The sequence below is a fragment of the Wyeomyia smithii genome, chromosome 2, assembly GCF_029784165.1.
Source record: "Wyeomyia smithii strain HCP4-BCI-WySm-NY-G18 chromosome 2, ASM2978416v1, whole genome shotgun sequence".
NCBI classification, from domain to species: Eukaryota; Metazoa; Arthropoda; class Insecta; order Diptera; family Culicidae; genus Wyeomyia; species Wyeomyia smithii.
Genome location: NC_073695.1, coordinates 134250890 through 135318622, shown reverse-complemented (window position 1 = coordinate 135318622; position 1067733 = coordinate 134250890). Strand labels below are relative to the sequence as shown.

General features: G+C 40.1%; 12 protein-coding genes, 3 long non-coding RNA genes, 1 other non-coding gene and 2 pseudogenes across 35 annotated transcripts; 9 read left to right on the top strand and 9 right to left on the bottom strand.

The window, feature by feature from the left end:
* Nucleotides 1-6923: 6923 nt before the first annotated feature.
* Nucleotides 6924-7755, bottom strand: LOC129725555 (uncharacterized). The gene is made up of 3 exons (XR_008728109.1): nucleotides 7477-7755; nucleotides 7308-7366; nucleotides 6924-7183 (listed from the first exon to the last, which is right to left on the bottom strand). It is a non-coding gene; the product is annotated as an uncharacterized LOC129725555 (long non-coding RNA).
* A 21665-nt stretch (nucleotides 7756-29420) lies between these two features.
* LOC129719925 (uncharacterized) lies at nucleotides 29421-32140 on the top strand (annotated as a pseudogene).
* Nucleotides 32141-33549: 1409 nt separating this feature from the next.
* LOC129719477 (60S ribosomal protein L22-like) lies at nucleotides 33550-69807 on the top strand. The gene is made up of 3 exons (XM_055670837.1): nucleotides 33550-34082; nucleotides 34265-34432; nucleotides 69492-69807. Exons 1-3 carry the CDS (start codon nucleotides 34071-34073, stop codon nucleotides 69756-69758), a joined length of 447 nt encoding a protein of 148 aa, XP_055526812.1. The 5' UTR covers nucleotides 33550-34070; the 3' UTR covers nucleotides 69759-69807.
* Nucleotides 69808-101061: 31254 nt separating this feature from the next.
* On the top strand, nucleotides 101062-101745 carry LOC129719924 (uncharacterized). Its single transcript, XM_055671337.1, has one exon. The coding sequence runs from the start codon at nucleotides 101062-101064 to the stop codon at nucleotides 101743-101745; it is 684 nt and encodes a 227-aa protein (XP_055527312.1).
* A 109-nt stretch (nucleotides 101746-101854) lies between these two features.
* On the bottom strand, nucleotides 101855-112140 carry LOC129719476 (uncharacterized). 5 transcript variants are annotated; one of them, XR_008727220.1, is made up of 5 exons: nucleotides 111760-111923; nucleotides 105522-105755; nucleotides 105232-105464; nucleotides 102981-103248; nucleotides 101855-102892 (listed from the first exon to the last, which is right to left on the bottom strand). XR_008727220.1 is itself a non-coding variant. In XM_055670835.1 (5 exons), coding segments are annotated over exons 3-5 (1188 nt in total). In that variant the 5' UTR covers nucleotides 105233-105464; nucleotides 105522-105755; nucleotides 111760-111920; the 3' UTR covers nucleotides 101855-101992. The 5 variants fall into 5 exon arrangements, 4 of the variants coding, with proteins under 4 accessions (XP_055526810.1, XP_055526808.1, XP_055526809.1 ...); XM_055670835.1 differs by having other exon boundaries at nucleotides 101855-102911; nucleotides 111760-111920; XM_055670833.1 differs by having other exon boundaries at nucleotides 101855-103248; nucleotides 111760-111920.
* A 108730-nt stretch (nucleotides 112141-220870) lies between these two features.
* LOC129725261 (uncharacterized) lies at nucleotides 220871-226965 on the bottom strand. 2 transcript variants are annotated; one of them, XM_055680852.1, is made up of 5 exons: nucleotides 225818-226965; nucleotides 222194-222340; nucleotides 222060-222134; nucleotides 221813-221992; nucleotides 220871-221739 (listed from the first exon to the last, which is right to left on the bottom strand). In XM_055680852.1, the coding sequence occupies exons 2-5, from the start codon at nucleotides 222216-222218 to the stop codon at nucleotides 221498-221500; spliced, it is 522 nt and encodes a 173-aa protein (XP_055536827.1). In that variant the 5' UTR covers nucleotides 222219-222340; nucleotides 225818-226965; the 3' UTR covers nucleotides 220871-221497. The 2 variants fall into 2 exon arrangements, with proteins under 2 accessions (XP_055536827.1, XP_055536828.1); XM_055680853.1 differs by having other exon boundaries at nucleotides 222194-222304.
* Nucleotides 226966-232809: 5844 nt separating this feature from the next.
* LOC129719923 (uncharacterized) lies at nucleotides 232810-240678 on the top strand (annotated as a pseudogene).
* Nucleotides 240679-320948: 80270 nt separating this feature from the next.
* On the bottom strand, nucleotides 320949-814294 carry LOC129724178 (cytokine receptor-like). 7 transcript variants are annotated; one of them, XM_055678854.1, is made up of 7 exons: nucleotides 814142-814294; nucleotides 730702-731612; nucleotides 596553-597304; nucleotides 551753-552930; nucleotides 468480-468653; nucleotides 321086-321191; nucleotides 320949-321024 (listed from the first exon to the last, which is right to left on the bottom strand). In XM_055678854.1, the coding sequence occupies exons 1-7, from the start codon at nucleotides 814184-814186 to the stop codon at nucleotides 320975-320977; spliced, it is 3216 nt and encodes a 1071-aa protein (XP_055534829.1). In that variant the 5' UTR covers nucleotides 814187-814294; the 3' UTR covers nucleotides 320949-320974. The 7 variants fall into 7 exon arrangements, with proteins under 7 accessions (XP_055534829.1, XP_055534831.1, XP_055534835.1 ...); XM_055678856.1 differs by lacking the exon at nucleotides 468480-468653; XM_055678860.1 differs by lacking the exon at nucleotides 730702-731612.
* Nucleotides 362739-370372, bottom strand: LOC129724176 (uncharacterized). Of its 9 annotated transcripts, none has more exons than XR_008727890.1 (5): nucleotides 370093-370372; nucleotides 363286-370037; nucleotides 363135-363230; nucleotides 362993-363067; nucleotides 362739-362929 (listed from the first exon to the last, which is right to left on the bottom strand). XR_008727890.1 is itself a non-coding variant. In XM_055678853.1 (2 exons), the coding sequence occupies exon 2, from the start codon at nucleotides 369488-369490 to the stop codon at nucleotides 363545-363547; it is 5946 nt and encodes a 1981-aa protein (XP_055534828.1). In that variant the 5' UTR covers nucleotides 369491-370037; nucleotides 370093-370372; the 3' UTR covers nucleotides 362739-363544. The 9 variants fall into 9 exon arrangements, 1 of the variants encoding a protein (XP_055534828.1); XR_008727893.1 differs by having other exon boundaries at nucleotides 362739-363230; nucleotides 363286-369589; nucleotides 369658-369736; nucleotides 369800-370037; XR_008727892.1 differs by having other exon boundaries at nucleotides 362739-363230; nucleotides 363286-369736; nucleotides 369800-369874; nucleotides 369942-370037.
* Nucleotides 814295-828107: 13813 nt separating the features above from the next.
* Nucleotides 828108-829046, top strand: LOC129724175 (40S ribosomal protein S2-like). The gene has a single exon (XM_055678851.1). It carries the CDS (start codon nucleotides 828155-828157, stop codon nucleotides 828950-828952), a length of 798 nt encoding a protein of 265 aa, XP_055534826.1. The 5' UTR covers nucleotides 828108-828154; the 3' UTR covers nucleotides 828953-829046.
* A 30274-nt stretch (nucleotides 829047-859320) lies between these two features.
* Nucleotides 859321-859473, top strand: LOC129726233 (5.8S ribosomal RNA). The gene has a single exon (XR_008728283.1). It is a non-coding gene; the product is annotated as a 5.8S ribosomal RNA (ribosomal RNA).
* A 3413-nt stretch (nucleotides 859474-862886) lies between these two features.
* On the top strand, nucleotides 862887-863357 carry LOC129719922 (uncharacterized). The gene has a single exon (XM_055671336.1). It carries the CDS (start codon nucleotides 862887-862889, stop codon nucleotides 863355-863357), a length of 471 nt encoding a protein of 156 aa, XP_055527311.1.
* A 132737-nt stretch (nucleotides 863358-996094) lies between these two features.
* On the top strand, nucleotides 996095-1006539 carry LOC129719921 (uncharacterized). The gene is made up of 2 exons (XM_055671335.1): nucleotides 996095-996942; nucleotides 1006311-1006539. The coding sequence occupies exons 1-2, from the start codon at nucleotides 996095-996097 to the stop codon at nucleotides 1006537-1006539; spliced, it is 1077 nt and encodes a 358-aa protein (XP_055527310.1).
* An 11877-nt stretch (nucleotides 1006540-1018416) lies between these two features.
* Nucleotides 1018417-1019424, bottom strand: LOC129719920 (uncharacterized protein K02A2.6-like). The gene has a single exon (XM_055671334.1). The coding sequence runs from the start codon at nucleotides 1019422-1019424 to the stop codon at nucleotides 1018417-1018419; it is 1008 nt and encodes a 335-aa protein (XP_055527309.1).
* Nucleotides 1019425-1027818: 8394 nt separating this feature from the next.
* LOC129724174 (uncharacterized) lies at nucleotides 1027819-1031002 on the bottom strand. The gene is made up of 3 exons (XR_008727885.1): nucleotides 1030891-1031002; nucleotides 1028007-1028134; nucleotides 1027819-1027944 (listed from the first exon to the last, which is right to left on the bottom strand). It is a non-coding gene; the product is annotated as an uncharacterized LOC129724174 (long non-coding RNA).
* Nucleotides 1031003-1034403: 3401 nt separating this feature from the next.
* On the bottom strand, nucleotides 1034404-1036152 carry LOC129724173 (uncharacterized). Its single transcript, XR_008727884.1, has 3 exons — nucleotides 1036016-1036152; nucleotides 1035274-1035892; nucleotides 1034404-1035193 (listed from the first exon to the last, which is right to left on the bottom strand). It is a non-coding gene; the product is annotated as an uncharacterized LOC129724173 (long non-coding RNA).
* Nucleotides 1036153-1038748: 2596 nt separating this feature from the next.
* Nucleotides 1038749-1041186, top strand: LOC129719919 (odorant receptor 49b-like). The gene is made up of 5 exons (XM_055671333.1): nucleotides 1038749-1038930; nucleotides 1038988-1039087; nucleotides 1039149-1039253; nucleotides 1040905-1041060; nucleotides 1041127-1041186. The coding sequence occupies exons 1-5, from the start codon at nucleotides 1038749-1038751 to the stop codon at nucleotides 1041184-1041186; spliced, it is 603 nt and encodes a 200-aa protein (XP_055527308.1).
* Nucleotides 1041187-1042223: 1037 nt separating this feature from the next.
* LOC129719918 (uncharacterized) lies at nucleotides 1042224-1055757 on the bottom strand. Its single transcript, XM_055671332.1, has 6 exons — nucleotides 1055622-1055757; nucleotides 1051957-1053391; nucleotides 1050839-1051717; nucleotides 1050084-1050786; nucleotides 1049248-1049667; nucleotides 1042224-1042604 (listed from the first exon to the last, which is right to left on the bottom strand). The coding sequence occupies exons 1-6, from the start codon at nucleotides 1055755-1055757 to the stop codon at nucleotides 1042224-1042226; spliced, it is 3954 nt and encodes a 1317-aa protein (XP_055527307.1).
* Nucleotides 1055758-1067733: the final 11976 nt, after the last annotated feature.

Below are 1067733 nucleotides of genomic sequence, written 5' to 3'. Positions count from 1 at the left end.
TGCGTGACGCTTATATATTTGATATAGCGCAATCAATAACTGGCACGCTACAATGCACAGGATTAGATTGATATTAAACTCGTGCTCTGTATGATAGTCCGTATGGAGATCCAGAGTATTTTGTACACTCACTCGCGGATCTCCATTGTTGGTGACGGGTTTAGAATGGGACTTGCCCATTTTTCACTTCACTTAAAATTCGTTAATTTGCACTGAGTATCGCTACGTACATAGCGTCGTATTCTGCTCTCGGTTGTAACACTGATATCAAACAATCGGCTTTAACTATGTCAACCTTGACTTTCGCTGCTGGTTAGCACTTCAAAAAAAACAAAAACGAACCACTCTGCGTACAAAACACTTGTTCTTTTATCCAGGGAGGGTTTTCCACTGTATTTGCTTGGATAGTCTGCAGCTCTCATCACTCTGACGCACTCTGGAAAATGCTTTGTTTTTTTTTTATTCATTTCACGTCGAATTCATTCACACAGTTCCGCGAAAATTTGAAAAATGTTCATATTTATAGCCATAAAAGTTAACTGGCACAGGTCGCCATGTTACGGTTCATAACAGTTCAATTAGCGGACTTGGAGGTTTGGTTGAATAAGTTGCACCAGAGACGGTTTGGAGAAGAATGAATACTTTATTTTTCCTAATGTTCTTACAAGTCTCCTACTGGAGACACTTGAAGCACCGATATCTATGTATGCTATGTACACGATCACATAATCGATGATCGTGTACATGCGAAAGAGAGAAAGATATATTCACTGAAACTTCATGACTGTACTCTTGGTAACAGCATGGTTCAGTCAATCAGAAATGCGACACTTCTGTTTTTTGTGTCGCTCCAAATTCCAGGCATTGAACTGAAGGTTTGATGCCGGGTAGAATTGACCTTCTCAGCATATTTTCCACTGGTGTGGTCTACTGGAAGTAAGTTAATGTTAATGAAGTTAATGACATGTGGAATGCACATGTCACAGAAGTGAACTTCTCCCTGACACAGATTCTGTCAGGTCATGGTTGCTTCAGGCAGTATCTACACAGGTTCGGGCATGAGGGGTCCCCCAATTGTCCCGAGTGCGTGGATGTGGAAGAGACTGCTAAGCATGTCTTCTTCGTGTGTCCTCGTTTTGCGCATGCGCGTAGCGACATGATGGTAGTGAGCGGGCCAGACACCACTCCGGACAACCTAGTTCGGAGGATGTGTAAATACGCATACGGTTTGCGCAGCTGCCTCCCAAATTGTTTTAGAGTTGCAAAACAGGCGACAGGTTGACCACTGACAAGCCAGTGTTAGCTAACGGCCAGTCTCCAGGTTAGTTAGCTAAGTTAGCAAAGAGTCTTAAAGAACCAAGAGGTTGCGTAGAGCTCAAAGGCCGCTCCCTGAAGCGATACCTAGCGGTGGTTCCGGGGAGTATTATTGGCTGGAGACTGGAGGGGTTTTAGTGGGTCCGGTCACTGATTCAAACCAACCCCACACTTCCTGAGGTTGGTCACCTCAGGGGTTTGGTTGCAAATTTCCCCTCCACCTGAAATAATTTAAAAAAAAAAAATATATATATATATATATATATATATATATATATATATATATATATATATATATATATATATATATATATATATATATATATATAAGAGCTGACCCGGCAAACATCGTACCGCCGCCATGAGTTTTATTGATTGTTGTATTGCAAAACTAAAAAAAAACTTACTCAAGATAATTTTAGCTCTGATTTGTTTTTTTTTTCAATCCAGCGCTCGTAAAATTCTTTGTTTTTACTTCATTGAACATTATAAAGCCCCTTTCCATCATAATCAAATAATTTCAATACATTTCTGAAAACAAACAGTCATTCTTTTAAATATTCTTAAGGAAATTATCTCGTTATCTATTCAAATATTAAAAAGTTTAGCCTAATGCAAATATAGTAATACCCCTATGCCTAGCCATTTTTACCGGAACAGATTTTATAAAAAGCTTTAGAATTCTAAATAATTCAAGCCTAAAATTCGGGATATTCGAAACATGTGGTCAAGGCGGTTTTAGCCACTAAGTTCTTTATATTCCACAGTGTCGGGGTCAGGGTCACGTGAACATGCGACATAGAGCTGTCCATGTGAGAAGCATGAATACTCGAGGTTTATGCCACAAATTTTCAGTGACTGTCCTTGGGCTTTAACAATAGTCATCGCGAATGCGAGACGCACGGGAAATTGCAGAAGTTTGAAATTGAACGGCCAATCGGTAGGAGTAATCGGGATATCCGGGATTAATACGACTTCTCCGTTGTAGTTTACTGTCAGAATTGTCATTTCAAAGACATTTGCCATCGGGTAGTGGCAGCAATGCACCTATTCGGTGGTAAATTTGACCTTGAACCTATTCAGTAGCAGTACCTATTTGGAAATATTCGATTAGCATTTTTCTCTCAATTGAGTGTTCAAGTTACTATACTTTACTTTTCTTTTGTTCAAGACTCGTTTAAAGACTATGGAAATGAAGTGTGTAACTGACAAGGGGTAAGCGGGGTAAGACCGCCCCCTTGAGCAATTCTGTTTATAGAAAAAAAAGGTGCGGCTGCAATTTCATTTTTTTTTTTGCTAAAAGGTTCTTCTATTTAATACCCGCATTTAAAAAATAAGAACTGATATATTTTTGTTTATTTTCAGTTTTAAAAAAACATTGAAAATCTGCAGATCTTATTAATGCGGGGTAAGCTCGCCCACCAGCGGGGTAAGATCGCCCACCATTTTTTGAGTCTTCGACAAAGTTGTAGACGGTATTTTTTTTTCTTTTTTAATAAAATATACACTGTGAAAAATCTGAAAAAAAAATTTTTCTAAGTTTTAACTTTTTTTGTTTTTCGATTATTCAAGTTCAAATCAATGTTTAGGTAACTCCAACAACCACAAATGCATGATGCTTGAAAGACTTTCATCTTCTATACCTATAAAAATGCAGTCCGGTCTGTCTGTCTGTCCGTTGGTCTGTCTGTCTGTCTGTCTGTCTGATCCATATAGGCTCGAAATCTACTGAACCGATCGACGTGAAAATTTGTATGTAGCGGTTTTAGGGGCCGAGAAAAGTTCCTATGATGGTTTGAGACCCCTCCCTGTTCTGGAAGGGAGGGGTCCTATACAAATGAAACACAAATTTCTGCAGATCTCAAAAACTAACTAAGCAAATGGAACCAAATTTGGCATGTGGATGTTTTTATGAGTAACAAACATGTCCATATTGGTTCAACACCCCTCCCTCTTCTGGGAGAACTAACCAAGTAAATAGAACCAAATTTGGTAGGCGGATGTTTTTAGGGGTAACAAATACATTCATAATGGTTTGACACCCCTCCCTTTTCTACAAGGGAGGGTTCCCATAGAAATGAAACACGAATTTCGCACAGCTCGAGAACCAATCAACCAAATACAACCAAATTTGGTATGTGAATGTTTTTAGAGGTAACAAATATGTCCATAATGGTTCGACTCCACTCACTCTTCTGCGAGAAGGGGTTCCATACAAATCCAAACCAAATAAATGGAACCAAATTTGGCAGGTGAATGTTTTTAGGGGTAACAAACATGTCCACAATGTTTCGACACCCTTCCTTCTTTTGGCATGTCTCCAAATACCATTTTGAAATCTATTTCTTAAACCAGAATGACGCAGAGGGGTCAGAAATTGTCTCCAAATGCCATTTTGAAGTCCAAGATGGCGACTTCCGGTTTCCGAAAAACAGCGGCAAATAACCAGATACCACCCAATATAAGAATTAACGGAATTGTTATGATGCTCTGAAGCCACAAATTGACCTCAGACAACATATTGAATTGTAAGATGGTGACTTCCAGCCTAGAATGACCAAATACCACCCAATATGAGCGTTTCTTCAACCAGATTGACGCACGGAGGCCAGAAATTGTTCCCAAACGCTATTTCACAATCCAAGATGGCGGCTTACGGTTTCTAAAAAATAGCCTGAAGTGACCAAATACCACCCAATTTGTGTATCACCGGATCCAGAATGATGCAAGGAGCTAAAAATTGACCTCAGACACCAGTTTGAGTTGTAAAATGGCAACTTCTGGGAAACAGCCGAAAATAACCGAATACTACTTCATATAAATATATCCGTAATCAAAATGATGTATAGAAGCCAAGCATTGACCCTAGACACCGTTTTGAATTCGAAGATGACCACTGTCAGTTTCTGGAAAACAACGAAAATAACTGAAATGAATTCAATATATTTCCAGAATAGAGGTGATGTACAAAAGCTAGAAGTCGAGGATTTTTTTTTTATTCTCGCTTATTTTCCGTCGGTCTAGTTCCGCCACTGTTGTGGCCAATCACCTGGGCGTCCTGGGGAGGCGACTCCACACCCAGGACCCTAGCTCACGACCCGTTTATTAACGGACCGGCGCCAACGGCTTTACTTCCTCATGCGATGAAAGGCGTGATCCCAGAGATTTTTCGCCTCAGAAAATCTCCCGGTGTCGGCTAGGATTGAATCTAGACCAGTTGGGTTGGTTGTGAGTGGATCACGCCACCTCACAACCATCGACTCCTATGTCGGCGGTGGGATTCGAACCAAGGCGTCGAGCGTGGTTGGCGGAAACTTTACCAACCACACTAGGCCCCCGCTCTGTAGAAGTCGAGGATGTTGTCATTCCGAGAAAACCAATCATTTCAAACGATATAAACAAATCGCAAGGAATCAATGAATTTGAAATGTTTAAAATTATCAAATTAAACACTGAAATTGGCGGGACGAAGTTTGCCGGGTCAGCTAGTATAATATATATAAAAAACATTGAAATTCCACTAGCATCAAGACTATGCATTTTCATGCAAAAATAATATCAAATTCGGACTCAGCGTCCTCAAATTACATTAAGACCATGTATTTTCCATGTTTTAAAGACATTTTTTTGCTTGGCCAGCATTTGTATGGAGTCGCCCCACTGTGCACTGGTGGGGTCCAACTCAAATCGAAGGGAAGCCGAACTGTTCGCCTTGACACGATCGACCAGGATTGAAATGATTTTCTCTCAACTACACGCTCGGCCGTTTTTACTCTAAATTGGGTAAATTTTGACTCAATTTTGTTAAAAGTGGATCTACCCTAAACAGAGTAACCATGTACCCAGCAAACATTTTTGTTGATTTACAGCTTAATAAGCTATTATTCAGTGGATTTCGGCTGAACTATAGCTTAACAAGCTGTTATACAACAAAATTGTTCGTTGGGTAGTTACTCATTTTCGAGTAGCATAGATAAATGTCAAAAACTGAGTACTACTTTCTCATTTAAAAAAAGAATGAATTAGCCAAACTGAGTAACTGTTACTCAGTTTCGTTAATTTGACATCCCTACGCAAAAGAAAACATTAGGAAATTCGGAAATTAAAATTTGAAAACAACATAAGAAAAATCGTTAAAATGTTGTAGATTTATTTCCTATCAAGTTACCTAATTATTAATATTTTATATTATTACCATTTTTCGGAATAATTCGCGTAAAAAAGCTACAACTCAGTACAAGTATCATGGAGACAATGCCCAGCACTAGGGAGAGCCCAAATGTGGATAAATCAGCGCTGTGTTTATTGTCCGGTGTTATAGAGGTGCCCACGTATTTAACTTCAAGATTGCTTCCATCCGAGCTTCAATCGTACAAGGAACGAATTCCTTCGGGTATTATGACTGTAAGGGCTGTTCCCACCAACAACCTAGCACCAAACATATACACATTTTTAGTTTTTCCTCTAACAGCATCACGATTAAAAGTATACTTCCAGCTATACAGGAACCAACTAGTATTACAAAAAGAATTAGCATTACCGTCTCATCCATGATTTAAGAATATGGATCTGACCACTCAAATTGCTTGATCAATATGTTACAAAATCAATGTAACAAAAACAGAAGTTATTGGAACAAGCGGACGTGTCCGATGTTTTTATGCACTCATTCTTCGCGTTTCGTTCCCTCACAACTGCAGCACACACTTATTTGACTTGTGGCTCATATATCGAAGAGCGGATTATTATATTATTATAAACTATTCGTTGCAGTACTTTCAAAACTAAATCCATGTACGAATAAGCAAAACAAACAGGGAACTGTTAAATACACCTCCCTGACACCGTAATCCCATTACCTATAGTTTGACAGTACCCCAGTGACAGTATTATGACGAACCCCTCGATGCCGAGCCCCAAACAACAATGGCCGCAAAGGGAAGAAATCTGACGTGCTCTTCACTCCCGTTCAGTGTTGCCTAATCTATCGATGCGCTGTTTATAGCAGTGTGAAGCACAGCAGTGTAACATGCCATTTCATTCCCGCGTATACAAAAATACAGGCTACGAACGTGTCAGGGAGGTGGTTAAATGCTTAGCTTTTGTTTACAGCAAACTGATATAAAATGAACGGTTACCCAAAAGTGAGCAAAACAAAAAAATACGGAAACTGGGTGAAAGTTACTCGGTTCCGTTAATCAATATTACTCATTTTTTGACATTTTGAATCAAAATACGAAAGTGAGTACTCGTTAAAAAGACCCTCCTATTTTTCCCCATATTTAGTACATTATCGTAGGCACAATTGCCCGATTTCGATTCCGACGAATCAACTGATTGTTGCAACAACTCTTATGGGAGTTTAACAGGGGTGTTTACCGATTGATCAGTATACGAAATCGGTCGACGAAAACCAACCAAATCGAGTGATTTTAGGGTGATTTTGTTCGAGCCTATATACGAAACTAGACGAAACAGGGAGATTAGTCTGATGATGAAATTGCCGGATCCATACGAAATAGGTTGAGAAATCGGTGGATCATTTCCTAAGTCCAATCAAATCAGATTAAATATGCAGATTAGTAGAGAGATTATTTTTATTCAAGCATACTAAATTGGCTGATTAATCCATGTATAAAGTTGAAAGTTAAGTTTTAATTTGAACTTATATTTTAACTTACATCGCAGCCGATCCATACCTTCAGTGGCACCTCTGAACAGCGTAATCCTCCTATTAAAGTTATCGAACCAGCCGGTTAAGCTTTAGATGTTGCTCGTACAGCCGGGGAGTTGAATGAGGGCTTTGGATCGGCTCCGATCCCGGTAACCATCCAGTGCCCTGTCTATAAACAGTTTCTGTTCCAAGCATCTGTACAAAACAAAACATTTTCGGTTAAAGAATCATCAAAGGTTTCCCAATATTCAGATTGTTCTTGTTTTGGATTAACAGATCACAATCTTACTCATTATCATTATATAATAAATTCTTTTACCTGAGATGAAAGACAAAATAAATCTTTTGCGAAATGTAGAAGTGCAACAGGAAATTTGTCTGAAAGTTAAAAACAGTTGCTATCATCTGTTAATGATTAAAGAAGTCACAAAAACGATTCATGCAACTGTGAGTAATTGTAAAATACTCAAAAATGTGCTTTTACTTACCTGAAATATATAGAATTATCCGACGAAAAATCTTATGCTGCTTCTACTCCCGGAACCATTTTGAAAAACACTACGAAATTCTATTTTGTTTGCTTACTAATCAACATAAAAAATATCATCCGATTTTACTTTATATAATAAAGCGATCTTATAACAGATTAAATTCACATCTTACGACAACTGATTTAATTATCCAATAAATCAGGTGACAAAAATAGTCAGCATACGTGGTTTGACGAAATTGACTGATCATTATGTCGATTGCACAAACACCCGATTTAGTTGATACACGCGTATAATACCATCTGTCAAAATTTTTTAACGGGTACTTTCTAATCAATTTAGAGTAAAATTGAACGAGCGTGTAGGGACGTTGCAATACCTTCGATACTAACTTGGAATCGATTTTTTTCCTTCCGATACTCCAAAGAATATCTATCCCAGGTAATTCACTTCGTGCATGTTACTAGTGTGTGTGCGCTGGTACCAAAATTCTCTGAATTTGTATGGAACGTCTGCAAAATCGTCATTTTTTCGCAGGATTGAGCATTGATTTAAACAAATTTTTTTTCTAAATAGTTTAAATTGTTACAGAGATGTTTGTTCAATATACGCCAGTTGCATGTTGTACTTGACTTACCTCAAAACTATGCAGAAAAGTAGAAACAAATACTCTAAATATTTAATAAAAAACGGACAAATGAATCAAAGAGCAACGGAATGTTGTTTTCAGAAAACATTCAACAACAGATATTTACAGTATATTTAGTTTAGTATAAGTTTAACATAAAACATCAATTGATGATTTTTGTAATTTTTTTCTGTTTTTGGCTCAATGGTTTAGAAATGGGTTTTCTGAGCCTCTTTATATTATTATTGGCTTTCAGTATTCGATTGAGATGATTGATTCGAACGTGCGTTCGTAAGCGAACAAAATGTTTAACCAGCTTCTCCGGAATCTCGGGGTATAATTGCTTCAATAATTCCACTAAGTTGTTAACTACATGGGAATTGCGAGATATTGCACTTCCATGATATTGCTTTAAACAATTTTCCAATAATTTGGCTTGTTGTAACCATGATTCTGATGGTTTTGTTAAACCGCTAAGCGATAGATGTTCGACATAACTCGCAGGAAATGCATAATCATGATCGAGTAGCGAATCAATACTTTCCGAGCAGTGCGTATAATTCCCAACGTATGGAAATTCCGATTTATATTTTCTACAAACAGCACCAGTCAAATATTCGAATCCGTCTTCTTCTGCAATCAGAACAGCTCTATCATTTTCCTCATCAGAAAATAATGTCCAATCCTTTGTAAAATCTTCAATGGTTGAAGAACTGTCGCTTTCATGATGAGTTGAGTCCAAGTTGGTGCTTATCTTCTTGACGTCTTTTTCTATCGAACGGATCACCTCCAAAATGGCAAACTCCTCACCACATTTGTCAAAAGCATTCTGTCCAGAGGATATCACAGGTATGTTTTTTCCCAACATAATCACACGAAGACGACGCAGTGCATTCATTGGTGTGGGGTGGTCATATCCTCCTCCACGACAGCGTATCAGAGAATATAAATTTTCTAACGCATCCTGGTTCAATTTCGCCGTCATAATGAACTCAATGCTGAATCTTTGATGCATGTCACTGTACAAACTCCGCAGTGAAATGATTGACATTATTATAGCACGCTGGAACATCTGCGAAGAAACAATATTGAGCTGGTAATTTTTATTTATTATGCGATAATTTACCTGTGGTTTCATTTTTCTTCCAGGTATAGATGTTTTCATAAGTTGAAACATTTTGTCTAAAGCCCGATCCTGTTCTTCTTGATGTTCATACGGTTTCTTCAAAACTTGTGAAACATTTAATGTTCTTGAGTTGAACACGTCGAACCAATCATTGACAGTGAATATAAAATCAGCTAGGTTTTTTGCTTGTGTCGTTCCAACATTTCGTTGAAGGGCAACTCCGCATTTTCGGGACAAAACTTTAGCAGCCCATGCAACGTTCTGGCGCAAACTACCCTGTACATTCAAATGTTCTCGTAGAAAAAAAGTGCTTGTAATTTCGGTTTGCTCTTTCGTCACAAGTTGCCATAGAGGATGAAATCGGTCATGATCAAGTGGGGAAAGGAAAGTGTTATCAGCCAGTCGAAATCCGTTATCAAACAACCAATTGCGAACCAATTTCAAAACATAAGGAGCATCAGCGAATGAATGAATTTTGTTTCCTGTCTCTGGGTGTAATAAATAAGTGCGTCCATCATCGAGGTTAACGTTAGACCATATTCCTTGTTTTGAGCCACCGCAATCTGATACGCATGCTACACTTTCATAGCCGGCCTTCCAGGCTAAAAGAACCGCTTTGTCTATCAGATCGATTGTTACGTTAACATCGAAGACAGCGAAAATTGGTTGTTTCCAAGAAGTAAACAATCCACGCATCATTATCACCTACGAATTTAACATACGACTCAATGTTTTACATTTTATCTTTTGTTCCACTATAGTAAAGCTTACCTGCATTTTAGAATGAGGTCCTAATACATCATCGTGCCTCTGATCATATTCATAGCACTCAGAAACAGAAACTTCATCGTACAGAAAAACACAAATTTTCTCTTTCGCGGATCGGATCGTTGCATTCGCTTTAAGCAACTGAAAAATTTCTGTGAAGAATCCACGCCGCATATCTATTTTAGCTGCATTCTGCTCTAGGCAGCTTACTGAAGGCAACGGAAATTTGAGACTTTCAACGTCATAGTCCAGCGCTGGTTTGCTAATGTACTTTAATGCAAAACCTTTTGCGAGTTCTTCGGCCGTCCAAACTGCCCTTTGCTTAGTACCTAGCATTATGTTTATCTGAATGTCTGTATACTTTCCCGAAAGCATGTGTCTAGCCTTTTGCAAAGTGCGATAGTGGTCTACCTCCTGCAAATCTCCATTATGTTTTTCCAGCCTCAAGATTTTTGTCTTAAAAAGTTAATTTTCCATTTGGTACTTGCTAATCAAATTCCTTGATTCCGATAGATATCCGCGTAAAGTCTGATTTTCAAGCTGCACATCCGAAACTTCCTCCGTAGGAGTAACACACTGATCGGACATGGATCGGATATTGTATTAACAATAATAGAACTTTCTGTGGAATTTTTCTCCTTTTTTAATGTATACATATTTTCCTTGTTGCACTGATTTGATGACATTGCTGTCGTAGGCTTCGAAGTACGTCGAATAGACGGAGATGCTGCAAAACATGAAATATGGTTAGGTTTTAGTGATTCGATTTGGCACACATTCGCGGCAAAAATAGAAAACACTATACACAAGATATCAATTGATTGTTTCAATTGAAAACACCCAAATCTTACCTGAGCATTTTAGAATCCGTCGATACTGCGTTGTGAAAACAGGAGATATGAATGCATCGGGAGCAAAATGCGCCGAACAAACAAACAAATTTTTTGTGACCGTATTTGGCAACTGTCCGAAAAACCTGAGCCAAGCTTGGCTTCTTTTCTCATTTTTTGGGAAGCGATGAAATGATAGTTGCTGTATCGGCTTCGACAGATCTGTCGTTGTTTTCTTATGGGCTCTATTACCGCAACCAGGAACATGGCACTTTAGGATTTTGTGTAATAAACAAAAAAATGTTCATCACTTTTTGATAACTGTACAAATGATGCTTACCTGTATTCTATGTCAAAAGATTCAGAAACTACTGGAGAATCTGCACGTCACAAAGAAAATGCGAAATTCCGTTTTACGAAACGCTAACTACCTAAAATAACGGATATCCCATACAATTTTCCACGATTTGGTACCAGCGATGTCACTTTTGAAATGGTATGTGTAATTTTGTGTATACACAGCGATTCCAGTATGGCGTAGTGAAGTACCTGGGATAGATACTTCTTGGGATAGATATTTCTTGCCGATACTCTATCTTCGGTATCGATGCTTAACAATCGATCCTTCGCCAATATCGATACACTACTTTCAGTATCTAAAAAAAAAACCGAAACAATACACGCTCACTCTGGATAACCCAAAACTGAGTCAAAACCTAATCAGTTTCGCTAAAACCTTATGTACTCAAAATTGAGTAGAAGTTGTTTTACTCATTTTTGAGGACCACCGAATGTTACAAAAAATGAGTAAATATTACCCATATTATACCTGACCGTAGAAGTTACTCATTTTCGACTCAAAAATGAGTACTTAAAGCCAGGGCTGCCAAGTATACAGATTTTTCTGTATTATACAGATTTTTTGACCACGATACAGAAATGGTACAGAATACAGAATTTATACAGAATTTTGATTTTTATTACAGATTTGTACAGAATTTTAGCAATTTTTTTATTCTTGCTTATTTTCCGTCGATCTGATTTCGCCACTGGTGGAGGCGGCTCCACCCAGGACCCTAACTTACGACCCGCTGTTCAACGGACCGGCGCCAACGTCTCTACTTCCTCATGCGATGGAATGCGTGATTCCAGAATTTTTTTTCGCTTCAGAAAATCTCCCGGTGTCGGCTAGGACTAAACCTAGACCAGTTGGGTTGGTTGTGGGTGGATCACGCCACCCCACAACCATCGACACCTATGTCGGCGTTAGGATTCTAACCCAGGCGTCGAGCATTGTTGTTCGAGTTCTGCTGGGCATCTGGCATTTACTAAGCGGGAAATTCCTTTTGTTAGATTTCTTCTGGACATTCGACATTTGGCTAAGCGGGAAAGCTTTGGAACAAAAATACCGGATTCTATTGTCTTTCTAGCAAAAAAACACGGTTATAGACCTGAGTTTTCTTTCAGGAATTTTACCCAACCTCCTTTTTACGGTTTCAGGCGAAGTTTGAGGTTCGATGCCAAGCCCAGTTACCCAAACCAGAGCACTTATAGGCACACGAACATTCAAAATACAGGAAAACACGGATTTTTTTACGGGTGCATACAGATTTTTCAAAATAAAATCTGGCAGCTCTGCTTAAAGCTTCAATAAGGGAATTTCGGAAAAATTATCATTATTGACTCGATATTATTGTATTTTGCCTTTTTGATGACTTTTATTTTAAAAAAGGCTTATTTCAAAAAATTTACCTTTGTTCGCCGGGACACGGGAGATCTTCGAATTTATCCAACCAACGAGTCCTGGTGAAAAAGAAATTGGCATTAGTTGCAGTCAATTATTTCAAATTATGAATTACCTACCGATAATAACTAATTTCAACCATTTCTTTTTCTTCCTTTTTTCAGACGGTTTGCTTGGTTTGCTGTTTTCTTTTAATTGCAAACAAAATAACAAAAACAACACGCAAGCACTAGTTACCCAATTTTGAGGAAATTTGCCGCCATGATCAATTTAATTCTATTCATTTTTTGACGTCTTCGAACAACTGAAAAAAAATGATTAAAATTCAACTCAGCCGCTGAGTAGCCCAGAGTGAGCGTGTACAAGTAAAACGAAAAGTACCCATTTTCATGTCGATTTCACTCAACGGCGTCGTTCCGTGCAGGAAGCCAATTTTGAGTAGTTGTAGATTAATTCAATAGAAAGTATATAGCACTAAGAGTAATAATACGTAAAAAATACCCAACGTTTAGTTCAATCTTTTCAACTATGCCTTGGGTAGATTTCAGTTAATTTCATTCGATTGAATTAATATTATATATTAATCTATTAAATCTATCTCAAAACCTACGAACGTACCTTCTAATTTGGTGTAACTTGCTTTATTAATTTCCCCTTTAAGTGCCTCCGTTCCTAGCTCCATTCTCACAATGCAATTTTAATCTTCTTCTTGATTGGCGGCTATTATTCAAAAACAGAAGCACAAAAGCACGTTCTTCACCTAATATTACTAATTTCTAATCAAATATCAAAGATATCTTTGCCACTTTCGCGAAATCAATTTCTTCACGCGGGTTATAAACAACCAGTTTGATTTTTCATCCAATATTGGGTGTCAACTACTCATTATTGACTTTTTGTCAAAATACCATCATTGAGTAAAAGCATAGTCTAGTCTAGTCTACACTAACACAATTTTGTGTTGGGTATTTCTACTAGTGTAAACAATATCCATCCCAAATTTGCTAAATTTTGAACGAAGTGGGCGTGTCAAGTTAACGTCATATTCAACGGCTACCCTTTTCAGATCTTCTGTTATCGGGGTGAGTGTTGTAAAAGATTTCCGAATTTGAACACGCTTCTTTTTATCAACCATGGCTTGAATGATACTTTCATTGTAGCCATTAAGTTTGACAATTTCGAAAATATATTCCAGTTCTTTTTGCTTGGCTACTTTACTTAAGGCCCAAATACACACACGGCGCAATGACACCTTTTCCATACAAAATAGAAGGCGTGATCGCTATCCCGCCTTCCATTTTGTATGGAGAAGGCGTCATTACGCCGTGTGTGTATTTGGGCCTTTAGAGGTAAAGTTTCCATGCGGTGGATCATATGATGGAAGGATGCCATTTTATGCTGGAAGGGATGGTTTGAAGTGTTAGGCATTACCCTAACACACACGGAAACCGTAAATTACTTCTTTTGATTTCTTAAATCACTCTGCTAAGACGCTCGGTATAGATTTTCCGAAGGGCAAGACAGCTTTTATCTGAGTTACTCTTATACTTGGGAGTAACTCTAATATACTCAATATTACTCCGAAATTTCCAGATGATTCACATTTTCGATTACCTTGGGAACAAGAAAAATATATGAGCGGTGAGACCGAGTAACATTCATATTTATATTCACGGTGAGGGAAAGGTTTAAGGATGGATTTTCAGAGACACGAGAATCACTCAGATTCGCTTTTATTTTTCACGTTTTCTCAGAAAAACTCAAATTTTCTCACTTTTATCTGAGTTGCTCTTTTACTTGGGAGTTAATCTAATTTACTCAATATTACTCCGAAATTCTCAGATGATTCACATCTTTGATTACCTTGAAAGCAAGAAATATATATATGTACGGTGGAACCGAGCAACATTCATGTGTATATTAGCGGTGGGAAAAAAGTTTAGGGATGGATATTCAGAAACACGAGAGTTACTCAGATTTGCTCTTTATTTTTCAGGTTTCCTCAGAAAAACTCGAAAAACCTCAAATTTACTCAATGTTTTACCCCTCGAGATTTTCCAAATTTGACCATGGCATCCAAGCCAAATGAGTCAAACAGGTTTTTAAAGTTAAAAAAGAGCATTGCGGGTATCCACAAATCTATTTCCTTTCTTTAAAATTGTTTGAAATATCATGTCGCTCCCACGAGTCATAGAGTAAAAGTTAAAAGTCCTATAGCCCCCTCCATTGTGAAACATATGGAACGGGAGTGTTTGAAAAGTAGCATCAAGTTTCTTTATAGTGAACTTAGCTCCACAGCATTGAAATGTTATTCATCTCATTCAAAACACTGGCCAAAGAATTTCCTTTTGAATTCCAAAATTTTCTAACTAAATTTAAAGTAGCCGAAAAGTGTGAAGGGAAACGAAAACGAAAATTGGGATTGAAAACATTGAATCAACTGCTTTTACGAAATAACGGTAGTAGAAAGACAGTCAAAGTACACCTCATTGACGACTTTGTGGTCAATAGGTCTTCGTACGAGTTTTCACAACCCCAGCAAAATCTTCTAAATATGGGCCTAAACTTCGCAATACCTTCACGACCCAATATTGAACAATCGATTATTGATATAGAAGCTGGGATGGACAGTTGTAAACTATCCACAGAACTGGTGAAGTACGCCAATTTTTTTCAAAAATTACTAAGACACTGCCACGTCATGAAAATTTGTCTGATATAAAGACAGTTGAGGAATTACGTAAAAAACCTGTTTTCCATTTAAAAGCAGATAAGGGGAACAAAACCGTCATCATGGACAAGTCTGACTATGATGAACAAATAACCCAAAAAATTGATAAAGGTTCATATTGGCAACTGCAACTTAATCCTCTTGCTGATATAGTAAAACGTGTCGAAAATACAATAAAAGAATGCAAACCCGTTTCGGGTAATGCTTTACAAAATCTTCGTGTTTCAAATCCAGTTCTTCCAAGAATAAAAGGTCTCCCCAAAATTCACAAACCTGGAAATGAAATGATAGAAATTATCTGAGCGGTAGGAGCTCCCACAGAAAAATTGGCTAGATGGCTGGTAAAAGAATTTCAAGCTATGCCCAAGAAATTTCCAAGTCGATCAGTTAAGAGTGTGGCATACGCCCTTTTCGAAAGCATCCATGGTAACGTTTGTTACGTCGGAAGTTAATAGCACCGTCTAAACGTAACTTCGGTTACGTTAGACGTGAACGATATAAAGAATAAACTGTCAGCAAGTCTGACATTCGAACGTTGACTCTTGAACTGTGAAGACTGTTTCTTTTTGATAGTGCTAAAGTGATCCGAATATACCTTCTAATTTGCTACCGGACTTAGGACGCTCGTGATTAGGACTCTTTCATCCACTTCGGAGTTTCCTGGCATTTTACTGGCGATAGTTAGGTGAGTCCGCTTAGCACCTGGGGTTTAGTAAAACCCCTAAATACACAGGCCAATTGGTCAGACTGACGAACTGTTAGTTCGTCAAATCTCTCAAAATTAATTGAGAGATTAGTTATAAAAAAGAGTACCGGAGATTTCGTTGAAAATTTAAGATCGTCGGGTAACATCCAATCTGATGAAATAATGGTTTCATTTGACGTTACGGCCTCATTTCCTAGAGTTCCAGTGAATGAAACCTTAAACCTTTTAGAGGACTGGCTTCTTTCCCAATATTCTGATAATACTTGGAAAAAGAAAGTTGAAAGTTTGTTGAAGCTTTCACGCCTTTGCATGAAAGAAAACTACTCCACATTTCGTGGTAAATTTTACAAATAGACTAAAGGGGCACCAATGGGAAATCCTCTTTCTCCTTTTCTATGTGAGCTCTTCATGGCAAATATAGAAAGTACATTAGAGAAGAGGAACATCTTACCGATTCGATGTGAATGATATTTTTTGTATTTTGAAAGGGGCGGATCCTGAAACTTTTTAATAATATCCATAAAAATGTAAACTTCACAATTGGAAAAGAACTTAACAACAGACTCCCTTTCTTGGACGTCGTTGTAGTCAAAAAGTCTAAGGACTTAGAATTTGAAATTTATCGAAAACCCACGAATACAAAACGGGTAATACCTTACACTTCAAACCATCCCTTCCAGCATAAAATGGTGTGAGTAATACATGAAAGTTCTCTCCAGGGAACTGTGATCAGGCGATATTGTTAGGATGGACAGATGCTCGGTATAGAAGAGCAGTAAGCTTGAAACAACAACATTTTACACATCAGCACGGATATGAATGATAAGCGTATCACTTACTCCCATAGTGATACTTCCAATAATATGAAGTGCGGAGTACAGAAAACATCTGGGCAATATCACAATAGATCTAATCTCTGGTCGCAGTGATGAGTCCACACGGAAAAAAAGTAAAGTAGCCAAGCAAACAGAACTGGAATATATTTTCGAAATTGCCAAACTTTATGGCTACAATGGAAGTATCATTCAAGCCATTGTTGATAAAAAGAAGCGTGTTCAAATTCGGAAATCTTTTACAACACTCACCCAATAACAGAAGATCTGAAAAGGGTAGCCGTTGAATATGACGTTAACTTGACACGCTCACTTCGTTCAAAATTTAGGAAATTTGGGATGGATATTGTCTACACTAGTAGAAATACCCAACTCAAAACAAAATTGGGGTCTACCAAAGACCTTATTGATACCCTGAACATAGCTGAAATTTATAAAATTGCATGCAATCACTGTGACATGGTTTACATTGGACAAACTAAACATAACCTAGGGATACGTTTCAAAGAACATTTCGCAGAAGTGACAAAAGCAAGTGAAGTTTCAAAAAATGCCCCACCCCACCTTTTCAAATCAAAAGCGGCTGAACATATTTGTAGCGAGGTACATCCACAGACTTCGGATAACATTCTGAAGTTTAGAAATTTATAAACAACACTCATGCACGCTTTTCAATAAAGACGCAGGTAATCACCCCTCATGGCTATTCAATCTTCTTCCCAAAAACCCCAGACATGGTACGGAGAACAACCGACCGCATAATTCCCTACCTAACTCCAATTAAGAGTGCTAAATTTTCATTTTTACCTACTACAAATAAAAACAGGATTTACGCTTTGCTCTTTACCAGTCCACATAAGCACTGCATTGAGTGTATTTTCGTCTGTGCAGTCTAAAAGAAGTAGAGCAACTTATTCTATATTATTCGGCGTTTCGTCTTTGATCAGTGACATCTTCAGGGGAAACAATGAGAATTTACTACGGTTAGCGGCTTAGAAAATCAAATTTGAAAAATCTATACCGAGCGTCTTAGCAGGGCACTGAGGATGACTGTATGTCACAGTCGAAATATATATTTGTGCGGCTTAGAAAATAATAAATTGGTTAACAAAATCTGTGACTCACATATATCTTGTTCGTTCCTTGTGAAGTTTTGAAGTTTTCCATTAGGCAAACTCAGAAACGACAAACTCTGTGGCCTTTTCACACACATGCGAGCTGGCAAGGAGCACCAGGACAAATCAAAACAAGAATTATAAGTGAAATTTACCGTTAGGTTAAAAAGAAAGGTTCAATTAAATTGAACAATCCTATTATTTATATCGCGGGCAATAAATATGCAAAAAACAGCAATATGAGTATTGCTTTAAATGAGCCTTATATCTAACAACGATACTTTGCGTTATCGATACTTTTTTCGTAATATTATCGGAGTATCCAGGGTACGTTAATGACAAGGTATTCTGGACTGACCAGTGCATTAGTAGTAGCGAGGCTGTGACGTGTTAGCTTTGCAAGTTGCATGGAATTGTATAGAAAATTTGACTAAATTACATATTGAATTCTATCTTGGACGTCTTTTCCATCTAAACATTGGGTTATTTAGAGTGCCTTTATGAGTAGACTTAATCTAAGTCTCCTAGAAACTGTCACTAATTTTGGTTGATTTTTATTGAGTCTCGTATACATTATTTCTCGCCACAATTTCACATTTTTCAATGAATACAAGCTTAATCTACCCGTACAAATAAGATTGTTTGATTATGAGTAAATTATTTTATCAATAAATCTTATTGGTGAGGCTAGATTTTGCTTGTATGAATCAAAAAACAAGAAAATTTGGCTTGTTTACATACGACACATAGGCCCTTTTCACATGTTTGTCGAGATTTATTTAAAAATTCGATGAAGTTTAGTTTAGTTTTAAGCATTGATGGGATGTATATGTACATAAACCACACAGACTTGACCCAATCTTCATGGACTTTCGCCCATAAACTGCTTTGAAAATTTAATTAGAGCGTAGATTCTGGTCTATAAGCCTCTTTAACTTCCTATATGTCAATGTTTATCATTATCCCATAAATTTACCTACTGGACAATAACAAAAATCTATGTCCCTTCTTTTCATCTGAAAAGTTAGTATCATACTTTAGCCTATGGATAGTCCGTCGCAGTCGCAAGATCAGTTCAGACACGCTGTTTGTTTCAGCTTGCAATGTATACTAGACGCTACCCGAAAAAAATAACATTAAAAAAACCTTAAAAATTGCTGTTTTTGTACATAGCTATACCACAGATAACAGATATCCAAGCTAACTTTGCTTCATATGTAAAAAGACGCAACGGTTTTTTAGCATGTCGCAATACGCAGTATGGTGGCGCTAAGAACACTTAGTGGTCAATGATTCGATAAAATCGGTAGTTTTTCAGCTTTTATCGATATTATCGCAATGAAAATGGTTGCCGTTTTTAATGTCGAATTCGTTTTAACGGCAGGACTATCCCGTCCCGGACTACGCTTTGCAGCTTAAAAAAAACACTTTCCGAGCAGTTGCAATGGTGTGCGTATAATACCAGAGGTAGCTGTCACTTTTGTTTTGGTCATTATCGCCATTGTCTTTTATCGCGTTTGTGCTGCTGTACGAAAAATTTGCCAATTTACTGAAAAATTACAAACTAACAAAATAAAATAAATAAAATTCAACCTGATGTTAGACACGCGAAGAACGATAATCAAAGCAAACCGATTTTGACACATTTTTTTTTATTTTGACACATACGTGTGAATGTGTTGGTGTCTTCAAAACTGCACTCTGTTTCTTGGGCGGACTGTCCGGGACAGAAAAAGGGTAGTCCGGGATAGTCCGGAAAATGTAAAAAAAACAGTGATAGGACAAAGTGTAGTCCGCAGGGTAGCTACACCGCTAAAACGAAAACGACATAAATGTAGAAATTTTGAGCAGTCGTAATGTGTACATTATCGACTTCTTTATTCAATCCCTCTGTATATTTACGATAAATTTGTTTGTTTTAGTGTTGGTTTGCAAAAATAAATACATAAACCTCACAAAATCTATGTCATATCGTTGCATAAACAGCGACTGTATAAGGGATCATTCAAATAATACATAACGCGTTCAGGGGTGGGGGGGTATTCAGCGAAGCGTTATATTGCATGTGGCAAACATGTAGAATTGCGTTACATGGGGGTGGGTGGGTATTGAAAATTGCCAAATTCCGCGTTATGTAATATTTGAATGGTTCCTAATCTGTAAGAATTTTCATGCGTCTGGCAGCTTTGACCGTAAACCAGCGCTGCCATCACTAAAGTGGTTAAAGTCGCAAGTTGCAGGAAGATGTCGTTAGCATTCCAAACGAGTAAGAATTTGAAATCTTACACACGATTTCTGGAGTTTTTTGTTCTAGCTTGGATGTCTGTTATCTGAGGCTATACCATAATTTAACTATGTTTTTCATTGTCATCAATTTTACATTAAATATCATTGTCATAACAATAAAAAACATCGTTTTTGCCATTTTTACTATGAAAAAGGGGGGTCGTTATGTATCTTAACCGCATTTTTTCAGGCATTTTTCCCATATATTTAGAAGTCACTGACAATGTTTTTCATGGTAAAATTATTGTCGGTGGTAGATTCAACAACAAAAAAACGTTGTTAAAACATGGTAATGACAACAATCGTTTGCAAGCTTACAGTAAAAATACCGTGTTTTTATGGTTACAATGAAAACACGGTATTTTTACTGTAAGCTTGTAAACGATTGTTGTCATTACCATGTTTTAACAACGATTTTTGTTGTTGAATCTACCACCGATAATAATTTCACCATGAAAAACATTGTCAGTGACTTCTAAATGTATGGAAAAAATGCCTGAAAAAATGCTATTAAGATACATAACGACCCCCTTTTTCATGGTGAAAATGGCAAAAACGATGTTTTTTATTGTTCTGGACAATGATATTTATTGTAAAATTGGTGTATCTACAATGAAAAACATAGTTAAATTATGGTTTTTAGGTTTAAAATTAGTTTATTTGACACGGCACGATACATTTTCTGTTTTACAGAGCCAAGTACAATTCTACGTTAGCAGGGAAAAGAGGGAGGCCTTTTTTTTATTCTCGCGGCCGACTACGAGCTAGTGGGGATTTAAGGTGAGAGGAGAGGAGATACAATTTTGACTTAAAACTATTTTGGAACTTTGTTTTTCAACTGGTAGAGCAATTGTATTCTTGTTTGTTGTGGGTTCAAAATATTTGTGTAAGCATAGATGCGGGTTCTTCGTTTCCGTGTCTTCAGCATAGCATATTTGTATCCTTAATCTGACAAATAGACAAAGAAAATTTTGAATTTTAATGTCAGCGTTTTTCAGAAAGCAGTATAGCTGTGTCATGTACTGGAGATCACCGCTTCCCAGAATGTCTCTAACGGTACGTTCGGTTGTTTTCCTCGGGCCCGAAGGGAATCTATAAGCTCGGACCTAACATCACAGAATTCGGCACACGACCAAACAACATGCTCGATATCATGGTAGCCATCGCCACAAACGCAGTGATAACTGTCTACAAGCCCTATACGAAAGAGATGCGTGTTTAACGTGTAGTGATTGGACATAAGTCTGGACATCACGCGAATGAAGTCCCGACCTACATCCAACCCCTTGAACCATGCTTTCGTCGATACTTTAGGAAAAATGGAATGTAGCCACCGTCCCAGTTCATCTGAATTCCATGATGATTGCCAACTGTTGAGTGTCCTCTGACGCAAAATGCTATAAAATTCATCATAAGCAATTGATCTTTCATAAATATCGCCATCAATAGCACCCACCTTAGCTAAAGAGTCAGCCTTTTCATTACCCGGAATCGAGCAATGAGAAGGGACCCACGCTAAGGTAACCCGGTAATTTTTATCTGTTAAAGCACTTAAAAACCGCCGTATTTTCCCCAGAAAATACGGGGTGTGCTTCACAGTCTTCATCGATCACAGAGCCTCAATGGCACTGAGACTGTCTGTGAAGATGAAGTAGTGGTCTATGGGTAGGGTTTCGATGATCCGAAGAGAGTACTGAATAGCAGCAAGTTCTGCGACGTACACGGAAGCAGGAGCATCGAGGTTGTAGGAGGCGGTAAAATTTTCGTGGAAAACACCGAAGCCAGTGGATTCATCTAGATTAGATCCGTCAGTATAAAACATTTTATCACAACTCACATGCTTAAACTTATTGGAAAAAATCTTAGGGATCTCTTGTGGGCGTTATTGATCCGGGATACCAATAATGTCTTCTTTCATGGTGGTGTCGAAGAATATAGCCTTATTAGAAGTATCTAAAAGTGCGACATTGGAGGAATCGTATGAAGAAGGATTAATATCTTGAGCCATATAGTCAAAATATAAAGTCATAAATTTGGATTGAGATTGAAGGTCGACCAACCTCTCGAAATTTTCAATTACTAATGGTTTTATAACTGTGCATCGAATTAGCAACCGGTAAGAGAGATACCAAAAACGATGTTTCAACGGAAGAATACCCGCTAACACTTCAAGACTCATCGTATGGGTCGACTGCATGCAACCCAAGGCAATACGCAAACAACGATATTGTATTCTCTCTAATTTTATAATGTGCGTGTTCGCGGCGGAGCGAAAGCAGAAACAGCCGCACTCAAGAACTGACAATATAGTTGTTTGGTATAACCTTAGAAGGTCTCCTGGGTGGGCACCCCACCAGGTTCCGGTAATCGTACGAAGAAAATTAACCCTCTGTTGGCATTTTTGTGTCAGATACCTAATATGACAAGCCCAGGTGCATTTAGAGTCGAACCAGACCCCGAGATATTTAGCGACTAAAACCTGAGTGATCGTTTAACCCGTTAGTAGGAGCTGCAGCTGAGCTGGGTTATGCTTCCTCGAAAAAACGACCAGCTCAGTTTTCTCCGGAGAGAATTCGATACCCAGCTTAAGAGCCCATTCAGACAAATTATCTAAGGTATCTTGCAATGGTCCTTGCAGATCGTTAGCTTCGCTTCCAGTAATGGATACAACGCTATCGTCTGCAAGTTGCCGTAGCATGCATGAATTTGCAAGACATTCATCGATGTCATTGACGTAAAAATTATATAAGAAACTTAGCTTAAACATGAGCCCTGGGGAAGACCCATGTAACTAATTCGGGAAGTTGTCGAATCACCATGTGAGAAATACATATGCTTTTCTGACAACAAATTGAGCAAAAAATTATTCAAATTTGGTGAAAGTCCCTGCGAATGAAGTTTCGCGCTTAAAACTTCTACAGAGACACAGTCAAAAGCCCCCTTAATGTCCAAGAATGCAGAAACCATTTGCTCTTTTCGAGCAAAGGCGAAATGAATTTCAGTAGAAAGCAACGCTAGGCAATCGTTCGTTTCTTTGCCCCGGCGGAAGCCAAATTGAGTATCTGAAAGTAAACCATTTATTTCGACCCATTTGTCTAACCGTAAGAGGATCATTTTCTCCATTAATTTCCGGAGGCAGGAGAGCATCGCAATCGGCCTATAAGAATTGTGATCAGAGGCAAGTTTTCCGGGTTTTTGAATAGCAATGACTTTTACTTCCCTCCAGTCGTGCGGAACAATGTTTAGCTCAAGAAACTTGTTGAACAAGTCCAACAAGCGTCTTTTTGCAGAGTCGGGTAGATTCTTCAACAAGTTGAATTTAATTCTATCCAACCCTGGAGCTTTATTGTTGAACGAGAGGAGAGCCATTGAAAACTCCAACATCGAAAATGGAGGCTCTTCCGTAGCTACTAAAAACGCGTCGCGAAAGGTCTTCTGTTCGGGGACAGAGTCCGGACAAACCTTTTTGGCGAAATCGAGTATCCAGCGATCTGAATACTCCTCGGACTCATTCGAAACGTTACGATTCCGCATGCGTCTGGCGGTATCCCAAAGAGTGCTCATCGCTGTTTCCCTCGACAACGCGTTCACAAACCGCCGCCAGTATCCGCGTTTTTTTGCTTTTATCGAGCTCTTCATTTGTCTATCCAGTACATCGTACTTTCGGAGCAAATCGATAGTGCCTTGTTCTCGGAAGACCAAATACACCGAGGACCTCCGCGCGTACAGATCTGAGCACTCTTTGTCCCGCCACTTGGAGGGAGGGTGCCGTCTAATCGTTACCCCGGGTATCGGTTTCATCTGAGCTTGAGTCGCGGCGTCGATGATCAAGCCAGAAAGGAACGCGTATTCTTCCTCCGGAGGAAGTTCCACGTGAGACTCGATTCTTTGTGATATTATGGTCTCATAGGACTTCCAATCAATGTTACGTGTAAGGTCATACGCAATATTGATTGGGTCCGTTGGAGTTGACCCATTAGCAATTGAAATAACGATTGGTAGGTGATCACTACCGTGGGGATCATTGATTACTTTCCACTGGCAATCTAACGCTAGTGATGTCGAGCAAAGGGATAGGTCAAGCACGCTTTCACGAGCTGGAGGATTAGGTACACGTGTCGCTTCCCCAGTATTCAAAAGTGTCATATTGAAGTCGTCGATTAAGTTACAGATTAAAGAAGATCGGTTGTCGTCGTAACTCTGCTATATCAGTGAGATGCCTCTGTTCAATCCGCGCGGATGGAGGCATATATAACGAAACAAGGCATAGGTCTTTTCCATTCATATTCGTTTGAATGGCAACGACTTCAATATTCGAGATCGAGGGGAGGTCGATTCTGAAGAAGGAATAGCACTTTTTAATCCCTAAAAGTACCCCTCCACCGTGTGAGTCTCGATCTCGACGAATAATGTTAAAATCGTGGAAATTGAGTTGATCGTTTGAATTGAGAAAGGTTTCACAAAGCGCAAATGCGTCACAATTGTATGTATTTATCAAATGAGAAAATAGATCGAATTTGGGGATGATACTTCTGCAATTCCACTGTAATACAGTGATAAAATTCCTAACCTCTTTCGCCGTATTAGTCATCGAAAGATATGATATCGAAATGAGGGGCCAAGTTGCTGTGAGTTGCTTCAAAAAGGTTTTCACTGTAGGAAAAAGGGCAAGAAGAATATTTTGTAGGGGATCTGGTATGTTTAATGTTTCAAATATCCAGTCCACAATATCAGAAAATTTTATGAACCCTGTTTCTTTTTTATCTTCTGATCGAGAAATGGGTGCACGAGGGGTTTTTGGTGCCCCAGGAAGCGGTGGGTACTCCTGGTTTGATTTGAAATTAAAACCGGGAGGTACTTGCTTCGGTTTTTCTTCACCGCTTCCTTTTTGTGTTGGCTTATTGGTCATTCCGCTAGGGGTAATCTTGCGACCTTTGCGAGAAAGATTAGGAGAGTTGATCATTCTCCTCTTTCTAGATCCTTCTGGCATGGCATAAGAACACCCTTCGACGGGATCGTCAGATGTACCCTCATCGGTTGGCAAAAAGGAAAAGATGTTTCCTGTCGAGGGTGGCTCAGCCCTCTTAAGCATTTCTGCAAAAGAGCGCTTTGATCGTTCCTTGAGGGAACGCTTAATTTTTTCCTCGCGCTGTTTGTACGCGGGATACGCCGAAAGGTCTTGCCGAGTTCCCTCGCAGTAAAGACACTTTTCAGTATCCTCAATGCAAGCGGTCTCAGCATGATTGCCTCCGCACTTGCTGCAGCGTGCCTTGTTGCAGCAGTGGGTGGCTGTATGACCTAACTGCTTGCAGTTTTGGCAATGCATGACCCGCGGTACGAACAGGCGTACAGGCAGACGAACCCTGTCCAAAGAGATGTAGTTCGGCAGTGCGGATCCGGCGAATGTTACACGGAAGGAGTCCGAAGGGAGGAATTTCTTCTTCCCTTCTTCGATGGATACTGAACGCAATTGCTTGACATCCAGTATCTTTACATCTTGAATCAGGGGGTTCTTGAAGCAGCCAACCCCGTGACACAAAATGTCATCGACCGTGGGGCTTCCTTCGGTAACCACACCGTCGATCTCCACGTCCTTGGCAGGGATGTACACGCGGTACTCTCTCGTGAAGAGCTCGTAGCTAGCAATTGCATTTGCTTGCTTCAAGCTACTCACGACAACTCGCAGTTTGTTCGGTCTAACCTTTGTAATTTCGGTTACGTCCGAAAACTGTTTTGCCAGGTCCTTGCCTATTTGTATAATATTAAGAGGTTTCTTTATGGGCCCTAAAAAAAACTATGAACGGACCTTTCGAAGCATCTGGGTAGGCTTTCACCCAACACGGGTGACGGTACCCAACACGGTACCCTTGGTACGGGGCTAGGTAGCGGGGAAGGTAGAGGGGAATTGATGGGGGAGATCTCAATCTCTTCCCCATTTGTTTCCACATCCAGGAATAGTTGCACCTGCATGTCGTCCATTTTGCGGGAGCGTTACGCTCTACCGCACACAAACGATGAATATTCGAATGTGGGGGGGGTCATCAAGTTGTTGATATTAAATTTTAAAAACAATTTTTCTAACTACAATGAATCAAAATAAAAAAAAGACAGTTATACTAATACTAATAACAATAGTAATAATAGTACAACACATCCACCTACCAAATTTGGTTTTATTTGCTTGGTTAGTTCTAGAGATGTGGAGGAATTTGTGTTTCATTTAGGTTAGGTCCTGCAGCTAACTGTTTTTGTCGTATGTGCAAAATTACGAGAGGCAACTTGCTGGATGGAAAGTTTGGGGATATTTTTGTGCACAGAACTGCAGAATCCGTTGGAAATGAGTTGACTTCTATACAGTGCAGACAAATTTTACCATCACAATGCGGACTGAAAGCAGTTTGTGCACTGCACCAGCTGGAGTATTTTCGTTGGCCGAAAAATTATTGCTTCGACCGAATGCACGATCTCCTTGAGGGAGTGTTCCCGATGATAAAAAAATTTTTGGATGTACTGTCAATGATTGCAAACTACTGACTGATGAAGAAGTGAATAACCTGATAGACTGCTTTGATTATGGGCAAACTGAGGTTTCTGAAAAACCTTCGGCCAATTTTTCAAGTGTGCAGCTTAAGTCAAACAGTAACGCGATCAGCCAGTCTGCGTCTCAGTGTTGGTTGCTGTTGCGCTCATTTCCTTTCGTTTTTAGTGAAAGGTTATCAGTGAAACCTTTGTTCTCGGAAATCATTGCTTGTATGCTAGAAATTAGTTTTATCTGTTTTTCGAACAAACTTCGAGTAGATCATATTAATGACCTCAAAGCAGCGGTATCTCATTTTTACATTTTAATCAATCAATGTTTCCCAAATTTTAAAGCCATTAACAAAATCCACCACATTTCGCATTACCCTCAAGTTTGCCTAAACATTGGACCAATAGCTCATAGTAGCTGCATGATGTTCGAAAGTAAATTTGAGGAATCGAAAGCGCAAGGTAAAACATGTAATAATTTTATAAACCTTTCGTATAGTCTAACTAAGCGCCTTAGTCTAAAACAAGCCAATTCCATTATTCATCATAGCTTTACGATAGATGAAGTTACCATTATATCCACATCAGTTGAAGAGAAAAACAAACTTGATTTTGCTTCACTTCTCTTTGATATACCTGACAGTGTTCAAACGTTGAATCATTTTAGAAAAAACGGCACTGATTTTAAACCTGGATATGTAGTGAAATATAACAAATTAAATGCAAATTATTATGGCATTCTTTTAGCAGGAATTAAATGTGAAACAATCGTTTTCTATGTAATTCAAGAATTAGATGTAGTTGATTCAGTCGTTCGAAATTTTCTTTCAAGGTTCTTGTAACGCAAAGATTGGTGCGAATAGAGCACGACAAATTACATTCCAAAAAGTGTTATAGTCTATGGCAAAACAGAAACGAATCTGATGAATTTTTCTACATTAGTTTATAGTATAACGACGAATAATGTCGTGCTCGATATGTAAACTTATATGAAAACGTGTAACGATATGTAAACTTATATGAAAACGTGCATGTGAAATATATACACAGTACACGTAAAAAGAAACCAATGGCAGTTTAAATACAAGTTTGTCCGTGTTGCTAACTTTCGGTTTTCCTGGGGTGGTATTCAAAAGAAATAGCGGCACTGCATGATTCCAGAAGGTCAACTTTCTTTTCTCTCCTCTCTCCATTTCTTTCTCTCTCTTTTTTCTCTGTCTTTCTTTCTCTCTCTCTAATTCGATTTTTCTTTCTTTCTCTCTCTCTTTCTTTCTTTCTATCTCTCTTTCTTTTTTTCCTTCTCTCTCTCTCTATCTTTTTCCCCCTCTCTCTCTTGTTCGCTCTATTTTTCTCTCTTCCTCTCTTCTTTTCTCGCTTTATTTCTCTTTCTTTCCTTTTCTCTCTCGTTCTCTTTCTCTCTCGTTTGCTCTCCCATTCGCTTCTCTTTTTTCTCTCTTTCTCTCTCGTTCTCTCTTTCTGGTTCTCTCTCTCTCCTCCCGTTTCTCTCTCCTCCTCTCTCTCTCTCTCTTGTTCGCTCTATTTTTCTTTCATTCTCTCCTTTTCTCTCCTTTTCTTTTTCTCTTTCCTTCTCTCTCTTTCTTTTTTCCTTCTCTCTCTTTCTTTCTTTTTTTTTCCTTCTCTCTCTTTCTATCCTTCTCTCTCTCTTTCTTTCCTTCTCTCTCTTTCTTTCTTTCTCTTCCTTCCTGTTTCCTTCTTTCTCTTTCTTTTTCCTTCTCTATATTTCTTTCCTTCTCTCTCTCTCTCTTTCTTTCCTTCTCTCTCTCTTTCTTTCTCTCTCTCTCCCTCTCTCTTTTCTTCTTTCTTTCTCATTCTTTACTTCTCTCTTTCTCATTCTTTCCTTCTCTGTCTTTTTCTTTCCTTCTCTCGTTCCCTTTTTTCCTTCTCTTTCTTTCCTTCTCTTTCTTTCCTTCTCTCTCTTTCTTTCCTTTTCTCTTTTTTTTGCTCTCTTTCTTTCGCTCTGTTTCCATCTGTCTCTCTCGTTCTCTTTTTCTTTTCTTTCCTCCTCTACCTTTCTCTCTCATTCGCTCTCTTTTTTTCTCTCTCTCTCTTTTTTTATCTCTCTTTTTCTCTTTCTTATTTTTGTCATTTGTGAAGCCCGCTACGCATCTCTCGACCATTACTAACTCCTGCTGCTTGTCAGGGGTTTTTTACTCTTCTAACATGTATATCTACAGGCCTTTCTCTATCTTCAACCAGCAATCCGACAGATTCTTCGCAGCTAGGCTGCGCATTAGCATGAGCGACATATTGAGCCTTGAGAGTATCACTACGAAACCCATATCGAACCCTGTGAGAACCACTACTAAAGTCTTTCAGTTTAATGTTTGTCAAAAATGTCTGTTTGTTGGTGCTGGTCAAAATACTCGAACGCACATTCTGTTTGTGCATTCGTCCCGCTTTCTGTGCGTGCAGCAGCGAAAGAGATCGCCTGGGAAAAGCAGCTCGAACTATCTTTGCCTGTTACATAGAAAAAGAAATTTTCTAAGCTCTGGCCATAATTTTACTTAATTTTGGTATAATTCTAATGTAAAAAAAAATAATTAATAAATAAATACAGTAACTACAAATACAAGCAATCCCCCAATTAAAAAAAATACCTATGTTATTTTTTTAAGCCAATAGCAATCGCAGTAGTGCCACGGTTCGGTACAATGATGTTTTGGATTTAGAAGTCGGGCAAACAAATGGACGGATCACGATGAGCTTCGTTCCTCAAAATCAAATGTCAAATGAAAAAATTCCTGATAACCAACATAAACCGGTAAGATTCAAAAAACGAGTAGTCCTATTCTCAGCAAACTTAACAAACTTTTCATAATTTCAGTCGATTCATTCTATCTTGGAAAACGTTAGAAGTAGCTTTCAAAAAGTGCTAACAGGGAAGCTTTACTTGCTGATTGTACCAACAGCCACTGAAATGAAACATATGAACCGCATACTAACGAACCATTTCTTTGGAAATCAAATATTTAACGAGAAAAGGTGAGTAAAAACTAAATTTTTCAACTGATACCGTCAATAGCCCGACTATTTGGCGAGTTTGTGTTTGTGTTTGTGTTGCCAACAAAATCGAACAGGTGATTGACGCGATCGAATTTGATTCCATCAAAAATACATAACTCCGTATTTTCAATAATAAAGGGTGACAATCTTTTTAACCTCCTCATGTGTCAGTGTGTTAGCTAACCGCAGCTCCTTTTATGATTCTGTTCCTGTTTGGATCGTTTTGCTTCTTACTATTAAATTAAACTTCAATTAAGAACTCCAATCCTCCGACTAAACGGCCTGTCAGTAGTAGGTAACCCTTATGCTGCTATGATAACAGCATCATCAGAAATTCGCTGCCTCAGACTCTGTTTACTTCTATAGAAATTCTAGTCGTGTTTCGATCGGAATTATCAAGCACATTTTCCTCGGATGCATTGTTCTTCCCTCTTCTAAACTGTTGTCAGTCAATCTCACATGAGGAAATGGTTCTATTGTGATCTTACTAACACTCTTTAATTTTTAATTACAGGTATCCAACAGTGCAAGAGAAACAGGACTTAGCGATCAAAGTTCTCGAAGCTTTTCCTCACCTGGAAAAAACACGAATGACTCCAGAAGCTCCAAAAGAAGTACGTTTTGTGTGTTTGTTAGTCCTATTTGATTGAACATCTTTTTTTTAGTCGTACTTTTTTTGGAAATGGGGTAGAAAAGAGTCTGGATACCATACTGGTATAATCGAAACAAGAATAAGCAATATGCGAAAAGATGTTGCTCCCGAAAACCGACTTTTCCGACGAAAAAAAAAAACTCCAACAAACGTGACACCAATGGAATCCATGTACGAAAATGCCGCGTGTATTGCGATGCTCACTCCTGTACTTCAGAACGGCAGAGCTATTTGAAATGGCATGGCTGCTTGCTTCGAAATCCACAAATTCATTTTACAGAAAAAGACCACAGAGAAAACTGATATCATCATGAGAACATTCCTTCATTTTTTACAGTTTGAAGGAACGCTGGTTAGTAGTAGGACTGATTCCGTCTATGACCCTCACTGCCAGATATGTTTAGATTGCGATATTATTTGATAGTAATTTCAGATGCAGCAAGCCTTCGAACGCATCCACCCGCAGTACAATCAACGGGCCAACCTCGGTGAATTCCTTTCTCTGGGATTAATGCTAGAAACAGATTGGATAGAAGTGAAAGACAGTACGTATTGGAAATAAGTATGCATTATTAATTTACTCATGACTCTCATTTCTCTACTCTACAGAACACGTTCGAGGAGCTTTAAGAGTGATGAAGAAACTCACTAACCGTGGAATTCGGCGTACGATCTGCAATTCAAATTTATCTTTGGCAGAAATAACCGCAGCACCACTTATTCAATGGATAAAAGTAAATAACTTTTTGTTGCAAATTTCCCGATTAGAACGACTTAACAAAAATGTTGCAAAATTGTAACACATTGTATTTCATTTTAGATACTGGGGTTTTTGGAACTAATGTAGAAATAAACTAGATATATTTATGATAGATTCTGATATATTCGTGAAATGTTCAATGAAGATTTTGATATAATTTTTGATATTAACACATAATGAGACCTACATAATAACAAGGAGATTTTGTTACAAAAAACTTCATGTGCATAAGATGTTTTTTCGTTCTGATCGGAATACAAACAAACAAGAGTAAACGCAATAGAATGTTTTTATATGACTAACAAAAGCATTCTGTCGATGATAAATGTAAAGGTCCAAACATAATGGGTATGGATTTGAATGCACTGCGGTTATTTAGCGGATTTCCTTGGATTTCCGGTCGAGTTTCCGTAACGTAGCCAAATCCGTATCCGCGATGTGTTGTGCTTTAAATTATCGCTGTATAATGATTTCACCAGTGACATAAATCATGCCATCTTTTTGGATCTTGATTTGATAAAACAGAAAGTGGAGTAAATACGTTTTTCAACTTTCTTTCCAGCCGCTAAACAACAAAACAGATTTTGAGGCCGTGGAGCATCAATTAAATCAAATTACACATCCTGAACCACGTATCATCTGTGTGTTAACTGTTTTCACCAAGGGAAATTTGTTCATCGTATTTAAAAAAACATTCTGCCGTGCGGGAATGACTCTATTCGAGCGATTGACGTGTTGCTGAAACTGTTTGCGGTTTTCGGAATCAACGTACCGCCACTTCTAAAAAAATTTTATGACATTGTTTCTATTTACGTTTATAAGATTTCTATTGTTTGTAGAAGTAATACCGTCGCGGCTCTGTGCTCCAGGTTTCGTGAATTAGATGAAAGTTCTAGTGAAACTCCCACCCATTTGTTGAGTTTAAATTAAAAATGTTTGCCAAAATGTTTACCTTTAAATATCTAAGTTGCGATCAGAAACACGTGTTTAATAAATTTGAACTGAGACAGCTATATATACGTATATGGACTGGTCGCTTAATTTTAAGATCTTATGATAATAAATATCTGTTACACTGTTCGTCTATTTTTTTGAAAATATTGTTTTGAAATCCCTTTTTTCCATACTTTCCAGCAAACGATTAAAGTGCATGTATATTTTTTTCCTTTGGGTAGTTTCAACGCAAAATGAATTTTCTTACGGTTCAGTGAAATATACTCACCGATGACTTTATCGCTGATACTCAAAAGTAAGTAAACAGGGTTTACCTAAATTTGGGTTCCCGCACGGAAGTACTGATTTGCGTGAAAAACACCCAAATTTGGGTTTTTTTCTTTCTCCGTGTACTCCACAGAGAACAGACGTTCATCTTATTTTCAAAAGATGTATAAAAACTTGCAACCGTCATTTACCAGTAAGTGGTAATGCTCCCGCTATGTGGCGCTCTTGTCACTTACAAACCAAGCACTGACATCGATAAAATATCGATACGGCAATATTTATGCAGTGTAACTGGGGCACCATAAGACAGATGTCGTTAGTATATGACCGTATTTTAATTCAAATTTTTACACATGGTTTTCAAATTTCTTTATATGAACATGAATGTCTGTTCTCTGTGCCTACTCTGAACAGAGTTTTTATGATATTACTCATTTATGGGTAGAGTCACCATGTGTCAGAAATTGAGTAGGAATTACCCTCTTCTTAAAAAACCGCTTTGAAATGAAACTGAGTAAGAGCTACTCAGTTTGCTCGTTTTGACTTTTGATCCATTTGATGAATGAAACTGCCAGCGGATTGTTGTATAAAATTATAACAAAATCACAAGTTTTTTTCAAATCTTTGTATTTTTCATATATATAATGTAATAAAAAACCAAACCTTATTAAATCATTAGTGTATTTTCTGCCTTAGCAGCTTCATTAAAAACCGCAGCAATACGGTTCACTGTTACCCAGGAACTGTGACTTGAGGTTTTAAATAGTACACATGCTAAGAAATCCATAACCATTCTCATATCTGAAGGAACTCTAATACATAAATAAAAAACACTTTTTTCAAACAACAATACAACACGTTTTTCCAAACAACAACTTATTTTTAGCGAAATATTTTCAATACCACTCAAAACAGAGTAAAGCAGAAAATTATGACAATCTGAGTAACTGTTACTCAGTTCGGTAAACGAAACTTACTCAATTTTTGACGTTTTAATAGACAATGTAAAACTGAGTCAAACTTGCTCAATTTAGAGTAAAATCAAAGGAGCGTGTATATACTTGAAACCGTGAGGTATGGTATTGATATGACAATTGAGAAAGTATCGATACTCAGATATCACCCAATCAAAGTAGAAAAAATTGAAAAAAAAAACATTTTCACAAAAAAGAAACAATTTGCGTTGTAAACTTTTCAGTTCATCGATACCCAATTTACGTGTGCATGCTTTAAAGCCAAGCTTTGAGAAAGATACAAAAATCGCGCTGTTTTGTTTGCTGGTCGTCGCACAAATTTCACGATTTCGCGTTGACGGTGTTGAGAGTGTTAGAAGAGATTTGCACCTGCGGTTTTTGCGGAAGTCTCACATGTAATTGTCATGATGTGCGTAATAACAAAAGAATATTTCCTTTCTTCTTTCCCATGCAAATAAATATCAGGAACACCGCCAACGCGAATTTTCTTCCGATATTTTTCGAGTATCAAATGAAAATATATCGATATCCGATAATATTGCTTGCTGAAGCATCGATGCCAACTGCTCGATATATCGAAGGAAAAGTATCGATACCCGCGGCATCGATAAAGTATCGCACATCCCTAGCAACTTTCCTTTCCTTAAAACTGCAAATTCAAGAACATGGCGCCTTCGGTTAGTAAAATTTATTTCATTGTTTTTAGTTGGAGATTGTTCCGTTTTGCCTTGAAAATGCATAAAACGTAGCCAGTTAACGTATATAGTTTTTTATTTATACACCATATAGTCAACCGCTTACTTTTACCTTATATATGTGTATGTCGTGCCACGTGTGAAGTAATTTACTATAATTTCAGGATAAATTGGTTTCATCTGCAAAGACTAAACCCGTAAAGAGTTCTAAAACTCCAAAAAAACAGTCATTACGCGGTAAAAATATGATGAAGAAGAAGAAGGAGCACCTTCGTTTTGGAGTTGATTGTACAAACATTGCTGAGGATAACATTATGGATACCTCGGACTTCGTAAGTGCCAACAAATCAATTTTGAATTAATTTCATGCAAGGATGTAAAATATCACTCGCGCTCATTTTTTAGCGAGCCGATGGCTCATTTAACAAGCACAATTCTGAACAAAATATAATTTTCTTGAATGTGCTCTCACGGTACCGGTGTTTGAGCACAAGTTGTAGTAGGTACTACTTGAGTATTTCAAGTTCGTCATACAAAGTTGTTCAAAAATGTGCTTTTTGAATGAGCTATCGGCTTGGAAAAAAATGAGCATGAGTGATAATTTACATCCTTGGTTTCATGTACTAAAAAGTTTGATCAGAGAGATGAAATTTAACGATACACCAATATTCCATTGAGTACCTGTTTGTAGCCAATCGTAAGTAGTAGTAAAATAACTAGAAAACCAGGTGAGCCCATTAAGTAATTGATGCTTCCAAAGTCGACTCAAAGTTTAAATTAAAGTAATGTTTGTGTATTAGTGTCAGTCATATTTGTCTCATGACTTAGTAAAGTGTGCAATGTATGTGATTTTTTCGAGGATGCAAAAAATGAACACGGGCTGAGGATGTGATTTAGACTAGAAACTGTGTTATAAAGAGATACGCAAAGAGAAAAGCAGTAAACATGGCAACCCTTTGCTAATATTTTATTTTAAACAATTCTGGCAACCACATTTATTTTCGCATGACTTTTCATACGCACTAGAAAGTGTAATGAAATTTCGAAACTTTGTAAGGATATATTACTGAGTTTCAGTGCTTGTTCATACAATTATAATAATTTCCAATGCATCACTCATAACATGAGCATGACGAACACATTTTTCGTTGGAACCATAATTGTACGTGATTCACAGAATTTAAACTGATCGCAACACACATTCTGTACGAAAAGTAACACGCATGAGTTTGTTTACTTTGCACACTTGGAGCCTCGATTTGATGGTTCACTTGGAGTTTTCGACCTCACTCTTTGCGTATCTGTTCATAACACCGTCTGTAATTTAGACCTAAGAGGCGACATCTGGCTTCTTACTCTTCTTCCTCATCCACCTCGATGATCCCTGTTGTATTTTTCGTAAGTGATGCCATTCACTCAGAAAATACTTGAATGTTTTTAATTTTTTATCACCATCATGCACAATTCCTTCTGTAGGCGACAGTTTTACCGTCTGTGGGTTAGCGGAGAATCTGCATCTATAATACACTTAAAATCGAAAGTGTCATCCATCAATGATTATGAATTATTCATTGACCCAACTGCATTGTACTCTCCGCACAAGCAATATGCTTCAACAGGTATATTTCAAACTTAAACCAGAACGGATTCAAAAGTAGAAATAAGCTCGCACTACACACGACATTGAGCAGCGGTATGCTGTTCTTATGCTTCACGCAAAACCGTAACTGATATAAGTGATGATCAAAGTCGGATCTCTTACTACACCCGTATTTGTACGCTCTGTACTTTATTTTGAATGTACACTTGAAATTATTTTAGAACACAACAGGTGACATCATAAAAAATATAAATCAAAACAACAAAACATGTTGTTCAGCAACACTGCCAGCAAGCCTGATGATAAATTTTAACGCACTCATGGTTTTTGAGATCAACCAATCAGTGAGTGGTTCCCGAAGTGGATGCAAATCTATACCCAGTTGTCTCTCCTTAGATTTAGACTTATACCGAATTTTTTTATTCCACTGTGTGCGGGCAAAACTGCCGAGCAATAATTAAACGTCATCGCCATTTAAGAAGCAAGTAAGAAAGAGATGCCAGATAATTGTTTACGAACTTAGCACGTGCGGTATTGGGTTGAAGCTGACAAATTTTACAGAGCGCTTTGGGCAACACGGCCAGTCAAAACTGGGTCAAAATCGAGCGAATAAAGAAGGGTTTTGACAGCAGTAAGTGCGCTTCCAGGTCAAAACGAGGTGAGCTGGTGGAATAAAGAAATTCGATATTAGTAAAACTTTTTTTCTCGCATCCAGATGGGACGGAAAATTGAAAATATAGACCTTTTCCCGTGCCCTGCACAGGGTCAAAATATCACCAATCGATTAATTGACCAATTTAACACCAGAAATCCTCTATTTCAGGTTGCTCTCCCAGTGGCTTTCAATCGAGGTAATGCCTTTTGGGAACATCCATAAATGACGTAGCTTTTTTAGGTTTTTTTGACCCCCTCCTCCCCCATCGTAGCATTTCGTCACAAAGTCAGGACCCCCCTCTAGATAATTACGTAGCTTTATAACTACCCCCCCCCCCCCACATAACTTTTTTTTTGCAAATTTTATTATCCAAAACATACCTTGAGTCATTAATGAACAAGGAAAGACAAGGAAGGACTAAAAATGACCCTAAGCAGACAAAATAGTGATAAAAAAGAACAATTAGAAAAAATCCCAATTTTTTTCTTAGTTTCATGTTTGCTACGTAGCTTGGCTTGAGCCCCCACCCTCCCCCTCGTCACATTTCGTCACAAAACTGCTAAAATAAAAACTCTTTATAACTCATATATGAGCTTTTCATTCGAAAATAAAAGGAATGACGAGAGTTTTGTAACAAAAGCAAACACAAGCAAGAAAACAGAAAAAGCAAAAACATTAGATTTGACGTTTCTATGTTGTACTCGATGTTATAACTCATAGCACATTCCCTCGCTTTTAATTAGTGGGAATTTGGGTTCATTTTTTCCCAGTGTGCGTAAGTTGAAATATTTTACGAAATGGAAAATATGTTAAGCTGCCAAGTATTTGTTAAAATTACTGAGTACATTTTGTGCCTTCCTGGTAGTACCGCGTTACTAAAAGAGTATCCCTCTATCGTGCACGGTATGCGGATTGTTTAAAAGAAGCGATTGCAAGTTGAGATCAGAAGAGCCATGATAAAAGACAAAATTTCAATCTTCCCTGTGGCGATCCTTTCCACCTTATTTCCAAAAATCATGCTCTACTGCTAATTTGCAAAAAAAAAAACGACATTTCTAAGTGTTCCGTTTCTTGAACCGATATGTTACGTTGTTGCCCCGAGAAAATCTTGTCAGCCTAACGGTTGAAGTTAAATAAATAAATAAAAATCACTTTTGCACCGGCTTGACCACTTTGATCAGCCCTGCCGTTCCAATAAACTAAGTTTTGTTGCAAAACATCTTAGAAATACATGAAACGTCGAAATTCGAATTGGATACGTCGCCGTCGCCATGTCACTTGGTCTTACCTCGAAGTCGACGGCCTCTATGGCAGGGATACAATCGTATTTTATTCGAGGCGCTAATCAAAACCGTCCGCGTGTTTCTAAGACAACTCTTTTTCTGCTCTCTCCTCTCTTTCTCTTGTTCAACGAGGGGTGCACACACGGTTGTGTGCCACCACACTTACTTATTCTAATCGAAATGCATAGATACCGTAAAACGGGGCGAATAGAAACAGTCTGCGATATATCTTGCAGTGTACAAAAAATACTATAATGTATAGAATGAATATAAAAGTTTTAAAACATGGGTCTTGCCTCCCTTTATTAAGGGTGTAACGTCCATTTTAATAAAATAAGTAATTCATTGTTTTATTGAAAAAAATGTTTCATGTTTCTATTCACCCCGCAATGGGGCGAATAGAAACACTCGCAATAAAATACGTTTTCCTTGTTCTGATAGAAAATTCTAGTTTTAATTTTGAGAAAACAAAACAATTGCATCATATGTATTGATATGAGAGGCAAGAAAACGATATAAAATATCAAAATAGTGGAAATGTTCGGTTTATTACTTCATGTTTGTTATCTTATGAATGAATATGTTCTATTAAGGTCCTTATTAGGAACAGAAGGACTCGGGGTTGGGTCAAGCATTTCCACCGGTCTGGCATCTTCCGGTGTTTCATCTAGGACACGACATCCGGGAACATTTTGTCTTGGTGGAACTGAAACCTTGATTCATATTTCTCGGGTCAGTCCATGTCGAGCATCATGCAGCAGATAAATCAGACTTTCATCACGTTTTTGGAAACTAGCGTGCTGGTCTACTGGATTGAAGTCTAGATGTAACATCCGATTTATCACAGAGTAGTTGATTCTAAATTTCGTAACCGCTTGACAAGGAAACAGTTTTTTTGCGTAAAATCTCAACAGCAACAGCCGGAGCGAATACGTTTTTGGACTTTTTTGTTGGTAAGTCCTGACCACCATGGGCTGAAAATACACAAAACATGTTCCAGACATCATTTTACATATAAAACATTAGCATTTCTCAAATCCACATGTTTTGGTACAAAAAATAGGCACTACGGCGTTGTTTCTATTCGCCCCGTTAATCTGAGAACCGCGAGTTTTCCATGAAACATAGGTAACGTGGTGATGAATAACTTACGGCAATCCTTTAATTCACCGTAAAAACTTGAAATGCTTAACTACCGACCCAGTATATCTCACAAACAAGTTCTAAGTGAAGCAGAATGGCTTCCACAGATAAAGTTTCCTGGTACTCGAAAACGTTCAGAATTTGAGCCCCCATTTTGCATTTTTATAAGCAAACCGACAGTAGTGCTGTTAACCCAAAAATGGGTTTGCAGGACTTGTTTATTATTGAACTATCCAAGAAAATATTTTTTGCATGGTTTTCAAATGTAATCGAAGACTTAAAATTGCATTTTTCAAGTTCGGAAGTTTTGTTTCTATTCGCCCCACTGTTTCTATTCGCCCCGTTTTACGGTACATTCTTAAATAATACAATGATTGTGGTGCTCTAGAGAAACAATGGTAGAGAAAGGGTTAAGCAAAAAAATAAATTCCAAATTAAATTCACGATTTACTTCTTCTTAGGGTGGGTTGTCTAGCTGGTCGCCGTAAGCGAATTACTTCTATGATGGTGATGGTCTCACCTCATACCCCTACATCGGTTTGAGCTGGTCGCCCCGTTAATCTGAGAACCGCGAGTTTTCCATGAAACATAGGTAACGTGGTGATGAATAACTTACGGCAATCCTTTAATTCACCGTAAAAACTTGAAACGCTTAACTACCGACCCAGTATATCTCACAAACAAGTTCTAAGTGAAGCAGAATGGCTTCCACAGATAAAGTTTCCTGGTACTCGAAAACGTTCAGAATTTGAGCCCCCATTTTGCAGGTAACGCATAAGCAAACCGACAGTAGTGCTGTTAACCCAAAAATGGGTTTGCAGGACTTGTTTATTATTGAACTATCCAAGAAAATATTTACCCGTTTACGGTACATTCTTAAATAATACAATGATTGTGGTGCTCTAGAGAAACAATGGTAGAGAAAGGGTTAAGCAAATAAATAAATTCCAAATTAAATTCACGATTTACTTCTTCTTAGGGTGGGTTGTCTAGCTGGTCGCCGTAAGCGAATTACTTCTATGATGGTGATGGTCTCACCTCATTCCCCTACATCGGCTTGAGCTGGTCGCCCCGTTAATCTGAGAACCGCGAGTTTTCCATGAAACATAGGTAACGTGGTGATGAATAACTTACGGCAATCCTTTAATTCACCGTAAAAACTTGAAACGCTTAACTACCGACCCAGTATATCTCACAAACAAGTTCTAAGTGAAGCAGAATGGCTTCCACAGATAAAGTTTCCTGGTACTCGAAAACGTTCAGAATTTGAGCCCCCATTTTGCAGGTAACGCATAAGCAAACCGACAGTAGTGCTGTTAACCAAAAAATGGGTTTGCAGGACTTGTTTATTATTGAACTATCCAAGAAAATATTTACCCGTTTACGGTACATTCTTAAATAATACAATGATTGTGGTGCTCTAGAGAAACAATGGTAGAGAAAGGGTTAAGCAAATAAATAAATTCCAAATTAAATTCACGATTTACTTCTTCTTAGGGTGGGTTGTCTAGCTGGTCGCCGTAAGCGAATTACTTCTATGATGGTGATGGTCTCACCTCATACCCCTACATCGGTTTGAGCTGGTCGATTTATCTATGAAAGATATTAGGGGTCTTCACATCGAGCTCGTATACAAATACCCAGCCGTAAACTGTGTATCTCCCATTACTCGTCAATGGAGGTGAGTATTTTTACGGCTGGGTATTTGTATACGAGCTTGACATGAATACCCATATTATTTAGAGACATACAATATAACCAGTAGGCAAACAAATAACGGACTGGTTATCAATACAGACATAGTAACCCTTCAAAAGAATACCAATAATTTGGAAATAAAAAAAACGATTTTCCAATAACATTGATCCAAGGCTCATCCAAAACATTTTCAACCCGAAAATTATCTGGATTTGGTTAGGAATCGAACCTAACATTTAGGAGCTTTAACTAATCAGAATTCGTTCTGGATAACGATCCAGAACTACGAGAGAGATCCTATGATACTATAGTTCTCGATAACGAGCTTTACAGTCCACAGGCAAACCCAAGCCTTTTCAGTTTTTTCTCCCAACCCAATGTTCTAAATCGTGAAAACAGATAAATATTAAAAATCTTGATAAAGATATATATATATATATATATATATATATATATATATATATATATATATATATATATATATATATATATATATATTTATTTACAAATTACCAACAGGCAGAAATAGCCCTAGTGGTTACTAAAGCATTAATAAACTAAAACATCAATACAATAAACTACGGAACATTGAAACAAATTTAGACCTGATGACGCGAGCAGACAGATGAAAATCGAACACTTGTGGAACACTTGTGAAACACGATTGAACGCTTTTTGAAGGCCAATAATGGCACTGTTTGCGCTGTAGTTGGTGCGGCGGAATGGAATGTGAAGCAATGAAACTCTGCGTAATACTCTTGAGGGTGCGTTTAAATTGATCTGACGGAGAATTGTAGGGCAATCAATCCTAGCGGTGAGGGCGTCGGAAACCACCATGGCGCGTGCTGTTTCTCGGCGCAGTTGAAGTGTGTCAATATGAAGGAGCTGACAACGGTCTTCGTACCGAGTATTCCGCATAGGCTGTCTCCAAGGGAGCAAACGGAGGGCATAGCGAATAAACCGATGCTGGATGCTTTCGATGCGATGAATTGCGTTGTTGTAATGAGGGACCCAAACTGGACAGCAGTATTCCAGACAGGACCGAACCAGTGAAATGTAAAGAGAAACCAAGCAGTGAATGTTCCTGAAGTCGCGTGTCATTCGAATAATCAGTCCCAACTGCCTGGAAGCTTTCGCAACGATGAAGGAGACATGTTGCTTAAATGTGATTTTAGCGTCGAGAATAACTCCAAGATCTTTAACATGGTCTACACGCTGTAATGGTGCGCCGTTCAGATTATACTCGAAACTCAGTGGGTTGTTTTTCCTCGTGAAAGTAATTAGTTGGCACTTGGTGGGATTAAGAACCATGCGATTCAGTTCACACCAGTGTGAAAATTCGTTTAACTGTTGTTGCAGAAATAGAGCGTCGCTGTTATTACAGTAATCACCCGATTATATCTGTACCCGATTTTATCTGCCCCCGATTTTATCAGCCCCTGATTTTATCACATTTTTCACCCGATTTTATCATCATAAAACATTGCATTAAAAAAATGTCAGGGTGAACTGATTTTCTATTACGCTTCAATATTTAAGATATTTTTCATAATTCTGTGTATCATTCTGGATGCAGTTTACATTAAAAATTCAACCGATGCACAATGTTACATTTTGCTGTTATCGTGCGAATGATTGAATAGTGATACAAATGTTTATAATAATCGCATAATATGTTCGGAGAAGTTTAAAAATATTTGAAAACGCATCTTTTGATGCAGAAAGCTGGGCGATCAATCCTCCTAAAAGTGAGATAGAATATTTACTTTTTCATTAGATAAAGATAGACGCTTGGTGTCTTAGGCAAAGTATTAGGTGATCTCAAAACAAGAAACTTTACAGAAGACATCATGTTTCTATCTCTTACATATTGCAAGCAACATAAAGTTTTCTATGAGAAGGCATTAAAAATCGTTATATACATTTTAAGATTTTTCTGATTGCAATATGTGAGAGATATCAGCATGCTGTCTTCGGCAAAGTTTAGTGTTGTGAGAACATCTAATATTTTGCTTATGGTACTGCGCTACAAAAAAGAAAGTAATTCATTTTACCAATTCAAACAAAAACATGAACGAATAAAAAACTTAATTGTAATTTATTTGCAACTTTACATGGATTTTTTTATTTTTTTTTATATTTTTAGGTTTGTTCAGAAAAGTTTTAGGCAACTGAATTATCTATCCAAAAAAATGTTTTAAAAAAATAGTGATGATCGATTTTTTATAGTCACTTTTTGTTTTTGAATTTTTTTTTCAGTACAGGATCTCAAATTGAATTTTTTAAATATTTTTTTTATAAAAGCTCAGACAGTTTTCTCAAATTCATTCCTTGACAACTTTTCTCTATCTTTCGTCATTATTCAGATATATCGATTTATGAAAAAACAACTGCAGCTTTTTTCATATGTTTGTACTGATGAATTTTCCAAAAAAAATAAAATCGCTGATTTTACGTATTTAGTTATTGATTTAACATCTTCAATAAAAAAAATAAAATTTTAAAAATTTCCCGATTTTATCACTTTCCCTATTTTATCACGCCAAAAATCATCAGGGTGAGATAAAATCGGGTGATCACTGTATTGATTTTGAGAAATAACTTCAGATCGTCCGCAAATGCCAGTCGGGGACATTTTAATGATTTTATAATGTCGTTGAAGAAAAGCAGGAACATTAACGGGCCCAAGTGACTTCCTTGTGCAATCCCTGAAGTTGCAGAGAATGATTCAGATAAATCGTCGCCAATTTTCACACTTATCGTCTGTCCTGAGAGATAAGAATCCAGCCAGCTCAACAGGTTGCCAGTGAAACCAAATCGGTCCAGTTTTGCAATGGCAATACGGTGGTTAATCTTGTCAAATGCAGCAGTCAGATCAGTGTAGATCGCGTCGGTTTGAGGCCTCTCAACGTAGCTATCGATTACATAACCGGTGAAACAGATAAGGTTCGTCGCACAAGAACGTTTAGGGAGGAATCCATGTTGCTCCTCCGCGATGGCGTTCTGACAATGAGCAAATATTGGTTCCATAACGACTAACTCGAACAATTTGGATGTAGCACACAACGCCGTAGTTGTGTAGTTGTCAATATTGCTACGATCACCTTTTTTATGTACCGGAAACATGTACGCCTGTTTCCAAGCTAAGGGGAATCTTCCAGAGGACATTGATAGGCGAAACAAATGCGTAAGGGCAGTTACTAGTCCAGGAATGCATTTTTTCAGTAATGTGGCAGGGATCCCATCAGGGCCGGGGCAGTTAGAGTTTTTCAACTTAGTCACAGCGGCAAGAATTGCGCGATCGTCGATATCGATCGAGGCGATGGAGCTACTTGAAAGGGCGACTTTGCTGGCGGCTGCGGATATCTGGGTAGTGGTAAGAGATTCGTCGACAAAAACACTTGCAAATTTAGCAGCAAATAGTCGGCAAATATCGGACGAATTGTCAGCTTTTTCAGTAGCAAGTTCCATGACAGACGGAACTCCCGTTTCTTTCCGCTGAGCATTCACAAAATTCCAGAACTGTTTTGGGTCGGTTTTTAATTTTCTCTCAATTTTCCGCCTATAATTGGCGTAGCACCGTCTTCTTAGAGTTTTATATTCTCGGTTAACTGACCGGTAGTGATTTCGCAAAGATAACGTACCACTTGCAGAATATCTCTTGAATGTGGCATTCTTAATTCGTTTCAAGCGTCTTAGTTCTGTTGACTGCCAGTGAAGATATTTGCGGGGTCGTACTCTCATTCGTGGGACGAAACGGGCAATCATTCCGGTAACAATGGAAAGAAAATCATCTACAGCCATATTGACATCAGTGGGATTAAGATTATTAGCCCAGTCGAAAATTAGCAGTGCTTCGCGCAATCCGTCGTAATCAGTACGCTTGAAGTCATAACGAGGCTGTTGGACAGGCTCCTGATAGTCTAGGCTATTCTGCTCATCAAAATTAAGAAGAAGAGCCGGATGGTGGGAAACTGTTTTAACCAATGGTGCCGGAGCATAGGTTAGCCTGGGTGCGATGTCTCTAGTGGAGACAAAACAAAGATCAAGGCAGCGTCCGTTCTCGTTCACATTTTTATTAATTTGCTCGAGCATTGCGGCGTTGTATCCATCGAGAAGATTAAGTGCACAAGCATGATAGTTACAGCGATCCGGATCGGGATAAAGGAACCCGCTTCGTTTAGGAGCCCAGTATAAATTAGGCAAGTTAAAATCTCCAATGACTACGATCTCGTCACACCTTTTTACTCTATCGTGGATAGCTAAAACGGACTGGATGTGAGTGTCGATTAGCTGCTTATCGCGTGTTCTGTCCGGTGGAAAGTAAACAACGCAAATGTATAACTTTCGACCGGATAACTGGACCGATACCCAAACTTGTTCGAGGATGTTCCAGGCCGCGTCGACGATTTTCCGGGGCTTCAAGCTGCAACGGACAGCGATGAGTACACCTCCACCGGTCTTCTTTTGGCTGTTTTGAGGGCCGCGATCGCAACGGAAACCCTCATACTCGGCTCCAAACAGGTGGGAAGATAAGGTGCGATCGTCAAGCCATGTTTCCGTTAATGCGATGAAGTCGTAGTGACTGTCAGAAAAGGCGAGCAGGTAGTCATCGATGTTCGAGTTCATGCCGCAAGCGTTATGGTAGTACAAGTGCAGAGGTGAGTTTGTGGCGTGTGAATACGAAATCCTCGGTCCAATAATCGGCTGGGACGACGAGTTGTCAAGTGTTCTAAAATGTAAACACGGATTTTGGCGGTTGTCAGGAGCGTAAAGTGTACTTATCTTGTGGAGAGTCGGTTGACTCTCGCTGTCCATAATTAAAGCATTTGTCGGGGCCAATATACTATTGGCGAAATCGGTCAACTCGTATTTGATCAAAATCAAATTCGCGCACCAAAACTCCGATCGGCCACGTAGACGCACTTAAAGCAGCTTTTTTGAGATCTCTTGGAATTTCCACTCTGAATGAAACGAAATTCAGCTTAGTGAGATCCGCATCTTTTTTCACTAGCAAAATTGCCTTAGGCATTTCATTGATTCCTAGACACTCCTGGGTCATAGCGGCGATATCATTCACTGTGTGGCATGGATCGAGACGGCTCAGATAGATCCAAAATTGCTGTCGCTCGTCTGCTACAGTTTTGATTTCGCGTTGTATAGTTCTGGTGCCACAAACAGCAGCGGCAGTAGCACGAAATTTGGCATTGTTTTCTCGACTACGTTTAGGCGTTGGTTGTTCGCCCGGCAGATGTTGAGAAAAAAACATCTTTTGGGCTGGAACAGCAGGTCCGCACGGGAAGTGTTTTTCGATGCGAGACGAGAGATCGGTGACGACAGAATTTAATTTTTCGACTGCTTGACACAGCTGTAATGAATCAGCAGCGGGGGCGGTGGTAACGGGTAGTTGCAGCCAATTGTTGAAGCTGCTGGCACAATCATCGCATAGCCAAAATAGATTGCTGCTGTGTGTTGCAATCACCTCCAAAGTCGATCGTTGCAATTGGGGAATGCATGTACGATGGAACAGTGATCGGCAGTTACCACGACAGACGACTTTGTCAATTCCATTGACGGCGGAGCTGCAAGTTTTGCACGTAGAAGCCATTGTTCTACCACAGATGAGCGAAGCACCACGAAACAGCAGATTTATCGGCGAACAGATTGATCCAGAGATTAGATCCAATATCACTCGTGTAGAATGCAGTTCGAGAAAGCAGACAGGTCGAAAGAAATATCAAAATTGAGAGCTTTATAACGAAATAAAATCGAAAAATAGAACAGCGCACTGACAACGTAAACAAGCAATAGCAAGTGTTGCCAGAGAAAACGATTTTTCTGATATATATATATATATATATATATATATATATATATATATATATATATATATATATATATATATATATATATATATATATATATATATATATATATATATAAATATATATATATATATATATATATATAAATATATATATATATATATATAAATATATATATATATATATATATATATATATATATATATATATATATATATATATATATATATATATATATATATATATTATATATTATATATATATATATATATATATATATATATATATATATATATATATATATATATATATATATATATATATATATATATATATATATATATATATATATATATATATACTTTCACAAACCAAAAAGCAACTTATCAATCCGATATGCCTTTTGTTTCAATTTCAGGGGTTTAACCATGATGTACTCAGTATCCAGATTGTTTATGTCAGTCTACCCGCGCGTTGCTCAAACATGTGTAGTCAACTCATTTTTTTTAACTCTATTTAATATTATTAGCTATATTCAAACAAAAATCCATCATCATCAATAAACATAATAACTTAGTGTACCAGATAAATTTAAAAAAAAACTTAAATATTACAATCTTCTTCATTACTTTACAAAAAGTTCGTTGAAATCTGTTTACAAAACAGATTTTATGTGTGAAATACAAAGCCTTCTAAACCCCGCCATTGTTGCTGCACGTTTCACTTGTCTGGGCATCGAATTGAAAAAGTTTATTCCTTTGTACAACAGAGAGTTCTGTGATCTACTAAATAAAAAGTGTGGTGTTCTAGCGTCCTCCGCGTTTCTAGTGTTGTACCTATGAAAATAACTTCCTCTATCAATTCGATCACACAAATATCGAGGCAGCATATTATTAAAAATTTTATAAAGAAACACAATTGTCAAAAAATATACTCGTTGCTTCACAGAAAGCAACAAAATTTTACTACTAACAGTCAATTCATTTTTTTAACGACACTGAATACCGTATTTTTTAGCCATTTGTCTGATGACGTTGTCAATGTGAGACTTGAAAGTTAACTTGTCATCAATGATTACTCCAAGATATTTTATTTCATTCACACGATCAATCGTCTCACCATTGACTGCAATATTTACGTCTGGTCTGGAGTTGGCCAAAGAAATAATCAAATATTTTGTTTTGCTTATGTTTAGTTTAAGTTTTTTTAAATTTAACCAATTCGCCAGATAATGTAAATCTTGGTTTAAAAGTGTTTCAACATCATTTGGGTTTTTAGCCGCAATGAACAGAACAGTGTCATCGGCAAACAAATTTACATCGCAAAACCGTAAAACTCGCTTCATGTCATTAATATAAATTATAAACAAAATGGGCCCTAAAACACTTCCTTGTGGTACACCCAGTGTATTAGCAATGGAAACTGATTCAGAATCATAAAAACGAGTCTTCTGAGTTCTAGCACACAAATAGCTTTCAAACAATTTGTAATCTGTCCCTACGGTACCAAAGCGCTTCAATGTTTGCAACAATAAGGGCCTAGAAATTGTTTCAAAAGCGAGTTTTAGATCCAGAAACACCGCAAAAATAGTTCCTTTAGCCTCGATTTTCTCTTTCCATTTTGCTAACACCAAGTTCAATACAGACTCACAAGAGTGTCACCCTCGATAACCTGATTGTTCTGGGATTAGCAAAATAATTACTGTTCAAATAATGCATTAGCTGGCCTTTAACAATTAGCTCCAGAATTTTCTCTAATGTGTGCAGTATATTAATGGGGCGGAACTCTTCGGCTTTATCCGTTCCAGTAATTTTGGGGATAGGAACAACAATAGATTCCTTCCAAACTTCAGGCACGTGCCCTGTTTGTAAAGATTCGTTAACAAGGTCCAGCAGGTCGTGTCCAATTACATGAAAGCAATCTTGTATTACTTTTGCGTTGACATTGTCGATACCAGCCGATCTCTTCAAAGAGAAACAAATATCTTTCAACTCTGCAAAAGCAATAGGATGAAAACCATCAAATCTACAGTTATTATGGATCGGCTGTATTATCTCGTCAGGTTCATTGACCACATCAATACTTTGATTGATCGATTGAACACTTTCAACGAAATAACTGTTAAATTTATTTGCAATAACTCGCGCGGAGTTTTCCTCAATACCATTTAAAATTATGGACTGTGATAATGTATTATTACTTTTCATTAATTTTTTTAAAGTTTTCCATAACTTTTTGCTGTTATTTTGATGTTGATCGATCTTCCGTTGTATATATGCACATCTAACCTTTTTCAAGGTGCGTGAATATATGTTTCGCGTACCAGCTGTTCGAATTTTGTAAATCAACAAATTTTTCAAAAACTAAATTCTTAGTACACTCTTCCAGCGTTTTGGTTAGAACAGCTGCTATATTGTCCAAATTTCCAGTTATTGGAGTTATTGGATGAAAATTCAAACTTCTTGAAACAAGCTGAGACATTGCTTGTTTCGAATAAATATTCCAGCACTTTATTTTTACTTTATCCTCTCGGTTTTGATCGTTTTCAATTGAAATACAAATTGTCTCATGATCTGTTATTTTATAATCGGCCTCTGTAAAGGAATGAACATTATCAAAATTTGAGAACACATGATCAATCAAGGTACGAGTGTCTGGAAATTCTTGTAAATTGAAAAACCGTTTGTCTTAAATTGAAAAAAACGACTAATTCCTTTAATTGATTCGAATTCGATTCACCAAGCCAATCAATACTGAAATCACCAGCAATTACGTTTAATTCATTCAAATCAACAAAATTTTCCCACCAGTTATCTAAAATTTCAAAAAAACGCTGGTCACTTGAACTGGGGGAATGGTAGACTATTCCGAAATTTCCCATCGTCATGCCTCTCTGAACTGATATTCCCAGAAACCAATTGTTTTCAACAGATTCGTTTGATAGAATGTTGAACTTCCACTGCTTCCACCGTGTGAGTTTCAGCCAGCAATACTAACGTTGGTCGTTTTGTTTCCACAAGATGCCGCAAAGCAACATAATTTGTGGATAAACCAGCAATATTGAGATAAGCTATTTCTAATTTCCTCTCACATTGCATTTTCTTCAGCTGCTATTTACTTGACAACATGTTGCTTTTTCTTTTTTCTAACAGTCTCTGAAAAACTGGACAGTGCGAACTTGATGCTGGATGTTTCGTGTCCAAATTCATTTTTAACTCATTATTATGTTTTAAACATTATGTCATTTTGTTATTACAAAAGTTCACATCAATGGACAACGTAATTCTAATTCCCTAACAAAAAAAAATGTTTTAAACAATTTACGCAATTATAATCAGTAGAAGCGCATTCCGATGTTTTGTGCTTTCCACTGCACTTTGAGCATGTCTCAGGATTACCACACTCTGTGCTTTTATGACCAAATTCGCCACATTTAACCCTCTCTTTACCATGGTTACTCTAGAGCAGGTTTGGAAGCGAAAAGCCTTTCGAAATATTTACCAATGCTACTCAGAATGCATAAATGTATTCTTGAACAATATACTGATTGCTCAAGAATATATTTATGCATTTTGAGTAGGATTGGTAAATGTTTCGAAAGGTTTTTTGCATCCAAACCTGTGGTGCTCTAGAGTAACCATGGTAGAGAGAGGGTTAAAGCAACGCAATACATTTATGGCCTCTCGTACAAAACACTTGTCCCACCCAATGCTTACTTTTCCAGCATTCATTAGGCAGTTATAAGTGTCTTGATCAACTTCGGTTATCACATTAAACTCGTTATATTTGAAGCGTGACACTAGGCCCAGGTTATAATGTCAAAACCTACAGGAGCAATACATAACGAACCGGTCACTGGCAACCAATAGAGCACATGTGAGCGAATTTACTCTGGACTGAAGGTTTCAACGGCAGCTAAGTGTTGTAAATGGGGAACGTACCTGTTGTTGCCGGTTCATATCACCTTACTCACCACAGAGTTGACTATACCTTTGTTGTTCAAAGACCTCATTGCATCGATACCAATGCCGACAGTCTTACTTGTGTCACTGGTCGTTGCGTCTGTTGCTCTCATTCATGCCGTCCTCCCATTCTGTCCTCGGTCGCGCCTTTCGACATGCCCCATGCAAGTCCGTCCGCGTTATTACTTTGCTTGCCATGGTTCTTTTAGTCGTTCTCGTTGATCTATAACAATTTTGTCTCGCAACCGCAAAAAAAAAAAATAGAATGGGAGTGGTTGATGACAAAACCGAAAAGTACTGTCACATACATCCACATTCAGACCGCCAACATATACTACCACCCAATGAAATTCATTCTACCAAAAACGTATAACTGATACAGGGTGGCCAGCAAACCGGGAAAAAGCCGGGAATTCGAAAATGAGCCGGGAAAACCGGGAAAAAGCCGGGAATTTCGATACTAAACCGGGAAATTTATCATGTTTGTTTTAAACATTATTCTTCATTTACTACATGCTTGGGATCTGTTGTATTAGGACAACGCGCTTTACATTTTCTGCCATCTCACAAAAACTGTAAGGCTCAAGGAACCATTTAGTTGGTCTCGGGGTAAAATGCTGGAGTAACAAGCCAGTCGTCAATTGCTAGCCCCGCAATTGTTCTGTACACTAATAGATTGTTTTTCTCTAATTTGTCTTCCTTCTCATTCGCACTGATTAGGGCTTCAACAGTGAGTGGCGATCAAACATCAAAACAATCACCACTTTACAGGATCAACGTCTAATGTCATTTATGTCTGAGTTTGTTTCAACGTTATGTACCGAATTATTCATAATTGATGTAAAAATATTCTTTGAAAAGAAACAAGATTTGAATCTTAGGTTACAAATCGCCAACAAAAACATACAAAGCCCAGGGAAGGTTAAAACTTCGAATTACTAGAAAATATTTTGAAGGCCAGAGAAATCAAGAATGATTCCAATCAGGCTTTATATGTTAACTTAAAATAGGCAAAAACTAAACTATGATAAAAAAAATATCTAAAACCTAAAACTAGTAACGCCTCCACCAGTGACTGGATCTAGGTTCGAATCCCAACGTCATAGGTGTCGATTATCCACACACACTCAACCAAAACTGATCTAGATTCAATCCTCCGGAGATTTTCTAAGGCGAAAAATCTCTGGGTTCTACTATCGCATGGGAAAGTGAAGCCGTGGGCGCCGGTCCGTTAATCAACAGGTCGTTAGTTAAGATTCTAGTTGGAGTTGCCTCCCCGGGTGTCAGGGATTGACACAATAGTGGAGGAAAGAGACCAACGCAAAAATAACCGAAGCAAAAATTAAAAAAAAAGTAACCTAATCCATTCCCGGCGGGTGATACCATATGGCATCGCCTGACATTCAAACTTTGGTTTGAGTTCAGCAATTATACTTGAAAATTTGCACGATGAAACTATTCAGCATCGTTAGAAAATAGATTCATGTTTAATATGCAATATACTGCCGGTACCCGCATAACTGCCCCATACTGATTTTGGTCACTTTTGAGTTATCATCTGGAATCGACTTAATTGTTATCATATTTTCTAGGAAAAAATTTAAATTGATACTTTTGTATGGAAAAACATGGAAAAAATACCAAGTTGTTTTCGTCCCATAATGAAAGTACCCGCATTACAGTCCATAGTGGTACAAACTACAAACATATAATTTTACTCCAGATAACTGTATATCGGATTATTTTAGGCATATAGAAACATGTCATTTAATTACCTAGACTAATGTTGTTTTTCTGTAGTACAATCTACGTTGCCAATGATACTGCCGGTTGCTGGTTGAATTTATATGTGATGGGACAAAATATGCGAGTACTTTTGAAATGTACCCGCATATTTTGTCCCATTTTGTCTTTTTTTTCAAGTTAGATAACGTAAAACCAATTCCATCCATGGTTTTTTGTTCTCAACGATAAACTCGTGGTGCCATGAAACTGTTATGGTCATTGGCTCTGGATGTAATTGCTGGAAATCCGAAAATTCAAGGATAATGTTAAATCGCCGTTTTTTCAACATGTTATTTTTCATTATGGGACAGTTATCCGGGTACCGGCAGTACAGTTCATGTTAATTTTGCCTATAGTTGATTAGTAATCAGAGTTTAAAGTTTGTTGTTTGAGGTAAAACGGATTTTTCACCACGGAGAATGGGTTAAGCTTAAATCCGCTTGAGAAAAGGTCTTGAGGCCAGAAATTTCAGAAATTGATTTTAAAGAATTTGCGTTTTTAAAGACCAGAGGCAACGAAAATAATTTTCAATTGAAATCAAAATTTATGAAATTGTATTCTAGAGGCTTAAAAATGCAAAGCCTGTCTTTGTGTTTTCCTAAAATTGATTGCATACCTCGTCCCCCGTAGTTTAATTGGTCAAAACACCATGCCGGAGACAGGGAGATTGCGGGTTCAAGTCCCGTCGGGATGCGGTATATTTTTCCAAATCTGTATCATATTTCCAGTTCGCCTTTTTTCGCTCTCTTAACGAACTTGAATACCTCTTTCAAAATCAGAAAGACAAATTTATCAAATAAAAAAGTCAAAACTATAAGGGCCATAGCGAAAATTATTCGCCTAAAATAAACCTGGAACAATACCACGTAAGAATAACAATGGTATCAAATTAGTCCTTTCTATATTGTCGAGCCAATAACTGAGCCTCAAGAGATCCTTAAGAAAACGGAAAGAAATATTTTGAACGACAGAAATACACACAATTGTTTATAATTCAGCTCACAATTGCCATGAAACGTTTACAGAGACTAGAAAAAGATAAAAAAGATGTTCAAATGTTTCTAAAATTCTTCGATCATAAAAATCAGCAATCAGATTTTAATTTAATGTCAGAAATGCACCGAAAACATTAGAATTTCAATTATAATATAAAAGTAATAAATTCAATTTTTTAAAATAGATTTTTGTTGAAAATTCTGAAATTTAGAACTCGGATTCAGAAAACACAAAACAAGCTTCTTATTTAGCTCAAACAGAGAAAAATTGTTTCTAAGTAGCAATAAATTGTATTGAAGTCTGAAAGAAACTAACAACATCAATTTAAAATCAATTTCAAAACTGAATCTAGGAAAGTGTGTGAACACCAGAAAATGGGTAATAATTAGGTTGAAAAATGCAAAAACTTATTCTTGAACAAATTTTAAATTGCCAGAAATGGCTATCATTGCAGATTCAGACAAGGCGCAAAACTATTTCGATTCGGGGTCAAAAAATATGCTCTAATTATTTTAAAAACTGAAAAATAACTAGAATGTTTCCTCCCATTCACTAAAATGATTATGAAAAAGTTATCAGCAAACAAGAAAATATATGTTAAAAAATTTTTAAAGTCAATTCAATAAAAATTTTTGAAGACAATTCAATTTAAAATTAAGTTTTAAAAGAGAAAATGATGCCAGAAATAGGGAATTTAGCTAAAAAATGCTAAATTTCAGTCTGACGAGAAATCAGAAAAAGAAACCATAGAAAAGATTCCAAATTGAATTTAAAAAAATCCACAATCATATTTGAAATTCAATTTAGAATAAGTGGAAAATGAATTTTCATATTTTATTTTTAAATAAGCACTTTGAATGAGGCCAAATTCCAAAACAAAGCTTAAAAACAATGAATGAAATTTCTCAAGGCTTGAGATGATAGAAATGTTGTAATTGTCGCATTGAAGTGTCCCCCTCGACTACTAGACAGTGCAAGGTCTATCAACTTTATAGTGCTAAAACAGCGAACCATTATAAGCGCGTTTCCTCTTTCTTTTCTTCTGAGTACAACAGTCGTACAGTTCGCATCATATTTTCAATAAAGCTAAATTTTTTCTCTTTTGTTAAATGTAAGCGATTTGATTTTCTTTCTTGATTCACGGCCTTATGATTAACAGGTTATGTAGCCCAGTAGCGCGGCGCGTGTGAAAGAACCGGGATCGAAAAAGGAAAAATAGTGGATTTTCACATGGACTTGGCGTGATTTTAGTGTTATAGCCATCAGACGTGTTCGGACTATACAAGATGGCGGATCAAAGAGTGTCTTCCGAGAGACTGAACGATTTCAACTGGAGCAGCTGGAAATTCCGTATGGAACTGCTGCTGTTGAAAGAAGAGCTCTGGGACACTGTGAAAGAGTCGAAACCGACGGGTGATGCTGCTACCGCTGCTGTCCTTGCTACTTGGGCGGCCAAGGATGGCAAGGCACGGGCAACGATTGGGTTGGCTCTGGAAAATAATTAGTTGAGCCATGTTTTGAATGTTCCGACCGGTCACCAAATGTGGAAAGCGTTGAAAGGGTACCATGAGAGAAGTTCGCTGACAAACATAATTCAGGTTTTACGCAAGCTGTACTCGATTCGTTTACTGGAGGGTGGGAACATATCGGACCATCTTGGTGCAATTGCGGAGTTAGTGAATCGTTTGCCCGGAATGGGCGAAAATTTGGCGGAACATTTGATTATCGCTCTCGTGTTGTCGAGCCTTCCGGACTCGTATAGCGGGTTGATCGCGGTGATTGAGAGTCGCGATGAGGCTCAACTCAAATTGGAATACGTGAAGGGACAATTGTTAGATGAGTGGCGAAGGAGAAGCGACAGTGCTAGTGGCGGGAAAATTGCGGTGGAGAAAGTGCTGAAAACGGGTGCCAAGACCAGCGCCAAACCGAAAGTGTGCCACTACTGCAAACTACCAGGGCATTTTCGTCGCGATTGTCTAAAGTTCGCTGCAGATCAAGTAAAGAAGCAAGTTGCTTCGAAGTACGAAAAACAGCAGAGAGCAAAAGTGTGCCAAGAAGATGGTGAATTTTGCTTTGCTACTTGTGATGGTGACAATGACGATTACTGGTACTCAGACTCTGGCGCTAGTGCTCATATGACGAATAATGCTGAGCATTTGTTTGATATTACGGAATCGAAGTATGGTGATGTGTGTTTGGCGGACGGAAATAAGTTGCCGGCCAGTGGGCGTGGAACTGGTAAACTTGTCGTGATGAACGAAAGTGGTGAGAAGTAGAACGTCACTCTAAAGAAAGTTTTGTATGTGCCGAAGCTTGCGAGCAACCTGTTGTCGGTCGGAAAAATAGCCGACGAAGGTTTTGAAGTGCTGTTTACAAAAACCCATTGCCGCATCTTGAGAAACGGGCATACGGTGTTGCTAGGTGAAAGGAGAGTAGGGTTATACAATCTGAAACAGCCGCAGTATCAGTCGTTGCTGTCAACGATACTGTATACGGATACCTGCCAGCATCTGTGGCATCGCAGGCTGGGGCACCGACACCCGGATGCTATAAAGCGAATCGTCATGGAGAATTTGGGAAATGGTTTGAAGCGCAGTCGCGCAGACTGTGGTGTGAGATCCGTTTGTACCGTCTGTTGCGTAGGAAAGCTTGCTAGAAAACCGTTCCCGAAAGCGTCTGAAACGAAATCTTTTGCTTTGTTAGACCTGGTTCACACGGACTTAGCCGGCCCGTTTGAAGTGAGTACTCCACGCGGTAACCGTTTCTTCATGACCATGATCGACGATTACAGTAAGTACACGATTATTTACCTCCTTAAGCACAAATCTGAAGCTTTCAATAAAATTCGTGAGTACGTAAGCTACGTGCACAATATGTTTGGGCGTAAGCCAAAAGTATTGCGTAGCGATGGAGGCGGCGAGTATAGTAGTACTGAACTGTTTAAGTATTTGAAGGAGACTGAGATAACGCTACAGCAGACAGCTCCCTACAGCCCACAACAGAATGGGACTGCTGAACGCGAAAACCGTTCTCTGTTGGAAATGATGCGGTGTTTGCTTTCCGATGCCGAATTGGATAAAAAGTACTGGGGAGAGGCCGTTTAATGTGCAAATTACCTATTGAATCGCCTTCATTCCGCCGCTATCGATTGTACGCCGTATGAACGGTGGCATAAATCAAAACCTAAGTATGATTACTTGAGGGTGTTCGGATCGCACGCATTTGTTCATATTCCAGACCAGAAACGTCAGAAGCTCGATAACAAAGCCGTTCGGCTGATTTTTGTTGGATACGAGGAGAACTGGAAAGCGTATCGGTTCCTCGACAAAGCAACAAACCGAATCTACGTGAGTCGAGATGCCGTCTTTCTAGAGAATGAGCTGAAAGTACAGGAGTCCAAAGGAACCCGAGGAGTTAATAGAGGTAAATGTCGATCTGACGAACGGTCCTTCCGAAACTGCTCACCAACTCGAGGAGGAGCATGAAGACGATGAAACAGTTCTTGATTCGGATGATGAGCCAAATGAAATAGTTCCTGGAAGGAATGAAAGTTGTTATGATAGTGCTTCTGGGGTGCTCGGGGAGTCCAATAGTGACCCATTGTTCGAAGGTTTCACTGGAGACGAATATCTTCGACGGTCACAACGGACAACGAAGGGAATTCCACCGGACCGCTACGATGATCAAGCAAAGGTAGTACGAGCGGATACTGAATTGGAACCATGCAACCTGAAGGAAGCCAAAGCATCGAAGAATTCTATGGCGTGGCAAGAAGCCATGGAAGCAGAAATGGAGAGCCATGCAGATAACTCGACGTGGGAATTGACACCTTTGCCTCGAGGAAGAAAAAGCAGTCGGGAGCAGATGGGTGTATAAAATAAAGCGAGATGCAGCTGGGAATGTGAGCAGATACAAGGCAAGGCTTGTAGCCCAAGGATACTCTCAGCAATACGGAGTGGACTTTGACGAAGTGTTCGCGCCAGTATCAAACCAAGCGACATTTCGTTCCCTTCTTGCTATTGCCAGCATGGATCAAATTGCTTTGAAGCATTTGGATGTACGGGCAGCGTATCTTCATGGTGAGCTTGAAGAAAAAGTCTTCATGAGACAGCCACCGAGATTCGAGGAATCAGGACGAGAACATCTGGTATGCCGGTTGAAAAAGAGCATATATGGTTTGAAACAATCTGCTAGATGCTGGAACCGGAAACTTCACGAAGCGCTGATCAAGATGAAATTCAAGCAAAGCCAATCGGATCCATGCCTTTATATGAAAGTTGTTAAAAATAACATCGTGTACGTCTTGATATACGTTGACGATATAGTTGTCGGGTGCAAAGACGATTCTGAAACCGTGAAAGTGTATGAAGCACTAAAACAAATCTTCGACATTGTATACCTGGGAGATTTGAGCTATTTTTTTGGTATGCAAGTTGGGAGGACCAATAGAAAGTATAGCATCAATCTTGGTGGCTACATCGACCAACTGGCAGATCGTTTTGGGATGAAGGATGCCAAACCGGCAAAGACGCCTAAGGACAGCGGTTATTTGAAGCTGGAAGATCGTGGTAAACCGTTTGAGGACACAACGGGATACCGCAGTTTGATTGGGGCATTGTTAAATATAGCTGTTCATGCTAGACCAGACATATCTATAAGCACGTCCATTCTTGGACGCAGAGTCAGTTGCCCATTTACGGCTGATTGGGTAGCTGCGAAAAGGATCATCCGTTATCTGTGTGGAACAAAGAATTGGAAGCTAGAGTTTACCGGAACAGGAGGAGATTTAATTGGATATTGCGACGCTGATTGGGCGGGTGACAAGGAGTCCCGTAAATCGACAAGTGGATTCTGTTTCCTGCTTGGAGGAGCGACTATATCTTGGACCAGCCGTCGCCAACCGTCTATTACTCTGTCATCAATGGAGGCCGAGTACATGTCGTTGAGCGAAGCCTGTCGAGAAGCTGTATGGCTACGGAAGCTTCTCGGTGAGATGGGAAGAGTTCAGCAAACTGCAACCGTGATACACGAGGATATTCAGGGTTGCTTGCATTTGTTCAATCAGACAGAGCAACAAGAAAATCGAAGCACATAGAAACTCGGGAACATTATGTAAAGGAGTTATGCCAACGAAATGAAATTCAACTAGTCTACTGTTCTACCTAGAACATGGCAGCAAATATTTTAACAAAACCGTTGGGGGCTCTGAAGCAGCGTAAGTTCGTCAGAATGCTGGGGATGACACCGGTGCCTGTATCCGAAGACACTAAATGAGGAGGAGTGTTGTAATAACGCTTTGAGTGTCCCCCTCGACTACTAGACAGTGCAAGTGCTATCAACTTTATAGTGCGCGAACCATTATCAGCGCGTTTCCTCTTCCTTTCTTCTGAGTACAACAGTCGTACAGTTCGCATCATATTTTCAATAAATCTAAATTTTTTTTTTGTAAGCGATTTGATTTTCTTTCTCGATTCACGGCCTTATGATTAACAAGGAAATGATTTCATAGATTTGTCGTTTCCGAAGCTCAACAGCAGCTAAAACAATTTTGAATTAAATTCCAAATTTGTGAAAATATATATATAATATTCTATATAAATATTCTGAAACATGAAGCACAAATTGATTCTAAATTATATCTTGATTTTAGCTGAGTGAAATAATGAAAATTTTTGGAGAATGACATTTTCTGCACGTTACATGTTTCGAAAAGCCCCAAGTGTGCCCTTTCTACTAGACACAAGATAATACCAGACAATACCTCGTTTGGGATTTACACAATCGGCCGAGTTGCATTCCTCAGTCATGAAAAGTCGAAAAACCAACAGCAAGTAGAAGTAGTAGCCCTTTTTCAAGTTTTGAAATGAAATAATGATATTAAAAAAAAATTCTCACAAATTTATTTTGTCAAAGAATAAACGTGGTTGAACTTAAATATTTTGCGTTTTAAAACCGGGAAAACCATCAATTTCTAACCGGGAAAACCGGGAATTTGAAATTGGAAATCTGCTGGCCACACTGCTGATAGCGAATTTATCCACTCCACTGGGTCAGTGTCAACACCTGGAATAATGAAACGATACTGCGACTCACGACGTAATCTAAATAGATGCTAGGCAGTTGTCTACATTCAAAGCTCATGTATTGGTGTACCAAAACTGGCCCAACATTCGCTGCGCAACTATCCATTTTAGGGTGCCAACTGCACAATAATAGGTCGAATCAAAGCGAAATAGAATCGTTCTGACAGCAGTTAGAGCGAATTTTTATTCCAGAGGGTCAGTGCAAGTTCACCCAAGAATAAAAAAGTGGCATCACGATTTAGAACGCAAGTAAGAAAGAGATGCTAGATAATTGTTTATGAACTAAGCACGTGCGGCGGTGGATTGAAACTGACATGTTTACGGTGCGCTTTGGGCATCACAACGGGTCAATACTGGGTCAAAATCAAGCGAAAGTGGGTGAGCTGGGTGGAATAAAAAAATTGACATTAGATCGCAACTGGGATTGACACTGGGAACAAATAAATTCGCGCAGTTAAAACAGCTGAATGAGAGGAAAAAATAATAATTATAATAAAACATACGGGTGAAAAGACATACATATGCATACACACATGTATATATAGAAAAATAATAATAATGAGAGTAATAGTAGTAGTAGTTGTCAGAGAAGTGGGAAGTGGGTTTAGGGTTAGTATAAACCTCGATTAAGCCCTACAGACCCCGTCAGTTATTAGGTTTGTTAGGTCATGCGAAACTAAAACCGGCGGTGTGATAAGTCAAGCGTAATCAAAAAAAAACAAGCGAATTGCAATTTTTGTGTTGATCTCAATAAATTGTTACTATTATGTTATTATTATAATGTTATTTATATTATAATTTTTCTAATTAAGATTTGTGTTTGGAAATACGCTTGACGAATCACCGTCAAGTCTCCTACCCATGTGTAGGGTCCAAATTAAATTCACGATTTACGAAATAATATTCTGAAGGCTTATAATTGCAAAACATGACTTAAAATTATACAAATACAAAAATAACATGACAAATTTCAAGGAGCATAGCGAAAAATACACCTGCGGCCGAATTCCGAGCACACATTTCTTCGATGAGAAGAAAATTTCTTCATATACTTTCAATGAAGAAATTTTCTTTTCTTCGAAGAAACGTGTTCTCGGAATTCGGCCGCTGGAAATCTTAAACGTATATTTAAGGTTAGAAATAGCAAAACTGGTTTTCGTAGAAAAAACTGTTAACCCTTTACAAGGCAGTGGCAACCATGCTTGGTTTCGCTCTTTTGTTCTTTGAATGCTCATTAGGCTGTATTTTGTCAAGGAGGCAGAATTCGAACAGGTCATAAATGAAGCACTTGTAGGGATACTCTATCTCTACAATTTGTCCAAACATTGTATTGTTTAAATTGCCATAGGTACAGCGTCAGGCCAAGCTTGTAAAACCGGAAGAGCTTCTCTTTTGGTACCTACGAAAAAATAAACTCTGGCTATGGAACTATACCAATTTCAGCATTACAATGTTCAGACAAATTGTAAAGATAGACAAGTGCTTCATATATGATTTGTTCGAATTCTGCCTCCTTGACAAAATATAGCCTAATGAGCATTCAAAGAGCTAAAGAGCAAAACCAGGCATGGTGGCAAGTATATTGCCACCAACAAAATATTTTTTTTCGCTGCACTAAGAATATTGTTCTTAAATTTGGCTTAAAGACTTACCTTATTTAAGTTCTAATGGAGTCTTAGAACACTTCAGTTTTTTCTAGGACTGCTAGAAGTGTACTATATCCATTTTGGGTTAATCTTCATGTAAACAAACCGCGAAATTAAAACGTCTTTAGGAAATTCATTTTTAATCTGGTGAAAATCCAACAAATTGGTAAGTTTGTCACCAGAAACTTTCTATTTAGGACCTACTGTGTTAGATTATGAAGTTGTTTTTGTTGAAATACATGGTGCATTGGATTCGTCGTCCATTTCAAATTCTTCCTAAAATTTTTTTCAGGATACCACTTGAATAATTCTTTATTTGATCTTTTCCCGGGGATTGTTATTATCCGCTGTAGCTGTTTTCGTTCACGACTTTCCCGGGGATTGTTATTATCCGCTGTTGCTGTTTTCGTTCAGGTAACTCTTCCACCTTTGAACTGAAGCTGTGTGAAACCTTTAAGCTCAAGTCTCGAGTTTATTAGGATTTTTCGAAAATTCACTTATTTGCAAGTCATCCAGAAATTCTGTTCTATGTTCAGAATCAGACCACAGCTTCGCCATTTTGATTTCTGGTTCATTTCGCTCATAGAATTCACGCGATACATCCTGTTTGACGTTGTTAAGTTCACGTAGATGGTACGTGGTTAACCATGGTATGCATGAGATTTTCACGTAGATGTTATGTTTGTCACATAAATCATGCAAAATGACAGGAAATGAACAAGTATAGGAACTTTCACGTAACAATAACGTGAAAAATATTTTGATTGTACGATGAAGACATTCATTTTTGTGACGACAACGTGAAGACATTGGAGAAAACATGTGAAGACATTGAAAAATATGTGAACGACCCGAATTTTGCATTAGTGCATTAGTGGTGACCTGTATTTTTTTTTGCTCGACAGTTTTCGATTTGCGGGAATGTTTTTTCAGCCTTCGGGCTTCGGGTAGGAAGACATTTTTTCGCGGGCCAGACTTTTGAAAAAAACACCTGGCATCCCTGCTCTCACACCAGATCGCGGTAAACAAGTGTGTTCGAGTGTTCTAGAAAAAAGGAAAAATCATGCGCTCACTCACGTCAGATATCGTTACTGTGAAGCATTCTCAGCTGTCAAAATTCCGTTTGGTAAAAAGGGCAAAATTTCCTGAACCTCTTTTCTTTTCAACTGCGTACCACGCTTTAAGCGTAGTATGCAGTTCTAAAAGGAATTCATTTTCCTATCTCAATCCCATGTAAAATTCAGACACTGAATCAGGCAATGAAATTTCTTCTAGTAGCTAGTACGCAACTAAAAAGAAATCATAAACCGAAACGGAAAACAAAGTTCACTTGCTGTGAACACTGCTGTGAAGCAAAATGTCACTTGTTCTACACGGAATAATGAGCACTGACATTATTCAGGTACTGAAAGAGTCAGGCAGTTGGTTGGTCGTCTCACACCCAGCGATGCCAGATTGGAAGACATTTAGCCTACATTCTAAATATTTTTCACGTTATAGTTACCGGAAAAGTTACGTGAATATTTTCCACTATCGTTAACTAGTAGATTCTACGTGATTGTCATTTGAGTTCATCATGACCTGGTGAGATGAATTATCCTTTGAAACTTATTCAGTAGATGCATGCATTTCATGTGAGTTTCACGTAGAATTCATTTAATGGTAAACGACGAATTTGCATTCCTGACAGATTTATTACGCAACATATTTTTATAATTTCTAAAACCCGTTTCCTAGCTAATAAAAGTTAGAGAAATAAATGAAAATTGTACATTTCGTAAACGTGGTTGCTATCAGATATCACTCAGGTATGCAAATTCGTCAATTCGTAAATGAAGAAATCAACATAAAAACTGATAAATATTACGACATTCCCGTGGATTGTGAGAAAGTTTCTTAACAATATCAATTAACACTAAAGAATTTTTCTCACACGTGGACCAGACCACTTAGTGCAAGCTCTTTTCTTGTTTCTTGTCTATATCCATGATTGCATTACAGTCCCACATGATACTTCGTTTTTTTCCGTGTTGGGTATTTTATCACTGCGACCAATTTTTTGATCTTTTGTGACTTCGTTACTTATTAGATTAAAAAAAATATTCCTTCTGCATTCATGGATGGACTGTAGTTAAACGTGAAATTAAATTCTTCGCTTTTTACTGTTAGTTCCATGTGCTAAGTTGTATTGTTGTATGTAGTACTAGCTGACCCGGCAAACTTCGTCCCGCCTATTTTAGTGTTTAATTTAATAATTTTAAACATTTCAAATTCATTCAAGGAATCAATGAATTTGATGATGTTTGATTTGATTTGTTTGTATCGTTTGAAACGATTGGTTTTATCGGAATGACAACATCCTCGACTTTTGGTTTTTGGCTTCTGAGCGTCATTCTGGTTAAAGAAACTCATATTGAGTGATATTTAGGCATTTTCGGCTGTTTCCCAGACACCGGAAGTCGCCATCTTACAATTCAAAATGTTGTCTCAGGTCGATAGGTCGATTTGTGGCTTCAGTGCATCATAACAATTCCGAAAATACCTATATTGGGTGGTATCTGGTCATTTGCCGCTGTTTTTAGAAACCGGAAGTCGCCATCTTGGATTTCAAAATAGCATTTGGAAACAATTTCTGGCCTCTGAGTGTCAATCTGGTTAAAGAAACACTCAAATTGGGTGTTATTTGGTCATTTTCGTCTGTTTCCCAGACACCGGAAGTCGCTATCTTACAATTCAAAATTATGTCTGAGGTCGATAGGTCGATTTGTGGCTTCAGTGCATCATAACAATTCCGAAAATACCCATATTGGGTGGTATCTGGTCATTTGCCGCTGTTTTTAGAAACCGAAAGTCGCCATCTTGGATTTTAAAATGGCATTTGGAAACAATTTCTGGCCTCTGAGCGTCAATCTGGTTAAAGAAACACTCAAATTGGGTGGTATTTGGTCATTTTCGTCTGTTTCCCAGACACCGGAATTCGCCATCTTACAATTCGAAATGTTGTCTGAGGTCGATTTGTGGCTTCAGTACATCATAACAATACCGGAAATACCCATATTGGGTGGTACTTGATAATTTGCCGCTGTTTTTCAGAAACCGGAAGTCGCCATCGTGGATTTCAAAATTGTATTTGGAGATATGCCAAAAGAAGGAAGGGTGTCGAAACATTATGGACATGTTTGTTACACCTAATGTGACATGTAACAACGATATGAGCCGTGAAGTGAAACGACGAGTTGCAGCTGCAAACAGGGCTTTCTACGGACTGCGTAACCAGCTAAGGTCCCGTAGTTTCAAACTCGCATAAAACTAGCGCTGTATAGGACGGTGATACTCCCGGTGTCCCTTTACGGACATGACGCATGGACGCTGAAGGAAGCTGATCGACGAGTGATCGGAGTTTTTGAGCGTAAAGTTCTGCGATCGATACTTGGCGGTAAACTGGAAGATGGAGTGTGGCGCAGACGCATGAATCACGAGTTGTACCAGGTATACAAAAATGCTGATATAATGAAGGTAATACAGCGAGGCAGGCTTCAGTGGGCTGGACATGTAGCCAGGATGCCTGACGAGAGAGCCGCCAAAACTATCTTCAGTAGAGAACCAGGAAGAGGCCGTCGACTCCGTGGTAGGCCTCGCACGCGGTGGAAGAAGATGCACGATCTACGGGGAGACTGGAGAAAGGCTGCCCAAGACAGAAGAAGCTGGACATCTCTAATTCGTTCGGCCCTGGACCGGTGAACGGTCCGTTAGCCAAAATAGTAAAAGTAAAGTAAGTAAGTTGTTACACCTAAAAACATTCAATTGCCAAATTTGGTTATATTTGCTTGATTGGTTCTCGAGCTGTGCGAAATTTGAGTTTCATTTGTATGGGACCCCTCCCTTATAGAAGAGGGAGGGGTGTCAAACCATTATGGATATATTTGTTACCCCTAAAAGCATCCACCTACCAAATTTGGTTACATTTACTTGGTTAGTTCTCGAGATGTGCAGAAATTTGTGTTTCATTTGTGTGGAACCCCTCCCTTTCAGAAGAGGGAGGGGTCTCAAACCATCATAGGAACCTTTCTCGGCCCCTAAAACCCCTATATACAAATTTTCACGTCGAGCGGTTCGGTAGTTTCCGAACCTATATGGATCAGACAGGGCGGACTGCATTGTTATAGGTATAGATAGATTATTTAGTAAACGTGTACGTGGTTTTTTTTATAGACTACATCGTTCATATATACATTCTTTTTCTCTTTCCCTTTTTGGTTTTTTCAATAACTTTCACGATTTTATTCCGAGTTTCATAGGGGGCCATCCACATATCCACATACCACGTGGAAAGATTTGAAACGATTTTGAGCCCCCCCTATCGTGGACAACTGCACATAAAATTTTTTTTTCTTTTGTATGTACCGTGGACATAGTAAATTTTTCCCATGGGACACTGGCCAACAGTATTCCAGACGGATATATACGCGATAATAAAATGCACGAATACGTGTCTGGAAAGAAATTATCGACACGCAAATATATGCATTTTCTGTGATAGTCAGGCAGCACTTAAAGCCCTGAATTCTCCTTTCTGCCACTCTAAACTAGTGTGGGAATGCATCCTGTCGCTCAGAAAGTTAGCTCTGAAAACCAGGTGAACTTATACTGGGTTCCTGGTCATTGTGGAATCGAAGGAAACGAGAAGGCCGACTTACTAGCCAGACAAGGGTCATCTACTAACTTTGTTGGCCCAGAACCTTTCTGTGGAGTCTCCCCGAGCGCTCTAAAAGCTGAGCTCGGTGAATGGGAGAAAGCGACCATCAAAGAAACTGGGATGTCGTAAGCGGAGAAGAGCCTCGTGCTGCTCAGATTAAATAAGAAAGACTTGAGGACATTCACAGGTCTTATTACAGGCCACTGTCCGAGTAAGTATCATCTCAAGAAGATAGGCAAACTTGATGATAAATGTCGCCTGTGTGGCATCGAAAGCGAAACCTCAGAACATCTACTCTGCGAATGCCGAGTATTAATACAACGCAGATTGCGTATCTTTGTTAAGGGACACATTTAACCTACCGAAATTTGGAGGGAAAGTCCTGGTGAGGTAATAAACTTCATACGAAGTGCATTGCCTAACTGGGATAAATGTGCAATGTAGCAAGGACATCAACTCGCCAAATAGTTATGTACCTGCTCGTACGCACTTAGAGTAAGGTGAAGCATACCACAATAGATCAAACGATGGTCGCAGTGGTTCAGTCTTCTACAAGGGAAAAAATGTACCGTGGACATTACATATACCCCCCAGTTGTCCACGTGGTATGTGGATGGCCCCTAATGAAACTTCGAATTAAGATGTCTAGATATGTGTTGAATTCACCAACACAGCGAAATTTGATCAAGGAACCACTTCGTTCCAAAGCAAAGTATTATTTTATCATGTTTGTTTTTGTTTATTGACTAGCATATATTGTTATATGTTCTGTTTTTATTTTTATTATTGTTATTATAATTAATTCGCTTATTATTGTTATTATCATTATTTTTATTATAATCATCATTATTTTTCAGCATAGTAAACTCAACAAACAAACAGATGCACATACATTTACACACACACGCACTCACACTTACACACTTAACCTTCAGAGATCCTTGCCTTTCCTTATCCTTCGGCAGTTAATTGACTAGTTATAACTCAATGGTCTTGCCAATATGCTACACTAACAAGACAGTATTTTTGCAACTTGCCCAGGATTATTTTAGTTAATTACACAGAATTTAATTGACCAGCTGGTTACTGAGGCTGTGATGCCAATCCTCTTATCACTGGTATAGCATGAATGGTGCCTCATAACACCAGTGACCCGGCCCTTGGCCTCCTTCTATACCTCACAAATACAAATACATAAATATCGTTTCGTTTCGTTTCGACACCAAAAAGCCAGTTTCGCACACCCCTAAATCAACACAACTAGCATAAAGGAAAATAAATAGTATTTTTCTTCGAAAAACATCAACACCAAACGGGATGTAATGAGTACCGCCAAACGGGGCGATTTTCAACACTTTTCAGGTTCCTTACATCATAACTTTTTAATGTTTTTTTATTCTTGTACCTATTCTGTGAGTTTTAATAGGTGCCTATACTGCCGGTACCCGCATAACTGTCCCATACTGATTTTGGTCACTTTTGAGTTATCATCGGGAATCGACATAATTGTTATCATATTTTCTGGAAAAAAATTAAAATTTAAACTTTTGTATGGAAAAACATGGAAAAAAACTAAGTTGTTTTTGTCCCATATTGAAAGCACTCGCAATACAGTCCCACTGCATAGTGGTACAAACTTCGAATACACTAAGGTCGCTTTTTACGCGGTTTTTTCATGCGGGTTTTTTTACGCGGATTCCGGAATTTACGCGGTTTTTTTACGCGAATTCCGGAATTTACGCGTTGTTTTTTTGCCCGGATTTCGGTTTCCCTTCACTCGGAATGCAAAATTAACGATGGTTTTTTTACGCGGATTCCGGAATTTACCTACGCGGTTTTTTTACGCGGATTCCGGAATTTACGCGGTTTTTTTTACGCGGATTCCGGAATATACGCGGTTTTTTACGCGGATTCCGGAATTTACGCGTTTTTTTACGCGGCACGTATCCCACGCGTAGAAAGCGACTTCAGTGTATATAATTTTGCTCCAGATTAGTGTATATCGAATTGTTTTAGGCATATACAGTGATGATTCGCTCGTTGGAGGTTCGTTAGTTGGGTGTTCGCTAGTGGGCTGTCACCCAACTAAAAAGCACTCTTATGTCAGAATTCAACGTCATTCAAATGCATTTCAGGGGTCCGAAAAGTGAAAAGAATATTTCTAAAATAAAATTATATTATTTATTGTTGTAAAAAATTTGTAAACATGTTTAGTTATTACGCTTAATCCATTCAGCACTAATAAGTTTGTTTCTCAGCGCTGTTAACTGGACACTTCATGCAGATCATCTCTGGCATAATCAATCGCGTAATTTGAAAAGTACATGTTATAAAATACCAACATTTTGTGTGTAATTTAGAGGTTTTCTGTTCGGTTGTTTGTTCTTTTATTTCTTCAACGCCTTCACCGGAAACATACAGCGTAGCGATCCTCCATTTTTCAGGCAAGAAGCAGAGTGATGTGCAGCGTTGCCGACCCTCCAGTTCCTCCTGGATATCTCCAGTTTTTAGTTCCACATACATAAAATATTTATTACAGCAGCAAGACAGATGAGCAAAGTTCATTTTCTTTTACATAGTTTTACCGCAATAAAATTTGGAAATTTTCCAAAGCTGGAAGAAAACAAACAATCGGCGCTCCCCTTTGAAAAACTTGCCCAGTTGTCAGTTCATCCAACTAACGAACACGATTCGCTAGTTGGGTGGCAATTGTGTTCCAACCAACGAATTTCGGCCGTAGATGTATGTCATTTAATTAACTAGACTAATGTTGTTTTTCTGTAATACAATCTACGTTGCCAATGATACCGCCGGTTACTGGTTGTATTTATATGTGATGGGACAAAATATGCGGGTACTTTTGAAATGTACCCGCATATTTTGTCCCATTTTGTCTTTTTTTTTTTTCAAGTTATATAATGTTGGGGCTGCAGTGGATTGTGACTGCGCCGGTCGGTAAACGTTGCTTGCGTTCCCAGCGGGAACCAAGCCGGATGGGAGCAGGACCCTTTCGTTCCTTCCCAGGAGGGCAATTAGATTGGCCGGACTCCTTTGATCGGCTTCGCCTCATGAAGCCGCGACGTGATTGGCCTGGACTAGCCCACTTGGCTAGCAGCAATCAAACTCGAAGATATGAGCCTTGAAAAAGACTCTCAAAAAACTCTTCAATTTCAATTAACTCTTACGGGTGGAGACGGAGGACAGAATGTTCGGCGGTCGGGTGCAAACACAGAACTACTGTTTACACGAATTTATTCATTTTTCTCTTCTTCTTATTCTTAATATCTATTCTTCGCGTTAAAGTTCTTCGCGGTGACGCAACTTTTGCCCACCGATGCTACTGCTACTGCAGCTACTATTATTGCTGCTATTGTTCTCCTTTCACTGTCTGCATTCTACTGTTTATCGTATCGCGGTTGGAAAAATACTAATAAATGCTGCCGCATCTGTTGCTCTTTTATATCATTCCGCAGTGCTAAAGTATACAAAGGGGCGGGGCTGAATCTCACACCGCTGTTTACCTACTGCGACGCAATTAGTGGATATAAAGCGTTCGCTCGCTGCCACTCTGTCGCTTCAGTTCGAACAGGTTGGACTGAACATATAACGTAAAACCAATTCCATCCATGGTTTTTTGTTCTCAACGATAAACTTGTGGTGCCATGAAACTGTTATGGTCATTGGTTCTGAATGTAATTGCTGGAAATCCGAAAATTCACGGATAACATTAAATCGCCGTTTTCTCAACATGTTGTTTTTCATTATGGGACAGTTATCCGGGTATCGGCAGTATAACAAACGAAAATAGTGCAAATACGGGCAGTCTACCTAAGCAACATGTCAATGTTCAGTTTCAGTTTGCATTTGGCATCAGTTTTGAACAAACTTGAATAGTCAGGGAAAAAATTGCTAAACACCAGAAAATATCGGAAAATTAATTTTTTGAAATTGAACTGCCACTCTGTTATTTTCTGTTTATTTTTTTAACCCTTTTATTAATTATTTCATTTTTCTTTCAGGAAAAGTATCTCAAGGAGCGCTTTAAGGTAAACGGAAAGATTGGAAATCTAGGCAATAATGTGACGTTTGAACGGCAGAAAATGAGAGTTTATATCAACTCTGATGTCCATTATTCTAAGCGGTACTTGAAATATTTAACTAAGAAGTATTTGAAGAAAAACAGTCTACGTGATTGGATCCGTGTCGTATCCAACGACAAAGACCTATATGAACTGCGCTATTTTAGAATCAGTTCAAATGATGACGAAGAAGAGGAAAATGAATAGAAGCGACGACTTGATGTCGAAGAAATTACAACAAATTTCTACTAATTAATTCTTTGTTTCATTTTATGCTAAAGAACAATCCAACTTTTTCGTGAACTTTCTATACTTACCATTTAATATTTAACATTTATTTATTCATTCTTGTCTGACATCGTGGTCTTAATGAAATTGGAAAAAAAATTCAGTCCAAAATAAAATATAGAGCGTAAGCGTTACCTAAAACTGTCACAAGATACAAGTCGTAGATGTGATAACTTTCTTGAAATCATATGAGTTTAGTGTTCACTGAATCGCTGTTACCATATACGGCATTGCTTCGTTTTGGCAGAATAAGTTGTCGCGGACGCAGTACTCCTTCGGGGGCATATCGTCAGTTGAACTCAATACTGGCACAACTCAAAATTTTGCAGTTTTGAGTTATTGATGGCAAACGTTGCCAAATACTATACAATTTAATCCCACAATTCAAAATTCACATTTCCAGAAATATAAGTAGATGTGCCTTTATTGCACAAATTTAAAATATCCCTAAAAGGGCGAAAATATGAGGTTACAACTCTCATAACTTGCTTATTCCATACACATGATAGACCCAAATAAGTTCAATAAAAAAGGGAAGTCTTACAATTCGAATTTTCCACGAAAATTAAAAAAGAAATTTTCGACGCAAATTTTCAAACGCGTTTTTCTCGAAACTATGAATTTTGAGATGTGCCAGTATTGAATTTAACTGACGATATATTCTCATTCGCCCTAGAAAGCTGGAACTATCTCGACGAGTCTCAAGCGGCTCTATTCCTAGCAGGGGACATCGATGTTCGTAGGTTGGCAGATCATAAGGATTACGTCATGTTTTCTTAACACGACGGATAGGTTCGATTTTGGATTTCCGGAGTTTCATATAGTGACCAAACGAACGATGCAAATTCTAGTATTGATCGAACTGGCGAGCAATAAAAAGCACGTAAGCGGGTTAGATCACTGAAGTCGTTTGCCATTTTCATAACAAATCCTAGTTGACGATTGGCTTTGTCGATAGCAGAATAGTGTAACTTGAATGAGAGTTGGTAGTCCAGCAGCACGACAAGATCTCTGATTCATCACATCGTTCATTTACCTGACCATCTATAACGTAGCTGTAGAGCATTAGTCTTTCCAGTTGCCGATATGAAATCTCGCAACACTTTGACACGCGCCATCTTGAAATGGAAATGCACTGCTCCGTTCCAGGCTTGTAAACGGTCAACACTCTCATGTGATTTCTCCACCCCTTTGGCATCACGCCATGTTTCAAGGGCTAACATCTCAAAATATGTAAAAACGAGATAGCATACCACCGCTTCTTTTCATACATCTTCATCTTACTGCTGACAGCGGGCACAAATCAATTTGAGCCCAGGACATGAGTTCATTGTCATTCACTGTTACTCGGTATAGGGATGCCAAAGGCTCGATCGCAGTCAAGGGGATGACATCATGCTATCCCTTGCTTATGTGAGAGTGAAGAGTTCTTCCGGCAACCATTTCAAGTTAAATGGAATTTTTTGGACTTTTCTCGTATCTGTCAGGCGAACCGCAGACCGTTGAGATGTTGGGTACGCAGCAAATATATGAGATTTGACAGCGATAGCATAGTCCTGGTCGCAGTAGGCTTTCGCACGTTGATGTACAATAACAGTCGGCTCTCGCCTACAGAAGAGATGGTCGTTTGACATTCGCAAATCGAAGAGATGAGTTTGCCAGGTACAGGTAACTTTGTTTACTTTCGGGCAATCCTATTACTGTTCTTGACTTTTACAGATTATTTCAATTGTGAACAAAATGCCCTTAAGATGTTGTGTGTAAAGTGTCGGTACATTCATAGCGAATTTCATTTCATGAAAGCGTAGAGTAAGTTGAATTGAATTGGATGTTATTTTTTTGTATCATTTCCTGGTAACGACAAAACATGTGTATGAACGCAACGTTTCAATCGCGTAGGCTTGCTTGTCCAATCAATGTCGCAATTGCTGAATTGTTCGTATCAGTCTGAAAAGTAAAAGCGAAAACATACACATAAGCAACTGTTTTCATAACGGAAACATTAAATTTTTAATTTGGCTTTCTTGCTGAAGCGAGTCTAGCGATGTTACATGTGTTTCCACGGAACTACTTGGGGGTTACAAATCATGGTCGGCAGCAGTCCCAGCGGCAACAATAGTGCCAGCTGGAGCCGCAGTTTCAACGACAGAAGCAATCTACATTTTTGGCGCAGACCGTTCTGTCCATATCAGCCAAGTCTTGTCAGTGTGACAGCTTTGAGTCAGTATTTTTGTTATTTCAGTAGTGGGTGGCGAAGATAATGTGTCTAATCAATTTTTTATATACACACATTTTCACATTCCATGTGGACACAAAAATAGTCATTTTAGAACCCTCGTGGACATTTACCAACCCCACCCACCCTTGTCCACGTGGACATATTTTTTACAACGGAAAATCGAAAAATGTTTATTTCTGAGGTTTTAGTGAGTGATTAAATAAAAAAAATGCAGCAAAAGAATAACAAAATGGTTTTAAAAATCAATCCAAAACCACCTAGACCATCAACCCATTCATTGCGGGTGATGCCATATGGCATCACCTGACCTTTAAATTTTGATAGCAGTTTAACAACTATACTTGAAGTTTCCAGCGATGAAAATATTCTAAGCAGTTAGAGAACAGATTGATCTTCGATATGCAATAAAGTTTGTGCCAATTATACATGCAGTTGCTGAGTAATAAGAGTTTGAATGTCATTTTTCGATGTAAAAACTGATTTCTCTCCGCGGTAATAGGGTTAAAGCCATAAATGTATAAGATTATAACAGTTTCCCTAAGAACACTGTTGACATAAGAACACTACCGCGAGTAGTGATGGGAAACTTATCGATAATATCGATAAATGATGGTCATCGATATTATCGTTAATTTTTTGACCTTAGCGATAATTATCGAGATTATAAGGGTAAGCACAAGTCATTGCGGCTGGTTACTGGAGGAGACTCAAAAGAAGGGGACCTCACATACCCTACCCCAGGAGTTGCTTCTGCCGCTAGGTATTTGTTGGGTACTGCTATTCGACAAGATTTAGCATTGTTGGGGGTGGTGCGGGCGAACCTTTAGCCCCGGGTGTCACTGAGTTTCTGAGAAATAATGGTAACTAAGAAGGTATTTATAGATTTTAGTTTCCTAAGAACAGATGAATTCGACAACTTAGTACTGGAGAACTTTAAAAAAATATCCAAACTTTTTGCACTATCTCATAAAAAGCAATGAAAAGCAAATTTCGTAAATTGTAATAAAATGCATTTTCTTTGGCTTGCCAACTCTTATAATCTGATGGACATGCATAGCGGCAGTCTATTGGTAATTCTCTGGTAATTGTTTAGTTTAACTTGGAACTGTTTAAGTTTAAAGTATCTGTTACCCAACACACAATTTTTAGTTCCACTAAAAATCCAAATCAACGAAATTGTTGCGAAAAAAAAATATCCTGGGGTAGACAAAATAATTGAGATAAATAAAATTCTCTCGAATTTTAAATGACCAGAACTTTACGAAAAATGAATCAATTTTGATAACCGGTTTCATTTCACTAGAAAACAGTATTATATTAGTATTACTTGGGAACTTGGTGTGACCAGAGTCTATGTGTATATAGAGTCGCGCGAAGAGAAAATCTATCGTTTCGGCAACACAGTTTCTATGCCGTTTGTTGCCAAAGACTATATAGTTCTGTTTTTCACCATGCATAAGCGAATATCATTTTTTGAAATTCTTCACAAGGTACACAGTTTTGAAAGATTACACCGGTAATGTTTTGTTAAATTTGAGTGAACCAGTGTACAGGTTTAATGTTGGATTGAAATGTGTAAGTGAAACTTCGGAAAAACACATATTCTTTATTACGCTCAATTACAACACTTTTCATCCACTCCTAACATTATCACCTTGTTTATTTACATTGCTCGATTGGTATTCTCGTTTGACACTGATTTGGTTCTTTTGGTTTCATCTTTGCGGGACTTTTATTATAAACATAGACTCTGGGTGTGACCAACCTACACCGAAAATGTTTCGGATTTCAAGAGTGTGTGTCAAAGTGTACATTTTTGCAACACATAGAACGTTTTAGGCAACGAAATTGTCTATCTAAAATACTTCATTTAAAAAAATCTGAGATCACCGATATTTTCTTAAATCATTTTTTGTTTTTAAAATTATATTTTTTTCAGAGTAGGATCTTTAACTCAATTTTTTATATTTTTGAAGGAAAGTTCAGATAATTTTTACTAAAATATATTGATTAATTGAAAAGGTTCAAATACAGTTGGGTTTTCTTACGCGGGGGATACATGCCTCGTGAAAAAACCATGTTAATTCAGAAATCCGCTTGATAAACTGCTTTAATTCAAAAATTCGCGTAAAAAATGACGTTAATTTGAAAATCTGCATAAATAACCTTTTAGAGAAAATCCGCGTGAAAATAATCTGACCTTTTTAAATGTTAATCCAGATAAATTTTCAAACGCAAGTTTGCAAAGCTGCTTGGTTTAACAAGACCTACACACCCACAATGTTCGATTGAATTCTGCTAGAGTGCTGCAAGCTCAAAGAAAATTAGTACCCAACAGGGAAAAAACCGCCAAAATCAACACCCATACTTGATAAATACCTCGGTGATTCCTTGGCGAATTTTCAATCTTTGGCTACCAATGAACCCGAAATAAATTCTGATTTATTGACAACATATAAACCTAAGTGAAACAGAATGTCAGAAAAAGTTCTACGCGTTGCAAAATTGTACACTCAGTGTTGTTAGTCTCGCTCGTAAGCCGCCTGCAACACCTCATGTGAGGTTCTCGGTGATGCCGCTTTCACACAGTAGAGAATTCTCTATTCAAGCTATTTCTCGTTCTTTCTTGCTCGCATTTACTCCCGAGATCATATGCACACACTCCCGTCTACTCTCCTCATGTGTACTCGTGTGTACCTATTGCCCAACTCGCGAGAACTACTACCCGAAGACAATTGTTTCAAGATGCTTTGCGATGGTTGCATAGGGAAAAAAATGATAGGGTATCGGACTACTTCGGCAGCGGTTCGCTTCGGGTGGTTTTGCATTAGACTGCTGTAAAAAACTTACCGAAGCAGTCCGATACCCTACACGGTACCCCACTGTCGGTGCATGAAGCTAAACCGGGAAGAAAGCATTTTCGTTTTCGAGCACAGTTTTTCAAGCACTCCTAGTCGAGCAATTTTAGTCGAGTACTCCTACTCACGTACTCTTTTACGGTAGCTGAGTAGCAATACGAAAGAGTTTGTTCGTGTCGGTGCGTGCTTGCTGCTACTCAAGGGAATGCATGAAGAAGAAAGAGTATCTCCAAAGCGTGTGTACAAAAGACTCGAGAAGCGTAACATATGTTTCGTTCTCAAGCAGAAAGGAGAAGAAAGGTTTTACTTCTCGCTCGATTTGCAACGCTCTGTACACTTTGGCGCATACTCCGGAAATCCGAAACATTTCCAGTGATCCTTGGTCACGTCTAGTTCTCAAGTAATACTAGGAAACTAGGACACTTTTCCAGTAAAATGAACCTGTTTTGTCAGAATTGATTCATTTTTCGTGAAGTTTTGGCCATTTAAAAATTGATAGAATTTTGCCTGCTTCAATTATTTCCCTAATTATACAACCTTCAAAATGAACTTCGGTTTTAAACTACTCCGTAGAAAGCACTCCCGGCGTAAAACCCGAAGACTTTCCAAAACAAACTATTTAACTCGTCCGGTTGTTTGAATTTTCATTCGCAGTATCGTAAAATTTGTCATTCAAGGCCCTAACACAATGGATACGTTGCGGCTGCGTTTGCGGCAATTTGACAGTTAGCTCATACATTTACTGTCACATTGACGACAACGCAACGCAAACGTATCCATTCTGTTTGGGCCATCTCTGTCTCTGTTTTTAACAAATTTATATAGCAAAATTGCATTTGTCGAATAACGTTTGCGGTAAAAAAATGGACAAAAATTGCCGATTTTTCATGGGTTTACCTTTAATCGCACTGACGAAACTACTCATGCATCATCAATCATAGTAACCCATGAGTTAGCAAAAGAAATTTGACAGCTCTATCAGTCAAACTTTAACTGTGATGGCGAAAAAAGTCAAGCTACTCCGTTCAGAAGTGTGCGCGTTCAAAGAACGGTACCCCGCCGCGTCAAAAACGGACATCGTGCGGCACTTTGTGGACGCCGGGTATGCCGGTTCTGGCATCTACAACATCTTGACACTATTCAGAGCATCAGAGCATCGAAAGAAAGCCCGGTTCCGGATGACCAACGACCCTGCGCGACAAGGGTGCTGAAGAGGAAGACCGAGGGAAAAGTGGCTAAATCGCTGCGTGCACTTGGCCGAGAGGTTGGTGTATGCTCTAAAACAGTGAAAAAGCATCTAGAGAACATGGACATACATGCAGGAAGCGGCAGTCCCGTCCACTGGTCTCGGAGCTGCAGACAATGACGCAGCGACAGCGGTTGAATAAGATGGTAAAGCCGATTCTCCCGGTGAATCGCGACGCGGCAGTGGTATTGGACGACTAGACCTATCTCACCCTGGATGGCAACGGCTAGCAGGGCTCTTCGTATTTGACCTCTCCCACGAAGGAAGTAAGCACCGAGGTAAAGTTTATTTCACAGACCAAGTTCCCAAAGAAGGTGCGGCTGTGGCTGACAATCAGCGAGAAAGGGATGTTAAAGTTGCTCTTCTTTCGCTCCGGGCTGGCCGTGAACGGGGAAATTTATAGTACGAAGTGCCTGACAGAAGTTGCGACGTTCATCAAGAAACACCATAAGCGCGAAGACACGGTGTTCTGCCCAGATTTGACGTCGGCGATCGTTGGAGGAGATGGAGCGGCTGAATATCGATGTGGTACCGAAGTCGGCGAATCCGCCCAATGTCCCCCACCTGCTTCCCATCGAGAATTTCTGGACAAACTTGAAGCGCAAGACCTATTCCAACAATTTTGTCGCGAAAACAGAGGATGAATTAATAAAAAAACGAAGAAAGAGCTTAAAAACATGGCTACACGCATGTTTTCGTCCGCCATGGCGAATGGTCCGGTTAACTGCCGGAAGGCTGCACACAAGGACGTAATATTTTTTTTGTGAGGAAGGTAACATGATGACCTTCCATGGGAAATTTTTCCAACTCAATTATCTGGCATAGTTTTTTTCATCACCATCTGAAATAGTTTTTTTTTTTTTCATCGCCATCTGAAAAAAAAATTTTTACCGCAAACGTTTGCTGTCAAATTATCGATACTTATCGATAATATCGATAAAAACCCTGGAATTATCGATTATTATCGATGTCCGTTTTGGGCGATATTTCCCATCACTAACCGCGAGCTTTCAACAACGTCAAACGCTGAACAGCCCTCTAGTGGGAAATAGAGAGGCTGCAATCACAGAACGGAAGGTCGACTTCAGGTACATGATCGAACAGAAAGTGCACACAAAAAGGACTGAAAAATGACAATTGAATTTTCTGTGCTCTCGGGCAATATTTATTTGTCGTGTACGTTTATGCCGCTTTGCCAGTGGAATAATGTGGCATAATTTATTCGATGTTTTGAATTGACGGTTATTTCAACAGTTTAACCCGTTTAATACAATCTATTACGTTCGATGCAAAAACGTTTTGGGTAAAATTCGCAATTATTCACATTTGTGGAGTTTGTCATATTACAATAGTGTAACGAAGGTATTGTAATCGACAAATGTTGATTTGAAACACGAACAACAATCAATGTTATTGAAAAATCGTGCGTTTTAAAACGTTAATGTTGCAATTCTTCCATTTACAATTGTACCATGTGTCATAGACGGCTATTTTTGAAAATTGTTAAAATTTAAAATGCAGCTCGTGAGTTTTTTTTTTTTTTCAATTAAAGAAAGTACTTTGAGTTTTTAAAAATCATGGCACAGATGGATTTTTTAACGCAAATTTTCCGAATATTTATAATAAATGAATCACATTTTTATTCGAAAGTGAAATTTATAAACTATTTTCATCCTCTTATAAGATTATATTAAATGTTTTGCCGATTGACTCTAGTCCATTCTGGAGAATATAGATTTTCTAGTCATTGATGTGACATGCGACATGCCATTTAAATAAAAATAAGCTGAATAAGGTTAATTAAAATCAGGTTAGCTTCTAGAGCAACGAATAATGCGATTGTAAGAGGTAGCGGTTTCATTGTGCAGTCTTTTTTTTAAATCTGATAAAAATCTAATCGTGATTCGAAAAAATGCGCTCGAGTAGGCAGAAATCAGTAAAAATCTGCACACATTTTGAGAAAGTCATAGGGAAAAAAAATGTAGCTAACCTTCCCGCATAATCAATAACCATAAAACGTGCCTAACAACTAGTTCGGGATATAGTTTCGACTGTATGGGGTATCGTTAAACCATATGGATTATCATCCGTTTATGGTTATTGATTATGCGGGATGGAGATTGAAAAAAACCGCACATACCTGCTATTCAAAACAAATCATCGTTTTGCTGACAAATCTGGTATCTTTGCTGACAACCGAAAGTGACAACCTTACAGAACACTGAAAAAGGTTCCCAAGAGGTTCGATTCAAGGGGTTTCGAAATGCGTCGTAACCTGAGAATACTCCGAAGTAATCAATGTCATTTTTTTCGAGTAATCATAGGTAACCATCAACAATCAATGACAGATAAACTCAAGTACGAGTAGTAAAAATTTATTTTGTTATTTATTCACTTTTCGGGTTTCTTGCATGCATTTGAATGTCGTTCCATTTTGACATAAGAGCGCTTTTTAGATGGATGAGGGCCCAACTAACAAACCCCCGACTAAGGAGCAACCGGTAAGCGAATCACCATTGTATATCAATAGTGCCTTACCTCTAGCGTTCGTTCATATATGGAAACATTTGTATAATACATAACGCGCTCAGGGGAGAGGTGGAGGAAAGGTATCCAGCGAAGTGTTACACTGCATAAGACCACCATGCAAATTTGCGTTACTTAGTTGATGGGGGTTTTGAAAATTGCCAAATTTCACGTTACGTAATATACGAATATTCTTTAAGAGGACTCTAAACGAGATGGTAATTAGAGACTTAAAACAAAAGATGCGACTCTCACTTTATGTAACTCGTGTTAATAATCTGATTATTTTCACAGTTAAAAGGAGTAGATTACTGAAAAACAATAAAGGAACAGTTCTACAATCATTTATGCCGGTATCTGAGTCAGCTGTTTTGAAGAATGCTAGGGGCAAGACACTGCGTAACCCAATAGGTGATTAGTAATCCTATCAAAAAGAAACAACCGGTGTCATCTTGCTACCTGGATAGCTCAACCCAACGCGTGAAAGTCCTTCACTAGTTGGGCTACGAATTTAGTGCAACGAGCAAAATTCGATTGTATTCATTGTTACTAAGTGTTTATCGTTGCATTTTCAGACACTCCTCTAGTTACATCAAAACTCTTTGAAGTCATATTATCGTTGTTGTGATGTTGATGTACAGAAACATAGTAAAACGGTATGTCAAAAGTACAACCGGCTATATTGCAAAAAAATGCCAAAGACTAAAGTTGTTTATTAAAACAACCGATGACCAAAATTCATCGCATCTTATAATATACTATTTCGATGCATTCAAATTATAAATCCGGTAAAGCTACATACCTTGCTACTGATATTCATTCATTTTAGAAGCAATTCACAACTTGAAACACATGAATTTGCGATTTTCATTTGCTTAGTTAGTAAGAATCTACTAACAAGTAGAAAAAGTTATTTGCTGTCGCTTGGTGATGCCTCGTCTTCAACCGTACAAAATAAAAAAACGCTTCCCCGCTCGTGCCTACTTGTTGATCAAACCGTTTCACCATGTCCTATACGCTATGGTTGGGAAGTTAATGTGATAAATAAATGATAGATATTCATGTATATATCAACCATTACCGAAATATTTTTCATGAAATAAAGTTGTCAAGCCCCTAGAAATAATGTGTTTTCCTTCTTACAGATGCTTAGCAGGGTTAACCTGTAGTGTTTTCGCCGACAGATTTATACCAGTGTGTTTGATTGATTTCGATAAAAGTAGTATAAATTTTGTTTATTTTCCATGTAAAAAGTGTTCTTTCCACCCCTAGGGAGCGCTGCAAAATTCACTGAGCACATAGCAGTTTTCGTATCACAGATGACCTTCCGTTCTGTGACTACGATGCTCTGCTGCATGTGCGCATAAAATTTCTGTCTGTGTTTTTCTTCCTATGGTGGTTTACCGTTCGCAAGTTGTGTCACCCAGCGTTTTATTCGTGGTTATATGTTTACTATCGGGCTTTACTATGTACCTAATGTTTTACTGGTAGAATACTTCGCTAAATTTATCAGCTGTTGAGTTCTCGGCCATGAACTCTAAGTGTGAAGGAAACTAATCCTAAACGATATAAACAAATTCAATGTTGCATCTCGAGTAATTTCAACTTGATATGCATATTTGACCGACTAAGAATTAATATGATTATACAACTTCTGTTAGTCGGGCCCGCGCATGATGATATTGCGACTTTTTCACTTGCCAGCGGGTTTGTCGCTGAATTGTATGGCGCCCTCGAGGAGGCAAATTAAATTGCGCTCGCTCATGCTTATCTTGTTTTATTTAAAATTAATGATTATACGGCTGACGGTTTTGACCACAATAATTTGCCAACTCTTGGCGTAGTTCCCTCGGCTCCGCCGATGTGTATGTGCCGTGCAATAGCTGTCCTTAAATCGATTGTCATAGTCGTGTCCTCTATTATTATAAATGCTATACCTGCGATTGATATTCTTACTTCTTCTAAAACGCCTGTTATTACAACCGGCTCCTGTGTAATTAATTGTAAAAATATTTCTGTGTTGATCATGCTGTCCAAGCGCAGCACGATGTTTTTCGATTCCAGAAATGTGATTACCCTCATGGTAGTAATCTTCTAAGCTTTCTAGCAGCTCTTCAAACTTCAATGCTCGTTTGCCTCGAGCAGCTTCTTTCAACGCGGTGTCACACAGGCCCGCTATAAAATGTAATCGGAGACTCACTTCGCAGGAGTGATTTCGTAGGAGTCTATTTGCTCTTTTAATTTTAATATTCCTTTTCTGTAACCAGGGAAGGTTTCATTCACTTCCTGTTTAAACGTCTCTATTTGATTTATAACCGCTCCAATATAAATTTTATCATCAAATTCTTTGGCCAAATTTTGCTTGACCTGTGGCCATGCGTTCGCTTTGATTCGATGTATTGCGGCAGCGGCTCTGCCTTTTAACTTTAATAAAACAATGTAAACCAGTGAAGCATGAGATACTCCTTCCGGTATTTCCTGAGCAAAGTGCTCAATATGATAAACGAACGCTGCTAGTTCGTTTACCGAGCCTCTAAAATCCGGGATGCGCTGTATGGCATCCTCTTTTGGAAATATATAATCCATTGTTACCAGATATTATATCTCTCCGGAAAATATTTTAAATATATGTGTAATATAAATACTTTAAAATCAGTTATTGTTTGTTGAAATATTTTTCTTCAAAAAAAATTAATTTATCTATCTCTACAATATCTATATTTCTTCTCTTTTTTTAAGTTTGAAATATATATAAAATTATAAAGTTAGTTGTCGTTGTTGTATTTTTGACGACAATGAAAATAGCCTATTCTTGTTTCTTCCTTTTTTTAAGTACCACGATCGGCTCTGTTAACCAGAGGTGATATCGTAGCATGACAGACTTCACTTTCACAGTCGCGCTATCAATAAATTGGGACGCCACGGTACGAACCATTTGGCGTCGGTTATACTCAGAGCCGGATTTACGATTGTGGGGGCCCGGGGCCCAGTTTACAGTGGGGGCCCCAGAATAAAACAAACCCGTTTTTTATCGTACGAGTTAAAAACACTTATTTCTCATTGGAAAGTTACCAAAAATTTGCTAGAATTTTTTCTTACGAGTTTTTTTTTGCAGAGAACTTATTGATTGAATAATCAACATTAGGCTCCTTCAGAATATTGTACTCTCAACTTGACAATGCTAAGTTTGACAGCCTTTCACTCTTCATAGTCGTACACAACCTATTTTCAATCAGTTTCATCTTCGATAAAGACCTTTCTCCAGTTGCGTTCGAGATCATTAGGCTCAAATAAATAAATGTATGCAACTGCTCGAAATCCGGGATTTTTTTCTTGATATCTGAAAAATAAAAACCTACCGCAATTCGAAAAAAATGCGATCCGCGAGCAAAAATTTGCACACAATTTGAGAAAGACTGCGCAAATATAAGGCTACGCTGGCAATAATCTACAGAACCTAGGAAAAAACTAGGGGTAAGCGGGGTAAGACCGCCCCCTTAAGCAATTCTGTTTATAGAAAAAAAAGTTGCGGCTGCAATTTCATTTTTTCTTCGCTAAGAGGCTCTTCTATTCAATACCCGCATTTAAAAAATAAGAACTGAAATATTTTTGTTTATTTTCCAGTTTTTTTTTTCAATTTTTAAAAATTCATTGAAAATGTGCAGATCTTTTTCATGCGGGGTAAGCCCGCCCACCAGCGGGGTAAGATCGCCCACCATTTTTTGAGGATAAACAATATTTTTAGGGCCGAAACGGTTTTATCGGTATAGTGTCTCTGACAAAGTTGTGGATGGTATTTTTTTTTTCTTTTTAAATAAAATATACACTGTGAAAAATCTGAAAAAAAAATTTCTAAGTTCAACTTACTTTGTTTTCTGATTATTCAAGTTCAGATCAATGTTTAGGTAACTTTTTTGGTTTTCAAAATAAATAGATTTTTCAGAATTGGGGGTTTATTAAGATATTTAATTCATAATATACCTATCTTTAAGCTAAAAATTAAAACTCATTAAACCTGTCTGTATGATTCTTTTGAAGACTTATTATGTATAGAAAAATACTAATAATTATTCTTTCGTTTATTTATATTTTCAATTTTCTATGTTTTTTTTTTTGAAGAACAAAATTATCAACGACTCTATACACCAAACAAACCGTCCAAAAAAAAAATTCTTCACAAAAATTTAGCTATTAATATTTCTATTACTCCATGATCCAACAACCATAAAATTTTAGCTTACCTTTTGTAGATTTTACAGGCAAAAACATATTTTTTCAAATAAATTTAAAAAAAAATATATTTTTAATTCTATTCTTATATCTTTTCTTTAAATTTTTTTAGAGTGTGTATTTTTTTCGGAAGTAAAAAACTACTATTTTCAATTCTGCCGGAGACGTCATACCAATCAAACAAACCGTCATGGCTCTAAAATCATTTTGGTTCATTAACACCATTTTCACACAGGTTTACTTTTTTTCAAAAATAAGTCTTGTTAAAATATATTACTAGAAAAGCTTCAACCAAATCGAAAATGGTCGATTAACATCGATGTCTTATGTGGCTTGAAGTTGCTTTACTGATCCTGTAAATATTCCTTTGTAGTGTCGAGGCATTTGGGTCTTGAAGTAAAACAACAAGCAGTTAGATACGTGGCGGTTTTACCCCTTGTATAGTGGGCGACTTTACCCTCAGTGGAACATTTTCATATTTGACCGAAAAAGTAGTCAAAATTACAAGATTACTCATGGCCTTCGATATTCCCGAAAGAAGATAGATTCAGGCAAGCGATTAAACGTATATTCACGAACAAAACAATAGATTTTAAGACTGAAAAACCTTAAGTCCCGTTGCCGCAAAACAATAGCGCATTGACTGGTTGCCAGCTGAAAGGTTGTTTTTGATTATTTCTGCGACCGTTCGCGCACTATCAAAACAGAAAAACGTGCAAAATGTTATGTAATTCTACTGTGACAGACACGTTAAAGAAATTTTTCAATTATTTTATAACTTGGTAGTAAAACTACAGTGGGCGGTCTTACCCCGCAGGGCGGTCTTACCCTGTTTACCCCTACACACTTCTGCAGGTCAATAAAATCTGCACACGGACTCTGAAAATCTGCATTTTGCAACGCAAATCTAGTATCCCTGATTCGGACAGGTAAACTTATTTTCGGAATCAACAGCAATGTATTAAAAAAACTTGTGGATTATCTTCTTTCCTGCTTGATTTCCCATGCGCGCTGGTTCGATTCAAATGGTGTGTTAATGTGTGTCATTCCAAGAGAATCGAAGGTGAAATCTTATGGATGTGGTTGTGATATTGGCGCTCGCGAAAAAATAACACTGAAGGAAAGTTTCAGATTGAAATGGTCTGTTCAAATTTTCTTACTGTAAATTGAACTTTTGATTGAATCTCATTTTTGATAGAGAAAAGAACTTTTTCTCGTTTTGTGGGGGCCCCAAAAATGGGGGGGCCCGGGGCCCGGGCCCCCTGGGCCCCCCCTTAAATCCGGCTCTGGTTATACTATATCATATGTCTATTTTGTAAATCAGTAAAAAAAAGTTATAAGAATATATGCACAACTGACAAAAATGCGCGCCTAAAAGCTTATTCGCAAACTATAAATTTCTCCCGTGAAAAATAATTTCCCGATGCAATTCAAATCTTATTTTTAGATCCCAAGAAATCATGTTCTTTTATATTAATCCTTTATGAGAAACCATAAATAAACAAACAGAACGTATACTAATTTTTACTTCATATCTCAAAAATGCTACTGATTATTTTAATTCGATTTAATTGTTTGATCAAATAAATTATCATTCAAAGTTTGGTCTACTTGGAACCCATTTAAGTTCGCTCAGGTTTATATAAACTAAATTGCTTATGTCGCATAGGCGCTTTACGCTGATATTTTGATTTATTGACGTAGAACTACGTTTTTTTTTAGCCTACCACATAGGGATGTAAATAGGAAAACTATTAACGAAAAGGGGACGAAAATTGTCCCTTTTTAATGCTTATAAATCGGTTTGTTTTCAACTGATTTCCTTCATTCTTGCAGCAATTGATTGGAAAATTATACACGCATCCACCCAAATGTAGAAAAGTGTTGATTGATTATGCGAACCATTGTACTATTGAAAATTGTCAAGCCTTGTTGAAACGAAAATTACGTCCTCTGATTGGTCGCTTGCTGCCTTTCCCTAAAAAGGTCGACAGAATAGTATAACTAGTTAGCCGCAGCGTAACGAATTGCGGAAGTAGCAGTAGCGGGTTGCGCCAGTACACAAATCACATCACATATCTAAGCAGCACCCAAGTAACACACAAAACATGTAAGAAAATAATTCTCAATGACAGTAGTCATATAAGAGTACTATAAGCGCATTCGAAAACTTGTGTTGTTATTCTCTTGCTCTGGAGATATTATTTTATATCATGAGTGTATTTCATAGATTAATAAATATAAACTGCCTTTGCTTGTCTTTAAGTTGTGTTCATGATGTTATCAAAACAGTACAGAAAACAACTTAAAATAAAACATTTGTGAGAAGTTGTTCTTCATCAGTAATTCCACTACACTTCGAAAACAAGCTCGTTTTTCTGGTTTTGGAGATGTTTTTCAATAACATGAGTTCAGCAAACAAAAACTGACATAAATAGCACTTGTCTTCAAGATGTCTTCCAGATGTTTTCCCTATTATAACAACTGTGTAAAAATGTCTAGCCGACACAGCCGCGCCAGTTCAATATAACACGCCCAATAATAATTTAATTTACGTACCTGTAAAGTACTTTTCTTTTGGTTGGTCTTAGTATTCAGCAGCGAATTACTTGATCATATTGTTATTTAAATTATTTAAACGATTTTATCCAAACTATTTGAGTTGGATCGAAATGCGCCATGAAAATGTAAACAAAACGCTTGCAGTGCAATCAATGTCACGCCAATTTTTGTTACCGTATATCTAACAACGTTTTCTAGTTTTGTTATATTTTATGTCTAGATAACGTTAAAACTATACGAAAACAATTTTAATACTCAAGTGACAGAAACAATTCATTTTGAAAGGTTGAACATTGTTTTTATCATCAATTCATAATTAATTAAAAGTGCGGCTGACGAACACAATTTTCAATATAGCTGCACTGCGCGTAACAATACATTTGCGCTGGGTAAATGTTGTCATAGCAACACATTTGCGCATGCGCGCTGGTGTGGCAAACTCTTACCCACACGCTCCTTTAATTTTACTCTAAATTGAGCAACTTTGACTCAGTTTTACATTGTCTCTTAAAACGTCAAAAATTGAGTAAGTTTCGTTTACCGAACTGAGTAACAGTTACTCAGATTATCATAATTTTCTGCTTTACTCTTTTTTTTGAGTGGTATTGAAAACATTTAAAAACGTTCCGCTAAAAATAAGCTGTTGTTTGGAAAAACGTGTTGTATTGTTGTTTGAAAAAAGTGTTTTTTATTTGTGTATTAGAGTTCCTCCAGATATGAGAATGGTTATGGATTTTTTGGCATGTGTACTATTTAAAACCTCAAGTCACAGTTCCCGGGTAACAGTGAACCGTATTGCTGCGGTTTTTATGTATATGCAAAATACAAAGATTTGAAAAAAAAACTTGTGATTTAGTTATAATTGTATGCAAGTATGCAGTTTCATTCATCAAAGGGATCAAAAGTCAAAACGAGCAAACTGAGTAGCTTTTACTCAGTTTCATTTCAAAGCGGTTTTCTAAGAAGAGGGTAATTCCTACTCAATTTCTGACACATGGTGACTCTACCCATAAATGAGTAATATCATAAAAACTCTATTCAGAGTAGGTTCACTTTTAATGACATCTCATTCAGTTTAGAGTTAAATTTGACGAGCGTGCAAGAATGCGCGAGTTTTTTTATTCCACTAGGTCAGTGCAGATCGACCCAGGAAAAAAGAAACGACCTTGCGATTTACTAGGCAAGTAAGAAAGAGATGCCTGATAGTTATTTACGTACTAAGCACATGCGGTGTTGGGCTAAATTGATACTCTTCGCAATTAAATGAATCAGCAACCATTCTGCAATGAATAATCTGTTTTCCACTGATTTACAAACAGAAACCCGTATCCAATGAATGGCGCATGATTTTTTCAGAAGTAAAATGTAATGTTTCACCATGAAATTTGACGCGCACGTAGAACTTTGTATTAAAAGCGTCGAATAGTTGGTTTAATATCATTGTTTATTTTTGGTGAATATTCGATACGCCATAATCACTATTTTTTTCCTTTGTAGTTCCTAATATAAAGCAGCGTTGTTCTACAATATTTCTATTTTAAAGTTTTATGCTTGCCTCAACGATGTTTTTATTAGTTAGTAATTACAACTTAAAAAATAACTTGTTTTCCATGTTTTTTTACCGCATTGGTACTCGAGATGTATTTTGCAGCTTCAGTCTAGCAAGTTGGCTTATAATACTTATAATACTTCATATAGCACCAGTACTTGTTCTAGTAGCCTTCGATTTTTGCGCTTTTCTGGTGATAGAAATGTTATGGAAAAGGTAATGTCAACTGAAATCTATAATCAAAGGTTGTGTTGGAGGAGTTATCTTTACTGTTCTATAGCAACGTGTGTTACTTGGGCAGCGAGGTAGCACCAAACGTCTCGATTTGCCAGTTAAGGGCTTCGCCCTGTGCTGAATCCAAGAAAACCCAATCTCTCGCGGTCGTCTTATTTACTGAATGCGAGAACAGCTTTTACAGAGTTTGAATAGCAAAATACCTTTCTCAAGGCAAATAATCAAGTAATTGAAGGTTGATAATTTTCTGGCAATAACTCAATCATTCAGTGCTGGATCCTAGCAATCAAATGCTATCGCGGTCACAAATTTACTTTATTTATTTATTTAATCCTCCCCACTGACTGTTGGGGCAGCACAAAGGCTGCGATCAGCTAACCGATTTCGAGCAACAAACTGCCCTGTTCTGTTAGAACGCCTCAACAAAGGTGATTAATTCGACTTTACAGGAATAAATTGAAGTCGATTCAATCAATCAGCATGAACAGAATTTCGTCGTCTCCCAGTTGCTCAGTTGCAACATGATGCAACACGCAACAGCGAGCAAACGAAATCGCTTGATGTTACAAACCGCAACACGATACGGGTTAAAATTGTTGCGTGTGTGAGAGCGTGTGTGTATTCTCTGGATACAAAAATCAAATGCGAATGGTGGAATAATTCGTCTAAAGAATATTAGAGAATTAGAAAACTGAACAGAAAGGCGTGGCCTATTTCGTGGCAACCTTCGGCTATAAAAGAGTGTTTCTGGTGAAATTAACTACATTCATTAGTCGAAAGGTGAGCTGGCTGGACCATCCACAACGTTGACAGCAGTAGCAGCAGATATCAGCATTCAGCAGTAACAACGGATTGGTCACCATGACTCAGGAGCAGCGCGGTTCTCCTCAGCGTGTGTCGCCAGACTGTCATTATTCCCCCACTGTTAGGGCAGCATAAAGATTACCATCAGCAAATCTAATTTTGAACAGTAAAATGCCTATTTCAAGGCAAATCAACAAGTCAAGGTGATAATTTTTGACAACGTGAGCAAGCATTCTATGCTGGATCCTAGCAATTTAAATCTGTCGCGGCCGTCTAATTTACTAAATGTGAAATAGCTTCCACAGTGCATGTTGTCAGTGTATCTTAATTCCCCCACTGTTAGTGCAGCACAAAGGTTGCGATCAGCAACCGATTTTGAACAGCAAAATGCCTTTTTCAAGGCAAATAAACAAGTAATTGAAGGTTAATAATTTTATGGCATCAACACAAGCAAACATTCTTTGCGGGATCCTAGCAATCAAATTTTGTTGTAGTTGGGGTAGCACAAAGGCTGCGATCAGCATAACGGATTTTGAGCAACAAACTGCACTGTTAAAACGCATTTTCAAAGGCAGTTAATTCGACTATGCAGAATTGATATGAAGTCGATTCAATCAATCAGCATGAACGGAATTTCGTTGTCTCTCAGCTGCTCAGTTGCAACATGATGCAACACGCAACAGCCAGCAAATTAAATCGCTTGATGTTACAAACCGCAACACGATACGGGTTAAAATCGTTGCGTGTGTGAGAGCACCATCGGTGTTTATTCGCTGGATACAAAAATGAAATGCGAATTGTGGAATAATTCGTTTAATGAATATTAAAGAATTAGAAAACTGAACAGAAAGGCGTGGCCTATTTCGTAGCAACCTTTGGCTATAAAAGAGTGTTTCTGGCAAAATCAGTTACATTTTTTAGTCGGAAGGTGAACTGGACGGACCGTCCATAACGTTGACAGTAGCAGGAGCGGATTGCAGCAGTAGCAGCGGCTTGCTTCGTAGCTGATTTAAGATTACACAAATTACTTGCCCGGTGGTTGGTCACATGTCTCAGTAGCAGCGCGGTTCTTCTCAGCGTGTGTCGTCAGAGTGCCGTTATTCCCCTTTGTTGGGGCAGCACAAAGGTTGCCATCAGCATATCCGATTTTGAACAGCAAAATGCCTTTCTAAGGCACAGTGACTAGTAATTGAAGGTTAATAATTTTTGGACAACACAAGCAAGTAATCTGTGCTGGATCCTAGCAATCAAATTCTGTCGCGGTAGTCTAATTTTCTAAATATGGAAACAGCTTTCACGGTGCGTATTTTCAGAGCGCCTTTATTCCCCTACAGATTTTGAACAGCAAACTGTGCCTTTTTTAAGGCAAAAAAAAGTGATTGGAGATTAATCGTATTTTAGAAAGATCTCGAGCGCCAGATTTCAACAGCAATTTCTGTTTGTTCGTTCATTGATATCGTTTTTCTTTTATATGCGAATTTAGAAGCCTATAGCACTGCAATTGCAAAGAAAAATCAAATATGAAGCGTCACTGCATGTTTATTATTTTTATTCGCTGTTATTCTCGTTCATGTTAAACTAGCAACATTTAATACAGTAGTAAAAAACCTTTTCTAACCTTCTGGCTGTTGTAGTTCAAAGTAAAGCGCTCGCTTAGCATGTGAAAAGTACGGGGATATTGCTCTGTTGAAATAGGTCGATAGATGTGGAATTTTCTTAACCATATGGAAGTTCCAGATCACATAGCCATATATTTTGTACTCCAGCACGGCACAAAACGTGCAAAGTTTTGTATTATTCTCGTACAGTAGTACAGTAGAGTTCATTAAATGAAAGGTTCTCGAGCAAGCAATAGTAGATTTTACGTTAGTTAGTAGTTGATGAAACAATCCAAACATTAAGGGGGGACCCAACTCTGGAAGTTTGAAAAATAAAAAAATCTGTTACTCTTTTTCGGATGTTTGGAGTAGAGTGATGTGTTTGGGTATTTTGTCTATTGATTAAGGTATATTTGGAGATATAATTTGCATGTGTTGGATACAAATATAGTGAGTATTACGCTGCTGGCAGCGTTACTCTCAAAACCATGTTATTCAACTGGTGGTACGTTTTTCTCAGCATCTAGTACGCCGATTCAAAAAAATAAAAAAATTTTACAGTTGCTTGTAAAATTCTAGCCAAATCGGTTTGTAGATACTGAGAAAAACTTACCATTAGTTGAAAAGACATGGTTTCGAGACAAACACTGCCAATAGCGTAATACCTTAGATTATTGAAACATAGATATCCAACTCAACCAACAATACGGGCAACAAAAATGTGGCGCCCCTTCGAGTATGATGGCGGTTGGGTGAACTACATTTAATGAGCACACACAGAAAAATATTAAGGTAATTGCTATCTTTTTAGGCTTGGTCAGATTTGTGCGGTGTTTTTAACAGACTAATCTCTATGGTCTAGATAATAACAATAATTTATTACAACAGGACTAAAATAAATGTCAATGTGTGAGATGACCATGATATAAATTATTTATTTTGATGATAGTATGACTAATCGTTCATAGTCGTTTCAACAATATGTTTTTAAGCATAACCAAAGATGATTAGTACACAATACGTTACTCTTGCAGTATGCAGCGGACACGAGTTTCGCTACGCGTGAACGAAAATTGAACTAATTTGTATACTGTTAATTTGGTGATGACGACAATGTGGTGAAAGGCGAAGCATGTTTTTCAATATCATTGTATGGTCCTATCATCTAATTTTCAATATCCTTATACGATATTGCCATCTTGTATATGTTTTCATCTAGCGGATTGAGCATGATAAATCGATTTTGCCAATAATCACAGTTTTAAGGTCATCAGATGGCACCGTTATGAAGGTGTTGCAAGCAAAATGTATGAAGTCAGGTATCTTGCTCTAGTCATCATTAGCATAACTCATTTGTTGTTTGTACCAATTTTAATAGTCGATTGAGAACCAAATCATCTAGATTATATTGTAAAGTCGATTGAAAACCGCCGTACAAATCTGATTGAAAGTAACATGATATTTTTCTGGGTGTGAGAATCTGGTCAAGCTCACTACTGAAATGATAAGGAATACCATGATATTTATCCGAGTGGATATGCTTTAGTTCACCCAACGGCCTACAGATGGCAAGTTCAGAGTGTTGCCTTGAGATTATATGCAGCGAAGCCCAACTTGGATATCTATGTCTCTTTAGTCTATGGTAATACTCACTATATTTGCACCCACGCACAGTGGGGCGACTCCATACAAAGGCTGGCCAAGCAAAAAAGTGTCGATAAATGCGACAAAAACTTGGTATTTACATAATTTCGGGGCGCTGACACTAAATTGGCATCCATTTTTTGTTTGGGGCCGTCCATAAAGCACGAAATCCAATTTTTAATATTTTTTTTAACACTTTTCCTTTATAAAATTATATGATCTTTGACCACTAGTAGTGCCACCGGGCGTCCTCTCCATTGAAAAAAAAAGATACGTAACCTATGGACGACCCCTCGAATTAAACAAATTTTGCCTAAATGTATATATATTTTTTAATAAACTAAAACAACATAAGTAATACAAACTAATTACAAATTGAATAAATCATCATCAGCATCATCATTTTCCGCTGTGATCGCTTAAATCTCGTGTTGAATTGTTTCCAGAAAATTTAAAGTTCATTATACTTATCAGCAGTAAAAATGTTTTTCGCTGCAATTTTCATTTCTTCTAGTAAATTTCGATATTTCATTGTTTCATATATATGTTATCTTCCCAATCCGGTTTCTATGGTTGAAAAAGAACATTTAAATACATGTATAACACCATGAATTGACTACTTACTAGACATTGAATTAGGTGGTGCCGCTGAAGTTGAAGGCTCCATAATAAAATTCAACGAAATTATGAATTTGAAAACCAAGACACTGAAATCACAAAACGTTGTTAATAAATACGAAAAGATGCGGAGGGCGACGACTGTTCTTTGTTTTTTTTTCTCATAAAGCAACATGTGTGTTTTACTTTTGTATGCAAACGAGTGCGAAGCAAAAGCATACGGGCTATTGTTAGCCGGAGTTTGATGGTATGAATTTGCTGCTAGTATTTGACACTTCAATCAGTTTAGCGAATTTCATGATTATAAATTGAAAAGAGCTGAATATTGTCCTAAATTTGCAGAGAGTGAAAAAGTTTGACATAATTAAAATTTTTTAAAAATTGTTTACTGTTCTCTCGCTTAACACTTATTTTATAACTTTTCATTGATAAATTTTGTGACTAGTAATTGAAGGTTAATAATTTTTTGACAACACAAGCAAGTAATCTGTGCTGGATCCTAACAATCAAATTCTGTCGCGGTAGTCTAATTTTCTAAATATGGAAACAGCTTTCACGGTGCGTATTTTCAGAGCGCCTTTATTCCCCTACAGATTTTGAACAGCAAACTGTGCCGTTTTTAAGGCAAAAAAAAGTGATTGGAGATTAATCGTATTTTAGAAAGATCTCGAGCGCCAGATTTCAACAGCAATTTCTGTTTGTTCGTTCATTGATATCGTTTTTCTTTTATATGCGACTTTAGAAGCCTATAGCACTGCAATTGCAGAGAAAAATCAAATATGAAGCGTCACTGCATGTTTATTATTTTTATTCGCTGTTATTCTCATTCATGTTAAACTAGCAACATTTAATACAGTAGTAAAAAACCTTTTCTAACCTTCTGGCTGTTGTAGTTCAAAGTAAAGCGCTCGCTTAGCATGTGAAAAGTACGGGGATATTGCTCTGTTGAAATGGGTCGATAGATGTGGAATTTTCTTAACCATATGGAAGTTCCAGATCACATAGCCATATATTTTGTACTCCAGCACGGCACAAAACGTGCAAAGTTTTGTAATATTCTCGTACAGTAGTACAGTAGAGTTCATTAAATGAAAGGTTCTCGAGCAAGCAATAGTAGATTTTACGCTAGTTAGTAGTTGATGAAACAATCCAAACATTAAGGGGGGACCCAACTCTGGAAGTTTGAAAAATAAAAAAATCTGTTACTTTTTTTCGGATGTTTGGAGTAGAGTGATGTGTTTGGGTATTTTGCCTATTGATTAAGGTATATTTGGAGATATAATTTGCATGTGTTGGATACAGATATAGTGAGTATTACGCTGCTGGCAGCGTTACTCTCAAAACCATGTTATTCAACTGGTGGTACGTTTTTCTCAGCATCTAGTACGCCGATTCAAAAAAATAAAAAAATTTTACAGTTGCTTGTAAAATTCTAGCCAAATCGGTTTGTAGATACTGAGAAAAACTTACCATTAGTTGAAAAGACATGGTTTCGAGACAAACACTGCCAATAGCGTAATACCTTAGATTATTGAAACATAGATATCCAACTCAACCAACAATACGGGCAACAAAAATGTGGCGCCCCTTCGAGTATGATGGCGGTTGGGTGAACTACATTTAATGAGCACACACAGAAAAATATTAAGGTAATTGCTATCTTTTTAGGCTTGGTCAGATTTGTGCGGTGTTTTTAACAGACTAATCTCTATGGTCTAGATAATAACAATAATTTATTACAACAGGACTAAAATAAATGTCAATGTGTGAGATGACCATGATATAAACTATTTATTTTGATGATAGTATGACTAATCGTTCATAGTCGTTTCAACAATATGTTTTTAAGCATAACCAAAGATGACTAGTACACAATACGTTACTCTTGCAGTATGCAGCGGACACGAGTTTCGCTACACGTGAACGAAAATTGAACTAATTTGTATACTGTTAATTTGGTGATGACGACAATGTGGTGAAAGGTGAAGCATGTTTTTCAATATCATTGTATGGTCCTATCATCTAATTTTCAATATCCTTATACGATATTGCCATCTTGTTTTTGTTTTCATCTAGCGGATTGAGCATGATAAATCGATTTTGCTAATGATCACAGTTTTAAGGTCATCAGATGGCACCGTTATAAAGGTGTTGCAACGAAATGTATGAAGTCAGGTATCTTGCTCTAGTCATCATTAGCATAACTCATTTGTTGTTTGTACCAATTTTAATAGTCGATTGAGAACCAAATCATCTAGATTATATTGTAAAGTCGATTGAAAACCTCCGTACAAATCTGATTGAAAGTAACATGATATTTTTCTGGGTGTGAGAATCTGGTCAAGCTCACTACTGAAATGATAAGGAATACCATGATATTTTTCCGAGTGGATATGCTTTAGTTCACCCAACGGCCTACAGATGGCAAGTTCAGAGTGTTGCCTTGAGATTATATGCAGCGAAGCCCAACTTGGATATCTATGTCTCTTTAGTCTATGGTAATACTCACTATATTTGCACCCACGCACAGTGGGGCGACTCCATACAAAGGCTGGCCAAGCAAAAAAGTGTCGATAAATGCGACAAAAACTTGGTATTTACATAATTTCGGGGCGCTGACACTAAATTGGCATCCATTTTTTGTTTGGGGCCGTCCATAAAGCACGAAATCCAATTTTTAATATTTTTTTTAACACTTTTCCTTTATAAAATTATATGATCTTTGACCACTAGTAGTGCCACCGGGCGTCCTCTCCTTTGAAAAAAAAGATACGTAACCAATGGACGACCCCTCGAATTAAACAAATTTTGCCTAAATGTATATATTTTTTAATAAACTAAAACAACATAAGTAATACAAACTAATTACAAGTTGAATAAATCATCATCAGCATCATCATTTTCCGCTGTGATCGCTTAAATCTCGTGTTGAATTGTTTCCAGGAAATTTAAAGTTCATTATACTTATCAGCAGTAAAAATGTTTTTCGCTGCAATTTTCATTTCTTCTAGTAAATTTCGATATTTCATTATTTCATATATATGTTATCTTCCCAATCCGGTTTCTATGGTTGAAAAAAGGACATTTAAATACATGTATAACACCATGAATTGACTACTTACTAGACATTGAATTAGGTGGTGCCGCGTTGAAGGCTCCATAATAAAATTCAACGAAATTATGAATTTGAAAACCAAGACACTGAAATCACAAAACGTTGTTAATGAATACGAAAAGATGCGGAGGGCGACGACTGTTCTTTGTTTTTTTTTCTCATAAAGCAACATGTGTGTTTTACTTTTGTATGCAAACGAGTGCGAAGCAAAAGCAAACGGGCTATTGTTAGCCGGAGTTTGATGGTATGAATTTGCTGCTAGTATTTGACACTTCAATCAGTTTAGCGAATTTCATGATTATAAATTGAAAAGAGCTGAATATTGTCCTAAATTTGCAGAGAGTGAAAAAGTTTGACATAATAAAAATTTTTTAAAAATTTGTTTACTGTTCTCTCGCTTAACACTTATTTTATAACTTTTCATTGATAAATTTTGTGATTTTTGCCCAAATTTATATTTTATCCTTATGGATTGAGTACGATATCAAAAATCTTCATTAATGGGGTATCATGATTATGAGTAAAACTAATCCTGGATGAAAAATCTGCTATCGCTTTCTTCACTAAAGTGACAATTTGCGCAGTTATGCGCTACAGCTGACAGTATGCATTTGAAAGCTTACGTTTTAACCTAAATTTTGAATGTAGTCACAACCGTGGCAAACTGCGGCAACTAAACTTTTAAGCTACTTTTATACAAAAAATCACGTTTTTTCAAATTTTTTCCAATGGCAGGCCTACTATGACCAAATTTTACAATATCTAATGAAAAGGATTTGTTCTGCACAATATTTACAACAACTTTACCTTTGACGTCAAAAAATCCAAGCTACCATTGAAGCTACAGAGCGTTGCAAAGTAATGTCCTTTCTTTCAAAAAAGACAAAAAAACGTCAGTTCGCCAAGCTTTGAAAAGTCATAAAAAATTCAGATTTCATGATATTGCGCCCAAATTTTGGATTTAGACACTTGAATGTTATAGCAATAAAGGAAAAATATTATGAAACAGCTAACGAAAAAATTTTTTTTTTTGGCTGATGGCCAGCGCAGCGATTCCCCACTGTGCCACGGTACACAAAATACATCTTCAAATATACCTTAATCAATAGCCGAAATGCCCGAACACTCACCCTTCTCTAAACATCCAATTTTTCAATTATCACGAAAATTCATTATTTTTCAACTTTCCAGAGTGGGGTCCTTTCTTAATACTGTGCGTAGTTCTACGTCGGTTGTGTGGTCGTGTCTGGGATACAACCTCCTACTTTTTCAACAACAATAGCATTTCTCTGCTATCTGTCTGAAATGAACACCGCGCTGGTTAGCCGCTATGTTAATTTTTGCTTGTGATAGCAGAACTAAAAGTGTAGAGCGTAGAAGTAATCCACAGCTTCTAAATTTGACACCTGATCGTGTCTGCGTACTTTATTACTCACTCACTGGTGCCCCCGATGTGCCAAGCAGTTTGTGCTAGCAATTATACCTCTCGTGCTGCCGCGATGCAATACGATTAACCTGACCATCATCTATCATATCATCTATATCAGCTAGACGGCAAAGAATAGCCCTAGACGCATACTTACTGTATCTTTTCTTACTGCAAATACGTTTTTCTAGAACGTATGCTATTTCTGACGATCATGAATCTGCGATTCTGGAAATAAATAATCCAATTTCATTTCTCGATTTTTAGCGGAATAGAAAGAAACAAGATTTACTACTTCTTAAACGTAATAAAAAAACAATATTGATCAATGTTTTATCCAAACAAAAGCGTTACAAAAATTTTTATAGATTGTATCTAAATATTTAAAATCTGTAAACTTTTTCACATTTATGTTTTTTTTTTCATATATTTTTAACAAAATTTGTAACACTTTAACCAATTCTGATCTATTTGTGCCAAAAATCCTACCAAATAATTCGTAATAATCAGTAAGTAATTCTGACATAAACTTTGATATTTCAACCCTTAACAAGACCCAGTTTTTTAACAAGTTGATGCAAAAAAAATCGTAACAACACATCAAGACTGATCCGGTAGAGTATTCCTGCAACCTAAAAAAATTCAAATTTATTTTTCTAATTTATCGTTTTTGGATTTATGTTAGTTCCGCGCCTAACTGTGATATTTTAGCGGGTCGCTTACGGATGGTCCGGGCTTGCCGCTGTGCTATTAGTGCGGATTCTAAGATTCGACACTAACTGCAAGCGGTGTCGTTTTATTTAAATAAATGCAGTATAATGTAATGTCAAAAAATGGGTATTAAATGTAAGCAATTAGTATTCAAAAGAAAGGAAGTTTTTTGAATGTAATTGACATCAATCATGCCAAACCATCAAAACATTGTCGCGTCGCAATTGCTGACGATGCATTCTCCGCCCGGTAAGGGCTTGTTAATTCTTTTACACCGCTACCGTGGGTGTAGAATAACGTTTGCTCGCGGCGCTGGTAAAAGGCTGCGAGAAATAATTCAATGAAAAACAAAACAGAACAAGCGGCGACCTGTGCGCGCATAGGATTTATTGTGCCATGTCAAGAATGTGACAATTCTATGCACCGCAAAGCAGAAGCAAAAATGTTTAAAGTACTCACCAAATCATCATCATCATCTTATCGTTATTGCTTGAAAAAATAAAAACCTTTTCCACACCTGTAACTTGACAATTTCGTCCTGTCCCCTTCACTTGAGTAAACGATCAAAATAGTTGATACAGTTTGCACATGCACGGATTGAAATTTCACTTGCACTTTAATCAAGGCTGTCGTTTGGCAAAAATTATTGCTCTAATGGTTGTAAGTACGTGTTTTAAGTTTGATTTATTTTCGTATGGGTTTTTTTGTTTCACCTGTATTTTAGAGACACAACACCGCGGATAATCACAGTTTATCGGAAACCTTCCTCGTTCAATTCAATCGTGCACTTTTCGCTGGTGTGCTCTTTTTTTAAGCCCGCACTGATTAACTCACTAATTTACTGAAAAAAAAACTTGATTTAAACATAATTTACTTTTCAGAAAGTGGTTTTTCTATCCCACTTCTGACACCATAAGATGCGGAGCCTACCCGTGTAGACTCCGCCAGGACCTGTAATAAATCGAAATAAAACATCAGAGTCCTGTACGCATGGTCATTCGACCATACGAAACGCGTGATGAAACAAGATTGAATTTATTAAAATAACTCAACTTAATTCTACCGTACCAAAAAGAGTTGGAGAGAAACAATTCTCTTGTCCGATTCTTCGTCCTGTCCTTGTCAATCCTAACACTTCTAATTACTTAGCTATTTACTTGTATTTTCTCAGTCTCGCTCAATTTGCTCGCGGACACACACTCGTTATTTACTCAATCGTAAATACGTTCGGTATTTATTATTATCATTCTTATTATTATTTTAGGTTACTTGCCATGTGGCCGTCATCGTTTCGTTCTCATGAAATAAGTAGAATTGCTAAGTGCATTGGTGCATTGGAAAATGCTTATTAATCATACACGCGCGGCTATTATTTCAGAACCTGTCTGTGAGAACGGAATGTCGCGATTTATTTCTAATTCAAGAAACATGCATGAACAAGAATATTCCTGTCCATGGGAATGTAATGCAAAAGTTTATGAGAATCAAAAATGTTTCCTAATTTCTCGGAAGGCCTGTTCACACGACTTATTTGAACATAACTAGTGTCAAACGAACGAGTCATCTCTCAAACTTACAAATAACAAACTTCATAACAATTTAATATGTGGTTCGAAAGTTATGGAAAGAAAAGTAATTCAAAGACTATTTAAAACTATACTTGCTCTGATCAATGTATGTGGCCTCCACATAATTTTAATGTGGTACCGTACTATTTGAACGTTCCCGGTATCAAAAAAAAAATCGTTTTTGCTAGTATACACGGACTGATTAAGCCGATAAACCCGTTAAATTAACCGTTTCAGTCGTTATATAAACAAATTTAGAACCATGGCCACCGTTTCAAAAGTCCCTTTTTATCAGAACGTTGAGCAAAGGTACGGCGTACACGCGAAAAACATACTGAAAGAATACGCGAATACAGTATACAAAATGGGCAGCATGACAAGCCGAAAGTCTTTCCTCATACGATGTCGAAAAACAGGCGTGTTCCCAGCACACGTTACAACGAATTTCCGTTTCGTTTTTCCGTTGCTGGAAGAAAACAGCCCGTTTACGAAAAATCTGGAAAAATGCATCAACAGGTTCAAGAAATCAATTTTAAATATTGAAATCAAACACACGTTTCACAAATTGAAAAAGCTAAAACAAATACAATATACACTCACGGAAAGGATAAAAAACTCAAACATACCAAATGGAGAAGTCGAATCCAAAACAAACCAATGGAGGAAAAACCCAAAATCACTGAGAACAAATTTGAGCGTATCTTTGACCGTACTCGGTCATCGAACGCAACACCTGTATGCAAAAGCAATGCTATACATAATTGCACTCAAAACTATTACTCAGCCTAGGCCAAAAATTTGCACTCCCAACCAACATCGCCCAGATAACGTTTTATCATCTCCTAGCCGACGTTGAAAGTATACTAAAAACTAATCCAGACACTTCTATCCAGGACCGCACAAGGTGCGCAATAGCAAATTCAATCCAAAACTACATCCATTGCAACAAAAATAAGACCCAAAATGATGAACGGACGAAATTTTGTGAAAAAACTACGAAAATTACAAAACATTTCTTTCGCGATAACCCAGGTGTGCTCGCCATCCAATCGGTTAAAGGTAATAAAACAGTCATAATCTGCCGGTACCTGCATAACTGTCCCATACCGATTTTGGTCACTTTTGAGTTATCATCGGGAATCGACTTAATTGTTATCATATTTTCTGGAAAACAAAATTTAAAATTGATACTTGTGTATGGAAAAACATGGAATAAATACCAAGTTGTTTTTGTCCCATATTGAAAGTACCCGCATTACAGTCCCACTGCATAGTGGTAGAAACTGCAAACATATAATTTTGCTTTAGATTAGTGTATATCGGATTATTTTAGGCATATAGAAGTATGTTATTTAATTAACTAGACTAATGTTGTTTTTCTGTAGTACAATCTACGTTGCCAATGATACGGCCGGTTGCTGGTTGAATTTATATGTGATGGGACAAAATATGCGAGTACTTTTGAAATGTACCCGCATATTTAGTCCCATTTTGTCTTTTTTTCAAGTTATATAACGTAAAACCAATTCCATCCATGGTTTTTTGTTCTCAACGATAAACTTGTGGTGCCATGTAACTGTTATGGTCATTGGTTCTGGATGTAATTGCTGGAAACCCGCAAATTCACGGATAATATTAAATCGCCGTTTTCTCAACATGTTGTTTTTCATTATGGGACAGTTATCCGGGTACCGGCAGTAATGCCAACAGAAGAATACAAACAGAAGATGCTTAATATGCTCACCGACGACAAAACATATATCCCAATACCACGCGATCCAACATCACGATACCAAAGAACAAACAATGAATTCGCTAATCGATTGCTCAACCTAAATCTTATCGACAAACAGACCGCCACAAGACTAACTACATATAATGCCCTATGCCCCAGAATATACGGACAGCCCAAAGCGCACAAACCTAATCTACCACTAAGACCAGTAGTGCCAAACATGACTGCTCCCGCTCACAACCTTTCGAAATATATAGGAAAAATTATACAAAACTCCATCGAGAGCCGATACAACATAAAAGATTCATTTACATTTTGCGATTTTATTAACACAGTTACATTGCCACCTGACTACATCCTAATTTCCCTCGACGTTACATCGCTGTTCACATCGATTCCCAAAACATTAGTTACACACAACATAATAAAACAGTGGGAGAAAATCAAAGTTTATACGAACATAAATCTAGATTTGTTTATCGAAATAGTTAAATTCTGCATAGAATCAAGCTACTGTAAATACAACGGACAACATTTCCAACAGATCTTTGGAACCGCAATGGGGAATCCCATCTCGCCCACAATAGCAGATTTAGCTATGGAAACACTTTTGGACACAGTTATACCGTTACTAAAATTCAAGCTCCCATTCCTGAAAAAATATGTAGATGATCTTTTACTAGCACTGCCTGCGAATCAACTAAACCACGTACTAGAGATTTTCAACAGTTACAACGAACATATCCAGTTCACCTACGAAATCGAAAGCAATAAACGACTACCGTTACTAGACATGACACTAAGAAGACAAAAAAATCAAAGCATCAAAACAGAATGGTATATGAAACCAATAGCCAGTGGCAGATTTTTGAACTACTACTCGTTCCACCCACTCCATCACAAAATTAACATGGCTAAAAATTGCATCAGACGAGTCGACAAGTTATCCACTAATCTACAGAACTATGATAAAGCTCGCATCATTTACAAACAATTGAGCCTAAACAACTACCCAAAAGCACTAAGGAACAGATTAATAAGCCGAATGCAGGAAAACATCACCGCACCGCGGGAAACACCTGATGAAAACCTGGAACATACTTACCGTTCAATACCATACATACCATACCTGTCAAACCGAATCGACAAGTGCCTGAAAAACGAATACAAATACAGACGGTGCAAGTCGTATGTCCGCGACATCAAAACAGTTAGACAGTTGTTCACAAATTGGTTAGATTAATCACCGTGAACGTTTACTTGTCTGTTTTATTGGCTCTTATCGGTGAAAATTAAATAAAACAGCTTTATTTCGCGTAACGCGTTTCGGTCTACTATTCTTCGACCATCATCAGACGCCTGAAAATATTTATTACTTTTCATTACAATTTTTCTTTTTTAAAAACAATTACACATTTAACACTTACAAATGGCTGTGTGCAACCTATCGGTCTTGTCTGACTAAACTATACTAACATAAATTTTCCTGCTCAACTCCCTATGTTGCCCATTTCATCATCGGTAGCATTCGTTCGTGTTCGCGTTTTCGGCTCTCTCCTTAACCGAGCCAATAGTCCGTTGTAGGTGGTGTTGAAATTTCCACACTCACGCTGTAGGTTAACCGTTCGCATTTCGCCTTCCTTCTTGATGTGAAATACCTCTGCAATCATCCTGGTTGCCGGGTCGTCTATGCGTTCTAGAATTGCGGTGTTATCGAAATCGAACACATGTGCTACCTCTATTGTGTGTGTGGCTAGTCCAGATTTCGGATTCTTATTCCTACAGTCGTTCTTGTGTTCCGCTATCCTCACCTCCAGCATGCGTTTCGTCTGACCGATGTACGTTTTACCGTCGTTCGTTCCACATGGTACAGAGTATACCACGTTCTTCTGTTTGCCTGGTGGTATTCGATCTTTCATTTTGCTAAAGATTTCATGTTTGATCTTGTTTTGCGGTCGTGAGGCTAGAGTCATATCATGACGTCGCAATATTTTTCTAATTTTCTCACTCAGACACGGTATGTAGGGGGCTGATATGTATTTTGGTGGCTGTGTTGTTCTGTTTTGTGTTTCCAATGTGTTATAGTGTTTGTGTATTCTGTCCTTTTTTACTCTATCGGTAAACCATGATGGATAGTTATTTTTCCTCAAAATTTCACTTGCATGATTGAGGGCCTCTCTTCGTTTTCCCCCACAGGACAACTTTATAGCCCGATTAAAAAGTGCGATCGCCGTGTTATGTTTGTGTTGGAAGGGGCTCTTGGATGTATAATCTAGATACCGTCCAATCTGCTGTTTGGGTAGCCATGCTGTCATGATTCGATCGTTTTCGCGCTCTAGTGTCATGTCCAGGAATTTAATTTTACCCTCCACCTCCATTTCCACCGTGAACTGCAAACGATCGTGAAAACTGTTGAACGTGTCTACGATCATCTGAAAGTGTTCAACACCTGCCACACACATGCAATCATCTACGTACCGTTTATAAACTTTCATTTGTATTTGATTGGCCTCCAGTTTCCTTATGCACTCCTGCTCCAGTTTTTCCATGACTACGTTGGCAATCACTGGTGATAACGGCGAGCCCATGGGTATACCGAAGGTCTGTCCATACATGGTTCCCTGATACACGAAGAAGGTTGACTCAAGCACTATTTTCACTGCTTCGACGAAGCTCTCCTGGTCGATCTTCGTATGGTGTTCCACTTCTCCCCATCTTTCCTCCAAGCATCCCAATGCGTAGTCCACTGGTACGTTGGTGTATAGGGAGACCACGTCCAATGAAAAGCCTTGCTGTACACTGCTAGTGCTTTCTACTCCGCCATTTTCCGTTCTCACAGAGTGATGCACAGAGAGTACGGAAAATGGCGGAGGAGAAAGCACTAGCAGTGTACAGCAAGGTGAGAGAAAGAGAGGTTAGAAAGTTGGCCAGGTTGAAGGCAACAAGTATCATGGAGATGAACACAGAAGCGGAATGGATAGAGAACACAACAAAAACGGAGATTCCGGACTACGTAGCACGCACACTGATGCTGGGCCCAAACTTCAACATCGAGAACAGACGAGACGTTCCGTATATTGAGCTGATAGCAAGCATCGAAAAAGTTATCCAGAACAAAGAAAATGCAGACGAGATCAGGTCGGAAGTTTCCAACGCTATGATCAATCACATTGATTACCGCCACCAACCCCACCACCCTCTGGGAGAATGGATCGAGAAAGAGGTTATCAAAAGTAAGAAGTTTTTAAAGGCAAACCCGAACCTGGTCATCACGAAAGCTGACAAAGGTAGCAAAACAGTAATTATGGAGGCTGATGAGTACCACGAAAAAATGGTCAACCTGCTCACGGACGAGAACACGTATAAAAAACTTACAAAAAATCCAACTAACAAAATCATCAAAAAAATCAACAGTTTCATCGACGGATGGCACAGCAAAGGATACATCGACTTTCGGACACAAAAAAGCCTGAAGGAATCCAGTTGCAATCCACCACGCATTTACGGATTTCCGAAAATACATAAAGACAACCGACCCCTCCGGCCGGTGGTGTCCACGATTGGATCGGCAACATATAACATTGCCAGATATCTTGCCGGAATAATTGCCAAGGTGGTACGAAAAACGGATTACCACGTCCGTAATAGTTTCGATTTTGCCGAGGAGATAGCAGGAGTCCAGACGAGTGAAGGAGAAGTTCTGTTTTCATTGGACGTGGTCTCCGGGGGCACTCTCGAGCCCCTTCGAAACCCGAAGAGGTCTAAGGCAAGGTGATGGTCTCTCGTGCCTACTGTTTAACATTGCCCTGGAAGGTGTCATTAGATGAGCGGGGATTAACACGAGTGGCACGATATTCCAAAAGTCGGTTCAACTGTTTGGTTTCGCCGACGATATTGACATTGTGGCTCGGACCTTTGTGAAGATGGCGGATACGTACATCGGACTAAAGGCTGAAGCCAAACGGATTGGACTGGTCATCAATGCATCGAAGACGAAGTACATGAAAGGAAGGGGTTCACGAGAGGACAGTGCTAACCTCCCACCTCGAGTTCAAATTGGTGGTGATGAAATCGAGGTGGTTGATGAGTTCGTGTGTCTGGGCTCACTGGTAACTGCCGACAACGATACCAGCAGAGAAATTCAACGGCGCATTATGGCAGGAAATCGTGCATACTTTGGTCTCCGGAGGACGCTCCGATCGAGTAGAATTCGTCGCCGCACCAAGTTAACCATCTACAAGACGCTGATCAGACCGGTAGTCCTCTACGGGCATGAGACATGGACTATGCTTGTGGAGCACCAACGCGCCCTTGCGGTCTTCGAGCGGAAGGTGTTGCGTACCATCTTCGGTGGACTGCAGATGGAAAACGGAGTGTGGAGAAGGCGAATGAACCACGAACTGCAGGAACTGCTTGAGAGCCATCTGTCGTTCACACCGCTAAGATAGGCAGGTTGCGGTGGGCTGGGCATGTTGTAAGGATGTCAGACGACAGCCCGGTAAAGATGGTTCTTGAAACCAATCCGTCAGGGACGAGACGGAGAGGTGCACAGCGGGCAAGGTGGATCGATCAGGTGGAAGACGACCTGCGGACCCTACGCAGACTGCAGAGCTGGCGAACTGCAGCCATGGACCGAGTGGAATGGAGACGACTCTAACGTACAGCAAAGGCCACACCACGGCTTGGGACTGTTTGGTAAATGTAAGACTGACTGAGTAATAATGTATACTTGATTTGTTCCTGTGCTTTAAAACTGCTGACGCGTCGATTTGTTCCTCGACTCGATGTGCTCGGCCGTTGTAGAATTACGAGAACTACTGATGGCGCGTTGACTTTCTTGGTGTCGGGTTGTTGAGCGGTCGCGTGGTGCTTTGTATTCTTGATTAAGCAGTATGCTAGACCAGCTGAGAGGACAGATATAGATATTCTATCTATTTGAATTTGCTGTTTACGTTACAAAACCTGTTTGGGTGGGAATAACTAATAGATTTATGCTTCAACATATATTATTTTACTCACTTGTATTAATAAATTTCGATCTTCAGATTTATTATTGATTTTTGTAATTTTAATAAATTTCAATAATTTATATCAATACAGTGTCTAAATTTTTCTACATGATCTCGAGGTACGATACTGGCCTAACAAGCCAGTCATCGTAGGTTCGATTCTCGACTCGGGAGAGACAGTGTCAGTAGGATCGCAGCGCTAGCCCCGCAGTTGTCCTGTACACTAAACAGTCGGCTGCGAAGTCTGTGAATAATTAAACAGAAGGTCAAGTTCCGAATCGGAATGTAGCACCAAGGCTTTGCTTTTTTATAGTGTCTAGGCAAGGATTCTTATTTCACTGATTACAGAATAAAACCTGTATGGGTGGAAAGAGATAACAGATTTATGATTCAACATATCTTATTATACTTACTTATAATAATTAATTTCAATCTTCAGATGAATTGTTTTTTTTTAAAGGGGGGATTTGTTAGTAGCTTAAGCATTTATGATAAATATTAGTAAATAATGAGTATGTGTGTCCAATCACAAAAGGTGACTTCTCAACACTGTTAGCAATTTGTAATTTTAATTGTTAGGATTTGTTTGCTTTCGCAATTAGGACTTATCATTCGTAGGGATTCAAACCTACTTGTCAACAAAGGAACGTAAACTTACAACTAACTTAAATGCTAACTTATTGGCTATAAAGAGAGCTTATCGTAGCAATTGAGGATTGCAACGATTTTTGTCGAAAATTGTTAATAATTTAATTTGACAAAGCTTCTAATGGTTGAACACCAGTAAGTCTATGTAATTCGAGTGTACCAAACCAAGGAGGACGCTTCAAAATCATTTTCAGAATTTTATTCTGGAGCGTTTTCTTCATTGTTGAACAGCAACTTGACCAGATCGGTACAGCATAAAGCATTGCTGGTCTAAAAAATTGTTTGTAAATCAAAAGTTTGTTCTTTAAACAAAGTTTAGAATTCCTGTTAATGAGAGGATATAAACATCTCGTATATTTGATGCACTTGGCTTGTATACTCTCAATGTGCTCTTTGAAAATAAGTTTTTTATCATAAATTAGTCCCAAGTACTTAACCTTGTCGGACCAACTTAAAATAACCCCATTCATCTTGACAACGTGATTATTGTTTGGCTTGAGGAAAGAAGCCCTAGGCCTATGCGGAAAAATTATCATTTGAGTTTTAGAAGCATTGGGAGAGATTTTCCACTTTTGCAAGTAGGAAGAAAAAATATCTTAACTTTTCTGCAATCGACTGCATATGACACGAAGACTTTTTCCTTTTACGGAAATGCTTGTGTCATCGCAGAACAATGACTTTGTGCATCCTGGAGGCAAATCAGGAAGATCTGAAGTGATTATGTTGTACAGGACTGGACCCAAGACTGAACCTTGAGGTACACCTGCTCTGACAGGAAATCTATCAGATTTTGAATTCTGATAGACAACCTGCAGAGTTCGATCAGTAAGATAATTTTTTAAAATTTTGATTAAGAAAATTGGATAATTAAAAGTTTGCAATTTCGCCATCAAACCTTTATGCCAAACACTGTCGAATGCTTTTTCTATGTCTAAAAGAGCAGCTCCAGTGGAATAACCTTCAGATTTGTTAGCTCGTATCATATTAGTAACTCTGAGCAATTGATGAGTTGTGGAATGCCCATGGCGAAATCCAAACTGTTCATTTGCAAAAATTGAATTTTCGTTGATGTGTGACATCATTCTGTTAAGAATAATTCTCTCAAACAGTTTACTTATTGAAGAAAGCAAACTGATTGGTCGATAACTTGAAACTTCAGCTGGGTTCTTATCCGGTTTTAAAATTGGAGTAATTTTTGCATTTATCCATAATTTGGGAAAATATGCAATTTTGAAGCAGCAATTGAAAATTTTCACTAAAAATTCCATTGTGCTCTCAGGGAGATGTTTGATTAGTATATTAAAGATTCCATCGTCACCAGGTGCTTTCATATGTTTGAAATTTTTAATAATTGATTTAATCTCATTCAAGTTAGTTTCAATTATTTCTGCAGGTAAAAAATTCTGGGAAGAAATTAAATCAAATTGACGTGTGACTTCATTTTCAATTGGACTCACAAAATTCAATTTTGAGTTATGAATACTCTCAAACTGCTGAGCAAGTCTTTGAGCCTTTTGTTCATTGGATACAAGAAAACGTGCACCTTCTTTTAAAACTGGAATAGGCTTTGAAGGTTTCTTAAGAATCTTCGACAGCTTCCAAAAAGGTTTTGAATATGGTTTCAATTTTTCAACTTTAGTCTCAAAATTTTGATTTCTCAGAAGAGTAAATCTTTATTTAATCTCTTTCTGTAAATCTTTATAAATAGTTTTGAAAACAGGGAGAACGTTGACATTGACGTCTGCGGACATTTTTCAAACGAATTAGAAGTTGAAGATTTTCGTCAATTATTGGTGAATCAAATTTCACTTGAGCCTTTGGAACAGAATAATTTCTGGCTTCAACAATTGCACATTTTAATGCTTCCAAAGCGGAATCAATATTCACTTCGTTTTGCAAATCAAGCTCATTATTGAAATTTCTCTCAATATGAGTTTTGTATTTTTCCCAATTAGCCTTGTTATAATTAAAAACAGAGCTCATAGGGTTTAAAACTGATTCATGTGATAAAGAAAAAGTTATTGGAAGATGGTCAGAATCAAAGTCAGCATGTGTGATCAAATCACTACATACATGACTTTGATCTGTTAGCACCAAATCAATTGTTGAAGGGTTTCTTACGGAAGAAAAGCATGTAGGACTATTCGGAGACAAAATAGAATAGTATCCTGAAGAACAATCATTGAATAAAATTTTGCCAATGGAATTACTTTGAGAATTATTCTATGATCGATGTTTAGCGTTAAAATCGCCGATTATAAAAAATTTCGAACGATTTCTGGTGAGTTTTTGTAAATCACCTTTAAAATAATTTTTGTGCTCGCGTGTGCATTGAAATGGTAAATATGCTGCGGCAATAAATAAAATCCCAAGTTCAGTTTGAACTTCAATTCCCAAAGTTTCAATAACATTCGTCTCAAGATGGGGAAGAGCACGATGTTTGATTCGGCGATGAATAACAATTGCAACTCCACCGCCGGAACCCTGAATCCTATCATATCTATGAACCACGTAATGGGGATCATATTTTAATTTTATGTTAGGTTTCAAAAATGTTTCAGTAATAATTGCAATATGCACATTGTTTACTGTTAAAAAATTAAAAAGCTCATTCTCATTGGCCTTCAATGAGCGAGCATTCCAATTTAATATTTTAATTGTTTTATTTAAAATCATTGCTAAATTTTAAATTAGAAACAATTTTAATAGTAAAATTTGTGCCTATTTGAATGGCTTCAAACATTGATTTTGCCTGCAACATGGCGTTCATAAGATCGAACATTGCCTGTTGCAAAAAAGAAAGTTTTGAATTTTGTTTACCTTGCCTTGCCTTAACAATTGCTAAACGGGCTGGGCATTGATAAAAATTCGACATATGGTGCCGTTACAATTCGCACAGCGAAAATTTTTACTCTCTTTCACAGGACATGTGTCCTTTTTGTGAGAAGAGTCTCCACAAATGAGGCATTTTTGGTCCATGTTACAAATCTTTGAACCATGGCCATAACGTTGGCAAACACGGCATCGGGTGATGTGCTTTTCACCTCCGCCAAACTTTCGATATAATTCCCATTTTACACGCACGTTATATAAAGCATGTGCTTTTCAAAAAATTTTAAGTTATTAACCTCACTGCGGTTAAAATGAATTAAATAATTTACAAGGGAAATTCCAGTTCGCTGACTGTTTTCGCCTCGTGATTTTTGTTTCATCAGAATTACTTGGGTAGGGGCTATGCTCAGATGTTTTGTTAATTTCAGTTATGTTATTATGTTTTATTTATTTAAATCAACATAGTTTACAGGCAATGGTTGGTAATTTGTTGTTTCCAGAACAAATAATAGATTTATTCTCAAATATATTTCATTTTACTTACTTATATTAATTCAGTTCAATCTTGGTGCGTGGTTTAAAATCGTATTAACATTTGCAGTCTTATATCGCCAAGATCGGGGTACGAGTTTTTCAGTTTAAAAGCAACCCATCCCAAGATGTAAATGAATCCGTCTTGCTCCTATTGCTAAAGTCAGTTGGAACTGAAATTGATTTTGTGGACTGAAGACGACTATTGCCAATATTCAAAGTGTCCTCTTCTGGGAAGTCGTGTTGATTGATATCGTCTTCGTCATCGGTAAACTTGGGAATAACATCAGCCTTGAGAAACAGTTTTGCTGTCAAAAATTCATCGCGACTTCCGCATTTGTGATCTTGATCAACAGTATTTAAATTTCGCTGTGTGTAAAAATTCAGGATTACTTAAAATGATGATTCGTCGACAATACAAAACTGGAAACGTCTAAACAACCTCTCGTTCTGATCTGCGAAATCAGGTTTTCTAGTAAGTCTTGGTTTAGCTGGAATATACAACAATTTAGTTCCAATTGAATGTGTTTCGCATTGTCCGCATTACTTTTTTGTCATATGGGTATTGCAACACGAAGAACTGACCATAAAACGAAAATATTTACCCTAAATGTTGAAATAAACTGTATCGCATATTTTCTTTGCATATCTTGAAATAGATTTTTAAGTGAAATGATAAATATTATAATTGATTTTTGGAATAACTCCTCCTTTCCGTATTCCCTGGGAGTCAGACATTAGCTCTAACATCTTATCGAGAGCTGTTAGTTGATAGTCAGTGGGTCTAAATGATTGCTTCATGTTTAATTTATCAAAAGGCTTAAATAGAAATTAACCACTCGTTACTGATAATGAATCACTTAGATTTAGCATGATAAAAAGTAAAAAGCAATGATAATAATAATTGAATAATTGGATACCATTTTCACCTTAAATGAATTAAATACATCGAACCAACTATTGACAGTTTCAATGAATTCTGCACGATGGTGTGCCTCATCCGCATCATCAGTATTTTGAAACCGCTCTCTCAAAGCTGTGGCGGTAGTATGTGAAAGCAGTTTAGCAGCTTTAGCCACATTTTGCTTTTCTACAGTGGATAATTCTAGATGTCCATTATTAAGTGCAAATATTGGCGTGAGCTCACAGCTCGCACGCTCAGTAAATATTATACGTAGAACTGTAGAAGCCTTGTATTCAATATCCTATTCTTCCAAACGATTCTAATCAACTTAAGATTGTGTGGCGCATCTCCGAATACATAAATTTTTTCCTCGGTAATCGGGTGATCGAAAAATGTGTACTCAATATTAATTCTTATACTATTGCGTAAGGATATATTATCCGGCCCGTTATCCGATGTAACACCAACAACATTGTATTGAATGTTATGTAGCTCCTTAATTATATTGATAAGAATATCGTGTGTTATTGGCTGATCGAAGGTTACAAATATGACTTGCTTCCATTTACAAAATAATCCTTGAACCATAACAATTTGAGCATGAGTGTGCGAACCAACAATTTCGTCTATTCGTTGATCGTACTCCATAGCTAATCAGTTTCATGTGATATGAAAAAAAAATTTATATAGTTATTTTGTCTTGACAAAAACGTAATTTATCTTAACAGTAAATCATTTAAAATTTGGATTGCTTTTTTTCCAATAGAGTGTCGAACGTCTTCGTCAGTGGTTTTCTTCGGCCCGTTCTTGTACAAGACTGCGGCAGAAACCTTGCCGAAGAAAACCACTGCCGAAGACGTTCGATACCCTACATAACATTTAATTATTCTGGTTTTTTCTTTGATAAAAAAAATTAAAAATATACTATTTTTTTAAAGAAACTTGAAATTATAACAAAACTTTCCGGTGAAAATACAGGATGAAGAAATAAAGGATATATAACAAAACCTCTGAAAAATGCTGGTCTCAAATGGTGAACTAATATCGTAAAAGAGAATATCTATCAAAATAAAATAGCTATCAGAAATCGGACTAACTTTTCAGCACACTCATTTCATCAAATGAAATTATACAAGCCAAATCTCTGGGTTGCAAGTCTTGTCCTACTATAGCCATTGTACGTAACACATCTCGCAAAAATCCGTTCCTTAAGTCTATTCGTCTAGCATAGTCTTGAAGCGTAGAAATGCCAGGCAAGAGAATGTTCATTTCATTTCTCAAATGCACGTAACAACGTTTGCTTAAAAACCGTAAAGCAAACTTATGTACTTACGTTTTATTATTTGATCTTAAAAATGTAAAGTAACGCGTATCGCAGCGAACGAAAAAGGCAATAATTTTCTTCAATATTTAATAGTATCTAAAGTAGCAACGACGAACAACAACGGTTGTTGCTTTCCTAAAGTTACTGGCTGTCACTTAGAAACGTTTCGTCTCCATCCCTCCAGTGCAAAAGAGTTACCTCCCCGCGCGCCTACTTTTTAATCAAACCGTTGCACCATGTATTTATTCACCATGCTTAAAACTAGACTTAGTGGACACCGGACACACTATAACACCTGGAACAAACTACTGTAACAAGGTTAAAACGAAACAGATACCCTAATTAGTTCACTAATGCATCACAGTATCACACAGAATCACCGGTTTGATTTTCACCAAACAAAAATTGTAGACAGACACAATAAATCACAAGCACTCCCGTTTTTAGAAATTTGCCATATTGCCAACACAGAAAATAGCATAACCAAACGCACAGACACTGAGGGACTAAACACCATATACGCTGGCATTATATACTCGATAAAGAATACAACCAAAACAAAACAGACAACCATGACAGACAATCTACCACCACCACAACTCAAAGCTGTACAATCTCTCAAACACACCCTTAGCAAACCGTTAAGAATTAGTAGACTACAGAGGAAGACGTAAAACCAACAGCTCAGAATATTTTATTACCCGATCAAAGTGAAATTGCCACAAAAGTGCTAGAAAAAAGTATGCGCTGGAAAAAGCTTCAGGAGCTTATACAGTGTAACACACAAAAATAGGTACACATGCAGTAAGTACAGTCTAGCGAGGAAAGTCACAGATCTGTTTCAGGCGAACAATATCTCTTTACATATAGCCAAAGTGGGAGGTCACACCAGACACCGATGTTGGACACCAACACACTTAGCAATAGAACGATAATTTGTTCTATAAGTAAGCAAAAGACATAAAACATAAACCAGTAACAAAAGAGGGAAACTACACACAATGTATATTTTCAGACTCCTTGAAAAAGGTGAAAAAAAGTCACCGAAACTGTCGGAGTAAGAAAAAACAAATCGTTTTTGCTAGTATACAAGGACTGATTAAGCCGATAAACCAGTTAAATGAAAAAAATACATCAACAGGCCTTGTGGCCTAACTGATTTTCTTAATCTAAGTGCTACGTGCTAGAGTTAAGAATCGATTCTTCAATATCTCGCGACTGGCGTCAAAGTCGAAACATGATGCGTACGGTTAAAATGGCGCTGTAGACCGGTTATCGTGCCGAAGCTACTGTAGTTTGTTCGCCAATTTTGCACATAAAGAAACAGGCTATTTCGCAACATACGTGGTCTGACATAGATGTTAAGTTGTTCGAGAATCGCCGAAGCGTTCATGTGAATCTATTTTTACAAGCAATAAGTTTGAATGAGAAAGGCTGGGTCTGACCGCTAGGTGGATTAATTTAGGTTTTTTTGAACTCTAGTATTGTCCGTTTCCTTGAGAATCCGCCAGATTACTATTTAACAGCGATGATTCTAAATGACATTTAGCAAATCGCGCAGATTTCAGGAGGTTGTCACAGCAACATTATAATTTTGAAAGGCCAATGTAAATTGATTTTTTATTGGTTAATACCTAAAATCAGCCTATGACTATACTTCACTTTCACTACACATGAAAACTATCATAATTGGTGCGAAATTACCTTGGAATATTTTATATAGTAGAAGCTTCAAATATCGTAAATTTTAGAAAAATGTCAAACTAAATTTGCTATGGCATGTCAGACCCTTGGTTTTTTTCTTGACATTATATTTGATTACTTTTGACGTGTTGAATCGTTGAACATAAATAAATATTATTTAGAATTCTTCTACTGTCAATATATCTCAATGATGGATCAGGTAGGGGTACTGGGGGTAAGCCTGGCACTAAGGATAAGACCGTCACCCCTAGGATTTTACTAGAAAACGCTAATTAACTGTGTTTTGGAATATGTGAAGTGTTGGTTTTTAATGTTTTAGACATTTTAAGATGCATCGAAGCCACCTCAAACCTCAAAATAATAGACAAAACACAAGCTACTGCAGCTGATTCATTTGAAAAGACTAATCGTTTTCTACAATTTATTTCCTGTATTGTTATCAATGACAAAAGTTCGATCTGAAAAAAATTGAAGCGATGAATTAGTAGAAATACTCTTTTTAAAAAAATATGTGCTGTCGGAGTAACACCGTCACCCAGTGAGTGGGGCCAACCCGCCATGGTTTGAGATTAGTTGGATGGTACTGACACATATATTTCATCTATTACCGATAACTTGCTGCTATATAAATTAATTAATCGACTTAGAACCATGCACTCAAGCTCTTCTGTGATTTAAGAATGATTCCAAGGGTTATTAGAGGTGTCAAATGTACTGAATTAAGTCACAAAACTGACCGCTTTCTCGGTGGTATTTGGAATATGCTCCGGTGTGGTCAATGGGATCCTGGCTTCGAAGAAACTCGTTATGAATATGATTTAAAGTGCCACATGATAGGCTTGCCGAGTATCAAATTTTTTCATTGATTATACATAATGTTCACCGGAACTTGTTCCGGCAATCTGCCCAGAACCAGCTAACCGACAACAACCAAATTCAACAGTAACATACAGAAATGTAAGATCTCTCATTTATCGGTTTCCGAATTCAAATTGGTTCAGTTAATTCGAGTAAATTTATGAATAAACTTAGGTGCCGGTGTTACCCCCAAAGGGTGCCGGTTTCACCCGCGCTGGTTGCTAAACGTCGTTTTTATTTTAGTTTCAAAACTTCGTTATTCCTTGTAAAATAACAGTTTGAAAGTACTGAAAGCTTTAATATCTTGTTGAAAACATTCTGGGCAATGATTCTGTGAAAGAAATATAACAATATTTGCCATCAAGTCCTACTAAAGAATCATTTTCCTTAGGGGGCCGGGCTTACCCCCAGTACCCCTAATTGAATTTTTGTCGTTTCTACCAAATGCTGCAATTGATTTTATTAAGTTTCAGCCAGAGGATAATTCAGATGATATTCTGATGGAGGAGTATCTGAGTAATTACAAGGATTCTAATATCGAAGAATCTGAAAACAGTTGTGATATTAAATCATCTTCGAAGCGGCCACTGCTTGAAGAAACCAATGCCATCCTGAAGCTGCTCTTGAAAATTATAATTACCGTTTTTATGGCACATTTTATGAAAAAGAATTCCGAGGCCAGCATCATGCAGAGATGCCAGATGTTTTTGAAAAATGTCTGCAACTGCTCGAAAAACCGGAAAAATCTGCTTGAAATCTGAAAAAAATCTATTCCTGATTCCAAAAAAATTTCGCTCGCGCTGCACACATTGAGAAAAACTGCGCAAATATAAGGAGACTCTGACAAAAATCTGCAGAAACTATGGAAAATCTGTGAAAATCTGCAAATCAATAAAATCTGCACACGGACTCTAAAAATCTGCGTTTTACAGACAAATCTGCACATCTGGTTAGGGATACCATCTGGTAGAAGTTAGAAATCAGGACATTTTTTCTGGGCACAATTTGACTAAGTTATTCTATTCTTCGAAGTATGAGCAAATTTAACACGTAATCACAGACAGATGTCCAAGCAAAAACAACATTGATCGAAAATTATGTATAAATTTATAAAGAGAATTGCGTTTCAAATCACTTGTACACTAGTGCCGTCTGGTGACCTTATCGCTACAATACATTACAAACTCTGAGTGTATCTCTGACGATCCACTTTCATCAAATCACTTTTAATTATTACGCATTAAGCATAGTTTACAGTTCCAAGCGAAGTAAAAAATTTGACAAGTGAAAAAGCGTCAATTTTCGCTTGCGAAATCTGTCGTGAAAACTCGTTTGTGGAATACGCAGATATTTCACCAGCCTGCAGTTTACAGTTTAAGTGGAGCGAAATTCACGAGTTTACACTCCGAGCGAAGTGAAAATTGGCTGCAACTGACAGAATATAAACGCACGCAAGTTTTCGCTTGCAGCTGCTTTTTTCACTAGCGTTTGCATCGATTTCGCTGGATCGAATTTGTTTACCAAGCGAAGTGAAATTTTTGCAGGTTGCATTTTGCACGAGCGTAAAAAATGAACATTTTGTATGAGATTTTCACTTTGCTTGGAACTCTAAATAGGGCTTTAGTAGATACTTTAAAAATTCAACACACGTAAACTGTTTCAACATAAGCCCTGTTTAGAGTTACAAGCGAAGTGAAAATCTCATACAAAATGTTCATTTTTTCACGCTCGTGAAAAACGCAAGTTATCGATATTTCACTTCGCTTAGAACTGTAAACAAACTCGATCCAGCGAAATCAAAGTGTAACGGGGTTACAAAAATACATCTTTGCTTAAGAATATGACAGGAAAGGCTCAAAAAAATGAAATCGATACAAACGGTTATTTTTAAATTCAAATTGTCGGAGTAAATGGGTAATACCCCTTAAGCACTCTAGGGTGAAAAACGCAAGTTATCGATATTTCACTTCGCTTAGAACTGTAAACAAACTCGATCCAGCGAAATCAAAGTGTAACGGGGTTACAAAAATACATCTCTGCTTAAGAATATGACAGGAAAGGCCCAAAAAAATGAAATCGATACAAACGGTTATTTTTAAATTCAAATTGTCGGAGTAAATGGGTAATACCCCTTAAGCACTCTAGGGTGACAAAACGCAGTCGCTAAATAAAAGATTTTATTCAGCAACGCATGAAATGTTCTCGACCAATCAATAACGGACACGAGTTTAGTGGATAAAGGCTAAAAAGCTATGTAAAGAAATATAAGCTTATTGTGAGACATTTCCGTTTGAGTCGCACGTTAAAACGGTTCACAGTCCGATCCTGTAAAACGGAAAAATTATTGTAACATAGAAGATTGAGAGTGCTAAAAAACATCGCAAAAAAGCAGTTAAAGAAGAAAAAATAATCGAAAAGCGTGAAGAATTTGTTAACGGAGAAAATATCTCGAATAGTCCAGGTATCCTTCGAACGAAGGTTTCGGTTAGGGCTTACAAAATACGGCAGCCGCCCGCTCCCTTCACGTGCGATTCGTTATTCCTAACCTCGCAATCTGGTTAGATCGGAAGAACTACCGGGTAACGTGTAGTTGACAAGATCTTGGAGACGGAATAAAGCAAAATTGTCAAACCCGGGCTGTTCAGTAAAAAAAAATCAACCAACGTGACGACCAGTGTCGTGGGAAGCTATACTACGGGTACTGCCAGCCTCCAGCCCGCAGCCAGATATAGATTGTCGCATCTGTGCGCCCCCCGACCGCATCAAGTGGCTTCATCGACCACCCACGGCTGTACCTACGCGCATCGCCAACATCGTTCACCCGAATCCCGCTAGCGTGGATGAACCAGCATCACCCCACGTCGAAACGAAGACCGAGGTGAGAAAAACACGAAAAAGTTCAGGTCCAAGAAAACCACCGAAAGTAGAACTTTAGGCGTATAGGTCAATGGAGCGTTGATTAAAAATGGGAAATTTACATGTATAAGTTTTTATTTGATTTCGGTGCGCGTTCCTTAAACGACTAACTTTCAGTAGGTCTGTTGTTAGTTGGTTAGTCAGATGAGTGCCGTTCGGAATAAACAACCCTAGAGTCTCACCGGGCTTTTAACCATTGCGGCTTCGCGGCAGTTTTCCCTGCCTGGCGCATAAGCGAAGTCTGTTGCTACCCTCCCACGCACGTTACAAAAGGTTGTGGATCGAATCTTTTTCACTTGGGCTTGTTTTTTTCACGTATGCACACACTCGTGAAAAAAGAAGTAGGTAGCGAAATCTTGACATTTCAGCGCGTTCATATCCTGTCAGTTTCAACCAATTTTCACTTCGCTCGAAGTGTAAGCTCGTGAATTTCGCTTCACATGAACTGTAAACTGAGGCCGGTGAAATACTTGTGTGTTCCACAACCGGGTTTTCACGACAGATTTCGCTAGCGAAAATTTAAATTTTTCATTTCGCTTGGAACTGTAAACTATGCTTTAAAGTTAACAAATGCCAGATGCTTAATGGTAACGGTCAACGCGTGAGAGATTCGTCTTATTACTCTAGTGAGATTCAACCAATGGAAAATTTCGATCGCAATGAGCGTTACGACCTGGAATCGAAAACACCTATTGAGCAATTCTGAAAAAATCTGCTTATTGCCACAAAACAAAGTTAAATATCTCAAGAAAATCAGGACAAATGCAAAAATATAAAAAATAAATCAGGACGCCCAAATAGGACTTCAAAATCAGGACATGTCATGCTAAATCAGGACGGATGGTATCCCTACATCTGGTATCCCTGGCATCATGTAAACTGCAATGAAAAATTAATCGCTCGCGCAAAACTAATAAGCGGAAAAAGTATTGAAGATGTCCTTTACGTTCTGTGGGTTACGGTTCACATATATATTCGACGAGAAATTGAAGTCTACTCTGATTCAGGGGTAGACCGCGTAAGATGGACATCGGAATCTGATTCAGAGTTGCGTGACATAGATAAATTTGTTCTGTTGAAGGATCCAAATAGAAAAAAGATTTGTCGAATTGACGGAATATGCAATAAATCAAATATTGTAGTGAGATGGCGCGATAAGCATATTGGGATATTATTGCATGTGTATTCACTTTCGGTAACTAACCAAAGAATATTCGATTTGGTTAAAAAATTGGAGGCTCCGCCTGAACAAGACCGATCAGGTGCTACCAGTAATAAATCATTCCAAAGTCTAATTCGTCAGCTTTAATCTATGCATCCTGACATATCACCTGACTCATTTGCGTGGAATATATGGGCTGAAGCTGTTGAAACTACTCCATCGTATAAACGAGGCGAGGTATTGCTTGTTTCATCTGATTTTATCAAAACTTATTTGAAGCCAGTGCATACGAGCGATTCGGAAATATTGACAACAAGCCGACGAGGATTAACTTGTGCCACGAATATAGTTCGAGCGATGATCACAAATATTTCAGAACTGAAAAATGAATCTCAAAACCTTGTGAACGCTGCTTCAAAACTTCAAGAACGTGTCAAAATGTTAGAAGTGCAAGTAGAAAATTATCACGAAATGCTTATGGGTATGGACAAATGTCTTGCACCAGCTGAAAATGAGTTAAGTCGTGAACTTGCGGGTCTTGTCACTGATACAGAAGAATTAGACCATATGTAACTTTTTTTTGGTTTCATATTTTATGAAGAATATAATTTCGCTCAACTGAATAAAAACATGTATGCTGTTATTTTTCAAAATTTATTCAGAATGTTTTGCAAACGAATCGAATCCTAAAGAGCATGGTGTATGTGATAATCCAACATCCGGATTGGATTCTCCGCCTTCTGTATAGCCGCATTTATGATAGAATCCTGTACAGTCGTACGCCTTAAAGTAGATGAGTGCATCTCCGACAACTTTTCTTAAATCTTTGACGTTATTTTCTGGGTAATGTCGCTCCAAATATTTTTTCATGATGCCAAAAAGAGTTTCTATAGGATTGTAGAAAGGACACTACGGTGGAAGAAATATAGGAATGATCCCGAGTGATCGTAAATACATTATTATGTGCTTATCGCAGTGAATGCGCGCACCATCCATCACCCAAACTGAGTTGAAGCCAGCATATCGCTGAACTGCCTTATTTTCTAATGCAAAAGTACGACAACATTGAAAGAATAATTGTTTTGTAAAGGTGCCTTTTGTCATAAACGAATCTAAAATTCCTTTTTGACCCAAGAAACATAACGTAGAGACCCTAGGTCGACGACGAAATTCTCCTTTGAAAATTAATTTTCGGCCAACGAATCCATAGCCGCGGTTCCGTAGCATATCACGACTATTCAAAGCGGCTTCGTCCAAGAAAACCAGGTGATGTAAATCCCAATTAAAACATGTTAGTTCCTCGTAGTATCTTTCAATCTCTTCATTTCTAATTTGAATGGCCCTTCTTTCTACAACTTTCCAGATCATTCCTTCGGCATGAAGGATACGTACTATTGATGAACGACTGATTGGCATGGCTTTTTGACGTGGGACTACGTCTTTCTTCACTATACTAAGGTACATTCTGTGAGAACTGAATTGAACATGTAACGTTTTTGGTTGGCGGAATGGAAGATTTTAGATGCTAATAGCGCTCAAACAACTGATCCGATTTCAATAGTTCTGAGTGGCGTGTGTATTGCGTATATGTGTGTATGTGTGTATAACATGTATGTGCAAAAATGCATTTATCCGAGGTAAATATATTTATGACAGAACACTTGTATAGGTAACAAGTTAATTATTTTTTCTCTTAGTACTTCAATTGGTATTTCTATGATAGTGACCATAATTTTATGCTGGTTATTTTCAGCACTGAGCTTGTTTTGCGTTTATTTGTTACATGGGACTGACAAAAATTCATATTTTTCTAATCAATTTAGCAACAAAGAGCTTTTTCTTGCGATTTTTTGAGAGCACCTGGTGTGTGAAGAAGTTTTTGAGGCTTAAGCAAAAAGTGATGAGAAATTACATGTGACTGTAATGCATTTATGGGCAGTTCATGTGGGTATTGGTATTTGTATACTGTGGTTTATGACAGATGTATGTGTTTTTTGTGAAATGTTTATGAATTATTGTGTATGGTATTTGTACGTTTGGTGGGTGTTATATACTATGGCTATGGCAGAATCAAATCTTTACACCCACCATAGTCCCACGGCAAGCCTACGTTTGTGCACTCAAGCACATACCCTTTAACCTTTTTATTAAAATTCTAATTCAAACATTTTTCAAAATACTTGTATTCTGATGATTTTGAAAGATGCAGAGAGTCATTTTGAATCAAAAAGCTGCTGGTAGTTAACATTCTAAAGGCATCGAAAAATTAATAATATTTTGGAAAAACACGTTTTTCTTAATTTGTCCATGGTTCTTCAGCAAAAACCATACGTTCCTTGGATAGCTTGATCAAAAATATACAATTCATTCTTTTACAACAAGGCGATTGAGCCAACGGTGCTCAAGAAAAGAGTTAAAATGTTTCAAGTGATATACCGTAAACTGGGGTGACTTTGATCACCGGGGTGACTTTGATCACTGTACCTCTTTTTTGAAAATGTGGTAAAAAAGCGCTCGTAGTGCTTGGGATTTGTCGTAATCTTCACTGATTGTGTGGATATATGTCTGCATTGCTACTATTCATGCATTTCCTGCTATTTGAACAGTGTTTTTCATGCTAAAATTTTAATTGAAAATAAAGTGTATTTTTGGCGATTTTTGTTGCATACAAACAATCGGTTCAAGCAGATTTAAAACAAGTTGCAATACGTAAATTTTTTTTATTTTGTTCACAGATTAGTTCTTAAGATGAACAAATATTATAACAATGCATTTCATTGTTATATTTGCAAGTTTTTCCTCGAAGGCAATGTTGAGTCCCAATATTCTCCACAGCGTATTACATATTTCTTCTTAAGAAAACATAAGACGTGAAGTAACATGCAAATTTGGACAATTTCATATTTCATATTCTACGTGGACCTTTTTTGGATGATTCTAGACCACCTTCCCTCTCAGTGGATAATCATTAATATACATTCTAAAAATTTTGAATGAATCTTGGACATTCGCCAACATAAACTGCTCACGTAGAATGCGAATGGCCCCCAAATTGCTTTCCATATTTATGAACTCGTTTAAATTGTTTTAGGCTGTTGATTTTGTGAATTCATCAAAATAATAAAATGATCAAAGTTACCCCGGAATGATGATTGGTGTAAAATTTTTAGAGCATATTTAAAAACAGCAAAATTGTTGCTGAACTTTTGAAGTAGTGACTGAATCTTTCTCACTGCATGCCAGTACTTATTTTGAAAATATCAAACAATATTGTTTTCAGTACGCGGTTTTTTACGCGGGTTTTTTACGCGGATTCCGGAATTTACGCCGTTTTTTTACGCGGATTCCGGAATTAACGAGGTTTTTTTACGCGGATTCCGAAATTTACGCGGTATTTTTTTGCGCGGATTTCGGTTTCCCTTCACTCGGAATGCAGAATTAACGCTGGTTTTTTTTTACGCGGATTCCGGAATTTACGCGGTTTTTTTACGCGGATTCCGGAATTCACGCGGTTTTTTCTACGCGGATTCCGGAATTTACGCGTTTTTTTACGCAGCATGTATCCCCCGCGCAAAAAGCGACTTTAGTGTATTCTGAAAATATTTAAGAAACAATAAAAAAAAGTGATCAAAGTCACCCCAGTTTACGGTATATATATAAAAGAATCAAATACTTATTTTCGAGTTTTTAATTATCTTAGGAACATATTTTTTTATGACATAGATACTTTACAGAACTAGTTTCACCTTATATTTTATATACATCATAACTAAATGATTCGTTATCTTTTAAAAACAGCTTCATTTGTATCTTATTTTCTGAAATCGGAACGATAGAGTGATACTTTTGTATGCCAGCTATTATTTTAGTTTTTTTTTAAATATTGCTCCATTCTGTTACTCATTGTTCATATTTTTCATATGATACCCAACTAAATGACATTTTTGATGAATTTTCATTACTTTTCTGATTAGCCCAATCATACAATTCTTTTGTGCTTGTAATGGGATTTTCATGTTCTTTAGTTAAACTTGCATTTCTTGCCATTCGTTTCAATGTGCCATCAATTACATCGCATGGGCCTTTACCATGAGAAATCGCAAAAAATGCCACTCTGCATCGACGTTATATTTTGTTTTGAACTTGCAAAGACTTTCTATTCTATCAAAGTTTTTTCTATTTTTGTATTGTGGGGCAGCTCCATCAGACATAAATATCACTTTTTTCAACTGTATTTTTGTTTTCAAAAAACTCATTAATTTAGTAATGAACACCTGAACCGCAACAGTATCATGATGGAGTACTTCCGATATTATGATGAAGCTGATATTCTTAAGTGTTCCGGATTCTGAATAGTAAACAACGAAGGGATGAATGGTGGCTTGACTATTATTCCAATAACTACTTTGAGCGGCATCTTGAAGAACAAATTAATAGTTTTCTGAGAAATCACACACTATAACAACTTCACCATCTTTCAAACTATTTTTTGCTTCTCTCATGTAAGTCGACTGTTGAGTTTTTATGAAATCGTGGGTTATCAACTTTTCCAACTTTCCACAATAATAAGATACAAATTCATCAATTGGTTTCACAAGTGTCTCCATATTACATCGATCTGTTGCAATCCACCGTTCGAAAGGTATTTCACTCACACAACGTTCCTCAAGTTCTTTGAAAAAACTGTTTTCAAAATCTAAACGGCTTGGGTGATGTTCACATTTTCGGAGAAAATATTTGGATCGTGTAGTTGAATTATATAATAGCATAGCGTAGCATAGCATATTTGATCGCCCGTGTGTTGCCCGCGATTGACCAGAATCAGCTGAAATTGCACAAAGAACCGTCAAAATGATGCCTAGGAGAAGCAAGCCATTTTCAGTCTACAATGCCTGGTGATCTTTTTTTTTCACTGGTCAATAACGTAGCTGGCCACGCCCAATGCAGATCAATAGAGGAAGGGATATCGGGAATGTTAGTTCAATACTTGTTGCTACTAGAGACCGAGGAATCCTCTGCATCATCCACAAGTATCAAAGAAAGGAATTAGTGTTAGTGGAAAGGAATTGAGCTGGATCCATCGATGTTGATGGTGCGATCTTTTCTACACAAATTCGCGCCCGATATGGTTACTTCTCGGTCTCTGGGCAACCGGCCACCAGGAGACGATATAAATGAAACCGTGCCACGATTGCTACATTCAGGAGAATCGAAGTTTCTAGTTATTGTTGGCAACCTACAAATCGTAACAATTTGTATCACACCAAACAATATAATCCCGATATTTATTGCGAGTAATTACGATATTTTGTCGCGATTATTTCATTTTTTTGTCGCGAATAATTAATTAATTACGATATTTATCGAACGAACGAAACCTACTCTGAATCGCAACGTGCTGGAATAGAACCAACGGGAGGGCAGTCTTCCAATAAATGATTTGGTACATCTCGGAAGTCACCCAGGCTGAAAACGCGTTTGCACCGGAGCATTATGCGCGACCGCTGTATTTCCTCTTACCGACGCATACGCACAGGGACGCGGTGTTTCGCGCCGATTATTGTTTACTTCTCGAATAATTAAACTAAGATACCTACTGAGTATAAAAATTGGCAAAGTTTCATGCATTCATAGCTCGAAAATATATGAAAATGCAAATATGCATATCAAACAAAACAGAGTTCAGAGTTGTGATACAAAATGCCAAAACAATCGCAATCAAAATTTAATTGCCATGTCGGCTGACGAGAATTCAACATAATTAAATAAAAATTGTCTATGTGTTTCAACATTTGTTCAAAAGCTGCAAAAATCATAAAACAAGGGCATAAAACTGGACAAAACGTCCGTAATCGTCCGGTCAGAACACGAACGATAAACTTCGAAACGGCTAACTAGCAGCGCAGATTAAAGTATCGACGTCAGTCCACTGCGCACAAAAGATGCAAAGAAAATTAAGCATCGAACATAACACATAAAGCCGATCGTGCTCCTGCCTACGCCCTTTACACACACTGCAAGAGATCACGTACGCGAGAGAACTTCAAAAACGACCTGTTAGAAGCTTCAGAAAAAATAAAACTCTCTCTCCATCGCTGTTCGAATCGGATGAAAAAAAAGGTGCTGCAAAAAGCATCTTGAGAGTGAAAAAAAGACACGAGCTGCATGATTCAGGAATTAGTAGTATATATGATCTTTATCGGAAGTTTGTTGAATATCAATTGAAAAGATATTTTAAAGAGAAATTAAAAAAAAACAGCAACAATATAACTAAAGTTATGCAAGAATCTTCAAGCTCTTCATACATGAAAAGTTGGCCATAAAATCATTATTCACGGAAGATCAGATGGGAAAAAATAATAAAGGTGGGATTTTCAGTGGAGAAACGAAGACCACTACGGACGGAACCGTAGATTTTGTGCATCTCACCTATGCTGAATCTTTGCAGCAAATATGTTTGTTGGTACTCTTGAGAAAAAAGGTAATTCCTCCGAATACAAAGATATGCACCACTTTTTACTGTTTGAAATCTTTAGAGATCGTAACATATTAAAAATTTTAACGTATAGAACGCAAAAAAATAATATTCGAAAAACATATGGAAATTGTCAGTTATGTTGTGCTAAAATAAAATGGATGAATGCATATTATTTTATTTCACGACATATCAATAGTTGTTATTGTGCTGCTTTCTGCAGCTGAAATAAAATTAAAATGAATTATAAAATACAATAAGATGTATTAAGGCATGTAAAAAAATCTCGGTAGACTGCCTTCCGTAGCTGAAACTGTCAATTTTTTAAAGAAGAACACGCAGAAAAAATAATGAAAATGGGTTCGAAAAACATATAGCAACCATTCTCTGAGCGCCTCTACTGTTTGCCCCTCTATCCGAAGGTAGATAGCGCTCTTCAATCAGCCTAAGACACAAACCCAAAACCGATCCTTTTTCGATCTGTTTTCAATCTTTCTGAAGTGCGACTTAAAAACAAACAAAACACAACACAACAAATAAAAATGCTACTTATCTGTTTCACGATATACGCTGGTACATTTCTTCACTTTTCCGGATAGCAGTAGAACCTAAACTTAACGCTTTGACCAATCACACTAATTTTTTTCGCGAATAAACAACTTTTTTACTAAAATTATACGAAGAGCAAAATCGCGCACACCATCCAGTTGGCCTTGTTGCCAGTCCTCCTCCCGTGTAGTTAAGTTATATAATAGTTGTTCAAAGTGAAATTTAGAATCATTTTTGGAATGAATATTTATTTAGGCTGTGTATCATCATTCCAGTATTCTCGTGAATAGTACAAACACAAATATTATGAGATCCTGAGCTTTGAAGTAATTTACAATGCTCAGGTTACAAAGCTCTAAAAGAAGTCAACCCACCCCCTTTAAAGTAAGCGTAAGCCTCACAAATTGAATACATTAAGAGTCGCTTTTGCACATGCTGTCGCTTACCATCTTTTCTCACTGAAACGTAGTACCTTTGCCCTGGCATGGCTCAACTGACCTGGTCGCTGTCATAAAACTGCAATACCTCGTTTTTTACTTCCAGGGGCAATCCATGTCCAAGCCTCACATCAGGAATATCCAATATTCCTCTAACCTCTGATATGCACCGAGCCTGTTTCATAATGTATTCCGTTGCTTCAAACTGTTCTGTTATCGTTTGTTGGTTCCAAGATTTCGGTAGAACCGAAAGTATTCTTACTTTATAGAGAGAGCTGTCAGCACGGCACGTGTCCCGAAACTTCTCCGTTTAAGTTATTGATTTATAGGTGTTTAATGAGGCCAAACCTGTTAAAAAGTATAGAGATGTGCTCTGTGATGCTTTGTTTATGTGAGAAAAGTGAAGGTTTAGTAAAAAACGCAGTGTTCCACGCTTAAAAATTGAAATTTGCAATGCCGGCAAAGCGTCGACTTTTCAGCGATGCGAACGAAGAGAATGACAATAAATATTTGTAGAGCGAAAAGAATAGCTTTGCGTTGCGCTGTGATATGAAAGCGAGGGAAGGCTGCTCCAGTGTTCCTGTCTTTTATTCTTGGTGGCTTCGATGAGGGGGTTTCTACTATATCGTGGAGAGAGTTTGGTTCCGGTGCGTCGTTGGATTGCTGCTGTCTGGGGAATGAATGGGTGGCGAATGTGAGGTTCCGTAAATGGTGAGCGGCTTCATGGAGTGCCGCTTATATGTTCTATCATCCCAATTGCTGTGTACGGCAAACACGGCCGTGCGGTAAATTGCTCAGCAGTGAGGGTGGTGCCATACAGAGGGGCACGAGAGGCGCCCAACTTGACCTGTACCAGCAAAGAAATTTTACTGAAGCGAGTCCGACAACACCAATACAAGAATACCCGTCGCGCTCATATACATCGTCGCAGTGAGTAATAATGAGTGTGTGAGACGAGTGAATGCATTTATTGCGTGAGTCGAGAGTATGAAAGGATGTGTGAAAGTAGACGAAGGTGATCACGAAGGTAAGTAACCTAAGTTTCCATATATCAAAATATTCTTAAACATGTTCACATCACTCTATCTTGTCAAAATAGAGATCCTTGGCACATTACCTTTCCTACTAACACAACACCCTGATTCCTGTAACGTCTATGAAGGTAGTATGGGTTCCCTGCACCTTCTTAAGTAGACGTTGAACTAACATTCCTACTTTTTTCCCCGGCGATTGTAAGGATGTAGCCAGGTATCCAATGAAAGGCTTAGTTTGCAATACTAGTCCCAAGTTTCTTTTCTGTGACAACAGATGATGTGTTTGTGAAGTTATTATTATTATCACTATATTTATCCTAAGCTGATCATTGTATAGCCACCTACGATGTGTGCAATCCCTTTTGCTTCGCTATACTATGCTATGCTATGCTAACCGAAAGTATTCTTACTTTATCTTCCCTCGAGTATTCGGGCGCAGTAAATTTTTCTTTTAACTTCGAAACCATCTCGTCAAAGTCTCTCGCTTCACGTTTCAATACATCCAGGTCATCTTCAGCATTAAAATCGTAAATGGTTTTTCTTATACCGTCAGTAATGTTCAGATACTTTTTTAGGATATTTTTCCTGATTGAGCTTCGCCAGTGATATCGGTGAAACGTTGATTCCAGCTAGGCCTTTGTTGAATAACTCAATTTTCTGTGCTCTGGAGTATTCTTTTTGAATGCTTTCTTGAGAATATGATGATACGACTGTTGTAGTAGATGGTATCTTCGCCAATTCGTATACATGCAGATGGTTGCAACTCCGTCGGTAGCATGTTTCTTCCACATCTTGATGTTGATGATTCCATGAATGAATTGTGTGGATGCTTTTCAATATCAAATTCATCTTTCCCTTTGATACCATAAAATCTACACGAATCACAAATTGATAAAGACGTATTAAAATGAGCTTGACTGTACAATATTTTTAATTTTGCAATAACGTTTTCGTTTAATTTGCGTAAGCTTGATGAGCACCAACGATCAGAAAAGGGTTTACAGCACTTGGGCTTAGTGTATTCCAATTTACTCTATTCATCTTCACAAAATGCAAACTGTTACTAACAGTTCATTCAGCAGACAGTATGTGAAGTAGGGAAAGCGAAAAATAAGCGAACTGGAAATATGATACAGATTTGGAAAAATATACCGCATCGCGACGAGACTTGAACCCGCAATCCCTGTCTCCGGAATGATGTTTTGATCAATTAAACTACGGGGGACGGTGGTACTGTTCCACAATCTATATCATATCACATTCCACTGCCGACTTATTCTATTGCTCATCCCTAACTACACACACTGCTGTGCAAGCGTTATTTATAGACTGAAAGGAATGTCTCATCACACACAGAAGAGTCAGCTGATGACTCTTATAGACCTGAGTGATCGAGACCAAAGTCAGTCTGCGTCGTGCTTGCAAGTGCGACACAACAACGGAAGGTGCTCCGTACGGCTATATTTTTCGAACTAAATTTCTATTTTTTAACAACGGCTTTTTATCCGTTAAAACGTAAGTTCATTAAGCAGACAGTATGTGAAGTAGGGAAAGCGAAAAATAAGCGAACTGGAAATATGATACAGATTTGGACTAACACTTCTGGAGAAGTGCAATCGTATTTATATACGGAAACAGATATTATAGGTAACCCAGTAGTTATTGGTAGCGTACTTTACAAACAGTTATTTTTCATGCTAAAATTTTAATTGAAAACAAAGTGTATTTTTGGCGGTTTTTGTTGCATACAAACAATCGGTTCAAGCAGGTTCAAAACAACAAGTTGTAATACGTAAAGTTTTTTTATTTTATTCACAGATTAGTTCTTAAGATGAACAAATATTATAACAATGCATTTCATTGTTATTTTTGCAAGTTTTTCCTCGGAGGCAATGTTGAGTCCCAATAATCTCCACATGTGGACTAGTTTTTGATGATTTTAGACCACCTTCCCTCTCAGCGGATAATCATTCATATACATTTATAAAATCCTATCTCTGCTGTTGCTAGCCGTGGCGTCCGCACCATACGAGTGTATACGCTAAATTCATCTACCTTGTCTTTCGTTATTCCCGTCAACCCGAATCTGCTCCACGCTTCGTATTCTTCCGAGTATTGACACACGAGTAAATAGGGTGGTCACCTAGCGCGCTATATTATTACACCGTTGAAGAATGCATCGTTACATTCCTCCCTTTTTATGATTTGAGCTAAAAGTCAATGTAAGCCTTCAATGTATTTAATTATCAGTAGTCATATAACTCAATCATCTAATATATAATCAGTGTACTAATTCGGTAGTTTACGCACTCGCCGATTAGATGATTTATCACGAGAAGAAGAATTCTCCACTCGTTCAGATGTTTTATGTGGTGCTACTGTACTACTGTTTCAGTATCGTTCGTTGATTGTTCCTTATTTTGTGTGTCCTCAATCTTTGGTTTATCAAGTCTACGTGCTGTTACGCAAATATACTTTACCTGTTTCGTTTGAACGTACCTTAACTGCACTTCGATTCACGTCCACCACGTCGAACTCTTCCCCTTTGAAGGTTGACTCTAAGGCTCCTGGATTCTGGTTGCGCATAAGCACGGTGTCTCCTATTCGCAATTCATGTTCTTTTACGTTGCGTTGATCGTCCGCTCTTTGCTTATGGTACTCCTTCCTTGTCATATCTCTATCTCTAGCCCCCTCCCACTGCAAATCGTATGGTGTATGTATTGATGGAATACCTCAATCCTTCCTTAAAGTCCTCAATCCTTCTTTGAAGTCAATCACGACGTCTTGCCAGGGTCCTGTTGGTATACGCCATAGTATAGGGTTTGGACTGTCCGGAATCGCAGTCATCTTACATGGTTAACAACTACGCACTGCAGCATCTACCAGCTTGTCCATCAAGAGAAACCACACTTTCGCTCTTAACTGGGACTTCATTGCGGTACCTCCTTGGTGACCCGAATGAGCAAGTTGTATCACTTTTTCTCGTAACTGCTTCGGTACTACGATCCGGTCACCACGTAAAATTAGCTCCCCGTATACTGTCAAGTCATCTTTGATTGTGGCTGTCTTGAGCTCAGCTGATACTGAGTCCCAGTTACCAGAAAACATTGCTTCTTTCACAGCTTGGAGTTTTTCGTCCCGTATTGTTGCTGTTTCCAACTCCTTCATCGTCAATGCCACTGGTTTAATTTCGCTCGCTAGCCACGCAATAATGTCAACTTCACCGTACGTTTCTTCTACATTCTGGGACATCCTTGACAAAGGATCTGCGATGTTGCTTGTTCCTGGTTCATATCGAACTACAAAGTCAAAACTTTGCTGTCTCAGTATCCAACGCTCTATACGGGCCGATGGTTTAGATTGAACTCTGTTGAAAAAATATTCGAGGGGTTTACAGTCGGTTATAAGCGTAAAATGGGTACCGTATAAATATACAAAAAGTTTTTCTATTGCCCATATTATTGCTAAGCATTCTTTCTCGGTTTGACAGTTTTTTTTTCGTGTGCTGCTAAACTCTTGGATATGCATGGTATTGGTCTACGCACGCCATTCTTCAGTTGAGCCATGACTGCTGCTAGTCCATATGGGCTTGCATCTGTAATAAGAAGCGTCTCATCCGATGGATCAAAGTATGCCATTGTTTCGATTTTCCCTAAAGCTCACTTAACATTACTCATTTCTGTATCGTGAACATTTGATATATGACGGCTTTCCTCCTCCTCTAAATCAATCTTGGACAGTCTAGCAACCTTTTTAATCGAGGTCATTGCTGCGTCGATATTAGGCATGGGATAGTTCACTCGTTTAACTGCCCGATTGGCAGCTCGCATATCTACGCACAAGCGTATTTTACCATCCGCCTTTCGAACCGGTACCAACGGTGAAACCCAACTCAGTGGTCCTTCAGCTCGTTCTATGATATTCTTTTCCAATAAGTCTTGGATTGCCTCTTCGACATCTGCTTCCATAGACACCGGTAATCGACGAGAAACTTGAACGACAGGAGGAACCTTTTCATCGATCTGGATTTTCAATGCTACGTTTGGGACCTTAGGAAATGTCTCAGAAATCTTATTCGAATCAGTTAGGGATTCTATGCGGTGAATGTTGTATCCAATTTTCATAACACCTAACGCAAACGCAGTACTTTTGCTCAGTATGTTAGTTTGACCGAAGGGAGCGACCAATATGTGTGTCCATATTCCTGATTCTTCACCGGGTATTTTTATTTCTGTTTCGAAAACGCTGCTGAAGAATATGTTTTTTATCTGAGGCGAAAGGTATCAGATTGGTTTTACGATCTTGAGGGCAACGTACATTAAGGATGTTTGCTTTCTGATGCTTAAGCCACTTAAAACTTTCGCGATTTATAATGTTTGCTGGGGATCCTGAGTCTACTAACATTTTCATGTGTACTCCACCTACTTCCAACATCAACACTTCCTTCAGTTGTTTGTCGTCATCGATTGCAAACATCCTTTGAAGCTACAGTCGTATTGTCGAGAACAGCGTTGAGAGTCTGACGTTAAGATGGTGGGCCTGTCCACTGCTGGAAGGCTACGCGTTTCCTTTTCCGACAACACACCTTGAAATGTCCTTTGTTTCCACAGCTATGACAGGTTAAGTTAATTGCCGCACGCTTTTCCGAATCCTTTCCCAAGTGTCCGGGTCGGTTGCAATCATAACATCGTCTACTCAACTCAGTGTTTTGGTATTTTCCTGGGCGTTTTTCTACTATGCGCTGAATCACGGTTCTTTCGAACGCCGATGAAGTCGGTGTTTCATACAGTTTAGACTGCCTTTGTATTTATTCTACCGTTTCACCCAGTGTCATTATATCGTTTAGCTTCATGTTATCGGTTAGTAATTTCTTACGCAATTCCGTGGACTGGCAGCCTTCTATTATTTGGTCGATTACCATGTCGTCCACATCAACGAAATTGCTCCGCTTAGCCTGCGTTTGCAGTCTCAATAAGAATTCATCAAAAGGTTCATTCTCTTCCTGCTTCATGGCCCGGAATAAATGCCGTTCAAATCTCTTATTTAGTTGCGGAAATTGTATATTCTTTCTTCAATGAAGTTATAGCTGAGTCATATTGCAAAATTTCTATTTCTCCAGTCTCTGCGACCTGCTGAACTTCGTATTTGCCAACTTTATCATAATATTCTTGAAGTTCTATGCCACCGAGAACCAGCAGCATAACAAATTTCTCCTCATCGTCGTCAATCTTATTTGCTCGTAAAAATCGATCAAATGCCTTTTGCCACTTTATCCAATCGTTGCGTGGGTCTACCCTTGCCTTAAACGGAGGCATCGCAGATGCATCTAAAAACGAATAAAACAACTTGTTGGTTTCATTCACACCATAAATCATTACAACTTTTTCCCAGCAAATGAAAAAGTTCTAGAGTACATATGAATTTTATCTTTTCTGTATCTAATATTTGACATGAATGTTTCATTCGTGTATGGGACATAAATACCAAATAGCCCACAGTTAAACATCAACATTTACACAGGCAACACACAAGTTGCTCTTAGCTTAATTTTTGGTCTGCACGTAGTTGGTCGTCAATTTGCGCATAGCCAAGTCACAGCCTGGACATAGTCAATCTTTACATAGTGAAAAACGAAACATCCAACAGCACGAAGCCAACTATGAACCTGCACGTAGCAAACTCAGCATAAAGCAAAACATCAATGCTCAGCACGAAGAAGAGCATCAACCAGCACGAAGCTAACCGTATCTTAGCACGTAGCTCAACTTCCCCATGCACGAAGCAAAACATCAATACTTAGCACGAAGCAGAGCATCAACCAGCATCACATCGTTACAACATTTTAAAAATTTTGTATGAATCTTGGACATTCGCCAACATAAACTGTTCACGTAGAATGTGAATGGCCCCCAAATTGATTTCCATATTTATGAACTCATTTAAGTCGTTTTAAGCTGTTTAATTTAGTGAATGAAGCAAAGTGTTACTCAGAATTCATCAAAATAATAAAATGATCAAAGTTACCCCGGAATGATGATTGGTGTAAAATTTTTAGAGCATATTTAAAAACAGCAAAATTATTGCTGAACTTTTGAAGTAGTGACTGAATCTTTCTTACTGCATGCCAGTACTTTTTTTCTTCATCTAATATTTGTTTGACACGGCACAAATACAAACTAATGTTTAACGGCGCCAATTATATCTGGTAGCTTACTTTCTAAAGTATCTTAATAACTAAAAGCAAATTTTTTATCCTCGCTGCCGACTACGAGCTGAAACTAAACTTAAAGCTAGAATGTTTTGCATTAAAGCACTGGTTTGTTGTTTGCTGGTTTTACACTGCCATAGGTAAGCAGCATATTGAATATGTTCCGCTGCTGGGCCAAGATATCACGGACTGGCATATTGGGTTGTCTCCCTCTGGCCCTGAGAGTATCGTGCGGGTCTGGTTGCTGTTTCCGGATCCGGGGTCTTAAAGTGTTCTTGTCGTTTGGTTGGAGTTAGGCGGAAAGGAATAGGACTAAACTGGGGCGTGGATGAATTTCAGGAAAACGTATATAAGGGACATGTAGGATAGGTCTCGGCTCGCCAAGACATCACGAACAGGAACAGCCGGCTGCCTACCTTCGGCCTGCAGGGAAGCTATTAATTTAGACCTGGCGTCACGATGCACAGGGCATGACCAAACAACGTGCTTTATGTCGTGATAACCTTCACCACAGGCACAGATACCACTTTTCCCGAGCCCAACACGACGGAGATGCGCGTCAAATCTATAGTGAATGGACATAAGCTGGGACATTACGCAAATGAAATCCCGACCTTCATCCACACCAAATATAACCACCTTCCCAGTTCCCCTCTGGTCCAAGCATTTTGCCAACTGATGATCGTATTCTGACGTACAAGTGCGAAAAATTCATTAAAGGCAATTGGTCTTTCATAAATATCACCGTTTGTTGCGCCAACCTTAGCCAAAGAGTCCGCTTTCTCATTGCCCGGTATCGAGCAGTGAGAAGGGACCCACGCTAAGGTAATCTGAAACGATTTTTGGATAAAGCACTCAGATGTTCCCGTATTTTCCCCAGGAAATACGGAGAGTGCATAACATCTTTCATCGATCGGAGAGCCTCAATGGAACTGAGACTGTCCGTAAAGATGAAATAATGGTTCGTGAGCATTTTTTCGATAATCCCTAGGGTGTACTGAATTGCAGCTAATTCTGCGACGTAAACTGAAGCAGGATTATCGAGCTTATGGGAGACGGTTAAATTGTTATTGAAAATACCGAAGCCAGTGGACCCATTAAGAAGTGATCCGTCAGTGTAGAACATATTGTCGCAGTTGATGTTTCGATATTTATTGGAAAAAAATTTGGGGATCTGCTGCACGCGTAAATGATCCGGGATTCCACGAGTTTCTTCTATCATGGATGTATCGAAAAACACAGTAGAATCAGAAGTATTTAATAAAATGACACGATTTGGAATATTCGAAGAAGGGTTAATATTTTGTGACATGTGATTAAAATACAATGTCATGAAACGGGTTTGAGAGTTAAGTTCGATTAACCTTTCAAAATTTTCAATCAGAGGACGGTTCAAGACCTCACATTTGATAAGAATACGAGAAGACAGGCTCCAGAAGCGGTTTTTCAATGGTAGCACTCCAGCTAAGACCCACAAACTCATCGTATGGGTCGACTGCATGCAACCTAAGGCGATACGCAGACAACGATATTGTATTCGCTCTAGTTTGATCAAATGTGTGTTTGCTGCGGAGCGGAAGCAGAAACACCCGTATTCAATTACAGACAATATCGTTGTTTGGTAAAGCCTTATAAGGTCTCCTGGGTGTGCCCCCACCATGATCCTGTTATTGTACGAAGAAAATTCACTCTTTGTTGGCTTTTTTTCATCAGATACCTAATGTGACAACCCCAGGTGCCTTTAGAGTCGAACGAGACACCAAGATACTTGTGTACCAAAACCTGAGAAATCGTTTTACCCATTAATTGTGTTTGAAGCTGAGCAGGTTCATGCTTCCTAGAAAAAACTACTATCTCAGTCTTCTCCGGAGAGCATTCGATACCTAGCTGTAGAGCCCAAGCAGACAAATCGTCCAAGGTATCTTGCAATGGTCCTTGCAAATCGGCAGCTTTGGCTCCTGTAACAGAGACCACGCTGTCGTCTGAAAGTTGTCTTATCGTGCATGAATTTGCCAGACATTCGTCGATGTCATTTACATAAAAGTTGTAAAGAAGGAGGCTTAAGCATGAGCCCTGGGGAAGACCCATGTAGCTAATGCGAAAAGTTCCCAAATCGCCGTGCGTAAAATGCATGTGCTTTTCGGACAGCAAATTGTGCAAAAAATTGTTCAAAATTGGAGAAAATCCTTGTCGGTGAAGTTTACCCGAAAGAATGTCAATAGAAACGGAATCAAAAGCCCCCTTAATGTCCAAGAACGCAGACTCCATTTGTTCTTTGCGAGCATACGCCAGCTGAATATCTGTTGAAAGCAACGCAAGACAATCATTCGTCCCTTTGGCACGGCGGAAGCCAAATTGAGTATCTGATAGTAGACCATTTGATTCGACCCAGTGGTCTAAACGACGGAGTATCATTTTTTCCATCAATTTCCGGATACAGGATAGCATTGCAATCGGCCTATAAGAGTTGTGATCAGAAGCTGGTTTCCCTGGTTTTTGGATGGCGATCACCTTCACTTGCCTCCAATCCTGCGGTACAATGTTTTGCTCCAGGAACTTATTGAACAAGTTCAACAAGCGCCTTTTGGCATTGCCGGGTAGATTCTTCAACAAGTTGAATTTGATTCTATCTAACCCAGGCGCGTTATTGTTACAGGACAGGAGGGCAACTGCAAATTCTGCCATCCTAAAAAGTGATTCTATCGCGTCGTGGCCCGGAGACGCATTGCGAACAATATTTTGCTCAGGAACAGAGTCCGGACATACTTTCCTGGCAAAATCAAATATCCGCCGACTTGAAGACTCCTCGCTTCCGTTGACCGTTACGCGATTCCACATTCTTCGGGCTGTGTTCCAAAGAGTGCTCATCGATGTCTCCCTCGACGTCTCGTTCACGAACCGACGCCAATATCCGCGTTTCTTTGCTTTAGCCAAGCTTTTAAGCTTGGCATCAAGCTCCGAATACCGTAAATAGTCGCCAAGTATACCTCCCTTCTGAAAGGCCAAAAACGCGTCGGATCTTTGCGTGTAGACATCGGAGCACTCTTGGTCCCACCACGGAGTGGGAGGCCGTTCTTTGATCGTTACGCCGGGATATTTGCAAAGCGGCGTCGAGAATCAAGCTCGCGAAGAGGTTGCATTCTTCAAGTGGTGGATGATGTTGAATCGACTCGACCGCTTTTGAAATCATTTCCTCGTATGACTTCCAATCGACATTCCGTGTGAGGTCATACGGAATGTCAACTGGTCGCATGCGAGTTGACCCGTTATTAATTGAAATAAGAATAGGCAAATGGTCGCTACCGTGAGGATCGAGGATTACCTCCCATGTGCAATCCAACCGTAGCGACGTCGAACATAAAGAGAGATCCAAAGCGCTTGGGTGCGCTGTCATTTCACCGTTGTTTAAAATTGTCATGTCGAAGTCATCGCAAAGGTTATAGATCAAAGAGGAGCGGTTATCATTGTAAGGGGAACCCCAAGCCACGCCATGAGAATTAAAATCTCCTAACATCAAACGCGGCGAGGGGAGAAGTTCTATTAAATCAAAGAGCTGCTGTTGCCCAACCTGTGGTCTGGGGGGAATATATATTGAGGCAATACAAAGCTCTTTACCTTGTATTGTCATTTGAAATGCGACAACTTCAATGCCTGGAATCGAGGGGAGGTTAATACGATAAAAAAGTAGGAGGTTGTATCCAAGACACGACCGCATAAATGACGTAGAACTACGAACACTATTAACAAATGCATTGAGGGTTTCATTAGTAACCTAGTAAAACAACTGGTTTTATCAAAGTTTCATAGCGCTTTTTTGGCTGTATTGAGCGCTATGAAACTTTGATAAAACCAATATTTTTACTTGGGTAATGAGTTATAATGTCTACTAATGAAGGGTTGTGGATTTCGTTAACCTGATTCAGCAGTTAGCAGAACGTGCCGAGTTAAAAATCATACACAGCCCACACACAAATCATACCATATCATAGACACAAACACATCATACGATATCATACAGACACTTACACATCATACCATATCATACAGACACACACACACATCATATCATATCATACTCACACACACATCACACCATATCATCATACCATACACACATCATACCATATCATACACACACAGCAAGCAAGCGACCAATCAGAGGACGTTATTTTTATTCCAACAAGCCTTGACAATTTTCAATAGTGGAATAGTTCGTAGATTTAAACAACATTTCTCTGCATTTGGGCAGATGCGTGTATAATTTTCCAATCGATTGCTGCAAGAATGAAGAAAATCGGTTTAAAACCAACCGACCTATAAGCATTTGAAAAGGGACAAATTTCGTCCCAGTTTTTCAGTTTGCATCCCTGTGCAGTATGCTAAAGTAAAACGTAGTTCTACGTCAAAAATAGCACCTCCATATGGAGTGTCTCGATCAAGGCGATTAATATTAAAATCATGGAAATTGAGATCAGCATTCGAAGTAAACCAGGCTTCGCCACAGAAGGCAGAACCACGAAAGGCAGAAGCACGAAAGGCAGAATCATGAAAGGCAGAACTCTATGACCGTACACATAAGGCAGAATATTTCAAAAGGCAGAATTTCGAAGGGCACGAAAGGCAGAATCACTGGTAGCAAAACCTAACTCACGATAGCCAAGTGCGTGATGACAAATTGGTGCGAATCCTGGTCACGGTTTCAAAACTGCTACTCTACCTTTATTATTTAATATTATTTGGTAAACAGACATAATAACTGGTCACAAGCAATGACTACTTTGATGGGAGGTGCAAATCAAGCCTAATGATTAGATCAGAAACGCGCAAACTGGTTTGGCTCAGGTCCTAAAGAGTCTCACGGCATCGCGGAGAGTAATTTTTCGATGGTAGGTATAACTTACACTAGTCTCAACGGCTAGTTGATTATAACTAACATAAAACAATTCATGCGGCGAAGACGCATAATCGAGGGCAAGGAACCGAGGCGGCCCAAAGCCGCCGTGGCTTCCGTGGTCCGAGCCGGCCGCCAACGCGCCGTCGGAAGCGGCGGCCTCTCGCATACAAACAACTGATCTACTGGTTTTCTAGGATTATTCAAACAGGTTTTCTTGCCCTTAGTTAAGTCCGAACGAGCGACAGCGAGTAAGGACAGCATACACTTGGACAATAGAGTCGGCCAAAGGCCGCGAGTGTGTGTTGTTAAAAAGAAAAAAGACCTTTTTTGATTCTGCCATTCGTTATTCTGCCTTATGAAACATTCTACCTTTCGTAATTCTGCTTTTCGTGATTCTGCCTTCCGTGATTCTGCCTTTTGATTTTCTGCCTTTCGTAGGAGACCCGTAAACCAAGTTTCACAAAGGCAAAATGCATCGCATTTGTTTTTATCTATCGAAACTTGAAACGAATCAATTTTTGGTAAAATACTTCTACAATTCCACTGTAAGACAGAGATAGAATCCTTCATATACGCAGTTTATTACAATAGCTAATTGTATTTCGGACGTCTTCGTAGTCGAAACTCTTTTATTTTTAGGTTGGAGTTTGCTCGAAACTCTAAATTTATAATTTATTCATTTTAAAGGGGGAAAAAGGTATGATTGCATATAGCTTACAATTTTAGTCCATTTTAGTTTTGTAAAATCGAATATGTAAATAATTTTAAAAATGTTCAACTAGTTTTAAAATTTTTCAAAGACTCAATTAATCCACGCGCTGCTCACTGCTTAGTTTTAATTCGTCGTCTTACTTGTGGTCGTCTCCCTCTTTAGCAGGATGTTGGTACTGTCAGCTCAGTAAGCAGAGGATAAGCCCGATATGGATTGTCAGACGATAAGGCAGTTTCGGACAGGGACAGTTCGATTTTGTCACTCTTGCCACTATGGGAACATTCCCCCGCCCGTATTGCTGGTGACTGGACCTTTGCTATACAACTTCCATTAACATCTAATAGTGCAAGCTTTACTACAGGTCTCTGTAGAATTTTGTTCACTGTTTGCACTTAAGCTCGTCGAACCCTACCATCCTTGCCCGGGAAAATCTTTATGACCCGTCCTCTAACCCACCTGTTGCACACAGCTCCATCTACCACTACTACCAAATCACCCGTCGCAATTGGTTTTGTGTCAGCAAACCATTTTGTCCTCCGTTGCAGAAGATGTTGTATTAGATTCCAGCTATGCTTCAATACCAGCCCTCCATCAATCGGTGCTTTAATCGGTTGTGTTACTCCAGATGAGCTCATCAGCAAAAAGTGATTAGGTGTCAATGATTCTTGTTCCTCAGTTTCAAGAGGTATGTATATCAGAGGTCGAGAATTGACCATAGCCTCGGCTTCTGTTAATACCGTACAGAACGATTCCTCATCCAGCTTCGAGGAATTTGAGAGACATTCCATTGCCTTCTTCGCAGCTCTCACCATCCGCTCCCAGCAGCCCCCCATGTGCGGTGCCGCGGGAGGATAAAAATTCCACTGCGTGTTACTATCCGTGAATGTGCTGGCTAAATCATGGTTGATGTTGAGAATCTCTTTTTCGAGTTCGCTACTAGCGCCTATGAAGTTTGTACCTTGGTCTGAAAATATTTCCTGTGGAGGTCCCCTGCCAGCGACGAACCTCCTGATAGCTTTTTTACAGGAGTCAGTGCTGAGGCTTGCTACCGGTTCGATATGCATGGCCCTAACCGTGAGGCAAGTAAACAATGCAGCCCATCTTTTAACAGATTTTCGGCCGATTTTAATAAAATAGGGCCCAAAGTAGTCGATTCCCGTATGGTAAACGGTCTTATATACGGTGTTACTCTTTCGATAGGAAGCGCAGCCATTCTCGGAACAACCGGAACGGTTTTGTAGATACGGCACCACTGGCATCGGCGTGCAACTCATCGCACTTCTGTCGCAAACGAGGAATATAAAACCTTTGGCGAATCTCGTTGATAACAGTTTCGCTGTCTCCAGTCAATCGAGTTTCCATGCGCAGAATGCCGTACGAGTCCACAAAGGGTGATAACCTGTAGATGCTACTGTTTTTTTCGATTTGATTTGGGTGTCCATCCGACTGTTCTAAAGTATTATTAAGAATAGACAGGTCGTCTTGATAAGTTTCATGTTGGGCCATTTTCCAAATAGTTCGCTCGGCATGCTGGAGTTCCTTTCTGGTTGAATGTTCAGTACATTTGTCGGCGCGGTGTTTATAACGCTGGAAAATATGATACGCATACGCCAATGATCGAACAAATCGTTCCCACTTTGAAAATCTTTCGACGTTGATTAGCCGCGATGTTGTTGTGTGATAATTCAAATGCATTGCGCGAAGCTCTTCCGTGTTTCGGCTAACTCGGTTGTCGATGGCCAGGTACCCTCATTCGCATACTGAAATTTGGGGCCACGGACCCATTTGCTGTCCTGTTCCAGCGCTGGTTTCTTTTTCCATTTAGTCGCTTCATCAGCCACGTTTTAGTGTGTCGAAATCCACCTCCACTCTTTCGTTTTGCAGTCGTTGAGGATTTCATTGATTCGAAAGGCGACATATGGTCGATAGCGCCGTTGATCGGAATTTAGCCACGATATCACCGTGCTAGAGTCACGCCAGAAAAAGCGACGAGTAATCGAGATACTGTGCTGTCCCGCAATAGATTTTGCTAAACGAACGCCTAGGACTGCGGCTTGAAGCTCGAGACGTGGTATCGACAAGGAGTCCAACGGCGCCACTTTAGTTTTTGCAGCCACCAAAAAACAGCCAATCTTTCGTCGGTCTACGATTCGAAAATACGCGACAGCAGCATAAGCCAACTCGCTTGCGTCCACAAATATATGCAGATCTAAACTATCGAAGCTTGCAGTGTTATACCCGGGAAAATAACACCTGGGTATTTTTACTGTATGTAATTCACGAACTGCTTCGATCCATCGTAGCCAGCGATCAAAAATATCTTGCGGGACTACATCGTCCCAGCCCACATGGGAACGCCATACACCCTGTAGCAGGATCTTTCCGTGTATGGTCACCACCGCAATCAATCCGAGGGGATCAAAGATGCTCATTAGCACTTTCAACATCTGTCTCTTGGTGAGTGCGCTAGCCGAGCTCAGTAACAGTTGTACATCTGGGCGAAAATTGAGAGGGAAACAGAAAGCATCCTCTGCAGGATTCCAAATCATTACGTTGCAACACCTTTGTCGAATTTGATTGCCATTTCTGTGTTTCAAATCCGGCTTTACTATGAATTTTTTAAACCTGCAGTGCAATTTGAATCGCTTCGTCTTCACTATCAACGCTATAAAGGAAATCATCTACGTAATGGTTATTTACTATGGCTGCTGCCGCTTTTGGATACGTGGTTTTATACTCGTCTGCGTTGCGATTTTTGACGTAATGTGCAGCACAGGGCGAACATGCCGAACCAAAAATCATTACGTCCATCATAAAAATTTCCATCGGTTGAGTATTAGCATCTCGCCATATAAATAATTGTGACTGGCGGTCGTCTGGTCGAATGTGTACTTGATGGTACATCTCTGTTATATCGCCATTTATAGCAAACTGACGGTGGCGATATTGGAACAAAACAGACGTCATCGAGGTTAAAAGATCCGGTCCCTTGAGTAGTTTGTCGTTTAACGACACTCCGGCTACCTTTGCAGCTGCATCCCAAACCACACGTACTTTGTTTGGTTTTCGTGGGTTGGAGACCACATTGATAGGTAGGAACCACGTCCTCTTAGGGTCCAAGTTATCAAATTCAAATCGAGTCACCTTATGCACATAACCCTTAGTTTGATAGTCACGAATTTGCTGGCGAACCTTTTCATAAAGACTAGAATCTTTTCCTAGCTTGCGTTCTAAATAGACTAGCCGTTTTTCAGCGGCAAATCGGCTGTTGGGAAACTCTATATGTTCATGTCGTTATAGAAGACCAGTTTGAAAATGACCGGAACTAGTGCGTTCTGTTGTCGTTTCCAAAATTCTCCTTGCCCGTTGATCATCATCGCTTTCTATGTGTGGCGCTGCGGAAATGCCCACGCTTTCCATTGAAAAGACATGACCAATCAAATTGTGAATGTCTTCGTCCTCAGAACGAACGCTTACATGAAGGGTACGGTGAAAAAGCTGCGACCTCAGATTACTTGGGACCACGCCGTGCACCGACCAGCCAATTCGCGTTTTGGTTGCCACCGGTTCTCCAGGTTTACCTTCTCGTACCTTACGAGACGTCATAAGGTAAGTGTTATCTTGACCAATCAAGATGCGCGGTACTGCATTATGTAAATTGCATACTGGTAGGCCACGCAAGTGAGAGAGCTCTTGCGATAAGTTCTCGTAATTCATGTTTTGCCGCGGTAGGTCTAGGCTATACACAGTATAAACTTTCATGTTGTATTCGTCATATTTCGTCCCGAAATCAGCACCTCCAAGCGTTGCGATTCCGGTATCATTTTTGTGACGCCTCCAGTCCATTGCAAGCATAAATTTTCGGACCGCCCTGCAACCCCCAACTGGTTGATAAGTTCTTCTTCCATCATAGTTATAATTGACGCATCATCAAGTATGGCAAAAGATTCAATTGAGCAGTTATTTTCATAAATAACAACAGCAATAACGCGGAAAAGTGTATCACTCTCAGTGAAACGATGCATTGCAACTGTAGACTTCATACTAGTGTCCGGATCCTAATGAATTGATCGTTACTCACCGGGCCAAAATAATTTGATGGTACTGGTATTGGCTCAGCACCTAGTGTTCCAACACCTGGTCCAACGTTGTATTTGGTTTCCGCTCGCAGATGGTATCTGCTCTTGCTCAGGAATAGTTTCATGATATACGTCACTTGTAACCGTCAAATCTCTTACGCTCACTGCCGTTTGCTTACTCATCGTTGATACTATAGGAGATATTTCAAATTCTGGGAGATGATGTCTGTCCATAAGAGATCTGTCTCCGCTGTTGACGTCGATCAGCTTTCTTGATGCAACATCATCCTCGCGTGTTCCGAACTTCGCGATCTTCGGGTGAACTTCCTGATACTGGCAAATCCGTAGCGATGGCTTGTGACACAAAAGCGGTGTTAGCTTCAGTCGACGAATCATTATTCGCACTAATTGTTGTTGTCATTTTTAACAAGGAACTGACCTCCACGATAGCTTGTTGCTCTTGCACCCAATTCTCCACTCTGTTTTGCTCAGCACTCCTAACACTACAACGGCTGCCGTCACTGACGTCATCACTCCCGGCTTCCATACTAGCTTGTAGTATTTCGTATTTCCTATCAATATATTGTTGTTGAATGGCCTTCTCTTCTTCTAATCTTTTGAGCTCCAGCAGCATTCGGGCTTGTCACACACTTGAAGTGCTGGATCGCAAAGATTTGACACTCACTGGCTTAGTTGCATTTCGTGGGCTACAAGGAACACAAACAAAATTGCTCCCGTGGGGCAAATTCTCTCCCATACCAGCGCATGAGTGATGAAGCCACTTTTTACAAGTGGTACATTCCGATACTGGATCAGCAGCATCCACACGATTACACGATGAACAGTTTGGCATTTGGAGGCAAGCCTTTCCTTTTGATCTCGTCACACGGCAACTCATTCTGATGATCGTAGTCGACAATGATCAAGATCTTCCGAAAATCCACTGATTCGGTAATAATATTAAAAATTTTCGAGTCTCTATTACAATAGCTAATTGTATTTCGGATGTCTTCGTAGTCGAAACTCTTTTATTTTTAAGTTGGAGTTTACTCGAAACTATAAATTTATAATTTATTCATTTTAAAGGGGGAAAAAGGTATGATTGCATATAACTTACAATTTTAGTCCATTTTAGTTGTGTAATAGATTCGAATATGTAAATAAATTTATAAATGTTCAACTAATTTTAGAATTTTTCAAAGACTCAATTAATCCACGCGCTGCTCACTGCTTAGTTTTAATTCGTCGTCTTACTTGTGGTCGTCTTCCTCTTTAGCAGGATGTTGGTACTGTCAGATCAGTAAGCAGAGGATAAGCCCGATATGGATTGTCAGATGATAAGGCAGTTTCGGACAGGGACAGTTCGATTTTGTCACTCTTGCCACTATGGGAACACAGTTGAATTAGGCATCGAAGGATACATTCACTGCAAGGAGGGGCCATTGGGCAGTCAACTGCTTCAAAAATGATCTAACTGTTGGGAGGAATGCTGTAAGAAAAATTTTAATTGAATCGGGTACATTGAAAGTTTCAAAAATCCAGTCCACAAGGTCAGAAAATTTCACTAGTCCAGAGTTTGTTTCATCAACTGGATGTACAAAAGGAACAACTGGGGTTTTAGATGTTCCTGGCAGTGCTGGGAACTCTATCTGGGACTCTAAATTTGCAAGCCCAGAAAGAGTTTGCTTCGGTTGTTCCGCAGCACTGTTTGGTTTGTTTGTACCTTTCGTTCCACGTTGGGAAATCTTAGGACCTTTCCGGGGGAGCTTGGGAGAGGAAATATTTTTCCTTTTTCTAGACTCCCCAGGATTAGCATAAGATGTTCCCGCTGGTGAATCGTCAGAATCGGTTTCATCAGAGGACAACAGATCAAAGGGGTTTGATGTTATGGGAGAGGTGGTAACGGTTTTCTTTAGCATATCAGTGTAAGAACGCTTTGAACGCTCTTTACGAGACCATTTTAATTTATCCCTGCGCTGCATATACACCGCACATGTCGAGAGCTCATGCTGATTTTCTCCACAGTGAATGCATTTTTCAGCATTTTTACTGCAGGAATCATCCGCATGATTCTCCCCACACTTGCCACAACGTGCCTTATTGCAGCAGTAGGCGGCGGTGAGACCTAACTGCTCACAATTCAGGCAGTTCATGACGCGGGGCACATAGAGCCGCACAGGGAGACGAACCCGGTGGATCGAGACGTGGCTAGGCATTGCAGACCCGGCGAACGTAACTCGAAACGAGTCTAACGGAGTGTACACCTTTGTGCCGCCGACGAGAGATACAGACCGCAATTGCTTGCAGTCCAAAATCTTTATTTTTACATCGGTGCACAAAGAATTTTTGAAGCAACCGAAGCCACTTTGCAAAATACACTCGACCGACAGACTCGAATCGGTTATGACACCGTCGATCTCCACGTCTCGTGCGGGAATATACACGCTATAGCGTTGGCCTGTTCCAGGTTACTGACCACGACACGGAGCTTGTTAGGTCGGACCTTGGAAATTTCGGTCACGGCCTTGTACCCTTTCGTCAGGTCTTCAGAAATTTGCAGTATGTTTAACCGCTTTGAATTCACTCCTGCCTTTGGGCGAAAATAAACAGTATAGCTGCCCTGATGAGATCCGTCCGGGTAAAGCCTGTGGCGAGGGGGGACTGGAGAATGAACAGGGGAGGGGTAACAGAAGGGTCAGGGTCAGAGGGGTCCGGGGATGGTGGCGCGGGAGGCGAGGGATCTACATCCATCGCGCTAAGTCTAGCGCACTAGCGCCGACAAGAACACGTACCTCTTTACTTCTTCCTTCCAGCAGTGGTTGTCCGATCGTTCGAAGCTGCAGCCGTTACAGCCAGCAGCACCAATACAGCAGCTCCAAACAGCCACCAGCAGCGAACCGGGTGCGAGATCACTCTACACAGCGACACAACTCAACTGTCAACTGTTGGCATCTACTTTTTCCTCTTTTGTGTTGAAATTCTTGAAAATAAATAAATAAATAAAGGCGGGCGACCTTGAACGCGGAATAATTTCACTCGACCAGGCAAACAATGCCAGCACTGGCTCACACGTCTTTTGTATTAGATTCTATCGGAGCGATCACGAAACACGTCCGATACTGATGCGTGTTGAATGACCAGTACTTATTTTGAAAATATCAAACAATATTGTTTTCAGTATATTCTGAAAATATTTAAGATACAATCAAAGAAGTGATCAAAGTCATCCCAGTTTACGGTATACATATAAAAGAATCAAATATTTATTTTCTAGTTTTATTATCTTAGGAACATATTTTTTATGACATAGATATGGTTCGATACGGAGTAATTGGTAACTTCCGTTCCTTAGTCTTGGTATTTTGACTATAAAGATTATAGAAGAGTCGTTGTGAAGTGTCGTCTTTTCTAGATATTCATACACTTGATCATAGCTTGAGATTTCGATTTCCTGTGTCTTTAGTAGTTGAGTTGCCAATTTTAACTCCATCGGGTATAGTAATGCTGTTGAGATGATGCCAAGTCGTGGCAATTGAATAGCTTCGAATATGGTATCTAGTTGGTGACGGATAGTATCCAGGTTGAAGATGATGTTGTGTATATGCAGTATGTGTCGCCAGTTAACTGATCTGTCTAAGTTCATTTTTGTCTGTTTAATAAATCTACTGATCTCTACTGATTGTTTGTAAGCTTCTTTTGTTATATTGTTAATCCTACTCTCGAAAATCTCGTTAATTTCAATTTTATTTTTTTTATTTTATTTCGTCAATCATAGTAGACTACATCTTAAAAACTATTGCTAACATCACAAATATAGTTATGTAATTCTAGTGTTCAATATTTTTCTAAGAGCATTTCGTGACATCGTTAAATCAATAACTTCACAATAATTATTGAAAAGACTCATCATAGTATTAACTGGCCCGGCCATGGCATATTCTGTTCTGTAAGAATTTATTACAAAAATTTTTCGCGTTCCTAATGAGCGTGTAGGAGCATAAAAGTTGAGTTTTCAAGGAAATTTTCCGAACTTATGCGTTGTGAAACTAAATCGTTGACAAGAGTTACCGAAGCAATTTCTCTTCTTTTCTCAAGCGTTTCTATATTAATAAGCATGCAACGCGATTCATAACAAGGGAGAGGAAATGAATTCCAAACCAGTTTTCTTAGTGCATATAACAAAAACTGTTTTTGTACGGATTCGATTCTATTGGAATGGACGTCTTGATAAGGCGACCAAACAACACTACAGTATTCTAAAACAGATCTAACATATGTAACAAAGGGAGTTTTTATAGTGTACGGGTCTACGAAATGATAACTGAACCTTTTTATAAAACTTAGCATACTGTTGGCTCTATTGATGATAGTATTGTAGTGATCAATGAATGTTAACTTAGAATCCATAATTACTCCTAAATCTCTAATTTGATAACACCTTTCTACAACTTGATGTCCAAGAGTGCAACTGGCATGTTCAGGATTTCTTTTCCTTGTGTAGGATATAATATTACATTTTTTTACGTTGAGATCAAGAAGACTTTTTTTACACCAAATGTAGAAAATGTCAACCTCTTGTTGGAATTGTTGGATGTTTGATTTGTGTTTTATTTCCATGTACAGTTTCATGTCATCGGCATATATCAATACTTTGAGACGATTCAACACAAGGGTAACGTCATTAACAAATAAAATGAAGAGCAAAGGGCCTAAATGGGAGCCTTGTGGAACTCCAGATGTCACTTTTACTGGTACAGAAAGGTGTCCCCTAAGGCTAACCGTTTGTGTCCTATTCGTCAAATAAGATTCAATCCATCTAAGTAGGCCTGACTCAAATCCCAGTTTTTTTTTAATTTAAACATAAGCATGGAAATATCTACTCTGTCAAAAGCTTTACAAAAATCCGTTTATAGAGTTTCCACGAAGTTGCCTCTGTCCATAGACGCAAGAGAGAAATCAACAAATTCAAGTAAGTTGGTAGCCGTAGACCTCCCTTTGTAAAAACCATGTTGGTTACACGTTATGCGATTCTTTACCTGATTAAATATTTTTTGGTTTACGATAGCTTAAAAAAGTTTAGGATATTATTGCAATGCCACGATAATTTTTGATGTCAAATTTCTTACCTGACTTAAAAATCGGTATAAGAAAAGATTTTTCCCAGACTGATGGAAACTGTCCGGACGTAAGGAATAAGTTTAAAAGCCAAAAAAAGGGTTTTACGAAGGCAGGAGCAAGATTTTTCATAAGTGAGGGTGGAATTCCATCTGGACCTGGACCTTTTGAAGCGTCCAGTTCTTTTAGTGTTGCGAGGATTTCTTGAACAGTTATTTGCTTAATAGATACGTTATTTATTTGTTCATGCAAGTGCGAGAAATACTCAAAGTCCCTGACTTCGTCGCTATTTTTATAAACGGTTTGAAAAAAACTCGCAAACTTGTTGCAGATTTGCTTTGAGTCAGTACTGGCAAAGTCTTCATATTGCATGCAACATGGGAAGTTATTAGACTTCATTTTATCGTTTGCAAATTTAAAAAACTGTTTTGGGTCTGATTTAATGTTATTTTCCACCCTTGTGTTGTAGTTCTTTAACGCAATAGATATTTTAGTATTCAGTTCATCAGTTCATCATTTTGATTCAGAGAAGCTAACCGTGAAAAGCTCAAATCGAATTTGTATTTGAAAGTTGAACAACGTGTTAAGTAGTTTGGAGAATATTTTCTGTGGATACTTTATTCTTTTATCAGCAACATATAGTGGAGTACAAGTGATTCGTTGCTTTTTTTGGATTTGCGAAGTGGTTATTTCTATTGCATCGTTCGTTTGCCGGTACTTTTTGTCACCGATAGCACCAGCTTTCTCGTCTAATTTGTGTACTCAATGAGTAGTGCTTGACGTTTGCGAAACCGCACACAAAACGAAATGGATATAAAAACAATGCTGCGAATGCAAAGGCGACATCAACGACCTCGAGCCCCTGCGCTGCGGTTTTTGTGCAGCTTACTTGCTTATCACCCAACAATGCTGCGGAATCAACGCCCGCGGTTTGAAAGAAGCGTTTGCTTGCGGGAAGATTTTGCTCATTTGTTCTTCCTGTAGAGATGAGCTTAAAGGCCGCAGTATAGGCTCATATATTTCGGAAATAAAACAACCGCAACTACCCGATGTGTCAAATCTGAACACACAATTTCAACAGTTGTGGGGCGTTGACGAAGCGTTGAGTAAAAAGATAGATAATTTCGCACCTAAACCGAAACTGCCACCCGCTACCCCTTCCCTTTGTGATACTCCAGTTTGGCCTAGACGCAGTGCGAAGCGCCGGCGTGATGAGCGCCAGCCATTCATTCATGCCACTGCAGAATCTGGAACAAAAGAAATAAATCTGAGCGACCTTTCTGTTTCATCACTTTTTCCTGCTGTCGCACCGAATAGATTTTGGCTATACATATCTGGACTGAACCCGCTAACAACGAATAGTGACATACAGAAAATTGTTTCCCGTTGCCTTGACTCAACCGATTCTGCTGAAATCATTCGGCTTGTTCCGAAGGATAAAGACGTAACCAGCCTATCTTTCGTATCGTATAAAGTTGGACTGGACCCAAATTTGAAAACTCGTGCACTAGACCCTTCTCCCTGGCCGACTGCCTTGCTGTTCCGTGAATTTGTTGACCGTTCAAAAAACGTAGACAGACAACCCCGGACGCAGGAGTTACTTATTTGAATATATTGCGTTCTTCTGTGGACGGTGGAAACCTTCGGGTTTCCACCAAAGGCGAGTATCTGTTCAATAATTCTATTCCTCTTGCGCTGAATAATCCTGTGTTGTAGTGTACTGACAACGACAATGGTAGTGCTGTTTGGCTGTATTATCAAAACACGCGGGGATTAAGAACGAAAATCGACGAGCTCTTTTTGACGGCCCGTGAGTGCAATTTTGATATCATTATACTAACAGAGACTGGCTTAGACGACCGAATCAACTCATTGCAACTATTTGGGACTTCATTCAACGTATATCGCTGTGATCGCAGTGTGCGCAATAGCAACAAATCCAGTTTTGGTGGTGTTCTGATTGCTGTGGCGCAGTGTCATCATAGCTCACTCATCGAAACTGTGAATGGAGATCGTTTGGAGCAAGTTTGTGTCCGTGCCACGGTTAGAGGAACTAAACTGCTGCTGTGTGGTATATATATTCCGCCAGATAGAAGTCAGGATGCCAACGTCATTGATGCACACATCTCCTCTATTGGTGAACTAACCGGTAAAAGCACTGTTAATGACATTGTGTTTGTCTGTGGCGACTACAACCAGCCGCGTATCATGTGGTTGCCCGATTCTCTCCCAGCATCCGATCAACTACCTGCTGCTAGTGCGACTCTGATAGATGGAATGGATTTTTTGAGCCTACGGCAGCAAAATTTCCAGCGGAATCATAACGACCGCACGCTGGATTTAGTTTTCTGTTCCTCTGAGGTTCAATAAACTGTTGATAGCTGTATCGCACCACTACTCTCTGTCGACCGCCACCATCGGCCCCTGACAATCACGTTACCTAATTCCTGCTCTAAAAGCACTGCCCCAGTAAGTGCTGATAATGTAAGACTATCATTGAATTATCGTAAAATCGATTTCGTCGCACTAATCGTTTTTTTGTCGGGTTTCGATTGGACTTGTGTATATGTTTGCACTAATGTCGACGTTATGACTGCACGTTTTTGCGACATTATAGTTCAGTGGTTGAACGCAAATGTACCGTTAGCGAAGCGCCCAAATAATCCTGCTTGGTGCACTCGTCGGTTGCGTAATCTGAAACGATCTCGGAATAATGCTCAGCGAAAATATCGTCGTTTGAAAACGCTGATAACAAAACGTAATTTTAAAAGCGCCAGTGACGAATACCGCCGCCTAAACAATGATTTGTACAAATCGTACGTCCTACGGGTGCAGACGGATTTACGAAGGAACCCCACAAATTTTTGAAATTTCGTCAACTACAAAAGCAAAAGTTCATCGATACCTATAAATGTCCGTTTAGACGAATCGACTTCGACTTCAGAATCTGATTCTTGTGAGCTCTTTGCAAAATTTTTCGCCTCCGTGTTTGCTGACAGAGTTGTCTCCGATTCTGATGCAAACATTGCGGCGGCTGCCGTTCCGGCCGGTTTAACTGACTTGACTACATTCGAAATTACCACCGACTTGATACTGGGCGCAGCAAAGAAACTTAAGCGTTCTTATACTCCAGGACCCGATGGCATCCCCGCCATAATTATTAGTCGATGTGCCAATGTGCTGGCAGATCCACTTTGCTGTATCCTCAACAAATCGTTCGAACAACGGAAATTTCCCGAGGTTTGGAAATCTGGTGATCGACAAAATGTAAGGAATTATCGTGGTATCACTAGTCTTTCGGCTGGATCTAAACTGTTCGAAATTCTAGTTAGCGACGTTATGCTTCACTGTACAAAGAATTACATTTCCACCTCGGAGCATGGGTTTATGCCGAACCGCTCAGTTTGTACAAACCTACTGGAGTTCACATCAATGTGTATCTCACAAATGGAACAGAAAGCGCAAATTGACGTCATATACACCGATCTGAAGGCAGCTTTCGATCGTATTGATCATTGCATATTATTGCGTAAAATTTTACGACTTGGAGCATCACGTCCGTTCGTCGAATGGCTGAGTTCATATTTATGTGGAAGGATTCTACGTGTGAAACTTGGTTCTTGTGTTTCGTCGCAATTCACTAACAAATCAGGAGTACCGCAAGGCAGCAACTTGGGGCCTTTACTTTTTGCGCTTTTCTTTAATGATGCTATGTTACTGTTGGAGACTGGTTGTAAATTAGTATACGCAGATGACTTAAAGTTGTACTTGGTAATCCGCAAAATTGACGATTGTCGTCGTTTACAAGCTCTACTAAATGTTTTTGTTGACTGGTGCCATAGGAACTGGCTAGTGATTAGCATAGGAAAATGCGAGGTTATGACTTTTCACCGAACATTGAACCCTATTATGTTCGAATATCGCATTGACGGACTTGAGCTAAAAAGAGTTGACCGTGTTTGTGACCTTTGTATCATACTTGACGCTAAGCTTACTTTCCATTTGCATCATGCCAGCCTAATATCGAAAGCAAACCGACAATTGGGATTTATTACGAAAATTGGCCGAGACTTCAGAGATCCTCACTGTCTAAAAGCGCTGTACTGTTCACTGATACGACCACTACTCGAAAACTGCAGCATGATTTGGTGCCCCCATCTTGGTGTCTAAGGATAGAACGTGTCCAAAAAAGATTCGTCTGATTAGCATTACGTGACCTGCCCTGGCGTGACCCGGAAAACCTTCCACCGTTTCCTAATCGCTGTCGATTACTTGGCCTTGACACACTTGAACGCCGTAGGAAAATTCAGCAAGCTGTATTTGCCGCCCAAATTTTGAATGGCGAGATCGATTCACCGTCGCTTCTGTTCCAGTTAAACTTCCGTGCTTCGCAACGTACTCTCAGATCGACTGGCCTACTTCAAACTGCATTTCATCGTACATCCTTTGGTTTTCACGAGCCAATCGCCGCCGCAATCAGAACCTTTTTGAGTGTTGAAGATTTGTTTGAGTTCGGTGAGTCATCACAAAAGTTTGTGCATAGGTTAAATCTGTCAAATATGTTTTAGACTTGACTCTGATTTTTGCTATTTATTAAGACTATTGTCAGATAAATTATAGTAAAATATACAAATAAAATATACAAATCACAAATGTTCAAATATTTGTCCAATTTTCTTTGGTCTTTAAGTTTTTTTGTAAGTTTTATGAGCTTTTTGTTTCCTATTCTTTAAATTTTTGATTTCACTGGTGAACCAAATGGGACCTTTTGAGCTAACCGTTTTCTTTTTTGATTTTGGTACAGTTGAGTCTCAAACACCATACAGTGATGATAAAAAATTATCAACCGCTTTTATCATATCTATTTCATTTTTTAGAAGTGACAGTCAGTCGATGTCAGTTAATTTACGATTCATTAGTTCAAAATTTGCTTTAGTGAAGTCATCTTTATATTCAGCTCATGATCAGAGGGTCGTGATCTCTCGGTTTCAATCATTAGCGAGTACTCAATTGCAGTATGAAATTTTTCATTTTTCCATAGGGGACATTCTGCTTTGTCAACACTAAAATCTTCCGTGCAATTTGTGAATAAAAAGTCTAAAAAACAGTTTTGCTCATTCCGGATTGAGTTTACCTGATTTAATCCAAGTTGACTAAATCCGTCAAAAATAAATTGCAGAGTTTCGTTTTCTCCTACTACAGGAAGAAAAAGCGATTCATTATCATCGTTTACAATAAAATCAGCATCATTTTGATTGAAATCTTCATATATATATGAATTTTTGAGTTAGTGTTGGACTCATCATTCACTAATTCTACCGTCCTTAAAAGTTTGTCATTTGATTGCTATTTGGCAAAGTGGGGTGGAAAGTAAACAGATACGAAAATATGGATTTCACCCTCCAACAGAACTTTAACCCAGACATCTTCAAATTCGGCATGTTTCTGGGTTATGATTTGCTCAGAATCATGCTGAACCCCAACAGCCACAAGCACTCCTCCACCTGATTTCTTATCAGATAGTGATAAATCATGATCGCTCCTGAACACATTAAAGGAACTGTTGAAAACTTCTTCACTTTTAATATCTTCGTTCCAGTTCGTTTCCGTTGCTAAGATGATTGAGTATGAACATCCACTTATTCTGTTATTAATGTGATCAATTTTGAGTGCACTGCGCACCCTGTTGAAATTCTGAGCATAAATCAAAACTTCATTGACTACTGGCGTTGTTTTTTCTTTCTCTGAGCGTCACTGATTTTGAAAACACGAATGCTTACAATAACATCCATCACACGAAAAACTTGTTGATCAAAAATTATTGTTATTGTTATAGTTGTGGCTGCCAGCTAAATGGTAAGGACCAGTGCTGATGAAAGTCATTTTCCCCAGCAATATTCTTCGAAAATTACAGCCAATCATTTTCAATTTTCACTTCCAATGATCGCAGCACTCTTTCACATACACTAGATTTTCGTCCTAGTAACGTGCTGTTATACTCATATGAAATAGATCGCGCGCATCGTTCACGGTTACGGAATAAAATTTGACGACAAATCCATTCAAATGATCTTCACTTCAAAGCGAAAAAGAAATACAAACAGTCCACTAAACCAAAATAAACATCACCGATACACTTTTTCACTGACACTGACCGATGCCTTGACAATCTTCGTTAACTGATAAACTGATATTGTTGTCTTGCTTCCATCGCATGAAATATAATGAGGTGTTTTGACAGTTCACTTCCATGCAAAAAGCGGGAAGGGAGAACTCTTTAAGGATTGTAAAAAAATATTGTTTATGGATGCTTTTTTCCACTTTCACTCAAGAGTGTCAACAAATATCAACCCTGTAAGGACACGATACAGCTGAAGAGGTCGCGGGAGTCGTTAAGTTGAGCGGGCGCGTTGAAGCGGTAGGCATGAAAGATGATTATGACTCATTATTCGCTGGGTAGGGATTAAATACTTCGCCTCGTTGAAAAGAGATATGCTGGAGATTTGGTGGGGGTCGAGAAAATTTATCCTTCGCTGCAGCAAGAAGCACACGGTCTGGTGGTAGTTGGTTGTAGTAGCTGTTGTTAAGATTCCTGTTAAGATTGAGGTAACGATTCGGGATTTGATTGTTGTTATTATTGATACTGTTATTGTTGTTGTTGGAGTTGTTAATGTTGCGGTTGTTGTAGATGTTATTGTTGCGATTGAAGTTATTATTGTTGCGGTTCTGGTGGTTGTTGTTGCTGCGGTTGTTGTAGATGTTATTGTTGCGATTGTAGTTGTTATTGTTGCGGTTCTGGTGGTTGTTATTGCTGTGGTTGTTGTAGATGTTATTGTTGCGATTGTAATTGTCATTGTTGTTCAGGTGGTTATTATTGTTTCGGTTGTTGTAATTGTTACCATTGCGGTTGTTGTTGTTAGTATTGTTGTTGTAAGCCTGTTGTCGTCGATTCCTCCTTCTTCTGGCTGCATCTGCATTCTTCAACTGTACCAAACGACGCAGCACTCGCTGACTTAGTTCTTAGTTCTTCGATGCAGGATGACAGAGTTTTAAGCTCATCTATAATGTTTATTTCTAACGGATTGGTTTGTATTGAACAGCTGGTTGCTATTTCTACAAACAGCTGTCCTAACTGAGAAAGTTCGTTTATGCTGGTCAGCGATTCCGTTAATTCGTTCCGAAGTTCGTTCTTGAATTCCGAAAAAGCAATGTTAACGAGCTGCGTCATGTGATTTTTAAGTGTATGCATAACACCAGCCACACTGTTGGCTTTAATGTTTGACGTTAGTACTTGGTTTATTTGTATAAGTTGTAGCTGGCCCACAGGCCGCGATGTGTTTCCGTCTACTAAATACTTTCCAGGACGTATAAACTAGTTGCTTAAGCGCCACCTCCAGAGAGGGCTACTCGTCGTGTTGAATTTTGCTCAGCACGAAACCTAAACCACAGGGCAGGTTGTGGAAGAATTGTCCCGAAACGACATAAAGAAACGGTAGCAATTGTTGAATGGAAGAATTACTCCGCCGCGCGTACGATAAAACCACTACCCCGCTTAGCCAAAAAACAACCGTCTTATCGAAACACGAAAAACACGAGTGTCCGAAAAATAAGCGTTATCATCACAGGCGGAACACCAACGCTAAATCTTTCTGTTCGATTCAGCGGCAATAGTGGGGCTGTTTCCCGAGAGCCACCCGGCGTAAAATAAGAACGAACATCGTAAAAAAAACTACACGTACGCGAATGTGAGAATTCTCCTAGAAAAGATTTACCTGTTTGGGAAGCATATACTATATAAAATAGGTATTTACACAAATTTACATTTATTGCATTGCGGGTTTTAGTTAAGTCTAACGGGTTAGTGCGTGTACAGTCAGTGATCACATTATTTATTTCCTCGCTTCTGTGTGCTTCCCTGATTTACTCCTACAGTGCGGTCAAAAAACTCGTCCAACAGACGGCTGGACGGCGAAAGCTTTCTACTAAGAAGGTTTTTTTTGTGTGTGTCTTTATCGGGCCCGGCTCATAGAGCTATTTTTACTCACGGTAGATAAAGAAGTCCCGTCGGTGCTATTAATAGCCCTACCGTCGATGACTTGTTGCGTCCACTGCTGTTCTGCTTGGCGTCGTTGGCGTCGATCGATGAGCTGCGATGGCGTCACTCGATGATAAGCGATGGCGTCGATCAATGGGACGCGATGGCGTCGGTCGGACGGTATCGACGGCGTCGTTTGCCGGCTGATCGCAAGGGCCGACGTTTACCCAAAGCAGCAACTTCTAATCCCGTCGTGGGTCAGCAGCGTGAGGGTGGCAGCGTCGCGCCAGTGCAGTGGCTAGTAAAGGGCGAAAAGAAAGCCCAAAAAAGAAGCCGACAACGGCTGATTTGGGTTTTCAGCATTTTTTGTCGTACACACATTTAAACTTCTCTTACCTTCTGTTTTCTACAATAACACACGAAAAAGCGTCCGTAGACCGCACTCCTATATTTAACCGCACTAGCTAAACCCTAACGAAACGGAAAAACTTAACTAAAAAGAACACTCACATTTAACAAAAGACTTACAATAAAACGCACGCGAAATAAACTAATCACACTACTGCCTCGTTCACGATCAGTATTGAAATGGACGAGTAGTAGTTCCGAAAACCCTCAGATAAGTTGCGCGTTATTCGGTTTCCGCGATCGGAAGTAATGAACCACTTCAACACGATCATTTATGGCTTAAGCGTGAATGATTTTATCTCCTTCTTTCTTCCGTTCTTCCAATTGCAGATTTGCTTCCCCACCCGCTTCGGTATTTAGTGAGACGGAAAATACTAAGAAAAGGGAATTTGAAATTGCTGAATTCAATATAGTGGAGTATTTGTATACAAGCGTCTGATTTTCAATTCTATCATGCAATATTGAACAGTGAAGCTAAGTGAAATTGAATGATTTAAATTCGTATAACAGTGACCATGCTACAAAGTGACTTGTCGATACCCTCTAGAGTTTCTGGAATTGTGCTTGGTTGTTCGAGTTGGGTCACAAGTCGATGAATCACCTCTGTATTTTCATCAATCAATTTCGTCAGCTTGTTCTGCTGTTTGGTCAACGTGTAGAATTCAAACGATGCGGTTACTAAAAGTTGGCAGGAATCGCAGCACGGTAGCAGAAATGCAGTTGGATCTACGGCTGGTTTATCTTGTTTGTCTTTTTTGACGATACGCAGAGAACTTCTGCTCTTAGCAACTACTTCGGGGGGCCCGATACTCCCACACAGGAGGCATGGAATTTTCGATTGCACCCTCCAACACACGACCAGAACACTTCGGCACCGGAGTCTTTCGCGCAGACTTCGCCAATTTGATTCATTTTTACCGACACAAAAACACAACAAGCAAAATGAAAACTAAGCGAAAAATAATAATTTGATTTCAATTCGCGCGTGTATAGGAGCTAACAACAAACACGTCCAACTTGGTTGACGATTGACGAACGATTTTGTTCGTTGTTTTCTGTAACCAATATGTTATTTGAATATTTTAGTGAGTTAATTTGAGTATTCAAAGTAGAAAGATCTTCATTGTCGAGGTTACCGGTGATCGATTTAACAACATTTCCTAGAATATTAATGCTTCGTTTCTGTATGCGTTTTGATATAAGGTTTTGTAGAATCATGCTAGCCTGTCTGTGTTTTTGTTTTAGAATTTCTGCTATTTCTGTTAACTGGTTATTCTGTTCTAATTCTGGAATAATCGCTTGATATTGTCTCAAGATTAAATAAATGGATGTAATTTAAATTCATGTATCAATTTATGGTATCCTTCTTTGATGTAAACTCTTCCCGTTTTCATGGCAAAGATGCCAGGGTTATTATTCAAATCGATTATTTCTAAGTTATCTGATGCAATGACTCTGAACGTTGTTATAAAAGAAAAAATAAGAATGAGTTTATGATGAGTCGTATGAGCCATTTTGCTGAAATGATAATGTTTAAACAAAAAAAAAGATTAGTTTTCAAAGATTTTAAATTTTTCTTTTGCGTTTAAGCTTAGTTTTGTGGATTTTTCTTCCATTCTCGTCATATATGTTGGTGACCATGTTATCTACAACCTTTGTCTCTTGGTATCGAGCTTGGTGTTTCAGATTATTTCTTTTTCTTTCGAAAACCGTATCGCCTTGAGCAAAAATTTCAGGATCTTCTCTGTTTTTGTTGAGCTTTTCGAGGTCATTAAGCTTCTTTTGTTTATATTTTTCTGAAAAGATCTTGAAGAATTTCTCGTTTTGTTTTATCCTTTCTTCTATGTTTACAGGGATAGGATCTTCGTTTTTGAAGCCAAAAAGTAATTCTTTCGAAGTTAATCTGGTTTGAGAGTGTATAGAATCATTGTATATTGAAATAGCTAAGCTGATTTTTGTTGTTTCTGACAAATCTTTGGTTGACTCTTTATTAGCAAGTATGTTGTGCAATTCTCTCAACGTTCTGTGTACGATTTCTACAGGTCCGTTCGAGGAAGATCGCCCAATACTGGTGTAGTGATATTCTACGACATGCTCTTCGAGAAATTCTTTTATGGTTGTGGAAGTAAATGAAGCTTGCTGATCCATTACGAGCAGTGAAGGTTTTCCAACATTTGCGAAGTAATAAGCTATTGCTTTAAGTATGTGGATAGTGTTACGTGTTCTAATGGAAACGGCCATTGTTAGTCTTGAGAACTTATCGCATAATGTTATATAATTTTTGTTATTTATTATAAAGATGTCCATATGAACAATTTGCAACGGCTTTGAAGGGGTTGCTGTAAATCCAAACTTTTGTTTGTATGGACGTCTCTCATATTTCGCCTTTTGGCAAAGTTTGCAGATGTTGATGAGTTTTGCGACTTTGCTCTTCATCTGTGAAAAAAAGTACTTGCGTGAAACGTGGGATTTTGTTTCATTTATACCTCTGTGGTTTGCGTTGTGTTGTCTTTGTATAATTAAATCTTGTTCAACTTCATCGGTAACGTCCTCAAGGATTTTCTGAGTCCAGAATATTTTGAATGCCTCTGCTCTTGTAAAGAAATTTTAATAGACAATCTGTAAACTGTTCAAAATTTTGGTATCACAGTAAAGTCCTGTAGTACATTTTACTGATGCATACTCTTTCAAAATATTTATCAATATTGCTGGACTGAAATGAGCTTTTTTATTGTAGATCTATAGTAGTTTCTGAACATAGTTAGAGATTCGCGACTGTTTTCGTGTGATTCTTCTAAAATGATTTAATTTTTGAATTCATTAAAAGGTCTCTCCGTGCTGGGTATAAAGTCTCCATCGTCCGTGTTAGCGGAGTGTTGTGTCATATCATCGTCGTCTTTAGTGGAGTTTGCATTTATTTCAACTGGTTTGTAATTGGTCACTAGGTTTATGCGTGAAAGTGCATCCGCATTGGCATTTAATGTACCTTTTTTGTATTTTATGTTAAACTCACATTCCTCCAGAGCCAACTTCCAATGAAGAAGTCTTCTGTTCAAATCATTCTTTTGCCTGAGCCATACGAGAGGCTTGTGGTCGGTGTGAACACAAAATGAGTTCCGTAAATGTAGGGTCTAAAGTGTTTAGTCGCCCAAACGATAGCTAACAGTTCTTTTTCTGTGGCTGAATAATTACATTCCGCATCGTTAAGTGTTCTAGATGCGTATGCGATGGGATGTTCTTTCCCATCTTCAAATTTTTGGGATAGCACCGCTCCCAAGACAAAATCGCTGGCATCTGTTTCCAAAATAAATTGTTTATTAAAATAAGGGTATTTTAAAATTGAGTCAGTTGTTAATAGTTGCTTGCAATCATTAAAACAGCTTATAAATTCCTCATTATGTATTATATTAGCGTCCTTTTTAAGATATTTTGTCAGAGGTTTTGTGAGTTTAGCAAAATCTCTGATGAATTTGCGATAGTACCCTAAAAGTCCGAGAAATCCTTTGATATGCGTGTTAGTTTTGGGTAATGGCCCGTTAAGAATTTTTTCGATTTTGTTTGGGTTTGGTTTTATTCCATCTTGTGTTACAATGTGGCCAAAAATTCACATTGTTTATGAAGGAATTCACATTTGTCCAACTGTACTTTTAAATTAGCTTGAATCAGTCTTCGCAGAACTTTATTCAAGTTATCCAAATGTTGCTGCAGTGAGCTACCGAATATTATAATGTCGTCTAGATAGACTAAACAACATTTTCCAATTAAATCACCAAGGATGTGATTCATTGCGCGCTGAAAAGTTGCAGGCGCATTTTTCAAGCCAAAGGGCATAAGTATAAATTCGAAGTGCCCTTTTTTTTTGTTCACACAACATTTAATCGACACGGCACAATACAAATTAATGTTCTATGGAGCCAATTAAATCTAATGCCTTATGGTCTAAAATATCTTATAAGCTAAAGGCAAATTCTTTACCTTCGCTGCCGACTACGAGCTGAAACTAAATCTAATACTAAAACTAACATGTTTTTTTTTTGTTTCGCTGTTAAATTGGCACCTTGATGCTCTTCAAGTAGCTATAAACATGTAGCATGTATGGCAAGTTTCGCTGAGCGAGAATATCACGAAATGGCACATAGGGCTGTGATCCTCGGGCCCTGAGGGTATCAAAAAGTAGAGATCTGGCGCCGCAGAATTCAGCACACACCCAAACCACGTGTTCAATGTCTTGATACCCCAATCCACAAACGCAATGATTACTGCTCGCCAGCCCAATACGCAAGAGATGTGCATCTAGCCCGTAGTGGTTGGACATAATCCGAGACATCATGCGAATGAAATCTCGTCCTACATCCAACCCCCGAAACCAAGGTTTGGTGGAAACCTTGGGGATGATGCTGTGTAGCCACCTCCCCAGTTCTCCCTTTTCCCACGAGGCCTGCAGTTGACAAGTGTACTCTGACGTGAAAATTTTAAAAATTCATTGTAGGCAATTGGTCTGTTATAAATATCACCGTTTATTGCGCCCACCTTAGCCAAAGTGTCCGCTTTCTCATTGCCCGGAATGGAACAATGAGAAGGGACCCACACTAAGGTAATCTGACAAGATTTTTCGGATAAAGCACTCAGATGTTCCCGTATTTTCCCCAGGAAATACGGAGAGTGCCTAACATCCTTCATCGATCGGAGAGCCTCAATAGAACTGAGACTATCCGTATGGATGGAATAATGGTCCGTGGGCATTTTTTCGATAATCCCTAAAGTGTACTGAATTGCAGCTAATTCTGCGACGTAAACAGAAGCAGGATTATCGAGCTTGTAGGAGGCGGTAAAATTATTGTTGAAGATACCGAAGCCAGTGGACCCGTTGAGAAGTGATCCATCAGTATAAAACGCATTGTCGCAGTTGATGTTTTTATATTTGTTATAAAATATTTTAGGGATCTGCTGCACGCGTAAATGATCCGGGATTCCACGAGTTTCTTCCATCATGGATGTATCGAAAAACACAGTAGAAACAGAAGTATCTAACAAGTTGACACGATTGGAGGTGTATGAGGAAGGATTTATACTTTGAGACATGTGATTGAAATACACAGTCATGAAACGGGTTTGAGAATTAAGTTCAACTAGCCTATCGAAATTTTCAATTACCAAGGGGTTCAAAACCTCAAATTTGATGAGAATACGAGTAGTCAGATCCCAAAAGCGGTCTTTTAATGGGAGAACGCCCGCCAAAACTTCCAAACTCATCGTATGGGTCGAATGCATGCAACCTAAGGCAATACGCAAACAACGATACTGCAATCGTTCCAGCTTGATTAAATGGGTGTTTGCAGCGGAGCGGAAGCAGAAACACCCGTACTCAAGCACCGACAATATCGTTGTTTGGTAAAGCCTTATGAGGTATCCTGGGTGGGCGCCCCACCATGATCCAGTAATTGGCTGGAGAAAATTCACTCTTTGTTGACATTTTTTCATCAAATACCGAACGTGACATCCCCAGGTGCCTTTCGAATCGAACCAGACACCAAGATATTTAGATACCAAAACCTGAGAAATCGTTTCACCCATTAACTGTAAGTGGAGCTGAGCAGGCTCACGCTTCCTAGAAAAAACTACTGTCTCAGTCTTCTCCGAAGAGAATTCGATACCTAGCTGTAAAGCCCAAGCAGACAAGTTGTCCAAGGTATCTTGCAATGGTCCTTGCAAATCGGCAGCTGTCGTCTGCAAGTTGTCTTATCGTGCATAAATTTGCCAGACATGCGTCAATATCATTCACATAAAAATTGTAAAGGAGGGGGCTTAAGCATGAGCCCTGGGGAAGACCCATGTAGCTAATACGAAAAGTTGCCAAATCGCCATGCGTAAAATGCATATGCTTTTCGGACAACAAATTATGCAAAAAATTGTTCAAAATTGGTGAAAATCCTTGTCGGTGAAGTTTGCCCGAAAGAATGTCAATAGAAACGGAATCAAAAGCCCCCTTAATGTCCAAGAACACAGATGCCATTTGTTCTTTGCGAGCATAGGCTAGCTGAATATCTGTAGAAAGCAACGCAAGACAGTCATTCGTTCCTTTGGCACGGCGGAAGCCAAATTGAGTATCTGATAGTAGACCGTTTGATTCGACCCAATGGTCTAAACGACGGAGTATCATTTTCTCCATCAATTTCCGGATACAGGATAGCATTGCAATCGGCCTATAAGAGTTGTGATCAGAAGCTGGTTTCCCTGGTTTTTGGATGGCGATCACCTTCACTTGCCTCCAATCCTGCGGTACAATGTTTTGCTCCAGGAACATATTGAACAAGTTCAACAAGCGCCTCTTGGCACTGCCGGGTAGATTCTTCAACAAGTTGAATTTGATTCTATCTAACCCAGGCGCGTTATTGTTACAGGGCAGGAGGGCAACTGAAAATTCTGCCATCGTAAAAGGTGATTCTATCGCATCGTGGCCCGGAGACGTATCGCGAACAAAGTTTTGCGCAGGAACAGAATCCGGACATACTTTCCTGGCGAAATCAAATATCCACCGACTTGAAGACTCCTCGCTTTCGTTGACCGTTATACGATTTCGCATTCTTCGGGCTGTGTTCCAAAGAGTGCTCATCGATGTCTCCCTCGACGTTTCGTTTACGAACCGGCGCCAATATCCACGTTTCTTTGCTCGGACCAAGCTTTTGAACTTGGTCTCGAGCTCCAAATACCGCTTAAAGTCGTCGGGTTGACCTTTCACCCAAAAGAAGGCCTTAAACGCGTCGGATTTTTCCGTGTAGACATCGGAGCACTCTTTGTCCCACCACGGAGTGGGAGGCCGTTCTTTGATCGTCACGCCGGGATATTTTTTCGTTTGGGCTTGCAACGCGGCGTCGAGAATCAAGCCCGCGAGGAGATTGTATTCTTCAAGTGGTGGGTGATGTTGAATCGACTCGACAGCTTCTGATATCATTTCCTCGTATAATTTCCAATCGATATTCCGTGTGAGGTCATACGGAATATCAACTGATCGCGTGCGAGTTGAACCATTATCAATTGAAATTTGAATAGGCAAATGATCGCTACCGTGGGGATCAAGGACTACCTTCCATATGCAATCCAACCGTAGCGATGTTGAACATAAAGATAAATCTAAAGCACTGGGGCGCGCTGGAGGTTTCGGAACGCGTGTCATATCCCCGTTGTTTAATATTGTCATGTCGAAGTCGTCGCAGTGGTTATAGATCAAAGAGGAACGGTTATCACTAGAAGGGGAACCCCAAGCCACGCCGTGAGAGTTAAAATCTCCCAAAATCAAACGTGGCGAGGGAAGAAGTTCTATTAAATCAAAGAGCAGCCGTTGCCCAACCTGTGCTCTGGGAGGAATATATATTGAGGCAATACAAAGCTCTTTACCTTGTATTGTCATTTGACATGCGACAGCTTCGACGCCTGGGACCGTGGGGAGGTTAATACGTTAGAAGGAATAGCACTTCTTAATTCCTAGAAGTACTCCTCCGTAAGGGGTGTCTTCGTGCACAACTTCGTGTATACCACATGAAGGATCTGCCGAAGGCCAGACGGTATGTCGGTTACTTCGCGGACAGTGCGAACTCTCCGGACGAGAAGATTCTTCGTTCACTCCAGAATCAGAACGACCATCTCTCTACCGAAATGTGGCGAGTCTGTAACCGCAAATTGGTAAAGACCTTGGTCGAACTAGTTCTGGATATTGACGAAGAATCGGCCAAACTCGTTGAGAGTAGAAATAATGATCTGCACTACGGTTTCGGCAAAGCACGCATCCGAAAGGTAAGCGGAAGGCCGAACGTCACAGGCAGGAAAGACTCCGTCGCAACGTCAGGGAAGGTACGTGCGGGTAACTCCTCCGGGAGTACTCTGCCACCACCCAGGCAAAGCGATCCTGCGAATGGGCTAAAGGTTCGCGTGGGAAATTCCTCCGGGAGTGCCCCACAACCACCCAAACGCAACCCTGCGGTTGGGAAGGTACGCGCAGGATGCTCTCCCGTGAGTGCCCTGTCACCACCCAAACAACGCAACCCCGCGGCTGCTCGGACGGTTCCGCCGAAAACTCGCAAGAGTGTGAAGCATCAACCACCGAACAGTCGCACCTCCCGAAGTCAAAAACCGCCACAGTGTGCGCGACGACCTTCTGTTGCCAATCGACTGCTGCAACCGAAGCCGAACAGTGAGGAAGAGCAACTTCCATTAACCAGCCAAACCGCTGTTGGCAGCCGTCAGCCAATACCAGGATCATCTTCCGATCCTGACAAAGACGGCAACTTCACTGCAAAGTGAGCAGCCTTCGCTGCGTGCAAGCGAATCTCCATCACGCAAAAGGCGCCTCGGTGTTCTTTGCAGGAGATTCGCCAAAGAGCAGCTAGCGGCTGCATTCATCCAGGAGCCGTGGATCAACGAATCCAAAGTTCTCGGACTTAACGCTCCTAACGGTAGGTTAATCTACTGTGACACGCAGTCCAAACCAAGGACTGCAATTCTGCTAAATAGAGAACTAATATTTTTACCTATTACAGAATTTATCCAACGCGACGTCGTTGCCGTCACGGTTGAAGTACCGACAACCAGAGGAAAGCAGGAAATGGTTGTCGCGTCGGCCTACTTCCCGGGCGACCAAGGTGATATACCGCCACCCGAAGTTGCTGCGCTCGTGCGGTACTGCAAGGCCATCAACAAGCCGTTTCTGATCGGTTGCGATGCCAACGCTCACCACACGATCTGGGGCAGCTCGGACACCAACACCATAGGTGAGTACCTACTTGAATACCTTACTTCTAACGATGTCAATGTATGTAATGTAGGGAATAACCCCACTTTTATCAACGCTATCAGACAGGAGGTCCTTGATCTCACTCTGTGTAGCGCCTCTATTTCTGAAAGGAATAAAAATTGGCATGTCTCCGATGAAACTAGTTTGTCGGACCACAGACACATCGTTTTTAATATAGAGGCTAACCCTCTGAAAAGAGAGCTGTTCAGAAATCCTAAGAATACAGATTGGGAATCCTTTAAGGAACACCTGATCGATTCACGAACTTTCAGTTACAGCAACATTCGAAATTCAGTTGACCTGAATTCGGCAGCAAATGATCTACAAAACAGAATCATGGATGCTTTCGACGCTAACTGTCCACTAACACAGCGGTCAGTATGCCGTGACGTACCCTGGTGGAATGATCAACTTAGTGACCTTCGTCGGGAAACTAGGCGGTTGTTCAACAGGGCAAAAGTCACGTCTAACTGGGACGACTACAGGGCGTCCCTCACTAAGTACAACGCCGAGCTACGCAAGGCTAAACGGAAATCCAGAGTTAGTTTCTGTGAAAGAATCCAAACTCTGCCGGAAGCTACGCGGCTCCAAAAGGCGATGTCCAAAGACCATACTAACGGTTTAGGACAAGTGAGGAAAGAGGATGGATGCCTCACTGTCACTACCAAGGAAACGCTGGAGGTTCTCATGAACACCCACTTTCCTGGATCGACAGAGACCGAAGAACTGAATAGTGATGGGTCGCGACAGGACAATTCGAGACATATGGCGTCTCGGGAGTCCATCCTGCTGGCCCGTCGACTGTTCACGGAAGCTTCAATAGGCTGGGCTCTAAGCTCATTCGACCCTAAGAAGTCTCCAGGTCCAGACGGCATACTACCCATCTTTCTACAAAAATCAGCCGCAGTTATCATGTCCGAACTCATCAACCTCTTCAGAGCCAGCTTTATCCTGAGCCATATTCCGGATAACTGGCTGAAGGTGAAGGTAGTGTTTATCCCCAAAGTTGGAAGAAAGGACAAAACCCTACCTAAATCTTTCAGGCCCATAAGTCTGACTTCATCACTTCTCAAGCTGATGGAGAAAATAATGGATAAATATATCCGTGATGAGTTTCTTAAAGACTCCCCGCTGAACAGGAACCAACATGCCTATCAATGCGGCAAGTCAACAGAAACTGCTCTTCACAGCTTAGTGACGTTGATTGAAAAGTCCCTGAGTTATCAGGAGACGGCGCTATGTGCCTTTCTTGATATTGAAGGGGCCTTCGATAACACGCCCTTTGCATCAATTGATACGGCTCTTTCTCATAAGGGAATCGACCACACTTCAAGGAGCTGGATACACGCAATGCTCTCTAGCAGGGTGATCACAGCAGCCTTGGGAGATTCGTCTGTAACAATGTCAGTGATCAAGGGATGCCCGCAAGGAGGAGTTCTCTCGCCCTTGTTATGGTCACTAGTTGTCGACGCACTTCTCAACAAGCTTTCACAGGTTGGTTACGAGGTCATTGAATACGCCGATGACATCGTCCTCATCGTCAGAGGTAAAGATGACGCAACTCTGTCGAGCCGAATGCAAACGGCTCTGAATACCACCATGTCATGGTGTTTACAGGAGGGTCTAAACATGAACCCCTTAAAAACAGTCCTAATTCCATTCGGCAGACGAAGGACGATCTCCATCACTCCTCCAATACTGAATGGAGTTAGACTGGGCCTCAGCAATGAAGTCAAATATCTCGGAATTATTCTGGACAAAAAACTGAACTGGTCTGCACAACTGGATCATGCCGCTAAGAAAGCGATCTCAGCGATCTGGGCCTGCAGAACTCTGTTCGGTAAGACCTGGGGACTGAAACCAGACTTGGCACTCTGGTCTTACAAGACCATTGCTCGACCAAGAATCACCTATGCTGCCCTAGTGTGGTGGCCTAAGGTGAACGAAGTGACTGCGCAAGCCAAACTCAAAAAAGTTCAAAGACTTGCATGTCTTTCGGTTACCAGCGCTATGCGAACAACTCCAACTGCAGCCATGGAAGCTATGCTTTGCCTACTACCTCTACATCTTCATGTGAAAAAGGAAGCAGAGCTTGGCGCTCTAAGGTTGCAAAGGAGGAAAACTATACTTGAAGGGGACCAAATCTGCCACCTTCGCATGCTTAGGGAGTTCAAACTAACTCCGCTATTAACCACAGTCTCCGACTGGATGGATGTTAGGACCAACATGGATATTCCATATAGAGTGATTGAAACAAACCGCTCTATGTGGAACAATGGAGGGCCTAATCTTCCACCTGGCATCGTCAGTTTTTATACGGACGGCTCGAAAATGGGATCCCTTACGGGATCTGGTATATACGGACCCGGTATCAGGGAAACGTTTTCCCTGGGAAAATGGCCCACCGTTTTTCAAGCAGAGGTATATGCCATATATATCTGCGCAAAAATATGTCTGCAACGCAACTACAGACATGCGAAAATCGGTATATTCTCGGACAGTCAAGCAGCACTACTAGCACTCAAGTCCGTCAAATGCGCTTCCAAACTTGTTTGGGAATGCATTGAAACTCTACGGGAGCTTTCCCGACAGAATTCAGTTTTTCTGTTTTGGGTGCCCGGACACTGCGGAGTCGAGGGTAATGAACACGCTGACTACCTAGCAAGACAGGGATCAGCTCAGCGGTTAATTGGCCCCGAGCCGTTTCTGGGTACGTCCATTTCCGCTATCAAAAGCGAAATACTAACTTGGGAAGGGCTAGAAATAGTATCCCAATGGCAACAGGCACAGGGCTGTAGACAAGCTAAACAGTTTATCTATCCGAACCCTGGAACCGCCAGAAAGCTACTTAGTCTAAATCGTAGTGACCTACGGATAATCACGGGACTCCTCACCGGACACTGTCCCGCTTTTTATCATTTGAAGAAAATCGGCGTAGTGTTGAACGACACCTGCCGATTCTGCAAATCTGAACCAGAGAGTTCAGAGCATTTGCTTTGCTCTTGCGAAGCTCTTGCTTCCTCTAAAAACTTCTTAGGAAGTTACCTTTTAACTCCATACCAAGTATGGAGCTTCAATCCCAAGCAGGTCATTAGTTTCATCAACTATGTTGTACCTAATTGGGGTACAGGTTTACAACAAAACAGTTCTACTCCATCAATGAGTACGAGCAATCCGTAACCTGTGCACAGCAATCGGGGCCCGCCACAAAAGACAATCAGCAAGAATGTCGCAGTGGCATTTCAGTACCCAGTGCCCTTCAGGCATACAGAGTAAAAAAAAAAAGGGGTGTCTCGGTCGAGGCGAATTATATTAAAATCATGGAAGCTAAGATCTACATTTGAAGTGAGCCAAGTTCCACAGAGGGAAAATGCATCGCATTTATGCTTATTAATCAAAACTTTAAATGAATCAATTTTGGGGATGATACTTCTACAATTTCACTGTAAAATAGAGATAGAATCTTTCATCTCAGCCGATGAATTAGCCATCGAAGGATACGATCGCTGCAAGGAGGGGCCATTTAGCAGTCAACTGCTTCAAAAACGTTTTAACTGTTGGTAGAAATGCCAGCAGAAGACTTTTAAGAGGATCAGTTATGTTGAAATTTTCAAAAATCCAGTCCACAATATCTGAATACTTCAGCAGTCCAGATTCTGGCTGAGTCTTGGACGAAAAAGAAGGAACAGTTGGGTTTTTTGATGTTCCTGGAAGTGCCGGAAACTCCTTACTTGAATTCAATTTTGCCAATCCCGGAGGAGTTTGCTTCGGATTTTCTACAGCACTTTTTTGTTTCTTAGTATCAGTCACTTCAGATGGAGATCTTCTCTGTCCTTTCCTAGGAAGTCTAGGGGAAGAAAGATTTTTCCTCTTCCTAAACTTCCCGGGTTCAACAAAAGAAGGTTCCCCAAGTGAATAGTCAGAGTCAGACTCATCGGATGACAAGATCTAAAAAAGATTCGGGGAAACCAGTTTGGTGGCAGCGGCCTCTTTGAGCATTTCTGCGAAAGTGCGTTAGAGCGCTCTTTCTGAGACCGCTTGATCTTTTCTTGGCGCTGTTTGTACGCGGGACATGCAGACAGCTCATGCGGAGTCTGCCCACAATAAAGGCACTTTTCAGCACCCTTATTACAGGCGTCATCCGCATGTTGCTCTCCGCACTTGCCACAACGTGCTTTATTGCCACAGTGGGAGGCCGTATGGCCCAACTGTTTGCACTTGAGGCAATTCATTACCCGCGGTACAAACAAGCGCACGGGCAGACGCACCTTGTTCACGAGCACATAGCTCGGCAGAGCAGACCCGGCGAAAGTCACGCGAAAAGAGTCTGAAGGGGTGTAAGTTTTTACACCCTTGTCGAGCGATACTGAATGTAATTGCTTACATTCAAGTATCTTGGCAGGTTCAAGGCTAGAATCCTTGAAAAGGCCTTTTCCAGCCTTCAACAGGTCCTCGACAGTCAGACTCGATTCGCTGACCACACCGTCAATCTCAACTACGCGAGCTGGAATGTACACGTGGTACTCCCGCGTGAAGAGCTCACAAGCAGCAATCTCGTTTGCTTGCTTGAGGTCGGGCACCAAAACACGCAGCTTATTCGGGAGTACTTTGGTAATTTTAGTCACGGCTGTAAACCGTGCCAGATCTTTACATATTTGCATTGTGTTCAATGCTTTCACTTTCGGCCGGAAAAATACAGCCCCAATACCAGCTTTGCACTCCGGATACTGCTTAAGCCGATAAGTAGCTTCCTGCGGGGTTCCATTCTTAACCCTTGGAACTTTGTATCCGGGAGGGCTAGGCGGTAGAACGAGTGGGTTTTCATCCCCGCGTTCGTCGTCCATGTTGGACGCGTAAGCCACACACGCAAAATGTCAATCAACAAATTATATTGTAGAAAAAAACCAAGAAAAAAAACTACTTATCTTCTGCAGCCGCTCTTCACCGCAATCAGCGCACGGGCGATGCCAATCTCCAGTCCTTCACACAAGAGTCCGGTAGCAAAAGCTGCAGCCGCTCCAGCCTCACAGCAGCACCAGTACAGCCAAACAGCAATACGCCGGGTACTGGATCTCTCGCAGTAGCGACACAACGTACAGTCTGCGGCGTACGGTAGAGATGGTCGGGTTTGATGTTTTTCAAACCCGTACCCGACCCGAACCCGAATTTTTTTTCGGTCGAAACCCGAGCCCGACCCGAACCCGAAACTTTTTTTTTCGTTCAAACCCGAACCCGAAAATTTTATTTATTTGAAACCCGAACCCGACCCGAACCCGAAATTGTGAAACCCGAACCCGACCCGAACCCGAGGTTTCATAGAATTTATAGTCGGGTTTCGGGTTTTCATACCCAAACCCGACTTGAACCCGACATTTTCAAACCCGAACCCGACCCGAACCCGAAAATATTTTTTTCACAAAACCCGAACCCGACCCGTACCCGACACTTTCAAAAATTTTCAAACCCGAACCCGTCGGGTACGGGTCGGGCTCGGGTTTCGGGTTTGAAAACCATCTCTAGCGTACGGTAGCAATAGGCGATGATGCGTTCCTTTGTCTTCAATAGACGACGGCAACGAGCAGCAGTGCACACGCAATACAATGCACAGTGACCTTGAAGGCGATTAACTGGTCGGCACTATCGAGATCGAAATGAAATTGCGACCGAACACGACGAGAGCACAACTCGGAATGAAGTGCCCTTTGTCAGTGCTAAATGCGGTTTTTGCTCGATCTTTTGGGTTTACTTCGATTTGATGAAACCCAGATTTTAGGTCGAGAGTTGAAAAATAAATACTTCGACCTACCTTGTCTAAAATTTCCTGAATATTTGGGATGGGAAATTTGTCATCCACTGTTTTTTCATTGAATTTGTGGTAGTCTATAACGGTCCGCCACTTTTTTTTACCGCTAGTGTCTAGCTTTTTCGGAACTATCCAAACCGGGGATGTCCACGGTGAAATAGAATTTTGTATGATACCGTCTTTTAGCATTTCTTTGATTTGTCTTTCAACTTCAGCTCTATGAATATGTGGGTATCTGTATGTTTTTGTATGAATGGGTATGTCGTTGACAGTTTCAATCTTATGCTGAATCGTTGTGGTACACGATAGTTTATCAGATTCTTTATGAATTATGTCTGAATTATCCGAAAGGATTTTTAATAATGCACACTTTTCTTCAGCATTAAGGTAGTTCTGATGTTGACATGGATAATGCTTTTTCACATAGATCAGCATTTGTGCTATTTATTTCAAAAAAAAAAAAAAAAATCCATGGGTAGGGTGTTGGCAGGTTTCGTCCAATGAAAGGTTACGGATTTTCCGAAACTTTGGGCCAAAACGTCAATAGTTCCATTTTTTGCTTAGTATAGGCCTGAAGAAATAACTGCATCATGTATTCTGATGTCTTTCGGCAGGAAGATGTCTCCATTTTTTTGAGATACTGGAAGCTTAATGGTTTGAACAGAATTTTCGGTGAGTATTATTTGTGGTGGACCTAAACATCTTATTTCCATTCTAATTGTTTTCTGTGGTAATATGAGTTGATGTTTGTTCGTATCAATTAAAGCCTCTAAGTCTGATAAGGTTTCATAACCGAGAAGTCCGTCAAAAAAACTGTGAAATTTTAGTAGGTAAAACGTAACTTTTTTCTTTACACTGAAAAGTGTGGTTACAAGTTTATTTTTTGCTACGCGTTTCCCTGAACTGTTTTGGATTGGTAATGGTTTACATTTCAACTGGTTTTCTTCTGGGATTAAACTTGGGGAAATGAAATTTTTGTTTGAACCACTGTCTATAAGTATTTTAGCAGATTTTCCGAAAAGCTTAATTGTAACGAATAGAAGTCCGTTGATAGCGTTTACGTCGGCTTGGTTTGAAAGGAATGATTTTGAAAATTTGTCTCCGTTTCTTCGTTAACATCGTCATCGTCTTCGTCATTTTCGTTTTCATCATCAGAGTCGTCTTCTTTAGATTCGTGGTGGAATATTTTTGATATTTTTGATTTCGATCTAAGTGATGGATCGATCTCCATAGGGGTGATTTTCGATTGATCAGAATGTTTTGATTTTTTTGCGAAAAATTATGTTGCTTTGTTGTTTCGTTGTTATCATTCCGATTATATAATTTTGAATTTGCTTTTTGTTGATTGGATTGAGTTTGTTTCTTTGTAATTCCTGCATTTTTAAATTTGCATAAAAATGCATATGCAGTTTCTAAATCTTCAGGTTTGGATGCTTGCGCATACTCGAAGTACGGCTTGTTGAAGCCGTTGATAAATGCTGCTAAGCATTCTTGGTTGAGAAATTCACTGATGGCTTCCCAGTGATTTCTATACAACTCTTTTCGTTTCGCTAAAGATTTCATGTTCTGAATGATTTCTTTAGTTTGTCTAAAGTAAGGGTGGAAAGGTTCCTCCATCTTTAGCGACCACAGTTGGTCGGCGTGCGACCAGACCGAACCAAGCGCCAAAAACTTTATTCGAGTAATCGGCGACCAAAATTTAACCAACCCTTATGTTTCCTGCAAACTGCTGCAAAGAAATTTTGTTGTAATGCCATTATAAACTGTTCAAATGATTTCGTTTTATCATGAAAGATAGATTATCAAATTTAACATCCACTGGTGTTAAAAACTCAATTTAAAAAAAAATGGCGCTTGGTTCGGTCTGGTCGCACGCCGACCAGTTGTGTCTGGTACGTCGCCACGTCTTTTCGATCACCATACATTGTTCGCAGAATTTCTGCTACTTCAGTGAACGTTATAGGGTCACCGTTGACACAAATTGTATCGCGGGCTTTTCCCTCGATTTTATTAATTATAGTCTGCTCATACAGACAGTAAACGTCGTCAGAGACTCTGTCTTTAAAAAGACGTAAAGTTTCCTCGGCTGTTGTCGGCCACGAATTTAATTGTTTTTTGTTTCAATCAAACGACGGAATCGTTTTGATGGGGTCTGGAATTCTGAAAATATCTGTTTGCCGTGCAGCTACTGCACCATCAACATTATCTGCTTGATTATTCCGATGCTGTTGCTCTGCTCGCAGCTGTGCATTTTCGAGCTGCAGCGCATTTACGCGTTGCTCTAGCCCACTAAGTGAGTTGTACAAAGCTTGTAGGTCAAATCCTTCAGCCATGGTTGTGGTTTTGTTAAATTTGATTGCTTTAACTTTTGGAAACGGCCTGTATTTTGGCATGAAGTAAAATTAAATTTGATACTCACGGTTCCACTTGCTCCTAAAGGATTAAAATCCGCCGTTCCGGTTTACTAGTCGGTTGGTACAAGTCGCCTGCGTGGTGAGAGATGGTTTTGGGTGATCCTGTTTGTGGATTCCTTCGCCGACTAACCGATGTCTTGTATTGGACACTAAAAGCACTTCTTCACTTGGATTAAACTCTTTCACGTATCGGGATTTTTTCACCGAACCGTTTTTAAACCGAACCGTAGAGCAAGCCGTACGACTGCACCAATTATGTAAGTGCTCACATCAGTGAGTTTTTAAAAAAGGTTTATTATTAAAGTTCGTTCACAAAAAGATTCATTAACAGTTGTTCATACACAACTTACTTCTTTCATACTCAAAATTAGACTGACTAAACCTGTGCTCCTAAATTGTTTTCTACCTGTCCACTGGACTGAATATTGCTGCGTCAGGTGTTCCTACTGTTCGTCGTCGTCGAAACTTTCCAGAGTTGCCGTCGATGGTGGCTCGTTTTGTTGTGTCAGGAATACCGGCCATCCAAGTGTTGTGTCGGATGACGTGCTGCGTCAGGACAGTGCGTCCAGTGCTACTGTCGTTCAATAATGTCTATGGATCGGAGCATGGAATGTGCGTTGTCAGCGTCTATTCCACACGATCGTTAGAATATATATATATATATATATATATAGGCAGAGCTGTATGCCACCACGGGTCGGTATTTGGCGATTACCGTAGGCCACGGAAGTGCTAACTGCAAGAACGCAGTCCCGGACCATCAGCGAGAGCTAGCCTAGGTTGTGGTGAGACTCAGGCATTGGGCCGCCGAATTCTCACAAAAGCCACATTATCCGGAAGCAGCTCTGACGGAGCGAATAGTGCCGCTCCCACCACCCAAATGCACTAATTCGCCCATTGGGATTGATGCCAGTAAGTTCCCAATTACGGTAACTGGTCGCAACGCCATATGATAAGAGTCGGATTTCGTTTTCGTACCACGATTCTGGGCTGGCACCTGCGCCGAGCTCCCTTAGTAAGGTCGTGTGACAACGGCTTGAAACGGCGAGACAACAACCGGTGCAGGGGTCTCCGTCCCGTAAAACCTGGCAGGCCTTCCAGTACGTTCCAAATTCATTGCCCGGTGGGAACCGGGCAGGAGTGGGATCAGATGTCCTTTCCTGACTTGCGCCGGTCGGGGGTGTCATAGTTGCTCATAAGGCGCTATGGCAGCCGCCCCTAGCCATGGCCTCACTGCTTCGGCATAGACTACCATGGGACCAGATAGGCGACCACTCCAGTATGGATAAGGATAGCGGCTGGAAGGGGGACCCAATTAACAAGAATGAATATTGAAAAAAATGAAGATCAACAATTGGGCGCAGATGGGTTGAAAAACCCGTTTGCACGAGGAGGCATCCAGAGGTCTCCGCCGAGAAAGGCGGAGATGGATGCAGTAAAGGACGCCTGCGAAGACGGCAAAGGCAGTACGCCTACCGGATCGACGCAAGACATCGCAGTGGCTGGTCCACTGTTGATAAAGGCGGTCGGAAGACAGCGAGACACGCTACCGAAGGTAGTAGCGCTGTCGGAGCAGCTCGATGCCATAATCAAGTTTGCGAAAAGTCGCACCAACACGACGAAGTACCTGAAGCAGGCTCTCTACATGCTTCGGTCCTCCGTCGATGCTGCGAAGAAGGAGCACGCCGAGCTCAAGGCAAGAGCGGTGGCTGCAGAGAAGAATGCAACGGAGGTGACCGGAAGGGCGACGAAGTCGGTCCAAACGGACACCTGCACGTTTGCAGCGGTTTGCGCCTCCGGGTCAGCCGCAAAAAGAGCAAGGCAGTCTCCGGGGGAAGCCCCCGAGAACAGCAAGAAACGGTTGGTTGTGCTAAGCCCGCGAGATAGCACACCAACGGCCTCCAAGTCCGCCGAAAAGTCTGCCGAAGTGGCAGCTACGGGAAACCCTTGGGTTACCGTGGGAGGAAGGAAGCGCCAAAAAGACAGCAAGCGCAACGACGAGAAGGCGACAAATCGTCCAAAAATGGGAAAGAAGGCGCGAAGCAGGGGCGACGCCCTCATAATCAAGACGGAGGGGTTTAAGTACTCCGAAGTCTTGAAGAAAATGAGAGGCGAAACCCAGCTCAAGGATCTGGGAGCGGATGTGCGGACCATCCGTCGTTCTCGCACCGGCGAGATGATCCTTGAGCTCCGTAAGGATGCTAAAAACAAGGGCGCTGCCTACAAGACGGTAGCCGAGCAGGTCCTCGGGAAAGATGTGCAAATTCGGGCACTCACCTCAGAGGTGACTCTCCAGCTCAAAAACCTGGATGAAATCACCGAGAGGTGCGATATTCCACAGGCCCTCAAGGAGAAGTGCGGAGTGGAAGTAGCCACTGAGGTAATTCGCCTCCGAAAGGGTCCAGCGGGGACCCAGGTGGCCACTTTCCGGCTTGCATCGGCCGATGCAACTCTGGCCCTGAAGACAGCCAAACTTAAGGTTGGCTGGTCAGTATGTCCCCTGAGCATACTCCAGCAGCCGGACGTTTGCTTCAGGTGTTTCGAGGGAGGACACAAGTCCTGGACCTGCAAGGGGCCCGATAGGAGCCAGTTATGTAGGCGTTGTGGTGGTGCTGGCCATACAGCTAAAGACTGCGGGGAGCCTCCCAAGTGCTTGGTATGTACTGGAAAACGGGACGCCAAGCACTTTATGGGAGGCCCACGGTGCCCAGCCGGTAAGGCGGCCACGAAACCACGGGCGTGAGGGTGACACAATTGAACCTGAACCATTGCTATGCGGCACAGCAGCTGCTATACCAAGCAGCGTCTGAGTCGCGGTCGGACATCGCAATCGTATCGGACCACTACTGCATTCCTCCCGGAAACGGTAATTGGGTTGCAGATAAGTCCAGTACGGCGGCCATATGCACGACCAGCAAGTTCCCGGTTCAGGAGGTTGTGTCAACCTCAAATGAAGGATACGCGGTTGCCAAGGTGGACGGAGTGTTCTACTGCAGTTGTTATGCTCCACCGCGTTGGTCTATCGAAAGGTTCACCCAGATGGTCGATTTGTTATCTATGGAGCTGACGGGACTAACACCCTTAGTAGTGGCGGGCGACTTCAACGCTTGGGCTGTTGAGTGGGGAAGCCGCCGCACGAACCGGAGGGGTCAGATCTTGTTGGAAGCTTTGGCAAAGCTCAACCTAGATCTGGCCAACGTTGGAACCAAGTGTACATTCAGCAGAAATGGTGCGGAGTCGATCATCGACGTGACGTTCTCCAGCCCAGGACTGATCGTGAACTGGAGGGTAGACGATGGCTACACCTATAGTGACCACCAGTCGGTCTGCTATAGCGTAGTCCAGAACGTGAGGCGGCAGGCGATGGGTAGAGCCAATACTCCGACCGTCCGCGGGTGGAAGACATCGCATTTAGATGCCGAGGTATTTGCAGAAGCAATGAGAAGAGAGCGCGAGGGGGGCAGTTGGCTCCGCCCGAGTGCTGACCAATTAGTTGCCACATTATCGCGGGCGTGCGACGCCACCATGCCTAGGACCCGCCAACCTAGGAATGGTAAGTCACCGGTATACTGGTGGACCGACGCGATAGCGGACCGACGCGATAGCGGACCTCCGTAGCGCGTGCCTCCGTGCAAGACGGATGTTGCAACGTGCACATACCGATGCACAGAGGGTAGAGCGCCGTGTAGTATTCGGATCTGCAAGATCGGCGCTTAAAAGTGCGATAAAGGCGAGCAAAAGGGCCTGCTTCGATAGGCTATGCGCGAGTGCCAATACGAATCCGTGGGGCAACGCCTACAGAGTCGTAATGGCGAAGACCAAAGGCGTGTTGGCGCCTGCAGAGCGATCACCAGCGATGCTGGAGCGCATCATCGAGGGACTCTTTCCACGACACGAGCCAAATCCTTGGCCTCCGGTTGCTGAGTCTCACGTCCGACGTTCCAGTATCTCAGACACAGACCAGGGATGGTCGGCCAACCTGCCGGGCATCCAATCCGTGAGAGACGGCAGCCGTGCAGAGGTTGTGGAGGAGGTAAGGGTTACGAATGAGGAACTCATCGTGATCGCCAACTCCCTAAAGGTGAGCAAGGCACCGGGACCGGATGGAATCCCGAACTTTGCCATCAGGACGGCCATGAAAGTGGCCCCTGATCTATTTCGAGCAGTCATGCAGAAGTGCCTGGATGACTGCCTCTTTCCGGACAGGTGGAAGCGACAGAGATTGGTGCTGTTGCCGAAGGCTGGGAAACCGCCAGGGGACCCATCGGCATACAGACCTATCTGTCTGCTGGACACTACGGGCAAGGTGCTTGAGAGGATTATCCTCAACAGACTGGTGAAGTACACAGAGGGTGTAAACGGTCTGGCAAGTAACCAGTTCGGCTTCCGGAAAGGTAGATCCACGCTGGATGCTATTCTCTCTGTCACCAAGACGGCAGAGGTAGCACTCCAGCGTAAGAGTTGGGGCATTCGCTATTGCGCAATCGTCACGCTTGACGTGAAGAATGCATTCAATAGCGCCAGTTGGGACTCCATAGCGCTCGCGCTTAGGAGCATCCACGTACCGGTGTCGTTGTACAAGATTTTGGAAAATTATTTCCAGAATCGGGTACTAGTTTACAACACGGAGGAGGGTCAGAAGTGCGTCCCAATCACCGCAGGGGTACCGCAAGGTTCCATCCTGGGCCCGGTGTTGTGGAATGTCATGTATGACGGGGTGTTGAAACTAAAGTTCCCTGTAGGGGTTGTGATCGTCGGTTTCGCAGACGACATCACGCTAGAGGTCTACGGCGAGTCGATCGAAGAGGTCGAGTTGACGGCCGCGCACTGCATACGCAAGGTCGAAGACTGGATGCACTCTAGGAAACTGGAGTTAGCGCACCATAAAACGGAGGTTACGGTTGTGAACAACCGCAAATTAGAGCAACAGGCGGTGGTCATAGTCGGTGACTGCACCATTACCTCAAGGCGTTCCTTGAAGCTCTTGGGGGTTATGGTTGACGATAAGCTCACATTTAAGAGTCACGTCGACTATGCCTGTAAGAGGGCTTCAATGGCTATTGCAGCGTTATCTCGCATGATGTCCAATAGCTCAGCAGTGTACGGCAGCAAGCGGAAACTTCTAGCTAGCGTGACTTCGTGCATACTGAGATACGGCGGGCCAGTGTGGTCCAAAGCACTAGGTACTAGTAAACATCGGAGTAAGTTGGAAAGTACCTACAGGCTCATGTGCCTGAGGGTTGCGAGCGCGTATCGAACTGTGTCATACGACGCAATCTGCGTCCTGTCCGGCATGATGCCTATCAGCATAGCCATTAAGGAGGACGTAGAATGCTTCGATCAACGTGACACAAGGGGCATACGAGGTACCAGAAGATCATTCTCGATGATCAGATGGCAGTAGGAGTGGTCCAATTCCGCGAAGGGTAGATGGACGCATCGACTTATTCCGGATGTATCCGGATGGGTCGGGAGGCGCCATGGAGAAGTTAACTTCCACTTGACACAGATTCTGTCAGGTCATGGTTGCTTCAGGCAGTATCTACACAGATTCGGGCATGCGGGGTCCCCCATGTGTCCCGAGTGCGCGGATGCGGAAGAAACTGCTGAGCATGTCTTCTTCGTGTGCCCTCGTTTTGTGCATGCGCGGAGCGACATGATGGTAGTGAGCGGGCCAGACACCACTCCGGACAACCTAGTTCGGAGGATGTGTAAAGACCCAAACATTTGGAGGGCGGTTTGTACAGCCGCCTCTCAAATAGTTTTAGAATTGCAAAACAGGCGACAGGTTGACCACCGACACGCCAGTGTTAGCTAACGGCCAGTCTCCAGGTTAGTTAGCTAAGTTAGCAAAGAGATCTATAGAACCAAGAGGGTGCACAGAGCACAAAAGCCGCTCCCCGAAGCAATACCTAGCGGTGGTCCCGGGGAGTATTATGGGCTGGAGACTGGAGAGGTTTTAGTGGGTCCGGTCACTGATTCAAACCAACCCCACACTCCCTGAGGTTGGTCACCTCAGGGGTTTGGATGCAAATTTCCCCTCCACCTGAAACAAAAAAAAATATATAAATAAGTAAATATATATATATATATATATATATATATATATATATATATATATATATGTATGTAATATATATATATATGTATGTAATCCGTGAGAGACGGCAGCCGTGCAGAGGTTGTGGAGGAGGTAAGGGTTACGAATGAGGAACTCATCGTGATCGCCAACTCCCTAAAGGTGAGCAAGGCACCGGGACCGGATGGAATCCCGAACTTTGCCATCAGGACGGCCATGAAAGTGGCCCCTGATCTATTTCGAGCAGTCATGCAGAAGTGCCTGGATGACTGCCTCTTTCCGGACAGGTGGAAGCGACAGAGATTGGTGCTGTTGCCGAAGGCTGGGAAACCGCCAGGGGACCCATCGGCATACAGACCTATCTGTCTGCTGGACACTACGGGCAAGGTGCTTGAGAGGATTATCCTCAACAGACTGGTGAAGTACACAGAGGGTGTAAACGGTCTGGCAAGTAACCAGTTCGGCTTCCGGAAAGGTAGATCCACGCTGGATGCTATTCTCTCTGTCACCAAGACGGCAGAGGTAGCACTCCAGCGTAAGAGTTGGGGCATTCGCTATTGCGCAATCGTCACGCTTGACGTGAAGAATGCATTCAATAGCGCCAGTTGGGACTCCATAGCGCTCGCGCTTAGGAGCATCCACGTACCGGTGTCGTTGTACAAGATTTTGGAAAATTATTTCCAGAATCGGGTACTAGTTTACAACACGGAGGAGGGTCAGAAGTGCGTCCCAATCACCGCAGGGGTACCGCAAGGTTCCATCCTGGGCCCGGTGTTGTGGAATGTCATGTATGACGGGGTGTTGAAACTAAAGTTCCCTGTAGGGGTTGTGATCGTCGGTTTCGCAGACGACATCACGCTAGAGGTCTACGGCGAGTCGATCGAAGAGGTCGAGTTGACGGCCGCGCACTGCATACGCAAGGTCGAAGACTGGATGCACTCTAGGAAACTGGAGTTAGCGCACCATAAAACGGAGGTTACGGTTGTGAACAACCGCAAATTAGAGCAACAGGCGGTGGTCATAGTCGGTGACTGCACCATTACCTCAAGGCGTTCCTTGAAGCTCTTGGGGGTTATGGTTGACGATAAGCTCACATTTAAGAGTCACGTCGACTATGCCTGTAAGAGGGCTTCAATGGCTATTGCAGCGTTATCTCGCATGATGTCCAATAGCTCAGCAGTGTACGGCAGCAAGCGGAAACTTCTAGCTAGCGTGACTTCGTGCATACTGAGATACGGCGGGCCAGTGTGGTCCAAAGCACTAGGTACTAGTAAACATCGGAGTAAGTTGGAAAGTACCTACAGGCTCATGTGCCTGAGGGTTGCGAGCGCGTATCGAACTGTGTCATACGACGCAATCTGCGTCCTGTCCGGCATGATGCCTATCAGCATAGCCATTAAGGAGGACGTAGAATGCTTCGATCAACGTGACACAAGGGGCATACGAGGTACCAGAAGATCATTCTCGATGATCAGATGGCAGTAGGAGTGGTCCAATTCCGCGAAGGGTAGATGGACGCATCGACTTATTCCGGATGTATCCGGATGGGTCGGGAGGCGCCATGGAGAAGTTAACTTCCACTTGACACAGATTCTGTCAGGTCATGGTTGCTTCAGGCAGTATCTACACAGATTCGGGCATGCGGGGTCCCCCATGTGTCCCGAGTGCGCGGATGCGGAAGAAACTGCTGAGCATGTCTTCTTCGTGTGCCCTCGTTTTGTGCATGCGCGGAGCGACATGATGGTAGTGAGCGGGCCAGACACCACTCCGGACAACCTAGTTCGGAGGATGTGTAAAGACCCAAACATTTGGAGGGCGGTTTGTACAGCCGCCTCTCAAATAGTTTTAGAATTGCAAAACAGGCGACAGGTTGACCACCGACACGCCAGTGTTAGCTAACGGCCAGTCTCCAGGTTAGTTAGCTAAGTTAGCAAAGAGATCTATAGAACCAAGAGGGTGCACAGAGCACAAAAGCCGCTCCCCGAAGCAATACCTAGCTGTGGTCCCGGGGAGTATTATGGGCTGGAGACTGGAGAGGTTTTAGTGGGTCCGGTCACTGATTCAAACCAACCCCACACTCCCTGAGGTTGGTCACCTCAGGGGTTTGGATGCAAATTTCCCCTCCACCTGAAACAAAAAAAAATATATAAATAAGTAAATATATATATATATATATATATATATATATATATATATATATATATATATATATATATATATATATATATATATATATATATATATATATATATATATATATATATATATATAAATATATATATATGTATGTATATATATATATATATATATATATATATATATATATATATATATATATATATATATATATATATATATATTATATATATATTATTTTTTTTTTTGTTTCAGGTGAAGGGGAAATTTGCATCCAAACCCCTGAGGTGACCAACCTCAGGGAGTGTGGGGTTGGTTTGAATCAGTGACCGGACCCACCAAAACCCCTCCAGTCTCCAGCCCATAATACTCCCCGGGACCACCGCTAGGTATTGCTTCGGGGAGCGGCTTTTGTGCTCTGTGCACCCTCTTGGTTCTTTTGGTCTTTTTGCTAACTTAGCTAACTAACCTGGAGACTGGCCGTTAGCTAACACTGTCGTGTCGGTGGTCAACCTGTCGCCTGTTTTGCAATTCTAAAACTATTTGAGAGGCGGCTGTACAAACCGCCCTCCAAATGTTTGGGTCTTTACACATCCTCCGAACTAGGTTGTCCGGAGTGGTGTCTGGCCCGCTCACTACCATCATGTCGCTCCGCGTATGCACGAAACGAGGGCACACGAAGAAGACATGCTCAGCAGTCTCTTCCGCATCCGCGCACTCGGGACACATGGGGGACCCCGCATGCCTGAATCTGTGTAGATACTGCCTAAAGCAACCATGGCCTGACAGAATCTGTGTCAAATGGAAGTTCACTTCTCCATGGCGCCTCCCGACCCATCCGGATACATCCGGAATAAGTCGATGCGTCCATCTACCCTTCGCGGAATTGGACCACTCCTACTGCCATCTGATCATCGAGAATGATCTTCTGGTACCTCGTATGCCCCTTGTGTCACGTTGATCGAAGCATTCTACGTCCTCCTTAATGGCTATGCTGATAGGCATCATGCCGGACAGGACGCAGATTGCGTCGTATGACACAGTTCGATACGCGCTCGCAACCCTCAGGCACATGAGCCTGTAGGTACTTTCCAACTTACTCCGATGTTTACTAGTACCTAGTGCTTTGGACCACACTGGCCCGCCGTATCTCAGTATGCACGAAGTCACGCTAGCTAGAAGTTTCCGCTTGCTGCCGTACACTGCTGAGCTATTGGACATCATGCGAGATAACGCTGCAATAGCCATTGAAGCCCTCTTACAGGCATATTCGACATGGCTCCCGAAGGCGAGCTTGTCATCGATCATCACCCCCAGCAGCTTCAGGAAGCGCTTAGATGCGATGGTGCAATTCCCGACACTGATCAACGCCTGTTGCTTCGACTTGCGGTTATTGACAACTGAAATCTCCGTCTTATGATGCGCCAGCTCCAGTTTTTTGGAGCGCATCCAGTCCTCGACGACGCTTATAGAGTGCGAAGCCGTCAACTCAACCTCCTCGATCGACTCGCCGTAGACCTCAAGTGTGATGTCGTCCGCAAATCCAACGATCACAACCCCTTGGGGGAGCTTTAGTTTCAGCACTTCATCGTACATGATATTCCACAGTACCGGGCCCAGGATGGAACCTTGTGGAACCCCTGCGGTAATTGGGACACATTTTTGACCCTCGTCTGTGCTGTAAACTAGCACACGATTCTGGAAATAATTTTCCAGAATCCTGTACAAAGACACCGGAATGTCTAGTTTCCGAAGCGAGTGGGCTATGGAATCCCAGCTAACACTATTGAACGCATTTTTCACGTCCAACGTGACGATTGCGCAATAGCGAATGCCCCATCTTTTACGCTGGAGTGCTACCTCTGCTGTTTTGGTGACGGACAGAATAGCATCCACCGTAGACTTGCCTTTTCGGAAGCCGAACTGGTTACTCGACAGACCGTTTGCACTTTCGGTGTACCTAACCAGTCTATTGAGAATAACCTTCTCGAGCACCTTACCCGCCGTATCGAGCAGACATATCGGTCTGTATGCCGACGGGTCACCAGGTGGTTTCCCTGTCTTCGGCAATAAGACCAGCTTCTGTCGCTTCCATCTCTCTGGGAATGTACAGTCATCCAGGCACTTCTGCATGACTTCCCGGAATAGTCTGGGGGCCTCTTTGATGGCCTTCTTCACAGCCAGATTCGGAATCCCATCCAATCCCGGTGCCTTGCTCACCTTCAGGGAGTTGGCGATCGCGATGAGTTCCTCATTCGTAACCGTTTCCGCCTCCTCTGCCTCGGCACGGCTAACGCCGTCACTCATATACTGGGTTTTCGGCAGGTTGGCCGACCACCTCTGGTCTGAGTTTGAGATACTGGAACGTCGGTGAAGTGACTCGCCAGCCAGAGGCCAAGGATTTGGCTCGTGGCGTGGAAAGAGTCCCTCTATGATCCGCTCAAGCATCGCTGCTGATTTTTCTGCGGGCGCAATCGCACCCTTAGTCTTGGCCATCACCATCCTATAGGCGTTACCCCACGGGTTAGTGTTGGCACTAGCGCACAGTCTTTCAAAGCACGCACGTTTACTAGCTTTTATTGCTCTCTTAAGCGCCGCTCTTGCGGAACTGAATGCCCCTCGACGATCTTCCCTTTCTTCGTCGGTTCGCACACGTTGAATCCTTCTTCTCGCTTGAAGACACGCTCTGCGGAGGTCCGCTATCGCGTCGGTCCACCAGTAGACTGGTGGCCTTCCATGCCTAGGCTGGCGGTTCCTAGTGGCGTCGCAGTGGGAGTGCTCAGGTTCCAGCGTCAGGTTACGAGTTCTGCTCGCTCGTGTTCTAGTCTAGTTGCTTCCGCAAATACCTCTTCGTTGAAGTGTGATATCCTCCACCCGTGAGGAGCTGGAGTGTTAATTCTACTCGCCACATGCGGTCTCCTTTTACAGTCTACGCTATAACAGACCGCCAGATGGTCGCTATGAGTGTAGCCATCGTCTACCCTCCAGTTCGTGATCAATCCTGGACTACAGAACGTCACATCGATGATCGACTCCGCGCCGTTTCTACTGAAGGTGCTCTTCAAGCCGACGTTGGCCAGATCTATGTTGAGCTTCGCCAAAGCCTCCAACAAGATCCGGCCTCTCTGGTTGGGCGTCGACTTCCCCACTCAGTTGCCCATGCGGTGAAGTCGCCCGCGACTACCAACGGTGATAGACCGATCAGCTCCCCGGTGGCTCGGTCGATCATCCTTGCGAACTGCTCGGTAGACCTACGAGGCGGATCATAGCAGCTGCAGTAGTACACTCCGTTCACCTTGGCAACCGCGTATCCTTCGTTTGAAGTTGACACTATCTCTTGAACCAGGAACCTGCTCGTCGTCCATATTGCCGCCATACCGGACCCGTCCGAAATCCAGTTACCGTTTCCGGAAGGAATTCGGTAGGGGTCCGAGATTATGGCGATGTCCGACAACGACTCAGTGACTGCTTGGTATAGCAGTTGCTGAGCCGCGAAGCAGTGGTTCAAATTTAGCTGTGTCACTCTCACGCCCGTGGCTTGCTAGTCGGCTTACCGGCCGTGCACCTCGGGCCTCCCATTATGTGCTTTGCGTCACGCTTCCCGGCGCACGCCAAGCACTTCGGGGGCTCTCCGCAGTCTTTGCTTTTGTGGCCTGCAGCACCGCACCGCCTGCATAGGGAGCTCCTGTCAGGCCCCTTGCAGCTAAAGGACTTGTGTTCTTGCTCGAAGCATCGAAAGCAGACCTCCGGCGGCTGGTAGATGCTGAGTGGGCACATTGACCAGCCCACTTCGAGCCTCGCTACCTTTAGCGCCTGGTTTGCGTCTACTGACGGAAGCCTGACAGTGGCGGTCTGGGTCCCTACTGGGCCTTTGCGCAGTCGAACTGCCTCTGGTGCCACAACCACTTCGCACTGCTCCTTGAGGGCATCCACGACTTCGCATGCCACGGTGACTTCGTCCAGGTATTTAACTTGTAGGGTTACCTGCGACGTGAGTGCCCGAACCTGCACTCTATCTCCAAGCGCCTCTTGGGCCAATGCCCGATAGGCTGGGCCCTTGTTTCTGGCTTCTTTGCGGAGCTCGACGATCATTTCTCCCTTGCGGGATCGGCGGATGCTACGCACATCTGCCCCTAGATCTTTGAGCTTCACATCGCCTCTCATTGCCTTAAGGACTTCCGAGTACTTTGACTCTTCTGTCTTAAGGATGAGTGCGTCGCCCTTATTTTTAACTTTCTTCGTCGCAGGATTTGTAACCGGGTGCGGTTTTTTGGCCACCACTTTTTGGTTCCTACTCCTTCCCGGAACCGTTACCCACGGGTTACCGGGAGCCTTCTGCTCCTTGGCTACCACCGTGGGCGTTGCTTGCGCCATTTCTACACCGGTCTGAGGGCTGTTTGCGATTAAACGCTTCTTGGTGCCCCCGGGGGCTGTCTCTCCCGGGGACTGTCGCGTTCGTTTGGCAGCTGGCCCTGCCGCGCAAACCGCCGCAAACGCGCTGGCGTCCGTTTGGACCGACTTCGTTGCCAGCTCGGTTCACCTTCGTCTCCTCTTTCTCCGCAGCCGCAGCTTTCATTTCGAGCTCGGCATGCTCCTTTTTCGCAGCATCGACGGAGGACCGAAGCATGTAGAGGGCCTGCTTCAAGTACTTCGTTGTATTGCTGCGACTTTTCGCAAACTCGATTATAGCATCGAGCTGCTCAGACAGGGCCACTACCCTCGGTAGCCTGTCCCGCTGTCTTCCGACCGCCTTTAATAGCTGTGGACCAGCCACCGCGATGTCTTGCGTAGATCCGGTAGGCGTACTGCCTTTACCGTCTTCGCAGGCGACCTTCACTGCATCCGTCTCCACTTTTCTAGGCGGAGACCGCTGGATACCACCTCGCGCAAATGAATTTACCAACCCATCTGCCCCCATCTCCAGAGTTTTGTTTTGCTGCATTTTTTTTATTGGGTCCCCCTACCAGCCGCTATCCTTATCCATAATGGAGTAGTCGCCTAAATGGTCCCAAGGTAGTCTATGCCGGAGCAGTGAGGCCATGGCTAGGGGCGGCTGCCATAGCGCCTTATGGGCAACTATGACACTACACTTTTCACTTTTTATTCACTTTCACTATTTAATTCTATTTTCACTTTTCACTTGCAAATAGGTGAATAAATTTGAACTATGACACCCCCGACCGGGGCAAGTCAGGAAAAGACATCTGATCCTACTCCTGCCTGGTTCCCACCAGGCAATGGACTCGGAACGCACTGGAAGGCCTGCCAGGTTTTACGGGACGGAGACCCCTGCACCGGTTGTAATCTCGCCGTTTCAAGCCGTTATCACACGACATTCCTAAGGGAGCTCGGCGCAGGTGCCAGCCCAAAATCATGGTACGAAAATGAAATCCGACTCTTATCCTATAGTGATGCGACCAGTTGCCGTAATTGGGAACATTACTGGCATCAGTCCCAATGGACGGTATAGTGCATTTGGGTGGTGGGAGCGGCACTACTCGCTCCGTCGGAGCTGCTTCCGGCCAGTGCGGCTTTTGCGAGAATTCAGCGGCCCAGTGCCTGAATCTCGCCACGACCTAGGCTAGCTCCCGCTGATGGTCCGGGACTGCTTGCTAGCAGTGAGCACTTCCGTGGCCTTCGGTAATCGCCAATTACCGACCCGTGGTGGCATAGCATACTGCTATATATATATATATATATATATATATATATATATATATATATATATATATATATATATATATATATATATATATATATATATATATATATATATATATATATATATATATATATATATATATATATATATATATATATATTTTTTTTTTTTTTTTTTTTTTTTGTTTCAGGTGGAGGGGAAATTTGCATCCAACCCCCTGAGGTGACCAACCTCAGGGAGTGTGGGGTTGGTTTGAATCAGTGACCGGACCCACTAAAACCCCTCCAGTCTCCAGCCCATAATACTCCCCGGGACCACCGCTAGGTATTGCTTCGGGGAGCGGCTTTTGTGCTCTGTGCACCCTCTTGGTTCTATAGATCTCTTTGCTAACTTAGCTAACTAACCTGGAGACTGGCCGTTAGCTAACACTGGCGTGTCGGTGGTCAACCTGTCGCCTGTTTTGCAATTCTAAAACTATTTGAGAGGCGGCTGTACAAACCGCCCTCCAAATGTTTGGGTCTTTACACATCCTCCGAACTAGGTTGTCCGGAGTGGTGTCTGGCCCGCTCACTACCATCATGTCGCTCCGCGCATGCACAAAACGAGGGCACACGAAGAAGACATGCTCAGCAGTTTCTTCCGCATCCGCGCACTCGGGACACATGGGGGACCCCGCATGCCCGAATCTGTGTAGATACTGCCTGAAGCAACCATGACCTGACAGAATCTGTGTCAAGTGGAAGTTAACTTCTCCATGGCGCCTCCCGACCCATCCGGATACGTCCGGAATAAGTCGATGCGTCCATCTACCCTTTGCGGAATTGGACCATTCCTGCTGCCATCTGATCATCGAGAATGACCTTCTGGTGCCTCATATACCCCTTGTGTCACGTTGATCGAAGCATTCTACGTCCTCCTTAATGGCTATGCTGATAGGCATCATGCCGGACAGGACGCAGATTGCGTCGTATGACACTGTACGGTACGCGCTCACAACCCTCAGGCACATGAGCCTGTAGGTACTTTCCAGTTTTCGACGATGACTGTTGGTACCTAACGCTTTGGACCACGCTGGCCCACCATACCTAAGTATGGACGAAACCACGCTGGCAAGAAGTTTACGCTTGCTGCCATATACCGCTGAGCTATTGGACATCATTCGAGATAGTCCTGCAGCGGCCGTTGAAGCCCTCTTACAGGCATAGTCGACGTGACTCTTAAATGTGAGCTTATCGTCAACCATAACCCCCAAGAGCTTCAAGGAACGCCTTGAGGTAATGGTGCAGTCACCGACTCTGACCACCGCCTGTTGCTCTAATTTGCGGTTGTTCACAACCGTAACCTCCGTTTTATGGTGCGCTAACTCCAGTTTCCTAGAGTGCATCCAGTCTTCGACCTTGCGTATGCAGTGCGCGGCCGTCAACTCGACCTCTTCGATCGACTCGCCGTAGACCTCTAGCGTGATGTCGTCTGCGAAACCGACGATCACAACCCCTACAGGGAACTTTAGTTTCAACACCCCGTCATACATGACATTCCACAACACCGGGCCCAGGATGGAACCTTGCGGTACCCCTGCGGTGATTGGGACGCACTTCTGACCCTCCTCCGTGTTGTAAACTAGTACCCGATTCTGGAAATAATTTTCCAAAATCTTGTACAACGACATCGGTACGTGGATGCTCCTAAGCGCGAGCGCTATGGAGTCCCAACTGGCGCTATTGAATGCATTCTTCACGTCAAGCGTGACGATTGCGCAATAGCGAATGCCCCAACTCTTACGCTGGAGTGCTACCTCTGCCGTCTTGGTGACAGAGAGAATAGCATCCAGCGTGGATCTACCTTTCCGGAAGCCGAACTGGTTACTTGCCAGACCGTTTACACCCTCTGTGTACTTCACCAGTCTGTTGAGGATAATCCTCTCAAGCACCTTGCCCGTAGTGTCCAGCAGACAGATAGGTCTGTATGCCGATGGGTCCCCTGGCGGTTTCCCAGCCTTCGGCAACAGCACCAATCTCTGTCGCTTCCACCTGTCCGGAAAGAGGCAGTCATCCAGGCACTTCTGCATGACTGCTCGAAATAGATCAGGGGCCACTTTCATGGCCGTCCTGATGGCCAAGTTCGGGATTCCATCCGGTCCCGGTGCCTTGCTCACCTTTAGGGAGTTGGCGATCATGATGAGTTCCTCATTCGTAACCCTTACCTCCTCCACAACCTCTGCACGGCTGCCGTCTCTCACGGATTGGATGCCCGGCAGGTTGGCCGACCATCCCTGGTCTGTGTCTGAGATACTGGAACGTCGGACGTGAGACTCAGCAACCGGAGGCCAAGGATTTGGGTCGTGTCGTGGAAAGAGTCCCTCGATGATGCGCTCCAGCATCGCTGGTGATCGCTCTGCAGGCGCCAACACGCCTTTGGTCTTCGCCATTACGACTCTGTAGGCGTTGCCCCACGGATTCGTATTGGCACTCGCGCATAGCCTATCGAAGCAGGCCCTTTTGCTCGCCTTTATCGCACTTTTAAGCGCCGATCTTGCAGATCCGAATACTACACGGCGCTCTACCCTCTGTGCATCGGTACGTGCACGTTGCAACATCCGTCTTGCACGGAGGCACGCGCTACGGAGGTCCGCTATCGCGTCGGTCCACCAGTATACCGGTGACTTACCATTCCTAGGTTGGCGGGTCCTAGGCATGGTGGCGTCGCACGCCCGCGATAATGTGGCAACTAATTGGTCAGCACTCGAGCGGAGCCAACTGCCCCCCTCGCGCTCTCTTCTCATTGCTTCTGCAAATACCTCGGCATCGAAATGCGATGTCTTCCACCCGCGGACGGTCGGAGTATTGGCTCTACCCGTCGCCTGCCACCTCACGTTCTGGACTACGCTATAGCAGACCGACTGGTGGTCACTATAGGTGTAGCCATCGTCTACCCTCCAGTTCACGATCAGTCCTGGGCTGGAGAACGTCACGTCGATGATCGACTCCGCACCATTTCTGCTGAATGTACACTTGGTTCCAACGTTGGCCAGATCTAGGTTGAGCTTTGCCAAAGCTTCCAACAAGATCTGACCCCTCCGGTTCGTGCGGCGGCTTCCCCACTCAACAGCCCAAGCGTTGAAGTCGCCCGCCACTACTAAGGGTGTTAGTCCCGTCAGCTCCATAGATAACAAATCGACCATCTGGGTGAACCTTTCGATAGACCAACGCGGCGGAGCATAACAACTGCAGTAGAACACTCCGTCCACCTTGGCAACCGCGTATCCTTCATTTGAGGTTGACACAACCTCCTGAACCGGGAACTTGCTGGTCGTGCATATGGCCGCCGTACTGGACTTATCTGCAACCCAATTACCGTTTCCGGGAGGAATGCAGTAGGGGTCCGATACGATTGCGATGTCCGACCGCGACTCGGACGCTGCTTGGTATAGCAGCTGCTGTGCCGCATAGCAATGGTTCAGGTTCAATTGTGTCACCCTCACGCCCGTGGTTTCGTGGCCGCCTTACCGGCTGGGCACCGTGGGCCTCCCATAAAGTGCTTGGCGTCCCGTTTTCCAGTACATACCAGGCACTTGGGAGGCTCCCCGCAGTCTTTAGCTGTATGGCCAGCACTACCACAACGCCTACATAACTGGCTCCTATCGGGCCCCTTGCAGGTCAAGGACTTGTGTCCTCCCTCGAAACACCTGAAGCAAACGTCCGGCTGCTGGAGTATGCTCAGGGGACATACTGACCAGCCAACCTTAAGTTTGGCTGTCTTCAGGGCCAGAGTTGCATCGGCCGATGCAAGCCGGAAAGTGGCCACCTGGGTCCCCGCTGGACCCTTTCGGAGGCGAATTACCTCAGTGGCTACTTCCACTCCGCACTTCTCCTTGAGGGCCTGTGGAATATCGCACCTCTTGGTGATTTCATCCAGGTTTTTGAGCTGGAGAGTCACCTCTGAGGTGAGTGCCCGAATTTGCACATCTTTCCCGAGGACCTGCTCGGCTACCGTCTTGTAGGCAGCGCCCTTGTTTTTAGCATCCTTACGGAGCTCAAGGATCATCTCGCCGGTGCGAGAACGACGGATGGTCCACACATCTGCTCCCAGATCCTTGAGCTGGGTTTCGCCTCTCATTTTCTTCAAGACTTCGGAGTACTTGGACCCCTCCGTCTTGAGTATGAGGGCGTCGCCCCTGCTTCGCGCCTTCTTTCCCATTTTTGGACGATTTGTCGCCTTCTCGTCGTTGCGCTTGCTGTCTTTTTGGCGCTTCCTTCCTCCCACGGTAACCCAAGGGTTTCCCGTAGCTGCCACTTCGGCAGACTTTTCGGCGGACTTGGAGGCCGTTGGTGTGCTATCTCGCGGGCTTAGCACAACCAACCGTTTCTTGCTGCTCTCGGGGGCTTCCCCCGGAGACTGCCTTGCTCTTTTTGCGGCTGACCCGGAGGCGCAAACCGCTGCAAACGTGCAGGTGTCCGTTTGGACCGACTTCGTCGCCCTTCCGGTCACCTCCGTTGCATTCTTCTCTGCAGCCACCGCTCTTGCCTTGAGCTCGGCGTGCTCCTTCTTCGCAGCATCGACGGAGGACCGAAGCATGTAGAGAGCCTGCTTCAGGTACTTCGTCGTGTTGGTGCGACTTTTCGCAAACTCGATTATGGCATCGAGCTGCTCCGACAGCGCTACTACCTTCGGTAGCGTGTCTCGCTGTCTTCCGACCGCCTTTATCAACAGTGGACCAGCCACTGCGATGTCTTGCGTCGATCCGGTAGGCGTACTGCCTTTGCCGTCTTCGCAGGCGTCCTTTACTGCATCCATCTCCGCCTTTCTCGGCGGAGACCTCTGGATGCCTCCTCGTGCAAACGGGTTTTTCAACCCATCTGCGCCCAATTGTTGATCTTCATTATTACTGTTCATTTTTGTTAAGTGGGTCCCCCTTCCAGCCGCTATCCTTATCCATACTGGAGTGGTCGCCTATCTGGTCCCATGGTAGTCTATGCCGAAGCAGTGAGGCCATGGCTAGGGGCGGCTGCCATAGCGCCTTATGAGCAACTATGACACCCCCGACCGGCGCAAGTCAGGAAAGGACATCTGATCCCACTCCTGCCCGGTTCCCACCGGGCAATGAATTTGGAACGTACTGGAAGGCCTGCCAGGTTTTACGGGACGGAGACCCCTGCACCGGTTGTTGTCTCGTCGTTTCAAGCCGTTGTCACACGACCTTACTAAGGGAGCTCGGCGCAGGTGCCAGCCCAGAATCGTGGTACGAAAACGAAATCCGACTCTTATCATATGGCGTTGCGACCAGTTACCGTAATTGGGAACTTACTGGCATCAATCCCAATGGGCGAATTAGTGCATTTGGGTGGTGGGAGCGGCACTATTCGCTCCGTCAGAGCTGCTTCCGGATAATGTGGCTTTTGTGAGAATTCGGCGGCCCAATGCCTGAGTCTCACCACAACCTAGGCTAGCTCTCGCTGATGGTCCGGGACTGCGTTCTTGCAGTTAGCACTTCCGTGGCCTACGGTAATCGCCAAATACCGACCCGCACGAACCGGCGGGGTCAGATCTTGTTGGAAGCTTTGGCAAAGCTCAACCTAGATCTGGCCAACGTTGGAACCAAGTGTACATTCAGCAGAAATGGTGCGGAGTCGATCATCGACGTGACGTTCTCCAGCCCAGGACTGATCGTGAACTGGAGGGTAGACGATGGCTACATCTATAGTGACCACCAGATGGTCTGCTATAGCGTAGTCCAGAACGTGAGGCGGCAGGCGACGGGTAGAGCCAGTACTCCGACCGTCCGCGGGTGGAAGACATTGATTTCGATGCCGAGGTATTTGCAGAAGCAATGAGAAGAGAGCGCGAGGGGGGCAGTTGGCTCCGCCCGAGTGCTGACCAATTAGTTGCCACATTATCGCGGGCGTGCGACGCCACCATGCCTAGGACCCGCCAACCTAGGAATGGTAAGTCACCGGTATACTGGTGGACCGACGCGATAGCGGACCTCGGTAGCGCGTGCCTCCGTGCAAGACGGATGTTGCAACGTGCACGTACCGATGCACAGAAGGTAGAGCGCCGTGTAGTATTCGGATCTGCAAGATCGGCGCTTAAAAGTGCGATAAAGGCGAGCAAAAGGGCCTGCTTCGATAGGCTATGCGCGAGTGCCAATACGAATCCGTGGGGCAACGCCTACAGAGTCGTAATGGCGAAGACCAAAGGCGTGTTGGCGCCTGCAGAGCGATCACCAGCGATGCTGGAGCGTATCATCGAGGGACTCTTTCCACGACACGAGCCAAATCCTTGGCCTCCAGTTGCTGAGTCTCACGTCCGACGTTCCAGTATCTCAGACACAGACCAGGGATGGTCGGCCAACCTGCCGGGCATCCAATCCGTGAGAGACGGCAGCCGTGCAGAGGTTGTGGAGGAGGTAAGGGTTACGAATGAGGAACTCATCGTGATCGCCAACTCCCTAAAGGTGAGCAAGGCACCGGGACCGGATGGAATCCCGAACTTGGCCATCAGGACGGCCATGAAAGTGGCCCCCGATCTATTTCGAGCAGTCATGCAGAAGTGCCTGGATGACTGCCTCTTTCCGGACAGGTGGAAGCGACAGAGATTGGTGCTGTTGCCGAAGGCTGGGAAACCGCCAGGGGACCCATCGGCATACAGACCTATCTGCCTGCTGGACACTACGGGCAAGGTGCTTGAGAGGATTATCCTCAACAGACTGGTGAAGTACACAGAGGGTGTAAACGGTCTGGCAAGTAACCAGTTCGGCTTCCGGAAAGGTAGATCCACGCTGAATGCTATTCTCTCTGTCACCAAGACGGCAGAGGTAGCACTCCAGCGTAAGAGTTGGGGCATTCGCTATTGCGCATTCGTCACGCTTGACGTGAAGAATGCATTCAATAGCGCCAGTTGGGACTCCATAGCGCTCGCGCTTAGGAGCATCCACGTACCGGTGTCGTTGTACAAGATTTTGGAAAATTATTTCCAGAATCGGGTACTAGTTTACAACACGGAGGAGGGTCAGAAGTGCGTCCCAAACACCGCAGGGGTACCGCAAGGCTCCATCCTGGGCCCGGTGTTGTGGAATGTCATGTATGACGGGGTGTTGAAACTAAAGTTCCCTGTAGGGGTTGTGATCGTCGGTTTCGCAGACGACATCACGCTAGAGGTCTACGGCGAGTCGATCGAAGAGGTCGAGTTGACGGCCGCGCACTGCATACGCAAGGTCGAAGACTGGATGCACTCTAGGAAACTGGAGTTAGCGCACCATAAAACGGAGGTTACGGTTGTGAACAACCGCAAATTAGAGCAACAGGCGGTGGTCAGAGTCGGTGACTGCACCATTACCTCAAGGCGTTCCTTGAAGCTCTTGGGGGTTATGGTTGACGATAAGCTCACATTTAAGAGTCACGTCGACTATGCCTGTAAGAGGGCTTCAACGGCCGCTGCAGGACTATCTCGAATGATGTCCAATAGCTCAGCGGTATATGGCAGCAAGCGTAAACTTCTTGCCAGCGTGGTTTCGTCCATACTTAGGTATGGTGGGCCAGTGTGGTCCAAAGCGTTAGGTACCAACAGTCATCGTCGAAAACTGGAAAGTACCTACAGGCTCATGTGCCTGAGGGTTGTGAGCGCGTACCGTACAGTGTCATACGACGCAATCTGCGTCCTGTCCGGCATGATGCCTATCAGCATAGCCATTAAGGAGGACGTAGAATGCTTCGATCAACGTGACACAAGGGGTATACGAGGCACCAGAAGGTCATTCTCGATGATCAGATGGCAGCAGGAATGGTCCAATTCCGCAAAGGGTAGATGGACGCATCGACTTATTCCGGACGTATCCGGATGGGTCGGGAGGCGCCATGGAGAAGTTAACTTCCACTTGACACAGATTCTGTCAGGTCATGGTTGCTTCAGGCAGTATCTACACAGATTCGGGCATGCGGGGTCCCCCATGTGTCCCGAGTGCGCGGATGCGGAAGAAACTGCTGAGCATGTCTTCTTCGTGTGCCCTCGTTTTGTGCATGCGCGGAGCGACATGATGGTAGTGAGCGGGCCAGACACCACTCCGGACAACCTAGTTCGGAGGATGTGTAAAGACCCAAACATTTGGAGGGCGGTTTGTACAGCCGCCTCTCAAATAGTTTTAGAATTGCAAAACAGGCGACAGGTTGGCCACCGACACGCCAGTGTTAGCTAACGGCTAGTCTCCAGGTTAGTTAGCTAAGTTAGCAAAGAGATCTATAGAACCAAGAGGGTGCACAGAGCACAAAAGCCGCTCCCCGAAGCAATACCTAGCGGTGGTCCCGGGGAGTATTATGGGCTGGAGACTGGAGGGGTTTTAGTGGGTCCGGTCACTGATTCAAACCAACCCCACACTCCCTGAGGTTGGTCACCTCAGGGGTTTGGATGCAAATTTCCCCTTCACCTGAAACAAAAAAAAAAAAAAAATATATATATATATATATATATATATATATATATATATATATATATATATATATATATATATATATATATATATATATATATATATATATATATATATATATATATATATATATATATATATATATACATATATATATATATATATATATATATATATATATATATATATATATATATATATATATATATATATATATATATATATATATATATATATATATATATATATATATATATACATATATATAGTTATGTGTAGATAAGTAACCTAAGTTTCCATATATCAAAATATTCTTAAACATGTTCACATCACTCTATCTTGTCAAAATAGAGATCCAAGGCATATTACCTTTCCTACTTACACAACACCCTGATTCCTGTAACGTCTATGAAGGTAGTATGGGTTCCCCGCACCTTCTTAAGTAGACGTTGAACTAACATTTCTACTCCCTTTCCCCGGCGATTGTAAGGACGTAGCCAGGTATCTAATGAAAGGCTTAATTTGCAACTCACATCATCTGTAGGAAGGATACTAGTCCCAAGTTTCTTTTCTGTGGCAACAGATGATATGTTTGTGAAGTTATTATTATTATCACTATATTTATCCTAAGCTGATCATTGTATAGTCACCTACAATGTGTACAATCCCTTTTGCTATGCTATGCTATGCTATGCTAACCCGAAAGTATTCTTACTTTTTCTTCCCTCGAGCATTCGGGCGCAGTAAATTTTTCTTTTAACTGCAAAACCGTCTCGTCGAAGTCTCTCGCTTCACGTTTCAATAAATCCAGGTCATCTTCAGCATTAAAATCAAAAATGTTTTTTCTTATACCGTCAGTAATGTTCAGATACTTTTTTTAGGATATTTTCCCTGATTGAGCTTCGCCAGTGATACCGGTGACACGTTGATTCCAGCTAGGCCTTTGTTGAATAACTCAATTTTCTGTGCTCTGAAGCATACTTTTCGAATGTTTTCTCGAGAATATGATGATACGATTGTTGTAGTAGATGGTATCTCCGCCATTTCGTATACAGATGCAGATGGTTGCAACTCCGTCGGTAGCATGTTTCTTCCACATCTTGATGTTGATGGTTCCATGAATGAACTGTGTGGATGCTCTTCGAGATCAAATTCATCTTTCACTTTGATACCATAAAATCTAAACGAATCACAAATTGATAAAGACGTATTAAAATGAGCTTGACTGTACAATATTTTTAATTTTGCAATAACGTTTTCGTTTAATTTGCGTCAGATTGATGAGCACCAACGATCAGGAGAGGGTTTACAGCACTTGGGCTTAGTGTATTCCAATTTACTTTATTCATCTTCACAAAATGCAAATTGTTACTAACAGTTCATTAAGCAGACAGTATGTGAAGTAGGGAAAGCGAAAAATAAGTGAACTGGAAATATGATATAGATTTGGATTAACATTTCTGGAGAAGTGCAATCGTATTTATATACGAAAACAGATATTATAGGTAACCCAGTAGTTATTGGTAGCGTACTTTACAGTTATTATTAGTAAACAAGTAGGTAGTGTTGCACGACAAACATATTTTTTTATAAAACATTCGGCAAGGAGGAACTTGTAGGTAGGCTAAGGTACAGCGCCTGAGTTATTTATCCAATCGTTTTGTTGTAAATTATTTTGTTTGCCTCTTTCTCTCCTATATGCATTTAAAACTGGGAAATTATTCAATGAAAAAACGCTCTAACTTAGTATCGAGCGATTGTAGCAACATGCTGTTTTCTAAGGAAACCTGTGTTTTTATGTTGGTCATATTTGTCTAGAACATTATGTTCTTGAAAAAACAATATTTTAAAAGTTTTGCTAGAAAAACTAAATTCGAGGGGGTTGACAGCGACAACGCTTTGTATTTCAATAAATAGACGTCATAGAAATTTAATAGCTTCGGCAAAGTTTCATATTTTGAAAAGTTCTACAATTTTGCTGAATAAACTATTCATGTATCTTCGCTGTATCAAAAGTTAAATTTGTTATTTCTATGATAGTAGGCCATGATCGAAAAATTTTCTTATCAACATTTCCGTTATATTTTTGTTAACAATTCTTTTGAACATTGTCTTCGGCTAACATCAACCGTTTAAGCACAAATGAAATAAGTTCGTCAAATTGCCTTTTCCGGCCACTGTGCAACGGTTTCTGGGCTTTAATGCTTCGATTGAAACCTATGCCTAAAGGCATACACCCTTTTAGAATATAACTCATGGGTGTAAAAAATCTCTCCATCTGTGATAAATGCTCAGTTTGCTAAGCCAAATACGTGTGCAAAGTTTCATTCGAATCAAAAATGGTTGATATTCGACCATAAGTCATTTGGTGCGCTTTTTCTCCTCTGTTACTTTCGTGAACAAGAAAAGTATGCAGTCTTTGGCTGACATTCCCTCTCATCTTGTTTACCAGTACCAGGCCCTATCTATCTATATTATCTATCTTAAAAGGTTATTAATTTTAGGCTGACTTTACAGTTTCATTGAAGCTAACATTCTGGGACAGCTGTCTTCAAAAAAATGCTGTATTTTAGTCTATCGTGCAGTTCGATGCGTACTCAAAGCGACAACGTGAGAAAACAAAAATGACATCTCGATCGCCGTGGTTGCCGTATCAGCTCAATGGAGTATTTTGTTTGGGCTCACCGTTTATTGTTTATGTACAACTAGACCGTAGTACCGTCATAGCTGTATATATTTTCATTGGTTTTTTTTTTTTCATTTTCAGGCACGTTTTAAAAACGATCCATGATATGTGCCTGAAATTCACCGGCCTTCTAAATCCTCAAGGATATAAGTGTTGGTTCCTAGGACGTCGCGATTACGAACCTTAGTAAACTTTTGACCGAACTTTCCTATAAATTGTTTATCTTCGTTAAAAAAAGGGCATTCTTCTTGTACACAACATAATTTTTCTTAAATACATGTTTTTGATTGGCGCACTGATTATACGGGGTAGAATATCTTTCGTAAGCTTGTAACGAATTGCTTGCTCCTGTGACCAACAGCAACTTAAGCACCACTCTCCCTAGGGAGAGGTTGCTGAGGCATGTGTTAGGAAGGCCCAGTTGAGGCTCGTATCTCAAGGCGAGTCAAGTATTCGGCTCAAAAACTCGAAAACACTCAGCGCAACCCAAACGTTCGAAGTTCATCAAATTTCTTACAAAGAATGAAATCAGACCTTGATCGGAAAGCAGAGGGATGGAAAACGCTGCGGATATCTATCTCAAGAACATTAAATCGTAATACCGGGTATTAGAAGCAGAGTAATCTTGTCGATAGGGTACAACATGTCTATATTATACATTTGAACTGTACAGAGGCCTCGGTCTTGATGACATTAAAGTCCCTATCGTGACGTCACTTCTAGCTAAGTAGGAGTTAGACGTTATTCTTGAATTCGCTTAATATTAATAAATACAACATGCGTTAATAGTTCGGTATCTTTGTGCGTAGAGTGAAGCGAGCGGCTTTTGGTGCGAGACGGCTGGCGCAGGGGTTCTGGTGGGGGCGACGTAGCGATTCAATCGTTGCTGGTGTCGGGCAACACGCGTGGCGGTTGCAAACTTTGGTGGCCGCCCTGAAACTTCCGTAGCGGTGAACGGCTAATGTATGTGTCGATTTCCAGATGGCGTTCAGAAAGCTGAGCTCGGCGATGTTTCCGGTGCGACGAGGATTGCGCACCTTGCAGCGTGGTCACACACAAAATCTAGGGTGGCCAGACTCCCATGAAGCCAACCGGTTAAGGCACCAAAGGGTCCGCACGGGTCCGTCCAGTCCGGACTACACAACAAAAAACCCACGTTGAAACAGTGGGTTTTGCCCTGTTCAACGAGGTTTTATCATAAGCGTTATGCTTGTTATCAGGCAAATATTCTACTCACGTCTCTTGCTCAATTATCTACACGTATGTATGTAGTTTGTAGCCACCATCAGTTCAAGGCTTTGCCTACGGATGCAAGAAGATTGACTGTAGAATCGAATTTGCTAATTTGGCAACTTTCACGTATATGTTGTTAAGAAGGGTCAAAATGGGTGGACCCGTAAGCAGAGATTCTTACGCGCTTTCCACGGTTAATTGAGACATCCCCTCCAACATAAACATCCGGTTACCCAAGTAACAATTCCGCCGTACAAACTGAACTTGCCTGATGGTTTGTTTGTTAGAAGGGCGCGTGTGGAAACATTACCTTACTCGAGGAACACTTGCATGAGTCGTGAGCGCCGTTATAGGTATTTCTATTTACCCAAAACTCTCACCAAGTTCGCGTTGATTTAGTTTTCTTCCATTATGCCTCATTGACGCATGTCTTTTGATTCCCTGGAATTATGTGTCCGTTGCTCAGTCCTTCATGGAATTTAATAAGGTTAAAGTTCTATCAATGGCAATTTTCGTTGATACTCGGAACTTTTGATTTTGATCTTTTAATTTTCGACATTAACTTTTTTTAACTTTAACGTTTTTGCTTTTAGTTTAAAACTTTTATTTTTACTTTTGATTTTCAACTTTTAACTGTCTATTTTTATTTTCAACTTTTATTTTTTTCAATTTTAACTTAAAGCTTTTATTTTCAACATTTATCTCTAAACTTTCAATTTTTATTTTTTATCATTGAACTTTCAATTCAAAATGTTTTTAGGTTGATACTTTTGTGATTACACGAATATTTTATTTTTTTTTTATGTTTTCTTATTTAAATGTATTTCTTTTCCTGTGAGAGTTTTTTTTTTATTTTCAATTTGTTTATAATCAATGTTCATAGTGTTTTTTTTTTTATTATTATTGTGAGCCAGCATCAAGACACTTGTTATAAACGAATTTACGTTGACTGTTTCCTGCTTCTATATTTCTACACTCATCTCCAGCATATTAGCTCTTAGCCAAATTAAAAAAAATACTGGTTGCCCTGTCGCAAAATAAAGCGTTCGAGATTTCCGGTTCGTTCCCGCACGACTATACCCTCAGCTGTATAACATAAAACACTCACACACGGTGCTGTGTGGAAAAGATCTCAGAAATCGACTCACCAGAATCCTACTTCATACTAATGTATCTGACTGACACTGTCTGCTCTTGTTCACTCAATAACCATCTCTTGCAATACCCACAACACTACCACACTTGTGCAAATCATCTTCACAGCGCGGTTGTGTTAGTGGTATGGTATCACTTCATTACACACTCGCCTTCGCTCACTTCATAGTCACATACACTGTTCATACTTTTTCTCCGTTTCTCCCGCGATCTTTGCTGCATCACCAATATGGAGTCTTTTTTTCTTCAATGATCAAAACTCAAACACCAAGAACTTCAATCAATCACAATAATTACCGACTTTTATCATACTTCACCTTCATCTCATTTTTTGAGGATAAATGTCTTTTCTAAGTCTCCCAGCTGGTCTCGAGGTACGATGCTGGCCTAACAAGCCAGTCGTCGTAGGTTCGAGTCTCGGCTCGGGAGAGACTGTTAGTGTCAGTAGGATCGTAGCGCTAGCCCCGCAATTGTCCTGTACACTCAACAGTTGGCTGCGAAGTCTGTGTATAATAAAACAGAAGGTCGAGTTCCGATACGGAATGTAGCACCAAGGCTTTGCTTTGCTTTTTGTCACACACACACACACACACACACACACACACACACACACACACACACACACACACACACGAACACACACACACACGCACACACGACACACACACACACACACACACACACACACACACACACACACACACACACACACTCTTCACGCTTCACACGCAGCCAACACAAATGTATAGAATGCACTAATCACCGCGGGCTGAACGAAATTTGCTCGAATTGTGTGTTGTACGCTCTTTTTTTCGTTTTTTTGTCTTTCTCGCTTTGGCGCAGATCTTATAACGAATTTCTTTATTCCACTGTGTGCGGGCAAAACTGCCGAGGAATAATAAAACGTAACGCCATTTAAGACGCAAGAAAGAAAGAGATGCCAGATAATTGTTTACGAACTTAGCACGTGTGGTGGTGGGTTGAAGCTGACAAATTTTACAGTGCGCTATGTTCGTTAAGCACGGCAGGTCAAAACTGGGTCAAAATCGAGCGAATAAAGAAGGGTTTTGACGGCAGTTAGTGCGCTTCAAGGTCAAAACGAGGTGAGCTGGTGGAATAAAGAAATTCGCTATTATTCTCACCGATAGCAACGTTGCGCAAACAACGATACACGATTTATTGTATTGTGTGGGTGTTGAACCCTCTTTATTCTCATCGCTAGCAAACGTAGCGCAAACATTTTTTTCATTTTCAAACGAGTTGTGATTAAAATATAAATTATTTCGTGTCACGGTAAAAAAATATTTTCGCGTGTTTTCAAAAACAAAAAAAAAACGTCGCGGTGGTTTCTGAAGTGTATAAATTGTTTGTGAATAAATTAGTAAAACTCATAAATAAATAAATAATAAATAAATTGTAATGAAATAAATTGTTTGTGAATAAATTAGTAAAACTCATAGACGTGCAGTGCGATGGATATCAGTGTGGTGTGGTGGAAAATCTAGCAAATTTAAAACGGATTTGATCCGTGCTAGATAAGAAAAGAATGCTGGTTGGTAGCCAGCAAGTGTTTTGTTTTGGTGTTTTTTTTTTCTTCTGCATCATTAATAAGTGCAATTGCACTCACCAGGTTAGTGTTTCGAATGTCCGGCAGTTTAAGTTGTTTTTTTTAGACTTATTTTTTTGCTCATCAAGTCAATGAAAATTGCTCTCGATTGTTCAATGTGTGGGACGAAAATTGTTAGTTTGTTTATCAAACGTAATCTTAATGAAAATATCGACGCACTTCTCAACAAGCTTTCACAGCTTGGTTACGAGGTCATTGGATACGCCGATGACATCGTCCTCATCGTCAGAGGTAAAGATGACGCAACTCTGTCGAGCCGAATGCAAACGGCTCTGAATACCACCATGTCATGGTGTTTACAGCAGGGTCTATACATAAACCCCTTAAAAACAGTCCTAATTCCATTCGGCAGACGAAGGACGATCTCCATCACTCCTCCAATACTGAATGGAGTTAGACTGGGCTTCAGCAATGAAGTAAAATATTTCGGAATTATTCTGGACAAGAAACTGAACTGGTCTGCACAACTGGATCGTGCCGCTAAGAAAGCGATCTCAGCGATCTGTGCCTGCAGAACTCTGTTCGGTAAGACCTGAGGACTGAAACCAGACTTGGCACTCTGGTCTTACAAGACCATTGCCCGACCAAGAATCACCTATGCTGCCCTAGTGTGGTGGCCTAAGGTGAACGAAGTGACTGCGCAAGCCAAACTCAAAAAAGTTCAAAGACTTGCATGTCTTTCGGTTACCAGCGCTATGCGAACAACTCCAACTGCAGCCATGGAAGCTATGCTTTGCCTACTACCTCTACATCTTCTTGTGAAAAAAGAAGCAGAGCTTGGCGCTCTAAGGTTGCAAAGGAGGAAAACTATACTTGAAGGGGACCAAATCAGCCACCTTCGCATACTTAGGGAGTTCAAACTAACTCCGCTATTAACCACAGTCTCCGACTGGATGGACGTTAGGACCAACATGGATATTCCATATAGAGTGATTGAAACAAACCGCTCTATGTGGAACCATGCTTGTCATTCTCCTCAGTATGTGAAAGGAGAGGAGAAAAAATTCACCGCGCACTTCCCTTCCAGTATGTGCCTGCGTGTAGCAAATGCTTTCACCACACTGCTTCTTTCTCACTCCAAAGTGTCTCAACCAGCTTACAGAGAGATAAACACACTTCCAGCTCACCCCACATCTGATAGAAACAAGAGAGGTGAATTACTCTACAGAGAAAACGCAGAAGTGCACAACAGTGTCCACTGGCGAGTAGTCCGGAAGGTGAAAAAAACCTACCGGGCAAAAATGTAGTCCTCGTGTAGCTACGAACGAATTCCACCAGAGTAAATTCGACCGGCACGAGCAACGCAGTCTATTTTTTTTCTCCCAATCTCTTTTCCTCTTCTGCCATGCTCAAGAAACCAGCTGTGAAACGCACCGCAGATAGCTCTGCAGTGTAATTATTGTGCGTGATGTCCACACATGTGAGAAAGTACACCATAGTTCATTGTCTCGCAAGAGAGAGATTTAAGATTTCACCGCAGTGCGTTCAGATAGCTCAACAGATAAAAATCGTTTGTCGCTCTCTTGTAGCATGAGCGTATTGATTTGCTCTTTAGTGTGACGGCAGTTGTCCCCGCAGTGCAAGATGTTCTCCTGCACTCTAGAGGTTTACTGAGGAGAAAAGACAAGCATGTGTGGAACAATGGAGGGCCTAATATTCCACCTGGCATCGTCAGTTTTTATACGGACGGCTCTAAAATGGGATCCCTAACGGGATCTGGTATATACGGACCCGGTATCAGGGAAACGTTTTCCCTGGGAAAATGGTCCACCGTTTTTCAAGCAGAGGTATATGCCATATATATCTGCGTAAAAATATGTCTGCAACGCAACTACAGACATGCGAAAATCGGTATATTCTCGGACAGTCAAGCAGCACTACTAGCACTTAAGTCCGTCAAATGCGCTTCCGAAATTATTTGGGAATGCATTGAAACTCTACGGGAACTTTCCCGACAGAATTCAGTTTTTCTGTTTTGGGTGCCCGGACACTGCGGAGTCGAGGGTAATGAACACGCTGACTACCTAGCAAGACAGGGATCAGCTCAGCGGTTTATTGGCCCCGAGCCGTTTCTGGGTACGTCCATTTCCGCTATCAAAAGCGAACTACTAACTTGGGAAAGGCTAGAAATAGTATCCCAATGGCAACAGGCACAGGGTTGTAGACAAGCTAAACAGTTTATCTATCCGAACTCTGGAACCGCCAGAAAGCTACTTAGTCTAAATCGTAGTGACCTACGGATAATCACGGGACTCCTCACCGGACACTGTCCCGCTTTTTATCATTTAAAGAAAATCGGCGTAGTGTTGAACGACACCTGCCGATTCTGCAAATCTGAACCAGAGAGTTCAGAGCATTTGCTTTGCTCTTGCGAAGCTCTTGCTTCCTCTAGGTACAACTTCTTAGGAACTCCATACCAAGTATGGAGCTCCAATCCCAAGCAGGTCATTAGTTTCATCAACTATGTTGTACCTAATTGGGGTGTAGGTTTACAACAAAACAGTTCTACTCCATCAATGAGTTTCATCAACTATGTTGTACCTAATTGGGGTACAGGTTTACAACAAAACAGTTCTACTCCATCAATGGTTACGAGCAATCCGTAACCTGTGCACAGCAATCGGGGCCCGCCACAAAAGACAATCAGCAAGAATGTCGCAGTGGCATTTCAGTACCCAGTGCCCTTCAGGCATACAGAGATACAGTCCGATTACAGTAAAACTCAATAGGGTATTACGAGGCAGCTAGACTTATTAGTTAACACTAATTTTGTGGAAATCGGGTCAGCCATCTCTGAGAAAAGTGAGTGAGTTCAAATAGTCTTCGGAATATGTTCCTTTTCATAGCTGGATTTCACATTTTTATTTTTATTTTTATAGTTAACAGGCAAAGTAATGGTCTGATTGCAAAACAAATCAATAGGGTCTTATAAGGCAACTAGACCTTCCATTTGACACTGATTTTATAAAAATCGGTTCAGCCATCTCTGAGAAACATGAGGGAGATTAAGTAGTCTTTAAAACACGTTTCTTGTCATAGCTTTTGAACCACTAGTTCAATCTTTATGAAATTCAATAGTTAAGGGTATTTCAGGTAGCCCGTTCATTTGAAACCAATTTTGTTCAAATCGGCTCTGTAGTTTTCGAGATAATGATGTTTCATGATTTTTACATTTTGATACATAACCTCTAAACTAAAAATCCGATTACAATGAAATTTGATAGGGTCTTATGGGACAACGAGACCTTTCATTTGCAATTAATTTCATGAAAATCGGTCCAGCCATCTCTGAGAAAAGTGAGTGTATGTATTAAATTGTTTATAAAACAACGAGGGTCTGTTATCCCAAAGATTACATGACTTGTTTGAACGTAGCTAGTGCCATACGAACGAGTCATCTCTCAGGCTTACAAGTGACAGGCTTCATAACAATTTGATGTGTGGCTCAAGAGTTGTGGAAGGACAGGGAATTCAAAGACTATTGAAAGCTATACCTGGTTTGATCGATAATTTAAATGTGGTGTCGTACTGTTTGAACGTTCCAAATTCGTTGATTCCTTGCGATGTGTTTGGAATCTGCAAATACACGACGAATCGGCCATAGGATGTGATCAGGGTCAAATGGCAAATCGTTTGAAATGATTGGTTTTATCGAAGTGACAACATACTCGACTTTTGGCTTCTGTGCATCGCCTTGATTATGAATGTATTCATATTGGGTGGTATTCGGTCATTTTCAGCAGATCTTCTGGCATCAGTCTAACACCGGAAATACAGTGGTGGGCACCATTCCGCTAATTCGCTGATCGCTAATTAGCGACGCTAATATTTAGTTAGCGGTTTAGCGATTTCGCTAATTTTAAAGCTGGTTAGCGAAACTGTTACCTTCGCTAAAGTTTTGGCCTTCGGAACGCTAATCGCTAATTCGCTAAATTTTGTAGAGAAGTGACAATAGAACTATTTAGAAAAACTATGAATTGCTGATGGCGTTCGTAAATTGCTTCGAAAGATGAACATGCTTCACTGCGAAAGTTACTTTTAGAACGAATATTTCATTCAAACAACGTTCATTTGTCTCAATTGTCTACGGTTACTCTTTTTATGACACAAGTGCTAGTCAGTTTTTTTACGCTAGAATGGAGTTCCAGTTATCGCACAAGCCACAGGAGCATTTTCCAGAACAAGCTCAAGGTGTAGATTTTTTTGTTATTCTCGCTTATTTTCCGTCGGTCTAGTTCCGCCACTGTTGCTGTGCCAATCACCGACGCCCAGGGAGGCGACTCTGCCCAGGACCCTAACTCACGACCCGTTAATTAACGGACCGGCACCAACGGCTTTACTTCCTCATGCGGTGGAAGGCGTGATCCCAGAGATTTTTCGCCTCAGAAAATCTTCCCGGTGTCGGCTAGGATTGAATATAGACCAGTTGGATTGGTTGTGAGTGGATCACGCCACCCCACAACCACCGACACCAATGTCGGCGTTGGGATTCGAACCCAGGCGTCGAGCGTGGTTGGCGGAGACGTTACCAACCAAGCTAGGCCCCCGCCAAGGTGTAGATTGAATTTTCGGCAACCAAGAACTTTTGTATTTCGGCTTGAAATTATGACAACTTTGGTTTTACTTTTTCGATTCAGATAATAATTAAATTTTTATGAAAATATTCCAAGGTATTTATTTTTTATGCAAGCTGAATAACTTTTGTTACTTTTTGTTTTTTAAAATCAAGTATGAACACCGTTTTGTGAACCTCTTATTGTAAATAGCTCTCAAAAGTATTTGTTTTCGTTTGTTTTACCACAAATGATCAAAGTGGTTTAAATCTTACAAAACACGAGCAATAAATATAGCGATATGACTATTTACATAAGTTAGCGATTAGCGAAAATTCCGCTAATGTGGGTTAAGCGGTTAGCGTTTAGCGTTTATCGAGCTAAACTTTCCGGTTAGCGACTTAGAGATTAGCGTCGCTAAATTTTCGGTTAGCGGTGCCCAGCACTGCGGAAATACCCATATATACCTCCCAATATGGGTATTTCCGATGATAGTTATTTTGGTTGTTTTCCAGAAACTGAAGGTGGTCGTCTTCAAGTTCAGGATGGTGTCCAGGGTAGTGTTTGGTTTCTGTGCATCATCTCGATTACGGAAGTATCCATGTTGAGTGTAGTTCGGTCATTTTCGACTGTTTCCTAGAAGTTGCCATTTGGCAATTCAGAGTGATGTTTGAGGTCGATTGTTGGCTGATTGCGTCATTCTGGTTCCAGAGATTCTCATATTGCATGGTATTTGGTTATTTTAGGCTGTTTTTCATAAACCGGAGGTCGCCATTTTGGATTGCAAAATGGTATTTAAGATGGTTTCTGGCCTCTGAACGTCATTCTGGTTGAAGAGGCACCCATGTTGGGTGTTGTCCGATTATTTTCGGCTGTTTCCCACGAACCGGGGGTCGCCAACCTGGAGTCCAGAATGGGGTCTGTGGTCGATTTTGGCTGCTGTGTATCATTCTGGATCCGGAGAGATTCATGTTAGGCGGAAGTCGGCCGTTTTTGGCTGTTTTCCAGAAGCCAGAAGTTGCCATCCTGCATTTCATGATGGTGTCTGAGGTTAATTTTTAGCTTCTTGCAACATTCTGGCTCCAGAGATACTCATATTGGGTGTTATTTGGTCACTTTGGGCTGTTTTTCAGAAACCGAAAGTCATCATTTTGGTCTTTAAAATTGCCTGTGAAATCAATTTCTGTCATCTGGGCGTAGTTCTGGTTCCGAAAACATTCATATTGAATGGCATTTGGTCATTTCCGGCTGTTTGCCAGACACCGGAAGTCGCCATCTTGAAATTCAGGGTTGTGTCTGTGATCAATTTCCAGCTTCTGTCCATCTTTTTGGTTCCGGAGATACTCGTATTTAATGGGAATCGTTCATTTCAGGCTGTTTTCCAGAGATCGGAAGTTGCCATCTTGCAATTCGAAATGTTGTCTGTAGTCGATTTGTGGCTCCAGTGCATCATTACGGTTCCGGAAATACCCATATTGAAAATTTGGTATATGTTCGTTTGCCGCTGTTTTGCCGAAACCGACTGTCGCCATTTTGGATTTCATAATGGCATTTGACGACAATTTCGATCGATTTTAGCTCCTGTGTAGCATTCTAGATCCGGATATTATTATACTGGGTGGGAATCGGCCATTTCTGGCTGTTTTCCAGGAACCGTATGTTGACATCTTACAATCCAAAATGTTGCCTGAGGTCGACTATGGAAAAAAATTGTCACCACTAGAAACATTCACCTGCCAAATATGGTTCCATTTAGTTGGTTAGCTCTCGAGATATGCAGTAATTTGTGTATCATTTGTATGAAACCCCTCCCTTCCAGAAGAGGGAGGGGTGTCAAACCATTATGGACATATTTGTTACCCCTAAAAACATTCATTTGCTAAATTTGGTTCCATTTACTCGGTTAGTTCTCGAGATGTGCAGAAATTTGTGTTTCATTTGTATGGCACCCCTCTCTTTCAAAAGAAGGAGGGATGTCAAAATATTATGGACATATTTTTTACCACTAGAAGCATTTACCTGCCAGGTTCGGTTTCATTTGGTTGATTAGTTCTCGAGATGTGCAGAAATTTGGGTTTCATTTGTATGGAACCCCTCCTTTCCAGAAAAGGGAGGGGCGTCCAACTATTATGAACATACTTGTTACCTCTTAAAACATCCACATGCCAACTTTCGTTTCGTTTGCTTGTTTTGTTCTCGAGTTGCGCGGAGGTTTATGTTTCATTTGTGTGGGACCTTCACCTTCCAGAAGTGGGAGGGGTCTCAAACTATCATAGGAACCTTCATCGGCACCCCTACATACAAATTTTCACGTCGATCGGTTCGGTGGTTTTCGAGCCTATATGAATCAGACAGACAGACAGACAGACAAACAGACCGGACTGCATATACATGTATAGATTACAACATCAATATATTGGAACCTGGAGAGTGAATATACATTTATTGGATTGAAGCGTTCAGGCTGGGTCTGACCGCTAGGTGGATTAATTGAGGATTTTTCAGTGTAGGACTTGATATATAATTGTTTCCATATTGTTTAGTGAAGATTCAGATAGTTTCCTTAAAGTTGCTTATGGAAGACTTTTTTGTGGAATTTACCGTTTTTGAATGATATTGATTTGCGAAAATCGGCAAAAAATATTTCGCCCTTTTCAGAAGACAGTCTAGACTAATTTTGGAAACAGTAAGTATGCAGAAATGCTTAGTTAGGTGATGTCTTCACACCCAAAAAGTTTCATCCAATTCGGAGAGGGTGCTGCCAATCCTTGAGACGATTTGTAGTAGTAGTTTGACCGTCAACCAGTTCGGACGTGTTTCTTAGTCGCTCCCGGCGTGTATAAGTCAGTTTATACTTATTTTGTTTGCGCGAAGTTTATTTTAATCGGTAGTGTTTTGTTTTGTTTTACCAAACATGAGCGAACGTTGCGAAGTTTGTTTTGTCTCTACCACCGAAGAGCTGTGGTCGTGCATTGGGTGCAGTCGTAAATTTCACCCCTCCTGTGTGGGGTTACCGTCTAACCGTGGCTCAAATCGCGTTACAAGAGCTGCTGACACAACATCAAACAAAAGAACTGCCGACCTCACATCATACCTGCTACCATGCTGCGGCCCATGTCAAACTTATGTAACGATGACGTTTGAGTTGAAAGAGCTGACCGAACAGCAAAAGCTGCTGGTGACTCAGATTGATTCAAACACACAGGTGGTGCATAAATTCAAACTGCAATATCCAAACCAGCCGAACCAAACGTATACTGCAACGGAAGATATAAATAATCTATAAACGCTGCTCAATAATCTAAAGCATGAGTAAGCCACCATCAACAAGAACCATAGCATATCGGGGACACTTTCTACACTAAAAAATCATTTACGGTGCTGGTTGACCTTACTTCGATTAAATTGCGACAAGAAATTAAAAACGAAATAAGTCAGCTTGGCAAACAAAGCCCTCATGAAGATCCAAATATCAAGCTCAATATTTTGGACGAGCTGAAATCGTTATCTACCAAATTTGACTCAGCTTTCCTCCTCGCTAGTTTCACAGAATGATTGTGATCACTCGGGATGGCGTTTAATTGGATCAACAAAGCGTTGGAAAGCTGACTGGCGATCCTTTGACGAAAAGACGAAGCGTCGTGAAGAACAGGACAGAATACGATTCAGAGCAAGGCAAAAACGTTCACGACAACGAAATCGAGCATCTAGGAGCAGCAATTTTCCGAACAGAAATCACGTCTATAGCAACAATAACAACAACAACATTAACAACAACAACATTAACAACAACAACAACTATCATAGAGGACAGAACAACAACTCCAACACCAATAGTAACCGTAGATATACCAACTCCAACCGTCACGTCAACAACAGTTTTTTGAATAATCACAATAGTCCCAATTATAACACGGTCAACAGACAACAGAATAACGGCACCAACTCTCACAATGATCGACAACACACCAACTCTAATCGTTTCCATGCAAATCAACTGCTACCACCTGACAGAGTGCTTCTTGCAGCAGCGAAAGACCGTTTCTCCAGACCTCAAGCTAACTTCATTCCTACGATTCAATTTCAAAGAGGCGAAACTCTAAACCCATACCCGGCTAACGACGCGTTTCCACTTTCTCAACCCCGGATGATCAGCGAACATGGACACCTTCCTACTTCACAATGCATTGCGTGCTCGTCTAGGCACTCGTGTCTTCATCGCAATTGACTCACTCATCAGAGGACCGTTGCTGGCGATAATTTTGTTCAACTTGAAGAGGTAGGAAATGACGCGACCTACTCTGCTCTGGTAAACACTTCTGTTAATAGTGACTCTCATTCTATAGCTTCTACACTCGAACACCCCACCACTACCGAGATCTCTGTATAATGTCAAAATTTTAACTGCATGCGAGGCGCTCACAAAATTGACGAAATTCAAAAAAATGTACTATCCTGTTCATTTTCTGTTATTTTAGCAACCGAAACCAGCTGGGATGAGGGTGTTCGCAGCGAGAAAGTCTTCGGTTGCCGATATAATGTCTATAGAAATGACCGTAACTATCAACTATCTGAAATGAAATCCGGTGGTGGTGTTTTACTTGCAGTGTCAATAGACTTAAATTCAGTGCTTATCGACATTATTCAGTTTAAAGAGTTCGAACATGTTTGGGTTAAAGCAGAACTAGCAGGAGAGACACACGTATTTGTCTCTGTCTATTTCCCTCCAAATAATGCACGGAAAGAAATTTTTGAAAAGTTTTTTCATGTTGTTGAAAATATAGCATCTAAGCTGTTACCTGAAGTAAAACTCCACATATACGGTGATTTCAATCAACGCAACATTGATTTTATTCCGGACATCGATAACCATAGTATTTTACTTCCAATTACTGGTGAAAATGAAACGCTGCAACTTCTTTTTGATAAAACTTCTAGTCTTGGCCTTAAGCAAACGAATCACGTGAAAAATGGACAAAATTGTTATCTTGATCTGTTAATGTCCATCATTAGTGAAGACTTTTGTCAGGGAGGCTGGCATCACGGCTAACTAATAATACGTGCCCCGAAAGCTATCCGTTTAATTAATTAATTTATAAGTGAATTAAGTGGCCAAACTTGTTAAAAAGTGTCAAGTTGTGATCTGTGATGCTTTGTCTAAGTGAGAAAAGTGAAGGTTTTGTGAAAAACACAGTGTTCCTTGCGTGAAAGTGATAATTTTTCCTCGAATATCAATTGAAAATTGTAAGGCCAGCTAAGTTGCGTGAGTGTGAGTGCCTACTTTGTGCGTCGCGCTAACTAGCGGTTCGTTATTAACATGCGAAAATTGAATGCATGGCGGTGTGAGCGAAGAGAACGATAATATCTGGAGAGAGAGCGAAGAGAGTAGTGTTGCGCTGTGCTTGTCGGCTTTTGTTTCGCTGGCATAGGCATAACCAAAATAAAACAGATGAGTATAAGTTTTTGTATCAAATATTTTAAGAATGCATAGGCTCTGTGTGTAGTGGTTTTTAGCGGGTTTTGGACTTTTACAGAAGTGTAAATGTGTCATCTGTTGGGTGCACAAAGTGTGGTAGCTTTTCGGTTGCGGGTAGCGTTTTTTCTTATATTTACAAACCAGATTGTGCGATGCACTCTCACAGGTCATAATTGACAGTTTTACAATATAGTTTCAAAATTTATCATTCGAGCATGACAATGCGGCATGCGATTGATGCATCGTCTACAACTGTGGGTCCTGGCAGGGCGGTGACATTTTATTCAGTTCTATGTTCTTGTTTTATGATTTTCCTAGCTTTTGGACAAATGTTGATGTACATAAGTAACTTTTTTTAATTATGTTGAAATCGTTTTGGGCGTGAAAATAGGTCACGACAACTGAACTTTGATTGCAATTATTTTGGCATTTTAATAATAAACTTGGAACTCTGTTTTGATTAATATGCTTAATTGCATTTTTTTTTTAATTTTTGGGCTATGAATGCATGGAACTTTGTCAGTTTTTATACTCAGTAGGTCTTTGGTTCAAAATGTCGTGTCGCGTATGCGTCGGTAGGAGAAGATGGAGCGGTCGTGCATTATGCCCCGGTGAAACGCATCATCGGCCCGGGTGAGTTTTGTTTATCTAAGGGTTTCCGGAGTGTAGTGGGCACGCTATTGTTTGCTTCGGGGAGGTCAGCTCAGTTTCGCGCACGTTATTTTGACAGCGCTCAGTGTAACTATCTTAATACAGCGGTTTCGGAGTTCAATGACCATTACATCGTATAATGCTCGGGTGTGCCTTGTGGGTTTTTTTTTACTCGCTCTAACGGTTCTTTGAGCTGGTACCAGTAGTTTGCGTTCGGCGTGCGGTGCGTTTTACGAAATTCATTCGTTTCGAGGTAAATTTTAATAGTTCACGGGATGAAACGCGAAGTTTGGTGTGATACAGACTGTTAACGATTGGTTGCCGGTGATACCTAGAAACTTCGATTCTCCTATATGCCGATACAGCGATCGTGATGCGGTTCTATTTATATCGTCTTCTGATGGCCGGTTGCGCAGAGACCGAGAAATATCCATATCGGGCGCGAATTTGTGTAGAAAAGATCGCACCATCAACCTCGATGGATCCAGATCAATTCCTTTCCACTAACACTAATACCTTCCTTTGATACTTGTGGATGATGCAGAGGATTCCTCGGTCTCTAGTAGCAACATGTATTAAACTAACACTCCCGATATCCCTTCCTCTATTGATCTGCATTGGGCGTGGCCAGCTACGTTATTGACCAGTGAAAAGAAAAATCACCAGGAATTGTACACTGAAAATGGCTTGCTACTCCTAGGCACCATTTTGACGGTTCTTTGTGCAATTTCAGCTGATTCTGGTCAATCGCGGGCAACACACGGGCGATCAAATATGCTATGCTATGCTATGCTATGCAAACGTAATCTTAATGAAAATAAATCATAAAATCTTACATGCATGTCAGAAACAGGTCGATCAAATTGAAAGAATGCAAAATAAGTTTGGTTGTGAAATTTTACTGCACTTTGTTAAGTATTTTTTTGTCAAAATAAGTGTGCACGTTGTTTCTTAGCCGCAGATAAGTGGACTTTTAAATAATTTTATTTTGAAACATTGATTACAAACTAATGGAAAATCCGTTTTTGTATACAGGTCGGAAAAGATTATCCGGAACATTAAAAAAAAATTTCATTCCGGATAATAGAGTTTTCCGATAATTGAATCACAGAGTGTTCGCGCCAAAACTCCCGCCTCAGCTGGGCATTACTGTCATCCGTGAGTGACCAGCTGAGGCCCAAGCGACGCTGGTTTGCGCGCGCTTATTTAAGCTTTGTTCTGGCTCGACAATGCTGCCGCTCGAGAGGCAGCCTATAAAAGCGCTCTCCACAGCAGCGTTAGTGTTCATTTTCTGTTAGTCGTTAGTGGTTAGTCGATAATCGTACGGTGGCAGCACCGTCACGCTGCCCCGTTGTAAAAATTGTACCGTCTTAAATAAATGTACAGTAAGCTAAGTGAACAAGTGCGTTGCTATCGTTCTGTGAAAGAAAACTTTTCCCTGGGCCTTGATGCCAAAGGGCAAAATTAGAACACAACGTAGGGCCGTGCGCGATCATATTTGGTGCCGTGACCAGGATCGCGCCAGTTTGGCATCAGTGTTCGAGTTACGAGAAGTTTTCGATTCCGCGCGCAAGTGTTAAACAGAGTTGTTCTCGTCGTGTTAATGAACAAATCATCGCAACCACCGCAAATAGTTTTGCTGAGGCACTTCGAGTGTCAATTTTTACTAACCGCGACGTCACACGCATCAAACCAAACCTACGCAGCTGGGTAAAACGTTGAAGTTTTTTTACTCTTTCGATTAACTCCTCACGTGTTTAATGTCAGCCGACAGTTAGCAGTCCGTAGTCGGCCGTCGGCAGTGTAACAAAGCCGCTAGCCTTGCCGCAACGGCAATAAGAGCAATAAAAATGTGCGGTGAGTGGAAACAATAGCCATTTGTACGTAGAAAAGTGAGAGGATTTCGAACCACAAGGTTGTGTGAAGGTCAAACGAACGAATTTTACCAGCGGAGACAGCGACGCACAAGCAGTAGGAATTTACCGTTACCATGCCGTCCACTAGTTTCAAGGAATGCTGATCAACGGGACGAATCGACTTTCATCCGTTTCATCATGGGCAGCCACAAGCTAAAAGTGGCCAGGCGGTTCCAGTAATCGATGCCTCTAGGGGTAGCGCATTTAGGTCAACCGCGGCGACCGAAAACTGCTGCCCCACTATCCTGCCTAGTTAAGTATTTATCATTATCTGCAACAATGCAGTACGTTTACGCTGTGATAATTTTCAGTTCACGTCAGTTACCTGACTGTTTTAAACGGAGTCAAACCTCCACCCGGACCGCTGCGTCTACGAGTTTTCGGAGTCGAACTTCCGCCTGGACCTCTGCGTCATTATGTGTGTTTGGAGCCGTGGTTAGTCGATAATCGTACGGTGGCAGCGCCGTCACGCTGCCCCGTTGTAAACATTGTACCGTCTTAAATAAATGTACAGTAAGCTAAGTGAACAAGTGCGTTGCTATCGTTCTGTGAAAGACAACTTTTCCCTGGGCCTTAATTGCCCATCGTGATGCCAAAGGGCAAAATTAGAACACAACGTAGGGCCGTGCGCGATCACAGAGAAATATTCAAATTCAATATTAACGAACATAAACTAAATATTTCTTTTTTTTTATTTTAGTTGTATGAGACGAAGGGGGTGAAATCTTGAGAAGCAAAAATAAATCGAATCGAATTCCGGATAATCGAGTCCGACCTGTATTATATTCAGCAGCAAAATATATACATATAATTTATAATAAGCGGTAAAATTGAAACAAAAATTAATTCACTTCGAAACATTATATAGTGCATTGACTAAAATCAGTGCACTTTGAAAAAAAATGAAAACTTGCAAAAATCGATGTTATTTTTCAAAACTTCTCTGTAAAATATAAAACATGTTATTAGTCAATTGAATCTACTACTTTTTACCTTCACATAGTTGACGGATAGTCATGATTCTCAAAAGAGATTATCTCTCGATCTTGAAAGCTTCACAAACTTAGACTTGATCGACTGAACTGTAATTTTTTTTTGTCACGTTTTTTGTGTCAACTGAATTTTTTTCTGTAAATTTGAAAACTTTTACCCCACTAGCAGTGCAAAATCGTACACAGGAGTTTCCGAGCATGAGGACATTGGCTTTGCCGCATCTCATAGACATGGTTAAGAGAGACGATTCAGAACTATATTTTGTTTTCACTGTTGAACTGATCTAGCGAGTAGCGAATGTTTCAAGATGTTTAATATTAGTTTAACACAATAGCACTTGTGAAAAACGGCAATTGTCAGCAGGCCATACTAAGTTTCAATGATTTTCAAAATTAGCAGGTTGCTAATTACAGGTTGATGTGTTTGTTATCAATTTTCGGCGTCCTAGAAAGTTCCTCAAATCTGTATTGCTTGCTTATTAGTGCATAATTTTTTTAAATAAATATTACATATTTTGTCTTTTCACCCGCAATATAATTATTATTGAAAAAATTTGAAAAGACTCAAATAAAAACATAATTTACTACTCTTTTGAACTAAAAGCCGGTGTTAATGCTTATATGAAATATTAAAAGAAGAATAGATATGTTTAATTAACTTAAATCGATTAGCTTTCTAAGCTGTAGCAAAGCTTAAATATAGGAAAAGATGCATGTTTTGTTTTTCTTTTCCACTAAATTTATTAGATTTCAACTATCGACTTTATTACGATGATTTTTACCATTTTATTTTTGCAAAAAAATTAAATCAGCTTAAAATTGGACAAATTTAAAATTACTTTCAGTGTGCTAATCCAATTGGTTCCGTTTCTCTAATTAGCAAAAATCTCAAAACCATCAAAAGTATTTTTGTTTCTTGAAGTCTTCAAAACTTTTTACTTGATCATTGGTCATTTTCGAATGCGAGTTTTTAATTGTTTTTTGAAATTGAAAATTGATTTTGTTGTCCAACATCTTGTTTTTAAAAAATGGTTACAGTCGCTTTTTACACGAGGGATACGCGGCACGTGGAACAAAATAGAAAATCCGGAGTCAATGTTAACCCTCAAATGCGCAATGTTGTTTTGAACCCACATTACTAACAACGTTTTAAAATATATGTATTTTAGGTGTTGGGGAGCTGCGTAGCCGCAAGGTTATAGAGTCCGCTTTGTCAAGCGAATGGTCGTAGGTTCGAATCTTAGTAGAATCAGGCCATTCGATGTCAAAAAACTGGACTTTAAGTATGGGTTCATAAAACCTGATTGCTGATAATAGAAGTGCGGGTTACAGCAGACTCCCGGACATATCTCACAATAGATCTACGATTCTGGTCGCAGTGAGGAAGTCCATACAGAAAAAAATTTGTTGTTTTTAGCAATATAATTCATTAGAACCCTAGGCTCTAACGAAGAAAACTTAACAGCTGGAAGTACTGTATTTGAATGTTTTGTTTTTATTTTTGCTGTCAAAATCTCGGAAACGAAAAAAAAGCCAAATTTCCGACTGGTGCTGACGGTCTTTGAAAATATATTTCAAAATAAGATTCTTGGGAAGTGAAAATGTCTGAACTATCATAAATTATACTGAAAACTCAACTTACTGTTAACAAAAGTAATTGTTTATAATTTATTCTGCGATGGAGTCGCAGTGTTGTTTTAAAACTACATGGTAATATTTGCACATTTCAAAGTAAATCTTTCAATTTTTTATGCATATTGATAAGTTTTTTTTTATTTATTTTTTTAATTACCCGCTACTCTCCCCCACACCAAAAAGCTCTTGTTGAGCCCCCTGGTAGTGGACGCAACTAATCTCAGCTCGACTGCAAAACAAAATTGAAAATTTAAGCTAGAAACTAATAAGCTGAGATTGAAAATTTCGAGAATGAATATTAAAGAGTGAAGTTATATTAAGCTACTACTAAATCGGATTCCCAGTGGAGCTTAGCTCCTTTTAAGGGATCCTTCAATGCAAATAATTTAAGCTATATAGTTAAACATATACACTGTTTGGAACTAGAAAACAAATTATTAAATAAGAAATTCATTGATTTACTTTTAAGATGTAGTTTTACTTCGAATTTAAATTGGCTCCGGTTTGCTATTCTTTTAAGTTCGTTAGATAAGGCATTAAATTTGGAAGGTCCTATGTACGAAAACTGCTTTTGACCTTGATTTGTGTTCTGATAACTGCCAAGCTACCAGCTTGCCTAGTACTGCGAAATCGATTCCCAGTGTTGATTGCTAGATTAGAATGTGTTTTTTTCATTGTGAAGGATATCGTGTACCAATAAAAGTGTCTGTAGTTCACATAACCCTAGAATTGGTAATATATTGTGGTTTCTATTTCCATATAACTGTAATGTTGGATGCAATGTTGGTAGACCGTAAATAAGTTTTAAGCATCTATTCTGTAAGACTTGTAGTTTGGCTAGTTTTGATTTACACGCACGTCCCCATGCTATAATAACATACTGTAACTGAGAATGAATATGAGCATAGTAAAATTTGAGCAGAGCATGTTGGGGAACAAAGTATGAAACTTTTCTCAATACTCTACATAATGTTGCTATTCTTTTCTCTATTGACTTTATTTGTATTTCCCATGAAAATGTCGGATCCAAATAGATGCCAAGATATTTGAATGAATAAACCTTTTCAATTAGAACCAGCGTTGCTAAACGAGCGAGAAGCAGAACATATCCACTCCTTTCTGCTTGAGAATCAGATGTGTGATACGCTTCTCCAGTCGTTCGCACACACACCTTCGAGACACTCTTTATTATTCACGCACTTGCCAGAGCAGCAGCCTGCATACAACCGCTCGCAAATTCTCTTCTATCTTTTTACTCACGCCGAGTACGCGAGTACTCGAATAAGAGTACTTGACTAGGAGTGCTTGAAAAAATGTGCCCGAAAACGAAAATGCTTCGTTCACCGACTCACGCATGCGGTTTGTCAATCGCTGAGCTGATGCCAACAGAGATGCCAGACTTTTTTTGGCAAGTCTGTATAATCCATAAAAATGTCTGTATAAGTCTGTATACCGCTGCGAAAAAAAGTTACCGATACATTGATACCTAATTATTTGTCGACCTGTCAGATTGTTTTGTTTTATTGCTTGTTTTGATTGTTCTTTTTCGAGTCTATCATAGTTGGTCGATTAATCGATAACTAATTTATCTTTTAAATCTAAGTAACACATAGAAGTAAGAGTCTTTCCCGTGATAAAAATCGTCGTTCGTCGTAATGTAGCTAAACTGATACATGATGGCAGAAGTCTCGCGGTTATAAAAATAGTACCTTCAAGGTTTGGGACATTTTAAGCAATTCTTCAACGTTGGATATTGCTCCGAATAGAACAAACGCTCTTTTCACCAATATAACCTGCATGGCAATCGATCGAGACAATCAGCTGTTTGTTACTGGGGGCGAAACAGGCAGATTAGTGCCCACGGGGCCGATAAAAACCCCGATAGCCTGACTCGATTCGTTGTCATGATTTCACTCTCAAAAACGCAAGATTAATATGTTCAGCAAAGTGTTCAGTTCCTAGTTCACTTTTTCCAGCAACGGCTACAGTGACTTTTGGTTTTTGTGTTCGTTTTTTTGTGTATACTGGTAAAACCATTATGTAGAATATCAGATATCTGTGTAATATCTGTATTATACTGAATGTCTGTATAAAATCTGTAGGCTTATGCGTGTCTGTATCGCAACACAGAAAGTCTGTATAATACAGATTTGTCTGTATATCTGGCATCTCTGGATACCAAGCAGTTTTGCATCGTGCACCGACAGCCGAAAGTGGGGTGATGTATCTATATAGAACCGCATGCTTGAACGTGTAGGGTATCGGAATACCTACTCGCAGTGATGCCACATTTTTATCTGTATTTCGAATCTCAGGAAATCTCCTTGGTGATATTTCAATCTGTATAAAAATCTGCATATTTACTCAACATATCCCTTAGAAGAAAAAAACGCAACATAGTTTGTTCATTGACTCATTTATGCACACGTTTACGCGTAACATATAAATATAATGAAAACTCCAACACGCTCAATAGCATTTGAGTTCATTTTTGATTTTCATCTATATCGAAAAGTTTATTTCGCGACTTCATGAAAACCAAAAAAAAACGAATGCGTACAGTTCTGTACTATTTCTAGAAAATCTGTAATTTGTATATACAGATATCTGTATGAAAAATACACAAAAAATCTGTATAAGGCTACTGACATACTGAGGCGTCAAATGAAGCGAAGCGTTGAGCGTATTAGAAGCGGAATAAACAAAAGCGTTGGGTGAAGCTTCCTATGACATACTGGAGCGAACGTCGCAAATGCGTTGTGTTGTCATATTCCTAGATTCCAGCAGCGGCTTCGTTTAAAGGAAATATCTAGAGAAACATTTCAAAAGTTCCTATCTGACATCGATGCTAATCAGAGAAAATTGAACTTGAAGTTTTGTAGATCTTTTTCAAATGCCAATTTCTACAGAAATAAAATTTCATCTCTTTTATGGTCTTAAGTGCAAAAAAAGAATGTTGTCTGCACCTCCAATGCTTTTTTTAACGTTTAAAATCTTTTTTCCAGGTTTTATTGATGGTTTTGTTACATAGGACCTATGTTGTTTTCCTTATCACATAGGACCTATCTGATTGGTCTCTTAGTAAATATTAGCGACACATTGGACCTTTGAGACAATGGCTCCAAAGGCTTAATACGAACTAATATATTTTTATGATTGATGTATGATATTCGAATTCGAAATTGGTTTTCATTAAAACATATTTTTAGCTTTTTTATGATTTTTTTTTAATTGACCAACATTATTCTAACATAATCTTCTTCTGTGTGGATCAAAATAAATAGGAATCCAGTACCCACTTGATCATGAAGGCAGGCGGTGTCAGTGAAGTGGTCTATGAAATGACCGCAAAAAACGAAGTGGGGGATCAAATAGAAATTCAAAATGTTAAACCCAATCAAGAAAGGAAATGTGATATGTCATGCGATGTGATAATAACGGCACGTTGGACTTGTACTTGCATTTTTCATTATTTTTTGTGATGTTCCTTGGCTGGCATAGGGGTGATCCAATGAACATTTGTGACAATACGAGAGCGTCCTGGAACTATTACTGTTCGAGTGAGCCCATGAAATGTCTGTTTTTCCTTCCGGAAAACTCACGAGGGAAGCATCGTTAGGAAAACAGCAACGGTGACGGCAAGATGTTCGATATCTGTGCCTTGTTTCCAATGTCACATTTCTATCTAAAATTATTATGAACAATAATGTAGTATCTCAGCAAAACTGTACATTTTTTATTAAGATTAACCAATTTCGTCCAAGGCGCTACGTTTTCGACGTAATCTGCTATATTCGCGACAATTTAAACAGTTACAAGAGCGGTCGACACCAGTGGGACGATTGTGAGTTGGTTGCGGGCCGCACAACATTGGAAACGACGAATTGTCACCTGATGTTGTATAACAAACACTAACATAGTATTTAAGTAAAATTACTCTATATGCATGAAATGAAAACTTTTAACAACAGAAGCTTGGACAGGAAGCCCCCGGCTTTCATCTATGCTGCTTAACGTAAAGGGCTGATCGCGACGTGAACGATGACTATAACATGGTTGAGGATATCGACCACTAACGACAGAAGCTTGATCAGCACGGCCACGGTCTGTTCTGCTTGACTGATTGCGGCGTGTAACATCATGATGAAAGGGAAAACAATTACGGTGCGATGGACCTGACAAAATCGTGTTATATAGAAAATTAGTATCCCATCCAAACATGATAGAAACTTTCGCATGAAATTTTACCACAGATAAAAGAAGAACCATGGGGTGTTGAACGTCTATTCTCTAGGCTGTTGGAGTGGTGACACCGACTACCGATAGCAGAGACTTGGAAAGAAGGGCCAGGACGAGGTGAACCTCCGTTAGTAGAAAGGTAGTGGCATGGCCGGGGATAGTATTGACTGTCGAATGACGAATTAACATCTGAAATCGGTTTTTTAGTTAAAAAATTTAGTTAAATTTTCACAGAAATTATAGAATTGAACTTTACCTTCACACAAATGGCTATAAAAGATTTCCATTTGATTTATATTTCTTGGACTTCGGCTGGCGTTATCTGCGGTATCTAGCATAACAAAATATACAAAATTACTCAAGGAATTCCAAAATAATTCTTCAACTTACCGAGGTTAGACGAAATGAATTCCATTTTCTGTTTTTTTCACTACGTTTTACGGATAAAAGGCATTATTCCTTCAGTATTGCATTATTGAATCTTCGAGGTCCAATCTGTTTCTGTCAAAGTTGTCGTTTGAATAACATGTTGGCCTACTAGTAGGTAAAAAGGTCCAATCAGAAAGCTGTGCGATATTGTAATACTTTTCAAATTGGACGTTTTTTCACACACTCAGAAATTTTTATAGAAATCAAAAACCAGTTTATTTTTCAATTAGCTTAAAGACAAGAAGCTCTTTTAAACGAATACGCATAAATTGGGTTTTGTTTACAAATGTCAGATAGGACCTTTTGAAATGTTCCTCGAGATATGAATTCGTCCAATGAAGACTTGTTTGCTTCTTCAAGCACGGTAAATCACGTTTTAAGTAAACATAGAGATTTTTTTATGAAGTAAAATAATATTTCTGAAGTCAGATGCACTACAGACGTAGTAAAAAATATAAGAAATTATTCTAAATTTTAAACCCGCTAACCCCGAGTAACGTTTAACTAGTTTATGATATCTGTTGGACTTTGAATAACCCCTGTGAGCACAGCTAGTTACTCAGCGACTGGCGTTTCGCGACTAAAGAAGTGCAGCATGTGAGGCATGCAATATCAATCAAAAATACCAGTGTTATTTACCTGACTACCTGAAAAATTTTCACGATATTTTCTATATTTAAGACCAAAATAAAGCGAACATGAAGCTCCTGGCGATATCAGGTTTAGTCTGAACTGCACTAACATTTTTTAAACATTTCAACATTTTGTAAACGAAAATGTTTTCTATTTGCTTTTTTCAATTACCAAACCAAAACAAAGCAAATATAAAGCACCTTGCGATGAAAGATTTAGTCTGAACAAGGTATTACCGCGTAAGTATACGCGCGTCAAAACACTACTCGTTCTGTTTCGCCGCCTCTACCGACGCGTCGTTGCCACTCGAGTATGACCGGTTTGAGCGTTTCATATAGACGTTCGAAAAAGTAGCTCGGACGCTTTTGCGACGCTTCTTGCTTCGCTTCATTTGACGCCTCAGTATGTCAGTAGCCTAAGTACTGATAAATCTGTATATGTGACATCCCTGCCTACTCGTCGAAATATTCTTTTTGCCACTCCGCTTCGTCGTGCCTTGTCACTCCGTATCGTCATAATGCGTCTTGACGGTCTTAACAATCACCTCCGCTGGTTGTGCTCGCGAGCAGTGCTTTGTTAAGGATCGCAAGTTGTCTGTTAAAACACGAATGCGATCGCCTTCCGCAGTCAACTTGTCTGCTCGGCATAGTACAGCGATCGCCCGGAGAAAGAGCAGTCAAAGTGGAATTGAACATTTCTTTAGTTCCTAGGTGGCGGTCATTCGCTATAGCAGCGCTCGTTTATTTCGTTCAATCTTTCATTATGTATACGTTCAAGGCACAAAGTGAATAGAGCAGTTGGTACCATTTCAACCGCTTCGCTGAGTTGCGGGCCAGCGAAGACGGCACCGAAGGCGGGAAGTTAAGAATGAAATAATTTTCGGTCGCTTGCGCGGCAATAAACACATGTGATTTGCTATTTACTAATTGTGTGCTATGCATCTGAGGTGGATGTAAACAAAATCATATTTTCTAATCAATATTTTGTACTGTAAAACGGGGTATCATTGATCAGCGGGGTAACATTGATCAGTTTTACCCTTCTCGTGAATAGTTGAAATAAAACTGCCCCGTGATTACTTTTTGCTAAATTTGAGTAAAACATCTTAGTCTTGTGCCATTCGAGATCTGAACAATATTGCATTGTTTGAAATTTTTTATTGTTTTGATAACCAAATTTTAAAATCCATTCGACCGTTAGATTTCTTACTCTCAGTAAGTGCCAAAAAAGCACTTTATACTAGTCGAATATTAAACATTTCGTATTCATTGACACGTTTTCCAGATCCGTTATCTAATTTTCTCAATCAACTAGAAAAAAAATTATGGAAATTTATTAAATTTACAGTTAATTAATTTATATATGTTTAGAAAGTCCAGTTTTATGCTCTAACCAAGACATCATCCTAGCCTACGCCGTGTTTGGAAAGGCCTTGCATATATGATCAACATACGTTTTCTGCAACGATTGCAGACTTACTTTTACTTTTTTTTTTACGCGGTTGGTTGTACTGAGTTGAAAAAATCCGCGTATAAAAAACCGCGTAATTTTAAAAAATCGCTTGAAAAAACTCCATTCAATAATAAGATCCGATTAAAAATAATGGCACGTAAGTAAATATAAACTTGAAAAATGATATAAAAATGGTAACGAAACACCCAAAATAAGTTTTAGTGCTTCTAAAATGAAAATTCTTTGAAGAACATGACAATAACTTTTTTATAATAATTTTGCTACATGTTTAAGCTTTCGTTTCTTAAACGGAAGTAAATCGCAACGACCCTGACTCGTATCGTTGTAAAATTATTAATGTATTTTTGTTTCTTCTTCCCGAATCAACGGAAATTGCCTGTTTTTTGATAATAACAGCAAATATATTAAAAATATGCATTATTTAGATTAATAAAACAGAATATCTTATTGTCATGAACCATACGATTGATTTTTACTTTATTGCATTTACTTATACTAAACTTATTTCGCGTAAAAATAATCGTCACTGTGCTACAACGATTTAGAACTTCTTAAGTGATCTAGTGTAGGTTGTAGGTCTTGTTGAGTATAACATTCGCCTATACTAGAAATTTTACAAACACCCTCAAATTCATAAGTTAGGGTCAAAATACGGTTTTTTGGACCTCAGTGCATATAATATTTTTTAACTCAGTCATTTATCAGCCGATTTTTAATATTTAAGCAGTTTTAAAAAGGGAACAAATAGAGCTTTCAAAATATATACAGGTTTTTACTAATATCAATAAAACATGTTGAGTTATTTGAGTTTAAATATAAGTTTTTAGATTTTTCAACGCAGTTTTTCGACTTAATTTGAAATTTGCCGTCTATTTTTTTAAGAAACATACCACAATTATATTATAATTTTGAAAGTATATTTACTTTCGAATCAAATGAAAGTAGTTTTGTGAAAATCGGTTGATATTTGGCTTAGTTACATATTATTTTAGAAAACCAGTATTTTTGGCTACTATCGCTACAAATGATAAAAAAATGCAAGAACTTTTGATGTGATTTAGTGTTACCTGCGCGTTTACTTGAAGTTTTTCAAAAAACCCCAAATTTTGGAAAGGCGAAAAATAGAAATTTTGATATACATAAATATGTTTAAAGAGTTTACCTATATGTGATGAATAGTTCTAAAATAAATAAGATGATTTGTACTTACTAAAATAAGATGATTTATATTTTTTTTTTAAATTTTACCTATATGTGATAAATAGTATGTTACACTCAACAAGACCTATAACCTACACTGGGTCACTTCAGCAGTTCTTGCATTTTTTTTCATTTGTAGCACAGTGTAATCCGCGTTATTGTAAAAAATCGCGTGAAAAAAGTCGCGTATAAAAAAACCGCGTAAAAAAAGTCCCCAGTGTACTCGCGAAAAAGTGAAAAAACTAATCAATGTTACCCCGTTTTACGGTATATACCTACCTTTTTGCGTTGTTGCGAGCACGAATGGTGATTTTTCTTTAAATGCTGTTAATCAATATACTCCGATAACTTATTTTGATTTTTGAATTTCATAGATTGAAGTGCACTAATGCAGTGCAGACCATGTAACAAAACGAGACGATCAAAAGAATTGGAATTTTGTATTGAAACGTAATTGTATTTGGATACGACGGCCATGTAGCATGTACCACTTTCACTCTATGAAAAAACAACGGATACAAAAGTTGCGAGCGATTTATTAAAAATATATATATATATTTAAAACTTATTCCAACCACAAGTCGTATTTTTGACAACAACGCGAATGTTAAGCATCATTTCGGAATTCTCTCGCTACGCCTCAAACGTAAGAATACTTTAGACTGATTGACTGTTTTGTAGGTCGATCATAAACATAAACGAAAAGCGGAATGGTAATGCAGACCAGGGTTGCCACATTTAAATCTGTGTTTTCCCTTGAAAAAATCTGAACATCTGTATCTGGAACAAAAATATCTGTGAAAAAAATCTGTGTTGTTTAAACACAAAGAACTTTGTATTTTTTGAGTTTTTATGGAACATAAACCAAATTTTTATCATAAAACGTGTGAGGAGTTGAAAATATGTCAATTTGCTCAATATTTAATGAAATAAAATTTGAATTGTTTTTAAGAATTAATGTCATTCATTCTGTGCCGAACACGCATCAGTACTGGACGTGTTTGGTGATCGGTCCGATAGAGTATAAAACAAAAGACGTGTGAACAAGTGTTGGCATTGTTTGCCTGGTCGAGTGAAATAAATCCGGGTTCAAGGTCGTTCCTTTGTGCAACTGTTTCGCATCGTGACTGCCAGCTGGTGCGTAAGCCGATTTGGCTGCTGGCTGGATTGTGCTACAGCAGTGGACGAGACACAAACGAGGAAAAAGAAGAAGCCATCAGTGTCAGCGAGTCGTATCGCTGTGTGGAGTGATCTCACACCTGGCTCGCTGCTGGTGGCTGTTTGGTGCTGCTGTATTGGTGCTGCTGGCTGTAACGGCTGCTACTTCGAACGATCGGACAACCAACCTTACTGGAAGGGAGAAATAAAAAGGTACGTGTTCTTGTCAGCGCTAGTGCGCTAAACATAGCGCGATGGATGTAGATCCCTCGCCTCCCGCGCCACCATCCCCGAACCCCTCTGACCCTGACCCTTCTGTTACCCCCTCCCCTGTTCATTCTTCAGTCCCCCCTCGCCCCAGGCTTTACCCAGACGGAGCCCAGGGCAGCTATACTGTTTATTTTCGGCCAAAGGCAGGACCGAAATCGAAAAAGTTGAACCTCTTGCAGATTTCTAAAGACCTGACGAAGGAGTACAAGGGCGTGACCGAAATTTCCAAGGTCCGGCCTAACAAGCTCCGTGTCGTGGTCGGTAACCTGAAAGAGGCCAACGATATAGCTTGCTCTGAGCTCTTCACACGCGAGTATCGCGTTTACATACCCGCACGAGACGTGGAGATCGACGGTGTCATAACCGATTCGAGTCTGTCCGTCGAGTGTATACTGCAAAGTGCCAAAGGGTGCTTTAAGAACAAAACGTGTCCCGAAGTAAAGGTGCTCGACTGCAAGCAATTGCGGTCAGCATCGATCATCGGTGGCAAAACAGTATACACTCCGTCAGACTCGTTTCGAGTTACGTTCGCCGGGTCTGCACTACCAAGCCACGTCTCGATCCACCGGGTTCGTCTCCCTGTGAGGCTCTACGTGCCCCGCGTCATGAACTGCCTGAATTGCAAGCAGTTAGGCCATACAGCCGCCTACTGCTGCAATAAGGCACGTTGTGGCAAGTGTGGGGAGTCTCATGCGGAAGATTCTTGCAGTGTTAACGCCGAAAAGTGTATTCACTGCGGAGAAAATCTGCATGAGCTCTCGACATGTGCGGTGTACATGCAGCGCAGGGATAAAATAAAACGGTCTCTCAAAGAGCGTTCAAAGCGTTCCTACGCTGACATGCTGAAGAAGACCGTTACCACTTCTCCCGTTACTTCGAACCCCTTCGATCTGTTGCCCTCTGAGGAAACCGATTCTGACGATTCACCAGCGGGAGCATCTTACGTCAATCCTGGGGAGTCTAGAAAGAGGAAAAATATTTCCTCTCCTAAACTTCCCAGAAAAGGTCCTAAGATTTCTCAAAGTGAAATGAAAGTTACAAACAAACCAAACAGTGCTGCGGAAAAACCGAAGCAAACTCCTCCTGGGCTGGCAAATTTAAAGTCCCAGAAGGAGTTCCCAGCACTGCCAGGAACATCTAAAACCCCAGTTGCTCCTTTTACACTCCCAGTTGATGAAACAAACTCTGGATTAGTGAAATTTTCTGACATTGTGGACTGGATTTTTGAAACTTTCAATGTACCCGATCCAATTAAAATTTTTCTTACAGCATTCCTCCCAACAGTTAGATCATTTTTGAAGCAGTTGACTGCCCAATGGCCTCTCCTTGCAGCGATTGTATCCTTCGATGCCTAATTCAACTGCGTATATGAAGGATTCTATCTCTGTCTTACAGTGGAATTGTAGAAGTATTTTACCAAAAATTGATTCGTTTAAAGTTTTGATAAATAAAAACAAATGCGATGCATTTTCCCTTTGTGAAACTTGGCTTACTTCAAATATTGATCTCAACTTCCATGATTTTAATATTATTCGCCTTGATCGAGACACCCCATATGGAGGAGTACTTTTAGGGATTAAAAAGTGCTATTCTTTCTATCGTATTAACCTCCCCTCGATTCCAGGCATCGAAGTTGTCGCATGTCAAATGACAATACAAGGTAAAGAGCTTTGTATTGCCTCAATATATATTCCCCCCAGAGCACAGGTTGGGCAACGGCTGCTCTTTGATTTAATAGAACTTCTTCCCTCGCCACGTTTGATTTTGGGAGACTTCAACTCTCATGGCGTGGCTTGGGGTTCCCCATACAATGATAACCGCTCCTCTTTAATCTATAACCTTTGCGATGACTTCGACATGACTATTTTAAACAACGGTGAAATGACACGTATCCCGAAACCTCCAGCGCGCCCAAGCGCTTTGGATTTATCCTTATGTTCGACGTCGCTACGGTTGGATTGCACATGGAAGGTAATCCTCGATCCTCACGGTAGCGACCATCTGCCTATTCTTATTTCAATTACTAACGGGTCAACTCGCATGCGACCAATTGACATTCCGTATGACCTCACACGAAATGTCGATTGGAAGTTATACGAGGAAATGATTTCAAAAGCGGTCGAGTCGATTCAACATCATCCACCACTTGAAGAATACAACCTCCTCGCGGGCTTGATTCTCGACGCCGCGTTGCAAGCCCAAACGAAGAAATATCCCGACGTAACGATCAAAGAACGGCCTCCCACTCCGTGGTGGGACCAAGAGTGCTCCGATGTCTACACGCAAAGATCCGACGCGTTTAAGGCCTACCAGACGGGAGGTATACCTGGCGACTATTTACGGTATTCGGAGCTTGATACCAAGCTTAAAAGCTTGGCTAAAGCAAAGAAACGTGGATATTGGCGTCGGTTCGTGAACGAGACGTCGAGGGAGACATCGATGAGCACTCTTTGGAACACAGCCCGAAGAATGCGGAATCGCGTAACGGTCAACGAAAGCGAGGAGTCTTCAAGTAGGTGGATATTTGATTTTGCCAGGAAAGTATGTCCGGACTCTGTTCCTGAGCAAAATATTGTTCGCGATGCGTCTCCGGGCCACGACGCGATAGAATCACCTTTTACGATGGCAGAACTTTCAGTTGCCCTCCTGTCCTGTAACAATAACGCGCCTGGATTAGATAGAATTAAATTCAACTTGTTGAAGAATCTACCCGGCAATGCCAAGAGGCGCTTGTTGAACTTGTTCAATAAGTTCCTGGAGCAAAATATTGTACCGCAGGATTGGAGGCAAGTGAAGGTGATCGCCATCCAAAAACCAGGGAAACCAGCTTCTGATCACAACTCTTATAGGCCGATTGCAATGCTATCCTGTATCCGGAAATTGATGGAAAAAATGATACTCCGTCGTTTAGACCATTGGGTCGAATCAAATGGTCTACTATCAGATACTCAATTTGGCTTCCGCCGTGCCAAAGGGACGAATGATTGTCTTGCGTTGCTTTCAACAGATATTCAGCTGGCGTATGCTCGCAAAGAACAAATGGCGTCTGCGTTCTTGGACATTAAGGGGGCTTTTGATTCCGTTTCTATTGACATTCTTTCGGGTAAACTTCACCGACAAGGATTTTCTCCAATTTTGAACAATTTTTTGCACAATTTGTTGTCCGAAAAGCACATGCATTTTACGCACGGCGATTTGGCAACTTTTCGCATTAGCTACATGGGTCTTCCCCAGGGCTCATGTTTAAGCCCCCTTCTTTACAACTTTTATGTAAATGACATCGACGAATGTCTGGCAAACTCATGCACGATAAGGCAACTTGCAGACGACAGTGTAATCTCTGTTACAGGAGCCAAAGCTGCCGATTTGCAAGGACCATTGCAAGATACCTTGGACAATTTGTCTGCTTGGGCTTTACAGCTAGGTATCGAATTCTCTCCGGAGAAGACTGAGATAGTAGTTTTTTCTAGGAAGCATGAACCTGCTCAGCTTCAAACACAATTAATGGGTAAAACGATTTCTCAGGTTTTGGTACACAAATATCTTGGTGTCTGGTTCGACTCTAAAGGCACCTGGGGTTGTCACGTGAGGTATCTGATGAAAAAATGTCAACAAAGAGTGAATTTTCTTCGTACAATAACCGGACAATGGTGGGGAGCCCATCCAGGAGACCTTATAAGGCTTTACCAAACAACGATATTGTCTGTTATTGAATACGGGTGTTTCTGCTTCCGCTCCGCAGCAAACACACATTTGATCAAACTGGAGCGAATACAATATCGTTGTTTGCGTATCGCCTTAGGTTGCATGCAGTCGACCCATACGATGAGTTTGGAGGTTTTAGCTGGAGTACTACCATTGAAAAACCGCTTCTGGAGCCTGTCTTCTCGTATTCTAATCAAATGTGAGGTCTTGAACCGTCCCGTGATTGAAAATTTTGAAAGGTTAATCGAACTTAATTCTCAAACCCGTTTTATGACATTGTATTTCAATCACATGTCCCAAAATATTAACCCTTCTTCGAATATTCCAAATCGTGTCGACTTATCAAATACTTCTGATTCTACTGTGTTTTTCGATACATCCATGATAGAAGAAACTCGTGGAATCCCGGATCATTTACGCGTGCAGCAGATCCCTAAAATTTTTTCCATTAAATATCGAAACATCAACTGCGACAATATGTACTACACTGACGGATCACTTCTTGATGGGTCCACTGGCTTCGGTATCTTCAATAACAATTTAACCGTCTCCCATAAGCTCGATAATCCTGCTTCTGTTTACGTCGCAGAATTAGCTGCAATTCAGTACACCCTAGGGATTATCGAAAAAATGCCCACGGACCATTATTTCATCTTTACGGACAGTCTCAGTTCCATTGAGGCTCTCCGATCGATGAAAGATGTTAAGCACTCTCCGTATTTCCTGGGGAAAATACGGGAACATCTGAGTGCTTTATCCGAAAAATCTACTCAGATTACCTTAGCGTGGGTCCCTTCTCACTGCTCGATACCGGGTAATGAGAAAGCGGACTCTTTGGCTAAGGTGGGCGCAACAAACGGTGATATTTATGAAAGACCAATTGCCTTTAATGAATTTTTCGCACTTGTACGTCAGAATACGATCATCAGTTGGCAAAATGCTTGGACCAGAGGGGAATTGGGAAGGTGGTTACATTCCATAATCCCCAAAGTATCGACGAACCCGTGGTTCAAGGGGTTGGATGTAGGTCGGGATTTCATTTGCGTGATGTCCCGGCTTATGTCCAATCACTATAGATTTGACGCGCATCTCCGTCGTGTTGGGCTCGGGGAAAGTGGTATCTGTGCCTGTGGTGAAGGTTATCACGACATAGAGCATGTGGTTTGGTCATGCCCTGTACACCGTGACGCCAGGTCTAAATTAATAGCTTCCCTGCAGGCCGAGGGTAGACAGCCGGCTGTTCCTGTTCGTGATGTCTTGGCGAGCCGTGACCTATCCTACATGTCCCTTATATACGTTTTCCTGAAATCCATCCACGCCCCAGTCTAGTCCCGTTCCCCTCCGTCTACACCCAACAAAACGACAAGAACACGTTTGAACCTTAAGCACAAAACCAGCAACCAGACCCCGCACAATAGAACCAGGACCCAAGGACTACGAGCCTCTGTCCCAACTCACGACATCGTGGCTCAGCAGAACGAATCCATACATGCCATTCGACGATTATCAGACGACCATTGAACAACAAAACACTGATTGGAAATCCCATGCTAGTTTTAAGTTAGACTTAATTTCAGCTCGTAGTCGGCAGCGAGGATAAAAAATTTGCTTTAGTTTTTAAGTCATCAGATATAATTGGCGCCGTTAAACATTAAATTGTATTTGTGCCGTGTCAAATAAATGTTATGTGAAGAAAAAAGAATTAATGTCAATTTCGAAAAATCTGTAAATCTGTACTTTTCGACGAAAATCTGTATATCTGTATATACAGATTCTGTACCGTTTCTTCGGCCAAAAATCTGTAAAATACAGATTAATCTGTACATGTGGCATCCCTGATGCAGACAGAACATTGTACGAAGTTTCCCGAACGGCCTTGAATACCGAGGCCGTGCTCCTTTTGCGGAAACAACGCACGCAGCCCGTTGCATAATCGTGAATGTTGAAGACTGATTGACTGTTTTTTTCGGACGATCATGAACGCAAACGAAAAATGGTATGTGAATGTCGGTATGACGGACATGAAAGACAAAGCGGCGGTCCTTTTGCGGAAGCAAAGGTTGCACGCAGCTCGTTCCATATTCGTTCTGCTTTAAACCGTTCTTTGAAATTGAACATGCTGCAGATACAAGTTGAAAATGATCGAAGGATCGCACAAAAAGGAAAGCATGTCACTGAACGAGAAAACGTTCAAGCGTCTTTTAAAAAAAGGATTTTTCAAAGCTCTGCTCGCGAGAAAGGGAGGTACTCGCGAGCAAGGTTGCCGCATGTACAGATTATTCTGTGTTTTACAGATTTTTGGGATGAATCAGTGATACAGAATCTGTACACATAGAACACAGATTATCACAAGTTGTACAGATTTAACGGATTTTTATTTAACATGTTTAACAAGCGTAAACAAACACTTCAATTGGAAATGCTGAATTTTTCTTTTGCTACATTGCTGCAACAAACTTGGCAACCTTCGCTACAAATGCCGAAATGAAAAAAAATAAAAAGGTTTTCAAATCGGGAGTACGAAGCTGCTGATATTTGTTTGGTTTCCTGCATAAGAGTGTAAAGGAAGGAAAACTTTTTGCTTTTGTCATCACGCGTTTTTTGACAATCTACATATATGAGAGTTTACGTGAGTGTGAGCAGTCTTTAAATCTCTTCGAGATTCGTAGTCGCAAATCTCGTTCTGGCTTGTCCAAATCCCGCAAAGCACTGTCAACGTGTGCAAAAGCAAAATTATTCCCCCCTAATTTCTCGTGCAAAATCTCCAATGATATAAACACCTTCACAGTAACGGATTTGTGTGATGATGCAACATGCAAGTTTTTTTCCGTTGCTGATATCCTCAGCAGTAGCAGGTTTAGAAATTGCGTGAATTTGCAAACGGTGTATTCTTCCAAGTTGCTTCCACAGTATATTTGAGAGTGGAGAAAACATACGTTTTTGTTATCGTCGTGCGTACCTTGAACTCGCTTTCCGAATTCGGAAATAGTTTTCTTCCTAGTGAGAAATTACAAACGAGGTTTCATCGTCGTAGGTGCATTATTCGCAGTCCAAATTCCGTAATAGCACATACATAAGACATACGTAACACTGGCGTTTTTTTCTGGTACACGTTGCCCCATAGTACTCCGTACCTCGCCCTGTCAAACTGCTCGATAAATAATGAACAAAATGAGTTTTCTTTTTCTCGGCCTTATCGAGCCCCAAAGAAAATCCCATAAGGAATTTAAGGAAAAGTTATTTAAAAAATCAATGCAGAATTTTTCGAGTAGGAACGAGACAAATGCAGGGCTGCGCAGGAACACTGCCTTCAAAAACAACTCAAACAGAGGTTTTTTTACAGAGGTTGGTACTCTCGAGTAGTTCATTTTGTACCAACTTTTTTGGAAGATTTCTTCCTGAGTGTTACGTATGTCTTATGTATGTGGTAATAGTGTTTTTTACCAACATTTGGTTTTGAATTTTGAATCTAGGATTCTGGGTTGACGAAACATGTCAAAAAAAAAAAATAGATGGATATTTCTCCAAAGGTAACCTAAAATTTATACATTAACCATAAAGTTGAACGTACAACATATTTTTTAGAAACGATACCAGCCAGTTTAAGCTCTCCGCGAACACGGACAAAACAGTCGAAATGTGATCCGAACAATAACCTAATTGGGAGGCAATCTCATCTGACATCTCTCAGGTGTTGCAACAGGGTACAGATCATTCCTACAGTTTTCCAGCCGTGGAATGCACAGGTGATTATTTCGACATTTTGAGACCATTGAATGTTAATATTTTAATTACTAAATTACATCAGCAGATGGCGAGTATATTTCGGATGCAGTATTGACAGTACCATCGAACGGGAAATCCGGTATGAAAGGTAATGTACTTCTCTGATTGAATTATGTTATTATTGTGCTTAGTTATCGTTTACTATTTAGGAACGTCTAGTAACTTGAATGTGGGCGAGAAGAGCAGTTCAGTTGACTTGAACGATTCATGCGCTTTGGAGCCAGCAGACAATTCTAAAAAAGGAACCCATAAAGAACGTAGAAAGCAGCAACAGAAGTTCAGTGCGTCTTGAGCTGCCCGACAGATCAGACGTATTTTCGGTTGCTTGTGGACTGGTCTTTGACTGCCTATAGCTTCAAAGTTTGTGTTTTGTCAGTGTGTCTTTTAAAGATTACCTGGAAGTTAACTTACATCAGTCTTTCTCAAGACTACCTATTTCTTTCTTTCTCAATACTTGCAATATTATTTTTAAACTTTTTTCGTATCACCTGAAATGGCAGGACGAAAAAAGAAACCACGCATCGCTACGGGGAGGAAAAGAGAGGCATCTTTTTCTGAAACTAGCTTATGCAGTGAAAATTTATATGATATTCTGCCTGAGCAAGAAGCCGGCGAAATTGAAATGTTCGAAAGTAAAACTATTCAAAGTGAAATTTCTGTAAAAAAGGAGAAAGTTCCACCTATTGTGGTAACTATTGCTTCTGAATTTAATATTTTTAAAAGAGAACTTTCTACGTTTCTCTTCGACGTCAAAGTTACTTATCAAATTGGCCGAAGAGGCGAATGCCGTTTACTGGCCCAAACATTGAAAGATTGGAATCGTCTTATTCAGTATTTAACTGAAAAGATGTATAAATTTTTTACATATGATACGAAGAGCGCCAAGCCGTTCAAGGTCGTATTGAAAGGTCTCACCAACGATCAAACCGTTGATGAGATCAAAATTACTTTGAGAGAATTACTTGGTATAGCCCCTACCCAAGTAATTTTGATGAAACAAAAATCACGAGGCGAAAACAGTCAGCGAACTGGAATTTCCCTTGTAAATTATATAATTCATTTTAACCGCAGTGAGGTTAATAACTTGAAATTTTTTGAATAAGCACATGCTTTATATAACGTGCGTGTAAAATGTGAATTATATCGAAAGTTTGGCGGAGGTGAAAAGCATATCACCCAATGCCGTATTTGCCAACGTTATGGCCATGGTTCAAAGTTCTGTAACATGGACCAAAAATGCCTCATTGGTGGAGACTCTTCTCACAAAAAGGACACATGTCCTGTGAAAGAGAGTAAAAATTTTCGCTGTGCGAATTGTAACATCAACCATATGTCGAATTTTTATCAATGCCCAGCCCGTTTAGCAATTGTTAAGGCAAGGTACACAAAATTCAAAACAAACTTTAAAACAAAATTCTCCAAGCGTACCAGTGACGCATAGTTTACCTACTCCTTTGCATACCCGTTTAACTTATGCACAGGTTACAGGTAGTTCGAACATTATACCGCCTAGTGTTGGTAGTTCGAAAATGACCATTAATATGGGTAAGCAAAACACGCTAGAAAATAATTGTACACCTATTACTCCAGCTAATATTGCTACCGAAAATATTTTTTCTAATGTCAACTGCCTGGGGCCTATTACGGCAGGTAAACTTTCTTTTTTGCAACAGGCGATGTTCGATCTTATGAACGCCATGTTGCAGGCAAAATCAATGTTTGAAGCCATTCAAATAGGCACAAATTTTACTATTAAAATTGTTGCTCATTTAAAATTCAGCAATGATTTTAAATAAAACAAATAAAATATTAAATTGGAATGCTCGCTCATTGAAGGCCAATGAGAATGATCTTTTTAATTTTTCAACAGTAAATAATGTGCATATTGCAATTATTACTGAAACATTTTTGAAACCTAACATAAAATTAGAATATGATCCCAATTACGTGGTTCATAGATATGATAGGATTCAGGGTTCCGGCGGTGGAGTTGCAATTGTTATTCATCGCCGAATCAAACATCGTGCTCTTCCCCATCTTGAGACGAAAGTTATTGAAACTTTGGGAATTGAAGTTCAAACTGAACTTGGGATTTTATTTATTGCCGCAGCATATTTACCATTTCAATGCACACGCGAGCACAAAAATTATTTTAAAGGTGATTTACAAAAACTCACCAGAAATCATTCGAAATTTTTTTATAATCGGCGATTTTAACGCTAAACATCGTTCATGGAATAATTCTCAAAGTAATTCCAATGGCAAAATTTTATTCAATGATTGTTCCGAATAGTCCTACATGCTTTTCTTCTGTAAGAAACCCTTCAACAATTGATTTGGTGCTAACAGATCAAAGTCATGTATGTAGTGATTTGATCACACATGCTGACTTTGATTCTGACCATCTTCCAATAACTTTTTCTCTATCACATGAATCAGTTTTAAACCCTATGAGCTCTGTTTTTAATTATAACAAGGCTTATTGGGAAAGATACAAAACTCATATTGAGAGAAATTTCAATAATGAGCTTGATTTGCAAAACGAAGTGAATATTGATTCCGCTTTGGAAGCATTAAAATGTGCAATTGTTGATGCCAGGAATTATTCTGTTCCAAAGGCTCAAGTGAAATTTGATTCACCAATAATTGACGAAAATCTTCAACTTCTAATTCGTTTGAAAAATGTCCGCAGACGTCAATATTAACGTTCTCGTGACCCTGTTTTTAAAACTATTTGTAAAGATTTACAGAAAGAGATTAAACATAGATTTACTCTTCTGAGAAATCAAAATTTTGAGACTAAAGTTGAAAAATTGAAACCTTATTCAAAACCTTTTTGGAAGCTGTCGAAGATTCTTAAGAAACCTTCAAAGCCTATTCCAGTTTTAAAAGATGGTGAACGTTTTCTTGTATCCAATGAACAAAAGGCTCAAAGACTTGCTCAGCAGTTTGAGAGTGTTCATAACTCAAATTTAAATTTTGGGAGTCCAATTGAAAATGAAGTCACACGTCAATTTGATTAATTTTTCCCAAAATTTTTTACCTGCAGAAATAATTGAAACTAACTTGAATGAGATTAAATCAATTATTAAAAATTTCAAACATATGAAAGCACCTGGTGACGATGGAATCTTTAATATACTAAACAAACATCTCCCTGAGAGCACAATGGATTTTTTAGTGAAAATTTTCAATTGCTGCTTCAAAATTGCATATTTTCCCAAATTATGGAAACATGCAAAAATTACTCCAATTTTAAAACCGGATAAGAACCCAGCTGAAGTTTCAAGTTATCGACCAATCAGTTTGCTTTCTTCAATAAGTAAACTGTTTGAGAGAATTATTCTTAACAGAATGATGTCACACATCAACGAAAATTCAATTTTTGCAAATGAACAGTTTGGATTTCGCCATGGGCATTCCACACCTCATCAATTGCTCAGAGTTACTAATATGATACGAGCTAACAAATCTGAAGGTTATTCCACTGGAGCTGCTCTTTTAGACATAGAAAAAGCATTCGACAGTGTTTGGCATAAAGGTTTGATTGCGAAATTGCAAACTTTTAATTTTACAATTTTCCTAATCAAAATTTTAAAAAATTATCTTACTGATCGAACTCTGCAGGTTGTCTATCAGAATTCAAAATCTGATAGACTTCCTGTCAGAGCAGGTGTACCTCAAGGTTCAGTCTTGGGTCCAGTCCAGTACAACATATTCACTTCAGATCTTCCTGATTTGCCTCCAGGATGCACAAAGTCATTGTTCTGCGATGACACAAGCATTTCCGTAAAAGGAAAAAGTCTTCGTGTCATATGCAGTCGATTGCAGAAAAGTTTAGATATTTTTTCTTCCTACTTGCAAAAGCGGAAAATCTCTCCCAATGCTTCTAAAACTCAAATGATAATTTTTCCGCATAAGCCTAGGGCTTCTTTCCTCAAGCCAAACAATAATCACGTTGTCAAGATGAATGGGGTTATTTTAAGTTGGTCCAACAAGGTTAAGTACTTGGGACTAATTTATGATAAAAAACTTTTTTTCAAAGAGCACATTGAGAGTATACAAGCCAAGTGCATCAAATATACGAGATGTTTATATCCTCTCATTAACAGGAATTCTAAACTTTGTTTAAAGAACAAACTTTTGATTTACAAACAAATTTTCAGACCAGCAATGCTTTATGCTGTACCGATCTGGTCAAGTTGCTGTTCAAAAAGGAAGAAAACACTCCAAAGGATTCAGAATAAAATTCTAAAAATGATTTTGAAGCGTCCTCCTTGGTTTGGTACACTCGAATTACATAGACTTACTGGTGTTGAACCATTAGATACTATGTCAAATAAAATTATTAAAAATCGTTGCAATCCTCAATTGCTACGATAAGCTCTCTTTATAGCCAATAAGTTAGCAATTAAGTTAGTTGTAAGTTTACTTCCCCTTTTCTGACAAGTAGGTTTAAATCCCTACGAATGATAAGTCCTAATTGCGAAAGCAAACAAATCCTAACAATTAAAATTACAAATTTCTAACAGTGTTGAGAAGTCACCTTTTGTGATTGGACACACATACTCATTATTTACTAATATTTATCATAAATATTTAAGCTACTAACAAATCCCCCCTTAAAAAAAAAAGCAACATAAGTTTTGCCCAAAATGGCTGGATACGCCAGAGCTCTTATGCTTTGAGAAATATGAGAACGATGCACATTCTGCATACTGCAGAGTTTGTTTATTGAAACTAAATGTTTCTCGAGGCGGAAAGTCTAATCTACAAACTCATCTAGCGACACAGCGCCACACAAAGTGGGCAGCTCAACTGGTCGTACCATTGGAAACAAATACGGAGTTAGCTGATTGCACTCTGCTGGATAAAATTAGTGCAGTGGAATTGAAAATTTGCTCGTGGGCATTAGAACACAATGTTCCTTTTTCGGCAGTGGACTTGCTAGCAAATGTTTTGCGAAATTTGCCAATTGACGAGGCTAAAGCTCTACCAAAGCTCCGGCTGGGCAGAACCAAAACCAAATCGGTAGTAGAAGGAGTTATGGCAGCCGTTCAACATGAAGAACTGGTAGAAAGAATGCGTGAAACGTACTTTTCAATCTTGATAGATGAATCTACCGATTTGTCAAGTGTGAAAACGCTGGCTGTAGTTGTGAGGATGATTGATCGGGATATATTCCGCGCGGTAGACATTTTTTATAAAGCGATCGAAGTCGAATCTGCTGACCATAAGTCAATTTACGATGCAGTTGTGTCAGAGTTCAACAATGATGGAATCGATTATAAAAAATATTTGAAGGGATATGGATCTGACGGGGCGTCTGTTATGATGGGCAAAAATCATTCTGTTATGCGACTTCTAAAGAATGACTGCCCAGATTTAATTACCGTTAGGTGCACATGCCATTCTTTAGCACTATGTGCTAGCATCGCGTGTGAAAAATTGCCGTCTTACGTAGAGCATCTTATGCGCGATATTTATAATTTCATTTCCGGAAGTCTCAAACGATGGTCAGAGTTTACGCATATTCAAAAAATTCTCGATTTGAAGCCAAAAAAAATTTTACATCCATCCGCTATCCGTTGGCTAGCACTTGAAAGTGTAGTAGCCCGTAACTTGGAACTACATAGCGAATTGAAAATGTTTTTCACGTTCCAAGCTAATTATGATAGGAACCAAACCAAACCAATCATCTGAACGATCCGATAACAAAACCAGTTCTTCTTTTCCTGAACTATATACTACCGGTTGTCAATAAAGTTAATCGGGATTTCCAATCAGAAAAATCTCGATTCTGTGAAATATACAATGAAGTAAAAATACTTCTTTTGGTTATTCTGGGAAATGTGTGCACGGAGGAGTATATCCAGCGACTAACCGAAAATCAATTCGATCCAAACCTCTTCGAACAAATCTATGTTGGCATCGCAGCCGAAGAAGCTCTGAACGAGCTAACGAAAGAGTTGAAACAAACCTTCAAAAACATCTGTCGGGATTTTTATGTCGAGTTAGCCAAACAGGTCATCAAAAGGTTTGATTTCAATGATCGGACAGTCAAAACAGCTTCTTTGTTGAATCCGGAAGCTTTCCTGAAGCTATCCGATCTGAATGAGATTTTGACACAGTTTCCGTTTTTTCTGACAATAGGAACACGACAGGGTTTAGAGAATGAATTCAAAGAGTTGAAATTGAAATTTATGCGAGAAGCAAAATGAAGCGGATTCAATAACTTGGTCTACGCTTCTAGACGTTAAAGTCCGGAGCGGTAAGTATGCTTACCCCATTTTACGATCTTAAGTAAGTAAATTTATAATTATACCCCACTCTACGGCTGCCGTAGAACGTATATTTTCTATATACAATGCAAACAAAACCAAATCCAGAAACAGATTGTCTTCGCAATCGATGGACTCTATTTTAAAAGCCAAAAACTATATTAGTATGCAAGAGGGAGTTTCACAAATAATACTTACAAAAACGCTGAAGGGTAAATTCAATAAGAACATGTATAGGCATCATAAATACTAAAGAATTTCTGATAATATTAATAGCATAATTAAAAATTTAATCAATACATGCATTCAAAAAATAATTATTCATTTTTATTTATATTATTATTTAAAAAAATCCGCTTGAAAGAAAACAATTGAACAAACACTACTTCTAACTAACAGTGCATTCGAAATCCTCAACAAATAACCAATGATTTTGATCGGATCCTATTCGATTGCATTATTCTCTCGAGTTCCACTATAAAATTCCACCTATTTGTTTTTTTTTATCATCCTTCTATTTCTTAGAAAACCTGATATTTTATATTCAAACGATTGGGACGATTTAGGAGAAATCTAACCAATAAAAATACCTTGTACAGATTTTTGTACAGATATTCTTACACCATGTACAGATAATCAGATATTTCAAATCAAATGTACAGAATAAAATGTGGCAACCCTGCTCGCGAGTGGGAAAGTACACGAGCGAGAGTGTGTGTGAAAAAACTCGCAAGCATCAACGCTCGGTAGTGTGAAATGAAAAAAGTAAAAGAGAACGAGAAACAGTACGACAGGAGTATCTCTAGTGTGAGATTTTGGTAGCGGCGAGAACGCCACTTGGAGTATCGCATGCTTTTTGCGAGCGAGTTTAACAACGCTGATTAGAACTTGATCAAGCCTAGGATTCGTATGATAGGGTATAATTTTTCTCGATGACTTGAAAATCATATATTTCGTTTTTTGGAGATTTAGCGATAGAAGATTACTTGATAAATAAATGTTGAGTTCGCGCAAATCATGATTGATGCTTTCAATAATAAAGTGTGGATTGGAATCTGGATAAAAAATTGCTGTGTCATCTGCAAGAACCTGGGAACACCTTTCAAGGGCAAATTACCTAGGTCGTTTATATAAACTAAGAAAAGCAGTGGTCCAATGTAACTACCCTGCGGAACCCCAGTTTACACAGGTTTCAACGAACTTCTAACACCATTAATACTTACAAATTGTTTCCTATTATCAAGATAACTTTGTATTAGGTTATGTGCAACACCCCGTATGCCATACTTGTAAAGCTTTTCTAGTAAAATATCATGGTTAAGAGTGTCGAAGGCTTTCCGAACATCTAAGAACAAAGCCCCAACCATCTGTTTAGAATCGATTCTAATAATTATATAGTCCACTAACTCAGTACTGCAGTCCACAACTCAGTCCACAATCGACGTACTGCAGGCTTGTCGAAAACCGTATTGAAATTTGTAAAAAAGTTCGTTTTTTCCAAAGAAGTCCAAAAATCTACTTACTAAGAGTTTTTCGAAAATTTTATTGAAAATGCACAGTGTTGATATTGGTCTATAATTATCAGGTAAACATGGATCGCCCGACTTGTAAATAGGTGTAACCTTAGCAACTTTGAGACAATCTGGATATTGACCTGACTCAATTATTCTATTGAAGCATTGACTCAAGATGTTTGAAAAAATACGAGCATTATATTTTAACAATTCAGTTGGAATGTTATCTGGACCAGGAGCTTTACTAGAATTTAGGTCATGAATTATGGATGTTATTTCGAACTAGGCCGTAAAAATATGGATTGTCTAATAACATTTACACTTGAAAACGGGTCATGCCGAGCATTCATTGGTATTGTTCAGCCAATTTGGTGCCAATACTGGAAAAATAATTGTTAAGAGCTTCACTGTTTTCGGCATCGCTAGTTATAATATTTCCATCAATTTGCAAGTTTATTTTACTTATATTTTTATTGCGCCCAAAAATTTCGTTAATGTTTTTCCATAATCTGTTATGAGTAGTGTTGCTCAGAAAATTTTCATAATACGTTCTTTTGCTATTTTTCTTACGTCCTCGACCTTTTTTGACACGTGTGAAAATAGAGCTTTAGCATGATTGTCCGAAAGATTTCGTTTAACTTTTTTCAAGTATTTATTTTTAAGTTTGATTAATTGCCACAACCCCAAGCTCATCCAGGGGCATTGTGTCCCTTTTATTTTTACATTTTTGGTTACTGTACTAGTGTATTTTTCTAGTAAAACATTGTAACGTTCAGTAATATTTTCGAGGCACGAGCTAACATCTTCGACTGTAACAATATTGTTGATGTAAGCAGAAAACTCCTGATTAAGCCTCTGGTGGTTTACTATTTTTTTTTTTGTAAGTGGAATGAAGTTTGCGGGAAGAGCCAATGTAAAACATGATATTATGGGAAGATAATCGCTGATTGTGTTGAATACTGTATCGTTTTGTACTTGAGAAGCGTTATTAAAACAGCACACAACGTGATCTAATATGTTCAAACTAGTTGGTCTAGTTGTGAAAGTATTTGTACAAACAAATCCATAAGATTCAAGGAGATTTTTGTACCTTACCACAACGTTATTGCCAGACAAATTTACAGGAACATTTAAATCTCCGACAATAAAGACTGGACGATCTGGTGGTGATAATGACAGCCAATTTTCCAGCATGACGTGAAAATGATTGAAGTCAAAACACGGCGGACGATACACACCATGGACATCGAAGTCAGTTCCATTGATCTGAAGTCGTACATGGATATGATGAAATCCTTCGCTAGTCATATTATCAACAGTAGTAAACATTATTGGCTTTCGCACAAATACAGCTAAGCCTCCCGAAGAAGACTCTCTGCAAGAAAAAACTGACCTGAAACCACGAATTTTGATCTATGAGCAGTTATCGATTTTTAGCCATGTTTCTCCTAGAACAATTATATCAATTTGAACACGCAAACTATCTAAAAATTCCAGAACCTCATCAAATTTACTCAAATCATTTAAACCTCGAACATTCCATTGCAAGATTTTCAATTGCTTGGGATTGTTCCCGGAATAGCTATCTTTGAAATCATCAACCGAATCATGAAAGAATTTTTTAAATTATCCATTTTTATTTATGCGTTTACAAGCAGTAACAAATATTATAGTAAAACAATTTGAACACTACTTTATGGATAAGCTACTCAAAAGACGATCTATATCAAATCTGTTTTTAATCACCTCAGGCTTAGAGTTTTCATTTTTCTTAACAAGTACATCTCCACTTCTACTTGGCCATACATATTTGATATTCAATCTACAGTGGTGGGCACCGCTAACCGAAAATTTAGCGACGCTAATCGCTAAGTCGCTAACCGGAAAAACGCTAAGTCGCTAACCGGAAGCAACGCTAAACCCACATTAGCGGAACTTTCGCTAATCGCTAACTTTTTAATATGTAAATAGTCATATCGCTATATTTATTGCTCGTGTTTTGTAAGATTTGGACCCCTTCGATCTCTTTTGGTTAAACAAACGGAAACAATTACTTTTTAAAGCTATTTACAGTAAGAGGTTCACGAAACGGTATTCATATTTGATTTTGTAGAAACAAGAATAACAAAGGTTATTGACCTTGCATTGAAAATAGATACTCTTAGGAGTGTTTTCATGAAAATTCAATTATTATCTGAATCGAAAAAGTAGAACCAAAGTTGTCATAATTTCAAGCGCATTGCAATTTACCAAAGTCCTTGGTGTGCCAAAAATTCAATCTAGACCTTGTGCTTGTTCTTCGAGCGTTCATTGGTATTGTTCAGCCAATTTGGTGCCAATACTGGAAAAATAATTGTTAAGAGCTTCACTGTTTTCGGCATCGCTAGTTATAATATTTCCATCAATTTGCAAGTTTATTTTACTTATATTTTTATTGCGCCCAAAAATTTCGTTAATGTTTTTCCATAATCTGTTATGAGTAGTGTTGCTCAGAAAATTTTCATAATACGTTCTTTTGCTATTTTTCTTACGTCTCCGACCTTTTTTGACACGTGTGAAAATAGAGCTTTAGCATGATTGTCCGAAAGATTTCGTTTAACTTTTTTCAAGTATTTATTTTTAAGTTTGATTAATTGCCACAACCCCAAGCTCATCCAGGGGCATTGTGTCCCTTTTATTTTTACATTTTTGGTTACTGTACTAGTGTATTTTTCTAGTAAAACATTGTAACGTTCAGTAATATTTTCGAGGCACGAGCTAACATCTTCGACTGTAACAATATTGTTGATGTAAGCAGAAAACTCCTGATTTAGCCTCTGGTGGTTTACTATTTTTTTTTCGTAAATGGAATGAAGTTTGCGGGAAGAGCCAATGTAAAACATGATATTATGGGAAGATAATCGCTGACTGTGTTGAATACTGTACCGTTTTGTACTTGAGAAGCGTTATTAAAACAGCACACAACGTGATCTAATATGTTCAAACTAGTTGGTCTAGTTGTGAAAGTATTTGTACAAACAAATCCATAAGATTCAAGGAGATTTTTGTACCTTACCACAACGTTATTGCCAGACAAATTTACAGGAACATTTAAATCTCCGACAATAAAGACTGGACGATCTGGTGGTGATAATGACAGCCAATTTTCCAGCATGACGTGAAAATGATTGAAGTCAAAACACGGCGGACGATACACACCATGGACATCGAAGTCAGTTCCATTGATCTGAAGTCGTACATGGATATGATGAAATCTTTCGCTAGTCATATTATCAACAGTAGTAAACATTATTGGCTTTCGCACAAATACAGCTAAGCCTCCCGAAGAAGACTCTCTGCAAGAAAAAACTGACCTGAAACCACGAATTTTGATCTATGAGCAGTTATCGATTTTTAGCCATGTTTCTCCTAGAACAATTATATCAATTTGAACACGCAAACTATCTAAAAATTCCAGAACCTCATCAAATTTACTCAAATCATTTAAACCTCGAACATTCCATTGCAAGATTTTCAATTGCTTGGGATTGTTCCCGGAATAGCTATCTTTGAAATCATCAACGGAATCATGAAAGAAATTTTTTAAATTATCCATTTTTATTTATGCGTTTACAAGCAGTAACAAATATTATAGTAAAACAATTTGAACACTACTTTATCGATAAGCTACTCAAAAGACGATCTATATCAAATCTGTTTTTAATCACTTCAGGCTTAGAGTTTTCATTTTTCTTAACAAGTACATCTCCACTTCTACTTGGCCATACATATTTGATATTCAATCTACAGTGGTGGGTACCGCTAACCGAAAATTTAGCGACGCTAATCGCTAAGTCGCTAACCGGAAAAACGCTAAGTCGCTAACCGGAAGCAACGCTAAACCCACATTAGCGGAACTTTCGCTAATCGCTAACTTTTTAATATGTAAATAGTCATATCGCTATATTTATTGCTCGTGTTTTGTAAGATTTGGACTCCTTCGATCTCTTTTGGTTAAACAAACGGAAACAATTACTTTTTAAAGCTATTTACAGTAAGAGGTTCACGAAACGGTATTCATATTTGATTTTGTAAAAACAAGAATAACAAAAGTTATTTAGCTTGCATTGAAAATAGATACTCTTAGGAGTGTTTTCATGAAAATTCAATTATTATCTGAATCGAAAAAGTAGAACCAAAGTTGTCATAATTTCAAGCGCATTGCAATTTACCAAAGTCCTTGGTGTGCCAAAAATTCAATCTAGACCTTGTGCTTGTTCTTCAAAATGCTCCTGTGGGTTGTACGATAACTGGAACTCCATTCTAGGGTAAAAAAAACTGACAAAAGTAACTTTCGCAGTAAAGTATGTTCATCTTTCGAAGCAATTTACGTACGCCATCAGCAATTCACAGTTTTTCTAAATATTTTTAGCGACGCTAACAGTTTCGCTAACCATCTCAAAAATTAGCGAAATAGCTAACTAAATTTTAGCGTCGCTAATTAGCGAATTAGCGGAATGGTGCCCACCACTGTCAATCTATGTTGCATACTTCGTATTTCCTTCAAGAGTTCAACTGTCGACGACGTAAACTCCTCGCGAATAAAAATGGTTGTGGGTTTACCATTGATTACGAATGATTTATCAACAGATGTGGATGTTAGCCTACCGTATTCCTTCTTTTTTTCTATTATAAGCTCCTTATCGGCTTTAGATTTGAAAACCACTCTTATTGGTACATTGGCATTTCCAATTTTACCTGTATACAACCTGGAGGCTGAGACAAACGACATTTTATCTAAATTATTTCCAATACTCTTTGTGGTTTTGCGGACCATTTCTAGAGTATTTTCATTTGACAAGTACGGTATACCTAGGAACATCGCGTGATTGGAAATTGTACTTCTATCCGAGATATTAGCTTATTACTCTATTTTATGAACGGCTCCTTTCAATAATTCGTGGGATTTCCTAAGAAAAGCAATTTCCTGTTTGAGGTTTTCATTTTCAGATTTCAATATGTTGAAATCTGCAACAATGTTGTCGAACTTATCTGACAAAAAATTTTGCGATTCTTCAATAGCATTTGAGATAGCTTGGACTTCAGATCTCACGGCACTGAGCTCAGAAGAAACAATTTCAGATATTGTATTTTTTAATGTGTCCCTAATCGACTCGATAATGGATGATTCAAGGCCTTCCATTTCAGAAATTCGTTTATATATTTCGCGCATCTTGGCGAGCAAAAGTACATATTACGTTCCATTCGTTCGATAGCACTTCCAGAAACATTTTTACATTTGAAATGTGAACAAGAAAAACAGTACAAGCAAGTGATATATTTGTTCGGATCAAATTCAATTTCTTTACACAAAGTGCACAAAACATTGCGAGCATCCATATTAATTCAAATTAAAAGTACACTTAAGTGAGAGGAATAATCAATAAAATCAACACATACAGGAAACTTACCTAACAGATCATAGTGAGTAAGAGTGAACATCGGCAAACCAAAAAAAGTGGAAATAGGCATACATACAATACTGATGATAAATTATTGATCCCTTGTTGTTAAGAGCTAGTGTAACGGAGGGTTTACTATTTGACCATTCGAAGTTAACAAGAATTTCTCGTAGTTATAAACAGTTTAATGGACCAGAGTCAGTCGCTAGCATTCAGAAGAACAATTATGAAACGTAGTAGTCTGTCCGATTCTTCACTTAGAGGTCCCGGGTACTAGTCAAAGTTTTTGCCATCAATTACTTGACTTTCCATTCAATCGTCAAATCCGTCTCTTTCTGACCACAGCAGCCCCAACTGCTTGCAAACTGTCTGCGCACAGCTACAAGCAATGTAAGCTAGCCCTTGCCTGCAAGACAGAACCACAACAAAGTGTACAATATAGATGTACTAAATCAACGATCGATTTGAGCACTAGTATACTAGTCAAATTTCCTGCGATCAACCACTTCACTTTCCATCCAATCGTCAAATCCGTCTCTTTCCGACCACAGCAGCCCCAAACTACTTGCAAACTATCTGAGCACAACCGCAGGCAATGTAGGCTAGCCCTTGTCTGCAAGACAGAATCACAACAAAGTGTACAATATAGATGTACTAGATCGGCGATCGATTCGAGCAGTTTTTCAAGTGACGTTCGCACCACAGAACACAGCGAATGGCCTACGATAAGTGGAGGAAAGAGAATAGACAATCTAATCGGGTAGTTCTCGAATCACTAGAAAACCCAGTTAGCAAACGAAATATCTCACAATATTTAAGACTTTTGTCAAAAACTAACACTTCCAGAGAAACGCCAGCTTATTGAGGGTTTTGCACTTGTTCACAGTAATTTCATCATTTAAAGTAGTCACAAAAAAATTCCAAATAAGTCACTTCCAAACAGTGTTGCCGTTTTTTTGAAGTTTTAGAGCAGTAAACCTGTTAAACAAAAATTTTATGTTTTTAGATGATTTTTTAACGTCGTGCGCATTTAAGGGATAATTCCGAAACACTTCTAAGTGAGTAAGCAACGAATTTTGGAATTATCGCGTTTTTTTCTCGCATTTCCCAGCAAGGACGTTATTTACGCAATAGGGTATTTATGGTTTCTGTTAATTATTTTTCCGACATTCATGTTCATTTGCAGATGGAAATAATACTGCTTTTTAATTTTCTACAAAAGAATCAAGTAAACATGATTAAAAAAATTTACCAGATAATTTTTTTCCACGTAGTTTTTCGGAAGCTATGTTCCTTCCATGAAAAGCGACTTTGGGATACAATTTTTTCAATACGGTCTTCTTGAAACAACATTTTTGCAATCGACTGGAATCAATTTCATTTATTAGGGCTACTACATACCAAAAACGCGTATGTAGGACTTTTTAAATAACTTTATCATTTTCTTATTTATGTTTTTATTTCAGTCGACTTTGCCAATTTTTTTAAAAAAAGGATCGAATGTTCGTTGTTTTCTAAAAAAAACGGAAGTGTATAAAAAACTCTTACGTGCAAGCGTAGAATACTTTTTCAGAAAAAAAAATGTTCTAGGACAAGGGGAGCTCAGGTTATGTTGTCCGTCGTTTGACTCGTCATTTTAAAAACATAAACTTCGACGCAATCTTAAGAGACTTCCTCGGAAAATGTCACAGTTCCAAACTTTGCATAGACGTTTCCATTGGCAAAAGACGCCATTTTGTGCTATTGGTTTAAATTTTTAAAACACGAATAATTTTTGAGAAGCTATTGAAAATTGTTGTATCGAAAAGGTATTGATGATTACAAATATTTTAGAGCCAAAACGGTTTGTTTGATCGGTGTGACGTCTTCGGCTAAGTTGTAGACGATAATTTTGTATTTCCAAAAAAATATAAGCTCATTTCATAAAAATACGATTTTTTTATGAAAACTGCAAAATATTACCTAAACATTGCGGAGTGTCCGATCATATGATTTTAATTTAGAAAATCTATAACGAGCGTCTTAGCAGAGTGATTGAGATCAATCAAAGAAATAGTTATCGGTTTCCGTTATACTCTACTAAATTTTTTGGAAATAAATATTGAAATTCAGTCCGCAAATATATATTTCGACTGTGACGTACAGTCTTCCTCAGTGCTTATGTGGACTGGTATTTTAATTTTTTTTTTCAAAGCTAAACTTTTTTTTTTTGAAGGACAAAATTATCATCTACAACTTTGCCAAAGATACTGTGCCAATTAAGGAAACCGTTTTGAATGCCAGAATATTTTTAATCAGCAATAGAGCACTCTAATTAGCTTCTGATTTCTTTAATTTTTTTTTTCAAAAAATGAATTAAATAGGTTCCCCTTTTTTGTGCACAGCACGAATGTTAGAAAAAAATCCCCAAACATTTTTTGCAAATAGTCATTCAAAGTTGCGTCCTGGAAAGATACTCTGCGTCATTTTGACTCCTCGCTTTCTGCAAAAGCGGGGTTTTACTCGTTTTTTCTAGAACAATAAAGATATATCAAAACCTGAATTCTGGTGTTTGTTATTTATCGATGAGTTAACACTGTAAAGACCATTCAATGATAATTTTTGAAGAAAAAATTGCTTTTTCAATTATTTGAAAGTCGAGAGTCAATTTGACGTATGATTATCCTTTTACGCACATCAAAATATGATTATCTTTCCAGGGATAACACAAAATAGAAAAATAATTAGAGTATCGGTAAGGAATTGCATCACATAGACAGAAATCGCTCTTTGGCAGGTTTTGCATTAGAATGTAGTAGAAATCCAGACGAAGAAAACCGATGCTGAATTCCTATACCCCGCATGTTTTTGCGGATGTAAAAAATTCTTGAACTAACAGAGTTATAAAGAAAACTGAACTCTATCATTATTAATTGGAAAATCGTATTGGAGGCTCATGGTACGGCAGTGTCAATTCGTTGAATTGACTCCAATCGCAAACTCGTTTCACATCGTTTTAAAATTAATTTAAAATCTTTCAAAAGACCGAGTATCTGAAAACAGTGCTTCAAAACTTTTTGCTCTTTGTACTTTTTGTTGTTGATAAGCCGGTGTTACACCAATGTTACATAATACCTATCCAAAATCGCTCAATGTTGAAAAAATCGAAATATTCTTTATTTCATTTTCTGAAAGGATATGTACTTTCAGATAAAAAATAAATGAATATTTCGATTTTTTTCGACTAGAGTACCTTTTCTCAAAAAATCATAAACATCTGAGCAGTAGAACCGATTTGACAGCTATTGCCAGCGCGTAATTTGCTACTTCGCGCCCGACGCACGAGCGAAACTAATTTTTCAAAAAATGTGGCTGTAAAATATAATGTTTGTCTAGACCACAAATAATCAAATTCAATTCAAGTGCACAAGTGCTTTAAAACGGGTGCTGAGTAGCCGCAAGGTTACAGAGTCTGCTTTGTCAAGCGGATGGTCATGATTTCGAATCTTAGTAGAATCAAACCATTCGATATCGAAGTGGATTTAAAGCATGGGCTTATTCACAGGCTCCCCCACCACTAACCCTTCCTATTCGCTGAGTTCTATAAAAGCTTTGTGTGATTTACTCTTAACAAAAATAATTCCCTCATATCAATAAAACTGCCCAGAAAGACACACAATGAAACTTCTCCAGGGAATTATAATTGGCGATATTTGGCAGAAGAAACGAGGCTCGGTATAGTAGAGTAGGTAGCGTGTAAAAGGAAGGGTAAAATCACATTACTCACAAGCACGGATAACATAATAATAACCCACTCATGCTACTTCTCAATAGTGGTATTGCTAATAATAGAAGTGCGGGATACAGCGGACACCCGGGCATAACTCACAATAGATCAACGATTCTGGTCGCAGTGAGGCAGTCCGTACCGGAAAAAAGTGTCAAACCTTTGCTTCAATTTCTTTTTCAAAACAAACATCAAAAATTTTCTATACGGCAAAGCCGGGACGGGACAGCAAAATCTTCTTGTGTATCTACCCATGTAAGAACATATGTGTATGTAAATATATTCTAGTCTGAATACTAATTATTCACTAGTTTCTTTCACACTGCTAGGTAGATAAATTGATAATATAACTGTGTTTGACACAAAAGTATGTTTATATTACGTGTATTCCATAAATTTCCAATGCTCCACTTTTATTTATGATTAAGATGAACTAAAATTGTTAATGCCGCGAACCACGATTACCATGGCACAAATCAGGATCAAAATTTCGCTCGCATCAAAATTCATATCAAAATATTTAGGGCATCTTCAGCGGTGGTCCAAATCGTTGTTTTATTATATTTTTTTGGAACAAATTCAAATCTAAATTGAAAAAAATGAAACTGGTATACGTTTTGGCTTATTTTTGTCACTTTTAGAAACAAGAAATAGATCGTTCTAAAACCCTTTGTACGCTATAGGTGGGTCATATTTTAATATTTTATATTTCGTATTTTGATTGAATACCTCATTTTTAGCTATTTCCATACAAGCGTTTTGATATACAAGTGTTGGGGAGTAAACAAAACAAAGATTTTTTATGACAATTCACAATTCAATTTTGTGGCTTTTCTGAAGAAGAAGAACTCTGGAAGACTATAACCGTCGGTTCAACTACTTGGTTTGCAACCATCAGCCACCAGGATGACAAATATGTTGGCTAATTGTTAATCGCCTTAATTGTAGTGGGACTAGAGGAAACCTTAAGAGGCCAGAAAAATGTTCCTCAAAGACACTGAACTAAAAACGTTCAAAATGCAGGCTTGTTTCAATATCCTCAAAACCGAACCCAAGTTTTAAACTGCAAGATTCTGAAAGATTGATGGGACGAAAACGGAAGATAAACATCTACGCGATCAAATATTTTTCGCTATCCTCCGAAGCCCTACTTGTTACAGAAATTTTTCGATCATACCAATCCGTCCTAAGAAATGTCACTGACGCTCGGATCAAACCGTCAAATCCATAAAGTCTTGTGGAGATAAAGTGCTGGTCCTATTCAGGTTTAGCTGGTGTAAATCTATTACAAAGTTGTTTCAAAAATAGACCACCGCTGAAGATGCCCGTAGGTACAAGACATCAGGTTTTCTCAACTCAACAAGTTTAATCGCCTTAGATCAATCACCCTACTTATTTCGGGAAAACCCCGTTTGAAAGCTTGTGGTCCAATAAGCTTCTGTACGGGTTAGTGGAACAAAATGGACACAGCTATGCTAGATGCTTTATGAGATGAAAGTTTACGATATCAAATACTTAAAATATTGAGTTGTGTTAGCGTTTGCTTCAACCGACGGTATAGAGGTAAGTTCACTCGTTCACAATGCACATTGGAGATAAACGCCATGGCGAAACACTACGGTTTCCAAAGAACTCGATAGTAACAAAGCTATGGATGGGTTTTTCGCTGTCTTCCGGTAGACTGTTTTACTACTGGAAACATCCGACTTTGCAGTGTAAGTAAATTAGAAAATGATTGCAAGTGATGAATAAAATGTTCTTTTTTGTCATTTTGATTGGTTTCATGTTAATTACTAGTGGGATCTGTACGTGGCCGCAGCCAACGGGACGCTGAGATCTATACCGGGTGCGCTTCAAGCTTCCATTGCCGATCTTAAGTGAAACAAACCAGCACGAGAGCATGGAAGAGGTTTGTCTTAATTTGTGTGTGTGTGTGTGTGTGTTTTTTGTTGTTGTTATTTTGACCAGAGTAATCTTAATCCAGACTTAAGACTTAATCCAGAGACTTTTGCTAGACTTCTGCTGCTGTTGGGACTACTGTTGTTGTTGGGACTATTGCTACTGCTGCTGGGACTGCTGCCAAATTGTTGCCTTCAAGCAGTTCTGGAGCAACTCTAGGAGCAATTATTACATCATGGTCCAGCGATCAATTGGAAGGTTCAGAAAGGTTCAAAGGAATCGGTAGACTTGCTTCAGCGGGAGAGCTAGGGTAAAAAATCAATGTTTCCGTTATGAAAACGATTTGCTTATGTTTTTCCTTTATTTTACTTCTTAGACTGATGCGAACAATTCAGCGATTGCGACATCAATCGGGCAAGCGAGCCTACACAATTGAAAAGCTACGTTCATACACATGTCCAGGAATGTCAATTTTATTAACAAACAGAATAAATTTCAATTCAATCTATTGTACGCTTTTTTAAATGATAGAATAATCCAAATAAACAAAAAGAATAAAAACTCAATTTATTTCAAACTTTTTTTAATGATTATAATACTCTTTCCAACAAGTCTAGCGTAGTAGTAAAGTTTATTTACTTTGCTCGTTCGGCTTAGGGTTTGACGGTTCGTTTGGTTTTTTGGTTTGCTTCAGACTCTGCGCCACTATATCTATTCACTCATGTCATACATGTTTACCTCTGGGTTGTTTATATAGAGTTATATGCGAATTAGGCGTATTTCAACAGCTTCCGGGCAGTGTTCAAGCCGTGGTGTGAATGCAAAAAAAAAAACAAAAATATTTCCCTGCCACATAATCACATCTTCGCAAGTTGCTGCCGTGCACTCTACGGGATGCACAAAATATAATCTTCTTTGGCGGAATGACCGTCAAAGAGGACAATTTTAAGCACTGGCCCTAGAACGTTTCGAGTTTTTTCTTAAGCCCTTTTTGCTGGTTTACTTTACGCGGATTTTTGAATCAACGTGTTTTTTACGCGGATTTTAGGTCTAATAATCTACAATGTTATGCTAAAATGTTTGTAGTTACGTATTAATTGAAAATAGTTCATGTGTCTGAGATGTGCCGCATACATTTATTTGTTATATATTATACCGTTCCAGCTGAATATCAAAAACAATGACTTGCGACTTGTAAACAATTTGGTGTGATAAAATTTTATCAATTTAGGGGCTACTAATTTTTATGATTTTGAATGTCTACGTAATTTTATGAATAATATCACATTTTTTATTAATCAGATTCAATTATTTCACATATATCTCCATATTCTCTAAGCATTGCTGAATTTTTTAATATAAAAAAGCACTAGTTTGAATTACGCATTAAAAATCATCATTATGAATGTTTCATGTAGTGAATAATATCTCATTTTTTAAGTAATCAGGTACCTGTTGTTTCTCCACAAATGTCTTTTCCAAACATCAACGAACATTTTATTGGAAAAAATCACATATCATCGCTTCGAATTTTGATTTAGATGTAGATTAAGCATTAAAAGTTATGATTTTGCATGCTTTATATAATTTTGTGAATAATATTTCATTTTTAATAGTCAGATACTTATTATTTCTCCTCAAAAATCATTCCGAACATTTCAATGTAGAAAAAGCACAAATCATCTCTATGAATTATGATTTAAACGAAAATTGAGCCTGAAAAGTCATGATTTTGCATGATAAACTCAATTTTAAGTATAGAAAATATAATAACTTTCCCACACATGTCTATTCGAAACAATAGCAAACATATTATTATAGTAAAAAACGCATATCATCGCATCGCTTCAGATTTGAATTAGAAGCAAATCAGGCATGAAAAGTCATGGTTTTGCATGTTTTTCGTAGTCTTGTGAATAATATCTCTAGTAATCAGATACCTATTATATCTTCTCAAACGTCTCGTCTAAATATCAATATTAAAAAAAACACATGCCATCGCTTTGAATTTCAAATTATAGGTTGAACGGAAAAAAGTCAGGTTTTATTTATGTTCGTTAATTTAATGATATCACCATTTTTTATTATTAAAAAACCCTAACTGTTTCACTAATATATTGCTTCGACCTCTACGAATATTTTCTTGCAAGAAATGTACATGTTCCCACTTACTTTTTTGATTTAAAACAATTTAAAATGATGGTAATTACTGTGCACGGCGGGAATAACATTTTTATATAGTAGAGTAAAAAATAATTAATTCATTTATTTATTAATTTAATTAATAATTAACCATCCTATAAATGAAGCGCTCTAATTCAATACTGCGCTATCAAAATAATCAAAACAAAGCTACCTGTACAAGTGTAGCCCCGCCACCACGTATTACGTTATGTGAATGATATCACAATTTTTATTATTAAAAAACCCTCAATATTTTACAAATATATTGCTCCGAACTCTACGAATATTTTCTTGCAATAAAACGTACATGTAACCGCTTACTTTCTTGATACAAAACGATTTAAAATGATGGTGCTTATTGTGCACCTCAGTAACAGCGGGAATAATATCAATAAAATCTGCGTTACGTAAATCCATTTTTATATAGTGGATTAAAATTATTAATCATGAACCATCCTATAAATGAAGCGCTCTAACCTGCACATCGTCGTTGTTGCATCGCACACAATGTGGTTTGAATCGCACAGCCTCGCTACCACGTTTTACGTTATGTGAATGATATCACAATTTTTATTATCAAGAAACCCTAAATGTTTTTCAAATATATTGCTTCGAATTCTACGAATATTTTCTTGCAATAAAACGTACATGTCACCGCTTACTTTCTTGATTTAAAACGATTTAAAATGATGGTGCTTATTGTGCACCTCGGTAACGACGGGAATAATATCAATAAGATCTGCGTTACGTAAATCCATTTTTATATAGTGAATAAAAATAATTAAACATGAACCATCCTATAAATGAAGTGCTCTAATCCAATACTGCGCTATCAAAATAATCAAAACAAAGCAACCTGCACACCGCCGTTGCTGCGTCGCATATAATGAGGTTTGAATCGCACACACCGCCATCGTGATCTCGTTGAGGCAGGAGAAGTTTGGTTGTGTTTGTTTTGACCAAGTCCGCATGCCAGCCGCACCGGACTTGCTTCAAAACAAACACAACTAAACTTCCCTCTCGCCCGCGACGCACGAAGACGAGTGAACCCCTAGCAGCGAATGAACCCTGGTCCGACATCTCCGACATTTTTGTTGCATTTGAGCACGACATTCGACCGAGGTTAAGCGAAATGTCGACCCGTTGAAGGCCAATCTATCGGAGAATCGGGCTCGAATTGATCCGACAACGGCCTGACAAGATCTGTTTGCGCGACGGTTGCTATCGGTGAGAATAAGGTCTGCGCCAAAGCGAGAAAGACAGAAAAAAACGAAAGAATATGCCCGGCGCCGAAAGAGAAAGACGAAAAAACAGAAATAGAGCGTCCAGCGCACACACCAATACGAGAGATCGTGTATTTCGAGCGAATTTCGTTCAACCCCCCAGTAAGAATTGTGAGGCCGTTGTCTGACAAATCCGAGCCCGATTCTCCGATAGATTGGTCCTACAACGGGTCGACATTTCGCTCAACCTCGGTCCAATGTTGTGCTCAAATGCAACAAAAATGTTCTTCTCGCACTTTTTGGTGTAATTTTTCTGCATTTTCGGAAAATTCAAAATTTTCAACACAGCCAAATGTTAGTTCCACAAAACAATTGTCAGAATGCGTGATATAACTTCTCAGCATATGGCTACTACGTTGATTATGCCGTGTACGTTGAATATTTCGGAACTTAGTTTGGAAAATAGGTTCAATTGAGGGGTTAACACTGATGCTCACCAATTTTTTTTTCTTGCATCTTATAGCATTTTTTCTCAGCTTTCCAATGCTGAAAATCGGTAATTGCAAACACGGTCAAAATCGCATATTTCTGATATAATCCAAGATGGCGGCTAAATTCAAGATGGCGGCCTGAAATCTGATCACTTCAAATAAAAGCCCTATCATTCCTCTTTACAGAAAAGTGCTACTTGTAGTAGCTTACATAACGACTTTCAGAGATATAGCTCAAATAAAACATCAAGAATTGCTAAAATTTCAACTTTTCTGAAAACTGTTTCACCCCCTGGTGACCGGGGGTCAACAAATTCGATCAAACAAAAATGGCATTATCATTTTTTCTGTATTTCTAATAACTATGTGCATTTATATCAAATTTGAAAGACCTTGTGCACCTAGTGGCCTAGTTTCAGCGAGAATTGCTCATAAGCGGCTTCGGCTGAAACAGGCTCTTATATAGGCCAAATAGCATATTTTAAATTGCAAGGTATATGATTCTGTCGACCGTGCTTGGGAAGCAATCATATAACAACAAATCAGAGGTCGAGTTCTCCGTTTTGACAGGGTTTGACTATTTTCAATAGTACAATAGTTTGAATAATAAAAATACAATTATCTTCATTTGGGGAGAATCTTAGAAGATTTTCCAATCTATTGCTGCAATAACGGAGCAATAGATTAGCATTTGAAATCATGTCCAAACGCGATGCTTTGATTTCCATCGATGCTTTGCGAGATGTATGAAGAATTAATTAAACAGTTTCAACACCTTGCTTTTCATAATCGCTTAACATTAACAACAACAATAACAACAAAAACAAGTGTCTCCAGCCACCAAAAGATAGTGTGTAGCATCTGTAAGCTGCGCACCGATCTAATGGTTGCTCTTTGCACATAACAAAGAATAGGCGATAGACTCGCCTTGCCGTAGATTAATGTACAGCCTTGAGTAGAGCTGTACATTAACCTGTGGCAGAGCGAGTTGCCTCGCAGCGCAGGACGCACCAGTATTTTTACGGCCGTACTTTTTGTCCTAAAACGCTGTAACAGAATATACGCATCAGAAGCATATAGCGACTGCCGATCAATGATTTTTTTCCCGGTCGTTCATTGCCACCAAAAATCAATGGATATTGAACAAAAGGAAAATGCGAAGAAAATCGTCATAAAGTAGTGCGAACAGATGAGCGAGGATTCTACACGAGAGAGGAAAAGAGATGATCGTAATGCCCTTTCGTTTTATTTTGCAATCGGAAAACGGAATTGAACGCGATAGCTCTGAGAGACGAACGGTGTACGAAGTCTCGCACAAAACGGATAAGATGAAAAAAGTAGAAAAAAGGATTGAGCAGGGCACTGCTCTGGAGCAGAAGTCAATACTGTATGCGAGGATGTTTTCAAGACACAAAAGGCCCAAATACACACACGGCGTAATGACGCCTTCTCCATACAAAATGGAAGGCGGGATAGGTTTAAATTAGTTTATTTGACACGGCACGATACATTTTCTGTTTTACTGAGCCAAGTACAATTCGTATTAATTCTACGTTAGCAGGGAAAAGAGGGAGGCCTTTTCTTTATTCTCGCAGCCGACTACGAGCTAGTGGGGATTTAAGGTGAGAGGAGGGGAGATACAATTTTGACTTAAAACTATTTTGGAACTTTGTTTTTCAACTGGTAGAGCAATTGTATTCTTGTTTGTTGTGGGTTCAAAATATTTGTGTAAGCATAGATGCGGGCTCTTCGTTTCCGTGTCTTCAGCATAGCATATTTGTATCCTTAATCTGACAAATAGACAAAGAAAATTTTAAATTTTAATGTCAGCGTTTTCAGAAAGCAGTATAGCTGTGTCATGTACTGGAGATCACCGCTTCCCAGAATGTCTCTAACGGGTACGTTCGGTTGTTTTCCTCGGGCCCGAAGGGAATCTATAAGCTGGGACCTAACACCACAGTATTCGGTACACGACCAAACAACATGCTCGATGTCATGGTAGCCATCGCCACAAACGCAGTGATTACTGTCTACAAGCCCTATACGAAAGAGATGCGTGTTTAACGTGTAGTGATTGGACATAAGTCTGGACATCACGCGAATGAAGTCCCGACCTACATCCAACCCCTTGAACCATGCTTTCGTCGATACCTTAGGAAAAATGGAATGTAGCCACCGTCCCAGTTCATCTGAGTTCCATGATGATTGCCAACTGTTGAGTGTTCTCTGACGCAAAATGCTATAAAATTCATCATAAGCAATTGGTCTTTCATAAATATCGCCATCAATAGCACCCACCTTAGCAAAAGAGTCAGCCTTTTCATTACCCGGAATCGAGCAATGAGAAGGGACCCACGCTAAGGTAACCAGGTAATTTTTATCTGTTAAAGCACTTAAAAACCGCCGTATTTTCCCCAGGAAATACGGGGTGTGCTTCACAGGCTTCATCGATCGCAGAGCCTCAATGGCACTGAGACTATCTGTGAAGATGAAGTAGTGGTCTGTGGGTAGGGTTTCGATGATTCCAAGAGAGTACTGAATAGCAGCAAGTTCTGCGACGTACACGGAAGCAGGAGCATCGAGTTTGTAGGAGGCGGTAAAATTTTCGTGGAAAACACCGAAGCCAGTGGACTCATCTAGATTAGATCCGTCAGTGTAAAACCTTTTATCATAACTAACATGTTTAAACTTATTCGAAAAAATCTTAGGGATCTCTTGGGGTCGCAATTGATCCGGGATACCAGAAATGTCTTGTTTCATGGTGGTGTCGAAGAATAAAGCATTATTAGAAGTATCTAACAGTGCGACATTGGAGGAATCGTATGAAGAAGGATTAATATCTTGAGCCATATAGTCAAAATATAAAGTCATAAATCTGGATTGAGATTGAAGGTCGACCAACCTCTCGAAATTTTCAATTACTAATGGGTTCATAACTGTGCATCGAATTAGCAACCGGTAAGAGAGATTCCCAAAACGATGTTTCAACGGAAGAATACCCGCTAACACTTCAAGACTCATCGTATGAGTCGACTGCATGCAACCCAAGGCAATATGCAAACAACGATATTGTATTCTCTCTAATTTTATAATGTGTGTGTTCGCGGCGGAGCGAAAGCAGAAACAGCCGTACTCAAGAACTGACAATATCGTTGTTTGGTAAAGCCTTAGAAGGTCTCCTGGGTGGGCTCCCCACCAGGTTCCGGTAATCGTACGAAGAAAATTAATCCTCTGTTGGCATTTTCGTGTCAGATACCTAATATGACAAGCCCAGGTGCATTTAGAGTCGAACCAGACCCCGAGATATTTAGCGACTAAAACCTGAGAGATTGTTTTACCCGTTAGTAGGAGCTGCAGCTGAGCTGGGTTATGCTTCCTAGAAAAAACGACCAACTCAGTTTTCTCTGGAGAGAATTCGATACCCAGCTTAAGAGCCCATTCAGACAAATTGTCTAAGGTATCTTGCAATGGTCCTTGCAGATCGCTAGCCTCGCTACCAGTAATGGATACAACGCTATCGTCTGCAAGTTGCCTTAGCGTGCATGAATTTGCAAGACATTCATCGATGTCATTGACGTAAAAATTATATAAGAGAGGACTTAAACATGAGCCCTGGGGAAGACCCATGTAACTAATTCGGGAAGTTGTCGAATCGCCATGTGAGAAATACATATGCTTTTCTGACAACAAATTGAGCAAAAAGTTATTCAGATTTAGTGAAAGTCCCTGCGAATGAAGTTTCGCGCTTAAAACTTCTACAGAGACAGAGTCAAAAGCCCCCTTAATATCCAAGAACGCAGAAGCCATTTGCTCTTTTCGAGCAAATGCGAGTTGAATTTCAGTAGAAAGCAACGCTAGGCAATCGTTCGTCCCTTTGCCCCGGCGAAAGCCAAATTGAGTATCTGAAAGTAAACCGTTTGTTTCGACCCATTTGTCTTACCGTAAGAGGATCATTTTCTCCATTAATTTCCGGAGGCAAGAGAGCATCGCAATCGGCCTATATGAATTGTGATCAGAGGCAGGTTTCCCGGGTTTCCGAATAGCAATGACTTTTACCTCCCTCCAGTCATGCGGAACAATATTTAGCTCAAGAAACTTGTTGAACAAGTCCAACAAGCGTCTTTTTGCAGAGTCGGGTAGATTCTTCAACAGGTTGAATTTTATTCTATCTAACCCTGGAGCCTTATTGTTGCACGACAGGAGAGCCATTGAAAATTCCAACATCGAAAATGGAGGCTCTTCCGTAGTTACTATAAACGCGTCGCGAAAGGTTTTCTGTTCCGGTACAGAATCCGGACAGACCTTTTTGGCAAAATCGAGTATCCAGCGATCTGAATACTCCACACTCTCATTCGAAACGTCACGGTTCCGCATGCGCCTGGCGGTATCCCAAAGAGTGCTCATCGCTGTTTCCCTCGACAACACGTTTACGAACCGCCGCCAGTACCCGCGTTTTTTCGCCTTTACTAAGCTCTTCATCTGCCTGCCCAGTGCCTCGTACTTTCGTAGTAGGTTGACAGTGCCGTACTCCCGGTAGTCCTTATACGCCGCGGACCTTCGCGCGTACAGCTCAGAGCACTCTTTGTCCCACCATTTGTTGGGAGGGCGTTGTCTAATCGTTACCCCGGGTATCGGTTTCGTCTGAGCTTGCGTCGCGGCGTCGATTATCAAGCCAGCTAAGAACGCGTATTCTTCCTCCGGAGGAAGTTCCTCGTGAGTCTCGATAGATTCCGCTGTAATAGACTCATAACGCTTCCAATCAATATTACGTGTAAGGTCGTAGGAAATATTGATTGGGTTCGGGGGAGTTGAACCATTAGCAATTGAAATAACGATTGGAAGATGATCACTACCGTGGGGATCGTTGATTACTTCCACTGGCAATCTAACGCAAGTGATGTCGAGCAGAGGGATAGGTCAAGCACGCTTTCACGTGCTGGAGGATTAGGTACACGTGTCGCTTCCCCAGTATTCAAAAGTGTCATATTGAAGTCGTCGATCAAGTTACAAATTAAAGAAGATCGGTTGTCGTCGTACAGCGACCCCCATAGCGAACAGTGAGAGTTAAAATCTCCCAAAATCAAAAAAGGTGCGGGAAGCAATTCTGCTATATCAAGGAGTTGCTTCTGTTCAATCCGCGCGGATGGGGGAATATATAACGAAACAAGGCATAGGTCTTTTCCATTCATATTCGTTTGAATGGCAACAACTTCAATATTCGAGATCGAGGGGAGGTCGATTCTGAAAAAAGAATAGCACTTTTGATCCCTAAAAGTACCCCTCCACCGTGTGAGTCTCGATCTCGGCGAATGATGTTAAAATCGTGGAAATTAAGTTGGTCATTTTAATTGAGAAAAGTTTCACAAAGCGCGAACGCATCACAATTGTATGTGTTTATCAAATGTGAAAATAAATCAAATTTGGGGATGATACTTCTGCAGTTCCACTGTAACACAGTGACAAAATTCCTAACCTCTTTCAACGTATTAGTCATCGAAAGATACGATAGCTGAAATGAGGGGCCAAGTTGCTGTGAGTTGCTTCAAAAAGGTTTTCACTGTTGGGAGAAGGGCAAGAAGAATGTTTTGAAGGGGATCTTGTATGTTCAATGTTTTAAATATCCAGTCCACAATATCAGAGAATTTTATGAACCCTGTTTCTTTTATGTCTTCTGATCGAGAAATGGGTGCACGAGGGGTTTTTGGTGCCCCAGGAAGCGGTGGGTACTCCTGGTTTGATTTGAAATTAAAACCGGGGGGTACTTGCTTCGGTTTTTCTTCACCGCTTCCTTTTTGTGTTGTCTTATTGGTCATTCCGCTAGGGGTTATCTTACGACCTTTACGAGAAAGATTAGGAGAGTTGAGCATTCTCCTCTTCCTAGATCCCTCTGGCAAGGCATAGGAACACCCTTCGACGGGATCGTCAGATGTACCCTCATCGGTTGGCAAAAAGGAAAAGATGTTTCCTGTCAAGGGTAGCTCAGCCCTCTTAAGCATTTCTGCAAAAGAGCGCTTTGATCGTTCCTTAAGGGAACGCTTAATTTTTTCCTCGCGCTGTTTGTACGCGGGACATGCCGGAAGGTCATGCCGAGTTCCCTCGCAATAAAGACACTTTTCAGTATCCCCACTGCAAGCGTTCTCAGCATGATTGCCTCCGCACTTGCTACAGCGTGCCTTGTTGCAGCAGTAGGTGGCTGTGTGACCTAACTGCTTACAGTTTTGGCAATGCATGACCCGCGGTACGAACAGGCGTACAGGTAGACGAACCCTGTCCAAGCGGACGTAGTTCGGCAGCGCGGATCCGGCGAATGTTACTCGGAAGGAATCCGAAGGGAGGAATTTCTTCTTCCCTTCTACGATGGATACTGAATGCAATTGCTTGCAATCCAGTATCTTTACACTTTGCATCAAGGGGTTTTTAAAACAGTTAACTCCATGACGCAAAATGTCATCGACAGTGAGATTCCCCTCGGTAACCACACCGTCGATTTCTACATCCTTGGCAGGGATGTACACGCGATACTCTCTCGTGAAGAGCTCGTAGCCAGCAATTTCGTTTGCTTGCTTCAAGCTACTCACGACAACTCGCAGTTTGTTCGGCCTCACCTTCGTAATCTCGGTTACGGCCGAAAAATGTTTTGCCAGGTCTTTGCCAGGTCTTTGCCAATTTGAATAATATTCAATGGTTTCTTTATGGGCCGGAAAAAAACAACGTAGGGACCGCCAGCGGCATCTGGGTAAGCTTTTACTCGTACTTCCGGTACTCTTGGTACAGGACTTGGCAAAGGGGAGGGCACAGGGGAAGGTAGGGGTGAGCTGATGGGAGAAATTTCAATTTCTTCCCCGTTTGTTTCAACTCCAGGAAAAGTTGCACCTGCATGTCGTCCATTTTGCGGGAGCGTTACGCTCTACCGCACACAAACGATAAATATTCGAATATGGGGGGGGGGGGGGGGTTCAAGTAGTTGGTGTTAAATTTTAAAAACAATTTTTAAATCTACAATGGATCAAATAAAAAAAAAGACAGTAATACTAATTCTAATAACAATAGTAATAATAATAATAATAATAATAATAATAATAATAATAATAATTATAGTAATAATATAAATAATAACAATAATAATATCGATAATAATATTAATAATAATATTATAACATAGTAATAATATTGATAATAATAGTAAAAATTCTAAAGGTAATACGTCACCGAACGTCTAAGTCACGACCTCACGGCTGATAGTAGAATTAATCGAGCGTCTCCGCAGAACAAACAATGACGATCCAGCTTCGTGTTGAGACGCAGTGGCCGTGTCCTACACGCGACCTTGTAGATGCCACTTGTAGTTGACTTCCACTCGCTCGATCGTATGATGGTCCGTGCTGCTAGCGGGGTAACAGCGGTGCGGGAGAATTATTCTTGCTGATATATCAGCTGCGTATCGAATCACTGGCGGGGTAGCCTGCCCCTACCAGTGTGCAGATGTTTCTGCCGATATATAACAGGCTATTGTTATCGCGCAGCACAAGAACTAATCGACAAAAAAACACCCGTACGATAACTCGTGTATTGTTATTTTGCGAACTCAAACGGAGATAAACAATTTGCGTCTAATCGAGACGAAAGCAAAACAACGAATGATATGGAAGGCGGGATAGCGATCACGCCTTCTATTTTGTATGGAGAAGGTGTCATTGCGCCGTGTGTGTATTTGGGCCTTATTGAATAACGAGCATACCAGAGAGCAACTGTTTTGCGTTTCAAGCGGTACTGATAAATCTTTGCGTGGATACGCTAGTCATGAGGAGATCGTGGTTGTAGGCACTTTTATCGCTGAGCTGTTTGTATCTGAGGATCGACCTTATTTCTTTGAAAGGTTTTACGTAATTAAGAACGCAAAATCACTGCTTAGCAGGGAAACGGCACTTCGATATAGCGTTCTGCGGCTTGGACTTAGCGTACCTATTTGGAACGCAGTGACTGAGACCTTCCTAGATTTAATGTTCCTCCAGTTGTTTTGAGGTATGATACAAGCAAACCGCCATCTCGAAATATTTTCACAAACATCCCTATCCCGTTTCGAGCGAAAGCACAGCGAAGATTACGGGACCTCTTAGCATCTGGAATCATCGAATATGTCACGGATTCTATGGACAGATCCCTCTGTTCATCATTATTAGTCGTGCCCAAAGACAAAGATGACATTCGGTTGGTGGTGGATCTCAGGGGCCCAATAAATGTATTATACGATCCCCTTTCAGAATGCCCACGCTTGAAAAAAATTGCTTCTGATCTCCATGGTGCAAAGTGGTTCTCCACCATAGATCTAACGAGCGCCTTCTTTCATGTGGAGATTGCTGAACAGTCACGTCATTCAACTAATTTTTCTGCGGGCGATGCGACATATCGCTTCAAACGGCTACCATTTGGACTCTGCAATGCGCCTAACATCTTCTAGGAGATACTGCAGACGAAAGTATTGTCGGGATGTCTTGGTCAAAAGTGCTATTGAGATGACATAATAGTACACGGTGCTACAAAAGAGGAACATGATGCAAATTTAACGCGGTACTCCGCCGACTGCACGAGCATAATGTGCGAATTAATAAAGACAAATGTGTAATTGGTCAGCAGAGAGTAAAGTTTATTGGTTTTTCTATGTCTGATAAAGGCTTGCGTGTGGAGGATGAAAAATTCAGAACAATTCAGAACTTCCGTCGACCAGAAACATTACACGCAGTCAAGAGCTTTTTGGGATTCATGAACTTCTCAGAGCGGTTCATTTACATGCGAGCTGATAAAACAAAATGCTTGAGGGAGTTAGCAAAGTCCGATTCGTTTTATTGGAGCCAAGCAGAGGAGAATGAGTTTATGTTCCTGAAGCATGAAGCTCTAAAATCGATTGCTCAACTGGGTTACTTAATTACGAGGACGAAACTGAACTTTATGTAGACGCATCTCCTGTTGGACTGGGTGCTGTCCTGGTTCAGTTCAATCCCAACGGAAAACCCCGAATAATTTCGTGCGCATCGAAGTCCTTGACGCAGACAGAAAAAAAGTATCCGTAGACACAAAGAGAAGCGCTAGCAATCGTGTGGGGAGTCGAAGATAATTCAGTACGTTGTAGTCGTCGCGAACCGATCATGCTTAAGCGAGTAGTTTAAGCGCCACTCCTTACGGAGACTACCACCGAGATGAAGTTTGCCCGGATGAGACTGCTTTTTATGCAGGTCCAAATTGAATTCTTTCCTAGAAAAGGATCCAGATCGGTTCAGCGCGCTACACGAGTTTTCGCCAAAACAGGTGCAAACTCGAAAGAAACTTAACGAAGCCTGAGATTGCCTTCCGTAATTCCGGATATAAAAGTTCCATCACTTAAGCTTTTCTCATCACTGGAAGTTTCCCGAACCCACCACCAGACAGCGCCAATCTAAATGGAACCGAACTTATGTTCTTTCGCATGCTGCGAATCAAAGCGGAGCGGACAAACTATGGTGACTAGGGAAACATGTCATTGTCTAAAAGTCCTGCATTACCCGAAAAGCGGATTTATTCACGACGTAACATAATTGGGTTTATTTTCGATTCAGCTTATTTTATATGTACATTGGTTTTACTTCTAACTTTCTACTCTCTATCGTGTGCGAATTCTTCTACAAGCTTATCTCTTTTTCTCTCGAACTCTCACGGTACGTGCGGGCATATCGACTCTACTTTATCATTCATAAACTATTCCCGAGAGCCAAGGATAGATCGACTTGATCTCCCGGGAGCGATCGCAATTTACGTTACGGCGCGTCCGTAACTTCAGTTACATGTGACACATCGTGTCACTTGAGCTCAAATTTTTCTATTAATTTTCTTCTGCCCGACCAAAGTGGGGACTTCAAAATGGCCGACTCGCGGCTTCACATACGCCGCGTGGCGTCTTCTTTCGGCAGTACTTTGTAAGATAAGTGGAACGGGCTCACCGAATCTCTCTCTGAGGATCAGTTGCTGCTGCTGCTGGTGGAATCTGGCTGTAGTTCTATCGATGCATGTGGTTCTGGTTTCTCTCTCTCGCCGCCTGTGGCGGCTGGCGGGGATTTCTAATTATCCGCCGATGGCAAATGGGATGCGGCATTTGCCGCCAACGTAACTGCAGGTGCCGGCCGGAATGGGTTGATCCGGGCCAACAGAAGTATTTTCTGGACGAATCTGTCGATGTTGACTCAACGTGGTAGCGGGTAACGGGTGGCGCGCAAGCGGTGCGGCAAGCGTATGGAAAACGTGCTCTCTCGTGGATTCTCCGATTCCTAGGATAGAAATTGCCTGATGGCATACACAAAAAGGGGTCGTTAGCCTCTCGCACGGGTCGTTCGCCTCTACGCACATGGTTACCTTCTTTTTTTCTATCCTGCACACGAATCGGGTTAACACTTGAACTATTTCGCACGTTCTATTCTACCTCCTGAGAAAATACAAGTTCTTTTAAGCACATGCTCTATTTCCCTAGACCTAACTGCTCCATCACAGATCATGTTCGTACTGACCTTCAACGTAATGTAACTCGGGTCTTCAACGAATGTCGAACACTCTCTCTATGCTCATTTAGTACTTTATGGATTTTCTTGGTATCATTAGCGGTGTTTTTTGAATCGATTTTCGCTTCTGCTTCTGTATTCGCAAGTACTGCACAAACTTTTCCTCACGCGAAATATACTACAAAACTGGTAACTCCTCTACTACCCTTGTAGTATTGTTGAGGACAATACCGAAAACCGCCTAACATTCTTAAGAGCAAGCGCACCGGTGAGTTGCCATTTGAGTTGCTATTTTCACAACGCTGGACGTTGCTATTTTGGATAGCAACCGATTTTCGCACCGGTCGTTGCTAATGGGGATTACCAATTCCACTATTTCTTTTTCACACCGGCAGTTGCCAATTTCTGAAGACCGTCACTAGCCAGCGTTGGCAAAATGTTTGTTTGCGATGTATTTCGCATATTTTTTGAAAAATGTGTTATAAAATGTTCCTTCCATTTCACCTAACTTTGTTTTAACTTTGTTTTCGTTCTCCCAAGTTATCGATAGCATAATTCTTTTGCAGATTTTTTTACTTGTGCGTACATAAATGTTTTCATCCTTATATGTTTATTTAAAGTAATTCCGTAAAACTGGGCACGTCCCGCAACGTTGGCTTAAATGACTATTCTACTGAAAGCTGGCGAACTGTCATTTTGTATTCTGTATTTCATGCTGTCTCGGTTCCCACAGTTTGCTATTATTATTTGAAAATTTGCTGCAAAAAGAACTTAAATATAGAACGCGTAAATTGTTTTCGATTATTCGATTGATTCTAGTGATGAAGAAAGTGATTTCGCAAAACAAATTTCCTTATACGCGATTAAGAAAATGGTTTTTGAAAAGATTCGGGGCGACTTTCAGCCTAGTAAATAGCCAAATATTGACCGCCATACGGAGGAAGGTGCCATCCAGCGTTTTAACAACGGTCTATAGCGATGACCATTTCCAACGCCGCTTTCGCACGCATCTTAAGTTGTTTTTGAAGATTGAAACAGCGGTAAAGGAGAAAAATGGTTTTTTATACAACGACCGAACGAAACGGGAAAATAGTTGGTAATACTCCCAAGCAGATTTGCATAAACCTTCCAGGTTTATTGAATAATAATGGCCAATCTTGTGAGGATTTGAGCTTTCCGCATCGTTTAGGTTGCAGACCAAAATGCCAACCAAAATGGTCATCACAATAAAAAACCTATACAAAATGTTTACCTGCCCGAAAAAACACCCTGTGCAAAATTTCAGCTCAATCGGAAATAAAATTGAGTAGTGGTTCACGTCGACACTTGCGTCCTACGACGTGTTTAACAAGCGAGGCAAAACGCTTCGTCTTTCGAGGCCGACCAATTGAGTCCGCATTCAAAACACTCATCATCTTCGTAATATTATTACGAACATTCACTATCGAGCACAAAAAAAACAACAGTTTGACAATTCATCAAATAGTAACGATTCGGCTCGTTGCTATCGCGTTGCCAAATTAAATAACTCGCTATTACCCGAGGTGGGGATTGCTATTTCCCAAACCAACATAGCAACGCCCGGTGTGGTTGCCGCGTTATGGTGGGAGTTGCCAAACTAGCTTTAGAAACCTCAATTTAGCCACCGGTGGGCTTGCTCTAAGTTCAGGTTCATTCAGCTCTGCACTATCTCAATCATGGTGTTGAGTACCTCGTACCAACTGAAAAACCGCAAAAAAAAATCATCATTAAACCTTACCTCCAGGCTCATTCAAAAAGAAACATCTCAATCATTACGTTGAGAATTTCGTTTCAACATGAATTTACCGCAAACTGTTTCCAAAAGTTCCGTCTCCCCCGAAATTATACTTCAGGCACTTACAGACCTCTCTTCCGAAACGTACATCACTCAACCCATTTTATGCTTTGATCTCTGCATCATAAATAATGATCAAAAGAAATCTCATAAAACCTGCACAACCCTGAAATATTTCGCATCTACTACACGAAAGTTTATGCGCAGCTCTTGCAAACGCAGACGCAGAAACGTCAACCGAACGGAACTACAAAACAAAGTGTAATCAATCGGGAAAAAACTTACAACGTGTCCGTACTGTTTTACTCTTTCGCGATGATTATTTACAAACATAGTAGATTTTCAACTAAAATTACGACTTGAAATGATAATGGAGCTGCAACTATTACGGGGGAGTATTTTATAATAAATTCTCCCTAAAAAACTGAGTGCTTTGTGATTTACTTTCAGGAGCTGCGTCGTGGGATTCATAATCAACCAAGCGAACCTCCCGAGCGTTGAACACCCGCTATCTTCAATGAATGGATACTGATAATTACCAAATTAGCTTAATGGAAATCTTGTCTCCAGATATGCAACCAGAAACTCACGGCAGACATTTAGCGGAATTATTGAAATTTGGATTTATACGAAGAACTGGCTTTAGCGCCAAGATGGCTACCGAGAAAATTAGTATGGAACTTATTATTAGTCTAAACTAGGATGTTATACATTATGATAACTAGGATATAAAGATGAAATGAAATGAAATAGCCATAATCCTAACAGGTAAACTTATCCTCTATTTAATAATATTTACATTCTTTCTCCAGTCTGATCGTTACTTCTCACCGTTAAATCTCGCAAGATCTCAGTGTCAGTGACCTTGACCGTGAACTTTGCCTAAGCCGTGGCTGTTATGCATTGAGTTTTAACTCGACTTAAATCATGGACGGGTGAAATTTCAAATTTTCAGTATATGCTCAGTTGTTGTTTTCCTCGCGCAGAAGTTACGGAATCAACCAACGAGGAAAAGGGTTTGAATTGGGATTTGTTCAGAAGTGCTAACTGTTGCCACTATGCATTTTCGTGCATCGATAGATGCTTAGTTGTTTTGCAAAAGGCTTCTTGCTGAGAAAAGTATATGAATTCTATTCAACTCGATCAGAGGAGGAAACTAAGTCTCAACTGACTCTTTCCGAGGAGGAAATGATGTTTGCCTTTGAGGATTTTTGTGCACTTTTCGGTGCTTAGTTGTTCTGGACGAAATTACATAACTGGTTGTTACGTTTTGGTTTGAACTCGACTCGATCGGAGGAGGACATCGAAATATCTACTCAACTCTTCTCGAGGAGGGAAAGTGTATGCCATTGAAGTGTTTCTGTGCATATTGATATGCTCTGGTGCGACTGTCGACAGAAGTTACATAGCTGGTAATTGTGTTAAGGTTGTGTGACTCAACTCAATCGGAGGAGGAAATGGAAGTTTCGACTCTACTCTTCTCGAGGAGGGAAAAGTGTTGCCGTTGGAGTATTAGTGTGCATGTTTAAATGCTTGGTTGCTTTTCGGAAATGCAAGCGACATAGCTGATAACTTGTTTTGGTTTTAACTCAACTCGATCGGAGGAGGAAAGGAGTTTCGACTCTACTCTTCTCGAGGAGGGGGAGGTGTTGCCATTGAGGATTTTTGTGCATCCTTCGATGCTTCGTTACTACCGCCAATAGCAGGTACATAGCTGAAAATCTGTCTTGGTTGTGGCTCAACTCGATCGGAGGAGGAAAGGGAAATTTCGACTCAACTCCTCTCGAGGAGGGTGGAATGTATTTAGGATTTTTGTGCATACTTTGATGCTTCGTTACTACTGCAAATAGCAGGTACATAGCTGAAAATCTGTCTTGGTTGTGGCTCAACTCGATCGGAGGAGGAAAGGGAAATTTCGACTCAACTCCTCTCGAGGAGGGTGGAATGTATTTAGGATTTTTGTGCATACTTTGATGCTTCGTTACTACTGCAAGTAGCAGGTACATAGCTGAAAATTATGTTTATGAGTTAGTTGTTCGGTAAGTGAAGCTTCTTGAGGTATTTACAGTGGAACACCCCTATTCTTTTTCCTCTCTCGTCCTCCAACTTATAGCAGTGCTCTCCAACAATTCGTTTTACGATTGCTGGTACGTATTTGGGAGCTAGTTTCACACAATACCCTTTCCCTTGATCAGATAGTTCGGTGTTTGGCTTTAATACCTTTTCACCTTTTGAGTATTGCGGACAATTAGAATTTGACCTCAGGTTATAGTATTTAGAGTGTTTTTCAAATGCTTTTTTCAGGTTCTCCCGTACCTCCGCGTACAACTTCTCTCTCTCATTATCTATTGGACTATTGCTTTCTGCTGCCGTATCTCTTAAATGACGATATTCCTGCCCATCGGAAATCATATTTCTGCCAAACATTATAAAATATGGCGTATGTTTCGTAGATTCATGTACCGAATTTCAAATTGCATTAGCAATTGTTTGGATGTTATTAGCCCAATCTTTATGGCCTTTTTTATTGTGGCTCGTATGGCAGTAGTCATTACTCTATTTACTCGCTCAGAGTCATTGATTTGTGGATGGTAGCTGGGGGTTTTCAAGTGCGTAACGTTGTATTTATCTAAGAGATTCTGAAAAAGTTTTGATATAAACTGAGTACCAATGACTGTGAGTGCAACTTCTGGTACGTCGAATAATTGAAACACCATGTTTTCGACAAACGGTACTAACGTTTCAGCCGTAGCAAGTCTAAATGGCTGAATCAGCACAAATTTACTAAAAACATCTGTAATTACTAGAAGGTATGTATTTCTCCCTTTCCCTGACACTGGCAGTGGACCAACATAGTCCACGGTGATGAATTGCCACGGATACTCAGCAATTTTCTTCTGATTTTTCATGGGTGTAGTCGTGTTGATGTTAGTGGCTTTGCTTGTTTGACATGTCACACAGCTCTGGCAAAAACTAGTAAGCTACGCGCGTCTGTTACCACTTTGAATTTTGATCCCTCCACAAAGTGACGAAAGTGCTCAATTGCCAAGAGTACCCCAAGACACTCTTTTTCGACGCTTGCGTATCTTTTCTGAGTGCTACTGAGCTTTTAACTGAAATATGCTATTACTCTTGGTTCTCCGTCAATGTGCTGAATCAATGCTGCTCCCACTGCGTTATCTGAGGCATCCGATTCAATAATAAAAGGTAAATCAAATACGGGATTGGCCAAAATCGGTGCTGACACTAGCACAGATTTCAACTGCTGAAACCCCTCTTCTGCTGCTTCCGTCCATTGGAACTTCGTTTGTCCCTTTTTTAAGAGATCGGTGATTGGTGCTACCATTTTACTGTAGCTGCCGATAAATCGTTGGTAAAATCCGGCAAGGCCAAGCAAACGGCGAACATCCTTTATATTCTTCGGTCTGCAGTAATTCAGAATTGGCTCAATTCGTGCATTGTGTATTGCCACACCCTGATCGGTTAGTAAGTAACCCAAATAATTCACTTGCTTTCTGCAAAAACGCGATTTATCTAGCGAGATTGTTAAATCTGCTTTTTTCAATCGGTCTGCCACTATCCGCAATAGCCTAAAATGTTCCTTTAAAGTTTTAGTTGCCACCACAATGTCGTCTAAGTGAACGAACACGTATGGTTCTAGATCGAAGCCGAGACCAAACGGACACACCTTAAATCTAAACAACCCTTTGGATGTTCTTGTACTATTTACAAGTACTATTGTACTATTTAAAAACGATGTCATTGCTATTACTATTTAAAACGATGCACTGTACTATTTAAGAACGATCGGCGGATTTTTGGGAGAACTAGGACGGGAGGTTTCTCATTTAGCGGTGACGGAGTTGACGAAAGTCAAAACCGTTCGCATTTACAAGACCCTTTAGTCCTTTAAGCTAATCCGGTGAGCCGAATTGGGGTAGACCAGTCGCTTCGGAATGCTAAATAATAATTATTTATTCTTTATTGAAAATTCATTGCTTCTATAGGCAAATGCAATTGCCGAAATGCTTAACTCTATGAGTGTACATGTATGGCCAACTTGGGCTCCTACTGGAAACAGCTGGAGTGACAAGCATTAAAATTGCAACGCTGCATTTTGCGTGCTGTATGAATCAGGCACCAAGCGTTGCAGTACACTCGCTACCATTGCCTTGCGGAGTGTAATGTAGCGCTTAGGCAACAGGCGTTCAGTTAAACACAGCTGAGTGTGTAACGGAACTTACCTGCGCGGGTCAATGATTTAATTTAATTTTATTTGTTTATAGTTTACGGTGCCGTACGAAAGAGTTAGTATACGACACCATCCATCTTTACGATAGTAATTTTATGAAAATGAAATGACTCTAAAAAACTAAACGTCTTTCTCCAGTTGTTTCTCACAAGTTTTGATACATAAAAATTGTTTTTTTCTAATAATTTTGTTTATAAACTGGTATGAATAATAACGTAATTTATTGACATAATGATACAAAATAACATCTCTTTTTTGCTTCTTCTTGGAACTGTTGTACATACTGTTTTTCTTGAATTTAATTTTAGTAATAAAAAGGATTTGGTTTTGTTTTGATTAGTTATAGTTCGTCTTGTTGTGAGGATTTTGATTTGTTTTTAAATGAATTGTAATTTGACTGATGTAGGGTTGATGAGATAGTTTTAAATTCTAGTTGTTATTTATGATTGCTTGATATAATTAGTGTTAAGGGTTTAATATATTTTTCATATTAAACGCTAAAAAAAATTTGATTTGTAAATCTAAGTTTTGTTAGTCTATTATTTATTTTAATTTCGGAAAGGCAAACTCTTGTGTCTGACTTTCGCTCTAACATTTTTATGCAAAAGTAAATAATACTTTTACATGCCTATATATTCATAAAAATAAAATGCATTATTCTTGCGTCTCGACGTCCTTCTGGCTAATAAAGCATGCCAGGCATCCGGGGAAAAATAATATAATAAAATTTTAAATACTGGTTTCTAGGCCGTACAATCCCTACACTTTTCTTTCAGTGGGATTTGGAAGTAAGCGTCCTTCAGGTCGATAACCGAGAAGTATTTAGCGCTTTCAAGGCGGTGAAGGATTCCCTTCATGTCTCTCATCGGGTAAGAATCCTTCGTTGTCAGAGCATTTATACGACGAGAATCCAAACACACTCTAAGTTTCCCGTTTGCCTTGCGAACTGGCACTAAAGGGTTGGCCCATTCACTTGAGCATTCCTCAATTGCATCTATCTTCTTGTATCGCTCTATCTCACGGTCCATCTCCGCTTGTATCGATAGTGAACATCGGTATACTACTTGTCGTCGCGGCTTTGCGTCTTCTCGCAGGTGGATCTCGTGTTGCAACAACGTCGTCCGACCTAAGCGATTATCCGTAGTACAACTAAATGTTCGTATTACTTTTGCCAGTTCTGCTCTTTCATTCGCGTTTAAGTTGTGCTCAATTTCAACTGTTTCTGGTGTCACTTTTGATGCTTCTGGTAATTCTAACCCTGGTATATCTAGTGTCTCGCCCGGTGCCTGTTGTCTGATTGCCGGAAACGATTCAATCGGTTGAATAAAAAAGTGGAAAATCTCTTCTTCAGTTGTTTGCTGCTGCACTTTAATTTCCGTTACTTCTTCCAGACCGAATTTTCCTTCGACCATCGGTTTTATTCCGAAGGTATTCCAGAAGTCAATTCCTAGTATCAGTTTCCTGGTAATTTGTGGCACAATTATTACTGAAACGACCTTCGTTATGCCCCTAAATGTAATGGGAATATTGGCATAGCCTAAGCATGCATATTGTGTTCTATCTGCCGTACATATCTGCACTGGCGAATCGAAAATTTCCAGCCCATATCGTCTAACGATCTCTTCTGAATTTGTCACGCTTACACTTGCCCCTGAGTCTAACAGGGCCTCTAGGGTAGTGTCAAAAATTGCAACCTTTACATGTGGACACTGGTTCGTTCTCATATGAATTTCTGAGATGTTTTGCAACGGATCTATAAACGGTTGGGAATTGTTCGAGATTTCCCATATCCGCCCCCTACATTTAGTTTTTCGACTGTGCATTGTTACCTTCTTGACTTAAATTCCTAAAGTGTCTTCCCTAGGTGTCCGCAAATGCAACAAAATGTGTTTTTTCGTTCCCTGCATTCTCTCCAGAGGTGACCGGGTTGGTTGCAATTCCAACACGCTGTTCCACTTCTGACTTCACGTGGATCTGTTGCCTGACTTGTTCGGTTTGTCGAAAACTGTTGGGTTCTCCCTGCTCTTTTATAGACGTTGTTCACTTCTTCCGGTTCTGAATCGCTATCCTGTGAGTCCATTTCCACGTTGTTGACCGAGTGTCGTGGTCCTATCGGATGCAATGCTGGATCACTAGCATCAATTCGATAGTTTACATGTATTAGTTCTTCTATTGTCGTCACCGATAAGCAAGCCAGCTTGGTACGGTAGTGATGCCGCATATTTTCCCACACAATTTCGAATTTTCTCCGATTCGACAGAGGTTTCGTCAGTAACTTGTTCATTCTCTCAATTTCTGTCACAATAGCAATAAAAGTTTCCCCTCGTTGCTGTTTCCTATCATATATTCGCTGACGGTTTCCTTGTTCTTGGTTTGGATTACCGAATCGGAAACGAATATGCGCTTCGAACACTGTCCAATTCCAAGAGGCGTCGTAGTATGTGAAAAACCATTTTGCTGCCTCCCCGCGTAATAGCAGGTGAATGTGGCCCAATAAACTATCCTGTGGAATTCCACTCATGTTCGCAAGAACCTTCACTTTGTAAATGAAGTCTTCGATGGTTGCAGATTTTGCATCACCTAAAAAATAAATGTTCCATCTCTCAATTCGACGATCATACTGCATGCGATCATCTGTCCGTCTCCTCCGGTCTGGTGTCGCTTGTGTCTCTGTGCTGTTTGAATCTTCTTCGCTACTCGCTTCGCTGGTCGTGTCGTAACGTTGGTCCGATCTATGTTGTTGCTTATTCGGAAAATTCCGGCTCGTCACCGGTGGAGTAGCACTAGTTAAGTAATCTCCTTTTTTTGGCTGTCGTTTATTTGTTTTCCAGGGTCAGCTTTATGCCACTAGCGATAGAATTGGAACGCTATTTGTTGGTCTCGTGTCATTACCTTTATTTCTTCTGGCTCTGTCTTCTTCATTCTGAGCTTCTTGCTCAATCGATTTGGCTTCCTTCTTCTTAATCAAATCCACTAGCATCCCGTTCGTCTTCATGCAATCGTTCATTTTTGTTTTCATGTCTCGTATCTCCTTTTGTAATATTAGGTTTATTTTGTACACTTGGTCTAAATCTCCCAGTACCCTCTGGTGTTCTCTATTCGAGGGACCCTTATCCATTCTGTCTTCTGTAACTATTCTATCCTGACTCTTCGAGCTGTTCTGTCCAACTTTTTGGGTTGCCCCTAGCGTATTATTTCCATATAAACGAAATGGACTTTCCACCGGCGTTGTCTTTTCTTTATCATGAGGTGATGCTGTCACCGAAATTCGCGGTACCGTTCCTCCTACTGCGCCTATCCCTTCAGACGACTCACGGCTTTCTGCCTGTTCTGTCGATGTCACTGCGTCTTTTGCAGCATGCGTGTTTAACACACTAACTATTTCATTTATAATGAAATCTTTCATCGCCTGAGCATTCTCGTCCATAGCAGTACAACGTACAATTCTCCAATAGTAATGTTTAAGACGAGATACAAGTTTCACATCTGAGCCTTTACTCAAACCATCTCGAATCGCATTCACTCTTGACGAAACTAAATCAAATTCTTGCTCAATAGTGTATATTAAAAAATACTCTTGGTTTCTTGCACATCCCGTTTAAACAGTCTCCTCAGTAATCAACGTTTTGTATCTAAGTCATTTCCCACCTCTTTTTCATGGTGTCCCAATTTAAGTTCGTAATCAATTTCGTCATTAAGTAAATGATCAGCATATGGGTATTTTCCACCCATGTTTATATTTTTCGTGAATATCACTCAGTAACCCAAAAAAAAAAGTACGATAAATGTAAGTTTCCGATTAGCACTCAATTTCTAGTTTACGTTTATTATAAATGTATGTTATAGTTATGAATATATTTTACTAAATGTTATCAATAATATGGAAAAAAATGTAATTATGTTTGAAAAATAAAAAAAATATTTTCAGTCCCCGTTTAATTATTACTCAAGATATCCGAAAAAAAAACTTCAGATAAGTTAATACTAGTTCTCCAAAATGTAAGTTTTTCTCTGAAATATCTCCAAACTTCAGTTACTGAATTTCAATTCTGCACATAATGTACTTCAACATAACTCAATGTAATCCTCAATATTCATTCAATCAGTATGCAACCAACATTGGTCTATGCATAAAATTATCTCTTCAAACATTCCCAAACTATCAGCGAGTTTGTAATGAACCGAAATATTTTCCATTAACTGTAATAATCGTGAATAAATCAAACTTCATTCTGAAATGCCTTTATCCACCAAAGACTAATTCGTACTTTAACGTTGGGCGCCAAAATGTAGTCGACGCGAACCGATCATGCTTAAGCGAGTAGTTTAAGCGCCACTCCTTACGGAGACTACCGCCGAGATGAAGTTTGCCCGGATGAGACTGCTTTTTATGCAGGTCCAAATTGAATCCTTTCCTAGAAAGGGATCCAGATCGGTCCAGCGCGCTACACGAGTTTTCGCCAAAACAGGTGCAAACTCGAAAGAAACTTAACGAAGCCTGAGATTGCCTTCCGTAATTCCCGATATAAAAAGTTCCATCACTTAAGCTTTTCTCATCACTGGAAGTTTCCCGAACCCACCACCAGACAGCGCCAACCTAAATGGAACCGAAGTTATGTTCAAGTTATGAATCAAAGCGGAGCGGACAAACTAAGGTGACTAGGGAAACATTTCATTATCTAAAAGTCCTGCATTACTCGAAAAGCGGGTTTATTCACGACGTAGCATAATTGGGTTAATTTTCGATTCAGCTTATTTTATATGTACATTGGTTTTACTTCTAACTTTCTACTCTGTTTCGTGTGCGAATTCTCCTACAAGCTTATCTCTTTTTCTCTCGTACTCTCACGGTACGTGCGGGCATAACGACTCTACTTAATCATTCATAAACTATTCCCGAGAGCCAAGGATAGATCGACTTGATCTCCCAGAAGCGATCGCAATTTACGTTACGGCGCGTCCGTAACTTCAGTTACATGTGACACATCGTGTCACTTGAGCTCAAATTTTTCTATTAATTTTCTTCTGCCCGACCAAAGCGGGGACTTCAAAATGGCCGACTCGCGGCTTTACATACGCCGCATGGCATCTTCTTTCGGCGGTACTTTGTAAGATAAGTGGAACGGACTCACCGAATCTCTCTCTGGGGATCAGTTGCTGCTGCTGCTGGTGGAATCTGGCTGTAGTTCTATCGATGCATGTGGTTCTGGTTTCTCTCTCTCGCCGCCTGTGGCGGCTGGCGGGGATTTCTAATTATCCGCCGATGACAAATGGGATGCGGCATTTGCCGCCAACGTAACTGCAGGTGCCGGCCGGAATGGGTTGATCCGGGCCAACAGAAGTGTTTTCTGGACGAATCCGGCGAATCTGTCGATGTTGACTCAACGTGGTAGCGGGTAACGGGTGGCGCGCAAGCGGTGCGGCAAGCGTATGGAAAACGTGCTCTCTCGTGGATTCTCCGATTCCTAGGATAGAAATTGCCTGATGGCATACACAAAAAGGGGTCGTTAGCCTCTCGCAAGGGTCGTTAGCCTCTGCGCATATGGTTACCTTCTTTTTTTCTATCCTGCACACGAATCGGGTTAACACTTGAACTATTTCGCACGTTCTATTCTACCTCCTGAGAAAATACAAGAACTTTTAAGCACATGCTCTATTTCTCTAGACCTAACTGCTTATACCTTCAAGCAGCAAAATAAATAACGCGAATTCACTTCCACTACTTTTGACGGTTTGGAAAGAAATGAACGAGAAACTTTAGCCCTCAGAAAAAGCAGGGAACCTGAGTACTTGCCGGAAGTACATAACCGAAAGTCCTTCGGGATCACTCGGAATTCGCTAAGGAATTCTTTCGGTTAGTTTTGGCTTACGCAAGTGGACTTGCCTTCCCTTTCCTTCAGTTTTACCAGGACGGTTTGCTTTGAACTTGTCTGTAAAGCAATCTCACCCGGGTCACCTTATATAATTTACTTCGTCTATCAAAGGGATCGGCGCATGGACATGCGACGCGTGACCTACATTTTGGCGATCCTATCTTAGACATAATCCAACTGAGCACTAATCAAGGTGAATATTCACAGGACTTAAGTGTTATATTCTAAATATTATAGTAAGCTTATTTTATCGCTTCTAACTCAACCGTACTGCATTATGCTGTAACCGGCAACGGTTACAACGTTCTGAGACATGGAGATAAAGTAAAATTTATAACTTTTATAAATTTGAAAATGTAAATTAACTCATTAGAAAATATTAACTCTTCAATCAGGCTTTTATTTCATCCTGAAAAGGATAATTTGTTGTTCAATTCAATATCACTATACTTTTTATCGACTGTTAGTTTACTCAGAGGAGTTTTTTTCAGCTTCGCAGTCTTTAACTGCGAAGCCGAAAGAAACTCCTCCAATTCAATATCGGATAATATACCGATAACATCTTTGCGTTACCACTGACAGTGCGAATGAAGTATTCCTTGTGATAAAATAAGCAGTGAAAAGCTGATTTGACACTCAAAGCTAGACGGCTCACATGTTGTCAAAATTAGCTAACTTTTCATTGAATGCATTTACTAGTGCCCGCTATCGCACAGAGACATTTCACTTAAGTGCCTCACTGCATCAGCTTCTATCGATGCTGATACCCGCTGCAACTGCTACGCTATCTGTAGTCATGCCACAGTTGTGACCGCTATACGCTGCCATTGGTTTCCGCTGTCCCTGCATTAGCTGGCCCAGCTGCTATCGATGCTGAGATCCGCTGCAACTAGTGCGCCATCCATTGTTATGTCACAGCTGTGGTCGCTATCCGCTATCGCTGGTATCCACTGCACTGCTACTGCTGCTGCTAAGGGAGGACTGCTGTAGTCGCTGTCTAGAACTATTATAAGCAGCTTCGGCTGAAACAGGCTCTTATATAGGCCAAATAGCATATTTTAAATTGCAAGGTATATGATTCTGTCGACCGTGCTTGGGAAGCAATCATATAACAACCAATCAGAGGTCGAATTCTCCGTTTTGACAATGCTTGACTATTTTCAATAGTACAATAGTTTGAATAACAAAATTACAATTATCTTCATTTGGGAATAATCTTAGAAGATTTTCCAAGCTTTTGCTGCAGTAACGGAGGAAATCCTTCGAATACTAACCGATTTATTAGCATTTGAAATTGGACATATTTTTTACTTTTTCCGGTTTTAGATTTCCATTTCACATCCCTATGTAGCCAAATTTCCTGAGAGAAGTATTCTACTTCAAAATCGGAGACTATATATAATCGAGTCCGACCTGTATTTAGCGATGCGAAAATCTAAATCAGCTTCGGACAAAGTACACCACCGCCGCGACGCGAGCTACGCAACATAAAGTGCTAGCCGCGTTGGCAGATGTAACTACACTACTCATGTCCAAACGCGATGCTTTGATTTCCATCGATGCTTGAGTAGAGCTGTACATTAACCTGTGGCAGAGCGAGTTGCCTCACAGCGCAGGACGCACCAGTATTTTTACGGCCGTACTTATTGTCCTAAAACGCTGTAACAGAATAAACGCATCAGAAGCATACAGCGACTGCCGACCAAAGATTTTTTTCCCGGTCGTTCATTGCCACTAAAAATCAGTGGATATTGAACAAAAGGAAAATGCGAAGAAAATCGTCATAAAGTAGTGCGAACAGATGAGCGAGGATTCTACACGAGAGAGGAAAAGAGATGATCGTAATGCCCTTTCGTTTTATTTTGCAATCGGAAAACGAAATTGAACGCGATAGCTCGGAGAGACGAACGGTTTACGAAGTCTCGCACAAAACGGATAAGATGAAATTGAATGACTGATATTTTTATGTTCGGTAGAAAAAAGGATTGATCAGAGCACTGCTCTGGAGCAGAAGTCAATACTGTATGCGAGGATGTTTTCAAGACACTAATGAATAACGAGCATACCAGAGAGCAACTGTTTTGCGTTTCAAGCGGTACTGATAAACCTCTGCATGGATACGCTAGTCATGAGGAGATCGTGGTTGTAGGTACTTTTATCGTTGAGCTGTTTGTATCTGAGGATCGACCTTATTTCTTTGAAAAGTTTTACGTAATTAAGAACGCGAAATCACTGCTTAGCAGGGAAACAGCACTTCGATATAGCGTTCTGCAGCTTGGACTTGGCGTACCTATTTGGAACGTAGTGACTGAGACCAACGGTTATAAAGGTTTTCCGGGAGAAATATTCACTATACGGACGAACGATGAGTTTCCTAGATTTAATGTTCCTCCAGTGGTTTTGAGGTATGATACAAGCAAACCGCCATCTCGAAATATTTTCACAAACATCCCTATCCCGTTTCGAGCGGAAGCACAGCGAAGATTACGGGACCACTTAGCATCTGGAATCATCGAATATGTCACGGATTCTATGGACAGATCCTTCTGTTAATCATTATTAGTCGTGCCCAAAGGCAAAGATGATATTCGGTTGGTGGTGGATCTCAGGGGGCCCAATAAATACGAACCCCTTTTCAGAATGCCCACGCTTGAAAAAAATTGCTTCTAATCTCCATGGTGCAAGATGGTTCTCCACCATAGATCTAACGAGCGCCTTCTTTCATGTGGAGATTGCTGAACAGTCACGTTATTTAACTGATTTGCGGGCGATGCGACATATCGCTTCAAACGGCTACCATTGGGACTCTGCAATGCGCCTGACATCTTTCAGGAGATACTGCAGACGAAAGTATTGTCGGGATGTCTAGGTCAAAAGTGCTATTTAGATTACATAATAGTACACGGAGCTACAAAAGAGGAACATGATGCAAATTTGAACGCGGTACTTCGCCGACTGCACGAGCACAATGTGCGAATTAATAAAGACAAATGTGTAATTGGTCAGCAGAGAGTAAAGTTTATTGGTTTTTCTATGTCTGATAAAGGCTTGCGTGTGGAGGATGAAAAATTAAAAGCAATTCAGAACTTCCGTCGACCAGAAACATTACACGAAGTCAAGAGCTTTTTGGGATTCATAAACTTCTCAGAGCGGTTCATTTACATGCGAGCTGATTAAACAAAATGCTTGAGGGAGTTAGCAAAATCCGATTCGTTTTAATGGAGCCAAGCAGAGGAGAATGAGTTTATGTTCCTGAAGCATGAAGCTCTAAAATCGATTGCTCAGCTGGGTTACTTCAATTACGAGGACGAAACTGAACTTTATGTAGACGCATCTCCTGTGGGACTGGGTGCTGTCCTGGTTCAGTTCAATCCCAACGGAAAACCCCGAATAATTTCGTGCGCATCGAAGTCTTCGTCGCAGACAGAAAAAAGTATCTGCAGACTCAAAGAGAAGCGCTAGCAATCGTGTGGTGAGTCGAAGATAATTCAGTACGTTCTGAGACATGGAGATAAAGTAAAATTTATAACTTTTATAAATTTAAAAATGTAAATTAACTCATTAGAAAATATTACCTCTTCTATCAGGCTTTTATTTCATCCTGAAAAGGAAAATTTGTTGTTCAATTCAATATCGGATAAGATGCCGATCACATCTTTGCGTTACCACTGACAGTGCGAATGAAGTATTCCTTGTGAAAATCAACAGTGAAAAGCTGATTTAACACTCAAAACTAGATGGCTCACATGTTGTCAAAATAAGTCAACTTTTCATTGAATGCATTTACTAGTGCCTGTTATCGCACAGCGACATTTCACTAAAGTGCCTCACTGCATCATCTGCTATCGATGCTGATACCCGCTGCAACTGCTACGCTATGCCACAGTTGTGACCGCCATACGCTGCCATTGGTATCCGCTGTCCCTGCATTAGCTGACCCAGCTGCTATCGATGCTGAGATCCGCTATCCATTGTTATGTCACAACTGTGGTCGCTATCCGCTATCGCTCGTATCCACCGCACTGCTACTGCTGCTGCTAAGCGAGGACTGCTGTTGTCACTGTCTTGAACTATTTTTTTAAGAGGGGGATTTGTTAGTAGCTTAAGTATATATGATAAATATTAGTAAATAATGAGTATGTGTGTCCAATCACAAATGGTGACTTCTCAACACTGTTAGTAATTTGTAATTTTAATTGATAGGATTTGTTTGCTTTCGCAATTAGGACTTATAATTCGTAGGGATTTAAACCTTTTTGTCAGAAAAGGGGAAGTAAACTTACAACTAACTTAAATGCTAACTTATTTGCTATAAAGAGAGCTTATCGTTGCAATTGAGGATTGCAACGATTTTTGTCGAAAATTGTTAATAATTTTATTTGACAAAGCTTCTAATCGTTCAACACCAGTAAGGAGGACGCTTCAAAATCATTTTCAGAATTTTATTCTGAATCCTTTGGAGCGTTTTCTTCCTTGTTGAACAGCAACTTGACCAGATCGGTACAGCATAAAGCATTTCTGCTCAAAAAATTTGTTTGTAAATCAAAAGTTTGTTCTTTAAACAAAGTTTAGAATTCCTGTTAATGAGAGGATATAAACATCTCGTATATTTGATGCACTTAGCTTTTATACTCCCAATGAGCTCTTTGAAAATAAGTTTTTTATCGTAAATTAGTCCCAAGTACTTAACCTTGTCAAACCAACTTAAAATAACCCCATTCATCTTGACAACGTGCTTATTGTTTGGCTTTTGATGATGATGATGATGATTGTCCCGCCACATACCCCTACAAAGGTTTGAGCTGGACGATATATCTATAGATAATTAATGTGATCACATTTTAATCAGTTATACAAAACAAAAAAAAAACGAACTGATTTTACCTCCAGATATGATCTTCTTCAAAAACTGTATACTTGATTCATAAAGCACACAAAACTAGCTTGAGAAAAGAAGCCCTAGTCTTATGAGGAAAAATTATCATTTGAGTTTTAGAAGCATTGGGAGAGATTTTCCACTTTTGCAAGTAGGAAGAAAAAATATCTAAACTTTTCTGCAATAGACTGCATATGACACGAAGGCTTTTTCCTTTTACGGAAATGCTTGTGTCATCGCAGAACAATGACTTTGTGCATCCTGGAGGCAAATCAGGAAGATCTGAAGTGAATATGTTGTACAGGACTGGACCCAAGACAGAACCTTGAGGCACACCTGCTCTGACAGGAAATCTATCAGATTTTGGATTCTGATAGACAACCTGCAGAGTTCGATCAGTAAGATAATTTTTCAAAATTTTGATTAGGAAAATTGGAAAATTAAATGTTTGCAATTTCGCAATCAAACCGTTATGTTAAACACTGTCGAATGCTTTTTCTATGTCTAAAAAAGCAGCTCCAGTGGAATAACCTTCAGATTTGTTAGCTCGTATCTTATTAGTAACCCTGAGCAATTGATGTGTGACATCATTCTGTTAAGAATAATTCTTTCAAACAGTTTAATTATTGAAGAAAGCAAACTGATTGGTCGATAACTTGAAACTTCAGCTGGATTCTTATCCGGCTTCAAAATTGGAGTAATTTTTGCATTTTTCCATAATTTGGGAAAATATGCAATTTTGAAGCAGCAATTGAAAATTTTCACTAAAAATTCCATTGTGCTCTCAGGGAGATGTTTGATTAATATATTAAAGATTTCATCGTCACCAGGTGCCTTCAAATTTTTGAAATTTTTAATAATTGATTTAATCTCAGCTAAGTAAGTTTCAATTATTTGTGCAGGTAAAAAAATCTGGGAAGAAATTAAATCAAATTGACGTGTGACTTTATTTTCAATAGGACTCACAAAATTCAAATTAGAGTTATGAACACTCTCAAACTGCTGAGCAAGTCTTTGAGCCTTTTTTTCATTGGATACAAGAAAGCGTTCACCATCTTTTAAAACTGGAATAGGCTTTGAAGGTTTCTTAAGAATCTTCGACAGCTTTCTAAAGGGTTTTGAATATGGTTTTAATTTTTCAACTTTAGTCTCAAAATTTTGATTTCTCAGAAGAATAAATCTATGTGTGATCTCTTTCTGTAAATCTTTATAAATAGTTTAGAAACAGGGTCCCGAGAACGTTGATATTGACGTCTGCGGACAGTTTTCAAACGACAAACAAGAAGTTGAAGATTTTCGTCAATTATTGGTGAATCAAATTTCACTTGAGCCTTTGGAACAGAATAATTTCTGGCATCAATGATTGCACATTTCAAAGCTTCCAAAGCGGAATCAATATTCACTTCGTTTTGTAAATCAAGCTCATTATTGAAATTATTCTCAATATGAGTTTTGTATCTTTTCCAATTAGCCTTGTTATAATTAAAAACAGAGTTCGTAGGGTTTAAAACTGATTCATGTGATAAAGAAAAAGTTATTGGAAGATGTTCAGAATCAAAGTCAGCATGTGTGATCAAATCACTACATACTTGACTTTGATCTGTTAGCACCAAATCAATTGTTGATGTGTTTCTTACAGAAGAAAAGCATGTAGGACTATTTGGAGTCAAAATAGAATAGTATCCTGAAGAATAATCATTGAATAAAATTTTTCCATTGGAATTACTTTGAGAATTATTCCATGATCGATGTTTAGCGTTAAAATCGCCGATTATAAAAAATTTCGAACGATTTCTGGTGAGTTTTTGTAAATCACCTTTAAAATAATTTTTGTGCTCTCGTGTGCATTGGAATGGTAAATATGCTGCGGCAATAAATAAAATCCCAAGTTCAGTGTGGACTTCAATTCCCAAAGTTTCAATAACTTTCGTCTCAAGATGGGGAAGAGCACGGTGTTTGATTCGGCGATGAATAACAATTGCAACTCCACCGCCGGAACCCTGAATCCTATCATATCTATGAACCACGTAATTAGGACCATATTTTAATTTAATGTTAGGTTTCAAAAATGTTTTAGTAATAATTGCAATATGCACATTATTTACAGTTAAAAAATTAAAAAGATCATTCTCATTGGCCTTCAATGAGCGAGCATTCCAATTTAAAATTTTGATTGGTTTATTCAAAATCATTGCTAAATTTTAAATTAGAAACAATTTTAATTGTAAAATTTGTACCTATTTGGATGGCTTCAAACATTGATTTTGCCTGCAACATGGCGTTCATAAGATCGAACATTGCCTGTTGCAGAAAATTGGCCTTCAATGAGCGAGCATTCCAATTTAAAATTTTGATTGGTTTATTCAAAATCATTGCTAAATTTTAAATTAGAAACAATTTTAATTGTAAAATTTGTACCTATTTGGATGGCTTCAAACATTGATTTTGCCTGCAACATGGCGTTCATAAGATCGAACATTGCCTGTTGCAGAAAAGAAAGTTTACCTGCCGTAATAGGCCCCAGGCAGTTGACATTAGAAAAAATATGTCCGGTAGCAATATTAGCTGGGGTAATAGGTGTACAATTATTTTCTAGCGTGTTTTGTTTACCCATATTAGCGGTCATTTTCGAACTACCAATATTAGGCGGTAGAATGTTCAAACTACCTGTAACCTGTGCATATGTTAAACGAGTATGCAAAGGGGTAGAAGAAGTGGGCGGTACTGGTACGCTTGGAGAATTTTGTTTTGTAGTTTGTTTTGATTGGGATATTGAATTTTGTTTGCCTTGCCTTGCCTTCACAATTGCTAAACGGACTGGGCATTGATAAAAATTTGACATATAGTTGCCGTCACAATTCGCACAGCGAAAATCTTTACTCTCTTTCACAGGACATGTGTCCTTTTTGTGAGAAGAGTCTCCACAAATAAGACATTTTTGGTCCATGTTACAAAATTTCGAACCATGGCCATAACGTTGGCAAGTACGGCATTGGGTGATATGCTTTTCACCTCCGCCAAGCCTTCGATACAATTCCCATTTCACTCGCACATTAAAAATAGCATGTGCTTTGTCAAAAAATTTCAAATTTTTAACCTCACTGCGGTTAAAATGAATCAAATAATTAACAAGGGAAATTCTAGTTCGCTGACTGTCTTCGTCTCGTGATTTCATTAGAATTACTTGGGTAGGAGCTATGCCAAGTAATTCTGTTAAAGTAAGTTTGATCTCATCAACGGTTTGATCGTTGGTGAGACCTTTCAATACGACCTTGAACGGCTTGGCGCTCTTAGTGTCATATGTAAAAAAAATATTTTCAGTTAAATACTGAATAAGACGATATCGACCCTTGATAGAGTCGGCTAATATGCGGCATTCGCCTCTACGACCAATTTGATAGGTAACTTTAACGTCAGAAACAAACGTTGAAAGTTCCTTTTTAAAAATACCGACCACAATATGTTGAACTTTCTACTTTTAAAAGAATTTACATTTTGTTCAGTTTCATTACTAATAACATTTCATCAGCTTCTTGCTCAGGCAAAATATCAAAAGGATTGTCACTATAGACACTCGAAGTGTCAGAAAGAGATGCCTCTCTTTTCCTCCCCGCAGCGATGCGAGGTTTCTTTTTCCGTCCTGCCATTTCAGGTGATACGAAAAAAGTTAAAACAAATGTTAAATTCAAAAGCAGGTAGTCTTGAGAAAGACTGATGGGAAATAACTTTCAGGTAGTCTTTAAAAGACACACTGACAAAACACAAACTTTGAAGCTATAGGCAGTCAAAGACCAGTCCACAAGCAACCGAAAACACGTCTTATCTGTAGATGCTAGAACTATTGTAAGCGGCTTCGGCTGAAACAGGCTCTTATATAGGCCAAATAGCATATTTTAAATTGCAAGGTATATGATTCTGTCGACCGTGCTTGGGAAACAATCATATAACAACCAATCAGAGGTCGAATTCTCCGTTTTGACAAGGCTTGACTATTTTAACAGTACAATAGTTTGAATAATCAAATTACAATTATCTTCATTTGGGAAGAATCTTAGAAGATTTCCAATCTATTGCTGCAGTAACGGAGGAAATCCATCGAATACTAACCGATTTATTAGCATTTGAAATTGGACTTATTTTTCACTTTTTTCGGTTTTCACATCCCTATGTAGCCAAATTTCCTGAGAGAAGTATTCTACTTCAAAATCGGAGACTATATATAATCGAGTCCAACCTGTATTTAGCGATGCGAAAATCTAAATTAGCTTCGGACAAAGTACACCACCGCCGCGACGCGAGCTACGCAACATAAAGTGCTAGCCGCGTTGGCAGATGTAACTACACTACTCATGTCCAAACGCGTGCTTTGATTTCCATCGATGCTTTGCGAGATGTATGAAGAATTAATCAAACAGTTTCAACACCTTACTTTTCCATAATCGCTAAACATTAACAACAACAACAACAAAAACAAGTGTCTCCAGCCACCAAAAGATAGTGTGTAGCATCTGTAAGCAGCGCACCGATCCCATGGTTGCTCTTTGCACATAACAAATAATAGGCGATAGACTCGCCTTGCCGTAGATTAGTGTACAGCCTTGAGTAGAGCTGTACATTAACCTGTGGCAGAGCGAGTTGCCTCGCAGCGCAGGACGCACCAGTATTTTTACGGCCGTACTTTTTGTCCTAAAACGCTGTAACAGAATATACGCATCAGAAGTATACAGCGACTGCCGATCAATGATTTTTTCCCGGTCGTTCATTGCCACTTTTTAGATATTGAACAAAAGGAAAATGCGAAAAAATTCGTCATAAAGTAGTGCGAACAGATGAACGAGGATTCTACACGAAAGAGGAAAAGAGATGATCGTAATGCCCTTTCGTTTTATTTTGCAATCGGGAAACGAAATTGAACGCGATAGCTTGGAGAGACGAACGGTGTACGAAGTCTCGCACAAAACGGATAAGATGAAAAAAGTAGAAAAAAGGATTGATCAGAGCACTGCTCTGGAGCAGTAATCAATACTGTATGCGAGGATGTTTTCAAGACACTAAAGGCCCAAATACACACACGGCGTAATGACGCCTTCTCCATACAAAATGGAAGGCGGGATAGCGATCACGCCTTCTATTTTGTATGGGGAAGGTGTCATTGCGCCGTGTGTGTATTTGGGCCTTAATGAATAACGAGCATACCAGAGAGCAACTGTTTTGCGTTTCAAGCGGTACTGATAAATCTTTGCGTGGATACGCTAGGTATGAGGAGATCGTGGTTGTAGGCACTTTTATCGCTGAGCTGTTTGTATCTGAGGATCGACCTTATTTCTTTGAAAAGTTTTACGTAATTAAGAACGCGAAATCACTGCTTAGCAGGGAAACGGCACTTCGATATAGCGTTCTGCAGCTTGGACTTAGCGTACCTATTTGGAACGTAGTGACTGAGACCAACGGTTATAAAAGTTTTCCGGGAGAAATATTAACTATACGGACGAACGATGAGTTTCCTAGATTTAATGTTCCTCCAGCGGTTTTGAGGTATGATACAAGCAAACCGCCATCTCGAAATATTTTCACAAACATCCCTATCCCGTTTCAAGCGGAAGCACAGCGAAGATTACGGGACCACTTAGCATCTGGAATCATCGAATATGTCACGGATTCTATGGACAGATCCTTCTGTTCATCATTATTTGTCGAGCCCAAAGGCAAAGATGATATTCGGTAGGTGGTGGATCTCAGGGGGCCCAATAAATGTATTATACGAACCCCTTTCAGAATGCCCACGCTTGAAGAAATTGCTTCTGATCTCCATGGTGCAAAATGGTTCTCCACCATAGATCTAACGAGCGCCTTCTTTCATGTGGAGATTGCTGAACAGTCACGTCATTTAACTAATTTGCGGGCGATGCGACATATCGCTTCAAACGGCTACCATTTGGACTCTGCAATGCGCCTGACATCTTTCAGGAGATACTGTAGACGAAAGTATTGTCGGGATGTCTAGGTCAAAAGTGCTATTTAGATGACATAATAGTACACGGTGCTACAAAAGAGGAACATGATGCAAATTAGAACGCGGTACTCCGCCGACTGCACGAGCATAATGTGCGAATTAATAAAGACAAATGTGTAATTGGTCAGCAGAGAGTAAAGTTTATTGGTTTTTCTATGTCTGATAAACACGCAAAAGTTGGAGTGTGCGTAACCAGATTATTGATGAGCGAAATTAGCGCATTTACTGATTAAAATTGGAAGCAATACAACGAATGTGCGTTGGGCATAACGCATTTGATGCTCTAGCGTATTTTGAATGTATTGCGCAGCTCCAAACCACTACACTTATAAAGCATCAGCCGATGTTCAGAAGGTTGGCATCGTTAAAACAGTGCAACCAGCAATCAATACTGATAAATTGGATACTGACTCCATTGAAGAAATTATTGTCTGATCGATTCACTTTCATGAATCAGGTCATTTGAAAACATCATTAAATCTAAGTTTAGTAAAGTGGGCAATGTATGTAGTTTTTGCGGGAATGCAAAGATGAACGGGAATAGAAGGTGTGACTAGACTTAAAAAAAATTTTCCCTCGTCCAGACGGGACTCGAACCCGCAATCTCCGTTGTCTCCGGCAAGGTGTTTTGGCCACTCAGTTGGTAGCCAACTCCCAGGGAAGGCGTATCACGGAACACCTTGCCGGAGACAACGGAGATTGCAGGTTCGAGTCCCGTCTGGACGAGGGAAAATTTTTTCTAAGTCTAGTCACACCTTCTATTCCCGTTCATCTTTGCATTCCCGCAAAAACTACATACATTGCCCACTTTACTAAACTTAAATGTAAGTCAATATGACAAAAATTGAAATTAGTTCGTAAAGTATCATTCAATCATTAACAATAAACAAAAACACAAGATTAGTCCAAAACATTTTTCATTTAATTATGACTCTGGTTTCATTCACATGCATTCGGTTCTGCGTTACTGTCACCAGCGTCAATAACTTCCGCGGCAACAAAGCTCGCTATTGGCTGTTTAGGTTGCTAACGATTTTTAGGGATGCACGAGCCGTTGATACGCACCGGCTTGCGAAAGTAAAGAACGGTTTTTTGAGCGCCTCGAAACTGATCGTTCGCCCGAAGCCGAAGTTTACCGAGACATAACGATTTTTGTGTATATGATACATATTCTGATTTTGATCTCTGTCAATGTATTCCTTGTACAACTTTTGCGTTATGCGTATCACGCATTGGTTGTGCGAAGTCAGAGCAAATTCTGTGCGAATTGAAAGGACACATTGGATGATTAAAGCTTGAACTTTTGCGTGAAGGCTTGCGTGTGTAGGATGAAAAATTAAAAGCAATTCAGAACTTCCGTCGACCAGAAACATTACACGAAGTCAAGAGCTTTTTGGCATTCATGAACTTTTCAGAGCAGTTTATTTACATGCGAGCTGATAAAACAAAATGCTTGAGAGAGTTAGCAAAGTCCGATTCGTTTAATTGGAGCTAAGCAGAGGAGAATGAGTTTATGTTCCTGAAGCATGAAGCTTTAAAGTCGATTGCTCAACTGGGTTACTTCAATTACGGGGACGAAACTGAACTTTATGTAGACGCATCTCCTGTTGGACTGGGTGCTGTCCTAGTTCAGTTCAATCCCAACGGAAAACCCCGAATAATTTCGTGCGCATCGAAATCTTTGACGCAGACAGCAAAAAAGTATCCGCAGACTCAAAGAGAAGCGCTAGCAATCGTGTGGGGAGTCGAACGGTTTGCGTTTTACTTGACTGGAAAATCTTTTTCTATAAGGACTGACTCTGAAGCCAACGAATATATATTTGGTGGTGGACATAAAACAAGTAAAAGAGCAATTACTCGAGCTTAATCGTGGGCTTTAAGGCTTCAAACTTTTGATCTTGTCATACAACGTTTTCCAGGCCATCAGAATGTAGTGGACGCATTGTCACGTTTAATCGCTCAGTCCCGTCAAGATGAGCCGTTTGATGACGACGCTGATAGGCACCTTCTTCATACTCTAGATAGTGGACTAATGAACGTAACTCGGAAAGATATAGAACAGGCCACCGAAGACGACCCCGAGCTATAAGCTGTGAAAATGTCGATTGGATCTCAGTACTGGCCAGACAACCTTCGCCGATATGGAGCCGAATCTAAATCCCTGCGTTCGTTAGGAACAATGATCTTCAAAGATGATAAAATTATACCACCAACGAAGCTCCGAACGAAGATAATGTCGACGGCTCATCAAGGACACATCGGATGCTCAGCAATGAAGCGTATCATGCGGGAATATTTTTGGTGACCTAATATGAGTAAGGACGTCGAGGTGTTTGTAGAAACTTGTTCCACCCGCCTTGTAATCTCCAGAAAGAACCCTCCAGTGCCACTTGTTAACCACAACTTGCCAGATGGACCTTGCCATGTGCTTCAAATTGATTTCTTTCGATCCCAGGTTGTGGGTCTGGTGAGTTTTTAGTCATGGTTGGTGTTTATTCAAGGTATATCGCCGTGATTGAAATGAGGAGCACTGATGCCAAAAGTACTAACTTGGCACTCAATCGAATATTTTTCACATGGGGATTGTCATTGACTTTTCAGAGCGACAATGGACCCCCATTTCAAAGCAGTGAGTTCGTCGAGCACTGGGAAGAAAGGGGTGTTAAAGTTAAGAAGTCGATTCCCCTGAACCCGCAGTCCAACGGAACCCTTGAGCGTCAAAACCAAGGCATAATTAAAGCCTTAGCCGGTGCAAAGCAAGATGGTTGCAACTGGAAGGAGTCCCTTCAATCTTATGTACATGCGCATAATACTATCGAGCCTCACGCACGCCGTGGCATAACCCCTTTCGAGTTATTAGTGGGTTGGCGATATCGAGGGCTCTTTCCAAGTTTATGGGAGTCTAAGCTTACTAAAAGTTTGGATAGATCCGACGTACGAGATCAGGACGCCATTGCAAAGTTAATTAGTAAGAAATCGATCATCGTCGAGGAGCGAAGGACTCTGATATAGCTGTTGGTGAAAAGGTGGTTCTTTCGATTCCTAAGAGAAACAAGACGGATGCAAATTTTTCAACCGAGCAGTTCAAAGTATTATCTCGCCAGGGAGCGAAAGTAGTTTTACAAAATGAACAAGGAGTGCAGTATGTAGCTGATGTTAAGCGAGTTTCCGACCAGACAGCCTTATCAGATGTTATGCCAACGGAAGGTGCAGAGGATTCCTCAGAAGACAAAAATAAAGTACCTGCTTCTCTTAGAGATGAACCATTAGAAGGGCCGGGCAAAAGACTTAAGAGAGCTATCAGAAAACCAGAAAGACTTAAGAATATGTTCTTATACTGTATTTATGAGTATAGTAGGAGAGGGGGCGAATGTACTGTTACTTCAGTGCAGTTTGCATTTCCGTAGCATCTTGAGAGAACTATCCCTTTTGCACCTTCGAGACGGTTTTTGAGCAAACGTGTGTGCGTTTCGCCAAACGAATCTGTGTCGAAAAACGTGTGTCCCTGATAGCCGGCAAGTCATGAGAGTAGCGCACAAGTTGCAAGAAACTCAGAAAAATCCATAGTCATTCGAGAGAGCAAAGAATTGGAAACGAGTAAATGTACCATATTAACTATTTATGAGGATGCAAAAAAAAAGAGAAAGGGGGAGTTACATTTTATAGGAGAGATCAAAACGTGAGTCAGTTTTTGGACTATCGCGTTGATGAACGGACGTGTGCGAAGATGTCTGCCAAACACGACAGTTACCAATCAAGGGACACTATTCCAATCACCCCGAACCTATTTTAAGCAGTTTTCATTTGTTTTGCAGGCGTTTTTTGCAGCACCCGAAGTGGCTCCTGAATGGCTGCAACATAGGTCGATTTGTTTCAAATGATGTTTGTTTACAGATTTCTTTTAGATTAACGGTTTTTCTTATATTCGTAAGACAGCTAGACAATCAAAGTTTTCGTTTCAATCATTGAAATTGTCGATATTGATCAAACAGCAGGGGTTTGAGGCCTGTTTTCTGCGACTGATTAAAATAGGCGCTACTGCTTAAGCCATTCCTTTCCCTATGTTATTACTTGTTTTTTTGTACGTTTTTTCAGAAGCGGAGGTGGGAGGAGTTGAACCGAGGGGTAAGACAGTGAGTAAATTTTAGGTTTTCCGAGTTTTTCTGAGGAAACCTGAAAAATAAAGAGCAAATCTGAGTAACTCTCGTGTCTCTGAATATCCATCATTAAACTTTCTTCCCACCGCTAATATACACATGAATGTTGCTCGGTTCCACCGTTCATATATATTTCTTGCTTTCAAGGTAATCAAAGATGTGAATCATCTGAGAATTTCGGAGTAATATTGAGTTAATTAAATTAACTCCCAAGTAAAAGAGCAACTCAGATAAAAGTGAAAAATATTGAGTTTTTCTGAGAAAACGTGAAAAATAAAAAGCAAATCTGAGTAATTCTCGTGTCTCTGAAAATCCATCCTTAAACCTTTCCCCCACCGTGAATATAAATATGAATGATACTCGGTCTCACCGCTCATATATTTTTCTTGTTCTCAAGGCAATCGAAGATGTGAATCATCTGGAAATTTCGGAGTAATATTGAGTAAATTAGAGTTACTCCCAAGTATGAGAGTAACTCAGATAAAAGCTGTCACGCCCCTCGAGTTGAACGAATGCTACGTTTTTTTTCAGGGGGGGTTTAGGTTTTGTGACTAAATGCTACGAGGGGGGAGGGGGAATCAAAAATCATGAATAAAATGCTACGTCATTTAAGTATGTTCCATTACGCGCGGGCTCTCAACAGTCTCTTCACCGGGGTAAGGTGTCGAAAGAGTTGATTGTCAGTTGCAGATGCATAGGTCGTTCCAACTTGAACTGGTAATACATCGGATTCTTACATTAGTCGATACTGATTTAAAAAAAAAATTTAAATTAAAAATTTCAAAATTTTTATTGCCAAGAATTTACTTTACTCTTTTTTTTTTGATATCACCATGACGTGGTCTTTCCGCGATATCCTCTATATTCAAAAGCCCTTAGATTGAACGAGTGATTTACTACTAATTTTCTTAGGTTGTTCTTTGATACGTTGGTACTTTTATTTAACCTCGAATGTTGTCTCCTTCGGAAACAGAAGGGTACCTACCCTAGTTATTTTTTGTAAGCTTCACTTGATGCCACCTATTTACTTCATAGATTTCTGAACTGAGGCGTTGGCATCCTCTAAACCTTTTTGCTTCCTATTTCTCTTAAACTTTAATTTTCTTTGCTCCAACCACTTCAGATATTTCTGAAATCTATTCTCTTTCTCTTATGTAACTTCATTCACTTCAAATCTTTCTGAAAATGCCTATTTCTTTTGTAACTTTAGATATCTCAAAGACCCTTATTCTATATTACCTATTAACAAAGCGCTAGTGCGGAGTAAGCTAGACTTTGCGAGCGTTGTTTGACGCCCCCAATATGTAACACATATTCAACGAATTGAAGGAATTCAAAAAAAAGTTTGTGCGTTTTGCCTTACGGAACCTTAGATGCAATGGTGATCAACTACCTGCCTATTAGAGATGGTCGGGTTTGATGTTTTTCATTTCATTCATTCATTCATTCATTCATTCGATTCCGACCCGAACCCGAAATTGTGAAACCCGAACCCGACCCGAACCCGAGATTTCATAGATTTTATAGTCGGGTTTCGGGTTTTCATACCCAAATTCGACCTGAACCCGACCCGAACCCGAAAATATTTTTTTCACAAAAGCAGAACCCGACCCGTACCCGACATTTTCGAAAATTTTCAAACCCGAACCCGTCGGGTACGGGTCGGGCTCGGGTTTCAGGTTTAAAAACCCGAAACCCGATCATCTCTACTACCTACCAAGAATTGGGTGCATTAGTTAACATTGACACAGTACATTGCCGACATAGGATTGCCGACATAGTATTTTTCACCAATGTATTAGCAGGACGGACTGATAGTCAAACCCTTTCTGCTCGAATACATCGTAATAGCAATACGGTTACACTGAAAAATCCAAGAGTGTTCAACTCTCCGCATCGAGCTCGGAATTATTCACAACATGAACCTACATGCCGTTTCATAAGATCATTTAATGAACTACAGCATATTGTTAACATCGACATGTCGCCTGCAATCTTAAAAAAACAGACTAAGTTTATATTTAAGAGGACAACTTCATGATTGTTAATTGATTGTAATTTTGTCTTTAATTGATTGTATTTTATTATTAAGTGTGGATAACGGTCCCAAAGCTTAATTTGTATTGTGCCGTGTCAAATAAATGTTGTGTGAAAAAAAACGGTCCAAAAGCCTATATTTTCCAGAAGAAATAAATAAATAAAAAATAAACAAACAAATAATTCTGAAAATGATTTCAATCCTATTTACTTCAGACGTTCAGACGAATCCTAAACTATTGGTAAGTATATCGTTTTATTAACTTTTATTTTAATTTAGGTCATCTTCACAAATTAGTAAGCATTGTCTAGCAATAATCAAAAGTCCAAGAGGCTTCGAAAATTCCGTATGGCAACATTTGATTCAGCTGCTCAGCCAGACTATTAGCCACGACGGAGGAAACAACAGGGTGACATCTCAACGCCGGGTTTGCCGTAGCACCTCTTTTAAAGTTTTTTTATTAGGCATGCCTGTTGTTCTTGTGTATTGGGCTTGACATACCGTCATAGCTGAAGTTTATCTACGCTTCAAAAACGAGGCATGATAGGTGCCCGGGATCTTGGACCCGTCTAGGTTCTCGAGACTGTACGTGTTGAAGCCCAGTGCTTCTATGATACGTACTTTCGTGAACCGATTGGCAAATTTTCCCACAAAATTTCACCCTTATCAAACAGATGGACGTTCTTCTTATACACCACTTCCCCTTCCCGGAAGTTATGTTTCTCATTTGAGCGAAGGTTGTAGGTTCTCGAGTACCGGTCATAGGCCGTTTTTAAATTGTTGCGGACTGTAATGAACAGCTTCTTCATGTCATCTTGTAGTTGCGGAGGATCTTGTGCCTTACAGGGGTCATTTTTGCGGAGCAATTCATATTCTGCACCAGAACTGACAAAGTTTCGCCCAAAGTTCACGAAAAAAGGAGCGAATCCGATGCTGTCATGTATTGTTGTTCTGATGGCCTTAGCAATTTGATGCACCGACAGGTCCCATTCTCTGTGGTCTGACTGTTGATTTAGGGAGCACCGCATCGCCGTAACGATAACTCTATTCACCCTCTCAGTAGGATGAGGGCTCGGGTGGTACATCGCAAGATTCCAGTGACTAACCACATACAAACTTACAAACTCTTTTGATTGGAAAACTTTCGCGTTGTCGGTGATGCAAGCAGTGGGTGCCCCAAACAAGGAAAATATTAATTTTTGTTCCAAGAGGCACACCGAAGGTGCGGTGGCTGTTCTTAGACATTAGACCATCACAAATTTCGAAAAGTAGTAGACGTTTCCTCTTCTGCTCCGAGGGTACGGTCCTAGAAAATCCATTGATACTAGAGCGTCCATTTCCCGACTGTTCTTAGCTTCCCGGGATTCGGGAAATATTAATATGATTTCCCGGGAAATCCCGGAATCCCGGGATGTAAAAGAAATTTTGAAAGAAACGTAAAATAACTGCAATTTATTTAATTTGGAATTTATTTTTGTCACATAAAATAAGAAAAGGAATCGAATTCCTAAAACAATATAAAAAGATGATCAATTCTCGAAAAATTTAATAAAGTTCATTAGTTTGGCTGGTAATTTTTGTTTCACAAACTGCATCAACGAAGATCCTGCAGGAGGACTACTTAGCTTCGACACTTTACGAGGATTTGGGTGTGTAGTTACCGCTTCTTCAGAGGATGGTCGTTTTATGGTGATTTTGTGTTTGTTCTGCAAGTGTCGTAAAAGGCCACTGGTAGATGAACCCTTGCACGAGAGTTGCTGCGGACATTTCAAGCATTGCGCTTCGTTATCGCCGGGCAGCTTCTTGAAATATTGCCAGACTCCTGCCATTTCTGCAATAATGAATAGTTAACTGTAATAATAGATTTGAAACTGCTGCTGGATGACAGACAAACCTTTTTCAATACGATTTTTCACGACTTGTTTTTTACGGCGGTGACAAACTATTAACTGTTTTCATCCAAGTGCGGAATCTCTAATTAGAAGTTGAAGAAGCTGCAATCAAACTTATAAACTACGATCGCTTGTGCAAATCCTTTCATATTATACTTTCCCCAATCTAGTCTATGTGTTGTAAAACAATGGATTCTTTTCATTGGTGCTACCATTTCTCCTACTCCTTGCGTCGTGGCGTGATGATGAAATGATGAATAATGAGAGTGCGTTGGTATGGCATATTCCATTCTTCAATCCTATGAACTACGATCACTTGTGCAAATCCTTTCATTTTTTACTTTCCCCAATTTTGTCTAATGTGTGTAAAACAATGGTTTCTTTTCGTTGGCGCAAGCATTAATCCTACTCCTTGCATCGTGGCGTGATGATTAATTGATGAATAATGAGTGTGCGTTGGTATGGAATATTGTTTTCCTCAATCGCATTTACTATAAACTACGATCACTTGTAAAAGTCCTTTCATATTCTACTTTCTCCAATCTAGTCTTTGTGCGTTGTAAGAATAGTATTTTTCGAATCGTCGCATGATGATGAAATAAATGTGCGTTAAATGTCTTCTAATGCGCAAATCGCATTTCTTACACGAATCAAAATATATTAGAGGGGAATAAAAGTAATTCTTGACCACATGGCCATACAATTTCATTCACCATTGCACCAAAGTGTACAGAGTCTGTAATTTTAAATCGATTTTTCAATATTTCTTATTGAAGAAAATACTTCCCGGGATTTGAATAACTATTTCCCGGGATTCGGGAATTCCGGGAAATTGAAATTTCCCGGGAAATCCATCCCGGGACGTCCCGGGTAAGACGCTCTAATTGATACCATTCCCCAAGGGCGAGAGCAAAGTTTTGGTTTTCCACAAACTGGTCGCACATTGAGATTGGGTGTTTTAGACTCCTTACATATTTCACAGGCGTGACAGAACCGCTTAATGTCGGGTGACATATGAGGCCAATAGAAACGCGCTCTGATTTTTGCGTTTGAGGAAACCTAAATGCGCTTCTTCGTGGATGGTTTTAATGATTGGCTTACGTTCCATCAGAGGTACAAAATACTTCCAACGGTAACCAGGATTCTCATGCAACGTATTATTTGTGACATATTTGTTGCTCCCCCATCAGTAATTCGAAAGTCTGAGTATTCGTCTGGATTAAGCTCAATCATCCTTTTAAGTTGAGTTATGGTCGGGTCAGGAAAAGTGCAGGCGACGCTATCAATTGACCGGGACAACGCATCTGCCGGAATGTTTTCAGAACCCTTTTTGTATTGCAGCAGTATATCGTACTTGGCCAGTTTTAATGCCCACCTTGCGATACGAGGTGATTTTGATTCCATCGACATCGTCTGCAGGAAGGTGAGGCTCATAGCGTCAGTTTGCACTTTGAACTGAGATCCTTCTACGAAATGTTTAAAGTGATCGATGCTTAGTAGGACTGCTAAGCATTTTCGCTCCGTGGCGCTGTACCGCCTCTGAGTACTGGAAAGCTTTTTGGAGAAATGCGCGATGATTTTCCTTTCGCCTGTTTGGTTTTGTGCCAGTACAGCTCCTACGGCTAAGTCCAAACTATCCGTTTCTATGATGAACGGTAGCTGGAAGTCGGGATTCGCTAACACCGGTGCGGTGACCAAAGCCGTTTTCAAAGCAATTAATACTTTTTCAGCTTCCTCGGTCCACGAAAACTTTAGGTGGCCCTTTTTCAGCAGATTGCTTATCGGCGTAGTAATTTCCAAATATTTATTTATGATTTTTTGGTGAAAACCGGCGAGACCAAATAATCGTCGTATATCCTTCACTGACTGTGGTGTTGGGTAATCCAGTATGGGTTTAATTTTACCAACATCCATCGCCAACCCATCTTCAGACAAAACGTAGCCAAGGTATGTAATTCTTTTTTGACAGAAATCACTCACAGTCTTTTCGCGACCTGCTCAATCAAAGCTACATGTTCCTCAAAGGAATTGGACATGATTATGATGTCGTCCAGGTATACATATACTTTGGGTTCGAGGTCGTGACCAATGACACTGGCCATAAGTCGAGCCATAGTGGCCGCATTTATGAGACCGAAAGGCATGACCACAAATCTAAACAACCCTTTGTTAGTGCGAAAAGCTGTTTTGTCTTTGGCTTGTTTCTCAAGAGGGACTTGATAGTAGAACTCCGATAAATCAATCACAGTGAAATATTTTGCCTTTTGAATGCGTTGAAGAATTCCCATCATGTTGGGAAAGGGGTAATCATCCTTTTTCGTACACTGATTTAAACGCCGGGAATCGAGGCAAATGCGCCATTTACCGTTTGATTTTTTTTATCGGGAGGAGGGGGTTTATAAAATCCACGGCACCAGGACATACTTCAATAACGCCCAGACGTTTCATTCGTTTCACCTTCTTATCAACTACGGCCTCTACCACAGGTGACCATCGATAGGCTGGTATTTTCTTGGGTTTGGCTCCTGGTAGAAGTTAGATCTGGTGTTGAATCATGTCAGTTCGCCCTAACGCTCCATCCTTCGTCGCGAGTAACTGTAGTACAGCTCGAAAAAGTTCAAGTTCAGATTTCCGAAAGATGGTGTTCAGTTTTTAAATCTCCTGGGTTTTCCATTAGATTCTCAGGTAATTCAATGATCGGAATTTCGAGACTTTCGTCAATTTCTTCCGGAGGGGAAGGTTCGGTCTAGTTCGCCACTGGTTGCAGCTGGAAACATATTTTCTCCCCTTTTTCATTGAAATAATCTTCAACACGATAGACCTCAACCCAGTTCACGGAGGGCGGCTCCGGTGTAGTTGCGGCATCGGACGGAGGAACCAATTGGAACCCGGATTTTTCGAGGAAATCGATACCAAGTATAAGGTCCCTTTTACACTCCGGAACCACAATAATCGGTATAACGTGGGTAATCGATGCGAACGAGAGAGGAAGATTCACGTATCCAAGGCATTTATAGGGTGTACCGTCTGTCGTCGAAATTTGAAGTTCGATAGGATGGATGGTAATTCCAAGCTTTCGTAATAATTCGACTGAACTGATTACTGACAAGGATGCTCCCGTGTCAGCGAGGCCTTCAACTTCCTCCGACATGATCTTAACTTTAATATGCGGACAGCGATTGGGCGTGGTATAAATGTGATGAACTTTGTTGAAACATGAAAACGTTGGTAAGGGAATCTCGGGGACAACAGTGGAGGAAGAGGGATTTTCTTTCTGTTCCTCCCTTAATCGTTTTTTTCCTTCGTCTCCTTCTCCCGTGGGCGAAGATTATGCTTGTTAGCACACTGGAAAGCAGTAGTTCCCCCGTTCCCACAGACATGACAAAATCGGTTTTTGCGTTGGTCACATTCCCTCCACATGTGACCGGTCTCCCGACAATTCCAACACGTATACTGTGAAGCCGTTTCCCTAGCTGGGCTCGTGGTCACGCATTCAAAGTTTTGCTTGCGGTCAGTATTTCTTTTAAGATGGCTCTGAATCGCGCGAAAATCGTTTCTGCCTTTGGCATGTCTGGTTCGTCCAGTTCACCTTCGACTGCAACCTGATAGACGGTGGTTTTATTGTGTCCGCCTGTCACATACAGGTTTGATTCCAAGGCATCAAAATGGAAACAAAGCTCAGCTAAATGTTCAATTGAGTGTATTTTATTTGTATCATATTTTTCTCGCTCCGACATTTTTGTGATCATTCTTTGCACAAGCGTTTCAATGTCGATTAAGTAAGCGCTGAACAGTTCGTTGGGCCTTTGTTTACTATTCCGCAATTCTTCCCTAATGATTCGGTCGCGATTTGGGTTGTCATAACGCATTTTCAAATAGTACTCTAAAGTTTCCCACGTATCAAATTTTTCTTCGTGGGTGGTGTACCATACGCAGCTCCTGTTTTGTAAACGCATAAGAGCGACACAAGATATCGGTTTGACGCAAAAAAATCTACTGCCGGAACGAACCCGGATTATCGGTGGGATTGTGTGATGTGAAAGGAGATAATGACCTCCTATTCCCGTTGTTAATATCATACTCATTTCTAGGTACAGGCGTACTACCGATCAGGTTTTCAGGAGAGTTGTACAGTTGTAACGGCGGAATTGGTTCGACCAATCTTGGCTCGCGCACACTAGGTGAGCGACCTGACAAACGGAGCACTTCTGAATTCCCAAAACCTAAATGAGAAACTTGATGGGCGAGATTATCTGTCACCATAGTATGCCTAGTGGGTCCACCCCATACCCGCTCGATGTAAGACAGAACATATCCCTCTATTTCTGATATATGGATATATTCACTTCGGTTTGTATCGATATTCTTAGGATTTCTACCAGGCACACGAGCTGACGTCGACAAATAATCTGGCGCAGCCCCAGGAACAGCTACCGGTGCCGCTCCTGACATGCCCCTGGCACTGGCTTCCATGATAGGATCCGGGACGGTATGGACTGTACCACACTAAACGAGACGCGACAACTCTTTTTCGTCGCATCGTCAAATCGTCGCACCAACTGCGCTACGCGTGTAACGTCAGAACAAACATGACAAAACAATAACGTAAAACTGCTCACTAGGTTTATTAATTTGATTGGTGATTTATATTTTATTTGTGTTTTCAAGTGATGGCGCTATGAAGACTGTGAAACACACCCCGTATTTTCTGGGGAAAATACGGCGGTTTTTAAGTGCTTTAACAGACAAACATTACCGGGTTACCTTAGCGTGGGTCCCTTCTCAATGTTCCATTCCGGGCAATGAAAAGGCTGACGCTTTAGCTAAGGTGGGTGCTATTGATGGCGATATTTATGTAAGACCAATTGCCATGATGAATTTTATAGTATTTTGCGTCAGAGAACACAGCTTGGTTCAAGGGGTTGGATGTAGGTCGGGACCTCATTCTCGTGATGTCCAGACTTATGTCCAATCACTATACGTTAAACACGCATCTCTTCCGTATAGGGCTTGTAGACAGTAATTACTGCGTTTGTGGTGATGGCTACCATGATATCGAGCATGTTGTTTGGTCGTGTGCCGAATTCTGTGGTGTTAGGTCCGAGCTTATAGATTCCCTTGGGGCCCGAGGAAAACAAACGAACGTTCTCGTTAGAGACATTCTGGGAAGCGGTGATCTCCAGTACATGACACAGCTATACGGGGTTATAAAAAATGCTGGCATTAAAATTTGAAACTTCTTCATCTATTTGTTAGATTACAATTCCCGTCACAAGCTGAAAGAAGATGATACACTATGCTGGAGACACTTAAACGAAGACCCGGCATCTTTATGTTTACGCAGACACCTCAGACCAAAACTGCTCAAATAGAACATCACTGCTCAACCATGTACAAATAAATAAACCTTATAACTTTATATAGGGTAGGTGAACCAGCTATGGCCAGTGCACCAGTTATGGCTATATCGCATAAGCGCAATGATACCAGTTATGGCAAATGGAGTATTAAACTCCATAGGCCATAACAGGTACATGCCATAACTGGTACATTATTTAAGTATTGCCATAACTGGTACTCCTCCCTTAGTTAAATTCAAAATTGTAACTCCCCTCCTCTCACCTTAAATACCCACTAGCTAGTAGACGGCCGCGAGACATAAAAAAGTGCTCCCTCAATTCCCTGCTAATTTAGAATTAAAAAAAATGTACTTGGCTTAGTTAAACATAAATTGTATCGTGCTGTGTCAAACAAACTATTTTAAAACAAGAAAAGTATATTTTAAATGATAAAGTAGTCGGTAGATAAAAAAATTTAAAAGGATAAAAATTGTGGTGTAATAATAAGGCTCAGTACAGGCCGAGTTCGATCGATAATTACATAAGATCAATATACCTTTTTCTCCGGGTGGAGAGTTCTATCGAACACCAATACTGTAACGAATAGGGTCAGAATTCGTGAAACGGATCACTAAAAGTCGCTATTTTTTTCAAATAAGTATCAAGAGTATCACTCGGGAAGTTGATTTTCCACTTTTCATTGATTTTGAGTAAGTTTTGAAGTTCCGTCTGCCGGGGTGAGATTAAGCCACGGGGGTGAGATTGAGCCAAAACGGGAAATGTTTGTATGTTAAATTACTTGAGATTTCTAGAACCTTTGAGGTATTAGGTATTCAATACTTTATGAAACGTGACATATTTATTAACAACTTCAAATGAAATATAGATAATAACAGTGAACTGTTTCACTTAAATAATTTTTCAAAGTACAGGGTGAAAAACATGCGCAAATAATGTTATCGAAAAATGTCCCTGGGAAACCAACCCGATCAAGAAATCACATCAACTTACTACTCAGTTGGTACGTTAGGATGTTGTCTCCAATGTGTTAAGGAAATATTATGCATTGAACCTGTGTTGGCTCAGAAAACAATGTTTTTCCAAACTGTACACTTTTCGAGCCATTTTGGGGTGAGATTGTGCCAAGCTATAATGAACGGTACAGTGTGCGGAATTCACATTCACGACAAAATTATATCAGTATACACCAAAACGCTTACATTGTTTACATAGGGTATGTTGTCTAGCTAGGTATTATTTGAAATAATGACTAAATGCTTGAGAACAGTAAGCTAACAACTGTTAGATGGAAATTTACAATGACTGAAACTACTTATGGAATGTAACAAAATTTTGTACACCTATTCTATATAAACTGATGATTTTTAAAGCAAGGAAGGAGGGTTGTGGGTACGTTTCCAGCAGTTTTGAGATCTCCAATGGAATATACAGTGGTCAATGACACATAATTATTAAAACGAAAAGTCTTTTCAGGCTTTATGTCCTAACGTTTTCCCTTTCTAAGCTACCTGGAGACGCCACTATGTGTTTAGAGACTATCCATGAGCCACGTTCTCATAACTGGTTACTCAAGATATTGATTTGATCCAGTCATACATTTTCATATGAAACGTAACTTCTGGTCAACCTCCTACAGCCCATTAATAGTCCATGTTGTTTATGGCCGTCCCAATACTTACTGTTTTATTATGTTATTCATGTGAATTATTCGTAGATACACTACTGTTCATTAAACAGGCATTAAATTCAAATTTTTGTTTTTGGCACAATCTCACCCCATAGAAGGGGTGAGATTAGGCCAAAGTTCATTCAATTTTAGCAAAATTATAGTTTATTGTAACTTGACCATATTTGCGGCAGTCGTTAACTTAACATTTAAGTGTGCATTGACGTGATTTGGATCAAACTCATTGCCTAAATGTGTGCATTACAAACTAAGGAACAAAAACGTGTCCTTTTTTGGCACAATCTCACCCGGGCAGACGGTATCTGTTACCATTTATGTCACTTCTGGCATGTTTGGGACATGTTCGAATTAAGTTTCGACATTTCGGATTGCAATCTTGGGAGCAATTTCCCGGGAAACAGCTTTTCCCGGGATTCCCGGATCCCGGGAACAGAAATATTTATTCCCGGGATTCCCGAGTTCCACCAAAAATTTTGTAAGATTCACTATAGTTTCCTATACAATAATGCAATAAAATTAAATACGTCAAACTGGTACGACCTGAAATAAATCATTAAATAAAACTCAAAGTCAGTATAGTATTTCAATGTGAAAATTATGTTTGCATGTTAATTAGTAAGCATTCAGATGCTCTAAGACTGACTTATTTTGAGTCGTATTGAACTGATTATTTAGTATTCTATCGTTTCATTCCGGTTTGTCTCGGTCACAGAAAATCACCGAACGGCGAATTAACGAAATCACGTAGTTAATCAACCAAAATTCTTCCTTGGAATCTTACGTTCTAATTAATAACGATATAAACTCCAAAAGGGTTTGAAATGTTTAGTTAAAAAAATCACAAAGACATAGCAAATATATTTTTATGAAAAAAAAAGCCAATAGGTTTGCTACCGCTCGAGTGAACAGTAAATATTTACTGTAGTGTAAAAAATATTTTTTTTTATAACACTCAGTTTTCTCTTCAACAAACGGAAAGAATTGGACACTAGTTTTCAATTAGGTGTAGCAAAAGCTGTAATCGGTGATTTGAAAGTATTCTAGAAATTGAACATCAGCGATGATTCAGCAGACTTGAGCAAAGTTTTACAAAAGGAAATAACATTTTTGAGCTTAACGGAAAATTATCAGCGGATCTGAAGCGATTGTTTGACGACATGAAGACCTTTAATTCTCCTCAAATATATGCTACAAAAATCGATCGCGAATTTTTTATGTTAACTTGAATATGCTTTGTATTTTATTTGTTTTTCATTTGAATCGAAAATGAAATTTTAAACATTTGTTTGTTACCTTTTATTGATTAACTTCATTTAAAATCTCGTTTTGATAAAAAAATTGTCCGCTCCCGGTTCCCGGAAATTCCCGGGCAATGCGATTTTTCATTCCCGTTTCTCGGGAAATCGATTCCCGGGAATATTGCAAACCCTATTTCGGATAATCGATTCAGAGTTATACAAAAAACAAATATTCATTCAATCTATAATCAATGTTTCATAAAAAAATCAAAAGTACATATTCAGTGGGTGAGAAACAACGTGTCACTCTAAATTTGACAAAAACAACACTTTAAGAAGTCAAGTGAAATTTCACAACAAAACTCGTTTTGCATTGTTTTAATTCAACCAAACTGTTTTAAACGCCCATAATAGACTTGATTTATGTTTATTGAAATTGTGACGTCACACCCCGCGCAGAAAATACCTTATGTTCCGTCACGCAGAATTTTGTGATACGGTACATTTTAGCTTAGTCCGAAAGACAGTAAACCTTCCGTTGAAAGAAATGAAAAACAGGTAGAGTGTAGAACCAGGACACGGCCGCCTGCCGTTGTCCCCTAAAACAAGATCATTTGTAAAGAAAGCAGGAAAGATCTTGAAGAAAGACCGCGAACGGTTCTGCTAAGCAAACGTTGGCGAAACATTTGGTTTCCTTGACAGAGGACCGCGTACGGCTCTGTCAACATACTAGGTATCAACAGATTATGCAATAGGCGGCAAAGAACTTCGCGCAGCCTTCTGCTGTGCTACAGGCAAACAAACTCGAATAAAATAAACAAGTTTTGTGTTGTAAACAAAACAGAAGTCGCCGGTTCAACGGTGTTGATGCTCTCGCATGCGTTCTATCGTACATGCGGTACTAGATTATAAGGTAAGAGCTTAAGGTAAATGGTAAACCGAGAGTGGAGAAAGCCTTTCTCTCTGAGTTACCTGTAGGGTACTATTTAAGTAGTGATGTACGAAAATAAAGTCAGTTAGTCCACGTTAATCTGTGTGTATTAATTCCGCGCCAATTGCGCGTACAGGGTTTTCTGGAGAAAGTCCTGGTAGGTTATACCCAGGAAATAGGTATACCTACACATGTGGTGACAGCGGTGGGATTTGGTTTCTAGAAAAGGAAACGGACCACGCGAGGTAATATAAAGTCAAAAGAAGCTTAAGTATAAGTAGTGTTCGATAACGGTAAAAAGCGCGATAAAATAGTTCGAAGTATAAATTGTGTGACGTTGAACGAAAGTGGATATTGTGCAACGAGAACTAAAAGTGTTAGAGAAAAAAAATTGTGCACGCGAAACAGGAAAAAACAGCAAAAAAATAGTGAGGAAGAACATTGGCTACAAACTTTTATAGTGTTAAAAACAAATTTGGTTCGCGCTTGAAGAAAAAAAATGTAAAAGTGGTTTATAGTGATAAAGAAGCAACATAAAACAAGAGGAAGAAAAATAATATGATCAAGTAAACAATTGTACAATAATAATACGAGTAAAGACGAAGTGAAAAATTATTAAAAATGGACAAGAACACAAGTGCGAAGCTGTTGTTGTGTGTGATAAGGATTTTCTTTACCAGTGTGTAAAAAGTGTGAAAAAGTGTTGGAAGAAATCTAACATTACGCGAACTCGATTTATTTGTTTTTTTTTTTCAGACGAATCTGTCGCAACAGGAAGATAAATTTTAACCGGTAAGTTCTTGATTTTCTTCTCTATAACAAAAAAGGTTCATTCATTTCGCCCAAAAATAATGTGACTCCGTACCAGCGAAATAAACTAGTTGACATTTGCACGACCTGACTAATTAAATAGCAGTGCCTGCGGCAACACCGATGGCAAAGACGAATTGTAGAACGCAAACAGACAGAGTTACGCACATGGAACTCACCTTAATTGTTCTGAAAAAGAGTTTTAGCCCACTGGTAGCCATACAGCAAGTATGAAAATTGGGAGCTACGCTATCGTTAGCGATATAAAAAGAGCGTGAGAGCCTCAGCGATCGCGTCTTTACCTATACAGTATAGTAGCATATGCTAGAATGCTTGTCGTCCCGTTCTTATGCCACCAGGTTGAATAGGTGACGTATTTTACAGTGTTATTGCGATCAGCTGTGCCAGGCACGGTCAAGGTCGCGGTTTGTATGCAGTAATTTTAATGGCCATTGGTAGATCGTGCTGCTGGCATAAGCAAAACGATTCAGTAGCGGTGAAATGTTTAGTAGGTCAAAGAAAAAAGTAAATCAATAAGCGCAACGCGCGCGGCGATACAATTAAATATCCGCCGGGGGGAAATGTTAACAGACAGCAAAAATATGTTATGATGAATGTTGTCGTAAGGAGACAGATGTTGCAATATTCTTATGAAACAGCTCTTAACGCCATCTAATTTGAACATTTACAATTTTAGATTAGTTGATAAAATTGGTTCAATTACACTATAAAAAATGACTATTTTATCTCAGACATGTTGGGGTAAAAATATTATTAAAATAATTGTTTGATTGATTAACAGAAATAAACATTGAACTATAAAAAAATGACTATTTTATCTCAGACATGTTGGGGTAAAAATATTATTAAAATAATTGTTTGATTGATTAACAGAAATAAACATTGAAGCTTTAACACCAAATGGTTCGAAACTTGGTGTTCAGATTTTTTGATGGCGCGACGAAGAAATTAGAGTCGGTCACGCTACGTTATCACATCTGGTCAACAGAATCGTTAGTGATACCTAGGAAAAAGAGGAAGAAGGCTACATAAGCCTTTTATTGTAGTAGTATTTATTCTGCCCTTACAGTATTTATTCCGCAGTACCTTTTTTTTTTATTTTTTTTTTTTCAAGAAATATATATAAAATTTTATATTCATAATGGAGTACACGTTTCCAAAAGCAGATGCCATGCAGTGCATCCCAGAATTTGATGGATCGCTAGACGAACTAGAAGCGTTCGTTTATCATATCGAGCATTTTGCTCGGGAGATACCAGAAGGAGTATCACACGCTCCACTGGTTTATATTATTCTATTGAAACTAAAAGGCAGAGCTGCTGCCGCAATACATAGAGTTAACGCAAATGCTTGGCCACAGGTTAAGCAGAATTTATTAAAGGAATTTGGGGATATTATACGCATCGAGGCAGTTATAAATCAAGTAGAAACATTGAAACAGGAGGCGAATGAGACCTTTCCTGATTATAAAAAGAGGATATTGAAAATTAAGGAGCAAATCGACTCCTACGAAACTAATTGTACGAAGTCATGCATGATAGTTAGTCTTCGATTACATTTTATGGCGGGTTTGTGTGACACCGCATTGAAAGAAGCTGCTCAAGGTAAACGAGCATTGAAGTTAGAAGAGCTGCTAGACGACTTAGAGGATTACTACCATGAGCGTTATCACATCGCGGAAATAGAAAACAGAATACAGGGCCTAGAATGGGTCGAAAGACAGCGCGATGCGCTTAGACAATTTGATAGTAGCAGAAATATTTTCACAATTAATTACGAAGACGCTAATTGTAGCAACAGCCGCCTGGGAAGAAATGAATATTATAATCACAAAAATAGGGATAGAATAATCTACAAGCAAAACAATTATGACAATATATGTAGATCTAGCGACGGTAATCGATACAATTACAGTTATCGCACCGCACGTTCATGTCGGCGGAGTCAAAGGGGCTACGCCACTGGTTGGAAATATAATTATTACGGTCAAAATGGACCAACTGATAGGAGGTACAGGAATTCGTATACCCGGATGCCTCAGGAAATGCTTATGGTAGCCAACATTAATGAAAGAAGTAGTAATTCGCAAAAAGAAGGTATTTTGGATCCTGTTGCACAGGAATATTTTAACGAGGATTTAGCAGAAATTTGCGAAGATGTTGACTGGCGGAGATGTACCGATGAGCCCAGCAATATAGAAATAGCCGATTGGAGGACCGCATGCAATCACATAAGAGACAACAGTGCTTGTGTGGCTAAGCGAGTATATTACGATGTCAGAGGGCACTTAATGTTAACCCTACTGGCTAAGCAGAATGTCAAATTTACGTTGAACCTGATCTTAGATACAGGTGCATGTGCGAATATAATTAATGCACGCATTGTGAATCTTTTGAATGTACCGGTAAATACACAGGACGTAACCACTTTTGGAGGTATCGGCCAAGACATTGTGCGTACCTCAGGTACAATTATGTTGGATTTAATAGTCGGAGACTTTTTGATCCCGATGCAATTCCATATATTAGAAAATTTGCCAAGCGACGGATTAATCGGCGCAGAATTCTTAAAGAAGCATACGCTTCAAATAGGAAATAATTTTGATTACATAGTGTTCAAGAAACACGGAAACAGAAGTCCGGACAACTTGAGTCCGTGGAGTATGCCCAAAGACGAAGTCCTTAGTCAACATGTTTATGTGGCAGCCAGAAATAGAGTTATGGTGCAGAACGAGTTGCGAGATACTAGCAACACAGCCCGCAATGAGGCTGACGTAGACAAAAACGAAATAAATAGAGAGCACCAAACATATCGAAATGAAGAGCCGAAGAACAATTTTCTTGACTCGAAGAATACTATAATGCCCGAGTTGGACCTAGACTCGAGGCTTGACTATGACCTGTTGGAGCACAAGCTGATACCAGAGTCAAAAGGAAATGCAAGAATTGAAAAACTACGGCAAGTGCTGAATTTGGCGCACTTGCCTGATAGAGAATTCAGGACAGTGAAGAATATGGTCGAAAGCTATGCGGATATATTCTTTTTCGAGGGCGACAAGTTAACTACTACTGACGCCGCCGTACACACGATAGAAACTTCATCGGAGGTGCCTATCAATAAGCGGCAATATAGATTTCCGGAGGCCACGAAACGGCACATTAATAAGGAAATCGAGGAAATGAGGGTGCAGGGAATTATTAGGCCCAGCACTAGTCCCTGGAATGCACCGGTGTTATGTGTACCAAAAAAACCGGATGCTGACGGTAATAAAAGATACAGAATTGTGGTAGACTTTAGATCATTGAACGAAGTTACCAAGCCGTTTGTATACCCAATACCTCTTATAAATGAGATATTGGATAATGTTGGAGGAGCAAAATATTTCTCCTCAATTGATTTAAAATCGGGGTTCTATCAAGTCCCGATAGACCGCCGAGATGCGGCTAAGACGGCGTTTTCCACTCCCAAAGGCCACTTCGAATTTACACGGATGCCGATGGGGTTAAAGAACAGCCCCTCAACATTCCAAAAACTTATGAATACTGTTCTCTTTGAGATAGGGGACGTGAAAGCTTTTGTCTACCTCGATGATATTATAGTTTTCGGTGACACTATCACCGACCATAATGATAACTTGCGAAAAGTCTTACAAGCTTTGCGCAAACATAACTTAAAAATAGAACCATCAAAGTGTCAGTTTTTGAAAAAGGAACTGGAGTATTTGGGTCATGTCGTTAATGAAGAAGGCATAAAACCCACCAATGCAAATATTAAGGCCATTCAAAGCCTTAAGCCACCCACAAACGTAAAAAGTATAAGGTCATTTCTGGGAACAGTAAATTTTTACGGGAAGTTCATCCCCAACATCGCGGAGAAGCGCAAGCCGCTGAATGATTTGTTGAAGAAAGACGCTAAATTTGTGTGGGGAAAAGAATGTCAGGAAGCGTTCGAATTCCTTAGAAACGCGCTGATTACAGAGCCAGTTTTAGTCCGGCCAGTTTATCAAGACACTTTTGTTATTACGACAGACGCTAGCAATTATGCTATTGGAGCCGTCCTGTCGAATGAAAAATCCATGCACCGGCCGATCGCGTTCGCGAGTCGTGCACTTGTAGGTGCAGAGACCAGATATCATATCATAGAAAAGGAACTATTGGCGATTGTATGGGCCATAGAATATTTCAAACATTACATTTTTGGTCAAAAGTTTATCGTCTACACGGACCACAGACCACTTATAGCTATTTGGAGGCTCAAAGAGACATCTCCAACGCTGACAAGATTGAGACTAAAGTTGCAGGGTTTGGAATGCAGCATCAGGTATAAACAGGGTAGCGAAAATATAGTCGCCGATTTTTTGTCACGTTTGTCAGATGGGACGTGTCAGGGGCAGGAAAGTTCACCCCACAGGCAGATAGCCATGATTACGCGCCAGCAGAAACGCCTGCTAGAGCAGCAGAAGAACGCTTCGGATGATTTGAACGGCACAATACAAGATTTGAGTGCCATAGACATTGCAGACATCGCTGAGGACGAGGATGAGCAACAACTCGTCAACATTTCATATGATGACTTTTCACAGGCATTATCAAATGACCTGATACCAAGTGGGACGGTGGAAGTATCGAAGAGAATATTGGACGAGAGGAATATCGAAGCTCGTCTTGTCATTTTGAACAGTCGGACGGCGTACAGAGAACTTCAGACACTGTATCAGCTGTCACAAGGACTGAAAGACTACGTAGAGAATGGTGTACTCAAATTTAAAAACAAGAAGGTAGGCGGTTTCATAGTAGACGGCAGCGAAAGTTCATTAATCGATTGCCGGAAATTTTTTTCACAATTTTTAGATAGCTTCAATAAGAGCCCCACGGCAGTAAAGGCAGCCGGGGTCATTCACCTAATATCATTCAGAAAAATCAAGCAACAGGAAGTTCTGCAAATGATTCAGTTCCTAGCGGGTAAGCTAGAAAAACAAATAGTATTATATCATGCTAATAGCGAGCGTACAGCAATTGCGCCAGATCAAGTGGAAACAATTTTAAAGGAATTTCACGATGCACCCTTAGGAGGGCACGTAGGAGCGCGACGAATGCGCCAAAGAATTGGCACACTTTTTACGTGGGCTACGATGAAACGGGATATCGAGAACTACGTTCGGCAGTGTGATTCCTGCCAAAAGAACAAAATTGGAAGATCAAACAAGATACCGATGCAGATCACCACAACCACATCGGAGCCATTCGAGAAATTATACATGGATATAGTAGTGTTACCCGAATCCGACTTAGGAAATCGTCTGGTCTGGTCATGCAGGACGACCTAACTAGATATTTAACTGTCGCACCTATGGAAAACCAAGAAAGCCAGACGGTAGCGAGGACTTTTGTAGAGAATTATATTTGCAAATTTGGCGTACCGTTGGAGTTAGTTACAGGTAACGGTGCGAATTTTGTAAGCACACTCATGAAAGATGTGTGCAAAATTTTGAAAATTAAGAAAATAACGACGAGTCCGTACCACCCACAAGCAAATTTGGTGGAAAGATCTAATCGGGAGTTAAAAACTTACCTAAGGCAATTTATTGGCGGAAAACCGCACACGTGGGATAACTTACTCCCATTTTTTACGTTTCAGTAAAATACTTCAGTAAACTCATCAACGGGGTACACCCCTTTCGAATTGTTGTATGGACGTACAGCACGCATTCCCACCTCCGTTTACAAGCGGAATGGAGTGGACAATTTGACATATGAAACATATACACAAGAGATGAAAAAAATATTTTTTGACCTCCACGCGAACGCGAAGGCCAACCTAAAGGATTCAAAAGAAAAGCGCAAGCAAGTTTATGACAGAAAGGCAAATGAATGGCAGCCCATGTATGGCGATTTAGTTTTAGTGAAATCAGTCCCGACAGGATCAGGTCAAAAGCTCCAGAATATATGGAGAGGACCTTATGAAGTAGTGGAATTCCCAAGTGAAATGACCACAGTAATCAAAAACGGAAACCGTTTAGAGAAAGTTCATAATAACCGACTTAAACGATATTATGACTGATTATACGAACTTAAACTATGTTATAAAATAAAATGAAATGAAATAGGTTATAGTAGCAAGCACCTAAAGCTGTATGAAAAAGTATACTGAAATAAAATGACGTGAAGAAATATGAATAGTCGCCGATATTATGGAAAGCCTTTGATGGACAAGTGTCAAAAGGGCGTGAAGTTTACTTGGGGAAAGACGTGGTTGAATTTATAGACAAAAAAAATAACCTATCGTGTGGGAACACAGAAAACAGAAGTAAATAACACACAGGGAACGCTTTTACATAAAATGCGAATTTAACATGGGATGGATTAACAGAGTACAGATGACCCCGTTAGTGCGAGGCAGACGTAGGAAAAAATGGCCAATGGCCCGATAAAAGACGGACGGGAAGTAACAATGAGGGCGATTGTAAGGAGTTAAAAGAATTTAGAACAGCATTTGTTTGTAGAAATGCAAATGTGAACATGGGAAAAATATATAGTGAATATGAGAACGGGGTTTGATTAATTAAAAATGGCTAATGGCCCAATGAGAGAAGAAACCCGATTAATGAAGTATTGGAGATGACCTAAATAACGAACGACAATAAAACTAGGAGAGACTTTGGACAAGAAGGCTAAACCTTCCAGACAAGGGGCCTACTGACGTTAAAAGATTCCACCTATCTATTGTAGGTTAAGATTGGGCGAGTGGAAACAACGGGAGTGACTACCCGGAACGATTGAGATGAATGCGTATCAGGTGAACGGACAAGGGAGTAGTCAACCCAGTATGAATGGAAGTGCGAAATTTTTTCTTTTATTTTCTAACCTTCTTATCTTTCAGGAATCACTAGCAACAGGTAGACGCACCTTCGAAGGGTAGGGGGAGAGGTATTATGCAGACTACTGCATATCAGGCGAAGTGTAAGTAGAACGTAAGTATGACGGACTGAGACAGCAGTATCATAATTTAAGTGGCCTACAGAGTTTTTGTAAATCGGATAAAAGAATTGTAAATCCGATAAAAGAAAAGAAAGAGTTGCTATGAGAAAGAGAAATGTTTTAATGAAAAGAAAAAGAGCCACGACGGGCAACAGAGGTTGACAAAAAAAACACACCTAATGAAAAGAAAAAAAAAGCCACGACGGGCAACAGAGGTTGACAAAGAAAAAAAAACGCACAAGAATTAGAAAAAGATTTTTTTTTTTTTTTTTTGTAAATCGGATTGAGTTCAAGTGAAAAAAAAATAATTGTGAAGTAAAAATTCGTTGAGAATGAATAATGTAGACGTTGATTAACCAATAGCATCCGATATAATCAAGAGAAAAATATATTGTACACTTTAGTAGGAAAAGAAAAATTATGTTAACCGAAGAAAAAGAAAAACGGGCATAGTGTTTAAGTAGAAGATTAGAAGATATAATAGAACATAAGAGCCCGTACGCGTGTGAAATTAATTTTAAACAGCAAGTGGAAAAAACTAACGAAAAAAAAAATTGATGAAAGAATGGCAAAAAAAATATATGCACCACTTGCTAAGTAGGGCAGCTAGCATCTAAGAATTGACAATGAGACGAGTTCCCGATCCTCGAAGACGACCGAGGTGATTACAACGGATGCTGAGATAGGGGCATACCATAATGCCCAGTATGACGCGAAAAGGGAAGCAGACGGTTGTGAGGGGAGTTGAACGGCGGGTGTCTATGGTCGAGATGGAGGTAAAGCCAAACGTTATTACCAAGAGGAGACGAGCAGTATCCAGTTTTTGATCCCTGAAGAGGTCAGATGTGCAACAGAACTCAATCAATGCGGCTCAAGCCAGAATCGAGACTTTAGCGCGAAGACGAATACAGCAAACTACACAGCGAAGGGCGTAATAATTTGTTCCAAATATATATTACTCACTGAGAGTTATTGACTTCCACAAATGAGGATTCGAGGTCAAAGCCAAACAAGCAAAATGACGCTATAAAACTTTGCTCGTGTTTAATCAACTATGGTCTTTACGCACTACGCTTTGAAAATGTGCACACATGCTAGCGGGTAATTGGACACCCCGCGCAGACAGTTAAAGATGATAAACCAAGTGACTGCATTATGCAACAGAGCCAGTGGCAATCGCAAATCTTTTCGCCACACGGCGCATAACAATACTATAAGCCAAACAAAAATACAGCCGATCTATGCCAAAGGGACACGGCTAACCCAACATTGAAGTTCAACAACACACTCTGAACAATCGTAAAACAACCAGCTAAACTGCAGTCTTAATTAAAATGCAATGGTAATCGTTGAACTAGTGTAAATAACCCGATGAAGCCTTAGAGATGAGTTTGCACCACAACCAACCGATGAGAACCTCTATTGCCAGACGCACCCTCCCGTTTCAAACCCCCTGCAACCCGGCGCTTGAACACGACAGCTGAACAGCAGATATCTTCACGACGCAGCGCATCAGGCGAGCAAGCAATTGTTAATTCTAAATAAGGAAAATGTCATGTATGATAATGTAAACTCAAAACGGTGCTACAGTTTTGAATATCAGAATTTCATCTGCCAGAGAAAAAAAAACATATTATGAAAAAACAACGGTGTATATAGTTGCATAAAAACGCGAGAATAATTGTAATAAAAAAGAGAAAAACACACCTATCGGCCATCAGAACAGACCATGTGACCATTATCTCTTCTAGATAATGGCCAACTAGGCGGGGTGGCAGATGTGACGTCACACCCCGCGCAGAAAATACCTTATGTTCCGTCACGCAGAATTTTGTGATACGGTACATTTTAGCTTAGTCCGAAAGACAGTAAACCTTCCGTTGAAAGAAATGAAAAACAGGTAGAGTGTAGAACCAGGACACGGCCGCCTGCCGTTGTCCCCTAAAACAAGATCATTTGTAAAGAAAGCAGGAAAGATCTTGAAGAAAGACCGCGAACGGTTCTGCTAAGCAAACGTTGGCGAAACATTTGGTTTACTTGACAGAGGACCGCGTACGGCTCTGTCAACATACTAGGTATCAACAGATTATGCAATAGGCGGCAAAGAACTTCGCGCAGCCTTCTGCTGTGCTACAGGCAAACAAACTCGAATAAAATAAACAAGTTTTGTGTTGTAAACAAAACAGAAGTCGCCGGTTCAACGGTGTTGATGCTCTCGCATGCGTTCTATCGTACATGCGGTACTAGATTATAAGGTAAGAGCTTAAGGTAAATGGTAAACCGAGAGTGGAGAAAGCCTTTCTCTCTGAGTTACCTGTAGGGTACTATTTAAGTAGTGATGTACGAAAATAAAGTCAGTTAGTCCACGTTAATCTGTGTGTATTAATTCCGCGCAAATTGCGCGTACAGGGTTTTCTGGAGAAAGTCCTGGTAGGTTATACCCAGGAAATAGGTATACCTACACAAAATAACGTTTGCTCGAAAAAATTGACAATTTTTTTCCCAGACTTTGTGCGGACCGGAACGGAGCCAGTCGCACCGGATTCAAAACAGACCGGAACGAGCTTGTTCCGATTCTCGCCCGAACTGGACCGAAATCCAGACGCAACTTTACGTTCCAGTTTCGCATATATTGAACAACTGAGAGCGTTTTTTATTGACTCGATAAGCAAGCCTGAAAAAAAATAGCGAACTATATTTGCTACATTCAACTTATTATTGTGGTTTTAATTTTGTTTTTTTTTTGTCTTTTCGCTTCCGCACTTGGTGCCCTGCAATGATTGATGAGCAGGTGAGCGCCTGCTTCGTCTTTGCCTTAATCCGCCCCTGGTTCTAGAACGAGTTTCAGAGATATAGCTGCAATAAAGCATCAAGAATTAATAAAATCTCAACTTTTCTAGAAACTATTTGATTTATTGGTGACCAAGTGATCAACAAACTTGATCAAACAAAAATGGCATAATCAATTTTTCTCTATTTCTAACAACTATGTGCATTAGAGTGGCCATATTTTATATGGCCGTTTTTTAAACTATCGATCTTAATGAGCGCCGGGCTGAAAAAGTTTCCTTTCGACCTCTACAATAAGCCACGAAAATTTGAAGTTGATCGGAGTATATTTAATGGACCCACAAAGCGCTTATGTTTTAGAAATCGATTGACATGAAAATTGTACGGAGTTTTTTCTTTTTTTAACATATATCTCTTGATAAACGTATTCAAATACACTTGTATTTTTATAAAACCGTTATATTATTGTCCTAATTTATGTTAAAAATATTTTAAAACTTTTGATGTTTGTTGAAAAGATCGGATTTTGAATGAGGTGGGTATTTTTACGGTATGAACCAACTACATGCAATATAAACTGAAGTTCGTCTTAATTATGTGTTGGAACACAGTTAGAATTTTTCATGAATTTAACACCATGTTCTCTGGCGTCGTTTAAAGCGAATGATTTTTGAATAAAGTGTGCTATTCCCCATTATTTTTCTATTCGGCTGAGTCACGGTCGAAAAAATCAATATTGAGTTCAAAATTCGAAAAGAAAGCATTGGTTTTGTATAAAACGAGATGGGATTGATAACATACATTCGACATCAGCTATTTAAGGCCAAACGGTATTCAAACCAAAAATGGCCGCCTTCGAGCCACCACTTTGAATTTTCAAAGGCACAAGACTTGGTAACAAGTAATGCGTCATCTGTGAAAAGGCTGTTTTATGTTTGCTGTGGTGAAGCAAACATAAAATAGCTTTTTTACAGGGAGTGCATTATTTATTTCCGAGTCCTGTGCTTCTAAAAATACGAAGTGGTGGCTCAAAATTGGCTGTTATTGGTTTCAACACCGTTTCACCTTAAGGACCATTCGCTTTTATTTGCCTGATCATGTCTTGTTTATATTCAAGCTTAAATACCACAAGCGATTCTTCATCTTTTCAGTTACGAAATTATATTATATATTATATGCGAAAGAATCACGTAGAAAATTCATAACTTGATAAATACATTAGCCAGCACTCGTACATCCGAAAAACACTTGAATGTGAAGTTTGACTATCAACAGGGACATGTCTTGAATGCAATTTATGGTCAATGATCAGAACTTTTGGATCATTGAAGCTGTGAGTGACTTGATTGACTGTAAATGAGTTGATTTCGTTTGATGCTCTTGTAAAACGGTTAAAGACAAGTGTTTGAAGTCCGATGCTCTTGCCATGTAATATATTTTGCATAAAAGTTCATAGAAATGAAGAGGACAAGTAATATTTTTTAATTTTCGAAACTTTTCCGAAATATTTCGATCCACTAGCGTATTATGAACTTCTTAGGCGATATTTTTGCCGTAGCTTGAATCTATTTTGAGCGCACCCAAGAACTTTGCACTTTCATCAAAACTCTGAGAATTGCTATTCGATCAACAGGAGATCTACCGACCGTATTTGATAAAATTCGCCATCGTAATGCATTCAGATCACTAGTGCTGAACTGTTTCATAGAAAATAATAATAATAATAATATTCAAAATAACATTAAATCCATACAATAAGTTCTTTATAATTTTAATAATTTTGCTTCACCAATCCGATTGTGGCGGTTCACTTCACGCAGTAGCAGCAATGAAGTACGATTGAGGATATAATCACTGAATGGCAGTTTCAAAACCTCTAACGAATATGAGAGGTCATTCATTCATTACGTACTAAGTAGAAGGGGATATTCAACGAAGAGTTCCATTGCGCGAGGCCCCCATGCAAAATTGCGTTATTTATGGGTGGGAGGTGTTCAGAATTGCTATAATTTAGCGTTACGAAATATGTGAATGTCCCTAACGATATGATTTTATAATTGAAGAGTATTTCGTCGCAAAATATACAACTATTTTAAGAAACTAAGGCGAAAATTCCAAAAAGAGTTAAAAACAACAGTTCTTATGAGAATCTATTATTTTTTAAATATAAGCGTTTTGTGGGTCCATTTAATGAACTCGGATCAACTTCAAATTTTCATGGCTTATTTTTGGAGTAAAAAGGAAACGTTTTCCGCCCGGCGCTCATCGAATTCGCATGATGTTACAAAAATGGCCACTCTAATGTGCATTTACATCAAACTCAAAAGACCTTGTGTACCTAGTGACCTGGTTTCAGCGAGAATTGCTCAATATTCAACTTGAAAATTCATTGCAATACATTTGTGATAGAAATAAAAGCTAGGACAATTTCACAAACCTTTCATTCAAACAATTTTTTATGCTATTATTTATTATTGTGACCATAATCAGAAAGCTGCTTATGTGTAACATAACCTAAAAGAAAAATAAAGTATGGTTAAATTGAACATATAATTCCGAAATTAATCAAAATTACCTGAAATATTTTTTGAATTAATAGAAGCTACATCCGATGTTTTGAAATAACTAGCGCCGGTGATATCCTCTACCATCTGTGATTGTATATAAAAGGTTGATTGCATCTAAAAAATATATAAAATGGGACACTTCAGTTTTGCAGTAGGTTTCGCTTCTCGTCTAGAGTACTATATCAATAGGCAAAATACATTTACTCCACGATCATGACTCAGGCACAATGATGAAAATACGTCTATTCTCAATAAATTGAACAATTATCATTTATAAGTTTTTCATTTACCCAGTTGAAAATCAGTTGAAATGAAAACACTTGATCAAATGTACAAATTAGAACAAAACAATAGACGCAAAACATTAGTGATTGATCATTCCTTCGGTTTGGGGGAGCTCCGTAGCCGCAAGGTTACAGAGTCCGCTTTGGTAAGAAGGTGGTCGTGGGTTCGGATCTTAGTAGAATCAGGCCATTTGGATGTCAAAGAACTTTAGCATGGGTTTATTCTCAGGCTCCCCACAACGTACCCTTACTTTCCTTCTAACAAAAATAAGTCCCTATTATAATAAAACTGGTAATTGTAATTAGGCGATATTGCAACTGGAATGTTCAGGATTTCTTTTCCTTGTTTAGGATGTAATATTACAATTTTTTACGTTGAGATCAAGACGACTCCTTTTACACCAAATGTAAACCATGTCAACCTCTTGTTGGTGTTGTTGTCTGATTTGTGTTTTATTTTCATGTACAATTTCATGTCATTGTCATATATCAATACTTTGAGACGATTCAACACAAGGGTAACGTCATTAACAAATAAAATGAAGGGCCTAAATGGGAGCCTTGTGGAACTCCAGATGTCACTTTTACTGGTACAGAAAGGTGTCCCTTAAACCTAACCATTTGTGTCCTGTTCGTCAAATAAGATTCAATCCATCTAAGTAGGCCTGACTCAAATCCCAGTTTCTTTTAATTTGAACATAAGCATGGAAATATCTCTTCTGTCAAAAGCTTTACTAAAATCCGTGTATCGAGTTTCCACGAAGTTGCCTCTGTCCATAGACGCAAGAGAGAAATCAACAAATTCAAGTAAGTTGGTAGCCGTAGACTTTCCTTTGTAAAAACCATGTTGGTTACACGTTATGCGATTCTTCACCTGATTAAATATTTTTTGGTTTACGATAGCTTTAAAAGGTTTGGGAATACATGATATCATTGCAATGCCACGGTAATTTTTGATATCAGATCCTGACTTGAAAATCGGTATAGGAAAAGATTTTTTCCAGACTGATGGAAATTGTCCGGATAAGTTGAAAAGCCAAAACAAGGGTTTTACGAAAGCAGGAGCAAGAATTTTTGTAAGTGAGGGTGGAATTCCATCTGGACCTGGACCTTTTGAAGCGTCCAGTTCTTTTAGTGTAGTGAGGTTTTTTTGAACAGTTATTTGTTCAACAGATACGTCATTTGTTTGTTCATGCAAGTGCGAAAAATATCCAAAGGGCCTGACTTCGTCGCTATTTTTATAAACGGTTTGAAAAAAAACTCGCAAACTTGTTGCCGATTTGCTTTGAGTCAGTACTGGCAAAGTCTTCATATTGCATGCGAGATGGGAAGTTATTAGACTTCATTTTATCGTTTGCAAATTTAAAACCTACATTCATCCATCTAGCGGTCAGACCCAGCCTTTCTCATTCAAACATTTATTTGTAAAAATAAAAAACTAAAACCTAAATTAATCCACCTAGCGGTCAGACACAGCCTTTCTCTTTCAGTTTTTTTTTTTGGAAAAATAGATTTACATGAACGCTTCAATCCAATAAATGTATATTCTCTCTTTAGGTACTAAAATATTGATATTGTAATCTTTACATATAAAAATGCAGTCAAGTCTGTCTGTCTGTCTGATCCATATAGGCCCGAAAACTACCGAACCGACCGACGTGAAAATTTGTATGTAGGGGTTTTTGGTGCCGATAAAGGTTCCTATGATAGTTTGAGACCCCTCCCTCTTCTGGAAGGGAGGGGTCCCATACAAATGAAACATAAATTTCTGCACAACTCAAGAACAAACCAAGCAAATGAAACCGAATTTGGCATGTAGATGTTTTAAGGGGTAACTAATATGTCCATAATAGTTGAATGAAACACAAATTTGTGCACATCTCGAGAACTAATCAACCAAATGGAACAAAATTTGACAGGTAAATGTTTTTAGTGGTAACAAATATGTACATAATGGTTTGAAACCCGACTCCCTCTTCTATAAGGGAGGGATCCTATGAAAATGAAACACAAATTTCGCACAGCTCCATTATGGTTTGACGCCCCTCCCTCTACATGTTTCTTCACAAATTTCTGCACATCTCACGTACTAATCAACTAAATGGAACCATATTGGCAGGTGAATGTTTTTAGTGGTAACAAATATGTTTCATAATCGACCTCAGACAACATTTTGGATTGTAAGATGGCTTCCGGTTTCTGGAAAACAGCCGAAAATGGCCGATTTCCACCCAATAAAACAATATCCGGATCTAGAATAATACACAGGAGCTAAAATCGACCACAGATAGCATTTTAAATTCTAAGATGGCGACTTCCGGTTTTTGAAAACAGCAGAAAATGACCAAATACCACCCAATATGGGTATTTTCGGAATCGTAATGATGCACTGGAGCCACAAATCGACTGTAGACACCATTATGAATTGTAGGATGGCAACTTGTGGTTTATGGAAAACAGCCAAAAATGGCCGATTTCCGTCTAACATGAGTATCTCCGGATCTAGAATGATACACAGCAGCTGAAATCGACCACAGTCCCCATTTTGGATTCTAGGTTGGCGACTTCCGGTTTCTGGGAAACAGCGGAAAATGATCGAATTACACCCAATATGGGTGTTTCTTCAACCAGAATGACGCTCAACGACCAGAAATTATTTTAAATACCATTTTGAAATCCAAGATGGCGACTTCCGGTTTGTGAAACATAGCCTAAAATAACCAAATACCATCCAATATGAGTATCTCTGGAACCAGAATGATGCAATGAGCTAACAATTGACCTCAGGCACCAATTTTAAATCAGACACCTAACATTCGATTTCTGAAACTTTTATACTCGAAATAAGGTATAATTTGACTACCACTTTAAGATATTTGCTAATTACCATTAATACTCAAAAATAATCGATATTATTTTGCTTTGTGAAATATACTAAAACTATGCCAAAACCGGTTTCGTAGAATCACCGTTTTGAGCTCAGATTTTGTCCGATTCAAGATCTGTTTTTTTTTTTTCAAAAGATGGGTAAAAAGATTCTAATATGTGAACAAACTCTTAGAATTTTGATATTTGGTCTTAAAACAAAATGACGTCGAAAAAACCTCAAAAATTTCCAGTTTCTCAAAAATTCAAAATGGCGCCATTGTTGCCCCTTAAGATGAAATATGTTCAAACTCGAGGAAATTTACTTTCGCATCAAACTACATTAAAAAACCATACATAGAAGCCAAGGCAAAAAATTTGTTGCAATGTGTTATAATCAAATGAAATGGGAACGTATAGGGCAGCCAAACTTTGAAACCACGTGTTCAATCATAATTCATCAGTTAATCATTCAACTAGCCCGCTCATCTGATAATAATATTGATCAAATCGGTTGTGTAGTTTTTGAGATAGTGAAGTTTCGTGATTTTCACATTTTGGTACTTGACAGACGAAGTTCCAGTCCGATTACAGTAAAATTCAATAGGGTGTTACGAGGCAGCTAGTTGACACTAATTTTGTGGAAATCGGGTCAGCCATCTCTGAGAAAAGTGAGTGAGTTCAAGTAGTCTTTGGAATATGTTCCTTTTCATAGCTGGATTTCACATTTTTTAAACATAACAGGCAAAGTAATAGTCCGATTGTAAAACAAATCAATAGGGTCTTATGGGGCAACTAGACCTTCCATTTGACACTGATTTTATGAAAATCGGTTCAGCCATCTCTGAGAAACATGAGTGAGATTAAACACTCTCCAGAACACGTTTCTTTAAATAACTTTTGAACCACTAGTTCAATCTTCATGAAACTCAAAAGTTAAGGGTTTTTAAGGTAGCCCGTTCATTTGAAATCAATTTTGTTCAAATCGGTTGTGTAGTAGCAATTAATTAAAAACACATACAAACAGAAAATGCTCAGCTCGTCGAGCTGAGTCGAGTGATATATGCCATTCGGCCCTTTGGAGCACTTTTATACTTTCGGTTTAGCAAGTGATTGCTATAACTTTCTAGGAGAAAGGCAAAAAGGTACACATACACAAGTACACACCCACACACAAACATGTACACGTATACATGCATACATGCAGAAAATGCTCATGGAACTTAGTCGAGTAGTATATGACATTCGGCCATTTGGATCACTTTTCTACCTTTTAATTAGCCAGTGATCGTTAAGAGAAAGTCAATATGTTTACTTTCATCATGTGATTTCACATTTTTATAAACAACGGACAAAGTTACAATCCGATTACAATGACATTCAATAGCAACCTATGGGGCAACTAGACCTTTCATTTGACACTAATTTTCTGAAAATCGGTTCAGCCGTCTCTGAGAAAAATGAGTGAGTTTAAACAACCTCAGCATAACTTTTCTTTACATAACTTTTGAACCATATGTTCAATCATAACGAAATTTAAAAGTTAAGGGTTTTGGAGACAGCCCGATCATTTGAAACCAGTTTTATTGAGTGATTTTTACATTTTGATACATAACCTCTAAACTAAAAATCCGATTACAATGAAATTTAATAGCAACTTATGGAGCAACTAGACCTTTAATTTGCAATTAATTTTATGAAAATCGGTCCAGCCATCTCTGAGAAAAGTGAGTGAGAAAAAAAAGTTGCACATACACACACACACACATACACACATACATACATAATTACAGAAAATGCTCAGTTCGTCGAAAGGGGTCGAGTGGTACATGACATTCGGCCATTGGGACCACTTTTATACCCTTGGTTTTTCCAGTGATACTATACTTTTCTAGGAGAAAGGCAAAAAACTGTTCTGGATCTGATTTAATATTATTTTCTACCCTTGTGTTGTAGTTCTCATACGCTATTGATATTTTAGTATTCAGTTCATCACATATGTTCAAATATTTGTCCAAATTTCCTTGGTTTTTTGTAAGTTTTATGAGCGCTTTGTTTCCTATTCTTCAAATTTTAAATTTCTCTGGTAATCCAAATGAGATCTTTTGAGCTGGCCGTTTTCTTTTTTGATTTTGGTACAGTTGAATCTATAACACCGTACAGTGATGATAAAAAATTATCAACCGCTTTGTTCATATCTGTTTCATATTTTAGAAGTGATTGCCAGTCGATGTCAGTTATTTTACGATTGATTAGCTCAAAATTTACTTTAGTGAAGTCATCTTTATATTCAGGCTCATGATCAGAGGGTCGTGATTTCTCGGTATCAATCATTAGCGAGTACTCAATTGCAGTATAAAATTTATTTTTCCATAGGGGATATTCTGCTTTGTCAACACTAAAATCTTCCGTGAAATTGGTGAATAAAAAGTCTTAAAAACAGTTTTGCTCATTCCGAATTGAGTTAACCTGATGCAATCCAATTTGACTAAATCCGTCAAAAATACATTGCAGAGTTTCGTTTTCTCCTACTACAGGAAGTAGAAGCGATTCATTATCATCATTTACAATAAAATCAGCATCATTTTGATTGAAATCTCCATATATATGAATTTTTGAGTTAGTGTTGGATTCATCATTCACTAATTCTACAGTCCTTAAAAATTGTTCATATGATTGCTGTTTGGCAAAGTGGGGTGGAAAGCAAACAGATACGAAAATATGGATTTCACCCTTCAATAAAATGGGTTATGATTTGCTCAAAATCATGCTGAACCCCAACAGGCACAAGCACTCCTCTACCTGATGTCTTATCAGATAGTGATAAATCACAATTGCTCCAAAACACATTAAAGGAACTGTTGAAAACTTCTTCACTTTTAATAAATTCGTTCCAGTTCGTTTCCGTTGCTAGGATGATTGAATATGAACATCCACTTATCCCGTTTTTTTCCCATGTATGGACTTCCTCACTGCGACCAGAATCGTTGATCTATTGTGAGATATGCCTGGGTGTCCGCTGTATCTCGCACTTCTATTATAAGCAATACCGCTATTGAGAAATGGCATTGCTTATTATTATTTTTTCATCAGTGCTTGTGTGTAATGTGCTACCCTTCCTTTTTACACGCTTACTGTTCTCCTATACCGAGCCCCGTTCCTCCTGCCAAATATCGCCAGTTATAATTCCCTAGAGAAGTTTCGTCGTGCGTCCTTCTGGCCAGTTCATTGATAAGAGGGACTTATTTTTGTCAAGAGGAAGTCACGCAAAGGAATTGTAGGTTTCAGCGTAAAGGAAAGGTAACTGGTAACTTATCCTGTTATTAATGTGATTAATTTTGAGTGCACTGCGCATCCTGTTGAAATTTTGAGCATAAATTAAAACTTCATTGACTACTGGCGTTGTTTTTTCTTTCTCTGAGCGTCACTGATTTTGAAAACACGAATGCTTACAATAACATCCATCACACGGAAAATTTGTTGATCTAAAATTATTGTTATTGTTATAGTTGTGACTGCCAGCCAAATGGTAAGGACACGATACAGCTGAAGAGGTCGCCGGAGTCGTTAAGTTGAGCGGGCGCGTTGAAACGGTAGGCATGAATGATGATGACGACTCATTATTCGCTGGGTACGGATTAAGTACTTCGCCTCGTTGAAAAGAGATATACTGGAGATTAGGTTGGGGTCGAGAAAATTTATCCTTCGCTGCAGCAAGAAGCACACGGTCTGGTGGTAGTTGGTTGTAGTAGCTGTTGTTAAGATTTCTGTTAAGGTTGAGGTTACGATTCGGGATCTGATTGTTGTTATTATTGATACTGTTATAGTTGTTGTTGGAGTTGTTAATGTTGCGGTTGTTGTAGATGGTATTGTTGCGATTGAAGCTGTTATTGTTGCGGTTCTGGTGGTTGTTATTGCTGCAGTTGTTGTAGATATTATTGTAGATGTTATTGTGGTTGTTATTGTTGTTCAGGTGGTTGTTAATGTTGCGGTTGTTGTAATTGTTAGCATTGCGGTTGTTGTTGTTATTATTGTTGTTGAAAGCCCTTTGTCGTCGAATCCTCCTTCTTCTGGCTGCATCTGCATTCTTCAACTGTACCAAACGACGCCTTTTGCGTTCATCATAATCTGTCCAATCCGCTTTCCAAACAACAGTCAGTTTTCTGTGCCGATCCCAAGAAAATTGCAATGGATTCAAATAGATAAAGGTCTTGCACCTGCAAGGATTGACTAACATCGAGATCAGGAAGCACTCACATCTGAATTTAAGTAGATTATTCGTCTACAGAACCACCAAGCGTTTCAAGGATACAGGCACGGCTGTTCCCAAGAATAAACCTGGTAAAAACGGAGTGTTCGGACTCCAGTGGCCATCAAAGCAGTGAAGGAACGTTTCCAGCGAAATCCAGCCCGTTCGGCAAGAAACATGGCGTGTGAAATGAACACGAGCCACACTTCCATGCAAAATGTTATCTTGAAGGACTCTTGATATTCAACTTTAAAAGAGCAGAAAACTCACGGATTAACTCGTAAACATATCGCCGACAGGGTTGCTAAATCTTGGTTGCTGCTAAAGATGCACGCAGGTCACAACATTTTTTTTCGGACGAAAAGTTGTTTACTCTGGAATAAAGTGACCAGAGAGTTAGGGCTTAAGCGCGGGCACCAATTCAATTCTTAGACGAGGGGGGTGAGCGGGTTGTGTGGTTTGGTTTTAATACTTTTCTTCGGAATGATAAAAAATCACACGTGATAGTAGGGTGGCAATGACTTGACTTATATGGGAAAAAATTGACGTTTGAATTTCGTGGTGCAGTAAGATTCGAAAGTTTCGTATTCTTGAAAAATGTTCTCATACAAAAGTTCAGCTCAATTGAACTTCGAAAAGCTATGTCTCAAAGCGGCCCAAGTTTCCCTATTTCGACTGATAAAGTTCATAAAATGGTTCTTTCCATATCGAGAAAATTTATCCTTCGCTGCAGCAAGAAGCACACGGTCTGGTGGTAGTTGGTTGTAGTAGCTGTTGTAGTAGCTGTTGTTAAGATTTCTGTTAAGGTTGAGGTTACGATTCGGGATCTGATTGTTGTTATTATTGATACTGTTATAGTTGTTGTTGGAGTTGTTAATGTTGCGGTTGTTGTAGATGTTATTGTTGCGATTGAAGCTGTTATTGTTGCGGTTCTGGTGGTTGTTATTGCTGCAGTTGTTGTAGATATTATTGTAGATGTTATTGTGGTTGTTATTGTTGTTCAGGTGGTTGTTAATGTTGCGGTTGTTGTAATTGTTAGCATTGCGGTTGTTGTTGTTATTATTGTTGTTGTAAGCCCTTTGTCGTCGAATCCTCCTTCTTCAGGCTGCATCTGCATTCTTCAACTGTACCAAACGACGCCTTTTGCGTTCATCATAATCTGTCCAATCCGCTTTCCAAACTACAGTCAGTTTTCTGTGCCGATTCCAAGAAAATTGCAATGGATTCAAATAGATAAAGGCCTTGCACCTGCAAGGATTGACTAACATCGAGATCAGGAAGCAGTCACATCTGAATTTAAGTAGATTATTCGTCTACAGAACCACCAAGCGTTTCAAGGATACAGGCACGGCTGTTCCCAAGAATAAACCTGGTAAAAACGGAGTGTTCGGACTCCAGTGGCCATCAAAGCAGTGAAGGAACGTTTCCAGCGAAGTCCAGCCCGTTCGGCAAGAAACATGGCGTGTGAAATGAACACGAGCCACACTTCCATGCAAAATGTTATCTTGAAGGACTCTGGATATTCAACTTTAAAAGAGCAGAAAACTCACGGATTAACTCGTAAACATATTGCCGACAGGGTTGCTAAATCTCGGTTGCTGCTAAAGATGCACGCAGGTCACAACATTTTTTTTCGGACGAAAAGTTGTTTACTCTGGAATAAAGTGACTAGACAGTTAGGGCTTAAGCGCGGGACACCAATTCAATTCTTAGACGAGGGGGGTGAGCGGGTTGTGTGGTTTGGTTTTAATACTTTTCTTCGGAATGATAAAAAATCACACGTGCATAGTAGGGTGGCAATGACTTGACTTATATGGGAAAAAATTGACGTTTGAATGTCGTGGTGCAGTAAGATTCGAAAGTTTCGTATTCTTGAACAATGTTCTCATACAAAAGTTCAGCTCAATTGGACTGCGAAAAGCTATGTCTCAAAGCGGCCCAAGTTTCCCTATTTCGACTGATAAAGTTCATAAAATGTTTCTTTCGATATCGAACGGGATGGAACTGGGATGGTTATCGGTATCGAATTTTTTAATGTCAAATGTTTTAAAAATGCAAAAACGTCAAGATCTGATGTCTAAAAAATCGAAAAAAATGAGGCTGGAAAACCCTCCGTTGGCCCAGCTCGAGAATTTCTAAGTCCCAGAAAGTCGTTTTATCGGGATAACACCAGATCCCGACGTTTCATGCATTTGAGGACGTTTGGCATTGAAAAATTTGATACCGATAACCGTCTCAGTGAAAATATGTGACATCTGGTGGTTCAATTTTTTTTTGAAACCGTGTAACTTTGCAAAGGCGCGCAGTACACTTCAGATGAACGCAGGACATTTTGTTAAAACACTGGACTATCCCGCGAAATTCGGGACGTCTGGTCACTTTACTCCGGAGGCAACATTGAACAAGCAAAATGACTGTGTTTATGAATCTTTTTTTTTAAGGGGGGATTTGTTAGTAGCTTAAGTGTTTATGATAAATATTAGTTAATAATGAGTATGTGTGTCCAATCATAATTGGTGACTTCTCAACACTGTTAGAAATTTGTAATTTTAATTGTTAGGATTTGTTTGCTTTCGCATTTAGGACTTATCATTTGTAGGGATTAAAACCTACTTGTCTGAAAAGGGAAAGTAAACTAACAACTAATTTAATTGCTAACTTATTTGCTATGAAGAGAGCTTATCGTAGCAATTGAGGATTGCAACGATTTTTGTCGAAAATTGTTAGTAATTTTATTTGTCATAGCTTCTAATGGTTTAACACAAGTAAGTCTATGTAATTCGAGTGTACCAAACCAAGGAAGACGCTTCAAAATCATATTCAGAATTTTATTCTGAATTCTTTAAAGCGTTTTCTTCCTTGTTGAACAGCAACTTGACCAGATCGGCACAGCATAAAGCATTTCTGCTCTAATAATTTGTTTGTAAATCAAAAGTTTGTTCTTTAAACAAAGTTTAGAATTCCTGTTAATGAGAGGATATAAACATCTCGTATATTTGATGCACTTGGCTTGTATACTCTCAATGTGCTTTTTGAAAATAAGGTTTTTATCGTAAATTAGTCCCAAGTACTAAACCTTGTCAGACCAACTTAAAATAACCCCATTCATCTTGACAACGTGATTATTCGAACTAAATTTCTATTTTTAACAACGGCTTTTTCCCGTTAACACGCAAGTTCATTAAGCAGACAATATGTAAAGTAGAGAGAACGAAAACTAAACGAACTGGAAATATGATACAGATTTGGAAAAATATACCGCATCCCGACGGGACTTGAACCCGCAATCTCCCTGTCTCCGGCATGGTGTTTTGACCAATTGAACTACGGGGGACGGTGGTACTGTTCCACAATCTATATCGTGCGACTGAACGTGATTATTGTTTGGCATTGGAAGAGATTTTCCACTTTTGCAAGTAGGAAGAAAAAATATCTAAACTTTTCTGCAATCGACTGCATATGATACGAAGACTTTTTCCTTTCACGGAAATGCTTGTGTCATCGCAGAACAATGACTTTGTGCATCCTGGAAGCAAATCAGGAAGATCTGAAGTGAATATGTTGTACAGGACTGGACCCAAGACAGAACCTTGAGGCACACCTACTCTTACAGGAAATCTATCAGATTTTGAATTCTGATAGTCAACCTGCAAAGTTCGATCAGTAAGATATTTTTTTAAAATTTTGATTAGGAAAATTGGAAAATTAAAAGTTTGCAATTTCGCAACCAAACCTTTATGCCAAACACTGTTGAATGCTTTTTCAACAGTGTTTGGTAGAAAGGTTTGATTGCGAAGTTGCGAAATTTTAATTTTCCAATTTTCCTAATCAAAATTTTAAAAAAATATCTTGCTGATCGAACTCTGCAGGTTGACTATCAGAAATTAAAATTTGATGTGTTTTTGAAGCATGTTTTCGTGATAAACCAGTCGATAAAACAGCAGTCGAGCGATATCAAAATGCGTCTTGTGATGGTTTAGGGAGGTATATCGACCAAACGGAAATTACTATTCCTATTCATTGACAAGGCTCGGGGGAGACTGTTAGTGTCAGTAAGATCGTAGCGCTAGCCCCGCAATTGTCCTGTACACGTAAGGGGTAATATCTACCAAATGCTCGAAAAAACAAGGCTTTTTTAATGAATTTTTCTAAAGGACACTTGAGATGTAAGATATATAAATAATATATCGTTGGATTAAGCAACTCTTGGAGGATATAAAAAAAAATTATTGCTGCTTTTTTACAAAATGGCGGCTGTGCAGCTATTGCCGTAAACCGCTTTGTTTTTAAGTTATTCCGCGGCGAGCAGTACAAGTCGTGCCCAACTACACCTATCACCAAAACAAAATTTTTTTCATTATCTACATAAGTGTCGCTAGTGAAGTACACATGATTTTATTTTTGGAATTTTTCTTCGCAAAATGGCAACGGTTTGAAAAATAGTTCTTTTTTGACAAAAAAATCGACTTTAATTGTTTATAACTTTTATTGTTGTTAATCAATCGCCAAAATAGTGTGTCCTTCACTAGATAATCTAATGAAAAAACTACAGTTAAAATTTCAAGTCAATCGGATGTAAACTTTTTCAGTTCTACTGCTCGCCAATTTTGAAAACATGGTTTTGAGAAAAACGCGTTTAAAGTTTCAAAATGCTATAAATCTTAAGAATCGCAATAATAAAGCCCCTAATAATTTTTTATCCTTCAGTCAGCTATCCCCGTGCCGTAAAGTTGTCCTTCCTGGGCTTTATCTTCCTCTTCTTTCTTTTTTTATCTAAGGCTGCGCCTACTCTCTTTTGCGGTATCAGACATGCGACGCTCAGTGACTTTGACGCAGTTGGCGTCCGATCCAACGCAGACCTCATACTTGTCACTCATATTTAAGTACTTTTGAGGATAACTCACAGTTAAAAAGTATCAAAAAACTCAAACAAAGAACGCACACCACGGGAACGGTTGGTCGACTAAACAAGTGGAAATTGTGAGTGAACACGTGCTGTAGAGACGCTGTAACGGTCGAAACTTGATACAGCGACCTCTATACTTCAAATTTAAAACACGATATCGATCAGTTTACAAAGCCTCGAAAAACATAACGGGCATCGCTAAAATAAACGAAAAATGTTATTTTGGAGCATAAAAGTTGTTCGGTAAAAATTGATTTAAACAAATTTTGAGTTTAGATCAGTACTTGGGCAATATAGATTTTGATTCTAGGATAGTTTTAGCATGATTTAAGCCAAAAAAAATGACAAGAAAAAAATTTTTTTTTGGTAGATTTTACCCCTTAACAGTTGGCTGCGAAGTGCTTTTTGGGAAAGACATTTTTTGCTTCCGACAGGATTCAGCACTTTAGTCTTTAGTATCTAGGGGTACATGCTAGAGATGCACCGAATATCAGCAAAAATTGGATTTTACATTATTCGGCCGAGCAGGCCGAATAAGCCGTATAGTGGTCAATGATTATCAGAAAATAATATAAAAGTGCAGTGCATAAAGTTTTATGAACGGGGGTAAACGAGAACTAAGGATGTGACTCAGGTTCCGAGAGGAATATACCTCATTCAGACGGAACATGAATCGCAATCTCCACGCAATGGTTCATGTCCCGTTTGGATGAGGCATATTTTTTTCGAGCCAAAGTCACATCTTCAGTTCTCGTTCATTTTTCGCATTTCATAGAATTGCATGCACTGCATACTTTGCAAAAGCACTAAAAATGTAGTCGTAACACAAAATTTGCAATAATGTTCGAGAACCATAATCCTCAAAAACCATTATTTTTAATTGACAAGTCGAATAAGAACAAAAGTAGGTGCGCCTTGGATCAGCGTGCTCCATTCAATATGTGCAACATTAATTATTTCTTGTGCAATAGCTCGAACAATTTTCAATCATTTTCACACATGAACAGTTAAAAAGCGAAAATAACAATTTAAACTTCAACAATAACCATTTGCTTATTTTGTTATCATACGATCAACGATGTGTTCAGCCGAATATTCGTCTCACCGAATAATGAGAAAAAGATTATTCGGTATTCAGCCGAAGGCCGAATAGTACTACTCGGTGCATCACTAGCAGTGTTGTCACATTTTCATCAGTACAGGGAGCTACGAAAATTTTTTTTCATCTGTACTATTTCCGGGAAAAATCTGTACCACTGGCCCAAAGTTTTTATTTTATACTAGCTGACCCGGCAAACTTCGTCTCGCTCATTTTTGTGTTCAACTTAATAAATCTAAACATTTCAAAGTCATAGTTTATAGTCTACAAATGCACGACGAATCAGCCATAGACTATGATCAAAGTCAAAAGACAAATCGTTTGAAATGATTGGTTTCATCGGAATGACAACGTCCTAGACTTTTGGCTTTTGTACATCATTTTCATTCTGAATATATCCATATTGGGTGGTTTTCGGTCATTTTTATCTGTTCTTCTTCATTAATCTGCTTCCGGAAAAACCCATATTGGATGGTATTCAGTTATTTTTGTTGTTTTCCAGAAACTGAGTGATCATCTTCGAATTCAAAATAGTGTTCAGGGTCAATGCTTGGCTTCTATGTATCATCTCGATTACGGAAATATCCATATTGAGTAGTGTTCGTTCATTTTTGGCAGTTTCCCAGAAGTTGCCGTCTTACAATGCTCAATGGTGTCTGAGGTCAATTGTTAGCTCCTTGCATCATTCTGGTTCCGGAGATACTCATATTGGGTGGCATTTGGTCATTTGCGGCGGTTTTCCAGACACCGGAAGTGACCAACTTAGAATTCAAAATGGAGTATGTGGTCGATTTTAGCTTCTGTGTATCATTCTGGTTCCGGAAACACTCATATTGGATGGAAATCGGCCATTTTTGGCTGTTTTCCAGAAACCGGAAGACGCCATCTTGGATTTCAAAATGGCATTGAAGACAATTTCTGGCCTATGAGTGTCATGCTGGTTAAAGACACACTCATATTGGGTGGTATTTGATCATTTTCGGCGAGTTTCCAGAAACCGGAAGACGTCATCTTGGATTTCAAATTGGTCTTTGGAGACAATTTCCGGCCTCTGAGCATCATCCTGGTTAAAGACACATCTATATTGGGTTGTATTTGGTCATTTTCGGCTGTTTTCCAGAAACCGGAAACGCCGACTTGGATTTCAAAATAGCATTTGGACACAATTTCTGGCCTCTGAGCCTCATTCTGGTAAAAGAAATTTTTATATTGGGTGGTGTTTGGTCATTTTCCGCTGTTTTTCAGGAACCGGAAGTTGCCATCTTGGATTTCAAAATGACATTTGGAGACAATTTCTGGACTCTGATCGTCATTCTGGTTATAGAAACACTCATATTGGGTGGTATTTGATCATTTACCGCAGTTTTCTGAAAACCGGAAATCACCAACTTGGATTTCAAAATAGCATTTGGAGACAATTTATGGCCCCTGAGCGTCATTCTGATTAAAGAAATACTTATATTGGGTGGTATTTGGTCATTTCCGGCTGTTTTTTCAGAAACCGGAAGACGCCATCTTGGATTTCAAATTGGAATTTGGAGACAATTTCTGGCCTCTGAGCGACATGCTGGTTAAAGACACACTCATATTGGGTGGTATTTGGTAATTTTCGGCTGTTTTCCAGACCCCGGAAGTCACCATCTTAGTATTCAAAATGTTGTCTGAGGCCAATTTGTGGCTTCAGTGCATCATTACGTTTCCGGGAATACCCATATTGGGTAGTATTTGGTAATTTTTCGTTGTTTTTCAGTAACTGGTAGTCGCCATCTAGGGTTCAAAATGGTATTTGGAGAAATTTTCCGGATAGAAACCGAAAGTTTTCATCTTAAATTTAAAAATGGTGTCAGGAGTCGATTTCTGGCTCCTGTACATAGACCCGATCATTTTAGGCTGTTTTTCAAAAAATATGGTTGAAATAATTGTTTAGATTGTTTGGGAGACCTCCCTCCCCTTCCGGGGGACTGTCAAACCACCAAAAGAATTTGTGCTTTATTTGTATAAGAGCCCTCCAATCCAGAAGTGGGAGGGGTTTCGAACCACCATGATAATTTTTGTTGCTAACATATCAAATTTGGTTCCATTTACCTGATTATTTCTCGAGATGTGCAGATATTTGTGTTTCATTTTTATGGAACTCCTCCCTTCCAGAAGAGTAAGGGGTATCAAAGCATTATAAACTTATTTGCTACCCCTTAAAACATTCACCTGCCAAATTTGGTTGCATTTGGTTGATTGGTTCTCAAGCTATGCGAAATTTGTGTTCCATTTGCATGGGACCCTACCCCCCCCCCCCCCTCCGCATACAGAAGAGGGAAGGGTGTCAAACTTTTACAAACATATTTGTTACCCCTTCAAACATACACATGCCAAATTTGGTTCCATTTACTTGGTAAGTTCTCGAGATGTGCATAAATTTGTGTTTCATTTGTATGGATTTGTTTCATTTGTGTCGAACCAATATGGACATATAAAAAAATTCACATGCCAAATTTGGTTCCATTTGCTTTTTTAGATTTTGAGATGTGCAGAAATTTTGTGTTTCATTTTTGTGGAACCCCTCCCTTCCAGAAGAAAGAGGGGTATCGAACCATTACGGATAAAATTGTTACCCCTGAAAACATTCACATGTCAAACTTGGTTTGCTTGATTGGTTTTCGAGCTGTGCGAAATTTGTGTTTTATTTGTATGGGACCCCTCCCTTATAGAAGAGGGAGGGGTGTCGAACCACTATGGACATATTTTTCACCTCTTAAAACATTATCCCGCCAAATTTGATTCCATTTAGTTGGTTAGTTTTCAAGATAGGCAGAAATTTGTGTTTCATTTGTATGGAACCTCCCTTTCCGGAAGAGAGAGGGGTGTCGAACCAATGTGAATAATTTTTGTTACTCCTAAAAACATCCACATACCAAATTTGGTTCCATTTGCTTGGTTAGCGTTTAAGATGTGTAGAAATTTGTGTTTCATTTGTATGGGACCCCTCCCTTCCAGAAGAGGGAGGGGTCTCAAACCATCATAGGAACCTTTCTCGTCCCCTAAAACCCCTACATACAAATTTTCACTCGGTTCGGTAGTTTCCGAGCCTATATGGATCAGACAGATAGACAGACCGGACTGCATTTTTATAGGTATAGAAGATTTTGAAAAACAGCTTCAACGTGAATTGTTTAGAGAAAACTGTGATTGCATTGACTCAGTTTTAATTCCAAACTACTAGCTCGACTGTCAATAAAACTTTTGCACACTTAAGAATGGGGCTCGGTAATGCATATTACCAAGCCATTGCGGTTCAATCTCCTGAAAATTTAGCCAAAACGTAAATTAATCCTCATTCGTACTTATTATTTGTTAAAATAGATTCACACAAAAACATTTATTTTAGAAAAAATACCCCTTGATAATATTTGCTGGATTTATTTATTACTCTAAAATAACAAATCATTGGTAGCAGTGAAACCATACCGAACATTTAAAACATAATCTTCAAACATATATGAACATTAGGCTGTCCCAAAAATAATCGATGTTGAAAAAGTCAAGGTGCTCAGCCCTAAATTGAAAGATAACGTTATTTATAGCATTTTTGTAGAACATTTTGACTTTCTAAGAGGTCGTTTTCAGGTTGCCCAAACGTTATTTATGAAAAAATGACTTTTTCAAGCTACAAAACCACTCTTCTGCGCTTTTTTTAAATCTGTTCGATTCCTAAATTTTGCCATATATTTTTTTAATTTTGTGGGGTTGTTTTTGAATATTTTGCATGGTTTGGTTCAGCATCGCATTCAATTATTTGACTCACATAGCCAACTGAACATCACAACAAAGTGAATTTTCCTTATAATTCTCAGATAAACCCTTCAAAACACATATAAAAAAAAATTTTAATCAAGAACTGCAAAGCGGAATTCAAGACGAAAATTTACATGAAAAAGATCCTTGATATCTTATCGGGGGGCTGAGATATTGGCGTTTATACATGTGATGGAAAACTATGCATTTTGTCAAAAATGCCACTAAAGCTCAATATCTCCATTGCACAGTGTTTTATTTTGCCGTTTGTGTGTATGATTCCCTAAATAGTGATTCAAATGTTGATTTAACCATGAGGTATGTTCGGAGAAGTTTCAGGATATTCAAAAAATGCATCTTTTAATGTAGAAAGAAGGGTGATTAATCCCCCATTAAGTGAGATAAAAAATTTACTTTTCAATCAGAATAAGATAGACGCAAGGTGTCTTCGACAAAGTTTTAGGTTATCTTAAAACAAGATACTTTACCGAAGACATCATGTTTCTATCTCTTACATATTACGAGCAACATTGAGTTTTCTATTAGAAGGTACGAAAAATCATAATTTTCGTTCTAACTTTTTTCCCGGATTTTTCCAAATTTTGAAACCTTCTACTAAGTTATCGGCCATCCAAAAAAGCATTTGTTTTCTGAACTTTGTTATTTTTTATCTCCCAAAATAAAACAGTTAACATATTTGGTAAAATGCATAGTTTTCCATCACATAGAAAAATGCCAATATCTCAGCTCCCCGATGAGATATCAAGTATATTTTTTCATGTAAATTTTCGTGGTAAATTCCGTGGTTTTGCAATGAAAATTTCAGTTCTTGCTCAAATTTTTTTTTATTTGTGTTTTGAAGGGTTTTATCTAAAAAATATTAGAAAAATTAAATTTTTTGTGATGTTTAAAGGGCTCTGGGAGTCTAAAAACTGAATACAATGCTGAACCAAACCATGCAAAATATTCAAAAACAACCCCACAAAAATAAAAAAATGTACGAAAAAATTTAGGTATCGAACAGAGTTGAAAAAAATGCAAAAGAGTGGGTTTGTAGCTTAAAAATGTCATTTTTTCATAAATCACGTTTGGGCAACCTGAAAACGACCTTTTAGAAAGTCAAAATGTTCTACAAAAATGCTATAAATAACATTATCTTTCAATTTAGGGCTGAGCACCTTGACTTTTTCAACATCGATTATTTTTTGGGACACCCTAATGAACATACAATTAACACATGCGAATAACATGAAATAATTATGTTTCAAAAATATGACGCGAAATTTTTTTTTGATCGTGGTAAAATCGAAACGTCACTGTACTCATATATAGGTTGGACTCGATTATATGTAGACTCGATATATCATTCGTTAAAATAAAATTTTTTTTTCTTCATCTATAATTTATTTGACACGGCACAAATACAATTTAATGTTTAACGGCGCCAATTATATCTGGTAGCTTACTTTCTAAAGTATCTTAATAACTAAAAGCAAATTTTTTATCCTCGCTGCCGACTACGAGCTGAAACTAAATCTAACTTAAAGCTAGAATGTTTTGCATTAAAAGCACTGATTTGTTGTTTGATGGTTTTCCATCGCCATAGGTAAGCAGCATATTGAATATGTTCCGCTGCTGGGCCAAGATATTACGGACTGGCATATTGGGTTGTCTCCCTCGGGACCTGAGAGTATCGTGCGGGTCTAGTTGCTGTTTCCGGATCCGGGGTCTTAACGTGTTCTTGTCGTTTGGTTGGATGTAGGCGGAAGGGAATAGGATTAAACTGGGGCGTGGATGGATTTCAGGAAAACGTATATAAGGGACATGTAGGATAGGTCACGGATCGCCAAGACATCACGAACAGGAACAGCCGGCTGCCTACTTTCGGCCTGCAGGGAAGCTATTAATTTAGACCTGGCGTCACGGTGTACAGGGCATGACCAAACCACATGCTCTATGTCGTGATAACCCTCACCAAAGGCACAGATACCACTTTCCCCGAGCCCAACACGACGGAGATGCGCGTCAAATCTATAGTGATTGGATATAAGCCGGGACATCACGCAAATGAAATCCCGACCTACATCCAACCCCTTGAACCACGGGTTCGTCGATACCTTGGGGATTATGGAATGTAACCACCTTCCCAGTTTCCCCTTGGTCCAAGAATTTTGCCAACTGATGATCGTATTCTGACGTACAAATGCGAAAAATTCATTAAAGGCAATTGGTCTTTCATAAATATCACCGTTTGTTGCGCCCACCTTAGCCAAAAAGTCCGCTTTCTCATTACCCGGTATCGAGCAGTGAGAAGGGACCCACGCTAAGGTAATCTGATACGATTTTTCGGATAAAGCACTCAGATGTTCCCGTATTTTCCCCAGGAAATACGGAGAGTGCTTAACATCTTTCATCGATCGGAGAGCCTCAATGGAACTGAGACTGTCCGTAAAGATGAAATAATGGTCCGTGGGCATTTTTTCGATAATCCCTAGGGTGTACTGAATTGCAGCCAATTCTGCGACGTAAACAGAAGCAGGATTATCAATATTCGAATATTCGAAGAAGGGTTAATATTTTGGGACATGTGATGGAAATACAATGTCATAAAACGGGTTTGAGAATTAAGTTCGATTAACCTTTCAAAATTTTCAATCACGGGACGGTTAATCCCTAGGGTGTACTGAATTGCAGCCAATTCTGCGACATAAACAGAAGCAGGATTATCAAGCTTATGGGAGACGGTTAAATTGTTATTGAAAATACCGAAGCCAGTGGACCCATCAAGAAGTGATCCGTCAGTGTAGAACATATTGTCGCAGTTGATGTTTCGATATTTATTGGAAAAATTTTTGGGGATCTGCTGCACGCGTAAATGATCCGGGATTCCACGAGTTTCTTCTATCATGGATGTATCGAAAAACACAGTAGAATCAGAAGTATTTGATAAGTCGACACGATTTGGAATATTCGAAGAAGGGTTAATATTTTGGGACATGTGATGGAAATACAATGTCATAAAACGGGTTTGAGAATTGAGTTCGATTAACCTTTCAAAATTTTCAATCACGGGACAGTTCAAGACCTCACATTTGATAAGAATACGAGAAGACAGGCTCCAAAAGCGGTTTTTCAATGGTAGTACTCCAGGTAAGACCTCCAAACTCATCGTATGGGTCGATTGCATGCAACCTAAGGCGATACGCAAACAACGATATTGTATTCGCTCCAGTTTGATCAGATGTGTGTTTGCTGCGGAGCGGAAGCACAAACACCCGTATTCAATAACAGACAATATCGTTGTTTGGTAAAGCCTTATAAGGTCTCCTGGATGGGCTCCCCACCATTGTCCGGTTATTGTACGAAGAAAATTCACTCTTTGTTGACATTTTTTCATCAGATACCTCACGTGACAACCCCAGGTGCCTTTAGAGTCGAACCAGATACCAAGATATTTGTGTACCAAAACCTGAGAAATCGTTTTACCCATTAATTGTGTTTGAAGCTGAGCAGGTTCATGCTTCCTAGAAAAAACTACTATCTCAGTCTTCTCCGGAGAGAATTCGATACCTAGCTGTAAAGCCCAAGCAGACAAATTGTCCAAGGTATCTTGCAATGGTCCTTGCAAATCGGCAGCTTTGGCTCCTGAAACAGAGATTACACTGTCGTTTGCAAGTTGTCTTATCGTGCATGAATTTGCCAGACATTCGTCGATGTCATTTACATAAAAGTTGTAAAGAAGGGGGCTTAAACATGAGCCCTGGGGAAGACCCACGTAGCTAATGCGAAAAGTTGCCAAATCGCCGTGCGTGAAATGCATGTGCTTTTCGGACAGCAAATTGTGCAAAAAATTGTTTAAAATTGAAGAAAATCCTTGTCGGTGAAGTTTGCCCGAAAGAATGTCAATAGAAACGGAATCGAAAGCCCCCTTAATGTCCAAGAACGCAGACGCCATTTGGTCTTTGCGAGCATACGCCAGCTGAATATCTGTTGAAAGCAGCGCAAGACAATCATTCGTCCCTTTGGCACGGCGGAAGCCAAATTGAGTATCCGATAGTAGGCCATTTGATTCGACCCAATGGTCTAAACGACGGAGTATCATTTTTTCCATCAATTTCCGGATACAGGATAGCATTGCAATCGGCCTATAAGAGTTGTGATCAGAAGCTGGTTTCCCCGGTTTTTGGATGGCGATCACCTTCACTTGCCTCCAATCCTGCGGTACAATGTTTTGCTCCAGGAACTTATTGAACAAGTTCAACAAGCGCCTCTTGGCATTGCCGGGTAGATTCTTCAACAAGTTGAATTTGATTCTATCTAACCCAGGCGCGTTATTGTTACAGGACAGGAGGGCAACTGAAAATTCTGCCATCGTAAAAGGTGATTCTATCGCGTCGTGGCCCGGAGACGCATCACGAACAATATTTTGCTCAGGAACAGAGTCCGGACATACTTTCCTGGCAAAATCAAATATCCACCTACTTGAAGACTCCTCGCTTTCGTTGACCGTTACGCGATTCCGCATTCTTCGGGCTGTGTTCCAAAGAGTGCTCATCGATGTCTCCCTCGACGTCTCGTTCACGAACCGACGCCAATATCCGCGTTTCTTTGCTTTAGCCAAGCTTTTAAGCTTGGTACCAAGCTCCGAATACCGTATATAGTCGCCAGGTATACCTCCCTTCTGGTAGGCCAAAAACGCGTCGGATCTTTGCGTGTAGACATCGGAGCACTCTTTGTCCCACCACGGAGTGGGAGGCCGTTCTTTGATCGTTACGCCGGGATATTTCTTCGTTTGGGCTTGCAACGCGGCGTCGAGAATCAAGCCCGCGAGGAGGTTGTATTCTTCAAGTGGTGGATGATGTTGAATCGAATCGACCGCTTTTGAAATCATTTCCTCGTATAACTTCCAATCGACATTCCGTGTGAGGTCATACGGAATGTCAACTGGTCGCATGCGAGTTGACCCGTTATTAATTGAAACAAGAATTGGCAAATGGTCGCTACCGTGAGGATCGTGGACTACCTCCCATGTGCAATCCAACCGTAGCGACGTCGAACATAAGAATAGATCCAAAGCGCTTGGGCGCGCTGGAGGTTTCGGGATACGTGTCATTTCGCCGTTGTTTAAAATAGTCATGTCGAAGTCATCGCAAAGGTTATAGATTAAAGAGGAGCGGTTATCATTGTAAGGGGAACCCCAAGCCACGCCATGAGAGTTGAAGTCTCCCAAAATCAAACGTGGCGAGGGAAGAAGTTCTATTAAATCAAAGAGCAGCCGTTGCCCAACCTGTGCTCTGGGAGGAATATATATTGAGGCAATACAAAGCTCTTTACCTTGTATTGTCATTTGACATGCGACAACTTCGATGCCTGGAATCGAGGGGAGGTTAATACGATAGGAAGAATAGCACTTTTTAATCCCTAAAAGTACTCCTCCATATGGGGTGTCTCGATCAAGGCGAATAATATTAAAATCATGGAAGTTGAGATCAATATTTGAAGTAAGCCAAGTTTTACAAAGGGAAAATGCATCGCATTTGTTTTTATTTATCAAAACTTTAAACGAATCAATTTTTGGTAAAATACTTCTACAATTCCACTGTAAGACAGAGATAGAATCCTTCATATACGCAGTTGAATTAGGCATCGAAGGATACAATCGCTGCAAGGAAGGGCCATTGGGCAGTCAACTGCTTCAAAAATGATCTAACTGTTGGGAGAAATGTTGTAAGAAAAATTTTAATTGGATCGGGTACATTGAAAGTTTCAAAAATCCAGTCCACAATGTCAGAAAATTTCACTAATCCAGAGTTTGTTTCATCAACTGGGAGTGCAAAAGGAACAACTGGGGTTTTAGATGTTCCTGGCAGTGCTGGGAACTCCTTCTGGGACTTTAAATTTGCAAGCCCAGGAGGAGTTTGCTTCGGTTTTTCCGCAGCACTGTTTGGTTTGCTTGTAACTTTCATTTCACTTTGAGAAATCTTAGGACCTTTTCTGGGAAGTTTAGGAGAGGAAATATTTTTCCTCTTTCTAGACTCCCCAGGATTGGCGTAAGATGTTCCCGCTGGTGAATCGTCAGAATCGGTTTCATCAGAGGACAACAGATCATAAGGGTTTGATGTAATGGGAGAAGTGGTAACGGTCTTCTTCAGCATCTCAGCGTAAGAACGCTTCGAACGCTCTTTGAGAGACCTCTTTATTTTATCCCTGCGCTGCATGTACACCGCACATGTCGAGAGCTCATGCTGACTCTCCCCACAGTGAATGCATTTTTCAGCATTTATACTGCAGGAATTATCCGCATGATTCTCCCCACACTTGCCACAACGTGCCTTATTGCAGCAGTAGGCGGCGGTGTGGCCTAACTGCTTACAATTCAGGCAGTTCATGACGCGAGGCACATATAATCGCACAGGGAGACGAGCCCGGTGGATCGAGACGTGGCTTGGTAGCGCTGACCCGGCGAACGTAACTCGAAACGAGTCTGACGGGGTGTATACTGTTTTGCCACCGATGATCGATGCTGACCGCAATTGCTTGCAGTCGAGCACCTTTACATCGGGACAGGTTTTGTTTTTAAAGCACTCTTTGGCACTTGCCAGTATACACTCGACGGACAGACTCGAATCGGTTATGACACCGTCGATCTCCACGTCTCGTGCGGGTATGTAAACGCGATACTCGCGTGTGAAGAGCTCAGAGCAAGCTATATCGTTGGCCTCTTTCAGGTTACTGACCACGACACGGAGCTTGTTAGGCCGGACCTTGGAAATTTCGGTCACGCCCTTGTACTCCTTCGTCAGGTCTCTAGAAATCTGCAAGAGGTTCAACTGTTTCGATTTCGGTCCCGCCTTTGGCCGAAAATAGACAGCATAGCTGCCCTGGGCTCCGTCTGGGTAAAGCCTGGGGCGAGGGGGAAATGAAGAATGAACAGGGGAGGGGGTAACAGAAGGGTCAGGGTCAGAGGGGTTCGGGGATGGTGGCGCGGGAGGCGGGGGATCTACATCCATCCCGCTAAGTCTAGCGCACTAGCGCCGACAAGAGCACGTACCTTTTTACTTCTCCCTTCCAGTAAGGTTGGTTGTCCGATCGTTCGAAGTTGCAGCCGTTACAGCCAGCAGCACCAATACAGCAGCACCAAACAGCCACCAGCAGCGAGCCAGGTGTGAGATCACTCCACACAGCGATACAACTCACTGTCAACTGATGGCTTCTTCTTTTTTCTCTTTTGTGTCTCGTTCACTGCTGTAGCACAATTCAGCCAGCAGCCAAATCGGCTTACGCATCAGCTGGTAGTCACGATGCGAAACAGTTGCACAAAGGCGCGACCTTGAACCCGGATTTATTTCACTCGACCAGGCAAACAATGCCAACACTTGTTCACACGTCTTTTGTTTTATATTCTATCGGAGCGATCACCGATCACACGTCCGATACTGATACGTGTTCGGCACAGAATGAAAATAAAATTTTTGATTCGATTGTTTATAGTAAGATTTTTTTTCCATAACTTTTGAACCACGTGTACAATCATAATAATTCATCAGTTAACCCTTAACCCTTAAATGCGCAATGTTGTTTTAAAACAACACTACTAAAAACGTTTTAAAATATACGTATTTTAGTATTTTTCAGAATATAATTCATTAGAACAGCTCTCTAGACTCTAACGAAGAAAATTTAACAACTGGAAGTACTGTATTTGAATGTTTTGTTTTTATTTTTGCTGTCAAAATCTCGGAAACGAAAAAAAAACTTGGCGAGATTCCCGACTGGTGGTGACTGTTTTTAAAAATAAATTTTAAAATAAGGTTAGTGGTTAGTGAAAATGTCTGCATTATCAGTGATTATACTAACAAAAGGTCAAGTTTAAAGTTACTGTTAACAAAAATAATTGTTAAGACTTTATTCTGCGATAAAGTCACAGTGTTGTTTAAAAACAACATGGTAATATTTGCACATTAAAAAGTAAATCTTTCAATTTTTTTATGCATATTGGTTAGTTTTAAGGCAGTAAACCTGTTGAACATAGATTTTATGTTTTCAGATGATTTTTTAACGTCGTGCGCCTTTAAGGGTTAACTAGCCCGTTCATCTGAAATCAGTATTGTTCAAATCGGTTGTGTAGTTTCTTAGACAATAAAGTTTCGTGATTTTCACATTTTGATTCATTACAGACCAAGTTAAAGTCTGATTACAGTAAAATTCAATAGGGTGTTATGAAGAAGCTAGACCTTTCATTTGACATTAATTTTGTTGAAACTGGTTCAACATTCTCTGAGAAAAGTGAGTGAGTTTGCATAGTCTTCGGAATATTTTTTCTTTTCATAGCTGAATTTCACATTTTTAAAAACAACAGGTAAAATAATAGTCCGATTGCAGAAAAAATCAATAGGGTATCACAGGGCAACTGGACCTTCCATATGACACTGATTTTATGAAAATCGGTCCAACCATCTCTGAGAAACATGAGTGAGATTCAATAGTCTCTAGAACACGTTTCTGTCCATAGCTTTTGAACTACAAGTCCAATTTTTATAAAATTTAAAAGTTAAGAGTTTTTTAGGTTGCTCGTTTATTTGAAACCAATTACGTTCAAATCCGTTGTGTAGTTTCTGAGGTGATAAAGTTTCATAATTTTTACATTTTTCAATAGAGTCTTATGAGGCAACTAGAACTTTTGCATTATTAGATTCATGAAAATCGGTCTAGCCATCTCTGAGCAAATCGAATGAGATTTGGAGAGCGTTACATATATACATCCATACCCTAGTTGCCCTATGATACCCTATTGATTTTTTCTGCAATCGGACTATTATTTTACCTGTTGTGTTTAAAAATGTGAAATCCAGCTATGAAAAGAAAAAATATTCCGAAGACTATGCAAACTCACTCACTTTTCTCAGAGAATGTTGAACCAGTTTCAACAAAATTAATGTCAAATGGAAGGTCTAGCTTCCTCATAACACTCTATTGAATTTTACTGTAATCAGACTTTAACTTGGTCTGTAATGAATCAAAATGTGAAAATCACGAAACTTTATTGTCTAAGAAACTACACAACCGATTTGAACAATACTGATTTCAGATGAACGGGCTAGTTAACCCTTGAAGGCGCACGACGTTAAAAAATCATCTGAAAACATAAAATCTATGTTTAACAGGTTTACTGCCTTGAAACTAACCAATATGCATAAAAAAATTGAAAGATTTACTTTTTAATGTGCAAATATTACCATGTTGTTTTTAAACAACACTGTGACTTTATCGCAGAATAAAGTCTTAACAATTACTTTTGTTAACAGTAACTTTAAACTTGACCTTTTGTTAGTATAATCACTGATAATTCAGACATTTTCACTAACCACTAACCTTATTTTAAAATTTATTTTCAAAGACAGTCACCACCAGTTGGGAATCTCGCCATGTTTTTTTTTTCGTTTCCGAGATTTTGACAGCAAAAATAAAAACAAAACATTCAAATACAGTACTTCCAGTTGTTAAATTTTCTTCGTTAGAGTCTAGAGAGCTGTTCTAATGAATTATATTCTGAAAAATACTAAAATACGTATATTTTAAAACGTTTTTAGTAGTGTTGTTTTAAAACAACATTGCGCATTTAAGGGTTAAGGGTTAACTGATGAATTATTATGATTGTACACGTGGTTCAAAAGTTATGGAAAAAAAAATCTTACTATAAACAATCGAATCAAAAATTTTATTTTCATTCTGTGCCGAACACGCATCAGTATCGGACGTGTGATCGGTGATCGCTCCGATAGAATATAAAACAAAAGACGTGTGAACAAGTGTTGGCATTGTTTGCCAGGTCGAGTGAAATAAATCCGGGTTCAAGGTCGCGCCTTTGTGCAACTGTTTCGCATCGTGACTACCAGCTGGTGCGTAAGCCGATTTGGCTGCTGGCTGAATTGTGCTACGGCAGTGGACGAGACACAAAAGAGAAAAAAGAAGAAGCCATCAGTTGACAGTGAGTTGTATCGCTGTGTGGAGTGATCTCACACCTGGCTCGCTGCTGGTGGCTGTTTGGTGCTGCTGTATTGGTGATTCTGGCTATATATATATATATATATATATATATATATATATATATATATATATATATATATATATATATATATATATATATATATATATATATATATATATATATATATATATATATATAAATATATATATATATATATATATATATATATATATATATATATATATATATATATATATATATATATATATATATATATATATATATATATATATATATATATATATATATACATATATATATATATATATATATATATATATATATATATATATTTATATATATATATATATATATATATATATATATATATATATATATATATATATATATATATATATATAAACACATACAAAAAATGCTCTGCTCGTCGAACTAAGTCGATTCATATACGACATTCGACCCAGAGATGCCAGATGGTTTTGAAAAATGTCTGCTACTGTTCGAAAAACCGGAAAAATGTGCTTGAAATCTGAAAAAAAATCTACCCGTGATCCGAAAAAAATTCGCTCACGGGGGCAAAGGTCTGTAAAATCTGCACACATTTTAAGAAAATCTGCGCAAATATAAGGAGACTCTGACAAAAATCTACAGAAATCGTGGAAAAACTGCAAATATCTGCAAATCACCAAAAATCTGCACACGGACTCCAAAAATCTGCGTTTTGCAGACAAATCTGCACATTTGATATCTCTGATTCGACCCTTTGGACCACTTTTATACCTTTGGTTTTTGCAGTGATTGGCTGTACCCTTATAGGAGAAAGGCAAAAATCAATAGAGTCTTATGGCGCAATCGGCCCTCCATATGATACTGATTTTATGAAAATTGGTTCAGCCATCTCTGAGAAATATGAGTAAGATTAAATAGTCTCCAGAACACATTTCTTACCATAACTTTTAAACCACATGTCCAATCTTTATAAAATTCGAATGTTAAGGGGTTTTTTAGGTAGCCCGTTAATTTTGAACCAATTTTGTTCAAATCGGTGGTATAGTTCCTGAAATAATGAACTTTCGTTATTTACACATTTTGATTCAATCCGGTCCAGTCATCTCTCAGAAAATCGAGTGAGGTTGAAAATCTGCACATCAACACACACACACACACACACACACACACACACATATATATATATATATATATATATATATATATATATATATATATATATATATATATATATATATATATATATATATATATATATATATATATATATATATATATATATATATATATATATAATTATCAAATACCACCCAATAATGATATTTTCAGAATAGAGGTGACTTACAGAAGCCAAAAGTCGAGGACCTTGTCATTCTGATAAAACCAATCATTTCAAACGATTTATTTCTCTTTTGACTTTGCTTACGTCCTATGGCCAATTCGTGTGCATTTGCAGACTATAAACATATCACATGGATTCAATAAACTTGGAATGTTAAAAATTATTTAATTGAACACAAAATAGGGCTGGACGAAGTTTGCTGGGTCAGCTAGTCTTTATAATATTTTTCCTTTTAATATTCCTGATTTACCACCAGGATGTTAGAAATCTCTGTTTTGTGACAATGCAAGCTTCCGGTAAAAGAAAAAAGCCCGTGTACCATATGCAGTCAGCTGCAAAAAAGTCTAGATATATTTTCTTCATACTTGCAGATAAAAAATGTAAATTGAGAGATTAAGAAAAGCGAAACAAGATTAAGGGAACAGTGGTTTAGGGTGGTTTAGCGGGCTCGACAAGGTGGGCTCACTGGTAGCTACCAACAACGATACCACCAGAGAAATGCATCGGTACATTGGAATGGCAGTAAATCGCGCATACTTTGGTCTATAGAGCACGCTCCGATTGAGTAGCATTCGCCGCCACACCAAGTAGATCATCTACAAGACTCTGGTAGTCCTCTACGATCATAAACCAGGACTATGCTTGTGGATGACCAACGCACCTTTGCAGTCTTCAAGCCGGTAGACTGTAGGTGGAGAACGGAACGGAACGACGAACGAACCACGAACTGGATGAGCTGGTAGGGGTCCACATCGCTAAGATTCACGGCGTGCAATATTCCGTTCGGCATTTCGTGCCAAATCATCACCAAACGTTTTTAAATGTGTCCAAACTCAAATGCCTAATGTCGTCCAACTTTCCTAGCATGTACTAGAGATCACTGTTGCCAACTGTACAGATTTATCTGGAAACGTACAGATTTTCTCGTTTTTTTCGGTACAGATTCTTTACCGTACAGATTACAGATTTCGAGAAAAAGTACAGATTAGTACAGATTTTTTAAATGGTTGGAAAAGATTAAACAAAACTTTTTGACCGACTCTGCAACACTACAATGAATGCGATCTTGCAATACACGCACTTAGAATTTACTGCCAAATTTCGGAAATTCGCTGTCGAGAATGGCACCACTCAAATCTCGCTGTAACCAAACTGAACTGTTGGCACAAAATATCCGAAATACCGGTAGTGTTGCTGAATTATGGGTTTCATTGTTTTTGCCTTTCTCCTAGAAAGGTATAGCAATCACTGGAAGAACCAAAGGTATAATAGTGCTCCAGAGGGTCGAATCTCGTATATCAATCGACTTAGTTCGACGAGCTGAGCATTTTCTGTATGTGTGTGTGTGTGTGTGTATGTGTGTGTATGTATGTAACGGTCTCCCAATCTCACTTGATTTTCTCAAAGATGGCTGGACCGATTTTCATGAAACCAATTGCAAATGAAAGGTACAGTTGCCCCATAGAACCCTATTGAATTTTATCGTAATCGGATTTTTAGTTTCGAGGTTATGTTTAAAAATGTGAAAATCTCAAAACTTCAATATCTCAGTAACTACACAACCGATTTGAACAAAATTGGTATCAAAAGAACGGGCTTGTTTTTTGAACCATTTGTAAATTTGAATTTTTAGTGTTTGAACATGTGGTTCAAAAGTTATGCAAAGAAACGTGTTTCGAAGATTGTTTAATCTCACTCACTTTTCTCAGAGATGGCAAGACCGATTTTCACAAAATTAGTGTCATATGGAAGGTCGAGTTACCCCATAAGACCCTATTGAATTTTATTGTAATTGGACTTTAACTTTGTTCGTTTTGTATAATAATGTGAAATTCAATTCAATTCAATTTATCAATTTACCTAATAGCGTAAAGGCGAACCTTTTTAATTTGCTACCTGCGCGTTACTTAGTTTTTCACAACAATTAACTTAACTAACAACTAACCTTAACTAGTAACATAAATTTCAGTTCCAATATTCGAGACAGCCCCGTTTAAAAACTGTTTCAGAAGTTGAGCGTTCAACAGCAGAGGAGGTAACGAGTTATAATTAATCACACCTCTAACAAACAGTGAATTGGATAGCAGGCTATGAATGTTTCTTATCTTGAGACTGCTTGAACTCACGAAACTTCATTATCTCAGAAACTACACAACCGATTGGAACAAAACAGCTATCAAATGAACATGCTGTCTTCAAAACCATCGATGGTTTTTACAATGAATAAACATGTTGTCCAAAAGTTTTAAATATAAATGTTCTCCGAAGAGTTTATATCATTCACTAATTCTTGCCTTTCTTCAAGGAAGGTGTAACTATCAATGACAAAACCGGAGGTATAAAAGTGCTCCAAACGGTCGAATGGCACATATATCACTTGACTCAACTCCATGAGCTGAGCATTTTATGTATATATATATATATATATATATATATATATATATATATATATATATATATATATATATATATATATATATATATATATATATATATATATATATATATATATATATATATATATATATATTTTTTTTTTTTTTGTTTCAGGTGGAGGGGAAATTTGCATCCAAACCCCTGAGGTGACCAACCTCAGGGAGTGTGGGGTTGGTTTGAATCAGTGACCGGACCCACTAAAACCCCTCCAGTCTCCAGCCCATAATACTCCCCGGGACCACCGCTAGGTATTGCTTCGGGGAGCGGCTTTTGTGCTCTGTGCACCCTCTTGGTTCTATAGATCTCTTTGCTAACTTAGCTAACTAACCTGGAGACTGGCCGTTAGCTAACACTGGCGTGTCGGTGGTCAACCTGTCGCCTGTTTTGCAATTCTAAAACTATTTGAGAGGCGGCTGTACAAACCGCCCTCCAAATGTTTGGGTCTTTACACATCCTCCGAACTAGGTTGTCCGGAGTGGTGTCTGGCCCGCTCACTTCCATCATGTCGCTCCGCGCATGCACAAAACGAGGGCACACGAAGAAGACATGCTCAGCAGTTTCTTCCGCATCCGCACACTCGGGACACATGGGGGACCCCGCATGCCCGAATCTGTGTAGATACTGCCTGAAGCAACCATGACCTGACAGAATCTGTGTCAAGTGGAAGTTCACTTCTCCATGGCGCCTCCCGACCCATCTGGATACGTCCGGAATAAGTCGATGCGTCCATCTACCCTTTGCGGAATTGGACCATTCCTGCTGCCATCTGATCATCGAGAATGACCTTCTGGTGCCTCGTATACCCCTTGTGTCACGTTGATCGAAGCATTCTACGTCCTCCTTAATGGCTATGCTGATAGGCATCATGCCGGACAGGACGCAGATTGCGTCGTATGACACTGTACGGTACGCGCTCACAACCCTCAGGCACATGAGCCTGTAGGTACTTTCCAGTTTTCGACGATGACTGTTGGTACCTAACGCTTTGGACCACGCTGGCCCACCATACCTAAGTATGGACGAAACCACGCTGGCAAGAAGTTTACGTTTGCTGCCATATACCGCTGAGCTATTGGACATCATTCGAGATAGTCCTGCAGCGGCCGTTGAAGCCCTCTTACAGGCATAGTCGACGTGACTCTTAAATGTGAGCTTATCGTCAACCATAACCCCCAAGAGCTTCAAGGAACGCCTTGAGGTAATGGTGCAGTCACCGACTCTGACCACCGCCTGTTGCTCTAATTTGCGGTTGTTCACAACCGTAACCTCCGTTTTATGGTGCGCTAACTCCAGTTTCCTAGAGTGCATCCAGTCTTCGACCTTGCGTATGCAGTGCGCGGCCGTCAACTCGACCTCTTCGATCGACTCGCCGTAGACCTCTAGCGTGATGTCGTCTGCGAAACCGACGATCACAACCCCTACAGGGGACTTTAGTTTCAACACCCCGTCATACATGACATTCCACAACACCGGGCCCAGGATGGAACCTTGCGGTACCCCTGCGGTGATTGGGACGCACTTCTGACCCTCCTCCGTGTTGTAAACTAGTACCCGATTCTGGAAATAATTTTCCAAAATCTTGTACAACGACACCGGTACGTGGATGCTCCTAAGCGCGAGCGCTATGGAGTCCCAACTGGCGCTATTGAATGCATTCTTCACGTCAAGCGTGACGATTGCGCAATAGCGAATGCCCCAACTCTTACGCTGGAGTGCTACCTCTGCCGTCTTGGTGACAGAGAGAATAGCATCCAGCGTGGATCTACCTTTCCGGAAGCCGAACTGGTTACTTGCCAGACCGTTTACACCCTCTGTGTACTTCACCAGTCTGTTGAGGATAATCCTCTCAAGCACCTTGCCTGTAGTGTCCAGCAGACAGATAGGTCTGTATGCCGATGGGTCCCCTGGCGGTTTCCCAGCCTTCGGCAACAGCACCAATCTCTGTCGCTTCCACCTGTCCGGAAAGAGGCAGTCATCCAGGCACTTCTGCATGACTGCTCGAAATAGATCGGGGGCCACTTTCATGGCCGTCCTGATGGCCAAGTTCGGGATTCCATCCGGTCCCGGTGCCTTGCTCACCTTTAGGGAGTTGGCGATCACGATGAGTTCCTCATTCGTAACCCTTACCTCCTCCACAACCTCTGCACGGCTGCCGTCTCTCACGGATTGGATGCCCGGCAGGTTGGCCGACCATCCCTGGTCTGTGTCTGAGATACTGGAACGTCGGACGTGAGACTTAGCAACCGGAGGCCAAGGATTTGGCTCGTGTCGTGGAAAGAGTCCCTCGATGATACGCTCCAGCATCGCTGGTGATCGCTCTGCAGGCGCCAACACGCCTTTGGTCTTCGCCATTACGACTCTGTAGGCGTTGCCCCACGGATTCGTATTGGCACTCGCGCATAGCCTATCGAAGCAGGCCCTTTTGCTCGCCTTTATCGCACTTTTAAGCGCCGATTTCGCTGATCCGAATACTACACGGCGCTCTACCCTCTGTGCATCGGTACGTGCACGTTGCAACATCCGTCTTGCACGGAGGCACGCGCTACGGAGGTCCGCTATCGCGTCGGTCCACCAGTATACCGGTGACTTACCATTCCTAGGTTGGCGGGTCCTAGGCATGGTGGCGTCGCACGCCCGCGATAATGTGGCAACTAATTGGTCAGCACTCGGGCGGAGCCAACTGCCCCCCTCGCGCTCTCTTCTCATTGCTTCTGCAAATACCTCGGCATCGAAATGCGATGTCTTCCACCCGCGGACGGTCGGAGTATTGGCTCTACCCGTCGCCTGCCGCCTCACGTTCTGGACTACGCTATAGCAGACCGACTGGTGGTCACTATAGGTGTAGCCATCGTCTACCCTCCAGTTCACGATCAGTCCTGGGCTGGAGAACGTCACGTCGATGATCGACTCCGCACCATTTCTGCTGAATGTACACTTGGTTCCAACGTTGGCCAGATCTAGGTTGAGCTTTGCCAAAGCTTCCAACAAGATCTGACCCCTCTGGTTCGTGCGGCGGCTTCCCCACTCAACAGCCCAAGCGTTGAAGTCGCCCGCCACTACTAAGGGTGTTAGTCCCGTCAGCTCCATAGATAACAAATCGACCATCTGGGTGAACCTTTCGATAGACCAACGCGGCGGAGCATAACAACTGCAGTAGAACACTCCGTCCACCTTGGCAACCGCGTATCCTTCATTTGAGGTTGACACAACCTCCTAAACCGGGAACTTGCTGGTCGTGCATATGGCCGCCGTACTGGACTTATCTGCAACCCAATTACCGTTTCCGGGAGGAATGCAGTAGGGGTCCGATACGATTGCGATGTCCGACCGCGACTCAGACGCTGCTTGGTATAGCAGCTGCTGTGCCGCATAGCAATGGTTCAGGTTCAATTGTGTCACCCTCACGCCCGTGGTTTCGTGGCCGCCTTATCGGCTGGGCACCGTGGGCCTCCCATAAAGTGCTTGGCGTCCCGTTTTCCAGTACATACCAAGCACTTGGGAGGCTCCCCGCAGTCTTTAGCTTTATGGCAAGCACCACCACAACGCCTACATAACTGGCTCCTATCGGGCCCCTTGCAGGTCCAGGACTTGTGTCCTCCCTCGAAACACCTGAAGCAAACGTCCGGCTGCTGGAGTATGCTCAGGGGACATACTGACCAGCCAACCTTAAGTTTGGCTGTCTTCAGGGCCAGAGTTGCATCGGCCGATGCAAGCCGGAAAGTGGCCACCTGGGTCCCCGCTGGACCCTTTCGGAGGCGAATTACCTCAGTGGCTACTTCCACTCCGCACTTCTCCTTGAGGGCCTGTGCAATATCGCACCTCTCGGTGATTTCATCCAGGTTTTTGAGCTGGAGAGTCACCTCTGAGGTGAGTGCCCGAATTTGCACATCTTTCCCGAGGACCTGCTCGGCTACCGTCTTGTAGGCAGCGCCCTTGTTTTTAGCATCCTTACGGAGCTCAAGGATCATCTCGCCGGTGCGAGAACGACGGATGGTCCGCACATCCGCTCCCAGATCCTTGAGCTGGGTTTCGCCTCTCATTTTCTCCAAGACTTCGGAGTACTTGGACCCATCCGTCTTGAGTATGAGGGCGTCGCCCCTGCTTCGCGCCTTCTTTCCCGTTTTTGGACGATTTGTCGCCTTCTCGTCGTTGCGCTTGCTGTCTTTTTGGCGCTTCCTTCCTCCCACGGTAACCCAAGGGTTTCCCGTAGCTGCCACTTCGGCAGACTTTTCGGCGGACTTGGAGGCCGTTGGTGTGCTATCTCGCGGGCTTAGCACAACCAACCGTTTCTTGCTGTTCTCGGGGGCTTCCCCCGGAGACTGCCTTGCTCTTTTTGCGGCTGACCCGGAGGCGCAAACCGCTGCAAACATGCAGGTGTCCGTTTGGACCGACTTCGTCGCCCTTCCGGTCACCTCCGTTGCATTCTTCTCTGCAGCCACCGCTCTTGCCTTGAGCTCGGCGTGCTCCTTATTCGCAGCATCGACGGAGGACCGAAGCATGTAGAGAGCCTGCTTCAGGTACTTCGTCGTGTTGGTGCGACTTTTCGCAAACTCGATTATGGCATCGAGCTGCTCCGACAGCGCTACTACCTTCGGTAGCGTGTCTCGCTGTCTTCCGACCGCCTTTATCAACACATATATATATATATATATATATATATATATATATATATATATATATATATATATATATATATATATATATATATATATATATATATATATATATATATATATATATATATATTTGGCAGAGCTGTATGCCACCACGGGTCGGTATTTGGCGATTACCGTAGGCCACGGAAGTGCTAACTGCAAGAACGCAGTCCCGGACCATCAGCGAGAGCTAGCCTAGGTTGTGGTGAGACTCAGGCATTGGGCCGCCGAATTCTCACAAAAGCCACATTATCCGGAAGCAGCTCTGACGGAGCGAATAGTGCCGCTCCCACCACCCAAATGCACTAATTCGCCCATTGGGATTGTTGCCAGTAAGTTCCCAATTACGGTAACTGGTCGCAACGCCATATGTTAAGAGTCGGATTTCGTTTTCGTACCACGATTCTGGGCTGGCACCTGCGCCGAGCTCCCTTAGTAAGGTCGTGTGACAACGGCTTGAAACGGCGAGACAACAACCGGTGCAGGGGTCTCCGTCCCGTAAAACCTGGCAGGCCTTCCAGTACGTTCCAAATTCATTGCCCGGTGGGAACCGGGCAGGATTGGGATCAGATGTCCTTTCCTGACTTGCGCCGGTCAGGGGTGTCATAGTTGCTCATAAGGCGCTATGGCAGCCGCCCCTAGCCATGGCCTCACTGCTTCGGCATAGACTACCATGGGACCAGATAGGCGACCACTCCAGTATGGATAAGGATAGCGGCTGGAAGGGGGACCCACTTAACAAAAATGAACAAAAATAATGAAGATCAACAATTGGGCGCAGATGGGTTGAAAGAGCGGTGGCTGCAGAGAAGAATGCAACGGAGGTGACCGGAAGGGCGACGAAGTCGGTCCAAACGGACACCTGCATGTTTGCAGCGGTTTGCGCCTCCGGGTCAGCCGCAAAAAGAGCAAGGCAGTCTCCGGGGGAAGCCCCCGAGAACAGCAAGAAACGGTTGGTTGTGCTAAGCCCGCGAGATAGCACACCAACGGCCTCCAAGTCCGCCGAAAAGTCTGCCGAAGTGGCAGCTACGGGAAACCCTTGGGTTACCGTGGGAGGAAGGAAGCGCCAAAAAGACAGCAAGCGCAACGACGAGAAGGCGACAAATCGTCCAAAAACGGGAAAGAAGGCGCGAAGCAGGGGCGACGCCCTCATACTCAAGACGGATGGGTCCAAGTACTCCGAAGTCTTGAAGAAAATGAGAGGCGAAACCCAGCTCAAGGATCTGGGAGCGGATGTGCGGACCATCCGTCGTTCTCGCACCGGCGAGATGATCCTTGAGCTCCGTAAGGATGCTAAAAACAAGGGCGCTGCCTACAAGACGGTAGCCGAGCAGGTCCTCGGGAAAGATGTGCAAATTCGGGCACTCACCTCAGAGGTGACTCTCCAGCTCAAAAACCTGGATGAAATCACCGAGAGGTGCGATATTGCACAGGCCCTCAAGGAGAAGTGCGGAGTGGAAGTAGCCACTGAGGTAATTCGCCTCCGAAAGGGTCCAGCGGGGACCCAGGTGGCCACTTTCCGGCTTGCATCGGCCGATGCAACTCTGGCCCTGAAGACAGCCAAACTTAAGGTTGGCTGGTCAGTATGTCCCCTGAGCATACTCCAGCAGCCGGACGTTTGCTTTAGGTGTTTCGAGGGAGGACACAAGTCCTGGACCCGCAAGGGGCCCGATAGGAGCCAGTTATGTAGGCGTTGTGGTGGTGCTTGCCATAAAGCTAAAGACTGCGGGGAGCCTCCCAAGTGCTTGGTATGTACTGGAAAACGGGACGCCAAGCACTTTATGGGAGGCCCACGGTGCCCAGCCGATAAGGCGGCCACGAAACCACGGGCGTGAGGGTGACACAATTGAACCTGAACCATTGCTATGCGGCACAGCAGCTGCTATACCAAGCAGCGTCTGAGTCGCGGTCGGACATCGCAATCGTATCGGACCCCTACTGCATTCCTCCCGGAAACGGTAATTGGGTTGCAGATAAGTCCAGTACGGCGGCCATATGCACGACCAGCAAGTTCCCGGTTCAGGAGGTTGTGTCAACCTCAAATGAAGGATACGCGGTTGCCAAGGTGGACGGAGTGTTCTACTGCAGTTGTTATGCTCCGCCGCGTTGGTCTATCGAAAGGTTCACCCAGATGGTCGATTTGTTATCTATGGAGCTGACGGGACTAACACCCTTAGTAGTGGCGGGCGACTTCAACGCTTGGGCTGTTGAGTGGGGAAGCCGCCGCACGAACCAGAGGGGTCAGATCTTGTTGGAAGCTTTGGCAAAGCTCAACCTAGATCTGGCCAACGTTGGAACCAAGTGTACATTCAGCAGAAATGGTGCGGAGTCGATCATCGACGTGACGTTCTCCAGCCCAGGACTGATCGTGAACTGGAGGGTAGACGATGGCTACACCTATAGTGACCACCAGTCGGTCTGCTATAGCGTAGTCCAGAACGTGAGGCGGCAGGCGACGGGTAGAGCCAATACTCCGACCGTCCGCGGGTGGAAGACATCGCATTTCGATGCCGAGGTATTTGCAGAAGCAATGAGAAGAGAGCGCGAGGGGGGCAGTTGGCTCCGCCCGAGTGCTGACCAATTAGTTGCCACATTATCGCGGGCGTGCGACGCCGCCATGCCTAGGACCCGCCAACCTAGGAATGGTAAGTCACCGGTATACTGGTGGACCGACGCGATAGCGGACCTCCGTAGCGCGTGCCTCCGTGCAAGACGGATGTTGCAACGTGCACGTACCGATGCACAGAGGGTAGAGCGCCGTGTAGTATTCGGATCAGCGAAATCGGCGCTTAAAAGTGCGATAAAGGCGAGCAAAAGGGCCTGCTTCGATAGGCTATGCGCGAGTGCCAATACGAATCCGTGGGGCAACGCCTACAGAGTCGTAATGGCGAAGACCAAAGGCGTGTTGGCGCCTGCAGAGCGATCACCAGCGATGCTGGAGCGTATCATCGAGGGCCTTTTTCCACGACACGAGCCAAATCCTTGGCCTCCGGTTGCTGAGTCTCACGTCCGACGTTCCAGTATCTCAGACACAGACCAGGGATGGTCGGCCAACCTGCCGGGCATCCAATCCGTGAGAGACGGCAGCCGTGCAGAGGTTGTGGAGGAGGTAAGGGTTACGAATGAGGAACTCATCGTGATCGCCAACTCCCTAAAGGTGAGCAAGGCACCGGGACCGGATGGAATCCCGAACTTGGCCATCAGGACGGCCATGAAAGTGGCCCCCGATCTATTTCGAGCAGTCATGCAGAAGTGCCTGGATGACTGCCTCTTTCCGGACAGGTGGAAGCGACAGAGATTGGTGCTGTTGCCGAAGGCTGGGAAACCGCCAGGGGACCCATCGGCATACAGACCTATCTGTCTGCTGGACACTACGGGCAAGGTGCTTGAGAGGATTATCCTCAACAGACTGGTGAAGTACACAGAGGGTGTAAACGGTCTGGCAAGTAACCAGTTCGGCTTCCGGAAAGGTAGATCCACGCTGGATGCTATTCTCTCTGTCACCAAGACGGCAGAGGTAGCACTCCAGCGTAAGAGTTGGGGCATTCGCTATTGCGCAATCGTCACGCTTGACGTGAAGAATGCATTCAATAGCGCCAGTTGGGACTCCATAGCGCTCGCGCTTAGGAGCATCCACGTACCGGTGTCGTTGTACAAGATTTTGGAAAATTATTTCCAGAATCGGGTACTAGTTTACAACACGGAGGAGGGTCAGAAGTGCGTCCCAATCACCGCAGGGGTACCGCAAGGTTCCATCCTGGGCCCGGTGTTGTGGAATGTCATGTATGACGGGGTGTTGAAACTAAAGTCCCCTGTAGGGGTTGTGATCGTCGGTTTCGCAGACGACATCACGCTAGAGGTCTACGGCGAGTCGATCGAAGAGGTCGAGTTGACGGCCGCGCACTGCATACGCAAGGTCGAAGACTGGATGCACTCTAGGAAACTGGAGTTAGCGCACCATAAAACGGAGGTTACGGTTGTGAACAACCGCAAATTAGAGCAACAGGCGGTGGTCAGAGTCGGTGACTGCACCATTACCTCAAGGCGTTCCTTGAAGCTCTTGGGGGTTATGGTTGACGATAAGCTCACATTTAAGAGTCACGTCGACTATGCCTGTAAGAGGGCTTCAACGGCCGCTGCAGGACTATCTCGAATGATGTCCAATAGCTCAGCGGTATATGGCAGCAAGCGTAAACTTCTTGCCAGCGTGGTTTCGTCCATACTTAGGTATGGTGGGCCAGCGTGGTCCAAAGCGTTAGGTACCAACAGTCATCGTCGAAAACTGGAAAGTACCTACAGGCTCATGTGCCTGAGGGTTGTGAGCGCGTACCGTACAGTGTCATACGACGCAATCTGCGTCCTGTCCGGCATGATGCCTATCAGCATAGCCATTAAGGAGGACGTAGAATGCTTCGATCAACGTGACACAAGGGGTATACGAGGCACCAGAAGGTCATTCTCGATGATCAGATGGCAGCAGGAATGGTCCAATTCCGCAAAGGGTAGATGGACGCATCGACTTATTCCGGACGTATCCGGATGGGTCGGGAGGCGCCATGGAGAAGTTAACTTCCACTTGACACAGATTCTGTCAGGTCATGGTTGCTTCAGGCAGTATCTACACAGATTCGGGCATGCGGGGTCCCCCATGTGTCCCGAGTGCGCGGATGCGGAAGAAACTGCTGAGCATGTCTTCTTCGTGTGCCCTCGTTTTGTGCATGCGCGGAGCGACATGATGGTAGTGAGCGGGTCAGACACCACTCCGGACAACCTAGTTCGGAGGATGTGTAAAGACCCAAACATTTGGGGGGCGGTTTGTACAGCCGCCTCTCAAATAGTTTTAGAATTGCAAAACAGGCGACAGGTTGACCACCGACACGCCAGTGTTAGCTAACGGCCAGTCTCCAGGTTAGTTAGCTAAGTTAGCAAAGAGATCTATAGAACCAAGAGGGTGCACAGAGCACAAAAGCCGCTCCCCGAAGCAATACCTAGCGGTGGTCCCGGGGAGTATTATGGGCTGGAGACTGGAGGGGTTTTAGTGGGTCCGGTCACTGATTCAAACCAACCCCACACTCCCTGAGGTTGGTCACCTCAGGGGTTTGGATGCAAATTTCCCCTCCACCTGAAACAAAAAAAAAAAAAATATATATATATATATATATATATATATATATATATATATATATATATATATATATATATATATATATATATATATATATATATATATATATATATATATATATATATATATATATATATATATATATATATATATATATATATATATATATATATATATATATATATATATATATATATATATATAAGTTACGAACGCGATTGAGAAGTTAAAAGCCCAACAACAACAAATCGCAGCAACCCTGGCTGCGATGGAAGTTTAACAACAACAATAACAACAACAACAACGTGCTACGATTATTCGCACCCCGCGAGTTGTATCGAGAGCAAGTACAGTTGAAGCCACCTGTAATTCTTGCGTTAAATGCTTTGCCACGCCAACCAACCCGGCGCGATCATCAATAACAAAACCTTCCACTCTGCAGCAGAACTCAGCGTACTACCTATCGATGCGATAGCACCGAGAGTGCCGATTTAGCAGAATGGGCATAATGACCCTTGGACAGCTACGACGACGACGACAATCGCGAGCAGTGTAACATTTTATAAGTAAAATAAATCATTATTGTTTTAACTCGTAAACGTAGTAGGTCGTCCTCACGTCAATCCGAACATTAATTGTTGCAAGCTTATAACTGGCGCAGTCGGTTTAAGAACTGTGTTTGATTTCGTTCACGTGTGTTTGTTCCTGTCAGCAGTGCTTCTCCGAGGGAATATCGGAATCGCCAAGGACGCCATCGACGGTTTATCGAAGGATTGAGGACAAACCCGTAGAGACGACACCAAACACAATCACTACCTCCAACTCAGACGAGAGAACATCGTCTTTTTGTAAGTAATTTTTTTTCTTAACTAAAACTAGTGTTCGGACCGAACAATGAAACCTCCTTGACAATCGACGTTTAACTAGCCGATCAAAGCTAAATTGTATTTAAAATTTTGGTTACAATTTATCGAGACATTATAGTTAAATGGTTTTACTACTTACAATTAGTGTTTCGTGTATTTTTAACTCTTCCAAATACTCCTGATTTATGATTGTTTAATTTGATGTTAAATTAACCACCCTAGCCAATATTTTATGTTATTTTAATATGTTGTATCTAGTAATTTCATTTGCGTTTACTCACGATTAGCGTTACACGTTTTCGTCCTACTGACTGTACTCGTGCTAACCTAACTTTCGATGTAGTTGTAGTTCGTACCTGGATAGTGTTCGATTATTTAGTACCTTAGTTTAAAATTTCAAACAATGCTTCTCTCGCAACTCACGGATTTTAATTGTGCTCTGTCCGAATATTCCACAGACTTAATGTCTCTCGACTTTAATTCTCGAATCGTCTCAGACAGTCCTTCCGTCCACTAGAGCTGTATAATTTTAACGTGTTATGAGTGGTATTTCGTGATCATAACTTTCCCTTACTTGTTTGTTGATTTTTAACTATCAATCGATAGGTGCCTGTCAGAAACAACCTGCACTGACTCCGCTTCCTTACTTTATTAGAATTTTTCCAACAAACACTTCGCTTTTCAACTGAATTTATCTTAACTTTATTAAACAATCTTTCGCTTTAACCTTTACTTTTTTCTTCTCCTTCCTGTTATCTCTCTATGACAACTTCGATATTTATTTACTCTACTACCTTGACGTTCCTTCCTGTCACCTCGATCCCTGTGGTATTTTACGCATCGCTTGGTAGCAGGTTGGCAGTGTTCCCAACATATTCCCCGGCCCGTAACCCAGGTCCGGAAGTTACTTTCGGTTCGGTGTTACCTACTTCTAACTCCAGCACAGCCAAGTTCGCTACTGCACGCTTGTAGCGCTTAGTTCGCGTACGCACCCATGCTTGTCGAATGCGACCATCTCTGGATATGATAGGCTCCTCTACTATTCCTCTAACCCAACACTTTCGGTTGTTTCCCTCGACGATGTAGACCAGGTCACCCGCCTTCAACGGTTTCGTTTCACCAAACCATTTGGTGCGTTGGTTCAGAGTGGGGACGTATTCTCTAATCCAACGCTGCCACATCTCACCAGCCAACTGTTGTGATCGTTTGTACGCATCCCGCAGAGCTTCACTAGGATTTGCCGGCGGAATACCTACGTCTTGTCGCTTCGAGGGGGGGCCACGCAAGAAATGGTTTGGAGTCAAAGCTTCTGCTTCCTCAGACTCCTGAGACGTATATGCGAGAGGTCGGGAGTTTATCATGTCCTCGGCTTCCACAATCACCGTCTGAAGGATTTCATCCGTAAGTCGCCTGCCATCATGTAACGATTTCAGTGCCTCCTTTACCGAGCGGACTAAGCGTTCCCACACACCTCCCATGTGGGGTGAAGCGGGAGGATTGAACGTCCATTTCGTTTTAGCGTTTGTGTACTCGTCCGCACAATCAAACTCGATGTCCTTAATGAGTGCCGCCAGCTCTTTGCTTGCCCCTTGGAAATTGGTCCCGTTATCCGACAGAAACTCTATTGGCCAATCTCGTCGTCCAATGAAACGATTTATCGCCATCAAGCACGATTGTGTTGTCAGTCCATGCACAACCTCAAGGTGCACCGCCCGCGTAACCAGGCAGGTGAATAGTGCTATCCACCGTTTCTCTCTTCTGCGTCCCACGGTCACTTCGAACGGTCCCATGTAGTCTACTCCAACAAAACTAAATGGACGAAGACTTGGTGTTAAACGTTGCACCGGCAACGGTGCTTCTCGGGGAACTCGCGGACGATTGCGATTAACCTTACACCACATGCAAGCCGATGATACCTTCTTTACCACTGCATCCATATGAATGATATGAAACAGTTGTCTCAGTTTGTTCTTTACCGTTTGTCTGTATCCATGGCCACACTTTTCGTGAACGTGCTGGACGATCAGATTGGTGATCCTGGAATCATCCGGTAAAATGACAGGAAATCGAAGATCGAATGGAAGATCCTCGGCCTGCGCACATCGTCCCTCCATACGAATCAAGCCAGCCTCATCGATTAACGGAGTGAGCTTTCTAAGAGGACTAGATTTATCGATTTCGAGCCACTGACTTACTGGGCGGTTTTCGTTCCGTTTCAACAACTTTAGTTCATCAATAAAACTCTCTGCCTGAGCCATACGCAGCAGACATTTTTCGGCCATATCATACTCTTCTTGCTGCAATGGAACAATAGTACAAACTACCGCATTTTGCTTCAACATCTTTGCTTGCAGCTTCGTCGGTTTCAGCGTTTTAATCGGCAGTCCTTTGCACTTTCGTCTACAGTTCGAGATAAACCGAAAAACGCACGCCATCGTTCGCACGAGCACGGTCCATTTGGAAATGCGCCCCGCGTCTATGAGAATCGTCTGTACCTTCACATTGTGCAACAACAGATGAATGCGTAGCTCTTCCGTCGTGTTTGAGGGGGGTAATTCTTTCTTCGGCCACTTCTCCTCATTTTCGTATAGAAAGGAGGGCCCACGAACCCACGCACTTCCAGGATGCATTTCTGGATCTTTGCCCCACTTCGTTAGCTGATCCGCTACGTTCATCCTGGTAGGCACCCAGCGCCAATCAGTCAATTTCGTTAGGCTGAGAATTTCGCCGATCCTGAATCCGACGAATTGTTTATATCGGCGTTGATCGGAGCGAATCCACGAGAGCACCACACTAGCATCCACCCAGAATACCACTCGGCCGACGACTAGGCTGTGGTTCTCGATAACAGTTCTCGACAGTCGTGCAGCAAGAACTGCCGCCAGGAGCTCAAGACGGGGAATGGATACCTGTTTCAACGGGGCCACTTTAGAACGGCTCATAACCAGTGCGCACCGCACTTCACCTCTTACGACTGCCCGAAAGTATGCCACACATCCATATGCTTTCTCGCTTGCGTCTGCCATAATATGCAGCTCTAACTCCTGTATCTCTGTCGATTTAGCGTCTCCAAAATAACTCCGCGATATCTTGAAGGATTTGATGTTTCGCATCATACCGATCCACCGACGCCATTTATCGAACGATTCCGCATCAATTTTCGTATCCCAGTCACAACCGGTACGCCAGAGATCTTGGATCAGCATCTTTCCGCGCACAGTTATTGGAGAGATGAGTCCCGTTGGATCAAATTGTGCCATTACGAAGCTAAGGACACTCCTTTTCGTTGGGCGTTCGTCGCCATCTAAAACTGACCGAAACGCTGCAGTAGACACGGAAGCGAAACAAAATGAATCCTCAACCGGCTCCCAAACAATACCCAGCACGCGCTCATACTCCGCACTCTTGTCCCGGTTGAAATGAACTGCATCATTCGTATTCCGCTCGCCCATCGCTTCGAGAAATTCATGGGAGCTCGAAACCCAGTTCCTGATATGGAAGCCTCCTTGAGAGTGAATATATTTCACTTCTTTGGCTCGCTGCATCGCTTCTTCCACTGTGTCCACGCTGTCGTAGTAATCATCTACGTAGTGCTTTTCGCTAACCGCAATCGTCGCTTCAGGAAACTGTCCTGAAAACTGTTCCGCGTTCAAATTTTTAACATATTGCGCGGAGCAGGGCGAGCACGTGGATCCGAAGGTGGCCACGTCCATTACGTACACCTGGGGTGTTTCTGCTGAGTTGGACCTGAACAAGAAGCGTTGCGCCTGTTTGTCTTCAGATCGGATTCGAATCTGGTGGTACATTTCTTGGATATCTCCGCCAAACGCCACCGGACGTTCACGAAAGCGGCAAATAACCCTGGGAAGGGGTATAAGCATATCTGGACCCTTTAACAGTTCTGTGTTCAGTGATATTCCTCTTACCGACGCGGCTGCGTCCCACACCAGGCGCACTTTCCCTGGTTTACGTGGATTCACAACTGCATTCAATGGCAGATACCAGACCGCCGAGCTAGGCGTCTGCGTAAGTTCTACCTTAGTTATCCTATGCGCGTAACCCTTCTCCTGATAGTCCACGATCTGCTGACAAACATTCTCCTTTAAAGCTGGATCTCTTTCAAGCTTTCGTTCGAGTGCCTTCATCCTCCGTAATGCCATCGCATAATTGTCGGGAAATCGGCGTTCGTCTTTACGCCACAGCAGCCCGGTTTCGAATCGTTCTCCTAACCGTTTTGTTGTCGCTCGTAATATCGCTTTCGCCCGTTGTTCTTCCTTCGGCTCGGGTATGGGAAACGATGAAACAACTGCTTCGTCCAAAACGTACTGATTTCGCATCAAATCATGCAAATCTTGATTGCTCACTGGCGACACTGTGTGCAAATTGAGGAACGTACTTGCGCTCGGCTTACGCTTTTCAGGGCCGTATACCGTCCATCCAATTCTCGATCGCACGGCAATCGGTTCGTTTTGCTTACCGACTCGTGACTCCAGCGGCGCAAACAAATGCAGGTTATCCAAACCGATAAGTATCGCTGCTTGTCCGGTTGGATGATCTCTTACCGGCAACCCTGCTAAGTGCGGATATTGCTTCGCAACATCAGCGAAACGCATATGCTGTTTCGGAAGCAAAAGTTCCGACACAGTGCGAACGTTCTCCAGCGGAATCTTTTCCTTTGAGCCTTTTACCGACAGCGTCAATTCAACTTTCCGGGAGTTATTTTCGAACCGATTGATGTTCCCAGTCCAAGTCACAATGAGTGGCTCTGTTTCTCCTTCCGCCTTCAGTCGGTCTGCCACAGCCTCGTTTACCAGGGTTGTAGATGAACCCTCGTCCAAAAATGCCAGTGTATCGTATCGCTTATTTCCCGCGTACAACGATATAGGTGCCATGCGAAAGATGACCGAACGATCTAGGCCTCCGTGAGTATTACACTCCACTCTCTGTAGCTGAACAGATTCCTCTACACGATGCAGAAGTGTGTGATGATTGCCTTTGCAATTCTTCACGGTACACCGTGCCTTCGACCCACATGCATTGTCGCCGTGCTTATTGAGACAGACACCGCACAGCTTCTGCTTTTCTACAGCTTTCAGCCGTTCTCCCACGTTCATCCTCCTGAAGTCCTCGCAGAACCTTATCAGATGATCTGTTCGATTGCAGATCCAACAAGGTTTGTTAGCTTTTCCTGTGAACGTTCGATCGTCGCACTTCGACGCAGAATCATGTACGTGCAGAAATTCGTGCTTCCTGGCGGGTTTTACTCTCGAATGCCGTGCTGTGTCATTGGTCGTCAATGAATAGGCCACTGCTTCAGACGCCACGTCTCCGATACCAGTGATGAAATCTGTGAACAGTCGCAGTGGTGTTCCCTTTCTACCTCGTTTGTACTCTACCCATTTCATTTGGTATTCTGGTTGCAGCTTCTCTACAAGTTGCTGCACTAACAAAGGATTCCGCAGGTGGTCACTAAGATGCGCCGCTTCCAAATGGTCACAGAGTTGTTTAACCGTTATGCCAAACCTGACAAAAGTTTTCAAATCCTCCGTCGTCGGTGGAGGTGCATTTTTGACCTTATTCAACAACGTTCTTAGCAGTTTTTCCGGCTGGCCAAATAACCTACGAAGGTCTCGAATAACTTCCGGCACAGAATCCGGGAGCACTAACATGCTTCTGACAGCATTTAGCGCTTCTCCTCCCAAACTGTTTAGCAGACGATCTAAATTCTCGATGTTCGAATAGCCGCAAGCCCTGGTTGTATTCTCAAAGCTGCTTATAAACAACGGCCATGTTTCTGGGTCTCCATTGAATTTGGGTAAGTGTCCTGATATCACCTTCCTGGTAGCGATCTGCTCCCGAGTCAGCCTGAAAGCTTGACTCTCAAATCCGCTTTGGCTTCGGTGAGATTCGCCTGCCGCCAGTGAATTTTTTCCAATGCTCTCACTCTTGTCTGAGTCCTGTCTTCCATCCCCGTCACTGTCGGAATCATCGTACTGACTCACTTCATCTTCAGCAACCGATAAAGATGGCCTTACTAACGGATTTTCAACTTTTTCCACGGCCCCGCGATTAGCTGTTCTATTTGTTACGGATTTTCTTTGACTATGTAGCCACGAAGTCACCTTGTTAGGTGTTTGTTCCGACGTACCGCCTACAGCACCCTCTTCGTTCATATATGACTTAACCTTTTGAATACTGCTGTTCAGTTTACTTCGAATTTCATTCCGCTGCTTTAAAAATGCTTGTTCGTCTGCTAACTGCGCGTTCAACAGATCTTGTTCCTGCTTGAGCTTTTCTTCCTGCATCATACGTTGCACCTCGAGTTCCCTTTTTCGCATGTTCCTTTCCATCTCCAACTGCTTTGCATTCCATTCCATCTCCCTACGTAGTCTACTTTCCCGAATCTCCATTTGCTTCGCAAAGGCTCTTTCACGCGCGAGTTGTTCTTCCTCAAACTGCTGATCAGTCAGTTCGGAAACAGACCCATTGCCGCGAACAGACCCCCCTTCGCTTTTCGATCCGGCTCTAGTTTTAGACCGCGTCTTAGACGTTTTTGGAACGGTTAGTTGTTGATCGACTGGCCGATCACATCGCGAACATTCCCACTCAACTTCAACGACGCTCTCATCCACGCCCGCACAGGAAAAATGAGCCCATCGCTCGCAAGTTTTGCATTGAACCCAGTCAACATCGTCCGACTCGCATTTATTACAATATAAACATTCCGAATAGGCCTCCTCGTCGTGGCCCCCAACAATCTTGGAATTGCGTGAAGTCATTCTGCGAAGAGCAAATCCAATCCGAAATAATTCTTTGATTTTGTTCGGACCGAACAATGAAACCTCCTTGACAATCGACGTTTAACTAGCCGATCAAAGCTAAATTGTATTTAAAATTTTGGTTACAATTTATCGAGACATTATAGTTAAATGGTTTTACTACTTACAATTAGTGTTTCGTGTATTTTTAACTCTTCCAAATACTCCTGATTTATGATTGTTTAATTTGATGTTAAATTAACCACCCTAGCCAATATTTTATGTTATTTTAATATGTTGTATCTAGTAATTTCATTTGCGTTTACTCACGATTAGCGTTACACGTTTTCGTCCTACTGACTGTACTCGTGCTAACCTAACTTTCGATGTAGTTGTAGTTCGTACCTGGATAGTGTTCGATTATTTAGTACCTTAGTTTAAAATTTCAAACAATGCTTCTCTCGCAACTCACGGATTTTAATTGTGCTCTGTCCGAATATTCCACAGACTTAATGTCTCTCGACTTTAATTCTCGAATCGTCTCAGACAGTCCTTCCGTCCACTAGAGCTGTATAATTTTAACGTGTTATGAGTGGTATTTCGTGATCATAACTTTCCCTTACTTGTTTGTTGATTTTTAACTATCAATCGATAGGTGCCTGTCAGAAACAACCTGCACTGACTCCGCTTCCTTACTTTATTAGAATTTTTCCAACAAACACTTCGCTTTTCAACTGAATTTATCTTAACTTTATTAAACAATCTTTCGCTTTAACCTTTACTTTTTTCTTCTCCTTCCTGTTATCTCTCTATGACAACTTCGATATTTATTTACTCTACTACCTTGACGTTCCTTCCTGTCACCTCGATCCCTGTGGTATTTTACGCATCGCTTGGTAGCAGGTTGGCAGTGTTCCCAACAACTAGTTTTACCCTAATCAGTGCTAGAATTAAGACCGAGTGTGTATCAATTGCGCGTGTGCGGTTGTGAATAAATAAATCAGCCAGAAATAGTAACGAAAGTTTCTAATTTTTCTAAAATTTAATTTCATCAAAAAAGTTAATGCTAACACGTAAAATGTCTGAAATGGCAGAAAAAATAAGTGAACTCGAGCGCCTGGTCGAACAACAGTCTTTGCAACTCGAAAGGCTGCAGAATGCGTCGCAAAGATCAATACCTGTCTCGCAACCGAGAGACAATTTCGATCTCACCAGGATTCCGGACGTGATTAAAATGATCCCGGAATACAGCGGTGTCGAAAAAGAATTGCCAGCGTGGCTGGACTCCGTAGAGAGAAAACTCGAGTGCGCAAAACGATTAGTGCCGGCAGACAAAACTCCTTTAATGTTGCCAATTTGGGAATCAGTTATTAGGGACAAAATAAGCGGAAAAGCTAATGAGGCTTTATTATTAAGCAACACAGATTGCACTTGGGACGCGATTTAAAAGAAATTAAAAGATCGTTTTGGAGACAAACAAGACTTATCCACTCTTTTAAACAAAATCCCTTATTTGCAACAGGAAAATCTTAGTGTAGAAAATTTTTATCACCAGTGTGATGCAGTATTATCCGAAATTAGAGCGAAAGTTATGCTTGATGATAAATTGAAAACTTGTGCGGTGAGCATCATGGAATCTTATGAGACCATGGTAACAAATGCCTATGTCGACGGACTGGACGATTCAATATCGTCATTAACGAGAACAAGTAGACCTACCAGCCTGTATTCTGCCTATCAGAATGCGTTAGACCAAGACAATGCTTACAAGAGACGAAAAGAAAGGACCAGGAAATCAAATTATATGAATCCGAGTAATGCTCGATATCAACCAAATTTGACGCAAAACCAATACGGGGCAGCAAGACGTCAAGTTGTAGCAAATAGGCCATATTTCCAACAACAACCACCAGTTAATAACGTCCCCGTACCGAAATTATTTAACCCAAATAATCAGTCCGGATCACGGTTCCCTCCCATTAAGCAGGAAAAAGGACTTCCTCCCAATTCTCGTCAGACTAAATCAAACTATTATAATAATAACCCACAAATAAATATGCATTGCGAATATTTTAATCCACAACATGAAGAATACACAGAAGAAGAAAATAAACCAGAGTATCTCGGAGAAGAGCTAAATTTTCCTCCGGAATTAGAGCAACAAGAGATAGAATGAGTTTTCTTCCTTACCTGGAGATTCTCCAAGTCCAGTCCTCCGCTTAAGCTTCTGATCGATACAGGAGCTAACCAAAATTATATTTCCCCAGAGTTCGTACCCCTAAAATCAGTGCGACTGGGTCCCTCTCACAAAGTTAAAAATTAAATTGGCTCTTACAATATAGAACAGTACACACTCTTCAACCCTTTTTCTAAACAATGTAAGGACGTTGCCTGTCAAAAATTCTACTTATTCAAATTCCACAGGTTCTTTGACGGCCTAATTGGTATGCAAACCCTACACGAGTTAGGATGCATCGTGGACGCATCAACTAATAGTATCATATTGGACAACACCGTCATACCTCTAAAAAAAAAGTTTCCCGATACGTTACAGTTGAATTTTCAAGAATTATCACATACTATTCAACAAATCCCTATGCCTGATAACTCAGGAGATTTCTTCGCTGAAAATGACTTGAGAATTAATCCCAATATTTTTGTTCCGTCTGGATTATACAGCATCGAGCAAGGTAAAGCGAACTTGCTTTTTGTCAATGTGAACCGGGAACCCACAATAGCAACCATCGACTATGGAAGCATATTGGCCGAGGTAAACAATTTCGAGAGAGTAACTTTTCCATCTAAATATCCTTCCGAAGCAACCAAAGTAATTTGGCGGATTGAAGACGAGGTGCGATCTGATCACTTGAACGTAGAGGAACGCTCTAAATTAATCCAGATACTCCGAAAATTTCCCAAGGTTTTCTATAAAGAAAACGATAGCCTTTCCTTCACCAATATCGTTAAACATTCGATAAATACTTGTGATGAAATACCAATATATACTAAAAATTATAGATACCCTTTCATACACAAGGAAGAAGTGCAGAAACAAATCAGCAAAATGCTTAGCCAAGGCATCATCAGACCGAGTACATCGCCGTGGGCTTCCCCCATATGGATTGTACCGAAAAAGGCCGATGCATCAGGCAAGCAAAAGTGGCGGCTGGTCGTCGACTATAGGAAGTTGAATGCCAAAACTGTAGACGATAAATATCCTCTGCCGAATATTACAGAAATATTGGATAAATTGGGCAAGTGCCAATATTTTAGTACATTAGACCTAGCCTCTGGCTTCCATCAAATTGAAGTGAACCCCAGAGATGTACCGAAAACAGCATTTCAAGTTGAACATGGCTTATACGAATACCTGCGTATGCCATTCGGTCTTAAGAACGCACCGGCTACCTTCCAGCGTGTTATGGACCATGTGCTCAGAGAGCTTATTGGAAAATGTTGTCTAATTTACATGGACGACATTATTGTTTTTTCAACCTCCCTCCAGGAGCACATAGAGAATTTAGAAAAAATTCTAAAAGCTATTGAAAAGGTGAATCTTAAATTACAAATTGACAAATGCGAGTTTCTCAAGAAAGAAGTCGCTTTTTTAGGCCACATAGTCACAGACCAGGGTGTTAAACCAAACCCCGATAAAATTGAAAGTATTAAAAAATGGCCCTTGCCAAAAAATCAAAAAGAACTCAAAGGATTTCTTGGAATTCTGGGATACTATCGGAGGTTTATCCGCGATTTTGCTAAGATTACTAAGCCCCTTACAGCTCAACTACGTAAAGGAGAAGTGGTCGAGCATACACCATTATTCGTTAAAACTTTTGAGAAGTGCAAGGAATTGTTCACGCAAAGCGACATCCTCCAATATCCTGATTTCAATTCACCTTTCGTCTTAACCACAGATGCAAGTAATTTTGCCCTCGGAGCAGTTCTATCCCAAGGCAGTATAGGAAGAGACAGACCAGTTGCTTTTGCGTCTAGAACACTAACTGAGACCGAGGAGAGGTATTCCGCCATAGAAAAAGAGCTTCTGGCGATTGTCTGGGCGACGCAGTACTTCCGACCCTACTTGTTTGGAAGGAAATTTACCTTATATACAGATCACCAGCCACTAACCTATGCACTGAACCTGAAGTCGCCTAAGTTGGTTAAGTGGAGATTGAGGCTTCTAGAATACGATTTCGAAATCAAGCATCGCCCAGGGAAGCAAAACGTGGTAGCTGATGCACTTTCCAGAATTACCCACGAGGTTAACGCGAACGAAGAGGATTCTACGAACGAGAATTCCTTGTATTCCGCCAACTCAGATCCGCCGAACCTCATTGAATGTACTGAGAGACCATTAATTTTTTTTCATAACCAAATTATTCTCAAAATAGGAGAGGATGAGTCAGAATTATTCGAAACTGTTTTCCCAAAGGTTTATCGTCGAACAATAACTAAACTTCACTTCGAAGTCCCTGCCCTAATTAAGATATTCAAAGACCACATGGATACAAAAAAACAAAATTGCATAATGTGTCCCGAAACAATGTTAACTTCAGTTCAAGAAGTCTATAGAGATTACTTCAGTAGATACAGAATATTTCGAGCAAAAATATCTCGGAGCATATTAATCGATATCCCTGACGAAGTTGAACAAAACCTACTAATTGAACAAACCCATGAAACTTCACATCGGGGAATCAAAGAAAATCAAGCAGAAATTCTGAGAAGGTATTATTTTCCCAGAATGAAAGCAAAAATTAGAAAATATGTGCTTTTGTGTGAGACGTGTAACAAAATGAAATACGAAAGGAAGCCCTATCGCATCCGACTAGGGGAGACGCCTATTCCTAAGAAACCATTGGAAATTGTCCATATGGACGTTTTCATATCACAGCCGTGTATATTTCTCTCAGCTGTCGATAAATTCTCAAGGTTTGGAACTTTAATCCCTGTTAAATCCAGGTCTATTCCGGATATAAGAAGAGCGCTTATCAAATACCTGTCACTTTATGGGCAACCAGGTTTAATCGTTTCCGATAATGAACCAGCCCTAAAATCAATTGAAGTTCGTGGAATGCTAAATGACTTGAACATCCAACAGTATTTCACACCAGTGAATAATAGCGAGACAAATGGTATAGTTGACCGTTTTCATTCAACTTTGATCGAAATCTTTCGGTGTAATAGGCCGAAGTATGACTATCTCTCTCTTAAAGAAATGTTCCAACTAGCCTGCACACTGTACAATAATGCTATCCATTCGTCTATCAATTTGAAACCACGTGAAGCATTTTTTGGAGTCAAAGACGGAGAGGAGAGACCTCTCGACCAAATTGAGTTAATAAGAGTCCGTAATGAATTTTATGATAAAATTACTGCCACTAACAAAGAAACACAGGTTAAACAGCACATGTATCACAATGCTACAAGAGAAGACCCACCAGTTCTCGAAGAAGATCAACCTATTCTCGTTAAGTGCCAAGGTATCAAATCGAAACGGAGGGATCGATTCGAACTGAAAATTGTAGATAACGAGGAAACCAAACGCTCCACGACCAGGACGGGAAAAAGATTCATAAATCAAACCTACACCGGATTAGGAATTAATATTCTCTATTCTTCTTTTCAGACATTGAAACCGCAAACCAGTTACGATCTACCGTTCTCACTCTATATCATACAACTGGCTAACATAAAAGATGAAGAGATATCACACAGATCATCTCACTTCAATGGTAGACAAACCTAACTCTCTGGAACGGAATAATAATAATAAAAAAAATGGTTGTGCCCTATAATAAAACCTTCTCCATTTTAGGTTAAAAAGTAAACTTTCCATTGGCAGCTTGCTACCCTACGTCTAAGTACTTTTACACATCTGTTACATCGAGCCTAATACAACTCTCACCTTCAGGTACCTTTGAACGCCTAGATATAGAAAAAAAGTAAATTACCATTGTATGTAGATTTAATAAACAAAACGAATGACTAACTACAACTAACACTAATTATAATATTGAAAGCAAATTTATGATCGTATCCTTTAATTTAATCAATCCAAATTAGACGCTCACGAACGAAAGCAATTATACGTTTTAAATTACAGGAAAATGCTACGAAGCTTACTGAAAACATGGTTCCTCTTGTCGATTCCAGTATACTGTAGTTCAGAATTAGATATTGTTAACCTTCATAATAACCCAATCGTTCTTATCAAACAAAACAACTGTAAATTACAAACCGGAACCATTAAAATTATTAATCCAATCAATCTACATCAAATCGAAGAGAGCATAGAACTACTGACTACAAAATTTTATACACAACTAACCCCAACTAACCCAATGAACGAGGTTGTTAAATATCGGATCAAGAAGCTGTATTCATCCCTCTACGCGTTGAAACCGCAACAAACGCATCGACACAAGCGATGGGACTCATTAGGCGCTGCGTGGAAGTGGATTGCCGGATCGCCCGATGCACAAGATCTACAGATCATTAACTCTACAATGAATTATATCATCGATCAAAATAACCAGCAATACAGAGTTAACGAAAACATCAACAACCGGATTTCGAAACTGACGCAAGCAATCAATCAAATAGCCAGCGCTCTAAACCCCCAGAATGGATTGGACGTTATGCAAGCAATTACCACAATGTTGAACATGGACGTCATTAATGAACTCCTCGACAATATCCAGGAAGCAATCACCCTCAGCAGAATTTCCGTTATTAACAACAAAATTTTATCAACACGAGAAATAAACGCGATCAAAACCGCTCTTCAAGACCAAGGAGTAAAGATAAATTTTCCGGACGAAGCCCTACAGTTTGTTACTCCAAAAATTGCCGTGAAAGAAGGAGACTTGTTGTACATACTCCATGTTCCAGAATTGGAAAACGCAACATCTACAATTGTGAGGATATACCCGCTGATCGTAAATAATCAAATGATAAAATCGTACCCAAGCCACATTATACGGCGTGGGTCAAAACTTTTCGAAACAGATAAGCCCGAAGACTTCGTACAGAGATCATTCCACACTAAAGAATTCGAAGATAAATGTATTAGACCACTAATACTGGGAAAACAATCACATTGTACCTCAGTTCACAAAAATGAAACTACCCAACAGCTAATAAACGAAAACACCTTATTAATTTCAAACGCTAAAAATCACACACTAGAATCCAATTGTGGACCCGATAATAGAACCATCACTGGCAATTTCATCATCAAGTTCGCGAACTGTACGGTTAAATTCAATAACCATAAATTTCATAATTCAGGAACCATGGTGGATACAGAAATCCTGCATGGAGCATTCCACAATATTTTGATCAATTGGACCATTCAAAACCAACCTAATATAAAGGAAATCCACGACACAGCCATCAACAATAGAAGGAAGTTAGACCACGTTTATTTGCAACAAAGTAGCCTTCGCTTCAATCTATGGATAACGTTTGGAGGAATATCTCTTTCGACAGCGATTTGCTTCATTATAATAATCCTCATTCTGAGAAACATCAATCCTTGCCTAATGTTCAATTTTAGGAAAAAGCAGCAACCAAATGTCGACCCGGGACGGCTCGAACTTGAGGAGGGGGTAGTTACGAACGCGATTGAGAAGCTAAAAGCCCAACAACAACAAATCGCAGCAACCCTGGCTGCGATGGAAGTTTAACAACAACAATAACAACAACAACAACGTGCTACGATTATTCGCACCCCGCGAGTTGTATCGAGAGCAAGTACAGTTGAAGCCACCTGTAATTCTTGCGTTAAATGCTTTGCCACGCCAACCAACCCGGCGCGATCATCAATAACAAAACCTTCCATTCTGCAGCAGAACTCAGCGTACTACCTATCGATGCGATAGCACCGAGAGTGCCGATTTAGCAGAATGGGCATAATGACCCTTGGACAGCTACGACGACGACGACGGCGACGACGACAATCGCGAGCAGTGTAACATTTTATAAGTAAAATAAATCATTATTGTTTCAACTCGTAAACGTAGTAGGTCGTCCTCACGTCAATCCGAACATTATTTGTTGCAAGCTTATAACTTATATATATATATTGGCAGAGCTGTATGCCACCACGGGTCGGTATTTGGCGATTACCGTAGGCCACGGAAGTGCTAACTGCAAGAACGCAGTCCCGGACCATCAGCGAGAGCTAGCCTAGGTTGTGGTGAGACTCAGGCATTGGGCCGCCGAATTCTCACAAAAGCCACATTATCCGGAAGCAGCTCTGACGGAGCGAATAGTGCCGCTCCCACCACCCAAATGTATAATTCGCCCATTGGGATTGATGCCAGTAAGTTCCCAATTACGGTAACTGGTCGCAACGCCATATGATAAGAGTCGGATTTCGTTTTCGTACCACGATTCTGGGCTGGCACCTGCGCCGAGCTCCCTTAGTAAGGTCGTGTGACAACGGCTTGAAACGGCGAGACAACAACCGGTGCAGGGGTCTCCGTCCCGTAAAACCTGGCAGGCCTTCCAGTACGTTCCAAATTCATTGCCCGGTAGGAACCGGGCAGGAGTGGGATCAGATGTCCTTTCCTGACTTGCGCCGGTCGGGGGTGTCATAGTTGCTCATAAGGCGCTATGGCAGCCGCCCCTAGCCATGGCCTCACTGCTTCGGCATAGACTACCATGGGACCAGATAGGCGACCACTCCAGTATGGATAAGGATAGCGGCTGGAAGGGGGACCCACTTAACAAAAATGAACAGTAATAATGAAGATCAACAATTGGGCGCAGATGGGTTGAAAAACCCGTTTGCACGAGGAGGCATCCAGAGGTCTCCGCCGAGAAAGGCGGAGATGGATGCAGTAAAGGACGCCTGCGAAGACGGCAAAGGCAGTACGCCTACCGGATCGACGCAAGACATCGCAGTGGCTGGTCCACTGTTGATAAAGGCGGTCGGAAGACAGCGAGACACGCTACCGAAGGTAGTAGCGCTGTCGGAGCAGCTCGATGCCATAATCGAGTTTGCGAAAAGTCGCACCAACACGACGAAGTACCTGAAGCAGGCTCTCTACATGCTTCGGTCCTCCGTCGATGCTGCGAATAAGGAGCACGCCGAGCTCAAGGCAAGAGCGGTGGCTGCAGAGAAGAATGCAACGGAGGTGACCGGAAGGGCGACGAAGTCGGTCCAAACGGACACCTGCATGTTTGCAGCGGTTTGCGCCTCCGGGTCAGCCGCAAAAAGAGCAAGGCAGTCTCCGGGGGAAGCCCCCGAGAGCAGCAAGAAACGGTTGGTTGTGCTAAGCCCGCGAGATAGCACACCAACGGCCTCCAAGTCCGCCGAAAAGTCTGCCGAAGTGGCAGCTACGGGAAACCCTTGGGTTACCGTGGGAGGAAGGAAGCGCCAAAAAGACAGCAAGCGCAACGACGAGAAGGCGACAAATCGTCCAAAAATGGGAAAGAAGGCGCGAAGCAGGGGCGACGCCCTCATACTCAAGACGGAGGGGTCCAAGTACTCCGAAGTCTTGAAGAAAATGAGAGGCGAAACCCAGCTCAAGGATCTGGGAGCGGATGTGCGGACCATCCGTCGTTCTCGCACCGGCGAGATGATCCTTGAGCTCCGTAAGGATGCTAAAAACAAGGGCGCTGCCTACAAGACGGTAGCCGAGCAGGTCCTCGGGAAAGATGTGCAAATTCGGGCACTCACCTCAGAGGTGACTCTCCAGCTCAAAAACCTGGATGAAATCACCGAGAGGTGCGATATTGCACAGGCCCTCAAGGAGAAGTGCGGAGTGGAAGTAGCCACTGAGGTAATTCGCCTCCGAAAGGGTCCAGCGGGGACCCAGGTGGCCACTTTCCGGCTTGCATCGGCCGATGCAACTCTGGCCCTGAAGACAGCCAAACTTAAGGTTGGCTGGTCAGTATGTCCCCTGAGCATACTCCAGCAGCCGGACGTTTGCTTCAGGTGTTTCGAGGGAGGACACAAGTCCTGGACCTGCAAGGGGCCCGATAGGAGCCAGTTATGTAGGCGTTGTGGTGGTGCTGGCCATACAGCTAAAGACTGCGGGGAGCCTCCCAAGTGCTTGGTATGTACTGGAAAACGGGACGCCAAGCACTTTATGGGAGGCCCACGGTGCCCAGCCGATAAGGCGGCCACGAAACCACGGGCGTGAGGGTGACACAATTGAACCTGAACCATTGCTATGCGGCACAGCAGCTGCTATACCAAGCAGCGTCTGAGTCGCGGTCGGACATCGCAATCGTATCGGACCCCTACTGCATTCCTCCCGGAAACGGTAATTGGGTTGCAGATAAGTCCAGTACGGCGGCCATATGCACGACCAGCAAGTTCCCGGTTCAGGAGGTTGTGTCAACCTCAAATGAAGGATACGCGGTTGCCAAGGTGGACGGAGTGTTCTACTGCAGTTGTTATGCTCCGCCGCGTTGGTCTATCGAAAGGTTCACCCAGATGATCGATTTGTTATCTATGGAGCTGACGGGACTAACACCCTTAGTAGTGGCGGGCGACTTCAACGCTTGGGCTGTTGAGTGGGGAAGCCGCCGCACGAACCGGAGGGGTCAGACCTTGTTGGAAGCTTTGGCAAAGCTCAACCTAGATCTGGCCAACGTTGGAACCAAGTGTACATTCAGCAGAAATGGTGCGGAGTCGATCATCGACGTGACGTTCTCCAGCCCAGGACTGATCGTGAACTGGAGGGTAGACGATGGCTACACCTATAGTGACCACCAGTCGGTCTGCTATAGCGTAGTCCAGAACGTGAGGCGGCAGGCGACGGGTAGAGCCAATACTCCGACCGTCCGCGGGTGGAAGACATCGCATTTCGATGCCGAGGTATTTGCAGAAGCAATGAGAAGAGAGCGCGAGGGGGGCAGTTGGCTCCGCCCGAGTGCTGACCAATTAGTTGCCACATTATCGCGGGCGTGCGACGCCACCATGCCTAGGACCCGCCAACCTAGGAATGGTAAGTCACCGGTATACTGGTGGACCGACGCGATAGCGGACCTCCGTAGCGCGTGCCTCCGTGCAAGACGGATGTTGCAACGTGCACGTACCGATGCACAGAGGGTAGAGCGCCGTGTAGTATTCGGATCTGCAAGATCGGCGCTTAAAAGTGCGATAAAGGCGAGCAAAAGGGCCTGCTTCGATAGGCTATGCGCGAGTGCCAATACGAGTCCGTGGGGCAACGCCTACAGAGTCGTAATGGCGAAGACCAAAGGCGTGTTGGCGCCTGCAGAGCGATCACCAGCGATGCTGGAGCGTATCATCGAGGGACTCTTTCCACGACACGAGCCAAATCCTTGGCCTCCGGTTGCTGAGTCTCACGTCCGACGTTCCAGTATCTCAGACACAGACCAGGGATGGTCGGCCAACCTGCCGGGCATCCAATCCGTGAGAGACGGCAGCCGTGCAGAGGTTGTGGAGGAGGTAAGGGTTACGAATGAGGAACTCATCGTGATCGCCAACTCCCTAGAGGTGAGCAAGGCACCGGGACCAGATGGAATCCCGAACTTGGCCATCAGGACGGCCATGAAAGTGGCCCCCGATCTATTTCGAGCAGTCATGCAGAAGTGCCTGGATGACTGCCTCTTTCCGGACAGGTGGAAGCGACAGAGATTGGTGCTGTTGCCGAAGGCTGGGAAACCGCCAGGGGACCCATCGGCATACAGACCTATCTGTCTGCTGGACACTACGGGCAAGGTGCTTAAGAGGATTATCCTTAACAGACTGGTGAAGTACACAGAGGGTGTAAACGGTCTGGCAAGTAACCAGTTCGGCTTCCGGAAAGGTAGATCCACGCTGGATGCTATTCTCTCTGTCACCAAGACGGCAGAGGTAGCACTCCAGCGTAAGAGTTGGGGCATTCGCTATTGCGCAATCGTCACGCTTGACGTGAAGAATGCATTCAATAGCGCCAGTTGGGACTCCATAGCGCTCGCGCTTAGGAGCATCCACGTACCGGTGTCGTTGTACAAGATTTTGGAAAATTATTTCCAGAATCGGGTACTAGTTTACAACACGGAGGAGGGTCAGAAGTGCGTCCCAATCACCGCAGGGGTACTGCAAGGTTCCATCCTGGGCCCGGTGTTGTGGAATGTCATGTATGACGGGGTGTTGAAACTAAAGTTCCCTGTAGGGGTTGTGATCGTCGGTTTCGCAGACGACATCACGCTAGAGGTCTACGGCGAGTCGATCGAAGAGGTCGAGTTGACGGCCGCGCACTGCATACGCAAGGTCGAAGACTGGATGCACTCTAGGAAACTGGAGTTAGCGCACCATAAAACGGAGGTTACGGTTGTGAACAACCGCAAATTAGAGCAACAGGCGGTGGTCAGAGTCGGTGACTGCACCATTACCTCAAGGCGTTCCTTGAAGCTCTTGGGGGTTATGGTTGACGATAAGCTCACATTTAAGAGTCACGTCGACTATGCCTGTAAGAGGGCAACGGCCGCTGCAGGACTATCTCGAATGATGTCCAATAGCTCAGCGGTATATGGCAGCAAGCGTAAACTTCTTGCCAGCGTGGTTTCGTCCATACTTAGGTATGGTGGGCCAGCGTGGTCCAAAGCGTTAGGTACCAACAGTCATCGTCGAAAACTGGAAAGTACCTACAGGCTCATGTGCCTGAGGGTTGTGAGCGCGTAATGCACAGTGTCATACGACGCAATCTGCGTCCTGTCCGGCATGATGCCTATCAGCATAGCCATTAAGGAGGACGTAGAATGCTTCGATCAACGTGACACAAGGGGTATACGAGGCACCAGAAGGTCATTCTCGATGATCAGATGGCAGCAGGAATGGTCCAATTCCGCAAAGGGTAGATGGACGCATCGACTTATTCCGGACGTATCCGGATGGGTCGGGAGGCGCCATGGAGAAGTTAACTTCCACTTGACACAGATTCTGTCAGGTCATGGTTGCTTCAGGCAGTATCTACACAGATTCGGGCATGCGGGGTCCCCCATGTGTCCCGAGTGCGCGGATGCGGAAGAAACTGCTGAGCATGTCTTCTTCGTGCGGTGGTCCCGGGGAGTATTATGGGCTGGAGACTGGAGGGGTTTTAGTGGGTCCGGTCACTGATTCAAACCAACCCCACACTCCCTGAGGTTGGTCACCTCAGGGGTTTGGATGCAAATTTCCCCTCCACCTGAAACAAAAAAAAAAAAAAAAAAAAAAATATATATATATATATATATATATATATATATATATATATATATATATATATATATATATATATATATATATATATATATATATATATATATATATATATACACATACAGAAAATGCTCAGCTCATGGAGTTGAGTCAAGTGATATATGCCATTCGAACGTTTGGAGCACTTTTATACCTTCGGTTTTGTCATTGATAGTTACTCCTTCCTTGAAGAAAGGGAAGAAATAGTGAATGATATAAACTCTTCGGAGAACATTTATATTTAAAACTTTTGGACAACATGTTTATTCATTGTAAAAATCATCGATGGTTTTGAAGACAGCATGTTCATTTGATAGCTGTTTTGTTTCAATCGATTGTGTAGTTTCTGAGATAATGAAGTTTCGTGAGTTCAAGCAGTCTCAAGATAAGAAACATTCATAGCCTGCTATCCAATTCACTGTTTGTTAGAGGTGTGATTAATTATAACTCGTTACCTCCTGCTGTTGAACGCTCAACTTCTGAAACAGTTTTTAAACGGGGCTGTCTCGAATAGTGGAACTGAAATTTATGTTACTAGTTAAGGTTAGTTGTTGGTTAAGTTAATTGTTGTGAAAAACTAAGTAACGCGCAGGTAGCAAATTAAAAAGGTTCGCCTTTACGCTACTAGGTAAATTGATAAATTGAATTGAATTGAATTTCACATTGTTATACAAAACGAACAAAGTTAAGGTCCAATTACAATAAAATTCAATAGGGTCTTATGGGGTAACTAGACCTTCCATATGACACTAATTTTGTGAAAATCGGTCTTGCCATCTCTGAAAAAAGTGAGTGAGATTAAACAATCTTCGAAACACGTTTCTTTGCATAACTTTTGAACCACATGTTCAAACACTAAAAATTTAAATTTACAAATGGTTCAAAAAACAAGCCCGTTCTTTTGATACCAATTTTGTTCAAATCGGTTGTGTAGTTACTGAGATATTGAAGTTTTGAGTTTTTTACATTTTTAAACATAACCTCGAAACTAAAAATCCGATTACGATAAAATTCAATAGGGTTCTATGGGGCAACTGTACCTTTCATTTGCAATAGGTTTCATGAAAATCGGTCCAGCCATCTTTGAGAAAATCGAGTGAGATTGGGAGACCGTTACATACATACACACACATACACACACACACACACACACACACATACAGAAAATGCTCAGCTCGGCGAACTAAGTCGATTGATATACGAGATTCGACCCTCTGGAGCACTATTATACCTTTGGTTCTTCCAGTGATTGCTATACCTTTCTAGGAGAAAGGCAAAAACAATGAAACCCATAATTCAGCAACACTACCGGTATTTCGGATATTTTGTGCCAACAGTTCAGTTTGGTTACATCGAGATTTGAGTGGTACCATTCTCGACAGCGAATTTCCGAAATTTGGCAGTAAATTCTAAGTGCGTGTATTGCAAGATCGCATTCATTGTATTGTTGCAGATTCGGTCAAAAAGTTTTGTTTAATCTTTTCCAACCATTTAAAAAATCTGTACTAATCTGTACTTTTTCTCAAAATCTGTAATCTGTACGGTAAAGAATCTGTACCGAAAAAAACGAGAAAATCTGTACGTTTCCAGATAAATCTGTACAGTTGGCAACAGTGATCTCTAGTACATGCTAGGAAAGTTGGACGACATTAGGCATTTGAGTTTGGACACATTTAAAAACGTTTGGTGATGATTTGGCACGAAATGCCGAACGGAATATTGCACGCCGTGAATCTTAGCGATGTGGACCCCTACCAGCTCATCCAGTTCGTGGTTCGTTCGTCGTTCCGTTCCGTTCTCCACCTACAGTCTACCGGCTTGAAGACTGCAAAGGTGCGTTGGTCATCCACAAGCATAGTCCTGGTTTATGATCGTAGAGGACTACCAGAGTCTTGTAGATGATCTACTTGGTGTGGCGACGAATTCTACTCAATCGGAGCGTGCTCCATAGACCAAAGTATGCGCGATTTACTGCCATTCCAATGTACCGATGCATTTCTCTGGTGGTATCGTTGTCGGTAGCTACCAGTGAGCCCACCTTGTCGAGCCCGCTAAACCACCCTAAACCACTGTTCCCTTAATCTTGTTTTGCTTTTCTTAATCTCTCAATTTACATTTTTTATCTGCAAGTATGAAGAAAATATATCTAGACTTTTTTGCAGCTGACTGCATATGGTACACGGGCTTTTCTCTTTTACGGGAATGCTTGCATTGTCACAAAACAGAGATTTCTAACATCCTGGTGGTAAATCAGGAATATCAAAAGGAAAAATATTATAAAGACTAGCTGACCCAGCAAACTTCGTCCAGCCCTATTTTGTGTTCAATTAAATAATTTTTAACATTCCAAATTTATTGAATCCATGTGATATGTTTATAGTCTGCAAATGCACACGAATTGGCCATAGGATGTAAGCAAAGTCAAAAGAGAAATCGTTTGAAATGATTGGTTTTATCAGAATGACAAGGTCCTCGACTTTTGGCTTCTGTAAGTTACCTCTATTCTGAAAATATCATTATTGGGTGGTATTTGATAATTTTCAGCTGTTTTTCTAACAACAATCTGATTCCGGAAACACACATATTGGGTGACATTCAGTTATTTTGGTTGTTTTCCAGAAACTGAAATTGGTCATCTTTGAATTCAAAATGGTGTCCAGAGCCAATGTTTGGTTTCTATGCATCATCTCGATTACGGAAATATCCATATTGAGTATTATTCGGTTATTTTCAGCTGTTTCCCAGAAGATGCCATCTTACAAGTCAAAATAATGCCTAAGGTCAAATTTTAGCTCTTGCATCATTATAGTTCCGTAAGTATAAGTACTCATTTTGGATGGTATTTGGTTATTTAGGCTGTTTTTCACAAACCGAGAGTCGATATCTTGGATTTTAAAATGGCATTTGGAGATAATTTCTAGCCTCTGAGCGTCATTCTGGTTGAAGAAACACCCATATTGGGTGTTATTCGGTCATTTTCGGCTGTTTCCCAGGGACCGAAAGTCGCCTTTTTAGAATTTAAAATGGTGTTTGTGGTCGATTTTAGCTGCTGTGTATCATTCTGGTTCCGGAGATACTCATATTGGGTGGTGTTTGGTCACTTTAGGCCTTTTACAGAAACACAAAGTTATCATCTTAGATTTCAACATGGCATGTTAAATCAATTTCTGTCCTCTGAGCGTCATGCTGGCTCTGGAAACATTCTTATTGAATGGTATTTGGTCATTTTCGGCTGTTCGTAAGACACCGGAAGTCGCCATCTTTGAATTCAAAATGTTGTCTGTGATCGATTTTTAGCTTCTGTGCATCATTCTGGTTCCGGAGATACTCATATTTAATGGCATTCAGCCATTTTAGGCTGTTTTCCAGAAACCGGAGGTTGCCATCTTACAATTCAAAATGTTGTCTCAGGTCGATTTGTGGCTCCAGTGTATCATTACGATTCCGGAAATACCCATATTGGGTGGTATTTGGTCACTTTCCCCTGTTTTTCAGAAACTGGAAGTGACCATCTTGGATTTCGAAATGGCATTTGGAGACATTTTCTGGCCTCTGGGCAGCATCCTGATTCCGGAAATACCAATATTAGAAACTGGAAGTTTCCACCTTAAATTTAAAAATGGCGTCTGGAGTCAAGTTTTAGCTCCTGTGCATCGACCCGATCATTTAAGGATGTTTTCTGGAAAACCTGGTTGAAATATCTGTTTATTTGTATGGGAGACTTTCTTCCCCTTCCAGAGTACGGAGTGTCAAACCACTATAGAAATTTGTGTTTGATTTGTGTAAGAGCCCTCCCATCCAGAAGTGAAAGGGGTGTCGAACCACCATGAAAATATTTTTTGCTCCAAAAAACCTGAATATGCCAAATTTGGTTCCATTTACATGATTAGTTCTTGAATTGTGAAGAAATTTAATTTTAAATTGTATCAACCCGCTCCCTCAGAAGAGGGGGGGGGTGTCGAACTACCATGAAAATTTTTCTTGCTGTCAAAACCCTCAACATATCAAATTTGGTTCCAATTAGCTGGTTAGTTCTCAGGATGTGCAGTAACTTGTGTTTTATTGGTATGGAACCCCTCCCTTCCAGAAGAGGAAGGGGCGTCGAACTGATATGGACATATTTGTTACCCCTAAAAACATTCAACTGCCAATTTGGTTCCATTTGGTTGCTTAGTTTTCGAGATGTGCAGAAATTTGAGTTTCATTTGTATGGAATCGCTCCCTTCCAGAAGATGAAGGGGTGTCGAGCTAATATGAACATATTTGTTACCACTAAAAACATTCACTTGCCAAATTTGGTTCCAATTAGTTGGTTAGTTTTCGAGATGTGCAGAAATTTGTGTTTCACTTGTATGGAACATCTCCCTTCCAAAAGAGGGAGGGGTGTCGAACCATTATGGACATATTTGATACCCCTAAAACATTCACATGCCAAATTTGGCTGTATTTGCTTGATTGGTTCTCGAGCTGTGCGAAATTTGTATTTTATTTGTATGGGACCCCTTCCCAATAGAAGAGGGAAGGGTGTCAAACCATTACGGCCACATTTTTTTCCCCTACAAACATTCAGCTGCCAAATTTGGTTTCATTTAGTTGGTTGCAGAGGGGTGTCGAACTAATATGAACAAATTTGTAACCCCTTAAAACATCCTCATGCGAAATTCGGTTTTATTTGCTTGATTTGTTCTTGAGTTGTGCAGAAATTTATTTTTCATTTGTATTGAACCTCTCCCTTCCTCCCTTCTCGGCACCAAAAACCCCTGCATACAAATTTTCACGTCGATCGGTTCGGTAGTTTCCGAGCCTATAGGTGAAATAAAGTCACCGAAACTGTCGGATTAAGAAACAAAAAATCGTTTTTGCTTCTATACACGGACTGATTAAGCCGATAAATCTACAAAATTAACCGCTACAGTCGACAAACAAACGAGCCTATATGGATCACACAGACAGACCGGACTGCATTTTTATATGTATAGATTGATAGAGAGGGCCCAAGATACATCGTTGAGGTACAAGTATGTACAAAAACACCATTCCGATGGATGGTATGTGTTTGGTCGAATAAAACATCATTACCTTACGACAAAAAAAAACACAAACGTTCTGAACAATTTTTCGATCCCATTAGTAAAAGGTGTACGGAATCAAATTGCATCATTTTCAAATGGCTGTAACTTTTTACTCATTGGGTATTTTCTAATGAACATTTGAATGAAATTCATTCAATGTGTATTGTTGACACTGTGTGAGTTGCACTCAGCTGCTAGTGCAATCGTTGCGAAGATGGAGTCGGAAACAGGCTTCGAAAGGGTCACGGTAGAAACACCTTTCACTGCGATAATCGCCTTCTTCTTCCTCTGATGCTACCAAGGGTCGCTGTCTTAATACATCCTTGAACAAACATGTCAAACGAGTACCACCACCACGACGTTTTGTTCTTCAAACGTATTTTAATATTTTTTCTAGAAATGAGAATTACGCACGTTAGATGCAGTTATTATTTATATTATTGAAAAAAATTATTTATAGCATTGATATTGTAATTATATTTCTCAAATGATCATCCTTTTCTTTGTTTGAGAGGCGACGGTTGTTTTACATTTACGAGCGAAAGCCTACTGTGACGCACGCCAAGGTAACCGTTCATAAGCCTGGTCGGAAGAACAGAAATTTTCGCACATACCTTGACAATTCGCATCTTTCTCATCGTGCAATCAGCAAGAAGCTGGGAATGGTTCAATCTACGGTAACTCGAGTTTTAAATCGGTACAACGATCGTTTGACCATCGACCGAAATGAAAAATGTGGCCAACATGGATCTCTAAATAATTTAAAGAATTACACACATACAAAGTTCTGAATACGGTGGCGAAAACACATGCACGGAAGCACTACACACAGATGTTGACGAAACCATATTGCCTCATTATGGGTGATGAGAAATGTGTAAAAGCAGACTTCCGGCAGCTTCCGGGGCTCTAGTACTTCACCGCTCATCATAAATTCGAAGTTACTGAGGACGTTAGAAAGTAGCAGGTGTCAAAGTTTGTAAAAAGTACATTGTTTGGCAAGCAATTTTCTCGTGTGGAGGATATGAAGAGAAAATGGAATTCCACACAAAAAACAATGGGTCCGAACGTTGTACAAGACCTTATTAGCAATGTTAAAGTTCGTGCATTTGAATATGGAAATGAAATTGAATGAAACGAACAGTGAAAAACCTGAATTAATCCACCTAGCGGTCAGACCCAGCCTTTCTAATTCAAACTTTTATTTGTAAAAATAGAATATATATTCACTCATTAGGTTCTTGAATATTGATGTTGTAATCTATACATATAATAGGTTCTAAAATATTGATGTTGTAATCTATACATATAAAAATGCAGTCCGGTCTGTCTGCCTAACTGTCTGATCCAAATAGGCTCGAAAACTACCGAGTCGATCGACGTGAAAATTTGTTTAGGAATTTTTGGTGCCAATAAAGATTCCTATGATAGTTCTAGAGCCATCCCTCTTCTGGAAGGGAGGGGTCCCATACAAATGAAACATAAATTTCTGCACAACTTAAGAACAAACCAAGCAAATTAAACCGAAATTGGCATGTGGGTTTTGAGGGGTTACAACTATGTCCATAATAGTTGGACGCCACCCCCTTTTCTGGAAGGGAGGGGTTCCATACAAATGAAACACAAATTTCTGCATATCTCGAGAACTAACCGAGTAAATGGAACCAAATTTAGCATGTGTATGTTTTAAGAGGTAACAAATATGTTCCATAATCGACCTCAGCCAACATTTAAGATTGTAAGATGGCAACTTCCGGTTTCTGGAAATCAGCCAAAAATGGCCGATTTCCACCCAATATAACATCCGGATCTAGCATGATACACAGGAGCTGAAATCGACCACAGATACCATTTTGAATTCTAAGATGGCGACTTCCGGTATTGGGTGTTATTCGATCATTTTCGGCTGTTTCCCAGGAACATGTGATTCTAGTATATATATAGAATTAAGGCGATGTAAAGAAGCCAAAAGTCGAGGATGTTGTCATTTCGATAAAACCAATCATTTCAAACGATTTGTTATTCGACTTTGATCATATCATATGACCGATTCGTCGTGCATTTTCAGATTTTAAACACATCGCAAAGAATCAATGAAATTGGAACGTTCAAATAGTACTATACCACATTTAAAATATGTTGAGGCCACATATATCGATCAAAGCAGGTGTAGTTTTAAATATTTTAATTTCTTTTCTTTCCATAACTTTTGAGCCACATCAAATTGTAATGAAGCTTGTTATCTGTAAGTTCGAGAGATGACTCGTTCGTATGACACTAGTTATGCTCAAATAAGTCATGTAATCTTTGAGATAATAGACTTTCGTTGTTTTATTAACAATTTAATACATAACGGTTGCTTAAGTTCGATTATAATCAAATGAAAATAGGGCAGCCTAACTTTGAAACCACGTGTTCAATCATAATTCATCAGTTAACCTTAAACTAGCCCGCTTATCTGATAATAATATTGATCAAATCCGTTGTGTAGTTTCTGAGATAATGAAGTTTCGTGATTTTCACATTCCGGTACATTACAGACGAAGTTACAGTTCGATTACAGCAAAATTCAATAGGGTGTCATAAGGCAGCTAGACCTTTCATTTGACACTAATTTTGTGGAAATCGGGTCAGCCATCTCTGAGAAAAGTGAGTGAGTTCAAGTAGTCTTCGGAATATGTTCCTTTTCATAGCTGGATTTCACATTCTTAAACATAATAGGCAAAGTAATAGTTTGATTGCAAAACAAATCAATAGGGTCTTATGGGGCAACTAGACCTTCCATTTGACATTGATTTTATGAAAATCGGTCATCTCTCTTGATCTTGATTTTATGAAAATCAATCATCTCTGAGAAACATGAGTGAGATTAAGTAGTCACGTTTCTTGTCATAACTTTTGAACTACAAGTTCAATCTTCATGAAATTTAAAAGTTAAGGGTATTTTAGGTAGCCCGTTCACTTGAAACCTATTTTGTTCAAATCGGTTGTGTAGTTTTTGAGATAATGATGTTTCATGATTTTTACATTTTGATACATAACCTCTGAACCAAAAATCCGATTACAATGAAATTTAATAAGGTCTTATGGGACAACGAGACCTTTCATTTGCAATTAATTTCATTAATATCGGTCCAGCCATCTCTGAGAAAAGTGAGTGAGAATTAAAATCTGCACATACACACACACACATACAGAAAATGCTCAGCTCGTCGAGCTGAGTCGAGTGATATATGCCATTCGGCCCTTTGGAGCACTTTTTTACTTTCGGTTTTGCAAGTGATTGCTATACCTTTCTAGGAGAAAGGCAAAAAATATATAAAATATCCTGTTTTATTTTACTACCTGAAAGTTAGAAGGCGATTGGTTGAATGAGTGGAAAATACCATTTTTTTGTGATGCAATTTGGTCCCGGACACTCTTTACCCAATCCAACGAATCTGCTTCAGAACAGTCCTGTCGAAGATTTCTGTATGATTTCATGATCCTTGGTGTGCAAAAACAACTGGAGAGCAACAAAATTTCAGTTGTCACCCGTTAGCTAATAACTGCACTGGTTACCAAACTACAAACTACTACGATAGATCATTACCATGACCAATGTAAATGTTTCATCGCATAACGTTGATTTGCGAAATTCTTGCGATAAATCTTCTTCTTCTTTTTCTATATCTATAAAATAGATGATACCCAGCCCGCGTTGCTGCGCCTCTTAGTTTGTAACGACAATTATGTATTTCGGGAATGTGCCATAATTTCAAGCATGTATTACCATGCAATAAAAACCTAAATTAATCCACCTAGCGGTCAGACTTATTATTTGTAAAAATAGATTTACATGAATGCTTAAATCCAATAAATGTTTATCCACTCTTTGGGTTCTAAAATATTGATGTTGTAATTAAAGTATAAAATATGAAATTTGACGTAATGTTAGTACTTAAGAAATAGCGAAATAAAAGCAATGACTCTTAATTTCGAACAATTTAATCACGAGCAATGCCGGGAACGTTCAGATAGTACGACACCACATTTAAATCATGTTGAGGCCATATATATTGATCGAAGCAGGTAAAGTGTTGAATAGTCTTTGAATTTCTTTTCTTTCTAAACCTTTTAAACAGCATATCAAATTGTTATGAAGTTTGTTATTTGTAAGTTTGAGAGATGACTCATTTGTATGACACTAGTTATGTTCAAATAAGTCGTGTAATACTTGAGATAGTAGACTTTCGTTGTTTTACAAATTAAAACATAACGCTTGCTTAAGTTTGATTACAATCAAATGAAAAGGTAACGTATGGGGCAGCCAAACTTTGAAACCACGTGTTCAATCATAATTCATCAGTTAACCCTTAACTAGCCCGTTCAACTGATATCAATATTGTTCAAATCGGTTGTGTAGTTTCTAAGATAATGAAGTTTCGTGATTTTCACATTTCGATACATTACAGACGAAGTTACAGTCCGATTACTGCAAAATTCAATAGGGTGTTATGAGGTAGGTAGACATTTTATTTGATACTAATTCTGTGGAAATCGGGTCAACCATCTCTGAGAAATATGAGTGAGTCCAAGTAAGTTGTCTTGGAATATGTTTCTTTTCATAGCTGGATTTCACATTTTTAAACATAACAGGCAAAGTAATAATCCATTTGTAAAAAAAATCATTAATGTCTTATGGGGCAACAAGACCTTTCATATGACACTAATTTTATAAAAATCGGGCCAGCCATCTCTGAGAAACATGAGTGAGATTAAATAGTCTCCAGAACACGTTTCTTTCCATAACTTCTGAACCACATGTTCAATCTTCATAAAATTCAAAAGTTAAGGGTTTTTAAGGTAGCCCGTTCATTTGAAACTAATTTTAATCAAATCAGATGTGTGGTTTCTGAGATATTGATGTTTCGTGATTTTTACACTTTGATACATAACCTCTAAACTAGAAATCAGATTACAATAAAATTCAATAGGGTCTTATAGGGCAACTAGACCTTTCATTTGCAATTAATTTCATTGAAATCTGTTCGGTCAGACCATCTCTGAGAATAGTGAGTGCGAACAAAGGTGCACATACACACGTACACACCCACACACAAACATATACACCTATACATGCTTATATGCAGAAAATGCTCGATTCGTCTAACTGAGTCGAGTAGTATATGACATTCGGCCATTTGGATCACTTTTCTACCTTTTAATTAGCCAGCGATCGTTAGGAGGAAGTTAATATGTTTACTTTCATTATGTGTTTTCAAATTTTCATGAACAACGGACAAAGTTACAATCCGATTGCAATGAAATTCAATAGCAACCTATGGGGCAACTAGACCTTTCATTTGACACTAATTTTGTGAAAATCGGTTCAGCCATCTCTGAGAAAAATGAGTGAGTTTAAACAACCTCAGGATAACTTTTCTTTACATAACTTTTGAACCATATGTTCAATCATTACGAAATTCAAAAGTTAAGGGTTCTGGAGACAGCCCGATCATTTGAAACCAATTTTATTACAATCGGTTGTGTGGTTTCTGAGATATTGATGTTTCGTGATTTTTACATTTTGATACATAACCTCTAAACTAAAAATCCGATTACAATGAAATTCAATAGCAACCTATGGCGCAACTAGACCTTTCATTTGCAATTAATTATATGAAAATCGGTCCAGCCATCTCTGAGAAAAGTGAGTGAGAAAAAAAAGTTGCACATACATACATACACACACACACACATACACACATACATACATACACACAGAAAATGCTCAGTTCGTCTACCTTTGGGTTTTCCAGTGATTGCTATACCTTTCTAGGAGAAAGGCAAAAACGCGTAAATTTACAATTGTTCAAAAGCACATAAAAGAACTTTAAAAACCAAACCATTATGTAATAGAAACCATTATGTATTTTCATTTGTAACATAATTAGTTGTTACTTTTTCGAGAATTCTGGCATATTTGTTTGGCCAGAGATGAATTCAGCATAGTCTTAATCTTTAATCAAGCAACACGTGGAATAGGACTAAGTTGCCAAAGGTAAACAAATAGAAATCGATTTTTTCGATTCAAGTTAACACTGGTCAACAATGGTGCATTCCAAAAGCTCAAACAGGAAAAAAATGAAATGAAAATGATTCCCGACCTCTGGGTATCATTTTGGTTTCGAAAATAACCAATAAATGCCACCCAAGTATTCGTTCATTTTCGGAAACCGAATATCGCCATTTTGGATTCTAAAAACCCAAATTAATCCACCTAGCGGTGAGACCCACCCTTTTTCATTCAAACTTATCATTTGCTATAACAGATTAACACGAACACTTCAATCTTCAGAATAAAATACACCTTGATAGTATATCATCCTAAATAACAAATTTTTGGTAGCCAACAGTGAAACTATACCTAACATTTAAAACATAACCTTCAAACACATACGAACATACATTAACACATGCAAATAACATGAAATAAATATGTTTCAAATATATGAAGCGAATTTTTTTTTTATCGTGGTACTATCGAAACGTCACTGTACTCATATTTAGATTGGACTCGATTATACTTCATTCGATTAGATATTAGATTCGATTGTTTATAGTAGGATTTCTCTTCTATTTCAAATACAACATTCTTTTCAATCACGAGCAATACCGGGAATAGTACAATACCAAATTTAAATTTCATTGAGGCCAAATATTTTGATCAAGGCAGCTACAGTTTTCAATAGTCTTTGAATTTCGTTTCTTTTCATAACTTTTGAAGCATATATCAAATTGCTATGAAATTTGTTACTTGTACATTTGAGAGACAACCCGTTCGTATGACACTAGTTACGTTCAAATACGTCGTGTAATCTTTGAGATGATAGACTTTCGTTGTTTTTATAATTTAATACATCAAATAAAATGGAAATCTGTAGGGAAGCCAAACTTTGCATTTAACACTAAGATTGTTGGATATAGTCCAGCCATCTTTGGGAAAACGAGTTAATTTGAAAAGTCATCGGAACATGTTTCTTTTCACAACTTTTGAACCACGTGTCTAATCATTAAGAAATTTATTAATTAACCTTTACTTAGCCCGTTCATTTGATACCAATATTGTTCAAATCGGTCGTGTAGTTTCTGAGATAATAAAGTTTCGTGATTTTCACATTTTGATACATTATAGACAAATTTACGATCCGATTACAGTGAAATTGAATAGGGTGCTAAGAGGCAGCATTCATTTGACACTCATTTTGTGGAAATCGGTTCAGCCATCTCTGAGAAAAGTGAGTGAGTTTGAGTAGTATTCGGAGTATGTTTCTTTTCATAGCTGGATTTTACATTTTTAAACATAATAGGCAAAGTAATAGTCCGATTGCAAAAAAAAATCACTAGGGTATTATGGGGCAACTAGACCCTACATATGAACTGAAATCGATCCAGCCATCTCTGAGAAACATGAGTGAGAATAAACAGTCTCTAAAACACGTTTCTTTGAATAACTTGTGAACCACATGTTCAATCTTTATAAAATTCAAAAGTTAGAGTTTTCTAGGCAGCCCGTTCATTTAAAACCAGTTTTGTTCGAATTGGTTATATAGTTTCGAAGATAATGATGTTTCGTGATGTTAACATTTTGATACATAACCGCTAAACTAAAAATCCAATTAAAATAAAATTCAATGCATCTACCACCACTGGTCCATAGCATCTTTCTGTGTACCAATAGAAACCGCCTTTTTTTGAAGCCATGATTGTTGTATGAGAGTTCGACTGTTGGGAATTGTACGATGGTTGGTTATAATTTCGGCTGAGCAGTCTTGAATAAGTAGAACGATCTGGTTTTTTACTGTCCGACGTTTCATCACTGATCATCTTCAGGGGAAACTGTTGGTATTTATTAGCGATTAGTGTCTGTTTCGATTCTTAAAGTTGTTAACAATTAGTAAGAGTTTAGCTAGTTGTCTGTGGTTGAGTTGTCTGTGACTTACATAATTCTTGTTCGTTCCTTGTCTGGGTGCTTTTTAGAGCTTATCGTCAACATTAATTGGGGCGATTCAGGGTACATTCTAGAATATTGGTGTTTGTGAAAATCTGTAGTACAATTTTTCGCTTATAAATATTTTGAACAAACTTACAAATCTCTTTGCTGTGGACCTATTGCGATGGCGGATGGTAACGTTATGGGGAGTAGTTGGGATTCGGGGGGTAGGACATCTGTGTTACTTGTGGTGAAATTCGAAAGACAGAGACAGAGAAGGAACTAATTGGCTGGTGCATTGGTGTTAGGTATGAGACTCGACAGAACAGCTGCGTAAGCTGTGTTGAGTCCATCGAGATCGACTCGCTTGTTGACAGTATTGAGCGTGTTGTGTATATGACACATTTCCAAGAATGGTAGAATATGGGGTTACTATGGTCGACAATAGTGGTTCGACTGAAGTCAAAGCTGTGTTCGTGTTGTATACAGTGGTTAATGAGAGCCGTTTTCCCTTTTAACTCGTCCAGCTCTCGTTTAGTGTTAGTGCTGGCACTGAGTATCTGCTGTAGCTTGTTTACGTTGGATTTGTGTCCTGCTAATCGCATTTTTAGTCTGTTCTGAGTCATTCCGATGTAGCAAAGAGATTTGTAAGTTTGTTCAAAATATTTATAAGCGAAAAATTGTACTACAGATTTTTACAAACACCAATATTGTAGAATGTACCCTGAATTGCCCCAATTAATGTTGACGATAAGCTCTAAAAAGCACCCAGACAAGGAACGAACAAGAATTATGTAAGTCACAGACAACTCAACCACAGACAACTAGCTAAACTCTTACTAATTGTTAACAACTTTAAGAATCGAAACAGACACTAATCGCTAATAAATACCAACAATTTCCCCTGAAGATGATCAGTGATGAAACGTCGGACAGTAAAAAACCAGATCGTTCTACTTATTCAAGACTGCTCAGCCGAAATTATAACCAACCATCGTACAATTCCCAACAGTCGAACTCTCATACAACAATCATGGCTTCAAAAGAAGGCGGTTTCTATTGGTACACAGAAAGATGCTATGGACCAGAGGTGGTAGATGCAATGAAATTTTACGCACGCAACAAAGCAAAATTAGCTCACATTATTACACGCAAACGCTACTTAATGAGATGCAAACAAAAAGGCATATCTCCACAACATCTTGTTCGTTCTTCGAGATGTACACACGAATAAACTGAATCGTGTTGTAGTGAAGTTCCAAAAAGCTCTGCTTAACATTGAAATAAAACAAACGTTTCACAACATAAAAAAACTTTTGCATTGGTTTATATACACCAATCGAGAACCAAACTAGACAAAACAGTTGATCAACAAACGTTACAAAACTTTTTCACCACTCAAGAAACAGCGTATCGCAAAATTCTCAACAGTCGAATGGAATCAACTAACAAAAAACTGCATAAAACTTTTTCCAAAATAGAGCCTGAAGTTGCTACACTTAAAAGAAATAGCGGAGCCATACTTAACGCAACCAACATCCAAATTCCAGACGAGACAATAACACTCCTGAGTATGGGGCCAAAATTTGCACTACCCCCCAGCAATATTAAACAAATACCCTTTTACCATCTATTGGCAGACATGGAAGAAGTCATCATTACACATCCAGATAAAAAAAAACACAAGACAAAAACCGGTGTAGAGTTATTAATGTAATTCAAAACTACATCAACGGCTTTACCTCACAATCTGATGCCAACGAACCGCTAAATAGATTCTGCACGACGGCGTACATAAAAAACAAAAAATTCCTAAAAAACCACCCAGAAATAAGTGTACTATCATCTGACAAAGGAAATGAGACAGTAATAATGTATGCAAATGACTACCATGATAAAATGACAGAACTTGTCTCCGACCAAGCAACCTGCAAAAGACTACCGAGAAATCCGACCAGCAGTATTCGAACCAAAAACAATAACATAGTTAAACGACTTTTCAATCTAGACCTAATTGACAAAAAAACCTCGAGACAGTTAACTGTATACAATGCCAGTTGCCCAAGGATATATGGCCAGCCAAAAGCCCATAAGACGAACCTTCCAATACGCCCTGTGATACCCAACATTACGTCACCAACATACCAACTATCCAAATTTATGGCAGAAATTCTCCAAACATCATTGAGCAGTAAATACAGCACCAAAAGCTCGTTTGAAATTTGCGAAGAAATTAACCGCACAACACTACCTGAAAAATACATACTAATCTCTCTGGACGTAGTATCACTCTTTACTAACGTCCCTAGAGCTCTGGTAACAAAAACGATAATTTACAGATGGAAGGAAATTATAACGAACATAAATTTAGATTTGTTTCTAGAGATAGTGGAATTCTGCATGGATTCCAGTTACTTCCGCTATAAAGACATATTTTATTCTCAAATACACGGTACCGCAATGGGCAGCCCGTTATCACCAATTCTCGCTGACATAGTATTGGACTCCGTGATAGAAAGCGCAATAAGCACACTCCTCTTCCGTGTTCCGTTTATTAAAAAATACGTAGACGATCTGATTCTAGCCATACCGGAAAATTCCAGACAAATCGTGCTGAATGAGTTCAACAGCCAAGAAAACAGAATACAGTTCACTCTGGAGACCGAGCACAACCAACATCTACCATTTTTAGACCTGATGATAGTAAGGAAGACGACCAAACATTATCAACAGATTGGTACGCAAAACCAATCGCATCTGGAAGAAATGTTGAACTACAATTCGTTCCACCAACTGAAAATCAACACAGCCTGCAACTTCATCAACAGAGTAACAACATTCTCCACAACAAGCACATACAAAGAACAAAAAGCAATCATCTATAAACTACTTCAACAAAACAGCTACCCGAAAACCTTAATCAGTCGACTACTGCAACATAGAGCACAGAAAAACAACACCAAACGCGAAGATCCAACCGTCACCCAGCCACCAACGAATCAACGCGAAATTTGTCATATACACAACACGCCCAATACTGTCAACAAGCGAGTCGATCTCGATGGACTCAACACAGCTTACGCAGCTGTTCTGTCGAGTCTCATACCTAACACCAATGCACCAGCCAATTAGTTCCTTCTCTGTCTCTGTCTTTCGAATTTCACCACAAGTAACAAAGATGTCCTACCCCCCGAATCCCAACTACTCCCCATAACGTTACCATCCGCCATCGCAATAGGTCCACAGCAAAGAGATTTGTGAGTTTGTTCAAAATATTTATAAGCGAAAAATTGTACTACAGATTTTTACAAACACCAATATTCTAGAATGTACCCTGAATCGCCCCAATTAATGTTGACGATAAGCTCTAAAAAGCACCCAGACAAGGAACGAACAAGAATTATGTAAGTCACAGACAACTCAACCACAGACAACTAGCTAAACTCTTACTAATTGTTAACAACTTTAAGAATCAAAACAGACACTAATCGCTAATAAATACCATCAGTTTCCCCTGAAGATGTCACTGATCAGTGACGAAACGTCGAACAGTAAAAAACCAGATCGTTCTACTTATTCAAGACTGCTCAGCCGAAATTATAACCAACCATCGTACAATTCCCAACAGTCGAACTCTCAAACAACAATCATGGCTTCAAAAGAAGGCGGTTTCTATTGGTATACATAAAATTCAATAGGGTCTTATGGAGCTAGACCTTTCATTTGCAACTAATTTCATGAAAATCGATCCAGCCATCTCTAAGAAAATCGAGTGAGATTGGGAGAGCGTTACACACACACACATACACACACACGCATACACATACAGAAATTGCTCAGCTCGTCGAACTGAGTCGAGTGATATACGATATTCTGCCCTTTTGAGCACTTTTATACTTTCAGTTTTTGCAGTGATTGCTATACCTTTCTAGGAGAAAGGCAAAAAGGGCCTGGATTTGATTTGCGATGGATATCATAGCGATTCCGGAATAATCATTTTTGGCTGTTTTCCAGCAATTTGACATTACAATTCGAGATTTTAAGTTGCCACTTTGGATTGAATAGTCGTCAGGGGTCGATTTCTGGCATATGTGCATCATACCTATTACGAAAACACCCATTTTTGGAAGTATTTAATGATTTGTGGAAACCGTAATCCACCATCTTGGATTTCAAAAAAAGCGTCTTGAGTTGATTTTTGGTCTCTTAGCATCATTTCGATTACATAAATACACATATTGGGAAGTGTTCGGTCTGTGCAGTCGCTGTTCGGCCGCAGGTTTCAAATGAACGGGCTACCTGAAAAACCCTTAACTTTTGAGTTTTATAAAGATTCGTGATTCAAAAGTTCTGAAAAGAAACGTGTTCTGAAGACTGAGATGGCTTGACCGATTTTAATAAAATTAGTGTCTAGTTGCCCCATAAGACCCTATTGATTTGTTTGGCAATCAGACTATTACTTTGTCTGTTTTATGTTTAAAAATGTGAAATCCAGCTATGAAAAGGAACATATTCCGACGACTACTTGGACTCAATAACTTTTCTCAGAGATGGCTGACCCGATTTCCACAAATTTAGTGTCAATCAATAAGTCTGGCTGCCTCATAACACCCTATTGAATTTTACTGTAATCGAACGGTAACTTCGTCTGTAATGTACCGAAATGTGAAAATCACGAAACTTCATTATCTCAGAAACTACACAACCGATTTGATCAATATTATAACCAGATGAGCGAGCTAGTTAAGGGTTAACTAATGAATTATGATTGAACACGTGGTTTCAAAGTTTGGCTGCTCTATACGTTCCCATTTCAATTGATTATAATCGAACTTAAGCAACCGTTATGTATTAAGTTGTTAATAAAACAACGAAAGTCTATTATCTCAAAGATTACATGACTTATTTGAACATGAGTAGTGATACACGAGCGAGTCATCTCTCGAACTAACAAATAACAAACTTCATAACAATTTGATATGTGGCTCAAAAGTTATGGGAAGAAAAGAAATTCAAAGACTATTTAAAACTATACTTGCTTTGATCGATATAGGTGGCCTCAACATAATTTAAATGTGGTATCGTACTATTTAAACGTTCCGAATTCATTAATTCCTTGCGATGTGTTCAAAGTCTGCAAATGCACAACGAATCGGTCATAGGATATGATAAAAGTCAAATAACAAATCGTTTGAAATTATTGGTTTTATCGAAATGACAACATCTCGACTTTCGGCTTCTGTACATCGCCTTAATTCTGAATATATATTCATATTGGGTGGTATTCGGTCATTTTCAGCAGTTTTTATGGCATCAATCTGACACCAGAAATACCCATATTGGGAGGTATTTAGTTATTTTGGTTGTTTTCCACAAACTAAAAGTGCTCGTCTTATAATTCAAAATGGTTTCCAAGGTCGATTTTTGGTATCTAAGCATCATTTCGATAACGGAAAAATCCATATTGAGTATTATTCGGTCATTTTCGGCTGTTTCCTAGAAGTTGTCATTTAGCAATACAAAATGATGCCTGAAGTCAATTGTTAGCTCATTGCATCATTCTGGTTCCAGAGATACTCATATTGGAGGGTATTTGGTTATTTTAGGCTGTTTTTCACGAACCGGAAGTCGCCGTCTTGGATTCAAAATCGTATTTAAGATGATTTCTGGCCTCTGAGCGTCATTCTAGTTGAATGTTTTTAGAGGTAACAAATATGTTCATAATGGTTCGACGCCCCTTCCTCTTCTGGAAGCACATGTTCCTGGGAAACAGCTGAAAATGATCGAATAACACCCAATACCGGAAGTCGCCATCTTTGAATGCAAAATCGTATCTGTGGTCAATTTTAGCTCCTGTGTATCATTCAAGTTCCGGATATTGTTATATTGGGTGGGAATCGGCCATTTTTGGCTGTTTTCCAAAAACCGGAAGTTGCCATCTTACAATCCAAAATGTTGCCTGAGGTCGATTATGGAACACATTTGTTACCACTAAAACATTCGCCTGCTAAATTAGGTTCCATTTAGTTGATTAGCTCTCGAGATGTGCAGAAATTTGTGTTTCATTTGTATGGAACTCCTCCCTTCCAGAAAAAAGGGGTGTCGAACCATTATGGACATATTTGTTACCCCTAAAAACATTCACATGCTGAATTTGGTTCCCTTTACTCGTTTAGTTCTCGAGATGTGCAGAAATTTGTGTTTCATTTGTATGGCACCCCACGCTTCCAAAACAGGGAGGGGTGTCAAACATTATGGACATATTTTTTACCACTAAAAACATTTACTTACCAAATTTGGTTCCATTAAATAGATTAGTTCTCGAGATGTGCAAAAATTTGTGTTTCATTTGTATATAACCCAACCTCCAGAAAAAGGAGGGGCGTTCAACTATTATGGACATATTTGTTACCTCTTAAAACATCCACATGCCAAATTCGGTTTAATTTATTTGGTTTGTTCTTGAGTTGTGCAGAAATTTATGTTTCATTTGTATGGGATTCCTCTCTTACAGAAAAGGGAGGGGACTCAAACTATCATAGGAACCTTTATCGGCACCAAAAACCCCTTCATACAAATTTTCACGTCGATCGGTTCGGTAGTTTTCGAGCCTATATGATCAGACAGACAGACCGGACTGCATTTTTATATGTATTGATTGCAACATCAATATTTTAGAACCTAAGGAGTGAATATACATTTATTGGATTGAAGCGTTCATGTAAATTTATTTTTACAAATAAAAGTTTGAATGAGAAAGGCTGGGTCTGACCACTAGGTGGATTAATTTAGGTTTTGCCTTTCTCCTAGAAAGGTATAGCAATCACTGAAAAACTAAAGGTATAAAAGTGCTCCAAAGGGCCGAATGTCGTATATCACTCGACTCAGTTCGACGAGCTGAGCATTTTCTGTATGTGTGTGTGTATGTGTGTGTGTAACGCTCTCCCAATCTCACTCGATTTTCTCAGAGATGGCTGAACCGATTTCAATGAAATTAATTGCAATTGTGGGTCTATTTGCCCCATAAGACCCTATTGAATTTTATTGTAATCGGATTTCTAGTTTAGAGGTTATGTATCAAAATGTAAAAAAAGACGGAACATCAATATCTCAGAAACTACGTAACCGATTTTAACAAAATTAATTTAAAATAAACGGGCTACCTAAAAACCCTTAACTTTTGAATTTCATTAAGATTGGACATGTGGTTCAGAAGTTATGGGAAAAAACGTGTTCTCGAGACTGTTTAATCTCACTCATGTTTCTCAGAGATGGCTGGACCGATTTTCATAAAATCAGTGTCAAATGGAAGATCTAGTTGCCCCATAAGTCCCTATTGTTTTTTTTTGCAATCGGACTATTACTTTGCCTGTTATGTTTAAAAATGTGAAATCCAGCTATGAAAAGTAAAATATTCACAAGACTCCTTAAAGTCACTCACTTTTCTCAAAGATGGCTGAACCGATTTTCACAAAATTAGTGTCAAATGAGAGGTCCAGCTCCCTCATAACACCCTATTGAACTCGACTGTAATCGAACTGTAACTTTGTCTGTAATGTATCGAAATGTGAAAATCACGAAACTTCATTATCTCAGAAACAACACAACCGATTTGAACAATACTGATATCAGATGAACGGGCTAGTTAAGGGTTAACTGAAGAATTATGATTGAACACGTGGTTTAAAGTTTGGCTGCCCTGTACGTTCCCATTTCATTTGACTATAATCGGACTTAAGCATTGCTTAATAAGCAACCGTTATGTATTAATATTGTTAATGAAACAACGAAAGTCTATTATCTCAAAGGTTACACGACTTATTTGAACATAACTAGTGCCATACGAACGAGTCATCTCTCGAACCTACAAATAACAAACTTCATAACAATTTGATATGTGGCTCAAAAGTTATGGAAAGAAAGAAATGCAAAGACTATTTAAAACTATACCTGCTTTGATCGATATATGTGGCCGCAACATAATTTAAATGTGGTATCGTACTATTTAAACGTTCCAAATTCATTGATTCCTTCCGATGTGTTTAAAGTCTGCAAATGCACGACGAGTCAGTTGTTAGCTCATTGCATCATTCTGGTTCCAGAGATACTCATATTGAATGGTATTTGGTTATTTTAGGCTGCTTTTCACAAACCGGAAGTCGCCATCTTGGATTTCAAAATTGTATTTAAGATAATTTCTGGCCTCTGAGCGTCATTCTGGTTGAAGAAACGCTCATATTGGGTGTTATTCGATCATTTTCGGCTGTTTCCCAGAAACCGGAAGTCGCCAACCTAAAACCTAAAATGGGGTCTGTGGTCGATTTCAACTGCTGTGTATTATTCTTGATCCGGAGATACTCATGTTAGACGGAAACAGCCATTTTTGGCTGTTTTCCAAAAACCAGAAGTTGCCATCCTACAATTCATAATGGTGTCTGGGGTCAATTTGTAGCTTCTTGCAACATTCTGCCTCCGGAGATACTCACAGATATTTGGGTGGTATTTGGTCACTTTCTGTCATCTGGACGTAATTCTGGTTCCGAAAACATTCATGTTGAATGGTATTTGGTCATTTCCGGCTGTTTACCAGACACCGGAAGTCACCATCTTAAAATTTAAGATTGTGTCTGTGAACAATTTATAGCTTCTGTGCGTCTTTCTGGTTCCGAAGATACTCATATTTAATGGGAATCGTCCATTTCGGGCTGTTTTCCAGAAGCTGGAAGCTGCCATCTTACAATTCAAAATGTTGTCTGAAGTCGATTTGCGGCTCCAGTGCATCATTACGATTTCGGAAATACCCATATTGGGCGGTAATTGGTCGTTTGCCGATGTTTTTCCGAAAACGGAAGTCGCCACTTTGGATTTCATAATGGCATTTGGAGACAATTTCTGGATTTTGAACGTCATACTGGGTAAAGAAACACTCATATTGGGTGGTATTTGGTCATTATCAGCTGTTTTTTGAAACCGGAAGTCGCCATCTTAGAATTCAAAATGGTATCTGTGGTCGATTTTAGCTCCTGTGTATCGTTCCAGATCTGGATTTTATTATATTGGGTGGAAATATTATATTTATAATTGGGTGGATAAAAACCGGGAGTTGCCATCTTACAATCCAAAATGTTGCCTGAGGTCGATTATGGAACATATTTGTTACCACTAAAAACATTCACCTGCCAAATATGGTTCCATTTAGTTGATTAGTTCGCGAGATGTGCAGAAATTTGTCCAGAAACATGTGCTTCCAGAAGAGGGAGGGGCGTCAAACCATTATGGACATATTTGTAACCTTTAAAAACATTCACATGCTAAATTTGGTTACATTTACTAGGTTATTTCCCGAGATGTGCAGAAGGGAGGGGTCTCAAACTATCATAGGAACCTTTATCGGCACCAAAAACCCCTACATACAAGTTTTCACGTCGATCGGTTCGGTAGTTTTCGAGCCTATATGGATCAGTCAGACAGACCAGACTGCATTTTTATATGTATAGATTTCAACGTTAATATTTTAGAACCTAAAAAGTTAATATACATTTATTGGTTTGAAGCGTTCATGTAAATCTATTTTTACAAACAAAACTATGAATGAGAAAGACTGGGTCTGACCGCTAAGTGGATTAATTTAGGTTTTTTAGTTCTAATTGGTCGATATCGCATCCCGACGGGACTTGAACCCGCAATCTCCCTGTCTCCGGCATGGTGTTTTGACCAATTTTTCCAAATCTGTATCATATTTCCAGTTCGTTTAGTTTTCGTTCTCTCTAATCACATACTGTCTGCTTAATGAACTTGCGTGTTAACGGGAAAAAGCCGTTGTTAAAAATAGAAATTCAGTTCGAAATATTCAGCCGTACGGAGCACCTTCCGTAGTTGTGTCGCACTTGCAAGCACGACGCAGACTGACTTTGGTCTCGATCACACAGGTCTATAAGAGTTATCAGCATCAGCTGACTCTTCTGTGTGTGATGAGACATTCCTTTCAGTCTATAAATAACGCTTGCACAGCTGTGTGTGGTTAGGGATGAGCAATAGAATAAGGCGGCAGCGGAATGTGATACGATATAGATTGCGGAACAGTACCACCGTCCCCCGTAGTTTAATTGATCAAAACACCATGCCGGAGACAGGGAGATTGCGGGTTCAAGTCCCGTCGGGATGCGGTATATTTTTCCAAATCTGTATCATATTTCCAGTTCGTTTAGTTTTCGTTCTCTCTACTTCACATACTGTCTGCTTAACGAACTTGCGTGTTAACGGGAAAAAGCCGTTGTTAAAAATAGAAATTCAGTTCGAAATATATCTCAGTACCGAACTTTTTTATTCAGCTATAACATTATCAAGAAATTTAGCAGGTAGCCTTATATTCGGCTGGTGTCTAGCATATCCCAAGTACCATACAATGGTCATGATATGAGCACTAGACTGGGACACGGTTATATGGGAAAAAAGCGATGGTGTTATTTTTTCGCTCCCTTGCACTTTTCGTGTTCCTTATGGGTCCTATAACAACTGTGTAACTTTTCAGATCGATCGGTAAAACTCCCGATTTGCGCCCGATTTTTAAAGCTTCCATACGATTTTATATGGGAAAAAACACTTTTTCAAAACTTTTTCTACATAACATCTCTGCCCAGTTGGCCCCTAAAAATATATCAATACATGATATTTATAGGAAATTTTCCTGGGAAAAACTCTTCTGAAGACTGCAAGGCGCAACTTTGCTTGTGAAAAAACATATTCACCCCAGACTGAATGAATATCTGACGAACGACTCATCATTGAATTTTACTAGCAATACTGCTGTAGCATGTTGCTGTTGCAAATTCAACCATGTGATAAGAAATTATATCGCTTAAATTTATCTTGGAGGCTTCCCCGAAGATACTATGAGCAAAAATCACACCTTTCATTCTTCGTGAAATTATTCCTCATACTTAAGCAAGTTTGCAATAGCAGCATGCTGTAGCAGTGTTGCTGGAAAATTTCAATCACCATTGCCGTCTATCAGACATTCACTAAGTTTGGAGTGAATAGCTGTTTCTACAAGCATCGTAGCGCCTTACGGTCTTCGGAAGAGTTTTTCCCAGGAAAATTTCCTGCAAATATCATGTATTGATAGATTTTTAACAGCCAACTGAACATCTCTAGAGAATAAGTATTGAAAAAGTGGATTATCCCATATAAAATCGTATGGAAACTTTAAAAATCGGGCGCAAATCGGGCGTTTCACCGATCGATCTGAAAAGTTACACAGTTGTTATGGGACCCATAAGGAACACGAAAAGTGCATGGGAGCTAACATTTATTTTTTTCTCACCCTAATGAGCACAGCATCCTAACGTTCTTTTCCCGGAAATGCAAGAACAATAATAATTACTTATTGCTCCCCGACCCAGTGCTTGAGAAGGGATCGAAATTTGATCATGACTGCGATGAATGCAAATCCTTTTTTGTTTGATTTGAACGGCAGAAACGATAGGTCGAACGAAAAAAAGTTTTTCTCTTTCTCTCGTGTGACGATTTTTTTCTAACGATAGCAACCGCAGTATCGGAGAAGCCGATTTAAAAACTCTCTCGCTCGATCATTTACAATCAGCGTTGCCACTAAGTTTTGAGTAAAATCTGGCAAAACGAAAATAAAAAGTCTGACAAAAATCTGTCAGTCATTTTTTGATAAAAATCCTGGCAGAATTGAAAGTGATGACCTTTTTGCCTTACTCCTAGAAAGGTATAGCAATCACTTGCAAAACCGAAGGTAAAAAAGTGGTCCCAATGGCCGAATGTCATATACCACTCGACTTCTTTCTACGAACTGAGCATTTTCTGTATGTATGTATGTATGTGTGTATGTGTGTGTGTGTGTGTGTGTGTGTGTGTGTGTATGTGCAACTTTTTTTTCTCACTCACTTTTCTCAGAGATGGCTGGACCGATTTCCATAAAATTAATTGCAAATAAAAGGTCTAGTTGCGCCATAGGTTGTTAGTGAATTTTATTGTAATCGGATTTTTAGTTTAGAGGTTATGTATCGAAATGTAAAAATCACGAAACATCGATATCTCAGAAACCACACAGCTGATTTCAATAAAACTGGTTCAAAAGATTGGGCTGTCCCCAGAACCCTTAACTTTTGAATTTCGTTATGATTGAACATATGGTTCAAAAGTTATGTAAAGAAAAGTTATCCTGAGGTTGTTTAAACTCACTCATTTTTCTCAGAGATGGCTGAACCGATTTTCACAAAACTAGTGTCAAATGAAAGGTCTAGTTGCCCCATAGGTTGCTATTGAATTTCATTGCAATCGGATTGTAACTGTGTCCGTTGTTCATAAGAATGTGAAATCACATAATGAAAGTAAACATATTGACTTTCTCCTAACGATCACTGGCTAACTAAAAGGTAGAGAAATGATTGAAATGGCCGAATGTCATATACTGCTCAACTCAGTTCGACGAATCGAGCATTTTCTGCATATATGCATGTATAGGTGTATATGTTTGTGTGTGGGTGTGTACGTGTGTATGTGCACCTTTCTTTCGCTCTCACTTTTCTCAGAGATGGTCTGACCGATTCTTTCTATCTTGGTGTCAAAGGAAGGGTCTATTTGCCACTTAGGTTGCTATTGAATTTCATTGTAATCAAACTTTTAGTTTTGGCGCTGCGTCAGAATGTGAAAAACGCTCTTATATCTCAGAAGCTATGAACATAGTTGAATTCAAATAAATGGGCTTTCAAACCCTTAAACAATGAAATTCATAATGTTTAAACATGTGGTTTGAAAGTTATAGAAAGAAACGAAACCCGCAGACTGTTTAAAACTATAGCTACGATCAAAATATGTGGCCTCAACATCATTTAAATTTAATATTGTACTATTTCAATGTTTTCAGCCTTGCTCGGGATTGAAGTTGAAATTAAAAGTCATTTCTATCATTTCACTTTTTGCCTTTCTCCTAGAAAGGTATAGCAATCACTGCAAAAACTAAAGGTATAAAAGTGTTCAAAATGGCCGAATGTCGTATGCCACTCGACTCAGTTCGACGAGCTGAGCATTTTCTGCATGTGTGTGTGTAACGCTATCCCAATCTCACTCGATTTTCTCAGAGATGGCTGAACCGATTTCAATGAAATCAATTGCAAATTAAAGGTCTAGTTGCCCTATAAGACCCTATTCAATTTAATTGTAATCTGATTTCTAGTTTAGAGGTTATGTATCAAAATGTAAAAATCACGAAACATCAATATCTCAGAAAGTACACAACCGATTTGAACAAAATTGGTTTCAAATGAACGGTCTACCTAAAAACCCTCAACTTGTGAATTTTATGAAGATTGAATATATGGTTCAGAAGTTACATATAGAAACGTGTTCTGGAGACTGTTTAATCTCACTCATGTTTTCAGAGATGGCTGGACCGATTTTCATAAAATCAGTGTCATATGGAAAGTCTAGTTGCCCCATAAGACCCTAATTATTTTTTTGCGAACGGATTATCACTTTTCCTGTTATGTTTAAAAATGTGAAATCCAGCTATGAAAAGAAACATAATCTGATGACTACTTGGGCTCACTCACTTTTCTCAGAGATGGTTGACCCGATTTCTACAGAATTAGTATCAAATGAAAGGTCAAGCTGCCTCATAACATTCTGTTGAATTTTGCTGTAATCGGTCTGTAACTTCGTCTGTAATGTATCGAAATGTGAAAATCACTAAACTTCATTATCTTAGAAAGTACACAACAGATGTGAACAATATTGATATCGAATGAACGGGATAGTTGAGGGTTAACTGATGAATTATGATTGAACACGTGGTTTCAGAGTTTGGCTCCCCCATACGTTCCCTTTTCATTTGATTGTAATCAAACTTGAGCAACCGTTATGTTTTAATTTGTAAAACAACGAAAGTCTATTATCTCAAGTATTACACGACTTATTTGAACATAACTAGTGTCATACAAACGAGTCATCTCTCAAACTTACAAATAAAAAACTTCATAAAAATTTGATATACAGTTCAAAAGTTGTGTAAAGAAAAGAAATTCAAAGACTTTTCAACACTATAGCTGCTTTGATCAATATCTTTGGCCTCAACATGATTTAAATGTGGTACCGTACTATTTGAACGTTCCCGGTATCGCTCGTGATTAAATTGTTCGAAATTAAGAGTCATTTCTTATATTTCGCTATTTCTGAAGCACTAACATTACGTCAAATTTCATATTTTATACTTTTATTACAACATCAATACTTTAGAACCCAAAGAGTGAATATACCTTTTTGGATTTAAGCATTCATGTAAATCTATTATTACAAATAATAAGTTTGAATGAGAAAGCCTGAGTCTAACCGCTAGGTGGATTAATTTGGGTTTTTTTTTGCTCTCGCCGGGTGTAGGTAGGTAAAGGCCAGGCACGGCCCATCTCGCAGTAATGACCTTTTTGCAAGACAAATTTACAAATATCTGGCAGATTCTGAGGTTTGTCTGGCGCGCAAACAGAAATCTGGCAAAATCCAGATTTATCTGGCACAATGGCAACGCTTTTTACCATGTATGTTGAACGGAGCAAACTAGAGTATGATCGTCAGTAGAGATGGTCGGGTTTCGGGTTTTTAAACCCGAAACCCGAGCCCGACCAGTACCCGACGGGTTTGGCTCGGGTTCGGGTTTGAAAATGTCAGGTCGCGTTTGAGTATGAAAACCCGAAACCCGACTATAAAATCTATGAAATCTCGGGTTCGGGTTTCAAAGAAATAAAATTTTCGGGTCCAGGTCGGGTTCGGGTTTGAACGAAAAAAAAAGTTCCGGGTTCAAGTCGGGCTCGGGTTTCGACCGAAAAAAAAATTCGGGTTCGGGTCGGGTACGGGTTTGAAAAACATCAAACCCGACCATCTCTAATCGTCAGCATGTGGCGTGTTTTATTTTCGTTTCTCTCGTTCTTGACTGGCTGTCTGAACCAGCGTTGCCAGGTCATTTTCATAAAATCAGTGTCAAATGGAAGATCTAGTTGCCCCATAAGTCCCTATTGTTTTTTTTTGCAATCGGACTATTACTTTGCCTGTTATGTTTAAAAATGTGAAATCCAGCTATGAAAAGTAAAATATTGACAAGACTCCTTAAAGTCACTCACTTTTCTCAAAGATGGCTGAACCGATTTTCACAAAATTAGTGTCAAATGAGAGGTCCAGCTCCCTCATAACACCCTATTGAACTCGACTGTAATCGAACTGTAACTTTGTCTGTAATGTATCGAAATGTGAAAATCACGAAACTTCATTATCTCAGAAACAACACAACCGATTTGAACAATACTGATATCAGATGAACGGGCTAGTTAAGGGTTAACTGAAGAATTATGATTGAACACGTGGTTTAAAGTTTGGCTGCCCTGTACGTTCCCATTTCATTTGACTATAATCGGACTTAAGCATTGCTTAATAAGCAACCGTTATGTATTAATATTGTTAATGAAACAACGAAAGTCTATTATCTCAAAGGTTACACGACTTATTTGAACATAACTAGTGCCATACGAACGAGTCATCTCTCGAACCTACAAATAACAAACTTCATAACAATTTGATATGTGGCTCAAAAGTTATGGAAAGAAAGAAATGCAAAGACTATTTAAAACTATACCTGCTTTGATCGATATATGTGGCCGCAACATAATTTAAATGTGGTATCGTACTATTTAAACGTTCCAAATTCATTGATTCCTTCCGATGTGTTTAAAGTCTGCAAATGCACGACGAGTCAGTTGTTAGCTCATTGCATCATTCTGGTTCCAGAGATACTCATATTGGATGGTATTTGGTTATTTTAGGCTGCTTTTCACAAACCGGAAGTCGCCATCTTGGATTTCAAAATTGTATTTAAGATAATTTCTGGCCTCTGAGCGTCATTCTGGTTGAAGAAACGCTCATATTGGGTGTTATTCGATCATTTTCGGCTGTTTCCCAGAAACCGGAAGTCGCCAACCTAAAACCTAAAATGGGGTCTGTGGTCGATTTCAACTGCTGTGTATTATTCTTGATCCGGAGATACTCATGTTAGACGGAAACAGCCATTTTTGGCTGTTTTCCAAAAACCAGAAGTTGCCATCCTACAATTCATAATGGTGTCTGGGGTCAATTTGTAGCTTCTTGCAACATTCTGCCTCCGGAGATACTCACAGATATTTGGGTGGTATTTGGTCACTTTCTGTCATCTGGACGTAATTCTGGTTCCGAAAACATTCATGTTGAATGGTATTTGGTCATTTCCGGCTGTTTACCAGACACCGGAAGTCACCATCTTAAAATTTAAGATTGTGTCTGTGAACAATTTATAGCTTCTGTGCGTCTTTCTGGTTCCGAAGATACTCATATTTAATGGGAATCGTCCATTTCGGGCTGTTTTCCAGAAGCTGGAAGCTGCCATCTTACAATTCAAAATGTTGTCTGAAGTCGATTTGCGGCTCCAGTGCATCATTACGATTTCGGAAATACCCATATTGGGCGGTAATTGGTCGTTTGCCGATGTTTTTCCGAAAACGGAAGTCGCCACTTTGGATTTCATAATGGCATTTGGAGACAATTTCTGGATTTTGAACGTCATACTGGGTTAAGAAACACTCATATTGGGTGGTATTTGGTCATTATCAGCTGTTTTTTGAAACCGGAAGTCGCCATCTAGAATTCAAAATGGTATCTGTGGTCGATTTTAGCTCCTGTGTATCGTTCCAGATCTGGATTTTATTATATTGGGTGGAAATATTATATTTATAATTGGGTGGATAAAAACCGGGAGTTGCCATCTTACAATCCAAAATGTTGCCTGAGGTCGATTATGGAACATATTTGTTACCACTAAAAACATTCACCTGCCAAATATGGTTCCATTTAGTTGATTAGTTCGCGAGATGTGCAGAAATTTGTCCAGAAACATGTGCTTCCAGAAGAGGGAGGGGCGTCAAACCATTATGGACATATTTGTAACCTTTAAAAACATTCACATGCTAAATTTGGTTACATTTACTAGGTTATTTCCCGAGATGTGCAGAAGGGAGGGGTCTCAAACTATCATAGGAACCTTTATCGGCACCAAAAACCCCTACATACAAGTTTTCACGTCGATCGGTTCGGTAGTTTTCGAGCCTATATGGATCAGTCAGACAGACCAGACTGCATTTTTATATGTATAGATTTCAACGTTAATATTTTAGAACCTAAAATGTTAATATACATTTATTGGTTTGAAGCGTTCATGTAAATCTATTTTTACAAACAAAACTATGAATGAGAAAGACTGGGTCTGACCGCTAAGTGGATTAATTTAGGTTTTTTAGTTCTAATTGGTCGATATCGCATCCCGACGGGACTTGAACCCGCAATCTCCCTGTCTCCGGCATGGTGTTTTGACCAATTTTTCCAAATCTGTATCATATTTCCAGTTCGTTTAGTTTTCGTTCTCTCTAATCACATACTGTCTGCTTAATGAACTTGCGTGTTAACGGGAAAAAGCCGTTGTTAAAAATAGAAATTCAGTTCGAAATATTCAGCCGTACGGAGCACCTTCCGTAGTTGTGTCGCACTTGCAAGCACGACGCAGACTGACTTTGGTCTCGATCACACAGGTCTATAAGAGTTATCAGCATCAGCTGACTTTTCTGTGTGTGATGAGACATTCCTTTCAGTCTATAAATAACGCTTGCACAGCTGTGTGTGGTTAGGGATGAGCAATAGAATAAGGCGGCAGCGGAATGTGATACGATATAGATTGCGGAACAGTACCACCGTCCCCCGTAGTTTAATTGATCAAAACACCATGCCGGAGACAGGGAGATTGCGGGTTCAAGTCCCGTCGGGATGCGGTATATTTTTCCAAATCTGTATCATATTTCCAGTTCGTTTAGTTTTCGTTCTCTCTACTTCACATACTGTCTGCTTAACGAACTTGCGTGTTAACGGGAAAAAGCCGTTGTTAAAAATAGAAATTCAGTTCGAAATATATCTCAGTACCGAACTTTTTTATCCAGTTATTTATTCAGCTATAACATTATCAAGAAATTTAGCAGGTAGCCTTATATTCGGCTGGTGTCTAGCATATCCCAAGTACCATACAATGGTCATGATATGAGCACTAGACTGCTTCCATACGATTTTATATGGGAAAAAACACTTTTTCAAAACTTTTTCTACATAACATCTCTGTCCAGTTGGCCCCTAAAAATATATCAATACATGATATTTATAGGAAATTTTCCTGGGAAAAACTCTTCTGAAAACTGCAAGGCGCAACTTTGCTTGTGAAAAAACATATTCACCCCAGACTGAATGAATATCTGACGAACGACTCATCATTGAATTTTACTAGCAATACTGCTGTAGCATGTTGCTGTTGCAAATTCAACCATGTGATAAGAAATGATATCGCTTAAATTTATCTTGGAGGCTTCCCCGAAGATACTATGAGCAAAAATCACACCTTTCATTCTTCGTGAAATTATTCCTCATACTTAAGCAAGTTTGCAATAGCAGCATGCTGTAGCAGTGTTGCTGGAAAATTTCAATCACCATTGCCGTCTATCAGACATTCACTAAGTTTGGAGTGAATAGCTGTTTCTACAAGCATCGTAGCGCCTTACGGTCTTCGGAAGAGTTTTTCCCAGGAAAATTTCCTGCAAATATCATGTATTGATAGATTTTTAACAGCCAACTGAACATCTCTAGAGAATAAGTATTGAAAAAGTGGATTATCCCATATAAAATCGTATGGAAACTTTAAAAATCGGCCGCAAATCGGGCGTTTCACCGATCGATCTGAAAAGTTACACAGTTGTTATGGGACCCATAAGGAACACGAAAAGTGCATGGGAGCTAACATTTATTTTTTTCTCACCCTAATGAGCACAGCATCCTAACGTTCTTTTCCCGGAAATGCAAGAACAATAATAATTACTTATTGCTCCCCGACCCAGTGCTTGAGAAGGGATCGAAATTTGATCATGACTGCGATGAATGCAAATCCTTTTTTGTTTGATTTGAACGGCAGAAACGATAGGTCGAACGAAAAAAAGTTTTTCTCTTTCTCTCGTGTGACGATTTTTTTCTAACGATAGCAACCGCAGTATCGGAGAAGCCGATTTAAAAACTCTCTCGCTCGATCATTTACAATCAGCGTTGCCACTAAGTTTTGAGTAAAATCTGGCAAAACGAAAATAAAAAGTCTGACAAAAATCTGTCAGTCATTTTTTGATAAAAATCCTGGCAGAATTGAAAGTGATGACCTTTTTGCCTTACTCCTAGAAAGGTATAGCAATCACTTGCAAAACCGAAGGTAAAAAAGTGGTCCCAATGGCCGAATGTCATATACCACTCGACTTCTTTCTACGAACTGAGCATTTTCTGTATGTATGTATGTATGTGTGTATGTGTGTGTGTGTGTGTGTGTGTGTGTGTGTGTGTGTGTGTGTATGTGCAACTTTTTTTTCTCACTCACTTTTCTCAGAGATGGCTGGACCGATTTCCATAAAATTAATTGCAAATAAAAGGTCTAGTTGCGCCATAGGTTGTTATTGAATTTTATTGTAATCGGATTTTTAGTTTAGAGGTTATGTATCGAAATGTAAAAATCACGAAACATCGATATCTCAGAAACCACACAGCTGATTTCAATAAAACTGGTTCAAAAGATTGGGCTGTCCCCAGAACCCTTAACTTTTGAATTTCGTTATGATTGAACATATGGTTCAAAAGTTATGTAAAGAAAAGTTATCCTGAGGTTGTTTAAACTCACTCATTTTTCTCAGAGATGGCTGAACCGATTTTCACAAAACTAGTGTCAAATGAAAGGTCTAGTTGCCCCATAGGTTGCTATTGAATTTCATTGCAATCGGATTGTAACTGTGTCCGTTGTTCATAAGAATGTGAAATCACATAATGAAAGTAAACATATTGACTTTCTCCTAACGATCACTGGCTAACTAAAAGGTAGAGAAATGATTGAAATGGCCGAATGTCATATACTGCTCAACTCAGTTCGACGAATCGAGCATTTTCTGCATATATGCATGTATAGGTGTATATGTTTGTGTGTGGGTGTGTACGTGTGTATGTGCACCTTTCTTTCGCTCTCACTTTTCTCAGAGATGGTCTGACCGATTCTTTCTATCTTGGTGTCAAAGGAAGGGTCTATTTGCCACTTAGGTTGCTATTGAATTTCATTGTAATCAAACTTTTAGTTTTGGCGCTGCGTCAGAATGTGAAAAACGCTCTTATATCTCAGAAGCTATGAACATAGTTGAATTCAAATAAATGGGCTTTCAAACCCTTAAACAATGAAATTCATAATGTTTGAACATGTGGTTTAAAAGTTATAGAAAGAAACGAAACCCGCAGACTGTTTAAAACTATAGCTACGATCAAAATATGTGGCCTCAACATCATTTAAATTTAATATTGTACTATTTCAATGTTTTCAGCCTTGTTCGGGATTGAAGTTGAAATTAAAAGTCATTTCTATCATTTCACTTTTTGCCTTTCTCCTAGAAAGGTATAGCAATCACTGCAAAAACTAAAGGTATAAAAGTGTTCAAAATGGCCGAATGTCGTATGCCACTCGACTCAGTTCGACGAGCTGAGCATTTTCTGCATGTGTGTGTGTAACGCTATCCCAATCTCACTCGATTTTCTCAGAGATGGCTGAACCGATTTCAATGAAATCAATTGCAAATTAAAGGTCTAGTTGCCCTATAAGACCCTATTCAATTTAATTGTAATCTGATTTCTAGTTTAGAGGTTATGTATCAAAATGTAAAAATCACGAAACATCAATATCTCAGAAAGTACACAACCGATTTGAACAAAATTGGTTTCAAATGAACGGTCTACCTAAAAACCCTCAACTTGTGAATTTTATGAAGATTGAATATATGGTTCAGAAGTTACAGAAAGAAACGTGTTCTGGAGACTGTTTAATCTCACTCATGTTTTCAAAGATGGCTGGACCGATTTTCATAAAATCAGTGTCATATGGAAAGTCTAGTTGCCCCATAAGACCCTAATTATTTTTTTGCGAACGGATTATCACTTTTCCTGTTATGTTTAAAAATGTGAAATCCAGCTATGAAAAGAAACATAATCTGATGACTACTTGGGCTCACTCACTTTTCTCATAGATGGTTGACCCGATTTCTACAGAATTAGTATCAAATGAAAGGTCAAGCTGCCTCATAACATCCTGTTGAATTTTGCTGTAATCGGTCTGTAACTTCGTCTGTAATGTATCGAAATGTGAAAATCACTAAACTTCATTATCTTAGAAAGTACACAACAGATGTGAACAATATTGATATCGAATGAACGGGATAGTTGAGGGTTAACTGATGAATTATGATTGAACACGTGGTTTCAGAGTTTGGCTCCCCCATACGTTCCCTTTTCATTTGATTGTAATCAAACTTGAGCAACCGTTATGTTTTTATTTGTAAAACAACGAAAGTCTATTATCTCAAGTATTACACGACTTATTTGAACATAACTAGTGTCATACAAACGAGTCATCTCTCAAACTTACAAATAAAAAACTTCATAAAAATTTAATATACAGTTCAAAAGTTGTGTAAAGAAAAGAAATTCAAAGACTTTTCAACACTATAGCTGCTTTGATCAATATCTTTGGCCTCAACATGATTTAAATGTGGTATCGTACTATTTGAACGTTCCCGGTATCGCTCGTGATAAAATTGTTCGAAATTAAGAGTCATTTCTTATATTTCGCTATTTCTGAAGCACTAACATTACGTCAAATTTCATATTTTATACTTTTATTACAACATCAATACTTTAGAACCCAAAGAGTGAATATACCTTTTTGGATTTAAGCATTCATGTAAATCTATTATTACAAATAATAAGTTTGAATGAGAAAGCCTGAGTCTAACCGCTAGGTGGATTAATTTGGGTTTTTTTTTGCTCTCGCCGGGTGTAGGTAGGTAAAGGCCAGGCACGGCCCATCTCGCAGTAATGACCTTTTTGCAAGACAAATTTACAAATATCTGGCAGATTCTGAGGTTTGTCTGGCGCGCAAACAGAAATCTGGCAAAATCCAGATTTATCTGGCACAATGGCAACGCTTTTTACCATGTATGTTGAACGGAGCAAACTAGAGTATGATCGTCAGTAGAGATGGTCGGGTTTCGGGTTTTTAAACCCGAAACCCGAGCCCGACCAGTACCCGACGGGTTTGGCTCGGGTTCGGGTTTGAAAATGTCAGGTCGCGTTTGAGTATGAAAACCCGAAACCCGACTATAAAATCTATGAAATCTCGGGTTCGGGTTTCAAAGAAATAAAATTTTCGGGTCCAGGTCGGGTTCGGGTTTGAACGAAAAAAAAAGTTCCGGGTTCAAGTCGGGCTCGGGTTTCGACCGAAAAAAAAATTCGGGTTCGGGTCGGGTACGGGTTTGAAAAACATCAAACCCGACCATCTCTAATCGTCAGCATGTGGCGTGTTTTATTTTCGTTTCTCTCGTTCTTGACTGGCTGTCTGAACCAGCGTTGCCAGGTCATTTTTTCAAAAATCTGGAAAAGGCAAAATAAAAATCTGGAAAAAATCTGGCAGTGGGGTGAAAGGTTAATTTTTCAAATAAAAGTCTTGGGGTACGCAAAATTTGAGGTGACAAAATTGCAAAATTTCGCGCCGAAATTGAAGTGATGACCTTTTTGCGGAACAGAAAAAATAAAATCTGGATAAAATCTGGATCATCCATAAAAAATCTGGATAATTGGACATCAAAGCTATCTACCTGGATACATGTTCAAAAATCTGGATAATCCAGCTAAATCTGGATACCTGGCAACGCTGGTCTGAACGGTCAAAAACGGTCGATGAATGCTTTTTTCGCTGTATCGGATGGGATTGGGGCACTGCTTACAGATGCACGTTATTTTTTGGTGGAGAAGTTAGTTGTTGTTGTTGTTGTTGATGTTAAGCGATTATTGCTTGAGGACAAATGAGGTGGAGATATAGTTTGAATATTTCTTCATGCGAAATGCTGAAATCCGTCGTAGTTATACGTCGCAAAGCGCCGACAGGCACAAGTAGTTTTTTTTACTTCTGCCAACGCGGCTAGCACTATACCATATGTTGCGTTGCGCGCGGCTGTAATATATATTTTTCCGAAGCTTATTCAGATTCTGGCCCAACAGATAGGCCGATATATACTCTATTCTTTTTATATCCATCGTTATCAGAAGGCTAATTTTTCAGTCAATTTTTTTTCTGATTCGTTATGCAAAAAAAGTGGAAAATGTCAATCCTTATGCCCTGACAAATCACGTTCTACAATTGAGTTGAAAGTTTTGTGATGCGTTGGTTGATAACCGTCTTACAAACTGTGTTTTTTAGATGAAAAAAATCAAATAAAGGTAGATTGCAGTGCTCTGATCAATCCTTTTTTCTACCGAACACAAAAATATTAGTCATTCAATTTCATCTTATCCGTTTTGTGCGACACTTCGTACACCGTTCGTCTCTCCGAGCTATAGCGTTCAATTTCGTTTTCTGATTGCAAAATAAAACAAACGGGCATTACGATCATCTCTTTTCCTCTCTCGTGTAGAATCCTCGTTCATCTGTTCGCACTACTTTATGACGATTTTTTTCGTATTTTCCTTTCGTTCAATATCCATTGATTTTTAGTGGCAATGAACGACCGGGAAAAAAATCATTGATCGGCAGTCGCTGTATGCTTCTGATGCGTATATTCTGTTACAGCGTATTAGGACAAGAAGTACTGCCACAGGTTAATGTACAGCTCTACTCAAGGCTGTACATTAATCTACAGCAAGGCGAGTCTATCGCCTATTATTTGTTATGTGCAAAGAGCATGGGATCGGTGCGCTGCTCACAGATGCTACACACTATCTTTTGGTGGCTGGAGACACTTGTTTTTGTTGATGTTGTTGTTAATGTTTAGCGATTATGGAAAAGTAAGGTGTTGAAACTGTTTGATTAATTCTCTATACATCTCGCAAAGCATCGATGGAAATCAAAGCATCGCGTTTGGACATGAGTAGTGTAGTTACATCTGCCAACGCGGCTAGCACTTTATGTTGCGTAGCTCGCGTCGCGGCGGTGATGTACTTTGTCCGAAGCTAATTTAGATTTTCGCATCGCTAAATACAGGTCGGACTCGATTATAAATAGTCTCCGATTTTGAAGTAGAATACTTCTCTCAAGAAGTTTGGCTACATAGGGATGTGAAGTGGAAATCTAAAACCGGAAAAAGTGAAAAATATGTACAATTTCAAATGCTAATAAATCGGTTAGTATTCGATGGATTTCCTCCGTTATTGCAGCAATAGATTGGAAAATCTTCTAAGATTCTTCCCAAATGACGATAATTGTAATTTTATTATTCAAACTATTGTACTATTGAAAATAGTCAAGCCTTGTCAAAACGGAGAATTCGACTTCTGATTGGTTGTTATAAAAATTTTTCCCAAGCACGGTCATATACCTTGCAATTTAAAATATTCTATTTGGCCTACATAAGAGCCTGTTTCAGCCGAAGCCGCTTATAATAGTTCTAGACAGCGACAACAGCAGTCCTCCTTAACAGCAGCAGTAGCAGTGCAGTGGATACCAGCGATAGCGGATAGCGACCACAGCTGACATAACAATGGATAGCGCACTAGTTGCAGCGGATCTCAGCAGCTAATGCAGGGACAGCAGATACCAATGGCAGCGTATAACGGTCACAACTGTGGCATGACTACAGATAGCGTAGCAGTTGCAGCGGGTATCAGCATCGATAGCAACTGATGCAGTGAGGCACTTTAGTGAAATGTCTCTGTGCGATAGCGGGCACTAGTAAATGCATTCAATGAAAAGTTGACTTATTTTGACAACATGTGAGCCGTCTAGTTTTGAGTGTTAAATCAGCTTTTCACTGTTTATTTTATCACAAGGAATACTTCATTCGCACTATCAGTGGTAACGCAAAGATGTGATCGGCATCTTATCCGATATTGAATTGAACAACAAATTGTCCTTTTCAGGATGAAATAAAAGCCTGATTGAAGAGTTAATATTTTCTAATGAACTAATTTACATTTTTAAATTTATAAAAGTTATAAATTTTACTTTATCTCCATGTCTCAGAACGTACTGAATTATCTTTTCCTTCAGTCACGAGCACGACAGTCGAAAAACTGTCATTATCTGCATGAAAATCAATTTTTCACATAATCAAAATTCAAAAACTATCAATTCTCAATCATGACAAGCACCTTACTATATAATTTAAAATGGTCAATCCTCGTTGAAGCGCAAAATTCGATTGATCTGATTAGTCAACGTTTATTTACTAGAAAAAATGACTGACACGCTAGCAGCCGGGTTATCTTTCTTGTGAAAGTATTCTACTTCAACCTTGCGGTCGTGGCTTTGCACACAACCCTCCTGTGATTTTTTTTCCACTATATACAGGGTGTTAGGTAGCTCACTTAAAATCCTTTTAAGGGGTGATAGAGGACATATGGTCAAAATTCAACTACTGCTGAGTTATTCACTTTATCAGTTTTCGGTTATGTTTTTCTTAAATGTGGTCTAGCACAAGAAGTGTGATAGCTAGCTCAATTCTGTTGGTTTCGTTGGAAAGCTAAGAAAATTTAGTAATCAATAGTGTCTTAAAAACGTCCAACTAGAGGAATTAAGAAGCACTTAGAAAGAAATAAATGTGAAATCAAATGTTGAGATAGTTGAGAACTAAACTGCAATTTTCTGTCTGAAATGTGTGATGAACATGGATTTTGTAGTTAACTAAATTAAACATTGAAGTCTACTCTACAAATTGTTCTTTGACATCAAGCATCTGACAGTATTAGTTTAGCCGCTATTTCACTTTAAAAGCAATAAGCTGCGCCGTCATTCAGTGTTGTAAAGATCACAATTTCACTTACACACGCTTCACTCTTTTACGTAGACGCGTCGTTGAATGAAAGCGCAGCTTATTGCTTTCAAAGTGAAATAGCAGCTAAACTAAAAGAGTTAGATGCTTGGGGTGAAAGAACAACTTGTAGAGTAGACTTCAATGTTTAATTTAGTTAACTACAAAATTCATGTTTATCACATATTTCAGACAGAAAATTGCAGTTTAGATCTTAAAAAACATTTGATTTCACATTTGTTCTTTTCTAAGTGCTGCTTAATTTCTCTAGTTGGACGTCAGCTTTCCAACGAAACCAACAGAATTGAGCTAGCTATCACACTTCTTGTGCTAGACCGCGTTAAAGGCAAACATAACCAGTAGTTGAATTTTAACCATATGCGTAGAAGGATTTTTTCCATCTAAAAGGGTCCTCTATCATCCCTTAAAGGATTTTAAGTGAGCTACCTAACATCCTGTATAATTGAATTTTATATATACCTAATCGAATCAGAGAAAAAATGCTTTTTATTCATTTATTATTTTATTATTTTCGAATAAATAGGGAGAATTTTATTTTTTAACTCATCCCCCTAAAAATCAGCAAACACAGGTCTCATAAAAATTATGCATATATCTTGTAGTTATTCCTGGTGTAATTGCTGTCAAATGGAAAGAAAAAGTTAGATCAGAATACATTGATTTGTCAACTCGTTTGTTTATTATTTCTCAAATTTTTGAAAATTTTCAAATTATTTGTTTATTTCTATTTTTTTAATTTCTTTTTTTTATTTTTGAAATTATTTTTATTAAGGTAATTTTATTGAGGCAGTTTAATTCCTTTTAGTTTTCAAACTCTATAGAAAAATTTCAAAATTTTCAATTATTTTTTATTTTTTTCTATTTTTTCCCCTTCTTATCAAGCGTAACGTATTTTCTGGTTGTTCTCTTACGACATGTTCGCTCTAGATGAGTCACATTTAAAATTTAAAAAAAATTTTTTTACTACTATATATAATCGAGTTTGAAATTATATATAATCGAATCATATATAATCGAGTCAATATATAATCGAGTCTCTATATAATCGAGTCCGACTTGTATATCATCGGCCTAACAGATAGATAATTTTTAATTCGATAGTTATCAGGAGGCTAATTTTTCAAGTCAATTTGTATGCGGGAAATTCTTTTTCGTTATACATATATAGTGCTCTCCATACATTGTTGATGATCCTCTTCATGCAACAAACATCAATTTTGAAATCCGCCTGTTTCGCCTTCGCCTTAATCCGCTCCTGGGTACCAGAAACAACTAACAACTCACAACTAAAATTGAACTAGTTTAAACAATTCAATTTATGTGGCCTCTAATGTTTCTGCTGATTTACAGAGCTTCCTCTCAATCTACCTTTATTTATTTTTTTTCATCTGAAAAAACACAGTTTGTAAGACGTTTATCAACCAACACATCACAAAACTATCCACTCAATTGTAGAACGTGATTTGTCAGGGCACAAGTATTGACATTTTTCACTATTTATGCATAACGAATCCGAAAAAAAAATGACTGAAAAATTAGCCTACTGAAAACGATGGATATAAAAAGAATAGAGTATATATCGGCCTATCTGTTGGGCCAATGATATAAGCGAAGCAAGAATCTGAATAAGCTTCGGAAAAATATATATTACATTCGCGCGCAACGCAACATATGGTATAGTACTAGCCGCGTTGGCAGAAGTAAAAAAACTACTTGTGCCTGTCGGCGCTTTGCGACGTATAACTACGACGGATTTCAGCATTTCGCATGAAGAAATATTTAAACTATATCTCCACCTCATTTGTCCTTAAGCAATAATCGCTAAACATCAACAACAACAACAACAACTAACTTCTCCACCAAAAAATAACGTGCATCTGTAAGCAGTGCCGCAATCCCATCCGATACAGCGAAAAAAGCATTCATCGACCGTTTTTTGACCGTTCAGAAAGCCAGTCAAGAACGAGAGAAACGAAAATAAAACACGCCACATGCTGCCGATCATACTCTAGCTTGCTCAGCTAGCTGGCATCCCGCCATGTTTCGAGGGCTAACATCTTAGCGTGTGTGTAAACGAGAAAGCATATCACCGCCACTTCTCTTTCGCATAACATAGCATCTGTCATTGGAGCGCGGATCGCGGATCCGCTGCGATGTTAGCTGCGATGAAGCAAAGCAAATAACATAGAGATGCCAGCTAGCTGCGTTTGCTCCGTTCAACATACATTGTAAATGATCGAACGAGAGAGTTTAAAAATCGGCTTCTCCGATACTGCGGTCGCTATCGTTAGAAAAAAAATCGTCACACGAGAGAAAAAGAAAAACTTTTGGTGTTATTTTTTCGCTCCCATGCATTTTTCGTGTTCCTTATGGGTCCCATAACAACTGTGTAACTTTTCAAATCGATCGGTTAAACTCCCGATTTGCGCCCGATTTTTAAAGCTTACATACGATTGTATATGGGAAAATCCACTTTTTCGAAACTTTTTCTATAGAGATGTCCAGTTGACTCCTAAAAATATATCAATACATGATATTTATAGGAATTTTTCCTGGGAAAAACTCTTCTGAAGATTGCAAGGCGCTACCTTGCTTGTGAAAACAGATATTCACCCCAGACTGATTGAATATCTGAAAAACGGCTCACCATTGAATTTAACTAGCAATACTGCTGCAGCATGTTGCTGTTGCAAATTCAACCATGTGATGAGAAATGATATCGCTTAAATTTATCTTGGAGGCTTCCCCGAAGATACTATGAGCAAAAATCACACTTTGAAAACTAATTCCACGCGAAATTATTCCTCATACTTAAGCAAATTTGAAATAGCAGCATGCTGTAGCAGTGTTGCTGGAAAATTTCAATTGTGAGCCGTCCGTCAGACATTCAATCAGTTTGGGGTGAATAGCTGTTTCTACAAGCATCGTAGCGCCTTACGGTCTTCGGAAGAGTTTTTCCCAGGAAAATTATCATGTATTGATGTATTGATGATATTGACAAATATCATGTATTGATATGTTTTTAAGAGCCAACTTGACATCTCTAGAGAATAAGTATAGAAAAAGTGGATTTCCCCATATAAAATCGTATGGAAACTTTAGAAATCGGGCGCAAATCGGTCGTTTCACCGATCGATCTGAAAAGTTACACAGTTGTTATGGGACCCATAAGGAACAAGAAAAGTGCATGGGAGCTAACATTTATTTTTTGTCCCACCCTAATATGCATTCATCGCAGTCACAATCGAATTTCGATCCCTTCTCAAGCACCGAGATTGTACTTTCTCTCTGTAAATCAGCAGAAACATTAGAGGCCACCTAAATTGAATTGTTCAAACTAGTTCAATTTTAGTTGTGATGTGTGACTTCAAAATTGATGTTTGTTGCATGAAGAGGATCATCAACAATGTATGGAGAACACTATATATGTATAACGAAAAAAAATTTCCCGCATACAAATTGACTTTGAACTGAACTATTTCTTCGGACTGTGATTCCGTAATTTTTAGATGTGAAAACGCGCATGTCTAGTTTTGAACTAACTTTTATTGAGTTAATTTGGAATAAGGAACCTTATACTCTACACAACTTATTTTCTACACAAAGTATATAACTCACATACAACGTTAGGTTGCTAGTCATGAGTTTTGAAGTTGTTTTCAAATGTTCAAGCTGAGTTCACCAATCACGCATATCACTCTAGGTGTTGGTAAACTCCATAACGCACGCCTCTTTCGAACGCGCATCGCGACAACAGCGCGGCAGCAGCGCGAAGAAGGTCGCCGTAAAACAAAACAAACAGAACTAGGCCATCTGGCAATATTGTTGCTGTTCGAGTGGTGTGCTTGTTCTTGGCCTGCATTCTTTGCTATGCGGAAAAGAAACAAGCCCAAATGTTGAAAGTTGATATTTGATATTGGGAACACAACAAGGAACCAAGTGCAGTAAACACTTGACTTGTTGTGTTAATGGAAAAGAAGGTCTAGCGGTTCTGTAAAATAAGATTTCACAGTCCGTAAATTAAGTACCAGGATCGTAAAGATCTAGGATACATTTTTAGCGTGTGAATGTAAAGACGTGGGAATATTTTACCACATCTCACCCTTCAAAAAAAAATTACTGCACGCAAGAAAGTAATTTTTCAATAAATTGTTGTCAACAGTTAGATAGAAATTGGGAAAAAAATTTGACTCATGCAGCTTCCTTTACAATCTTGATAAATTGAATTATTTTTACAGTGGTAATCTTTTCTTTTGGTATTAGGCTTTAATAATTCTGTTTTTGTGAACTACCATTTGTTTTTGAGTAGCTGTGTTTTTGATTGTGCAATTTGGTTCTTGTATCTCAATGATGTCAAAAGGACCTATATAAATTGGATCAAGCTTTCGTCTATTTTCGTTAGTTATATAGACTTGATCTCCTATTTTCACGTGAATCGGATTTGTTTCGTTGTTTAATGTTATTTGTCTATGCTCTTTTTTATTCACGAGGTTTTGGTGTGCTAACATGTTGGTATTTTGTAATCTAAATCTCAACTCTCTAATCTTCTAAATTGTAAATTGGTTCAACATGTGGTTTGTTTGTTTCTAAATCTTGAGGAAGTACAGCTTTTCGTCCGAATATCAATTCATACGGTGTGTAATTGTGTTCCACGTGAGGTGTTGTATTGAACGTAAATGAATAGAATTTTATCCATTCATCCCAGTCAGATTGGTGCAATGTGAAAGATCGTAGATACTCGTTCAAGCATCTATGATTTCGCTCCAAAGCACCTATTGACTCTGGATGGTATGGAGTTGAAAATGTTTGTTTAATTTCTTAAAGCTTACATACCTGATCAAGAACTTCGTTTTTATATTCAGTTCCTTGATCTGTACGTAGTTCCATAAAATTACCATATATTAAAATCAAATTTTCGACAAGTGCTTTTGCAATCACCGCTGCTTTTTTGTTGGTATGGGTATGAGAACAATATATTTCGTTAAGTTGCATTGAATTGTAAATATGTATCTATTGCCATTATTTGTTCCTGTAAAAGGTCCAACGGTGTCTGCAGAAAGTACTTCGAATGGTTTAGAAGGTGTTGTCGTCACAACTGTCGCTTCCTTTGTATGTCTTCTAACCTTATTGATTTTGCATTTTTCGCAGTTTCTAACGAAATTACTTATATCGTTTTTCATATTTTTCCATTTGTAATATTTTCTTAGCTTAAAATATAACCGGTGTTGTCCAATATGTCCTCCCGTAGGGGTCATATGGTGACGCGTCAATATTTGTTTAATTTCATCCTGCTCATTTATGAACCGTGGCGGTTTGTAAATAATAATGATATAGCTGGAAATGGTATGTTTCACGATTTCCTTCAATGCTTGCAGGGAATAATATTTGAAAAAGATATCATCTTCTGGTAGCGCTACCTTATCTTATTTGTAATCTTTAAATAGTTTAGAGATTTCCAGAAGTGCAAACTCTAATGTTCGACTTCCATTATAATATTTAAATGGTACTATTACTGAACCTAAGCATTTTTTTTGGTTGTGGTTCATTAAAATAATTTTCAACTGATTGCGTTGGTGCACCTCACAATGCAGTTTGAGTAATTTGTTGACTTCAGACGGGTTTTCAGTTCGCCAAACAATAGGGTGATCAATCTCATTGTTGGTTTCATTCAAACGTCTGGAATTATTATTTTGCTTGAGTTTATTCGTCATCGAGCGTGTATTTACCGTCAATATCATAGACTTCAGATCTTTTGACTTTGTTTATCCGAGAAAGCGCGTCGGCTCCGATATTTGATGTTCCTGGCAAATATTCAATATCGAAATCATATTCTTCTAAATCAAGTCTCATTCTTGTGAGTTTAGAAGTTGGCTTATTCATACCAAATAAATAAACTAACGGTCTGTGGTCTGTTCTAATTTTAAACCTTCGACCGTAAAGATATGGTTTAAAGTAGTCAATTGCCCAATGTATGGCAGTTAACTCTTTTTCAATTACTGGTTTGGATTTTTCTCCTTTTGTAAAACTTTTGCTAGCGAATGCAATTGGCAAATCGTAGCTTCCATGTAACTGTGACAGAATTGCTCCACATGCAACATCTGACGCATCTGTTGTTACGATAAAATCTTTTGTAAAATCAGGATATTGAAGGATTCTAGGAGATAAGAGATGACGTTTTAGGCGTAAGATGCTCTGTCTTCGTTCATCGTTCCATGAAAATGTTGTATTCTTTTTTAGTAAATTATTTAAAGGTTTAGCTATATGCGCAAAATTTGGAACAAATTTGCGATAATAATTACAGAACGCTACAGAACGGCGCACTTCGTCTATATTTGTAGGTTCTGGATATTCTCTAATTGTTTGGAATTTAGAGTCATCCGGTAAAATTCCATTAGTTGTTATTTTATGACCTAAGTAAGTAACTTCGGTTTAAAAAATTTGCATTTTTGTGGGTTGAGTTTCAAATTATAATGCCTTAACCGTTGGAAAATTTGCTCTAGATTGTTTAAATGATGATCAATCGAGCATCCAATCACGACTATATCGTCGATATACACAAACGCACATTCAGGCGTCAATCCCGCTAAAGCGATATTCATCATTCGCTGAAAGCTGTTTGGACTAATGTTCAACCCGAATGGTAGTCGTTTGAACTGAAAATGTCTTTCGGGGGAAGAAAATGCTGTAAATTTCCTAGCTTCCTCCGCTAAAGGTATCTGGTGAAAACCAGCCATTAGATCAAGGGTAGTAAAGTACTTTGCTCTACCTAGCTGATCTAAAATTGAATCTATACGTGGCAATGGGAATTTATCTGCCAGTATTTTCTTATTCAGTTGTCGAAAATCAACAACTAATCTCCATTTTCTTTTCATTGTTTTCAGACTTTTTGGGCACTAATAAAATAGGTGAATTAAAATTAGATAACGATGGCTCAATTATGTCATCTGATATCAATTTATTAATTTGCTTTTTGATCTCATCCGCTTGAGAATGGATCTGTTTATAATTAGGTATATAAACTTGCGATTCGTTTTGCAAATTTATATTCTGTTCGTAAAAATTATTCGTTCGGCAAACAAAATACATCTTGATATCTAGCAATCAAGTTCATTAGTTTATGTTTACCTTTAAATGGTATTTGAGATGAATCTAGATGTGATTTTAACTCGTTTAATCTTGAATCATCATGACGAGTTTTGCAATTTTTGTTATCTACTCTATTGTAATTATTAAGAGAATCTATATTCGGTTTGAAATTATGTACAACTATTTGATTCTTAGTAGTATTTATAAATTTAATATATTTAGATGTGGGAGACACTATAGTGTTTCCACAAAAAACACCTGGTTGTATTTCTTGTGAAAGCACTACAGAGTCCTCTGTTACAGTAAAATTAGGTACGCTTCTAATTATTTCGCACCTAGCCGGTATTGTAAAAGCACTATTTGCGTTATCTTGTATTGGTAATGATATTATGTGATTATCTATATTTAAATTCAAAAGCCAATATTCATAATCGATAGTACACTTGTATTTGACTAAGAAGTCGCGTCCAAGTATACCATCTGTAGGTATGGGAAAATCATTATTTACAATTTGGAAATTATGTATAAATGACAGATTTTCTTCTGTGACGAGACACGTTTCTGTCTCTGCAATAGTCTCAATGGCATTATTTGTAATACCGTTTATTTTGTATTTTCTTCCTACATCAATTCTTTTTTTTTTAGTTTAAATTAGTTTATTTGACACGGCACGATACATTTTCTGTTTTACTGAGGCAAGTACAATTCGTATTAATTCTACGTTAGCAGGGAAAAGAGGGAGGCCTTTTTTTATCCTCGCGGCCGACTACGAGCTAGTGGGGATTTAAGGTGAGAGGAGGGGAGATACAATTTTGACTCAAAACTATTTTGGAATTTTGTTTTTCAACTGGTAGAGCAATTGTATTCTTGTTTGTTGTGGGTTCAAAATATTTGTGTCAGCATAGATGCGGGCTCTTCGTTTCCGTGTCTTCAGCATAGTATATATGTATCCTTAATCTGACAAATAGACAAAGAAAATTTGAAAGAAACGTATGAAGAAGGGTTAATATCTTGAGCCATATAGTCAAAATATAAAGTCATAAATCTGGATTGAGATTGAAGGTCGACCAACTTCTCGAAATTTTCAATTACTAATGGGTTCATAACTGTGCATCGAATTAGCAACCGGTAAGAGAGATTCCAGAAACGATGTTTTTACGGAAGAATACCTGCACTTCAAGACTCATCGTATGGGTCGATTGGATGCAACCCAAGGCAATACGCAAACAACGATATTGTATTCTTTCTAGTTTTATAATGTGTGTTTTCGCAGCGGAGCAAAAGCAGAAACAACCGTATTCGAGAACTGACAGTATCGTTGTTTGGTATAACCTTAGAAGGTCTCCTGGGTGGGCACCCCACCAGGTTCCGGTAATTGTACGAAGAAAATTAATCCTCTGTTGGCATTTTCGTGTCAGATACCTAATATGACAAGCCCAGGTGCATTTAGAGTCGAACCAGACCCCGAAATATTTAGCGACTTAAACCTGAGTGATTGTTTTACCCGTTAATAGGAGCTGCAGCTGAGCTGGGTTATGCTTCCTAGAAAAAACGACCAGCTCAGTTTTCTCGGGAGAGAATTCGATACCCAGCTTAAGAGCCAATTCAGACAAATTGTCTAAGGTATCTTGCAATGGTCCTTGCAGATCGCTAGCCTCGCTACCAGTAATGGATACAACGCTATCATCTACAAGTTGCCTTAGCGTGCATGAATTTGCAAGACATTCATCGACGTAAAAATTATATAAATATATTATATAATTTTTATATTATATAATTTTTATATAATATTATATAATTTTTATATAAAGAAGTTTCTTGCTTGAAACTTCTTAAACATGAGCCCTGGGGAAGACCCATGTAACTAATTCGGGAAGTTGTCGAATCACCATGTGAGAAATACATATGCTTTTCTGACAACAAATTGAGCAAAAAATTATTCAAATTTGGTGAAAGTCCCTGCGAATGAAGTTTCTTGCTTAAAACTTCTACAGAGACAGAGTCAAAAGCCCCCTTAATATCCAAGAACGCAGAAGTCATTTGCTCTTTTCGAGCAAAGGCGAGGTGAATTTCAGTAGAAAGCAACGCTAGGCAGTCGTTCGTCCCTTTGCCCCGGCGAAAGCCAAATTGAGTATCTGAAAGTAAACCGTTTATTTCGACCCATTTGTCTAACCGTAAGAGTATCATTTTCTCCATTAGTTTCCGGAGGCAAGAGAGCATAGCAATCGGCCTATAAGAATTGTGATCAGAGGCAGGTTTTCCGGGTTTTTGAATAGCAATGACTTTTACCTCCCTCCAGTCATGCGGAACAATGTTTAGCTCAAGAAACTTGTTGAACAGATTCAACAAGCGTCTTTCTGCAGAGTCGGGTAGATTCTTCAACAAGTTGAATTTAATTCTATCCAACCTTGGAGCCTTATTGTTGCACGATAGGAGAGCCATTGAAAATTCCAACATCGAAAATGGGGGCTCTTCCGTGGCTACTAAAAACGCGTCTCGAAAGGTTTTCTGTTCCGGTACAGAATCCGGGCAGACCTTTTTGGCAAAATCGAATATCCAGCGGTCTGAATACTCCTCACTCTCATTTGAAACGTTACGATTTCGCATGCGCCTGGCGGTATCCCAAAGAGTGCTCATCGCTGTTTCCCTCGACAACGCGTTTACAAACCGCCGCCTGTACCCGCGTTTTTTCGCCATCACTAGCTCTTCATCTGCCTGCCCAGTGTCTCGTACTTTCGAAGTAGGTTGACAGTGCCGTACTCCCGGTAGTCCTTATACGCCGCGGACCTTCGCACGTACAGCTCAGAGCACTCTTTGTCCCACCATTTGTTGGGAGGGCGCTGTCTAATCGTTACCCCGGGTATCGGTTTCGTCTGAGCTTGAGTCGCGGCGTCGATTATCAAGCCAGCTAAGAACGCGTATTCTTCCTCCGGAGGAAGTTCCTCGTGAGTCTCGATGGATTCCGCTATAATAGACTCATAACGCTTCCAATCAATATTACGTGTGAGGTCGTAGGAAATATTGATTGGGTTCGGGGGAGTTGAGCCATTAGCAATTGATATAACGATTGGAAGATGATCACTACCGTAGGGATCGTAGGTCAAGCACGCTTTCACGTGCAGGAGGATTAGGTACACGTGTCGCTTCCCCCGTATTCGAAAGTGTCATATTGAAGTCGTCGATCAAGTTACAGATTGAAGAAGATCGGTTGTCGTCGTACAGCGACCCCCATAGCGAACAGTGAGAATCAAAATCTCCCAATATCAAAAAAGGCGCGGGAAGCAACTCTGCTATATCAGTGAGATGCCTTTGTTCAATCCGCGCGGATGGAGGGATATATAACGAAACAAGGCATAGGTCTTTTTCATTCATATTCGTTTGAATGGCAACGACTTCAATATTCGAGATCGAGGGGGGGGTCGTTTCTGAAAAAAGAATAGCTCTTTTTGATCCCTAAAAGTGCCCCTCCACCGTGTGAGTCTCGATCTCGACGAATTATGTTAAAATCGTGGAAATTGAGTTGATCGTTTAAATTGAGAAAAGTTTCACAGAGCGCAAATGCGTCACAATTGTATGTATTTATCAAATGAGGAAATAGATCGAATTTGGGGAAGATACTTCTGCAATTCCACTGTAATACAGTGATAAAATTCCTAACCTCTTTCGCCGTATTAGTCATCGAAAGATATGATAGCTGAATGAGGGACCAAGTTGCTGCTAGTTGCTTCAAAAAGGTTTTCACTGTAGGAAGAAGGGCAAAAAGAATATTTTGTAGGGGATCTGGTATGTTGAATGTTTCAAATATCCAGTCCACAATATCAGAAAATTTTATGAACCCTGTTTCTTTTTTATCTTCTGATCGAGAAATGGGTGAACGAGGGGTTTTTGGTGCCCCAGGAAGCGGTGGGTACTCCTGGTTTGATTTGAAATTAAAACCGGGAGGTACTTGCTTCGGTTTTTCTTCACCGCTTCCTTTTTGTGTTGGCTTACTGGTCATTCCGCTAGGGGTTATCTTGTGACCTTTGCGAGAAAGATTAGGAGAGTTGATCATTCTCCTCTTCCTAGATCCTTCTGGCATGGCATAAGAACACCCTTCGACGGGATCGTCAGATGTACCCTCATCGGTTGGCAAAAAGGAAAAGATGTTTCCTGTCGAGGGTGGCTCAGCCCTCTTAAGCATTTCTGCAAAAGAGCGCTTTGATCGTTCCTTGAGGGAACGCTTAATTTTTTCCTCGCGCTGTTTGTACGCGGGACACGCCGAAAGGTCATGCCGAGTTCCCTCGCAGTAAAGACACTTTTCAGTATCCTCACTGCAAGCGGTCTCAGCATGATTGCCTCCGCACTTGCTGCAGCGTGCCTTGTTGCAGCAGTAAGTGGCTGTATGACCTAACTGCTTGCAGTTTTGGCAATGCATGACCCGCGGTACGTACAGGCAGACGAACCCTGTCCAAAGAGATGTAGTTCGGCAGTGCAGATCCGGCGAATGTTACACGGAAGGAATCCGAAGGGAGGAATTTCTTCTTCCCTTCTTCGATGGATACTGAATGCAATTGCTTGACATCCAGTATCATTACATCTTGAATCAGGGGGTTCTTGAAGCAGCCAACCCCGTGACGTAAAATGTCATCGACCGTGATGCTTCCTTCGGTAACCACACCGTCGATCTCCACGTCCTTGGCAGGGATGTACACGCGGTACTCTCTAGTAAAGAGCTCGTAGCTAGCAATCTCATTTGCTTTCTTCAAGCTACTCACAACAACTCGCAGTTTGTTCGGCCTCACCTTCGTAATCTCGGTTACGGCCGAAAACTGTTTTGCCAGGTCCTTGCCAATTTGGATGATATTTAAGGGTTTCTTTATGGGCCGGAAGTAAACAAAGTAGGGACCGCTAGCGGCATCTGGGTAAGCTTTTACCCGGATTTCCGGTACCCTTGGCTCAGGGCTAGGTAGCAGAGATGGTACAGGGGAAGGTAGAGGGGAATTGATGGGGGATATTTCAATCTCCTCCCCATTTGTTTCCACCTCTAGGAAAAGTTCCACGTTGTCCATTTTTGCGGGAGCGTTACGCTCTACCGCACACAAACGATAAATATTCGAATATAGGGGGGATTAAATAATTAGTATTAAATATAAAAACAATTTTTCAAACTATGATGGATCAAATGAAAAAAAGACAATCCTATTGGGGACGAAATATAATACTAATAATAATTCTAATAATAATAATAATAATAATAATAATAATTCCAATAAAAATAATTCTAAAGTGAATACTTCACCGAACGTCTAGGTCTTTTGTCTACACGACCTCGTGGCTGCTAGTAGGATAAATCTGGAAGAGTGTCTCAGCAGAACAAACAATGGTGACACCAAAAGATCCAATTTCGTGTTGTATCACAGTGGCTGCATCTCACATGCAACCTTATAGATGCCACTTCTAATTTAGTCCACTCACTCAGCCGTATGGAGATCCGTGCTGCTAGCGGGGAACCAGCGGGGCGAGGAAATATGTTTGCTGTTATAATCCCAGCTGCGTGACCGGGCCGGCCACTGGCAGGGTAGCCTGCCAGTGCGCAAAAGATGCTTCTGCTGATTAACTGCAGGCTATTGTTGTCGCACAGGGCACAGCACAAGAACGAACCGATAAAACAATACCCGTCGTACGACAACTCGTTTGTCGTATTGTTATATTTCGCATCAAGCGGAGTAAAACAATTTGCGTCTGTTCGAAACGAAAGCAAAACAAGGAATGACATCAATTCTTTGATTGGGTAAAATTTTTTCTCCTTTAAAAATTGAAATGTCCGCTCCACTGTCAACAATGAAGGAACATTTGCAATTAGTCATTAATGTTTTTATAGTGACATGATTCGATGCATTTAGATTCATAGAGAGGACATTAGTTACCCTATCTGAATTTGGCCAAAAAAATTTGGTTGTTGGTAGACTGGCTGTTGTACTTGGGGTACAGCTTGTTGCTGCATCCCCTGTTGTTGATGGTTTACTGGACCAATCATCATACCAGGTAACAACTGTTGTAGTTGTTCTATTCCTGGCGGTGGTTGTCCAGCTTGAATGTTATACACATGACGGTTGTTACCGCGTCGGCCTCGATAGTTATTTCCAAGCCCTTGGAAATTTCTCAGAAAATTTCCTCTAGGGCGGAAATTTATTTTGATTAAAATTATTATTCTGGTGGAAATTTCTAGCATGGTTTTGGTTATGTCGGAAATTTCCTCTCCTACTGAAGCTACCACGAGGCACCTGTCCTCCTGTTCTTACAAAAGATAATATTTGCGTTTCGTTACCTGACCCCTGTTGACTATTTTCCTCGACCTTTGTGATTGCCTCCGCAAGGGTCTTAAAAGTACCAGCCTTCAAAATTAACCTCTTTTTTTTTTTTAAGGAGGGATTTGTTAGTAGCTTAAGTATTTATGATAAATATTAGTAAATAATGAGTATGTGTGTCCAATCACAAATGGTGACTTCTCAACACTGTTAGAAATTTGTAATTCTAATTGTTGGGATTTGTTTGCTTTCGCAATTAGGACTTATCATTCGTAGGGATTTAAACCTACTTGTCAGAAAAGGGGAAGTAAACTTACAACTAACTTAATTTCTAACTTATTGGCTATAAAGAGAGCTTATCGTAGCAATTGAGGATTGCAACGATTTTTGTCGAAAATTGTTAATAATTTTATTTGACATAGTTTCTAATGGTTCAACACCAGTAAGTCTATGTAATTCGAGTGTACCAAACCAAGGAGGAAGCTTCAAAATCATTTTCAGAATTTTATTCTGAATCCTTTGGAGCGTTTTCTTCCTTGTTGAACAGCAACTTGACCAGATCGGTACAGCATAAAGCATTGCTGGTCTAAAAATTTGTTTGTAAATCAAAAGTTTGTTCTTTAAACAAAGTTTAGAATTCCTGTTAATGAGAGGATATAAACATCTCGTATATTTGATGCACTTGGCTTGTATACTCTCAATGTGCTCTTTGAAAATAAGTTTTTTATCATAAATTAGTCCCAAGTACTTAACCTTGTCGGACCAACTTAAAATAACCCCATTCATCTTGACAACGTGATTATTGTTTGGCTTGAGGAAAGAAGCCCTAGGCTTATGCGGAAAAATTATCATTTGAGTTTTAGAAGCATTGGGAGAGATTTTCCACTTTTGCAAGTAGGAAGAAAAAATATCTAAACTTTTCTGCAATCGACTGCATATGACACGAAGGCTTTTTCCTTTTACGGAAATGCTTGTGTCATCGCAGAACAATGACTTTGTGCATCCTGGAGGCAAATCAGGAAGATCTGAAGTAAATATGTTGTACAGGACTGGACCCAAGACTGAACCTTGAGGTACACCTGCTCTGACAGGAAATCTATCAGATTTTGAATTCTGATAGACAACCTGCAGAGTTCGATCAGTAAGATAATTTTTTAAAATTTTGATTAGGAAAATTGGAAAATTAAAAGTTTGCAATTTCGCAATCAAACCTTTATGCCAAACACTGTCGAATGCTTTTTCTATGTCTAAAAGAGCAGCTCCAGTGGAATAACCTTCAGATTTGTTAGCTCGTATCATATTAGTAACTCTGAGCAATTGATGAGTAGTGGAATGCCCATGGCGAAATCCAAACTGTTCATCTGCAAAAATTGAATTTTCGTTGATGTGTGACATCATTCGGTTAAGAATAATTCTCTCAAACAGTTTACTTATTGAAGAAAGCAAACTGATTGGTCGATAACTTTAAACTTCAGCTGGGTTCTTATCCGGTTTTAAAATGGGAGTAATTTTTGCATTTTTCCATAATTTGGGAAAATATGCAATTTTGAAGCAGCAATTGAAAATTTTCACTAAAAATTCCATTGTGCTCTCAGGGAGATGTTTGATTAGTATATTAAAGATTCCATCGTCACCAGGTGCTTTCATATTTTTGAAATTTTTAATAATTGATTCAATCTCATTCAAGTTAGTTTCAATTATTTCTGCAGGTAAAAAATTCTGGGAAGAAATTAAATCAAATTGACGTGTGACTTTATTTTCAATTGGACTCACAAAATTCAAATTTGAGTTATGAACATTCTCAAACTGCTGAGCAAGTCTTTGAGCCTTTTGTTCATTGGATACAAGAATCGTTCACCATCTTTTAAAACTGGAATAGGCTTTGAAGGTTTCTTAAGAATCTTCGACAGCTTCCAAAATGGTTTTGAATATGGTTTCAATTTTTCAACTTTAGTCTCAAAATTTTGATTTCTTAAAAGAGTAAATCTATGTTTAATCTCTTTCTGTAATTCTTTATAAATAGTTTTAAAAACAGGGTCACGAGAACGTTGATATTGACGTCTGCGGACATTTTTCAAACGAATTAGAAGTTGAAGATTTTCGTCAATTATTGGTGAATCAAATTTCATTTGAGCCTTTGGAACAGAATAATTCCTGGCATCAACAATTGCACATTTTAATGCTTCCAAAGCGGAATCAATATTCACTTCGTTTTGCAAATCAAGCTCATTATTGAAATTTCTCTCAATATGAGTTTTGTATCTTTCCCAATTAGCCTTGTTATAATTAAAAACAGAGCTCATAGGGTTTAAAACTGATTCATGTGATAAAGAAAAAGTTATTGGAAGATGGTCAGAATCAAAGTCAGCATGTGTGATCAAATCACTACATACATGACTTTGATCTGTTAGCACCAAATCAATTGTTGAAGGGTTTCTTACAGAAGAAAAGCATGTAGGACTATTCGAATAGAATAGTATCCTGAAGAACAATCATTGAATAAAATTTTGCCATTGGAATTACTTTGAGAATTATTCCATGAACGATGTTTAGCGTTAAAATCGCCGATTATGGAAAATTTCGAACGATTTCTAGTGAGTTTTTGTAAATCACCTTTAAAATAATTTTTGAGCTCGCGTGTGCATTGAAATGGTAAATATGCTGCGGCAATAAATAAAATCCCAAGTTCAGTTTGAACTTCAACTCCCAAAGTTTCAATAACTTTCGTCTCAAGATGGGGAAGAGCACGATGTTTGATTCGGCGATGAATAACAATTGCAACTCCACCGCCGGAACCCTGAATCCTATCATATCTATGAACCACGTAATTGGGATCATATTTTAATTTTATGTTAGGTTTCAAAAATGTTTCAGTAATAATTGCAATATGCACATTATTTACTGTTAAAAAGTTAAAAAGCTCATTCTCATTGGCCTTCAATGAGCGAGCATTCCAATTTAATATTTTAATTGTTTTATTTAAAATCATTGCTAAGTTTTAAATTAGAAACAATTTTAATAGTAAAATTTGTGCCTATTTGAATGGCTTCAAACATTGATTTTGCATGTGGCGTTCATAAGATCGAACATTGCCTGTTGCAAAAAAGAAAGTTTACCTGCCGTAATAGGCCCCAGGCAGTTGACATTAGAAAAAATATTTTCGGCAGCAATATTAGCTGGAGTGATAGGTGTACAATTATTTTCTAGCGTGTTCTGCTTACCCATATTAACGGTCATTTTCGAACTACCAACACTAGGCGGTATAATGTTCGAACTACCTGTAACCTGTGCATAAGTTAAACGGGTATGCAAAGGAGTAGGTAAACTATGCGTCACTGGTACGCTTGGAGAATTTTGTTTTGAAGTTGGTTTTAATTGAGAAGTTGAATTTTGTTTACCTTGCCTTGCCTTAACAATTGCTAAACGGACTGGGCATTGATAAAAATTTGACATATGGTTGCCGTTACAATTCGCACAGCGAAAATTTTTACTCTCTTTCACAGGACATGTGTCCTTTTTGTGAGAAGAGTCTCCACAATTAAGACATTTTTGGTCCATGTTACAGAATTTGGAACCTTGGCCATAACGTTGGCTAGTACGGCATTGGGTGATATGCTTTTCACCCCCACCATACTTCCTATAAATTTCCCACTTTACACGCACATTATACAAAGCATGTGCTTTTTCAAAAAATTTTAAGTTGTTAACCTCATTGCGGTTAAAATGAATTAAATAATTAACAAGGGAAATTCCAGCTCTCTGACTGTTTTCGCCTCGTGATTTTTGTTTCATTAGAATTACTTGGGTAGGGGCTATGCCAAGTAATTCTGTTAAAGTAAGTTTGATCTCATCAACGGTTTGATCGTTGGTGAGACCTTTCAAGACAACCTTGAACGGCTTGGCGTTCTTGGTGTCGTATGTAAAAAATTTGTACATCTTGTCAGTTAAATACTGAACAAGACGATCACGACCCTTTACTGAGTCGGCTAATAAGCGGCATTCACCTCTACGGCCAATCTGATAGGTAACTTTAACGTCAGAAACAAACGTTGAAAGTTCCTTTTTGAAAATATTAAATTCAGAAGAAATAGTTACCACAATAGGTGGAACTTTCTCCTTTTTTAAAGATTTTATATTTTGTATAGTTTCAATATTAATAACTTCCATTTCACCAGCTTCTTGCTCAGGCAAAATATCAAAAGGATTGTCACTACAGACACTCGATGTGTCAGAAAGAGATGCCTCTCTTTTCCTCCCCGCAGCGATGCGAGGTTTCTTTTTCCGTCCAGCCATTTCAGGTGATACGAAAAAAGTTAAAACAAATGTTAAATTCAAAAGTAGGAAAGTAGGTAGTCTTGAGAAAGACTGATGGGAAATAACTTTCAGGTAGTCTTTAAAAGACACACTGACAAAACACAAACTTTGAAGCTATAGGCAGTCAAAGACCAGTCCACAAGCAACCGAAAAAACGTCTGATCTGTAGGACAGTTCAAGACGCACTGATCAAAATTAACCTCAATTCTGGGTTAACATTACTGATCATGGCGTCAATACCAGCTTTTATTGCCATTTTTTCCGCTACTGGCGCTGGTATAGCCTGATTTATATATATTGTCTTTAATGTTGCGCAACATTTTTCAATGCTATCGCAATAATCACGCATATCGTTCGCTTTAACCTTTATCGCTTTTATTTGTGCAATAACGGTTTCGGGTGAGGTTGTATCCTTGCATCTCGTTTTGATACAACTGATAAGTTCATCAATTGTACTGTAGTTATCGTTTAGGCCAACTCTGGCTTTACCAGTTAGTTCTTAAAAATTTTATAGCGATTGGCACTTGTGCCCGCGCAACATACTCTTGCAGCAACTTGGCTACATCTATAAATGCGTCAAGGTTTTCAGCGCTGCCATCGTACGTTTGCACGATAGCCGTCGCCTGTTTAATATCGAAAGTTGATGGATCCGGCATTTCGCTCGTTATTCTCGCCGGCTTAGCTATGTGTAATGGTTCGTGTCTAATGTGAGATTTGTGTTTAGAACCTAGTTTTATTTTTAATATCGTAATAATTTCACGATGCCATGTATTGACATTCGTGACCACCACTTCGAATTGATATTCGTCGATTTGATTGTTGGTTTCTAGGATTTCTTGCGAAATATTATTAAATAATTCATTGGCTAATTTTAATTTGGCTTTCAAGGTATCTTCCTTGAGTTTCGTGTTAATCGCATTTTTTATGTAACTATGCAATTTTCTTAATTCTAAATAACTTTCCATAGGAGAAAAATAATACAGTAAGCAACCATATATCTTGTTTAAACAATATGCACTTGCTAGTTTATGATAAAATGAATAGTTTAAACAATCGCTTTTTGTTTTACCTTTAGGCACCGAAGGCTGCTCGTCTTCCTGGTGGATATCGTCGTCACTATAAATTAAAAAGAGTTCATCCTCTTGTTCGACAGTTCATCCTCTTGTTCGGCAATTCATCCTCTTGTTCGATATCACTTTCTGTGCGATTGATTTTGTTTTGATAGGAGGTCTTTCATTAATCAATTAAAGGTCTATTCACTTCAATTTTTTTTTCTTTTCAAAAGAAAACACTGTTTACCTCTTACTGGGCGAGGTAGATGCCCTTACATTTGCTGCACTAAGACAGCTTTATTGGCCGCTTCCGCCAAGGCATTTTTCACTATTTTAAGAATGTTTTTTATTACTATGGCTACTATTTGTAGCATTACTAGTCCTAATATCACGTTTAACTTCCACGAGTGCTGTTCATGCGCACTCGTGTGGACTTCTTGATTCTCTACTATGGTGACAGTTTGATCACCGATTGTCTTCGCATTATCTTCATGGGATGGTACACTTCCCATTTTTTGACACTTTTTGTGCAAACACTTTTCAACACTTGGGATCACTGCGGTAACGGCCTTTTTTTCTTCGCCATCAACTGTTCACAGGTCGCCATGAACTGAACTATTTCTTCGGACTGTGATACCGTAATTTTTAGATGTGAAAACGCGCATGTCTAGTTTTGGACTAACTTTTATTGAGTTAATTTGGAATAAGGAAACTTATACTCTACACAACTTATGTTCTACACAAAGTATATAACTCACATACAACGTTAGGTTGCTAGTCATGAGTTTTGAAGTTGTTTTCAAATGTTCAAGCTGAGTTCACCAATCACGCATAACACTCATAGGTGTTGGTAAACTCCATTACGCACGCCTCCTTCGAACGCGCATCGCGACAACACACAAACAAACAGAACTAGGCCATCTGGCAATATTGTTGCTGTTCGAGTGGTGTGCTTGTTCTTGGCCTGCATTCTTTGCTATGCGGAAAAAAAAACAAGCCCAAATGTTGAAAGTTGATATTTGATATTGGGCACACAACAAGGAACCAAGTGCAGTACACACTTGACTTGTTGTGTTAATGGAAAAGAAGGTCTAGCGGTTCTGTAAAATAAGATTTCACAGTCCGTAAATTAAGTACCAGGATCGTAAAGATCTAGGATACATTTTTAGCGTAGGAATGTAAAGACGTGGGAATATTTTACCACAACTTGAAAATTTAGCCTCCTGATAACTATCGAATTAAAAATTATCTATCTGTTAGGCCGATGATATACAAGTCGGACTCGATTATATAGAGACTCGATTATATATTGACTCGATTATATGTAATTTCAAACTCGAGTATATATTTCAGTTTAAAATAGTTTATTGACACGGCACGATACAATTTATGTTTAACTGAGCCAAGTACATTTTTTTTAAATTCTAAATTAGCAGGGAAAAGAGGGAGGCACATTTTTTATATCTCGCTGCCGACTACGAGCTAGTGGGGATTTAAGGTGAGAGGAGGGGAGTTACAATTTTGATTTTAACTATATTGAGTTACAGGATTTATTTATTTGTACATGGCTAAGCAGTGATGTTCCAGTTGAGCAGTTTTGGTCTGAGGTGTCTGCGTGAACATGAAGATGCCGAATCTTCGATTTAGTGTCTCCAGCATGGTGTATCATTTTCATTCAGTTTAAAACGGGAATTGTAATCTAACAAATAGATGAGAAAAATCAAATTTTAATTCCAGCATTTTTTATAAACCCGTATAGCTGTGTCATGTACTGAAGATCACCGCTTCCCAGAATGTCTCTAACGGGTACGTTCGGTTGTTTTCCTCGGGCCCGAAGGGAATCTATAAGCTCGGACCTAACACCACAGTATTCGGTACACGACCAAACAACATGCTCGATGTCATGGTAGCCATCGCCACAAACGCAGTGATTACTGTCTACAAGCCCTATACGAAAGAGATGCGTGTTTAACGTGTAGTGATTGGACATAAGTCTGGACATCACGCGAATGAAGTCCCGACCTACATCCAACCCCTTGAACCATGCTTTCGTCGATACCTTAGGAAAAATGGAATGTAGCCACCGTTCCAGTTCATTTGAGTTATATGATAATTGCCAACTGTTGAGTGTTCTCTGACGCAAAATGCTATAAAATTCATCATAAGCAATTGGTCTTTCATAAATATCGCCATCAATAGCACCCACCTTAGCTAAAGAGTCAGCCTTTCCATTACCCGGAATCGAGCAATGAGAAGGGACCCACGCTAAGGTAACCCGGTAATTTTTATCTGTTAAAGCACTTAAAAACCGCCGTATTTTCCCCAGGAAATACGGGGTGTGCTTCACAGGCTTCATCGATCGCAGAGCCTCAATGGCACTGAGACTATCTGTGAAAATGAAGTAGTGGTCTATGGGCAGGGTTTCGATGATCCCAAGAGAGTACTGAATAGCAGCAAGTTCTGCGACGTACACGGAAGCAGGAGCATCGAGTTTGTAAGAGGCGGTAAAATTTTCATGATAAACACCGAAGCCAGTGGACTCATCTAGATTAGATCCGTCAGTGTAAAACCTTTTATTATAACTAACATGTTTAAACTTATTGGAAAAAATCTTAGGGATCTCTTGTGGTCGCAATTGATCCGGGATACCTATAATGTCTGTTTTCATGGTGGTGTCGAAGAATATAGCATTGTCAGAAGTACCTAAAAGTGCGACATTGGAGGAAACGTATGAAGAAGGGTTAATATCTTGAGCCATATAGTCAAAATATAAAGTCATAAATCTGGATTGAGATTGAAGTCGACCAACCTCTCGAAATTTTCAATTACTAATGGGTTCATAACTGTGCATCGGATTAGCAACCGGTAAGAGAGATTCCAAAAGCGATGTTTCAACGGGAGCATACCTGCTAGCACTTCAAGACTCATCGTATGGGTCGACTGCATGCAGCCTAAGGCAATACGCAAACAACGATATTGTATTCGCTCCAGCTAGATCAAATGTGTGTTTGCTGCGGAGCGGAAGCAGAGACACCCGTACTCAATTACAGACAATATCGTTGTTTGGTAAAGCCTTAGAAGGTCTCCTGGGTGGGCACCCCACCAGGTTCCGGTAATCGTACGAAGAAAATTAATCCTCTGTTGGCATTTTCGTGTTAGATACCTAATATGACAAGCCCAGGTGCATTTAGAGTCGAACCAGACCCCGAAATATTTAGCGACTAAAACCTGAGTGATTGTTTTACCCGTTAGTAGGAGCTGCAGCTGAGCTGGGTTATGCTTCCTAGAAAAAACGACCAGCTCAGTTTTCTCCGGAGAGAATTCGATACCCAGCTTAAGAGCCCATTCAGACAAATTGTCTAAGGTATCTTGCAATGGTCCTTGCAGATCGCTAGCCTCGCTACCAGTAATGGATACAACGCTATCGTCTGCAAGTTGCCGTAGCGTGCATGAATTTGCAAGACATTCATGGATGTCATTGACGTAAAAATTATATAAGAGAGGACTTAAACATGAGCCCTGGGGAAGGCCCATGTAACTTATTCGGGAATTTGTCGAATCGCCATGTGAGAAATACATATGCTTTTCTGACAACAAATTGAGCAAAAAGTTATTCAAATTTGGTGAAAGTCCCTGCGATTGAAGTTTCGCGCTTAAAACTTCTACAGAGACAGAGTCAAAAGCCCCCTTAATATCCAAGAACGCAGAAGCCATTAGCTCTTTTCGAGCAAATGCGAGTTGAATTTCAGTAGAAAGCAACGCTAGGCAATCGTTCGTCCCTTTGCCCCGGCGAAAGCCAAATTGAGTATCTGAAAGTAAACCGTTTGTTTCGACCCATTTGTCTAACCGTAAGAGGATCATTTTCTCCATTAATTTCCGGAGGCAAGAGAGCATCGCAATCGGCCTATATGAATTGTGATCAGAGGCAGGTTTCCCGGGTTTCCGAATAGCAATGACTTTTACCTCCCTCCAGTCGTGCGGAACAATATTTAGCTCAAGAAACTTGTTGAACAAATTCAACAAGCGTCTTTTTGCGGAGTCGGGTAGATTCTTCAACAGGTTGAATTTTATTCTATCTAACCCTGGAGCCTTATTGTTGCACGACAGGAGAGCCATTGAAAATTCCAACATCGAAAATGGAGGCTCTTCCGTAGTTACTAATAACGCGTCGCGAAAGGTTTTCTGTTCCGGTACAGAGTCCGGACAGACCTTTTTGGCAAAATCGAGTATCCAGCGATCTGAATACTCCTCACTCTCATTCGAAACGTCACGGTTCCGCATGCGCCTGGCGGTATCCCAAAGGGTGCTCATCGCTGTTTCCCTCGACAACGCGTTTACAAACCGCCGCCAGTATCCGCGTTTTTCGCTTTCATCAAGCTCTTCATCTGCCTGTCGAGTACCTCGTACCTTCGAAGCAGCTTAACAGAGCCGTACTTTCGGTAGTCCTTATACGCCGAGGACCTTCGCGCGTACAGTTCAGAGCACTTTTTGTCCCACCATTTGGTAGGAGGGCGCCGTCTAATCGTTACCCCGGGTATCGGTTTCGTCTGAGCTTGAGTCGCGGCGTCGATGATCAAGCCAGAAAGGAGCGCGTATTCTTCCTCCGGAGGAAGTTCCTCGTAAGTCTCGATGGATTCCGCAATAATCGTCTCATAAGACTTCCAATCAATATTACGTGTAAGGTCGTATGAGATATTGATTGGATCCGGGGGAGTTGAACCATTAGCAATTGAAATAACGATTGGAAGATGATCACTACCGTGGGGATCATTGATTACTTTCCGCTGGCAATCTAACGCTAGTGATGTCGAGCAGAGGGATAGGTCAAGCACGCTTTCACGTGCTGGAGGATTAGGTACACGTGTCGCTTCCCCAGTATTCAAAAGTGTCATATTGAAGTCGTCGATTAAGTTACAGATTAAAGAAGATCGGTTGTCGTCGTACAGCGACCCCCATAGCGAACAGTGAGAGTTAAAATCTCCCAATATCAAAAAAGGCGCAGGAAGCAACTCTGCTATATCAGTAAGTTGCCTCTGTTCAATCCGCGCGGACGGAGGGATATATATCGAAGCAAGGCATAGGTCTTTTCCATTCATATTCGTTTGAATGGCAACGACTTCAATATTTGAGATCGAGGGGAGGTCGATTCTAAAAAAAGAATAGCACTTTTTGATCCCTAAAAGTACCCCTCCTCCGTGTGAGTCTCGATCTCGACGAATAATGTTAAAATCGTGGAAATTGAGTTGATCGTTTGAATTGAGAAAAGTTTCACAGAGCGCAAACGCGTCACAATTGTGTGTGTTTATCAAATGAGAAAATAGATCGAATTTGGGGATGATACTTCTGCAATTCCACTGTAATACAGTGATAAAATTCCTAACCTCTTTCGACGTATTAGTCATCGAAAGATATGATAGCTGAAATGAGGGGCCAAGTTGCTGCTAGTTGCTTCAAAAAGGTTTTCACTGTGGGGAGGAGGGCAAGAAGAATATTTTGAAGGGGATCTGGTATGTTGAACGTTTTAAATATCCAATCCACAATATCAGAGAAATTTATAAACCCTGTTTTTTTTCTATTTTCTGATTGAGCAAAGGGTGCCCGAGGGGTTTTTGGTGCCCCAGGAAGCGGTGGGTACTCCTGGTTTGAATTGAAATTAAAACCAGGAGGTACTTGCTTCGGTTTTTTTTCACTACTTCCTTTTTGTGTTGGCTTATTGGTCATTCCGCTAGGGGTTATCTTACGACCTTTGCGAGAAAGATTAGGAGAGTTAAGCATTCTCCTTTTCCTAGATCCTTCTGGCATGGCATAAGAACACCCTTCAACGGGATCGTCAGATGTACCCTCATCGGTTGGCAAAAAGGAAAAGATGTTTCCTGTCGAGGGTGGCTCAGCCCTCTTAAGCATTTCTGCAAAAGAGCGCTTTGATCGTTCCTTGAGGGAACGCTTAATTTTTTCCTCGCGCTGTTTGTACGCGGGACACGCCGAAAGGTCATGCCGAGTTCCTTCACAGTAAAGACACTTTTCAGTATCCTCACTGCAAGCGGTCTCAGCATGATTGCCTCCGCACTTGCTGCAGCGTGCCTTGTTGCAGCAGTAGGTGGCTGTATGACCTAACTGCTTGCAGTTTTGGCAATGCATGACCCGCGGTACGTACAGGCAGACGAACCCTGTCCAAAGAGATGTAGTTCGGCAGTGCAGATCCGGCGAATGTTACACGGAAGGAATCCGAAGGGAGGAATTTCTTCTTCCCTTCTTCGATGGATACTGAATGCAATTGCTTGACATCCAGTATCTTTACATTTTGAATCAGGGGGTTCTTGAAACAGCCAACCCCGTGACGCAAAATGTCATCGACCGTGAGGTTTCCTTCGGTAACCACACCGTCGATCTCCACGTCCTTGGCAGGGATGTACACGCGGTACTCTCTCGTGAAGAGCTCGTAGCTAGCAATTGCATTTGCTTGCTTCAAGCTACTCACGACAACTCGCAGTTTGTTCGGTCTAACCTTAATAATTTCGGTTACGTCCGAAAACTGTTTTGCCAGGTCCTTGCCGATTTATATTATATTAAGAGGCTTCTTAATGGGCCTGAAAAAAACTATGAACGGACCTTTCGAAGCATCTGGGTAAGCTTTCACCCGTATATCAAGTACCCTTGGTACAGGGCTAGGTAGCGGGGATGGTACAGGGGAAGGCAGGGGGGAACTGCAGGGGGAGATTTCAATCTCTTCCCCATTTGTTTCCACATCCAGGAATAGTTCCATCTGGTTGTTGTCCATTTTTGCGGGAGCGTTACGCTCTACCGCACACAACCGATAATTATCCGAATATAAGGGGGATCAAATAATTGGTATTAAATAAAAAAACTATTTTTCAAGTTAAGATGGCTCAAATGAAAAAAAAGACAATCGTATTGGGGACGAAAAATAATAATAATAATTATAATAATAATAATAATAACAATTATAATAATAATGATAATAAAAATAAAAATTATAATTATAAAGCGAATACTTCACCGAACGTCTAGGTCTTTTGCCTACAGGGTCTTTTGCCTGATGGCTGCTAGTTGGATCAATCAGGAAGAGTGTCTCAGCAAAACAAACAATGCCGACATCGAATGATCCCGTTTTGTGTTGTATCACGGTGGTCTTATTTGCGCGCGGCCTTGTATATGAGACTTGCAGTTGAATCCACTCACTCGGCCGTATGGAGATCCGTGCTGCTAGCGGGGTACCAGCGGTGCGAGGGAATGTTTTTGCTGCTATGATTCCAGCTGCGTGACCGGACCGGCCACTGGCGGGGTAGCCTGCCAGTGCGCAAAAGATGCTTCTGCTGATAAACTGCAGGCTATTGTTGTCGCACAGGGCACTGCACAAGAACGAACCGATAAAACAATACCCGTCGAACGGCAACTCGTGTGCCGTATTGTTATATTTCGAATCAACCGGAGTAAAACAATTTGCGTCTGTTCGAAACGAAAGTAAGACAACGAATGCTCGAGTATATATAGTAGCAACAATTTTTTTTTTATTTTAAATGTGACTCATCTAGAGCAAACATGTTGTAAGAGAACATCCAGAAAATACGTTACGCTTGATAGAAAGGGGAAAAAATAGAAAAAAATAAAATATAATTGAAAATTTTTAAATTTTTCTATAGAGTTTGAAAATTAAAAGGAATTAAAATGCCTGAATAAAGTTACCTTAATAAAAATAATTTCAAAAATAAAAAAAAGAAATTTAAAAAATTTAGAAATAAATATATGATGTGAAAACTTTCAAAAATTTGAGAAATTAAAAACAAACGAGTTGACAAATCAATATATACTGATCTAACTTTTTCTTTCCATTTGACAGCAATTACACCAGGAATAACTACAAGATATATGCATAATTTTTATGAGAACTGTGTTTGCTGACTTTTAGAGGGATGAGTCAAAAATAAAATTCTCCCTATTTATTCGAAAATAATAAAACATTCATGTAAAATGAATAAAAAGCATTTTTTCTCTGATTCGATTATATATAAAATTCGATTATACAGGGTGTTAGGTAGCTCACTTGAAATCCTTTAAGGGATGACAGAGGACCCTATTAGATGGAAAAAATCCTTCTACGCATATGGTCAAAATTCAACTACTGCAGAGTTATTCACTTTTTCAGTTTTCGGTTATGTTTGCCTTTAACGCGGTCTAGCACAAAAAGTGTGATAGCTAGCTCAATTCTATTGGTTTTGTTGGAAAGCTGAGAAAATTTCGTGATCAATAATGTCTTAAAAGCGTCCAACTAGAGAAATTAAGCAGCACTTATAAAGGAACAAATGTGAAATCAAATGTTTTTTGAGAACTAAACTGCAATTTTCTGTCTGAAATGTGTGATAAACATGAATTTAGTAGTTAACTAAATTAAACATTGAAGTCTACTCTACAAGTTGTTCTTTCACCCCAAGCATCTAACTCTTTTAGTTTAGCTGCTATTTCACTTTAAAAGCAATTAGCTGCGCTTTCATTCAACGACGCGTTTAGTTAACTACAAAATCCATGTTCATCACACATTTCAGACAGAAAATTTCAGTTTAGTTCTCAAAAAACATTTGATTTCACATTTATTCCTTTCTAAGTGCTTCTTAATTCCTCTAGTTGGACGTTTTTAAGACACTATTGATTACGAAATTTTCTCAGCTTTCCAACGAAACCAACAGAATTTAGCTAGTTATCACACTTCTTGTGCTAGACCACATTTAAGGTAAACATAACCGAAAACCGAAAAAGTGAATAACTCAGCAGTAGTTGAATTTTGACCATATGCGTAGAAGGATTTTTTCCATCTAATAGGGTCCTCTGTCACCCGTTAAAGGATTTTAAGTGAGCTACCTAACACCCTGTATATAGTGGAAAAAATCACAGAAGGGTTGTGTGCAAAGCCACGACCGCAAGGTTGAAGTGGAATACTTTCACAAGAAAGATAACCTGGCTGCTTGCGTGTCAGTCATTTTTTCTAGTAAATAAACGTTGACTCATCAGATCAATCGAATTTTGGGCTTCAACAAGGATTGACCATTTTCAATAATATAGCAAGGTGCTTGTCATGATTTAGAATTGATAGTTTTTAAATTTTGATTATGTGAAAAATTGATTTTTATGCAGATAATGTAAGTTTTTCGGCTGTCGTGCTCGACAGCTTCTGAGACATGGAGAAAAAGTAAAATTTATAACTTTTATAAATTTAAAAATGTAAATTAACTCATTAGAAAATATGAACTCTTCAATCAGGCTTTTATTTCATCCTGAAAAGGACAATTTGTTGTTCAATTCAATATCGGATAAGATGACGATCACATCTTTGCGTTACCACTGGCAGTGCGAATGAAGTATTCCTTGTGATAAAATCAACAGTGAAAAGCTCATTTGATACTCAAAACTAGACGGCTCACATGTTGTCAAAATAAGTCAACTTTTCATTGAATGCATTTACTAGTGCCCGCTATCGCACAGAGACATTTCACTAAAGTGTCTCACTGCATCAGCTGCTATCGATGCTGATACCCGCTGCAACTGCTACGCTATCTGTAGTCATGCCACAGTTGTAACCGCTATACGCTGCCATTGGTATCCGCTGTCCCTGCATTAGCTGGCCCAGCTACTATCGATACTGTGATCCGCTGCAACTAGTGCGCTATCCATTGTTATGTCACAGCTGTGGTCGCTATCCGCTATCGCTGGTATCCACTGCACTGCTACTGCTGCTGCTAAGGGAGGACTGCTGTTGTCGCTGTCTAGAACTATTATAAGCGGCTTCGGCTGAAACAGGCTCTTATGTAGGCCAAATAGCATATTTTAAATTGCAAGGTATATGAATTTGTCGACCGTGCTTGTGAAGCAATCTTTACTATTTTCAATAGTACAATAGTTTGAATAATAAAATTACAATTATCGTCATTTGGGAAGAATTTTAGAAGATTTTCCAATCTATTGCTGCAATAACGGAGGAAATCCATCGAATATTAACCGATTTATTAGCATTTGAAATTGGACATATTTTTCACTTTTTCCGCTTTTAGATTTCGATTTCACACCACTATGTAGCCAAACTTCCTGAGAGAAGTATTCTACTTCAAAATCGGAGACTATTTATAATCGAGTCCGACCTGTATTTAGCGATGCGAAAATCTAAATTAGCTTCGGACAAAGTACACCACCGCCGCGACGCGAGCTACGCAACATAAAGTGCTAGCCGCGTTGGCAGATGTAACTACACTACTCATGTCCAAACGCGATGCTTTGATTTCCATTGATGCTTTGTGGGATGTATAGAGAATCAATCAAACAGTTTCAACACCTTACTTTTCCATAATCGCTAAACATTAACAACAACAACAACAAAAACAAGTGTCTCCAGCCACCAAAAGATAGTGTGTAGCATCTGTAAGCAGCGCACCAATCCCATGGTTGCTCTTTGCACATAACAAATAATAGGCGATAGACTCGCCTTGCCGTAGATTAATGTACAGCCTTGAGTAGAGCTGTACATTAACCTGTGGCTGAGCGAGTTGCCTCGCAGCGCAGGACGCACCAGTGTTTTTACGGCCGTACTTTTTGTCATAAAACGCTGTAACAGAATATACACATCAGAAGCATACAGCGACTGCCGATCAATGATTCTTGAAGTAGAATATTTCTCTCAGTAAGTTCGGCTACATAGGGATGTGAAATGAAAATCTAAAACCGGAAAAAGTGAAAAATATGTCCAATTTCAAATGTTAATAAATCGGTTAGTATTCGATGCATTTCCTTCGTTCTTGTAGCAATGGATTGAAAAATCTTCTAAGATTTTTCCCAAAAGAGGATAATTAAAATTTTATTATTCGCACTATTGTACTATCGAAAATAGTCAAGCCTTGTCCAAACGGAAAATTCGACCTCTGATTGGTCGTTATATGATTGCTTCCCAAGCACGGTCGACAGAATCATATACCTGGCAATTGAAAACATGCTATTTGGCCTATATAAGGGCCTGTTCCAGCCGAAGCTGCGCATAATAGTTCTAGACAGTGACAACAGCAGTCGTCCTTCCTTAGCAGCAGCACTAGCCCTGTGGTTGGTCACCACGTCTCAGGAGCAGCGCGGTTCTTCTCAGCGTCTGTCGCCAGACTGCCATTATTCCCCCACTGTTGGGGCAACATGAAGATTGCCATCAGGAAATCCAATTTTGGAAATCAAAATGCCTTTTTCAAGGCAAATAAACAAGTCATTGAAAGTTAGTAATTCTTGACAACGCAAGCAAGTATTACGTGTTTTTTTTTAAGTGTTAAGAGAGCTTCGTAGCCGCAAGGTTATAGGGTCTGCTTTGATAAGCGAGTGGTCGTGGGTTCGAATCTTAGTAGAATCAGGCCATTTGGTGGTCAAAGGACTTTAACATGGATTCATTCTCAGGCTCTCCACCACATACCCTTCCTTCAAGCTGAATTCTATAGTACCCTTGCTGACTTTCATCCTAACGAAAATGCCCCTCTTATAATAACACTGTTCTGAGTAACGTATAATAGTTCTCTTCAGGGAATTGTAATTATGACGCGGTCTTGGTTGGAGGATCGAGGTTTCGATTAGACTCCTTCCTCTTGACAAAAATATAAGTCCTTCTTGTAACAAACCTGACTAGAGGTGAAGCATTGAGTGCCTCTTCAGGGAATTGTGATTGTGACTCGGTGTTGGTAGGAGGAACGAGGTTCGATAAGCAGTGCTGATAAAAGTCATTTTCCCCAGCAAAATTCTTCGAAAATTACAGCCAATCATTTTCAATTTTCACTTCCAATGATCGCAGCACTCTTTCAGATACACTAGATTTTCGTCCTAGTAACGTGCTGTTATACTCAGATGAAATAGATCGCGCGCATCGTTCATGGTCACGGAATAAAATTTGACGACAAATCCAACCAAATGATCTTCACTTCAAAGCGAAAAAGAAAAACAAACAGTCTACTCAACCAAAATAAACCTCACCGAAACACTTTTTCATTGACACTGACCGATGCCTTGACAATCTTCGTTAACTGATAAACTGATTTTGTTGTCTTGCTTTTATCGCATGAAATATAATGAGGTGTTTTGACAGTTCACTTCCATGCAAAAAGCGGGAAGGGAGAACTCTGAAAAGATTGTAAAAAAATAACGTTTCTGGATGCCTTTTTTCACTTTCACTCAAGACTGTCAACAAATATCAACCCTGTCGATAAGACTCCTTCCTCTTAACAAAATAAGTCCTTCTTATAATAAAACTGATCTCAGAAATATTTACCCTCTACATGGAATTGTAATTGGCGATATTGGCACGAGGAACGAGGTTTCGATAAGACTCCTTCCTCTTGATATAACAAGTCCCTCTTAGAATAAACCTGGCCAGAGAGGAACGTTAGGTGTAGCCTCAGTTCAGGGAATTGTAATTTGGCGATATTGGTAGGATAGAAAAGAGGCTCGGTATAGTAGAGCAGTAAGCTTGAAATGAAAGGGTAAACTCTCACACACAAGCACGGATATAAATGAAAAAGCGTATCATTCACTTCAATAGCGATACTGCCAATAATATGAAGTGCGGAGTACAAAAAACACCTGGGCAATATCACAATACATCAAAATGTCTCTGGGCGCAGTGATGAGTCCACACAGAGGAAAAAAAAGCATTATGTGTTGGATCCTAGCAATTTAAATTTGTCGCACACGTCGAATTTACTTTTTCAAAAGTTGCGATCAGCAACCGATTTTGATCCGCACAATTCCTTTTTCAAGGCAAATAAACGAATAATTGAAGGTTAATAATTTTCTGGCATCAACACAAGCGGACATTCTGTGCGGGATGCAATCAAGTTCTGTTGTAGTTGACTAATTTTTGCTTTCTTTAGTAAACCCCCCACTGTAGGGGCAGCGCAAAGGCTGCGATCAGCATAACCGACTTTGAATAATAAACTGCCCTGTTAGAACGCATTCACAAAAGCAGTTAGTTCGACTATGCAGAGCTAATATGAAGTCGATTCAATCAATCAGCATTAACAAAATTTCGTCGTCTCCCAGCTGCCAAGTTGCAACATGATGCAACACGCAACAGCGAGCAAACGAAATCGGTTGATGTTACAAACCGCAATAAGATACGGGTTAAAACCGTTGCATGTGTGAGAGCAAGAGCACCATCGGTGTTTATTCGCTGGATACAAAAATCAAATGCGAATTGTGGAATAATTCGTCTAAAGAACATTAGGAAATGGCAAAACTAAACTGAAAGGCGTGGCCTATTACGTAGCACCCTTCGGCTATAAAAGAGTGTTTCTGGGAAAACTAGCTACATTCATCAGATTATTCTCTGCTAGCTTGTTGAGCAGTACAGTAATTTATTTTCGCTCCGTTTTTGTTTTGTACGTTCGTTCGTAAGTTTGTGTGTTCGCGTTGGAAACCGACGCTACGGTGAACCCTAATATGGGTAAATCAAAAACCAGTTCCAGTACGGGTAAACGGCCTCGGCTCGATAATACGCCTGATCCTGCGGCTAAAAAGCTTTTGGCAAACAACAGATTCGCTGTCCTGGAAAACGCCACGGATCCCGAAGTAGTGAAGAAGGAGAAAATCCCGCCTTTCTATGTGAAAGGCTTCCCGGAATGACTAGGTGAAGCAATCGTGTTTTATATCGACAAAGGACTGAAGTGCACCATCCGCATGTGCACTGAGGGATACAAACTGATGGTTCCGTCGTTGAATCATTACAAGGCGTTACAAGTGATAGTGCAGAAACACGAGGTGGAATATTTCTCCCATGACATCGAAGCAGAAAAACCCCTCAATGTTGTTCTCCGCGGTCTTCCTGACATGGAAGTTGACACCCTGTTGGAAGAACTAAAGGCAAAAGGACTCAAACCAATCCAGATCCACAAGATAACGCGGCACAACGAAACCCGGAAGTACCGTGATCAATTATATCTCGTAAACCTGGAGAAAAATTCAACGTGTCTGGCGGACCTGCAGTCCATCCGAGCACTTTTTCACATCATCGTAGCCTGGGAGCACCACAAACCAGTGCATCGTGACGTCACCCAATGCTCTAAGTGCCTGCTGTTTGGACACGGGACTAAAAATTGCCATATGGCGTACCGTTGCATCAAGTGTGGCCAAACGCACGCCCCCGATGCCTACCAGCTGATGGAGACCGCCGATCCGGTGTGCGCCAACTGTGGGGCTGCCCACAAAGCAACCAGTCGAACATGCCCGAAACACGCAGAGTCCATCGAGATTCGTAAGCGGGCCTCCACCAACAATCAACCAGGTCGACGAAAGGTGCCGCCAAACAACACAAAAGAGTTCCCTACAATTGGCTCCCGGCACCCCATACCTTTGCTCGCCCCGCTACCGCTGAATCCAACCACCAAACCAGTCACAGCTGCCTCTACGTATGCTGCAGCAACGAGATCCGGTAGCCGTTTAACCCCACCAGGTCTCCAAGGGAACTCGTCCGCAATGACTTCCTCCCAAGCTGCAACTGCAACAACTGAAAACGAACCCATGCTCACCATGGAGCAATACGTTTCACTGGTCGTGGAATGTATCAACACTTTTCGCAATTTCAAAAGTAGAGCTGAACAACTGCAGTCTGCGGTGATGATCGCTTCCAAATATGGACCGTGAAATCATCAAGATTGCTAACTGGAACGCTTGCTCCATCAGGAACAATAATTACGAGCTAGTTGACTTCCTCAACGCACACAAAATAGACATTGCAATCATCACGGAGACGCATCTCAAACCTGAATTGAACATCTTCCTTCCCGATTTCCGATTTGTACGGCTGGATCGAGCATATTCTTCTGAAGGAGGTGTGGCTATTGCTCTTCGGCGTGAAATAAGCTGTCATCTGCTACCGATTGGAATTGGAAGTGACCACTGAAGTCGGTCCCATTACCATCATCGCAGCCTACTGTCCTAAGCAAGTCAACGTAAGGGACGGGTCGGCGACGAACCTAAGAAGGGACATCATCAAACTGACTCGGAGGCAGGGGCAGTTCATCATTGCGGGTGACCTCAACGCAAAACACCAAGCCTGGGGTAACAGTCGACGCAACCAAAACGGCTTGATCCTCTTCAACGACCTACAAGTAGGACACTACAACATCCTAGGTCCGGCCGCTCCCACCCGGTTGAGCAGATGCGGAGTACACGCAACCATCGACCTGTTCATCTCCAATATTGGCAACATCACCGACCCGGTTGTTCACCAAGAACCAGGGCCGGATTTAGACGGTGGGGGGCCCGGGGCAAATTTGTTTGTGAGGCCCTCTTTTCTCAAAACATTTAGAGGTAACGTTCTGGGAGGTGACGAGCAAAAAAAAAAAAAATAGGTCGGCCTCGGACTCGGGGGGCCCCTTGAATCGGGAGGCCCGGGGCATCTGCCCCCTTTGCCCCCCCTCAAATCCGGGCCTGCCAAGAACTCAGCTCCGACCACTTCCCAGTGGTAGCCGAAGTTGGATCCTCTGCAAACCGAATCAAAGTCTCTCGGCGTAATTACCATCGAGTCGATTGGGCACGGTTCCAGCGATGTGTGGACAACGCAATAGACTACAGCGTCCAGCTTGAGTCCTCAGAAAACATCGACCAGTGTCTTCAGTCCATCGATGAGGCGCTATCCAAGGCTCGGCATCTACACGTGCCGGCTTCCAGTCTGGTGAGTAATTCTCTGAACCTAGACAACACAACCAAACGATATATCCAATTCCGTAATACTATTAGACGACAGTACCAGCGCTCTGGCCTGCCTCACCTGAAGACCAATATCAATCGTCTTAACAAAATCATTAAAGCCAGGTTGGTGGATCTAAGAAACAAACATTTTTATCAACATCTTCGCTCCCTCCCAGTACGTGGAAAGCCGTTCTGGAGACTTACCAAAATTTTGAAAACCAAACCGAGACCTATTCCCCTCTATCACCCCCAACACCAATCCCCGGTCATTTCCTTCTAACAGCATCTGAAAAAGCCAATGCACTTGGTCAGCATTTTGTCAACTCTCACAATTTGGGTCATGCCATGGTTAGCCCGCACGAGCATGCCGTCCAGGAAGTGATAACTAGAGTCGCCGATCTTCCCTTAGTCATTCCCGATGAATTTAAAACATCTGCTGATGAGGTGTTAGCTGCCATCAAGCGCACCAAGAACATGAAGGCTGCCGGCGTCGATGAGGTCCTCAACCTTGAGCTGAAAAACTTGAGTTGAGAATTTTTCGAACACCTGGCAGCGATCTTTAATAAGTGTCTGGAGCTCAGCTGTTTTCCGTCCCACTGGAAGCGAGCTAAAGGACCCTACCAACGCTGAAAACTATCGTCCCGTCAGCCTATTATCGTGCATCTCGAAGTTGTTCGAAAAATTGATTCTTAGTCGCTTACTAGAATTCGTAAACCAGAATAACATCTTCCTCCCAGAACAGTTCGGGTTTAGACAGGGTCACTCCACCATTCACCAACTGACAAGAGTTACAAAAATCCTGAGGCGAAACAAGTCCGTTAGTAAAACATCTGCTATGGCATTGTTGGACATCGAAAAAGCGTTCGATAATGTCTGGCATGATGGCCTGGTGTTTAAGCAGCAGTGATTCAACTTTCCGATCTTCCTCATGAAGATCATCAAGAATTATCTGTCGTATAGATCATTCCAGGTCTTCCTCAACAACATTCCCTCTGATACGTTTAACGTAGATGCTGGGGTAGCCTTCTTGGTCCCATCCTGTTCAACATATTTACCTCAGACGCTCCTCCCCTTCCGGGTGGTGGCATCCTGTCTATGTTTGCAGACGACACTGCCATTATCTACAAAGGTCGAGTGATCAGAGCTTTGACGCGTAGACTACAAGAGGGTCTGGATATTTTGTCCGACTATTCGAGCAGCTGGAAGATCTGCATCAATGCAGCTAAGACCCAAGCTATTATATTCACGCATTCAAAATCAACTCGACTTGTTCCACCTGCCAATGAGAGAATCCATCTTAATAACACTTCCATCGAATGGTCGAGTGAGGTTGTCTGTCTTGGTCTCTCCCTGGACCAAAAACTTCTATTTCGTTCACACGTAGAGAAAACTGTTACCAAGTGCAACATACTGACCAAGTCCCTCTATCCTCTCATTAAAAGGAAATCCACTCTTTCCCTCACTAACAAGCTTGCCGTTTACAAGCAAATAATTCTACCGGTCATAGAGTATGCTCTACCTGTCTGGGAGGGCTGCGCTGAAACCCACCATCTTAAACTTCAGATTGTTCAGAATAAAATATTACGTATGATCTTAAACACCCGTCCGCGGACACGAAACTCTGAGATCCATCGCTTGGCTTGTCTTCAGGTGCTGGAAGAACCGAGAACAACATAGTTGACTAGGTTCAGAGAGTCCTGCGCCAGGTCATTCGTGAGCTAGTACCTTAGTTCAAGTTAATTTTAAGTTAGTTATTCGTAGTTAAGTAGGTTATAAAAATTTATTTTTCAATTGAAAACAAGTCCTATAAAGGAAGAACTGTAAAATTCTATACAAATAATGTAAATCTATAGAAATAAGTAACCAGCATACCTCAGAACAAAGATGCAGAGCCTTGAAAGGCTTAACAATTATTATGTAAACCATATGTAACCATATAAAAAGCAAAGCCTTGGTGCTACATTCCGATTCGGAACTCGACCTTCTGTTTCTTATACACAGACTTCGCAGCCAACTGTTTAATGTACAGGACAATTGCGGGGCTAGCGCTAGGATCCTACTGACACAAACAGTACCTCCCGAGCCGAGACTCGATCCCACGACAACTGGTTTGTTCGACCAGCATCGTACCCCGAGACCAACTGGGAATGCTATGTAACCATATAAAAATATGAAAAAATATACTTTGAGTTAAAAAAAACTAGCTACATTCATTAGTCGGAAGGTGAACTGGATGGACCGTCCACAACGTTGACAGCAGTAGCAGCAGATATCGGCACTCAGCAGTAACAGACCATAGCAGCGGATCGCGCCTGTGGCTGCCTTCAAATTAAACACTTGCCCTGTGGTTGGTCACCACGTCTCAGAAGCAGCGCGGTTCTACTCAGTGTGTGTCGCCAGACTGCCATTATTCCCTCACTGTTGGAGCAACATGAAGATTGCCATCAGGAAATCCAATTTTGGAAATCAAAATGCCTTTTTCAAGGCAAATAAACAAGTCATTGAAAGTTAATAATTTTTGACAACGCAAGCAAGCATTCTGTGTTGGATCCTATCAATTTAAATTTGTCGCACCCGTCGAATTTACTGAATGTGAAATAGCTTCCACAGTGCATGTTGTCCGTGTATCTTAATTCCCCCACTGTTAGGGCAGCTCAAAGGTTGCGATCAGCAACCGATTTTGAACCGCAAAAGGCCTTTTTCAAGGCAAATAAACAAATAATTGAAGGTTAATAATTTTCTGGCATCAACACAAGCGGACATTCTGTGCGGGATGCAATCAAGTTCTGTTGTAGTTGTCTAATTTTTACTTTATTTAGTAAACCCCCCACTGTAGGGGCAGCGCAAAGGCTGCGATCAGCATGACCGACTTTGAATAACAAACTGCCCTCTTAGAACGCATTCACAAAAGCAGTTAGTTCGACTATGCAGAGCTAATATGAAGTCGATTCAATCAATCAAGCATGAACAGAATTTCGTCGTCTCCCAGCTGCCAAGTTGCAACATGATGCAACACGCAACAGCGAGCAAACGAAATCGCTTGATGTTACAAACCGCAATAAGATACGGGTTAAAACCGTTGCGTGTGTGAGAGCAAGAGTACCATCGGTGTTTATCGCTGGATACAAACATCAAATGCGAATTGTGGAATAATTTGTCTGAAGAACATAAGGGAATGGAACAACTAAACTGAAAGGCGTGGCCTATTTCGTAGCACCCTTCGACTATAAAAAAGTGTTTCTGGGAAAACTAGCTACATTCATTAGTCGGAAGGTGAGCTGGATGGACCGTCCGGGTTGCGCCTATGGCTGCCTTCAAATAAAACAAATCACTTGCCCTGTGGTTGGTCACCACGTCGAGCCAACGCGAGCGATCGAGCGAGATTTTTGCCGTGCATCAGCCGGCACTTCCATGGAAAAGTTGGATCATTTTGTTCAGAAGAATATCACTGCCGGTAATATTACAGAGATGCGATTGCATTATATCCGATATGGAATTGAACAATGGTTCTTTTGAGGACAAATAAAACACTTAATTTGAAGAGTTAATAGTTTTGGGTACCAGTAGCAGTATGGTAACAGCCTCAGCGGTAGGTGCAGCCGGTACTTCCATGAGGCGGATGTTATAAGGAAGTAAATGGAAGCGGCACGGCGAAACAGTTCGGGTGTGCTTAGACGCGCGTCATTTTTCGTTGTTGATATTCCCCTCATGAAACGACGCGCTTTCGTGCGATAGCGGCGGTATAAGCGGTAGATGCATTTGCCGACATTTACTTCAGTAAAGCCGAGTCTAATTTTCAATGTGAAAACACCTTTCTATCGTGTTGGCCGTGCGCATTAGGCCTCTGCCAGGTTAAACGCAAAAAGCAGCGCGAACCGATTCGCCCGGCCGTAGGTTAATGTACAGCCTTAAGTAGAGCTGTGTAAAAGTATTCTACTTCAACCTTGCGGTCGTGGCTTTGCACACAACCCTCCTGTGATTTTTTCCCGGTCGTTCATTGCCACTAAAAATCAATGGATATTGAACAAAAGTAAAATGCGAAAAAAATCGTCATAAAGTAGTGCGAACTAGTAATGGGCAAGATCGAACCGATTTTTGCAAAATCGATCTTTTCTAGTCGATTCATCGATTTTTTGAATCGCTTTCTCTGCGCGTGATCTTCTGCTGAATCGATCCTTTGGATGGCAAGATCGTTTTTTTCCGCCTGAAAAATAAATGTGTGCAAAACGGATTGAAAACAATAGTGATTGCATTTATTGTTGCTAACGTAATCTGCGGCCGAATTCCGAGAACACTTTTCTTTGAAGAGAAGAAAATTTCTTTATTGATAGTATACGAAATTTTTTGAAGTAGAATACTTCTCTCAGGAGTTTCGGCTACATAGGGATGTGAAATGAAAATCTAAAACCGAAAAAAAGTGAAAAATATGTCCAATTTCAAATGCTAATAAATCGGTTAGTATTCGATGGATTTCCTTCGTTCTTGCAGCAATAGATTGGAAAATCTTCTAAGATTCTTCCCAAAATAATACAATTGTAATTTTATTATTCACACTATTGTACTATTGAAAATAGTCAAGCCTTGTCAAAACGAAAAATTCGACCTCTGATTGGTCGTTATATGCTTGCTTCCCAAGCACGGTCGACAGGATCATATACCTTGCAATTGAAAACATGCTATTTGGCCTATATAAAAACGTGTTTCAGCCGGAGCCGCTCATAATAGTTCTAGACAGCGACAACAGCAGTCGTCCTTCCTTAGCAGCAGCACTAGCCCTGTGGTTGGTCACCACGTCTCAGGAGTAGCGCGGTTTTTCTCAGCGTGTGTCGCCAGACAGCCATTATTCCCCCCGTGTTGGGGCAGCATGAAGATTGCCATCAGGAAATCCAATTTCGGAAATCAAAATGCCTTTTTCAAGGCAAATAAACAAGTCATTGAAAGTTAATAATTTTTGTCAACGCAAGCAAGCATTCTGTGTTGCATCCTAGCAATTTAAATTTGTCGCACCCGTCTAATTTACTGAATGTGAAATAGCTTTCACAGAGCATGTTGTCCGTGTATCTTAATTCCCCCAATGTTAGGGCAGCTCAAAGGTTGTAATTAGCAACCGATTTTGAACCGCAACATGCTTTTTTCAAGGCAAATAAAAAAATAATTGAAGGTTAATAATTTTCTGGCATCAACACAAGCAGACATTCTGTGCGGGATGCAATCAAATTCTGTTGTAGTTGTCTAATTTTTACTTTATTTAGTAAACCCCCCACTGTAGGGGCAACGCAAAGGCTGCGATCAGCATAACCGACATTGAATAATAAACTGCCCTGTTAGAACGCATTCACAAAAGCAGTTAGTTCGACTATGCAGAGCTAATATGAAGTCGATTCAATCAATCAGCATAAAAAGAATTTCGTCGTCTCCCAGCTGCCAAGTTGCAACATGATGCAACACGCAACAGCGAGCAAACGAAATCGCTTGATGTTACAAACCGCAATAAGATACGGGTTAAAACCGTTGCGTGTGTGAGAGCACCATCGGTGTTTATTCGCTGGATACAAAAATCAAATGCGAATTGTGGAATAACTCGTCTAAAGAACATGAGGAAATGGTAAACCTGAACTGAAAGGCGTGGCCTATTACGTAGCACCCTTCGGCTATAAAAGAGTGTTTCTATGAAAACTAGCTACATTCATTAGTCGGAAGGTGAACTGGATGGACCGTCCAAAACGTTGACAGCAGTAGCAGCAGATATCGGCACTCAGCAGGAACAGACCATAGCAGCGGGTCGCGCCTGTGGCTGCCTTCAACTTAAACAAATCACTTGCCCTGTGGTTGGTCACCACGTCTCAGACCTCTGCCAGGCTGAACGCCAACGCGAGCGATCGGGCGAGATTTTTGCGGTACATCAGCCGGCATTTTCTCTAATGGAAAAGTAGGATCATTTTGTTTAGAAGAATATTACTGTTGGTAATATTACAGAGATGCGATTGCATCATATCTGATATGGAATTGAACAATTGTTCTTTTGAGGACAAATAAAACACTTAATTTGAAGAGTTAATAGCTTTGGGTACCAGTAGCAGTATGGTAACAGCCTCAGCGGTAGGTGCAGCCGGTACTTCCCTAAGGCCGATGTAATAAGGAAGTAAATGGAAGCGGCACGGCGAAACAGTTCGGGTGTTTTTAGACGCGCGTCATTTTTCGTACGATAGCGGCGGTATTAGCGGTAGATGCATTTCACTTACTCCAGTAAAGCCGTGTCCAATTTTCAATGTGAAAACACCTTTCTATGGTGTTGGCCGTGAGCATTAGGCCTCTGCCAGGCTAAACGCGATAAGCGGCGCGAACCGATACGCCGGTCGTAGGTTAATTTACAGCCGTAAGTAGAGCTGTGTAAAAGTATTCTACTTCAACCTTGCGGTCGTGGCCTTGCACACAATCCTCCTGTGATTTTTTTCTTCTCTCCGAAGAAGTGTGTGCTCGGAATTCGGACACTGATCTGAAAAATGTGTCAATTTTTTACCGGGATGTCCATAGTTGAAGAATGGGCTAAAATTCAATAGACATGAAACCGAGAAAAACGCATTTCAAATGTTTTTGTTGGTTCAAACAATTGTCTACGTCCATGACAACTTTTCTCATGAGTATGTCACCACCCCCATTTCCAGCATATCCAGCTTTTCACGAACGGTAATGGCGTATAGTGCACGCAGCCCATTTTGACGTTTTCTGTAGGTCAGGGAAGCTGGATAACCTTGTCGTCGAGTTGAAAAAGAACAATCCGCAGCCAAATTAAGTCCCTCCAGTATTTTTAACGCAGTAACCATTTTTTGCCTTTGTAAACGCGACATCAATAGACAAACCCGTATGAAATTTGGCTAATACGCTTGCGTTGTGAAATATATCAAGGATTAGGGGTGGGTGAAACGGCTCTTTTGCAAGAGCGGCTCTAAAACGACTCATGGTTCACAATGATTCACGAGCGTTGACAGTTCGTGTTGTCTCAGTGAACTTCGGGTTCGCGCGAACCAAACAGTTCTGGTGCGCCCAAAGAACCGTGGTTCTTTTTCGTGAGCCGTTCGTTCTTTCGCTCTTTCCTAAGAACTGGTTCATATGAACGGCTCGTGAGCCGTTCGCCCATCCCTAGCGAGGATGAAAAGAACGACGAGACAAGTTTGCACCTCAAACTGAATATAAATTACCAGACCACAAGACCGTCTCGAAAGTTTGACATTTATTGTATAAAATCATTACTATCTGATTGGTGTACATTGGGGTGGCAATGGAAATTGACTTTGACAGTTTTATTTAGAAGTAGTGTTCAAAATTTCGCCCACGAACAGTTAGCAAAATTTCGATTTTTTGGATAACACCCGACCTCGACGTTTTATACATTTCTAATAACCAGTTGACATGATGTAATATCGCCCATCTTGATTTCAAATCCCATACCCCAAATTTTCCGTGAAAACTAGATGTATGTATGTTTCAAGATACGCGATATCACGTGATATCTGCTATAGTGTGAACAAGGCATAAGACATTTGGCACAAAAAAAAAACTATTACAAACTGTGCTTTTCGTCATAAGTCGAGAAAGTGAAATTTAGGCCAAATACTCCTGAATTCCGATTTAGCTGAAATTTTGCATTGCATTGGATATTGAATTTACCATTTTGGATATTAGCCAACATTATTTCATATTTGCTACCTCTGTAAGTGCACTTTTAGAAAATTGGCTTCCGTAGGGTCGTTGTTTACTATCGTTGTGGGTGTTTACTATCAAGCACCAATTTTTTGATTTAGGTAGAAAAGGCATATGCGCTTATTTTTCAACTATGAGTAGCGGGGTACTCGTAACTCAAATATTGCAATAGTTGAATTGAATGGTCGTGTATATGCCGTGCTGTATTCTGTTCTGCATGGTGTCGCGCTCGCCATTTTTGTTTATTTGAGTTTGTTCTCAGATGTTCCGATTTTTTTATGAATTGGGTTGTTCAGCTATATCAGTTTTCCACATCATCTGAATGATCTGAATTTTCCAAGTAAAACGTGATTTAAAAAAAATTCTATCATTGTCCTTCGCTTTTTTAATCACGATTTAAAACTTCTTGAAATCTGCTCGAAACCGCTACGATGACAGTTCGCCCATCTACCAACTGTCATTGTAACGATTTAGAGCGAATTTTTATTTTTCATTTAAAAACCGAAGGAAAATGATATAAAGTTTTAAAAAATCACGTTTTGCTTAAAAAAATTACACTCTTTTGGATGATATATAAAAATCGGAAATCCGTGAATGACTAAACAACCCGTTTTTTACGCGGATTTTTGAGTTAACGCGGTTTTTTACGCGGATTTTTGAATTAACGCGTTTTTTTACGCGACACCGCACTAATCCAAAACAATTTTCGCGAATTTCCGAATTAAGGTGGGTTTGGAACCAGAAACGTTTAAGTGTTTATCTAGTAAAAGACTTAGTCCAACAAATACCCTCCGCCCACCGAAAGATCCGGAATGACCGTCAAAGAGGACAATTTTAAATACCAGTTCTAGAGCGTCTCGGGTGTTATCTAAAGCCCTTCTTTCTGGACTACATTACGCGGATTTTTAAAAAAACGTGGTTTTTACGCGGATTTTTAAGATAAAAAAGGTTTTTTTACGTGGATTTTTGAATGAGCGCGTTTTTTTACGCGGATTTTCGAATTACCGCGGTTTTTATGCGTTTTTTTACGAGGTACGTATCCCCGCGTAAAAAAAACCTGACTGTATACAGGTTTGGATTGCTCTTAGTGCATCCGACACAATAGACCATTTCACGAACTGACAGGTGTCACGGATCCTGCTGATGTTCTTGATGCTTTCACGTGCATTATGTCAGCGGTTCCAAACTTTCTGTCAAAATTTCGTTCATGAATCAAGTTCCCAAACGTCTCGTGAAATGGTCTATGGGATGAGCGACAACGAAAACTTTTAGTAGAAAAAAAAACGCTAAGAGTACACGCGGTTAAAGAAGATGGCAATAAACTAAAACCTAAATTAATCCACCTAGCGGTCAGACTAAGCCTTTCTCATTCAAACTTATTATTTATAAAAATAGATTTACATGAATGCTTAAATCCAATAAATGTTTATCCACTCTTTGGGTTCTAAAATATTGATGTTGTAATTGAAGTATAAAATATGAAATTTGACGTAATGTTAGTGCTTAAGAAATAGCGAAATAAAATAAATGACTCAATTTCGAACAATTTATTCACGAGCGATACCGGGAACGTTCAGATAGTACGATACCACATTTAAATTATGTTGAAGCCACATATATCGATCGAAGCAGGTATAGTTTTGAATAGTCTTTGAATTTCTTTTCTTTCCAAAACTTTTGAACAGCATATTAAATTGTTATGAAGTTGTTATTTGTAAGTTTGAGAAATGACTCGTTTGTATGACACTAGTCATGTTCAGATAAGTCGTGCAATACTTGAGATAATAGACTTTCGTTGTTTTACAAATTAAAACATAACGGTTGCTTAAGTTGGATTACAATCAAATGAGAAGGTAACGTATAGGGCAGCCAAACTTTGAAACCACGTGTTCAATCATAATTCATCAGTTAACCCTTAACTAGCCCGTTCATCTGATATCAGTATTGTTCAAATCGGTTGTGTAGTTTCTAAGATAATGAAGTTTCGTGATTTTCACATTTCGATACATTACAGACGAAGTTACAGACCGATTACAGCAAAATTCAGGAGGGTGTTATGAGGCAGCTAGACCATTCATTTGATACTAATTCTGTGGAAATCGGGTCAGCCATCTCTGAGAAACATGAGTGAGATTAAATAGTCTCCAGAACACGTTTCTTTCCATAACTTCTGAACCACATGCTCAATCTCCATAAAATGCAAAAGTTAAGGGTTGTTTAGGTAGCCCGTTCATTTGAAACTAATTTTGTACAATTCGGTAGAATAGTTTCTGAGATATTGATGTTTCATGATTTTTACATTTTGATACATAACCTCTAAACTAGAAATCAGATTACAATAAAATTCAATAGGGTCACATAGGGCAACTAGACCTTTCATTTGCAATTAATTTCATTGAAATCGGTCCAGCCATCTCTGAGAAAATCGAGTGAGATAGGGAGAGCGTTACACACACACATGCAGAAAATGCTCAGTTCGTCGAACTGAGTCGAGTGATTAACGACATTCGGCCCTTTTGAGCACTTTTATACCTTTAGTTTTTGCAGTGATTTCTATACCTTTCTAGGAGAAAGGCAAAAAGTGAAATGATAGAAATGACTTTTAATTTCAACTTCAATCCCGAGCAAGGCCGCAAACATTGAAATAGTTCATTATCGAATTTAAATGATGTTGTGGCCATATATTTTGATCGTAGCTATAGTTTTAAACAGTCTGCGGATTGCGTTTCTTTCTATTTATAACTTTCAAACCACATGTTTAAACTTTATGAAATTCATTGTTTAAGGGTTTAAAAGCCCATTATTTGAATACAACTATGTTCATAGCTTCTGAGATATAAGAGCGTTTTTCACATTCTGACGCAGCGCAAAAACTAAAAGTTTGATTACAATGAAATTCAATAGCAACCTTAGCGGCAAATAGACCCTTCATTTGACACCAAGATAGAAAGAATCGGTCAGACCATCTCTGAGAAAAGTGAGTGCGAAACAAAAGGTGCACATACACACGTACACACCCACACACAAACATGTACACCTATACATGCATATATGCAGAAAATGCTCGATTCGACGAACTGAGTCGAGTAGTATATGACATTCGGCCATTGGGATCACTCATCTACCTTTTAATTAGCCAGTGATTGTTAGGCGAAAGTCAATATGTTTAATTTCATTAAATGATTTCATATTTTTATGAACAACGGACAAAGTTACAATCCGATTGCAATGAAATTCAATAGCAACCTATGGGGCAACTAAACTTTTCATTTGACACTAATTTTGTGAAAATCGGTTCAGCCATCTCTGAGAAAAATGAGTGAGTTTAAACAACCTCAGGATAACTTTTCTTTACATAACTTTTGAACCATATGTTCAATCATAACGAAATTGAAAAGTTAAGGGTTTTGGAGACAGCCCGATCATTTGAAATCGGTTTATTGAAATCGGTTGTGTGGTTTCTGAGATATTGATGTTTCGTGATTTTTACATTTTGGTACAAAACCTCTAAACTAAAAATCCGATTACAATGAAATTCAATAGCAACCTAGACCTTTCATTTGCAACTAGACCTTTCATTTGCAATTAATTTCATCAAAATCGGTCCAGCCAGCTCTGAGAAAAGTGAGTGAGAAAAAAAAGTTGCACATACACACACACACACACACACACACACACACACACACACACACACACACACACATACACACATACATACATACATACAGAAAATGCTCAGATCGTCGAAAGGGGTCGAGTGGTATATGACATTCGGCCATTGGGACCACTTTTATACCTTTGGTTTTTCCAGTGATTGCTATAACTTTCTAGGAGAAAGGCAATAGGAGAAAGGCAAAAAGCCGTATCGTTAGTAGATGTTGTGTACGAAAACTCGATGAACATGATTAATAAACCAGAAAACGCAAACAAAACAAAATCTCCATAAATATAGCCAAAAAAAACGTCGTAAAAAGCTTATACCGAACAAAAATCGATTTTTTGTTAAATCGATTTTTCAGGCTCGATTTACTTATGAATTGATTTTATTGATTTTGATTAATCGATGCAGGAGAATCGATTTTTGTTCAAAGATCGCCCATTGCTAGTGCGAACAGATGAGCGAGGATTCTACACGAGAGAGGAAAAGAGATGATCGTAATGCCTGTTCGTTTTATTTTGCAATCAGAAAACGAAATTGAACGCGATAGCTCGGAGAGACGAACGGTGTACGAAGTCTCGCACAAAACGGATAAGATGAAATTGAATGACTAAAATTTTTGTGTTCGGTAGAAAAAAGGATTGATCAGAGCACTGATTTATACAACAATACGCGCGGCCCATCCAACTTTTAATAGTATCGTTCAATCGTTAAAAGTTTCACAAAATCTCAAGGAAAAGGTCTATGCAATGCAATTGGAGGTACTCTTAAGCGAAAATAGTTCATTGAATTCTGAAATAATGCTACCAACATATGGTTGAGTTGGTCCGAAATATATAAGAGACAACTTAGCAAGCCATTACACTTGCAAACGAATTTCAACCCCTTGTAAATCGGATAAATCGGGTGGATACATATGTCCGATAATTGGTTATGGAGTAACGTATTCATAATTCGATAATTTAGATAATGATAAAATCACCCACCTTGACTGATGGTGCTTGTACATAACCATTTACATTAAACTTCACAACGGGTACCCGAACGTATCCAGTGGCAGCATCTGTAATAATCTCTGGTTTATCGGTTGTAGCATTTGCTGTTATATTTACTGATGATTGTGGTCGCAGCATAATGTTATCTATCTCGAAGCGGGTTTCCTAAAACATAAGAGTTTATTGTAGTATTGAATATATTATTAGATCATGTCATTCAGATGCAGACAACGGCCGTTGTAACCATCATACCTTTTTTCATATTTACGCCAACATTATGTTTGTACTGTTGAAATAATTATATATGAGTCATTCCATCTCAATTGTGAAAAAAAGTACAAACGTGGCCATAATCTTCTCAGATTTGACTCAAAATTTGGATAATAATTATATATCTCTTTTTTTATAGAAGTGCCATTTTTCGTCAAAGTTCTTTATTTTTTGACGTGGGAATACATCATCGTTTTCTATACTCGGATACATTATGTAAAATTGAAAATGAAACTGGCAAATATTCCATCAGATTTCAAATGATAATAACAGCATAACCGCACGATGGATTGTGGATGGAACTGTTTCATACGACACATACATTTCATACATTTCACGGCGCACAGCTGTTTTGCAAAAGGATTCCCTTAGCTAGTACTCACCGGTATACGCACTCAAAACAAACTCGCTATGCTATACGACGATTGTGTTGTAGCGCGAAAACCAGCTGAGTGCTCGATTCAACCACATAGCACGCGGTATGCTGCGTTCGCGTTTTTATGCTTAATGTCTCCAACCGTTTCCAGTAGGAGCCCAAGTTGACCATATATATACACATAGAATCAAGTATTTCGGCAATTACCTCTTTGCCTCTAAACGCAAATTACCAATTACCTTACCAATTTGCCTTTAAACGCAAATCAATTTGGATAAAGAATCAGTTATTAATTAGCATTCCGGAGCGATTGGTCTACTCCAGTTCGTCTCACCGGATACAATAAAAGAAACAGTTGATTCTTTATTGCAAACGGATTGGCTACCGACAACCTCATTACCGCAAAAGAAAGTCCTTGTCTTGCACGTTGGGTATGTTAGCATACCGTTGAGTTACGTTTTGATTTAGAATTTGGGACTGTTTCCCCTTCTGTTACCGATTCACGGTGTACAGGATACTCCCGGCCCAAACATCATAAAAGGCGACGCGGTTTCAGTATCGTTTTGTAAGTTTCGCGTTCTTCTCGGGCTTGTAGCCGGAAATAATGTGTTACATATTGGCAGTCCATTTGCAAAATAGCTGTGCGCCGTGTAACGGAACTTACTCGTCTGGTTCAATACTTTTAATTTAAACATTTAATTGTTTATATTTTACAGCGTCGTATGAAGAAGTTGGTATACGACAGGATAATAATAACCGATATGTTGTTTAGATAAAATTTTGGACAATTTTGCTATTTGCTATTGCGCAATTACGTTAGTAATCATCATTATTTCACCGCTCAGCGGTAAACACTGATAAAAAGTGTCTGATCCCTCACTTCCTCCGGAATATAAAGCATGTGCTGGGTAGTGAAGAACAGTAGCCCCGATAACTGCTGGAGCTCCGCCTTTGTGGTAGTTCTCATCGTTCATGATGAGACAATGAGGCTTCGTCAGCATCTGGGCGTACAGTTGCCAGGCCCGTGACTCTCCAACCGTATTTCGCCATTCGTCACGATTTGGAGCCTTGTGCAATTTGTACGTATGCAGCCCTTCCCGGTCCTTGGCTCTCCGAACGTAAGGCTTGGACAAATTGAACTCTTTGGCCACATTCCCAAGCAAAGCATTGGGTTTCAGCGTAAACGCCTTCACAACACGCTTGTGATCCTTATCACTAATATAACATCGATTTTGACCGCGTTTCACCTTCCTCTCGATGCTCAGAGTTTCTTAGCAACGTTTAATCACACGACTCCCCGTTGATTGCACGATTCCAAGTTGTTTTCTGATGCCCCGATGAAAGCGTTGATTTTTTCCTATATTTTCCTTCCTAATTTCCTATGTGCTTACGCAAAATCAATATTTATTCCGAATTTATATTGTGTGTTCTGCCACAAACGGTGACACATCAACACTTACCTTACCAAACAGTCCCAAGCCGTGGTGTGGCCTTTGCTGTATGTAAGAGTCGTCTCCATTCCACTCGGTCCAAGACTGCAGTTCGCCAGCTCTGCAGTCTGCGTAGGGTCCGCAGGTCGTCTTCCACCTGATCGATCCACCTTGCCCGCTGTGCACCTCTCCGTCTCGTCCCTGACGGATTGATTTCAAGAACCATCTTTACCGGGTTGTCGTCCAACATCCTTACAACATGCCCACCCCACCGCAACCTGCCTATCTTAGCGGTGTGAACGATAGATGGCTCCCCAAGCAGCTCCTGCAGTTCGTGACTCATTCGCCTTCTCCACACTCCGTTTTCCATCTGCAGTCCACCGAAGATGGTACGCAACACCTTCCGCTCGAAGACCGCAAGGGCGCGTTGGTCCTCCACAAGCATAGTCCATGTCTCATGCCCGTAGAGGACTACCGGTCTGATCAGCGTCTTGTAGATGGTTAACTTGGTGCGGCGACGAATTCTACTCGATCGGAGCGTCCTCCGGAGACCAAAGTATGCACGATTTCCTGCCATAATGCGCCATTGAATTTCTCTGCTGGTATCGTTGTCGGCAGTTACCAGTGAGCCCAGATACACGAACTCATCAACCACCTCGATTTCATCACCACCAATTTGAACTCGAGGTGGGAGGTTAGCACTGTCCTCTCGTGAACCCCTTCCTTTCATGTACTTCGTCTTCGATGCATTGATGACCAATCCGTTCGGCTTCACAAAGGTCCGAGCCACAATGTCAATATCGTCGGCGAAACCGAACAGTTGAACCGACTTTTGGAATATCGTGCCACTCGTGTTAATCCCCGCTCTTCTAATGACACCTTCCAGGGCAATGTTAAACAGTAGGCACGAGAGACCATCACCTTGCCTTAGACCTCTTCGGGTTTCGAAGGGGCTCGAGAGTGCCCCCGAAACTCGAACTACACACATCACTCGTCGCTTTGACCAACCGCGTCAGTTTGTCCGGAAATCCGTAGTCGTGCATAATTTGCCATGGCTTGTCCCGATCGATTGTGTCGTACGCCGATTTAAAATCGATGAACAAATGATGTGTGGGCACGTTATATTCGCGGCATTTCAGCATAACTTGCCGAACCGCGAATATCTGATCCGTGGTGGCGCGGGCACCCATAAATCCCGCCTGGTAGTGCCCCACGAACTGCTTCGCAAATGGTGATAGTCGACGGCAAAGTATTTGGGAGAGTACCTTGTAGGCGGCGTTCAACAGAGTGATTGCCCGGTAATTGCAGCACTCCAGTTTGTCGCCCTTTTTGTAGATGGGACACACAATACCCTCCATCCACTCCTCCGGTACTCGTTCTTCCTCCCAAACCTTGACAATGACCCAGTGCACGGCTCTAGCCAGTGTTTCTCATTTATCATCAATAGCTCGCTGGGGAGTTGGTCCACTCCAGCAGCTTTATTGTTTTTCAGCCGACCAATCTCCTCCTCCACCTCCAGAAGATCGGGGGCTGGAATTCTGATGTCTTCTGCTCGTGCACCAAGATCAATTGCCATACCGTCCTCGCGCTCTACTGCATCGCCGTTTAGATGGTCGTCGAAGTGCTGCCTCCACCTTTCGATCATCTCACACTCGTCTGTTAGGAGGTTGCCGTCCAAGCTCCTGCACATATCGGCTTGCGGCACAAATCCTTTGCGGGAGCTGTTCAGCTTCTCGTAGAACTTCCAAGTGTCGTTAGCTTGGTACAGCTCTTCCATCGCTACGCGATCTCGGTCCTCGAGCTGGCGCTTCTTCCTTCGGAGGACTGAGTTTTGGCTGTTCCGTGCCTGTCGGTATCGTTCCACGTTCGCTCTCGTACGGTGTTGCAGCATTCTCGCCCGTGCTGCATTCTTCTCCTCAACTAACCGTTTGCATTCGCCGTCAAACCAGTCATTTCTATGATTCGGGGCCCTTGTACCTAGTAGCGCTACTGCAGTGTTACCTATGGCGGATCGGATGCTTTTCCAGCCATCTTCAAGGGTAGCTGCGCCAAGCTGCTCTTCCGTAGGTAGCACTGCCTCCAGCTGCTGCGCGTATTCCTGTGCAGTTTACGCACCGATGGCCGTTATCATTAGACACGGCATGCAGGCTATCTGGTCCGATTACCGGTCTGTACATTGCCTCCCGTCCTACCTTAGCATTCAAGTCCCCAATAACGATCTTCACGTCCCGTCGCGGGCAGCTATCGTAGACCTGCTCCAGCTGCGCGTAGAACGCTTCCTTCTCGTCGTCGGGTCTTCCTTCATGTGGGCAGTGCACGTTGATGATGCTGTAGTTGAAGAACCGGCCCTTTATCCTCAACTTGCACATCCTTGCCTTGATCGGCTGCCACCCTATCACGCGTTGGCGCATCTTACCCAGTACTATGAAGCCGGTTCCTAGCTCGCTGGTGGTACCACAACTCTGGTAGAAAGTAGCCGCCCGGTGCCCGCTTTTCCATACCTTCTGTCCTGTCCAACAAAGTTCCTGCAGCGCTACGACTTCGAAGTTGCGTGGATGTAGCTCGTCATAAATTATCCTGTCGCATCCTGGAAAGCAGAGCGATTTGCAGTTCCATGTCCCAAGTTTCCAATCGTAGTCCTTATTTCGTTGCCTAGGTCCATGCCGATTGTTCCGATCCGTATTATCTCTTACGTTGTTTGTAACATGTTGTTTTCCGGGGCGGCTCGTTGGGCCTTCCCCAACCCCCTGTCTCGCCGGGGGACCATCGTGTCAGCCCTGTTTAGAGTCCCACGCTGCCACCAGGACGTTAATCAGCCGCTCCTAACATGGAGATCAGACGCTGTTTTGAGCCGCACCATCTTGGTGAACAGACGCTCGGGTTGGCGAAGCATTTCCTCCACCGCCGGAATATGGTTAACGCGCCAATGATCGCGTCGCACCTTCAACGCACACCAACCAGTTGTATCCATGTTTTAACCGGCAGTGTAATTATATGAGACACATCAACATTATTACATATATTTTAATTTTTATTTCATTAAAAGATTGTAATCGCTTCCGCAGTTAAGTGAATATAATTGTAACAAAATTGTAAACCTACTTGTCAAGAAAAAAAATCAATTTAAAATTAAACCTTAGCCTAATCTTACACCTATCTTACTGACTATAAAGTGAGCTAACCTTTGTAAATGAGGATTGCAACGATTTTTGTCGGAACTTATTGATAATTTGACATATTTTTTAATGTTTCCACATTAGTAAGCTTGTGTAGGTCATTCGTGCTAAACCAGCGAAGACTCTGCAATATCATTTTCAGAAGTTTATTTTGAATCCTTTAAAGCATCTTCTTTCCGGTTGTACAACAACTTGTCCAGATGGGGACTGCATATAACATTGCAGGTCTAAATATTTGTTTGTAAATTAACAATTTATTCTAGAGACAAAGTCTAGAATTTCTGATGATAAGAGGATACAAACATTTTATATATTTATTGCACTTTGTTTGGATATTCTCAATGTGCTCCTTGAAAGTAAGATTTTCATCATAAATTAGCCCTAAATATTTAACTTCGTCAGACCAATTAAAGATTGCACCGTTCATCTTAACAACATGATTATTGAAGAGAGTTTGAGAAAAAAAACTCTTGGTTTATGAGGAAAAATAATTAATTGTGTTTTTGATGCATTGGAAAAAATCTTTTATTTCTGCAAATATGAAGGAAATATATCTAGACTTTTTTGCAGTCTACTGCATATGATACGAAGGCTTTTTCCTTTCACGGAAATGCTTGTAACGTCACAAAACAGAAATTTCTCACATCCTGGTAGTAAATCAGGAAGATCAGAAGTAAAAATATTATATAAGACTGGGCCCAAGATATTTCCTTGAGGTACACCAGCTCTAACAGGCAATCTATCAGATATACTATTCAAATAGTTAACCTGAAGAGTGCGGTCTGTCAAGTAACTTTGTATCATTTTTGTGATGCAAAGAGGATAACGAAAATTGGACATTTTAGCTATCAAATCTTTATGCCAAACACTGTCGAATGCTTTTTCTATGTCTAGAAGAGCAGCTCCAGTGGAATAACCTTCAGATTTTTTTGTACGAATCATATTAGTTACTCTAAGTAACTGATGAGTAGTCGAATGCCCATGGCGAAATCCAAATTGCTCATTTGCAAAAATTGATTTTTATTGATATCATTCTATTCAGACATCATTCTATTAAAAATTATTCTTGCAAAAAGTTTGCTTGAAGAAGAGAGTAAACTAATTGGACGATAACTTGATGCTTCAGCTGGATTTTTTGGAGTGACTTTGGCATTTTTCCATTCTGAGGAAAAATATGCTAATTCAAAGCATCTGTTAAAAATTCTCATCAAGAAATTTAAAGAGCTTTCGGGAAGTCTTTTGAGGAGGATATAAAAAATCCCATCATCTCCTGGTGCTTTCATGTTTTTGAAGTTCTTGATAATAGTTCGTATTTCATTCAAGTTTGTTTCCAGTACCTCTTCAGGAAGAAATTCTTGAGTGGAAATCTGATCATACTTCTGTGATACTTCGTTTTCAATAGGACTCATTACGTTTAAGTTTAAATTATGAACACTCTCGAACTGTTGAGCAAGTTTTTGTGCTTCTTGATCATTCGTAAGAAATATGTGGCCACCATCTTTGAGGACTGGAATGGGCTTTGAAGGCTTCTTAAGAACCTTCGAAAGCTTCCAGAAAGGTTTGGAATATGGTTTTAGTTGTGCAACTTCTCTCGTGAAATTTTCATTTCGCGAGAAAGTGAATGTATGTTTGATTTCCGTTTGTAAATCTTCAAAAATAACTTTCAAAGCTGGATCACGAGTTCTTTGATATTGACGTCTCTGTATGTTATTCAAACGTATAAGAAGTTGAAGCTCGTTGTCAACAATAGATGTATTGAATTTCACTCTAGCCTTAGGAACTGATAAGTTTCGGGCATTGAGTATTAAACTGCACAAATTACCCAATGCTCCGTCAATATCAGAACTATTTTATAAAACAATATCACAATTCAAGCTTTCTTCGATTGTGGTACGATATCTTGCCTTACTAAACAGTCCCAAGCCGTGGTGTGGCCTTTGCTGTACGTTAGAGTCGTCTTTATTTCACTCGCTCCATGGCTGCAGCCTGAGGATGATACAGTTAAACCTGAACCACTGCTATGCGGCGGAGCAGTTGCCACACCAAGCAGCTGCTGACTCGTTGTCGGACGTGACCATCGTCTCGGACCCATACCGCATCCCAACCGGAAACGGTAACTGGGTATCGGACCAGTCTGGGAAGACGGCCATTTTCACGACAGGCAGGTCCCCGGTTCAGGAGATTGTGTCGACCTCCAGAGAGGGGTACGTTATAGCCAAAGTGGATGGAGTATTCTACTGCAGTTGCTATGCTCCGCCAAGTTGCTCTACCGAAACGTTCTCACAGATGGTCGATCAAGCAACCGTGGAACTGACGGGCCAATGGCCGTTGGTGGTTACGGGCGACTTTAACGCTTGGGCTGTCGAGTGGGGGAGTCGCTGTACAAACCAGAGGGGCCAGGTCTTGTTGGAAGCTTTGGCAAAGCTCAACTTAGACTTGGCTAACGTTGGTACAAAATGCACCTACAGTAGAAATGGTGCGGAATCGATTATCGATGTGACGTTCTGCAGCCCGGGACTGATCACGAACTGGAGGGTAGACGACAGCTACACGAATAGCGATCACCATCGAATAGCGATCACCATCGAATAGCGATCACCATCGATCCGCTATGAGGTAGGCGTGCGGAAGCAAGCAGCGAGTAGGGCCTATATTCCATCCTTTTACGGCTGGAAAACATTGCATTTTGATGCAGATGTTTTTGGGCAGGCAATTAGATGGAAGCACGAAGGGGGTGAACCGCTCCCGGATGTGGACCATCTAAATTCGACGCTGTCATGGGCGTGCGACGCCACGATGCCTAGATCTCATCCACCGACATACTGGTGGAGCGATACGATAGCAGGCCTGCGCAGTGCATGCCTCCGTGCAAGACGGAGGATGCAACGCGCACGTTCCGACGAGCAAAGAGCGGAACGCGGTGCCGCATTCAGAGCCCCGGCCGAACAATCACCAGCGCTGCTAGAAACGATCATTCAGGGCCTCTTCCCAAGCCACGAACCAAGTCCCTGGCCTCAGACTGACGAGTCACCACCAACCGTGAGTGACGGCAGCCGTGCAGAGGCAGACGATGCGGTAAGGGTGACAGAAGATGAATTGATCGAGATCGCAAACTCCCTGAAGGTAGGCGAGGCTCCGGGACCAGGCGGAATCCCGAACTTGGCCATCAAGACGGCCATCAAAGAAGCCCCCGGGTTGTTCAGGGCGGTCATGCAGAAATGCCTTGACGACTGCCTCTTCCCGGACGTGTGGAAGCGCCAGAGGCTGGTGCTGTTGCCGAAGGTTGGGAAACCACCAGGTGACCCATCGGCATACAGACCAATCTGCCTGCTGGACACGGCGGGCAAGGTGCTTGAGAGGGTAATCATCAATAGACTGGTGAAATATACAGAAAGTGAGAACGGTCTATCAAGCAACCAGTTCGGTTTTCGAAAAGGTAGGTCCACGGTGGATGCAATTCTCTTCGTCACCAGAACGACTGAGGTTGCAATCCAACGCAAAAGGAGGGGCATTCGTTATTGCGCGATCGTCACGCTTGACGTGAAGAACGCGTTTAACAGTGCCAGCTGGGACTCCATAGCCTTAGCGCTACAGAGTCTCAGAGTGCCGACGCCGCTGTACAAGGTTCTGGGTAACTACTTCCAGAATCGAGTGCTAGTGTATAACACAAACGAGGGTCAGAAAAGCGTTCCGGTTACCGCAGATTCCATCCTGGGTCCGGTACTGTGGAACGCCATGTATGACGGCGTGTTAAAACTATCACTCCCTCCAGGGGTGGTGATCGTGGGCTTCGCCGACGACATAACTCTTGAGGTCTATGGCGAGTCAATTAGAGAGGTAGAGTTAAAGGCCGCGCTATCAATACGCGTAGTGGAAGACTGGATGCACTCCAGGAAACTGGAGCTAGCGCACCATAAGACTGAAGTTATTGTTGTTAATAACAGAAAGTCGGAGCAGGAGGCATCGATTAGTGCCGGTGCATGCACTATCGCCTCAAAACGCTCGCTGAAGCTTCTGGGGGTTATGATCGACGATAAGCTCACGTTCGGGAACCACGCCGATTATACCTGCAAGAAAGCTTCCATGGCTGTGGCAGCGCTATCTCGTATGATGGTAAACAGCTCGGCGGTCCGTAGCAGCAGGCGCAAAGTACTTGCTAGCGTGACCACGTCCATACTCAGGTTTGAAGGACCAGTGTGGTCCAAGGTATTGAGTACCTCGTGCCATCGCGGCATCGTGCCATCGAGAGTACGTACAGGCTAATGTGCCTAAGGGTCGCGTGCGCATACCGAACAGTGTCGTACGAGGCGGTTTGCGTCCTGGCTGGCATGATGCCCATCAGCATCATCGTCAAAGAGGATGTAGAGTGCTTCGACCAACGCGACACGAAAGGTATACGCAACACCATACGGTCATCTTCAATGGCCAGGTGGCAGCGGGAGTGGTCCACCACTACAAAAGGTAGATGGACGCACCGACTCATTCCAGAGTTAGCATGCTGGATTAATAGGCGCCATGGGGAAGTAACCTTCCATCTGACACAGATCCTGTCAAGCCATGGCTGCTTTAGGCAGTACCTGCATAGGTTCGGGTACGCCGAGTCATCTATGTGCCCCGCTTGTACGGGTGCGGAAGTGAACGCGGAGCATGTGTCTTCACATGTCCGCGTTTCGAGCGGGTACGGTACGAAATGCTGGCAATAAGTGGGATGGACACCACGCCAGAGAACATCGTGCGTAGGATGTGCGAAAGTAGGGAAACTTGGGATGCGGTCATCACGGCCGCATCACAGATCGTTAGTTTCTTGCATGGCACCAATCGACGGGAATCCATCGATGTGCCCCAGTTAGTTAACGGTTAACTAACTGGCCCGTATAGGCTGCTCTGCTACCCATAGAGGTAAGTGCGAAAAGCACGACGGGCCCTCTCCCCGAAGTAATGCCTAACGGCGGTCCCGGGGAGACCAATGGCTTTAGCTGTTCAGCTTAAGGTTGCTCAGCATGGGTAAAAGCAGATGGCTGCAGTTCGCCAGCTCTGCAGACTGCGTAGGGTCCGCAGGTCGTCTTCCACCTGATCGATCCACCTTGCCCGCTGTGCACCTCTCCGTCTCGTCCCTGACGGATTGGTTTCAAGAACCATCTTTACCGGATTGTCGTCCAACATCCTTACAACATGCCCAACCCACCGCAACCTGCCTGTCTTACCGGTGTAGACGATAGATGGCTCCCCAAGCAGCTCCTGCAGTTCGTGAGTTAACAAATCACTGCATGAATGCCTTTGATCCGTTAATACCAAATCAATTGTGGATGGATTCCTAACAGAAGAAAAACATTTGGAAATAAAACTGAATAAAATCCAGCCGATCCAGCAATCGTTAAACAATATTTTTCCAACGGAATTGCTTTGTGCATTTTTCCACGATCGATGTTTACATTAAAATCACCGATGATAAAAAACTTGGATTCATTTCTCGTAAGTTTTTGTAATTATCCCTTGAAATGATTTTCCTGCTCACCAGCGCATTGAAAAGGTAAATACACTGCGGCTATAAATAAAATGCCAATATCTGTTTCGATTCCAATTCCCAAACTTCCAATAACCTTCGTTTTAAGATGGGGCATAACACGATGTTTTATTCGACAGTGGATCACTATTGCAACTCCACCTCCGGCAAAATCAATTTTATGGAACCTGTGAACTATATAGTTGGGGTTTCTTTTTAGTTTAATGTCAGGCTTTAAAAGCGTTTCAGTCACAACTGCAGAATGCACATCATGGACTGTTGAAAAATTAAAAAAATCATCTTCTTTCGCTTTTAAAGAGCGAACTTTCCAATTTACAAAATTTACAGCATTATTCAAAGTCATTGCTGAATTTCATTTCAATAACAATATCAGTTGTTAATTTTATACCTACTTGAAGCGTCGTATATCAAGTTACAGTTCAACAGAGCGGACATTAACTGCAGCATGGATTGTTGTAGGTAGTCAATCTTATCGGGATTTGGACTACCTAAATCAACACTGGCAGACTTTTCAGCACCAAACACGAAAGGTTTGTTGTTGTTTGAATTTGAAATTTTACCTGAAAGGACACTAGCATATGAAATGAAGAAGGGAAAAGAAAAGAGGTTCACGAAATTTTGCCCTTTTTACCAAACGGAATTTTGACAGCTGATAATGCTTTACAATATTGATATCTGACGTGAGTGAGCGCATGATTTTTCCTTTTTTCTAGAACACTCGAACACACTTGTTTACCGCGATCTGGTGTGAGAGCAGGGATGCCAGGTAATTTTTTCAAAAGTCTGGTCCACGAAAAAATGTCTTCCTACCCGAAACCCGAAGGCTGAAAAAACTTCCCGGCAAATCGAAGACTGTCGAGCAAAAAAAAATACAGGTCACCACTAATGCAAAATCCGGGTCGTTCACATATTTTTCAATGTCTTCACTTGTTTTCTCCAATGTCTTCACGTTGTCGTCACAAAAATAGATGTCTTCATCGTACACTCAAAATATTTTTCACGTTATTGTTACGTGAAAGTTCCTATACTTGTTCATTTCCTGTCATTTTGCATGAATTATGTGACAAACATAACATCTACGTGAAAATCTCATGCATACCATGGTTAATCACGTACCATCTACGTGAACTTGACAACGTCAAACAGGATGTATCGCGTGAATTCTCTGTGCGAAATGATCCAGAAATCAAAATGGCGAAGCTGTTGTCTGATTCTGAACAGAATTTCAGGATGGCTTGCAAATAAGTGAATTTTCGAAAAATCCTAATAAACTCGAAACTTGAACTTAAAGGTTTCACACAGCTTCAGTTCAAAGGTGGAAGAGTTACCTGAACGAAAACCGCTGCAGCGGATAATAACAATCTCCGGGAATGTCGTAATATTTATCAGTTTTTTGTTGTTTTATTCATTCACGAATTTGCATACCTGAGTGATATCTGATAGCAATCACGTTTTACGAAATGTACAATTTTCATTTATTTCTCTAATTTTTATGAGCTAAGAAACGGGTTTTAGAAATTATCAAAATATGCTGCGTAATAAATCAGGTATGCAAATTCGTCGTTTACCAGTAGATGAGTTCTACGTGAAACTCACATGAAATGCATGCATCTACTGAAAGTTTCAAAAGATAATTCATCTCACCAGGTCATGATAAACTCAAACTTGGGCGCGGACTAAATTTCAATATTTATTTCCCAAATTTCTAGTAGAGTCTAACGGAAACCGATAATTATTTCTTTTGATTTAATGAACTCAAATGATAATCACGTAGAATCTACTAGAAAACGATAGTGGAAAATATTCACGTAACTTTTCCGGTAACTATAACGTGAAAAATATTTTGAATGTAGGCTAATGTCTTCCAATCTGGCATCGCTGGGTGTGAGACGACCAACCAACTGCCTGACACTTTCAGTACCTGAATAATGTCAGTGCTAATTATTCCGTGCAAGAAAAAGTGACATTTTGCTTCACAGCAGTGTTCACAGCAAGTGAACTTTGTTTTCCATTTCGGTTTATGATTTCTTTTTAGCTGCGTACTAGCTACCAGAAGAAATTTCATTGCCTGATTCAGTACCTGAATTTTACATGGGATTGAGATAGGAAAATGAATTCCTTTTTGAACTGCATACTGCGCTTAAGCATGGAAAACGACAAAAAATTTAAACTGTCTTCAGTGCGAAACTTGCATTGACTATCTATAATTAAAGGTACACTATTCACAAATTGAAAAGTTTATCGTATAATGGTGAAAAACACAAATTAGATTCATGCATCAAAAACTAGCAATCAATCGATGTGTGGGAAACAATGAGCACCCCACTGGGGCATAATGAGCACCCACGGGGTATAATGAGCACTCTTATAGAACATATCTTGAAACTGTGTAGAAGTACTAATGGGCCAACGTTTGTCGCGAAAGTATCTAATGGGTCAACGTTTGCGCCAACGCGGGATGCCGTGATACTTGGCGGCTTGTTTCGTGAATGTCCCTTCGCGCCTTATGGTGGCCAATTCTGCCTGCAGTCCCTCTTTCTGACCGATTCGGTCTCAAAGATTATCTAATATATGTTCGCACCATCACTGTAAACAAACACTGACTATGGAAACAGGATGGAGCCATTTAAACAACCATAGAAGCTTATTTTGTAGAGCGCAACAATAATAATTTTTTCAACATCCAGGAACCAAGTTGATTTTTTAAATATATTTCCATATTTTAAACAGACAAACCACTTTTGTTCTACATGAAGAGATACTGTAGTAACTACGGAAGAGTTCCACATACCATATTGTATTAGAAAATGCGTGGTTTTGCGTGAAAGAGGGGTGCCCATTTCGCCCCGTGTGCTCATTATGTCCCTAATCCCCCTAAGTATTATTGGATTTGGTTTTTGAAGATATAGAGTTAATTCTGGCTTTGACGCATTACGAGAAATCTTGGTGTTTCTTTAACAAGAACAATACGCTTGTGTCTTGTCAAATACATGTTGTTTGCCCCAAAAATACTACAGGCATAATATCTCTAAATATAAACGATAATTTTTAGAGTAATGTTGAATATATTTCTAAAGATAGATTTCTGCGGAAGGTTGAAAATGAAAATACGTAAGTCACTGAGGAAACACATTGATTCTGTCTGTGGACTGTGTATATTTTGTAACAAAAAATACCCTAATTACAGTGTTTGGTCCCACGTCACCATTTCATACAACCCTAGGGCTGTATACCTCGTAGTATTTACCTAAAAGGACAATCAAAGAACTTTGATTTGTGTTTAACCCCACAAATTACACATTTGAAATTATCAGTGGTGTAAGATGTTCTTTCGAACATCTGATAGAGAAGGCTGTTTCTTTTTCATCTCAGTAACCGGACTAGGGTAGAAAACTACCGGTCCAGGCTGAAAGAACTTAACGAGACAGTTGCTATCATACATACCAATCATTCTTGTATATTCAAAATTTCTTCCATATATACGATTTGTACAATTTTGCTTAAGCCTATCCTAATCAAGGTTGTTAATCGATAATTTATCGTAAACGCCGATAACGATACCGTCTGTTATCGTTATCGACGATGACGCTTACGTCTTCAGACATTATCGTCATTGTCAATAACGATAGCTTCTGGACGGTATCGAATCAATAACGTTTGTTTATTACCATTCACTGCAATACCATCTTTTGCTTTATTAGATATATCATTTAGATGCATTTGAAATGCAATTATGACAATGCTACATACCTTACTATTCCAATTTGTGCTTAAAAAGCGCCTCATAAGCTAAAACAAGCAAAACTGCTAAATTTATTTTCCTGACGAGAAGCGAAACATAAACAAATAAGGAAAAGTAAGGAAAGTTTGCCTAGTGATGTTTCGTCTCCAATCCTCCGAAGTGAAAAAACGTTTCCCCACCCCGTGCCTGCTTTTCGATCAAGTCGTACACCATTCGCTACCACAGCAGACAAAACTGGCATAAGGCGTTAATGAGCTGATAACGTCTAGTGACTATCGTTATCGCCGTTATCGTTAATGTTTGAAGACGGTATCGTCATCGTCATCGTCAATAACGATACCATACGTTATCGGTAACGGCGATGACGATTATCGACGATGATCTATCGTATTGACAACCTTGATCCTAATAGTAAGTATGACGTGACAAGACGTTTGGACTGTTTGGCTATCTGCAAAGGGTCTAGAATGCTGCGTCAGGTCATATTTCGGCTATCGGGTGTATGTACTGGTACTGTTACGTACGGGTGGTAAAGAAAGAGGCGAAATAATTGACTATCGAAGTGTGGTATTCCTGCGCGACAATTGTCGCATATGGTTGCAATAACATTTTAAGCATTTCGGTGTTTGGTTGATGGCTATTTTGGTTTGTATTACTTTTTTAGAAGAATTATGTAATGTAATTAAATGAAATGGAATTATTCGATTGTTTGCCTGTTATCTCATATTCTATGTTTGGTTATATGATTTTTGCCTTTCTCCTAGAAAGGTATAGCAATCACTTGCAAAACCGAAAGTATAAAAGTGCTCCAAAGGGCCGAGTGGCATATATCACTCGACTCAGCTCGACGAGCTGAGCATTTTCTGTATGTGTGTGTGTGTGCGTGTGTGTGTGTATGTGCGTATGTGTGTGTGTATGTGTGTGTGTATGTGCAGATTTTTATTCTCACTCACTTTTCTCAGAGATGGCTGGACCGATTTCCGTGAATTTAATTGCAAATGAAAGGTCAAGTTGCCCCATAAGACCCTATTAAAATTTAATTGTGATAGGATTTTTAGTTTAGAGGTTATGTATCAAAATGTAAAAATCATGAAACATCATTATCTCAAAAACTACACAATCGATTTTAACAAAATTGGTTTCATATGAACGGGCTACCTTAAATATCCTAAACTTTGGAATTTTATGGAGATTGGACATGTGGTTCAAAAGTTATGAAAAGAAACGTGTTTTGAAGACCGTTTAATCTCACTCGTGTTTCTCAGAGATGGCTGGACCGATCCTCATAAAATCAATGTCAAATGGAAGGTCTCGTTGTCCAATGAGACCCTATTGATTAGTTTTGCAATCGGACTATTACTTTGCCTGTTATGTTTAAAAATGTGAAATCCAGCTATGAAAAGGAACATTTTCCGAAGACTACTTGGACTTATTCACTCTTCTCAGAGATGGCTGATCCAATTTCCACAAAATTAATGTCAAATAATAAGTCCAGCTGCCTCATAACACCGTATTGAATTTTACTATAATCAGACTGTAACTTTGTCTGTAATGTTCAGAAATGTGAAAATCACGAAACTTCATAATCTCAGAAACTACACAACCGATTTGATTAATATTATTATCGGATGAGCGGGCTAGTTAAGGGTTAACTGATGAATTATGATTGAACACGTGGTTTCAAATTTTGGCTGCCCTTTACGTTCCCATTTCATTTGATTATAATCGAACTTAAGCAACCGTTATGTATTGAATTGTTTATAAAACAACGAAAGTCTATTATCTCAAAGATTACATGACTTATTTGAACATAACTAGCGCCATACGAACGAGTCATCTCTCAAACTTACAAATAACAAACTTCATAACAATTTGATATGTGGCTCAAAAGTTATGGAAACAGAAGAAATTCAAAGACTATTGAAAGCTAGACCTGGTTTGATCGATATATGTGGCCTCAACATAATTTAAATGTGGTATCGTACTATTTGAACTTTCCAAATTCATTGATTCCTTGCGATGTGTTTAAAATCTGCATATGCACGACGAATCGGCCATAGGATATGGTCAAAGTCAAATAACAAATCGTTTAAAATGATTGGTTTTATCGAAATGACAACATCCTCGACTTTTGGCGTCTGTACATCGCCTTGATTCTGAATATATTCATATTGGGTGGTATTTGGTCATTTTCAGCAGATTTTCTGGCATCAATCCAGCACCGGAAATATACATATTGGGAGGTATTTAGTTGTTTTGGTTGTTTTCCACAAACTAAAAGTGGTCGTCTGAGGTCAATTGTTAGCTCCTTGCATCATTCTGGTTACAGAGGTACTCATATTGGATAGCATTTGTTTATTTTAGGCTGTTTTTCACTAACCCGGTAGTCGCCATCCTGGATTTCAAAATGGTATTTTAGATAATTTCTGGCCTCTGAGCGTCATTCTGGTTGAAGAAACACCCATATTAGGTGTTATTCGTTTATTTTCGGCTGTTTCCCAGGAACCGAAAGTCACCAAACTAGAACCCAAATTGGGGTCTGTGGTCGATTTCAACTGCTGTGTATTATTAGACGGAAATCGGCCATTTTTGGCTGTTTTCCAGAAACCAGAAGTTGCCATCCTACAATTCATAATGGTGTCTGAGGTCAATTTTTAGCTTCTTGCAACATTCTGGCTCCAGAGATACTCATATTGGGTAGAATTTGGTCACTTTGGGCTGTTTTTCAGAAACCGAAAGTCCTCATTTTGAAATTGCCTGTGAAATCAATTTCTGTCATCTGAGCGTAATCCTGGTTCCGAAAACAATCATATTGAATGGTATTTGGTAATTTCCGGCTGTTTGCCAGACATCGGAAGTCACCATCTTGATATGCAAGATTGTGTCTGTGATCAATTTTTAGCTTCTGTTCATCTTTCTGGTTCCGGAGATACTCATATTTAATGGAAATCGTCCATTTCAGGCTGTTTTCCAGAAATCGAAGGTGCCATCTTGCAATTCAAAATGTTGTCTGAAGCCGATTTGGGGCTCCAGTGCATCATTACGGTTCCGGAAATACCCATATATTGGGTGGTATTTGGTCGTTTGCCACTGTTTTTGCGAAATCGAAAGTCGCCATTTTGGATTTCATAATGGCATTTGAAGACAATTTCGATCGATTTCGGCTCCTGTGTATCATTCTAGATCCGGATATTATTATGTTGGGTGGAAATCGGCCTTTTTTGGCTGTTTTTCAGAAACGGGAAGTTGCCATCTTACAATCCAAAATGTTGCCTGAGGTCGATTATGGAACAGATTTGTTACCACTAAAAACATTCACCTGCCAAATATGGTTCAATTTAGTTGGTTAGCTCTCGAGATGGCCAGAAATTTGTGTATCATTTGTATGGAACCCCTTTCTTCCAGAAGAAGGAGGGGTGTCGAACCATCATGGACATATTTGTTACCCCTAAAAACATTCACATGCTAAATTTAGTTCCATTTACTCGGTTAGTTCTCGAGATGTGCAGGAATTTGTGTTTCATTTGTATGGCTCTCGAGATGGCCAGAAATTTGTGTATCATTTGTATGGAACCCCTTCCTTCCAGAAGAAGGAGGGGTGTCGAACCATCATGGACATATTTGTTACCCCTAAAAACATTCACATGCTAAATTTAGTTCCATTTACTCGGTTAGTTCTCGAGATGTGCAGGAATTTGTGTTTCATTTGTATGGCATCCTTCCCTTTCAAAAGAAGGAGGGGTGTCAAAATATTATGTACATATTTTTCACCACTAAAAACATTCACCTGCCAAATTTGGCTCCATTTAGTTGATTTGTTCTCGAGATGTGCAGAAATTTATGTTTCATTTGTATGGAACCCCTCCCTACCAGAAAAGGGAAGGGCGTCCAACAATTATGGACATACTTGTTAGCCCTTAAAACATCCACATACCAAATTCGGTTTTATTTGCTTGGTTTGTTCTTGAGTTGGGCAGAAATTTATGTTTCATTTTATGGGACCTCTCCCTGCTTAGAAAAGGGAGGGTGTTGCGGCAGAACGTAATTTGTCGCAGTTCCCCAGCCAGCGATCTAATCCCATTATTCTATATTAAGACGATCAGAAGGAACACACAATAAAACAATTCTAGTCAGTTCACTCGCAGCCACCGCCGCTGGCGGCTGGTCATGCTACCGACAGCAGCTATTGTTTCATTTTATATCACCGTTCCGTTTGTGTGTTCGTTTGCTGCTGTTGGTTTTAACAACGGGTCCTATCGTGCGCGATCATATTTGGTGCCGTGACCAGGATAGCAGCCTAGACATCGGGTACTAGCCGCGACTTCATCACCGTTGATCAGGTTGCCGCGCTAGTAGAACGCGTGTGAATTTTTAGTATTGTGCAGATTCCCGGCAAATTCGACAGCAATGGCCGACTCAACGAGAGTGCGACTTTGTTGTAACTGGCTTCGAATATAATTTCATGGCACTTCAGCTTTGCCGGTACAAGCGATTTCGCAGCCGCTTAGCAATAATTCCCCCAGCGGAGCTATGCCGGTGTGGGCGATTCGTAACCGCTTAGCATGATACATTCAGCTCCTGGATTCACTGGTCTCGGATTCAGCGCAGTAGTAGGATGGCTCTACGGCATCGAGGCTTACAGCATCCGAGAATGTACTCAACCCAGCAAGTGTTCAGCGGAAGGATCATCCGGAGTCAGGTCGGGATATACCATAATCAATCATCATCTTAAACACAAAATTCAGCAAAACACACTGGATATTTGATTGTGAATCGTATTTGAAAACCTTCGGTTTTGGGGGGGACTATGTTGCGGCAGAACGTAATTTGTCGCAGCTCCCCAGCCAGCGATCTAATCCCATTATTCTATATTGAGACGATCAGAAGGAACACACAATAAAACAATTCTAGTCAGTTCACTCGCAGTCACCGCCGCTGGCGGCTGGTCATGCTACCGACAGCAGCTATTGTATCATTTTATATAACCGTTCCGTTTGTGTGTTCGTTTGCTGCTGTTGGTTTTAACAACGGGTCCTATCGTGCGCGATCAGAGGGGTTTCAATCTATTATAGGAACCTTTATCGGCACCAAAATACACCATACAAATTTTCACGTAGATCGGTTCGGTAGTTTTCGAGCCTATATGGATCAGACAGACAGACAGAGAGACCGGACTGCATATTTATATGTATAGATTACAACATCAATATTTCTGATCCTTAAGAGTGAATATACATTTATTGGATTGAAGCGTTCGTGTAAATCTATTCCAACAAATAAAAGATTGAATGAGAAAGGCTTGGTCTGACCGCTAGGTGGATTAATTTAGGTTTTTTTTTGTCAGTTTGCCTGTGATCCTATATACTCAGTTTGGTTACATGATTTTTTCCAGTTTGCCTGTGATCTTATATACTATGTTTAATTATATGATAGTGTAATACAATTATTATTTGACAGTTCTGTTTTTATGTACTGTTTGAGTTTCTTTTGAAACTACGTTTTGTATTGTTACATTTGGGTGTTGTATATGGGTAATGATCAATGGTCCTGAATATACTGAGTCTAGTTTTCTACGGTTTTCCTTTTTCAACCATTGTTTCCTATGTGAACATTAATAGGTTTTGAGTTTTCTGCTTGTTTACATACTCTGTTTACTTTTGATTTTTCCAGTAAAGTTCTTGCTTCATGAGCTGCTAGTTGTAACTTGAATTTTCAATTCTTTCTGATAAGAATCGTAGTTATAAATTGGATTTATTGAGATAGTTTCTCTTAGTTGTGTTGGATAATTTGCATGCATTGATGTAGAAGTGTTTTCGAAAACTTCTTTTATTTTAATCTTGTGGTTATTTCATTTGCATGGTATACAATTTTTGACATATTTAGAAATACTGTGTTTCATGTTAGACCAGTTTATACCTACGTGTCCTCCTAAAAGGGTACCGTGGTTTTCTTTTATTAATTAATTTATTTTATCAGTATTTTTCAACACTCTTGCTGGTGTGTATACAATTATTATAACGTCATTTAAATTCTCATTGCATGCTGCTTTAAATTGTTCCCGGGGAACCTAATTAAATATTGGATCCATTTCACTGATCGCAATTTTCTTTATACAATCCCGTAACCAACGACTTCCAAAGCAACGTCATCTACAGCATACCTTGCATAAACTGCGAAGCATGCTATATTGGAATGACAACAAACAAACTAAAAACGAGAATTAGTGGACATAAAACACACTACAATGCACTGGACAAGTTATTAGCAGAAAAAACAGCCACCACCACTGACACTGATTACACGGATACACAAATAGCCACACTGAAGGAGAAAACCGCACTAATGAATCACAGCATAACGTTAAACCATCGGTTCGACTTGAACCACACCAAAATCCTAGATAAACATAAGAAACAACAGTCACTACCGTACTTAGAAGTATGCCATATTATGACAACCGAAAAAAGCACAAACAAACGTACAGACACACAGGGACTCAATTCGATATATGCAGGAGTAATATACACACTTAAAAACACAGCTAAATAAAACTGTTATACATTCATCCATAAACGTCAAATCAGCTAACATAGTTGCCACACACCAACACAGTGTACAGATAGCAAAGCAAACGATAAACCAACGCTAAAATAGAACGCTTAAGCCAAATTGAACCGTACTGACCCGTTTTTTCGCCCGGTAACAAATGAATAGTTTAAACAGACATAGCGAAAATAATGTTATAACAAATTATAGTGAGTAGTGTTAAACTAATAATCCAAATAAGCTTAATTTATAATATATCTTGACAATAGTTAGAATTGACGCCATTTAAGTAAGGAAAACAGATTAGGACAAATATTACTACATGCATACATACATTAACAACAAACGATATAGCCTCTGTAAGTCAAACACAACATGCAATTTATGTATAGATAACAAAAATTTTATGTAAAACATTCCAGAATCCTTGAAAAAGATGAAATAAATCATCGAAACGTCGGATAGTAGAAGCGAAACATCGTTTAGCTGCTCTAAATAGACTGAATAGCCGAAAATCCTCCCCCGAGTTGTACGTCACAGTCGATAAGTATCCACACACTATACTATGGCACATACTTCAAAGGTCAATTTCTATCGCAATATTGAGGTTCAGTACGGTGTAGAAACAAAACAGTGGTTAAAAAAGTACGCTAAAGTTTCCCAAAAATTAGGAAACATAGTAAACAGAAAATCATTCCTTATTCGCTGTCGCAAAAGAGGAGTTTTCCCAAACCACATAGCAAATAGCTTTAAATTCACCTTTCCGTTGATGGAAGAAAATGGTCCACATTTAAAAAAACTAAATAAGTGCATAGCCCGGTTCAAAAAGACAATTCTAAATGTTGAAATCCAACACACTTACTTTAAATTATCGTCACTGGAAAAACAAAAAGCCGTTTTAGAAACGAAGATCCACTCCTCAAATGTCACTGCACAAACATTAACTTCATTCTTCGATAGCCAAAACAAGTTTTACGAAAAAAACGTCCGAGAAAAATGCAAAACAACGAAAAGGAAGTTCCAAAACATATTACAGAAAAAAATTAAAGCATCAAACGTAACAACTCTAGAAACCAACTCGAAAGCACTAAACAACGGTACAGACAAACAAATTCCGCCCGAAATGGAAATACTCCTTAGTTTAGGACCAAGTTTTGCCATCCCATCATCAACGATACAAAAAATACCATATTTCCACCTCATAGCAGAAATAGAAAACATACTAAAAACGAATCCCGATACAACAATACAAGACCGCACACGGTGCACAATCACCAACTCCATTTTGAACCATATCCACCACAATAAACATAGTTCCCCGAATGACGATAACCATAGATTTTATAAAAATGCTATAAGAATAGTTAAGAATTTTTTAAAAAACAACCCGGACATATACGTATTAAAATCAGACAAAGGAAACAAAACAGTACTTATGCCAATGCAAGATTACCAAACTAAAATGCTACAGCTTCTAGACAATGAACATACATACCAACGCGTACCACGTGATCCAACATCAGGTTTCCAACAAAAGAATAACAACTTCGTACAACGCCTACTCACACTTAAATTAATAGACAGAAAAACAGCTTCAAAACTATCTATCCACAACGCAGTTTGCCCCAGAATATATGGTTAACCAAAAGCACACAAAACAGGACTTCCGTTACGCCCGGTAGTACCAAACATGACAGCCCCATCATATCAATTATCCAAATTCGTCAGTAAAATAATCCATAGTTCGATACATAGCCAATACAATATCAAAAACTCGTTCGCGTGCTGCGAATTGCTGAACAAAATGACCTTGCCTCCAGGATATATTTTAATATCCTTGGACGTAACATCCCTATTCACGTCAATACCCAAAGACCTTGTTATGCACGACATAATCAACAACTGGAATCAAATTAAGCAAAATACCAACATTAACTTGGATTTGTTCTTAGAAATAGTTGAATTTTGTATAGACTCGAGCTACTTCCGTTATAATAATCAGCACTACCAACAGATCTTCGGAACTGCCATGGGGAACCCTTTGTCCCAGCGCTAGCCGACCTAGTAATGGAAAATCTACTGGATTCCGTAGTACGAATACTAGATTTTAAACCACCATTCATTTGGAAATATGTGGACGATTTATTGATGTCGATCCCCCCTGACAAAATACAACAGGTTATGGACATTTTCAATAACCACAACCCGCACATACAGTTTACATACGAGCTAGAAATAGATAAGCGTATTCCATTTCTTGATATGCTCCTTATCCGAACCGACGACCAACAGATTAAAACAGAATGGTACATGAAACCTATCGCAAGTGGAAGATTCCTCAACTACAATTCGCAACACCCGTTGCACCAAAAAATCAATGTTGCAACTAATTTCATCAACAGAGTACAACGCCTGTCTACAAACCTGGAAGATGCAGAAATTAATGCAATCATCGACAAACAACTCAATCTCAATAGCTACCCGAAAGGTCTACGGCGCAGACTTATAAAGCGGAAACAACAACACAATAACATCGCTGAACCGCTGCCGAACAACTCGCAAAACCTGGAAAATACTTACCGCTCTATAACATACATACCGAACTTGTCTCATAAAATAAACAAGCACCTGAAAAAAGAATACCCCAACATACGACTGGCAACACATAACATAAATACCGTAGGTAAACTTTTCACCAAAGTTAAAGATCCCGTAACCAATGACTTCCAAAGCAACGTCATCTACAGCATACCTTGCATAAACTGCGAAGCATGCTATATTGGAATGACAACAAACAAACTAAAAACGCGAATTAGTGGACATAAAACACACTACAATGCACTGGACAAGTTATTAGCAGAAAAAACAGCCACCACCACTGACACTGATTACACCGATACACAAATAGCCACACTGAAGGAGAAAACCGCACTAATGAATCACAGCATAACGTTAAACCATCGGTTCGACTTGAACCACACCAAAATCCTAGATAAACATAAAAAACAACAGTCACTACCGTACTTAGAAGTATGCCATATTATGACAACCGAAAACAGCATAAACAAACGTACAGACACACAGGGACTCAATTCGATATATGCAGGAGTAATACACACACTTAAAAACACAGCTAAATGAAACTGTTATACATTCATCCATAAACGTCAAATCAGCTAACATAGTTGCCACACACCAACACAGTGTACAGATAGCAAAGCAAACGATAAACCAACGCTAAAATAGAACGCTTAAGCCAAATTGAACCGTACTGACCCGTTTTTTCGCCCGGTAACAAATGAATAGTTTAAACAGACATAGCGAAAATAAAGTTATAACAAATTATAGTGAGTAGTGTTAAAATAATAATCCAAATAAGCTTAATTTATAATATATCTTGACAACAGTTAGAATTGACGCCATTTTAGTAAGGAAAACAGATTAGGACAAATATTACTACATGCATACATACATTAACAACAAACGATATAGCCTCTGTAAGTCAAACACAACATGCAATTTATGTATAGATAACAAAAAATTTATGTAAAACATTCCAGAATCCTTGAAAGAGATGAAATAAATCATCGAAACGTCGGATAGTAGAAGCGAAACATCGTTTAGCATCGTTTTAGCAGGAGTAATACACACACTTAAAAACACAGCTAAATGAAACTGTTATACATTCATCCATAAACGTCAAATCAGCTAACATAGTTGCCACACACCAACACAGTGTACAGATAGCAAAGCAAACGATAAACCAACGCTAAAATAGAACGCTTAAGCCAAATTGAACCGTACTGACCCGTTTTTTCACCCGGTAACAAATAAATAGTTTAAACAGACATAGCGAAAATAAAGTTATAACAAATTATAGTGAGTAGTGTTAAAATAATAATCCAAATAAGCTTAATTTATAATATATCTTGACAACAGTTAGAATTGACGCCATTTTAGTAAGGAAAACAGATTAGGACAAATATTACTACATGCATACATACATTAACAACAAACGATATAGCCTCTGTAAGTCAAACACAACATGCAATTTATGTATAGATAACAAAAATTTTATGTAAAACATTCCAGAATCCTTGAAAAAGATGAAATAAATCATCGAAACGTCGGATAGTAGAAGCGAAACATCGTTTAGCTGCTCTAAATAGACTGAATAGCCGAAAATCCTCCCCCGAGTTGTACGTCACAGTCGATAAGTATCCACATAAGGTATATACTATGGCACATATTCCAAAGGTCAATTTCTATCGCAATATTGAGGTTCAGTACGGTGTAGAAACAAAACAGTGGTTAAAAGGGTACGCTAAAGTTACTTAAAAATTTGGAAACATAGTAAACAGAAAATCATTCCTTATTCGCTGTCGCAAAAGAGGAGTTTTCCCAAACCACATAGCAAATAGCTTTAAATTCACCTTTCCGTTGATGGAAGAAAATGGTCCACATTTAAAAAAACTAAATAAGTGCATAGCCCGGTTCAAAAAGACAATTCTAAATGTTGAAATCCAACACACTTACTTTAAATTATCGTCACTGGAAAAACAAAAAGCCGTTTTAGAAACGAAGATCCACTCCTCAAATGTCACTGCACAAACATTAACTTCATTCTTCGATAGCCAAAACAAGTTTTACGAAAAAAACGTCCGAGAAAAATGCAAAACAACGAAAAGGAAGTTCCAAAACATATTACAGAAAAAAATTAAAGCATCAAACGTAACAACTCTAGAAACCAACTCGAAAGCACTACACAACGGTACAGACAAACAAATTCCGCCCGAAATGGAAATACTCCTTAGTTTAGGACCAAGTTTTGCCATCCCATCATCAACGATACAAAAAATACCATATTTCCACCTCATAGCAGAAATAGAAAACATACTAAAAACGAATCCCGATACAACAATACAAGACCGCACACGGTGCACAATCACCAACTCCATTTTGAACCATATCCACCACAATAAACATAGTTCCCCGAATGACGATAACCATAGATTTTATAAAAATGCTATAAGAATAGTTAAGAATTTTTTAAAAAACAACCCGGACACATACGTATTAAAATCAGACAAAGGAAACAAAACAGTACTTATGCCAATGCAAGATTACCAAACTAAAATGCTACAGCTTCTAGACAATGAACATACATACCAACGCGTACCACGTGATCCAACATCAGGTTTCCAACAAAAGAATAACAACTTCGTACAACGCCTACTCACACTTAAATTAATAGACAGAAAAACAGCTTGAAAACTATCTATCCACAACGCAGTTTGCCCCAGAATATATGGTCAACCAAAAGCACACAAAACAGGACTTCCCTTACGCCCGGTAGTACCAAACATGACAGCCCCATCATATCAATTATCCAAATTCGTCAGTAAAATAATCCATAGTTCGATACATAGCCAATACAATATCAAAAACTCGTTCGCGTGCTGCGAATTGCTGAACAAAATGACCTTGCCTCCAGGATATATTTTAATATCCTTGGACGTAACATCCCTATTCACGTCAATACCCAAAGACCTTGTTATGCACGACATAATCAACAACTGGAATCAAATTAAGCAAAATACCAACATTAACTTGGATTTGTTCTTAGAAATAGTTGAATTTTGTATAGACTCGAGCTACTTCCGTTATAATAATCAGCACTACCAACAGATCTTCGGAACTGCCATGGGGAACCCTTTGTCCCCAGCGCTAGCCGACCTAGTAATGGAAAATCTACTGGATTCCGTAGTACGAATACTAGATTTTAAACCACCATTCATTTGGAAATATGTGGACGATTTATTGATGTCGATCCCCCCTGACAAAATACAACAGGTTATGGACATTTTCAATAACCACAACCCGCACATACAGTTTACATACGAGCTAGAAATAGATAAGCGTATTCCATTTCTTGATATGCTCCTTATCTGAACCGACGACCAACAGATTAAAACAGAATGGTACATGAAACCTATCGCAAGTGGAAGATTCCTCAACTACAATTCGCAACACCCGTTGCACCAAAAAATCAATGTTGCAACGAATTTCATCAACAGAGTACAACGCCTGTCTACAAACCTGGAAGATGCAGAAATTAATGCAATAATCGACAAACAACTCAATCTCAATAGCTACCCGAAAGATCTACGGCGCAGACTTATAAAGCGGAAACAACAACACAATAACATCGCTGAACCGCTGCCGAACAACTCGCAAAACCTGGAAAATACTTACCGCTCTATAACATACATACCGAACTTGTCTCATAAAATAGACAAGCACCTGAAAAAAGAATACCCCAACATACGACTGGCAACACATAACATAAATACCGTAGGTAAACTTTTCACCAAAGTTAAAGATCCCGTAACCAATGACTTCCAAAGCAACGTCATCTACAGCATACCTTGCATAAACTGCGAAGCATGCTATATTGGAATGACAACAAACAAACTATTGGAATGACAACAAACAAACCACACCAAAATCCTAGATAAACATAAGAAACAACAGTCACTACCGTACTTAGAAGTATGCCATATTATGACAACCGAAAACAGCATAAACAAACGTACAGACACACAGGGACTCAATTCGATATATGCAGGAGTAATACACACACTTAAAAACACAGCTGAATAAAACTGTTATACATTCACCCATAAACGTCAAATCAGCTAACATAGTTGCCACACACCAACACAGTGTACAGATAGCAAAGCAAACGATAAACCAACGCTAAAATAGAACGCTTAAGCCAAATTGAACCGTACTGACCCGTTTTTTCGCCCGGTAACAAATAAATAGTTTAAACAGACATAGCGAAAATAAAGTTATAACAAATTATAGTGAGTAGTGTTAAAATAATAATCCAAATAAGCTTAATTTATAATATATCTTGACAATAGTTAGAATTGACGCCATTTTAGTAAGGAAAACAGATTAGGACAAATATTACTACATGCATACATACATTAACAACAAACGATATAGCCTCTGTAAGTCAAACACAACATGCAATTTATGTATAGATAACAAAAATTTTATGTAAAACATTCCAGAATCCTTGAAAAAGATGAAACAAATCATCGAAACGTCGGATAGTAGAAGCGAAACATTGTTTAGCTGCTCTAAATAGACTGAATAGCCGAAAATCCTCCCCCGATTTATACAATAAATATAAAGAATATCATATCGTTTAATAATTTCATGCATTCTTGTAAATAAAATGTACCTTTATGTTGGAATACTTGCGCTAGTGTAAAAATTCCTTTCAGGTTTTTCGTTTTTACTGATACTTTCATATAATTGTTGATAAGTTCGAATGTAAGTTTGGGTAAATTGAAGGCTTCGATGATGTTAATTGAATCGTAGGCTTTAAGGTGATCAATCTTATTCGCTGTTGATTCGCTTCTTGTTGCTTCATATCAAATTTAGATCTCCCGGTTTTCCCGATGATATTTATTAAAATTTCCCGGTGTTTTATTTTTAAAACATGAGAAAAAATTAATTTTCACATACTTATTTATGCCTTGCAAAAATAGTGTTACAAAACTATGAAACACATTTCTCCTTCATCGTTTTTGGCTGATCGTAGACGTTAGCAAGTACCTTCATAGTGATCTGCTACACAATTTTCACCGTCTTTATCTCCAAATCGTTGACAATCCTCGTCTTCTCGCGCTTTCTTGCTTTCTTCTCATCTTTCTCGTTCAAACTACTCTCGAGCTTGCAGTGCTTCTGTATTAGGATGCAAATGAAATGCATGGGATAAATTTAAGAGTTGGGGTTTTGTCTTCTCGAAAAATGTCCTCAGGCGAAATTTCAAGCAGACTTTGGGAAGAAGAGCCTCAGAGTGGCCAATGAAAAAATGCACATGAAACTGTCAAGATGCATTTTGCTAAATGTATGAAACGTTGAGATCTGTTCTTTCAAAACAATTCTTTTTTTCAAAAACTTTGATCCTGGGACTTACAAAATTTTTAAGCTGGGGCCAATGGAATGTATAAGAAATTTACTCATGGTCCGTAAAATTAATACAAGTGTCACTCATAATAAACAGTTTGAAAAAAAAAATATTATTAGCTACTGTTCGTTTTAGATATAGAAAAAATCTGATATCTGAGAAAAAGCTCTTCAAGGTGGTGTATTTTCCCAACAAAATTCAGTGCTCAAAAGGTCGAACACAGAATAAGAAAACTCCTTTTTCTTTCTGCGAAACACTTAATGTGGTGAATGCTGAAAATAACAGAGTCTTGATTATTTATATTAACAAAATTTCAGCAGATATTGACCTAGTTTTTGCAACATGACAGACGAACACAGTTTGTTAAAAAATATTTGATACATATTCTCTTAAAAGTATGTCACTTGCAAATGCAGTTAAATGTGCTGCTTGTGATTACAATCATATCCAAAATCGAGAAGTACAAACCGGGTAGCTCCGTTCCGGTCCGGTTCGAAATAAAATCAAGACTCGAAGTTTCCGGTCCTATCTGACTTTTGACCGGATTCTACCCGATGCGATGTCGAACACTATTCACAAGAAGTTTCAATACGCCTCCCGCGACGCTAATTACTTTTTGACTTTTTTAAAAATCTGACAATATACAGTCATGGATGAAATAATAAATATACTTGCAGTTTTGGTTAATTTTCCATATTTGCGCACTGATTTAAGTTGTTATATGATGTTATGTTACGTCATTACTATAATGTTCTCAAATAATAAGAAGGTCTAAGTCGTCTCGAGGTATAAACTGGAAGGGAGTCCAGCACTGTATTTCAAACTCTTTTATATCGTTTCTAAAGATAATGAATCACTCATTCTCTGCATGATCGTTTAACGAGGATCTCAGTAGGATTTGGTCTATTTGATCGAATTAGATATTACAATTCTCCTTCCTTAAGCTAACAATATAATTGATTCAAATTAAAACTAGTTTATGTTGATACAATAGTTGAACCTTTTGCAAATATTTTTCTAATCAACAATTTCAAATTATGATTTATATAATAGCTGTTAACAGCTTTTAGAAGATTTTAACTTTAAATAGACAAAATAACTTCAAATCTAATTTAATTTGTGAATTAATTTCGAAATCACTTTTTGTGAATTTTAATGACTGGAACGCGCAAAAATTGGTCGACTTCAAATTGGTGTATTTCTGTTAAAAATGCATTCAAAAACCATGGAATGTTGCATTTGAAAGTTGAGTGTATATACAATGGTTGCTAAGATGAGTTTTCACCGGTACCTCTCCAGTTTTCAGAATGGCGTCCAAGCAAGAGGAACAGCGTGTCAAAATTTTGCTCGCGCAGCAAGAGCACCGACGTCCTCGCACCTCAAATTGGCAAAATTGCTGGATGTGGCCAAATCGACCGTAACATATATTTAAAAAGTGTTCGGGGAGCGTCTGTCGATCGCCAGGAAGCCTGGAAGCGACGGCAATCTTAATTCAGACGTGGCAGTGACGATGAAGAAGGTGGCAGCGAATTAAATGCGGAATCCCAACCTTCCCATCAGGTAAGTCACTGGCAAACTCATTGTCGCCCATACTTATGTGCAGCGGGCCAAGAAACGAGCCGGGTTGTCGACGTTTAAGACGGTGAAGGTGGCGAAACCAGATTTTTTAATAGAAAACACCTCGGCAAAGTGGTGGTCCGGAAAACTGTAATCTGCTTACAAAGTTCAACCGTGGGTGACGAAACTTATGTGAAGGTTGATTTCCAGCAGCTTCCGGGATAGGAATTTTATACCGTACCAGGAAAAGGGAAGGTGGCCTAAATTTTCAAAACCATCAAACTATCGAAGTTCCCGAAAAAATACCTCGTCTGGCAGGCCATATGCACGTGTGGTCTAAAAAGCGGCATTTCCATCACTACGAAACCGTCAATCAAGCGATCTATGTCCAGGAGTGCCTGGAAAATCGGCTGTTACCATTCCTAGAGCAACATAACAGGCCTGTGCTGTTCTGGTCGGACTTAGCAAGCTGCCACTATGGGAAAAATGCGATCGAGTGGTACGATGCCCTATCGAACAGTGTTGAGACTTGGTCAAACGGAATCCATCGAAAACGAGCAGCAGAATAAATCTATCTGGCGTTTGGAGACGAATAAGGTCGATAAGACCACTGTACAAAATTTAATGAAAGGGGAAGGCACGGCAGTTTGGATTTGGCAAACCAAAATAATAAACGAACATTTTTCCTTTAAATATGTGAGTTGAACTACCAAAACAAAAATAGGAAGATTTTTGTAATACGAATTTTGACTGAACGAAACGATTTTTTTGTCGACCAATTTTTGCGCGTTCCAGTCTTTACCAGTGATGATATGATCTTAGCTCACACGAAGCTCTCTGTACCGAATCCTATCGATCTTAGGTTCGCGAAAACGAACATTTCCGAACTCGTGACGCTCATGGCTCCTCCGGCAATGGTAGCTACTACCAACAGAATGACTAGCCGACAAACTACCTCAACCGATGGAAATTACACAGACTGTTCATCAGCTTCAGGAAGCAGCAAGCGCCGAATTGGTTGGCCGCTAGGCAAGAAATCGCGACAAAACAACGCTGACGACGAAGAAGTTGAGGAGATTGAGGTTGATAATATATAGAACTGTTTAGACTATATAACATTTAATGGATCTCGTTAGCTACAACATCGCATCGATGAATATAAACACCATCACAAACTCAACAAAACTAAACGCGTTTCGGACGTTTCTACAAACAATGAGCATAGACATTGCACTTTTGCAGGAAGTAGAAAATGATCAAATCCGCCTGCCTGGATACAATGTTGTGTGTAATATAGATTACTTCCGTAGAGGAACAGCAACAGCACTGGAACTGGACCCTGGCTACACCTACATTACACACAACTCACCATCTCGGTTAGACAACAATTATGTCAGCCCAGGTCTACAGGGCATGCTGAGGTCAACCGATTCACATGTGTGTTGTTTTACGGATCATAAGGCGTCAACAGCACGTATTTGCCTTCCTCAATCAGGCCATGAGCCACGATGCTGTTGTTGGTTCCTACGTCCCCATTTGTTGACAATAGAAAATAAACGAATTGCAGTTAAAATGGAAATACTGGACTCGTCAGAAACGAAACTATCCCTCATGGATGCAGTGGTGGCTTTCGTGCGCTAAACCTAGAATAAAATCTTTCTTCCGTTGGAAATCGAAGCTGGCCTTTGACTTTCATTAAAAACATCAACGTTTATATAGAGAATAACGGCAAGCGTACGATGGCTATTTCCGAAACCCAGAATTGCTATGTACAATAAACCGGGCGAAAGCGAAAATGCTAACTCTGCAGCGCAATTTCACGCAGGCGTTTATGCGCATCAATGAATCATTTATAGCCGGAGAACCAATATCAATGTTCCAGCTGGGCGACAGACGCAAGAGAAAAACAAATATTGCACAGCTACGCGACAAAGAAAACCAACTCATCGACGACGATACCGAAATCGAACGGCACATACTTCACTTCTACCAATCTCTGTATGCTGTGCGTGAGACGGAAGAAGATACGAAGAACACATTCGAATGCGAGAAATGATTCCAGAAAACGATCCGGTAAGTAAGTCCTGCATGCACGACATAACAGCGGCTGAAATTTACACAGCCATCAAATCTAGCAGCCCAAATAAATTCCCCGATGGAGATTCCCTGCCTCGAGAGTTCTATCTTAAAACTTTCGATGTGATATGGAGAGAGCTGTCGGGGAACTTTCCGGCCGATTTCGTTGATGGTGTGATCGTGCTCGTCAAAAAGAAGGGCAATGGTCAAACAGCGAGCGCTTACAGGCCGATCTCGCTACTAAACTTCGACTACAAGATTTTATCACGCATTCAAACAACGTCTGAAGAGTGTCACGTGCTTACCGAGAGCCAGAAATGCGCTAACACTGGCCGAAATATTTTCCAGGCCACTCTCGCTATAATTGTGTCGCACAACTGATTAAACTTAAACAACGTGGCTTGTTGGCATCCTTCGATCTTCGTCATGCTTTCGACGTTGTGGACCGATCTTTCCTTTTTCGTAACATGTGCTCGCTCAGGTTTAACCCGAATGCGCCTTCTCCAAAAGATCGGAGAGCTCTCGTCTTCTCGCTTGTTGATAAATGGACATCTCTCAGCAGCCTTCCCCATCCAGAGATCGGTTCGCCAAGGGGATCCGCTCTCAATGCACCTGTTCATGATTTATTTCCACCCACTGCTCAAACGGCTTGAAGAGATTTGTGAGTCTGATCTCGTTGTCGCATATGCCGACGATGTGACGGTGATATGCACATGCTTGACAAGAATGGACCAGATACGAGAAACACCGCAATGCTTTGAACGCGTCTCGGGAGCAAAACTGAGCCTGGAGAAATCTACTTCGTTATCAGTGGGGTATACCGATGTCATGCCACTCACCGTGCCATGGCTGCGAAACGAAAACACCGTCCGTGTGTTGGGAGTGACCTTCGCTAACTCCATTCGGCAGATGAATAAACTGAACTGGGATGCGATCGTATTGAGTTTCTCCAGGCAGATTTATCTACACTCACTCCGTACACTCAACTTATACCAGAAAGTAATATTCTTCAACACGTTAATAACATCAAAGATCTGGTATCTCGCATCGATTCTCACTCCTACTGCCGCCCATACGGCAAAACTGACTTCGACTATAAAATGTTTCTGTAACGCGGTATTACGGCATGTGTACCAATGCAACAGCTGGCGCGAAGCAAGGATGCAGGCGGTTTGAAACTACATTTGCCGGCACTCAAGTGCAAAGCGCTTCTAATCAATCGGCATATGAATGACATGAGTTCCCTCCCTTTCTATATGTCCTTTCTTTCCCAAGCAAATCCTACCTCACCCATAGAATGCCCTTGTTTAAAAATAATTTTAAATTTCCGAACACTCCCTCCACATGTCCAACAAAATGTATCCATAGAAACGCTTCATAGTTATTACGTTGAACAGACTGAATCACCCACGGTGTCCAATGACTACCCCACAGCAGATTGCCGGTTGATTTGGAGAAATATAACCATACGAGGCATTAATTCAAGCGAAAGGAGTGTCTTGTTTCTATTGATCAGTAGAAAACTCGAACACCGAAAGCTGATGTTTCGGATGAACAGAGCCGACGGTGAAAATTGCTTATATTGCAATAACGCTGTTGAGACATTAGAGCACAAACTGAGCGAAGGCAGGCGTGTGGAACCAGTCTCGAGTTTACTACAGCGGAAGGTGAACATGCTGCTGAATGGATGGCGCAGACTTCAGATAGGAGAACTCTTGAGACCACAGTAGAGAAACCTCCGAAAAACAATTAAAAATAAAAATTTGACATTGTTTGCAAAATATTCAAGCTTCATTATACATTGTAGTACTAATGTTATTGACCTAACTTCACTGGAGTTTGAATTGGATTGTGAAATGTAAATATTATCTGTAAAAACTTTTAATTAGTTAGAAACAAACAAATTCTTACAAAACAAAACAAAATCTTCATTATTTCTATCACACTACACGCCATTGTGTTATTTTTCTGTAGTCTAAGGCAAAATAAAATTGAATGTACCAATACTTTGAATTTTAAATTGTCTTTTATGTTTTTGAGCTTACTATTTATGATTTCTATGAGCTCCGTGAGTAAAATTCTACTTGATTTAGGAGGTTATATCTACCAAATTTTTTTTTTCTTGTCATTTTTTCTTATTGGCTCAAATCATGCTAAAACTATCCTAGAATCAAAATCTACATCGCTCAAGTACTGATCTAAACTCAAAATTCGTTAAAATCTATTTTTACCGAAAAACTTTCATGCTCCAAAAAACATTTTTCGTTTATTTTGGCGATGCTCGTTTTTGTTTTTAATTTCGAGGCTTTGTAAACTAGTAGAAGTTACCTATGATCGATATCGGGTTTCAAATTTGTAGTATAGATGACGCTGCATCAAGTTTGGACCGTTATAGCGTCTCTACAGCACGTGTTTACTCACGATTTCCATTTGTTTAGTCGACCAGCCGTTCTCGTTATGTACATTCTTTGTTTGAGTTTTTTGTAACTTTTTAACTGTGAGTTACCGTAGAACGGGGCGAATAGAAACAGTCTGCGATATATCTTGCAGTGTACAAAAAATACTATAATGTATAGAATGAATATAAAAGTTTTAAAACATGGGTCTTGCCTCCCTTTATTAAAGGTGTAACGTCCATTTTGATAAAATAAGTAATTCATTGTTTTATTGAAAAAAATGTTGCATGTTTCTATTCACCCCACAATGGGGCGAATAGAAACACTCGCCAATAAAATACGTTTTCCTTGTTCTGATAGAAAATTCTAGTTTTAAATTGAAGAAAACAGAACAATTGCATCATATTTATTGATATGAGAGGCAAGAAAACGATATAAAATATCAAAATAGTGGAAATGCTCGGTTTATTACTTCATGTTTGTTATCTTATGAATAAATATGTTCTATTAGAGTCCTTATTAGGAACAGAAGGACTCGCGTTGGGTCAAGCATTTCCACTGGTCTGGCATCTTCCGGCGTTTCATCTAGGACACGACATCCGGGAACATTTTGTCTTGGTGGAACTGAAACCTTGATTCACATCTCTCGGGTCAGTCCATGTATGTTCATGCATCATGCAGCAGATAAATTAGACTTTCATCACGTTTTTTGAAACTAGCGTGGTTGTCTACTGGATTGAAGTCTAAAGGTAACATCCGATTTATCCGAGTATTTGTTTCTATATTTCGTAACCGCTTGACAAAAAAACAGTTTTTTACGTTTTTGGACTTTTTTGTTGGTAAGTCCTGACCATGGGCTGAAAATGCACAATACATGTTCCACATCATTTTACTTATAAAACATTATAGCATTTCTCAAATCTACATGTTTTGGTACAAAAAATAGCCGCTACGGCGTTGTTTCTATTCGCCCCGTTATTCTGAGAACCGCGAGTTTTCCATGAAACATAGGTAACGTGGTGATGAATACCTTACGGCAATTCCTCAATTTAGCGTAAAAACATGAAATGCTTAACTACCGACCCAGTATATCACACGAACAAGTTCTAAATGAAGCAGAATGGCTTCCACAGACAAAGTTTTTTGGTACTCGGAAACGTTCAGAATTTGAACCCCCATTTTGCATTTTTTTAAGCAAACCGACAGTAGTGCTGCTAACCCAAAAATGGGTTTGCAGGACTTGTTTACTATTGAACTATCTAAGAAAATATTTTTTGCATGGTTTTTAAATGTAATCGAAGACTTAAAATCGCATTTTTCAAGTTAGGAAGTTTTGTTTCTATTCGCCCCACTGTTTCTATTCGCCCCGTTTTACGGTATACTCAAAAGTACTTAAGTATGAGTGACAAGTTTGAGTTTTGCGCGGGATCGGACGCCAACTGCGTCAAAGTCACTGAGCGTCGCATGTCTGATACTACGAAAGAGCGTAGGCGCAGCCTTAGATCAGATAAAATAAAAGGAAGAAAATATCTTCCTCTTCTTCGCCCAGAAAGGACAACTTTACGGCACAGAGGTAGCTGACTGAAGGTTAAAAAATTATTAGGGGGCTTTACTGTTGCGATTCTTAAGATTTATAGCAATTTGAAACTTTAAACGCGTTTTTCTCAAAACCATGTTTTCAAAATCGGCGAGCAGTAGAACTGAAAAAGTGTACATCCGATTGACTTGAAATTTTAACTGTAGCTTCTTCATTAGATTATCTAGTGAAGTACACACGATTTTAGCGATTGATTAACAGCAACTTAAGTTATAAACAATCACAGTCGATTTTGTTTGTCGAAACTGAATTTTTTTTTTCAAACCGTTGTCATTTTGCGAAGAAAAATTCTAAAAATATAATCATGTGTACTTCACTAGCGACACTTATGTAGATAATGAAAAAATTTTCGTTTTGGTTACAGGTGGAGTTGGGCACGACTTCTACTGCTCGCCGCGGAACAACTTTAAAAAAAGCGGTTAACGGTAATCGCTGCACAGCCGCCATTTTGTAACAAAAATAGCAATAAAAATATTTTTTCTATTCTGCAAGAGTTGCTCAATCCAATGATATATTACTAATATACCTTACATCTCAAATGTCCTCTAAAAATTTCATGAAAAAACCTTGTTTTTTTGAGCACTTGGTAGATATAACCCCTTAATAATTAGTCTAATTTGTTCAATTTGAACTTTTTTTCGTATCTAACAAGAAGTTCCGAAATTACTTGGTAAGTCTCATTCGTGTGAGCCAAGTGTTTAGTTAAAGTTATTCGCTTGTAGTTCCTGTATGGATTTTTCAACAGGTTTTTTTTTTAATTTATATAATAGTAGTAACTTTTCTTCTATTACTTCGTCCATAAAATTTCGAAAAGTACATAGAATAGGTAAACAAATTTTTTTTTTAATTTGGTTTAAATATTTTATAGCGTTTTCAAATTCTAATTTGTATGAAGACTTACATATCGATGGTTCGTCTCCTTGCTCGTTTTCCGCTGTTGTCGTGGTATATGGTTGATGTTACCGGTAGCTGTTATAGCTGGTGTGGTGCATTGTCGGCTGCTGGTGGCGGTGTTTGTAACGTACTTGTGTATGGCACGACGATTAATTCGCTACTTCCGTGACGAATCCTAGGATTATTCCTCCTATCTTGTATTTTAATGCGTCCAGGTGCGATATCACTCCTTTGATTGTGGATATTATTATGTATCCATTGTTGTTATTTAAAAGTTTTTCGCTCCACTTCAGTATATCTGCATTTCTGACCTCGATTGATTGAGCCAGAGCTTCTATTGCACTTACTGCACACGTAACTTTTACTGCACGTGAGTTATTATAATTTTATAGCACTGTTATTGTTTTTTCTGCAAGTAACGTGTCTGTTAATTGTTCTATGCTTGGTGCTTGGTCTCAACTATTATTGGAATGTTCGTTGACCTTGCATGCTCTAGACTTTTGATTGTTTTCACAAATGACGTTTTTGCTGTCATTTTCACTCTTCAATAGCTTCGTTCTCGTCGTGGGTCTCCTACGAATGGCAGAAAATCAAAAGGCAGAATCACGAAAGGCAGAATCACGAAAAGCAGAATTACGAAAGGCAGAGTATTTCATAAGGCAGAATAACGAATGGCAGAATCAAAAAATGCTCGAATGGCAGAATCAAAAAATGGTCTATTTTCTTTGAAACAACACACATTCTGCCTTTTGAAATATTCTGCCTTGTGTGTACGGTCATAGAGTTCTGCCTTTCATTATCCTGCCTTTCGTGATTCTGCCTTCTGTGGCGAACCCTTCTCATTCTAGTCTGTAGTACCGCGATACGATTCCACCTGTTTGGGCATCTATGACCCACACTTCTATCACGTAGAAGGTCATTGTCACTTTGTTTGTGTTATTTTTGGTTATTTTTACTTCTCTCAGGAAGTTCGGCTACATAGGGATGTGAAATGAAAATCTAAAACCGAAAAAAGTGAAAAATATGTCCAATTTCAAATACTAATAAATCGGTTAGTATTCGATGGATTTCCTTCGTTCTTGTAGCAATATATTGAAAAATCTTCTAAGATTCTTCCAAAAAGAAGATAATTGAAATTTTATTATTCGCACTATTGTACTATTGAAAATAGTCAAGCCTTGTCAAAATGAAAAATTCGACCTCTGATTGGTCGTTATATGATTGCTTCCCAAGCACGGTCGACAGAATCATATACCTTGCAATTGAAAACATGCTATTTGGCCTATATAAGAGCCTGTTTCAGCTGAAGCCGCGCATTCTTCGTCTCACGCTTGGTGTGTACAGACGTGCTTTTACAACAACTGATAGTTTTAGTTTACCTATCGCATTCGTTTATTTTACCTATCGCATTCGTTATACAACAGTACGTTGTCGAGTCCCAACGAAATGGGAAAAACGGGTTCCAGTAAGGAGCAAAGCAATAAGCGTCCTCGTGACCCTGCTAAAAATGATGATGGACTCGCCAAGAAGATACTAGCTGCTAACAAGTTTGCATCGCTGGCTGACCAAACTACCGAGAAAACGGAAAAGAAGGAGAAAATGCCGCCTTTCTACGTAAAAGGTTTCCCGCCTAGACTAAGGCAACACTTCAATGAACTTATCAGCAAGGGGCTGGTAGCTACCCTGAGGCTATGCACGGACGGCTACAAAATCGTCGTTCCATCCACCCCACATTACAAGGCAGTAGAGGCTTACCTGAAGCAAACAAAAGCGTATTTCACTCACGATATTGCAGCTATAAAACCATTCAAAGTTGTACTGCGTGGTTTACCGGAATTGGAACTGGACGAGTTAAAAACGGAGCTTGTCGCTTGCGGCCTAGAAGTGGAAGCAGTATACAAAATGATAAGACACAACAAAGCCATCAAGTATCGTGATCAGTTATACCTGATCCACCTGACCAGGGGGTCAACTACACTAAGCACAGTGAAAACAATCATCGCCCTATTCAACATCATCGTGCAATGGGAGCGATACAATCCGATTATTCGCGATGTCACGCAGTGTTCCAACTGCTTGAACTATGGACATGGCACAAAGAATTGCCACATCAAGAGTCGCTGCATGAAATGTGCAGGTCCGCATCGAACAGTGGATTGTCTTGTTGAGGAAGCTGAACAAATCAAGTGTCTCAACTGTGACAAAGAGCATGCTACGAACAGCCGTTCCTGTCCAAAACGAGCAGAATTTATCAAAATTCGAAGTAAAATTGCCAATCGCCACCGACCGTCGAATAGAAAAAGTGTACAACCTATCGTTACACCAACCCCGCACGTGAATTCAAGTACGTTGCCGTTACCACCTCCTCCAGCTGGTGGTATTCCTAGCCGGGACCCCCCCGGATTTTTGAGTTATGCACAGACTGCCAGCATGCCCCCAACAAGTAGCAATTTGTACTCGATGGAACAGCTAGCTACGCTTTTTCTTAAACTCGATCAGCAAACAAAGGCTTGTCACACCAACCAGGAACAGATTGCGGTCATGATGACTTTTTACTACCGTCATGGATCCATCGATGTCGCTGCAATAACCGAAACACATTTGAAGCCGAACATAAACTTCTGCCTGCCGGAGCACTCGATAGTCAGACTAAATCGCACAACCTCAACTGGGGGCGGGGTTGCAATCGCCATAAGGAGAGGACTACCATACAAATCACAACCGAGTTGCAACACAACCTTTGTCGAAGCTGTAGGAATCGAAATTACCACCACTGATGGACCACTCACATTTATTGCGGTCTATTGTCCGAAGCAGTCTCGACGGGCAAATGGAACCACGGTGAAATTGAAGAACGATATCCAAAAGCTGTCTAGAAGAGGAGACGATTTCGTCATCACAGGTGATCTCAATGCTCGCCACTCCGCTTGGGATGACTCCAGGTGCAACTCAAATGGTAACATCATCGTAGAAGATTCCGAATTTCGTCACCACAGGTGATCTCAATGCTCGCCACTCCGCTTGGGGTGACTCCAGGTGCAACTCAAATGGTAACATCATCGTAGAAGATTCCGAAGCTGGATATTACTATCCCGCTCATTCGGAATTGCCAACTTACATCTCCCCTGGTGGTGTAGGCTCCAAGCTTGACATTTTTCTGACCAACATCACCGATCGATTTTCGATTCCGAAAACCATAACAGAGCTCTCCTCGGATCATCTTCCGGTCATCGCTGAGATTGGTGCTAACGTAGAACTGCGCCAAGTTCAACAAAGAAGGAATTACCATCGTGCAAATTGGGTTCAGCTGCAGCGGTATGTTGGAAACCATCTTGATGCGGACATCACTTTGAACAGCACTGGAGACATCGATCGTACTCTACAGTCCATGATAAACGTCATCCAGGAAGCAGAGTGCCGCTACATCCCATCTGTTCCAGTGACACGTAAGTTTACGCAAACCGACGACAACACTAAGCGCATGATTTCCTCGTCAAACTCGCTGAGAAGGCAATATCAACGTACCCGCAACCCTAAGCACCGATTCTACGCTAGACAGCTGACAAAAATCGTTCAAGAACAGACAGTTTGCAACCGAATTACGTAATTTGCCCAACTGCTCACGACCATGTTGGCGTGTGGCTAAAGTGTTAAAGAACAAACCAAAACACATCCTACCGTTAATAGTGAATAGTGAAACTCTGCTAACTTCCCGCGAAAAGGCTTGTGCTATCTCTCAGCATTTTGCCGCTTCCCACAATCTTGGTCGTGATTTTTTTTTTTCTCATATCATTTATTTGACACGGCACAAATACAATTTAATGTTTAACGGCGCCAATAATATCTGAAGACTTAAAATCTTAAAGCAAATTTTGTACCCTCGCTGCCGACTACGAGCTGAAATTAAGTCTATCTTAAAACTAGGATGCATTTTTCAATCACTGTTTTGTAGTTTGATGGTCGTCTGATGCTCTTCGAATGGCCATGAATATGCAGCATGTATGGATTTGTTCTGCTGAGCCACGATGTCATGAGCTGGAAGAGGGGCTTGTAATTCTCGGGTCCTGAAGGTATTGTGCGGGGGCTAGTTGCTGGTTATGGTTTTTTGTTGTTGTTCGCTGGTGTTCAAGTGGCCTATGGTATGTGCCGCTGAGCCAAGATATCACTGAAGGCCTCGGGTTCTCAGGTCCTGGTGAATTCGTGTGGGGTGCAGTTGTTGATTCGAAAACCTTTGCTTAAGGTTTAAACGTGTTCTTGTCGTTTTGTTGGGTGTAGACGGAGGGGAACGGGACTAGACTGGGGCATGGATGGATTTTAGGAAAATGTATATAAGGGTCATGTAAGGTATGTCACGGCTCGCCAAGATATCACGGACCGGAACAGCTGGCCGTCTACCTCCGGCCTGGAGGGAAGCTACTAATTTAGACCTGGAGTCACGGTGGACAGGGCATGACCAAACAACGTGCTCTATATCGTGATAACCTTCACCACAGGCACAGATACCGCTTTCCCCGAGCCCAATACGACGGAGATGCGCATCAAATCTATAGTGATTGGACATAAGCCGAGACATCACGCAAATGAAATCTAGACCTACATCCAACCCCTTGAACCACGGATTCGTTGATACCTTGGGTATAATGGAATGTAACCACCTTCCCAGTTCCCCTCTGGTCCAAGTATTTTGCCAACTGATGATCGTACTCTGACGTACAAATGCAAAAAATTCATTAAAAGCAATTGGTCTTTCATAAATTTCACCGTTTGTAGCGCCCACCTTAGCCAAAGAGTCCGCTTTCTCATTGCCCGGTATCGAGCAGTGAGAAGGGACCCACACTAAGGTAATCTGAAAAGATTTTTCGGATAAAGCACTCAGATGTTCTCGTATTTTCCCCAGGAAATACGGAGAGTGCTGCACATCTTTCATCGATCGGAGAGCCTCAATGGAACTGAGACTATCCGTAAAGATGAAATAATGGTCCGTGGGCATTTTTTCGATGATCCCTAGGGTGTACTGAATTGCAGCTAATTCTGCAACGTAAACAGAAGCAGGATTATCGAGCTTATGGGAGACGGTTAAATTGTTATTGAAGATACCGAAGCCAGTGGACCCATCAAGAAGTGATCCGTCAGTGTAGAACATATTGTCGCAGTTGATGTTTCGATATTTATTGGAAAAAATTTTGGGGATCTGCTGCACGCGTAAATGATCCGGGATTCCACGAGTTTCTTCTATCATGGATGTATCGAAAAACCAGTAGAATCAGAAGTATTTAATAAGTTGACACGATTTTCAATATTCGGCGAAGGGTTAATATTTTGTGACATGTGATTGAAATACAATGTCATAAAACGGGTTTGAGAATTAAGTTCGATTAACCTTTCAAAATTTTCAATCACAGGACGGTTCAAGACCTCACATTTGATAAGAATACGAGAAGACAGGCTTCAGAAGCGGTTTTTCAATGGTAGAACTCCAGCTAAGACCTCCAAACTCATCGTATGGGTCGATTGCATGCAACCTAAGGCGATACGCAAACAACGATATTGTATTCGCTCCAGTTTGATCAAATGTGTGTTTGCTGCGGAGCGGAAGCAGAAACACCCGTACTCAATTACCGACAATATGGTTGTTTGGTAAAGCCTTATAAGGTCTCCCGGGTGTGCTCCCCACCATGATCCGGTTATTGTACGAAGAAAATTCACTCTTTGTTGGATTTTTTTCATCAGATACCTAATGTGACAACCCCAGGTGCCTTTAGAGTCGAACCAGACACCAAGATACTTGTGTACCAAAACCTGAGAAATCGTTTTACCCATTAATTGTGGCTGGAGCTGAGCAGGTTCATGCTTCCTAGAAAAAACTACTATCTCAGTCTTCTCCGGAGAGAATTCGATACCTAGCTGTAGAGCCCAAGCAGACAAATTGTCCAAGGTATCTTGCAATGGTCCTTGCAAATCGGCAGCTTTGGCTCCTGTAACAGAAACCACGCTGTCATCTGCAAGTTGTCTTATCGTGCATGAATTTGCCAGACATTCGTCGATTTCATTTACATAAAAATTGTAAAGAAGGGGGCTTAAACATGAGCCCTGGGGAAGACCCATGTAGCTAATTCGAAAAGTTGCCAAATCGCCATGCGTAAAATGCATGTGCTTTTCGAACAACAAATTGTGCAAAAAATTGTTCAAAATTGGAAAAAATCCTTGTCGGTGAAGTTTGCCCGAAATAATGTCAATCGAAACGGAATCAAAAGCCCCCTTAATGTCCAAGAACGCAGACGCCATTAGTTCTTTGCGAGCATACGCCAGCTGGATATCTGTTGAAAGCAACGCAAGACAATCATTCGTCCCTTTGGCACGGCGGAAACCAAATTGAGTATCTGACAGTAGACCATTTGATTCGACCCAGAGGTCTAAACGACGGAGTATCATTGTCTCCATCAATTTCCGGATACAGGATAGCATTGCAATCGGCCTATAGGTGTTGTGATCAGAGGCTGGTTTTCCCGGTTATTGGATGGCGATCACCCTCACTTGCCTCCAATCCTGCGGTACAATATTTTGCTCCAGGAACTTATTGAACAAGTTCAACAAGCGCCTCTTGGCATTGCCGGTTAGATTCTTCAACAAGTTGAATTTGATTCTATCTAACCCAGGCGCGTTATTGTTACAGGACAGGAGGGCAATTGAAAATTCTGTCATCGTGAAAGGTGATTCTATCGCGTCGTGGCCCGGAGACGCATCGCGAACAAAGTTTTGCGCAGTAACAGAGTCCGGACATACTTTCCTGGCAAAATCAAATATCCACCGACTTGAAGACTCTTCGCTTTCGTTGACCGTTACGCGATCCCGCATTCTTCGGGCTGTGTTCCAAAGAGTGCTCATCGATGTCTCCCTCGACGTCTCGTTCACGAACCGACGCCAATATCCGCGTTTCTTTGCTTTAGCCAAGCTTTTAAGCTTAGTATCAAGCCCCGAATACCGTATATAGTCGCCAGGTATACTTTTCTTCTGATAGGCCAAAAACGCTTTGGATCTTTGCGTGTAGACATCGGAGCACTCTTGGTCCCACCACGGAGTGGGAGGCCGTTCTTTGATCGTTACGCCGGGATATTTCTTCGTTTGGGCTTGCAACGCGGCGTCGAGAATCAAGCCCGCGAAGAGGTTGTATTCTTCAAGTGGTGATGATGTTGAATCGACTCGACAGCTTTTGAAACCATTTCCTCGTATAAATTCCAATCAACATTCCGTGTGAGGTCATACGGAATGTCAATTGGCCGCATGCGAGTTGACCCGTTGGTAATTGAAATAAGAATAGGCAAATGGTCGCTACCGTGAGGATCGAGGATTACCTTCCATGTGCAATCCAACCGTAGCGACGTCGAACATAAAGAGAGATCCAAAGCGCTTGGGCGCGCTGGAGGTTTCGGGACACGTGTCATTTCACCGTTGTTTAGAATAGTCATGTCGAAGTCATCGCAAAGGTTATAAATTAAAGAGGAGCGGTTATCATTAGAAGGGGAACCCCAAGCCACGCCATGAGAGTTAAAGTCTCCCAAAATCAAGCGTGGCGAGGGAAGAAGCTCTATTAAATCAAAGAGCAGCCGTTGCCCAACCTGTGCTCTGGGAGGAATATATATTGAGGCAATACAAAGCTCTTTACCTTGTATTGTCATTTGACATGCGACAGCTTCGATGCCTGGAATCGAGGGGAGGTTACGAGGGGATACGATAGAAAGAATAGCACTTCTTAATCCCTAGAAGTACTCCTCCATATGGGGTGTCTCGATCAAGGCGAATAATATTAAAATCATGGAAGTTTAGATCAGTATTCGAAGTTAGCCAAGTTTCACAAAGGGAAAATGCATCGCATTTGTTTTTGTTTATCAAAACTTTAAACGAATCAATTTTTGGTAAAATACTTCTACAATTCCACTGTAAGACAGAGATAGAATCCTTCACATAAGCAGATGAATTAGGCATCGAAGGATACGATCGCTGCAAGGAGGGGCCATTGAGCAGTCAACTGCTTCAAAAATGATCTAACTGTTGGGAGGAATGCTGTAAGAAAATCTTTTATTGGATCGGGTACATTGAAAGTTTCAAAAATCCAGTCCACAATGTCAGAAAATTTCACCAGTCCAGCATTTGATTTTTCAACTGGATGTGCAAAAGGAACAACTGGGGTTTTAGATGTTCCAGGAAGTGCTGGGAACTCCTTCTGGGACTTTAAATTTGCAAGCCCAGGAGGGGTTTGCTTCGGTTTTTCCGCTGCACTTTAGGTTTGTTTGTACCATTCATTTCACTTTGGGAAATCTTAGGGCCTTTTCGGGGAAGTTGAGGAGAGGAAATATTTTTCCTCTTTCTAGACTCCCCAGGATTGGCATAAGATGTTCCCGCTGGTGAATCGTCAGAATCGGTTTCATCAGAGGACAACAGATCAAAGGGGTTCGAAGTAACGGGAGAAGTGGTAACGGTCTTCTTCAGCATGTCAGCGTAGGAACGCTTTGAACGCTCTTTGAGAGACCGTTTTATTTTATCCCTGCGCTGCATGTACACCGCACATGTCGAGAGCTCATGCAGATTTTCCCCGCAGTGAATACACTATACAGCATTAACACTGCAAGAATCTTCCGCATGAGTCTCCCCACACTTGCCACAACGTGCCTTATTGCAGCAGTAGGCGGCTGTATGGCCTAACTGCTTGCAATGAGTGCAGTTCATGACGCGGGGAACGTATAGCCTCACAGGGAGACGAACCCGGTGGATCGAAATGTGGCTTGGTAGTGCAGACCCGGCGAACGTAACTCGAAACGAGTCTGACGGAGTGTAAACTTTTTTGTCACCGACGATCGATACCGACCGCAATTGCTTGCAGTCGAGCACCTTCACATCGGGACATGTGTTGTTTTTAAAGCACCCTTTAGCACTTTTCAATATACACTCGACGGACAGACTCGAATCGGTCACGACACCGTCGATCTCCACATCTCTAGCGGGTACATAGACACGGTATTCCCGTGTAAAAAGCTCGGAGCAAGCTATATCGTTGGCCTCTTTAAGGTCATTGACCACGACACGGAGCTTGTTCGGCCTGATTTTTAAAATTTCAGTCACAGCTTTAAAGTGTGACGTCAGGTCTTTCGAAATCTGTAGAATGTTTAAAGATTTCGATTTCGGCCCCGATTTAGGCCTGAGGTAAACTGCCACCGGAAGAGTCGATCCATCTGTATACAATCTGACACGTGGGGGAGCTGAGGAATTATTATAAGGAGGGGGGCAGGAGGGACATGGTCGTGGGGATTCGAGGATGGAGGTGCGGGAGGTGGGGGGTCTACATCCATCGCGCTAAACCTAGCGCGCCGATGGGACAGACAAGAAGCACGTACCTTCCTTTCTTTTTCTCCTTCGTGTTGGAGTGCACTGCACTCACCACCAAATCGTTCGACAGCAGGCAGCTACAAAGCGACACAGTAACACAAAAGCGCTTGACCTTGCGATACAGCAATCTAGACAAAAGACACCGGTCAAAAAATGCCACCACTTGCACACACGTATTGAAATTTATCGGAGCGATTTCAAAGCACAGCCGATGCTGATGCGTGTTCGGCACAGAATGATATTGATATTGTGAGTGGAATCGAACCAGCTGTCAGAGAATCAATAGTAATTCTGGCGCACACACCGAATATCTTACCACATGATGAGCGGATAACAGTGGACGAAGTACAGAACAACATCAAATTCTCTCGGAACATGAAGGCTCCCGGATTTGACGGAGTGTTCAATCTTGTGCTCAAAAACCTTGGACCAACAGCCTTGTCTGTGGTGGAAAAAGTGTTCAACCGATGCCTTGAACTGGCGTACTTTCCAGCAAAGTAGAAACTGGCGAAAGTGATTCTCATTTTGAAACCAGGAAAGGATCCCACATGCCCCAAAAGCTACCGTCCCATCAGTCTGCTTTCTGCCCTCAGCAAGCTATTCGAACGATGCATCTACAGCCGTATTCTGTGCCACGCAGAAGTAAACAACATATTCCTGGACGAGCAGTTCGGTTTTCACAGAGGTCATTCAACAACATATCAACTGCAGAGAGTAACAAAACTCATCAATCGGAACAAGGAGCTATCTAAAACAACTGCCATGGCCTGCCTGGACATAGAAAAAGCATTCGACAACGTGTGGCACGACGGGCTTATCTACAAGCTACAGCGCTACAACTATTCCGTTTATCTAGTGAAAATTGTGCAAAACTATCTTACGCTGCGCAAATCCCAGGTCTGTGTGCTGGGTGGCCTGTCTAACCCATACGACGTAGGAGCTGGTGTTCCACAGGGCAGCATCCTTGGTCCTGTTCTGTACAACTTATTTACATCAGATATTCCTGAACTACCCAATGGAGGCATCCTATGGCTTAACGTCTTTGTGAATTTCCTCACCTCATGGAAAATTTGCAGCAAAAACTCATGGAATGCAGCAAAAACTCAGACCATAATCTTTCCTCATCGGAATAGTCAACGTTTGGTGCCGACAAAAAAGGTTCGGTTGAACAATGTGGATATTCCCTGGTCGTCGAATGTTCGCTACCTTGAATTGACCTATGATCATAAGCTACTTTATCGCCCCCACATTGAACAAACAGTAACGAGAAGTTTAGTGCTAATAAAGAAGTTGTACCCGCTAATCAACCGAAAATCGAAATTATCCGTCGTGAATAAATTGACGGTATATAAACAGGTCATCCTGCCGATGCTCCTATACGCCTCGTCGGTCTGGAGAACCTGCGCGAGAACCCACCTGCAGAAGATTCAATGGATCCAGAACAAGTTCCTGAAAATGATCTTGAACGTGCCCTTCGGAACCCGAACATCAGAAGTGCATCAAATAGCAGGTATCGATATGACCGAAAACATAATCTCTGCACACGCTGAAAACACTAAAACAATGCACTTAACTCTAGTGCGGTGCTCATTCGTGAGCTTTATTTATAAGTAGCTAGATATATTTATTTAATAATTAAAACTCTAATGCCGAGCATTAAAATGTAAATCATGTACGTAGAAAAGGAAAAAGTAGTAACACTTATAGTACATTAAAAACATCAGAGTTGAAAAAATGATAAAATTGAATCTCTCACAATGTAAAAAAAAAACAAATGGATAATGAAAATACCGTAAGAAAAATAAAGAATATTGATTCCAAAAAAATCCAAAATAATCCGAAGCCGCGCACAACACCAGTCGTCCTTCCTTAGCAGCAGCACTAGCCCTGTGGTTGGTCACCACGTCTCAGGAGCAGCGCGGTTCTTCTCAGCGTGTGTCGCCAGACTGCCATTATTCCCCCACTGTTGGGGCAACATGAAGATTGCCATCAGGAAATCCAATTTTGGAAATCAAAATGCCTTTTTCAAGGCAAATAAACAAGTCATTGAAAGTTGATAATTTTTGACAACGCAAGCAAGCATTATGTGTTGGATCCTAACAATTTAAATGTGTCGTACACGTCGAATTTACTTTTTTCAAAGGTTGCGATCAGCAACCGATTTTGATCCGCACAATGCCTTTTTCAAGGCAAATAAACGAATAATTGAAGGTTAATAATTTTCTGGCATCAACATTATAATTATAGCGGACATTCTGTGCGGGATTATTATAATTAAGCGGACATTCTGTGCGGGATGCAATCAAATTCTGTTGTAGTTGACTAATTTTTACTTTATTTAGTAAACCCCCCACTGTAGGGGCTGCGATCAGCATAACCGACTTTGAATAGTAAACTGCCCTGTTAGAACGCATTCACAAAAGCAGTTAGTTCGACTATGCAGAGCTAATATGAAGTCGATTCAATCAATCAAGCATGAACAGAATTTCGTCGTCTCCCAGCTGCCAAGTTGCAACATGATGCAAGAAGCAACAGCGAGCAAACGAAATCGCTCGATGTTACAAACCGCAATAAGATACGGGTTAAAACCGTTGCGTGTGTGAGAGCAAGAGCACCATCGGTGTTTATTCGCTGGATACAAAAATCAAATGCGAATTGTGGAATAATTCGTCTGAAGAACATTAGGGAATGGAACAACTTAACTGCAAGGCGTGGCCTATTACGTAGCACCCTTCGGCTATGAAAGAGTGTTTCTGGGAAAACTAGCTACATTCATTAGTCGGAAGGTGAACTGGATGGACCGTCCACAACGTTGACAGCAGAAGCAGCAGATATCGGCACTCAGCAGTAACAGACCATAGCAGCGGGTCGCGCCTGTGGCTGCCTTCAAATTAAACAAATCACTTGCCCTGTGGTCGGTCACCACGTCTCAGGCCTCTGCCTGAGAACGAACGCCAACGCGAGGGATCGGGCGAGATTTTTGCCGTACATCAGCCGGCACTTCCTCTAATAGAAAAGTTGGATCATTTTGTTCAGAAGAATATTACTGCCGGTAATATTACAGAGATGCGATTGCATTATATCCGATATGGAATTGAACAATGGTTCTTTTGAGGACAAATAAAACACTTAATTTGAAGAGTTAATAGTTTTGGGTACCAGTAGCAGTATGGTAACAGCCTCAGCGGTAGGTGCAGCCGGTATTTCCATGAGGCGGATGTTATAAGGAAGTAAATGGAAGCGGCACGGCGAAACAGTTCGGGTGTGCTTAGACGCGCGTCATTTTTCGTTGTTGATATTATTCACACATTATTCCCACATAAAACGACGCGCTTTCGTACGATAGCGGCGGTATAAGCGGTAGATGCATTTGCCAACACTTACTCCAGTAAAGCCGAGTCTAATTTTCAATGTGAAAACACCTTTCTATCGTGTTGGCCGTGCGCATTAGGCCTCTGCCAGGCTAAACGCGAAAAGCGGCGCGAACCGATTCGCCCGGCCGTAGGTTAATGTACAGCCTTAACTAGAGCTGTGTAAAAGTATTCTACTTCAACCTTGCGGTCGTGGCTTTGCACACAACCCTTCTGTGATTTTTCTGTAATATTAACCACCTTTTTCGTTCTTTCTCGTAGAACTCTCTCTTTTGTGCTTGAGTAAGGCGTGTCGGCGTTTTTCTGATTACACTTTTTTCCGTGTTGGGGATATATACTGGGGCATCACAATCATCCCAGTTTTCTTCCATTTTTACTGCATGATTTCACTTGCACTTCAACACTGAACTGACTGATTTTTTTTTCGTGTGGCCGAAATTTGTATCCGCACTATATATTCTCACGGTTCGCGGGCGGTTTTTAAAATCGCGTTTGTTTCACTTTACTACAGGGTCTACAGGGTGTAGATAACCTGTCACGGTATGCCGTGTAAGATGTTCTTTCGAACATGTGTGTTTCTTTTTCGTCTCAGTAACCGAACTAGGGTAGAAAACTACCGGTCCAGGCTGAAAGAACTTAACGAGACAGTTGCTATCATACCAATCATTCTTGTATATTCAAAATTTCTACCTTAGGGGCCATTCAATAATTACGTAAGCATATATTTCCACTTTTTCAAAACCGCCCCCCACACCATTGTAAGAAAATAAAAAAAAAAATAAAAGAATAAAAGACGTGCTACATTTTAAATTACTTACTTTGGTACGATCAGAATGCACCAAGTAATTTTCCTGGTGTATTCCAGTATTATTATTTTTTGAATTTGACTTGCGTTTCATCAAAATTACTTGGTTGCGGGAAAAACCAAGTAATTCTGTCAAACAATCTTTAATTTCATCAATTGTTTGGTCATCAAAACAGCCTTAAACGGTCTCGCGTTTTTGGCATCATAGGTATAAAATTTGTACATCTTTTCAGTCAAATACTGTAGTAGATGTTCATGGCCTTCAAAAGATTCGGCCAAAATACGAATTTCGCCTCGATGACCAATTTGAAAGTTAACTTTCACATCAGAAAGAAATGATGAAAGTTCTGAACGAAAAGCCTTGAAATTTGCTACTATTACCACAATTTTTTTTTCCTGTATGGACTTCCTCACTGCGACCAGAAGAGTTGATTTATTGTGAGATATGTGCGGGTGTCTGCTGTATCCCGCACTTCTAATTTTAGCAATACCGCTATTGAGAAGTGGCATGCTTATTATTATTTTAGCAGTGCTTGTGTATAATGTGAATTTAGCCTTACTTTTTACACGATATTGACTCTACTATACCGAGCCTTCTTCCTCCTGCTAAATATCGCCAATATTAATTACCTGGAGAAGTTTCGTCATGCGTCCTTCTGGCCAGTTTTATTGATAAGAGGGACTTATTTTTTGTTAAGAGAAAGTCACGCAAAGATATTATAGAACTCAGCGTAAACGAAGGGTAAGTGGTGGGGAGCCTGAGAATAAACCCATGCTTAAGTCCTTTTTTGACATCGAATGGCCTGATTCTACTGAGATTCGAACCCGCAACCATCCGCTTGACGGAGCGGACTCTGTAACCTTGCGGTAAAGCAGCTGTCCTTGATAGGTGGAACTATAGCTTTCTTCATACCGGCATTTAGCTCAGAATGAGAAGCTTCAAATTCTTGAGCACCTATAGAAGAAAGACTTTCATATCTATTGCTTTCTGAATCACTCGAAAGAGAAGCCTCACGGTTCCTCGTAGCCGCATCAATGCGAGCTTTTCTGGTTCGTCCTGGCATTTCAGGACAAATTCCACTTCACTTTCTCTCTACACAAATTTTGTCAACACAAATTTACACATCAATCACTCGTTAAACATTAAAAACAAATTCAATACTTTGCGATCCAACAGATGCTCTTTAAAAAAGATTACCTGTTGAAAGCGGAAAATTTCCAATATCTCTCGGCAGTCTAAGACAAGCCTCGAGCTGTTGGTAAAATGCGACCGTTCTGCAAGGCAGTTCAAGTCATACTGAAGCTATCCGACTTTATTAAAGCGAATAGACACGCAAACAAGATTGATGTTTGAAAGCTTTTTACGCTGGAGTACAACGTGTACATTCCAGCTCGTGTAGTTGACATTGACGACGTGGTCATTGAATCGAGTCTGACCGTCGAGGACCTGTTGAAGGCTGGAAAAGGCCTTTTCAAGGACTCCAGTCTTAAACCAGTTAAGATACTTGATTGTAAGAGATTACATTCTGTCGCTCGACAAAGGTGTAAAAACTTAACCCAATCAGACTCTTTCGCCTGACTCTCGCCGGGTCTGCTCTGCCGAGCTATGTGCTCGTGGACAAGTTGCCTTGTCTACCCTTGCGCTTGTTTGTTTTGCGGGTACTGAATTGCCACAAGTGCAAACAGTTGGGCCACACGGCCTCCTACTGTGGCAATAAAGCACGTTGTAGCAAATGCGGAGATCAACATACGGATGACGCCTGTGATAAGGGTGCTGAAAAGTGCCTCTATTGTGGGCAAAGTCTGCATGAGCTGTCTGCATGTCTCGCGTACAAGCAGCACCAAGAAAAGATCAAGCGGTCTCTGAAAGAGCGCTCTAAGCGTACTTTCGCAGAAATGCTCAAAGATGCCTCTGCCACCAAACTGGTATGAGGTCTTGTCATCCGATGAGTCTGATCCTGACGATTCAGTAGGGGAATCTTCTTTTGTGTAACCCTTCCCCTAGATTTCCTAGGATGGAACAGAGAAGGTCTCCATCTGGAATGGTTTATACTAAAAAACAAAAAAGTGCTGTAGAAAATCCAAGCAAACTTCTCCCAGATTGGTTAAATTGAATTCTAGTAAGGAGTTCCCGGCACTTTCAGGAACATAAAAAACCCACCTGTTCTTTTTTGTTCAAGATTCAGCCAAAATCTGGACTGCTGAAGTTTTCAGATATTGTGGAGTGGATTTTTAAAAATTTCAACATAGCTGATCTCCTTAAAAGTCTTCTGCCGGCATTTCTACCAACAGTTGAAACGTTTTTGATGCAGATGACTGCTAAATGACCCCTCTTTGCAGTGATCGTATCCTTCGATGGCTAATTCACCTGCTAATACGAAGAATTTTATCTCTGTCTTACAGTGGAATCGAAGAAGTATCATCCCCAAAATTGATTTATTTAAAGTTTTGATTAATAAGTAGAAATACGATGCATTTTCCTTCTGTGAAACATGGCTCATTTCAAATGTTGACCTTAACTTCCATGATTTGAATATTATTCGCCTTGATCGAGACTCCCCTTATGGAGGAGTACTTCTCGGGAATTATCAAGAAATGCTATTCTTTCTATCGTATTGACCTCTCATCGGTCCGAGGCATCGAAGTTGTCGCTTGCCAAATGATAATACAGGGTAAAGAGCTTTGTATTGCCTCAATATATATTCCCCCCCCCCAGAGCACAGGTTGGGCAACGGCGATCGGTGAAACTATATATTTGCGCCCGATTCTTAAAGATTCCGTACGATTTCACATGGGAAAATCCACTTTTTCAAAACTTATTCTCTAGAAATGTGTAGTTGGCTCTTAAAAATATATCGTTACATGATATTTGCAGGAAATTTTCGTAGGAAAAACTCTTCCCAAGATCGTAGGGCGCTGCAATGCTTGTAGAAAAAGTTATTCACCCCAAACTGGTTGAATGTCTGACGAACGGCTCACCAGCATGCTGCAGCAGTATTGCTAGAAAAAATCCACGGTGAGCCGTTCGTCAGATATTTTATTCAGTTTGAGGAAAATAACTTTTTCTACAAGCATCGTAGCGCCTTACGGTCTTCAGAAGAGCTTTTCCCAGGAAAATTTCCTACAAATATCATGTATCGATATATATATTTATAGGGGCCAACTAGACATCTCTAGAGACTATGTTTTGAAAAAGTGAATTTTCTCATATAAAATCGTATGGAAAATCGGGCGCAAATATATAGTTATACCGTTCGATCTGAAAATTCACAACGTTGTTGTAAGACCCATAAGGAACACGAAAAGTGCATGGGAGCGGAAAAATAACACCATCGCTTTTTCCCATATGACCGTGTCCCAGTCTAATGAGCAATTGTCCACCGGTGGGGGTCAAAATTGTTTAAAATCTGTCCACGTGTTGAACGACATGTTGAAGAGCCAGAACAATGGAGATGTAAGTTCCGTTGCAAGATTTTTCATAAATACTGGCGAAATTCCGTCAGGTCCAGGACCTTTTGAGGCATCTAAGCTATTCAACGCCGGAAAACTATCCTGCACATGATTTTATTTCAAGTTCAGTTTTTGTATCATATTCATCAAACGCATTACTGATGGCAAGATTCAGTTGATCACAAATATCCAAAAAATCTTGTGTCTTTTATAGATTTTATGTGCTTTTTGTTTACGATTTTTCAAATTTTTAATACGACTATTATACCAGACAGGATTTTTTGTATCTCCAGTACGTCTCCTTTTCTTCAGGGGTATTCCCTGTTTAATTATATCAAATAAAACTTCATAAAAAGTATCCACCGCCACGTCAACATTTCCTCTATTCTTAAGAATAAATTGCCAGTTAACATTGTTTGATCTATTGCGAATATTTTCATAATTTGACTTTCCATATTCAAAGACTTCCTCGTATTCATAGTCGTTGAGTTTTTGGTGCGCATGTATAAATAAAGAGTATTCGATTGCCGTGTGATACGCCTCATTTTTCCATAGGAGCAATTCTCGCTGAAACTAGGCCACTAGGTGCACAAGGTCTTTCAAATTTGATATAAATGCACATAGTCATTAGAAATAGAGAAAAAATGATGATGCCATTTTTGTTTGATCGAATTTGTTGACCCCTCGGTCATCAAGGGGCGGTACAGTTTTCAGAAAAGTTGAAATTTTAGCAATTCTTGATGTACTATTTGAGCTATATCTCTAAAATTCGTTATGTAAAGTACTACAAGTAGCACTTTTCTGTAAAGAGGAATGATAGGGCTTTCATTTGAAGTGATCAGAATTCAGGCCGCCATCTTGAATTTGGCCGCCATCTTAGTTTATATCAGAAAAATGCAATTTTGACCGTGTTCGTTACTACCGATTTTCGATCTGAAACCAGCGTTGGAAAGCTGAGAAAAAATGCTGTGAGATGCAAGAAAAATTTGGTAGTAGCTTCTCAAAAATGAGTCGTGCTCCAAAAAAAAAAAACCAATAGCATAAAATGACATTTTTTGCCTATAGAAACGTCTATGCAAAGTTTCAGCCAAATTAAAAATTGCAATTTAAATAAAATATTGAAACTGGGATATTTTTTGTGGAACTGCTCAGTAATAAAAAACCTATCGCTTTGTTAGTATCACACATGCTACTGTTGTAATCATTATTCTCACTAAATTTAAAAAAAAACAGTAGTGGCGTACTAGTTGTAGCATCAATCGATTATGATATATGGAGCTAGTAGGGTTATAACATGTGCATCCACTTGGTCTCAGTAGACAGGTTACTACGTTGATCACTCGGTGTACGATAAATATTTTGAAACTCAGCTTGGAAAATAGGTTCAATTGATGGGTTAACACTGATGCTCACCAAATTTTTTTCTTGCATCTTACAGCATTTTTTTTCAGCTTTCCAATGCTGGTCTCAGATCGAAAATCGGTAGTTGCGAACACGGTCAAAATTGCATTTTTCTGATATAATCCAAGATGGCGGCCAAAATTCTGATCACTTCAAATGAAAGCCCTATCATTCTTCTTTACAGAAAAGTGCTACTTGTACCACTTTACATAACGAATTCTAGAGATATAGCTCAAATAGTACATCAAGAATTGCTAAAATTTCAACTTTTCTGAAAACTGTTCCGCCCTTGGTGACCAAGGGGTCAACAAATTCGATCAAACAAAAATTGCATTATCATTTTTTCTCTATTTCTAATGACTATGTGCATTTATATCAAATTTGAAAGACCTTGTGCACCTAGTGGCCTAGTTCCAGCGAGAATTGCTCATAGAGGATTCAATGATTCAGTCACACAGAAATCATCATGAATGTTCGTAAATAAAAAGTCTAAGTAACAGTTCTGTTGATTTTTAATGTGGTTGATTTGGTTCAATCCGAACTTTGCGGTTTTGTCAAAAATAAGTTGCAGTGTTTCATTGTCCCCAAAGACTGAAGAAGAATACATTCATTTTCTGAGTCCTTCATCTGCATGGCGTTGATTAAAGTCTCCATAAATATCGATTTTAGCTTCGGGAGGAAGTTGTGACAAAATTTGTTCAGTAATTTGGAAGAAGGTTTCATAAGTTGTTTTGTGAGCCTGGTCAGGAGGAAAATACACTGAGGAAAACACGTGTATTTCATCTGCTATGTGTGATTTAACCCACACATGCTCAAATTCCTTAACTTTTGTTGTTTTGATAGTTTCGGAACTATAGTTAGACGAAACAGCTATCAATACTTCGCCGCCTGACTTCTTTTGGGACTCAACAATATTCTTATCATCTCTGAATACATTATAGGCGCTAACAAAAATTTCTTAACTTTTTATACTTTCATCCCAGCTGGTTTCAGTAGGCAGAATAATAGAAAAGGATGCGCTAAGTAAATTTTTATAAATTTCTATCATTTTTGCAGGGCTTTTCATGCGATTGAAATTTTGACAGTAAATCAAAATTTCATTCGCATTCTGTTTCAGCGAAGAAGTTTTGGGCAGTAGGTCGATTGACTGAGAATTGTTTACCTCTTTCTCATCGAAAGGAGTCATTATTTCCGAAAAATCGGTCTATAAAATTTGCCGAATTCTTCATGTACCTCGAAGAAAAATTTCCTGCGCTCCTCCGCAGCTACTGGTAGTCCCTCTGATGCCAAAGTAATTTGTATGCTGGTTTTCGTCATACCGTCGTAGCAAACCGTTGGGTCTTTGTCATGCATGTACGCAAGGTAGAGACGTACGAGTTGCATAATTTTTGGATCTCGTAAACGCGCCTTCAGAAAACACCCGTCTCCAACAGCTGATTGTTGTGTTAGGTTGACAACAGGAGGACGCATGGGGTCGAGCGATCACGGTGTTGGGTGCGATTCTAATGTTGCTGACGAAGTAGTGTTCTCAGTTGGTGGTGATTCAATATTCTGTTGGTTCTGGTTGTCTGAACGGTAAGGGTTTATGGTTTCACCTCTTCGGAAGTTGATGAAATTTGGAACTGCGAGGCCTGCTATTGGGTGGTCAATAGTTGATGGTGGTCCGATAAATTTAACTTTGGCGGTTGCCAGTAATTGTTTATCCGATCCATTGACACGGATCTGGTCGTTTTGGTAAGTGTGTGTGAACTTGTGGTTGTTGTTGATATAGTTACTATTCGTTGTCTTGTTACAGTTGCTGTTGGTGGTATGGTTCCGATTGCTGTTGAAGTTTTTCGATTCACTATATTGTCGCTTCCTGCGTTTCCTGTTTCGTCTTGATTTTTCGGCAGCCTTTTCTTGGAGGCTACGAGTCCATTGTCTAGCATCATATTCCGACCAGTCTGGCATCCAGCGCCATTTATTGCTCAAAAATCGCCATCCTGGAGAAGAATGGTTCATGATGGGCTTCGTAGTTATGTGACTATGTACTGAAAAAATTTGAAAACTCCAAAATTCACTCCTACATACCATATTTCATCCACCTGACATGATTTGATACATGGAGCAATTGATACGTATGAAAATTTCCAGTGTTTGCTCAATCTGTTTGAAAAATTAGAAAAAACACAAACATATTTGCGTTTCACGAAAACGGGGAGGGGTCCAGATAGGTGGCATCTTTACCAAAACTTAGAGCAACTATTCCCCTTGAATAAAATTCCAAGTTCTCCCAAATCGGCCGTACCAGTGCTGAGAACGAGCATTTTCAAAAAACAAGTTCCGTCCCGGGTCTTGACGGGTTAAGCCCACTTCTTCACAACTTTTAAGTGAATGACATTGACGCATGTTTGGCAAGTTTATGCACGATAAGACAACTTGCAGACGACAGCGTGGTATCTGTTACAGGAGCCAATGCTGCCGATTTGCAAAGGGCATTACAAGATACTTTTGAGAATTTGTTTGCTTGGGCTTTACCAGCTAGGTATCGAATTCTCTCCGGAGAAGACTGAGATAGTAGTTTTTTCTAGGAAGTGCGTGCCTGCTCAGCTCCACTTTCAGATGATGGGTGGAACGATCTCTCAGGCTTTGGTGTATAAATATCCAGGCGTCTGATTCGACTCGATAGGCACCTGGGGTTGTCATATTAGGTATCTGATGAAAAAATGCGAGCAAAGAGTGAATTTTCTCCGGACAATAACTGGATCATGGTGGAGGGCACACTCAGGAGACCTGGTAAGGTTTTACCAAACAACGATATCATCGGTGCTTGAGTACGGGTGTTTTTGCCTTCGCGCCGCTGCAAACACCCACTTAATCAAGCTGGAACGATTACAATATCGTTGTTTACGTATCGCTTTGGGCTGCATCCCAAATCCGTTTTATGACTGTGTATTTTAATCACATGTCCCAAAGTATAAACCCTCCCCCATACATCTCGAATTGCGTCAACTTGTTAGGTACTCCTGATTCTACAGTGTTTTTCGATACATCCATGATAGTATAAACTCGTGAAATCCCGGATCATTTACGCGTGCAGCAGATTCCTAAAATATTTTTTAATAAATATATAAGCATCAACTGTGACAATGCGTTTTATACTGACGGATCACTCCTCAACGGGTTCACTGGCTTTGGTATCTTCAACAATAATTTTACCGTCTCCTTCAAGCTCGATAATCCTGCTTCTGTTTATGTCGCAGAACTGGCTGCAATTTAGTATACCTTAGGGATTATCGAAAAAATGTCCACGGACCATTATTTCATCTTCACGGATAGTCTCAGTTCTATTGAGGCTCTCCGACCTGGGGAAAATACGGGAACATTTGAGTGCTTTATCCAAAAATCTTCTCAGATTACCTTAGTGTGGGTCCTTTCTCATTGTTCCATTTCGGGCAATGAGAAAGCGGACACTTTGGCTAAGCAACAAACGGTGATATTTACGATAGACCAATTGCCTACGATGAATTTTTGCAAATCTCACGTCAGAGTACGCTCGTCAACTGGCAGAACACGTGGGATAAGAGAGAAATGGGAAGGTGGCTACACAGCATCATCCCCAAGGTTTCCACCAAACCTTGGTCTCGGGGGTTGGATGTAGGACGAGACTTCATTCGCGTGATGTCTCGGATTATGTCCAACCACTACGGGTTAGACGCACATCTACTGCGTATTGGGCTCACGGACAGTAACCATTGCGTTTGTGGATTGGGGTATCATGACATCGAACACGTAGTTTGGGTGTGTGTTGAATTCCCTGACGCCAGATCCTTACTTTTGAATACACTGAGGGCCCGAAGTATACAACCTACGTCCCGGTCCGCGATAGCTTGACCCAACGGAACACTTCATACATGATGCTGATCTACGGCTATTTGAAAAGCATAAGGGTACCCATTTAACAATTCCAAGAAACAGAACCGTCGAAAAAAAAACATGCTGGTTTTAGTTGTAGGCTTGTAGTCGGCAGCGAGGATAAAAAAATTGCCTTAGCTTATAACTAAGATTAACTAGAAATAAGATCCAATTGACTCCGTCAAACATTATATGTATAGTGCCATGACAAATAAAGGTTTTGATAAAAAAAATCAATTCACGGTAATGCCTTTCGGGTAACGTATATCTTCCAATTTTGGAAAAATTAACAGTGATAAAAATACAACGTAAATAATAACTTCAATCTGCTTCTCCCCAAATTTTCAAGACAAAATACTTAATAGATAATTTTCTACAGCATTTTTCCCGTCATGTAATTTGATGTGTTCTATCACACTTTTATATGCAAAGCTAGGGAAGTTTTATATGCAAAACAAGTTTTGCTGTGAAACTTGACCAGTTTTTTAGAAGTTTTTATTTCTAACTTCTTGTAACTTCTTGGAGTAAATAAATTTAAGGTAAAAAGGTTTTTCTTTAGATTTTTATTCCAGCCGGTATTCTAACAGAAATAATTACCGAGTGATGGCAACGTTAACTTTCTAGCTGTTGAATTACGCGGCTGATTTTGATTAATGATAATTGCTTCTTTTCATCCGAAATAATATATTGAGCAATTCTCGCTGAAACCAGGCCACTAGGTGCACACGGTCTTTCGAATTTTATATAAATGCACATATTAGTTAGGAATAGAGAAAAAAATGATTATGCCATTTTTGTTTGATTGAATTTGATGACCCCTCGGTCACCAAGGGGTGAAATAGTTTCTTAAAAAGTTGAAATTTCAACAGTTCTTGATGTTTTATCGAGCTATATCTCTGAAATTCTTTGTAGAACCTACTACAATTGCACTTTTCTGTAAAGTGGTATGATAGGGCTTTCATTTGGAGTAATCAGAATTTTGGCCGCCATCTTGGATTATATCAGAAAAATGCAATTTTGGCCGTGTTCGCAACTACCGATTTTTGATTCGAGACCAGCATTGGAAAGCTGAGAAAAAATGATATAAGATGCAAGAAAAAAATTAGGTGAGCATCAGTGTTATCCAAGAAAGCTGCGTAGCCGCAAGGTTACCGAGTCCGCTCCGTCAAGCGGATAGTCGTGGGTTCGAATCTTAGTAGAAACAGGCCATCCGATGTCAAAAAGGACTTAAGCATGGGTTTATTCCCACATGTAAAACATGGATCCTCCTTTTTGGACCATAATTCTGTACTTGTCTTTTGTTGCTTCACCATACTGTTTTAAGTACTAAGATAAATCTTTTACCACATATCAAAAAAGTACGTTCACACTGACGGAAAAGGAAGTAAGTCCAAAAATGAATATAACTTTACCCATACCCCAAACGATTTTCACATGTACGTAGATTGAAATATTCATGCCGTAATCAATATTAAACAATTTGCTCCGAGAGTTAAAATAACCCACGAAAAAGAACAGAAATAAATATTATTAAAAAAAAATCTAACATGCTCGTGTTGCATATATTATTCTCACTAATCTCAATGCAAATAGTACGGGCGTACTAGTTGCATAATTAACTGGTTACGCTATATATTGTTATGGTAGGATTATACCATGCGTATCCTCTTGGTCTCAGCATATGGCTACTACGTTGATTGCACGGAATGTATTGGATATTTTGAAACTTCGTTTGGAAAATTCGTTCAATTGGTAGGTTAACACTGATGCTCACCTAATGTTTTTCTTGCATCTTATATCATTTTTTCTCAGCTTTCCAATGCTGGTCTCGAATCAAAAATCGGTAGTTGCGAACACGGCCAAAATTGCATTTTTCTGATATAATCCAAGATGGCGGCCAAAATTCTGATTACTCCAAATGAAAGCCCTATCATACCACTTTACAGAAAAGTGCTTCTTGTAGTAGGTTTCACAATGAATTTCAGAGATGTAGCTCAAATAAAACATCAAGAATTTTTAAAATTTCAACTTTTTAAGAAACTATTTCACCCCGTGGTGACCGAGGGGTCAACAAATTCACTCAAACGAAAATGGCATAATCATTTTTTCTCTATTCCTGACTAATATGTGCATTTATATCAAATTTGAAAAACCTTGTGCATCTAGTGGCCTGGTTTCAGCGAGAATTGCTCATTCGGAAAATGCTTTTTTTACTTCATGGAAAATGCATTATTTTTCGCGAAAAACTGAATGTGAGAAATATTTTAGTCTGTATCCTAAAACATCATCAGGGAAATCGCAGCGTGGTATTATTATGGCTACTTTTATGAGCGTTATGCCCGCACGAATAAAAAAATTTGATATATGGGTCATTCCATACGAAGTGACCACGAAAAAGCACAAACTCCGAAAAATACTGATACATGATTTTTGAAGAAAATAAACAAAGGAATCCAGAAAAAATTGGGGGTCGTGGGAAGCCATACTACGGGTACCGCCAGCCTCCAGCCCGCACCCAGATATACTTTGTCGCATCTGTGCGCCCTTCGATCGCATCAAGTGGCTTCATCGACCACCCATGGCTGTACCTACGCGCATCGCCAACATCGTTCATCCGAATCCCGCTAGCGTGGATGAACCAGCATCACCCCACGTCGAAACGAAGACCGAGGTGAAAAAAACACGAAAAGTTCAGGTTTAAGAGAACAACCGAAAGTAGAACTTTAGGCGTAGGTCAATGAAGCGTTGATTAAAAATGGGAAATTATCATGTATAAGTTTTTATTTGATTTCGGTGTGCGTTCCTTAAATTGAGAGACTTTCGGTAGGTCTGTTGTTAGTTGGTTGGTCAGATGAGTGCCGTTCGGAATAAACAACCCTAGAGTCTCACCAGGCTTTTAACCATTGCGGCTTTGCAGCAGTTTTCCCTGCCTGGCGCATAAGCGAAGTCAGTTGCTACCCTCCCACGCACGTTGCAAAATATATCTTTTGACCGGAAGTGTTGCCTGATAAATTATTTTTGTATTTGAAACTGAATTTACATATTTCTCGAATCTCGAGATACAACATTTTTACGAAAAAATAATTGTAAATATCGTAATTAATTTTTTTTACAATTTATAGACGTAAGATACCCGAAAAATAATACTAGGTGAATTTTGAAGATCATTCGCTTCTCTGCTATCGTTGCGAAAGGAAGCATTCGAAAATAGGTCAGTTATTTTTACTCGCTCGAACAAACAATACTGTTTGGTGTCCAGACAGTACGCGTCGCTTGTGTTTTTCGGTTTCGTTGCTGATAGACAATAGGCAGCCAGAGCAAACCCCGCGCCGCCGGGCGCTGGTTACCCTTTGCGGTACAGAAGACTTTGTGCACTGTGTCCAGACTGTACGCGTGCTACTGGTGTTTTCGGTACCGACACTGTGACAAGAAAGCAGTTCAGTAGTCGCTGCAAATTCCCCGCGCCGCCGGGCACCGGCTATCCCCTAGCGGGGTACGAGAGTGTACTTTGTTTGCAGATGCTGCCGAAGGAAATCTCTCGCACCACCAACCGTTGGTAAGCCCCTAGGACTAGTTCAGCTGGAAGACACTGATTGCGATTCCTGCCAAGCCACCTACTGGATTATTCCAACTATCAGCCAGGAGGGCACGTAGGCAAAAATAGCAAAGTCTGGTGAAGTATTCACATTTGTTTTTCTTCCTTTATTATTTTTTTTTCTTTTTCAATACGGTTGTCTTTTTTCTTATTTAATACACCTTAGGATTATTAACCCTCCTAATCATTCTCGCAAAGGTCGCAAGATAACCCCTAGCGGAATGACCAATAAGCCAACACAAAAAGGAAGCGGTGAAGCAAAACCGAAGCAACATATCCCGGTTCCAATTTCAAATCAAACCAGGAGTAGCCACCGCTTCCTGGGGCACCAAAAACCCCTCGTGCACCCATTTCTCGATCAGAAGATAAAAAGAAACAGGGTTCATAGAATTTTTTGATATTGTGGACTGGATAATAAAAACATCCAACATACCAGATCCCCTACAAAATATTCTTCTTGCCCTTCTTCCTACAGTGAAAATCTTTTTGAAGCAACTAGCAGCAACTTGGCTCCTCATTTCAGCTATCATATCTTTCGATAACTAAGACGGCGGAAGAGGTTAGGAATTTTATCACTGTATTACAGTGGAATTGCAGAAGTATCATCCCCAAATTCGATCTATTTTCTCATTTGATAAATTCATACAATTGTGACTCATTTGCGCTCTGTGAAACCTTTCTCAATTCAAACGATCAACTCAATTCGTCGAGATCGAGACTCACACGATGGAGGGGTACTTTTCGGGATCAAAGAGTGCTATTCTTTTTTCAGAATCGACCTCCCTTCGATCTCGAATATTGAGGTCGTTGCCATTCAAACGAATATGAATGGAAAAGACCTATGCCTTGTTTCGTTATATATCACTCCATCCGCGCGGATTGAACAGAGGCATCTCACTGATGTAGCAGAGTTGCTTCCCGCTCCTTTTTTATTATTGGGAGATTTTAACTCTCACTGTTCGCTATGGGGGTCGCTGTACGACGACAACCGATCTTCTTCAATCTGTTACTTAATCGACGACTTCAATGACACTTTTGAATACTGGGGAAGCGACACGTGTACCTAATCCTCCAGCACGTGAAAGTGTGCTTGACATATCCCTTTGCTCGACATCACTAGCGTTAGATTGCCGGTGGAAAGTAATCAACGATCCCCACGGTAGTGATCACCTACCAATCGTCTATCAATCTCAATTGCTTGGGTCAACTCCAACGGATCCAATCAATATCAATACAATCCAATCGTATGACCTCACACGTAACATTGATTGGAAGTCTTATGAGACCATAATATCGCAAGGAATCGAGTCTTACGTGGAACTTCCTCCGGAGGAAGAATACGCGTTCCTTTCTGGCATGATCATCGACACCGCGACTCAAGCTCAGACGAAACCGATACCCGGGGTAACGATTAGACGGCGCCCTCCCTCCAAGTGGTGGGACAAAGAGTGCTCAGACCTGTACGCGAGAAGGTCCTCGGTGTATTTGGCCTTCCGAGAACAAGGCACTATCGATTTGCTCCGAAAGTACGATGTACTGGATGGACAGATGAAGAGCTTGATAAAAGCAAAAAAACGCGGATACTGGCGGCGGTTTGTAAACGCGTTGTCGAGGGAAACAGCGATGAGCACTTTTTGGGATACCGCCAGACGCATGCGGAATCGTAACGTTTCGAATGAGTCCGAGGAGTATTCAGATCGCTGGATACTCGATTTCGCCAAAAAGGTCTGTCCGGACTCTGTCCCCGAACAGAAGATCTATCGCGACGCGTTTTTAGTGGCTACGGAAGAGCCTCCATTTTCGATGTTGGAATTTTCAATGGCTCTCCTCTCGTGCAACAATAAAGCTCCAGGGTTGGATAGAATTAAATTCAACTTGTTGAAGAATCTACTCGACTCTGCAAAAAGACGCTTGTTGAGCTTGTTCAACAAGTTCCTTGAGCTAAACATTGTTCCGCACGACTGGAGGGAAGTAAAAGTCATTGCTATTCAAAAACCCGGAAAACCTGCCTCTGATCACAATTCTTATAGGCCGATTGCTATGCTTTCTTGTCTCCGGAAATTAATGGAGAAAATGATCCTCTTACGGTTAGACAAATGGGTAGAAACAAATGGTTTACTTTCAGATATTCAATTTGGCTTTCGCCGGGGCAAAAGGACGAACGATTGCCTAGCGTTGCTTTCTACTGAAATTCAACTCGCCTTTGCTCGAAAAGAGCAAATGGCTTCTGCATTCTTGGATATTAAGGAGGCTTTTGACTCCGTCTCTGTAAAAGTTTCAAGCGAGAAACTTCATTCGCAAGGACTTCCACAAAAATTTGAATAACTTTTTGCTCAATTTGTTGTACCTTAGACAATTTGTCTGAATGGGCTCTTAAGCTGGGTATCGAATTCTCTCCGGAAAAAACTGAGTTGGTCGTCTTTTATAGGAAGCATAACTTAGCTGAGCTGTAGCTACTATTAACGGGTAAAACGATCACTCAGGTTTTGATCACTAAATGTCTCGGGTTCTAGTTAGACTGTAAATGCATTTAGGCTTGCCATATTGAGTATCTGACACGAAAATGCCAACAGAGGATACATTATCTTCGTACGATTACCGGAACCTGGTGGGGTGCCCACCCAGGAGACCTTCTAAGGTTATACCAAACAACGATATTGTTAGTTCTTGAATACGGTTGTTTCTGCTTTCGCTCCGCAGTGAACACGCACATTATAAAATTAGAGAGAATACAATATCGTTGTTTGCGTATTGCCTTAGGTTGCATGCAATCGACCCATTTTTTTTTTGTAAGATTTGGACCACTGCGACCATTATCTTGATCTTTTGTGGTAGCAATCGACCCATACGATGAGTCTTGAAGTGCTAGCGGGTATTCTTCCGTTGAAACATCGTTTTTGGAATCTCTCTTATCGGCTGCTAATTCGATGCACAGTTATGAACCCTTTGGTAATTGAAAATTTTGAGAGGTTGGTCGACCTTCAATCTCAATCCAGATTTATGATTTAATATTTCGACTACATGGCTCAAGATATTAACCCTTCTTCATACGTTTCTTTCAATGTCGCACTTTTAGATACTTCTGATAATGCTATATTCTTCGACACCACCATGAAAGAAGACATTACTGGTATCCCGGATCAATTGCGACCCCAAGAGATCCCTAAGATTTTTTCCAAAAAGTTTGAACATGTTAGTTGTGATAAAAGGTTTTACACTGACGGATCTCATCTAGATGAGTCCACTGGCCTCGGTGTTTTTCACGAAAATTTTACCGCCTCCTGCAAACTCGATGCTCCTGCTTCCGTGTACGTCGCAGAACTAGCTGCTATTCAGTAGTCTCTTGGGATCATCGAAACCCTACCCATAGACCACTACTTCATCTTCACAGACAGTCTCAGTGCCATTGAGGCTCTGCGATCGATGAAGACTGTGAAGCACACCCTGTATTTCCTGGGGAAAATACGGCGGTTTTTAAGTGCTTTAAAAGATAAAAATTACCGGGTTACCTTAGCGTGGGTCCCTTCTCATTGTTCCATTCCGAGCAATGAAAAGGCTGACGCTTTAGCTAAGGTGGGTGCTATTGATGGCGATATTTATAATAGACCAATTGCTTATGATGAATTTTATAGCATTTTGCGTCAGAGAGCACTCAACAGTTGGCAATCATCATGGAACTCAGATGAACTGGGACGGTGGCTACATTCCATTTTTCCTAAGGTATCGACGAAAGCATGGTTCAAGGGGTTGGATGTAGGTCGGGACTTCATTCGCGTGATGTCCAGAGTTATGTCTAATCACTACACGTTAAACACGCATCTCTTTCGTATAGGGCTTGTAGACAGTAATCACTGCGTTTGTGGCGATGGCTACCATGACATCGAGTATGTTGTTTGGTCGTGTACCGAATACTGTGGTGTTAGGTCCGAGCTAATAGATTCCCTTCGGGCCCGAGGAAAACAACCGAACGTACCCGTTAGAGACATTCTGGGAAGCGGTGATCCTCAGTACATGACACAACTATACGGGCTTATAAAAAATGCTGGCATTAAAATTTGATTTTTTTTTATCTATTTGTTAGAATATGATTCCCGTCACAAACTGAAAGAAAATGATACACCAGGCTGGAGACACTAAATCGAAGACTCGGCATCTTTATGTTTACGCAGACACCTCAGACCAAAACTGCTCAAATAGAACATCACTGGTTAGCCACGTACAAATGAATACATTCTGTAATATAAAATAGTTAAAAACAAAATTGTAACTCCCCTCCTCTCACCTTAAATCCCCACTAGCTCGTAGTCGGCCGCGAGATATAAAAAATGTGCCTCCCTCTTTTCTTTTTTTTGCTAAATTAGAATTTAAAAAAAATGTACTTGGCTCAGTTAAACATAAATTGTATCATGCCGTGTCAAATAAACTATTTAAAACAAACAATTGTGATTTAGAGCATTTCTAATTGTTTTGTTATATTTGACGATAGCGACATGTTTGTTTCTTTTTCTGTGTGCGAGAAACAAAATCAAAACCGCGCACCGAGAAACAAAAACTAAAATTTAATGAATGCTCATTGAGAAAACTGGTAACTCTTTTTACCAATAATTTATGATACTCAAAAGAACCTGTTTTGATCTAAATGAAATTTCTAGTAAATAAGTGTTGATCATTCATAGGCAGTAAATTTTCCTCGATGAATAAAGAATGGCTGAAAAAGTAAAAATCGCAGCTGTAAATTCAGTTTAATCAGCACCTACGCACCGACAAACGACAAATCCGATGAAGTCAAAGATGAGTTCTATGACAAGCTTGAGCGAATCTATGACGAGTGCCCAAAACACGACGTAAAAGTCGTCATCGGAGACGCAAACGCACAGGTTGGGAGGGAGGAATTCTTCCGTCCGGTCATTGGAAGGCATAGCCTTCACTCGTCAACCAATGAAAACGGCCTGAGGCTGATAAACTTTGCCGCGGCCAGAGGAATGGCCATATGTAGCTCCTATTTTCCACGTTTGAATATTCGGAAACACACCTGGAGGCATCCGAATGGAGAAGCCTGCTCCCAGATCGATCACGTTCTGATTGACGGTCGGCACTTTTCGGATGTTACTGATGTTAGGTCTTTTTGGGGACCAAACATTGACTCTGACCATTATCTCGTCGTTTGTAAGATCCGCGCACGGTTGTCGAGCGTGCTGAAATCTCGCACAGAGAGGACGATGCGTTTCAACATTCAGCGGTTGAAAGCTGATGGCGTGGCAGCAGAATACGCTAGAGAGCTGGATCTACGGATCGCAAAACAGCAGGAGGAAGGAGTGGAAGACATAAATGGGCTGTGGAGCAGTATTCACGGCGCCATCGAAACGACTACGAGAGGTGGTAGGTACGACGCGTGGTAGACAGTCTAACGGCTGGTTCGATGCCGAGTGCCAGAGAGCGACAGATTAGAAGAACCGTGCCAGGTTCCGCATGCTCACTGCGGCTACGCGTCAGAACAGAGAGAGGTACAGGGTGGCAAGAGCTGCCGAAAATAGAACCCACCGTCGGAAGAAGCGCGAGTACGAGGAGCAGGTGCTCGCCAGCGCAGAGGACAGCTATGCTGAAAACGACGTGCGGAGATTCTATAGAACTGTCAACAGAGTCAGAAGCAGGAATTTCCCTGTGCCGGTCATGTGTAATGACAAGGACGGCAACCTGCTTACTGATAAACCGACGGTTGCAGCCAGGTGGAAGGAGCATTTTCAGGCGCTATTGAACGGTGAAGAGCCGGATGAGCAGAGCAGGAAAAGGATGACGATTATGAGTGACGAACAAGCTGTGGAGCCACCAACACAGGAGGAGGTGAAAAAGGCGATTAGTGAGCTGAAAAACGGCAAGGCCGCTGGGAAGGACGGTATCCCGGCCGAACTTCTAAAAGCGGGGAGCGAGCGGCTGTACTATGCGGTCCACCAGATAATACTAAGAATCTGGGAGGACGAACAAATGCCGAATGACTGGTTGGAAGGCCTCATATGCCCTATCTATAAGAAGGGACATCGATTGGATTGTGGCAACTATCGAGGGATAACGTTGCTCAACTCCGCATATAAAGTGCTCTCCCGTATCCTGTTCTTCAGATTGAGACCGTTAACGGAATCCTTTGTTGGCGAATACCAAGTTGGTTTTCGACAAGGGCGTTCCACGACGGATCAAATTTTTACCCTGCGACAGATCCTCGATAAGTTCCGGGAGTGCAACTTATCGATTCACCATCTGTTTGTGGACTTCAGGGCGGCATACGACTCTGTGAAAAGAAACGAGCTGCGGCAGATCATGCTGGAACACGGTTTCCCTGCGAAACTAATAAAGCTGAGTCGTATGACACTGGAGGGATCAAAATCGTGCGTGCGGATAGCTGGCGAGACATCAGCCGCTTTCGTAACGTTGAATGGACTGAAGCAGGGAAATGCGCTCTCCAACCTACTGTTTAACATCGCTCTTGAGGGTGCAGTACGAAGAGCAAACGTCGAAAGAAACGGTACGATCATCACGAAATCTCACATGCTTCTTGGTTTTGCGGACGACGTCGATATCATCGGTAGCAACCGTAAGGCCGTGGAGGAGGCTTTCGTACCTTTTAAGAGAGAAGCAGCGAGATTGGGACTTGTCATTAACTCTGCCAAAACGAAGTACATGGTAGCTGGCAGAGAGCGTGGGAGTCCCCGTGGTGTTGGTGCTGAGGTGGAGATAGATGGGGAACGATTTGAAGTGGTTGACGAATTCGTTTATCTTGGTACGCTTGTGACATGTGACAACGATATGAGCCGTGAAGTGAAACGACGAGTTGCAGCTGCGAACAGGGCTTTCTACGGACTGCGTAACCAGCTAAGGTCCCGTAGTTTGCAAACTCGCACAAAACTAGCGCTGTATAGGACGCTGATACTCCCGGTGGCCCTTTACGGACATGAAGCATGGACGCTGAAGAAAGCTGATCGACGAGTGCTCGGAGTTTTTGAGCGTAAAGTTCTGCGATCGATACTTGGCGGTAAACTGGAAGACGGAGTGTGGCGCAGACGCATGAATCACGAGTTGTACCAGGTATACGAACATGCTGATATAGTGAAGGTAATACAGCGGGGCAGGCTTCAAAGGGCTGGACATGTAGCCAGGATGCCTGACGAGAGAGCTGCCAAAACTATCTTCAGTAGAGAACCAGGAAGAGGCCGTCGACTCCGTGGTAGGCCTCGCACGCGGTGGATGTGCGCGGTGGAAGAAGATGCGCGATCTGCTGGTGTACGGGGAGACTGGAGAACGGCTGCCCAAGACAGAAGAAGCTGGACATCTCTAATTCGTTCGGCCTTGGACCGGTGAACGGTCCGTTAGCCAAAAAAGTAAAAGTAAGTAAGTAAATTCAAATTCACAACTGTGTTCGTTAAGACGTTTTAATATTTTTAATGACAATAATAATCTTAACACCCGCTATAGTTATCCACACACATGCTATAACTATCTATACACACGTTAAAACTATTCATACACACGCTGTAGCTATAGTTTTTTATACACACATGCTAAAGCTATTCATACACACGCTATTCCTATCCATACATCCAATACAACTATCTATACACACGCATAGGCTATCCAACCATGTGCTATTACTATCCATACATACGCTATAACTAATCATTACACACGTAGCTGCTATCCACACACACGCTATAACTATCCGTACACACGCTGAAGATATACACGCAATAGCCATAATATGCTACACATGCTAATGTCTTACATACGCTATAGCTAGTCATACACACGCAACAGCGCCATCCCTATTATCGCAAATGTCATAGCAATGCAAATGCACATACGCTATATGTGCACACTGCACAGTGCACACACACTAAATGACGGTAGCTTTCCTAGTTGCGGTGCTGGCTCGTGCAGTTTCTGGCTGTTTTCACCCAACGATATCTGAATTGGATTACCCCTGATGGGGTCCAACTCAAGTCGAAGGGGAACCGAACTGAATGAAGAAATGCAGCTGCCCACTACCTCCGTCACTGCTGCCTGATACCACCGCTCTGGTTCTGCTGCAGCTCAGTTTAGCCACTGGAATCAGCCACCGCTGCTGATTATTCAGGACCGTTCTAGTGGCCTTTCACTTGTTAACTGATGACTGCTATGAGACGACGAGGGCTTTTATATAGCCCATAGCAAATATCCATCTGCGAGCAAAAGAGAAGCGAGCTTGTGATTGGTTGAACGTGCACGACTTTTAATACAACATATTTAAATTATTATATGACAATCTTGCGCAATATTTCCCCAATCAATCAAGCCATTGGTGTTTAGAATCTGTTCAGTGGTAATGATAAAAGAAGCATTTTAAAACGGTGTTGAAACACCTGTTGCAGCTACCGGAAGCGAGCTCGTTATTGGTTGAAAGCTGCGAGACTGTTTACAAAGTCAGATCGGTTGTATCCGTTAGTATCGACTGTGCTTGTGAAGAGAGGTGGTGATTGGTTGCTCGGTATGATTTAGACAATCGATGTGATTTATCAATTTTCCAATAGTGTATCTCGAACAATGGGTTATTTTTGTTACATAAATTCAACCGTAAAAGAATTTCTGATCGGTTGATGCCAAAACCTCGAAATTCTGAAAAGAAATGACTGATATATAAGCGCTCAAAACCTGACTACTTTTCCCTGGTTTTCCCTGGTTGAATTACCAGATTTCCGAAATCAGGCGCCTAACTTCGATATAGACGTTAGTCCAACGTCAAAACGATGAAATTAGACTTGTAATTGATTGCTAATGATAAAGTTATCATTCCAAATACTTAGGGTAAACAGATATAATACGCCCCCCCCTCCCCCCTAAGGAACATCGTCAATATTGTAGCTATGTTTATCACAAACGACAAATCTTTCATGCAGTTGGATACACTATTTAGTTGGTAATGCACTGCTATTATTTTGTTTTGTAATTACTGTTACACAAAAACGCCATAACTTTATTGAAAAATATGACTAAATTGCAAGCTTTCCAATCTACCGGGGCAAAACGCCCCAGATGCAGTATAATATCCCCCAGCTTCATATGCCAGTTCAGCATGCGAAGTAAAACAGCGCTTGAAGTCTCAGAAGCAAACGCTAAAGCAATGAACAAATCAGCCTGACTAGCGGTGGGGCATATTGTCCGGAGCTGTAATGTAGCAGAAAGCATTGAATACTTAAGCAAACTATACAATTTTTATCGTTTCTTCACTAGATACAGCTGCTTAGAGGTTCACTTGAGATATGTAAGTACAAAAACCAGGTAATAAACTTTATACATTAGTGGAAAAACGTTACGGAAACGCAGCAAAAAATAAGATATGAAGCAGCTCAAATCAAAATTGATTTTTGTTTATTTTTTGCTGCTAGTGACAATTATCAAACTTGCACAGAAGGTTGGTCCTATGACCCGCTACAGATTCCCAATAGTCTCATGTTTTATTTTTTGTGTGTTTCCGAATAAATGGACTGGGGCGTTATGCCCCCGGGGGGGCGTTTAATACATATTTACACTACCCGTTACCAACAGCTCAAGATCTTATTGCTGGTTTGGCTGGGTGCAAATTTTTTTGTGCGCTAGATTTAGAAGGCGCATACACCCAGTTAGCTCTTTCTGAACGTTCAAGAAAATTTATGGTGATAAATACTATTATTCACCTATAATCGATTGCCACTAGGTGCATCATCTAGTGCATCAATTTTCCAGCAAGTGAAGGATCAAGTTTTAAAGGGTTTAGATTTTGTTTATTGCTATTTAAATGATGTTCTTATAGCAGGGACTAATTTGGAAGATTGTAAACAGAGGCTTTTTGAGGTTTTAAAAAGACTCAGCAATGCAAATATAAAAATCATTTTCGAAAAATGCAAATTTTTTGTAACGGTTCTTCCATATTTGAGGCACATTATTAGCCAGAAAGGGACAAAATCTCTACAATTCAGCAAGCATAAATACCAAAGAAAGTGACAGAACTCAAATCATTTTTCAAAGTAGTATCATTTATACAATCTTTTGAAGAATGATGTTAAATTTATTTGGACTGATATTTGTAACACAGTTTTTGAGCAAAAGTAAATAAGCTTTGCTGAATTCAAATATTTTGGAATTTTATGACTCAAATAAACCTATTGCGATCATTTCGGATGCTTCCGGCTACGGTTTGGGAGGAGTAATTGTTCATGTAATTGATGGGGTTGAGAAACCCATTTGTTTTACTTCATTTTCTCTCAATTCAGCGCAAAAAAAATCCTATTCTTTATCTTAAAGCTTTGGCGTTAGTGTCAACTATCAAAAAGTTTCATAAATATTTATATGGGAATTTTTTTATGTATATACCGATCATAAACCTTTAGTAGGTATCTTTGGGAAAGAGGGTAAACATTCAATATATGTGACTAGATTACAGCGATATATTTTAGAACTTTCAATTTACAATTTTGAAATAATGTATAGACCTTCTGCTCAAATGGGAAACGCGGATTTTTTTCGAGGTTTCCATTGGAGCAGATGGTTCCAACTGAATATAATAAAGAATATGTCAAAAGTATTAATTTTAGTCAAAGTTTGCCAATTGACTATAAACAGATTGCTTCAGGGAAAAAAATGATGAATTTCTGTAACAGATATTAACCTATATAAAACGTGGTCGGCCTAAACGTATTGACAAGCGTTTTGCAGATATATTTTCGAGTCAGCAAGAGTCGGAACTTTTTGACGATTACTTGCTCTTTAAAGACAGGGTGATTATACCAAAAGCAATGCAAAGCGATGTTTTGATACTTTTACATGTCAATCACGGGGGAAAGGTTAAAATGAAGCAATTGGCAAGGCGATACATATATTGGTTTGGGATAAACAAAGATATAGAAAATTTTATTGCTAGTTGCGATGCTTGCAACAGTATGGTGATAGTTTCAAAATCTCATATCAAATCTCACTGGATCCCTACTACTAGAGCTTTTAGTCGAGTTCATATAGATTTACTCTTTTTCCAAAACCTCACTTTTTTAATTATCGTGGATAGTTTCTCAAAGTGGGTGGAAATAGAGTGGATGAAGAGAGGTACGAACACAGGCAATACATTGAAAAAGCTCGTTGCATATTTTGCTCGATTTGGTTTGCCTGATGTTCTAGTTTCGGACGGTGGTCCTCCATTTATTTCACAAGCTTTTGTAGATTTAGAAAGACAAGGAATTAAAGTCTTCAAGAGTCCTCCATACAATCCTGCCAGTAATGGTTAGGCGGAGATATTAGTAAGAACAGTAAAAGAGGTACTAAAGAATCAGATTTTTTTTTCTAATAAACTATCGTAATAGTTCGACAATTGATGGACAATTTACATCAGAAAAAATCTTCTCTTTTACGCCTAAGACACTAATAGACATAACCCATCCAAAAAAGAATTATAAAAAATATTTAACACCGCTAACAACGCATGACCCACCTATGCAACCAAATGATGAGGTTGAGGCAAAGGATAAGAACGCTATAGATGTAGCGAATCCATTGGAAAACCTGATGGATCGCCACTCCAAGCTCGCGCGTTCAACTGAACGTGCGTTTCTTTGTCGAGATGACAGAGCCCACGAATACTGGAGGGAAACGGATGCTGGAAGGAAATACGAGGAGGAGACTGACGGTATCAGGGGATTCCCGGAGGAGTGTTCTGCGCGCTCGCGGAAAAGAAAAGTTACATCCAACTCTCCTATTAGGAGATCGAAAAGAAAAAAGGTCGCTAAGACCGATCAGAATTTTGTATACAGTTAAAAAGCTCAGAATAATATTGTAAACTAATTACCATTGTTACATTTTTTAAACCTTCCTAAAAGATATCAATTAGTTTTGTATAAAGTTGAACTTTTTATTAAAAATTCAGAATTTTATAACAGATAAGATAATTAATATTTAAACTAAAAGAGGAAGAGCTGTTGTATACAAGTATCGATTTCGATACTCCAATTCTATCTAATAATAAATAGATACAAATTAGCGTGCTGATCGAGATCGATCAGCACTGTCAAAGATGATGATGATGATGATGATGGTCCCGCCACATACCCCTATAAAGGTTTGAGCTGGACGATTTATCTATAGATAATTAATGTAGTCACATTTTAATCAGTTATACAAAAAAAAACGAACTGATTTTACCTTCAGATATAAACTACTTCAAAAACTGTATACTTGATTCATAGAGCACACAAAACTAGCACAGGGTTCTCATGACCTTCAGCCAGACTAACCACAACTACTTCATGATTTTCTCTAAGCATTCAAATACCAATTTTAACTTTATTGCTAAAAGAAATCATTTATATCTGAAAACCCGCGCGCGAGGCTCAAGTATTTGTAGTCTCTTTCTATTATTTTTTAAAGCTACAACAACATAAATGGAAAAAAAAAAAATCCATCATCATCACCGTGACGAACACAGTAGTTTTGTGGTTATAAAATTTGAAAAGTCCAATTTGATATAAACATATAGATAAAATTTTACAACACAATCAGATCCGTTCGTATAAAACTTCGTCATTTACAAGCTTCAATAAAACAATCAATATATGAATAGAAACCAAAACAAATTGTTCATCTAAAGATAAGAATTAATAAACACGAACTGCGCGATGGAGCGTCAGTTCTATTCCACCTATCAATTGAATCGGTCTTGTTCCTACAAAGAAAAGAAAAGGAGAAAATTATTAGTAGTTATTGCAAATTGGCAAAGTCTAGGCGTTCTTCAAATACTTGGTCGTTTTGGAATTTCGCTGGATTATCCCGTGGATCTTCCCCTAGTTCCCTTGTACGGATTGCGGTAGAAAAATGAGTTTAACAGTGTTTAACAGAATCTACCGAATTCGCTAGTTCAAATGTTTGTCTTGTGATTACAAGTTGGGAACAAATCCTTTTTTGATTCGAATGTCTGTGAAGTGGAGATGCCAATATAAATAAGGTTTCATTCATATATTTTATTTATATTAATTATTCAACATTGTTTAAAGCGCTCTAATGTCTCAGCAAATAAAAATTCACTGTTAGATAAAAAATATAGAAAAATACAGCAGTCCCACGTCATGCGGTCGTGTTTTTGTTACCCCCTCCAACTATTTACTTCCAGGCGCAATCCATTTCCAAGCCTCACATCAGGAATAGCCAATATTTCACTAACCTTTGATATGCACCGAGCCTGTTTCACAATGTATTCTGTTGTTTCAAACTATTCTGTTATCGTTTGTTTGTTCTAAGATTTCGGTAGAACTGAAAGTATTCTTACTTTATCCTCCCTCGAGCATTCGGGCGCAGTATTTTTTCATTTAACTGCAAAATCATCTCGTCGAAGTCTCTCGCTTTACGTTTCAATAAGTCCAGGTCCTCTTCAGCATCAAAATCGAAAATGTTTTTTCTTATACCGTCAGTAATGTTTAGATATTTTTTTAGAATATTTTTACTGATTGAGCTTTGCCAGTGATATCTGTGAAACGTTAATTCCAGCTAGGCCTTTGTTGAATAACTCAATTGTCTGTGCTCTGGAGTATTCTTTTTGAATGCTTTCTTGAGAATATGATGATTATATGACGATTGTTGTTGAATATGACGATTGTTGTAGTAGATGGTATCTCCGCCAATTCATATTCAGATGCAGATGGTTGCAACTCCGTCGGTAGAATGTTTCTTCCACATTCTGATGTTGATGGTTCTATGAATGAATTGTGTGGATGCTCTTCGAGATCAAATTCATCTTTCACTTTGATACAATATAATCTACACGAATCACAAATTGATAAAGACGTATTAAAATGAGCTGGTTGGTAAACGGCTGGGCAGTGCGTTCCAGCAGTACACCCGTACTAGTTGGCATAAAATAGACCCCAGTATGCCCAGCAACTCCTATCCCTACCTCTACGTGGTACCAACTGGGATACGAGCAACCAAGGGACGATCGGTGAACTGGTGGGAATTTGGTCGTATGCTGACAGGGAAGAGGGAGCTGCTCTCCTAGGAGGGCAGCTTGTCCGAGTGTCTGTTCCCCATGTTAGGGGCGGCTCAAACAGCGTCTGATCCGGAGCGGACGGCTGAATTATGAAATGCGGCGTCTCGCCAGCTACACCCAAGACGGCAGCCCCGTCGCGAGACTAGGCATCCGCAGCCCTAGTAAGGCAGCATGCCGAAAAATTAAAATACTACGAGCAATCAAGAATTGAATACGGACCGGAACAATTGGCAGCGACCTAGGCGACGAAATAAGGACGACCATTGGAAGCTCGGTACATGGAACTGTAGATCGCTGAACGCCCCGGGTGGCGACCGGATTCTGCTGGATCAGCTAGAACCCCACCACTTCGACATCGTTGCGCTCCAGGAGCTTTGCCGGAGAGGAGAGGAGAGAAGGTACGGAGGATTTGTGGCCGCAGGGCACAGTACTACCAGAGCGGCGGCACAACCAATGAGCTGGGTACCGGCTTTATAGTGCTGGGCAGGATGCAGAGTCGTGTGATCAAGTGGCAGGCGATCAGCGAGAGGTTGTGTTTGTTGAGAATAAAAGGCCGGTTCTACAACTATACTTTCCTCAATGTGCACTGCCCTCACGAAGGAAGACCCGATGTAGAGAAAGAAGAGTTCTACGCACAGCTGGAGAAACTCTACGATAGCTGCTCGCGTAGAGACATCAAGATCGTCATCGGGGACATGAACGCGCAGATCGGTAGGGAAGAAATGTACAAGCCGGTGATCGGCCAACATAGCCTGCACACCGTGACGAACGACAACGGCCAGAGATGCGTCAACTTCGCAGCTTCCCGAGGACTGGCAGTCCGAAGTACCATTCGGCGACACTAGGAGTGGAAGCACCGAGTGGCAGAAACAACTGGTATGACGGGGAGTGCGAGGCAGCGGTGAATGAGAAGAACCGGACCTGGGCGATATACCTGGGCAGGTCAACGAGAGAGAACAAGGCCAATTACAAACGGGCACGGAACGACATGACCACGATTCTCAGACGAAAGGAGCGCCAGCAAGAGGATCGTGAGCATGAGGAGCTGGAGCAGCTATACCGTGCCAGTGAAACGCGGAAATTCTATGATAAGGTAAACCAGTGGTGTTCGACAGGTGGAAGGAGTACTTCGATGGACACCTGAATGGCGAAACAGTAAACAGAAGCGGAGCAGGAACTGATCTAGGAGCACCAGCAGCGGATGACCGAGTACCAGCTCCCGATATTCACGAAGTTCTTTGTGAGATCGGGAAGCTGAAAAACAATAAAGCCGCAGGCAAAGACGGACTGCCGAGCGAGCTCTTGAAACATGGAAGAGAGGCGCTGGCTAGAGCGCTGCACTGGGTCATTTCCAGGATTTGGGAGGAGGAAAAACTGCCAGACGAGTGGATGGAAGGAGTTTTCTGCCCCATCTACAAGAAGGGCGACAAAGATGGAGTGCCGCAACTACCGCGGCATCTCGCTTATCAATGCCGCCTAAAAAATACTCTCACAGTCTATCACCTTTACCAGGAGGTTCGTGGGTCAGTACCAAGCGGGTTTCATGGGAGCCCGTGCCACCACGGACCAGATCTTCTCAATCCGACAGATCTTACAGAAATGTCGCGAGTACAACGTGCCCACACATCACATCTTCATTGACTTCACGGCGGCCTATGATACAGTCGATCGAGAACAGCTATGGCAGATCATGCACGACAACAGATTTCCGGATAAACTGACTCGATTGATCAAAGCTACCATGGCGCAGGTGATGTGCTGCGTGCGTGTTTCGGGGATACTCTCGAGTCACTTTGAATCGCGCAGAGGGTTGAGACAAGGTGATGGACTTTCCTGTTTGCTGTTTAACATCGCCCTTGAGGGTGTGATCCGGAGGGCGGGCATCGACACGAGGGGCACAATTTTCACAAGGTCTGTTCAGCTTCTGGGCTTCGCGGATGACTTCGACATCATATCACGTAACTTTGCAACGGCGGAGGAAGACCGGTAGTCCTCTACGGGATCGAGACAACAACGCTTCTCGCGGAGGACCTTAACGCTCTTGGAGTTTTTGAACGAAAGGTGCTACGGGCTATCTACGGTAGAGTACAGACGGACGACGGAGAATGGCGACGGCGCATGAACCACGAACTGCACGCGCTGCTTGGAGAGAATCCCATTGCACACCTGGCGAAAGTTAATAGGTTGCGGTGGGCCGGTCATGTCGTAAGGATGCCGGACGGCAACCCTGTGAAATCACTTCTCTTCAGCAACCCTGCCGGCACCAGAAACAGAGGGGCGCAGCGTGCACTATGGCTCGACCAGATCGAAGGAGACTTGCGGGTGATGAGACGCCTGGGGAACTGGCGAAACACAGCCCAAAACCGAGCAACATGGCGACAAATTCTTTATACAGCACGAGCCACCACGGCTCTCGTCTGATTGGTAAGGTGAGTAAGGTATTAAAATGAGCTTGACTGTTCAACATTTTTAATTTTGCAATAACGTTTTCGTTTAATTTGCGTAAGCTTGATGAGCACCGACGATCAGGAAAGGCTTCACACCCCTTGGGTTTGGTGTATTCCATTTTCACTTTATTCATCTTCACAAAATGCAAACTATTACTAACACTTCTGGAGAAGTGCAATCGTATTTATATACGAAAACAGATATTATAGGTAACCCAGTAGTTATTGGTAGCGTACTTTACAAACAGTTATTATCAGTAAACAAGTAGGTAGCGTTGCACGACAAACATATTATTTTATAAAACATTCGGCAAGGGGGAACGTGTAGGTAGGCTAAGGTACAGCGCCTGAGTTATTTATCCAATCGTTTTGTTGTCAAAGAATGAATTGTATATTTTTGATTAAGCATTCCAAAAAACGTAAGGTTTTTGCTGGAGAACCACGGACAAATTAAGAAAAACGTGTATTTTCCTAAATTTTGATAATTTTTTGAGCTTAAATTCAAAATAACTCGAAAACCGCTGCCTTTAGAATGTTAACTACCAGAAGCTTTTTGATTCAAAATGACTCCCTGCATCTTTTAAAATCATAATAATACAAATATTTTGAAAAATGTTTGAATTAGAATTTTTATTAAAAAAATTATCTACCATAGAAAATTATTTTTCATTTCTCCACCCTGGTTTTTTTTTAAAAGTTGCGTATTAACGTCGAGTTTCTTTTAAGAAAAAAATTTACAAGAATCAACTCTTTTAAATTAAAATTTAAACTTTTTTAATTAAAATTTGATGTTTATTTTAAATTTTTTTTGGTCAGAAATTTTTTTTTACAGTGTATATTTTTTTATGATGCATTTTTAATTCCCTACAACTCATTCTCAGACAGTTTTTCTATACAAACAACGGTTTCTGGGCTACAATGCTTCGAATAAAATCTATGCCAAATAGCATACGCCTTTTTAGAATATAACTCATGGGTGTAAAAAATCTCTCCATCGCACTGTGGGGTAGAACCCAGAAAAGTCGCGACAAAACTAAAAAAGATGAAATTCTGTTTTCATGCCTCATTTTATTTTCTACTTGCAGTAGACATGTTATCGGCTGGAAATTATGATAATTCACTTTGAGAAATAACTTAGAAAGTGTGCTATAATTTTGTGAAAGTGAGGATTTACAAGGCTTGTAAAATGGAAGAAAAAATTTTCACAGATATTTTCCAGTAGGGAATGCAAATACTTGGAAATTAATTAGCTAACTCATATAATCCTCATAAAACAGAGTATAAACTAATAGGTAATGTGATATTGAGACAGTTTTGTTGCAAATAGGTTCGTAGGAGACATAGTGTGTAAAACAAGTTTTTTTTGTAATTTTTCCTCATTTTCGGCAATATGAAAAACATGAAGTTCTACGTTGTTCTGCTATGACACTATTATTTTACTAAAATACAAGGTATTGGCTAGTACTAAACCAAAAATCAGCTGCTACTAGTTGCGACTTACCGAGTAATTCGAGTTTTCGCCACGATTGTTTTCATGTCAATTCATGTAAAAAATCGTCAATCAGCAGTGTCCGTATCGATGTTTCTCCTACAATAGGCTTTGCTGAATGCCGGTGTATGCAACACGACCATGATTGTGTTCGGGGGTCTTTCGGAACTGACGTCCAGTAGTATTAAGACCCCTCGGAAATAATTATTAGTACTAGGAAACAGTTTGTTATTGGGTGAACAGTGTTTTAAACAAAAGTAAGCGTTTAGTATTCATGTTAAATGGTATAAAATTAAACAAGAGGAGCTCTTAGAAAGGGAACATGACCAACTAATCTTTAATTGAACAATGTTCGTATTTGAAACATTTTATCACAAACAATAACATTAAAACTATATTTTATATTCTTTCTCAAATATGATGACACATCATAGGTTGACAAAAAACTATACAAAAGCAACTACAAACCTTCAATAATTCATTTCATGATGACTCGAAAGTTCGAATATATCTGAAATTGAAACATATGTACTTAAGTCCCAGTTATAATTCATTACTGAAATTTTGGGTTCATGAATAATGAAAATAGTTTTATCTCGTTAGAGGTTAGTCCTACAGTTGTAATATGTTCGACAACTTTATGTCAATTGATGATATAAACAACTTTCCCGAAGAAACAAAATGGCTAGCACCATTTATTCAGAAGATAGATGTCAGCGCCATCTGTAGAAAAAAATTAAAGCTACCTGAATACATTTTTCAATAACATGTTTTTATGGTGAACAACATTGCCGAAGACATGAACACTGTGAAAACAACTGATGAGGTTTTGTCGCGCCAGCGGATAAATTTGCCCCACTGTGCATCGGTGCAAAATGCTCAGTTTGCTAAGCCAAATACGTGTGCAAAGTTTCATTCAAATAAAAAATGATCGATATTCGACCATAGGTCATTTTGCGCGATTTGTCTCATATTTCTGTTGCATTAAACAGCTTATTCTATAGAAAAATTAATTGAATAAAATTATTCTGCCCCTCACACAAAACGGAGTATCTACAAGCAATCTGGTATATTGAAAATTAGAAAAAAATATTTTATCTAACTGTTAGGTGGATTGATCGAAAACTCGAAAACACCTAAAGTAAGGCCTTGTCCTATGGAACAATTTTACTGAAGACATTGAGTACATAAAATCATGCTTTCACAGTCAAATCTAGAACGGTCACAATTTTTCAAGCTTAGACCACCGTGCACCGTGGGATTTTCAAATGAATCTTCCCTACAATTGTAAATGTCATGAGATAAAATATTTGGAATGTGTAGAAACTATTTTGAAAGTTATTTCATGGAATGGTGGTTGAAAAACGTGTAAAGTATGTAGTTGTTTTTCTATCACTTTTTGGTAGTTTCAAAAGGGCATGGCTCAAAAATGTACCGTACGATGATTTTGAAATTTTGCCAGAAATTCTGGATGTCATAACGAATCGAATGGTGTACTCAGATCCTTTGGTGCATTTATTGTTATAATAACGGTCTGTGGGAGCACCGTGTATAATTATTTTATTATATTTTTTTATACACAATGCAGTCTCTCTCACACACATATACGCAAACACTCACATGGTTTTTCGTTACCACAGTCTACCTAGCGTCTTCGTATAAATTTTGTTTATTTCGTATATAAATTTTGCAACAAGTTGGGGGGTCCCAATCTACACCAAAATTGGGATTTTTTTCAAAGTGAAACAAATGAAATCCAAATTTGAGCCGAACCCGTGATGGTCGATGCCAAGTTTGTTTTATGAATGAGCCATTTGTATATAGAGATACTTACCGATTTACAGTCACCTGACAATGATAACAAATCAATAGTGTTCGCGATTTCTTTATTGCGAACGGTTTCTTCAGAGGATTCCAAACTCGTGGAATCCTCTAGAGTAGGCAACTGACCCTCCTTTTTTTCATACATGAATGGTGAAAAACTATCATCGTAAGCTTTTCCTAAGCGCTCCCGATAATTTTTGTGTCCATTACCAAAACTTTGTTCTTTTGATCTATTTAACTTGGCCGGAGTAATGATGTCATTCAACGCATCGGGCAAAACAACTTTTATATTTTTAATATGTTTCATTTTCTGCATACTTATGACTGAGAAGAATATCAAAACAAATATTCCTAGACACGCAATGATGGTTCTTATGACAATAATGATCAAAGACGCGCCTGGACCATAATTACACCAATGCGCAAGCGGTTTGGACCATTGACCATGTAACAATGTAGCGTATGGATCGATTCTGGTCCAGTTGATGAAGGGAACCTCTTGCCCACTTAGTTCACATTCAACTGTATCCATGTTCTGATTATGAAGGTATGTATCGGATACTCCATGGTCTATGTAGTAGGAATATTTCTTATCACAAGGTAACTTATTCCAAATGGTATAATTTGGTGCATGTGGACTTAAAATAACGTTAACTGCACGAACAGAAAACTCATATTTATCTGTGTGATTTGACTCAATCGTGCTTATTTGACAAATAGATCGCGTTAGACGACATCTTGTACTCTGTACGCGGGATATTGTACCAGCATCCTCGTTTTGTGCATTTGTTTTTATTCGAAGCTCATAATATTCTATGCAACCGGCTTGTCGTTCTGGTATTTGCCATATAATAGATATTCGAGTATCATTAAGGTCCACTGAACCTGGTTGATGTATTATACCCGGAGTGCCAATATCCGTTATTAGGTCAACAGAATTCGAGTTGTTTGAATATCCGATTGTATATGCACGAACAATGATCTTGTACCTTGTAAATGGTTCTAACTGCCCTAACACGAACGTTACATCGTCAGTATAATCGTCAGTGTATACTTTAGTATACAAATTATTATACCATACTTCATAGTTCATTTTACCACCATTAATTTGGAGAGGTGCTTTCCATTGCAAAGTTACGGAATCGTTCCGAAGATCTTTGTACGTCAAGTCTCTTGGCGGGGATGGTGCTGCAAGAAAAAGGAAGCATATGACATTATTTATTTCAACGTTTCTGGGGCTAATATAAAGCCACTTTTGACGAAAAAACTCTTAGAGGCTTTCCACATTCCGCGTGAACACAAAAACAGTCTTTCACCTCTCAAGCGTGGACATTGACAAAATCCCCTCCTCATCCCTTTTTGTTCACGTGAACTTTTAGCCTTTCTCCTAGAAAGGTATAGCAATCACTGCAAAAACTAAAGGTATAAAGTGCTCAAAAGGGCCGAATATCGTATATCACTCGACTCAGTTCGACGAGCTGAGCATTTTCTGTATGTGTGTATATGTGTGTGTATGTGTGTTTGTGTGTGTGTGTGATTTGAACAAAATTGGTTTAAACTAAACAGGCTACCTAGAAAACCCTTAACTTTTGAATTTCATTAAGGTTGAACGTGTGGTTCACAAGTTATTTAAAGAAACGTGTTCTAGAGACTGTTTAATCTTACTCATGTTTCTCAGAGATGGCTGGTTCCACAAAATCAGTGTCATATGGATGGTCTAGTTGTCCCATAAGACCCTATGGATTTTTTTTGCAATCCGACTATTACTTTGCCTGTTGTGTTTTAAAATGTGAAATCCAGCTATTAAAAGAAACATATTTCGAAGACTACTTGAACTCACTTATTTTTCTCAGAGATGGCTGAACCGATTTCCACAAAATTAGTGTCAAATGAAAGTACTAGCTGCCTCATAACACCCTATTGAATTTCACTGTAATCGGACTGTAACTTTGTCTGTGATGTATCAAAATGTGAAAATTCATTATCTCAGAAACTACACCGATTTGAATAATATTGGTATCAAATGAACGAGCTAAGTAAAGGTTAATTAATTTCATAATGATCAGACACGTGGTTCGAAAGTTGTGAAAAGAAACATGTTCCGATGACTTTTCAAATTCACTCATTTTCCCAAAGATGGCTGGACTAAATCCAACAATCTTAGTGTCAATTGCAAAGTTTGGCTTCCCTATAGGTTCCCATTTCGTTCGATGTATTAAATTATAAAAACAAAGGAAGTCTATTATCTCAAAGATTACACGACTTATTTGAACATAACTAGTGTCATACGAACGGATTGTCTCTCAATGTACAAGTAGCAAATTTCATAGCAATTTGATATGTGGTTCAAAAGTTATGAAAAGAAACGAAATTCAAAGACAATTTAAAACTGTAGCTGTTTTGATCAAAATATTTGGGCTCAACAAAATTTAAATTTGATATTGTGCTATTCCCGGAGTTGCTCGTGATTGAAAAGAATGTTATATTTGAAATAGAAAAAAAAATCATACTATAAGTGATCGAATCTGAAATGATATCTAATCGAATGAAATATAATCGTGTCCAACATAAATATGAGTACAGTGACGTTTCGATAGTACCACGATAAAAAAAAATCGCGTCATGTATTTAAAACATATTTATTTCATGTTATTTGCATGTGTTAATGTAGGTGTTTGAATGTTATGTTTTAAATGTCAGGTATAGTTTCACTGTTGGCTACCCAAAATTTGTTTTTTTTTCTTCATCTATAATTTATTTGACACGGCACAAATACAATTTAATGTTTAACGGCGCCAATTATATCTAGTAGCTTACTTTCTAAAGTATCTTAATAACTAAAAGCAAATTTTTTATCCTCGCTGCCGACTACGAGCTGAAACTAAATCTAACTTAAAGCTAGAATGTTTTGCATTAAAAGCACTGATTTGTTGTTTTGGTTTTCCATTGCCATAGGTTAGCAGCTAATTGAATATGTTCCACTGCTGGGCCAAGATATTACGGACTGTCATATTGGGTTGTCTTCCTCGGGCCCTGAGAGTATCGTGCGGGTCTAGTTGCTGTTTCCGGATCCGGGGTCTTAACGTGTACTTGTCGTTTAGTTGGATGTAGGCGGAAGGGAATTAAGGGAGATTAATTTGAATTCTTTAACGCAGTTGATTTTACTAATCGTTTCTGAGGGACATCCCATGAATGGACAAATACCAATGAATATGGGTTCTTGAAACCTGGATTATACCCAGTGGCCAGAATCCGACCCTAAACCCCATTTTTAATCCAGATGACTAATACGATTTGGGGTAGCGGTATGATACCCGGAGGCCAGAAATCATCTTCAGACGCCATTTAAAATTACTAGACAGTAGCTTCCGGTTTCTGGAAACCAGTCTAAAAGGGACTTACATTACGCAATGTGAGTTTTTCAGTACCCGGGGTGATGCTCAGAGGCCAGGAATCAACTCCATACTTAATTGTGAAATCCGAATTCGCAACTTCCGGTTTCTGGAAAACATCTTTCAATTGCCAAATATAATCCAATAAAGGTATTTCCACACTTTGGATTTTAGAATATTGATGTTGTATTTGAAGGAATAATTGGAGCATAGTATTTGAAATTTGATGTAATATTTGTACAAATTAAATAGTTTTTCTATCATATCATGTCCTAATTTCGAACTTTGATCAAAGCAGCTAGTTTTAAACAGTCTGTGGGTTCGTTTGACACATGTACTCTTTAAATAAGTCGTGAAATCTTTGAGAGAATAGACTTTCAATATTTTTACAATTTAACACATAATGGTTAAAATAAAAGTCCGATTACACTGGTCAACACAAGTGTGGCCCCGAAGGTCAAACTAAAAAAAAAATTAAAAATTATAGCTTTTCCTGTGAATTTTTTTCTTTCTAGGGCAACTATTGTGAACTTTAGAGCAGCATTTTTTTTTCGATTGTGTCAACCATTACAATAATAAAATGTAATGGGTACCAATACAGCAACTGTACCTTCAATTTAACACTAAGATTGTTGGAATCAGTCATGCCATCTTTGGCAAAACGAGTGAATTTAAAAAAGTTTTCTGAACACGTTTCAATCACCATAAAATTCGTTATTTGAGGGTTTTAAAGACAGTCCGTTCATTTCATAACTATTTTGTTCAAATCGGTTGTGTAGTTTCTCAGATAATGGAGTTTCATAACTTTTACATTTTGATACATAACAGACAAAGTTACAGTTCGATTGTAATAAAATTCAATAGGGTCTTATCAGGCAACTAGACCTTTTTATTGCAACTTATTTTGTGAAAATCGGTTCATCCATCTCTGAGAAAAGTGGGTGAGTTCAAGCAGTCTTAGAAACCTGTTTCTTGTCATAGCCTGATTTCCCATTATTGTACATAACGGACAAAGTTAAAGTCCAATAACAATTAAATTCAATAGGGTCTCATGGGGCAACAAGACCTTCCATTTGAAACTAATTTTGTGAAAATCGGTCCAGCCATCTCTGAGAAAAGTGAGTGAGTTTAAACAGTCTTTGAAACACGTTTCTTTACACAACTTTTGAACCACATGTCCGATCCTTATAAAATTATTTTACAAATGGTTTAAAAAGCAAGCCCGTTCTTTTGATACCAATTTTGTTCAAATCGGTTGTGCAGTTTCTAAGATAATGGAGTTTTGTGATTTTCACGTTTTGATACATAACCTCGAAACTAAAAATCCGATTGCAATAGAATCTAATAAGGTCTTATGGGGCAACTAGACCTTTCATTTGCAATTAGTTTCATTAAAATCGGTCCAGCTATCTCTGAGAAAATTGAGTGAGATAAGGAGACCGTTACATACATACACACACACACACACACACACACACACACACACACACACACACACACACACACACATACACACACACATACAGAAAATGCTCAGCTCGTCGAACTAAGTCGATTGATATACGAGATTCGACCCTTTGGAGCACTGTTATACCTTTGGTTTTTTCAGTAATTGCTAGACCTAGGAGAAAGGCAAAAATAAAAACAAATTCAACTTTTTTTTTGCCTTTCTCCTAGAAAGGTATAGCAATCACTTGCAAAACCGAAAGTATAAAAGTGCTCCAAAGGGCCGAATGGCATATATCACTCGACTCAGCCTGACGAGCTGAGCATTTTCTGTATGTGTCTGTGTGTATGTGTGTGTGTATGTGCAGATTTTTATTCTCACTCACTTTTCTCAGAGATGGCTAGACCGATTTTCATGAAATTCATTGCAAATGAAAGGTCTAGTTGTCCCATAAGACCCTTTTAAAATTTCATTGTAATCGGATTCTTAGTTTAGAGGTTATGTATCAAAATGTGAAAATCATAAAACATCACTATCTCCAAAACTACACAACCGATTTGAACAAAATTGGTTTCAAATGAACGGGCTACCTGAAAAACCCTTACCCTTAGAACTGTATGAAGATTTAACTTGTGTTCTAAAAGTTATGAAAAGAAACGTGTTCTGAAGACTGTTTAATCTCACTCATGTTTTTCAGAGATGGCTGGACCAATTTCCATAAAAACAGTGTCAAACGGAAGGTCTAGTGGCCCTGTAAGACCCTATTGATTTTTTTTGCAATCGGATTATTACTTTTCCTGTTATGTTTAAAAATGTGAAATCCAGCTATGAAAAAAAAAATATTCCGAAGACTACTTGGACTCACTCCCTTTTCTCAGAGATGGCTGACCCGATTTCCACAAAATTAGTGCCAAATAATAAGTCTGGCTGCCTCATAACACTATTGGTTTTACTCTAATCGAACTGTAACTTCGTCTGTAATGTACCGAAATGTGAAAATCACGAAACGTTATTATCTCAGAAACTACACAACCGAATTGATTAATATTATTATCAGATGAGCGGGCTAGTTAAGGGTTAACTGATGAATTATGATTTAACACGTGGTTTCAAAATGTTGCTGCCCTCTATGTTCCCATTTCATCTGATTATAATCGAACTTAAGCAAGCGTTATGTATTAAATTCGAAACTAAACCTATTTTTACAAATAAAAGTATGAATGAGAAAGGCTGGGTCTGACCGCTAGGTGGATTAATTTAGGTTTTTTATTCATCGGTGAAATATTAAATAAAAGTTAGTTTTCTAGAAGCTTTTCTTATATTTTCAAGATTCAAATAACTAAATCTTTGACATAATTTTGTCAAGCTTCATTTCATGATTTTTCTAGCTTTTGAACAAATATTGATTTTTGCGTGATATTTCGAAGCATCATAATTCGGGATCACATGAATCCATGACGGTATGCTAATAATGACAATTTTGACATTTAAAAAAAAACTTCGCTTTAAACAACTTCAATTAAACACTATAATTTCTTCGAGTTTTCCGATTTTTCAAGCTTTTGGTTAAACGTTGCAGCTAAATAGTTCTAATAATGAATAATCTTTGTGGCAGCGTGACGTGACTTCACGACAACTGTACTATGATAAGTTTGGTAGTTTGAGATCAAATTTAGGAATATGTTTTGGCTCAGGTGCATGCTTGCATTTTTATAAACTCTGAGAGCTTTGGATGCATGGAATTTTGCCTGTTTTTCAATTTTAATAGATAGTTTTTACGTCAACAAGTTCCCGCCTAACCCTCTTAATCTAACTCCGTAGTACTTACGAGAGTGTCACTGAGTCGGTGGCCTCTCACTAAGTAAGTATTACATCATCAATATCCTTTCTAATATCCCCAAGCTACGGTAAAGATGGGCGTGACCAGCAATGATGATTATCGGGCCTACTTCATCTCAGATTGGTTTAAATGTTACTCCCAAACATTGTACCCCATACAATCCGAGTGGAAGCGTTAGTCACCAGTCTACAATCTACGAAATATACCGTGCTTACGCTGCACTACGCTATTCCATGATCGATGTTTAACGTTAAAATCGTCGATTGTAGAAGTGAATATTGCTCCGTTTTGAAAGCATTAAAATGTGCAATTATTAATGCCAGGAATTATTCTGTTCCAAAGGTTCAAGTGAAATTGGATTCACCAATAAAGCCGTTACAAATTTTATTTTCATTTTATGTCAACCTAACCCCCCCCCCCCCTCGAAAATGTTGAATATTGGAAGGGGAAGAAAAAAAACCTTGAACCGTTTTGTTCATTTTACTGGTTTTCCGACAGCATAAATGCTTAATTTAGCAACAAACAAGTCCAGTGACAGCGAGAGTGTCGTCAAAAGGCAAGCGAAATAAATAATAATAATAATGAAGTGTTATTTTTCAACATATATTTGAGTGCAAGTTACAAACGTCATAACTCGCACACAAACTTTGATCAAAGAAATTTCTTTTTTTTTTCGTCTCGGTGTTATTTATTTCCTACCACCCCCTTTGCTAACTTTGATAACCTTGGACATAAAAAGAATTCGAAATTTGTATCAGCCTAATTGACGAAAATGTTAAACTTCTAATTCGTTTGGAAAACGTTCGCAGACGTCAATATCAACGTTCTCGTGACCCTGTTTTTAAAACTATTTATAAAGATTTACATAAAGAGATTAAACACAGATTCACTCTTCTGAGAAATCAAAATTATGAAACTAAAATTGAAAAATTGAAACCATATTCAAAACACTTTTGGAAGCTTTCGAAGGTTCTTAAGAAACCTTCAAAGCCTATTCTAGTTTTGAAAAATGGTGAACGTTTGCTTGCATCCAATGAACAAAAGGCTCAAATACTTTTGTTCAAAGAAAGAGATTATGGAAAAATGCACATATAACTCAAATTTTAAAGCCGGATAAGAATCCACCTGAGGATCATCAGTTTGCATTCTTCAATAAGTAAAATGTTTAAGAGAATTATTCTTAACAGGATGATGTCACACATCAATGAAAATTCAATTTTTGCAGATAAACAGTTTGGATTTTGCCATGGGCGAAATCTACTCATCAATTGCTCAGAGTTACTAAAATGATACGAGCTAACAAATCAGAAGGTTATTCCACGGGAGCTGCTCTTTCAGACATAGAAAAATCATTCGACATTGTTTGGCATGAAGATTTGATTGCGAAATTGCTAACGTTTAGTTTTCCAGAGTCCCTAACCAAAATTTTAAAAATTTATCTTACTGATCGAACTCTGCAGGTTGTCTATCAGAATTCAAAATCTGATAGATTTCCAGTCAGAGCAGGTGTGCCTCAAGGCTCAGTCTTGGGTCCAGTCCTGTACAACATATTTACTTCAGATCTTCCTGATTTGCCTCCAGGATGCACCAAGTCATTGTTCTGCGATGACACAAGCATTTCCGTAAAAGGAAAAAAAAAATCGTGTCATATGCAGTCGATTGCAGAAAAGTTTAGATATTTGTTCTTCCTACTTGCAAAAGTGCACGTGGTCCCCGTGGCTCTGTGGTTAGCGATGTCGGTCGGCTAGCTCTCCCACACGGTTGTGATATCGGGTTCGAATCCCGTTCGAGTCGAGGAACTTTTCGAGCTGGAAATTTTCTCGACTCAGCACTGGGGCACGGTGTATCGTTGTACTTATCCTACACCTGCAAAAGTGTGCCAAAAACAATATCGATAACGAATTCTCTCAACTAATCTAGTTGATCGAGACCACTATTAGCCCCAAGGCTGAGCGTGCGATATTGTTTTTTACTTGCAAAAGTGGAAAATCTCTTCAAGACGTCTGAAACTCAATTGATAATTTTTCCTCATAAAACTGGGGCTTCTTTCCTCAAGCCAAATAATAATCACGTTGTCAAGATTAATGGGGTTAGTTTAACTTGGTCTGATGTTAAGTACCGTAAACTGGGGTGACTTTGATCACTGTACCTCTTTTTTTCAAAATGTGGAAAAAAAGCGCTCGTAGTGCTTGGGACTTGTCGTGATCTTCACTGAATGCGTGGATATATGTTCGCATTGCTACTACTCATGCATTTCCTGCTATTTCAAGAGTGTTTTCCTTGCTAAAATATTAATTGAAAATAAAGTGTATTTTTGGCGATTTTTGTTGCATACAACAACAAGTTGCAATACGTAAAGTTTTTTGATTTTGTTCCCAGATTAGTTCTTAAGATGAACAAATATTATAACAATACATTCTATTGTTATTTTTGCAAGTTTTTACTCAAAGGCAATGTTGAGTCCCAATATTCTCCACAGCGTATTACATATTTCTTCTTAACAAAAACCTAAGACGTGAAGTAACATGCAAATTTGGCCAATTCCATAAGTCATATTCCTCGTGGACTAGTTTTTGATGATTTTAGACCACCTTCTCTCTCAGTGGATAACAATTCATATATTTTCTAAAAATTTTGTATGAATTTTGTACATTCGACATTATAAACTGTTCACGTAGAATGTGAATGGCCCCCAAATTGCTTTCCATATTTATAAACTCGTTTAAGCCGTTTAAGACTGTTCAATTTAGTGAAAGTAGCAAAGTGTTACACCAAATTCATCGAAATAATGAAGTGATCAAAGTCACCCCGGAATGATGATTGGTGTAAAATTTTTGAAGCATATTTAAAAACAGCAAAAATGTTGTTAAACTTTTGAAGTAGTGACTGAATCTTTTTCAATGCATGCCAGTACTTATTTTAAAAATATCGAATAATATTGTTTTCAGTATATTCTGAAAATATTTGAGATACAATCAAAAAAGTGATCAAAGTCACCCCAGTTTACGGTACTTGGGATTTATAAACAAATTTTCAGACCAGCAATACTTTATGCTGTATTGATTTGGTCAAGTTGTGGAAGTGGAAGAAAACGCTTCAAAGGGTTCAGAATAAAAATCTGAAAATGATTTTGTAAAGTCCTCCTTAGTTTGGTACACTCGATTTACAAAGACTACTGGTGTTGAATCATTAGAAGCTATGTCAAAAAACATTATTACTAGGGACAGTGATGAATCGCGGTTTCGCGGAAGCCGCAAATCCCGCGAAATCCAGCATCGGCCGCGGAATTCACTAAAACTCGCGAAATGCCGCGAAAGTAATGAAAAACAGCAACATTCTATGTCAATTATGAAATATTTCGATTTGAAACCTGCGAAATTCATGAAAACCAGCTAGGCGGACAAAGTTGAATATTATTGGGCACCTAGATAGCAGCGCGACGCCTTTTTCTATGCAACCGAAAAGATGAAACAGTACTAAATCGCTCACTTACAACGCGATTTTGTTAACCCGAGTTGAATTGTCTTCGAAACATTCGGCTGCTAGATTCACTTGGAGCAATGGTTTTGGTAACCTACATAATGGGATAAAATCCAAGTTGCGAGATGAACTGAGGGCGTACAAGTAAGCATTTTTGCCTTTCTCCTAGAAAGGTATAGCAATCACTGGAAAAACCAAAGGTATAAAAGTGGTCCCAATGGCCGAATGTCGTATACCACTCGACCCCTTTCGACGAACTGAGCATTTTCTGTATGTATGTATGTATGTGTGTGTGTATGTGCAACTTTTTTTTCTCACTCACTTTTCTCAGAGATGGCTGGACCGATTTTCATAAAATTAATCGCAAATGAAAGGAATAGTTGCGCCATAGGTTGCTATAGAATTTCATTGTAATCGGATTGTTAGTTTAGAGGTTATGTATCAAAACGTGAAAATCACGAAACATCAACATCTCAGAAACCACATAACCGATTTCAATAAAACTGGTTCCAAATGATCGGGCTGTCTCCAAAACCCTTAACTTTTAAATTTAGTTATGATTGAACATATGGTTCAAAAGTAATGTAAAGAAAAGTTATCCTGAGGTTGTTTAAACTCACTCATTTTTCTCGGAGATGGCTGAACCGATTTCCACAAAATTAGTGTCAAATGAAAGGTCTAGTTGCCCCATAGGTTGCTATTGAATATCATTGTAATCGGATTGTAACTTTGTCCGTTATTCATAAAAATGTGAAATCACATAATGAAAGTAAACATATTGACTTTCTCCTAACAATCACTGGCTAATTAAAAGGTAGAAAAGTGATCCAAATGGCCGAATGTCATATACTACTCGACTCAGTTCGACGAATCGAGCATTTTCTGCATGTATGCATGTATAGGCGTATATGTTTGTGGGTGGGTGTGTACGTGTGTTTGTGAACCTTTTTTCCGCACTCACTTTTCTCAGAGATGGTCTGACCGATTTTTTCTATCTTGGTGTCAAATGAAGGGTCTTTTGCCGCTTAGGTTGCTATTGAATTTCATTGTAATCAAATTTTTAGTTTTGGCGCTGCGCCAGAATGCAAAAATCGCTCTCATATCTCAGAAGCTATGAACATAGTTGAATTAAAATTATTGAGCTTTTAAACCCTTAAACAATGAATTTTATAATGTTTAAACATGTGGTTTGAAAGTTATAGAAAGAAACGTAGCCCGCAGACTGTTCAAAACTATAGCTACGATCACAATATGTGGCCACAACATCATTTAAATTTGATATTGTACTATTTCAATGTTAGCGGCCTTGCTCGGGATTGAAGTTGAAATTAAAAGTCATTTCTATAATTTCACTTTTTGCTTTTTTCTCCCAGAAAAGTGTAGCAATCACTGCAAAAATTAAAGGTTTAAAAGTGCTCAAAAGGGCCGAATGTCGTATACCACTCGACTCAGTTCGACGAGCTGAGCATTTTCTGCATGTGTGTGTGCGTGTGTGTGTAATGCTCTCCCAATCTCACTCGATTTTCTCAGAAATGTCTGAACCGATTTCAATGAAATTAATTGCAAATGAAAGGTCTAGTTGCCCTATAAGACCCTATTGAATTTAATTGTAATCTGATTTCTAGTTTAGAGGTTATGTATCGAAATTTAAAAATCACGAAACATCAATATCTCAGAAACTACACAACCGATTTTAACAAAATTGGTTTCATATAAACGGGCTACCTAAAAAACCCTCAACTTTTGAATTTTATGAAGATTGAACATGTGGTTCAGAAGTTATGGAATGAAACGGGTTCTGGAGACAATTTAATCTCACACATGTTTCTCAGAGATGGCTGGACCGATTCTTATAGAATCAGTGTCATATGGAAGGTCTTGCTACCATATAGGACCCTATTGATTTTTTTTTTTGCAAAACTATTATTACTTTGCCTGTTATGTTTTAAAATGTTAAATCCAGTTTAGAAAACAAACTACTTGGACTCACTCACTTTTCTCAGAGATGGTTGAACCGATTTCCACGAAATTAGTGTCGAATGAAAGGTCTAGCTGCCTCATAACACCCTATTGAATTTTGCTGTAATCGAACTGTAACATCGTCTGTAATGTATCGAAATGTGAAAATCACAAAACTTCATTATCTTAGGAACTACATAACCGATTTGAACAATATTGATATCAAATGAACGGGCTAGTTAAGGGTTAACTGATGAATTATGATTGAACACGTGGTTTCAAAGTTTGGCCGCCCTTTACGTTCCCTTTTCGTTTGATTAATAAAACTTAAGCAACCGTTATGTATTAAATTGGTAAAACAACGAAAGTCTATTATCTCAAGTATTACACGACTTATTTTAACATAACTAGTGTCATACAAACGAGTCATCTCTAAAACTTAAAAATAACAAACCTGAGAACAATTTGATATGCTGTTCAAAAGTTTTGGAAAGAAAAGAAATTCAAAGACTATTCAACACTATACCTGCTTTGATCAATATATATGGCCTCAACATGATTTAAATGTGGTATCGTACTATTTGAACGTTCCCGGTATCGCTCGTGATTGAATTGTTCGAAATCAAGAGTCATTTCTTTTATTTCGCTATTTCTCAAGCACTAACATTACGTCAAATTTCATACTTCAATTACAACATCGATATTTTAGAACCCAAAGAGTGAATATACCTTTTTGGATTTAAGCATCTATTTTTACAAATAATAAGTTTGAATGAGAAAGGCAGAGTCTGACCGCTAGGTGGATTAATTTAGGGTTTTCAATATCTGACAGTGAGATTGTTTTTATAATTTAATTCGATTCGCGGACGTTTTCTTGAATTTCCCCTTTTAATTAAATATTTACCGATTACCGAAAACTCAATAGATACGGAACGCGACGTGAGCCAATATAACTGAAATAATACGTGTCTGCCAACACTGCAATAGCACTAAAACAATTTGATAAAGCATGTAATTTTAATTAGTAATAATGCAAAAAAATTATCGTACGCGTAAATTACCGCATATTAGACTAAATAAAACAGTTGTTTCTTGTTTATCCTTTAAAAAATCTCTTTATTTAGGTTGCCGCGAAATTACCGCGATATTTGAATATTTTCTATTTTGCACCCGCGAATTTTGAATTATTTTGCCGCAAATTACCACTGTCTCTAATTATTACCAATTTTCGACAAAAATCGTTGCAATCCACAATTGCTACGATAAGCTCTCTTTATAGTCAATAAGTTAGGAATTAAGTTGCCAATGGAAACATGCCTCTTCGTTCGAGGATAACGATCCTAAACATACAATATTGAAAACAAGAAGATGATTTTCAAACGAAAATATAAAATTATTAGTTTCGCTGGCCAGTCTCCTAATTTAAATCCTTTAGAAATTCTATGGAAGATTGTGAAAGTTTAGGTTGCAAAGCAGCTTCCAAAGAATAAAACAGACTTATGGAACGTCGTACAGGCAGCGTGACATGCTAGCCCAGCTTCTACGCGTGAAAACTTGGTGGTAAACATACCACGAAAAATAAATATGGTTTTACAAAACAAACGACAGGCCCCGACATATTGGAAGTGAGTTTTGTAACGTAAAAGGTCACTTTGCAAACGATATTTAGAGAAATAGAGCTTATTTGTAATGTTTTGTATTTTTTTTCAATAGTGTATTTTTTTTTCGCCACCTTAAAAACACGCAAAAAACTTTCGGAATCACCGACACAGAAAAATTCCAGTTATTTCTCCGTTCCTCTTTGAAAGAGAGTGTCTGTAGATCGTAATGACGTAACATAATATCATATAACAACTTAAATCAGTGCGCAAATTTGATAAATTAATCAAAACTTCAAGTGTATTTATTATTTTCTCCATGACTGTAGTTGTGTTTTTTCGTATTGTGCAAATGTTATGTATGTTTGTATTGTAGAAAAGCAGTATCCAGGATTTTCTTAGTACTCGATGAGACCTTTCTAAGCATATGTTGGTATGTAAAATTCTACTCCAAGTTACAATAGAATCAAAGTTATGGTGTCGCGCTACGAAAATTTCATGTGTTTTTATAAAGTTACCGAAAACGAGTTTTTGAGCTTTTAACCTCATGCTCGTTCAATGAAATTTTGTTGACATTTTTTACGATTCTTACAAACGAACATAAAGGCTTCCTGTTGATTTTTTTATAAAAAACCTAAATTAAACCACCTAGCGGTTAGGCTCAGCCTTTCTCATTCAAACTTTTATTTGTTATAATAAATTTACATGAACGCTTCAATCCAGAAAATGTATATTCACTCTTTAAGTTCTAAAATATTGATGTTGATGTCTGATCCATATAGGCTCGAAAACTACCGAACCGATCGACGTGAAAATTTGTAGGAGTTTTTGGTGCCGATAAAGGTTACTATGATAGTTTGGGACCCCTCCTCTTCTGGAAGGGAGGGGTCCCATACAAATGAAACAGAAATTTCTGCACAACTTAAGCAGTAACCGAGTAATTGAAACCAGTGCTGATAAAAGTCATTTTCCCCAGCAAAATTCTTCGAAAGTTACAACCAATCATTTTCAATTTTCACTTCCAATGATCGCAGCACTCTTTCAGATACACTAGATTTTCGTCCTACGAACGTGCTGTTATACTCAGATGGAATAGATCGCGCGCATCGTTCACGGTTACGGAATAAAATTTGACGACAAATCCAACCAAATGATCCTCACTTCAAAGCGAAAAAGAAAAACAAACAGTCCACTCAACCAAAATAAACCTCACCAAAACACTTTTTCACTGACACTGACCGATGCCTTGACAATCTTTGTTAACTAATAAACTGATTTTGTTGTCTTGCTTTCATCGCATGAAATATAATGAGGTGTTTTGACAGTTCACTTCCATGCAAAAAGCGGGAAGGGAGAACCATGAAAGGATTGTAAAAAAAATAACGTTTATGGATGCTTTTTTTCACTTTCACTCAAGAGTGTCAACAAATATCAACCCTGATTGAAACAAAATTTAGCATGTGAATATTTTTAGAGGTAATAAATATTTCCAGGGCGTTTCTCCCTCTTCTGGAAGCACATGTTTCTGCACATCTCTCGAACTAATCAACTAAATGGAACCATATTTGGCAGGTGAATGTATTTAGTGGTAACGAATATGTTCCATAATCGGCCTCAGGCAACATTTTGGATTGTAAGATGGCAACTTCCGGTTTCTGGAAAACAGCCAAAAATGGCCGATTTCCACCCAATATAATAATATCCGGATCTAGAATGATAAATCGAGCACAGAGCACAGCACAAAGCTTAAATCGACCACAGCTACCATTTTGAATTCTAACATGGAGACATCCGGTTTCTGAAAAAATAGCTGAAAATGACCAAATACCACCTAATACGAGAGTTTCTTTAACCAGTATGACGTTCAAAATCCAGAAATTGTCTCCAAATGCCATCATGAAATATGGGTATTTCCGGAATCGTAATGATGCACTGGAACCACAAATCGACTTTAGACAACATTTTACTTCCATTAACATTAACTTCCGGTTTCTGGAAAGCAGCCTGAAATGGGCGATCCCCATTAAATATGAGTATCTCCTCATTCTGTGCCGAGCACGCATCAGTATAGGACGTGTTTGCTGATCGCTCCGATAGAATATAAAACAAAAGACGCGCGAGCAAGTGTTGGCATTGTTTGCCTGGTCGAGTGAAGGTTCAAGGTCGCCCGCCTTTGTGCAACTGTTTCGCATCGTGGCTGTTTGCTGGTGCGTAAGCCGATTTGGCTGCTAAGTGATTTGTGCTACAGCAGTGGACGAGAATCTCAACACAAAGGAAGAAAAAGAAGAAGCCAACAGTTGACAGCGAGTTGTGTCGCTGTGCTGAGTGATCACACACCCGGCTCGCTGCTGGTGGCTGTTTGGAGCTGCTGTATTGGTGCTGCTGGCTGTAACGGCTGCAGCTTCGACCGTTCGGACAACCAACCCTGCTGAAAGGAGGGTAAAGAGGTACGTGTTCTGTCGGCGCTAGTGCGCTAGATTTAGCGCGATGGATGTAGATCCCTCGCCTCCCGTGCCACCATCCCCGAACCCCTCCGACCCTGTCCCTCCTGCCAACCCTTCCTCTGTTAATTCTCCAGCCCCCCCTCGCCCCAGGCTTTACCCGGACGGATCTCAGGGCAGCTTAACTGTTTTCTTTCGGCCAAAAGCAGGACCGAAATCGAAACCGTTAAACATCCTGCAGATTTCGAAAGACCTGACGGAGGGGTACAAGGCCGTGACCGAAATCTCCAAGGTCAGACCCAACAAGCTCCGTGTCGTGGTCAGCGACCTGGAACAGGCCAACGCTATTGCTCGCTCCGAGCTTTTCACACGCGAGTATCGCGTTTATATACCCGCACGAGACGTGGAGATCGACGGTGTCATAACCGATTCGAGTCTGTCGGTCGAGTGTATCTTGGCAAGCGGTTTTGGCTGCTTCAAAAATGCTTTGTGTCACGACGTAAAAGTAAAGATCATAGATTGCAAGCAATTGCGGTCTGTGTCTCTTGTCAACGGCACAAAAGTGTACACTCCGTCAGACTCGTTTCGTGTTACGTTTGCCGGATCTGCTCTCCCTAGCCACGTCTCGATCGATCGGGTTCGTCTGCCTGTGCGATTGTATGTACCCCGTGTTATGAATTGCACCAATTGCAAGCAGCTAGGCCACACAGCCGCCTACTGCTGCAATAAGGCACGATGTAGCAAGTGTGGAGAAACTCATGCGGACGATTCTTGCAGTGTAAATGCTGAAAAATGTATTCACTGCGGGGAAAATCAGCATGAGCTCTCCACATGCCCGGTGTACATGCAGCGCAGAGATAAAATCAAGCGGTCACTTAAGGAGCGTTCAAAGCGATCTTACGCTGAGATGCTGAAGAAGACCGTGACCACTTCTACCATAACATCGAACCCCTTTGATCTGTTGTCCTCTGATGAAACCGATTCTGAAGATTCACCAGCGGGAACAACTTATGCCAATCCTGGGGCGTCTAGAAAGAGGAAAAATATTTCCTCTCCCAAACTTCCCCGAAAAGGCCCTAAGATTTCCCAAAGTGAAATGAAAGTTACAAACAAACCAAACAGTGCTGCGGAAAACCCGAAGCAAACTCCTCCTGGGCTTGCAAATTTAAAGTCCCAGAAGTAGTTCCCAGCACTGCCAGGAACATCTAAAACCCCAGTTGTTCCTTTTGCACTCCCAGTTGATGAAACAAACTCTGGATTAGTGAAATTTTCTGACATTGTGGACTGGATTTTTGAAACTTTCAATGTACCCGATCCAATTAAAATTTTTCTTACAGCATTCCTCCCAACAGTTAGATCATTTTTGAAGCAGTTGACTGCCCAATGGCCCCTCCTTGCAGCGATTGTATCCTTCGATGCCTAATTCATCTGCGTATACGAAGGATTCTATCTCTGTATTACAGTGGAATTGTAGAAGTATTTTACCAAAAATGGATTCATTTAAAGTTTTAATAAATAGAAACAAATGCGATGCATTTTCCCTTTGTGAAACTTGGCTTACTTCAAATATTGATCTCAACTTCCATGATTTTAATATTATTCGCCTTGATCGAGACACCCCATATGGAGGAGTACTTTTAGGGATTAAGAAGTGCTATTCTTTCTATCGTATTAACCTCCCCTCGATTCCAGGCATCGAAGTTGTCGCATGTCAAATGACAATACAAGGTAAAGAGCTTTGTATTGCCTCAATATATATCCCTCCCAGAGCACAGGTTGGGCAATGGTTGCTCTTTAATTTAATAGAACCTCTTCCCTCGCCACGTTTGATTTTGGGAGACTTCAACTCTCATGGTGTGGCTTGGGGTTCCCCCTACAATGATAACCGCTCCTCTTTAATCTATAACCTTTGCGATGACTTCGACATGACTATTTTGAACAACGGTGAAATGACACGTATCCCGAAACCTCCAGCGCGCCCAAGCGCTTTGGATCTATTCTTATGTTCGACGTCGCTACGGTTGGATTGCACATGGAAGGTAATCCTCGATCCTCGCGGTAGCGACCATCTGCCTATTATTATTCCAATTACTAACGGTTCAACTCGCATGCGACCAATTGACATTCCGTATGACCTCACACGAAATGTCGATTGTATAACTTCCAATCGAGGAAATGATTTCAAAAGCGGTCGAGTCGAATCAACATCACCCACCACTTGAAGAATACAACCTCCTCGCGGGCTTGATCCTCGACGCCGCGTTGCAAGCCCAAACGAAGAAATATCCCGGCGTAACGATCAAAGAGCGGCCTCCAACTCCGTGGTGGGACAAAGAGTGCTCCGATGTCTACACGCAAAGATCCGACGCGTTTTTGGTCTCCAGAAGGGGGGTACACCCGACGACTATATACGGTATTCGGAGCTTAATACCAAGCTTAAAAGCCTGGCTAAAGCAAAGAAACGCGGATATTGGCGTCGGTTCGTGAACGAGACGTCGAGGGAGACATCGATGAGCACTCTTTGGAACACAGCCCGAAGAATGCGGAATCGCGTAACGGTCAACGAAAGCGAGGAGTCTTCAAGTCGGTGGATATTTGATTTTGCCAGGAAAGTATGTCCGGACTCTGTTCCTGAGCAAAACATTGTTCGCGATGCGTCTCCGGGCCACGACGCGATAGAATCACCTTTTACGATGGCAGAATTTTCAGTTGCCCTCCTGTCCTGTAACAATAACGCGCCTGGGTTAGATAGAATCAAATTCAACTTGTTGAAGAATCTAGCCGGCAATGCCAAGAGGCGCTTGTTGAACTTGTTCAATAAGTTCCTGGAGCAAAACATTGTACCGCAGGATTGGAGGCAAGTGAAGGTGATCGCCATCCAAAAACCAGGGAAACCAGCTTCTGATCACAACTCTTATAGGCCGATTGCAATGCTTTCCTGTATCTGGAAATTGATGGAAAAAATAATACTTCGTCGTTTAGACCATTGGGTCGAATCAAATGGTCTACTATCAGATACTCAATTTGGCTTCCGCCGTGCCAAAGGGACGAATGATTGTCTTGCGTTGCTTTCAACAGATATTCAGCTGGCGTATGCTCGCAAAGAACAAATGGCGTCTGCGTTTTTGGACATTAAGGGGGCTTTTGATTCCGTTTCTATTGACATTCTTTCGGGTAAACTTCACCGACAAGGATTTTCTCCAATTTTGAACAATTTATTGCACAATTTGCTGTCCGAAAAGCACATGCATTTTACGCACGGCGATTTGGCAACTTTTCGCATTAGCTACATGGGTCTTCCCCAGGGCTCATGTTTAAGCCCCCTTCTTTACAACTTTTATGTAAATGACATCGACGAATGTCTGGCAAATTCATGCACGATAAGACAACTTGCAGACGACAGTGTTATCTCTGTTACAGGAGCCAAAGCTGCCGATTTGCAAGGACCATTGCAAGATACCTTGGACAATTTGTCTGCTTGGGCTTTACAGCTAGGTATCGAATTCTCTCCGGAGAAGACTGAGATAGTAGTTTTTTCTAGGAAGCATGAACCTGCTCAGCTTCAAACACAATTAATGGGTAAAACGATTTCTCAGGTTTTGGTACACAAATATCTTGGTGTCTGGTTCGACTCTAAAGGCTCCTGGGGTTGTCACGTTAGGTATCTGATGAAAAAATGTCAACAAAGAGTGAATTTTCTTCGTACAATAACCGGACAATGGTGGGGAGCCCACCCAGGAGACCTTATAAGGCTTTACCAAACAACGATATTGTCTGTCATTGAGTACGGGTGTTTCTGCTTCAACTCCGCAGCAAACACACATTTGATCAAACTGGAGCGAATACAATATCGTTGTTTGCCTATCGCCTTGGGTTGCATGCAGTCGACCCATACGATGAGTTTGGAGGTCTTAGCTGGAGTACTACCATTGAAAAACCGCTTCTGGAGCCTGTCTTCTCGCATTCTTATCAAATGTGAGGTCTTGAACCGTCCTGTGATTGAAAATTTTGAAAGGTTAATCGAACTTAATTCTCAAACCCGTTTTATGACATTGTATTTCAATCACATGTCCCATAATATTAACCCTTCTTCGAATATTCCAAATCGTGTCAACTTATCAAATACTTCTGATTCTACTGTGTTTTTCGATACATCCATGATAGAAGAAACTCGTGTGAATCCCGGATCATTTACGCGTGCAGCAGATCCCCAAAAATTTTTGCCAATAAATATCGAAACATCAACTGCAATAATATGTTCTACACTGACGGATCACTTCTTGATGGGTCCACTGGCTTCGGTATATTCAATAACAATTTAACCGTCTCCCATAAGCTTGATAATCCTGCTTCTGTTTACGTCGCAGAATTGGCTGCAATTCAGTACACCCTAGGGATTATCGAAAAAATGCCCACGGACCATTATTTCATCTTTACGGACAGTCTCAGTTCCATTGAGGCTCTCCGATCGATGAAAGATGTTAAGCACTCTCCGTATTTCCTGGGGAAAATACGGGAACATCTGAGTGCTTTATCCGAAAAATCGTATCAGATTACCTTAGCGTGGGTCCCTTCTCACTGCTCGATACCGGGCAATGAGAAAGCGGACTCTTTGGCTAAGGTGGGCGCAACAAACGGTGGAATTTATGAAAGACCAATTGCCCTTAATGAATCTTTCTCATTTGTACGTCAGAATACGATCATCAGTTGGCAAAATTCTTGGACCAGAGGGGAACTGGGAAGGTGGTTACATTCCATAATCCCCAAGGTGTCGACGAACCCGTGGTTCAAGGGGTTGGATGTAGGTCGGGATTTCATTTGCGTGATGTCCCGGCTTATGTCCAATCACTATAGATTTGACGCGAATCTCCGTCGTGTTGGGCTTGGAGAGAGTGGTATCTGTGCCTGTGGTGAAGGTTATCACGACATAGAGCACGTTGTTTGGTCACGCCCTGTACACCGTGACGCCAGGTCTAAATTAATAGCTTCCCTGCAGGCCGAGAGTAGGCAGCCGGCTGTTCCTGTTCGTGATGTCTTGGCGAGCCGTGACCTATCCTACATGTCCCTAATATACGTTTTCCTGAAATCCATCCACGCCCCAGTTTAATCCTATTCCCTTCTGCCTACATCCAACCAAACGACAAGAACACGTTAAGACCCCGGATCCGGAAACAGCAACTAGACCCGCACGATACTCTCAGGTCCCGAGGGAGACAACCCAATATGCCAGTCCGTAATATCTTGGCCCAGCAGCGGAACATGTGCTTACCTATGGCAATGAAAACCATCATACAGTAAACCAGTGCTTTTAATGCAAAATATTATAGCTTTAAGTTACATTTAGTTTCAGCTCGTAGTCGGCAGCGAGGATAAAAAATTTGCTTTTAGTTATTAAGATACTTTAGAAAGTAAGCTATCAGATATAATTGGCGCCGTTAAACATTAAATTGTATTTGTGCCGTGTCAAATAAATTATAGATGAACAAAAAATGAGTATCTCCGAACCAGAAAGATGCACAAAAGCTGAAAATGGATCATAGACACGATCTTTAATTTTAAGATGGTGACTTCCGGTGTCTAGCAAACAGCCGGAAATGACCAAATACCATTCAAAATGAATGATAGAAATGAATTTCACAGGCAATTTCAAAGTCCAAAATGACGACTTTCGGTTTCTGAAAAACAGCCCAAAGTGATGAAATACCACTTAATATGAGTATCTCCGGAGCAAGAATGTTGCAAGAAGCTAAAAAATGACGTCAGACACCATTATGAATTGTAGGATGGCAACTTCTGGTTTCTGGAAAACAGCCAAAAATGGCTGAAATCGACCACAGACCCTGTTTTGGATTCTAGGTTGTCGACTTCCGGTTCCATCCAACAAGAATATATTCAGAATCAATGCGATGTACAGAAACCAAAAATCGAGGATGTTGTCACTTCGATAAAACCAATTATTTCAAATGATTTGTTATTTGACTTTGATCATATCCTATGGCCGATTCGTCGTGCATTTGCAGACTTTAAACACATCGCAAGGAATCAATAAAACTGGAACGTTGAAATAGTACGATACCACATTAAAATTATGTTGAGGCTACATATATCGATCAAAGCAGGTATAGTTTTAAATAGTTTTTGAATTTCTTTTCTTTCCATAACTTTTGAGCCACATATCAAATTGTTATGAAGTTTGTTATTTGTGAGTTTGAGAGATGACTCGTTCGTATGACACTAGTTATGTTAAAATAAGTCATGTAATCTTTGAGATAATAGACTTTTGTTGTTTTACTGACAATTAAATACTTCACGGTTCGATAATAATCAAATGAAATGATATCGTATAGGGCAGCCAAATTTTGAAACCACGTGTTCAATCATAATTCATTAGTTAACCCTTAACTAGCCCGCTCATCTGATAATAATATTGATCAAATCGGTTGTGTAGTTTCTGAGATAATGAAGTTTTGTGATTTTCACATATCGGTACATTACGGTAATAGGGTCTTATGGGGCAACTAGGCCTTCCACTTGACACTGATTTCAGGGTATTTCAGGTAGCCCGTTCATTTGAAATCAATTTTATTCAAATCGATTGTGAAGCTTTCGAGATAATGATGTTTCATGATTTTTACATTTTGATACATAACCTCTAAACTAAAAATCCGATTACAATAAAATTGAATAGGGTCTTATGGGACAACAAGACCTTTCATTTGCAATTAATTTCATGAAAATCAGTCCAGCCATATCTGAGAAAAGTGGAAGAGAATAAAAATCTGCACATACACACACACGTACACACACATACAGAAAATGCTCAGCACGTCGAGCTGAGTCGAGTGATATATGCCATTCGGCCCTTTCGAGCACTTTTGTACTTTCGGTTTGCAAGTGATTGCTATACCTTTCTAGGAGAAAGGCAAAAACATTTCAATTACCTTTGTTTTTGAAGATTGAAAATCGAATGAGAAGTGAGATATTCAAAAATATTGTTTCAATTCTAGGGACCATAATTGTTGACCAAAAGTTAAATAAAAATCATGACTTTTTTTTACAAAAAATTCTATCTCCGAAATTGAAACGCATACAACCTTTAAAACTCCATATTTTATGCAAAATTTTATGAACTTTCTGAGAGAAATATCAAACAATAGGATCTCTCTGGTCCTCAATGCTAAGAACTCCGAAAGACGAAAACAACTAGGTTAATTCCAGTCGAAAACTGGAGGATGCGGAGAGATAGTTTTACATAAACCACTTGTTTCCCTTTGACTTAAAAAAGAGTATCAAAAAAGGTTAAGATCTGAATGAGAGATAGCTTTTTCTACGATGGAACACATTCCCAGTACGATACGAGCTAAGGTAATATAAATCTGAAACGCCTCCATCGGCGTCATTTCACAGTAAATCTAAATATCATAGGATAAACTTATTGGTATTAACCTAAACAATAAATTTGGCAAAGATAGTATGACTAAAAAATAATCAGGATTTTTACAGGACATTTACAAAGCTCGCATTTTCGTAACGCGACATTATTTGCAGGAGACAGTTTTGCGTCACGCTACACCATCGACATACCATGATGTTTTTGGGAACATAAATAAATATATAAATAAATACATTAATAAATAAAAAAATAAATTTCGCTGAAAATTCAGTATTTCGTATGTTGTAATATGTTATTTTGTTGGATTTGGTCTCTGGAACAAATGCCCAGAAGAAACCAGGATCCAATGACCTACGGCATAGCTGATATCTAACCGTATGCCATCAAAGGTTCAAAAAGCGAAATTCAGCGATGGTGTCGCGTTACAAAATGTATCGGGTTGCAGTACATGATACAACTATCTAAAATGCTGAACCAGCTCGTCATATTAAAGTACATTTAGTTGGCATTATAAGGAACCTGTTTACTACCCTTCCAAGCATAGTTGTCCCATGTTCTACATGAACCTTATGTGCGCAGGGACAAATATGCTTGGAACGACAGTTTAGTCATATGCTCTTTAAGCTAATTTCCAATATCCAGGCTAAAATGTACGCCAAAGTCGGTTTCTCATGGTGTAACGTTACGCTGGAATTTGTCTTATACACAATAAGAAACGATTTTAGATATTGTATGTTTTTGATATAGAGAAAATAACAGAAAAATCTCTTCTAAATAGTCCTTTAAGGCTTTTCCTTCAAAAAAAACCCAAAATTAGTCCACCTACCGGTGCAACCCAGCCTTTCTCTTTCTAACTTATTATTTGTTTGAATAGATTTACATAAAACCTTCAATTGATAGAAAAAATACACCTTGATCATTTCTGCTGCATTAGTTTTTCTCTCTAAATAACGAATTTCTGGTATCCTGGTATAATCGAAACGTCCCTGTACTCATTTATAGGTCGGACTCGGTTATATATTATTTATGATTCAACTTTTTATAGTAGAAAAATGTTACCTGACGCAGTTGCTCTTATTGATACTATTCCTTTCGTTTCTGAGATATGTTCGTGAACCATTCCATATAGGTTTTTGAAACCGGGGTGTTAAATCCAGACGACTACTTCTGGTTGCCTGAATACACTGGATTCTCTTTTTACGCGATTGATGCGTGCGCGCAAAAAAAGAATCGCGTAAAAAAAATCGCGTAATTTCGAACAAATCGCGTAAAAAAATTCGCGTAATTTGGAGCAAATCGCGTAAAAAAAGATCGCGTCGTTACAAAACCTTTCGCTATGTGGCAAGTGTGTGTGTGTATGTATGTATATGCATGTGTATGTGTGTGTATGTTTGTGTGTGTGTTACATATTGGCTCATAAACAATATTTCCCATGTCACACATCGCGTAATTTCAAGAAAATCGCGTAAAAAAAATCGCGTAATTTCGAGAAAATCGCGTAAAAAAAAACGCGTAAAATAAAATCACGTAAAAAAAAGTCTCGTAAAAACAGAATTCAGTGTACATACTAAAATGGTCAATCATTGTCTAATCTGGGTATTTCGATGGCGACATTCTGTATCTGAACAACAGCCTAAAAAGGCAAAATATATAACATGAGAATTTGTGGAACAGTATGAAACCCAGAGGTCAAACATCAACTTCAGATGCCATTTTAAATTTTAGTAGTAGCTTTCAGTTTCATTACCAAATGTGCGTTCTTCAAAAACTGTGATAATACTCAGAGGCCGGGAGTTTAAGGTTGATAAACGGCTGGGCACGTGTCACTTGAGACCCCATTGTGGTCATTCACCTCTGTCCAGCAACTTTTATAACCAACCCCCGGTGGAAACTATGGTCGTATGCTGAGTGGGTAGGGGGATTGACGCGGCTGTATCCCCATGTTAGGGGCGGCGTACAACAGCGTCTGACCCGGAGCGGGCGGCTGAATTATGAAACGCAGTGCCTCGTCAGCTATATCTAAGACGGCAGCCCCGTCGCGAGACAAGGTATCGCAGCCCTAGTAGGGAAGCATACCGAAGGTAAAATACTACGAACCATCCAGATCTTGGTACTTGGAATGTAAGGACTCTACTCGAACCGACACGTACATGTATCGTGTCAATTTCGCTGCAGCCAGAGGTATGGCTATCTGTAGCACTTATTTTGCACACCGGAATATACGTAAGCACACCTGGAGGCACCCAAATGGAGAGGCCTGCTCCCAGATCGACACTTTCCAGACGTTACAGACGTGAGGTCGTTTAGAGGACCAAACGTTGACTCGGATCATTATCTCGTGGTATCCAAGCTTCGCGCCCGGTTGTCCAACGTGTTTAAATCCAGGACGACAAGGATACAGTTGAACATCCAGCGGCTATCAATTGGGGAAGTGGCTACAGAGTACCTGCGGAAGGTTGATGAGCGGATCGAGGATCAAGTTGGAGTTAGCCTGAATGGAGTCATATCCACAGTGCAATCAGCACCACAGCGGGAGAAGTGTTGGGTACGTCTGCGACAGCCACGTGCAATGAGTGGTTTGACGCTGAGTGCCAGCGAGCGAAGAATTAAAAGAACCGCGCCAGAGTTAACATGTTAGCCACGGCTGTGACTCGCCAGAGCGTAGGAAGCTACCGGGAAGCTAGAGCTGCTGAAAAAAGACTCCTTTGCCGGAAGAAACGACAGCATTGGGAGAGGATTCTTGTGGAGGCGGAAGGTTGCTTCTCTAGGCACGATGCGAGATGCTTCTACAAGAAGATAAATGGAATCAGGAACCGGAACGTGTCAGCCCCTGTCATGTACGATAGGGAGGGGAACCTGATTACCGATAGAACGGAAGTGGCCAGGCGTTGGAAGGAACACTTTAGTGAGCTGTTGATAGTGAAGAAAACAGCGTAGTCGAAAGGAGCAGGATAGTGACTGAGGATGATGGCAAAGTGTGGACCCACCATCCATGGACGAGGTTAAGAAGGCAGTGAAAGAGCTGAAGAACTGCAAGTCAGCTAGCAAGGACGGCATTCCAGCCGAACTTTTTAAAGTCGGGAGTGAACAGCTGTATCGTGCTTTACACCGGATCATGCTGAGAGTGTGGTACGAAGAAGAATTGCCGTCGGAATGGTTGGAGGGTCTCATATAACCAATTAACAAAAAAGGCCACCGCCTGGATTACAACATTATCTCCCGTATTCTGTTCCACAGACTGAGACCGTTATCGGAGACCTTTGTTGGCGATAACCAATGTGGTATTCGAGGGGGACGCTCCACTACGGATCAAATGTTTATCCTGCGTCAGATCCTCAATAAATTTCGAGAATTTAACCTGTAGACGCACCATCTGTTCGTTGACTTCAAGGCAGCGTACGATACAGTAAAGAGAAATGAGTTATGGCGAATTATGGTCGAACATGGTTTCCCAACAAAACTAGTTAGGCTGATACGTGCCACCCGTGTAGGCTCTACATCATGCGTCAGGATAGCCGGGGAGATATCGGACTTCTTCGTGACGTTAGATGGTTTGAAGCAGGGTGACGGGCTGTCAAACATATTGTTAAACATCGCATTGGAGAGTGCTATACGGAGGGCCGGCGTGCAAAGAATCGACAACATCATTACGAAGTCTCACATGGTTCTAGGTCTTGCGGACAATATCGAAATCATTGGTATCAACCGTAGAGCTGTGGAAGAGGCCTTCAGACCTCTCAGGAGGGAAGCTGCGAGAGTAGGGCTCATCATTAACTATGCCAAAACGAAAAACATGGTGGCTGGTAGAGAGCGTGGTAGTCCGACGGATGTTGGTGCTGAGGTGGTGTTAGATTGGGAAACTTTTGAAGTAGTCGACGAATTTATTCACCTGGGTATACTAGTAACAATGAGGTTAGCCGTGAGATGAAAAGGTGGATAGCAGCTGCAAACAGGGCCTTCTACGGATTGCGTAACCAGCTGAGGTCCCGTAGTCTGCAAACCCGTACGTAACTTGCACTCTACAAAACACTAAACCTTCCCGTGGCCCTCTACGGCCATGAAGCATGGACGTTGAAAAAGGCCGATCGGTGAGCTCTTTGTGTTTTTGAGCGAAGGGTTTTGCGTTCAATCCTTGGAAGCAAACTAGAAAATGGTGTTTGGCGCAGACGTATGAACCACGAAGTGTACCAGGTGTACAAATCGGCAGATATAGTTAAGCGGATAATACACGGCAGGTTGCAGAGGGCTGGGCATGTAGCTATAATGCCGGAAGAATGACCAGCGAAAACTATATTTAGCAGAAATCCCGATAGAGGCCGCCGACTTCGAGGTAGGCTTCGCACACGTTGGATGTTTGCTGTCGACGAGGATGCCCGCGAAATAGGCGCTAGGGGAGATTGGAGGATAGCAGCCTAAGACCGAGTGACATGGCGACGTATTCTGAATTCGGCATTGAATCGATACTGTTGCCGTAAAAGTAAAGTAAGTAAGAGTAAGTTTAAGTATTCTTCGGAATATGTTTCTTTCCATAGCTAGTTTTCATATTTTTAAACATAACAGGCAAAGTAATGGTCCGATTGCAAAACAAATCAATAGGGTCTTATGGGGCAACTAGACCTTCAATTTGACACTGATTTTGTGAAAATCGTTCCAGCCTTCTCAGAGAAACATGAGTGAGATTAAACAATTTCCTGAGCACGTTTCCTTCCATAACTTTCAAACCAGATATTCAATCTTTATAAAATTCAAAAGTTAAGGGTTTCTTAGGTAGCCCGTGTATTTAAAACTAGTAGTTTCTGAGATAATGATGTTTCTTTATTTTCACATTTTGATACATAATCTTTAAACTAAACATCCGATTGCAAGGAAATTTAATATGGTTTGATGAGGCAACTAGACCTTTCAGAGCGATCACCAGCGATGCTGGAGCGTATCATCTGGAGACTCTTTCCACGCCACGAGCCTAGTCCTTGACCTCCGGCAGTCGAGTCTCACGTCCGACGTTCCAGTATCTCAGACACAGACCAGAGATGGTCGGCCAACCTGCCGAACATCTAGCCCGTGAGCGACGACAGCCGTGTCGAGATTGAGGGAGAGGTAAGGGTTACGAATGAGGAACTCATCGTGATCGCCAACTCCCTTAAGGTGAGCAAAGCACCAGGACCGGATGGAATCCCTAACCTGGCAATCAGGCTGGCGATTAAAACGGCACGCATGGACGTTGAAAAAGGCCGATCGGTGAGCTCTTTGTGTTTTTGAGCGAAGGGTTTTGCGTTCAATCCTTGGAAGCAAACTAGAAAATGGTGTTTGGCGCAGACGTATGAACCACGAAGTGTACCAGGTGTACAAATCGGCAGATATAGTTAAGCGGATAATACACGGCAGGTTGCAGAGGGCTGGGCATGTAGCTATAATGCCGGAAGAATGACCAGCGAAAACTATATTTAGCAGAAATCCCGATAGAGGCCGCCGACTTCGAGGTAGGCTTCGCACACGTTGGATGTTTGCTGTCGACGAGGATGCCCGCGAAATAGGCGCTAGGGGAGATTGGAGGATAGCAGCCTAAGACCGAGTGACATGGCGACGTATTCTGAATTCGGCATTGAATCGATACTGTTGCCGTAAAAGTAAAGTAAGTAAGAGTAAGTTTAAGTATTCTTCGGAATATGTTTCTTTCCATAGCTAGTTTTCATATTTTTAAACATAACAGGCAAAGTAATGGTCCGATTGCAAAACAAATCAATAGGGTCTTATGGGGCAACTAGACCTTCAATTTGACACTGATTTTGTGAAAATCGTTCCAGCCTTCTCAGAGAAACATGAGTGAGATTAAATAATTTCCTGAGCACGTTTCCTTCCATAACTTTCAAACCAGATATTCAATCTTTATAAAATTCAAAAGTTAAGGGTTTCTTAGGTAGCCCGTGTATTTAAAACTAGTAGTTTCTGAGATAATGATGTTTCTTTATTTTCACATTTTGATACATAATCTTTAAACTAAACATCCGATTGCAAGGAAATTTAATATGGTTTGATGAGGCAACTAGACCTTTCAGAGCGATCACCAGCGATGCTGGAGCGTATCATCTGGAGACTCTTTCCACGCCACGAGCCTAGTCCTTGACCTCCGGCAGTCGAGTCTCACGTCCGACGTTCCAGTATCTCAGACACAGACCAGAGATGGTCGGCCAACCTGCCGAACATCTAGCCCGTGAGCGACGACAGCCGTGTCGAGATTGAGGGAGAGGTAAGGGTTACGAATGAGGAACTCATCGTGATCGCCAACTCCCTTAAGGTGAGCAAAGCACCAGGACCGGATGGAATCCCTAACCTGGCAATCAGGCTGGCGATTAAAACGGCACCCGGGTTGTTTCGGGTAGCCATGCAGAGGGGCCTGGATGACTGCCTCTTCCCGGACAGGTGGAAGCGACAGAGTTTCTTACTGCCGAAAGCCGGGAAACCGTCAGGGGACCCATCGGCGTACAGGCCTATCTGCCTGCTGGACACTGCGGGCAAGGTGCTTGAGAGGATCATCCTCGACAGACTGGTGAGGTACACGGAGGGTGTAAACGGTCTGGCAAGTAACCAGTTCGGTTTCCGGAAGGGCAGGTCCACGCTGGATGCTATCCTCTCCGTCACCAAGAGGAGGTAGCACTCCAGCGTAAGAGAAGGGGCATACGCTATTGCGCAACCGTCACGCTTGACGTGAAGAATGCGTTCAATAGCGCCAGTTGGGACTCCATAGCGCTTGCGCTCAGGAACATCCACGTACCGGTGTCGCTGTACAAGATTCTGGAAAACTACTTCCAGAACCGAGTACTTGTTTACAACACGGAGGAGGGTCAGAAGTGCGTTCCAATTGCCGCAGGAGTTTCCCAAGGTCCTATCCTGGGACCGATGTTGTGGAATATCATGTATGACGGGGTGTTGAAACTCAAGTTCCCTGTAGGAGTTGTGATCGTCGATTCTGTAGACGACATAACGATAGAAGTCTACGGCGAGTCGATCGAGGAGGTCGAGTTGATGGCCGCGCACTGTATACGCAAGGTCGAAGACTAAATGCACTCCAGGAAACAAGAGTTAGCGCACCATAAGACAGAGGTCACGGTTGTGAATAACCGCAAATAAGAGCAACAGGCGGTAGTCAGAGTCGGAGACTGCACCATCACCTCAAAGCGATCTTTGAAGCTCTTGGGGGTTATGGTTGACGGTAAGCTCACATATAAGAGTCACGTCAACTATGCTTGCAAGAGGACTTCAACGGCTATTGCAGCACTATCTCGAATGATGTCGAATAGCTCAGCGGTGAATGGCAGCAAGCGTAAACTTCTTGCCAGCGTGGTTTCGTCCATACTTAGGTATGGTGGACCAGTGTGGTTCAAGCACTAGGTACTAACAGTTATCGTGGCAAACTGGAAAGTACCTACAGGCTCATGTGCCTGAGGGTTGCGAGTGCGTTCCGTACTTGTCATACGACGCAATCTGTGTCCTGTCCGTCATGATGCCTATCAGCATAGCCATTAGGGAGAACGCAGAATGCTTCGAACAACGTGACACAAGGGGCATACGAGGTACAATGTGCCCCGAGTTCCTGGATGCGGAAGAGACTGCTGAGCATGTCTTTCTCGTATGTCCTCGTTTTGCGCGTGCGCGGAGCGACATGATGGTTATGAGCGGGCCAGACACTACTCCGGTCAACCTTGTTCAGAGGATGTGTGAAGACTCGAACATGTGGAGGGCGGTTTGTGCAGCCGCCTCTCAAATAGTCCTAGAGTTGCAAAGCAGGCGACAGGTTAACCACCAACACGGCAGTGTTAGCTAACGGCCAGGCTCCAGATTACTTAGTTATGTATATATATGTATATATATATATATATATATATATATATATATATATATATATATATATATATATATATATATATATATATATATATATATATATATATATATATATATATATATATATATATATATATATATATATATATATATATATATATATATATATATATATATATATATATATATATATATATATATATATATATATATATATATATATATATATATATATATATATATATATATATATATATATATATATATATATATATATATATCTACTATATAAAAATGGAATTCCGTAACGCTTGATCTTATTGATATTATTCCCTCAGTCTCTGAGGTGTACAGAACATTTTGAATCGTTCTAAATCAAAAATAATAAGCGGTGACATGTAGGTTTTTTAACATGTAGGTGTAGGACATGTTGGTTTTAATGAAAATGTTCGTTGATGTTCAGGAAAGACATTTGAGAAAAAAAATAGGTATCTATATACTAAAAATTGAGATATTATTCACAAAACTACGTAAAACATGCAAAATTATGACTTTCTGTGCTAAATTTGCCTCTAAATCAAAATTCAATGCGATGACATATGATTCTTTTTTCATTAAAATGTTCGTTTATGTTTAGGAAAGACATTTGAGGAAAAACAATAGGTATCTAATTACTAAAACTTGAGATATTATTCACGAAACTACGTAAAACATGCAAAATTATGACTTTCAGTGCTAAATTTGCCTCTAAATCAAAATTCAAAGCGATGACATATGATTCTTTTGTCACTAAAATGTTTGTTAATGTTCAGGAAAGACATTTGAGGACAAATAATTAGTTTCTGATAACAATAACTTGAGATATTATTCACGAAACTACGTAAAACATGCAAAATAATGACTTTTTATACTTAATTCGTCTCTAAATCAAAATTCAAAGCGATGACATGTGATTCTTTTTTCATTAAAATATTCGTTGATATTTAGGAAGACATTTGAGAAAAAATAACAGGTTTCTGATTACTTATACACGAGATATTATTCACAAAACTACGTGGAACATGCAAAACATGAATTTTATGCTGAAATTGCCTCTAAATCAAAACTCGAAGCAGTGATCTGTGATTTATACTATAATAAAATGTTCGTTGTGTTGAGGAGAGATATTTGAGGCAAAAATAATAGGTATCTGATTATTACACAAAACCACATGAAAAATGCAAAACCATAATTTTTTAGGCTCAATTTGTCTCTAAATCGAAATTCAAAGCGATGACACGTGATTTTTTTCAATAAAATGTTCGTTGTTATTCAGGAATGACATTCGAGAAGAAATAATAGTTATCTGATAACTGAAACTAGAGATATTGTTCACAAAACTAAGTAAAACATGCAATATCATGAATATTTTGGCTCAATTTGTCTCTAAATCCAAATTTAAAGCTATGATATATGATTTTTTCTATTGAAACGTTTGTTTATGTTCAGGAAAGACTTTTGAGTAAAAATAACAGTTTTTGATTACTGAAAATTGAGATATTATTCACAACACTACGTTAAACAAGCAAAATCATGAATATTTGAACTCAATTTTCCTCTAAATCAAAATTCAAAGCTATGATATGTAATTGTTCTTCATTGAAATGTTTGTTAATGTTCAGGAAAGACATTTGAGGAAAAATAATGGGTATCTTATTGCTAAAAGTTGAAATATTACTTTGAAAACTACGTATGTTTGAAGATGATTTTCTGCATACAGAAAAACACATTAAAATACTCTTTTTGAAATTTATTTTTTATACATATGATACATGCAAAATTTTGAATTTTTAAGCATGAGCTCAATTCGCGTGTAAATTAATTTTTTTTTTTTTCAATAAAATGTTCGTTGTTCCTTTCAACATCTACAAATATTTTCTAGCAGAAGAATTTATGTTTTAATTTGGTGCAAGTCGAGCAGAAAAAAATTACATTTCTGATGTTTTCGTAGTTTTGTGAATAGTAACACATTACGGGATTCTAAATACTTTTTTACTTTTACCAAAACTAAATTTCGGGACATTTGGCTGGAAGAAGAGCCGCATTTCATTGGTTTAATCTTTTTTTTTTAAATTTCCACGTAGTTATGTGGATTAAAACGTTAACTTTTTCTCAGACGTGATCCTTGGATACCAACAAACATTTTCGTTATAAAAATTCACATGTTATCTCTTTGAATATGATTATAGAAGAGAACTAAGCATGAATGGTCACGCTAAATTCTTTTTACGTTGATTTCTTTCTTCTAAAAGTTACATAAAAAGAGGTTTTACTGTGAACGATTGACGAATATCCGGTTATCACCCGAGTGTGGTATATTCGGAACTGGGATGACCCCACATAACATTTTCTAAATTAACGACTTCTGGTTTCAGGAAAATAATCTAAAGTGGTATTTGGCCAACCATTTCAATACTTCCGAAACTTCCGAACTCCATTCGTCTATTTGAAATCCGAAATGGCGATTTCCAGTTTCTGTAAAACATCCCCAAATCACAAAATACAATCCAATATGGGTATTTCCGTTCTATGCGTTCTCAGAATGTTAAAGTACTTTAAGGGATGATGGACGTATAAGATGTGAAATATTTATAAATATTTATATATAATATATATATATATATATATATATATATATATATATATATATATATATATATATATATATATATATATATATATATATATATATATATATATATATATATATATATATATATATATATATATATATATACATATATATATATATATATATATATATATATATATATATATATATATATATATATATATATATATATATATATATATATATATATATATATATATAATGCACTACTTCGTCCATTGTGATTGACGCCAGTAAGTTCCCAATTATGGTAACTGGTCGCAAATCCATAGAATACGAGTCGGATTTCGTTTACGTGACACGATTCTGGACTGGCATCTGCGCCGAGCTCCCTTAGTAAAGTCGTGTGACAACGGCTTGAAACGGCGAGATAATAACCGGCGATGGTTTTCCGTCCCGTAAAACCTGGCAGGCCTTCCAGTACGTTCCGAGTCCGTTGCCTGGTGGGAAACAGGCAGGAGTAGGATCAGATGTTTACCTTGGGACCATATAGACGACTACTCCATTATGGCTAAGGATAGCGGCTGGAAGGGGAGCCCATTTAACAAAAATGAATTTCAGTAACTTGAAGAAGAACGCAGATGGGTTGAATATTCCATTTGCACGAGGAGGTATCCAGAGGTCTTCGTCGAGAAAGGCGAAAACGGGTGCAGTAAAGGACGCCTACGAAGACGGCGTAGGCAGTACGCCTACCGATACTACGCAAGACATGGCGGTGACTGGTTCACTGCTGATCAAGACGGTCGGCAGACAACGGGACACGTTACCGAAGGTAGCAGCGCTGTCAGAGCAGCTTGATGTCATCATCGAGATTGCGAAAAGTCACAGCAATACGTCGAAGTATCTGAAGCAGGCATTATATATGCTTCGGTCCTCGGCTAATGCTGCGATGACAGAACATGCCGAACTCATGGCAAGGGATGTGTCTGCGATGAAGGGCGAAACGGAAGCAACTAGGAGGGCGACGAGGCCGGTTCAAATGGACACCTTCACATTTGCGGCGGTCTGCGCCTCCAGGCCAGCCACCAAACGAACGAGCCAGTCTCCGGGAGAAGCGGCCCCGGCGAATACGAAGAAACAGTTGATTATGCTAAGGGGAGGGATGATGGACGTATAAGATGTGAAATATTTTTGAAGTGAGTTGTGCTAATAATGCAATAAATTATAAAAAATTATTCCTAATTTTGAAACTCTTGGGGGTTATGGTTGACGATAAGCTCACATATAAGAGTCACGTCAACTATGCTTGCAAGAGGACTTCAACGGCTATTGCAGCACTATCTCGAATGATGTCGAATAGCTCAGCGGTGAATGGCAGCAAGCGTAAACTTCTTGCCAGCGTGGTTTCGTCCATACTTAGGTATGGTGGACCAGTGTGGTTCAAGCACTAGGTACTAACAGTTATCGTGGCAAACTGGAAAGTACCTACAGGCTCATGTGCCTGAGGGTTGCGAGTGCGTTCCGTACTTGTCATACGACGCAATCTGTGTCCTGTCCGTCATGATGCCTATCAGCATAGCCATTAGGGAGAACGCAGAATGCTTCGAACAACGTGACACAAGGGGCATACGAGGTACAATGTGCCCCGAGTTCCTGGATGCGGAAGAGACTGCTGAGCATGTCTTTCTCGTATGTCCTCGTTTTGCGCGTGCGCGGAGCGACATGATGGTTATGAGCGGGCCAGACACTACTCCGGTCAACCTTGTTCAGAGGATGTGTGAAGACTCGAACATGTGGAGGGCGGTTTGTGCAGCCGCCTCTCAAATAGTCCTAGAGTTGCAAAGCAGGCGACAGGTTAACCACCAACACGGCAGTGTTAGCTAACGGCCAGGCTCCAGATTACTTAGTTATGTATATATATGTATATATATATATATATATATATATATATATATATATATATATATATATATATATATATATATATATATATATATATATATATATATATATATATATATATATATATATATATATATATATATATATATATATATATATATATATATATCTACTATATAAAAATGGAATTCCGTAACGCTTGATCTTATTGATATTATTCCCTCAGTCTCTGAGGTGTACAGAACATTTTGAATCGTTCTAAATCAAAAATAATAAGCGGTGACATGTAGGTTTTTTAACATGTAGGTGTAGGACATGTTGGTTTTAATGAAAATGTTCGTTGATGTTCAGGAAAGACATTTGAGAAAAAAAATAGGTATCTATATACTAAAAATTGAGATATTATTCACAAAACTACGTAAAACATGCAAAATTATGACTTTCTGTGCTAAATTTGCCTCTAAATCAAAATTCAATGCGATGACATATGATTCTTTTTTCATTAAAATGTTCGTTTATGTTTAGGAAAGACATTTGAGGAAAAACAATAGGTATCTAATTACTAAAACTTGAGATATTATTCACGAAACTACGTAAAACATGCAAAATTATGACTTTCAGTGCTAAATTTGCCTCTAAATCAAAATTCAAAGCGATGACATATGATTCTTTTGTCACTAAAATGTTTGTTAATGTTCAGGAAAGACATTTGAGGACAAATAATTAGTTTCTGATAACAATAACTTGAGATATTATTCACGAAACTACGTAAAACATGCAAAATAATGACTTTTTATACTTAATTCGTCTCTAAATCAAAATTCAAAGCGATGACATGTGATTCTTTTTTCATTAAAATATTCGTTGATATTTAGGAAGACATTTGAGAAAAAATAACAGGTTTCTGATTACTTATACACGAGATATTATTCACAAAACTACGTGGAACATGCAAAACATGAATTTTATGCTGAAATTGCCTCTAAATCAAAACTCGAAGCAGTGATCTGTGATTTATACTATAATAAAATGTTCGTTGTGTTGAGGAGAGATATTTGAGGCAAAAATAATAGGTATCTGATTATTACACAAAACCACATGAAAAATGCAAAACCATAATTTTTTAGGCTCAATTTGTCTCTAAATCGAAATTCAAAGCGATGACACGTGATTTTTTTCAATAAAATGTTCGTTGTTATTCAGGAATGACATTCGAGAAGAAATAATAGTTATCTGATAACTGAAACTAGAGATATTATTCACAAAACTAAGTAAAACATGCAATATCATGAATATTTTGGCTCAATTTGTCTCTAAATCCAAATTTAAAGCTATGATATATGATTTTTTCTATTGAAACGTTTGTTTATGTTCAGGAAAGACTTTTGAGTAAAAATAACAGTTTTTGATTACTGAAAATTGAGATATTATTCACAACACTACGTTAAACAAGCAAAATCATGAATATTTGAACTCAATTTTCCTCTAAATCAAAATTCAAAGCTATGATATGTAATTGTTCTTCATTGAAATGTTTGTTAATGTTCAGGGAAGACATTTGAGGAAAAATAATGGGTATCTTATTGCTAAAAGTTGAAATATTACTTTGAAAACTACGTATGTTTGAAGATGATTTTCTGCATACAGAAAAACACATTAAAATACTCTTTTTGAAATTTATTTTTTATACATATGATACATGCAAAATTTTGAATTTTTAAGCATGAGCTCAATTCGCGTGTAAATTAATTTTTTTTTTTTTCAATAAAATGTTCGTTGTTCCTTTCAACATCTACAAATATTTTCTAGCAGAAGAATTTATGTTTTAATTTGGTGCAAGTCGAGCAGAAAAAAATTACATTTCTGATGTTTTCGTAGTTTTGTGAATAGTAACACATTACGGGATTCTAAATACTTTTTTACTTTTACCAAAACTAAATTTCGGGACATTTGGCTGGAAGAAGAGCCGCATTTCATTGGTTTAATCTTTTTTTTTTAAATTTCCACGTAGTTATGTGGATTAAAACGTTAACTTCTTCTCAGACGTGATCCTTGGATACCAACAAACATTTTCGTTATAAAAATTCACATGTTATCTCTTTGAATATGATTATAGAAGAGAACTAAGCATGAATGGTCACGCTAAATTCTTTTTACGTTGATTTCTTTCTTCTAAAAGTTACATAAAAAGAGGTTTTACTGTGAACGATTGACGAATATCCGGTTATCACCCGAGTGTGGTATATTCGGAACTGGGATGACCCCACATAACATTTTCTAAAATAACGACTTCTGGTTTCAGGAAAATAATCTAAAGTGGTATTTGGCCAACCATTTCAATACTTCCGAAACTTCCGAACTCCATTCGTCTATTTGAAATCCGAAATGGCGATTTCCAGTTTCTGTAAAACATCCCCAAATCACAAAATACAATCCAATATGGGTATTTCCGTTCTATGCGTTCTCAGAAAGTTAAAGTACTTTAAGGGATGATGGACGTATAAGATGTGAAATATTTATAAATATTTATATATAATCTACTATATAAAAATGGAATTCCGTAACGCTTGATCTTATTGATATTATTCCCTCAGTCTCTGTGGTGTACAGTAATCATCATCATTGTGAATCGTTCTAAATCTAAAATAATAAGCGGTGACATGTAGGTTTTTTAACATGAAAATGTTCGCTGATGTTCAGGAAAGACATTAGTTATAAAAAAAAAGTTATCTAATTACTAAAACTTGAGAAATTATTCAAAAAACTACGTAAAACACGAAAATTATGAATATCTGTGCTAAATTTGCCTCTAAATCAAAATTCAAAGCGATGACATATGATTCTTTTTTCACTAAAATGTTTGCTAATGTTCAGGGAAGACATTCGAGGAAAAATAATTAGTATCTGATTACTAAAACTTGAGATGTTATTCACAAAACTACGTAAAACATGCAAAATTATGACTTTTTATACTTAATTCGTCTCCAAATCAAAATTCGAAGCGATGACATGTGATTCTTTTTTCATTAAAATGTTCGTGGATGTTTAAGAAAGATATTTGAGAAAAAATAATAGGTATCTAATTACTAGAACTTGAGATATTATTCACGAAACTACGTAAAACACGCAAAATTATGACTTTCTGTGCTAAATTTGCCTCTAAATCAAAATTCAAAGCGTTGACATATGATTTTTTACTCTAAAATGTTTGTTAATATTCAGGGAAGACATTCGAGGAAAAATAATTAGTATCTGATAGCTAAAACTTGAGATTTTATTCACAAATCTACGTAAAACAAGCAAAAATATGCTGAATTTGCCTCTAAATCAAAATTTCAAGCGATGACATGTGATTTTTTTTACATTAAAATGTTTGTAAACGTTTAGGAAAGACATTTGAAGGAAAGTAACGAGTATCTGTTTACTAAATCTTGAGATTTTATTCATAAAACTACGTAAAACTTGCAAAATTATGACTTTTTATGCTGAATTTGCCTCTAAAACGAAATTTAAAGCCATGACATGTGATTCTTTTTTCATTAAAACGTTTGTTTATGTTCAGGAAAGACATTTGAGGAAAAATAAATAGTATATGATTACTAAAACTTGAGATATTATTCACAAAACTACGTGAAACATGCAACTTTATGACTTTTTATGCTGAATTTGCCTCTAATCTCAAATTTAAAGCGATGACATGTGATTTTTTTACATTAAAATGTTTGTGAACGTTCAGGAAAGACATTCAAAGGAAAGTAACAAGTATCTGATTACTAAAACTTGAGATTTTATTCACAAAACTACGTAAAACTTGCAAAATTATGACTTTTTATGCTGAATTTGCCTCTAAAACAAAATTTAGAGCCATGACATGTGATTCTTTTTTCATTAAAACGTTTGTCGTTTGTGATTGTGATTTTTTATGCATTAAAATGTTTGTTAACGTTCAGGAAAGACATTTGAAGAAAAGTAACAAGTATCTGTTTACTAAAACTTGAGATTTTCTTCACAAAACTACGTAAAACAAGCAAAAGTATGACTTTATATGCTGAATTCGCCTCTAAATCTAATTTCAAAGCGATAACATGTGATTCTTTTTTCATTAAATGTTTGTCAGCGTTCAGGAAAGATATGTAAGGAAAAATAATTAGTATCTGATTACTAAAACTTGAGTATTATTCGCGAAACTACCGAAAACACGCAAAATTATGGCTTTCTGTGCTAAGTTTGCCTCTAAATCAAAATTCAAAGCGTTGACATATGATGTTTTTTCACTAAAATGTTTGTTAACGTTCAGGAAAGACATTTGAGGAAAAATAAAATGTATATGATTACTAAAACTTGAGATATTATTCACAAAACTGCGTGAAACATGCAAAATTATGACTTTTTATGCTGGATTTTTCTCTAGATCAAAATTTTAAGCGATGACATGTGATTATTTTTTCATTAAAATGTTTGTTTATGTTAAAATATAAAATGTATGTTTGAAGATGATTTTCTGTATGCAGCACAACAATATTCAACCAGATTAGTTGAGAAAATTCGTTATCGATATTGTTTTAGCACATTTTGCATGTTGTAGGATAAGAACAACCGTGCCCCAGAGCTGAGTCGAGAAAAATTGCAGTTCGAAAAGATTCTCGACCTGATCGGGGATTGAACCCGATATCACAACCGTGTGGGAGCCAATCGACATCGCTAACCACAGAGCCACATACAGCAATCAGAATACAGAAAATCACCGAAAAATATTTTATTTTAATTTATACGTTTTTATACGATTACATGCGAAACTTTGACTTTTTATGCGCAATTAGCTTCTGAATCAAAATTCAATGATTTGTTTTTTTTTTGCAATAAAATGTTCGTTGTTCTTTCATCTACAATTTTTTTTGATGAATAATCCATGTCTCGAGCATGAACATTTTACATTTCTGATGTTTTCGTAGTTTTGTGAATAGTTACATTTTACGGCATTCGATTTACTTTTGTACTTTTGAATTTGAATTTGATTTTTATTAGAGAGCTTTTAACCAGAAGGTCATTCAGCTCTTAATCTTACTGTTTTACTTTTTTTGCGTTAATCCAAACTAGAACTCACATTTAGCTGCAGGAAAGGTTACGATTCATTTGTTTGAATATCGATTAAGAGGCAGCTTAAGCATTAAAAATCTTTTATTTTCTTATTTTCTACAAAGTTTTGTGGATTAAAAAATGGCGACCTCCGGTTTCAGGAAAATAACCTAAATTGATATATGGCCAACAATTTCAATACTTCCGAAAGTGGACCGCCATACGTCATTTTATAGCGATGACACAATTTTTTTTTCGTTAAAATGTTTGTTAACGTTCAGAAAAGACATTTGAAGAAAAATAACAAGTATCTGATTACTAAATTTGATATATTATTCACAAAACTACATGAAACATGCAAATTTATGACTTCTAAAGTGATATTTGGCCAACAATTTCAATACTTTCGAAAGTGGAACTCCATACGTCATTTTGAAATCCAAAATGGTGACTTCCAGTTTCTGTAAATCAGCCCAAAATCACAAAAAACAATCCAATATGGGTGTTTCCGTTCTGCGCGTTCTCAGAATATTAAAGTAGGGTATCGAACGTCTTCGTCAGTGGTTTTCTTTGGCAGTTTTGCTGGCGCAATCTTATGCAAAAAAGGTCCGAAGAAAACCACTGACGAAGACGTTCGACACCCTACTTAAAGTGATGATGGAAGTATAAGATGTAAATTATATTTTTGAAGTGAGTTGAGCTAATGCAGCAATGAAATATAAAAAATTCTATCTTTGAAACCTTTGATCCCGAGCATCGCCGGGAATGTTCAACTAGTATATATATATATATATATATATATATATATATATATATATATATATATATATATATATATATATATATATATATATATATATATATATATATATATATATATATATATATATATATATATATATATATATATATATATATATATATATATATATATATATACATACAAGGAAGCAGTTCTGACGGAGCGAGTAGTGCCCACTACCCAAATGCACTACTTCGTCCATTGTGATTGACGCCAGTAAGTTCCCAATTATGGTAACTGGTCGCAAATCCATAGAATACGAGTCGGATTTCGTTTACGTGACACGATTCTGGACTGGCATCTGCGCCGAGCTCCCTTAGTAAAGTCGTGTGACAACGGCTTGAAACGGCGAGATAATAACCGGCGATGGTTTTCCGTCCCGTAAAACCTGGCAGGCCTTCCAGTACGTTCCGAGTCCGTTGCCTGGTGGGAAACAGGCAGGAGTAGGATCAGATGTTTACCTTGGGACCATATAGACGACTACTCCATTATGGCTAAGGATAGCGGCTGGAAGGGGAGCCCATTTAACAAAAATGAATTTCAGTAACTTGAAGAAGAACGCAGATGGGTTGAATATTCCATTTGCACGAGGAGGTATCCAGAGGTCTTCGTCGAGAAAGGCGAAAACGGGTGCAGTAAAGGACGCCTACGAAGACGGCGTAGGCAGTACGCCTACCGATACTACGCAAGACATGGCGGTGACTGGTTCACTGCTGATCAAGACGGTCGGCAGACAACGGGACACGTTACCGAAGGTAGCAGCGCTGTCAGAGCAGCTTGATGTCATCATCGAGATTGCGAAAAGTCACAGCAATACGTCGAAGTACCTGAAGCAGGCATTATATATGCTTCGGTCCTCGGCTAATGCTGCGATGACAGAACATGCCGAACTCATGGCAAGGGATGTGTCTGCGATGAAGGGCGAAACGGAAGCAACTAGGAGGGCGACGAGGCCGGTTCAAATGGACACCTTCACATTTGCGGCGGTCTGCGCCTCCAGGCCAGCCACCAAACGAACAAGCCAGTCTCCGGGAGAAGCGGCCCCGGCGAATACGAAGAAACAGTTGATTATGCTAAGGGGAGGGATGATGGACGTATAAGATGTGAAATATTTTTGAAGTGAGTTGTGCTGATAATGCAATAAATTATAAAAAATTATTCCTAATTTTGAAACTTTTGATCCCGAGCATCGCCGGGAACGTTCAACTAGTATATATATATATATATATATATATATATATATATATATATATATATATGTATATATATATATATATATATATATATATATATATATATATATATATATATATATATATATATATATATATATATATATATATATATATATATATATATATATATATATATATATATATATATATATATATATATATATATATATATATATATATATATATATATACATATATATATATATATATATATATATATATATATATATATATATATATATATATATATATATATATATATATATATATATATATATATATATATATATATATATATATATATATACATATATATATATATATATATATATATATATATATATATATATATATATATATATATATATATATATATATATATATATATATATATATATATATATATATATATATATATATATATATATATATATATATATATATATATATACATACAGACACACACACATACACATACACATACACACACATACACATACACATACACACACATACACACATATACACACACATACACACATATACACACACATACACACACGTACACACATATGCACATACACACACATACTCACACATACACACATATACACACATACACACACATACACACACATATACACACATACACACACATACACACACATGCACACACATACACATACATACACACACATACACATACATACACACATACACACATATACACACACACATACAGAAAATGTTCAGCTCGTCGAGCTGAGTCGAGTGGTATAGGCCATTCGGCCATTTGGAGCACTTTTATATCTTCGGTTTTGCAAGTGATTGCTATACCTTTTTGGGAGAAAGACAAAAAAATCAGTTGTCAATGAAATATTATTATTTGACCTATTCGATTTCCTGTTTGTTATATTCTGAAAACGATTCCAGTCCAGTTCCAGTTGATATTTTCTTCTGATTGATTTCGTTTCTGCAATATTTCTGCCGCTCAATATCGACGAAAGAGAAGCTCTTTGCGAATGTGTTTCCGAGTATAGTTCAATCAGAATCATGCGAACCTGAATAAATGTACTCGCAACCCTGGCGGCGAAAAACAACGATGTAGACGATTTGATCAAATCAAAACAAAAATAATAACAATAAAACATCTAACTTGGTTTGCATCTGATTTGCAGTAAACAGTTAAACATCGAAAGTGACTAGTTGAGAAAAGAACGAATTAATGTATATTATACTATCGGTCCTAGCATAATTGTCCCAGCGTGCATAAGGTTCATGTAGAATATGGGACGACCGTCAGTATAGTAAGGCGTCGTACACAAATTACGTAACGCGAAAACGGGGGGGAGGGGGGGTTGTGTTTGCGTTACTTATTGTTACGTGGGGGGAGGAGGGTAGTAGAGACAGTTACGTAACTGTGATGTTTTCTCGAAATTGAGAATTTCGGAGGGGGTCAGGCTGTTCAGCGTTACGTGATTTTAGGGGAGGGGGAGTCATATTGAACGTTACCTATCGTTACATAGGGGGGAGGGGGTCTGTAATCTAGATTTTTAGCGTTACGTAATTTGTGTACGACGGCTAAGTGTGTGCGAAATTTCACAAAATCTGTTTCCTAATTTCTGGGTAACTTTTGCATAACTTTTCAATCATCATTGTGAAAAGAATGAATATATTAAGTATATTATACTAGTATAGTATGTGCGAATACATTGTGATGTATTTAACTCTGTTATATGATTCTGCTTAAGAAAAAAAATAAGATTATTTAAGAAAAATAGTACACACTCACCTGCTTCTAGAGTTGTATTGAAAAGAGGTTCACTTCGTGGACCAATTCTAGATTTCGAATACATAGATATTTGTATTCTGTAAGTAACGTATGGTTTTAATCCGCTAATTCGGTGTGACGTTGTTCCAGTAATGTTGAGAGATTTTTCCTGTATTTTGCAACTTTGGTCGCGTGGTGAATTTATAGGACAATATATTATGTTATATCCTTCTACTATGGCACTATCACCACATTCCAATTTCCACTCTAGATCGATATATGTAGCCTGCATGGATGGTATCCAAATTGTTTTCAATTTTCCAATATCATTTTTTTGTGTTGCTGTACAAGATGCCCAGACCATCCCAGAAGATAGCTGTTCAAAGTTTGCAGCCACAGCAAAATTTAAGGTAGAGCTAACATTACTTAGTTCGTAGTAAAGTTGGTCAGCATTAACATAAACAAAGTTTATAGAACCATTACAATCATTGGGTGAATTGCTGCTAGAGTTACACCAAAATACTGTGTATGAAGTAACTTTTGTAATTTGTGTAGGAAATGCCTTCCATGAAAGCAGATATCGCCCAGAATCAGACAAAAGTTTTATGATTTCAGGTTTAGGCATTCGATAAGTTTTGCTGGGTATAAACAATTTGCTGTATTCCAGTGAGTCACCTTCACTATTGGAACTGCGTATGAAAAATGTATAATTGCCATCCATCATATTTCTAAATTGTTGCATTGTACTACCGTTCCGACCTTCAGTGACGTTGCTGGAATATATAAAAAATAAGTTAACACTTATAAAATATTACAAAATACAACCCTGAAGGGATGAATGAAACGGTGACGCAAGACTAAGCAATGTAATTAAGGAGATTCTTAGTTGCAGAGTTACAGTCCTCGTTTTGTAAAATGCGTAGTAGGGGTCGAATCTTAACATAGTCAGGCCATTTGATCAGTGACCTAAGGCGACATCCATAAATAACGTAACGCAAAAACAAACGATTTTAGGACTCCCACCCCCTATATATAACGAAACGTAACGCCAACATCTACCTCCCCATAAAAATTACGTAACGCTGCAAAGGGATTTCCTTAATAAAAAGGTTCGTTTTTGAAGAGTCACTTCAGAGATTTTTCGTTACGTAAAGCTGAACTTACCTCCCCCCCCACTCCTGTGTAACAAATCGTAATGCTCAAGGATACCCCCCCTCCCCCATATGAGTGTTACGTAATTTATGGATACCGCCTAAGTATTTTTATTTTTAGGCTGCTCATGAAAGTGTACAGTTTGAAAAATGATTTTCCTAATCAAGATAGGTTCAATACATAATATTTTTTCAACACTTTGGAAACGAAATGCGAACGTACCAATTAAGCAGTGAGATGTAATTTGCTGATCGCATTGGTTTACATGGGACATTTTTTGGTAACTTTGTTTGCACATATTTTTAATCGTGTACTTTGAAACATTATTTAAGTAAAACAGCTTCCCAATATTATCTATATTCCATTCCATGTTGTGAATAAATATGTCATGTTTCATATCGTGTTTAACTTGAGTCAGTAGAACACCGAAGGCCACGGAAGTGCTCACTGCTTGCAAGCAGTCCCGGACCATCAGCTGGAGCTGGCCTAGGTCGTGGTGAAACTCAGGCACTGGGTCGCTGAATTCCCGCAAAAGTCACACTATCCGGAAGCAGTTCTGACGGAGCGAGTAGTGCCCACTACCCAAATGCACTACTTCGTCCATTGTGATTGACGCCAGTAAGTTCCCAATTATGGTAACTGGTCGCAAATCCATAGAATACGAGTCGGATTTCGTTTACGTGACACGATTCTGGACTGGCATCTGCAACAACGGCTTGAAACGGCGAGATAATAACCGGCGATGGTTTTCCGTCCCGTAAAACCTGGCAGGCCTTCCAGTACGTTCCGAGTCCGTTGCCTGGTGGGAAACAGGCAGGAGTAGGATCAGATGTTTACCTTGGGACCATATAGACGACTACTCCATTATGGCTAAGGATAGCGGCTGGAAGAGGAGCCCATTTAACAAAAATGAATTTCAGTAACTTGAAGAAGAACGCAGATGGGTTGAATATTCCATTTGCACGAGGAGGTATCCAGAGGTCTTCGTCGAGAAAGGCGAAAACGGGTGCAGTAAAGGACGCCTACGAAGACGGCGTAGGCAGTACGCCTACCGATACTACGCAAGACATGGCGGTGACTGGTTCACTGCTGATCAAGACGGTCGGCAGACAACGGGACACGTTACCGAAGGTAGCAGCGCTGTCAGAGCAGCTTGATGTCATCATCGAGATTGCGAAAAGTCACAGCAATACGTCGAAGTACCTGAAGCAGGCATTATATATGCTTCGGTCCTCGGCTAATGCTGCGATGACAGAACATGCCGAACTCATGGCAAGGGATGTGTCTGCGATGAAGGGCGAAACGGAAGCAACTAGGAGGGCGACGAGGCCGGTTCAAATGGACACCTTCACATTTGCGGCGGTCTGCGCCTCCAGGCCAGCCACCAAACGAACGAGCCAGTCTCCGGGAGAAGCGGCCCCGGCGAATACGAAGAAACAGTTGATTATGCTAAGCCCGCGGAACTCCACACCAAAGTCCGTTTAAAAACCGATCGGAGTCGCAGCTACGGGACCCCTTTGGGTTAACGCAGGAAAAAAGTGCCAAGGAGGCATTAAGCGCCAGGAAATAGAGGCGGAGTGGAAGTGGCCACTGAGGCAATTCGCCTCCGTAAGGATCCAGCAAGGACCCAGGTGGCAACTTTCCGACTTACATCGGCCGGTGCAAACCTGGCCCTGAGTATACTCCAGCAGCCGGACGTTTGAGTGACACAATTGAACCTGAACAACTGCTATGCGGCACAGTAGCTGCTATGCCAAGCAGCGTTTGAGTCGCGGTCGGACATTGTAATCGTACCAGACCCCTATCGCATTCCTCCCGGAAACGGAAATTGGGTTGCGGATAAGTCCAGTACGGCAGCCATATGCACGACTAGCATGTTCCCGGTTCAGGAGGTTGTGTCAACCCTTAAACGAAGGATACGCGGTTGCCAAGGTCCCGCCGTTGGTGGTGGCGAACGACTTCAACACTTGAGCTGTTGAGAGGGGAAGCCACTGCACGAGCCGGAAGGATCAGATCTTGTTGAAAGCTTTGGCAAAGCTTAATTTAAATCTGGCCATCGTTGGAACCAAGTGTATATTCAGCAGAAATGGTGCGGAGTCGATCATCGACGTGACGTTATCCAGCCCAGGACTGATCGTGAACTGGAGGGTAGACGATGGCTACACCTATAGTGACCACCAGTCGATCTGCTATAGTGTAGTCCATAACGCGAGGCGGCAGGCGACGGGTAGAACCAACACTGTGACCGTCTGCGGGTGGAAGACGTCGCATTTCGATGTCGAATTATTTGTAGAGGCAATGAGAAGAGAGCCCGAAGAGGCAGTTGGCTCCGTCTGAGTGCTGACCAAGTAGCTGCCACATAATCGTGGTATCGCACGCCCGTATGCCTAGGACTCGACAGCCTAGGAATGGGAAGTCACCGGTATACTGGTGGACTCACGCGATAGCGGACCTCCGCAATGCGTGTCTCCGTGCGAGACGTGTTACAACGTGCACGTACCGATGCAAAAAGAGTAGAGCGCCGTGCAGCATTCGGATCTGCAAGAAGGCGAGCAAGAGGGCCTGCTTCGACAGGCTATGTGCGAGTGCCAATACGAATCCGTGGGGTAACGCCTACAGAGTCGTAATGGCAAAGATCAAAGGCGTGTTGGCGCCTGCAGAGCGATCACCAGCGATGCTGGAGCGCATCATCGAGTGACTCTTTTTACGCCACGAGCCAAATCCTTGGCCTCCGGCTGCCAAGTCTCACGTCCGACGTTCCAGTATCTCAGACACAGACCAGGGATGGTCGGTCAACCTGCCGGACATCCAATCCGTGAACGACAGCAGCCGTGCCGAGATTAAGGAGGAGGTAAGAGTTACGAATGATGAACTCATTGTGATCGCCAACTCCCTAAAGGTGAGCAAGGCATCGGGACCAGATGGAATCCCGAACTTGCTCATCAAGACGGCCATAAAAGTGGCCCCGGACCTATTTCGAGCAGTCATGCAGAAGTGCATGGATGACTGCCTCTTTCCAGAGGGATGAAAGCGACAGAGTTTGCTGCTGTTGCCGAAGGCTGGGAAACCGCCGGGTGACCCATCGGCATACAGACCTATCTGTCTGCTGTACACTGTGGGCAAGGTGCTTGAGAGGATCATCCTTAACAGACTGGTGAAGTACGCAGAGGGCGTAAACGGTCTGGCAAGTAACCAGTTCGGTTGCCGGAAAGGTAGGTCCACGGTGGATGCTATTCTCTCTGTCACCAAGACGGCACTTCAGCGTAAGAGTCAACTCTTACATTGACTATTCGCATTCGCTATTGCGCACTCGTCACATTCGACGAGAAGAATGCGTTCAACAGTGCCAGTTGGGACTCCATAGCCCTCGCTCTTAGGAGCATACACGTACCAGTGTCGTTGTACAAGATTTTGGAAAATTATTCCAGAATCGAGTACTAGTTTACAACACGGAGGATGGTCAGAAAGGCGTCCCAATCACTGCAGGGGTACCACAAGGTTCCATCCCGGGCCCGGTGTTGTGGAATGTCATGTATGATAAAGTGTTGAAACTGACGTAGGGGTTGTGTTCGTCGGTTTCGCAGACGACATAACGCTAGAGGTCTACGGTAAGTCGATCGAAGAGCTCGAGTTGACGGCCTCGCACTGCATACGAAAGGTCGATGACTGGATGCATTCTAGGAAGCTGGAGTTAGCGCACCATAATACGGAGGTCACGGTTGTGAATATAGTAGCTAATGTTTTTCAATGATTTTGAATTTTACCTATTCTATAAGCGTGGCAAAGGAAGGGGAGCTAGAATCTGTCATTTGTAAACTCCTAAACACATAAATCGATCACTGTTCCAATTTGTATAAGTGAGTTCTTAAGTATGTTTCTATAACATTGATTTTCCTTTATCTCGGTGGCGGTACACCCATCGCAAACGGGAACATTTTGTTACTTTAGAGCAATATTTTATTACTTATTGTGTCTTATGACTGCGCAGTATATACAAAGAGTAATAACCAAAAAGTAAGAAAAATTATGACGGCCACACGCTTGTATGTGTTTCTGCAGGAGAACATACAGCCAAGCACCGCAATGCATGTGTTAGCAAGACTTCACTCGCTGCATTTGTATTGATACAATGATCAGATTTATTTCTATCCACTCCATTCATAATCTCACCCGTCAACCTCAATGAGCATGAGCATGAGCATTTCGACCGCACATATCGTAGTTGCACCTCCGTGATTGACCTGAGCTAGTGAAGTTGCGCAGAGAACCATATAGATAGCTTTTGGGATGTTATGCCATCTTCAATGTACAACAATTCAGTAACTCTCACTTTAGAAAGATTAAGAACGGCGCCGGCCACGTCCTTACGGTCGTTGGGAAAAAATAGGAAGAGGATTGTTAGTTCGACAAACGTTGCTATGAGACCTAGTTCACCTCTGCATCTCTAGGGATGTCACATGAAGGAAATTTATGTTAGTATGATGGGGTAGGTAAGATCAGGATTCGCCGTGGTAGGCAATACGATCAAATATATCCAAATCTCGCGCGACGAATGAATTTCGAAACAATTAATAAATCTACAGAAATAAAAGCTCCGCGCAACACTCAACGAGCTGATTTCGGCTGATTCGCAGCCACCGATTTTGTTTCCTTTGAGAGTTAACTACGCGATACGACTCTTCAGATCACCAGCCGACGCAAACCGAACTCAAACGATTGATCTTTGTACTAAAAACAAAACCTGTCTTTCTTTTTTCTCATTTTAGAATTGATAAAGTTGATATACAGTCAGGTTTTTTTTTTACGCGGGGGATACGTACCTCGTAAAAAAAACCGCGGTAATTCGAAAATCCGCGTGAAAAAAAACCGCGCTCATTCAAAAATCCGCGTAAAAAAACCGCGTTATTTCAAAAATCCGCGTAAAAAAACCAGTTTTTTTTCAAAATCCGCGTAAAGTAGTCCAGCAAGAAGGACTTTACAAAAAACCCAAGACGCTCTAGAACCAGTATTTAAAATTGTCCTCTTTGCTGGTCATTTCGAATCTTTTGGTGGGCGGAGAGTATTTTTTTGGACTAAGTCTTTTACTAGATAAACACTTAAACGTTTCTGGTTCCAAACCCACGTTAATTCGGAAATTCGCGAATTTTTTTTTGAATTAGCGCGGTATCGCGTAAAAAAACCGCGTTAATTCAAAAATCCGCGTAAAAAACACGCGTTAACCCTCTAGTGCCCAATGCCGCCATTTGGCGGGCTTCAGTCGAAGTTCCGAAAAGCTTCAATAAATACTTAAAAAGTGTTTATAATGGTTTACAGTGATTTTATCGAAGTCCGTTTAGAGATTAATTCGGGCACTAGAGGGTTAATTAAAAAATCCGCGTAGAAAACCGCGTTAATTCAAAAATCCGCGTAAAAAAACCTCGTAAAAAAATCCGCGTATAAAAAAACCGCGTAAAAAACCTGACTGTATTTGATACTAAAGAGCAATACTGTGAACAATAATTATATTTCGCGATAACGTTGTTTCAAGCCGCCACTATACGATATCCGGTTGTTATCTTCACCACATGTGACATGTTACTTATATTCGAACGCGAGTTGTAAAAATGTAAATTATTTCTGAACGCGGGTAAGATCGCATCGATCCTTCTCTTGTGTTAAACTATATGAATATTTGCAGTCAATATCAATCATCAATAGCGGGGGCCTAGTGTGGTTGGTAACGTCTCCGCCAACCACGCTCGACGCCTGGGTTCGAATCCCACCGCCAACATAGGTGTCGATGGTTGTGAGGTGGCGTGATCCACTCACAACCAACCCAACTGGTCTAGAGGTAAGTAAAGCCGTTGGCGCCGGTCCGTTAATAAACGGGTCGTGGGTTAGGGTCCTGGGTGTAGAGTCGCATCCCTGGGCGTCGGTGATTGGCAACAACAATGGCGGAACTAGACCGACGGAAAATAAGCGAGAATAAAAAAAAATCAATCATCAACGCAAAAATACTTAACAAAAGTGAAAAATGGCTAAGTTTTACACACTTAAAGCTGAATTGAAGCTAGACTAAACTAAAATAAATTTAAGAAAAAAAAATCCAAACATAAGCCAAAAATGTCCTAAATTAGGTGTGTTACTTCATAAGCATAATTATCAATAATTAAGCTTGAAGCAAAAATAATCATTCGAAAGCTAGAGAAGTCATGAATACCAAAACAAAAACCAATGCATATGGAAATTATGTGATCGAAAAATTCAGATTAAGAATGTCATTTCAACAGTTGAAAAATGTCGCGTAATAGACAAACAGCAACCCTGTGGTACACCCCTTCAGGCGGTGCAAAAAAACGAACAACTCCCGTACCAAATTACTACTCTATAGCAAAGTTACACGTTAGTGACGAGTTTGACGTTGAAATAATCGCTAAGGCTAATGCTATACTGAACACGAAGCGGCGCGGTACGCGTTTTTTCAAAGGTGAGAAATAATAATACCTACAATGAGAAAATTTACGAAAACGCTGCGCTTCGCGCCATCTAATCACAGCACAACATCAGCCCTAGAAATCGGTAGGTACAACACACACGCAAATACGAAAAAAAAGTATTTGATTCATGTCGGTGAAAACTACCAACAGTTTTCATAAATACAGTGATACCTCGATATAAGGCAACCTCGACATAACGTATCTCGATACAACGCAACTTCCACCTCGATACAACGTAATCCCCCTAAATATCTCAAAATTAAAGTACAATTATTTCTGGGGTGTATAATGCTACGAATAAATGTTTCTATTTAGTTTTGAAATCAGGATGTATCGTTAAATGGGGTAAAATTGACATTCTTTGTTCCAATGTTTTGTGACTGGTTACGTCTGTCTACGAAAACTGTCTTAAAGGGGCATTATATCGAGGTATGACTGTGAAAATGTAAATGTATGCACTTATCTTAGACACCGAAGCTGCTTTCAGTGAGTCAAGCTTGCCGCCGCTCGCAAACGAACGAGCATAAACAAACCGTTTCCATGAATACAGTTGCCGCTATCTTAATTTCTGCCTCGCAGCAGATGGTGCTATCGACGACGAACATCGCAACACAGAAGAAGAATATCACTACGATGAACTTCAAACACAATACGCTCTCCCGAACGTTAAGAAAGGTCACCAACACAGCACTGCGCTCTCTAAGCAGCCATTTGCAGAGCGATAAACTGCACATGTAAATCAGTAATAAAATTAAAAGTCCTGAATCTCCTCACTAGTAATTAACTTCAAATATACTGGAATCAACCAGGAATTCCCTCGACTACAACTGTCACAAGAATTTCACAATTTCTTGCACTATGCACCACAATTTAACGCGATTATTACGGACGCAATAAATAAAGCGTCTACACACGGCGGGCTTTCTCTCGCTCTCCCTCAGAATCTCACCCGTCAACCTCAATGTCTTATTAGAAACACCACTGTTTCGTTCCCCAGTGTTTACTTGAAATGGAAATATGTAATACTGTCTGACCAGAGTTGCCGGAGTTGCGAATATTGTTCTGGATGAGCACGAGTTTTGTATCTTCAAACAGGTCCAAATGAGTTTCCATGAACCAATGAATGTGTGTTTTAGCTAGCTTACAAGAAAGCGAATGTTTTTGTTTTTCTCAAACGCAGTTTACAGATCGTGATGTAATTTCAAAACGCCTTTCAAGGTCTTGAAATCATCAACGTTTGCATACTCTATGAAGGGGAAAATGCTGCTTGGCAGCTCTTGTCATATTTTTTCTCTACTCCGTATACATACAACGAGCGAACTAATACGCGCACACCAGATGAACTGTAGATAGAAGAAACTAGTTACATGTGCAATATATGCGACGGTGTGATTTTTTTCTGACTGGAGATGGAAAGGGAGCATTTTTCGACTGAGAAAATTTTGCATGTGGTTGAAACGACCATCATTAGATAGTCGTACTCCCGTAACACGTGCTAAATATATGACAGTATGTGTTGTTACTTGACTGGGAAGAACTTTATTGAGCATGAGCATGAGCATGATTGACCGCCCGTGGTTGTTACTCCCTTATTGCCAGATCAGCTGTAATTACACAGAGAACCAACGGATGATGCTTGGGACTAACATGCATCCTCAATATGTAAAAACTGGTGACCTTAACCTTTATGATTGGCAATACCAGCACCGGCCGCATCCGAATGCAGGTCAAAGAAGGAGTGTGTATAGGAATATGTTGACGTGATACTCGATTTATTGGAAGCCGAGAACACCTCTGCACTTCCACGAGAAATCACTGGGTGTTGGAGAAAAGGGCAGGGTTTGCAGCAAGTTTTATTTTTGTAAACGATGAGCTCAGCTTGATGTGCGGGTTCATCAGAACAAATATCGCGCCTAGTTCATTACACCCACGGCGAAAATCATAAGGGACCATACTCAAATGACGTAGAATTCTTGGGGGGAGGGAGGATATCATCGTTTTGTGACGAACTGTGACAAGGGGGGGGGAGGTGTTGGATTGAAATCGACGTAGCATTTATTTTGAAAGACCATTTTTTACAGAAAAAACCTAAATTAATCCACCTAGCGGTCAGACCCAGCTTTTCTCATTCAAACTTTTATTTATAAAAATAGATTTACATGAACGCTTCAATCCAATCCAATCTTTAGGTTCTAAAATATTGATGTTGCAATCTGTACATATAAAAATGCAGTCCAGTCTGTCTGTCTGTCTGATCCATATAGGCTCGAAAACTACCGAACCGATCGACGTTTAAATTTGTATGTAGAGGTTTTTGGTGCCGATACAGGTTCCTATGACAGTTTGAGACCCCTCCCTCTTCTGCACAACTCAAGAACAAACAAAGCAAATGAAACCGAATTTGGCATGTGGATGTTTTAAGACAGGCCTGTCCAACCTTTATAAAGCGCGGGCCAAATTTCACAATCCACAATAGCTGTCGGGCCAAAACTTGGAAAACTTTGAAATTTCTGCTGAATTTTAGATTATTTGCAAATATATGTTGAAATATCATGCTGGTTATCTTTGATTTGATACAAAATCAGTCCGTTTTAAATTCAGAAACAAATGTTGTTATCAGTTGGGGCTTACCACAATAAAAGTAACCTTACAAGCCACAGCTATAACAAATAAAAAATACAAATAATGAATTTTTGGAATTTTTCCTATGGTGTAACAGGGTTTATCTTTATTGTTGTCAGATTTTAAATTTACATGAGTTTGGTGAATTAATGAGAAACTTGAAACTGTTGGCTGTTTTCCAGAACACGAGCCATGTTGAAATCAAAATCTGATACCGAAATCCGCAAACATGATTCTAAATTTTCGTCTGATAAAGATGAACGACAACTATTTTTAACTGCCTTCATTCTTGAAAACAGCTGCTCACAGAGATATGTACTTCCAAACAGCGAGAACATTTTATTTGCATGCTTGCGGAGAACAGGATAACTTTCTTCGTTCAAACAGGCGCGATAGAAATTGATGAGAGAACTCTCCTGAAACTTAGATTTGAGCGCATCGTTACATTGAAGATCGATTATTTCTAACTGGAATTTGTCTGGTAAATTGTTCACATCAACGGCAAATGGCGTTGAAAAAATTGTAATTTCTGTGCTATGCTCTCTCAAATCTTTGAAACGCCTAGCAAACTCTTCTTGAAGGGTTTGGATTTTGTGAGAGTATTTATTAAAATTGCAAGAAATATTCTCCGCAAGAAGAGGAAAATGTAGCAAGTTGCCAGCTTTCACTTGACTGTGCCAAAGCATTAGTTTTGTTTCGAAAGCTTTGACGTGAGAAAACAGCAATCCAACATGCTGATCTTTACCTTGTAATTTAGTATTCAAATCGTTGAGATGTTTTGTCCGCCAAAAAGGCTAAATCACACACCTACTCAGGGTCATTGATTTCGGAAATAATTTTTCCTTTCTCTTGCAGAAACAATGCAACTTCCTTACGTAGTAAATAAAATCTATCCAACATAGTTCCACGGCTTAACCAACGAACTTCACAATAACACAACAAGTCGCCGTATTTAGCTTCAATTTCTTTTAACATCGATTGGAACTGGCGATGGTTAAGTCCTCTGGCTTTGATAAAATTGATTGTTTTGACGACTAACGACATGACCTCAGGAATGTTAAAAATTTTCGCGCAAAGGGTCTGTTGGTGAATAATGCAGTGAATCGGAACAATGTCACCACCTTGCAATTGTTTCTCTTTCCTAATTATTGCCACAACACCATTGTTTTTCCCTGTCATTGATGGTGCTCCGTCAGATGTTAAACCACTTAGATTTGCGAGAGAGAGTCCGAAATCCTGCATGCAGATCATGACTGCTTCCATCAGGTCTTTCCCAGTAGTAGTTCCTTTCATTGGGAACAAGGCTACCAATTCCTCAGTGATTTGGAAATTACTGTCGATTCCTCTAACAAAAATAGCGAGCTGAGCTGTATCTCTCACATCAGTGCTTTCATCGATTGCTAGCGAGAAAAATGTAAAGCTAGATATCCGTTCACGCAATGTTATTTTCAGATCATCACCGGGAATTTTAACTCGTCTAGCCACCGTGTTCCGTGATAAACTGATGTTATCAAACTCAGCTTTTACTTTGGGGCACATTATGTCAACGACCGCAGATATACACTCCTTTATCAACTCTCCGTCTTGGAAAGGTTTCATTTTTTTGGCCATTATTTTACTCACAAGAAAACTGGCACGTACTGCATTTTCACTTTTCGTGTTTTCCCGAGAGAACAAGGTCTGCTGCTTTGATAATCCGCTGTTCATCGACTAATTTGAATCAATACTTGATATGAATAAAATTTTCAGAAAACACATACCTTTTAAGCTCGTCAAACATCTGTTTTCTTTTCGATCCAGTGACACAGTCGTACTTAGTAGAATGCTTCGTTTCGTAATGCCGCCTGAGGTTGTACTCTTTTACTACAGAAATGCTTTCTGAACAAACCAAGCAAATTGGCTTTTCTTTGTGCAGTATAAATAAATACTTCTCCTGCCATTCTTCATGAAAAAGGCGGTGTTCCGCATCAATCTTTCGTTCTCTGGACATACAACACTTAGCCAAACTACTTCCAAAATACAGCGACAGTTCTTTCCAAAATTCGTCAACAAGTGCAATTATGCAAGTGTAAACGTCAAAAACGAGCATACTACTGAATAATATCAGCAGGAATGCCGTTTTTGTTTTTGTTATGTAGAAACAGATTGAAAGTTTCAACACACTAAAAATAGAAAACTCATTACTCGTGTAATATAAACTTATACAAAAGTTTTTTTTATCACAACAAATTTCAATCCGAATACATCGGAATACGAATACATGAACACGGGGGCCAGATGTAAAACGTGTTTCAAAACTTAACGCGGGCCGCATGAAATGAAGCCGCGGGCCGGATGTGGCCCGCGGGCCGTACGTTGGACAACCTTGTTTTAAGAGGTAACAAATATGTCCATAATAGTTGAACACCCCTGCATTTGCTGGAAAGGAGGGGTTCCATACAAATGAAACACAAATTTCTGCACATCTCGAGAAATAATCAGATAAATGGAACCAAATTTGGCAGGTGAATGTTTTGAGTGGTAAAAAATATGACCATAATGTTATGACACCCCTACTTCTTTTGTAAGGGAGGGGTGCCATGCAAATGAAACACAAATTTCTGCACATCTCGAGAACTAAGCGAGTAAATGAAACCAAATTCAGCATGTGAATATTTCTAGGGGTAACAAATATGTCCATAATGGTTCGACACCCCTCCCTTTTCTGGCAGGGAGGGGTTCCATACAAATGGAACACAAATTTCTGCACATCTCGAGTACTAATCAACTAAATGGAACCATATTTGGCAGGTGAATGTTTTTAGAGGTAACAAATATGTTCCATAATCGACCTCAGGCAACATTTTGGATTGTAAGATGGCAACTTCCGGTTTCTGGAAAACAGCCAAAAATGGCCGATTTCCACCCAATATAACAATATCCGGATCTAGAATGATACACAGGAGTTAAAATCGGCCACAAATACCATTTTGAATTCTAAGATGGCGACTTCCGGTATTGGGTGTTATTCGATCATTTTCGGCTGTTCCCTAGGAACATGTACCTCCAGAAGAAGGAGGGGCGTCGAACCATTATGGACATATTTGTTACTTCTAAAAACTTTCAGCCAGAATGACGCTCAGAGGCCAGAAATTATCCTAAATACCATTTTGAAATCCAAGATGGCAACTTCCGGTTTGTGAAAAGAATGAAGAAGAATGATGAATGTATGATGCAATGAGCCAACAGTTGACCTCAGGCACCATTTTGAATGGCTAAACGCAGGACTCAAACGCGCCATGTGCTGGTTCGACTATCGCTAGGACAAATGCGCATTACATAGCCTGCGATATCTTTACAGAAGTCCTCGGGGTTGGATGGATTATTACCAATAATGCTTCAACGGTGTGGAAGGGTAATAATTTCATTCATAACCGAGATATTTAGGGCAAGCCTGACACTTTATTATATACCCACCAACTGGAGAAAAACGAGAGTGATCTTCATACAAAAGGCTGAGAAGCGCGACAAAAAACTTATAATATTTGGATAAACGTCGGAGGATCTAAACGGAAGTGGACATTCGACCAGTTCGCGCAGTATCTGGATTTTACTCCAGAGTGCACTTAGTAAGGATTTCGGTAGGAGGTATCCCGAAGGAGCTCAGCGAAATCAAACGAGGTCTGAATGCACTTCAAGACTGATTTATTCATGATCATTTAGCTCTTTATATAGGGTGTTATATGCAACGTTTGCATTTCCATTATTCAATACTAATTACACATAAGTGAATTAAAGCAGACGCCTGGGACGGCTGTGACGATTTTGGCAATTGCTAACTCGGTACCGGGATCATTGAACGTTATTGTTTTGGTTAATCCCGAGCCGAGAAAAAACGTACGCAGTGGATCAAAAAGTAAACATCAACATAACACAAGGCGGTACGATCACTTCGATGCAGTCATATCGCATGTGTACAACTGACCCAGTTCTCTCTGTCGTCCTTCGCGTGGTGATCCATATCGGCTTGCGGGTGATATAGAGCATTGCATTTTATTTATGCTTCTTAGGGTGAGTGTCGTGTATAGCACATCTCCCCCCTTTTATTGAATGATGAAGTGGAATTTAAATGTAACGAAATTATTCATTAGGATGCCTGTCCCAGAGGTCTTTACAATTTTTGAATTTTGAATTACAAAAATAAATTTTTTATCTTCTATTGTAAATATCTTTGTAACAGTCTTTGAAATTTTGTTTAAAACTAGATCTAACCGAATTGCGCACTCCTCAGCATAAAGCTGGGAACTTTCACCTTCCTCATCTCTGTTTTTTTTTGTTTATTATGATTTTTTTTGTGAGGATAGGCTCGGTGGATCTCTAATATTGTTTATTTTATTTATTTTTTTCATGCTCTGATCAATCTATTTTTGTGAACCACTATAGTTTTTCCTGCAATTATGTGTTCAATTTCACAATTTGATTCTGATATTGAAATAACTTGATAGGGTCCTATGTAATATGAATCTAACTTTTTTCTGTTTTCATTTTTCAAATATACTAAATCATTCATTTTGATTAAAATAGGATTTAGATTTTAATCAAACTGCTTTTTTCTTTGAACTTTATGTTCTAGAAGAGTTTTCTTTGTTATTTCATGTGATTTTTGTAACTTTTATTGTAATTCAGTTTTATAATCTTCGAAATTGTATACTGGATTGTTATTGTTTTCTAATACGTCTTGTGGAAGGTTTGCTTTTCTGCCAAAAATTAATTCAAATGGTGTATAATTGTGATCAGAATGTGGAGTAGTGTTATACGAAAATTCATAGTATTTGACCCAATTATCCCAATCTGCTTGATGTTCGTCGGTAAAAGATCCCAGGTATTCGTTGAGACACCTGTGATTTCTCTCCAAAGAACCAATCGACTGTGGGTGATATGGTGTAGAAAATGTTTGTTTAATTTGGAGTAATTTGCTTACCTGTTCAAGAACTTCGTTATTGTATTCAGTTCCTTGATCAGATCGTATTTCTAAAAAGTGTCCATAAGTAAGAATAAAATTTTCTACTAAAGCTCTTGCAATTGTGGTTGCTTCTTTGTTTTGAATAGAAACTATTGTAATATATTTTGTAAGATCGCACTGAATAGTAATGCAGTAACGATTGTTGTTTATTGTTCTAGGTAGTGGTCCTACCGTATCTATTGAAATAATTTCGAAAGCTTTAGACGGTGTAGTAGAAATCATCATTGGTTCTTTTGTGTGTTTGATAATCTTGTTTCTCCTGCACAATTCGCAGGCCTTTACGAATTGAGCAATAGACCCTTTCATGTCATGCCATTTATATTTCTCACGGACACGTAGATACAAACGATGTTGTCACACATGTTCTCCTGTTGGGGTATTATGATGGTTATGTAAAATTAATTGTATTTCGGTTTCATTATCTACAAATCTAGATTCTTTAAAAATAACTATTTGCAAATCACGTAGAACATCATTTGCAATAATTTTAAAATAGTTTATTAGTACCAATTTGAATATTATATCGTCTGCAGACAGCGCTATTTTTCTTGTTTTATTTCGTTTTGCATGCTTCTCAATTTCTGGAAGAGCGAACTCTAAAGCTTGACTTCCATTTCTAACATCCTGATGCACTAATGCCACAGGTGTTTTGTTATTTTTATTCAATATTATGAATTTTATTGTGTTGTCTACTACGGCTGTCGACAGTTTTATCATTTTTCTTGTTTCCTGCTTATTTTCTTTTCTATTCATTATTTGCGCCTTCTTCCGGGTCATTGCCCTTGTATTTACTAACAGTATATTTGATTGTTTTAATTCTTCTGATGTAATAACTATACGGGATAATGCGTCGGCTGCTACATTTTCCTTACCTTTAATATATACAATATCGTAATCAAAACCTTCAAGATCGATACGCATTCTTGTCAGTTTTGACGTTGGGTTCGTAATGTTAAACAGATAGACTAAGGGTCTGTGATCTGTTCTTATAGTAAAACGTCTACCATACAAGTACGATTCAAAATAATTGATCGCCCAGTGTATGGCTGTTAGCTCTTTCAATATAACTGGTTTATTTTTTTCGGCTGGAGTAAAAGTCTTACTCGCAAACGCCACTGGTTGGTCACCTCGTTCCGTTATTTGTGACAGGACAGCTCCGCAACCAATGTCAGACGCGTCTGTTGTCAGAATAAATTCTCGAGTGAAATCTGGGTATTGGAGTATTTTTGGTGACATTAATTGTTGTCTCAGTTGATCAAATGCATATTGGCATTTATCTGACCATTGGAAAGTAGAATTTTTCTTCAAAAGCTGCTTTAATGGATACGCTATATTAGCAAAATTTTCGACAAATCTACGATAATAGTTGCAAAAAGCTACAAATCTTCGTACTTCGTCTGCACTTTTTGGTATAGGATAATTTTTTATAGCCTCGAATATGAATCTAAATTCGGTAACATTCCTCTTTCGGTGATTTTGTGTCCTAAATATGTCACTTCAGTTCGTAGGAATTTTCATTTCGATAAGTTTAATTTTAAATTATATTGTCTTAGTCGTTCAAACACTGATGTTAAGTTTTCTAAATGATGTCTCAGTGAACATCCAATGACCACTATGTCGTCTATATAAATGAATGCACGTTCAGGTGTTAGACCTGCCATTGCTATAGTCATCATTCTCTGGAAACTATTCGGGCTAATGTTTAATCCGAACGGTAGTCTTTTGAATTGATAATGACCAGTGTTTGTAGAAAATGCTGTATATTTTCTTGAATATTCGTCTAATGGAATCTGATGGAAACCCGACATCAGATCCAGTGTTGTGAAATATTTTGCTCTTCCGAGTTGCTCCAGAATGCTCTCGATTCTCGGTAGCGGGAATTTATCGGGCATAATTTTCTTGTTTAGTTGTCTAAAATCAACAACTAAACGCCATTTTTTCTGTGTATTATCTGATTTTTTTGGCACCAATAATATCGGTGAATTATAAGATGAAACTGAAGGTTCTATAACGTCTTCGTTTAACATTTTCGAATTTGATTATCTATTTCTTCTTCTTGAGCATGAATCGTTTTGCCTTTCTCCTAGAAAGGTATAGCAATCACTTGCAAAACCGAAGATATAAAAGTGCTCCAAAGGGCCGAATGGCATATATCACTCGACTCAGCTCGACGAGCTGAGCATTTTCTGTATGTGTGTGTGTGTATGTGCAGATTTTTACTATCACTCACTTTTCTCAGAGATGGCTGAACCGATTTTCATGAAATTAATTGCAAATGAAAGGTCTTGTTGTCCCATAAGACCTTATTAAATTTTTTTGTAATCGGATTTTTAGTTTAGAGGTTATGTATCAAAATGTAAAAATCATGAAACATCATTATCTCTAAAACCACAAAACCGATTTGAACAAAATTTGTTTCAAATGAACAAACTACCTGAAAAACCCTTAACTTTTGAATTTTATAAAGATTGAACGAGTGGTTCAAAAGTTACGAACAAAAACGTGTTCTGACGACTGTTTAATCTCACTCATGTTTCTCAGAGATGGCTGGACCGATTTTCATAAAATCAGTGTCAAATGGAAGGTCTAGTTGCCCCATAAGACCCTATTGATTTGTTTTGCAATCGGACTATTACTTTGACTGTTATGTTTAAAAATGTGAAATCCAGCTTTGAAAAGGAACATATTCCGAAGACTACTTGGACTCACTCACTTTTCTCAGAGATGGCTGAACCGATTTCCACAAAATAATGTCAATTGATAAGTCTAGCTGCCTCATAACACCCTATTGAATTTCACTGTAATCGAAATGTAACTTCGTCTGTGATGTACCGAAATGTGAAAATCACGAAACTTCATTATCTCAGAAACTACACAATCAACATTATTATCAGACGAGCGGACTAGTTAAGCGTTAACTGATGAATTATGATTGAACACGTGGTTTCAAAGTTTGGCTGCCCTATACGTTCCCATTTCATTTGATTATAATCGAACTTAAGTAATCGTTATTAAATTGTTAATAAAACAACGAAAATCTATTATCCCAAAAATTACATGACTTATTTGAACATAACCAGTGTCATACGAACGAGTCATCTCTCAAACTTACAAATAACAAATTTCATAACAATTTGATATGTGGCTCAAAAGTTATGGAAAGAAAAGAAATTCAAAGACTATTTAAAACGAAACCTGCATTGATCGATATTTGTGACCTCAATATAATTTAAATGCGGTATCGTACTATTTGAACGTTCCAAATGCGTTGATTCCTTGCGATGTGTTTAAAGTCTGCAAATGCACGGAGAATCGGCCATAGGATATGATCAAAGTCAAATAACAAATCGTTTGAAATGACTGGTTTTATCGAAATGACATTATCCTCGACTTTTGGCTTCTGTACATCGCCTCAATTCTGAATATATTCATATTGGGTGGTATTCGGTCATTTTCAGCAGATTTTCTGGCATCAATCTGACACAGGTATTTAGTTATTTTGGTTGTTTACCAGAAACTAAAAGTGGTCGTCTTTAAATTCAAAATAGTGTCCAGGGTCAATGTTTGGTTTCTATGCATCATCTCGATATCCATATTGAGTATTATTCGGTTATTTTCGACTGTTTCCTAGAAGTTGCCATTAAACAATTCAAAATGGTGCCTGATTGGTTATTTTAGGCTGTTTTTCACAAACCGGAAGTCGCCGTCTTTGATTTCAAAATGGTATTTAAGATAATTTCTGGCCTCTGAGCGTCATTCTGATTGAAGAAACACCCATATTGGGTGTTATTCGATCATTTTCGGCTGTTTCCCAAGAACCGGAAGTCGCCAACCTAGAATCCAAAATGGGTTCTGTGGTCGACTTCAGCTGCTGTGTATCATTCTAGTTCCGGAGATACTCATGTTAGGCGGAAATCGGCCATTTTTGGCTGTTTTCCAGAAACCAGAAGTTGCCATCCTACAATTCATAGTGGTGTCTGAAGTCAATTTTTAGCTTCTTGCAACATTCTGGCTCCGGAGATACTCATATTGGGTGGTATTTGGTCATTTTCAGCTGTTTTTCAGAAACCGGAAGTCGCCATCTTAGAATTCAAAATGGTATCTGTGGTCGATTTGAGCTCCTGTGTATCATTCTAGATCCGGATATTATAACATTGGGTGGAAATCGGCCATTTTGGGCTGTTTTCCAGAAACCGTATGATGCCATCTTACAATCCAAAATGTTGCCTGAGGTCAATTATGGAACATATTGGTTACCACTGAAAACTTTCAATCACCAAATATGGTTCCATTTAGTTGATTAGTTCGCGAGATGTGCAGAAATTTGTGCAGAAACATGTGCTGGAAGAGGGAGGGGCGTCGAACCATTATGGACATATTTGTTACCTCTCAAAACATTCTCATACCAAATTTGGTTGTATTTTCTTGATTGGTTCTAGAACTGTGCGAAAATTGTGTTTCATTTGTATGGGACCTCTTCCTCATAGAAAAGGTAGGGGTGTCAAACCATCATGCACATATTTGTTACCTCTAAAAATATTCACCTGCCAAATTTGGTTCCATTCAGTTGGTTAGTTCTCAGGATGTGCAGAAATCTGTGTTTCATTTGTATGGCAGTCCTTTCTTCCAAAAGAAGGAGGGGTGTCAAAACATTATGAACATATTTTTACCACTAAAAACATTTACCTGCCAAATTTGGTTCCATTTAGTTGATTAGTTTTCGAGATGGGCAGAAATTTGTGTTTCATTTGTATGGGACCCCTCCCTTCCAGAAGAAGGAGGGGTCTCAAACTATCATAGGAACCTTTATCGGCACCAAAAACCCATACATAAAAATTTTCACGCCGATCGGTTCGGTAGTTTTCGAGCCTATATGGATCAGACAGACAGACAGACCGGACTGAATTTTTATATGTATAGATTACAACATCAATTTTTAGAATGAGCGGGGGCCTAGTGTGGTTGGTAACGTCTCCGCCAACCACGCTCGACGCCTGGGTTCGAATCCCACCGCCGACATAGGTGTCGATGGTTGTGAGGTGGCGTGATCCACTCACAACCAACCCAACTGGTCTAGATTCAATCCTAGCCGACACCGGGAAATTTTCTGAGGCGAAAAATCTCTGGGATCACGCCTTCCATCGCATGAGGAAGTAAAGCCGTTGGCGCCGGTCCGTTAATAAAACGGGTCGTGAGTTAGGGACCTGGAAGTGGAGTCGCCTCCTTGGGCGTCGGTAATTGGCCACAACAGTGGCGGAAATAGACCGACGGAAAATAAGCGAGAATAAAAAAAAAAAATTTTAGAACCTTAAGAGTGAATATATATTCATTGGATTGAAGCGTTCTTGTAAATCTATTTTCATAAATAATAAGTTTGAATGAGAAAGGCTGGGTCTGACCGCTAGGTGGATTAATTTAGGTTTTATAATTAGGTATTTACACTGAACTATTGTCCGATAGGTTAATGTTTGTGTGTCAAAATTATTGATGGACAGAGGATCATCTTCCAAACAAAATATGTCCTCGTATTGTAGAATTATTTTTTCTAATTCATTTTTTGCAGTTTTGGACATATTATTTGCATCAACCTTTTTGAGAATGTCCTTGTATCTCTTTGCTCCACCCTGGAAATTGCCTTTAGTTGGGATAACATGAAAGTCTTGTAGAGACTCCATTTTAGGTTTAAATTCTGAATATGCTATATATACTGCTTTGTTAGCAGTATTAATAAATTTACAAATAGGCTGGTTTGCAGACACGATTGCACCACCGCAAAAAACTCCTTGCAGAATCTCCTGCGGATCAACAACCATGTCCTCACTCAATCCTAGGTAAGGTATATAACGAACTACTTCATGTCGAGGTGGTAAGTGTTTTTTTTTTGTAATTATCCTCGATGGGAATTGAAATGTCATTTTGGTTTATTGAAAAAGTAAGTAGCCAAGGTTCATAATTGATTTGGCACTTATATTTTGTCAAAAAGTCCCTACCTAATAATCCATCAGTAGGTATAGGAAAATCGTCATCCACTATGTGAAATTTGTGTTCAAGATGTGCAACTTCTACGTTTATTGTAGTTAACGTGCTGCCTAATGAAATAAACTTGGTATGACCAACTCCAGAAATAATGCATTTGTCTTGTTCATAATTTGTTCAAAATTTGTGTAGGTCTCACTTTTTTGCTTTGATGATAGATATATCAGATCCCGTGTCCACTATAAAAATACACCTTGAATCCGAAAAATCCACATCCAAATAAACGAAATTTGATTTAGACGCGTTTACTGTATACGCGTTCCAAACCGGGAGCCTAAAAAATCGCTCTGACATTCTCTTTGTATAGTTACTTGGTTTGCTGGTTGCTGTTGGGCATTTATGTGTTGTGATTGTTGTACCGGCTGCATGTGCTGTTGCATGCAGGGTTGAGGATGTGATTGCTTAAAATAAGTCTCATGTTGTTGTTGTTGTTGTCGTGGGTAGTGTGACGGTGGTCCGTATCTTCCTCGTCCACGATTTCCTTGTTCTCTATAATCAGAGAATCTGTAACTTGTTTGATTGTTACGTTGCTCAGGAAATCTTGACTGATAATTGTAATTTGCTCTGTTAATCGAGTAACGTCCCCTATCTCCTGAATATCTTCCTCTACCCCGACTACGTTGTGCATAGCTTCCGCGTGTCATAAAGACTTGCGCTTGTGGGGTACTTATTTTATTTTTTTCTTCATTGTCGCATTCGTAAATTTTTTGGGTTGCATCGCTTATTTTTGCGAATGTCCCAGATTTTAGGATAAGTTTTGTATCGCTATTGCGGATACTGTTTATGAGGGTTTGTACTCCAGCTTTTGTTGCCATTTGGGTGGCTTTTTCCACTGGTATAGCCTCCTCGATGTATGTTGCTGTTAGACGTAAATTCAGTTGTTCAACCTGCTCACAAAAGTTATCTGTTGTATCTTTTTGTTTGAGACTTTTTAGCTTTGCTGCTAAATTATCAGAATTAACCTTTGTGGCACATTGTGTTTTTAGTTTTAATGTTATTTCATTTATATTTTTTGCCCCTGTGATGGCTTGACGTGTAGAGCCCGTCAATCTTGTTTTAAGGAATTTAAAAACAATTTCTCCAGCTGCTTGTTGTTGAGCTGCTGTTCCTGTTGCAAAGTCTTCAGTGACGGTGTCATTAAATAAAGTGACAGCATCGAGAAATGTATTTAAATTTTCTGAAGCCCCATCGTAGACTTGTACGAGGGATGTCCCCAACTTTATATCTACTTTTGGCATTATGGTGTTTTTTAATAGATCAAGACAATTATTATAAATACCTTTTGAATTTTCGTACGTATGACACTCCTCATTCCAGTCATCTATTGTAAGATCGGTTTTCAAGTTATGTAAAATAAATTTGTATTCATTTATAATCTTTTTAACTTTTCTTTTTTTTTTCATTGCATTTTGTACAATTTTATGCTTATCTTTTTTTTTATGTTGATAAATTCTTTTTGTAAACTAAGCCCTAAATTTTCTAATTCTTCCTTTGTCATAATACTTAAGAAGGTTTTTCATTCTAAAAAAAAATTTGTTGTTTTTCAGTGGAAAGTAATCAGTTCACCATACCCCGCTAATAAATTGTTGCCAGGACACGTCCTCCGATGTGTTTCCTATTAGCTTGAAGATGAGTAAAAAGTCCTTGTGGTGTTGACAATACGATAGTTCCAGTTATCGTAGGTAACGTTTTTGCAGCAAACTGTAAAATATCACGTGCTTTCACTACCAGTCTATTGACAATTATTAAATTGCTCATAACATTAACTTTTATTTTGATTTGATTGTCTTTTAAATTTTGAATGTCAATAAACTTTTCTTCCGCCATTATTTGAAATAGTTTTTTGGTAAGTTTATTTGTATTTACTATTATTTGTTTTTTTGCCGTTCAGTTCGGCCACTAACGATTTTAGGTCTTCCATTGTTTTGCTCTTAAACACTAGCATTTTGTAACGTTGCCAATGACTTCACAACTTTCAGTGTTTGTGCCCGGGAATATTGTTTATATTGTTGATACAAAGCTAGTACAAAATGCGCGCTCACTACGCATAATATCACGATAAGTTTCCACTCGTGATCTTTTTGTATTTTTTCGTGTACCTCTAATTTATTGAGATTGAACGAGTGGTTCAAAAGTTACGAACAAAAACGTGTTCTGACGACTGTTTAATCTCACTCATGTTTCTCAGAGATGGCTGGACCGATTTTCATAAAATCAGTGTCAAATGGAAGGTCTAGTTGCCCCATAAGACCCTATTGATTTGTTTTGCAATCGGACTATTACTTTGACTGTTATGTTTAAAAATGTGAAATCCAGCTTTGAAAAGGAACATATTCCGAAGACTACTTGGACTCACTCACTTTTCTCAGAGATGGCTGAACCGATTTCCACAAAATAATGTCAATTGATAAGTCTAGCTGCCTCATAACACCCTATTGAATTTCACTGTAATCGAAATGTAACTTCGTCTGTGATGTACCGAAATGTGAAAATCACGAAACTTCATTATCTCAGAAACTACACAATCAACATTATTATCAGACGAGCGGACTAGTTAAGCGTTAACTGATGAATTATGATTGAACACGTGGTTTCAAAGTTTGGCTGCCCTATACGTTCCCATTTCATTTGATTATAATCGAACTTAAGTAATCGTTATTAAATTGTTAATAAAACAACGAAAATCTATTATCCCAAAAATTACATGACTTATTTGAACATAACCAGTGTCATACGAACGAGTCATCTCTCAAACTTACAAATAACAAATTTCATAACAATTTGATATGTGGCTCAAAAGTTATGGAAAGAAAAGAAATTCAAAGACTATTTAAAACGAAACCTGCATTGATCGATATTTGTGACCTCAATATAATTTAAATGCGGTATCGTACTATTTGAACGTTCCAAATGCGTTGATTCCTTGCGATGTGTTTAAAGTCTGCAAATGCACGGAGAATCGGCCATAGGATATGATCAAAGTCAAATAACAAATCGTTTGAAATGACTGGTTTTATCGAAATGACATTATCCTCGACTTTTGGCTTCTGTACATCGCCTCAATTCTGAATATATTCATATTGGGTGGTATTCGGTCATTTTCAGCAGATTTTCTGGCATCAATCTGACACAGGTATTTAGTTATTTTGGTTGTTTACCAGAAACTAAAAGTGGTCGTCTTTAAATTCAAAATAGTGTCCAGGGTCAATGTTTGGTTTCTATGCATCATCTCGCTATCCATATTGAGTATTATTCGGTTATTTTCGACTGTTTCCTAGAAGTTGCCATTAAACAATTCAAAATGGTGCCTGATTGGTTATTTTAGGCTGTTTTTCACAAACCGGAAGTCGCCGTCTTTGATTTCAAAATGGTATTTAAGATAATTTCTGGCCTCTGAGCGTCATTCTGATTGAAGAAACACCCATATTGGGTGTTATTCGATCATTTTCGGCTGTTTCCCAAGAACCGGAAGTCGCCAACCTAGAATCCAAAATGGGTTCTGTGGTCGACTTCAGCTGCTGTGTATCATTCTAGTTCCGGAGATACTCATGTTAGGCGGAAATCGGCCATTTTTGGCTGTTTTCCAGAAACCAGAAGTTGCCATCCTACAATTCATAGTGGTGTCTGAAGTCAATTTTTAGCTTCTTGCAACATTCTGGCTCCGGAGATACTCATATTGGGTGGTATTTGGTCATTTTCAGCTGTTTTTCAGAAACCGGAAGTCGCCATCTTAGAATTCAAAATGGTATCTGTGGTCGATTTGAGCTCCTGTGTATCATTCTAGATCCGGATATTATAACATTGGGTGGAAATCGGCCATTTTGGGCTGTTTTCCAGAAACCGTATGATGCCATCTTACAATCCAAAATGTTGCCTGAGGTCAATTATGGAACATATTGGTTACCACTGAAAACTTTCAATCACCAAATATGGTTCCATTTAGTTGATTAGTTCGCGAGATGTGCAGAAATTTGTGCAGAAACATGTGCTGGAAGAGGGAGGGGCGTCGAACCATTATGGACATATTTGTTACCTCTCAAAACATTCTCATACCAAATTTGGTTGTATTTTCTTGATTGGTTCTAGAACTGTGCGAAAATTGTGTTTCATTTGTATGGGACCTCTTCCTCATAGAAAAGGTAGGGGTGTCAAACCATCATGCACATATTTGTTACCTCTAAAAATATTCACCTGCCAAATTTGGTTCCATTCAGTTGGTTAGTTCTCAGGATGTGCAGAAATCTGTGTTTCATTTGTATGGCAGTCCTTTCTTCCAAAAGAAGGAGGGGTGTCAAAACATTATGAACATATTTTTACCACTAAAAACATTTACCTGCCAAATTTGGTTCCATTTAGTTGATTAGTTTTCGAGATGGGCAGAAATTTGTGTTTCATTTGTATGGGACCCCTCCCTTCCAGAAGAAGGAGGGGTCTCAAACTATCATAGGAACCTTTATCGGCACCAAAAACCCATACATAAAAATTTTCACGCCGATCGGTTCGGTAGTTTTCGAGCCTATATGGATCAGACAGACAGACAGACCGGACTGAATTTTTATATGTATAGATTACAACATCAATTTTTAGAATGAGCGGGGGCCTAGTGTGGTTGGTAACGTCTCCGCCAACCACGCTCGACGCCTGGGTTCGAATCCCACCGCCGACATAGGTGTCGATGGTTGTGAGGTGGCGTGATCCACTCACAACCAACCCAACTGGTCTAGATTCAATCCTAGCCGACACCGGGAAATTTTCTGAGGCGAAAAATCTCTGGGATCACGCCTTCCATCGCATGAGGAAGTAAAGCCGTTGGCGCCGGTCCGTTAATAAAACGGGTCGTGAGTTAGGGACCTGGAAGTGGAGTCGCCTCCTTGGGCGTCGGTAATTGGCCACAACAGTGGCGGAAATAGACCGACGGAAAATAAGCGAGAATAAAAAAAAAAAATTTTAGAACCTTAAGAGTGAATATATATTCATTGGATTGAAGCGTTCTTGTAAATCTATTTTCATAAATAATAAGTTTGAATGAGAAAGGCTGGGTCTGACCGCTAGGTGGATTAATTTAGGTTTTATAATTAGGTATTTACACTGAACTATTGTCCGATAGGTTAATGTTTGTGTGTCAAAATTATTGATGGACAGAGGATCATCTTCCAAACAAAATATGTCCTCGTATTGTAGAATTATTTTTTCTAATTCATTTTTTGCAGTTTTGGACATATTATTTGCATCAACCTTTTTGAGAATGTCCTTGTATCTCTTTGCTCCACCCTGGAAATTGCCTTTAGTTGGGATAACATGAAAGTCTTGTAGAGACTCCATTTTAGGTTTAAATTCTGAATATGCTATATATACTGCTTTGTTAGCAGTATTAATAAATTTACAAATAGGCTGGTTTGCAGACACGATTGCACCACCGCAAAAAACTCCTTGCAGAATCTCCTGCGGATCAACAACCATGTCCTCACTCAATCCTAGGTAAGGTATATAACGAACTACTTCATGTCGAGGTGGTAAGTGTTTTTTTTTGTAATTATCCTCGATGGGAATTGAAATGTCATTTTGGTTTATTGAAAAAGTAAGTAGCCAAGGTTCATAATTGATTTGGCACTTATATTTTGTCAAAAAGTCCCTACCTAATAATCCATCAGTAGGTATAGGAAAATCGTCATCCACTATGTGAAATTTGTGTTCAAGATGTGCAACTTCTACGTTTATTGTAGTTAACGTGCTGCCTAATGAAATAAACTTGGTATGACCAACTCCAGAAATAATGCATTTGTCTTGTTCATAATTTGTTCAAAATTTGTGTAGGTCTCACTTTTTTGCTTTGATGATAGATATATCAGATCCCGTGTCCACTATAAAAATACACCTTGAATCCGAAAAATCCACATCCAAATAAACGAAATTTGATTTAGACGCGTTTACTGTATACGCGTTCCAAACCGGGAGCCTAAAAAATCGCTCTGACATTCTCTTTGTATAGTTACTTGGTTTGCTGGTTGCTGTTGGGCATTTATGTGTTGTGATTGTTGTACCGGCTGCATGTGCTGTTGCATGCAGGGTTGAGGATGTGATTGCTTAAAATAAGTCTCATGTTGTTGTTGTTGTTGTCGTGGGTAGTGTGACGGTGGTCCGTATCTTCCTCGTCCACGATTTCCTTGTTCTCTATAATCAGAGAATCTGTAACTTGTTTGATTGTTACGTTGCTCAGGAAATCTTGACTGATAATTGTAATTTGCTCTGTTAATCGAGTAACGTCCCCTATCTCCTGAATATCTTCCTCTACCCCGACTACGTTGTGCATAGCTTCCGCGTGTCATAAAGACTTGCGCTTGTGGGGTACTTATTTTATTTTTTTCTTCATTGTCGCATTCGTAAATTTTTTGGGTTGCATCGCTTATTTTTGCGAATGTCCCAGATTTTAGGATAAGTTTTGTATCGCTATTGCGGATACTGTTTATGAGGGTTTGTACTCCAGCTTTTGTTGCCATTTGGGTGGCTTTTTCCACTGGTATAGCCTCCTCGATGTATGTTGCTGTTAGACGTAAATTCAGTTGTTCAACCTGCTCACAAAAGTTATCTGTTGTATCTTTTTGTTTGAGACTTTTTAGCTTTGCTGCTAAATTATCAGAATTAACCTTTGTGGCACATTGTGTTTTTAGTTTTAATGTTATTTCATTTATATTTTTTGCCCCTGTGATGGCTTGACGTGTAGAGCCCGTCAATCTTGTTTTAAGGAATTTAAAAACAATTTCTCCAGCTGCTTGTTGTTGAGCTGCTGTTCCTGTTGCAAAGTCTTCAGTGACGGTGTCATTAAATAAAGTGACAGCATCGAGAAATGTATTTAAATTTTCTGAAGCCCCATCGTAGACTTGTACGAGGGATGTCCCCAACTTTATATCTACTTTTGGCATTATGGTGTTTTTTAATAGATCAAGACAATTATTATAAATACCTTTTGAATTTTCGTACGTATGACACTCCTCATTCCAGTCATCTATTGTAAGATCGGTTTTCAAGTTATGTAAAATAAATTTGTATTCATTTATAATCTTTTTAACTTTTCTTTTTTTTTTTCATTGCATTTTGTACAATTTTATGCTTATCTTTTTTTTTATGTTGATAAATTCTTTTTGTAAACTAAGCCCTAAATTTTCTAATTCTTCCTTTGTCATAATACTTAAGAAGGTTTTTCATTCTAAAAAAAAATTTGTTGTTTTTCAGTGGAAAGTAATCAGTTCACCATACCCCGCTAATAAATTGTTGCCAGGACACGTCCTCCGATGTGTTTCCTATTAGCTTGAAGATGAGTAAAAAGTCCTTGTGGTGTTGACAATACGATAGTTCCAGTTATCGTAGGTAACGTTTTTGCAGCAAACTGTAAAATATCACGTGCTTTCACTACCAGTCTATTGACAATTATTAAATTGCTCATAACATTAACTTTTATTTTGATTTGATTGTCTTTTAAATTTTGAATGTCAATAAACTTTTCTTCCGCCATTATTTGAAATAGTTTTTTGGTAAGTTTATTTGTATTTACTATTATTTGTTTTTTTGCCGTTCAGTTCGGCCACTAACGATTTTAGGTCTTCCATTGTTTTGCTCTTAAACACTAGCATTTTGTAACGTTGCCAATGACTTCACAACTTTCAGTGTTTGTGCCCGGGAATATTGTTTATATTGTTGATACAAAGCTAGTACAAAATGCGCGCTCACTACGCATAATATCACGATAAGTTTCCACTCGTGATCTTTTTGTATTTTTTCGTGTACCTCTAATTTATTGAGGATGTACACTTGCGGGTTTTGCGCTGATTTTGAATGATTATCACCCATTGTTAGTTGTTAAAGTCGTGTTTTTTTTATATATTTTTCCTTAAACTTACTTATTCTTCATTATTATTCACTCCGAACAAACTTATAAGATTCTGTTCGGTTTTTAACAGTGATATTTTGTTTAATCTTCTGTGCTCTAACAGTTCTATTAACACACACACTTTTGATAATTTATTTATGTTCACTTCTTCCGCTGTTGCTTCTACTTGTTTCAGTTCATATAATTCTGGAATATATTATATATATCACTCTGTCGTAGATTTCTTCGTATGATTGATTCATGGTTTCGCTTCACTTGGTTCACTTGTAGTCTCTTTTTTTTTTACTGGGGAGGTTGTTCTGTAACGCAACTGCTCCCATCACTTGCGTTCCTGAGCGTAGAAAGCCTTCTTCTGTGCTTTCGTCATACGCGGCGGAGTTTTCTTTATTATTCTCCGGTTTTCAATATTTGGAACGTAGGCGGGGTTTGGAACGTAGGCGGGTGTGTACACACATTTTTCTTAAGTCACGCGGTCTATTTATACTGATTTCAACTCTTCTGAGATTGTTTACTTGGAGCCTCGATTTGACGGTTCACTCAGATTTTTTTTTTCAACTTCGCTGTTTATGTATCACGCGGTCTGTAGTTTCATTAGTATTATGCAACACGATAACAGTCCAAAGGCACTGGCTGCTTATTAGTGCATTGTTTACTTTGAAAAAAAAAATTTCTTCTCTTGGTTTGTTTGCACTCGTACCTAAAACTTTTTTGCGCTTCACACTTCTTGTAATTTGACTCTTCCTTTACTGCTCGTACACACGTATCTTTGATTTTACCAGCAAACTTTCATCACCGTTAATATCCATTGTGGTTTCACTGTTCGCACTTTTCTACAATTTTTGTCTATAAGAACTTCACGCGTTTTTAATCTCGCAGACCTCTGCAATCCGGTGATTGCAGGCACGCACACACGGTCGCCATATAATATTTGGATAAACGTCGGAGGATCTAAACGGAAGTGGACATTCGACCAGTTCGCGCAGTATCTGGATTTTACTCCAGAGTGCACTTAGTAAGGATTTCGGTAGGAGGTATCCCGAAGGAGCTCAGCGAAATCAAACGAGGTCTGAATGCACTTCAAGACTGATTTATTCATGATCATTTAGCTCTTCATATAGGGTGTTATATGCAACGTTTGCATTTCCATTATTCAATACTAATTACACATAAGTGAATTAAAGCAGACGCCTGGGACGGCTGTGACGATTTTGGCAATTGCTAACTCGGTACCGGAATCATTGAACGTTATTGTTTTGGTTAATCCTGAGCCGAGAAAAAACGTACGCAGTGCATCAAAAAGTAAACATCAACATAACACAAGGCGGTACGATCACTTCGATGCAGTCATATCACATGTGTACAACTGACCCAGTTCTCTCTGTCGTCCTTCGACTTCTGACTCTAAAAAAAATGGTAAAATGTCTCTAAATCGCTCAAATTTAGAGATAGAAAAAAAACATTTTCAGCAAACTTGCTTATAATTTCTTCTGCTACAACTTTGTCACAGGACGCGTATAATTATCTCTTCAAATATGAAAGTTACTTTTTCTAATTCGTTGATTTTGGGACCACCCTATTTTACGATGATACCAAAATAAGGTCCCAACTATAACAAACAACTTCTCAGAAGCAAATATGTCTCTAAAACCTCAAAATGGCATCGAAAAGCTCATGTCCGCCTAAATTGTCATTCATTTTAACTGGAAAACAGAAGAGTTTAAAATTTATTTTGTTCCAACTAAAACATAACATGTATCCAGTTTTTGCATATAGTAAAAATCAATGGTTGATCTTTAAAATGGTACCGTAAAATATTTTTTACAAGTGCGACCACAGGAGTTATCGATTTTCGAAAATGGCGTATTTTGAAAATAGAAATGCTTGTAACTTCTTACCAACAAAAGATATTCACGACCTTTTTACGTTAAAAGTTGCGTCTTTTGAAGGTCTAAAACTTTCTTGAAGTTAACATTGCTGAAAAATTCGAACTGAAAAAAATAGAGCGAAAAAACTATTTTTTCGGCACTACCCTAAAAAAAGTGTCTCTAAATCGCTCAAATTTAGAGATACAAAAAAACTTTTTATAGCAAAGTTGCTTAGAATTTCTTCTGCTACAACTTTGTCGAAGGACGCGTATAATTATCTTTTTAAATAAAAAAGTTAGTGCTTCTAATTCGCTGATTTTAGGACCACCCTATTTTACGTTGATACCAAAATAAGGTCCCAACTATAATAAACAACTTCTCAGAAGCAACTATATCTCTTAAACCTCAAAATTGCATCGAAAAGCTCATGTCCGCCTAAATTGTCTCTCTGGACCACTGTGCAATGGGCACGTCCACGTTCTGATGATGTAAACTTGACAGAAAATGTATGGTCGAACTGTCAAAACGACGCAAACCCAGAAACAACGAGTCAATTGTGTTGCGTATCTGATTGAGATCCCTATACTCTCATTATCACTGAGTAACATCGATACAGTCTATTGTCCGATCATATAAGCCAGAGTACTGTGTATTCAATCAAGGGTTGGCAAAGGACAGGCATGGGACCTAACATTTATTTTTTGTCCCACCCTACTGAACACGCTGACTACCTAGCAAGACAGGGAGCGCTCAGCTCAGCGGTTTATTGGCCCCGAGCCGTTTCTGGGTACGTCCAATTCCGCTATCAAAAGCGAACTACTAACTTGGAAAAGGCTAGAAATAGCATCCCAATGGTAACAGGTGCAGGGTTGTTAACAATAGAGATGGTCGGGTTTCGGGTTTTCAAACCCGAAACCCGAACCCGACCCGTATCCGACGGGTTCGGGTCGGGTACGGGTCGGGTTCGGGTTTGGTGAAAAAAAAAATTTCGGGTTCGGGTCGGGTTCGGGTTTGAAAATTTCGGGTTCAGGTCGGGTTTGGGTATGAAAACCCGAAACCCAACTATAAAATCTATGAAATCTCGGGTTCGGGTCGGGTTCGGGTTCCACAATTTCGGATTCGGGTCGGATTCGGGTTTCATAGAAATAAAATTTTCGGGCTCGGGTCGGGTTCGGGTTTGAACTAATAAAAAAAGTTCGGGTTCGGGTCGGGCTCGGGTTTCGACAGAAAAAAAAATTCGGGTTCGGGTCGGGTACGGGTTCGAAAAACATCAAACCCGACCATCTCTAGTAAACAAGCCAAACAGTTAATCTTTCAAAACCCTGGAACCGCAAGAAAGTTACTTAGTCTAAATCGTAGTGACCTACGGATAATCAGGGGACTCCTTACCGGACACTGTTCCGCTTTTTATCATTTAAAGAAAATCGGTGTAATGTTGAACGACACCTGCCGATTCTGCAAATCTGAACCAGAGAGTTCAGAGCATTTGCTTTGCTCTTGCGAAGCTCTTGCTTCCTCTAAAACTTCTTAGGAAACTACCTTTTAACTCCATATCAAGTGTGGAGAACGAATGTTTGAGTATTTTGATATTTTCACTCTGAACGTTTTTTTGAGTGTTTTTTTTTTAGTTACACATATCTAACCATATAAAAAAGCATCTCTGTCTGTCTGCCTGGCTGATTCATATAGGCTTGGAAACTACCGAACCAATCGGCGTGAAATTTTGTATATAGGGTTTTAAGGGGCCTGGAAAGGTGACTAAGATAGTTCGAGACCCCTCCCTCTTCTGCAAGGAAGGGGTCCCATAAAAATAAAACACAAATTTCTGCACATCTCGAAAACTAACCAAGCAAATGGAACCAAATTTTGCATGTGGATGTTTCTAGGAGTAACAAATATGTCCATGTTGATTTGACACCCTTCCCTCTTCTGGAAGAGAGGGGTTCCATACAAATGAAACACAAATTTCTGGACATCTTGAAAACTAAGCAAGCAAATGAAACCAAATTTGCCATGTGGATGTTTTTAGAAGTAACGAATATGTCCATGTTGATTCGACACCCTTCCCTCTTATGGAAGAGAGGGGTTTCATACAAATGAAACACAAATCTCTGTACATCTCGAAAACTAACCAAGCAAATGGAACCAAATTTCGCATGTGAATGTTTTTCGGGGTAACAAATAGGTCCATGTTGATTCGACACCCTTCCCTCTTCTGGAAGGGAGGGGTCCCATACAAATGAAACACAAATTTCTGCACATCTTGAGAACTAACAAAGTAAATGAAACCCTATTTGGCAGGTGGATGTTTTTACGGGTAACAAATATATCCATAATGGTTTGACACCTCTCCCTATAGAATACTATAGCGAAGGAGTCCCATACAAATGAAATACAAATTTCGCACAGCTCGAGAATCAATCAACCAAATTTAGCGCGTGAATATTTTTCGAGGTAACAAATATGTAATATGTTTTCTGTAAGGGAGGGGTTACAAACAAATGAAACACAAATATCTGCACATCTCGAGAACCAACTAAATAAATGAAACCAAATTTGGCAGGTGAATGTTTTTGGGGTAACAAATATGTCCATAATGTTTTTACACCCCTCCTATTTCTGGAAGGAAGGGGATTTCTGCAAATGAAACACAAACTTATGCCCATCTCGAGAAATAATCAAGAAAATGGAACCAAATTTGATATGTTGAGGTTTTTGAGAGCAAGAAAAATTTTCGTGGTGGTTCGGCACCCCTCCCTTTTCTGGAAGAGAGGGCTCATAGAAATGAAACTCAAATTTCATCACAACTCAAGAACTAATCAGGTAAATGGAACCAAATTTGGCATGTGGAGATTTTTGGAAGCAAAAAATATTTCCATGGTGGTTCCACACCCCTCCCACTTCTGGATGGGAGGGCTATTATACATATCAAGGACAAATTTCTATGTTGGTTTGACACACCCCGGAAGGGGAGGGAGGTCTCCCATACAAACTTAACAGATATATCAACCAGGTTTTCCGAAAAAAAGCCTTAAATGATCGTGTCGATGCACAGGAGCCATTTTGAAATCCAAGATGGCGTCTTCCGGTTTCTGGAGGACAGCGGAAAATGACCAAATATCACCCAATATGTTTATGTCTGGAATCGTAATGATGCACTGAAGTCACCTCAGACATAAATTGTAAGATGACAACTCCCGTTTTCTGGGAAACAGCCAAAAACTGCCGATTTCCATCCAACATGAGTATCTCTGGAACCAGAATGATGCATAGAAGATAAAAAATCGATCACAGACACCATTTTAAATTCAAAGATGGCGATTTCCGGTGTCTGGCAAACAGCTAAAAATGACCAAATACGATTCAATTTGAATGTTTCCGGAGCTAGAATGACACCCAGAGGTCAGAAATTGATTTCACATGCCATTTTCAAATCCAAGATGGCAACTTCCGGTGTCTGAAAAACAGTGAAAAATGACCAAATACTACCCAACATGGGTATTTTCGAAATCGTTATGATGCACTGAAGCCTCAAATCGAGCTCAGACAACATTTTGAATTGTAAAATAGCGACTTCCGGTGTCTAAAACACAACCGAAAATGACCAAATACCACCCAATATGTGTGTTTCTTCAACCAAAATGACGCTCAGAGGACAGAAATTGTCCCCAAATGTCATTTTGAAATCCAAGATGGCGACTTCCGGTTCCTGGAAAATAGCCGAATATGACCAAATACCACCCAATATGGGTGTTTCACTTTTCTTTAAAATCCAAGATGGCGTCTTCCGGTTTCTGGAGAACAGTGGAAAATGACCAAATACCACTCAATATGGATGTTTCTTTAACCAGAATGACACTTAGAGGCCAGAAATTGTCTCCAAATGTCATTTTTAAATCCAAGATGGCGACTTCCGGTTTCTGGAAAATGGCCGAAAACGACAAAATACCACCTTATATGAGTGTTTCATTAACTAAAATGACGCTCAGAGGACAGAAATTGTCTCCAAATATCATTTTAAATTCCAAGATGGCGACTTCCGGTTTCTGAAGAACATCGGAAAATGACCAAATAACAATCAATATGGATGTTTCTTAAACCGGAATAACACTCAAGAGTCAGAAATTGACTACAAATACTATTTAAAAATCCAAGATAGCGACTTACGGTTTCTGCAAAATAATCCAAAGTGACAAATTTCACCCAATATGAGTATCACTGGAACCATAATGATGCAAGGAGAAAATTAAAGTCATTTTTGGCTGTTTTCCAGACACCGGAAGTAGCCATCTTACAATTCAAAATGTTGTCTGAGGTCGATTTGTAACTTCAGTGCATCATAACAGTTCCGGAAATATTCATATTGGGTGGTATTTGGTCATTTGCCGCTGGTTTTCAGAAACCGGAAGTCACCATCTCTGATTTCAAAATGGCATATAGAGACAATTTTTGGCCTCTCAGCGTCATTCTGGTTAAGAAAACACCCATAGTGATGAAGATAGAAAATTAAACTAACTGAAAACATGATTGTAGAAACTACGAAAAATATAGTTCAGCAGGTGGGACTCGAACCCACAACTTCCAATCTCCGGTCAGATGTGTTTCCGTTACACCACCGCAGAACGTTAAAGACGTAGTTCTAGAATCGAATTTTGTATCGCTTATCCAATTCTTGCACTTCGTACATTTACTCAGTGAAGACTATTATTTAAAGCTGGCTATTGTTTCAACGCCCTCAGTGGAAGTTGGAATGACTTCTCAGTGTGAGAGATAGAAATGTGCCAATGAGTTGCCATTTCTACCAGCAGCAACATCGACTTGCGTCACAAACATTTTTACTTTTTTTAAATTAAACTAATTGAAAATATGATTGTGGAAACTACGAAAAATATAGTTCAGCAGAACCCACAACTTCCAATCTCCGGTCAGATGTGTTTCCGTTCCATAATTTTCTATCTTCATTACTACATTTACTCCTTAACCTAAAATTAAAAATAGCATGACTTTGCTTAGAGTCGAAAAAAGAGAAGTGAAACACCCATATTGGGTGGTATTTGGTCATTTTAGGCTATTTTCCAGAAACCGGAAGTCGCCATCTTGGATTTCAAAATGACATTTGATGACAATTTCTGTCCGCTGAGCGTCATTTTGGTTGAAGAAACACACATATTGGGTGGTATTTGGTCATTATCGGCTGTGTTCCAGACACTGGAAGTCGCTATTTTACAATTCCAAATGTTGTCTGAGCTCGATTTGTGGCTTCAGTGCATCATAACGATTTAATTTAAGTGTGGAGCTCTAATCCCAAACAGGTAATTAGTTTCATCAACTATGTTGTACCTAATTGGGGTACAGGTTTACAACAAAACCGTTCTACTCCATCAATGAGTACGAGCAATCCGTAACCTGTGCACAGCAATCGGGGCCCGCCACAAAAGACAATCAGCAAGAATGTCGCAGTGGCATTTCAGTACCCAGTGCCCTTCAGGCATACAGAAGAAGTTCATAACGATTTCGAAAATACCCATATTGGGTAGTATTTGGTCAACTTTCACTGTTTTTCAGACACCGGAAGTTGCCATCTTGGATTTTAAAATGGCATGTGAAATCAATCTCTGACCTCTGGGTGTCATTTTAGCTCCGGAAACAATCAAATTGAATCGTATTTGGTACTTTCAGCTGTTTGCCAGACACAATTCGGCAATTTTTGACTGTTTCCCAGAAACCGGAAGTTGTCATCTTACATTTTATGTCTGAGGTGACTTCAGTGCATCATTATTGGGTGGTATTTGGTCATTTTCCGCTGTTCTTCAGAAACCGGAATACGCCATCTTGGATTTCAAAATGGATCCTGTGCATCGACCCGATCATTTAAGGCTTTTTTCGGAAAACCTGGTTGAAATATCTGTTAAGTTTGTATGGGAGACCTCCCTCCCCTTTCGGGGAGTGTCAAACCAAGATAGAAATTTGTGTTAGATATGTATTATAGCCCTTCCATCCAGAAGTGGGAGGGGTGTGGAACCACCATGAAAATATTTTTTGCTTTCAAAAACCTCCACATGCCAAATTTGGTTCCATTTACCTGATTAGCTCTTTAGTTGTGATGAAATTTGAGTTTCATTTCTATGAGCCCTCTCTTTCAGAAAAGGGAGGGGTGCCGAACCACCACGAAAATTTTTCTTGCTCTCAAAAACCTTCCCATATCAAATTTGGTTCCATTTACTTGATTATTTCTCGACATGTGCAGAAATTTGTGTTTCATTTGCAGAAATCCCCTTCCTTAAAGAAGAAGGAGGGGTGTAAAAACATTATGGACATGTTTGTTACCCCAAAAAATATTCACCTGCCAAATTAGGTCTCATTTATTTGGTTGGTTCTCGAGATGTGCAGATACTTGTGTTTCATTTGTTTGGAATCCCTACCTTACAGAAGAGGGAAGGGTGCCGAACCATTATGGACATATTTGTTACCTCTAAAAATATTCACATTTGGTTCCATTTGCTTGGTTAGTTTTCGAGATGTGCAGAAATTTGTGTTTCATTTGTATGAGATTCCTTCCATATAAAAGAGGGAGGGGTGTCAAGCCATTATGGATATATTTGTTATCCATAAAAACATCCACCTGCCAAATATGGTTCCATTTGCTTTGTTAGTTCTCAAGATGTGCAGAAATTTGAGTTTCATTTGTATGGGACCCCTCCCTTCCAGAAGAGGGAAGGGTGTCGAATCAACATGGACATATTTGTTACTCCTAAAAACATTCACCTGCAAAATTTGGTTCCATTTACTTGGTTAGTTCTCGAGATGTGCAGAAGATTGTGTTTCATTTGTATGGAACGCCCCCTTTCCAGACGAGAGAAGGGTGTCGAATCACCATGGACATATTTGTTACTTCTAAAAACATCCACATGCCAAACTTGGTTCCATTCGCTTGGTTAGTTTTTGAGATGTGCAGAAATTTGTGTTTCATTTGTATGGGCCCCCTCCGTTCCAGAAGAGGAAAGGGTGTCGAATCAACATGGACAAATTTGTTACTCCTAAAAACATTCACCTGCAAAATTTGGTTCCATTTACTTGGTTATTTCTCGAGATGTGCAGAAATTTGAGTTTCATTTGTATGGGACCCCTCCCTTCCAGAAGAGGAAAGGGTGTCGAATCAACATGGACATTTTTGTTACTCCTAAAAACATTCACATGCCAAATTTGGTTTCATTTGCTTGGTTAGTTTTTGAGATGTGCAGAAATTTGTGTATCATTTGTATGGAACCTCTCCCCTCCAGAATAGGGAAGGGTGTCGAACCAACATGGACATATTTGTTACTTCTAAAAACATCCTCATGACAAATTTGGTTCCATTTGCTTGGTTTGTTTTCGAGATGTGCATAAATTTGTGTTTTATTTTTATGGGACCCCTCGCTCCCAGAAGAGGGAAGGGTGTCGAATCAACATGGACATACAACTTTGCTGGAGAAACCATTTTAATCAAACAAGTCGTTTTTTTTTATATAGAAACTTTTATCTATCAGTCATCATTTTGAATAGGCCCTTTTGAAGCAGCAGTGACGCGACTGCGACATGAAGAACTTTTTTTTTAAGGGGGGGATTTGTTAGTAGCTTAAGTATTTATGATAAATATTAGTAAATATTGTGTATGTGTGTCCAATCACAAATGGTGACTTCTCAACACTGTTAGAAATTTGTAATTTTAATTGTTGGGATTTGTTTGCTTTCGCAATTAGGACTTATCATTCGTAGGAATTTAAGCCTACTTGTCAGAAAAGGGGAAGTAAACTTACAACTAACTTAATTGCTAACTTATTGGCTATAAAGAGAGCTTATCGTAGCAATTGAGGATTGCAGCGATTTTTGTCGAAAATTGTTAATAATTTTATTTGACATAGCTTCTAATGGTTCAACACCAGTAAGTCTATGTAATTCGAGTGTACCAAACCAAGGAGGATGCTTCAAAATCATTTTCAGAATTTTGTTCTGAATCCTTTGGAGCGTTTTCTTCCTTGTTGAACAGCAACTTGACCAGATCGGTACAGCATAAAGCATTGCTGGTCTAAAAATTTGTTTGTAAATCAAAAGTTTGTTCTTTGAACAAAGTTTAGAATTCCTGTTAATGAGAGGATATAAACATCTCGTATATTTGATGCACTTGGCTTGTATACTTTCAATGTGCTCTTTGAAAATAAGTTTTTTATCGTAAATTAGTCCCAAGTACTTAACCTTGTCAGGCCAACTTAAAGGGTGTCCACGATGAAATTGCTCTAACTTTTCAACCGTTGGGTACAATTTAATGAAAATTTGGGTGGAATTAGTTCATAGTGCACTTTTTACATCCTGCAAGTTTTAAAGTCCTGTGATCAAAACTCGCGGAAATGGAGTCGGAAGAACAGCTCGTCCGTGATAAAATCTTGCGCATTCATCACGAGAACAAGGATCTCTCGCATCGTTCCATCGCTAAAACGTTGGGAATCGTGAATTCCACGGTGTCGCGAGTGATTAAGCGGTTCGAGGAACGATTGAACACCGATCGGAAGCCCAGAAGTGAAGGAAAAAGTATTCCGTACAACACCAAAAATCACAACCGCGTAGTTGTTGCCTTCAACCGAAACCCGAACGCCCCCGTTCGGGATGTGGCTAAGAAGCTGCACCTAAGCCGAAGCTTTGTCCAGAAGGCCAAAACTAAGGCTGAGCTTCGAACGTTCAAGGTACAAAAGGCCCCTAATCACGACGAGAAGCAGAACAAGTTCGCCAAAACCCGTGCCAGGAAGTTGTACCTCAACATGCTGACGACAGTTGAATGCTGCATCATGGACGACGAAACATATGTGAAGGCCGACTTCAAACAGATCCCCGGCAACCTGTTTTTCACGGCCAAAAATAAGTTCAGGGTTTTGGAGCATCTCCGCACTCAGAAAATGTTCAAATTTGCGAAGAAATTCCTGGTTTGGCAAGCCATTTGCACGTGCGGGAAGCGGAGTGCACCTTTCGTGACCCAGTACACGATGAACGGACAGATGTACATGAAAGAGTGCCTCCAGAAGCGGCTGCTTCCTCTCCTGGAGGACCACAACGTCCCAACAATCTTCTGGCCGGATTTGGCCTCATGCCACTACTCCAAGGACGTGCTGAAGTGGTATGCGGACAATAAGGTCAATTTCGTGCCGAAAATGTTCAACCCTCCCAACACTCCGGAGTTCCGCCCCATCGAAAAGTACTGGGCAATTATGAAGCAGCACCTTCTTAAACAACCTAAGGTAGTGAAGACAGTCGAGGAACTGAAGAAAGTATGGGTTTACATGCAAAAAACGGTTGATTCACAGGTTGTGCACAATCTTAGGGCCGGGGTTAAGGCCCAGGTTCGGGCATTTGCGTATGGACTGTAAATAAAATACGAGTAAAATGGTAAAATGAAGTTTAATAGTTATTTTTCAATCCCTGAAAATTTGATGGCAATCGGATGAAAACTCGAATTTTGCGAATCAATTATGTGTGTGGCAATTTCATCGTGGACACCCTTTAAAATAACCCCATTCATCTTGACAACGTGATTATTGTTTGGCTTGAGGAAAGAAGCCCTAGTCTTATGGGAAAAAATTATCATTTGAGTTTTAGAAGCATTGGGAGATATATGACACGAAGACTTTTTCCTTTTACGGAAATGCTTGTGTCATCGCAGAACAATCACTTTGTGCATCCTGGAGGCAAAGCAGGAAGATCTGAAGTGAATATGTTGTACAGGACTGGAGCCAAGACAGACCTTGAGGCACACCTGCTCTGACAGGAAATCTATCAGATTTTGAATTCTGATAGACAACCTGCAGAGTTCGATCAGTCAGATAATTTTTCAAAATTTTGATTAGGAAAATTGGAAAATTAAAAGTTTGCAATTTCGCAATCAAACCCATATGCCAAACACTGTCGAATGCTTTTTCTATGTCTAAAAGAGCAGCTCCAGTGGAATAACCTTCAGATTTGTTAGCTCGTATCATATTAGTAACTCTGAGCAATTGATGAGTAGTAGAAGTAGAGTAGAATGCCCATGGCGAAATCCAAACTGTTCATCTGCAAAAATTGAATTTTCGTTGATGTGTGACATCATTCTGTTAAGAATAATTCTCTCAAACAGTTTACTTATTGAAGAAAGCAAACAGATTGGTCGATAACTTGAAACTTCAGCTGGATTCTTATCCGGTTTTAAAATTGGAGTAATTTTTGCATTTTTCCATAACTTGGGAAAATATGCAATTTTGAAGCAGCAATTGAAAAATTTGACTAAAAATTCCATTGTGCTCTCAGGGAGATGTTTGATTAATATATAAAAGATTCCATCGTCACCAGGTGCTTTCATATTTTTGAAACTTTTAATAATTGATTTTATCTCATTCAAGTTAGTTTCAATTATTTCTGCAGGTAAAAAATTCTGGAAAGAAATTAAATCAAATTGACGTGTGACTTCATTTTCAATTGAACTCACAAAATTCAAGAAGAGTAAATCTATGTTTAATCTCTTTCTGTAAATTTTAATAAATAGTTTTGAAAACAGAGTCACGAGAACGTTGATATTGACGTCTGCGGACATTTTTCAAACGAATTAGAAGTTGAAGACTTTCGTCAATTATTGGTGAATCAAATTTCACTTGAGCCTTTGGAACAGAATAATCTCTGGCATCAATAATTGCACATTTCAATGCTCCCAGAGCGGAATCAATATTCACTTCGTTTTGCAAATCAAGCTAGTTATTGAAATTATTTTCAATATTATTTTTTTTTTCTTCACAAATCATTTATTTGACACGGCACAAATACAATTCAATGTTTAACGGCGCCAATTATATCGGATAACTTAAAATCTATAAGCAAATTTTTTATCCTCGCTACCGACTACGAGCTGAAATTAAGTCTATCTTAAAACTAGCATGTTTTATTCAATCAGTGTTTTGTAGTTGAATGGTCGTCTGATGATCATCGAATGAATATGTTCGGGTTCTGAGGGTATTGTGCGGGGTCTAGTTGCTGGTTTTGGTTCGTTGTTGTTGTTCGCTGGTGTTCAAGTTGCCATATGGTGTGTGCCACTGAGCCAAGATATAAAGAAAGGCCTCGGGTTTTCCTGGCGAGTTCGTGTGGGGTTCAATTGCTGGTTCCAAAATCGACGACGTGTTCGGTTGTTGAATGTGGGTGGAAAGGAATGGGACTAGACTTGGGCATGGATGGATTTCAGGAAAATGTATCTAAGGGACATGTAGGGTAGGTCGCGACTCGCCAAGACATCACGAACAGGGACAGCTGGTTCTCTACCCTCGGCCCGGAGGGAAGTTATTAATTTAGACCTGGCGTCACGGTGTACAGGGCATGACCAAACAACGTGCTCTATGTCGTGATAACCTTCACCACAGGCACAGATACCACTTTCCCCGAGCTCAATACGACGGAGATGCGCATCAAATCTATAGTGATTGGACATAAGCCGAGACATCACGCAAATGAAATCTCGACCTACATCCAACCCCTTGAACCACGGAATCGTCGATACCTTGGGTATAATGGAATGTAACCACCTTCCCAGTTCCCCTCTGGTCCAAGCATTTTGCCAACTGATGATCGTATTCTGACGTACAAATGCGAAAAATTCATTAAAAGCAATTGGTCTTTCATAAATTTCACCGTTTGATGCGCCCACCTTAGCCAAAGATTCCGCTTTCTCATTGCCCGGTATCGAGCAGTGAGAAGGGACCCACGCTAAGGTAATCTGAAACGATTTTTCGGATAAAGCACTCAGATGTTCCCGTATTTTCCCCAGGAAATACGGAGAGTGCTTAACATCTTTCATCGATCGGAGAGCCTCAATGGAACTGAGACTGTCCGTAAAGATGAAATAATGGTCCGTGGGCATTTTTTCGATAATCCCTAGGGTGTACTGAATAGCAGCTAATTCTGCGACGTAAACAGATGCAGGATTATCGAGCTTATGGGAGACGGTTAAATTGCTATTGAAGACACCGAAGCAAGTGGACCCATCAAGAAGTGATCCGTCAGTGTAGCACATATTGTTGCAGTTGATGTTTCGATATTTATTGGAAAAAATTTTAGGGATCTGCTACACGCGTAAATGATCCGGGATTCCACGAGTTTCTTCTATCATGGATGTATCGAAAAACACAGTAGAATCAGAAGTATTTGATAAGTTGACACGATTTTCAATATTCAAAGAAGGGTTAATATTTTGGGACATGTGATTGAAATACAATGTCATAAAACGGGTTTGAGAATTGAGTTTGATTAACCTTTCAAAATTTTCAATCACAGGACGGTTCAAGACCTCACATTTGATAAGAATACGAGAAGACAGGCTCCAGAAGCGGTTTTTCAACGGTAGAACTCCGGCTAGGACCTCCAAACTCATCGTATGGGTCGATTGCATGCAACCTAAGGCGATACGCAAACAACGATATTGTATTCGCTCCAGTTTGATCAAATGTGTGTTTGCTGCGGAGCGGGAGCAGAAACACCCGTACTCAATTACAGACAATATCGTTGTTTGGTAAAGCCTTATAAGGTCTCCTGGGTGGGCTCCCCACCATGACCCGGTTATTGTACGAAGAAAATTTACTCTTCGCTGACTTTTCTTCATCAGATACCTAACATGGCAACCCCAGGTGCCCTTAGAGTCGAACCAGACACCAAGATACTTATGCACCAAAACCTGAGAGATCGTTTTACCCATTAATTGTGCTTGGAGCTGAGCAGGTTCGTGCTTCCTAGAAAAAAACTACTATCTCAGTCTTCTCCGGAGAGAATTCGATACCTAGCTGTAGAGCCCAAGCAGACAAATTGTCCAAGGTATCTTGCAATGGTCTTCGCAAATCGGCAGCTTTGGCTCCTGTAACAGAGACCACGCTGTCGTCGGCAAGTTGTCTTATCGTGCATGAATTTGCCAGACATTCGTCGATGTCATTTACATAAAAATTGTAAAGAAGGGGGCTTAAACATGAGTCCTGGGGAAGACCCATGTGGCTAATTCGAAAAGTTGCCAAATCACCATGCGTAAAATGCGACTTTTCGAATTAGCTACATGGGTCTTCCCCAGGGCTCATGTTTAAGCCCCCTTCTTTACAATTTTTATGTAAATGACATCGACGAATGTCTGGCAAATTCATGCACGATAAGACAACTTGCCGACGACAGCGTGGTCTCTGTTACAGGAGCCAAAGCTGCCGATTTGCGAAGACCATTGCAAGATACCTTGGACAATTTGTCTGGAATAATTCTCAGATTAATTCCAATGGCGAAATTTTATTAAATGATTGTTCTTCAGGATACTATTCTATTTTGTCTCCGAATAGTATTACAAGTTTTTCTTCTATAAGAAACCTATCAACAATTGATTTGGTGCTATGTATTGATTTGATCACACATGTTGACTTTGATTCTGACCATCTTCCGAAAACTTTTTCTTTATCACATTTTTCTTAATTTTTGTGCTCGCGTGTGCATTGGAATGGTAAATATGCTGCGGCAATAAATATAATCCCAAGTTCAGTTTGAACTTCAATTCCCAAAGTTTCAATAACTTTCGTCTCAAGATGGGGAAGAGCACGATTCGGCGATGAATAACAATTGCAACTCCACCGCCGGAACCCTGAATACTTACATATCTATGAACCACGTAATTGGGATCATATTTTAATTTGATGTTAGGTTTCAAAAATGTTTCAGTAATAATTGCAATGTGGACATTATTTACTGCTAAAAAATTAAAAAGCTCATTCTCATTGGCCCTCAATGAGCGAGCATTCCAATTTAAAATTTTAATTGTTTTATTTGAAAACATTGCTAAATTTCAAATTAGAAACAATATGAATTGTAAAATTGGTTCCAATTTGAATGGCTTCAAACATAGATTTTGCCTGCAACATGCCGTTCATAAGATCGAACATTGCCTGTTTCAGAAAAGAAAGTTTACCTGCCGTAATAGGCCCTTAGGCAGTTGACATTAGAAAGAATATTTTTGGTAGTAATATTAGCTGGGGTAATAGGTGTACATTTATTTTCCACCGTGTTCTGTTTACCTCCCATATTAACGATCATTTTCGAACTACCAATATTAGGCGGTAGAATGTTCGAACTACCAGTCACCTGTGCATATGTTAAACGAGTATGCAAAATTGAGGCCGATTTGTTTCATCCCCCGCTACTGCTCAATTTGTGCATTACGCTTCCTACGTCGTTTGATTTTAGTTTCAGAAGCAGCGAATTCAATTTTAGGGAGGCTGATTTTGTTGCACTAAACCACTCGCTTCTTAATACGAATTGGACTGTTCTTGATGATGTTGGCGACGTGGGCTTAGCTGCTGACTTCTTAAGCGACACACTGAAGCAACTTTTTCGACAACACGTACCACTTTCTCGACCTCCCATCAAACCGCCTTGGTCCAACGCTAGACTCCGATTTTTGAAGCGCACAAGATCTGCAGCCTTGAGAAAGTATACAATTAGGCGTTATCTCGTAACAAAATTAGTTTTAACCCGTATTAGCAATGAATATAAAACCTATAATCGAGCTCGTTATTCCGAATATGTAAGACGTACGCAAAATGCTCTGAGAAAGAAGCCAAAACGGTGTTGGTCATTTGTCAACGAGAAGCGAAATCAAAGTGGACTGCCATCTAATATATTTCTGGAGGAACTGGTGTCTACCAACTCTCAAACCACCTGCGACCTGGTGGACATTTTGCAAGTGTTTTTAGTTCTACCGTAGCTTCTGATTCGCAAATTGATGCTGCCATGCGTAACGTTCCCAAAAATATGTTTGAGCTAAACTCAATTCAGACGACATCAAAGCCGGTCTTTTAAAACTTAAAACGTCTAATAAGCCAGGCCCAGACGAGATACAATCAGTGGTGCTTAAAAAATGTGCCGAAGTGTTATGCAAACCATTACACCAAATTTGCAACATGTCACTCGCACAGAATAAATTCCCAAAATCCTGGAAAAAATCCAACATCTTCCCAGTCTATAAAAAAATGTAATATTACGAACTACCGCGGTATAATCTCTCTGTGTGCTGGGTCAAAATTATTGGAGATTCTTGTGAGTGAGCTTCTATTTATTAAAGTGAAATCATACATCACGACGGAGCAACACGGCTTCTTTCCCAAACGCTCGATTAACACGAAACTGTCCAATTCAGCTCATTTTGCATTAGAAAGATTGAAGCGAATGCTCAAGTCGACACAGTGTACACTGATGTCAAGGCTGCTTTTGACCGCATTGACCATAACATACTATTACGAAAACTAAGCCGTCTTGGCGCTTCTGAAGATTTTATTAATTGGCCGCATAGTTACCTGACAAATCGCAGCCTCTCAGTGAAAATTGGTTCCACTGAATCTCATAACTTCTGCAATCAGTCTGGTGTCCCACAGGGAAGCAACTTAGGTCCATTACTTTTCCTAATTTTTTTAATGATGTGTGTTTCGTAATTCCACCTGGATATAAACTATTATATGCGGACGATCTAAAAAAAATATTTCTTGTTGTACGGTGTCAAGAAGACTGCAGGCAACTACAGACGCTTATCAACCGGTTTGCAGAATGGTGCCGTCTGAATAACCTTATCATGTTTCCAAATTTCCAAATGCTCAATTATAAGCTTCACTCGGCGTCCGAATTTACACATATGGAAATCCAGAATTGAAGCTGTGCAACGTAGATTCATTAGCTTTGCTCTACGACAACTTCCTTGGTCAAACCCAGCCAACCTACCACCATATGAAGACAGATGCAAACTGATAAATATTGATACTTTAAGCAAAAGAAGGAAAGCCTCTAGAGCTATGTTTGCTGCTAAACTATTAGTGTGTGAAATCGACGCTCCCGAACTCCTATCGATGCTAAATCTGAACGTCGGATCCAGACCTCTTCGATCTCGGGACTTTATTCGACCCGTGTTTTATCGTACTCAATATGGAAAGCATGAACCGGTTCAAGCGATGTGCTGTATTTTGAATAGTGTATACCATTTATTTGACTTTTCCGCTTCATTGGAGCAATTTAAAAACAAAATTCTTAGAAGCGATGTCCTAGATTAGTTTTATTGTGTGTCATTGTTGTAAATCGTTTATGATATTCCTGACTGATTCGTTACTGTTTAGATATGTAGTTTATAATATCCTTGACTGATATATTGTGATTTTATATGTTCATACTATTGTATTTTTATATTTATAAACTTTGTAATACCGTACTTAAAATGGGTTTTATGCCGGTTTGAGCATGGTTTTGATGTTGTCAGCTCAAGTCGGCTTTTCCCATTGTTGCTTCATTGAGACTATGTCAGTTGAAGTTAAATTAAATAAATAAATAAAATAAAAATAAACAATATTTTCACCGCCACCCTCTTAAAACTTAAAATTTTTAACGTCCTAATATGTTTAAGTGAAAGCGGTGGATGTTTGTTGTATTTTTTATAATGTTTCAATTGTGTGTATGATATGACTAATGGTTTTATTCCGTTTTTTTTTTTCCAGATTGCCCAAGTGCGAAAACTGTTCGGTCGAACCAAAACACACAAAAAAACGTACTCAATATATTGAGTGGTGTACCACATGATAAATGTTCTGCTAATGTTATACCACATACTGTCGATCTAAAACACTCCGTCCGAAATCAACATTTACCAAGCACCCAACAAGTCTTCACAAAAATTATGAAAACAGCAAAGTCACAATCTCCTAATTTACAATCTGGAACAAGGTGAGATGATATTATATGTCAGTAATAATCTATTGTTTTATACGAGTGTCGAGCCGTCACCGAGTTCGGACGAGCGTTTGCTGCGCTCTTGTGTACATTTTTTTATTTAGATTTTGGAACATTCCATGGAAGAATAATTACAAAAAAAATATTTTTAGAATATAATTTCCGATATCGTTGAACCTCAGTACAGTTGTTTCGTTTTAAATTAACAAACAGGTAATTTTATGATATCAGTTCTTAATATAAACTCACGACTACTGTTTCAAAAGGACCTGTTCAAATATGTGAATGTTAAATAAAATTTTCTTCAGCAATGTTGTAGGCAATAAAATTGCGGTTTTAGAAAAAAAATAACACTGTAAAAACTTGTTTTGGGTATGCATGCAAGGTTAGCTCCTGCCCAACATATACTTCCGCCACCCGCTCCAGAAGGAACCGTCCGCTCTGCGAGTAAATAAACTAATGAGAGATTCAATTCGATCGCGTGCGCTTTTATAAGCGACTACAATTTACCACCACCCGCTATCTGCTGATCCAAAAAGAACCGTCCGTCCTACGAACAATGTTACGATTAGGCGTCAACCGGAGACAACAATATGTAAATCTACCTTAAAGCACTTAGCTAATTACTATAAACACAAACGCACCAGGAACGCAATATCTAGTGTCAAATGACACTATAGCTTAAACGCTCATTTACTCACTCGCTCGCACGGGTCAGAATAGCTTCCGCTGTGAAACAATAGCTTGCAATATGCGACAGACATAAGCTCAGTTCAGTCTAGCGTGTGCATGCATTGTTACGTGCTCGCAAAACGCGCAGAAGTCAGTGCATAGAGTCAATTGGTTTCCGAATAGGCCAATCATTAGTCGTCGCCAAGAAGAGTCTCTAGTTCGAGCACCCGGACGAACACATACGATTCGCATAGATTCTCTAGGATTCCTCACATTGGATTCGTGAGCGTCCTTAAAAAGGATTCCTGAAAAAAGAATCCTCGGGAATGCCCTGTATATGGCTCTAGGATTCTTGAAAAAGAATCGTGAGTGGGAATCCTCCGGATCGTGTTTGCGATTCCTTTCACGATTCCGTCACCATGTTAATCGGTATCCTGGGGATTCTTAATCAGGATTCTCTGCGTGTTAGTAAGGGTAGTGAAGATAAAAGCGTCAGAAACAGGATTTTGCTAGACCCCACCAACGGCCAAACGAAGAAAAAACCACAGTCGAGTTCACGAAACGGTGAACACGTTTTCACGTTCTATACGTGTCCTATTTCCATACTTCCGCATCACAGCACGGATAAGCGGGCTAAGCACCGCGGGGAGTAAGCACCGAGTTGCTGAAGGAATTTTGTTGAGTTGACAGTGTGATTCACCAAGATCAAAAAGCCGTGCACGAGAGCGTAGGCAACCCGCCTGTCAGCTGGCGTTAGCAAGTGTCTCATAATTGGAAAGCGTGTAAGCGAGGGCGATTCGATGAGCGTGAGTGTTACAACCGCACTATCAAAATAAAGTGCATTCGAAACGAGGCTTATCCATTAGCCATCCAGATGATTGCGACGTCCAAAGGAGACGCAAAGAGGTGTTTTAGGTAGAAATAGATCTGAGAAAAACTTGTAACGTAGGGTGAAGAATAGATATGATAAATGTTACATCCCGAGCAGGAGAAAATACCATTATAACATCACAACCAAATATTGAAACTACACCTCATTTTGATCTTGATATAGTTTACATAGTTGGTAAAATAACAAAAAATAATACCAAAATAATGTTCTTTCTAGACTATATGAATAACAAAGCTTGATATTTCAATAACAAACCAATAATTTGCATTAAAAATCACGAAAATGATCGATACAGATATTTTCAATTTATTGGACACTGAATGCATAACTGAATATATTTTCAATAATCAATAACGAACAATTTTCACTCAAAAACTTAATGGGATACTTTAAAATCAACTCAAATATTTTATTGAAGCCATAGCGAAATATGATATCAATATTTTATGATATTTTCATATCATGCATGCATGCGTGCTTGAACCGTGAATATCTTTCGAATAACACGATAAGTCCTCATAGCTAAATATGTTTGTTGAGAACAGCAACTCTTCTAAATGCCTGACAAGAGAAATTAGAATTATACTTACCTACATTTACTTACTTTGATCAGTTTCGCTATAAAATGCACACACGCAGACAAGACAACGGAAATCATTGTGAACAATGTATAAGACAGAAAAAATAGAACCATCGTAGCGTAAAGTTCGCATTCCTACAAAGTTATTAGTCGTCGGTCCGAAAACCATTTTTTTCTTCGCTTTTTTGCATTTCGTTTGGTCGGTCAAATAACTACAGTGACGGGAAGTGTCCGCCGCCAGTCCGGATAAATTTCTCGTCGATTCACCCCCGAAACATTGGTGCCGAAACCCGGGAGAGTGAAGTTGCAACGGAGCTAACCTCTTCACCACGTGAGTCGGAAGGTTCCAGTCATCGATTGTCGTCCCCCAGCGGTACGGAACTAGCTATTCAGTCGGACTATTAGCAGCAGAAGCATCTTCCCGCCGCAGATTGGCCAACCTTATATTATTTATAATTTGCATTCATCTGACATCAGGGTCTACATGAATATGACTTAAACTAAACAAACACGTTTGTGCGCAATAAGCGTTGTCTAAAACTATTTGTACTCAGAGAAAAGTCAAATAAGGTGTACACATTGTTAAATAAAGAGCACATAACACGTAAAGGTTCATTCTGACCATATTTGGTGCGTCTAAGATCTAACCTGATAAAATCAAAACTTCTTAGATTACGCGGTGGAACATTCACATTAACATGCGCTAGAATACGAGCTGAATCTATACTTCCAGTTAGCAGTCTTTGTATGAACAATACTTTTTCCAGTTTACGCCTCCTTTCCAACGTGTCCATTCCCAGAAGACGGCAACGATTTTTATAGGGAGGCAGTTCATTGGGATTACTCCATGGAAGAAACCTAAGTGCATAACGTACAAAACGTGACTGAACTGCTTCAATCCTTGATGTCCAGACATCAACATACGGACTCCATACCACAGCAGCATACTCCAACACAGATCTGACCAGCGAGTAGTAAAGCGCACGAAGACAATAAGGGTCTGTAAATTCTTTGGAGATCCTGATTATAAATCCTAGATTACGATTAGCTTTAGCTATCACAGCGGAATAGTGCTCCCTAAAGGAGAGCGTCATATCAAGATGCACTCCAAGGTCTTTGATCACACACACTCTCTCTACCTGTTCGCCTCCAATGTTGTAGTTCCAGCTAATCATATTTTTTCTACGAGTAAATGAGATCACAGAACATTTGTTCGTACTGATGATTAGCTCGTTTATTCTACACCATTCAGTGAAAATGTCAACAAGTTTTTGAAGCTCTCTACAGTCGTCGATTGATTTAATGATGAGATAGATTTTCAAATCAACTACATACAGAAGTCGACACCCTCGCGGAAGTATCGTGCACACATCGTTGAAAAATAAAGAGAAAAGCAGCGGACCAAGGTTGCTGCCCTGTGGAACACCAGAGAGATTTGTAAAATAGTCAGACTGAGCGGCTCCAATCTTCACAGACAATCGGCGATCTATCAAGTATGATTTAACCCAGTTAACGAAATTGGGTGCAGCTCCCATCCGTTCAATCTTTGCAAGAAGCAAATTATGATCAACACGATCGAATGCAGCTTTCAAATCTGTGTATATGGTATCTATTTGGGCTCCTTTCTTCATATTTCTTAAGCAGAATGACGTAAATTCCGTTAAATTAGTAACTGTTGATCTTCCAGCGAAAAATCCATGTTGGTCGCACGAAATGTGATTTTTAACTTCATGAAATAAAACTTTGTTTACAAGAGTTTCAAGCAACTTAGATCCTACACATAGAGATGTTATTCCGCGGTAATTGGATACATTCCCACGATCACCTTTCTTGAAAACAGGAAATAATATGTATTTTTTCCATTCATCAGGGAAAGATGCTTCAGACATTGATTGATTGCAAATTGATGTTAGGGGAGCACAAAGTGCAGTTGCACACATCTTAAATATAATTGGTGGAATACCATCGGGCCCTGGCCGACAAGAGGATTTTAGTTTTTAAATGGCAGCATTAATATCCGTTTCAGAGAATACAATATTTCGCATTTCTAGTACTCCCTCTGGTATATTGCAAATAGCGGCGGCTACGTGCTGTGGAGATGCAGCCTCCGCTTTGAAGACACTAGAGAAATGGCATGCAAATAGTGTGCATATTTCACCAGGAGTGGCCGCTGAGTCTGTCCCATAAGTCAAAATTGACGGAAGACCATTCTCCTTAGGTTTTTCATTTACAAACGCCCAGAATCTTTTGGGGTTTCGCTTTAGATCGTTTTGCTTTCGCCTCACATGCAGTGAATATAACAGGCGATTATAGCATCTATACCTATTGCTGGCAGTTTGAAATTCACGTTTGGCTATCATATTGCGGTTCACAGTGTAATATCGAAGAGCCCTAGCTGGATTTCGCTTTAAAGTCCTGAGTCGATTATTTGACCAGGGAGGACATTGAGTAGGACGGGGAGCAGGAACATGAAGACGGAACAAATCCAAAAGAGTGGTAGTAAAAATTCTGACCGCGTCATTGATATCATTTGCTGTGTACAGTGGTGTCCAGTCAGTTTATGTGAGAGAATGGCTTAGTGCTACAAAATTTGCTTTTCGAAAGTTAAAATTAGCAACATCGTTGTCGTTGCCGTTCGTCAGCGGTAAGCAGAAATTTGTTGCCCAGCAGCAGCAATCATCAGCGTCGTCGTCGTCGTGGTCATCGCCGATCATATTCAGCCAGCCAACAGCATCAGTACGGGTGGCAACAGTCATTATCGCCGTCGCTCGTCATCGTCGAGCAGCACCTGTGTTCCCCAGTGGATAGTGGTACGCCCCTGCCAGTGGATCGCAACCAAGTCGCTTCTTCTACCCCGTCGGCAGCAAATCATCACCATCTTCGACAACATTTGGTGACCACCAGTGGCAGCATTTGTATCGGCGGATCGATCGAATCTAGAACAGCTCAGGGGAGGTCAGTTGAGAAAGTGGGTGGTACTGGTACGCTTGGAGAATTCTGTTTTGAAGCTCGTCCCAATTGGGAAACTGAATTTTGTTTACCTTGCCTTGCCTTAACAATTGCTAAACGGGCTGGGCATTGATAAAAATTTGACATATGATTGCCGTTACAATTCGCACAGCGAAAATCTTTACTCTTTTTCACAGGACATGTGTCCTTTTTGTGAGAAGAGTCTCCACAAATAAAGCATTTTTAGTCCATGTTACAAAATTTTGAACCATGGCCATAACGTTGGCAAATACGGCATTGGGTGATATGCTTTTCACCTCCGCCAAACTTTCGATACAATTTTCATTTCACTCGCACATTATAAATAGCATGTACTTTGTCAAAAAATTTCAAATTGTTAACCTCAGTGCGGTTAAAATGAATTAAATAATTAACAAGGGAAATTCCAGTTCGCTGACTGTTTTTGCCTCGTGATTTTTGTTTCATTAGAATTACTTGGGTAGGGGCTATGCCAAGTAATTCTGTAAAAGTAAGTTTGATCTCATCAACGGTTTGATCGTTGGTAAGACCTTTCAATACGACCTTGAACGGCTTGGCGGCTCTAATGTCCTATGTAAAAAAATTATACATCTTTTCAGTTAAATACTGAATAAGACGATTGCAATCTTTCAATGTTTGGGCCAGTAAACGGCATTCGCCTCTTCGGCCAATTTGATAAGTAACTTTGACGTCGGAGAGAAACGTAGAAAGTTCTCTTTTAAAAATATTAAATTCAGAAGCAATAGTTATCACAATAGGTGGAACTTTCTCTTTTTTTACAGAAATTTCACTTTGAACAGTTTTTTTCAATTTCGCCGGCAGAATATCAAATAAATTTTCACTGCATAAGCTAGTGTCAGAAAGAGATGCGTCTCTTTTCCTCCCTGTAGCGATGCGAGGTTTCTTTTTCCGTCCTGCCATTTCAGGTGATACGAAAAACTTTAAAAATAATATCAAATTGCAAGTATTGAGAGAGAAAGAAATAGGTAGTCTTGAGAAAGACTGATGTAAGTTAAATTCCAGGTAATCTTTAAAAGACACACTGACAAAACACAAACTTTGAAGCTATAGGCAGTCAATGACCAGTTCACAAGCAACCGAAAACACGTCTGATCTGTCCGGCAGCTCAAGACGCACTGCGACATGAAAAACTGATATCATAAAATGACCTCTTTATCAAAAAGGAACAACTGTGGAAAATTTCTGCGGAGTCGGAAATGGTCGATCAGGATCGATATTCGAAGTAGCATGGAATGACTCTCCAGCGAAATTGAAAATTGTAGATGTCATCTTTTTCACTTGGGCTTACTTTTTCCACGCAGGCACAACTAGTGAGAAAAGGAGCAGCTAGCGAAAACTTTTCAGAGCGTTTATATTTTGTCAGTTCCGGCTAATTTTCTTTCCTGAATTTCGCTTCGCTTCAACTGTAAATTACCGGCTTGTGAAATACCTGTTTGTTCTAAAACCGAGTTTTAACGACAGATTTCGCGAAAAAATTTAAACTTTTCACTTCGCTTGGAACTGTAAACAATGCTTAACACAGTGCAAACATTTTTTACTATGGGTTTTATGTACAATATTTTATGTATTTTGATGCATAAACATATTTCCCCAAATTTAAGCAATAATTGTCTATGAACCGTAATCATTTGTCTACTCATCTATTGTAACTGTCTACGAAGGCTTATAAAGTACTACGTGCAGTCATTATGACATATTAAGCATGTGTATACCTCAATTTCTTGTCTTGAAATATCGGCAGCTTAGAACAACCAACTATGATGATGAAACCACATTGGACGGATTTCATCCCAAATTTATTTATTTATTTATTTATTTATTTCGTCAAACAAAAGTAGACTACATATGTTTATAACTAACTTACATGCTATATGTTATTTATACTAGTGAAAGAGGAAAAAAGAAGAGTTTATACATAATTGAATAATGGTTTCTTTACTTGACGGATTATTACAATGAATGTATTCTATCGATTTAAATTGCGCGTTGAATTGAAATATTGTTTTAATTTAGTTCTCGACATAGAAAAGTCAATTGCTTCACAGTGTTGGTTATACACTAACATCATTTGATTAATAGGCCCGTATTTAGCATAATTGTTTCGTTGATGATTTAAATAAAACAAAGTTCGGGTTGATAAATTTCTAGAAGGTACATAAAAATTGAGTTTTGATACTATTTCGGGTGAATCGAAACGCTGAGATACGATATCGTTAACAAATGACATCATTGCGAATTCACGACGGGCTTTTAATGATTGGATGTAAATAAGTCTGCAGCGTTCGTCATATGATGGTAGGGGAAATGACGTCCACCGTAGATTACGAAGTGCATATAACAGGAATTGTTTTTGTACTGATTCTATTCTGTCTACATGTGTTGCAGCAAACGGAGACCATACAATGCTACAGTATTCTAAAAGTGACCTGACATATGAATTATAAAGTGTTTTTTTTGTGTATGGATCTTTACAATGATTTAACGCTAACGTAAGAACTAGCACAATAATCGCGAACACAGACGGAACACGACGAGTGATCAGACAAGACACTTATTGCTCTTACAGATATAAAAGGATAATATAATAATTACCTTTCGTCTACCGGTTTCGGGCTACATATTGCCCATCGACAGGACGAGATCCCATGTCCAACTGGTTAAAATTCTCGTACGTTATATCGCACGCGTCGAAGAGAGTGAGCTGGAGATTACTTTCTCCCCGTTGTCAAGTTAAAGAGAATTGAGTTGATCGGTGCATCGTCGTCGTTCATCAATGGTTGTTTGGCCGTCGCAATGTACATTGACTCCCAAGCATTGAGGAGACCAATTTTATTGATGCTTTTGATCAGACCCGCCTTATCCCAATCGATCTCGTGTTGGTTACTCACTGTATGTGTTGCTACACTGGATTCACTGGATTCACACACCACAATCAAATTCACGGTTGAAAAAGAAGTCGAAGGAAAACTTCCTTTCCTTGATTTACTTATTACACGGAAGGATAACAATAAGCTAAAATTTGGAATCTATCGAAAGCCAACTTCAACAGATCGTTACATCACAGCTGACTCGAACCATTTCGGTGGTCAAAAACAGGCCGCTTTTCATTCCATGGCCCATCGCATCTTCAACATACCGATGGAAGAACAAGAGTTTTTAGCAGAAAAAGAAACAATATATAAAGCAGCCGAATTGAACGGGTACGACAAACAGTTCGTCGACAAAATCCTCCGTAAGCACGAAAGAAAGAAACACAGACGAGACGCTACCACTTTAATACCGGAAAATGAGGAGATTCGAAGAGTCAGCCTCCCGTTTTACCCTACCATCACGAATCCACTGAAGCATACCCTCCGCAGATATGGAATAAATATTGCACATAAAAGCGTTAACACTTTACGTGAACTTCTGGTTAACCTGAAGGACAAAGTTCCACAAGACGAACAAGCTGGAATTTATAAAATACCGTGCAAAGACTGCGACGCGGTATATATCGGGCAAACACGAAGAAAAGTTAAAGTGCGGCTTAAAGAGCATAGAAGAGCAGTAGAAATGAACAAAACGAGTGAATCCAGTGTAGCAACACATACAGTGAGTAACCAACACGAGATCGATTGGGATAAGGCGGGTCTGATCAAAAGCATCAATAAAATTGGTCTCCTCAATGCTTGGGAGTCAATGTACATTGCGACGGCCAAACAACCATTGATGAACGACGACGATGCACCGATCAACTCAATTCTCTTTAACTTGACAACGGGGAGAAAGTAATCTCCAGCTCACTCTCTTCGACGCGTGCGATATAACGTACGAGAATTTTAACCAGTTGGACATGGGATCTCGTCCTGTCGATGGGCAATATGTAGCCCGAAACCGGTAGACGAAAGGTAATTATTATATTATCCTTTTATATCTGTAAGAGCAATAAGTGTCTTGTCTGATCACTCGTCGTGTTCCGTCTGTGTTCGCGATTATTGTGTATGGATCTTGGAAATTATAGCAGAAACGTTTTATAAAACTGAGCATGTTACTAGCCTTATTGATAATTGTATTGTAATGATCAGTGAATGTTAATTTTGAGTCGAGTATGACTCCCAAGTCCCTAACTTGTTCACATTTCTCTACTACCTGATCTCCTAAGAAAATAATAATGCTTGGTATGTTTCTTTTTCTGCCAAAAACCATCGAGCTACATTTTTTTACGTTTAGCTGAAGAAGGCTATTTTTACACCAAATATAAAAATATTTTATCATCAGCGTTTTTAATTTCAATGAAAAGTTTTATGTCGTCGGCATAAATAAGAGTTTTTACATTATTTAGAATAAAGGAAATGTCGTTTAGAATAAAGGAAATGTCGTTTAAGCCCAAGTGAGAGCCTTGAGGAACTCCCGATGTTACCTGAATAGGTTTCGATAGTACGCCTTTAATTTGACTGTTGTTGACGATCTGTCGAATGCGATTCAATCCACTTGAGTAATTGTGGATGAATTCCAATTTTTCGTAACTTGAAGAGAAGCAGGGGTATATCAATGCGATCGAAAGCTTCACTGAAATCAGTATATAAGGTTTCAACATAATTTCCTTTATCCATTGCGTTCAGAGAGAAGTTAATAAACTCGAGTAAGTTAACTGTTGTTGAGCGACCTTTGAAAAACCGTGTTGCGTTGGAGTAATTCTATTTTTCTTTTTGGTGGAATAACTTTTTGTTTATTATTGCTTCAAAAAGCTTAGGTATGCAAGAAAGAATGGCTATGCCTCGATAGTTGCTAATGTCGGATTTTTTACCAGATTTGAACACAGGCACTAGATATGAGTTTTTCCAGAATTTCGGGAAGCAACCGGATTCCAGCGACATATTGAAAATCAAGAACAGTGGGGAAATTAGCTCTTTAGCTAAATTTTTCATAAATGCTGCCGGAATTCCGTCTGGTCCCGGACCTTTAGATGCATCCAGTGCTTTTAAAGTATCTTCAATTTCGCGTGCGCTGACATGTTCAATATTGAAATAGTTGGAAAACTCAGGAAAGTTGATGAAGAATGTATAATCACGATCAGATTCTGAGAAAGTTGTATAATTTTGTTGAAAAAATCAGCAAGTAGATCAGAGATGTCTGCCGGGTTCTCTGCAACTTTGTCATGTAGTTGCATTTTTGAAGGAAAATTTTCAGATTTTAACTTTGATTTAACATATTTGAAAATTTTTTTTGGACAAGATTTGATTTCAGTTTTTAGTGTGAACTCTTCAAACGCGTTACTAATGGCATCGTTTAATTCGCCGCAAATGTTAAGATAAGTTGTTGAAGCATCACGATTATTATGGGTTTTGTATTTTTGTATGCTTTTTGTTTGCGATTTTTTAAGTTTTTAATTAGTCTATTGTACCACACTGGGTATTTGGAATTGCCATGGCGTCTTCTTCTTTTCAATGGTATGTCGCTAATAAATAAATCAGATAATATTTTATAAAAAAAATTCTATAGCCGAATCGACGTTTCCATCTTCACACAATACATCTTGCCAGTTGATACCATTTAGTTTATGTTTTAATTCATCATAGTTTGCTGACTGAAAGTCAAAAACATCTTCGAATTCATCAGGTCTTTTATTCACATGCACAAATAAAGAAAACTCTATTGCTGTATGATAAACTTCGTTTTTCTATAAGGGATGTAATGTCACACAAAAGTCTTCACTAATGATGGACATTAACAGATCAAGATAACAATTTTGTCCATTTTTCACGTGATTCGTTTGCTTAAGGCCAAGACTAGAAGTTTTATCAAAAAGAAGTTGCAGCGTTTCATTTTCACCAGTAATTGGAAGTAAAATACTATGGTTATCGATGTCCGGAATAAAATCAATGTTGCGTTGATTGAAATCACCGTATATGTGGAGTTTTACTTCAGGTAACAGCTTAGATGCTATATTTTCAACAACATGAAAAAACTTTTCAAAAATTTCTTTCCGTGCATTATTTGGAGGGAAATAGACAGAGACAAATACGTGTGTCTCTCCTGCTAGTTCTGCTTTAACCCAAACATGTTCGAACTCTTTAAACTGAATAATGTCGATAAGCACTGAATTTAAGTCTATTGACACTGCAAGTAAAACACCACCACCGGATTTCATTTCAGATAGTTGATAGTTACGGTCATTTCTATAGACATTATATCGGCAACCGAAGACTTTCTCGCTGCGAACACCCTCATCCCAGCTGGTTTCGGTTGCTAAAATAACAGAAAATGAACAGGATAGTACATTTTTTTGAATTTCGTCAATTTTGTGAGCGCCTCGCATGCAGTTAAAATTTTGACATTATACAGAGATCTCGGTAGTGGTGGGGTGTTCGAGTGTAGAAGCTATAGAATGAGAGTCACTATTAACAGAAGTGTTTACCAGAGCAGAGTAGGTCGCGTCATTTCCTACCTCTTCAAGTTGAACAAAATTATCGCCAGCAACGGTCCTCTGATGAGTGAGTCAATTGCGATGAAGACACGAGTGCCTAGACGAGCACGCAATGCATTGTGAAGTAGGAAGGTGTCCATGTTCGCTGATCATCCGGGGTTGAGAAAGTGGAAACGCGTCGTTAGCCGGGTATGGGTTTAGAGTTTCGCCTCTTTGAAATTGAATCGTAGGAATGAAGTTAGCTTGAGGTCTGGAGAAACGGTCTTTCGCTGCTGCAAGAAGCACTCTGTCAGGTGGTAGCAGTTGATTTGCATGGAAACGATTAGAGTTGGTGTGTTGTCGATCATTGTGAGAGTTGGTGCCGTTATTCTGTTGTCTGTTGACCGTGTTATAGTTGGGACTATTGTGATTATTCAAAAAACTGTTGTTGACGTGACGGTTGGAGTTGGTATATCTACGGTTACTATTGGTGTTGGAGTTGTTGTTCTGTCCTCTATGATAGTTGTTGTTGTTGTTAATGTTGTTGTTGTTAATGTTGTTGTTGTTATTGTTGCTATAGACGTGATTTCTGTTCGGAAAATTGCTGCTCCTAGATGCTCGATTTCGTTGTCGTGAACGTTTTTGCCTTGCTCTGAATCGTATTCTGTCCTGTTCTTCACGACGCTTCGTCTTTTCGTCAAAGGATCGCCAGTCAGCTTTCCAACGCTTTGTTGATCCAATTAAACGCCATCCCGAGTGATCACAATCATTCTGTGAAACTAGCGAGGAGGAAAGCTGAGTCAAATTTGGTAGATAACGATTTCAGCTCGTCCAAAATATTGAGCTTGATATTTGGATCTTCATGAGGGCTTTGTTTGCCAAGCTGACTTATTTCGTTTTTAATTTCTTGTCGCAATTTAATCGAAGTAAGGTCAACCAGCACCGTAAATGATTTTTTAGTGTAGAAAGTGTCCCCGATATGCTATGGTTCTTGTTGATGGTGGCTTACTCATGCTTTAGATTATTGAGCAGCGTTTATAGATTATTTATATCTTCCGTTGCAGTATACGTTTGGTTCGGCTGGTTTGGATATTGCAGTTTGAATTTATGCACCACCTGTGTGTTTGAATCAATCTGAGTCACCAGCAGCTTTTGCTGTTCGGTCAGCTCTTTCAACTCAAACGTCATCGTTACATAAGTTTGACATGGGCCGCAGCATGGTAGCAGGTATGATGTGAGGTCGGCAGTTCTTTTGTTTGATGTTGTGTCAGCAGCTCTTGTAACGCGATTTGAGCCACGGTTAGACGGTAACCCCACACAGGAGGGGTGAAATTTACGACTGCACCCAATGCACGACCACAGCTCTTCGGTGGTAGAGACAAAACAAACTTCGCAACGTTCGCTCATGTTTGGTAAAACAAAACAAAACACTACCGATTAAAATAAACTTCGCGCAAACAAAATAAGTATAAACTGACTTATACACGCCGGGAGCGACTAAGAAACACGTCCGAACTGGTTGACGGTCAAACTACTACTACAAATCGTCTCAAGGATTGGCAGCACCCTCTCCGAATTGGATGAAACTTTTTGGGTGTGAAGACATCACCTAACTAAGCATTTCTGCATACTTACTGTTTCCAAAATTAGTCTAGACTGTCTTCTGAAAAGGGCGAAATATTTTTTGCCGATTTTTGTAAATCAATATCATTCAAAAACGGTAAATTCTACAAAAAAGTCTTCTATAAGTAACTTTAAGGAAATTATCTGAATTTTCATTAAATAATATGGAAATAATTATATATCAAGTCCTACACTGAAAAATCCTCAATTAATCCACCTAGCGGTCAGACCCAGCCTGAACGCTTCAATCCAATAAATGTATATTCACTTTTTAGGTTCTAATATATTGATGTTGTAATCTATACATGTATATGCAGTCCGGTCTGTTTGTCTGTCTGTCTGTCTGTCTGATTCATATAGGCTCGAAAACCACCGAACCGATCGACGTGAAAATTTGTATGTAGGGGTGCCGATGAAGGTTCCTATGATAGTTTGAGACCCCTCCCATTTCTGGAAGGTGAAGGTCCCATACAAATGAAACATAAATTTCTGCGCAACTCGAGAACAAAACAAGCAAATGAAACGAAAGTTGGCATGTGGATGTTTTAAGAGGTAACAAGTATGTTCATAATAGTTGGACGCCCCTCCCTTTTCTGGAAAGGAGGGGTTCCATACAAATGAAACCCAAATTTCTGCACATCTCGAGAACTAATCAACTAAATGAAACCGAATTTGGCAGGTAAATGTTTTTAGTGGTAAAAAATATGTCCATAATATTTTGACATCCCTCCTTCTTTTGAAAGAGAGGGGTGCCATACAAATGAAACACAAATTTCTGCACATCTCGAGAACTAACCGAGTAAATGGAACCAAATTTAGCAAATGAATGTTTTTAGGGGTAACAAATATGTCCATAATGGTTTGACACCCCTCCCTCTTCTGGAAGGGAGGGGTTTCATACAAATGATACACAAATTACTGCATATCTCGAGAGCTAACCAACTAAATGGAACCATATTTGGCAGGTGAATGTTTCTAGTGGTGACAATTTTTTTCCATAGTCGACCTCAGGCAACATTTTGGATTGTAAGATGTCAACATACGGTTCCTGGAAAACAGCCAGAAATGGCCGATTCCCACCCAGTATAATAATATCCGGATCTAGAATGCTACACAGGAGCTAAAATCGATCGAAATTGTCGTCAAATGCCATTATGAAATCCAAAATGGCGACAGTCGGTTTCGGCAAAACAGCGGCAAACGAACATATACCAAATTTTCAATATGGGTATTTCCGGAACCGTAATGATGCACTGGAGCCACAAATCGACTACAGACAACATTTCGAATTGTAAGATGGCAACTTCCGATTTCTGGAAAACAGCCTGAAATGAACGATTCCCATTAAATACGAGTATCTCCGGAACCAAAAAGATGGACAGAAGCTGGAAATTGATCACAGACACAATTTTGAATTTCAAGATGGTGACTTCCGGTGTCTGGCAAACAGCCGGAAATGACCAAATGCCATTCAATATGAATGTTTTCGGAACCAGAACTACGCCCAGATGACAGAAATTGATTTCACAGGCAATTTTAAAGACCAAAATGATGACTTTCGGTTTCTGAAAAACAGCCCAAAGTGACCAAATAACACCCAATATGAGTATCTCTGGAGCCAGAATGTTGCAAGAAGCTAAAAATTAACCTCAGACACCATTATGAAATGTAGGATGGCAACTTCTGGTTTCTGGAAAACAGCCAAAAATGGCCGATTTCCGTCTAACATGAATTTCTCCGGATCTAGAATGATACACAGCAGCTAAAATCGACCACAGACCCCATTCTGGATTCTAGGTTGGCGACTTCCGGTTCGTGGGAAACAGCCGAAAATAATCGGATAACACCCAATATGGGTGTTTCTTCAACCAGAATGACGTTCAGAGGCCAGAAATTATCTTAAATACCATTTTGCAATCCAAAATGGCGACTTCCGGTTTATGAAAAACAGCCTAAAATAACCAAATACCATGCAATATGAGAATCTCTGGAACCAGAATGATGCAATCAGCTAACAATTGACCTCAAACATCATTTTGAATTGCTAAATGGCAACTTCTAGGAAACAGTCGAAAATGACCGAATTATATTCAATATGGATATTTCCGTAATCGAGATGATGCATAGAAACCAAACATTACCCTGGACACCATTTTGAATTTGAAGACGACCACTTTTAGTTTCTGGAAAACAACCAAAATAACTATCATCGGAAATACCCATATTGGGAGGTATATATGGGTATTTCCGCAGTGCTGGGCACCGCTAACCGAAAATTTAGCGACGCTAATCTCTAAGTCGCTAACCGGAAAGTTTAGCTCGATAAACGCTAAACGCTAACCGCTTAACCCACATTAGCGGAATTTTCGCTAATCGCTAACTTATGTAAATAGTCATATCGCTATATTTATTGCTCGTGTTTTGTAAGATTTAAACCACTTTGATCATTTGTGGTAAAACAAACGAAAACAAATACTTTTGAGAGCTATTTACAATAAGAGGTTCACAAAACGGTGTTCATACTTGATTTTAAAAAACAAAAAGTAACAAAAGTTATTCAGCTTGCATAAAAAATAAATACCTTGGAATATTTTCATAAAAATTTAATTATTATCTGAATCGAAAAAGTAAAACCAAAGTTGTCATAATTTCAAGCCGAAATACAAAAGTTCTTGGTTGCCGAAAATTCAATCTACACCTTGGCGGGGGCCTAGCTTGGTTGGTAACGTCTCCGCCAACCACGCTCGACGCCTGGGTTCGAATCCCAACGCCGACATTGGTGTCGGTGGTTGTGGGGTGGCGTGATCCACTCACAACCAATCCAACTGGTCTATATTCAATCCTAGCCGACACCGGGAAGATTTTCTGAGGCGAAAAATCTCTGGGATCACGCCTTCCACCGCATGAGGAAGTAAAGCCGTTGGTGCCGGTCCGTTAATTAACGGGTCGTGAGTTAGGGTCCTGGGCAGAGTCGCCTCCCTGGGCGTCGGTGATTGGCACAGCAACAGTGGCGGAACTAGACCGACGGAAAATAAGCGAGAATAACAAAAAAATCTACACCTTGAGCTTGTTCTGGAAAATGCTCCTGTGGCTTGTGCGATAACTGGAACTCCATTCTAGCGTAAAAAAACTGACTAGCACTTGTGTCATAAAAAGAGTAACCGTAGACAATTGAGACAAATGAACGTTGTTTGAATGAAATATTCGTTCTAAAAGTAACTTTCGCAGTGAAGCATGTTCATCTTTCGAAGCAATTTACGAACGCCATCAGCAATTCATAGTTTTTCTAAATAGTTCTATTGTCACTTCTCTACAAAATTTAGCGAATTAGCGATTAGCGTTTCGAAGGCCAAAACTTTAGCGAAGGTAACAGTTTCGCTAACCAGCTTTAAAATTAGCGAAATCGCTAAACCGCTAACTAAATATTAGCGTCGCTAATTAGCGATCAGCGAATTAGCGGAATGGTGCCCACCACTGTATTTCCGGTGTTAGATTGATGCCAGAAGATCTGCTGAAAATGACCGAATACCACCCAATATGAATATATTCATAATTAAGGCGATGTACAGAAGCCAAAAGTCGAGTATGTTGTCATTTCGATAAAACCAATCATTTCAAACGATTTGTTATTTGACTTTGATCATATCCTATGGCCGATTCGTCGTGTATTTGCAGATTTTAAACACATCGCAAGGAATCAATGAATTTGGAACGTTCAAATAGTACGATACCACATTTAAATTATCGATCAAACCAGGTATAGCTTTCAATAGTCTTTGAATTTCTTGTCTTTCCATAACTTTTGAGCCACATATCAAATTGTTATGAAGTTTGTTATTTGTAAGTTTGAGAGATGACTCGTTCGTATGGCACTAGTTACGTTCAAATAAGTCATGTAATCTTTGGGATAATAGACTTTCGTTGTTTTATAAACAATTTAATACATACACTCACTTTTCTCAGAGATGGCTGGACCGATTTTCATGAAATTAATTGCAAATGAAAGGTCTCGTTGTCCCATAAGACCCTATCAAATTTCATTGTAATCGGATTTTTAGTTTAGAGGTTATGTATCAAAATGTAAAAATCATGAAACATCATTATCTCGAAAACTACAGAGCCGATTTGAACAAAATTGGTTTCAAATGAACGGGCTACCTGAAATACCCTTAACTATTGAATTTCATAAAGATTGAACTAGTGGTTCAAAAGCTATGACAAGAAACGTGTTTTAAAGACTACTTAATCTCCCTCATGTTTCTCAGAGATGGCTGAACCGATTTTTATAAAATCAGTGTCAAATGGAAGGTCTAGTTGCCTTATAAGACCCTATTGATTTGTTTTGCAATCAGACCATTACTTTGCCTGTTAACTATAAAAATAAAAATAAAAATGTGAAATCCAGCTATGAAAAGGAACATATTCCGAAGACTATTTGAACTCACTCACTTTTCTCAGAGATGGCTGACCCGATTTCCACAAAATTAGTGTTAACTAATAAGTCTAGCTGCCTCGTAATACCCTATTGAGTTTTACTGTAATCGGACTGTATCTCTGTATGCCTGAAGGGCACTGGGTACTGAAATGCCACTGCGACATTCTTGCTGATTGTCTTTTGTGGCGGGCCCCGATTGCTGTGCACAGGTTACGGATTGCTCGTAACCATTGATGGAGTAGAACTGTTTTGTTGTAAACCTGTACCCCAATTAGGTACAACATAGTTGATGAAACTCATTGATGGAGTAGAACTGTTTTGTTGTAAACCTACACCCCAATTAGGTACAACATAGTTGATGAAACTAATGACCTGCTTGGGATTGGAGCTCCATACTTGGTATGGAGTTCCTAAGAAGTTGTACCTAGAGGAAGCAAGAGCTTCGCAAGAGCAAAGCAAATGCTCTGAACTCTCTGGTTCAGATTTGCAGAATCGGCAGGTGTCGTTCAACACTACGCCGATTTTCTTTAAATGATAAAAAGCGGGACAGTGTCCGGTGAGGAGTCCCGTGATTATCCGTAGGTCACTACGATTTAGACTAAGTAGCTTTCTGGCGGTTCCAGAGTTCGGATAGATAAACTGTTTAGCTTGTCTACAACCCTGTGCCTGTTGCCATTGGGATACTATTTCTAGCCTTTCCCAAGTTAGTAGTTCGCTTTTGATAGCGGAAATGGACGTACCCAGAAACGGCTCGGGGCCAATAAGCCGCTGAGCTGATCCCTGTCTTGCTAGGTAGTCAGCGTGTTCATTACCCTCGACTCCGCAGTGTCCGGGCACCCAAAACAGAAAAACTGAATTCTGTCGGGAAAGTTCCCGTAGAGTTTCAATGCATTCCCAAATAATTTCGGAAGCGCATTTGACGGACTTAAGTGCTAGTAGTGCTGCTTGACTGTCCGAGAATATACCGATTTTCGCATGTCTGTAGTTGCGTTGCAGACATATTTTTACGCAGATATATATGGCATATACCTCTGCTTGAAAAACGGTGGACCATTTTCCCAGGGAAAACGTTTCCCTGATACCGGGTCCGTATATACCAGATCCCGTTAGGGATCCCATTTTAGAGCCGTCCGTATAAAAACTGACGATGCCAGGTGGAATATTAGGCCCTCCATTGTTCCACACATGCTTGTCTTTTCTCCTCAGTAAACCTCTAGAGTGCAGGAGAACATCTTGCACTGCGGGGACAACTGCCGTCACACTAAAGAGCAAATCAATACGCTCATGCTACAAGAGAGCGACAAACGATTTTTATCTGTTGAGCTATCTGAACGCACTGCGGTGAAATCTTAAATCTCTCTCTTGCGAGACAATGAACTATGGTGTACTTTCTCACATGTGTGGACATCACGCACAATAATTACACTGCAGAGCTATCTGCGGTGCGTTTCACAGCTGGTTTCTTGAGCATGGCAGAAGAGGAAAAGAGATTGGGAGAAAAAAAATAGACTGCGTTGCTCGTGCCGGTCGAATTTACTCTGGTGGAATTCGTTCGTAGCTACACGAGGACTACATTTTTGCCCGGTAGGTTTTTTTCACCTTCCGGACTACTCGCCAGTGGACACTGTTGTGCACTTCTGCGTTTTCTCTGTAGAGTAATTCACCTCTCTTGTTTCTATCAGATGTGGGGTGAGCTGGAAGTGTGTTTATCTCTCTGTAAGCTGGTTGAGACACTTTGGAGTGAGAAAGAAGCAGTGTGGTGAAAGCATTTGCTACACGCAGGCACATACTGGAAGGGAAGTGCGCGGTGAATTTTTTCTCCTCTCCTTTCACATACTGAGGAGAATGACAAGCATGGTTCCACATAGAGCGGTTTGTTTCAATCACTCTATATGGAATATCCATGTTGGTCCTAACGTCCATCCAGTCGGAGACTGTGGTTAATAGCGGAGTTAGTTTGAACTCCCTAAGTATGCGAAGGTGGCTGATTTGGTCCCCTTCAAGTATAGTTTTCCTCCTTTGCAACCTTAGAGCGCCAAGCTCTGCTTCTTTTTTCACAAGAAGATGTAGAGGTAGTAGGCAAAGCATAGCTTCCATGGCTGCAGTTGGAGTTGTTCGCATAGCGCTGGTAACCGAAAGACATGCAAGTCTTTGAACTTTTTTGAGTTTGGCTTGCGCAGTCACTTCGTTCACCTTAGGCCACCACACTAGGGCAGCATAGGTGATTCTTGGTCGGGCAATGGTCTTGTAAGACCAGAGTGCCAAGTCTGGTTTCAGTCCTCAGGTCTTACCGAACAGAGTTCTGCAGGCACAGATCGCTGAGATCGCTTTCTTAGCGGCACGATCCAGTTGTGCAGACCAGTTCAGTTTCTTGTCCAGAATAATTCCGAAATATTTTACTTCATTGCTGAAGCCCAGTCTAACTCCATTCAGTATTGGAGGAGTGATGGAGATCGTCCTTCGTCTGCCGAATGGAATTAGGACTGTTTTTAAGGGGTTTATGTATAGACCCTGCTGTAAACACCATGACATGGTGGTATTCAGAGCCGTTTGCATTCGGCTCGACAGAGTTGCGTCATCTTTACCTCTGACGATGAGGACGATGTCATCGGCGTATCCAATGACCTCGTAACCAAGCTGTGAAAGCTTGTTGAGAAGTGCGTCGACAACTAGTGACCATAACAAGGGCGAGAAAACTCCTCCTTGCGGGCATCCCTTGATCACTGACATTGTTACAGACGAATCTCCCAAGGTTGCTGTGATCACTGTGATCAGCCGTATCAATTGATGCAAAGGACGTGTTATCGAAGGCCCCTTCAATATCAAGAAAGGCACATAGCGCCATCTCCTGATAACTTAGGGACTTTTCAATCAACGTCACTAAGCTGTGAAGAGCAGTTTCTGTTGACTTGCCGCTTTGATAGGCATGTTGGTTCCTGTTCAGCGGGGAGTCTTTAAGAAACTCATCACGGATATATTTATCCATTGTTTTCTCCATCAACTTGAGAAGCGATGAAGTCAGACTTATGGGTCTGAAAGTTTTAGGTAGGGTTTTGTCCTTTCTTCCAACTTTGGGGATAAACACTACCTTCACCTTCAGCCAGTTATCCGGAATATGGCCCAGGATAAAGCTGGCTTTGAAGAGGTTGATGAGTTCGGACATGATAACTGCGGCCGATTTTTGTAGAAAGATGGGTAGTATGCCGTCTGGACCTGGAGACTTCATAGGGTCGAATAAGCTTAGAGCCCAACCTATTGAAGCTTCCGTGAACAGTCGACGGGCCAGCAGGATGGACTCCCGAGACGCCATATGTCTCGAATTGTCCTGCCGCGACCCAGCACTATTCAGTTCTTCGGTCTCTGTCGATCCAGGAAAGTGGGTGTTCATAAGAACCTCCAGCGTTTCCTTGGTAGTGACAGTGAGGCATCCATCCTCTTTCCTCACTTGTCCTAAACCGTTAGTATGGTCTTTGGACATCGCTTTTTGGAGCCGCGTAGCTTCCGGCAGAGTTTTGATTCTTTCACAGAAACTAACTCTGGATTTCCGTTTAGCCTTGCGTAGCTCGGCGTTGTACTTAGTGAGGGACGCCCCGTAGTCGTCCCAGTTAGACGTGACTTTTGCCCTGTTGAACAACCGCCTAGTTTCCCGACGTAGGTCACTAAGTTGATCATTCCACCAGGGTACGTCACGGCATACTGACCGCTGTGTTAGTGGACAGTTAGCGTCGAAAGTATCCATGATTCTGTTTTGTAGATCATTTGCTGCCGAATTCAGGTCAACTGAATTTCGAATGTTATTGTAACGGACTGTAACTTCGTAAAGTACCAATATGTGAAAATTACGAAACTTCATTATCTCAGAAACTACACAACCGATTTGATCAATATTATTATCAAATGAGCGGGCTAGTTAAGGGTTAACTGATGACTTATGATTGAACACGTGGTTTCAAAGTTTGGCTGCCCTATACGTTCCCACTTCATTTGATTATAATTGAGCTTAAGCCACCGTTATGTATTAAATTGTTAATAAAACAACGAAAGTCTATTATTTCAAAGATTACATGACTTATTTGAACATAACCAGTGTCATACGAACGAGTCATCTCTCAAACTTACAAATAACAAACTTCATAACAATTTGATATGTGGCTCAAAAGTTATGAAAAGAAAACAAATTCAAAGCCTATTTAAAACTATACCTGCTTTGATTGATATATGTGGTCTCAACATAATTTAAATGTGGTTTTGTACTATTTGAACGTTCTAAATTCATTGATTCCTTGCGATGTGTTTAAAGTCTGAAAACGACGAATCGGCCACAGGATATGATCAAAGTCAAAAAACAAATCGTTTGAAATGATTGGTTTTATCGAAATGACAACATCCTCGACTTTTGGCTTCTGTACATCGCCCTAATTCTGAATATATTCATATTGGGTGGTATTTCCGTCATTTTCAGTAAATTTTCTGGCATCAATCTGACACCGGAAATACTCATATTGGGAGGTATTTTGTTATTTTGGTTGTTTTCCAGAAACTAACAGTGGTCGTCTTCAAATTCAAAATGGTGTCAAGGGTCAATGTTTGGTTTCTATACATCATCTCGATTACGGAAGTATCCATGTTGAGTATTATTTGGTCATTTTCGACTGTTTCCTATATGTTGCCATTTAGCGATTCAAAATGATGCCTGAGGTCAATTGTTAGCTCATTGCGTCATTCTGGTTCCAGAGATACTCATATTGGATGGTATTTGGTTATTTTATGTTTTTCACAAACCGGAAGTCGCCATCTTGGATTTCAAAATGGTATTAAAGATAATTTCTGGCCTCTGAGTGTCATTCTGGTTGAAGAAACACCCATTTTGGGTGTTGTTCAGTTATCTTCGGCTGTTTCCCAGGAACCGGAAGTCGCCAACCTAGAATCCAAAATGGGGTCTGTGGTCGATTTTAGCTGCTGTGTATCATTCTAGATCCGGAGATACTCATGTTAGACGGAAATCGGCCATTATTGGCTGTTTTCCAGAAACCACAAGTTGCCATTCTACAATTCATAATGGTGTCTGAAGTCGATTTGTGGCTCCAGTGCATCATTACATATTGGGTGATATTTGGTCGTTTGCCGCTGTTTTTTCGAAACCGGAAGTCGCCATCTTAGAATTCAAAATGGTATCTGTGGTCGAATTCAGCTCCTGTGTATCTTTCTTTATCCGGATATTATTATATTGGGTGTGAATCGTCTATTTTTGGCTGTTTTCCAGAAACCGGAAGTTGCCATCTTACAATCCAAAATGTTGCCTGAGGTGGATTATGGAACATATTTGTTACCACTAAAAACATTCATCTGCCAAATATGGTTCCATTTAGTTAATGAGATGTGCAGAAATTTGTGCAGAAACATGTGCTTTCATAAGAGGGAGAGGCGTCGAACCATTAAGGACATATTTATGACCCTTTAAAACATCCACATGCCAAATTCGGTTTTATTTGCTTGGTTTGTTCTTGAGTTGTGCAGAAATGTATGTTTCATTTGTATTGGACCCCTCCTTTCCAGAAGAGGGAGGGGTCTCAAACTATCATAGGAACCTTTATCGGGACCAAAAACCCCTATATACAAATTTTCACGTCGATCGGTGTAGATTACAACATCAATATTTTAAAACCTAAAGAGTGAATATACATTTATTAGATTGAAGCGTTCATGTAAATCTATTTTTACAAATGAAAGTTTGAATCAAAAAGGCTGGGTCTGACCGCTAGGTGGATTAATTTAGGTTTTTACTTTATAATTCAAATGTTTTATTTTCAAACATAATCACTTAGCATCTATTACTTACCACTACTAAATACAGTAAATATTTTTGGGTCATCTTCTGAACTAGAATATCTTTTAACTGCTATTTTATTATTACTTAAAGGTACAAAACTATGAAATTTATGTGTTCCAGGTATAGGTTTTACTTGACTGAATAGTTCTTCTAGTTCCTCTGACATTTTTGTGTACTGTTCTTTGCATATGTAGCAGAAATTTAATTTAGTTATGCATGTGTCTGTTTGTTGAACTGCCCAGTCGTAAAGATCTCTTGGAGTTTTAATAGTATTTCCGTAATCTTGGGCAAGACTTGCTCTCTTTGTCATTCGTTTGAGAGTACCTCCGATTGCGTCACAGGGACCTTTCCCATGTGATGTTGCGAAAAAGTGCCACTCTTTTTCTAATTTATGCCTTAATTTGAATTCAGACAGGCTCGCATTTTTTTTTGTTTTTATAATGAGCAGCTGCTCCATCTGACATAAAAATAATTTTTGAGAAAATAATTTTCTGTTCCATGAAATCAATTAATTTTGATATGAATATCTGGGCAGCCACAGTATCATGCGTTGTTATTTTATCAAGCTTTTAAACAGGTTCGTAATGTGCATACATATTACAACAGGTACAATAAGTAAGAGATACGTACGTAGAATAAACAGTTGAACAGTTTCTGAAGGGATGAAAGCTACTGAGTAATAGAGAAAGTGACTGCAGTTTGAGTTGGCCTAATTGATCCATATTCGATCTGTTTGATCCACTATATACCGTATAACTATTCATCAGACCACATTGCTACTGTGTGTAGTAAGGCGATGTGAATGTAGTGTTAACTAATAATAAAGCCAAAAAGTTTTGAGTGATTACCTCTTGCAAAGGAATCTTTGACGATTGAACCCCCTTCAGAAGTTTACCGAGAAGTCATCGTGTATGACCGTGCATTTTTTTATTCTGTCACTCGCTACCGACAATACGGACAATACCCATTGTTCAACTATGCACAGCCAAACCCAAAACAAACCGCTGACGCGATCTACTTCTACTTCGTCTGTGTTGAGCATCGATGGAAATGTTTCCAAGCGACCCCGTGATGAAATAACTAAGCTGGTTGTAACTGACGATGTTAACTCTACCAGTGTATTGTCAAAAATCCAGCAGATGTTTGCGGATTCCAATTCAAGGATTGAGGCTAAAATTGACTCCAGTAATACTAAACTTGAAAATCGTATTGTTGCTGTGGAGAGCCAGCTGTCGGCGCTGAGAGCAGAGTGCTGTGATAATATCAACAAACTCGCATCTGCGGTAAATGATGTTCGTAGTGAGGTTACATCAGTATCCCAAAGAATCGATCGCTTTGAGAAAGCAAATGACCTGATTATTTCCGGTATTCCGTACACAAGCAACGAAAATTTACATCAAATGTTCAGCAATATTGCAACTAGTCTTGGCTATCACAGTTCATTACTGCCTCTAGTGTTACTGTTACTGTGTACTGTTAAACTGAGTAATGCTTTTCACAGTGTTAATTGGGAATTATTTTTTAGTATGAGTGATTCGAACTTAATGCTTGATTTTATGAATTATCATTTGTTAAATCTGCACAACGAGTGTATTCCATTGAGAAAAAAAAACGGAAAAAGAAGAACTATTGGTTTAATGTTGAAATTGAGCGACCAATGATCGATAGAGACGTAGCATATAGAGTTTGGAAGCTTTCTAAGAATGAGAACGATATAGCATCTTATAAGCGACTTAGAAATAAAGTAAACTCAATGATCTTTAAGGCTAAAGTTGAATGCGATAAACGGTTGTTTGATACGAATCTGCCTAGTAGTCAACTGTGGAAAAATATTAAAAATGTGGGAGTTGGGAAAGATGCTTCGTTGCCTACTGAAGATAATTTTAATTCTAATGATATAAACGCATATTTCATTTCCAATTATACATCCGACACTTCTTCAGCTCAATTATTATCAAATTCCGACGGATTTCAATTAGGGTTTGCAATCCCGGGAACGATTTTCCGGGATTCCCGGGAATAGGAATATTGATTCCCGGGATCCCGGGATTCCCGAGCTCCTCGGAAAATTTTCCATACAATATTGCAATAAAACTAAATATCGTATCAAAACACGAAACTTACGTCATAGAAATGTAGAGCAGCTTCATAGTGTGCAATATACGAAGTGCAATTTATGAAGCTGCTATTTGCTTGAAACGACGATCAATATTTGCTTGCCGTGTAATATTAAATTATTTGCTTAATTTATTTGTCGAAAATATATGCTGTCTTATTCAGCGATTTCACATTAATTACGAAGGCATTCAAATGCTCTAAAATCTGGCTGCCAAACACTCAGCTTTATCTTCAACAAACTAAAAGTATTGGACTCTTTAGTTTCTAATGAAATGTAGCAAGAGCTGGAATCGGTGATACTTCTATATTAGAAAACTTCTATTTTAGAAATCAGACACCAGCGGTGATTCAGCGATCTTAAGCAAAGTTTTACTGAAGGGTTTATTTGGGCCTAACGAAAAATTGTTAGGGGAACTGAGGCGATTGATAGACGATTGTTCAAGAATTTCTGGAGTGAACTTGAATAAATTTTGTTTTTTCATTGATAATTAAATTGTAAACGATTGTTTGAAACTTTTTATTAATAAACTTTATTTGAAATTTCATTTTTGCTAAGGATTTTTCCTTTCCCGGTTCCCGGGAATTCCCGGGAAATGAGATTTTTCATTCCCGTTTCCCGGGAAATTTATTCTCGGGAATATTGCAAACCCTAATTCCAATTTCATTAAGTGTACGATTACGAAATAATTAATGCAATATTCGAGATCAAATCAAATGCGGTTGGTTTAGACAATCTACCACTAAAATTTATGAAAATCATCTTGCCCTTAGCTTTACCTATTTATGTACATTTATTTAATACTATTTTTAAAACCTCAGTATATCCGCGAGCCTGGAAAAGAGCAAAAATAGTTCCAATCAAAAAGAGGGGAAACAGTGCTTCCATCACTAATCTGCGCCCTATAAGTATCTTGTGTGCTATTTCAAAAGCCTTTGAAAAACTAGTTCAACGTCAATTATCCAAATTTATTAACGAAAACAACTTGCTACATCCACTTCAATCTGGTTTTCGCAGTGAGCATAGTACGAACACTGCTTTGACCAAGGTGCATGATGATATAGCTAGCGTTATCGACAAAAGAGGAGTAGCTGTTTTATTGCTTATCGACTTTGCTAAGGCATTTGATCGTGTATCTCATTGTAAACTGGTCAACAAGTTAATATCACAATTCAATTTTAGTCAGAGCGCTGCCAACCTAATTAGATCATACCTGAATGGATGGTTTCAGACTGTTGTTCACAATAATACTTTGTCTTCATTCAGTGCAATTCCACAAGGTTCAGTGTTGGGCCCATTACTCTTTTCTCTATTTATAAATGATTTGCCATCATCTCTGGAGTTTTGTGCCATTCACATGTTTGCCGATGATGTCCAAATTTATTTAGGTGTCGCTAGTAATTTCAATATAGAGGATATGGCCCGTAAACTCTATCATGATCTAGAAAAGGTTCTTCGATGGTCTAAAAGCAATCTACTCTTGGTTAACCCTTCTAAAACCAAAGCGATGTTTATTAGTAAACACAAAAATCCACCTACTCCACCTACTCCACCTGAATTGATTTTTGATGGTCAGATTGTAGAGAATTTCAATAAATTGGAAAATCTCGGTGTAATATTCACCTCAAATTTGACTTGGGATTCGTCTATAAATTCGCAATGTGGCAGAATTTACGGCACTTTGAAGCGTCTGAATATGGTAGCTAGGCACCTGGACACAACTACGAAAATAAAATTGTTCAAGTCACTGATTCTTCCATATTTCACATATCGACAATTTATGTACACAAATGTCTCATCCGCTTCACTTAACAGGTTAAGGGTTGCATTAAACTCATGTGTCAGATATGTGTACAATCTGAATAGGTATTCTAGTGTGTCACGTTACCACGAATCGTTCATAGGATGTCGATTTGATGAATTCTATTGCTATAGAACGTGCATTTGTGACGTCACACCCCGCGCAGAAAATACCTTATGTTCCGTCACGCAGAATTTTGTGATACGGTACATTTTAGCTTAGTCCGAAAGACAGTAAACCTTCCGTTGAAAGAAATGAAAAACAGGTAGAGTGTAGAACCAGGACACGGCCGCCTGCCGTTGTCCCCTAAAACAAGATCATTTGTAAAGAAAGCAGGAAAGATCTTGAAGAAAGACCGCGAACGGTTCTGCTAAGCAAACGTTGGCGAAACATTTGGTTTCCTTGACAGAGGACCGCGTACGGCTCTGTCAACATACTAGGTATCAACAGATTATGCAATAGGCGGCAAAGAACTTCGCGCAGCCTTCTGCTGTGCTACAGGCAAACAAACTCGAATAAAATAAACAAGTTTTGTGTTGTAAAAAAAACAGAAGTCGCCGGTTCAACGGTGTTGATGCTCTCGCATGCGTTCTATCGTACATGCGGTACTAGATTATAAGATAAGAGCTTAAGGTAAATGGTAAACCGAGAGTGGAGAAAAGCCTCTCACTCTGAGTTACCTGCAGGGTATATTTAAGCAGTGATGTACAGAATAAAAGTTAATTAATTATCATCAGCTCTAATCTGGTGTTTTAATTCCGCGCTGGCTGCGCGTACAGGGTTTTCTGGAGAAAGTCCTGGTAGGTTATACCCAGGATATAGGTATACCTACACATGTGGTGACAGCGGTGGGATTTGGTTTCTAGAAAAGGAAACGGACCACGCGAGGTAATATAAAGTCAAAAGAAGCTTAAGTATAAGTAGTGTTCGATAACGGTAAAAAGCGCGATAAAATAGTTCGAAGTATAAATTGTGGGACGTTGAACGAAAGTGGATATTGTGCAACGAGAACAAAAAGTGTTAGAGGAAAAAATTGTGCACGCGAAACAGGAAAAAAACAGCAAAAAAATAGTGAGAAAGAACATTGGCTACAAACTTTTATAGTGTTAAAAACAAATTTGGTTCGCGCTTGAAGAAAAAAAAATGTAAAAGTGGTTTATAGTGATAAAGAAGCAACATAAACAAGAGGAAGAAAAATAATATGATCAAGTAAACAATTGTACAATAATAATACGAGTAAAGACGAAGTGAAAAATTATTAAAAATGGACAAGAACACAAGTGCGAAGCTGTTGTTGTGTGTGATAAGGATTTTCTTTACCAGTGTGTAAAAAGTGTGAAAAAGTGTTGGAAGAAATCTAACATTACGCGGAATCGATTTATTGGTTTTTTTTTCCTCAGACGAATCTGTCGCAACAGGAAGATAAATTTTAACCGGTAAGTTCTTGATTTTCTTCTCTATAACAAAAAAGGTTCATTCATTTCGCCCAAAAATAATGTGACTCCGTACCAGCGAAATAAACTAGTTGACATTTGCACGACCTGACTTATTAAATAGCAGTGCCTGCGGCAACACCGATGGCAAAGACGAATTGTAGAACGCAAACAGACAGAGTTACGCACATGGAACTCACCTTAATTGTTCTGAAAAAGAGTTTGAGCCCACTGGTAGCCATACAGCAAGTATGAAAATTGGGAGCTACGCTATCGTTAGCGATATAAAAAGAGAGTGAGAGCCTCTGCGATCGCATCTTTACTTATACAGTATAGTAGCATATGCTAGAATGCTTGTCGTCCCGTTCTTATGCCACCAGGTTGAATAGGTGACGTATTTTACAGTGTTATTGCGATCAGCTGTGCCAGGCACGGTCAAGGTCGCGGTTTGTATGCAGTAATTTTAATGGCCATTGGTAGATCGTGCTGCTGGCATAAGCAAAACGATTCAATAGCGGTGAAATGTTTAGTAGGTCAAAGAAAAAAGTAAATCAATAAGCGCAACGCGCGCGGCGATACAATTAAATATCCGCCGGGGGGAAATGTTAACAGACAGCAAAAATATGTTATGATGAATGTTGTCGTAAGGAGACAGATGTTGCAATATTCTTATGAAACAGCTCTTAACGCCATCTAATTGGAACATTTACAATTTTAGATTAGTTGTAAAATTGGTTCAATTGCACTATAAAAAATGACTATTTTATCTCAGACATGTTGGGGTAAAAATATTATTAAAATAATTGTTTGATTGATTAACAGAAATAAACATTGAACTATAAAAAATGACTATTTTATCTCAGACATGTTGGGGTAAAAATATTATTAAAATAATTGTTTGATTGATTAACAGAAATAAACATTGAAGCTTTAACACCAAATGGTTCGAAACTTGGTGTTCAGATTTTTTGATGGCGCGACGAAGAAATTAGAGTCGGTCACGCTACGTTATCACATCTGGTCAACAGAATCGTTAGTGATACCTAGGAAAAAGAGGAAGAAAGCTACATAAGCCTTTTATTGTAGTAGAATTTATTCTGCCCTTACAGTATTTATTCCGCAGTACCTTTTATTTTATTTTTTTTTTTTTTCAAGAAATATATATAAAATTTTATATTCATAATGGAGTACACGTTTCCAAAAGCAGATGCCATGCAGTGCATCCCAGAATTTGATGGATCGCTAGACGGACTAGAAGCGTTCGTTTATCATATCGAGCATTTTGCTCGGGAGATACCAGAAGGAGTATCACACGCTCCACTGGTTTATATTATTCTATTGAAACTAAAAGGCAGAGCTGCTGCCGCAATACATAGAATTAACGCAAATGCTTGGCCACAGGTTAAGCAGAATTTATTAAAGGAATTTGGGGATATTATACGCATCGAGGCAGTTATAAATCAAGTAGAAACATTGAAACAGGTGGCGAATGAGACCTTTCCTGATTATAAAAAGAGGATATTGAAAATTAAGGAGCAAATCGACTCCTACGAAACTAATTGTACGAAGTCATGCATGATAGTTAGTCTTCGATTACATTTTATGGCGGGTTTGTGTGACACCGCATTGAAAGAAGCTGCTCAAGGTAAACGAGCATTGAAGTTAGAAGAGCTGCTAGACGACTTAGAGGATTACTACCATGAGCGTTATCACATCGCGGAAATAGAAAACAGAATACAGGGCCTAGAATGGGTCGAAAGACAGCGCGATGCGCTTAGACAATTTGATAGTAGCAGAAATATTTTCACAATTAATTACGAAGACGCTAATTGTAGCAACAGCCGCCTGGGAAGAAATGAATATTATAATCACAAAAATAGGGATAGAATAATCTACAAGCAAAACATTTATGACAATATATGTAGATCTAGCGACGGCAATCGATACAATTACAGTTATCGCACCGCACGTTCATGTCGGCGGAGTCAAAGGGGCTACGCCACTGGTTGGAAATATAATTATTACGGTCAAAATGGACCAACTGATAGGAGGTACAGGAATTCGTATACCCGGATGCCTCAGAAAATGCTTATGGTAGCCAACATTAATGAAAGAAGTAGTAATTCGCAAAAAGAAGGTATTTTGGATCCTGTTGCACAGGAATATTTTAACGAGGATTTAGCAGAACTTTGCGAAGATGTTGACTGGCGGAGATGTACCGATGAGCACAGCAATATAGAAATAGCCGATTGGAGGACCGCATGCAATCACATAAGAGACAACAGTGCTTGTGTGGCTAAGCGAGTATATTACGATGTCAGAGGGCACTTAATGTTAACCCTACTGGCTAAGCAGAATGTCAAATTTACGTTGAACCTGATCTTAGATACAGGTGCATGTGCGAATATAATTAATGCACGCATTGTGAATCTTTTGAATGTACCGGTAAATACACAGGACGTAACCACTTTTGGAGGTATCGGCCAAGACATTGTGCGTACCTCAGGTACAATTATGTTGGATTTAATAGTCGGAGACTTTTTGATCCCGACGCAATTTCATATATTAGAAAATTTGCCAAGCGACGGATTAATCGGCGCAGAATTCTTAAAGAAGCATACGCTCCAAATAGGAAATAATTTTGATTACATAGTGTTCAAGAAACACGGAAACAGAAGTCCGGACGACTTGAGTCCGTGGAGTATGCCCAAAGACGAAGTCCTTAGTCAACATGTTTATGTGGCAGCCAGAAATAGAGTTATGGTGCAGAACGAGTTGCGAGATACTAGCAACACAGCCCGCAATGAGGCTGACGTAGACAAAAACGAAATAACTAGAGAGCACCAAACATATCGAAATGAAGAGCCGAAGAACAATTTTCTTGACTCGAAGAATACTATAATGCCCGAGTTGGACCTAGACTCGAGGCTTGACTATGACCTGTTGGAGCACAAGCTGACACCAGAGTCAAAAGGAAATGCAAGAATTGAAAAACTACGGCAAGTGCTGAATTTGGCGCACTTGCCTGATAGAGAATTCAGGACAGTGAAGAATATGGTCGAAAGCTATGCGGATATATTCTTTTTCGAGGGCGACAAGTTAACTACTACTGACGCCGCCGTACACACGATAGAAACTTCATCGGAGGTGCCTATTAATAAACGACAATATAGATTTCCGGAGGCCACGAAACGACACATTAATAAAGAAATAGAGGAAATGAGGGTGCAGGGAATTATTAGGCCCAGCACTAGTCCCTGGAATGCACCGGTGTTATGTGTACCAAAAAAACCGGATGCTGACGGAAATAAAAGATACAGAATTGTGGTAGACTTTAGATCATTGAACGAAGTTACCAAGCCGTTTGTATACCCAATACCTCTTATAAATGAGATATTGGATAATGTTGGAGGAGCAAAATATTTCTCCTCAATTGATTTAAAATCGGGGTTCTATCAAGTCCCGATAGACCGCCGAGATGCGGCTAAGACGGCGTTTTCCACTCCCAAAGGCCACTTCGAATTTACACGGATGCCGATGGGGTTAAAGAACAGCCCCTCAACATTCCAAAAACTTATGAATACTGTTCTCTTTGAGATAGGGGACGTGAAAGCTTTTGTCTACCTCGATGATATTATAGTTTTCGGTGACACTATCACCGACCATAATGATAACTTGCGAAAAGTATTACAAGCTTTGCGCAAACATAACTTAAAAATAGAACCATCAAAGTGTCAGTTTTTGAAAAAGGAACTGGAGTATTTGGGTCATGTCGTTAATGAAGAAGGCATAAAACCCACCAATGCAAATATTAAGGCCATTCAAAGCCTTAAGCCACCCACAAACGTAAAAGGTATAAGGTCATTTCTGGGAACAGTAAATTTTTACGGGAAGTTTATCCCCAGCATCGCGGAGAAGCGCAAGCCGCTGAATGATTTGTTGAAGAAAGATGCTAAATTTGTGTGGGGAAAAGAATGTCAGGAAGCGTTCGAATTCCTTAGAAACGCGCTGATTAAAGAGCCAGTTTTAGTCCGGCCAGATTATCAAGACACTTTTGTTATTACGACAGACGCTAGCAATTATGCTATTGGAGCCGTCCTGTCGAATGAAAAATCCATGCACCGGCCGATCGCGTTCGCGAGTCGTGCACTTGTAGGTGCAGAGACCAGATATCATATCATAGAAAAGGAACTATTGGCGATTGTATGGGCCATAGAATATTTCAAACATTACATTTTTGGTCAAAGGTTTATCGTTTACACAGACCACAGACCACTTATAGCGATTTGGAGGCTCAAAGAGACATCTCCAACGCTGACAAGATTGAGACTAAAGTTGCAGGGTTTGGAATGCAGCATCAGGTATAAACAGGGTAGCGAAAATATAGTCGCCGATTTTTTGTCACGTCTAAAAGCAATCTACTCTTGGTTAACCCTTCTAAAACCAAAGCGATGTTTATTAGTAAACACAAAAATCCACCTACTCCACCTACTCCACCTGAATTGATTTTTGATGGTCAGATTGTAGAGAATTTCAATAAATTGGAAAATCTCGGTGTAATATTCACCTCAAATTTGACTTGGGATTCGTCTATAAATTCGCAATGTGGCAGAATTTACGGCACTTTGAAGCGTCTGAATATGGTAGCTAGGCACCTGGACACAACTACGAAAATAAAATTGTTCAAGTCACTGATTCTTCCATATTTCACATATGGACAATTTATGTACACAAATGTCTCATCCGCTTCACTTAACAGGTTAAGGGTTGCATTAAACTCATGTGTCAGATATGTGTACAATCTGAATAGGTATTCTAGTGTGTCACGTTACCACGAATCGTTCATAGGATGTCGATTTGATGAATTCTATTGCTATAGAACGTGCATTTGTGACGTCACACCCCGCGCAGAAAATACCTTATGTTCCGTCACGCAGAATTTTGTGATACGGTACATTTTAGCTTAGTCCGAAAGACAGTAAACCTTCCGTTGAAAGAAATGAAAAACAGGTAGAGTGTAGAACCAGGACACGGCCGCCTGCCGTTGTCCCCTAAAACAAGATCATTTGTAAAGAAAGCAGGAAAGATCTTGAAGAAAGACCGCGAACGGTTCTGCTAAGCAAACGTTGGCGAAACATTTGGTTTCCTTGACAGAGGACCGCGTACGGCTCTGTCAACATACTAGGTATCAACAGATTATGCAATAGGCGGCAAAGAACTTCGCGCAGCCTTCTGCTGTGCTACAGGCAAACAAACTCGAATAAAATAAACAAGTTTTGTGTTGTAAAAAAAACAGAAGTCGCCGGTTCAACGGTGTTGATGCTCTCGCATGCGTTCTATCGTACATGCGGTACTAGATTATAAGATAAGAGCTTAAGGTAAATGGTAAACCGAGAGTGGAGAAAAGCCTCTCACTCTGAGTTACCTGCAGGGTATATTTAAGCAGTGATGTACAGAATAAAAGTTAATTAATTATCATCAGCTCTAATCTGGTGTTTTAATTCCGCGCTGGCTGCGCGTACAGGGTTTTCTGGAGAAAGTCCTGGTAGGTTATACCCAGGATATAGGTATACCTACACATGTGGTGACAGCGGTGGGATTTGGTTTCTAGAAAAGGAAACGGACCACGCGAGGTAATATAAAGTCAAAAGAAGCTTAAGTATAAGTAGTGTTCGATAACGGTAAAAAGCGCGATAAAATAGTTCGAAGTATAAATTGTGGGACGTTGAACGAAAGTGGATATTGTGCAACGAGAACAAAAAGTGTTAGAGGAAAAAATTGTGCACGCGAAACAGGAAAAAAACAGCAAAAAAATAGTGAGAAAGAACATTGGCTACAAACTTTTATAGTGTTAAAAACAAATTTGGTTCGCGCTTGAAGAAAAAAAAATGTAAAAGTGGTTTATAGTGATAAAGAAGCAACATAAACAAGAGGAAGAAAAATAATATGATCAAGTAAACAATTGTACAATAATAATACGAGTAAAGACGAAGTGAAAAATTATTAAAAATGGACAAGAACACAAGTGCGAAGCTGTTGTTGTGTGTGATAAGGATTTTCTTTACCAGTGTGTAAAAAGTGTGAAAAAGTGTTGGAAGAAATCTAACATTACGCGGAATCGATTTATTGGTTTTTTTTTCCTCAGACGAATCTGTCGCAACAGGAAGATAAATTTTAACCGGTAAGTTCTTGATTTTCTTCTCTATAACAAAAAAGGTTCATTCATTTCGCCCAAAAATAATGTGACTCCGTACCAGCGAAATAAACTAGTTGACATTTGCACGACCTGACTAATTAAATAGCAGTGCCTGCGGCAACACCGATGGCAAAGACGAATTGTAGAACGCAAACAGACAGAGTTACGCACATGGAACTCACCTTAATTGTTCTGAAAAAGAGTTTGAGCCCACTGGTAGCCATACAGCAAGTATGAAAATTGGGAGCTACGCTATCGTTAGCGATATAAAAAGAGAGTGAGAGCCTCTGCGATCGCATCTTTACTTATACAGTATAGTAGCATATGCTAGAATGCTTGTCGTCCCGTTCTTATGCCACCAGGTTGAATAGGTGACGTATTTTACAGTGTTATTGCGATCAGCTGTGCCAGGCACGGTCAAGGTCGCGGTTTGTATGCAGTAATTTTAATGGCCATTGGTAGATCGTGCTGCTGGCATAAGCAAAACGATTCAATAGCGGTTAAATGTTTAGTAGGTCAAAGAAAAAAGTAAATCAATAAGCGCAACGCGCGCGGCGATACAATTAAATATCCGCCGGGGGGAAATGTTAACAGACAGCAAAAATATGTTATGATGAATGTTGTCGTAAGGAGACAGATGTTGCAATATTCTTATGAAACAGCTCTTAACGCCATCTAATTGGAACATTTACAATTTTAGATTAGTTGTAAAATTGGTTCAATTGCACTATAAAAAATGACTATTTTATCTCAGACATGTTGGGGTAAAAATATTATTAAAATAATTGTTTGATTGATTAACAGAAATAAACATTGAACTATAAAAAATGACTATTTTATCTCAGACATGTTGGGGTAAAAATATTATTAAAATAATTGTTTGATTGATTAACAGAAATAAACATTGAAGCTTTAACACCAAATGGTTCGAAACTTGGTGTTCAGATTTTTTGATGGCGCGACGAAGAAATTAGAGTCGGTCACGCTACGTTATCACATCTGGTCAACAGAATCGTTAGTGATACCTAGGAAAAAGAGGAAGAAAGCTACATAAGCCTTTTATTGTAGTAGAATTTATTCTGCCCTTACAGTATTTATTCCGCAGTACCTTTTATTTTATTTTTTTTTTTTTTCAAGAAATATATATAAAATTTTATATTCATAATGGAGTACACGTTTCCAAAAGCAGATGCCATGCAGTGCATCCCAGAATTTGATGGATCGCTAGACGGACTAGAAGCGTTCGTTTATCATATCGAGCATTTTGCTCGGGAGATACCAGAAGGAGTATCACACGCTCCACTGGTTTATATTATTCTATTGAAACTAAAAGGCAGAGCTGCTGCCGCAATACATAGAATTAACGCAAATGCTTGGCCACAGGTTAAGCAGAATTTATTAAAGGAATTTGGGGATATTATACGCATCGAGGCAGTTATAAATCAAGTAGAAACATTGAAACAGGTGGCGAATGAGACCTTTCCTGATTATAAAAAGAGGATATTGAAAATTAAGGAGCAAATCGACTCCTACGAAACTAATTGTACGAAGTCATGCATGATAGTTAGTCTTCGATTACATTTTATGGCGGGTTTGTGTGACACCGCATTGAAAGAAGCTGCTCAAGGTAAACGAGCATTGAAGTTAGAAGAGCTGCTAGACGACTTAGAGTATTACTACCATGAGCGTTATCACATCGCGGAAATAGAAAACAGAATACAGGGCCTAGAATGGGTCGAAAGACAGCGCGATGCGCTTAGACAATTTGATAGTAGCAGAAATATTTTCACAATTAATTACGAAGACGCTAATTGTAGCAACAGCCGCCTGGGAAGAAATGAATATTATAATCACAAAAATAGGGATAGAATAATCTACAAGCAAAACATTTATGACAATATATGTAGATCTAGCGACGGCAATCGATACAATTACAGTTATCGCACCGCACGTTCATGTCGGCGGAGTCAAAGGGGCTACGCCACTGGTTGGAAATATAATTATTACGGTCAAAATGGACCAACTGATAGGAGGTACAGGAATTCGTATACCCGGATGCCTCAGAAAATGCTTATGGTAGCCAACATTAATGAAAGAAGTAGTAATTCGCAAAAAGAAGGTATTTTGGATCCTGTTGCACAGGGATATTTTAACGAGGATTTAGCAGAACTTTGCGAAGATGTTGACTGGCGGAGATGTACCGATGAGCACAGCAATATAGAAATAGCCGATTGGAGGACCGCATGCAATCACATAAGAGACAACAGTGCTTGTGTGGCTAAGCGAGTATATTACGATGTCAGAGGGCACTTAATGTTAACCCTACTGGCTAAGCAGAATGTCAAATTTACGTTGAACCTGATCTTAGATACAGGTGCATGTGCGAATATAATTAATGCACGCATTGTGAATCTTTTGAATGTACCGGTAAATACACAGGACGTAACCACTTTTGGAGGTATCGGCCAAGACATTGTGCGTACCTCAGGTACAATTATGTTGGATTTAATAGTCGGAGACTTTTTGATCCCGACGCAATTTCATATATTAGAAAATTTGCCAAGCGACGGATTAATCGGCGCAGAATTCTTAAAGAAGCATACGCTTCAAATAGGAAATAATTTTGATTACATAGTGTTCAAGAAACACGGAAACAGAAGTCCGGACGACTTGAGTCCGTGGAGTATGCCCAAAGACGAAGTCCTTAGTCAACATGTTTATGTGGCAGCCAGAAATAGAGTTATGGTGCAGAACGAGTTGCGAGATACTAGCAACACAGCCCGCAATGAGGCTGACGTAGACAAAAACGAAATAACTAGAGAGCACCAAACATATCGAAATGAAGAGCCGAAGAACAATTTTCTTGACTCGAAGAATACTATAATGCCCGAGTTGGACCTAGACTCGAGGCTTGACTATGACCTGTTGGAGCACAAGCTGACACCAGAGTCAAAAGGAAATGCAAGAATTGAAAAACTACGGCAAGTGCTGAATTTGGCGCACTTGCCTGATAGAGAATTCAGGACAGTGAAGAATATGGTCGAAAGCTATGCGGATATATTCTTTTTCGAGGGCGACAAGTTAACTACTACTGACGCCGCCGTACACACGATAGAAACTTCATCGGAGGTGCCTATTAATAAACGACAATATAGATTTCCGGAGGCCACGAAACGACACATTAATAAAGAAATAGAGGAAATGAGGGTGCAGGGAATTATTAGGCCCAGCACTAGTCCCTGGAATGCACCGGTGTTATGTGTACCAAAAAAACCGGATGCTGACGGAAATAAAAGATACAGAATTGTGGTAGACTTTAGATCATTGAACGAAGTTACCAAGCCGTTTGTATACCCAATACCTCTTATAAATGAGATATTGGATAATGTTGGAGGAGCAAAATATTTCTCCTCAATTGATTTAAAATCGGGGTTCTATCAAGTCCCGATAGACCGCCGAGATGCGGCTAAGACGGCGTTTTCCACTCCCAAAGGCCACTTCGAATTTACACGGATGCCGATGGGGTTAAAGAACAGCCCCTCAACATTCCAAAAACTTATGAATACTGTTCTCTTTGAGATAGGGGACGTGAAAGCTTTTGTCTACCTCGATGATATTATAGTTTTCGGTGACACTATCACCGACCATAATGATAACTTGCGAAAAGTATTACAAGCTTTGCGCAAACATAACTTAAAAATAGAACCATCAAAGTGTCAGTTTTTGAAAAAGGAACTGGAGTATTTGGGTCATGTCGTTAATGAAGAAGGCATAAAACCCACCAATGCAAATATTAAGGCCATTCAAAGCCTTAAGCCACCCACAAACGTAAAAGGTATAAGGTCATTTCTGGGAACAGTAAATTTTTACGGGAAGTTTATCCCCAGCATCGCGGAGAAGCGCAAGCCGCTGAATGATTTGTTGAAGAAAGATGCTAAATTTGTGTGGGGAAAAGAATGTCAGGAAGCGTTCGAATTCCTTAGAAACGCGCTGATTAAAGAGCCAGTTTTAGTCCGGCCAGATTATCAAGACACTTTTGTTATTACGACAGACGCTAGCAATTATGCTATTGGAGCCGTCCTGTCGAATGAAAAATCCATGCACCGGCCGATCGCGTTCGCGAGTCGTGCACTTGTAGGTGCAGAGACCAGATATCATATCATAGAAAAGGAACTATTGGCGATTGTATGGGCCATAGAATATTTCAAACATTACATTTTTGGTCAAAGGTTTATCGTTTACACAGACCACAGACCACTTATAGCGATTTGGAGGCTCAAAGAGACATCTCCAACGCTGACAAGATTGAGACTAAAGTTGCAGGATTTGGAATGCAGCATCAGGTATAAACAGGGTAGCGAAAATATAGTCGCCGATTTTTTGTCACGTTTATCAGATGGGACGTGTCAGGGGCAAGAAAGTTCACCCCACAGGCAGATAGCCATGATTACGCGCCAGCAGAAACGCCTGCTAGAGCAGCAGAAGAACGCTTCGGATGATTTGAACGGCACAATACAAGATTTGAGTGCCATAGACATTGCGGACATCGCTGAGGACGAGGATGAGCAACAACTCGTCAACATTTCATATGATGACTTTTCACAGGCATTATCAAATGACCTGATACCAAGTGAGACGGTGGAAGTCTCGAAGAGAATATTGGACGAGAGGAATATCGAAGCTCGTCTTGTCATTTTGAACAGTCGGACGGCGTACAGAGAACTTCAGACACTGTATCAACTGTCACAAGGATTGAAAGACTACGTAGAGGATGGTGTACTCAAATTTAAAGACAAGAAGGTGGGCGGTTTCATAGTAGACGGCAGCGAAAGTTCATTAATCGATTGCCGGAAATTTTTTTCACAATTTTTAGATAGCTTCAATAAGAGCCCCACGGCAGTAAAGGCAGCCGGGGTCATTCACCTAATATCATTCAGAAAAATCAAGCAACAGGAAGTTCTACAGATGATTCAGTTCCTAGCGGGTAAGCTAGAAAAACAAATAGTATTATATAATGCTAATAGCGAGCGTACAGTAATTGCGCCAGATCAAGTGGAAACAATTTTAGAGGAATTTCACGATGCACCCTTAGGAGGGCACGTAGGAGCGCGACGAATGCGCCAAAGAATTGGCACACTTTTTACGTGGGCTACGATGAAACGGGATATCGAGAACTACGTTCGGCAGTGTGATTCCTGCCAAAAGAACAAAATTGGAAGATCAAACAAGATACCGATGCAGATCACCACAACCGCATCGGAGCCATTTGAGAAATTATACATGGATATAGTAGTATTACCCGAGTCCGACTTAGGAAATCGTTATGGTCTGGTCATGCAGGACGACCTAACTAGATATTTAACTGTCGCACCTATGGGAAACCAAGAAAGCCAGACGGTAGCGAGGACTTTTGTAGAGAATTATATTTGCAAATTTGGCGTACCGTTGGAGTTAGTTACAGATAACGGTGCGAATTTTGTAAGCACACTCATGAAAGATGTGTGCAAAATTTTGAAAATTAAGAAAATAACGACGAGTCCGTACCACCCACAAGCAAATTTGGTGGAAAGATCTAATCGGGAGTTAAAAACTTACCTAAGGCAATTTATTGGCGGAAAACCGCACACGTGGGATAACTTACTCCCATTTTTTACGTTTCAGTATAATACTTCAGTAAACTCATCAACGGGGTACACCCCTTTCGAATTGTTGTATGGACGTACAGCACGCATTCCCACCTCCATTTACAAGCGGAATGGAGTGGACAATTTGACATATGAAACATATACACAAGAGATGAAAAAAATATTTTTTGACCTCCACGCGAACGCGAAGGCCAACCTAAAGGATTCAAAAGAAAAGCGCAAGCAAGTTTATGACAGAAAGGCAAATGAATGGCAGCCCATGTATGGCGATTTAGTTTTAGTGAAATCAGTCCCGACAGGACCAGGTCAGAAGCTCCAGAATATGTGGAGAGGACCTTATGAAGTAGTGGAATTCCCAAGTGAAATGACCACAGTAATCAAAAACGGGAACCGTCTAGAGAAAGTTCATAATAACCGACTTAAACGATATTATGACTGATTATACGAACTTAAACTATGTTATAAAATAAAATGAAATAAAATAGGTTATAGTAGCAAGCACCTAAAGCTGTATGAAAAAGTATACTGAAATAAAATGACGTGAAGAAATATGAATAGTCGCCGATATTATGGAAAGCCTTTGATGGACAAGTGTCAAAAGGGCGTGACGTTTACTTGGGGAAAGACGTGGTTGAATTTATAGACAAAAAAAATAACCTATCGTGTGGGAACACAGAAAACAGAAGTAAATAATACACAGGGAACGTTTTTACATAAAATGCGAATTTAACATGGGATAGATTCACAGAGTACAGATGACCCCGTTAGTGCGAGGCAGACGTAGGAAAAAATGGCCAATGGCCCGATAAAAGACGGACGGGAAGTAACAATGAGGGCGATTGTAAGGAGTTAAAAGAATTTAGAACAGCATTTGTTTGTAAAAATGCAAATGTTAACATGGGAAAAATATATAGTGAATATGAGAACGGGGTTTGGTTAATTAAAAATGGCTAATGGCCCAATGAGAGAAGAAAACCGATTAATGAAGTATTGGAGATGACCTAAATAACGAACGACAATAAAACTAGGAGAGACTTTGGACAAGAAGGCTAAACCTTCCAGACGAGGGGACTACTGGCGTTAAAAGATTCCACCTATCTATTGTAAGTTAAGATTGGGCGAGTGGAAACAACGGGAGTGACTACCCGGAACGATTGAGATGAATGCGTATCAGGTGAACGGACAAGGGAGTAGTCAACCCAGTATGAATGGAAGTGCGAAATTTTTTCTTTTATTTCCTAACCTTCTTATCTTTCAGGAATCACTAGCAACAGGTAGACGCACCTTCGAAGGGTAGGGGGAGAGGTATTATGCAGACTACTGCATATCAGGCGAAGTGTAAGTAGAACGTAAGTATGACGGACTGAGACAGCAGTATCATAATTAAAGTGGCCTACAGAGTTTTTGTAAATCGGATAAAAGAATTGTAAATCCGATAAAAGAAAAGAAAGAGTTGCTATGAGGAAGAGAAATGTTTTAATGAAAAGAAAAAGAGCCACGACGGGCAACAGAGGTTGACAAAAAAAAACACACACCTAATGAAAAGAAAAAGAGCCACGACGGGCAACAGAGGTTGACAAAGAAATAAAAAAAACGCACAAGAATTAGAAAAAGATTTTTTTTTTGTAAATCGGATTGAGTTCAAGTGAAAAAAAAATAATTGTGAAGTAAAAATTCGTTGAGAATGAATAATGTAGACGTTGATTAACCAATAGCATCCGATATAATCAAGAGAAAAATATATTGTACACTTTAGTAGGAAAAGAAAAATTATGTTAACCGAAGAAAAAGAAAAACGGGCATAGTGTTTAAGTAGAAGATATAATAGAATATAAGAGCCCGTACGCGTGTGAAATTAATTTTGAACAGCAAGTGGAAAAAATTAACGAAAAAAAAAAATTGATGAAAGAATGGCAAAAAAATATATGCACCACTTGCTAAGTAGGGCAGCTAGCATCTAAGAATTGACAATGAGACGAGTTCCCGATCCTCGAAGACGACCGAGGTGATTACAACGGATGCTGAGATGAGGGCATACCATAATGCCCAGTATGACGCGAAAAGGGAAGCAGACGGTTGTGAGGGAAGTTGAACGGCGGGTGTCTATGGTCAAGATGAAGGTAAAGCCAAACGTTATTACCAAGAGGAGACGAGCAGTATCCACTTTTTTTTGATCCCTGAAAAGGTCAGATGTGCAACAGAACTCAATCAATGCGGCTCAAGCCAGAATCGAGACTTCAGCGCGAAGACGAATACAGCAAACTACACAGCGAAGGGCGTAATAATTTGTTCCAAATATATATTACTCATTGAGAGTTATTGACTTCCACAAATGAGGATTCGAGGTCAAAGCCAAACAAGCAAAATGACGCTATAAAATTTTGCTCGTGTTTAATCAACTATGGTCTTTACGCACTACGCTTTGAAAATGTGCACACATGCTAGCGGGTAATTGGACACCCCGCGCAGACAGTTAAAGATGATAAACCAAGTGACTGCATTATGCAACAGAGCCAGTGGCAATTGCAAATCTTTTCGCCACACGGCGCATAACAATACTATAAGCCAAACAAAAATACAGCCGATCTATACCAAAGGGACACGGCTAACCCAACATTGAAGTTCAACAACACACTCTGAACAATCGTAAAACAACCAGCTAAACTGCAGTCTTAATTAACATGCAATGGTAATCGTTGAACTAGTGTAAATAACCCGATGAAGCCTTAGAGATGAGTTTGCACCACAACCAACCGATGAGAACCTCTACTGCTAGACGCACCCTCCCGTTTCAAACCCCCCGCAACCAAGGCACACCAGTTCGAGCGGCGCTTAAACACGACAGCTGAACAGCAGATATCTTCACGACGCAGCGCATCAGGCGAGCAAGCAATTGTTAATTCTAAATAAGGAAAATGTCATGTATGATAATGTGAAAAACTCAAAACGGTGCTACAGTTTTGAATAACAGAATTTCATCTGCCAGAGAAAAAAAAAAAACATATAAAAAAACAACGGTGTATATAGTTGCATAAAAACGCGAGAATAATTGTAATAAAAAAGAGAAAAACACACCTATCGGCCATCAGAACAGACCATGTGACCATTATCTCTTCTAGATAATGGCCAACTAGGCGGGGTGGCAGATGTGACGTCACACCCCGCGCAGAAAATACCTTATGTTCCGTCACGCAGAATTTTGTGATACGGTACATTTTAGCTTAGTCCGAAAGACAGTAAACCTTCCGTTGAAAGAAATGAAAAACAGGTAGAGTGTAGAACCAGGACACGGCCGCCTGCCGTTGTCCCCTAAAACAAGATCATTTGTAAAGAAAGCAGGAAAGATCTTGAAGAAAGACCGCGAACGGTTCTGCTAAGCAAACGTTGGCGAAACATTTGGTTTCCTTGACAGAGGACCGCGTACGGCTCTGTCAACATACTAGGTATCAACAGATTATGCAATAGGCGGCAAAGAACTTCGCGCAGCCTTCTGCTGTGCTACAGGCAAACAAACTCGAATAAAATAAACAAGTTTTGTGTTGTAAACAAAACAGAAGTCGCCGGTTCAACGGTGTTGATGCTCTCGCATGCGTTCTATCGTACATGCGGTACTAGATTATAAGATAAGAGCTTAAGGTAAATGGTAAACCGAGAGTGGAGAAAAGCCTCTCACTCTGAGTTACCTGCAGGGTATATTTAAGCAGTGATGTACAGAATAAAAGTTAATTAATTATCATCAGCTCTAATCTGGTGTTTTAATTCCGCGCTGGCTGCGCGTACAGGGTTTTCTGGAGAAAGTCCTGGTAGGTTATCAGGTATACCTACACACATTTACATTCACAAAATTATTAAATCTAGGAAACCACATTACTTATTTACCAAACTCCAGTTTACGAGTAATACTAGAACAATGAATTTGGTGGTGCCGATACATTCATCCGCCTACTATGGACAATCAATGTTTGTGAGAGGCATTGTTTACTGGAATAGTTTATCTACACCTTTAAAATCAACTGAAAATGTCGTTAGCTTCCGAAAGGGTTTACTTAGGGAGCTTGATCGCATGCAATGAAATAGTAAAATGAATTGTTAAATGTAACGTAAAATCGATTCAGAAACTTGTAGTTATATACAGATATAAAATTAAACTTCCTCCATTGTGTAACAATTGAAAAAGGAAGATTCCTTAAGTTACATGATTTACAAATAAATAAATAAATAAATATTCTGCAGGTAGAATAAACATGTATTGTAGCAGTCAAAACACCAGCAGCAGCACTCCTCTCGGGAGAAAAGTACCTACCGCGTTTGGGTTACCTATGTTCTACAGCGGCCACGTGCTTCACGCAGGATTTTGCTTCCAGAGTCAAAAACAACACTCAAACACTGGTTCTACAATTACCTAATTTATTGACATTACACATTTACACAACATAACAAGTATTTCATTCTATCAAGGTGTTTTACACTAAAAAAAATAATATACCTTGGTTTTAGTTTGTATTTTCGTTTTTTATTTTAGAGAATAACTTTTTTCCCTTAAATATGCTCAAGTTGCGATGTATAAACGAAATGTAGCCAACAATGTTGTCTTTCACCAAAAAAATTTTTGGCCAATTCGGAGATGACCATTTTTTTAAATCGATATTTTGTGTTTAAATTGCATTTTGTCAGTGTGACTTGATATATAATTTTTTCCATATTTTTTTATGAAAATCCAGACAATTTCCTAAAAGTTACTTAAAGAACACTTTTTTGTAGAATTAACCGTTTTTGAATAATATTGATTTACAAAAAATCGGCAAAAAAAGTTTCAAGTTTAGTAAAGCGGGCAATGTATGTAGTTTCGCGGGAATGCGAAGGTGAACGGGAATAGAAGGTGTGACTAGACTTAGAAAAAATTTCCCTCGTTCAGATGGGACAGGAACCCGCAATCTCCGTTGTCTCCGGCAAGGTGTTTTGGCCAATTAAACTACTGGGTAAGGTTAACTCTTCCTAAGACCAATGTCGAATCACCCTCTACTATTGTGTTCCCGCATCTCATCACGCCGCGATGAAACTGCACACACTGACCTGTGGGAGTTTATTTCTGTAACTGAGAGAGTGATCTCTTTACGCACACTATGTATAATGACTTATCATATCTACAGCGACGCAAGCGACGAGACAATTCAGTTGGTGACCAACTCCCATGGAAGGCGTATCACGGAAGAGCTTCGTTGTGCTAATATTACTTTACGAGCTAATTTCATTTTTTGTCATAATTGACTTACATTTTCAGTTTAGTAAATAAAGCGGGCAATGTATGTAGTTTCGCGGGAATGCGAAGATGAACGGGAATAGAAGGTGTGACTAGACTTAGAAAAAATTTCCCTCGTCCAGACGGGACACGAACCCGCAATCTCCGTTGTCTCCGGCAAGGTGTTTTGCCAATTAAACTACTGTACGTGGTTCATAGATATGATAGGATTCAGGGTTCCGGCGGTGGAGTTGTAATTGTTATTCATCGCCGAATCAAACATCGTTCTCTTCCCCATCTTGAGACGAAAGTTATTGAAACTTTGGGAATTGAAGTTCAAACTGAACTTGGGATTTTATTTATTGCCGCAGCATATTTACCATTTCAATGCACACGCGAGCACAAAAATTATTTTAAAGGTGATTTACAAAAACTCACCAGAAATCGTTCGAAATTTTTTATAATCGGCGATTTTAACGCTAAACATCGATCATGGAATAATTCTCAAAGTAATTCCAATGGCAAAATTTTATTCAATGATTGTTCTTCAGGATACTATTCTATTTTGTCTCCGAATAGTCCTACATGCTTTTCTTCTGTAAGAAACACATCAAAAATTGATTTGGTGCTAACAGATCATAGTCATGTATGTAGTGATTTGATCACACATGCTGACTTTGATTCTGACCATCTTCCAATAACTTTTTCTTTATCACATGAATCAGTTTTAACCCCTATGAGCTCTGTTTTTAATTATAAAAAGGCTAATTGGGAAAGATACAAAACTCATATTGAGAGAAATTTCAATAATGAGCTTGATTTGCAAAACGAAGTGAATATGGATTCCGCTTTAAAAGCATTAAAATGTGCAATTGTTGATGCCAGGAATTATTCTGTTCCAAAGGCTCAAGTGAAATTTGATTTACCAATAATTGAAGAAAATCTTCAAGAGTTACTAATATGATACGAGCTAACAAATCTGAAGGTTATTCCACTGGAGCTGCTCTTTTAGACATAGAAAAAGCATTCGACAGTGTTTGGCATAAAGGTTTGATTGCGAAATTGCAAACTTTTAATTTTCCGATTTTCCTAATCAAAATTTTGAAAAATTATCTTACTGATCGAACTCTGCAGGTTGTCTATCAGAATTCAAAATCTGATAGATTTCCTGTCAGAGCTGGTGTGCCTCAAGGTTCTGTCTTGGGCCCAGTCCTGTACAACATATTCACTTCAGATCTTCCTGATTTGCCTCCAGGATGCACAAAGTCATTGTTCTGCGATGACACAAGCATTTCCGTAAAAGGAAAAAACCTTCGTGTCATATGCAGTCGATTGCAGAAAAGTTTAGATATTTTTTCTTCCTACTTGCAAGAGTGGAAAATCTCTCCCAATGCTTCTAAAACTCAAATGATAATTTTTCCTCATAAGCCTAGGGCTTCTTTCCTCAAGTCAAACAATAATCACGTTGGTTTGGTTCTACTAAGATTCGAATCTATCACCATTCGCTTGTCAAAGCGGACTCTGTAACCTTGCGGCTACGAAGCTCGACAGATTACCTTAGCGTGGGTCCCTTCTCACTGCTCGATACCGGGTAATGAGAAAGCGGACTCTTTGGCTGAGGTGGGCGCAACAAACGGTGATATTTATGAAAGACCAATTGCCTTTAATGAATTTTTCGCATTTTTACGTCAGAATACGATCATCAGTTGGCAAAATTCTTGGACCAGAGGGGAACTGGGAAGGTGGTTACATTCCATAATCCCCAAGGTATCGACGAACCCGTGGTTCAAGGGGTTGGATGTAGGTCGGGATTTCATTTGCGTGATGTCCCGGCTTATGTCCAATCACTATAGATTTGACGCGCATTTCCGTCGTGTTGGGCTCGGGGAGAGTGGTATCTGTGCCTGTGGTGAAGGTTATCACGACATAGAGCACGTTGTTTGGTCATGCCCTGTACACCGTGACGCCAGGTCTAGACTAATAGCTTCCCAGCAGGCCGAAGGTAGGCAGCCGGCTGTTCCTGTTCGTGATGTCTTGGCGAGCCGTGACCTATCCTACATGTCCCTTATATACGTTTTCCTGAAATCCATCCACGCCCCAGTTTAGTCCTATCCCCTTCCGCCTACATCCAACCAAACGACAAGAACACGTTAAGACCCCGGATCCGGAAACAGCAGTCAGACCCGCACGATACTCTCAAGGCCCGATGAAAACAACCCAATATGCCAGTCCGTAATATCTTGGCCCAGCAGCGGAACAAATTTAATATGCTGCTTACCTATGGCAATGAAAACCATGCAAACCTGTGCTTTTAATGCAAAATATTTTAGCTTTATGTTAGATTTAGTTTCAGCTCGTAGTCGGCAGCGAGGATAAAAAATTTGCTTTTAGTTATTAAGATACTTTAGAAAGTAAGCTACCAGATATAATTGGCACCGTTAAACATTGAATTGTATTTGTGCCGTGTCAAATAAACTATAGATGAAGAAAAAAAAAAGCCAAGTGCATCAAAAATACGAGATGTTTATATCCTCTCATTAACAGGAATTCTAAACTTTGTTTAAAGAACAAACTTTTGATTTACAAACAAATTTTTAGACCAGCAATGCTTTATGCTGTACCGATCTGGTCAAGTTGCTGTTCAAAAAGGAAGAAAACACTCCAAAGGATTCAGAATAAAATTTTGAAAATGATTTTGAAGCGTCCTCCTTGGTTTTGTACACTCGAATTACATAGACTTACTGGTGTTGAACCATTAGAAGCTATGTCAAATAAAATTATTAACAATTTTCGACAAAAATCGTTGCAATCCTCAATTGCTACGATAAGCTCTCTTTATAGCCAATAAGTTAGCAATTAAGTTAGTTGTAAGTTTACTTCCCCTTTTCTGACAAGTAGGTTTAAATCCCTACGAATGATAAGTCCTAATTGCGAAAGCAAACAAATCCTAACAATTAAAATTACAAATTTCTAACAGTGTTGAGAAGTCACCATTTGTGATTGGACACACATACTCATTATTAACTAATATTTATCATAAATACTTAAGCTACTAACAAATCCCCCTCTTAATAATAATAAAGAATGACAAGGAAATAAAAACATTCTTGAAAGCTGCGCCGGCCGCTGTCGAAAAATAAACACCAACAAAAATATGTATATCTGCAAGGCTTCTCCCGCTATCAACAACATTTTGTAAAACAAAAAATTCAACTAGCCGCTTCAATTACAACACTTTGAGGCAACAAGAAGTGACAGTTGCCGATGATTGTTGTTCTCTGGTTATTCCGGCCAAAGTTCCAGCCATTTTAGTACTTTTGCAGTAGCTATGCGCTACTAAAAGCCGCCAGCGTTACGGGTGGTACCTGGCACGAGCTGACCGGTACTATTGTGTCTTTCCTCCTTTCAACGGCTAACACCTAGCGTATGTATGTCACTGGTACGGTTTAGGAATGAAACTGATGGGGTGAAATTTTTAGATTGAATTATCTTTTATTTTGATTGGGTTCACAAAGGTATAGTTTTTTGACAGGATAATTGCTCAGCCCTAATGGCTCATCATCTTTGTTCATAGTAGTGCTTATAGATTAATTATTGAATTATCTTGGAGATTAGTTAAACATCTTTGCTCTAAGGGCATGGTAAGTTTACGAAATAAAATAAAATAAAATTGCTCATTGAAAGTGTATCTAGACCGGCTAGTTGGTGGATCTCAGAATTTCGCGTTCTTGGATTGTTAAGGATCATCCGAAGGATCTTGTTTTGGATAACCGGTAACTTAACTGTCAAGGTGACATTTCGCACAACTTTCCCAGATTGGCAAACCATATTCTATCACTGGCAAGATTATCATTAGGGACTCACCAGGAAACGACCAAGGTAATGCGAATTTACAAAATGCTGACCAAGTGCATTAGCTTTTTCAGTTGGTGTTATTAACTAAATTTGGCCTGTGTGTCGATCAAGATGGGAGAGAAAGGGAATAGGACTGGGCTTGTTTTTCAATAATGTTTTTCAATCTGGGAGGGAGCGAATGTGATTCTTAAAGATTTTGTTTATGAGATCCACCAGCCAGCTTTTTATCGAGATGGTTAGTTGGTTATTGAGATAAGTTTTTAAATGGGGCAGACCAGCACGTTGGCGATGGCGCCTAGTTGTGTTACTTACTTACTTCTTTACTTTTAAGGCGACAGACCGATTATCGATCCAGTGTCAAATCCAGAATACGTCGCCATGTCCCTCGGTCTTGGGCTGCTATCCTCCAATCGTCCCTAACACCTATTTCGCGGGCATCCTCGTCGACAGCACACATCCAACAAGTGCGGGGTCTACCCCGAAGTCGACGACCTCTATCGCGATTCCTGCTAAATATAGCTTTCGCTTGACGCTCATCCGGCATTCTCGCTACATGCCCAGCCCACTGAAGCCTGCCGTGTTTTAACCGCTTGACTATATCCGCCGATTTGTACACCTGGTACACTTCATGGTTCATGCGTCTGTGTCAAACACCATTTTCTAGTTTGCAGCCAAGGATTGAACGCAAAATCTTACGCTCAAAAACACCAAGAGTTCGCTGATCAGCCTCTTTCTGCGTAATTCATGGCCGTAGAGAGCCACCGGAAGAGTGTTTTATAGAGTCAGTGTTTTATAGAGTGCAAGTACAGTACGGATTTGCAGACTGCGGGACCTTAGCTGGTCACGGAATTTGTAAAAGGCCCTGTTTGCGGCTGCTATCCGCCTCTTTATCTCACGGCTAACCTCGTTGTCACATGTCACTAATTTTTCCAGGTAAATAAATTCGTCAACTACTTCAAATGTTTCCCCATCTTGCACCACCGCATCAACCTCCGACGGACTACCACACACTCTGCCAGCCACCATGTATTTCGTTTTGGCAGAGTTTATGACAAGCCCTAATCTCGCAGCTTCCCTCCTGAGAGGTCCGAAGGCCTCTTCCACTGCTTTACGATTATTACCAATAATGTCGAAATTATCCGCAAAACCATGTGCATGTGCGACTTCGTAATGATGGTGCCGCTTCTCTGCACACCAACCCTTCGTATAGCACCTTCCAATGCGATGTTGAACAATAAGCTCGACAGCCCGTCACCCTGCTTCAAACTGTCTAACGTCACGAAAGATTCCGATATCTCCCCGGCTATCCTGACGCTTGATCTGGAGCCTTCAAGGGTGGCACGTATCGGCCTAATCAGCTTTGTTGGGAGGCCATGTTCGAGCATAATCCGTCATAACTTATTTCTCTCAACTGAATCGTACGCTGCCCTGAAGTCTATGAACAGATGGTGCGTCTGCAAGTTGAATTTTCGAAATTTATCGAAACATTTGGTCCGTCGTGGAGCGTCCCCCTCGCAAACCGCATTGGTACTCGCCAACAAAGGTCTCCTGCAACGGCCTCAGTCTGTGGAACAGGATACGGGAGAGAATTTTGTACACGGTATTGAGAAGAGTTATGTCCCGATAATAGCTATAGTCCAGGCGATGACCTTTTTTGTAGATCGGGCATATGAGACCCTCCAACTAGTCCGACGTCAATTCTTCATCAGATCACACTCTAAGCATGATCCGATGGATGGCACGATACAGCTGTTCGCTCCCGACTTTGAAGAGCTCGGCGGGAATGCCGTCCTTCCCGGCTACCTCGCAGTTTCTCAGCTCTTTCACTGCTTTCTTCACCTCGTCCATGGATGGTTGATCCACAGCTTGACCATCATTCTCAATAGTAAACCTGCTCCTTTCGATTCCACTGTTTCATTCACTGTTCAACAGCACACTGAAATGTTCCTTCCAACGCCTGGCCACCTCTGTTTTATCGGTTATAAGGTTCCCCTCCCTATCGTTGCACATGACAGGGGCTGACACGTTTCGATTCCTGATTCCGTTGACCTTCTTGTAGAAGCCTGGAGAAGCAACCTTCCGCCTCCGCAAGAATACGCTCCCAATGCTGTCGTTTCTTCCGGCGATGGAGTCTCTTTTCAGCGGCTCTAGCATCTCGATATGAACCCACGCTCTGACGAGTCACAGCCGTGGCCAACATGTGACCCCTGGCGCGGTTCTTCTCCTCCGTCACTCGCTGGCACTCAGCATCAAACCACTCAGTGAACGCAGCTGCCGCAGTTGTACCCAACACTTCTCGGGCTGTAGTGCTGATCGAACTGTGGATGTGTCTCTACTGATCATTCAGGTTCCCTTCAACTCTTTCCTCAATCCGTTCATCAACCTTCTGCGAGTACTCTGCAGCCACTCCAAGCTCCAAGCTCTCCATTCGGGTGCATCGAGGTGTGCTTACGTATGTTCCGGCGTGCAAAATAAGTGCTACAGATAGCCATCCCCCTAGCTGCAGCGAAATTACAAACCTTAGGCCATTGTCGTTCGTAGTAGAGTGGAAGCTTCCCCTACTAGTTAGAGGGCGGAAGAATTCTTCCTGCCCGATCTGTGCATTTGCATCTCCGATGACAATCTTTATATCGTGTCCTGGGCACTCATTGTATTCTTTTCCAGGAGCTCATAGAACTCCTCCTTTTCGTCATCGGGTTTCTCGTTGGTCGGTGCGTACACATTTATTAGGCTGTAGTTGAAGAATTTGACCTTAATTCTCAACACGCATATACGGTCACTGATCGGCCTCCATCTAATGACACGCTTCATCTGTTTTCCAATTAGCACGTAACCAACTCCACTTTCTGCTTTTACGCCGCCGCTATAGTAGATGTGGTACTCAAATGAAGTGTTCACAATAGGATCTACTGCCCGGAATTCGCGTTCTTCCGATTTCGGCAACCGCACCTCTAGGATGCAACCTCCACATTCACCTTTCGCAGCTCTCTAGCCAGGATACTTGCGCGTGCCGGTTCAAGTAGAGTCCTTACATTCCAAGTACCGAGTTTCCAATAATCGTTGTCCTTTTCCGTCTTTGATATAGCTGGCGAGGTACGCCGCCCCTAACATGGGAAAAGAGCCGCGTACGTTCCCCCTTCTCAGTCAGCATACGACCAAAGTTTCCACCGGAGGTTGGTTACCCGATCTCCGCTAAGATTACCCGTATCCCGGTCGGCACCATGTGGAGGTTGGAATAGGAGTTGCTGGACAGAGGTGAATGACCACAATAGGATCTCAAGTGACACGTGTCCAACCAGTCGCCAACCAAGTTGTGTTATGGAATCTTATATAGGATTTAGATAGGCTGTCTAGATTCAGGGTGTTACTCACCAGGTCGGAAGCAAGAACATGTTGGTCTCGGGCTGTGGATAGTGCCTCGTCAATGGATTGCAAGCACTGATCGATGTCGTCTGTTGTCTCTGGCTTGATGTTGTAGCGGATGTTGGCGTCGACACACTGTTGGAACCGGGCCCAGTCGGCGGAGAACTCCACTTCGGCCACCAATGGATAGTGGTCGGAGCTCAGTTCTTGGCAGGCGAATGGATTCGAGATGTTTTTTTCCATGTTAGTGATGAAGAAGTCGATGGTCGAGTGTACACCAGAACGGCTCAACCGGGTGAGAGAGTCTGGGCTCATAATAATGTACGATGATGCTTGCAGGTCATTGTAAATGATTTTACCATTTGGATTACTCCGCCTGTTGCCCCAGGCTTGATGTTTGGCATTAAGATCTCCAGCTAAAATGAAGTTTCGGCGATGTCGAGTCAGTTTGGCGGGATCTCTGCAGATTACTGAAAGAATCATTCCTAGAGCTGGTTTGCGATGGACAGTAGGCTGTCATAACAATGATAGGGCCAACAGGAGTAGAAACCTCGACATCAACTGCTTCGATGATTTTTAGGTTGAAGCTGGGCAGCAGCTTGAAGGAGATGTTACTCCCAGTAGCGTAGCTACGGTTTGGTGGACCTGGTGCGGTAACGAAAATGGGGGCCCCCATGAAAATGACTGCGCAGTTTTTTTTGAAGTAGAATACTTCTCTCAGGAAGTTCGGCTACATAGGGATGTGAAATGAAAATCTAAAACCGAAAAAAGTGAAAAATATGTCCAATTTCAAATGCTACTAAATCGGTTAGTATTCGATGGATTTCCTTCGTTCTTGTAGCAATAGGTTGTAAAATCTTCTAAGATTCTTCCCAAAAGAAGATAATTGTAATTTTATTATTCACACTATTGTACTATTGAAAATAGTCAAGCCTTGTCAAAACGAAAAATTCGACCTCTGATTGGTCGTTATATGCTTGCTTCCCAAGCACGGTCGACAGGATCATATACCTTGCAATTGAAAACATGCTATTTGGCTTATGTAAGAGCCTGTTTCTGCCGGAGCCGCTCATAATAGTTCTAGACAGCGACAACAGCAGTCGTCCTTCCTTAGCAGCAGCACTAGCCCTGTGGTTGGTCACCACGTCTCAGGAGCAGTGCGGTTTTTCTCAGCGTGTGTCGCCAGACAGCCTTTATTCCCCCCGTGCTGAGGCAGCATGAAGATTGCCATCAGAAAATCCAATTTTGAACATAAAAATGTCTTTTTCAAGGCAAATAAACAAGTCATTGGGAGTTCATAATTTTTGACAATGCAAGCAAGCATTCTGTGTTGGATCCTAGCAATTTGAATCTGTCGCACCCGTCTAATTAACTAAATGTGAAATAGCTTCCACAGCGCATGTTGTCCGTGTATCTTAATTCCTCCACTGTTAGGGCAGCTCAAATGTTGCGATCAGCAACCGATTTTGAACCGCAAAATGCCTTTTTCGAAGCAAATAAACAAATAATTGAAGGTTAATAATTTTCTGGCATCAACACAAGCAGACATTCTGTCCGGGATACAATCAAATTCTGCTGTAGTTGTCTAATTTTTAATTTATTAAGTTAACCCCCCACTGTTGGGGCAGCGCAAAGGCTGTGATCAGCATAACCGATTTTGAATAACAAACTGCCCTGTTAGACCGCATTCACAAAAGCAGTTAGTTCGACTATGCAGAGCTAATATGAAGTCGATTCAATCAATCAGCATGAACAGAATTTCGTCGTCTCCCAGCTGCCAAGTTGCGGGGTAAGACCGCCCCCTTAAGCAATTCTGTTCATAGAAAAAAAAGTTGCGGCTGCAATTTCATTTTTTCTTCGCTAAGAGGTTCTTCTATTCAATACCCGCATTTAAAAAATAAGAACTGAAATTTTTTTGTTTATTTTCCAGCTTTTTTTTTAATTTTAAAAATTCATTGAAAATGTGCAGATCTTTTTCATGCGGGGTAAGCCCGCCCACCAGCGGGGTAAGATCGCCCACCATTTTTTGAGGATAACAAATATTTTTAGGGCCAAGTTGGGTTGATTTTATCGGTATAGTGTCTTTGACAAAGTTGTGGATGGTATTTTTTTTCTTTTTTGATAAAATATACCTACACTGTGAAAAATCAGAAAAAAAAATTTTTTTTCTAATTTTAACTTTATTTTATTTTTTGATTATCCAAGTTCAAATCAATGTTTAGGTAACTCTTTGTGGTTTTCAAAATACAAAGATTTTTCAGAATTGGTATTTTTCAAGATATTCAATTTACAATAAACCTGTCTTCAAGCTAAAAATAAAAACTCATTATACCTGTCTGTATGATTTTTTGAAGACTTATTATGTATTCAGTAATAATAATAATTATTGATTTTTTATTCATATTTTCAATTTTTGCAAGTTTTTTTTTAAGAACCAAATTACCAACGACGCCCAAAAAAAAATTCTTCACAAAATTTGAGCTATATATATTTCTATTACTCCATGATCCAATAACCATCAAATATTAGCTTACCTTTTGTAGATTTTGCAGGCGAAACATGATTTTTTTAAATGAATTAAAAAAAAATTTAATTCTATTTTTATATCTTTCCTTTAATTTTTTTTTACAGTGTATACTTTTTTCGGAAGTAAAAAACTACTATTTTCAACTCTGCCGTAGACGTCATATCGATCATAGAAACCGTCCTGGCTTTAAAATTATTTTTGTTCATTAATACCATTTTTACACAAGTTTACTTTTTTCAAAAATTAGTCGCGTTAAAAAAATATTACTAGAAAAGCTTCTACCAAATCGAAAATGGTCGATTAACATCGATGTCTTATGTGGCTTGAAATTGCTTTACTGATCCTGTAAATATTCCCTTTGTAGTGTCGAGGCATTTGGGTCTTGAACTAAAACAACAAGCACTTGTATACGTGGCGGTTTTACCCCATGTATAGTGGACGACTTTACCCCCAGTGGAACATTTTCGTATTCCATCGAAAAAGTAGTCAAAATTACAAGATTACTCACGACCTTCGATATTTCCGAAAGAAGACAGATTCAGGCAAGCGGTTAAACGTATATTCACGAATAAAACAATAGAATTTTAGACAGAAAAACCTTAAGTCTCGTTGCCGCAAAACAATAGCGCGTTGACTGGTTGCCAGCTGAAAGGTTGTTTTTGATTATTTCTGTGACTGTTCGCGCACTATTAAACAAGAAAAGGGTGCAAAATGTTATGTAATTATACTGTAATAGACGTGTTAGAGATTTTTTTCAATTATTATATAACTTGGTAGTAAAATCACGGTGGGCGGTCTTGCCCCGCTGGGCAATCTTACCCTGTTTACCTCTAGTTTGAAGAGCTAATAGCTTTAGGTACCAGTAGCAGTAGGGTAACAGCCTCAGCGGTAGGTGCAGCCGGTACTTCCCTGAGGCCGATGTTATAAGGAGTAAATGGAAGCGGCACGGCGAAACAGTTCGGGTGTGCTTAGACGCGCGTCATTTTTCGTTGTTGATATTATTGCCCACATGAAACGACGCGCTTTCGTACGATAGCGGCGGTATTAGCGGTAGATGCAGTTGCCAACACTTACTCCAGTAAAGCCGTGTCTAATTTTCAATGTAAAAACACCTTTCTATTGTGTTGGCCGTACGCATTAGGCCAGGCTAAACGCGAAAAACGGCGCGAACCGATTCGCCCGGCCGTAGGTTAATGTACAGCCATAAGTAGAGCTGTGTAAGAGTATTCTACTTCAACCTTGCGGTCGTGGCTTTGCACACAACCCTCCTGTGATTTTTTTTTCAGAAAAGGAATTGAGACAAACAAAAAAAAAATTTCTACTTGTTTATTCCGTTTTCCGAAAAATCAAAAATTAGGTTGATTTTGATACTCACTTTCCGTGCTTTTTGATCTGTAAAATCAGAAATTTCAGATTTAAAATCAATGGAATCAGTGATTTCACGTTCGATTGATAAAATGGCAGGGTTTGTTAATCTCAAGTTACTCATCGTTGACCTCAAATAGTTCTTGATCAACTTTAACTTAGAGAAACTTTTCTCGCAAGCTGCAATACCATCGTTGAAAAAAATTCTGAGAGCGAATTTTACGTTTGGTACCGAATCGAACAATTTATACCAATGAATAAAATTTCATGGCTCTATTGCTTCACCCAAATAAATCCAAAAGAATGTCGGGTGTTAAAAAGCCGTTTTCCTCTGCGAGTTCATTAATCTATTGAGATCTTGTGGCAATTTCCTTTCCGCTTCACCTGGCATTCTCTTTTTTCGACGAACACGTTTTTATGGTTCTGGGCCAATTTCTTGTTCAGTACACTTTGCTTCTGCATACTTAGATCACCTTCCTCAATTTCTTCTCACTTATCGGTCAAAAATTTATGTAATGCCATTAACTTCTTAACACACTCCAGTATATAAGAGTGGAGCTTATTTTTAAAAATGTTTGCGGGACCTGTTTACTCAGGCAAAAAGACCTCCTTGGGGTTCAATGAGCAACATGTAAAAAATTCTACATGTTTAAATTTCATTAAGGTCTAGAGGTGGTGCAGAGGGCCTGAAACGAAAGCATTTTTTTTTTCAACAAACGGAGGAACAATGATGTCTGTTGTAAGAATATATTCGAGGACCGGGCTTGTTCACTTATACAGGTACTTTCTGCATTTCCTTATAATCGCACACCCCGAGATTGCAAGGGTGTACACTGAAATTACGAATATCTCAAAAACGGTTAGATATAACGCAAAACGGACAAAATTTACGCCCAAAAGGGTCACAAAGTCACAATGTTTACCTATATAGGTATATGTTTTGTTGAAAAATTGCTTTCGTTTCAAATATGACCTTTAGACCCTCTGCGCCACCTCTAGACCTTAATGAAATACAACCAATTTTTTGCATGTTGCTTACAAAACCCCAAGGAGTTTTTTTGCCCGGAAAAGCAGGTCCCGGAAACATTTTTGAAAATAAGCCCCACCCTAGTATCATGTTTACTCTGTCCGTGTGGATCACGAGAGCAGAGTGGCGAGCACAAATACATGAGGTTGAGTTCAGATGAGCATGTTGACCGGTTCGGTGTTGGCAAGACATCGGGGCCCCCTTGAGTGGTAGGCCTGGTGCGGACCGCACCAACCGCACCCCCGTAGCTACGCTGCTGGTTCCTCCTCAATGCGATGGCTACGCCACATCCCATCGTGTTGGCTTGATCGAGCCGAACAACTCGGAAATTGGGAAGATAAAAGTTGATGTGTTCACGGTCCATACTTGGTGAGAATGGAGATCGCTGCTTGCAGCTGTTCTGCTCGGGTTTTGCAAGTACGAAGGGCTACGTACGTTTCGGCCAGAAGATGCACAAATTTCTCTGTAGAAAGCAGGGAGTCTGCGTTGATTTCATCGGTGTCTGTTCGTGTGAACTTCATTCCAGTAGCAGGGGTTGAGAGCCCCGGAAGTCCCGGTGGAGGCGAGGAACGGTTCGAAGCCGTGACATCAGCAAACGAGGTTGTTAGGCGATAATTTAGTGGAAGAGGTGCAAGCACTGGAATCTGGCGGCTCTCTATAAATTCCGCCCGCTTTGGGCAGGTTTGACTGGTATCCTTATGTCCAGCTCCACAATTCGCACAGACTGGGTTGGCGGTTTCCATTAGTTGGCAGGCGTCGGGTGCGTGCGTTTGGCCGCATTTGATGCAGCGGTAGGCCATACGACAATTTTTAGTCCCGTGTCCAAACATCAGGCAGTTCGAGCATTAGGTGACTTCACGATGCACTGGTTTGTAGCGCTCCCAGGCTACGATGATGTGAAAAAGTGCTCGGATGGACTACAGATCCCCCAGGCACGTTGAATTTTTCTCTAGGTTTACAAGATATAACTCAAATAAATTTCTTTTAGAGATTTAGAGATATGATCACGGTACTTCCGAGTTTTGTTGTGACGTGTCATCTTATGGATCTGAATTTATTTGAGTCCTTTTGCCTTTAGCTCCTCTAACAGAGAGTCAACTTCCATGTCAGGACGACCGCGGAGAACAACCTTGAGGGGTTTTTCTGCTTCGATATCGTGGGAGAAATATTCCACCTTGTGATTTTGCAGTATCACTTGCACCGGCTTGTAATGATTAAACGACGGAACCATCAGTTTGAATCCCTAAGTGCACATGCGGATGGTGCATTTCAGTCCTTTGTCAATATATACACTATTGCGTCACGTAGACCTTCCGGGAAGCCGAAAGGCGGGATTTTATACTTCTTCACTATTCCGGGATCTGAGGCGTTTTCCAGAACAGCGAATCTGTTGTTGGCCAAAAGCTTTTTAGCTGCAAGATCAGGCGTATTGTCAGGCCGAGGTCGCTTTCCCGTACAGGAACTGGTTTTTGATTTACCCATATCAGGGTTCACCGTAGCGTTGGTTTCCAACGCGAAAACTGAAACTTACGAACGAATGCATAAAGCGAACGAGGCGTAAAATGAACAACTGTACTGCTCAACAAGCTGGCAGAGAATGATAATGGGGCGAAATTTCGAAAGGTACCTTTTATATCAAGGTTTCGTCAGCCATTTGGAAAGAGGGAGGAGTTAAGAAGAATAGGGAATGGTAAGGAAAGTAAATGAGCATTGGAAACAGAAAGTGACCTCTAGGAAAACAACAACAACAACAAATCGTTTACAAAGTCAGATCGGTTGTATCCGTTAGTATCGACTGTGCGTGGGAAGAGAGGTAGTATTTGACTGCTCGGTATGATTTAGACAATCGATGTTGTTGACCAAATTTTTCAATTGTGTATCAATTGTGTACATAAATTTAACCGTTAAAGAATTTCTGATCGATTGATGCCAAAACCTCGATAACCTGATTATAAATGACTGAAATATAAGCACTTAAAACCTGACCACTTTTCCCTGGTTTTCCCTGGTTGAAATACTAGATTCTCAAATTCAGGTACCTAACTATTATACGTAGTCTCACGTCAATAAATATTTGTTGCACTGTATCATTTCGTTATTGTGGTGAACAAAATACTATGCAATATACTGCCCCAATTGGTGACGTGGAACTAAACACTGTACTGTAATTTTTAACCGTTATGTACTCGGCAATATTAACACACGTAAGTACTCGGCAGGGTACCCGGGTACCCACCAAAATGAAATGCTTCTTACTTCTTTAATTCTTGACCGATTTTGAATCTTGACCCGTCAAAAGATTGGAAAATTTGTCTATTTTTAGTATACAGGACTTAAAGAGCCATTGGTCCCCATATGGTTCCTCCAAACCGGATCTCCGGGGCCAGGTTCAAGATCCGAGGCAAATTTTAACAATTGGCAATAAAACCAAACAATATTGGTATCGGAATCCATGAAATCACTCCAGAAGTTGACTTTTATAAATTATGAGTCCACAGGATTCAAGAATTTTGATATGCATATTGCTAGGGTTTCTATCCACTCATGTTGGTGGCCATATAGGGCCCCACGGGAATCTGCTCCGGTACGACCATTTCGAGGACAACTCACCAGTTGGACTCGAAATGTATGTAGATTGATTCCTGGAGTGATTTCAAGAATTTTGATACCAATGTTGTTCGGTTTTATTGACTATTGTACTAATATGTCTCACCGGAACATGTTCCCGTAGATCCGGATTTACAGGAACCAGATGTGGTACAGGTTCATGTCGATCCCAGATTCTGAAGGTAGACAGATTTTCCAATCTTTTGATAGGCCAAGATCGAAAATCGGTCAAGAAGTGAAAAAGCAAGAAGCATTTCATTTTGTGGGTACCCGGGTACCCTGCCGAGTACTTACGTGGTAAAAAAATTCGAAGCCCCCCCCCCCTCCTTCGACCTCCCTTGTTTCTACAAACAGACTAATGATAGAAAATGGTTTATTTCCACTGGTTAGGAGCATTCCATAAGTTTCAGCTGTCTAAGTTGACGTTATCTTTGTTTTTTGAAGCAATAAAGTCTGAGAAGGTACCCGGGTACCCTGCCGAGTACATAACGGTTAATTACAAAAGATACAGAATCCGCAGACAGATACAATTCGTTTGTTTGGTGACTTTCGTAAAGACTGGAACGCGCAAAAATGGGTCGACTTCAAATTGGTGTATTTCTGTTAAAAATGCATTCAAAAAACCATGAAATGTTGCATTTGAAAGTTGAGTTTATATACAATGGTTGCTAAAATGAGTTTTCACCGGTACCTCTCCAGTTTTCAAAATGGCGTACAAGCAAGAGGAACAGCGTGTCAAAATTTTACTCGCGCAGCAAGAGAATCCGACGTCCTCGCACCTCAAATTGGCAAAATTGCTGGATGTGGCCAAATCGACCGTAACAAATATTTTAAAAGTGTTCGGGGAGCGTCTGTCGACCACCAGGAAGCCTGGAAGCGACGGCAATCGTAATTCAGACATGGCAGTGACGATGAAGAAGGTGGCATCGAATTAGATGCGAAATCCTAACCTTTCCATCAAATACGTCACTGGCAAGCTCATTGCCTCCCATACTTATGTGCAGTGGGCCAAGAAACGAGCCGGGTTGTCGACGTTTAAGACGGTGAAGGTGGCGAACCCAGATTTCTGAACAAAACACCTCGGCAAAGCGGTGGTCTGGAAAACTGTAATCTGCTTACAAAGTTCGACCGTGGGTGCCGAAACTTATGTGAAGGTTGATTTCCAGCAGCTTCCGGGACAGGAATTTCATACCGTACCAGGAAAAGGGAGGTGGCCTAAATTTTCAAAACCATCAAACTATCGAAGTTCCCGAAAAAATACCTCGTCTGGCAGGCCATATGCACGTGTGGTCCAAAAAGCGGCATTTCCATCACTTCTAGGGTTTTCAATCCCGGGAACGATTTCCCGGGAATTACTTTTTCCCGGAATTTCCGGATCCCGAGAACAGAAATATTGATTCCCGAGTTTTCGCAAGATTTAAGTTTCCTATACAATTTTGCAATAAAACTTTATACTATCGAAACACGAAACTAACGTCGTCAGAGTGTATAGTGACTTTAAAGTGGGCACTATACGAAGTAAATATTTTCTTGAAATGACGGTCAATATTTACTTGCCGTGTACTGTCAATTTATTTGCTTCGGTATTTTGTCGAAAATATTTGCTGTCTTATTAAGTAAACGAAAAATTAGGCAAATATTTGCTTCGTCTAATGACGTTCTTTGACAGTTAGTTCACTACTGAGCGAATTGTGATTTCTTTCTTTGTTCATTGATGAAAAATAAATTAAGATAATAAAGAAAATCTGTAAATCAATGCGACCAGAAATTAATAATTAAATGAATTAAAAAATGTATTTTGGGTCGCGGCCGCGATTTCACACGAAAAACCATTTTTGAGATTAATGACGTGGACATTCAAATGCTCTTCGTTTTTCATGTGAATTGATAATGAAATTGTGAACGATTTTTTGCTACTTTTAATTATTGAGTTTATTTGAAATCTCATATTTGCTAAGAAGTTTTTTCCATTCCCGGGAAATGAGATTTTTCATTCCCGTTTCCCGGGAATATTGCACACCCTAATCACTACGAAACCGTCAATCAAGAGATCTGTGTCCAGGAATGCCTGGAAAATCGGCTGCTACCTTTTCCTAGAGCAACACAACAGGCCTGTGCTGTTCTGGTCGGACTTGGCAAGCTGCCACTATGCGAAAAAGGCGATCGAGTGGTACGTTGCGAACAACGTGGTAGTGGTACCCTAAGACCACAACCCTCCTAACAGCCCAGATTTTCGCCCTATCGAACAGTATTGAGACTTGGTCAAACGGAATATCAAAAAAAAAACTAATAAATCCATCGAAAACGAGCAGCAGAATAAATCTATCTGGCGTTTGGAGACGAATAAGCTCGATAAGACCACTGTACAAAATTTAATGAAAGAGGTGTGGCATAATTGCATTCTTTATGATTCATAGTCAGATTTTAGGCAAGCAACATTGTTGCGTTACATTGTAATTTCCCATAAGTTTTGCAAAGTCGACAGAACTCAAGAGTACATTTTGATACGCATTTGTAAACAGCCTTTTACCGTTTAGAATTAACCCAACATGAGCGGACTGTACGTTTTTCTGCTTTGACCAACATTTTGGTGAAAGTATAATTCCATTGCGTTGCGTTTCCATATATTTCCGTTTACCAACGTCGCACAAACAGTGCGGTTGTTGTCCAAATTTCGATGTCCAGATTTCTACGTAGAATGTAAGTGCACGTGTGTAAGTGTTTTAATAACCCTAGTCTGTAGTTTAACAAAACCGTTGAACGCAATTAAAATATATGCATTCTTACTCACCAACTTGACCGAACTTGTTCTTCCGAAGAAACCACCTTTCTCTCCCCCCACATGGCGACCAGTGTCAGTCTGGGATTAAAGTAAGAAATAAAACGCCGTAATCAGTTATGAATCAAGTAAAAACTGTTCAAAATTAGCGAATTGATCTTGCGATCTTGACCAGATTCGGCGTGCGATTATAAGGCAAAAAGTGAGCCGTCGCTATCAGTTGTGAAAACTGTTCAAAATTGGTGAATTGATTAATCTACCAGCAATTCGACAGCAAGTTATAAAGAAAAATCACCCCGGTGAAGCCAAGTGTGTAAATACCATGGGTTGGTTTAGTGACACGGTAATAACCCATAACGAACTCAGCACGACTGAGATAAGAGTCGTTGCTGATGCAGCAGTTAGTAGCGTTAATAATCTTGTACATGTGCCTCAGAGTACTACTACCACACTTAACTAACAAATGCAAATATCACCCAGCAAGTGCGACGAGAGGTGAGGTTGAACAACCTCAAGATCGAAAACTAAAGGTGTTCCAGAGAAGAAAAAAGAAGAGACTACCTGAACGCAATTAAAGTGCCAAATACCATACCAAAAACTTTAGTGCAAGGGAAAATAGACACTAAACATAACCGGCCAGGAGCCGAACAGTGCAAAGTGACTAAAACGCAGATAATACCTGCTATTATAATACAACGAAACCAGCCACCATGCTACCCGGAGCAAACATCACCAACAGCAGCAACAACAAATGCCGCGGGAAACGACCGGAAAATGCCGAAACGTAAAGGAAAGAACAATTCGAGTATAAATGGAAAAATGAACCAAAATAGGATTTTTTTTTGCTGTCTCAATTATTCCAAAATCTAAAAACGAGATTTATTTCTAAATAGAAATAAAAAATTGTAATCCAAAAAAAAAACAACAACATGAATGTAAGAACTTAAATTAGAAATCGAAATTTTGAACAATATTGCAGTAAATTTGAAAAAAACAGCCCAAACAGCGAAATATAATAAGGGCAACAATTTTAGGAAAAATAACCAATCAAAGAAAGCGCAAAACAATATAAATGACATTTCAGTAACGTTAGAACAGGATTTGGATCCAAATATTTCCAACGAATATAATAAAAAAGCAAAGAATTGTCAAGCTTCAATTATTTTTGTCTTAATAATCAATTAGCTAATGCTAAAAATTTAACATATTATTTCAAGGTAATCTCGATTTTAATTTTAGCAGTAGTAAAATTAAAAAGACTAGCAATGGCAAATAACATTGAAATCATCAAAACGATTGGTTCGTTACTCCCGACTTACGATGGATCAATTGACAAGCAAGAAAGCGTCCTTGATGCACTTGATGTCATCGAGACATTCGTTTTTATTTTACAAAAATATTCACAATTACAGTTTATAGTTTTACATCTTCTTGTCCTTAAAGATAATTAAAATCTAAAGTTTATATATGTTACAGTGTAATAATCCATCGTTTGAATATTAATCTGTAAAATTTTCTATTATTCCATCTTTTCTCGCGAATCAAATTTATGAAACTTTCAAGATTGGTTTTCACCTTCAAGTTAAAACTAAAGCCCTAGAGTTAAAGTTTGGACGACTGTCACTGAAAAGTTCCAATCGAACTGTCAAAACTCGTTCCAATCGAACATAAGAATGTTTGACATGTCAAGTTTGTCTTAGTAGATGGGAAGTATTGTGATTTCGCAATAGCAAAATGCGAAAAAAGAGATGAAACTCGAATATAACAAAAAAAAAAAACAAAACATAGAATTCCAAAAATCTTCACGATATTTTATTTTTTAAATGGTTACAAAAATCATAACGCCATAGACCTCCTTTCTATTGTCTTTAATCTTTTGCTTCTGACTAATTTTTAATTTAGTTTTTCCTCACTGTTGACAACTGGATGAGATTCTGAGTTACTACGGCTGTTGGTGATACATGGAATTTTGAACGGTCATTGGGTAGCTTGTTTGGAGCGAGCTTAGGGGGCGTTCAATAATTACGTAAGCATATTTTTCCACTTTTTCAATCCCCCCTTCCCCCCTTGTAAGACATCGTAAGATTTTTTGATACCCCCCCCTCCCCCCTAGTAAGATCTTACTATATATACTAAAAATAGATTTTTATCATAGTTTTATCATCCTGAAGCAAGCACAATACTTCTTTTCCTTTTCTGTCTCTTATTCGAGTTAATCGGCCTTCCGTAATTTTTCATGAACATGGTTTTTTGAATAGTTCCATCAACAATGTTTTTCTTACGTAAGAGTTTCAATTCACCCCCCTCCCTCCCCTGTAAGATAGCGTAAAAGAATTGCACACACCCCCCTTCCCCCCCTACTTGCTTACTTAATTATTGAACGGCCCCTTAATCAATCGACATATTATCCGGTATCTCACTGAGCCACAAACTTATACACAGGTCCCGGTAACTTTTAGTGCTTTTCCATTCTCCGACGCGAAGCATAAATCATCGTGATTAAAGTGGAACTGCAAAACATTTTGCCTTTCTCCTAGAAAGGTATAGCAATCACTGGAAAAACCGAAGGTATAAAAGTGGTCCCAATGGCCGAATGTCATATACCACTCGACTTCTTTCGACGAACTGAGCATTTTCTTTATGTATGTATGTATGTGTGTATGTGTGTATGTGTGTATGTGTGTGTGTGTGTATGTGCAACTTTTTTTTCTCACTCACTTTTCTCAGAGATGGCTGGACCGATTTTCATAAAATTAATTGCAAATGAAAGGTCTAGTTGCGCCATAGGTTGCTATTGAATATCATTGTAATCGGATTTTTAATTTAGGGGTTATGTATCAAAATGTAAAAATCACGAAACATCGATATCTCAGAAACCACACACCCAATAAAACTGGTTTCAAATGATTGGGCTGTCCCCAGAACCCTTAACTTTTGAATTTCGTTATGATTCAACATATGGTTCAAAAGTTATGTAAAGAAAAGTTATCCTGAGGTTGTTTAAACTCACTCATTTTTCTCAGTGATGGCTGAGCCGATTTTCACAAAATTAGTGTCAAATAAAAGGTCTAGTTGCCCCATAGGTTGCTATTGAAATTCATTGCAATCGGATTGTAAGTGTATCCGTTGTTCATAAAAATGTGAAATCACATAATGAAAGTAAACATATTGACTTTCTCCTAACGATCATTGGTTGATTAAAAGGTATAAAAATGATTGAAATGGCCGAATGTCATATACTACTCAACTCAGTTCGACGAATCGAGCATTTTCTGCATATATGCATTTATAGGTGTATATGTTTGTGTGTGGGTGTGTACGTGTGTATGTGCACCTTTCTTTCGCACTCACTTTTCTCATTTCTCGATTCTTTCTATCTCGGTGTCAAATGAAGGGTCTATTTGCCGCTTAGGTTGCTATTGAATTTCATTGTAATCAAACTTTTAGTTTTGGCGCTGCGTCAGAATGTGAAAAACGCTCTTATATCTCAAAAGCTATGAACATAGTTGAATTCAAATGAATGGGCTTTCAAACCCTTAAACAATGAATTTCATAATGTTTAAACATGTGGTTTGAAAGTTATAGAAAGAAACGAAACCCGCAGACTATTTAAAACTATAGCTACGATCAAAACATGTGGCCTCAACATAATTTGAATTTAATATTGTACTATTTCAATGTTTGCGGCCTTGCTCGGGGTTGAAGTTGAATTTAAAAGTCATTTCTATCATTTCACTTTTTGCCTTTCTCCTAGAAAGGTATAGCAATCACTGCAAAAACTAAAGGTATGAAAGTGCTCAAAAGGGCCGAATGTCGTATTCCACTCGACTCAGTTCGACGAGCTGAGCATTTTCTGCATGTGTGTGTGTGTAACGCTCTCCCAATCTCACTCGATTTTCTCAGAGATGGCTGAATCGATTTCAATGAAATCAATTGCAAATGAAAGGTCTAGTTGCCCTATAAGACCCTATTGAATTTAATTGTAATCTGATTTCTAGTTTAGAGGTTATGTATCAAAATGTAAAATTCACGAACATCAATATCTCAGAATCTACACATCCGATTTGAACAAAATTGGTTTCAAATGAACGGGCTGTCTAAAAACCCTCAACTTTTGAATTTTATGAAGATTGAACATATGGTTCAGAAGTTACAGAAATAAACGTGTTCTGGAGACTGTTTAATCTCACTCATGTTTCTCAGAGATGGCTGGACCGATTTTCATAAAATCAGTGTCATATGGAAAGTCTAGTTGCCCCATAAGACCCTAATGGTTTTTTTTTGCGAACGGATTATTACTTTTCCTGTTATGTTTAAAAATGTGAAATCCAGCTATGAAAAGAAACATATTCTAATGACTACTTGGGCTCACTCACTTTTCTCAGAGATGGTTGACCCGATTTCCACAGAATTAGTATCAAATGAAAGGTCTAGCTGCCTCATAACACCCTATTGAATTTTGATGTAATCGGAATGTAACTTCGTCTGTAATGTATCAAAATGTGAAAATCACTAAACTTCATTATCTTAGAAACTACACAACAGACTTGAACAATATTGATATCGAATGAACGGGATAGTTAAGGGTTAACTGATGAATTATGATTGAACACGTGGTTTCAAAGTTTGGCTCCCCCATACGTTCCCTTTTCATTTGATTGTAATCAAACTTAAGCAACCGTTATGTTTTAATTTGTAAAACAACGAAAGTCTATTATCTCAAGTATTACACGACTTATTTGAACATAACTAATGTCATACAAACGAGTCATCTCTCAAACTTACAAATAACAAACTTCATAAAAATTTGATATACTGTTCAAAAGTTTTGTAAAGAAAAGAAATTCAAAGACTATTCAACACTATAGCTGCTTTGATCAATATATATGGCCTCAACATGATTTAAATGTGGTATCGTACTATTTGAACGTTCCCGGTATCGCTCGTGATTAAATTGTTCGAAATTAAGAGTCATTTCTTATATTTCGCTATTTCTGAAGCTCTAACATTACGTCAAATTTCATATTTTATACTTTAATTACAACATCAATATTTTAGAACCCAAAGAGTGAATATGCCTTTTTGGATTTAAGCATTCATGTAAATCTATTTTTACAAATAATAAATTTGAATGAGAAAGGCTGAGTCTGACCGCTAGGTGGATTAATTTAGGTTTTTTATTCGGATTGATATTTTCAAAATGCCAAACTTACGCTACAGAAACGTATCGTTTCTGTTATTAAAAAATCCTGCGAGAATTCACAAAACTCAAGCCACTTTCGGCGATGATTTTTATTGGTGGGGAATCGAAAATAGCTTATGTTTTCAAAATTTCGTGATGTTCGATTTAAACAAAATAGAAAACAGCACTTCATTTTTTCACTACTATATGTAGCTAAACAAACTGAAACAAAAAACTATGAAACTGAAAATAAGAGTAGTCATGTAATGACTTTTATTTTTTGCAATGTTGTTAGTTCTTTGAAATTTCAGAATGGCTGCCAGATCGACGGAAATTCAGTCGGCCAAACTTTAACTCTAGGCCTTTAGTTAAAACTGATTGCCATTGCAACTAACCATAAAGCTACTTTACTCTGAAGTTGTTCTTTTCGAATGTGTTTACAGTTCCTAACTCGGCGTTGTATGGTGTCAATTTTTCCGCAAATATCACATAAATTATTCATAGTTCCAGTTATTTTCTTTTCATACAATTTTGATTTTGTAACGATTGTTTCATTAAGCATCAGGAACAAGTAATGTTTTTCTTCTGACTCTATGAAGTTAGAACTGAGATTTTCCCAACAAATATCACAGGGCTTTTGTGGGTACTTGTCCTCAATTTTAGGTCTTATGTTTTGTTTACTTAAAAGATAATTGTATATTAATTTACTAGAAGTATCCTTAATAACATTTTCATCACGACTGCATCACGACTTATTGAAAAACTGTGCTCTTGCGTTATGATAAAATTATCTTTACCGCCTTTGCGATCCCGATGAAGGATATTTTTAATGAACAAGGACTACATTTTATTTTCTGCATCAACAAGTGTAAGACCACCTCTCTTTACATCTAGATACAACTGATTGAGGCAAACTCTGAAAATTCCTACTCCTTTGAAAATAAAGTTTCTACTCATCGTTTTGATTTTTGCAACATGAGAATTGTTTGGTGGATAAACTTGTGATAAATACCAGAGTTTAGATAGAATTTAATGATTCAATATCCATGTTTTCTGGAAAATGTTCAAATTAAGTTCCTGAAGCAATACGATTAAAAAATTAATTGATTGTATAACTTTTGCGAAATTAGCTTCTACAGTATTGGTATAATTTCTAAAAATTTCAATACCGAGAATTTGAAATGAATCGACTTCCCTCAGGAGATGAGGACCTGTACGTCAATTGTTTAGTCTAAGAAAAAAGGATTTCTTAACATTCAATTGAATTTTAGCATATTCGCTAAAATTATTGATTATTTTTATTGTTTTATCGAACTCTTCATCGTTTCGGATGAAAATAATAATATCGTCTGCATAGGCGATAACTTTATAAAAGCTCTTGTCTATGAAACAGCCTCTTATACTGTTACTAGTTTTCCTAATTAAGGGCTCTATATACAAAATAAAAAGCGCCATGCTAAAAGGACAGCCTTGGCGAACTGACGATTTAATAGCAATTTCATTTGTTAACATACCGTTGAAGAGTGCCTAAGATATGGCTTTACTGTACAAGCTGCGAAGACAGTTTATAAATTGGGCGGGAAAGCCGAATTTTTCCATAGTAAGCTACTGAAAGCTATGGTTAACACGATCGAAAGCTTTCTCCAGATCGAGACTTACGATGGAACCTTTAAAACGCTTAATGTTTCTGAGATCATTCAAGTTCGTCGTACACGATTTGTCAGACAAGCATGCTGCTTACCTTGGGCCAATTACAGAATCAAGTAAGGGTTGCATCCGATTATACAAAATTTTTGTAAATAATTTGTATTCGCAATTTAGCATACTTATGGGTCGTTTATCGGTTATTTTATGAGAATTTTCTTTCTTCGGAATAAGAGTTATTATTCCTTCCGCAAAAGAAGAATCTGAAGGAGTACCGGTTAGATATTCGTTAAATATTCGAAGTAAATCTTTTTTTAGTTCATCAAAAAAAGTAGAATAAAATTCTATGTTAAACCATCCGGTCCAAGACTTTTTTTATTCGTTGACTGCTTCAGTGCTAGTTCTAGTTCAGATATCATGATTGTTTCTGTCAGTTTATTACAGTCATCGGCTGATAGTTTTTTGTCAATAGAGTTCAAGAATTGTCCTGCACCAGGAGTGAAACTGTTATCACTATTGTATAACGTTTTGAAATGATTTTCAAGAGAAAGTTCAATAGCTTTTGGTTCTGAAGTTAAGCTATTATTAATTTCTAATTTCATCGGGGAGCTATATTTATGTTTCGAAAACTGAAAAAGGCTAAGTTTTTCCTCTTCTAATATATTAGAAGAATTGATTTTAGTTTAAGATTTTCCATTCTAGATTGTTCAATACTCATTAATTTTGATTTTATAGAACTCAACTCCTGAGAAACATAACATCCCTCATTTTGTTTGATTGTTAATTCTTGTAAACAACCATACAAAAAGGACTTGGAATTAGATATCTGTTTATTATGCTCGAATGATTTTGCTCTAAAAAAGGATTTCGCTTTCACTTTCATATGATTATTCCACCACCCACAAAAATTTTCATTGTATATTGTTCTTCTTCTAGTTTCACGTATAACGCTAATGAATTCGCGTTTGACGTCTTCATCGAGCAGAATCGAGGGGTTTGTTTTCCAGTACCCTTTTCCGCAAGGGGTAACATCTATGTTAGAATTTGTCTCGTATTTTAAAATTATTATATTTTATATTATATTTATATTTCGTCTTCGACATAAAACATCGTACAGACAATTTAACTTATGTTCTAATTCTTAGTCTAAACACATATTTCGACACACCAAAATCAAACATGTTTATCACATCATTAAAATAATTACAACAGACATCCAATGGGTTATTCATTCCATAGAGAGTGCGGTGATTTGGTCGGCGGAAAAACTCAGGTTGACGTAGCAATCGAAGGGGTGTGTTGAATCGCAATTTTCCAAGAATGTCCGCGCAATCTATTCGATCTGTTAGCACATAAAATATTAGCATACGTTGGAGGAAAACTCGTCTACTTGACAATGTGGGCAAATCGATCAACACACAGCGGCTTTCATACGATGGTAGGTTAGTTCCGTCCCTCCAGTTTAGAGATCGAAGAGCATATCGGAGAAAGTGTTTCTGAACTTTTTCTAATCGGTTGATGTGTATTGCATGATACGGCGCCCACACTTGCACCGCATATTCCAGGACACTGCGCACGAACGAGCAATACAGTATCTTCAGCGTGTAAATATTGTCGAAGAATTTCGAATTTCGCTTCAAAAAACCCAATAGGGAGTAAGCTTTAGCCGCGACTGCAGAAATGTGCTCCGTAAACCTTAATTTGCTATCGACAAGCACTCCTAAATCTTTCACTGTGGTCGTGAGGGCCAAGCTCGTTGACACCATTTTGTACTCGAAGGCAATCGGTGCACGCAAGCGGCTGATTGAGATCACGCAACATTTGGTCACATTGGCTTCCATTCCGTTCAAGCCACACCATTCCAGAAGCATGTCGATATCCATTTGGAGCGCACAACAGTCAGCCTCCGATGTGACTACACGGTAAAACTTGAGGTCGTCAGCGTACAATAATTTTGGAGATTTCAGCTTCGTGCAGAGATCGTTTATAAACAGTATGAACAACAGAGGGCCCAGAATATTGCCTTGAGGTACTCCTGAAAGAATCTCAAAAGGTGTAGAATATGTTTCACCTACCTTCACCGAAGAATTACGTCCGGTAAGGTACGAGTAAATCCATTGTGTCAGCCACTCTGGAAGTCCTATCCGCTTAAACTTTTCAACAGCTAAAGTATGTGGCACCTTGTCGAATGCTTTGGCAAAGTCAATGTAAATCGCGTCAATTTGCTGCCGTTTTTCCATCCGATTTACAAGGGTCGAAACATAACTCATCAAATTTGTCGTAGTAGATCGCCTCTGAACAAATCCGTGCTGATCAGCTGAGATAACGTGTTTAACAGATTGGTAGAGCACATCGTGTACCATGCTTTCGAAAACTTTCGGCAAACAACTTAATATAGAAATTCCGCGATAATTTTCTACATCGTTGAGCGAACCTGATTTATGAATCGGTATGATCGAAGCGGATTTCCAAACGGTGGGAAAGCATTTTTAACTCAAAGAACGGTTGAAGAGTATACTTACAGGCAAGGCTAGAGCGCTTGCACAATTTTTGACAACGAATGGTGGCAATTGATCGGGTCCAGGGCCTTTCGATCCGTCGATGAATTGAAGTTTGAGCAGAACATCATTGGGCGAAAAGTTCATCCGGGAGGATGGAACGATGATCGGAAAAAGAAGTAATTAAAGTTTCGAAACTTCTGACTGCATTAGGGAAATTATCAGGTCCGTACACTCGGTCTTATCTGGATTTTGAATTGCTTCTAAAGAAGGTAAATTCTGTATTGGAATTCAGCGAATGTCATATATCACGGAGCCTAAAGCTGTCAATCAGTTGTTTTAAACCCTGACTGATATTTTTAACTGCACTGTTTGAATCTTTTTTTAGTAAAATACAATTAAAATCACCTGACATTTGGGACATCTTGAGATAAATGGGGAAGAATGTCCTGCGTAAACAATATGCCACGTTCTTTACGCAAACCAGAACCAGAGTGTGCGTAGATATTAATTAAATTGATTCCACCGACTCGTATGGAGATGATCCTTCCGTTTGGATTTAATAAAATATTCGAGAAATCTATGTTTTTGAGCACCAAAATAGCTGTACCTTTGTTATCTACACTGATGTTTACGAAGGCTATGTGGGATGGCAAAAATTTAAAATTTTCAAATGCGACTTCTTTTAAAAACACAAAGTCTATGTCGTTACTCCACACAAAATCTCTTAACAAATTTTTCTTTAGCGTCGAACTGATTGCGTTAATGTTGATAGAAGCCATCTTTCTTGAAAACATAGTTGTATTAGAGTTCATTGTGGTACTTATTGTTAGCCCAGATCACGATTACAACAAGTTACTTTCTCTTCTTTGACTTGTTTGCCTTAGTTGCACTCACCCCTTTCGGTGCACTCATCTATTTGGATGCACTCATCGGTTTAGGTGGGTAAACTACATTTGTCAACTTACCATCTGGTTCATTTGATCCACTAGATTGGTTCTCATCGACATCTGAACCCTCCGATAAAGTGATCAGCGAGCGCTTCATCTGCAATCTATTTTGTTCACTTACTTCGTCGTCCATGTATTTGTTCTGTGTATCGTTGACCGCATTGTTGTCGTTCGTTGATGCCACGTTGTCGCCGGCAGGTGAAGGCAAAGCTGTTGGTGATGGGGGTTGCGCGTTGTCGTGTGATGCCACGTGATCAGTGGCGAGAGTTTGCGAAATCGGAGTGTCCAGCGTTGGTTGTGGTGATGCTTGATCCGCTTTTTTAACAGTTTCACTATTTGCCGCTGTCCTCGTGCTTCGGTACTTCGATGTCAGTACTGTCATATTTGACGGTCCAGGCGCTGATACGTCAATCACTGGTTTTCCGGGTCTTCCCAATGAGATTCCGGCAGTAGATTTAGGTGATTTATTTCCTGATGCGGCTGCAGCAAGCTTCGGGCAATTGGACTTTTCATGTCCCTCACCCTTACAGTAAAAGCATTTATTCTTTAAACCTTCATAGAAAATGCGGGCTCGAATATGCCCGATGTAGAGATGTTCACATTGAGCTCATTAGGGAAACGTTCCCTAACATGCTGACGTATCGAGCCATATTGTCCAAGAACATATTAGATCTCACGGTCCTCAATTTCAGGTGGCAGGTTGAAGATACGTACGTATCGGAAGATGCGGCAAGCTAGGTCAACTTGCACGGTGGTCTGTGTTCCGTCGTCATATTTGAAAAGGTACTTTTCCTAAGCCGCTGCGGTGAATGCGGAGAAGGTTGGTTCGTCCAATAGCTTTAGATAGTACTGCCCGCCATTTTCCTTCTTATAAATGGTATGGATGTCCGCTGCTGGTAGATTCAGATTTCCAATAGAGAATTTTAACACTTCCAAATGCGATGGCACTTTACTGTTGGGACCGAAAACAAGTTTCACTGTGTTTTTCCTCAAACTGTTGGCCATTATGCCTGTTGACTCTTTCTCGAGAGAAAGATTCCGCTATTTATTACAATAAAATTGAGGGAAAGAACAATAGCCACAAGGGACTATTGTTTGCACTATTCTTCGGGAGCAATACGAAATGTACGTCTGTATCGATCGAGCACTTGTCCGAGAATGACATTAGTAACGGATGGGAATCGTGTGACAGTTATTAATGTAATTTTAACAGAATTTACGGGTAAGGCGCGAAACGCCTTTGGAGTAAAACCCGAGAATATTGCGGAAATAAAAAACTAAAATTAGAGAAATGGTAACTCCAATACCACCGGAGACCATCATTGCCAAACTAACGGCAACTAAACAAAAAACAGACGTAATCTCTTTTACAAAAAAAATAGAGCCACTAGCATCTTAGCTAGAAACTTCGTACATCTCAAAAAAATTCCGGCAGCTGTAGACAGACGGGAGTTCCCCATGCCGCTTGTGCCACGCAAAACAAATGCAACAATCAAATCAGGGTCAAATTTCTGGAAGCTTTCGAAAGGGTTTTAAGAAACCTTCGAAGCCCATTCCAGTCCTTGAAGAGGGTGATTGCATTTTTCTAACTAATGAGAAAAAATCTCAAAAAAACTTGCTCAGCAGTTTGAGAGTGTTCATAACTCCAAATTTGAACGTAGTAAGTCCTATTGAAAATGAAGTAAACCAAAAGTATGATCAGATCACCACCCAAGAATTTCTTTCCGAAGAGGTATTGGAAACAAACTTGAATAAGGTGCGAACTATTCTCAAAAAAATTCAAGAACATGAAAGCACCAGGAGATGATAGGATTTTCTATATCCTCATCAAAAGACTTCCCGAAAATTCTTTAAATTTCTTGGTAAAAATTTTTAACAGATGCTTTGCACTAGCACATTTTCCTACGAAATGGAAAAATGCCAAAGTCACTCCAATTTTAAAACCCAAAAAGAATCCAGCTGAGGCATCAAGTTATCGACCAATTAGTTTACTTTCCTCTGTTAGCAAACTTTTTGGAAGAATAATTCTTAATAGAATGATAACACATATTAATGAGAACTCAATTTTTGCAAATGAGCAGTTTGGTTTTCGCCATGGGTATTCCACTACTCATCAGTTACTTAGAGTAACAAATATGATTCGAACTAATAATCTAAAGGCTTTTCAACTGGAGCTGCTCTTCTAGATATAGAAAAGGCATTCGACAGTGTTTGGCATAAAGGTTTAATAGCTAAAATGTCAAATTTCAGTTTTCCGCTTTACCTCACAAAAATGATACAAAGTTATTTAACTGACCGCACTCTCCAGGTTAACTATCTAAATGGTAAATCTAATAGATTGCCTGTTAGAGCTGGTGTGCCTCAGGGGAGTATGTTGGGCCCAATCTTATATAACATTTTTACTTCTGATCTTCCTGGTTTACCGCCAGGTTGCGAGTAATCTCTGTTTTGTGACGATACAAGCATTTCCGCAAAAGGAAAAAGCCTTTGTGTTATATGCAGTCGGCTTAAAAAAAGTTTAGATATATTTTCCTCATACTTACAAAAATGGAAGATTTCCCCTAATGCTTCTAAAACACAGTTAATTATTTTTCCTCATAAGCCAAGAGTTTCATTTCTCAAACCCACCCATAACCACGTTATTAAGATGAACGGTGTGGTCTTAAATTGGTCTGATCAAGTTAAATACTTAGGGCTAATTTATGATAAGAATCTTACTTTCAAGGAGCACATTGAAAATATCCAGTCAAAGTGCAATAAGTATATCAAATGTTTGTATCCTCTTATCAACAGGAATTCTAGACTTTGTCTCAAGAATAAACTGTTAATTTACAAACAAATTTTTAGGCCAGCAATGTTATATGCAGTTAGGGATACCATCCGTCCTGATTTAGCAGGACATGCCCTGATTTTGAAACCCATTTGGAACGTCCTGATTTATTTTTCATATTTTAGCATTTGTCCTGATTTTTCTGACTGATGCCGGATATTCAAAAAAGTAGCGAATTGTTCAGTATTATCATCTTGACTCCGGGAAAAAAAGAGAAATTGTCTAGTCGTTGGAACCGTTAAACGTTTTTTTGACAATTGTTGAGTTTATTTCAAACAGTTTACTAGTGTTGCATTTTTAGGTATCTACTAACAGTGTGTTGCATTTTTAGGTATCTACTAAAGTTGAAAAATTGAATCGTTCGAGAAATACGTTAAATATTAGTCTATTGGCGTATTTTGAAGTGCAAATCTCAAATTACGTGTTTTGTTTATTGAAACCTAAAAACATAAAATTAGCTTAGCCCTTTCCGACCGAGCCCACACAATTGTGTAGGTAAAAAATGACTGATAACAAAACCTAAATCGAAGCAAGTCTGATATAAAAACACTTGTGTGATCCGGTTTTTTATTATTCGTAGCAGCGGCGATGTTGACACTAGCGGTGTGAAAAATAAAACAACGAATAGGACGTTCAAAAAGCGAGAGAGAAGGTTTTGTTTAAGTCACCTTCTACCTACGCAATTATAAAGGCCCGGTCGGAAAGGGTTAGATCAAATTTTTGCTGGGAATAAGTTGTCCTGATTTTTAACTCCGACCAAATGGTAGCCCTATATGCAGTTCCCATCTGGACAAGTTGTTGTGCAACCAGGAAGAAGACACTTCAAAGGATTCAGAATAAACTTTTGAAAATAATTTTGAAGCGTCCTCCCTGGTTTAGCACGAACGAGTATATATATATATATATATATATATATATATATATATATATATATATATATATATATATATATATATATATATATATATATATATATATATATATATATATATATATATATATATATATATATATATATATATATATATATATATATATATATATATATATATATATATATATATATATATATATATATATATATATATATATATATATATATATATATATATATATATATATATATATATATATATATATATATATATATATATATATATATATATATATATATATATATATATATATATATATATATATATATATATATATATATATATATATATATATATATATATATATATATATATATATACATATACATGCGTAGGGTATAACCTACCAGGGAATTCTTCTACTAAGTATCCCTGTACGCGCATTTGGCGCGGAATCAAACCACAAGATTAACGTGGACTAACTGACTTTATTTTCGTACAACACTACTTAAATATACCCTACAGGTAACTCAGAGAGAGAGACTTTCTCCACTCTCTGTTTACCTTACTAAGCTCTTAACCAAATCTAGTACTGCTAGTACAGGCGGCGTTTTGTTTACAACACAAAACTTGTTTATTTTAGTCGAGTTTGTTTGCCTGTGGCACAGCAGAAGGCTGCGCGAAGTTCTTTGTCACCTATGGCATAGTCTGTTGATACATAGAGTGTTGACAGAGCCGTTCGCGGTCCTCTGTCAAGGGAACCAAATGTTTCGCCTGACTAAAGCACAGCTGAAGGCTATGCCCTCCTGGGAACAAAATTAAACTTTAAGTATAAGGCTCGTGACGGAGCATTGGGTTCTTCGCAGGGTGTGGCGTCACATCTGCCACCCCGCCTAGTTGGCCATTATCTAGAAGAGACAATGGTCACACGGTCCGTCCTGACGGCCGATAGGTGTGTTTTTTTCTTTTTTATTACAATTATTCTCGCGTTTTTATACAACTATATACACCGTTGTTTTTTTATTAAATTTTTTTTTCTCTGGCAAATGAAATTCTGTTATTCAAAATTGTAGCACCGTTTTGAGTTTACATTATCATACATGACATTTTCCTTATTTAAAATTAACAATTGCTTGCTCGCCTAATGCGTTGCGTCTTGAAGATATCTGCGGTTTAGCTGTCGTGTTCAAGCGGCGGGTTGCAGGGGGTTTGAAACGGGAGGGTGCGTCTGGCAGTAGAGGTTCTCATCGGTTGGTTGTGGTGTCATCTGGTTCATTCAGTTCGCTCATTGCTGCCTCAAATTTGACGTACAATTTATCAGTTTCACTTAAAACGCAAGAGAGTGTCACTTTCCGGTAATAGTCTGGTAGCAGTTCGATATTCCCAATAACCGATGTTAGAAGGTTCTCGCAATAAATACCCGGTGGGTCGTGCTTCAGATATGTGAAATGCACGTGTAGGTGGTAAAATGTGGGTTGATAGTGAATGTAGATTCGTAGTTGATCAGCGTTAATTCCGTAACGTGTTTTAATTGCTTCAATGCCACGTGTTTGAATATTTTTCAGCAATGGTAAGTGAGTAGCGTTTAGATCCCGCAATGACTTGATACCTCGCTGGCGCACTAAAGCGAGTAGATAAAGTTGTTCCAATGTTCTACCATCCCATTCTAATTCCGGCACCAATATGAAGCCAATTTCCTTCCTCTGACGGATCCTCAAAAACTATGCGATCCTTCTCTTTCCGATGCTCTAGTATATTGTAAAGCCACTCTAAGCTTAGCTGCTCCTTTTGTATATGAGGCAATGTCACGGTTTGATAATCTTGGGCAGTTTCTTCCACCAAATATTTTTTTTTGGGGGGAAAATTTCACAATATGCCTCTCAGTAGCTGGATATATGATTGTCACATCGATTTGATTTACTTCCGGATCAGCAACGCACAAAAAATTTCCGTAGATATCATTAACAAATTCCGTCCTCAGTTGGGACGTGAATGAGAAAAAACTTCTTTCGACGGCTGCTATGACACCAGTTGCACTACTTTGCACACTTTCACTGTTTTTCCGACAAGTTCGTCGCGACGTCGTCAGAATTAGCTTTCGTCACCGTGCTCGTTTGATGACGCTTATGATTTTTCAGCTGCCCCTCAGTGAAGGTCGTCTTTTCCAACACATTGATCGCGTAATCGTCTCGCGATAGGCTTACAAAATGCCCCAACAGTGAAACGCTCTTGTGTGTGCTGTTATTGTTCAGGATGCGAACAGGTACGAAGTCTGCCAAATCGTAGCTACGGCTGGTTGGATTGTTCACTCCATCTTTCACCATAGACCGACCGCCGTTCAACTCCTCTCGCAACTGTCTGCTTTCCGTTTCGCGCTGTACTGGGCATCATGGTATGCCCCATCTCAGCAGCCGTTGTATTAACCTCAGTCGTCTTCGATGATCGGGAACTCGTTGTCAATTCTTAGATGCTAGCTGCCCTACTTAGCAAGTGGTGCATTTATTTTTTGCCATTCTTTCATCAATTTTTTTTTTCGTTAATTTTTCCACTTGCAGTTTAAAATTAATTTCACACGCGTACGCCTCTTACATTTTATTTTTTTGTTCTACGCTTCTACTTACAATCTAGGCCCGTATATAGTTCCGGTGAAAATGTCTTCCCCTACTAAAGCGTACAATATTTTTGGTGTGTATATTCTGTTTATTCTTCCTATTACTTACACTTTTATGTCACAATCTCGTGTAACTTGGCTTTCGGAAACTGAATATATTTTTTCTTCTCATAACTACATGTTTTACCTTTATATATCTTCTTTCCTTTTTCTCATAACTTTTTCCCGTATATAACATAAATAACCCCCCTTTTTTTTAATAATATAAGTCTCATATCGACTCTCTTCGTTTTCATGAAAACTTTTTTTTTAAACTTGGAATATCTTCCCACCGTTAAAACTTTCTTTTCTAATAACTTTGGGTTTTCGACTGACCTCTTTTTTTCAATTATCAACTTAATTTCAATTTTCGACTGACCTCTTTTTTTCAATTATCGACTCAATTTTCTTGATTCATTCATATCAGGCTCAGATAATAATCCTAGAATGACTCTCTTCATTTTATCAAAACGTATTCTTTGTTAAACATTGTCGTATGCCTTTTTCTCGAACGAAAGCATGTGCAACTCTATCTTTCTCGCACGACTTCCTTGTTTTTCGTTAAGTTTTTTTTCTCTTTTATTTTTTTTTTGTGTCTTTTTTTATACCGTCATACTTACATTTTACTTACACTTCACCGAAAATGCAGTTGCCTGCATCTACCTTTCCCCCTTCCGTCCGAAGGTGCGACTACTCGCTCTAGTGATTCCTGAAGGTTAGGAAATAAAAGAAAAATTTCGCACTTCCATTCATTCTGGGTTAACTACTCCCTTGTTTACTCTTCCAGTCAGCATTCACCTCAACCATTCCGGGTTAATTACTCCCGATGTATACACTCACCCAACCTTAACTAATGAAAGAATAGTTGGAATCCCTTGAAGTTAGTAGTCTTTTCATCTGGTCGGCCTTTTCTGAAAAAATCGCTCCTACTCCTAGTTGTCATGTCTCATTGTTCTTTGGGTTTCGCACCTCCTCCTGTTTTTTTATTCTTAATATTCGGGCCATTCGCCGCTTTTATCAAATCTGCCTCGTAACTGAGAGGCCTTCCTCTTGTTATACATTTTCCCCATATTTATATTCGCATCGTACGCAAAAGTGTTGTCTAGATTTTTCTCGTATTTTTTCCTTGTTAATGTCAACCCTCCAAGTCATTTATGTCATCTAAATTCTTCAATGTCTGTCTCTAGGCGACTTTTTTATTTCTTCACGCCATTTCCTTCTCTAGACCCTGTTACGCCTGTCATTGCAAGGCTCTTGATATTTTCGGCGACTTTTTCTTTTTCTTCACGCCTTTACTTCAGTATACTTTTTTTCCGTTTGGTTCTGCCTATTGACTCCCGTCAGTAAAATAATTCAGCTAACGGTGGCTTCTGTCAAATAAGTCTTCAATATTTCCTGTCAGGCTTACCGTCAGTCATTTTATTTTTTACCCTACATGTCTGTCTTCCAGTCTTCAGAATATTTTTTGTTTTGATAAAATTCATCTTCCTTTTTAGATTTTTGACATACAAAACTCCATGGGCGCTTACCACTTCAATAAACGTTTTTTCATAAAAAAAAAACATTTCAATCACAATTTTACTTGCTTTCCTCTGGCCATCCTGTGCACCAGAAAAACGAACAGAGAAGGAATTCTGCCACCAAAAATGCTTTTGTCGCCTTTTCCTCCGTTGCTTTTTCTCTTTATTTATATGCTATTAGCATTTTAGCTTCGTGTGTTTTCAACAGAAAGAACACTAAAAAAAAATTCGCCTCAGAGGCATTATTAACCACTACCTTTCATATCACTCATTGTTTAAGTAACCCGTTTTGCCCGTTTTTTTTCTTGAACCATGAAAGAAACCCCCACCAAAACATTACCCCATAATGAACCTGCCATTTTGATTCAAACTTCGAACAGTCCCAAACTTTGAACACTCAGCGATTACGTTGAAGTGTTCGGAACCTGAATCAAAGCCGATTTCTAAACTCTCCTTGTTTGCATGTACGAAGCGTGTTTAAATCTATGTAAATAGCACTTAACTGCAACAACAATAAAATAACAAACTTGTTAAACTATTTAGGTCGATAAAAAAAGTTCATTTTTAGTTTATTCTACAGTGCAAGAAGTTACATCCTAGCTCAAGTGTTCGAAATTTGTTGCATTACGATATATAAAATTTATAGGAATCAGCATCCCTCGCGCACATATTGCCGAAATCCATGCGCGGATCACTGTGCTATGCATCGTCGGCATCGTTAAGTTTTTCCCAGGTGTGCTACCGCTCGCTGTTTGTATGTACGACCATATTACATTTAATCCATATATGTATGATCCGGTACTCTCTTCGTTTGTATGCATATTCACTTTTCATAATAATACCCTATATATACAAGACCAGCATCCACATAAATCTACTCCCTTACATAACATCCAAACAGGGTCATCTTATATTTTCCCAAAAAAAATACATTTCCTAAAAAAAACATACTTAATGTCAAGAGCCTTTCATTTGCAATTGATTTCATCAAAATCGATTCAGCCATCTCTGAGAAAATTGAGTGAGATTGGGAGAGCGTTACACACACACACACATGCAGAAAATGCTCAGCTCGTCGAACTGAGTCGAGTGGTATACGACATTCGGCCCTTTTGAGCACTTTTATACCTTTTAGATATAAGAGCGTTTTTCACATTCTGAGGCAGCGCCAAAACTAAAAGTTTGATTACAATGAAATTCAATAGCAACCTAAGCGGCAAATAGACCCTACATTTGACACCAAGATAGAAAGAATCGGTCAGACCATCTCTGAGAAAAGTGAGTGCGAATGAAAGGTGCACATACACACGTACACACCCACACACAAACATATACCCCTATACATGCATATATGCAGAAAATGCTCGACTCGTCGAACTGAGTTGAGTAGTATATGAAATTCGGCCATTTCAATCATTTTTCTATCTTTTAATTAGCCAGTGATCGTTAGGAGAAAGTCAATATGTTTACTTTCATTTTGTGATTTCACATTTTTATGAACAACGGACACAGTTACAATCCGAAAAAAAATTCAATAGCAACCTATAGGGCAACTAGACCTTTCATTTGACACTAATTTTGTGAAAATCGGTTCAGCCATCACTGAGAAAAATGAGTGAGTTTAAACAACCTCAGGATAACTTTTCTTTACATTACTTTTGAACCATATGTTCAATCATAACGAAATTCAAAAGTTAAGGGTTCTGGGGACAGCCCAATCATTTGAAACCAGTTTTATTGAAATCGGTTGTGTGGTTTCTGAGATATTGATGTTTCGTAATTTTTACATTTTGATACATAACCTCTAAACTAGACATCCGATTACAATGAAATTCAATAGCAACTTATGGCGCAACTAGACCTTTCATTTGCAATTAATTTTATGAAAATCGGTCCAGCCATCTTTGAGAAAAGTGAGTGAGAAAAAAAAGTTGCACATACACACACACATACACACATACATACATACATACAGAAAATGTTCAGTTCGTCGAAAGAAGTCGAGTGGTATATGACATTCGGCCATTGGGACCACTTTTATACCTTCGGTTTTTCCAGTGATTGCTTTACCTTTCTAGGATAAAGGCAAAACGAAACCTGATAGCAGAAAATCAGAACCAAGTTTTTTTTTGTTCTATTTGGAGCCCCAAACAATCCTAAATTTATCGGAAGTCAATTGGTTTAGTTTCCGCTTGGCGCATTGCATTTCATATTTATATGGAGATTTGTATGGCAAACAACGTTTTTGCATTTTCCATTTTAAAGAGCTCACAGTGGCTCAAACCATAGGTTTCATGACTTCAAATGATAGGTTTTTTGATGCCTAACAACTTGGCCGAAGACATCAAAGAGCTAGGGTGTCCCAAAAAAATAGTGGAGCTGTTCAAAGTTGAGTATGTCGAAATTTATGTTGCAAATCATTTTTTCTGCCAACACGGTCAGTGTACCGGCGTTAGTCAGATTTACATCAGAAGTAACCTCTAAAATACGTTGTAGATTCTCGTTACGACAGGTTATTTCTAATGGGAATCCTAGCGCCGCCGGTACGTTGGTACTGTTGGCAGAAAACAAGATTTTCTTAGGGACATCTTAGCCCTTCAGTGCCTTGCAAAGTTGTTAGGCATCTAAAATATTATACTTTTACATAATGTAGTGCATTACTAGATGATTATTGAACTCTCTTGAAAGGTAAATGCAAAAAAGTAGGTTTTCCCATATAAAATTTCATACAAATTTGAAATGCTATGCGCCAAGCGGAGACAAAACCAATCGACATCCGGTAAGTTTAGGGTTGTTTGGGGCCCCAAAAAGAACCAAAAAAAATTTGGTTCTGGAAAACCGATCACTTTTCCCCACCCTAGTTTATATCGGCCTATTTGTTGGGCCAATGATATAAGCGAAACAAGAATCTGAATAGGCTTCGGAAAAATATAAATTACAGCCGCGCGCAACGCAACATATGGTATAATGTTAGCCGCGTTGGCAGAAGTAAAAACACTACTTGTGCCTGTAAGCGCTTTGCGACGTATAACTACGACGGATTTCAGCATTCCGCATGAAGAAATATTCAAACTATTAGCGAATTTCTTTATTCCACCAGCTCACCTCGTTTTGACCTGGAAGCGCACTAACTGCTGTCAAAACCCTTCTTTATTCGCTCGATTTTGAACCAGTTTTGACCTGCCGTGCTGCCCGAAGCGCACTGTAAAATTTGTCAGCTTCAACCCACCACCGCACGTGCTAAGTTCGTAATCAATCCACCATCTGGCATCTCTTTCGTACTTGTGTCTTAAATGGCGATGACGTTTTATTATTCCTCGGCAGTTTTGCCCGCACACAGTGGAATAAAGAAATTCGCTATATATCTCCACCTCATTTGTCCTCAAGCAATAATCGCTAAACATCAACAACAACAACAAACTTCTCCACCAAAAAATAACGTGCATCTGAAAGCAGTGCCCCAATCCTATCCGATACGGCGAAAAAAATCAGTCATTGACCGTTCAGACAGCCAGTCAAGAACTAGTCAAGAACGAGAGAAACTAAAATAAAACACGCCACATGCTGCCGATCATACTCTAGTTTGCTCCTTTCAACATACATTGTAAATGATCGAGCGAAAGAGTTTTAAAATCGGCTTCTCCGCAGTTTCAGAGAAGCCGATTTTAAAACTCGCTATCGTTAGAAAAAAATCGTCACACGAGAGAAAGAGAAAAACTTATTTTCGTTCGACCGATCGTTTCTGCCGTTCAAATCAAACGAAAAAAGCATGTGCATTCATCGCAGTGTTCTACACAAATCATATGCACGCTGGGACAACTATGCTTTGAACGGCAGTATAGTTGATTAGGAATAAAAGTATAAAGTTCATTTTTTGTGGTAAAAACTGATTTCTCTCCGTCGGGAGTGGGTTGACTTCTGCTGAGGATTTCTAATAGAGTAGCTTGTTTAACAATGTGACACTGACGTAAATGCTTCATTAGACCTTTATGTAACATGGATAAAATAAACTAATGACTGACAAGTTCCAGAATAAATCGTAGCAATCAATAATTACAACGTAGTTAAAGTTTATGTTGATTCATTTTCGTTTTTTGTTTGCCAATTTTTTTTTCTTTTGCCAATCACATTTACTGTATTACGAAGACAGCTTATATACGCATTTTATTTTTTAAATTTAAAATATATTATTTGTTTAGTTAAAATAAAAAACGATGTTGCAATTTAAATAAAGATTCTGAGTAAATTGCAAAAATGTTCAATTCTTGTTGGGTTATTTATGGTAATACATTAATGAAATTGACAGTTAATCACCATCAGCATTGCATGTTTTCCTTGATTGCACACAAAGAGAAATCGTGCGCCACTGCAATGATAGACTAGCGGCGCTCTGCTGCACCTGTACTGTACGATACTGTTGTCTTCACCAGCATGTTTTTTTTAAAACATCAGTTTTTGTTAGATTCTAACAGCAGATTAACAAATTGTTCAAAAAAGAAGGCTGTTTTAAAACTTTTCGAAAAATTTACCTTCGGGACATCAAATTAATTCATGGAAGCAAACATTAATTGACTTGTTGGGATGGGGAGACTGTTTGATAATGAATGGTTGGTGTCTATTCATGTCGTCCATGCCATATATACTCGCAAGTGATTGGTTCATTGTTTGCATAAATGTGTCCATGAAATTTTTTATCAGTTTTTACCGCTGAGCAATGAAATAAATAATAATAGTAACGTATTACAACATTGTTCAACTTTTCACATGTCTATCCAGTTTCACTTCTATTTTTACAGTATAGAAAACAAAAACGTAGTTCCACGTCAAAACTTACCTGATTGGTAAACCATTTTTTCTTATTTCCGTAATTTTGTATCGAAATCCAAGGGCAGAATTATGTTGGCTTTTTGGTATCTCTTTCCAGTAGACAAAAATATCATTGTAAGCGTTGATTTCAAATCCACCTATAGCAACTTCTGGTGGATTATCTGGTCTTTTAGGCAATGTGTTAAACAAACAACTGGAATAGTTGGACCACATTTCGTCAACATCTTCAGCCGTAGCGGTTTTCATTCGAATTCTGACATCATAATGAGCATCGGCAAACATCAATTTTTCAATGGGTAGCGTATAATTCGTTAAAGTTTTTTTTATATGGCTAACATCAATGGTTTTCCATACTCTATGGTCATAAATGGAAAGAATTTTGACATGAAAAACGAAGTCTCTTCTGAACGTTTGTAGTTTGTAAGAAATCGCCCAATGGAGTATTGCACTATTAGATGTAATATTGCTTACAGTGCATTTAGATGGAGCTTCCGGAATAACGCTATTGAAATTGTTTACCAAGAATTGTTGATGGTTTTTTCCAAAAATATTACTCGATTCCAGCATAAAATAATACAATTCATGTGACTGCCGATACGAAGAATCTAAATCAATAGAACACTTCCATGTGTTATTGAACTGTCCTTCAAGGGGACACGTAAAATCAACAGGAGATGTATCGAATCGGAAGCTCAAATCATATTTAGTTGGTATAGGATTGTATGCTTGTTCAAAGGAACAATTCATTTTCTGCCAATTCTCCGAACGACATTTGAAGTTCGTTACGTTGTATGGTTTATAGCCTATAAAAACGCTCCGCATATCGACGCCTTTAGTATTGTTTAACTTACATATATATTGGATTGCGTTAACTGGGGAGTTATGTACACTAAGTTGAATAGTTGTTTCATTGACAATCTGAAAATATTAACAAAATATCAAGGTTATATGAGGTAGGAAATTTGGGGTAGCTTGAACCCTCTAAGAAAAACTCTTGTTGTTTCGTTGCCTGTGTTTTCTATCACAGAAATGTCAAGTATTACAGTAATATTGATCTATTTTCTACATTCTTACACGATAGATCGTAATAATGACGTCAAAAGAACAAAAAAAACTAAAAATAATGATTCTCGGACACGAAAAAATCGTTTGGGGTGAAATGGACAGCTATTGGGGTAATATGGACAATGTTTTCGGGGTGATGTAAACAGAGGAAAAAATATGAGTTTTTTAGCGTTAATGGTTTCTTAATATACTGGTGGAAATAATTATGACACCATCTTCAATATCGTTTTTTTTAAATAGTTTATTTGACACGGCACGATACAATTTATGTTTAACTAAGCCAAGTACATTTTTTTTAAATTCTAAATTAGCAGGGAAAAGAGGGAGGCCTTTTCTTTATTCTCGCGGCCGACTACGAGCTAGTGGGGATTTAAGGTGAGAGGAGGAGAGTTACAATTTTGATTTTAACTATATTGAGTTATACGATTTATTTATTTGTACATGGCTAAGCAGTGATGTTCTATTTGAGCAGTTTGGACTGAGGTGTCTGCGTGAACATAAAGATGCCGAGTCTTCGTTTGAGTGTCTCCAGCTTAGTGTATCATCTTCTTTCAGCGTGTAGCGGGAATGGTAATCTAACAAATAGATAGAAGAGTTTCATATTTTAAAACCAGCGTGTTTTATGAACACGTATAGCTGTGTCATGTACTGGAGATCACCGCTTCCCAGAATGTCTCTAACGGGTACGTTCGGTTGTTTTCCTCGGGCCCGGAGGGAATCTATAAGCTCGGACCTAACATCACAGAATTCGGCACACGACTAAACAACATGCTCGATGTCATGGTAGCCATCGCCACAAACGCAGTGATTACTGTCTACAAGCCCTATACGAAAGAGATGCGTGTTTAACGTGTAGTGATTGGACATAAGTCTGGACATCACGCGAATGAAGTCCCGACCTACATCCAACCCCTTGAACCATGCTTTCGTCGATACCTTAGGAAAAATGGAATGTAGCCACCGTCCCAGTTCATCTGAGTTCCATGATGATTGCCAACTGTTGAGTGTTCTCTGACGCAAAATGCTATAAAATTCATCATAAGCAATTGGTCTTTCATAAATATCGCCGTCAATAGCACCCACCTTAGCTAAAGAGTCAGCCTTTTCGTTACCCGGAATCGAGCAATGAGAAGGGACCCACGCTAAGGTAACCCGGTAATTTTTATCTGTTAAAGCACTTAAAAACCGCCGTATTTTCCCCAGAAAATACGGGGTGTGCTTCACAGGCTTCATTGATCGCAGAGCCTCAATGGCACTGAGACTATCTGTGAAGATGAAGTAGTGGTCTATGGGTAGGGTTTCGATGATTCCAAGAGAGTACTGAATAGCAGCAAGTTCTGCGACGTACACGGAAGCAGGAGCATCGAGTTTGTAGGAGGCGGTAAAATTTTCGTGGAAAACACCGAAGCCAGTTGACTCATATAGATTAGATCCGTCAGTGTAAAACCTTTTATCATAACTAACATGTTTAAACTTATTGGAAAAAATCTTAGGGATTTCTTGGGGTCGCAATTGATCCGGGATACCAGAAATGTCTTGGTTCATGGTGGTGTCGAAGAATATAGCATTATTAGAAGTAGCTAAAAGTGCGACATTGGAGGAATCGTATGAAGAAGGATTAATATCTTGAGCCATATAGTCAAAATATAAAGTCATAAATCTGGATTGAGATTGAAGGTCGACCAACCTCTCGAAATTTTCAATTACTAATGGGTTCATAACTGTGCATCGAATTAGCAACCGGTAAGAGAGATTCCAAAAACGATGTTACAACGGAAGAATACCCGCTAACACTTCAAGACTCATCGTATGGGTCGACTGCATGCAACCCAAGGCAATACGCAAACAACGATATTGTATTCTCTCTAATTTTATAATGTGCGTGTTCGCGGCGGAGCGAAAGCAGAAACAGCCGTACTCAAGAACTGACAATATCGTTGTTTGGTATAACCTTAGAAGGTCTCCTGGGTGAGCACCCCACCAAGTTCCGGTAATCGTACGAAGAAAATTAATCCTCTGTTGGCATTTTTGTGTCAGATACCTAATATGACAAGCCCAGGTGCATTTAGAGTCGAACCAGACCCCGAGATATTTAGCGACTAAAACCTGAGAGATCGTTTTACCCGTTAGTAGGAGCTGCAGCTGAGCTGGGTTATGCTTCTTAGAAAAAACGACCAGCTCAGTTTTCTCCGGAGAGAATTCGATACCCAGCTTAAGAGCCCATTCAGACAAATTGTCTAAGGTATCTTGCAATGGTCCTTGCAGATCGCTAGCCTTGCCACCAGTAATGGATACAACGCTATCGTCTGCAAGTTGCCTTAGCGTGCATGAATTTGCAAGACATTCATCGATGTCATTGACGTAAAAATTATATAAGAGAGGACTTAAACATGAGCCCTGGGGGAGGCCCATGTAACTAATTCGGAAAGTTGTCGAATCGCCATGTGAGAAATACATATGCTTTTCTGACAACAAATTGAGCAAAAAGTTATTCAAATTTGGTGAAAGTCCCTGCGAATGAAGTTTCGCGCTTAAAACTTCTACAGAGACAGAGTCAAAAGCCCCCTTAATATCCATGAACGCAGAAGCCATTTGCTCTTTTCGAGCAAAGGCTAGTTGAATTTCAGTAGAAAGCAACGCTAGGCAATCGTTCGTCCCTTTGCCCCGGCGAAAGCCAAATTGAATATCTGAAAGTAACCTGTTTGTTTCGACCCATTTGTCTAACCGTAAGAGGATCATTTTCTCCATTAATTTCCGGAGGCAAGAGAGCATCGCAATCGGCCTATATGAATTGTGATCAGAGGCAGGTTTCCGGGTTTCCGAATAGCAATGACTTTTACCTCCCTCCAGTCATGCGGAACAATCTTAAGCTCAAGAAACTTGTTGAACAAATTCAACAAGCGTCTTTTTGCAGAGTCGGGTAGATTCTTCAACAGGTTGAATTTTATTCTATCTAACCCTGGAGCCTTATTGTTGCACGACAGGAGAGCCATTGAAAATTCCAACACCGAAAATGGAGGCTCTTCCGTAGTTACTAATAACGCGTCGCGAAAGGTTTTCTGTTCCGGTACAGAGTCTGGACAGACCTTTTTGGCAAAATCGAGTATCCAGCGATCTGAATACTCCTCGCTCTCATTCGAAACGTCACGGTTCCGCATGCGCCTGGCGGTATCCCAAAGAATGCTCATCGCTGTTTCCCTGGACAACGCGTTTACGAACCGCCGCCAGTACCCGCGTTTTTTCGCGGGATTCTTTGTCCCACCATTTGTTGGGAGGGCGCTGTCTAATCGTTACCCCGGGTATCGGTTTCGTCTGAGCTTGAGTCGCGGCGTCGATTATCAAGCCAGCTAAGAACGCGTATTCTTCCTCCGGAGGAAGTTCCTCGTGAGTCTCGATAGATTGCGCTATAATAGACTCATAACACTTCCAATCAATATTACGTGTAAGGTCGTAGGAAATATTGATTGGGTTCGGGGGAGTTGAACCATTAGCAATTGATATAACGATTGGAAGATGATCACTACCGTGGGGATCGTTGATTACTTTCCACCGGCAATCTAACGCTAGTGATGTCGAGCAAAGGGATAGGTCAAGCACGCTTTCACGTGCTGGAGGATTAGGTACACGTGTCCCCAGTATTCAAAACAGTCATATTGAAGTTGTCGATCAAGTTACAGATTAAAGAAGATCGGTTGTCGTCGTACAGCGACCCCCATAGCGAACAGTGAGAATTAAAATCTCCCAATATCAAAAAAGGCGCGGGAAGCAACTCTGCTATATCAGTGAGATGCTTCTGTTCAATCCGCGCGGATGGAGGCATATATAACGAAACAAGGCATAGGTCTTTTCCATTCATATTCGTTTGAATGGCAACGATTTCAATATTCGAGATCGAGGGGAGGTCGATTCGGAAGAAGGAATAGCACTCTTTAATCCCTAAAAGTACCCCTCCACCGTGTGAGTCTCGATCTCGACGAATAATGTTAAAATCGTGGAAATTGAGTTGATCGTTTGAATTGAGAAAGGTTTCACAGAGCGCAAATGCGTCACAATTGTATGTATTTATTAAATGAGAAAATAGATCGAATTTGGGGATGATACTTCTGCAATTCCACTGTAATACAGTGATAAAATTCCTAACCTCTTTCGCCGTATTAGTCATCGAAAGATATGATAGCTGAAATGAGGGGCCAAGTTGCTGCTAGTTGCATCAAAAAGGTTTTCACTGTAGGAAGAAGGGCAAGAAGAATATTTTGTAGGGGATCTGGTATGTTGAATGTTTTAAATATCCAGTCCACAATATCATAAAATTTTATGAACCCTGTTTCTTTTTTATCTTCTGATCGAGAAATGGGTGCATGAGCGGTTTTTGGTGCCCCAGGAAGCGGTGGGTACTCCTGGTTTGATTCAAAATTAAAACCGGGGGGTACTTGCTTCGGTTTTTCTTCACCGCTTCCTTTTTGTGTTGGCTTATTGGTCATTCCGCTAGGGGTTATCTTGCGACCTTTGCGAGAAAGATTAGGAGAGTTGATCATTCTCCTCTTCCTAGATCCTTCTGGCATGGCATAAGAACACCCTTCGACGGGATCGTCAGATGTACCCTCATCGGTTGGCAAAAAGGAAAAGATGTTTCCTGTCGAGGGTGGCTCAGCACTCTTCAGCATTTCTGCGAAAGAGCGCTTTGATCGTTCCTTGAGGGAACGCTTTATTTTTTCCTCGCGCTGTTTGTACGCGGGACACGCCGAAAGGTCATGCCGAGTTCCCTCGCAGTAAAGACACTTTTCAGTATCCTCACTGCAAGCGGTCTCAGCATGATTGCCTCCGCACTTGCTGCAGCGTGCCTTGTTGCAGCAGTAGGTGGCTGTATGACCTAACTGCTTGCAGTTTTGGCAATGCATGACCCGCGGTACGAACAGGCGTACAGGCAGACGAACCCTGTCCAAAGAATATCTGAAAGTAACCTGTTTGTTTCGACCCATTTGTCTAACCGTAAGAGGATCATTTTCTCCATTAATTTCCGGAGGCAAGAGAGCATCGCAATCGGCCTATATGAATTGTGATCAGAGGCAGGTTTCCCGGGTTTCCGAATAGCAATGACTTTTACCTCCCTCCAGTCATGCGGAACAATCTTAAGCTCAAGAAACTTGTTGAACAAATTCAACAAGCGTCTTTTTGCAGAGTCGGGTAGATTCTTCAACAGGTTGAATTTTATTCTATCTAACCCTGGAGCCTTATTGTTGCACGACAGGAGAGCCATTGAAAATTCCAACATCGAAAATGGAGGCTCTTCCGTAGTTACTAATAACGCGTCGCGAATGGTTTTCTGTTCCGGTACAGAGTCTGGACAGACCTTTTTGGCAAAATCGAGTATCCAGCGATCTGAATACTCCTCGCTCTCATTCGAAACGTCACGGTTCCGCATGCGCCTGGCGGTATCCCAAAGAATGCTCATCGCTGTTTCCCTGGACAACGCGTTTACGAACCGCCGCCAGTACCCGCGTTTTTTCGGGGGATTCTTTGTCCCACCATTTGTTGGGAGGGCGCTGTCTAATCGTTACCCCGGGTATCGGTTTCGTCTGAGCTTGAGTCGCGGCGTCGATTATCAAGCCAGCTAAGAACGCGTATTCTTCCTCCGGAGGAAGTTCCTCGTGAGTCTCGATAGATTGCGCTATAATAGACTCATAACACTTCCAATCAATATTACGTGTAAGGTCGTAGGAAATATTGATTGGGTTCGGGGGAGTTGAACCATTAGCAATTGATATAACGATTGGAAGATGATCACTACCGTGGGGATCGTTGATTACTTTCCACCGGCAATCTAACGCTAGTGATGTCGAGCAAAGGGATAGGTCAAGCACGCTTTCACGTGCTGGAGGATTAGGTACACGTGTCCCCAGTATTCAAAACAGTCATATTGAAGTTGTCGATCAAGTTACAGATTAAAGAAGATCGGTTGTCGTCGTACAGCGACCCCCATAGCGAACAGTGAGAATTAAAATCTCCCAATATCAAAAAAGGCGCGGGAAGCAACTCTGCTATATCAGTGAGATGCTTCTGTTCAATCCGCGCGGATGGAGGCATATATAACGAAACAAGGCATAGGTCTTTTCCATTCATATTCGTTTGAATGGCAACGATTTCAATATTCGAGATCGAGGGGAGGTCGATTCGGAAGAAGGAATAGCACTTTTTAATCCCTAAAAGTACCCCTCCACCGTGTGAGTCTCGATCTCGACGAATAATGTTAAAATCGTGGAAATTGAGTTGATCGTTTGAATTGAGAAAGGTTTCACAGAGCGCAAATGCGTCACAATTGTATGTATTTATTAAATGAGAAAATAGATCGAATTTGGGGATGATACTTCTGCAATTCCACTGTAATACAGTGATAAAATTCCTAACCTCTTTCGCCGTATTAGTCATCGAAAGATATGATAGCTGAAATGAGGGGCCAAGTTGCTGCTAGTTGCATCAAAAAGGTTTTCACTGTAGGAAGAAGGGCAAGAAGAATATTTTGTAGGGGATCTGGTATGTTGAATGTTTTAAATATCCAGTCCACAATATCATAAAATTTTATGAACCCTGTTTCTTTTTTATCTTCTGATCGAGAAATGGGTGCATGAGCGGTTTTTGGTGCCCCAGGAAGCGGTGGGTACTCCTGGTTTGATTCAAAATTAAAACCGGGGGGTACTTGCTTCGGTTTTTCTTCACCGCTTCCTTTTTGTGTTGGCTTATTGGTCATTCCGCTAGGGGTTATCTTGCGACCTTTGCGAGAAAGATTAGGAGAGTTGATCATTCTCCTCTTCCTAGATCCTTCTGGCATGGCATAAGAACACCCTTCGACGGGATCGTCAGATGTACCCTCATCGGTTGGCAAAAAGGAAAAGATGTTTCCTGTCGAGGGTGGCTCAGCACTCTTCAGCATTTCTGCGAAAGAGCGCTTTGATCGTTCCTTGAGGGAACGCTTTATTTTTTCCTCGCGCTGTTTGTACGCGGGACACGCCGAAAGGTCATGCCGAGTTCCCTCGCAGTAAAGACACTTTTCAGTATCCTCACTGCAAGCGGTCTCAGCATGATTGCCTCCGCACTTGCTGCAGCGTGCCTTGTTGCAGCAGTAGGTGGCTGTATGACCTAACTGCTTGCAGTTTTGGCAATGCATGACCCGCGGTACGAACAGGCGTACAGGCAGACGAACCCTGTCCAAAGAGATGTAGTTCGGCAGTGCGGATCCGGCGAATGTTACACGGAAGGAATCCGAAGGGAAGAATTTCTTCTTCCCTTCTTCGATGGATACTGAATGCAATTGCTTGACATCCAGTATCTTTACATCTTGAATCAGGGGGTTCTTGAAGCAGCCAACCCCGTGACGCAAAATGTCAGCGACCCTGAGGCTTCCTTCGGTAACCACACCGTCGACCTCCACGTCCTTGGCAGGGATGTACACGCGGTACTCTCTCGTGAAGAGCTCGTAGATAGCAATTGCGTTTGCTTGCTTCAAGCTACTCACAACAACTCGCAGTTTGTTCGGTCTAACCTTTGTAATTTCGGTTACGTCCGAAAACTGTTTTGCCAGGTGCTTGCCGATTTGAATTATATTTAGAGGCTTCTTTATGGGCCTGAAGTAAACTACGAACGGACCTTTCGAAGCATCTGGGTAAGCATTCACCCGTGTTGCCGGTACCCTTGGTACGGGGCTAGGTAGCGGGGAAGGTAGAGGGGAATTGATGGGGGGATCTCAATCTCTTCCCCAGTTGTTTCCACATCCAGGAATAGTTGCACCTGCATGTCGTCCATTTTGCGGGAGCGTTACGCTCTACCGCACACAAACGATAAATATTCGAATGTGGGGGGGGGGGGTCAAGTAGTTGCTATTAAATTTTAAAAACAATTTTTCAAACTACAATGGATCAAAATAAAAAAAAGGCAGTAATACTAATACTAATAACAATAGTAATAATAATAATAATAATAATAATAATAATAATAATAATAATAATAATAATAATAATAATAATAATAATAATAATAATAATAATAGTAATAGTAATAATAATTATAATAATAACAATAATAATAATACTATTAATAATAATGATAAAAATTCTAAAGTTAATACTTCACCGAACGTCTAAGTCACGACCTCACGGCTGATAGTAGGATTAATCGAGCGTCTCCGCAGAACAAACAATGACGATCCAGCTTCGTGTTGTGACACAGTGGCCGTATCCTACACGCGACCTTGTAGATGCCACTTGTAGTTGACTTCCACTCGCTCGATCGTATAGTGGTCCGTGCTGCTAGCGGGGTAACAGCGGTGCGGGAGAATTATTCTTGCTGATATATCAGCTGCGTATCGGATCACTGGCGGGGTAGCCTGCCCCTACCAGTGTGCAGAAGATGTTTCTAGCATAGCATAGCATAGCATAGCATAGCATAGCATATTTGATCGCCCGTGTGTTGCCCGCGATTGACCAGAATCAGCTGAAATTGCACAAAGAACCGTCAAAATGGGGCCTAGGAGTAGCAAGCCATTTTCAGTGTACAATTCCTGGTGATTTTTCTTTTCACTGGTCAATAACGTAGCTGGCCACGCCCAATGCAGATCAATAGAGGAAGGGATATCGGGAGTGTTAGTTTAATACTTGTTGCTACTAGAGACCGAGGAATCCTCTGCATCATCCACAAGTATCAAAGGAAGGTATTAGTGTTAGTGGAAAGGAATTGATCTGGATCCATCGAGGTTGATGGTGCGATTATTTCTACACAAATTCGCGCCCGATATGGATATTTCTCGGTCTCTGCGCAACCGGCCATCAGAAGACGATATAAATAGAACCGCATCACGATCGCTGTATCGGCATATAGGAGAATCGAAGTTTCTAGGTATCACCGGCAACCAATCGTTAACAGTCTGTATCACACCAAACTTCGCGTTTCATCCCGTGAACTATTAAAATTTACCTCGAAACGAATGAATTTCGTAAAACGCACCGCACGCCGAACGCAAACTACTGGTACCAGCTCAAAGAACCGTTAGAGCGAGTAAAAAAAAACCCACAAGGCACACCCGAGCATTATACGATGTAATGGTCATTGAACTCCGAAACCGCTGTATTAAGATAGTTACACTGAGCGCTGTCAAAATAACGTGCGCGAAACTGAGCTGACCTCCCCGAAGCAAACAATAGCGTGCCCACTACACTCCGGAAACCCTTAGATAAACAACTCACCCGGGCCGATGATGCGTTTCACCGGGGCATAATGCACGACCGCTTCATTTTCTCCTACCGACGCATACGCGACACGACGTTTCGCACCAAAGACCTACTGAGTATAAAAACTGACAAAGTTCCATGCATTCATAGCCCAAAAACTCAAAAAAAAAATGCAAATAAGCATATTAAACAAAACAGAGTTCCAAGTTTATTATTAAAATGCCAAAATAATTGCAATCAAAGTTCAGTTGTCGTGAAGTATTTTCACGCCCAAAACGATTTCAACATAATTAAATAAAAGTTACTTATGTATATCAACATTTGTCCAAAAGCTAGGAAAATCATAAAACAAGAACATAGAACTGAATAAAATGTCACCGCCCTGCCAGGACTCACAGTTGTAGACGATGCATCAATCGCATGCCGCATTGTCATGCTCGAATGATAAATTTTGAAACTATATTGTAAAACTGTCAATTTTGACCTGTGAGCAGCGTTGCCAGGTAATTTTTTTAAAAATCTGGAAAAGGCAAAATAAAAATCTGGAAAAAATCTGGCAGTCATTTCGTGGGGTGAAAGGTTAATTTTTCGGATAAAAGTCTTGGGGTACGCAAAATTTGAGGTGACAAAATTGCAAAATTTCGCGCCAAAATTTAAGTGATGACCTTTTTGCGGAACAGAGAAAATAAAATCTGGATAAAATCTGGATCATCCATGAAAAATCTGGATAATTGGACATCAAAGCTGTTTACCTGGATACATGTTCAAAAATCTGGATAATCCAGCTAAATCTGGATACCTGGCAACGCTGCCTATGAGAGTGCATCGCACAATCTGGTTTGTAAATATAAAAAAAAACTCTACCCGCAACCGAAAAGCTACCACACTTTGTGCACCCAACAGATGACATATTTACACTTCTGAAAAAGTCCAAAACCCAGGCCTCAGACGCGCCTATGCTTTTGCACTGGGTTGTATGTGACTTTTTTTGTGGCTCCATTTCCATTTCGAACCCACTGTGGTTCCAATATTTTGCTTGTTATTTTTCGGTCATAGAAAAATCGCGTCTTTTCATAGGCCTGCCAAAACCCGCTAAAAACCACTACACACAGAGCCTATGCATTCCTAAAATATTTGATACAAAAACTTATACTCATTTGTTCTATTTTGGTTATGCCTATGCCAGCGAAACAAACGCCGACAAGCACAGCGCAACACTACTCTCTTCGCTCTCTCTCCAGATATTATCGTTCTCTTCGCTCACACCGCCATGCATTCCATTTTCGCATGTTAATAACGAACCGCTAGTTAGCGCGACGCACAAAGTAGGCACTCACACTCACGCAACTTAGCTGGCCTTACAATTTTCAATTGCAATTCGAGGAAAAATTATCACTTTCACGCAAGGAACACTGTGTTTTTCACAAAACCTTCACTTTTCTCACTTAGACAAAGCATCACAGATCACAACTTGACACTTTTTAACAAGTTTGGCCACTTTATTCACTTATAAATTAATAAATTAAACGGATAGCTTTCGGGGCACGTATTATTAGTTCTATTTTAATCAGTCGCCCATAATTTAAAAAAATATACATAACTTCAAAATTATCATCTGAAAGATAGGCCGAAATTATCTTCAGTTACGCGATATTGAAAATTTGGCTTAGGTGACCCATCTTGCCCCTCTTAAGCTAAGTGTTCTTCAGTTCAGCTTGTTGAGGGTGTTTTCAGTTGCTAGAACAAAAGGGACTTTTTGTTATTGCAAAACGTGCGATGACCTTTCTGTTCGAGTTTATGATATGTTTGAAATTTAGTATAGAGATTTAAAAAGTTATATTTTTATTTCAATGTTCCAACATGAAAAGATCATGTAACCTTCGTTGATGAACTTTATGATATTTGCGGTAGGAGAGTATGGTTTAAAATAATAGACGACATTCGATCTCTTACTAAAGGAGGATGGCAAATTAAAACATCATAATTTCTTTAGACTCCCGAGAACTGATAAAACACCTTCATAGCTTTAAATTAATTCCCCAAAATTTTAATTTCAATGAGTGAAAATCAAATCGTGATATAAATAAACTGTTTACCGTAATGAAAAATAGTAATGAAGTTTCATGTGTCGCACAACATTCCATGCGGTAGACTGCAGTATGTCATTTTTCATCCATGCCAGGAACAACCATCCCCAGCAGCAAGACCGAAGGCTTGCTACCAATAAATCACCGCTTCGTGACTTTCGCTCGGACCAGCGACTCAATAGAGGCACCTATAGGGGAACGAAAGCTACTGGCCGATACCGGATATGTACCGAGCGGTACATTCTGCCGCTTTCTAGGTGGCACCAGTCGCTAGTTTAGCACTTCTGCGCCCGGTTTTTAGTTATATAGTTATTTGTTTAACACTGCAGCCACCGAAGGAGGAAAGAGAAGTCCACTGAGGAAAAATGATGGCCACCTACTCGTGTGCAGAAGATGTTTCTGCCGATAAACTACCGGCTATTGTTATCGCGCAGCACAAGAACTAATCGACAAAAAAAACACCCGTACGATAACTCGTGTATTGTTATTTTGCAAACTCAAACGGAGATGAACAATTTGCGTCTAATCGAGACGAAAGCAAAACAACGAATGATCTTCAATATCGTGCGTTTTCAAAAAGTTCTTAAACAAGAATTTTTTGTTGTTGTATTTATATAATCTATGAGGAGCTCCGTAGCCACAGGGTTACAGAGTCTGCTTTGGTAAGCAGGTGGTCGTGGGTTCGAATCTTAGTAGAATCAGGCCATTTGGCTGTCGAAGGACTTTAGCATGGGTTTATTCTCAGGCTCCCAACCACGTACCCTTCCTTCAATCGGAATTCTACAGTACCCCTTCTCTACGTACTCCTTCTAACAAAATAAGTCCCTATTGTAATAAAACTGATGTGAGTAACGTATGAAAGTTCTCTACAGGGAATTGTAATCAGGCGATATTGTTAGGATGGACAGATGCTCGGTATAGTAGAGCAGTAAGCTTGAAACGGAAAGGTAAAATTTACACACAAGCACGGATATACACTACCATTTTTGTTTTCAATTTTTAAATGATGTCGATATGTTTTTTTTAATGGAATAGTGGCGAAAAATAGCAGAAAATTAAAATAGTGATCCGATACGCAGCTGATATATCAGCAAGAATAATTCTCCCGCACCGCTGTTACCCCGCTAGCAGCACGGACCACCATACGATCGAGCGAGTGGAAGTCAACTACAAGTGGCATCTACAAGGTCGCGTGTAGGATACGGCCACTGTGTCACAACACGAAGCTGGATCGTCATTGTTTGTTCTGCGGAGACGCTCGATTAATCCTACTATCAGCCGTGAGGTCGTGACTTAGACGTTCGGTGAAGTATTCACTTTAGAATTTTTATCATTATTATTAATAGTATTATTATTATTGTTATTATTATAATTATTATTACTATTATTATTATTATTATCATTATTATTATTATTATTATTATTATTATTATTATTATTATTATTATTATTATTACTATTGTTATTAGTATTAGTATTACTGCCTTTTTTTTATTTTGATCCATTGTAGTTTGAAAAATTGTTTTTAAAATTTAATAGCAACTACTTGACCCCCCCTCACATTCGAATATTTATCGTTTGTGTGCGGTAGAGCGTAACGCTCCCGCAAAATGGACGACATGCAGGTGCAACTATTCCTGGATGTGGAAACAACTGGGGAAGAGATTGAGATCTCCCCCATCAATTCCCCTCTACCTTCCCCGCTACCTAGCCCCGTACCAAGGGTACCGGCAACACGGGTGAAAGCTTACCCAGATGCTTCGAAAGGTCCGTTCGTAGTTTACTTCAGGCCCATAAAGAAGCCTCTAAATATAATTCAAATCGGCAAGGACCTGGCAAAACAGTTTTCGGACGTAACCGAAATTACAAAGGTTAGACCGAACAAACTGCGAGTTGTTGTGAGTAGCTTGAAGCAAGCAAACGCAATTGCTAGCTACGAGCTCTTCACGAGAGAGTACCGCGTGTACATCCCTGCCAAGGACGTGGAGATCGACGGTGTGGTTACCGAAGGAAGCCTCACGGTCGATGACATTTTGCGTCACGGGGTTGGCTGCTTCAAGAACCCCCTGATTCAAGATGTAAAGATACTGGATGTCAAGCAATTGCATTCAGTATCCATCGAAGAAGGGAAGAAGAAATTCTTCCCTTCGGATTCCTTCCGTGTAACATTCGCCGGATCCGCACTGCCGAACTACATCTCTTTGGACAGGGTTCGTCTGCCTGTACGCCTGTTCGTACCGCGGGTCATGCATTGCCAAAACTGCAAGCAGTTAGGTCATACAGCCACCTACTGCTGCAACAAGGCACGCTGCAGCAAGTGCGGAGGCAATCATGCCGAGACCGCTTGCAGTGAGGATACTGAAAAGTGTCTTTACTGCGAGGGAACTCGGCATGACCTTTCGGCGTGTCCCGCGTACAAACAGCGCGAGGAAAAAATAAAGCGTTCCCTCAAGGAACGATCAAAGCGCTCTTTCGCAGAAATGCTGAAGAGTGCTGAGCCACCCTCGACAGGAAACATCTTTTCCTTTTTGCCAACCGATGAGGGTACATCTGACGATCCCCTCGAAGGGTGTTCTTATGCCATGCCAGAAGGATCTAGGAAGAGGAGAATGATCAACTCTCCTAATCTTTCTCGCAAAGGTCGCAAGATAACCCCTAGCGGAATGACCAATAAGCCAACACAAAAAGGAAGCGGTGAAGAAAAACCGAAGCAAGTACCTCCCGGTTTTAATTTTAAATCAAACCAGGAGTACCCACCGCTTCCTGGGGCACCAAAAACCCCTCGTGCACCCATTTCTCGATCAGAAGATAAAAAAGAAACAGGGTTCATAAAATTTTATGATATTGTGGACTGGATATTTAAAACATTCAACATACCAGATCCCCTACAAAATATTCTTCTTGCCCTTCTTCCTACAGTGAAAACCTTTTTGATGCAACTAGCAGCAACTTGGCCCCTCATTTCAGCTATCATATCTTTCGATGACTAATACGGCGAAAGAGGTTAGGAATTTTATCACTGTATTACAGTGGAATTGCAGAAGTATCATCCCCAAATTCGATCTATTTTCTCATTTAATAAATACATACAATTGTGACGCATTTGCGCTCTGTGAAACCTTTCTCAATTCAAACGATCAACTCAATTTCCACGATTTTAACATTATTCGTCGAGATCGAGACTCACACGGTGGAGGGGTACTTTTAGGGATTAAAAAGTGCTATTCCTTCTTCCGAATCGACCTCCCCTCGATCTCGAATATTGAAGTCGTTGCCATTCAAACGAATATGAATGGAAAAGACCTATGCCTTGTTTCGTTATATATGCCTCCATCCGCGCGGATTGAACAGAAGCATCTCACTGATATAGCAGAGTTGCTTCCCGCGCCTTTTTTGATATTGGGAGATTTTAATTCTCACTGTTCGCTATGGGGGTCGCTGCACGACGACAACCGATCTTCTTTAATTTGTAACTTGATCGACGACTTCAATATGACAGTTTTGAATACTGGGGAAGCGACACGTGTACCTAATCCTCCAGCACGTGAAAGCGTGCTTGACCTATCCCTTTGCTCGACATCACTAGCGTTAGATTGCCGGTGGAAAGTAATCAACGATCCCCACGGTAGTGATCATCTTCCAATCGTTATATCAATTGCTAATGGTTCAACTTCCCCGAACCCAATCAATATTTCCTACGACCTTACACGTAATATTGATTGGAAGTGTTATGAGTCTATTATAGCGCAATCTATCGAGACTCACGAGGAACTTCCTCCGGAGGAAGAATACGCGTTCTTAGCTGGCTTGATAATCGACGCCGCGACTCAAGCTCAGACGAAACCGATACCCGGGGTAACGATTAGACAGCGCCCTCCCAACAAATGGTGGGACAAAGACTGCTCTGAGCTGTACGCGCGAAGGTCCGCGGCGTATAAGGACTACCGGGAGTACGGCACTGTCAACCTGCTTCGAAAGTACGAGGCACTGGGCAGGCAGATGAAGAGCTTAGTAAAGGCGAAAAAACGCGGGTACTGGCGGCGGTTCGTAAACGCGTTGTCCAGGGAAACAGCGATGAGCACTCTTTGGGATACCGCCAGGCGCATGCGGAACCGTGACGTTTCGAATGAAAGCGAGGAGTATTCAGATCGCTGGATACTCGATTTTGCCAAAAAGGTCTGTCCGGACTCTGTACCGGAACAGAAAACCTTTCGCGACGCGTTATTAGTAACTACGGAAGAGCCTCCATTTTCGATGTTGGAATTTTCAATGGCTCTCCTGTCGTGCAACAATAAGGCTCCAGGGTTAGATAGAATAAAATTCAACCTGTTGAAGAATCTACCCGACTCTGCAAAAAGACGCTTGTTGAATTTGTTCAACAAGTTTCTTGAGCTAAATATTGTTCCGCATGACTGGAGGGAGGTAAAAGTCATTGCTATTCGGAAACCCGGGAAACCTGCCTCTGATCACAATTCATATAGGCCGATTGCGATGCTCTCTTGCCTCCGGAAATTAATGGAGAAAATGATCCTCTTACGGTTAGACAAATGGGTCGAAACAAACGGGTTACTTTCAGATACTCAATTTGGCTTTCGCCGGGGCAAAGGGACGAACGATTGCCTAGCGTTGCTTTCTACTGAAATTCAACTTGCCTTTGCTCGAAAAGAGCAAATGGCTTCTGCGTTCATGGATATTAAGGGGGCTTTTGACTCTGTCTCTGTAGAAGTTTTAAGCGCGAAACTTCATTCGCAGGGACTTTCACCAAATTTGAATAACTTTTTGCTCAATTTGTTGTCAGAAAAGCATATGTATTTCTCACATGGCGATTCGACAACTTCCCGAATTAGTTACATGGGCCTCCCCCAGGGCTCATGTTTAAGTCCTCTCTTATATAATTTTTACGTCAATGACATCGATGAATGTCTTGCAAATTCATGCACGCTAAGGCAACTTGCAGACGATAGCGTTGTATCCATTACTGGTGGCAAGGCTAGCGATCTGCAAGGACCATTGCAAGATACCTTAGACAATTTGTCTGAATGGGCTCTTAAGCTGGGTATCGAATTCTCTCCGGAGAAAACTGAGCTGGTCGTTTTTTCTAGGAAGCATAACCCAGCTCAGCTGCAGCTCCTACTAACGGGTAAAACGATCTCTCAGGTTTTAGTCGCTAAATATCTCGGGGTCTGGTTCGACTCTAAATGCACCTGGGCTTGTCATATTAGGTATCTGACACAAAAATGCCAACAGAGGATTAATTTTCTTCGTACGATTACCGGAACTTGGTGGGGTGCTCACCCAGGAGACCTTCTAAGGTTATACCAAACAACGATATTGTCAGTTCTTGAGTACGGCTGTTTCTGCTTTCGCTCCGCCGCGAACACGCACATTATAAAATTAGAGAGAATACAATATCGTTGTTTGCGTATTGCCTTGGGTTGCATGCAGTCGACCCATACGATGAGTCTTGAAGTGTTAGCGGGTATTCTTCCGTTGAAACATCGTTTTTGGAATCTCTCTTACCGGTTGCTAATTCGATGCACAGTTATGAACCCATTAGTAATTGAAAATTTCGAGAGGTTGGTCGACCTTCAATCTCAATCCAGATTTATGACTTTATATTTTGACTATATGGCTCAAGATATTAATCCTTCTTCATACGATTCCTCCAATGTCGCACTTTTAGCTACTTCTAATAATGCTATATTCTTCGACACCACCATGAAACAAGACATTTCTGGTATCCCGGATCAATTGCGACCCCAAGAGATCCCTAAGATTTTTTCCAATAAGTTTAAACATGTTAGTTATGATAAAAGGTTTTACACTGACGGATCTAATCTAGATGAGTCCACTGGCTTCGGTGTTTTCCACGAAAATTTTACCGCCTCCTACAAACTCGATGCTCCTGCTTCCGTGTACGTCGCAGAACTTGCTGCTATTCAGTACTCTCTTGAAATCATCGAAACCCTACCCATAGACCACTACTTCATCTTCACAGATAGTCTCAGTGCCATTGAGGCTCTGCGATCAATGAAGCCTGTGAAGCACACCCCGTATTTCCTGGGGAAAATACGGCGGTTTTTAAGTGCTTTAACAGATAAAAATTACCGGGTTACCTTAGCGTGGGTCCCTTCTCATTGCTCGATTCCGGGTAACGAAAAGGCTGACTCTTTAGCTAAGGTGGGTGCTATTGACGGCGATATTTATGAAAGACCATTTGCTTATGATGAATTTTATAGCATTTTGCGTCAGAGAACACTCAACAGTTGGCAATCATCATGGAACTCAGATGAACTGGGACGGTGGCTACATTCCATTTTTCCTAAGGTATCGACGAAAGCATGGTTCAAGGGGTTGGATGTAGGTCGGGACTTCATTCGCGTGATGTCCAGACTTATGTCCAATCACTATACGTTAAACACGCATCTCTTTCGTATAGGGCTTGTAGACAGTAATCACTGCGTTTGTGGCGATGGCTACCATGACATCGAGCATGTTGTTTGGTCGTGTACCGAATACTGTGGTGTTAGGTCTGAGCTTATAGATTCCCTTCGGGCCCGAGGAAAACAACCGAACGTACCCGTTAGAGACATTCTGGGAAGCGGTGATCTCCAGTACATGACACAACTATACGGGTTTATAAAAAATGCTGGCATTAAAATTTGATTTCTTTTATCTATTTGCTAGAATACAATTTCTGTCACAAACTGAAAGAGAATGATACACCCGGCTGGAGACACTAAAATGAAGACTCGGCATCTCTATGTTTACGCAGACACCTCAGACCAAAACTGCTCAAACAGAACATCACTGGTTAGCCACGTACAAATGAATACATTCTGTAATATAAAATAATTAAAAACAAAATTGTAACACCCCTCCTCTCACCTTAAATCCCCACTAGCTCGTAGTCGGCCGCGAGAATAAAGAAAAGGCCTCCCTCTTTTCCCTGCTAATTTAGAATTTAAAAAAAAATGTACTTGGCTCAGTTAAACATAAATTGTATCGTGCCGTGTCAAATAAACTATTTAAACTAAAAAAAAAAAAAAAACAAGCACGGATATGAAAGATAAGCGTATCACTTACTTCAATAGTGATACTGCCAATAATATGAAGTGCGGAGTACAGAAAACACCTGGGCAATATCACAATAGATCTAAGCTCTGGTCGCAGTGATGAGTCCACACAGTAAAAAAAAATATAATCTATGTACAATTACCTATTATTTTGTGCCAGATGATCATTTGAATATTAAGTCTAAACAAAAAGTGTTGGATCATTTCCTTATTTCATGGTGGAGATAAATATAACACCATTTTGAAAAAAACTTTTATAATCAAATAATTTACGATAAAACTTAAAAGCACATAGGATGCGTAATGTACCGTTTCGTCTTTATTCTGTATAACCTCTTGAGCCACCTTAGCATGGAATGTATAAAAGATTTTAGCGTATTGTTAGTTTTTTTATTATCATAGTGGGGGATTTGTTAGTAGTTTAAGTATTTATGATAAATATCAGTAAATAATGAGTATGTGTGTCCAATCACATATAGTGACTTCTCAACAGTGTTAGAAATTTGTTATTTTAATTATTAGGATTTGTATGCTTTCGCAATTAGAATTTATCATTCGTAGGGATTTAAACCTATTTGTCAAAAAAGAAAAAGTAAACTCACAACTAACTTAATTGCTTACTTATTGGCTATAAAGAGAACTTATCGTAGCAATTGATGATTGCAGCGATTTTTGTCGAAAATTGTTAATAATTTTATTCGACATAGCTTCTAATGTTTCAATACCAGTAAGTCTATGTAATTCGAGTGTACCAAACCAAGGAGGACGCTTCAAAATCATTTCCAGAATTTTATGCTGAATCCTTTCGAGCAGAAACAGTTGAACAGCAACTCGACCAGATCGGTACAGCATAAAGCATTGCTGATCTAAAAATTTGTTTATAAATCAAAAGTTTGTTCTTTAAACAAAGTTTAGAATTCCTGTTAATGAGAGGATATTAACATCTCGTATATTTGATGCATTTGGCTTGTATACTCTCAATGTGAGCAAAATCATTTCAAATCGCCTGGAAACACGCGAAAATTTAATCGACCATTTTTGATTTGAATGAAACTTTGCACACGTATTTGGCTTAGCAAACTGAGCATTTTTCACAGGTGGAGAGATTTCTTACACCCATGAGTTACATTCTAAAAGGGCGTTTGCCTTTTGGCATATGTTTTACTCGAAGCATTGTAGCCCAGAAACCGTTAATTGTATAGAAAAACTGTCTGAGAATGAGTTGTAGCGAATCGAAAATGCATCATAAAAAAATATACACTGTACAAAAAAAATTTTTTGACCAAAAAAAATTAAAAATAAACATTAAATTTCAATTTAAAAAAGAAGAGTTGAATTTTTTTTTAATTTTTTTTAAGAAACTTGACGTTTATACGCAACTTTAAAAAAAAAAAGTCCAGGATGGAGAAATGAAATATAATTTTTTTATGGTGGAATAATTTTTTTATGAAAATTCTAATTCAAACATTTTTCAAAATATTGTATTCTGATGATTTTAAAAGATGCAGAGAGTCATTTTGAATCAAAAAGCTCTTGGTATTAAACATTCTAAAGGCATTGGTTTTCGAGTTATTTCTAATTTAAGCTCGAAAAATTATAATTATTTAGGAAAATACACGTTTTTCTTAATTTGTCCATGGTTCTCCAGCAAAAACCATACGTTCATTGGAATGCTTGATCAAAAATAAACAGTTCATTCTTTTACAACAAAACGATTGGGCACAGTTCTCGAGAAAAGAGTTCAATGTTCTAAGTGATATAAATATATATAAGAATCAAATATTTATTTTCGAGTTTTATTATCTTAAGAACATATTCTTTTTATGACATAAATACTTTACAGAACTAGTTTCACCTTATATTTTATATACATCATAAGTAAATGGTTCGTCATCTTTTGAAAACAGCTTCGTTTGTATCTTATTTTCTAAAATCGGAACAAAAGAGTAATACTTTTGTGTGGCAGCTATTATTATAGATTTTTTGAAAATATTGCTCCATTCTGTTACTCCTTGTTCATATATTTCATATGATACCCAACTAAATGACATTTTTGATGAATTTTTATTACTTTTCTGATTATACCAATCATACAATTCTTTTGCGCTTGTAATGGGATGTTTATGTTCTTTAGCTAAACTTGCATTTCCTGCCATTCGTTTTAATATGCCACCAATTGCATCGCATGGGCCTTTAACATGAGAAGTCGCAAAAAATGCCACTCTGCATCGACGTTATATTTTGTTTTGAACTTGCAAAGACTTGCAAAGTTGTTTCTATTTTTGTATTGTGAGGCAGCTCCATCAGACATTAATATCGCTTTTTTCAACTCTATTGTTGTTTTCAAAAAACTCATAATTTGGCAATGAACACCTGAACCGCAACAGTATCATGATGGAGTACTTCCGATATTATAATGAAGCCGATATTCTTAAGTGTTGCAGATTCTGAATAGTAAACAACGAAGGGATGAATGATGGCTTGACTATCATTCCATTAACTACATGAATCACAAATTGATAAAGACGTATTAAAATGAGCTTGACTGTTCAATATTTTTAATTTTGCAATAACGTTTTCGTTTAATTTGCGTAAGCTTGATGAGCACCGATGATCAGGAAAGGGTTTACAACATTTGGGCTTGGTGTATTCCATTTTCACTTTATTCATCTTCTCAAAATGCAAAGTGTTACTAACACATCTGGAGTAGTGCAATCGTATTTATATACGAATACGAAAACAGATATTATAGGTAACCCAGTAATTATTGGTTGAGTACTTTACAAACAGTTATTATTAGTAAACAATTAGGTAGTGTTGCACGACAAACATATTTTTTTATAAAACAATTGACAAGGAGGCTAAGGTTTAGCGCTTGAGTTATTAATCCAATCGTTTTGTTGTCAAAGAATGAATTGTATATTTTTGATCAAGCATTCCAATGAACGTATGGTTTTTGCTGGAGAACCATGGACAAATTAAGAAAAACGTGTATTTTATTAAATTTTAATAATTTTTCGAGCTTGAATTCAAAATAACTCGAAAACCGATGCCTTGAGAATGTTTACTACCAAGAGCTTTTTGATTAAAAATGACTCTCTACATCTTTTAAAATCATCAGAATACAAATATTTTGAAAAATGTTTAAATTAGAATTTTTATAAAAAAATTAATCTACCATAAAAAAAAATATTTTTCATTTCTTCATCCTGGACTTTGACGTAGAATTACGTCTTACGGCATACAGGGGACCAGTTCCATTACAGGGATCCAATTTCAAAAACCAAAAACATCGGCAGCGTCACAAAAATTGTCCATTTTCAACCGTTTTAAGCTCAGTCAGTTTCCAACCGATTTTCGTCATTTTTGCAGTAATCGATTGGAAAATCAACCAAGCACCCGTCCAAATGCAGAAAGTTGTAATCTGATTGTTCGAACGATTGTACTATTGAAAATTGTCAAGTCTTGTCGAAACGCAAATGTCGACCTCTGATTGGTCGCACAATGCTTCTTTCCCTAACAAGGTCGACAGAATATACCTAGTTGACTAAGAATGCGCGCTTTGTGTTTTATGTATAATTCATTCAATGATTGTGCCGATACCACACGGACGTTGGTTGCTGATCGTGAAGAAGAAAGAAAAGCCGGGCTTCAATCTTTGTCAGAGCGGATATCGCGCGCTATCTAGACCATGAAGCATTTATGCGATAATTGAATGAAATTCGCAGCAACCAGTCTTTTTCAAGGCTACTAAATATATTTGGAAGAGCATAATGAATGATTATTACTAAATTGCAACTTTGATTGCAGTTTGATGCATCACAAGCGGTATATGCGAAACAAATCCGATTCCAAACAGAAAAGTTCAGCAAATTCTGCTCACGGCGCTAAGTCCGTTTTAGAAAATTCATAACACTTCATTAACAAATATGTAACGTTTTGAAGAAGACGGTTGTTGCTTGACATCACAGCATGATTGCGACCCTTATATCCGATACGAGAACGGGAACATCTTCTTCCTTCAAGCCGTGCAACACACGATACATGTTATATTGACAAGGTTGACAAGAGCAATGTAACAATTTACTTGGAGCAGCAAACGTACGGCGCACGGTGTGTCCGAAGTGACGGATTATCGTACTTTAATGTACCTCGGATTTTCTTTCACCGAAAGTTAGTTTGGGTCCATACCTTTCAAAATCAACCGGTTTTAAAAAAGCCATCGGGCGAAATTTGAAAAAAATTGATTTGAATTTTTAGTGTTTTTTCAACTTAAATTTTTCGATTTGATTGGTGATCTATACAAATCGTGTAACATCAACATGTAGAAAATTGAATGCCATTTCAACTACCTGCGTTTCTTTAATGAATTTTTTTTACTTTTAACCGAATCGCTTGCAATAATTTATAATTATTACAATCCCCCCACAATTATGGATCACTTAAAAAGATGTATGAATTCAAAAAAATCATTTCTGGCCAATTTTATTGTATAAAAGTTATCTATAAATGTTTTCAGTTACATAAATATGTAATCTTTCACTTGATTGAGTATTAGTTTCCATGTTTTATAAATATTTCTCAGAAAATATATTTATTTTATTACAACTCATCAAATACAAAACTATGGATCACTTTTCAGAGCGGTCCAAATTATAAAACAATTTGCATCATATTAAACAGTTTTCGGCAATGAATTTGTTTAATGAACCTTATTCAAATTATGTAATATAAAGAATTGCCATGTTTCATGTCGTTTTAAAGATCTCACATGGCCTGGTCACATTTTATGTGACTTTCGAGGTTGCGGTAAGAATGAGAGTCCAGGTATGTCGCTCCTGATGGTAGCGATGAACCGTTACATATGGTACAACATAACTTTTTGGCGCTTCACGTAGCTTTCCCGTCCCACGTGCTTTGAGAACAGTATTTTTCGAAGACTCAACACTGTTAAGCTTCCGTTTAGAGCCCAATAGAAGTTGATAGGGTGTTTTAACTGGTTAAAATCATATTTGAATCGAAGTGATTCATAACTGTGAGAAACTACCTTGTCTTGGTCCCTATCATGAAACATTTAGCAAATAACTCATTATTATAAAAAATCGCAATAAACCATCAACATTTTGGTAAAAAGTTAAGATCTCACCTTGATTTTTGTGTATTAGTTTTTTTCTTGCCCGAGAATTAGCTATTATATCAAATAGAAACCTTATGAATGAGGAGCGCGCTACTTACGCTGATTGGGAAAAACGATTAATACTTTGTAGATTACAATATTATACGCTTATAAAAAACGTATCTATCTTGGGATAGAAACGATGTTTTCTGTGTTCAAAGCTAGCAAATATGGTATGTTTTACTGCAAAAATGCTACATGCCTTCAAACAGTTTTTTTTAACTGAGTCAAATAACATAAAACACAAAAGTGATCCTTAATTATGGGAGATCCATTATTGTTGGGGGAGTGTATACATGATAAAATACGTCAAAAGTTGTAAATTGTTTTTAATCTGTCTGATTTCATATCTTTGTTACAAAAGTTAATAAAAACTCAAATGTTTTATTCCGGGTTTATTTTTTCTAGGTGGTTAAAACATAGTATAGTATACAATAGAGCAGCTTCGACAAAGAACTTCGGGATACATCCCCCTATCTTTGTCGCATTCGAGAGTGAAGCACTGTTTATGGTTTTTGTCAGCGTATTATGTATCAATTTAAGTTGTTTCACTTTTTTGAAACACAAAAGACATATTTCAGGCCGATTTTGTTCATGTGTTTTCTTCATTTTGTAAAAACTACCGAAAACAACTAGACGAGCCGTCGTTTGTTTTAACATTGTCGAAATGGTTTTTTTAATATCACTGTTTCACATGTGTTGTAAATCATAGCAATCACTGATTTTTTAACATGCACCATAGCAACCAAGGTTACTTTGCAGTGAGTGAATAACAAATGCATATCAACCCCTAGTATATAAATGTGTTCGGGTTTTTTCGTAATATTTTTTTCAATACCTGTGTATATATCTCATTTTTTCTTCAACATGTAAACTAAAAATCTACTAGGAAAGCTATTTTAAGCTTAAGATTATGATGAAGTTATTTATTTTGAACGTTATCAGTGTATTTAACATTAAAAATTAGTATAATCAAAAAAAAATACATAAAAAATTCAAATCAATTTTATTCAATTTTTCCCCGATGGATTTTTTTAAAACCGATTGATTTTGAAAGGTATGAACCCAAACTAACTTTTGGTGAAATAAAATCCGAGGTACATTGAAGTATGATAATCCGGCATTTCGGACACACCGTGCGGCGGTCTGAACTTTGCGGCAAGTGCAATAGTAGAACGTTTGGTGTAATCCGCCAACCGGCAAGCAACCGAAAATGTTTCTCCTTACAACGAGGTTTGACCTGTTGTGACAAATTTCCTGGCTCCTTTGTCGCTTGCCTCTGGTGCCATCTCAATGATGATACACTTGTTGCCAGGTACACAGTTGACGATAAAATAATGCGCTTTCACGCTCAAATTTCGCTTAAATACCGACAAACTGTGAGCAGCGTAGCCCATCCTCTTTGTTTCGAACGTTGTAGAATGATATATAACTGGAAATATTTTTTCCTGTTATCCCATTCCACAACGTGCGAAAAAATCTTTGTCAGAGCGGATATCGCGCGCTATCTGGATCATGAAGCATTTGTGCAATAATTGAATGAAAATTGCCATTCCAGCAATCGGCCTTTTTCAAAGCTACTAAATGTATTTCGAAGAGCATATTGTATGGTTATCAATAAACTGCAACTGAGGTTTTATGCTGCTGCAAAAGTACAGCAGTCGGCACATTCTGCTCACGATGCTGAGTCTATTTTAGAAAATTGACAACTCTTCATTAACAAGGGTGTAACGTCTTGTAGAAGACGGTTAAAGTTTAACATCACACCAGAATTTCGACCCTCATACTCATGTCTACCATCGGCAATATCAAACACGCAATAATCTGCTTCCATGCGACACGCAAACGGGAACATTTTTTTCAACCAAGCTGCGCAACACGACACAAAACATGTTATTTTGTTGCTTCAATGAGAGTGCTATCGGTCCGGCTCGACAGAATGTCCACAAGAAATCATTTTTGTACATCCGTGCTACGAAACTGAGGAAAAACTTTAGAAACTGAAAGAAGAGGCGGAGCTTATCGAATGATCGCTCTGAGCCAGAATGAAGTCATACATATTTTTCAAGTTACATCATTCCACAACGTACGAAAAATAATTCATTCCTATTTTCATCCCTATATAAGAGCCTGTTTAAGCCGAAGCCGCTCACAAGTTTGTATATATTTCTCCCATGACATCGAAGCAGAAAAACCCCTCAAGGTTGCTCTCCGCGGTCCTCCTGACATGGAAGCTGACACCCTGTTGGAGGAACTGAAGGCAAATGGACTCAAACCAATCTAGATCCACAAGATGACGCGGCACGCACAACAAAGCTCGGAAGTACCGTGATCAGTTATATCTGGTACACCTGGAGAAAAATTCAACGTGCCTGGCGGACCTGCAGTACATCCGAGCACTTTTTCACATTATCGTAGCCTGGGAGCGCTACAAACCAGTGCATCGTGATGTCACCCAATGCTCTAACTGCCTGCTGTTTGGACACGGGACTAAAAATTGCCATATGGCCGACCCGGTGTGCGCCAACTGTGGGGCTGCCCACAAAGCAACTAGTAGAACGTGCCCGAAACGCGCAGAGTTCATCGAGATTCGTAAGCGGGCCTCCACCAACAATCAACCAGGTCGTCGGAAGGTGCACCCAAACAACACGAAGGAGTTTCCTGTCATTGGCTCCCGGCACCCCATACATTTGCTCGCCCCGCTACCGCTGAATCCAACCACCAAACCAGTCACAGCTGCCTCTACGTATGCTGAAGCAACGAAATCCGGTAGCCGTTCACCCCCACCAGGTCTCCAAGGGAATTCGTCCACGATGACTTTCTCCCAAGCTGCAACTGCAACAACTGAAAACGAACCCATGCTCACCATGGAGCAATACGTTTCACTGGTCGTGGAATGCATCAACACTTTTCGCAATTTCAAAAGTAGAGCTGAACAACTGCAGTCTGCGGTGATGATCGCTTCCAAATATGGACCGTGAAATTATCAAGATTGCTAGCTGGAACGCTTGCTCCATCAGGAACAAGAATTACGAGCTTGTTGACTTCCTCAACGTACACAAAATAGACATTACAGTCATCACGGAGACGCATCTCAAACCTGAGGTGAACATCTTTCTTCCCGATTTCCGATTGGTACGGCTGGATCGAGCATATTCTTCTAAAGGCGGTGTGGCTATTGCTCTTCGGCGTGAAATGAGCTGTCATCTGCTACCAAGTTTCCAACTCAAAGTCATCGAGGCCGTGGGATTGGAAGTAACCACTGGAGTCGGTCCCATTACCATCATCGCAGCCTACTGTCCCAAGCAAGTCAACGTAAGGGACGGGACGGCAACGAACCTAAGAAGCGACATCATCAAACTGACTCGGAGGCAGGGACAGTTCATCATTGCGGGTGACCTCAACGCAAAACACCAAGCCTGGGGCAACAGTCGACGCAACCAAAACGGCCTGATCCTCTTCAACGATCTACAAGTAGGCCACTACAACATCCTAGGTCCGGCAGCTCCCACCCGGTTGAGCAGATCCGGAGTACACGCAACCATCGACCTGTTCATCTCCAATATGAGCAACATCACCAACCCGGTTGTACTCCAAGAATTCAGCTCGAACCACTTCCCAGTAGTCAAAGTTGGATCCTCTACCGATTCCAAGTCTCTCGGCGTAACTATCATCGAGTCGATTGGGCGCGGTTCCAGCGATGTGTGGACAACGCAATAGACTACAGCGTCCAGCTTGAGTCCTCAGAAAACATCGACCAGTGTCTTCAGTCCATCGATGAGGCGTTATCCAAGGCTCGACATCTACATGTGCCGGCTTCCAGTCTGGTGAGTAACTCTCTGAACCTAGACAACACAACCAAACGATATATCCAATTCCGTAATATTATTAGACGACAGTACCAGCGCTCTGGCCTGCCTCACCTGATCGTCTTAACAAAATCATCAAAGCCAGGTTGGTGGATCTAAGAAACAAACATTTTTCTCAACATCTTCGCTCCCTCCCAGTGCGTGGAAAGCCGTTCTGGAGACTTAACTTTGAAAACCAAACCGAGACCTATTCCCCCTCTATTACCCCCAACACCAATCCCCGGTCATTTCCTTCTAACAGCATCTGAAAAAGCCAATGCACTTGGTCAGCATTTTGTCAACTCTCACAATTTGGGTCATGCCATGGTTAGCCCGCACGAGCATGCCGTCCAGGAAGTAATAACTAGAGTCGCCGATTTTCCCTCAGTCATTCCCGATGAATCTAAAACATCTGCTGATGAGGTGTTAGCTGCCATCAAGCGCACCAAGAACATGAAGGCTGCCGGCGTCGATGAGGTCCTCAACCTTGCGCTGAAAAACTTGGGTCGAGAATTTTTCGAACACCTGGCAGCGATCTTCAGACAGGGTCACTCCACCGTTCACCAACTGACTAGAGTTACTCAGATTCTGCCGACAAGTCCGTTAGTAAAACATCTGCTATGGCATTGTTGGACATCGAAATAGCGTTCGATAATGTCTGGCATGATGGCCTGGTGTTTAAGCTGCAGCGTTTTTACTTCCCGATCTTCCTCGTGAAGATCATCAAGAATTATCTGTCGAATAGATCATTCCAGGTCTTCCTCAACAACATTCCCTCTGATACGTTTAACGTAGATGCTGGGGTCCCACAGGGTAGCCTTCTTGGTCCCATCCTGTTCAACATGTTTACCTCAGATGCTCCTCCCCTTCCGGGTGGTGGCATCCTGTCTATGTTTGCAGACGACACTGCCATTATCTACAAAGGTCGAGAGATTAAAGCTTTGACGCGTAGACTACAAGAGGGTCTGGATGTTTTGTCCGACTATTTCAACAGCTGGAAGATCTGCATCAATGCAGCAATGCAGACCCAAGCTATTATATTCCCGCATTCAAAATCAAATCGACTTGTTCCACCTGCCAATGTGAGAATTCATCTCAATAACACTCCCATCGAATGGTCGAGTGAGGTTGTCTATCTTGGTCTCTCCCTGGACCAAAAACTTCTATTTCGTTCACACGTAGAGAAAACTGTTACCAAGTGCAACATACTGACCAAGTCCCTCTATCCTCTCATTAAAAGGAAATCCACTCTTTCCCTCACTAACAAGCTTGCCGTTCACAAGCAAATAATTTTACCGGTCATAGAGTACGCTCTACCTGTCTGGGAGGGCTGCGCTGAAACCCACCATCTTGAACTATATATTGTTCCGAATAAAATATTACGTATGATCCTAAACACCCCTCCAAGGACACGAAACTCTGAGATCCATCGCCTGGCTGGTCTTCAGGTGCTGGAAGAACGGAAACAACATCGTTGACTGGGTTCAGAGAGTCCTGCGCCAGGTCACCTCACCAGATCATTCGTGAGCTAGTACCTTAGTTTTAAGGTAATTTTAAGCTAGTTATTCGTAGTTAGGTAGGTTATAAAAATTTATTTTTCAATTGAAAAAAAAAGTCCTATGAAGTAAGAACTGTAAAATTCAACACAAATAATGTAAATCTATAGAAATAAGGAACCAGCAAACCTCAGAACAAAGATGCAGAGCCTTGAAAGGCTTAACAATTAATATGTAAACCATACTTTATTTTTTATGTTCATCTATAATTTATTTGACACGGCACAAATACAATTTAATGTTTAACGGCGCCAATTATATCTGGTAGCTTACTTTCTAAAGTATCTTAATAACTACAAGCAAATTTTTTATCCTCGCTGCCGACTACGAGCTGAAACTAAATGTAACTTAAAGCTATAATATTTTGCATTAAAAGCACTGGTTTACTGTATGATGGTTTTCATTGCCATAGGTAAGCACATGTTCCGCTGCTGGGCCAAGATATTACGGACTGGCATATTGGGTTGTCTCCCTCGGGCCTTGAGAGTATCGTGCGGGTCTGATTGCTGATTCCGGAACCGGGGTCTTAACGTGTTCTTGTCGTTAGGCTGGATGCAGGCGGAAGGGGGTAGGACTAAACTGGGGCGTGCATGGATTTCAGGAAAACGTATATAAGGGACATGTAGGATAGGTCACGGCTCGCCAAGACATCACGAACAGGAACAGCCGACTGCCTACCTTCGGCCTGCAGGGAAGCTATTAATTTAGACCTGGCGTCACGGTGTACAGGGCATGATCAAACAACGTGTTCTATGTCGTGATAACCTTCACCACAGGCACAAATACCACTTTCCCCGAGCCCAACACGACGGAGATGCGCGTAAAATCTATAGTGATTGGACATAAGCCGGGACATCACGCAAATGAAATCCCGACCTACATCCAACCCCTTGAACCACGGGATCGTCGACACCTTGGGGATTATGGAATGTAACCACCTTCCCAGTTCCCCTCTGGTCCAAGCATTTTGCCAACTGATGATCGTATTCTGACGTACAAATGAGAAAAATTCATTAAAGGCAATTGGTCTTTCATAAATTCCACCGTTTGTTGCGCCCACCTTAGCCAAAGAGTTCGCTTTCTCATTGCCCGGTATCGAGCAGTGAGAAGGGACCCACGCTAAGGTAATCTGAGTAGATTTTTCGGATAAAGCACTCAGATGTTCCCGTATTTTCACCAGGAAATACGGAGAGTGCTTAACATCTTTCATCGATCGGAGAGCCTCAATGGAACTGAGACTGTCCGTAAAGATGAAATAATGGTCCGTGGGCATTTTTTCGATAATCCCTAGAGTGTACTGAATTGCAGCCAATTCTGCGACGTAAACAGAAGCAGGATTATCAAGCTTATGGGAGACGGTTAAATTGTTATTGAAAATACCGAAGCCAGTGGACCCATCAAGAAGTGATCCGTCAGTGTAGAACATATTGTCGCAGTTGATGTTTCGATATTTATTGGAAAAAATTTTGGGGATCTGCTGCACGCGTAAATGATCCGGGATTCCACGAGTTTCTTCTATCATGGATGTATCGAAAAACACAGTAGAATCAGAAGTATTTGATAAGTCGACACGATTTGGAATATTCGAAGAAGGGTTAATATTATGGGACATGAGATTGAAATACAATGTCATAAAACGGGTTTGAGAATTAAGTTCGATTAACCACGGACACAGGACGGTTCAAGACCTCACATTTGATAAGAATGCGAGAAGACAGGCTCCAGAAGCGGTTTTTCAATGGTAGTACTCCAGCTAAGACCTCCAAACTCATCGTATGGGTCGACTGCATGCAACCCAAGGCGATACGCAAACAACGATATTGTATTCGCTCCAGTTTGATCAAATGTGTGTTTGCTGCGGAGCGGAAGCAGAAACACCCCTACTCAATGACAGACAATATCGTTGTTTGGTAAAGCCTTATAAGGTCTTCTGGGTGGGCTCCCCACCATTGTCCGGTTATTTTACGAAGAAAATTCATTCTTTGTTGACATTTTTTCATCAGATACCTCACGTGACAACCCCAGGAGCCTTTAGAGTCGAACCAGATACCAAGATATTTGTGTACCAAAACCTGAGAAATCGTTTTACCCATTAATTGTGTTTGAAGCTGAGCAGGTTCATGCTTCCTAGAAAAAACTACTATCTCAGTCTTCTCCGGAGAGAATTCGATACTTAGCTGTAAAGCCCAAGCAGACAAATTGTCCAAGGTATCTTGCAATGGTCCTTGCAAATCGGCAGCTTTGGCTCCTGTAACAGAGATTACACTGTCGTCTGCAAGTTGTCTTATCGTGCATGAATTTGCCAGACATTCGTCGATGTCATTTACATAAAAGTTGTAAAGAAGGGGGCTTAAACATGAGCCCTGGGGAAGACCCATGTAGCTAATGCGAAAAGTTGCCAAATCGCCGTGCGTAAAATGCATGTGCTTTTCGGACAGCAAATTGTGCAAAAAATTGTTCAAAATTGGAGAAAATCCTTGTCGGTGAAGTTTACCCGAAAGAATGTCAATAGAAACGGAATCAAAAGCCCCCTTAATGTCCAAGAACGCAGACGCCATTTGTTCTTTGCGAGCATACGCCAGCTGAATATCTGTTGAAAGCAACGCAAGACAATCATTCGTCCCTTTGGCACGGCGGAAGCCAAATTGAGTATCTGATAGTAGACCATTTGATTCGACCCAGTGGTCTAAACGACGGAGTATCATTTTTTCCATCAATTTCCGGATACAGGATAGCATTGCAATCGGCCTATAAGAGTTGTGATCAGAAGCTGGTTTCCCTGGTTTTTGGATGGCGATCACCTTCACTTACCTCCAATCCTGCGGTACAATGCTTTGCTCCAGGAACTTATTGAACAAGTTCAACAAGCGCCTCTTGGCATTGCCGGGTAGATTCTTCAACAAGTTGAATTTGATTCTATCTAACCCAGGCGCGTTATTGTTACAGGACAGGAGGGCAACTGAAAATTCTGCCATCGTAAAAGGTGATTCTATCGCGTCGTCGCCCGGAGACGCATCGCGAACAATGTTTTGCTCAGGAACAGAGTCCGGACATACTTTCCTGGCAAAATCAAATATCCACCGACTTGAAGACTCCTCGCTTTCGTTGACCGTTACGCGATTCCGCATTCTTCGGGCTGTGTTCCAAAGAGTGCTCATCGATGTCTCCCTCGACGTCTCGTTCACGAACCGACGCCAATATCCGCGTTTCTTTGCTTTAGCCAGGCTTTTAAGCTTGGTATTAAGCTCCGAATACCGTATATAGTCGCCGGGTATACCTCCCTTCTGGAAGGCCAAAAACGCGTCGGATCTTTGCGTGTAGACATCAGGAGCACTCTTTGTCCCACCACGGAGTTGGAGGCCGCTCTTTGATCGTTACGCCGGGATATTTCTTCGTTTGGGCTTGCAACGCGGCGTCGAGGATTAAGCCCGCGAGGAGGTTGTATTCTTCAAGCGGTGGGTGATGTTGAATCGACTCGACCGCTTTTGAAATCATTTCCTCGATTGGAAGTTATACAATCGACATTCCGTGTGAGGTCATACGGAATGTCAATTGGTCGCATGCGAGTTGAACCGTTAGTAATTGAAATAAGAATAGGCAGATGGTCGCTACCGTGAGGATCGAGGATTACCTTCCATGTGCAATCCAACCGTAGCGATGTCGAACATAAGGATAGATCCAAAGCGCTTGGGCGCGCTGGAGGTTTCGGGATACGTGTCATTTCACCGTTGTTCAAAATAGTCATGTCGAAGTCATCGCAAAGGTTATAGATTAAAGAGGAGCGGTTATCATTGTAGGGGAACCCCAAGCCACACCATGAGAGTTGAAGTCTCCCAAAATCAAACGTGTCGAGGGAAGAAGTTCTATTAAATCAAAGAGCAACCGTTGCCCAACCTGTGCTCTGGGAGGAATATATATTGAGGCAATACCAAGCTCTTTACCTTGTATTGTCATTTGACATGCGACAACTTCGATGCCTGGAATCGAGGGGAGGTTAATACGATAGAAAGAATAGCACTTTTTAATCCCTAAAAGTACTCCTCCATATGGGGTGTCTCGATCAAGGCGAATAATATTAAAATCATGGAAGTTGAGATCAATATTTGAAGTAAGCCAAGTTTCACAAAGGGAAAATGCATCGCATTTGTTTCTATTTATTAAAACTTTGAATGAATCCATTTTTGGTAAAATACTTCTACAATTCCACTGTAAGACAGAGATAGAATCCTTCGTATACGCAGATGAATTAGGCATCGAAGGATACCATCACTGCAAGGAGGGGCCATTGGGCAGTCAACTGCTTCAAAAATGATCTAACTGTTGGGAGGAATGCTGTAAGAAAAATTTTAATTGGATCGGGTACATTGAAAGTTTCAAAAATCCAGTCCACAATGTCAGAAAATTTCACTAATCCAGAGTTTGTTTCATCAACTGGGAGTGCAAAAGGAACAACTGGGGTTTTAGATGTTCCTGGCAGTGCTGGGAACTACTTCTGGGACTTTAAATTTGCAAGCCCAGGAGGAGTTTGCTTCGGTTTTTCCGCAGCACTGTTTGGTTTGTTTGTAACTTTCATTTCACTTTGGGAAATCTTAGGACCTTTTCGGGGAAGTTTGGGAGAGGATATATTTTTCCTCTTTCTAGACGCCCCAGGATTGGCATAAGTTGTTCCCGCTGGTGAATCGTCAGAATCGGTTTCATCAGAGGACAACAGATCAAAGCGGTTCGATGTTATGGTAGAAGTGGTCACGGTCTTCTTCAGCATCTCAGCGTAAGATCGCTTTGAACGCTCCTTAAGTGACCGCTTGATTTTATCTCTGCGCTGCGTGTACACCGGGCATGTGGCAAGCTCATGCTGATTTTCCCCGCAGTGAATACATTTTTTGGCATTTACACTGCAAGAATCGTCCGCATGAGTTTCTCCACACTTGCTACATTGTGCCTTATTGCAGCAGTAGGCGGCTGTGTGGCCTAGCTGCTTGCAATTGATGCAATTCATAACACGGGGTACATACAATCGCACAGGCAGACGAACCCGATCGATCGAGACGTGGCTAGGGATAGCAGATCCGGCAAACGTAACACGAAACGAGTCTGACGGAGTGTACACTTTTGTGCCGTTGACAAGAGACACAGACCGCAATTGCTTTAAGTTTAAAATTAGTTTATTTGACACGGCACGATACATTTTCTGTTTTACTGAGCCAAGTACAATTCGTATTAATTCTACGTTAGCAGGAAAAGGGGGAGGCCTTTTATTTATTCTCGCGGCCGACTACGAGCTAGTGGGGATTTAAGGTGAGAGGAGGGAAATACAATTCTTGCTTAAAACTAATTAAGATATACGATCTATTTGTGTTTCGACTGGTGTCTTTTTTATTTTTTAAACATAGATTTAGGCTCTTCGTGTTCGTGTCTCCAGCGTCGTATACGGGTATACGACAAAAGAATATTAAATTTTAATGTCAGTCTTTTTCAAATAACAGTACAGTTGTGTTATGTACTGGAGATCACCGCTTCCCAGAATGTCTCTAACGGGTACGTTCGGTTGTTTTCCTCGGGCCCGGAGGGAATCTATAAGCTCGGACCAAACATCACAGAATTCGGCACACGACTAAACAACATGCTCGATGTCATGGTAGCCATCGCCACAAACGCAGTGATTACTGTCTACAAGCCCTATACGAAAGAGATGCGTGTTTAACGTGTAGTGATTGGACATAAGTCTGGACATCACGCGAATGAAGTCCCGACCTACATCCAACCCCTTGAACCATGCTTTCGTCGATACCTTAGGAAAAATGGAATGTAGCCACCGTCCCAGTTCATCTGAGTTCCATGATGATTGCCAACTGTTGAGTGTTCTCTGACGCAAAATGCTATAAAATTCATCATAAGCAATTGGTCTTTCATAAATATCGCCATCAATAGCACCCATCTTAGCTAAAGAGTCAGCCTTTTCATTACCCGGAATCGAGCAATGAGAAGAGACCCACGCTAAGGTAACCCGGTAATTTTTATCTGTTAAAGCACTTAAAAACCGCCGTATTTTCCCCAGGAAATACGGGGTGTGCTTCACAGGCTTCATCGATCGCAGAGCCTCAATGGCACTGAGACTATCTGTGAAGATGAAGTAGTGGTCTATGGGTAGGGTTTCGATGATTCCAAGAGAGTACTGAATAGCAGCAAGTTCTGCGACGTACACGGAAGCAGGAGCATCAAGTTTGTAGGAGGCGGTAAAATTTTCGTGGAAAACACCGAAGCCAGTGGACTCATCTAGATTAGATCCGTCAGTGTAAAACCTTTTATCATAACTAACATGTTTAAACTTATTGGAAAAAATCTTAGGGATCTCTTGGGGTCGCAATTGATCCGGGATACCAGAAATGTCTTGTTTCATGGTGGTGTCGAAGAATATAGCATTATTAGAAGTATCTAAAAGTGCGACATTGGAGGAATCGTATGAAGAAGGATTAATATCTTGAGCCATATAGTCAAACTATAAAGTCATAAATCTGGATTGAGATTGAAGGTCGACCAACCTCTCGAAATTTTCAATTACTAATGGGTTCATAACTGTGCATCGAATTAGCAACCGGTAAGAGAGATTCCAAAAACGATGTTTCAACGGAAGAATACCCGCTAACACTTCAAGACTCATCGTATGGGTCGACTGCATGCAACCCAAGGCAATACGCAAACAACGATATTGTATTCTCTCTAATTTTATAATGTGCGTGTTCGCGGCGGAGCGAAAGCAGAAACAGCCGTACTCAAGAACTGACAATATCGTTGTTTGGTATAACCTTAGAAGGTCTCCTGGGTGAGCACCCCACCAAGTTCCGGTAATCGTACGAAGAAAATTAATCCTCTGTTGGCATTTTCGTGTCAGATACCTAATATGACAAGCCCAGGTGCATTAAGAGTCGAACCAGACCCCGAGATATTTAGCGACTAAAACCTGAGAGATCGTTTTACCCGTTAGTACGAGCTGCAGCTGAGCTGGGTTATGCTTCCTAGAAAAAACGACCAACTCAGTTTTCTCCGGAGAGAATTCGATACCCAGCTTAAGAGCCCATTCAGACAAATTGTCTAAGGTATCTTGCAATGGTCCTTGCAGATCGCTAGCCTCGCTACCAGTAATGGATACAACGCTATCGTCTGCAAGTTACCTAAGCGTGCATGAATTTGCGAGACATTCATCGATGTCATTGACGTAAAAATTATATAAGAGAGGACTTAAACATGAGCCCTAGGGAAGGCCCATGTAACTAATTCGGGAAGTTGTCGAATCGCCATGTGAGAAATACATATGCTTTTCGGACAACAAGTTGAGCAAAAAGTTATTCAAATTTGGTGAAAGTCCCTGCGAATGAAGTTTCGCGCTTAAAACTTCTACAGAGACAGAGCCAAAAGCCCCCTTAATATCCAAGAACGCAGAAGCCATTTGCTCTTTACGAGCGAATGCGACTGGAATTTCAGTAGAAAGCAACGCTAGGCAATCGTTCGTCCCTTTGCCCCGGCGAAAGCCAAATTGAGTATCTGAAAGTAAACCGTTTGTTTCGACCCATTTGTCTAACCGTAAGAGGATCATTTTCTCCATTAATTTCCGGAGGCAAGAGAGCATCGCAATCGGCCTATATGAATTGTGATCAGAGGTAGGTTTCCCGGGTTTCCCAATAGCAATGACTTTTACCTTTTGTTGAACAAATTCAACAAGCGTCTTTTTGCAGAGTCGGGTAGATTCTTCAACAGGTTGAATTTTATTCTATCTAACCCTGGAGCCTTATTGTTGCACGACAGGAGAGCCATTGAAAATTCCAACATCGAAAATGGAGGCTCTTCCGTAGTTACTATAAACGCGTCGCGAAAGGTTTTCTGTTCCGGTACAGAGTCCGGACAGACCTTTTTGGCAAAATAGAGTATCCAGCGATCTGAATACTCCTCACTCTCATTCGAAACGTCACGGTTCCGCATGCGCCTGGCGGTATCCCAAAGAGTGCTGATCGCTGTTTCCCTCGACAACGCGTTTACGAACCGCCGCCAGAACCAGCGTTTTTTCGCCTTCACTAAGCTCTTCATCTGCCTGCCCAGTGCCTCGTACTTTCGAAGTAGGTTGACAGTGCCGTACTCCCGGTAGTCCTTATACGCTGCGGACCTTCGCGCGTACAGCTCAGAGCACTCTTTGTCCCACCATTTGTTGGGAGGGCGCTGTCTAATTGTTACCCCGGGTATCGGTTTCGTCTGAGCTTGAGTCGCGGCGTGGATTATCAAGCCAGCTAAGAACGCGTATTCTTCCTCCGGAGGAAGTTCCTCGTGAGTCTCGATAGATTCCGCTATAATAGACTCATAACGCTTCCAATCAATATTACGTGTAAGGTCGTAGGAAATATTGATTGGGTTCGGGGGAGTTGAACCATTAGCAATTGATATAACGATTGGAAGATGATCACTACCGTGGGGATCGTTGATTACTTTCCACTGGCAATCTAACGCTAGTGATGTCGAGCAGAGGGATAGGTCAAGCACGCTTTCACGTGCTGGAGGATTAGGTACACGTGTCGCTTCCCCAGTATTCAAAAGTGTCATATTGAAGTCGTCGATCAAGTTACAAATTAAAGAAGATCGGTTGTCGTCGTACAGCGACCCCCATAGCGAACAGTGAGAGATAAAATCTCCCAAAATCATAAAAGGTGCGGGAAGCAATTCTGCTATATCAAGGAGTTGCTTCTGTTCAATCTGCGCGGATGGGGGAATATATAACGAAACAAGGCAAAGGTCTTTTCCATTCAAATTCGTTTGAATGGCAACAACTTCAATATTCGAGATCGAGGGGAGGTCGATTCTGAAAAAAGAATAGCACTTTTTGATCCCTAAAAGCACCCCTCCACCGTGTGAGTCTCGATCTCGACGAATAATGTTAAAATCGTGGAAATTGAGTTGATCGTTCGAATTGAGAAAGGTTTCACAGAGCGCGAATGCGTCACAATTGTATGTATTCATCAAATGAGAAAATAAATCGAATTTGGGGATGATACTTCTGCAATTCCACTGTAATACAGTGAAAAAATTCCTAACCTCTTTCGCCATATTAGTCATCGAAAGATATAATAGCTGAAATGAGGGGCCAAGTTGCTGCTAGTTGCTTCAAAAAGGTTTTCACTGTAGGAAGAAGGGCAAGAAGAATATTTTGTAGGGGATCTGGTATGTTGAATGTTTTAAATATCCAGTCCACAATATCAGAAAATTTTATGAACCCTGTTTCTTTTTTATCTTCTGATCGAGAAATGGGTGCACGAGGGGTTTTTGGTGCCCCAGGAAGCGGTGGGTACTCCTGGTTTGATTTGAAATTAAAACCGGGGGGTACTTGCTTCGGTTTTTTTTACCGCTTCCTATTTGTGTTGTCTTATTGGTCATTCCGCTAGGGGTTATCTTACGACCTTTGCGAGAAAGATTAGGAGAGTTGAGCATTCTCCTCTTCCTAGATCCCTCTGGCAAGGCATAGGAACACCCTTCGACGGGATCGTCAGATGTACCCTCATCAGTTGGCAAGAAGGAAAAGATGTTTCCTGTCAAGGGTGGCTCAGCCCTCTTAAGCATTTTGCAAAAGAGCGCTTTGATCGTTCCTTAAGGGAACGCTTAATTTTTTCCTCGCGCTGTTTGTACGCGGGACATGCCGGAAGGTCATGCCGAGTTCCCTCGCAATAAAGACACTTTTCAGTATCCCCACTGCAAGCGTTCTCAGCATGATTTCCTCCGCACTTGCTACAGCGTGCCTTGTTGCAGCAGTAGGTGGCTGTGTGACCTAACTGCTTACAGTTTTGGCAATGCATGACCCGCGGTACGAACAGGCGTACAGGTAGACGAACCCTGTCCAAGCGGACGTAGTTCGGCAGCGCGGATCCGGCGAATGTTACTCGGAAGGAATCCGAAGGGAGAATTTCTTCTTCCCTTCTTCGATGGATACTGAATGCAATTGCTTGCAATCCAGTATCTTTACACTTTGCATCAAGGGGTTTTTAAAACAGCCAACTCCATGACGCAAAATGTCATCGACAGTTAGATTCCCCTCGGTAACCACACCGTCGATTTCTACATTTTTGGCAGGGATGTACACGCGATACTCTCTCGTGAAGGGCTCGTAGCCAGCAATTTCGTTTGCTTGCTTCAAGCTACTCACGACAACTCGCAGTTTGTTCGGCCTCACCTTCGTAATCTCGGTTACGGCCGCAAAATGTTTTGCCAGGTATTTGCCAATTTGGATAGTATTCAATGGCTTCTTTATGGGCCGGAAAAAAACGTTGGGACCGCCAGCGGCATCTAGGTAAGCTTTTACCCGTACTTCCGGTACTCTTGGTACAGGACTTGGCAAAGGGGAGGGCACAGGGGAAGGTAGGGGTGAGCTGATGGGAGAAATTTCAATTTCTTCCCCGTTTGTTTCCACCTCCAGGAAAAGTTGCACCCGCATGTCGTCCATTTTGCGGGAGCGTTACGCTCTACCGCACGCAAACGATAAATATTCGAATATGGGGGGGGGGTTCAAGTAGTTGATATTAAATTTTAAAAACAATTTTTCAATCTACAATGGATCAAATAAAAAAAAAGACAGTAATACTAATACTAATAACAATAGTAATAATAATAATAATAATAATTGTAGTAAAAATAATAATAATAACAACAATAATAATATCAATAATAATATTAATAATGATATTATAACATAGTAATAATATTGATAATTATAGTAAAAATTCTAAATGTAATACTTCACCGAACGTCTAAGTCACGACCTCACGGCTGATAGTTGGATTAATCGAGTGTCTCCGCAGAACAAACAATGACGATCCAGTGTCGTGTTGTGACACAGTGGCCGTATCTTACACGCGACCTTGTAGATGCCACTTGTAGTTGACTTCCACTCGCTCGATCGTATAGTGGTCCGTGCTGCTAGCGGGGTAACAGTGGTGCGGGAGAATTATTCTTGCTGATATATCAGCTGCGTATCGAATCACTGGCGGGGTAGCCTGCCCCTAGCAGTGTGCAGATGTTTCTGCCGATATACAACAGGCTATTGTTATCGCGCAACACAAGAACTAATCGACAAAAAACACCCGTACGATAACTCGTGTATTGTTTTTTTGCGAACTCAAACGGAGATAAACAATTTGCGTCTAATCGAGACGAAAGCAAAACAACGAATGAGACCGCAATTGCTTGCAATCTATGATCTTTACTTTTACGTCGTGACACAAAGCATTTCTGAAGCAGCCAAAACCGCTTGCCAAGATACACTCGACCGACAGACTCGAATCGGTTATGGCACCGTCGATCTCCACGTCTCGTGCGGGTATATAAACGCGATACTCGCGTGTGAAAAGCTCGGAGCGAGCAATAGCGTTGGCCTGTTCCAGGTCGCTGACCACGACACGGAGCTTGTTGGGTCTGACCTTGGAGATTTCGGTCACGGCCTTGTACCCCTCCGTCAGGTCTTTCGAAATCTGCAGGATGTTTAACGGTTTCGATTTCGGTCCTGCTTTTGGCCGAAAGAAAACAGTAATGCTGCCCTGAGATCCGTCCGGGTAAAGCCTGGGTCGAGGGGGGGACTGGAGAATTAACAGAGGAAGGGTTGGCAGGAGGGACAGGGTCAGAGGGGTTCGGGGTGGCACGGGAGGCGAGGGATCTACATCCATCGCGCTAAATCTAGCGCACTAGCGCCGACAGAACACGTACCTCTTTACTTCTCCTTTCAGCAGGGTTGGTTGTCCGAACGGTCGAAGCTGCAGCCGTTACAGCCAGCAGCACCAATACAGCAGCTCCAAACAGCCACCAGCAGCGAGCCGGGTGTGTGATCACTCAGCACAGCGACACAACTCGCTGTCAACTGTTGGCTTCTTCTTTTTCCTCCTTTGTGTTGAGATTCTCGTCCACTGCTGTAGCACAAATCACTTAGCAGCCAAATCGGCTTACGCACCAGCAAACAGCCACGATGCGAAACAGTTGCACAAAGGCGGGCGACCTTGAACCTTCACTCGACCAGGCAAACAATGCCAACACTTGCTCGCGCGTCTTTTGTTTTATATTCTATCGGAGCGATCACCAAACACATCCGATACTGATGCGTGTTCGGCACAGAATGATGTAAACCATATGTAACCATATGAAAATATTAATAAATATACTTTGAGTTAAAAAAAATTAAAAAAAAGCCGCTCATAATAGTTCTGAACAGCGACAACAGCAGTCCTCCCTTAGCAGCAGCGGGAGCCGTGCAGTGGATACCATCGATAGCAGCTGGGCCAGCAGATGCAGGTACAGCGGATACCAATGGCAGCGTATAGCGGCCACAACTGTGGCATGGCTATGCATAGCGTAGCTGTTACAGCGGGTATATCAGCATCGATAGTAGCAGGGTCAGCTGATGCAACGACACTCCCTTCACTAAAATGCTCTTTCAGTGTGGTAACGGGCAGCATCAGCAGCAGGCTTGCATGAAGTGAATACATCAGCCAGCAACTTTCTCTAAGGCCTCTGCCATAGTAGACGCGAAAAGCGGCGCGAACCAATTCGCTCGGCCGTAGCTTTATGTACAGCTCTACTGATGGCTGTACATTAACCGACAGCTGAGCGAATCGGTTCGCGTCTATTATGGCAGAGGCCTAATGGGAAAGTTGTATCATTTTGTTCAAAAGAATATTATTGTCGATAATATTACAGAGGTGCGATTGCGTAAATCCGATTTTGAATTGAACAATTGTTCTTTTGAGAACAAATAAAACACTTATGCGAAGAGTTAATAGCTTTTGGTACCAATAGCAGTATAGTGACAGCCTCAGCGGTAGATGCAGCCGGTACTTCCCTGAGGCCGATGTGGAAGTAAATGGAAGCAGCACGGCGAAACAGTTCGGGTTATGCTTAGACGCGCGTCATTTTTCGTTGTTGATATTCCCCACATGAAACGACGCGCTTTCGTATGATAGCGGCGGTATTAGCGGTAGATGCATTTGCCAACACTTCCTCCAGTAAAGCCGTGTCTAGTTTTCAACGTGAAAACACCTTTCTTATTGTGTTGACCTTGCGCCTTAGTCCTCACTGTCAAGGTAACACAGAGATGTTAAATAAACCCTACATCCTATGATGAATTGAACAATTGTCCTTATAAGGGCAACAAATCAATTAATGAAGATTTAATTTTGAAGTAGAATACTTCGCTCAGGAAGTTCGGCTACATAGGGATGTGAAATGAAAATCTAAAACTGAAAAAAGTGAGAAAAATTTCAAATGCTAATAAATCGGTTAGTTTTCGATGGATTTCCTTCGTTTTTGCAGCAATCGATTAGAAAATCTTCTAAGATTCCTACCAAATGCATGAAATTGCAATTTCATCATTCGAACTATTGTACTATTGAAAATTCTTAAGCCTTGTCAAAACACAAAATTCGACCTCTGATTGGTCGTTTACGATTGCTTTCCCAAGCACGGTTGGCAGAGTTATGGACCTAGTAAATTGGGAATGTATCATTCGGCCTATACAAGAGCTTCATCAGATGATAAACAGACATTTCATCGGATATTAAATTGAACAACTGAAATTCGAAGAACACAAATGAATATTTGAAGAGTTAATATTTTCTCGTTTTGCGCTATAATCCAAAGTTAGTTATCTTCATCTACATGCATACTCTGACTATTATTACGTGTTTGCGTCGCTTAACGTTTGGCTACGGTTATGCAGAACGCAAATAACGGCGCGATGCGATTCGGCAAAATGAAGTGTGTTGAAATGTAGAGCTCTACTTAGCCTTAAAAAGAGCTGTACATTTCACCACGGTAAGGCGAATCGCATCGCGCCGTCATTCGCGTTCTGCATAACCGTAGCCTTTGTTCCGTTCCCATTTATTGATGTCGTATTAAATGTGCATATTACAATTCGGCAGCACTTCAATTTCTCATTTGCACAAAATTTAAAAATATTCAATGAACTTCATTCAAAATATCAAACAAAAAGAAATTACAATACTGCCAATGAACGGTCAACGTTTATTTACTAGAAAAAATGACTGACATGCAAGCAGCCGGGTTATCTTTTTTGTAAAAGTATTCTACTTCAACCTTACGGTCGTGGCTTTGCATACAACCTTCCTGTGATTTTTTTTCGAACGTTGTAGAATGGTATAACTGGAAACAATTTTTCCAGTTATCCCATTCCACAACGTGCGAAAAATCTATGTCAGAGAGGATATCGCACGCTTTCTGTACCATGAAGCATTTATGCGATAATTGAATGAAATTTGCAACTGCAGCAACCAGCCTTTTTCAAGGCTACTAAATCAATATGGAAGAGCATAATGAATGGTTATTACTACACTGCAACTTTGATTGCACTTTGATGCTGCTGCAATTGCGCAGCAGTGTGATGTATATTACGATTCATTGATACTGTGCAACACAAGCGGTATATGCGAAACAAATCCGATTTCAAACAGAAAAGTTCAGCAAGTTCTGCTCACGGTGATTAGTCCGTTTTAGAAAATTCATAACACTTCATTAACATGGATATAACGTCTTGAAGAAGACGGTTATTGCTTGATATCACAGCAGAATTTCCACCTTCATACTAATGTCTACCGTCGGCAGTATCAAACACGCAACAATCTGCTTCCATGCGACACGGGGGAGGAAACATTTTTGACGTAGAATTACGTCTTACGGCAACACATACAGGGGACCAATTTCATTACAGGGATCCAATTTCAAAAACCAAAAACATCGAGAGCGTCACAAAAATTGTCCATTTTCAACCGTTTTAAGCTTAGTCAGTTTCCAACCGATTTTCGTTATTTTTGCAGTAATCGATTGGAAAATCAACCAAGCACCCGTCCAAATGCAGAAAGTTGTAATCTGATTGTTCGAACGATTGTACTATTGAAAATTGTCAAGCCTTGTCGAAACGCAAATGTCGACCTCTGATTGGTCGCACAATGCTTCTTTCCCTAACAAGGTCGAATATACCTAGTTGACTAAGAATGCGCGCTTTGTGTTTTAAGTTTAATTCATTCAATGATTGTGCCGATACCACACGGACGTTGGTTGCTGATCGTGAAGAAGAACGAAAAGCCGGGTTTCAATTTCTGGCTGATCGTTCTGGGCGCGTTGATACCTAAGCATCTGTCTATCTGGCGGCTGTTATGGAGTTTTCTACTAGGGAAACGGGAGATCTAGAATCATCGGCGAATGGTTATCCGGAATGATGATAATTGAACAAACTTGCCAGTGTTGTTACTGTTGTAAAATATAATAGCACCTTTCGGTGCTCTTCAACTATGTGATTGAAGTAGTTAAAATTTCTCATCGTGTGTAACAGACGGAAAACCGCGAATTTCAGCATTTGCAAGCGAGGAAAAATTCAACATTGCCTCAAGAGCATGTTGGTGGCCCTGAGAAGGACCGGTTATAATTTTTACTTGTTCTCGTGCTGGATGGCAGCAGATAACAGAAATGCAGCACTTACGCTCTTGCGTCTTAAATTAAAACGGTTATATTTTGATACCTCACAGGGTGGCTACTCAAAACCCGAAATTGAATTCCCGGTTTTTTTTCCCGGTTCGTTCAAATATTTTTCCCGGTATATTGTACTTCTGATTTCTGTAGTTTTTCACAAGTTAAGGATTAAACCGCGTGACTTTCGATTTGAATCCCAATTTGTTCAAAGTCTTTTCTGAAACGTGTTCAGCCCTATTGAAATCAAAAAAAAATCGAAAAATGTGACGGATTTATCTTTTTTGAGAGGAGATTTTGTCTACGAGTATTTTTTAGGTTGTAGGAACAATTCTTACCTCAACCATAAAAGAATTAATATATAAAAAACAGTATGTTACACATATTTTAAAAAACAAATTAAATTTTAATCGGGCCAATCAGATTTTCAAAACACTTCAAACACATTACTTCAGCAACGCAAGCACCTCGTCATCCATCAGTGCTGTCTCTCTCCGGGTGTCCGCGAGAGGTTTTGCCTTTTTCGCTTCTATCGGCCTTTTTTCCGGGCTTTTTCGTCTTGATCAGACTGCTCCTTCTTTTTTGCCTTTATCAGTTCAACATATCGGCTATGTGAATTGCAAGCGTAAAGGATCAACGACTAGCAAAGCAAGTGCAGTGCTACATTCCGATTCGGAACTCGACCTTCTGTCTGTTATACATAAACTTCACAACCTACTGTTTACTGTACAGAACAATTGCGGGGCTAGCTCTACGATTCTACTGTCACTAAAAGTCTTTCCCGAGTCGAGACTCGAACCTACGACGACTGGCTTGTGAGACCAGCATCGTACCTCGAGACCAACTGTGAGGTGGGGATCAACAACTAGGTGATATCAATTTCGTCTACTCCACCGGCATCTTGTACTGCATGGTATACCAAGCGCTGTGCTACAAGTCTTTCCTATTCCTGATGCACGACCAGGCACTCCAACGTGGCATTGCCATGCAATAGAATCAAAATCTTCTTGATAATCACGGTCAATTCAAGAAGGTTCTTGCCTGAACAGGTTATCAGATCTCTCCAAAAAGTATCAAGGTGCTTCTCGCTACGGCGTAAGAAGTCAGCAATGTCTTTATCGAATGCATAAGGTTTGTATTGTACTCGAAAAAAAGCACCATTTTTATCAGTGAGCATTTTTTTTTTTGTTCGTGGGAAAAAAATGATGAAAAGCTGGGTATAACTGGTTTGGAGTATATTATTTACATGTGCAAAATTTCATAACAATCGGTTAAATGGTTATTGAGATGTCATTGAAACAAGAAGATAATCGTCGTTATGAAAAATCCGAAATACGAGTTGCAAGATGGACAACTGGGAATCACCCACTGTGTTTCGGGTCAAAAAACCATTTAAGGAGTCACAGACGACCGAGCGGCGGGCTGTAAGTGGAAGAAAACACAGTGCAACCATTTTTTTTGCCTTGGCTTCTATGTATGATTTTTTGATGAAGTTTTATGCGAAAATAAATTTCCCGGAGTTTGAACATATTTCAACTTAAAAGGCAACAATGGCGCCATTTTGAATTTTTGAGAATTCGGAAAATTTCGATGTTTCATCGACGCCATTTTGTTTCAAAGCCAAATATCTAAATTCTAAGAGTTTGTACACATATTAGCATCTTCTTACCCATCTTTAAAAAAAAACATGTTCAATCGGACAAAAACTGAGATCAAAACGGTGATTCTACGAAACCGTTTTCGGCATAGTTTTAGTATATTTCACAAAGCAAAATAATATCGATTATTTCTGAGTATTAATGGTAATTCGCTAATATCTAAAAGTGGTGATGATGATGATGATGGTCCCGCCACATACCCCTACAAAGGTTTGAGCTGGACGATTTATCTATAGATAATTAATGTGATCACATTTTAATCAGTTATACAAAACAAAAAAAAACGAACTGATTTTACCTCCAGATATAAACTTCTTCAAAAACTGTATACTTGATTCATAGAGCACACAAAACTAGTACAGGGTTTTCATGTCCTTCAGCCAGACCAACCACAACTATTTCATGATTTTCTCTAAGCATTCAAATAACAATTTTAATTTGCTAAAAGAAATCATTTATATCTGAAAACCGCGCGCGAGGCTCAAGCTTTTGTAGTCTCTTTCTATTATTTTTAAAGCTACAACAACAATAATGAAAAGAAAAAAAATCCATCATCATCACCGTGACGAACACAGTAGTTTTGTTGTTATAAATTCAGAAAAGTCCAATTTAAAATAAACATATAAATAAAATTTTACAACACAATCAGATCCGTTCGTATAAAACTTCGTCATTTACAAGCTTCAATAAAACAATCAATATATGAACAGAAACCAAAACAAATAGTTCATCCAAAATAAATCCGTTTGTTAAAACTTCGTCATTTAAGATCCGTTTGTTCAAACTTCGTCAGGTAAACTCTACATCATTTTGTAAAACTTAGTATCGTTCTATACAATAGAAACTTTCACGTGTGAAATACATTGTCTCTTGAACTCCGCAAGTGTTGGTGCACGTTTAACATGTCTTGGCATCGAATTGAAAAAATTTATACCTTTATAAAACAAGGAATTTTGTGAAGCTCTCGTTAGAAAGAAAGGTGTTCTTATTTCATCCGCGGTTCTAGTGTTATATCTATGAAAATCTCTTCCTCTTTCAATTCGATCACTCAAATATTGAGGTAGCAAACCATTAATTATTTTAAAAATGAACACCATAGACAAATAAACAACTCGCTGCTTCACAGATAGCCATTGCAAAGCGTCCAACATGAAAACAGAGGAAGTTAATCTATCACAATTTAAAATCAAACGCATTATTCTATTCTGCAAACGCTGTAACCTCAATAGTTGTGTATTATTGGCTAAGTATAAAAAAGTAGGGCAAAAATCCAAATGTGGAGAGATGATTGACTTGTATAGCTGTATTTTACTACTAATCGTTAATTCGTTTTTCAGACGGCATAGAATTCCATACTTTTTGGCAATTTTCTTGATGACATTGTCAATGTGAGCGTTGAACTTTAGATTGTCATCAATAATCACGCCAAGATATTTAATCTCCCGAACGCGACCAATTGCCTCATCATCAATCAAAACAGAGACATCATCATTTACAACGGTGCGCGAGAAAATCATAAATTTAGTTTTATCAATATTCAATTTCAATTGCTTATACTTCAACCATCTGCTTAGAGAACGTAAATCTTCGTTCAAGTGTGAAACGGCTTCTTCAACGTTCTTAGCTGCAATGAATAATACGGTGTCATCGGCAAAAAGATTAATATCACAAAAACGTAAAACTCGTCGCATGTCATTTATATACATAATGAACAAAAGGGGCCCTAATACACTTCCCTAAGGAACTCCAAGACCATTCTCCACGGGACTAGAAACAGAATCATTAAAAACAGTCCGTTGAGTTCTGTCAGACAAGTAGCTTTCAAACCATCTGAATGCAGTACTCGAAATTCCAAAGCGCTTGATTGTGTTCAACAATAAGGGCCTAGAAATTGTCTCAAAAGCGCGTTTTAGATCCAAAAAAACAGCAAATATTGTGTCTCTATTTTCTAAGTTATCTTTCCATTTAGCTAGTACTAAGTTTAACGCGGTTTCACATGAGTGGCCTTCCCGGTAGCCTGATTGTTCCGGAATTAGCAACGAGTTACTATTTAAATATTCTAGAAGCTGGCCTTTAACAACTAGTTCTAATATCTTTTCTAATGTGTGTAACATGTTGATGGGACGAAACTCTTCGGCTTTAATCGTTCCAGCAACCTTTTGAATCGGAACAACCAACGATTCTTTCCACACCAAAGGCACGTGCCCTGTTTGCAACGATTCATTAATGAGGTCCAGCAAAGTTTGACCAATGACATTGAAGCAATCTTGAATAACTCTAGCATTTACATTATCTACTCCAGCCGTTTTACCTAATGAAAAACAAATTTTTCTCAGTTCATCTAGCGTGATTGGGTGAAAACCATCAAATGTACAACTACTGTTAATCGGCTGTTTTATTTCGTCGGGTTCCTCGACCAATTCAATGGATTGATTGATCAATAAAACACTATTGACAAAATAATCATTAAATCTAGATGCAATAATTTGTTCTGAATGTTCTAATGTGCCTTCAAAAGTTATTTTGAATTTTGAGTTATTTTGTTTTTTGCTGTTATTTTGATGTTGAACAATCTTTCTCTGGATATATTCACAACGCTTCTTTTTAATCGCTTGTGAATATTTATTACGCGCGAACGTGTACTCAATCCAATGATTCTGATTGTTTGATCTACAAAACTTTTTGTACAGTTTATCTCTCTTGCGCTTTAGGCGCAAAAGATCCAAACTATACCAGCTGTTCGAGTTTTTCAGCGAAACAAATTTATGTTCAACTAATTGATTCGTACACGTCTTCAAAATGTTAGTAAGAACAGCTGCAGACTCATCTAAACTACCGGTCGCGATTGGAAAACCCAAGCTTCTCTCAACAAGGTTCGAAACAGCCTGTTTCGAATATTTTCTCCAGCATTTCAATTTTATTGAATCATTATTATTATTCAAGTTTTCTAGAACATTAATTACTAATGTCTCATGATCGGTTATTTTCATATCAGAATTCGTAACTGAACGAATCGAATCAAAATTGCAATAAACATGGTCAATCAAAGTTCTACTCCGCTGGGAAATACGCGTATATTCATCTACACTTTGTTTCAAATTGAAAGACTCAACTAAACGCTTCAAATGATTCGAATTTGCATCATCTCGCCAGTTAATATTAAAATCGCCCGTCACTATATTTATTTTACTCAAATCAAGAAATTCATCAAGCCAGTTTTTCAATATTTCAAGAAAACGGCGGTCACTAGCATTAGGAGAATGATACAAAACACCATAATTGCCCACCTTCATGCCACCAACTACTGTAATGCCCAAGAACCAGTTACCATCCTTAGCTTCGTTGTGACAAAGCTGAAATTGAACTGATTCTCTGACATAAATAGCAACACCGCCAGTTTGCCTAGAATGTGATAAACAAGCAGCAACATTGTATCCCGGAATACTATATTGTTCAAATGCTTCATCATCGACAATGTGAGTCTCTGATAAAAACACCAAAAGTGGACGTTTATCTTCAACAATCTGACGTAATGCAACGTAGTTTGTTGTCAACCCCGCAATATTAAAATACAAAAAATCAAACTTATTCACATTCTCGTTGGAACTTGTTTGCTATTTATTGAAACGCAAGCTGCTTTTCTTTTGCTCGAATAGTCTTTTATAAATTAAACACTCTGAACTAAAAGCGGCATGGTTGACGTCCAAATTAGTTTTACGCTCTTTATTCGTTTTTACACAATTGACGCATTTCAATACAGTAGATGTACACTCAGATGTCTTATGGTTTTGGCTACACCTAGAGCATGCCTCACAATTTTTGCAATTCATGCTCTTGTGTCCAAATTCTCCACATTTGAAGCATCTTAGCACATTTATCGCGGGCAATACTAAGCACCGATCAAACTCTACATTTACTTGCTTAGCAGATAACAAACTATTATACGTTTCTAAATCAACTTCAATTACCGCGCTATACTTGTTATAGGTGAAGCGTGGATTTTCGTACATATTAACTACTTTTACCTCATTGATTGTGATGCAATCATTTTGACTCTTTAAATAGTCGATGTAAACATCAGGAGAAAGATTCTCACTCATGCCCACTACTTTCAATCTAGGCACCGACGTGGGAACAACAGCACTGTATTTTTCACCCAGATTGCTTTGAATGCCATTTTTCACTAAATCAATATTTTCACCAACGGCGCATTCGACAATAATGGAACCATCTTTACCGTTCCTGAAATTACTAACTTTGTGTGTTTTAGGATCTAAGTTAGTTTTCAAAAACTTCCGAGTTTCCTCGCAAGGTTGTTTGGACTCTTTCGGTTTAATCACAATAACCGGACGAGTCTTAGGTTTAACCGGTTTAAATCCGATATTAGTATTACTTTTGTTACTTGAGTTAGATTTATTGTTTTTACCGCGACTTTTAACAACTTGCGCAAAAGTTGCACCGTCGTCAAAAACATCGTCATTATTTTCGTATTCGATTCTACGCTTTTTGCCGATTTGGTCCGATTCAGAAGGAATCGTCCCAATCCGCGCGCGAGCATTATTAATAGCAGCTATATTCTGATTCGTATTTAATTGCAAAACCGAATGATTCAATTTTTCAAATTTCTCACATAATAATTTTTCAAGAGACTCCTTTACATTTGATCTCAACTGTTCCATATCGATGTTTATCGCGCTGTTTTTCTGGGTCGCAATTTGATCCCGCATTTGAATGACCGAGTCAGAGAGAGAAGATAATTTCTGCATCTCTTCTTCGATACGCTTCATGTCCGGAGTCAAATGTTGCCCACCACAACACTGGTTTGATAAACACTCATCACACTTGAAGCAAAGATTATCGTTGTCTGTAATCATCTTTGCCGTCGCCTTGGTGAGCCCGGTGCACTTGTAGTGAAACAAACGTGCACAGTTAAAGCCCACACATTTCAACGGCAAATCTGATAATACAATTGCCGAACTACAGCCGGAGCAAATCATGACACAATACAGGTTAAACGCGGGACGCTACACCAACAAGCATGCAGAGAAGAGAGACAGAGGCAAGGAACAAAAACGATCGCCACCTCCGCTGCTGTGAAAGCGCCGGGGGGGATTTTATTTTATCAAACTTTAACGCGAACTTGCTGCTTAAAGCAACTGTTCTTGTACTTAGCCTTGTGTAGATTCACTACCGAAACACGTTAGAATATATATCTATCGTGAATCACTTCACTATTTCACACGCAAATTAACAATTTTATATCACCACACAATAACACGACTACTGTGTTCGCCATCAAAAAGCGAGCAATGACAAATTATATCTTATTTTGAGTGAAAAAGTCTCAGAAATCGAATGGTAGGTGTCTGATTAACGTAAAATGTCAGCAAAATGTCGATTTTGCCCCAATTCCCCTACAATACAAAAATAGGTTTATGCTGACATTTTACGTAGATCAGACACCTACCATTCGATTTCTGAGACTTTTTTACTCAAAATAAGATATAATTTGACTACCACTTTAAGATATTTGCGAATTACCATTAATGCTCAGAAATAATCGAAATTATTCTGCTTTTTGAAATATACTAAAAGTATGCCAAACCCGGTTTCGTAGAATTACTGTTTTGAGCTCAGTTTTTGTCCGATTTAAGATCTGTTTTTTTTTCAAAAGATGGGTGAAAAGATGCTAATATGTTGACAAACTCTTAGAATTTTGATATTAGGCCTCAAAACAAAATGGCGTCGAAAAAACCACAAAAATTACCAGTTTCTCAAAAATTCAAAATGGCGCCATTGTTGTCCCTTAACTTGAAATATGTTCAAATTCGGGGAAATTTAGTTTTGCACAAAAATACACAAAAAAATTATATATAGAAACCAAGGCAGAAAAAAAAGTTAATTTTTGTTGCACTGTGAAATCGAAGACAGCTGACCCTTTGAATGCCCGGAAGATGTTGAATTATTTCAAGCGTATTCTGAACCTTCCGATTCGCGGCGTGGATCCAAAGGCAAAATGTTCCGCCTGGTTCGTTCAGCTTCGTGTATTCAAGGTCCGGAAGGCACCGAACTGGCGTGATCAACGAAACACGGCGGCCAAATCCCGCGCAAGGAAGCTGTATCGAGAGTGGTTAACGAAACCGATGTGTTTGGTTATGGATAACAAAACCTACATCAAGGTAGCCGCAAAGCAGATATTGGGGCTGGAGTCTTAAGTTGTCACATCACGGTTTGATGTTCCAGGAGACATTAGGAAGAAGAAAGTGGACAAATTTGCCATCAAATACTATCTCTGGCGGTAAGCTGAGTAAACTGTACATCACACGGGTACCATCAATAGTAAAATTTATCGCACCGAATGCCTCCAGACGCGTCTATTGCCCTCCTGCGGTACCACGGAGGCGAGACATTATTTTGGCCGGTCCTGGCATCACGCGCGAGCGTTGCATTGATAAAGAGAAAATAACGTATTTTGTGTACTAAAAACCGCCAACCAAATTCACCAGAGATTCGTCCGGTGGAAAGATTTTGGGCCATAACGAAGGCCAAAGTTCGAAAATCATCCAAGGTGATTAAGAACAAGTTTGAGTTGAAGAAAGAATGGATAAAAGTGAATGAAAAGGTCGGCTCCACTGTTGCGCAAAATGTTATGAGGGGTTTTAAGGAAAACGTGCGGGCTTTCAGCGATAAGAGGAAAATTGAATTAAGTAATTATGTCGAAACACAATTCATATGTATTAGTTCGTTCCCTGAAAGTTTCAAGACAATCCGACTTAAAATAAACTTTTGGCGGATACTTGTGTGGTGTGTTTTTTTTTTCGAGTACAGGTCTTACTCAACAGTTGTGCTTGTGAGTATTCTTGGCGATATTTAGTGGAATTCCCTATTTTTTCCGGTTTTTCCTGGTTCCAAACAATTCCCGGTTTTTTCCCGGTTCTCCCGGTTTCCCGGTTGGGTGGCCACCCTGTACCTCAGCAGAATTTTGACCTTCATACTCATGTCTACCATCGGCAATGTCAAACACGCAATAATCTGCTTTCATACGACACGGGGACGGGAACATTTTCTTCAACCAAGCTGCGCAACACGACACAAAACATGTTATTTTGTTGCTTCAATGAGAGTGCTATCGGTCTGGCTCGACAGAATGTCCACAAGAAATCATTTTTGTACAAACGTGCTACGAAGCTGAGAAAAAACTTTAGAAACTGAAAAAAGAGGTGGAGCTTATCCAATGATCGCTCTGAGCCAGAATGAAGAGATGTATTTTTTTTTTCGAACGTTCTAGTATGGTATAACTGAAAATGATCAAGTCACACATATTTTTCAAGTTATTTCATTCCACAACATTCGAAACAATTATTATGTCAGGGCGGATATTGCACGCTGAGTATGAAGCATTTATGCAATAATTGAATGAAAATTGCAATTGCAGCAATCGGCCCTTTTCAAAGCTACTAAATGTATTTCGAAGAGCATATTGAGTGGTTATCAATAAACTGCAACTGAGGTTTAATGCTGCTGCAAATGTACAGCAGTCAGCACGTTCTGCTCACGATGCTGAGTCTATTTTAGAAAATTCACAACTCTTTATTAACAAGGGTGTAACGTCTTGTAGAAGACGGTTAAAGTTTAACATCAAAGCAGCTCATGTCTACCATCGGCAATATCAAACACGCAATAATCTGCTTCCATGCGACACAGAAACGGCAACATTTTCTTCAACCAAGCTACGCAACACGACACAAAACATGTTATTTTGTTGCTTCAATGAGAGTGCTATCGGTCAGGCTCCACACAATGTCCACAAGAAATCATTTTTGTACATCCGTGCTACGAAACTGAGGAAAAACTTTAGAAACTGAAAGAAGAGGTGGAGCTTATCAAATGATCGCTCTGAGCCAGAATGAAGTCATACATATTTTTCAAGTTATATCATTCCACCACGTACGAAAAATAATTCATTCCAATTTTCATCCCTATATAAGAGCCTGTTTTAGTCGAAGCCGCTCATAATAGTTCTGAACAGCGACAACAGCAGTCCTCCCTTAGCAGCAGCGGGAGCAGTGCAGTGGGTACAATCGATAGCGGATAGCGGCCACAAATGTGGCATGGCTGCGGATAAGCGTAGCAGTTTCAGCGGATAGCGTATAGCGACAACTGTGGCATGGCTATGCATAGCGTAGCTGTTGCAGCGGGTATATCAACATCGATAGTAGCAGGGTCAGCTGATGCAACGACACTCCCTTCATTAAAATGCTGTTTCAGTGTGGTAGCTGGAAGCATCAACAGCAGGCTTGCATGAAGTGAATACATCAGCCAGCAATTTTCTCTAAGGCCTCTGCCATAGTAGATGCGAAAAGCGGCGCGAACCGATTCGCTCGGCCATAGGTTAATGTACAGCTCTACTGATGGCTGTACATTAACCTACAGCCGAGCGAATCGGTTCGTGTCGCTTTTCGCGTCTATTATGGCAGAGGCCTAATGGGAAAGTTGTATCATTTTGTTCAGAAGAATATTATTGTCGGTAATATTACAGAGATGCGATTGCGTAAATCCGATTTTGGATTGAACAATTGTTCTTTTGAGAACAAATAAAACACTTATGCGAAGAGTTAATAACTTTTGGTACCAATAGCAGTATAGTGACAGCCTCAGCGGTAGATGCAACCGGTACTTCCCTGAGGCCGATGTGAAAGTAAATGGAAGCAGCACGGCGAAACAGTTCGGGTTATGCTTAGACGCGCGTCATTTTTCGTTGTTGATATTCCCCACATGAAACGACGCGCTTTCGTATGATAGCGGCGGTATTAGCGGTAGATGCATTTGCCAACACTTCCTCCAGTAAAGCCGTGTCTAGTTTTCAATGTGAAAATACCTTTCTTATTGTGTTGACCGTGCGCCTTAGTCCTCACTGTCAAGGTAGCACAGAGATGTTAGATAAACACTACATCCTATGATAAATTAAACAATTGTCCTTATAAGGACAACAAATGAATTAATGAAGATTTAATTTTGAAGTAGAATACTTCTCTCAGGGAGTTCGGCTACATAGGGATGTGAAATGAAAATCTAAAACTGAAAAAAGTGAGAAAAATTTCAATGCTAATAAATCGGTTAGTTTTCGATGGATTTCCTTCGTTTTTGCAGCAATCGATTAGAAAATCTTCTAAGATTCCTACCAAATGCATGAAATTGCAATTTTATTATTCGAACTATTGTACTATTGAAAATTCTTAAGCCTTGTCAAAACACAAAATTCGACCTCTGAATGGTCGTTATACCGCGCTTTCCCAAGCACGGTTGGCAGAGTTATGGACATAGTAAATTGGGAATGCATCATTTGGCCTTTATAAGAGCTTCATCAGATAATAAACAGACATTTCATCGGATATTAAATTGAACAACTGAAATTTGAAGAACACAAATGAATATTTGAAGAGTTTTTTCTCCTCTCCTTTCACATACTGAGGAGAATGACAAGCATATGAGCCAGAATGAATGAGATGTATTTTTTTTTCGAACGTTGTAGAACGGTATAACTGGAAATAATTTAGTCACACCTATTTTTCCAGTTATCCCATTCCATTCCATTAAAGCAAAAATAATATACGAAACATGTGCGGAAAAATATATCGCTTCACAACATTAAAATGATTAACCCTAATTGAGTGAATTTCCAAAGCTAATGCAAAAAATTATTGACATAAGACAGGTTGTCGTAATTGCTAACCTCGCGGTCGTTTCTTATAAACAACCTCTTCCACTTTTTTCAAAAAGTTGCGTATTAACGTCAAGTTTCTTTAAAAAAAATTAAAAAAAAAATTCAACTCTTTTTTTTTAAATTGAAATTTAATGTTTATTTTTAATTTATTTTGGTCAAAAAATTTTTTTTGTACAGTGTATATTTTTTTTATGGTGCATTTTTAATTCCCTACAACTCATTCTTAGACAGTTTTTCTATACAACCAACGGTTTCTGGGCTACAATGCTTCACATAAAACCTATGCCAAAAGGCATAAGCCCTTTTAGAATGTAACTCATGGGTGTAAAAAATCTCTCCATCTGTGAAAAATGCTCAGTTTGCTAAGCCAAATACGTGTGCAAAGTTTCATTCAAAAATGGTCGATATTCGATCATAAGTCATTTGGCGCGATCTTGCTCATGTGCTCTTTGAAAATATGTTTTTTATCGTAAATTAGTCCCAAGTAGTAAACCTTGTCAGACCAACTTAAAATAACCCCATTCATCTTGTCAACGTGATTATTGTTTTGCTTGAGGAAAGAAGCCCTAGTCTTACGCGGAAATATTATCTTTTGAGTTTTAGAAGCATTGGGAGAGATTTTCCACTTTTGCAAGTAGGAAGAAAAAATATCTAAACTTTTCTGCAATCGACTGCGTATGACACGAAGACTTTTTCCTTTTACGGAAATACTTGTGTCATCGCAGAACAATGACTTTGTGCATCCTGGAGACAAATCAGGAAGTTCTGAAGTGAATATGTTGTACAGGACTGGGCCCAAGACTGAACCTTGAGGCACACCTGTTCTGACAGGGAATCTATCAGATTTGGAAATTCTGATAGACAACCTGCACAGTTCGATCAGTAAGATATTTTTTTTAAATTTTGACTAGGACGAAAGGAAAATTGATGAGAAAATTGAAACTGATGAGTTGTGGAATGCCAATGGCGAAATCCAAACTGTTCATCTGCAAAAATTAAATTTTCGATGATGTGTGACATCATTCTGTTTAGTATACACAAGCTGCACGGCCAACTGTTAATGTACACAACAAATGCGGGGTTGGCGCAACAATTCTACTGACACTAACAGTCTAAACCGAGCCGGGATTACAACATACGACGACAGGCTCGTTGAATCAGCATCGTGGCCCAGCGCTCCCCAATGTTGTTTGAAATTCAAACAAACAAAACCATTGTCTATGAATTCAATAATTTTGGCCTCCAAAACCATTTTCTGCTTTAGCTCTTTTGGCTATTTTCTATGCTAAACCATCAAAATCCTTTCAAAAAAACCTTTAAAAATGTGTGAAAGTATTTGAAATTGGGGTTCTCAGAATTTATATTTGGGATGAAGACTAATGTACCTTGGTACTAAAGAAAGAAAACAACATTTCATGACCAAATATTATAATATGCGTTGGATCCGGGTCCATTATACGCATAGTGAACCTGGGTCCATAATAGGAAGAAGGGTCCATTATGCGCACATTAAGATCGGTAATAGTTATTGATATTTGACAATAAAAATGGAACTTGACCGTAGAATTTTTTTTTAGATTAGGTAAAAGACTTCATATTTTAACCAAATATAAGAATACTGCTTCAAAAATTTAAAAAATTCGAGCCGTTTACATCTAAATTATGCAATACATCTACTAAGGGGTCCATTGCTAGCATATGAACCCTAGTGCTTTTTCAAAAAGTTCTCAAACAAAAATTTTTTGTTGTTGTATTTATATAATCTATGGGGAGCTCCGTAGCCGCAAGGTTACAGAGTCTGCTTTGGTAAGCAGGTGGTCGTGGGTTCGAATCTTAGTAGAATCAGGCCATTTGGTTGTCAAAGGACTTTAGCATGGGTTTATTCTCAGGCTCCCTACCACGTACCCTTCCTTCAATCGGAATTCTACAGTACACCTTCTCTACGTACTCCTTCTAACAAAATAAGTTCCTATTGTAATAAAACTGGTGTAAGTAACGTATGAAAGTTCTCTACAGGGAATTGTAATCAGGCGATATTATTAGGATGGACAGATGCTCGGTGTAGTAGAGCAGTGAGCTTGAAACGGAAAGGTAAAATTTACACACAAGCACGGATATGAAAGATAAGCGTATCACTTACTTCAATAGTGATACTGCCAATAATATGAAGTGCGGAGTACAGAAAACACCTGGGCAATATCACAATAGATCTGAGCTCTGTTCGCAGTGATGAGTCCACACAGTAAAAAAAAATATAATCTATGTTCAATTACCTATTATTTTGTGCCAGATGATCATTTGAAGATTTGAAGTCTAAACATAAAGTGTTGGATCATTTCCTTATTTCATGGTGGAGATAAATATAACACCATTTTGAAAAAAACTTTTATAATCTAATAATTTACGATAAAACTTAAAAGCACATATGATGCGTAATGTACCGTTTCGTCTTTATGCTGTACAACCTCTTGGGCCACCTTAGCATGGAATGTATAAAAGGTTTCAGCGTATTGTTAGTTTTTTTTTTATCATAGTGGGGGATTTGTTAGTAGTTTAAGTATTTGTGATAAATATTAGTAAATAATGAGTATGTGTGTCCAATCACATATAGTGACTTCTCAACAGTGTTAGAAATTTGTTATTTTAATTATTAGGATTTGTTTGCTTTCGCAATTATTTCATTATCATTCGTAGGGATTTAAACCTACTTGTCAAAAAAGAGGAAGTAAACTTACAACTAACTTAATTGCTAACTTATTGGCTATAAAGAGAACTTATCGTAGCAATTGAGGATTGCAACGATTTTTGTCGAAAACTGTTAATAATTTTATTTGACATAGCTTCTAATGTTTCAATACCAGTAAGTCTATGTAATTCGAGTGTACCAAACCAAGGAGGACGCTTTAAAATCATTTCCAGAATTCCAGAATCAAAAGTTTTTTCTTTAAACAAAGTTTAGAATTGCTGTTAATGAGAGGATATAAACATCTCGTATATTTGATGCATTTGGCTTGTATACTCTCAATGTGAGCAGAATCATTTCAAATCGCCTGGAAATACGCGAAAATTTAATCGACCATTTTTGATTTGAATGAAACTTTGCACACGTATTTGGCTTAGCAAACTGAGCATTTTTCACAGGTGGAGAGATTTCTTACACCCATGAGTTACATTCTAAAAGGGCGTATGCCTTTTGGCATATGTTTTACTCGAAGCATTGTAGCCCAGAAACCGTTGGTTGTATAGAAAACTGTCTGAGAATGAGTTGTAGCGAATAGAAAATGCATCATAAAAAAATATACACTGTACGAAAAAAATTGTTTTTTGACCAAAAAAAATTTAAAATAAACATTAAATTTCAATCAAAAAATAAGTTGATTTTTTTTTAATTTTTTTTAAGAAACTTGACGTTAATACGCAACTTTAAAAAAAAAGGTCCAGGATGGAGAAATGAAAAATAATTTTTTTATGGTAGAATAATTTTTTTATGAAAATTCTAATCCAAACATTTTTCAAAATATTGTATTCTGATGATTTTAAAGATGCAGAGAGTCATTTTGAATCAAAAAGCTCTTGGTATTAAACATTCTAAAGGCATTGGTTTTCGAGTTATTTCTAATTTAAGCTCGGAAAATTATAATTATTAAGGAAAATACACGTTTTTCTTAATTTGTCCATGGTTCTCCAGCAAAAACCATACGTTCATTGGAATGCTTGATCAAAAATATACAGTTCATTCTTTGACAACAAAACGATTGGGTGAACAGTTCTCAAGAAAAGAGTTAAATGTTCTAAGTGATATAAATATATATAAGAATCAAATATTTATTTTCGAGTTTTATTATCTTAGGAACATATTTTTGCCTTTCTCCTAGAAAGGTATAGCAATCACTTGCAAAACCGAAAGTATAAAAGTGCTCCAAAGGGCCGTATGGCATAAATCACTCGACTCAGCTCGACGAGCTGAGCATTTTCTGTATGTGTGTGTGTGTGTGTGTGTATGTGCAGATTTTTATTCTCACTCACTTTTCTCAGAGATGGCTGGACAGATTTTCATGAAATTAATTGCAAATGAAAGGTCTTATTGTCCCATAAGACCCTATTCAATTTCATTGTAATCGGATTGTTAGTTTAGAGGTTATGTATCAAAATGTGAAAATCATGAAACATCATTATGTCGAAAACTGCACAACCGATTTGAACAAAATTGGTTTCAAATGAACGGGCTACCTGAAATACCCTTAACTTTCGAATTTTATAAAGATTGAACTTGTGGTTCAAAAGTTATGAAAAGAAACGTGTTCTGACGACTGTTTAATCTCACTCATGTTTCTCAGAGATGGCTGGATCGATTTTCATAAAATCAGTGTCAAATGGAAGGTCTAGTTACCCCATAAGACCCTATTGATTTGTTTTGCAATCGGACTATTACTTTGCCTGTTATGTTTAAAAATGTGAAATCCAGCTTTTCATAGGAACATATTCCGAAGACTACTTGAACTCACTCACTTTTCTCAGAGATGGCTGACCCGATTTCCACAAAATTAGTGTCAAGTAAAAAGTCTAGCTGCCTAATAACACCCTATTGAATTTAACTGTAATCGAACTGTAACTTCGTCTGTAATGTACCGAAATGTGATAATCACGAAACTTCATTATTTCAGAAACTACACAACCGATTTGATCAATATTATTATTAGATGAGCGGGCTAGTTCAGAGTTAACTGATGAATTATGATTGAAAACGTGGTTTCAAAGTTTGGCTGCCCTATACGTTCCCATTTTGTTTGATTATAATTGAACTTAAGCCACCGTTATGTATCAAATTGTTAATAAAACAACGAAAGTCTATTATTTCAAAGATTACATGACTTATTTGAACATAACTAGTGTCATACGAACGAGTCATCTCTCAAACTTACAAATAACAAACTTCATAACAATTTGATATGTTGCTCAAAAGTTATGGAAAGAAAAAAAATTCAAAGGCTATTTAAAACTATACCTGCTTTGATTGATATATGTGGTCTCAACATAATTTAAATGTGGTTCTGTACTATTTGAACTTTCCAAATTCATTGATTCCTTGCGATGTGTTCCAAATCTGCAAATGCACGACGAATCGGCCATAGGATATGATCAAAGTCAAATAACAAATCGTTTGAAATGATTGGTTTTATCGAAATGACAACTTCCTCGACTTTTGGCTTCAGTATATCGCCTTAATTCTGAATATATTCATATTGGGTGGTATTCGGTCATTTTCAGCAGATTTTATGGCATCATCTAACACCGGAAATACCCATATTGGGAGGAATTTAGTTATTTTGGTTGTTTTCCAAAACTAGAAGTGGTCGTCTTTAAATTCAATATGGTGTACAGGGTACATGTTTGGTTTCTATGCATCATCTCGATTACGAAAATATCCATATTGAGTATTATTCGGTCATTTTCGACTGTTTCCTAGAAGTTACCATTTAGCAATTTAAAATGGTGCCTGAGGTCAATTGTTAACTCTTTGCATCATTCTGGTTCCAGAGATACTCATATTGGATGGTATTTGGTGATTTTAGGCTATTTTTCACAAACCAGAAGTTGCCATCTTGGATTTCAAAATGGTATTCAAGATAATTTCTGGCCTCTGAGTGTCATTCTGGTTGAATGTTTTTAGAGGTAACAAATATGTCCATAATGGTTCGACGCCCCTCCCTCTTCTAGAAGCACATGTTCCTGGGAAACAGCCCAAAATGATCGAATAACACCCAATACCAGAAGTCGCCATCTTAGAATTCAAAATGGTATCTGTGGTCGATTTTAGCTCTGTGTATCATTCTTGATCCAGATATTATTATATTGGGTGGAAATCGGCCATTTTTGGCTGTTTTCCAGAAACCGTATGTTGCCATCTTACAATCCAAAGTGTTGCCTGAGGTCGATTATGGATCATATTTGTTACGTCTAAAAACATTCACCTTCCAAATTTGGTTCCATTTAGTTGGTTAGCTCTCTAGATGTGCAGAAATTTGTGTTTTATTTGTATGAAACCCCTCCTTTTCAGAAAAGGGAGGGGCGTCCAACTATTATGGACATATTTGTTACCTCTTATAACTTCCACATGCCAAATTCGGTTCAATTTGCTTGGTTTGTTCTTGAGTTGTGCAGAAACTTATGTTTCATTTGTATGGGTCCCCTTCCTTCCAGAAGAGGGAGGTGTCTCAAACTATCATAGGAACCTTTATTGGCACCAAAAACCCCTACATACAAATTTTCACGTCGATCGGCGCGGTAGTTTTCGAGCCTATATGGGTCAGACAGACAGACCGGACTGTATTTTTATATGTATAGATCACAACATCAATATTTTAGAACCTAAAGAGTGAATATACATTCATTGGATTGAAGCGTTCATGTGAGTCTTTTTTTACAAATAAAAGTTTGAATGAGAAAGGCTGGGTCTGACCGCTAGGTGGATTAATTTAGGTTTTTTATGACATAAATACTTTACAGAACTAGTTTCACCTTATATTTTATATACATCATAAGTAAATGGTTCGGGTTTGGGATTCAAATGGTGAGTCGACAATTTGGAAGGAGCGCCAAACTTAGCTCCGGTCCTCACAAGTTCCTATCTCACGCCTCCACGAGTCATATGATACAATAGACTACCAGTTAAAACATGGACACAACTGGTTGGCGTTGCCTGGGCAATGTTGTCATCCGATAATAGCTAAGTGAGAAGGTGCGACGCGATCGTTGGCGCGATAACCATATCTCGGCGGTAGAGGAAATGCTTCGCCAATCCGAGCGTCTGTCCACCAAGATGGTGCGGCTCAAAACAGCGTCTGATCTCCATGTTAGGAGCGGCTGATCAACGTCCTGGTGTCAGCGTGGGACTCTAATCAGAGCTGACACGATGGGGTTTGGGGAAGGCCCAACAAACCGCCCCGAAAAACACCAAATGTTGCAAATATCGAAGAAGTTAATACGGATCGGAACAATCGGCACAGACCTAGGCGACGAAATAAGGACTACAATTGGAAACTCGGTACATGGAACTGCAGATTGTTAGGCTTTCACGGCTGCGACAGGATCACATATGATGAACTAAATCCACGCAACTTCTAAATCGTAGCACTGCGGGAACTTTGCTGGTCGGGACAGAAGGTATGGAAAAGCGAACATCGAGAGGCTACCTTTTATCAGAGCTGTGGCACTACCAACGAGCTTGGAACGGGCTTTATAGTGCTGGGTAGGATGCGCCAACGCGTGATCGGGTGGCAGCCGATCAGTGCGAGGATGTGTAAGTTGAGAATTAAGGGCCGGTTCTTCAACTACAGCATCATCAACGTGCACTGCCCACACGAAGGAAGAGCCGACGATGAGAAAGAAGCGTTTAATGCGCAGCTGGAGCAGGTGTATGATAGCTGTCCGCAACGGGACGTTAAGATCGTCATCAGTGATATGAACGCTCAGATAGGACGGGAGGCAATGTACAGACCGGTGATAGGGCCGAATAGCCTGCACGCCGCATCAAATGATAACGGCCAACGATGTGTGAACTTTGCAGCCTCCCACGGTATGGTAGTCAGAAGTACCTTCTTCCCCCGCAAAGACATCCACAAAGCCGCCTGGAGATCACCTGACTTACAAGTGGAGAACCAAATCGACCACGTTCTAATCGATGGAAAATTCTTCTCTGACGTCATCAACGTTCGCACCTACCGCAGTGCGAATGTTGATTCGGACCATTACCTTGTTGCAGTATGCATGCGCTCAAAACTTTCGACGGTGCGAAACACGCGTCAAAGTCGCCCACCGCGACCAAACATCGGGCAACTACGGGACGCCGAGGTTGCACGGGAGTACGCGCAGCAGCTGGAAGCAGCATTACCAACGGAAGAGCAGCTTGGCGCAGCTACTCTTGAAGATGGCTGGAGGGACATTCGATCAGCCATAGGTAGTACTGCTGTAGCGGCGCTTGGTACTATGCTGTAACACCAAACGAGGGCGAACGTGGAGCGCTACCGACACGCACGGAATAGGCAAAACTCGGTCTTACGGAAGAAGAAGCGCCAGGAGGAAGATCGAGATCGCGAGGCGATGGAGGCACTGTACCGTGCGAATGACACACGAAAGTTCTACGAGAAGCTGAACTGTTCCCGCAAAGGCTATGTGCCACAAGCCGACATGTGCAGGGACCTGGGCGGCAACCTTCTCACGAACAAGTGTGAGGTGATTGACAGGTGGAAGCAGTACTACGATGAGCACCTTTTTTTTATTTGTTTATTTGTTTATTTGTTTATTTTGGTATGATTTTCATCTGACTCGAAGTCTTAATGAACTAAGGTATATATGTATATAATATTAAAAACTTATCCTTACTAGCTTTTTCTTCAATTTTTGCGAAGGCTCACCAAATTCAAAATGTTCTTCTATACGACTAAACATATTAATACACGAGGCAACGGGTTCATTGTGACCAAAGTTCGTACGATGAGAGTGATTGATTAATAGTGAGGATGGTCGAAGGGCTCTTTGCGGCGCACGAAAATTTATCAACGACAAGAGTTTTGGAGAGTCTACCTCATTATTCAACAACTTTGCCACAAATAATACCTGTTGTATCTTGCGGCGGCGTTCCAAGGTATCCAGATTGAGTAAACGACAACGGTCTGCATACGCTGGAAGATTGTCAGGTTGTCGCCAAGGTAAGTCTCGAAGAGCTATACGTATGAACCTACGCTGCACACGTTCTAATCGTATACTCCAATAAAGCTGGAGTGGCATCCAAACAAGGTTGGCGGACTCGAGGATAGGACGGACTCGAGGATAGGACGGACAAGTGCACAATAGAGGGATTTGAAGCAGTATGGGTCTTTGAAATCACGTCCAATTTTCGATATGAAGCCTAACTGGCGATTGGCTTTTGAAATAATCATAGTACGATGACGATCAAAAGACAGTTTTGAATCGAGGGTCACGCCAAGATCATTCACGTACTCAACTCTATTCAAATCCTGGCCATCTATTTGGTAATTGAATTTAATGGGCGATCTTATACGATGATAGGTTATTACGTTGCATTTAGCAATGCTGATTGTCAGACAATTCAATTTACACCAATACACAAACGAGTTTATCATTTCCTGAAGACGATGACAATCCTCGATACAACGAATCGTCAGAAATATTTTAAGGTCGTCAGCATAAAAAAGCCTTCATCCAATTCCTAATACAGCAGCAGCGTCGTTGAAATATAGTATAAACAGTAGTGGTCCCAAATTACTGCCTTGTGGCACCCCAGATTTATTGGTGAATGGAGGCGATAATTGTGATCCTAATTTCACTCGCACTAGTCTACCACACAAATATGAGCATAGCCATTTTACGAATTGTTGCGAAGCACCCATTTGTAAAATATTGTCTAGAAGTATCCGGTGATTTATGCGGTCGAAAGCAGCCTTCAGATCAGTGTATATCACATCCACCTGCGCTTTGCGTTCCATTTCGTTAATACAACTAGAGGTGAAGTCTAGGAGATTCGTAGTGACGGAGCGGCCAGTCGTAAAACCATGTTGGTCAGACGAAATATAGTGTCTAGTGCTACGTTGTATAGCTGCACTTACGATAATTTCAAAAAGCTTCGAGCCCGCGGATAAATAGGTGATGCTGCGGTAATTTTTTACGTTGCTACGATCACCATTTTTGAAAAAAGTAAACATTATGGAGTTTTTCCAGACATCCGGGAATTTTCCTGATGCGAAGGATTCATTGAAGATGCGGCATAGTGGCACAGCAAGCAATTCGGCGCATCGGCGAAATATTACAGCTGGAATCCCATCCGGCCCAGCGGAATATGACGTTTTTAATTTCTTAGCAGCCGTGATGACCATTTCTGGAGTGATTTCAAAGACATCTAAGTCAACACAATTATTCGGAACGTTCTGTATAGCACTTTCGACGGATCGTGTAGGAACAGGATCGGAAGCAAAAACCGACGAGAAGAACGTGGCGAACATCTCACATGCATCAGCTTCGGTAGACGATTTAGATTCATCGAGAAACACTTCCGTCGGTATTGCAGAGCTTTTCCTCTTCGAGTTTACGAAGCTCCAGAACTTTTTCGGGTTTCTTCGCAAATTAGCCTGGGTGCGCAGAACATATAATTTATAAAGACTAGCGTTTAGTCGCCGGTAATTTTCACTGGCACGCTTAAAATCGTATTTACTCTGAACGGTCCGCCATCTGCGATGTTTACGATGGTATGCATTGCGAATCCGTTTCAAGCGCCGCAGCAAGCTGTTGCCCCATGCTGGTGCAGGGGGGGGCTTCACGTAAGGCAAATTTTCACTTAACCATTGGCGGATAACATCGCAAAAATGCTCAGCCATATTATCAACCGATTCAGTCTCGAACATCCTAGCCCAATCAATGCTCGAGAGATACGCAGAAAAGGCAACGAAGTCGATTTTACGGTAGTTCAAATCACGCGTAATAGGCGGGACGAACATTTGTGAAGCAGCTGAACAGTTAGTAATGGGAAGCGAAATTAATAGTGGGGGATGATGCACATCAGGTCCAATCAGCGGCATTTCGCATTTGTCTACTAACACGTTACTGTCACTAGCACAGAACACCAGATCCAACAGTCTGCCAAGATGATTACGTTGTAAATTTACCTGACATAAATTAATGAAATCCATGCCGTCAATCAAAGTTGCATTTGTTGCAGAAAGCTGTGCCGAACTAGTATGCTGTATCACACTGTTGCATAAGTTCCAGGCAATTCGAGGCTGATTGTAGTCGCCGCAAACAATTATTATGCTATCGGGAGGACTATTGTCACGAAATTCACGAACAGAAGCAATGTGTGCATCTACGACTGACGCATCGTTACTTTTGTCCGGTGGAATATACACAGTGCAAAGTAAAATTTTCTTATTACGAATACTCGCTCGAACGCATACCTGTTCTAAATGCCGTCCGTGTGCGGGCTCAAAGAGAGTACACGGGTGTTGTTTATTCACAGCAATCAAAACACCTCCAAAGGAACGTTTCGTGCTATTTATCGCGTTCCTGTCGCACCGAAAAACACTATATGAGTTTCCGAAAAGCTGGAGTGAATGGATGCGGTCGTCTAGGCCAGTTTCAGTGAGCATAATGACGTCGTACATGCTGTCTTCAGTGTGCAGAAAAAATCGTCGATTTTTGTTCGCAGTCCCCGCACATTCTGATAGTTTAACCAGATGTTTCCTTAATCATGACGATTGTCCGGAATGCTGAAACTTGAATGATGGTCAGGTACCAATTGTTCAGAATTTAAACTATACATGCCTGAAGCAGCAGGCTGGAAGCCCCCTTCCCGCACTCCGACCGCAGGGCCGGGACGATGACGATGGCGAATCTCAGCAGAGTGCGCGACTGTGGCGGAGGGGTCAGGGGCTTCCATAGTGCCTATTAAAGGGTGTCCCGGGTCCAAAACATCAGCGGCAGGAACATTAGTTGGCAGAAAGTGGTCTCCGTCGAAAGTCTCATAGACATAAAATTGCAGTTTTATTACGTTGTCGGTTAAATCATGTGCATTAGTTGCACAGCAGGCGAAATCACAATCTAATTTTTTGGCAATTCAACAAACTTCCTAAACAGCATGCCAGTAGGCCATGAAGCCGGATCCAATGCAACATTTTTCAAATCTCGATCCAGGCCGATTTTGTAAGACACATAAGAGAGGTTCGATGTATCAATACCTTTCCGCACGAGCCGTACGGCAACAACAGGCTCAGTGGTGTGCAAACAGCGCGAAAGGATTTTCTGTATGTCACCGTCGGTGACCTAAGGATTCAAACCAGATAAATAATGCCAAAAACGGTTCTTTGCAGCGACGGGAACAATTGAAGGTACTGATAAATCACTCAGATCAATGTTATTCTCACCACGATCGGCTTCGATATGAATAGGTTCAGTACGACGACGTTTTGCGTTTTTTATTGGCCAAACAGGCGTAGTAGACAAAGCAGAAGATGTACCAAGCATTGGATCCTCAATCATCGATGTGCGGGGCATATTGTCAATTTTCCTGCTCAATTTATCGACGACATCAAAGAGCTTCTGAACCTGCGCTGGTAAATCGGCAATAGGCTGTGGTTGTGAGGATTGGTTTGATTGCAACTCTGTCACATAAGCGCAAACAGATCGACCGTTCAGTACCTCACGACAGGACGGACAAATGAATATTATTTTGCCTTGCGCTAGAAATTCTTTACAGAGACGACTATTGATACCACAGCATTGCTGGTTGATATGAAAACAAGTTTCACAGAAGCCGCAACGGATGGGTTCCAAATCATTTACAGCCAGTTTGCACTCACCGCACAGTGTTTTCTCCATTCTGTTTTGGTTCAGCAAGCGGTAGCAGTATTTAACGAATGTTGTTATTGCTGGAAGCAACAATAGCGGCCGAATCAAAAATACGATTTATCAGTGAGCGGGATCAAACCAATGATATTATAAAACTTCACGATATTTGAACCAGGAAACAGTTGCAATTCACTATGTGCGCATATAAAATACGATATTAGCGGTTAAACTGACAAAAAATTACGTTAATTCAGTGACGAAAACTTTGAAAGCTATTCACGCAGACTTAACGAAACATCGAGTAATGGCGATGTAGCAGAGGACGACGACGGAGTGGTAGTAGATCTCGGTGTACGCGCAGATGACGACAGAATCCCAGCCCCTGACCTCCAGGAGGTTAGAGAGGAGATCGGCCGGCTGAAAAACAATAAAGCCGCTGGAGCTGACCAACTCCCCAGCGAGCTGTTAAAACACGGTGGTGCATCACTGGCTAAGGTGCTACACTGGGTTATTGCCAAGATTTGGGCGGAAGAGGTAGTACCGGAGGAGCGGATGGAGGGTACAGTGTGCCCAATCTACAAAAAAGGCGACAAGTTGGATTGCTGCAACTACCGCGCAATCACGTTGCTGAACGCCGCCTACAAAAATTCTGTGCCGTCGACTATCACCGTTTGCAAGGGAATTCGTGGGGCAATACCAAGCGAGATTTATGGGTGCCCGCACCACCACGGACCAAATATTCGCGGTACGGCAGGTCCTACAGAAGTGCCGTGAGTATAACGTGCCCACACATCACTTGTTCATCGATTTTAAATCGGCATACGACACAATCGTTCGAGACCAGCTATGGCAGATTATGCACGATTACGGCCTTTCGGATAAACTGACACGGTTGGTCAAGTCGACGATGGATCGGGTGATGTGCGTAGTTCGAGTTTCGGAGACACTCTCGAGTCCCTTCGAATCTCTAAGAGGGTTACGGCAAGGTGATGGATTATCGTGCTTGCTATTCAACATCGCTTTGGAAGGTGTGATACGTAGGGCTGGTATCGACACGAGTGGCACGATTTTTAGAAGGTCTGTTCAGCTCTTTGGCTTCGCCGATAACATTGATATTGTAGCACGAACCCTTGAAAAGAGGACGGAGACGTACATCAGACTGAAGGCTGAAGCCGGACGAGTTGGACTGGCCATAAACGCATCGAAGACCAAGTACATGAGAGGAAGAGGTTCCAGAGAAGACAGTGTCAACCTCCCGCCACGAATTCATATTAGCGGTGATGAAATCGAGGTGGTAGACGAGTTCTTGTACCTGGGCACACTGGTGACTGCTGACAACGACACCAGCAGAGAAATTCGTCGACGCCTTATGGCAGGAAATCGTGCCTACTTTGGAATCCGAAGGACACTCCGCTCGAATAAAATCCGCCGCCGCACGAAGTTAACCATCTACAAAACGCTGATCAGACCGGTAGTCCTCTACGGCCACGAAACCTGGACTATGCTCGTGGAGGACTAACGCGCCCTTGGGGTTTTCGAACGAAAAATGTTGCGTACCATCTGTGGTGGAGTGCAGATGGAAGATGGATCATGGCGGAGGCGGATGAACCACGAGTTGCATCAGCTGCTGGGAGAACCACGTATCGTTCAAATGGCGAAAATCGGGAGACTACGGTGGGCTGGGCATGTCGTTAGGATGTCGGACGACAACCCGGTGAAAATGGTTCTTGATAACAACCCGACTGGAACAAGGCGACGGGGCGCGCAGCGAACAAGGTGGCTCGATCAAGTGGAAGACGACCTGCGGGGCCTCCGCAGACGATATGGCTGACGAGCTGCAGCCATGGACCGAGTTGAATGGAGACGACTTCTTCGAACAGCAAGGGACACCTCGGCCTGGAGCTGACTGGTAAGGTAAGGTAAGTAAATGGTTCGTCATCTTTTGAAAACAGCTTCGTTTGTATCTTATTTTCTGAAATTTGAACAAAAGAGTAATACTTTTGTGTGGCAGCTATTATTATAGATTTTTTGATAATATTGCTCCATTCTGTTACTCCTTGTTCATATTCTTCATATGATACCCAACTAAATGACATTTTTGATGAATTTTTATTACTTTTCTGATTAGACTAATCATACAATTCTTTTGCGCTTGTAATGGGATGTTAATGTTCTTCAGCTAAACTTGCATTTCCTGCCATTCGTTTTAATATGCCACCAATTGCATCGCATGGGCCTTTAACATGAGAAGTCGCAAAAAATGCCACTCTGCATCGACGTTATATTTTGTTTTGAACTTGCAAAGACTTGCAAAGTTGTTTCTATTTTTGTATTGTGAGGCAGCTCCATCAGACATTAATATCGCTTTTTTCAACTCTATTGTTGTTTTCAAAAAACTCATTAATTTGGCATTGAACACCTGAACCGCAACAGTATCATGATGGAGTACTTCCGATATTATAATGAAGCTGATATTCTAAAGTGTTCCAGATTCTGAATAGTAAACAACGAAGGGTTGAATGGTGCTAAAATGAGCTTGACTGTTCAATATTTTTAATTTTGCAATAACGTTTTCGTTTAATTTGCGTAAGCTTGATGAGCACCGATGATCAGGAAAGGGTTTACAGCATTTTGGCTTGGTGTATTCCATTTTCACTTTATTCATCTTCACAAAATGCAAATTGTTACTAACACATCTGAAGTAGTGCAATCGTATTTATATACGAAAACAGATATTATAGGTAACCCAGTAGTTATTGGTTGCGTACTTTACAAACAGTTATTATTAGTAAACAATTAGGTAGTGTTGCACGACAAACATATTTTTTTATAAAACATTCGACAAGGAGGAATGTGTAGGTAGGCTAAGGTTTAGCGCTTGAGTTATTTATCCAATCGTTTTGGTTTTTGCTGGAGAACCATGGACAAATTAAGAAAAACGTGTATTTTCCTAAATTTTAATAATTTTTCGAGCTTGAATTCAAAATAACTCGAAAACCGATGCCTTTAGAATGTTTACTACCAAGAGCTTTTTGATTCAAAATGACTCTCTGCATCTTTTAAAATCATCAGAATACAAATATTTTGAAAAATGTTCAAATGAGAATTTTTATACAAAAATTAATCTACCTAAAAAAAAATATTTTTCATTTCTCCATCCTGGACTTTTTTTAAAAAGTTGCGTATTAACGTCAAGTTTCTTTAAAAAAAATAAAAAAAAAAATTCAACTCTTTTTTTTTAAATTGAAATTTAATGTTTATTTTCAATTTTTTTGGTCAAAAAAATTTTTTTGTACAGTGTATATTTTTTTTATGGTGCATTTTTAATTCCCTACAACTCATTCTTAGACAGTTTTTCTATACAACCAACGGTTTCTGGGCTACAATGCTTCGCATAAAACCTATGCCAAAAGGCATAAGCCCTTTTAGAATGTAACTCATGGGTGTAAAAAATCTCTCCATCTGTGAAAAATGCTCAGTTTGCTAAGCCAAATACGTGTGCAAAGTTTCATTCAAATCAAAAATGGTCGATATTCGATCATAAGTCATTTGGCGCGATCTTGCGCATGTGCTCTTTGAAAATAAGTTTTTTATCGTAAATTAGCCCCAGTAGTAAACCTTGTCAGACCAACTTAAAATAACCCCATTCATCTTGACAACGTGATTATTGTTTTGCTTGAGGAAAGAAGCCCTAGTCTTACACGGAAAAATTATCTTTTGAGTTTTGGAAGCATTGGGAGAGATTTTCCACTTTTGCAAGTAGGAAGAAAAAATATCTAAACTATTCTACAATCGACTGCGTATGACACGAAGACTTTTTCCTTTTACGGAAATGCTTGTGTCATCGCAGAGCAATGACTTTGTGCATCCTGGAGGCAAATCAGGAAGATCTGAAGTGAATATGTTGTACAGGACTGGACCCAAGACTGAACCTTGAGGCACACCTGTTCTGACAGGGAATCTATCAGATTTTGAATTCTGATAGACAACCTGCAGAGTTCGATCAGTAAGATATTTTTTTAAAATTTTGACTAGGACGAAAGGAAAATTAAAAGTTTGCAATTTCGCAGTCAAACCTTTATGCTAAACACTGTCGAATGCTTTTTCTATGTCTAAAAAGCAGCTCCAGTGGAATAACCTTCTGATTTATTAGCTCGTAACATATTAGTAACTCTGAGCAACTGATGAGTTGTGGAATGCCCATGGCGAAATCCAAACTGTTCATCTGCAAAAATTGAATTTTCGTTGATGTGTGACATCATTCTCTCAAACAGTTTACTTATTGAAGAAAGCAAACTTGAAACCTCAGCTGGATTCTTATCTTGCGTTAAAATTTGAGTAATTTTTGCATTTTTCCTTAATATGGAAAAATATGTAATTTTGGAGCAGCAATTGAAAACTTTGACTAAAATTTCCATTGTGCTCTCAGGGAGATGTTTGATTAATATGTTAAAGATTCCAGCGTCACCAGGTGCTTTAATATTTTTGAAATTTTTAATAATTGATTTAATCTCATTCAAGTTAGTTTCAATTATTTCTGCAGGTAAAACATTCTGGGAAGAAATTAAATCAAATTGACGTGTGACTTCATTTTCAATTGGACTCACAAAATTCAAATTTGAATTATGAACACTCTCAAACTGCTGATCAAGTCTTTGAGCCTTTTGTTCATTGGATACAAGAAAACGTTCACCATCTTTTAAAACTGGAATAGGCTTTGAAGGCTTTTAAGAATCTTCGAAATCTTCCAAAAGGGTTTTGAATATGGTTTCAATTTTTCAACTTTAGTCTCATAATTTTGATTTCTTAGAAGAGTAAATCTATGTTTGATCTCTTTCTGTAAATCTTTATAAATAATTTCAAAAGCTGGGTCACGAGAACGTTGAAATTGACGTCTGCGGACATTTTTCAAACGAATTAGAAGTTGAAGACTTTCGGCAGTTACACTGTGCTACAGCGATTTAGAACTTCTGAAGTGACCTACTGTAGGTTGTAGGTCTTGTTGAGTATAACATTCTCTCATACTAGAAATTTTCCAAACACCCCCAAAATCTGAAGTTATGGTCAAAATACGGTTTTTTGGACCTCAGCGCATATAATATTTTTTAACTCAGTCATTTATCAACCGATTTTCAGTATTTAAATTAGAAAGTAGACAAATAGAGCTTTCAAAATATATACAGGTTTTTACAAATATCAATAAAACATGTTGAGTTATTTGAGTTTATATCTAATTTTTTGGACTTTTTCAATTTTTCAATTTAATTTTAAATTTGCCGTCTATTTTTGTAAGAAACATACCACAAATATACTTTAATTATGAAAGTATGTTCATTTCTGAATCAACTGAAAGTAGTTTTGTGAAAATCGGTTGGTGTTTGGCTAAGTTATATGATTTTTAAGAAATCCAGAATTTTTGGCTTCTATCGCACAATTATTTCACGGAGCTACAAATTAGGAAAAAATGCAAGAACTTTCGATGTGACTCAGTGTGGGTTGTAGCTTTAGTCGAATGTGAAAATTTCACTTGAGCCTTTGGAACAGAATAATTTCTAGCATCAATAATTGCACATTTCAATGCTTCCTAAGCGGAATCAATATTCACTTCGTTTTGCAAATCCAGCTCATTATTGAAATTACTCTCAATATGAGTTTTATATCTTTCCCAATAAGCCTTGTGCTAATTTAATTTAATAATTAAAACAGAGCACATAGGGATTAAAACTGATTCATGTGATAAAGAAGAAGTTATTGGAAGATGGTCAGAATCAAAGTCAGCATGTTTGATCAATTCACTACATACATGACTTTGATCTGTTAGCACCAAATCAATTGTTGGTGGATTTCTTACAGAAGAAAAACATCTAGGACTATTCGGAGACAAAATAGAATAGTATCCTGAAGAACAATCATTGAATAAAATTTTGCCATTGGAATTACTTTGAGAATTATGCCATGATCGATGTTTAGCGTTAAAATCGCCGATTGTAAAAAATTTCGAACGATTTCTGATGAGTTTTTGTAAATCACCTTTAAAATAATTTTTGTGCTCGCGTGTGCATTGGAATGGTAAATATGCTGCGGCAAAAAATATAATCCCAAGTTCAGTTTGAACTTCAATTCCCAAAGTTTCAGCAACTCCCATCTCAAGGTGGGGAAGAGCACGATGTTTGATTCGGCGATGAATAACAATTGCAACTCCACCGCCGAAACCCTGAATCCTATCGTATCTATGAACCACGTAATTGGGATCATATTTTAATTTGATGTTAGGTTTCAAAAATGTTTCAGTAATAATTGCAATATGCACATTATTTACTGTTAAAAAGTTAAAAAGCTCATTCTCATTGGCCTTCAATGAGCGAGCATTCCAATTTAAATTTTTGATTGTTTTACCTAAAATCATTGCTAAGTTTTAAATTAGAAACAATTTGAATTGTAAAGTTTGTACCTATTTGAATGGCTTCAAATATTGATTTTGCCTGCAACATGGCGTTCATAAGATCGAACATTGCCTGTTGCAGAAATGAAAGTTTACCTGTTTACCTGAAGTTTGTTTTAATTGGGAAATTGAATTTTGTTTACCTTGCCTTGCCTTAACAATTGCTAAACGGACTGGGCATTCATAAAAATTTGACATTTGGTTGCCGTTACAATTCGCACAGCGAAAATTTTTACTCTCTTTCACAGGACATGTGTCCTTTTTGTGAGAAGAGTCTCCACAAATGAGGCATTTTTGGTCCATGTTACAGAATTTTGAACCATGGCCATAACGTTGGCAAATACGGCATTGGGTGATATGCTTTTCACCTCCGCCAAACTTCCTATAAATTTCTCACTTTACACGCACATTATATAAAGCATGTGCTTTTTCAAAAAAATTTAAGTTGTTGACCTCACTGCGGTTAAAATGAATTAAATAATTAACAAGGGAAATTCCAGTTCTCCGACTGTTTTCGCCTCGTGATTTTTGTTTCATTAGAACTACTTGGGTGGGGGCTATGCCAAGTAATTCTGTTAAAGTAAGTTTGATCTCATCAACGGTTTGATCGTTGGTGAAACTTTTCAATACGACGTTGAACGGCTTGGCGCTCTTAGTGTCATATGTAAAAAATTTATACATCTTTTCAGTTAAATACTGAATAAGACGATTACGACCCTCTATAGAGTCGGCTAATAAGCGGCATTCGCTTCTACGACCAATTTGATAGGTAACTTTAACGTCAGAAACAAATGTTGAAAGTTCCTTTTTGAAAATATTGAATTCAGAAGAAATAGTTACCACAATAGGTGGAACTTTCTCTTTTTTTAAAGATTTTACATTTTGCATAGTTTTATTACTAATAACTTCCATTTCACCAGCTTCTTGCTCAGGCAAAATATCAAAAGGATTGTCACTACAGACACTCGAAGTGTCAGAAAGAGATTCATCTCTTTTCCTCCCCGCAGCGATGCGTGGTTTCTTTTTTCGTACTGCCATTTCAGGTGATACGAAAAAAGTTAAAACAAATGTTAAATTCAAAAGTGGGTAGTCTTGAGAAAGAATGATGGGAAATAACTCTCAGATAGTCTTTAAAAGACACACTGACAAAACACAAACTTTGAAGCTATAGGCAGTCAAGGACCAGTTTTTAAATCGCTGATTTTACGTATTAATTTATTGGTTTACCTTCTTTCATAACAAAATATTAATGAAAAAAATCCCGATTTTATCACATTCTCTATTTTATCACCCCAAACATCATCAAGGGGGTGATATAATCGGGTGATCACTGTACACTGGGGTTGTTTTTATGCGTTTTTCCAAACGGAATATTTTCACAATAATGCGGATTATTTTTACTCGATTCGGAAGATCATTTGTACGCGGTATCAAATAAATTTAGTATAAGTATATCTAATCTAATCTAATCCAATCCAGTGTATATATCTATATATATATATATATATATATATATATATATATATATATATATATATATATATATATATATATATATATATATATATATATATATATATATATATATATATATATATATATATATATATATATATATATATATATATATATATATATATATATATATATATATATATATATATATATATATATATATATATATATATATATATATATATATATATATATATATATATATGAAAATATATATATATATATATATATATATATAGATATATACACTGGATTGGATTAGATTAGATTAGATATACTTATACTAAATTTATTTGATACCGCGTACAAATGATCTTCCGAATCGAGTAAAAATAATCCGCAATATTGTGAAAATATTCCGTTTGGAAAAACGCATAAAAACAACCCCAGTGTACAGTGATCACCCGATTATATCACCCCCTTGATGATGTTTGGGGTGATAAAATAAAGAATGTGATAAAATCGGGATTTTTTTCATTAATATTTTGTTATGAAAGAAGGTAAACCAATAAATTAATACGTAAAATCAGCGATTTAAAAACTGGTCCTTGACTGCCTATAGCTTCAAAGTTTGTGTTTTGTCAGTGTGTCTTTTAAAGACTATCTGAGAGTTATTTCCCATCATTCTTTCTCAAGACTACCTACTTTTGAATTTAACATTTGTTTTAACTTTTTTCGTATCACCTGAAATGGCAGTACGAAAAAAGAAACCACGCATCGCTGCGGGGAGGAAAAGAGATGCATCTCTTTCTGACACTTCGAGTGTCTGTAGTGACAATCCTTTTGATATTTTGCCTGAGCAAGAAGCTGGTGAAATGGAAGTTATTAGTAATGAAACTATGCAAAATGTAAAATCTTTAAAAAAAGAGAAAGTTCCACCTATTGTGGTAACTATTTCTTCTGAATTCAATATTTTCAAAAAGGAACTTTCAACATTTGTTTCTGACGTTAAAGTTACCTATCAAATTAGTCGTAGAAGCGAATGCCGCTTATTAGCCGACTCTATAGAGGGTCGTAATCGTCTTATTCAGTATTTAACTGAAAAGATGTATAAATTTTTTACATATGACACTAAGAGCGCCAAGCCGTTCAACGTCGTATTGAAAAGTTTCACCAACGATCAAACCGTTGATGAGATCAAACTTACTTTAACAGAATTACTTGGCATAGCCCCTACCCAAGTAGTTCTAATGAAACAAAAATCACGAGGCGAAAACAGTCGGAGAACTGGAATTTCCCTTGTTAATTATTTAATTCATTTTAACCGCAGTGAGGTCAACAACTTAAATTTTTTTGAAAAAGCACATGCTTTATATAATGTGCGTGTAAAGTGAGAAATTTATAGGAAGTTTGGCGGAGGTGAAAAGCATATCACCCAATGCCGTATTTTCCAACGTTATGGCCATGGTTCAAAATTCTGTAACATGGACCAAAAATGCCTCATTTGTGGAGACTCTTCTCACAAAAAGGACACATGTCCTGTGAAAGAGAGTAAAAATTTTCGCTGTGCGAATTGTAACGGCAACCATATGTCAAATTTTTATGAATGCCCAGTCCGTTTAGCAATTGTTAAGGCAAGGCAAGGTAAACAAAATTCAATTTCCCAATTAAAACAAACTTCAGGTAAACAGGTAAACTTTCTTTTCTGCAACAGGCAATGTTCGATCTTATGAACGCCATGTTGCAGGCAAAATCAATATTTGAAGCCATTCAAATAGGTACAAACTTTACAATTCAAATTGTTTCTAATTTAAAACTTAGCAATGATTTTAAGTAAAACAATCAAAAATTTAAATTGGAATGCTCGCTCATTGAAGGCCAATGAGAATGAGCTTTTTAACTTTTTAACAGTAAATAATGTGCATATTGCAATTATTACTGAAACATTTTTGAAACCTAACATCAAATTAAAATATGATCCCAATTACGTGGTTCATAGATACGATAGGATTCAGGGTTTCGGCGGTGGAGTTGCAATTGTTATTCATCGCCGAATCAAACATCGTGCTCTTCCCCATCTTGAGATGGGAGTTGCTGAAACTTTGGGAATTGAAGTTCAAACTGAACTTGGGATTATATTTTTGCCGCAGCATATTTACCATTCCAATGCACACGCGAGCACAAAAATTATTTTAAAGGTGATTAACAAAATCTCATCAGAAATCGTTCGAAATTTTTTACAATCGGTGATTTTAACGCTAAACATCGATCATGGCATAATTCTCAAAGTAATTCCAATGGCAAAATTTTATTCAATGATTGTTCTTCAGGATACTATTCTATTTTGTCTCCGAATAGTCCTAGATGTTTTTCTTCTGTAAGAAATCCACCAACAATTGATTTGGTGCTAACAGATCAAAGTCATGTATGTAGTGAATTGATCAAACATGCTGACTTTGATTCTGACCATCTTCCAATAACTTCTTCTTTATCACATGAATCAGTTTTAATCCCTATGTGCTCTGTTTTAATTATTAAATTAAATTAGCACAAGGCTTATTGGGAAAGATATAAAACTCATATTGAGAGTAATTTCAATAATGAGCTGGATTTGCAAAACGAAGTGAATATTGATTCCGCTTAGGAAGCATTGAAATGTGCAATTATTGATGCTAGAAATTATTCTGTTCCAAAGGCTCAAGTGAAATTTTCACATTCGACTAAAGCTACAACCCACACTGAGTCACATCGAAAGTTCTTGCATTTTTTCCTAATTTGTAGCTCCGTGAAATAATTGTGCGATAGAAGCCAAAAATTCTGGATTTCTTAAAAATCATATAACTTAGCCAAACACCAACCGATTTTCACAAAACTACTTTCAGTTGATTCAGAATTGAACATACTTTCATAATTAAAGTATATTTGTGGTATGTTTCTTACAAAAATAGACGGCAAATTTAAAATTAAATTGAAAAATTGAAAAAGTCCAAAAAATTAGATATAAACTCAAATAACTCAACATGTTTTATTGATATTTATAAAAACCTGTATATATTTTGAAAGCTCTATTGGTCTACTTTCTAATTTAAATACTAAAAATCGGTTGATAAATGACTGAGTTAAAAAATATTATATGCGCTGAGGTCCAAAAAACCGTATTTTGACCATAACTTCAGATTTTGGGGGTGTTTGGAAAATTTCTAGTATGAGAGAATGTTATACTCAACAAGACCTACAACCTACAGTAGGTCACTTCAGAAGTTCTAAATCGCTGTAGCACAGTGTAACTGACGAAAGTCTTCAACTTCTAATTCGTTTGAAAAATGTCCGCAGACGTCAATTTCAACGTTCTCGTGACCCAGCTTTTGAAATTATTTATAAAGATTTACAGAAAGAGATCAAACATAGATTTACTCTTCTAAGAAATCAAAATTATGAGACTAAAGTTGAAAAATTGAAACCATATTCAGAACCCTTTTGGAAGATTTCGAAGATTCTTAAAAGCCTTCAAAGCCTATTCCAGTTTCAAAGATGGTGAACGTTTTCTTGTATCCAATGAACAAAAGGCTCAAAGACTTGATCAGCAGTTTGAGAGTGTTCATAATTCAAATTTGAATTTTGTGAGTCCAATTGAAAATGAAGTCACACGTCAATTTGATTTAATTTCTTCCCAGAATGTTTTACCTGCAGAAATAATTGAAACTAACTTGAATGAGATTAAATCAATTATTAAAAATTTCAAAAATATTAAAGCACCTGGTGACGCTGGAATCTTTAACATATTAATCAAACATCTCCCTGAGAGCACAATGGAAATTTTAGTCAAAGTTTTCAATTGCTGCTCCAAAATTACATATTTTTCCATATTAAGGAAAAATGCAAAAATTACTCAAATTTTAAAGCAAGATAAGAATCCAGCTGAGGTTTCAAGTTATCGACCAATCAGTTTGCTTTCTTCAATAAGTAAACTGTTTGAGAGAATGATGTCACACATCAACGAAAATTCAATTTTTGCAGATGAACAGTTTGGATTTCGCCATGGGCATTCCACAACTCATCAGTTGCTCAGAGTTACTAATATGTTACGAGCTAATAAATCAGAAGGTTATTCCACTGGAGCTGCTTTTTAGACATAGAAAAAGCATTCGACAGTGTTTAGCATAAAGGTTTGACTGCGAAATTGCAAACTTTTAATTTTCCTTTCGTCCTAGTCAAAATTTTAAAAAAATATCTTACTGATCGAACTCTGCAGGTTGTCTATCAGAATTCAAAATCTGATAGATTCCCTGTCAGAACAGGTGTGCCTCAAGGTTCAGTCTTGGGTCCAGTCCTGTACCAGATATTCACTTCAGATCTTCCTGATTTGCCTCCAGGATGCACAAAGTCATTGTTCTGCGATGACACAAGCATTTCCGTAAAAGGAAAAAGTCTTCGTGTCATACGCAGTCGATTGTAGAATAGTTTAGATATTTTTTCTTCCTACTTGCAAAAGTGGAAAATCTCTCCCAATGCTTCTAAAACTCAAAAGATAATTTTTCCGCGTAAGACTAGGGCTTCTTTCCTCAAGCAAAACAATAATCACGTTGTCAAGATGAATGGGGTTATTTTAAGTTGGTCTGACAAGGTTTACTACTTGGGACTAATTTACGATAAAAAACTTATTTTCAAAGAGCACATGAGCAAGATCGCGCCAAATGACTTATGATCGAATATCGACCATTTTTGATTTGAATGAAACTTTGCACACGTATTTGGCTTAGCAAACTGAGCATTTTTCACAGATGGAGAGATTTTTTACACCCATGAGTTACATTCTAAAAGGGCTTATGCCTTTTGGCATAGGTTTTATGCGAAGCATTGTAGCCCAGAAACCGTTGGTTGTATAGAAAAACTGTCTAAGAATGAGTTGTAGGGAATTAAAAATGCACCATAAAAAAAATATACACTGTACAAAAAAAATTTTTTGACCAAAAAAAATTGAAAATAAACATTAAATTTCAATTTAAAAAAAAAGAGTTGAATTTTTTTTTTTATTTTTTTAAAGAAACTTGACGTTAATACGCAACTTTTTAAAAAAAGTCCAGGATGGAGAAATGAAAAATATTTTTTTTTATGGTAGATTAATTTTTGTATAAAAATTCTCATTTAAACATTTTTCAAAATATTTGTATTCTGATGATTTTAAAAGATGCAGAGAGTCATTTTGAATCAAAAAGCTCTTGGTAGTAAACATTCTAAAGGCATCGGTTTTCGAATTATTTTGAATTCAAGCTCGAAAAATTATTAAAATTTAGGAAAATACACGTTTTTCTTAATTTGTCCATGGTTCTCCAGCAAAAACCAAAACGATTGGATAAATAACTCAAGCGCTAAACCTTAGCCTACCTACACATTCCTCCTTGTCGAATGTTTTATAAAAAAATATGTTTGTCGTGCAACACTACCTAATTGTTTACTAATAATAACTGTTTGTAAAGTACGCAACCAATAACTACTGGGTTACCTATAATATCTGTTGTCGTATATAAATACGATTGCACTACTCCAGATGTTTTAGTAACAATTTGCATTTTGTGAAGATGAATAAAGTGAAAATGGAATACACCAAACCAAAAGGCTTTAAACCCTTTCCTGATCATCGGTGCTCATCAAGCTTACGCAAATTAAACGAAAACGTTATTGCAAAATTAAAAATATTGAACGGTCAAGCTCATTTTAGCACCATTCAACCCTTCGTTGTTTACTATCCAGAATCTGGAACACTTTAGAATTTCAGCTTCATTATAATATCGGAAGTACTCCATCATTATACTGTTGCGGTTCAGGTGTTCAATGCCAAATTAATGAGTTTTTTGAAAACAACAATAGAGTTGAAAAAAGCGATATTAATGTCTGATATATATATATATATATATATATATATATATATATATATATATATATATATATATATATATATATATATATATATATATATATATATATATATATATATATATATATATATATATATATATATATATATATATATATATATATATATATATATATATATATATATATATATATATATATATATATATATATATATATATATATATATATATATATATATATATATATATATATATATATATATATATATATATATATATATATATATATATATATATATATATATATATATATATATATATATATATATATATATATATATATATATATATATATATATATATATATATATTATATATTATATATATTTTAAAATGAATGAATTTATGACTTACTTTGACATGTTCTCGTGATACAGCCACATCCTTTATGTAAAACATTAAATCTTTACTGTTGAATTTTCCTATTTCGGAATCCGAACGGTTTAAGGTGCAATTAATATCATAAGATTGATTTACCAAACGATAAATAGGCGATGGAGGTGATATCCCTGAAATGAAAATTTTTCACAAATAATGCCGTAAGTATTACAACACACAAAATTGGTCTTATTGCATCATCATTTTTTGAAGGTGATTTAATATATATTTATTTCGTCTAACTTATGTATTTGAATTGAATTTTCCTATTTCGGAATCCGAACGGTTTAAGGTGCAATTAATATCATAAGATTGATTTACCAAACGATAAATAGGCGATGGAGGTGATATCCCTGAAATGAAAATTTTTCACAAATAATGCCGTAAGTATTACAACACACAAAATTGGTCTTATTGCATCATCATTTTTTGAAGGTGATTTAATATATATTTATTTCGTCTAACTTATGTAGACAATACGAAGTGGAAAGTGGAGGATGTACCTGAAGTGGAAAATGAATGATGTATCCGCTGAAGACGAAGGTGGTTTGTTAAGATCGGGCAAGAGGCGCAAATTGGTAACCGAAAGTAACCCAAAGACAGCTCGAATATCGAGCATCTGTAGCAACTCTAACTCATTCGAATATTAGCAGAATCGTAAAACTAAACTAAAAACTGCACAGCCTATAGAGACAACAAAAAAAAACATTAGCACTTAGTTTGATCCGGTTGAATTTGAGGTGAACTGCGTACACTATCCTAAAAACGGCAACGTAGAAATCGTTTGCGGTTTGACTGCGTTTACACAAACGCTGTTAGAAGATTCCAAAAAACTGCATCGAAAACTGTCCAGCTTTTACGCACCATAATGGCGTAACGCGGACGCTATAATTAAAAATTCGTAATATGTTACCTACCCTTTTGACAACTCTGCTTACGTCAGTTTGACTTTTCATGTATTTCGCAAGGAAAACAATAAATCCGGCAACATTAATGTTGCAAAAACTGCAGAAATCACGAATCTGACGTAAGCAGAGAGGTTTACAAATAAGGAACGCGAGTTCACGACCCGACCCAGAAAGCAGCAACGTAACATTGTTTACATTGCTGCCATGGATAAAGTGCACCAACGATGGTGACAACATCGGTGACTTTGAACGACGTCGTTTCTGCTGAGGTACGCAACCACCGCGGGACCGCGATACTGCTGTTCAACTTGTATTTTTTGGCAATAAAATTAGTCTTAGTTAAGCAGTGTTCAAAACAAGTCTTTCCTTCCACACAAAAAAAGAAGCCGTCAAAAGTTAAGGGTTTTTCGGGAAGCCCGTTCATTTGAAATCAATTCTGTTCAAATCGGTTGTGTGGTTTGTGAGATAATGATGTTTTATGATTTTCACATTTTGTTACATAACCTCTAAACTAAGAATCCGATTACAATGAAATTTAATAGGGTCCTATGGGACAACAAGACCTTTCATTTGCAATTAATGCCATGAAAATCTGTCCAGCCATCTCTGAGAAAAGTGAGTGAGAATAAAAATCTGCACATACACACACACACACACACATACATACAGAAAATGCTCAGCTCGTCGAGCTGAGTCGAGTGATATATGCCATTCGGCCCTTTGGAGCACTTTTATACTTTCGGTTTTGCAAGTGATTGCTATACCTTTCTAGGAGAAAGGCAAAACCTCACCAGGTATCTCGTTCGTATAGACTGTTCCGAAAATTATAAATACATCTTCTTTCCTGAAAATACAGGATTTTTCGGGTCATTTTATTCTGAAATATAGATAATAAGTGTTTTCTTTCCAGTTTCAATTCAAGTTGGGATTATTTTTCGTAGGATACGCGAGTTCTCTAACTTTTCTCTTAACACTACTCATAAGCTTTTGCACAGTGTATTCTCCGACCATATTTACCACTTTAAGCCAATCTTTTTCAAATTTTTCAACATTGTCCGCTGGTTTGACATATTAACTCAGCTTTGCCTTGGTCAAAGCCCAAAAAGATTCAATAGGGCGAATTTCAGGGCAGTTTGGAGGATTCATCTCCTTTGGGACACATGTGACATTATTTGTTTTATACCACCCTAGTGCATCCTTAGAGTAATGGCAGGAAGCAAGATCGGGCCAAAAGATTGGAGGATTGTTATGCTGCTTAACCATGGGTAACAACCTTTTCTGCAAACACTCTTTCACGTGAATTTTACCATTCATTGTGTCATTCGTAATAAATGGACGAGATATTTTCCCACATTCACAAATGGCCTGCCAAACCATTACCTTCTTGCCGAATTTTTCGGTATAAATGGCTTTCACTGGTCCAGAGACATCCTTTCCCTTCGGTGATGTATAAAATTGCGGTCCTGACAGAGTCTTATAGTCCAGTTTTATGTAGGTTTCGTCATCCATGATAACACACCCCATTTTTCTGGTCAGAAGTTTGTCATAAAGCTTCCGAGCTCTCGGTTTCACAGATTCAGCTTGTTTTGGATTTCGTTTTGGCTGCTTCTGCTTCCGACGGGTCTGCAGACCCATTCTTCCCTTGGCACGCATAACGTTACTCGCCGAGGATCCAAGCTTTCTCGCCACATCTCGTACTGATACTGAAGGATGCCGCTTGTAGTATTCCTTAACCTTTTTGTCCATTGTGGGATCAACAGGCCCGGGTTTTCTACCATGTCTTGGGGCATCAGTAAATGTGCACTCTTCACAATACTTCCGCAATGCGGTTTGAACTGCTCCGACACTTATAGAAAGACCAGTCACGGTGCCCCATTTGTGCACAATTTGCTTTCTTTGCTCGGGAGCAAGGCCACGCATTTTCAAAATTTCGCACTAAATGTTAGAAAAAATGACAGCATCTGTTTCTTTTGGATGTAAACAACAGGACGCAGCCAACGTTTGGTTGAGTACTACACGTTATTTGAAATGACGGTTGATCGTAAGTGTATTTATAATTATCGGAACGGTCTATACACCGAAGAAACCATCTGCGAGGGCCTAGAAAGCATCAAAAGCGGTGAAAGAACGAATTACGGTGCTTCTAGGCATTACGGGATACCTGAGTCAACGATCCGTTTTCGTCTGAGTGGAAAATGTAGGATTCATTTTTCAATTTTTCTTTTAAACTCAAAGCGAATAATTATCACGGCTTATGCTATCATCTCTCAGCTGGTCTTGAGGTACGATGCTGGCCTAGCGAGCCTTTTGTCGTAGATTCGATTCTCGGCTCGTGAGAAGACTGTTAGTGTCAATAGAATCGTACCGCTAGCCTGTGTATAAAAACAAAAGGTCAAGTTCCAAGTCGGAATGTAGCACCAAGGCTTCGATTGTTTTATGCTAGACGTTTAACCACAGTGAAAAAAAAGAGGTCTAGGATGCTATCTTAGAGCATCAAAAAAACTAAATCGCGACTACCACCATTACTGGTACATTTTCCACTATTATAGGAACATTGCCTCCATCACTGCTACATAAGATTGGTTCACAATTATTCATTTTTCATACCTATTTTGTTTATAACATATACAAACTGTTATTGTACATGACAATTTATGATATTTCCAATTACACCAAAGTAACATGTGTTGGATATTTACGATATGAATATAGATACGTCCCTCTCGATGTACTTGGACGTCTCCCGTTTGGATAGTTCCAAAAAAGACGGATGCGTCAAGAGTGAAAAAATTTCGTATGGTCATTGATTATAGAAAAATCAATGAGAAAACTATTTCGGACCGCTATCCTAAACCGGAAATTAATTACGTTTTGGACCAATTGAAAGGTCAAACATTTTTCACAACCCTTGATTTAGCATCTGGTTTCCACCAGATCAGAATGAAGGAAAGCGATATTAAAAAGACAGCGTTTTCCATCAACAATGGCAAGTATGAATTCACAAGAATGCCATTTGGATTGAAAAATGCTCCGGCTATTTTTCAAAGAGCAATTGATGACGTACTTCGTCAGTATATTGGAAAAATCTGCTAGGTTTACATTGATGACGTAATCGTTTTCGAAAAGACCTTCGAGGAAGCTTTAAAAAATTTGGAAACCATAATTAAAGCATTGAATGATGCAAATCTCAAAATTCAATTGGACAAATCTTAGTTTCTGCATAGAGAAACTGAATTTTTGGGCTATGTGATTGGTTCGGAAGGCATAAAACCAAATCCTGAGAAAATTGCAGTGATTCAGAAATATCCATCTCCTAATACTATTAAAGAATTGAGATCTTTCCTCGGAATGATTAGTTATTATAGAAGATTCGTCAAAAATTTCGCAAAAATTGCTAAACCTCTCACGAACCTTTTTATGGGGAAGAAGAACAATAAAACCGAAACAAACTGCTTTGAGAAAATGAAATCGTTACTGTCATCAACTAATGTATTAGCATATCCTGAGCATACAAAACCATATATATTGACGACGGATCAGATGCCTCAGACTTCGCGATAGGTGCTGTGCCTTCACAAGGTGAGATAGGAAGGGACAGACCAATTCACTTCGCATCTCGATCATGTTTATTATATTAACGGAAGCACTCCTGAACGCATTTAGACATCAGATTATCATAAAGAAGGGTCCAGACAAAATAAATACTACACACCCTTTTCCTAACTATACGAGAATCACGATTTATCTGAACGAAATTAATGAAAACTCTCTTTTTCAGGTCCTAAAGGAACATGTTAAAGCGTCTGGGTTAAACGGATTATTAACTGAAGAAACCATCATGGGTTTTGTTTTTAAATAGTTTATTTGACACGGCACGATACAATTTATGTTTAACTGAGCCAAGTACATTTTTTTTAAATTCTAAATTAGCAGGGAAAAGAGGGAGGCCTTTTCTTTATTCTCGCGGCCGACTACGAGCTAGTGGGGATTTAAGGTGAGAGGAGGGGAGTTGCAATTTTGATTTCAACTATATTGAGTTATACGATTTATTTATTTGTACATGGCTAAGCAGTGATGTTCTATTTGAGCAGTTTGGACTGAGGTGTCTGCGTGAACATGAAGATGCCGAGTCTTCGTTTGGGTGTCTCCAGCTTAGTGTATCATCTTCTTTCAGCGTGTAGCGGGAATGGTAATCTAACAAATAGATAGAAGAGTTTCATATTTTAATACCAGCGTGTTTTATGAACACGTATAGCTGTGTCATGTACTGGAGATCACCGCTTCCCAGAATGTCTCTAACGGGTACGTTCGGTTGTTTTCCTCGGGCCCGAAGGGAATCTATAAGCTCAGACCTAACACCACAGTATTCGGTACACGACCAAACAACATGCTCGATGTCATGGTAGCCATCGCCACAAACGCAGTGATTACTGTCTACAAGCCCTATACGAAAGAGATGCGTGTTTAACGTATAGTGATTGGACATAAGTCTGGACATCACGCGAATGAAGTCCCGACCTACATCCAACCCCTTGAACCATGCTTTCGTCGATACCTTAGGAAAAATGGAATGTAGCCACCGTCCCAGTTCATCTGAGTTCCATGATGATTGCCAACTGTTGAGTGTTCTCTGACGCAAAATGCTATAAAATTCATCGTAAGCAATTGGTCTTTCATAAATATCGCCGTCAATAGCACCCACCTTAGCTAAAGAGTCAGCCTTTTCATTACCCGGAATCGAGCAATGAGAAGGGACCCACGCTAAGGTAACCCGGTAATTTTTATCTGTTAAAGCACTTAAAAACCGCCGTATTTTCCCCAGGAAATACGGGGTGTGCTTCACAGGCTTCATTGATCGCAGAGCCTCAATGGCACTGAGACTATCTGTGAAGATGAAGTAGTGGTCTATGGGTAGGGTTTCGATGATTCCAAGAGAGTACTGAATAGCAGCAAGTTCTGCGACGTACACGGAAGCAGGAGCATCGAGTTTGTAGGAGGCGGTAAAATTTTCGTGGAAAACACCGAAGCCAGTGGACTCATCTAGATTAGATCCGTCAGTGTAAAAGCTTTTATCATAACTAACATGTTTAAACTTATTGGAAAAAATCTTAGGGATCTCTTGGGGTCGCAATTGATCCGGGATACCAGAAATGTCTTGTTTCATGGTGGTGTCGAAGAATATAGCATTATTAGAAGTAGCTAAAAGTGCGACATTGGAGGAATCGTATGAAGAAGGATTAATATCTTGAGCCATATAGTCAAAATATAAAGTCATAAATCTGGATTGAGATTGAAGGTCGACCAACCTCTCGAAATTTTCAATTACTAATGGGTTCATAACTGTGCATCGAATTAGCAACCGGTAAGAGAGATTCCAAAAACGATGTTTCAACGGAAGAATACCCGCTAGCACTTCAAGACTCATCGTATGGGTCGACTGCATGCAACCCAAGGCAATACGCAAACAACGATATTGTATTCTCTCTAATTTTATAATGTGCGTGTTCGCGGCGGAGCGAAAGCAGAAACAGCCGTACTCAAGAACTGACAATATCGTTGTTTGGTATAACCTTAGAAGGTCTCCTGGGTGAGCACCCCACCAAGTTCCGGTAATCGTACGAAGAAAATTAATCCTCTGTTGGCATTTTTGTGTCAGATACCTAATATGACAAGCCCAGGTGCATTTGGAGTCGAACCAGACCCCGAGATATTTAGCGACTAAAACCTGAGAGATCGTTTTACCCGTTAGTAGGAGCTGCAGCTGAGCTGGGTTATGCTTCCTAGAAAAAACGACCAGCTCAGTTTTCTCCGGAGAGAATTCGATACCCAGCTTAAGAGCCCATTCAGACAAATTGTCTAAGGTATCTTGCAATGGTCCTTGCAGGTCGCTAGCCTTGCCACCAGTAATGGATACAACGCTATCGTCTGCAAGTTGCCTTAGCGTGCATGAATTTGCAAGACATTCATCGATGTCATTGACGTAAAAATTATATAAGAGAGGACTTAAACATGAGCCCTGGGGGAGGCCCATGTAACTAATTCGGGAAGTTGTCGAATCGCCATGTGAGAAATACATATGCTTTTCTGACAACAAATTGAGCAAAAAGTTATTCAAATATGGTGAAAGTCCCTGCGAATGAAGTTTCGCGCTTAAAACTTCTACAGAGACAGAGTCAAAAGCCCCCTTAATATCCATGAACGCAGAAGCCATTTGCTCTTTTCGAGCAAAGGCTAGTTGAATTTCAGTAGAAAGCAACGCTAGGCAATCGTTCGTCCCTTTGCCCCGGCGAAAGCCAAATTGAGTATCTGAAAGTAACCCGTTTGTTCCGACCCATTTGTCTAACCGTAAGAGGATCATTTTCTCCATTAATTTCCGGAGGCAAGAGAGCATCGCAATCGGCCTATATGAATTGTGATCAGAGGCAGGTTTCCCGGGTTTCCGAATAGCAATGACTTTTACCTCCCTCCAGTCATGCGGAACAATATTTAGCTCAAGAAACTTGTTGAATAAATTCAACAAGCGTCTTTTTGCAGAGTCGGGTAGGTTCTTCAACAGGTTGAATTTTATTCTATCTAACCCTGGAGCCTTATTGTTGCACGACAGGAGAGCCATTGAAAATTCCAACATCGAAAATGGAGGCTCTTCCGTAGTTACTAATAACGCGTCGCGAAAGGTTTTCTGTTCCGGTACAGAGTCTGGACAGACCTTTTTGGCAAAATCGAGTATCCAGCGATCTGAATACTCCTCGCTTTCATTCGAAACGTCACGGTTCCGCATGCGCCTGGCGGTATCCCAAAGAGTGCTCATCGCTGTTTCCCTGGACAACGCGTTTACGAACCGCCGCCAGTACCCGCGTTTTTTCGCCTTTACTAAGCTCTTCATCTGCCTGCCCAGTGCCTCGTACTTTCGAAGCAGGTTGACAGTACCGTACTCCCGGTAGTCCTTATACGCCGCGGACCTTCGCGCGTACAGCTCAGAGCACTCTTTGTCCCACCATTTGTTGGGAGGGCGCTGTCTAATCGTTACCCCGGGTATCGGTTTCGTCTGAGCTTGAGTCGCGGCGTCGATTATCAAGCCAGCTAAGAACGCGTATTCTTCCTCCGGAGGAAGTTCCTCGTGAGTCTCGATAGATTGCGCTATAATAGACTCATAACACTTCCAATCAATATTACGTGTAAGGTCGTAGGAAATATTGATTGGGTTCGGGGGAGTTGAACCATTAGCAATTGATATAACGATTGGAAGATGATCACTACCGTGGGGATCGTTGATTACTTTCCACCGGCAATCTAGCGCTAGTGATGTCGAGCAGAGGGATAGGTCAAGCACGCTTTCACGTGCTGGAGGATTAGGTACACGTGTCGCTTCCCCAGTATTCAAAACTGTCATATTGAAGTCGTCGATCAAGTTACAGATTAAAGAAGATCGGTTGTCGTCGTACAGCGACCCCCATAGCGAACAGTGAGAATTAAAATCTCCCAATATCAAAAAAGGCGCGGGAAGCAACTCTGCTATATCAGTGAGATGTTTCTGTTCAATCCGCGCGGATGGAGGCATATATAACGAAACAAGGCATAGGTCTTTTCCATCCATATTCGTTTGAATGGCAACGACTTCAATATTCGAGATCGAGGGGAGGTCGATTCGGAAGAAGGAATAGCACTTTTTAATCCCTAAAAGTACCCCTCCACCGTGTGAGTCTCGATCTCGACGAATAATGTTAAAATCGTGGAAATTGAGTTGATCGTTTGAATTGAGAAAGGTTTCACAGAGCGCAAATGCGTCACAATTGTATGTATTTATTAAATGAGAAAATAGATCGAATTTGGGGATGATACTTCTGCAATTCCACTGTAATACAGTGATAAAATTCCTAACCTCTTTCGCCGTATTAGTCATCGAAAGATATGATAGCTGAAATGAGGGGCCAAGTTGCTGCTAGTTGCATCAAAAAGGTTTTCACTGTAGGAAGAAGGGCAAAAAGAATATTTTGTAGGGGATCTGGTATGTTGAATGTTTTAAATATCCAGTCCACAATATCAGAAAATTTTATGAACCCTGTTTCTATTTTATCTTCTGATCGAGAAATGGGTGCCCGAGGGGTTTTTGGTGCCCCAGGAAGCGGTGGGTACTCCTGGTTTGATTTAAAATTAAAACCGGGAGGTACTTGCTTCGGTTTTTCTTCACCGCTTCCTTTTTGTGTTGGCTTATTGGTCATTCCGCTAGGGGTTATCTTGCGACCTTTGCGAGAAAGATTAGGAGAGTTGATCATTCTCCTCTTCCTAGATCCTTCTGGCATGGCATAAGAACACCCTTCGACGGGATCGTCAGATGTACCCTCATCGGTTGGCAAAAAGGAAAAGATGTTTCCTGTCGAGGGTGGCTCAGCACTCTTCAGCATTTCTGCGAAAGAGCGCTTTGATCGTTCCTTGAGGGAACGCTTTATTTTTTCCTCGCGCTGTTTGTACGCGGGACACGCCGAAAGGTCATGCCGAGTTCCCTCGCAGTAAAGACACTTTTCAGTATCCTCACTGCAAGCGGTCTCAGCATGATTGCCTCCGCACTTGCTGCAGCGTGCCTTGTTGCAGCAGTAGGTGGCTGTATGACCTAACTGCTTGTAGTTTTGGCAATGCATGACCCGCGGTACGAACAGGCGTACAGGCAGACGAACCCTGTCCAAAGAGATGTAGTTCGGCAGTGCGGATCCGGCGAATGTTACACGGAAGGAATCCGAAGGGAAGAATTTCTTCTTCCCTTCTTCGATGGATACTGAATGCAATTGCTTGACATCCAGTATCTTTACATCTTGAATCAGGGGGTTTTTGAAGCAGCCAACCCCGTGACGCAAAATGTCATCGACCGTGAGGCTTCCTTCGGTAACCACACCGTCGATCTCCACGTCCTTGGCAGGGATGTACACGCGGTACTCTCTCGTGAAGAGCTCGTAGCTAGCAATTGCGTTTGCTTGCTTCAAGCTACTCACAACAACTCGCAGTTTGTTCGGTCTAACCTTTGTAATTTCGGTTACGTCCGAAAACTGTTTTGCCAGGTCCTTGCCGATTTGAATTATATTTAGAGGCTTCTTTATGGGCCTGAAGTAAACTACGAACGGACCTTTCGAAGCATCTGGGTAAGCTTTCACCCGTGTTGCCGGTACCCTTGGTACGGGGCTAGGTAGCGGGGAAGGTAGAGGGGAATTGATGGGGGAGATCTCAATCTCTTCCCCAGTTGTTTCCACATCCAGGAATAGTTGCACCTGCATGTCGTCCATTTTGCGGGAGCGTTACGCTCTACCGCACACAAACGATAAATATTCGAATGTGGAGGGGGGGGGGGTCAAATAGTTGCTATTAAATTTTAAAAACAATTTTTCAAACTACAATGGATCAAAATTAAAAAAAAGGCAGTAATACTAATACTAATAACAATAGTAATAATAATAATAATAATAATAATAATAATAATAATAGTAATAATAATAATAATAATAATAATAGTAATAATAATTATAATAATAACAATAATAATACTATTAATAATAATGATAAAAATTCTAAAGTGAATACTTCACCGAACGTCTAAGTCACGACCTCACGGCTGATAGTAGGATTAATCGAGCGTCTCCGCAGAACAAACAATGACGATCCAGCTTCGTGTTGTGACACAGTGGCCGTATCCTACACGCGACCTTGTAGATGCCACTTGTAGTTGACTTTCACTCGCTCAATCGTATGGTGGTCCGTGCTGCTAGCGGGGTAACAGCGGTGCGGGAGAATTATTCTTGCTGATATATCAGCTGCGTATCGGATCACTGGCGGGGTAGCCTGCCCCTACCAGTGTGCAGAAGATGTTTCTGCCGATAAACTACCGGCTATTGTTATCGCGCAGCACAAGAAATAATCGACAAAAAAACACCCGTACGATAACTCGTGTATTGTTATTTTGCAAACTCAAACGGAGATGAACAATTTGCGTCTAATCGAGACGAAAGCAAAACAACGAATGAGCAAACCATCATGGGTAAAATACAAAATGTGTACAAAAAACACTTTGGTCGACAAAAGATGTTGAAGATCCGTTTCACTCAGAAAATGCTTATCGATGTGCCAGAAGAGCACACACAATGGGAAATTATAAAAAAGGAACACTATCGAGCACATCGTGGCTTAGAGGAAAATAAAGCACAAATCCTCAGGAAATTTTATTTTCCTCAGTTGAGTAGCAAACTCCGTGACTTCACGAAGAACTGTCAACTGTGCCACGAGAACAAATATGATAGAAATCCAATCCACCATCCCCTTCAAAAGACACCCACTCTAAATGCACCATTCCAGATTGCCCATATCGACATAATGTTCCTAGAAAAATTAATATTTCTTACGTGTATCGATAAATTCTCCAAATTTGCCGTACCTAGATATAAAAGAATTAAAATTCAAAACGTTCACAAAAGCATATACACAAACCTACAATTTTTGAACGATAAATTAGATCAAATTATACAAACAATAGTAATGGCAAAAGTAGGGATACTTAACAAGAAAGTTTTGAGTCAGACAGAAATAGATTTGCTAGTTAAAGATTTAAGCAAGGAAAATTTAACAGTTTGGAACACCGCCGAAGCACTCACCTACGTCACGACGTCCATAGTTACAAACGAGTATGATATAGCCCTTCTACTCAAATTGCCGGAATTGGATCCGAAAATCTTCAGGAAAATCTTCATTTTACCAACATGGTTCGGTCGTCAACAAATCCATGTTCTCAACAGCAATTATATTACCCATAAAGATCAATACTTCATCGTTAATAACCTACAACCCAGAATTTTTGACGCCAAGGACATTGCATTAGACTCCACAGCATGTGTACCAAATCTACTTGATGGGAAACCAGCGAAATGTGATTACCTAGCCAATCCAGTTGAAGAGGTCGTTTCCATCGACGGCCAGCATCTTATCACATATGTGCTAGGGAGTTTTACCCTGCACACTAACTGCGGCCTATCGGACAGGAACCTATCTGGGACATACCTGATTTCGTTCAATAACTGTGAGGTAACCATTAACAATCAAACGTTCTCTAATTATAAGCAGAATGGAACAGGTGAACCAATTCATCTGCCGTTTTATGGTATTCTATCGAGAAACAACGTACCGTTATCAACCTGAGCCTACATCATCTACATAATCTGCAACTTGAGGCGAGAAAAGAAATGGCGGAAATTCGTTTGAACAATACAAGTATTCAATGGCCACATTGGACGATTTTCGGAGGATTATCGACCTCATCGATTGTTATAAGTATTTTTCTCTTTTTGTCTTTTTTTCGCCATAGAAGAACAGGAGGACTAGTTAACGACCCGACCCAGAAAGCAGCAACGTAACATTGTTTACATTGCTGCCATGGATAAAGTGCACCGACGTTGGTGACAACATCGGTGACATCGAACGACGTCGTTTCTGCTGAGGTACGTAACCACCGCGGGACCGCGATACTGCTGTTCAACTTGTATTTTTTGACAATAAAATTAGTCTTAATTAAGCAGTGTTCAAAACAAGTATTTCCTTCCACACAAAAAAAGAACTCCGTTCTTTAACTCGCGCATTATAGCACCCGCCATTATGGTGCGTGAAAAGCTGGATACGGCTGAAATTCTCAAGCCACTTTTGCCTAGAATAAAAATCGTGGGAATTTCCAAATATATTATGAAGGACGAGTTGATCGATAAAATTAAACTGCAGATTATTTCTTGATGAACTTGGTAACTTGCCTCCGACACATTTTAGAACTAGCTATTACGAGCAAGTTTGTAAAGCATTGGAAAATTCTATCTCTTAACCTAACAAATGTATAAGGTATTAAAGTAAAGCACCCCCTTAAAATGTGTTTTTGCGTGATAACGCTCTGATCTTAATTTTGCCAATGTTCAAGTGTTCTACAAACTTCAAACTAAGATTAATTGTCTCATGTTTTTAGAAGAAAGTGTATCGATATTTCTTAATTTGCAGGAGTTATGTCTGTTTTTGCACTTTTATGACACAATTTTCAAGAGAACAAATCGTGCGGAAAGACAAATGTTGGCAGCTATTTTCAGTTTTATTTATTTGGATACATATTCTCTCCAATTGTGTATATATATCGTACTGGAATCGAAGGGGATGTTGCAACTTTTTTGGATTTTGATAGTTTTTTAATCAACTTTTATTTTAAATCAGACGACCAGTGCCCGTAAATGAGTAAGCCATGGACGTTTGGTGATTTAATAGGTGCTCGGCAATTTTAGCGAAGTGTTGAAATGTGTAACTTTGTACAATCTTAAAAAAAATTATAACATTTCCATTTCGCACTAGCGAATCTGACTTAAACCAAACGTCGAACAACCCAAATTTTTTTAAGTTACACATTTCAACACTGCTAAATTTACGATGGAAAACCAGAAAAAATTAACAACACAATTTTTTCACTACAGGCGTGCAAAGTCCTTTTTAACGACTAAAATAAAGCGGTAGCACTACAAACAATCCATTTCCGTATGGAAGGAAAAGCACGCGCTGCTATACCAGACAGTATTGACACTATCATTACTAGATTAAAAGAAAAATGTCAAAATGATCGACCATAATACGCTGATTGCGAAACTAAATGCTACCATACAAAGCGATAGTTTTGTCTCTCGTATGAGTTCTCCAAAAATCCATTAACGCCCCCGTACAGTCCCACTCCCTTCCGCTTACTTTAAAACTTAACGGCAAGAACACGTTTGGACCCCCGATTCTGAATCAGCAACTAGACCCCGCACGATACCAGAAACTAGAGGCCCGAGGAATCTTATTTCCCGAATTGCACCAATTGCAAGCAGTTAGGCCACACAGCCGCCTACTGCTGCAATAAGTCACGATGTAGCAAGTGTGAGGGGACTCATGCGGAAGATTCTTGCATTGTAAATGCTAAAAAGTGTATTCATTGCGGGGAAATTAGCATGAGCTCTTCACATGCCGGGTGTACATGCAGCGCAGAGATCGAATCAAACGGTTCATTCGGGTTTCCGTTCTAGTGAAAGTAACACCTGGCTAAAAAATGGCGGACGCAGCTCCAGCCCGCGGTGGATTTAGAGGAGGATTTGGTGGGCGCGGTGGTCGTGGACGAGGTGGAGGTCGAGGCCGTGGACGCGGTCGTGGTGGCAAGAAAGACTCCAAGGAATGGGTTCCGGTTACCAAGCTGGGCCGTCTAGTGCGTGATGGTAAAATCCGCACTCTGGAGGAAATTTACTTGTATTCACTACCGATCAAAGAGTTCGAGATTATCGACTTTTTTCTGAGCCGCTCGTTGAAGGATGAAGTGCTCAAAATTATGCCCGTCCAGAAGCAAACTCGTGCCGAACAGCGCACTCGCTTCGAGGCCTTTGTAGCTATCGGTGATAGCAATCGACACATCGGACTAGGCGTCAAGTGTAGCAAGGAAGTTGCTACGGCCATCAGAGGTGCAATTATCTTGTCCGTCGTCCCGGTGCGTCGAGGCTATTGGGGTAACAAAATCGGCAAACCCCACACCGTTCCATGCAAGGTAAGCGGTAAGTGCGATTCCGTTTTGGTTCGTTTAATTCCTGCATCTCGTGGTACTGGCATTGTATCTGCTCCAGTTCCCAAGAAACTGCTGCAAATTGCCGGTATTGATGATTGTTATACGATGACTCGTGGATCTACCACGACGCTAGGTAACTTTGCTAAAGCGACCTATGCCGCCATCGCAAAGACGTACGCTTTCCTCACACCGGACCTGTGGAAGGACCTACCGTTGCGCAAGACCCCGTACCAAATGTACGCTGACATCTTGGAAAAGACCAGCAAAACCGGACAGCGCATCATTGAGCTGTAAGATGGTATTTTTGCTTTTCGAAGCGAAGGTTACCTGCGTTTAGATTCAGGTACAGGAGAAAATGAAATGAGTTCGTCTCACCTTCAGACGAGAGCACACCAAATAAAAAAAAAACGTCAGTTTCACAGAATGATTGTGATCACTCGGGATGGTGTTTAATTGGATCAACAAAGCGTTGGAAAGCTGACTGGCGATCCTTTGACGAAAAGACGAAGCGTCGTGAAGAACAGAACAGAATACGATTCAGAGCATGGCGAAATAGGCAAAAACGTTCACGACAACGAAATCGAGCATCTAGGAGCAGCAATTTACCGAACAGAAATCACGTCTATAGCAACAATAACAACAACAACAACTATCACAGAGGATAGAACAACAACTTCAACACCAATAGTAACCGTAGATATACCAACACCGACCGTCACGTCAACAACAGTTTTTTAAATAATCACAATAGTCCCAACTATAACACGGTCAACAGACAACAGAATAACGGCACCATCTCTCACAATCATCGACAACACACCAACTCTAATCGTTTCCATGCAAATCAACTGCTACCACTTGACAGAGTGCTTCTTGCAGCACCGAAAGACCGTTTCTCCAGACCTCAAGCTAACTTCATTCCTACGATTCAATTTCAAAGAGGCGAAACTCTAAGCCCATACCCGGCGAACGACGCGTTTCCACTTTCTCAACCTCAGGTGATCAGCGAACATGGACACCTTCCTACTTAACAATGCATTGCGTGCTCATCTAGGCACTCGTGTCTTCAACGCAATTGACTCACTCATCAGAGGACCGTTGCTGGCGATAATTTTGTTCAACCTGAAGAGGTAGGAAATGACGCGACCTACTCTGCTCTGGTAAACACTTCTGTTAATAATGACTCTCATTCTTTTGCTTCTACACTCGAACACCCCACCTCTACCGAGATCTCTGTATATTGTCAAAATTTTAACCGCATGCGAGGCGCTCACAAAATTAACGAAATTCAAAAAAATTTACTATCCTGTTCATTTTCTATTATTTTTTTCGGTTGCCGATATAATGTCTATAGAAATGACCGTAACTATCAACTATCTGAAATGAAATTCGGTGGTGGTGTTTTAATTGCGGTATCAACAGACTTTAATTCAGTGCTTATCGACACCATTCAGTTTAAAGAGCTCGAACATGTTTGGGTAAAGCAGAACTAGCAGGAGAGACACACGTAGTTGTCTCTGTCTATTTCCTTCCAAATAATGCGCGGAAAGATATTTTTGAAAAGTTTTTTCATGTTGTTGAAAATATAGCATCTATGCTGTTACCTGAAGTAAAACACCACATATACGGTGATTTCAATCAACGCAACATTGATTTTATTCCGGACATCGATAATCATAGTATTTTACTTCCAATTACTGGCGAAAATGAAACGCTGTAACTTCTTTTTGATAAAACCTCTAGTCTTGGCCTTAATCAAATAAATCACGTGAAAAATGGACAAAATTGTTATCTTGATCTGTTAATGTCCAACATTAGTGAAGACTTTTGTGTGACGAATTCATTACAACCATTATGGAAAAACGAAGTTTATCATACAGCAATAGAGTTTTCTTTATTTGTGCATGTGAATAAAAGACCTGATGAATACGAATTCGAAGATGTTTTTGACTTTCAGTCAGCAAACTATGATGAATTAAAACAAAAACTGAACGGTATCAACTGGCAAGATGTATTGTGTGAAGATGGAAACGTCGATTCGGCTATAGAATTTTTTTATAAAATATTATCTGATTTATTTATTAGCGACATACCATTGACGTCATGGCAATTCCAAAAACCCAGTCTGGTACAATAGACAAATTTAAAACTTAAAAAATCGCAAACAAAAAGCATACAAAAAATGCAAAACTCATAATAATCGTGATGCTTTAACAAATTATTTAAACATTTGCGGCGAATTAATCGATGTCATTAGTAACGCGTTTGAAGAGTTCACACTAAAAACTGAGTTTGAAATCAAATCTTGTCCAAAAAATTTTTTCAAATATGTTAAATCAAAGTTAAAATCTGAAATTTTCCTTCAAAATGGCAACTACATGACAAAGTTGAAGGGAACCCGGCAGACATCTCTGATCTGTTTGCTGATTTTTTACAACAAAATTATACAACTTTCTCAATATTGAACATGTCAGCGCACGCGAAATAGATACTTTAAGGTGAAACCTCATTGAATCCAAAAATGGCCGACTTCTAGTCATCACTTCGAATTTTCGAAAGCACAAGACTCGGAAACAGTTAATGCGTTTCTTGTTGAAAATGCTATTTTATGCTTGCTGTGGTGAAGCAAACATAAAATAGATTTTTCATAGCAATGAGAACGCAATGAGTATTTCCGAGTCTTGTGCTTTTGAAAATTCGAAGTGGTGACTCGAAGTCGGCCATTTTTGGATTCAATGAGGCTTCACCTTAAAAGCTCTGGATGCATCTAAAGGTCCTGGACCAGACGGAATTCCGGCAGCATTTATGAAACATTTAGCTAAAGAGCTAACTTTCCCACTGTTCTTGATTTTGAATGTGTCGCTGGAATCCGGTTGCTTCCCGAAATTCTGGAAAAACTCATATCTAGTGCCTGTGTTCAAATCTGGTAAAAAATCCGACATTAGCAACTATCGAGGCATAGCCATTCTTTCTTGCTTTTTGAAGCAATAATAAACAAAAAGTTATTCCACCAAATAAAAAATAGAATTACTCCAACGCAACACGGTTTTTTCGAAGGTCGCTCAACAACAATTACCTTACTCGAGTTTATTAACTTCTCTCTGAACGCAATGGATAAAGGAAATTATGTTGAAGCCTTTTATACTGATTTCAGTAAAGCTTTCGATCGCATTAATATATGCTTCTTTTCAAGTTACGAAAAATTGGAATTCATCCACAATTATTCAAATGGATTGAATCGTATGTGACAGATCGTCAACAAACAGTCAAATTTAAAGGCGTACTATCGAAACCTATTCACGTAACCTAAACATGTAAAAACTCTTATTTAAGCCGACGACATAAAACTTTTCATTGAAATTAAAAACGCTGATGATAAAATATTTTTATATTTGGTGTAAAAATAGCCTTCTTCAGCTAAACGTAAAAAAATGTAGCTCGATGGTTTTTGGCAGAAAAAGAAACATACCAAGCATTATTATTTTCTTAGGAGATCAGGTAGTAGAGAAATGTGAACAAGTTAGGGACTTGGGAGTCATACTCGACTCAAAATTAACATTCACTGATCATTACAATACAATTATCAATAAGGCTAGTAACATGCTCAGTTTTATAAAACGTTTCTGCTATAATTTCCAAGATCCATACACAAAAAAACACTTTATAATTCCTATGTCAGGTCACTTTTAGAATACTGTAGCATTGTATGGTCTCCGTTTGCTGCAACACATGTAGACAGAATAGAATCAGTACAAAAACAATTCTTGTTATATGCACTTCGTAATCTACGATGGACGTCATTTTCCCTACCATCATATAACGAACGCTGCAGACTTATTGACATCCAATCATTAAAAGCCCGACGTGAATTCGCAATGATGTCATTTGTTAACGATATCGTATCTCAGCGTGTCGATTCACCCGAAATATTATCAAAACTCAATTTTTATGTACCTTCTAGAAATTTACGAACTCGGACTTTGTTTTCTTTAAATCATCAACGAAACAATTATGCTAAATACGAGCCTATTTATCAAATGATTTCGTTTTCGTACCACGATTTTGGACTGGCACCTGCGCCGAGCTCCCCTAGTAATGTCGTGTGACAACAGCTTGAAACGGCGAGATTACAACCGGTGCAGGGGTCTCCGTCCCGTAAAACCTGGCAGGCCTTCCAGTACGTTCCGAGTCCATTGCCTGGTGGGAACCAGGCAGGAGTAGGATCAGATGTCTTTTCCTGACTTGCGCCGGTCGGGGGTGTCATAGTTGTCCATAAGGCGCTATGGCAGCCGCCCCTAGCCATGGCCTCACTGCTTCGGCATAGACTACCTTGGGACCATATAGGCGACTACTCCATTATGGACAAGGATAGCGGCTGGTAGGGGGACCCAATTAACAAGATGCAGCTAAATAAAAACCTAGAGATGGGCGCAGATGGGTTGGAAAACCAGCGGTCTCCGCCGAGAAAAGTGGAGACGGATGCAGCAAAGGTAGCCTGCGAAGACGGTAAAGGCAGTACGCCTACCGGATCAACGCACGACAACGCGGTGGCTGGTCCACAGCTATTAAAGGCGGTCGGAAGACAGCGGGACACGCTACCGAGGGTAGTAGCCCTGTCTGAGCAGCTCGATGCTATAATCGAGTTTGCGAAAAGTCGCAGCAATACAACAAAGTACTTGAAGCAGGCCCTCTACATGCTTCGGTCCTCCGTCGATGCTGCGAAAAAGGAGTATGCCGAGCTCGAAATGAAAGCTGCGGCTACGGAGAAAGAGGAGACGAAGGTGACCGAGCGGGCGACGAAGTCGGTCCAAACGGACACCAGCACGTTTGCGGCGGTTTGCGCGGCAGGGCCAGCTGCCAAACGAACGCGACAGTCCCCGGGAGAGACGGCCCCCGGGGGTACCAAGAAGCGTTTAAACGCAAACAGTCCTCAGACCGGCGAAGGAGTGGCGCAAACAATGCCCACGGCAATGAGAGGCGACGCGAAGCTTAAAGATCTGGGTGCAGATGTGCGTAGCATCCGCCGATCCCGCAAGGGAGAAATGATCGTTGAGCTCCGTAAAGAAGCCAGAAACAAGTGCCCAGCCTATCGGGCGTTGGCCCAAGAGGCACTTGGAGATGGAGTACAGGTTCGGGCACTCACGTCGCAGGTAACCCTACAAGTTAAATACCTGGACGAGGTCACCGAGGCATGTGAAGTCGTGGATGCCCTCAAGGAGCAGTGCGAAGTGGCTGTGGCACCAGAGGTAGGGACCCAGACCGCCACTGTCAGGCTTCCGTCGGTGGACGGAAACCAGGCGCTTAAGGTAGCGAGGCTCAAAGTGGGCTGGTCAATGTGCCCACTCAGCATCTACCAGCCGCCGGAGGTCTGCTTTCGATGCTTCGAGCAAGGACGCAAGTCCTTTAGCTGCAAGGGGCCTGACAGGAGCTCCCTATGCAGGCGGTGCGGCGCTGCAGGCCACAAAAGCAAAGACTGCGGAGAGCCCCCGAAGTGCATGGCGTGCGCCGGAAAGCGTGACGCAAAGCACATAATGGGAGGCCCAAGGTGCACGGCCGGTAAGCCGACTAGCAAGCCACGGGCGTGAGAGTGACACAGCTAAATTTGAACCACTGCTTCGCAGCCCAGCAACTGCTATACCAAGCAGTCACTGAGTCGTTGTCGGACATCGCCATAATCTCGGACCCCTACCGTATTCCTTCCGGAAACGGTAACTGGATTTCGGACGGGTCCGGTATGGCGGCAATATGGATGACGAGCAGGTTCCCGGTTCAGGAGGTAGTGTCAAACTCAAACGAAGGATACGCGGTTGCCAAGGTGAACGGAGTGTACTACTGCAGCTGCTATGCTCCGCCTCGTTGGTCTACCGAGCAGTTCGCAAGGATGATCGACCGAGCCACCGTGGACCTGATCGGTCTATCACCGTTGGTAGTGGCGGGCGACTTCAACGCATGGGCAACTGAGTGGGGAAGTCGACGCACAAACCAGAGAGGCCGGATCTTGTTGGAGGCTTTGGCGAAGCTCAACATAGATCTGGCCAACGTCGGCATGAAGAGCACCTTCAGTAGAAACGGCGCGGAGTCGATCATCGATGTGACGTTCTGTAGTCCAGGACTGATCACGAACTGGAGGGTAGACGATGGCTAAACTCATAGCCAACGTTGCCAGGTATCCAGATTTAGCTGGATTATCCAGATTTTTGAACATGTATCCAGGTAGACAGCTTTGATGTCCAATTATCCAGATTTTTCATGGATGATCCAGATTTTATCCAGATTTTGTTTTCTCTGTTCCGCAAAAAGGTCATCACTTCAATTTTGGCGCGAAATTTTGCAATTTTGTCACCTCAAACTTTGCGTACCCCAAGACTTTTATCCGAAAAATTAACCTTTCCGAGCACGGTTCCCGGTTCAGGAGGTAGTGTCAAACTCAAACGAAGGATACGCGGTTGCCAAGGTGAACGGAGTGTACTACTGCAGCTGCTATGCTCCGCCTCGTTGGTCTACCGAGCAGTTCGCAAGGATGATCGACCGAGCCACCGTGGACCTGATCGGTCTATCACCGTTGGTAGTGGCGGGCGACTTCAACGCATGGGCAACTGAGTGGGGAAGTCGACGCACAAACCAGAGAGGCCGGATCTTGTTGGAGGCTTTGGCGAAGCTCAACATAGATCTGGCCAACGTCGGCATGAAGAGCACCTTCAGTAGAAACGGCGCGGAGTCGATCATCGATGTGACGTTCTGTAGTCCAGGACTGATCACGAACTGGAGGGTAGACGATGGCTAAACTCATAGCCAACGTTGCCAGGTATCCAGATTTAGCTGGATTATCCAGATTTTTGAACATGTATCCAGGTAGACAGCTTTGATGTCCAATTATCCAGATTTTTCATGGATGATCCAGATTTTATCCAGATTTTGTTTTCTCTGTTCCGCAAAAAGGTCATCACTTCAATTTTGGCGCGAAATTTTGCAATTTTGTCACCTCAAACTTTGCGTACCCCAAGACTTTTATCCGAAAAATTAACCTTTCCGAGCACGGTTCCCGGTTCAGGAGGTAGTGTCAAACTCAAACGAAGGATACGCGGTTGCCAAGGTGAACGGAGTGTACTACTGCAGCTGCTATGCTCCGCCTCGTTGGTCTACCGAGCAGTTCGCAAGGATGATCGACCGAGCCACCGTGGACCTGATCGGTCTATCACCGTTGGTAGTGGCGGGCGACTTCAACGCATGGGCAACTGAGTGGGGAAGTCGACGCACAAACCAGAGAGGCCGGATCTTGTTGGAGGCTTTGGCGAAGCTCAACATAGATCTGGCCAACGTCGGCATGAAGAGCACCTTCAGTAGAAACGGCGCGGAGTCGATCATCGATGTGACGTTCTGTAGTCCAGGACTGATCACGAACTGGAGGGTAGACGATGGCTAAACTCATAGCCAACGTTGCCAGGTATCCAGATTTAGCTGGATTATCCAGATTTTTGAACATGTATCCAGGTAGACAGCTCTGATGTCCAATTATCCAGATTTTTCATGGATGATCCAGATTTTATCCAGATTTTGTTTTCTCTGTTCCGCAAAAAGGTCATCACTTCAATTTTGGCGCGAAATTTTGCAATTTTGTCACCTCAAATTTTGCGTACCCCAAGACTTTTATCCGAAAAATTAACCTTTCACCCCACGAAATGACTGCCAGATTTTTTCCAGATTTTTATTTTGCCTTTTCCAGATTTTTGAAAAAATGACCTGGCAACGCTGCTCATAGCGACCACCTGGCGGTCTGTTATAGTGTAGACTGTAAAACGAGACCGCATGTGGCGAGTAGAATTAATACTCCAGCTCCTCGCGGGTGGAGGATATCACACTTCAACGGAGAGGTATTTGCGGAAGCAATTAGACGAGAACACGAGGCGAGCAGAATTCGTAACCCGAGCGCTGATCAACTTGTTGCCGTACTTTCGCGGGCGTGTGACGCCACTATGCCTAGGAATCGCCAGCCTAGGCATGGAAGGCCACCAGTCTACTGATGGACCGACGCGATAGCGGACCTCCGCAGAGCGTGTCTTCAAGCGAGAAGAAGGATTCAACGTGCGCGAACCGACGAAGAAAGGGAAGATTGTCGAGGGGCATTCAGTTCCGCAGGAACGGCGCTTAAGAGAGCAATAAAAGCTAGTAAACGTGCGTGCTTCGAGAGACTGTGCGCTAGTGCCAACACTAACCCGTGGGGTAACGCCTATAGGATGGTGATGGCCAAGACCAAGGGTGCAATGGCGCCCGCTGAAAAATCACCAGCGATGCTTGAGCGGATCGTAGAGGGACTCTTTCCACGCCACGAGCCAAATCCTTGGCCTCCGGCTGGCGAGTCACTTCACCGACGTTCCAGTATCTCAAACTCAGACCAAAGGTGGTCGGCCAACCTGCCGAGCACCCAAGATATGAGTGACGGCGTTAGTCGTACCGGAGCAGAGGGGGCGGAAACGGTTACGAATGAGGAACTCATCGTGATCGCCAACTCCCTGAAGGTGAGCAAGGCACCGGGATTGGATGGGATTCCGAATCTGGCTGTGAAGAAGGCCATCAAAGAGGCCCCCAGACTATTTCGGAAAGTCATGCAGAAGTGCCTGGATGACTGTACATTCCCAGAGAGATGGAAGCGACAGAAGCTGGTCTTATTGTGGAAGACAGGAAAACCACCTGGTGACCCGTCGGCATACAGACCGATATGTCTGCTCGATACGGCGGGTAAGGTGCTCGAGAAGGTTATTCTCAATAGACTGGTTAGGTACACCGAAAGTGCAAACGGTCTGTCGATTAACCAGTTCGGCTTCCGAAAAGGCAAGTCTACGGTGGATGCTATTCTGTCCGTCACCAAAACAGCAGAGGTAGCACTCCAGCGTAAAAGATGGGGCATTCGCTATTGCGCAATCGTCACGTTGGACGTGAAAAATGCGTTCAATAGTGTTAGCTGGGATTCCATAGCCCACTCGCTTCGGAAACCAAACATTCCGGTGTCGTTGTACAGAATTCTGGAAAATTATTTCCAGAATCGTGTGCTAGTTGACAGCACAGACGAGGGTCAAAAATGTGTCCCAATTACCGCAGGGGTTCCACAAGGTTCCATCCTGGGCCCGGTACTGTGGAATACCATGTACGATGAAGTGCTGAAATAAAGCTCCCCCAAGGGGTTGTGATCGTTGGATTTGCGGACGACATCACACTTGAGGTCTACGGCGAGTCGATCGAGGTTGAGTTGACGGCTTCGCACTCTATAAGCGTCGTCGAGGACTGGATGCGCTCCAAAAAACTGGAGCTGGCGCATCATAAGACGGAGATTTCAGTTGTCAATAACCGCAAGTCGAAGCAACAGGCGTTGATCAGTGTCGGGAATTGCACCATCGCCTCTAAGCGCTCCCTGAAGCTGCTGGGGGTGATGATCGATGACAAGCTCGCCTTCGGGAGCCATGTCGAATATGCCTGTAAGAGGGCTTCAATGGCTATTGCAGCATTATCTCGCATGATGTCCAATAGCTCAGCAGTGTACGGCAGCAAGCGGAAACTTCTAGCTAGCGTGACTTCGTCCATACTGAGATACGGCGGGCCAGTGTGGTCCAAAGCACTAGGTACTAGTAAACATCGGAGTAAGTTGGAAAGTACCTACAGGCTCATGTGCCTGAGGGTTGCGAGCGCGTATCGAACTGTGTCATACGACGCAATCTGCGTCCTGTCCGGCATGATGCCTATCAGCATAGCCATTAAGGAGGACGTAGAATGCTTTGATCAACGTGACACAAGGGGCATACGAGGTACCAGAAGATCATTCTCGATGATCAGATGGCAGCAGGAGTGGTCCAATTCCGCGAAGGGTAGATGGACGCATCGACTAAATCCAGATGTATCCGGATGGGTCGGGAGGCGCCATGGAGAAGTGAACTTCCATCTGACACAGATTCTGTCAGGCCATGGTTGATTTGGTCAGTATCTACACAGATTCGGGCATGCGGGTTCCCCCAACTGTCCCGAGTGCGTGGATGCGGAAGAGACTGCTGAGCATGTCTTCTTCGTGTGCCCTCGTTTTGCGCAGGCGCGGAGTGACATGATGGTAGTGAGCGGGCCAGATACCACTCCGGACAACCTAGTTCAGAGGATGTGTAAAGACCCGAACATTTGGAGGGCGGTTAGTGCAGCCGCCTCACAAATAGTTTTAGAGCTGCAAAACAGGGGACAGGTTGACCACCGACAAGCCAGTGTAAGCTAACGGCCAGTCTCCAGGCTAGTTAGCTAAGTTAGCAAAAAGACCTAAAGAATCAAGAGGGTGCACATAGCACAAAAGCCGCTTCTTGAAGCAATACCTAGCGGTGGTTCCGGGGAGTACTATGGGCTGGAGACTGGAGGGGTTTTAGTGGGTCCGGTCACTGATTCAAACCAACCCCACACTCCCTGAGGTTGGTCACCTCAGGGGTTTGGTTGCAAATTTCCCCTCCACCTGGAAGAAAAAAAAAAAAAAAAATATATATATATATATATATATATATATATATATATATATATATGTATATATTATATATATATATACATATATATATATATATATATATATATATATATATATATATATATATATATATATATATATATATATATATATATATATATATATATATATATATATATATATATATATATATATATATATATATATATAATATATATATATATACATATATATATATATATATATATATATATATATATATATATATATATATATATATATATATATATATATATATATATATATAATATATATACATATATATATATATATATATATATATATATATATATATATATATATATATATATATATATATATATATATATATATATATATATATATATATATATATTACTTTTTCTATTACTTCGACTCACAACAAATACTGGTATTTATTCTAAAATGATTAAGCTTCAAAAAATCTAGTTTGGAATCAAGATTCAACAATGACAATTAGACAATTCGATGCAGATGATCTACACTGAGTTTGATCTCAAATGTTAATCTTGACGGTGAAAAACATCCTGAACAGAAAGAGAAACATCGGTGAGAAACAACGAAACCACTGCGCAGAACATTTTTTTTTATTATTTAACCATTTTCGAAAAAAATTTCTAATGATTTATTAATTTTCGTTTGTTTAATTTAAGAGAGTTCAATTTTTCGATTGTATGATGTTACATTTCGAGTAAAACTTACAAAACAAACAAAAACGAATGTGACCGAGGAAAACATAACAATTTTCAAAATAGTTGCCTACGATAAAATACTGAACTACTCCAGAAATCATTAATTCGTGCAAAAGTTTGCCTCCGTACTTTATAATAGTCATGGCAAAGCCTAGAATAACTGGGTACTGAAGTCTCCTAATCATTATTGTGTAGTTCAAATCACTCTGTGATACTCCGGTATAACCTCACACATTATCAATTTCGCGCATGAAAAGCCTGTCCCCGCGTTCCCTTGTTCCTGGTTTTAAACCTGGAATGTGTGGTGTAAGCCTTGAATGTGTATGAGGGTTTCGACAGAAAATACACTAAAGTTTTTTTACGCAGAATTCGAAATTAACGCGTTTTTATGCGGCTTTCGGATTCTACGCAGATTTTTCAGAAAAGTCGTTTTTGACGCAGTTCGTATGTGGAAATAACACTACTGGTAATCCTTTTTCGAAAGTATTTAGCAGAAAACCCTTTAGCAAATGAAGTTTTCTACGCGAATTTCGAAATTCGTGTGGTTTTTTACGTCGACTTCGGAATTTGTCTTGTTCTTTTTTTTAAACAAATCAAATGCTTGGTTTTTGTAGGACAGTACCTATATTGGATTTTAGAAAAATCGAAAACTACATGGCGATATTTCAAACATCTAAAATAAAAACCGGTAATCAAATTTGACATCATGTTTCAAAGTAATGACAAATAGTGTAAGCTTATACTGTATCTGTATTTATAAAGCAATGACATAATATCTTGTTATTTGATAACGTATTGACAGGTGATATTTTTACATTTCGGCAAATGAATTATCGCTTTAACCGTACAGTTTGAACGTCAGAGTATAGTTAAAGGATTACGTTGGAGCTCTTGTTTTAAATAACCCATGATGAACTTGACTTTTTCATAGTCGGGTACTGTCTTATGCCATCACTTAACAACCTAATATTGATGAAGCTGTATGATGGTACAGGACTAATAGGATATGTTACTATAGATTGACATTCATAATCAACTGATAGTGGTTGGGTTAATTGCAAATCTCTGGGACATGCTGAATATTTATGACACTACGTTCCTTTTACATCCCGAAACCATCTTCCTCTGTCTTCAGCGAAACATCATATTTTTGGTGGTTTTTGTCGATGCAACTGGATCAGAAATTTAGCCATGTGCGAATAATAACACGTGTGTCTAAGAAAGTTAAAACTCAGTTCAAAATTACGTGAAATTTAATAATGAAAGTAGCGATAATAATGTATATATTATTGCTTTGGAGTTTTCACTAGAAAATAACATATAAGTACTTTTATTTATAAGTGTTAATAAACATAACAAATTTTACAAAAAAAAACTCTGATTTCCTAACGCTTCAATGGGTCTGTATCAGGCGAGAGGAGGTGTGTAGAGGACTAAACGCAATCAATGGTAACTTGTAGTTGCTACACATAAAAAAATAACAAACTTTGGTGTACCTTAGGTTCATAGTATTGAAACCAAAAATGGCCGACTTCGAGCCACCACTTTGAATTTTCAAAGGCACAAGACTCGGTAACAGGTAATGCGTCATCTGAGAAAACGCTGTTTTTTGTTTGTTGCGGTGAAGCAAACATAAAATAGCGTTTTCACAGGAAATGCATCTATTTCCGAGTCTTGTGCTTCTGAAAATTCGAAGTGGTGGCTTGAAATTGGTTGTTTGTGGCTTCAGTACCGTTTCACCTTAAGGACCATTCGCTTTTAATCGTCTGATCATTTTTTGTTTAATTTCAAGCGGGATATCAAGCCAATCCAACTTATTCTGCGCTTAAATACCACAAGCGATTCTTCATCTTTTCAGTTACAGCGTCTGAAACGGTTATCAACTTCGATATATGCGGAAAAATCACGTAGAAAATTCATAACTTGAATCATACATTGGAGATCATTCGTACACCCGAAAAACACCTGAATGTGAAGTTTGACTATAAAAAGGGACATGTCTCGAATGCAATTTATAGTCAATGATCAGAGCAAATGTTTTCTCAGGCAATAAATGTTTTTTTTTTTACCATGAATCTTGCGTGTGATAAGTAAAAAAGGGGCGCTTTACAACAAAGAAATGTGAATGCTAACTTCAAGGGCACTTCATAATCGCAGCGAACTTGATTGCATAAAATTGTTTGATTTGATTGCAATCTGCATCGAACTATTGCGAGCGAACTTTTGGATCATTGAAGTTGTAAATGCTTTCGTTTGATGCTCTTGTAAAATGGTTGAAGAAAGGTGTTTAATGTCTGATGCTTTTGCCATGTAATATATTTTGCATAAAAGTTCATAGATATGTAGAGGACAAGTAATATTGGTAAGTTTTCGAAACTTTTCCGAAATATTCCAATCCACTATCGTTTTATGAACTTTTTAGGCGATAGTTTTGCCAGAGCTTGAATCAATTTTAAGAGCTCCTAAGAACTTCGCTGTTCCATCGTAACTCATAATAATTTCAATTCGATCAAGATGAGATCTACCGACTATATTTGAAAAATATCACCGTCCTAGTGAATTTAGATAACTAGTGCTGAACTGTTTCATAGAAAAAAAAATAATAATGATAATACTAAAACTAACATTAAATCCATACAAAAAGCTCTTAAAAACTTCAATAATTTTGCTTCACCAATCCGATTGTGACGGTTCACTAGGGATTAGGGATGGGAAAACAATCAGTAACTACTGATAGTTATCAGTAAGAAAAGATATCATTAACTATCAGTAAAAATTTTCTCTTACTGATATTGTCTAAATTTTTTTTTGTAGGAGAGTTACTCTACAGTCATATAATTTTCACATAGGCGCAACTAAGAAAACTTTTTTGTGTGAAATGCTGAAAAATATCAGCAAAAATAATATAGTGAACGATGAAGTAGTTCTGATTTGCGGTGATTATAACCAGTCACGCATAGTTTGGGACAACAGTGACGACGGTATGATGTATACCAGTTCATCTTAACTTTCTGCTGCTGCTTCAGCGTTAGTCGATGGTATGAACTATTTGAATCTCCGCCAAGCAAATAATGAGCGTAACCATCTGGGCCGTATATTGGACTTAGCCTTTTATTCCCCCGATCGAGAATTTGTTGATGATGTTTGCGTCGCTCCTCTTGTTTTGCCACTAGATCCCCATCACTCGGCATTAACAATTTCGTTGCCCGCTAAATGCAGTATTACCTCTCGTCCTGCTGCGCGCCGCACATTAGCTGAATCTAGAGTGCTAAATTACCGTAAACTAGACTTTACTGCTTTACTGCTTTCACTACCTGACGAGCCTAAATTGGACCAATCTACACGAGCAAGATAACGTTGACGATGTGGCTGCGATATTTTGCGATACTTTGTACCAGTGGTTAAGTTCGAATTTGCCACTTGAGAAGGCACCGACTTCCCCTCCCTGGTCCACCCATCATTTACGTGCGCTTTAACGAGAACGTAATTGTTGGCAGCGTAAATATCGTCGTTGGAAAACCTGTGAAACGAAACGCAACTTTAAATTATCGAGTGATGAATACCGCCGAATGAATGCCGCTTTGTACAAGCGCTACATTATGCGAGTGCAAATTGATCTTCGCCGGAAACCAAAAACACTTTTGGAATTTCATCAACTCGAAGAGAAAACGTTCTTCAATCCCCAAAAATGTTTACTACGACGGAACTGAGTCAAAATCAAACTCAGACTCTTGTGAATTGTTTGCGAATTATTTTGCTTCTGTTTTTGCTGGTGATACTGCATCTGCACTTGAGGCTGTTGAAGCTGCAGTACCTGTTCCGGCTAACTTTGTGAATTTGAGTACGTTTGACATCACTGCCGATATGGTTTTAGCTGCTGCAAAGAAACTGAAACGTTCATTCTCTGCAGGACCCGGCGGTAATATTTGGTCGTTGCGGCACCTGTTTTAGCTGAACCTTTGTCTTTTATTTTTAACAAATCTTTCGAACAAGGTAATTTTCCCGAAGTTTGGAAACAATCCTGGAGATCGTCGGAACGTGAGGAACTATCGAGGAATAACTAGCCTTCCGGCCGCTTCTAAACTGTTTGAAATAATCGTGAGTAAGTTTGTTTCATCTCGTGTTAAAAACTACATACAAACTACCAGCATGAATATATGCCCGGCCGGTCCGTTAAAACCAATATTTTTGAATTCACATCTCCATATATATATATATATATATATATATATATATATATATATATATATATATATATATATATATATATATATATATATATATATATATATATATATTTATATATATATAAATATATATATATATATATATATATATATATATATATATATATATATATATATATATATTTATATAAAAATGGAATTCCGTAACGCTTGATCTTATTGATGTTATTGCCTCCGTCTCAGTGGTGTACAGTCACCACCATCATTTGAAATCGTTCTAAATCAAAAAAATAAGCGTTGACATATGGGTTTTTTACATGAAAATGTTTGTTAACGTTCAGGAAAGACATTTGGGAAAAAAATTAAAGTATCTGATTACTAAAACTTGAGATTTTATTCACAAAACTACGTAAAAGTTGCAAAATTATGACTTTTTATGCTGAAGTTGCCTCTAAATCTAATTTCAAAGCGATGACATGTGATTCTTTTGTCATTAAAATGTTTGTCAACGTTCAGGAAAGACATGTGAGGAAAAATAATTAGTATCTGATTACTAAAACTTGAGATATTATTCACAAAACTACGTGAAACATGCAAATTTATGACTTTTTATGCTGAACTTGCCTCTAAATCAACATTTAAAGCGATGACATGTGATTCTTTTTTCATTAAAATGTCTGTTAACGTTCAGGAAAGACATGTGAGGAAAAATATTAAGTATCTGACTACTAAAACTTGAGATATAATTCACAAAACTACATGAAACATGCAAATTTCTGACTTTTTATGCTGAATTTGCCTCAATCAAAATTTGAAGCGATGACATGTGATTCTTTTTTCATTAAAATGTTTGTTTATGTTAAAATATAAAATGTATGTTCGAAGATGAGTTTCTGTATAGAGCACAACAATGTTGCACGCTAGCCTTCTAATAGCGTTCTCGATCAACCAGATTAGTTGAGAAAATTCGTTATCGATATTGTTTTTTAGCACATTTTGCATGTTGTAGGATGAGTACAACGATACACCGTGCCCCAGAGCTGAGTCGAAAAAATTCCAGTTCGAAAAGATTCTCGAACTGATCGGGAATCGGACCCGATATCACAACCGTGCGGGAGACAATCGACATCGCTAACCACAGAGCCACGAGGACCACATACAGCATACAAAATACAGAAAATCAACTGAAAATACTTTTTTTTTAAAATTTATACGTATTATACGTATACATGCGAAATCTTGACTTTTTATGCGCAATTTGTCTCTGAATCAAAATTCAATTATTTGTGTTTTTTTTAATACAATGTTCGTTGTTCTTTCAACATCTACAATTTTTTTTGCAGAATAATCCATGTCTCAAGCATAAACATTTTACATTTCTGATGTTTTCGAGGTTTTGCGAATAGTTACATATTACGGCATTCGATTTACTTTTGTACTTTTGAATTTGAATTTGATTTTTATTAGCGAGCTTTTAACCAGAAGGTCATTCAGCTCTTAACTTTAGGCGTCGTACACAAATTACGTAACGCTAAAGATCTAGATTTCAGACCCCCTCCCCCACTATTTAACGATAGGTGACGTTCGACATGACTTCCCTCTAAAATGACGTAACGCTGATCAAATTTTCAATTTCGTGCAAACATCTCTACTCTACAACTGTCTCTATTACCCCCCCTCCCCCCTACGTAACAATAAGTAATGCAGACTCAACCCCCCTCCTCCCCTTCATGCGTTACGTAATTTGTGTATGACGCCTTTCTGTTTTACTTTTTTTACGTTAATCCAAACTAGAACACTTGGGAGATTTATCTGGAGGAAAGGTTAAGATTCATTGGTTTGAATATCAATTAAGAGGCAGCTTAAGCATTAAAAATCTTTTATTTTCTTATTTTCTACGAAGTTTTGTGGATTAAAAAATGGCGACTTCCGATTTCAGGAAAATAACCTAAAGTGATATTTGGCCAACAATTTCAATACTTTCGAAAGTGGAACTCCATACGTCGTTTTATAGCGATGACACATGTTTTTTTTCGTTAAAATGTTTGTTAACGTTCAGAAAAGAGATTTGAAGAAAAATAACAAGTATCTGATCACTAAATTTGAGATATTATTCACAAAACTACGTGAAACATGCAAATTTGCAAAATAAAAACTTATACATGATAATTTCCCATTTTTTTAATCAACGCTCCATTGACCTATACGCCTAAAGTTCTACTTTTGGTGGTTTTCTTGGATCTGAACTTCTTCGTGTTTTTCTCACCTCGGTCTTCGTTTCGACGTGGGGCGATGCTGGTTCATCCACGCTAGCGAGATTCGGGTGAACGATGTTGGCGATGCGCGTAGGTACAGCCGTGGGTGGTCGATGAAGCTACTTGATGCGGTCGGGGGGCGCACAGATGCGACAATCTATATCTGGCTGCTGGCGGGAGGCTGGCAGTACCCGTAGTATAGCTTCCCACGACACTGGTCGTCACGTTGGTTGATTTTTTGTTACTGAATAGCCCGGGTTTGACAATTTTGCTTTATTCCGTCTCCAAGATCTTGTCAACTACACGTCACCCGGTAGTTCTTCCGATCTAACCAGATTGCGAGGTTAGGAACACGAATTGCACGTGAAGGGAGCGGGCGGCTGCCGTGATATTGTAAGCCCCAACCGAATCCTTCGTTCGAAGGATACCTGGACTATTCGAGATCTTTTCCCCGTTAACAAATTCTTCACGCTTTTCGATTTTTTTTTCTCTTCTTCTCTAACTGCTTTTTTTGTGATGTTTTTCAGCACTCTCAATCTTCTATGTTACATTAATTTTTCTGGTACTCTGTCCGTTTTACAGGATCGGACTGTGAACCGTTTTAACGTGCGACTCAAACGGAAATGTCTCACAATAAGCTTTTATTTTTTTTACATAGCTTTTTAGCTTTTATCCACGCAACTCGTGTCCGTTGTTGATTGGTCGAGAACATTTCATGCGTTGCTGAATAAAATCTTTTATCGAGCGACTGCGTTTTGTCACCCTAGAGAGCTTAAGGGGTATTAACCATTTACTCCGACAATTTGAATTTAAAAATAACCGTTTGTAGCGACTTAATTTTTTTGGGTCTTTCCTGCCATATTCTTAAGCATAGATGTATTTTTGTAACCCCGTTACATACTTCCATCATCACTTTAAGTACTTCAATATTCTGAGATCGCACAGAACGGAAATACCCGATTTTGGGCTGGTTTACAGAAACTGGAAGTCACCATTTTGGATTTCAAAATGACGTATGAAGTTCCACTTTTGAAAGTATTGAAATTGTTGGCCAAATATCACTTTAGAAGTCATAAATTTGCATGTTTCACGTAGTTTTGTGAATAATATCTCAAATTTAGTGATCAGATACTTGTTATTTTTCTTCAAATCTCTTTTCTGAACGTTAACAAACATTTTAACGAAAAAAAAACATGTGTCATCGCTATAAAACGACGTATGGAGTTCCACTTTCGAAAGTATTGAAATTGTTGGCCAAATATCACTTTAGGTTATTTTCCTGAAATCGGAAGTCGCCATTTTTTAATCCACAAAACTTCGTAGAAATAAGAAAATGAAAGATTTTTAATGCTTAAGCTGCCTCTTAATTGATATTCAAACCAATGAATCTTAACCTTTCCTCCAGATAAATCTCCCAAGTGTTCTAGTTTGGATTAACGTAAAAAAAGTAAAACAGAAAGGCGTCATACACAAATTACGTAACGCATGAAGGGGAGGAGGGGGGTTGAGTCTGCATTACTTATTGTTACGTAGGGGGGAGGGGGGGTAATAGAGACAGTTGTAGAGTAGAGATGTTTGCACGAAATTGAAAATTTGATCAGCGTTACGTCATTTTAGAGGGAAGTCATGTCGAACGTCACCTATCGTTAAATAGTGGGGGAGGGGGTCTGAAATCTAGATCTTTAGCGTTACGTAATTTGTGTACGACGCCTAAGGTTAAGAGCTGAATGACCTTCTGGTTAAAAGCTCGCTAATAAAAATCAAATTCAAATTCAAAAGTACAAAAGTAAATCGAATGCCGTAATATGTAACTATTCGCAAAACCTCGAAAACATCAGAAATGTAAAATGTTTATGCTTGAGACATGGATTATTCTGCAAAAAAAATTGTAGATGTTGAAAGAACAACGAACATTGTATTAAAAAAAAAAAACACAAATAATTGAATTTTGATTCAGAGACAAATTGCGCATAAAAAGTCAAGATTTCGCATGTATACGTATAATACGTATAAATTTAAAAAAAAAGTATTTTCAGTTGATTTTCTGTATTTTGTATGCTGTATGTGGTCCTCGTGGCTCTGTGGTTAGCGATGTCGGTTGTCTTCCGCACGGTTGTGATATCGGGTTCGATTCCCGATCAGTTCGAGAATCTTTTCGAACTGGAATTTTTTCGACTCAGCTCTGGGGCACGGTGTATCGTTGTACTCATCCTACAACATGCAAAATGTGCTAAAAAACAATATCGATAACGAATTTTCTCAACTAATCTGGTTGATCGAGAACGCTATTAGAAGGCTAGCGTGCAACATTGTTGTGCTCTATACAGAAACTCATCTTCGAACATACATTTTATATTTTAACATAAACAAACATTTTAATGAAAAAAGAATCACATGTCATCGCTTCAAATTTTGATTGAGGCAAATTCAGCATAAAAAGTCAGAAATTTGCATGTTTCATGTAGTTTTGTGAATTATATCTCAAGTTTTAGTAGTCAGATACTTAATATTTTTCCTCACATGTCTTTCCTGAACGTTAACAAACATTTTAATGAAAAAAGAATCACATGTCATCGCTTTAAATGTTGATTTAGAGGCAAGTTCAGCATAAAAAGTCATAAATTTGCATGTTTCACGTAGTTTTGTGAATAATATCTCAAGTTTTAGTAATCAGATACTAATTATTTTTCCTCACATGTCTTTCCTGAACGTTGACAAACATTTTAATGACAAAAGAATCACATGTCATCGCTTTGAAATTAGATTTAGAGGCAACTTCAGCATAAAAAGTCATAATTTTGCAACTTTTACGTAGTTTTGTGAATAAAATCTCAAGTTTTAGTAATCAGATACTTTAATTTTTTTCCCAAATGTCTTTCCTGAACGTTAACAAACATTTTCATGTAAAAAACCCATATGTCAACGCTTATTTTTTTGATTTAGAACGATTTCAAATGATGGTGGTGACTGTACACCACTGAGACGGAGGCAATAACATCAATAAGATCAAGCGTTACGGAATTCCATTTTTATATAAATATATATATATATATATATATATATATATATATATATATATATATATATATATATATATATATATATATATATATATGGAGATGGATGTCGATGTGAATTCAAAAATATTGGTTTTAACGGACCGGCCGGGCATATATTCATGCTGGTAGTTTGTATGTAGTTTTTAACACGAGATGAAACAAACTTACTCACGATTATTTCAAACAGTTTAGAAGCGGCCGGAAGGCTAGTTATTCCTCGATAGTTCCTCACGTTCCGACGATCTCCAGGATTGTTTCCAAACTTCGGGAAAATTACCTTGTTCGAAAGATTTGTTAAAAATAAAAGACAAAGGTTCAGCTAAAACAGGTGCCGCAACGACCAAATATTACCGCCGGGTCCTGCAGAGAATGAACGTTTCAGTTTCTTTGCAGCAGCTAAAACCATATCGGCAGTAATGTCAAACGTACTCAAATTCACAAAGTTAGCCGGAACAGGTACTGCAGCTTCAACAGCCTCAAGTGCAGATGCAGTATCACCAGCAAAAACAGAAGCAAAATAATTCGCAAACAATTCACAAGAGTCTGAGTTTGATTTTGACTCAGCTCCGTCGTAGTAAACATTTTTGGGGATTGAAGAACGTTTTCTCTTCGAGTTGATGAAATTCCAAAAGTGTTTTTGGTTTCCGGCGAAGATCAATTTGCACTCGCATAATGTAGCGCTTGTACAAAGCGGCATTCATTCGGCGGTATTCATCACTCGATAATTTAAAGTTGCGTTTCGTTTCACAGGTTTTCCAACGACGACATTTACGCTGCCAACAATTACGTTCTCGTTAAAGCGCACGTAAATGATGGGTGGACCAGGGAGGGGAAGTGACACCTTTGATCCCGAGCATCGCCGGGAACGTTCAACTAGTATATATATATATATATATATATATATATATATATATATATATATATATATATATATATATATATATATATATATATATATATATATATATATATATATTTTTATATATATATATATATATATATATATATATATATATATATATATATATATATATATATATAAATCGGTAGGAGTAACGCGGGTAAGATACGCGGGATTATTACGGCTTCTCCTTTGTAGTTTCCTGTCAGAGTTGTCGCTTCAAGGGCATTTGCCATCGGGTAGTGGCAGCAATGCATCTATTCGGTGGTAAATTTGACCTTGAATCTATGAAGTAGTAGTATTTGAAAATATTTGATTAGCATTTTTCTCTCAATTGAGTGTTTAACTTATTATACTTTAATTTTCTCTTGTTCAAGACTCGTTTAAAGACAATGGAAACTAAGTGTGTAACTGACGATTTTGAGATATATGGGGTGTCGAACGTCGTGCATTTCGAGCTCGTCTTGTTCTTAACCGATCCACTTCCCTTCGGGACTCGTATATTTCCTGACTTTTTAATATTCTTTCTTCAGTGTTGCGGAGCCTGACACTTTTATTGACCTGCTACTACTCGTGTATTAACTCGCAAAACTGGAACAAAAACAACGAATTTAATTTTAATTCAACGGCATGTTAAGTATTCGAACATTCCACTTAAAACAACTTCATCTGAACAAAAAACACTTCGACCACAGCAGAAATTTGTCAAAGTCAACTGAAAGATAAGCAAGAATCAGTTTGGTCATGTAGATTAGGGAACATTCCTTTTATAAAATACCCTTAGCGGCATCTTCGTTAGGAAGCATTCCCACTACATGTGGAAGAAAATTATTCGAAACCAACTGAAACCAGTATGAATACTCCTCAGAATTCTTGCAAAAACATATTATTATTTTTAATCTATGATGTTTATTAGGTACCGATAGTGTCTTCTTCTTTCTTGAAAAACAGTCACAGCACAAATTAACAGAAACCGACGTTGAATTTAAGTGGCATCAACAGAAACCAATACGAAAATCGCAGAGAACTATTCCATAAAATATTCAAAAAAATGAAGGCTATCGTTTAAGTACGCCCCGGTGATGAAAACTTGTTCGAATTTTTCCGATCAAAGGCAACAAAAAATCGTTACTCACTAAAACTCACAGACAACCTCTCAGAATCTCAGAAGGGGGGAAATATCAAGGGTTGGTTTTTAACGTTTTATAACTTTTCCAGTTGATTTTCGTTATTTCCATGGCATAGTGACAATATGGTTTTGTCCTGAACAAAAATTCTCGCAAAACCTAATGGCCAACCATTTTTCGGGTATCTTTTTTTTTTTCAAACATACATGATACCAATTGTTTTTCACATGACCATGTGACATAGAGCTGTTTATGCGAGAATATGCATATTTTAGGTTTAATGCCACCAGTTATCAGGGCTTTGGGCATTATCGAATATCACCCAACTGCGGAGCGCGAAGGTACATACTGACGTTTGAAATTAAATGATAAATTGGTAGGTACACGGAGCTTCGAAATTTTCGCTTCAATGACATTAATATTTCATCTGATTTTTGAGACAGATTGCTGCCTAAGCACAGTGCAATTGACACTTCGCAATATTATAGTTTTTAATTCAACATTCAACAATTAATTGTAAATCCACAGATTTCATTCCGCGTCGAACACTCGACAGAAACGGACGTGCAAAGTGGTCGTTCTATTACAATCCGGTCCGTGTGTACGAATAGCCAAACAAAAGAGTGTATTATTCAAGGCCATCAGTTGACAGTCGAGTCCGTGTCGCTGTGCTGAGTGATCACACACCCGGCTCACTGCTGGTGGCTGTATTGGTGCTGCTGTACTGGTGCTGCTGGCTGCTTTGGGTGCAGCTTCGAACGATCGGACAACCACTGGTGGAAGGAAGAAGTAAAGAGGCACGTGTTCTTGTCGGCGCTAGTTCGCTAGTGCGCTACATTTAGCGCGATGGATATAGATCCCTCGCCTCCCGTGCCACCATCCCCGAACCCCCCTGACCCTGACCCTTCTGTTACCCCCTCCCCTGTTCATTCTCCAGTCCCCCCTCGCCCCAGGCTTTACCCGGACGGATCTCAACAGGGCAGCTATACTGTTTATTTTCGTCCAAAGGCAGGAGTGAATTCAAAGCGATTAAACATACTGCAAATTTCAAAAGACCTGACGAAGGAGTACAAGGCCGTGACCAAAATTTCCAAGGTCCGACCTAACAAGCTCCGTGTCGTGGTCAGTGATCTGGCACAGGCCAATGCTATCGCTTGCTCTGAGCTCTTCACACGCGAGTATCGCGTTTACATACCCGCACGAGACGTGGAGATCGACGGTGTCATAACCGATTCGAGTCTGTCTGTCGAGTGTATCCTTAAAAGCGCAACCGGTTGCTTCAAAAATACCGAAACACAGGCGAAGATTTTGGATTGTAAGCAATTGCGGTCCATGTCTCTCGTCGGCGGTAAAAAAGTTTACACTCCGTCAGACTCGTTTCGCGTTACGTTTGCCGGATCTGCACTCCCTAGCCACGTCTCGATCGACCGGGTTCGTCTGCCTGTGCGATTGTATGTACCCCGTGTTATGAATTGCACCAATTGCAAGCAGTTAGGCCACACAGCCGCCTTCTGCTGCAATAAGGCACGATGTAGCAAGTGTGGGGAGACTCATGCGGAAGATTCTTGCAGTGTTAATGCTGAAAAATGTATTCACTGTGGGGAAAACCAGCATGAGCTCTCCACATGCCCGGTGTACATGCAGCGCAGAGATAAAATCAAGCGGTCACTTAAGGAGCGTTCAAAGCGTTCTTACGCTGAGATGCTGAAGAAGACCGTGACCACTTCTACCATAACATCGAACCCCTTTGATCTGTTGCCCTCCGATGAAACCGATTCTGACGATTCATCAGCGGTAACATATTATGCCAATCCTGGGGAGTCTAGGAAGAGGAAAAATGTTTCTTCTCCTAAACTTCCCCGTAAAGGTCGTAAGATTTCCCAAAGTGTAAAGAAAAGTACGAACAAACCAAACAGTGCTGCGGAAAAACCGAAGCAAACTCCTCCTGGGTTTGCAAATTTAAAGTCCCAGAAGGAGTTCCCAGCACTGCCAGGAACATCTAAAACCCCAGTTGTTCCTTTTGCACATCCAGTTGATGAAACAAACTCTGGATTAGTAAAATTCTCTGACATTGTGGACTGGATTTTTGAAAACTTCAATATACCCGATCCAATTAAAATTTTTCTTACAGCATTCCTCCCAACAGTTAGATCATTTTTGAAGCAGTTGACTGCCCAATGGCCCCTCCTTGCAGCGATTGTATCCTTCGATGCCTAATTCAACTGCGTATATGAAGGATTCTATCTCTGTCTTACAGTGGAATTGTAGAAGTATTTTACCAAAAATTGATTCGTTTAAAGTTTTGATAAATAAAAACAAATGCGATGCATTTTCCCTTTGCGAAACTTGGCTTACTTCAAATATTGATCTCAACTTCCATGATTTTAATATTATTCGCCTTGATCGAGACACCCCATATGGAGGAGTACTTTTAGGGATTAAAAAGTGCTATTCTTTCTATCGTATTAACCTCCCCTCGATTCCAGGCATCGAAGTTGTCGCATGTCAAATGACAATACAAGGTAAAGAGCTTTGTATTGCCTCAATATATATTCCTCCCAGAGCACAGGTTGGGCAACGGCTGCTCTTTGATTTAATAGAACTTCTTCCCTCGCCTCGTTTGATTTTGGGAGACTTCAACTCTCATGGCGTGGCTTGGGGTTCCCCATACAATGATAACCGCTCCTCTTCAATCTATAACCTTTGCGATGACTTCGACATGACTATTTTAAACAACGGTGAAATGACACGTATCCCGAAACCTCCAGCGCGCCCAAGCGCTTTGGATCTATCCTTATGTTCGACGTCGCTACGGTTGGATTGCACATGGAAGGTAATCCTTGATCCTCACGGTAGCGACCATTTGCCTATTCTTATTTCAATTAATAACGGGTCGACTCGCATGCGACCAATTGACATTCCGTATGACCTCACACGGAATGTCGATTGGAAGTTATACGAGGAAATGATTTCAAAAGCGGTCGAGTCGATTCAACATCATCCACCACTTGAAGAATACAACCTCCTCGCGGGCTTGATTCTCGACGCCGCGTTGCAAGCCCAAACGAAGAAATATCCCGGCGTAACGATCAAAGAACGGCCTCCCACTCCGTGGTGGGACCAAGAGTGCTCCGATGTCTACACGCAAAGATCCGACGCGTTTAAGGCCTACCAGAAGGGAGGTATACCTGGCGACTATTTACGGTATTCGGAGCTTAATACCAAGCTTAAAAGTTTGGCTAAAGCAAAGAAACGCGGATATTGGCGTCGGTTCGTGAACGAGACGTCGAGGGAGACATCGATGAGCACTCTTTGGAACACAGCCCGAATGCGGAATCGCGTAACGGTCAACGAAAGCGAGGAGTCTTCAAGTCGGTGGATATTTGATTTTGCCAGGAAAGTATGTCCGGACTCTGTTTCTGAGCAAAACATTGTTCGCGATGCGTCTCCGGGCCACGACGCGATAGAATCACCTTTTACGATGGCAGAATTTTCAGTTGCCCTCCTGTCCTGTAACAATAACGCGCCTGGGTTAGATAGAATCAAATTCAACTTGTTGAAGAATCTACCCGGCAATGCCAAGAGGCGCTTGTTGAACTTGTTCAATAAGTTCCTGGAGCAAAGCATTGTACCGCAGGATTGGAGGCAAGTGAAGGTGATCGCCATCCAATAACCAGGGAAACCAGCTTCTGATCACAACTCTTATAGGCCGATTGCAATGCTATCCTGTATCCGGAAATTGATGGAAAAAATGATACTCCGTCGTTTAGACCATTGGGTCGAATCAAATGGTCTACTATCAGATACTCAATTTGGCTTCCGCCGTGCCAAAGGGACGAATGATTGTCTTGCGTTGCTTTCAACAGATATTCAGCTGGCGTATGCTCGCAAAGAACAAATGGCGTCTGCGTTCTTGGACATTAAGGGGGTTTTTGATTCCGTTTCTATTGACATTCTTTCGGGTAAACTTCACCGACAAGGATTTTCTCCAATTTTGAACAATTTTTTGCACAATTTGTTGTCCGAAAAGCACATGCATTTTACGCACGGCGATTTGGCAACTTTTCGCATTAGCTACATGGGTCTTCCCCAGGGCTCATGTTTAAGCCCCCTTCTTTACAACTTTTATGTAAATGACATCGACGAATGTCTGGCAAATTCATGTACGATAAGACAACTTGCAGACGACAGTGTAATCTCTGTTACAGGAGCCAAAGCCGCCGATTTGCAAGGACCATTGCAAGATACCTTGGACAATTTGTCTGCTTGGGCTTTACAGCTAGGTATCGAATTCTCTCCGGAGAAGACTGAGATAGTAGTTTTTTCTAGGAAGCATGAACCTGCTCAGCTTCAAACACAATTAATGGGTAAAACGATTTCTCAGGTTTTGGTACACAAATATCTTGGTGTCTGGTTCGACTCTAAAGGCACCTGGGGTTGTCACGTGAGGTATCTGATGAAAAAATGTCAACAAAGAGTGAATTTTCTTCGTACAATAACCGGACAATGGTGGGGAGCCCACCCAGGAGACCTTATAAGGCTTTACCAAACAACGATATTGTCTGTCATTGAGTACGGGTGTTTCTGCTTCCGCTCCGCAGCAAACACACATTTGATCAAACTGGAGCGAATACAATATCGTTGTTTGCGTATCGCCTTGGGTTGCATGCAATCGACCCATACGATGAGTTTGGAGATCTTAGCTGGAGTACTACCATTGAAAACCCGCTTCTGGAGCCTGTCTTCTCGTATTCTAATCAAATGTGAGGTCTTGAACCGTCCCGTGATTGAAAATTTTGAAAGGTTAATCGAACTTAATTCTCAAACCCGTTTTATGACATTGTATTTCAATCACATGTCCCAAAATATTAACCCTTCTTCGAATATTCCAAACCGTGTCGACTTATCAAATACTTCTGATTCTACTGTGTTTTTCGATACATCCATGATAGAAGAAACTCGTGGAATCCCGGATCATTTACGCGTGCAGCAGATCCCCAAATTTTTTTCCAATAAATATCGAAACATCAACTGCGACAATATGTTCTACACTGACGGATCACTTCTTGATGGATCCACTGGCTTCGGTATTTTCAATAACAATTTAACCGTCTCCCATAAGCTCGATAATCCTGCTTCTGTTTACGTCGCAGAATTAGCTGCAATTCAGTACACCCTAGGGATTATCGAAAAAATGCCCACGGACCATTATTTCATCTTTACGGACAGTCTCAGTTCCATTGAGGCTCTCCGATCGATGAAAGATGTTAAGCACTCTCCGTATTTCCTGGGGAAAATACGGGAACATCTGAGTGCTTTATCCGAAAAATCTACTCAGATTACCTTAGCGTGGGTCCCTTCTCACTGCTCGATACCGGGTAATGAGAAAGCGGACTCTTTGGCTAAGGTGGGCGCAACAAACGGTAATATTTATGTAAGACCAATTGCCTTTAATGAATTTTTCGCATTTGTACGTCAGAATACGATCATCAGTTGGCAAAATTCTTGGACCAAGGGGGAACTGGGAAGGTGGTTACATTCCATAATCCCCAAGGTATCGACGAACCCGTGGTTCAAGGGGTTGGATGTAGGTCGGGATTTCATTTGCGTGATGTCCCGGCTTATGTCCAATCACTATAGATTTGACGCGCATCTCCGTCGTGTTGGGCTCGGGGAGAGTGGTATCTGTGCCTGTGGTGAAGGTTATCACGACATAGAGCACGTTGTTTGGTCATGCCCTGTACACCGTGACGCCAGGTCTAGATTAATAGCTTCCCTGCAGGCCGAAGGTAGGCAGCCGGCTGTTCCTGTTCGTGATGTCTTGGCGAGCCGTGACCTATCCTACATGTCCCTTATATACGTTTTCCTGAAATCCATCCACGCCCCAGTTTAGTCCTATCCCCTTCCGCCTACATCCAACCAAACGACAAGAACACGTTAAGACCCCGGATCCGGAAACAGCAATCAGACCCGCACGATACTCTCAAGGCCCGATGGAAACAACCCAATATGCCAGTCCGTAATATCTTGGCCCAGCAGCGGAACAAATTTAATATGCTGCTTACCTATGGCAATGGAAACCATCAAACAGCAAACCTGTGCTTTTAATGCAAAATATTCTAGCTTTAAGTTAGATTTAGTTTCAGCTCGTAGTCGGCAGCGAGGATAAAAAATTTGCTTTTAGTTATTAAGATACTTTAGAAAGTAAGCTACCAGATATAATTAGCGCCGTTAAACATTGAATTGTATTTGTGCCGTGTCAAATAAACTATAGATGAAAAAAAGAAAAAAAAAAACAAAGATTTGTAGAAATGCAATAGTGCCTATTTAACGAAACATGAACAGAAATCAATGTTTTTTGAGAAACAAAAAATACACGTTTCTTTTACCAGCTAACAGAATCATTGCAGCATGAGCAAATGTCAATGATCTAAGTCAGTGTGCATTTTAGAGAAAATTGAACAGATTGATTAGATCCGAGCAATGGTAAATTAAATCATCGCACATGTAGTGTTATTCTTGTTCTTTCTTTTCATTTATCAGATAAATAAAACGATTATATGCAATATGCAACTCAAATAAGCCAGAAATTTAATTTACATTATCAAGTATATGCCCTTGAATGAAATCAAAGCCACGTTCAGAGTATTCACATGCATGTCGAGTTTGCTGCTACCACGCTATAGCGCTTTTGCATAGAAAAGGTGTAGTAGGCAGCGAAAACGAATATCACCTAATACGTGAATCAATAACAGGTGCTTGTTTACTCAACTACGACGGCTCAATAACGACGCTACAACAACTTGTCTACCGGTCATAGCCTACAATCATAGTAATCTAATGACGTTGTTCTTGGAGTAAAAGGCGGGAAAAACCGAAAATATATTTAAATTTTTTTCTAACTTTATCAGTTGGTTATTGTTATTTTTATGGCCTATCAACTCGTCGAAGATGAAGACAAAACAAACACAAAAAGAATCATTCAAATCCGTTGATTCTACTTCGAGTAACCTGATAATACGTCAACTCATCGAGGTTGACTTCTGCTTAATAGGAACATTTGTGTTCAGCAAAATGAGATTGAGCGATAACAGGTCCGTGATGCCCTTAGATGTTCTGGGCTGCACGCGCGCTACAATGTGAGCAGCAGCGTGTACCCTATCCCGAAAGGGGCAAAAAATCACTGAAATGCTCATTTACTCGGGAATATGGATTGAATTGGTCCATATGAACCTGGAATTCCCAGTAAGTGCTGGTCATTAGCTAGCGTTAATTACGTCCCTGCCCTTTGTACACACCGCCCGTCGCTACTACCGATGGATTTTTAGTGAGGTTGTTGGAAGTGAACATTTGCTGGTCCCTCGCGGATTACATTTGACTCGCTGAAGTTGACCGAACTAGATGATTTAGAGGAAGTAAAAGTCGTAACAAGGTTTCCGTAGGTGAACCTGCGGAAGGATCATTACTGCTACATTTGCAAATATACATTAGCAATGGCAACTCCCGGTCCCGGACTCGAGTGCGTGGGTCCACTGCGACCGGCAGGGGTGTGGCTGGTGTGCCGCCCCGCGTAGAAACAATCACGTCCTACCGTTGTGTGTGTTTGTTTTGTTTTCGTCGTTTTGTTTGTGCTTCAGCTGTGCGCACGCACGGTTGGTACGGACCGGCCATCGGTGCCGCGTTGTCGTTAGCCACTCTCGGCGCATGGTGTGGTGTGTGCGGTGGTGGTGACTAAGCTCAGTCCATCCACCGTCCCCGTTCCCCCCATACGAGACCCGGTTGATAAGGCTAGCCGCGGCGGCTATCGCAGCCGCGCCCGGAGGCACAGTGTGGTGCGTGTGTTTAACGTGTTTGTTTTGTGTGTTTTGTGCTATTGTTAAAATCGTTCGAGAACAAACCCTAGGCAGGGGATCACTCGGCTCGTGGATCGATGAAGACCGCAGCTAAATGCGTGTCAGAATGTGAACTGCAGGACACATGAACACCGACAAGTTGAACGCATATTGCACACCGTACAACCAGTACGATGTACACATTTTTGAGTGCCTATATTTATTGATTCAACTATATGTGCGCGTGCTTGCCTATGCTGCTGCCTATTATGTGTTGTGAATACACGGGTATTAGCAGTAGCAGCGAGTGCGTGGCGTGTATGCGTAGTGACGCTTTCCCGCCTTCGATGATCGATAAAGTGATTAAGATCAGGTCAAGGTTTGCTGCTGCTCTCAGCAGCGCAGCAAGCTGCCGACACGTACAACCCCCGGCAAAATACACACACACTGTCTGTGTGTGTATAGGTAGTACGATACGGCGCAGAACAATCGCAGATCAGATCAGATCTCAATCTCAATCTAGTAGGCCTCAAATAATGTGTGACTACCCCCTAAATTTAAGCATATTAATAAGGGGAGGAAAGCTGCGAGCGAAACGGGAGGAGCTCAGCACGTAGAGGCGACGCCCGGTGCGATGTCTGCCTAGTTCCGTGTACTGGAAATTTTGTCATCTGCCATAATCAGCGGGTCCCGGTTCAAGTTCAACTAGAATGTGGCTTTTACTCCCACAGAGGGTGATAGGCCCGTAGAACGGCGCTGATGGTGGAAAATTTTTCCATGGAGTCGTGTTGCTTGATAGTGCAGCACCAAGTGGGAGGTAAACTCCTTCTAAGGCTAAATATCACCACGAGACCGATAGCGAACAAGTGTGTGAACAACCGTGAGGGAAAGTTGAAAAGCACTCTGAATAGAGAGTCAAAAAGTACGTGAAACTGCCTAGGGCTCAAGCCCGTTGAACTCGATTATCCGAAGCGGAGATATTCACCTGTGGCCGGGCCGGGTTCGCCCCGGGGCACTTATCTCCTGCCGCACGAGGACATTGCGATCCATTACAATACTGCGATACTGTTGCGTTCCGCGGGATGCAAATCAGGTCCGACAGGTTGCCCTCTGGTGCTTTGGTTGTTGGTTCCACCGTAGCGCCGTTCAGTTCTGAAGGCCTACGTCGCGAGCCGGAACCTACCGCACGTGGTGTGCAGTCGGACGCGTGATGGACCCTACGCGTGACACCGTCCCGTATGCGCTCCCCGCATACACCCTCGGTCTAGGCTGTGGCACTGTGGTGGACTGTTGATCGGCAATGAGCAAATCGAGGTACATTCGGGACCCGTCTTGAGACACGGATCAAGAAGTCTATCTTGCGCGCAAGCCAATGGTGAGCCGTGTGCCCCTCCCCGCGGGGGGGGGGGGTGCGCTGGCGCTTTACTGGACAACCAAAGGCGTAAAAAACATAACTCTCTCGTTGTGCGGGATTACGGGCGAGACTACCTGCTCGTCCCTCCATCCCCGGGTGTTATAGCCGGCATGCAGTTGGCGCGGGAGACGCGTGTTCGCGCGCGCCTTCCCGCCACCGTGCCGTAACATACCGCGAGTGTGCAGTGAGTGTGACCCGAAAGATGGTGAACTATGCCTGATCAGGTTGAAGTCAGGGGAAACCCTGATGGAGGACCGAAGCAATTCTGACGTGCAAATCTATTGTCAGAATTGGGCATAGGGGCGAAAGACCAATCGAACCATCTAGTAGCTGTTTCCCTCAGGATAGCTGGAGCACGCAACGTTTTGGATCCTATTCTTATCTGGTAAAGCGAATGATTAGAGGCCTTAGGTTCGAAATGATCTTGATCTATTCTCAAACTATAAATGGGTACGTACGATAACATTCTTGGTTGATGTTGCGCGAACACGTCGGTCGTGCGTTTTCCCCGCTCCTTTCGGGGGGCAGGGTTGGCGCGGACACGTCCACTCGGTCGACGTAAAAGATATCGGTGTGCTTAGTGGGCCAAGTTTTGATAAGCAGAACTGGTGCTGTGGGATGAACCAGACGTAATGTTACGGCGCCTAAATAAACGACGCATCATAGATACCATGAAAGGTGTTGATTGCTACAGACAGCAGGACGGTGGACATGGAAGTTGTCATCCGCCAAGGAGTGTGTAACAACTCACCTGCCGAAGCAATCAGCCCTTAAAATGGATGGCGCTTAAGTCGTTTGCCTATACATTACCGCTGACGGCGGTCCCGTGCCACTTTGAGACGTCAGCGAGTAGAAGGGTCTGGTGGTGCGAATATATATATATATATATATATATATATATATATATATATATATATATATATATATATATATATATATATATATATATATATATATATATATATATATATATATATATATATATATATATATATATATATATATATATATATATATATATATATATATATATATATATATATATATATATATATATTTTCTTCTTCTTTTTCTTATTGAGCCATTAGTTATTAAATTAATCAAACCTCGTTTTCATGAGGTCTTTTGTTCACTATAATTTCTTTCCCATGTTAACATTTGCATTTCATTCACACATTCGCCTTTCGGCTATCGTCGAGAAAGGAAGCAACTGAATATCGCTCCGTATTATTTTGCTCGCTCGAACAAACAATACCGCTTTGTCTGCTACGGTACGCGTATCGCTTGTGCTTTCGGTATCGGTTATGTTTTTAAACAATAGCCGACTAGTATATTGCTTGCGCCGCTGGGCGCCGGCTACCCAGCTAGCGACAGTCTTCAGCCTGCTGTTGGAATAACAGTGATTTGTGCCGCGTGTGCACCGGAGCTGTCTATTGAAGACGAAAAAGTACACCATCACTTCAAACTACCGGGCTTTTTGTGTGCAGAACTGATCTTTGCGACCGAGATTGGCATTGCCCGCACACGGGTTGTGGAGGAGAGCAGCTAAAGAGATAAGTAGTTTTTTTCTTGTTTTTTTTCTACTATATTGGTGATTGGGGCTCTTAGTGCTTGGTTTGTGCGTCCAGCATGGACGACGAAGATGGCCAGACCGATTGCGAGGGAGAAAATTCGCTCGTTCCCCTGATCCTTCCGGATACAAGGACCCGAGAGTCGCTAGAGGAGCATCTCAGGAGTTGATCCACCGTGTGAAGCTGTACCCGGAAGAATCGTTGGGGCCGTAGGTTGTATTTCTTCGGTCCTAAGTAAAAGCATTGAACACGATGCAAATCTCAAATTATTATTCTCAAATCTCTGGCTAAATATTTTTCGGACGTGACAGAGATTTCCAAAGTCCGCCCGAATAAACTACGTATTTCGGTGTCAAGCCTCAGGCAAGCAAACGAGATTGCTGCTTTTGAGCATTTTACGCGGGAATACCACGTGTACATTCCAGCTCGCGTAGTGGAGATCGACGGCGTTGTCACTGACTCGAGTTTGACCGTCGAGGACTTGCTGAAGGCTGGAACCGGCCGTTTCAAAGATTCCAGCCTTAAGCCGGTAAAGATACTCGACTGCAAGAAATTGCACTCAGTATCGCTCGACAAGGGTCTAAAAACTTACACCCAATCAGACTCGTTTCGGGTGACTTTCGCCGGGTCTGCTCTGCCGAGCTATGTACTCGTGGACGTGTCTACTCGTGCGTTTGTTTGTACCGCGGGTGATGAATTGCACCAAATGCAAGCAGTTGGGACATACGGCCTCCCACTGCGGCAATAAAGAGAGATGTGGCAAATGCGGAGAGCAACATGCGGATGACGCCTGTGATAAAGACGCTGAAAAGTGTCTCCATTGTGGGCAGACTCCGCATGAGCTGTCCGTATGCCCCGCGTACAAACAACGCCAAGACAAAATCAAGCGGTCTCTGAAAGAGCGCTCAAAACGCACTTTCGCGGAAATGCTCAAGGAGGCCGCTGCCACTAAACTGATTTCCCCAAACCCCTACGAGGTGCTGTCGTCTGATGAGTCTGATTCTGACAGTTCAGTTGGGGAAACTGCTTTTGCCGAACCTGGAAAGTCTAGAAAAATAAAAAAACCTCTCTTCCCCCAAACTTCCCCGGAAAGGACAGAGGAGATCCTCACCTGAAATGACAGATACATTAAAGCAAAGAAGTGCTGTTGAAAACCCAAAGCAAACTCCTTCGGGATTGGCTAAACTGGATTCTTGCAAGGAGTTTCCAGCACTTCCAGGAACATCTAAAAACCCAACTGTTCCTTCTTTTTCGTCCAAGATTCAGCCAGAATCTGGACTACTGAAATTTTCAGATATTGTGGACTGGATTTTGGAAAATTTCACCATAACTGATCCCCTTAAAAGTCTTCTGCTGGCATTCCTACCTACAGTCAGCGTTGCCAGGTCATTTTTTAAAAAATCTGGAAAAGGCAAAATAAAAATCTGGAAAAAATCTGGCAGTCATTTCGTGGGGTGAAAGGTTAATTTTTCGGATAAAAGTCTTGGGGTACGCAAAATTTGAGGTGACAAAATTGCAAAATTTCGCGCCAAAATCGAAGTGATGACCTTTTTGCAGAACAGAGAAAATAAAATCTGGATAAAATCTGGATCATCCATGAAAAATCTGGATATTTGAACATCAAAGCTGTCTACCTGGACACATGTTCAAAAATCTGGATAATCCAGCTAAATCTGGATACCTGGCAACGCTGCCTACAGTTAAAACGTTTCTGAAGCAGTTGACTGCTAAATGGTCCTTCCTTGCAACAATCGTATCCTTCGATGACTAATTCATCGGCTGAGACGAAAGATTCTATCACTGTGTCACAGTGGAATTGTAGAAGTATTGTAGAAGTCGAGTCGACTCAAGATATTCCACCACTTGAAGAATATAACCTCTTGCGGGCTTTGTTCTCGACGCCGCGTTGCAAGCCCAAACGAAAAAATATCCTGGCGCAAAGATCAAAAGACGGCTTCCCACCCCATGGTGGGACAAAGAGTGTTCCGATGTCTACGCGGAAAAATCTGACGCGTTTAAGGCTTCTCGGGATGAAGGCAAACTCGACGATTTCAAACGATATTTGGAGCTTGAGAACAAGTTTAAAAGCTTGGTCCGAGCAAAGAAACGCGGTTATTGGCGTCGGTTCGTGAACGAAATTTCGAGAGAGACATCGATGAGCACTCTTTGGAGCACAGCTCGAAGAATGGGAAATCGTAAAATAGTCAACGAAAGCGAAAAGTCTTCAAGTCGGTGGATATTTGATTTTGCCAGGAAAGTATGTCCGGACTCTGTTCCTGTGCAAAACATTGTTCGCGATGCGTCTCCGGGCCACGACGTGATGGAATCACCTTTTTCGATGGCGGAACTTTCGGTTACCCTCCTGTCTTGTAACAATAACGCGCCTGGGTTAGATAGAATTAAATTCAACTTGTTGAAGAATCTACCCGGCAATTCCAAGAGGCGCTTGTTGAACTTGTTCAATAAAAAAAACATAATACCACGTCGAGGTTTGATTCGTTTGAGGCGATAAGCGTAACGTAGGAAACTATCGTGGAATAACTGTTTTGTGTGCCTGCTCGAAAATACTGGAAGCTATTGTGTACAAACATCTTTTCTTTCGCGAAAAAAATTATATTTAAATCTCACAACATGGATTCTTCCCCGGTAGATCAGTTTCTACAAATTTGCTGGAATTCTCCTCCCTATGCCTGCGAACAATGGATCAACGTGATCAAGTTGATTTTGACCGAGTCAACCATGAAATTCTGCTAGCTAAACTCGATAAGTTGGGTGTAGAGGCAAATTTGATAGCATGGCTTTCCTCATGTCTACAGCATCGCAGAATGGCAGTAAAATTAGGATCGTCAACTTCTGTTTGGTTCCAGAATAGTTCAGGAGTACCTCAGGGTAGCGTTTTAGGACCTCTGCAGTTTTCACTATTTGTAAATGATTTATCTCTTCTATTACCGACCGAAACAAGATTATTTTATGCAGATGATGCGAAAATCCACATGATTATTCGCAACGACAATGACTGCCTGAGACTACAACAACTAGTTAACCTATTTGCAGAGTGGTGTGGTTGCAACAACATGGCCATTAGCATTCCAAAATGTACAGTCAACAACTTCTCTCGGAAAAAAACATACAGTGATGCATGACTACTGCATATATGATCAGCCCTTGCAACGTAATACTGTTGTTACTGACCTCGGTGTTGTTTTGGATGATCGGCTTACGTTTCGACAACATTATGAAATGATCATTAATGAAGGTAATCGACAGTTAGGACTCATCCTAGAAATTGGGAAAGAATTTCAAGATCCAGGTACATGGCGCACTCTCTTCTGCTCACTGGTGCGACCAATATTAGAAACCAGTTGTGTTGTTTGGGATACACACTACGAATGTTGGTCCAATCGCATTAAGTGTATTCAAAAACGCTTCGTCCGTCGTATTTGTCGTTCGTTACCGTGGGGGAATCCAGATAACTTGCCACCGTATGAGGAATTCTGTTCATTAGTTGGTCTCACACCGCTCTTTCAACGACAGCAGAATCTCATCGCAAATATGGCCCACAAAATTCTGCTGGGTGTTTATGACTGCTCTGAAATACTCGCTTACCTTGCACTGCCCAGCCCGACCTAAACGACATCAACAGCTGCTGCGTTTTAGGACTCACCGTACTAACTACGGCTCGCACGAACCAGTACGACACATGGCCAGCGTTTATAACCATCGTCAGGATTTGAACTTTTAAATGTGAATAAAAACACATTTTGCGCTCTAACTTTTTACCTTTGTTATACTATTACCCTTGTTATACAGTAGGTTATAAAATCGGTCGAAAAACGCAAAATAGATCCAAGGCCCATAGGGCCGAACCGTATAAACCATTCGACTCAGCTCGACGAACTGAGCAATGTCTGTTCGTGTGTATGTGTGTGTGTATGTGTGTGTGTTGTCTGTATGTATGTGTCGCAAAATACTAACGCACTTTCTTACAGAACGCAATATCCGATTTTGATGAAAAATGAATATTCATTCGTTGTTTTGCTTTCGCTTCGAACAGACGCAAATTGTTTTACTCCGCTTGATTCGAAATTAACAATACGGCACACGAGTTGTCGTACGACGGGTATTGTTTTATCGGTTCGTTCTTGTGCTGTGCCCTGTGCGACAACAATAGCCTGCAGTTTATCAGCAGAAGCATCTTTTGCGCACTGGCAGGCTACCCTGCCACTGGCCGGCCCGGTCACGCAGCATGGATTACAACAGCAAAATATTTCCTCGCCCCGCTGGTACCCCGCTAGCAGCACGGATCTCCATACGGCTGAGTGAGTGGATTCAATAGAAGTGGCATCTATTAGGCTGTGGGCATCAAATGGTGAGTTGACAACCTGGAAGGAGCGTCAAACATAGCTTCGGCCCTCACAAGTTCCTATCTCACACCTCCACGAGTCATATGATTACACTAGACTGCCTGTTGAAACATGGATACAACTGGTTGGTGTTGCCTGGGCAATGTTGTCATGCGACAATAGCTAAGTGAGAAGGTGCGACGCGATCATTGGCGCGTTAACCATATTCCGGCGGTGGAGGAAATGCTTCGCCAACCCGAGCGTCTGTTCACCAAGATGGTGCGGCTCAAAACAGCGTCTGATCTCCAGGAGTCTCGTCAGGAGCGGCTGATTAACGTTCTGGTGGCAGCGTGGGACTCTAAACAGAGCTGACACGATGGTCCCCCGGCGAGACAGGGGGTTGGGGAAGGCCCAACGAGCCGCCCCGGAAAACAACATGTTACAAACAACGTAAGAGATAATACGGATCGGAACAATCGGCATGGACCTGGGCAACGAAATAAGGACTACGATTGGAAACTTGGGACATGGAACTGCAAATCGCTCTGCTTTCCAGGATGCGACAGGATAATTTATGACGAGCTACATCCACGCAACTTCGAAGTCGTAGCGCTGCAGGAACTTTGTTGGACAGGACAGAAGGTATGGAAAAGCGGGCACCGGGCGGCTACTTTTTACCAGAGTTGTGGTACCACCAGCGAGCTGGGAACCGGCTTCATAGTACTGGATAAGATGCGCCAACGCGTGATAGGGTGGCAGCCGATCAACGTAAGGAAGTGCAAGTTGAGGATAAAGGGCCGGTTCTTCAACTACAGCATCATCAACGTGCACTGCCCACATAAAGGAAGACCCGACGACGAGAAGATCGTTATTGGGGACTTGAATGCTAAGGTAGGACGGGAGGCAATGTACAGACCGGTAATCGAACTAGATAGCCTGCATGCCGTGTCTAATGATAACGGCCACCGGTGCGTAAACTTTGCGGCCTTCCGTGGTATGGTAGTCCGAAGTACCTTCTTCCCCCGCTAAGGTATCCACAAATCCACCTGGAGATCACCCGACCAACAGACAGAGAACCAAATCGACCACGTTTTAATCGACGGCAGGTTTTTCTCCGACATCATCAACGTTCGCACCTACCGCAGTGCGAATATAGATTCGGACCACTACCTAGTAGCTGTGTGCATGCGCTCAAAACTATCGACGGTGTATAACACCCGCCGAAGTCGAACGCCGCCACCAAATATTGAGCAACTGCGGGACGCCGAGGCTGCACAGGAATACGCGCAGCAGCTGGAGGCAGTGCTACCTACGGAAGAGCAGCTTGGCGCAGCTACTCTTGAAGATGGCTGGAAAAGCATCCGATCCGCCATTGGTAACACTGCAGTAGCGCTACTAGGTACAAGGGCCCCGAATCATAGAAATGACTGGTTTGACGGCGAATGCAAACGGTTAGTTGAGGAGAAGAATGCAGCACGGGCGAGAATGCTGCAACACCGTACGAGAGCGAACGTGGAACGATACCGACAGGCACGGAACAGCCAAAACTCAGTCCTCCGAAGGAAGAAGCGCCAGCTCGAGGACCGAGATCGCGTAGCGATGGAAGAGCTGTACCAAGCTAACGACACTCGGAAATTCTACGAGAAGCTGAACAGCTCCCGCAAAGAAAGGCTTTGTGCCGCAAGCCGATATGTGAAGGAGCTTGGACGGCAACCTCCTAACAGACGAGTGTGAGGTGATCGAAAGGTGGAGGCAGCACTTCGACGAGCATCTAAACGGCGATCCAGTAGAGCGCGAGGACGGTATGGCAATTGCTCTTGGTGCACGAGCAGAAGACATCAGAATTCCAGCCCCCGATCACCATTTGCGAAGCAGGTCGTGGGGCACTACCAGGCGGGATTTATGGGTGCCCGCGCCACCACGGATCAGATATTCGCGGTTCGGCAGGTTATGCAGAAATGCCGCGAATATAACGTGCCCACACATCATTTGTTCATCGATTTTAAATCGGCGTACGACACAATCGATCGGGACAAGCTATGGCAAATTATGCACGACTACGGATTCCCGGACAAACTGACGCGGTTGGTCAAAGCGACGATGGATCGAGTGATGTGTGTAGTTCGAGTTTCGGGGGCACTCTCGAGCCCCTTCGAAACCCGGAGAGGTCTAAGGCAAGGTGATGGTCTCTCGTGCCTACTGTTTAACATTGCCCTGGAAGGTGTCATTAGAAGAGCGGGGATTAACACGAGTGGCACGATATTCCAAAAGTCGGTTCAACTGTTTGGTTTCGCCGACGATATTGACATTGTGGCTCGGACCTTTGTGAAGATGGCGGATACGTACATCGGACTAAAGGCTGAAGCCAAACGGATTGGACTGGTCATCAATGCATCGAAGACAAGGTACATGAAAGAAAGGGGTTCACGAGAGGACAGTGCTAACCTCCCACCTCGAGTTCAAATTGGTGGTGATGAAATCGAGGTGGTTGATGAGTTCGTGTATCTGGGCTCACTGGTAACTGCTGACAACGATACCAGCAGAGAAATTCAACGGCGCATTATGGCAGGAAATCGTGCATACTTTGGTCTCCGGAGGACGCTCCGATCGAGTAGAATTCGTCGCCGCACCAAGTTAACCATCTACAAGACGCTGATCAGACCGGTAGTCCTCTACGGGCATGAGACATGGACTATGCTTGTGGAGGACCAACGCGCCCTTGCGGTCTTCGAGCGGAAGGTGTTGCGTACCATCTTCGGTGGACTGCAGATGGAAAACGGAGTGTGGAGAAGGCGAATGAACCACGAACTGCAGGAGCTGCTTGGGGAGCCATCTGTCGTTCACACCGCTAAGATAGGCAGGTTGCGGTGGGCTGGGCATGTTGTAAGGATGTCAGACGACAGCCCGGTAAAGATGGTTCTTGTAACCAATCCGTCAGGGACGAGACGGAGAGGTGTACAGCGGGAAAGGTGGATCGATCAGGTGGAAGACGACCCGCGGACCCTACGCAGACTGCAGAGCTGGCGAACTGCAGCCATGGACCGAGTGAAATGGAGACGACTCCTACGTACAGCAAAGGCCACATCACGGCTTGGGACTGTTTGAATGAATGGAAAATCTATTAGGCTGCATGTGAGGTACAGCCTCTGTGACACAACACGAAATTGGATCTTTTGGTGTCACAATTGTTTGATCTGCTGAGACACCCTTCCAGATTAATCCCACTAGCAGCCACGAGGTCGTGTAGACAACAGACGTTCGGTGAAGTATTTAATTTAGAATTATTTTTATAAGAATTATTATTATTGTTATTATTATAATTATTATTAGTAGTATTTTTCGTCCCCAATACGATTGTCCTCTTTTCATTTGATCCATCGTAGTTTGAAAAATTGTTTCTATATTTAATACCAATTATTTGATCCCCCCTATATTCGCATATTTATCGTTGGTGTGCGGTAGAGCGTAACGCTCCCGCAAAAATGGACAACGTGGAACTTTTCCTAGAGGTGGAAACAAATGGGGAAGAGATTGAAATATCCCCAATCAATTCCCCTCTACCCTCCTCTATACAATCCTCGCTACTTAGCCCTGTGCCAAGGGTACCGGAAATACGGGTAAAAGCGGTCCCTACGTTGTTTACTTCCGGCCCATAAAGAAACCTTTATATATCATCCAAATAGGCAAGGACCTGGCAAAACAGTTTTCGGCCTTAACCGAGATTACGAAGGTGAGGCCGAACTAACTGCGAGTTGTCGTGAGTAGCTTGAAGCAAGCAAATGAAATTGTTAGCTACGAGCTCTTTACAAGGGAGTACCGCGTGTACATCCCTGCCAAGGACGTGGAGATCGACGGTGTGGTTACCGAAGGAAGCCTCACGGTCGATGACATTTTGCGTCACGGGGTTGGCTGCTTCAAAAAACCCCTGATTCAAGATGTAAAGATACTGGATGTCAAGCAATTGCATTCAGTATTTATCGAAGAAAAGAAGAAGAAATTCCTCCTTTCGGATTACTTCCGTGTAACATTCGCCGGATCTGCACTGCCGAACTACATCTCTTTGGACAGGGTTCGTTTGCCTGTACGCCTGTTCGTACCGCGGGTCATGCATTGCCAAAACTGCAAGCAGTTAGGTCATACAGCCACCTACTGCTGCAACAAGGCACGCTGCAGCAAGTGCGGAGGCAATCATGCTGAGACCGCTTGCAGTGAGGATACTGAAAAGTGTCTTTACTGCGAGGAGTAGCCAAGTAGATCAGGAGTACCCACCGTTTCCTGGGACACCAAAAACCCCTCGTGCATCCATTTCTCGATCAGAAGATAAAAAAGAAACAGGGTTCATAAAATTTTCTGATATTGTGGACTGGATATTTAAAACATTCAACATACCAGATCCCCTACAAAATATTCTTCTTGCCCTTCTTCCTACAGTTAAACCCTTTTTGAAGCAACTAGCAGCAACTTGGCCCCTCATTTCAGCTATTATATCTTTCGATGACTAATACGGCGAAAGAGGTTAGGAATTTTATCACTGTATTACAATGGAATTGCAGAAGTATCATCCCTAAATTCGATCTATTTTCTCATTTGATAAATACATACAATTGTAACGCATTTGCGCTTTGTAAAAATTTTCTCAATTCAAACGATCAACTCAATTTCCACGATTTTAACATTATTCGTCGAGATCGAGACTCACACGATGGAGGGGTACTTTTGGGGATTAAAAAGTGCTATTCCTTCTTCAGAATCGACCTCCCCTCGATCTCGAATATTGAAGTCGTTGCCATTCAAACGAATATGAATGAAAAAGACCTATGCCTTGTTTCGTTATATATCCCTCCATCCGCGCGGATTGAACAGAGGCATCTCACTGATATGGCAGAGTTGCTTCCCGCGCCTTTTTTGATATTGGGAGATTTTAATTCTCACTGTTCGCTATGGGGGTCGCTGTACGACGACAGCCGATCTTCTTTAATCTGTAACTTAATCGACGACATTAATATGACACTTTTGAATACTGGGGAAGCGACACGTGTACCTAATCCTCCAGCACGTGAAAGCGTGCTTGACCTATCCCTTTGCTCGACATCACTAGCGTTAGATTGCCAGTGGAAAGTATTCAACGATCCCCACGGTAGTGATCACCTACCAATCGTTATCTTAATTGCTAATGGGTCAACTCCAACGGATCCAATCAATATTGCGTATGACCTCACACGTAACATTGATTGGAAGTCTTATGAGACCATAATATCGCAGAGAATCGAGTCCCACGTGGAACTTCCTCCGGAGGAAGAATACGCGTTTCTTTCTGGCTTGATCATCGACGCCGCGACTCAAGCTCAGACGAAAACGGAACCCGGGGTAACGATAAGACGGCGCCCTCCCTTAAAGTGGTGGGACAAAGAGTGCCCAGACCTGTACGCGCGGAGGTCCTCGGTGTATTTGGGCTTCCGAGATCAAGATAGACTGGATAGACAAATGAAGAACTTGATAAAAGCAAAAAAACGCGGATACTGGCGGCGGTTTGTGAACGCGTTGTCGACGGAAACAGCGATGAGCACTCTTTGGGATACCGCCAGACGCATGCGGAATCGTAACGTTTCGAATGAGTCCAACGAGTATTCACATCGCTGGATACTCGATTTCGCCAAAAAGGTCTGTCCGGACTCTGTCCCCGAACAGAAGACCTTTCGCGACGCGTTTTTAGTAGCTACGGAAGAGCCTCCATTTTCGATGTTGGAATTTTCAATGGCTCTCCTCTCGTGCAACAATAAAGCTCCAGGGTTGGATAGAATTAAATTCAACTTGTTGAAGAATCTACCCGACTCTGCAAAAAGACGCTTGTTGAACCTGTTCAACAAGTTTCTTGAGCTAAACATTGTTCCGCACGACTGGAGGGAGGTAAAAGTCATTGCTATTCGAAATCCCGGAAAACCTGCCTCTGATCACAATTCTTATAGGCCGATTGCGATGCTTTCTTGCCTCTGGGAATTAATGGAGAAAATGATCCTCTTACGGTTAGACAAATGGGTCGAAACAAATGGTTTACTTTCAGATACTCAATTTGGCTTCCGCCGGGGCAAAGAAACGAACGATTGCCTAGCGTTGCTTTCTACTGAAATTCAACTCGCCTTTGCTCGAAAAGAGCAAATGGCTTCTGCATTCTTGGACATTAAGGGGGCATTTGACTCTGTCTCTGTAGAAGTTTTAACCGAGAAACTTCATTCGCAGGGGCTTTCACCAAATTTGAATAATTTTTTGCTCAATTTGTTGTCAGAAAAGCATATGTATTTCTCACATGGCGATTCGACAACTTCCCGAATTAGTTACATGGGTCTTCCCCAGGGCTCATGTTTAGGCCCTCTCTTAGATAATTTTTACGTCAATGACATCGATGAATGTCTTGCAAATTCATGCACGCTAAGGCAACTTGCAGACGATAGCGTTGTATCCGTTACTGGTAGCGAAGCTAGCGATCTGCTTGGACCATTGCAAGATACCTTAGACAATTTGTCTGAATGGGCTCTAAAGCTGAGTATCGAATTCTCTCCGGAGAAAACTGAGCTGGTCGTTTTTTCTAGGAAGCATAATCCAGCTCAGCTGCAGCTCGTACTAACGGGTAAAACGATCTCTCAGGTTTTAGTCGCTAAATATCTCGGGGTCTGGTTCGACTCTAAATGCACCTGGGCTTGTCGTATTAGGTATCTGACACAAAATGCCAACAGAGGATTAATTTTCTTCGTACGATTACCGGAACCTGGTGGGGAGCCCACCGAGGAGACCTTCTAAGGTTATACCAAACAACGATATTGTCAGTTCTTGAGTACGGCTGTTTCTGCTTTTGCTCCGCCGCGAACACGCACATTATAAAATTAGAGAGAATACAATATCGTTGTTTGCGTATTGCCTTGGGCTGCTTGCAGTCGACCCATACGATAAGTCTTGAAGTGTTAGCGGGTATTCTTCCGTTGAAACATCGTTTTTGGAATCTCTCTTACCGGTTGCTAATTCGATGCACAGTTATGAACCCATTAGTAATTGAAAATTTCGAGAGGTTGGTCGACCTTCAATCTCAATCCAGATTTATGACTTTATATTAACCATATAGTCAAGATATTAATCCTTCTTCATACGATTCCTCCCATGTCGCACTTTTAGATACTTCTAATAATGCTATATTCTTCGACACCACCATGAAAGAAGACATAATTGGTATCCTGGATCAATTGCGACCCCAAGAGATCCGTAAGATTTTTTCCAATAAGTTTAAACATGTTAGTTATGATAAAAGGTTTTACACTGACGGATCTAATCTAGATGAGTCCACTGGCTTCGGTGTTTTTCACGAAAACTTTACCGCCTCCTACAAACTCGATGCTCCTGCTTCCGTGTACGTCGCAGAGCTAGCTGCTATTCAGTACTCCCTTGGGATCATCGAAACCCTACCCATAGACCACTACTTCATCTTCACAGACAGTCTCAGTGCCATTGAGGCTCTGCGATCGATGAAGACTGTGAAGCACACCCCGTATTTCCTGAGGAAAATACGGCGGCTTTTAAGTGCTTTAACAGATAAAAATTACCGGGTTACCTTAGCGTGGGTCCCTTCTCATTGTTCCATTCCGGGCAATGAAAAGGCTGACGCTTTAGCTAAGATGGGTGCTATTGATGGCGATATTTATAATATACCAATTGCTTATGATGAATTTTATAGCATTTTGCGTCAGAGAACACTCAATAGTTGGCAATCATCATGGGACTCAGATGAACTGGGACAGTGGCTACATTCCATTTTTCCTAAGGTATCGACGAATGCATGGTTCAAGGGGTTGGATGTAGATCGGGACTTCATTCGCGTGATGTCCAGACTTATGTCCAATCACTACATGTTAAACACGCATCTCTTTCGTATAGGGCTTGTAGACAGTAATCACTGCATTTGTGGCGATGGCTACCATGCTATCGAGCATGTTGTTTGGTCGTGTGCCGAATACTGTGGTGTTAGGTCCGAGCTTATAGATTCCCTTCGGGCCCGAGGAAAACAACCGAAAGTACCCGTTAGAGACATTCTGGGAAGCGGTGATCTCCAGTACATGACACAGCTATACTGCTTTCTGAAAAACGCTGACATTAAAATTTAAAATTTTCTTTGTCTATTCGTCAGATTAAGGATACAAATATACTATGCTGAAGACACGGAAACGAAGAGCCTGCATCTATGCTTACACAAATATTTTGAACCCACAACAAACAAGAATACAATTGCTCTACCAGTTGAAAAACAAAGTTCCAAAATTGTTTTAAGTCAAAATTGTATCTCCCCTCCTCTCACCTTAAATCTCCACTAGCTCGTAGTCGGCCGCGAGAATAAAAAAAAAGGCCTCCCTCTTTTCCCAGCTAACGTAGAATTAATACGAATTGTACTTGGCTCAGTAAAACAGAAAATGTATCGTGCCGTGTCAAATAAACCAATTTTTAAACCTGAAAAATAAATAGCGTATCATTCACTTCAATAGTGATACTGCCAATAATATGAAGTGCGGAGTACAGAAAACACCTGGGCAATATCACGATAGATCAAATTGTCTCTGGTCGCAGTGATGAGTCCACACAGAGGAAAAAAAACTGCTATGCTTTTACATCCTATTCAAAAAAATACTCTTTGATCAATATCTCGAAATCTAAGCCACTAATCAAAAATCCACTCGGTAGCATTCTTGGGGAGCACAGTAGCTTTCATTTGCATATAAGATCATCAAAATCGGATATTGCGTTCTATGAGAAAGGTGTGTTAGTATTTTGCGGCATATACATACAGACAACACACATACACACAAACAGACATTGCTAATTTCGTCGAGCTGAGTCGAATGGTATATACGGTTCGGCCCTTCGGGTCTTGGATCAGTTTTGCGTTTTTCGACCGATTTTATAACCTTTGTTTAGTATAACAAAGGTAAAACCTAAATAAATCCACCTAGCGGTGAAACCCAGCCTTTCTGATTCGAACTTATTATTTGTTAAAATAGATTTACACCAACACTTATAAATACACCTTGATAATTTCTGCAGGATTTGTTATTCATTCTAAACAAAAAATTTTTGGTAGCCAACAGCACAACCATACCGAACATTTAAAATATAACATTCACACACATATAAACATACATTAACACATATACATGCAAATAACATTAAAATCTTTCAAATACACTCCCCCCACAATTATGGAACTCCCACAATTACGGATCACTTTTGTGTCTCATGTTATTTAACTCAGTTAAACTAACGGTTCGAAGGCATGTAACATTTTTGCAGTAAAATATGCCATATTTGCTAGCTTTTAACACAGAAAACATCGTTTTTATTCCTAGATTGTATAAGCGTGAAATATTGTCTTCCAGAATCTATCAAAATATTTGTCGTTTTTCTCAATCAGCGTAAGTAGCAAGCTCATCATTCATAAGGTTCATATGTGATATTATCGCTAATTCTCGTGCAAAAAATAACTCATACACAAAGATCAAGGTAAGTTCTTCACGATTCATCGAAATGTTGATGGTTGATAACGATTTTTCTGTAAAAACTAGTTATTTTCTAAGTGTTCAATAATAAGGACCGAGACAAGATAGTTCTCTATAAATATGGATCACTCCGATTCAAAAGTAATTTTTACCAATTACAACACCCTCTCAACTTCTATTGAGCTCTAAACGGAAGCTAAACAGTGCTGAGCCTTTGAAAAATATTATTTCCAAGGCACGAGGGACAGGAAAGCTACGTAAAGCGGGAAACTGTTATGATGTACCGTATACAATGGTTCATTGCTATTTTCGGAAGCGACAGACCTGGACTCTCGATCTAACTGCAACCTCAAAAGCCACATAAAATGTGGCCAGGCCATGCGGGATCTTTAATACGATTTGAAATATGTTATTTCTTCAAATTACATAATTTGAATGAGGTTTATTGAATAAATTCGTTGCCAAAAGCTGTTTTTATTATGCTGATCCATAATATGATGCGAATTGTTTCATAATTAGAACCGCTCTCAAAAATGATCCATAATTGTGTATTTGGTGAGTTATGAAATAAATATACTTTCTGAGAAATATTCACAAAATATGGAAACAAATACTCAATAAAGTGAAAGATTACATATTTCTGTGATTGAAAACATTTAGCGATTACTTACAAACAATAAAATTGGTCAGAAATGATTTTTTGAATCCACACATCTTCTTAAGTGATCCATAATCGTGGGGGGACTGTAAATGATGCGATTTTGTTTTTGATCGTGGTATAATCGATTTGTACTCATATACTGCGTATAAATTTTTAGATTATTTATGTCAACTTTAGTCAATAGATTTTAAATAATTTATAATTAAATATTGTTCCATACACATTAATTTGAATGATCTTATCAGTGAAAATGAAATTCTTTAACGCAGTTGATATTACTGATCGTTTCTGAGGAGCATCCAATGAACCCATCCAAATACCATTCAATATGGGTTCTTGAAACCTGGATTAAACCCAATGGCCAGAATCCAACATCAACCTCCATTTTTAATCCAGATAACCACTCCTGGTTGCTTGATAATCATAAAATCATAAAATCCATCATAAAATTGCCGAACTGCCTGATCTGGGTATTTCGATGGCGAAGATGGCGACGGTTTCCGATCAACAGTCATTCCGATCAAAGTTACAAATATCATCCAATACGATTTGGAGTAGCGGTATGATACCCGAAAGCCAGAAATCATCTTCAAACGCCATTTTAAATTACTAGACAGTAGCTTCCGGTTTCTGGAAACCAGTCTAAAAGGGACAAACATTACGCAATGTGAGTTTTTCAGTACCCGGGGTGATGCTCAGAGGCCAGGAATCAACTCCATACTTAATTGTGAAATCCGAATTCGCAACTTCCGGTTTCTGGAAAACATCTTTTAATTGCCAAATATAATCCAATAAAGGTATTTCCACACTTTGGATTTTAGAATATTGATGTTGTATTTGAAGGAATAATTGGAGCATAGTATTTGAAATTTGATGTAATATTTGTACAAATTAAATAGTTTTTCTATCATATCATGTCCTAATTTCGAACTTTGATCAAAGCAGCTAGTTTTAAACAGCCTTGGGGTTTTGATTCTTTTGAAGTAGAATACTTCTCTCAGGAAGTTCGGCTACATAGGGATGTGAAATGAAAATCTAAAACCGAAAAAAGTGAAAAATATGTCCAATTTCAAATGCTAATGAATCGGTAAGTATTCGATGGATTTCTTTCGTTCTTGCAGCAACAGATTGGAAAATCTTCTAAGATTCTTCCCAAAGGAAGATAATTGTAATTTTATTATTCACACAATTGTACTATTGAAAATAGTCAAGCCTTATCAAAACGAAAAATTCGACCTCTGATTGGTCGTTATATGATTGCTTCCCAAGCACGGTCGACAGAATCGTGTACCTTGCAACTTAAAACATGCTATTTGGCCTATATAAGAGCCTGTTTCAGCCGAAGCCGCTCATAATAGTTCTAGACAGCGACAACAGCAGTCGTCCTCCCTTAGCGGCACTATCAGTGCAGTGGATACCAGCGATGGCGAAAGCGGCCACAGCTGTGGCGTAGCAATGGATAGCGCACTAGTTGCAGCGGATTCCAGCAACGATAGCAGCTGATGCAGGAACAGTGGATACGCATGGCAGCGTATAGCGGCCACAACTGTGGCATGGCTATGGATAGCGAACTAGTTGCAGCGGATCTCAGCATCGATAGCGGCTGATGCAGTGAGGCACTCTAGTGAAATGCAGGCTCTGTGCGATAGTGGGCACTAGTAAATGCATTCAATGAAAAGTTGATTCATTTTGACAACACGTGAGCCGTCTAGTTTTGAGTGTTAAATCAGTTTTTCACTGTTTATTTTATCACAGGGAATATTTCATTCACACTGTCAGTGATAACGCAAAGATGTGATCAGCATCTTATCCGATACTAAAATGAACAACAAATTGTCCTTTTCAGGATGAAATAAAAACTTGATTGAAGAGTTAATTTTTCCTAATGAGTTAATTCACATTTTTAAATTTGTAAAAGTTAAAAATTTTACTTCATCTTCGTGTCTCAAAACGTACTGAATTATATTTTTCTTTAGTCATGAGCACGACATCCGAAAAAATTTAATCTCAAAATTTAAAAATTGTCAAGCCCCAACCATGACAAGCAACTTAGGGGCCATCCACATACCATGTGGCAGATTTTAAACAATTTCAACCCCCCCCCCCCCTCCCCCTTGGACTGCCGCTCATATTAATTCTGAAAATTTTGCATGGACCGCGGACATTACACATACCCCCCCCCCCCCCAAAGCTGTCCACGTGGTATGTGGATGGCCCCTTACTATATTATTGAAAATGGTCAATCCTTGTTGAAGTGCCAAATTCGATTGATTCGATTAGTCAATGTTTATTTACTAGAAAAAAATGGCTGACACGCAAGCAGCCGGCTTATCTTTCTTGTAAAAGTATTCTACTTCAACCTTGCGGTCGTGGCTTTGCACACAACCCTCCTGTTTTTTAAGTTTGGAAAAACCTGCTCGTTTGACACCTGTTTTCTTTAAAAAAAGTCGTGTAATCTGTGAGAGAATAGACTTTCAATATTTTTACAATTTAACACATAATAGTTAAAATAAAAGTCCGATTACACTGGTCAACACAAGTGTGGCCCCAAAGGTCAAACTAAGAAAAAATGAAAAATTATAACTTTTCCTGTGATTTTTTTTTCTTTCTAGGGTAACTATTGTGAGCTTTAGAGCAGCATTTTTTTTCGATTTTGTCAACTATATATAAGGGAAATGTTGATAAGAAAATTTTTTGATCATGGCCTACTATCATGGAAATAACAAATTTAACTTTTGATACAGCGAAGATACATGAATAGTTTTTCAGCAAAGTTGTAGAACTTCTCAAAATATGAAACTTTGCCGAAGATATTAAATTTCTATGACGTCTACTTATTGGAATACAAAGCATTGTCGCTGTCAACCCCCTCGAATTTAGTTTTTCTAGCATAACGTTTTAAATATTGGTTTTTCAAGAACATAATGTTCTAGACAGATATGACCAACATACAAACACAGGTTTCTTTCGGAGACAGCATATATATATATATATATATATATATATATATATATATATATATATATATATATATATATATATATATATATATATATATATATATATATATATATATATATATATATATATATATATATATATATATATATATATATATATCGTGTATGTGATCTCGTCGTGTTCGGTCGCAACTTCATATCGCTGTATATTTTGAAGTGGTTTTTCCGTTTAAAAATTTGATTTAAAATCGTAATTACTGTGTAATTTATAGTCCGAAGTGATAATTATCGTATCGTGCGTTGAGGAGAAAAAAATCGTTATTTTTTTTTTCTTCATCTATAGTTTATTCGACACGGCACAAATACAATCCAATGTTTAACGGCGCCAATTATATCTGGTAGCTTACTTTCTAAAGTATCTCAATAACTAAAAGCAAATTTTTTATCCTCGCTGCCGACTACGAGCTGAAACTAAATCTAACTTAAAGCTAGAATATTTTGCATTAAAAGCACAGGTTTGCTGTTTGATGGTTTTCATTGCCATAGGTAAGCAGCATATTAAATTTGTTCCGCTGCTGGGCCAAGATATTACGGACTGGCATATTGGGTTGTTTCCATCGGGCCTTGAGAGTATCGTGCGGGTCTGATTGCTGTTTCCGGATCCGGGGTCTTAACGTGTTTTTGTCGTTTGGTTGGATGTAGGCGGAAGGGGATAGGACTAAACTGGGGCGTGGATGGATTTCAGGAAAACGTATATAAGGGACATGTAGGATAGGTCACGGCTCGCCAAGACATCACGAACAGGAAGAGCCGGCTGCCTACCTTCGGCCTGCAGGGAAAAGCTATTAATCTAGACCTGGCGTCGAGGTGTACAGGGCATGACCAAACAACGTGCTCTATGTCGTGATAACCTTCACCACAGGCACAGATACCACTCTCCCCGAGCCCAACACGACGGAGATGCGCGTCAAATCTATAGTGATTGGACATAAGCCGGGACATCACGCAAATGAAATCCCGACCTACATCCAACCCTTTGAACCACGGGTTCGTCGATACCTTGGGGATTATGGAATGTAACCACCTTCCCAGTTCCCCCTTGGTCCAAGAATTTTGCCAACTGATGATCGTATTCTGACGTACAAATGCGAAAAATTCATTAAAGGCAACTGGTCTTTCATAAATATCACCGTTTGTTGCGCCCACCTTAGCCAAAGAGTCCGCTTTCTCATTACCCGGTATCGAGCAGTGAGAAGGGACCCACGCTAAGGTAATCTGAGTAGACTTTTCGGATGAAGCACTCAGATGTTCCCGTATTTTCCCCAGGAAATACGGAGAGTGCCCAGCATCTTTCATCGATCGGAGAGCCTCAATGGAACTGAGACTGTCCGTAAAGATGAAATAATGGCCCGTGGGCATTTTTTCGATAATCCCTAGGGTGTACTGAATTGCAGCTAATTCTGCGACGTAAACAGAAGCAGGATTATCGAGCTTATGGGAGACGGTTAAATTGTTATTGAAGATACCGAAGCCAGTGGACCCATCAAAAAGTGATCCGTCAGTGTAGTACATATTGTCGCAGTTGATGTTTCGATATTTATGGGAAAAAATCCAGGGATCTGCTGCACGCGTAAATGATCCGGGATTCCACGAGTTTCTTCTAGCATGGATGTATCGAAAAATCAGAAGTATTTGATAAATCGACACGATTTGGAATATTCGAAGAAGGGCTAATATTTTGGGACATGTGATTGAAATACAATGTCATAAAACGGGTTTGAGAATTAAGTTCGATTAACCTTTCAAAATTTTCAATCACGGGACGGTTCAAGACCTTACATTTGATAAGAATACGAGAAGACAGGCTCCAGAAGCGGTTTTTCAATGGTAGTACTCCAGCTAAGATCTCCAAACTCATCGTATGGGTCGATTGCATGCAACCCGAGGCGATACGCAAACAACGATATTGTATTCGCTCCAGTTTGATCAAGTGTGTGTTTGCTGCGGAGCGGAAGCAGAAACACCCGTACTCAATAACAGACAGTATCGTTGTTTGGTAAAGCCTTATAAGGTCTCCGGATACAGGATAGCATTGCAATCGGCCTATAAGAGTTGTGATCAGAAGCTGGTTTCCCTGGTTTTTGGATGGCGATCACCTTCACTTGCCTCCAATCCTGCGGTACAATGTTTTGCTCCAGGAGCTTATTGAACAAGTTCAACAAGCGCCTCTTGGCATTGCCGGGTAGATACTTCAACAAGTTGAATTTGATTCTATCTAACCCAGGCGCGTTATTGTTACAGGACAGGAGGGCAACTGAAAATTCAGCCATCGTAAAAGGTGATTCTATCGCGTCGTGGCCCGGAGACGCATCGCGAGCAATGTTTTGCTCAGGAACAGAGTCCGGACATACTTTCCTGGCAAAATCAAATATCAACCGACTTGAAGACTCCTCGCTTTCGTTGACCGTTACGCGATTCCGCATTCTTCGGGCTGTGTTCCAAAGAGTGCTCATCGATGTCTCCCTCGACGTCTCGTCCACGAACCGACGCCAATATCCGCGTTTCTTTGCTTTAGCCAAGCTTTTAAGCTTGGTATTAAGCTCCGAATACCGTAAATAGTCGCCAGGTAAACCTCCCTTCTGGAAGGCCAAAACCGCGTCGGATCTTTGCGTGTAGACATCGGAGCACTCTTGGTCCCACCACGGAGTGGGAGGCCGTTCTTTGATCGTTACGCCGGGATATTTCTTCGTTTGGGCTTGCATCGCGGCGTCGAAAATCAAGCCCGCGAGGAAATTGTATTCTTCAAGTGGTGGATGATGTTGAATCGACTCGACCGCTTTTGAAATCATATCCTCGTATAACTTCCAATCGACATTCCGTGTGAGGTCATATTTGCAAGCCCAGGAGGAGTTTGCTTCGGTTTTTCCACAGCACTGTTGATCTAACTGTTGGGAGGAATCTAACTGTTGGGAGGAATGCTGTAAGAAAAATTTTAATTGGATCGGGTACATTGAAATTTTCAAAAATCCAGTCCACAATGTCAGAAAATTTCCAGAGTTTGTTTCATCAACTGGATGTGCAAAAGGAACAACTGGGGTTTTAGATGTTCCTGGCAGTGCTGGGAACTCCTTCTGGGACTTTAAATTTGCAAGCCCAGGAGGAGTTTGCTTCGGTTTTTCCGCAGCACTGTTTGGTTTGTTCGTACTTTTCATTACACTTTGGGAAATCTTAGGACCTTTACGGGGAAGTTTAGGAGAAGAAACATTTTTCCTCTTCCTAGACTCCCCAGGATTGGCATAATATGTTCCCGCTGATGAATCGTCAGAATCGGTTTCATCAGAGGACAACAGATCAAAGGGGTTCGATGTTATGGTAGAAGTGGTCACGGTCTTCTTCAGCATCTCAGCATAAGAACGCTTTGAACGCTCCTTAAGTGACCGCTTGATTTTCTCTCTGCGCTGCATGTACACCGGGCATGTGGAGAGCTCATGCTGGTTTTCCCCACAGTGAATACATTTTTCAGCATTAACACTGCAAGAATCTTCCGCATGAGTCTCCCCACACTTGCTACATCGTGCCTTATTGCAGCAGTAGGCGGCTGTGTGGCCTAACTGCTTGCAATTTGTGCAATTCATAACACGGGGTACATACAATCGCACAGGCAGACGAACCCGGTCGATCGAGACGTGGCTAGGGAGTGCAGATCCGGCAAACGTAACGCGAAACGAGTCTGACGGAGTGTAAACTTTTTTACCGCCGACGAGAGACATGGACCGCAATTGCTTACAATCCAAAATCTTCGCCTGTGTTTCGGTATTTTTGAAGCAACCGGTTGCGCTTTTTAGGATACACTCGACAGACAGACTCGAATCGGTTATGACACCGTCGATCTCCACGTCTCGTGCGGGTATGTAAACGCGATACTCGCGTGTGAAGAGCTAAGAGCAAGCGACAGTATTGGCCTGTGCCTGATCACTGACCACGACACGGAGCTTGTTAGGTCGGACCTTGGAAATTTCGGTCACGGCCTTGTACCCCTTCGTCAGGTCTTCAGAAATTTGCAGTATGTTTAATCGCTTTGAATTCACTCCTGCCTTTGGACGAAAATAAACAGTATAGCTGCCCTGTTGAGATCCGTCCGGGTAAAGCCTGGGGCGAGGGGGGACTGGAGAATGAACAGGGGAGGGGGTAACAGAAGGGTCAGGGTCAGGAGGGTTCGGGGATGGTGGCATGGGAGGCGAGGGATCTATATCCATCGCGCTAAATGTAGCGCACTAGCGCCGACAAGAACACGTAACTATTTACTTCTTCCTTCCAGCAGTGGTTGTCCGATCGTTCGAAGCTGCACCCAAAGCAGCCAGCAGCACCAGTACAGCAGCACCAATACAGCCAGCAGCAGTGAGCCAGGTGTGAGATCACTCAGCACAGCGCACGACTCGACTGTCAACTGATGGCCTTGAATTAGAAAGATCTATTCACTGTGCACAGATCAAAACTGCAGCTGGTATTTTGCACCAATACAGCCAAAGTTGCGAGCCGGGTCCAGAACGTAGCGACACAACTCACAATCTAGTTGGCCTTTAGCGCGAATAATACACTCTTTTGTTTGGCTATTCGTACACACGGACCGGATTGTAATAGAACGGCCACTTTGCACGTCCGTTTCTGTCGAGTGTTCGACGCGGAATCAAGGAAAATCGTTAGAAATCGCTGTTTTTGATTAAAAAGTTTTGCTCAAGCCACAAGCAAACGAAATCACAGTTATCGCCACTTGTTCATTGTTTGTCCCATCCAACCGAAAACGATGGCAAAGAAGCAGTGCAAAGAATGCCAGCTGGAAGTGAACGATATCGAACCGATAAGATGTGGTTTTTGTGATGCCATCTTTCACATCAGTCAGCGATGCTGCGGATTCAATCACCGTGCCAACCGAGACTTATTTGCTCAAGGGAAAGTTTTGTTCATTTGATCTGATTGCCGGTCTGAACTGAACGGTCGCAGTATCAAATGCTACATGGAAGATACTTTTAATCCCCCCACCACACCTGCCGCTATGGAAACATCAGCTGATTTGTCGAGCCAGCTGCAGCTGCTAGCCGATGCAGTCGTTAGTTTGGGTAAAAAAGTTGATGGTCTTTCGTCGAATCAAGTAGCAACGGCTGGGGGCAGAATGCACCAATCACTCACACCTTCACTTCGAGCATGGCCTAAGCCAGGTGCAAAACGCGCCCGTATAGAGCAATACGATTCGTCACCTTTGGTAACGGATCGTGGTACAAGCACAATCGATCTCAGTGACTTGCGTATTGAATCAATTGTACCTGTTCCGAAGCCTCCGAAATTTCGGCTGTACTTGTCTGGGTTTCAACCGCTCATCTCACCCGATGATGTGCAGAAGATTGTAACCAGCGTTGCCAGGTCATTTTTTCAAAAATCTGGAAAAGGCAAAATAAAAATCTGGAAAAAATCTGGCAGTCATTTCGTGGGGTGAAAGGTTAATTTTTCGAATAAAAGGCTTGGGGTACGCAAAATTTGAGGTGACAAAATTGCAAAATTTCGCGCCAAAATTGAAGTGATGACCTTTTTGCGGAACAGAGAAAATAAAATCTGGATAAAATCTGGATCATGCATGAAAAATCTGGATAATTGGACATCAAAGCTGTCTACCTGGATACATGTTCAAAAAGCTGGATAATCCAGCTAAATCTGGATACCTGGCAACGCTGATTGTTACTCGCTGTTTGGATACATCCTTGCCGTTGGAAGTGATTCCTCTTGGTACCCAAAGGAAAATATGTTTCGAACATGTCGTTCGTGTCATTCAGAATTGGTCTGGACCTATCGTTGCAACAACGTGCAATGACGGCATCAACTTGGCTGGATGGATTAATTTTCAGAGAATTTGTGAACCATGCAAAAAACTCGTCGTTCTGCGTTCAACCCGCTGGACAACGATCTTACACCCATCTGAGGCTTCAAGCATCGTTTAGCAAACCATTCAACACCCACCGTTTCCCGGGATGCACCTGCGAAATCCGAATGGAAGACCCCTACCCACCCGAAACAGTCGCGTCACCCATCGATGAAAATGTCACATCTCGTCGTTTACACGTATCCTGCAACCAAAGTCATCCCGGCCCTGTTTTCGTGGAAAGGGAAGGGGTTTTCCAAAACCCACTCGCAGGCAAGTATTTTAATAGTTCATCTCTCAATTGGCCTGAAGTTTCTCCGCATTTTAGTAACCAGATATCGGTAGATCCTGTTGCTACTTCAACAACGTCCAACACCACTTCTACGACGACCGACCGCTTTTTGTCGGTATACTATCAAAACGTCAGAGGATTGCGTACCAAAACGAACGAGTTACGATTGGCACTTTCAGGCTGCGATTATGATGTTCTTGTACTGACTGAAACTTGGCTCCGACCGGACATCGTTGATAGCGAACTGTCATCAGACTACCACATCTTTCGATGCGATTGAAGTGGCTTCACAAGCGAACTATTGAGAGGCGGCTGTGTACTGGTCGCCGTTAAAGCAGTTCACCATTGCAATGCAGTTTCGGTGGACAATTGCGATCAGCTTGAGCAATCTATCGTTCGCATCAAATCAGCACACCGTTCACTTTATGTTGTAGGGATATATCTTAGACCTTTGTCCAGTCCGGACAACTATATTGCCCACACTAATGCTATCCAGAATTTATGTAATAATGCGGCAAATGATGATATAATCCTAGCTATAGGTGACTATAACCTCCCAGAGCTTCGCTGGCACTTTGACGACGATATAAACGGTTATCTTCCCACAAACGCATCATCAGAGAGAGTGGTTTCACTGACTGAATCAATGTCCGTTGCTGGTCTTGTTCAGATGAATAGCCTACGAAATGCAAGTGGTAGTATTCTCGACCTAGCGTACGTCAACTCTCCCGATTACGTGTAACATTTTAGCGCACCAACTCCACTCCTAAAACTAGACGAGCAGCACATGCCTTTTATTTTAAAGCTTGACACGCAATTCACCGGACCGGCTCTCAACAACGCTTCAGTGAATACCATGGAATTCGACTTCAAGAGATGTGACACTAACTTGTTGAACACTGAAATTTTAGCAATCAACTGGGCACAACGACTGATCTGTACCTCTGTGGATGAAAGTGTGTCTGTTTTTTACGATACGCTTTATGGTATATTCGAAAGACTCGTTCCGCGTCGCAAAAACGGTACATCCATATTTGCACGCAAACCTTGGTGGACTCCTGGGCTACGTTGCCTGCGCAACAAGCTCCGTAAGAACCCGTCATCATTTTGGGCTTTTATTAGGACCCAGAAATCATCGAAACGCATTCCATCGAACGTAGAGTTGAACGGATGTCATGCAAGCACAGCTAAGGAAGCTGCTAACCTATTTGCCGGCTTTTTCAAAAGCGTTTTTCGAACCATCTCTCCCGCTTCCAATCCGGAAACCATTCAGCGTACACCAACACACGAGGTCCATATTCCTGAATTCCGCTTTTCTGACAGGGACGTTTTCGAAGTACTGAATAACCTCGATCCATCAAAAGGTCCTGGTGTTGATGGATTGACGCCACACGTAATAAAGATTTCTGCAGCCGGACTAGTTATACCGTTAACGATAATTTTTAATCGTTCCCTCGCTGAGCGTACGTTCCCGTCAATGTGGAAAACTGCCAAGATGATTCCAGTCCACAAATCAGGTAGCATAGATCTAGTTGAAAGCTATAGTGGAATATCGTTACTTTGCTGTCTGGGCAAAGTCTTTGAAACAATCATTCACCGTTTCCTGAACAACGCCGCTAAGCCGATAATCAGCGAGTTTCAGCATGGTTTTGTAGCGCGTCGCTCAACTACGACCAATCTGATGGATTATACCAACACACTGTTCCCTGCTGTGGAATCCCATCGCCAAGTAGATTCCATTTATGTAGATTTTTCGAAGGCCTTCGATGTGGTTCCACACACACTAATAATCGATAAACTGTTACACATGGGCTTCCCACGCTGGATAGTTGAATGGCTGAGATCGTACCTTACTGGAAGAAAAGCTTTTGTCCAAGTAGACCATGAAGTCTCTGTAACATTCGGTGTCACGTCTGGTGTACCCCAAGGGAGCATCCTCGGGCCTCTTATCTTTATCCTGTACATAAACGACCTCGTTTACCGTTTGTCTTCAGGAAAGCTATTTTTCGCAGACGACCTTAAAATCTTCCGAGTAATTTCATCCATTCTGGATTGTGCAGCCCTGCAGTTTGACATCGACAAACTCCTGTCGTGGTGTGACGAAAATGGGATGGACGTGAACATAAAGAAGTGCAAAATAATCTCCTTCACGCATCGCCAAACTGCCGTGGAATTTAATTATAAGATCGGTTCGATCACCCTTGATCGGGTAGATTCTATTCGGGACTTAGGTGTTATATTGGACAGCAAGCTGAGATTCGTTGAGCATGTTGCGTCAACTACTGCCAAAGCGTTCACCGTACTGGGATTTATCCGTCGCCACGCTGCATTCATCACAGATGTTTATGCTCTCAAATCACTGTATTGCTCGTTGGTGCGTAGTATCCTAGAGTATGCAGCACCGGTCTGGGCACCGTATCATGTTTCGCATGGTCTGACGTTAGAACGAGTACAGAAGCATTTCATACGATTCGCGCTTCGTCAGCTCCCATGGGCCAGCCCTACTGAATTGCCACCGTACCCATCACGCTGCCTATTGATTGGCTTGGAAACATTATCTAAGAGGAGTCTTAAGCTACAGCGAAGGTTCGTTTTTGACATTCTCACCAGCCGTATGGATTGTCCAGCTTTACTCCAAACATTAACATACACGTCCCATCTCGTACTCTTCGATACCATGATGCGCTCTGGCTCCCAGCTAACAGGAAAAACTATGGATTCAATAACCCATTTAGTGCATGCATCCGTGCTTTTAATGCTGTTTACGACCTCTTCGACTTTTGTATTAGTAGAGATGTTTTTGTCAATATATAATGATTGTACTATCGGACGACTATCGCACCAGACTCAAGTGGATTTACGAGCGGTGTCCCTTTCGGGATCGCTCTAGGACTTTTTTTAATGCGGTGTCCGTAAAACGGATCGCAATAACGATAGGACCTGGATGGATCTTTTACTGGAGACTTCTCCAGACTGAATTGTCTTTATTTGAAAACCTTAGCTTTAAATAGCCAACCGAATGTTGCGCTACAAAATCAATATGTATTTTTGATTACTTTCTTTCTTATTGTTAGAGTGAAATGTCTGGAATGGACGTGTGACAAACAATTTTAGCTGAGGATTGCAATCATATGTTTTGCCTCGGTTAATTTATGCCGGTTATGCAATTTGAGACCTTGCGCTGGGTGCGCTTCGTTTTGAGTCGAAAAGTAATGTTAAGGGACGACCAGCGAGGCCGTCTTTGCATGACATGCACTTTGCTGGTGGTCGACCTTTTGTTATTTATGTTTGACTTTAATTGTACTGTGATTTGGATAGGGTGGTCGCAAAACCGAATTTCTCACGTCTAATTTGGGGTTAGAGTTTTGACCTACATCTTTTCTCGGTATAGTTGCCGAAGCTATTTTGTTATAGTTACCGAAGCTATGTTGTAGTAGTAACTATTTGATTAATCTATTTTAATGAACAATTTGTGTTTCATTTGTAAGCTTGTTTTTAATTTTTGCATTGGGATGGTTTATTTGTATGACCTCGAAGGGTCCTAAATACACTTTGTCTAATTTTTTTCTGTTTTCGTTTTTAAGCCAAATTATTTCGCCTATATCAATTTTGATTGGATTTGTATTTCTCTCTTGTGCTTAGATTCTTTCATGTTTGGATATGTTCAATGCATTTCTAGTGTTTTTGACTGCTGATTGTATCTTGAATTTTAATTCTGAATAGTACGAATCATAGTTATATATTGGTTCTACTGTGACTACTTTATCAAGTGATTTCGGGATATTTGCTTGTCTACCGAATAAAAGTTCGAATGGTGTGTATTGATGTGTGGAATTTGGAGCAAAATACATAATATTGTAACCAATTGTCCCAATCGTCGTGTTGCTCATTTATAAATTGACGTAGAAACTCGTTAAGGCAACAATGATTTCTTTCAAGGCTGCTTATAATTTCTGGATGATAAGCAGTTGAAAATTTTTGTTCTATAGATAAGAATGTACAAATATGTTGAAATATTTCATTCTTGTACTCGGTTCCAATGTCTGATTTGATGGTCGATGGGCAACCGTGTATAAGGATGCAATTTTTAACAAATGCTTTCGCTAGAGTTTTTGCCTGTTTATCCTTTATAGGTACTATTATGATAAATTTGGTTAATTCACATTGTGCGGTCAATGCGTAACGATTTCCATTAGTGGATTTCGTAAAAGGTCCTATCGTATCTATTAATACGATATCAAAAGCTTTTATAGGAGTTGTAGTTTTAACAAACGCTTTTTTAATTTTCTTAGAATGATTGTTCTGTTTACATTTTCCACAGTTTTTAATATCCAAACATGAAAGAATCTAATTTTTAATCATTGATGTCATATTTGTCCAATAATATGAACTTCTTAACTTTTTTATAAGTCTTGTGGTACCTACGTGTCCTCCCCAAGGGGTATCGTGGTTTTCTGCAATGATTTTCTTGATTCCGCTTTGGCATTTAATTATTTGAGCTGGTTTGTAAATTAGTATGTCGACATTTCTTAAGATTCTGTTGCATGATGTTTTGAACAGCTGTTCGTTTACCAGCGAAAATATTATATTATCATTTGTGATTGCTAGCTTCTTTATTTTTAAATTTGTGGCCATCTCATCAATTGTATTAATATATTCTTGTAAGTTGAATTTCTTTAATGCATAAGGGAAATGCGCTTGAGCAAGATCCTTTTTCACATTTTTTGTTTTTATTTTTATTTATATGTCTTTGTCTTTGACACAGAATACAAGTTTAGGCATGCCAAATGCGTCGATATTGTTTATTGAGTCATATGCTCTGAGGTGATCAGTCTCAATAGTTTGTGACTTGTTTTTTACTGTTTCAGTTTCGGGTTTCGTCATCGATCTAGTTCGAACTGGTAGAGTGAGGATATCTGGTAGTTCCTCAGACTTGACAATAATACGTGATAGTGCGTCAGGCCCGACATTTTCATTTCCTTCCACGTATTCTATATCAAATTGAAATTCCTCCAGGTCGATTCTCATTCTCGTCAGTTTCGAAGAAGGATCTTTGATCGAGAATAAATATACTAGCGGACGATGATCTGTTCGTACAGTAATTCGCTGCCATATATGTATGGTCTAAAATATGTTATAGCCCAGTGAATAGCAGTTAGTTCCTCAATTGTAGACTTATTTCTCTCTCCTGTAGTGAATGTTCTACTCGCATAGGCAACTGGTAAATCTATATTGCCGTATGGTTGGGATAATACAGCGCCACACGCATTCTTCGATGCGTCTTTACATAGGATGAATTTTTTGTAAAATCTGGAAACTTGAGTAGGGTAAGGAACGGCTTAAGCAGTAGCGCCTATTTTCATCAGTCGAAGAAAACAGGCCTCAAATTTCAATGATAGAAACGAAAACTTTGATTGTCTAGCTGCCTCACGAATATAAGTAATACCGTTAATCACAAAGAAATCTGTGAACAATTGCAATTGAAACAAATCGACCTATATTGCAGCCATTCAGGAGCCACTGTGCTGAAAAAAAAACGCCTGCAAAACAGATGTAAACTGCTTAAAATAGGTTCGGGGTGATTGGAATAGTGTTCCTCGATTCGTAACTTTGATTGACGATTGTCAAAGTTTGCTAACTTAGTTTTACAATCTGAAAACAAGTTCTGATAGAGAAAACGATAGCGAACAGATTGATATACTACTGTTTGAGTTTCACCCAACACATTTCGAGTATTTCGTCTGAATACACAGGCGGTTCCTAATGCTGCTTAAAATATGTTCCCTACCCTACTTGTGGTGATATTAGTTTGTTTTTTAATTCTGTAAAGGCATTTTCACAGTCTTCGTTCCAGTCAAATTTTGCATTTTTCTTTAATAAAGCGTTCAAAGGTGTCGCTAAATCTGAAAAATACGGGATAAATCGTCGATAATAATTGCAGAACGCTACGAAACTTCTAACGTCATCTGAGTTTTTAGGAGTCGGGTAGTTTATTATAGTATCGTGTTTTGATTTGTCAGGTAATATGCCATATTGGGAGATGTTATGACCTAGATAAGTAACATCTGGGCAGAAAAAAATACATTTTTCAAGATTAAGTTTTAAATTAAAGTGTTGAAGTTTTCTAGAAACGTTTTCTAAATTCTTCAAGTGGTGATCTATTGAGCATCCGATAACGATAATGTCATCGATGTACAAGAAAGCACACTCAGGGAGTAGACCGCTGAGTGCTATTGTCATCATTCTTTAGAAACTGTTCGGTGAGATACTCAGTCCGAACGGTAACCGATTGAATTCATAATGACCAGTTGTAGTGGAGAAGGTGGTATATTTTTTTGAATTTTCCTCTATTTCGATCTGATGAAATCCTGACATTAGATCCAGAGTTGAGAAATATTTTGCTCTACCCAATTGATCTAAAATGTCGTCAATTCTGGGTAGGGGAAATTTGTCGGCGACTATTTTCTTATTTAGTTGCCTAAAATCAAGTACAAGTCTCCATTTTTTGTCTTCGTTAGTAGTAGTTCTTGGGCACTAACAGAAGTGGTGAATTGTATGGTGAGACTTTTTCCACTTGGTTGTTAATTTCAGTTTTGTGGATTTCAGGGTTTCTATAATTTTTTATATAAACTGGGTTATTGTCGTTTGAATTTATATTTTGTTTATAGTGTTACTGCTCAGCCTGAAGGGCTTTTGCCAAAGCCCCTAGTCCCTGGTCGTTCCTCTGGGGACTGTTTGGGGTTGGGTTCCCAAGACCTCTTTTCTTTACTCCCTGTCGGCCGTGAGAGACTCAAAGGTCCTCAGGGTCGGCTCCGGGTCTACTTCGGAACCAAGAATTCAACTAATTTATATTTTTACTAGTTTTTATTTTAAACCACTCACTCTGCTTGTCCGAATGTGGGGGAGGCACGTGGCCTGCGCTGGTTGCTCTAGCGGTACCGCTGCTGCTCTGCACGGTGCTCGTCGCGATGGTCGCCGCAATGCTCGTCGCGATGCTCGTCGCGATGCTCGTCGCGATGCCGTTGGTGGAGGGGACAACAGCCCGTCGTGGTTCCTGTCCAGGATGACTACGACCTCACAAGCTGCGTCAAACCGGGGGTCCGGTCGGTGGCTTTTCCGCCTGGATTCAGCCAGACTATATTAACAGGTCCTGGTGGGTTTTTGTGGAGAGAAGCTTGGGGTTATATCCAATGCACAATTTTTCGGCGTTCCTCTATCGTACCTGACTTCTTTTTGTTAACCGGCTCACTAATTTTTTGGTGCTAAATTTCACTTCAATGGCCTTCCTTCGTATAGAATTGGTTCTCGTTTGTGGGGTCTTCACCCAGTAATCACGTCTTTACTCGTCGCCGGTCAGGTCAAGAAGACAGTATCCGGCTCCCAAGCTTCTCTACCACCTATCAGCATCTCTATCTGCAACTCTCTCCGTGCATAGTGCAGCAGATTTCGTGCGGTGCATCAGCAGGGTTGTATTTTTATATTTTTAGTACAAATATTTTTTAATTATTTATGACGTTATTGTCCACTGGAGTTTTAATATTAATTTTAATCCCTACATTTAATTATTAACACTCTGACTTTATTAATATTAGTATTTTAACAAACATAAATATAATTACAATGCAACAAACATAAATATAATTATAATGCCCAACCTAAACATAAACAAAAATACATCAAGATCGTATCGACTACACTACACTACTTATTCCCTTGCTTGCACTTTCCTACATGGGCATTGTAGGGCAAGAGTTGCGCAACGGTAACATTACCCCATACTCCCTCTAAATAAATTAATTACTATCAGTAATTCATTTATTTCTGAAAACTTACTTGTTTAAGTCATAGGCCCAGGTTTGGGCTCTGCCTTTATGCAAATTCCGACTTTTAGAAGAGCAACTATACAAACGCTAAAGAAATTGAATAGATGGTTTTCAAACTACCAAGTGCTCATTATTTTAATCGTTTTTACTCTTCAAATCTATTAATCGATCTTCACTTCCAATAATCTCAATTCTCATTAGATTGAGAGGAAGGTGGAAAATACTTTTATTTTCTTGGCAAATTATCTGTGATCAAGAAGAATTCTAATGTGTGTTATTGACAATCGTTGTCGTAAAATGTAAATCTACTTTGATCAGTTTTAATTCCTATTGCAAATATTTTGGATGTTGTGATTTCAATTTATTTTTATTATAGCTTCACTTCCTGCCGTTATAATAAAGGTCAACCGGTCTGAACTCTCCTGCGCAACATATGATTTTCATTTGCCATTGTTATTCTCATTCATCGGTTTTGTCATATATGCAAATTATAATTGCAGATAGCAAGTTTCTATAAAGCTTATTACATTGAATTAATTTTGAAGTTTGAAAAGTGATAACAATAATGACATTCTACACTAGACTTGATCATATCCGCCGTCTTTCTTCTCTCAAAACAATTAAACATCTTTCCTTACAACGAGTAATATCAAATTAAAAGGTAAATTACTTTAACAAAACAAACATTCAGAAAGCTTTAAATTGAGGTTAAGGTAGATTCAAGGGCTTGCTGGTTTGAGATCAGCAGCTGAGAAAACACCCAAGTTCTTGCCTTTTTCATCACAAAGTTCATAAGAACTTGTTCCCCTTCTTGCCATTACCGTACACGGAATATAAGCTGGTCCCAGCTTCGCGTTATATGCGTTGCCTGCAGAAGATAAGGCAAAATTCCGCTTGAAGACTTTTTGTCCTACTGAGTAGACTGGAGCTGTTTTACGAAATCGTAAATTATAATTTCGACAGCTCTTCGCATGGGCTTTTTGTAAATTTTTGGAGACGATATCAAAAATTTTCCGATCGACATTTAATTTAGCTGCTAATCTCTCATTTTCAGAAAGTTCACTAAAATCGGGCTCTAATCTATGTTCTTCACCAGTGGCGACAATTTCGTGGCCATAAATAATACGATATGGGGAAAAACCAGTCGACGAATGTCGGGTATTATTAATGGTACATTCTACTTCGGATATTCGAGTGTCCCATAAACGTTGATCGAATTTTACGTAGGTTCTTATGCAAGCATTGATGCTACGGTTTAGCCTTTCAACAGGGTTGGCTTGGCTATGATGTCTTGCGTTAGTCCAATGGTGGACTTTATACCTACCCAAGAGGGCTTTGAAATCTTTGCTTAGAAAGCAGGTAGCATTGTCGCTAATTAGAATGTCCGGGGTAGAGTACCGACGAAACCACTGCTCTTCTAGTGCTTTGATCACTAGTCCCGTAGAGATCTTCTTAACTGGCACCAGCATGGTGTATTTTGAGAAAAGGTCTAAGAGAACTGGCAGATGCATGTTACCAGTTTTACTACGTGGTAAGGATTGAATAAAGTCAATCGATAAAATTTGGAACGGTTTAGTAGCTAATCTGGGTTGCCCCCTTTCTGGATGCTGCGAGACATTCGATGGTTTGAATTCCTTGCATGCTTGACAATTTCGCACATATTTTTTTATGCCTTTTGCCATATTTGGCCAAAAATAGCGCTGCCTCACTTTGTCTAGCAGCTTTTCATAGCCAATATGAAAAGCGTTATCGTGTTCAGTCTGAAGAATTTCATTCCGAAAATTCTCAGGAACACAAAGCTTCCATTCATACCGATAATCGAAAACGTCGGTCTTCGTCGGCACGAACTTATAAAGTTTACCGTTCTCAATTTTATAGTCCAAATTAATATCTGGTGCTTCTTCAACTCTCTTAAGCAATCCTGCATACCAGTTATCGTCGGTCCCTGCTTTAAATTCGAGAGCTTCCACTGCCCGCGATAAAGCGTCTGGGATAATGTTATCTCTTCCTCGACGATGCCTTATTTCTAAATCGTACCCTTGAAGTTCAATACTCCATCTACTCAGCCGAGAGGACGTTCTCCACTTCCCCTTCATAATATGGGTGATTGCAGATGCATCGGTTATCACGACAAAGTGCGTACCTTCTACGTATGGTCGGAACTTTTCTATGGCTAAAATTACAGCCAGTCCCTCTTTTTCGGTCGCAGCGTAAGCCTGTTGCGCCGGCGAAAGCTTTTGAGAAAAATACGCAATAATTTTCTCTCCATCTCGGTGTTTTTGGGCTAGCACGGCGGCAACAGCGCTATCACTTGCATCGGTTTGCACTTCAAAGGGCAAGTCAAAATCGGGATTACTGAGCACGGGAGACGTAACTAAGCTTTCTTTGATGTGTATGAAAGCTCTTTCAGCTTCGTCATTCCATACGATCGTTTTCGGCTTTTTGCGGAGGAGATTGGTGAGTGGGGTACTCATCTCACTGAACATCGGAATGAACCGCCTATAGTAGTTCGCCATTCCTAGAAATCGACGAAGAGCGCGAATGGAATTGGGTCGCTCATAATTTACGATGGGTTCTATTCTCTCAGGATTAGGCCGAAGACCCTCTCTGGAGAGAATATAGCCAAGGTAGGGTAGCTCAGAAACGCAAAATTTAGATTTGGCGAGATTAATAGAAAGATTAGCGGCTCTCAACCGCTTAGCTACCTCCCGCAAACTTTTAATATGGGCTTCAAATGTGTCGCTAACTACCACAATATCGTCTAGATAGACGAACACATTTGGTTCCAATTCACCGTACCCCAGAACCTCGTCCATCAATCGGGCCAAAGTGGCCGGACTATTTACAAGACCAAAGGGCAATCGGGTGAATTGGAACAACCCTCTACCTAACACCGAGAAGGCCGTATACTTTCGAGAATCGGGGTTGAGTGATATCTGTAAGAAAGCTTTGGTTAAATCGATCGTGGACAGATATCTACTCGCTCCCAATCTACTCAATATACGATCTTGGTGGGGTAAGGGATAAGCGTCTCTTTGCGTTCTTTCGTTAAGTCGTCGTGCGTCTAAGCATAGCCGTACATCTCCTGTGGGCTTAACAACAGGAACAGTGCTAAGTGACCAGTCGCTTCTGCTTCTTTCGATCACCTTTTGCAACAGTAAGTTGTCAATTTCTTTATTGACTTTTTTCTGCATTTCGGGAGAAGTGGGGTATGGGTTTATCCGAATCGGCGGCGAATTTTTAAATTCAGTTTTTAATTCGATAGTGTGAGAAATCATTGGAGTGACCTCTAACACATCACCTTCTACGGTGGCTTTGAATGATTTCATTACGCCTTGTAGTTCTGCTGCCTGTTCTTCGCTCAACCCCTCATACCCCTCTTCTCTCGAGTTATTCGTTTCCTCGTGAGTTAATGCCTCTAAATTATATATTATTTCTTCCGTGTTTACAGTCGGTTGTATACCGAACATTTTCCAGAAATCACCATAGCCTAAAATAAGCCGTCGTCGAAGTTCTGGTGCGATTAATACTTCTAGGATTTTTGTTTCGCTGTTGAAGGTAATTGGTAAGTGAACATAACCTTTAACTGTTACATTGTTGCCATCTGCCGTTTTTACGGTAACAGAGGATGGATACAATTTTAATTTTAATTTTTTTATCAGTTTTTCAGATCCCACGCCTAACACAGATCTTTGAGCCCCGCTATCGAGAAGACCTATAACTTCTGTACCCATTATCAAAACTTTGGCAAACGGCCGATCATCACCTTGTACAGTGATAAAGCTTTCTTCTACCTCCCGCTCTGTGATATATTCGTTAGCTAAAACTGGAGCGAAACCACACGACAAAACAAATTGGTTTCTATTCTCTCACCTGTGGAAGGAATTTTTATATTTGATTCAGTTACCCTCCCTACACTGAACCCTCGGCGTTTTTTCTACAAAACGGACATGCGCTAGTGTAGACGTTTCGGAATCCACATAAGCGACAAAACTTTTGCCTAGTTTCGGGACATTCAACGTAATGGTGCCCTGCAATTCGGCAATTATAGCATGTCCCAATCGGTGGGCGAGAGTACTGTTGAACTAGTACTTCTAGTGTGGTATTACTAGAACCTTTCAACGGTTCCATTGGAGTTTCATTCACTTTTTCTGTTTTTTGCTTTGGTTTATTTTGGTTTCGCGTTTCAGTTTCCTGATTCCGGTTTCTATTATATTCTTTCTGTGTAGGAACGAATATTTTAGTATTATTGCCTGATCCGTTCTTTTTTCTTTGATCTCCTGAAGTTAAAATTTCATTAACCTGATTTGAGCGATATTGATTCACCCCTTCCGAAGCTCTGGAGTAGAAATTTTTATTATTTTCATCTACCATTCTGCCATATTTTCTTAATTTGGCTAAAGACTTGACAGACTTTCCCGTGAGTGCATTTTTATAATCGTGACGCATATTTCGCCAGATTATGTGAAACTTCCTTCTCTCCGAAATCGATCTTGTCATGGATTGAAAAATCTTTTGCATGTCATGGAAATAATCAATGAACTTTTCATTTCTCGCATGACGCCGATTAGTGGCTTGGGTTTCTAGTTCAAAATCAATATCTGGGGGGAGAAACTCTTTTCTCAATTCTCGTTTCAGCTCTCTCCAATTTCTAAAGTCTCGATTTTCAACTCCTTCCATGTACCAGTCTTTGGCTCGGCCAGAGAACAAATAAAACGCGGATCGAAATAATTCGCGTTCCGATACATATTCTGATTTACATCTCATTTTAATTTCTTTCAGAAATTCAACCAATTTTCGACCGTTATCTTTCCCATCATATTTGATCTTCCATTCAGATATGGGTATTCGTTTCACATATTCCATCGATTTTCTCTGTTTCTGATGTATTGTCCTGTTTTTTCGTTTTCGATCATAAGGCGAATAATCTGAATTGTCGGTACTCGAGCTTGCGCTGGATGAACTATCCGACGAGTAAGAACTAAACTTCACCGATCTGTTTTTCAACCGTTTCTTGCTTTCAAATTTTTTTATACTGTTGTCCTCGGTGGAGGAGCTTTCGCTCATTTCTGTTACATTGCAAACATCCGATTCTGAAGCATCCGTTGTAGATGTTTGATCAGACCGTCTGGACGTTGTTCTGTTTTCCCTTCTTTCATCTTTTTTCCGTTTAGTTTTCTTATCAGTTTTTGGATCTGATTGGAATATTCGATCAATTTTATTTTCTTTATTTGAATTTCCCGAGTCGTTCGATCTGCTGTTGATCGAATTCTTGTCAGAGTCTAATTTCAATTTAGTGCCCATTTCAACAAGAAGTTTCTCTAATTTTTTCTTCCTTTCAATATTCGTTTCCGCTTCGAGCCTTCTCTCCTTTTCTAATTCCATTTCATGTTCCCTTCTAGCTCTCTCTTTGTCAGATGTTTGTATTACAAAATCTTTGAAAGCTATTATCAAATGTCCTATATTTTCGATTTTTCCTTGTTCAAATTCCGCTAATTTATCTAGAATTTCCTCAGTTTGCTTCAACGAAATTTCCGTTTCTTTTTTCCTTACTTTCATTGCTCTAGATCTTCCCACACTTTCCTCTCCCACTTCATCTTCTTCGGCCAGTCCAGTGACCGTTTCGTTTAACACCTGTATTTCATTTCTTACTTCTTGCAATGCCTGCGTAATATCAGACTCTGTCTCTTTGTCAGACAAGACGTCCTCAGAAGGTGCTGACTCAAAATTACAATACTGTTCAACAATTTCTGCGATTTGCCTTTCTATAGCTCTAACGTGAGACTTATATTTCCTCGCATCCAATGCCAACGATAAATGGGCAATTCTTACTCGGTAATGTGTTATTCTCGATTGTAGCTTTTTCAATTGTCTGGCATCCAATTTTGGATGCTCTAGCAATCCTTTAATTACTGTTAGGTTCGAATTTATCAACGCAATTTCCTCAGACGCTGATCGCCACGTTCGCGCGAATTGCGTCGAGACGTGTCCAATAGCCTTTTCCTCTTTTATCCTCTCTTTAAGCTTTCTACGTTTTACACTATCATGATCCTCCTGTTTAAATAGCAGGTTACGAATCAAAAGTTCGTGCTCGACCTCATCTGTGGTAAGATGAGACACATCTAAATTCATGTACAAGGTTTGTAAATCCATTTTATATTTAAATAATATGCAATAAATAAAAAAAAATCACAAAATCCGAACTAGATTTGATTTATTCTCCCTCTTAGAAAGTCAAGACCCATTAACCGATGTTGTATAATAAAAAAAACTAATTATTCACTCGCGTTCAACTATTCAATTTGTCTTCGTTTAAACATAAGCTCTAGTAAGCGTTCGCGCACTAGTAAGCGGATGGCTAGAACAATGCTAGTTCCAGAGAAAAGTCTGTTTCTTGTTACCGCTACACACTCTAACCTATTCGCGTTTATTTAGTCAGAGCGTTGCTTAAATCGTGCCAAATCCCTCCTATACTCTCAGTGTTCAAAATAACGTTTTGAATTCTTGATCCCTTTTCAACTAAATCGTTGGGCGCCAATTGTTACTGCTCAGCCTGAAGGGCTTTTGCCAAAGCCCCTAGTCCCTGGTCGTTCCTCTGGGGACTGTTTGGGGTTGGGTTCCCAAGACCTCTTTTCTTTACTCCCTGTCGGCCGTGAGAGACTCAAAGGTCCTCAGGGTCGGCTCCGGGTCTACTTCGGAACCAAGAATTCAACTAATTTATATTTTTACTAGTTTTTATTTTAAACCACTCACTCTGCTTGTCCGAATGTGGGGGAGGCACGTGGCCTGCGCTGGTTGCTCTAGCGGTACCGCTGCTGCTCTGCACGGTGCTCGTCGCGATGGTCGCCGCAATGCTCGTCGCGATGCTCGTCGCGATGCCGTTGGTGGAGGGGACAACAGCCCGTCGTGGTTCCTGTCGAGGATGACTACGACCTCACAAGCTGCGTCAAACCGGGGGTCCGGTCGGTGGCTTTTCCGCCTGGATTCAGCCAGACTATATTAACAGGTCCTGGTGGGTTTTTGTGGAGAGAAGCTTGGGGTTATATCCAATGCACAATTTTTCGGCGTTCCTCTATCGTACCTGACTTCTTTTTGTTAACCGGCTCACTAATTTTTTGGTGCTAAATTTCACTTCAATGGCCTTCCTTCGTATAGAATTGGTTCTCGTTTGTGGGGTCTTCACCCAGGATTCACGTCTTTACTCGTCGCCGGTCAGGTCAAGAAGACAGTATCCGGCTCCCAAGCTTCTCTACCACCTATCAGCATCTCTATCTGCAACTCTCTCCGTGCATAGTGCAGCAGATTTCGTGCGGTGCATCAGCAGGGTTGTATTTTTATATTTTTAGTACAAATATTTTTTAATTATTTATGACGTTATTGTCCACTGGAGTTTTAATATTAATTTTAATCCCTACATTTAATTATTAACACTCTGACTTTATTAATATTAGTATTTTAACAAACATAAATATAATTACAATTAAACGCATGCCCAACCTAAACATAAACAAAAATACATCAAGATCGTATCGACTACACTACACTACTTATTCCCTTGCTTGCACTTTCCTACATGGGCATTGTAGGGCAAGAGTTGCGCAACGGTAACAATAGAAATTATTGCTAGTGAGCGTATCCCCTTTTAAGGCAAATACATCATTGTATTTTGAACATAATTTGATAAGTTTTTCTTTATAAGTGTTTGGAATATGATCTGTTTTTAATTCCTTAAGAAGTTTATCTGTTCGGTTCTCGTCATTTAATTTATTAAATGAATAAATATCATAATTTTTCAATTCTACTGATTTTTTGTTAAAATTTTTATGTATTTTTACAAATTCGTTGGTTGTGTTCATGAATTTTACTAATTTGCTATTTTTATTTATCAAAGCATTGGCGCAAAATACACCAGGGCTAATTTCCTTTGACATTAATACCTGATCCCCATTCAATTCATCTGTATGAATTTGTTTTAAAACTTCGCAACGTGGTGGGATAACAAATTCTCCATCCAAGTTGTCTTCAATCGGTATTTGAATTTCTTCAGAATTGAAAGTTCCTGATAGTAACCAGGTGTCGTAATTAATTGAACAGCGGAATTTTACTAGAAAATCCCGACCTAAAATTCCATCTGTTGGTATTGGAAATGAATACAGTTGGTCAACCAACTGGAATGTATGACGAATCTCTGCACTGTTTGGTAAATATATTTTAGTTTCTGCTGATCCTAAGGTTTGTACTGGAAGATTGCTTATGCCTGTAATGTTACACCTATCATTGTAGTTAATCAATAGTTGTTGTTTAATTTTGTTATTTTTAAAAATTGATAACTCAGCACCTGAATCTACCAATAAATTACATTCGGGGCTTGCAAATCCTAAGTTGATGTAGATAAAATTCGAACAATTTGTATTTATTTGGTAAATTAGCTTCTGTTGATCATCGCACATTGGTGCGTCTGTTGGTTCGATCGTGGTTGTTGCTGGTTGGGTGCACTGTCTCCCCCAACTGTCAATTGCTGGGGGACTGAACAGTTTTCCGCCTGCGTATAATAGCAGGACCGTCCATCCCTATTAAAATTTGGTATTTTGTCCGTGGAAGGTTCGATGCTGATTTCCACGGGCATTACCACGAATATAATGGTTTCCTCGTCCTCTGTAGTGGTTTTGGTTTTGATAGTTATTGTGATAGTTTCGAGGATTGGGACCTCGGAAGTTGTTGTTATAGTTTCCTCCTCGGAAATTGTTATTAAAATTTCCTCGTGCTCTACCTCTGTGATTATTTTGTACTCTGTAATTGAGTACTTGAGTCTGGTGCGATAGTATAATCATTATATGGGATGAATTTGATTGTTGTTAGGGTATGTGCTGGGGCTGTTAACTCTTGTAGTAGAGCAACAGAATCTAAAAACGCGTTTGGGCCACTAGGTGACCCATCATATGGTTGAATAAGAGTTGCTGCTCTTTTAAAATCGAATTCCGGCGCTTGATCCGGCATGGTTAGTTTTTGTTTTGAATTTTCTTCAATTTTCAATTTTATTATATTTTGGATTTCCAAATTGGTATTCCTTGCAAATTTTGCTAAAAAAGTTATATTATTATCAGGAATTCCGAGTTCGTTAACAAGCAAGTATTCCTCAATCTCATTTTTTAAATTCTGTGCTAATTTCGATTTCTCTACAAGTGTTTTTGTAGATATTTTGTTATATCTAGATTTTTTTAGAGTAGTCAAGCATTTTGTAAGTTTTTGTACTTGACTCTTCACTGTTAACATTTATTATTATTTTAACTTACAGTTTTTGTTGTATCAATTTGCTGCCATATTGCTGTTGCTGCTGCCGCTGCTGCCGCTGCTGCTGCTGCTGCTGTATAGTTTTCGCACGGCTTCCCGTAGGTTTTTCTGTTGAGTTCTCCGTTGTTTTCGCTGTTGTTCTCCCTTTTCTTCTTGGTGTTGTTGTTGATTCTTCTACTTTGCAATAGCTGTTTGCTTTTTGGTGGTTAGCATTTGAAGGAGTGCGTAAGGTTGTTGTGTTACCCCACTTTTACGCTGAGTTCTCATAATGGCTTCGTTGACTCTGCATATTGTAGTTTAGAAGAAAAATCCAGTGATCCGGCCTCCGATATCTCGTTCCAAGGCCTGCCGGTGCGTTATTATACCATCAGCTGTTGATAGTATTACTGTGCCGGTTATAGTAGGTATGAGCTTTGCACACTCGAACACTAAGTTTTTGTTGTTAATGTTTTTAAATTCTGGTGTTGATTGAATTTTCGTTATGTTACCGCTTATTTTCATGTAATGTTTTTGGTTTTTTGTGCGTATAGTGTAAATTATGTTTTCATTCTGTAGGATTTTTATCAACTTTTTTAATGTCGGTGTTTTTGTATGCACTATTACTACTTTTCTGTCTTTCACTGCACTATTCAGTTCATTTAATAACTCTATAATGGTTTTTTCATAGCCATTTTTCTTCATTTTCCACTTTTTATTTTATTGTTTTTCATATTTTATTTATGTTGTCCGAGGATTGCGCACAACCTCTCCGGAAAGCTCTTCTGGCCACGTTCTTTTGATGCCAATTTATACACTATTTGAGCAATGGAGCACTTTATACACTATTTGAGCAATGTTCAGCGCTAGTAGCACCCACAACTTTATTTTATGATCGTTGTGGTGCTCGTTATTTTCCTCGATTTGGTTAAGAATATTAACGTGCGCGTCTCCTGATGTGGCGGCAGATTTCGATAGTTTTTTGCCCATCGTTATTGTACCATGTTAATAACTTTTCACTTGCACTTTTTGCTCATTGCAGCACGTTGATCTATAACTTTTTACCCGCGCCGATTAGAATACTTCGCACTTTACAGGTTTGTCACCTGATCGCGGTCAGCCATATAATGATTGTACTATCGGACGACTATCGCACCAGACTTAAGTGGATTTACGAACGGTGTCCCTTTCGGGATCGCTCTAGGACTTTCTTTTAATGCGGTGTCCGTAAAATGGATCACAATAACGATAGGTCCTGGATGGATCTTTTACTGGAGACTTCTCCAGACTGAATTGTCTCTGAATTGTCTTTATTTGAAAATCTTAGCTTTAAATAGCCAACCGAAAGTTGCGCTACAAAATCAATATGTATTTTTGTTTACATTCTTTGTTATTGCTAGAGTGAGATGTCTGGAATGGACGTGTGACAAACAATTTTGGCTGAGAATTGCAATCATATGTTTTGCCTCGGTTAATTTATGCCGGTTATGCAATTTGAGACCTTGCGCTGGGTGCGCTTCGTTTTGAGTCGAAAAGTAATGTTAAGGGACGACCAGCGAGGCCGTCTTTGCATGACATGCACTTTGCTGGTGGTCGACCTTTTGTTATTTATGTTTGACTTTAATTGTACTGTGATTTGGATAGGGGGGTCGCAAAACATATGATAAATAGAATTAGGCATCTAGTGTAAGTAACAGTCTGTACGAAATTTTCGAAGACGAAGAACAAATAAATATATATATATATATATATATATATTTATACATATACATATATATATATATATATATATATATATATATATATATATATATATATATATATATATATATATATATATATATATATATATATATATATATATATATATATATATATATATATATATATATATATATATATATATATATATATATATATATATATATATATTCAATTGAAACATTTTAACTCTTTTCTTGAGAACCGTTCGCCCAATCGCCTTGTTGTCAAAGAATGAATTGTATATTTTTGATCAAGCATTCCAATGGTTTTTGCTGGAGAACCACGGACAAATTAAGAAAAACGTGTATTTTCCTAAACAATTATAATTTTTCGAGCTTAAATTAGAAATAACTCGAAAACCGATGCCTTTAGAATGTTAACTACCAAGAGCTTTTTGATTCAAAATGACTCTCTGCATCTTTTAAAATCATCAAAATATAAATATTTTAAAAAATGTTTGAAATCAAATCTTTATGAAAAAATTAATCTACCATAAAAAAAATATTTTTCATTTCTCCATCCTCGATTTTTTTTTTAAGTTGCGTATTAAGTTTCTTTAGAAAAAATAAAAAAAAATTCAACTCTTTTTATTTTAAATTAAAATTTGATGTTGGTCATGGTTGGTAAGGAAAAAATTTTTTTGTACAGTGTATATTTTTTTATGATGCATTTTCAATTCCCTATAACTCATTCGCAGACAGTTTTTCTATACAACCAACGGTTTCTGGGCTACAATGCTTCGAATAAAACCTATGCCAAAAGGCATACGCCCTTTTAGAATGTAACTCATGGGTGTAGAAAATCTCTTTATCTGTGAAAAATGCTCAGTTTGCTAAGCCAAATACGTGTGCAAAGTTTCATTTAAATAAAAAATTGTCGATTAAATTTTCGCGTATTTCCAGGTCATTTGAAATAATTCGGGCCTTGGATCTATTTTGCGTTTTTCGACCGATTTTATAACCTGTGTTTAGTATAACAAAGGTAAAACGTTTAGTCAAATAAAATTTCTTTGAACGATACAAAACACCTCCCCACCGCCCAAACAGGGGTAGCTACCGCTGTGACCACGCCTCTTACGAGTAAAATTATAAAACAATTTTTTTTGGAAAAATAGCTTTTTGATATTGTAATTAAATATAATATTATAAAAGATGTTGTTATGAAATAAAAATAATTGCCATTATGTGACTTAAATGAAACCCTCTTCTTGAGATAAACTTTTGATCTCAATCGGAGACAGCATTGCAGTTTCCCCTTGGTTTCATACAAGTAGAAATCGTGTTCTGCTGCACTGCTAAACGACGTGCTCCACATGGCTTGCACTGTACGATATTGTCGTCAGTTTTATTACATTTCAACAGGGAGTAATACATAATTTGAGAGAGGAGGTTGTCACGAACTTTATGCAAAACTTTTACCTGTGAAACATCGAATCAGTAGAAGCTCATAGATGCAAACATAAATTGACCTATCCGAAGCGATTGATGAACATACAATGGTTGAAGCCTCGTTAATAGAAAAACTAACAAAAAATAAATGATAAATAACCTGATACTCACAGTTGATTTCTACTGTGATTATACAACTATTACTGTTTGAAATCGAACCTTACAATAAGCCCCAGTATAGGAAACATAGATGTAACTCTACATTAAAACTTAAATAGAATTGAAAGCAATATACTTTAACATATCGTCAGTTGAATTCAATAGTAGCACAACTCAAAATTTTGCAGTTTTGAGATTTCAATGGCAAACCATGCCAAATACTATTGGTTTCATCGCACCATGACCCGTTTCAAAATTCACACAAAATCTAGAGTTATAAGTAAATGTAACTTTATAGCTCAAATCTAAAATATCCCAAAAAGAACGAAAAAATGAGGTTACAATTTGTATAAGTTAAACGCTCATCTTTCTTATTTTTAATGAATATAATGCAAGTCAAGCTATTTTTATTTCTATTTCAAGCAGTAAATGTGGAGCTGACGTTAGAAAAATGTACTAACTGGGGAAATAGTTAATTAGAAATTTACGAAAAATATAGTCCAGCAGGTGGGACTCAAACCCACAACTTCTTATCTCCGGTCAGATGCGTTTCCGATGACACCACCGCAAGACGTATAAATCGGCCTCGCTACTATTTTGTAAGCGCGGCGCTCTGTCTGTCTTTTTCCAAATTTATGACTACGCACTCCTTGTTCACGGAGAAACCTGGCTCTAACGTGGCATTGCCATGCGATAGAATCAGAATGTTCCTAATAAACACAGTACACTGGGGTCGCTTTTTACGCGGGTTGTTTTTATGCGTTTTGTTGAACGTGATATTTTTACAATAACGCGGATTATTTTTGCTCGATTCGGAAGATTCTTTGCACGCGGTATCAAATAAGTTTAGTATGAATATACCTTATCTAATCTTTTAAATGCGATACAACCAACCGCGTAAAAAGCGACCCCAGTGTAAAGTTAGGAAGTTTCTTGCCTGAAGCAGCTATGAGATCTCTACAAAAAGTATCAAGGTAGGAAGTCAGCAATGTCTTCGTCGAATGCATACTCAATAGTTGTGAGTATTCTTGGCGACATCTATAAACTACAGTTCCCGCGAGATTATCGTTGTGAACCATTTGCTCTAGGCAAAATTCGAGCCATTTGAATGCTACTTCCGGCGAGCTTACCTTGGTCAAGTTAGCTTCCAAGAGAGATGAATAAAAACAAAAACTGTTTTATGCACTGTAAGATATGTCAGCCATCTTTTCCGGGTCACAGGACTAGTCTTTTTTTGGTTAAGTATTCGAGGAAACTTACTTAAGAAATTTTGGTCTTGTGACCGCCATGAGATGGCTGACAAAAAATGGTTTGTAAGGCACAATCTCACCCCCCCTGGCATAATCTCACCCGGCTTGTAATGTTCAATGAAATTCCCGTTTTTTTCCCGGTTTTTCCCGGTACCAAACGATTCCAGGTTTTTCCCGGTTCTCCCGGTTGGGTGGCCATCCTGAAAATAGCTATTTAGCGAGGCCGACTTATACGTCTTGCGGTGGTGTAATCGGAAACGCATCTGACTGGAGATTAGAAGTTGTGGGTTCGAATCCCACCTGCTGGACTATATTTTTCGTAAATTTCTAATTAACTGTTTCCCCAGTTAGTACATTTTTCAATCGTCAGCTCCACATTTACTGCTTGAAATAGTTATACGCTCATTATATACATATAGTAGACCCAAACATATTTATTGAAAATGAGAAATCTTAAAACTTGAATTTTACACGGATATGAGAAAAAAAAATTTGGACGCTAATTTTCAAACAAGTTTTCCTCGAAATCATGAATTTTTGAGTTATGTCAGCATTGAAGTCAACTGACGATATGATATGGTAAATAATCGTGACATGATACTTACACCCTAGTCCCAATACAGAACATATACATAGTTGAAGTAATGAGATCGTGGTAGTAGTTTGCATATGCTGAAACCTTTGTGACATCGTTCTGAAAAGAAATCGTAAAATATATATAACATACAATAACATGAAAACTAAAAATTCAGTACACTTGGGTTGCTTTTTACGCGGTTAGTTGTACCGCATTTGAAATATTAGATTAAATATATTCATACTAAACTTATTTGATACCGCGTGCAAACAATCTTCCGAAACGAGCAAAAATAGTCCGCGTTATTGTAAAAATATCACGTTCAACAAAACGCATAAAAACAACCCGCGTAAAAAACGACCCCAGTGTAAACCTGTTTTTGTGCGAATTATACCTTGTGCGATTTTTACTGTGTGATTTTTTTTATTTATGCGAATTTGTTTTTGGTTTATTTTACCATTAATCACCCGTGCGTGGTTACTGGTTATTTACTTGAGAAATTTCATATTTCAGGTTGCCAGTTCAGTGGCGAATAATCAGTGGGAAACGGAGCCCAAATTCCCATCGCTGGGATAACAACCTGATATATTGCATTTCTTATATAAAATTGGTCAAACAATCGACTGATGGTGGTTTCATTCCATGTAAAGCACGGGAAAGGGTCTATTTATCCAGAAACACGCAAATATTAGGTGAATAAGTTAAAAGTAAATCAAAGCTTAATATTCAGATTCATGAAATAAATAAGTTACGGATATGGTTCAGAGTGAAAACCCTGGTGCGTCTTTTCGTAATAAAGAGCTTTATTGTAATCCATAGGGAATCAAGGTTAATACAACATGAAATATACACTGCACATAAAAATAATGTAACATCTTCCTCCTTTTTAAAATAATCAGTCATCCATAACAAAGTCATCGAATTTGCTTGGTAATTTTCTCGCACCTAACGGTCTGTTCGTCACATCAATGCACTATGGGACGTTTTCATACAAGCAGGCGGACAAAAATATGTTAATCATTTTTTCTACACTTCGGGTATTTTTTCTACTAGTTATGAACAAAACAAGTTACTTAGGATCATTTGTGACAATATTACGCTCAATTTAGATAGAGCGGAGTATTTTTTGGTACAAAAAGAGGAAATAAAACATGGATTCGTTCGGAATCCAACACTTCTCTCTTTCAGTGGCTGCTCCATCATTACCAATAGGCTTTTGACAACCTCTAATGTGTAAGGAACATGTGTGTCAAGTTTGGTGAATATCGATCAAGGCGTCCTAGAGTTAAATATAATAAAAAAAACGTTTTTTCTAATGTGCTTAAATTTTGCTTTAAAAAGCAGAGATTGATCATTTGCCAAAAAAGTTATATCGTTTGGTCGCAGGTAATCGCAACTGAACTCTTTTGAAATTGTTAGTATACACCTGAAACTTGAATAAAAACAGGTACTTAGCCTTGGAAATCTTGGCAGTTGAAAGATACCGACCAACAAAGTTAAAAATAATGATTTTTATTATTTCCTTCTTATTGTCAAACGGTTTTAATCGTTTGGTCGAAGGTAATCGCATCTTAACTTTTCTGAAATTGTTGGTAGACACCTGAAACTTGAATAAAAACAGGTACCTTGCCTTGGAACTCCTGGGTAAAAAAACATATCGACCGACAATTTGAAAATGATGATTTTTCTCATTTTCTTTTTATTGTCAAGCGGTTTTAATCGGTTGGTCGCAGGTAATCGCAGGTAAACTTTTTTGAGATTGTTAGTAGACACCTGAAACTTGGATAAAAACAGGGACTTGGCTTTGGAATTCCTGGGAGTAAAAAGATACTGACTGGCAAAGTTGATGGTAATGATTTTTTATCATTTTATTCTTTTTGTTATTGCTTATCTCTTTTTCCACTCATTCTCCTGAAAGTCAAATCACTTACGTTTATGAGAATATGATACACTCAATAATAATTATGTTGACATGATCAAAACTTTTTTTTCGGATTTTGAATATTTCCTATGAAAACCAAAAATTTTCAAGTCGGCTTTAAACGCTGGGTCGCAGCTAGACTCTTTCGAATTCGTTAGTAGACACCTGAAAGTTGAAAAAAAAGGACCCAGCACGGGGGCTCTTGAGAGTAAAAAGATGCCGTCCAACAAAGTTGGAAATGATGTTTTTTTTTCATTTTATTCTTTTTATTGTGCTTCATCTTCTTTTTTTCATCCATAAAACCACACAACCACACATTTTTCTGAAAGCCCAATCACTAACTGTTGCGTACGCAAGCAGCAAAATAATAATTGCAACCAAAATTGTACTTTTTCTTCTTCTTAATAAAATCAGTCGGCATCGGTGCACCTAAATAAGATGCGCAGCTCCACTGTCGTCTTCATTAGAAGTTATCAGTTCTTAACAATAACTCCACTGCGATGGAATAAACAATCTACTCGAGACGCACAGTGATCCTTATTTCACCGAACAGCCAAGCAGTAGCCAGCGAAGAGTCGTATACCAACTCTTTTGTACGGCACCGTAAACCATAAACAAAACAAATTTCGAATCAAACCACTGACCCGCGCTAGTAAGTTCCGTTACTTACTGAAAGCCTTATGCCTAAGCGTTACAGCACCCTCGCTACCAGGCCTTGCTGAGTGTACCGCAACGCTTGATGCCTGATTCATACAGCACGCAAAATGCAGCGTTGCAATTTTAATGCTCGACTCTCCAGCTGTTTCCAGTAGGGGCCCAAGCCTGGTCTACTCCAGTTCGTCTCACCGGAATAGCTTTAAACATAAAGAGGTTTTTATCATTGCGAACGGTTTTGACTTTCGTCAACTCCGTCACCGCTAAGAAAAGAAACCCCAACGTTCCGCCGGTTCAAAATTCATTCAAGAACAACCAAGATTATCAAATGGCGACCGACAGTTAACTTGCAAATCACCGGATTGCGGAGTTCGCGACCGTGAAAAATGTGACCCATCGCTGAAGTGAAAAGTACTGCTACTAATAATACTATAAATGAGCGCAAAAAAGTGAACGCGATCTTGTGGCTGGTAAAATAAATGAATAACAGTGCAAAATGAACTATAAACATTCGAGCCCAACGACGACACAAAGTGGAGACAATATTAACATAATAAGTAACCTAGAAGAACATTTCAAACTTTCATATAACAGAGTTTAGTGAAAATTCTAATCAACGAATAATCAAAAGCTATCTCATCCACAACAACAGCCACAACGTCATCAACAAGCAGCAGACGAAGAACATTAGTAACTAAATAAAACAAACACACAGATTACACAAGTACTAATGTTCATTCCGAGTCGAGCAACCAAGCGCATCGGTTATGTTTATCGGTCGTCTCGATATATTCGCAGAAAGTAATCGAACAAAAGGCATCGCTTGCCCGGTCCCGGTCTAACGAGTGCTGTGCAGTGCAAAATAATTCCGCTTTGAAGGTCATCCGCTGTTGTTTGCTTTGTTGCTGCGCCGCCGCTGCTGAACCGAACGTTTCGGTGTTTAGCTGTGTTGAAGACAACCAGAGCCGGAAACAAAGAAGAAAGTATAAATCCGCACAGCTGCCGGCTGCTTCACCCAACGATTGCGTGACCACATTGTCGAAAACAAAGGGAGCATCGCTTGAAATCAAAGAAAAGGTACGTGTTTCTTGTCGGTGTTAGGGCGCTAGCCTTAGCACAATGGAAGTGGATACCTCACTCCCCGATCCTCCGACACCGAACCCTCCTGACCCTGTCCCTCCTGCTCCTTCCCCCGCTGACCACTCTTCAGTTCTCCCTCGTGCCAGGCTCTACCTTGACGAAACAGCAGGTTCACGTTTCGTTGTATATTTCCGGCCAAAAGCAGGACCTAAGTCGAAATCCCTGAACATTATACAAATTTCGAAAGACCTGACGTCACGCATCAAGGCCGTTACTGAAATAATCAAGGTTAGACCAAACAAGCTCCGTGTTGTGGTCAATGACCTGAAACAGGCCAACGATATAGCTTGTTTCGAGCTCTTTACTCGGGAGTATCGCGTATACATACCGGCCCGAGACGTGGAGATCGACGGCGTCGTGACCGATCCGAGTTTGTCCGTCGAGTGCCTCTTGAAGGATGCTGTAGGCTGTTTCAAAATCAGCAGCCTTCCTGAGGTTAAAGTATTAGAGGTTAAACAATTGCGATCTGTGTCGCTCGTCGGCGACAAAAAAGTATACACTCCGTCAGACTCGTTTCGTGTCACGTTCGCCGGGTCTGCATTGGCGAGCCACGTCTTAATCCACCGGGTTCGTCTTCCTGTGCGCTTATTTGTGCCCCGTTTAATGGACTACACCAATTGCAAGCAGTGAGGTCACACAGCCACCTACTGTTGCAATAAGGCACGGTGCGGTAAGTGTGGAGAGAACCATGCTGACGATTCCTGTAGTGTGAATGCTGAAAAATGTATCCACTGCGGGGAGAATCAGCATGAGCTCTCCACATGCGCGGTGTACATCTTTCCTCCCCTAAGCTTTCCAGAAAAGGTCCTAAGATTTCCCAAAGTGGAAAGAACAGTACAACCAAAACTAAAGGTGCTACGGAAAAACCGAAGCAAACCCCTCCTGGGCTTGGCAATTCAAAGTCTCAGAAGGAGTTCCCAGCACTTCCAGGAACATCTAAAACCCCAGTTGCTCCTTTTGCACATCCAGTTGACAAAACAAATGCTGGATTGGTGAATTTTTCTAATATTGTGGACTGGATTTTCGATAATTTCAATATACCTGATCCAATTAAAAACTTTCTTACAGCGCTCCTCCCAACAGTTAGATCATTCTTGAAGCAGTTGACAGTACCTTACCTCAGATTCCAACCATCACGGTGCTCAAAAACAAGCAGCCTTCCATTCGATGGTACACCGTCTCTTCAGCATACCGATGGAGAGCGAAAACTTTGTAACCGAAAGAAATAGAATAGATGAAGCTGCCGAACTGAATGGATATGATAAAACTTTCGTTGACAAAATTCTCCGGAAACACGAAAGGAAAAAACACAGACAGAACTGCACAACACTACAGCCAGAGAAAGAAGAAAAGCGTTGGATCAGCCTCCCGTTTTATCATAAATTGACAAATTCTATCCAAACCGTACTTCAAAAACATGGTTTCCACGCTGCATATAAAAGCAATAACAATTTAAAAGATCTGCTGGTTAATCTTAAAGACAAAGTGCCTCCGGAGGAAAAATCAGGCATATACAAAATCCCCTGCGAAAACTGCCCCGCTGTTTACATTGGCCAAACTCGGCGTAAACTTAAAGCTAGACTGCGAGAACATAAAACTGCAGTAGAAAACGATCGAGTCAATGACTCAAGTGTGGCAGCACACACTACATCCCAAAAACATAGTGTTGATTGGGAAAAGGTTAAACTGATAAAAAATGTATAAAAAACCGCACACTTAAATGCATGGGAATCCATGTACATCACTACCACTGACCACCCACTAATGAATGAGGACGACCCCCCAATATCGTCCCCTCTTTTCCATCTAACGAAGCTGTAAATACAGTACAACTCTCTGCGTATCAGGATCGGAAACTACGACAAGTAACTAGTCGGACATCGTCCAGCTGATGGGCAAGATCGTAGCCCGAAACCGGTCGACGAAATAGGTAAATTTACTCATTTTTATGTTTTGTAAGAATAATAAGTGTTATGTCCTGTCTCGCGTCGTCGCGGTATGTGATTGTTCTTACGTTGGCACAAGAAAATTAAAAGAGTGATTGCAGAAGTATTTTACCAAAAATCGATTCATTCAAAGTTTTGACAAATAAAAACAAACGCGATGCATTTTCCCTTTGCGAAACTTGGCTTACTTCGAATACTGATCTTAACTTCCATGATTTTAATATTATTCGCCTTGATCGAGACACCCCATATGGAGTACTTTTAGGGATTAGAAAGTGCTATTCTTTCTATCGTATTAACCTCTCCTCGATTCCAGGCATCGAAGTTGTCGCATGTCAAATGACAATACAAGGTAAAGAGCTTTGTATTGCCTCAATATATATTCCTCCCAGAGCACAGGTTGGGCAACGGCTGCTCTTTGATTTAATAGAACTTCTTCCCTCGCCACGTTTGATTTTGGGAGACTTCAACTCTCATGGTGTGGCTTGGAGTTCCCCTTACAATGATAACCGCTCCTCTTTAATCTATAACCTTTGCGATGACTTCGACATGACTATTTTAACCAACGGTGAAATGACACGTATCCCGAAACCTCCAGCGCGCCCAAGCGCTTTGGATCTATCTGATCACAACTCTTATAGGCCGATTGCAATGCTATCCTGTATCCGGAAATTGATGGAAAAAATGATACTCCGTCGTTTAGACCATTGGGTCGAATCAAATGGTCTACTATCAGATACTCAATTTGTCTTCCGCCGTGCCAAAGGGACGAATGATTGTCTTGCGTTGCTTTCAACGCATATTCAGCTGGCGTATGCTCGCAAAGAAAAAATGGCGTTTGCGTTCCTGGACATTAAGGGGGCTTTTGATTCCGTTTCTATTGACATTCTTTCGGGTAAACTTCACCGACAAGGATTTTCTCCAATTTTGAACAAGTTTTTGCACAATTTATTGTCCGAAAAGCACATGAATTTTACGCATGGCGATTTGGCAACTTTTCGCATTAGCTACATGGGTCTTCCCCAGGGCTCATGTTTAAGCCCCCTTCTTTACAACTTTTATGTAAATGACATCGACGAATGTCTGGCAAATTCATGCACGATGAGACAACTTGCAGACGACAGTGTAATCTCTATTACAGGAGCCAAAGCTGCCGATTTGCAAGGACCATTGCAAGATACCTTGGACAATTTGTCTGCTTGGGCTTTACAGCTAGGTATTGAATTCTCGAGATAGTAGTTTTTGAAGTAGAATACTTCTCTCAGGAAGTTCGCTACATAGGGATGTGAAATGAAAATCTAAAACCGAAAAAAGTGAAAAATATGTCCAATTTCAAATGCTAATAAATCGGTTAGTATTCGATGGATTTCTTTCGTTCTTGCAACAACAGATTGGAAAATCGTCTAAGATTCTTCCCAAAGGAAGATAATTGTAATTTTATTATTCACACAATTGTACTATTGAAAATAGTCAAGCCTTATCAAAACGAAAAATTCGACCTCTGATTGGTCGTTATATGATTGCTTCCCAAGCACGGTCGACAATTGCAAGCAGTGAGGTCACACAGCCACCTACTGTTGCAATAAGGCACGGTGCGGTAAGTGTGGAGAGAACCATGCTGACGATTCCTGTAGTGTGAATGCTGAAAAATGTATCCACTGCGGGGAGAATCAGCATGAGCTCTCCACATGCGCGGTGTACATCTTTCCTCCCCTAAGCTTTCCAGAAAAGGTCCTAAGATTTCCCAAAGTGGAAAGAACAGTACAACCAAAACTAAAGGTGCTACGGAAAAACCGAAGCAAACCCCTCCTGGGCTTGGCAATTCAAAGTCTCAGAAGGAGTTCCCAGCACTTCCAGGAACATCTAAAACCCCAGTTGCTCCTTTTGCACATCCAGTTGACAAAACAAATGCTGGATTGGTGAATTTTTCTAATATTGTGGACTGGATTTTCGATAATTTCAATATACCTGATCCAATTAAAAACTTTCTTACAGCGCTCCTCCCAACAGTTAGATCATTCTTGAAGCAGTTGACAGTACCTTACCTCAGATTCCAACCATCACGGTGCTCAAAAACAAGCAGCCTTCCATTCGATGGTACACCGTCTCTTCAGCATACCGATGGAGAGCGAAAACTTTGTAACCGAAAGAAATAGAATAGATGAAGCTGCCGAACTGAATGGATATGATAAAACTTTCGTTGACAAAATTCTCCGGAAACACGAAAGGAAAAAACACAGACAGAACTGCACAACACTACAGCCAGAGAAAGAAGAAAAGCGTTGGATCAGCCTCCCGTTTTATCATAAATTGACAAATTCTATCCAAACCGTACTTCAAAAACATGGTTTCCACGCTGCATATAAAAGCAATAACAATTTAAAAGATCTGCTGGTTAATCTTAAAGACAAAGTGCCTCCGGAGGAAAAATCAGGCATATACAAAATCCCCTGCGAAAACTGCCCCGCTGTTTACATTGGCCAAACTCGGCGTAAACTTAAAGCTAGACTGCGAGAACATAAAACTGCAGTAGAAAACGATCGAGTCAATGACTCAAGTGTGGCAGCACACACTACATCCCAAAAACATAGTGTTGATTGGGAAAAGGTTAAACTGATAAAAAATGTATAAAAAACCGCACACTTAAATGCATGGGAATCCATGTACATCACTACCACTGACCACCCACTAATGAATGAGGACGACCCCCCAATATCGTCCCCTCTTTTCCATCTAACGAAGCTGTAAATACAGTACAACTCTCTGCGTATCAGGATCGGAAACTACGACAAGTAACTAGTCGGACATCGTCCAGCTGATGGGCAAGATCGTAGCCCGAAACCGGTCGACGAAATAGGTAAATTTACTCATTTTTATGTTTTGTAAGAATAATAAGTGTTATGTCCTGTCTCGCGTCGTCGCGGTATGTGATTGTTCTTACGTTGGCACAAGAAAATTAAAAGAGTGATTGCAGAAGTATTTTACCAAAAATCGATTCATTCAAAGTTTTGACAAATAAAAACAAACGCGATGCATTTTCCCTTTGCGAAACTTGGCTTACTTCGAATACTGATCTTAACTTCCATGATTTTAATATTATTCGCCTTGATCGAGACACCCCATATGGAGTACTTTTAGGGATTAGAAAGTGCTATTCTTTCTATCGTATTAACCTCTCCTCGATTCCAGGCATCGAAGTTGTCGCATGTCAAATGACAATACAAGGTAAAGAGCTTTGTATTGCCTCAATATATATTCCTCCCAGAGCACAGGTTGGGCAACGGCTGCTCTTTGATTTAATAGAACTTCTTCCCTCGCCACGTTTGATTTTGGGAGACTTCAACTCTCATGGTGTGGCTTGGAGTTCCCCTTACAATGATAACCGCTCCTCTTTAATCTATAACCTTTGCGATGACTTCGACATGACTATTTTAACCAACGGTGAAATGACACGTATCCCGAAACCTCCAGCGCGCCCAAGCGCTTTGGATCTATCTGATCACAACTCTTATAGGCCGATTGCAATGCTATCCTGTATCCGGAAATTGATGGAAAAAATGATACTCCGTCGTTTAGACCATTGGGTCGAATCAAATGGTCTACTATCAGATACTCAATTTGTCTTCCGCCGTGCCAAAGGGACGAATGATTGTCTTGCGTTGCTTTCAACGCATATTCAGCTGGCGTATGCTCGCAAAGAAAAAATGGCGTTTGCGTTCCTGGACATTAAGGGGGCTTTTGATTCCGTTTCTATTGACATTCTTTCGGGTAAACTTCACCGACAAGGATTTTCTCCAATTTTGAACAAGTTTTTGCACAATTTATTGTCCGAAAAGCACATGAATTTTACGCATGGCGATTTGGCAACTTTTCGCATTAGCTACATGGGTCTTCCCCAGGGCTCATGTTTAAGCCCCCTTCTTTACAACTTTTATGTAAATGACATCGACGAATGTCTGGCAAATTCATGCACGATGAGACAACTTGCAGACGACAGTGTAATCTCTATTACAGGAGCCAAAGCTGCCGATTTGCAAGGACCATTGCAAGATACCTTGGACAATTTGTCTGCTTGGGCTTTACAGCTAGGTATTGAATTCTCGAGATAGTAGTTTTTGAAGTAGAATACTTCTCTCAGGAAGTTCGCTACATAGGGATGTGAAATGAAAATCTAAAACCGAAAAAAGTGAAAAATATGTCCAATTTCAAATGCTAATAAATCGGTTAGTATTCGATGGATTTCTTTCGTTCTTGCAACAACAGATTGGAAAATCGTCTAAGATTCTTCCCAAAGGAAGATAATTGTAATTTTATTATTCACACAATTGTACTATTGAAAATAGTCAAGCCTTATCAAAACGAAAAATTCGACCTCTGATTGGTCGTTATATGATTGCTTCCCAAGCACGGTCGACAGAATCATGTACCTTGCAACTTAAAACATGCTATTTGGCCTCTATAAGAGCCTGTTTCAGCCGAAGCCGCACATAATAGTTCTAGACAGCGACAACAGCAGTCGTCCTCCCTTAGCGGCACTAGCAGTGCAGTGGATACCAGCGATGGCGAAAGCGGCCACAGCTGTGGCGTAGCAATGGATAGCGCACTAGTTGCAGCGGATTCCAGCAACGATAGCAGCTGATGCAGGGACAGTGGATACGCATGGCAGCGTATAGCGGCCACAACTGTGGCATGGCTATGGATAGCGAACTAAATGCAGCGGATCTCAGCATCGATAGCGGCTGATGCAGTGAGGCACTCTAGTGAAATGCAGGCTCTGTGCGATAGTGGGCACTAGTAAATGCATTCAATGAAAAATTGATTCATTTTTCTCACAACACGTGAGCCGTCTAGTTTTGAGTGTTAAATCAGTTTTTCACTGTTTATTTTATCACAGGGAATATTTCATTCACACTGTCAGTGATAACGCAAAGATGTGATCAGCATCTTATCCGATACTAAAATGAATAACAAATTGTCCTTTTCAGGATGAAATAAAAACTTGATTGAAGAGTTAATTTTTCCTAATGAGTTAATTCACATTTTTAAATTTGTAAAAGTTATAAATTTTACTTCATCTCCGTGTCTCAAAACGTACTGAATTATATTTTTCTTTAGTCATGAGCACGACATCCGAAAAAATTTCATCTCAAAATTTAAAAATTGTCAAGCCCCAACCATGACAAGCAACTTAGGGGCCATCCACATACCATGTGGCAGATTTTAAACAATTTCAACCCTCCCCCCTCCCCCTTGGACTGCCGCTCATATTAATTCTGAAAATTTTGTATGGGCCGTGGACATTACACATACCCCCCCCCCCCCAAAGCTGTCCACGTGGTATGTGGATGGCCCCTTACTATATTATTGAAAATGGTCAATCCTTGTTGAAGTGCCAAATTCGATTGATTCGATTAGTCAATGTTTGTTTACTAGAAAAAATGGCTGACACGCAAGCAGCCGGCTTATCTTTCTAGTAAAAGTATTCTACTTCAACCTAGCGGTCGTGGCTTTGCACACAACCCTCCTGTTTTTTTCTAGGAAGCATGAACCTGCTCAGCTTCAAACACAGTTAATGGGTAAAACGATTTCTCAGGTTTTGGTACACAAATATCTTGGTGTCTGGTTCGACTCTAAAGGCACCTGGGGTTCTCACGTGAGGTATCTGATGAAAAAATGTCAACAAAGAGTGAATTTTCTTCGTACAATAACCGGACAATGGTGGGGAGCCCACCCATGAGACCTTATAAGGCTTTACCAAACAACGATATTGTCTGTAATTGAATACGGCTGTTTCTGCTTCCGCTCCGCAGCAAACACACATTTGATCAAACTGGTGCGAATACAATATCGTTGTTTGCGTATCGCCTTAGGATGCATGCAGTCGACCCATACGATGAATCTGAAGGTCTTAGCTGGAGTTCTACCATTGAAAAACCGCTTCTGGAGCCTCTCTTCTCGTATTCTTATTAAATGTGAGGTCTTGAACCGTCCTGTGATTGAAAATTTTGAAAGGTTAATCGAACTTAATTCTCAAACCCGTTTTATGACATTGTATTTCAATCACATGTCTCAGAATATTAACCCTTCTCCGAATATTCCAAATCGTGCCAACTTATCAAATACTTCTGATTCTATTGTGTTCTTCGATACATCCATGATAGAAGAAACTCGTGGAATCCCGGATCATATACGCGTGCAGCAAATTCCCAAAATTTTTTCCAATAAATATCGAAACATCAACTGCAACAATATGTTCTACACTGACGGATCACTTCTTGATGGGTCCACTGGCTTCGGTATTTTTAATAACAATTTAACCGTCTCACATAAACTCGACAATCCTGCTTCTGTTTACGTCGCAGAATTAGCTGCAATTCAGTACACCCTAGGGATTATCGAAAAAGTGGAAGAGGTTGTTTATAAGAAACGACCGCAAGGTTAACGTAGAATTACGACAGCCTGTCTTATGTCAATAATTTTTTGCAATTGCTTTGGAAATACACTCGATTAGGGTTAATCATTTTAATGGTGTGAAGCGATATATTTTTCCGTATATGTTTCGTATATTATTTTTGCTTTAAAAATAAACGGAATCCGTTGGAAACTGGCTGAGTTTAGAACTTTTGAAAGTGGGGAATATTCGTGACGCTCTCGATGCTTTCGGTTTTACAATTTGTACCCCTATATATGTTGCCGTAAGACGTAATTCTAAGTTGCAGTTTAGTAATAACCATTCATTATGCTCTTCCAAATACATTTAGTGGCCTTGAAAAAGGCCGGTTGCTGCAGTTGCGTATTTCATAGCGCGCGATATCCGCTCTGACATAGATTTTTCGCACGTTGTGGAATGGGATAACTGGAAAACTTATTTCCAGTTATATCATTCTACAACGATCGAAAAAAAAGAGAATAGGCTACGCTGCTCACAGTTTGTCGGTATATAAGCTAGATTTGAGCGTGAAAGTGCATTGTTTTATCGTCAACTGTGAAGGGGACAGTAGGTAAAGACGGACACTGCGGGTAAGATGGACACTTTTAGTATTTCACAAACTAGAATGTACAGTGCTTTTTCGCTTTTATCAACAGTCGTTTTTATCACTACTCACCAAATTCACGCTCGATTTTCTCACGGTTTTTTTCGTTTTTATCGCGCTTTTAGAGAAAAAATATTAAATCAAGAATAATGTACTTCCATTTGTAGAAAATTTATTCGAAACATCATTTTCCCCCCCCACCCCGTATTCGAATATTTATCGTTTGTGTGCGGTAGAGCGTAACGCTCCCGCAAAATGGACAACATGCAGGTTCAACTTTTCCTGGATGTGGAAACAAACGGGGAAGAAATTGAAATTTCTCCCATCAGCTCACCCCTACCTTCCCCTGTGCCCTCCCCTTTGCCAAGTCCTGTACCAAGAGTACCGGAAGTACGGGTAAAAGCTTACCCAGATGCCGCTGGCGGTCCCTACGTTGTTTTCCCTACGTGTCCGGCCCATAGAGAAGCCATTGAATATTATTCAAATTGGCAAAGACCTGGCAAAACATTTTTCGGCCATAACCGAGATTACGAAGGTAAGGCCGAACAAACTGCGAGTTGTCGTGAGTAGCTTGAAGCAAGCAAACGAAATTGCTGGCTACGAGCTCTTCACGAGAGAGTATCGCGTGTACATCCCTGCCAAGGATGTAGAAATCGACGGTGTGGTTACCGAGGGGAATCTCACTGTCGATGACATTTTGCGTCATGGAGTTGGCTGTTTTAAAAACCCCTTGATGCAAAGTGTAAAGATACTGGATTGCAAGCAATTGCATTCAGTATCCATCGAAGAAGGGAAGAAGAAATTCCTCTCTTCGGATTCCTTCCGAGTAACATTCGCCGGATCCACGCTGCCGAACTACGTCCGCTTGGACAGGGTTCGTCTACCTGTACGCCTGTTCGTACCGCGGGTCATGCATTGCCAAAACTGTAAGCAGTTAGGTCACACAGCCACCTACTGCTGCAACAAGGCACGCTGTAGCAAGTGCGGAGGCAATCATGCTGAGAACGCTTGCAGTGGGGATACTGAAAAGTGTCTTTATTGTGAGGGAACTCGGCATGACCTTCCGGCATGTCCCGCGTACAAACAGCGCGAGGAAAAAATTAAGCGTTCCCTTAAGGAACGATCAAAGCGCTCTTTTGCAGAAATGCTTAAAAGGGCTGAGCCACCCTCGACAGGAAACATCTTTTCCTTCTTGCCAACTGATGAGGGTACATCTGACGATCCCGTCGAAGGGTGTTCCAATGCCTTGCCAGAGGGATCTAGGAAGAGGAGAATGCTCAACTTCTTCAACTCTAATCTTTCTCGCAAAGGTCGTAAGATAACCCCTAGCGGAATGACCAATATGACAACACAAAAAGGAAGCGGCGAAGAAAAACCGAAGCAAGTACCCCCCGGTTTTAATTTCAAATCAAACCAGGAGTACCCACCGCTTCCTGAGGCACCAAAAACCCCTCGTGCACCCATTTCTCGATCAGAAGACATAAAAGAAACAGGGTTCATAAAATTCTCTGATATTGTGAACTGGATATTTAAAACATTCAACATACCAGCTCCCCTTCAAAACATTCTTCTTGCCCTTCTCCCTACAGTGAAAACCTTTTTGAAGCAACTCACAGCAACTTGGCCCCTCATTTCAGCTATCGTATCTTTCGATGACTAATACGTCGAAAGAGGTTAGGAATTTTGTCACTGTGTTACAGTGGAACTGCAGAAGTATCATCCCCAAATTTGATTTATTTTCACATTTGATAAACACATACAATTGTGATGCGTTCGCGCTCTGTGAAACTTTTCTCAATTCAAATGACCAACTTAATTTCCACGATTTTAACATTATTCGTCGAGATCGAGACTCACACGGTGGAGGGGTACTTTTAGGGATCAAAAAGTGCTATTCTTTTTTCAGAATCGACCTCCCCTCGATCTCGAATATTGAAGTTGTTGCCATTCAAACGAATATGAATGGAAAAGACCTTTGCCTTGTTTCGTTATATATTCCCCCATCCGCGCGGTGAACAGAAGCAACTCCTTGATATAGAATTGCTTCAAGCACCTTTTTTGATATTGGGAGATTTTAACTCTCACTGTTCGCTATGGGGGTCGCTGTACGACGACAACCGATCTTCTTTAATTTGTAACTTGATCGACGACTTCAATATGACACTTTTGAATACTGGGGAAGCGACACGTGTACCTAATCCTCCAGCACGTGAAAGCGTGCTTGACCTATCCCTCTGCTCGACATCACTAGCGTTAGATTGCCAGTGGAAAGTAATCAACGATCCCCACGGTAGTGATCATCTTCCAATCGTTATATCAATTGCTAATGGTTCAACTCCCCCGAACCCAATCAATATTTCCTACGACCTTACACGTAATATTGATTGGAAGCGTTATGAGTCTATTATAGCGGAATCTATCGAGACTCACGAGGAACTTCCTCCGGAGGAAGAATACGCGTTCTTAGCTGGCTTGATAATCCACGCCGCGACTCAAGCTCAGACGAAACCGATACCCGGGGTAACAATTAGACAGCGCCCTCCCAACAAATGGTGGGACAAAGAGTGCTCTGAGCTGTACGCGCGAAGGTCCGCAGCGTATAAGGACTACCGGGAGTACGGCACTGTCAACCTACTTCGAAAGTACGAGGCACTGGGCAGGCAGATGAAAAGCTTAGTAAAGCCGAAAAAACGCGGGTACTGGCGGCGGGTCGTAAACGCGTTGTTGAGGGAAACAGCGATGAGCACTCTTTGGGATACCGCCAGGCGCATGCGGAACCGTGACGTTTCGAATGAGAGTGAGGAGTATTCAGATCGCTGGATACTCGATTTTGCCAAAAAGGTCTGTCCGGACTCTGTACCGGAACAGAAAACCTTTCGCGACGCGTTATTAGTAACTACGGAAGAGCCTCCATTTTCGATGTTGGAATTTTCAATGGCTCTCCTGTCGTGCAACAATAAGGCTCCAGGGTTAGATAGAATAAAATTCAACCTATTGAAGAATCTACCCGACTCTGCAAAAAGACGCTTGTTGAATTTGTTCAACAAGTTTCTTGAGCTAAATATTGTTCCGCATGACTGGAGGGAGGTAAAAGTCATTGCTATTCGGTAACCCGGGAAACCTGCCTCTGATCACAATTCATATAGGCCGATTGCGATGCTCTCTTGCCTCCGGAAATTAATGGAGAAAATGATCCTCTTACGGTTAGACAAATGGGTCGAAACAAACGGTCTACTTTCAGATACTCAATTTGGCTTTCGCCGGGGCAAAGGGACGAACGATTGCCTAGCGCTGCTTTCTACTGAAATTCAACTCGCATTTGCTCGAAAAGAGCAAATGGCTTCTGCGTTCTTGGATATTAAGGGGGCTTTTGACTCTGTCTCTGTAGAAGTTTTAAGCGCGAAACTTCATTCGCAGGGACTTTCACCAAATTTGAATAACTTTTTGCTCAATTTGTTGTCAGAAAAGCATATGTATTTCTCACATGGCGATTCGACAACTTCCCGAATTAGTTACATGGGCCTTCCGCAGGGCTCATGTTTAAGTCCTCTCTTATATAATTTTTACGTCAATGACATCGATGAATGTCTTGCAAATTCATGCACGCTAAGGCAACTTGCAGACGATAGCGTTGTATCCATTACTGGTAGCGAGGCTAGCGATCTGCAAGGACCATTACAAGATACCTTAGACAATTTGTCTGAATGGGCTCTTAAGCTGGGTATCGAATTCTCTCCGGAGAAAACTGAGCTGGTCGTTTTTTCTAGGAAGCATAACCCAGCTCAGCTGCAGCTCCTACTAACGGGTAAAACGATCTCTCAGGTTTTAGTCGCTAAATATCTCGGGGTCTGGTTCGACTCTAAATGCACCTGGGCTTGTCATATTAGGTATCTGACACAAAAATGCCAACAGAGGATTAATTTTCTTCGTACGATTACCGGAACTTGGTGGGGTGCTCACCCAGAAGACCTTCTAAGGTTTTACCAAACAACGATATTGTCAGTTCTTGAGTACGGCTGTTTCTGCTTTCGCTCCGCCGCGAACACGCACATTATAAAATTAGAGAGAATACAATATCGTTGTTTGCGTATTTCCTTGGGTTGCATGTAGTCGACCCATACGATGAGTCTTGAAGTGTTAGCGGGTATTCTTCCGTTGAAACATCGTTTTTGGAATCTCTCTTACCGGTTGCTAATTCGATGCACAGTTATGAACCCATTAGTAAATGAAAATTTCGAGAGGTTGGTCGACCTTCAATCTCAATCCAGATTTATGACTTTATATTTTGACTATATGGCTTAAGATATTAATCCTTCTTCATACGATTCCTCCAATGTCGCACTTTTAGCTACTTTTAATAATGCTATATTCTTCGACACCACCATGAAACAAGACATTTCTGGTATCCCGGATCGATTGCGACCCCAAGAGATCCCTAAGATTTTTTCCAATAAGTTTAAACATGTTAGTTATGATAAAATGTTTTACACTGACGGATCTAATCTAGATGAGTCCAGTGGCTTTGGTGTTTTCCACGAAAATTTTACCGCCTCCTACAAACTCGATGCTCCTGCTTCCGTGTACGTCGCAGAACTTGCTGCTATTCAGTACTCTCTTGGAATCATCGAAACGCTACCCATAGACCACTACTTCATCTTCACAGATAGTCTCAGTGCCATTGAGGCTCTGCGATCGATGAAGCCTGTGAAGCACACCCCGTATTTCCTGGAGAAAATACGGCGGTTTTTAAGTGCTTTAACAGATAAAAATTACCGGGTTACCTTAGCGTGGGTCCCTTCTCATTGCTCGATTCCGGGTAATGAAAAGGCTGACTCTTTAGCTAAGGTGGGTGCTATTGATGGCGATATTTATGAAAGACCAATTGCTTATGATGAATTTTATAGCATTTTGCGTCAGAGAACACTCAACAGTTGGCAATCATCATGGAACTCAGATGAACTGGGACGGTGGCTACATTCCATTTTTCATAAGGTATCGACGAAAGCATGGTTCAAGGGGTTGGATGTCGGTCGGGACTTCATTCGCGTGATGTCCAGACTTATGTCCAATCACTACACGTTAAACACGCATCTCTTTCGTATAGGGCTTGTAGACAGTAATCACTGCGTTTGTGGCGATGACTACCATGACATCGAGCATGTTGTTTGGTCGTGTGCCGAATTCTGTGATGTTAGGTCCGAGCTTATAGATTCCCTCCGGGCCCGAGGAAAACAACCGAACGTTCCCGTTAGAGACATTCTGGGAAGCGGTGATCTTCAGTACATGACACAACTGTACTGTTATTTGAAAAAGACTGACATGAAAATTTAATATTCTTTTGTCTATTTGTCAGAATACCCGTATACGACGCTGGAGACACGAACACGAAGAGCCTAAATCTATGTTTGAAAAACAAAAAAGAACACCAGTCGAAACACAAATAGATCGTACATCTTAATTAGTTTTAAGCAAGAATTGTATCTCCCCTCCTCTCACCTTAAATCCCCACTAGCTCGTAGTCGGCCGCGAGAATAAAAAAAGGCCTCCCTCTTTTCCCTGCTAACGTAGAATTAATACGAATTGTACTTGGCTTAGTAAAACAGAAAATGTATCGTGCCGTGTCAAATAAACTAATTTTAAACCATAACCTTTTCTTGTTTATTCATTTGTATGAAAGTGATCTTGAATCATGAAAGTGCATCATTCTACTCGAAATATCATAAATTTCAATTGAACCCAACACAAAAAATTTAATTTTTATCATTTCGCTGAATGCACGGTTTCGCCAAATTCACGGTAAAATTTTTTTTGACCGTGATAAAATCGAAAAAGCACTGTATTATGGTAGTTGAGTGATGCGAATACTTTCTTTACTTTCTTCCTCGGTTTTCTTGTGAAAATCCAGCAGATTTTCGATGTCCCGATAGAGAGCTGTGATCGTTTGAAAAATTTACTGCCAGGTCGGGCAAGACGGACACACTACGGTAAGGAAATATAGACACACGGATTTTACAAGAATTTTAACATGTAATATCGGTTGTGTACTACAGATGTTAACAAAGTACACCCGCGAGAGAAACCTGCAGATATTAATCACTTAGCAGTTTGAACAGGCCAAATAGGCTGTGAATTTTTGCCTTCATCCTAACCCACCCTCCCAAACTGTTCACGTGATGTTAAGATGAACTTTAATAACGTAGAGTAGTGTATGGCCATCACTTAACACATAAATCAAAAGAATATGTAGCGTACTACATCTTTTTTGTGAGTGTCCATCTTACTCACCCCAGGTGTCCGTCTTTCCCAACCATGTCAAAAAAACAGCAATTTTTAGTCATATTTTTGAAGACTCAAAACACATAAAACGTGGAGGAAGTGCACTAATACCAAAAATAATTATAACAAGAGATGATCTTAAGTTTCAATTTGTATGATTACTGCGATCTAAATAGCAAAAGCAGAGTAGTTATTAAGGTTAAACCTTGGGGTGTCCGTCTTTACCTACTTTCTTCTACCTGCCAACAAATGTATCAACAATTCAGGGTTGATATTTGTTGACAGTCTTGAGTGAAAGTGAAAAAAAGCATCCAGAAACGTTATTTTTTTACAATCCTTTCAGAGTTCTCCCTTACCGCTTTCTGCATAGAAGTGAACTGTCAAAACACCTCATTATATTTCATGCTATGGAAGCAAAACAACAAAATCAGTTTATCAGTTAACGAAGATTGTCAAGGCATCGGTCAGTGTCAGTGAAAAAGTGTTTCGGTGAGGTTTATTTTGGTAGAGTGGACTGTTTGTTTTTCTTTTTCGCTTTGAAGTGAAGATCACTTGGTTGGATTTGTCGTCAAATTTTATTCCGTAACCGTGAACGATGCGCGCGATCTATTTCATCTGAGTATAACAGCACGTTACTAGGACGAAAATCCAGTGTATCTGAAAGAGTGCTGCGATCATTGAAAGTGAAAATTGAAAATTATTGGCTGTAATTTTCGAAGAATTTTGCTGGGGAAAATGACTTTTATCAGCACTGATCATCATTGAGATGGCACCAGAGACAAGCGACAAAGGAGCCAGGAAATTTATCACAACAGGTCAAAACTACTATAGTCAAACCTCGTTTTACGGAGAAACATTTTCGGTGGCTTCCCGTTTGGCGATTTACAACAAACGTTCTACTATTATACTTGCCGCAAAGTTCAGACCGCCGTACGTTTGCTGCTCTAAGTAAGTTTCTACATTCCTCTTGTCAACCTATTGTTGCCTAATAAAGGCAACAATATAACATGTATCGTGTGTTGCACGGCTTGAAGGAAGAAGATGTTCCCGTTCTCGTGTCGGATATAAGGGTCGCAATTATGCTGTGAGGTCAAGCAATAACCGTCTTCTTCAAGACGTTACATCCTTGTAGATGAAGTGTTATGAATGTTCTAGAACGGACTCAGCACCGTGAGCAGAACTTGCAGAATTTTTCTGTTTGGAATCGGATTTGCTCCGCATATACTGCTTGTGATGCACAGTATCAATGAATCGTAATACACATCACACTGCTGCGCAATTGCAGCAGCATCAAACTGCAATCAAAGTCGCAGTTTAGTAATAACCATTCATTATGCTCTTCCAAATACATTTAGTAGCCTTGAGAAAGGCTGGTTGCTGCAGTTGCAAATTTCATTCAATTTTCGCATAAATGCTTCATGGTCCAGAATTTTTTTTTTTTTTATTCTCGCTTATCTTCCGTCGGTCTAGTTCCGCCACTGTTGTGGCCAATCACCGACGCCCAGGGAGGCGACTCCATACCCAGGACCCTAACTCACGACCCGTTTATTAACGGACCGGCGCCAACGGCTTTACTTCCTCATGCGATGGAAGGCGTGATCCCAGAGATTTTTCGCCTCAGAAAATCTCCCGGTGTCGGCTAGGATTGAATCTAGACCAGTTGGGTTGGTTGTGAGTGGATCACGCCACCTCACAACCATCGACACCTATGTCGGCGGTGGGATTCGAACCCAGGCGTCGAGCGTGGTTGGCGGAGACGTTACCAACCACACTAGGCCCCCGCTCTTCATGGTCCAGATAGCGCGCGATATCCGCTCTGACATAGATTTTTCGCACGTTGTGGAATGGGATAGCTGGAAAAGTAGGTGTGACTAAATTATTTCCAGTTATACCATTCTACAACGTTCTAAATAAAATACATCTCATTCATTCTGGCTCAGAGCGATCATTTGATAAGTTCCGCCTTTATTTTTAGTTTTAAAGTTTTTCCTCAGTTTCGTAGCACGGATGTACAAAAATGATTTCTTGTGGACATTCTGTCGAACCGGACCGATAAAGCTCTCATAAAGGCAACGAAATAACATGTATTGTGTCGTGTTGCGCGGCTTGGAAAGCAAAAATGTTCCCGTCCCCGTGTCGCATGGAAGCAGATTGTTGCGTGTTTGATACTGCCGACGGTAGACATGAGTATGAAGGAGGAAATTCTGCTGTGATGTCGAACTATAACCGTTTTGTTTTGAGACGCAATAGCGTAAGTGCTGCATTTCTGTTATCTGCTGCCATCCAGCACTAGAACCAGTATATATTACAACCGGCCACCAACACATTCTTGAGGCAATGTTGAATTTTTCTTGTCTTGCGAATGCTGAAATTTGCGGTTTTCCATCTGTTACACATGATGAAAAATCTTAACTACTTCAATCACATAATTGTGGAGCACCAACAGGTGCTATTATATTTGACAACAGTAACAAACTGACAAGTTTGTTCAATTATCATCATTTCAGATAACCATTCGCCGATGATTCTAGTTCTCCCATTTTCTTTAGTAGAATTACCTGCCATTTACAATATTTCTGCAGCTACCGAAAACTCCATAAAAGCCGCCAGATGGTCAGGTGCTTAAGTTCCAACGCGCCCAGCGCGATCAGCCAGAAATTGAAACCCGGCTTTTCTTTCTTCTTCACGATCAGCAACCAACGTCCGTGTGGTATCGGCACAATCATTGAATGAATTATACATAAAACACAAAGCGCGCATTCTTAGTCAACTAGGTATATTCTGTCGACCTTGTTAGGGAAAGAAGCATTGTGCGACCAATCAGAGGTCGACATTTGCGTTTCGACAAGGCTTGACAATTTTCAATAGTACAATCGTTCGAACAATCAGATTGTAACTTTCTGCATTTGGACGGGTGCTTGGTTGATTTTCCAATCGATTACTGCAAAAATGACGAAAATCGGTTGGAAACTGACTGAGCTTAAAACGGTTGAAATTGGACAATTTTTGTGACGCTCTCGATGTTTTTGGTTTTTGAAATTGGATCCCTATAATGAAATTGGTCCCCTGTATATGTTGCCGTGAGACGTAATCCTACGTCAAAAATGCCCACGGACCATTATTTCATCTTTACGGACAGTCTCAGTTCCATTGAGGCTCTCCGATCGATGAAAGATGTTAAGCACTCTCCGTATTTCATCGGGAAAATACGGGAACATTTGAGTGCTTTATCCGAAAAATCGTTTCAGATTACCTTAGCGTGGGTCCCTTCTCACTGCTCGATACCGGACAATGACGGACTCTTTGGCTAAGGTGGGTGCAATAAACGGCGATATTTATGAAAGACCAATTGCTTACAATGAATTTTTCGCATTTGTACGTCAGAATACGATCATCAGTTGGCAAAATTCATGGACTAAAGGGGAACTGGGAAGGTGGTTACATTCCATAATTCCCAAGGTATCGACGAACCCGTGGTTCAGGGGGTTGGTCGTCGAGATTTCATTTGCGTGATGTCTCGGCTTATGTCCAACCACTATAGATTTGACGCGCATCTCCGTCGTATTGGGCTCGAAGAAAGCGGTATCTGTGCCTGTGGTGAAGGTTATTACGACATAGAGCACGTTGTTTGGTCATGCCCTGTTCACCGTGACGCCAGGTTTAAACTTGTAGTTTCCCTTCAGGCCGGAGGTAGACGGCCAGCTGTTCCTGTTCGTGATGTCTTGGCGAGCCGTGACCTACCCTACATGACCCTTATATACGTTTTCCTGAAATCCATCCATGCCCCAGTCTAGTCCCGTTCCCCTCCGTCTACACTCAACAAAACGACAAGAACACGTTTGAACCTTAAGCTCAAAACCAGCAACCAGACCCCGCACAATAGAGCCAGGACCCAAGGATTACGAGCCTCTGTCCCAACTCACGACGTCGTGGCTCAGCAGAACGAATGCATACATGCCATTCGACGATTATCAGACGACCATTGAACAACAAAACACTGATTGGAAAATCCATGCTAGTTTTAAGTTAAACTTAGTTTCAGCTCGTAGTCGGCAGCGAGGATAAAAAATTTGCTTTAGCTTTTAAGTCATCAGATATAATTGGCGCCGTTAAACGTTAAACTGTATTTGTGCCGTGTCAAATAAATGTTATGTGAAGAAAAAAAAGTACTAATGTTATAATGGTCTCTTGAGCATTGTGAGATAAGTTATATTGTGAAACAAAGGCTGCAAAGCAAAGCAAATGATAATACAAGTAATACAAGTAAAAAATTGAAACTACTGGGAATTGTAAAGTATGGATTCATCAACAGTCAGATAAAGCTATACGAAGTATAAAAACACTTAAACTCACCATTTCTCTATACACCTTCACAAAATATTTTTTCACAATGATACATACTAAACAATTTACAAAACACATAAAAACCAACAAATGGAAAACACACCGTCATATCCTATTCATACATATGGGTCATTCCATACGAAGTGTACATGCCACTTGGACACGACCATCACGGATTTGGTTCAAAGCTGGGGGAATTATTCATCTAGGTTCACTATGAAAAAATCCCAATTTTGGTGTCGATTGGAATACCCCCCGCTCTGTGGGACCCCCTCTTTGTGACAAAGTCAGGCAATTTTTTGTTCAAAATTCCTTTTTTCTTTAACTTACAATTCATAGATGCAGGACGTCCGCAAAACACTGATAGATGATTTTTAAAGAAAATAAACCAAGGAATCCAAAAAAAAATATAATCTTTGACTAGAAGTGTTGCCAGATAGATTATTTTCGTATTTGAAAACTAAATTTACATTTTTCGGCAAATGCAGCCATTTTTATTTTAACCCTCTAGTGCCCAATCCCGCCTTTTGGCGGGCTTCAGTCAAACCTTTAAAAAGCATCAATAAATACTCAAAAAGTGTTTATAATAATTCATAGTGATTTTACCGAAGCCCATCTAAAAATAAACTTGGGCACTAGAGGGTTAAATTTGATAATTTTATCGTGTTCCTTGGAAAATTTCACGTAAGAAACAACTATCATCTCGAGGTAATATGAGCCAATCTCGAGTTATAACATTTTTACGAAAATAGTTGTAATTTTCGTAAATAATTTATTTTATAGTTTATAGCCGTAAGACACCCGAAAATACTGATGAGTAAATTTCGAAGAAAATAAACCAAGGAATCCAGAAAAATATTATTTTTGACCGGAAAAGTTGCCAGATGGATTATTTTTCTATTTTAAAACTAAATTTGCATTTTTCGGCAAATGTAGCTGAGTTTATTTTAAATTTGAAGGTTTCATCGTGTTTCTCGGAAAATTTTACATAAGAAACACTTATCACCCCGTGGTAATATGAGCCAATATAATGATATACCGTCATCCGGGGTGAGATTGTGCCAAAAAACGATGCTTTTTTGTTCTCAAGCTTGTAACGCACACATTTAAGCAAAGAATTCGATCCAAAATACACCAATGCATTCTAGAATGTTTTGTTAACAACTACAACAAATATGGTTAAGTTACAATAAACTATAATTTTGCTAAAAATACATGAACTTTGGCTCAATCTCACCCCTCCTATGGGGTGAGATTGTGCCAAAAACAAAAAGTTGAATTTAATACCTGTTAAATGAACAGTAGTGTGTCTACGAACAATCCACATAACTAACATGATAAAACAGTAAGTATAGGGACGACCATACCCAACGTGGACTATTAAGGGGTTTTAGGGGGTTGATCAGAAACTATGTTTCATATGAATTATAAAAAAATGTATAGCTGGATCAAATTGATACATAGAGTAATTAGTTATGAGAACGTGGCTTATAGACAGTCTCTATACACATAGTGGCGTCTCCAGGTAGCCTAAAAAGGGAAAACGTTAGGGCATGAAGTTTGAGAAAACTTTTGGTTTCAATTATTATGTGTCATTGACAACTGTATATTCCATTGGAGATCTCAAAACCTCTGGAAACGTACCCGTACCCACGTACGTCGCTTTAAAAGTCATCTGTTTATATAGAATTGGTGTACAAAGTTTTTTTACATTCCATAAGTAATATCAATCATTGAAAACTTCCATCTTACAATTGAGAACAGTAAGCTTCTAAAGCTTTTAGTCATTATTTCAAAGAATACCATAGTTAGACAACATACCTTATGCTGTGGGGAAAAAAACATACCAAATGTAAACAAAGCAAGTGTTTTGGGTTATGCTGATATAATTTTGTCGTGAATGTGAATTCCACACACTGTGCCGTTCAATATAGCTTGGCACAATCTCACCCCAAAAGGGCTCGAAAAGTTTACAGTTTGGAGAAACATTATTTTCTGAGCCGGCACAGATTCAATGCATAATATTTCCTCAACACATTGGAGACGACATCCTAACGTACCAACTGAGCAGTAAGTTGATGTGATTTCTTGATCGGGTTGGTTTTCCTGGGACATTTTTGGATAACGTTATTTGCGCATGTTTTTCACCCTGTACTTTGAAACATTCTTGAAGCGAAACAGTTCACTGATATTATCTATATTCCATTTTAAGTTGTGAATAAATATGTCATGTTTCGATGCGCTACCGCTATCGCTACCGTTCGATGCGTAGTTTGCAACCAATCACATCGCATCTATGACTGTGAAACTTTTGAACGTCTTACGCTTCATCAAAAACAAGAAATTGTTCGCAAGAGAAGACTTTGTTGGAATTGTTTTTCTTCCAGCCATATGAGCCGTGACTGTCCATCGATACCGTGTCGGAAATGTAACGAAAAACTTCATTCCTTATTGCATCCAGTCTCAGACAATGATAGATCAATTCGAACACAATCGCAACTTTATACTGCTGGGCCACAAGCCATAGTAAAAAGTAGCAATAATGCCTCGTCCGTGACCACTCCAACTGCAACCCTCACTCCGAACTCATCTTCTGCTAGCGTCGCACCAGAGAGAATCTCATCGCAATTTAAGCCTGCCGCTCACAATCCCACCTCCACCACCGCCCTGTCGGCATCTCATTCTGCTGGAGTTGTTTACTCCACCGTACTACTCTCTACTGCGTTGGTCACACTCGCTCGGACGCTGCTGGATTCCTGTTCTGAAGCAAATTTTATTACGGAGAGAATAGTTCAATTGCTTGGACTCGAACGATCGCAGAAGGCTTCGATAATTTCTGGGATGAGCGGTTCAACCGTGAAAAGTACACACTATACTGTAGCCACATTCAGCTATCGCGATGCGTTGTTTGCCGAGACGCTTTCTTTTAGCATTCTGCCCAAAATTACAAATGATCTACCAGCTAGGCCATTTGATAGTTCGCGTTGGAACATACCATCGGATTTATCGGATCGGAATTATTTTTTAGCATGCTGGGCGAAGGTCGAATGTCTGTAAAAGATGGTCTGCCTATACTGCAGCAAACGGTTCTCGGTTGGATAGTCAGTGGTCCTGTATCTGAAAAAGCTTGTTCACCGCAGCTCACTAACGTCGCATTGCTTTGTACCGACGATAATTTGGATCAACAGCTAACCAAATTTTGGGAAATTGAATCGTGCTCTATTACGCGTGGTTTATCAATAGAAGAAATTGAGTGTGAAAAATGGTTTGCTGAAACCACCACACGAGATGAATCGGGACGGTTTGTTGTGCGCCTTCCAAAAAGGAAAAAAATACTAGAGGATTTGGGCGACACGGAATATGCTGCTTTACGCAGATTTCATTGAATGCAGCTACGTTTGATAAAAAACCCAGACCTAAGAGGTCAAAATTGTGAGTTTATGAAGGAGTATTTAGAGCTGGGAGTCTGGGACACATGGTACCAGTAGACTGGAAACAACACACTACCCACTCACCTTAATTTTTTCTCCCTCACCATGCTGTTATAAAACCCACCAGCACAACTACTAAATGCCGTGTAGTATTTGATGGGTCCAGTAAGTCTACTACAGGAATCTCACTAAACGATTGCTTGATGGTAGGACCCACAGTTCAAAATACTCTTGTTTCAATTGTGGTTCGATTTTTTGGATACATTCTACTGATGCGGATGTGCATCCGTATGAATTGACCATTGTAACACATGGCACTTCTAGTGCCCCTTATTTGGCAACACGATGTCTCCAACAGCTAGCGTTTGATCATTCGAATTCAATAACTGATGCTGCTGCCAAAATTGCAACAGAATTTTACATCGACGATTTCTTATGTGGTGCATTCGGAATGAAATACAAAATATATTGGGATCCGCTGGTTTTGAACTAAGGAAATGGGCATCAAATTCAGCTGAAGTTCACATATTCCCGATAATTTGAAAGAAACTAGAGCTGTTCTAGAAATTGATTCTACTGCTGAAAATTCAGTCAGCACTCTTGGCCTGTTGTGGCATCCCGAAACTGATACGTTCAGAGTAAAGGCTCCCGATATTGATCCTGTTTGAATCTTGTTTTCATCACCGTTTGTTTTGTTTTGCGGGTTCAATTGATGCTTTTCGGTGAAACTAAACAACCTTTTTCTTATTTCTTTACGTTTCGACCTACTTTATTTCTTTCGGCCATCTTCAGAAACTTTATTGAACGAACAGAAAAACAGAAAAAAACAATTACAACAGATTTTACAAATTTATAAAGGTACACTTACTAGATCGCTGCCTTGCGTTATTCCATCAAGGCAGGCAATTTAAATCTAAATTATTAACGCGTCCTTCAGTTTAGTGAAAACCACATTTTTCACCTTATCCGACGGCTTGAAAGACGCCGTGATTTCAAAGTTTTTCAGCATCTTCCCCACCTTTTCACTGAGTCCCGGTACATACGGGAGCGAAACGTATTTCTTCGGTTGTTCGGTTTTTTTGGTTGCCTTGGAGCGTGTTGTAGAGTAAGTGAACCCTTCTCTCCAGAGTCCGTTGAATGAGCGCCTCCGGGTAGTTGCTGTTACGCAGAATTTTTCTCGCGGTCTTTATGCTCTCTTCTCTACTCTTCACATCCATGAACTTCAGTGCGCGATCGACAAGCGCAATGGCAGTGTTAACTTTGTGAGTATGTAGACTCTCCGAGTTATAGTCCAGATACCGACCATATTGCTGCTTCGGGAACCAGGTCTTTGCTATTTTACCTTCCTTTCTAATGAGCTGAAGATGGCCGAAAGAAATAAAGTAGGTCGAAACGTAAAGAAATAAGAAAAAGGTTGTTTAGTTTCACCGAAAAGCATCAATTTAAACCCGCAAAAAAAAACTGATCCTGGTTGCATCAGAAATGACAAAGCTATTTAATCCGTTGGAAATATTAGGCCCGATCATCGTGAAGGCGAAAGTATTCATTCAACTGCTTTGGAAAATGAAGATTCCTTGGGACGAGCTCCTCCCGGCTCACCTAAAGGCGGAGTGGCAAGACTATTGTGATGATCTAGCCGCATTACACTCGTTTTCAATTCCTCGTTTGGCTAAAGCATCAGGCTCAGCAAATAACATTCAGCTTCATGGATTCTGCCATGCAAGTGAGCGTGCTTACTAGGGATGGGCGAACGGCTCACGAGCCGTTCATATGAACCGGTTCCTAAAAAAGAGCGAAAGAACGAACGGCTCACGAAAAAGAACCACGGTTCTTTGAGCGCACCAAAACTGTTTGGTTCGCACGAACCCGAAGTTTACCGAGACAACACGAACTGCCAACGTTCGTGAATCATTGTGAACCATGAGCCGTTCGTATGAGTCAGTTCAGAACCGTGAGTGAGCGGTTCAGAGCCGCTCTTGCAAAAGAGCCGTTTCGCCCACCGGAGCTTGCGTATATTGAGGGAGTGTTGGAATAAATGGGAGAGTATCCGTTTGTAACAACTATTCCACGGTTGGAACTAAGTTCTGCGGTTCTTCTGAGCCGTCTATATTGCAAGGTAGTTGAAAGCTTAAATACATGTGTTGATGCATTTTTTTGGTCTGATTCGATGCATTGGCTGCAAAATTCACCATCCAAATATCAAACTTTCGTGGCGAACCGAGTGGCTGAGGTACAAAGTCGCACTGAGGGCTGCATATGGAAGCACGTTGCTGGGTTGGAGAATCCGGCGGATATAATCTCGAGGGGCACTAATTCCAGTGAATTGATTCGCCTTGCTTTATGGTAGAAAGGTCCACCGTGGTTGACGTCAGAGCAAGCAGACTGGCCTGATATTTTTTGCAAAGTGCGTTCAACTAAACCCTCACCAGAAATCATGGAAGATAAGGCTTGTCCAGTGGTTGCAGCCGTTGCCTGTCCTACGCAACCACCCGATCAGTCCTTGTATGCAAGATATTCGTCGCTGACAAAACTGCTACGTATAGCTGCTTACTGTCGAAGATTTATTCAGCACTGCAAATTGAAGCGGTCTGGTGTCATACCGAAGGCCAACTCTTTCCTGATGGCCGATGAACACTCCCAGGCTGAATTGGGAATTGTAAGAGCTATACAACTAGAATGCTTTCCACGTGAAATTGCACTAATTAGTTCCGGTAAGATAAACGAGCTAAAAAGATTATGGCGTACACTTGATCCATACATTCAAGACGGTGTACTACGCGTTGGTGGCCGGCTGAATTTGGCAACAATTGCATACAGTAGAAAACATCTACTAATCCTACCCGCAGTGCACCCGTTTATTAATTTGGTAGTTGAATCAACTCACAAGCAACTTCTACATGCAGGCCCTCGATTGATGATTGCTCATATTCGAGAACGTTTCTGGCCTTTCAATCTCCGTAACTTGGCACGGAAGAAAGCGCGGTCATGCTTGCAATGTTTCGAAGTTCGGCCCCAACTAGAGAGTCAATTGATGGGTCAGTTGCCTAAAGTAAGGATAACCCCTGCCCGAGCGTTTCTAAATGCGGGGGTGGACTTCTGCGGACCGGTTCTTATCAAACAATCAATTTAACGAGTTAAAGCAGTTTCACCATCGAAAGCCTATATCGCGGTTTTCGTGTGCACGGTTACAAAAGCTGTACATCTGGAACTAGTCAGTGACCTCAGCACAGAAGGTTTCATAGCGACTCTAAAACGCTTCGTGGCTTGGCGTGGCAAACCAGTGAGTTTGTACTGTGATAACGCCACAAATTTTGTTGGAGCTGAAAGAGAGCTCAAAGCGCTCCTGGAACAATTTCTTAGCCAAGAAAGACAGAAAATATCCGCGTTCTGTGCGGAAGTTACCATCCAATTTCACTTCATTCCTGCTCGCGCTCCCACATTTGGGGGACTTTGGGAAGCCGCTTTGAAGGCACTTAAACACCATCTACGCCGAGTGATTGGAATGGAAGCTATACTTTTGAAACTATGCTTACTGTTCTCTGTCAAATTGAAAGCTGTCTGCATTCTAGGACCCTGACAGTACTTTCAGAAGACCCAAGGGATTTGAACGTCCTTACCCCTGGACACTTTCTGGTCGGCTCAGCACTCCATTCGATTCCATAGCCTGATCTCGCCAGCATTCCGGCCAACCGCCTTCGTTGTGGCAAACTACAACAATTTTGGAAGTCGTGGTCCAAAGACTATCTGCACCAGCTTCAGCAACGAGCGAAAAACTTCGACCGGCAGCCAAATATTTTAGTCGGTACTATTGAAGGACGACAATTTGCCACAACTTAAATGGAGCATGGGATGTGTAACGGCCGTGCACCCTGGACCTGAATGGCTTGTGCGAGTGGTAGATGTCAAAACACCATCCGGTGCCATCTATAATCGATCAATTGTCAAGGTGTGCCTCCTTCCCATCAACGACGGAAGCCCAGATGATATGATGCAGGTGCCAGGTGATGACGATTTTAGTTTGTAGTTTTAGTTAGATTAAATTTAGCCTAATTTGAATGGAATTAAAAAATTCCATTGGTGGTCGGTATGTTGCGTACGCAAGCAGCAAAATAATAAATGCAACCAAAATTGTACTTTTTCTTCTTCTTAATAAAATCAGTCGGTATCGGTGCACCTATATAAGATGCACAGCTTCACTGCCGTCTTGTGTTGATGGAATAAACAATCTACTCGAGACGCACAGAGCTCCTTATTTCACCGAACAGCCAAGTAGTAGCCAGCGAAGAGTTGATTGAAAGAGTCTTCGTCAAGACTAGAAGAGTTTGAATTTTTTATACAGTCCACAGCTTGGAGTCAGTTTAAATTTCTGACTATTGGAGAGAGTGTCCTGCTGCAGACACTAACGTTTACAAAAATATAATACACTCAAAAGTTATTCTGTTATTATGCGCAAAAAACTTTTTTTCGAAGAAAAAGTGCATTTTTTCACCACTTTTCATCTTCATATCTCGTTATCTCAGGTATAGTACCTGATACACATCGGGTGCTTCCGCTACACAGTGGTTCCGTTTTCTAAGAAGGGTGGTCATAAATATTGTTTTCCTATGTCTCGAGTTCAAAACGTCAATCTAAGTGTATTTTTCAAAGCTCAATTTAAAAATCACATCTGTTTTGATGTATTTTTCATAGGTTTGTAGTCAAGGGTCATCTAAAAGTAGTGTTATATTTTACCAACTTTGTTTTTACTACTTTTTCTTAACCTTCTTTTTCTTAAACTTTCATTGTTCGTTGCCAGAAAATTCATGAGTGTATACATATATTGGATGTAATAAAAAATTTTCTGCGTTCTTCTTAAGCTAACCAGTCATTCGTTGTTTTGCTTTCGTCTCGATTAGACGCAAATTGTTTATCTCCGTTTGATTCGCAAAATAACACTACACGAGTTATCGTACGGGTGTTTTTTTGTCGATTAGTTCTTGTGCTGTGCGATAACAATAGCCTGCAGTATATCGGCAGAAACATCTTCTGCACACTGGTAGGGACAGGCTACCCCGCCAGTGATCTGATACGCAGCTGATATATCAGCAAGAATAATTCTCCCGCACCGCTGTTACCCCGCTAGCAGCACGGACCACCATACGATCGAGCGAGTGGAAGTCAACAACAAGTGGCATCTACAAGGTCGCGTGTAAGATACGGCCACTGTGTCACAACACGAAGCTGGATCGTCATTGTTTGTTCTGCGGAGACACTCGATTGATCCTACTATCAGCCGTGAGGTCGTGACTTAGACGTTCGGTGAAGTATTCACTCTAGAATTTTTATCATTATTATTAATATTATTATTATTATTGTTATTATTGTTATAATTATAATGGCAACGCGTTATAATGTTGTGAGCAATAGAACAACGAATAGGACGTTGAAAAAGCATATGTATTTCTCACATGGTGATTCGACAACTTCCCGAATTAGTTACATGGGTCTTCCCCAGGGCTCATGTTTAAGCCCTCTCTTAGATAATTTTTACGCCAATGACATCGATAAATGTCTTGCAAATTCATGCACGCTACGGCAACTTGCAGACGATAGCGTTGTATTCATTACTGGAAGCGAGGCGAACGATCTGCAAGGACCATTGCAAGATACCTTAAACAATTTGTCTGAATGGGCTCTAAAGCTGGCTATCGAATTCTCTCCGGAGAAAACTGAGCTGGTCGTTTTTTCTAGGAAGCATAACCCAGCTCAGCTGCAGCTCCTACTAACGGGTAAAACAATCACTCAGGTTTTAGTCGCTAAATATCTCGGGGTCTGGTTCGACTCTAAATGCACCTGGGCTTGCCATATTAGGTATTTGACACGAAAATGCCAACAGAGGAATAATTTTCTTCGTACGATTACCGGAACCTGGTGGGGAGCCCACCCAGGAGACCTTCTAAGGTTTTACCAAACAACGATATTGTCTGTAATTGAGTACGGCTGTTTCTGCTTTCGCTCCGCAGCAAACACACATTTGATCAAACTGGAACGAATACAATATCGTTGTATGCGTATTGCCTTAGGTTGCATGCAGTCGACCCATACGATGAGTCTTGAAGTGCTAGCGGGTATTCTTCCGTTGAAACATCGCTTTTGGAATCTCTCTTATCGGTTGCTAATCCGATGCACAGTTATGAACCCATTAGTAATTGAAAATTTCGAGAGGTTGGTCGACCTTCAATCTCAATCCAGATTTATGACTTTATATTTTGACTGTATGGCTCAAGATATTTATCCTTCTCCATACGATTCCTCCAATGTCGCACTTTTAGATACTTCTAATAATGCTATATTCTTCGACACCACCATGAAAGAAGATATTATTGGTATCCCGGATCAATTGCGACCGCAAGAGATCCCTAAGATTTTTTCCAATAAGTTCAAACATGTTAGTTGTGATAAAATGTTTTACACTGACGGATCTAATCTAGATGAGTCCACTGGCTTCGGTGTTTTCACGAAAATTTCACCGCCTCCTACAAACTCGATGCTCCTGCTTCCGTGTACGTCGCAGAACTTGCTGCTATTCAGTACTCTCTTGGGATCATCGAAACCCTGCCCATAGACCACTACTTCATCTTCACAGACAGTCTCAGTGCCATTGAGGCTCTGCGATCGATGAATACTGTGAAGCACACCCCGTATTTCCTGTGGAAAATACGGCGGTTTTTAAGTGCTTTAACAGATAAAAATTACCGGGTTACCTTAGCGTGGGTCCCTTCTCATTGTGCCATTCCGGGCAATGAAAAGGCTGACGCTTTAGCTAAGGTGGGTGCTATTGATGGCGATATTTATGTAAGACCAATTGCTTATGATGAATTTTATAGCATTTTGCGTCAAAGAACACTCAACAGTTGGCAATCATCATGGAACTCAGATGAACTGGGACGGTGGCTACATTCCATTTTTCTTAAGGTATCGACGAAAGCATGGTTCAAGGGGTTGGATGTAGGTCGGAACTTCATTCGCGTGATGTCCAGACTTATGTCCAATCACTACACGTTAAACACGCATCTCTTTCGTATAGGGCTTGTAGACAGTAATCACTCCGTTTGTGGCGATGGCTACCATGAGATCGAGCATGTTGTTTGGTCGTGTACCGAATACTGTGGTGTTAGGTCCGAGCTTATAAATTCCCTTCGGGCCCGTGGAAAACAACCGAACGTACCCATTAGAGACATTCTGCGAAGCGGTGATCTCCAGTACATGCCACAGCTATACGGGTTTAAAAAAAATGCTGGCATTAAAATTTGATTTTTTTTTATCTATTTGTTAGAATACAATTCCCGTCACAAACTGAAAGAAAATGATACACCAGGCTGGAGACACTAAAACGAAGACTCGGCATCTCTATGTTTACGCAGACACCTCTGACCAAAACTGCTCAAATAGAACATCACTGGTTAGCCACGTACAAATGAAAACATTCCTCTTACCTTAAATCCCCACTAGCTCGTAGTCGGCCGCAAGATATAAAAAATGTGCCTCCCTCTTTTCCCTGCTAATTGAGAATTAAAAAATATGTACTTGGCTCAGTTAAACATAAATTGTATCGTGCCGTGTCAAATAAACTATTTAAAAACTTAAGCTAACCACGAAAAGGAACTGTTCTCTCCTTGGTGGTGTTATCATAGTTCGATGATAATAGATGTGGCATACCATTTAATGCAGCTGCTCTTTGTTCTATTAGATTATTTCCAGTGAACTGATAATCATTTTTCATTTTCATTTTGCGGTAGATGGTGGGGCAGTTGGAGCTAAGTCTGTCCAACCCCGATATTCAAGGAAGGATAATGGCTGACTGCCACTTGCGGGACTGTATGAACGCCATTGGAAGGGATTGGGGAAAGAATGGAAAGGTGTTTAAGCGTTCGAAAAAAAAAAATAAATAAATAAAGAAATAAATAAATAAAAATATTGAAGAAAAAAGGAAAAAAAATTAAAATAGTAATATTAAAATAGTAATCATAATAAATAAATAAATAAATAAATAAATAAATAAATAAATAAATATATATATATATATATATATATATATATATATATATATATATATATATATATATATATATATATATATATATATATATATATATATATATATATATATATATATATATATATATATATATATATATATATATATATATATATATATAGATATATATATATATATATATATATATATATATATATATATATTTTTTTTTTTTTTTTTTTTTCAGGTGGAGTATTTTTTTTTTTCAGGTGGAGGGGAAATTTGCATCCAAACCCCTGAGGTGACCAACCTCAGGGAGTGTGGGGTTGGTTTGAATCAGTGACTGGACCCACTAAAACCCCTCCAGTCTCCAGCCCATAATACTCCCCGGGACCACCGCTAGGTATTGCTTCGGGGAGCGGCTTTTGTGCTCTGTGCACCCTCTTGGTTCTATAGATCTCTTTGCTAACTAAGCTAACTAACCTGGAGACTGGCCGTTAGCTAACACTGGCGTGTCGGTGGTCAACCTGTCGCCTGTTTTGCAATTCTAAAACTATTTGAGAGGCGGCTGTACAAACCGCCCTCCAAATGTTTGGGTCTTTACACATCCTCCGAACTAGGTTGTCCGGAGTGGTGTCTGGCCCGCTCACTACCATCATGTCGCTCCGCGCATGCACAAAACGAGGGTCGACGTGACTCTTAAATGTGAGCCTATCGTCAACCATAACCCCCAAGAGCTTCAAGGAACGCCTTGAGGTAATGGTGCAGTCACCGACTCTGACCACCGCCTGTTGCTCTAATTTGCGGTTGTTCACAACCGTAACCTCCGTTTTATGGTGCGCTAACTCCAGTTTCCTAGAGTGCATCCAGTCTTCGATCTTGCGTATGCAGTGCGCGGCCGTCAACTCGACCTCTTCGATCGACTCGCCGTAGACCTCTAGCGTGATGTCGTCTGCGAAACCGACGATCACAACCCCTACAGGGAACTTTAGTTTCAACACCCCGTCATACATGACATTCCACAACACCGGGCCCAGGATGGAACCTTGCGGTACCCCTGCGGTGATTGGGACGCACTTCTGACCCTCCTCCGTGTTGTAAACTAGTACCCGATTCTGGAAATAATTTTCCAAAATCTTGTACAACGACACCGGTACGTGGATGCTCCTAAGCGCGAGCGCTATGGAGTCCCAACTGGCGCTATTGAATGCATTCTTCACGTCAAGCGTGACGATTGCGCAATAGCGAATGCCCCAACTCTTACGCTGGAGTGCTACCTCTGCCGTCTTGGTGACAGAGAGAATAGCATCCAGCGTGGATCTACCTTTCCGGAAGCCGAACTGGTTACTTGCCAGACCGTTTACACCCTCTGTGTACTTCACCAGTCTGTTGAGGATAATCCTCTCAAGCACCTTGCCCGTAGTGTCCAGCAGACAGATAGGTCTGTATGCCGATGGGTCCCCTGGCGGTTTCCCAGCCTTCGGCAACAGCACCAATCTCTGTCGCTTCCACCTGTCCGGAAAGAGGCAGTCATCCAGGCACTTCTGCATGACTGCTCGAAATAGATCGGGGGCCACTTTCATGGCCGTCCTGATGGCCAAGTTCGGGATTCCATCCGGTCCCGGTGCCTTGCTCACCTTTAGGGAGTTGGCGATCACGATGAGTTCCTCATTCGTAACCCTTACCTCCTCCACAACCTCTGCACGGCTGCCGTCTCTCACGGATTGGATGCCCGGCAGGTTGGCCGACCATCCCTGGTCTGTGTCTGAGATACTGGAACGTCGGACGTGGGACTCAGCAACCGGAGGCCAAGGATTTGGCTCGTGGCGTGGAAAGAGTCCCTCGATGATACGCTCCAGCATCGCTGGTGATCGCTCTGCAGGCGCCAACACGCCTTTGGTCTTCGCCATTACGACTCTGTAGGCGTTGCCCCACGGATTCGTATTGGCACTCGCGCATAGCCTATCGAAGCAGGCCCTTTTGCTCGCCTTTATCGCACTTTTAAGCGCCGATCTTGCAGATCCGAATACTACACGGCGCTCTACCCTCTGTGCATCGGTACGTGCACGTTGCAACATCCGTCTTGCACGGATGCACGCGCTACGCTATCGCGTCGGTCCACCAGTATACCGGTGACTTACCATTCCTAGGTTGGCGGGTCCTAGTCATGGTGGCGTCGCACGCCCGCGATAATGTGGCAACTAATTGGTCAGCACTCGGGCGGAGCCAACTGCCCCCCTCGCGCTCTCTTCTCATTGCTTCTGCAAATACCTCGGCATCGAAATGCGATGTCTTCCACCCGCGGACGGTCGGAGTATTGGCTCTACCCGTCGCCTGCCGCCTCACGTTCTGGACTACGCTATAGCAGACCGACTGGTGGTCACTATAGGTGTAGCCATCGTCTACCCTCCAGTTCACGATCAGTCCTGGGCTGGAGAACGTCACGTCGATGATCGACTCCGCACCATTTCTGCTGAATGTACACTTGGTTCCAACGTTGGCCAGATCTAGGTTGAGCTTTGCCAAAGCTTCCAACAAGATCTGACCCCTCCGGTTCGTGCGGCGGCTTCCCCACTCAACAGCCCAAGCGTTGAAGTCGCCCGCCACTACTAAGGGTGTTAGTCCCGTCAGCTCCATAGATAACAAATCTACCATCTGGGTGAACCTTTCGATAGACCAACGCGGCGGAGCATAACAACTGCAGTAGAACACTCCGTCCACCTTGGCAACCGCGTATCCTTCATTTGAGGTTGACACAACCTCCTGAACCGGGAACTTGCTGGTCGTGCATATGGCCGCCGTACTGGACTTATCTGCAACCCAATTACCGTTTCCGGGAGGAATGCAGTAGGGGTCCGATACGATTGCGATGTCCGACCGCGACTCAGACGCTGCTTGGTATAGCAGCTGCTGTGCCGCATAGCAATGGTTCAGGTTCAATTGTGTCACCCTCACGCCCGTGGTTTCGTGGCCGCCTTACCGGCTGGGCACCGTGGGCCTCCCATAAAGTGCTTGGCGTCCCGTTTTCCAGTACATACCAAGCACTTGGGAGGCTCCCCGCAGTCTTTAGCTTTATGGCCAGCACCACCACAACGCCTACATAACTGGCTCCTATCGGGCCCCTTGCAGGTCCAGGACTTGTGTCCTCCCTCGAAATACCTGAAGCAAACGTCCGGCTGCTGGAGTATGCTCAGGGGACATACTGACCAGCCAACCTTAAGTTTGGCTGTCTTCAGGGCCAGAGTTGCATCGGCCGATGCAAGCCGGAAAGTGGCCACCTGGGTCCCCGCTGGACCCTTTCGGAGGCGAATTACCTCAGTGGCTACTTCCACTCCGCACTTCTCCTTGAGGGCCTGTGCAATATCGCACCTCTCGGTGATTTCATCCAGGTTTTTGAGCTGGAGAGTCACCTCTGAGGTGAGTGCCCGAATTTGCACATCTTTCCCGAGGACCTGCTCGGCTACCGTCTTGTAGGCAGCGCCCTTGTTTTTAGCATCCTTACGGAGCTCAAGGATCATCTCGCCGGTGCGAGAACGACGGATGGTCCGCACATCCGCTCCCAGATCCTTGAGCTGGGTTTCGCCTCCCATTTTCTTCAAGACTTCGGAGTACTTGGACCCCTCCGTCTTGAGTATGAGGGCGTCGCCCCTGCTTCGCGCCTTCTTTCCCATTTTTGGACGATTTGTCGCCTTCTCGTCGTTGCGCTTGCTGTCTTTTTGGCGCTTCCTTCCTCCCACGGTAACCCAAGGGTTTCCCGTAGCTGCCACTTCGGCAGACTTTTCGGCGGACTTGGAGGCCGTTGGTGTGCTATCTCGCGGGCTTAGCACAACCAACCGTTTCTTGCTGTTCTCGGGGGCTTCCCCCGGAGACTGCCTTGCTCTTTTTGCGGCTGACCCGGAGGCGCAAACCGCTGCAAACATGCAGGTGTCCGTTTGGACCGACTTCGTCGCCCTTCCGGTCACCTCCGTTGCATTCTTCTCTGCAGCCACCGCTCTTGCCTTGAGCTCGGCGTGCTCCTTCTTTGCAGCATCGACGGAGGACCGAAGCATGTGGAGAGCCTGCTTCAGGTACTTCGTCGTGTTAGTGCGACTTTTCGCAAACTCGATTATGGCATCGAGCTGCTCCGACAGCGCTACTACCTTCGGTAGCGTGTCTCGCTGTCTTCCGACCGCCTTTATCAACAGTGGACCAGCCACTGCGATGTCTTGCGTCGATCCGGTAGGCGTACTGCCTTTGCCGTCTTCGCAGGCGTCCTTTACTGCATCCATCTCCGCCTTTCTCGGCGGAGACCTCTGGATGCCTCCTCGTGCAAACGGGTTTTTCAACCCATCTGCGCCCAATTGTTGATCTTCATTATTAATGTTCATTTTTGTTAAGTGGGTCCCCCTTCCAGCCGCTATCCTTATCCATACTGGAGTGGTCGCCTATCTGGTCCCATGGTAGTCTATGCCGAAGCAGTGAGGCCATGGCTAGGGGCGGCTGCCATAGCGCCTTATGGACAACTATGACACCCCCGACCGGCGCAAGTCAGGAAAGGACATCTGATCCCACTCCTGCCCGGTTCCCACCGGGCAATGAACTTGGAACGTACTGGAAGGCCTGCCAGGTTTTACGGGACGGAGACCCCTGCACCGGTTGTTGTCTCGCCGTTTCAAGCCGTTGTCACACGACCTTACTAAGGGAGCTCGGCGCAGGTGCCAGCCCAGAATCGTGGTACAAAAACGAAATCCGACTCTTATCATATGGCGTTGCGACCAGTTACCGTAATTGGGAACTTACTGGCATCAATCCCAATGGGCGAATTAGTGCATTTGGGTGGTGGGAGCGGCACTATTCGCTCCGTCAGAGCTGCTTCCGGATAATGTGGCTTTTGTGAGAATTCGGCGGCCCAATGCCTGAGTCTCACCACAACCTAGGCTAGCTCTCGCTGATGGTCCGGGACTGCGTTCTTGCAGTTAGCACTTCCGTGGCCTACGGTAATCGCCAAATACCGACCCGTGGTGGCATACAGCTCTGCCAATATATATATATATATATATATATATATATATATATATATATATATATATATATATATATATATATATATATATATATATATATATATATATATATATATATATATATATATATATTATTCACAAAACTACGTAAAACATATATATATATATATATATATATATATATATATATATATATATATATATATATATATATATATATATATATATATATATATATATATATATATATATATATATATATATATATATATATATATATATATATATATATATATATATATATATATATATATATATATATATATATATATATATATATATATATATATATATATATATATATATATATATATATATATATATATATATATATATATATATATATATATATATATATATATATATATATATATATATATATATATATGTTTTACGTAGTTTTGTGAATAATATATCCAGTTTCCGTAATACGATACTAATATTTTTCCTCAGATGTCTTTCCTAAACATTAACGAACATTTCATTGTAAAAAATCACAGATCATAACTTTAAATTTTGATTTTGAGGCAAGTTCAATATTAAAAATAATAAGTTTGCATGTTTCACGTAGTTTTGTGAATAATAACTTGAGTTTAAGTAATCAGATACCTGTTTTTTTTCCTCAAATGTCTTTCCTGAACACCAACGAAAATTGGTGAAAAAAGAATAATCGCTTTGAAGTTTGATTTAGACGCGAATTCAGCATAAATATTCATAATCTTGCATGTTATTCGTGGTTTTATGAATAATATCTCAAGTTTTAGTAATCAGATACCTATTATTTTTCCTCAAATGTCTTTCCTGAACATTAACGAACATTTTAATAAAAAAAGAATTATATTTCATTGCTTTGAATTTCGATTTAGAGATAAATTGAGTATAAAAAGTCATAATTATGCATATTTCACGTAGTTTTGTGAATAATATCTCAAATTTTAGTAATCAGATACCTATTATTTTTTCTCAAATATCTTTCCTGAAGATCAACGAACATTTTCATGTAAAAAAACTTACATGTTACCGCTTTGAATTTTGATTTAGAGATGAATTGAGCTGAAAAGTCATAATTTTGCATGTTTTACGTAGTTTCTGAATAATATATCAAATTTCCGTAATAAGATACTAATATTTTTCCTCAGATGTTTTTCTTGAACATTAACGAACATTTTAATTTGAAAAAAAAAACATATGTCATCGCTAGCAATGGGCAAGATCGATTCGATTTCTGCAAAATCGATCTTCTCGGGTCGATCCATCGATTTTTTGAATCGATTTATTTGCGCGCGATTTTCTACTGAATCGATTCTTTGGATGGCAAGATCGTTTTTTTTTTCGCCTGAAAAATAAATGTGTGCAAAACGGATTGAAGACAATAGTGATTGGATTTATTGTTGCTAACGTAATCTGCGGCCGAATTCCGAGAACACTTTTTTTTTGAAGAGAAGAAAATTTCTTCATTGATAGTATACAAAATTTTTTTCTTCTCTCCGAAGAAGTGTGTGCTCGGAACTCGGACACTGATCTGAAAAATGTGTCAAGTTTTTACGCATTTCAAATGTTTTTGTTGGTTCAAACAATTGTCTACGTCCATGACAACTTTTTTCGTAAGTATGTCTCCACCCCCACAAGCACTGTTGCCAACTGTACAGATTTATCTGGAAATGTACAGATTTTCTCGGGTTTTCGGTACAGATTCTGTACCGTACAGATTACAGATTTCGAGAAAAAGTACAGATAAGTACAGATTTTCTTGATGGTTAGAAAGGATTAGACAAAACTTTTTGGCCGACATTGCAACGATTTAATGGATGGGATCTTGCAATCCACGCACTTAGAATTTACTGCCAACTATCGGTAATTTGCTGTCGAGAATGGCACCACTCGGTTAAAAACGGCAGTTGTTGCATGTTTTCGTAAATCTCGATTTAACCAAACTAAAATGTTGGTACAAAATATCCGGTAGTGTTGCTGAATTATGGGTTGCATTGTTTTTTGGCTGAATTTTCAGGAGATTGAACCACAATGGCACGGTAATATGCATTACCGAGCCCCATTCTAAAGTGTGCAAAAGTTTTGTTGAAAACCGAGCTAGTAATTTGGAATTAATATTAACTGAGTCAGGGCAGTCCCAGTTTTCTCTAAACAATTCACGTTGAAGCTGTATAAATATAGAAAATAAAAACTTTGAGCCAGTGGTACAGATTTTGGTACAGATTTTTTTCCGGAAATAGTACAGATGAAAAAGATTTTTGCAGCTCATAGTACAGATGAAAATGTGGCAACACTGCCCACAAGGTTCCAGAATATCCAGCTTTCCACGAACGGTAATGGCGGATAGGGCACGCTGCCCATTTTGACGTTTTCTGTAGGTCAGGGAAGCTAGATAACCTTGTCGAGTTGAAAAAGAAAAATCCGCAGCCAAATTAAGTCCCTCCAGTATTTTTAACGCAGTAACCATTTTTTTGCTTTTGTAAACGCGACATCAATAGACAAACCCGTATGAAATTTGGCTAATACGCATGCGTTGTGAAATATATCAAGGATTAGGGGTGGGTGCAACGGCTCTTTCGCAAGAGCGGCTCTGACCTGACTCATGGTTCACAATGATTCACGAGCGTTGACAGTTCGTGTTGTCTCGGTAAACTTCGGGTTCGCGCAAACCAAACAGTTTGGCTGCGCCCAAAGAACCGTGGTTCTTTTTCGTGAGCCGTTCGTTCTTTCGCTCTTTTCTAAGAACCGGTTCATATGAACGGCTTGTGAGCCGTTCGCCCATCTTTAGCGAGGATGAAAAGAACGACGAGACAAGTTTGCATCTCGAACTGAATATAAATTACCGACCACAAGACCGCCTCGAAAGTTTGACATATATTGTATACAATCATTACTAACTGATTGGTGTATATTGGGGTGGCAATGGACTTTGACAGTTTTTTTTAGAAGTAGTGTTCAATGTTTCGCCCTCACGAACAGTTAGCAAAATTTCGATTATTTGGATAACACCCGACCTCGACGTTTATACATTTCTAATAACCCGTTCACATGATGTAATATTGCTCATCTTGATTTCAAATCCCATACTCCAAATTTTCCGTGAAAACTAGATGTATGTATGTTTCAAGATACGCGATATCACGTGATATCTGCTATAGTGTGAACAAGGCATAAGACATTTGGCACAAAAAAAAACTATTACGAACTGTGCTTTTCTTCAGAAGTCGAGAAAGTGAAATTTAGACTAAATACTCCTGAATTCCGATTGAGCTGAAATTTTGCATTACATTGAATATAGAATTTACCATTTTGGATATTAGCCAACATTATTTCATATCTGCAAGTTCACTTTTTTAAAAATTGGCTTCCGTAGGGACGTTGTTTACTATCGTTGTAGGTGTTTACTATCGAGCACCAATTTTTTGATTTCGGTAGAAAAGGCATATGCGCTTATTTTTCATCTGTGAGTAGCGGGGTACTCGTTAACTCAAATATTGCAAAAGTTGAATTAAATGTTCGTGTATATGCCGTGCTGCACTCTGTCCTGCATGGTGTCGCGCTTGCCATTTTTATTTATTTGAGTTGCTGCGGATGTTCGATTTTTTATGAATTGGGTTGTTCAGCTATATCAGTTTTTTCTATCATCTGAAAGATCTGAATTTTCTAAGTAAAACGTGATTTAAAAAAAATTCTATCATTGTCCTTCGCTTTTTAAATCACGATTTGAAACTGCTTGAAATTTGCTCGAAACCGCTACAATGACAGTTCGCCCATCTACCAACTGTCATTGTAGCGATTCAGAGCGAATTTTTGTTTTTTATTTAAAAACCGAAGGAAAATGATATAAAATTTTAAAAAATCACGTTTTACTTAGAAAGTTACACTCTTTTGGATGATATATAAAAATCGGAAATCCGTGAATAGCGTGCCACGGATCCTGCTGATGTTGATGATGCTTTCACGTGCATTATGTCAGCGGTTCCAAACTTTCTGTCAAAATTTAGAATTCAGTAGAAAAAAACCGCCAAAAAAAGTACACGCGGTAAAAGAAGATGGCATTAAACTAAAAAAGCCGTATCGTTAGTAGATGTTATGAACTAAAACTCTTTGAACATGATTGATAAACCGGAAAACGCAAACAAAACAAAATCTCCATAAATATAGCCAAAAAAGGTCGTAAAAAGCTTATACCGAACAAAAATCGATTTTTTGTTGAATCGATTTATCAGGCTCGATTTTCCTATGAATTGATTCAATTGATTTTGATTAATCGATGCAGGAGAATCGATTTTTTTTTTCAAAGATCGCCCATTGCTAGTAATCGCTTTAAATTTTGATTTATATATATATATATATATATATATATATATATATATATATATATATATATATATATATATATATATATATATATATATATATATATATATATATATATATATATATATATATATATATATATATATATATATTTGTTTATTTGTTTAATATCACATCATCTGACAAATAGGGGGTCTTAATGATAAACTAAATCTAGGATGTACACGTAATAAAAATCACTTCTGGAGAATGTTTATGCTTGTCGACTACGGAGAAGTTGCTTGAACATATTTACCGACATGTTAAAGTCAAATGAGGCTGCAACGGTGTTGAAGCTTGCTGACATAAAGCGAATGGGATCATGTTGTCCATATGATGCATTACGCTGGGGCAGAGAAAGAAAATTTCTTCGTTTTAATGATCGTTCTGGAGCATATAAATCTAATCGCTCTAAAATTCTTGGGGCGTCAATCTCACCATCAAGAATTTTGAATACGAAGGTAGCCTGTGCATCAAAACGTCTTTTATGCAGTGTTTCTATGCCTAAAAGTCGGCAACGATCAGAATACTCCGGTAGCTGCTGCGGATCTTGCCATGGCAGAGAACGTAGGGCGTAACGTACGAACTTCCGTTGCACGGCTTCAACTTTTGTTATCCAATTTGCGTTGAATGGACACCACACTACCGAATTCGTTTCAAGAACAGAACGGACCAGGGAGATGTACAGTGATCGAAGGCACAGTTGATCGCGGAATTCCGATGCTATCTTAAAGATAAATCCAAGTTGTCGATTCGCCTTTGCAATAATCTCGTTGTAGTGCGCCCTGAATAATAGCGATGCGTCTAAAGTAACACCCAAGTCTCGAACCTGGTTAACTTTCGTTAATGTTTGGTCAAACATGGTGTAGCTGTACGTTATAGGATCATTTTTTCTATGGAAAGAGATTACGCAACATTTCTGGATACTGAATGTTAGCAGGTTGTTGGTACACCACTTATGAAAAATGTTGATAAGCCGCTGGAGTTCGTGACAGTCAGCGATACTTCGTATAATCCGCATTAATTTGACATCGTCCGCGAAAAACATTTGGCTTGGCTCTGTCAGTAATAAGGATGCGTCATTGATGAACAGTGCAAAGAGCAGTGGTCCTGAATTACTACCCTACGGAACGCCGGATAGATTCGAAAAGTGTGTAGAATGTTGTGATCCGATTTTAACGTACAGCGTTCGAATTACCAAATAGGACCTTAGCCATTGTACGAGAGCAGAAGCAACTCCTAATTTCTCCAACTTGGCGAGCAGGACACCATGGTCAACGCGATCGAACGCAGCAAATCTGTATAAACTACGTCGATTTGGGCACCTTCAGTCATGTTCTGTATGCATGTAGTAGTAAATTGTACGAGATTGGTAGTTGTAGAACGATTTGGATAGAAGCCGTGTTGGTCCATCGAGATGTAATGCTTGCAACTAGCAAAGAGTGCGTTGTAAATTATAATTTCGAATACTTTTGAACAAGCGCAAAGAGAAGGAATGCCTCTGTAATTCTGTATATCGCGTTTGTCACCTTTTTTGTGAACAGGGAACATAACCGACAATTTCCAACTGGTAGGAAAAGCACATCGCCGAAGCGACAAGTTAAATAGTAAATTAAGCGGGCGAAGAAAAACAGCTGTACATTTTTTCAAAACGCAGGAAGGTATGCCATCAGGGCCAGGAGCAAAAGAAGACTTCATTTTTTCTATTGCAGCTTCTACTTCACGGTTGGTTATCAGGAATGGGCTGAAGTCAATTACGTCGCTAGGAACACAATCTAGAGCTGAGCTTATCTCTGCGGTTGTAGCAGTAGAGCTACGAAAAATCTGCTGGAAGTGCTGGGCAAATAGTGCGCACTTCTCTAGAGCCGTGTTGCCATGTCTATCACCCAAACATATTTTTCGGCAGGCCCACTTCCTTTCTCTTGCTGTTGACAAATGTCCAAAAAAGCCTAGGGTTCCGTCTTAGACAGCTCTGCATCCGAAGAGTATGTCGTTTGTACAGGTAGCGATTTAAAATTCGGTAGGAGTTCCTAGCGTGATTAAACGCTTGTTTCGTTAGAGGGTTACGCATTCTGCAATATCTGCGCAGAGCCAAGGATCGTTGTCGCTTGAGCTGCCGTAAACGAGAGTTTGACCACGGGGGTTTTGATGCCGGTCGGCGAGGGGGAACACAGTGAGCAAGTGCGTTTTTAATGGCATGGTTGAAAAAGTCGATTGCGTCGTCAAGAGGAGGGTCATTTTCTGAAAACTGCCAATCGATTTGCGAAATAACCGTGCTCAAAGTCTCGAAGTCGGCTCTGCGGAAATCTAAACTTGGTTCAGTTGGGTATTCCTAGAATTGAACTGGTACCGTTTGATGGATTGTTAAGTCCAATGCTGGATGATTTGAGTCGAGAGGTACCAACGGCTCATCTGCCTCGGAGAGTTCAAACCGGGTTTCGTAGTTAGTCAGAACCAAATCGAGGAGACGCTCGTTGCTGTTCGTGACGTAGTTAAGTTGAGACAAATGGTGAAGGCTGAATCCATCCAGCAGGGCAGAACAAGCAGCTGAGACTTGCGATTGAAGATAGTCAATAGTTGGCAAACTACTATTTGAGCGGCTCCAAATCAATCCCGATTGGTTATAGTCACCAAATAACAACGAAAGATCGTCTTGGTTCAAGTTGGACATAACAGATCCGATGGACTGGATGTGATTATCGATGGCATTAACATCAGCCCTACGATCAGGGGGCAAATAAATAACACCGATACTGATTCTGTAGAGCGGCGTGGTAATAATTACCCAAAGCTGTTCCAGTGTATCGCAAACTGGAGTAGGGTCAATGTAGCTACTGAAGCGATTCGAAACAGTAATCAAGACTCCACCACCACGCGTCTTGGAACTATTATTCTGATTGCGATCACATCGGTAAACGGTGAAAGCGCAACCGAACAGCTGCACTGAATGAATCTGGGCATCCAGCCACGTTTCAGTTAGTACAATGACATCGTACTCACATTCTAAAGCGGACAAGAAAAAATCCTCTATTTTAGTCCATAGACCCCGAACATTCTGGTAGATCATCCGTAGTCTAGAGTTGGCCTCGATGACGGGTTGATTGATTGATGATTGACTACGGGGTGCGGGAATATCAGGTGGTGAATTATTGCAAACAGAAGTATACTTGCCAGTAGTAGCAAGCTGGAAGACCCCTTCTCCATACTCAAACACAGGACCGGGACGACTGATGAGCGCTGGCTGCGGTGGCGCGACTGTGATGAGCAGATTGGGGGCTTCTATGTTGCGTGATTTAGTGCGTCCCGGGGTGGATCCGAGAAAGACAAACTGGTCGTCGATACAAGCTGGCGAATCGATTGAAGCGGGGGATTCGGTAATCGGTGTGTCACAGTCACTGCGGTAAACTGAATGCTGCGCGGGACGAGTAGGTAGTAGCAAATTGACTTTTCCGTGAATAACAATATTTTGGTCAGATCGGCTAGAAAAATCGCACATTTCCTCAGTTTTTGGTTGGCAGTTAAAACACATATACTTAACTGGACAGGGGGCCCGCTGGCCTCCAGCAACCCCCGGTGGAAGAGAAATTTCATTTAAGGAACAATTGATGTGTTCGCCAGTGGCATAACTGGCACTATTCCGCGATCGTTTTTTGCTCCGAAATCCTCAAATTCTCTGAACAAAATATCGGTAGGCCAAGTACTTGGTGCCAAAGCAGCCGTTTTCAATGTAGGATCAATGCCAACTTTAAACGATATGAAGCGAAGCGATTTTAAATCCACATCTCTTTTCACCAATCTCACGACATCGGGTGCCTCGTCGCACTGTAAACATTCTTTTGCCATTGTTTGAATGTTTTCGATTGTAACGTCAGGATGGATTCTGGATAAATAAACCCAAAACTTGGTGCCAAAGCAGCCGTTTTCAATGTAGGATCAATGCCAACTTTAAACGATATGAAGCGAAGCGATTTTAAATCCACATCTCTTTTCACCAATCTCACGACATCGGGTGCCTCGTCGCACTGTAAACATTTTTTTGCCATTGTTTGAATGTTTTCGATTGTAACGTCAGGATGGATTCTGGATAAATAAACCCAAAACTTTTTTTCTGCTACAGGAACAGTGGCAACTATCGTTGAAAGGTTTGTTTTCGTTCCGACTATAACGTCTCGGTTAGAAATTGATTGATCTTCTCGACGACGTTTTGGTGTTGGACGATAAACTGGCCAATTATTACGATAGCCGCGGGGTGTAACTTCAGCTATACCATTCGTTTTTCGTTCCTTCTTTGCGCATCTCAGCCTTTAGTTCGTTGATGGCATTTGTTTGCTGCTGTATCAAATCGGCAATAGTATTGCCAAGTGCAGCAACCGTGGGACAAAAAGTAGCGAATTTCAGCAATTTCAAACAACCGTCGCAAAACCAGAGAATATTGTCAGTGCAAGCCTTCAGCTTTGTAAAGTGCTGGTTGTTCAGACCAGCGCATTTAAAGTGAGCTACCGTCTCACAAAAGCCCTGGCATTTAATGCAATCGGTCTCCTTAGTTGGCTTGGCACACTTGTCACAAACAAACTCTATTGTTTGTTGTAATGTTTATCTTCAAGCTAATACACCAGCACAAACTTCTCGTAAAATCAAGCAGATAAAGAGTTTTTGGTGGAAAACTTCACAATTTCACTGCTCGGAAGTGTTTTATCGAACGATACGTCACTATTTAACGATCAATAAATTAAGAACACACGGGTAAATCAAAAAATTAAAAACCGACCGTTAAGACACAATACTAAACAACAACAGCGTTGCCAGATCTTTATATATATTATTAGTAAACAAGTAGGTAGTGTTGCACGACCAACATATTTTTTTATAAAACATTCGGCAAGGGGGAACGTGTAGGTAGGCTAAGGTTTAGCGCTTGAGTTATTTATCCAATCGTTTTTTTTTTGTCTTCATCTATAATTTATTTGACACGGCACAAATACAATTTAATTTAATGTTTAACGGCGCCAATTATATTTGGTAGCTTACTTTCTAAAGTATCTTAATAACTAAAAGCAAATTTTTTATCCTCGCTGCCGACTGCGAGCTGAAACTAAATCTAACTTAAAGCTAGAATGTTTTGCATTAAAATCACTGATTTGTTGTTTAATGGTTTTCCATCGCCATAGGTAAGCAGCATATTGAATATGTTCCGCTGCTGGGCCAAGATATTACGGACTGGCATATTGGGTTGTCTCCCTCGGGACCTGAGAGTATCGTGCGGGTCTAGTTGCTGTTTCCGGATCCGGGGTCTTAACGTGTTCTTGTCGTTTGGTTGGATGTAGGCGGAAGGGAATAGGATTAAACTGGGGCGTGGATGGATTTCAGGAAAACGTATATAAGGGTCATGTAGGATAGGTCGCGGCTCGCCAAGACATCACGAACAGGAACAGCCGGCTGCCTACTTTCGGCCTGCAGGGAAGCTATTAAACCTGGCGTCACGGTGTACAGGGCATGACCAAACCACATGCTCTATGTCGTGATAACCCTCACCACAGGCACAGATACCACTTTCCCCGAGCCCAACACGACGGAGATGCGCGTCAAATCTATAGTGATTGGACATAAGCCGGGACATCACGCAAATGAAATCCCGACCTACATCCAAGCCCTTGAACCACGGGTTCGTCGATACTTTGGGGATTATGGAATGTAACCACCTTCCCAATTCCCCTCTGGTCCAAGCATTTTGCCAACCGATGATCGTATTCTGACGTACAAGTGCGAAAAATTCATTAAAAGCAATTGGTCTTTCATAAATATCACCGTTTGTTGCGCCCACCTTAGCCAAAGAGTCCGCTTTCTCATTGCCCGGTATCGAGCAGTGAGAAGGGACCCACGCTAAGGTAATCTGAAACGATTTTTTGGATAAAGCACTCAGATGTTCCCGTATTTTCCCCTGGAAATGCGGAGAGTGCTTAACATCTTTAATCGATCGGAGAGCCCCAATGGAACTGAGACTGTCCGTAAAGATGAAATAATGGTCCGTGGGCATTTTTTCGATAATCTCTAGGGTGTACTGAATTGCAGCCAATTCTGCGACGTAAACAGAAGCAGGATTATCAAGCTTATTGGAGACGGTTAAATTGTTATTGAAAATACCGAAGCCAGTGGACCCATCAAGAAGTGATCCGTCAGTGTAGAACATATTGTCGCAGTTGATGTTCCGATATTTATTGGAAAAAATTTTGGGGATCTGCTGCACGCGTAAATGATCCGGGATTCCACGAGTTTCTTCTATCATGGATGTATCGAAAAACACAGTAGAATCAGAAGTATTTGATAAGTCGACACGATTTGGAATATTCGAAGAAGGGTTAATATTTTGGGACATGTGATTGAAATACAATGTCATAAAACGGGTTTGAGAATTAAGTTCGATTACCCTTTCAAAATTTTTAATCACAGGACGGTTCAAGACCTCACATTTGATAAGAATGCGAGAAGACAGGCTCCAGAAGCGGTTTTTCAATGGTAGTACTCCAGCTAAGACCTCCAAACTCATCGTATGGGTCGACTGCATGCAACCCAAAGCGTACGTAAACAACGATATTGTATTCGCTCCAGTTTGATCAATTGTGTTTTTTGCGGAGCGGAAGCAGAAACACCCGTACTCAATGACAGACAATATCGTTGTTTGGTAAAGCCTTATAAGGTCTCCTGGGTGGGCTCCCCACCATTGTCCGGTTATTGTACGAAGAAAATTCACTCTTTGTTGACATTTTTTCATCAGATACCTAACGTGACAACCCCAGGTGCCTTTAGAGTCGAACCAGACACCAAGATATTTGTGTACCAAAACCTGAGAAATCGTTTTACCCATTAATTGTGTTTGAAGCTGAGCAGGTTCATGCTTCCTAGAAAAAACTACTATCTCAGTCTTCTCCGGAGAGAATTCGATACCTAGCTGTAAAGCCCAAGCAGACAAATTGTCCAAGGTATCTTGCAATGGTCCTTGCAAATCGGCAGCTTTGGCTCCTGTAACTGTCGTCTGCAAGTTGTCTTATCGTGCATGAATTTGCCAGACATTCGTCGATGTCATTTACATAAAAGTTGTAAAGAAGGGGGCTTAAACATGAGCCCTGGGGAAGACCCATGTAGCTAATGCGAAAAGTTGCCAAATCGCCGTGCGTAAAATGCATGTGCTTTTTGGACAAATTGTGCAAAAAATTGTTTAAAATTGGAGAAAATCCTTGTCGGTGAAGTTTACCCGAAAGAATGTCAATAGAAACGGAATCAAAAGCCCCCTAATGTCCAAGAACGCAGACGCCATTTGTTCTTTGCGAGCATACGCCAGCTGAATATTTGTTGTAAGCAGCGCAAGACAATCATTCGTCCCTTTGGCACGGCGGAAGCCAAATTGAGTATCCGATAGTAGGCCATTTGATTCGACCCAATGGTCTAAACGACGGAGTATCATTTTTTCCATCAATTTCCGGATACAGGATAGCATTGCAATCGGCCTATAAGAGTTGTGATCAGAAGCTGGTTTCCCTGGTTTTTGGATGGCGATCACCTTCACTTGCCTCCAATCCTGCGGTACAGTGTTTTGCTCCAGGAACTTATTGAACAAGTTCAACAAGCGCCTCTTGGCATTGCCGGGTAGATTCTTCAACAAGTTGAATTTGATTCTATCTAACCCAGGCGCGTTATTGTTACAGGACAGGAGGGCAACTGAAAATTCTGCCATCTTAAAAGGTGATTTTATCGCGTCGTGGCCCGGAGACGCATCGCGAACAATATTTTGCTCAGGAACAGAGTCCGGACATACTTTCCTGGCAAAATCAAATATCCACCTACTTGAAGACTCCTCGCTTTCGCTGACCGTTACGCGATTCCGCATTCTTCGGGCTGTGTTCCAAAGAGTGATCATCGATGTCTCCCTCGACGTCTCGTTCACGAACCGACGCCAATATCCGCGTTTCTTTGCTTTAGCCAAGCTTTTAAGCTTGGTATCAAGCTCCGAATACCGTAAATAGTCGCCAGGTATACCTCCCTTCTGGTAGGCCAAAAACGCGTCGGATCTTTGCGTGTAGACATCGGAGCACTCTTGGTCCCACCACGGAGTGGGAGGCCGTTCTTTAATCGTTACGCCGGGATATTTCTTCGTTTGGGCTTGCAACGCGGCGTCGAGAATCAAGCCCGCGAGGAGGTTGTATTCTTCAAGTGGTGGATGATGTTGAATCGAATCGACCGCTTTCGAAATCATTTCCTCGTATAACTTCCAATCGACATTCCGTGTGAGGTCATACGGAATGTCAACTGGTCGCATGCGAGTTGACCCGTTATTAATTGAAATAAGAATAGGCAAATGGTCGCTACCGTGAGGATCGAGGATTACCTTCCATGTGCAATCCAACCGTAGCGACGTCGAACATAAGGATAGATCCAAAGCGCTTGGGCGCGCTGGAGGTTTCGGGATACGTGTCATTTCGCCGTTGTTAAAAATAGTCATGTCGAAGTCATCGCAAAGGTTACAGATTAGAGAGGAGCGGTTATCATTGTAAGGGGAACCCCAAACCACGCCATGAGAGTTGAAGTCTCCCAAAATCAAACGTGGCGAGGGAAGAAGTTCTATTAAATCAAAGAGCAGCCGTTGCCCAAGCTGTGCTCTGGGAGGAATATATATTGAGGCAATACAAAGCTCTTTACCTTGTATTGTCATTTGACATGCGACAACTTCGATGCCTGGAATCGAGGGGAGGTTAATACGATGGAAAGAATAGCACTTTTTAATCCCTAAAAGTACTCCTCCATATGGGGTGTCTCGATCAAGGCGAATAAAATTAAAATCATGGATGTTGAGATCAATATTTGAAGTAAGCCAAGTTTCACGAAGGGAAAATGCGTCGCATTTGTTTTTATTTATCAAAACTTTAAACGAATCAATTTTTGGTAAAATACTTCTACAATTCCCCTGTAAGACAGAGATAGAATCCTTCATATACGCAGTTGAATTAGGCATCGAAGGATACAATCGCTGCAAGGAGGGGCCATTGGGCAGTCAACTGCTTCAAAATGAGCGGGGGCCTAGTGTGGTTGGTAACGTCTCCGCCAACCACGCTCGACGCCTGGGTTCGAATCCCACCGCCGACATAGGTGTCGATGGTTGTGAGGTGGCGTGATCCACTCACAACCAACCCAACTGGTCTAGATTCAATCCTAGCCGACACCGGGAGATTTTCTGAGGCGAAAAATCTCTGGGATCACGCCTTCCATCGCATGAGGAAGTAAAGCCGTTGGCGCCGGCCCGATAATAAACGGGTCGTAAGTTAGGGTGCTGGATGGAGTCGCCTCCCTGGGCGTCGGTGATTGGCACAACAACAGTGGCGGAACTAGACCGACGGAAAATAAGCGAGAATAAAAAAAAACTGCTTCAAAAATGATCTAACTGTTGGGAGGAATGCTGTAAGAAAAATTTTAATTGGATCGGGTACATTGAAAGTTTCAAAAATCCAGTCCACAATGTCAGAAAATTTCACTAATCCAGAGTTTGTTTCATCAACTGGGAGTGCAAAAGGAACAACCGGGGTTTCAGATGTTCCTGGCAGTGCTGGGAACTCCTTCTGGGACTTTAAATTTGCAAGCCCAGGAGGAGTTTGCTTCGGTTTTTCCGCAGCACTGTTTGGTTTGTTTGTAACTTTCATTTCACTTTGAGAAATCTTAGGACCTTTTCTGGGAAGTTTAGGAGAGGAAATATTTTTCCTCTTTCTAGACTCCCCAGGATTGGCATAAGATGTTCCCGCTGGCGAATCGTCAGAATCGGTTTCATCAGAGGACAACAGATCATAAGGGTTTGATGTAATGGGAGAAGTGGTAACGGTCTTCTTCAGCATCTCAGCGTAAGAACGCTTCGAACGCTCTTTGAGAGACCTCTTTATTTTATCCCTGCGCTGCATGTACACCGCACATGTCGAGAGCTCATGCTGACTCTCCCCACAGTGAATGCATTTTTCAGCATTTTTACTGCAGGAATCATCCGCATGATTCTCCCCACACTTGCCACAACGTGCCTTATTGCAGCAGTAGGCGGCGGTGTGGCCTAACTGCTTACAATTCAGGCGGTTCATGACGCGAGGCACAACGAGACGAACCCGGTGGATCGTGACGTGGCTTGGTAGTGCTGACCCGGCGAACGTAACTCGAAACGAGTCTGACGGAGTGTATACTGTTTTGCCACCGATGATCGATGCTGACCGCAGTTGCTTGCAGTCGAGCACCTTTACATCGGGACATGTGTTGTTCTTAAAGCACCCTTTGGTACTTTCCAATATACACTCGACGGACAGACTCGAATCGGTTATGACACCGTCGATCTCCACGTCTCGTGCGGGTATGTAAACGCGATACTCGCGTGTGAAGAGCTCAGAGCAAACTATATCGTTGGCCTCTTTCAGGTTACTGACCACGACACGGAGCTTGTTAGGCCGGACCTTGGAAATTTCGGACACGCCCTTGTACTCCTTCGTCAGGTCTTTAGAAATCTGCAAGAGGTTCAACTGTTTCGATTTCGGTCCCGCCTTTGGCCGAAATTAGACAGTATTGCTGCCCTGGGCTCCGTCTGGGTAAAGCCTTGGGCGAGGGGGGACTGAAGAATGGACAGGGGAGGGGGTAACAGAAGGGTCAGGGTCAGAGGGGTTCGGGGATAGTGGCGCGGGAGACGAGGGATCTACATCCATCCTGCTAAGTCTAGCGCACTAGCGCCGACAAGAGCACGTACCTTTTTACTTCTCCCTTCCAGTAAGGTTGGTTGTCCGATCGTTCGAAGTTGCAGCCGTTACAACCAGCAGCACCAATACAGCAGCACCAAACAGCCACCAGCAGCGAGCCAGGTGTGAGATCACTCCACACAGCGATACAACTCAACTGTCAACTGATGGCTTCTTCTTTTTCCTCTTTTTTGCCTCCACTGCTGTAGCACAATTCAGCCAGCAGCCAAATCGGCTTACGCACCAGCTGGCAGTCACGATGCGAAACAGTTGCACAAAGGCGCGACCTTGAACCAGGATTTATTTCACTCGACCAGGCAAACAATGCCAACACTTGTTCACACGTCTTTTGTATTATATTCTATCGGAGCGATCACCAAACACGTCCGATACTGATGCGTGTTCGGCACAGAATGATGTTGTTGTTGTTGTTGTTGTTGATGTTTAGCGATTATTGCTTGAGGACAAATTGGCCCTGACGACTCTGTTGATATTGGTTTGGTTTTTACTTGTGAAAGTGAAGGAAGGAAATATTTTTGCTTTTGTTTTCACACATAAATTGACAATTGCATATGAAAATTCGCGTAGGTGCGAACAGCCTTAAAAATCTCCTTTACTTGTGTCAGGGCCAAATGAGGTGGAGATATAGTTTGAATATTTCTTCATGCGAAATGCTGAAGTCCGTCGTAGTTATACGTCGCAAAGCGCCGACAGGCACAAGTAGTGTTTTTACTTCTGCCAACGCGGCTAGCTTTATACCATATGTTGCGTTGCGCGCGGTTGTAATTTATATTTTTCCGAAGCTTATTCAGATTTTTGCTTCGCTTATATCATTGGCCCAACAGATAGGCCGATATATACTCTATTCTTTTTATATCCATCGTTATCAGTAGGCTTATTTTCCAGTCAATATTTTTTCTGATTCGTTATGCATAAATAGTGGAAAATGTCAATCCTTATGCCCTGACAAATCACGTTCTACAATTGAGTTGATAGTTTTGTGATGTATTGGTTGATAACCGTCTTACAAACTGTGTTTTTTTAGATGCAAAAAATTAAATAAAGGTAGATTGCAAATCAGCAGAAACATTAGAGGCCACCTAAATTGAATTGGTGAAACTAGTTCAATTTTAGTTGTGAGTTGTTAGTTGTTTCTGGTACCCAGGAGCGGATTAAGGCGAAGGCGGAGCAGGCGGACTTCAAAATTGATGTTTGATGCATGAAGAGGATTATCAACAATGTATGGAGAACACTATTAATGTATAACGAAAAAGAATTTCCCGCATACAAATTGACTTGAAAAATTAGCCTCCTGATAACTATCGAATTCAAAAGTATCTATCTGTTAGGCCGATGATATAAAGGTCGGATTCGATTATATAGAGACTCGATTATATATTGACTCGATTATATGTATATGATTCTATTATATATAATTTCAAACTCGATTATACTGCCGTTCCAAGCATAGTTGTCCCAGCGTGCATGAGAACGGCAGTATGTTTAGTAGCAAAATTTTTTTTTTAAATTTCAAATGTGATCTAGAGCGAACATTTCGTAAGAGAACATCCAGAAAATACGTTACGCTTGATAGAAAGGGAAAAAATAAAAAATAATTAAAAACAATTAAAAATTTTGATTTTTTTTAAGAATTTAAAAATTAAAAGAAATTTAAATACCTTAATAAAAATAATTTCAGAAATAAAAAAAAAATTAGAAACAAACGAATAATTTGAAAATTTTCAAAAATTTGAGAAATTAAAAACAAACGAGTTGACAAATCAATATATACTGATCTAACTTTTTCTTTCCATTTGACAGCAATTACACCAGGAATAACTACAAGATATATGTATAATTTTTATAAGAACTGTGTTGCTGACTTTTAGGGGGATGAGTCAAAAATAAAATTCTTCCTATTTATTCGAAAATAATAAAACATTCATGGAAAATGAATAAAATACATTTTTTCTCTGATTTGATTATATATAAAATTCGATTATATATAGTGGGAAAAAATCGGAGACTATATATAATCGAGTCCGACCTGTACTTAGCGATGCGAAAATCTAAATTAGCTTCGGACAAAGTACACCACCGCACAGTGGGGAATCGCTGGCCATCGACCCAAAATTGAAAATGTGAATTTCATTTCAATTATATTTTTCCTATAGTTGTATTATACAACTATTATAATACTATTGAAGTGACAGGATCCAAATTTTTAGAGCATTACGACAAAATTTGAATTTTCTATGATTTTTCAAAGTGTACTGAGTCAGCGTTTTTTACCGTTTTTCTTGAAAAAAATGCAATGTTGCGAAATTTGCTGGAGCCCCAAGAGTAACTTGAATCTTGATGACGTCTAAGTAAAAGTTGTCTATAAAATAGTGGAGAACAAATCCTCATCATTGGATAATGTATAATCCTCATCATTGGATAATGTATATATGCATAAATTGACGGAATCAAAAAATTACGTATTTTTTGCATAAAACAGCGTTTAAAGTTCAGACGGCAGGGTTTGACACTATTGGCACTAGTTTTAAAAGATAGCTTGAAAAAAATGCCTTAAAATACATCTAGTCCGATCTTGGGCAGAGTTGCGCAGAGTACCTTTCTTTCGAAGAGAAACAACGAGTGTTCGGCACATATCGGATTTCAAAAATGTAAATTTGAATTGCACACTGCAAACCGTCTACATAATAACAAACGGCTCATATTAGTCTGATAATAACAACGTTTTCGAACAAGTTTCAGTATAATTAATCACACTATTTGCATATTTACAAGTTTAACTGATCTATATTTCGATAATTAACGAAGTATCAAAAACTAGTCATTGTGTATGTTTTGGATCACCAGAACTGATTACCAAAATCATGTTTCAAGTTTATATCATACCAGTCACATGTAAAAACAATCGTGTAAACATAAACCATGACATAATACATCGCCTGCTAATTTCTACAGAGCAAATAGTGAATAATTATTTTGACGTTAGAAACTGTATTTCGAAAACCCTTCTTGAAGATATTAAAACTGTATTGAAAGTGAACCCAAAAATGAAGATGAGGGTGAAAATGAATGGAAAAAAATGCAAATGGGAAAAAATGCGAATGCGATAAAAAGAATCAATAGTCACTTTGAAAAAAAAAAACAAGTCATAAGTGATTTTCAACACGAAGCATATTTTTCATTTTTTTTTTCTTTTTCTTAATAACTGATTAATATTTAATGTTTTTTATGGCATATGAGCATCATGCATTTTATTTTCAAAAGATTGAAACCGACGTATAATTTTCCTCATATAATATATATAAAAAAAATGAAATTTTCCCAGGCGTCAAAAGCAGCATTTGTATGGAGCCGCCCCACTGTGCACCGCCGCGACGCGAGCTGCGCAACATAAAGTGCTAGCCGCGTTGGCAGATGTAACTACACTACTCATGTCCAAACGCGATGCTTTGATTTCCATGGATGCTTTGAGAGATGTATGAAGAATTAATCAAACAGCTTCAACACCTTACTTTTCCATAATCGCTAAACATTAACAACAACAAAAACAAGCGTCTCCAAAGCCACCAACACGCTGTAACAGAATATACGCATCACAAGCATACAGCGACTGCCGGTCAAATGAATTTTTTCCGGTCGTTTTTTTTTTTTGTTTTTAAATAGTTTATTTGACACGGCACGATACAATTTATGTTTAACTGAGCCAAGTACATTTTTTTTAAATTCTAAATTAGCAGGGAAAAGAGGGAGGCCTTTTCTTTATTCTCGCGGCCGACTACGAGCTAGTGGGGATTTAAGGTGAGAGGAGGGGAGTTACAATTTTGATTTCAACTATATTGAGTTATACGATTTATTTATTTGTACATGGCTAAGCAGTGATGTTCTATTTGAGCAGTTTGGACTGAGGTGTCTGCGTGAACATGAAGATGCCGAGTCTTCGTTTGGGTGTCTCCAGCTTAGTGTATCATCTTCTTTCAGCGTGTAGCGGGAATGGTAATCTAACAAATAGATAGAAGAGTTTCATATTTTAATACCAGCGTGTTTTATGAACACGTATAGCTGTGTCATGTACTGGAGATCACCGCTTCCCAGAATGTCTCTAACGGGTACGTTCGGTTGTTTTCCTCGGGCCCGAAGGGAATCTATAAGCTCAGACCTAACACCACAGTATTCGGTACACGACCAAACAACATGCTCGATGTCATGGTAGCCATCGCCACAAACGCAGTGATTACTGTCTACAAGCCCTATACGAAAGAGATGCGTGTTTAACGTATAGTGATTGGACATAAGTCTGGACATCACGCGAATGAAGTCCCGACCTACATCCAACCCCTTGAACCATGCTTTCGTCGATACCTTAGGAAAAATGGAATGTAGCCACCGTCCCAGTTCATCTGAGTTCCATGATGATTGCCAACTGTTGAGTGTTCTCTGACGCAAAATGCTATAAAATTCATCAAAAGCAATTGGTCTTTCATAAATATCGCCGTCAATAGCACCCACCTTAGCTAAAGAGTCAGCCTTTTCGTTACCCGGAATCGAGCAATGAGAAGGGACCCACGCTAAGGTAACCCGGTAATTTTTATCTGTTAAAGCACTTAAAAACCGCCGTATTTTCCCCAGGAAATACGGGGTGTGCTTCACAGGCTTCATTGATCGCAGAGCCTCAATGGCACTGAGACTATCTGTGAAGATGAAGTAGTGGTCTATGGGTAGGGTTTCGATGATTCCAAGAGAGTACTGAATAGCAGCAAGTTCTGCGACGTACACGGAAGCAGGAGCATCGAGTTTGTAGGAGGCGGTAAAATTTTCGTGGAAAACACCGAAGCCAGTGGACTCATCTAGATTAGATCCGTCAGTGTAAAAGCTTTTATCATAACTAACATGTTTAAACTTATTAGAAAAAATCTTAGGGATCTCTTGGGGTCGCAATTGATCCGGGATACCAGAAATGTCTTGTTTCATGGTGGTGTCGAAGAATATAGCATTATTAGAAGTAGCTAAAAGTGCGACATTGGAGGAATCGTATGAAGAAGGATTAATATCTTGAGCCATATAGTCAAAATATAAAGTCATAAATCTGGATTGAGATTGAAGGTCGACCAACCTCTCGAAATTTTCAATTACTAATGGGTTCATAACTGTGCATCGAATTAGCAACCGGTAAGAGAGATTCCAAAAACGATGTTTCAACGGAAGAATACCTAGCACTTCAAGACTCATCGTATGGGTCGACTGCATGCAACCCAAGGCAATACGCAAACAACGATATTGTATTCTCTCTAATTTTATAATGTGCGTGTTCGCGGCGGAGCGAAAGCAGAAACAGCCGTACTCAAGAACTGACAATATCGTTGTTTGGTATAACCTTAGAAGGTCTCCTGGGTGAGCACCCCACCAAGTTCCGGTAATCGTACGAAGAAAATTAATCCTCTGTTGGCATTTTTGTGTCAGATACCTAATATGACAAGCCCAGGTGCATTTGAAGTCGAACCAGACCCCGAGATATTTAGCGACTAAAACCTGAGAGATCGTTTTACCCGTTAGTAGGAGCTGCAGCTGAGCTGGGTTATGCTTCCTAGAAAAAACGACCAGCTCAGTTTTCTCCGGAGAGAATTCGATACCCAGCTTAAGAGCCCATTCAGACAAATTGTCTAAGGTATCTTGCAATGGTCCTTGCAGATCGCTAGCCTTGCCACCAGTAATGGATACAACGCTATCGTCTGCAAGTTGCCTTAGCGTGCATGAATTTGCAAGACATTCATCGATGTCATTGACGTAAAAATTATATAAGAGAGGACTTAAACATGAGCCCTGGGGGAGGCCCATGTAACTAATTCGGGAAGTTGTCGAATCGCCATGTGAGAAATACATATGCTTTTCTGACAACAAATTGAGCAAAAAGTTATTCAAATATGGTGAAAGTCCCTGCGAATGAAGTTTCGCGCTTAAAACTTCTACAGAGACAGAGTCAAAAGCCCCCTTAATATCCATGAACGCAGAAGCCATTTGCTCTTTTCGAGCAAAGGCTAGTTGAATTTCAGTAGAAAGCAACGCTAGGCAATCGTTCGTCCCTCTGCCCCGGCGAAAGCCAAATTGAGTATCTGAAAGTAACCCGTTTGTTTCGACCCATTTGTCTAACCGTAAGAGGATCATTTTCTCCATTAATTTCCGGAGGCAAGAGAGCATCGCAATCGGCCTATATGAATTGTGATCAGAGGCAGGTTTCCCGGGTTTCCGAATAGCAATGACTTTTACCTCCCTCCAGTCATGCGGAACAATATTTAGCTCAAGAAACTTGTTGAATAAATTCAACAAGCGTCTTTTTGCAGAGTCGGGTAGGTTCTTCAACAGGTTGAATTTTATTCTATCTAACCCTGGAGCCTTATTGTTGCACGACAGGAGAGCCATTGAAAATTCCAACATCGAAAATGGAGGCTCTTCCGTAGTTACTAATAACGCGTCGCGAAAGGTTTTCTGTTCCGGTACAGAGTCTGGACAGACCTTTTTGGCAAAATCGAGTATCCAGCGATCTGAATACTCCTCGCTTTCATTCGAAACGTCACGGTTCCGCATGCGCCTGGCGGTATCCCAAAGAGTGCTCATCGCTGTTTCCCTGGACAACGCGTTTACGAACCGCCGCCAGTACCCGCGTTTTTTCGCCTTTACTAAGCTCTTCATCTGCCTGCCCAGTGCCTCGTACTTTCGAAGCAGGTTGACAGTGCCGTACTCCCGGTAGTCCTTATACGCCGCGGACCTTCGCGCGTACAGCTCAGAGCACTCTTTGTCCCACCATTTGTTGGGAGGGCGCTGTCTAATCGTTACCCCGGGTATCGGTTTCGTCTGAGCTTGAGTCGCGGCGTCGATTATCAAGCCAGCTAAGAACGCGTATTCTTCCTCCGGAGGAAGTTCCTCGTGAGTCTCGATAGATTGCGCTATAATAGACTCATAACACTTCCAATCAATATTACGTGTAAGGTCGTAGGAAATATTGATTGGGTTCGGGGGAGTTGAACCATTAGCAATTGATATAACGATTGGAAGATGATCACTACCGTGGGGATCGTTGATTACTTTCCACCGGCAATCTAGCGCTAGTGATGTCGAGCAGAGGGATAGGTCAAGCACGCTTTCACGTGCTGGAGGATTAGGTACACGTGTCGCTTCCCCAGTATTCAAAACTGTCATATTGAAGTCGTCGATCAAGTTACAGATTAAAGAAGATCGGTTGTCGTCGTACAGCGACCCCCATAGCGAACAGTGAGAATTAAAATCTCCCAATATCAAAAAAGGCGCGGGAAGCAACTCTGCTATATCAGTGAGATGCTTCTGTTCAATCCGCGCGGATGGAGGCATATATAACGAAACAAGGCATAGGTCTTTTCCATCCATATTCGTTTGAATGGCAACGACTTCAATATTCGAGATCGAGGGGAGGTCGATTCGGAAGAAGGAATAGCACTTTTTAATCCCTGAAAGTACCCCTCCACCGTGTGAGTCTCGATCTCGACGAATAATGTTAAAATCGTGGAAATTGAGTTGATCGTTTGAATTGAGAAAGGTTTCACAGAGCGCAAATGCGTCACAATTGTATGTATTTATTAAATGAGAAAATAGATCGAATTTGGGGATGATACTTCTGCAATTCCACTGTAATACAGTGATAAAATTCCTAACCTCTTTCGCCGTATTAGTCATCGAAAGATATGATAGCTGAAATGAGGGGCCAAGTTGCTGCTAGTTGCATCAAAAAGGTTTTCACTGTAGGAAGAAGGGCAAGAAGAATATTTTGTAGGGGATCTGGTATGTTGAATGTTTTAAATATCCAGTCCACAATATCAGAAAATTTTATGAACCCTGTTTCTATTTTATCTTCTGATCGAGAAATGGGTGCCCGAGGGGTTTTTGGTGCCCCAGGAAGCGGTGGGTACTCCTGGTTTGATTTAAAATTAAAACCGGGAGGTACTTGCTTCGGTTTTTCTTCACCGCTTCCTTTTTGTGTTGGCTTATTGGTCATTCCGCTAGGGGTTATCTTGCGACCTTTGCGAGAAAGATTAGGAGAGTTGATCATTCTCCTCTTCCTAGATCCTTCTGGCATGGCATAAGAACACCCTTCGACGGGATCGTCAGATGTACCCTCATCGGTTGGCAAAAAGGAAAAGATGTTTCCTGTCGAGGGTGGCTCAGCACTCTTCAGCATTTCTGCGAAAGAGCGCTTTGATCGTTCCTTGAGGGAACGCTTTATTTTTTCCTCGCGCTGTTTGTACGCGGGACACGCCGAAAGGTCATGCCGAGTTCCCTCGCAGTAAAGACACTTTTCAGTATCCTCACTGCAAGCGGTCTCAGCATGATTGCCTCCGCACTTGCTGCAGCGTGCCTTGTTGCAGCAGTAGGTGGCTGTATGACCTAACTGCTTGCAGTTTTGGCAATGCATGACCCGCGGTACGAACAGGCGTACAGGCAGACGAACCCTGTCCAAAGAGATGTAGTTCGGCAGTGCGGATCCGGCGAATGTTACACGGAAGGAATCCGAAGGGAAGAATTTCTTCTTCCCTTCTTCGATGGATACTGAATGCAATTGCTTGACATCCAGTATCTTTACATCTTGAATCAGGGGGTTTTTGAAGCAGTCAACCCCGTGACGCAAAATGTCATCGACCGTGAGGCTTCCTTCGGCAACCACACCGTCGATCTCCACGTCCTTGGCAGGGATGTACACGCGGTACTCTCTCGTGAAGAGCTCGTAGCTAGCAATTGCGTTTGCTTGCTTCAAGCTACTCACAACAACTCGCAGTTTGTTCGGTCTAACCTTTGTAATTTCGGTTACGTCCGAAAACTGTTTTGCCAGGTCCTTGCCGATTTGAATTATATTTAGAGGCTTCTTTATGGGCCTGAAGTAAACTACGAACGGACCTTTCGAAGCATCTGGGTAAGCTTTCACCCGTGTTGCCGGTATCCTTGGTACGGGGCTAGGTAGCGGGGAAGGTAGAGGGGAATTGATGGGGGAGATCTCAATCTCTTCCCCAGTTGTTTCCACATCCAGGAATAGTTGCACCTGCATGTCGTCCATTTTGCGGGAGCGTTACGCTCTACCGCACACAAACGATAAATATTCGAATGTGGGGGGGGGGGGGTCAAATAGTTGCTATTAAATTTTAAAAACAATTTTTCAAACTACAATGGATCAAAATTAAAAAAAAGGCAGTAATACTAATACTAATAACAATAATAATAATAATAATAATAATAATAATAATAATAATAATAATAATAATAATAATAATAGTAATAATAATTATAATAATAACAATAATAATACTATTAATAATAATGATAAAAATTCTAAAGTGAATACTTCACCGAACGTCTAAGTCACGACCTCACGGCTGATAGTAGGATTAATCGAGCGTCTCCGCAGAACAAACAATGACGATCCAGCTTCGTGTTGTGACACAGTGGCCGTATCCTACACGCGACCTTGTAGATGCCACTTGTAGTTGACTTCCGCTCGCTCGATCGTATGGTGGTCCGTGCTGCTAGCGGGGTAACAGCGGTGCGGGAGAATTATTCTTGCTGATATATCAGCTGCGTATCGGATCACTGGCGGGGTAGCCTGCCCCTACCAGTGTGCAGAAGATGTTTCTGCCGATAAACTACCGGCTATTGTTATCGCGCAGCACAAGAAATAATCGACAAAAAAACACCCGTACGATAACTCGTGTATTGTTATTTTGCAAACTCAAACGGAGATGAACAATTTGCGTCTAATCGAGACGAAAGCAAAACAACGAATGATTTTTTCCGGTCGTTCATTGCCACTAAAAATCAATGGATATTGAACATAAGGAAAATGCGAAAAAAATCGTCATAAAGTAGTGCGAACAGGATTGCGAGGATTCTACACTAGAGAGGAAAAGAGATGATCGTAATGCCCGTTCGTTCTATTTTGCAATCGGAAAACGAAATTGAACGCGATAGCTCGGAGAGACGAACGGTGTACGAAGTCTCGCACAAAACGGATAAGATGAAATTGAATGACTGTTATTTTTGTGTTCGGTAGAAAAAAGGATTGATCAGAGCACTGATCATAATTCATCAGTTAACCCTTAACTAGCTCGTTCATCTTATATCAATAATGTTCAAATCGGTTGTGTAGTTTCTGAGATAATGAAGTTTGGTGATTTTTACATTTCGATACATTACAGACGAAGTTAGAGTCTGATTACAGTAAAATTTAACAGGGTGTTATGCAGGGGCGACTCGTCCATAGGTGCAACCTGTGCATTGCACACGGGGACGCCAGGCAAAAAACATATTTCAGACGCAAATTCATATCAATATTTTATTGGTTTTCAGTTTCACTTTCAAATAGTAACGACTGGAATGACTTGTGTGATTACGCGGACATGATTGTGAGTAATTCCTCAAATTGCGATTTTCAAAATTGGTAGCTGAACAGGCAGATTCAAAAGCCACGAGTCGCCCCTGTTGTTATGAGGCAGCTAAACTTATTAGTTGACACTAATTTTGTGGAAATCGGGTCAGCCATCTCTGAGAAAAGTGAGTGAGTTCGAGTTGTTCGCAATCGATCATACGAACTAAGTGAGCAGTTCATTGCCTTTAAAGTCATTAACCTTTCCCATTCATCTTTCAAAACATATCCCGCAAATTGCAAGCCGCAATTCATACAACGTAATGTGTGGTGTGAAAGGAGCGATGCTAAACAACGCACATCGAGCGTCGTGTCGCATTAATGACGTGATACCACCCAACAAGAGGCCTTTTATAGTTTCCCGTCGAGGGGAGTTGGCAGTGGCTGATTTACTGCCGTCACAAACAACGCTGATTGGTCGCCGGTTTTCAATAATTAGGAATAAGAAGAAAGCTAAGTGTATAAAAGGAGTTGCCTCAACATGATACATTTATTCAAAGTTTATGCGTTGTACTATACATATCGGAAAAAAAGTTTAAGATTACTCGCGTCTTTTCCTTCCTACTTAACGCTCCAAGCAGCAATCAATGGTCTTTTTCAAGACCTGAAGAGTTTTGATAATTTTCTGCGGTTAGAGCATTCTTCCTCCACTTAGGTCCACGCTATCGAAGGCAAGCGTATGGTCTAGGAGAGACCACAAGTAGTCTTCGGAATATGTTCCTTCTCATAGCTGGATTTCACATTTTTAAACATAACAGGCAAAGTAATAGTCCGATTACAAAACAAATCCATAGGGTTCTATGGGGCAACTAGACCTTCCATTTGATTTTATGAAAATCAGTCCAGCCATCTCTTAGAAACATGAGTGAGATTAAACAGTCTCCAGAACACGTTTCTTTCCATAACTTTTTAACCACATGTTCAATCTTTATGAAATTCAAAAGTTAAGGGTTTTTAAGGTAGCCCGTTCATTTGAAACCAATTTTGTTCAAATTGGTTGTGTAGTTTCTGAGATAATGATGTTTCGTGATTTTTACATTTTGATACATAACCTCTAAACTAAAAATCCGATTACAATAAAATTCAATTCCATCTCTGAGAAAAGTGAGTGTGAATAAAAATCTGCACATACACACACATACAGAGAATGCTCAGCGTCAGACTTTTATACTTTCGGTTTTGCAAGTGATTGCTATACCTTTCTAGGAGAAAGGCAAAAATCGGTTCGTTTATCAGTTCCTATATAAGCTGACCACATTTTGTTACGTCATTTCTGAATGAACCTTCGCATCAAAACGATATATTTTATCAAATAACTAGACTTTAGGCTTTTTCAAACGCGACTAAGAACAATCGAATCGGTTCAGCCGATGCTGAGAAAATCGAGATATAATGGTTGTAAGAATGAAAATATTCACACATACACGTACTTCCGCACACATACATACCTCATTCAATTTTCGAAACAGGATTATTTGATACCTATAGCTTCAGATGTGTATGCACTCAATGAAAAAAATTTGTTGTATGTGTGGAAAACCACACACCAGGGTAAACAACGTAAGTTTTTTTAGGATGCGATGAAGGTTAAACATTGTATATTTCTGAAATCTCGTGTCATGCGACAAATCAATCCCAGTTGTCTAGCGGCTTTAGCAACAATAAACGATATATGTTACTTAAATGTCAGTTTGGTATCGAGGAAAACTCCAAGATCCTTGACGTGATCGACTCACTGTATAGAAGACCCATCTAATATGTAATCGAAGTGTAGCGGACGGTGTTTCCTAGTGAACGTTATTACTGAGCATTTCTCAGAGTTAAGTACCATGCACTGCATGGCATGCAGTTTAGCTTGCACCAACGTGCGAATAAGTTGAGTTGTTGTTGGAGATAAGTGGCGTCTTCGGCGTTTTTGATTTCGTTAAACAGCTTCAAATCGCCAGCGAAAGCAAGACGAGGACAATTTAGCGAGTTAAGCACATCATTAACATACAACGAAACACCAATGGGCTAAGATGACTACCTTGGGCAATTCCGGATGTAGCGACAAATGGTTAGGAAATTTCGTCTCCGATTTTCACTCTGAGAGTTCGCCCCAACAGGTAGGATTCTAACCAGCAAAGCAAGTTACCGCTGAATCCGTAACGATCGAGTTCGGCAACGGTGATTCGATGATTCACTTTGTCGAAGGCAGCCGAAAGGTCCCTGTAGATAACGTCCGTTTGATGTCGGTGAACAAAACTGTCGAACACGAAGCTAGTCAAGCAGAGCAAGTTTGTAGTACAGGATCGCTTGGGAAGGAATCCGTGTTGGTCGTCCGCAATAGCACGTTGACATTAAGAAAAAATTGGTTGAAGAACGACTAACTCAAATAGCTTCGAAATAGCACACGAAGCAGAGATGCCTCGATAATTATCTACCTTCGAGCGATCGCCCTTTTTATGAACCGGGAACAGAGAAGCCTGTTTCTAGGTTGTAGGGAATCGACTAGTGGTGAGTGACAAACGGAACAAGTGGGTGAGCGGTGTAAGCAATCCAGTAATGCATTTTTTAAGCAGCGTAGCTGGGATTCCATCCGGGCCCGGAGAGTACGTGTGTTTCAATTTTCTAGGAGCGGCAAGGATTGCATTATCGTCAATGTTGATCGAAGCCATGGAGTGCCCAGAGAAAGGGACGTTATTAGCAGCATCAAAAATTTCTCCATCTGTTATTATTACGTTGCTAAACACGCTTGAGAATTTTGCAGAGAACATTCGGCAAAGATCGGCAACATTATCAGCTTTCTCACCAGCCCATTCCATCGTGGAAAACCTGACTCCTTCCGTTGTTCGTTGAGGAAGTTCCAAAATTTCTTTGAATCTGCTCTCAGTTTGCCTTCTATATGGCGTCAGTAGTTCGAGTAGCACCGTCGACGAAGTCTTTTGGACTCTTAGTTCAGCTTTCGGTAGTGTTCGCGAAGAAAAAGAGCACCTGTCGCTGAGAACCGCTTCAACGCGGAGTTTTTCAACGTTTTCAAACAACGCAATGCTGGTGATTGCCAGGGACGATATTTATGCGATCTGTTTCGTGATTTTGACACAACCGCATCTATTAGGAAAAATCGTTAAAAGTCAAATCGATATCGGTTGGATTTAGAACGGCAATCCAATTAACTGTTATCAGCGCGTTTAACAAGCCGTCAAAGTCGGCTCGCCGGAAATTGAACTTGAGCCGAGTGCGAGGCTCCCGATACTCGACTTTGAATCGATCGTCAAGCGACAAATCAAGTGCCGGGTGATGAGCAACTTTTTCTACGAGAGGATCAGGTGCGAGAGCTAGCAGCGGTGCCGTATCATTAATGCTGACGAAGCAAAGATCTAGACAACGCCCATTCTCGTTTCCATTACAGTTGATTTGCTGCAGTCCCGCGGCACTGTAACCATCTGAAAGATCCAGAGCGCAGGCATGGAATGTTGACTGATTCGGGTCGAGATAAAGAAATCCGTCCCGGGAGGGGCGCCAAAACAGACTAGCTAAATTAAAGTCCCCGATAACAATTATTTCGTCACACGGTTTGGCTCTGAAGACTACCCTTACTAACACGCAGAGAATCCTGAGTAAGAATCCCCAGGATACCTTTAACTCGGTGACGGAATCGTAAAACGAATTGCAAACACGATCCGGAGGATTCCCACTCAGGATTCTAATTCAAGAATCCTAGAGCTTTATACAGGGCATTCCTGAGGATTCTTTTTTCAGGGATACTTTTCAAGGAGGCTCACGAATCAAATGTGAGGAATCCTAGAGAATCTATGCGAATCGTATGTATACGTTCGAGTATCGTTGATATCGACTGGATATTCATATCAATCAATTGCTTGTCGCGTGTTCGATCCGGCGGAAAATAAACGGCACAAATGAATAATTTCCTACCAGATAGTTGGACGGACACCCATACCTGCTCAAGAATATTCCACGAGTTCTCATGGATCACGTTTGCTTTTAAGCGATGATGGACAGCAATGGACACCTCCGCCGGTCCTTTTTAGGCGATTAATGGGGCTACGGTCGCAGCGGAAGCCCTTATACTCCGAGCCGAATAAATGCGATGATTGGATGCGATTATCCAGCCAAGTTTCCGTGAGGGCAATCAGCTCGTAGCAGCCCTCTGAAAAAGCTAGTAGATAGTCCTCGATGTTGGAATTCATACCGCAAGCATTCTGGTAGTAAAGATGGATCGACGAGTTTGCTCTGCATGCATCTGGTGTTCTGGATTCGATGAGCGACGGACTTGTCAATGCGTCAGGTATACTAAAACACGAATTTAAATTTGAGTATTCATCGTCAGGAGCATAAAACGGAGGATACTTAACTTGTTCGAGAATCGGTTGATTCTCGCATGACAAAATCGCAGTATTTGAGTGGGCCAATTTGCTATTGGCGAAATCTATCCGGGCGTACTTGGTCAAACTCGAACTCACGAACGAAAACTTCAGTGGGCCATGTGGATGCTCTAGAGCAGTATCCCTTAACGCTTTTGGTACTTCCACCCGGAAAGAGACAAAGTTCAATTTTGTAATATCGGGGTCTTTTTTTACCAGCCTCACAACATTTGGCGTTTCACCGATGCCGAGACATTCTTGCGACATAGTGAAAAAATCATCAACTGTATGACTCGGATCCAGCCGGCTCAAATAAAGCCAAAATTGCTGCCGTTAACCAGCAACGGTTTTTATTTTGCACTGAACCAACCTTGTACCACAAACTCCAGCCGCAGCGGGACGAAATTTGACATTGTCTTCACGACTCCGTTGCTCTCGGTTGCTCTCCGGGTTGTCGCTGAGAAAAGAAAATGTTTGGAGCCGGAGCTGCAGCGCTGATCGGAAAGTGCTTTTCAATGCGAGAAGATAGATCTGTGACGACCGTGTTTAATTTGTCGACAGCTTCACACAGCAGTGGGGGGGTGGTAGCTGGATGCTGCAACCATTCGTTGAAATGGTTAGCACAATCGTCGCAGAGCCAAAATAGATTATTGCTGAAAGTTGACATCACGTCCAGAATAGATCGCTGCAATCCGGGAATACATGTGCGGTGGAACAATGAACAGCAATTGCCACGGCGAACAATTCTATCGATCCCATTTACAGGGGAGCTGCAGTTTTGCAAACCGATGCCATAACTCGAACAAAGGATCAGCAGTGCAGGTTGTCGCAAAAACAAAAAAATCACAGGAGGGTTGTGTGTAAAGCCACGACCGCAAGGTTGAAGTAGAATACTTTTACAAGAAAGATAACCCCAAGCAGCCGTGCGTGTCAGTCATTTTTTCTAGTAAAGCATTTTTAAAGAAGTAGGCACTGCCAGGCAGTCCTTGAGAAGTTGATAAACTGCCGAACATTTAAATTATTATCATCATTCGAGCTTTATATTTTCAAATTTTTCGCTCACTCATTTGGCGTCCTTCGATGATTGACGAGCAGGCGACCGCCTGCTTCGCCTTCGCGATAATCCGCCCCTGCTGACGACTGCTGTTGTCGCTGTCTAAAACTATTATGCGCGGCTTCTACTTAAACAGGCTCTTATACAGGTTAAATAGCATGTTTTAATTTGCAAGGTACATGATTCTGTGGACCGTGCTTGGGAAGCAATCATATAACGACCAATCAGAGGTCGAATTTTTCTTTTTGACAAGGCTTGACTATTTACAATAGTACAATAGTGTGAATAATAAAATGACAATTATCTTCTTTTGGGAAGAATCTTAGAAGATTTTCCAATCTAATGCTGCAAGAACGAAGGAAATCCATCGAATACTAACCGATTTATTAGCATTTGAAATTGGACATATTTCTCACTTTTTTCGGTTTTAGATTTTCATTTCACATCCCTATGTAGCCGAACTTCCTGAGAGAAGTATTCTACTTCAAAACAGCAAATCAGCGTCGGATTGCAGGATTGCAATATTTATACCACTCGATGATACACGCGTAAAAAGGATTCGATGAAGCCACTTGTAGAAATAACTAACTGGAATTCAAAACTTTTATACTCCAAAAATACGAAAAATAAATCAGCGGTTAAAACAACGTTAATAAACAACGACGTGTTACCAGAGAATTTATGTAAAATTATAATATTTTAGTGAAATAACACATATAGTATTTTTTAAAATTTTGAAAGCTGTTACTTCAAATATTGCTGCTTCTTTATGGCTAATGGCTAATTCTTATAGCCTTTGCTTGGTCATTTAGTACAAAAAAAATTTTTTACTTATCATAGTTAGTGCTGTTTCTTTATGTTGCTACTGTTGCTGCTTGTTGCTGATTATATTGTTGATTATGTTGCTATGAGTGTTGTAGTTGTTGTTGTGGCGCTGCTGCTGTTGTTTCTTTGTGTTTTTTTGTTTATCTGGTTGATGCTGTAGATGATAATGTTACTGCTGCTGCTGTTTGATGACGCTGCTTCTGCTGTTGCTGTCTGCCGTTGATTTTACTGCTGCGCTGATTTTCCTGTCTGTTGTTGCTGTTGTTTTTGTGACTGTGATGTGATGTGCTAGTCTTCTTCATCGTAGTATAGTCTGAAGTATCTGGAGATTATCAATCCAGTATGGGCGTTAATCACCCACACTTCCACTACGTAAAAATGTTACATTTCGAGATTATACCGACAAAAATACCGCAACAATTTTTGAGTGCACACCAATGAAACTTTCGGATTACTAAGAATGCAGCCAATCTAGAGCATGAGAAAAACTAAGTACTGAACTGCTCCCGCTCTCGCACTAAAACAGCACTCATCGGCTGTAGAAGCAATCGCGAACGTATAGTAGCCCAGCACAGTCGAACAATAGTGACCGGGCGTTCGACCGATTGCAAGTGACCCAAAATTGGCAAAATAAGTCAGCCACAGGAAATACAAGATCGTTCCGATAAGGTTCACCGCGAATAAAGAATAAAAACGTCCGCGCACAGTGCACCGCCGAACTAGAACCACGTGACAATCTCGAATAATCCTGTTATTACGGTCCGAGAAAAAAAGTTATCCAACGCGATTAGGACCACAACACTAGAGGTAGTGTCCTTCCGTCCACCGGTCTGGAACTAAAAAGAATTCGGCGCATCAGTGCGGGCATCTGGTTTGAGCACCCATCCGCAAACACAGGCCTTCGTCAGAGGGCCTTTTATTTGTAGGCGGTCAACTAGGAAGCAGACGCGAGTTATCGCGCGTTAGGCAACGCGCGAGCGGCCCTCCAGGGCGGTAGAGCGCAGGCCGCTGATGCGGATACGACAGTGAGACCATCATGGCTGAGGAATGACAACGAATGCAGAGTCACGGGGTTGATGAGATAGGTTGACAAACTGTACGTATGGCCAATAGACATAAGTAAATCATAACACCAGTCTTTATCTTAAGCCTTCCCTCACTTCCGTAAACTTTACCTTTGACGCACCTAATAATTGTATAGTCTTTTATTTGAGTTTAATGGATATACCGCCAAAGACTCGTCCTTAGCATTTGGTATGTGTTGCGTGTTGATAGCGGAGTCCAGGTAAACGGAACGATTTCTCACAGCTTGAGGAAAAACGCAATATTGGCGCCCAACCCAAACCCACATAACGTAATTACTCAGTCCGTAAGTGTAAACGCCATTAGTGGTAGCAAATAATCAGGGGGGTGGTTAGAGAGTGAAGACTTAAGTAACTTTCCAGCTAGCCATGAAGTTCAAGCACTTGGAAGACGAAGAGCTAGACTTCGAGTGTAGGATACGAGGATTAAAGGAGACAAGGGAACTAGATCTATTAGGAAAACTAACACGGCTGCATCAGCTATTACAAAGTAAATCAATTTCCTTGCCGACGACTTGTCAAGCCAGGTTACAAAATATTCTGTTAAACGTCGAAACGGCCATCAGGCAAAACAATGCAGAACAACTGAAGATGTGCCGATCAAGATTGATGCACTACCAGCTTCGGCTATCCCTTATTTCCGATACATTGATAACAGCGAATGCGAATAAATCGGTGGCTAAAATCAAGCAGACGTTAGCACGAATTCAAGACTTCTTTTCGAAGCATCCAATTTCAAATAAAAAAAGTAAAAGACGATGCCGGGGACGTTGCAAGTGACGTGGAAACTTTACAAAAACTGGAGAATCCTCAACTGCAATCGAGCATGAAGGAGTCCCAACAAACACAGGAACAGATTCAAAACCAGCAGCCACCGCAGCCGCAACCGGGACAACAATTTCCAATTCAGCAGCAGCCAATAGAAGACCAACAGCAGCAACAGAGAGAGGTAAACCAACAGCTTCAACAACAACTCGAAGACGTAAGGCGGAAACTACAGCAATCGCAGTTGCAGTTGCAACAAGAGCAACAACTACTGTCACGGCAACAACAACAACAGCACGATAGCCACCAGTGGGAACAATGGCAGCATCAACAGGAACAGATTCCTCAACAGTAAGTGCAACAGTTACAACTGCAGCAACAGGAGCTACAGTATCTTTTGCAGCAAGAAAGAGCAAAACTGCACCATCTGGAAAACCAAATGGGACAGCTACAACAACAGCAGCAAATTCAACAGAACTTTAGTCAGCTAGGCAATTCTTTGCAAGACTTAAATAGACCACATGATATTCAGGAACCAGGGCTATTGCATTCAATACCAGGAGTGGATCAGCTACCTCATGTTCTCAGAAATGATTTCATGCGTTTTTTGCGAAGTCAGCAAAGACCAAACACACCACGATCTAGTGTACAAGCACAAGGTTCGGTTAGATTTTCGCAACCAGTACACAAATGGCCTTTTGAATATGCTGGTCAACCCAATATCATACAGTTGGGTGAATTCCTAAACCAGGTAAACACATACGCGAACACTGAAGGAATTGAGGAGCAAACCCTCCTCCGTTCTATCAAGCATTTACTAAAGGGGAGAGCTCTTCAATGGTACACACGATCTTCCTTGCACCTTACCAATTGGGACGTGTTCAAATCGGAAATCAAGCAGGAGTTTCTTCCACCAAATTACTCCGAGATTATCAAGCAAGACTTATATCTGCGGTTTCAAGGCCCAATGAAATGAAAAGCACGGGTAGAACGCGAGTCCTGTTGTTGTAGAAGATGTGCACTTGGGCGAAAAACGATACTGAGTGGTCAGAGTCGTCTGCTGTTTTTACTTCCTCATTGACGGGATATTGTTTCAAATCTAATTCGTTGGTGGGGTTTGTTGGGACTCCTTCATGGAGTCCTTCCGTCCACCGGTCTGGAACTAAAAAGAATTCGGCGCATCAGTGCGGGCATCTGGTTTGAGCACCCATCCGCAAACACAGGCCTTCGTCAGAGGGCCTTTTATTTGTAGGCGGTCGACTAGGAAGCAGACGCGAGTTATCGCGCGTTAGGCAACGCGCGAGCGGCCCTTCAGGGCGGTAGAGCGCAGGCCGCTGATGCGGATACGACAGTGAGACCATCATGGCTGAGGAATGACAACGAATGCAGAGTCACGGGGTTGATGAGATGGGTTGACAAATTGTACATATGGCCAATAGACATAAGTAAATCATGACACCAGTCTTTATCTCAAGCCTTCCCTCACTTCCGTAAACTTTACCTTTGACGCACCTAATAATTGTATAGTCTTTTATTTGAGTTCAATGGATATACCGCCAAAGACTCGTCCTTAGCATTTGGTATGTGTTGCGTATTGATAGCGGAGTCCAGGTAAACGGAACGATTTCTCACAGCTTGAAGAAAAACGCAATAAAAATCCATCGCGGTTCTTCTTTTTTTTTGTAGTTGTGATTTTTATTAGGCACTGTTTATCTCTTAAATGGGCGAGATAGATGCCCTTAATGTTTTTAGTATCACTGTTTTGTAATGTCCTTCATTGTTTCTTAGATCTGTTGCAAATTGGTCACTGATCTGGCTAATTTTAAGGCTGGTACTTGGTTATGTTTTTTGTACAACTGCCACAGTGTTATCGCCAAGTGGACTGTCACAATGCATAGTATTATTGTAAGTTTTATATCATGTGCTTGGTGATATTCTTCGTGATTTTGCACATTCACCTGGGGGTCGCCCGTGTCCTGGGCCGTTTTTGAGTAGGACTTCCCCATATTTTATTTTCACACATATCAGTTACTGGTTTTCACACAACGGTTTTCACTTCTGGCACAGTAATAAATGCCTATCTTTCGTGAATTTTTTTCATGTAGTGCAATCAGGTTTTGTCAACGAATGGGACAATGTTCAATAGGGTCACGATGGTATCACTATGCTTCAGTAAAATTTTCATTGTCTCAAATAGTTTTTGCTTCTAACTGTTCAGATCGCGTGTATTTGCTATGTAAACTTTTATAATTGATTTTTCCTTCATTTTTCGCACTTACGCATTTTTCACTCGAATCAACTTTTTCTTCTCACCGCCAATATTCATTGTCTCAACGTTCTGGGTACCGATGTCGTCGTTCATTGTTGGATTATACTTTTCATCGTCGTATATTTGAGCTTTCACTTTGGGTCATTAAAGCTTTGTTCCACTTTTCATTTCCTGGTCGCGAACTTCTGCACTTCCACTGTTTTACTGCTACTGGCACTTCACTTCACGCGGCATCGCGGACTTCTCTGCAATCCGGTGATTGCAGGCTTATCTGAAACGGTCACCATTCAATAACTTTTAAATTATAAAATCTTGGTGCGGAACAACCGGCGGAACTTCGGGAGGTTTCTCTAATAGCGGTGACGGAGTCGACGAAAGTCAACCCGTTCGCAATGATAGGACCTCTTTGTTCTTATAGCTTTTCCGGTGAGAAGAACTGGAGTAGACCAGTCGCTGCGGAATGGTAATTAATTAACCTCTTTCTTTATTAAAATCGATTCGCTTTTAAAGCAAATGAAATTGCCGAAATACTTAATTCTATGTGTGTATTCACATTTATGGTCAACTTGGGCTACTACTGGAAACAGCTGGAGTGACGATCATCAAAATTGCAAAGCTGCATTTTGCGTGCTGTATGAATCGAGCACCAAGTGTTGCAGTACACTCAGCAAGGCCTGGGAGCGAGTGTGCTGTAACGCTTAGGCATAAGGCGTTCAGTATGTAACGGAATTTACTTGCGCGGGTCAATGATTTAATTCGAAATTTGTTTCTTTGTGATTAACGGTGCCGTACAAAAGAGTTAGTATACGACAACACACACACATGCACACACACACACACACACACAGGCGACTTCAACGCTTGGGCTGTTGAGTGGGGAAGTTGCTTCACGAACCAGAGGGGCCAGATCCTGTTGGAGGCTTTTGCAAAGCTCAACCTAGATCTGGCCAACGTTGGGAACAAAAGTACATTTAGCAGAAATGGTGCGGAGTCGATCATCGACGTGACGTTCTCCAGCCCAGGACTGATCAAGAACTGGAGGGTAGACGATGGCTACACTAATAGCGACCACCAGGCGGTCTGTTTTAGTGTAGACAACAACGAGAGGGGGCAAGCGACGGGTAGAGCCAACACTCCGACCGTTCGCGGGTGGAAGACATCGCACTTTGATGCCGAGGTATTCGAAGAGGCAATGAGAAGGGTGCGCGAGGGGGGCAGTTGGCTTCGCCCGACTGCTGACCAACTAGTTGCTATGCTATCGCGGGCGTGCGACGCCACCATGCCTAGGACTCGCCAACCTAGGAATGGAAAGCCACCGGTTTACTGGTGGACGGACGCGATAGCCAACCTTCGCAGTGCGTGCCTCCGTGCAAGACGGAGGATGCAGCGTGCGCGAAACGAAGAAGAGAGAACAGAGCGCCGCGCAGCATTCAGTTCGGCAAGATCGATGCTAAAGAGTGCGATAAAGGCCAGCAAGAGGGCCTGCTTCGATAGGCTATGTGCGAGTGCCAATACAAATCCGTGGGGTGACGCCTACAGGATCGTAATGGCCAAGACTAAAGGCGCGCTGGCGCCTGCAGAGCGATCACCAGCGATGCTGGAGCGTATCATCGAGGGACTCTTTTCACGCCACGAGCCAAGTCCTTGGCCTCCGGCGGTCGAGTCTCACGTCCGACGTTCCAGTATCTCAGACATAGACCAGAGATGGTCGGCCAACCTGCCGAGCATCCAATCCGTGAGCGACGACAGCCGTGTCGAGGCAGGGGAGGAGGCAAGGGTTACGAATGAGGAACTCATCGTGATCGCCAAATCCCTAAAGGTGAGCAAGGCACCGGGACCGGATGGTATCCCTAACCTGGCGATCAGGCTGGCGATAAAAACGGCCCCCGGGCTGTTCAGGGCAGTCATGCAGAGGTGCCTGGATGACTGTCTCTTTCCGGACAGGTGGAAGCGGCAGAGACTGGTCTTATTGCCGAAGGCTGGGAATCCGCCAGGGGACCCATCGGCATATAGGCCTATCTGCCTGCTGGACACCGCGGGCAAGGTGCTTGAGAGGATCATCCTCAACAGACTGGTGAGGTACACGGAGGGTGTACACGGTCTGGCAAGTAACCAGTTCGGCTTCCGGAAGGGCAGGTCCACGCTGGACGCAATCTCTTCCGTCATCAAGACGGCGGAGGTAGCAATCCAGCGCAAGAGAAGGGGAATACGCTACTGCGCAATCGTCACGCTCGACGTGAAGAATGCGTTCAATAGTGCCAGTTGGGACTCCATAGCGCTCGCGCTCAGGAGCATCCATGTACCGGTGTCGCTGTACAAGATTCTGGAAAATTATTTCCAGAATCGAGTACTTGTTTACGACACAGAGGAGGGTCAGAAGTGCGTCCCAATTACCGCAGGAGTTCCGCAAGGTTCTATCCTGGGCCCGGTGTTGTGGAATGTCATGTATGACGGAGTGTTAAAACTCAAGTTCCCTGTAGGGGTTGTGATCGTCGGCTTTGCAGACGACATAACGCTGGAGGTTTACGGCGAGTCTATCGAGGAGGTCGAGTTGACGGCCGCGCACTGTATACGCAAGGTCGAGGACTGGATGCGCTCCAGGAAACTGGAGCTCGCGCATCATAAGACGGAGGTCATGGTTGTGAACAACCGTAAATCGGAGCAACAGGCGGTGGTCAGAGTCGGAGACTGCACCATCACCTCGAAGCGATCCCTGAAGCTCTTGGGGGTTATGGTGGACGACAAGCTCACGTTCGGGAGTCACGTCGACTATGCCTGTAAGAGGGCCTCATCGGCTATTGCAGCACTATCTCGTATGATGTCCAATAGCTCAGCGGTTTATGGCAGCAAGCGAAGACTTCTTGCCAGCGTGGTTTCGTCCATACTTAGGTATGGTGGGCCAGTGTGGTCCAGAGCGCTAGGTACTAACAGTTACCGTGGCAAACTGGAAAGTACCTACAGGCTCATGTGCCTGAGAGTTGCGAGTGCGTATCGTACGGTGTCATACGATGCAATATGTGTCTTGTCCGGCATGATGCCTATCAGCATCGCCATCAAGGAGGACAGAGAGTGTTTCGACCAACGTGACACAAGGGGCATACGAGGTACCAGAAGGTCATTCTCGATGCTCCGTTGGCAGAGGGAATGGTCTAATTCCACAAAGGGCAGATGGACGCACCGACTCATACCGGAGATATCCGGCTGGGTCGGGAGACGACATGGCGAAGTGAACTTCCACCTGACACAAATCCTGTCAGGCCATGGTTGTTTCAGGCAATATCTGCACAGGTTCGGACACGCGGTGTCCCCCATGTGTCCCGAGTGCGTGGAGGAGGAGGAGACTGCTGAGCACGTCTTCTTCGTATGCCCCCGTTTCGTAAGAGCGCGGAGCAACATGATGGCTGTGAGCGGGCCTGGCACTACTCCGGACAATCTAGTCCGGAGGATGTGCGACGACCCGGACATCTGGAACGCGGTCTGTGCGGCCGCCTCTCAGATTGTTCTGGAGCTGCAACGTGTGTGGCGGGTCAACCACCAACACGCCAGTGGTAGCTAATTACCAGTCTCCAGGTAGTTAGCTAGGAGGTTATAAGAGTAAAGAGGGTGCATCACGCACAAAAGCCACTTCCCGACGTAATACTTAACAGTCGTTCCGGGAAGACCAGGGCTGGAGACTGGAGGGGTTTTAGTGGGTCGGGACAGGGATAAGTAGGTGTCTGGGGGAGTGTAACTACCCCAGCATCTCTCCCCTAGTCTCATCCCCACACCCTGAGTTCTCTTCTCAGGTGTCTGTTTGCAGATTTCCCCGCCACCTTTTAAAAAAAAAAAAAAAAAAAAAACACTCACCCACACACACGCACACACACAAACACACACACGCACAAACACACGCGTACACACATACATACAGAAAATGTTCAGCTCGTCGAACTAATAGCGAATTTCTTTTTCCACCAGCTCACCTCGTTTTGACCTGGAAGCGCACTAACTGCTGTCGAAACCTTTCTTTAGTCGCTCGATATTGACCCAGTTTTGACCTGGAAGCGCCTGCAAAACAGACAGGTTCGCACTGTGATTTTTGTCAGTTTTGCGAGTGGGTTCACCAATACTATTACATCTTATCTGTCAAAACGGTCAAAACACGCGCGTGATGCTGAAAACAAAAGAAAAATGTGTTGTCGTCTGTGCAGTGAAATCATGGAACGCAGAGAAGAAATAATTGCTGCAGCAAAGGTATTGGCGGGATGCAGCAGAGATGGCGGAATGGAAAAAAGTATTTTGACAGCATAAGGCAGTCCACGGGTGGCTTATCAATGCTTGTACGTTTATTATTGTTGCTGTTTTTCAAGCTGCAAAACCAAAACACGATCACAACAGAAATCTTTTGATGTCGGCAATAATATCAAAAATGATTTGTTATTGTTGTATTTAGGATTGGCATCCGCAATACAAAAGCTACCGATCGGATAACATTTGTTTTTCACGCTTCTGGATCCGAGTTGCATCCAAGTTGCGACCGATCGAATATACGTAAAGCTGTCATAAGTTGAAAACAGACTGAAATCAGCTGATCGCAACTGTCTCGTGGATTGCCTTATTTATGTTTACATTGCACATGGTCTCACGCACACCAACGCAAGGCTTTAGATCGTAGATCGAGATCGTTTTTTTATTCCACCCGAAAGTTGGCACTAACCCCGTGGAATAAAGAAATTCGCTATAAGTCGATTGATATACGAGATTCGGCCCTTTGGAGCACTTTTATACCTTTGGTTTTTTTCAGTGGTTGCTATACATTTTCTAGGAGAAAGGCAAAATTAAACCAAAAATCTTTCAACCCTTTAAACATTGCTTAACAAATTTTCTTGAATCATACACCGCACGACTGGTGAAACCGTTTTAACCAGTTAGTAAAATTACTCAAATGTTTTGGTTAGAGTTGAAAACCGCGTTTCTCAACTAACGACAATAATTTTTTTCTCGTACCGTTTATTATACCTAATATTGCGATTAATGCATGTCAGACGCGCTATACACAGTACTGTTGTCGTTAGTCAAGATATTCGGTTTTCAACTCGGGCCACAATGAAATTCATTAAAAAAATGTACAAAAAAACCTAGCACGTATGGTACTATTGCACGGGTGGTACTATACGATTATCATGGAAAGTCACTCTCGCTACTCGCTATACCAGTACCGGAGAGAACAAAGAATTCGCGGCAAGAGGTCACACATTTTTTTGGCTTTTTGGTTTGGTATGAGGACAAAAGAGAGACCGAAATAATTCTTCATCACGAGCAGGTTTCAATGGTATAAGTGTAATAAAATTTTGAGTGTAAAATGCGTTCTTTCCACCGCTAGAAGTCGATACTTAAAATGCAAAGATTTTGTCTCGTTTTTGGTTCTTTAGTTGAACAGATGTGACCAAAGGCTTGAAGCTTGTACGGTGACGAATCAACTCTGGATTAGATCTGTGCGCCGACCATATCATCGACGGCGGCGGCGTAGAAAACATTTATCCTCGGCGGCGGTCGGCGCGCCGGCGTGACGCCGTTGGCTTTTATCAGCGGCGGCGGCGGCGTGTATCGGCATGACATTAATTACCAGTTATAAAATACCCAGGAAACAAAACTGGTTTTATCGAAGTTTTATAGCGTTGTTTTGGCTGTTTTAGGCAAAATAAAACTTTTTTAAAACCAATATTGTTACTAGGGTATTGCGCATAATGTGTGCTTTGTACTCTCATGTTCAACGTTCATACATAAAAATGTATTGGTCAGTAAATCAAGTAAACAAACAATTGAATAACCAGAAAATAAAAAACCAAGCAGAGAAAGTACAAACAAATGTAAATACCAAAAAAACCATCAACGAGCACACAGTAAAAAAATGCAAGAGAAACTGTTCCCAGAGACGTTCAGTTAAGGAATAAAAGATAGATAGTTTTTCGATATGTTCTGTTGCCGAACCCACTGTGCAGTCGTCACCGGTTGTCAGTGAGTCCCGGTCACGCATGACAGACGACCAACAGAACGGACATAGATCAGCGTCAAATGATAGATAAAATATCGATTGATAGAGGAGGAAGTGAAGAGAGTTAATCAGTTAAGTTTAAGCAAGGAAGATAGTAGAAATTTGGTTAGAGGAAGAGTTTGTTAAAAGTGTGAAATTTGTGGACAGGAAAGGTAAAAGGAATAAAGATTCAGATGGAATATTAATTAAAATTATATATTGTTTAAATAGGCTGAAAGGAGATTTCCTTAAATTAATATTTGCACATTCCGCATAGTCGAAAAATACCAAAATGTGAGTTGCAAATTTTGTTACTATAAACAGCATTAAACAAATAATAAACCTTCAGCTTGGAAGCTGCAGTTAAACGCACGCTATCAGGGAGGTGATTTTTGCATCGCGACACCGAAAACTTCCTCAACAAAAATCTTCAAAGATTTTGTGGTTAGATCATCAACGTGGTCGAGTGAGATGAATCCAGAATTGGAGAGCAATTGCATGCTATGCAACCAGCCGGACGGGGCTGACGACTTAGTACAGTGCGACAAATGCGACGGGTACGTGCATTATTCGTGTGCTTAAGTAGGAGATTCGATTGCCGATGAGGATCGGAGTTTCACCTGTAAGAGGTGCATCGAGATCGACGAAGTAGTTACTAATTCGTCCCGCCGGACTAGCATACACTCCAATGCAACAACGCGCAGCAGCGCAAGAGCGTCCCGCAGATCCGTCTAAAAGAGCTCGAAGAAGCTGAAAAGTATCAGCAACTACGACGAAAAGTAGAATTAGACTTTGAGCAGCAACGTTTCGATGTGTTGGAGGCACAATTACGCGAAGAAGAGGGCGCCGCTAGTATTAGGAGCAGAGTTAGCTCCAGAGTGGTTCGGGAGAATACTAACCGTTGGCTCACCGTCACGAGTCAGACTGAAGAACAGGGAACAACGTCCACTAGACCAGCCGCCATTTCGACTCCAGGGGACGATTTCATTAATCGTCTACTCGAACCAGCGCTGGAAACTCCAACTGGACATGGTGCGACAGCCGACGTTAATGGTCCGAAAACAGCACCGACTAACAAATGCACAAATCAGCTACAAGAGCACGACAAAGGAACCACCAACACCAATATCGTGACGTCAAGACTTCCACACGGTGAGCAGGTCCGTGATCCATCACCATCTATAGCGAGAGTGGTCAATGCAACGCTACAGGACATGGGTTCAACAAGCAATAGAGGTCAGTGTACATTGGACCAGGTGAGATCTAAGTTAAGCAAAATAAATGTCGGTTTACAAACTATAGTTGAATCAAACACAACCAACCGTTCTACACTGGCAGTGCAAGAGTTTAATAGTCAGATAGAAGCTCAGGGGAGAAAAAGTGATGCTGTTAGATCGGAGACTCAAAATAAACTAAGACAGGCTATTGTTTCTCACAATCCTACACATGTTTCGTATGACACAGCTCAGATTTCGTTCCATTCTGTCCCTGTCCCCCCGCCTGAACGTAATCAACAACCACCACCACCGGGACGGTCATCGTCGATATTAAATCCACAGCGAATCACGACACAGTATCTCTCAGTACAGCAACCGATGGTTGCGAACTTTTCTGAACGTGAGCAACCGCACCCAGCCGATCAGCAGATTGAGTGTGGTGTCTCAGCTCCTAGATCAGAGTATTTTCGTCAATTTTTGCAACAACAATGCCGTGGATCGCATATGCCAGTTGCCTCTCAATCGTCTGATCAACAGCAACGTTATACACAAGCGCAGTCGGTGCTTTCACAGCCACCAGGTTATCAGCTGTTTCAGGTACCAAATGCAGTGGGATCGGTAGCGCCCGGACCGTCGTCGGTTAATTTTCCACCTTCGGGATATCAACAGTTTCCGATATCGAATTCATTAGGGTCGCAAGCGCCAAGACCACCACCCAGGCCCGAACAGTTGTACACGCAAGAAAATCTTAACACAGGACGAGTGCCTGCTCAGCAGAATGTTTTCAATCGAATACATGCAGACCATGTAACTGGACCTACCGCCCTACAATTAGCCGCTCGTCAAGTAATACCAAGAGAGTTGCCAGTTTTCTCTGGTGACCCGCAGGAATGGCCGCTTTTCTTCAGCTCGTTTCGTAACTCAACCGAGGCGTGTGGATATAACGATGCTGAAAATTTGGCGAGACTGCAACGTTGCCTGCGAGGACATGCTCTAGAAGTTCCCCAGGTAATTACTTCTCTAGAACGGCTCTACGGAAGACCTGAGGTAGTTATTAATTCACTTTTAGAGCGACTGCGGGAAATTCCTTCCCCTAGAGGCGATGATCTGAAGACTTCATTCAGAATCAAGTTTGGCATGGGAGTGGGAAATTTGGTAGAGCACATGATAATGGCAAACCAGAGGCAACACGTCAGCAACCCAATGCTGTTGCAAGAAATGGTGGATAGACTCCCCCCGAATTTGAAGCTACAGTGGGCGCCATTCAAACGTAGTTACCATACAGTTGACTTAGAAGCGTTCAACAATTTTATGACAGAACTGGTACCAATGGCGAGCGAAGTTGTGCTAGTCGTGGATCCAGTGCAGCAGAGTTCAACAAAATCAGACAAAAATAAAAGAGAAAATGCAAAGGAGAGGCTGTTCGTACACCAACAAGCACATCTGACATCGGATTCGGGAGCAAACAGATCGCAACAAATGTATGCAAGCAAACCTTGCTCACACTGTAATCAGAAAGATCACCGAATTGCCGAATGCCAAAAATTTAAAAATTTGAACTTGGACGACAGGTGGAAAGCGGTCAAACAAAAGGGACTGTGTCGAATGTGCTTGATCCCACATCGTACGTGGCCATGTCGGTCCAAGCAAGAATGTGGAATTGAAGGTTGCCGTTTGCGTCATAATTCTCTACTGCATTCGGGAAACAATGTGTCAAGGATGCCATCAGTGCCAACATCCACCCACCGCAACATTGCTCATCAACATCATCACTCTATGACGTCTTCAGTAATACTTCGATACATCCCTGTGACACTCTACGGAAATGGGAAGAGCTTAGATATTTACGCGTTCTTGGATGATGGATCATCAACGACCATGTTGGAAGCTGAAGTGGCGAGTCTACTGGGGGGAAAAGGACCCAAGGAGCCGCTGTGTCTGTGTTGGACAGGAGATATGGTCAGGATGAAAAAGGAGTCACAGCGCGTTGAATTCGCAATCGCAGGAAAGAACGATGGGAAACACTTTCCATTAAAAGCGAGAACGGTGGGACAATTAAAATTACCCAGCCAAACGGTAGATTGCGAGGAACTATACGAGCATCATCCGTATTTAAAGAAAATACCGCTTAGCAGTTACACTCAAGTTACTCCCAAGCTTATCATCGGAGTAGATAACGCTCAGCTAATTAGTGCCCTTAAAAGTAGGGAAAGCAGTCAAGGAAGGTTGATTGCCGTGAAAACACGACTGGGGTGGTGTTTATACGGACGACACGCAGCCCATGGAAAAAAGTTTGTAGAGAACGTGAATGTACATGTGGAACGTTGCGAACATGATATCGAGCTGCACGACCTATTCAGACAGTTTTTGGCAATCGACGAAGCGAACATCCAGCAAAGTATGTCATCGGAAGAAGATAAAAGAGCGTTGAGGATACTCCAGGAAACCACCCGAAGAGTTGACGGGAAACTGGAGACTGGACTACTAAGGCGTTATGACGAGCCCTGTCTGCCAAACAGCTATCCTATGGCTGTACGGAGAATGGAAGCTTTAGAGAGAAAGCTGTCCAAAGATTCGCACCTTCATCACAAAGTGCACCAACTAGTGGCAAAATACATAGATAAGGGTTACGCCCATCGAATAACACCAGAGGAGCTCAAGTTTACTGAACCAAGTCGCGTATGGTACCTACCACTTGGGGTAGTGAGTAACCCACGCAAACCGGGAAAAATCAGACTAATCTGGGATGCGGCGGCGCGAGTCGATGGCGTGTCTTTCAACGACATGATGCTGAAAGGACCGGATATGCTGACCGCTCTGCCTACCGTATTGTTACGCTTTCGACAGAAACGTGTGGCATTCAGTGGAGACATACGGGAAATGTTCCACCAGTTTCTGATTCGGTCGAACGACAAGCAAATGCAGCGATTCGTTTTCAGATAACAACGAGGACAAACCCCACAAATATTTGTGATGGATGCCGCTACGTTCGGCGCGACCTGCTCGCCGTGTATTGCACAGTATCTGAAAAACAAAAATGCGGAGGAGTACGCAGAGCAGTTTCCCGAGGCAGCAAGAGCAATCGTTGAAAACCACTACATGGACGATTAACTCGATAGTGTGGACTCGGTAGAAAAAGCGGTGAAGCTGATTCAGGAAGTCAAATACGTTCACTCGATGGCAGGTATGGAAATAAGAAATTTTGTCTCGAATTCCATCGAAGTGCTGAAACATATCGGGAAAAGCAGTAAGGTTGATGAGAAGTCGATGATCTAAGAAGGAAATGTCGAAAGAGTGCTTGGTCTGGTATGGAAACCTTCAGAGGACGCCTTTACATTCGACAGTACTCTAAAAGAGGAACTACGAGGTTTGGTGGGTGGACAAGTAGCACCTACTAAACGTCAAGTGCTACGAGTGATTATGTCGTTGTTCGACCCGCTGGGACTTGTGGCGCATTTCTCTGTTCATGGGAAAATAATAATGCAGCGAATTTGGAGAAGCGGAACGGATTGGGATGAACAGATTAGCGGTGCAATATTGGAGGAATGGCGCAAGTGGAGTGATTTGCAAGGTAAAGTACACGAAGTTCGTGTTCCCAGATGCTTCTTTCCCGGTACCAAGGGAACATCGCGTAGTTCCCAGATCCATGTTTTTGTGGACGCAAGTGAAAACGCATATGCTTGCGTTGCGTACTTCCGCAGCGACACGAATGGAGACATTCGGTGTACGTTTATAGAAGCGAAAACCAAGGTGGCCCCGTTGAAACCAGTTTCAATACCTCGTCTGGAGCTACAAGCGGCTTTGATCGGTTCCAGAATGCTGGGAAATATATGTAAGGCGTTGACCATACCAGTGAATGCGAGATACCTTTGGTCGGATTCCACCACAGTTCTTGCGTGGCTGAGATCTGAAACTCGACGTTATCATCAGTTCATTGGATTCCGAGTTGGAGAGATATTGTCCACAACCACCGTGGATGAATGGCGAAAAGTTCCATCAAAAATCAATGTAGCTGATCAAGCCACGAAATGGGGGAACGGGCCCAGTTTTGATCCAGAAACATGCTGGTATACCGGACCAAGCTTCCTAAGGAATAAGCACCAAACCTGGCGAGTACCAACAGAAAAGGAATTTTCAACAGAGGAGGATCTTCGAGCAGTCTTTCTCTTCCATCGAGAACTGCCGAAGCCGCTACTAAAAACTGAAAGATTCTCTAAATGGTAGAGACTTCTTCGAGCAGCGGGATACGTGTTGAGAGCTGTTGGAGTGTTCCATGGGTCGATGATAAACGGTCCTTTGACGCAGGAGGAGTTGCAGAGGGCGGAAACCTTGCTTTGGCGACAAACGCAGATGCAAGAGTATGCAGATGAATACGCGACGCTTCTGTACAACAAAAAGCATCCAGAAGCAGAACAGAAGCAGATCGACAAGTCGTGCGCGCTGTATAGGCTGTCTCCGATACTAGACGATGAAGGTGTCCTTAGGCTGAATAGCCGTATTATTGCGGCGCCTATGCTTCATAGGGATACAAAATACCCTATCATTCTCCCCAAGGATCAGTGGGTGACAAAGTTAGAAAGTAGTAAGTGGGTGTGGGTGACAAAGTAGAAAGCTATCACGTTCGCTTTCTACACGGAAATCACGAAACAGTTGTAAACGAGATCAGACAGCGGTACTGGATTTCTCGGTTGCGCGTTGTAGTAGCGAAGGTCGTCAAGCAATGCCAGATCTGCCGGAATGGGAAAGCAGTGCCACAGGCGCCGGTTATGGCACCGCTGCCTGAAATTCGACTGACCGCTTACATACGTCCATTTACACACACTGGGGTAGACTACTTTGGACCGGTATTTGTGAAGCAGGGTCGAAGTCTGGTCCAACGATGAATCGCATTATTTACATGTCTGTCTATCAGAGCAGTATATTTAGAAGTCGTACACAGCCTGTCCACCCAGTCGTGTGTGATGGCTATTAGGAGGTTCGTGACGCGCAGAGGGTCACCGGAGACATTTTTCTCCGACCACGGAGCCAACTTCGTCGGGGCAAACAATCTTCTGCGCGAACAACTCCGTGGAATTTATGATCGCTGTGCCGTGACATTCAGCAACTCAGCCCCACAATGGTTATTCAATCCACCACTTGCGCCTCACATTGGAGGACCCTGGGAGCGCTTGGTCAGATCAGTCAAGACGGCAATGGCCGCAATTGCAGATCACCCACACCACCCCAGTGATGAAGTTCTTGAAACCGTAATACTCGAAGCTGAGTCAGTAGTCAACTCGAGACCACTCACTTACATTCTGCTAGAGCACACTGAGCAAGAGACGCTTACGCCCAACCACTTCCTGCTTTACGGTACGAAAGGTATCAATCAACCGCTTCGGGACCAGATCGAAAGCACCGGGACGCTGAGAGATAGCTGGAAATTGGCGCAGCATCTGGTGGACACATTCTGGAGTCGCTGGATTCGCGAATATTTGCCAACTCTAACAAGGCGTACAAAATGGTTTCAACCAATAAAGCCGATTAAACCTGGGGATCTGGTGATGATAGTTGACGGAGGAAAACGGAACGGATGGATAAGAGGGCGTGACATAAACGTCGTAAAGGCAAAAGATGGGCAAGTTAGGCGGGCGTTGGTGTACTCGAATAGAGGAACTGTAAACCGACCTGTCACTAAGCTGGCTTTGTTAGACGTTCAGTCGGCTTCGGAAGAACCGGAAGTGGATGTCTCGGGCGTACCGGAACTACACGGGCGGGGGGATGTTGCCGAACCCACTGTGCAGTCGTCACCGGTTGTCAGTGAGTCCCGGTCACGCATGACAGACGACCAACAGAACGGACATAGATCAGCGTCAAATGATAGATAAAATATCGATTGATAGAGGAGGAAGTGAAGAGGGTTAATCAGTGAAGTTTAAGCAAGGAAGATAGTAGAAATTTGGTTAGAGGAAGAGTTTGTTAAAAGTGTGAAATTTGTGGACAGGAAAGGTAAAAGGAATAATGATTCAGATGGAATAATAATTAAAATTATATATTGTTTGAATAGGCTGAAAGGAGATTTCTTAAAATTAATATTTGCACATTCCGCATAGTCGAAAAACACCAAAATGTGAGTTGCAAATTTTGTTATATTATATTTTGTTACTAAACAAATAATAAACTTTCAGTTTTGAAGCTGCAGTTAAACGCACGCTATCAGGGAGGTGATTTTTGCATCGCGACACCGAAAACTTCCTCAACAAGTTCATTTTGTTTAACCGTAGACCTACTTTGGGAAAATTCGATAAATTTATGTTAGAGGGTCGTTTTCAATTTTTATATATTTTGTTAGGTTACCCATGGAAAAACTGAAAAAATGGGAAACTCTTTCCATTTTGAATAGAGTTCTTCGTTAAACTCTTTTGGAACATATTCATTATCATTACCATCTGGAAAATTTTTGTTTGTTTGAAATAGCGTTGAAAAAAGCAAAATAGTCGAAAGTGTTCTTTTCGATGCCTTAACGTTCAAGCAATAAAGTAACGATAAATCAGCAAAAAACAATAGTCGTGTTCTTTCTGATAATTTTGATTTGTATGAAATTTATCGTGAATTTGGCAAAAAATTCATAATCGATGTTAAAAAAACTATCTACAAAAAAACTCTGTTCCAGCGCAATATGATCAAAAATTTAATTTGCGCAAAATTTTAAGCGAAATCCCGCAAATTGATCTCCAATAAAACTTAGTAATCTAAAGAAAACTAAAGTCTTTACCAAAAACTTGATGAAAAACCACCAGTTTTTTTTCTAAATTTTTTGAGCATTTTCGGACTGCTCATACGTTTTTATAAAAACTACAAATAAAGATAAACATTGTCGAGATGGCGTCTTAATGAAACACGCGGTTTTATTTTACAAAATTCCACTCAGTTTTTATTACGTGCGATCGCGTTGGTGGTTAGTACTAGTGATGTCCGATTACTTCTCGATTAATCGAGTTAATCGATTATTTGCGGAAATATTCGATTAATTTTTAATCGAATAACTGACTTTTCGATTATTGAATAATCGAATAGTTGACCCCGATTATTGTTCGATCATAGTACAACTTTGTCCAAAAATGGGAAAATTGGTGATTCGAAACCTCTGTTCTCACTTATTTTATATAATCCATTTAGTTGAAAATTGTAGTTGTCGACTGGCGACAATTGATTTTACTCGCATGCCGCACATTATACATTGTACCTTACGTCGCAAATAGCGGCTGTATAGCGCATTACATCCCACGTAAGGATATTTGAAGTCGCGATTTCGATTTAGTGCTGCGACGTTGATATTTCCCGCTGAACATGTGAAAAGGGCCCAAGTGCCATATGTAAACCAGCGTTGCTAAACGAGCGAGAAGCATAACATAGCCACTCCTTTCTGCTTGAGAATGAGATGTGTGCTACGCTTCTCCAGTCGTTCGCACACACACCTTCGAGACACTCTTTATTATTCACGCACTTGCCAGAGCAGCAGCCAGCATACAACCGCTCGCAAATTCTCTTCTATCTTTTTACTCACGCCGAGTACGCGAGTACTCGAATAAGAGTACTTGACTAGGAGTGCTTGAAAAAATGTGCCCGAATACGAAAATGCTTCGTTCACCGACTCACGCATGCGGTTTGTCAATTGCTGAACTGATGCCAAGCAGTTTTGCATCGTGCACCGACAGCCGAAAGTGGGGTGATAAATCGCATGCTTGAACGTGTAGGGTATCGGAATACCTACTCGCAGTGATGCCACATTTTTATCTGTATTTCGAATCTCAGGAAATCACCTTAGTGATATTTCAATCTGTATAAAAATCTGCATATTCACTGAACATATCCCTTAGAAGAAAAAAATACGCAATATAGTTTGTTCATTGACTCATTTATGCACACGTTTACGCGTAACATATAAATATAATGAAAACTCCAACACGCTCAATAGCATTTGAGTTCATTTTCGATTTTCAACTACCTATATCGAAAAGTTTATTTCGTGACCTCATGAAAACCAAAAAAAAAACTGTATAGTTCTGTACTATTTCTAGAAAATCTGTAATTTGTATATACAGATATCTGTATGAAAAACACACAAATCTGTATAAGTACTGATAAATCTGTATAAGTGGCATCCCTGCCTACTCGTCGAAATATTCTTTTTGCCACTCTGCTTCGTCGTGCCTTGTCACTCCGTATCGTCATAATGCGTCTTGACGGTCTTGACAATCACCTCCGCTGGTTGTGCTCGCGAGAAAGGGAGGTACACGCGAGTGGGAAAGTACACGAGCGAGAGTGTGTGCGAGAAAACTCGCAAGCAGCAACGCTCGGTAGTATGAAATGAAAAAAGTGAAAGAGAACGAGAAACAGTGCGACAGGAGTATCTCTAGTGTGAGATTTTGGTAGCGGCGAGAACGCCACTTGGAGTATCGCATGCGTTTTGCGAGCGAGTTTAACAACGCTGATGTAAACAAGCCACAATTTCACGATTTTCAATGAACACAAGCTTAATCTACTCGTACAAATAAAATTGTTTGATTAAGAGTAAATTCTTTTATCAATAAATCTTATTGGTAAGAGCAGATTTCGCTTGTATTGATCAAAAAACGAGAAAATTTGGCTTGTTTACATATGGCACATGGGCCCTTTTCACATGTTTGGCGAGATTTCATTCAAAATTATAAAAATGCGCGCACGAACGAAAACTAAACTTTTTTTTTACGTGTTCACAAACAAAACTCTTGGCGTCGCACAGTGGCGGGTCTCCGAACAAAAGTCGGACAAAACCCAAAATGTTCATTTAAAAAGCAGAAAATCCATATCAGGTTGATTTTTTTCTGGAAAATTCAATTTTGGTGTCAAAAATTCAAAAAGTTGGAAAAATATCTCCCTAAAAAAAAATAAAAAAAAATAAAAAAAAATAAAATTACTAAAATTACGTCGGTTAAAATTACGGCTAAAATTACGTCGCAGTGTTTTTATGTATATCATTATTTTTCATACTCCCATCTTTTGTTATGTTCGAGGATCCAGTAGTCATCAGCGAAACTGAGGATAGTGTATATAATATAAAATATATAATAATAATGATTACGGTGTACGGTGTCAGTACTAAAAACTGACTATTTTCTGGCGAAGCGAATATGGGAAACCAGTATAAACTGTCAAAATGTGAACCAGCAGATCGTGTGCCAAATTTCGCAGTTGGAAAACTGCTCGGCATAATCAATAACCATGAACGAATGATAATCCATATGGTTTAACAGTCGTGACTATATCCCGAACTAGTTGTTAACCCTCTAGTGCCCAATGCCGCCATTTGGCGGGCTTCAGTCGAACCTCTAAAAAGCTTCAATGAATACTTAAAAAGTGTTTATAATGATTCATAGTGATTTTACCGAAGCCCGTCTAGAAATTAACTTGGGCACTAGAGGGTTAAGCACGTTTTGTGGTTATTGATTATGCGGGGCGATCATGTAGTACTTAAATAGATATCGATTTTGGCTGAATTAATACGTCGCATTAATTTAGGAAATAAAATGTTAAATACGTTAAACTAGAATACGTGAGTAGAAAACAAAGAATTATTCATTCATATAAGATCAATGTTGTGTGTAATAAGCAGTCTTTAAAAAAACCCACTGCCATTAATCAACTGTTCTGCCTTTTTCACGCTATACTATTTTAAGAGAAATGTGCATTCGAAACGAACTATACAGTATATTATATGTTGAAATATGCAAAATGGTCCCATTTTAATAGATTTAAAAAACTTGAGTCTAAGTAAAAATTTGTCGTTTAACATGGTCAAAAGGGGGTTGTTCATGTGTTTTCATACTAGTAAAAATACAGTGTCTATATACGTTAGTGAATAATTTGTGACGTGTCACCATCGTATTATTGTAATCAGGGATACCAGATATGCAAATTTATCTGAAAATGAAGATTTTTAGAATCCGTGTGCAGACTTTTTTTGATTTGTCGATATTTGCAGTTTTTTCAGAGAGCAGATTTCATATTGAATTTAAATTTAATATTGAATATTGAACTTAAATTTCATAATAAATTTTCGGAGTAGAATTAAATGGAAATATTACCTATTCTCAATATTTAAAAACAGGTAACATCGATCAGCTCAATAGCATCAAACAGCGAATTCAAGAAGATTTTTTTGTCAAACTTGGTCTACATGTCGACAAACCGCACGCTGGCTTCGGCAGTAGCAATAACGGTGTTACAGCAAGACGTTTTTTCCAATGCAGAATTTTCTTTGGAGATAACAGGAGTCGATATTAATTTAATCTAGCGATTTCAGACGCTGCTAGCAACGATTTCGAGTGGTGAAAGAATTGATGCATCAAAATTTAAGTCCAACGCTACCGTTCATTATTACCTACGTAAAATTGTATGGATGTTCAACAACAGTACACAAATTACTAATTCAAGGATGTGAAATAATCGTTTAATCTTCGAGTCTCATTGACAAACTTTCGGAAGGATCCCAGGAATGCATGAATAAAGCAATCCGGAAAACACGAGAAAATAAATGCCTAGGAAGGATCACGTGAGAGAACTATCGGTGACATGTTTCGTGAGCTGCTAATTGCGTCAGATCCGGTAGTTCCGAGTTTTAGACACAATAACAAATCGAAAAGCACTTTCACATAAGAGGTGGAAGATTTATTAATTTTCAGTCATGATGATACTGACGATGACGAGTAAAATGTTAAAACCTAATGCAATGGTTTGAAAAATTAATATTCATGTCAATTTAATATAATTATATGTGTTATTTTACCTTCTTTGCACACCTGAACGTAAGGCAATGAAGTTCTTCTAGAACAATTGAATGAAACTACTAACTACTTCTGTAAAACAACGTAACTTTCACAAATCACCATGCGCCTTCATTCAAACTATTTTATTTTCAATTAAAATTTTTGTTCAGCGGGGCAGAAAGGGGCAAAATGGGACCTTAATATTCGAAAAGTAGAGAAAATTTCCTATGAAATGCATACTATGCGAACTGTGGGAACCGATGGGTCAGATCGTACAGCACACGTTTGCGCAAAAAAAAAGTTTTTTTCAGACCACTCAATAGGTATTTCAAACATTTTACAAAAGTTATGATGAATTATATAAAAACATTCAACACGAAATACAATTCTGATTATTAATCTTCAAAATGCAACCTATCGCATGGAATTCGAATAAGAATTAGGTGAGTATTTACTAGTCGAAGTCAACCCCAATATGTGCTTTCTGAGCGAAAAAAATCATTAAAATAACATGACTTAACAACGTTTGAAGTGCTCTCAAAAATTCAAATTTAATCCAATTGCCTTGATATTTGAAAAACACGTTTTTCAATACATTAGAACTTTTAAAAAAATATAAAATATCAATAATTAGAACTTGAGTTTTGTCCGGCTTCCGGCCACTGTGCGTCGCGACTACGAAGTTAAAAAAGATTTAAAGGGCTGTTCGCACTTACGCAAACTCACATAAGCGATTGTTAAAATATGTGTGAGTGCCAGAGATAGAATATTTCCTTCCCCCTTTTTCGCATGCAAGAACCGAACGAATTCGCGTTGACCCAATTATAGTATGGAACCGAATTCAAGGACAGATTCCAACGCTTTATAAAATACCGATGAAATACATGCCAGTTCTAGGAACATCCGTTCCTTCAGAAGTCTACTCAGCAAAGCCGGTCAAACGATTACAAAGCTGCGAAATCGGCTCCCTAGACCCCAACTAGAAATGTTCCTAATCTAACACTTGATAGGAGAGGATGCATGGTTCTACTGACGGCACCTACTCACGTCACAGGATGTCTAGGGAGTAGGGACATTCATTGTCATTCGAATGTTTAGCATTTTTGAGTTAAATGTTTCTTTTCTCGCTTTTCAAACGTTAACAAGTAAATTTATATGGTGGTTTCTATTTATTAATTCGTTTGCCTAATGTTTAGGATGTAGGATTCGATCACTTAAATCTAGTGTAAAGTTTTTCGTACAGCAAAATCACTTGCAAACAAATGCACAATTGCAAAACTGAAGAATTAAATGAATCGGAAAAATACTTTCTCAAAAATTCATAAAGAATTAGGCTAATTGAATTATTAAATATATTAAATAATGTGATTTCAAACCGAACAGTCAAAAAGTATCTTGAAGAAAGTTTTAATATGTTGTAAAATTGTACAATATGTTTTGCTGCGAAAAAGCAAAGTTTAGGTGTTACACTATTTAACACAGAATTTGCAGTAGAGATTCGATCCTAGGCTTGTTCGATGAACCAGCTTCGTACATCGAAATCAAGAGGTAGGCCACGGAATATTTCTAGAGCTTTCTGCCAGATTTGTCAGTAAAATCTAAAGATCAAGTTTATTGGTAACTGACTGTTGGTCAGCACTAACATTTTATTTTTGAACGTAGGGCTAACGCAATCAAATAATCGATTATCTCGATTAATCGAATATCTTGTGTCAGTTAATCGAGTCCTATTAGCGGGCCCGAACAAAATAATCGATTAACAATTAATCGATTAGTTGAAAAAATCGGACATCACTAGTTAGTACATAAGTGAAAATGGCTTCTTCGATTCGCATACTCTCAACATTGGCCATCACACGCATACAACCCTATCATACCTTGTAACGCATTCATTCTTTTTCCCGCTCAAACTTTGACAGCTCTAGGAAAGTGCTGCCAGCCAGTAAAATATAATACACGCAGAGTCTATGTTTAAGAGTCCCGCAAAGATGAAACCAAAGGAACCAAATCAGTGTCAAACGAGGGTACCAATCGAGCAATGTAAATAAACAAGGTGATAATGTTAGGAGTGGATGAAAAGTGTTGTAATTGAGCGTAATAAAGAATATGTGTTTTTCCGAAGTTTTACTTACACATTTTAATCCAACATTAAACCTGTGCACTGGTTCACTTAGATTTAACAAAACATCACCGGTGTAATCTTTCAAAACTGTGCACCTTGTGAAGAATTTCAAAAAATGATATTCGCTTATGCATGGTGAAAAACAGAACTGTATAGTTCTTGGCAACAAACGGCACAAAAACGGTGTTGCCGAAACGATAGATTTTCCACAGACTAACAGACGTAACACTGGAACCTAGCTCCATCGCCACAAAAAAACGTTCATTTCAAATTTTCAATCGAATAACAGTTGTCGCGCGAAAATGTCGTCTGGGGCGCTGTCATGCAATCTCATACATATTTTGTAGTTCCCCATTTGACACATGCAGTAACGCTGGCGCTGATGTCGAAATACATGATGCAGCGCGAACACGACAGTAGATGGTGCTAGTGTTACTAGCGTAAAGTACTGGAATCATCCAAACGATGATTTTATTGAAAATTTATTCGACGTGTTATGTCTGTTAGTCTGTGGATTTTCTCTTCGCGCGACTCTATATACCATAGACTCTGAATACACGCAGAAACATTTACACACAGAACACTATTGTGGCACTAGCACTAAATTAAAGTTCGGAAGTCAGACTTCCGACTTCCGATCTTTCTTCCGACTTTACAAGCACATAGAACAACTGCGAGTTCACACAACATGAACTGCGGAATGATTTCAATGTATTTGTTTTTATAAACCGGACTGACAGCGCAGTGGCTGCTGAGATCAGAGATGCCAGATATACAGACAAATCTGTATTATACAGACTTTCTGTGTTGCGATACAGACACGCATAAGCCTACAGATTTTATACAGACATTTAGTATAATACAGATATTACACAGATATCTGATATTCTACATAATGGTTTTACCAGTATACACAAAAAAACGAACACAAAAACCAAAAGTCACTGTAGCCGTTGCTGGAAAAAGTGAACTAGGAACTGAACACTTTGCTGAACATATTAATCATGCGTTTTTGAGAGTGAAATCATGACAACGGGAATCGAGTCAGGCTATCGGGGTTTTTATCGGCCCCGTGGGCACTAATCTGCCTGTTTCGCCCCCAGTAACAAACAGCTGATTGTCTCGATCGATTGCCATGCAGGTTATATTGGTGAAAAGACCGTTTGTTCCATTCGGAGCAATATCCAACGTTGAAGAATTGCTTAAAATGTCCCAAACCTTGAAGGTACTATTTTTATAACCGCGAGACTTCTGCCATCATGTATCAGTTTAGCTACATTACGACGAACGACGATTTTTATCACGGGAAAGACTCTTACTTCTATGTGTTACTTAGATTTAAAAGATAAATTAGTTATCGATTAATCTACCAACTATGATAGCCTCGAAAAAGAACAATCAAAACAAGCAATAAAACAAAACAATCTGACAGGTCGACAAATAATTAGGTATCAATGTATCGGTAACTTTTTTTCGCAGCGGTATACAGACTTATATAGACATTTTTATGGATTATACAGACTTGCCAAAAAAAAGTCTGGCATCTCTGGCTGAGATGCTTGTAGTGTTGCGCGAACACCAAAAATAAACATCGGAAGTGAGCCTGACTGCCAGTTTATCAGCGACATTTTGATAATTTTTATTTAAACGCACAATACAACATATAACTCTACAATGATCTAAACCGAATTTGATCGAACCTTTTTCAAAAGATCACCAATTTATCATAGTTTTTGGGACAGTAGGGGACATTTGTTCCGGATTTATCGAGGGGAACGGTGGGGTAAGTACCCTTTCAGAGACACAGGCTAAATTAAAAACGATAGCGAAACCTTGCTTCAACATATCAAGCTTTAAGCACAGACTAACAGACGTAACACTGGAACCTAGCTCCATCGCCACAAAAAAACAAAAAAAATTCAATCGTATAACAGTCATCGCGCGAAAACGTCGTCTGGGGCAATCTCATACATATTTTGTAGTTCCCCATTTGACACATGCAGTAACGCTGGCGCTGATGTCGAAATACATGACGCAGCGCGAACACGACAGCAGATGGTGCTAGTGTTACTAACGTAAAGTACTGGAATCATCCAAACGATAATTTTATTGAAAATTTGTATGACGTGTTATGTCTGTTAGTCTGTACTTTAGGTTTTTGCAAAATAACACTATTAACGATCGGTATTTCGCCACTTTGTTTTAATTCGATAGTCAGATTCCCTCAGCCGTGTCAGTTCTGAATTGATTGTTTATTGATGACTGCAGCCCAAGCCGGGAAGCGTATGAACTCGGGCGCGACGGGCGAGCGAGCACACCGCCCGCGCGAGCGGATGAACGGGCGGCCCACACCACCACACGGCCGAACGCCCCGGAGTGCATTGAAGCGCCAGCAGATCCACGGCGCGACACCCACACGAACTGGGAGCACGCGCAGACCCGCGACCCGGTAGCCCGATTCATCCCATCAATCCTTATCCTGAAGTTACGGATCTAATTTACCGACTTCCCTTACCTACATTGATCTATCGACTAGAGACTCTAAACCTTGGAAACCTGCCCCAGTCTTCGATTTTCAAGGTTTAAGAAGAGAATATCGACACAGCAGTTTAATATTATGCTCTACCAGCCTGTCCAACCATATCTCTCTATGAACGACTTCCATGGCTAGTATGACTGTTAAACAGAAAAGAAAACTCTTCCGATATCTCTTGTTGGCTTCTCGAAAGAAAGGATTCATGTTGCCATGATTACAAAGGCGCTACAGTTTCCAGTGTGCACGCCAATGCAAACGTATACTCAACAAGTTCCGGAATTGTAACCGGGTTCCCTTTCGCTCGTTTAATAAATACTAGTGGATGTTGCATCAACCCAGGAAAACGAACGAACCTCTACAGGGAAATTTTTGGCGGGGGGATGCCCACCATGTGAACTAGATTAACCGAATTAAGATAGGAAGGGGTATTTTAGATTTTTGGTCAAATAGCCTCAGAAATCAATTCGCTCCTGTGTTTTTGTGGTCGACTTGTGATGTTCCTTCAGCCAAAAACGATTACTGAAAGTTCTCTGATTTTATGACTATGGCCTGGTGTCAAGCGCTTACTTATTTACTCCATGAAAGAACAAATGTATTAGTTGACAATAAGTTGATTCAAATGATAGAATCGTTATACATTTCAGATATACAAAAACTCAGTTTTAACAGATTTTCCATGTTAAGAAAATAAAAATGCATATTCCTTCGTTTTTGGATAACAGTTTTCTGGAAAACGGTATTTTCTGGGAAATGGTTTTCTGGCCATTGGTTCATTCCGGATAATAACTTTCTGGGGATTAGAACATTCTGGGTAGCAGTTTTCTGGTGATTGTTACATTCTGGGATTTTGTTTTCTGGGGAAAAACCTCCGGCGTTTCATTTTCTGGATAATAGTTTTCGAGGAATTGTTATACAATCGTTTGAAACATTACTATCTTTAAAAAAAGTGATTTTGTTAAACATTTACTTCTTTTAAAAATTGACTTTATATTTTTTCATGACTCTCTACCTGTTTCTTCAAGAACCCATTTTGAGCAGGATTGGTAAACATTTCAAAATAAAATTCGCATTTAAATGAGTGCTCCAGAATAACCTCAAGTTAAGGTTTAAAAACTGGCCATTTTTTGAGCGGCAGCATTTTAAAATTTTTATTCATCTTACATCAACCAATCTTACATCAACAAACTGAAATAATAACCGAATTTATCCTTGTTTACGGTCGTATTCAATTTTCGTACGAAAAGACCGATTCGAATGAATGGTAAAATGCTATTCCCAATTTCAAACGAACTAAAGAGGCATTTAAACGTTTGAATTGGTTCGTACGAAAACAGGAATGCAAATCCCCGAAACATTGTACGAACGTAAAACGTAAACAAGAATCAGGGCGAACACTAGCGGAATATCAGTATACAATTATCTTATCAACAATAAAGCTCACTAAGCAACACATACTTACATATTTATAATTTCAGTACATAATCTATCTACCGCATTTTGAGAATTTGAAATTACATTTAAAAAAACCTCAAGCACAATTTAATCAATTCCTAGAATTCACATAATTTTGAATTTTATTGTAATTCTAGGAAATTTAAACCAGAAGTTTAATGATAAGCACGGTTAACTCAACAAAGTTCAACTGCTATGAGAAAAATTACATCCTGTCAACAAAAGGAATATGCAGAGATGCCAGATGCTTTAAAAAAAATGACAACTGCTTGAATAACCGGAAAAAACTTGAGATCCTCAGAGGGAGAGATAAGCGATGAAAAAAACCGCTGATTTGGCAACTAGGTGTCACATATTAGAGGTGCCATATCTCTTCTCAAAGCGCAATGTTCACTAACTTTTTTATTCGGCTCGTATACCTCAGAGTCTATGGTATATTAAACATAGACTCTGGTATAACTGATGGTGACGGTGGGAGTCCTGGGGAATAATAAAGTGCATCACAAAAACCGAGAAGGTGTTAAATTTAACATTTCAAAAAGACTTTTTCATTTCGATTTCGTTTACTCGTTGTCTCTTCATTCTAGATGGGAGATTATAGATCTCCACTATTAAGGGGTTATATACCTTTTTAGTCGAAAAAAATGAGGGAAGTTTGAATTTATTTTCAAGTGCATAGCACCATTTTCATTGCATCAAAGTGGTATTTTTCTGAAATTACAGTTTATCAACAACAGAAAAATACGTTTGATTTTGAGATATACCAATTATTACTGGAGTAATGGCTGTTTCCCCGAAACGCTCTTTTTTGCAGAGGCTTGCGGTGATCCTGATAGTGGCTCAGCGGGTCAACCTTAATCAAAAAACTCATATTATTTCATTAGTTTAGAAGTGTGCCGTGTCCTTGAACGATTGCTTTCATGAGCATTTCGTTTTCAGTGCAAACGGGAACGTTTTTCCCAAAAAATGCACGTTTTGAGCGCTAAAAATTGCATTCAAATTTTTTTTGCGGTAAAATGTAACTGTATGTTTCAAAAAGCGATCGTTCAAGGACCGGCGAATTTAATAACGAAAATTTAAATAAAAAGACGAAAGAAATCGGTTCAGTAGTTCTCCCGCAATCAGGATCACGGCAAAGTCATTTTTCGGAAAACTTTATTCCGAGATAATCGCGTGTAAAGTTTCAAGTAGCAATGGGCGATCTTTCAACAAAAATCGATTCTCCTGCATCGATTATTCAAAATCAATAAAATCGATTCATGAAAAAAATCGAGCCTGAAAAATCGATTTAATAAAAAATCGATTTTTGTTCGGTATAAGCTTCTTACGACTTTTTTTGGCTATATTTATGGAGATTTTGTTTTGTTTGTGTTTTCTGGTTTATTAATCATGTTCAACGAGTTTTCGTACACAACATCTACTAACAATACGGCTTTTTTAGTTTATTGCCATCTTCTTTTACCGCGTGTACTCTTAGCGTTTTTTTTTCTACTAAAAGTTCTTGTTGTCGCTTATCCCATAGACCATTTCACGAGACGTTTGGGAACTTGATTCATTAACGAAATTTTGACAGAAAGTTTGGAACCGCTGACATAATGCACGTAAAAGCATCAAGAACATCAGCAGGATCCGTGACACCTGTCAGTTCGTGAAATGGTCTATTGTTTCGGATGCACTAAGAGCAATCCAAACCTGTATACAGTCAGGTTTTTCCTACGCAAGGGATACGTACCTCGTTAAAAAACGCATAAAAAACCGCGGTAATTCGAAAATCCGCGTAAACAAAACGCGCTAATTCAAAAATCCTTGTAAAAAAAAACCTCACTAATTTAAAAATCCGCGTAAAAAACACGTTTTTTTAAAATCCGCGTAGAGTAGTCCAGCAAGAAGGGCTTTAGAAAAAACCCGAGACGCTCTAGAACCAGTATTTAAAATTGTCCTCTTTGACGGTCATTCCGGATCTTCCGGTGGGCGGAGGGTATTTTTTGGACTAAGTCTTTTACTAGATAAACACTTGAACGTTTCTGGTTCCAAACCCACGTTAATTCGGAAATTCGCGAAAATTGTTTTGAATTAGCGCGGTGTCGCGTAAAAAAAACGCGTTAATTCAAAAATCCGCGTAAAAAAACCACGTTAGTTCAAAAATCCGCGTAAAAAACCGCGTTAACTCAAAAATCCGCGTAAAAAAAAACTCGTAAAAAAATCCGCGTATAAAAACACCGCTTAAAAAAACCTGACTCTAATTGGGTTGTTTAGCTATTCACGGATTTCCGATTTTTATATATCATTTTCCTTCGGTTTTTAAATGAAAAATAAAAATTCGCTCTAAATCGTTACAATGACAGTTGGTAGATGGGCGAACTGTCATTGTAGCGGTTTCGAGCAGATTTCATGAAGTTTTAAATCGTGATTTAAAAAGCGAAGGACAATGATAGAATTTTTTTAAATCACGTTTTACTTGGAAAATTGAGATTTTTCAGATGATATGAAAAACTGATATAGCTGAACAACCCAATTCATAAAATAATCGGAACATCCGCAGAACAAACTCAAATAAACAAAAATGGCGAGCGCGACACCATGCAGAACAGAATACAGCACGGCATATACACGACCATTCAATTCAACTTTTGCAATATTTGAGTTAACGAGTATCCCGCTACTCATAGTTGAAAAATAAGCGCATATGCCTTTTCTACCTAAATAAAAAAATTGGTGCTTGATAGTAAACACCCACAACTACGGAAGCCAATTTTCAAAAAGTGCACTTGCAGAAGTAGCAAATATGAAATAATGTTGGCTAATATCCAAAATGGTAAGTTCAATATCCAATGCAATGCAAAATTTCAGCTAAATCGGAATTCAGGAGTATTTGGTCTCAATTTCACTTTCTCGACTTATGAAGAAAAGCACAGTTTGTAATAGTTTTTTCTCTTTGTGCCAAATGTCTTATGCCTTGTTCACACTGTAGCAGATATCACGTGATAGCGTGTATCTTGAAACATACATACATCTAGTTTTCACGGAAAATTTGGAGTATGGGATTTGAAATCAAGATTGGCGATATTACATCATGTGAACTGGTTATTAGAAATGTACACGCAAAACTTTTCCTTATTACTTTAGAAGCAATAGCGCAAAATTGCCTTTTGGGTAACAAACCTATTACTTTGAAGGCAATAAAATTCTTCCCCAGTCAAGTAACAACACATACTGACATACATTTAGCACGTGTTACGGGAGTACGACTATCTAGTAATGGTCGTTTCAACCACATGCAAGATTTTTTCTGTCGAAAACTGCTTACTTTCCATCTCAAGCAAAAAAAAATCACACACCGTCGCATATGTTGCACATGTTACAAGTTTCTTCAATCTCCAATTCATCCGGTGTGCGTGTATTAGTTCGCATACGGAGAAGAGAAAAAATATGACCAGAGCTGCCAAGCAGCATTTTTCCCGTCATAGAGTATACAAACGTTGATGATTTCAAAGACTTGAAATGCGTCTTTAAATGACATCACGATCTGTATACTGCGTTAGAGAAAAACAAAAACATTCGCTTTCCTGCAAGATATCTAAAACACATACTCATTGGTTCATGGGAACTCATTTGCACCTGTTTGAAAATACAATACTCGTGCCTATTCAGACAATATTCGCAACTTCGGCAACTCTGGTCAGACAGTATTACATATTTCCATTTCATGTAAACACTGGGGGACGAAACGAAAGTGTTTCTAATTAGACATTTGAGGTTGACGGGTGAGATTCCCATTATGTGTGGATGAAGGGAAGCAAAAATGAATCTGATCGTTGCATCAATACAAATGCAGCGAGTGAAGTCTTGCTAACACATGCATTGCGGAGGGTGCTTGGCTGTATGTTCTCCTCCAGAAACACATACAAGCGTGTGGCCGTCATAATTTTTGTTACTTTTTGTTTATTACTATTTGTGTATAATGCGCAGTCATAAGACACAATAAGTAATAAAAAATTGCCCTAAAGTAATAAAATGTTCCCCGTTTGCGTTGGGTGTATAAAACGTCGAGGTCGCGTGTTATCCAAAAAATCGAAATTTCGCTAACTGTTCGTGAAGGCGAAATTTTGAACACTACTTCTAAATAAAACTGTCAAAGTCAATTTCCATTGCCACCCCAATGTACACCAATCAGATAGTAATGATTGTATACAATATATGTCAAACTTTCGAGACGGTCTTGTGGTCTGGTAATTTATATTCAGTTCGAGGTGCAAACTTGTCTCGTCGTTCTTCATCCTCGCTAGGGATGGGCAAACGGCTCACGAGCCGTTCATATGAACCGGTTCTCAGGAAAGAGCGAAAGAACGAACGGCTCACGAAAAAGAACCACGGTTCTTTGAGCGCACCAGAACTGTTTGGTTTGCGCGAACCCGAAGTTCACCGAGACAACACGAGCTGTCAACGCTCGTGAATCATTGTGAACCATGAGTCGGTTCAGAGCCGTTCTTGCAAAAGAGCCGTTTCACCCACCCCTAATCCTTGATATATTTCACAACGCATTCGTATTAGCCAAATTTCATACGGGTTTGTCCATTGATGTCGCGTTTACAATGGCAAAAACTGGTTACTGCGTTAAAATTACTGAAGGGACTTAATTTGGCTGCGGATTGTTCTTTTTCAACTCGACGACAAGGTTATCCAGCTTCCCTGACCTACAGAAAACGTCAAAATGGGCTGCGTGCACTATCCGCCATTACCGTTCGTGAAAAGCTGAATATGGTGGATATGGGGGTGGTGACATACTCATGAAAAAAGTTGTCATGGACGTAGACAATTGCTTGAACCAACAAAAACATTTGAAATGCGTTTTCCTCGGTTTCATGTCTATTGAATTTTAGCCCATTCTTCAACTATGGACATCTCAGTAAAAAATTGACACATTTTTCAGATCAGTGTCCGAATTCCGAGCACACACTTCTTCGGAGAGAAAAAAAAATTTCGTATACTATCAATAAAGAAATTTTCTTCTCTTCAAAGAAAAGTGTTCTCGGAATTCGGCCGCAGATTACGTTAGCAACAATAAATGCAATCACTATTGTTTTCAATCCGTTTTGCATACATTTATTTTTCAGGCGGAAAAAAACGATCTTGCCATCCAAAGGATCGATTCAGCAGAAGATCGCGCGCAGAAAAATCGATTCAAAAAATCGATGAATCGACTAGAAAAGATCGATTTTGCAAAAATCGGATCGATCTTGCCCATTGCTAGTTTCAAGTTTAGCTTATACGGCCGGGGCGAGGCGCCCTGCAAATCGCTCTAACTTTCTATATTTGTGAAAATGTTCTCAAGATGTTGTATTTGAAGATAATGCAATAAAAATTTATCGGTTTTTTGAAAGCTAAAAAGGTATATAACCCCTTAATCAATGAAGCAAAATCACCATGTTATGTGGTTCACTTTCCGTAATTATTATAAGAGAAAAAATATATTCCTTGTGCATTGTTTGGTTAGCTTTCACTACTCAGTGAGTGCATAGTAGATCACAAACAATATTTTGTGACCTAGCGTTAAATAGACCATTTTAGGAACTGATAGGTGTCATGGATCCTGCTGACATTGATGTTGCTTTTACTTGCGTTATCTGACATAACGCAAGTGAAAGCAACATCAATGTCAGCAGGTTCCGAGCTTTCTGTCAAAATTTCATTCATGAATTGAGTTCAGAAACGTCTCGTAAAATGATCTTCTGTAGTAATAAATTATGATGCGGATATATGAATATCAAATTGATTAATCAAAAAGCTTGCCTATTTTAGTTTTCTGCTATTTTTTGCCACTATTTCATTGAAAAAATACATTTAGATATCATTGAAAACAAAAAAGGGTAGTGACGGACCCCCCTCTAAATTTTGGCATGTGTCAAGTGTTGCAGTTATCGAATGGCATTCGATAACTGCAATGTAAACATGATGCAGTTAGCGAACGACGACTGTAAAACATGAAAAACGTGTAAAAATAAATATATTGTTTATTGAACCTTATTACAATACCTTTCAATGTGTAACCTTTCTTGTTCGTTTGGCTCGAATTTTGACATGTTCGTTTGGCTCACAACACTCTAGTCGCATATCTCTCCCTTTGAGTATTGCTAGAAAAAACTTCTTAAAATCTGAAATATATCAACGACGGAAAAGTGCGCTGTATTGTCATAATTTTCTGATTTACTCTTTTTTTTTTGAGTGGAATTGAAAACATTTAAAAACGTTTGGCAAAAATAAGTTGTTTGGAAAAACGTGTTGTATTGTTGTTTGAAAAAAGTATTTTTTATTTGTGTATTAGAGTTCCTCCAGATATGAGAATGGTTATGGATTTTTTGGCATGTGTACTATTTAAAACCTCAAGTCACAGTTCCCGGGTAACAGTGAACCGTATTGCTGCGGTTTTTAATGAAGCTGCTAAGAGCAAGCGCACCGGTGAGTTGCCATTTAAGTAGCTATTTTCACAACGCTGGCCGTTGCTATTTTGGATAGCAACCGATTTTCGCACCGGTCGTTGCTAATGGGGATTACCAATTCCACTACAGTCGTCGTTCGCTAACTGCATCATGTTTACATGCAACACTTGACACATGCCAAAATTTAGAGGGGGGTCCGTCACTACCCTTTTTTGTTTTCAATGATGTCTAAATATATTTTTTTAATGAAATAGTGGCAAAAAATAGCAGAAAACTAAAATAGGCAAGCTTTTTGATTAATCAATTTGATATTCATATTTCCGCATCATAATTTATTACGTTTTAGTAATTAATTTACATAACCAATATGTAGGCGAAGATAAATGATCACTACAGAAGATCATTTTACGAGACGTTTCTGAACTCAATGCATGAATGAAATTTTGACAGAAAGCTCGGAACCTGCTGACATTGATATTGCTTTTACTTGCGTTATGTCAGATAACGCAAGTAAAAGCAACATCAATGTCAGCAGGATCCGTGACACCTATCAGTTCCTAAAATGGTCTATTTAACGCTAGGTCACAAAATATTGTTTGTGATCTACTATGCACTCACTGAGTAGTGAAAGCTAACCAAACAATGCACAAGGAATATATTTTTTCTCTTATAATAATTACGGAAAGTGAACCACATAACATGGTGATTTTGCTTCATTGATTAAGGGGTTATATACCTTTTTAGCTTTCAAGAAACCGAAAAAATTTTTATTGCATTATCTTCAAATACAACATCTTGAGAACATTTTCACAAATTTTCAAAGTTAGAGCGATTTGCAGGGCGCCTCGCCACGGCCGTATGAGCTAAACTTGAAACTTTACACGCGATTATCTCGGAATAAAGTTTTCCGAAAATTGACTTTGCCGTGATCCTGATTGCGGGAAAACTACTGAACCGATTTCTTTCGTCTTTTTATTTAAATTCTCGTTATTTAATTCGCCGGTCCTTGAACGATCGCTTTTTGAAACATACAGTTACATTTTACCGGAAAAAAAATTTGAATGCAATTTTTAGCGCTCAAAACGTGCATTTTTTGGCAAACGTTCCCGTTTGCACTGAAAACAAAATGCTCATAAAAGCGATCGTTCAAGGACACGGCACACTTCTAAACTAATGAAATAATATGAGTTTTTTGATTAAGGTTGACCCGCTGAGTCACTATCAGGATCACCGCAAGCCTCTGCAAAAAAGAGCGTTTCGGAGAAACGGCCATTACTCCAGTAATAATTGGTATATCTCAAAATCAAACGTATTTTTCTGTTGTTGATAAACTGTAATTTCGGAAAAATACCACTTTGATGCAATGAAAATGGTGCTATGCACTTGAAAATAAATTCAAACTTCCCTCATTTTTTTCGACCAAAAAGGTATATAACCCCTTAATAGTGGAGATCTATAATCTCCCATCTAGAATGAAGAGACAACAAGAAAACGAGATCGAAATGAAAAAGTCCTTTTGAAATGTTTCTAGATATTCAACAATTTTCATTTTCGAATGCATTCAGAATCCCCCCGGGAGATTTGTCACTTCAATGTCAAATATGACTTTGACTTCAGATTTGACAGATTGCGGTCCGATAACTGCAAAGTTGTTGCAGTTATCGGTCTTGCAGTTAAAAAGCGTTGCAGTTTAAAGACTTGCAGTTATCGAACGGCGACTGTATTTCTTTTTCACACCGGCAGTTGCCAATTTCTGAAGACCGTCACTAGCCAGCGTTGGCAAAATGTTTGTTTGTGATGTATTTCGATAATTTTTTGCGGATCTAGTAATAACCAACTTATCCGTCAGTCAATCGTTTCCGGAATGATCTACGGTCTTTCTACTTCATAAAATGTTCCCTCCATTTCACATAACTTTGTTTCCGTTCTCCCAAGTTATCGATAACATAATTCTTTTGCAGATTTTTTTACTTGTGCGTACATAAATTTTTTCATCCTCATATGTTTATTTAAAGAAATTCCGTAAAACTGGGCACGTCCCGCAACGTTGGCTTAAATGACTATTCTACTGAAAGCTGGCGAACTGTCATTAGTTGTATTCTGTATCTCATGCTGTCTCGGTTCCCACAGTTTGCTATTATTATTTGAAAATTTGCCGCCAAAAAGAACTTAAATATAGAACGCGTAAATTGTTTTCGATTATTTGATTTCGCAAAACAAATTTCCTGATACGCGATCAAAAAAATGGTTTTTGGAAAGATTCGGGGCGACTTCAGCCTAGTAAATACCCAAAAAAACCGCCAAACGGAGGAAGGTGCCATCCAGCGTTTTAACAACGGTCTATACCGATGACCATTTCCAACGCCGCTTTCGAACGCATCTTAGGTTGTTTTTGAAACAGCGGTAAAGGAGAAAAGTGGTTTTTTATACAACGACCGAACGAAACGGGAAAATAGTTGGTAATACTCCCGAGCAGATTTGCTTAAACCTTCCAGGTTTATTGAATAATATTGGCCAATCTTGTGAGGATTTGAGCTTTGTTGTATTCATGAAAGAGATACAAGAACCTTCTTTAACTCTAATAAAAGATCGAATAATAACCAGTATGTTTATTCAGTGTCTTACACATGTGGGTCGTTGAATAACTGTTCGTACATGGTGAATTCGAACTGCCCTACTTCTCGTGAAGCGAGGGGCAGGTCAAAGTATAAAAATAATTGAATAGGTAATACAACATCCTCTCCTTAATGCAAAAATAAGAAACTTAAACTACTTCATTGCAAAAATGAAATCTTCAAACTTAGAGGGAATTTTGGTTTGACGTTTAGGACGCGCAGCCCGTGGAAACGCACTGTTAGAAGTTGCGGAAGTAGATGGGGTACTTAAAAGCTGTTGAGAAACATCGGATCGTTGAGGTTCCACCACAGTGTCAAAGCAGCAGGTCCGGAGAATCCCACGGTTGGTATTACAGGTGAAGGTAATCCAGGTGGAGTGTAGTCTGGGACTGTCACGAAAGTGGTTGCAGTGGATGTGCTAGGCAAACAATCCTGAATGGTCACAAGAGGTGCAACCGGTTCTTTGCGTGGTTTAACGTTAACAGTATCTCGTCTATAACTTGTTCCTTCGACTTCAACCATATACGATCGATCTCCCAGTCTGTTTTTCACTATTCCAGGAGTCCACACCTTACACGGTAAGAGTCGAAAACCCATTAATGGGTATTGTTGTACCCATTTTTTTCTGTCATATGCGGCTGTCAAAAGGATGGGTAATTTTAAAAATGTGAAATGGGTAAAATTGTACGCATTAGAAAGACATGTTCTTAGAAAAAAAAAGGGTCATTTGTTTACCCATTAATGGGTGAAAAAATACTTCAAGCATCGTTTTAGTTTGCCCTGTCGATTTGTTCGCACGCGTTACTTCTACGATCTGTTTTGTTTATTGTTTGTCAACAATTGACGGAAGGACTTTAAAAGAGATTCGATACTGCGTTGTTTAAGAAGTTGCAAGGTAAACAGTATGTTATTTCAAGTATTGAATTTTACAATGTGAGATTTTTTTTATATTAGGTCTAGAATGTTCACTATCCGTCTGGTATTGGCTTTGTTGCAGAGAATAGCGATTCTGACAATTGATGATAGCAGATAAAATACTCCTGTTTTCGTAAATAAGATTCGTTTTTGCAAATAATTAAAAATAATTGATTTCACTTTCACTTCTTTTCATTTTTTTGAGTGATGATCACAAAGTTTCCGTTTATTTAATAATGGGTAAAATTTCACCCATTTCCTTAAGAACATTCATTTCTCAAAATGAGTGATTTTGTACCAAGTTTTTGACGTTTAATCGGTTTACCCGTTAATGGGTAAATCAAGTTTACCCACTAAATGGGTTGGCTCACTTTTTGGCGAAATGGTTGAAAAAGTACCCATTAATGGGTTTTCGACTCTTACCGTGTAGATGATTCCGGTCTAAGTTGGACATACAATGGAGAACCGATGTTCAGTTCGGGCAGGCGCCGAGAATGTTTATCGTAGTCATATTTTATCTTCTGTGGATTTTTTAAAATTGCTTCCGGCACGTTTTCGACGACACTAGGTACCAAGTTCGTACCCGGCATAGGAATGGCACACCTCGTACCACGGGAAAACAATCTCGATGCCGGACTACTACCGATGTTGTTCGGTGTATTACGCCAATGCTGTAACGCTAACCACAGGTCCTGACCAGATTCTGCTGTCTTCTTGATTAAGTGCTTTGCGATTTTTACTGCAGCCTCGGCTTTCCCATTTGCCTGCTGGTGATACGGAGCCGAGGTGGAGTGCTTAAAGTCCCATTGCTTGCTGAACTGCACCATTTCCTCATTGACAAATTTTGAACCATTGTCCGATATGACTCTTTGAGGTGTTCCGTGACAAGCGAAGTTGCGTTTACATGCCTGAATGACTGACGAAGGAGTTAAGTCTTTGAGGATATCAATTTCAAAATAGTCGGAATAGTGGTCCACGGTTACTAGGAATTTACGTTGCTTTCCTTGATACACTTGAAAGAAGACATCCATTGATACCAGCTGGAATGGATATACTGGTATAGGATGGGATTTCATGGGAGGCTTTGTTTGAGATGCAGCGAATTTGGCACAAGTTTCACATTCCTGGATACGATTCTTAATTTGATCATTCATTCCGGGCCAGAAGATGTTAGATCTGGCGAACCTCAGCGAGGCTTCGATTCCGGGATGGCCCACGTGAAGCTTTTCAATTAACATTCGACGCAGAGAGCTTGGAATCACGACACGATCCCCACGAAACACTAAACCGTCCTGATAGGAAATTTCATGGCGATGCTTGAAGAAAGGCTTCACAGAATCTGGAAGATTGCTGATTTTCACCGGCCAACCTTGCTTAGTATACTGGATTACTGTTTGTAGTACTGAATCTTCGGAAGTTTTCTCCATGATGTTGTTAATCCGATCATCCGAGATGCTTAGAAAACTGCTTAGATCGATGCTTTCGACGTCTCCGAAAACACGGTTGATATGATGCTTTTGAAATTGTTAATGGCCCGCTTTAGAATTTTCCGGAGCACGAGAAATAGCATCAGCAAGAACATTATCTTTGCCAGAGACAAAATGCAGTTGGATATTGTATCGTTGCAAATTCAAGAGCATGTGTTGGAGACGTTTTGGAGCTTTCAATAGAGATTTTTGAAAAATGGTGATTAGAGGCTTATGGTCCGTTTTGACAACAGTTTTGGCATTTCCGATTATCAGTTGGTCAAGCCGTACACATGCGTAGAGCACAGCCAACAGTTCCTTCTCTATTTGTGCGTAGTTTTGCTCCGTCGGCGTTAGTACTCGAGAGGCATATCCTATCACACCTGCGTCCTGGTACACAGCAACACCTAACCCATGAGAACTGGCATCGCACTCGATCCAGAGCGGTTTGTTTATATCGTAATACTGGAGATTTCTGATATCCGACACTAGCGCTTTAACTCTGTCAAATTCCAGCTGGCACTGCGAATTCCATTGCGGAGGGCATGTAAGTTCGAGCTTAGGTTCGGAATAAAACGACTTAGGTAGTTGAGCATGCCTATGAAACGTTGTAACTCCTTTAAGGTTTAAAATTAGTTTATTTGACACGACACGATACATTTTCTGTTTTACTGAGCCAAGTACAATTCGTATTAATTCTACGTTAGCAGGGAAAAGAGGGAGGCCTTTTATTTATTCTCGCGGCCGACTACGAGCTAGTGGGGATTAAAGGTGAGAGGAGGGAAATACAATTCTTGCTTGAAACTAATTAAGATATACGATCTATTTGTGTTTCGACTGGTGTTCTTTTTTGTTTTTTAAACATAGATTTAGGCTCTTCGTGTTCGTGTCTCCAGCGTCGTATACGGGTATTCTGACAAATAGACAAAAGAATAATAAATTTTAATGTCAGTCTTTTTCAAATAACAGTACAGTTGTGTCATGTACTGGAGATCACCGCTTCCCAGAATGTCTCTAACGGGTACGTTCGGTTGTTTTCCTCGGGCCCGGAGAATCTATAAGCTCGGACCTAACATCACAGAATTCGGCACACGACCAAACAACATGCTCGATGTCATGGTAGCCATCGCCACAAACGCAGTGATTACTGTCTACAAGCCCTATACGAAAGAGATGCGTGTTTAACATGTAGTGATTGGACATAAGTCTGGACATCACGCGAATGAAGTCCCGACCTACATCCAACCCCTTGAACCATGCTTTCGTCGATACCTTAGGAAAAATGGAATGTAGCCACCGTCCCAGTTCATCTGAGTTCCATGATGATTGCCAACTGTTGAGTGTTCTCTGACGCAAAATGCTATAAAATTCATCATAAGCAATTGGTCTTTCATAAATATCGCCATCAATAGCACCCACCTTAGCTAAAGAGTCAGCCTTTTCATTACCCGGAATCGAGCAATGAGAAGGGACCCACGTTAAGGTAACCCAGTAATTTTTATCTGTTAAAGCACTTAAAAACCGCCGTATTTTCCTCAGGAAATACGGGGTGTGCTTCACAGGCTTCATAGATCGCGGAGCCTCAATGGCACTGAGACTATCTGTGAAGATGAAGTAGTGGTCTATGGGTAGGGTTTCGATGATTCCAAGAGAGTACTGAATAGCAGCAAGTTCTGCGACGTACACGGAAGCAGGAGCATCGAGTTTGTAGGAGGCGGTAAAATTTTCGTGGAAAACACCGAAGCCAGTGGACTCATCTAGATTAGATCCGTCAGTGTAAAACCTTTTATCATAATTAACATGTTTAAACTTATTGGAAAAAATCTTAGGGATCTCTTGGGGTCGCAATTGATCCGGGATACCAGAAATGTCTTGTTTCATGGTGGTGTCGAAGAATATAGCATTATTAGAAGTATCTAAAAGTGCGACATTGGAGGAATCGTATGAAGAAGGATTAATATCTTGAGCCATATAGTCAAAATATAAAGTCATAAATCTGGATTGAGATTGAAGGTCGACCAACCTCTCGAAATTTTCAATTACTAATGGGTTCATAACTGTGCATCGAATTAGCAACCGGTAAGAGAGATTCCAAAAACGATGTTTCAACGGAAGAATAACCGCTAACACTTCAAGACTCATCGTATGGGTCGACTGCATGCAACCCAAGGCAATACGCAAACAACGATATTGTATTCTTTCTAGTTTCAAAATATGCGTGTTCGCAGCGGAGTGAAAGCAGAAACAACCGTACTCAAGAACTGACAGTATTGTTGTTTGGTATAACCTCAGAAGGTCTCCTGGGTGGGCTCCCCACCAGGTTCCGGTAATCGTACGAAGAAAATTATTCCTCTGTTGGCATTTTCGTGTCAGATACCTAATATGACAAGCCCAGGTGCATTTAGAGTCGAACCATACCCCGAGATATTTAGCGACTAAAACCTGAGAGATCGTTTTACCCGTTAGTACGAGCTGCAGCTGAGCTGGGTTATGCTTCCTAGAAAAAACGACCAACTCAGTTTTCTCCGGAGAGAATTTGATACCCAGCTTAAGAGCCCATTCAGACAAATTGTCTAAGGTATCTTGCAATGGTCCTTGCAGATCGCTAGCCTCGCTACCAGTAATGGATACAACGCTATCGTCTGCAAGTTGCCTTAGCGTGCATGAATTTGCAAGACATTCATCGATGTCATTGACGTAAAAATTATATAAGAGAGGACTTAAACATGAGCCCTGGGGAAGGCCCATGTAACTAATTCGGGAAGTTGTCGAATCGCCATGTGAGAAATACATATGCTTTTCTGACAACAAGTTGAGCAAAAAGTTATTCAAATTTGGTGAAAGTCCCTGCGAATGAAGTTTCGCGCTTAAAACTTCTACAGAGACAGAGTCAAAAGCCCCCTTAATATCCAAGAACGCAGAAGCCATTTGCTCTTTCCGAGCAAATGCGACTTGAATTTCAGTAGAGCAACGCTAGGCAATCGTTCGTCCCTTTGCCCCGGCGAAAGCCAAATTGAGTATCTGAAAGTAGACCGTTTGTTTCGACCCATTTGTCTAACCGTAAGAGGATCATTTTCTGCATTAATTTCCGGAGGCAAGAGAGCATCGCAATCGGCCTATATGAATTGTGATCAGAGGCAGGTTTCCCGGGTTTCCCAATAGCAATGACTTTTACCTCCCTCCAGTCAAGCGGAACAATATTTAGCTCAAGAAACTTGTTGAACAAATTCAACAAGCGTCTTTTTGCAGAGTCGGGTAGATTCTTCAACAGGTTGAATTTTATTCTATCTAACCCTGGAGCCTTATTGTTGCACGACAGGAGAGCCATTGAAAATTCCAACATCGAAAATGGAGGCTCTTCCGTAGTTACTAATAACGCGTCGCGAAAGGTTTTCTGTTCCGGTACAGAGTCCGGACAGACCTTTTTGGCAAAATCGAGTATCCAGCGATCTGAATACTCCTCACTCTCATTCGAAACGTCACGGTTCCGCATGCGCCTGGCGGTATCCCAAAGAGTGCTCATCGCTGTTTCCCTCGACAACGCGTTTACGAACCGCCGCCAGTATCCGCGTTTTTTCGCCTTTACTAAGCTCTTCATCTGCCTGCCCAGTGCCTCGTACTTTCGAAGCAGGTTGACAGTGCCGTACTCCCGGTAGTCCTTATACGCCGCGGACCTTCGCACGTACAGCTCAGAGCACTCTTTGTCCCACCATTTGTTGGGAGGGCGCTGTCTAATCGTTACCCCGGGTATCGGTTTCGTCTGAGCTTGAGTCGCGGCGTCGATTATCAAGCCAGCTAAGAACGCGTATTCTTCCTCCGGAGGAAGTTCCTCGTGAGTCTCGATAGATTCCGCTATAATAGACTCATAACGCTTCCAATCAATATTACGTGTAAGGTCGTAGGAAATATTGATTGGGTTCGGGGGAGTTGAACCATTAGCAATTGATATAACGATTGAAGATGATCACTACCGTGGGGATCGTTGATTACTTTCCACTGGCAATCTAACGCTAGTGATGTCGAGCAGAGGGATAGGTCAAGCACGCTTTCACGTGCTGGAGGATTAGGTACACGTGTCGTTTCCCCAGTATTCAAAAGTGTCATATTGAAGTCGTCGATCAAGTTACAAATTAAAGAAGATCGGTTGTCGTCGTACAGCGACCCCCATAGCGAACAGTGAGAGTTAAAATCTCCCAAAATCATGAAAGGTGTGGGAAGCAATTCTGCTATATCAAGGAGTTGCTTCTGTTCAATCCGCGCGGATGGGGGAATATATAACGAAACAAGGCAAAGGTCTTTTCCATTCAAATTCGTTTGAATGGCAACAACTTCAATTTTCGAGATCGAGGGGAGGTCGATTCTGAAAAAAGAATAGCACTTTTTGATCCCTAAAAGTACCCCTCCACCGTGTGAGTCTCGATCTCGACGAAAAATGTTAAAATCGTGGAATTTGAGTTGATCGTTCGAATTGAGAAAGGTTTCACAGAGCGCGAATGCGTCACAATTGTATGTATTCATCAAATGAGAAAATAAATCGAATTTGGGGATGATACTTCTGCAATTCCACTGTAATACAGTGAAAAAATTCCTAACCTCTTTCGCCGTATTAGTCATCGAAAGATATAATAGCTGAAATGAGGGGCCAAGTTGCTGCTAGTTGCTTCAAAAAGGTTTTCACTGTAGGAAGAAGGCCAAGAAGAATATTTTGTAGGGGATCTGGTATGTTGAATGTTTTAAATATCCAGTCCACAAAATCAGAAAATTTTATGAACCCTGTTTCTTTTTTATCTTCTGATCGAGAAATGGGTGCACGAGGGGTTTTTGGTGCCCCAGGAAGCGGTGGGTACTCCTGGTTTGATTTGAAATTAAAACCGGGGGGTACTTGCTTCGGTTTTTCTTCACCGCTTCCTTTTTGTGTTGTCTTATTGGTCACTCCGCTAGGGGTTATTTTACGACCTTTGCGAGAAAGATTAGGAGATTTGAGCATTCTCCTCTTCCAAGATCCCTCTGGTAAGGCATAGGAACACCCTTCGACGGGATCGTCAGATGTACCCTCATCAGTTGGCAAGAAGGAAAAGATGTTTCCTGTCAAGGGTGGCTCAGCCCTCTTAAGCATTTCTGCAAACGAGCGCTTTGATCGTTCCTTAAGGGAACGCTTAATTTTTTCCTCGCGCTGTTTGTACGCGGGACATGCCGGAAGGTCATGCCGAGTTCCTTCGCAATAAAGACACTTTTCAGTATCCCCACTGCAAGCGTTCTCAGCATGATTGCCTCCGCACTTGCTACAGCGTGCCTTGTTGCAGCAGTAGGTGGCTGTGTGACCTAACTGCTTACAGTTTTGGCAATGCATGACCCGCGGTACGAACAGGCGTACAGGTAGACGAACCCTGTCCAAGCGGACGTAGTTCGGCAGCGCGGATCCGGCGAATGTTACTCGGAAGGAATCCGGAGGGAGGAATTTCTTCTTCCCTTCTTCGATGGATACTGAATGCAATTGCTTGCAATCCAGTATCTTTACACTTTGCATCAAGGGGTTTTTAAAACAGCCAACTCCATGACGCAAAATGTCATCGACAGTGAGATTCCCCTCGGTAACCACACCGTCGATTTCTACATCCTTGGCAGGGATGTACACGCGATACTCTCTCGTGAAGAGCTCGTAGCCAGCAATTTCGTTTGCTTGCTTCAAGCTACTCACGACAACTCGCAGTTTGTTCGGCCTCACCTTCGTAATCTCGGTTACGGCCGAAAAATGTTTTGCCAGGTCTTTGCCAATTTGAATAATATTCAATGGCTTCTTTATGGGCCGGAAAAAAACAACGTAGGGACCGCCAGCGGCATCTGGGTAAGCTTTTACCCGTACTTACGGTACTCTTGGTACAGGACTTGGCAAAGGGGAGGGCACAGGGGAGGGCACAGGGGAAGGTAGGGGTGAGCTGATGGGAGAAATTTCAATTTCTTCCCCGTTTGTTTCCACCTCCAGGAAAAGTTGCACCTGCATGTCGTCCATTTTGCGGGAGCGTTACGCTCTACCGCACACAAACGATAAATATTCGAATATGGGGGGGGGGGGTTCAAGTAGTTGATATTAAATTTTAAAAACAATTTTTCAATCTACAATGGATCAAATAAAAAAAAAGACAGTAATACTAATACTAATAACAATAGTAATAATAATAATAATAATAATTGTAGTAATAATAATAATAATAACAATAATAATATTAATAATAATATTATAACATAGTAATAATATTGATAATTATAGTAAAAATTCTAAATATAATACTTCACCGAACGTCTAAGTCACGACCTCATGGCTGATAGTTGGATTAATCGAGTGTCTCCGCAGAACAAACAATGACGATCCAGCTTCGTGTTGTGACACAGTGGCCGTATCTTACACGCGACCTTGTAGATGCCACTTGTAGTTGACTTCCACTCGCTCGATCGTATGGTGGTCCGTGCTGCAGACCAGTGTGCAGATGTTTCTGCCGATATACAACAGGCTATTGTTATCGCGCAACACAAGAACTAATCGACAAAAAAACACCCGTACGATAACTCGTGTATTGTTATTTTGCGAACTCAAACGGAGATAAACAATTTGCGTCTAATCGAGACGAAAGCAAAACAAAGAATGTTGTAACTCCTTGCACGCTGCTTTATTTTAACTCTAATCTGATTAGGATCTACTCAGTTTGGTATTCTTATGCAAAATGTCAAAAAGTGAGTAATCGAGTACTGGACAATTGAGTAACATTAACCCAAATTTTCATAATTACCATGTTTACTCAGTTTTGAGTTATTATGATGTTTACTCACCCCTGAGTATATGTATATGTCAAAAGTTTTCAACAGCAATATTATCGGTTTCCGAAGAACAATTGGTGTCGCTTTTTATTCGTTGTCTAGCAGTAAGTATCTGATCTGTCATCAACTCAATAATTTCTTAATCAATTAATAATTTCAGCCCAACATCAGTATTGCAGGGGATTTTAAAACACCTAAAAGATCTCTTCAAAATGAACAACCGCATGTTGTATGTTCTACGATGCCGTTTAAAGCCGGAATTTTATTCGTGATAACAAACGAAAACATTTGTATTGATGTACAGTGCTCAACAATCGATGCAATTTAAATCCTTCGCAGTATTAGGTGACGAATGATGACGGATTATCTGGCACAAAAAAGTAAGTCACAGTTCACGGGCAACTGTCAACCGGTTGGGTGCCGCATTCAATGAAGACACGGGAATGATTTAGTAAATTTTCTAATGTTTCGATGAAAAATAAATCTGTGTTTTTGATTGTTCTGAATTTATTTTATTTATTGAGTCAGATTTACAAAAACAGAAATCATTAAATTTCCGTATTTAGGCAAATTGGGTAACTTGTACTTATTTTCGTTAATTTCTGGTTAGCATGAACAGAGTAGATTCTACTCAGTTTTTGACGTATGACGCCCTTACTCAGAAGTGAGTAACCACAAAAGTACCCTAATTAGGGTACCTCCACTTTTTTCAAAAGTGGGTGATATCTAACTCACTTTAGAGTAACAAAAAATGAGCGTGCTGATGCGCGATGCGTAAAAGTTACTCATTTTAGACTCAAAAAATGAGTACTTTTAGCTTCAATGAGGGAATTTCGGGAAAATTATCTATATTGACTCGATATTATTATATTTTCCATTTTTTATGAATTTTATGGCTACATCGTACAACTTTTGGATTTCGGTTGGTATAGTCACACCGAACACAGCGAAGCTCTTGAAAAAATACCGATGGCAGCTATGAAGAACTCGTGGTCGAAGATGACAATCCCATGAAAAATAACGAAATACCTGCCGGTCTTGAGCACTTCGACCTCGCATGCAATGTGGGGAAATGCAGATGTGTGCTCAAAATTGTCCGGAATCTCCATTTTATTTTTAATTTTAATTTACGGATCTTTTAACGCGAACTAATCTTACCAACGTCTGTCTAAAATCTGATTCGTCCTTTCCTTTCCTCCTTCTACCAAATCGCAGAGTACCGCTCTCAGCAGAGCGGTAGCTGGACGAACTCATTCGTGTTCTCTCACCAGCACTCACGGACGCGAGCGATCGAAAAAATGTTTTGCTATGGAAGCTCTCTTTCTCTCACTTTTAACCATACCGTTGTACGTGTTTTCGCGTAATTCATTTTCAGTATGATCCACGCTGTTACATGGTTGTTCACTGGTACAATAGTGAACATTCTTATTTGCCATCCATTTTTTAAAAACATTTTCAATTTCCTTTTATAATTCCTACAAAGATTACCAGCATAATCCTTAAAGGGAAAAAAGTAAGTTGGTAGCGGAAAACTATTCGGCGTACCACCTTGCAGAATACCATTCCGCAGAATAATAAAAAACGTAAAAAAATGTTGGAAATTTGCCTTTGTTCGCCGGGACACGAGAGATCTATGAATTTATTCGCCGTATATCCAACCAACGAGTCCTGGTGAAAAAGAAAAATTGGCATTAGTTGCAGTCAATTATTTCAAATTATGAATTACTTACCGATAACAATGAATTTCAAACACTTCTATTTCCTCCTTTTTTCAGACGGTTTGCTTGATTTGCTGTTTGCTTTAAAGTAGAATACTTCTCTCAGGAAGTTCGGCTACATAGGAATGTGAAATGAAAATCTAAAACCGAAAAAGGTGAAAAATATGTTTAATTTCAAATGCTAATAAATCGGTTAGTATTCGATGGATTTCCTTCGTTCTTGCAGCAATAGATTGGAAAATCTTCTAAGATTCTTCCCAAATGAAGATAATTGTAATTTTATTATTCAAACTACTGTACTATTGAAAATAGTCAAGCCTTTTTTTTTTATTCTCGCTTATTTTCCGTCGGTCTAGTTCCGCCACTGTTGTGGTCAATCACCGACGCCCAGGGAGGCGACTCCACACCCAGGACCCTAACTCACGACCCGTTTATTAACGGACCGGCGCCAACGGCTTTACTTCCTCATGCGATGGAAGGCATGATCCTTAAGATTTTTCGCCTCGGTGTCGGCTAGGATTGAATCTAGACCAGTTGGGTTGGTTGTGAGTGGATCACGCCACCTCACAACCATCGACACCTATGTCACGTGGGATTCGAACCCAGGCGTCGAGCGTGGTTGGCGTAGTTAGTCAAGCCTTGTCAAAACGAAAAATTCGACCTCTGATTGGTCGTTATATGAATGCTTCCCAAGCACGGTCGACAGAATCATATACCTTGCTATTAAGAATATGCTATTTGGCCTATATAAGAGCCTGTTTCAAACGAAGCCACTCATAATAGTTCTACACAGCGACAACAGCAGTCATCCCTTAGCGGCAGCAGTAGCAGTGCAGTGGATACCAGCGATAGCGGATAGTACACTAGTCAGCATCGGAAGCAGCTGGGCCAGCTGATGCAGAGGCATCGTTACCACAACTGTGACATGGCTACGGACAGCGTAGCAGTTGCAGCGGGTATATCTGACCATGAGGCATTTATGCAATAATTGAATGAAAATTGTAATTGCAGCAATTGTCCTTTTTCAAGGCTGCTGAATGGTTTTGGAAGAGCATAATGAATGGTTTTTAATAAACTGCAAATGAGGTTTGATGCTGCTGCAAATGCACAGCAGTGTGATGTTTATTACGATTTGTTGATACAGTGCTTTACAAGCGGTATATACGAAACAAATCCGATTTCAAAATGACTGACACGCAAGCAGCCGGGTTATCTTTCTTGTAAAAGTATTCTACTTCAACCTTGCGGTCGTGGCTTTGCACACAACCCTCCTGTGATTTTTCAATTGCAAAAAAATAACGACAACAACACGCAAGCACCGATTACCCAATTTTGAGTAATTTTGCCGCCTTTATCAACTTAATTCTACTCATTTTTTGACGTCTTCGAACAACTGAAAAAAATGATAAAAATTCAACTCGGCCGCTGAGTAGCCCAGAGTGAGCGTGTACAGAGTCTACACGCTTCCTAAAATGAATTCAAAAATGATTAGAAAACAATTCATTTCGATAAAAAGTGGAACAACACGAAAGTTATTCAAAATTGTGTAACCATAGCATAAGCAAACACTGTGTATTTTTTATTCAGAATAATGAATAAAGAACTCTTTTTTTGTGTTTAATAAAACTCATTTAGTTGGTAAATATTATCAGTTTATGTATACAAAATTATCCATTTATTGAATTTTAAACTACTCAATTTTAACATTAAAACTTACACAGATTTAGATTTTGAAACTATCAAGTTTTTGAATACAAAAATATTCATTTTTGAATTTCAAACTAACCATTTTCAGAATTCAAAAGTACTCAGTTTGAGAATTGAAAACCACTCAGTTTTAAATGCGATGTTAGCGTAGAGCAGCGGTTCTCAACCTGGGGTACGCGTACCCCCGGGGTACTCGAAAGCCTTCAGAGGGTACGCGAAAGAATAATCAGTAATGGCGAACAAAGCAATTTTCCTTTGTAATACTTCATTTGTTGTTCAATCGTGCTCTTAAAACATGACTGTAGAAATCAAACAAACTACAGTTCAATATGAAACCTGAAATTGAAAACCACAACATGACCTACCACTACCCTCTCGCACTCTGCGAAAACATTCCAAGGTACAATCGATATGAAGAATGTCGCCAAGGGGTACGCGGACAAAAAAAGGTTGAGAACCGCTGGCGTAGAGAGGGATGTTTGTAACATTATGTCTGAACGTTGTCAAATTATATTTATTTTTTAAGTATATTTTGCTTTCTTTTTTATGATGCATAATCACTTGATATTTTACCCTCCCACAATTTTCCTGATGACACGAACAACCTGAAAACTTTTGATTTTTTAGAATGAATAATGAAAAAAGTTTATAAAGTAGTACCTTAAAGCTTTTTAAAATGTCCGTGACCACCTTCCCAGCGATTTTCTCATTTTTTTTGCATCACTCAAACAGCCACAAGAACAGATAACACGACCGCACAGGCTAAATAATGGCGCACAAATGTTGATTCCATTCATGGTGCCGCTGTTTCACTCGTGTCAAATAATGGTGTCGTTTTTTCATGGTTGGTACTCAAAATTGAGTTATAGTGGTAAATTCAAAAATGAGTTATTCTAGATTGATCCAAAATCAGTATAAAAATTACACAGAATCACGAAATGCGGTATTCATATTTTGACGTTTCCATGCAAGTTTTGAAATTGGATTAAAAACAATTCATTCGCAGTGTTTCTTTTCACGAGCGTGTATGTTTATTATAAGAATCCCGCAAAGATGAAACCAAAGGAAGCAAATCAGTGTCAAACGAGGGTACCAATCGAGCAATGTAAATAAACAAGGTGATAATGTTAGAAGTGGATGAAAAGTGTTGTAATTGGGCGAACATGTGTTTTTCCGAAGTTTTACTTACACATTTTAATCCAACATTAAACCTGTACACTGGTTCACTTAAATTTAACAAAACATCATCGGTGTAATCTTTCAAATTTTAAAAATTTCAAAATATGATATTCGCTTATGCATGGTGAAAAACAGAACTGTTTAGTTCTTGGCAACAAACGGCACAGAAACTGTGTTGCCGAAACGATAGATTTTCTCTTCGCGCGACTCTATATACACATAGACTCTGATACCGTACATGGGCGAAACTTCAACTAAGACCTTTCGAGCAGTTTATTTATTCTTCATTTAAAAATCGAAGGAAAACGATAAACATATTTCAAAAATTACGTTTTGCTCAGAAAACGCGGTTTTTTAAATGATGTATAAAAACTGGTATAGCTTTGGGACCCAATTTTCAACTAATTGAATAAATATCCGTGATTCGAAAATGCGATCGCGCAGGCAAGCCTACAAAAATCTGTACACATTTTGAGAAAGTCTGCGCAAATGTAGGGTGACTTTGGCGAAAATCTGCACAAACTATGAAAAACTGCAAACATCTGCGAATTGGGTTGTTTAGCTGTAACAAATATCAGCAATATACACACTTAAAATAAAACATCGAATTCGGTAAAATTTTACCGGAATCTCAACAGCTGAACGTTCGGTGAAATCTTCGGTGTTTCCGAAAATTACCGAATAGTTTGTGAAACCACCAACCGAGTGGTTGGTAATTTTCGCAGCTTTTTGGTAATGTTCCAAACCGGGCAGCCAGTAAAATTTAACGAAAGAAACTTCAAAAATAAACAAAACTACCGAACGCACCTGTAAAAAATACCGGTGGCAGAAAAAGTCGGTTATAAATGAGCCTGCCTGTACCGTCCAAAATCAAACTAAATTAACCAGATTACTTACGAAAAATGTTAGCGACTCGTACATCCTGTTTGAGTAATTCACCATTATCACTTTCCAAATTATAAATATCCTATGTTTACACACAACAACAATTGAAACAAATCAGCAGCACCAGTAGAAAATATTCGCATCTTGCACGGTTGCACGTATGAGAAAAATGGCCACCACATTCACAATTTGGCATTTTTACAGGTTGTTCGGTAAAAAGTTATACAGATTTCGGTGAATGTGAAATTAAGCAAATATTCCGGTAAAAATTAACAAAATTATGGTAAAACTTACAGATCCTACAGAACAGTCGTTAATTTGATGCTTTTTTGCAGGAATACCGGTATTATTACAATTTACCGATGGATTATTGTAAAAACAATTACCGAACGACTTCTTTTGGATTAAGTGTGTATTTCGACGAACATTCAGCAAATATATCGATCTACCGTAAACCAGCAGGTATTGACATTTTGTTTGCCGAAGTTCTTGAAAATACTGCCGAAAACCAGTAGAGCATTATGCTGAATTTCTCAGCTGTTGTGTTTTCGGCAATAAAATCTAAAGCCTGTAGTACACTCTTTGACCGAGCGTCAAATATTTGTCACTTTTTGACAGATAAAAATTTGGTCAAAGATAATTATTTGTCACTCTCCAATTTTAACATGTGGCAAACACGGGCAAACAACAACCATGATGTCAAAAAAATTTGACCGTTATGTCAGAAGGTCAAATATTTGACCATTAGACAAAGAGTGTACACTCAAAATATTTTTCACGTTATTGTTACGTGAAATTTCCTGTACTTATTCATTTTCTGTCAGTTTTCATGATTTATGTGACAAACATAACATCTACGTGAAAATCACATGCATACTATGTTTTATCACGTAGTATCTACGTGAACTTGGCAACGTCAAACAGAATGAACTCTCCGTGTGAAAATATACAAGAATTAAAATGGCGAAGCTGTTGTGTAATTCGGTCTCTGAACATAAAATTGATTTCATCGATGGCTTGCCAATGAGTGAGATTTAGAAAAACCATAATTCGACATGGAATCTTTAGCTCACAGATTTTGTACGGATTCAGTTCAAAGATCCAGGAGTTACCTGAACATAAACAGTAGCAGCTAACAGTAATTATCGACGGTGAATGTCTTAATATTTGTCAGTTTTTATGTCGTTCAATCCATTTGCGAATTGGAAATTTTGCATGCCCGTGCGATTTATCTAGCAACATATTTCAAAAAATTCTGAAATCTAATTTCCAGTGGTGGGCACCGCTAACCAAAAATTTAGCGACGCTAATCGCTTATCCGCTATCAAGAAAATTTAGCTCGATAACCGCTAAACGCTAAACTCATGTTAGCGTAACTTTCGCTAATCGCTAACGGCAGAATACTTCTCGTAGCATATATATTAATAATCAATAATAATCTTAAATAACTGTTGTTCCTTTTATTAGAAAAAATAAAGCGAACCACATTTTTGTCTTCCTGCGAAAATATTGTTTCTGGATGATATTTATTGGTAGGTGGGGCTGTATCATATGAACCATACAAATATATAAAACTTATCTTAACGGAAAACAATAATAATGAAAATAATTATTTATTTAATTTGAGATGATTAATACCCTTCAATAAAACAAGTCTTTCAAAATTTAAATCAGAAAGGGTAGCTCTTTTTGCTCTAAGAGTGTCGCCGCTGATTGAAAACATCCGTTCAACTGCGGCACTCGATGGAATCGGTGTATTATATTTAATAAATAAATCAATTAAAATGGTTTCGTTCATAAAAGCAGCATCATTAAGTTCATCTTTAGAGCAAATTGCTAACCACGATTTTACTAACATACGAGCTTTTTCGTCATGAGTGTCAACCCTTTTGCTCATTTTTTTTTGGAAATTAATACACAACTGAAGAAATCTTCTGGGTCTTCTTCACCACTCCCAGAGCACACACTATCTTGCTTGGTTTCTGCTAGCAGCTTTTTGACGACACCTTCCATCTCTACTTGTACACGGGAGAACTTTTTTTCATCAAATTTCTCCAACCAGAACAGCTTAAACTTTGGATGGAAAGCCGACGCCAGCAAGCAGTTTATATCTTCGAAAAGATTACAGAACCTTTTTTCCATTCCAACAAGTAAAGCATTGACTATTTTTTTTATTCTCGCTTATTTTCCGTCGGTCTAGTTCCGCCACTGTTGTGGCCAATCACCGACGCCCAGGGAGGCGACTCCACACCCAGGACCCTAACTCACGACCCGTTTATTAACGGACCGGCGCCAACGGCTTTACTTCCTCATGCGATGGAAGGCGTGATCCCAGAGATTTTTCGCCCCAGAAAATCTCCCGGTGTCGGCTAGGATTGAATCTAGACCAGTTGGGTTGGTTGTGAGTGGATCACGCCACCTCACAACCATCGACACCTATGTCGGCGGTGGGATTCGAACCCAGGCGTCGAGCGTGCTTGGCGGAGATGTTACCAACCACACTAGGCCCCCGCTCTAAAGTATTGACTAGTGGTAAACAGAATTTGAGATATTGTTTCATAAGATTTTTTAACTTCATAGTGGTTACCACTAACGCAGGCAGAAGGCATCCAAAATAAGCCTGATTTTCAGATTGATCCAGCGATATTGCTATTATGGTCATAACCTTTTCATACTCTTTCAGAAACCCAACGTCTTGCTCGGAGAACGTAGGTAACTTGAGCTGCATCATGACTCTATATACAGCTTTGTGATCGTTTTTGATAATTTCATTTAAAACACGAACAGAATCGAACATAGAATTCCATCGCGTCGCATTTGGCACAACCAATCTTCTTTTTAAGTCCGTAGATATTAAATCAGCAGCAGCGGTGCTGCGACTCTGTAGGTTCCAAAATCCCTGTGCCTTACTCATAGCTTTTCGATAAGCATTTCTAAAGGCATTGTTTTCGAGTGCCTTGTTCGCATCAACGGTTGCGATTAAATTAATCGTGTGTGCAGCACATCTCATGTGCATGGGAAGAGAAATTTCAGAGGATTCGGTGAGAATATCTTGAATTGCAACTGGCTCCTCTCCTTAATCACTATTCAAATCCATTTCTCCCTGGTGGACGTCGTCAGAAAGTGTTTCTGGTAAACAACTTATTTCTAATCCAAATTGAATGAAAGATTTTACAAAATTTCGTCCATTGTCCGTTGTTGTTCTCAAAACCTTGTCTTGTAAATGAAATTTACAATGGACCGTATCAATCGCTCTTGCCAAAACGTCGTATGTGTGATGACCAGTTATTCGTGAACATGCTAGTACAGCATGCTGTCTTTGACGCGTCTCCGGATGCAACCAATGAACTGTCATGCCGATGTATGATCGATTATGTGCCGACCAGCAATCTGCCGTTGTAGATACCCACTGGATATTTTCTCAGGTTCTACAACAAAACACAGATTCATATAAAGATAATGTTAACGCAACTTTGTATTACGATTTTTTCAAATACATTCTGCCTACCTTATCAAAAGTTCCTCGAGTTCCTTATATTGTACAGTAATCCTTTTGCCAAGCGTTCTACGTGACATGGATGACATTTTTGGGTTTAACGTTGTGATCAATTCTTTGAATGAATCGGATTCCACGGAGTGAAATGGTAACATATTTTGAACGTAAAAATTGACGATTTTTTCGTCAAACGTGGATTGCTTCTCATGAACGCTGGAGTTTGTGCGGTATTTATTAAATAAAGTTTGGCGCATATTCGAAGACAAAGTTTGTCCTGGTTTTGTTAGAGATAGATCGGTATTACTTGCACCACACTCATTTCTTTCCTTTCCCCGAAGACTTCCTGTTTTGATACATTGTTCAAATGCTACGAAATTTGCCGGATGATTTCGTCTCATGTGGGATTTCAAATTAAAATAACTGCTCACATGTGCTTTGATTGTTGTATTTTTAGGGGCACAAAGCTTGCACTTAAAAAAGAGTTGAAGTTGGTTTTTTGCATTTCGCTTGGAAAAATTAAAATAATCTTTCAAATGAGGCCACGGATTAAACTGTGGTTGCTTCTCTTCTATCGGCATTTCATGCTGAGCAGATTCTACGATCTCAATAGTCTTATCTTCAGTCATCGCAACTAAAATTTAAGAAAAGGCAGTTTTTAAAATTGACATGATTTAACCAAATTAATAATTCATAATAATAATTAACAAAGGTATTTCTTAACGATAGTAAGAAATTCGAACCACCGTATACTTACCGTAAATGATACCGCTTTTTTGTTTGCTCGTACAACCATTAAGTACTTTCCGATAACAAAATGTGTAGATTCAAACGTATATATTTTTAATCCGACTGCTAAATTAAATATATGTACCTACTCAGATTTTGTTTTTGTCACTTGCACTTTGACAGATTCGTTAAATATTTATGGCTTCTTTTTTACACTGTTACCACTGATAAGGCAAAAACAAGATGTTCATTACTCTCAGAGTTGCCAGCTATGATTGCGACACTTGAGTTGAGATGAGGTAGATAAATTTATTTTAGCGATTTAGCGACTAGCGCTTCGAAGGCTAAATTTTTAGCGACGCTAACAGTCCGCTAACCAACTGAAAAATTAGCGAAATTGCTAATTCGCTAAGCAAATATTAGCGTCGCTAATTAGCGAATTAGCTGAATAGTGCCCACCACTGCTAATTTCTCTCTTAAGAATTTGGGAAACCACAATCGAAATTAATAAGTTTTATAAAACGTAGAAACTATCCGTTAATCAAATGCTTTTCACTTTACCGGTAGTTAAATTCTACGTGAAAACACAGGATAAATCATCTCACCAGATCATGATGAACTCAAATGAAAATCACGTAAAATCTACGTGAAAATGACAGTGGAAAATATTCACATAACTTTTCCGGTAATCATAACGTGAAAAATATTTTGAGTGTACTACAGGCTTAAGTGTGGAATTTCGCACAGGATTTCGTAGTGTGGATGATAAGTATCGATACTAGCGATATTGAAACGCTTGACAGAAACATTTTATTATATAGACAAAACAAATCTCTGTCATGGCTGCTACCTCGGTAGGTTAATAAGAAATCACTCCAGCAATGGTCAGTGCGTGATACCTATATATATTAATAAAGTATACTTAAAACCGTGAGGTCTGGTATCGATACAATGACAATCGAGAAAGTATCGATACTCAGTATCACCCAATCAATCATGTAACACTTAGTTTTGTTTTAATATTCAACCTTATTTTCAACTAAAGCTGCCCAAGAACATATACTTATTGTTGCAAATGAAATATAAAACAAACAATGAACACAAACAAACCGCCAATGCGCTACTGAGGTGTCAAATTGATACAGCGAAATAAGAAATTGGGCAATGAATGATTATCACAGAAGTCTAAATAGTCATGCAAGGGGCAATATAAAGTTTAAAAAGCCACGTTTTGCTCAGAAAATTACACTCTTTCAGATGATATATAAAAATCGGAAATCCGTGAATAGCTAAACAACCCAATTAAAAAAAACTAAACACGGACTCTACACACAAAGAAAATATTACCAAGCGAACACGTAAAAACAACGTAAATTAACGTAAACCTGAATGTTTTCACTGGTTTAGGTAAATAATACGCATAAAAAGGCGGATACTGAATTTTGAGTAAAAATTTGTATGGATTTTTGATATTGACATTGTTGATTCAAGGTATCCGATTTTACTTAAATGATGACTTTCGTGCAGGTACTCAAAAGTAGGTAAATCACTGGACAACATGGTAAATGTTGCGACAGCAAACAAAGGCAACGCACTGATTTTCGTAGCAGGTTTTTTATTCGACCGCTTTAAAACTGCAAACATAATTTTAATTTTAATTTAGGCATAAATTTTAGTATTAAGACTACATCTTACGTATCAGTGGCCTTTTCACTCGCTAGGCTTTGCAGTTCACTGTCCAACTCGATATGTTAGGTATGGAATATAAGTGGTTTTTTAGCAATAGTATCAATTAAGTATAATGCTATAGCGGCAGTCGATAAGAAGGCAGTCGCATTCATGGTAAACCGCAGTGGTGGGCACTGCCAGCTGAAAATTTAGCGACGTTGATCCGCTATTGGAAAACTTAGCACCCCATTCTATAGTTTTTGATAGAGACAATTTAAATTGGTATAGTTTGAACAACGCAGGTACTGGCAATCATATCAACTTATGCTGACGGCTTTACGACCTTCGTAAACTATTGAAATCCAATTAACTCATCGCAAGCCATGATGACAATTAAAACAAGCTGATGACGACCCGTGTCAATAAGTCCTTTAAATTTCGACCGTCCGCTAACTTATTATCGACTGTCGACACGGTAATGGAGCTGATCATCACATTGCTAGAAATCCTAGGATATTGGACGCGGGCCGATGGAGTTTTGCATTCATGGAGGGCCAAACTTTCGTTTCTTTTAATCATCATCTGGTACACAATTCCGGCCTTCGCTTTTGTCTACCGCCAAGCGACTGGTTTTCGTGAGTTAATAAAAGCCTTGATAGAGATTATCATTATTGGAAAAATAATATGTCAGACCTTAAGTGTAATTCAGTCTCGACCATTACTGGAAAAAGTCTATCACGAAGTTCGAGCAATGTTGCAGCATTGCTCTGTCGATACACAGTACGATATCCAAGCTGCAGTGCGTGATACAGGTAGCCACACCAACCGACTTTTCAGATTATATCTGACTTGCGAGATATCGGCTTCAGCAGTCTTCTCTATGATACCTGTATTTATCACCTGTGTCAAATATGCGGTGGATGCAGTTGTTCCACCTCTAACCTTGAGTGTGGAAGCAGAGTGCGTTAGACGTTGAGTTCGTGGATAGTACAGTGATTAACACAGATTTCTTTTCTTTCAAGTTTCGTTTTGTTTGATCATACATCTAGTTTTTGGGTAGGGCGTTGGTAGGGCGTTGGCGAGTTCTATGGAGATGCTATTGCTCACTTTGATGGCATGTGTACAAGACAGTTTCAACTGGTGCATGGTGTATCAAGTTTCACGTTTGTTCAGCATCATTCGTATGAAGGCCAGTAGATTGGACGAATTATTGGAGAGCGAAATTTTTGGTGAGAAATTGGAGGAGATCGTGAGGATGCAGGATGTTGCGTACAGGTACACATTCATTGGTAGATTTACTTTGTTGAATAGTAAAATCAAGGTTTACCATAGAAGTGCCAAACAGTTGAAGAAAGTTCTCAGCCCATTGTTGCTACTACTTTATGGGACTTGTGTTGTCTCACTTTGTATGACAATGATGGTTCTAACAATAGTAAGTCCAAAAATTTTCAATGATAATTGGATTGTCACCGTAGAACTTATTTTTTCGGTAGGCGAGAGGAGATCGGCAACTACTAACCAATATGATCATTTTAGTTTGGTACATATTTTTCCAAATATTCTCCTACTCGATGCTGGGCACAGAGCTGATGAATGCGGTTCGGAGTTGGATTTGTCGATGTTTAGGCTCTTTACAATCACAGTTGATGATGATGGTCCCACCTCATACCCCTACATCGGTTTGAGCTGGTCGATTTATCTAAGTAAGATATTATATAGAGTCATACAATGTAACCAGTTGACAAACAAATAACGGACTGGTTATTAATACAGACATAGTAACCCTTCAAAAGAATACCAATAATTTGAAAATAATAAAAAATAAACGATTTTTCAATAACATTGATCCAAGGCTCATCCAGAACGTTTCCAACCCGAAAATTATCTGGACTTGGTTAGGAATTGAACCTAACATTTAGGAGCGTTAACTAATCAGAATTGGTTCTGGATAACGATCCAGAACTACGAGAGAGATCCTATGACACTATAATTCCCGATAACGAGCTCTACAGTCCACAGACAAACCCAAGCCTTTTCAGTTTTTTTCTCCGAACCCTTTTTTCAAATCGTAAAAGCAAATAAATTAAGAAAATAAAGGTGACAGCAACCCAAAAAGCAACTTATCAACCCGTTATGCTTTTTGTTTCAATTTCAGGGGTTCAAACCTGATGTACTCAATATCCAGATTGTCTATGTCAGTCTACGCGCGCGTGGCTCAAACATGTGTAGCCAACTCATTTTTTTTAACTCTAATATTAATTATTATATAACTATATTCAAACAAAAATCCATCATCATCAATGAACATAATAACTTGATGTACCCAATAAATTAGAAAAAAAGTTTAAATTTTACAATCTTCGTCATTAATTTACAAAAAATTCCTATAATCTGTCTACAAGACAGACTTTATGTGTGAAATACAAAGCCTTTTAAACTGCGCCATTGTTGCTGAATGTTTTACTTGTCTTGGCATCGAATTGAAAAAGTTTATTCCTTTGTACAACAGAGAGTTGTGTGATCTTCCGAATAAAAAATGTGGTGTTCTAGCATCATCCGCGTTTCTAGTGTTGTACCTATGAAAATCACTTCCTCTATCAATTCGATCACACAAATAGCGAGGCAGCATATTATTCAAAATCTTATATAGAAGCACCATTGTCAAAAATTATACTCTTTGCTTCACAGAAAGCCATTGCAATGCGTCCAGCATAAAACTCGAGGAAGTGTATCTATTACATCTTAATATTAATCGCATTACTTTACAAGCTGCAGTCTCAACATTTGTGTATTGTTTGCAAGAAATATTATAGATGAACAAAAATCTATATGTGGTGAAATGATTGACTTATAAAGACTAATTTTACTACTAACAGTCAATTCATTTTTCAAACGGCACAAAATACCGTATTTTTTCGCCATTTTCTTGATGACATTATCTATGTGAGACTTGAAAGTTAATCTGTCATCAATAATAACTCCAAGATACTTTAATTCATTTACGCGATCAATCGTCTCACCATCAATTACAATGTTTACGTCTGGTCTGGAGTTGGCCGAAGAAATAATCAAGTACTGTGTTTTACTAATATTCAAATTAAGCTGTTTAAACTTTAACCAATTCGCCAGATAATGTAAATCTTGATTCAAAAGTGCAACAATATCGTTTGGATTTTTCGCTGCAATGAACAGAACAGTGTCATCGGCAAATAAATTTATATCGCGATATTTATAGTTTTTGTATATCAGAGTACATCCGTTGCGGACGCTGTGTATAGAATCTGTTGGTACAAACGCCGAATCGCCGAGCAGCGTTTGTTATTGATCGTTATGATGCGATCGCAACGCGGAGCGAGTTTAACGGCGACTGATTTTTTCATCGTTAACAGAGCGAGCTTTGGTATGGTACGAAAGATCGAGCATAGATTCCGTCAGCTTTCGTTAGCTAAAAGGATATTTTCTTTTTTACAGGCGCTTCGTTCGGCATTTTCGTACTTCACTGTTCTAAGACAGTTCTATGCGTCAAAGTGAGGTTAGAAAACCGTTAAATAAAGCATATGAGTAAGATTTTTTTCCTGTTTAAAATTATGTATTTCAAATAAAATTTTTATAAGAAAATTTAGCCTGAGCTTAATTTCGAAAGTTTGGTATGCCTTAGTACAGAGAAAAATCAACATCTGTTAATGGCATATGATGAATAAACGATGCAGCGTAAGCAATCAGTCAAAGCAGAAAATTTATCGAGTAATTATAGTGTCAACATTGCTACTGGACTGTTATCGATCCCTTGAGCACTGAGGCGGCTGCCACTATTTACTTCTAATCGAGCTTTCGAAACTCGTTCCAATCGAACATAAACATTTTACGTTGCTCTAACTAAACGGGAAGTGTTGTCCTTTATTGAACTCGACCGCGATGGTAAACACATATTTTTAGACAAAGTTTACCCATTATTTAGTGAAGATATATACAGTATAGATTTTTTTCATAAATTGTGTGTCGATTCTTCCGGCATAAAACTTTCATTTACCGGAAAATACGAAAATCTCATTTTTCGAATCTCCGTTGTTTTGAGCGCCTATTTTATAGATTGAACGCCCAAATCAAAATCATATGACGATATATAATATACAAACAAATTGGTTTAACAGATAAAAAGCACAAGAAGCTGCAACATATTTTTAATAAACAGTCTTGCGTTGGGTTTTGTTTTCAATATGACACCAATTTGAGAAATTTTTGAATAGGTGGCCAAATCCTGAGGATTTCAGTCATCAGATGTTAGCCGTAGAACTTTAGAGATGGCCACATGTATGACTTAATAATCGACTAAGCCGATAAAATTCGAAATAACTGTTTGGAAGCGGTATTCGAGCTTAAAAAGATAAAAACACCTTAGAATGGAAAAACCTTCTTTTTATTAGCAACAAGTGACTACGTTAACAAAAGCTATCAACTAAACTGGAATGTCTTCGCTATTCACGGCAAAATTTCTACCTAAAGCCACAATTGTACTACCGTTGGTGTTCCCCTACACAGAAAAAGCATTTACTCTAGAGAAGGCAAATCTACAGTTTGGAAATGAGCTTCTGACTTTCGCACACATTTTTCTCCGTCTCCTCCAGTGGAAGGAAATTGCCCGCGGCGAAGATATTCTTTGGATCTAGCTGACGTTTGGTGGCCCGGTACAGAGCGACGCCCACCTCGGATACGGTTTGGGGGTACCAGCGGGACCGTATCTTCCCGACGCCGTGATGATGCGAGATAGATCCACCGCAGGCAAGGATTTCGTCGCGGGCATGCGCTTCGATGGTTTCGTAGATGTGCACCGGGCTGGAGAAACCGGTGTGGTTAAAACCGAAGTAAAAATACACGCACGCTCCGGCGTCGTATGATTGCGTCACCCGACACGAGATGAGGCAGTGTTTGATGCTGTGTGTGGCACATTCCTGCAATTAATTGAAAAAATCAAATTGAGTATGTACTGGGTTTATTCGGTTATAAGAAAACGTGCCCCTAACTACACGTCTTTTTTTCGGACAGAACCTTTACTGTAGCTATTTTTAAGGCAAACCCACAATTGAAGATGACGACTAAAGTTTAGAATGAAACAACAAAACGTTGCAAGAAACAACAGCGTTCCATTTGCAATTCTTTTTTTGCGAGCAGAGACTGCCAGGATTTGACGAACTAATAGTGAATTTCTTTATTCCAATGCTAGTCATCAGTAGCAGTAAAAAGTACACAGAGAAAAGTACCATGGTAGTTTCTGTTAAAAGAAAAAATGATGACTTCCAAGTAACTATCTAAATCTGGTATTATTATCGTGATAATAGAAATAACCATCCGCATCAAGTTACACTACCATTTTTTTCTCTGTGCACACACAAAGATTTGCTAACGTATCGCAGCAGAAAGTAATGCTCTCGTATGGAAACATGGCTAAAATGATTCGCAAAACAGTTCTACTTACAAAAAATGTATAATCATTCACGTAGTACAGTTACCAAGTGTCTTAGCTGTGGCAGGTAATTCGAATGATTAGTTAACATTCAGTATCTTCATTCGCCGCTGATGCGATGCGATATTTGTTATCAAAACTTGCTACAGCAAGTTTTTTTTGTAATGCCAAGAAAAATCGATCTTTTGTATGTTTTATGCAACCGAAACTCAATACTAAAGTATTTCTGTTAAGATAGTAAAATGTTCTTTATTTTTTCGAAGGTTTTAAATTATGAGCTTCGTAATGATCATTATGACTCATAATGATCATTACGAAGTTAAAAGCTAAAAGTAAAAGTAAAGCTAGCGCGAAATGCCTGAAGATAGCTTTTTTTCCATTAATATGGAACCAGGCCTAAGACGCACTTAGGCTGTTAAAGTGGGTGTATATTGTGCCCGCGACCCGAATTTTTAGTCCATTTTTTTTGGCTTAGCATTAGCTAAGCCCGAAATAAATTCACAATAGTGAAGCACTTCATCTTAAGAATTCAGTTTTATATTTAGAAACCATCGTCGTTAATTTTCAAAAATAAGATGTCAGGACCAAACAGATCATATGATTTAGATTAACTCTTTTTGTGCTTCATTTTAAGAGTGGGGCTGATCGGAACTAATGGCATCCGTTACCCGTCACCTGCCACCCATAATTCGTCATACGTCATTCGTCATCCATCCCCTGTCATCCGTCGCCATCTTATCATCTATCATCTATCATCTATCTATCCTCTATCATCTATAATTTATCATTTATCATTTATCATCTATCATCTATCATCTATCATCTATCATCTATCATTTATCATCCATCATCTATCATTTATCACCTATCACCTATCATATATCATATTTCATATATCATATGTCATATATCATATATCCTATATCATATATCATATATCATCTATCATCTATCATCTATCATCTATCATCTATCATCTGTCATCCATCATCTATCATCTATCATCTATCATCTATCATCTATCGTCTATCATCTATCATCTACCATCTATCATCTACCATCTATCATCTACCATCTATCATCTATCATCTATCATCTATTACCTATTATCTATCATCTATTCACCATCATCCATCGTTCATCATTCATCATCCATCATCCTTCATCGTTTATCAATCTTTTATCATCTTCCAGTATTGAACATCAATCATGATCCATCATGAACGATCAAGAGATGATTATGAACAACGATAGATGATGGCTAGAAGCTATTAACACTGTGAGTGGTAGTCGATGTTGTAGGTTAACCAAGTCTGACAAGTGCACCAGTGATAGTTATGTCGCATAAGCGCAATGGGTGCTCCAAAAATTGTTTTTTTTTGCGTCACGTAATTTATGGATGTCGCCTTTACCCTCCTGAGAAGCTTTTGTAGATTCTTTACTTTTATACTTTAATATTTTTTTTTGTTCACAACATTTATTGGACACGGCACAATACTTTTTACTTTAATATAATGGAGGCTGTTACTAATATAAAGTAATCGTTGTTGTAATCTACTGTTTATGAAGTATTCAATAAAAATATGTTTTATAGTTTAGAAACGGTTGTTTCAACAAAATTGGAAGTTTCATAAAATTTCATTTTCTGCTGCTGTACCAACTGTTTTACTCTTGATTTGTTTTTTTTTTTAATTTTTGGATTAGTATTTACTAATTCAAACAATAATCACTTTTCATTTTACTTTTCATTTATTTTTATTATTCCTTTATTTTGTACCTGTCTTATATCTTTTGATTATTCTGGAAGATTTATTATTTTTCTATGAGATATAGATTTCGTGTTTTGACGTTGAACTACGTCTTTCAACAGGCTTCTGAGAGAGGGTGAAAACTAAAAATTTGGAATCGGAACAAGTTATAATTTTCATCCAACTTCAACTTGGTTTGATTTTAACGAATTTTCTTCGTATTTGCAGCAGTCGAAATATCAGCTGAAACATAGACTTCGCCAAATCAGAGATGAAAACAATCCCATTCAGTAGGGGATAGTAGGTAAAGACGGACACACAGGTATTGGTATTTAGATCGCAGTAGTCATACAAATTGAAACTTAAGATCATTTGTTGTCATAACTATTTTTGGTATGAGTAAAATTCCTCCAAGTTTTATGTGTTTTGGGTCTTCAAAAATATGACTACAAATTGCAGTTTTTTGACATGGTTGGGAAAGACGGACACCTGGGGTGGGTAAGATGGACACTACGATGGTAAAGGTGGACACTCACAAAAAGATATAGTACTTTACGTATTCTTTTGATTTATGTGTTAAGTGATGGCCATACACTACTCTACGTTATTAGAGTCCATATATCGTATTAAATCATGAACAAGTTGCGTTTATTGAAACAATCTGTCTGTCTAGTTTACAGAAATATTAATGTATAGTCAATCCGACGTGAATTCATTCAAATTTATCGTTTTATCAAATCATACAATTTGTATCATGATCGGAACAAAATATGTATCATAATCGGAACAGAGTTTTTATTTAAAATTTATTTGAATCCAAGTAATTTTTAGGTAGACGATTTTATTGCCTTAATCTATTCTCAACATTCCAAGTTTTTCTAACTAAAACTTTTCTTTGAATTGTGAGAGGAAGCAAGCCATGACCGAAATCGGACGCACAAATTTTTCGCTCGCATGTTATATCCGAAGAAAAATTGTTTAATTTAGTTGTGCATGTGCGTTATAGATGTTATCGCGGAGTGAGTTTATTTTCTAAATTTACAATTGTTTTAATTTTTGGAAAAGTTCGCGGATGGTTGTGCGAGGCCGTGATCAAGATTGGCCAGCTGGTTCCTGCTTTGAAATCATCACATTATTTGGTGATTTTCGGTTATTTTACGCTTAAAGAATTGTTAAACATATATACAGGTGTTCTATTGCAATGTGCTGAGTGCGAAAAGTGTGAAGTTTCACCAAAAAAAAGTGAATTTAATTGTAAAAATTGAGTATTATTGCGTTGCTTTTTAGATTCACCAAAGTGTTTATTTTTTTTGTTTTTTTTTCTATCGCTGTCGGCTACGGTTTGAAAGTGTGGAGTGTTTGGTGTTATTGCATACAATAAGGAGAGTGTTTTTCGAGCAGCTGCTCCACATAGTTTTATAGTGATTGAATCATTAGGAATTTATTCGTTGGCATAGTGCAAATTATATTTGGCTTGTATCTAATTAAACTTGAAGTGAAAATTTGCCAATAAGATCAAAACCATGCATCGCCGTTTACAGTGTTTATGTGCTATCTCTTTTCAACGAATGAAATGTTGTATGGATTAAACGAGTGTGTGAAGGCACACATGCATGTTGCCACTGTACTTCCATTTAAAGAAAAGTCTAAAAATGATGAAAACAACTGGAAAATGAAGAGATGAAAGCTAAGTATACGTTTTGTCTTGTCTGTATTGTAAAGTGATATTTTGGTGCTTGTTTCTAGTTTTACTTTTTGTGAGAAAGTAGATACAGGGAGATTTTGATTTCATCATTGAAATTTTGTGCGCGGTATTTTTTTCCGCAGGGTTTCAGTAACAAGTTTGTTTTTGTCCACAAAGTGTTAGTGTGGTTTGTGGAGTTTGGAGTATGTGTTTCCCAGGAATCATATGCTTTGTTTTTTTTATTGTTCTAGCTTTTTTTTTTTTGACCAGTTGTTTTACATAAAATGTTATATTTATGACTAGTTCGGCACTTTGTCAACAAATTTAAAAATATATTCTGGCTAATATGTATATTTGCATTTTTTGAATTGTTGAGGCTTTGGATGCATGGGACATTGCCAATTTTCATATTTATTAGGCGTATTGGGCGTACATCGTTAAGAGATAATCGACGTAAACGTCGAGTTCCTGCGCGTATGTGTCGGCCGGGGGGATTTAAGCGGTTGTTCGTAACGCTTCGGTGTAAACGCGTTTTCAGCCCGGGAGAGTTTTGCTGATATATGGACTTCCGGCGTGTGGTGATTTCGCGAAGTGAACCCAGATATTTCATCATATCTTTCTCATCTTCATCAACGTCAAGCCGGAGACTGCTCGCGCGTTGCATCTAAATTATTACATCGCAAATCGAAGTAGATTTCGTTCAGTCGATAAATATCATTTCAACTTCCGCGTCGATACCTTCCATGAGGTCGTATTATCTACAGATAGATCAACAACGCGCAATTGTTTTGAGTATAAAGAGCATCACCTTACGAGGAGATATACGGTAGTTTTAAGTTGTCTCGGTTTAGTCAAAGGTCCTGTATCCTCGCGTACGTTTTATTGTTGCGGTATTACATTATCAAACTAAATAGGTTCGAATCACATTATGAATATCGTGGCGGATGTAATAAACTTGTAGGCGCGACACTTGTTCTGAAGAAGCCGACATTCGAAATTAGCGCATCGTTTACCAAAACGAACCCTGCTGTATACCTTTCCCTTTCTCCAACATCCCAGTGATTTCTCGTGGAAGTGCAGAGGTGTTCTCGGCTTCCAATAAAGCGAGTATCACGTCAACATATTCCTATACAAACTCCTTCTTTGACCTGCATTCGGATGCGGCCGGCGCTGGTATTGCCTAATATAAAGATTTAGGTCACCTGTTTTTACACATCGAGGATGCATGTTGGTCCCAAACATCATCTGTTGGTTCTTTGTGTAATTACAGCTGATCTGGCAATAACGGAGTAGCAACCGCGGGCGGTCAATCATGCTCATGCTCATGCTCAATAGTATCAATTAAGTATAGGTTTAGGAAATTAGATATAAAGCATCTACCTTTAGCAATCCTTTAGAATATTTTAGAATTACGAAATAGCATAATACCCCGTTCACACTACACCGCATATCACCTGATATCAGGCGATTCGTGCTATCGAGGCCATATCACCATCCATATTACCTGATATCCCATACAATCGATCTGTCAACGGATATCACCTCGGCTACATGCTATCGCGGATATTATGTTCGAAAACCAATAATAACCACTTTTCAAGCAGTTGGCAACACGGCCAACAGACATTTGACACAACCCTACAAATTTCGAACTTTGCGTTGCATGCGAGAAAAAAGGAAGGAAATATTTTTGCCATTCTCATCCCGCACATGTTGACAATTGCATATGAGAGTTCGCGTTGGTGCGAGCCAACTCGCTGACATCTCTATCCTAATCCCATTGCTCTTGTTGTCTTGTTTTAGCCTTGACTTGTTTTTGTTTTCTTCTCTTTTCAATTATCAAAGCAAATGTCAAATCATATCAGCTCACTCTAATGTGAACGCTTGAGGTGATATCCGATATCATCTGGCGATATCAGGTGATATCCGACGTAGTCTGAACAAGGCATAAGATTCAACTTAGCTTAATAATTATATTGTATTATATTTCACCGTAAGTATCTAACACGCGCTACTGGTTTGGGTTTCTACTATTGTCTCCCACTGACAGCTTATCATTCGCTTGACGAGGCTTTTCAATCAAGCGGGTGAACCGGTTATGGTAGGGTGACCGACTCGACGGTACCGGTGTCAACAGTCTCCCCCCGGTGCTTCCCATTATCTGTTGGGACAGCACCTGGATTATCTACGTCGAGTACGGCCAACCTCGATGTAGGTCGCCTGAAGGTTCCTCGTCGCGTCTGTACGGAAGCTTGTCGCATTCTACCGTCTGCACCCGGAAAGATCTGGACCACCTTGCCTCGGGTCCATTCGTTACGCCTGACACTATTTGCAACCAGCACTAGGTCACCGACCTGCAAGGGTTTGGTTTCGGTAAACCATTTCGGTTGCCTTCTCATCACTGGCAGGTACTCCATTAGAAAACGTTTCCAGAACATATCCAATTGTCGCTGGATTCCTTTCCAGGTGTCTTGCAGGTTCGTCTGGGGTGCGCCTGTGTCCACGCCAGTCAGTTTCGTTCCGCTAGAGGTCCCCGAAGGGAGGGGTTATGGGTTAAAGCTTCAGACTCCTCGAAGTCCAAAGGTAAATATGTCAGAGGCCTCGAGTTGACAATGCTCTTCGCCTCTACAACCAGTGTTAACAATTCTTCATCAGTTGTGTACGCATATTTCATAGCCGATTTAACAGACCGTACCAACCTTTCCCAAGCACCCCCAAATGTGGTGCCCCCGGTGGTATGAAACTCCATTTCGCGTGGTACTAGTGACTGTTACCGATAGTTCCTGGTCGATCTGATCACACAGAATGCGTTCCGCTCCCTGAAAGTTGGTGCCATTATCGTTGAAGATTTCGATCGGCGACCCTTGTCGTCCGATGAATCGTCGCACACATGATATGCAGGAAGCAGTCGTCAAGCTGAAGGCAATCTCAAGGTGCACAGCTCTTACAGTGAGACATGTAAAGAGTGCAATCCATCTCTTCACATTTGATCTTCCCACTTTCGTTAAGAATGGACCGAAGTAGTCCAGACCCACATAGGTGAATGGACGCATGTGCACTGCAAGGCGGGCTGAAGGAAGCGCAGCCATAGGTGGATTACCGGGACAGGCTTTACGAATCTTACACAATTGGCACTTATATTGTGCATTTAAATAAAAATTATCAAAATGTCCCTGATAAACTGGCAGTCAGGCTTACTTCCGATGTTTATTTTTGGTGTTCTCGCAACACTGCAACCATCTCAGTCGCCACTGCGCTGTCAGTCCAGTTTATAAAAACAAATACATTGAAATCATTCCGCAGTTCTTGTTGTGTGAACACGCAGTTGTTCTATGTGTTTGTAAAGTCGGAAGAAAGTTCGGAAGTCGGAAGTCTGACTTCCGAACTTTAATTTAGTGCTGGCGCCACAATATGCGACCGACTTCACCAATCTACGCAAATTCGGAATAGCTCAATGTTGTCGAAGCTCGTTGACGATAGTTTCGTTATTCGCATGTCTGAAACGTCGATGATAATCAGCTACAAGAAGCTGTACTGCTCGGTGTTTCGATGGTAAGATCAGTGAAAACCGGGCATCATAAATCGCAGCATTCGCAGCAATTATACGGCTTAGTTGTCTCAGCAAACCGGTTTCGTCTAACTCTGGCATCAGTTTGAACAACGCACTTTTTCGCTCGAGAAAAGCATGTTTGTGGTTCGGTTTAGTTCTGTTCTGTTCGAGAATGGCCATCTCATCCGGATAACTCTCACGTTGCACCAGTCTCACAATTGCGTGTTCCACGCCGAGAAGCTCGCCCTGCGTAAGGGGTCCATTAATCTTTTGGGTCTGCTCAAAATAATTGAACAGGCAACGTAAAGCGTACGCTGCCGTGCGTACCATTTTTCTCCATGAAGAAAATCGATTGTAATCCAGAACTGGAACGAAAACGAAGTGTAGTAACACTGAGGGTCTAACTTCTTCGGTTGTCGGTTCCGTTGGCTCGGTAGTTTTTGGCCATTCTTCTTCTGGCAGTCGGAGGAATGCAAGCCCATTAAACCATTGGCTCTCCTGATTGAAATAAGGTCCCCGCCCCCACTTGGTTGCCTCGTCTGCTGGGTTTAGCTTGGATGGCACCCATCTCTCCCACCCGATGGGCCACAAATGGCTTGTATCGGTGCGGATCAGATTGGATCCATGTTCTCGCTGTTGTGGAATCAGTCCAAAGAAATCTTTTGGAGAACGCGACGGGATGGTGGTCCTATACGAATTTGAGTAAACGTGTTCCGATAACGCAGCCTTGCAGCTCCAACCGTGGAATGGACATCGGTTTAAGCGGGGCCACTTTGGTTTTGCCGGAAACCAAGACACATTCGGAGGAACCATCGTTTGCGGTCGTTCGAATATAGGCGGCGCACGAGTAAGCGATTTCGCTGGCATCGACGAACACGTGAAGTTGGGCGCTCTTATAGGTCGCTTCAGTGGCTCGGGGAAAGTAGCATCTCGGTATTTTCACGGTTGATATGAACTCGATCATCTTTGTCCATCGGTTCCAGTGCTCGAACGCCTTATCGCCTATTGCTTCATCCCACTCTGTCCCTGCACGCCACAACTCCTGAATTAGCACTTTACTGTGAATTATGAATGGGGCAAGGAGTCCCAACGGATCGAATAGAGACATGACACATCGCAGCACTTGGCGTTTGGTTGGTCTAGTGCCACTGTCCAGTAGATGTCTTACCTCTTCACTCATGCGAGTGAAAAAGCTCAATTCATCCAAACCTGTTGACCAGAGCATCCCGAGTACTCTATTCACATGTTCACTACGATCTAGGTACAAGTTCTTGATGTCTGCTGCCGCCGACTCTCCAAGTTCTATCAAAACCCTTTCGCTGTTCGATCTCCAGTTCCGCAGATGAAATCCTCCGTTACTGTGAACTAATCGTACCTCTGACGAGACCTTCTTCGCTTCAGATTCGCTGCCAAAGCTGTCGAGGTAATCGTTGACGAAATGGCACTTCAGTATTCCCTCGACAGCCCTGGGATACCGCTGGATGTGCTGCATGGCATTAATATTTTTCACATACTGCGCGGAAGCAGGTGAGCAAGTACCACCAAACGTTGCGACGTTCATAACGTAAATATCCGCTGCCTCACCAGGAGTGTTACTCCACAGGAAACGCTGAGAATTTCTATCGGATGGTTGTATAACCAATTGATGAAACATCTGTTCTATATCCGCACTAACAGCTATGGCATACAGGCGAAAGCGAAAGAGTATTGCCGGCAGCAGGGTTAGTTAATCTGGCCCCTTCAATAAAACACTGTTCACGATACACCAGAAACTTTCGCCGCCGCGTCTCATATGAGACGCACTTTGCCAGGTTTGTTGGGATTTTTAACTGCTCCCAACAGTAAGAACCAAATTTACCTGGGATCCGCACTTTCCAAATCGGCTGTAGTCGCTCGCTGCGCGAAACCTTTTTGGACATACTCTTTAATTTGACGGCTTATATTCTCCCATAGCACCGGATCGCGTTCCATTCTCCGTTGGAGGCATTGATGTCTTCGTAAGGCCATGCCATAGCTGTCGGGTAGTTCGATATCGTCCTCTTTCCATAGCAGCAAAAAAGCAAAGCCATTCCATAGCAGACCCGCCTCGAAATGTCTGCCAACACGCTTCGTTGTTTGCTCCAACAGTTCTTGTGCTCGCTTCTCCTCCGCACTAAGTTTGGAATCATACTGTCCAACTCCATTCTCCTCTACAGCAAAAAAGTGTTTTACCGTCTCATGTAACGAATCATCTCTCGCACAGCCACAAATGTGGAAGCTGAATCCTTGGTTTGTTTCGAACGTCCGCCGCCCAGAGACGCACCATCCCAGTCGCGTTTTAACGGCAATCGGACCGGATCCATCTCCTTCTCTTGTCTTCAACGGCACAGCAAGTTTTAAGTTGTCTATTCCGATTAATATAGCCGGTCTGGCATAACGGTAGCCTTTTATTGGCAGCTGTCTTAAGTAAGCGAACTTGTTAGCTGCCTCCTCGAAATCGAAAGATTGCGACGGTAGGTCTAAATTATGCACGATACGCGCGTTTACCAGTTTATACTGTCGCTGCTGTTCCGACCCCGGAATTGCAACGGTTACCGCATGTGACTCCTTTTCCACCCTCGACGTGTTTCCGGTCCATCTGAGGCATAGAGGTTGTGGTTCTTCTTCCAAACCAAGCTGGGCTACCAGATCGCCTTCGACTAAAGTCAGTGACGAACCCTTGTCTAGAAAGGCAAAGGTGTTTACTTTCCCAGATTTTCCGTACAACGTAACAGGTAGAATTCGGGACAAAACATCGGAATCCAACAGCCGATGAGTGTGGTTATTTGCTACTTGCGCAGGCGGAGCTGTTGACTTCCCATGCAGAAGTGGGTGGTGTTTAAACTGACAGCCGTTTACGTTGCATCGATTATTACTACGGCAGGCTCTCCTACCATGAGCGTATAAGCAAATTTGACACACGCTTAATGCACGAATCCGTCGCCAGCAATCGTCAATGGATAGAGCTCTGAACGCTTGGCACTCTCGGAGCTTATGTCCTTCCTTGTCGCAATGTAAGCATCCACTCCCCCTATATTGCATCACCGGCGGTGTAGATGTGTCGATACCCTTAGTTTGATGCGAGTTCACGTAAGCTTTCGTTTTTTCTCTTCCGCTGGTTTTTCGGGCGTCCGACTCGTATAGCACTACACTCGAGGCATCCTGCATCACCCCGGTCATGTATTCGCTGAATGTTTTCAAATCCACCCCAACACGATCTCGTTTGAATCCTGCCCACATCAGTTTCTGGTCGGCGGGCAATTTTCCGACGAGCTCTTGCAAGAGAGTGGGGTTTGACAAATGAGCTCGCTCGTTAGCCGCTTCTACGTGATCGCACAGTTCCTGTACAGCCATTCCATATTCTACACACTTAGTTTCTTTTACCGTACTCAGCAATCTTATTAACGAGTTTTCAACAGCTGAGCCATCAGCAATCTGTTCAGTAATTTATTTGCTTGACGAGTGTTCAGTAATTTTTCATTCTCGCTGAAATGTCAAACATAGAAGAAAGCTCAGTAAAAATTTACAAAGTGTTCATCAAAAATTGCTGCATGAGTCGGTATTTACAATGCTGACTATTCGTCACGAATTACCGAGCGTTTTGTTCAGTAATTTTTCATTCTCGCTGAAATGTCAAACATAGAAGATAGCTCAGTAAAAATTTACAAAGTGTTCTTCAAAAATTGCTGCATGAGTCGGTATTTACAATGCTGACTATTCGTCACGAATTACCGAGCGTTTTGTAAATTTACAAAGCTGACGATTCGTTAAAAATTACCGAGCGTTCTGTAAACGTACAGCGAAAAGAGAAAAATAAATACGACCATTGTGAAAGCTGCTATTACAACCGTTGAATAATTTTATAAAGGTATTTCGGATTACCGCGACGACGCGAGACAGGACATAACACTTATTATTCTTACAAAACATAAAAAGGAGTAAATTTACCTTTTTCGTCGACCGGTTTCGGGCTACGATCTTGCCCATCAGCTGGACGATGTCCAACTAGTTACTTGTGGTAGTTTCCGATCCTGATACGCAGAGAGTTGTACTGTATTTACAGCTTCGTTAGATGGAAGAGAGGGGACGATATTGGGGGGTCGTCCTCATTCATTAGTGGGTGGTCAGTGGTAGTGATGTACATGGATTCCCATGCATTTAAGTGTGCGGTTTTTTGTACATTTTTTATCAGTTTAACCTTTTCCCAATCAACACTATGTTTTTGGGATGTAGTGTGTGCTGCCACACTTGAGTCATTGACTCGATCGTTTTCTACTGCAGTTTTATGTTCTCGCAGTCTAGCTTTAAGTTTACGCCGAGTTTGGCCAATGTAAACAGCGGGGCAGTTTTCGCAGGGGATTTTGTATATGCCTGATTTTTCCTCCGGAGGCACTTTGTCTTTAAGATTAACCAGCAGATCTTTTAAATTGTTATTGCTTTTATATGCAGCGTGGAAACCATGTTTTTGAAGTACGAATTGGATAGAATTTGTCAATTTTGGATAAAACGGGAGGCTGATCCAACGCTTTTCTTCTTTCTCTGGCTGTAGTGTTGTGCAGTTCTGTCTGTATTTTTTCCTTTCGTGTTTCCGGAGAATTTTGTCAACGAAAGTTTTATCGTATCCATTCAGTTCGGCAGCTTCATGTATTCTATTTCTTTCGGTTACAAAGTTTTCGCTCTCCATCGGTATGCTGAAGAGACGGTGTACCATCGAATGGAAGGCTGCTTGTTTTTGAGCACCGTGATGGTTGGAATCTGAGGTAATGTATCTGTCTGTGGATGTCGGTTTTCTATATATTTCGTACTTTAGTGTATCATTTTCTTTTCTGTTAATTATAAGATCCAGGAATGGTAGCTTCCCGTCGGATTCTTTTTCTACCGTAAATTTAATTGTACTATGGCGGGAGTTTAATAAGTCTAGCGTTTGTGAAAGATATCGTTCTTTTACCACTGAAAAGATGTCGTCGACATAACGCCTCCAAACTCGCGGGAAATATTTTTCTTTGAGCAATCCCATTTCAAAGTCGCTCATAAAAGCTTCTGCCAAAAGTGGTGACAATTTATTGCCCATGCTGAGCCCAAATGTCTGTCTGAAGAACCTACCCCTAAATGAAAAATAGTTCTGGTTCATACAGGTTTTCGTTATCAAGAGATATGCTTCGATGTGATTGGGGGGTACACGTTTCTGTTCTAGATGTCTGCGCAGACTATCCAATGCATTATTCACTGGTACCCTGGGGAATAGAGCAGTTACATCAAATGACACCAAGATTTCTCCCCTTTTCGGCTCTATATCTCGCAGTCTATCCACTAACTCTACAGAATTTTTCACATTCATGCCATGGGTTATGGGGTATTTTTTCATCTCTTCCACCACCCAGGCAGCCATCTTTTCCATCGGTGTACCGATATTTGACGAAATATGACGCATTGCTAGTGGGACTTTGTGTATTTTTGGGAGGCAGTACAGCGCTGCAACTTTTGGATTGGGAACGTGAAACTTACGTTCCAGTTTATCCTCTCCCAACAGGTGCGCAACTTTCTGCCGAACGGCACTCGCTTCTTCCGTCATTGCATTGAGCGGGTCTCTGGGTTTGCCATTTTTAAATTTGTGTTCCTCGTACGGGCCAGTGTTGATCATTTCAAAGACTCGAGCATTCCCAAATTATGGAAAAATGCAAAAATTACTCCATTTTAAAACCGGATAAGAACCCAGCTGAAGTTTCAAGTTATCGACCAATCAGTTTGCTTTCTTCAATAAGTAAACTGTTTGAGAGAATTATTCTTAACAGAATGATGTCACACATCAACGAAAATTCAATTTTTGCAAATGAACAGTTTGGATTTCGCCATGGGCATTCCACAACTCATCAATTGCTTAGAGTTACTAATATGATACGAGCTAACAAATCTGAAGGTTATTCCACTGGAGCTGCTCTTTTAGACATAGAAAAAGCATTCGACAGTGTTTGGCATAAAGGTTTGATTGCGAAATTGCAAACTTTTAATTTTCCAATTTTTCTAATCAAAATTTTAAAAAATTATCTTACTGATCGAACTCTGCAGGTTGTCTATCAGAATTCAAAATCTGATAGATTTCCTGTCAGAGCAGGTGTACCTCAAAGTTCAGTCTTGGGTCCAGTCCTGTACAACATATTCACTTCAGATCTTCCTGATTTGCCTCCAGGATGCACAAAGTCATTGTTCTGCGATGACACAAGCATTTCCGTAAAAGGAAAAAGTCTTCGTGTCATATGCAGTCGATTGCAGAAAAGTTTAGATATTTTTTCTTCCTACTTGCAAAAGTGGAAAATCTCTCCCAATGCTTCTAAAACTCAAATGATAATTTTTCCGCATAAGCCTAGGGCTTCTTTCCTCAAGCCAAACAATAATCACGTTGTCAAGATAAATGGGGTTATTTTAAGTTGGTCCGACAAGGTTAAGTACTTGGGACTAATTTATGATAAAAAACTTATTTTCAAAGAGCACATTGAGAGTATACAAGCCAAGTGCATCAAATATACGAGATGTTTATATCCTCTCATTAACAGGAATTCTAAACTTTGTTTAAAGAACAAACTTTTGATTTACAAACAAATTTTTAGACCAGCAATGCTTTATGCTGTACCGATCTGGTCAAGTTGCTGTTCAACAAGGAAGAAAACGCTCCAAAGGATTCAGAATAAAATTCTGAAAATGATTTTGAAGCGTCCTCCTTGGTTTGGTACACTCGAATTACATAGACTTACTGGTGTTGAACCATTAGAAGCTATGTCAAATAAAATTATTAACAATTTTCGACAAAAATCGTTGCAATCCTCAATTGCTACGATAAGCTCTCTTTATAGCCAATAAGTTAGCAATTAAGTTAGTTGTGAGTTTACTTCCCCTTTTCTGACAAGTTGGTTTAAATCCCTACGAATGATAAGTCCTAATTGCGAAAGCAAACAAATCCTAACAATTAAAATTACAAATTTCTAACAGTGTTGAGAAGTCACCATTTGTGATTGGACACACATACTCATTATTTACTAATATTTATCATAAATACTTAAGCTACTAACAAATTCCCCCTTAAAAAAAAAAAAAAAAAAAAAAAAAAAAAAAAGACTCGAGCATCGTAATCTTGTTTATTCATGAGCACTACTGCATTTCCTTTGTCCGCACGAGAATACACCACATCACGGGCCTTTAGCTGGCGTATCGCACACCACGCGTCGAAGCTCAGCTGTTCATCCTTATACCGTGTGTGTATTGCTTTCGAGATACACCGTTCAACATCGTGACGAATTGCTGATTTGGAAGTGAAACTGTTGTATTGGATGGCACTCTCAATATTGTTCACAGTATCAGCAATAGGGGGGTGTGAAGGAGGAATTGCAAAATTTAATCCCTTGTTCAACAACTCCAACTCCGGCTCTGTGAGTTGGGCAGACGATAGGTTGATCGGTACACCGATGGAAAAGATGGCTGCCTGGGTGGTGGAAGAGATGAAAAAATACCCCATAACCCATGGCATGAATGTGAAAAATTCTGTAGAGTTAGTGGATAGACTGCGAGATATAGAGCCGAAAAGGGGAGAAATCTTGGTGTCATTTGATGTAACTGCTCTATTCCCCAGCGTACCAGTGAATAATGCATTGGATAGTCTGCGCAGACATCTAGAACAGAAACGTGTACCCCCCAATCACATCGAAGCATATCTCTTGATAACGAAAACCTGTATGAACCAGAACTATTTTTCATTTAGGGGTAGGTTCTTCAAACAGACATTTGGGCTCAGCATGGGCAATAAATTGTCACCACTTTTGGCAGAAGCTTTTATGAGCGACTTTGAAATGGGATTGCTCAAAGAAAAATATTTCCCGCGAGTTTGGAGGCGTTATGTCGACGACATCTTTTCAGTGGTAAAAGAACGATATCTTTCACAAACGCTAGACTTATTAAACTCCCGCCATAGTACAATTAAATTTACGGTAGAAAAAGAATCCGACGGGAAGCTACCATTCCTGGATCTTATAATTAACAGAAAAGAAAATGATACACTAAAGTACGAAATATATAGAAAACCGACATCCACAGACAGATACATTACCTCAGATTCCAACCATCACGGTGCTCAAAAACAAGCAGCCTTCCATTCGATGGTACACCGTCGCTTCAGCATACCGATGGAGAGCGAAAACTTTGTAACCGAAAGAAATAGAATACATGAAGCTGCCGAACTGAATGGATACGATAAAACTTTCGTTGACAAAATTCTCCGGAAACACGAAAGGAATAAACACAGACAGAACTGCACAACACTACAGCCAGAGAAAGAAGAAAAGCGTTGGATCAGCCTCCCGTTTTATCCAAAATTGACAAATTCTATCCAATCCGTACTTCAAAAACATGGTTTCCACGCTGCATATAAAAGCAATAACAATTTAAAAGATCTGCTGGTTAATCTTAAAGACAAAGTGCCTCCGGAGGAAAAATCAGGCATATACAAAATCCCCTGCGAAAACTGCCCCGCTGTTTACATTGGCCAAACTCGGCGTAAACTTAAAGCTAGACTGCGAGAACATAAAACTGCAGTAGAAAACGATCGAGTCAATGACTCAAGTGTGGCAGCACACACTACATCCCAAAAACATAGTGTTGATTGGGAAAAGGTTAAACTGATAAAAAATGTACAAAAAACCGCACACTTAAATGCATGGGAATCCATGTACATCATGTAGCGTACAGCAGACTTTATGTTAATAAAATAAATGAAATGATAATAATAAATATATCAATACCTACTTGAAATCACCTTGTCCCGTATTTCATGCGTTCCGAACATTCAGCCTACTGTGTGAACTTATTTCCGAAGGGGAAATTACCAATTGACTGAAGGTGGGGAAGTTGATCTCGCTGGGTATAAATAGAAGCTCTCTTCACTCACGCGGGGATTCTTGTGACACACTTCAATGGAGACACATCATCAAGCAGCAGCAGAAGGACAAAGCGGAAAACAGGACAGCAGTATGGACGGTGAGCAGAAAAAGCGGGATTCCATTGCGATGGCGATAGACCGCCTGAAGCGGCGAGGACCAAGGGTAATCGCGCAGCCGAAAGAGAGCTCGGAACAGCAGGAAACTGGACAATTTGTGAGGCCCTTGCCTCCGGTTCACGACAATGGCGCAGTTGTGCCTCCCACAGTGTAAGTATTTACAAGGTTGTACTGGTCGATAGAAACGCCAAGAGGTGGAATGAATTCGTACAAAAAAAAATATTTCAGAATGTAATTATGTGCTTCGGTGGAGATAGACGAAGCATGAAATTTAAAGAAAAATCTAACTAGTTCTATGAACTCCGTTGGAAATGGACGGTGTTTGGCTTATGGTAAAGTAATACAAATGATAGTGATTGAATTTATGTAATTTCCGGTGGAAATAGACGGAATTATGTCATGCTTATTCGAGCATCGGTAAAGTTTATAATAAATAAATGTTATTCTGGTGGAAATAGACAGAATACGGGTTTCGGTGAAGAAGGACGAAACTCATATAATTGAAGATTAGAAATAACAATAATATTTGAAATAGAAACATTTTTTGCTGTTTATAAGATAACGTTAACCAAAAAAAAAAAAAAAATAATAATAATAAATAATAATAAATATATAAAATAACAAACGGACAAGTGACTCAACAAGGAATTGTATTTTTTAGAAAGGAGAGAAGAGCACAACTTATGGAAAAGCTTATTGTTGCACTGGAGAAAAATAATAATTTGCGAGAACGTTCAACTGAGTTAACGGAGGATTCAATTTTCGATGGTGTAACCCAGCCCCAGGGTTCAAGTACTACAATGCAAGGTGATTCCACGACTTCGAGAGACGAGTCTTTGCTAGTTACGACATTAAGTAACTGGACGCTGAGCAATCTGCAAATTCCGGAGTGTGCTCCTTTAGATGGGGAGACAGAAATTAATAAGCGAGCGTTTGACTACTGGAAAGATATTTTCCATGCATCAACCCAGATTATTAGCGCATCCGATGAACACACCAAGTTTAGCCTATTCAAAATCAAGGCGGGACAGAAGTTGCGTGATATCTACAACACAACAGTATCTGGACCGGAAATGCCGTGTGAAGTAACAGCTCCATTCTCGAATGCTATGGAGCGCCTCGCGAATTATTTTGGATCCAGGGCAAAAATAATTGCTCAGAGAAGCAAGCTAATGATTTTGCGTCAATTTGCAACCGAAACCAGTACGCAGTTTGTACGACGAGTAAATTCCGCGGCAAAACTGTGCAACTACACCAACAACGATGAAGAAATGGAGGCTGTGGTTAAAGCTATCGTTAAAGGGGCTCTAGACATTCGAGTACGTGTTTTGGCTCACCGAAACTGGGTGAAACAGGGATCACTGAAGGATCTCATCGATCTTGTTGAAGATCGGGAGCTGGAAAATGAAATGCTAGAGGAAGTAAAAGTAGCGACTGTTTCACAACAGCCTCTAAGAGCACCCTGGCAAAATGAAGCCAACTTCCGCCCGAATTATTCTGGGAATTGGCGATTTGGTGGACGAAGAGGTACCCGTGTTTTCGGTCGAGATGGTGGGCGTGGTTTTGGACGTGGTAGAGGTGGCGTGCCTCGCACTAATGTTTTTGATCAAGGATCTGGATCTGCTAATAATTGCTATAGATGTGGAAGTGTTTTTCACTTTCCAAACAACTGTCCTTCAATACAAAAATAGTAGGAGGGTGGTATCCAAGACACGACCGCATAGTTGACGTAGGACTATAATAATTTTATATTTTTATTTTAAAGCTATGTTTGATTTGAGCTCGTTTTACTTTTGTAGTTTGCTTGATTTATTTTAACCAATTTAAACTCAACATCTTCCAAAAGGAAGGTATTTTGGTTCGGGTGGTAATATCAAGTATCTAGGTCGTCAGCCCGAATTCATCAAGCGACACCTTAAACGACTTGGAACTAAAACTAGTTCATTGGTGGCCATTTCTACTGTTAAGGTCGTCTTTGACCACTTAAAAAGTCAAAAAAGTCATGAAAAAAGAACCGTTCATTTTTGGCATTGTTCGATTTTGGCAACAGAAAATATTCTGACGTGTTGCCAAAATCGAACGGGGTCTGTATTTTGATTATTTCTTTGTACCACTCTACCTCAGAAGAAAAAATATTCTCTTCAACATTCACAATGGTCCAGGAACCAAATTTAGGGAAAAATTTGGGTCTAGACCTATATAGCAATGTTTTAGAGAAAATCTTTTTTTTTACAAAGTTACTTAAAATTATTGGAGCTATAAAATTGTAGAACAAGGTTTTCTATCTACAAAAATAAAAATGTTAGATACTTGATAGCATTGAAAATTTTGGTCACCCCAATTTTTGATACTTTTTCAATAAGCGCTTTATCATATGTAACAACTTTGTTGAAGAAAGTTTTTCTCTAAAATATTGCTATAGAGCTCTAGACCCAAATTTCCCCCTTAATTTGGTTTCCAGACTATTGATGAATACCTTTCATTCTAATACAGCGAATTTTCTTTAATACGCGAAAAGGCAACCTTCTATAAAATATTTAATTGAGTACGATTTAGTAGAAATTAAACTTGTTCCTTCTATATCTATTTGTCTTGTTAAAGTTGGCTCACTCACCGATCACAAAGCGGCAAAGATGTCCCATCATTTTTTTTCCTGCAGTTACAAGCTCGTGGAAAAAATATAGATAATGAATGACAGTTTTAGTAAAAAATGTATATCCACAGAAAATTTGAAATTGACATAGAATTTTATGAACATGTTAACATTCAATTCAGGTCAATTTAAACATTTTATCAGTATACAGAATCAATCAGAAAAATTTGATTAGTTTCAAGATACCAAAGAACAACGAAGATATCATATTTGAAGGTTATATGTCTGTTATTTTCGAAAATAAACTGGGCAAGAGTGATGCACAACATTAGCCACGGCAATCAATGTTTGCATAGCGTTGTTCAATTACAAGTAAGGTTATGGAAAGTAATATTTTCTTGTAAATGCAAATTCAAAAAAAAATTTTTAATTGAAAAACACAAATACTAATGTCGGAACTCTAATATCAAGATGAAATGAATTTGGTTTTCCTCTATACCGCCACCGCAGGATACAACTAATATTGTCAAATTGGACTAAATTCATTTAGCTAGGAAAATATAATCATCAGTACAGCTCGTTTAACTAACTATTCAAAGATATGTACGGAGCATTTTGGTTTTCTATTGTCTTTCAAATACCATATTCAGTTATTTAAATAAATCTGAAAAAAAGCAGAATGTAGAGTTCAAAAATAAACAACGCATTTTGTTGTCCCCGGCGGCGCAGCGTATTCTGCGGTACCCGAAAAATCAAATTGAATTCTGATATTTGCTGCTATACGAAACAAGAAGAAGAAGAAGACAATTCAAACGGCAATTCGATTGTGTTCCACGCCCCACCGTGCGTCAACAGCGGCAATGTAGTTTTCACTTGGCTTGGCTGCACACAAATGAATATCGAGTTTTTCTGCACTGATAAACGACGAATGATCAGCGCTCTATTCATACAATGCTCGGTGCAGTACTGTTGCCTGTGCCAGCATGTTTTCCTTCAAGACATCAGTTTTATTAACATTAACATATTTATTAACAGCAGAACGTAAAACTGTCTAATAGTGGAGGTGGTTACGAACTTTCCGAGAAAGCTTCACCTTCAAGACATCAAAATAGTCTAGGCTCATGGAAACTAACATTAGTTGACCTATTGGGACGGGGAGATTCTGTCAAAATTTTTTTTGCCACTGCTATACAGGATATCACAGCATGCAGTTGGTGTCTATTCATGAAGTCTGTGCTAGGCGTGCTCGCATATGATTAGTACATTGTTGGTGAAAATTTGACCTTGAAACTTTTATTCAATTTTCACTGTTTAGCAATGAAGTGATAATGAAAATTGAAGAATCACAAAATTGTCCATCATTTTATCAATCCAACGACATATTGATTATTGTGATCCATCATGTGGTTACATCAGTATAACCGTTTGAAATCTTTCATTCCGGCGTTACATCTTGGTTTTAGTTTTCGCGGAATGTATCTCGATATAGTGCGGTTAGACGTAGTCCTACGTCAAAAGTATGCCATAACTGTGGACGAGTAGGGCACATTTATCGCGTTTGTCAATCAATGAAAAATCAAGGCTCGCAGTCTAATCCCAGGAAACGCCGTAATGACTTTAAGGATGAGCCGATTGATTCAAAAGTTGCAATGCTTGAGAAGAAGGAAGACGAAGATACTGAGCGTGAGGTACGTGATAACAACGAAAACACTATGTAAATTTACTATTTTCTTTGATATTGTAATTTCGTTAACAAGTTGATTGGATTCAAATAAAATAAAATAAAATAAATTAAAAAAAAAAAAAGAAGCAAAAGCAAATAAACAGAGCAATAAAGAAAATAGTTACTCAGTCGTTACAATATAATTACAGGTCAAGTCGATAAACTATTCTGTAGCTTTGGTCGAAAAGGACGCCTATATTGATGCTCGAGTTGCCAATACTCCAGTGAAATTTTTCATAGACTCAGGAGCTCAAGTGAACACCATTACCAAAGTATCTTTTGAGGAACTTCTTAAGGATACATATAGTAGGAGTCAGCTACATACTTTGCAATACTCAACGGATAAACGACTAAAAGCATATGCTTCGGATGGTGAAATTAATGTTATTGCAAACTTTTCAGCAGAGTTATTCATTTCACCAGATAGACCGACAATGATTGAAAAAATTTACGTTGTTGATGAAGCCAGAGCATTATTGGGATTCAACACCGCGGTAAGATACAGTGTACTTTCCGTCGGATTAAAAGTCCCTGTTCACTGTGCGTATTCTACCGTACCCTGGAAGTGCGAACTGGAAATATCTATTTGCTCAGAACTTCAAAACTCCTCATTGACCAAAGAGTTTCCTAAATTTAATGTACCTCCCGTGACATTGAGTTATGATAGAAGTTTACCACCATCACGTAATGTTTACACGCAGATTCCGGCAGCATTCAAAGATCTAACAAAACTGACATTAAACGAACTTCTCTCTAGTGGCACAATAGAAATAGTGACATCTGACATGGATAGATCGTTTTGTTCGTCACTACTTGTGGTCCCGAAAGGGAGGGACGACATTCGATTGGTGATTGATCTTCGAGGTCCCAATAGATGCATAAATCGCACACCTTTTAATATGCCCCCGTTCGAATCAATTTTGATGGACCTCCATGGAGCACAGTGGTTCTCAACAATTGATTTAACCAGTGCGTTTTTTCATGTAGAATTGAGCGAAGACTCTCGTCATCTCACTAATTTTTTCGCTGGAGAAGAGATTTACCGCTATCGACGTCTACCGTTTGGCCTGTGTAATGCACCCGATGTGTTCCAGGAGATTTTACAGACAATTGTTTTATCAGGGTGTAACGGAACTGTCAATTATTTAGATGATATCTTGGTTTTTGGAAAAACCAAGGACGAGCACGATCAAAACCTGGCGATGGTCATGGCATGTCTAAAAAATCATAATGTCAAGATTAATGAGGACAAATGCGTTTTGGCAAAAAGATCCGTCAAGTTCTTGGGATTCACGGTTTCAGCTGAAGGATGGCAGATCGAGGAAGATAAAATTGAAGCTATCAAAGGTTTTAGAAGTCCTGAATCCATTGCTGAGGTTAAAAGCTTTCTAGGTCTTATTAATTTCGTAGAAAAGTTCATCCAAAACAGAGCAGATAAAACACGTAGACTTCGAGAATTGGCGAAATCGAATCATTTTTATTGGAATCTTGATCTTGAAAATGAATTCGAATATCTTAAAAACGATGCTTGGAAAGTTATAACCACTTTGGGTTATTTTAACAGAGAAGACAAAACGGAACTTTATGTGGATGCTTCTCCTCATGGACTAGGCGCTGTGTTGGTGCAATTTGACAAAAATGCAAATCCCAGGGTTATCGCTTGTGCATCGAAAACACTTTCTCCAACGGAAGAGAAATATCCACAAACACAACGTGAAGCGCTTGCAATGGTGTGGGGAGTAGAGCGGTTCTCAATGTACTTGATGAGCTTGAACTTCACCATTCGAACAGACGCCGAGTCCAATGAGTTTATTTTCGGAGGCCTCCATCGGATTGGAAAGAGAGCAGTTTCCAGAGCAGAAGCTTGGGCGTTGAGACTCCAACCGTATCACTTCGACGTTCAACGTGTTTCAGGTGGAAAAAATGTGGCCGATGCTCTTTCAAGGCTCATGAGAAAACCTGAGAACCCCGAATCATTTGATGAAACAAGTGAGAAACATCTTCTATACTTTTTGGATGCCGGTGCGATAGAAATTTCATGGAACGACATTGAGGAGCATTCTCAACATGATAAAGAACTAGAACGAGTCAGAATATCTATTGGGACAGGCTGTTGGGACACTGGTTTTCGGAGATTCGAAAGTCAGGCAAACGAGCTTCATGTTTTAGGATCCCTTGTCTTCAAAGACAATCGAGTAATTCTCCCAAGTTCTTTGCGCCAGAAAGCGATTCATTCTGCCCATCAAGGCCATGTGGGAATTGGATCAACAAAACGGATATTACGTGAATATTTTTGGTGGCCAGAATTATCGAAGGATGTAGAGACATTTCTTAAGCACTGCGTGACGTGCCTGCGGCTTTCCAAGAAGAATCCTCCAATTCCTTTGAGCAGCAGAGAACTTCCAAATGGACCGTGGGAAATTCTCCAAATCGACTTTTTCACAGACAAAGAATTTGGTCATGGAGAGTTTCTAGTGATTGTGGATACATACTCGCGGTATCTTCATGTTGTTGAGATGAAATTCATGGATGCGGATACCACTTGCGAGGCCTTGAACAAAGTTTTTGCAACATGGGGATATCCCATGGTTATTCAAAGCGATAATGGACCACCTTTTCAAAGCGAGAAGTTTGTTAAAACCTGGGAAAATAAAGGAATTAAAATACAAAAATCCATCCCACTGAGTCCGCAATCCAATGGGGCAGTGGAAAGACAAAATGAAGGTATCAAAAGAGCTCTGGCTTCATCAAAATTGGACAACACGAACTGGAAACAAGCACTTGAAAACTATATCCATGTTCATAACAAAGTAAGGCCACTCTCAAGATTTGGAGTGACCCCTTTCGAACTATTAGTAGGGTGGAAATTCAGAGGTACCTTCCCTTGCTTGTGGACATCAGATTCGGTTCCCAGCATCGATCGTGATGATATAAGAGAAAGGGACGCTCTTTCCAAATTGGAAAGTAAGCAATATGCAGATGCCAAACGAGGTGCTAGAGAATCAGATTTGGCGGTGGGAGATACAGTGTTTCTGACGCAGCAAAAGAGGTTTAAATCAGATCCAACTTTTGGAAGTGAGAAGTTTACAGTAGTGGCGAGAGACGGAGCCAAATTAGTAGTACGTAGCCAAAGAGGCGTACTATATTCGCGCAATGTAGAGGATGCCAAAAGAACAACGCAAAACTTCAACAATCCTCCTCGTGACGATTCACAAATTCAAGAACGTAAGTTAGTCCATCAGTTTGGATTTTTTTTTCTGTTTTCGCTAATTTCAACAAATGTTCCATCAGATTCTGGCTCCATTTCAAATGATTCAGCAGTCAATGAAGCCCAATTTAAGAGACCGGCAAGAACAACGAAAACACCAAAAAGATTTGACGATATGTTACTGTATTGTGTATACGAGTGAGAGTAGGGGTAGTAAGAGATGTAGCGTACAGCAGACTTTATGTTAATAAAATAAATGAAATGATAATAATAAATATATCAACACCTACTTGAAATCACCTTGTCCCGTATTTCATGCGTTCCGAACATTCAGCCTACTGTGTGAACTTATTTCCGAAGGGGAAATTACCAATTGACTGAAGGTGGGGAAGTTAATTTCGCTGGGTATAAATAGAAGCTCTCTTCACTCACGCGGGGATTCTTGTGACACACTTCAATGGAGACACATCATCAAGCAGCAGCAGAAGGACAAAGTGGAAAACAGGACAGCAGTATAGACGGTGAGCAGCAAAAGCGGGATTCCATTGCGATGGCGATAGACCGCCTGAACCGGCGAGGACCAAGGGTAATCGCGCAGCCGAAAGAGAGCTCGGAACAGCAGGAAACTGGACAATTTGTGAGGCCCTTGCCTCCGGTTCACGACACATCACTACCACTGACCACCCACTAATGAATGAGGACGACCCCCCAATATCGTCCCCTCTCTTCCATCTAACGAAGCTGTAAATACAGTACAACTCTCTGCGTATCAGGATCGGAAACTACCACAAGTAACTAGTCGGACATCGTCCAGCTGATGGGCAAGATCGTAGCCCGAAACCGGTCGACGAAAAAGGTAAATTTACTCCTTTTTATGTTTTGTAAGAATAATAAGTGTTATGTCCTGTCTCGCGTCGTCGCGGTATGTGATTGTTCTTACGTTGGCACAAGAAAACTAATAGAATGGTATTTCGGATTGTTTGGATCGATTGTACTGGTGTTCCCAGCACATTCAAGTAAAAACTTGATACGTTTAATGTTATGATGAATATA

Excerpts from the sequence above, each read along its gene's own strand:
- LOC129724175 (XM_055678851.1), top strand. The coding sequence starts at position 828,155 with ATGGCGGACGCAGCTCCAGCCCGCGGTGGATTTAGAGGAGGATTTGGT.
- LOC129724176 (XM_055678853.1), bottom strand. The coding sequence starts at position 369,490 with ATGACTTCACGCAATTCCAAGATTGTTGGGGGCCACGACGAGGAGGCC.
- LOC129719922 (XM_055671336.1), top strand. The coding sequence starts at position 862,887 with ATGTACTCGTGGACGTGTCTACTCGTGCGTTTGTTTGTACCGCGGGTG.
- LOC129725261 (XM_055680852.1), bottom strand. The coding sequence starts at position 222,218 with ATGGAATTCATTTCGTCTAACCTCG. Across the intron at positions 222,135-222,193 it reads ATTCATTTCGTCTAACCTCG|ATACCGCAGATAACGCCAGC; the intron begins GTAAGTTGAAGA and ends TTGTTATGCTAG. Across the intron at positions 221,993-222,059 it reads TTATAGCCATTTGTGTGAAG|ATGTTAATTCGTCATTCGAC; the intron begins GTAAAGTTCAAT and ends AACCGATTTCAG.
- LOC129719924 (XM_055671337.1), top strand. The coding sequence starts at position 101,062 with ATGGGGAATCCCATCTCGCCCACAATAGCAGATTTAGCTATGGAAACA.
- LOC129724178 (XM_055678854.1), bottom strand. The coding sequence starts at position 814,186 with ATGTTTTACATAAAGGATGTGGCTGTATCACGAGAACATGTCAAA. Across the intron at positions 552,931-596,552 it reads CAATACAACTCTAGAAGCAG|CACCATCCCCGCCAAGAGAC; the intron begins GTGAGTGTGTAC and ends TTTTTCTTGCAG. Across the intron at positions 468,654-551,752 it reads TGTCAGGTGACTGTAAATCG|GAAACCCGCTTCGAGATAGA; the intron begins GTAAGTATCTCT and ends CTTATGTTTTAG.
- LOC129719919 (XM_055671333.1), top strand. The coding sequence starts at position 1,038,749 with ATGCTATTGCTCACTTTGATGGCATGTGTACAAGACAGTTTCAACTGG. Across the intron at positions 1,039,088-1,039,148 it reads CAATGATGGTTCTAACAATA|GCGAGAGGAGATCGGCAACT; the intron begins GTAAGTCCAAAA and ends TTTTTTCGGTAG. Across the intron at positions 1,039,254-1,040,904 it reads GCACAGAGCTGATGAATGCG|AGTACATCCGTTGCGGACGC; the intron begins GTTCGGAGTTGG and ends TTTGTATATCAG.
- LOC129719921 (XM_055671335.1), top strand. The coding sequence starts at position 996,095 with ATGGCTATTAGGAGGTTCGTGACGCGCAGAGGGTCACCGGAGACATTT. Across the intron at positions 996,943-1,006,310 it reads CCGGTTGTCAGTGAGTCCCG|CCCAAGCCGGGAAGCGTATG; the intron begins GTCACGCATGAC and ends TGATGACTGCAG.
- LOC129719477 (XM_055670837.1), top strand. Across the intron at positions 34,433-69,491 it reads TTATGGATACCTCGGACTTC|GAAAAGTATCTCAAGGAGCG; the intron begins GTAAGTGCCAAC and ends TTTTTCTTTCAG.
- LOC129719920 (XM_055671334.1), bottom strand. The coding sequence starts at position 1,019,424 with ATGGAGAAAACTTCCGAAGATTCAGTACTACAAACAGTAATCCAGTAT.
- LOC129719918 (XM_055671332.1), bottom strand. The coding sequence starts at position 1,055,757 with ATGATCAACACTGGCCCGTACGAGGAACACAAATTTAAAAATGGCAAA. Across the intron at positions 1,050,787-1,050,838 it reads AAACCGATGTCCATTCCACG|GACCACCATCCCGTCGCGTT; the intron begins GTTGGAGCTGCA and ends AAATTCGTATAG. Across the intron at positions 1,049,668-1,050,083 it reads TACCATCGAAACACCGAGCA|ATTCGTAAAGCCTGTCCCGG; the intron begins GTACAGCTTCTT and ends CAATTGTGTAAG.